Source organism: Cryptomeria japonica, chromosome 2, assembly GCF_030272615.1.
Source record: "Cryptomeria japonica chromosome 2, Sugi_1.0, whole genome shotgun sequence".
In the NCBI taxonomy this organism is placed as follows: Eukaryota; Viridiplantae; Streptophyta; class Pinopsida; order Cupressales; family Cupressaceae; genus Cryptomeria; species Cryptomeria japonica.
In genome coordinates this window covers 499,273,327-500,426,759 of record NC_081406.1, presented here as the reverse complement: position 1 = coordinate 500,426,759, position 1,153,433 = coordinate 499,273,327, and the positions used below count along the sequence as shown (strand labels likewise).

The following is a 1,153,433-nucleotide window of genomic DNA, read 5'->3' as shown; positions in this document are numbered from 1 at the left end:
CCAAAAATAGGTTCTCTTGTACTCTTGCCTAGCAATTACTTGACAAGGTGGTTTTAATAGGGTTTTGATTTCTTACAAAATAGTTGGGGCTAGTGATTAAAATGCTTGCATAGTTTTTTTTAAAGATGGCACCTAAGAGAGAATTCTCAGGAAAGGTTAATTACTAGGAGAGGGCTATCTGTGATGATTTTATAGAACAGTTGACATTGTCAACTAATATGGTAGCAAAGGTGAAAGAATTAGTGCCAAGAGCTCCTCGCCTAAACATAGGAGAAGGATTGTATGACAAGGGAAACTGGCTAAGAGACCCTCAAGTTGGGTTGTCTAGGTTGGGATTATTTAAGGTTGGATTTGATGAAAAATTCCCTAGCCCCAATGAATAGTATCTGGGAGCTGGATGTAGGCAAATTGGTGGTCCCTAGAGTATTCATGGATGTGGATCTCCTAACTCAGATTGCACACAACTATGACCCAATCACAAGAAGTGTTAAGGATATAAGTGGGAAAACCCTCATTGAAATAAATAATGAAGAGTTCAAAAATTCTTTTGGGGTTAGTGAATTTACCAATTTTTTAGAACCTATTAATTTTAAATCACTAGCTCAGGTTTACAGTGTGTAGAGGAATCACCTTAGAAATGGGGCCTCTTAAAGAATTCTTTGTGAAGATAGGTGGGTTAACAGTTGTAGGACCTAACACTGAGGAGCCTTTCTCTTTAAATTTGTTTACCCTCAGGGCCAAAGGAATATACTGGTCACTATGCCAAATTTTAGGAGAAGATGTTGAGGCAAATATGCCAACTTATTACATGTTAATGATGGCTGAAATTTTGAACCCTTCTTTGGCAGTGACTTTTGATTATGCTTCCTATATCATTGATGCCATCCATTAAGGATTGATAGGAATAAAGAATGGAAAAGTGGATAGGCCTTTTGGATGGTACTCCCTCCTTATGCATTTATTTTTATTCAAGGGTGGTGACTACTTTGCAAATGGAATGGATATTGTAAAAGAGAAAGATGGAGAGAAGATGCCAGTGCAGTTATGGAGTACAGTGTTGTCATGGGACAAAGAAGATGCAAGATTTTTAAAGTTTGATAAATGTTTTGCATCTAAGATTAGGACTCTTATCTATTCAGAGAATCCAAGAGTCCCTAGGGTTCTTTTGTAATTCATTAGGCCAAAAGAGTTTGCTGAGAATATTAAAATTGTCCACAATTGGGGTGATATCTACTTATACCCTGTCTCCATAGTTTTCAGAATATATGGCTTCAAAGGCACTCCATTTTTGTTACCCTATCAGGTCCCTCTTAAAGTGGGAATCACAGAGATCCTTAGGTAGATTGGTGGTGTGTAGGAGGCAAAGTTAATAGGAAGAGGTAAAGGAACCATTTTCCCTACAGTTACCATAGCACATCAATTCATGATAACTAAAGGAGGTTGGAAGTGTTTTGAAGATTTCCTTCAACCATATCATTTGTCAACTATAGTATCCCGATGTGTTGACCCTGAAGACTTCTTCAACGACATGTTCAGAAAGAGAGCAATATGCAGAGGTAGACCCCACCAATTCCAATTTCCTGAAGACCTCATTAGGAATGAGTTTGATTTAGATGAGAAAGAGCTGAGGAAGGAAAAGTGGGTGGCCTACAAAAAGGCTTTAGACTTTGTGCACCAATTTGACACTAGCTATGACACTTTTTATAGCTTTCACCCTTTTGAAGAGAAGATAAAGTTCTTAATTCTTTGTTTTGAGGATGTGATGCAAACATTGAAAGAAAAGAGGGAGGTTGTAATCAAGAACAACCTTGAGAAAGCAAGACTGGTTCTAAATAGGTCTGCATCTTCTAGAGAAATCCCTCCTGGTGATTACATGTTTCATGAGAAGTCCAACTACAATGTGTTGATACCAACAATAGGGGAGCCCTCTACCTAAAAAGGGAAGAGGAAGATACAAGATGTAATTGAAATTCAAGATAGCCCAAAGAAACAAAGAGTGGGAAAAGAAGTACAATCTGATGAACCTTTGTACTCTCCATCTCAATCCCCTATTCATATAGGAGATGAACAGGCAGTAGTTGAGCAACTGTTACAGTTAGGCAACCTTTGAGAGATAGCATACACATATGATGAAATGGAAGAGGGAATGCCATAAGAGTCCCTTACTGCTGAAATGAACATCACTGTTATTAAGTTCAAAGGCCAGGAGTAGGATCCTTAGATCAAGTAAGCCAGTGAAGATTTCTTGGCTAATAATAACATTATCACATCAGGAGCTTTCATGCAATTTGTGTGGAAGCAGAACATTGATAAATTTAATGCTAGGTGTGAAAAGAGGAAAGGGGAGCAGCCCCACAGAGATTCAACTGTGGTAGAGGAAGAGATAAAGAAAGAAATGGTTGATGAGTTTAAGATCATCACTCCTAGGTAGGGAAGGGACATGGTAGCACAGGCTGGGGTACTCATTCTCCCTAAATGGGACATAGCAGATGCCTTGGTTTTGGAGGCAGTAAGAAAAGAGAACAAACCTATGGAGGGAGTCACTTTCAACAAAGATAATTTTGCACTGGTCATGTTGTCTCTTAAAAGAGATGAAAATAAGAGAAATAAGGACATCCCAAGGTCAAGTTACCTTGGAGGAATGATAGTGAAAAGAGTGCAGAGCACTGGGGTAGTAGAAGTTGTTAGCACTGTGCTAGAGACTAGAAAGTTTAGTGTTGCAGTAGCAGAAAGAGAGACTAAGGAAAAGGCTATTGGCATATGGACACTCCAATGAGACATTGTGTGTGATTGAAGGTTTTTTCATTGATGGCAACCTTGCAATCTTATGGCATCAGCAAGACATTATACCGGCAAAGGATTACATAGATAACCATGCAATCCTATGGCACCGGCAAGACATTATACTGGCAAAGCATTACATAGATAACCATGCAATCCTATGGCATCGGCAAGACATTATACTGGCAAAACATTATTCAAGCAAGATAGTGCACCAACATCAGCAAGATCACTCTACACCAACACCGACACAGAAGATGTACACTAGCACAGAAGAAAATATGTATACCGGCACAGAGGCCGACAGGATTTTTGATATGTAATATTTTGTTTATTATTGTAAGCCAACTTGGCAAATTGTAAAATGACTCTTGTATATAAAAGAGATCATTGTAGACATTTGTAGGACATGGATAGGAAGCATAAAGAAAATTATTAGGCAGACCTAATGTGCGAATTATAGGTCAAGGGTATATGTAAAAAACAGAGCAAGAATTGGTATTGAATCTGGCATTGAAGATGCTATTGTAAAGTAGTACAGAATATTGGATTTGTGTAAATCCTCATTGTAAGTCAGTGTGACTTCTTATTGAGCAATGTGCTCTAGGCAGTTGGCCTTCCTGCATGTGTAGGCCCCTATTTTAAGTAATATTCTCTTATTGGCCAGTAAGTGAATATTGTGGGTCACAAATCCCACCGAGGTTTTTCCCACACTGGGTTTCCTCTTTAAACATCTTGTGTTATGGTGTTCTTTTCATGTGGATGCTTTTGATTCTGTTAATTGCATTAATTCTTGCATACCAGTATACTGTTACTTTATGTTCTACATGTTCTATTTTAAGAAAATTTCATTACCGGTTAGATACTAATTCACCCCCCCCCCTCTCAGTATCTGTGGGAACCCTAACAAAGGCAGATCTCCAAGTTAAGTTGGAGATAGTTTTAAAAGCTTACAACAATGCCAAGGAAGAGGTAAGAGGTAAATATAGCATCATCGCCAAGCTAAAAAGCTAGTTGGTAGGACAATACCGTCAAGGTGAGTCCTCAACATTGATGATCTCCTCTTCTCCTCCAAGACCTCCACCTACCAGCCCCATTATTGAGTTCCCACCATCTCCAGCACCTTCTAGTTCTTAGTTGATTGAGATCACTCCCCATGAGTTGGAGAATTTAAAATAGGCTCAAGCCTTATATGCAAAGAAATATGAAGAGAGGGTAAAGGCTACAATTTTAAGTTTTACTGACACTATAGGGTCTTCACTAATGTATAACAACATGAGTAAGATTATGGAAATGTAGAATGAATTAAATGGGGACAAGACTGTCATAACGCCTATTTTTGATAAATGGAGACCCAAAGAGCAGTATATAGAGCTGATTTGTGTATCCTATGATGAGGCAGGGGCTGACCCTATTATTAAATCTACAAATGATATGACAAAGGATTTAGTAAAGTTGGCAGAAGGAGTAGATAATGCAAACAGAAAGATCAACTTGTATAAGAAGGAGTACATTGATCAGGTTTTTGAATTGCTCCCAGGAGGTTTTGTTAGCCCAACCCAATTAAAGGACAAACAAATTTGGCTTAAGGAATTGGAAGCCAAATTGTCACTTAGAATAAAAGGAATTGTCAAATTAGAGGATGCCTCCATATTTGTTAAAACAATTGAAGAGATTGAGAAAATTAAATCTCATTATGGTTTCCTGAATTCAGAGGTCAATAAAATGAGGAATTCTTGGAAAAGATTAGCCAAGACAAAAGAAAAAGTAATTAACTTCTCATGGCCTACTAATGAGGTGTATCAGGAATGGACAAGAAAATATGATGTGCTTGATGTGGAGCAGTTAGAAAATGTTGCAATAGAACAACAAGAGGAAGAAGCCGCAGATGTTGAAATAGACTTGTAACTGCATTTGTAAAAGGTTTTGTAACTTCTTCTTGAGAAGTAATGATTGTAACAAATTCTCCTAGGAAAGTCCTTTAGCTATGTGTGCATCCATATTGTTATAAATGGGTACTAGGACTAGTAAAAAGGCATCGCAAAGAATTGTAAGAAAATGCTACAGAAATTTATCTAGGCTTTTCCAAGTTTTAATGGAGAATATTCGAAGGTTTTTTGTAATACTTTTTTGAAGAAAATATCAATATACAGACCATTGGTTTTGAGTTGAAACTTTGTGTTGTCTTCAAATATGTTTGCAAGTGTTTACTGTTTCATTCTGAGTAGTCTAGGGTTATTTCGTTTGAATAGGGGTTGTAAGGCAACTTTCAGTGGATATGTTTCTTAGCTTTTCTCTTCAGGAAGGGAATTAAATATGCAAGAATCATTTCTACCAGTAAATTCTTTGTGGGATACTTTGAATTTTGATGAACACAGTTTAGTTTGGTATGAATAAATTTTTATGTATGTTAGGCATATATAGGGATCTACAAAAGCCAAACTAATGGGATATGTGGAGATATTTGATTGTGGGAGTATTGTTTGAGCTTAGATGACTCTGTGACCTTGGATAAGGCACTGGTATAGATCAAGGTTGTCTATTACATATTTTGTAGGTCAATACTGAACATGAGTACAATTTTCATTCCTTTGTTTCAGTTAGTTTTAAGGTGATTAGATCTATTGGTTTTTGGACTGGTTTGTTGTGGATATATCTTTTAAAGGTGTGAATTTAGTTCACAAAGGTATACCCGCCTAAACTTTGAATAAGTTTGAAGTGTAGAAGGTTAATCAAACCTTGTCATATGTTGTCTTGAAGGTTTCCTTCTCTTTAAAATCTCTTCTACATACAGAGTTATCATGTCATTATAAGGGTTTTAAAGTGAATTAAATTTTGAGAACAACAAAAGTGGTGACTCTGCTGGGGAGAGTCACAATAAGGATCTAGATGCAGATTTGTGCCTAGATTTATAAGGAAAAATCATCGTGTGTTTGTGGAATCAATTGGTGCTTCGGTGAATATAGTAGTGGTGTCTGGAGATCCCCATTGGGAGTTCCCTCTATTTTCTGTTGATTTTGATTTGGTTTGAAGTTGTGCAATGTTTTATTCTAAGCTTGTTTTCATAATTCCCATATTCTTGTGGGTGGCGACTCTGTTATCTTGGAACCAGTCCTTGTGAAATACATAAAATTCTGAAAGGAAGACAAGCACAATGCAAGGAGGAAAAAACACTAGATCTTTCATGAAGAAGCATCCTCATGAAACTCTGCAAGAAGGTTTGCCAGAACAGTCATGAAGAGGTCAGAAGAGATCAGTGCTTCACGAACCATCAAATGCTGCTTGGGTGCAAAAGAATAATAATACCGGTAAGATACCTAATCGACCTGTTTATGCAAAGTCTAATTCTTCTTCCAGAGATTCTCAACATGATATATTAGGTTTCCATTCTGGATTGTTTGGAAATATAGATAATGCTCATGCTTTAAATCAAGATATATCTCATGTTAGTGTGTCTGCAAGAGATTGGACTAGTTCAAATGAAATCAGACATTCTGTTCCTAGAACAATTGACATAAATATTAGCTTGATTGATATAGATCAAGTCAATATATCTGACTCTGAGGAGAATTTCCCTGATGGAGATAAAGTGTCACAAGAAATAGAAGATTTAAATAGTAGGGTTCACCACTTAATCTCCTTAAGAGCCCAAAAAGAAGCAAATAAGGAGATGGAAGTCAAAGCAAAACTAATAGAGAGAGACAGGATTCTAAGACAGATAGCTAATCTTGAAGTATTGGCTATGGAAAAAGAAAAGAGTGATGATGAAGGCCTTGTGATCAGAGAGATTCTGATCCATAAGGCTAAGCTAGCATATAGGTTAGTAGTCCAACCAAATAGGGAAATGCTTAGTGCTTCACAACCTCCTAGGAATAATGTTGATAAAGGGAAACAGAAATGGGTGGAAGATGGAATTGGATCTAGAAATACAGAAGAGATTTCTCATAGGCTTTCAGCACATGAGAAAGAGATGGAAAGAATGAGGAAGGAAAAGGAGGATCTGCAAATGGAGTTAGAGAAAGCTGAGATGGAAGCAGCTAATTAGGAAGTCAAAATAAAAATTAGTTACCTAAAAGCTCCCCCTATCATTTTTCCATCAGGAGATCTTGGTAAGCCTGATCCTCAGCAAATTTCCCTTCCCCCGGTTAAGATTCAGCCTACTATGCCTGCTAATATAGCATCAGTAAGTCAAATCCCTATGAAAAATTAGCATAGCCAAATATCTCAGTCCCCAATTCCAAAAGTCAAAATGAACCTAGGAAACAATAATGTTACTAACCCTTTTCAAAGGAGACCTATCAATTTAGAGCAGTATAGACAATTATTTTTTGATGGGATCCCAGGATACCCCAACCATGTTCCTACTAAGTTAAGGGACAAACTCCATAAGTTTGCCAAAAATAATGCAATTAGTGCTGAAGAACATTTAAAATCTTTTGGTGACCTAATAAATGATTATGAGATAGTGGATGAAGATGTTATAATGAAATTTTTTGTTCAGTCCTTGGTTGATGATGCAAGAGATTGGTACAGAGGTCTTCCAGTTAATAGCATTGGGTCATGGGAGGACTTTAAGAATTTTTTTCAAGAACAATACGGTGATAAAACAAATGTGAGCTTCATGTTCAATGAATTTAATAACATCAAAAAATCTGATAATGAAATGGTCATTGATTTTAATGCTAGATTTCAAAAAGCCATGCATAGATTATATCAGGTGATGAGGTTAGATGATAACATGTGTTTGAACACCTATTATAATGCATTTGATTCTAAGATGGCCTATATATTTAGAGATAAAAATCCACATAACTTGAGGGATGCATTTAGGATTACCATTAATGTGGAAAGCAATAGAAAAGCATCTGGGAAGTTAGGAAGGAGAATAGATGGTAGGTTATGGAAAGAAATGAAATAGCAACCTAGCAAAGATGCTAAGGAAGAAGAAAAGATAGAAAAGTTGGTCATTGCTTTGAAGGATTTGAATACCAAGGTGAACAAAAATGATAAGCCTCATTATAACTGGCAAGATAGACCCCCTAGACTACATGACATGCCTTATAATACCAACTGGAAAGATGGCAAACCCCAAAATGAGAAGCCTAAAATTTCTCAAAATCAAGATACCCCAGATCCCTTAAAAGGGAAAAATGTCCATAATATAGAAAAAACTCCTTGGTGTATTGCTTGTGATGGGCCACATTCTCCTCATCAGTGTGCAGTAGCTCAAGCCCTTGAAGAGTCCATGAGACAAGAAGCTGAGCCTGACATTAACATGTTTGAGACTATTGTAGAAAGTGATGAGGAATCTATACAAAGTGAATATAGTGATGTGTTGGATAATGAAAGGTTTGTTCTAGGACAACTAACACTGGACTGACATCCTACCTTGAATGTGGTAACAATTGAAGATGAAGAAGTTCATCTTAGAAGACCTAGTGAGGAAGAAGTTAAAAATCTTACCAAAGCTGCTATTGCTAAAGCAGAACATAATTAAAACTTAAGGAGCACCAAGAAGGACATTGATCAGGGTGAACCTGGTTCCATGTTTATAAAAGAGGTTACTCAAAAGGGGGCAACAAGTAGTGCTACTACTGTCCCTAAGATTGGTCAAGAAAAGAAGGAACAGGTTAAAGATGTACCCAAGAGTACAGATGATAAAAGTACCAATGATATACAAGGATCTGCTACAGCAAAAATGGCAAGTCAGCTTAAGGCAAAAAAAGTTAGAGCTAATACTGAATTAAGCAATAGTTCCACATTTGACATGGCTCAAGCTCTTACACAAATGAAGGTTATTGTCCCATTAGTAGAATTACTGAAAATAAAAGAACATAGGGATGCAGCTTTGTCTTTGTTTTCTAATATATCTGACAGTAACATAGTCCTACCCACCGATTCAGCTAAAATTGAAAAGGATCAGGAACTCCAAACCCTAGAGGTTTATGTCGGAACCACTATTACTTAAGAGCCTTCACAGGTAGATCCTTTTTATGTTACTTTGTTAGTAAATAACCGGCAGATAAAAAACTTCATGATAGATTTAGGAGCTGCTGCTAATGTAATGCCCTATGGTGTTATGAAAGAATTAGGACTGTCAGTAACCACCGCATATGGAAAATGCTATGCTATGGATAATAGGGAAGTACCTGTGATAGGCATAATGAGAGATGTTGAAGTAAAAATAGCAGCATTCCCTGAGGCAACTTATAAAATGGACGTTATTGTTACTGACACTAAACCCCATTATGGTATGTTGTTGTCCAGGTAGTGGGCAACATCAGTAGGAGGAAATTTCCAACTAGATTTATCTTATGCTACTATCCCAATCAATGGGAATTAGGTCAAGTTGTATAGAGAACCACGTGCTCCTAGAGTAATTGAGAGTGTAGCCTAGTATGCTCATTTGTATGATTGATGTGGATCTTGATAATTTCATATTACAACCAATTTTACCCCAGTTGAAGAATATTGACCCCATTGTGGTCAAACTAGAATCACAACAACGTGGTTTATGGTAGATGTATTTTGATGGAGCTTGTTCCAAAGAAGGATCTAGAGCAGGGGTTCTTTCTGTATCCCCATCAGGTATAACTTTTAAGTATTCTTTCTTATTGGCTTTCCAGTGCACAAATAATACTGTAGAGTATGAAGCCCAATTATTGGGGTCGGAGGTTGCAAAAAGGCATGGAATCCAACTGTTGATAGTATTAGGGGATTCAGAATTGGTTGTCTCTTAGGTAAGATCCAAATATGCATCCAAAAATGATAGATTAAAGAGATATAAACATGTAGTTTGGGATTTCATTAAGCATTTAAGTGCATTTTCTATTAATTGGATAGAGCGATCAAAGAATATTATGGTAGATTTTCTAGCTAATGTTGCCTTGAAAAATGATGATGCCACACTAACTGACATCTCTACTGTGGAAATAAAATCTAGGCCTGCCATCCCTAATAATGTGTATAATTGGCAAATTTTTGCTGATGATGAAGATATTCTTAGGTTCATCCAATGTGTTGATGATTATGATGGATAGAAGATTGATTGCAATGCACTGGTGGAGGTGGTCGACAATAAGGAAACAGTGTTTGGAAATGACTTGGTCTAGTTGGAAACAAATGAGATACCTAAAGGGTTGGTAGAGCTAGAGAGTATGTTCAGTTACAATGATAGTCACTTACATCAGTAGTCTACCACTAAGTTAGAAGAATTGGAGGAGGTAAACCTGGGGAATAAATCATCCCCTAAGTTAGTATACATTGGCAAAAAATTACCCCCTCATGTCAGAACTGATCTTATTAATTTATTGAAAAGATATAAACATGTTTTTGCTTGGTCTTATGAAGACCTAAAGGTGTATAGACAAGACCTTTTTCAGCATGAAGCTCCTTTACTTCCAGATGCTAAGCCTTTCAGATAGAAGCAGAGACCTATTAACCCCCTATTAGAAACTAAGATGTAACAAGAGTTGACTAAGTTAAGAGAAGGGGGGATTATCAAACCTATAAGACATTCTTCATGGGTCTCCAATCTAGTCCTAGTAAGAAAGAAAAATGGGGACATTAGATTGTGTGTGGATTTTAGAAATTTGAATGTTGCTTCTTTAAAAGATAACTACTCTTCCCCAAATATGGAGGCTATTCTGTAGAGAGTAACGGGTTGTGATCTTTTGTCCATGATGGATGGTTTTTCAGGATACAATCAAATGTTAGTGAGAGAATCTGAACAATTTAAAACTGCTTTCACTACTCCATGGGGAACATATGTCTATGTAAGAATGCCATTCAGATTAAAAAATGTTAGAGCTACATTTCATAGAGCCATGGATGTAGCCTTCAAAGAATTCATTAATATCATCATGGTGGTTTATCAAGATGATCTAACTTTCTTCTCCAAAAGGGCTGATGATCACTATGGACATTTGGAAAAGGTGTTCAATAAAGCTTTGGAATTTGGTATGTCATTAAATCCCAAGAAATGTCATTTTGGGGTCACTGAAGGAAAATTATTGGGGCATATTATTTCCAAGGAAGGGGTAAGAATAGACCCTGAAAGAATAGAAGCAATAAACAAAGTGTCTGAACCAAAGAATGTTAAAGGTATTCAATCCTTTTTAGGCAAAGTAAATTTCATTAAGAGATTCATTGCAAACTTTTCAGAGATAGTGAATCCCATTATTAAGTTGCTCAAGAAGGATACCAAGTTTTGTTGGGATCAAGAAGCCTCAAAGGCTTTTGCTGAAATTAAAAAGGCTATTTAGGAAGCACCTGTGCTGAAGTCTCCTGATTATAGTAAGCCCTTCTCTCTGTTCTCTTTTGCTTCATATCATACAGTAGCTGCAGTGTTGTTACAAAAAGATAATGAGGGATGTGAACATCCCATAGCCTTTTATAGAAAGTCTTTGCAAGTAGCGAAATTGAATTATGAAACCATGGAGAAACATGCTTATGCTTTAGTTAAAGTTGTTAAGGCTTTCAGATCATACCTAGTGAATGCCAAAATCACTGCTTATGTCCCACATGCTATAGTTAAAGATATTCTTTCCCAGTCTGAGGTTATAGGAAAAAGGTGCAGATGGATCAATAGAATCCAAGAATTTGACTTGGAAATAAAGATCATCAAATTGGTGAGAGGCTTAGGTTTGGCCAAGCTCATGATTGAATCTAATCTTCTAAATGTTGAGATACATAATGTTGAAGTCAAAAGTACTTTAGTCACTAGTATTGAAAGGCAACCTTGGTATTCAGAGATAGTCCGATTTTTAAGAGATGCTACATTCTCAGAAGGAATGACACATAATCAGAGAAGAACTCTAAAACTCAAATCACAAAAATATGTTCTCATTCAAGGTGATCTGTTTTGGAGAAAAAGAGATGGGGAACTGCTAATGTGTTTGGATAAATTCCAAGCTAAAAAGGTATTGATTGAAATGCATGATGGAGTATGTGGAGGCCATTACTCTACTAAGACAACTGCTAGTAAGATAATCCAGGATGGGTACTATTGGCCTACCTTATTCAAGGATGCTCATGAACATGTTAGGAAATGTGACCCATGTCAAAAAATTTCGTCCAAATTGAAGTATGAAGGAGCTTTACCCCTAAATCCAGTCATAGTGGAAGCCCCTTTTGTCCAATGGGGCATTGATTTTATTGGAGAGATTGTTGAGAGATCAGGAAGAGGTCATAGATGGATCATAGTAGCCACTGATTATTTTACTAAATGGATTGAAGCTATTCCCACAAGAAAAACTACGAGCAAAGTTGTCATTGACTTCTTGATGGACAATGTTATAACTAGATTTGGAGTTCCTGTGAGATTAGTAATGGACAATGCTATGAGTTTTAGGTCAGAAGAGTTTGTCAATTTTTGTACCAGTCATGGGATACTCATGTCTTACTCTTCACCCTATCATCCTCAAGCAAATAGGCAAGCAAAATCCAACAATAAAAGCCTCTTGAACATTATCAAGAAAATCTTAGAAGAAAACAAGAGGTCATGTGATCAAAAGTTGAAACTAGCTTTGTGGGCAAACAGAATAATAGTCAAGAAGGCTATTGGAATGTCACCTTTTGAGCTGGTTTATGGTACACAAGTTAGATTGCTAGTGAATAATCTTCTTCCAGTTTATAAATTCTTACAAGATGAAGACATGGAGCTATCTGAACCTATGGAAAATAGAATGATCCAAATTGTATAAGTGGAAGAGATCAGAACTCTAGCTCATAAGAGAAATCTGAAGATCCAATTACAGTCCAAATACCTCTTTGATAAAAGGACATCATTAAGGAAGTTTCAAATTGATGATATTGTTCTTCAGTGGAATGCAAGAGGACAAGACAAGGGAAAGCACAAGAAATTTATATTATTATGGATTGGCCCTTTTGTGGTCTATAAGTTAAATGGAAAGGATTCTTATTTTGTGAAAAATATGAATGATGAAGTACAGGAATTTCCAGTGCATGGACAATTCCTGAAACATTATTTCTCTTGAAGTCCATGCATAGTAGGTCCTTTGTTTGTATATAATTTGTTTGTTTCCTATTGTTTTTGTTTGGGTCTGTGTTTTGGTCTGTTCTCTAGAGTTTCCTGAGTTTCTTGTGTTGACCTTGCGATAAACCATCCCTAGTCAGAGCCACTGTTATCATTGTTTAAGAAATGGGTTTTCTTTTCCCATAATTGGCTAAGTTTTTGAAATTTTGAGTTAGGCATGCTATTAACTGCTTCAAATCTGTGTTAAGTCTTTAAGGGTTTAGGATTTTTAGTTTTAATTGCTCAAATGTCTGATCAAAACCCTCTGGTTTCTATTCATGCATTACTTTATTCACTTAAGTAATGGGTCTTGGGGTTGTGTGAAGTGTCCCCCCTTGTTATTTACCTAGGCAGTCATCAAATAATTGTAAAAATATATGCCTAATGCCATTTTCCTTCTAATGTTGTTGGGTCTAGTAAGTGTCGCACAACTTCCAGATGAATCTATGACTTTCGCTATTTCATTAGGCGAAGTTGCGGGTGTGTTAAGTTATATGAAATAGCGAAAGGAAAAAGCATATTTGACTATGTGCATTGGATCTAGTTTAACGAGACTCCATCTCGCTCAAGATCTAGCAGCTAGTGTTGATTCATAGATTGAATGAGCGAGTGAATTACCTTTCACAAAATGGTGAAATGGTTTGGCGGGACCCAGTGGTGAAGACCTTTCCCATAGCTAAAAGGTGACCAAGTTCTCAAAGATTGACGGCTCACGTTGTTTCACAACTGATAGATGCTCACATGTTATGCTCTGCGAAACAGCGAAAGGTTTTTTGGGCTTGGGAAAAGGGAGGTTTATAAGAAGAATAACAGATGCGCAGGTTCTCAAAGATCTAACAGCTAGCGTAGTTTTGCAGGAGGAAGATGCTCAAAAGATAGCTTTTGTGAAGCAGAAAAATGACATGGTGTTCCAAGCAAGCAGTCCAGCTTGCTGAGATGGCAAGTAAGACAATGACATGTGGCCGAAAATCAAAGTGGTCAACGAATCAGATTTAAGGATTAAAAGGTGGGTCCAAGAAGATGAGTCATGCTATAGGATAAGAAGTGACCTGGCAGATACAAGTGGCAAGGATGAGGTGGATCCTGATGTTTCCTCTCAGCAAGTAGAAAGTTGACATGTCAATTTAGGAATTACTTGACACCAGGTGGATAATGCTAAGTCAGATAACCCACGTCTGCCAGATTCAAGTAGGTTGTTAAGCATCAAACAAGTTTGATATAATCTAACAGTCCATGTGTGATCACGAGGATAAGATGCTTGTGTTTTAAAGCCTACAAAATCACGAAAGAAAAAGGTGGGCCTGAAGAACAAGTAAAGCATAAAGGTAAAAGTGGATCAACTCTATTTTGATCCAAGGGTTCTCATCATTTCGTGGCTGCAAATCAAACAAATGTTAAGGCCTATGAAATGGCGAAAGGGAAAAGAGATTCTTCCCAGCATGACATGGAGTGACAACTATTACTTCTTGTAAAGCTTGATGGTGATGTGTCGATTGACACATAGTTTCAAAAGGTGATTAAGGGCCCGCCAAGGTGTAACCGATGGTTATATGGGAAGTAAGACATGTGGTTGACTTTGAACTAAACCCAAAGAGTTTTCAGGGCTAATGGTTGAACACCATGCACCACTTGTTAATCGATGAATAAGTGGGGAAAGCAATAAAGGTCTCACTTAAAGGATGGTCATCTCAAGATTGATCCAATGCTTCTTGTTGTTTTGTGGCCTGAAGGTGTAAGCGGATTAACCTCTATGAAATAGAAAAAAACTGTTAGCTGTCAAGATGAGGCATGGTTAGTGAAAAAGCTGATGGTCTCGGTAGGGGTTAAAGGCTGGGCGGTTAGAGTTCCATCTAAAGACTGGCATAGCTTCGTGAAAGGAAAGTGCTCGCAGGATAAAGGTTGAGAAATGGCGAAAAGAGGTAGGGCCCGATGCAAAGGTAGAGAAGATAAGATAGTGTAAAGACTGATCATATCTCATCTGATCAGACGATTGGCATGATTTTGTTTGGCGAAATTGCTAGAAGGTTATGCTTTGTGAAATAGCAAAAGAGTGAAAAGGAAAATACACATGCATGTTGTGACCCATTGGAGCGAAATTTTTGAATTCTTCTATGAATTCAATTCTAAAGGGATGGTCGAAGCATGCGGTATCAATGTCGTAGTTAAGAGCCCGACTACCGTATATGATTTCATATCAATTGAATGAAGGCATCATTTTGAAGAGTAGTTGCAGAGAAGCGCTTGCAGAGAAAATTTCTTTAGTTGCAGAGCAGATTTATTCAAGCCAAAAATAGGTTCTCTTGTACTCTTGCCTAGCAATTACTTGACAAGGTGTTTTTAATTGGGTTTTGATTTGTTTCAAAATAGTTGGGGCTAGTGATTAAATTGCTTGCATAGTTTTTTTTAAAGATGGCACCTAAGAGAGAATTCTCAAGAAAGGTTAATTACTAGGAGAGGGCTATCTGTGATGATTTCCTAGAACAGTTGACATTGTCAACTAATATGGCAGCAAAGGTGAAAGAATTAGTGCCAAAAGCTCCTCACCTAAACATAGGAGAAGGATTGTATGACAAGGGCAACTGGCTAAGAGACCCTCAAGTTGGGTTGTCTGGGTTGGGATTATTTAAGGTTGGATTTGGTACAATAAATTACCTAACCCTAATGAATAGTATCTGGGAGCTGGATATAGGCAAATTGGTGGTCCCTGGAGTATTCATGGATGTGGATCTCCTAACTCAGATTGCACCCAACTATGACCCAATCACAAGAAGTGTTAAGGATATAAGTGGGAAAACCCTCATTGAAATAAATAATGAGGAGTTCAAAAATTCTTTTGGTCTTAGTGAATTTACCAATTTTTTAGAACCTATTAATTTTAAATCACTAGCTTAGGTTTATAGTGTGTAGAGGAATCACCTTAGAAATGGGCCTCTTAAAGAATTCTTTGTGAAGATAGGTGGGTTAACAGTTGTAGGACCTAACACTAAGGAGCCTTTCTCTTTAAATTTGTTTACCCTCAAGGCCAAAGGAATATACTGGTCACTCTATAAAATTTTAGGAGAAGATGCTGAGGCAAATATGCCAACTCATTACATGTTAATGATGGCTGAAATTTTGAACCCTTCTTTGGCAGTGACTTTTGATTATGGTTCCTATATCACTGATGCCATCCATGAAGGATTGATAGGAATAAAGAATGGAAAAGTGGATAGGCCTTTTGGATGGTACTCCCTCCTTATGCATTTATTTTTATTCAAGGGTGGTGACTATTTTGCAAGTGGAATGGATATTGTAAAAGAGAAAGATGGAGAGAAGATGCCAGTGCAGTTATGGAGTACAGTGTTGTCATGGGATAGAGAAGATGCAATCTTCTTAAAGTTTGATAAATGTTTTGCATCTAAGATTAGGACTCTTATTTGTTTAGGGAATCCAAGAGTCCCTAAGGTTCTTTTGTAATTCATTAGGCCAAAAGAGTTTGCTGAGAATGTTAAAATTGTCCACAATTGGGGTGATATCTACTTACACCCTATCTCCACAGTTTTCAAAATATATGTCTTCAAAGGCACTCCATTTTTGTTACCCTATTAGGTCCCTCTTAAAGTGGGAATCACAGAGATCCTCAAGCAAATTGGTGGTGTGTAGGAGGTAGAGTTAATAGGTAGACGTAAAGGAACCATTTTCCCTACAGTTACCATAGCACATCAATTCATGATAACTAAAGGAGGTTGGAAGTGTTTTGAAGATTTCCTTCAACCATATCATTTGTCAACTATGGTATCCTAATGTGTTGACCCTAAAGACTTCTTCAATGACATGTTCAGAAAGAGAGCAATATGCAGAGGTAGACCCCACCAATTCTAATTTCCTGAAGACCTCATTAGGAATGAGTTTGATTTAGATGAGAAAGAGATGAGGAAGGAAAAGTGGGTGGCCTACAAAAAGGCTTTAGACTTTGTGCACCAATTTGACACTAGCTATGACCCTTTATCTAGCTTTCACCCTTTTGAAGAGAAGATAAAGTTCTTAATTCTTTGTTTTGAGGATGTGATGCAAACATTGAAAGAAAAGAGGGGGGTTGTAATCAAGAACAACCATAAGAAAGCAAGATTGGTTCTAAATAGGTCTGGATCTGCCAAAGCAATCCCTCCTGGTGATTACATGTTGCACAAGAAGTCCAACTACAATGCGTTGATGCCAACAACAGGGGAGCCCTCTACCTAAAAAGGGAAGAGGAAGATACAGGATGTGATTGACATTCAAGATAGCCCAAAGAAACAAAGAGTGGGAAAAGAAGTACAATCTGATGAACCTTTGTACTCTCCATCTCAATCCCCTATTCATACAGGAGATGAACAGGCAGTAGCTGAGCAGCTGTTACGATTAGGCAGCCTTTGAGAGATAGCATACACATATGATGAAGTGGAAGAGGGAATGCCAAAAGAGCCCCTTACTACTGAAATGAACATCACTGCTAATGAGTTCAAAGGCTAGGAGTGGGATCCTGAGATCAAGCAAGCTAGTGAAGATTTCTTGGCTAATAATAACTTTGTCACATCAGGAGCTTTCATGCAATTTCTGTGGAAGCAGAATATTGATAAATTTAATGTTAGGTGTGAAAAGAGGAAAGGGGAGTAGCCCCATAGATATTCAGCTATGGTAGAGGAAGAGATAAAGCAAGAAATGGTTGATGAGTTTAAGACCGTCACTCCCGAGGAGGGAAGGGACATGGTAGCATAGGCTGACATACTCATTCTCCCCAAATGGGATATAGTAGATGCCTTGGTTTTAGAGGCAATAAGAAAAGAGACCAAACCTATGGAGGGAGTCACTTTCAACAAAGATAATTTTGTACTAGTCATGTGGCCTCTTAAAAGAGATGAAAATAAGAGGAATAAGCACACCCCAGGGTCAAGTTACCTTAGAGGAATGATAGTGAAAAGAATGCAGAACACTGGGGTAGTAGAAGTTGCTAGCACTGTGCTAGAGACTGCAAAGTTTAGTGTTGTAGTAGTAGAAAGAGAGGCTAAGGAAAAGACAAATCTCCAAGTTAAGTTGGAGATAGTTTTAAAAGCTTACAATAATGCCAAGGAAGAGGTAAGAGATAAAGATAGCATCATTACCAAGCTAGAAAGCTAGTTTGTAGGACAATACCGTGAAGGTGAGTCTTCAACATTGATGATCTCCTCTTCTCCTGCAAGACCTCCACCTACCAACCCCATTATTGAGTTCCCACCATCTCTAGCACCTTCTAGTTCTTAGTTGATTGAGATCACTCCCCATGAGTCAGAGAATTTAACACAGGCTCAAGCCTTATATGCAAAGAAATATGAAGAGAGGGTAAAGGCTACAATTTTAAGTTTTACTGACACTATAGGGTCTTCACTAATGTATAACAACATGAGTAAGATTATGGAAATGTGGAATGAATTAAATGGGGACAAGGTTGTATTAACGCCTATTTTTGATAAATGGAGACCCAGAGAGTAGTATATAGAGCTGATTTGTGTATCCTATGATGAGGCAGCGACTGGCCCTATTATTAAATCTACAAATGATATGACAAAGGATTTAGTAAAGTTTGCAGAAGGAGTAGATAATGTAGATAGAAAGATCAACCTGTACAAGTAGGATTACACTGATCAGGTTTTTGAATTGCTCCCAGGAGGTTTTGTCAGCACAAACCAATTAAAGGACAAACAAATTTGGCTTAAGGAATTGGAAGCCAAATTGTCACTTAGAATAAAAGGAATTGTCAAATCAGAGGATGCCTCCATATTTGCTAAAACAATTGAAGAGATTGAGAAAATTAAATCTCATTATGATTTCTTGAATTCAGAGGTCAATAAAATGAGGAATTCTTGGAAAAGATTAGCCAAGACAAAAGCAAAAGTAATTAACTTCCCATGGCCTGTTGATGATGTGTATCAGGAATGGACAAGAAAATATGACGTGCTTGATGTGGAGCAGTTAGAAAATGTTGCAATAGAACAACAAGAGGAAGAAGCCATGGATGTTGAAAGAGAATTGTAACCGCATTTGTAAAAGGTTTTGTAACTTCTTCTTGAGAAGTAATGATTATAACAAACTCTCCTAGGAAAGTCTAAATCTATGTGTGCATCCATATTTTTATAAATGGATACTAGGACTAGTAAAAAGGGGTCGCAAAGAATTGTAAGAAAATGCTGCAGAAATTTATCTGGGCTTAATTTCTGGGCTTTTCCAAGTTTTAATGGAGAATATTCGAAGGTTTTTTGTAATACTTTTTTGAAGAAAATATCAATATACAGACCATTGGTTTTGAGTTGAAACTTTGTGTTATCTTCAAGTATGTTTGCAAGTGTTTACTGTTTCATTCTGAGTAATCTAGGGTTATTTCGTTTGAATAGGGGTTGTAAGGCAACTTTTAGTAGATATGTTTCGTAGCTTTTCTCTTCAGGAGGGGAATTAAATACACAAGAATCATTTCTACCAGTAAATTCTTTGTGGGATACTTTGAATTTTGATGAACACAGTTTATTTTGGTATGAATAAATTTTTATGTATGCTAGGAATATATAGGGATCTGCAAAAGCCAAACTAATGGGATATGTGGAGATATTTGATTGTGGGAGTATTGTTTGAACTTAGATGACTCTGTGACCTTGGATAAGGCATTGGTATAGATCAAGGTTGTCTATTACATATTTTGTAGGTCAATACTGAACATGAGTACAATTTTCATTCCTTTGTTTCAGTTAGTTTTAAGGTGATTAGATCCACTAGTTTTTGGACTGGTTTGTTGTGGATTTATCTTTTAAAGGTGGGAATTTAGTTCACAAAGGTATACCCGCCTAAACTTTGAATAAGTTCAAAGTGTAGAAGGTTAATCAAACCTTGTCATATGTTGTCCTGAAGGTTTCCTTCTCTTTAAAATCTCTTCTGCATACAGAGTTATCATGTCATTATAAGGGTTTTAATGTGAATCAGATTTTAAGAACAACAAATTACCTCCAACACTCTTAATACCACCTACAACTTTTTTAATCCTTTGACCATATTGTGCAATGTTCTCACCATCAACCATTTTCTTGTCATCAAATTTTCCTCTTAAACTTTCTTCTTTTTCTCTTTGAACATGTTCATCTCCTCCATAAACCAATTCTAAGTTATCCCATACCTCAAATGCAGTTTCTAATCCATGAACATCTATATACTCAAAATCGGATAATTTACTTACAATTGCTTCCAAGGCTTGAATGTTTTCTTGTTGTTCTTTAAGCTCATCTGATGTCAAGGGGCTTGTAGTAGGAGCAACGTACTAGTTTATCACATGATTCTAATACTGAGCACCCAATCTTTTAGTGTATATCTTCATCCGATCTTTCCATATCCGGTAGTTGTCCTTGGTAAACTTAGAACCCCCCTTCTTCATTATCTTTCTTTAGAATCTTTCCCTCAAGTTGTTAAGCTTTTTGCACACAAAGGACCAAATCTCTAATACCAATTCTTAATCTTAGAGGATCTAGTTAATATTGAGAGGGGGGGTGAATCAGTATTAACAAAAATTTCAAACTTCAAACTTGAACTTATAAAACTTCACCAAATCAATCATAAACTAGCAATAAACTCTTTACCATTACCGGTAATAAGTGATAGCCAACTGTTAAACTAGTTTATCAGAACTACTCATTAAGTGTTCATCAACATGCATAAATTGAAAGTAAAACATAACAACACACAGAAACATTCATCATATGAACACCATGTTTTTCATGTGAAAACCCAAATAGGGAGAAATGATGGTGGGAATTGGTACCCACAAAAATTGTGCACTCTTTTGGATTGTGCCCTGTTGGGAGCCTAGCTTAGTTTGGAGCTTACAAAGATGCCCTATTAGGAGTCACCTAGTTAAGGGATTTAGATGATGAGCCCTACTAGGAGATTTGACCTATTAGGATCAACCTCACAAGAGGATTTAATACTTAGATGTTGAGCTAGTCGGTTAAGGGATTTACAATGTAAGGCCTGTCAGGACCTACATGGTTAAGGGATTTTTCTACTATAACTATTAGGATAACAACATTGAATGATCTGGGTATAGTACTTAACTACTTGCTTGATCATATCCAATTCTTGTTCCAAATTTTCTACTCTAGCAAATATCATACTCTAGTTTGACTTCACACTTTTCTCAAAAACCATCGACACAACAAACATCAACTAAACTGACATAAATAACCTTTACAACTTGATCGGTTACAAAACCCAAATACTTACAACATATATCATCATAGATCTTTTACAACTCTTTACAGGACATCATTGATCATCATATAGATCATTACAATCAATTACAAATCAATTACAACCATTGAATGATCACTGCATCTTGATCTAATACAAAGTCAAACCCTTAGCTCATTTCGCTAAGCACTCCAAACATTCCCAAGAATTTTTCTCTTCAAACAGGCTAAAACATCATTCAAACACTTCACACAATTTTTGCCATTTCATCACCAGCTTATAAACATAATGTGATCCACCTCCAAACTTAAAATCATTACTGGTTATAAGAATTATTTACCGATCCTTAAACCCTAACAAAAACACAATAAAAATCATAAACATGATTTCTGATAACCAAAACATTATGTGGTTCTGGTCAAATACATATTACAATGATACAAATTCACATTTCAAACCGCAACACTTCAATCATCACCAATCACTAGATCTAATCAAAATATTTCCTCATTTACTGGTTAAGGTCCTAATTCCCAGTTCATTGTCTTCAATACTAGTAAGCAATTTATGGTAGACCAAAAAGACTTAGATGAAAAAATATAACATAATAAACATCAGTTGCCATCAATGACAACACAAATAACTAATCAAAGTCATCCAATCATGCAATCTCAATCTCTTCATCACAATGTCATCACAAACAACCCTTTCCTAGTTCAGTCATCATTCCTCATCTGCATCAGTTATGCCAATCATGCCAACAAAACATATGCTAGAGAAAACAATCGAATTACACCAAAACCATGTATTTTGGCCTAGACTACATTAATGACATCAATGACAACAATCCAACACCTTATACATAAAAGCTAGTAGAGAAACAATATAAACAAGTATATCAATTTAAAAGTGTTTCACAACAAACCCTACATAAAAAACAAAACACAATAAACAATAAACCCTACGGCTCAAGCTACACCAAACTAGATTATTTGTAGTTCACCCTTTGAATAGGGGTCTTGGGTTTCCTTCTCACCTATGCCTTTTTGTCTTGGAAGACGATTGTTGGATGAAAATTTTGTAAATTGGTGAAGTTCAAAAATTGTTGGCTCCCCCTTTTGCTTACTACTCTCTCTATTTAAAACATAAATTTAATTATATATCACTTCAAAGCTACAATCAAATAACTTAGAACATGCGAATGAAAATTACAAGTAAAGAAGAAATTTTTTGTGAAGGCACAAAGTCCTCTATTGCTTCTTCAGGATGATAAAATAATGTTCAAGCTCAAAGTCTTGTAATCATTATAATCCTATCAACCTTTCACAAACAATTCTTGCAACCCATGGTATCTACTAAGATAACAAAGAAAAATCACAGTTTCTATCTTGATATCCTAACATTTTTGATAATCTTTTTTGGAAAATAATAAAATGAAACTCAAAGTCTTTGAATTGTTACCTGCTGCACTAATGACTAATTCTATTTAACAAGAGCTAAAATGTAACACAAAGTTTACAAGCCAACACTTATTCTACTTTTAAATATCTTCTCAACATAATACTTTTATTTGGTCATAATAAGATTTTATCACAAGAATGACTTAAGAACACTCTCACCATAAATCACATTGAATCCAACACAAAGTCTAAATGCCAAAGGTGACTTCTTATTTGATCAAATTTGTAAAACTACAATATGAACTCAAAGTTTCACTTTGCTCTTCACTTCGACAAAATTTCGTTGCATAAGATTAAAGATTAAAATTACAATACGAAACCTCATATATATAGGTGAGGTGCATTGAGCTAATCTATGAAAACTATGAATAATATAAAGAAGTGTCATATTTGACATAGAACTCATGCATATTCTAGATGCAAAAAAATGAATATAAAATGACACTAGAGGTGTCAAAGTCTAATTGCAAAATGACACTACTAGAAATGCATAAAAGAGACCAAGTGTTTGGAGCCTCATCTTGTTTCTAACATTCTTCACCAATGGAGTCTTCATGTCCTCGCTTGGTAGCTCATACTTTTAAAATTCTTAGGTCCTGGTATATAGAATATGAAGTCTAAAATGGAGATGCAGGAATGGATTTGAAGAATTCCTGACATTAGACAAAAAAGACCAAAAATTGCCAATCGAGGTTTAAGAAGTGCATTTTGGACTTATGAGTCCAATTTGCACTTGACAGACTCAGAAATATAAAATGGTGTAAATTGGACTTATAAGTCTGATTTGCACCTTGGGAAGATCAAACAATACTAAATGGTGGCAATCGGGCTTATAAGCCCAATTTACACCTTTCTCAAAGAAAAGGAAAGGAAAAATACATTTTGGTGTATGTCAAGGTTATACCCCCGACATGTATCATGGGAAGGAACCACAGTGTATGGTGGGGTTATACCCTTGACATGAATTATATGAAAGAATTTGGGAAAATCACAAAAGAAAATGGTGGGGGTCGAGATAACCCTGACATACACCATGAAGGGGAGACTTGGTGTAGATTGGGGTTGTAACCCCGATATACAATGTTTACTTGTGTATGAACATTGGTGTAAGGAAGGGCTATGACCCTGAATTACACCCAAAGGGAAGGACTTGGTGTGTGTAGGGGTCCTAACCCTGCCTTACACTAAAAAAATGTGTGATAGATTTTAGGGCTTAGGTGTAGTTTGGGTTTGTGATCATGACCTACACCTAACATGAGTTCACATGGCTATGAAGTGGTGTAAATTAGGTTTATAAACTCGATTTGCATTAGACTATAAAATTTTGAAGGGAAGTATAATTTAGTTTGTAACCCCGGTTTACATGCAACGTAAAAACTAACTTAAAAGACCCAAAGAAAGGACTAGAACCTCTAAATAAATAATTGAGTCTTAAATCATGCAGGAGGGAGAATAATGACTACCTCGAAAAGAATGCTTAGAGAACATGGACTATGAATTAGATAAAATTTGTAGGGGTTATCCTATTTTTTTTACATAGCCAAAAATAATGACAATATATGGCTCTGACTAGGGAACATCCTTCGACTATTAGAATGATTGAAGGGAAAAGGATGAAGAAATTGAAGTGCCTTTATCATCTAGTGGGGTACAAAATCAAACAAATAAAGACATAAAAGATAAAAAGGATGACAAGAATTAACTAAAAACAAACTATTGAGACAAGACTCAACTTTGTGCAACTACACTTATTGGAAAGGGAAACTAACCTAGCCAAAAGACTATCCAACAAAAAGAAATCCCTCATAAATAAATCCCTCAAACGAATCCATTAACTAGTACTACAAAGTAGCTACCTTTCTTTAGCAAGGTGCCATGTTTGTCATGATCATAGATTTCCAAGTATAGATGAAGCATAGACAATATTACAATGAGATGATGCATTGCTTCTTGGAAGAAATGAACAAATGAACTTGTCTTTTCAAGTTTATCATATGTATTGTTTCTCCAAAGAGGATCAATGAATTTTAATTGCTCCTTCTCAACTGCAAATGCATACTTGATTCCATATTTATATGTTTCCTCAAGCTCAAGTTCAAGTGTGACTTTTGACATCTTTTTACCTTCCAACCAAGCTAGATGTCTTATATTACATCCCATTGATAGGAAAAAATCAAAACTCTTCTTCTTGGTTCCACCTTTATTAGTTGCTTCTTCAACCACAACCTCATGCTCAATGAAATGAGTTTCCTCATGTGATTCAATTGAAAACATGGTTGCACCACTTGCTTCATCATGTTGTTAACAAACTTTAGATTTAAGAGAATTACCATCAAAACTTAAGCAAAAATACTCTGTTATGCTTGTGAAAATGACTTCATCAATTTCATTGTTATCTTCTGTAGCGTCGTAAATTGTACGCACTTGCTAGGGTGGTACAATTTCACACCTAGTTTAGCACCCGCCTTGGTGCATTTTGCATTTTGCATTGCATTTCCCCTTTAGCACTTAATTAGGTCTAAGGTTCTATTTTTATCATCTCCCATATCATAAAGTTGGGCCCTTTTCATTAAAGTGTGCCCCTTTCATTTTATTCTTCCAATACATCATTTAATCTAAAACCCTAATTAGGTCCTATTTTGAACTTTAAGGCCTGATTTCGGGGGTCAAAACATCTTGAAATCAGCTATAACTTTGGGATTCTCTCTAAAATCATCATATCCAACGGCCCTGAAAATTTGGTGAAAAGTTGTCAGGACCATGGCACCCGGAGTGCACATGGTCCCAGACATTTTTCCCAAAATTTTAGGAGCGCGATCCAATCATAAAATAAAGCTTAACCCAAAGAAATTGGTGGGAGATTCAATCTCTAGGTCGGCCAAAAGTTGAAATTAAGACCTAGGGTTTCATATATAAGAGCTCTCTTTCTTCATTTGAAAGGATGGGAAATTTTTATTTTCAGGGACCTTCTATGCAATGAAAGAGAAGATCTTTGAAGACTTCAATAACATTCAACATCCATCCATCAAGTATTCATCAATTTCATTCATCCATTTAGGGCTTTGAAAGCATTGAAGAGCAATAAGGGATCACCGACTGAAGATTGGCTTGTACCCCTCCCTTGGGGTTAGGTATGATTTCATGTTATTTTCATGTCTTTGCATAAGCCTCATTATATCATTTGTATTCATGCTTTAGATCACTTTGCATCTTGGTTTGGAGCATTTACATTATCATTTACAAGCAATTAGGGTTTACTTTCTAGGTTGCTCTAGTTTGCTTACTTGCATTTTAGGATCTTCCACACACACAAGGTCTGTACACACACTACTTTTACAATACAACTTGGCTATTCATGGAGGTGGAAATCACCAAAGTGGGGGTTTGACTAAGGCAAAACCCTATATAGCCGCCCACCATACCTTTTCAGATATAAGTGCAGATTTTGGGATTCGGACGACGCCGTAAGTTGCAGATTCGGTAGAAGCAGATAGAAACTGAGCTACACACCAAATCTCAAGGAAAAAGACCAGGATAGGGGCATGGGGTGCCCTAGTCCTGCTAGGACAGGGGCGCTGGGTGCCTTGGTCCCTAGGATAGTGGCACTGGGTGCCCTGGTCCCTCAGTCAGACAACAAGTCTTAGCATTTTCTGACAGCTTTTCAGGTTGCAAAACAGTAGTTTCAGGAGCAGTATCAGGACAGTGGCACCTGCGCCCCCGTCCTGAACATCTTCACTCAGATTTTAACTCTGGGTACGCATCTGCATTCTTGTCTTGTCCTTGTGTTTACAGCTTTCCATTGTTCAATCTCAATTCTATAATCTTGTTATTAGTTCATACTTGCACTTTGGGGTTAGGAATTGAACTTGCATCATTTTATCTTTCAATTACAACAAAGGAATAGAAACCCTAATAGGTAGCCCGTGGCTCTCTCTTCCACAAAAAGAAGTAGCCAAATGTGTGATACCTCTAGGCTCTTTCATATTCCAAAATGTGTGTCAAAAGGTAGGATTAGGGCATGTTAGCCTAGTCTCGCTTTTTTCCCTACACATTTTGGTGAACCTGACGTGAACTTATTATTGCTTTCTCTTGCATTGCATTTGTTAGATCTAGATCTAGATTTAGTGTGTTTCATTTAAGTTTCATTTTCATTAAAGAAAAGAAAAAAAAAAAGGAAAAGAAAGAGTGTGTTTCTTTGTTTCTTTGCATTGTGGTTTAGGTTTTATGCAATTTTTATTTCAAAATGTCAGACTTTTATTTGCAAGATGTTCATATTTATGATGATGTATGCAATTATGTTGATCATGAGTATAGCCAAGATGAATTAGATGAAGCTTTAGATGAGTTTTTGAACCATAAAGATACCAAACCTTCATTTTACCAAAAACTCATAAACATTGTTACTATGCCATTTCATTGTGATGAGAAAGATAAGTCTAATGATTCCTCTCAAGGGTACATTCCTATCAACTCTTCCACTAAATATAGTAACATGGTTGTTTTCAATGATCCCCTCTATGAAGAGATGTCTCCTTTTGAATCAAAAGATAAACCTTTTAATCGATATGATCATGCTTTGTTGGATGATGCTCTTGATGACTTTGTGGCTTTATCGAAATCTTTAAACAAGAACAAAACTTCTAAATTAGTTAACATGATAAACCTAAATGAGCATAATAATCCTCTCTTTGAATTCCAAGGTGCTTATCCTTCTCCCACCTTTCAAGTTCCTAAATCACCTCTCCTTACTATCCAAGGAGGGTATGGTCATGATTCCTTTCTTACTCTGAATAAACCTATCATCACTGTGCAAGGAAGAAAACCTATAAGTCCTTATAGTTATGCCAAGCAATTAACTAGAGAGAGTTATAATGTGGTTGCCCATACTTATAATTTTAGAAATAATAGGCAGCCTAATCCTCCTCTTGTTACTCCAGTTTCTCTTCCTAATCCTCAACCAATTCTTCCGCAAGCTCCACGTATTTCACAAATGCTTAGTAAGGACTATGATGTTTTTAAACAACTTAAAACTACTTCGGCAAAGATTTCTATTTGGGATTTAGTTCAAACTTCACCTACCTATCATGGGATGTTACAAGATTCTTTAAAAAATTTAGATGTCCCACCTGCAGTGACACCTAATAATAATAATAATAACATGGCTTCCCTGATTGATTCTACAAGCAAACCCAAAGCTCAAATTGTGTTCACACAAGATGAGTTACCTTCTCATGAAATTCAAAATCAATATGATCCTCTTATGATTGTATTTATTATCAATGAAAGTGCTATAAGATGAACCCTTGTGGACAATGGATCTGACCTTAATGTTTGTAGTATTGATTTATTGGACAAGCTTAATGTGGATCATTCTCTCATTAAACGTTCTTCTATTTCTATTCGAGGCTTTGATAATGTTGGTAAAGAATGTTTGGGTATCATAATCTTACCTATTACAGTAGGTCCTGTTACTTTACCTACACCTATTCATGTCATCTCTGGTAATTTGACTTACAATCTTCTATTAGGGAGACCTTGGCTTCATAGTATGCAAGCTATCCCCTCAACTTTGCATGGGCGAGTCAAATTCATTTATGACAATATAACATACACCTTGCTAGCTAATACTAATCTTCAAGAACCATTACGAACTGGATCTTCTTGTTCAACTACTTCCAATCCTTCTACCACTTCAAATGCATCTACCTCCTTTAAGGATTTTGTCCCCTCTAGTACTCTTGATCCTTCTACCCAATCAGAATCTTCTTCCAAAGATATCTTTTCTCCCAAAAAGGCTCTCTTGGATGATGATTGGGGATCTTTAGACTTTAACCCTACTTTTGTAGGAGAATATAGAGTGCCTAAGATTGAGAAGGGAAAATCTAAGGAAGAAACTAAAGAGAAGCCCACTTTGTCTAAGCAATTCAATAACAACTTTGTGGCTACCTCTGATTCAAATAACTCTTCAACATCTTCCTCTAATACAAATAGCACTAAGACCTATGGGGCATCACCATCCCTCTCTGATTTAGCATCCCTTCATGGTCGTGGTTTTCATATTTTGGCTAAGAGTGGCTATAATGGAAATGGTTGTGGCACAAATGAACAAGAAATTAAAGTTCCTTTAGAACATAACATGCATGAATATTAATTTGGACTTGGATATAATCTTTCTAAGCCCACCAAAGAATCTAAAAGACCATCTCTCAATGTGAATGCTATATTTAGTAGTGATGATGATCTCACTTCAACTAAATCATCTTCTACTTCTATCAACTCTCATTCCCCTCATAAGGAAATCTTGGCAATGAACAAATCTCTTTATGAATCCCCTCAAATTTCTAAATCCACTTATGAATCTTTATCTCCTATTCATCATAAAGTCCCTTCCTCCAGGGATAAGGCTCTAATAAATTACACTCATCCCTCTTCTAAGATTTCTTGTGACTTTTCTTCTTCAATTTTTATCATTTTATACATGTTTTTGATCTCACTTATAGTTGAGCATTTAGCATGTTATATTCAAATACCTCATTCAATCTATCATGTCTTTAAATAACATTAATGGCTATTATGTTGCTCATCATTACGTGACATTGGTAGCTCATTTACTAGGGGCTCATTGTCATTCATGATGGTACAATTTCAAGTGCAATCATATTTTTGAAGAAACATAATAGCCTAATTTTCTATGTTATCTCTTGTTCCTATGGGGACAAGTGATTTCATACATCTCTTCTTTTTATGGTTAAAATTTCCCTTTGGGGTAAAAGTGTGGAAATATTGATCATCTTTTCTTTAGAATCCTCTTTTCCTAGATATGGGAGAAGATGTGTATTCTCTTTCTTATCCTACCCACTTCTTGTAAGGAGCATTTTATATACACTAATGCCTTTCTTGCATGAACTCATGTGAGTATGTAGTACATTTTGCTTATGTCTAAATCTCTCCCTAGAAGATTGTGTAAGTCCTTCTTATTATCCTTATCCTTGGGAGGCAATGATCTTTCCTTATTTTTATCTAAGGATCCACTTTTTCCTATTTCGTGGATGGTGTGAACTTTATTACTTGATGTTATTCCTTGTATGCATCTATTGTTGTTTGTTCAAGGATTCTCTCTTACAAGAGGTGTAAGTCCTTGACTACAACCTCTTTTGGACTTGGTAAAATACATCCATAATGAATTCACTTTCCCAGTTGGGTTAAAAAGAGCATCATCCTTCATTAAGAATCACTTTCACCTCACAAAAGAAGGAAGTATTGCTTTCTTATTCTCTTCTTTGTCTTATTCTAGAAGATGTTATATTTGTCTAAGACAATTCCTCTCAGGGATAGGTGTCTTTTGTACAAAGATCTCTTCTCCTCTAAGGATCTCCTTTACACATACTACAAGATATCCCTTTTCAACTATCTTATCCTTGCTTAAAGAGTGCAAAAATCTCTTGCTTGGATCTATGACATTGTTACATTTTTGGGGTATCTTCTTTTGTGATGAAGGTAGGTATCCTTGTTCTACTTTTCTTATGACATAAACATTACACTTTTTGAACAATGGGTCATTCTCAGAACCAGAGCACAGACTCTTAGAGCGAGATGTCATGCTTTTGTACTATACATATACAGGTTGCAGCATACTCGGGCATAGACTCCTATGAGGTGCTTCTAACCTCACTTACACACACATGCACGAGGTTGAGTGGAACTAGCAACATAAGGCTAGACTTTCTCACTCTCCTCCCTTACATGGATCACCTAGACAGACTCTAGGGGCTAGTTTTCCATGTCCTTTTTCCCATGGATCACCTAGACAAGATCTAGAGGCGAGAAGTCCATGTTTTCTCTCTCACTATTCTTCTCATGGATCACCAATGTGTGTATTCATTCTTTTTTCCTTTCTTTTCTTCTCTTTGCATTTTGTTTCCATTTACATCCTTCATCTTGTGTTAGAGAACTCCCAAATCCTCACACTCTTTGTTGTGTTGGAATTGAGATTTAGTCCTCTTTCTTACCAAATGATTCTCCATTAGTTTTTGATCTCATATCAAATCTTCTTGTGAGCATTTGTCATCAATATTCTTTAACAATTCAAAGTGGTAAACATGATACCCTGTTTCAACTCACTAAAATTAGCAAGCCGAAACAGGGGGGGGCATATAGCTACCCTAGAATTTTCATCACCTTCCTTAGTAAGCATTAGGTGATTTTGTGATCTAACGTGTGTTTTGTAGGGTGCGGTTCCTAACTATGTACTGTAGATACTGCTAGGGGCTTCATTCGACAGACTTATGGATATATCCTTTTTCAAATAATGTTTACTTTTTTGTACTTTAGCTTGCATATGCACGTAGTGTTCATATGATGGCTAAAGTGGGGGGTAAATGTAGCATCGTAAATTGTATGCACTTGCTAGGGTGGTACAATTTCACACCTAGTTTAGCACCCACCTTGACGCATTTTGCATTTTGCATTGCATTTCCCCTTTATCACTTAATTAGGTCTAAGGTTCTATTTTTATCATCTCCCATATCATAAAGTTGGGCCCTTTTAATTAAAGTGTGCCCCTTTCATTTTATTCTTCCAATACATCATTTAATCTAAAACCCTAATTAGGTCCTATTTTGAACTTTAAGGCCTGATTTTGGGGGTCAAAGCATCTTGAAATCAGCTGTAACTTTGGGATTCTCTCTAAAATCATCATATCCGACGGCCCTGAAAATTTGGTGAAAAGTTGTCGGGACCATGGTGCCCGGAGTGCACACGGTCCCGGACATTTTTTCTGAAATTTTAGGAGCGCGATACAATCATAAAATAAAGCTTAACCCCAAGAGATTGGTGGGAGATTCAATCTCTAGGTCGGCCAAAAGTTGAAATTAAGACCTAGGGTTTCATATGTAAGAGCTCTCTTTCTTCATTTGAAAGGATGGGAATTTTTGGTTTTCACGGACCTTCTATGCAGTGAAAGAGCAGATCTTTGAAGACTTCAATAACATTCAACATCCATCCATCAAGTATTCATCAATTTCATTCATCCATTTAGGGCTTTGAAAGCTTGAAGAGCAATAAGGGATCACCGACTGAAGATTGGCTTGTACCCCTCCCTTGGGGTTGGGTATGATTTCATGTTGTTTTCATGTCTTTGCATAAGCCTCATTATATCATTTGTATTCATGCTTTAGATCACTTTGCATCTTGGTTTGGAGCATTTAGATTATCATTTACAAGCAATTAGGGTTTACTTTCTAGGTTGCTCTAGTTTGCGTACTTGCATTTTAGGATCTTCCACACACACAAGGTCTGTACACACACTACTTTTACAATAAAACTTGGCTATTCATGGAGGTGGAAATCACCAAAGTGGGGGTTTGACTAAGGCAAAACCCTATATAGCCACCCACCATACCTTTTCAGATATAAGTGCAGATTTCAGGATTTAGACAACGCCGCAAGTTGCAGATTCGATAGAAGCAGATAGAAACTGAGCTACACACCAAATATTAGGGCAAAAGACTAGGATAGGGGCATGGGGCACCCTGGTCCTACCAAGACAGGGGAACTAGGCACCCTGGTCCCTGGGACAGTGGCACTCGGTGCCCTGGTCCCTCAGTCAGAAAGCAAGTCTCAGCATTTTTTGATAGCTTTTCAGGTTGTAAAACAATAGTTTTAGGAGCAGTATCAGGACAGTGGTGCCTGCGCCCCCATCCTGAACATTTTCACTCAGATTTTAACTCCGAGTATGCATCTGCATTCTTATCTTGTCCTTATGTTTATAGCTTTCCATTGTTTAATCTCAATTCTGCAATCTTGTTATTAGTTCATACTTGCACTTTGGGGTTAGGAATTGAACTTGCATCATTTTATCTTTCAATTACAACAAAGGAATAGAAACCCTAATAGGTAGCCCATGGCTCTCTCTTCCACAAAAAGAAGTAGCCAAATGTGTGATACCTCTAGGCTCTTTCGTATTCCACAATGTGTGTCAAAAGGTAGGATTAGGGCATGTTAGCCTAGTCTCACTTTTTTCCCTACACATCTTCTACATGCACAATATGTCCAAGTTCATGAACTTGAAATATATATGCACTCTTCTCATTTTGTTCAACTTGAATAGTACCTTCATGCATGTCCATCTTTTCACATCTCAAGACATGATTGTCCTCTTTTAATGATACGAGTCACTAGCTATGTCTACTTCCTCCTCTTGGAAGAGATTAGAAAGATCACTATGCTCAGATTTAGAGTTCCCCAATTCTATATTCGCTAGTGGTGCCTCAACTGCAGGCCCTTCTGGTGGTGAAGGAAGCTTTTTTTTTGGTTCTTACATCATAATTAGAAGAAATATTTGGATAAATCCTTGGGATATTTCTATAGGATATTACAGAACCTTGTGATAAATACTTCTTGAGGGATAACACTTCATTAGCCAAACTCTATACCATGGGATATGTGTTGGGATGTACTGATATTGGTAGTAAATTGAGAGGGGGGGTGAATCAATTTACTCACTAGTACAATAATTAATTCAATTATAAACCTTATACTAGAGCACAACACAATGAAAGATATATCATGAAATCACAACTCACATAACACCAATATTTTAATGTGGAAAACATGAAAAGGGAAAAACAACTATGGGAAACCCTACCCACAATCAGATGAATACTCTGCATTATTATTGTCAATAATTACAATGGGGCCTGCACATATAGAAAGGTCAACAGCCTAGAGTGCATTGCTCATCACAAAGGGAAGTCTCACTAACTTACATAAACATCGGACTACAATCTAGAAAGAAATGAATTGTAATACAAAACTTTTCTAACCTTCAGTGGAATGATATAACTCTATTCACACATAATCCTTTCTCTAATAATGCAGAATTAACCAACCATAACCATCGATTCACAAATTACATGAATAAGTCACTTATAAATATAGATCATCAACCTTATTGACAAAGTCGGCTAAAACCTAAAGCCATAAACCCATAATTACAAAAATTACATCACACGATACCATTGGACCAATATTATGATTTAAATTACATAACATGGACCTAAATCAAGTAACCAAACAATTATATCCATTGGGAATTCCGCTGACCAAAATCCAACATGCTTCACTTGTCGGTAGAAACCCTTAGTGAAAGTTTAACTGGATCCAAATAGGACCACCATAATAGCATGCCATCCAATGCAAAGTCATCAAACACACATGATATGATCAAGAAACACCTTCAACATGAAAGAAACTGATTCCATAAGCCAAACCCAAAATCCATTGACCAAGTCACCAAAACAACATACTGGTAAAGGTAATCGAGAACATCAGAAGCTAGCAAAGCCAAAAACTGGCCGGGAAATCCAAGAACAAGTTGGTAAAGGAAAATACCAAAAGTGATAACCAAGTGTGAGATTTTGCCAAGATCAAGCTCAATGAAAATTACAATAGAGAGACAAAATATTGATAGGAATAAACTGTATTCTATCAAGAGAAAATATTGATCAACTGGATCATCAATCGTTACATACAATGAATATGAGCCTACTTATATAGGCAAGGCTATATGGATATGTGAGCACACAAACATGACATGTGGCTCAATAATAAACAAGGGTAAGTAGGAGAAATAATATAATATTCCACATGAGGTGGATCACCCACCGAAGGTGGAATTACTACTCCACAATAAGTGGATATGATAGAGTAGTAACAAGATCACACCATAAAAGGTGGAAATTCTCCTACACACATTATCCCAATGTGGCACAAACACCCAAGTTTCTCATACCCAAACTACTATGAAATGCATTTCCTAAGTAAACTTAAGTAAGGTGTAATAATATCCAAGATGAATAAATATTTACACCAACACCCCCCCTTAAGTGCAACTTAGGGGAATGCACTTAAGTCTACAATGCAACTAAGAAATGCAAGATGGGTCCCGACTACTAGGCCATGTTAGGTACCCATGTACAAAATGCAAATGCATGCAAACCAATGCAATCAAATCTCTCACAAAGTGAGGAAAGAGAGAAAAACCCAATGGGAAAAAACCCTCCCCCAAAAGAGAGATGAAAACTAGATACAAAGAACTCTCATAGAAGTATGTGAAGTGAGGAAAAAGTCCCCCCCATATGAGAGAAGAAGAAGAGAGACTAGGAAGCCCCCCCTCAATGTGGAATCTGCACAAATGATAGAAGCTCGATGATGTATGAAGAAACTGCTCCATGAACGTCGAACCACATTCCTCCCCTTAGGAAGAAACAAAACCAAAGGTGTATCCATGAAGTCTCCCCGATCATGAAGGGAAGATGTAGGAAAAATACTCATGATGAAAGGAATCTCTGAAAACTGCTCAAGTGTCCCCATGTTGATGCTAAAAGTTACCCCCTCCAAAGGTGGTGAATTGCTCCACACTTCTGAAAAAGGAACTCCAAGATCTAGTGGAGAAGAATGTAGAACAATGTCCAAAGACTCACATGTCTCCTCAAAAACTAAAGAGACCTCCTCCAATTTCTAGACAAAAGTATCCACAATCATGTCAACCTCTAAGGATTGATCATGTTGAGAATGCACAAGAGGGTCAGAGCATTCCATCGCAACAATTGAAGAAGGATCATCTTCATCAAAGAGAAGATGAATGTCATCAATGATGTCTCCCAAATCTACAATGAAGGACTCCAAAAACAAACCTGCAATGTCTGTCAAGTAGGCATCCCAATCAATTGAAGCTAGAAGACATGAAATATCCTTCTACATTGAATCACAAGAAGGCAAAATTGTCACACTAGCTACATCATCAGGTGCAATAAGTGGTGTGATATCAGGAGAAGGAGATAATATGCAAGGCTCAAGAATGGGGTCACATGTGAGAATCCCCAAGTTCAAATGCCCAAAGTTCTCCTAAAAATTTGAATCATCAACATAGGAAGAATCAACCTCACAATAGGACTAAAATGTGAAAAAAAGTACAACCAAGATACATGATCAACCACCCCAGTCGCAATGATAGCTCCACTCTCCAAGTCTCTAATAATAACTAAATTAGGTGTGAACTCCATAGTTTTCCTCATTTCCCCATGTGTGATTTGTTAGATGGAAAGAAGAATGTTTTTCAAGTGGGGTACACACAATACATCATTGAAGGAGTTATCCCCAATGTAAATAGATCTTTTCCCAATCACATCCATGTATGTATGATTGCCCATCAAAATTTGTGGCATGTGGCAAGGCTCAAATGTAGAAAACATAGACTATGAAGATGCCATATGAGGAGAAGCCATCTCCTTGAATCATGACTTGTAGTAGCACAAAGAGCTTGTCCCTTTCATTTATTTGTCCCAAAAGAGTGATCCTTTTCTTTATCCTTATTCTTGGAAGAAGTCAATGTAGACATTCTAGATGGTAGGTTGATTTTGTTCTTCTCAAAAAGATTCTTCAACTCATCAATATCCTACTTGTAACAATGATGTTCATCATGTACTGACTTCTTGCAATATCCACAAAAAAGATTGTCCTTATATGATTTCCTCTTAGGTGAGAATGGTGAATCACCTTGTTGTGAAGAGGAAGATTGTGCTCCTTCTTGTTGTGGTATTTACTTAGGTTGCTTTTGATTCTTTCCTTTTCCTTGATTGCTTTGATTCCCTTTATTAGCCACCAAAGCTTGTGACTTTGAAGATTTGAGAATCCCCATCGTGGTCAACTTAGATTGCTCAAGTATCAACATCTTCGTGAATGAATAAAATGAAGGAGAAGTGTATGAGGAACCTTGAGCTAACCTATGGGTGTGAAAGCTAGATACAAAGGTTGCATACTCTGAGGGAAGCTTGTCCAACAAGTTGTAAACCAGTTGAGCATCTTTTTTGTCAATTCCACAATCCTTTAGCTTTGCTCTTAGCTCATTTGCTTTTGTGACATAATCTTGGGCTGTATCAAAATCCTTGGGATCCAAAGTTGTGAGTTCACTATCAAGCTTGTATCCCTTAATCTCATCAACTTGACCATACAATTTCTGAAAAATATCCCAAGCCTCTTTAATTGTTGTACACTTTTCAATGTGAAAAATGATGTCATCTGATACATACTTTCTAAGAGTTCCAATTGCCCTAGAATTTTTAGTAAGCCATTCAATTTGAGCATTAGGATCAGCCTTAGGATCAGGTGGTGCTGTAATAGTTCCAGCTACATAATGAATGAGTCCTTTTTCCATTAGTTTACTCCATGCCTTAATCTTCCATGATGTATAATTATGAGGAGTTAAAAGTAGAAATTTAGGAGAACCCATAGCACCAAAATGAAAAAACACAAGATAGAGAGAGGCATAATCACACAAGACACCCCCCCCAAAATACTCAATCAAGAAACCCCCCCCCCCCAAAAAAAAAAAAAAATGGAGATTTGGCACTTTATACTTAGTGCGTATATAATGGGCCACTTGCAAAACAAGACAAAGTGGACTTTTGATTTCAATTTACAACTTCTCAAAATGAGATATAAGAGACTTCAACAAATACTGCTAGTGATCTAAACTGAGATCCAAGAAAAATGTAAGTACCAAATATGCCAAGAATGGCCAAATACCGAAAGTATAATTTCTACTTACAATCACTGCAAACAAATGGCAGATTATGAAAGTAGATAAAATAATATGCACTTTCAAAAAAAAAGGCACTTGAAAAGGAGGTTGTATGACCCCAAACAAAGCCTCTGAAGTTGCAAAATTGGGGATTAGATAGGTAAAGTCATGAAGATCTGCAATTTCTAAAAAATTCATCCATAAAAATCAAAGAATTCTTCCATCACTACAAAGAGCATGAAATTATAGCCCATTTCAAAAAAAATTGCACTAGAAAAGAAGGTTTTAAGCCTGAAATATTGCCATTTGAAAATCGCCAATCATACTAAAAATACAAATGGAGAGGGGGTAGAAGCAAAAATTCTTTCTTCCACCAATTTTAGCAGAATTATTACCAAATTTAGAGCTGGGCTAAAAATCCATTTCATTAAAAATTCCCACCAATTTGATAGGCACCTTGGAATATTTTCTATTAAAACTTTTAAAAACTTTAAGTGGGAGGTGGGGCCCACTATGCTTTACTCCTTACTTCCAAAAGAAAAGTTGCATAAATAGTACATAGGATTTTTTTTTAAATCTATAAACAAATGAAATTATTATCGTACAAAGTGGAATGGTATGAACCAAACATTGACCACACTTGCTCCAATCACTCAAGACAAAATGCGATGACAAGGAAGCAATGAAAACCGAACATGCTAAGGAGTCTAGTCGGGGAGGATGGGTGGTCGATGGTGGCTGGTGAGATAGCCGTAGGTGATCGATGGTCAGGATAACAGCCAGAGAACAAAATAGCAATCGAGAAGCAGTGAGGAGTACATCGGCGCAGTACTGTGCCTACAAAGTAATGACTGTAGAGTACGAATGTCGGGGGTGGGGGGGTTAAACCCTCCCGAATGTGTCTATTCTGGCTCCAAAATGACAATACGGATTGACTAACATCCATGTTAGTCACATGTTTTAGATCGTCGATTTTGCAATTAACGGCTGTGATTGACTAACCTGTCGCTAACATGTTGTATGAAAGGTCTATTTTGGAGCTAGAATAGCTTCAGCCAACCCTCCCCTCATAAAATACAATAAATTTTCTTTTTTTAAATAATAAAACCTTTACAATAAATTTTTCAAAATGCCCCCTCTGATTTATAAAATTTTCTACGAATATATAAATGAATTTTTGAAAATAAAATTCGTAGGAAAATTTAAAAAAATAATTTTTTTTTGAAAAATCCATACAAATATAGCAGGATTGGCGAAAACTTTTCCCTCACCAAAATAGGCCGAATTTATACCTAAAATTTATGGAAATGACCTCCCAAACTCAACTGTGATGTTTGAATCACTGTATGATGCCCCCAAAAACTAAAGATCCCCAAATCAAAAAATTGAAGCCTCCAAAATGTCTCCAAAAGACTAATCAATGAAGCCCTATAGGCTCTGATACCATGTGATATTTTTCCAAGATCAACAGCTCAATGAAAAGTAAAATAGAGAGACAAAATATTGATAGGAATAAACTATATTCTATCAAGAGAAAATACTGATCATCTGGATCATCAATTCGTTACATATAATGAATATGAGCCTACTTATATAGGCAAGGCTATATGGATATGTGAGCACACAAACATGACATGTGGCTCAATAAGAACAAGGGTAGGTAGGAAATAGGTGTGGGTAGGTAGGAGAAAAAATATAATATTCCACATGAGGTGGATCACCCACCAAAGGTGGAATTACCACTCCTTAATAAGTGGATATGATAGAGTAGAAACAAGAACACACAAAGAAGAAAAACAAAGAATAATGGGAGATTCTTCAAGATGGAGGTTTGAATGTTTTTATGGAAAGGCTTTGTGGAAAAGACCCTACTAGCATGAAGCACTTCATAAAAAAATGGAAGAGTAGTAAGATTCTTGTTGGCACCCAGATGATGCAAGTGGATGAGGATGTCATTGTAGAAGCTACGAGTATGGTGAAAGATGGTATGAAATTCTACAGAGATAGAAGTGTGTCTGACAAGGCCACGGATAGGTTTTTTGTCACAGATGGAGAAAGAAGAATATTGGTTAAGGCAGACAATCCTTACTATTCCCCTAAGCACATTTGTAGGCCATGGAGGTTTGTGTTGTTTTCTACCATCAGCTACATTACTTTGGATGAGAGATTCACTAGGGCTTATGGGCATCACTTCGTGCTACTCAACCACTTCCGCCATGGTGATAAGGTTAGTTTTCCATACTATCTTGCATGCTCTATGGATCATACTATTCATGAAATGCAAAAGGATTCTCAAAAAGATCATGCCCTGCACTAGGGTTTAATGGTTTTAGTTTATAAGATGTTGAAAAGGAAAATTACTGAGAAACCCATTAGTAAAGGCAAACAAATTAGGGATGATGAAACAAAAAGTGAGGATAGTGGGTTCAATCTTTATTCTAAAACTGAAGGTGAGTCTGAATATTTTAGCAACAAGGGGAAGACCAAGGAAAGAGCAAGGGGACTACTGTTGAGTCTGACCTCTTGTACTCTAAGGAAGAGTCGTTTGATGATAAAATCATAATGAGTGAGAAAAAAAAGGGGATGGGGAAGAAAATCCAGAGTAGCAAGAAGACTAGTAAGAGGATAAATAAGGTGAAAAGGAAGATTGTTGTCTCTTCTGATGAGGACTCTGAGGTTGAAAAAATGGACAAGAACAAGGGTAAGGAGGAAGATGTCATGCCCAAACTTTTGGGCACAAACGGGATAATTTTTTTTTTAAATACTTAACCTAGTACAACTAACTTATTAAAAAGATGCAAAACTAGTTTAGTCTTAACTATGTTTTTGAGTGAATCTAACCCCTAAGCCAATTTGGCAAAATAAAACATCTAAGTTACAAGCGGATTAAAAATCTCCAACAAAATAAATATTGTCTTCCATTAATAAATAATTAAACTCACTTAACAAATAATGTCAAAATTAATTGATCAATAATCTCTTATAGTTCTTTAATTACCTAGGGTCTAAATAAATTGTCCTAGTTATTAGATTAAACAAAACTATTAAATAAAATTTCCATAAATTAAAATACCTTATAAATTAAAATTTAAAGGGGCTAACTTGACCCTACATATATCATTTTATTTTCCCCAAGGGTTTATCCTACCCAAGAGTTTTAAAATCTTCTTATTAGAATGCTTCTACATTCATTTAATAATTAAAAGTGCATTACTTAATTTATTTGATTTCATATAATTATAGTGTTTAATTTCATATATACATATATGTGTAGATAGCTATGTATCTAATACATATATATACATTTAAATATCTAAGCAAGTGTGAGGGACTGTTTAAACACACACACACACACACACACACACACACACACACACACACACACACACACACAAACACACACATATATGTTGATACCCAAGGCTTAATGGGGCTCCTTTTTCTTTTATTTCTTTATTTGTATTTGCCCTAACATATTCTTTCCTTTTATTCCTATTTGTATTTTCCCTAACCCGAAATTAGGGTTAGGGCATGTGTGTGTCCACATAATATTCTTTTTTTGTGTGTGTGTGCTGGGTGTGTGTGAATCTCCTCTTTTTTTTTCTTTCTGTGTGTGTGTGTGCAGGTGTGGGAGTGGCAGCCATGGAATCCCCAAAGGGTGGCGGCCAAGAGAGAGATGGCAATGGGTTTGTGGTTACGCGTAGGTTGAGTCAGGCGTACCATAGAAGAGGGAGGAGGCGGTGTGGGGGTGTACCCATGGGCTATGGATAGTGTCGCCCATAGCTGCGGTGACTCGCAGCCTATGGACGTCGCTGCCCACAGCTGCGGGCTCCTGCAACCTGTGGACATCACTGCCCACAGCTGCAGGCTACTGCAGCCTGTGGACGTCACCGCCCATAGCTGCGAGCTCCCGCAGTCTGTGGACATCACCGCCCACAGCAACGGGCTCCGTAGCCCTATGGACGTCGCCGCCCAAGGCTGCGGCCCACTCTTACCTCCTCGCAAATTTATTTTAAAATTTCCTTTTTTTTTTTAATTTCGTTTAACATTCATATATATATATATATGTATATATATAGTTTTTTTTTCTTTTGAAATATCCAGATTACAAAATAAAACATATAAATGAATAAAATGTTCAGATATATATATATATATATATATATAGGTATTTATGCTTTTATTAACTTACTTAAACAAGTTTATGAGTTTCCCTTCTTTCCCTTTTTTTTTCAGTATTATTAAGTCTGTAAATACATGCAGAAAACTAGAAGAATAATGATAGTAAGTTATAGATGTAGGTTTCACTATCTATTTTTTTTTTATAAGCTAATATATATGCTATATTACTTTTTTTGTTGATAAGGCATTCTATTTATTCCCATTTTATTTAAAAATATACATTTACAACAAGCTCTAACCTATCTATTTCCCCTTTTAAGACTTAGATTTTAACTTTGGAAATGGAACACTAATTCGCTTTATTATTATTTTTTTTGCAACTAATAAAATGACAGAAAACAGTAATTTATAACAGCAACTACATTAGCCTAGAAAACATGTAAATCAACTTAAAGATAGATTAAACCTATTTAACACATTTAGTAATTGTATTTAGCTCAAGAGCCTATATGCATGATGTTCCTTATTTCCATAATTTTATTTGCATGAAGAATAAAAGGAACTTTAAATTTCAAAAAGAAACATGAATGCAACAACTTTTATATATATATATTTTAAAACCATAGAACTTAATAAAACTTATGCATTTCATTTTTACAACAATAACTAAGTAAACTCATGCATTTCTTTAAGCATTTTATTTATTTTTAAATGAAGATAGCATTACATATGGGATAGAAACCCTACTATTCTCTCCTTTTTAATGAATAAGAACTTATAATAAAATACATACATTACTTTACTTTTGGAAAGATAAATACAACATTGACTCCTCTTTTCTTTTTGCTACAAATTAAATACATTCTTTTTTTTTTGAAAACTTTTTCTGCAACTTAGAACAACAACTATTCCCTTTATCTCTTATTTTCCATCCCAAGCAACTTGCAATAAAATACAACTTGACCATGGAAAGCTCACCTCCCAGCCTAGGCTTACTAGAAGCCACCCCCGAGCTTGGAGAACCAAGCACTAGATGAATTACAAACAAGCAAACAAATACAACAACAAGGGCAAACACTCAACATGCATTTTCCCATCCCAAGCTACACTCTCACCACAACTTGTGATGAACTTTCCACGGGTGGAAGTGGACCAAATACCATTGGGGAGATTGCAAGCATAATACAACTCAAGCCACCTCATGGCAAAACCAAATACAACAAATTCATCCCCACACCTTATGCACCCCAAAGGCATAAAGGCCATATTTTCTCCCCTTATGACCCCCAAATGCATACACAAGGCTATGCAGCAAGGGTCACAAAGGACACCCTTGAGATCACTCTCCATAAGGAGAGCCTCTCACCCAAGGCTTTCATACTTCTTCCACCCCAAGACCATCCTACTCCCCCAAGAGTAGGAGGCCTTGGACACTCCCAAACAAGAACACATAAACAAAGAACAAGGAAAGGAAACATTTACACTTTTCTCCTACAAAACAAATTACATAAACACATCTCCTCATACAAGCATTTCTTTCTTTCAAAAACAACATAAACAACATAAACAAAAGGAAGTAAAACCAACCTTAATCTACCAATAGGTATGTTAGACTTAGTTGGGGATGAGCTGCCCAAATCCACACAAACTTTCCACCAACACTTCTCCAAAATTCTATCCTACAATTAATTTTTTTTAAAAATGTATAATCTCCAACAATGGAGAGTGGGTGATTACTCACTAAGTCCCTAATCCTTGCCTAAGAAGGCCTCTCTCACACTTCCCAACCCCTTGGGTAAGGTGAGAGTTCCCATTGGTTTCTCTTTCCAACCTCTTACATGTTGCTAAAATTGGAAAGGGAAAAGGTGGGAGAGGACGGGGAAGAGAGTTTGACATCAAAAGGGAAGGTTGTCTATCCTAGGAGGAACCTTCTAAGTTGAATTTTCGCTCACCTTGGGAAAACCACTTTTTGAGGTGACTAAACAGTCACATGGGAGTAGTCACATGTTTAAAAATACCCCTAACCCATAGGTATACCCTTTGGACCTTTGGAAAAGCCCTAAAACTGACCCTAGGAGTCCATTTGACCCCTTAGAAACCCAACTGAAGTTAACCTACGGGTCAAACCTAAGTTGACCACTCCCAAGACTCCCTACCCAAGGCAAATTTGGGACCACACTCATGTGTTTGAATGGATTTGGTAGAAACAAAACTCCCTCCAAGAGACAAGTCAAAATCAATGACACTAATCAGCACATGTGTCAAGTGACACAATAACATACAATATAAAAATCACACATGGAATTTGTCTCTTGTAGGATTACACATATACATAAAAATCAATTTTAACACTCAAGCATCATTCACTTCACAAATAAAATACAATACGAATGGGGTGTTGTCTCTCCAAATAGACAACCCCTAGCTTAACAAACGTACATTGGTCTAGGTTTGGTTCTCCATATTATTTCCATGGTCACATGGATAATTTTCCTGCACATCTCAATTAACACATTAGTAATTCCAAATAATCACAATTATATATATAATTAAACAAATGGATTTCCTTACACATCAAACACTCATACATTTGACAATAATAATTCAATATCCCATTCATTTAAATTTGATTCCACATAAGCAATTATCATACTCCTCAAAATTGAACCATTCATATAATAAGCATCCTATTTCTATCATCAGAATGAAGTCCTGCAAATCTAATAATGACATACATCATTTCAAAATAATTCTATTCTAGCAACATATAAAGTTTCATAATCATAATGCATAAAATGAAGCATCAATATACGTCAATGTGATCCAAATCATGGAATCATATAGGTTCTAAATCCATAATGCATAAAATAAAACATCTCAATATGAAAATAATAGAAAATGTCAAGCTGAGTCGGGGTAGGGCCTCACACCCTCCCCCTCTAGGCATGAACTTCCTCTTGGAGTTCATCAAAAAGGTGGGAGTATTGTGATCTCATACGTCGTGCATCCTTCCATGAGGCTGTGACCTCATCGTGGCAATCCCACTAGACCCTAACCTGGTCCAGCTCTCAACCTCGAAGGCCCAGTGTCTGGCATGCCAAAATGCGAATGGGCTTAAAAGCTAGCTGCCCATCCAACTCCACCTGCAAGGCATCCCAATCTAGAATATGAGACTCATCATAGATATACTTCCTCAAAAATGAAACATGAAACACATCGTGGATGCGCAACAGGCTAGGTGGCAATGCTAAATGGTAGGTAACTAGTCCTATCCTCTCAAGGACCTCGAATGGTCCTACAAATCGAGGTGCGAGCTTAGAACCATTTCCATAATGGATTGGACTCTTATGCGGTCGCACTCTCAAGAAGACTCTATCTCCAACCAAGTAGCTACGATCTATCCTCTTCACATTTGCATATTTCTTCTATCTATCCTATGCCTCTCTAAGATGCTACCTAATCAAATCCACCTGCTGCTCCATATCCCATACTATCTCAAGACCAATAGCAACTCTGTCCTCTATGCGGTCCCAACTCACCGGTGTCCTACAAGGTCTGCCATATAATGTCTGATAGGGTGGCATCCCCAAGGATGTGTGATGTCCATTGTTATAGGCAAACTCCACTAAGGGAAGGTACTCTTCCCATCTGGTTTGGTGATCCATGATGTACATGCGAAGCATATCCTCTAACACCTAATTTACCCTCTTTGTCTGGCCATCCATTTTCGGATGGTAGGTTGTGCTAAAATTGAGCTTGGTACCCATAGTTGCCTGTAATGCCTTCCAAAAGGAAGAAGTGAAAAGGGAGTCCCTATCAGAAATGATCTTGCATGGAATGCCATGAAGTCTGACAATGTCTCACAAAAACACCTGTGCTACTGCTGATGCTGTGAAGGTGGTATGAACTGGTGAAAAGTGGGCCACTTTGGTCAACTTGCCAACCATCACCAAGATGGCATCATGGCGACGAGATGACATAGGGAGACCAATGATGAAATCCATGGATATAGTATCCCACTTCCACTCTGGTATAGCATGAGATTGGAGCAACCCACCTAGATGGCGGTGCTCTGCCTTGACTCTCTGACACTTGAGGCATTGGGCTACCAACTCAGCAATAAGCTATCACATTCCTGGCCAATGGTATAATTCCCTCAAGTCTGCATGCATCTTCTTGACCCCAGGATGTGCTGCATAAGGAGCTCTATGAGCCTCTATGATAATGAACTCTTGCAATCCCCTGGAAGAAGGTACATAGATGTGCCCTCTATGGCATAATAATCCATCAGACTCTAAGGAATAATCCACATATTTCCCTTCTAAAATTTTCTGAGATCGTATAGCCTAGCAAACCTCTAAATACCATCCATCCTCTAGCAACTGCTGCATTATCCGATCTCTCAAATCCATGCCCATAGATATGGTGTATACCTCGTGACATCTCCTACTCAAAGCATCTGCAACTACATTTTCTTTCCCTTTGATGTAGTGAATGTCAAAATCATACTCGCACAAGAATTCCATCCATCTCCTCTAATGTGCATTAAGATTCGGCTGAGTGAATATGTATTGAAGGCTCTAATGGTCTAAGTGCAACTCAAAATGATGACCCAAAAGGAAATATCTCCACCTCACAAGTGCATGCATTACTGCTGCAAGCTCAAGGTCATGGGTAGGGTAGTTAAGCTCATGAGTCTTGAGTTTCCTAGACTCAAAAGCTATAGCTCTGCCACCCTGCATAAGGACTACTCCTAAACCCTCTAGGGAAGCATCTGTACAAACCATGAAATCAGCTAAAGGATCTGGTACTACAAGGATAGGTGTGGTAGTAAGTGCCTTTTTAAGTTCCTGAAAGGCCTTCTCGCACTTCTCTGTCCACTCAAATTTCTTCCCTTTGTGCTGAAGAGAAGTAATAGGATGAGTGACTCTAGAGAATCCCTCCACAAAATGTCGATAATAACCTGCTAAGCCCATGAACCTCCTGACCTCTGTCACACTGGTTGGCATTGGCCAATCCATAATGGCTCCGATCTTTGATGGGTCTACTGAGATCCCATCACTGGATATAACATGACCAAGGTACTTGACCTCTGTTCTAAAGAAAGCACACTTTGACAAACTACCATACAATTGATTATCCCTCAAACACTGCAAAACCTATCTCAAGTGCTCCTCATGCTCCTCCTCATTCCATGAATATATCAATATGTCGTCAAGAAACACAATCACAAAATAGTCAAGGAATGTGCAGAATACTCCATTCATGAGACTCATGAAAATTGTTGGGGCATTCGTAAGATTGAATGGGACCACGGTGAACTCATAGTGGCCATATCTAGTGCAAAATGTGGTCTTGTGGATATCGCTATCCACTATCCTCAACTAATGGTACCCTAACTTTAGATCAATCTTGCAAAATACTTTGGCACCCTAAAGTTGGTCAAATAAATCATTGATCTTGGGCAATGAATATCGGTTCTTGATAGTTACTTTGTTCAACTGATGGTAATCCATGCATAATCAGAGAGATCCATCCTTCTTCTTCATGAAGATGACTGGTGCACCCCAAGGGGATACACTAGGGTGAATGTGGCCCTCCTCTAAGAGTTCCTCAAGCTGCATCTTGAGCTCATTAAGCTCATTTGTGGTCATCCTATATGGTGCTCTGGAAACTGGCTTGGCTCCTGGAACAAGGTCTATATGAAAATCAATCTCCCAACGGGGTGGCATACTGGGTAACTCTGAAGGAAATACATCTGAAATTCCCTGAAGGATAGGATGGTCATCAATAGATGGTTCCTTTTCCTCTTCTTCTCCTCTATCACTAATGGTGATGGAAAATAACTAGCATCCCTTTCGCATGCTCCGCTTAAGCTACATAGCGGAGATCATATGAAGAGACACGGGTCTTTGAATTCCAATGATTACTATGGGAGAACAATGATCATCCTCACACTTGATCCTTTTCAAGTGACAATCTATCTTGGCTCTATGGGCATAAAGCCAATCCATGCCAAGTATGATGCCATATGATCCGAGTGGTTTAACTCTAAGGTCTACTAAAGTGGTGGTATTACCAATCTGAAGCTGACAACCCCTAACCTCTGATTCCACTGACACTCTAGCCCCTAAAGCTAATTCCACTTCCCAACTAACCTCTTGTCTAATTGCCACTAGCCCGTAATGCTCCACAACCAATGGAGATATAAAAGAGTCAGTAGCTCCTGAATCAAATAATATAGATACATTGCTACCTCTAATCATACTTGCTACCTCAATAATCGTGGCTCGATGCTCTGCCTAGTGATTGTCAACCACTGCGAAGACCCTATGGGACTTGCCCATATCCCCAACTATCTGCTCTGATGCTACCATGCTTTGATTGCTTGCCATCTGACCCTAAGGACACTCTCTTGCCATGTGTCCCATGGCTCCACATGTGAAGCAAGCACCATGTGCCTGAAACTGCACTCCTTGTGGTCTAGAGAAGGACCGTCCCCTATCCTACTAGAACCACTATACCCACCCCTAGAGGACTATTGAGTCCTCACCAGAGGTGTGTAAGGAGCCTAAGATCTTTGATCTCGCCTCTGACCCTGTGACTGCTACTACTTGGGCTTCGTGCCCTGCTGACTCTGCAGAGGCCTTTGCCTCTGGTTTTGTTGTGACTACTGCGGAGGAGGGGGTTTGGAGAACCCCGATGTGTGTCTGTTGTTACCCTTCGAATGGGGTTTCTAAAACCCATAAGTTTGTGGTGTAGGGTTACGGTTTTGGAATCGATCCCTTGAGTCCTAGGGCCTGACCTGAATCTCCTCAGCTATCAAAGCCTTCTCCATGACAACTCGAAGGCTCCCTGGAGCGGCCATCCTCATGGGTCCTACTATGTTAGAATTCAATCCTCTGATAAAACGGTTGATGAGAAGCTTCTCATCTTTCAGGTAATCTACATATGGTAAGAGTTCAAAGAACTTGTTCTTATACTGGGTCACTGAAAGACCCTTCTACTGGAGGTCATGAAACTCATCCACCCTACGATGTCTGAAATGCTCTGATAAGTACCTCTCCCTGAATCTTTATGTGAAAATCTCCCAAGTGAGGGTTTCTATCTCCAAGCCACACTTATATTCTTCCTGTCTCCACCATGTGGAGGCTATTCCTCACAATAAGTGGACCACTGCATGTGCTTTTAGATTGCTCTCATAAGAGCGCAATGCAAAGCACCTATCTAGGCTCAAAAGTCATGCCTCTGCTTCTACCCCGTCAGTAGATCCCCCAAAAGATGATGGCTGAAGACGCATAACCTCTCTGATTAGATCCCCTAGATCCTGACGTGCCCTCTCATAATACACTGGTGCCACGACAGGAGATGGTGTTGGCAGGTGAACGGACTCGGGCTCATGCCCAACCTGACTCTCTATGGGATTAGGAGGTGGACTCCTACTTCATTCCTATTCTACTATTTTATGGCTCCCTGAGTCCTAGTTCTCAACATTATGATCTACTGTCGGAAGCCTATCCTAAACTATGCCAATCAGGTTCTGTAGAGCTATCAAGATGTCTCAATTCGGGTCAACTGATTGTTCAGGAGGAGCTTCTAGGTTCACTTCCGAAACCGATTCCTCCCTATTGACCTCTTTGCATACCATGCGTTCACGCCTAGGGCCTCTACCACGTTTGCGAACTTGTCGCGTAGTTGGAGGCATCCTTTTTAAGAAAATAAAATAAAATGAAATAAATAAGTATTTTTGGAGAAATATTTTAACTAATTAAAAATAAATATAATAAAAATAAATAAAATTTAATTAATTAAATAATTATAGCAAAATGTAATGGAGAAAGGTTCCTAGTGTTGGAAACCTTGCTCTGATACCAAAATGTCATGCCCAAACTTTTGGGCACAAACGGGTTAATTTTTTTTTAAATACTTAACCTAGTACAACTAACTTATTAAAAAGATGCAAAACTAGTTTAGTCTTAACTATGTTTTTGAGTGAATCTAATCCCTAAGCCAATTTGGCAAAATAAAACATCTAAGTTACAAGCGGATTAAAAATCTCCAACAAAATAAATATTGTCTTCCATTAATAAATAATTAAACTCACTTAACAATTAATCTCAAAATTAATTGATCAATAATCTCTTATAGTTCTTTAATTACCTAGGGTCTAAATAAATTGTCCTAGTTATTAGATTAAACAAACCTATTAAATAAAATTTCCATAAATTAAAATACTTTATAAATTAAAATTTAAAGGGGCCAACTTGACCCTACATATATCATTTTATTTTCCCCAAGGGTTTATCCTACCCAAGAGTTTTAAAATCTTCTTATTAGAATGCTTCTACATTCATTTAATAATTAAAAGTGCATCACTTAATTTATTTGATTTCATATAATTATAGTGTTTAATTTCATATATACATATATGTGTAGATAGCTATGTATCTAATACATATATATACATTTACATATCTAAGCAAGTGTGAGGGATTGTTTAAAAATATATTCACACACACACACACACACACACACACACACACACACACACACACATATATGTTTTGATACCCAAGGCTTAATGGGGCTCCTTTTTCTTTTATTTATTTATTTGTATTTGCCCTAACATATTCTTTCCTTTTATTCCTATTTGTATTTGTCCTAACCCGAAATTAGGGTTAGGGCATGTGTGTGTCCACATAATATTCTTTTTTTTGTGTGTGTGTGAATCTCCTCTTTTTTTTTCTATGTGTGTGTGTGCAGGTGTGGGAGCGGCGGCCATGGAATCCCTGAAGGGCAGCGGCCAAGAGAGAGACGGCAGCGGGTATGTGGTTACACGTAGGTTGAGCTGGGTGTACTGTGGAAGAGGGAGGAGGCGGTGCGGGGGTGTACCTACGGACAGAGCCGCCCACAGTTACGGGCTCCCGCAGCCTGTGGAAGTCATCGCCCATAGCTGCAGGATGCACAGCCCTGTGGACGTTGCCACCCACAACTGCGGGCTCCTGTAGATTGTGGGCGTTCCCACCCAAGGCTGCAGCCCACTCTTCCCTCTTAAATTTATTTTAAAATTTCCTTTTTTTAAAAAATTTCGTTTAATATTCATTTATATATATATATATAAGTATGTATATATATAGTTTTTTTTTCTTCCGAAATATGCAGGTTACAAAATAAAACATATAAATGAATAAAATGTTCAGATCTATATATATATGTGTGTGTGTGTGTGTTTGTGTGTGTAGGTATTTATCATTTTATTAACTTAAACAAGTTTATGAGTTTCCCTTCTTTCCCTTTTTTTTTAGTATTATTAAGTCTGTAAATACATGTAGAAAACTAGAAGAATAATGATAGTAAGTTATAGATGTAGGTTTCACTATCTATTTTTTTTTTATAAGCTAATATATATGCTATATTTCTTTTTTTGTTGATAAGGCATTCTATTTATTCCCATTTTATTTAAAAATATACATTTACAGAAAGCTCTAACCTATCTATTTCCCCTTTTAAGACTTAGATTTTAACTTTGGAAATGGAACACTAATTAGCTTTATTATTTTTTTTTCTGCAACTAATAAAATGACAGAAAACAGTAATTTATAACAGCAACTACATTAGCCTAGAAAACATGTAAATCAACTTAAAGATAGATAGATTAAACCTATTTAACACATTTAGTAATTGTATTTAGCTCAAGAGCCTATATGCATGATGTTCCTTATTTCCATAATTTTATTTGCATGAAGAATAAAAGGAACTTTAAATTTCAAAAAGAAACATGAATGCAACAACTTTTATATATATATATTTTAAAACCATAGAACTTAATAAAACTTATGCATTTCATTTTTACAACAATAACTAAGTAAACTCATGCATTTCTTTAAGCATTTTATTTATTTTTAAATGAAGATAGCATTACATATGGGATAGAAACCCTACTATTCTCTCCTTTTTAATGAATAAGAACTTATAATAAAATACATACATTACTTTACTTTTGGAAAGATAAATACAACATTGACTCCTCTTTTCTTTTTGCTACAAATTAAATACATTCTTTTTTTTTTGAAAACTTTTTCTGCAACTTAGAACAACAACTATTCCCTTTATCTCTTCTTTTCCATCCCAAGCAACCTGCAATAAAATACAACTTGACCATGGAAAGCTCACCTCCCAGCCTAGGCTTACTAGAAGCCACCCCCGAGCTTGGAGAACCAAGCACTAGATGAATTACAAACAAGCAAACAAATACAACAACAAGGGCAAACACTCAACATGCATTTTCCCATCCCAAGCTATACTCTCACCACAACTTGTGATGAACTTTCCACGGGTGGAAGTGGACCAAATACCATTGGGGAGATTGCAAGCATAATACAACTCAAGCCACCTCATGGAAAAACCAAATACAACAAATTCATCCCCACACCTTATGCACCCCAAAGGCATAAAGGCCATATTTTCTCCCCTTATGACCCCCAAATGCATACACAATGCTATGCAGCAAGGGTCACAAAGGACACCCTTGAGATCACTCTCCATAAGGAGAGCCTCTCACCCAAGGCTTTCATACTTCTTCCACCCCAAGACCATCCTACTCCCCCAAGAGTAGGAGGCCTTGGACACTCCCAAACAAGAACACATAAACAAAGAACAAGGAAAGGAAACATTTACACTTTTCTCCTACAAAACAAATTTCATAAACACATCTCCTCTTACAAGCATTTCTTTCTTTCAAAAATAACATAAACAACATAAACAAAAGGAAGTAAAACCAACCTTAATCTACCAATAGGTATGTTAGACTTAGTTGGGGATGAGCTGCCCAAATCCACACAAACTTTCCACCAACACTTCACCAAAATTCTATCCTACAACTAATTTTAAAAAAAAATGTATAATCTCCAACACTGGAGAGTGGGTGATTACTCACTAAGTCCCTAATCCTTGCCTAAGAAGGCCTCTCTCACACTTCCCAACCCCTTGGGTAAGGTGAGTGTTCCCATTGGTTGCTCTTCCCAACCTCTTACATGTTGCTAAAATTGGAATGGGAAAAGGTGGGAGAGGATGGGGAAGAGAGTTTGACATCAAAAGGGAAGGTTGTCTATCCTAGGAGGAACCTTCTAAGTTTAATTTTCGCTCACCTTGGGAAAACCACTTTTTGAGGTGACTAAACAGTCACATGGGAGTAGTCACATGTTTAAAAATACCCCTAACCCATAGGTATACCCTTTGGACCTTTGGAAAAGCCCTAAAACTGACCCTAGGAGTCCATTTGACCCCTTAAAAACCCAACTGAAGTTAACCTACGGGTCAAACCTAAGTTGACCACTCCCAAGACTCCCTACCCAAGGCAAATTTGGGACCACACTCATGTGTTTGAATGGCTTTGGTAGAAACAAAACTCCCTCCAAGAGACAAGTCAAAATCAATGACACTAATCAACACATGTGTCAAGTGACACAATAACATACAATATAAAAATCACACATGGAATTTGTCTCTTGTAGGATTACACATATACATAAAAATCAATTTTAACACTCAAGCATCATTCACTTCACAAATAAAATACAATACGATGGGGTGTTGTCTCTCCAAATAGACAACCCCTAGCTTAACAAATGTACATTGGTCTAGGTTTGGTTCTCCATATTATTTCCATGGTCACGTGGATAATTTTCCTGCGCATCTCAATTAACACATTAGTAATTCCAAATAATCATAATTATATATATAATTAAACACATGGATTTCCTTGCACATCAAACACTCATACATTTGATAATAATAATTCAATATCCCATTCATTTAAATTTGATTCCACATAAGCTATTATCATACTCCTCAAAATTGAACCATTCATATAATAAGCATCCTATTTCTATCATCAGAATGAAGTCCTGCAAATCTAATAATGACATACATCATTTCAAAATAATTCTATTCTTGCAACATATAAAGTTTCATAATCATAATGCATAAAATGAAGCATCAATATACGTCAATGTGATCCAAATCATGGAATCATATAGGTTCTAAATCCATAATGCATAAAATAAAACATCCATAATAGTCTCAATATGAAAATAATAGAAAATGTCAAGCTGAGTCGGGGTAGGGCCTCACAGAGGATAAAATACGGGAAGTTGACTATGGGGAGAACCCGAACACTCAGAGAATGCAGAATAAAGATCAAGAGAACATCAAGGGCAATCAAAATGTCAGCCAAGGTGCCATAGGAAATGATAGTATCAAGGGTTTCTATGAGGTCATAAGAAAAATGGTGAAAGAAATTGATGAATATGACTGATCTCAATATGATCAAAAGGAAAACCATAGGTGAGAAACCTCTTTCTGAAAATGTCAAAGAATTAATGGTGGCCATTAGTAAGGCCAAAGCTATTGAGGCAATGGTCAATAAAATTCTAGAAATGGAAAAGAAGGTGAAGGAGCTGGAAGGAATGAGAGATGATAAAGGTCTGGGAATTAACTTGAATGACCTTGTCAATAGGGTGGATAAGATGGAATTAACTATGAAGAAGATTGCTGAGAAAAATCTCTAGATCCTTAAGGCTACTATTGACCATGTTAACATGTTGATAAACAATTTTGAACAGATCAAAGGTAAGGAAGATGAGAAGGAATAGACAGAGAATACGGGTCATGAAAAGAGAACAAGGGCCAACACCCGAAAATAGGTGGGCATCAAGGAAAAAGAGCTCGATGATATGAAGAACTCTATAGTCAATATGAAGTAGCTGGTGGTATATGCAGAGGAACTCATAAGAAATATCTAGCTATCTTGATGTTGTCTTTGTGTTGTCCTTAGGCTGTCTTGTGACATTCTCTTTGTCTGTGATCCCTTTTTTTTTTTTTGGGATCTGATCTTTGTTTGGGTGTCCAGGCACTATTATTTCTAGTCACTTTAGTGCTTTTTCTTTTTCCTTCTATATAATCAAGGTTTCGGGTTCCTCCCAGAAACCTATTTTTAATTAATCAAAACAAGATCACACCATAAAAGGTGGAAATTCTCCTACACACACTATCCCAATGTGGGACAAACACCCAAGTGTCTCATACCCAAACTACTATGAAATGCATTTCCTAAGTAAACTTAAGTAAGGTGTAACAAAATCCAAGATGAATAATTATTTACACCAACATCATGAAACCAACAGAATATAGAAAGCATGTAACCATCAGAATAAGAATCCAAAATTGATTCAAGAGATTTCATCATGCTGAATCAGAACCACAACCAAAACCATGAAGATCACAAAGACTAATGGGATAGATCCAATCAGGATAGTCTCCAACTGAGATACAATGTTGACATAAATGACAACACTTAATAAATTCTAGCATATTGCCAAAAATCTCCCCCTTTGATATTGATGGCAACACTGAATTTGAAAAACATCCAACTGCCAAGGAATGCCAACAATCTCCAAAAGAGTAAAGACTGACCTAAAAACACCATCAAAATATCTAGCATTTTTTCACATGAATACCTTCTCCCCCTTTGATATCAATGACAAAGGATGGATACTAAACCAAGAGTACTAAACCAAACAACGAACTACTCCCCCTAAGTAGTAGCACCATCTTCATCAACCCAGATCAGAAAAGTATGTCTGATAAGCTTGTCAAATTGATGCATCTCTACATCTCTAAGTCTCTTTTGAAGGGTTGGTAACACCCAACTGATCTCTGAGATATTCAAAAGTGTCTTTAGGCAATGGTTTCATTAGAATATCTGCAATTTGTTCCTTAGTAGGCACATAAACCAATTTGACTTCCTTTGCTTCAACCTTTTCCTTCAAGAAATCATACATAGAAATATGTTTTTGTTTTGGAATGAAAAACCATATTCTTTGGCATAACAATAATAGCAGTATTATCATAGTGAATAACAATGGGCTCATCATAACTTACCCTTATATCCTTTAACATTTGTTTCATCAATTAAATCTGAGTATAGTTGGTAGCAGTTGCAACATATTCTACTTTAGCTATAGACAATGAAGTGCATGATTGTTTTTTACTAAGCCATGAAACCAACTTCTTCCCAAGAAAGAATGCATACCATACCACAAACCCAAGAACTGTAGTGCACAACACAAAGAAACCAAGGGTGCACACCATGTACTAATCCCCAAAGATCTGATCTTTAGAATGATTTAGCTTTACATACCTGGAGTCTTTGAATTTTCTTGATTTGCTGACTCATTCTATTTTTCCTCTATCACTATTGAATTTTTTGATGCTATTGGTGTCACTATTCTGAACTGATTCTTGCATTACCAGTTCAGGTCTGATAAATTCATCTTCCAGTCCAAATCAAATGATCTGATCTAATTACTCTCATGCTCATTCACCTTCACATTTATGCTTTCCATTATCCTATTCAATCTTTATTTATAACATCTATATGCTTTGGTCTTAGTAGAATAACCCCAAAATATCCCTTCTTCACTTCGAGGATCAAACTTTCCAATGTATCATCTCTTCTAATATAACATTTTCTTCCAAAAATTTTGAAATATCTAACAGTAGGAGTATGACCAAACCATAGTTCATAAGGAGTCTTACCAATACCACTTTTTATGTGTACTCTGTTGAAAGTATATTCAAGAGTATTGATAACCTTTCTCCAATAGATATAAGATAATTTAGCTTTAGTCATCATAGTCCTTGTTGCATCCAAAATTGTTTTGTTCTTTCTTTCCACTAATCCATTCTGTTGTGGAGTCCTAGGTGCAGAAAGTTGTCTCCTAATACCATTCCTTTCACAAAAGTTGTTGAACTCACTAGATGTAAAATCATCACTATGATTTGATCTTAAGAACTTTATCTTCATTCCTATCTTAGTCTTAACCATAGCCTTAAATATTTTGAATTTCTCAAAAAATTCACATTTTTCTTTCAAAAATGCTACACACATAATTCTAGAATAGTCATCAATAAGTAACATAAAATATCTATCACCTTGAAAACTTTTAGTCCTTGCCAATCCACGCAAATTAGTATGAATAATATCAAGAGTTTCATTAGATTTATCATGTATACTTCTGAAAGAAGTTCTAACTTGCTTACCCATTTGACATTCTCTACATACCAGATTATGAGGTTTAACAATCTTGGGAAAATATCTAACAGCTGGTTAACTGATCTTTACTATTGAATCAAAATTTACATGACACGTCCTCTTATGCCATAACCAACTTTCATCAATCTGAGCAATTAAGCAAGCCTTCTCACCAGAGTTCAAATGAAAGATATTGCCTTTGGTCTGAGTTCTGGAAGCAATCTCCAATCCATATTTATTGATGATCTTACATTTTCCATCCTTGAATTGCAAATGAAATCCTCTATCCACCATCTAACCTACACTTAAAAGATTATGCTTTAAGCCTTCAACATAATGAACATTATTAGTCTTAGTCTTACCATCCAATGATATTGTTCCTTTGCCTTTGATTCTACATGCCTTGTTGTCTCCAAATCTGACCAATCCACCATCATATTCTTGCAATGATAAGAACTTTCTTCTATCACCAATCATGTGATGTGAGCAACCACTGTCTATAACCCATTCATCCTTCTTTTCAATTTTTGTAGCTAAAGACTTTTCCTCAGTATGTGTTGCTTCAATGACAGATTCCGAAGAATCATCCTTAATAGCAATAAAGACCCAATCTTTGTTAGATGAGACACCATTACTAGATCTACTAACAGGCTCATCATCATCATCAATAATACCAAAAACATCATCACTAGAATAATAACATGATTTATCCTTATTTCTTTAGAATCTAGCTCTGATCTAATATTTAGGATTAGGCTTATAACTACTCACAAATCTTTCATGATTCCTAGTAGCTCTTTCAAGACATCTAGATGTAAAATGACCAATCTCATTGCATGAAAAACATTTAAAAGGAACTTTTCCTTCATACTTCCAGCTGGTCCTTTAGGAATTCTTCTAGCAATTAGAGCTTCCATCTCTTCAATTTTTCTTTCTTCTTTCTCAATTTCCTCCATATCCTTATCATACATCTCTTTCCAATCTATATTTTTCTTATTGGAGGCGGATGCTTTAAATGTAGTCTTAGTTTTAGTAGCACTCTGATCTCCAAGTTCTTCAAGTTCAAAAGCAATCAATTTCCCAAGTAGTGTTAAGCGCCCTATTTGATGAAAAGCTACTAAATGTCATAGAGTTGGAGAATGCTAAGTTGATTTGGACAAAGCTTGAAACTCTTTATGAAGGTGACTAGGCTATGAAGATTACTAAACTTGAAGGTTTTTGGATAAGATATGAAAATTTCAAGATGGAAGAGGATGAGAAGATAAGTTCTTTCATGGATAGAGTCAATGAGATTGTCATGGGTATCAAATGTTGCAGTGGATCTGTTAATGAGGATGAGATAGTGTCAAAAGTTCTAAGAGTTCTACCTCTGGCTTACAAGATGTAGGCTACTACGATCAATGAACTCCAAACAATGTCAAGCACCCTTGTGACTAGAATTATTGTTCCTAGAAAGGGTAAATTTGTGTTGCTAGAAAGGGGACTAGAATTATTGTTCCAAACCAATATGTCATTGATGTTTATCTAAGGATTAAATAACATATTTAGACAATTAATGCTTTACATTCATGGGAACTTGGTTGAAAAACTCGTAAGGATGTATTTATGTTATGTCTTGATGCATATGAACCTAAATGAGGTATAAAACCGAAAACAACTTAGATCATTTAGAAAACTTGATCAACCTTTAAATGTTTAAATCAATAGGGGAAAAGATTGCATTTTTCTAGTTATTGCTATTGCAAGTTTCAAATTTTTGTATTCTCTTTTGTTTAAAGTAATGGCAATACCCAGATATGTTTGTTTAGACCTTGTCATCTGGCTGAATTGTGGTTGGCCCTAGGTTGGTCAGTATCCTAGTTAGAGTACCATCAGACAAGAGACCTTTGTGTTAGCTTTTAATATGCTCAGTGGGATTTGTTTCTATGTAGGGATCATTTAGGATTTATCAACTGAAGTGGTTGTTTGTATATTAGTTGTTGTTTGCCTAAAAGGCAGGAATGTAAATGACATGAACCTTATGTAGCTATAACTTAATTAATTACTAGAGGGGTCTTGCAGTTGAGCAGACTCAGAGATGTAGCCCTCTAGGGGTGAACTCTAAGATAATTTATGTGTTATGTGATGCTTTTATCTCTCATGTTTCATGGATAGTGCTAGAATGTATGGATGATAATTTGATAGAATGTATAAGTGGATTGGATGAGATTTATTGTAATGCATGTATGTAGTCATCTTTTAAATGCACTTAATGGATCATGAAGGAATGTACCCCATTAATGTTAGTGTAAATAAGTATGCATGAAAAGACCTCATAGTTATGATGATATTAGAGTGTTTTGGAACAAGATGCATGGTATGAGTTTAATGCAAAATTGAACGTAATGAATGGATAACTAATATAATGGATGAACTCATTTGGCTATTTACATTTTAACCTTAATAAATGAACTTCATCTTCTTAGCAATATTTTAACTACAATGGATGAACTCATTTGGCTATTTACATTTTAACCTTAATAAATGAATTTCATCTTCTTAACAATATTTTAACTATAATGGATGAACTCATATGGTTATTTAAATTTTAACCTTAATAAATGAACTTCATCTTAATAGCTATATTTCAATTTTAATGGATGAACTCATTTGGTTATTTACATTTTAACCTTAATAAATGAACTTCATCTTCTTAGCAATTGCGTTAACTATAATGGATGAACTCATTGGTTATTTACATCTCAATCTAAATAAATGAACTTCATCTTATTAACTATATTTTAACTATAAAGGATGAACCCATTTGGTTATGTACATTTTAATCTTAATAAACGAACTTCGTTAAATTAGCTATATTGTAACTAAAATGGATGGACTCATCAAGTTAACCATACTTTAACCTTAGTGGATGAATTTACATGTGATCTATGTTTTAACTTCGATGGGTAAATTTCCTCATGTTAGCCTCGTCTTCAACCATAATAGATGAACATTTCCTAATTTCTATAACGTTAATTCACTGAACAAATTTTATCCATGTTTCAAGTAATAACATGTAATTAAGATATCCTGCGTAATTGGATCAAATGTCGCGAGTTGAGTTAGGTGTTAAGTTATGTAATCACATTGGGAAACTCCTTAGGTTCGTTTAGTCTTCCGTTGTGTTATCTAAGTGTTAGATCACTCCAATGTATCTTAAAGTTGTGTATTAAAGTTTTAAAAATATATATATTTGCACTTTGTTCGTGCATTTTAGCTCTATCCCTTTGAGGTGTCCTGGTAGGGCATTACAAGGGAGCCTTCCCTTACAATTAGGAGAGATTCAATCTCATGCATTATGAATGAAATCACAATTTTGTGACCTTCCCAAGTTTACAAATCTTTCACCCGATAGTTTTTGGAAACTCTATTGGGGATAGGATACATATCCAAAGGCCTCATATTCATTGTGATGAGCAGTGCACTCTAGGTTGTTGGCCTTTCTGCATGTGCAGACCCCATTATAATTATTCACAATACTACTATAGAGTATTCATCTGATTGTGGGTAGGGTTTCCCACCATGGTTTTTCCCTTTCCAATTTTTCCACATCAAAATATTAGTGTTATGTGTGTTGTGATTTCATGATATATCTTTCATTGTGTTGTGCTCTGGTATAAGTTTTATAATTGAATTAATTGTTGTACTTGTGAGTAAAATGATTCACCCCCCTCTTAGTTTATTGTCAGTGTCATCCCCAAAGTCATCCATAATCTTTTTATTATGGAAAACACCTCCTCTTTTCTCATCTAAATCAGTGATAGCATTAAAATCACCCCCAAAGATAATAAAGGAACCATGTCTTAAGGGAGAAGAAATCCTCTTTAATTCACCCCATAACTTACTCTTCCCTTGAATTCCTGATGGGGCATAAATATTAAAAAGCCCAAATTTAACCTTCAAAATCTTGCTTATAACTAAAGTCAACATCCAATTTGTAGCAGATGCCACTAACTGTACCTCAATATTATAATTATTCCAAAGCAGTGCCTAACCTCCTAAAGCACCATAAGAAGGAGAAGAAAGAAAATTCCACCTTCTCCAAGATGAAAAAACCGAATCAACAGACTCCTTTGACAACTTTGTTTCTTGCAACATAAAAATATCACACTTAAATAAGTCCATCTGGGACTTAATTAAGCATCTCTTGTTAGGGGCATTTAAGCCCCTAACATTCCAATAAATAATTCTCATTGTCCTCGAGGGGAGGCCGAATCTCCCCTCATCCCATTAGTCAGAGAATTTTTTCTTTCCCCAAAGTAACCTTGCAAATTACGTTTCACAGCCCTTGACCTTGTCATAGGAGGACTAGTCATAGATCTTTTACTCCTCTTTCTTTTTACACTTACAGGAGTTAGGCATGTTTTCTTAGGCCTACCAAGAGAGACTGAAAACCTCCCTTGCCCACTAGTAGGAGAAAGGGACAAAGTCTTTTGAATTCTAGCATCAATTTCCATTTGAGTCTTAAGATTATTTGGAGGCCTACCTCTCCTAGGAGAAACCACTGATGGTGAAAAGACCAAAGTTGTTTGGACAATTGGTAAACTCTTGCATGACTTTGGAGAAGCCAGGATAATTGGATTATCTTCAAAACCCAATTCTGTTGGAACCAAAACCACAAAAGGATTAGTAGATTCCTAAATTGGAAGGGTCGATTTTATACCCCCCAAATCATTCTCAATTGAAAAAACAACTCTATCAGTAATACCTTCATCCATCTGATGTGCATGATTGTTAAAAATATCATTTACTTGCTAAACCAGATTCTCATCGGGCATAATAACTGGGACAACCTCTGACAGATTACTATTCCCTAAGGAAGATTCATTAGCCATATTAATTTCAACATTCAGAGGGGAATTATTAGACACCAAATCCTTTATTTCCTGAACTAAACAAGCATCATTAGGAAGACCTATGGCAGGTACCTGTTTAATAGTTTCCATATCAATCACTACATTTTTATCTAAATTCAAATTCTTTGAAGAATCAAAAACCTCTTTATGAGTGCATGAAGGCAAATTGTCATCCTTACCTTTTATGTGATTATTTGGCATCTTAGGGAAATCTATTATCAATGAATGATCTACTTCATTTATATGGGGATTACCATCCATCACTATACTCCCGTTATTAGAAAATGTCTTCAGAAAAGACAAAAGTGAGACCGAACCCAAAGTGTGATTATTTGGTTTCCTAAAACTATGACACAATGGATTATTTTCAAGATTAATGTGACTTATTTCTACCAATTTATGCAAAGAGACATTTCCACATCCTTCAACCAAAGGTCCCACTGACAAACTATCTTTATTAAGGGATTTAGGGATAGAGCCAACAACCTACTAGTTTTTCTTAAAATCCATAAGCAACAGAGCATCCAAAAGTAAAGGAGACTTAAGAATCTCTATATCTAATTTCTTAATTGACTGGCGCCAAATACCATTATGAGACTTGATATTACAAGTATGGGGGCAAACATTGTTAGGGTTAATAAGAACACAAATTTTTACCAGAACCTCCCCCTCCACAAAGTCCATTTTAGATGTTAAAAAAGTTCCAATAGTATTTCCAATTTGCTCAAGAACATCGAGATCCATAAATTCAAAAGGAATTTTTGGTAAACCAAACCAAAAAGGAATAAGTTTCGAACTAGACCAAGCAGGAACAAAAAAAGGTTTCCAAGCTGCAACTAAAATTAAATGTTTTCCAAACCAATGATGCAAAGTTCTTAATACCTCATCTCTAAAAGAAGGAGAATCAAAGACAATAATAAAAGCATTCACAGACAATAATTGAAAATAATGCATATCCCCCCATCTTTTCCACAACTTATGATAAAGCTTTAACAAACTAATTTGATCACCCCAAATTTCCCTAGAAATAGCATTCAAATGCAAGCAATTCACTTTCTGATCGACATAGGAACCCAGAATATCAATACAAGGGATAGGAGCCCAAACTTGTGATGAAGAAACCCCTAGTAGAATAGGATTAGTAGGTATCTTACTTACCTTTTCCGAACTAGCTTCCTTGAGGTTCACATTTACCTTATTTCCCACCTACTATGAAAAAACAAAAACCCTAGCCACAGTCTCCTTATTTGCCAAGCCAATGACCCTAGCAAACGTTCGCTGATTTCCTAGATCCAAAGACCATTTCCCCGAAAAACCCTTCAATTGCTTCTCAAAATTCCCTTTATTCTCACCATTATTAAAACACCCTCAAGTGAATCTCCTTCCATTGTTATTCTACCTCCATGCCACACTATGTCTGTTCTGAAAGAAGCCTTGAAAGTATTTTGAAACTGGCTAAAAACCTTGTTATTTCTACTCCAATTTACCTGTATTGCCATGTCCTTCCATCTGCCATTCATGTAGACCCACTGCGGAACATGAGGTAGGTCTTCCCAACCCACATCTGCCCATGAACCCAAATGCCTTCTATCGGCCATGACTGTATTCATTTACTAAAATTTGTAACCCTAAAAATCTGTTATTGTTGTAGCAAACCCTAACTGTCAAATATTCACTCTGTTGAACTCCTTGGAATAGCCTGGAGTATATTATTGTTGACGTCTATATTATTATTCTAAACTTTGACTTCATACAATATCTTTTATATCTAAAAACCTCCTTTTGTTTTTGTAATTCCAGATTTTGACTGATTTTACCCGCCTTGAGTTTGGAATTTTGCTTCTAGGCCTGATTTATCTCCTCCAAGGCCTGATTAATTCATTCTCTTTGCTTGGGTATGCTCGTCTGCTCCTATGTTCTATAAGCTTGTTTCAAATTTGATTTGAATGGCTTGATGATTGAGACAAATAGTTTGCTCCTCTCTGATCCTTAATCTGATTTGCAAGTCTACCCTTCAAATTCACCCAGATCTACTAGTGAAAACCTTAGGTCTGCTCCTTTATCCTGCTCCTGAATTCACTTAGGTTTGATTCTTATCAAATAATTATTCTTCAATACCCCCATCCTAGCTCCCCCTTAATATTTGATGCGATGACTGGGAACAATAAAATCTTGATCCTCTTTAATAATCAAGTTACATCATTGCTTTAATGGAAACAGGCAGGAGGGTTTGCACAGAAGCCAACACGAGTTCCGCACCAATTCTAATCAATGTTGCAGCAAACACTACAGTAATGGATGGTAATATAGTTTGAGCCCTTTGTGCAAAGGTGATTATAGTCGCACACTTCTTGCCCTTGTCCAAACATCAACTAATGATTAATCACATAAAACAAACCTATATATTTTAATTCCTCAATTACAAATGCGTAAATGAACACATTAAATCAAATTAGATACTTAAACTTGCTACAAACATACATAAAGTGATCTTTTTAATTAATGATTAATCTCATAAAAGAAACTTATTTATTTTAAATTTCTCAACTACCAATGCGTAAATGAACACATTAAATTGAATTAAATACTTAGGATAAAATACCCCATTTTACCACACACAAGGAATGCAACCCATGAAAGCCAACCAATCACATGACACACAAACCCAAACGAAAAGGGAAACCGATGGACCACACAAGATGCTCACTTGATCATGGCTAAGGGAAGACGAGGGTTTTACGACCACCTAATCCAAATTCTAAGGATGAAAGAGGTATACTCAACCCTATGAATCCCGATGGAGACAAACCTCGCACCTAGGCGGTACTGTACCTACAACCATGAGTCACACAAGCATACATACATACATATATATATATATATATATATATATATATATATATATATATATATATATATATATATATATATATATATATATATATATATATATATATATATATATATATATATATATATATATATATATCAATGAAGGTGTTAGCTCGAGATTTATAACAAGAATTAGGGAAACAATTAAACTTACATAAGAATTGATACGAAAGCACAATAACCAGTATGCACAATATTCATATTATCTAATCTACAACATTACATAATGGTTAATCAACCATCCAAGAATGCCACATAGAAAAAGTCAACCAAGGTCAAACCATTTTTACAAGGCCGACTAGGGTAGGGGCACTACATCCCCCCTTTTCTTACTACTCTCTATTTAAAACACAAATTTAATTATGAATCCTATTCTAAACTTGGGCGATACATCATCTTATTCTCTCTTTAGAGTAGATGTTATTCTTTCCTCTTTTTCCAGAAAAGAAATTATAATGTAGAGTAGTAATGATTAATATAACCTCAAAGTTACAATGAAATAACTTAGAACATGTGAATGAAAATTACAAATAAAGATGCAAACTTTTCATGAAGGCACAAAGCACTTTGTTTCTTCTTGGGGATAAAAAAACAATGTTCAAGATAAAAGTCTTGTAATTACTATAATCCTATCAACCTTTTACAAATAACTCTTGTAACCCAATATCTACTACGATAACAAAGAAAAATCACAAAGTCTCTATCTTGATATCCTATTACAATTTTGATAAACTTTTCTTGAAAATAATAAAATGAAGCTCAAATTCTTCGAATTTTTACCTCCTACACTAATGACTAATTCTATTTAACAAGATCTGAAATATAACACCAAGTTTATAAGCCAATACTTATTCTACTCTTTAATATCTTCTCAACACAATGATTTTATTTGATCATAATAAGATTTTATCACAAGAATGAGGTAATAACACGCTCACCTTAAAACATAATGAATCCAACACAAAGTTTGAATATGAAAGGTGTCTTCTTATTAGATCAAATTTATAAAACAATAGTATGAACTCAAAGTTTCACTTTTCTCTTCACTTCAACAGAGTTTCGTTGCATAAGATTAAAGATAAAAATTACAATAAGAAATCTCATATATATAGCTAAGGTGTAATGAGATAATCTAGGAAAACTATGACTAGATAAAAGAAGATTTCTATTTGACTTAGAAATCATGCATATTCTAGATGCAAAAACATGAATACAAAATGACACTGGAGGTGTCGAAGTCTAACTGGAAAATGACACTCCTAGAAATGCATAAAAAAGACCAAGTGTCTGGAACCTCATCTTGTTTCCAACATTCTTTACCAATGGAGTTTTCATATCCTTTCTTGGTATCCCATACTATTAAAATTATCAGGTCCTGGTATATGGAATCTAATGTCTGAAAGGGAGTCACAAGAATGGATTTGAAGAATTCTTGATGTTGGGCAAAAAAGACCAAAAATTTTCAATTGGGGTTTAAGAAGTGATTTTGGACTTATAGGTCCAATTTGCACTTGAGAGACTCAAAAATATAAAATAGTGTAAATCAGGTTTATAAGTTTGATTTGCACCTTGGGAAGATCAAACAATACTAAATGATGGCAATCAAGCTTATAAGCCCAATTTACACCTTTCTTAAAGAAAAGGAAAGGAAAACTACATTTTGGTGTATGTCAGGGTTATACCTCCGACATGCATCATGCAAAGGAACCATGGTGTATGGTAGGCTTATACCCTCAACATGCATCATGTGAAAGAACTTGGGAACATTGCAAAATAAAATTGCATGGGTGGGGTTATAACCTTGACATATACCATGAAGGGGAGACTTGGTGTAGATTGGGGTTATAACCCCGATATAAACTGTTTGCTTGTGTATGGATGTTGGTGTAAGGTGGGGTTACAACCTTGACTTACAACCAAAGGGAAGGACTTGGTGTAAGTTGAGGTGTGTGACAAATGTTAGGCCTTAGGTGTAGTTTGGGTTTGAGAACCCAACCTACACCTAGCATGCGTTCACATGGCTACGAAGTGGTATAAATGGGGGTTACAAACCCAATTTTCACTAGACTATAAAATTTTGAAGGGAAGTGTAATTCAGTTTCATAACCCCGATTTACACTTGAACATAAAAAGTCATTTAGAAGACTCAAACAAAGGACTAGAACCTCTGAATCGAGAATTGTGGGTCCCAAATCACGTAGGAGGGAGACTAAAGACTACCTCAAAAAGAATGCTTAAAGAACATGAACTACAAATTGGACAACATTTGTAGGGGTTATCCTATTCGTGTGACATAGCTAAAAATGAGGACAATAATGATCATGCTCCACAATCTGGGTCTTCTTATCTTGCTCTTGTGCATCTAGGGATTCCTTCAATGGCACCCAACCCATTTGTGCCTCATACCTCCACTCATCTTTGTCACCAAACACACTTTGCACTAGAAAAAGGTTGTGTTGGGGTCTTCACATAGCTGAATTAGCGCCAATCACCATGATGCACCCACAATCCTACTCAGCTCTTTCATTTCTAGAATAATGGTCATGCCACCACACCACTTTGGTCACACACATTCCTTCATCACCCTTAAAACTACCTCCTTTGACTCCAATTATAACCCCTAGGCCATGAACATCAATGCAATACCAATATTGGAGAAATATCGATTCTCCAACTTTAGGAACTCGTCACCTAGAATCCATTTGATGGTGTACCAAAAAATAGGATCTTCGATCTAAAATACACTACAGAGTCTCCTATTTGTGATTTTGCCATGGAAACACTATTGTTGCTTAATAGTTGTCAATGAGAAATTAGCTTCCATGGCACCTATCACCTACTTAATATTCAAGGCTTCACTCATGCAAATTGAAAATGACACTAATCTAACGAGAATTTAGAGAACCGTCACCTCCTATGTCCCTAGCATTAATTAAGTATACTATCTTCCATCACCAAAATTACTAACTCATTAGTGCATATCTCTCAGAGATCCTCACACAAATCAAACCCATTAACACTTAATGATTATATGACTATGTTTGATAATGTGTCCGCCACATGGTTGCCACATCTTTTAACATGTGATATTTTGAAATCCTCAAAGGAGGAGAGAGTGAAAATGATTAATCTAATATGCTTGTTTAGGCTCCAAGAAATTGTCTCACCTTTTGAAATGGTGGTGATTACCAATAAAAAATCCCTTTCTAAATGAAAATGATTAACTTTCAATCTTTTTTCCATCTAAATGGCCTCCCAAGTTGCTTGAACTTCTGCTTCATTATTGGTCCCATCAACAAGTCATTGTGCACCAATTGCCATGATTTTTCCCTAAGAATATCTTGCCACAAACCCTGCACCTGATGAGCCAATATTTCCCTTAGAAGCCCCATCGAGATTCAATTTCATCCATCCCATATTAGGATAGTCCTAGATCTCCTTCAAGTCATTTGGCTTAGGATAAGCTCGAGAAAGCCATTAAGCATGCCAAAGTTATGCCCATTTTACTAAAATGTGTTTTTCTATAATTTTCAAAATGGATATCGATTTTGGTTTCTATAAAAAATATCCATTTTGGAAAACATGACATCATAACAATGATATCAAGAAACAATATCTGTTGATAAGGGATATCTATTTTTCTAACATAATTTTTTTCCCTCCCATTTTTCCTTGGGTTTGCTTTGAGATTTGGCATGGACGTGCCAAACCTAGAAAGTCAACATAAAAAACATGTTTAGAAGTTTTCCCTAGTTTTCCATATTTTGTCCATGTGGTTGACGGCTATTTTGAAACAAAAAGGATTTTTTAAATAAATTGTTAGTTTTCCACCAATATAAATTTTGTCTTATTTTGAATTTAATAAATAATTATTATTGTTTTTTACATACATTATGTCTAATGTCCCAATTGATAGGCTGATTGAAAAACATCTATAACTTTAAAATGGTTAAACATTTTTCAAATCTGAAAAATGCTACACATTCTATGCTTCCTCCACTAAAGGATAAAAGAATTGAATTTTATAAATTTTTGGCCAAGTTATGGTTTGCAAACATGCATGATTTTTTTAATTTTTAAAATGTTAATGAAATTTATAATTATTTATTTACTTGCTAAAAAATTACAAACAAATTGTGGCATGTCTAGGCATGTTCCCTTTACCTATATTGAAAGTTTAAGAAAAATATTATGTTTTGTTTGTACTTAGGTTCCACAAACCTTTCTTTTTATTTTTTCCCTAAAATTTTAGTACTATTGCATTGAAATTTTATTTTTTCACCGAATAGATTTAGATTTTTCTAAAAAAACAACTAGTAGCTTAGAAACTAGATTCAATTTTCAAAAAAAATTGCTCTTTCATATTTCCAAATTATGTTAATAACCTATTCAAATTTTTATGGAAATTTTCATTGGCACTTAAGGGCCTAGTTTGTACCTCCATGATCCTACACACACCCCATTGTATTTTCTTGTTTGATGTGTCTTCTTGCCACACTTATCACTCGAAAAACTCCGACTTTAGGTTAAAACATTGAGATTTTAGGTAAATTGAGCAACCTGTAGAATTTTGTATTCCTTTGCATCTAAACACTTTACCAATGAATTTGATCTCTTTTTTTATTCCTTTGATTCTTGACTTTGTGCATTTGAGCTCTTTGTTTTTGCTTATGATAATTATAACTACACATTTGCATCCTACTCATATGCATTTTTTGTCTGATCCTGCATATTTCATCTATCTATCTATTCATGTGTCTTATCATTCATGTGCATTTATATCATAAACTCACACAATTGACATGTTTACCTACAACATCCATTCAATGACTACCTTGAATAATCTATCAATCACTAGCATAAAATTGATCATTGTCTTTGTCAAATTTAAAATTGTAGACACTTGTTGAGCCTTATACCAAACTAGAAAATTCATCCTATAGGGTTGACAAAACTTAACAAACACTTTTAGTTTTGGATTTCAAGATTGGAAATTTTTGAGGTCTTCTTTTTGAGTTTGTTGTCTTTGTCCAATTGGCTAAAGTAGTTTGTCAGTATTTTGGTGCATTTGTTGAGATTTTTGGTGCATGTTTTACTTTTTGTTGCACAATTATTTCCTGAACCTATGCATTTGTCACCTATTTTTGTGCAATTGCCTTTGATTTTTGTGCATCTATAGGTTTCTATTATATATTTGACATCTGTCTATCTATGCAATTTCCCATTGTTCCTAAGCAATTGCTCTACTTGTTTGCACTGTTACCATATGCTCCTGCACAATTTCTTTATCTTTTTGTGTTATTGTCATATATTTTTATGTATTTGTTTTTAGAGAGCTCACAATAGGTCTTGCACATTTGAAATCTTGTAATTTTGGGATACCCAAGTTTTCAATCTGTTACAACATCTTTTCCACAATCCTCGCTCCATTTTTCAATCATCCATAGATTATTTGGCTTGCATTCCTCTTTCCAACCTTATCTTATTGAATTTTCTTAGTCAAACCAAATCTTACCAAATCAACCTTACCATTAAACCAAAACTTGTTTTTAGTCATTTTGATCTTACATCACTTTGACCTCGTTAGGTGGTTTGTATTGCTTAAGATCTATCATCCTTGAGAAGGAGATAACTCTAGTCCTCTTGAGTATGGATAGCTTGACTTGGAGTTCATCATCTTCTTATTTATCACCCCCTCTCTTAATTATCAACTTGTGGCTATTGATCATAGTCCAAGTTTAGCCTTGTCATTATTTTGTCCTATATGAAGATCATACAGGAACATTTTGATATGTTTTTATCACCAAGCACTCATCCAAATTTTTTACCCTCTAACAATTCTAGAGCCATCACTTTGATTCCATCCATCCATCATTATCGTCTTCTACATTTACTTAGGTTGAAAACCCTTGTATGGTCCAACCTAGATCTCAAAAACAAAGAGAAATAGAGAAAAACCAATACCCCAAGAATATTTTCAATGATAAAGACCTTAGAAACAAAGTGCTGAAAAATGATGATGATCTCATACTAGATGAAATTAGAGAAGCCCAAGAAGACATGGGTCTCAATAAACTCCTTGCGGAAATGTTGAATGCAAATCCAAATCATTACTTTTTGACATTTACTCAACAAGGTCTGAAGTTACCTTCATATTTTGATGTGTCACAACTTATGGATTCTAACAACACAAGTGATGCCAGTGATAGTGGAAAAGGATTTGAATATATTTGTATACCTGAGTTACCATCATCCCTCTTTCAAATTGACACCTTGAGACCTATAACCACAAGACCCTTTTATGACAAAAAAAATCCCACCCTCCAATAAACCAACCCACAATATACCCAACAAGGCCCACATCATACAAACACTCAAAATATGGTAGTTCAAACTAATGTTTATACATATAATGCTAGTCCAACCAATAGTTAAAATATGAATTCTCACCACACCAATCAAAATCATTACCACATTTGAAACCAACAAACCCATAACTACCAGAAATTTCACCAACAACACTCGAACTATATCTTGAACCTCCTCCACACATGGTCAACAAAAAATAGGAATGGCTAAAGAAAAATATTTAGAACCACTACAATCTTTGACACAAAAAATTAAATTCTTCCAACAATCACACTTGAGGGCATATATCTCTTCCTTTTGATAGTTAATGTCAATGCCACCTTTTCCTTCCAACTTTTAGGTACCTAAGTTTGACAAATATAGGGGGAATGATGATCCTAAGGACCACATTAGAGAATTATACACAACTTTCCTAGAAGTGATTCATAATGAAACTTATTTGTGTGACTCTTTCCAAGTAGTCTAGGGAGACAAGCCATGGAATAGTTCTCATTGTTTCCCCTAGAATCAAGACTTTCAATGAGATATTGGAAAATATCATAGCACACTTTTCCTAAAACATGAAACATCTCTAATACCAACCTATGTAACACCAAACAAAAGAATGGAGAATATTTTTCCTCTTTCTTTCAAAGATAGAGGAACCTAGTGAGTAGATGTACTTACCACATTCCTAAGAAACAATTGGTTGAAATATTCATGCAAAATCTAAACTAGACAATAGGCTTCCAACTCCAAGTCCAATGTCTAAAAAAATTCAATGATTTCATAGAAAAGGGGCTAACCATTGAGAGGGTCCTTATTAAAAAGTGTCTTATCAAGGTCTACGAGGACACCAAAGGTGCCACTAAGCTCTAACAACAATGACGAACCCGATTTTGGTCCAAAAATAAGATAATATTAATGATGAGGTTGTATTTGCTAAAAAAATTAAGACCACACAACTTGTGTTGAGTCTTCTAAGACCTAGTACCTCAAGCAATCAAGTCAACACAGAAAGGTCCACATTAAAACAACAAACTATTCTCAAACAAATTACACACCCTTGGGAGAACCTATGAAATCAACCTTCAAGATACTTACTATCTTCAATCTCATCGCATTTCCCAAGGCTAAATATTTTAAACCCAAAGTCAAACCTGCATGGTGGAATCATTCAATTTGTTGTGAGTATCATCAAAATAAAGGACATAAGACCAATGATTTCCATAGAGTTAAGAACATTGTCCAAGACCTAACTGACCAAGGAGAAATTATTGTAGGTCAAAAATCCATTAACAAGCATGTGGTATTTAAGGATCCTCTACTTGATCTTTGATATTTAGTGTAGTATTGTAAATTGTACACCCTTGATAGGGTCATACAATTTCACACTTTGGTTAGCACCTACCTTAGTATGTCTTGCATCTTGCATTTCTAATTTCCCTTTAATAATTTACTTAATTAATTCAATTAAATCTAAAGTCATGTTTCATCACTTCACACATCATAAAATTGGGCCATTTACCCTATGTGTGCCCCTTTTTATTTTATTCCTCAAATAAAACATTTAATCATAAACCCTAATTATTGTTAGGAACTAGAAGGACAACTGAGAGGGGGGTGAATTAGTTGTCAATGAATTTCAGCCCAATTATAATTACTTCAACTTAATACTTAATACCAGTAAACCAATATTACTACCGATTAACAAATTAACAGTGAATATGAATATCGGTGAAACTTAATGCATGAAACAAAAAGAGAAACAATATCCACAACACATAACACAAAGATTTTTGACATGGAAACCCTATAAGCTGTAAGGGAAAAAACCACAATGGGAAACCTTACCCACAATCAGATAATACTACTGTAGATAGTATGTGTATACAGATGGGGTATGAACATGTAGAAAGACCAACTGCCTAGAGCACACTGCTCAAATGGGAGTCACAATGACTACAGTAGGATGGTTAAATCCTAGAATAATGTACTGCTTCAAAGTGCATCTACAATGCTGGATTCAGTATCAGTTTAAGCTCTGATAAACACCTTCAAACCTTCCTCTAACCTTCAAATGATGTCTTCTTGATTCGCTCTATGATATGCTCATATGATCTTCAGTATTCACTCATACTAGATTACAATACCATACTATAACCATTGCCACACCATCTCACAAATGAGATCTTACATTTATACATAACCTAAGAACAATTACTAAGGTCGGCTCACTATTACATTCAAATCAATTATAATGCAATACAAGATGTTGAATTCAATACAATAACCAATAATAAATCATCTCTAGAAGGATAAGTGTTGACATCAATGACAAAACTAATGCAACACATCCATAATACCAACAATATCCCCCTTTGGTATTGAAGACAACACTAGATGGAAAAACATCTAAGCTCCAAAGCAAAATGCCAAAAACTAAAAACCAACAATCTCCCCAAAATAGAGATCAATACTAGAAATCAAAACCAAAATGTAGAGAGTATATATCTCTCCACCAATGAAAAATGTTTTTCCTTAGATATCTCCCCCCCTTTGAAATCAAATGCCAAAGCAATTAATAAAATATACCAGAACATACAACCAGCTACTCCCCCTGAGAAGTATCTCTCCTCCAAGAAAGCTAGAAAAAGGTTTCTCTATTAGTTTCTGTCAGTTTGATGCCAATCTTCAATCATCTAAGTCTCTATTGGTGAGGGTATTACCCCAAGCTGCTCTCTGAGATATTCAAAATTTTCCTTAGGCAAAGGCTTTATAAAGATATCTGCAATCTTCTCTTTAGTATTCACATAAACCAATTTCACTTCATTTTCTTCAACATTCTCTTTCAGAAAGTTATACTTAATAGAAACATGCTTAGTCTTAGAGTGAAATACCAGATTCTTTGATATATTAATTTCTCCTGAATTGTCACAATAAATGATTGCCAGTTCTTTTCATTTTACCTTTATGTCCTTCAACATTTGTTTAATCTATAATACCTAAGTATAATTAGTTGTTGCTGCAACATATTCTGATTCTGCTATTGATAATGATGTACAACTCTACTTTTTGCTTATCCATGAAATCAATCTGCTACTAAGAAAGAATGCTCCACCAATGGTACTCTTTCTATCATCCACATCTCCTGCCCAATTAGCATCGATGTATGCACATAAATAAAAAATTTCATCTTTAGGATACCATAAACCAAGATTTGTTGTGCCTTGTAGATACCAGAAAATCCTTTTTACTGCTGATTAATGATTTTCTTTAGGAATACTCTGAAATCTTGAAACAATACATACTACATTCATTATATCAGGTCTTGTTTGTGTCAAATATAGTAAACCTCTAATCATAGATTTGTATCTTGTTGGATTAATAGGAATTGAATCATCCTTTAATGACAATTTATTAGTTGCAGTCATAGGAGTACTTACCAGTTTAGAGTTTTCCATATCAAATTTCTTCTGTAGTTCCTTCAGGTATTTTGTTTGACATATGAATATACCTTTATTAGTTTGTGAAATCTGTAATCCTAAAAAGAATTTTATCTCACCAATCATAGACATTTCAAATTCATCTTGCATCTTGTTAGCAAAGTCCTTACACAATCCATCTTCACATCCAAAAATGATATCATCAATAAAAACTTCAATAACCAAGATGTCATCATTAATCACTTTGTAATATAAGTTGTTGTCGGCATTACCTTTAGTGTAACCAAGCTTTAAAAGATATTTGTCCAATCAAGCATAGCAAACTCTAGGAGCTTGCTTCAATCCATACAAAGCTATCCTTAATCTACAAATCATATCTTTATCATTTGTCAATGAAAATCCATCAGGTTGTTCAATATAAAATTCCTCTTCAAGATCATCATTCAGAAATGCACATTTTACATCCATCTGATAAACTTTATAGATCTTATGAGCTGCAAATGCAAGAAATAGTCTAACTGCCTCAATTCTAGCTATTGGTGCAAAGGTTTCATTATAATCAATTCCCTCTTTCTGTGAATAACCTTTACAAACTAATCTTACTTTGTTCCTGATTACCATACCATCTTCATTAAGTTTATTTCTAAATACCCATTTAGTTCCAATTACATTTTTGTCTGTAGGTCAGGGAACTAATGTTCATGTATTGTTCTTTTCAATTTGTTCTAATTCATCTTCCATTGCTTCTATCCAATGTTCATCCTCACATTCTTCAATAATAGATGTTGGTTAAACATGAGAAATTAAGCATACCTCTTCATTTGCCAGTCTTCCTCTTGTCATAACACCTTGATACTTATTCCCAATTATCTGATTTTCTGAGTGATTCAGTTTTACATACCTGGGTTTATTTGGATGTTGTTGTTCTTCAGTCACTGTGGAATTCTCTGATGATGCCGGTGTGATTGGATCCATATTATGTACCGGTGCACACTGTATTGGTTCATTTATGATCATCTCAACTATCAGTTTAGAATCTACAGATCTTGAATTTTCTTTAAAGTGTTCATCTATCTTCACATTAGCACTTTCAATTATCTTCTACAATCTTTTATTAAATATCTATATGTCTTGATCTTAGATCAATAGCCAAGAAATAATCCTTCATCACTTCTAGGATCAAATTTACCAACATACTCATCTCTCCTAATGTAGCATTTTCTTCCAAATATTCTGAAATACTTAAGAGTAGGAGTATTGCCAAACCATAGTTCATAAGGGGTCTTACCAGTTTCACCTTTGATGTGAACTCTGTTGAAAGTGTAAACCATTGTATTTGATAACTCAATGATGAACCAATAGTACCAAACCGGTACTGAGAGGGGGGGGTGAATCAGTACAAACAAAACTACAGTCCAAAATTGGTTTGATAGCAAATACTTGAAATGATTGGCAAGCAGTGATACTAGTTGAAACAGAGTGCAACTGGTAAAACCTAGAATAACTAAAACAATCATAAACCGGTCACTTACTAAGCTTTCCTCTTAGCTCAATACTATAGTACCATTACACCCTCATGCATGAATAGGTAAACTGTCATCTGATCTTCACAATAGTTAGTTCAATATGTTTTATAGACAAGCATAAAACATAGAACCATCATATGCTCAATAGGTAATAACAAAGCATCACACATGACACACATATTTTTCACGTGGAAACCCAACTGGGAAAAACCACGGTGGGGATGAATACCCACAATCTGCTTTTAAACTCTTTAGGAGTCCTCTTTGTTAGGAGCCTTGTCTAGTTAAAGACATTACAATAGGTTCTGCTAGGAACTGATCCTGTTAGGGATCACCCAGTTAAGGGTTAAACCCAGTTGGGGTTACCTTGTTAGAGGATTTCAAGAACTCAATAGCTAAAGGATCTCCAGAGCTCTATAGCTTCCTAGAACTCATTAACTTCAAGTTACCCTATTAAGGGATTTGAATCAAGCCAGTTAAAGCTACCCTGTTAAGGGATTTGTATCAAGCCAATTAAGGCTACCCAATTAAGGGATTTCACAACTATTGAAGTGGTTAAAGATCAACAGGAATTACAATGATCTGGTAACAACACTCAATGCTAATGCAAATCTATTTTGGCTTCTCTTCACCTTCTGCACATTCACTTTGCAAGTATCTCTTCTCTCCTTTGGTCTAGCAAGAATCATGTATCACTTCCCTTAGATAAAACACTCATAACTTTTGCCAACAACCTTAGAAAGAAACACAACATTGACCTTATAGGAAACAGACAAGTTAGTAGCAAAAACCCTAAACCCTAAACCTGTTAGGTTAAGCAATTCAAGCAGTACAATCCTAACCGTTGAATCATACTGCATTAAATGCAACAATCTTGAATCGATCTCAAGACATTCTCCATCGTCCATTATCCACCAATTTCATGGTAGTTGATAACCCATCATGCGTTATCACCATTTGACAAACTTCGCACATTCCCGAGGTAGATAGGAATAGTCTTCTTTATGCAAGATCCTTCATGCACACAGAGCTTATGTGGCAACACAACCTATTCTCCATTATACTGCTAGCACATCACACAAAGATCACCAATTGAGTCACACAAGCTTGAGGTACTCCAACCAAAAATCCTGAAGTGGAAACTACCTACCAATCGGTAGTCACACAGTGCTTCCATGTGTTGGTTCATCTTGAACAAATATACCACTTCACTTTGGCATATATACCCATTCACACATATGCCAGTTCTCTCTTCTCACATATCACATATGCCGGTTCATTTCATATCACATATTGACATCAGTGACAACATACAATATCATTATGTCCTTATACCGGTTCACATAATGCCAACAATCTCCCCCTTTGGCATTGATGGCAATATACAAAGATATATCTCCACTTCACATCTTCTCCCCCATTTGCTACAGATATCTTTTCTGCTTCACTCCTTCTCCCCCTTTGACAACAATGCCAAAGTGGAGGCACAAGCAACCCTGTTCCATTATGCTGCTCCCCCTGAGGAGTAGCATCCTTCAACACATCAATCAACAAAAATTTGACTATACAATACCTGACTGATGTGGAAAAAATACTTCTAGTTCACCTCCTGAAGGGGTAGTACCCCCAATTCACCTCTTAAATGTACAAATGTAGTCTTTGGAAGAGGCTTGGTGAATATGTCTGCTAATTGCTCCTTACTGGAAACATGTTCCAGTGCAATCTATTTATTCTGAACCTTTTCCCTCAAGAAATGATACTTAAGCTCAAAATGCTTGGTTCTAGAATGTAAAACTGGATTCTTTGAAATATTGATATCACTTGTGTTATCACAAAATATACTTACTAGTTTAGATACAGGGATTTTGAAGCCTTCCAGTACATGCTTCATCCAAATTGTTTGAGTGTAGTTCATGAAAGCTGCAATATACTTCGCTTCCGCTGCAGATTGAGAGATACAACTCTGCTTTTTACTCATCCATGAGACTAGTCTACCACCAAGAAAGAATGCACCACTGGTTGTGCTTTTCCGGTCATCCACATTACCTGCCCAATCAACATCTATGAACACTTTTAGATTGAAATCATTGTTGTATGGGTACCACAATCCATAGTCAACTATTCCCTTTAGATACCTAAGAATCTGCTTGACAGCAATCAAGTGGGATTCTCTTGGACTTTTCTAGAACCTTGCAGTAATGCCAACTACATGTGCAATATCTGGTCTACTATGCACTACATAATGTAAATTACCAACCATTGATCAGTATTCCTTCTCATCAACCAGTGCGGAATCATCCTCTTTTGTCAATTTACAACCGGTCACCATCGATGTACCAACTAGTTTGCTATCTTCCATTCCAAAAGTCTTCAACACCTCTTTGACATATTTGGATTGAGTGACAAAGATTCCATCTTTCATCTGCTGGATCTACAGTCCAATGAAGAACTTAATGTCCCCTATGAGTGACATCTCAAACTCTTTCTTCATCTCATCAACAAACTCATGACTCATCTTGTCATCTCCACCAAAGATAATGTCATCAACAAAAACCTCACAGATCAGGATTTGATCTCCTTCAAACTTCAAGTAGATATTGCTATCTTCACTTGTTCTCTCAAATCCAATCTTCACAAGATGGGAATGTAGGCACTCATACCATGCCCTAGGTACTTGCTTTAGACCATATAAGGCTTTATGTAGCCTACACACCATATCATTGTCTTTAGATAGGGAAAACCCATCTGGTTGCTCTATATATACCTCCTCTTCAAGTACACCATTTAGGAATGTAGATTTTACATCCATTTGATATACTTTGAACCTTTTAAAAGCTGCATATGCAATAAGCATACAAACTCCTTCCAATCTGGCTACAGGAGCAAAGGTTTCTCCATAGTCTTCTCCTTCTTCTTGAGCATATCCTTTTCACACCAATTTGGCTTTATTCTTAATCACTATGCCATCCTCATTCAGCTTGTTTCTGAACACCCATTTGGTGCCAATGACATTTTTATGCTCTGGTCTAGGCACCAAGGACCATGTACCATTTTTCTCTATCTGGTCAAGTTCCTCCTCCATTGTCTTGATCCAGTCTCCATCTTTATGAGCCTCTTTGAATGATTTGGGCTCAAATTCAAAGATCATGCATGAGTTTTCTTTGACCTTTCTTCTCGTAAGGATTCCTACATCCTTATCTCCTATGATTTTCTTAGGATCATGATTCAGCTTGACATACCGAGGAATGGTCTTGATTGGTTCTTCTTGCATTTCCTCTTCATCCTCATCTTCATCAGTATCAGCATTCACCGATTTAGGAACACTATTACTGGTACTTGGTTGACTGATAATCAGTTCTCAGAAGGTTGCAACTGGTTCATTCACAGCTTGCTCAGTATCGGTTTCCTCAGTTTTCTCAGAGGATTCATCAATTCTTACATTGATACTTTCCATAATTCTCTGAGTCCTATTGTTGTAACACTTGAAAGCTTTACTCTTGGTGGAATATCCTAGGAATATTCCCTCATCACATTTAGCTTCAAATTTGCCCTGATGTTCACTCCTCTTGATGTAACATTTGCTACCAAATACCCTAAAGTAGCTAACCACATGTGTCTTACCGGTCCAATACTCATAAGGAGTTTTGTCCTTACGTTTCTTGATGAGTACCCAGTTCATAGTGTAGACTACAGTGCTCACCGCTTCACTCCAAAAGGTGTGAGCTACCTTCCCTTGAATCAACATGGTTCTAGCTACTTCAACCATAGTCCGGTTATTCCTCTCTACTAGGCCATTTTGTTGTGGAGTCCGAGGGGCAAACAGTTGCCTTTTGATGCCAAATTCTTCACAATACTTGTTGAATTCACCGGAAGTGAATTCCCCTCTTTGATCGGTTCTAAGATACTTGATTCTTTTACCACTTTCCTTCTCCACTAATGCTCTAAAAGCCTTGAATTTCACAAAGGCTTCAGACTTGTCTTTCAAGAATGTGACCCACATCATTCTTGAGAAATCATCAGTGAGAATCATGAAGTACCTATCACCCTGCACACTTCTAGTTTTCATAGGACCACACAAATCAGTATGCACAAGATCAAGCAAGTTGTCAGCAGTGAAAGATTTACCTTTAAAGATTGAGGAAGACATTTTCCCTAATTGACACTCTCTGCACAAGGTATTATTTGATTTTCTTAGCACCGGAAACCCTCTAACTTCTTTGATCTTACTAGCCTTCACAATGTTATCAAAGTTTACATGGCAGAGTCTCCTATGCCATATCCAGCTATCATCAAGCTTAGCCATAAGACATGTACTTATATTTGCATTCAGATGAAATAGGTTACCTTTGGTTTGCATGCCGGTGGCCACCAATTTACCATCTTTTCCTTTGATTCTGCAAACTCCATTCTTGAATTCCAGAGTGAGGCCACTATCATTTAGCTGGGCAACACTCAAAAGGTTGTGTCTAAGACCATCAACCCAGTACACAGTGTTAGCACTACTCTTTCCATTCAAAGAGATGGACCCTCTACCTTTGACCATGCATGGTGCATCATTGCCAAAGCGAACCACACCACCATCATACTCCTCCAAGGATATAAACTTTCTCCGGTCACCTGTCATATGGTGAGAACAACCACTATCAATGATCCACTCATTGGAATTATCAAACTGGGAGACAAGAGCCTTCTTGTCTGCCACATCTTCCTTTACAACAACAAACACAATGTCTTCATTCTCTTCATCTTCTGATTCCTCATCTATGACACCTTCATCAAATGCCACAAAATAGTTTCTCCGGTTTCCTCCTTTGAATTTCCTGAACCTTTCTGGTTTGTCCTTGTTATCACCATTAGGATAGTTTATAGCAATATGTCCTATCCAATTACAAGAAAAGCATTTCAAATGTAGCTTACCTTTGTATTTACCAGTTCCTTTAGGAAGTTCCTCGCAAGGAGAGCTTCAAATGCCATCAGAATCTTCTCATCATTCATTTATCTGCTATGACTAGGTTCCCCAATAGTGCTAGCCTCTTTTCCTTTTCTAGATGGTATAGTAGAGGCTTTAAATGTTGATTCAGTCTTTTGAACATTGCCATCAAAAATATTTAGCTCATAGGTTGTTAACTTGGCTATGATGGAGTCCAAGGATACTTTAGACTTTCTATTGATCTCAACTCCTGAATAGCAGCAACCCTTATTGCATAGACCGGCAACAGGGATCTTAGGACTTTGCTTACCACAGTGGAATCTTCTATTTTACTAGCTACACTCTTGATTTCTCCAACAACTATTTTGATTCTTATTCCATACTGCTGAATGGTCTCACCTTCAACCATCCGCATATCTTCAAACTTCCCTCTCAGGCTTTCTTCCTTAGCCTATTTTACATGTTCATCACCACCATAGATATTTTCAAGAGCATCCCATACCTCTTTGGGATTTACCTTGTCCTGAACATCAATAAACTCAATGTTGGATAGACTACTGATGAGGGCTTCCATGACTTGCCCATTTTCTTGTATCTCTCTCTTTTGGTCATTGGTGAGAGTACTGGTAGGGACAACATAGACATTGTCAAAATAACTCCAGTGTTGAGCACCCATTCTTCTGATGAATATCTTCATCCTATCTTTCCATATACCAAAATTTTCCCTGTTAAACTTTGGACCTTCCCTCTTCATCATTTGACTAGGATCTTTACCTCAAGCAGTTAAACTTACAACACAGAGGACCTAGAGTGCTCTGATACCAATTGATAACTCAATGATGAACCAATAGTACCAAATTGGTACTGAGAGGGGGGGTGAATTAGTACAAACAAAAATACAGTCCAAAACTAGTTTGATAGCAAATACTCCAAATGATTGGCAAGCAATGATACTAGTTGAAATAGAGTACAACCGGTAAAACCTAGAATAAATAAAACAATCATAAACCAGTCACTTACTAAGATTTCCTCTTAGCTCAATACTATAGTACCATTACACCCTCATGCATGAATATGTAAACTATCATCTAATCTTCACAACAGTTAGTTCAATATGTTTTATAGACAGGCATAAAACACAGAACCATCATATGCTCAACAGGTAATAACAAAGCATCACACATGACACATATTTTTCACGTGGAAACCCAACTGGGAAAAACCATAGTGGGGATGAATACCCACAATCTACTTTTGAACTCTTTAGGAGTTCGCTCTGTTAGGAGCCTTGTTCGGTTAAAGACATTACAATAGGTTCTGCTAGGAACCGATGTTAAACCCAGTTGGGGTTACCTTATTATAGAATTTCAAGAACTCAATAGCTAAAGGATCTCCAGAGCTTTATAGCTTCCCAGAACTCATTAACTTTGAGTTACCCTGTTAAGGGATTTGAATCAAGCCGGTTAAAGCTACCTTGTTAACGGATTTATATCAAGCCAATTAAGGCTACCCTGTTAAGGGATTTCACAACTGTTGAAGTGGTTAAAGATCAATAGGAATTACAATGATCTGGTAACAACACTCAATGCTAATGTAGATCCATTTTGGCTCCTCTTCACCTTTTGCACATTCACTTTGTAGGTATCTCTTCTCTCCTTTGGTCTGGCAAGAATCACGTATCACTTCCCTTGGATACACACTCACAACTTTTGCCAACAACCTTAGAAGGAAACACAACATTGACCTTATAGGAAATAGATAGGTTAGTAGCAAAAAACCTAAACCCTAAACCTGTTAGGTTAAGCAATTCAAGCAATTCAATCCTGACCATTGAATCATACTGCATTAAATGCAATAATCTTGAATCGATCTCAAGACATTCTCCATCATCCATTATCCACCAATTTCATGGCAGCTGATAACCCATCACGTGTTATCACTGTTTGACAAACTTCACACATTCTTGAGGTAGATAGGAATAGTCTTCTTCATGTAAGATCCTTCATGTGCACAGAGCTTGCATGGCAACACGATTCTCCATTATACTGCTAACGCATCACACAAAGATCACCGATTGAGTCACACAGGCTTGAGGTACTCCAACCAAAAATCCTGAAGTGGAAACTACCTACCAATCGGTAGTCACACAGTGCTTCCATGTGCCAGTTCATCTTGAACAAATATATCGCTTCACTTTGGCATATATACCAGTTCACACATATGCCAGTTCTCTCTTCTCACATATCACATATGCCAGTTCACTTCATATCACATATTGACATCAATGACAACATACAATATCATTATGTCCTTATACCAGTTCACATAATGCCAACAGTATTTACTGCTTCTCTCTAGTACATATGGTAGATTTGCTTCCAATATCATGCTTCTAGCTGCTTCCAAAATAGTTATGTTCTTCCTTTCCAAAATTCCATTCTGCTGAGGTGTCCATGGTGCTGATAGTTGTCTTTTGATTCCATTCACTTCATAGAATGTATTGAATTCCTTAGATGTAAATTCACCTCCTTGATTAGATCTCAAACATTTGATTTTCTTACTAGTTTCATTCTCTATCATTGCCTTGAATAACTTGAATTTTCCAAAAGCTTCAGATTTCTCTCTCAGAAAAGTAACCCAACACATTCTAGAATAATCATCAATAACTAGCATAAAATATCTATCTCCCTATATGCTTCTTGTTCTTTCCGGACCACACAAGTTAGTATGAATTAAATCAAGAACATTATTGGATTTCTTAAAAATACTTCTTAAAAGTTGTTCTAACTTTCTTTCCCATTTGACATTCCTTACATACCAGATTATGAGGTTTCACAATATTAGGTAAATCCCTTACTGCCTTAGATGAACTGATCTTTACAATGCAATCAAAATTTACATGACAGATTCTCTTATGCCATAACCAACTTTCATCAATATGTGCAATCACGCATGTCTTATCACTATTATTCAAATGAAAGATATTACCTTTAGTCTGATTACTGGTTGCAATTTCCAATCCAGTTCTATTTCTGATTTTGCATTTACCGTTCTTGAATTGTAACTGAAATCCCTTTTCAACTAATTGACCAACACTCAAAAGATTATGATTCAATCCTTCAACATAATAAACATTGTTAGTATTGTGCTTACCATCTAAAGATATAGTTCCTTTTCCTTTGATCAAACAAGCTTTATCATCACCAAATCTCCTCCATTGTATTCCTGAAAAGATAAGAATTTACTCTTCTCACCAATCATATGATGTGAACATCCACTATCAATTATCCATTCATCTTTCTCTTCAATTTTAGCTGCTAGGGCCTGCTCTACTGGTGGAACACTAGGTACTGGTGGATCTTCTGTTATTGCAACAAAAGCCCATCCATTATTTGTTAGTTCTTCATTAGAATCATATGTAACTCTTTCATCAGCATAGTAACAAGATTTATCTCTATTCTTCTTAAATCTGTATCTTTGATATTCAGGGTTAGGCTTGTATGTTCTTTTAGCTTCATCTCTCAATCTTGCATGTCTATCAAGACATCTAGATGCTATGTGACCAACTTTATTGCAATTGAAACATTTAAATGGCGCTTTACCTTCATACTTACTTCCAACTGGACTTTTAGGCATCTTTCTTGCAAATAGTGCTTCAAGTTCTTCTAGTTTTTCATTTTCCCTTCTGATATCTTCAAGTTCTTTTGCATAAAGTGCTTTCCAATTAGATGATGATGATGATGATGATGATGCTTTGAAGGCTAAATCAGTTTTAATTGTAGCAATAGGACTAAATTCCTCAAGCTCAAATGCTGAAAGTTTACCAACCAGGATATCTCTAGAAACTGATGTATTAGGCATTGTTTTCAATTCATTAATAGTAGTTACTTTCATTTTGTAAGCCAGTGGCAAAGCTCTTAAAAATATAGAAACAATTTCATCTTCACTTAAGGATCCTCCACAACATTGTATTTCCAAAACAATTTCATTAACTCTTTCCATAAAGAAATTCTTTCATCTTATTCCATTTTCAAATTTTCATACCTGACCTGGTAACATTCCAGATTTACAATCTTGACAGTGGCATCTCCTTCATTCAAAGTCTCCAATTTATCCCAATTAGCTTTAGTAGTTGATTGTTCTGATAATCTCATGATTTGCTCATCTAATAATGCCTCAAAATTTCTTCTCTTACTTTGCAATCATTCTCCTGATCCTTAGCCAATGTCGGTGGATTAGGTTGATTCTGAGTAGGACCAACATAGCCATTCTTTGTAACTTCCCATATATCTCTTCCAATGCAATTTAGATGTTTCTCAATTCTGATCTTCCATATACCATAGTTAGTTCCATCAAGTTTTGGACCGTCCTTCCTAAAAATGTTAGTTGTCATAGGATCTCCTCAAGCTGTTAGGATTCTACAAAAAGAGGACTTAATTCTGATACCAATTATTAGGAACTGGAAGGAAAACTGAGAGGGGGGGGGTGAATCATTTGTCAATGAATTTCAGCCCAATTATAATTACTTCAACTTAATACTTAATACCAGTAAACAAATCTTAATGTCAGTTAACAAATTAACAGTGAATATCAATACCGGTGAAACTTAATGCATGAAATAGAAAGAGAAACAACATCCACAACACATAACAAATATATTTTTGATGTGGAAACCCTATAAGGGGAAAAACCACGGTGGGAAACCTTACCCACAATCAAATGATACTACTGTAGATAGTATGTGTATGCAGATGGGGTCTGCACATGCAAAAAGGCCAACCGCCTAGAGCACACTGCTCAAATGGGAGTTGCAATGACTGCAGTAGGATGGTTAAATCCTAGAATAATGTACTACTTAAAAGTGTATCTACAATGCTAGATTTAGTACCATTTTAAGCTTTGATAAACACCTTCAAACCTTCCTCTAACCTTTAAATGATGTTTTCTTGATTTTCTCTAGATATGCTCATATGATCTTCAGTATTCACTCATACCAGATTACAATACCATACCATAACCATTGCCACACCTTCATCTCACAAATGAGATCTTACATTCATACAAAACCTAAGACCAAATACTAAGGTCATCTCACTATTGCATTCAAATCAATTACAATGCAATACAAGATGTTGACTTCAATACAATAACCAATAATAAATCATCTCTAAAAGGATAAGTGTTGACATCAATGATAAAACTAATGCAACACATCCATAATACCAATAGTTATGTCCTATTTCAACCTTTAAGGCCCAATTTTGCATATTAAAACACCTCAAAATCAGTTGTAACTTTGGGATTCACTCTAATATCATCATATCTAATGGCCCTAAAATTTTGGTGAAAAGTTGGTCAAACTATGGCGGGAGTCCACATGGTCCTCAGTTTTTTTCCCAAAATTTTGGGAGCATAATTTTATGATATTATAATGGTTAACCCCAAAATATTGGTGGGAAATTCAATTCATAGGTCAGCCTAAAGACAGAATCAAGTCAAAATTGAGATTTAGGGTTTCATACATAAGAGCTCTCTTTCTTCATTTGAAAGGATTGCGATCTAAGGAAAAATTTGTTGGAACAAGAACAAGGATCCTTCTATGTAGCAAAAGAGGATCCTATGTGGATTCTTCAACAACATTCAACAACATTTTATCAATAATTCATCATCAATTAGGAGCCTTGAAGACATTGAAGAGTAATATGAGATCTAGTGGCAATATCTCTCACTTGGGGATTGGTATGATTTCATGTTATTTTCATGTCTTTGTATGAGATTCTTTACATCAATTTGCACATTTACATTCATTATTTATATCATTTAGCATGTTTGGTTTGAAGCATTATTATTTACATTCACATTTACATCTAGGGTTTTACTCTCATTTGTAGGGTAGCTCTAGTTTCTTTCATTTTAGGATCTTGCATACACACAAGGTTATATACAACACATTTTCAGTACATTATCAACTATTTGTGGAGGTGGAAATCACCAAAACAAGGTTTTGATTGAGTCAAAACCCTATATAGCCACCCAAACCTTCCCTTTTTAGTTGTAGGTGTAGGAATAGGTACCTGAAGGCAGTTTCAGATTAGGAAAAGACACTGGAACCACCCAAAAGTCTCAAATTAGCAAAAAACTATCAAGGATAGGGGCATGGCACCCTGTTCCTACCTAAGACAATGGCATGGTGCCAAGATCCCTCCACTTTTCAATGATTTTCAATAGGTTTCAGGTTCACGACCTCCAGATTCCATCTCTCCAGTTATAGCTCTTTGTTAGATTCTCAGGGTTAGTGGCATGACACCCTAGTCTTGGTCAATTTGGCTTAGTTTTCAACATTAGTTACAAATTAATTTTACTCCCCCTTCTCTTCTTTCACTATTTCAATTTCAAATCTACAAGTTTGTTCAATTTTTGTTCATATATGCTTCATTGTTCATCTCCTAGTCTAGTTGATGAATTATTCACAACTTATCTTTATATTCAGTAAGAGGAATAGAAACCCTAAGAGATAATCCTTGGCTCTTTGTTTCTCACAAGAATAATACAAATTGATCTATCTCCTTAGTCTCTTTTGTATTCCCAATGTGTTGGCTAAAATGGGATTATGTCCTAGCCACCTAGTCTCATTTTTTCCGCCTCCACATTTTGGTGAACCTAATGTGAATCTAACCTTCTTCAATTTTGATTTATGTTTTCAGAGTTGAATATTTTTTCTATTTCAGATTTAAATTTACATTTATAAGTTTCAATTTCTTACAAAATTTAGAAATTTAGAGGTTAATTTTATTAAAACCCTAATTTTTCAATTCAAAAGTGAACTTATGGATAGCTTAATTTGGATCATTAATTTCAGATCTGATTGAGAAACTCATTTTAATCATAAATTTCATTTTATAAATCAAAATTTAGAGTTCTCACATTGGTTAAACTTGAAAATTTCCTTTTATTTTGCATATGTTAATCATTTCAAAGAGGAAAATTGTTGTCATGACGCATTCATTTCCTAAATGTGATAATGGGTTAGCTTCCCTTGCTTAATTTTTTCCATCTCTTAAAGAACCTCCTCCTATATATGTCAATATTTTAGTGCCTAAAAGAGGTTTTACCAACCCCTTCAAAACTCTCCCATGCTCTAAGGATGAATATTTGAAGGGTAATCTTGACAATTCTCCTAAAATGTGCCCTTCCCATCTAGCTATCTTAGAGGAAGATGATGATATCACAAACACCTTTCTTAGTGTTACTTTACCTTCTTTACATGATGCCTCTCTAAGTGAAAAGGTATTTATGGATATTGACTTATCTTCTCCTATATTTGGTCTTACCAATGGGGGCATGTTAGTGCAACAAGAGGTTATGAGCATTTATTTTAGAGATCTCCTTCCTAAGCATGAATCTTTGGAGAAAGATTTTCATTTCCCTCCTAACTTACACCCCCTTCATAAGGATAATTTTGTGCAAGAAGATGGTATTGCCCCTACTTTTCCTAGTGATGGTATTTCTTCTTTTGATTCCAACAAAATTCCCACTAGAGATGATGCATTAATGAGAAATGCTTCCCCTTCTCCTAGAGCTTGTCTTATCCCTAAAGATGCCTTAGAGGAAGAAGATGAAATCATAATAAATTTCCTTAATTCTCTCTCCCATAAAGATCCTATTGAAGACATTTTTAGGAAAGATGATGATTTAGACACATGTAATGATGTTCTCCCTCCTAAGGATGAAGAATTAATAAACAATTTTATCCCTTCTCCCGAAATTGGCAATAACAATCAGGACATATTTGTGCAAGATATTCCTTTCAATGATCTCACTCTTTGATATGAAACATTAGAAGATGTTGATTATTCTCTACCACATGAGAGAACCCTATCCCAAGGGGATGAAATCATGATTGATAACTCCCTTGAGAGAATCTCACCTTCCATGAATCTCAGTCATTCTCAGTCTAAAAATAAAGCATCTCCCTCTCCTCAACTAGGTTTAACTCATAAGGATACCCCAGTACAAGACAAGATGGATAACATGTTTTTTCAAATATCTCCTTCTCAAAGGTGAGACTTTAAAGAGTAATGTTGATCATTATCCTAGAGATTCTATTCCCCATGTAGATGCTTTGATGATAAAGGATGATATGACCTTTCCTACTAATGCTTTTCCTCCTAAAACATCAATTCCTACTTCTAGAATATCTCCTAAAATTGATCTTAATCATGATAACATTTTAGTGCAAGAAGAGACTATCAATAATTTTTCCAACAATCTTGTTTATTCTTCTTCTAAGGACTCCTTTGATATTCCTAAACCATCTTCAATCAATTTGATACATGTAAATGAAACACCTAAAAAACCCTTCTTCATAGTTCAAGGTGCTTGTCCTTCTCAAAATTCCCAATGTAATCCTATCTTAGTAGTTCAAGGTAATTAGGCTAATGATTCTTTTTGCACTCCTAAGAAACCTATTCTTACTATGCAAGGAGGTTGTCCTATTAAGAGCCCTTATGAGTATGCTCAGAAATTTACTTGAGAGAGTTATAATATGGTTGCTCATACCTACAACACAAGAAATAATAAGCAACCTAATCTTCCTCCGTTTATCCCAATTTCTCTTCCTGATCCTCAACCTATTCTTCCTCAAGCACCTCCTATATCACAGACTCTTAGTTAGGAGTATGATCTCATTGAACAATTTAAAGCTACTCCTACCAAGATTTCTATTTGGGATTTGGTTCAAACTTCACCTTCTTATCATGGGACGTTACAACATGCTTTGAAAAACTTAGATTTCCCACCTGCAGTGACACCTAATAACATGGCTTCTTTGATTGATCCTATAAACAAACCCAAAACTCAGATTATATTTACATAAGATGAGTTGCCTTCTCATGAAATTTAACATCAATATGCTCCTCTTATGATTGTGGTTATTATATCCATGATAGTGCTATAAAAAAACCTTGTGGACAATGGATATGGCCTTAATGTTTGTGGTGTAGACTTATTGGATAAGATTAAAGTGGATCATTCTCTCATAAAAACTGTTTCTCTTACTATTCAAGGTTTTGATAATGTTACTAAACAATGTCTAGGTGTCATAACATTTCCTTTTAGGGTAAGTCGTATTGTGTTACCTACACCTATTCATGTTATACCTAGTGATTTTATATATAACCTTCTCTTAGGGAGATCTTGGATTCATATCATGCAAGATACCCCCTCAACTTTTCATAGGCAAGTCAAGTTCATTTATAACAATATAAAATACACATTATTAGTTGATACCAAACTTCAAGAACCATTAAAACATGGATCTTCTTATTCAACTACTTCCCATTCTTCTCCTAATCCTCCTACTTCTTCAAATACATCTATCTCCTTTAATGATTTTATTCCTTCTAGTACTCCTAATTCTTCTACTCAATCAGAATCTCCTCCCAAGGATATCTTTTCCCCCGAAGGAGTTCTCTTAGATGATTATTAGGGATCTATAGACTTTACCTCTACTTTTATAGGTGAGTATAGAGTATCTTGGAAAGGATATAAGTCTGAGAAGGAGATATCTAAGGAGGAACCTAAAGAGAAACCCACTTTGTCTAAACAACTAAGTAACCACTTTGTGGCTGCTTCTATTTCATATAGCATTAATACCCTTTGAGGCATCACCATCTCTTTCTAATTTGGCATCTCTTTATGGTCCTAGTATTCACATTTTAGCTAAGAGTGGCTATTTTGGCAATGGTTGTGGCACAAATGAACAAGGAATTAAAGTTCCTTTAGAACATAAAACACATGAATCTTCATTTGGACTTGGATATAATCCTTCTAATCCCACCAAAACATCTAAAAGACCATCTCTCAATGTGAATTCTATATTTAGTAGTGATGATGACCTCACCTCAATTAAATCTTCTTCTATTTCTTTCAAAACTCATCCCCCTCATAAGGAAATCTTGGTGATGAATAAATCTCTTTATGAATCTCCTCAAGAGATTTCTAATCCCCCTTATGAGACTTTGTCTTGTACTCATTTTAAAATCCCTTCTTCTAGGAATAAGGCTCTAATGAATTACACTTATCCCTCTCCTAAGATTTCTTGTGTGCAAGAAAATTATGACTTAGTGGCCTATTCTTCTCCTATAAACTTCTCTCTTTCTAAAGACTTTAACATTCATAATCTTATACATGTTTTTTAATCTCACTTATAGTAAAGTATTTAACATGTCATATTCAAATACCTCATTTAATCTATGATGTCTTTAAATAACATTAATGGCTATTATGTTGCTCATCATTATGTGACATTGGTAGCTCACTTACTGGGGGCTCATTGTCATTCATAATGGTACAATTTCACATATAATCATACTTTTTTGAAGCAACATAATAGCCTATTTCTATCTCATCTCTTCTCCCTATATATATGGAGGGCGAGAGTGATTTCAAACATCTCTCCTTCTTAAGATTAAAATTTCCCCTTTGTGAATTAGTATCTTATATAAGGATTTATTATTGATGATAGAGGTGTATTCATATTTGAGTTCCTTCTCTCATATTGGAGCAATCATCCCTAATGGGGATATTAAGTACATATCCTTAATTGGGACCTCCTCCTATGTGCTAGAAGTCTTTGATCATTCATCAATTTCTTTTCTTCATTGAGTAGTATCTTTTATAATAAACCCTTCTATTTTGTGCATGTACATATCCCTGATGAGGATCTCTTTCCTTGTTTTAGAAGAGTGTTTCTCTAAATAATCTCTCTTTGATGTCATTTCAATCCTCCATTCTTTCCCCATTTCCTTTATGGAGTTGCATTTTTTTTTTGACTATATCTCTTGCATTTAAATCTTTCATCTTGTGGTAGAGAGCTCTCAAATCCTCACACTAGTTGTTGTGTTGGAATTGAGGTTTAGTTCTCTTTCTTACCAAATTATTCTCCATTAGTTTTTTATCTTATATCAAATCTTCTTGTGAGAATTTGTCACCAATCTTCTTTCACAATTCAATGTGGTAAACATGATACCTTGTATCAACTCACTAAAGCTAGCAAGCTAAAACAGGGGGCATATAGCTACCCTCAAATTTTCATCACCTTCCTTAGTAAGCATTTAGGTGATTTTGTGATTTTATCTAACATGTATTTTTGAAGGGTGCGGTTCTTGATTGTGTACTGCAGATATCGTTGGGGGCTTCTTTCAAAAACTTATGGATATATCAATTTTCATGAATGTTTACTTTTCTTTACTTTAGCTACTTTTCTTTACTTTAGCTTGAATATGCATGTAGTGTCATATGAACTCTAAAGTGGGGACTAAATATAGTGTCATAAATTGTACACCCTTTCTAGGGTGGTAATATTTCACACTTAGGTTAGTACCCACCTTAGTGTGTCTTGCATCTTGCATTTCTAATTTCCCTCTAAGAATTTAAATAATTAATTTAATTAAATCTAAATTCATGTTTCATCACTTCACACATCATAAAATTGGGCCCTTTACCCTAAGTGTGCCCCTTTTTATTTTATTCCTCCAATAAATCATTGAATAATAAACCCTAATTATGTCCTATTTTGACCTTTAAGGCCCGATTTCTCATATCAAAACACCTTAAAATCAGCTGTAACTTTGGGATTCTCTCTAATATCATCATATCTAACGACCTTAAAAATTTGGTGAAAAGTTGGTTGGACCATGGCGAGAGTGCATATGGTCCTTGACTTTTTTCCTAAAATTTGGGGAGCATAATTCTATGATATTATAATGCTTAACCCCAAAAGATTGGTAGGAAATTCAATTCCTAGGTCGGCCTAAAGATAGAATCAAGTCGAAATTAAGATCTAGGGTTTCATACATAAGAGATCTCTTTCTTCATTTGAAAGGATTAAGATCTAAGGGAAAATTTGTTGGAGCAAGCACAAGGAGCCTTCTATGTAGAAAAAGAGGAGCCTATGTGGAGTATTCAACAACATTAAACAACATTGAGAAATATTTTATCAAGCATTCATCATCAATTAGGAGCCTTCAAGATATTGAAGAGTAATAGGAGATCTAGTGGCAATATCTCTCCCTTGGGGATTGGTATGATTTCATGTTATTTTCATGTCTTTATATGAGCTTCTTTACATTAATTTGCACATTTACATTAATGCTTTAGATAATTTAGCATATTTGGTTTGAAACATTATTATTTACATTCACATTTACATTTAGGGTTTTACTCTTATGTGTAGGGTTGCTCTAGTTTCTTTCATTTTAGGGTCTTGCATACACACAAGGTTCTATCACACACATTTTCAATGCATTATCGGCTATTTGTGGAGGTGGAAATGACTAAAATAGGGATTTGACTGAGGTAAAACCCTATATAGCTACCCAAACCTTTCCTTTTTAGTTGCAGGTACAAGAACAGGTACCCAAAGGCAGTTTCAGATTAGGAAAAGGCATGGGAACCATCCAGAAGTCTCAAATTAGCAAAAAATTATGAAGTACAAGGGCATGGCACCCTTTTCCTTCCCAAGAAAATGGTGTGGCACCATGGTCTCTCCACTTTTTCAATGATTTTCAATAGGTTTCAAGTTCAAGACCTCCAGATTTCATCTCTCTAGTTACAACTTTCTGTCAGATTCTCAAGGACACTAGCATGGCACCTTGGTCCTAGTCAGTTTGGCTCATCTTTTAGCATTAGGTGAACATTCATTTTCCTCCCCCATCCACTTTCAGTATCTCAGTTTTAGATCTACAAGTTTGTTCATTTTTTGTTCATATATGCTTCATTGTTCATCTCCTAGTCTAGTTGATCAATCCTTCACATATTATCTTCATATCCAGCAAGAGGAATAGAAACCCTAACATATTATCCTTGGCTCTCTCTTTCTCACAAGAATTAGCCAAAGTGATCTATCTCCCCAGGATCTTTCATATTCCTAATGTGTTGGCTAAAGTGGGATTAGGTCCTAGTCACCCAGTCTCACTTTTTCCCCCTCCACATTTATGAAATAATAATGACAACAATACCAATTACACCAATGTATCCTATGAATATCATGTCAATCATATCACTGAAGTGGACACATATGTAAATTCCATCACCATAAAGTATCAAAATCCTGATTCTAATGTGTCTACATGTCAACAAAGTAACACTCCAACATACTACTTCTAAATCTACCTCTACCTCCAATTAATATAACCTCATTGGCCAACTAGTAAAAAAACCCTTCTATATTTCCATACTTGAGATCTTTCACATATCACCTTCTCATAAGGTCATCCTTTACAAATCTCTCCAACAAGCTTCTGTAACTATTGACCTTCATGTGGATCCATTTCGAGCCATGGTGGGTCATCTTACTTCACATTATTACCTCACATTCATTGAACATGATTACATAGTCCCCCAACAACCTTATAATGCACCCCTCTACATCGAAGCATTCATCCATAAACACCAAATCAAAAAAATCTTGATAGATGGAGGAACAAGTCTCTATAATTGCATTTTGAAATTGGTTACAACTCTAGGGTTGTTTGAAGGGGTTGTGAATCCTAAGAAGAAGATCACTATAAAATCCTTTGATGATAAAGAGTGTTCATCTATTGTATCCATGAAATTACCAATTAGAGTGGGGCCAATAGTAAAATACAAGGTTTGCTAAGTCCCAAACCTTGATCGCACATACAACCTCCTTCTAGGCCAACCTACATGGATCCATCCCATGCAAGTTATTCCATCCATCTACTACCAATGCATAACATTCTCATATAATGAAAAGAAGATTACTATTCTACGTGATCCTAATCCATATCTATACTACAATAACATCTAGGCCAAACTTGAATAAACAATACTTAATAATCATGAAACCATTCTTTCCACCTCATATCTTGACCTAAATTCACTTTCCCAAGTATCCATTTCCAATTTTAGTCAACCTGAGATCAAGGAAAAGATTAAAGAACAAGGAATAGGGGAATATAGTTTAGAACAATCCCTCTATGTGGCACAATTATCACCTTCCCCATGAATTATAGCAAACCACACACATCCCAGTAAATGTCTACCACTACTATTAAGTATAATCTAACCACCTTTACCAAATGGGATGGTCTATATGATGAAACTAAAAATGAAGACATTCTCTGAGGAAGAAGGATGAATATATTAAACAAAAACCCAAGGTCAAGCTACCCATGGAAAAATATGTTAAAGGTTTTACACTAATAGAATAAATGGGCTATGATGGGCATGGTCCTATTTTCTTTACAAAAACAAGGAATTGTTGAGCCTATTCAACCTCAACTTCTACTTAATAAGAAACAAAATAAGGGATTGGGGTTCACACCACTAGAATTGGGCACTACAAGTTCTAAAACCCTAAGAAAATAAAATTCTCATAAGAATGTTTCTTGGTAAGACAAACATGAAAATGGACATGCATGAATTGATACCTCTTGGGATCTTTATAATTCTTTAGCTAGGTGTTCTAAATCTCAAGGTCTATGTAAGGGGATTACAAAAGTATGACACCTCTAGTACTAAATGTGTCCCTAATGAGGTAGAACAAATTTTCACCACAACCAAAATTGATGAGGAGAGTATCATAGATGACTTCAATGATCCCATTGACATCTTTGAAGACTCTTTCATATTCACTATCACTTCTTTTGACTTTCATCAAACTAATGATAACCTCCCTCTTGTGAACCCCTCAACTAATTGATTGGGACTAACAAGGACCTCTTGACTTAGATATTTTTCAAAATGATGAAGCTATAATTGAGTACCTTGGTCTTAGGGATTACTTTCCAATCAGGGATCACAAAGATGGCTTGGATAAAATTCCAAGAATTTCAATCACAAAATATTAAAATAAATAAAAGATCTTCTAGCGAAAACCATATTGCAACACTTTTAGATCAAGAAAAAGTAAAAAGAAAGGACATATCCAAAGGTAAAAAACTCTCCAAGGAACTTGAGGATGGAAGGATCAACACTCTTCCCCTAAAAACATATCGAGAGAGATCACCCATACTTGTGGAGAAAATTGAAGCATCTAATGTTGGGGATGAATATAACCCTTGAATCATTCACTTATCAACATCAATGATAGCTAAAGAACATCCCAATTTCATTAAATATTTCCAAGTCTGGCAAATCAATTTTTCTTTTTAATATGTAGATATGCCTAGATTAAATTTTGTTCTTGTCATGTACCTTTTAACAATATAACCAGACATTAAACTAGACAAACAAAAACTACAAAAGATACGTCCACAAATAGAACTCTTAGTAAAAGTCAAGCTTCCTACATTATTGAATGTTAGTTTCATTAGAGCAATTGATTATGTCGAGTGGATTTCAAATCTTGTACTAGTAACAAAACCATATGGAAGCATTAGAGTATGCGTAGACTTCAGAGACTTGAACAAATCTTGTTTGAAGGATGACTTTCCTTTGCCAAACATAGATTCGATAGTTGATCTTATAGCCAGACATGTAATGTTATCTCTCATGGATGGATTTTTCAGTTAAAAATCAAATTAAGATCACAGTTGCAAACCAACACAATATAACTTTCACATGTCCTTGGGTGACATATTATTTCAACATCATGTCATTTGGTCTTAAAATTATGGGAGCTACATATCAAAGAGACATGACAAAAATATTTCATGACATGATGCATATGCTGATGGACGACTATGTTGATGACCTATTGGGAAAATCACTTTCAAGAGAAAATAATTTGAATGTCATGGAAAAAATCTTTATATGTTTTGAGAAATATAAATTCTAATTTCATCCAAAGAAATATATTTTTAGAGTAACCTCAAGGAAGCTCTTAGGATACATTGTCTCTTCTAATGGTATAAAGGTTGACTCACAAAAGTAAAATAAATACTTGAGATGCCTCCTCTTAATTGTTGGCAAATGCACACTCCAATGAGAAATTGTAGGTGATTAAAGGTATTGTCATTGATGGAAACCTTACAATCATATGTTACTGGTAGGCACCGGCACTGGCAGACTCTACAGCGACATACAGTTCACTAGCACCGAAAAGATTGATTACCAACACCATGGCTGACAGGAATTTTGTTTAATTGTATTTTGTATTTAATTGTAAAATCTTTTTGTAAGCCGACATGGTGGATTGTAATAAGACACATATAAGTATGAGATCTTGTAGATCATTTAGGAAGTGGATATGGTTAGATTATTGCAGACCTAATGTGTGAATTGTAAGGCAGATTTTGGATAAGGGTTTATGATTATTACAGAGCTTAAACCGGTACTGAACCTGGCATAGCAGATGCTGATCTAAAGTAGTACATGACATTGGATTTTCATAATCCACTTTTGTAAGTTAGTGAGACTTATTTTGTAACTGAGCAATGAGCTCTAGGCACTTGGCCTTCCTGCATGTACAAGCCCTTATTGTAACAATAATATTCTCTTATTGGCCAGTAAGCGAATATTGTGGGTCACAAATCCCACCAAGGTTTTTCCCACACTAGGTTTCCTTGTTAAAATATTTTTTTATGGTGTGTCTTTCATGTTGTGCTTATTGTTCTTATTTACTGCATTAATTTTGGTTTACCAGTACACTATTTTGGAGTGCTTTTCATATAATAAGTTCATAAAATTCACCAACCGGTCAGATATTGATTCACCCCCCCCCCCCTCTCAGTATTTTTGGGAATCCTAACAATTGGTATCAGAGCCTGGTCCTCTATTTTCAAAAGCCTAACATCTTGAGGAAGATTCTGACACCGGTAGAGATGGAAAACTTGAGAAAACGATTGGAAATAGCTCTTTCAGACTATGATGCAGAAAAAGTAAAGAATATCAAACTTGAAGATGATTTGAAGGCTCCATAGGATATCATTCAAGGACTTCAAGAGAATCTCACTATTGCAAGAAACAAAAGAAGAGAACTTTGTGAAAAGATGTAGAATGATGATGATAAAAAGGAAACTCTTAATGATCTAGTAAACAAACTAAGACAAGAAAACAGTACAATGAAGAATGAGATGCAGGATATGGCTATGAGATTTTGTAAAGAGACTGAAAAATCAGAAGAAGAATGAAGATGACTTGACCAGAAGAATCAATGATGCTGCAAATGAAAATCTAAGACTTAGTCATGAGAATGATATGCTAAAAACTATTCTAATTCACTTAGAACATGACAAAATTGAACTCATGAAATAGAAAGATTTCTTGGAAAATGAATTAGCTATTTCAAATCAACACAAGGAGAAATTCAAGAAAAGTTTAGAAGAACTTGATGACATGCTGAAGAATCAGAAACCTAATGGTGATACAAATGGCCTTGGCTTTGAAATTGGTGAAAGATCTAGTACTACAAACAATCATGATCATAGCAAACTGGTAAGACAACCTAATGCTTACAAATTTAATGGGAAATGCTTTAATTGTAACAAGTATGGTCATAGAGAAAATCAGTGTAGATCTAGAAATTATCAGAACACTAATACACCCACCGGTCAATGTTCTAAATGAAACAAATTTGGTCATAATTCAAAAAATTGTAGAATGAATGTAAGATGTTACGTTTGTGGAAGATTTGGACACTTATCTAATCAATGTAGAACACATACTGGCATAGGATATGGAAAAGCTATTCAAAAAATCAATGTGACTTGTTATGTTTGCAACAAGATTGGACATATTGCAAAATTTGGTAGAAGTAAGACATCACCGACAAATAAAAAAGGACCCAGCTTGAAAGGTAAAGAAAAAGTTGAAGAGGTAAAGTAAGAATTCTCAAAGCAATGGATTAGAAAGTCAAATCAGAATGTTGATGGGAATACTCCTCAATCAGCAAAATAGAGTATCACTCCACCGGGAGGAGATTTTTCATCTAACTAAGAAATAATCCTTTGGGGATATGGCAACAAATTGAAAACATGATAATTTACCCTCGGTTGATGGTGAGAAGTTGGATTACTTCTTTACCGGCAGATGAGTTAATTTTTTGACTTAACCAACAAGCATTAAATGTGATAGTTGAAGGAAATAACATTATAAAGCAAGTGTTTTGGCTCCTTTTTTATTCATCGAGCATTCAAATCTCCAGAGAGAGCGAAAATCCTGAGCAAAGGCTTCCTTAGCAAAAAGTAAAGCAGTTCATTCAACCACTCATCCTAAAGGCAGATTAAGGTATTTATAACTATGGCTTCTTCATCTGCACCTGAATTTATTGCAAACCCTACTGTGATTGAAGTTATCAAGTGCCCTAGACCCATGTTCAAACTTATTCCTGAAATTATGAAGAAAGATGATACCCTAGGAGCATTTTCAAAAATACCTAAGGGAGTAGTTTGTGCAAAGGATCCTAGAATGTATATACATTGTCATATTGAGGAACTAGGAGATGATGAAATTAAGAACATGTTGTAGGTCTCGGGGACAACTAAGAGGGGGGGGTGAATCAGTTGTCAAATAAATTCAAACCAAAATATTGTTAACCAACTTGTTGCTTAATACCGGTAAGACAGTTAATTGTGCCGGTGAATAGTATTAATAGGAAATGTTGTACCAGTAGGAATTAATGCATGAAACATAAACATAAAGTCATTCACAACACATGACATAGATATTTATACGTAGAAACCCTGTAAGGGGAAAAACCATGGTGGGAAACCTTACCCACAATCAAATGATACTACTGTAGATAGTAAGTGTACAAGAGGGCTCTGCACATGCAGAAAGGCCAATAGCCTAGAGCTCACTGCTCAAACACAAATGGGAGTCACACTAACTACAGTTGGATGGTTAAATCCAATGAGAATGTACTGCATAAAATAGCATCTTCATATGTTGGATTCAGTACCGGTGTAATGTTGATATGCTTCTACAAAAACCTAACTTCACCTTCAAATGATGTCTTCGTGTTTATCTCTGCTTGATCTCACATATACCCTTCCTTAAATATTTTTCACATTCCACTCTTGATCTTACAAATAAGATCTTACATTTATACTATACCCTAAGACCAATTTTAGTAGGTCGGCTCTACAAGATATTACAATAAAGACATTTTACAAATAATACAATATCCGATGCAATAACTGATTGAACATGTTGGCTTAATGCATTTACAACAATAATAAATCATCTCCATAGCATGCCATGCTGATCTGGAAAAGATAAACCTGCCGGTGTAACCCTAGATAACTTGGACCTATTTACCAATAAAAGAAAATATGAAAATAACAATATACCAATGATATTACTTCAAGGAAAAGTGTCCACATGATGTCTTTGACATTACCAAGTGTCTTCCATGTCTTTGCAGGTACCGATGATCATTATATCCTGTCGGTTGACCATATACCAGTGATTGTTTGAACAATTTACTGATTACCGGTGAATGTTGCTGGATCTCTAAAGTAGGTGTATTTAGCAGTTGTTGACATCAATGACAAAACCATACCAAAATACCAACACATGTATAGGATTATAATTTGTGATGAAAATGGTAATGTTAAACCAGAACACAAGGTAGTGGAAACCCTAGGTTTTGTGGACATTCTTAGTATCCCTAATTTTCTGAAAGATGTGATAAGGATAGTCCTGAGTAGAGTCCATGGAAAATTCTTTTGGTTGGACTCCATCTATAAGATCACTAAAGAGGCAGTTAGGGTAGTAACAGGCTTACCTTCCACTGGTAGTAGGCTTGACAGAACTAAGAAAGTTTCAAATGACATTGTGATGACCTTAACCGATGCAACATTTGATAAAAGATCCCTAAGAGTCAATGATGTGAAGGACATCAATGTTAGATTTGTCAGTATGATTATGTATTAAAAGTGCATATGAAATGATAAATGATAATACAAGAATTGATGTATGTGAATGGCTTAAAGATGAACTAATAGACAACCTAAAGAAAATCAAAGCTGATAAGAAGGGAACTTTCAGATTTGGTAACTTGCTTGTGTGCTTAATGCTATACATTACTAAGGAAGTACTCGGTATTGGTAGGAAAGACTTTGGTTTTGATATACTGGTAGGAAAGCAACTGTTGGACATACTAAACAACATGGGAGATGATAGAGAGAAAAACATAAATGAATATATTCAAACTTTGAAAGCAAGAATGAAGACAAGAATAAGGCTATCTCAAGAAGTTGTTGATAAGTATCAAAAAGAGATATGCTTTGTGATCAAGAAAGATGAAATTTGGATGGAGGCAGTTGTCCCTAGAACTATTTGGGTTATAGAGATGGGATATGAGACAGATGACAAAATAATTGAAACTTATGCAAAAGCCCTCTTAGAAGCCCCTAACGAACCGACAAAAAAAATAGGTTATTCCACCATTTGATAAACTTCTGAAAGAAATAACTAAGGATGGGAAATTGAAAAACATCATTAAGTTATATAACACACTATCAAATGATGAAAAGGAGAGCATAGAAAATAGTGTAATCTTACACTTAGACATTTATAAGAAATTTTTGATGGAAATTGTTGATGAGATACCCAATGATTTATACAGAAGGTTAGAAGCTAGAAGGGTAGCTATTGTTGAATTAGATAAGAAAATCAAAATAGAAAAGCTACTTGTAGTTCACCCAGTGAACTCCACACAAGAAATTGATGAGTTGATTAGTGAAGCAAACCAGACAGTATTCTCAATTGGACACTGGCATGTTGCACTTATGGCAGGTAGAGTAAATGAAATAATAGAAGAGACTGCAAATCAGTGGGATATATTTTTTGTAGAGAAAGAAAATCAGGAAGAACTTAAGAAACCAAAGACTATCAAAGTCTACCAGAAGGATAAGGGGAAAGGTAAGGTAGGTGGACCTCCAAGCCTAAAAATAACAAATAATTTACCCCCACCAATCTCTGATACTCCACCAGTACAAACTGATGACACACAACCAGCAACAGAGAGTATGGAAACACCATATGAGGATATAAATCCTAATTCTGAGGTGTTATACACAATGAACATTGACACTCAGGAAGTCAATATTGTGGTGGATAAGGAATCAACTAAGAAGACAAATGTGGAAATAGTGCCACCGACAGGAAATATTGGAATTGAAAAATATTGGAATTGGGGAACAACAACAAACTAAAGGATCAAATGATCCCCCAGACACTAGAAAGGCAGAGACCACAGATGTGCATACTAATGCATCTACTGAACCATTGACAACTACTAAAACTAAAAAACCAACTGAGTCACCAGCAATAGACAACACAAAGGTAAACATAGAAAAACTGGCAGTGGACACTATAGTGAAATCATCTGAAGCACAAATAGAGAAACCATTAGAGAAATAGGCTCTTGTTGAGGAAAACATAGAGAAACAGGTAGAGCAATAGGCTCCTTCTCAGGTACCTACTTAGACTGTACCATCGGCTTCATCTAAAAAGCCTAAGCCCTTGGTAGTGGAAATGCAAACTCAAATAGATCCTCTAGAGAAAGAGGAAAGCAAAGCTATCACTACAACCGACGGACTACAGATTGTGAGAGTAGTTGGACAGGCATCTAGCACATCAATAACTAAATTTATGCCAACAAATGTAATAGAGGTACTCTTGGATTCAATAAAGAAAATAACAGAGTGTAATGCACAAGCTTATAAGGCTATAGATGACACTTTACCAATTTTGAAGATGATAGCTCCAAAGTGCAACATAGATAATAAAGATTCTTTGAGCCAATTAGACACATTGTCTAAGTATATAATCGACAACCTAATAACACTGGACCAGATAAATGAAGGTACATTCAAAGAGAAAATGAATAAGGAGAAAGAAAAATTCTTTGAGGAAGCAGTGAAGAAGAATAAGGAACAAATGGAAACCTTATTATCGGCATTAGGAGAAAAAATTTTGGATTTCAAGAAACTGTACATAGATACCTGCAAAACTGATATTTTGACAAAGAACATAGATTCAGAGATCAACAAAGCACAAAAAGAAATCAACAATATTGCTAACAACTTAATAGGAATATCTAATTCATTTTTGGAAGTTGAAAAGAATATTGCAGTTCTTGAGGAGAAAATTGAAAAATTAGAAAAAGATAAAGAAAAGATAAAGTTTAAGGCAAAGGATTTAAAATGCAAACTAGGTCCTAAACTGGATTACCTCATTTCTTTGAGAAAATAAATTTCTGAGGCTCTGGTTCCAGGACTTAAGACACCAGAAGAGAAAATGCACATACTCACTGGTACAATTCAAAGAATAGAAGCAACAATAAAGGATCGCGAAAGGTTCAAAGACAGTCAAAATTTTGTATTGGCGGACATCTATTAGATTGTAACCCACCGGTTACAAGGATCTAGGCAGGAACCACACTCCATTGACAATGAATGACAATCTTTGTCATTGATGCCAAAGGGGGAGTAGTGGTGATGAGAAAAATGATTAGAAGAAAGACATCATCAGCTCAGGGGGAGCACACATTTTGATAACACAGTTTTGATAAGACATTTTGGTAGATTCTTTTTGGACAACATTTTTGGACACCTTTTGCATTTTTCTCATGAGTGTTGCCATCAATGCCAAAGGGGGAGATTGTTGGCAAATGCACACTCCAATGATAAATTGTAGGTGATTAAAGATATTATCATTGATGGCAACCTTACAATCATATATTACCGATAGGCACTGGCACTGGCAGACTCTACACTGGCATACAGTTCACCGACACCAAAAAGATTGATTACTAGCATCATGGCCGACAGGAATTTTGTTTAATTGTATTTTGTATTTAATTGTAAAATCTTTTTGTAAGACAACATGGTGGATTGTAATTAGACTCATATAAGTATGAGATCTTGTAGATCATTTAGGAAGTGGATATGGTTAGATTATTATAGACCTAATGTGTGAATTGTAAGGCAGATTTTGGATAAGGGTTTATGATTATTATAGAGCTTAAACCGGTACTGAACCTGGCATAGAAGATGTTGATCTAAAGTAGTCCATGACATTGGATTTTCATAATCCACTTTTGCAAGTCAGTGAGACTTCTTTTGTAACTAAGCAGTGAGCTCTAGGCACTTCGCCTTCCTACATGTGCAGGCCCCTATTTTAATAGTAATATTCTCTTATTGGCCAGTAAGCGAATATTGTGCATCACAAATCCCACCAAGGTTTTTCCCACACTGGGTTTCCTCATTAAAATATTGTGTTATGGTGTGTCTTTCATGTTGTGCTTATTTTTCTTATTTACTACATTAATTTTGGTTTACCGGTACACTGTTTTGGAATGCTTTTCATATAATAAGTTCAGAAAATTCACCAACCAGTCAGATACTGATTCACTCCCCCCTCTTAGTATCTTTGGGAATCCTAACATTAATAACATTAGTTAGCTATCATCTTTACAATGAAAATTACAATCTATCTACAAATTAATTGCACAACTAGTTGACAAGTGTCATCCTTTCACTCACTTGTTACATAAGAACGTTAATTTCAAATGGGATGACAAATGCCAATAAGCTTTATAGATATTAAATTAGTATCTCATGTATCCTCCTATTCTCAAGCCACCCATTGAAGGTAAAACATTTCTCTTATATATGTTAGCTACCACTACAACACTATAAGAATTACTTGTACAACATGACTATGATGGAAAAGAAATAGTTATTTATTACATCAATCAAAATTTAGTAGGGTACAAACTCAACTACATGCCTATTGAGTTCACATGTCTTGTTGTGGTCTTTACCTCACAAAAAAATTCAACATTACATGTTTAGTCATAAAAAAAACCTCTTAGCCAAGATCAACCCTCTAAAGTAATTACTTGATGTAGCCATAACCGATGTATCCTCAAAAGATAACTAATTGTCTTATGTAGCAAGAGTAACACAATGAAAGAAAAAATAAAATATAGAAATATTATAGAAAAATATCATATTATTGTCTTAGAACCTCTGGTAAACAATCGGTTATCATCATATAGTCATCATAGAACATCCGGTAGTCAATTAGTTGCATGCAAGCTAATATGCCAGATAAATCTATCTAGAACTTTTAGAGTCAACCAAATCCCTAATCATGAATCTAAAACCCTCTTCCAATCTCTACCACCCTAGAAATGATTACATAATTCCATATATATACCCTCTGGAACATATCTAGGTTAGCCACAAAAGATTACATTTACCAAGACAAGAAAATGAAATGTGTAAATAGGTCAGCCCCAAGGATGAAAGAAAATTCTCCGAAAAAGAACCACCAAGAAGTATGGATAAACAAGTAGGTCATCCAAGGACTTATGAACCTTAAGAAAGACCAAAAATAGCTCCACATGGTAAGAACTACTCTAAAAAAGAAGAATCTCCATCCGGTAAGCTTAAAACTACCCCGTAACCCAAAAATAGTCAAACCAAAAGCAATATCTTGCTAGAAAAGAATCCAAATGGACTGAAAATATGGAATTAAGCACATAAACCAGCCTGGAAACCAAAAATACAATCTCCAATGAAAAGGAAGCCACCACCAAAATATACCGGTAGGAACACAAAAAACTCCACACAGAATAGAACAAGAACTAAACTGAAAGGAAATATTTTTGGTTGATGCAAGATTGCTCATAGAATGCGGATGTTCTTGCATCATTACTCAAAAAAGCAACTCTAATAGGATGAATAGAAAAATGGATCATGATACTCATCGAGTTTGACATTTAACATGTGGAAATAAAAGCAATAAAAGGACAATCTATAGTGGTCCAACTTGTGGATGCAACTCCCATTGATGATTACTCATTGGTTTTAGATTTCCCAAATTAATCAATCTTTGCTATCACAACTACATAGTTATGTAAAATTTACTTGAATAGGTCCTTTACATAGTATGGAGCTAGTGTAGGTATTGTATTTGTCACTCCACAAGAAGATTTTATTCCTAAGTCATATCAATTTGTATTCCCTTGCACAAACAACATCATAGAATACTATAATGTCATAAATTGTACTTCTTTAATTAATGAGTTCAATTTCACACTCTCCTAATACTTATCCTATATGCATTATAGGACCTTTTATTGCATTAAGTTAATACTTAATTCAATATTATGAGTCATATTTCACTTTAATACATCAACATATTATTTTTGCCCTTATTTTACATGTGCCCTTTACCTTATTTCATTTTAAGCTTTTATGGGTTCGATGTCATTTTAAAGTTCAATGCACTTTTTCCTCCACTCAAATATTGATATTTTTCATATAAACTATAGCTTTAGTATCAAGGCCCTATTATCTCACCATCCTAAAAATTTGGGCCTATTTTGTCAAGATGATGTTGTTAGACAATTTAGATAACTGGAAGACAGCTGAGAGAGAGGGGTGAATCAGTTGTCATAGATTACCAGAAGATTTAGCAATTTAAAACAACAGTACCAGAATAACAGTTAATCCAATAAAGTATAAACAATAATCACTAGAATAAAAAGCCATCCACACAACACCAAGATTTCTATGTGGAAAACCATGTAAAGGAAAAAAACCATAGTGGGAAGTCTACCCATAGTCAGATAATACTTCTGCATTAAGTATGTGAATTACAATGAAGGGGCATACACTTGTAGGAAGGCCAACAACCTAGAGCACACTACTCATCACAAAAGGAGTCTCACTGACTACATATAAATCCATACTACAATCTGGAGAAGTGTTGAACTACAAAAGACAACATCTCCTATGGTTGAGTATAGTTCTGGTTTAAGCTCAATACTGGAGGACTAAATCCCCTTATACACCCAGTTCAATCTCCAATGATCAACCAACTCCTCTGCCAGAATGATATTACATTATTTTCACATTACATTCCTTGACCATGACCTCTTACATTAACCATGATGATCTACCATGAGATCTTACATCTTATTTATACAAACCCTCGACCATAAATAATCAAGTTGGCTACAAAACAATAAACCACTTACATAATTACAAACCATGTTGGCCTTAGAACAAAACAAATAATATCTAATATGTAATACATCCCAGAAATACAACAATAGGTCCTATCCATATGTTACATCAATGTCAATCCATAACCTAGAACAATTGGGACCAAGTATAGGTCCACAAGCTTCAACAATGATCTCCTGCCAAGTCTCAAACATGATCACCAACAAGATCCTAAAACTCCATCAGATGTTGTACAAACACTAATTATGCAATGCATCAAAGATCCTCATCAAAACATCCATCAATGAAACTCTCGTCGAAACCAGAAACCAATATTCTAAGTAAGCATGATAGCATCCAATCACTAGACCAAAACCAACTGATCAAATATGAATATAAGCATCATGAACAAGCCAATTCCATCACTATATTATACCCGAGTCAACCGAATCATGTCGGATTCAAGTTAACCAAAAACTAAACCTACTGGGACCAGAAAGGTGTTAGTAAAGCATCCAAACAACTAGTGTTGAGATCAATGATAAAAAATTGATGCAACACATAAACAAATCCACCGAATGGCCAACAATCTCCCCCTTTGGCATTGATGGAAACACTAGATGTGAAAAAAATCAAGTACCAAGAAATGTCAAACAAGTCTCCTCGTGTGGAAGACAACCAAGAATCTCTTGCATGTAGCTCTGAATATAAATAACTCTCCCTCTTTGAATAATATCTCTATTAAGTTCTAAATTTGTTTTTCACATCACTATCTCTCCCCCTTTGACATCAATGCTAGAAATATGACAAAAATATCAAAGTGTAAGCCTCTAAATCTCAAAGTTGACTACTCCCCCTTAGTAGTAGCATCCCACATCAGTGTTGGAATGAATAGTATCTCTGAGAATGCATACTGGACTGATGCCAAACCACATCAATCAAGTCTCTGTCGGAGGGGTAGAAACCCCCAATCTGTCTCTCAAGTACTCAAATGATTCCTTGGATAAAGGTTTACTATACATAAACCAGTTTGACTTAATTTCCTTCCACCTTCTCCTTTAAAGAGTTGTACTTGATAGATATGTGCTTTATCTTAGAGTGAAATACCAGATTCTTTGATATATCAATAGCAATAGAGTTATCATAGTGAATAACTACCGATGCATTACAATCCACCTTTATATCCTTCAACATTTGATTCATCCATAAAACTTTTATACAATTCATAGCAGTAGCAACATACTCAGCTTCAGTAGTAGATAAAGAAGTACATGATTGTTTCTTCTTGATCCATGAAACCAACTTCTTCCCAAGAAAGAAAGCTCTACCAGAAGTACTTTTTCAGTCATCAACATCTGTATATTTATATAAAGTAAAGTTATCATCCTTAGGGTACCATAAGCCATATTCTGATATACCTTGCAAGTATCTAAAAATCCTTTTCACTGCCATCTCATGATTTTCTCTAGGATCACTCTGAAATCTTGAAACAATACAAACAACATTCATAATGTTAGGCCTAGTCTGAGTCAAATAAAGTAGACCTCCAATCATAAATTTGTATCTTGTAGGGTTTATCGGTGTAGAAACATCTTTCCTTGTCAATTTCTCACTTGTAACCATAGGCGTACTTACCGATTTAGAATCTCCCATATCGAATTTCTTCAATAATTCCTTAGCATACGTAGTTTGACAAATAAAAATACCTTTGTCCATCTGAGTAATCCGCAAACCTAAGAAAAATTTCATCTCACCAATTATAGACATCTCAAATTCTTTCTCCATGTTTTTAGAAAATTCTATGCAAAATTTATCTTCACCTCCAAAAATAATATGATCAACAAATACTTCAACAATCACTATATCATCATCACTAATTTTATAATATATATTATTGTCAGCACCGCCCTTAGTAAAACCAAGCTTCAAAAGATATTTATCCAACCTTGCATACCTAGCTGTAGGTGCTTGTTTCAATCCATATAAAACTTTCTTTAATCTACAAACAATATTAGTATCGTCTGATAGTAAAAAACCACTAGGTTTCTCAATATAAACTTCCTCATCAAGATCCCCATTCAAGAATGCACATTTAACATCCATCTAATAAACCTTGTAGTTTTTATAAGCATCCTAAGCAAGAAATAATCTTACAGCTTCAATCCTAGCTACTGGTGCAAAAGTTTCTACATAATCAATTCCTTCCTTCTGAGAATATCCTTTACAAACCAATCTAGCCTTATTCCTTATAATTTTACCATCCTCATTAAATTTATTCCTAAAACCCCATTTAGTTCCAATAATATTTTTATTTTTAGGCTAGGGAATTAAAGTCCATGTATTATTTTTCTCAATCTGACCTAATTCTTCTTCCATAGCTTTTAACCAAAATTCATCTTTACATGCTTCAATTACTGATACCGGTTCAACTTGTGAAATTAAACATACCTCATTAGTTTCTAGTCTTCTTCTTGTCATCACTCCATTTCTCTTATCTTGAATGATTTGATCTTCAAAATGATTCAAACTCACATACCTAAGAGTCTTTTGACTCTCTGTTCCTCTTCCCTAATCTTCAGTTATTGTATAATTCTCTGATGTTGCTGGAGTAACTGGTTCAACTCTCTATTCTGGTGGAGGTGCTACCAGTTCAGATATAATCATTTCCATTGTCGGTTCCTTCTTATAACTTTTGATTTGACTTTTTCTTAGCTCATGTACTTTGACACTAGCACTCCCCACTATTCTCTACAATCTCTTGTTATAACATCTATATGCTTTTCTTTTATTAGAATAACCAAGAAATATGCCTTCACAACTTTTTGGATAAAATTTCTCTATAGTATCATTTCTCCTTATATAACATTTACTACCAAAAATTCTGAAATACTTAATTGTAGGTGTATTGCCAAACCATAATTCATAAGGTGTCTTATCAGTTTCTTCTTTGATATGTACCTTGTTGAATGTGTAAATCATTGTACTAACTACTTCTCTCCAATAGATATGAGGTAGATTAGATTCTATCATCATTGTTGTAGTAGCATCCAAGATAGTCATGTTTTTCCTTTCCACAACTCCATTTTGTTGAGGTGTCTAGGGGGCAAAAAATTGTCTTCTAAGGCCATGCTTGTCGCAAAAGTTATTAAGCTCACCGGATGTGAATTATCCACCATGATCAGATCTAAAATATTTAAAATTCAATCATGTCTCAGTTTCCACTTTAGCCTTAAAGATTTTAAACTTTTCAAATGCTTCATATTTTTCTCTCAGAAAAGTAACCCACATCATTCTAGAATAATCATCAATGATTAGCATGAAATATATATCACCGTGAAATTTTTTACTCTAGCAGGGCCACACAAATTAGTATTAATAAGATCAAGAACATCATTTGATTTATCTTGTACACTCCTAAAAGAGGTTTTGACCTGTTTACCCATTTGACATTCTTTACATGCCAGATTATAGGGCTTCATAATCTTAGGTATATCTCTAACAGCCTTAGTTGAACTAATCTTCACAATGCAATCAAAATTCACATGACACAACCTTTTATGCCATATCCAACTCTCATCAATCCATGTAATCAAACATGTCTTCTCACCGAAGTTCAAATGAAATATGTTACCTTTTGTCTATGTACCGGTTGCAATCTCCAAGACAGATCTGTTAATGATTTTGCATTTTCCATCCTTGAATTGTAATTGAAATCCCTTATCTACCAATTGTCCTACATTCAAAAGATTATGCCTCAAACCTTCAATATAACAAACACTGTCAGTATTGTTCTTACCATCCAATGATATAGTTTCTTTTCCTTTGATCATACATGCCTCGTCATCTCCAAATCTAACTAGTCCACCATCAATATCTTGCAATGACAAAAATTTCCCTTTACCTCCAATCATTTGATGTGAACAACCACTGTCAATTACCCATTCATCCTTATCTTCAATTTTAGCAGCAAGTGCCTTCTCCTTAAGTACATTATTTTCCAGTACTGGATCATTTTCCTTGATAGCCAAGAATATCCATTCTTTCCCATTACCAAATTCACTAGAAGAGCCATCTACTAGTTCATCATCTAAATCAGTAATGCCTTCCTCATCCGCCAAGTAGAATGATTTGTCTCTTTTTTTCTTGAATTTATACTTGTTCAAATATCCAAGGTTAGGTTTAAATATTCTCTTAACTCTTTATTCAAATCTTGAATTCCTTTCAAGACATCTAGATACAAAATGACCAATCTTATTACATGCAAAACATTTTAAAGGTTCTTTTCCTTCATACTTACTTTCTATCGGTCCTTTAGGTAATCTTATAGCAAATAATGCTTCAAGTTGCTCAAACTCATCTTCTTCTCTCTTCATATCTTCTAATTCTTTTGCATATAAAGCTCTCCAATCTTGCTTATCGGTTGTAGATGCAGATGCATGAAAAGAAGGTTCAGTCTTCACAGCTCCAGAAGGTCCAAATTCCTCAAGCTCAAAAGTAGATAGTTTCCTAACCAAAGTATCTTTGTTGATAGATGTATTAGCCATTGTTCTCATTTCATTAATAGCAGTAGCCTTGATTTTGTAAGCTGGTGGTAGGGCTCTCGGGACTTTAGAACAATCTCATCTTCACTCAGAGTTCCACCACAACATTGAATTCCCTCAACAATCTCATTTACCCTTTTCATGAATGTGGTGATCCTTTCATCTTCTTCCATCTTCAGGTTTTTATATCTTACTTGGTAACCATCAAGTTTAGAAATCTTCACAGTATGCTCACCTTCATTAGACTCTACAATTTATCCTATATAGCCTTTCCAGATGATTTGTTGGTTAATCCCATTAATTGTTGATCAAAAAGTACACACAAGAGGGATTCTCGTACTCTAAAATCATTCTCAAGCTCCTTGTCCAGGTTTGCTGGAGGAGGATTGCCAGATCCTGGATTATAGGGTGTGACACTATTCCATGTGATCTCCCAAATCTCCTTGCCAAGACATATCAAATGAGTCTCCATTTGAATCTTCCAGTATTGTATAATTTTTTCCTTCAAGCCTTGGTATATCCCTTCAAAAGATAGCTTGAGAAGAATTGGATGAACTTGAACTGTTAGTCGCCATAGGATATTCCTCAAGAAATTAAGCTTTCTATAGAGAGGACCAAAGATTTGATACCAATTGTTAGACAATTCAGATAACCAGAAGACAACTAAGAGGGGGGGGATGAATCAGTTATCACAGATTACTAGAAGCTTTAGCAATTTAAAACAATAGTACCAAAATAGAAGTTAATCCAATAATATTGGCATTTGCATGAAGATTGCATTAATGATCCAATAATATTGGCATTTGCATGAAGATTGCATTAATGATATGTTATGTTGTCATTGATGTCAATTAATCGGTAATGTTATTATTTGTAATGATGTTTCATAACCAGTAGGTAGAGCTAAAGTGAAGGAACTATAACCGGTAGGAAAGTTAAGTATTGAGAGTTGAACCGATAAACCCTACTTGTTGTTTTGATAAACCCTAACCAATTAAGTTTGGTAAATTGGTTATATTGGTTTATGATTTGATGTTGAGCGGTAATTATATGAAGAGAGTTTCAAAGTGATTTTGGTGCGTTGAGGTAATTGTTTTTTTGTCTTGGGAATGAGCAAGTATATTGCATGTAAAGCAAAGTGCGTGATGAGTTACTGAGTTCGATGAAGCGATAATCAAGGAGTGGTTGATTATTTCTTGAATAATGTGTAGAGATTGTTATGTAATCCAACGGTCATACTTGAACTGACTTGCTTGTAATCTCTATGAGAATTAGGGTTTTGTTGTGTTACCGACCTATTTGATTTGTTTATAAGGTTGATGAGTTGTTTAGTTTTAAGCATGTTGGCAAAGTTGAATTGAGTGTGTGGTTGCTGAACCAGATGATGTATCTAAAATTTGAGTAAAGGTAGATAGGAGCATGAAAAGGATATGAACAAGCAAGTGAAGTGCTCTTCAAACACATAAGAAAACTCCTGTTATTTTCTAATAATTATAGTAGTTAAATCCCCTAACTGGGTAAGCTCTAACAAGCTTGGTGTTATTCAAATCCTCTAACAAGGTGATCCATTAGCTTGGATTCTAAATCCTTTTGAAAGGTTACTTCTCACAGGTTATTGCTTCTAACAAGGTATTATAGTCAATCCCTTAACCAGGTGGTTCCTAATAGGACCGGTTCTTAACAAGACTTTTTGTAAAGCTTTAACAGGCTTGGCTCCTAACAGGGTGAACTTCATAAGAGTTCAGAATTTATTTTGAGTACCATCTCACTGTGGTTTTTCCCATTTGGGTTTCCATGTCAAAAATATTGTGTCAAGTGGTGAATGTTTTTGTGGTTATGATTTTATGGTTGATTTGTTTAACTACTTATTCCACTTTGATAAGTCATGATAAATGGTAGCAATATGAAATGAAGTTTTACTAATGTCAGTAAAAGTATTTGAATGGTTATAAGTTTCAATTTGATTACTGTTATCTGTTGTAATAGTCCACTGGTTTAGTTTGACGGTTTTTATCTTGATAGAGATATTGCATTGATAGTTATAAGTTTACTTTGAGAGATTGATTTTGAGATTGGTGAAGTATTATCAATTTTTTTATCTACTAATTCACCACCCCTCTAAGTAGTTTACCGGATCCTTATTCTTTCATCATACCATCAATTGGTATCAAAGCTCTTCCTAGGTCTTCTAAGGTCTAAGCCTAACAACTTGAGGTAAAGATCTTGTAAATCATGATGAAGAAGGACGGTTCGAAGTTTAATAGAGAGAACTAGAGGGTATGGAGTGATAGAATGGAAATTTACATCAAGGGTCTTGGAAATCAATACTAGGAACATGTTAATACTCAATATGTTGCACCTAGTGGGATTATGACTGATGATCAGAAGAAGGAGCAACAAGAAAACAACCTAGCACTGGAGGCTATTATCAGTTCTTTATCTAATGTTGAATATGTTGATGTTCATGGTCTAGAGATTGCACATGAGGTATGGAAGAAACTTGAAGAGATTTATAGTGGTGATGAACATGTTAAGATTTCCAAGGAAAAGAGTTTAAGAGGGAAGTTTGATGACATATGGGTGGTTGAAGGTGAGAATATCCAATAGTATGGTCAGAGGATAAAAGAGATAGTTGGTGAGATCAAGAGCATTGGTGGTAAAATGGATGATTCCACAGTAGTTAGTAAGGTATTGAGAATCCTGCTACCAGTCTACACTATTCAAGTTGTAGCCATTCAGGAGTTGAAATCTATTAACAAAACCAAGGTAACCCTTGATTCCATCATTGGTAAACTTATTATTTTTGAATTAAATAGTTATGATGGTAGTGTTCAGAAATCTGAATCAACATTTAGAGATTTTGTTTCTAACCCATCTATGAGAAAAAGTGGAGATGTCAGTTACAGCTATGAATCTAGATCCAACAAATAAGTTGATGATGAAGGCAGTTTAGCTGAGCTTGAATCTTTGTTGGCCAAGTGGTTGTCTAGAGGAACTGACAAATATAGAGATAAATTACCTTTGAAATGTTTTGCATGCAACAAAATTGGACACATAGCTGCTAATTGTCCCAATGGTGATAATGAGAACAAGAGAGACAAGTTCAAGAAGTACAAGGGAAAAGGAAAAAGAGATTGTCTTATTGCAGTTGATGGAGGTATCACTGATGAGGAATCTAATGGTGATGCTAATGAAGACATTGTGTTTGTAGCCTATTAAAGAAGAATCATCTGATAAAAAATATTTAGTTTCATGCATGGATAATTCTAATGATTGGATCATTTATAGTGGTTTTTCAAATCATATGACCGGTGATCGAAGCAAATTTATTTCTTTAAAGGAATTTGATGGCGGATTTGTAAGATTTTCTAATGACTTACCCTGCATGGTTAAAGGTAAGGGAATTATTTCTCTTAATGGAAAAAGTAGTGCAGATGATGTTTACTAGGCTTAACGTCTAAAGCACAATCTGTTAAGTGTTTCCCAACTCAATGACATAGGATATCCATTGGAGATTAAAGATCATATGTACAAAATCTATGATAGCCAAGTTGAACTGGTTGCAACCGGAAAGAAGAATAAAGGTAACCTATTTCACCTAAATCCTAAAGTTAGCAACTATTTAATTGCTAAAATAGATGAAAGTTGGCTTTGGCATAGGAGATTTTGTCATTTAAATTTTGATAACATTGTTAAAGTGAGTAAGTCAAAGATAGTGAGAGGTTTTCTTCAATTGGACAAATCGATTAATGCTCTATGTAAATAATGTTAGTTAGGAAAGATGAAATCCTCAACTTTCAAGAGAAAGTCTTTTTCAACAAGGCATCTATTAGATTTGGTTCATGCTGACCTATGTGGACCAATAAGGACTAAAAGTATCCAAGGTGATAGATATTTCATGATCTTCACTGATGATTGCCCAAGGATGATGTGGGTCACATACTTGAAGGATAAAACCGAGGCATTTGGTAAATTCAAGGCATTCAGGCCCTTAGCTGAAAATGAGAGTGGAAAGAAGATAAAGTGTCTATAGACAGATCAAGGCGGAGAATTCATTTTTGAGGAATTCATTAGGTATTGTGAAGAGAATGGTATCAAATGACATCTTTCTACACTGAGGACACCACAACAAAATGGTATTGTAGAGAGAAACAACCGGTTAGTTGTTGAAGCTACTAGGACGCTGTTGATACAAGGAGGTGTAGCAAAAACTTTTTGGAGAGAAGCTGTCAGCACAACTATCTACACTATGAATAAGATTTTGGTAAAAAAAGGTAAGGACAAGACTCCTTATGAATACTGGTATAGTAGATCACTCATGTTGGTTAATTTAAGATATTTGGTAGCAAATGTTTTATTAAGAGAGGTGACTATATTAGAAATTTTGAGGCTAAATTGATGAAGGTATATTTCTTGGTTATTCCACTAAGAGTTAGGCCTAAAAGTTTTTAAGAACCAGACATAGAAAATCATCGAGAGTGCTGATGTTCGAGTGGATGAGTATCTTGAAGTCTCAGGAAAAACCAGTGTAGAGAGAAAGGATGAAGATCCTTGCATTTTTCTTTTGGAACCAGAACCTGTGAAACCTGAAACTGGTAAAGCAGCTATTGATGTACCAGTTGAACTGAAACATGAAGACTTAGAAGAAGACAATGATAATGAAGATGAACTTGAAGATAATGATCATGTTATTTCAAGGTATGTTAGACTCAATCACAATGCTAAACATATTATTGGAGATAAGGATGTTGGAGTACAAACTAGAAGAAGAATCGGAGAAGATTCTTGCATGATCTCCACTATTGAGCCTAGAATTGCTAAGGAAGCATTTGGTGATGATCATTGGGTTAAAGCTATGAAGGAGGAGCTTGAACAATTGAGAAGAACAACACATGAAATATAGTACCCCGATTGGTAAATAAAAATGTAATAGGTACTAAGTGGATTTCCAGGAACAAGTTGAATGAAGATGGTGTTGTAGTTCGCAACAAGGCTAGATTAGTTTGCAAAGGCTATGCACAAGAAGAAGGAGAAGATTATGGTGAGACTTTTGCACTAGTGGCTAGACTCGAAGGTGTCAGAACTTTACTGGCTTTTGCAGCTCATAAAGGATTAAAAGTATACCAGATGGATGTAAAGTCAGCATTTTTGAATGGAATAATAGAAGAGGAAGTATACATTGAGCAGCCAGATGGTTATGCTTTAACTAAAAATAAGGACATGGTATGTAAGTTGCACAAGGAACTATATGGATTAAAGCAAGCACCGAGAGCATGGTATGAAAGGCTTAATTCACACCTAATGAATATAGGATTTTAGAGAACCAGTGAAGATAGCAACATATATCTCAAATATGAAGGAGATAAAATACTGGTTAGTGAAGTGTTTGTAGATGATATCATATTTGGAGGAAATGATGACATGAGCAATAACTTTGCAAATGAAATGAAAAATGAGTTTGAAATGTCTCTAGTGGGAGAGATAAAAAAATTCATAGGTTTTCAAATGCAACAAATGAAGAGTAGTACTTTCATCACATAGTTTAAGTATGTGAAAGAGGTATTAAAGACATTTGGTATGAGTGACTATAAACTAGTTGGAACACCAATGGTTATAGGTTGTAAGCTGTCTAAGGAAGATGAGGCCACATCTATTGATGAGAAAGAGTACAGGTCAATGATTGGAAAATTACACTATGTTATTCATAGCAGACTGGATATAACTCATGCAGTTGGTCTAGTTACAAGATTTTAGAAGAAAGGAAACATATTTGATAGCAACCAAGAGGATTTTTCAGATATTTGAAAGGGACTATTGACTATGGATTATGCTATCCATATGGAGGAAACTTTGATTTGAAGGTGTACACAAATGCAGAATGGGCAGGTAATGTTGATGACCAGAAAAGCACAACCGGTGGAACATTCTTTCTTGGAGGAAGACTTATTTTATGGAGTAGTAAAAAGTAGAGTTGTATTTCATAGTCTACTATTGAAGCTAAGTATGTTGGAGCTTATATGAATTGTATGTAGTACCCTTGCCCCTAATCAATTTTTAATCTCAGTTTAATCTTGGTTAGTTTATCATAATATAATGATTATAGTCAGATGTGTTGAATTAGTGCATATCTGTAAATGTGGTTTTCGCACCAGTTGTATGCAAGTCGTTAGTGTTCCTATTTTGTGGTATTAATATCAGGCTAATGCTTTCATTAAGTTTATATATGTATGCATGTATGACTCTTGGTTGTAGGAGATTTCAGGTACAACGCCGCATGAGTGTGAGGTTCATCTTCACCTGGATTTGCAGGTTTGAGTGTACCTCTTTAATCCTTAGAGTTGGATTAGGTGGTCGTGATATCCTCGTTTGACCATAGTCGTGCTCAAGTGAGCATTGTCAATCGTTGTCGGTATTCCCTTTTGGTTGGGTTTGTGAGTCGTCTGTCTGGTTGACCTTCTTGGTTTGCGTGTTTGGTGTGTATGGTTAAATTGATTAATTTAGTCCCTAGTATTTAATTTGATTAAATATGTGTTTGTGCATTAAAGATTAATGGACTAAATTAAATAGGATTTTTTTATGTGATTTATCGTTAATTTGAATTGCTCGATTTAAATTGGGAGCAAGCTCAATTAAATGGTTAAATTTAAATATTAAATGTATTATGTTTATGCCTACGAAAAGAAATATTTAATTTTAATTGAAATAGAATTAATTTTATCTTCTTGGCATTTTGGAAATAGAAAGGTTAGTTTCAGTTAATTGAGGAAATCAATTTTTAAATTGAAAAGCAAGTTAATTTATTGATATAGTTGGAAAATAAAGATTTTTGTGATTTATTTTAAATAAAAATTTTAAATCCAAAAAATGAGATTTTTGGTCAAACTTTTCCATATAACCTAGACTTTTGGAAAATATTGGGGATTGAATTTTTTTGAAGAAAAATATAATTTTGGAAAAATATTCTAGAGGAAATTTGGGGGTTTGGGAGGAAGAAGGTTTTGGAGCTTGCAGGTTGGGCTCTCCTTCAAATCCCTTCCAGGAATGCGTATGGAGGTAGGAATTACCTTATTTGTCTTCCTTGTTACCAAAGAAATGGTTGTGGTTGAAAGAAAAATGTTTGTTGTTAAAAAAATCAATCTTTCAAGTTGATTTTAGATGTAATTTGGATTTGTAATTATAGAGCTATGCTTATCAGATTTTGTTTTTGCATAAATAGTTGAATCATTGTGTTAAAAATGGTTCTTTTTGCCCATATATAGATTTTTGTTGAAAAATTTATTTGGGGTTTTGATATTCCTCAATTTGTTTTGGGTATTTGAAACCCTTGGTGGTTCAAAAGAGGTATTCCCATCAATAATATGAAATAAAACATATTTCATACCAAATTGATTTTTATTGCAAATCGAAATTGTGTTTAAAAAAAAAGATGAATATTTTAGTCTCTGGGAGACTGTATTTTTTTTTACTGTGTGTGTGTTTGATAGTAAAAATTGTAAAAAAAAAATATATAAAAAAAAACAAACTAATTTAACCCACTTGGCAGGAGTAAAACCCCCACCATGGGGAGGTAGCTTGCTACCATTTGGTAGCAGCTACCAATGGTAGCATGCGCTACCATGGGGGCCCACATGGAACACTCCCCCCCCCTCCTTTTAATTTGTAATTTTTTTAATTATTTTTTTTTAGTTAAAAAAAATAAATTAATAAATAAATTTATTAATTCAAAAGTTTTTTTTAATAGTGTTTAATTAATTATAAATTAATATTAATATATATTTATCAATGGAAATAAATGTATATATGTTGATTAATATTTAATGTGAAAGTTGAACATTATTAAATTATTAATAATATATATTTTATTAATGAAAAAATTAATATATATATATATATTAATTAATATTTAATTGGATTATTATGCAATATTAAATATTAATTGTGTATATTTTATTAACCGTTGGGTTATAAATCTATATGAATTAATATTTAATCCTTTTGGACCTATAATATTAGGGGAGCATCTTTTGGGAAAGATGAAATATTGTTTATATTGGAAAAAATTTCGAGATAAAACATACTTTATTCAAGAATATATATATTATTTGAAGATTTTAATGTTATAGGCCATCTGGAAATGTTAGAAATGAATATTTAATCATTGGACATTATGAATTTAAACGATATGCTTTTGGAAATTTAATTATCATTTGGGAAAATTGTTAAGTTACTGATATTCTCATTTAGTAAAATGAATGGTTAATTTATATTTTTCCTCTATTTGAGAAATAGACAATGGTACTATTGCAAATTGTGATATTGTATTCACCTTGCAATGATGATTTCCTGTTAGTGTATTTTGGAAACTTAGATCATGTAGAAAACTTGATCGACCTTTATTGATTTAATCAATGGGAAAGAAAGTTGTCCTTCCTGATTATTGCCTATGCTAATTTCATTTCTGTATTCACTTTTGCTTATGTAATGGCAAGCTTTGATTTGTTAGATTGGACCCTGTCACATGGTTGCTTTGGGTACCTGTTTCTGTCTTCAGTTTCAAGTTGACTGTTATTTGGTTGTGGTGTTTGTATTGGTCATATCCTTTATGTGGGTGTCGAATGATGATTTGTGGTTGACCATAGTTGGTTAGATCTCTAGTTAGAGTACCGTCAGTTAGTGCACCACATAAGCAGTCATGTTTGACCAAATGGTTGTTTCCTTCATTTCAAACTCCATTCGTCTGACCATGTGTATGTTTTGTTTTCAGTTCGTTGAGTATAGTCTAGTGTCATAAGGGAAAGTGGCTTTTGATTGGGGGCCGCGCCCAAAGTGGTTGCTAGGTAACCCATCAAAAGTGAGTCTAATAAGTGATAACCTAACAGTAGATTAAAATGTAATCTCTAAGTAAGATAATTGTGCCTCACACATGGGATGAGTGCTAACATAGACTCGACATGCTATGAGAAGGCCTGAAATTCCAAACCATCATCCTTGTCTTCACGAGAGGATGTGTGGGTCCACATGAGACTTGGATGGGCCGGAGGTATGGATTGGGTTGCCAGGGTAGCCCAGTGTATGGGGCTGGAACCTATGAAGACCTGCTAGGGTAGCCATACTAGGTTGTGTGATGACACTTGTCCCTATGTTCACTTGGGTGTTGTTGTATGGTCTTGATAGGAGCACCTTTTGTGGAGTCGTCCTGTGATTTATGCCCTTGTGAGTATCAGTTTCATGTTAGACCTTGGGTGGTGATGACTCAGTTTTATGGATGCTCTCCTGGACCTTTGTATTAGCTTTGATTATGTTCAGTTGGATCCTTTCCTTTTCAAGGATCATTTATGTATTAATTGACTGATGTGGTCATTTGTATATTGATTATGTTTCGCCTTGATGGCCAGATTGTAAATGGTGTAACCTCTTGTATTCTTAACTTTATTAATTATCAGAGGGGTCTTGCAGTTGAGCAGACCCGGAGATGTAGCCCTTTAGGGGTGAACTCTGAGATCATTATGGTGTTATGTGATGTTATTCTCTTATGTTTCCCTTATTCAATTTATCATGTATGAATAGCTTATGTTAGAATGTATAAGTGGATAAGATGGAATTAACTTTAAATGCTTATATGCAGTCCTTTCTTGAATGCAGTAAATTGGAATATGAAAGAATGTAGCTTCGGATAATGGATTATATTCAATCATTATTAAGGAAATTAAGTGTGTATGGAAGATCTCATATGTTTATGATGAAATTCTTGTCTGTTAGAATATTGGGTGCATGGCTTATATTTTAATGAAAAGCTTGAATGAAGATTATGAATAGATCTTAATGGATGAATCTTTGCTTGTGATTTATATTTCCATCTTCTGAAAGAAATTATCCTTGTTTAAGAATTATCTCGTTATAAGATAATCAGCTTATTGGATTTATTAGTGTGTTAAGTGAAATGTGTAAATTAAGTAATCACGTTGGGAAACTCTTTAGGTGTTAGTTGATGTCTTCTGCTATGTAAAATGAATCTTTGATATCTTGTTGTATCTTAATGTTGTGTTACTTTAAAAAAAAAAAAATTATTGCACTCCATTTGTATGTTTTAGCTTTATCCCTTCGGGGTTTCCTGGCGGGGCATTACATTGTACCTAGGCTATCTGGATGAAACACATTTTGGAAGGTTTCAAGATGAAGTTTACAGAACCTGTAAATATCTTAAGTGACAAAACCAGTGCTATAAATATTTCAAAGAACCCTATCTTGCATGCCCGAACCAAGCACATTGAATTGAAGTATCATTTCTTGAGGGAAAAAGTGCAGAGTAAAGATGTGATCTTAGATCATGTTTCTACCAAGAAGCAGCTTGTAGATATCTTTACTAAACCTCCACCTATGAATACTTTTGATTATCTTAGAAATCAGCTAGGGGTTGTACCCCTTCATGAGGTCAATTGAGCATGATGTAGATTACATCAGTCCCAGAGCTACTTGCAGAATTTTAGAATAGGATTGGTGTAAAAGTGGAGTTATTCCATAAGGGGAGCATCAAGTTGTAGATTGTTGATGCTATATAGAAAGGTTTTACATTGCATGTTTTACTTTCTATTTGGCATTGTTGTCAAAGTTGGGGAAGAACTATGTGATTATTGTGATTAGAATTGTTTGATGTACAACAAGCTAGTAACTGAAGACAAAGAGAGTACAATGGTAAATTGTAAACTAGGATTCCTATTCACAATCGCAACAATCAATGGTATTGATAATTGTATTACTATCAATGCCAAAGGGGGAGATTGTTGGCATTTGCATGAAGATTGCATTAATGATATGTTATATTGTCATTGATGTCAATTAAACGATAATGTTTTTATTTGTAATGATGTTTTGTAACTGGTAGGTAGAGCTAAAGTGAAGGAACTATAACCAGTAGGAAATTTTGTGGACTAAACCGGTATTGTTAAGTATTGAAAGTTGAACCGGTAAACCCTACCTGTTGTTTTGGTAAACCCTAACCGATTAAGTTTGGTGAATTGGTTATATTGGTTTATGATTTGATGTTGAGTGGTAATTGTATGATGAGAGTTTTAAAGTGATTTTGGTGCATTGAGGTAACTATTTTTTTGTCTTGGGAATGAGAAAGTATATTGCATGTAATGCAAAGCACATGATGAGTTACTAAGTTCGATGAAGTGGTAATCAAGGAGTGGTCAATGATTTCTTGAATAATGTGTAGAGATTGTTATCTAATCCAATGGTTATACTTGAACTGACTTTTTTGTAATCTCTATGAGAATTAGGTTTTTGTTGTGTTACCAACCTAGTTGATTTGTTTATAAGGTCAATGAGTTTTTTAGTTTTAAACATGTTGGCAAAGTTGAATTGAGTGTGTGGTTTCTGAACTGGATGATGTATCTACAGTTTGAGTAAAGACAAATAGGAGCATGAAAAGGATCTAAACAAGCAAGTGAAGTGCTATTCAAATAGATCAACAAACTCCTGTTGTTTTCTAACAATTACAATAGTTAAATCCCCTAACTAGGTAAGCTCTGACAAACTTGGTGTTATTTAAATCCTCTAACAAGGTGATCCATTAGCTTGGATTATAAATCCTTTTGAAAGGTTACTCCTCATAGGGTATTGCTTCTAACAAGGCATTATAGTCAATCCCTTAATTAGGTGGTTCCTAACAGGATTAGTTCTTAATAGGACTTTTTGTAAATCTTTAATAGGCTTGGCTCCTAACAGGGCGAACTTTAGAAGAGTTCATAATTTCTTGTGAGTACCATGTCACCATGGTTTTTCCCATTTGGGTTTCCACGTCAAAAATATTGTGTCAAGTGGTGAATTTTTTTGTGGTTATGATTTTATGGTTGATTTTCTTAACTACTTATTCCACTTTGATAAGTCATGATAACTAGCAGCAATATGAAATGAAATTTTACTAATGTCAGTAAAACTATTTGAATGATTATAAGTTTCAAGTTGATTACTATTATCTATTGTAACAGTCAACTAGTTTAGTTTGACAGTTTTTATCTTGACAGAGATATTGCATTGATAGTTCTAAGTTTACTTTGAGAGATTGATTTTGAGATTGAAGTATTATCATTTTTTCTATCTACTAATTCACCCCCCCTCTTAGTAGTTGACCGGATCCTTATTTTTCATCATACCATCAAATAAAGTATAAATAATATTCACAGAATAAAAGCCATCCAAACAACACCAATATTTGTACATCAAAAACCCTGTAAAGGGAAAAACCACAATGGGAAGTCTACCCATAGTCAGATAATACTTTTGCAATAAGTATGTGAATCACAATGAAGGGGCCTGCACTTGCAGGAAGGCTAATGACCTAGAGCACATTGATCATCACAAAAGGAGTCTCACTTACTACATATAAACTCATACTACAATCCGGAGAAGTGTTGAACTGCAAAAGATAGCATCTCCTATGGCTGAGTACAGTTCTGGTCTAAGCTCAATACCGGAGGACTAAATCCCTTTATAAACCCAATTCAGTCTCCAGTGATCGACCAAATCCTCTGCCAGAATGATATTACATTATTCACACATTACATTCCTTGACCATGACCTCTTACATTAACCATGATGATCTACCATGAGATCTATCATCTTATTTATACAAACCCTTGACAGTAAACAATCAGGTCGGCCACAAAACAATAGACCAATTACATAATTACAAACCATGTTAGCCTGAGACAAAAACAAATAATATCCAATACATAACACATCCATAAAATAGAACAATAGGTCCTATTCATATGTTACATCAATGTCGGTCTATAACCTAGAACAACCAAGACCAAGTATAGGTTCACACGCTTCAACAATGATCTCTAAATGCCAAGTCTTGAACATGATCACCAACAAAATCCTAAAACTCCATCAGATGATGTACCAACACCAATTATGCAATGTATCAAAGATCTTAATCAAAAGCTCTATCGGTGAAACCCTCGCCAAAACCAGAAACCAATCTTCTAGGTAAGCAGGATACCATCCAATCACCAAACCAAAACCAAATAAGAAAATATGACTATAAGCATCATGAACAAGCCAATTCCATCACTAGATTATATCAGAGTCAACCGAATCATGTCAGATCCAAGCTAACCAAAAACTACTCAACCTACCAGGACCAAAAGGGTGTCGATAAAGCATCCAAATAGCTAGTATTGACATCAATGACAAAACATCGATGCGGCACATAATAAATTCCACTGAATGGCCAATAGATGTTGCCTACAAACTTCATCTAACACTTTTTGGCTAAAATTTTGGAAGGATAATATGACAGTCTTGCCATTTCTAGATCTATTGTGAATGTGAAAAAATGATTATTTTAAGTTGGAAAAGGATGATTTTACTTTGAGATCCCTATATAAGACATCAATCCTAATTATTTTCATCATCTCATTCTTACATCTACAAGTTTCATTCCAAGAGCTATAATTCCAATTCAAGAGAAAGTTTGAGTTCAAGGTGCAACAAGCTATAGAAAGACATCTTACCTTATGTTTTCATGATGAATTTATGATATATTTTACTATGGTTTATCACATTACTACAACAATACATGGGGAATTATCCTAAGAGCATTTCATCATCAATTGAAATATAATTATTTCAATCAAGCATATCCATTCTAACATTCCATTTTAGATTTATATTTCCTATTCATAATTGTTGTAGGGTTAATTACAACCTAGGGTTTGACTAGGGCAAGCCCCTATACAATTGAAGACACTATCTTCTCCTCTTTTATATAAATTCAAGATTGTAAATAGGTTCTATGTTTAGAAAAAGTACATAGAAGCATAGTACAGATAGAGATATGACTAGTGAGACAAAATTTAGTAGAAAAAGGATAACAATGACACCTACCAACATAGTCCACTAGGACTAGGGTTCCTAACACCATATTCCAAGTGGTTTGACTTAAAAATTGACTAGATAGAAGATTGGAATTGTCATGCCCAAACTTTTGGGCACGAATGGGATAAATTGTTTTTTAAAAATCACAACTTAAAACATTAAATCGCTAACATGTAATGCGAGACGCTCTATCAAGTTTTGTCTTTAACTATGTTTGAGTTAAATTTAATCTCTAACTCAAGTAAGCAAAAATAATATTTAACTTAAATGCGGAATACTAAAATGATTATTCATTATCTCATCAATCTTTAATCAATAAATTAATTTAATCAATTAAATGGCGTAGATAAAAATTAATCTCCAATAACCATTAATTATTTTTAGGAACTAATTAATTTAGTTCTAGCACTTAGTTTATAAATGTCTATATTTTATTTTAACAATAATTAAAATATGATTACACTAAATTGACATAGGGTCAATTAAATTCATAACGAAAATCATCATATAAGGTTTAATCTCCAAAGCCTATATCAGATTAAACTACAAAAATAATAATAAAATATTAAACGCCATTTTAAAATATACCCTTATGTTTATCAAAAAACATATATATTTTCCCATATGTTTATTATAAACATATATATAGATTTAAAAATACTTAATAAAATATTTGGTCTAATATTTGCCCTACCCCTTCATATTTTAAACTCTCTCTCTCTCTCTCTCTCTCTCTCTCTCTCTCTCTCTCTCTCTCTCTCTCTTATATATATATATATATATATATATATATATGTTTTCTCATTATTAATAAGCAACCATGAAAAGCCTAAATTTTAAATACTATAATAATGCCCCTTTTTTTTTTTTTTCTTTCATTCCTATTTTTTAAAACTTTTCGAATACCCTAACCCAAACTGGGTTAGGGTTTCGAGTTTGCTTCTTGTGCAGGGGAGGTTGAACGCATGATAGTGGGGAGGCGGCGGCCAAAGTTTTCTATTGAAGGTGGAAGGGTGTGCGGTGGCCATGGAGGGGGCTCCCCGTAGGGGTGGCCACTGCCGAGCCTGCAGGTGGCGGCCTAGGCCATCATTGTGGAACGTGGCCTGCAGCCCCGACAACGCCACCCACAGTGGTCACCGAAGCCTCCCACTATGGGTTGCGGCCAATAGTGGTGGCTGCAGCCACCATTGGGGATTCTGTCGCCCACTATGCAGGGGGGGCCCGAGCCCTCCCCATGGTTTTTTTTTAATTTTTTTTGTTTTAATTCTTTTTTTGTAAAGTTTAATTAATGTATTTGTTTATTAAAAATATAATGAACTATATATATATATATTTATATTTTTTTATATATTATATAAATAAGTATGTTTTAAAAATGAATTCATTTAAACATGTATATAAATATATTTATATATATATAAATATATTTTGATTGTATATTAAATCTAGGGCCTCTTTTTTTTTGTAAATATATAATGGTACTTTTATTTTGTAACATTTTCAATAGATACGTTAAAGTTACCAGATTTAAATCAATGTATATATTTCCTTTTATTTTAAATGCCATGCAGGTAAAAATAAAATCGGATAGTTTACTTAATCCTTAGATTTACTTTCTGCAAATAATTAGAATTGACAGAAGTAAATAAGTTTAAACGGCAACTATAGAAATATGAAATTTTTTAAATCAAATAGTCTAATTAACTCTAGATTTTATTTTTCTGCAAATAAGCATATGACAGAATTTAATGATTCTAAACAGCAACTTATTTATCTAGATTCATTAGAATTTATCCTTAGAGATATGCAATAAGGAAATAGACTGAACATTTATTTTCAGAATTAACATGCAAAATAAATTTTCATTTTCAAAACTGACATGCATACTACAATATAATTTCAGTAACTATAGTGATCTTAATCCAAGATAAACATATTTCTTTTGCAACAAAATAGTACTTAACAAAAATAATGCATTTCTTTAGAGTATATTTAAAATACATGATAGCCATCAATACAAATGAAATCTCTCATTTCTATTAAATGAGGACCTTTAATTAAAATAAATACATTTTCTTTTCAAAGTATCTACAACATATAGTTTTCCATTCACACTGCTGCAACTTTAAAATATAAACTAATCTATTTTCGATTCTTTTTCTACAACACATAAGTCCAGCAACTTCTATTTGTTCGTTTCTTTTCTTTCAACAACCTACAATAAATCATAGGCTATGACCATGGAGTGCTCACCTCCTAGCCTAGGATAACTAGTAGCCACCCTCGAGATTGGAGAACCAAGCCCTAGATAGGTTACACAGATACAATCACAACATATTCCCAACTAAGGCTACACTGTACCTCACAATGTGATGATTTTACACGAGTGGTAGTGGACCAAATACCCTGAGGAGACTGCAAGTATGGTAAAACACAAAGCCACCTCATGGCAAACAATGATATATCATAAGTATAACAACCCCACATCCTTATGCCCCCCAAGGCATTCATGCCTTATTTCCCTCCTTATGACCCCCAAAATGCATAAACAAGCCATGCAGCAAGGGTCACATAAATATCCCTTGAGATCACTCTCATAACAAGAGCCTCTCACTCGAGGGATGTCATACTTCTACCACCCACAAGAACATCCTCTCTCCCAAGAGTAGGAGGTCTTGGTTACTCTGAAAACACAGAATGCATACAAGAAAACAAAGACATAACGCGTAATAACTTTCACAAACTAAAATGCAAGAGAACAACTTTTTCCACACAAACAACCTTTCCAAAATAACATGCAACATGAAAGAAAACAATACAAAGGGAAGTTTAACCAACCTTCAACTGCCCAAAAGTAAGCTAGTCTAGTTGAGGATGAGCAGCCCAATTCCACAATTCTTGTTTCTCTACACAACTAAATTCCTATACCAAATCCTTTCTTTTCAAATTTTTCTTGTCTCCAAAAATGGAGAGTGGGTGATTACCCCCAAAATCTCTCATTCTTGCCTAAGAAGACCTCAGTGAGAGTTCTTACAGGTTTCTAAAATTGAAAAAGGAAAAAGTCTGAAAAAGATCAAAAGGGATCTCTCATCAAAAAGGAAAGTTAACTAACCTAGATGATGCCTTCTAAATTCAATTTTCACACATCTTAGAAAACTCACTTTTTGGGATGATTAAACAATCACATGGGAGTTATTTCTCACCACAAAGAGAAGATGGAAGGTGGGCGGTTCCAGGATTCAAATTTGAGCGGGAATTCTGGATCGACATTGGGATAGCATGCAGTAGATGATTTAGAGATTCCTGTGGAAGGAGAAGGTTCAGATGGGAAGGACCCCGATGATCCCGTGAACTTGGGGGACCCAGGGGGAGGAACAACACCACATGAAGAGCAATTAGCACTAGAGAGTGGGAAAGGGCAGGTTCAAATGTTAAAAATAGAAGATGGCAACTCGGAAGGAGCCCAAGGATAACAAACAACTTGTGTTTCAGAGAACATGGTGGAAGGTAAAGATCATTTGGAAAAGGTTCTTTTGTTAAAGGACCCTAAAGGGGGACCCAATGGATAGACACGTAAGTGGTCTTCATTGTTTGGGGTCAAGCTCAAAGGTAATTCCTCATCGCCTCTTGTTAAAAACTCCTCGAATGTGTCTCAGGGCAAGTTTTCTATCGTTGTTCTTGACCAAGTCATTGATCAAAACATCGCTAGAATGGAAAACACTTTGATTGGTTATTTATTTGGATCTAGACCTAACATAGAAATAGTTCATGGATTTGTCAAAAGAAAGTGGAACCTGACAGGTCAGGTTGATGTGGTAGCAATGAACAAAGGCTATCTATCCTTCTCCTTTTCTTGTGATGAGGATAGAAGAAACATTCTATGTAGTGGGTCTTGGGCAATAGGCAAATACATCATGTACATCCAGAAGTGGTAACCTAATGTAGCGAAAGGAAATAATTTTTTGGCCCAAATCCCGATGTGGGTCAAACTCCCTGGGCTCCCAATGGAATTTTGGGAGGAAGAAGTTTTTGCAGGAATTGCCAATACCTTTAGGGAGCTTATCGTCATTGATCAGATCACGACTTCTAGAAGAAGGCTGATCTATGCAAGGATCTGTGTTGGAGCTGGACCTGATACAAACTTGCCAGAGGAAATAGAGATAGAATCAAAACTGGGGAAGTGGAAGTAGAACATTATTTATGAAACAATCCCCTTCGCATGTTTTCATTGTAAAAAAGTCAGACACTGGGCTAACAAAATGTCCATCTAAAGAGGATAAACCCCATATCCAAACTAAGGTTTAGAAAAAAGTGGACAAGCCACTAAAAGTTTGGGATTCCAATGATCCTAATTAGGAGAAGTAGTCCTAGATAGTAAGGGTGGAGGAAGAAATCACTAGTGAAGTGGGTAATGAACCAAAGATTTAGATGTTGGAACAGGGTGTTAAGGACTCAGTACACAAAGAAAAAGACAACACTCAACAAGAGGATTAGAAAGAGGACAAGATAGAGGTAGAGAAAGCAGATAAACAACCCATAGATAATAAAGAGGAAGGAGATAACTTCAACCTTGTCTCAAAATCTCAAGATCAAGATAAAGAAATAGACTGGTTCCAAGAAGCCCAACTTGATACCATTTTGGGCCAAGGGCTATCGGAAATCTCATTAACCACCCAAGCAAAGGGAAAGCTAGCCTATTTGGAGGAACAAGATCCAAAATGGGGAGATGAAGAGGACATAAAAAAGGCACCGGGAAAGAATGAATCAAAGTAGGGGGACGAAGAAGTTGCAGAGGATAAAAGAAAGAACAAGCAAAAGAAAAAGAATAACAATAACCCAGTAAATAGTACACTGACTAAAAACACCAAAAGTAGGATTGGTGATGTGGAAACACAACACACTTCTCTAGGAAGACACTCAAATGCCAAAAAAAGAACATTGGAAACAAGCAAAAATTTAACATATGGTACCCAAAGAACCATCTTTGAGGCAGGTATTTCTAAAAATCCATGAAAATCATCTCCTGGAATATTAGGGGACTTAATAGTCCTCACAAACATAATTTAGTTAGAAACATGATTAGAGACAAAAACCCTGACATTTTTTTGATTCAAGAAACTAAGATGGTGAAAGATAAAGTTGAAAGTTTGAATATTTTCAAAATTGGAGGAGTCAACAGAGGTAGTTCAAAAGGTGCCTCGGGGGAAATTATTACATTCTAGAACAAAAACAATATAGAAGGAGAGGTGTTAATTCAGGACAACAATCTGGCCTATATTAGATTCAAGCACATTAAGAATTGTACTACGTGGGTCCTAACAAATGTTTATGCTCCTAACACTAAGACTAGATGAAGCGAGATGTGGAGATATCTTACTTGGCTGAGAAGAAGATTTGCTAAGGATAGTTGGATAATTATGGGAGATTTCAACACTCCCTTGAAGGAAAATGAGAAAAAGGGAGGGAGTCATGCTAACCTGGATAGTAGATTGGACCTAATGGACTTTATAAACAATAATGCCATTCATGATCTGGAGTTGCAAGGAGTCAAATACACCTAGACTAATCGAAGAAGTGGTGAGAATTTGATTCAGGTCAAACTGTATAGAGCTCTTATTTCCTTAGATTGGTTTAATCTTCATGAATGTTCTTTATCTTCTCACATAAGGGCAGGATCAGATCATTACCCTATAACCTTAACGGCTGAAGTAAAAAATAGAAGGAGACATTTCCCTTATAGATTTGAAAAAATGTGGACTAGACACTCGGATCTGGAAAGTGAGATTAAGGACTGGTGGCAGGTCAGTATTGAAGGCAATGCCATGTATAAAGTGGTCAAAAAGTTGAAGAATGTTAAAGATAATGTTAAGAAGTGGAATAAGGACTGCTTTGGGAACATCTTTTCCTCAAAAGCATCGACCCTCTTAGAACTCAAGGAAATCTAGGATGAGATACAACATAATGGTTATACCTATATGTCTAGAAACACTGAAGATGCTATTCTGATGAGATATCATGAAATAATAGCTAAAGAGGAAACCTACTGGAAACAAAGATCAAGAAATGTCTGGTTAAAGGAGGGGGATAGGAACACTAAATACTTCCATATGTCCACACTTAGACATAAGGCCATAAATAGAATTGTATAGATTAAAGTGAATGGCAGATATGTTGAAGATGATGATTCCATGAGCAAGGCTGCAATGGATTTTTTCTCTAATCTACTTGCTAAGGATCAGAATCTGAATAAACAAGCCCAAAGGGAACTTCTGGATAGTATACCTACCATTCTAGGGGAAGATCACAATGATCATTTAACTACCATTCCCTCCCATGATGAAATTCTGACAGTTTTTAAGTCCTTTGAGGTCAGCAAAGCCGTGGGTCTGGATGGATTTCCCATGTTCTTCTTCCAAATTTATTGGAATATTATTGGAGATGATGTTACTAGAGCTATGAAAGAGTTTTTTGGTGCTAGAAAACTTTTGAAAGAAGTTAATGGTACTTTTATAGCTCTTATACCCAAAAAGATGGGGGCAGATTCAATGGATCTTTTCGAACCTATAAGCTTATGCAACTCTCTCTACAAGATTATCTCTAAGGTCCTTACCTCTAGAATTCTCATATTGCTTCCTTCCATTATATCACCTCAGCAAAGTGGTTTTGTCTTGGGAAGGCAAATTTTGGACTCTATCATCTCTATTCATGAAAACATCCATTCTCTAGCCTTTTCTAAAAAAGAAGGTTTTTTTTTGAAACTTGACCTTTCTAAAGCCTATGATAGAGTGGATTGGGATTTTATGATGGATGTTCTTTCAGCTTTTGGTTTTAATCCTAGGAGTGTTGGCCTTATCAAGCAACTTGTTTCTTCAGCTACTTTCTCTGTGTTAATGAATGGCTCCCCCTCTCCTTTCTTTAAAGCCTCAAGAGGTCTTAGGCAAGGGGACCCCCTATCTCCAATGATCTTTATCATCATGGCAGAATGTTTGGGGAGAAGTATTGGAAAATGGTTGAGAAAAGGGAGTTTTTTGGTTTGAAACCTTCTTTGGCAGATCAAATATGCTCTCATCAGCAGTTTGTTGATGATTCTATAATAATGGGAAAAGCCAATGTGAAGGATGCTAGAAGACTAAAAAAGGCTTTGGATATCTATGGAGAGGCTACTAGTCAGCTTATAAACTAGTCTAAAAGCTTTGTTTATTTTATTAATACCCTGGAGAGAAGGAGGATTAAAATTAGTAACATTCTGGGTGGTCAAATTGGTAGCTTGCCTGCCTCCTATTTGGGGCTCCCTTTAGGTCAAGATCCTTTGGATACCTTTTGGGGAGCCTTGGTGGATAAATTCCATAAAAAGCTATCTGGATGGAAGGGAGCTCTACTTAGTCAAGCAGGTAAGGTTCAAATGCTAAAAACCACTCTTAAAAGTATCCCTCTGTATGCTATCAGTCTGTTCAGGATTCCTACTAAGTATGTTGAGGCCATTGAAAAAATACAGAGATCCTTTTTATGGACAGGGGTTGAGGAGAAGAAGAGAATGAACTTAATTTCTTGGGAGAAAGTCTGTAAGCCTATGAATAAAGGTGGTTTGGGCCTTAGAAGAATAAGAGACATAAATGAATATCTTCTGGCCAAGTAGATTTGGAGAGGATATAGAAATCAAGGAGAGTGGAAAAAAATATGGGACAACAAATATAAAAGCCAATGTCCAAATCTTCAAAGTTTCCTCAAAGCAGAGATTATCCCAATTGAATCCAATATTTGGAAAAATATCTCTAGGACTAGAGACTTAATTATCAAAGGTACAAAATGGAAGTTGGGGAAAGGGAATCTTAATCAATTCTGGGAGGATCCTTGGCTTATGGAGATCCCTTTAAATGAAAACCCTGAGTGGAACAGATATCAGAACCAATGCAAGGAAATATTTGGAACCAAGGTGGAGGATTATTGGAAAGATGGACAGTGGAAAGACTTATCTCAAGTGGATCAGTCATTGGGTGGTTTGAACAAAGTCATGAACTCAATCGTGAGGATTGAAGAAGAAGACCAGTTAATTTGGAAACTCACTACTAGTGGTACTTTTACTGTGGCATCTCTTTATCATCAACAGTACAATAACATGGAAAGTCCTTGCTGGGCTAAAGCATGGGTGAAAGGCCTTACCCCCAAGATCAACATTTTCTTTTGGATAGCCCTCCAAGACAAAATTCTTACTACAGAGAATATAAGAAAAAGAGGAAGAGGTATCAGCATACCAATTTTTTGTACACTCTATAAGCAGAATGAGGAGACAATAAATCATATGCTCTTTCATTGCCCCTTCTTAGTTGATGTTTGGGGAAGGTGTCTAGATCAATTCAATATCAGTTGGAGCTTCCCCAACTTGATTTAGGAGATTTTTAAGTCACGGCACCATCCTTCAAAAAATAGAACCACTACCTTGCTATGGAGAATTGCTTTACCACACGTGCTAGGGTATATGGAAAGAGAGAAATGATAGGATTTTTCAGAGAAAAGAATGCTAAGGCTAACATTGTGTTTGAAAAAATAAGAAGAAGCATAGTGGAAAATATGAATATTATAGGTGGTATTGATGATCCTAACACCAAGGAGGATCAATTTGTCTATAAAAAATGGAGATTAAAAGCTCAAGAGAGTATCCAAAGTAACCCTAGAGAGGGAGTGATATGGACCAACCCACCTAGGGGATGGATGAAAATCAATTTTGATGGGGCCTCTAAGGGAAAATTGGGGGTTGTGGAATGTGGAGTGGTCCTAAGGGATGAATGGGGAATATGTAAAATCATAAAATGTATTCCTATAGGAAAATAGACCAACCATGTTGCCGAAGCCATTGTGGCTTATCATGGGATTATCCTTGCCAAAGAAGCCAAATGCACTAAAGTTTGGTGTGAAGAAGACTCCTTAAACATTATCAATTATTTAAATATGAAATTCCTGCTGTCATGGTCGATTAGTAATGCTATTAAAGCAACAAGGAAAATTAGTGAAGAGTTTGAAATGTGTGTTTTTACACATGTTTAAAGGGAGGCCAACTCTTGTGTTGATTGGGCAGCCAACCTGGCTTGCCAATCGGGAGACATCATCACTAGTTATGGTGAAATGGAGATTGCAAGTGAAATGAAATCCTTGCTCAATCAGGACCGAAGCTATACAAGGCAATGTGGTACTTTTAATCATTATTTCTAATGACCTTTCCACCTTTTTCGATGCAGGGCTTGCTTGAAGATAATGAGCTATTAAATAGGTGTCATATCATCATTATTTGGCACAGATTATGGGCACTCTTACAGAATAACCACATAAACCAGAGGAAAAGTTATCAAAATGAGAGAAGGAATTGCAAGGAAGGTGCTGGAAAAATGGGAGGAAACAAGAAGAGATTTGAACCTGCATCCTGCTTTGAATGGAGAAAGAACAAAGAAGTCTGGTGTATCCTTCAGCAGGGGGGTCTCAATGTTTTCATGGAATGACTGAATGGGAAGGACCCCACAATTACGAGCTACTTCATCAAGAACAAGAAAAATGGAAAAATTCTGATTGGATCACATATGATGAATGTAGATGAAGAGGTTATCGCTAAGGCCATGGGCATGACTACCGAGGGTATGAAATTTTATAGGGCTAGAGGGATATCAGATAAAGTTGGAGACAAGTTTCCTATTACAAATGGTGAGAGAGGAAAGATGATCAAAATTGACAACTCCTACCACTCCCCGAAGAGAATTTGCAGGCCATGGAGGTTTGTCTTATTTGCTTCTATTGAATATATTACCTTAGATGGTAGGTTTACTAGGGCTTATGGGTATCACTTCGTCCTTCTTAACCATTTCCGTCATGGTGAAAGGGTAAGCCTTCCCTATTACTTGGCCTATTCAAAGGATCATACTATAAAGGAGATCCAGAAGGACCCTAAAGGAAATCGTGCCCTCCACTGGGGGCTTATGGTCCTGGTTTATAAAATGCTAAAGGGTAAGTGCATTGAAAAGCCTATTAAAGGCAAAAATGCTAGAGATGAGACTACGAAAAGTAAGGATAGTGGTTTCAAATTTGATTCTAAGATTGAGGGAGAGTCAGAAGAAACTAGCAAAAAAGGGAGGATTAGGGCTAATAAGAGGAGGATTATTGTGGAATCTGAAATGTCAGACTCTAAAACTGATTCCCTTGAGGAAAAACTAGTTAAAAAGAGGAAAGGGAAAGCCTCTAGAAAGAAGGCTTAGAAAAAGAACACTAAAAAGGGTAGCAATTTTTATCTCAATTATGTTCTGGTTGAGTGTAAGGAGGAGGATGATGATAATAAGAGGATTGATAGTCAGGACAAAGAAGGGGAGGGTAACCTGATTAAGGATAACTTGGAAATCGTGGAGACTGTGAATACCACTAGATTGCATAATGAGGAAAAAGGGGGTCAAAGTGATAGTGGTGACAAAGATACCATTAAGGCTTTTTGTGAGACCATTACTACTTTGGTGAAGGATATTAATAGTTTGAAAATAGATACACAGGCCATGGCAAGAATTACAGTTGGTGACAAGCCCTTGGTGGAGCATGTTAAAGAGTTAGTGGTCATTTTGCATAATGTGCAAGATATTGAATGTATGGTTGGAAAAATCTTAGCCACAGAGAAACAAATCAATGAGATGGGACATAGAAAGGAAATGGACAATAAACTGAAAGATTTTGGCAACAGAATTGATAAGCTAGAGCACAATGTCAAGCAACTTGCTGATCAAAATTTCCAAATCCTTAAATCTTTGATGGACAACATGAACATCTTTATCAACAGGTACAAGAACAATGTAGAGAAGGATGGTGATAAAGAGTAGGTGAACAAGAAAGGTCATGAAAGGAGGACTAGAGCCAACAAAAAGAATAAGGTCGACATCGAAGGTCGTGAGCTGGAGGATATGAAGACCTCAATGAACAACATGAAACAAATGGTTGATCATGCTGAGGAGATCCTGAAAAGTATTTAGTTCCAGTTGTTGTCCTTGGTTCTATCTCTTTACTATCTTTTTCTTTCCTTTTGTTGTCTGTTATGAGTTTTATGTAATGATGTTTAAGCTATGCCCTTACCGTGGGTTCACTTTGACTTTTTGAAGTGATCAGGCACTTTTTTATGCTTTTATGTTCTCCTGGCTTGTAAAAGGTTTGGGTACCTTTCAAATACCTATTTTTACTTAATCAAAACAGTCACATGGGAGTTGTCACATGCCTAAAATTACTCCTAACCCTTATGTATACCTTATGGGCTTTAGGAAACACCTTTAAACTACCTCTAAGAGTCCATTTAACCCCTTTTAAACCCATGTGAAGTTAACTTTCGGGTCAAACCTACGTTGACCACCTCAAAGATTCTCTACCCAAGGAAAATATAGAACCAAATTAAATTTGTAGACATCTAAAAATGGTCAATGCTTGTGAGGTCATACTTTAACATTTGCGCATTGCCTCATTTTAGGTTTTTGCATCGCATTAACATTTCTCCTATGTCACGCACTTGGTTTTTATCATTTGTGAATATCAAGTCATTCTTCTACATTCTTCATTCATCTCGCTCTCAAATTTGGTCTTGTCGACAACACTATCCAGTCATGATTTTGATCGATTTTATCTTGTTGCATCAATGTGCATGCTAATTTGTCATCATTTTGGACATCATCAATCCTAATTAGGGTTATGTCCTCCTGTCAATCTTGCGATCGATTTGTCATCAATTGTTGCTCTCTTATCAATCTTATCATTTTGGACATCGTCAATCCTAACTAGGGTTTTGTCCTCTTTTCAATCTTATCATCTGGCGATCGGTTTATCAATCTTGTCATTTTATGATCGATTTGTCATCAGTCGTTGTCATGTTCGATCTTGTCATTTTGCGATTGATTTGTCATTGATCATGGTCATTTCCAATCTTGTCATCTTGCAATCTATTTTATCATCGATCCTCGTCCTCTTGTCAATTTTGTCATTTTGCGATCATTTCGCTATCGATCATTGTCTGTCTCAATTATGTCAATTTGGATCAATTTGTCATTGTTCCTCATCAATTGGTGCATTTATCAATCAAATCATTTATCATATTGGTCCTTTTTTAAATCAAAATCATGATCGACATTAATTATCTTCAATCAGGACCTAATTGTCATCCTCGCGTTGCTAATTCACCTTCTAGGGTTTCATGATTTAGTCATTTAACCTTGCTTATCATTTTCTTCCTTTAGGATTAATAAATCACTTATTTATCCTAAGTCTTCTCATTACAATTAAATCTTCATTTAATTGGCTAATTATTCCTCTTTGTGAATTAATTAATAAATGACAAATTATTAATTAATTTACCTAATTTACCTAATTCCTAAATTCTTAATTCTCTAATTTCCTAATTTCTTAATTTATCCAATTTCAATTTCCTCCTATTTCTCTCCTAAATTCATGGAAATGACATGTCAATTTGTCATAAATTTGTCATAATTGACAATCAATCAATTTTGACATAGAAGTTGTCATAATTTGTCATAAATTATCAATCAACAAATTGTGCATAGAAAGTGCATAATTTGTCATAATTTGTCATAATTGACATAATTGATTTGCAATTTCCATTTGAATTGGATCATGCTAATCTTGTCATCTCTCCAATTCTTCTATAAATTGGATGATCTTCATCAATCAAAGCTAATTGGTAATCAGACTATCGAATTTACGCTTCGAGTATTCTTGTGTCAATGTCAATCTTGCTTTCACAATTAGGTGTATGCACTTGAAGGTGAGATCCACAACAAATATATTTGGAGAAGAAAGAAGAACAATGGAGCCACATGAAGGAGCATTCAAATTACACCTTTGGTTTGCATAAACTTTCATTTTTGAATGTTTTTATTTCGTGTCTCTATTGAGTGTTGCTTAGGATAGATCATTGCATGATATGTTTTTGTGATTAAGTTAATGACTAATATTTTGACTTGTTTGTGATGATTTCCTATTTCCTAACATACATTAATTGGTGAACCTGACATGAACACTAACCTTCTAATCCCTTTACTGTGTTTTTGAGTGCTTTCAAGTTGATTTGCAGGCCAAAAAAACCAAAAACAGGGTTGTGTAGGGTTTTCTGGGGACTTCTGCACCTGTGTGAAGTAACTTGTGCTTGTGTTGAGAATTCTATGCTTGTGTAGAGGACATTTTGCACTTGTGTCATGGGTTCTACGCCTGTGTCATGAGTTCTGCGCCTGTGTAAAGTCCAGAATAGAGGTAAAAAATGCAGTGTTTACTTGAAATTTGTTGTGTTTTTGCATTCTATTTTCTATGCTTTGGATTTTGGTACTAATTATCTATGCAGAATCTTGGTATATGCATGGCAAAGACAATAAATCAAACTACTAACACACTTTGTGCAGATTCGAAAGTCAAAGAATAAGTGTATCAAACTTCTAACTTGGGTTTTTGCAGGTTGCCTTGGAGAAACAATCAAACTTTGTGTTTGTATTTAATTTTTAGGCACCTAGTGATTTCTAAATAGGTTGGAATGAACATTTGTTTGCTTTGATTGTTGAGTATGACATTGGAGTAGGAAAGTATGCTCTCATCCTTCTTAGGGTGATCAGAAATCCAGATCTTTGATACCATGCTTGTGTTGTTGATTGTGTGTCACATTTAGAGGGTCTGCCTTCCTGACCACTTTGCTTTTGCAAGCAAGTGATAATCATGAGAAGGGAATGACCCAAAGTGATTACGGATAGAATTCCTTGGCATTTTAACTCACTATAAAAAAATACCCGATGAGCGAAAGCTTTGAAGGAAGTGTTACGTGGGAATTGCAGTTACTTGGGAAGTGATGACCCTTGAACTCTTTCTCATATCAACATCTAAGTAGGGCCTCTTGGTCTAAATCATGCTTGCGCAACTACATTTGTTTGGTATCTTGATGGGCTTAATGTCTCAATCACGCTTGCGTGACATCAAGGAGTAACACTTAACAGAAATCCTTACTAAATACCTTGTTTTTAGAGGCCAAAAACCCTTCTAGTTGCTTGAGAAGGACAAGTTCGGATACTGGGAAGAGATACTAAGTTCGCCATGGGGAGATTTCCATGGGGACTGATGCTTGGCTGCCTTGAGAAGTGAGTTCCGTGGAGGGGAGCTCGTGGGGTCAAGCATCTATGTATTCTCCTTGAATCCCATAATGAGTCTACCTCTCAAGTACCTAATGTCCTTGCCTACCATAAGAAATGTGGGAATGAGCATGATTGTCTTGAGTCTAAGTTGCAATATCTTGTCTTCTTTGATTGTCAAAAGTTGAAATTGTATCTCATTTCAAAAACAAGACAAATTGATTCCAAACAAGGTTTAATACAAGAACATTTCATCCAACAAAATTCAAAAACATCTTCAAACATGGTTGCCAATTATTTGTCAAAATCTTGTCTCAACAATCATGTCACTTAGGTTTAGGCTCATCCTATGTTTGCAAGATCATTGTCAAGGTTAAGTTTCATCTAAGTCATACTCCTTTGCATATCAATAAGAGTCATCCACTTGCATATGTCCTCTTGCATTAAAGTCATACCATTGTCATACATTTATATTTGCATACCCTAAATCTCTTCATTAAGCTTAGGTCATCATCATATCATATTCAGATCACTTGAATATTAATTATCCCTTTGCATATAGTGTCAAAGCTAGGTCTTGTCATACTTGAGTAATCCAAATCTTTGATAAACCCTAAGTTATTCTTAGGAAGTCTAGACCTTATCAACCTTTTGTCCTTTTGTCATCAATATCATTTCGTCAAACCTAGCTTAGTATCCAAGCATATAGGGGAGACACTGTCATCTTGTCCTTTTGTCCCTTGGTCCTTTTGTCCTTTGAGGTCTAGACATCATTTCAATTTCTTAAGGGTCTCTTTCTTAGTTTTGCATTCCAAAAAGTTTGTCAAAATCTTCAAAAACAACAAAAACATAGATTGCATTCTTGCCATAGATTACATTTTCACCTATTTAGTTTGCATTTAGTTGCATATCAGACATCATCCTTTTAAAATCAAAAAAATTCCAAAAATATTGCATTTGCATAGTGACATGTCTATTGAAACAAGGTTCCAAGCACCAATGATGCAACAAAGTTTGACATATCAACTGACAATGCAATCAAATTTTAATCCAAGGCAATCACAATTATATCCAACCCAACAACAAGGCAATATCGATCAAACTCTTTATGATGAAACAAGTCTCCAAATACAAAAACTAGAGGAGAAACTAGCTCAAGAAAATGAGATATTGGAACAAAAAGTGAAAAACATTGAGAAGAATAGATCACAAGTGTCCAAAATGTTTCAAAAATTTCCAGGTCAAAATCCAAATATTGAGCCAATTGATGTAAGATCTCTTCTTGAACGATCAGACATACCAGCTCTCCTCTCCCAAATAGAGATGATGAAACAATTTCAAGAAAAGAGACAACATCAATTTCAACATTATGTGCCTCTACAACAAGAACAAGAAGGTGTTTACTATCAATCAGATATTCAACCAACATAACCAATGGTCCAATTTCAACAATATGTCCAACCAACTATACAATGTCCACAAATAGTTCAACCAATGGTGGAATATCAACAAGTTCAATCAACATATCAATGTCAACAACTACAATCACAAATTCACAAACAAAACTTGCAACATGCACCAAGCCAAATTTTGAACATGTCAAACCAATTTGAGCAACATCTAGTTCAAAATCAAAACATGACATCAAACCAAAAACAAGTTCAAATTCCAAATCCAATCATGTCAAAACCTTGTAAGAAAGGTGGCTTCATTGCAATGATCTTAAGGAAACTACCAAATGAGTTCTTTAAGGAAGATAAAGATAATACAATTATGTCTAGCAATGCCTCATCCCCTCGCAAACAAATTGACTCTCCAGTGGCATCTATCCCTACACCTTTAGAAGTTTCACAAGAACCTTCCATATTGTCCTCATCAAACAATACATCCAAGGATGCAATTATCCAAGGGCTATTCGTAATTTATTGCCAAGATAATCCAATTCATGATGCACATCCTTGTCATGTTTCAGAAATACAAGACCCAATGCCACCATGCACTTTATTGCCATTACCTGTTTTAGAGGACCCCATTCGAAGTCCCTCTTCCTCATGTTCAAGCATTGATTCCTTGCCAAAATCCATCACAAATGTTCAAAGCGCATTTCCTTCATGCCAAAGAATTGATTCCTTGTTAGAATCCCCCAGGCATATCTAAAGTCCAACCCCATGTCAAGAGGATAATTTAGAGCACGAAGAAATGAGTCCTAAAGAAAATCAAGATCAAAATCCTAAAACCTTATCATCCCATCCAATTGTTGACCAGGACCCCATGTTCCCAGACACTCATGATGATTCCCCTATTCTTGTCCATCCTATCCAAAGTCCTATTGACACTCCATTTCCTCAGCAAGATCAAGATATCCCAGTCCATCCAATCCCAAACGATCCCCTTCCATTTCATGAACACAATGCCCTTTCAAATCCCATTGACATTCTGCTTCCTGAGAAAGATCAAGATATCCTTTCCATCCTTTATGATGATCCCATTGAAAGTCAAGAGCAAAGCACCTTTAAAGAGGATTCCAATGATCTTCCTCCTTGTCAAGATCAAATTATTCCTTTAAATCCTCCACAAGATCCTTCTATTCCTCCATCTCCACATCCTAATCCAGCATATACACTCCAAGGTCTCATTTCTTTTGATGATCCCATTATTTCTCCCATTCCATCTCTTGAAGAGCTTGTCATTGAACCATGTCCACTACACAATCCTAGTCCCCCTCATGATCCTGATACCTCTCATGATTCTAACGTGTCAGGGAAAGATGTTCATGAACCCTCGACATGCATAATGGGTTCTTCCACTTTGGTGCAATCTGATCCACTTCAAGATCTCATTATTTCTCTCATATCATATCCACCTCAAAATGGGCTCGCATCTTCTTGCCAAAGCAAAGAGTATCCTATTAGTCAAAATATTGATAAAGGCAAAGGGGAAGACCTTCACAAGAAAGAACCCCTTCATATCAAAGAGTATACTAATGGTCATGGCTACAAAGCTCACACTCAAGGCGTTGGTATCCCTTCAAAGTCAAAATCCAAATGTCCACCTTCCCCATCATCCCTTCCATCCATTCTAGGTCCCTATATCCCTCCATCTCCTATGCAATATCAGCAAAGGCACACATCTTGGAGAACCTTCCATCCATCCCACATGCCTCCATATCATTCCCATCCACACCGACATTCATTCCCTCTTCCAAGCAATTTGGATGCCAAGTATAAGCATCATAAGTCTAGAAATCCACATATATTCAAGGATCAACATGTCCAATATAATCGACATGTCAAAACAAAGAACAAATTGATCTATAAAGAAAAAGAAAAATCAAAAAGGCCACAAAGGCCCACTAAGCAAAATAAAGCAAAGTCAAAATATATATGGGTTCCTAAATCCCTTGTGCAAGCAAAGCACTCTAAGGAACCACAAAAGCATGAAAAATCAAAAACCATGTGGATCCCTAAGAAGCTCCTTGAAGCACAAAAAGAAACATCCAACTTGGCATCCAAAGTTGCTATTCCTCCATCCAAACCTCTCAAATTTGTTCCTCCATCACCTTCTTCATCCGTTTTGGGCCCTTATGTCCCAAAATCTATAGCCTTTCCTCCATCAAAATCTCAATATCCAGAATACATTTTTCCTCCATCAGTCCATCACCCCTCAAGGTGTGTGCCAATGTCGATCTTGCCTTCATTTCCATCCACTCAAGCCCATTTCTTCAAATACCCTATCCATTATCCAATGCATATTTTCCATCCTTCGATCCCTTTGATCCAATCCTTTGCATAAATCCTTGCCTTAGTTTCATCTCATTTTCCATGTCCTTATCCTACCAACATCTTTGAGCATATTTTTAAAGGTCATGGTCCATTTTTGGTTTTAAGGCTACTATCCAAAAAAAAAAGGACACTTGAGTCCTTCTTCCATCCCCTATCATGTGTCCATCTTCTCTTGAAAAATCCAAAAAAAAAAAAAAGTGAAAAACAAAAAAATAAATAAAATAAAGAAAAATAATTCGTCCACTGGTGAAAACCTGGCAAATAGGTGCCTTGGGCAAGTACCATGATGAAAACCTGGCAAACAGGCGTCATGCATAATCTATGAACTTCTTGCGCACCGTACTTGGGGGCAAGTTTCCTCCTTCATATCCTTCATTGTTCCATTATCTTATCGAACCCCTGTCATTACCCTTCATATCTTATTGTCCCTCATGTCCAATTTCCCTTTCCACCTTTGATCTTGACAAGGTTGACGATCTTCATGAGCATCATGCATCTTGTTTGTAGCTTTTGGTCATTTATCCATTTGCTTATTACAACTTTTCATCTGTATTCCCTGTCTTATTGCAACTTTCTATCACTATCCTGTATCCTACCTCAACCTTTAGTCCATGTCCCTTATCCATTCTTGGTCTTGCTTATCCTATCCATCTCTTATCACTATCCATACACTTTTTTTCATTCATTGATCTTGGTCTATAATAAGGATGGAAAATTTAAACATGGTTTCAAAAACCTCTTGACATGTCCCTCATGCCATGTCACTGCTTTACATTGTCATATCTAGTCTCTTGTCCCATTACACAATAGCCCTTGAAAATTGCATCTGTATTGTCTCCATGATAAAAGGCCTTTGTCTTCCCTCTATCCACCATCATTTCAGCAAGCCTATTTATTCACCTGTCATATTCCTTGCCTTGCTAGACACTGGGGGCAAAGTCTTAAAAATCGAATAATGTCTTGAAAAAAGTCTTAAAAATTGAATAATGTCCTGAAAAAAGTCTTAAAAATTGAATAATGTCCTGAAAGAAGTCTTAAAAATTGAAAAATGTCCTAAAATAATCCAAAAAAATTGAAAAACGTCCTGAAAAAATCATAAAAATTGAAAAATGTCCTGAAATAATCCAAAAAAATTGAAAAATGTCTTGAAAAAATCATAAAAATTGAAAAATGTACTAAAATAATCCAAAAAAATTGAAAAATGTCCTGAAAAAATCATAAAAATTGAAAAATCTCCTGAAAAAAAAAAATCATAAAAAATCAAATAAAGTCCTGAAAAAACAATGAAAACAAAAAAATTGTAAAAACTCGAAAAACAAAAAACAAATATTTTTGCAATAAATTATCCCCTTTGTGCATCGACAGATCACTGAGCATACATCCAACAACAATCAATTCAACACCGTGCTTTAATGAAATCATGCATTAACTGATGAACTTTTCAATCAAACCAGACATTCAAACTGATCAAAATTGTCATATCAATCGAACATCAAAATAATATCATTTGTCCTTGTTACTACTATCATGGGCCTTATACAGGGTGTGGTATACTCGAAACCAGACTGTGTCCTGTCTTAGACGGGGTACCACATATCCTGAAACCAGACAGCATGATCCTCCTATCAGCACTTTCAACTTTTGACAATGAAGATCAAGATGTTTGTTTGATTTGTTTGAATTTGTGCATCTTATCTTTTTATTGATTTATCTTTGATCATGTTCTTATGTTGCTCGATGATGTCACTGAGTGATTTAGAGTGACCGAGATGGTTCATGGTCCTTTTCTTTTGGTCGTGATTGTTGTTTGTCTGCGATGTGTCTGTCTTATGCAAAGGGATTGCATTATTGCTCTGGCCTTCATTGCCATGTAGCACCGCATCCATTTTGCCATATCAAATAAAGGTTCTCACCTACTTCTGTGCATTAGTGAAAGCAAGTTTTTCTTCGTCTCTAATTGTTCTCTATCTCATTTCTTCTTACTAACATTTCTTCCATCAGTCTTAGTAGTCCATTTGATCCTATCATTTTCTATCATTCTTACCGATCAATTGGCCTCTTTTCTGCATGTTTCCGGCCAATTACTCGAGGGGGCATGCATATGTCATTATCATTGTTTGGGGCATTTTCATTATTGTTCTTTGAAACAACACTTAAAATCACATTGTCTCAAAGAGGGGCAAAATGTAGACATCTAAAAATGGTCAACGCTTCTGAGGTCATACTTTAACATTTGCGCATTGCCTCATTTAGGTTTTTGCATCGCATTAACATTTCTCCTATGTCACGCACTTGATTTTTATCATTTGTGAACATCGAGTCATTCTTCTACATTCTTCATTCATCTCGCTCTCAAATTTGGTCTTGTCGACAACACTATTCAGTCATGATTTTGATCGATTTTATCTTGTTGCATCAATGTGCATGCTAATTTGTCATCATTTTGGACATCATCAATCCTAATTAGGGTTTTGTCCTCCTGTCAATCTTGCGATCGATTTTTCATCAATCGTTGCTCTCTTATCAGTCTTATCATTTTGGACATCGTCAATCCTAACTAGGGTTTTGTCCTCTTTTCAATCTTATCATCTGGTGATCGGTTTATCAATCTTGTCGTTTTAAGATCAATTTGTCATCAGTCGTTGTCATGTTCGATCTTGTCATTTTGCGATCGATTTGTCATTGATCGTGGTCATTTCCAATCTTGTCATCTTGCAATCTATTTTATCATCGATCCTCGTCCTCTTGTCAATTTTGTCATTTTGCGATCATTTCGCTATCGATCATTGTCTGTCTCAATTATGTCAATTTGGATCAATTTGTCATTGTTCCTCGTCAATTGGCACATTTATCAATCAAATCATTTATCATATTGGTCCTTTGTTAAATCAAAATCATGATCGACATTAATTATCTTCAATCAGGACCTAATTGTCATCCTCGCGTTGCTAATACACCTTCTAGGGTTTCATGATTTAGTCATTTAACCTTGCTTATCATTTTCTTCCTTTAGGATTAATAAATCACTTATTTATCCTAAGTCTTCTCATTACAATTAAATCTTCATTTAATTGGCTAATTATTCCTCTTTGTGAATTAATTAATAAATGACAAATTATTAATTAATTTACCTAATTTACCTAATTCCTAAATTCTTAATTCTCTAATTTCCTAATTTCTTAATTTATCCAATTTCAATTTCCTCCTATTTCTCTCCTAAATTCATGGAAATGACATGTCAATTTGTCATAAATTTGTCATAATTGACAATCAATCAATTTTGACATAGAAGTTGTCATAATTTGTCATAAATTATCAATCAACAAATTGTGCATAGAAAGTGCATAATTTGTCATAATTTGTCATAATTGACATAATTGATTTGCAATTTCCATTTGAATTGGATCATGCTAATCTTGTCATCTCTCCAATTCTTCTATAAATTGGATGATCTTCATCAATCAAAGCTAATTGGTAATCAGACTATCAAATTTACGCTTCGAGTATTCTTGTGTCAATGTCAATCTTGCTTTCACAATTAGGTGTATGCACTTGAAGGTGAGATCCACAACAAATCTATTTGGAGAAGAAAGAAGAACAATGGAGCCGCATGAAGGAGCATTCAAATTATACCTTTGGTTTGCATAAACTTTCATTTTTGAATGTTTTTATTTCGTGTCTCTATTGAGTGTTGCTTAGGATAGATCATTGCATGATATGTTTTTGTGATTAAGCTAATGACTAATATTTTGACTTGTTTGTGATGATTTCCTATTTCCTAATGTACAAAATTATTTGAAAAAGCTATGGTTAAAACAACTCCCTCCAAGAGGCAATTCAAAAATCAAGACATAAATCAACACACGTGTCAAGTGACACAATAAAAATACTTTTACAAAATTACACATGAAATTTTGTCTCTTGTTGGATTTACACAATTTAATACATTCAATTTAACACACATGCCACATTCACTTTCATAGATAAAATACGATACAAATGGGGTGTTGTCTCTCCAAATAGACAAACCCTAGTTTTACGAATGTACATAGGTCTAGGTTTGGTTCTCCATAATGTTTCCATGGTCACATGGATAATTTTCCTGTGCATCTCAATTACACATTAGTAATTCCAAATAACCTCATATAATATAAAACACATGAATAAGAATACACATCAAACACTCTGCATACAATATACATTTAAACAAATCAATACATCTTACATCCAAATAAATCCACATAAGCAATTATCATAATCCTCATAATTTTAATCCATACATAAAACATACATCCTATTTCTATCATCATAGTGAAGTCCTGCAATTCCAAAAATGACATATATCATCTCAATTATCCTATTCTGGAATCATATAGCATTCTATATCATAACGCATATAAATGAAGCATCAACATACATCAATGTTATCCAAATCATGGAATCTTATAAGTTCTAAATCCATAATGCATAAAAATGTACACCCCAAGGTGAAATGATTCTATAACTTGGTTCAATTACTTTTCTCACCAATCTATCTGTCTAACATAGCCCATCCTATTGAATTAAAGAATTTATTAGTAGGGTCAAACATGGTCAACTAAGTTAATCAAAGCTTGGTTGGGGAGGGCCTTACATCCTCTTCCCCTAGAGTTCAACTTACTCCTCGAAGTCGCATGAGTAGAATTACGAAGTAGGGACATAACATTTCCCACAATTTTGATAAGTTACTCAAAATCTTATCTTGCCTACCAGAAAGGTGAAATACCAAAATCCACTTATTATTGTAATTAACTTACTATCTTCACAAGGTTAAATTCTTAGTATTTTTTATTACATTTCCCTTCAATCTCAGGTAGGTGTTTACAAGTTCTATCTTTCAACAACTTTCGTTAATGCACCATCCAAATCATATCAATAACACACATCAACTCCCACAATCAAGGTTACACGTGTTAGTTTACTTATTACTTTCTAGGAGTCATACTTATTAAGGGTTCATGTAAAACATGTTTATCCCACCACAATTTTCATCCATGCTTGCCACTAAAGAGAATTGACATCACATTTTATTCTTAATGAATCTACTTATTTTACATCAAGGCACCTCATTAGGGTGATAATAAAATATTTGTTAAACCATCCTAGGTGCACAATTTCTTCCAACTTCCTTAGGTAACAAGGTCTAATCAAATTTAGGTTCTTCAAATCCACCCCTATATAGGGTAGTTTTCTACCACTAAGGATTACAATGTTTATATTTCTAGGCACCAAGGTTTAAGTTTCATAGGGTACATTATTTGCAATTTCCAAACATTAAGGTACATAACAATCCCATTCTAAGGGAGTGATGGAAATTATTAATACTTATTTTAGACATCATCCACGCAATCATCTCCATACACATGCCAAATTTACCAGTCGACAATCATCACTTTCACAATTCATTAGGTCTAGGTCACACTATTGTTATAAATCTTTCTCTTCCAAATTACTCGCAATTAATTTTACTTAGGAGGATATTCCTTCCTTTTTCTTAATTTGATAAAATATACTCTTTGTTAATTATTTGTGCCTAATTTCACTCCTTGTGGTATTCTCCCTTGACACACTATTAGTGTTTCAACGAACATGATAGCCATTTACACAAATCACATCACTAGGGCTAGCTACATCAACCATCAAAATGACCACTTGACACTTTAAAAGGTCAAAAAAAAAAATTACTTTTACCAAGTCCCTTCAAAAGAAGAAAAATGCCAGCAATTGAAAGATATTAAAACTAGAAACATGGCAAGTGCCATAGTTCCAATAAAAAGAAACATAAATTTAGTGGTCCTTCATAAAAATAAAATAAAATAAATAAAGGAAAGTACTAGCCCCTAGGTCACAATATACTTTTCAAAGAAAATTGAAAATACTGACGAATCAAAACTCGAAACAAGATGACCATACTGGTCATACCCTAGGGAGTAACCGCAACACCTCACCCAAGATCACATGTCCTGAGTGTGTTAGGAAGTGATTGTTAGACTCTTAAGGTTCTTAGATTCTTTATAATCCTTTATTGATTTATGAAATAAATTCTTATACACAAGAGATCACATTCATTTTTATAAATTGTGTTCCATTTTAACCTTCACGTGCTTACTATTTCAAGCAACACTTTCCGATATAATCCACTATCTATATAGGGTTATTAACATCCTTAATTATATTCTAACAAGTGGTTGCACTAACTCTACCATTCTCCGTCCATTCCTCTTGCACTAATTTTTTTTGAACACTTAATTATACGCAATCTATGCTTAATTAGAGGTTAAAGCTTAACAAGCTAATCCAACGAAACCTTAGGTTTCGATAAAACTCCTAGGCGATAGGATTAAGAAAATTACTAACATGACAATTATGATAACTCCTATTATCAAGCGGATCGAATAAATTTTATAAGGGCAATAATAATTTCACTTAAAAGTCCCTTTCATTTCAGCTGCATTTAATAGTACTTAATTAGATCATCTTCTACTAAATAGACATTTATATAGTTACTTAGTTCAATATCAATTATTTAATAAATATCTAGTTTCCTCTGTCCTATTAATACATCCTTCCTTAATAACTTAATTTAATATGGCTTCTATTAATTATCTTAATATGCTAAACCTTGATTGAATGTTATGTGTTAGCTCAAGTATTGACACTTCCATGTCTTACACACATAGTTGATAGTTCGGTATGAAATTGACACTTGTTTACTTAGAACCACTTAGGATTTATATAATGTAATAATATAATTTTACTAGGGACATCATTTGTTTTCTTAGCACCTTATGCTGGCTCCTTATATTTTCACCTCTAACATTCACTTGCCTTCATTAGGTAGGAGCTTTTTGTCAAATTACTAACTCATTTGGGGTGGAATTATTGTCAAGTAAGATCAATAATGGTTGGCAACAATTCCTACCCACACATTTCATGACATATTTCAAACAACTCAGAGAGTGGACTTATTCTCTCCTACTTCACTTATGCAACTATGAAATCAAAGGGGTGCACACTCAAAAAGTGACCAACAACCATCCTTTTAATTAAAATTTAGTAAAAGGGAAGTTATCTCATTCCATATTACTTATTTATATTTACTTACTAGCCCATTTCCGGCATATCACAACCTTTGATCTCTTCAATCTGAAAAAATTAAAAATAAACACCTTATCATCATAATATTTTGTTACCTAATTATGGTATAACTTAAAGGTGTTCAATAATTACCAATGTCTTAAGACTCCCATAATTTTCCAAGTTCTCCCTTGGCTAACCACAAAATTTGACTCCTTATCAATGTTCTCATAAAATCTTTTATACTGCCAACTAATTCCCATTAAAACTTTGGTATTATATTGCTGTTATACTATCTTTCCATAAGCCATTTCCATCTGCATGTTGTTTCATCCATACTTAATGTTTTCGCATACTTCTACATTTGAGTGCCATAATTTGCAAAACTTCTTGGATTGTGCCTAGAAGTTAAATTGTGTTACATACTATCTTGTACCTAGCGACTAACCATGATTGGGTTGCACTTTTCTCCCTAGTTTTCTGAATGAGTATTAGTTACTTATTCCTAGATTATAAGATCCTAATACTTTTACACTCCTTGCACTTCAATGGGGATTTTTGTATGATTCCCAAATCAACTCTACTCTCTCTTCCATTATTTAATTTCTCCAAGATTATCTTCGCGTAAAGGAACTAGTTGAGGTTTTACTTGCTTGTTTCCCCAATTATATAACCATGGATGAACTTAGGGTTTATTGTAATTACATGTTTTAACCCAAGATGTTCATGCCTCATTTCTCCTTATTTAAATCATCTATATTATTACTAGGGTTTTCTGATCACGGAGTTTGCCATTCATCATTTTAGTCCTAATCTTCAGGGTTATCCAACTCTAGCTTCACTGCATTACTACAAAAATTGTCTAACAAATGCTCTTAATAAGAAATCTAGCATGACCACATTCTTAAGGTACCTAGTCATTAGGATAGGTTAATGCTTCTATCTAAGATTCGCAAGAGTTCCTTTTAACTCTTCTTCATTTATGTCTCCAATGGCGGCCCTGATCTTTTTAACCATCATAATTTCACATAGCTTAAAAACTTAACTTGAACTGTCTCGATCTTATTTATCTTGTTTATTGTGCCTTTATCTTAGGTCTAACTATCTTGCTTGACTTGCCATGTCAAGAACATATCTCGATGGAAGGCATTCTCTTAGTTATCATCAAGAGTATTTTATTGAAGAATTAACTCCTCATACTTGATTTGATTAGGACAATTATTGCATTTAGGTTCCAATTGAATGGTACCCCATAAGTACTAAAGAGCTAAATTTTGGGATTAAACACCGAAAATACTTCATATAAATAAATAATTGAAAATTTTGTAGCCTTTGGGGTTTTATTTAAGCCATAAATATTATGACTAAAAAGTTTCAATTCCAGGGCTTACAGTGATCCTTGGAATCCCCTTGAATTGATATATGTTGGTCTGTTGATTTAAAAGAATTTTCACTTATGTTTCACTTTGTCATTTCACAAGTTTTCACCTATGTGTTATACTTCAAGCCATAATTTGGTTTCAACTAAGTTATGAATGTAGCCCATGTTCACCATTGTTTGAACCTAGGACTCTGATACCAAAATATCATGCCCAAACTTTTGGGCACGAATGGGATAATTTTTTTTTTTTAAATCACAACTTAAAACATTAAATCGCTAACATGTAATGCGAGACGCTCTATCAAGTTTTGTCTTTAACTATGTTTGAGGTAAATTTAATCTCTAACTGAAGTAAGCAAAAATAATATTTAACTTAAATGTGGAATACTAAAATGATTATTCATTATCTCATCAATCTTTAATCAATAAATTAATTTAATCAATTAAATGGCGTAGATAAAAATTAATCTCAATAACCATTAATTGTTTTTAGGAACTAATTAATTTAGTTCTAGCACTTAGTTTATAAATGTCTCATTCTTTCCTAAGAAGACCTCAGTGAGAGTTCTTATAGGTTTCTAAAATTGAAAAAGGAAAAAGTCCGAAAAAGATCAAAAGGGATCTCTCATCAAAAAGGAAAGTTAACTAACCTAGATGATGACTTCTAAATTCAATTTTCGCACATCTTAGAAAACTCACTTTTTGGGATGATTAAACAGTCACATGGGAGTTGTCACATGCCTAAAATTACTCCTAACCCTTAGGTATACCTTATGGGCTTTAGGAAACACCTTTAAACTACCCCTAAGAGTCCATTTAACCCCTTTTAAACCCATGTGAAGTTAACTTTCGGGTCAAACCTAAGTTGACCACCTCAAAGATTCTCTACCCAAGGAAAATATAGAACCAAATTAAATTATTTGAAAAAGCTATGGTTAAAACAACTCCCTCCAAGAGGCAATTCAAAAATCAAGACATAAATCAATACGTGTCAAGTGACACAATAAAAATACTTTTACAAAATTACACATGAAATTTTGTCTCTTGTTGGATTTACACAATTTAGTACATTTAATTTAACACACATACCACATTCACTTTCACAAATAAAATACAATACAAATGGGGTGTTGTCTCTCCAAATAGACAAACCCTGGTTTTACGAACGTACATAGGTCTAGGTTTGGTTCTCCATAATGTTTCCATGGTCACATGGATAATTTTCCTACACATCTCAATTACACATTAGTAATTCCAAATAACCTTAGATAATATAAAACACATAAATAAGAATACACATCAAACACTCTGCATACAATATACATTTAAACAAATCAATACATCTTACATCCAAATAAATCCACATAAGCAATTATCATAATCCTCATAATTTTAATCCATACATAAAACATACATCATATTTCTATCATCATAGTGATGTCCTGCAATTCCAATAATGACATATATCATCTCAAATTTATCCTATTTTGGAATCATATAGCGTTCTATATCATAACGCATATAAATGAAGCATCAACATACATCAATATTATCCAAATCATGGAATCTTATAAGTTCTAAATCCATAATGCATAAAAGTGTACACCCCAAGGTGAAATGATTTTGTAACCTGGTTCAATTACTTTTCTCACCAATCTATTTGTCTAACATAGCCCATCGTATTGAATTATAGCATTTATTAGTAGGGTCAAACATGGTCAACTAAGTTAATCAAAGCTTGGTTGGGGAGGGCCTTATAGGAATCTCCTAAGTTGAGTTTGATACTTGTTATGTATCTAGACAATAGTCAAAACTATGTCACCTAGCAATAATTTCCATCCATTTTCAGCTTAGTTTTTTGGTGATATGTTCCTTTCTACATCCCCTTTCCAATTTTATACATATTTCATTTTTAGATCTACATTTTCTAGTTTATGTTGTTCATTGTCAATTTTGCACCTTTTAGCCTAGTTCTTTGCATCTATCACTTCCAATCAATAAATAAAAGGAGAACAATCAAACCCACAAATTACCATCTATCCCAATGGTTTGTAGTTGGGCCTATTGGTTGTCCTCCAATGTTATTGATAGGATCAGATTTGATTGCTAGCTTGCATGTTAGACTAATGAGTCTCATTTTCCCTACATTACATTTTGGTGAGCTCTCTTATTAAATTTGCATTACTTCTAATTTTTAGTTTCAATTATGATGTTTACATAAAATTAATATATTTAGATACATTTTTATTGTTTGTTTACTTTGATTAGTGAGAAATCTATACAAACTGCACATTTTTATCTCTTTTATCATACATTTTGCATATGTTATCATTTGAAAAAGTAAATTATTTTCATTGTGTTTTTTAATATTAATTGGTTACATGATGCATGTATTTCATGGATGTGATAGTGTCTTAGCCTCAATTGAATTACTTTATCCCTCTCCTAAAGATCCCCCTATCCATGTGGCAATTTTGGTGCAATATGAGGTTATTAACACTTCCCTTAAAAATATCCCTCCTATGGATGAATTTTTGAAGCATGTTGTTGATTCTTCACCTATAATATACCTCTCCCATAAGGATACATTAGACCAATATGATAGTATCGTAAACACCTTCCTTAATGTCACTTTATTTTCCGTAGATGATATCTCTCAAAAAGTTGAATCATTGATGGATATTGCTAATCCTCCTCCCAAATTTTGTCCTAATAATAAATATATCTTGGAGAAAAAGAATGAATTCATTAGCACCTTTCTTGATATTATCCCTTTTAAAGATGAATCCTTGGAGAACAAAGAGCCTAATGAATGCAATGATATTAATGTTTCTAGTCATGTGAAGCCTAAAATTGTTCAACATGCCGCTCAACCTAAAAACCAACCTATGATTGGTGCTAAGAAACTAAGTAGATCTTCTAGCTATATATTAAACTTCATGAGATGGTACAGAAATATGAAACAAAATATTTCACAACATAGTTACCCTACAGTGCCTTACATGTATAACTATTCAAACAATGTTCTTCTTGTTGGCATTGTGTTGCCATTGATGTCAACCAGTATGGGATGTCTACCGGTATGAGTGATGTATGTGCAACATTGTCAAGGAGGAATATAGGGCAGAATGAGATATCTTTGATATCTCGGTGTGTTGCAGAACACTGATAAGGTAAGATAGAGGTTACCAGAACAAAAGTTAATGTCTAGCTTGTATGAATGAGGAGAGAAGGTTACTAGTATAGTGTATCACTGGTAAGGAAAGGATGCCAACTAGTAAGTGGTGAGTTGACATGGGGAAGTCAGATCAACCAAGAGAGTGGTTGTCATCTTGCAAAGGTCATGACCAATATACAAGCAAGATGAGAAAGGTGCTTGGATGTTGCTTATGATGAAGAGGCAGAATGTTATCTAAATCACATCAACACTGGAGGAGAAGAATGAATAGATCATAGGCACACTACAAGGTCATGGGATAGAAAGACTCCCACCTAATGAAGATGCAATCATCATGAGAAGTAATGACTGACAATGAGTGTGCCCAGACTGGATCCTTTGATGAAACAAAGGAATGCCTTAAGTGCATGCAATCAGGGTTACACACTGATCAACAGAGAAGGCATGTTGAGATGCTGGTATAGATGAAGAGTGATGTGTTTGTCACTTTGACAAACCGGTTGTGATATGGTCAAAGATGATCAGGGAGAAGGAAAGGCTAAACTAAAATAGTTAGAAAAGAATGAGATGACTGAAGATGGGGTTCGTTGAATTTTGATGACATGGTATCATCAAGAAGGTTTTACCAGTATGGATGTTTAATGGAAATATGGACATGGTGCAGAGGCATATGACTCCTCATCTGATGATGTTGTACATAATGTAGGTTATCAAGTGTGCTAACTGATTGAGAAATCCACTAGAAGAGAAGCAGAGTGCAAAATGGATAATAGACCAACTTGAGGGTTTAACCGATAGGGTTAGTAAATTGGTAGAGAAGAGGAACCGATAAAGTGTTTGATCAGGGAACCTATCTAAACTGACATGATGATCCAAGCTAGAAGTTGCTCAACATGGATGCCACATGGAGTCAAGGTGGTAAACATACATGCAATGATTGGAGGAATGTACACCGACAAGGTAGCTGCTGAGTTGGTCAACATTAATCACAGATCCCAAAAGTCATAAGACATGTTGCAAAGTTGTTGTAGGGCTTTGAGGCTTGAGGTCTAGAGTTCTAGAGGATAACTACAAGCTAGCTAAGAGTGATTGAGGAGATCGAGGTGGATGAAGGAAACATGAGGACCAATCTTGGTGTTTGACCAAGAGACCAATCAATAGGGTAAAAAGAAGATCACTAGAGATGGAAGGCGTGATCAAGAAGGTGCATTAATGGTGGAGTTGTGTAGCTGGCAATCTGGAAGATCAGACTAGATAGGATCTGATTGGATTTGGTTTTCCTCAAAGATGGTGAGGAAACCCTAACCACTTGGAATTTGAATTGTCTTTTGGTGGGAAACCTAGGCTATAAATATGCAAGCAAAAGACAATGTTTTGTTGTTGATGTTTCTACTGATGAGAAGCATATTGTGTTGTTGCGAAGTGTATTACTTATACATGTGAGAGAAAATCAGCCAAGTGTTCAATGAGCATCTGATAAGAGAGTAACAATGAGAGTGAACCAGGGTAAACTGTTTAATCGGCAGCAGAGCAGGACCAGTAGTGGCTATACCAAAAGAGAAGAAGTAAAGAGAGTTATAGAGAAGGAAAATAGAGAACCAGTAGAGTATAGTATTAGTGAAGTCTAGAGAATGGGGAGGAGATCTAGCAGATAAGAAGAAGAGGAGAGGTGTATCGGTAGACTTTACCAGGTAGCAAGGTTGTTGTTGAGAGCAGTAGAGGAGTGAGTCAGTGTAGCAAAAAAGGTATCTCACCGATAGAGTAAGATATTTGAAATGGTTGCAAGATTCACTTGTAACAAGACAACTACTTTTGTAATTGATCTTTTCATTAAGAACATTGAGTTGTAGCTCAGTGCAGGGGTTGTAGCTCCTTTAGGTTGTAGCCCATAAAATCAGGGGTTGGTGCTCCTTTGGTTTGTAGCCCATAAAATTAAGGGTTGGTGCTCCTTGGGTTGGTGCCCTAAATATTGTAAATTTTTTTATTGTGAGGCTAGATTGGAGCAATAGTCTCCAGCAGCATTGCTCTCCAAGGTTTTTCCCATCTTAGGTTTTCCTCATATATATTGATGTTATGTGATGTTACTTGTGTGATTGCTCTTGTGTAGGTCTCCCTACTGATCAGTAAGTCTGCATAGAGTTAGATCTATTAACCGGTATGCTCACCTAGGTTAGCAAAAGAGAAAAGTTTGAGAACCACTGATTCACCCCCCTCTGAGTGGTGCATTGTGTCTAACAATTGGTATCAGAGCCTAGGTTCCCAATTAGAAGAGCATTGTCCAACTTGGGTAGATTCAGGCCTAAGGACACAATGGTTTGCCTAGTGTCAGTCCATGCTCCTATATTTGATGGTTCAAACTTTTCCATTTGGAGTAGTACAATGGAAGTCTTCCTATCCTCTTTAGGATTTGATGTATGGATGTCAATAGTTGATGGTCTCCCTAGAAATGTCAGTCTTCCTACTAGATCTATAGAAGAAAGAAGAAACCAGTGTAATGAAGAAGCCATGAAGGCTATATTCAGTAGACTCACTAGTGATGTCTCCACATAGGTGGATGGATGCAAGTCAGCAAAGAGATTATGGGAAAGATTGAAGAGGCTCTATGGAAATGAGCCCACTACTTCAGAACCAGCATGTGAAGGAAAAATGAGAAATATATCTCATGTTTGTGAGAATGATGAAGATAGATCTGCTTGCAACTATAGCAGAGATGAAAAAGGAACCCACCTCTTCATGGATCAATAATATGAAGAAGAGGAGGACACATCTAAAAGTGCTAGGGAAAATAGTTCCCACTGGCAAGATGTGTTTGGTAGTGACAAGGAGGGGGAAGAAGAGGATGAAGTAGAATTTGATCTTGAAGGAGAGATTGTAAATGCACTTGAACAACTCAATAGAGTTAGAAGGGAATAGAAGATATTCAAGAATTTTTCTATAGTAGAGTAGAACCAGCTAACAAAATGCCTTGAAGAAACTGAGAAATCCTTCTTAGAGTTGAAGTCTTAGGCAGAGAACACCAAGGAGTTCTGGTGTGAAGATCTAGCCTCTCAGTTATAGATAAAAGATAAAGAACATCAGAAGTTGCTAGGAGAAATGAAGATCCTCAAAAATTACCTTGAGAAATGTAAAGATGAGCTCAAGGTGAGAATCAGGGTTGATGGAAGCAGTGATGCCTTGGACAAAATACTGAAGAAGAAAAAGCATACCAAGGATACTGAAGGACCACAAAGTGGTGCCAGTGAATACTCCACCAGCAAGAATGTCTCCCATAGTGACATTTTGTTTATCTCCTCAAATGGATAAAACAAAGGCTAAATCTTCCCAGTTAGAAATGCTCCTCGAAAAAAGGTTGACTTGACCACAACTGGTGAGGACTTGCAAACAAGAGTAAAGACCTGCAAAGAAGACCCTCTATCGAAAAAGGACAAAGAAATGCTACCACCCACAGGGTAAAGAAAGTGTGGGAGAAGAAGAGATTAGATGGAAGAGCTGCATAGAATGGACAACCAAGGATCCATTCTCAAAGAAGAAGAAATGGGGATGTTGAACCGGTAAGATCTCCTCATGCATGGCAAAATAAATTTGTAAGTCATATACCATCATTTACCGATTATTGCTTTGCATGTAATGGCTATGGTCATAGGGAAGAAGAATGTAGAAATAAATCTAAAAGGAATGATCTAGGATCTCATAGACATCATGCAAATAAGAAAAATGTATCCAAGAGTAGATACATGCATTTCCCCTCTCTCATTTATGCAAATATTATTTATCATAACTACAATAGATCTGGTCACAGAGAGTTTAAGTGCAGGAAAGGGAACCTGCAGTCACATGGAAACCAGTACAATAGCTATGCTCTACAGAAAGGGGAAAATAGAACATATGTAAGGCAGAGACCTGCATGGAACACAAGGAGAAATCTCCATGCAAGAGCAAGAGGTCCACCGGTTTCAATTGCCACTCACAACAACATGACCAGAAGAAGATGGTCAAACCGGTATGTCAAGAGATTCCCCAAACATGAAGTTGGGATGGATGTTGTGTGCTATTATAGCACTACTTCTGGTTGTGATGGAGAATCAAGAAATGAAAGGGCCCATCTGTAGAAGAAGGAAAGACCTGCTCCCAAGTCTAAAAAAGGGAAGAAAAGTGAGACCAAGCAGGTATGGAGGAAGAAGACCATGGACCGACATTGTACATCCAATGTATAGGTGATATCTCCTAAGGCCTAAAGGAGGTGTAGGATCTCAAGGGGAGTAGCACATTGAACTTATCATTCATCTCCTTAGTAAAGATGGCAACATGGAAGAACATATTGTTGTTGGTGTGAAGATAGAAGAAGAGAAGATAAAGTGTGTGTAGAAGTCATCTTAACTACACGCCTATAGATCAGTGATGGATCACTATTGCATGTGTTAATAAGTGGAGGTTAATAATTCGTATCAGATGTTAACCAATATGTGTGCTAGCAGGAACTTGTAGGTTGCTTAAGACAATTAAGTTGGAAGTTCATTGCATTAGCCCTGGTAACATGTAATGAGGTGTCTAGGTCTCAGGTGGTATTGGAAAAGATTTGAATGACATATGATTGGCCCAGTTCTTGGTCATGTAGGTTTGCATGTTTTGGAGCTAACGAGTTTGATTCTTGGCATGATAATAATATTAACTAGCATTGTGTAGATCCAAAATCATGTCATAAGTTGTGTTGGATACACTGGAGCTAAAGATCATCAGATGATCACCTATACACAGCTTAACCAGTATATAGAGGATATAGGAGTCCCAGTATTGTATCTTGATGAATACTAAGAGGTGGGGGTGAATTAGTATACCGAAAAACACTGCACTTAAACACTTAAACAGTCTAAAGATAAACCGATAAAATAGTTTAATAGATAGACCGGTTATCACACATGCAAACCAAAATGCAAATAAAGCATTCACCCACAAAAGCAATACAACCATAGCACAAGATATTTGACGTGGAAATCCAAATGGGAAAAACCACGGTGAGATGGAACTCACAAGCCACTATCTGCAGAATAGAAACCAAACCGGTTAAGGTCAGACTGGTTAAGGTCTTACAATGTTCTTTACCAGAATAGATCTCGTTAGGAATCTCAATCTCTGTTAGGAGATAAGTCCGATCAAGGACTATCTTGCTAGAGGATTTTAGATTCATAGAGGTGAACCACCTTGTTAGAAGATTTTACAAAAGGCTTTTGGGCCTACTCGGTTAAGGGCTACAGACTTGTCAAAGATGTGAGTAATCAACAAGTGTTTGATCTATCTAATAGCACAGGCTGCTTGATTATATCCTTGATAGCTCATTCTTAATGCACTCCTGCATTACTTCAGTCTTCTACACATTCATATTCTTTTCAACTTCTCAACCACCTTAAATCCTAGCAACAACATAAACCCTTTTTATTGCAACAACCTAAAACCCTAGACATGATGTCCTTTTAAAGGAATCCAATTTCATGTCGGTCCAATAGGATTACATTTTAATTTCTTAGGTTCAATGAATCTAGACATACTCAGTAAGATGACACAAGAAGCACCACTAGTGTGTTGGCACCATCAAACAATCGATGGATTGGTAACTCATCACAAAATGTCAGTTGGTAACTCATCACAGAGTATTACCGGTTCATACAAAATACCAGTTGCTGGTTTATCAAAAATGAAGATTGGTAAGAATGTGTTATGCCGCTTTTCTCCCTTGTACCACTTGGGGTCAACATGCTGCTTTAGACTGGGACACACATTCTGCAAAACATCAATAGTCTAAAAACTATAATACAACATACCTACAACATACCGGTTGGAACAAATACCGGTTGTGCTCAAACTCATACACATAAAGAGGATCTTAATGCAAGTGTGTGTCCATCAATGACAATCACAACATAAACATAAAAAATGCCAACATATCTAACCGGAGATAAGAACCTGAGATGTATGACTCAAGAGGTGTTCAATTGGTTTTGTTGCAGGTCAACATGCCTGAACTTGAAAGATATCAATTGATGGTTGAATCCTCTATCTCAAAATTCTTTGACTTGAGAAAATACAAAAATTTGTATCAAATTGGTATCTAATGGGATACATCCAATGAAGAAAAAGGGTAGAAAGGTTTTGATAGTCATCGGTATATACACAAGGAGGAATGATACCCTAACAATACTCTTTGTCATTATTGTCAAAGGGGGAGAAGGATTCAGTAGTATACAACATACTACATTTCCTAAGAATCCATGGATTAGAGAAAGGGGGAGAAAGACTATGTAGTATGCTAGATACTACATGAGTTGACATCAATGCCAAAGGGGGAGATTGTTGGCATTGTGTAGTCATTAATGTCAACTGGTATGAGATATCTACTGGTATGAGTGATGTATGTACAATACTATCAAGGAGGAGTATAGGGAAGAATGAGATATCTTTGATATCTCGGTGTGTTGTAGAACACTGGTAAGGTAAGATAGAGGTTACTAGAACACAAGCTAGTGTCTAGCTTGTGTGAATGAGGAGAGAAGGTTACTGGTGTAGTGTATCACTAGTAAGGAAAGGATGTCAATTGATAAGTGGTGAGTTGACATGGGGAAGTGAGATCAACCAAGAGAATGGTTGTCAGCCTGCAAAGGTCATGACCAGTATACAAGCAAGATGAGCAAGGTGCTTGGATGTTGCTTGTGATGAAGAGGCAGAATGTTATCTAAATGACATCAATACTAGAGGAGAAGAGTGAACAGATCACAAGCATGCTACAAATTTGTAGGATAGTAGGACTCCCACCTGATGAAGATACAGTCATCATGAGAACCAATGACTGATAGTGAGTGTGCCCACACTAGATCCTTTGATGAAACAAAGGAATGCCTTAAGTGCATGCAAGAAAGGTTACACACTGATCAATAGATAAGGTATGTTGAGATGCTGATATAGATGAAGAGTGATGTGTTTGTCACTTTGACAAACTAGTTGTGATATGGTCAGAGCTAATCAGGGAGAAGGCAAGGCTGAACTGATATAGTCAGAAAAGAATGGGTTGAGTGAAGATGGGATTAGTTGAAGGTTGATGAGATGGTGTCATCAAGAGGGTTTTACCTATATGGATGTTCACTAGAAATATGGACATGGTGCAGAGGAAGATGACCCCATCTAATGATGTTGTACATAATGCAGGTTAGCAAGTGTGCTAACTAATTGAGCAGTCCACTAGAAGAAAAGCAGAGTACAAAATGGATAACAAACCAACTTTGAGGGTTTAACCGGTAGGGTTAGTAAACTAACAGAGAAGAGGAACCAGTAAAGTGTTTGGTTGGAGAACCTATCTGAACCGACATGATGATCCAAGCTGGTAGTTGGTTGACATGGATGCCACATGGAGTTAAGGTGTTGAACTTGCACGTAGTGATAGGAGGAATGTACATTGACAAGGTAGTTGTTGAGTTGGTCAACATTAATGACAAATCACAATATTCACAGGACATGCTGCAAGTTGTTGCAGGGGTTTGAGGCTTAAGGTTTGGAGGACAACTACAATCTAGCTAAGAGTATTTGAGGAGATCGAGGTGAATGAAGGAAATAATAGGACCAATATTGGCATTTGACCAAGAGACCAGTCGATAGGGTAAAAAGCATATCACCATAGATGGAAGGCGTGATCAAGAAGGCACATTAATGGCAAAGTTGTGCAGCTGGTACTCTAGAAGATTAGATCAAATAGGCTCTGATTGGATTTTTTTCCTTGAGGATGGTGAGGAAACCCTAACCGCTTGGAATTTGAATTATCTTTTGGTGAGAAACCTAGGCTATAAATATGCAAGCATAAGACATTGTTTTGTTGTTGATGTTGCTACTGAAGAGAAGCATATTGTGCTACTATGAAGTGTATTACTTCTACATGTGAGATAAAATTAGACAAGTTCTCAATGAGCATCTGAGAAGAGAGTGATAGTGAGGGTGAAATAGGGTGAAGTGTTCAATCAGAAGTAGAGCAGGACTGGTAGTGGCTATACTGGCAGAGAAGAAGTAAAGAGAGTTGCAGAGAAGGCAAATAGAGAACCGCTAGAGTATAGTATCAGTGAAGTGCAGAGGGTGAGGAGGAGATCTAGTAGAGGAGAAGAAGAGGAGAGGTGTACCAGTAGATTTTACTGATAGTAAGGTTGCAGTTGAGAGCAGTAGAGGAGTGAGTTGGTGTAGCAGAAAAGGTATCTCATTGATAGAGTAAGATATTTTAAATAGTTGCAAGATTCACTTGTAACAAGACAACTACTTTTTTAATTGATGTTTTCATTAAGAACACTGAGTTGTAGCTCGGTGCAGGGGTTGTAGCTCATTTAGGTTGTAGCCCATAAAATTAGGGGTCAGTGCTTCTTTGGGTTGTAGCCCATAAAATCAGGGGTTGGTGCCCTAAAATTAGGGGTTGGTGCTCCTTGGGTTGGTTCCCTAAACATTGTAACAATTTTTCATTGTGAGGCTTGATTGGAGTAGTAGTCTCTAGCAACATTGCTCACTGAGGTTTTTCCCATCTTGGGTTTTCCTCATATATATTGCTCTTGTGTAGGTCTCCCTACTAACTGGTAAGTCTGCATAGAGTTAGATCTATTAGCCGGTATGCTCACCTAGGATAGAAAAAGAGAAAATTTTGAGAACCACTAATTCATCCCCCTCTCAGTAGTGCATTGTGTCTAACACTTCTTACTTCTTCCTTTCCTTTTTTGCAACATGTTGCTAGGGAGCCTAATATTGTTGAAAAAAATCATGCTACTTTAGCTAATATATCCCTTTGATATTTAATTCAAACTTCACCTTAATATCATTGGTTGATTCAAGAATCCTTCCAAAAGCTAGTTTCCCCTCCTTGTGCTAGATTAGATAATATAACATTTTCAAAAGATTAAATGTCTTTGATGGAGGTTGAAAATAAAAATGATCCCCTCATGATCACGCTTTTGATTTATAAACATAAGATAAGGTGTACCTTAATTAATAGTGGGTTAGGCCTTAATGTTTGTAGCACTGACTTACTAGATAAGAGCAAATGGGATTATTTTCTTATTCAACCTAATTATCTCTCTCTTTGTGGCTTTGATAATGTTAGTGGAGAGTCACTTGGTATAGCCATATTATATATCATAGTATGATCTATGAATTTACTCACTCCTATCCATGTCATGCCCAACACTCTCAATTATATCATTCTTCTAGGTAGACCGTAGATTCATTCTATGATAGTAGTCCCTTCTACCCTTAACTACACGATCAAATTAATACATAACAATCAACTTCACAAAATTAAGTTTGAACTTAATCCTTATGATTTTGTTCAAGATGAAGTAGGATTCACATATCCCTTTAACACTTATACAACATATTATCCTATCAATGATGCTTTGTTAAAGAAAAATTGGGGTCAATTAGACTTTATACCTTCCTTTAATGGATATAAGGTCCCTCAAACCAAGTATTAAGCCTTTAAGGATCCTTATGTATTATTTGTTCAATATTATTATAATTTTATTCCAACACATGTCTTGATGTTGATTGGTGCTCTTTAGACTTTAAAACTGAACCCCCTCCTCTAGACAATTCAACACCTATATTTGATTCTAAACATGGATGCAATAGACATAGTTTAGGATGTGCACAATAAATTATTGTGGTTCATGAGAATTCTACCTCACATTTTTCCAAAGAAGGTTTAGGTTTCCAATATCCTCCTTTATCAACATCCCCTCCCCCATAATCTAATACATCTATGTCTTCTTACAAATTTTCATCACAAAAAGAGAGTATTTTATATGAGCTTCTTAAAGAAAACTTCATTACTTTCCTTTGGAAAATTTAAGAACAAATCATAAAAAAAATAAAGACAATACTTTTTGCAAGTATCATCAATTTCATGGCCATTACACCAATGAATGTCATGATTTAAAGACTAAAATTAAACAAATTATTGTAACTGGTATCATTCAAATAGTGGGTGACAATGAGTTGTGCCCTCATCTTATCCCTTATAAATGACATTTAAGTTCTTATTATATTGTTCCTCACTATGTGATATTGTTAGCTTACCTATTGGGGGATCATTATCATTCATGGTAGTACAATCTTAGGTGAAATCATACTTGGGTAGGAACATAATAGCTTAGTTATTCTTCTACCCACACTTGGGGGGGAATAATAGTTTTCAATCATTTCCTTATTCCTTAGGACTCACTTTATATTTTTTTAGTTACATCTTTTATAACTTGATATCCTCTCTTGTATAATATTATTTTCCTTCATGTGAATTGTCTCTTTTCTTCGATGTGTGTTCCTTGATTTGGAACTCTTCCTTGCTTGAAATTGTGTGTCTTTTATGAATGATCTCTCCTTAGTGATAGAAAGTGTGCAATCTTTCACTAAGAATACACCTTTTTATAACAATAGGGAAGGTGTGTATTCTTGTTCTCCTAGGGAAGGTAAATATCTCTTTCTCATTTGATAATCATGCATCCTTCAAAAGGATCCCTTTACACTTAGTTAAAGATATCTCCTTTAAAATTATCTCTTCCTTGCTTAAAGAAACACATCTTATACAAGTATATTTCTTCTTATCTTGTAATGCATGCTTTTTGTCTTAAAGATTATCTCCTTGGTGTTGAAGGTGTTTATCCTTGGTTTCTACCTACCTTATGATATCAACAAGGAGGCATGTTGAGGTCTTAAGGAGTGGGGGGTATGTGAGGAATCCTTTTTTTTTCAAATAATTCATTTGATGTGGACCTAAATTGATGGTGTTGTGTTACATAGTGTCCCTTGAGGCATGGTTATCAATCTTTAAAACTTTATTAGGTTGCCTAGTATAGCATATATTTATAATACGAGCATTATCATTGTTTATGCCTATGTAGGTGTTGATCATTGTCATTAGTACCCACCCCTCTATAGGATTTGGTTATTATTAATTTTTATTTCCTTGGAAATGAAGAGCTTTGTTTGGCAATCTTTATGTTTGTCATTGTAGCATCCATTTTGTAGCAGAGTTTTCAAATTATCTAGCAAACCAGGGTTTTACTTTGTAATATTTTTTTGTGCCAACATGACTCATAGTAAGTAGATCCTTACTAGGTGAGTAAATCATGCCTCTTTCTCTCTTTCCAATATGGCTCTGTTTATGGTGAAAATGGAATCAAGTAGTTTTAGGACTTAACCTCACTTTCATCAAACATTGGAATATGAAAGATCTTAGAGGAGTCCTTGACTAACTCTTGTGAAAGAGAGTCAAGGGATACTTCTAGAGTTTCTATTCCTTTGTTGATGTGAAAGGGAATGTGTAAAATGTTAAGGTGATGCAAAGATATGATGAAAGAGTAAATAAAAGTGATTAAATAGTAATATCAGTCAACTAAATAGTAACAAAATTATAGCAATAACTACTATCTAAGACTAGAATTCTAATGTGAATCTGTGATGAAACAACGAACGTGATATAACATGACTAGGGAGTTGTACACTATGGTCTTAGAGACAATAAAGAGATACAAACTGGGAACTAAAATCTTGAGCTTATTGGAGTAGTGTATTGAAGACAAACCAGGATAACTAGGGCATTGAGCTTCCTAATCCTAGAGGACTAGGGAATGGGGCACCCTTTTCTTAAAATCTAGGGCCAATTTCTAACAAAGAACCTGTGCCTATTGACTGAGACTTACCAAAAATTGTATACTCTGACAACAACCTATAATTTGCAATCTAATAAAAGGTGTTTTTGTGGCTATATAGGTTTTTGCCTTAGTCAAACCCCTTGTTTTGGTGATTTCCACCTCCAAAAATAATCGATAATGTAATTGAAAGTGTGTGTGTGCCCTTGAGTTTTATGTGTTTGTAAGATTACTACAAGCTAAATGCAAACTAGAGTTATACCCTATGTTTTTTAACAAACCCTAAATGCTTTTAATGAGAATCCTTTAAATCACAATTGTAATGCAAATCTACAGTAGTTATACAAATCTGAAAACAAATATTATGTAGAGAAGAAGCTCAACATAGAGACATCAAAACAACATGAAATCATACCAAATCCTAAGGAAGAGGTACAAGCCAATTAATAGTCAGTGATTTCCTTATCATTCTTCAGTATCTCTTTAAGCTTCCATATTTGATGAAGATGTTAATGAAGACTTTATTGATGGATGAGTTGTAGATCTAGGACTTCACAAAATAGCAACACTTTCCCTTCACAAGGATCTCCTTTCAAACTATTAGATTTTTTTAGTTGTCAAATGAGGGAAATAAATGCCATATATATGGAACCCTAAATTCAAATTGGATAAAAGGTTGACTTAGGATTGATGAAATTTGACACCAAGCACGATCTAAATATGGTAAGACCACCTTATTAAGCTCTTTAAATTCAAGGAAAAAAATTTGAGAATAGGTAGTATACTACGTGGTTCAACCAACTTTTTCTTGATTTTCTAGGGATGTGAGCTATCATGATTCTAATGCTAAATAAAACACGGTGACACAAATTAAGATGTGTAGATGTGTAAAATATATCTTGAATATTGAAATTTTGCTAAGACTGGGATTAAATCATAATTAAATAAAAAGGGTCACACCTAGAATTAGGTGCCCCATTTTATGATATGTAAATTAATGAGAGATGACTTAGGTTTAATTAAATTAATAACTAAATGCCTAAAAATCCTATAATGGAAAATGCAATGGGACACACTAAGGTGGGTGCTAACCTAAGGATGGAATTGGATAAGCTAATTAAGCATGTACAATTTACGACAATACACTTACCCCCCACTTTAGTGGCCATATGACACTACATTCATATGCAAGCGTAAGTATATAAAAGTAAACATTCATCTGAAAAAGGGATATTTCCATAATATGTCAAACAAAGATGCCAACGTTATTTGTAGTACAATGTTAGGAATCACATTCTACAAAACCAAATTATTTGTTCAAATCATAAATTGACCTAAAATAGTTACTAAGAATGATGAAATTTGAGGGTAGCTATATGCCCCCCGGTTTCATCTTGCTATTTAGTATGTTGAAACAGGGTATCATGTTTGCTACTTTGAATTGTGAAGGAAAATTATTGACAAATTATCACACAAGTTTTGATACAAGATCAAAATTGATAGAGAATAATTTTGTAAGAAATAAAACTTAAACATGATTCCAAGAGAATTGACAGGGTGAGAATTAGAGCTTTCTAGCTCAAGATGTGAAAGATTAAGTAAAATGTAGAATTGGAGTTTTTAAAAGAATTACCTTTTAAATAATGAAAAGAACACTATTCATCTATCCTATTCACCTTGTTGTCTTGTAGTGTAGATGAGAATCCCACAAAGTATAAAATTCCATGTCAATGACCCAAAGTACCTACCCAGATGGAGAATTTGAGGTGGTCGGTCTTGGAGGACAACCCACTAGACTAGGTAGGCCCACCAAGCTATTCCTTATTAAGTTGTGTTTTTATTGATAAATTTAATTATCAAAACCCTAATTTGTTATAGGCTACCCAAAATCAGCACCATGGTTCCATTTGGGTGCCCAGGTCCCCTAGGGCCACCATGGTCCCATCAAGACACCATGATCCCATCAAGGTGCCATTGTGCCAAAAAGGGGGTACCAGGTGGTAGTCATGGGGTTAGGACAAAATTTGATGTTTATGATGATGAGTGTGCTGATACATGATGTTTGATTTTTGCAGGAGCTGCCATATTTATGAGAGAATACCTCAAGCCATATATATAGTCATTTGTAGAGTTAGATCCCTCACATGTCATTAGAGGATCAAAGACTTCATTGAGTAGTTAACCTATGGTGGGTGTGTTGCATGCCAACAATAAAATATCATGGGCTAATGCTTATGGCCTTGATGGAGAGATTAGATCCTGATATATCCATATTTGTCCTTCTTGTTGAGGAGCTGCCAATGACATTAGAGGATGTATACCACATCCTATGGTTACCATTGAGAGGAAGGACTATGACATATGAGTCACTTCGATCACAAGTAGAGAGGAGGAGGGATTAGATATACTATTTCAGGAGAGTTATACCCAAAGAGACAAGAGGTTATATATTTATCCAATGGCTACTTCATCTGATAGGTATCATCCCATTATTGAGGAGATTGATGATATACAAAGTGACATTTACCATATGTTTGGATGGTCAAGGTAGTCACATGCATGGAGGACTAACCTATGTCATGTGGAAGATGGAGGAGAATTGTACTGTGTTCATGGACACACATTATGTTAGTGCATATATAAATGACTTGGGAGATTATGTCTACTATGAGGCAAAGAGTTTTATGACATGCACTCATCTCCAGGTCTGGGTGTTCAAGCATGTTTCATGTACACAACCCACAATATTTCTTGTTGATGTGGTTCTAGATGACCATAGAGCACATGTGTACCTGTGCATGAGATCTTAGTAGAGAGGAGACTTATTATATTGGAGAGTTATGATAGACCATATACATCTTGATGATATCATATGGAGACCCTAGAGATGGATTCTTGATTGGTTGGGACAATATTTTTTAACTACATCTATGCAATAGGACCAACTATTAGAGGGTCACCACAGTTATATGATTGTCCCATTTTACTTTGACAGAGTCATGAGGTAATTTGTCCTATAGAAGGGTTAACCCTTGGTAGTACCTATCTACATATGACACTCTCACACTACTGTGAGACCAAGAGCTAGGCCTAGGCCTACATAGTAGGATGTGGAGATTATAGATTATGAGGGGTAGAAGAGGCATGATAGATACATCCCCCCAATAGAGGATGGTATAGGTGTATAATGCAACTACATCAGATGTTGGGAGGCTTCCTATCTAGGAGCCATATTTTCTCTAGACTACCTAAGAGATAACTTTGATCCATGGGCTAGATTAGTAGAGTCACATAGTCAGGAGGGAGGAGACAAGGCATCTGAGGAGCCTAGTGAGGTAGATGGGGAGGTAGAGGATCATGAGCAAGAGTAGGATGATGGGGATGATCCTAATCTTGATCATGTGGGATATGAGATGTCATCCCTTCATCAGTAGAGGATATAGGATAGGAGGTAGTGAGAGAGGAGGATGGTCGATCCATATAGAGGCCTACCTCAAGGATTTGTATGTCATCACCGCATAGGACACATGGCAAGGTACTGAGGTAATACAAGCATGGATAGAGTAGTAAGGCCATGCCCCCAACCACAATTTCTCAGACTCCTACCTCATAAGATCCTACATGGCAGGAATTGGATCCAGGTGAAAAAAAATTGTTTTTTAAGTTGTTTGATTATTGATGAGATATATGCATATATGTATGGCTAATATTAAATTATGTAATGCCCTGCTAGGAAACCCTAAAGGGTTTAAGTTAAAAACACTCAAATAGAGTGTAAATATTATTATTTTTTATAATAATAGTTAAGAGTATTACTGATAAGTTACAACATTAATATAATTTAGAGTTATCTGAAACTTAGATAATACAGTGGAAGGCTAAACGAACCTAAGGAGTTTCCCAACGTGATTACGTACCTTATACCTATCTCAACTTGCGTCAATTGATCCAATAAGATGGATAACTTAATTACAGGATAATGCATGAGACATGATCATATGTATGTTCAATGAATTGATGTCTTAGAATTTTAGGAAGCGTTCATTTATTTTGGGTGGATAGGAGGCCATCGTGAGGTTATTTACTCAATGCACATTAACACCTAATTAATTTAAGAGGCCTCCCTTAAGGTTCAATGCGATTAATATACGAAGTTCAATCATTTGGTTTTAAGGTAACCACCCACAATTGATATCATTCTTTATAATTAAAAGTATGGTTAATAAGGTGTGATTCATTCACTAAGGATTAAACTGCCATTAATAGAGTGTGGTTCCCTCATTAAGGTTTAAGCATAACCAAACTAAAGAGTCGTAGTTCTCTTATGGAGGATAAAATGTAATTAGCCATAGGGTTCATTCATTGAAGTTTTAATAATGCTAATAAATGGACTAAATTCATTAAGGTGAAAAGGTATTAGGAACAATTGAGTTCATCCTTTAATTTAAAATATAGTTAGCAAGATGTTATCCATTGTTACAGGATTAAAATATAAGTTCATAGTGACGTTCTCCCTTTAGGATTTGAATATAACTATCTTATTGCATGTCACTCTTTTTAGTTAAATGAAGTTAATATGAAAGAATACATTTACTAAGATTAAGATATAAATAACTATACCAATACTTCCCATTTTAGTTCAATTTTAGCAATCATAAGGGATTCTTTTAATAGGGTTATAATTATGGATAAATAGTTGATTCCACCCAATTATCAAGTTAGTTTTGGTAAAGATTATTTGTTGAGATTAAAACATGAAATAACTAAACAAATTCATCCAATATAGTGAAAACATGATTAACATGGTGTTACTCATTTACTAACATATAAAGGTAGATATCTATATGATGTTCATCCTTTAGATTTCAATTTGAAAATTATGACATTAGTTCCAACTTTGCTACCCATTCACATTCGTTCAATTTACCAACTTTTATCAAGCTAAAACAATAATGGTATCCTAATGAGATTCTTTCCACCATTACTTCCCTTAATTACATAAACCAAACACTTTTCCATAATCTTACTTACCATGTTTTATGAACCTGATTACCGCATTTATCAAGATGAATTTTTATGCACTTTGATTTAAATTCATTAAATTCCCACCATACACTTATACAAGATAACAACCATACATGATAACTTAAAGTATGAAATAAAAGAGACAAGGCATCGCATAACACAGATATGATCTCAGAGTTCACCACTAAAGGGCTACATCTCCGGGTCTGCTCAATCTGCAAGACCCCTTTGGTATTGATATCGTTAGGAATACATAATTTACATGTCCTTTACAACTCTGCCCTTTAGGCGAACACATCCACTATACAACATCTACCTCGATTGATTATTACATAGTGATCCCTTTTAGAAGCAGATCAAATTGAACCATAAAGAAAAAACACAAACTTAGATTCCCTTGTCTGACAGTACCCTAACTAGGGGCTTGACCGACTTATGACCAAACACTAGCATATCAAGTCTTACCATTACATAACCAAATTTTATTATAGAAATTTAAATCTGCATAGGCATTATCTGGTAGAGGTATTCGTTTACCATATCGTTTTAAACCTTTAATGTCGATCAAGTTTATGGTTTGGTAGATTAACTTTTATTTAAAAATTCACATTAATCCACCATTAATACTCTGCCCATGTTAATAATGTGTATTAACCCGAGCATGACATAATCAATATGAAATTAATAACTTGTAATGAAGTATGGATTTACTAAGTGTTGGTTATCTAAATCCAAATATTATTTAATAAACTGGAATTAAATAATATAAAAGAAACTGAATTTAAAATTAAATAATATAAAAGAACTAAATTTAAAATCTCTTAAACTAAATTTAACTTCACTTATTAATTTGATTTTTTTTTTTTTCTTTCTTTTATTTTTTTTTCTTTTCTTTATATATATATTCTTTTTTTTTTCTAACAATTTATATATAATAATAAAAAAAATATAAATAAAAAACTTTTTTTTAATGTTCAAGAAAAGAAAAGGGAAGGTACCCATGTGGGCACCCACGTGGCCCCCCCCTTGGCAGCCCAAGCTACCATTGGTAGCGCTGCTACCAAATGGTAGCAGGCCGCTACCCCTGGTAGTGCTGCTACCATTTGGTAGCAGTTCGCTACCTCTGGTAGCACTGCTACCCACTGGTAGCAGTGGCCACCGACTGCCTCCCAGCCATGGGTTAAAACCAAATTTTATTTTCTTAATTTTTTTTAAAAAAAAAATTCTTTTAAAAAGAACAATAACATATCCAAACAAAACTGCCCAAATGTGCAGTCAAAAAAAAATCTTCCCAGTCATGAAATACTTTCATAAAAATTATTTTTACTCATTGAATATATATATATTTTTAAATAGTATATGCAAGTATTGATAAAAAGGTAAATAACTCACCAAAATAGTCCACACAGTCTGAAACACAAACTTAAAAACATTTTCCAGCAATCCCCCATTTTTTTGAAAGAAAATCACAGTCACATACCCATTTATTTTTTTTTCCAAAATGTCAAGGGTTTCAAAACAATAGAGGAAATTGTTGAATAACCCTCCCATTAAGCAAATCTTTGGGACAAGGAAGCTCTCTTCTCACACAAAGATCCAACCAAAGCTAATCTTTAACAATTTTCTACAATGAAACTTACTCATGGGCAAACAATGGAAAATCTGAAAACCAAAATTGCAAGAACAACATACAAAAGAGATTCCTACCTCAACAAGCTTTTCTGGAAGGATTGTTGATGATGAGCCCCCAAATCTGCTACTGTAAAACTCCATCTTTCTCCAAAATCTCCAATCTCCCTTCCAAAACCATTTTTTTTTTTTTTTTCCCCCAAAAAAGATGACCCAAGGAAAGAACCCCCAAAAATATTTCCAAAAACTAGGTTAAAATGAGAAACCCCCTTTTTGCCCTAATTTTCAATTTTGAATTTAGGCATTTTTATTTTTAAAATAAAAGAGAATGAGAATGGAAAATCATTCCTTTCCCACTATTCAATACATCTTATCTCTTTTCTAATTAAAATTAAAATGCCTCGATTTCTTATTTAATTCTAATTTTAATTTCTCCATATTACTTTAGCCAACATTTATATTTTGAACTATTTAACAAGGGTAGGGTATTTAAATTAATTTAAATGTCCAAAAATCAATCTTTTATACTATATCAACTTTACAAGTAAAGAAAATAATAATTTCTTTTAAATAATAAAATTTACCCTTTCTATTCCAAAATACAAAAATGATAAATTTATTTCTATTCCCCAAATGACTTTAAATCCTTCCTTTCTAAAACGCATAACTCATTGAATTTGTTATTTTTTAAAATTAACTATTAAATTAACTCGCTATAACATAATAAAGCGACCTTTTTAATAAATGACTAATCTCATGAAAGAAATCTATTTATTCTAATTTTCTCAACTACTAATGCGTAAATGAACACATTATTTCAATTTAAATGCTTAAGCTTGCTATAAATATAAATAAAGCGATCTCTTTAAATTAACGATTAATCATATAAAAGAAACTACCTATTTTAAATTTCTAAATTACTAATGCATACACCTACTCATTAAATTTAATTAAATACTTAGGGTAACAAACTCCACTTACCTTGCACAAAGCACGCAAACTGAGGAAGTCCACCAAATCAAATGACACGCAACCCAATGAAAAGAAAGCCCCATGAACCACACACATGATGCTCACCTAACCATGGCTAAGGCAAGATGAGAGTTTTATGACCCCCAAATCCGAATTCTGAGGATGGAGGAGGTTTACTCAAACCTGCGAATCCCGAAGGAGATGAACCTCACCCTAGGCGGTGTTGTACCTGCAATCTCCTGCACCCATGAATTACACAAGCATACATATACATATACATATTCAATGAAGGCGTTTGCTCGAAATTTATCACAAGAGTTAGGAAACAATTACATTTACACAAGAATCGATGCAAGAGCACAATAATAGGTATGCACGATTATTTATATTATCTAAACTACACATTGCATCATGGTTAACCTACCATTCAAGAATGCCACATAGGAAGTCAACCAAGGTCAAATAGGTTTTACAAGTCCGACTAGGGTAGGGGCATTACAAATTATTTCTCCTTCTTTATAATTAGCACTGCAGGGGTGGTGTGACTTTATTTTTCATATACTTAGTGATATCTTCACATCATTGCAAATTCCACAATCCTTGTAGATCACACACAAATCTTAATAGAGTGTCAGGTGGCATGAGGATGTCTTTGATGTTGTTAGTGTGGAGCTAGAGCTTGGACGAGAGGAGAGGGAGTGACTACAACATGAGCTCATGAAGGCTCGAGTGGAGTTGATGATATATAGAGGGATCATGATGGATAGGGATAGGGGGATCTCATCAAGGAGTTGGTGAATACTAAGAGGGGGGGTGAATTAGTATGCCAAAAATCAATGTACTTAAACACTTTACTATTCTAATAGTAAACCGGTAAAGTAGTTTAGCAAACAAACCGGTTAGCACACATGCAAACCAAATAGCAAATAATGCATTCACCCACAGAAGCACAAACACTATAAGACAAGATATTTTGACGTAGAAACCCAAATGGGAAAAACCACAGTGAGATGAAACTCACAAGTAACTATCTGCAGAATACGAACCAGACTAGTTAAGGTTAGACCGGTTAAGGTCATACAATGTTCTTTACTAGAATAGATCCTGTTAGGAATCTCAATCTCTGTTAGGAGATAAGTTTAATTAAAGAATACCTTGCTAGAGGATTTTAGATCCACAGATGTGAACCACCTTGTTAGAGGATTTACAAAAGGATTTTTGGGCCTACTCGGTTAAGGGCTTCAAACTTGTCAAAGATGTGAGGAATCGACAAGTGAGTGATCTAGCAAATAGCAAAAATTGCTTGGTTAGTGTGTAGGGGAAAAAGTGAGACTAGGCTAACATGCACTAATCTTACCTTTTGACACACATTGTGGAATACGAAAGAGCCTAGAGGTATCACACAATTGGCTACTTCTTTTTGTGGAAGAGAGAGCCACGGGCTACCTATTAGGGTTTCTATTCCTTTGTTGTAATTGAAAGATAAAATGATGCAAGTTCGATTCTGGACCCTAAAGTACAAGTATGAACTAATAACAAGATTGCAGAATTGAGATTAAACAATGGAAAGCTGTAAATACAAGGACAAGACAAGAATGCAGATGCGTACCTAGAGTTAAAATCTGAGTGAAAATGTTCAGGACGGGGGCACGGGTGCCACTGTCCTGATTCTGCCCCTGAAACTACTCCTGAAACTACTATTTTGCAACCTGAAAAGCTGTCGGGAATGCTGAAACTTGTTGTCTGACAGAGGGACCAGGGCGCCCAGCGCCACTGTCCCAGGGACCAAGACGCCCAACGCCCCTGTCCTGGCAGGACCAGGGTGCCCCACGCCCCTGTCCTAGCTTTTTGGGTTGGAATTTGGTGTGACGTTCTGTCTCAGTCCGCTTCCGTCGGATTTGCAACTTGCAGCGTCGTCCGAATTCCAAAACCTGCACTTATATCTGAAAAGGTGTGGTGGGTGGCTATATAGGGTTTTGCCTTAGTCAAACCTCTGCTTTGGTGATTTCCACCTCCATGAATAGCCAAATTGTATTGTAAAAGTAATGTGTGTGCAGACCTTGTGTGTGTGCAAGATCCTAAAATGCAAGTAAGCAAACTAGAGAAACCTAGAAAGTAAACCCTAATTGCTTGTAAATGATAATGTAAATGCTCCAAATCAAGATGTAAAGTGATCTAAAGCATGAATACAAATGATATAATGAGGCCTATGCAAAGACATGAAAACAACATGAAATCATACCCAACCCCAAGGGAGGGGTACAAACCAATCTTCAATCGGTGATCCCTTATTGCTCTTCAATGCCTTCAAAGCCCTAAATGGATGAATGAAATTGATGAATGCTTGATGGATGGATGTTGAATTTTCTTCAAATATCTACTCTTTCGCTGCATAGAAGGTCCCTGAAAACAAAATTCCAGATCCTTTCAAATGAAGAAAGAGAGCTCTTATATATGAAACCCTAGGTCTTAATTTCAACTTTTGGCCGACCTAGAGATTGAATCTCCCGCCAAATTCTTGGGGTTAAGCTTTATTTTATGATTGGATCACGCTCCTAAAATTTTGAGAAAAATGTCTAGGACCGTGTGCACTCTGGGCACCATGGTCCCGACAACTTTTCACCAAATTTTCAGGGCCATCGGATATGATGATTTTAGAGAGAATCCTGAAGTTACAAGTGATTTCGAGATGTTTTGACCCCCGAAATCAAGCCCCCAAGTTCAAAATAGGACCTAATTAGGGTTTTAGATTAAATGATGTATTAGAAGAATAAAATGAAAAGGGCACACTTGAATGAAAGGGCCCAACTTTATGATGTGGAAGATGATGAAATAGAACCTTAGACCTAATTAATTCAATTAATTAAGTGCTAAAGGGGAAATGCAATGCAAAGTGCAAGATGCGCCAAGGCGAGAGCTAAACTAGATGTGAAATTGTACCACCCTAGCAAGTGCATACAATTTACGATGCTACATTTAGCCCCCACTTTAGCGGTCATATGAGTACTACGTGCATATGCAAGCTAAAGTATAGGAAAGTAAACATTATTTGAAAAAGGATATATCCATAAGTCTATCGAACGAAGCCCCTAGTGGTATCTGCAATACACAGTTAGGAACTACACCCTACAAAACACACATTAGATCACAAAATCACCTAATGCTTACTAAGAAAAGTGATGAAATTTGCGAGTAGCTATATGCCCCCCTGTTTCAGCTTGCTTATTAGGGAGGTGAAATAGGATAGCATGTTTACTTACGGCAAATTGTGTGAGAGATTATTGATGAGAGATGTTCACTGAAGAGGCTTCATCAAAGCACATTTTGGAACATCCCGGGAGTAAGGGAACAAAAATATGATTCCTACACAACAAACGGTTTGAAAATCGCATCTCCCAAACTCAAGTTATTATGAAATGAGTGATAGAGGAAAATGAGGGTTTTGAAATTAAAGGTAAAGGAATGAAAATATATACCTTGAAAGTGACTATTGCATTTGTCACTTTTTTGATTTCTGAGTATTGTTCATTGCAGCGGAGCCCACATAGCCATCATCATGCCTTCACGACGACCAGAGCATCCTACAAGGATGGAGATCATGCGACAGGCCATGATCGGTGATGAGCCACTGGACGAGGTGAGTTGACTGAACTTTGAGTTTGACCTTCTGCATTTCTGTTGACTTTGAGTTTCTGTGATCTAATGTGGGCCTTAGAATCTAACCCTGGGTCCCACCCAGGGCGCCATGGTCCTATCAGGGTGCCATGGTCCCTGTGGGGTGCCATGGTCCTCTCAGGATGCCATGGTCCCTAAAGGGCACCATGGTCCTCTCAGGGCACCATGGTCCTCCCAGGGCACCATGGTCCCTGAAGGGCACCATGGTCCTCTCAGGGCGCCATGGTCCCAATCAGGACTTGGCAAGGGGTAGCTTTTGATGTTCGTCAGTTTTCGCTTTTCATGTAGATGATTTTGATGATTGAGTACTGATTATACTGATGTTTTTGCATTGCAGGGTCTTCCATACATGAGAGAGCATACTGCGGGGTAGATTCTTCGCAGTCTGTGAGATCAGATTTCCCAGCTGACTCAGGCAGAGAGGGATACATTATCGATAGTGGGTTTATGGTATGCGATCCTCATGCCGGCCATTCGATTCCATCCTGCGATGTTGATGGCACTTATGGAGCGATGGGATCCTGACACATGTACATTCCATCTCCCAATAGGAGAGATGACGGTTACACTTGAGGATGTGTACCACATACTTTGCCTACCTATCAGAGGAGCCACCATGATATATGCGACTGATCGGTCAGTGGAGGACTATCAGAGGGAGCAAATATACTGCATAGGGAGAGTCATACCGAGTGAGACTAGAGGTCGCATCATGATCAATTGGCTCTTACATCCTATAGGAGAGGTGTCCCTTGTGAGACATCTTATGATTACCATCATTGCACTAGCCGTCTGCCCTAATAGGTGAGGTACGCACATGCATGGTGGTCTCACATGGTGCATCAAGGCTATGGAGAGACATAGGAGAGTATATGCTTGGGGTCAGAGTATGCTTGCACATCTCTATCACGACCTCGAGGAGTATGTGTTTGGACAGTGTTGTAGCTTGATGACATGCACACTTCTGCAGGTGTGGGTATTTGAGCATTTCACATGCACCAGGCTTGTCGGCTATCCGATGAGTGCGGCTAGTGAGCAACCTAGGGTGTTTGCCTATCCACTTACCGGCGAGTGGAGATTTGGGGATCTACTATATTGGAGAGTGACATTCGATAGATTGATAGCTGAGGTGACAGTATGGAGACCATATCTATGGATGCACAGATGGGATGTGTAAAGCGAAAAATCACAATCGAACCCTAGTTGTTCTCCCCTCTTCGAACTCCAAGGAGAGAGAAGGGAGGTCGCTAGGGTTGATGGTTTTCACTTAGGAGACTTTACATTCAAAAGAGGGGTTGAAACCCACAAGATCCAATCCCACACAATGCAAGATTGGATTCTAAATGAGTTTCAAAGGTTAAGACAGCAAGGCTACCCTCTTTTGTAAAGAATGTTGATAGAAGAATTAAGCTAGGAATGCATAGAAAGTGAGAAAGATTCACTTATAAACTGAGATAGGGATATAGGATGAAGTTGCAGACCTGGAATTAGTAGTAAAATGTTGATATGGTGCTGTCCTGCAAATTTGAGCAAAAGTTGACGAGACGATGGCGCCCGGAGTGCACATGGTCCTCCGAAAAATCCGCAAAACAAAGGGGGATCTGTTCGTCTCTGCACAAGGATTCCAGATCTTCAATTTCAGCCGCATACCTGCAACCTACACACAGAAAAGCGAAGATGATTGGGAGGTTAGGGATTAGGGGTTTGCCTTTAGGTCAAACCCCAGTTTTGGAATTAACCAAGAAATGAGAAATGTTGTAAATGTAAATGTCTGTAATGTAAAACAAGTACTAATACCTTGTTGTAAGGATGTTTGTATCCTTATGTGCGAAGGTATAGATGTTGTTGTTTTTTGTATGTTGTAGTATGTAGTAAGTGATCTCCTCTTCAATGGTTGAATCCTTGTCTTAAATGCAACACTTAGCCTTGAATGGAGACTTAGAATGATCAATTGCTTGAAGGAATGCTTGAATGCTTGAATGCTTGAATGCTTGAATGTTTGAGTATAGTTTCCATGCCTTTTCCATCATATCGAATGAGAGAGGAAAATGTAGTTTATATACTTGTCAATTAGGGTTAATAGACTGATTTTCCCGACCTTAGGCCGACCAGGAAAGTTTATTTTCCAAATTGCAAACAAAAAGACCCGAAGTCCCAAAGGAGACCGGGCCCAAAATAGGTCCAGGGACTAGGGCACTGGGCGCCATGGTCCTGGGGGACCAGGGCGCTGGGCACTCTGGTCCCACCTCCCGAGACAGTAGGGTGCAAAGGAGGTTCAGGCCAGGGTGCAAGAAAATGCAGTTTTTAGTGTCGTGAGCAAGTTTCGGGGTCTCCATTCAGGTTCCGTGTTGCATCGCCATCGTGAAGACCCAAATACAGTCAAAATTGCAAGTGTTGCAATTTTAGGATGCTACATTTAGCCCCCACTTTAGCAGGAGTATGTATGCTCATACTTCTAGTAAAGTACAAGGAAACAACATTGAAAGACTTTCACCACGTCAAGGAGGCAAGACACACCAAGCCCCCAGTGGACTAAGGATCTTACGACTTCGATTGACAAAGTAAAAGGGAAGATCATGAGGGAGAACCATGACTGTCAGTAGTAAGGTTCCCTCACTATGAGTCATGCAAAAGAAATACCAAAAATTTTCAAGGCAAAGCTAAGTTTGCCAAGAAATTTTCAAGTATCCTGAAGGGATAGACAGGGTGTATGCCCCCCTACGTTAAAGTGATCACACACACCTCAACGGGGGTGATTGCTTTAAGGTAGTGATACACATAAGAAATGAGAAGGGAAAGGAGCACGTTATCACAAAGATTTAGCCCCCAAGTGTGAGATAAACCCAAGGATAATAGACACAAAACACAAAGCATGAGGTGACTTCGCTTTCCTCGGGGTCAGTATGCTATATGATAATTCATGTATATCATATATATGTATGCATAATTGTTCTTCATTCCCCAATCAAGGAAGATCACCTAGAAGAAGGGAACACATGTGTCTTTTGAGTCAACATGAGAGAGACCAAAAGAGATCTCAATGCTTTGCATCGTCCTCTAGTAGACAACACCAAGGACAACAAATAGAAGAATGAGAATAACACATAGAAGAAGTAACAGAAGAGAGGAGGAGAGAATCTGCTATGCTAATGTAACTAGTCTAGCACGTCATCTACCCCCCGATCTTGCTGATCAATGTTTCAGGAAGGCAGGGAACACGCTAGAGGAGGAACATCCAACATAGTAGATGGAGCTATCACAAGATCCAAACAAGGGCTATGTTCATGTTCCAAGCCACATTGTTCTTGTCTAGGAGCTAGGATAAGTGCTTTAGAAAATTCATTGGATAAATGGTTATCAATATCAACAAGTTCATGTTCACTATTAGAAGCAAGAGGAGTAACATGTTCATCATGAATAACATTTTCTTCTATAGCATCATCAAGATTTATAAAAATAGGATCTTTAACCCATACAGGATCAAGACCATCATGCATCTTATGTTTAGGAGATTTTGGAGAAAATGGAATAATGCTTGTTGAAGGTGTTTTTGGAGATTGCAAAGTTTGAGAAGCAGCTGCTTGAGCTCTAAGATGACGCTTTCATCGGCGTTCACGTGCAGAACGATTTCGTCTAGTCTTAGTAGGAAGTGGAGAAGATTGAGGAGGAGGAATGTTCTCATCCTTATTACTTGGGTGTTTAGGTTGTGGTCTCTTAGGTTGGATAATAGGAGGAGAGGAAGGTCTCTTCTCTCTATAAAAGGAAGGAGGAGGAACTGCTCCATATAAAGGAGGAATATTTGGTTTAGGAAGGAGACCAAGTCCATCATGATGAGGAGGTATAGGTCTACTTTTAGAAGGTTTATTCGGCATAGACATAGTCACATCCATGGGGATGGGTTGGGAATCTTCTTGAGGAAAGACATTAGTTTTATCTTTCAAAGGAAGAACTTCCTTCTCAAGAACGATAGGAATATCAAGTTTGGGTATTCTAGGTTCGCTTAGAGATAGGATCATATCTGTTTTCCACTTTTGATAAGATTTGAAAAGATGATCACTTCGCGGAGGAAGAGATTGGAAGTGTTTAGGCCAAAAGTAATCAATAGGAACACTAGAAGTTCTTTCAGCTGGTTTAAAGAGACTATGATTGACAGTAACAACTTCACCATTATGAGGAAATTTCAAACATTTATGTATAGGAGAAGCAATAGCTTTCATGGAAGATAGCCAAGGATAGCCAAGCTTCACACGAAATTGTTCGGACGAAGGAATAATAGCAAAGTTCACATCAAGAGATTTGTTATGGACCTCAATAGGTAATGTAATAGAACCAATTGCAGGAGAAGAAAATGCATCAAATAATTTCACAACCACATCTGTTTTGTCATAGATCACTTGATTCAATTGCAAAGTAAAGAGAAATTCTTCAGTAATAGCATTAACCATGCAAGTAGGATCAATAAGCACTCCACGACAAGGTGTACTCTTGAATTTTGCAACTATGTATAAAGGACCATCAGGTGCCCTGATAGTTTCACTAGAGTCAAATGTGATGGAAGGTTCTTTAGGGTTTTCTTGCTGCTCTACAAAGTTAATCACATTCGGAGTCATAGACACAAGACCATCAGATGAGAGAGAGGAATCATTAGTCTCAATCACATTAGAGGTATGAGAAGTATGAGAAGGTAATGGATCAGTAAAAATATGAATATTTTGGTTAGGAGGAGCTACAGATGTGTTGCCTTTATCATTCACTCCGGAATCAGAGATAGTATTATTATCAATCAAATCTTGAATTTTACCCTTTAAAGAAAAACATTTTTCAGTATCATGCCCAGGCTGACGATGAAATTGACAAAAAGATTTGTTATCAAAATAAGGTGAAGTAATCTTTGCAGGATCAATTTGCCTTATAGGAGGAAGAGTAAGCACATTTTGTTCCAATAACTTATTCATAATACTATGCAATGATTCATTCAAAGGAGTATACTTTCTTTCTTTCTTGAAAAACTTAGAAATAGGAGGCACACCTGATGCTGCATTCACATGGTTGTTGATGATGTTTTCATTGAATTTGATAGAATCTCTGTTCAATTTAAACTTTCCAAATGGTTGTTGACTGCTATCACCCTTATCACTCGGAGCCATAGGATGTGATTGTTCCATTTGACTCACAGTCAGTTGATAATTGTGAAGAGTTGCACACAACTGTTGGAAAGAAGTAAACTCAGAAAACAGAAGTTTGTCTCGAATATCTTTTTGTAAATTAGAAATAAAGATTCTTTGAATATCATTGTCAGGAACTGGAAAAGAAATTTGAGCATACAAATGCTTATATCTACCAATGAAATCAGTCACTTTTTCTTTAACACCTTGTTTACAATGCATTAAATCAATCAAAGTAACTTTAGGACTTATATTGTTTTGAAACTGTTGAATGAAAGCATTTGCAAGTTGTTCAAAAGAAGTAATAGAATAAGAAGGCAACGAGCAATACCATTGTAGGGCTTTGTCTCTTAATGTTCTAGTAAACAGTTTTGCAAGCAACCTTTGGTCATAAGCAAAATCAGTACATATGGTTTGAAAAGTCTTAACATGTGTTAGAGGATCTCCTTTACCATTATAAAGCTCCAAATGCGGGATTTCGACATGTTTAGGAGGGATAGCTCGAAAAATGTCAAGAGAAAGTGGGCTCGCAACATCAAATGTGGGCACACTAAACTTAGATTGATTCATAGAGGCAATTTGTTGTTGTAAAGAAGAGATAGTTTGTGCAAGATTGTTAATGGTCGCTTCAGTCGAAGAGTTCATATTAGATGTGTTAGATTGAGATGGAGGTGTTATGTTATTGAAAGAAGGTAAAGAGTAAGGTGGTGGGACACTATGATAGTTAGTCATAGGAGAGGATTGGACAAGAGGAATACTACAAGGAGGAATGGAATGGTTAAATGAATTGCCCCCTTGTGTCATGTTCATTTGCGGAGAGGTAATAGGAACACTCATTGAAGGAATGAATGAAGAAGTTGGATTGAATGAAGGAATAGGATTAATTGAAGAAGAGGGATTGCCCCCATGACTGGTGATCATAGGCAGAATATCTTGTATAGAAGTAGCCATTATGTTTGATGTAAAGGTAGGTATGCTAGCAATAGAAGTTGTCAAAGGAATAGAATGATTAACTTGAGTGGGAGGTTGTGTATAACCTAAAGTTTCGGCACAACTCTTCATAGGCATCACATTCAAACCCACAATGTGTGCAATACCACGCAAAATATCAATTCCATTCTTATCACTTTGAATCATACGTTTTAGACCCTCAATTAAAGGAAGAGCTTGACTATCGGGGTATTCTTGAGACATCCATTGTCGAAAATCGTCAAATTGATTATCCAATTTCGCAAGTTGTTCTACAGAAATCTCATGGAGAGCTTCTTCATCATTAGGAGGATTAGAGGAATTACCCATGTCCTCGTTAAAAAGGCTATTCAAATTAGGTTCCATCTCCTCGGTAATTAAACCTCGGAAAGACTTAATTCTAAGGCTTCATCTAACAAGAATAGTGTAAGTAGGGCTTATTGTTGTAAAACTCATGCACTAGAGAGGGAGAGAAGATTTTGATTTTAGAGGTAGCAAATTTCAGTAAAATCAGCCAATCTTCTAGATTTAAGCTGTTAAATGCAATCACGGCAATCTCCTGAAATTTCGAAAAAAATGTCAGGGACCGTGGCGCTCGGAGTGCACACGATCCTCGCAACTTTTTTCGAAATTTGCAGGGATGAAAGTTATGATGATTTTAAAGCTAACCTGAAAAAATTGAGTGATTTTATGATCTGTAGATAAGCCAAATTAAAGTTGCAATCTCAAAATTGAACCCTACCAAGATTGTCGAAAAATGCAAAAATTTTAATTTTGAAAAATAGAGGGAAACTGAAATTTTGAATTTTATGATTTTAGAGGGAATACCAAAAGCAATGCAAGTTTTGAAATTTAAAAATTGACTCAATTTCACGCAAAATTCAATTTTGAAAGCCGAAATCAAAGTTGTTGTAATTAAGCACTTAATTTCAAAAGTCACAAATTGCAAGAATTTGAATGAAGCACTGAAAATTTCGAATGAATGCAAACACACTTTTCAAATTTAAGACAGTAAGAACACAATTTTGACACAAAATTTCAATTTCAACAATTTTTGAATGATTAGGAGCCTTAATCCAAGCAATCACAAGACCAACTTTGACTGTAATTTTGAAAGTGTTATAATTGATAAAATTAGCCAAAATTCTGGATTTTAGCAGAAAAATACAGTGAGATCTAGCTCCCGAAATTTCGAAAAAAATGTCGGGGACGATGGCGCTCGGAGTGCACACGGTCCTCGCAACTTTTTTCCAAATTTTCAGGGATGAAAGATATTGTGATTTTATTTCGGAATCCAAAGTTACAGCTGATTTGGAGATGTTTTGATCAGTGAAATTGTTAGACAAAGGTTGAATCAAGAGGGTTTCAAAAATTAGGGTTTTGACACTTAACCACTTAATTTTCAGAATTAAAGCACAAATATGAATTGATAATTTGTAATAGAAGGGCAGATCTGAAACAAGCATTAATAATTAAACATTTCGCAAGCTCAATCACTAAAAAGAAAATTTAGGGTTTTTATGCAATCAACCTCTAAAATTTGCAAAAGATCAAACATGGAAATGTAATCAAGGAATCCAATTTTCAGATCTAACCATGAATAGTCAGAAAGGATGTTCACGTCGGGTTCACCAAAATGTATAGCGGAAAATCGCAATCGAACCCTAGTTGTTCTCTCCTCTTCGAACTCCAAGGAGAGAGAAGGGAGGTCGCTAGGGTTGATGGTTTTCACTTGGGAGACTTTACATTCAAAAGAGGGGTTGAAACCCACAAGATCCAATCCCACACAATGCAAGATTGGATTCTAAATGAGTTTCAAGGGTTAAGACAGCAAGGCTACCCTCTTTTGTAAAGAATGTTGATAGAAGAATTAAGCTAAGAATGCATAGAAAGTGAGAAAGATTCGCTTATAAACTAAGATAGGGATATAAGATGAAGCTGCGGACCTGAAATTAGCAGTAAAATGTTGATACGGCGCTGTCCTGCAAATTTGAGCAAAAGTTGACGGGACGATGGCGCCCGGAGTGCACACGGTCCTCCGAAAAATCCACGAAATGAAGGGGGATCTGTTCGTCTCTGCACAAGGATTCCAGATCTTCAATTTCAGCCGCGTACCTGCAACCTACACATAGAAAAGCGAAGATGATTGGGGGGTTAGGGATTAGGGGTTTGCCTTTAGGTCAAACCCCGGTTTTGGAATTAACCAAGAAATGAGAAATGCTGTAAATGTAAATGTTTGTAATGTAAAACAAGTACTAATACCTTGTTGTAAGGATGTTTGTATCCTTATGTGCGAAGGTATAGATGTTGTTGTTTGTTGTATGTTGTAGTATGTAGTAAGTGATCTCCTCTTCAATGGTTGAATCCTTGTCTTAAATGCAACACTTAGCCTTGAATGGAGACTTAGAATGATCAATTTCTTGAAGGAATGCTTGAATGCTTGAATGCTTGAATGTTTGAGTATAGTTTCCACGCCTTTTCCATCATATCGAATGAGAGAGGAAAATGTAGTTTATATACTTGTCAATTAGGGTTAATAGACTGATTTTCCCGACCTTAGGCCGACCAGGAAAGTTTATTTTCCAAATTGCAAACAAAAAGACCCGAAGTCCCAAAGGAGACCGGGCCCAAAATAGGACCAGGGACCAGGGCGCTGGGCACCCTAGTCCTGAAGGACCAGGCTGCTGGGCACTCTGGTCCCACCTCCTGGGACAGCAGGGTGAAAAGGAGGTTCAGGCCAGGGTGCAAGAAAATGCAGTTTTTAGTGTCGTGAGCAAGTTTTGGGGTCTCCATTCAGGTTCCGTGTTGCATCGCCATCGTGAAGACCCAAATGCAGTCAAAATTGCAAGTGTCGCATGCTACAGGATGGAATGGAGAGGCAGCTAGCATGCTTACAGAGGAACCACCTATTGAGAGGACGATACTCACATATCATAGTCCCATTCTACTTTGACCGAGTCCGGAGGTAGTTCGGGCTAGAGTAGTGTGTTCCAACCGACGTACCTATCTATACTCGACACTCACGAGTCCTTCCTAGACCCAGAGCAGTAGCGAGACCTACGATAGATGATATCAAGATTACAGATATAGAGGGGTCTGATTAGGATGTGGTCACTGATTACTCTATAGATCCCAGAGCATAGCGCAGGTATCTCTCATGGTTTGTGAGGACATACCCAGGGCCTATCTTTCCACCAGATTACCCGACAGGCCATCCAAGTCCATGGAGACATGGAGACCGAGATGAGGATCAAGAATCCAGATTGGAGGAGGAAGGAGATCCTAATCCACCCATAGGAGATCAGCCTAGTGCTGAGGAGGAGGAGGAGGGAGAGGAGGATGCAGGTGAGGATGTAGATGAGGGTGAGGATGATAGAGATGATGAGGAGGAGTCAGATGCAGCTCCCCACCATTCAGGAGATGATACCATAGCCTTGGATCCTCCTCTTATTCCCTCAAAGGGGGAACATGAGATGATACGAAGGCCTGTACCCATTGTGCATAGATCATCTGAGCGTGGGGAGCCTAGTAGTTCCCAATCACAAATGCTACCATATCATGATCCCTACTGGCACGAGGGAGATCCAGGTATAGTAGGTTTATATTGATTGATTAATTTTTTGATGATATAGAATGGTACTAATACAAAATCTATTCTACTGCTATAGCTAATGTGCAGGAGTGGCTTTCCTTGATCCAGCAAGCAGTGACAGATATTTCCATGATGGCACAGATCCCTAGTTCCTCACAGGTTGCTTATAGTCCTTAGGGGAATGCGGGTCAGCATGAGGACTTGTTTTCCCCATTTTGAGTATAGGTGGAAATATGGAGGGAGAGAGAGAGAGTTCTATCAAAGAACCTTCAGTGGGCACAGCGTGACTTAGCGGCAACTCAGGTTGAGGCTACCTCGTATCATGTGATCCTTATGGATAGGGATCGTAGGAGTTCCTCTCGGAGTCATTCGCGGTCTATATCACACTATACACCTATGGGTCCACCTTCATGGCCGGATCAGGAGGGAGCGTCTAGTCGTCACTCTCCAGCCACTAGCCCTAGGGATGGGGGATGATCTCATGATGTAGGATAGGTCACATTTTGGATGTATAGTGACCTACTTTTGTATATAAAAACATGATCCACACACACACACACACACACACACACACACACACACATATATATACATGCTTCTCTTTGTCTCAAACGTGTTATCTTTAATGTCTAAAACAATGTATATTTTGATTAAAGTTAATACATTTGGTAGATGTACATGTATGTTCTGAATTTAATTTCCATGTGATTGATTTCTCAATGCTCCATGATTAAATTGATACATGTGTGACTTAATTAAAATAAAATATTTAATCAAGTACTACATTGATGATAGAGAAGAAATATGTGTTAAGCCTAAGAATCATATAACTAATGTGATTTAATTTTAAACTTAAACACAACATGATACGATTCTACTTAACACATAAAGATATTGTATAATATGCCAGCATAATGGAAATGTAAATCTTTCGCAATTTACATAAATGAATTCAAGACAAACTATAAAGTAAAGAAACACACTTGTCAAGAACAAAGCAATATAGATTAAACACAATATCATTTAATTCTATTTGCTCTAACCAAGATATGCTAACATATTACCCAATTTTCAAGAACTGAAAAGAAGATAGATTAAATGAAAGATAAGGAATGAGGAATTAAGCATAATATCTACGCAAGTGCATAGCATTTATAGGTTCCTTAAGATGCATACCATCTACATCCGCTATTTTGTAAGCACCTGATCCATAATCTTCAATAACAATATACGGTCCAAGCCAATCAGGACTAAATTTTCCCTTTTCTTCAAGTAAGGTATTCACATTGCGCTGATTCTCATAGAGAACTAAGTCACCTACTGAGAAGGAATGTTGAATAACCTTATCATTATAGCTTGATTGTAGAGTTTTGTGATATGCTTGAATATGCTCAAGAGAATTTATACGCTATTCATCAAGCATCTCAAGCTATTGAAGTCTTTGTTCTCTATAAGAGTCATCATCTACTATACCTTTAAGAGAAAATCTAAGTGATGGAATCTCTAACTCTAAAGGCATAATAGCATCAGCACCATAAACAAGATTATAAGGGGTATTTCCTGTAGCAATTCGTACACTCATTCGATAGGCCCAAAGAGCATAGATTAACTGAGTACTCCAATCCTTACCATGCTTATTCATGGTTTTGCGAAGAATTTGTTCAATTATCTTATTGGATGATTCGGCTTGACCATTTGATTGAGGATAGTATGGTGTAGAAAATCAATGTTTGATATGATATTTCTCAAGGAATTTCTTCACGTCCTTGTTCTTAAATGATGTCCCATTATCTGAGATTATAGTGGAAGGTATCCCGAATCGAGAAATAATGTTTTCTAGAAGAAATTGACAAATCACTTCAGCAGTAGTAGAGCGAAGGGGAACAGCTTCTACCCACTTTGTAAAGTAATCTGTTGTGGTTATAATGAAAGTGTGTCCTTGAGATGAAGGAGGAGAGATTTTACCGATGAGATCCAACCCCCATGCAGAGAAAGGCCAAGAAGCTACATGAGAATGAATTTCTTGGGCAGGAGCATGAATCAGATTATTGTGTTGTTGACATTGATGACATTTCTTAACAAATGAGAAAGAATCCTTACGCATAGTTTGCCAATAGTATCCCATACGAAGCAATCTTTGAACCAAGGATTTGTCTCCAAAATTCCCCCCATAGGTACCGGAATGTGCCTCTTCAAGAGCAATAGGGATTTTCGATTTGTTAAGACAACGAAGGAGAAGACCGTTATAACCCCTTCGATAAAGAACATTAGAAAGAATGATATATCTAGTAGATAGCTTGCGGATTCTAGCCCTAGTGTTCCTACTAGCGGAATCAGGAAAGGTACCATCGGTCAAGTATCTTACGATATGCGAATACCATTCATCTGAGTCTATAAAGTCACAACATGTCACCAAGCTAGAATCATCTACAATAGCTGGAGAAATAAGGTTGTGAATGACAAATTTAAGATCAACCACAGGGTCCTCTAAAGATACAAGAGAAGCCACACATGCCATTGTGTCCGCATGTTGATTATCTTTTCGAGGAACAGGTTCCATGGTATAAGAATCAAATTTTTGTAACAAAGAGATAGCAAGGTCTTTATATTGTGATAATTTGTCTTGTTTTGCTTGATACTGTCTTGTTACTTGTCTTATAATCAATTGCAAATCTCCATAAATATGTATGTGCTTTACATTCAAAGCCAAGGCTGCCTTTATTCCAGCTATAAGAGCCTCATACTCAGCAATGTTATTGGTACATAGGAAATTGAGACAATAAGATAAGGGAATGGATTTCTTTGTAGGAGAAATTAGAACAACACCTGCCCCCGATCTCGTACGACACTTAGAGCCATCAAAGTATAACTCCCAAGTTTCATCTTTCTCTATACAAAGAATGAAGTCATCGGGAAAAGACTCAGGGTTAGGGAAGGAGAAAGGTGAAGGGGCCTCAACTAAGTGATCGGTCAATGCTTGCCCTTTAATTTCTCTTTGTGAAACAAATTTAAGGTCAAATTCAGTTAACATCATAACCCACTTAGCTAGGCGTCTTGATAAATCAATTTTAGAGAAAAGATGCTTCAAAGGATCAAACTTTACCATGACATGGACTTTTGAATTTAAAAGATAATGTCTCAATTTCTAAGTCATAAACACCAAAGCCAAGCATTGTCTTTCTATCGTAGAATGTCGGGTCTCATAATCAAGTAAGGTACGACTTATATAATAAACCAGACATTCCTTACCATCTTTATCATGTTGTGCCAATAATGCTGTGAGAGCATGAGAGGAAGCAGCTGTATAAAGAAGAAAGGGTTTAGAAGGTTCGACAGGTTGAAGGATAGGAGGATTAGCCAAATATACTTTCAAATCTTCAAATTCTTGTTGACAATCTTCGTTCCATTGAAAAGTGATGTTCTTTTTGAGAAGTTGAGTAAAAGGAAAAGTACGATCCGCAAGTTGAGATACGAACCTACGAATTGCTTGAATCTTTCCTTGTAAGCTTTTGAGTTGAGAAACATTTCTAAGAGGTGGCATGTTGACAATAGCATCTATTTTCTTAGTGTCCACCTCAATCCCATGGTGCGAAACTATGAATCCTAATAGTTTTCTACTATCCACACCAAAAACACATTTTTGGGGATTCAAGCGCATGTGATATTTATGAATTCTTTCAAAGATTTGACGAAGGATCTTAATATGATCTATATGAAGAATAGATTTGGCTAAAATATCATCAACATAATCTTCTAAAATCTTATGCATATAATCATGAAAGATAAGGGTCATCGCTCATTGATAAGTTGCACCAATGTTTTTAAGTCTGAAAGGCATCATTACCCAACAAAACGTACCCCAAGGAGTGGTGAAAGCAGTTTTGAATTGATCTTGAGGATTAATGAAAATTTGATTGTATCCTGAAAAACCATCCATGAAGGATAATAAAGCATGTCCTTCTATAGAATCAACTATCATGTCAATGTTTGGGAGAGGAAAATCATCTTTTAAAGAAGCCTTATTTAAATCTTGAAAGTCGGTACACATTCTTATTTTATTATCTGATTTAGCCACAGCGACAATATTTGAAATCCACAGGGAATAATCAATAGGGTGGATAAATCCAGCCTCCAATAATTTTTCAATCTCAGCCTTAACAAGCAGAGCTACCTTAGGATTCATTTTTTGAATCTTTTGTTTCACAGGCTCAGCATCGGGAACTAAGACAATATTATGAGTAACAATCTTAGGATCTATACCAGGCATGTCAGAGTATGTCCAAGCAAAGATCTCAAGGAATTCATGCAATAAATCTGCATATTGTTTTTGTTCTTCTTCATCCAAACACTTTCCAATTTTAATAATTTTTTCTTCATTGCAAGGATCCATCTTAACATCAATGCTGTCACTTATGAGAAGATTACTTTGTTGAGGAATATCCTTTAACTGAGGGAATTCTTCCACAATCTCATCATTATCAATCTCTCTTCCAAAATAAGCTTCAGTGTTCAAACAATAAGGAAATCCCCTATTGTGATGATAATGAGGAAGAGTGTCATATGCTCCCAAGAACTCAGCTAAAGCATCATCGATAGGAGACACATCCAAAGCATAGGCACACAAAGGATCCCCATCAATATACTCAGGGTGTCTTATTGGTAGAGACATAGAAATAACATTAACACTAATACATGGTCTCTTAGAAGCTTTAGTGGGCTTGTAGGGATTATAACCAAGTCCAAAGGTCTCATCATAAAGATTATTCCCTAGAGGAACCTTTATCCCTTGTTCGTGAGTGCCACAACCATTTCCATTATACCCATACTTAGCTAAAATATGAAAACCATGACCATAACGATCAGCCATTTCTGAAAGAGGAGGAGGTTTTTCATAAGACAAAGAATCAAATTCTTTAGAATTAGAGGTGTGAGGGGAAGAAGTTTGAGAAGCGGCCACAAAATTATTGTTCATAGGTTCAGGTAAAGTTGATTGATCTTTAGTTTCTTCCTTCTTTTTAACTTTAAGCTCCCTAGGAGGAACCCTATACTCACCTACAAAGGTGGGATTAAAGTCAAGAGATCCCCAATCATCTTCTATGAGAACCTTCTTAGGATCAAAAGCCTTTTCATGTGTAGATTCAGGTTGAGGAGAATCTTCTTCAAGAACTTCAGACTCATCCAAAGAGTTTTGATCATCAGAGAGTGATGATTCATCCATAGGTATCTTGTTTAAAGAGTCATCACTAGAAGAGGAAGGTTTAGAAGAACTCCCTTTAGAAGTAGATGTTTGCAAACAAGCTTGAAAATTAGTATCACCTATCAAGGTATATGTCTTATTGTTATAAATAAATTTAACTTGTCTATGCAATGTAGAGGGGATAGCTTGCATACTGTGAATCCAAGGTCTCCCTAATAACAAGTTGTATGTTAGATTTCTCGACATAACATGGATAGGGGTAGGCACAGTAACAGGTCCCACTATGATGGGTAAGGTGATAATGCCTAATGAAGACTTAGCCACATTATCAAAGCCTTGAATGGGACGAGAGTCAGGCTCAATAAGGGATCTATCCACATTCATCTTATGCAACAAATTAATGCTACACACATTAAGGCCAGAGCCATTATCTACCAGTGTTCATCTTATAACAGTGTCATTTATGATAACCACAATCATCAAGGGATCATATTGATGTTGAATTTCACTAGTAGGCAATTCATCTTGAGTAAACACAATTTGAGCTTTGGGATTCATCACAGAGTTAATCAAAGACACTATATTACTAGATGTATTAGGTGGAGGAACATTCAAATCTTTCAAGGCATCTTGTAACATTCCATGATGAGCAGAAGAAGTTTGGATCAAATCCCAAAGGGATATCTTAGCAGGGGTGGCTTTAAGTTGCTCTATGAGATTAGATTCCTTACCCATAACTTGTGAAATACGTGGAGCTTGCGAAAGAATTGGTTGAGGATTAGGAAGAGAAACTAGAGTAAATGGAGGAGGATTAGGCTGCCTATTATTTTTGGTATTATAAGTATGAGCAACCGCATGATAACTCTCTCTAGTTAATTTCTTGGCATAACTATAAGGACTTATAGGTTTTCTTCCTTGCACAATGGTGATAGGTTTATTCGGAGTAAGAAAGGAATCCTCCTTGGACAGTAAGGAGAGGTGATTTAGGAACTTGAAAGGTGGGAGAAGGATAAGCACCTTGGACTTCAAAGAGAGGCTTATTATGCTCACTTCGGTTTATCATGTTAACTAATTTAGAAGTTTTATTCTTGTTTAAAGATTTCGATAAAGCCACAAAGTCATCAAGAGCATCATCCAACAAAGAATGATCATATCGATTAAAAGGTTTATCTTTTGATTCAAAAGGAGACATCTCTTCATAGAGGGGATCATTAAAAACAACCATGTTACTATATTTAGTGGAAGAGTTAATAGGAATGTACCCTTGAGATGAATCATTTGACTTATCTTTCTCATCACACTGAAATGGCATAGTAACAATGTTTATGAGTTTTTGGTAAAATGAAGGTTTGGTATCTTTAGGGTTGAAAAACTCATCTAAAGCTTCATCTAATTCATCTTGGCTATACTCATGATCAAGATAATTGCATACATCATCATAAATATGAACATCTTGCAAATAAAAATCTGACATTTTGAAACAAAAAAAAATTGCATAAAACTTAAACACACAATGCAAAGAAACAAAGAAACACACTCTTTCTTTTCCCTTTTTTTTTTTTCTCTTTTTTTTTAATGAAAATGAAACTTAAATGAAACACACTAAATATAGATCTAGATCTAACAAATGCAATGCAAGAGAAAGCAATAATAGATTCACGTCAGGTTCACCAAAATGTGTAGGGGAAAAAGCGAGACTAGGCTAACATGCACTAATCCTACCTTTTGACACACATTGTGGAATACGAAAGAGCCTATAGGTATCACACAATTGGCTACTTCTTTTTGTGGAAGAGAGAGCCACGGGCTACCTATTAGGGTTTCTATTCCTTTGTTGTAATCGAAAGATTAAATGATGCAAGTTCGATTCCGGACCCTAAAGTACAAGTATGAACTAATAACAAGATTGCAGAATTGAGATTAAATAATGGAAAGCTGTAAACACAAGGACAAGACAATAATGCAGATGCATACCTGAAGTTAAAATTTGAGTGAAAATGTTCAGGACGGGGGTGCAGGCGCCACTGTCCTGATTCTGCCCTTGAAACTGCTCCTGAAACTGTTGTTTTGCAACCTAAAAAAGCTGTCGGGAATGCTAAAACTTGCTGTCTGACAGAGGGACTAGGGCACCCAGCACCCTTGTCCTGGTAGGACCAGGGTACCCCACACCCCTGTCCTAGCTTTCTGGGTTGGAATTTGGTGTGAAGTTCTGTCTCAGTCCATTTCCGTCGGATTTGCAACTTGCGGCGTCGTCCGAATTCTGAAACCTGCACTTATATCTGAAAAGGTGTGGTGGGTGGCTATATAGGGTTTTGCCTTAGTCAAACCCCCACTTTGGTGATTTCCACCTCCATGAATAGCCAAGTTGTATTATAAAAGTAATGTGTGTGCAGACCTTGTGTGTGTGCAAGATCCTAAAATGCAAGTAAGCAAACTAGAGCAACCTAGAAAGTAAACCCTAATTGCTTGTAAATGATAATGTAAATGCTCAAAATCAAGATGCAAAGTGATCTAAAGCATGAATCCAAATGATATAATGAGGCCTATGCAAAGACATGAAAACAACATGAAATCATACCCAACCCCAAGGGAGGGGTACAAGCCAATCTTCAGTCGGTGATCCCTTATTGCTCTTCAATGCCTTCAAAGCCCTAAACGGATGAATGAAATTGATGAATGCTTGATGGATGGATGTTGAATGTTCTTCAAAGATCTGCTCTTTCGCTGCATAGAAGGTCCCTGAAAACAAAATTATGGATCCTTTCAAATGAAGAAAGAAAGCTCTTATATATGAAACCCTAGGTCTTAATTTCAACTTTTGGCCAACCTAGAGATTGAATCTCCCGCCAATTTCTTGGGGTTAAGCTTTATTTTATGATTGGATCACACTCCTAAAATTTTGAGAAAAATGTCCAGGACCGTGTGCACTCCAAGTGCCATGGTCCTAGCAACTTTTCACCAAATTTTCAGGGTAGTCGGATATGATGATTTTAGAGAGAATCCTGAAGTTACAAGTGATTTCGAGATGTTTTGACCCCCGAAATCAAGCCCCCAAGTTCAAAATAGGACCTAATTAGGGTTTTAGATTAAATGATGTATTAGAAGAATAAAATGAAATGGGCACACTTTAATGAAAGGGCCCAACTTTATGATGTGGAAGATGATGAAATAGAACCTTAGACCTAATTAATTTAATTAATTAAGTGCTAAAGGGGAAATGCAATGCAAAGTGCAAGATGCGCCAAGGCGGGAGCTAAACTAGGTGTGAAATTGTACCACCCTAGCAAGTGCGTACAATTTACGATGCTACAATTAGATCCTTGATAGCTCATTCCTAATACATTCTAGAATTACTTCATTCTTCAACACATTCACACTCTCCTTTTCTCACAAACCTGAACTTCTCTTCTTTATTCACACTTACAAAAACTCATCAACCACCTTAAACCCTAGAAACTGTAAAACCCTAGACATGATGTCCTTATAAAGGAATCTGATTTCATGTTTGTCCAATAGGATTTCAACACAATTTCCTAGGTTCAATGCATCTAGCCATATTTGGTAACATGACACAAAAAGCACCACTAGAGTGTCGGCACCACAAAACAATCGGTGGATGGTAACTCATCGCAAAATGTCAGTTGGTAACTCATCATAGAGTATTACCGGTTCAAACAAAATACTGGTTTAAAAAAAATACCGGTTGCCTGTTTGAAAAAATGAAGACTGGGAAATATGAGTTATGCTGCTTTGTTCCTTCGTACCGCTTGAGATCCTCGAACCGCTTGGGGTCTTCATACCGCTTGAGATCAGTAAACACTTTTTGCAAAACACTGATAGTCTAAAGACTATAATACATCATACTGGTTTGAACAAATACCGGTTGAGCTTTAACTTATACATACAAAAAGTGATCTCATAGCAAGTGTGTGTCCATCAATGACAATCACAACATAATCATCAAAAATGCCAATAGGAGTCACTCATGTTCCATGTCAACCTATCGACATACACCTATGGGATCGCCATAGTAGGAGCTAGAGGACTCAAGTAACCATCATCCATAGAGTTGGTGATATGAGACCCATATTTTGTATTAGTGGTGATGATTGTATATTTTATATTAAATTTATGATTATATCTATATATTTCAATGTCATCATGATTAAATTGGTACATGTGTGATTTAAGTAAATAAACAAAGTGCTTAATTAAATACTACTATTGATGATGTAATGTAATTGTGTTAAACTACATGACAAATATGATCTAATCAAAGTATGTCTTAACTAAACACAACATGGTGTAATCTAACATCACATGGGAAAATTGAAATGAATTATAACATAAAGAAATGTAAATTCTTAAGAAAATACGTAATGCATTCAAAAAAATTTAATGAAGCAACACATATTAAATAACTACTTAACACCACTTTTATTTAATGAAGACATGCTAGAATAACATTCAATAATGATGAAATAATAAAAGAAGAAAAGGAGGAGAGATAGAAAAATTAAGCATAATACTTGATAGGACTTCAAAATATGTCTTGCAAATTTTTTTGGTCACCTGGTAAAACTTGTTTATCTCTGGCTAAATTGGGTCTCTGATGTACCTTTTATGGCTTAGGATTTAGGGTTCTCCTTCATTTGTCAAGATTTTGTTTGTAAACCCTAAGCACGTTCTATTTAGTCATTACCTTTTTGGGCTTTTAAAATGACTATTTCATTGACTCGCTGGCGGGGCCATGTTATGTCCCTAGGTCCTTTATTATGTACCCTGGTCCCATTTAGTTTTTAATTTTTTTCTAAGTCGTGGTTCATGTCTTAGTTTCCTATGGTTGAAACCTATTTAAAAGGACAATTGAAGGTGTTGTTTTCATTCCTAGGCTGGCTCCCTTTCCATTTTCCCACTGAGTGTTTTTTATTCTTTGTTAAGTGTCCCCGCAATACCGTGAAGACTCTTGTTGACCATCCTATTCATTGCAGCATCGTAGAGAGCTACCATCTATCCCAAAGCTATCATGTGTCACAAAATGGATGGGCGAAGAAAATGTTAAAAAGGTCTTTTAATATCTTACTTTTTCAAAGGTCAACGGGAATGAGTTAAAGCTTGGCCAACTAAAGAGTATCTTTTTGCACATGCTGAAAATAGATGGAGATATTTTAAAAGCTGATCAAATGGTGCTCAAGCATTAGTAGCCTAAGCTAAATGGTCAATAAGGTGGGCATATTAAAGATTGTCTTGATCAGACAGTCCTCACAATCCCGTGATTAGAAGGTACAAGGGTGTTAACCACCATGACATCACAGGATGATTCCACGTGTCCATGCTAAAAGGTCAGAGATGAAGGTGGGGCCACAGGGATGAGTTGTAAGGAAGATTGATGTGGATTTTTCTTATTGCATGAAGATGGAGTCATATGCTAGCACAGATGTCAATGTCAGATTAACTAATGAAGATTGTTTGATTTGCCAACATGGAGGTAGATCTACGATGAAGACACAAACTCATTTCAAAAATATTTGGAGTAGTTTCATCACTCATGTGAGTAGTAATGGTGGATGGGACATAGGTCTGCCAATATAGGGATATTAAAAGATAGAATTTTGTGTGTTTCCAATTACCAGAGATATACAAACAAGAGCGGAGAGTGTTTCAAGAGCTAAAGGACATTGTTGCAAGCTTTCAAAGTGTAGAATTAGGGTTCGTAGTGTGAAAAAACTCTAAGTCAAAGCTGTAGTGTTCTTTGGTGAATTTCAAATTTTCATGCATAAGGATTGCTTTCAGTTTGTAGGGAAAGTGTTTTGATACAAACTAAGGTAGGGAATTTGAAGTAGAATTTTCAAATCCTAGTTATATTGTAGTAGTTGCAATATTTTTGAAAAAGCCTCTGTTTCTTGTAGAACTTAAATCAAGAACTCTAGGTTTTTATAATGGCACCCCAAAGACTACACTCTGGTAATATTTAATATCAAAGGAGGAATCTCTATGATGACTTCTTGGACTAATTGAATCCATCAACGAATGATAAATATCAAGGGTAGAGGTTTGCACATGGATAGACCGAGGGTGAGGTTTTAGTCGACAACGTTTACAAGATATCAGATGCAAAGGTGTCTATGTCAGGGTTAAGCATGTTCAAGATATGGTTTGGTCAGAGGAATCTACTGGCCCCATTGTCACAAGCATGGTAATATGATTTGGGGAATTTAGTTGTACCTATTGTATTCATGGATGTGGACTTATTGAAAGTAGTGGCAGATAAGTATGACCCAATCTGAAGGGTTGTGAGGGGAAGCAAAGGAGAAGTTTTGTTGAGCATCCAGAGGGAGGAATTTTAGGAATTTTCTGACCTATATGAACCTTTTGCATCCCTGGAACCTATCGATTTGGAGGAACTAAAGAAATAATATGAGAAGACAAGGTATTTAGAAAGAATGATCCCATCTCATTTGGCTAAGGAGACAAATATTTAGTATTATATTGGCCAAAGTGCTGAAGAGCCTTTTCTAATTGATACCTTTGCACATTATTTCAAGGCCACCTTTTTCACACTATGTTAGATTTTAGGTTTCCACCCAAGCACAGTAATCCCAAAATCATATATGCACATGGGAATTCAGATTCAACACTCCAATTTTGTAGTGATTTATGAATTTTCTCCATACCTTGTAGACAAGATACATGAGATGTTGCTACAGATTAAAAAGGGTGACACTAGTACCTCATTCTACTAGTATTCCATGCTTATATACATGATCTTGTACATAAACACACATTGTCTTTGCAAAAGAAATGGATTTGAGAAGGGTGGTGGATGGAGAAAACATGCCAGTACAAGTTTAGAGAATGGATATGTCATGGGACAAAAAAGATGCAAGCTACATAAGATTTGACAATTGCTTTGCATCCCAACTTAGGGCTTGGTTCATAGTAAGTCCACCAAGGATTGCAATGGAGTTGCATGATTTTTTGAGGCCAATGGAAAGAAGGCCATAATTTAAACTTGACCATAATTGGGGGGATATCATTCCTTATTCTTTGAGCATAGTTATAAGAGTGTATGGTTTTCATGGACAACCAGATATATTGTCTTTCAATGTTCCACTTAGACTAGGATTTGCAGAAGTTATGTGGCAATTGGGCTGTATACATGAAGATGAGTTGATAAAGAGAGTTAAAGGCACATTTTTCCCTTATTACACTATAATCCCATATTTTGTTTCTTAAAGAAGGTTGGGTCTATTTTGAAAAGGTTCTTTCTCCTTATTGCTTGAGAGTCAACACAAAGAGGCACAGTGACCTAGAAGGTTTTTATACAATGTTTAGAAAAAGAATCAAAGGAACCCAGCTGCCTCATTATTTTGATTTTCTAGAAGACTTGATCAAGAATGAATTTGATTTGGATAAACAAGAGATAAAAAAAGAAAGATGGATGGATTATAAGAAGTTGCTTGGTAAATTCCATAGATTGGATCCAAAGTATGATCCATTGATACAACTCAGACCATTTTATAAGAAAATGGATTATTTGATAGAAAATTTTGATGAAGTCATGTATGACCTAATGGATGATTTGGGGCAATTGGAGATAGAAAGTGGCCAAGAAATAGGAAAAGAACCTCCAAAATTAGTAGCCCAACAAAGGCCATTATCAAATCCTACACAACAAAAGCACCGAGTACAAAGATTGGCATCACTAGAAGAACGGGAACTAGAGGAGGAGAGACCTATTCAAATGCCTTCAAGAGGCAGAGTTATTTACAAAAGAGTAAGATATGAAGGTGATAGTGAAGAGGAAGAAGATATAATGAGGAAGGGGAAGGGGATAATGAAATAAGAAAACCCCTTGAACCTCAGCACATGCCTCTTAAGGGGGTAGTGATTATAGATGTTGAATCTCTACCTAAAAGAATCCTTTCACCTCTTCCTTCATCTCCTCCATCTAAGAGACAAAAAACTGACAAGCCTGAAGAACAACTTGCACAAGAACTAGAGGAGGGGAATGTGATCATCCTTACTAATGAAGAGTTTTAGGTTGGAATCCCATCTCCACCAAGGTCATTAGATTGGGACCTTACTCCACTGAACATACAAGGAAAATACATCTAGGATACAAGGAAAGAGGCATGTGACAAATTCCTGGAAGATGAGACATTTGTTCACAACTAGACATTTTTACAGTTGGTTTGGACAACTAAAGTTAAAGAGTATAAAAGTAGATATGTTGAGAAGAAGGACCAAAATCCTGACAGAAGTGGTAAGGAAATTGAAGAAGAAGTTAAAAGTGAAATGATGAAAGAATTTAAATTCATCACTCCTATAGAGGGAAGAAGAATTGTTGACCAAGCAAGGGTACTAATTCTTCCAGAATGGGATATTGTAGATGTTGTACCTATTGATGCAATAAGGAAGTCTCAGCAACCTTTGTATAATTTAGAGGAAGAAGTTAGATTGGGATTGCAAGGGTCTTGCTACAACCAAGAATATGCCACATTGGCAATATGGTTGTTAACTAAAGGGGCTAGAAAGCCTAACATAGCAGACATAAACCCAAATTTGAGGGGAAGTCTAATTGTAAAAAGAGCTTCAAAGACTTTGGTGGTGGAAGCAACCGACTTAACAATGAATTTTGCAAGGTTGGCACAAGAAACAACTAAGAGGGAAAAGGCAGATAGAAAGGAATACCAAAGAAAATATGAACATGTATTTGTAGAGTATAACAAGGTTCAACAAAAAAATATTGAATTGGAGACTATAGTTCAATTATTGCAGCAAAGACAATTAGAAGTCTCTCCTTATTTTCCCTCAACATGTAAAACACCTCCAACCACCCCCATTGAGTCAGCTTCTAAGTCTCTAGTTGGAACCAATTATTGAGGAGCTTACATATTCAATTGACCCAGCTAAGGCTTGGATGCTTGAGAAAATAAAGGAATTGGAGTGCCAAATAAAAGACACAGAGGAGAAAGTTGTCTTTGAAAAGAAGGAGATAGTGAATATAATTTTGAGCCATCTAAATGAGAAGATTGATAGTAGGTTACATAGTATTCATTCCTTATTTTTTGTTGTTGTTTGAATCCATAAAGAATTTTGACAGGAATCAAGAGGTATCTACGCCATTATTTGGCAAGTGGGTGCATAGAGCTAATGAACTAAAAATGATGTTCATGGCTTCCAAGTTTCATGTTGATGTACCTCAAGAACTTCAACCAACTTATTTGTTGGTAAAGTCATTAAAAGAATTTAAGACTTTGTTAGAGAATCTAGAGAAGAAAATAAGAGAATTGATGAAAGGTTTCAATGAACTGCAAGACACTTTGTTTCCTGGGATTATGGAAGAGAATGGAGATGCTAAACAATTGCAGTCAGGGAAAGAGTAGGTAGATAAGGTAATTAATTCTCAAGTAGAATTAATATGTTATAACCTTGATAAAGATATGCTTGAGGATAGTATGTATAAGATCATCAATATAGACACATTTTTTCAAACTTTTAAGAGGGAAGCCAACCAAGTAGTTGTTAAATATATTCCATATAAGATGAAGGCAAATGAGGTTATGAATTTTGAATGGCCATCAGAAGAGGAGTATAATAATTGCATGAGAATGTATTTAAATAAAGAATAAGGTAGAAATAGATAGTTATCTACTTACTATTAGGAATAACAACTTGGTTCCAATTTTGGCATCTTGTAGCGGTTATTACCTCAGGAAGTGAATCTGGAGCATCATGAGCCATCACTAGCATCATCTTCAAAAAATTCTAAGAAGGCCAAGCATGAAGGATATTTCAAGAGATAGTTAGGATATTTTTCCACTAAGGAATATTGTTGTAACAAGAATCACAAGTGTTCCAATTAGCTTGTTGGCTTCCTTGTTTTATAAAATGGAATTCAGGGCCATGCATAAGGGTTTTATTTTGGTTTCTAGAATTGATTGGTTCTAGATGAATCCTAGTAAAGAGTCATAGGTGAAGTTGAGAAGAATTTTTTGTTTGATACAGAGAAAATAGATAGAAAGTTCAGTGTCAAAATCTGTGAAGTTGTTGAATCCTTGGAATGTATATTGTTTTTGGCAAAGATGGTAATTGAATTTAAAAGGAAAAAATTCAAACCTATTTGTCTCCAGTGTATAATTCTATCATATTTTAAATAAAATAAATCAAGGGTTTCTTTTCATTCATCTCACTGTTGTGGTGTGTGTAATTTCTAATTCATGCTTTAATCTAATAGATTAATTAAAATGCTTGGATAGAATTGCAGATTGATAGGACTTGTGTAGGGATTCTGATTAGAAGTTTTAGGTTTGGTTACAAATGAGATTTATTGTAAGGCAATAATATCTTATATCTACATACTAGGGTAACATTCTATCATATATCAATATGCACTTTGTGAATCCAATCTCCCAATGGGATAAGGAATTGATCTAGGCTAAATACTGCTCTTGTTATCAGTATTTTGTCTACATCATCTTTGGCTCGATATTTCTTGATAAATAATGAATATCTTTTCATTTTTTATATATGTTTGTTGTCATCTCATGCTCCAATTTGTTGAGGATCATTGTAGAATTAGTCATTCCTACAACATTCTCCCTTTATGTTGAGCCTTTTATATGATATGATCTTATTTGTTGTAGTGTTATTTTTAATTGTGGTGTAGAGGTTGTAAATTTTCTAAGGGGTCACCCTCCTAGGTTTTGCAGAGCCCAAAGCGCAAAAGGATTTGCCAGGATCCTTGTCAGTTGGTCCAAGTCCTAGAGATTACTGAGTATTGGAGTTGGATCCTCCATAGATAATTGAAAGAGAAATGTGGTTTCTACATCAGATAGCATAAATTCTATTTGGAAAGCAATAGTACCTATGAAGGTACATGGTGCTTATGGGCTCCTTAAGAGGTGTACCTTCTATATCTATTATCTTGTAAGCACCTAATCAGTAAATGTCAGTGATGATATATGGTCCAAGTCAATTTGGACTAAACTTCCCTTTCTCACCCAAAAAATCATTCATGCTATTCTTGTTACAAATGTTTGATTGGTTGTCATTGTTGTCAATCCTGGTGATCTAGATTGGTCTAGATATTGTAGTATATAATGTTTGCAGTATATGATGAGTATGCAAAACTTTAGTAGTGCAAAACATTGGAAGATAGGTATGTATGAAAGGCAGTCAGTTCTTTTGGTAGACTGTTGCTCTAGATTTGTATAGTGTCAGCTCATGGATATGCTTCTCATAGTGTTTGAGCTTTGACGTTGGTTGTGGCAATCAGTTTCATGCTCTAGATGTATATGCAATTAGGTGATATTGTCATGCCCAAACTTTTGGGATAAAAATAGAACAAATTTTTATTTTTTTTTAAAACACCTAAACTCTCAAAACAAACTACATTTAAAATGGAATCAAATAAGTCTTGTCTTAACTAGGATGTAAATAGAATTGTTTTCTAAAGTTGGATTAATTAACCAACTCAAATAAGCGACATTAATTATTGGAGATTAATTAATCCCAAGAGGGTTGTCGCAATTTAACTAGTTAATTTAATTATCTTAATTAAGTTGTCACTAATTAAAGTCGAGGGATATTTAGATATCTCAAATGCATTTAAAATTATGTCGGGCTAATTGAATGATGAGGAGGATATCTTAAATTAAAGATTTAATTAATCAAGCACACGCAAATTCATTATTTAAGTCTAATCGATAAGGGTTCAAATTCCACAATGTCATTTGTCAAATAAATCCAATTTTATGCTATAGTCAATTTTAATTTTCCCCTAAACCTTCAAATTTGATGATATAATTAATCTGGCCAACATTGGTCTCAAAGGCTAAAAATTTGTAAAATTATAATAATTTTCAATTATAATTTTATTTTTTCCTAATTTAAAATATAACTCAACATCCATATTTAATCGAATATATCAAATAACTATATAGTTTCCTTAGTTGAATAATTTAAATCAACTATGCGATTAATGTATCCATATAACATTAATTCTATAAAGTAACTATATTAAAATTAATCTTCCCCCAATTCAGATAAGGAGTTTTAAACTATTAACACATGTGGCTAGAATTATACGGGGGGGAATCATTTTCAAAATTTGGAAAGTATTTCCCCCTCTTCTTATTTTAATTTATTATTATTATTATTATTATTATTATTTTAAATCTCAAACCCTAACTAGGGTTGAGTAATTTTCTTATATTTTATTTAAATCCACTTAATAATCCCTTTCTTTTATTTTTATATTATTAGCTAACCCTAATATTCTTTTGTCTTTTATTTGTATGCAAACCCTAATCCAGATCTGGATTAGGGTTGCATATTATCCCCAAAAACAAATCCTAAACTTAATGTACTTCCTTTACCCTAACCCAAACTAGGTTAGGGTTTATCTTTTTTTTGTGTTGTGTGTGTGTGTGTTATGCAGGGCCAAACTAGGGCAAGGCAGCGGCCAAGATAGGGCAGGGCGGCGATCGAGTTTGGGTGGAGGCCAAAGGGAGGTTTGGTTGCACAACATGGGGCTCCTCTGGACGCCATTGTGCATACACACAGTGGTGGTGGTGCCGTCCACAATGTGTACCCACAGTGGTGGTTGGTGTCATCCATTGTGCGTACACATAGTGGTGGCTGGTGTCATCCACTATGTGTAAGCACAATGGCGGCCGGACCATCCACTGTGTCTACACACATGGCGACACCTCCCGCGCTGCCCACTATGTGTAAACACAGTGGCTCAGCCTGCGAGCCATCCACTGTGTTTACACATAGTGGTTCGGCCCTAAGGAAATGCCCTTTTTTTGTTTATTATTATTATTATTATTATTATTATTTATTTAAAATATATATATATATATATACAATTAGGTTTAAACATATTCTAATGTTTTCATTTATGTGCATTTTTAAATCTATATATATATAACTACAAATGCATATCAGGTTCTTAGGGTTAGGACTTTTTTTTAATAAATTTATACATTAGCATGCAGTTCTTCTTTTTTTTTTTACAGCAATATATATTTTTTTGACAGTTATACTAATAGCAAGCCAAAGACTATAAATAGGTTTTATTTTTATTTCTTTTATATATAGGTTAATTTTCTGCTATGTATAAACAGAAGTAAAAATGATAGAAATAAAATAGGACTATAAGCGCATTTTTAACTTCAGTTAGATATCTTATAGGAAAAGTAGATTTACATGGTTTTAAAAGATTTCTGCTTTCTTTTTTTTTTGTTCTAAGTAAAATAAAATGATAGTAAGCAATTCAACATGTAAATATTGTAGGAAAATACATAAATACATACTACATGTCTTTTCTGCATCCTTCGTTTCTTTATAAAAATTACAGAGATAAATAACAATAGATTCTTAAATACACAGTACATTTCTTTTCTGCATCTTTCATTTCTTTACAAAAATTATAGAGATAAATAACAACAGATTCCATTTTAAGACAGATTTAAATAAGATTAATAGCAGCATTATATATTAGAAAATTTAAATAAAATGCTTTTCTGATAAAAAATGTGTGACTCAAGCTGTCAACTTTTACAAATGGGGAAAGATACCCAATTAGTCTCTCATCCCTAATAGATGAGGACTTAAATAAAATAATACATTTCTTTATACAAAAATAAAAACAACATAGAGCTCCTTATTTACATTTCTGCAACTAAAACATAATATTACATTTCCTATTCCTTTTCTGCAACTAAATAAAATCTACAACTAAAGTAAAATCTGCATCTCCTAGCTTTCCTTCCAAGCAACCTGCATTTAAAAAACTTAACACTGTGACCATGGGGTGCTCATCTCCTAGCCTAGGCTTACTAGAAGCCACCCTCGAGCTTGGAGAACCAAGTCCTAGACGGGTTACACTCAAGAAAACACAAACAAGCAATGGGGAAAACATAACAAACACATTCCCATTCCCAAGCTGAAACTTCATCACATAATGTGATGTTTTACTAGGGTGGAAGTGGACTAAGTGCCCTAGAGGAGATCTACTGGATAGTAACTCATAGCCAACTCATGACATCCAAGAAACACAACAAAACTCATCTTAACCCCATATCCTTATGACCCCCAAAGGCAACATGCCATAATTGCTCCCCTTATGACCCTGAATGCATAAACAAAACTATGCAGCAAGGGTCATATGGACAAACCCTTGAGATCACTCTCATGATGAGAGCTTCTCACTGTAAGGCTATCAAACTCCTTCCACCCCCAAGACCACTTTTCCCTCCCAAGGGTAAGATGGCCTTGGATACTCCCAAACCACAATAAAATGCATAACAAAGTAAAGGAAGAAAACACATAAAAACTTTCACAATTATAATTCAAGGAAAAATTACAATATTTTCATTGAAGCATACTACAAACAGATTTTAACATATAAGCAAGATAATGCACCTACCATGAATCTATTAAGGGTATTCTAGGGGAAGCTTAGAGAAGAACAACCCAATCCACAAAACTTTTCTACAACACTTAGCCAAATCCCTATTCCAAACTAGTTTTTCCTTCAAATTTTGCAAGATCTCCAAAAATGGAGAGTGGGTGATTAGCTCACTAAGCTTTAATCTCTAGCCCAAGAAGGCTTATCTCACTCCTTCCAACCTCTTGGATAGAGTGAGGGACTCCCATTGGTTGGTCTTCCCTAGGTCTTACACACTCCCTAACCAAGGAAGCTCAAGTAGAGGAATGAAATGGGGAAAAGGAATTACACCTATCAAGAAGGTTATTTAACCAAGAATGGCACTCTTATAGATGGAATTCGTCCATCTTGGGAAAACCACTTTTTTGGGTGGTTAAACAAGCCCTAGGGGAAGGAAACATGGCCAAATTTTGCCTTCACCCATAGGTACCCCATGAGGCCTAATAAAAATGCTCTAAAACTGACTCTAGGAGTTGATTTAACCCTTAGAAATTCCACCTAGAGTTAACCTACGGGTCAACTCTGAGTTGACCCTCCTTGTGGCTCACTAACCTAGATTTTTGGGTACCTTCAAGGATAATTAGGAAAAATAACAATTAAACAAAAATGAATCTTTCCAAAAAGGTGACATGACAATTGCCAACACAACATACAACATAGGTGTCAAGTGACACTACAAAATAATTCCACATCAAAAATACACACATGGCAATTGTCCCTTAAATGATTTAAAAAATTCAATAAATACAATTTACACTCATGCAAAAATTTTACATTTATGAATAAAATACAATACATACGAGGTGTTGTCTCTCCAAATAGACAACCCCTAGTTTTATGAATGTACATAGGCCAAGGCTTGATTCTCCATAATATTTCCATGGTCACATGGATAATTTCCTACGCATCTCAATTTAAACATTAGTACTTTCCAATATCCTCATATAATATTAAACACGTAATCAAGAGTACAATTCAATCACTCTACATAGAATTGACATTATACAATACAATTTGCCACATATCAAAGCAATTCACATAAGCAATTCATCATAACCCTCATAATTTAATCCATTCATAAGATATGCAAACATATTTCTAGCATCATAATAAAGCCCTACAAATCAAATAATGACATACATCATCTCAATGTTAACTTATTCTAGGATCATATAAAATTCTATATCCACAAATCATAGAAATGAAGTATCAATATATCAATGTTATCAAATTCGTGGGATCATATAAAGTTCTATATCCATAATGCATAAAAATAAAGCATCCATAATAGTTCCAACATGAAAATCACTAAAAAGCTAGGATGGGTCAGGGTAGGGCCTCACACCCTCCCCCTCTACGCATGAACTTCCTCCTAGAGTTCATAAAAAAGATGAGGGTACTGAGATCTCATGCGTGCTGCATCCTCCCATGAAGTTGTAACCTCATCATAGCAATCCCACTAGACCCTAACCTAGTCCAACTCTCAACCTTGAAGGGCCAATGTCCAGCAAGCCAAAATGCGAATGGGCTCCAAAGCTAGTTGCCCGTCTGACTCCACCTGCAAGGCATCCCAATCTAAAATATGAGATTCATCATAGATATATTTCCTCAAAACTGATACATGAAACACATCATGGATGCATGGTAGGCTAGGTGGCAAAGCTAGGCGATAAGCAACTAGTGCTATCCTCTCAAGGATCTCAAAAGGTTTGACAAAGTGAGGTGCGAACTTAGAACCCTTTCCATAATGGATTGGACTCTTATGCGGTCACACTCTCATAAAAACTTTGTCCCCAACCATGTAACTCCAGTCTATCCTCTTTGCACTTGCATACTTCTTCTGCCTATCATGTGCCTCTCTAAGGTGATGTCTAATCAAAATTACTTGCTGCTTCAAATCACGAACCATCTCAGGGCCTATGACCACTCTATCCTCAATACGGTCCCAACTCAAAGGTGTCCTGCAAGGTCTGTCCTACAAAGCCTGAAAAGGTGGCATCCCTGAAGAAGTGTGATGCCTATTATTATAGGCAAACTCTACTAAATGAAGGTACTCCTCCTATTTGGTCTGATGATCCATGATGTACATGCAGAGCATATCCTCTAACACCTGGTTAACCCGCTTTGTCTATCCATCCATTTCTGGATGATAGGTTGTACTGAAATTGAGCTTGGTGCCCATTGTTGCCTGTAATGCCTTCCAAAAGGAAGAAGTGAAGAGGGAATCCCTGTCAGAAATAATCTTGTGTGGGACACCATGAAGCCTAACAATGTCTCGCAAGAATACCTATGCCACTACTGGTGCTATGAAGGTAGTCTAGACTAGTGAGAAGTGGGCCACTTTGGTCAGCTTGTCAACTGTCACCAAGATAACATCATGGCGGTGAGATGACATGGGAAGACCAATGATGAAATCCATGGATATAGTATCCCAATTCCACTCTGGTATAGCATGAGAATAGAGCAACCCACCTAGATGGCAGTGCTCCACCTTGACTCTCTGACACTCAAGGCATCAGGCTACTAACTCAGTGATAAGCTGCTGCATACCCGACCAATGATATAACTGCCTCAAGTCTACATGCATCTTCTTAACCTCGGGATGCATTGCATAAGGAGCTCTATGAGCCTCCATGACAATGAACTCTCGCAATCCCTCGAGAGAATGTACATAGATGCACCCTCTATGGCATAATAGTCCATCAGACTCTAAAGAGTAATCCACATACTTCCCCTCCAAGGTCTCCTGAGATCGGATCCTCTGACAAACCTCTAGATACCATCCATCCTCTGGCAACCACTGCAATATACAGTCTCTCAAATCTATGCTCATAGATATGGTGTATACCTCATTTCTTCTCCTACTCAAGGCATCTACAACTACATTCTCCTTCCTCTTGATGTAGTGGACATCAAAATCATACTCACAAAGGAACTCCATCCATATCCTCTGACAGGCATTAAGATTAGGTTGGGTGAAGATGTACTGCAAACTCTAGTGGTCTGAATGAAGCTCGAAGTGATGACCCAAAAGGAAGTGTCTCCACCTCACAAGTGCATGTACTACTGCTGCAAGCTCTAGGTCGTGTGTAGGGTAGTTAAGCTCATGAGTCTTAAGTTTCTTAGACTTGTACTCTATAACTCTACCCTCCTGCATAAGGACTTCCCCTAATCCATCCAAGGAAGCATCTATACATACCATGAAATCGGTCGTGGGGTCTGGCACAATAAGAATAGGTGGACTAGTGAGTTCCCTTTTCAAATCCTAAAAATCCCTCTCACACTTCTCTATCCACTCGAATTTCTTTCCCTTTTGCTGGAGGGATGTGATGGGGTGTGCAACTCTGGAAAATCCCTCAACAAAGCATTTGTAGTATCCTACTAAACCCATGAAGCTTCTGACCTCTATCACATTGGTTGGCACTGGTCAATCCATAATAGCTCTGATCTTTGATGGGTCAACTAAGATCCCATCACTGGATATAACATGCCCAAGGTACTTGACCTCTGATCTAAATAAAGCACACTTCGACAAACTATCAAACAACTGGTTGTCCCTTAAACACTGCAAAACCTACCTCAAATGCTCCTCATGCTCCTTCTTGTTCCAAGAATATATCAATATGTCATCGAGGAACACAATCACAAATTGGTTGAGGAAGGTGCGGAATACCCCATTCATGAGACTCATGAATACAGCTGGAGCATTCATAAGACCAAATGGGGCCATAGTGAACTTATAGTGGCCATATCTGGTATGAAATGTGGTCTTGTGGATATCACTCTCCACAATCCTCAACTGATGATACCCTGACTTCATATCTATTTTGGAGAACACTTTAGCACCCTAAAACTGATCAAACAAATCATCGATCCTGGGCAAGGGATAATAGTTCTTGATGGTTACTTTGTTCAATTCCTTGTAATCCATGCATAACTGAAGGGACCCGTCCTTCTTTTTCATGAAGATGACTGGTGTACCCCAAGGGGAGACGCTAGGACAAATATGACCCTTCTCTAAGAGTTCCTCTAGCTGCATCTTGAGCTCATTAAGCTCATGTGTGGTCATCCTATATCACACTCTCAAAACTGGCTCAGCTTCTAGCACCAAATCTATGTGGAAGTCAATCTCTCTGCTAGGTGGCATACCAGGTAGCTCGGCTAGAAACACATCTGCAAATGCCCCAAGGATGGGATGATCATCTTTGGAAGGCTCCTTCTCATTTTCTTCCTCTCTATCACTGATGGTGATAGCAAACAACTGGCATTCCTTTCTCATGCTCCACTTAAGCTGCATAGCATAAAACATACGAAGAGACATGAGCCTCTGAATCCTAGCGATTACTATGGGAGCACCATGATCATCCTCACACTCGATCTTTTTCAGGTGATAATTCATCTTGGCTCTATGGGCATAAATCCAATCCATGCCAAGTATGATGCCATAGGATCCGAGTGGTGTAACTCTAAGGTCTACTACAGTGGTGGTATTACCAATCTAGAGCGGACATCCCCTAACCTCTGAATCTACTAACACTCTAGCCCCTAAAGCTAACTCCACTTCCCAGCTGACACCTTGCCTAACTGCCACTAGCCCGCAATGATCCACAACCAATGGAGATATAAAGGAGTCAGTCGCTCCTAAGTCAAATAATATAGAAATATTGATACCTTTGATCATACCTGCAGCCTCAATGACTGTGGCCTGGTGCTCTGCCTGGCGGTTGTCAACCACTGCGAAGACCCTATGGGACTTGCCCATATCTCCAACTATAGGCTTTGATGTTGCCATCCTCAAATTACCTTCCATCTGACCCTACAGACACTCTCTCGCCATATGCCCCATGGCTCCACACGTGAAACAAGCATTGCGTACCTGAAACTATGTGCCCTAAGGCCTAGAGTAAGGTTTCCCACCTGTCCTACTCGAACCCTTGTACCCACCCCTAGAGGACTATTGAGTCTGTGCTGGAGGTGTGTATGTTCCCTGTGCTCTTTGGTCACATCTAGGACCTTGTGACTGCCACTGCTTGGGCTTAAATCCCTATTGTCCCTGAGGGGGCCTCTGCCTCTGACTCTGTTGCAACTGCTATGGAGGAAGGGGTTTATAGGACACTAATGCATTTTTGTGGTTTCCTTTTTAGTGGGTTTTCTAAAACCTGAAAGACTAGGGTGCCAAGTTTTGGTTCTGAAACCGATCCCTCTTGTCCTGTGGCCTGACCTAAATCTCCTCAGCTATCAAGGCCTTCTCCATGGAAACCCAAAGGCTCCCTAGAGTGGCCATCCTCACCGGTCCTACTATCTCGACATTAAGTCCCTTGATAAATCGATTGACAAGAAGCTTCTCGTCCTTTAGGTAGTCCACATAAGGTAGGAGCTCAATGAACTTGCTCTCGTACTGGGTCACTGAGAGACCCTTCTGTTGGAGGTCATGGAACTCATCTATCCTACATTGCTTGAAGTGCTTTGATAGGTATCTCTCCCTAAACCTCTTTGTGAAAATTTCCCATGTGAGGGTGTCTGCAGTTAGACCACACTTGACTTCCTCATGTTTCCACCATGTGGAGGTCGTCAATCTCAAAAGGTGGACTACAACTCGTGCCTTCAAATTGCTTTCATAAGAACGCAATGCAAAGCACCAATCTAGGCTCAAAAGTCAAGCCTCAGCCTCTACCCCATCAGTAGATCCCCCAAAAGATGGTGGCTGGAGGCGCAAAACCTCTCTGATCAGATCCCCTAGTTCTCGATGTGTCCTCTCAATATAAACAAGTGTGGCTACGGGAGGTGGTGCAGGTAGATGAACGGACTCAAGCTCATGCTCAACTTGACCCTCTAAGGAATTAGGAGGTGGACTCCTACTCCATTCCCTATCTGCTGATCTAAGGCTCCCTCAGTTCTGGTTTTCTGCATGACGGCCTACTGCTAGAAGCCTATCTTGTACTATCCCAATCAAGTTTTGAAGAGCTAATAAGATGTCTCGGTCTGGGTCAACTGGTGGTTCAGAAGGGGCCTTCAGGTTCCCTTATGGAACAGTTCCTCCCTATCAACATCCTCGTGTGCCATATGTGTATGCTTAGGACCCCTTCCGCGCTTGCGAGCTTGTCGCGTAGTCAGAGGCATCCTTATGAAAAAATCAAATCAAATAAAATAAATAAATAATTTTCAGGGAAAAATTTAATAAATTAAATAATTAAAGTGAAACGTAATGGAGAAAGGTTCCTAGTGCTGGAAACCTTGCTCTAATACCAAAATGTCGTACCCAAAGTTTTGGGCTAAAAATAGAACAAATTTTTTTTTTATTTAAAACACCTAAACTCTCAAAACAAACTACATTTAAAATGGAATCAAATAAGTCTTGTCTTAACTAGGATGTAAATAGAATTGTTTTCTAAAGTTAGATTAATTAACCAACTCAAATAAGCGACATTAATTATTGGAGATTAATTAATCCCAAGAGGGTTGTTGCAATTTAGTTAGTTAATTTAAATATCTTAATTAAGTTGTCGCTAATTAAAGTCGAGGGATATTCAGATATCTCAAAAGCATTTAAAATTAAGCTGGGCTAATTGAATGATGAGGAGGATATCTTAAATTAAAGATTTAGTTAATCAAGCGCATGCAAATTCATTATTTAAATCTAACTGATAAGGGTTCAAATTCCACAATGTCATTTGTCAAAATAAATCCAATTTTATGCTATAGTCAATTTTAATTTTCCCCTAAACCTTCAAATTTGATGATATAATTAATCTGGCCAACATTGGTCTCAAAGGCTAAAAATTCGTAAAAATAATTAATAATTTTCAATTATAATTTTATTTTTTTCCTAATTTAAAATATAACTTAACGTCCATATTTGATCGAATATATCAAATAACTATATAGTTTCCTTAGTTGAATAATTTAAATCAACTATGTGATTAATGTATCCATATAACATTAATTCTCCATTTTAAATTATATAAAGTAACTATATTAAAATTGATCTTCCCCCAATTCGGATAAGGAGTTTTAAACTATTAACACATGTGGCTAGAATTATATGGGGGGGAATCATTTTCAAAATTTGGAAAGTATTTACCCCTCTTCTTATTTTAATTGATTATTATTATTATGAATTTTTTAAATCTCAAACCCTAACTAGGGTTGAGTAATTTTCTTATATTTTATTTAAATCCACTTAATAATCCCTTTCTTTCATTTTTATATTATTAGCTAACCCTAATATTTTTTTGTCTTTTATTTGTATGCAAACCCTAATCCGGATCTAGATTAGGGTTGCATATTTTACCCAAAAACAAATCCCTTTATTTAATGTACTTCCTTTACCCTAACCCAAACTGGGTTAGGGTTCAATTTTTTTTGTGTGTGTTGTGTGTGTGTGTGTTATGCAGGGCCAAACTAGGGCAAGACAGCGGCCGAGATAGGGCAGGGCGGCGGTCGAGTTTGGGAGGAGGCCGAAGGGAGGTTTGGTTGCACAACATGGGGCTCCCTCGGATGCCACTGTGTATACACACAGTGGCGGCTACACCATCCACTATGTGCACCCACAGTGGCGGTCGGTGTCATCCACTATGTATACACACAGTGGCAGCCAGTTTCGTCCACTATGTGTAACCACATTGGTAGTTAGGTCATCTACTATGTCTACACACAGTGGTTGCACCTCCTGCGCCGCCCACTGTGTGTAAACATAGTGGCTCAGCCCATGAGCCATCCACTATGTTTACACATAGTGGTTCGACCCTAAGGAAATGCCTTTCTTTTGTTTATTATTTTATTTTATTTTTTTATTTATTTAAAATATATATATTTATATAAGTATAATTAGGTTTAAACATATTCTAATGTTTTTATTTATGTGCATTTTTAAATATATATATATATATATATATATATATGCATATCAGGTTCTTAGGGTTAGGATTTTTTTTGAATAAATTTATACATTAGCATGTAGTTCTTCTTTTTTTTTTTACAGCAATATATATTTTTTTGACAGTTATACTAACAACAAGCTAAAGAATATAAATAGGTTTTATTTTTATTTCTTTTATTTATAGGTTAATTTCCTACTATGTATAAACAGAAGTAAAAATGACAGAAATAAAATAGGACTGTAAGGGCATTTTTAACTTCAGTTAGATATCTTATAGCTAAAGTAGATTTACATGGTTCTAAAAGCTTTCTACTTTCTTTTTTTTTGTTCTAAGTAAAATAATATGACAGTAAGCAATTCAGCATGTAAATATTGCAGGAAAATACATAAATACATACTGCATGTCTTTTCTGCATCCTTCGTTTCTTTACAAAAATTGCAAACATAAATAACAACAGATTCATAAATACACACTGCATTTCTTTTTTGGATCTTTCATTTCTTTACAAAAAATACAGAGATAAATAACAACAAATCCCATTTTAAGACATAATTAAATAAGATTAACAGTAGCATTATATATTACAGAATTTAAATAAAATGCTTTTCTGATAAAAAAATGTGTGACTCAAGTTGTCAACTTTTACAAATGGGGAAAGATACCCAATTAGTCTCTCATCCCTAATAGATGAGGACTTAAATAAAATAATACGTTTCTTTATACAGAAATAAAAACAACATAAAGCTCCTTATTTACATTTCTGCAACTAAAATATAATATTACATTTCCTATTCCTTTTCTGCAACTAAAGTAAAATCTGCATCTCCTAGCTTTCCTTTCCAAGCAACCTGCATTTAAAAAATTTAAGGTTTTGACCATGGGGTGCTCACCTCTCAGCCTAGGCTTACTAGAAGCCACCCTCAAGCTTGGAGAACCAAGTTCTAGATGGGTTACACTCAAGCAAACATAAACAAGAAATGGGGAAAACATAACAAACACATTCCCATTCCCAAGCTGAAACTTCATCACATAATGTGATGTTTTACTAGGGTGGAAGTGGACCAAGTTCCCTAGAGGAGATCTACTAGATAGTAACTCATAGCCAACTCATGGCATCCAAGAAACACAACAAAACTCATCTTAACCCCATATCCTTATGACCCCCAAAGGTAACATACCATAATTGCTCCCCTTATGACCCTCGAATGCATAAACAGAACTATGCAGCAAGGGTCACATGGACAAACCCTTGAGATCACTCTCATGATGAAAGCCTCTCACTCTAAGGTTGTCAAACTCCTTCCAACCCCAAGACCACTTTTCCCTCCCAAGGGTAAGATGGCCTTGGATACTCCCAAACCACAATAAAATGCATAACAAAGTAAAAGAAGAAAACACATAAAAACTTTCACAATTACAATACAAGGAAAAATTACAATATTTTCATTCAAGCATGCTAAAAATGGATTTTAACATATAAGAAAGATAATGCACCTACCATGAATCTGCTAAGGGTATTCTAGGGAAAGCTTAGAGAAGAGCAGCCCAATCCACAAAACTTTTCTACAACACTTAGCCAAATCCCTATTCTAAACTGGTTTTTCCTTCAAATTTGTAAGATCTCCAAAAATGGAGAGTGGGCGATTAGCTCACTAAGCTTCAATCTCTAGCCTAAGAAGGCTTCTCTCACTCCTTCCAACCTCTTGGATAGAGTGAGGGACTCTCATTGGTTGGTCTTCCCTAGGTCTTACACACTCCCTAACCAAGGCACCTCAAAAAGAGGAATGAAATGGGGAAAAGGAAATACACCTATCAAGAAGGTTATCTAACCATGGATGGCACTCCTATAGATGGAATTTGTCCATCTTGGGAAAACCACCTTTTTGGGTGGTTAAACAAGCCCTAGGGGAAGGACACATGGTCAAATTTGGCCTTCACCCATAGGTACCCCATGAGGCCTAATAAAAATGCTCTAAAACTGACTCTAGGAGTTGATTTAACCCTTAGAAATTCCACCTAAAGTGAACCTACGGGTCAACTCTGAGTTGACCCTCCTTGTCAGAGATTACTTTAGTGGTGAATATTCGCCAATGGTGAATTTTTCACGTTGTCCATGTTGGAAATGGCAAATATTTTGTACCATCTAGGGGTGGCCATGTCACCAGAACATTATCAATTTCCATCAAAGTCATGGCCCGATCACCATATGTTTTATGCAATTAAATGTTTTTATGTGATGATTTCACCAATACAATATATGGTGGACACATGGTAAATTTAATTGTTTTGCCTACACTCTCCAAGGTTGCCTTAATAGATGACCTTAATTCTCCTATAGGCATGTGAAGATTTGTTAGCTAGGGGGACCCAATTCGCCTAACATCTCTCCGATGTGTGTCTCCATTCACCCCAACTTTCGCCAACTATATTGTATTCACCTATTATTTGGACGACCTATAATTGCCTCAAAAATTACATAAGTTGAATTTGGATGACCTATAATCACCTCAAAAATTACATAAGTCATGTTATAGTTACGCAGGATTAGCCAAATATTTGTATACCATATAAAATTCTCATGAAATTTGTCATATAAGGATTGGTATAAATACATGGAAAGATCAGATCTATCTCAACATAATCTGGTGGGTTCTAGGCTCTGAATTCTAATCAATAGAAAAGTTTTAGAACAAGGAAAATCATTCTTGTTGAGTGTATTGGCGACTACTAGTGACCTAAAGCCTAAAGGTGAGCGATCATATTTTTGAAGTGGTATATTATACATTATAGTCTATTATTGCTTCTTCAGAAAATTGATATTTTTTTGGCAGCCTTTATTTCATTGGAGATGTCAAACAGGAAGAGGGGTAGGAAACCTGAATGTGGGGAAGGCCAGGAGAGGCCAACAAAAAGTAGAATGTTGTCTTCATACTTTGGCATTGGAAAATATTATGGTACTGGTGAAAATTAGGAAGGTACATCATCACAAGTACAAGTACAAAATTTGCCACCTACACCGCATGTTGAAAACGGTGGCAAACCTGATATCTCAGATCAGGATGATCTTGAAGAAGATTATCTGGTAGATACCCAAGTTAGCCAAAATGATATAATTGACTTGGGTGATAATGCCATTTATGATAATGCACAGAAGGGGAAAATAAAAGCCATATCAAAAAAGGGTAAACCACAATAAAAAAAGGATCGGGAGTGGGATATGTCAGTGAGGAATTTTCAAATTAATTGGGCATCAAAGTATCCATTCATTGAACTAGTGGAGGATCCAATTGAAGGTGAGCCTCCAATAGAATGCAGGTGTAAGATTTTCTCTTGGAAACATAACAAGGAAATTAGGTTGCAGCTAAAATTTGACACCATAGAAAAGCATATGGGTAAAGTTTATGAAAAACAAATGATAGACAGGGTTGAAAAATCAATGATAGGATGGAAAAAAAAGGATGAATGTAAGCATGTGAGGAATGCCGAAGAGTATTATTTTCATGAGAAATTGTAGATAAAGCTGCTGAAGTTAAAGGTTCTATTGAAGTTGTTTTTGGAAAAGCAATGCAAATAGAACATCTGGGAAAATTTGTTCAGTTAAGCATTGTTTTTCATATTTTGAGTAGAGGGTGTGCTATGATAGATTTCCCATCAATTAGTGGTTTATTACACTTTTTGAAAGTTCCTAACTATCCTAATAGACATTGGTCAGTAAATAGTGGATGGGAATGGGCAAGTTGTCTTGTTGAGGTTGAAAAAGAAGATGTACAAGAAAAAATAAGAGAGTCAAACTTCATTGCATTTTCTTTTGACAAAGTTACGGCAGTAGACAATACTTCATGGGTATGCATGCATGTTTATACTATAGAAAATCATACCCACCAACCTCATCTACTATTTATTGCTAAAATGAAGGAGAGTGTGATAGTGGAAAATTTATTTCAACTAGTAAAGAGAAGTTTAATTAAATATGGAGGTATAGATGACATGATGGTAGCTAAAAAATTGGTTTGTGTTGCAGTAGATGGAGCTTCAGTAATGCAAGGTCACAGGAATGGTCTTTGTACAAAGATTGAAAGTTCATTTGCATTGTACATTACAGCAATTCATTGCATGGCTCATAGAATGAATCTAGCTTTTGGAATTGTGAGCAAGTTTGCTTCGGTTAAAAAAATTGAAATTTTAATCAGAGATCTCTACTCACACTTCTGTCGAAGTCCCAAGCGATTTATGGAATTTCAACACTTTGCTGATAGATTAACTGATGGGAACAAGCTTCTCAAGGATAATGATACCAGATGGATCTCTTTGGATGGTCTAGCGCATCGAGTGTTTTCATAATATCCATCCTTGATTGGACCATTTCACACAACTCGCGACGAATCAGATCAACCAAAATTTCCTGAACTTCTTGGCAGGTTAAGTAATTTAGAGACACTCTTAACTTTAGTAGCTCTTCTGCCCATGCTAGAGGAAATGAGGAATATTATGAAGGCTGCCCAAAAAAGAGCTCTGTATATTCCAGAATATGTTACGTTGCGTAAGATGACATGCATGACCCTCGACAATCTCTATCAAAATCAACCAACACTATTTGATGAAAAAAAATTTAAGTGGCGGACACTCACAGATTTGAACAATCCTGATAACTTTTTACAAATCGATGTAGACGGGGAGGTATGTGCCAATGTACGGGGAGTTGAGATACCAATGCACTTCTATGCCACGATCGACCCTAAGGAACCAGGAAAGCGCTCTAGGAAGAAACTAGCAAGAGTTACAAAGGAATATTTCGACAAGATTGTTGAGACTACAACTACTTCTGTGAAGAAAATTGCATATGATCTTTCCTCACAAATTAGAAGTAGATTCCATCCTGACAACCTACTTGAAGCCATGTCTATTGTGTTTCCTCATTATTGGAGCCTCAACAGTGCATCTGATTTTTGAAGTAAGCTATTGACTTTATTAAAACAATTTTGCATATCCAAAGAATTTAATGGAGTAACTATAAATGGAATATTAGACAAAACTAATCTTTGAGAGCAATCATCTCTTTTGCATACACTATGAAAGAACAATATGCCAAAATGGAGAACCCCCATGAAGAGGGATCAGTAACAAGGCTTTGGAAATATATAGTTGGGAACGCATCCTTGCATGATTCAATGCCAGAATATGTGAAGCTTGTTGATTTATGTCTTACCATGATATTGGATTGGGTGGAAGATGAGAGAGTTTTCAGTGCTTTGGGGTTTCTAAAATCAAAGCTAAGAAACAAACTAGACAAAAATTTGGAAAATTGCTTGAGACTCTATAGATCTAGGTATGATGTCCACACTTTTCCTTATGATAGGGCACTACAAATCTGGAGGTCCAAATGTGAAAGAAGAGGTTTGGGAAACACTTCAAACCAAAGTGCCAGTGGGACTACTAGATGTACTAGTAGCATTGAGATGCAGTTCGACGAAGATATGCAGACTCAGACTCAAAGTGAAGAAACCACAGACGAGAATCAAGAAAGCACTGAATTTGATGAGGATGAATGGCAACTATAAGAGATTGGTATTTATTAATCTTATTACTGTATCTCATCATTCATATTACAAAAGCATATTACTTTTTGCAATTAGAATTTAATATTGATTTGTAATTGTATTTTTCAACTTTCTATTTCCAGATTTAAAATAGCATAATAAAAAAAAAACATAATGTGTTTATTGATATAGAGATGTTTATTGTTTATTTATACATGTTTAAGTCTCAAATCTATGTGATACATTTCATAACCATATGATACAATTCATTCAATAGTAATACACATGTTGAGAACTTAGATTTTCATTAATTCTTTCAAAATATAGTCATATGATACAATTCATTCAATAGTAATACACCAATTTGTGTGATTCTCCATGCCAATTGTAAAAGTGAATACAAAGTTTCAGAACCCTTTGCAAAATTTTAAATGACCTTGAATTCCCTTTTATAGAAGCAAGGGAGCAACAACAGCTTTACGTTGAATTGCAAGTTTGCAACGTGTGAACATTGAACATCAAAATCACAAACTCAACACATATTTATATGGCCATCATAGGCCGTATTAGCAATTTAACATCTGCTACATGTTTGATGTCTCCTATTCAAAAAACAGAGATCAAAATTAAATATTAATTCACGCCATGACAAATTAAACATAGATAATAGCAATGTCTAAAACCTACTAAACAAAAATAGAGAAATGCATAAATGTTAAAGCAAGGGAGAATTTGAGAATACAAATTTACTGGCTGAAGTTTTGCACTATGCATCATAGATTCATAGGCTGGATTAGCAAAATAGCAATAGCAAGTGCATCATAGATTCATAGGCTAGATTAGTAAAATAGCAAACAGAAAAAACATAAAACCTTGAAATTAAGAATAAAAGAAGAAAATTGTGCAATACATACTATGATTCTTAAGAATTCTGTGTCAGTTTTTGTAGGGTGCTCCACTCTTCATCTGATGGAAGGTCAATATTCTATAAACTATGGAAAGTCAACTCCAACTTCGTCAACATTCCATATTTAGAAGATTTACTTGACATCACTGTTTCATCCAATACTAAATTTAGAGTTGTAAATGGTTGGATGAATTCCAGAAAACTTTTGGGAGTTGTGTCCTTTGGAAGCAAGTCTAAATCAGACTTCATTTTTATCTCCATGCTTTTTTTGTAAGCTTCTTCTCCAATGAATTTATTTGATGTGTCAAAAGGCTTAAGCAAACCAAGTTTAATCAAATTATTTTTCTTTTCTTATAGCTTCATTATCTTTTTTTCACAACTGTCCATAACTTCTGATGTTTCCCTTAGCTTCTGGCATTTTTCAATGATAGATGAAGTCTTAACTGTAGCATCAATGCGGCTCTTAATTCCGTTGGATGCCAAGTAGCTGTCACTAGAACTGTAGACTACTTTCAGAATCTTTTTTGCCATTTCCTCTTTTGAATAAATATGTGTGCTCTTCTCATAGTGCCCTTTGATTTTTATAAAAATTAGTCTCATACTTTCAGTCAATTGAAACCATTCACACAACTTCTCACTCCTCTACATTATTTTCTGCCAAATGTTTTCTTGTATATACTTCATTTTATTTTTCATATTATCTTTCAATCTATCCTCCAAAGTTTTTATTTTATCATTTGCATTGTGCAGGTCTTCTTTCATTTGTGCACATTTTTTTCTTTCTTCCTCTACTTCCTCTTGCAAATGTTTTTCTTTTTCCTTCCCATGATCCAATAGGTCCTGTAATTTTTTCATTTCGGCAGCAGCAGACTCATAACTTTTGTATAATTTTTGAAAACTGGCTTTTTCCTCAACAATTTTTTTACTACTTTTAGCCAGTTTTTCTGTCAAGTCCTTCAATTCTGCATCTTTCTTCTCCTGCTCTGCAATTTCTACTGCAAAGCCTGAATTTTTTATCCTTTTCTATAAATCATTGCACTTGCTATCTACTGCTTTCCTCCTTGATTTTTTCATTTTCCAAGTCTCCCTGTAACTTTTCTGTTTGTTTCTCCAGTTTATTTTTTCTCTCTCCACCTTTAGCAGTGAAGTGTAGACCACTTCATTAGTCCTTTTTGACACACAAATTTTGTCCACATTATGTACTTTGTAAAAATCCATTTGGAGGGTGCTAACTTGAAATTGAGAAGGATCTATCTGACTGTGTGGTGGATTTTTATCTTTAGATGGGCCCTGGGGCATAACAACCATGAACTCCGTCATATCTTTCTGTGGGTCATATGTTGGAAATACCTTGTTCCTTGTAGGCTATTCGTTTACAACTTCAGACATAGAATTCCTATGAAATGCTTTCTTTTTTTCTTTATTTGCTTTTGTTGTGTGTTCATATTTTTCATAGTAATCATGAAATTGAAAATCTGGGCTTGCTGAAGAAATTGAATGTTTGAAAGGTGACATAGGAATGCCATAGGCTCCAATTCCACTTATTCCTATAGTTTTAACTATTGCTTGACCAGTATTACCAACAACAGCTCCTGATGTTGTCCCACTCCCATTGACACTTTCATGTGTAGTTTTCATAGTCTTTTGAGGTGTGTGATTTGTAGTGTCAGTGGCACTTGATATAGGATTATCAATAGTATGAGATTGAGTATCTACCTCTAGTGGCCTCTTGCGAGAGATATTTTGTTGTTGCCCTTGTCCAACACCAAGACAACTAGTATCAGTAGTAGTACCCATGCCAACCCCACCAATCATAGTGGCACTTGACTGAACAATAATAGGAATACTATCCCTAGATTCCCCACCAATGGCAGTGGCACTTGATTCACTACCAATGGGAATACCATGATGTGGTGGTGGTTGTGGATTTGAACCTAAAACAAATGTAGGTGGGCCCTGAGGGTAATGAGTAGTACCTATCCGTGATGAATATAAAGAATCAAGTCCAATGACTAGTTTATAAGGACCTTTTGATTTTGACTGTGATGGAAGTTGTACCTAAAGTGGATACCAAATGCCCTCTCCTCTGGGACCTAGATCACCACCTTCAAAACCCATTTTTTCCACAAGGTTTTCCCCTTTGCTATATTTTTCTTTCATGAACTCACTGACTCCACCTAATATTTTTGAAACTATAGTAGTTGTTGGAGGGGGCTCAACGGCAACCTCATGATCATCATCATCACCTTTAGTCCCGCCATGCTCCATATCCCACAATTTGCTAAACTCTATATCTTCATCGATGCTCTCAAATTTTGCACTTGTATTTGGTTCACCGAGATTCCTCCTCATATTCCAAAAATCATTTATTTTGGTTTGAGTAAAATAATTCTCTTTACATTCATGCAAAATTGATTTGGGAATAGATTTGTTAGATGGATTAGCAGATTTTAGGTAGAAATTGTAGGACCTCCTATTTTGGATGCTCTGGCCCTCCTCTGTTGCCCTCTCTGTGTGCATTTGCAATGCCATAATTTGTGATGAAATTTCTTCTGTTGAAATGTTTTTGTCAGCTACAATTTTCTCCATCTCTTTTTTAACCTTATCCCAGGAGTCCATGTTTCTATAGAGCCCCTCCCCGATCAAGCTCTGGTTAACTCAGTTGACCATGGTTGACCTTACTAATAAATGCTATAATTCAATAGGATGGGCTATGTTAGATAGATAAATTGGTGAGAAAAGTAATTGAACCAGGTTACGAAATCATTTTACCTTGAGGTGTACATTTTGATGTGTTATGGATACATAACTTTACATGATTCTAGAATAGGATAACTTTGAGATGATGTATGTCATTATTGGATTTGCATAACTTTACTATGATGATAGAAATAGGAGGCATGTCTTATGTGTGGATCAAAATTGTGAGGATTATGATAATTACTTATGTGGATTTATTTTGATATAAGATATATTGATTTTGTTTAATGTCAATTGTATGCAGAGTGTTTGATGTGTATTCTTATTCATGTGTTTAATTTTATATGAAGTTATTTGGAATTACTAATGTGTAATTGAGATGCATAGGAAAATTATCCAGGTGACCATGGAAATACTATGGAGAACCAAACCTAGACCTATGTACATTCGTAAAACTAGGGGTTGTCTATTTGGAGAGACAACACCCCGTATGTATCGTATTTTATTTGTGAAAGTAAATGTTGCATGTGTGTTAAATTGAATTATTAATTTGTGTAAATCCAACAAGAGACAAATTTCATGTGTAATTTTGTAATGTATTTTATTGTGTCACTTGACACATGTGTTGATTTATGTCTTGAATTTTGACTTGTCTCATGAAGGGAGTTGTTTCAACCATAGCCTTTTCAAACATTGGAATATGTTTCTAAATCTTCCTTGGGTAGAGAGTCTTTGGAGTGGTCAACTCAGGTTTGACCCGAAAGTTAACTTCAGATGGGTTTCTAAGGGGTCAAATGGACTCCTAGGGGTAGTTTAGAGGTGTTTCCTAAAGTCCATAAGGTATACCTATGGGTTAGGAGTATTTTTATGCATGCGACTACTCCCTTGTGACTGTTTAGTCACCTCAAAAAGTGGGTTTCCTAAGGTGAGCGAAAATTCAATTTAGAAGGTGACATCTAGGTTAGATAACCTTCCCTTTTGATGTGAGATCCTTTTTCCCACTTTCTCTTACTTTTTCCTTTTTCAGTTTTAGAAACCCGTGAGAACTCTCACTGAGGTCTTTTTAGGCAAGAATGAGAGACTTTGTGGGTAATCACCCACTCTCCATTTTTGGAAATCGTGCAATTTTGAAAAGAATAGATTTTGGGATAGAATTTTGGCTAAGTGTAGAAGGAAGAATTGTGGAATGGGGCTGCTCATCCTCAAACTAGTTCTAGCAAACCTTTGGGCAGATTGAAGGTTGGTTCATCTTCTCTTTTTTGTTTATTTTTACATTGCATGTTTATGTTGGAAAGATTGCTTGTATGTAAAAGTTGGTTCTTGTATTTTCTTTTGTGAAAATTATTATGTGACCTATCTGTTACTTCTTTTATGCATTTTCTTTTGATTTGGGAGTAACCAAGGCCTTCTACTCTTGGGAGAGTAGGATGGTCTTGTGGGTGGTAGAATTTTGACAGCCCTCAAGTGAGAGGCTCTTATTATGAGAGTGAACTCAACGGGTGTATATGTGACCCTTGTTGCATGGCCTAGTTTATGCATTTGGGGGTCATAAGGGGAGAAAGTATGGCATGAATGCCTTGGGGGCATAAGGATGTGGGGTTAATGAACTTATGATATATCTTTGTTTTCCATGAGGTGGCTTTGTGATCTACCATTCTTGGAGTCTCTTCAGGGTATTTGGTCCACTGCCACCCGTGTAAAAAAAACATCACATTTTGTGATGAAGTGTAGCCTTGGTTGGGAAAGTGTTTCTTGTATGTTTTTCCCTTGCTTGTTGTGCTTGCATGTGTGTAACCTGTCTAGGGCTTGGTTCTCCAAGCTCGGGGGTGGCTTCTAGTAAGCCTAGGCTGGGAGGTGAGCTCTCCATGGTCATAGTCTTGTGATTTATTTGCAGGTTGCTTGGAAAGAAAAGAAAAAGGCAAGCTAGGAGTTGTTGGTTTTACTTGATTTGCAGAAAAAGATTAGGGAATGGGATATTATATTTTAGTTGTAGCAATGTAAAAAGGGAAAACTATATGTTGTATTTATTTGAAAAAAAAATGTATTCATTTTGTTTAAAGTCCTCATTTAATAGAAATGAGAGACTAGTTGGGGGTATCTCACCCATTTGTAATGTTGACTACATTGTATTCTAAAATATGCTTTAAAAAAATGTATTATTCTAATAAGCTATTATTGCAAAAATGAAATGTTTATTTTTGGATTAAGTTCCTATAGTTGTTGAAATAATATTTGTTGTATGCATGTTATTTCTGAAAATAAAAGTTCAGTTTATTTCCTGATGCATATTGAAATAATGGAAAAGTAAGCATATCTATTCTTTTTTTAAATTACAAATAAAAAGAATTAGTTTGTCTATTTCTAAGGATTATTCCAAATGATTTCTAGTCTAATATAGTTGCTGTTAAAATTTATTAAATTCTGTCACTTTATCTAGTTGCAGTAAATAAATCTAAAATTAGTAATTCATCTCTAAAGTTAGCAACTAGGCTGTCAATAGAAAAAGAAATGCTTTATTCAAATCTGTTAGTTTTGAAAACCAGTTTTAAGAGATTTTAAAAAGAATATATATATAAAATAAAAGTATAAATAGTGTATTTAGAGTAGGCAAAAGTAATTTTTGCCTCTATTTCCATGTTGTCAATACTTGATTAATTTTTGCATAATTTTAGAAAGCAAGAAAATAGACTCATATTTAGTTAAATTTGAAACTAAATCTACCCCTGACTTTGTTTTTTATATATATATAGCAGATAATATATATATACTTGCATGTTAACTATATATATATATATATATAGATATATATATATATATATATATATATATATATACTTTAAAAATATATATATATAGTTTTTTTTAAAATGGCTTAGGGTTTTCGGGGAGCCTCAGCCCCTGCGGCACCCCCGCAGGGCGACCCCCCGCGCTGTGGGCGGCAACCCCTAGCGGTGGCCGCAACCACCACTGTGGGCCGCAACCCACAGTCAGGGAGGCTTCGGGCCCCTCCTATGGGTGGTGCCCCACAGTGGCGGTGCAGCCAGGCTATGGGTCGCATCTCACAGTAGTGGCCAAGGCCACCTCTGTGAGCCCCGACCCGCAGGCATGGTTGCGGTCGTCCCTGCTGGGAGCCCCCAAGGCTTCCACCACCCCGCACCCCATTAAAACTTTGCGGCCACCTTTAGGTGCCTCTGCCTAGCAAATTCGGCCTCCTCACTGCACAACAAAAAAAGATAAAAACCCTAACCCAGTTCGTGTTACGGTAGCTTGAAAGTAATTAAAAAAAAAGGATTAGATTGCAGGGTTAAGTTATATCAAAAAAAAATAAGTTACCATTTTTATTTATTTATTTTGGTTTTGTTTTTATTGTAGAACCCTAATTCTTATATATATATATATATATGTATATGTATAGGTCTAATTGTAGATTAATATAAAGATTTAATATAATTTCAGTGGTTCATCCACTTTTATCAAAAAAAATAAAATTTGTAGATTAATTATTTTATTAGGTGTTTATATATTTTTTATGTTTTAATAAACATATGGGTATATTTAATTATGATGTTTTAAATTTTAGATTATTTTGGAGTTTAAATGTTTAGGAAATTTTATAATGACTTTGTAAGTTATTTTGGCGATAGGGGATTAATTGTAGTCCACCTAGATTTAGGCTTGACGAGAATAAAACTTTATAGGGCAAATTTTATTATGGATTTATTTAGCCCTTGAGTCAAATTTTAGACACATTATAATTATTCTTAAAATAATTTATGGGATTTAAAAATCCAATTTCTAGAGTTAATTTATTTAATTTCTACAATAATTAAAAAGATTAATTGAGAGTAATAATATCTCTTGTCAATTAATTTAGAGATTTTTGCGTAAATGAATTTATTTATTTATTAAATGGTGAGCTAATAATAAATTCTTTGGAAGAGGATATCGTGGTGGAATCATATATATTCGAAAATAAGTCCAAGACCTTGATCTTGTGAACTCATTTAGCCTAGATGAAATCTTATACTAAATAAAGCAATTAACATTTTAACGTTTGACACTTCAATTTTCAATTGCTCGATTTATTAGTATTATTACATTAAAATCATATTAATAATTAATTTATAGATGCATGATTTAATCAAGTTATAAAGGAAGGATGTATTATCACGGATGGAGGAAACTTGTTAGGAGATAAATAATTATTATTGAATCAAGTAAATATATTAATGCCTATTTAGTAGAAGTCGATCTAATGAAGAATTATAATTTACAACTATAATAAAAGGGACATTCGATGTGAATTTATTATTGTCCTTATAAAATCATTTTGTTCCATTTGATTATAGGAGTTATTGTAATTTGTTATGTTAGGAATATCCTAACTTTGTCGTCTAGGAGTTTTATAGAAACCTAAGGCTTCTAGATAAATTTGTACTATTCATCACTCACGTTAGAAAAACATTTTATTATAATTTAAGATTCCGCTTGGAACAACCTGTTAAGTTGTCACACATAATTAAGCATAGGTTGCATATAGTTAAGTGCTTCAAAAAAGAAATTGTTGTTTAGGTTTTTGCCCAAAAGTTTGGGCATGACAGTTTCTAAGCTTTTCTAGCAATGGTTTACTTTCATGTTGACATAACGCTGAAGAGTTCCCATTTTTCTTAAGCCTTTCTTGAACTACGCTGATTGGATCATATTGCCAGAGACCCTCATCACCAAAGTTAAAAACTATCAAAAAATCATGTGCCACATTGAATGTTGTTCTCTCAAATGTGAACCCTCCACATGAGAAAGGCAAGGAAGGAAATATGCTCTTCTTTTGCTGACCATGGAAGTGCCTATCTGTGCTCTCCAATTTCCATACATACTCTAATGCAAATACCCTATCTATCACATGTATTGGAAGTCTGTATGGTTTTACTGCCGATCCATAAAACCTTAACACAGTGAATTCTTCCATGAAGAACCAGTCAGCCAATTCTATTTGACTTCCAAGTTGAATGCAATCTCTACAAGACACAGGAAACCTAGGCATTTGATTGCTTATAATTTCATTATACATTGGTGCCAAAAAGAAGTCTACAAAATGGTTGTAGTTCTTTATGTTATCATGCATCCTTGTCTTTGGGGTCCAATCATATATTGGACACTCTGTTCTCTTCCCAGTCTTCTCATCAATCTTATAGCTCACAATTTGAAGCTTGTTGGTTTCAAATATTGCATGATACTTGGATAGGAGGAGATAGCACAAGTAGGATGAGAACCTAAATGTCTTGCAGGAACCTTTTTTGATCATGAGTAATTGTTTTTGCATGGATTTTACAATGTGCTCAATAAAATTATATTTTACTAGCTGACCTACGTAATGGATACTATAAATCATTTCAAGAAGGCTTGCACCCACTTCCCTATCATTTTCCAATCCCAGGTAAAATGACAACAAGGAAATAGTATCCCTAACCCATGGAACAAAAATGTTAGAATCATAAGGAGGCTTATGATTCTGATCCAACACAATACCAATAACAATCTTTATTAGAGCTTTGATAAATGAATCTCTGCAACTTGGATCAAGACTCTCATAATTCCCTGCCAGCTTTTCAAGGTCAATTTGGATGTTTGAGTTTTGGGCTTCAAATCCTAGGTTCAACAAACGAGAAAATTCTCCCTCGTTTATGGATAGAATTTCCTCTTTTGTATTTTTATTGGCAATTGCTTTTTTATCTTCATCATAATTTTTGGTCCAAACCATGACAAAATCAGGGCAAGGGAATACTTCAAGTAACACCATGCTTCCCAATCCAACATCCCACGATGCGATTTTTTTTTTTTTGTTTTAACATTGGGTTGAAAACAATAAATTTTGCACTGGATGCATCTGCCACCTTACTAGACAATGTATATCTAATATCTATGATATGCTTTTCACCATGGATAGCAGGGTCATAAATATCATCGTATTCATTAGTGAAACCTAGTGTTTTAACGAGTTCGGTTAGGTGCATTTTGTTTTTCACTTGGCTTCTTGTTGAACTATTGCTTCCTGTTTTTCCCATTACTATTATTGTTAATAATTTAAAATAATGCTAGATAAAAACCTGAAAATGCTAACCCTCAAATTGGACCACAAGATTACCAAAAGCAAAAAAGGCGGGATGTAGGTGTTCTAGATTTTACCCAGAAATTAGAATTTCTAGTTCACTAGATTGGCGTAGACAGTCTCTGTTGCAACTTGCATTCCTCAATCTAGTAGTTGTTTCTGAATCTCCCTTGATTTATAGGTTTTTCCAAGAAATGAAAGATGATTATGATCTATGAGTCTCTTATTTTGAAAACTCTGAAAAGTAGAAAAGTAAAACCTAAACGGAAAAAAATCTAGAATCATGTTGTAATTTTATTAATTACTATTAATAACTATTCGATGCCGAAGGAAAAAACATTCATTACTTCAATATAAATTCCAAGGACATTAAGAATCATGTTGTAATTTTATTAATTATTATTAATAACTATTCGATGTCAAAGGACAAAACATTCACTACTTCAATATAAATTATGAGGACATTAAATGTAATACATTCAATTCCGGGCGAAGTTCTCCCTAATGTGTTCACTTCCCACATTCAGGCCAAAATCCACCCTAAGCCATTTATCTTTGCTCATCCAACAGACGAGGGACCAAGGTACCTGTTGTGACTTTACGGGTCTATTTTTTAAGTCTGTTTCATAATTTTAAACTTCCGCCCGAAAAAGTGCTTTATAGAGTTACTTATATTTAATTAAATTTAAAAGGTTTCAATTCCGGGCAAAGTTCTCCCAAATGTGTTCACTTCCCACATTCGGGTTCAAATCCACCCTAAGTCATTGATCTTTGCTCATCCAATGAATGAGGGACCAAGGTACCTATTGTGACTTTACGGGTCTATTTTTTAAGTCTGTTTAATAATTTTAAACTTCCACCCAAAAAAGTGCTTTAATGACTTAATTATATTTGATTAAATTTAAAACGTTTCAATTCTTGATGAAGTTCTCCCAAATGTGTTCACTTCCCACATTCAGGCCGAATTCCACCCTAAGTCGTTGATCTTTGCTCATCCAACGGATGATGGTACCTGTTGTCAATTGTCATGGGTCCCATGACTTCTACCAGTTTTTAGGCATGTCACCATACTCGTGTCACTTTTCCGGGCAAAGTTCTCAAAAATCTGTTCACTTCCCACATTCACCCCGAAATCCACCCTAAGTCATTGATCTTTGTTCATCTGATGGTCGATGGTACCTATTTTAAGATGTAGTGGGTCCCATGACTTCTGCCATTTTTTTGGCACGTCACCATAATCGTGTAACTTATCGGGTTTGATTTGTAGTCTATTTAATCATTTTAAACCTCCGTCCAAAAAATAATTAAATATAATTTAGTCTATAGACTTAATTATATTTAATTACATTTAAAATGTCCAATTCCGAGTGAAGTTCTCATAAAGGTGCTCACTTCCCACATTCAAGCCGAAATCCACCCTAGTTGTTGATCTTTGTTCATCCAACGGTCGATGGTACCTGTTTTAAGATGAAGTGGGTTCCACCTCTTCTACCATTTTTTTGGCACGTCACCATACTCGTGTTACTTTTCGGGTCTGTTTTTAAAGTCTATTTAATCATTTTAAAATTCTGCCTAAAAAATAGATTTATAGTTTACAGACTTAATTCTATTTAATTAAATTTAAAATGTTCAATTCCAAGCAATAGTTTGAGATAACTAAATTAAATATAATGTTAATATTATTTGTAAAAATTTGAAATTCAAAAATAGTATAAAACATGAAACTTAGTTTCTAGAATAAAACAAATAAATAAATAAAAATAAAAATTTTGATATACAATTTGAAAGGTAAAAGTTTAATATTAAAAAGAAAACATTCAATATTAAATCTAAAATATTAATTTAAAGTTTACCAATATTATTTGAAAATATGTTTACGATATATAATTTTCAAAAATAGTTTAAAAATATATATAAAAGTTCAACATAAATTTAGTGTATTAATTTAAAAAAATGTGCAACTGCAATTCTCAACTTGTTAAGGCAAGCAAATTTGGAAAGTACAAATGCCAAGGTGGCGATTAATTGTTACAAAAGGAGTTGCCTGCAGCATGTCGCATGAATGGAGGAAGGGGAGGATGGTAGGAAATTTTTTTCCTAATCTCATGGCATTAATGTCTTATCATGCACATTCATTACTCAGCCTATAAGACAGAGGCAGATTTTTTTACCTTTTGATCTATGTACCACTTTTTGCTTTGAAGCAACTGCAGAACAAATCTATAGTTCATAGAATCATACCTTCTATAAGACATTTTTTGTAGGAAGTGATTTCGAAATTGCAGGTGACAATGGAGGCCAATTTCACACTTCGAACAGAGAAGAAGTTGGTGCCATTTTTGGCCAAAGTATCTGATAAATGAATGCAAGGACTATTCAGGTTTAAGGAGGAGAAGTTGTGGGCGACAGCTCGACTGATGCTTGCGGAGGAGGTGGCACATATCAGTCACTAGTATGGAACTAACATGGAGGTTTACTCTCTGATTATGGCGTGGGCCTGTGAATTCAAACCAAAGGTGGAAAAAGTAAAACTCACATTGGTCAAATTAATTGATGGGGAGTTTTTGATTAACATGGATTCAATCTTGGAGTGGGTGGTGCCAGGAGTTGGCATTCAAATTAAGGAAGGGGATGACCAGGAGGAATTGCTTCCTTTTATTCATCACCCAGAGGATGAAATCAAATACTAGTGTCGTGAATGAGCCTGAGTGGGGTGGAAAGTGATGAAACTCTTTGTGAAATTAACGAGGGTGGATGAAATCCTGAAGGCTTTGCATGTGGTGGCAAGGATGGAGGTTGGTAGGGCATTGAGAGATAGGGCTGAAGAAGGAAGGGCCATACAGCTACTGGTAAGCTTGGAGGGTGACCCCGACTTCGGGTGCCTAAACTGCATTCCAAAAATGAAAGCCAAAGAATTGACCTCCAAGGAGGGAAGGGACTGGGAGGAGGTGACCCAAGGGGATAGTGAGACTAAGAGAGCAGCCTATCGAAAATGAACTAGCTTTTTTGTCTACTTGCTATAAGTTGTGGGCAAATTTTATATCTTGAAACTTTTGAATTAATAGAATGAAAAAACCTTTACCGATAAACTTTTGTATCTTGATACTTTTGAAATTTTGTATTTTGAATGACTATATAGTATATATTTATAAAATTATAATCAACCATAATCAATGTACAAATAATTAATGGAACGAAATGATTTTTTTTTTATAGCATTACATAAAAAAGATTGTGGTATTAAATTTATTTCCATTCTTTAACAAATAATTGAAATAACGTAGCTCATATACAAAAAGCATTTGAAAGAAATTAATTAATAAAAATGAAATAGAATTATAGAAAGCATTTTTATATCCATAAGACTGTAAGAGGCAAACTGAAACAAACTGGAATTTGAAAAATTATCATTAATATTTATGCTTTTGAAATTTATAATTTTTTCATCAGAGATTTGAGTCCCCCAAAAACTTAAAAGCCAAAATGAATGAGCCACTGACACTCAGCCTGTTAGGGTTCAAGGACATAGGAAAAAAAAACTACAAGGGGGCGGGGTTAGGGCATAGGTAGTGGAATTGTTTACAATTTTGCCCTAAGAATCTGGCCCTCCTTCCATGTAGAATTCTTCAAACAGCATAAGCTAGGAGAATTCTTAAAGCCACATGTAGTTTGGACAGTCATCCAGGAGGAACCATTTCTGGAGGAAGTCCCTGCCAATCTGCACCCATTTTCTATGATGCGTCAGCTGCTTTGCATTCAGGTTTAGGAGAAATGGTTGCCTAGCCACTGACAATGTTTGGTCAGGGAGGAGAAGCTTGGATAAATCACTCGCCCAAAGGATCCCCACCCCTACTTCTGCAAGAATGACAAGAGTAATTTCGTCTCCAAGGAAGTCTTCCTTAAAAACCTTCCTCAACAACATCAGCATATCTACCTTGTCTCCTCCTAAGTCCAGAAGAGACGCTAAGAAGCAGGATGTAAGTGTTAGGTCCTGGAGACAACTGAGAGGGGGGGGGGGGGTGAATTCATTGTCAAATAAATTCAAACCAAAAACAACTTAACCAACTTAATGCTTAATATACTGGTAAACTAGTTAAGTATGTAGGTAGACAGTGTTAATAGTTAATTTCTATATTGGTAAAGATTAATGCATAAACACAAAGTCATCCACAACACATAACACCAATATTTGTATGTGGAAACCCTGTAAGGGGAAAAACCATGGTGGGAAACCTTACCCACAATCAGATGATACTACTACAGATAGTAAGTGTACATAAATGGGGTCTGCACATGCAGAACGGCCAACAGCCTAGAGCTCACTGCTCAATCACAAAAGGGGAGTCACACTGACTACAGTTGGATGGTTAAATCCAATAAGAATGTACTACACAAAATAGCATCTTCATATGCTGGATTCAGTACCAGTGTAATGTTGATATGCTTCCATAAAAACCTATCTTCACCTTCAAATGATGTCTTCATGTATAGCTCTGCTTAATCTCACATATACCTTCTCACAATTCTTTTTCGCATTCCACATTCGATCTTACAAATAAGATCTTACATTTATACCATAACCTAAGACCAATTTTAGTAGGTCGGCTCTACAAGATATTACAAATAAAAACATTTTACAAACAATATAATATTCGATGCAATAAATGATTAAACATGTCGGCTTAATGCATTTACATCAATAATTAATCATCTCCATAGCGTGCCATGCTGATCTGGAAAAGATAAACCTGCCGGTGTAACCCTAGGTAACCCTGGACCTATTTGCCAGTAAAAGCAAATATGCAAATATGATTATATCAATGATTAATTCTTCAAAACAAAGTGTCCACATGATGTCTTTGATATTACCAAGTGTCTTCTATATCATTCCAAGTGTTAGTGATCATTATATCCTGCCAGTGAACCATATACCAGTAACTGTGCAATAGTTACTTGCTTGCCGGTGAATGCTGCTGGATCTCCAGAGTGCTAGTGTTTTAGTAGGTGTTAACATTAATGACAAAACCATACCAAAATACCAACAATCTCCCCCTTTGGCATTGATGGCAACACAAGATGGAAAAACCATCAAAGTGCCAAAACAGAAATGCCAAATACCAAAAACCAACAATCTCTCCTAAACAACAATCTCTCCCCCTGGGAGCAACATGTGTTATCCAAAGTTCTTCAATACCAATCTCTCATTAAAAGATAATGTGTTTTTCCATAGATATCTCTCCCCCTTTGACATCAAATGCCAAAGTTATAATAATACCAAGTTCATATACAAAATACCAATCAATTCAATATGCCAACTACTCCCCCTGAGAAGTAGCTTCCTCATCAAGACCGGAGTAAAAGATTTGTCTTTTAATTCTGCCAATTGATCATCAACTATCTAAGTCTCTACCAGTGGTGGTATGACTCCAAGTTGATCTCTGAGATATTCAAAAGTCTCCTTAGGCAAAGGTTTTGTGAAAATAATTGCAAGTTTTTCTTTAGTATTTACATAAACTAGTTTTATCTCCTTTTCTTAACTTTTTCCCTTAGAAAATTCAGTTTGATAGAAACATGTTTTGTTTTAGAATGTATTACGGGATTCTTAGATATATCAATTGTTGCAGTGTTATCACAATATATAGTAATAGGTTCCTTGCATTTTACCTTTATGTCTTTCAACATTTGCTTAAGCCATAGTACCTGTGTATAGTTAGTTGCTGCTACAACATATTCTGATTCTGTTGTTGATAAAGATGTACAACTATGTTTCTTACTCAACCAAGAAACTAATCTATTTTTAAGAAAGAATGCGCCGTCGGTGGTATTTTTTCTATCATCCACATCTCTTGCCCAATTTGCATCTTTGTATGTACATAGATCAAAATTTTCATCTCTAGGATACCATAATCCAAGATTTGCAGTGCCTTGTAAGTACCAAAAAATACTTTTTACTACTGATTCATGATTTTCTCTAAGATTACTTTGAAATCTAGAAACAATACATACTGCATTCATAATATCAAGTCTGGTTTGTGTCAAATACAGTAAACCTCCTATCATAGATTTGTATCTAGTTGGATTAATAGGTGTAGATTCATCCCTTTGAGATAATTTGTCATTTGTAGTCATAGGTGTGCTTACTGGTTTAGAGTTCTCCATCCCAAATTTCTTTAGTAACTCTTTCAAGTACTTGGATTGACTCAAAAATATACCTTTGTCAGTCTATGAAATCTACAATCCTAAAAAGAATTGTATTTCTCCAATCATAGACATTCCAAACTCTTGCTGCATTTTAATAGAAAATTCCTTAAATAATCCATCTTCTCCTCCAAAGATTATATCATCAACAAATACTTCTATAATCAAGATGTCATCACTAGTTATTTTGTAATATAAATTGTTGTCTGCATTTCCTTTAGTAAAACCAATCTTTAAAAGATACTTATCCAACCTTGCATACCAAGCTCTTAGGGCTTGTTTGAGTCCATACAGAGCTCTTCTTAACCTGCAAACCATATCATTGTCATCTGTCAAATAAAATCCATCAGGTTGTTCAATATAGACTTCCTCTTCAAGATCTCCATTCAAGAATGAACATTTAATATCCATTTGACAAACTTTGTAGTTCTTGTGAGCTGCAAAAGCCAAGAATAATCTGACTGCCTCAATTCTAGCTACTGGTGCAAAGGTTTCATTGTAATCAACTCCTTCTTTCTGAGAGTATCCCTTACACACTAGTCTTGCTTTATTTCTAACAACCTTACCATCTTCATTAAGTTTGTTTCTAAATACCCATTTGGTTCCAATTACATTTTTATCTTTAGGCCGGGGAACTAATGTCCAAGTATTATTTTTCTCAATTTGTTCTAATTCTTCTTCCATAGCTTTAATCCAAAATTTATCTTCACATGCCTCAATAACAGATGATGGTTCAATTTGAGAAATAAGACATACCTCTTCATTTCCCAATCTTTCTCTTGTCATTACTCCTTTAAGTTTGTTTCCAATTATCTAATATTTAGAATGATTCAATTTTACATACCGGGGTGTCTTAGTTTGCTATTGTTCTTCAATTACTATGGAATCCTCTGATGGTACCAAGGTAATTGGATCTTCATTTTGTACCGATGGATTTAGAGTAGGTTCATTTGTCACAATTTATGTTGCCAGTTCAGAGTTTATATACTTTGAAGTTCCTGTGAATTGTTCATCAATCTTTACATTTGTACTCTCAACAATTTTCTGCAATCTCTTGTTAAAACATCTATATGCCTTTCTCTTAGATGAATAACCAAGAAATATTCCTTTATCACTTCTAGGATCAAATTTTCCAATATACTCATCTCTTCTAATATAACATTTACTTCCAAAAATTCTGAAATACTTAAGAGTAGGAGTATTACCAAACCATAGTTCATGAGGGGTCTTACCAGTTTCACCTTTGATGTGAACTTTGTTGAATATATAGACTGCTATGTTGACTGCTTCTCTCCAATATACATGTGGTAAATTTTCTTCAAATAACATACTTCTTGTTGCATCCAAGATAGTTGTGTTTTTCCTTTCAATAACTCCATTCTGCTGTGGTGTCTGAGGTGTTGATAGTTGTCTTCTAATTCCATTCACTTCACAAAATGTATTAAAGTCCTTAGATGTGAATTCTCCTCCTTGATCTGATCTTAAACATTTTATTTTCTTACCGGTTTCATTTTCAACCATTGCTTTGAATAGTTTGAACTTTCCAAGTGCTTCTGATTTTTCTCTTAGAAAAGTAACCCAACACATTCTAAAATAATCATCAATAATTAGCATGAAATATCTATCACCTTGTAAGCTTTTAGTTCTAGCTGGACCACATAAATCAATGTGAATCAAATCAAGAGCATTATTGGATTTTTTTGGAATACTTTTGAAACTAGCTCTAATTTGTTTTCCAAATTGACATTCCTTACATATTGTATTCTAAGGTTTGACAATTTTAGGTAGATCTCTAACTGCCTTAGAAGTCCAGATCTTTACCATGCAATCAAAGTTTACATGACAGAGTCTCTTATGCCATAACCAAATTTCATCTATATGTGCAATCAAGCATGCCTTTTCACTATTATTCAAATGAAATATATTACCTCTAGTTTGATTACCGGTTGCCATTTCCAAACCAGTTCTATTCATGATTTTGTATTTTTCATTTTTAAATTGTAACTGAAATCCTTTCTCAACTAATTGACCAACACTTAAAAGATTATTCTTTAATCCTTCAACATAGTAGACATTGTCAGTGTTATACTTACCTCATGAATACTAAGAGGGCGGGGGGGTGAATTAGTATACCGAAAAACACTGCACTTAAACACTTAAATAGTCTAAAGATAAACTGATAAAATAGTTTAATAGACAGACCGATTATCACACATGCAAACCAAAATACAAATAAAGCATTCACCCACAAAAGCAATACAACCATAACACAAGATATTTGACATGGAAATCCAATTGGGAAAAACCATAGTGAGATGGAACTCACAAGTCACTATCTACAGAATAGAAACCAGACCAGTTAAGGTCAGATTGGTTAAGGTCTTATAATGCTCTTCACCAGAACAGATCCTATTAAGAATTTCAATCTCTATTAGGAGATAAGTCCGATCAAGGACTACCTTGCTAGAGGATTTTAGATTCATAGAGGTGAACCACCTTGTTAGAGGATTTTACCAAAGGCTTTTGGGCCTACCCGGTTAAGGGCTACAAACTTGTCAAAGATGTGAGTAATCAACAAGTGTTTGATCTATCTAATAGCATAGACTGCTTGGTTAGATCCTTGATAGCTCATTCTTAATGCACTCATGCATTACTTCAGTCTTCTACACATTCATATTATTTCACACTCCTCAACCACCTTAAACCCTAGTAACAACATAAACCCTTTCGACAACCAACTAAAACCCAAGACATGATGTCCTTTTAAAGGAATCTGATTTCATGTCGATCCAATAGGATTACATTTCAATTTCCTAGGTTCAATGAATCTAGACATACTCAGTAACATGACACAAAAAGCACCGCCAGTGTGTCGGCACCGTCAAACAATCGGTGGATTGGTAACTCATCACAAAATGTTGGTTGGTAACTCATCACAGAGTATTACCGGTTCATACAAAATACCAGTTGCTAGTTAATCAAAAATGAAGACTGGTAAAAATGTGTTATGATGCTTTAGTCCCTCGTACCGCTTGGTATCCACGAACCGCTTGGGATCAACATGCCACTTTAGACCGGTAAACACATTCTGCAAAACATCAACAGTCTAAAGACTATAATACAACATACCTACAATATACTAATTGGAACAAATACCGGTTGTGCTCTAACTCATACATATAAAGAGGATCTTAATGCAAGTGTATGTCCATCAATGACAATCACAACATAAACATCAAAAATGCCAACAATCTCCCCCTTTGGCATTGATGGCAACACTTAGGAAAATAAAATTTTGACATCTAAGTGTTTTACAACAAAAACATGCCATTAGCAAAATTACTCCCCCTAAGCATATACACTCTCCCTTAATCAATACAATGTATAGCAATTTTGCATACAGAGCATAAACATTGAGATATCAGAGTATATAGCATATATCAAAGCATATAGCAAAATTTTAAGTACCAGATACTTCTCCCCTATACTTCTCCAAAATAGAATACTTCTCCCCCTTTGCCAACAATGAAAAAGTACCGCTAAACAACCCTGTTTCCATTTGATATATAAAAATAATAAAAGTTTATGACAATAAGGAATAGTACTTGTCAAAAATAGATTTATAGTCCTACAAGAATTGCTTCATTGATAGAGACTAGGACTCAAGTAGGGAGGTGGCCACTTCTTTCTTTGTTTGTATTTGGGAGACCTGTTCTTCCATGGCATCAACTGTGCTCATCTCTTGTGTAACTGTTAAGGCATCTAGGTTTAGATAACACTTTTGAAGAATTTGCAAATGTGGAAGTAAAACCAATTGTAGCTCCTACAAATCTCTAGACCGTGTGTTGATCTCTTGCTCCATTTTGGCTAACTGGATATGAAACTGGTGAACGGTTTGCCCATAAGTTGTGAAGGATTCATAAGGTGGCTTCAATGTGCTCAAGTAAGACTATAAGTCTATTTGAAACTTTTGCTTCTGAGCTAGCACATCATCATAGAACAGATAGGGTTGATAGATTTTGCTAAGTAGCATATTCCCCTCATCTAGAGCGTCCCTTATATCCTTTTGTTCTTTCTTAAGTTTAGTCTAGAGCTCATTCAACTTTTTCACCAAAGCTATATTAAGAGCCTTTTGATGCTCCTTCTTGACATTAGCCTTTGTACCCTCTTTAAGGCTCCTCACCTGATCATCTACTACTGTGCATAGGAGCTTTAGTCTAGCTAGTGACGAATTGGTGTTTGGAAGATTTGTACCGGGTATCAAACCAGTAAGCATATCCATAGCTGCTTGGATTACATCCTACTCCTTCTTCCATCGAATGATTTCAAGGCGCTCTTGAGCTACCTTGATACTCTGCATTAGCTCCATTTCACTTGCAGACTAGAGATCTATAGGACTGGAGAGGTCAGTTGGTTTGGCTTCACTCCCGGTTGCCTTCGGAGTCTCCATCTGGGTGCTCTTTGCTGCTTCTCCTACCTTGTCCTCTTCTACTTTATTCTTCTCCACTTCTCTCCTCTTCTCTACTTTCTCATCCTCCTTAGCCTTTTTCTTTTCTGCTTCCTTCTTCTTCTCCTATTCCTTATCTTCTTTTTCCTTCTTCTTCCTCTCTGCTTCCTTCCTTTTCTCCTTATCCTCCTCTTCTTTCTTCTTCTTTTCCTCTTCATCTTTCTTCTTCTTCTCTTCTTCATCTTTCTTCTTCTTTTCCTCTTCATCTTTCTTCTTTTTCTCCTCTTCTTTTTTCTTCTTCATCTTTCTTCTTCTTTTCCTCTTCATCTTTTTTCATTTTCTCTTCTTCCTCCTTTTTCTGCTTCTCTTCTTCATCCTTCTTCCTCTTCTCTTCTTCTTCCTTTTTCCTCTACTCGGCCTCTTTCTTTGCTGCTTCCTGTCTGTCCTCAGCTTTCTTCTCCTATTCAGCCTGTTGCTTTTGACCTATTGCCTTAGATGGTATCTCCTGGGTAACATCTTCTCTGTCTAGGGCATCAACATCAATAGTGTCGACCGGTTCATCAACCAAATTTCCTTCATCATCAAATGCTTCATCCGGTTTGGATATAACCGGTTCTTCTTCTGCTTGTCGATTAGCGAGACATGCTTTGTGAGTCTGGATAGTGATTTGCATAAACAGATGGGTGTCTTTTTCTACATCATTAACTCTACCTTCTAACAGCCAAAGTCTTCTTTTTCTAGTGAAGAAGAGTCCTTTATTTTGGTCAATAACATCATACAATTTAGAATTTGATAGGTTGGGAAAGTACCATGCAAAAAATTTCTCCCTAATTTCCTGTTCTTTCTCTATGGCAATGCGCCATCTATTATCTAATGACATATATAAAGAATCCAATGCCTGAGACTTAATCTCTGAGGGCGACTGGTCATTACTACACAGATACTAAATTATTTCCTTTTCAACCACTTCCTTTTCATCATCATTAAAGTCATCAAAACACTCAATTAAGTCATTTAGAACTTTTCTCCTGATATTCTTTATTGCTCTTTGACAATGTGTCAAAGGTTTATAGGAAGATATATCTATATTTACTAGTGCTGAAGATGCCAGTTCATTCTTGGTCTTCTTCTTTGCTTGATGTGTTTTCTTTTCCTTTTCCTCAGACACGGTTTCCTCTGAGTTTGGAGAGGTGATCCTTGTCTTCCTCTTTCTCTGGAACACTTTATCTGGTGCAGCTTCTGATTTCTTCTTAGCTGGTGACCGCTTGGTCACTTTTGGAGTTACAGTAGTAACTAGTGCTGATGTTGCAGGCACTACTTTTTCCTTCTTCACTGTCGGTTCTTTCTCTTTCACTGCTGGTGGTTCCTCAGCCGGTGCTATCCTCTCTAGGTAAGTGCCAGTTTTCTTCACCTTAGGATCAAGCGGTAAGGCAATAAGGGTAGAGGCATACCCTTCCAACATGTCATACATCACCTCATAGCCCATTGGCTCAACTTCTTCCTGTCTGGGCTCAATAGCCTCCATTATGCATTGATCCACCTTGATCGTGAAACATATGTCATCTTCATATTTCTTGATGATATCACCTAAGATCCTCATCCTTTGGCTCATTTTTCATCTGAACTCATCAGAATACTTGTTCAAAACTTCAAGATAATCGGTTCCCACTGCTTGCAAACTTTCCTTTATCTATTTGGTAACTAGTTGGTCTGCAAACAACTAAATGTCTCCCACTCCTGGGAAGTATTCGTGAAAGTAAAAGAACAACCCAACCAATAGTTGTCCAAACTTGAACCTCAGTGCATTATCTTGTTTGATTGACTTCAAATTTGATAGGAGTTACCTCTGCATGCTGGTGCACAGATTGAATGATGCATCCTCCTTTATCATCCTGTAAGTAGCATTTACCGCTGCAACAAATACAGAGTTGATTCTACTGGTAGAGAATGTCCGGTAGCCTATCACCATACATGCATACTTCACTAGATCATCCTTGATTGAATTGACTATCATGCCACGTGAGTCACTCACTGAACTGGTGAGCTTGGACATTTCAGTTTTGCTAACCATTCTTAGGGCTGACACTTCCCCTGTATTGCAAAAATTGGTGATTGCATGAATTGCCTAAGGCATGATATCATGCATCCTCTCTAGGTACATCTTTTCACTGTGGACCCTACTCAAAATTATCCTTATGTGATCTTTTGTAAGATCTTCCAGGAAGTAGACAACATTGTGGAGTTTCTTCTTCTCCAAGATATTATACTTTGGTTTGATTTTCTTATCCTTGCCACAAAACAAACCTAACTAGGAGTGGATAGCTAGAGACCCTAGGTCTTCAATTTTGCAGTCTATGTAGTCATAGATTCCCTCTTCTACTATCGCTCCAGCTAGAACTTGTGATAGGGCATTATACTTTGACTTCTGTTGAATAAAACTTTCAGACTCAATAGATGCACTAGAACTAGTATGAGATATGAAATCCATTGAAAAATTTTTAAAAACTCAAGAAATACCTTTTAAAACATGCGAATTTAGGGCTTTCCAATTCTCCTTCACTCCTCACTTCATCAGTAGCCAAATCACCGCTTTGTGTTCTCCACTTGACCGTTTGCTATTTGAATTTGAATCTCCTTCGAGGTTTTTCAATTTCTCAAAATCTCTACTCAAATCGCCTTTTCATCGCTCTGCTCTTTGAAAAAAATTTCTTCACTCGAAAACTGATAGTGAGAAATGATTTGAAAAATGCTTTTAAACATATTCCTCACCTATCGCCATTAATGCTCCTCTATTAGGGCGTAAACCCTAATTTGCCTTTTATACCGTTTCCAATCTTTTGCCAAGCGATAGGTATCACATACCAGTTAAGGTCTTTTATCAGTATAAACCGGGGGTTCGAAAACATTTTGCCATTTTCTCCCCCTAAGCCTTTTGAAGCTTAGTTTGTTGGTTCTGATATTTCCACACTAGGTGCAGAAATCGGTTCCTCTTCCAACATTACTAGTTTCCTCTTCTAGGTTTTGTTCATGTCTACTTGAACTATTTCAACATCAATTCCTCCTTCTGGAGTGACTGGTATATCATCAAATATACTCTTTCTACTTCTGTAGAATCTTGCAGTGTGACCCAGTTTGTTGCAGTGATAGAAAACCAATCCACGTGCTCTCCAAGGTCCATTGTTCATGTTTCCATTCTTTCTTCTGTATGTAGGAATAGTGTGACCATGACCATAACAAATCCAATAGTTTTCTCTCCATCTGGTTGTTGGTTGATAGTCGTTGTTACCTGACTGATGGCTATAAGCATTAAACCGATTGGGGTTCCGGTTCACAAAAGATTCTGGACTAGCTCCTTGGGTCCTCTGAGGATATCTTCCAGTGTTGTTCATGACAATCCTGCATTTAGATGCTCTATGCCCATACTTTTTGCATGCATAACAGTTACCATTGAATCTATAGGATCTAGGCTTATCATTTAGAAAATAAGGAAAGTTGTTGTAAGCCTTACTCCTACACACATTTGCAGTATGTCCTTCTTTAAGACAATTAAAGAAAACAGGTTTGAATTTTTTCTTATCTTTTCCTTTGAATGTCGGTTGCTTCTTTGATGCTTCAACATTTGTTCTAGAGGTTTCACCTTCCTCATGACCAGAATAACCAAGTCCATTGGTATTCTTGACTAGTTTGGCAGATTCAAGCTTTTGCTCTATCTTGACAGTACTTTTGCTAAACTTAGCAAGTATTTCCTTTGACTTAGAGAGTTCTTTGGAAATAGTAGCATTTGTTTCCAATAGGTTTTCATTCTCAAAGATGGCAGTGTTCAGTTCTCCTTGCATGTCTTCCTTTTCCACCTTGCTTGCATGGAGTTAAGCATTTAGGGCACTCATCTCTTGTTTCAACTTGGAGATCTTAAAATCTCTTTCTTTCACTAGGTCTTCAATTTTCCTCCAGTTCTCAAGCTCTTGACACATCCGGATAGTCAGTCCTTCCAACTCCTTTCTTAGGTTGGAGTTTGATTCATTCAGCTTATTTACTTCTACAATTAGGGCTTCCATATATGCTTCATCTGCAGAACTATTTTCAGATAGATCCATCAACTTTTCTGCATGTTCTCTCATTTTTGCTTAAGATGCCTTGTATTTGACCATAAGATCATCATAGGCTTGCTCAGACTAAGTGAGCCATTGAGTAAGTTTCCTCAAGGTGTATTCCCCCATATCTCTTTCCAAGTGGTTAAACTTATAGAAAGGTAGGCTCTGATACCAATTGATGAATACTAAAGGGGGGGGTGAATTAGTATACCAAAAAACACTACACTTAAACACTTAAATAGTCTAAAGATAAACCAGTAAAATAGTTTAACAAACAGACCGGTTATCACACATGCAAACCAAAATGCAAATAAAGCATTCACCCACAAAAGTAATACAACCATAACACAAGATATTTGACATGGAAACCCAAATGGGAAAAACCACAGTGAGATGGAACTCACAAGTCACTATCTGCAAAATAGAAACCAGACCAGTTAAGGTCAGACTGGTTAAGGTCTTACAATGTTCTTCACCAGAACAGATCCTGTTAGGATTCTCAATCTCTATTAGGAGATAAGTCCAATAAAGGACTACCTTGCTAAAGGATTTTAGATTCATAGAGGTGAACCACCTTGTTAGAGGATTTTACAAAAGGCTTTTGGGCCTACCCGGTTAAGGGCTATAGACTTGTCAAAGATGTGAGTAATCAACAAGTGTTTGATCTATCTAATAGCGCAAACTGCTCGATTAGATCCTTGATAGCTCGTTCTTAATGCACTCCTACATTACTTCAGTCTTCTACACATTCATATTATTTCCAACTCCTCAACCTCCTTAAACCCTAGCAACAACATAAACCCTTTCGACAACCAACTAAAACCCTAGACATGATGTCCTTTTAAAGGAATTTGATTTCATGTTAGTCTAATAGGATTACACTTCAATTTCCTAGGTTCAATGAATCTAGACATACTCAGTAACACAACACAAAAAGTACCGCTAGTGTGTCGGTACCGTCAAACAATCGGTGGATTGGCAACTCATCACAAAATGTTGGTTGGTAACTCATCACAGAGTATTACTGGTTCATATAAAATACTAGTTGCTGGTTTATCAAAAATGAAGACTGGTAAAAATGTGTTATGCCACATTAATCCCTCGTACCGCTTGGTATCCATGAATTGCTTGGGGTCAACATGCCGCTTTAGACCAGTAAACACATTCTGCAAAATATCAATAGTCTAAAGACTATAATACAACATACCTACAATATACCGGTTGGAACAAATACCAGTTGTGCTCTAACTCATACATATAAAGATGATCTTAATGTAAGTGTGTGTCCATCAATGACAATCACAACATAGACATTAAAAATGCCAACATTACCATCAAGAGATATTGTACCCTTACCTTTGATTGAACAGGCTTTGTCATCTCCAAATCTTACTAAACCTCCATTGTATTCTTGAAAGTTAAAGAATTTACCTTTGTCTCTTGTCATATGATGTGAGCATCCTAAGTCAATGATCCATTCATCCTTTACTTCAACTTTAGCTACTAGGGCTTGTTCTACCGGTTGAGTAGTAGGTGCCAGTTGATCTTTTGTTATAGAAACAAAAACCCATCCATTGTCTGTTGGAACCTCATTAGAATCATCAGTCACACCTTCATCAACAATGTAACAAGATTTGTCTTTGTTCTTCTTAAATCTGTATCTCTGATATTCAGGATTAAGCTTGTATGTTCTTCTAGCTTCTTCTCTTAGTCTAGCATGTCTATCAGGGCATCTCGAAGCCATATGACCAATCTTATTGCAGTTAAAACATTTAAAGGGTGCTTTACCTTCATACTTACTTCCAACTGGACCTTTAGGCATTTTCCTTGCAAATAGTGCTTCAAGCTCTTCAAGCTCTTCATTCTCCTTCCTAGTTTCTTCAAGTTCTATTGCATAAAAGGCTTTCGAATCTGATTTGTCAAATGATGGAGTAGATGATGTTGATGCTTTAAAGGCCAAATCTATCTTTATAGTAGCGACAGGACCAGAATCCTCAATTTCAAAAGCTGAAAGTTTTCCAATCAATGTATCCCTAGTTACTGATGTATTAGGCATTGTTCTCAACTCATTTATAGTAGTAACCTTCATTTTATATGCTGGTGGCAATCCTCTTAAGATTTTTGAAACAATTTCATCCTCACTTAAGGTTCCTCCACAACATTTAATACCCAAAACAATTTCATTTACTCTTTCCATAAAAGAAGAAATCCTTTCATCTTCTTCCATTTTCAGATGTTCATACCTAACTCGGAAGCTCTTAATTTTTGCAATCTTGACTATGGAATCTCCTTTATTCAGTGTTTCCAAATGATCCCAAATAGCTTTAACAGTAGACCTATCTAATAATCCCATGATTTGTTGATATGATAATGTGCTCAAAAGTGCTTCTCTTTCTTTGCAATCATTCTCCTCATCTTTACCTAAGGTAGTTGGACTGATCTTACCAGCTACAACAGCAGTATAACCATTCTTTATAACTTCCCAGATGTCTTTACCAATGCAATTCAGATGTGTCTCCATTCTGATTTTCCATATCCCATAGTTGGTTCCATCAAGTTTAGGACTGTCCTTCCTAAAATAATTAGTAGTCATTGGATCTCCTCAAGTTGTTAAACTTCTGCAAAAGAGGACTAAGCTTCGATACCAATTGTTAGGTCCCAGAGACAACTGAGAGGCGGGGGGGGGGGGGGGGGGTGGTAAATCAGTTGTCAAATAAATTCAAACCAAAAACAACTTAACCAACTTAATGCTTAATACCGGTAAACTAGTTAAGTATGTCGGTAGACAGTGTTAATAGTTAATTGCTATACCAGTAAATATTAATGCATAAACACAAAGTCATCCACAACACATAACACCAATATTTGTATGTGGAAACCCTATAAGGGGAAAAACCACAGTGGGAAATCTTACCCATAATCAGATGATACTACTGTAGATAGTAAGTGTACATAAATGGGGTTTACACATGTAGAAAGGCCAATAGCCTAGAGCTCACTACTTGATCACAAAAGGGGAGTCACACTGACTACAGTTGGATGGTTAAATCTAATAAGAATGTACTCCACAAAATAGCATCTTCATATGCTGGATTCAGTACCGGTGTAATGTTGATATGCTTACATAAAAACCTAGCTTCACCTTCAAATAATGTCTTCGTGTATAGCTCTGCTTAATCTCACATATACCTTCTCACAATTCTTTTTTCGCATTCCACATTTGATCTTACAAATAAGATCTTACATTTATACCATAACCTAAGACCAATTTTAGTAGGTCGACTCTACAAGATATTACAAATAAAAACATTTTACAAACAATATAATATTTGATGCAATAACTGATTAAACATGTTAGCTTAATACATTTACATCAATAATTAATCATCTCCATAGCGTGCCATGTTGACCTAGAAGAGATAAACTTGTCAGTGTAACCCTGGGTAACCCTGGCCCTATTTGCTAGTAAAAGAAAATATGAAAAAATGATTATACCAACGATTAACTCTTCAAAACAAAGTGTCCACATGATGTCTTCAATATTACCAAGTGTCTTTCATATCATTCCAAGTGTCGGTGATCATTATATCCTACCAGTGAACCATATACCAGTAACTATGCAATAGTTACTTGCTTGCCGGTGAATGTTGTTGGATCTCCAGAGTGCTAGTGTTTTAGTAGGTGTTGACATCAATGAAAAAACCATACAAAAATACCAACAGTAAGGTCCATGTTAACACGGTACCTATTTTTGTTTCACAAAAATTCTCTGCCCAGCACCATCCGCACAGCCTCATTAGTGAATGACCCAACCTCCTTGTAGACTAATTGGAGGGTTGGGTCTCTAACGAAGCCTAGAAAGGCCCTCTAGTCCTCTATAGAAATGCTTCTCAAGTGGATGGAAGTGTCCATTTTGAGAAAATAGATTAACAAATTAAACAACCTTAGTAGTGAGCCTATAAACCTAAAATACTGTGAGCTCTGATGATTTATCTACCAAATGGCAAAGGCTAATTGGAGATGAAAGAAGTAGAGATCGTATATAAATTTTTGAAGCTCTTGATTGTAATAATTACTTGTTTAACAGTATTAACAACTATAAAAAAATTTAAATCTTTCGCATCTCGACAAATCTTTCCCATAAATGCATGAGTGTACGAAATCAGAAACAACTATGAACGAGTACCAAATTGGCAAGTATCACATTGGAAGTCATGGGGATGGAGTGGATTGTCATAAGTGAATAGATATATATTAAATGAACAAAATTATCAATTGTGATTTGTGACATTTGATACGTGTCTATTGAATCCAATTCCATTCTGGGCACTTTTTGGTGAGCTATGTTCTTCAGAAAATTGGGCTGAAATAAAACTTCAGCCATTGATCTATGATCATCAAACGGTTTAAGATCATTGATATATTTTAGGTATGTGTCACCCTTTATGTGTCAAAGAGGTCACGCTTATTAATACATCATGCAACTGCAGAGTTCAGACTCAATGTATTATGTGATGTGCCTTGTTTATTAATGGCAATGAATTTATGAAATTGCCAATGAATTATATATTGTACCATAAATAAAAAAATATTCACCAAAACAAATTAAATAATTTTCAAGCAGTGGATAAAAATCTCCAATACATTTAAATAATTTTCGAGCAATGGATAAAAATCGCCAATACATTTAAATGATTTTTCCTTCGGAGTAAAATTTTTTGCTCATACAATTATATATTTGTTCCTTTTAACAATTATTATTCACCTCCCACAATAAATATTTTCCCCATAGAACAAGGTATTATTTGCCAGAAATTTATGGCATTTTTGTACCCTAGAAAAAAAATCGCCAATACAAAATAATTTTTTCCTCATTTAAAAAAAAAAATTCCCCATCAATATGAAAATTTCCCCCTGAAAATAATGTCTGATTCACCAGGATTTTACACAGTTCCCCGGGGGGGGTTCTTAAAGATATCCCTGCTCCTTGTGGCTCACTAACCTAGATTTATTGGTACCTTCAAGGATTATTAGGAAATATAACAATTAAACAAAAATGAATCTTTCCAAAAAGGTGACATGACAATGGCCAGCACAACATACAACATAGGTGTCAAGTGACACTACAAAATAATTCCACATCACAAATACATGCATGGCAATTATCCCTTGAATGATTTAAACAATTCAATAAATACAATTTACACTCATGCAAACATTTTACGTTTACAAATAAAATACAATACATACGGGGTGTTGTCTCTCCAAATAGACAACCCCTGGTTTTACAAACGTACATAAGCCTAGGCTTGATTCTCCATAATATTTCCATGGTCACATGGATAATTTCTTGAGCATCTCAATTTAAACATTAGTACTTTCCAATATCCTCATATAATATTAAACATGTAATCAAGAATACAATTCAATCACTCTGCATAGAATTGACATTATACAATACAATTTGCCACATATCAAAGCAATTCACATAAGCAATTCATCATAACCCTCATAATTTAATCCATTCATAAGATATGCAAACATATTTCTAGCATCATAATAAAGTCTTGCATATCAAATAATGACATACATCATCTCAATGTTACCTTATTCTAGGATCATATAAAATTCTATATCCACAAAGCATAGAAATGAAGCATCAATATATCAATGTTATCAAATTTGTGGGATCATATAAAGCTTTATATCCATAATACATAAAAATAAAGCATCCATAATAATTCCAACATTAAAATCATTGAAAAGCTAGGATGGGCCAGGGTAGGGCCTCACAGATATTCAGTTGACAGTTGACAACATTGTAGTGCTCCACATTATTATCGCATTGTAGATATGTAACACATTTTTGATATGTTGGTTATAATTGCTCAAGTTTTTTATATTCAATTTTGGTGCTCTAAAAGTCATGCTCCAGATGTTGTGCTACAAAGATATATGCGGCTATGAAATGTTGATAGTTCTATGAGCTCTAGTTTTCCTTTGACTTTTGATATCTAATATTAATTTTGGTTGATGATCTATTATTCATGTCTTTATCTATTCCTATGCCAAGGTGGATCATGTTCTTTATGCTTTGGTAGCATGTTCTTGAGAAATTTCAAGATTGTGTTCATTTCGGGTCAAGATGACCTTGAATGTCTTTATTATTGTTTTTCTCTGGTGATTGTACTGTGTAATTTAACCATTGAAATATCCTTTGGGTAAGTGTGTCCTAGGCCAACTTAATGTATATTCTTATTGGTACACACACACATATACATATTATATTTGGATATACATGAGAGAGTGAGAAGAATGAAGTATGAGAAAAGAAGGTGATAAGCACCAAAGAGAAATATTTGTGAAGAAGAAGGATTGTTTTTTGTGTGACAGTGTTTTGAGTGTGAGCAGGCTGACAGCGAATGCATTGCAGAGTTTCTTAATTGGATCTACTACAAGAAATTGTTGTGTTGGTTGAGCTTAATAGGAACTGATCCCATGCATATGTAGATGCAATTTTCTCAGTTCATTCTTATTCTTCTTGGTAGTGAGCCTTCCCAAAAGTGAGCCTCATTTTGTAATCCCACATAACTAGTTATATTATCTTGAGAGTTAACCCTCTCCATAGATTTTCCCATTTGGGTTTTCAACATATAAAAATTTGGTGTCTCTCTTATGGTTGTGTGTGTTTTGGATTTCATTTCAGTTGCTTATATCATTTCATGCTAAGGTTAATTGATATCAAATTTAGTTTTAGAATTTTTTGTGTTTAATTTGAGGAATACTAATTCACCCCCCTCTCAATATTTCATTATGTTAAACAATGTTGATTCACATAGAGCACCAAATCACCCATTGAGAATGAATGTTGAATAACTTTGTCATTAGAGCTTCTTTGTAGGGTCTTCTAATATGCTTTAATATGATCAAGAGTGTGTATACACTATTCATCAAGCATTTCAAGTTGTTGAAGGTGTTATAAGAATCATCGTCGATTATCCCCTTAAGAGAAATAATTGGTGAAGGAATCCCTAATTCTAAAGGCATAATTGCATTAGCACCATAAACAATATTATAATGAGTTTTACTTGTAGCTATGTGAACACTTGTCTGATAGACCCAAAGATCATAGGAAAACTAAGTATGCCAATCCTCAATATGCTTATTTACAGTCTTATGAAGAATTTGTTCAACTATCCTATTCTAAGCTTTAGCTTGACCATTTGATTGAGGATAATATGGGGTAGAAAATTTATGTTGGATATGGTATTTCTCAAGGAATTTCTTCACATCTTTATTTTTAAATAAAGTACCATTATCAAAAATTAGAGAAGGTATACCAAACCAAGAAATGATATTTTCTAGAATGAACTAACAAATTACATCACCAGTAGTGGAGTGAAGAGGAACAACCTCTACCCACTTCATAAAATAATATATGGTTGTGAGAATAAAATTATTTCCTTGTGATGAAGGATGAGAAATTTTACCAGTAAGATCCAAACCCCATAATGAAAAAGCCCAAGAATCCACTTAAGTTCATGGGTGGGAGAATGGATCAAATAGTTATGTTGCTCACACCGATGACGCTTTTTGACAAAAGAAAAGGAGTCTATTTCCATGGTTTTCCAATAGTATCCCATTTAGAGCAATATTTGAAATAAATATTTGCCTCTAAAATACCCCTACAAGCACCTGAATGTGCCTCCTCAAGAGCAATGGGGATCTCTGATTTGTTGAGACAACAAAGAAGGAGGCCATTATAGTCTCGTAGATAAAGGAAATTTGAAGGAATAATGTATCAAGTAGCGAGTTTGCAAATCCAAACTTGATTTTTTTTACTTGTACAATTTGAGAAGGTACAGAGTAAAAGTACAAAGTTGTGTCACACTTTTATAAAGGAAATGGCCAATGTTGATTCAACTTTTTAAATTAAATGAATAGAAAGTGAAATATATGTTTAGAATTTTGAAATGGTGTAAACTAATCAAATTTATAGTCTTATGTCTATTTTACGTTTGTAATTTTAACAAAAATTCAAAAAAAATTTCAATATAGTTTTTTATAAAGTAAACACTATAATTTAGTTGCTAAAAAAATGCTGAAATTGAAGTTACACAAGCCACCTCACTTTATTTAGTAAAATTTATTTATTTTTCTTGAATTTTTTTTTGTATATTGATAACTTGAAAATTTAGTGCATGGATATATTGTTTACTATTTTTTATAAATATATATTTTTCAATAAATTTGAAAAGTTGTGTGTGCTGAAATATAACTGTTTCCAATTCCCACCACCTTTTTTCTTAATTATTTATCCAAATCTGAAAAGAATTATATCATCTTGACATAGATTCTTTTCTCTACTGCATCATATTTTTTTCAATTTTTTTTAATAAATTTTAGTACTTTTCCTTGACAAGATAATCAGCCTTATATTTTAGTGTTGATAACCTACTTTCAATAAAAATAAAATATAAAACATAAAAACTAATTAAAATATTAAAACATATATATTTTGGAAAACTCACTTATAGATCTATAAAAGGGTATTTTTACATTTCAAAAAAAATATTATTTATAAGAGTAGGAGTTGTTGAAACGTCAATTTTATTTTTTTTGTAATTAGACCAAAAAGAGTATAAAATATACATTTAGTAGACACTTTCAATTGGAAAAGTTGTGGCCCATACATAACTTAGCTATAATGAATCTATATAGACCATATGTTTGACTAATATTTATTTTTAGTTAGAATTACTTAAATTCACTTCTGCTGATAAGTTAGCCTGAAATGTGACACAGTTTTGTGCTTTTACCCACCATCAATCAATCAAAAACTAGTATCTTTCTTAAGCAATTGATTAAAAGGGAAAGTATAATCCATAAGTTGTGAAACAAGCCTACGAATAGCTTTAATTTTTCCTTGTAAACTTTACAATTGATCGATATTTTGAGGAGGTGAAATGCTCACAATGACATCTTTTTTTTTTTTGTATTCACCTCAGAACCATGATGCAGCACTATGAATCCTAATAGTGTTCCACTAACCACACCAAAAATACATTTTCAAGGATTCAAGCACATCTTGTATTTACGAATTTGTTAAAAAAAATTGGCAAAGAATCCTAACATGGTCTTGATGAGAGGTAGACTTAGTAAGGATATCATAAACATAATATTCCAAGATTTTATGCATGTAATTATGAAAGATAAATGTCATAGCGAGTTGATAGGAGGCACCGGCATTTTTCAACCTATTAGCATCACAACCCAACAAAATGTGCCCCAAGGAGTTGTAAAATCAATTTTATATCAATCTTGAAGAGTAATAAAGATTTGATTATATCCACAAAACCATCCATGAAAGACAACAAAGCATGAATAGTCATAGAATCAACTATCATATCAATGTTCAAAAGAGGAAAATTATCCTTCAAAGAAGCCTTATTGAGATCACAAAATTCTATGCACATTCTGATCTTATTGTTAGGATTGGCAATGATAACTATTTAAAATCCCATGGGAATAATCAATAGAGTGAATAAAGCCAACTTCTAGAAGTTTTTATATTTCAGCCTTAACAAGCAAGGATATTTTAGGGTTCATTTTCCTAATCTTCTGCTTCATAGGTTTGGCATTAGGAATTAACACAATGTTATCGGTAACAATTTTAAGATCAATACAAAGCATATATGAATAAATCCAAGAAAAAATATCAAGGAAGTCATGTAAGAGAGAGGAGTACTAATTTTTTCATCATCGCTCAAACATTTCCCAATCTTTATGAGTTTTTCCTCATTATAAGGATCCATTTACATCAATTTTATCACTCAAAAGAAGGTTTCTTTGTTAAGGTACATCCATTGGTTGAGGAAAGTCATGAATCATCTCTTCAATATTTCCCCTAATGTAGTGTCTTTCCTAAAGTATGCCATAGCATTTAAATAATAAGGAAATCCATGATTATGGGGATAACAAGGAAGATTATCATAAACTCCTAAGAACTCAATGAAAGAATCATCCATAGAAAAGATATCAAGGGAAGGAAATGACTCAGAATCGATTAGTTTAGGATGTATTATAGAAAGTGAATTTGAAGAAAATATGACATTAACATTAAGGGATGGTCTCTTACATGCTTTGGTGGGATTAAAGGGATTATAACCAAGTCCAAAAGATGCCTTGCAGGAATGATTTTTTAAAGGAACTTTTATCCCTTGTTTATGTGCACCACAACCATTGCCATTATATCCACTCTCAATGGCTAAGATGTGAAAACTAGGACCATAAAGGGTAGCCATTTCCATAAAGGAAGGGAAGGACTCATATGTCTCAATGTCATAAGTAGTTGAAGTAGAAGAAGTTTTTTTATTTTGAAGAAGCCACAAAGTTGTTTAGACAAAGTGGGTTTCTTCTTAGGTTCAACCATATCATACTACTTTTTAGTTTCAAACTTTATTAAAGGTATTTTATACTCTCCTATAAAAGGTGTAAAATCTAACAATCCTCAGTCATCACCTAATAGTATTGTTGGTATTAATGAACACTGAGAGGGGAGGTGTGAAAAAGTGTTCTGCAATTCACAAATTTATTAAACTAATTCTTAAACCACCATATGCATACGAATAAAAGTAATGTGCATAAACATAAACCAATCAACCACAAAACAATAACACCAAATTTTTTACGTGGAAACCCAGAAAGGGAAAAACCATGATGGTATTGAGACCCACAATATTACTATACTTTGATCAAGAGTATGATAATATTACAAAAGGGGAACGCACTTGCATTCAGGCACACTACCTAGAGCTCACTGCTCAAATAAAAAAGAGGGCTACAACCTCAAAGGACTCACTGTCCTACAAATGAGTTACAAAATAAATAACAATAATTGAACTGATATATAGCATCTACAAATGCCAAAAACCAGTTCTGGTTAAGCACAATCAAACTATCTTCCTCTATTCTGCTTGTCTGCTTTTTTCAATGCACAATCATATACCATAGCACCAAATTTGCATATCGATGCTTAATCACTCACAACACATTAAAATTCACACATCTATCATGTTAAAATGGTCATACAAGTTGATCTTATATATCCATATTGCCAAAATAGATCTCCAATATGTCAGTTTGATAATATTGCAAAATCTGAAACATGTACCAACAAGTCGGCTCAATCTTTCCACAAATCCATATGTAGACCTAAACACGATGATAAAAAACTTCTCACATGTCGGAACAATTACCTCAAACTCAACAACAATAATCGGAATCATCCCAAAATTTTGGATCACACATTACATCACTTAACATCAAAATGACTTTGTTCTACTTGCATTACTGGATACCAAGCCTTTAATCTCGCTCATGAATAAACACCAGATACTATAATTAAAAAATAATTTTCCTCAAACTTCAAATCATCTTCCTTTATTACCACAACCAAAATCAAGATCTGCATAATGTACTCATACTCTGCCAGATACTATATTCCACCTTCCAGACTCATACCTAATGGCTAATACAACTTCTAGTAAATCAAATCTACGTATACTGTATATGATTTTTGAACTGAGTTGCCATCTATGAAAACTCCTAAACATCTCCCATGCATCAATGTTCACCAAAATAGTGTCTCTTGCCAACAATCTCCCCATTTGGCATTGATGGCTACACTGTGAAAAATCCCCTTGAGAATATACACCATTTTCTCGTGAGAATATACATCATTTTTCACTTCACTCTCTCCCTCTTTGACATCAATGGCAAAGTGGATATCAGCCAAAAAAATTATACAAGGGTATACACAATTACTTATAAAAATATGAAAATATTTGCAAAAATGGTCTTCAGGGACTCTAGGTGATCATCCCATCCTTTCTTCAAAATTCTCCAAAATATTGATCAGAGCACTAAACAAGTAAGCATGCATCTCTATTCTTGTGTGGTCTTCGAAAACACTATTTTGCAGAGCATGTTAGACAGTTCAAATAACTGGAAGACAACTGAGAGGGGGGTGAATCAGTTGTCACGGATTACCAGCATATTTAGCAATTAAAACTTTAATACCATAACCAAAAACATTAATACCAGAATAGAAGTTAAACCAATCAAGCATAAACAATAATTAGAGAATAAATACCATCCACATGACACCAAGATTTATATGTGGAAAACCTGGTAAAGAGAAAAACCATGGTGGGAAGCCTACCCATAGTCAGATAATACTTATGCAGTATGTGAATTACAATTGAGGGGTCTACACTTGTAGGAAGGCCAATATCCTAGAGCACACTACTCATCACAAAAGGAGTCTCGCAGAATACATAGAAATCCATAATATAATCCAGAAGAATGAATGAACTACAAAGATAGCATCTCCTATGCTTGAGTATAGTTTTGGTTAAGCTCAATACTGGAGGACTAAATCCTCTTACATAAACCCAACTCAATCTCCAAATATCAAGCAAATCCCCTGCCTAAATTATATTACAATATTCACATATTATATATTCATATCCCTTTCCTATATCCTGATCTACAATGAGATCTTACATCATATATATACAAACTCTTGACCATAAAAATTTAGGTCGGCCACTAGACAATAAACCAATTACATAATTACAAAATATGTAAGCCTCAGACCAAACTAATAATATCCAACTCATGAGACATCCCATAATCACATCTAGAGGTCCAATCCACATGTTACATTAAGTCGGTTCATAACCTGGATGAACTGAGACCCAATATAGGTCCACACGCTAAAGAAATGGTCCCAATCTGCCATGTCTCAAACATGATCACCATTAGCATCCTCAAATTCCACTAGAAGATGAACCAACACCACTTATGTATATCATCAAATATCTTCAACAAAGCCCTACCGGTGAAACCCTCATCGGAACCACAAACCAAGGTTCCAAGCAAACAAGATAGCATATGATCACCAGACCAAAACCAACTAACTGAATATGAACATGAGTAAGGAAATTCCATAACCAAATCATACCGAAGCAAACAGATCATACCAGATCCAAACCAACCAGAAACCACACAACCTACTAGGACCAGAAGAGTGTCGATAAAGCATCCAAAATAGCCAGTGTTGACATCAATGAGAAAACATCAATGCAACACATAATCAATTCCTCCAAATGGTCAATAATCTCCCCCTTATGGCAACACTAGATGTGAAAAACATCTAAGTACCATGAAATGCCAAACAAGTCTCCCCCTATGGAAGACAACCAACAATCTCCCACTCAAAGATATAGCAATGAAGTTTTGAAAATAAAGACCAAACTCCCCCTATGAATGATATCTTTGTAAAGCTTTGAATTACACATATCTCTCTCCCTAATGTATACAACTCCTTAAGTTTTTTATCACATCAATATCTCTCCCCCTTTGATATCAATGCCAAATATCTGACAAAAATATCAAAACAAAAAAAAAACATAAACCATTGAGACACAAAGCTAACTACTCCCCAAGAGCAATAGCATTCCCACATTAGTGCCAGAATGAATAATATCTCTAATAATACATATCAGATTGATGCCAAATAGAATCAATCAGTTCTCTGCCAGAGGGGCAGAAACCCCTAACCTATCTATCAGGCACTCAAATGATTCTTTAGGCAAAGATTTAGTGAAAATATTTGCAATCCACTCTTTAGTGTTCACATAAACCAATCTAACTTCATTTTCTTCCACCTTCTCCTTCAAAAAGTTGTCCTTGATAGATATGTGCTTTGTCTTAGAATGAAATACTAGAATCTTTGATATGTCAATAGCAACAAAGTTATCACAGTGAATGACTACCAGTCAAGTGCAATGCACTTTGATATCCTTCAACATTTACTTCATCCATAGAACTTGTGTATAGTTAGTAGCAATAGTAACATACTTAGCTTTAGCAGTAGATAAAGAATTACATGATTGTTTCTTGTTGATCCATGAAACCAACTTCATTCCAAGAAAGAAAGCTCCACCAAAAGTACTTTTTTGGTCATCAACATCTCCAACCCAATCAACATTTGTATATGCACAAAAAGTAAAGTCATCATCCTTAGGGTACCACAAGCCATATTCAAATGTACCTTGCATGTATCTAAAAATTCTTTTCACTGCACTCTCATGATTTTCTTTAGGATCGCTCTAAAATCTAGATGCAATACAAACAACATTCATTATGTCAGGCCCAGTCTGAGTCAAATAAAGAAGACCTCCAATCATAGATTTTTATCTTGTATGGTTTACCAATGTAGAAACGTCATTCCTTGTCAATTTCTCACTTCTAACCATAGGAGTACCTACCAATTTAGAATCTCTCATACGAAATTTCTTCAATAATTCCCTAGCATACTTAGTTTGATAGATGAAAATACCTTTATCAGTCTAAGTAATCCATGCACAACTTGTCTTCACCTCCAAAAATGATATCGGTTCAAATATAATCATTTCCACTGTCAGTTATTGCTCATAAACTCTGATTTGACTTCTATTAAGCTCATCCACCTTGACATTAGTACTCTCCACAATTATTTGCAATCTCTTGTTATAACATCTATATACCTTTCTTTCATTAGAATAGCCAATAAATATGCCTTCATCACATCTAGGATCAAATTTTCCAATGATGTCATCTCTCCTAATATATCATTTACTACCAAATATTCTAAAATACTTAACTATAGGTGTATTGCCAAACCATAATTCATAAGGTGTCTTACTAGTTTCTCCTTTGATATGTACTATGTTGAATGTATAAACCATTGTTCTCACTACTTCTCTCTAGTAGATATGAGGTAGACTAGCTTTCATCATCATTGTTCTAGCAGTATCCAAGATAGTTTTGTTCTTCCTTTCCACAACTTCATTTTGCTGAGGTGTCTAGGGAGAAGAAAATTGTCTCCTTATACCATGCTTCTCACAAAAGTTATTAAAGTCACCGGATGTGAATTCACCACCATGATCCGACCTCAAACATTCAATCTTCAATCTTTTCTTTGTCTCAACTTTAGCTTTAAAGATTTTAAACTTTTCAAAAGCCTCAGATTTCTCCTTTAGAAAAGTAACCCACATCATTCTAGCATAATCATCAATGATTAGCATAAAATATCTATCACCTTGAAAACTTTTAACTCTAGAAGGGCAATACAAATTAGTATGAATAAGATAAATAACATCATTAGATTTATCTTGTATACTCCTAAAAGAGGTTCTGACCTATTTACCCATTTGACATTCTTTACATATCGGATTATAGGGCTTCACAATATTAGGTATATCTCTAACTTCCTTAGTTGAACTACTCTTTACAATGTAATCAAAATTCACATGACATAGCCTTTTATGCCATATCCAACTCTCATCAATTTGTGCAATCAAACATGTCTTCTCACTGGAATTCAAATGAAATATATTACCTTTTGTCTGTGTACTGATTGCAATCTCTAAACCAAATCTATTAATGATTTTGCATTTTCCATGCTTGAACTGTAATTGAAATCCCTTATCCACCAATTGTCCTACACTTAAATGATTATGCCTTAAACCTTCAACAAAATAAACATTATCAATATTGTGCTTACCATCCAATGATATAGTTCATTTTCCTTTGATTATACATGCTTTGTCATCTCCAAGTCTAACTAGACCACCATCAAATTCTTGCAAAGATAGAAACTTCCTTTTATCTCCAGTCATATGATGTGAACAACCACTGCCAATTACACATTCATCCTTGTCTTCAATTTTAGCAGCAATTGCCTTCTCTTTAGGTACATTCTCTTCCAGTATTGGAACATCTTCCTTGACAACCAGGAACACCCTTTCCTTCCCATCGGTCCTTTAGGTACTCTTCTAGAAAATAGTGCTTCAAGTTTCTCAAATGCATCATCTTCTCTCTATATATCATCCAAATCCTTTGCATATAAATCTTTCCAATCTTTCTTACTGGTTGATGATGCAGATGCATGAAAAGCGGGTTCAAACTTCATAGCTCCAAAAGGTCCAAATTCTTCAAGCTCAAAAGCAGATGATTTCCCATCCAAGGTATCTCTGTTGACAGAAGTATTAGCCATTGGTCTTAATTCATTAATTGTAGTAGCCTTCATTTTGTAAGACAGTGGTAGGGCTCTCATAACTTTAGAAACAAGTTCATCTTCACTCAAAGTTCCACCACAACATTGAATTCACATAACACTCTTATTTACCCTTTCTATGAATGCAGTAATCCTTTAATCTTCTTCCATCTTCAAGTTTTCATATCTCACCTGGTAACCATCAAGTTTAGAAATCTTCATAGTAGGGTCACCTTCATTAATATTCTCAAACTTATCCCATATAGCCTTTCCAAATGATTTGTCAGTTAATCTCATTATTTGTTGATCAAAAAATGCACAAAAGAGGGCTTCTATTTCTCTACAATCATTCTCAAGATCCTTATCCAAGTTTGTCGAAGGAGGATTTCCAAATGCCATATTATGAGGTGTAACACCATTTTGTGTGATCTCCCAAATCTCCTTGCTGAGACATCTCAGATGAGTCCCCATCTAAATCTTCCATACTGTGTAATTTGTTTCATCAAACCTAGGAATTACTCTCTAAAAGATAGCTCCAGATGAGCTTGAGCTGTTATTTGCCATAGGATCTTCCTCAAGTGGTTAAGCTTTCTGAAGAGAGGACCAGAGCTTTGATACCAATTGTTAGATAGTTTAAATAACCGGAAGAAAACTTAGAGGGGGGATGAATCAGTTGTCATAGATTACCAGAATATTTAGCAATTAAAACTTTAGTATCGGAACCAAAAAAATTAATACCAGAATGCTTAAACCAAATACCAGAATAGCAGTTAAACCAATTAAGCATAAAAAATAATCAGAGAATAAATATCATGCACATGACACTAAGATTTATATGTGGAAAACCCGGTAAAGGGAAAAACCATGGTGGGAAGCCTACCCATAGTCAGATAATACTTCTATAGTAAGTATGCGAATTACAATTGGGGGTCCTACACTTGGAGGAAGGCCAACATCGTAGAGCACACTGCTCATCACAAAAGGAGTCTCGCCGACTAAATAGAAATCCAGACTACAATCTCAAAGAATGAAAGAACTACAAAGATAACATCTCCTATGCCTAAATATGGTTTTAGTTAAGCTCAATACCTGAGGACTAAATCCTCCTACATAAACCCAACTCAATCTCCAATGATTGACTAAATATTTTGCCTAAATGATATTACATTATCCACACATTACATATCAATATCCCTTTCCTATATCATGATCTAAAATGAGATCTTACATGATATATATACAAACCCTCGACCATAAATAATCAGGGCGGCCACCAAACAATAAACCAATTACATAATTACAAAAATTATCGGCCTTAGACCAAACAAATAATATCCAACTCATAAGACATCCTGAAAACACATTGACAGGTCCAATCCACAGGTTAAATTAAGTTGATTCATAACCTAGATCAACTGGAACCCAATATAGGTTCACATGCTAAAGCAATGATCCCAATATGACAAGTCTCAAATATGATCACTATCAACATCATGAAACTCCACTAGAAGCTGCACCAACACCACTTATGCATATCATCAAAGATCTTCAACAAAGCTTTGCCAGTGAAATCCTTGCTGGAACCACAAACCAAGCTTCCCAGCAAACATGATAGCATTTGATCACTAGACCAAAATAAACTAACTGAATATGAACATGATTAAGACAATTCGATAACCAAATCATATCGGAGCATCTTGAATCATGTCGGATCCAGACCAACCAGAAACCACACAACCTACTGGGACCAGAAGAGTGTCGGTAAAGCATCCAAAATAGCTAGTGTTGACATCAATGACAAAACATCAATGCAACACATAATTAATTCCTCCAAATGGCCAATAGAGAATTTATTGCATCTTGCTTACTACTTATCAATGTATCTATCTAGGGAGTGATAAGTCTTCTTAATTCTCCCACTTTGCCTAAAATTTTGACCTTCTCCTGATTTAAGCTCTTTATCTTATCAAGTATACCCATAACTTGAGCTTCAAAATTGCAAGCAGAGACTGATTGAGGTGCATATGATTGAGATATGCTAGCTAACTTCCCTTCACACTCTTTTATTTTCTTGTCAATGTCAATAGTAAACCTAGGCAAAATTAGACATGACTTATATATTTGACCCCCTTCATATAATGCATCTTGTATTCTCTTCATAGTAGTTATCAAACTGACCCTAACTCCTTCAATCATCTTCAAAATTATCCTTAATCTCATAGGATTAAATTGAGTCAAAACTTTAGCATTTGTCACTCTCTCTAAAGACAAAAAATGAGAGTTTACTACATTGAGCATGTTTCTAAGCTTACCGAAGGGAGTATCACCTAAATCATGCTTAAAGGATGGCAAAATTTTCTCCAATACATTCATGCCCAAAGTTATCAACTCTTTTTCTTTAGTGTGAGACTCGAGTAATTCCTCACTTTCTTTTTCTTGAGAAAGACTTTCGAGCTTCAATTTTTGCATGGGAGATAGTGAACTCAAATCTATTGGTCCTTGAGTGAAATCATCCGAGTTACTGACAATTTGTTTTCCCTTGTCTGCTATAGTGTCTCTTGTCACTACCACCAAAACCTATTCACTTCTCTCTTCTCCCTTCCCCTTCTCTACCACTTCTACATCTGCATCTTCCTCTACAACTTCTTCCTTTTCATCATCTACTCCCTTTCCTGCATCAACTTCTCCTTTACCATCTCCGATATCCTCAATTGCCTTTTTTGAATCAACATTTATCATAGGAGCATTCTTGTTAGCTTCACCAAATTCATCAACCTTAGTAGTATCAGTAGTATCATCTTCAATTGTATCTTGATCAATTGTCTCCACATCTAGAGTGGAAGGATCATCATGTACATGTACTTCTAGAGGGGTATCAGCTTTTGCTGGATTTACCTCATATTTGTGCTCTTCCAAAAATTGTTTCAAAATTGTTTTAGTCTCTTTGGCAACTTCATCTATTTTATCGAGCATGATCTTATTTACTCTCTTTTTCCTTTTGAATCTATCCTTCACAATCTTTAGAAATCTATCAACTTCACCTTAGAAATGATAGAACACAAATTAACTAATACATACTTTCATCTTCCAAACTAGTCATATGCCTTCTAGCATCCAAAATTTCATAGAAACCCTTCAGAATCATAGATGATAATTCTATTAAGACTTTTTTATAAACATTCATATATTGTACAACAACTTCCTCTATGTCTCTTTGATCATTTTCATCACAATTCTCATAATATACATATATATTCTTTAGATTTCCTTCCTTTACCACTTCATCAACTATTTCACTTAATGTCATTGGGGGAGCAACAATATAAGTACCATCTATCTTACCAAAATTCAAAGCTTCATCAAGCTTAGACTTAGGCTTCCTTCCAGGTTGGAGTCTACCAGATTGTTCAACTACAACTTTAGGCTTTTTGCTTGTTTTTCCTTCACTAGATGAAGGCTTCTTTACTATCCTAGCATAGGTAGCTCTATCTTCTTCACCTCTCTTACTACTTCATCAAACTCTTTCTCTTCCTCTATAATGAATACTACATATTCCCTTTTTTATTTCCCTTTCTTTCTCTTCTCAACTTTACCGATTGACTTGGTTTGTGGCTTGGGTGGAGGGATGAGTTTTTGAGTACTAGAGGTAGGTGTTGACTTGGTTTTCCTTGGCTTAGTTTTCTTGCGAGGAGTGGAGACCGGTTTTGTCTTTGTTTTTACCATGTCCTCCTCTTTCAGAATATTCTACTCTCTAGCCCTTTGAAACACTTCCTTCGTTGTACTCATTTTCTCTACAAGCTCTTCTACTTCTTTTCTGACCTTCCTCTTTCTTCTAAGCTCAATGAATTTCATATGCAAGTCTAGAATTTTCTCCTTGTAAGTGCCAAACCTTTCTTTGTCATCAACCGGTTTAATCAAAAGGTGTTGAGAATATGCATCAAGAGTGTTTAGATCCACTTCATACCCCATGGGCATGATCCATACCGTTCTTTGTTCTATTGCCTCCATAAGGAATTGGTCTTTATCTACCATTAAACAGATGGTATCCTCATATTTTTCAATAATTTCTTTAGGAATTCTCTCTCTAATTTGCATCATACCTTGGAATGATTTGGAATATCCCCAAAGAGTAGCTTTTTGAGCTTGAACATCTCCCAATCCCTGCAAACCTTCTTTGATTTGAACTTCCACTAGTTTTTCATATGCCCACTATACCTTTCCTACACCGGGGATCTCATTCATAAAGTAGAATACCAAATAGACAATCAAAGAACCAAACTTGAAAACTTGTTTCTTATCTTTTTTAATCTTCTTTAGGTTGTTGATAAGATCACTGAGAAGTACTCCACACAAGTCATAAACCAAATACTGAATTTTGTCTACTTGATTGATACACCTTATACCCTTTCATCATCAATGCAAATCTCACATCATATTCGACTATATCACTGATTGTCATCAGCCAATTGTCATGTTGAGATCCAGTTACCATAATCATAGTTGTGTTCTTTACATGCCTCAAACCAAGGATCTGGCCGATTTCATTTAAACAGGTTACTGTTTGAATGGATTTCTTTGTAATATTATGTGGTCTATCTAGCCATATAAACTCATCATGAATTCAGCTCAAGACATACCTAACCCTTTTGGGTTCATCAAAAACTGGAAGGTGAAAAAACTGGATAAAATCCTTGTCTTATAGTGATTTGAAATTGAGCTTCAGGTTCCCCATATCATCCATCATATGCTTGGTGTATAATTATAACATATCTGCATTGCCAAGCTCTTTGATATTATAGTGAATGTATTCCCTAATGTCTGCATTATGCAACACTCCATATGACACAAAAGAAAATTATCCATTTGGATCATCTTCTACCAATTTGAATGGGTGTTTTTTGAATATTGGCCTTGCCCTATCAGTAATCTTTACTACCAATGTAGTTTCCACACTAGATGATGATTCCATTTCAAAAATAGAGCTATAAATAGATATCTCGAACATGGATAAATACCTTTTCAACTTCAACTAGATGCTAGGAATCTCTATCGAATCGCTTTAAGCTTTATTTTTGTTGCTCAATCTCTTTTGCCTCACTCCTCTACTCTTTCGCTTCATTCGCAATGTGAAGAATGAATGATAGAATGCCTTTTTATTCACTAAAAAACCTAACTTTAAGTTGTAATAAATGCACAACCCTAAAGCTTTCTCAGATACTCTGCTTCCTAAGAATTCATCACCGAATTCTCAGATTTCCATGAAATCTTCCAGATGTTATTCAACATCAATTTCACTTCCACTCAAAATATTTTGCAACCTTCCACAGGTGATTATAGATCTTAAGAGGGGGTTTTAAGGATATAAATGAAAAGATTCCCCCTAAGGCATTTGGCCTTAGTTATCGAATGAGATTCCAACATCAAAATTGGGTGTGGAGTTATTCTGTGCATTTAAATATTCCTTCTTAACACACATCTTCTTATGCTTCTCTTTGACCTCTTCAACCTTCACTTTGCCCTTTTCATCATATTTTTTCTTGTCTATCAGAGCATTCTTGCTCACATTCTTTCTTCTACAACAATTTACAATGTGACCGGATTTGTTGCATGCATAGAAAATAACATTTCCTTGCCTAGGCCTGAAGTTCATTTGATCTGGTCTCATCTTGCATTTCTTAGAAATGTGTCCAAACATTCGACAAGCATATCATCTCTTAGTTTGTAAATTAGTCATCACTTCTCTACACATATTTTACTTATGACCAAAGTTGTTGCATTTGAAACATTGACCAGTAAAGGTGGGACCATTATTCATCATCATATTTCTCCATTGACTTGCCATATGACCAAATTTATTGCAAACAAAACATTTACCATTCAATTTATAAGCATTACGTTGTCTTACAAGAGGTATCTTGTTCTTTTGAAGATTTCTTTGTCCAGAACTAGAGGATTCTCCTTTCTCATATCCAAGTCCTTGCATGTCTTTTCCACTTCTCTGAATTTATAGCAAGTCATCGAGCTTGATTGAGATAGCTTTGAATTTTTCTTTGTACTCATTAGCAATGGAAATTTCATCTCTCAAAATTATAATATTCCTTTCAAGTTCTTGCCCATTATTATTGGATTGCACCAATTCAAGTCTAAATTGATCATTCTCATAGTTCAATCTACAACATTCATCGGATCTATCCTTCAATGACTAGGTTAGTTTTTCCTCATTCTTCTTCTTGTCTTCAATCTCCTTTGTCAACTTCATCACAATGGATTGTATCTCATTCTTCAGGGTTGCATTATCTCTAGCAAGCTTCTTGCATTCATCTGTCTTGTCATGTAGGGATTGATTATTAATCATTTGTTCTTATTTCTCCTTGATTATATCCATCAGTTCCTTTCTCTTCTCTCTAGACGAGTTCACTTGTTCTTTCAGAGATTCAATGAAATTTTCAGCAGCAACCAGACTTCTCCTCAGACTATTTTTTCCTTCATCACTGCATCAAGATTTTCAAGTGCCATAGTAAATTGTTTCTGCAAACCAGAGCCCATTGATTCAATCTTTTGGATCTTCTTGAAGTTGTTAGGATTATTCCAAGGAACTAATCTTTGATACCAATTGTTGGAATCAATGAACATTGAGAGGAGGGGGTGAATCAATGTTCTACAATTCACAAATTTGTTAACCTGATTCTTACACCACCAAATGCATAAGAATAAAAGTAAAGTGTAGAAGCATGAACCAAGCAACCACAAAACCATAACACCAAAATTTTTACGTCGAAACCCGGAAAGGGAAAACCATGGTGGGATTGAGATCCATAAAATTATTATACTTTGATTAGAAGTATGATAAGATTACAAAAGGGGAATGCACTTGCATTCAGGCACACTACCTAGAGCTCATTGCTCAAATACAAAAGAGTGATACAACCCTAGAGGATTCACTATCCCACAAATAATTTACAAAAGAAATAACAATAATTGAACTGATATATAGCATCTACAAGTACCAAAATGGTTTCGGTTAAGAAGAATCTAACTATCTTCTGCAAGCATATATTTTTTATATTTATTTTTCCTACATATTATTAAACATAATTAGGTTAATAAGGGGCATAGTTTATATGGGGGCAAGTGGCATAGTCCTACATTTACATGTGTAATTCACACCCACATTTGGGTGGTTGAATGTCACACCCTCTTTTGGACTCATTTTTCACCTCCCTATAATCATTTATTTGTTTGTACCTGAGTTGGTTTGCCACATGTTTGGCATTTTCCAAGTAGGCACAACTCCCACCTAATTTGGTTATTTGGGAGTGATTATTCCTTTTGGAGTTATGTGCCCACATTTTTCTATATAATCAACACTCACCTCTCCCTTATGAGATAATTTAGAGCTAACTTAGATGAGTTCATAACAACTCATTTAGTACAAAGGAGTGTTGATCCATGTATATTTTGGAGTGTAAGAATATCATCATTTATTGCACCATATTCCAACATTTTATCCTCTTAGTTGCTCTTGTGTAGAAGGTTGATCTTGGTTTTGTAAGTGATCCTAGGAGATTGAGTCAATTAGTGACTCTGACCTGGTATTAGAGCTTCCAGATTTGCTAGCCCCTTCTCAAATTTGGGAGGGATTCAACATTGAGCTTTTGTTGGATGCGTTTTCAACTGAACAGACAAATTTTGATATAAGATACTCTATATTTTGGTGAAAGTCAAATTTGAGGCAAAAATTTCGCCTACATGTAGTATGGTATGACACATTTTCAAAAAAATTAAGCAGATTTTTTTTTATTGCATTCAAAAAAAGGGAAGAAAAGATTAAAAAATACAGTTTGTAAAAGTCAATTTTAAAGTTTCAAGGAACATAAATTTATTTTGAAGTACCTGAGTAGTACATAACAGAATGCACAAGGTACTTGCTTGGCCCCCATGTAGTCCACTTGTGCCCCCACCTTGAGCCTTGTGCATTTTCTATGAAGGGTAAAACCTTTATTCATACATAGCCCTTTCTCTTCTTTTTAGTGTCTAGGGTTTTAAATTTAAAACTATTAAAGTTTTAGATTTTTCTTAATAAATTATTTAGGGGCTTTATTTTCTTTGGCCTTGGTGTCATTTCAATTAATTTTATGAAAATATTTGTGTACATGTACTCTAAATCAGTTGTAACTTGTCTCAGTCTACATGCAAATGATTTGGAGAGTTGTGTCATATTGGGCATTTTTTTCTAAATTTGACTACAACTAAATTTAGTTGGAGATATTTTTAAATTTGGAGGACCTTCTTAAATTAATGGGAGTTCAATCAGATTTGGAGGAATTCTAAATTTAGTATCTCTCAGCTAATTTTGGTGGAGGTTGAATTTTCAAGTTTGGTTACCCATCACCATTGGAGGTTTTCATTTTGCACCTCAACTTCAGAGTGCAATACCTTGGTCATACAAAGGTATTCTTCTAAGCATTTATTTATTTATTTGGGGCATAATTTCTTTCTCTCCACAATGGTGAAAGCAAATTTTACTCAAGTGATCCATGTTTTCCAAAAAAATCAAGTTTTTCATTTAGATCTGAAGGACAATCCCAATTTCTACAACTTCAAATGAACATAACTTTCACATACGACCTCGGATCGAGGTGATTCATTTTTTGAAAATTAATATATTTCTGAGCACTATCCATTGGTACTATTTTGAGGTTTTAATTATGACATTATATTGTATTTTCAATATTTGAGTCCACATTTGGACATTGTAAAACACTGGAAAAACTCTAGAATTGTAAACGCGCTGATTTATAAAGTGCCAAAATCATATTTTTCTAGGGGGATCATTGATTGAGTGATTTTTTTGGGGGGGGGAGTTATCTTGTCTATGTTGTGTTAATTTCTTGTGTTGTGTGTTAGTACAATGGGGAAAACTCAAATTGAACTCCTAACTTCGTATAACTATGAAACATGAAAAAAATCAGTATGGAATTATCTAAGGGTCGGGAAAAGGTTGCACTGGCTATGTCAAAGAAACTATTCCTGCACCTACTAATGCTAATGCTCTTCAAGCATGGGAGATCAATCGTGAGAGAGCTCTTGGTTACATATGTCGACTAGTCTCTTTTGATTTGCAATTTCACCTTGAATTATGCAAGACACCTAAGGAGGCTTGGGAGACTCTTGAAAATTTGTATGGTAAAAATCACAAGATCAGGGGTTATTAGATTGATAATGGTCTAATGAATCTTGATCCAAAAAGTTTCAACAACATCCAAGACTATATCTCCAAGATAAAACAACTAAGAACGTAGTTAACAGATTGTGAGATTACTAAGGAGGATTTACAATTGGTTCTGAATGTTTTATCCAAACTTGGTCCCGAGTATTCTGTGTTTGTTTCTATCTTTCATACATATAGGGTTTCTATGGGAACTGCATATGCAGAACCTACTTTTGATGCATTTTTTAGATGTTCTAATCCAAGACAAGGTGAAGCTAATTCAAATGGGAATCATCAAGACTTCCAAGTCACAAGCATTGATTGCTAATGAACCTAAGGTACAAAAAGAATCAGAGTATCCTAATCATAAACAAAAGAAGAAAAAGAATAAGACACAGAAAGAATCTGTCATCTTCCTCAAAAAGGGAATCATCCAAAAAGGAAAAGCCCAATTGTGCATATTGCAAGAAATTTGGGCATGATGAACATCAATGTTATTTAAAACAAAATGATGAGTTGAACAATCTTTAGTAAAGAATAAAATCAATCTACAATCAACTATGTCAAAGGATTTATCATCTTCATCTAATTCAAATTTAGAGAAACAAATGAGGAAAGCACTTGTTGCAATGGTAGATTTTGAGTCAGGGAGATGGATCCTTGATTTTGTAGCTTCATATCATATGGCTTCATCATTGGATATGTTCTCTTCATTTAAAACCGGTTCATCACTAAAAAATTTGATGGCCAACAATACATATAGGCATGTTTGTGGGAAAGGGTCTATTGACATAGACAAAGGATCATTCAATGTTGTCCTTTGTATGCCCTCATTTTCAGCAAATATCCTTTCTATCTATCAAATCACACATGGTGGTAAAGGGAAAGTTGTTGATTTCATTCTAGGATTATTCAAGATTTGCATAGTAGAGATATTGTTTCAATTAGGGAGGTAGATCATCAATCTTGAGCATACACCTTCTCACATTTTTCCTCTATTGTTCCTTTGGCTGATGTATAGACTCAAGCATCTAGTGTGGGCACTTTTGAGGAGATTCAATATGGTCAACTGAATCTTGGTATTATTTCAACTGAGGTTCAAGAGACATGTGTTTCATCTCCTACATCAACTATTATTCTTGATGATACTTCTGTTGCTACATTCATGTCTCCTATTGATTCAGTGCAATGGGACATTCATTGTCTTCCAGACACGGCTACTTGGGATAATTACTTGATATACATTGCAAGTTTGTTTTGTGTGTCCTATCTTGCAAACTTGGAGGACACTATTTAGTGCATACATATTCTCTTTGATGAAGTTATTTCATCTTCTTCAGATGCTGAGGGGGAACCTTCTTACCCTCTTGTGCATTACTTACATGATCATTCCTCACAATTTGGCATGACAGTGGCCACTATTGAGCTGACAGACTTATAAAGAACTAAGAGGAGGGTGAATCAATGATAGCAAAAACAATACCACTTTAAACACAAATTAGTATAGATACTTAACAAGTTTACTAAATACTAAACATGTGATCCAAAATGAAATTAAAGTATCCACAATAAGTAAAACATTCACCATAACACAAAGTGTTTATACATGGAAAACCTAATTGGGAAAAACCACGGTGAGATGGGACTCACAATTTAACTATCTGTGGTAATAGATAGCTAACTGGTTAAGGTCTACAAAAGTGCTATGCTAGGAGTGAATCTTGTTAAAGATCCCAAAGCTCTGTTAAGAGCTATACCTTGTTAAAGGTACTACCCTATTAAGAGTAACCTCAATAGAGGATTTCAGAATCCAAACTAATGGATCACCTTGTTAAAGTATTTGTACATTCAATCTAGTTAGAGCTTACTTGGTTAGGGGATTTGACTATTGTAGTGATTATAAAACAATAGGTGGTGTGATCTAGAAGTAGCACAACATTCTTAAATAGATCCTCTTCTTCTCACTCAAAACTACATCACCGACATACTCTGCAACGCCTTTAACAACTTAACACTTCTATCATAAAAAATAGTTCATCATAATGTCAATATATATAGACATTAGATTTCATGTCAACTCAGGAATCATATCATTATTTCCTAAGTGTAGTGTATCTAGACAATCTAACATAACTCATCACAGATTGCAGCCAAATCTATCAGTTAGGGATAACTCATCATGACCAATGATAACTCATCACACAATAAATGAATACTAGTTAGAACACCGATACCGATTAAGAGTTAAACACATTTAACACATAAACTGATTGTCCTTCATTTGCTTCTTTGATGATCTCCACTAAATCTCCAAGTTGGTGTCAAGTAATTCCTACATATACTGGTTGTCTACATATACCAGTTAGACACCCTCTAAACCATTTGGACTTTACTATACACAAAATATCAGTTTTGCAATACAAGTGACTTTAGGAGTAATACTAGGTTGTCTTAGCTAAGATGACTATGACAATGTGAACATATGTGTGTGTATACATGTGCCATCAATGACAACACATGAAGTCATCTATTACAATCATCATCAAGCTAACAATCTCCCCCTTTGGCATTGATGGCAACACTTAGAAAATTTTATAGCTTTACAACTAAGTGTGCTTACCAAAATTCTATAAACATATTTGTACTCACCCTTAACAATACACACAAAATTTTCATAGCACATGCATATTTCTACTCCCCCTTTGACAACAAATTGGCCAAATTGAAAAGTAAAAGACATATATATAAATTTGCATCAAAAGTTTACATATACAAAAATGTAAGAGTATTTATCAAGGAGTGTTCACTAAAATTTTCAAGAAAATGTCACTGGAAGTGATCTTCATCTAATAAAAATCATTTTCCCATGTTTCCAATAAGGTTTTAGTGATCTCTATGGTTGTCATAACTTGTGCGGTGAATTCTTCCATCGCATCTACTGTGCTCATCTTTGGAGTAGCTAAAACCACTTCTTCATCCTTATATGCCCATTGTAGGATATCCACTTTGGGTCTCAACAAGTTCTTTATCTCCTTCAGGGATCAGAGTCTCTTAACATTTTCATAATCATAGATATCTACCCAATTTTGCAAATCATCAATTGATTTGCCAAAACCTAAGGCTTAATCCTGTAAAGGTATGTAGGCAGTACATAGCTTTTATAGTTCCTATTTTGTCTCTTCTCACCTCTTAATCAAATTAGTATATAAAAATGAAACATTAGATGTATAGGCTAGTATCCTTCCTCCTATTTCAATAGCAATTCTCAAAAGATCTTTATTCAGGGATAAATCAATCTTCCCTGTATCAATATCTTTCATTATTTGCTCTCCTCTTTTCTTTCTATAAGTCTTCTTAGCTAAAGTCTAAGAAGCTTCTTCAAGGGACTTCAGTTGGTTAGAAGCATTAGCAATCAACTAGCCAAGCTTTCCAATAGGATTTGACAAGTTTCCAATATAGTCTCTGGTACAAGACTAGACAAAATTCCAACGGCAGTTTGAATTGTTTTTGGTTCCTTGCTCTGTTCTTTTAATATTTTCTTCTGATCTCTATATTGCATCACTATTGCAATCTCCATGAGTTTAGATGCACTCATATTTTCTACATCTATACGCCCTTTGATGCCTACTGAGTCATCTTCATCATCAAATTGCTTCTTAACTATTGGTTTTTCCTTTTTAGCTGGTCTTTTCTACTTAGTTTTATCTTTCTCTTCCTCCTTTTTCTATTCAGATGCCTTCACTTCAACCTCTTTCTTAGGTTTCTATTGAGTAACCATTGTAACTAGTGGTAGTTGATTTTTTAGTTGGTGATCCTTTTCTGGTGGAGGTGGAATATCCACACTAGGTTGAATTACAAGTGCTTCAACCGCTTTTTCCTATGTAATAGTAATAACCAGTGGTTGCTTAACTAGTTCAATGATATCGCCTGATAAATCAATGGTGTCCTAAATATCATGAACAAATATAATTGGTAGAGAAGTAATGTCATCCTTATGCTTAATATGATAGACAATATCTGGTGCAACAATTTCTTCTTCATCTAACTCTGGTTGTTCTCCAGTCTCTATTTGATCAGTTTTATGAGAATTTATCTGCTTATGCATCTGTTGAATATTTCTAGCTATCTTATGAGTTTAAAATTCAACAGATTGCACCTTTCCATTCATTAACATTAATCTTCTTTCCCTAAAATGAAACTATCCTTTGAATTTATCAATCAATGCTACTAATTCATCTCTAGACAATTCAAGAAAATATTGAATGAAAGTACTATCAATTATTTCTTGATCTTGTTCAACTGCCACTTCCCACTTATTTGAAAGAATAGAATAAAAAGACTCATAAATATCATCTTTAAGATCCCAAGGCAATCGATTATATTGACATAAGTAGTTGATTACCTTTTGAACAATTTGTTCCTTCTGAAATTCATCAAATGAATCAAAACATTCTTTCACATTATCAAACCTATTCCTCCCTAATGTTTTTATAGTTCTCTCAAAATAAGTCATAGGTTTGTAAGATAAAGCATTAATAAGAATACCCTATTGAGAGGTGTCTTCTACTGGTTTGGATTTCTTAACAATTGCTTTCATTTTATTTGGTTTATCTTTAGTGTCGGTATCATCAGATTATTCTTGAAGAATAAGTTGTTTGTCTCTCTTCTTCATTGCAGTCTACTTCTTTACATACACTTTTGTTGCCGGTTCCTTCTTGACTTGGATACTTTATGTCACTCTTGTGCTAGTTGGCACTGAAGGTGCTTACTCAGCCTTTTTCTTCTTTCTTTTAGCACTATCAGTTTGAGTAGGTGCAGTTTTCTCCTCATGCTGAACACAAACCACCACTGAGAGGGGGGGTGAATCAGTGGTTGCTAAACTTTTTTACCTTTCAAAATAACTTCAAAATGCCTACTACTAAATTGAGCATCTAAACATTCAAACTGGTAAAGCAGGAAGGAAAGCCAAAGAGATCAATCACATAAATGCAACTCACAACAATAGATGTATGAGGAAAACCAAATATGGGAAAAACCTTGGTGAGAAAAGCTGCTAGAGATTACTGCTCAAATCCAGCCTCACAAGTAAAACACCAGATTACAAAAATTTAGCACACCAATACAAGGAATACCAACCCCTGCACCAAGCTTCAACTTGGTGATGTATATTGAAATACAATTTGAATACAGTTAAGGCTTCTTGCTGCAAATGAATTCTGCAACTCTTGATCAAATAACTCACTGTTGGTTGACAATCTTCTTTTCCACTAAATCTCACACTACTGATTGTGAGATTACTCTCTCTGATTCTTGGCCACTATTGTCACTCTTTCTTTCTCATAGTCTCATAACACACTATGTTTCTCTTGGATGTTTCCTTTCTCTATTGCACCTTGTCAGTTTTCTTAATTGTTGAACTTATAGTTATACCAGTACTCAATCATTGTCGGTTAAACCCTCTAACCGGTTTGCTTGCTCACTTACTCTGCAACTTTCTTGGAATCAATTCTAAGGCTAAAATATTCTTAGCACTTAAACTCTCTTATCTCTTTTTTCTTCTTTGCAGCATCATTTTTCTCTATCTCAAGCTCATCTCTTTATACCATGGTTTCATGCCAAAAAGCAATTTAAAAACTGAACGACTAGGGTTTTCTTTTCTGACATTATATGCATGATATCTAATCCAATCTCTCTTGGATCGATCACCTATACTCCAGTGATGTATTTGTACACATTTTCCATTGTCCAATGGATACTTGCTAAAGATAGCAATCAGGTACTTGATTTCCTACCTTGAAATCCATCGACACATAAAATGCCTAGTTGTTTCCTTTTTTTTCATGATCTTCTTACAATCAGATTTCCTTTTCATTGATGCAAGTGCCAACTTCTCCCTGGTCTTCTTCTAATCTTCTTTCCTCCTTGATCTGCATCAGTCAGTCACAAAACCGTGATTTGTGGCTATATCATTAATGTCAACTAGCTGTTTCAACAACCTTATCAATGGAGGCTTCACCGACCATAGCATGTTTACCACCTCAGCTCCACATGGCTTCACAATGATCAACACATGGCTCACTGACACACAGTCGGTTCATACTGGTATATCCCTTTACTAGTAGAACCATCTTCTTCTGCTAACCAGTACATTACACTACACCAGCAACCCATCTTCACCTCCGATGGTTTGTGATTTCTTTAGCATTCTACCTCTTCATCATAAATAGGCAACCATCTTCCAAATAGGTTTTATGCCTTACTAGTAGTCCACCATCATGCTAGTATTCATCCATCATCCCAGTTTATGCCTTACCAGTAAGCTTTCCTTGTTGGTAGCCTACCTTCTATCTGCTCACTCTCATGAGAATGGCCATCATACCAGTGTCATTACCAAACTGGTTGACATCAATGATAACTTAATGCCAAAGTGCCAACAATCTCCCCCTTTGGCATTGATGTCAACTTCTCACAAGACACTTCATACAAAGGACACTATATACCGATACATTTCTCCCCCTTTGACACAATGAAAAAGGGTACTGGACACTCCCCCTTTGATCCATGTCGAGCTCTCCCTTTGACCACTATCAACTCCCCCTGAGCCACAAAAATCTTTCCTAGGTAGATGACAAAACTCCCAACTTGTGTCAAAGGTACTCAAAAGTGCTTACTGGTAATGGTTTGGTGAAAATTTCTATTACTTGTTCTCCAATAGGGACATAATCCATCCTTACCTCCTATCCTTCAACCTTCTCTTTGAGAAAATGATACTTGATAGCAATGTGCTTTTTTCTAGAATGCATCACCGGATTCTTTGCTATGTTGATTGCACTTGAATTATCACACCAGATGAGAATAGGATCTGTGATGTCCACCTGTATGTCTCTGAGGGTCTGCTTCATCCAAATCACCTAAGAGCAGCATGTAGCACCAGCAATGTATTCAACTTCAATAGTAGATAGAGAGACTAAGTCTTGCTTCTTGCTATGCCATGAGACCAACCGGTCACCTAGAAAGAATGCACCACCACTTGTGCTCTTTTGATCATCAATGCAACCTACCCAATCAGCATCAGTATATGCTTCCAAGATGAAATCTCCTTATTTAGGATACCATAATCCATAACTAAGTGTCCCTTGTAGGTGCCTAAAGATTTTGTTTACAACATTCATATGTGACTACTTAGGTGCAGCTTGGAATCTAGCCACCATACATACTGCCTGAACTATATCCAGTCTTGAAGCAGTTAAATACAATAGACTGCCAATCATGGATCTATACAAAGTCTGATCCACCACCGGTGATTCATCATTCTTTCTTAGTTTATTGTCGGTCACCATGGGGGTACTTACCAGTTTGCAATCTTTCAGTTGGAATTTCTTCAACACCTCCTTTGCATACTTGATTTGTGAGATAAAGATTCCTTTATCTTGTTCTAATATTTGCAAACCAAAAAAGTATGTCAATTCACCAAGCATTGACATCTCAAATCCTAACTACATGTTATCAGCAAATTCTTTGTAGAGGATGTCCTTGTTGCCTCCAAAGATAATGCCATCTACATACACAGCCATGATGATCATGTGGTTCCCATCTTTTTTTAAGTACAAATTTCTATTAGCACTTCCCTTTTTGAATCCCCTCTCCTTCAGGTACTGATCTAATCTTGAATACCATGCTCTAGGAGCTTTCTTTAGGCCATACAAGACCTTCTTCAACCGGCACACAAATGTCTCATCATCATGGAGCAGAAACCCTTCTGGTTGCTCCATGTACATTTCTTCTTCCAAATTTCCATTCAGGAAGGCAAAGTTTACATCCATTTGGTATACTTTATAACCCTTGTAGAAAGAGAAGGCTAGAAACATTCTAATTGCTTCTAGTCTGGCTACTGGTGCAAATGTTTCTTCAAATTCAATACCCTCTACCTAAGAATATCCTTTGCACACTGTTATCACTGATTAAAAATGGGCTTTTCTTTTCCCATAATTGGCTATGATTTTTTGAAATCTTGAGTAAGGCTCATTTTCAATTGCTTCAGCTCTATGTTAGGTCTTAAGGGTTTATTGTTTTGATTTTAAATCGCCTAATTTTTGATAAAAAACCCTCTGGTTTCTATTCTTTCATTACTTTATCCACTTAAGTAATGGGTCATGGGATCATAGGAAGTGTCCCCCCTTGTTTTTTGCCTAGGCGATCATGTGAATTAATCACAAAAATTTATGCCTTATGTGTATCTCTCCTAAAGTTGTCGGACCCAGTAAGTAGTGTGCATCTTGTGGATGGATCTACGGCTTTTTCTATTTCGCTAGGCAAAGTTGCGTGTGGTTTAAAACCAGCAAAGTTGCAAAAATGGCATGGCATACCAACTAGGCAGTCTAGCTGGTCAAGAAGGCGAGTAGAATGGCGGCACATGGCACAAGCTACAACAATCAGCAAGTTACAATTAAAGGTTAAATGGTGGGTCCTAGAGGAGAGTTAGGTTGCAGGATAATGGATGACTTGGTAGATACAAGTGTCAAGAATTGATCAGAGTCTATTCAGATGGTTAAGCACTGAGCAACTAGAAAATGATCTAATGGCCCTCGTGATTTCACAAGGGTAAGATGCTTGTGCTTTATACCCTACAAAATAGCGAAAGTAAGAGAGGACCGTCCATGTGTCATGATAAATGGTAACATGTCCATGGACACATGTTTGTAAAAGAAGCTGTGGGTCCACCAAGGTGGAACCAACGGTATAAAAGAAAGACACGCGGTCGACATTGAGTTGGATATGAAAAGTCTTTCAAAGCCAGTGGTCAAGTGCCACGTGGTAGCACGTAGTTAGTAAAGAAGCGAGACCCAGTGTGGAGCCAAGGTTGTTAGTGTAAAGACTGATCAGTTTCTTTTGATCAGACGGTTCATGCTATTTCACAAGACAAAATGGTTCATGGATTAAGACCAGTAAAATGGCAAAATGATGTGGCATTCCAAGTGGATGGTCTATCTAGTCTTGAAGGTGAGTAAGATGATGGCATGTGGCAGAAAATGCAACAGTCAGTGAAGCAGGTCTGATAGTTTCAAAGAAGGTGGGTCCAAGAGAAGAAAGATACCATGGGATAAAGGTATTCTGATAGATATAGGTGGTGAAAATAGAGAGGAACTTGATATTTTTCTCTCAGCAAATCAAAGAATGACATGTTAGCTTGAAACATGACTAGATGCCAAGTGTTTAGAGTTAAGTCAGAAGGCCCACATTTGCAGGTAAACATTTAGAGTGTAAAGATCAATCAACTCTCATTTGATTAGACAGCCCACATTATTTCGTGAAGGTGAAGTGCTCGCATTTTAACCCCTATGAAATGGCGAAAAGGTTTTTCATTATTAAAGGCAAAAATAACATGAAGTGTAAAAGATGATCAAGTGTGGTTTGATCTAACGGCTGGCGCTATTTCGCACTTGTAAGATGCCTGAAGGATATGCTTAGTCAAATGGTGAAAGTAAAGGAGATTCATCTCAATGCTAGGCTAAATGGTGACATGTACATGAGCATGTGGCTTCCACAGAGATTGAAGGTGCCAAGGTGGAACCGGCAGCTTTAAAAAGGGGTATAATATGCGGCTGACTCAAATTTAAACTCAATAAGTTTCCCGAGGAAAATGGTTAGGTGCCATGTGGTATCCGGTAACCAGAGGAGGAGCAGAGTAAGAAAGTCAGCATAAGAGTCTTCACTTAAAGGACAATCAAGTATGGTTTGATCTGATGGTTGGCGTTGTTTCGCAGCCTAAAGTTGAATGCAAATTAAGCTATGCGAAAGAGCGAAAACCCGTTAGCTGTTAGGTGAAGGCATGGTTAGTGAAAAAGATAACTGTTTAGGTAAAGGTTAAAGGCCATGCAATTTGAGTCCTATCCAATGCCCAGCATAGTTTCACGAAGGTAAAGTTCTCACTGGATAACACTTGCGAAATGGCAAAATGAAATAAGGCTCAGTGAAAAGGGTAGAAGTACTAAGCTAGTGTAAAAACTGATCAACTCTCATTTGATCGGACGGCCAGTGTTTTTTCATGAAGTAAAGTTGCCAAGAAATTAATCCCTGTGAAATAGCGAAAAGAGAAAATGCATGGGCGTTGTGACCCATTGGAGCAAAAATTTCAAATTCTTTCATGAATTCAATTCTGAAGGGACAGCCAAGCATGTGGACTCAATGTCAGAGTTAAGAGCCCAGCCGCCATAAATGATCTCGTATCAATTGAATTGAGATATCATTCTAAAGAGCACTTGTAAAGAAGCAATTGCAGAGTCGACTTCTTCAATTATAGAGTTAATTCCTTCAAGTACAAGCAGGTTTCTCTATACTCTTGTTCAGCCATCTTTTTTTTTTAATTGTGTATGTTTTACTGAGGTTTTAATTTGTCATATAACAATTGAAGGAAATTGTTGAATCGCTTGCTTAATTTTCTAAAAGAGATGGCACCTAAAAGGGAGTTCTCAGGAAAAGTCAATTATCATGAGAGGGCAATTTGTGATGATTTCCTTGAACAGTTGACGTCATCAACTAATGTGGCTTCCAAAATGAAAGAATTGGTGCCAAGAGCTTCTTGCCTGAAAATAGGAGAGGGTTTATATGATAAGGGGAATTGGTTAAGAGACCCTCAAGTATGGATGTCTAGGTTAGGATTATTCAAGGTTGGGTTTAGTATGAGAAATTCTCCAGCCCCTCAGAACAGTATATGGGAATTGGATGTTGGAAAGTTGGTGGTTCCAGGGGTTTTCTTTGATGCAGATCTTCTGACTCAGATTGCACATAGCTATGACCCAACTTCAAGAAGTGTAAAGGATATCAGTGGGAAGACCCTCATTGAAATTAACAATGAGGAATTCAGGAATGCCTTTGGGTTAATTGAATACACTAATTTTTTGGAGCCTATTGATTTTAAATCACTAGCTCAGGTGTATAATGTGCAAAGAAATCACCTAAGAAATGGGCCTCTTAAAGAATTCTTTTTGAAGATAGGTGGGTTGACTATTGTGGGACCTAATACTAAAGAGCCCTTCTCTCTAAATTTGTTTACCCTTAGGGCTAAAGGATTATACCGGTCACTCTGCCAAATCCTAGGGGAAGATGTTGAAGCAAGTATGCCCACTCACTACATGTTGATGGTTGCTTAGATTTTGAATCCTTCTATGGCAATAACCTTTGATTATGCTTCTTTTATAACAGATGCTATCCATAATGGATTGATAGGGATCAGGAACGGGAAAGTAGATAGGCCCTTCAGGTGGTACTCCCTTCTTATGCATTTGTTTTTATTCAAAGGTGGTGACTATTTTTCAAGTGGGATGAACCTTGTTGTGTGGGGGAAAAAGTGAAACTAAGCAAGCATGCCCAAATCTCACTTTCAACCACACACTTGTGGAATATGAAAGAGCCTAGAGGTATCACACAATTGGCTACTTCTTCTTGTGAAAGAGAGAGCCACGGGCTACCTATTAGGATTTCTATTCCTTTGTTGTAATTGAAAGATCAAATGATGCAAGTTCAATCCCTAACCCCAAAGTGCAAGTATGAACTAATAACAAGATTACAGAATTAAACTTAAACAATGGAAAGCTGTAAACACAAGGATAAGACAAGAATGTAAATGTGTACCCGGAGTTAAAATCTGACTGAAAATGTTTGGGACGGGGGCGCGGGCGTCACTGTCCTGATTCTGCCCCTGAAACTGCTCCGGAAACTGTTGTTTTGCAACCTGGAAAAGTTGTCAAAAATGCTGAAAATGTTGTCTGTCAGGAGGACCAGGGCACCCAGCGCCCCTGTCCTGGCAGGACCAAGGTGCCCCATGCCCCTATCCTGGTCTTTTTCTCTGAAATTTGGTGGGAAGGTCAGTCTCAGTCTGCTTCTCCCGGATCTGCAACTTGCGGCGTCGTCCGAGTCCCGAAACCTGCACTTATATCTGAAAAGGTGTTTGGGCGGCTATATAGGGTTTTTCCTTAGTCAAACCCCCGCTTCGGTGATTTCCACCTCCATGAATAGCCAAGTTGTATTGTAAAATGTATTGTGTGTGCAGACCTAGTGTGTGTGCAAGGTCCTAAAATGCAAGAAAGCAAACTAGAGCAACCTAGAAAGTAAACCCTAATTGCTTGTAAATGATAATGTAAATGCTCTAAATCAAGATGAAAAGTGATCTAAAGCATGAATAAATGATATATTGAAGCTTATGCAAAGACATGAAAACAACATGAAATCATACCCAACCCTCAAGGGAGGAGTACAAGCCAATCTTCAGTCGGTAATCTCCTATTGCTCTTCAATGTCTTCAAAGCTCTAAATGGATGAATGAAATTGATGAATGCTTGATGGATGAATGTTGAATGTTGTTGATGTCTTCAAAGATCTGCTCTTTCGCTGCATATGAGGTCCTTAAAACAAAATTCCCATCCTCTCAAATGAAGAAAGAGAGCTCTTATATATGAAACCCTAGGTCGTAATTTCGTCTTTTGGCCGACCTAGAGATTGAATATCCCACCAATTTCTTGGGGTTAAGCTTTATTTTATGATTGTATCGTGCTCCTAAAATTTTGGGAAAAATGCCCGGGACCATGTGCACTCCAGGCGCCACGGTCCCGACAACTTTTCACCAAATTTTCAGGGCCATCGGATATGATGATTTTAGAGAGAATCCCGAAGTTACAAGTGATTTCGAGATGTTTTGACCCCCGAAATCAAGCCCCCAAGTTCAAAATAGGACCTAATCAGGGTTTTTGATTAAATGATGTATAGGAGGAATAAAATGAAAAGGGCACACTTTAATGAAAGGGCCCAACTTTATGATATAGATGATGATAAAATAGAACCTTAGACCTAATTAATTTAACTAATTAAGTGCTAAAGGTGAAATGCAATGCAAAATGCAAAATGCGCCAAGGCGGGTGCTAAACTAGGTGTGAAATTGTACCACCCTAGCAAGTGCGTACAATTTACAATGCTACATTTAGCCCCCACTTTAGCGGTCATATGAACACTATGTGCATATGCAAGCTAAAGTACAGAAAAGTAAACATTATTTGAAAAAGGATATATCCATAAGTCTTTCGAACGAAGCCCCCAGCGGTATCTGCAGTACACAATTAGGAACCGCACCCTACAAAACACATGTTAGATCACAAAATCACCTAATGCTTACTAAGGAAGGTAATGAAAATTCGAGGGTAGCTATATGCCCCCCCCTGTTTCGGCTTGCTAATTTTAGTGAGTTGAAACAGGGTATCATGTTTACCACTTCGAATTGTTAACGAATATTGATGACAAATGCTCACAAGAAGATTTGATATGAGATCAAAAACTAATGGAGAATCATTTGGTAAGAAAGAGGACTAAATCTCAATTCCAACACAACAAAGAGTGTGAGTATTTGAGAGTTCTCTAACACAAGATGAAGGATGTAAATGGAAACAAAATGCAAAGAGAAGAAAAGAAAGGAAAAAAAGCATGAATACACGCATTGGTGATCCATGAGAAGAATAGTGAGAGAGAAAACATGGACTTCTCACCCCTAGATCTTGTCTAGGTGATCCATGGGAAAAAGGACATGGAAAACTAGCCCCTAGAGTCTGTCTAGGTGATCCATGTAAGGGAGGAGAGTGAGAAAGTCTAGCCTTATGCCACTAGTTCCACTCAACCTCGTGCATGTGTGTGTAAGGGAGGTTAGAAGCACCTCATAGGAGTCTATGCCCGAGTATGCTACAACCTGTATATGTATAGTACAAAAGTGTGACATCTCTCTCTAAGAGTCTGTGCTCTGGTTCTGAGAATAATCACCTTGCATAAAAGAAAAATGGAGACATCTCGCTCTAAGAGTCTGTGCTTTGGTTTCGAGAATGACCCATTGCTCAAAAAGTGTAATGTTTATGTCATAAGCAAAGTAGAACAAGGGTACCTACCTTCATCACAAAAGAAGATACCCCAAAAATGCAACAATGTCATAGATACAAGCAAGAGAGTTTTGCACTCTTTAAGCAAGGATAAAATAGTTGAAAAGGGATATCTTGTAGTATGTGTAAAGGAGATCCTTAGAGGAGAAGAGATCTTTGTACAAAAGACACCTATCCCCAAGAGGAATTGTCTTAGACAAATATAACATCTTCTAGAATAAGACATAGAAGAGAATAAGAATGCAATACTTCCTTCTTTTGCGAGGTGAAAGTGATTCTTAATGAAGGATGACGCTCTTTTTAACCCAATTAGGAGAGTGAATTCATTATGGATGTATTTTACCAAGTGCAAAAGAGGTTATAGTCAAGGACTTACACCTCTTGTAAGAGAGAATCATTGAACAAATAACAACAAATGCATACAAGGAATAACATCAAGTAATAAAGTTCACACCATCCACGAAATAGGAAAAAAGTGGATCCTTAGATAAAAATAAGGAAAGATCATTGCCTCAATGAGAAGGACTTACACAATCTTCTAGGGAGAGATTTGGACATAAGCAAAAGAAGAGATGCATAAAATCACTCTTGCCCCCCATAGGAACAAGAGATAACATAGAAAATTAGGCTATTATGTTGCTTCAAAAATATGATTGCACTTGAAATTGTACCATCATGAATGACAATGATCCCCCAGTAAATGAGCTACCAATGTCACATAATGATGAGCAACATAATAGCCATTAATGTTATTTAAAGACATGATAGATTGAATGAGGTATTTGAATATGACATGCTAAATGCTCAACTATAAGTGAGATCAAAAACATGTATAAAATGATAAAAATTGAACAAGAAATCTTAGAAGAGGGATGAGTGTAATTTATTAGAGCCTTATCCCTAGAGGAAAGGACTTTATGATGAATAGGAGATAAAGATTCATAAGCGGATTTAGAAATTTGAGGGGATTCATAAAGAGATTTGTTCATTGCCAAGATTTCCTTATGAGGGGAATGAGAGTTGATAGAAGTAGAAGATGATTTAGTTGAAGTGAGATCATCATCACTACTAAATATAGCATTCACATTAAGAGATGGTCTTTTAGATGCTTTAGTGCGTTTGTAGGGATTGTAGCCAAGTCCAAAGGCATAATTGTGAAAATTAGTCTCTAGAGGAACTTTTATCCCTTGTTCATGAGCACCACAACCATTTCCATGATACCCATGCTTAGCAAAAATGCGAAAACCACGACCATAATGATTAGCCATTTCAGGAAGAGAAGGTGGTTTTTCATAAGACAAAGAATTAAACTCTTCATAATTAGAGGTGTGAGGAGAGGACGTTTGAGAGGCGGCCACAAAATTATTGCTCATAGGTTCAAGTAAGACTGATTGATCTCTAGTTTCTTCCTTCTTTTTAACTTTAAGCACTCTAGGAGGAACCCTATACTCACCTACAAAGGTGGGATTAAAGTCAAGAGATCCCCAATCGTCTTCTGCGAGAACCTTCTCAGGATCAAAAGCCTTTTCATGTGTAGATTCAAGTCAAGAAGGATCTTCTTCAGGAGCTTTAGGCTCATCCAAAGGATTTTGATTATCAGAGGGTAATGATTCATCCATAGGTATCTTGTTTAAAGAGTCATCACTAGAAGAGGAAGGTTTAGAAGAATTCCCTTTGGAAGTAGATGTTTGCAAACAAGCCTGAAGATTAGTATCACCTATCAAGGTATATGTCTTATTGTTATAAATGAATTTAACTTGTCTATGCAATGTAGAGGGGATAGCTTGCATACTGTGAATCCAAGGTCTCCCTAATAACAAGTTGTACGTTAGATTTCCTGACATAACATGGATAGGAGTAGGCAAAATAACAGGTCCCATTGTGATGGGTAAGGTGATAATACCTAATGAAGACTTAGCCACATTATCAAAGCCTCGAATGGGACGAGAGTCAGGCTCAATAAGGGATGTATCCACATTCATCTTGTGCAATAGATTAATGCTACACACATTAAGGCCAGAGCCATTATCTACCAGTGTTCGTCTTATAGCAGTGTCATTTATGATAACCACAATCATCAAGGGATCATATTGATGTTGAATTTCACTAGTAGGCAACTCATCTTGAGTAAACACAATTTGAGCTTTAGGATTCATCACAGAGTTAACCAAAGACACTATATTACTAGATGTATTAGGTGGAGGAACATTCAAATCTTTCAAGGCATCTTTTAACATTCCATGATGAGCGGAAGAAGTTTGAATCAAATCCCAGAGGGATATCTTAGCAGGGGTAGCTTTAAGTTGTTCTATGAGATCATATTCCTTACCAAGAACTTGTGAAATATGAGGAGCTTGAGGAAGAATAGGTTGGGAAGGAGGAAGCAAAGTGGGGATAACTGGAGGAGGATTAGGTTGCCTATTGTTTCTTGTGTTATAGGTATGAGCAACCGCATGATAACTCTCTCTAGTCAGTTGCTTAGCATACTCATAAGGGCTATTAGTAGAATAACCTCCTTGCACAGTAATAATAGGTTTCTTAGGCATGCAAAAAGAATCATTAGCATAACCACCTTGAACCACTAAGATAGGCTTATTTAAAGGTTGAGAATTTTGAGAAGGACAAGCACCTTGGACAGTGAAGAGAGGTTTGTTAGGTGTCTCATTCGCATGTATCAAATTGATTGAGGATGGTTTAGAGGAATGAACAAAAGTGTTGAAAGAATTATTGATAGTCTTCTCTTGCACTAAAATCTTATCACAGATCAAATCAATTTTAGGAGAGAGACAAGGGATAGGCATTGATGTTCTAGTAGGAAGAGTAATACTAGGAAAGGTCATATCATCCTTTATCATCACAGGATCTACATGGGGAATAAACTCTCTAGGAGAAGGATCAACACCACTCTCTAAAGTCTCACTTTTGAGAGGGAGATCTTTGAAAGAAATGTTAACCATCTTGCTTTGAACTAGGGTTTCCTTATGAGTAGAACCAAGTTGAGGAGAGGGAGATGCTTTATTTTTAGAGGGAGAATAATTGAGATTCAAGGAAGGGGAGAAACTATCAAGGGAGTTTCCAATCTTGATTTCATCCCCTTTGGCTAGGGGTAGAGAATAATCTATACCTTCTTCTAATGGTTCATCCCAAATAGTGAGGTTGTTGAAAGGAATGTTTGAAGTATTGTCAATTTCGGGAGAGGAGATAACATTGTTTATTAATTCCTCATCCTTAGGAGGGAGAGCATCAATAGATGTGTTAAACTCATCCTCTTTCCTCAAAATATGTTCAATATGATCTTTAGGGGAGAGAGAATTAAGGAAATTGCTTATTATTTCATCTTCTTTCTCTAAGGGATGCTTATGGGTAAGACAAACTTTAGGAGAAGGGTAAGCATTTATCATTAATTCATTATCTCTAGTGGGAATTTTGTTGGAAAAGGAGATGCCATCAATAGGAAATGTAGGGATAATGTCATCTTCTTGCACAAAAGGATCCTCATGAAGGGAGTTTTTTTTAGGAGGAACATGAACATATTTCTCCAAAGATTCATGCTTAGGAAGGAGATCTTTGAAAGAAGTGTTCATAACCTCTTGTTGCACTAACATGCCCCCATTGGAAGGACCAACTTTAGGAGAAAATAGGTCAATGTCCATCAATACCTTTTCACTTAGAGAGGCATCATGTAGGGAAGGTGAAGTAACATTAAGAAAGGTGTTTATGATATCATTCTCTTCTTCTAGGATAGCTAGATAGGAAGGGCACATTTTAGGAGAGTTGTCAAGATCACTCTTAAAGTCTTCATCCTTAGAGCATGGGAGAGTCTCAAAGGGATTGGTAGCAACTCTTTTAGGCACTAAAATGTTGTTATAAATTGGGGGAGGTTCTTTAGGAGAAGGAAAAATTGAAACAAGGGAAGCTAACCCATTATCACATCTATCAAATGAATGCATCATGACAACAATTTTCCTCTTTCAAATGATAACACATGCAAAATAGACGGAAATGTTTAATTTTAACCAATGCAAGCACTTAGAATGTAGATTTAGAAAATGAAATTTATGATTCAAATGAGTTCCTAAATCAGATTTGAAATTATTGATCCCAAATAAGCTATCCACAAGTTCAACTTTGAATTGAAAAATTAGGGTTTTAGCAAAAATTTCCTCTAAATTTTTGAATCTTGCAAGAAATTAAAACTTGTAAATAGCATAAACACTCAAATTTGAAAACATAAATCAGAATTAGAGAAGATTGGAGTTCACGTCGGGTTCACCAAAAAATGTGTGGGGGAAAAAGTGAAACTAAGCAAGCATGCCCAAATCTCACTTTCAACCACACACTTGTGGAATACGAAAGAGCCTAGAGGTATCACACAATTGGCTACTTCTTCTTGTGAAAGAGAGAGCCACGGGCTACCTATTAGGATTTCTATTCCTTTGTTGTAATTGAAAGATCAAATGATGCAAGTTCAATCCCTAACCCCAAAGTGCAAGTATGAACTAATAACAAGATTACAGAATTGAACTTAAACAATGGAAAGTTGTAAACACAAGGATAAGACAAGAATGTAAATGCATACCCGGAGTTAAAATCTAACTGAAAATGTTCGGGACGAGGGCGCGGGCGCCACTTTCCTGATTCTGCCCCTGAAACTGCTCCGGAAACTGTTGTTTTGCAACCTGGAAAAGCTGTCAAAAATGCTGAAAATGCTATCTGTCAGGAGGACCAGGGCGCCCAGGGCCCCTGTCCTGGCAGGACCAGGGTGCCCCACGCCCCTGTCCTGGTCTTTTGCTCTGAAATTTGGTGGGAAGGTCGGTCTCAGTCTGCTTCTCCTGGATCTGCAACTTGCGGCGTCGTCCGAGTCCTGAAACCTACACTTATATCTGAAAAGGTGTTTGGGTGGCTATATAGGGTTTTGCCTTAGTCAAACCCCCGCTTCGGTGTTTTCCACCTCCACGAATAGCCAAGTTGTATTGTAAAATGTATTGTGTGTGCAGACCTAGTGTGTGTGCAAGGTCCTAAAATGCAAGAAAGCAAACTAGAGCAACCTAGAAAGTAAACCCTAATTGCTTGTTAATGATAATGTAAATGCTCTAAATCAAGATGAAAAGTGATCTAAAGCATGAATAAATGATATATTGAAGCTTATGCAAAGACATGAAAATAACATGAAATCATACCCAACCCTCAAGGGAGGAGTACAAGCCAATCTTCAGTCGGTAATCTCCTATTGCTCTTCAATGTCTTCAAAGCTCTAAATGGATGAATGAAATTGATGAATGCTTGATGGATGAATGTTGAATGTTGTTGAAGTCTTCAAAGATCTGCTCTTTCACTACATATGAGGTCCTGAAAACAAAATTCCCATCCTCTCAAATGAAGAAAGAGAGCTCTTATATATGAAACCCTAGGTCGTAATTTCGTCTTTTGGCCGACCTAGAGATTGAATATCCCACCAATTTCTTGGGGTTAAGATTTATTTTATGATTGGATCGTGCTCCTAAAATTTCGAGAAAAATGTCCGGGACCATGTGCACTCCGGGCGCCACGGTCCCGACAACTTTTCACCAAATTTTCAGGGCCATCGGATATGATGATTTTAGAGAGAATCCCGAAGTTACAAGTGATTTCGAGATGTTTTGACCCCCGAAATCAAGCCCCCAAGTTCAAAATAGGACCTAATCAGGGTTTTTGATTAAATGATGTATAGGAGGAATAAAATGAAAAGGGCACACTTTAATGAAAAGGGCACACTTTAATGAAAGGGCCCAACTTTATGATATAGATGATGATAAAATAGAACCTTAGACCTAATTAATTTAACTAATTAAGTGCTAAAGGTGAAATGCAATGCAAAATGCAAAATGCGCCAAGGTGGGTGCTAAACTAGGTGTGAAATTGTACCGCCCTAGCAAGTGCATACAATTTACGACGCTACACTTGTAAAAGAGAAGGATGGAGAAAAGATGCCAGTGTAATTATGGAGCACTGTTCTATCATGGGACAGAGAAGATGCAAGCTTTCTAAGGTTTGATAAATATTTTGCATCAAAAATCAAGACCCTTATCTATTTGGAAAACCCAAGAGTCCCTAAGGTGCTTTTGGAATTCATCAGGCCACAAGAGTTTGCAGAGGACATAAAAATTGTCCACAATTGGGGTGATATTTACCTATACCCTGTTTCCATAGTTTTCAGAATATATGGTGTCATAGGTACCCCATTTTTGTTACCTTATTAGGTCCCTCTTAAAGTGGGAATTGTAGAGATACTTAGGCAGATTGGTGTTGTGCAAGAGGCAGAATTGACAGGTAGAGGCAAAGGGACAGTTTTCCCTACAATTACCGTTGCACACCAATTTGTGATAACCAAAGGAGGTTGGAAATGTTTGGGAGTTTTCCTCTAGCCATATCATTTATCAACTGCAGTCTCTTGGTGTGTTGGCCCCGAAGATTTCTTCAATGTATGTTTAGGAAGAGGGCTGTATGCAAAGCTAAACCCCATCAAATTCAGTTCCCTGAAGACCTCATCAGGAATGAATTTGATTTAGATGAACAAGAGTTGAGAAAGGAAAAGTGGATAGCCTATAAGAAGGCCTTAGACTTGGTGCACCAACTTGACATAAGCTATGACCCTTTGTCTAGCTTTCACCCCTTCATAGAGAAGATGAAGTTTTTGATTCTTAGTTTTGAGGAGGTGATGCAAACACTAAAAGAAAAGAGGGAGGTTGTAATTAAGAATAACCCTGAGAAAGCAAGATTGATTTTGAATAGCTTTGCATCTGCTAGGCCGATCCCTCTGGGTAATTATATGCTGCATAAGAAGAATAATTATAGTATACTTATGCCTACTTCAGGGGAGCCCTCTACCTCTAAAGGTAAAAGGAAGATACACGATGTCATTGACATCCCTAGTAGCCCAAAGAAACAAAGAGTGGGAAAAGAGGTACAACCTGAAGAACCTTTGTACTCCCCATCTCAATCACCTGTCCATATAGGAGATGAACAGGCAGCAGCTGAGCAACTATTGCAGTTAGGTAGTCTAGGGGAAATTGCCTACACCTATGATGAAGTAGAGGAAGGAATGCCAGAAGAGCCCTTAGTTGCTGAAATGAATATCACCACTAGTGAATTCAAAGGCCAAGAATGGGATCCTGAGATCAAGCGAGCCAGTGAATATTTCTTAGTTGATGACAAGTTCATCACATCAAAAGAATTCATGCAATTTGTGTGGAAGCAGAGCATTGATAAATACAATGCAAGGTGCGAGAAAAGGAAGGGTGAGCAGCCTCATAAAGACCCAGCTATAGTTGAGGAAGAAATAAAGAAAGAAATGGTTGAAGAATTTAAGACCATCACTCCTCAACAAGGAAGAGACATGGTGGCACAGGCTGGGGTACTTATTCTCCTCGAATGGGATATAGCAGATGCTTTAATCTTGGAAGCAGTAAGAAAGGAGACTAAACCTATGGAGAAAGTCACTTTCAATAAAGACAATGTTGCATTAGTTATGTGGTCTCTGAAAAGAAATGAGAATAAGAAGAAAAAGGACACCTCAATGTCAAGTTACCTTGGGGGGATGATGGTGAAGAGGGTGCAGACTACTGGGGAAGTGGAAGCTGCTAGCACTATACTAGAAACTACTAAATTTAGTGTTGCAGTAGCAGAAAGGGAAGCTAAGGAAAAGGCAGATCTCCAAGTTAAATTGGAGATAGTTTTAAAAGCTTACACTAATGCTCAAGAAGAGGTAAGGAACAAAGATAGCATCATTGCTAAATTGCAGAAGCAACTAACAAGACAGTATCATCATGGTGAATCCTCAACACTGATGATCTCCTCTTCTCCTGCTAGACCTCCACCTACCAACCCTATCATTGAGTTCCCACCATCTCTAGCACCTTCTAGCTCCCAAATGATTGAGATTACTCCTCAAGAGTTAGAGAATCTAAAATAGGCCCAAGCCATGTATGCAAAGAAGTATGAGGATAGAGTGAAGGCCATTGTCACTATTTTTGCAGATATCGTGAATGCCTCATTGCTATACAATAATGTAGGTAAAATTTTGGATATATGGAATGAGCTCAGGGGAGACAAGGCCATATTGACACCAATTTTTGACAAATGGAGGCCTAGGGAGTAGGATTTAGAGTTTATGTGTGTATCTTATGATGAAGCAAGGGCCAATCCTATCATTAGATCTACTTCTAACATCACTAAAGATTTAGTACAATTAGTAGCATGGGTGGATAATGTTGATAGGAAATTTAATTTGTGCAAAAAGGAATATACTGATCAAGTTTTTGAGTTGCTCCCAAGAGTTTTTGCTAGCCCAGATCAACTGAAGGACAAACAAATGTGGCTTAAGGAGGTAGAAGCCAAATTGTCAGCAAGAATTAAGGGAATTATTGATCTAGATGATGCTTCTTTCTTTGTTGTAACAATACAGGAGATAGAGAAAATTAAGGCACGTTATGGTTTTCTCAATTCAGAAGTCAAAAAAATGAGAAACTCTTGGAAAAGGTTGACCAAGGCTAAGGCTAAAGTGATTAATTTCTTATGGGCTACAAATGATGTGTATGATGAGTGGACAACAAAATATGCCACCCATGATTCAGAACAGTTGGAGAGCGCCCCTGAAAAGGTAGAAGAAGTTACAACTGAACAGCCTGTTGAAGAAGCTGCAAAGGCCGAAAAGAACTTGTAACTATTTTTGTGAAAGGCTTGTAACTTCTTTGTTTTGAAAGAAATGATTGTAATTAACTCTCCTCGAAAAGTCTGATGCTTTGTGCATCCATGTTGTTATAAATGGATACCAGGACTAGAGAGAAAAGGATCGCAAAGAATTGTAATAAAATGCTACATAAATTTATCTGAGCTTTTTTTAGTCTAATGGGGAATATTCAAAAACTTATACTTTCTTGAAAAATATATCAATATACAAACCATCGGCTTTTGAGTAAACTTTGTGTTGTCTTCAAGTGTATCTGCAATTTATTTACTGATTTCATTCTAAATAATCCAAGGTTATTTTGTTTGAATGAGGTTGCAAGGCAATTTTCAGTAGACGTGTTCGTTAGCTTTTCTCTTTAGGAGGGAAATTAAAGATGTGGGGATCACTCCTACCAGTGAATTCTTTGTTGAGAACTTTGAATCTTGATGATCATAGTTTAATTTGATATGCATAAATTCTTATAAGTCTTAGGCACATATAAGGATTAACAGAAGCCGAGCCAATGGGATACGTAAAGATATTTTGTTTGGGGAGTATTATCTAAATTTTAGATGACTCTGTGACCTTGGATAAGGCACTGGTATTGATTGAAGTTGTTTATTACATGTTTTGTTGATCGAAATACTAAATATGAGTATAATTTTCATTCCTTTGTCTCAGTTAGTTTCAAGGTGAATAGATCCACTGGTTTTCTGGATTGGTTTGCTGTGGATTTGTCTTTTGAAAGTGTGAATTCAGTTCACAAAGGTATACCCACTTGGACTCTAAATAAGTCCAAAGTGTAGAAGGTTAAATCAAACCTTGTCATATGTTGTCCTAAGAGTTTCCATCCCCTTAACATCCCTCTTGCATAGAGTTTGATCATCTTATTATAAGGATGTTGAAGTGAATCATATTTTGAAGACAACACACACCAGTCTATCTTTATGCCTAACAATCTTACCTTCTTCATTCCTCTTATTCCGGTAGACCCATTTTGTACCAATGATGTTCTTGTCTTCCAGTCTAGGGACTAATTCCCAAGTCTTGTTCTTCTCAATCTATTGCAATTATTCTTCCATGGTATCCATCCATTCTTGTCTTTTGCTAGCTTCATTGAATGTTTTGGGTTCAACTTCAGTCATGAAGTAGAGATTGACTAGTTCCTCATTCCAAGCAAGTCTTCTTCTAGTCTTCACTCCATCACTCTTATTTCCTAGAATTTTCTCTTCTGGGTAATTTAGTTGCACAAACCGGTTGGGAGTCTTCTTGGATGCTCCTTCTGGCTCATTTTCTGACTAAGCTTCATCACCTTCATCACTGAAAACATCATACCGGTTAACCTATGGTTGACATCCTTTGTGCATGTCCTCATCAACTTTTACATGCACAGTTTCAATGATTCTTCTTAGTCTTTTGTTGTAGCATTTGTAAGCTTTACTGTTGGATGAGTAACCGAGGAAGATTCCTTCATCGCTCCTGGAATCAAAACTTCCTATACCATCCATATCTTTCTTGATAAAGCACTTGCTTCCAAATACTTTGAGTTATTTCACTAATGGCTTCCGATCATACCATAATTCATAAGGTGTCATTCTTTTGTTAGTCCTTAATTGAACCCAGTTCAAGGTATATGCAGCAATATGAACAACTTCCTTCCAATAAAAGTCTAGCAGACTAGCTTCATTTAGCATGGTTCTAGCATTTCTTTAACTTTCATGTTCTTCCTTTCTACCACACCATTTTGTTGTGGTGTCCTAGGAGCTGAGTATTGCCTTCTAATTCCATGTTTTTCATAATAATCTTCAAATTCATTTGATGTAAACTCTCCACCCCAATCTGATCTTAGGAATTTTAACCTGCACCCACTTTCTTTCTCCACCATCTTCCTAAAGATCTTGAATCTTTCAAATGCTTGTGACTTATCTTGTAGGAAGGTGACCCATTTCATTCTTGAGTAATCATCAATAAACAACATAAAGTATCTTTCACCGACAAGTGCTCTTGTCCTAGTTGGACCACATAGATCTGTATGCACAATTTCAAGTGGCCTTAAGGTGTTGTGCTCTTTTGTCCTGAAGCTTACCTTAGTTTTCTTTCCCTTCATGCATTCATCAAAAAATGCGATTATCGGTTTGATGATGGGTGGAATATTTCTCACACACCCCTTTTTACTTACTACAACTAGTTTATCAAAGTTTATGTGCCCTAACCTTTGGTGCCACGACCATCTTTCATCAACCTACCCTAACATGCATTGGGACTCATAGAATTCCTTCAAATTGTAGACATTTCCATCCATTCTCTTTCCTTCTACCACAACTTGACCGTTATTATCTTTCTTTATCTGGCAACTAGCTGAATCAAAGGTGAATTTATAACCTTTGTCACACATCTAACTCACACTTAGCAGATTGTGTTTTAGGCCTTCTACATAATACACATCATGTGCCTTCAATTTTCCATCAATACTTAGAGTGCCTTTTCCCTTTATTTTGATGAATGAGTTATCTCCAAATATTACTGAACCACCATTCCAATCTTTGAGCTTGATGAATTTCTTTTTATCACCAGTCATGTAATTAGAGCAACCATTATCTACAACCCATAGATTTTTCCTTTCAGCATGTAAGATATTTTGCACTATGAGACTTGATTCTACCTTTTCCTTTTCTTTCTCAACCCATACCGATTTGGTTTCTTTCTTTTTGCTAGTTTCTATATTATGCTCAGGTTCAGTTACTAGTTCTTGATCAGGATTTGTCTTCTTCTTCTTGATCTTCCAATTTTTACACAACTTTTCTATGTGTCCAAACTCTTGATAGTTATAGCATTTTACATCTTTATATAAAGGAACATCCTTAAAATTATTGTGGGGTACTGGTTTATTCTTCCTACATTCAAAACTCTTATGACCATATCCATTGCACTGATAGTAGACAACATTCATATTACAGAGTCCATTAAAAGGATTTCTACTTTCATAACTTGTAGAGGGCTAATTGATTAGTCTATAGTCAACCATTCTATGCCCAAATTTGTTACACGGGTAACAATAACCATGAAAGTTTGAAACATACCAGTTAGGTTGCCTTGGTCCTAAATGGGACTACCTCATCAGGGGTCTTCCCTTCATGTTGTTCAATCTGATGAAACCTTCATGATCAACCCTTGGATCTACATGTTGATGCAAGAAGTGTGGCCTCTGGTTCCTTGTTGCATACTGATTTGAGTGGCGATTTCCAACAGCATCTACATGTCTTTTTGTCAGTATCCTTCCCTATAGTGAATGTTTTCTTTTCTTCACCTTCAAAAGAAGAGGTTAACTTTATTTCTTTGTCGGATTTATCTTTGTGGGTTGAAATTTTACCTACTTCAAAGCCTAAACCACTAGTGTCTTTGGATTTCTTTGGTTTTCTCAACAACTTATCTAAGGCCTCGATGTTGCCTTCATATTTGCTCCTTATTTTTATTTCTTCCTTAATTTCTTCAAGCTCCTTTCTAAGCTTCACTATCTATACTTCCAACTCTTGATGTGCCTTTTCCTTCTTTGTCAGATTAGAGGATTTAGCTTCACATATCCTCTTGGTGTCTTCCAGCTACAATTTTAGGTCAAATATAACTTGACTGGACTCATCTAGGGATTACTTCAAGAGATCTTGTTCATCTACTACAGCAAGCTTGACCTTTTTGAGTTCTCTTCTTGTTTTGCTCAATTCCTCAAGAGCACTGATAACTTATCCTTCCAAGTCCACTTCAGCTTCAATATCGTCCTCTTCCTCATCTTCATCAACTGGTTCACCAAGTGCCATGAAGAAATTAACTTTTCTATCATTCTCATGGTAATCATCTTCTGATTCATTTTCTTTATCTGTTGTGTCATCCTCAATATTATATAGGCTAAAAAGATTCTAGTAGCCTCTCCTTGTCGGTAGTAATTTCTTTCTTTTTCTTTGCCAGTAGATTTTTTGAACTCCCTTGACTCATCTCCATCAGCTTCTTTGTAGGCACAATTTGTAGCAAAGTGTTCGACTTTACCACATCGAAACATTTAAGTGGTAACTTTCCTTTATACCAGTCAGATCCTCTTTTGAGATTCCTGAAAAATTTTGCTACTTCTGCATCAGAGTCTTCACTAGATTCTTTATGAGTAGTTTCTTCTTTGCCCTTTTTGGTGATGTTGAATGTCGCTTCTTTCCTTAAGGAAGTATCACCGGTTGTTCTCATCTCATAGGATGTCAGTGAGCCAAATAATTCATCCATTGTAAAAGTCTTCAGATCTTTGACTTCTTCTATGGAAGACGCCTTAGTATCATACTTGGGTGTGAGAGATCTAAGTACCTTCTTGACAAGAATCTCATCTACAATTTCTTCTCCAAGTCCTCTGATGGTGTTCATAGTTTCATCAAATCTATGAAGATAATCTACAATCTTTTCATCATTTTTCAAATTGATGCTTTCAAGTTGGCCACTTAGTGCTTGCAACTTGTCCTCTTTGAATTTTGTATCTCCTTCAAATAACCTCTATAGTTTATCCCAAGTCTCCTTTTTTGAAACACAATGCATGACTTTAACAAACTCATGATCAGACAACCCACTCAAGATAGCATGTTTGGCCTTTGCATTGTTCTCATATTTCTTTTTAGCATCTGAATCAATAGGAGGAACACTAGGAACATCATACCCATTCTTGATAGACATCCACACATCAAAACCCAAGGAGGAAATATAGGTCTCCATTCTTCTGCTCCAGAAAGCATAGTTAGATCCATTAAACATGGGAGATTTTGAGGAAGTAGACTCATTTCTTACCATTTTGTTCAAATTCCAGAATCTACCCAAGGTTTAACAATAACCGGGAACCTATGCTCTGATTTCTCTGATACCAATTATTGAACACAAAATACTACTGAGGGGGGGGGTGAATCAGTGGTTGCTAAACTTTTTGACCTTTCAAGACAACTTTAGAATACCTGCTACTAAATTGAGCATCTAAACATTCAAACTAGTAAAGTAGGAACAAAAACCAAAAAGATCATCACACAAATGCAACTCACAACAATAGATGTACGAGGAAAACCCAATATGGGCAAAACCTTGGTGAGAAAACCTATTGGAGAATACTACTCCAATCCACCTATGCACATGTAAAATTCATCTTATATAAACAAGTAATCAATTAGAAGAAAAAAGGGAAATCACGAATCCCTTCTAATCAAAGAATTTAACAAACTAATAATGAAATGATACAACCAAGCAAAATAGGATTTATGAATGAAATCAATAAAAACTCCCTATTCTGTGACTGCGTAGAACTTCCATTTCTCTTCTCCTCTTCATGGTATGATGGCTCTTAGATATTGCATTGGTAACCTGCAAGTGACACAAAGATTCAAAGTTCATGATTCTTGAAAATGGAGATTGGATGCTCAATTTATAGATTTTTGGATGAGATTGATTGAAAGGTGGAACTCAGGTGAGCTCAAATGAAAATTGATAGTTGAATTGTTGATTGTAGGAGTGGAACTCAATAGATTGAATAGATTAATTGAGTCAACTGATTGAGAAAAAGTTGATTGAGGGAAGAAAAAGAAAGATTGGAGGAAATAAAGAGGATGACAAAGAAAGCTTAATTTAGAAAAAGCTAACTGAAAGATGGAAATAGAAGTTGAAGATATAAATGATTTAATTAATTAATTGATTGAATTAATTAATTTAGCATGTGCTTGCATTTTATCTTAGATTTTCAATTTAATCTTTGCATGATATTTATTCAAATAATTGAATTTATTATTTCAATTTAGTATTTGAATATATTTAGAACTTGACTTTGATTTTCAATTTGATTTTTGAAATCATGCACATGTGATTGAATTTGGAAGAAATTAGAATAATATGAAATTAAATGAAATTAGAATTTGGGGATTTGGAAATGGAAGAATTAATTAGTTAATTAAATAATTTAAAGAAACTATTTAATTATTTAGAAATGGACTTTAATTAAATAATAAAGATTGTTTGAATTAAAAGAATGAAATAATAAATATTTAATTAATATTTAGAAGAGGGTTGAATGATTAGATGATTAGAGCTAGAAATTGAATAATTAGTTTATTTAAATAATAAAGATTATTTAAATTGGGGAATTAACCATAATTAATTAAATAATAAATATTTAATTAATATTTAGAAAATGATTAAAATGACTAAATGATGATAGAATAAGAGAATAGAATAATTAGTAAGATTATGAGGAAATATGAAATTAGAAGAATAAGATTAATTAACTTAATTAATTAATTAAATAATTATTTAATCAATTAGAACAATAATTAGTACATGATCAATGAGACATTTTTAGGTGTCTACATTTGCCCCTCTTTGAGACAATGTTGAAATGACATTGTTTCAAAGAAAACAAAAAATTTCATGCCCCAGTATGCCCCGATGATACTTAGGGTGTAATACCCCCTCAAGAGATTGTTTGTGCATTAAAGATATGAATGATCTCTTGAAAAAAAAGAGAAAAATGTGAGATGAAAGATAGAAGAATGGTTAGTTGATTAGAGATAAAGATAGGTGGTGTGAAGATGATATTGAGATAGAATATGAGAGAATGAACCTTAGAATGAAATAGATTGATGCTAGATGATAGAATATGATTTAGAAATAGATGATGAGAAAAGAATCAGCAAACTAGCAATAAACATATGAGATGATAATGAGAATGAAATTGAAAGAATCACAAACCTGTGTCACATATTATATTGTGTCAATATATATTCATCACTGAGCCTTATTATTGAACAATGAAGCTTAGCACATCAGGGTATAAGGAACTAAGATGCAAAGATATCTCATTGAAGAAACAAACACATAGCAGACAAGCAACAAACAAAGAAAAAGATAATGCACATCATGGCTCCTCTAGCCAATTGTGGACATCCTTGAGTAGCATAGGAATATAATATGTCACCAAATGATAAAAGATAAAGATTGACCTGGACAAAATTCAGCAGCTATACTGACCTTGTGCCTTCGTTCTCAGTTGCTTGATGTGATGGTTGATAATGTCTGATCTTGAAAAGTTGCGGACCCCGTTTAAGATTGACCTATCTGATTTCAAGTGTATCCTCTTCTATTTAAGACAAGATAATGATCATGTTGATATTTATATGATACAATTGATAAGACAGTTTCATCAGTTGGTTGCAGATCTTTGACTGGATAGTTGTATCCTTTGTTAACTTCATGCAAAGTGTTTGCTGGATATTTGCTAGGGTATTTGTTTCTCACAAGACATTTTATTGCAAGTTTTTCTGATTGGTTGATTTTTTATTTTTAGTTCTTTTTTAAGAGATTTTTCAATGTTTTTGGATTATGTAGATTGATATTTGAATGTTTTTGGTTGATTTTTTCAAGATCGTATTCCGATGTTTTGGATGATTTTTTTAGGATTGTATCCAATTTTTTAGATTTTTGAAGGATCGTATATGGATGTTTTTGGTATTTTTGAAGGATCATATACAGATGTTTTTGGTATTTTTGAAGGATCGTAACTGGATGTTTTTGGTATTTTATGGTTTTCAATGTTTTTTAATTTTGAATATTTCAATGTTTTTGGATTTTTTCAGGACTTTAACTGATTTTTAGGATTTTTTCAGGACTTTATCAGATGTTTTTGGAGTGTTTTTTCAGTTATGCCCCCATTGTGCAGACCTGTATGACATGATGATCTGCAAAATGCATATGGAGATAAATGAATTTTTGACATGACCTGTGTGACTGAAATGTGCAGAATGAAGATGCATTTCCCATTAGAACAAGGTTGACTGTGTTTGTTTTATCATTTGAATACACCAATTGAAATGGAGGTGCAAAAAATTTCATAGATAAGCGGTCAATCAATCCCTAAGGTCCCTAGGAACATTCATCTCAACACACTTAGTGACTAGGATTTACAAATGGAGACACGGAAAACTTCCCCATTGGTTTTTGAAACTTTGATCTTATTTTTCCCATGTGTGCGCAAATGAGTTAATTCCTACTCTTGTGTTCACTAAAGATCCTTAGCATCCTATATGACTAGCTACATGGTTTATTCTAACTTCAAAAGCATCTCAAATAGAGCCTCGCTACCAGCAAGCCTTGAGAGTTTCGACGAGGTTATAGACTGTAATTTCTCAAATATTGCTCCATTGCTAGTAGGCATTCATAGCCCTGATGGAGTTACTTGCATGTTCCCATAGTCAAGATTTTTATCATATTTGTATGCATGATATTTCAGTTATATATCATTGCTCTTTTGCCTTGAGATGGATATTTGGCATAGCTCTTTTTCTTTTTTTATTTTCTTGCCTTGACTTGTAAGTAATGAAACCTACTTGGGTGTGACAATTACAGTGGTGCTGAAGTAGAATTTTAGATTTTTCACTAGTAATATGATCAACTAGGTGCCTAGAATGAATTAGAGATTTATTGTTTGAGATATAGCAATTGACAAATTGTGGGTTAACGTCTCAAATAGTGAAATTACTACCCAACCATGAGTAAAGCGTCATCACAGGGTAGTGTTGAAAATGAATGACCTTAGGACCTCAAAGTTTTCATCTCTGAATATCTAAGAAAGGAGATGACCCTTGTTTCTCTTAAATGACAACAAATGATAATCTTGAGAGTTACCTTGTTTTATTGATGCTGCTATATGATAATGCAGAAATTTTGAGGATGCGATGCATTTGAATATGATGTTCTTAGAAATAGACTATATGCGATGTGGTGCTTCAAATAAAATGATATGAAATGCAAAAAGTAAAACCTAAACTAACCCAGCCTTTAGGTATAATATTTGTGTAGGTAGTTCATTGGTCTTTGTTTGAAGAGTTGGATAAAGATGTATTTTCCAATAGGATATAAGGACTCGGCTAAGTGTATATGTCCATCATCTCCAATGTTGATTTTATTAGTTTTTGGATTTTGTGGATCATCAGAGGGAAATCCAGCTCTAGAACCCCTGAGTTTAGCTATAGTGTTATCATTTTCAAAGAAATCCAGCCATGGTAGATTCTCTTGCCCCTAGTGTATCAAGTGTGGGTGTATGGGGCAAATTGATTCTAGTTCTGAAGTTGTGACATGAGCACGTGTTATGCCTATTTTTATTGATGCACTTGAAGAGGATGATGAAACCAACCAGGTGTTGATCTTATTAGTTGGTGCCATGCTTGTTTCTATCACCACTTTGGCATTTGATGATGGCACACATACAATTGTTGACAAGTTGCTCTGTATAGTATGATCTAGATTGGTGATTTCATTGATAAGGAGTTCATGAACAACTTGTGTAGAAGGATTGGGATCATGAGGAGAAATGACAATTTTATTTGAGAGGGAATCTTGTGAAGAACATGGAGGATTATGACATGGAGATGAAGGGATGGAGGGATCTTGATCAAGATTTGGAGAAATAATGGGATCTTGTTTAGGACATGAAGGTAAAGGTATGCTTTGATCTTGTCTTGGAAAAGGATTATTATGAAGGATGGTAGAGATGTCCTAATCTTGTTTAGGAGGTGGATGTTGGATGGGAATTGAAATGACACTTTGTTCTTGAGATGGAAGGGTTTGATTATGAATGGAATAGAAAAGAGTGAGGGGATCATCATAAGATTCTTGGTTGGTGAAATCTTGATCAAAAATTGGGTAGGATGGAAGTGGTTGTTCTTGATCTTTATTTGTTTTGGGGCTCATTTCTTCTAATTTTGGATTGTCCTCTTGACACAAGGAAGGAGTTAGGAAATGCATGGGAGATTGTTGGAATGTTTCAACATTTTGGTTTGAAGAAGAAGGATTTTGAATGAGATCCTCTGAATCATGGCATGAATTAGATTGGATTTGTATGATGGATAGCGGTTGGGAGGTTGTGTTATTAGATAGAGATGGCATGGATTGGTCATGTGTGATTTCAGGGGATGATGAAATGGTGGATAGATGTGGTTGATTTGGGATTTGGTTTAAAGGGATTTGATTTTGGTTGAAAGGAATATGATTTTGGGTGAAAGAGGTTTGATTTTTGTTGAATGAATTTTTATTTGGACTTTGGTTGAAATGGGTGTGATTTTGGTTGAATGACATTTGAATGTTGGGTTGATATGAATTTTGATTTGGACTTTGGTTGAATGGGGTTGGATTTTGGTTGAACGAGGTTTAAATGTTGGGTTGATATGAATTTTGATTTGGAATTTGGTTGAATGTGGTTTGATTTTGGTTGAACGAGGTACTTTGAATGTTGGGTTGGTGTGATTGGTATGATTGATGTAGTGGGTTGAAAGAAAAAGAAGGTTTACATGACTCTAATGTTGGTTGAACTGAGGTAGGAACAATTTTGTTGAAGAATGAAGGTTGGAATGTTTGAATGGTCTCACAAGAATAAGAAGGTTGGTTTGATACTGATCCCCTTGTGGCCATCACTTTTGTCATCATATTTTCTAACCAACCCCTATGGTTGTCAAGACTAGCCATGTCTGTCACTTGTTGCTACAAAGTTTTGATTTGTTGAGCTAATATTTCTATGGATGGCGATGGAATGGGAATGGAAGGGATGAGTCCTCCACCTTGCCTACGAAATGTATAATTCCAATCCATGATGTTTTCTTGTTTGGTTTGGACCTAGGATCACAACATGTAAGATATTTTCTCCATTTCTCTGAATGTGACAATGTTTGATTAAACTTGACCAACTTGTTTGAGTTGAGGTTGAGTTTGATTGATCCTCTGATTGTGATTTGGACGTTTGGCGTATGACTTCCTATGATGATTATGCAAATGATGATGAACTAAGATAGACGTATATGAGGTCTAGATGAATACGTATATGATAATGATAATGAGGACTATATAAAAGACGTAGGATGATAATGAGGATGTAAGTGGGACTATGCAAAAGACATAGGACGATAATAAGGACGTAAGTGGGACTATGCAAAAGATGTAGGACGATAATGAGGATGTAAGTGGGTCTATGCAAAAGACATAGAACAATAATGAGAACATGATTAGGACTATGCAAAAGACTATGTAAAAGACTGCCTAGGGTCACAAGTATGTAAGGATTTTTGAGTTTTGGTTTCAAAATGGACTTTTTTTTCTATAACTTCATGTGTGGGACAATGTTTTATAGTTTTCCAAATCTGAGAACAGTTGCTGGTAGGTATGTATAGCTGACTAACTCAATTTTCATACAATCTTAGAAAATTCAGAGATACGTGGGACAGGGCCTGAAATAGCCCAAGGGACTGACTCAATACTCATCTATCACAATGATACATAAAAAAGCATGGAATACAATCTTAGGCTGGATAGTGGACACCATTCAGTGAGGCCCTTATGAAATACCAAGACAAAATGAACAGATAGAGAGTCTGGCAGCATTGGCTCCACTCCACGACACACACTTCTCGAGCATGCAAGTCTCTCTTACCCTAAAGATTTGAGGATCTTATAGCCAAGGGATTCCTGTATCATAGTGTAAGGTACATGAAGGGTATCTATGGGGTACGATTCGCACTCCCAGAACCACTGAATGTAGGATTTTTGGCAACTAAATTGGTTCTTAGTATTAGGTTTTGAGGGGTCCTAATCCAATGATGGATTCTTAGGGAAAGCCACTTAAGGATTTAGTTGAGCTTATCGGTGTAGGGAAGGCCCCCACATACGTTGAATTCACTCAACACTCTAGTCGCTTGACCAGTATATTTATATAGCAGCTCCAAAAACCCACTCGAGAGTACACTGGGAGAGATGATATCCCCAATGCATCCCAATTCGAAGTACCTTTGTGGGGTGATGAAATCCCCAGTCAAAGATATCCCTCACTATGAAGAATGAAAGAAAATTTGGATGTCATTGTCACCTTCCTTCTTTCTCCCAAGAGCCCGATGATGCGTAGAAAGTCAGTTAGTGCAATAGTGGGTCCACCCCAGACACAATAAAAAGTTCTTTTCCCTTAAGAAAATGAAAAAATGATTTAATCTAATGCAGCCTGATTCACGTTCATTTTATAGCCCAAATTTAGGTGTTAGATACGCATGTGCATGTCAATTTTAAACACCAAATCCAAGTATGAAGGCATACATGTCCATTTTAACCATTGTTGATTTTTAAGCACCAAAAACCAAGTGTGAGATACACGCATGTCCATTTTAGGCCATGTTTATTTTAAACACCAACAAAAAAGTGTGAGATTATCCATGCATGTTCTTTTTAATTGTTGTTGATTTTAAGCACTAAAAATTGAAGTGTGAGATGTGCATGCAAAATTACTAATCTAATCCTCCCTATGAATCCGCCACAGGCTGTAAACAGAAAATTAGTAGTAAAATTAAACCAACAGAAAATAGAAACCCAAAACTTGACAGAGGCGATTGCATGATACTACCTGAGTGAATGTCTGATACTTACAAACTGAATGCGTAAATCTAACAAACCGAATGAGTAAATCTAACAGACCGAATGTGTGACTATATCTAGTCGATTGCGTAGCACTAACAAGTCAATTATGTGATAGAATGATAACAACAAAAAAAAAGTTAAAAAATAAAAAAAAGAAAAGAAAACTAAACCCTATCAGGAACCTGCAAAACCAATTGTGGAGCCCTAGCCAAATCCCTCATCATCCATTCGATATTGATTAGATCATATTTAACTATATAAGAAAGAACTAGACAATTATATTTGTCTAAGGTTAGTTGTTCTTCCAAATCCTGTATCAATTTTTCTACCTGGAGAACCTTTTGATAGTGTTTGGCTTCTCTCCTTTGTTGTTTTATCCTTCTTGCACCTAAAATCTTGAACTGAACTTTTCTTATCATAAACTGTGTTAATCAAATCATGAAATAAAAAGAAATTTGATCCTAGATTAACTAAATTTAAGACAGAATTAAACAGAATAGATGACAGATGAAAGAAAAAAATTAAACAGCAAAGCTTCCTGTGAATGCGTGATCCAAAAAGGGTGATTGTGTGATTTGGACAGGGTGATTGTGTGACCCTATCAGAATGAATGTGTGACCCTGAAGGGTCAAATGTATGATCCTGTCTATGCGATTGTGTGATGATGTAAGCTCGATTGCGTAACAGAAATATCTTTTTCTCAAAATCTGTGCAACCTGCAAAAAAAATGAAAAATCCGCACAATCTGGAAAAATCACACAGAACACAGAAAAGGTTAAATTGTTGTTAGTTCACGTCGGGTTCACCAAAAATGTGTGCATGTAAAATTCATCTTTTAAAAACAAGTAATCAATTAGAAACAAAAAGGGAAATCATGAATCCCTTCTAATCAAAGAATTTAACAAACAAACAATGGAATGATACAACCAAGCAAAATAGGAATTATAATTTCAATCAATAAAAACTCCTTATTCCATGACTGTGTAGAACTTCCATTGCTCTTCTCCTCTCTGTGGTATGATGGCTCTCAAATATTGCACTAGTAACTTGCAATTGACACAAAGATTCAAAGTTCGTGATTGTTGAAAATGGAGATTGGATGCTCAATTTATAGAAAATTGGAGAAGATAGATTGAAAGGTGGAACTTAGGTGAGCTCAAATGAAAATTGATAGTTGAACTGTTGAATGTAGGAGTGAAACTCAATAGATTGAATAGATTAATTGAGTTAACTGATTGAGAAAAAGTTGATTGAGGGAAGAAAAAGAATGATTGGAGGAAATAAAGAGGATGACAAAGAAAGCTTAATTTAGAAAAAGCTAACTGAAAGATGGAAATAGAAGTTGAAGAGATAAATGATTTAATTAATTAATTGATTGAATTAATTAATTTAGCATGTGCTTGCATTTAGACTTAGATTTTCAATTTAATCTTTGCATGAGATTTATTCAAATTATTGAATTTATTTTAATTCAATTTAGTATTTGAATATATTTAGAACTTGACCTTGATTTTCAATTTGGTTTTTGAAATCATGCACATGTGATTGAATTTGGAAGAAATTTAAATGAAATTAGAATTTGAAGAACTAGAAGAATTAATTAGTAATTAAATAATTTAAAGAAACTATTTAATTAATATTTAGAAAATGATTAAATGACGATAGAATAAGAAATAGAAATTGAGAATTAATTAATTTAAATAATAAAGATTATTTAAATTAGGGAATTAACCATAATAATTAAATAATTAATAGTTAATTAATATTTAGAAAATGATTAAATGATGATAGAAATAGAAAATTGAATAATTAGTAAGATTATGAGGAAATATGAAATTAGAAGAAATAGTTAATTATATTTATTAAATAATTAAAGAATTATTTAATCATTTAGACGAATAATTAGTACATGATGAATGAGACATTTTTAGGTGTCTACACCAGCCTCATAGGTAAAATAGTGGATGACAAATATTTAGGGCACCAACCTAAGGAGCACCGTCCCCTTCTTGTTTAGGGCACCAACCCAAGGAGCACCAACCCCTGCACCAAGCTTCAACTTGGTGATGTATATTGAAATAAAATTTGAATATAGTTAAGGCTAATTGTTGCAAATGAACTTTGTAACTCTTGATCAAATAACTCACTATTGGTTGACAGTCTTCTCTTCCACTAAATCTCACACTATCGGTTGTGATATTACTCTCTCTGATTCTTGGCCACTATTGTCACTCTTTCTTTCTCACAGTCTCATAACACACTATGTTACTCTTGGATTTTTGCTTGCTCTACTACACCTTGTCAGTTTGCTTAACTGTTGAACTTACAGTTATACTAGTACTCAATCACTGTCAGTTAAACCCTCTCACCGGTTTGCTTGCTCACTTACTCTACAAATTTCTTGGAATTAATTCTAAGGCTAAAATCTTCACAGTACTTAAACTCTCTTCTCTCTTTTTTCTTTTCTACAACATCATCCTACTCTATCTCGAGCTCATCTCTTCATACCATGGTTTCATGCCAAAAAGCAATTCAAAAACTAAATGGCTAGGGTTTCCTTTTCTAACACAATCTGCATGATATCTGATTCAATCTATCTTGGATCAATCACCTATACTTGAGGGATGTATCTGTACACATTTTCTATTGTCCAATAGATACTTTCTAAAGATAGCATTCACGTACTCAATTTCCTACCTTGAAATCTATCAACACATAAAATGCATAGTTGTTTCTTTTTTTTCACAATCTTCTTACAATCAGATTTCCTTTTCATTGATGCAAGTGCCAACTGCTCCTTGATCTTCCTCTAATCTTCTTTCCTCCTCGAGTTGCATCATTTAGTCACAAACCCATGATTTGTGGTTGTCTTGTTAATGTCGACTAGCTATTTCAACAACCCTATTGATTGGAGGCTTCACCAACCACAACATATTTTCCACCTCAGCTCCACATGGCATCACAATGATCAACACATGGCTCACTGACACACAGTCAGTTCATACTTGATCATTTAGAAAACTCATACCAGTACATCCCTTTACTGGTAGAACCTTCTTCTTCTGCTAACTAGTAGAGTACACTACATCGGCAACCCATCTTCACCTCTGGTGGTTTGTGATTTCTTTAGCATTCCACCTCTTCATCATAAATAGACAGCCATCTTCCAAATAGGTTTGTTGCCTTACCAGTAGTCCACTATCATGCTAGTATTCAGCCATCATCCCAGTTTATGCCTTATCGGTAAGCTTTCCTTTTCGATAACCTACCTTCTGTCTGCTAACTCTCATGAGAATGGCCATCATACCAATGTCATTGCCAAACTGGTTGACATCAATGACAACTTAATACCAAAGTGCCAACACCTCAAATTTTCCCTGTCTTTTCTTCTTCTTATCTACTAGATATGCCAACAGATTATTAGCATAACCGATTAACAAGTCATGATTGACTTCATAACTCATATCTTTCATTTCATCCTCCTTGGGTTCAATGGCTTACATGAGACAAAAGTTTGTGGTGACTATGAAACAAATATCTTTTGTAAAGTGTTTCACCATGTCTTTAGGTAGCCTCAGCCTCATGTTCATCTTCTTTTGGAATCCATTAAAATACCTATTCATTGCAACAGAGAATGTGTTCTTTATAGCCTTAATTCTTTTTTTTTTATTTGAGCAGTTACTGATAGGTCTTTTCACCATTGAATGTCACCAATTCTTGGTAGGAAATTCTGAAAGTAAAAGAATAGACCAGTCAATAATTGATCAAATTTGAAATTTTGACTATTGTCTTTCTTTATTGATTGTAGATTCAACATCAATTGGCTCCTTATAGCCTCACATAGGTCATAATTTGCATTCTTAGTAATCATTCTATAAGTTGTATGCACTGCTATAGATCACACATTGTTCATTCCACTGGAATAAAATATCCTGTAAACAATAACCATAGTACCCAGTCTAACCACTAGGTCCTTAATGTTATTAACTGAAAATGCACGTCCCTCAGAGGTGGTCTAAGTTAATGCAGTCACTATCTCTTTGGAAATCCTCCTCAGCTTTGGAACTTCACTAGTTTGCCAAAAACTAGTCACAACATGGATTTCTTCCTTAGTGATTATGTGTGACCTTTCAAGATACATATTCTCACCATGCACATGAGTAAGAATTATCCTAACATGTTCCTCTTCAAAGTCTTCAAGAAAATATGTTGCATTGTGAAAATCCTTTTCATAAACCCTAATGTACTCAGGTTTGATCTTGCCGGTTTCATCACACAAGGATTTCAGTTGAGAGTAAATCGGTAATGATCCTAAATCTTCAATTTTGCAGTCAATGTAACTAGATAAATCACCTTTTATAATAACACCATCAAGAACTTGAGATAAATAATTATAAGATATTATTTGATCAGATCCCATAGCCTCCATAGGTTCAGAAGTGATCATAAGTCTCTCTATTTTCCTAGACGATGATTTCATTCTGGATAAACTCAATTTGAAAGAGATTGATAAAATAATACCTTAATTCTTTTGTGCCAGCAAGGTTTCTGGTTGATCTCTCGAATGTACACCAGTTCTGCCTTCTTTAATCTTTGAATCAACTTCAATTTTTCAATTCACAGCACAAATCCATCTATAATCAGCTAGCAATTCTCTTTTCGCTCTGCAAGTACTCAAGAGTTCTCTTTTGAATACAATTATAGTAAAAATAACATAGTAAAAACTGCTTTTATGAACTTTACCCATGACATTAATTGCTCGATCAATAGGGTAAAAAACCCTAATATACCGCTTAACAATACTTCCAATACTAACATGTATATAACCGATTGACAGTCTTTTGAAAATCCAATAGAAAAAGATATCAAGATTTCTCACAAAACAACTCAAAATGGAAACTTTCTTACCACACATTTTTCAAGGGGTCCATAAGTAGATTTACCGCTATGCTCCCCTTAGGCCTGTTGAAAGGCTTAATTCACCGGTGCAAGATTATCCACACTAGGTGAAGGATTAGGTTCTTTTGTAGGCTTATCCTCACTCTTCTTCTTCCAGATTTAGATCATCTCCTCTCTGGTTTCCTCATCATTTACCTTATTCTTACCTTTTTGATCTATATAATGATTAACCAGTTTGATCTTTTTGGTTGTACAGAACTTCGCCATGTGTCCCGGTTTATGACAATGATAGCAGGCCATTCTGGATGATCTCTAAGGTCTTGCATTACCTCTTCCAAATCTCCTTCTATAGTTCATAGCCACATGCCCATAATTGTTACAAATGGTGAAAATAACATTAGTTACCTTTTCCATTTCAAATGGACTAAACCGGTTGACATAGGGTTTCTACCAATTCATGTTTCACCAATTGTCATAGGTTCTCCTTCTGTCACCATTAGGTCTTGGATTCATGTGAGGTGTTGGATAAGTCACTAAACTTGCCGATGAACATAATCTGTCGGTTCAACATAATGCAACTTATCCTTCTAAAGATTTTTGGTTATGTTGAACCGACAGATTATGTTCATCGGCAAGTTTAGTGACTTATGCACAGTCACCGGTCTATCATTCACCGGCAAGTTATATTGTTCACCGACACTAAGGATGACTTGTTATCATCTAGAGATCACTTGGTTATGTTGAAGACATGGTTTGGACACTTGGTTTTGGTATTTTGGTCATTGGTCTAATCGAGTTGACATATTTGTTGTTACCGACAAATTGGTCTAGGTTATGGACCAGCATGCATTATCTATTCTAGATCAGCATGACGCGATTTGATTAATTGGATATTGTTGTAAATGTATTGAGCCAACATGATGCATCGCATCTTGACTTATCTGTAATTAATTTAATTGTAATATTCTTGGTGAGTCGACCTAAACATTTGGTCTTAGGTTTTGGTATATATGTAATATCTCATTTGTGAGATAATGTAACAGAATAGAGAGATGGTATATAGCTATGGTATTGTAACATGGTATGTGTGAATATTGAAGATTATATGAGAAGACCATAGAGAAGGTTCAAGGAAGGTTTGAAGGTGATTATCTGAGCTTAACCGGTACTGAATCCAGCATTGGAGATGCTATTTTGTGCAGTACATTATCATTGGATTTAATCATCCAATTCTAGTCAGTGTGACTCCTATTTTGTGATTGAGCAGTGAGCTCTAGGTGGTTGGCCTTTCTGCATGTGCAAACCCCATTTGTATACACATACTATCTATAATAGTATCATCTGATTGTGGGTAATGTTTCCCACCATAGTTTTTCCCCTTACAGGATTTCCATGTACAAATCTTTGTGTTATGTGTTATGGATGTTGTTTCTCTTTCTATTTCATGCATTAAGTTTCACTAGTATTGATATTAACTATTAATCTGTTAACCAACATTAAGTTTGGTTTACCAGTATTAAGTATCAAGTTTGATTAAGTTATATTTGGCTTGAAATTAATTGACAACTGATTCACCCCCCCCCCCCCCCCCTCTCAGTTGTCTTCTGGTCCTAACAATTGGTATTAGAGCTAAGTCCTCTTTTTGCAGAAGTTTAACAACTTGAGGAGATTCTATGGCAGCTAACTTTTTCAAGAAGGACAATCTAAAACTTGATGGAACTAACTATGGTATATGGAAGATCAGAATGGAGACACATCTGAATTGCATTGGAAAATACATATGGGATGTTACAAAGATTGGCTATGTTGGTCCTACACCGAATCAACCTAATCCACCAATATTGGGTAAGGATCAAGAGAATGATTGCAAAGCAAGAGAAGCACTCTTGAGTGCCTTGTCAAATCAGCAAATCATAGGTGTATATGGTGAAAATGGATAACAATAATAACAATATTGAAAGGCTAAATGAATTCAACCACAAAACCTTAGCCTAACAATCAACAAAGATCCACCATAACATATGAAGATTACCTAAGACAATGCAAATCAAATGAAATCACAAAGATTATACTATCACATGTCCAATAGGGTTTGAATCTCCATTCTTCCTATCTCCATTGATCTTGCTTGATATATTTGCTCTCAGATTTTATGTGCACAAGAGCTCAACAAAGAACAGAATGTGGTTGCAAGTAGGATCAAAGTGTAGTCAAGTCCTTAAGATCGGTCATTAGGGTTTGATAATGAAGAAAGCATCTCCTTAAATAGAAGACACTATATGAAATGGAGGGATAAGATTGAGAGGTGTAAAAAGGAGGTCGGCTAGGATTAAAGGGTAGGTAGAGGAAATAATAAAATAATGAAAGAGGTAGGTAGTGTAGGAATTAAGAGATGAATGACATGTGTCATGTGTAGAAAAAGCTAATGAATTAATTAAATAAATAAAGATTTATTTAATTAATAGAAGAAATGGGATAATTAAATAAATAAGTATTTATTTAATTTAGGAAAAGGATAATTTAAATAAATAAATGTATTTATTTAAATGAGAAATAAGGCTAGAAGAGGATAAATGAATTAATTAAATAAATAAAGATTTATTTAATTAATAGAAGAATTAAGCTTAGATAATTAAATAAATAAAATATTTATTTAATTAGATAGGACAATTTTAGGTGTCTACATTTTGCCCCTCTTTGAGACAATGCGGTTTGTTGTGTTGTTTCAAAGAAGATAATATGAACTGATACAGAGTTGCCCCAAGATGGGAATGATATGCCCCCTCGAGAGATTGGATGAAAATGTCTAAAAAGATTGTAGACAATCTCTCGATAAGAAAGATGGGATAGAATGGACTGATCAGATAAAGTGACAAAGTCACGGGATAAAGAAGACTGACTCGAGAAACGAGGGTGAGGGCTAGGGTAGGCTATAAGATAGACCACGGGGGGAAATACATCCTCATTGTCATCTACACATCCACGAGATCATATTGCAAAGCAAAAATTTAGCAAGAGCAGTCAGCAGCGATGGCCTTCATTCATAGATTCGACCGCGTTCGCCGATTTCAGAGGCCAGCAGAGGCAGGAGAGCTAGTAAGTGTCGTAAAACGTCCTCGTACTTTGACGCATTTAATTTTGTCATTAATGTATGTCGAATAGGGTAATAAATGCATGTAGACTAGGGTCCAAAAAGTGTCAAAAATGTGTAGGCGCGTCTGCGTTGGTGCCAGGCGCGTCTATGTTCGATAGGTGCGTCTGTGTTTGTGCCAGGCGCATCTATGTCTGGACCCGCGTCTGCGTCAAATGCGACCATGTCTGTGCTGAGCAGGTGCGTTTGTGTCTCCCAAGCGCGTCTGTGCAGAGCATAGGCACGTCTGTGTCAAGAAGGCATGTTTGTGCTGTACAGGCGCACTTGTGCAGTCTTTGAGCGCGTTTATGTAATGTAAGCGCATTTGTGTTTGAAAAGTATGAATTTGCATCTTCTAGGTCAAATCAGCAGTTCTGTGATGAACATACGCTGTCGATTGGATAAGCTGCTGAGAGGATACACTCAAGCAAGTCCTCTAGGGAAGACTAGAATAGATCAAGGCACTTTGTGATGAACAGGGAGTATTTAAAGCATGAGCAGCACTTTGTGATGAACAGGGAGTGCAAATGTGAGCAACACTTTGTGATGAACAGGGAGTGTCACACACGTAGTACTTTGTGATGAACAGGGAGTACCACTAGGATAGAAGCAACACTTTGTGATGAACAGTGAGTGTCACTAGGATAGATAGTCATGTGCATTTAGATAAAAAGTAGCGTTTTGTGATGAATAGTGAATGCCACTATAACTGACATGATTGATTTGCTTGACTACAGGAGTATTTGCCTATGTTGGAGTCACAGGAGAGATTCCCGTCGACTCAGAGATTACGACCTGAGTTGATACTTGGGGACAGAGCTGCCATCAAGGAGATGGGATTGAGACATATACTGTATGTGCCTGAGTTTCGGGCAAACATGGGTTTGCTGACTGTGCTAGCTGAGAGATGGCACTCCAAGACGTGCACGTTCCATTTGCCGATGGGTGAGATGACAGTCACCCTGGAGGATGTCTACAGGATTCTACGGGTGCCAATCAATGGGGATCTGATCCCATACGATTGAGATGGAGATAGGGAGGCATTGAGATGGGTATTTCAGGACCCTGGATTGGAGATGAGGGCAGGACATGTGGCATGGGATACCATGACAGCCACAGGGTTAGCATTGCCGGTAGTGGTCGGAGGAGCGATCAGTGGGTTCCTGTGTCCGGATAGGGTGACATGGGGGTTGGCTATGGGTTGGGGGGGGCACTAGAGACACTAGTGATGCAGCACACCAGATATGCCTGGGGACCGTGTGTGCTGGCCCATTTGTATTACGAGCTTCACCAGTTTATTTATCATGGATCAGTGGGATTGGGCTATGGAGTGACACTGCTATAGGTATGGGCCTACGAGCATCTTCCGGTTACCCGACTGATACACTTTAGGGGTAGAGGTCATGGACACAACTTTGTTTATCTGTATGATATGATCACATCACAGCCGCGGATTGGCAGGTTAGAGTATTAGCGGCGAGTGTTGGACGATATCGATGTGGTCATATGGAGACCATATCTGGGTTGTGAGGAGTGGGAGGATGACGCAGTGGAGCTACCCTACACCTTCTGGGGTAGGTATCTGATTGGGCAGACGCCCTATGTTTTAGAGAGATAGCTAGTAGACGGGGTGTGCATGCAGTTTGGCTGGATCTAGAGGATGCCCCGGGGCTCAGGCATGTATGCTCGCACGATTAGAGATCAGGCATAGTTTGGGCCATTGCTATCATATGATCAGGCACTCACACAGCTAGCAGAGATGGTGCCCCTACCCTGGGACATGTGGCCAGAGGTTGACGATACCGGGATGGATGTCAAGTATACAGCTTATTGGGTAGAGCATCCGTTCCCACAGTTGATAGATCCAAGAGAGGCATTGGAGGGAGATGGGGGGGAGATAATGATGATGGTGGAGGTGATGGGGGTTAAGGGCCGATAGAGGAGGAGGGGAGTAGTTGGAAAGCGGTGGGTTGCACCTTGAAGGGAGGGAGGAGAGGAGAGACAGGCTCAGGTGGTGAGGGGTCATGGTGGATTACCTTTACAGGTGCCAGTAGCACAGAGTCCCAGGCAGGTACAGAGATAGGGATAGGTACAGAGATAGGTGCAGGGATGGAGACAAGTACAGGTACCCATATAGGCACCAGTACAGGTACAGGGACAAGCACCTGCAGAGGGGGAGCCACAGGCAAAGGCAGAGGGGGCTGACCCAGAGGAGGATGAGCTGCTAGAGCTGAGGGAGATCTGCTAGGGTCAGGCAGATGAGATCTAGGAGCTAGAGAGGGAGAGGGATTAGCTCAAGATGAGGCTTAGAGATACTGAGCGGGAGCGGGATCAGGCTATCCAACGCTATACAGAGGCTGAGACAGCACTGAGGGCAAGGAGACAGGTAGCTGAGGACACAAGGGCAGGATATGCTTATGTCCTATGGGCAGGAGAGGAGATAGCCTACTGGAGGGACCTATACTATGGTGCAGTGCCAGTAGATCAGCAGGCGAGGAGCTTCTATAGACCGTCGCGTACAGCGACAGCTACGGGAGGGAGTTGGAGGAGACAGGCATCGAGTGGTAGGGTTATGGGCCCTCCACCACCACCAGATAGAGGGGACAGGCAGGATGATCCTGGGGTGGGTCCTTCAGGGGCTTAGATTCCACCGAGGCCTGGCGGCTCCGAGGGAGGGAGTTCATCATAGCCTTAGAGGGCTCCCTTTGTATCAGTTTTGTACCATTTTTGTATGATGATGTAGACACCTGCGGGTGATTTTGTAGGCATATGATTTTTGACATCATTGTATCATGACACTTTATATATATATATATGAGATGATTCATCTTTGCGGCAGCTATATGCATGTGTACCTATGTGATGAGATGTTCTTATGTGATGCTTATGATATGGATGCAAATATGTATATGATGCAATGCAATATATTTTTTTTTTGTTCTTTTATGTTTTATATGTGTATGCATGATGCAAATGTGAATGTATGTAATGCGGATGAATATAATAATGCAAATGTAAATTGTGCTAACAGGTGTTGTGTGCAGGATGTGATGCAGTTGTGATATCTATATGTATGTATGAAATGCTTATATGTGGTAATGCAGGTGCAAACTACATGAAATGCAAATGTTTTTGGTGTGTCATTATACTCAGTCATGTGATAGCAAGCTACGTGGACTCAAGAAGGATGATGGAAGTCAATCAAGAAAGAGGGATGAAAGATAGAAGATATGAACATGAAAGAGCTTTCTTGTGCGTTATCATCATTGAGCTTTATTATGGCAAGTAGGTTATGACAATCGAGGCATATGTGTGACCCAGAAAGTCATTGTACCTGTTTGCATGGAGATAAGACAGTCACAAACAAGGAGTGCCCCAGTTCACACTAGACTCATAGTGTCCTCATATCCTTAGACAAGTCATAGCATTACTAAGAGACAATCCAAAGACAACAAATACAAATAGGTGACAATACCCCATCCTCGCCTTTCTAGTCAAAGATATCCTGGAGATAGAATCTCTAGTCAGAGACATCCTGAAAAAGCTAAAAGACATGTCACCAAAAGATAAAATCAAAAGAAAACCAAGACTTGACACCAACATCCATTGTAGTCCTCAATTTTAGCGTCTCTTGTCACTTGCATAAGTCTTATTTGATTGTGGTCACAATGTTAACTTTCACAAAAAGGATAGATAGCACTGAACCATATATTGTCTGAGTCTGTTGAAAGATTTGATTTGTTGAAGCCCATTGTTGCTGCTGTGTCTCATCTAAAACTGACTGAATCCATGAAACTGATACTTTATTTTGAAGAAGATGAAACTTTATTGTGGATTTGTGAAGCAAATGTTGCTTTATTGTGGATTGTGCACGGATAGAGTGAAGGAAGCTGGAAGAAACTGTACTCCTCGAAACATGTGATGTTCTTAGTTCCACACCCATCACTAGACATAGGAATTGCCTTAGCCACAGATAGGATCTGATTTATTATGGATGGAAAGGGAGGTTTATTATGAATGGCTAACCAATCTTGGGTAGATCAATAACAAGCCATGATGGGAATGGGTAAGTTTATTATGGATGAATTGGTCGTGAGTGTGTGCAAAGTGAAAGGATGAAAGTGAATCCTAAAGGAGGGAGGAGCAATGTCTCTACACATGGCACTGGTGACCCAGTTTTCACCATGGTACTTGCCCAGGGTGCCACCGAAGTGGTTTTCACCATTGGACAAAATTATTTCTCTTTACTTTTTTTGATTTTTTGATTTTTTTTTTGTGTTTTTAAATTTTTTTTATTTTTTTGTATTTTTGAATTAGGATATTTCGAAGAGCTATGTGTAGAACCTGCGAAGGTGCATGTTGTTGATAGGATCCTCCAAAGGTTCACCTTCTGTAGTTGAGAGCTGATATGCCCCCAGATCCATATATTGTTGTAATGATGTAGGGACCTAGCCAGTTTGGTTCGAACTTGCCCTTCTTCTCTCTATCTTGCTGATTTTTGAGGTTTTCTCTAAGAACCAAGTCACCGACCTCAAATGTGTGAGGTTTGACCTTGTGATTGTAGCTGCAACTCATTCATTGTTGATAAGCCTTGAGATGATTAAAAGCAGTTTGTCTCCATTCATCCAGTAGTTCAAGTTCTTGTAAGCGAGAGACTCTATAGTTTTCATCATTGATAATGTTTTGCAAAGAGACCCGTAAAGAGGGTAACTCGACCTCAATAGGAAAGATGGCTTCGGTGCCATAGACAAGAGAATAAGGTGTAGCTCCTGTAGGTGTGTGAATACTTGTGTGATAGGCCCAAAGTGCAGGATTAAGTTGGATATGCCAGTTACGGCCAGTGTTGTCGACTGTCTTCTTGAGGATTTTAAGGATTGTTTTATTAGACGCCTCAGCTTGGCCATTACCTTGGGGGTAATATGGTGTGGAGAAATGATGCGAAATATGGAAGCAGTCATAGAGTTCATGAACATCCTGATTTTTGAAGGGACGCCCGTTATCAGTGATAATGGAAATAGGAATACCGTATCGGCAAATGATATAGTTAAGGATAAATGTAGCAATCTGTTTTCCAGTGACTTGTGTGAGAGGCATGGCTTCAATCCATTTTGTGAAATACTCTGTGGTAGTGATAATGAATTTATGACCATTAGAAGAAGGAGGGTGAATCTTTCCTATGAGATCGAGTCCCCACTGACAAAAGGGCCAAGGAGATGCAAGTGGTTGTAGTTCTTGTGCTGGTGCATGTATGAGGTCTCCATGAATTTGACATTTCTTACATTTCTTGACAAACTGATATGAGTCTTTTTCCATGTTGGGCCAGTAATATCTAGTCCTAATGAGTTTCTTGGCCAAGGTAGGACCACTAGCATGTGGACCACATATCCCTTCATGTACTTCACGTAACGCAATCTAAGCTTCATCACTTTCTAGACATCTAAGAAGAGTGCCATCTAGACCTCGCCAGTATAGGATATCAGCTAAAATGACATATCAAGAGGATTGGCGAATGAAGGTGTGGCATTGGTTATTTGATAGATCAGGAGGTAGGGTATTGTCGCGAAGGTATGTGAAGATGGAACCATATAACTGGGATTCGGGACCAACAACACATATCATTTCAGTAAGAGTGATCTCATATGATGGAACCAAAAGGTTATCCACCAAGAACTCATAGCAGGTCTCATTTGTAGGTAGATCGATTAGTGAAGCAATTGTAGCCATGGCATCTGTGGTGCAATTTTGCTCTCTTGGTATCTGCTCAAAATCTATCTTTGTGAAGTGTTGTTTCAGATCATCCACCATTTGTTTGTAAGGCATTAATTTTTCATCTTTTGTTTGGTAATCATCAGTTGCTTGATAGATGACAAGTTAAGAATCCCCAAAACACGAAGTTCCTGGATCTTCCACTGAACTACAATCCGTAATCCAGTTGTTAATGCCTCATATTCCGCTATATTGTTAGTGCAAGGAAATGATAAGCGGTATGATTTTGGTATAGAGTCGCCTTGAGGAGTTATGAAGAGGATGCCAGCTCCTGCCCCATGCTATGTGTATGAGTCGTCAAAGTATAGTTGCCATGGTTTTGCATGTGATATTGCTAAAATGGATTCATCTAAAAATTCTGAACTTAGAGGAACATCATCAATCATGGGAGCATCTACTAATTGATCTATGATTGCTTGTCCTTTTATTGATTTTCTATCCACATACTCGATGTCAAATTCACTCAGGATCATTACCCACTTGGCTAGTCGCCTAGTAAATGTTGCTTTGTTGAGAAGGTATTTCAACGGATCTATCCTTGCAATCAACTTAATCTTATGAGTGAGCATATAATGTCATAATTTCTGGGAAGCAAAGACCACAGTGAGATATGCACGCTCAATTGGTGTGTAATTGAGCTCGTATCCCACCAATGTGCGACTGATATAGTACACTACTTTTTCCTTGCCTTCAATGCTTTGTTGTGCTAAGAGTGCCCCCAGTGCTGTTGGAGTAGCTAATATGTATAGTAACAGTGGCTGATCTGGAACTGGTGGCATCAAAACTGGTGGATTCAGCAGGTAATCTTTGAGCGTCTAGAAAGCCTGTTGATAGTTATCATCCCATTTGAATTTGATGTTTTTATGTAGCAAGTGTTGAAAAGGATTACACTTATCAGAAAGTTGCGCTATGAATCTCCTTATAGACTGAAGTCTTCCCTGTAAGGATCAAAGTTGACTAATATTTATAGGTGGTGGCATTTCCAAGATAGCCTTGACTTTTGCTGGATCGGCTTCGATTCCTCTTTTGGACACAATGAATCCTAGGAGCTTCCCGGAGGTTACTCCAAAGACACATTTCTTGGGATTTAATCTTACTTTGTATTTTTCCAACCAATCAAAGACGACTGAAAGTATGTCCAAATGTGTATCTCTGTCTACTGATTTACCCAAGAGATCATCAACATAATCTTCCACTGTTACATGCATGAGATCATGGAAGATAATAGTCATGGCTCTTTGATATGTAGCACCTGCATTTTTTAGCCCGAAGGGCATGACATTCCAACAGAAAGTTCCCCATGGACAAGTGAATGATGTTTTGTGTTGATCCTCGGGTGCGATCCTGATTTAATTATAACCAGAGAATCCATCCATTAATGATAACATTTCATGACCTGCCATGAGATCAACAATTAAGTCGATATTTGGTAATGGGAAGTCATCCTTTGGACAAGCTTTGTTGATGTCTCTGAAATCTGTACATATTTTGATGCTGCGATCCGGTTTACTGACAGGTACCAAATTGGAGATCCATTCAAGATAATCAATTGGGCATATGAATCCGACATCCAATAACTTTTCCAGCTCTGCTTTGACTAGTAATGCCACTTGTGGATGCATTTTTTTTAATTTCTATTTCACTGGTTTTGCCCCCGGTTTGATTGTCAAATGATGCATTACCAAATCCGGATCTAGTCCAGGCATATCAGCGTATGACCATGCAAAGTTGATTTGTCTTTCTTTTAAGAAACTTATGAATTTTGACCTTTCGGACTCTGTCAAAGATTGAGCCAGGAATATGTTGTGTGGAATCTCTTTTGTACCAATCTTTGTCTTGATAGTCTCCTCTACCAACATGGATGACTTTTCCTCATATGAGGCTGGGAGAATGTCAAGCCTTCCATCTTCGGGTGCCTCAGAGAGGTTTTCACCCTCAGATATGTCCTTTCTTTTTACTTTTTTGGGATCAGATAGCGCCACAGTGTGGTTTTCGCCATAAGACCCTTGATTTGTTCTTATTTTCACATTTTTGCAACTGGAAGGTCTGACACCCTCACCAAAATATGCTCTATTGTTGAGTTCTATAGTGTATCTTGCTTTGTGGTCCCTAGGGGGAAGGTAATCTCATATGCCAAGATAATCAATAACATCTTCATCATTTTGGAATGTGTCAAATTGTGCTGGTCCTTCATGATCCCAGTCAATGAGTTGATGGTGAACAAGGGGAAGGCCTTTAATGTCTTTGGAGTTTGCGGGGCTAAGAGTGAAGATGTGGTTATATTCAGGTATATCAAGGTAATCATCGAGGTCATCGATGGCACTCTCCTCATTAGTTTCAATCGTGAGCAAATCCAAATTGTCATCACTAGTAGCATATTCTGGGATAGGTGTTCTCATCCTATGTGATTTCAACCTAGAACCTTGAGACAAAGACTGTGTGGAATTCTCCTGGGTTGTTTCTTGACCAACTCTGAACTTTTTATAAAATTCCTCTTCTTCTGTGGGTTCATTTGGCTCTCTAAATGTCTCGGTGAGCTCATAGTCACTAGAGGATTTATCTGAACCCCATTCCCATTCATTGGAGTCTATGGAATAGTGATCCTCTTGTTGAACTTTGGCAGCTTTTATTTGTAAGGCTTCCTCTGTCTATTTAGTGTGGACCTTGGAAGTCAGGAAACCAAGTCCCTTCAAGCATTCCTTTTTGAAAGTCAATTGAGGTTGTAAAGGTTCAATAATACCTTCCTTTCGTAACCCAAGAGGGCTTTTTCCATCATACCCAAATTTTTGTAGAATCTTGAAGCCTTTGCCATATTTCTCACAAGGTATATTGATGTGATCTTGTGTGTCATCTTCAATGTCTTTGTATAGCATTTTGTATAAACCTTCCTCTTCCAGTTCGCCCCATCTTTGAAAGGTAGTAGGGTCCCATTCAAGTACCATGATGGATATTTGCTTGTTAGGATGTGGTCTTCCATATTCTTTTGGAGAGCTCATGACTTGTCATAAGTACATGGTCTGATTTAAAGTGTATTCTCCCATGCCTTTGTCTTGAAATTTGCCCTTCAGCTCACCTTGTTTTGATATCTAAGGTTTCAATGACTCAGGATCAATGTATGTTGAAGAAGGAACAGCTTCACGATTACTGGGAATGATGGTCTCAGTATGTGATCTCAGGTTATTGCAATATATGAATGGATTAGGATCATCGTTAACTGTTACCTCAACTCCATTGTGAGGAAACTTAATGCATTGGTGATACATCGATGGGACTACCCTCATTTCAGGAATCCAAGGACGTCCTAGCAATATATTATAAGTGAGATCCAGATCCAAGACTTGACAAACCACATCCTTTGTAACTGGTCCAATTCTTAGAGGTAAGGTGATTGTGCCCTTGGATGAGCGTTCTTCATCATTATATGCCTTGATGGTGATTTGATTTGTTGAATTTATAGCTTTATCAGAATATCCCAATTGTTTAATTGTGCTCAATGTACAAATGTTTAGACCAGCTCCTCCATCTATCAGGACTCGTTTGATTCTATGTTTGTGTATGAAAGCTTCAATGTGTAATGGCACATTATGTGGCTGACTTACAAAGGTGTCATCGGCTTCTGTGAATGTAAGGGAATGTGGAATGGAAAGGTATCCCACCATGGCTTGAAACTGGTCCATGTTTAGATCAATAGGAACGGCAGTGTCTCTCAAGATTTTGTCAAGAATAGCTTTATGAGCAGGGGATATGCGTAGGAGCTCAAGAATGGAGATGAGCGCGGGTGTCTTTCCTAACTGTTCTACAAGGTCAAACCTCAGGTTTGGTTGATGAAGAAGTGGTATTTTTATTGGAGGCACCTGGAAAAGTAATTTTACCTCGATGAGTTGTAACATGACATTCAGAGGTAGGTTCGGAAGAAGATCCAACACCTCTTAGGACAATCTTGGGTCGCTGGGTAGGATTCTCAGGAGTTTTGTCCTTGATGATAATAGTAGAGACATGATTGTCCACCGAGATGTGATTGATAGTTGAATCATAGTTGTAAGGTGCTCTAGTATAGTTGGCTTGGTCATCTATGACTTTAGCTTTTCCCTTATCATGCTTTGGGAATGGTTCCTTGAACATCTCATGTTCTTGATTGGATGAGTGTCCCTCAATTTCAATGTCACCTCTATCAATGAGATCTTGCATGATGTTCTTTAGTCGATAACAATTTCCTGTCTTATGACTCTTGCTCTTATGAAATTCACAATACTCATCATCATTCCACCAATTTGGTTTAACCTTTGGTTCATATGGAGGAAAATCTGGAACTATGATTACCTTGTTCGCCACTAGCTTTTTGAAGACTAACTCAAGTGGTTCTCCCAATGGAGTGTACTTCCTTCGTGATCTAGAAGTTGTTTGAGTATTCACTTGATTGTTTGTAGAACTTGATCCTGAAAAGATGAATTTGGGTCGCACTGTATTGGCATCAACAACACCATCATTGACTGTGTTCTTGTTTTTATTCCAAAATCTTGGCTTGTCTTTTCCTTTAAAGTCATCTTTGTTCTCCTTGAATATCTTAATGACTCCTTGCTCAATTAGGACCTTTTCTATTGCTAAGCCTTTTTCAATAATGTCCCTAAAGGTGGACAAACAAGCTTTTCTTAGATCATAGCCAAATTCTTTGTTAACGTTTTGGGTGAACATTTCTACCATTTGTTTCTATGGAATTTCACAAGAGCATCTGCTAGCTAGATTCCTCCATCTTTGTAAAAATGATGCAAAAGACTCTCCCTCTTTTTGCTTAGTGTTGCATAAAGTAGTGACTGATATGTCTATCTCTATATTGTAGGAGAAATGTTGAATAAATGCCTCTGCTAAGTCACCCCATGACTTAATACCAGGTGGAAATTGGGAGAACCATTCCATAGCTTGATCACCTAAGCTTTGTGGGAATAATCTCATCAAATATGTCTCTTCTACTGCCACTTCAATGCAAGCTGTGAAAAACTATCTTATGTGTGCCTTAGGATCCCCTTTTCCTCTATACTTATCAAATTTAGGCATCACAAAGTGTGTAGGAAATGGAGGCATTGGAATGCTCTTGTTGAATGGATAGGACATATATCTCTCATTGTGTATGTTGGCTTCGGTGTATTTATGTCCTCCATTTTCTTTTGTAAATCCCTAATTTGTTGCTCCAAATTGCTCTTAGGTGGAGATCGACTTCTTGAACCGTACCCCATGTTTGAGGCACCAATTTGAGGATGAGCATGTTGCATATATGGATGATATTGATCATATACATGTTCATATGGAGGGGGTCTATAATGATGTTGTGCATATGGACCACTTGGTATAGATTCATGTTGAGGGACACCATATCTATTTTGTGCATGTATACCATATTCTACAGGCATGTCATGTTCTATTGTGTTGCCCCCAAATTTGACACGGGGTTTCCTTGTGTCCAAATTTTGAGCATGCCTTTGAATATCCAATTACTTTGGTTGATCCATAGCTTGAGCATATCTATCTGCATAAGACTTCCATGATGGTCTGTGAAGGTGAGTATCATATGCTTGACCATGTGTATGTGGTACCTCTGGTTTTTGAAGCAAAGACGATGGTGATTCAGGTACCATATATGGTCCTCTATTTCCTCCATTATTAGGCCTCCTTTGATCCATGTTGGAGTGAGTTTGTTGCAAAGGTCAATTTTCTATTATTTGAGACATGTCAAAATCATGAGGTATCTTGGCTCCACTTTGTGCCATCATTTGTAAGAAGTATTGTCTATCCCTCCTCATTATTTCCTCAGCCAACCGATTGAAATGGGGATTCATAATGGATTCTTCCACATCTGCTGAATGTATTGAAAAGTTGTCCATATTGTCATTGTGTGTAGCATTGTTGTTTGTAGTGTCCATGTTCTCAACATTTGGAATGTTTCTATAGACATCCATGTCAGGCAATGTAGTGTGATCAGTATCGAAAAATATATCGTTGTCATACTCATACGAACTCATGTTTGCAAACTCTTGAGCCTCTTTAGCTGTTCTCCTAGATTTTTGAAGACGGGTTTCAACCATGAACTAGGTATTGACCAAGATGTGTGAGACTATATGAAAATGGAAAAAGTATGGAAGACCAAGAGTTGGATGGAGCGTAAATGAATCTGAAGTGTACTTGCAATGTCCAAAGTGTAAGACCAAGTATGTATGTAGTAGAGTAGGTGTGGCTTCCAAAGAGAGGATAGTTTCTCTTGATGAGGTAAGTTGACCTTGACTCTAACTAAGACCAAATGAGACCCAAAGGTAAGAAACCTTGATGAGGGACCACTTAGCAAAGTGTTGTTGTATGTAGTGTGTTGACAAAGTATAGTGAGGACAAGCAAGTGACCTTTTGACTCAAGTTTAGACAATTGTGAATGTAATGAGAGATGTAAAGCAATGATGGATTGTGTGAGACCCAAAAATAGGTTGAATGCTAGATGAAAACCTAGAGAAATGACCTAGGAAGCTCAAGAATTCTGAAATTGATTTCTTTTGTTTGCTGGACTGTGAAAATTTTTGCAATTCTGGACACAGATGCGCCTGTATACTTCACAGATGCGGTTCCTTGACACAGACACGTCTCTGTTTAACACAGATGCGGTTCCTTGACACAGACACGTCTCTGTTTAACACAGATGCTGTTAGACACATAGACATGATTCTACTCTTCAAAGGCGTGCTTATATGACACAGACGTGATTATGCCCGACACAGACACGTTTCTACAACTTTTGTGCAATTTTTCCAATCTGTGAAGTTGTTTTGTTGTGACCAAATCTGACTGTTTGACTATTTTTTCGTGACAAGAGGACACAATGTTTGCAAGTGTCTAAACTCTAAAATGACTCCAAAAAAGTGTGTTGTTTGATGTAAAAAAAATGTTTTTGCATACACTTGAAGACACAAAAGACACAATGTTTTGTTGTTTGGTCTTGAATGTTTGAATGTTTAACATAAGTCAAGCACAATTCTTATGGCTGGTCAAGACAATAGTTGTTGATCCCACATGGGGTTTTACCCCCGAGGCTATGCTATTCAGAGCAGATACTTAGATGCTTGACCTCACTGGCTCCACCCTCGGCACTCACTTCTCGGGTCAGCCAAGCATCAATCCCCATGAAAACTCCCCGTGGTGAACTTTGTATCTCTACTAAGAACCATATGTGTGTGGGCCGCTACCAGAGGTCCGACCTCCTGCCCCAACAACTAGAAGGATTTGGGCTTCTAAAACAAAAAGGTGCTGGTAAGGGCATCCACTCATGTGGCCATACATGCGGCACTTTCAACTCTATAAATACAGAAGGCTCCCAGCCAGTAGGGGTTACGCCCTACAACTGATCAAATAAATTTGATCAAACGGGGTTTATGGGGAGACATCGTGTCGGTATGAACTAATCAGCACACGTTATCCATAGTTTTCACCATGAATACATTTGATTATAGTGGTTCGGAAGAGGTGGGTTTTCCTCGCTACCACTTGGGTCATTCTCTTCTCACTAGTAGTCCTAATGACCACACGGGAAGACAGGCCCTCTAAAGATTAAACAAAAAGAGCCTATTGCTCAAGACACAAAAGACAATGATTCAATTTTAGTGCACCAATGGAAGTGTTTGCTAATCTATGAAAACAAGGCACACAATAAAAATCCAAAACCCTTGCCAAGGACCTGCAACAAAAAGTTATTAGTAGTTTGGATTGTTTCAAATAATCACCCCTTCCTACAAGCACACAAGTTAGGTAAATTTTAAAACCCAAAAGACTTTGTGAAAAAGGGGCCTTCAACAAAACGTTTTGCTTTCAAGACAAGCTACACCAATTTTGTTAGCTAGATCTGAAAATGTTAGCTCAAAATAAACCAGATCCGAAACCCTAAATGCAAAATCCAAAAAACTGAATCAATGAAAAATCCAAAATTCAAAACTGGTGAACATAGATGCGGTTACCTCTACACAGACGCGGCTCTGTGACACAGACGTGGTTCTGTGAGACACAGACATGGTTTCCGAATACAAACACAACTTCAGGACAAAAATGCAATGTTCCAAAACCTGCAAAACAAAATGTAACTAATAACATAGACACGATTTAGGTTGTCGCAGACGCGCCAGAAAATCAGAAACGCGATTCGAAGATACGCAGACATGGATATACCCAAAATACTGTCGAAAATGTCCGATCTGCAACTTCAAAAATGCAAAATCTGCAACAAGGAGGTTAAATGCAAAGGGACAAGAGTCCCACCGGGTGTGCCAAAATGTATATGGTGAAAATGGATAACAATAATAACAATATTGAAAGGCTAAATGAATTCAACCACAAAACCCTAGCCTAACAATCAACAAAGATCCACCATAACATATGAAGATTACCTAAGACAATGCAAATCAAATGAAATCACAAAGATTATACCATCACATGTCCAATAGGGTTTGAATCTCCATTCTTCCTATCTCCATTGATCTTGCTTGATATATTTGCTCTCAGATTTTATGTGCACAAGAGCTCAACAAAGAACGGAATGTGGTTGCAAGTAGGATCGTAGTGTAGTCAAGTCCTTAAGATCAGTCATTAGGGTTTGATAATGAAGAAAGCATCTCCTTAAATAGAAGACACTATATGAAATGGAGGGATAAGATTGAGAGGTGTAAAAAGGAGGTCGGCTAGGATTAAAGGGTAGGTAGAGGAAATAATAAAATAATGAAAGAGGTAGGTAGTGTAGGAATTAAGAGATGAATGACATGTGTCATGTGTAGAAAAAGCTAATGAATTAATTAAATAAATAAAGATTTATTTAATTAATAGAAGAAATGGGATAATTAAATAAATAAGTATTTATTTAATTTAGGAAAAGGATAATTTAAATAAATAAATGTATTTATTTAAATGAGAAATAAGGCTAGAAGAGGATAAATGAATTAATTAAATAAATAAAGATTTATTTAATTAATAGAAGAATTAAGCTTAGATAATTAAATAAATAAAATATTTATTTAATTAGACGGGACAATTTTAGGTGTCTACAATAGGATTATTAGAACATTCTACTACTAAAGCTATTTGGGATAAATTAAAGACATTGAATGAAGGATTGAATGAAGGAGATACCACTGTCAAAATTGCAAAATGCGAATGCTTCCGAGTCAAGTATGAAAATCTAAAAATGGAAGAAGATGAAATAACTTTTTCTTTTATGGAAAGGGTTAATGAAATTGTTTTAGGAATACAATGTTGTGGAGGTTCCTTAAGTGAAGATGAAATTATTTCTAAATTTTTGAGAGCATTGCCACCGGCATACAAAATAAAATTAACTGCTATTAATGAGTTGAGAACAATGCCTAATACATCAGTATCTAGAGATACCTTGGTTGGTAAACTTTCAGCATTTGAGCTTGAGGAATTTGGTCCTGTTGCTACAATTAAGATAGATTTAGCCTTTAAAGCATCATCATCTACAGCATCATCATCATCATCATCTGATAAATATTATTGGAAAGCACTTTATGCAAGAGAACTTGAAGATATCAGAAAGGAAATTGAAGAACTGGAAGAACTTGAAGCACTATTTGCAAGGGAAATACCTAAAGGTCCTATTGGAAGTAAGTATGAAGGTAAAGCACCATTTAAATGTCTTAACTACAATAAAGTTGGTCATATGGCATCTAGATGTCTTGATAGATATGCAAGATCAAGAGAAGAAGCTAAAAGAACATATAAGCCTAACCCTGAATATCAGAGATACAGATTTAAGAATAATAGAGACAAATCATGTTACTATGCTGATGAAGGAGTTACTGATGTTTTTGATGAAGAACCAACAAAAAATGGATGGGATTTTGTTACAATAAAAGAAGATCAACTGAAACCTATTGTTCCACCGGTAGAGCAGGCCCTGGTAGCTAAAATTGAAGAAAAGGATGAATGGATTATAGTTTCCAGATGTTCACATCATATGAGTGGTGATAAAAGTAAATTATTATCTTTTCAGGAATACAATGGAGGTCTAGTAAGATTTGGGGATGATAAAGCGTGTTTGATCATAGGAAAAGGCACTATATCTTTTGATGGTAAGAACAATACTGACAACATTTATTATGTTGAAGGTTTGAAACATAATCTTTTGAGTGTTGGTCAATTAGTTGAAAAGGGATTTCAGTTACAATTCAAGAATGGTAAATGAAAAATCATGAATAGAACTAGTTTGGAGATTGCAACCAGTAATCAGACTAGAGGTAATATCTTTCATTTGAACAACAATGAAAACACATGCTTGATTGCACATATTGATGAAAGTTGGTTATGCAATAAAAGACTCTGTCATGTGAATTTTGACTGCATTATAAAGATTAGTTCATCTAAGGCAGTAAGGGATTTACCTAAGATTGTAAAACCTCATAATCCAGTATGTAAGGAATATCAAATGGGAAAGCAAGTTAAAACAACTTTTAAAAGTATTTCTGAGAAATACAATAATGTTCTTGATTTAATTCATACTGACTTGTAAGGTCCGGCAAGAACAAGAATTCTACAGAAAGATAGATACTTTATGCTAATCATTGATGATTATTCTAGAATGTGTTGGGTTACTTTTCTCAAGGAGAAATCAGAAGCTTTTGGAAAATTCAAATTATTCAAGGTAATGGTAGAGAATGAAACCGGTAAGAAAGTCAAATGTTTAAGATCAGATCAAGGAGGTGAATTTATATCTAAGGATTTTAATACATTTTGTGAAGTGAATGGAATTAGAAGATAACTATCAACACCTCAGACACCTTAGCAAAATGGAGTTGTGGAAAGGAAGAATAGAACTATTCTAGATGCAGCTAGAAGCATGATATCAAAAGAAAATCTACCTCATGTGTACTGGAGAGAAGCAGTGAATATAATGGTTTACACTTTCAATAGAGTTCACATCAAAGGTGAAACCGGTAAGACACCTTATGAATTATGGTTTGGTAATACTCCTACTCTTTAATACTTCAAAATATTTGGAAGAAAATGTTATATTAGGAGAGATGAGTATGTTGGTAAATTTGATCCTAGAAGTGATGAAGGAATATTTCTTAGTTATTCATCTAAGAGAAAGGCATATAGATGTTTTAATAAAAGATTGCAGAAAATCATTGAGAGTGCAAATGTGAAGGTAGATGAACAATTTAGAGGAAATTCAAGGTCTATGGATTCTGAGCCAGCAGTTGAGATGACCATAAATGAACCTATATAGAGTGCACTAGTACAGAATGTGAATCTAGTCACACCGGCATCATCAGAGAATTCCACAGTGACTGAAGAACAACAGCAAGTGAACACACCCAGGTATGTAAGGTTGAATCACTCTAAAAGTCAAATAATTGGGAATAAGTATCAAGGAGTTATGATAAGAGGAAGACAGGAAAATGAAGAGGTATGTTTAATTTTTCAAATTGAACTAGCATCTATTATTGAGGCATGTGAAGATAAACATTGGATTAAAGCTATGGAAGATGAATTAGAACAAATTGAAAAGAACAATACATGGACATTGGTTCCCCAGCCTAAAGATAAAAATGTAATTGGAACTAAATGGGTATTCAGAAATAAACTTAATGAAGATGGTAAGGTAATCAAAAACAAAGCAACATTAGTGTGTAAAAGATATTCATAGAAAGAGGGAATTGACTACAATGAAACCTTTGCACCAATAGCTAGAATTGAGGTAATCAGATTATTTCTTGCATTTGCAGCCCACAAGAACTATAAAGTATATCAAATGGATGTAAAATATGCATTTTTGAATGGTGATCTTGAAGAGGAAGTTTACATTGAACAACCTGATGGATTTTCATTGACAAATGATAAAGATATGGTTTGCAGATTAAGTAAAGCTTTATATGGATTGAAGCAAGCTCCTAGAGCTTGGTATGCTAGATTGGACAAATATCTTTTGAAGCTTGGTTACACTAAAGGTAATGCTAACAGTAACTTATATTTCAAAGTGACTAATGAAGATATCTTGGTTATTGAAGTTTTTGTTGATGACATCATTTTTGGAGGAGAAGATGGATTATGTAAAGACTTTGCTAATAAGATGCAGAAAGAATTTGAAATGTCTATGATTGGGGAGATAAAATTCTTTTTAGGATTGTAGATTTCACTGACTGATAAACGTATATTCATATGTCAAACAAAGTACTTGAAAGAACTATTGAAGAAATTTGGTATGGAAAACTCTAAACCGGTAAGTACTCATATGACTACAACTGATAAATTGACATTGAAAGATGATTTAGCTCCTATTAATCTGACAAGATACAAATCAATGACTGGAGGTTTACTGTATTTGACACAAACAAGACCTGATATAATGAATGCAGTGTGTATTATTTCAAGATTTCAGAGTAATCCTAGAGAAAATCATGAATCGGCAGTGAAAAGGATTTTCCAATATCTACAAGGCACAACAAATCTTGGTTTATGGTATCCCGAAGATAAAAATTTTGATTTATGTGCATACACTGATGCAAATTGGGTAGGAGATGTAGATGACAGAAAGAGAACCACCGATGGGGCATTATTTCTTGGTAGAAGATTGATTTCATGGCTAAGCAAGAAATAGAGTTGTACATCATTATCAATAGCAGAATCATAATATGTTGCAATAGAAACTAATTGTACTCAAGTATTATGAATTAAGAAATTGTTGAAGGACATAAAGGTAAAATACAAAGAACCTATAATCATTTACTGTGATAATTCAGTAGCAATTGATATATCTAAGAATCTGGTATTTCACTCTAAAACTAAACATGTTTTTATCAAATATAATTTTCTAGAAGAGAATGTTGAAGCAAAAGAAGTGAGATTTGTTTATGTGAATACTAAAGAGCAGATTGCAGATAAATTTACCAAGCCTTTGCCTAAGGAAACTTTTGAATATCTCAGAGAGCAGCTTGGAGTTATACCCTCACCGGTAGAGACTTAGATAGCTCATGATTGGCATCAAACTGGCAGAATTTACAAAGAAATTTTTTTCTGACTTTGATGGAGGAGAGTTACTTCTCGAGGGGAGAAGCTGGATATAACAATTGGTTATTGTAATTGGTTATATGAATTGGTTGTATGTTCTAGTATTTGTATTCCTTTGGCATTTGATGTCAAAGGGGGAGAGATATCTATGGAAAAACAAACATTATCCTTTGGGGAGAGATTACTTATTAGGGGAGTGATATATACTCTCTACATTTGTATTTTGATTTCTGGTATTGATCTTTCTGGAGATTGTTGGTTTTTGGTTTTTGGTTTTTGGCATTCTGTTTTGGCACTTAGATGTTATTCCATCTTGTGTTGCCATCAATGCCAAAGGGGGAGATTGTTGGTATTATAGATGTGTTGCATTGGTTTTTTCATTGATGTCAAGACTTATCAATAATTATCCTTCTGAAGATCTTTGGTTATGTTGAACTGGCACATTATGTTCACTGACAAGTTCAATGATTATGCACAGTCATCGATATATCATTCACTGGCAGGTTATATTGTTCACCGACACTAAGGATGACTTGTTATCATCTAGAGATCACTTGGTTATGTTGAAGACATGGTTTGGACACTTGGTTTTGGTATTTTGGTTATTGGTCTAATTGAGTTGACATATTTTCTATTACCGGCAAATTGGTCTAGGTTATGGACCGACATGCATTATCTATTCCAGATCAGCACGACACGATTTGATTAATTGGATATTGTTGTAAATGTATTGAGCTGACATGATGCATCATATCTTGACTTATCTATAATTGCTTTAATTATAATATTCTTGGTGAGCCAACCTACACATTTAGTCTTAGGTTTTGGTATATATGTAAGATCTCATTTGTGAGATAATGTAATAGAATAGAGAGACGGTATATGGATATGGTATTGTAACATGGTATGTGCGAATATTGAATATTATATGAGTAGACCATAGAGAAGGTTCAAGGAAGGTTTGAAGGTGAATATCTGAGCTTAACCGATACTGAATCTAGCATTGGAGATGTTATTTTGTGCAGTACATTATCATTGGATTTAATCATCCAATTGTAGTTAGTGTGACTCCTATTTTGTGATTGAGCAGTGAGCTCTAGGCGGTTGGCCTTTCTACATGTGCAAACCCCATTTGTATACACATAATATTTGTAGTAGTATCATCTGATTGTGGGTAAGGTTTTCCACCGTAGTTTTTCCCCTTACAGGGTTTCCACGTACAAATATTTGTGTTATGTGTTATGGATGTTGTTTCTCTTTCTGTTTCATGCATTAAGTTTCACTAGTATTGATATTAACTATTAATCTGTTAACCGACATTAAGTTTGGTTTACCAGTATTAAGTATCAAGTTTGATTAGGTTATATTTGGCTTGAAATTAATTGACAACTGATTCACCCCCCCCCCCTCTCATTTTCCTTCTGGTCCTAACACAAGTTTATGATAGACGAAGCAAACATGTTTAAAAACTTTCTTACTGATAGACTTGCTAGCCTTAGGAGCAGTTTTGCCTTTGTGAATGTTGCTCTTTGTAGCAAAAGATTCTCCTTTCTTAAATGTATTAGAGTCTAGTATAGATGTGTCACCTTTCATCCTCTGAGATTGGATCTTCTCATCTAGCATAGAAGAACTCTTATTGAACTTTTCCATCTTTGCATTAGCCTCGGTGAGCTCTCTGATAATATCTTCATTGTATTTTGTAATAGTCTCTCTTAGAGATGTTGCCATTTCAAGATCTAGGTGAAAAGCCTCCTTTTCTTCTTTTTCTTCATGCAAATGCTCATGCAAAGTTGCATTATCTTGTTTGATCTTAGCAATCTCATGACCTCTTTCTTTGATTAGGTCTTCAGTTGCCCTTCTTGTTTCCAACTCTTGGCTCATGCAGATAGTTAGGGCTTCTGACTCTCTTCTCAGATTTATCTTTTTACTGTTCAGTTTTTCAACTTCTTCAGCCAATGCATCAATGTTAGCTTCATCTGAAGAACTATTATCAGATATCTCCAATAGTTGTTCATTCAGCTCTCTCCTTTTGACTTGTGAAGCTTTAAATTTGATGCTTGGGGTTCCAAGCTCTTCCTTGGTAGCATCAAGAACTCTAGCCATCTTTAAGTAGCTCATATCCTCCATGGTGGCTTTAGGGTTTCCTTCCAAGTGATTAAGCCTTAAGGAAGTTTGTCTCTAATACCAATTGATAGACTTATAAAGCAGTGAGAGGGGGGGTGAAAGTGACAGCAAAAACAATACCACTTTAAACACTGATCGGTAGAGATACTTAACAAGTTTACTAAATAGTAAACATGCGATCCAAAATGAAATTAAATAATCCACAACAAGTAAAAAATCCACCATAACCCAAGTGTTTATAAATGGAAAATCCAACCGTAAAAAACCATGGTGTGATGGGACTCACAAGTTAACTATCTATAGTAAAAGATAACTGGCCAGTTAAGGTCTACAAAAGTTCTCTACTAGGACCGAATCCTATTAAAGATCCCAAAGCTTTGTTAGGAGCTATACCCTATTAGGAGTAACCTCGGTAGAGGATTTCAGAATCCAAACTAATGGATCACCTTGTTAAAGGATTTGTACATTGAATCTTCTTAGAGCTTACCTAGTAAGGGGATTTGACTGTAGTAGTGATTAGAAAAAAATAGGTTGTGTGATCTAGAAGTAGCACAACTTGCTCGAATAGATCCTCTTATGCTCACTCAAAACTACATCACCAACTACATCACCAACATACTCTACAAGGCCTTTATCAACTTAACACTTCTATCATAAAAAGTGTTCATCATAATGTCTTTATATATAGACATTAGATTTCATGTTGACTCAGGAATCATATCACAATTTCCAAGGTGCAGTGTATCTGGACAATCTAGCATAACTCATCATAGATTGCGACCAAATATGTCCATTAGGGATAACTCATCATGACCGACGATAACTCATCACACAATAAATGAATACTAGTTAGAACACCGATACTGATTAAGAGTTAACCACATTCAACACAAACTGATTGTCCTTCATTTGCTTCTTTGATGGTCTCCACTGAATCTCCAAGCTGGTGTCAAGTCATTCTTGCATATACTGGTTGTCTACATATACTAGTTAGACACCCTCTAAACCATTTGGACTTTACTATACACATAATACCAGTTTTTCAATACAAGTGACTTTAGGAGTAATACCAGGTTGTCTTAACTAAGATGACTATGACAATGTGAACATATGTGTGTGTATACATGTGTCATCAATGACAACACATGAAGTCATCTATTACAATCATCATCAAGCCAACATGAGAAACACTTGGAGGATGAACATTTGTCTTTGGAGGAGATACCTTTGTCTTTGGATTTTGTTCTGCATCCATCTCCACTAAGTTTTGGATTGTCATCTGTTGGTATTTGACTGAACTGGTAAAGACTGTTGTGAAATGAAATTGGTAAATGATTGATTGGTGAATGTGATGAAGAGATTAAAATTCATGTTTGATGACTAAGTCTTGTGTTGTCATTAATGGCAACTGTTGACATTTTTTATGATTATATTGTCATTGTCATTGATGGACACACACTTGCTATGACATCACTTTTTGTATGTATGAGTTAAAGCTCAACTGGCATGATGTATTATAGTCTTTAGACTATCAGTGTTTTGCAAAAAGTGTTTGTCGATCTGAAGCAGTATGAAGACCCCAGCAGTTCAAGGATCTCAAGCAATACGAAAGAACGAAGTGGCACAACTCATATTTCCCAGTCTTCATTTTGTCAAACTGACAACCGGTATTTTTCTTGAACCGATATTTTGTTTGAACCAGTAATACTCTGTGATGAGTTACCAACCAACATTTTGTGATGAGTTACCATCCACCAATTCTTTTGTGGTACCGACACTTTGACAATGCTTTTTGTGTCATGTTACAGAATATGTCTAGATGCATTGAACCTAGGAAATTGTATTGTAATCCTATTGGACCAACATCAAATCAGATTCCTTTATAAGGACATCATGTCTAGGGTTTTAAGTTGTTGCTAGGGTTTAAGGTGGTTGAAGAGTTTTTGTAAGTGTGAACATAGAAGAGAAGTTCATGTCTATGAGAGAAAGTAGAGTGTGAATGTGTTGAAGACTGAAGTAATGCTGGAATGCATTAGGAACGAGCTATCAAGGAACTAACCAAACAATCTATGCTATTTGCTAGATCACTCACTTGTTGATTACTCACATCTTCAACAAGTCTGAAGCCCTTAACCAGGTAGGCCCAAAAAGCCTTTTGTAATTCCTCTAATAAGGTGGCTCACATCTGTGAATCTAAAATCCTCTAGCAAAGTAGTCTTTAATTGGACTTATCTCCTAATAGAGATTGAGATTCCTAACAAGATCTTTTCTGGTAAAGAACATTGTATGACCTTAACCGGTCTGGTTCCTATTCTGTAGATAGTTACTTGTGAGTTTCATCTCACCGTGGTTTTTCCCATTTGGGTTTCCACATCAAAACCTCTTGTGTTATGGTGTTTGTGCTTCTATGGGTGAATGAATTATTTTCCATTTGGTTTACATGTGTGCTAACTGGTTTGTTTTCTACACTATTTTACTGGTTTACTACTAGACTAGTAAAGTGTTTAAGTACAAAGATTTTTGGCATTCTAATTCACCCCCCCCTCTTAGTATTCATCAATTGGTATCAAAGCCAACTTTTCTATAAGTCTAACCACTTGGAAAGAGATATGGGGGAATACATTGTGAGGGAACTTACTCATTGGCTCACTCAGTCTGAGCAATCTTATGATGATCTTATGGTCAAATATAAGGCCTCTTGGGCAAAAAGGAGAGAACATGCTGAAAAACTGATGGAGCTATCTGAAAATAGTTTTTCTGATGAAGTGGACATGGAAGCCTTGATTCGAGAAGTAGAAAAGCTAAATGAATCCAATTTCAACCTAAGAAAGGAGTTGGAAGGACTGACTATTCGAATGTGCCAAGAGCTTGAGAACCGGAGGAAAGCTGAAGATCTGGTAAAAGACAAAGATCATGAAATCTCCAAGCTAAAGAAAGAAATTAGTGTCATAACCACTCAACTCCATGTGAGAAAAGTGGAAAAGGAAGACATGCAAGGAGAACTAAACATAGCCATCTTTGAGAATGCAAACTTGATGGAAACAAATGTTGCTATTTCCAAAGAACTCTCTGAGTCAAAAGAAATACTTGCTAAGTTCAACAAGAGTACTGTTAAGCTAGAGCAGAAGCTTGAATCGACCAAACCTATCAAGAATACCGATGGACTTGGTTAATTCGGTCATGAGCAAGGTGAGACCTCTAGTGCAAATGCTAAAGCATCGAAGAAGCAACCAGCATTAAAAGGTAAAGGTAAGAAAAAGTTCAAACCTGTTTGCTTTAATTGTCTTAAAGAAGGACATGCTGCTAATGTATGTAGGAGCAAAGCCTACAATAATTTTCCTTACTTTATAAATGATGTACCAAGATCCAATAAGTTTAATGGTAATTGTTATGCATGCAACAAGTTTGGGCATAGAGCATTTGAATGCAGGTCTATTATGAACAACACTGGAAGATATCCTTAGAGGACTCAAGGAGTTGGTCTAGAACCTTTTGTAAACCGGAATCACAACTAGTTTAATACTTTTAATCATCAATCAGGAAGTGGTGGCTATCAAGTGGCAACCAGATGGAGAGAAAATTGTTTGATCTATCATTGTCATGGTCACATTGCTGCAACATGCAAGAGGAAGAATGGTAGCATGAATAATGGACCTTGGAGAGCACCTGGAATGGTCTGCTATCATTGCAACAAACCGGGTCACATTGCTAGATTCTACATAACAAGAAAGAACATATCGGATGACATACTGATCACTCCGGAAGGAAACATTGATATTGAAACTGTTCAAGCGGATATGAACAAAACCTAGAAAAATAAACCAGGAGTGTTGCAAGAAGAACCAGTTTCTGCACCTAGTGTGGAACCCATGGAACTGGCAAACTAAGCATCAAAAAATCTTAGGGGGAGCAAATAGAAAAATACTTTGAACCCCCAACTTACACCAGTAAAAGACCTTAACCGGTATGAGATACCTGTCAGTCGGCAGAAGATCAGAAACGGTAAAAGGCAAATTAGGGTTTACACCCTAATATTGGAGCATTTATTATGGTAGGTGGAGAACCTGTTTAAAAGGAATTTTCAAATCATTTCTCACTTATCATTTTTCAAGCAAATAAGTTTTTCAAGTGCAGAGCGAAGAAAAGAGATTTACATTGTGATTCAAAGAATTTATCAAAATCCAGAAGAAGAATCTGAGGCAAACATCTATTGGAGGAGTGTAGAACACAAAATGGTATCCTTGCAACTGAAGGAGTGTGTGGAGAAGTTCAAACTATGAAGCCCTAAATTTTGATCAGCAAAGGTATTTTTCATAATTCTCCATTTATCATGGCTTCCGCATCTCATGATAGCTCTAGTGCAACTATTGATTCTATGGACTTCATTCAATGAAAGTCGAAATACAATGGCTTGTCTTAAGTACCTACTGGTGTTATAGTAGAAGAAGGCATTTTTGATTACATAGACTACGAAATCAAAGACCTAGGGTCTCTTGTAATCCATTCCCAGCTGAGCTTATTCTACAGAAAGGATTAGAAGATTAAACTGGAATTCAGCATTCTGGAAAAGAAGAAATTTCAAAATGCAGTTTACTTTCTTGAAGAATTTCCAGATGATCACATTCGCATTATTCTAAGTAGGGTACATGGTGATAAGATGTACCTAGAGTGGATGCATGATATCACACCTGAAGTGATTCATGTTGTCACTAGTTTCTGTAACACAGGGGAAGTGCCAGCCCTAAGGAAGGTCAGCAAGACTGAAATGTCCAAGCTCACTGGTTCAGTGAGCGACTCATGTGGAATGACCGTCAACTCAATCAAGGATGATCTAGTCAAGTATGTCTACATGGTGATAGGTTACCAGACGTTCTCTACTAGCAAAATTAATTTTGTCTTTGTTGTAGTGGTAAATGCTGCTTACACAATGATCAAGGAAGATGCATCATTTGATCTGTGCACTTGTATGCAAAGACAACTTATGTTGAATCTTAAGTCGATCAAACAGGACAATGCACTAAGATTTAAGTTCGGACAACTACTAGTTGGTTTGTTCTTTTACTTCCAAGGATACTTTCAAGGAGTAGGTGGCATTCAGTGGTCTACCGACCAACCAATGACAAAACAAATCAAGGAGAGCCTACAAGCGGTTGGAATTGGCTATCTGGAAGCATTGAACAAATAATTTGATGAGTTCAGAAGCAAGATGAGCCAAAGGATAAGAATATCCAGTGGTTTAGTCAAAAAGTATGAGGAAGACATCTTCTTCACCATCAAAGTGGATGAATGCATAATGGAGGTTGTTGAGCCTAGGCAAGAAGAAATAGAGCCTATGCTATGAGGTAATGAATGATATGCTAGACGGGTATGCTTCTACCCTAATCGCCTCACCCCTTGATCCTAAGGCAAAGAGAACTGGCACCTATTTGGAAAGGGTTACACTGGTTGTAGAACCCTCAGAAAAGAAAGGAAAGGTAGTGCCTTCAGCATCGGTACCGGTTACTGCAGCCAGTCCCAAAGTGACCAAGCAGTCACCAGCTAAGAAGAAACCGGAAGCAACACCTACAAAGGTCTTTGAGAGGAAGAGGAAGACAAAAAGAAATACACTTGACTCAGAAGAAACTATGTCAGAAGAACCACCTAAGAAAAAGACTAGGCAAATGAAGAAAAAGACAAAGAATGAACCGGCATCATCTGCACCGGTAAATATTGATATTTCTTCTTACAAACCTTTAACACATTGTCAAAGAACTATAAATAATATTAGGAGAAAAGTGTTGAATGATTTAATTGATTGTTTTGATGACTTCAATGATGAAGAAAAGGAAGAAGTTGAATAGGAAATCATTAAGTATTTGTGTGTTAATGACCGGTCGCCTTCAGAAATTAGATCTGAGACATCAAATTCTTTGTATAATTCTCTAGACAATAAATGGCGCATTGCCATAGAAAAGGAACAGGAAATGAGGGAGGAAATATTTGCTCAACATTTTCCTAATGTATCAAATTTAGAACTTTTCAAAGTTATGAATAAATACAAAGGCCTCTTCTTCATGAGAAGAAGAAGACTCCTGTTACTGGAAGGAAAGGTTCATGAAGTGATCAAAGATACACATACTCATGCTCAAGAAGCTCTTAAGATGCATCAAGTGGCTGAAGCCAATAGGAAATCTGAGCAAGAATCAGAAACAAGCAAACTAGATGAGGTGTATAATAGTGAAGAAGAACTGGTCATAGAACAAATGGACCCCATTGATGTTGATGCCTTAGATGTTGAAAATGTTACTCCGGGTACACCATCAGAAGGAATAGGGTAGGAGAAGTAGGTAGAAGGAGAAAAGAAGCAACATGAAGCAGAAAAGAAGAAATAGGCAGATGAAGAGGATAAGAGAAAGGAAGAGGATAAGAGGAAAAAGGAAGAGGATAAGAGAAAATAAGAGGAAAAGAAAAAAGAGGAAGAGGACAAGAGAAAAGAAGAGGAAAAGAAGAAAGAGGAAGAGGACAAGAGAAAAGAAGAGGAGAAGAAGAGAAAAAGAAGAAGAAAATAAGAAACAAGAGGAAGAGAAGAACCAGGAAGAGGAGAAGAGGAAGAAGGAAGAGGAGAAGAAGAAGGATGAAGAAGAGAAGAAGCGAAAAGATGAAGAGAAGAGAAAAGAAAGAAAGAAGAAGAGGAGCAGAGGAAGGCTCAAGAAGATAAGAAAAAAGCCAAGGACAAGGAAGTAGCAGAAAAGAGCACATAAGTGGGGACTCCAATGGCAACTGATAGTCAGGATAAATCGGCTGACATTACCAGTCCTATTGACCTCCAGTCTGCAAATGAATCGGAGCTATTGCAGAGCATTAAGCTTGCTCAAGAGTGATTGGATGCTCTAAGGAGGAAAAAGGAGGAAGATGTTATCCAAGCTGCGATGGACACTCTTACTAGTTTGATACCCGATACGAACCTTTGCAATACTGATTCCTCACTTGCATAATTGAAGCTTGTATGTATAGTTGTAGAAGACCAGGTGCAAAGCCTAGAAAAGGTCACAAAAGAAAACACCAAGAAGGAACATCAAAAGGCTCTGGACACTACCTTGGTGAGAAAATTAACAGAGCTCTAGTCTGATCTTCAGAAGGAATAGAAGGACATTAGACATGCAATGGATGAGGGTAATCTACTACTTAGCAAGATTTGCCAACCTTAGTTATTCTGTGACGATGTGCTCACTCAAAAAGACAAACTACAATCTGATATGCAGTCATTTATTAGCACCTTCAAGATGCCCTATGACTCCTTCTCCACATATGGCCAAACTGCTCATCAATTTCAACTACAGTTTGCAAGACTAGAGGTAGAGATAAGCAACCAGACATGAAATTTGTAGGAACTTCAATTGGTCCTACTGCCAAGACTGCAAATTCTCCAAAAATGCTATCTAAATCTTGATGCCCTAACAGTCACTCAAGAGATGAGCACGATAGATGCCATGGAAGAACAAGTCTCCCAAATGTAGATAGAGAAAGAGGTGGCTACCTCCCTACTTGACTCACGGTCCTTATCCATGAAGCAATTTTTGCAGGACTTTAAATCAATTTTTGACAAGTTTTACTCATTACTATCATAAACACTTATTATTTTATACTAATGAAATAGGAGTTAGTCTGCAATGTTTTTGTCATTGTTGGAAAAGGGGGAGAAGTATAAATTTTGAATGTTCTAATGTATACTTTCATGTTATTTTTGTTAAGGAGTAGTATACATTGCATTTTCTGCAAAAGGGATAGTGTATATGCTTAGGGGGAGTAATTTTGATTATGGCATATTCTTTTTTGTAAAACACTTAGATGTCAAAATTTTCCTAAGTGTTGCCATCAATGCCAAAGGGGGAGATTTTTGGCATTTTTGATGATTATGTTGTGATTATCATTGATGGACACACACTTGCTATGAGATCAATTTTTGTATGTATGAGTTAAAGCTCAACCGGCATGATGTATTATAGTCTTTAGACTATTGGTGTTTTGCAAAAAGTGTTTGCCGATCTAAAGCGGTATGAAGACCCCAAGCGGTTCGAGGATCTCAAGCAGTACGAAAGAATGAAGTGGCACAACTCATATTTCCCAGTCTTCATTTTGTCAAACTGACAACCGGTATTTTGCTTGAACCGGTATTTTGTCTGAACCGGTAATACTCTATGATGAGTTACCATCCACCGATTCTTTTGTGGTACCAACACTTTGACAATGCTTTTTGTGTCATGTTACAGAATATGTCTAGATGCATTGAACCTAGGAAATTGTATTGTAATCCTATTGGACCGACATGAAATCAGATTCCTTTATAAGGACATCATGTCTAGGGTTTTAAGTTGTTGCTAGGGTTTAAGGTGGTTGAAGAGTTTTTGTAAGTGTGAACATAGAAGAGAAGTTCAAGTCTATAAGAGAAAGTAGAGTGTGAATGTGTTGAAGACTCAAGTAATGCTAGAATGCATTAGGAATGAGCTATCAAGGATCTAACCAAGCAATCTGTGTTATTTGCTAGATCGCTCACTTGTTGATTACTCACATCTTCGACAAGTCTGAAGCCCTTAATCGAGTAGGCCCAAAAAGCCTTTTGTAAATCCTCTAGCAAAGTAGTCTTTAATCAGACTTATCTCCTAATAGAGATTGAGATTCCTAATAGGATTTGTTCTAGTAAAGAACATTGTATGACCTTAACCGGTCTAGTTTCTATTCTGTAGATAGTTACTTGTGAGTTTCATCTCACCGTGGTTTTTCCCATTTGGGTTTCCATGTCAAAACCTCTTGTGTTACGGTGTTTGTGCTTCTGTGGGTGAATGCATTATTTGCTATTTGGTTTGCATGTGTGCTAACTGGTTTGATTACTAAATTATTTTACCGGTTTACTGCTAGACTAGTAAAGTGTTTAAGTACAGAGATTTTTGGCATACTAATTCACCCCCCCTCTTAGTATTCATTAGCAACAATATTTTTATGGTCATCTAAGTCTTGGAAGCCAACTAGTAAGGTATAACTAGTACAAGTGATAGTTTACCAATGAACTGACAAATAGGTTCTTAACCGAGAAACAAAGATAGAGTTGCATTCATGCAACCAGTATAGCCGATTGATGAAGAGTTGAATGATGTGCTTTTACAAGAGTGGTGGAGACAGGTATTTAGAGCTATGTTCATGATCACATTGGCAAATTCAACCCCACAAGTGAGATTTGATGTACAAAGCAGGTATTCTGATGAACACAACCAATAGTGATAAAGTTACTTAAATCGATAAAATGACATAGGTTTTGATTTGTTATGTCGGTGGCCAACATAAGTTTGGTGTGCAATATTATTTTTTCTGGATTCATTGAACCTAGGAAATTTTTCCAAGGTTGTATCCAACTAAGTTGATGTCTATAAAAAGTGTGATGAGTTATGAGATTAAAAAATGTTAATAAGACCAAAGGCGAATATAAAGATTGTGATTGTGCGATGATTAGTGAAGCTCTATATTGATGTGTTATTGAAGTTTTGAGGATCTGAAGCAGATCTTATTACACACAGAGGTGTTATATGAAGATTATTTGAATTATTGTTATCCTAATAGTTATAGCAGTAAAATCCCCTAATCAGGTAGATCCTAACAAGCCTTACATTGTAAATTCCCTAATAGGGTAGCTCTATATCAGAGTGTTAAATCCTCTTGCAAGGTTGATCCTAATAGGTCAAATCTCCTAATAGGGCTAATCATTTAAATCCCTTAACTGGGTGACTCCTAACCAGGTCTGCTCCTAATAGGACATGTTTGTAAGACCTTAATCGGTCAAGATTTCTATTCTGTAGATAGTGAATCTTGTGGGTATTAACTCCCACCATGGTTTTTCCCTTTTGGTTTTCCATGTATAAATCTCATGTTATGTGGAATTTGTTTTATTGGGCATTAGCTTATGTGGTGATATTCCTTTTATGCTTATTAAGTTTTAAGTTGTTTAAGTTGGTGATTAGATTAATATTGTTTTTGCTTACATTGATTCACCCCCCCCCCTCTCAGTGCCTTATAAGTTTATCAATTGGTATCAGAGCCAACCTTCTTTAAGGCTTAATTACTTGAGAAGGATTCCTAAGGTAGAAATGGTGGATATGAGTTATAGAGAGATGTCTAAAAAAATTGCATAAACTAAGGATGTCCTAGAAACATTGAGAGGCAAGTATAAAGATTCACTTGCTGAGAGAAGAGAGCTAACTGAACAACTGTTGGAGGTTTTTGAGAGCAGTTATTTTGATGAAGCAAACATAGATGCATTGGTTGATGAGGTGGATAAACTAAATGATGAGAAGACTAACTTTAAGAGAGAGCTAGAAGCCCTAACTATTCAGATGAGTCAGGAATTTGAAGCAAGGAGGGCAGTAGAAGACAAGATCAAAGGGAAGTCACATGAGATCTTTAAGATAAATAAGGAAAATGGTACTCTATATGCACACTAGCATGAGGAAAAGAAGAAAAAGAAGAGATAAAGGAAGAACTGGAAATAGGAATGTCTCTTAGAGAGAATCTCATGAAAAGGAATGAAGACCTTAAAAAAGAACTTGTTGATGCTAATGAGAAGCTTGAAAAGTTTAACAAAAGTTCTACCATGCTTGACGAACAAATCCAGTCTCAAAGGATGAACGGTGATACAACTAGATTGGGTTACAATACATTTTATAAAGGTGAGTCTTCTAGTACTAAGGAAAACTTGCATGAAGGTAAATCTACCTCTAAAGTTCAGAAACCCACTGGTAAGAAATCCTATAAGACTATTTGTTTCAATTGACATAAACCATCACATACTGCTAATGTTTGTAGAAGCATATCTGATGTTGCTAATGGTTATAGACCCAATTCTTATAAAGGATATAAACCTAGAACCTTTAATGGTTATTGTTTCACTTGTAACATGCATGGACATAGAGTTGTTGAGTGTAGGTATGGAGAAAATAATCCTACTCCTCACATGAGTCAGAGGTCTAGTGGTCATTGGGAAACAACCTTTAATGATCAGAGAAGTTCTAACTAGCAGAGACCCTATGCTAATGGTCTAGTTCCTATGAGATGGAAAAGAGGATGAATGTGGTTTGCACAATATATCATAACTACAGTCATGTAGCTATGAACTATAAAAGAAGGATTGTAGAGGCAATTTTGGACCTTGGAGAGCATTTGGTATGGCTTGTTATCATTGTCATAAACTAGGACATGTTGCAAAGTTTTTGCAGAGCAAAGGTGAACCAACCGATGAATCAATCTACTAATCAAAAAGGGAAGATGAAAGTTGATGAGGATGAGACCAGAGTTGAAATGAACAAAATATAGAAAAATAAGGATGATGAGAAAACTGAAGTCAAACCATCTAAAGATCCTATTTCTTCACCTTGTATGGGGAACCCTTCACCGACAAACTAAGTTGTTAAAAATCTTAGGAGGAGCTTAATGTTAGATCCATTTCAGAACACCCTGAAGGACCATGAGGTATGTTGAATCTACATACTTTGGTGTATTATGATATTAAGAAGTGATTTTTTTATCAAACCGGTAGTTTTGATGTGTTATGAGAATCAGTAGTGTGTTAAAAGATAATTTAGGGTTTTATCGATAATGGTATTTAATGCGGTAGGTAATGGGCAAATAAAAGGAACTTTTTGAATGTTAATTGTCACATTGCATTATTGTGAGAACATGGAGAGAGAATAGAGAAGAGTAGAGTTTGTGTTTGTAACATTTACAAAGATTTGAATTGATCTAGTGTGATTTGTGATTCGAAATTGATGAGATAGATTTGACGATGTTTGGAACCCTAGTGCAGAAGCGGTAAAAGATATTTATTCAGATATCTTGTTATCTACTTATCTTTCTAAATCATTGAAGATGGACACCCCACATTTAGTTAATATTTTTTATTAAGAAAAAAGAGGTTTTGAGGGGACTCGAAACCCCTTACATCATAGGTTTAAAGATAAAGCATTAAAGAAACATAAGAGAACCTAGGACTTAGAAACAAAATTGGTTGCAAACCAAGAGAAAAAATCCCAACAGCCACTAAAAGACCAACAAAAGGCCAACGAGATGCTAACAAAAACAACAACACAAACCACCTACTTAAAACTATCTAAAGCTTGGGAGGCCTCCTTCTCAAGCAACAACATAGCCTTGGTAGCTTCCTTAAGGTCCAGTAGGTCCTGTGGAAAAGACTCCTCCACTAATTTAGTGTTGTGTATGGTTGTCCTAGTGGTGCGGGGAGTCAACTTTGAGCTCGAGGCACCAACATCATTTTCTAGATCCACAAGATTCCTCTCATTATGAATACTCTCCATCGTGGAAACCAAAGCATTCATGTTGACTGCAGAAACTTTCATAATAGCTGCACTATTCTCCATAAGTTTCTTCATCCCTTCCTCAACTTGCATCATCTTCTGGCTGATCTCACTGTTCTTCTGATCATTTCTACTCTTTAACAGTTCCACTGCCTCACCATTCTTCTCTAAAATCTCTAACATCATATTTTTCTCCCCCAGAGTCCAAGTAGCATACTCATCAGTATCCTAAGCCGCCCTCTTATTGTTCGCCATGTGCCTATATTTTTGTTGCTTAAGCTCCCCTTCTTTAATTTTGGCATTTGTGGCTCTAAGTTTTAAGTTCAAAGTCTTAATTTGATGGAACGTCCACCTATTGAAATGGTAAAGATCAACCACCAAGCTCCTTGTAGTGCCCAATATGTCAATCAGGGTATTCTACTTGTCTTGTAAGTCATCTGAGTCTAAATCCATCAACTCAGAATCATGTTCATCATACTCATTCAAAGATAACTTACCCTCCTTAGGATTAGACATATGATCCATGGAATTATCCCCCGATCTACGAATTGAACTACCATTCTCCTCCTCCTCAGAGTCAAACTCCCCATTGTCATCACTACGTTCATACTCCTTATCATCCCCTGAATTATTTTGAATTTCCTTAGACCTAACCTCACAGAACTCATAAATCATGAGGATAAGGCCTTGATGGGGAAGAGGGATAGCTTTAGTATTTTTAATGAAATCTACCACATTATTATTCAAAGAATAGGAAAGATAATAAGGGACAAAAATCTCAATGCAGTGGCGAAAATGGTCTAAAAGGACAAAATGATAGCTGTAGATTTTGTAAACCTACCATTGATAGTGACATAGTCCATAATTTCCCTAAGCATTTTCCTCCAAAAAAGTTTAATTTGAAGTGGGGTAAAGTAAGATTTGTTTGACTTTACCAGGTTATCCCTCTCCACATTAGACTTTGGGAAGGTCTTCATGGCACTGTCAGACAACTTCTAATCCTAGATGAACTTCACACCTTCCATAGACATACCCGTCACCTCCATAATTAGCTCCTCATCCAATTTTAAAGTTTGGATGAATAGAGTGACTTTCTTCTTAGACCAACCTTTAACAAAGGATTTGGAGGCATGATCCTTCTTTCCATGCAACTTCTCCATGAAATTCGCCACTCCTCCCTTCTATAGCCTCCTCCAAATTTTCTTTTCCTTCTTCCAAGCCTGATAGCTTGGGGGTTCAATCCTATTGATATTGCCACCCATGGTGATGACCATCCCAAAGATATCAGTCACAATCACCCTCTAAAAACCTTGATAATGTAAACAGGGTAAATGAACACTAAGAGAATCGATGGATAAAACCACCCAAAAAGCATGTGAAATGAGCTAGATCATCCCACCTAGAAGTTTCCCCATATCGAAATAATAATTTTCATTCCTACTCTCATTAAGTGTAATCATTATTAGATTGGGGGGATTTCTACCATTAATTTGATCAAATAATAAGCTCCCCTTCACCTTAAAAGGTAATGATCCTTCATTTTGCCACGAAAAAGAGGCAATAGAACTAACTCCAAAGTTAGCAAAGAAGTTCGCACACCTATTGGCTTCTCTAAAAACATGAGTTATAATGCATTCCTCAAAGTCATTAATAATCTTAAGAGAATTAAGAATGATACTTTTAATATTCCAAGAAGGCTTATCCACTCTTTTGAGACATCTAATAATATTTAATGAATCCCCTTCAATCCAAACTTTATTAATATTTAATTATCTAGCAATTTTGAGGATTTCCAAAAGTCCCATGGCCTCTACTATGTGATTGGACTGAATCCCCAATGGAGAAGAAATAAAAGCCACACAAATACAATTAGAGTCTCTTATAACACCCCTACATCCTTCTCTACCAGGGTTCCCCTTAGCAGCACCATCAAAGTTAATTTTCATCCATCCCTCCAGAGGGTAGCACTAGACAATACCATCCCTACTCTTTTTAACTCTGAAGTTATTGATGTCAACTTGAAGATCCCAATTCCTAGCAACAATATTATCCTCCTCCTTGACATGGGATGAGGAAGTAAGTCTAGCACCACCAATAGATAGGCTCAATTTCTCTCTAGTAGCTCTACAAAATTTCTCAAAAACAATCTCAGAAAGCATGTGAAAAGATTACTGATAGACCCCGTCCCGAATTTAAGAGGCACCCTCTTAAGTCTGAGGAAATTTTTGGTGGAATTATTTATTCATCTTGGATATAATTACACTTTACTTAAGTTTACTTAGGTACATGCATAACATAGTAGTTTTCATATGATACACTTAGGGAGATGTGCATACATTGGGAGTGTGTATGTAAGAGAATTTCTACCTTTTATAGTGTGATCTTGTTGTTACTCTATCATATCCACTTATCATGGAGTGATAATTCCACCTTCAGTGGGTGATCCACCTCATGTGGAATATTTTTCTATTTCTCCTACCTACCCTTGCATCTCATTGAGCCACATTTCATCATTGTGTGTTCTCTTGTCTCTTAGCCTTGCCTTTATAAGAAGGCTCATCTACATTGTATGTAATAATATTGATGATCCAGTTGATCCCTTTTGGCATTTTTGATAGGAATAAAATTTATTCTTGCCATATTTTGTCTCTTGTCATTGTGTTTTCTTATGGTCTCTTTGATCTTGGTTTCTCCAAGCATAATCTCACATGGTATCATAGCGGTTGGAGGACCTTTGCATGGCCTTTGGAGAGATTTTGAAGGAGGTCAAGAGGTATATCTGACTAGTAGCATCTTTTAGGGGCATCCTAGACTAGATCTAACCTCACCATTGAATCCAGGTGGCTCTTTCCATGAATTTTGACTATAAATTTGCCTATATTAGGTGAAAGTCAAATTTGGGAGGAAAAAATTAGCCAATTTGGCTATACGGTGCGGATTTATTAAATAAAAAAATATTAAAAAAAATTCTACGAATTAATATTTTTATTTAATATTTATTATATTCATAGTATTTTTTAAATTTCGTTCTAAAAGTTTAAAAAATAAAAAAAAAAATTTAAAAATATATATATATATATTATTTCCGGAGGGGTTATTCACCCCCACCCTTGAGATACCGTACTGCAGACTATACAACCGGTTAGCTAGCATGTCTCGCGCCACCCTAGTGGTACCAGCATCCACATTTGGTTGCTTGTGGTGATCATTGCACTCTCCAATAGACACTTACCATCCTTGCCACCCATTCAACACCTCTTGCCTGTGCGCTTTGACCAACTCCTCCCACCACTGGCATTAGTTTTTCTGGTGGCCCAAACTCCGACAGCCCATCCTCTGATAGTTCGTCCTTAGTTTCTGACCCAGCTGGTTTTTTCCACCCATGCCTTATTTTTGACACCGACTACTTTCTCAGTGGGCCCTCCAACCTGCACAACTGCCACGCGATGAGTGTTTTTTGTTTCACATAGTGCCACATTGGTACCCTATCGGCCACCATCTTGGTTGTCATATGGCACAACACATCAGCGACACACAGCTTGACTACATCAACAATCAAGTCATCGTTCATACTGCCACATCAGCATCCAATCAGGTGACATGTCAATAGTAAGTTTTTTCCACGTCTGATGCCACATCATATTTCATACTGACACCTGTGTGCATAGTCGCTACCACATCATTGTACAAATACAGTCACATTCATGCCACATCAACACATTTGTACTGTACGGACAACACGCAGGTAGATAGTGTAGTTTTCTGCGACGATCATATGACCGTCAAATTTAACCCAATGTTTCACTGACATCATCATTTTAAAAAAATTTGGCAAGCACCTCCCATTGAGCTTTTTGATTTTGTAGTTCAACATCAAATGGTCATATCTTGCTCATTGTTGCTCCTTTTTTAGTGCAATGTTTTTTGAAATGGGCTAATTTTTCATGGACTTTCACGTAGTGGTGCTATTTTTTTATTTAGATGGACCGGTTTTTCATAAAATTCAATTTTTGGTGACTATACCTATCCAATCTTCATTTTTGCAACTTCCAGGACTCTGTTTGGCTCATACAAACTCCTTTTCAGGTGCCATTTTGTTGAAAGTACATAATTTTTCATCTACTTTCATAATCTATTGTCAATAATTTTTCATCTACTTTCATAATCGATTGTCAATTTGTAGTGATTTTGAGTAAAAATTATACTTTCAAGCATATGGTCTTTTTTGGCCAATTTGGCACTTGTATTGCATAGATATATCTTTTTGGTCTTTTGCATTGTAGTTCTTGGCCTATTGGGGCAGTTGTAAAACAAAATCAAAAGTAGACCTTGCCATTGTTTGCAAGTGGCCTGTTGCACACACACTACATATAAAGTGCCAAAATCATCATTTTGGGGGGGGGGGTGTCTCTTGTGCTTTTGTGCTCTTGTGTTCTTTAATTTTGTTGCTATGAGTTCTCCTAAGTTTCCTCTCTTAACTCCTCATAATTATGCTACTTGGAAAATCGATGCATGGAGTAAACTTATGGAAAAAGGACTAACTCATTACATTGATGGAACTATTGTTGCTCCTATTGATCCTAAGGCTAATCCCAATGGTCACTTGGATTGGCTCACTAAGAACATCATGGAAATTTGTAGGTTAAGAAATTATGTATCACAGGATCACATCTTTCATATTAAAAAATGTACCTTAATTAAGGATGTTTGATGAAAGTTTCAAGACTTGTATGGTCAAGTTGATGAGATTAGGGGATATCAAATTGATAGTGATCTCACCGTGCTAGATCCTAAGAACTTTGATACTATACAAGATTATGTCACTAAGTCAAATGAGTTGAGGGCACAACTCAAATATTGTGGCATTGATAAGAAGGACTCAATTGATCTTCAATTTGATGGGAAAACTTCCACAAGAATATGCAGCATTTGTTTCTAGTTTCCAAACCCACTGGATGACAATGGGCTCAAGCTACACAATACCTACATTTGATGCTTTCACTGACATGTTGATGATGGAACAAACTAATTTGATAAGGATGGGCATTCTTAAGACTTCTAAGTCTCAAGCATTAGTGGCAACTCAAGGAAACAAAGGAAATCAAGGAAATGACAACTCAAACAAGAAGAAAACCAAATCAAAGCCTAAGGACAAAGAACCACCTTCTCCACAACAAGGAGATTCATCCTCTTCCAAGAAGGACAATTCACCAAAGAAGGAGAGACCTACTTGTGCCTATTGTAAAAATTTTGCTCATGAGGAGCATTGTTTCCATTCTAAGAAGATTGATGAGCTCATACATATCCTCAAAGAGCACAACATTGATTTTCCTAATGCCTACAAGAAGGAGGATTCATCACCTTCCACTTCCTCACAATAAAAGGGGAAAGGGAAAGTATTCATGGCCTCTACAAGTAGGAAGACTCACTCTTTTAGGAAAAGAAAAGGAAAATCTCTTTGTGCTACTACAAGTCATGATTCATGGAGATAACTTCTAGATTCAAGGGCTTCTCATCATATGGCATCTTCACAGTCTATGTTTTCTACATTTGATCCTTGAACCATGACATAGATTTGGATGGGAAATAATACATACATGGATGTGATTGGGAAAGGAATTATTGTCATTGGGGATAACTCCTTCAATGATGTGTTGTGTGTACCCCACTTGACAAACAATCTTCTTTCCATCTATCAAATCACACATGGAGCAACAAAGAAAATTGTGGAGTTCACACCTAAGTTAGTTTTCATTAGATACTTGGAGACTAGAGCTATCATTATGACTAGTGTGGTGGATCATGCATCTCGGTTATACTCCTTTTCAGATTTTGTTCCTAGTGATGAGGATGATTTCACATATGATGATTCTTCACATGATGATTCTACATATGATGATCAAACTTCTTGTGATGATTCATATTTTGAGGAGAACTTTGGTACTTGAACTTGGGGATTCTCACATATGACCTCATTCTTGAGCCTTGTGTTTCATCTCCTCCTATTGATATCACATCACCTATTGCACCTGATGATGTGGATAGTGCAACCATTTTGTCTTCTTGTGATTTAGTGCATCAGGATATATCTTGTCTTCCAACTTTAGTTTTATGGGATGAGTACTTGATAGACATTGCAAGTTTGTTTGTGGAGTCCTACATTGCATATTTGGGAGACATCATTCATGATATTCATCTTATGTTTGATGAAGATGATCCTTCTTTGATTGTTGTGAGGGAACACTCTAACCCTCTTGTTCATTGTCTATATGATCATTCTTTTGAGGTTGACATGATTGTAGATACTTATGTACATCAGTTGGAGGAGGTCTCTTTATCCCTAGAGGAGACATGTGAGTCTTTGGGACTTGTTCTACATTCATCTCCACTAGATCTTGGAGTGCCTTTTTCAATAGTGTGGAGCAGTTCAGTACCTTTTGAGGGGGTATCTTTCAGCATCAACATGGGGACATGAGCAGTTTTCAGAGATTCCATTCATCATTATTTTGTTTCCTACATCTTCCCTTCATGTTTGGGGAGATTTAATGGATACACCTTTGGTTTTGTTTCTTCCTAAGGGGAGGAATCTTGTTCAACATTCATGAAGCAATTTCTTCCTTCATCTTTGAGCTTCTACCATTGGTGTAGATTCTACATTGAGGGGGGGCTACCTAGCTTCTCTTCTTCTCTCATATGGGGAGGAATTTTTCCTCACGTGGGGTTTTGTTCTTCACATACTTCTATGAGAGTTATTTGTTTAGTTTTCATCTCTCTTTTGGGGAGATTTTTTTTCCCATTGGGTTTTTCTCTCTTTCCCTGCTTTATGGGAGATTGCATTTGCATTTGTACATGGGTACCTAACATGGCCTTGTAGTCGAGACCCATCTTGCATTTCTTAGTTGCATTGTAGACATAAGTGCATTCCCCTAAGTTGAACTTAAGGGGGGGTGTTTTTGTAATTATTTATTCATCTTGGATATAATTACACTTTACTTAAGTTTACTTAGGTAGAGGGAGATGTGCATACATTGGGAGTGTGTAGGTAGGAGAATTTCCACCTTTTATGGTGTGATCTTATTGTTACTCTATCATATCTACATATTGTGGAGTAATAATTCCACCTTCAGTGGGTGATCCACCTCATGTGGAATATTTTTTTATTTCTCCTACCTACCCTTGCATCTCATTGAGCCACATATCATCATTGTGTGCTCTCTTGTCTCTTAGCCTTGCCTTTATAAGCAAGCTCATCTACATTGTATGTAATAATCTCGATGATCCAATTGATCTCTTTCTGCATTCTTGATAGAAATACAATTTATTCTTGTCATATTTTATCTCTTGTCATTGTGCTATCTTATGGTATCTTTGATCTTGGTTTCTTGAAGCATAATCTCATAGAAATTGATCCCGCAAGAGCTCTGCCTAGAGTTCCTTATGGTGTCTTACATGTTGAAGATGATAGATCTTTCTATCATTGCAAACTAGAGGATCTTGGTGTTTCTACTAATTTTTTATCAATATAAAGCATTGTGTGATAAGAATGGTATTGTGAAGGACCAGTTCAAAAGGATTTCACCATGCCCTAAATTTCATTAATGATTTTGATGATGAACTTGTGATATATGTGCTTAGCAGGATTCATGGCAAGTTTATGTGGCTCAACTGACCACTTAAAATCTCTAAGGAAGCTATTCACGTAGTCACCAAATTTTGTGCCATCGGTGAGATTCCAGTTTTGAGATCCATTCCCAAGAATGATGTAGAAAAGTTAGCAGGATCTAAATGGGATGGAAGAGCAATGATGGTGAATAATATCAATGAACCAATAGTAAAGTATGCTTCTATGGTGATCAGTTACCAGATCTATTACATTAGTAGGATGAACAACATCCCTGTTGTTGCTATTCATAGTTCCCACCAGATGATAAAAGAGGATGTTGACTATGACTTGTCAGAGGTGTTGAGGAGTCAAATTATGATGAACTTGGAATCCATCAAAAAGGATAAGAGGTTAAGGTTTAAATTTGGTCCATTAATTCTAGGTCTATTCTTTTATTTTCATAAATTTTTCCTTGGTATTAGTGATATCCAATGGATAGATGGCACTCCTAAATTGATGTCGATGAAGTACAACATTAGAATTCTTGGTAATTATTTTGGCAAAATTGCATGGGGGTATTTTAAAGACTTTCCGAAGAAAATGCATGCAAGGGAAAGGATACTAGTAGAGGTTGTCAACCGATATGAAAGCAAAATTTTCTTTATGGTTTATACAGATACTTGCATGATGGAGATAGTTGTTCCCTAGACTACATGAGTTATGCCCATTGGATATGAAGTAGACAAAGATTTTCTGATTGCATATGTTGATCATTTTCTTGCCCAAATGGTAGATACAACAATAGAACAGTTTGGCACTTACAAGGAGAAATCCCTTCAAGTGCACTCTGAACTTGAAAGACCAGTAATTGTAAACAAATTTACAAAATAAGTTGAAGCATTTGCAGAGAAAGTAGGATTCACAAAGGAAGCTATTGCTTAAGCAAGAGAAAAGCATGCTTCTCAATAGGACGGGACATCAAGTACACCAACCGCTACCCACATCATTGTAAATACAAGAGCTGGAAAGGAGAAAGTTGTAGAGAAAGAAAAACCAACAGTTGCTAAAAAAGAGAAACCAGTAGAAATTAAAAAGGAGAAACCATCAAAGATTTAGTTCTAGAGAAAAGGTAAGATTTTTTAACCACCTACTACACCAATTAAGACTAGTAAAAGGAAAAAGAAACAAGTACATAAACAGGTAGATGTTGGTGAAGAATAGAATGAGTCCAAAGGAGAGAAGAAATCCCTAAGGGCCAGTGGAAAAAGGTCAAATGGTGTTGGTACTCCAACTTTGAAATCTCCAAAGAAACCTGTAATTAAGCTCACACCTCTTGAAAATTTAATAATAAACATTAAAGAGTATGGTATATTGACTAGTGTAAAGAAACTCTTTGATAAGTTTAATAAAGATGAACAAAGGGAAAAAGAAGATGCAATTGTTAAATACAGTATGCCCTAATTAAATGGCAAGGGCAAATTCCAAATTCATTGTATAAAATAATTGATGCTAGATGGCAAGAAACTTTGAAACAAGATAAAGAATACATTGAGTATTCTCTAAAAAACTTGCAACCTGAAGCTACTGAGGAAGAGTAAGATGAAATTTTTTCTAGGGAAAAGTCATCTTTTAGGTTGAAGAAAAGGTTGATAAGAATGGTAATTGGTGAGACCCAATCAGTCCATGAGGAGGTTGAACAAATTTTGAAAAAGGTATTGGGTCTGATTCCAGATGAAGAGGAAGAAGTTAAAGAAGATGAACCAGAGAGGTTTGAGGCTGAAGATCTTCTGAAAGGTGTTAAAATAACTAATTTTAAGCCTGATGAAATTGTGTTGGATGATCAACCAGTGAACACATGAACTGAACCTAAGATTATCCCTAATGATGATGATATCGGTAATAATGATGATGCTAGTGCTCCTAACAATGTAAATGTACAAGGTGATGGTGTTGATATGTGTGAGCAACATGAACAATGACAGGGACAAGAAGAAAATAAGGATGAGGAGCCATTGGTAGTTACTCAAACTATTGATACACAAACCCCACAAATATAGGAAAATGAAAAGAAAGAGGAAGTGACAAAAGAAAAAGAAAAGGAAGAGGACAAGAAAAATAAAGATGTTGAGAAGACTAAACCTAAAGTGACACCTTTGTCACTTGATTCTAAAAAAAAAATTATAGATGATGAAGCTTATGATGCTATAAGCATCAAAGGTCCACTAGACATGGATAATTTGAGCTCAACTGAGTTGATGGGGATTGCAACTGCCATACAATCCTGGGCCAAGAAGAAGAGGATGAAAGAACAACAGAAGGAGGTGGAGACAATAAGGAATGTTGTTGAGATTTTTCCAAGTCACCTACCAGAGATAGATTCTATTAATTTTGTTACTCTTATTGACAAGCTTTGAAAACTTGTTTTTGATGTCAGAGAATGGATAAATTATTTTGAGGATGCATCTTATGTTAGTGTTGAGAAGGATTACAAGAAGAAAATAATTGAGCAATTGATGATTGAAATTGATAGAGGGAAAGTTTCTCTTACTCTCAATAAGGACTATTTGAAAGAAGTACTTCAAACCGGAGGTAAAATACTTGCAACTCCTTCCAAATTTTCATTGTTTTGTGCTAATTTGAAGAAGAAGGAGGAAGTTGGGCAGGAAATTGAATTTATTAGTGAGTCATTCAAGCCCCTTAATGACTCTTCTATCAAATATGGAAAATTGGTTCTATAAATTCAGCATAAGCTGAAAGATTATGAAATTGAACAAGTTAAGAGGATCATATCACTGTAGGAATTCTAGACACAACTAATACCGAAGCTGGAAATTTGACAGAGAGCATATAAAGAATTTGAAGCTATTCTTGCTACATAGCGGATGACGAAGGCATTACTGATTCTGATGATGAACTGACATAAGACTCTGCTAGTGGTTCTGACAATGAGAAGGAATGGGTATTCCTGGCTTTCAAGGAAAATGATCCTACATTGGAAGAAAATGTACCTGAGGAGAAGGCACTTGTTGCTAAAATTGAAGACAAGGATGAATGGGTAATTGACAATGGTTGTTCACATCATAGGACTTGAGATAAAGGGAAGTTTCTATCTTTGTAAGAATTTGATGGTGGTCTAGTTAGATTTGGAGATGACAAAGCATGTATGATCAAAAGAAAAGGAACTATATCATTGGATGGTAAGAATAATACTAACAATGTTTATTATGTTGAAGGTTTGAGACAATCTTTTTAGTGTAGGAAAATTGGTAGATAAGGGATTTCAATTATAGTTCAACGATGGAAAATGCAAAATCATTAACAGATCTGGTTTGGAGATTGCAATTGATACATAGACAAAAGGTAATATATTTCATTTTAACTCTGGTGAGAAGACATGTTTGTTTACACAGATTGATAAGAGTTGGCTATGGCATAAAAGGTTGTGTCATGTGAATTTTGATTTCATTGTGAAGATTAGTTCAACTAAGGCAATTAGGGATATACCTAAGATTATGAAGCCCTATAATCTGGTATGTCAAGAATGTCAAATGGGTAAATAGGTCAAAACCTCTTTTAGGAGTATACAAGATAAATCAAATGATGTTCTTGATCTTATTCATATTGGTTTGTGTGGAGTTGCTAAAGTTCAAAGTTTTCAAGGTGATAGATATTTCATGTTGATCATTGATGAAGATCTTTGATGAATTGCATAAGTGGTGTTGGTGTAGCTTTCTTGTGGAGTTTCTGGATGTTGTTGGTGATGATGTTCGAGACTTAACAGATGGAGATCTTTATTGTAGCATGTGGACCCTTTACTGGGTCTTGGTTGATCTAGGTTATGGATCGACTTTAATGTAACATGCGGATTAAACCTCTCGATGCGATTTCGGGATGTCTTATGTGTTGGATATTATTTGTTTGGTCTTAGGCTGACATGGTTTGTAATTATATAATTGGTTTATGGTCGAGGGTTTGTATATATAGATGTAAGATATCATTGTAGATCATCATGGTTATGGTTAGAGGTCATGGTCAAGGAATGTAATGTGTGAATAATGTAATATCATTTAGGTAGAGGCTTTGGTCCATCATTGGAGATTGAATTGAGTTTATATAAGAGGATCTATTCCTCTGATATTGAGCTTAATCGAAACTATACTCAGGCATAAGAGATGCTATCTTTTGTAGTTCAACACTTCTCCAAATTGTAGTCTGGATTTTGTAGTCAGTGAGGCTCCTTTTGTGATGATAAGTGCGCTATAGGTTGTTGGCCTTCTTGAAAGTGCATGCCCCCCAATTATAATTCAGATACTTACTACAAAAGTATTATCTAACTGTGGGTAGGCTTCCCACTATTGTTTTTCCCTTTACCGGGTTTTCCACATATAAATCTTGGTGTCATGTGGATGGATTTTATTCTATGATTATTGTTTATTCTTAATTGGTTTAATTGCTATTTCAGTATGTGTTTTAAGCATTCTAGTATAATGTTTTGGGTTCTCATATTAAAGTTTTAATTTCTAATCATTCTGGTAATCTGTGACAAATAATTCACCCCTCACCACCTCTCAGTTGTCTTCTGGTTATTTTAACTGTCTAACAATTGGTATCAGAGCTTTGGTCCTCTCTGTAAAAGTTTAACCGCTTGAGGAAGATCCTATGGTGACTAATAGTTCAAGTTCATCCAGTTCTTTTGGAGCTATCTTTCAGATGGATATTTGGAGGCTTGATGGAACAAAGTACATAGTATGGAAGATTCAGATGGAGACTCATCTAAGATATCTTGGTAAGAATATTTGAGTGGTCACACAGAATGGTGTCACACCCTATAATTCAGGATCTGGCAATCCTCCTTTGGAAAACCTGGACAAGGGGCTTGAGATTGATTGTAGAGTAAGAGAAACCCTATTATGTGCACTTTTTGATCATCAAATAATCGGATCAACTGACAAATCATCTGTAAAGGCTATATGGGATAAGTTGGAGACTCTTAATGAAGGTGACCCTACAATCAAGATTTTTAAACTTGATGGTTATTGGGTGAGATATGAAAACCTGAAGATGGAAGAAGATGAAAGGATTCCTATATTCATGGAAAGGGTAAATGAGATTGTTATGGGAATTCAATGTTGTGGTGGAACTTTGAGTGAAGATGAAATTATTTTTAAAATCTTGAGAGCCCTACCACCGGCTTATAAAATGAAGGTTGCTACTATTAATGAGTTGAGAACAATGGCGAATACATCTATCAACAGAGATACTTTGGTTGGGAAACTATCTTCTTTTGAGCTTGAAGAATTTGGACCTTATGGAGTTGTGAAGTCTGAACCTTCTTTTCATGCATCTACATCTACAACTAGTAAGAAAGACTAGAAAGTTTTATATACAAAGGAATTAGAAGATATGAAGAGAGAAGATGATGAGTTTGAGCAACTTGAAGCACTATTTGCTAGAAGATTACCTAAAGGACCGATAGGAAGTAAGTATGAAGGAAAAGCACCTTTTAAATGTTTTGTATGTAATAAGATTGGTCATTTTGCATCTAGATGTCCTGAAAGGAATTCAAGATTTGAAGAAAGAGTTAGAAGATCATTCAAACCTAACCTTGGATATCAGAACAAGTATAAGTTCAAGAAAAATAGAGACAAATCATGCTACATAGCAGATGAGGAAGGCATTACTAATTCTAATGATGAACCAACAAAAGACTCCGATAATGAATGCAAAAATGGGAAGGAACGGGTGTCCCTGGCTATCAAGGAAGATGATCCAACACTGGAAGAGAATGTACTTGAAGAGAAGGCCCTTGCTACTAAAATTGAAGATAAAGATGAATGGGTAATTCACAATAGTTGTTCACATCATATGACTAGAGATAAAGGGAAGTTTCTATATGTAAGAATTTAATGGTGGTCTATCCACGTGCTGAAATGGATTTTTTTTCATTTTTGAAAATGAATCCAAAAAATTGGCTAATTTTGTTGAATTGTGATCCCTCTAAAATAAAAAAATACTTCCCAATTTCAACATCACAACTTTCAAGGAAGCATTTTGTTAATGTGAGGATCCAGTTAACACTGAGAGGGGGGGTGAATCAGTGATAATAAACTACAAACTTTAACCAATCTGAACAATACTTCATGAAACAGTTCATAACCAGTATCAGTAACTGATCTAACAATCACTTAATGCAGATTTACCAAAACATTACCAATAACAACTAAAGTGTGCATCAATACGTAAAGACATCAAATGCATAATCCATCACAACATGAACGAAAGGATTTTTCACATAGAAACCCAAATGGTAAAAACCATAGTGGGAATTGATACCCACAAAATATTGTACTTTCAAAATGTGTCATGTTAAGAGCCTAGCCCAGTTAGGAGCTTTACAACAATGCTTAGTCAAGAGCAAACCCTATTAGGAGTCACCTAGTCAAGGGATTTTACACCTTACCTCTGTTAAGATATTTACCCAGTTAGGAGTAACCTCACTGGAGGATTTAAACTCAAGTTGTTGAGATACCCAGTTAAGGGATTTATACAATCAATCATGTTAGGACCTACCTGGTTAAGGGATTTTAATGTTGTTGCAACTATTAGGAAACAACAGATAAAATGATCTAGACTTGGCACTTCATAACTTTCTATAACAGATCCTTGTCAGCTCCAATCTACTTCTCTCATGTAGACATCTCAATCTAGTTCAGCACACACACACTTCTTTGATTACCGACACACTTAACCTTCTCAAACTTGACCTAAATACATTTTACAGTTAGGTCAATTACAAAACCCTAACCTATAATGAATTTACATCATAGATCATATCAGATCATTACAAATCATTACAAATCATCATACAGATCATTAAAACAAATTATAAGATAATTATAGTTGTTGAATTATCATAACTCATCACCACACATCGATATGATAAGTTGTCAAACCCTTATCACATTCTACTAAGAACTTTGTTGCTTTCCAAGAAATTTGATCCTTGTACATACCAACACAAAATCTTATCTTTTCACATGGATTTTGACACATCATCATCAACTTATGAACATAAAAGGAATCATCACCAAATCATAAATCATCACCAGTCAAATATCTTGATACTAGTTCTCAAACCCTAGTTGTTAATACATCAGTCAATAAAAAAAATGACTTCTAGTTCTCCAAACATGACGCAGTTCAATTCATAGACTCCTTATGATACCATAAGAACACATTCAAAACCACAATACCTGACTCACTACCACAATCATCTCCTTCTATGTTCCTACTTATCAGTTCACTATCACTTGACAGTTTTGCTTTCCAACTCAATCCATTGCTGGTTTGACTTAACCAGTAGACTTAGATGACATACCAAGCATAAACAAACATGGACACATATGGTTTCCATCAATGACAACACAAATAACTGATCATTATATCATAGCTATATCATCACCAAAATTCCATCAATATATCATCACCAACAATCCTTTATCGGTCCATCATCATCTCCATCAGTTATGCCAACATGCCAACACATTTAAAATTAAGTGGTTACTTATAATCTGCCCTAATTTTAAAATCTTAATTTTATCAATTTTAATTTTAATTAAGTGGTATCTTGTTGGCACTAATTTTAAATTTCAATCTCTTTTTATTCCTCATAAATTTTCTTGGAGATTGTGTCATTCCTTCTTTCCACAAAGTTCAAATCGTCTGATCATAATTTTCTTGGATTTTTTAATATTCAATTTTGCAACCTTTGTCCCCAAAATTCAAAATTCAAATTTTCCCTCTAGTGCATGAGTTTTAGAACTATTAGTCCTACCTCTACTATCTCTGTTAGACCAAGCACTAGAATTAAGGCTTCCCAAGGTTTAATTCATGAGGAGATGGAGCCTAATTTGAGTGACTTCTATAATGAGGATATTTCTAATTCTTCTCATCCTAATAACATCCCTATCTACCCAATTGATGATTCCCATGATGAAGAAGAAACTTTGACTATAGTTTTCATAAATCAACTATCAAAATTGGACAATCAATTCAACAACTTCCAACAATGGATATACCAAGAATATCCCAATAGTGAAGCTCTTCCATTAATTGAAGGTCTAAAACACATGATTCAAAGTGATGAGAATAGAATTGATATATTGTGTGGTATTGCTCACATTGTTGATTCTAAATATTATACCTATGAAGAGTTGTGCTGAGAACTTAGGTTATTCACAACCTTCTACACAAATCAATCATTCTATTCCTTTGACCACTTCAATGACTATCATTCCTACTTTCACTTCAAACATCATGGCTACATCAACTCACCATGTAATACCTACAACTATTAGTCATGGGGGAATCCCTCTTCTTCATTCAATACTCCATCTTTATCTATGCCTTCAATGAGTATTCCTATTGTCTCTCAACCAATCAATGTGATACAAGGGGGCAATTTATTCAATAATTTTACTCCTCCTTTTAGTGTCCCATTTCCTACTCAATCATCACCTATGCCTAATTATCATAGTGTCCCACCACCTTATTCTCAATTAATGCCTTCTTTCTATAACATCACACCACCTTATCAATCAAACATTCTAACATAAATTCCTCAACCAAAACAACCATTAATAACCTTGCTCAAACTGTGTCATCATTGTAACAACAAATCGCTTCTATGGGTCAATCCAAGTTTAGTGTGCCCATATTTGATGTTGCGATCCCACTTTCTCTTGATATTGTTAGATTCATCCCTCCTAAACATGTTGAAGTCCCTCAATTGGAACTCTATAATGGAAAAGGTGATCCTTTAACACATATCAAAACATTCCAAACTTTGCTCAAACTGTGTCATCATTGTAACAACAAATCGCTTCTATGGGTCAATCCAAGTTTAGTGTGCCCATATTTGATGTTGTGCTCCCACTTTCTCTTGATATTGTTAGATTCGTCCCTCCTAAACATGTTGAAGTCCCTCCATTGGAACTCTATAATGGAAAAGGTGATCCTTTAACACATGTCAAAACATTCCAAATTTGCCTATGATCAAAGATTGATTGCCAAATTGTTTACTAGAGCCTTAAGAGATAAGGCTTTACAATGGTATTGCACTTTGCCTTCTTATTATATTACTTCTTTTCAACAATTAGAAAATGCTTTTATTCAACAATTTCAAAACAACATAGGTCCTAAAATCACTTTGACTGATTTAATACATTGTAAACAAGGTGTTAAAGAAAAAGTGACTGATTTTATTGGTAGATATAAACATTTGTATTCACAAATTTCTTTTCCAATGCTTGATAATGATATTCAAATAATTTTCATTTCTAATTTTCAAAAAAGACATTAGGGAAAAAATTATCCTATCTAAGTTTACTTCCTTTCCCTAGTTGTGCACAACACTTCACAATTATCAACTGACTATGTGTCAACTAGAGAAATCTACTCCTATGGCTCCAAGTGATAAGGGTGAGAGTGCTTAACAACCATTTGTGAAGTTCAAATAGAACAAAGGCTTCATTATATTCAATGACACCATCAACAACAACAACATGAATTCTACAACAGGTGTGCCTCCTAATTCTAAATTTTTCAAAAGAGAAAGACAATTTACTCCTTTGATTGAATCTTTGCATAGCATCATGTCTCATTTGTTACAAAGAAACATTATCAAACTTCCTCCAATAAAACCAGTTGACCCTTCTAAGGCAGCCTCACCTTACTTTGATAAAAAAATCTTTCTGTCAATTTCATCACCAACCTAGTCATGATACTGAGAAATTTGTTGCATTAAAAAGTAAGATTCAAGACTTGATTGATAATAATACTATACATGTGGTAGGTGTGAATGACAAGGGAAACAAATCAGTAGCTCCTCCCAATCAAAATCTTAAGATTTTCAATGATCCTTTACCCTCTCATTCCTCTAACATGATTGAGACTAAATATGCCTATTTCTCTCCCTCTGATCTCACTACCACAACTCCAAATTTGGTGACTATGGCAGAGAAACAAGAAACACCTAAGGATCAATGTATCCCATTTTACCCTAGTGAGACCATTAGAGCACCTGATGGCCCTTTATACATAGTTGCGAAGATCCAAGGCAAACCTTGTCAAGGTGTGCTTATTGATCCCTCTTACATGGTTAATGTCATCACTAAAGAATATATTTATACTTTACATTTGCATTAACCAATCTATGATGATACTAATGTGGTGATTAAGTTATTTGATGGATTTTCTTATCCTACTATTGGTTCTATCACACCATATTGAAGTTCACACTAAATCTATAGATGTCAACTCTGTTATCATTCCTTCATCTAAACAATTTCGTGTGAAGTTGGGCTAGCCTTGGCTATCTTCCATGAAGGCTATTTCCTCTCCAATCCTTAAGTGGTTGAAATTTCCCCACAATGGAGAAATCATAACTGTTAACCATAGCTTATTTCGACCAAATGAAACAAGCCTAAGTGTTCCTATTGATTAGTTTTGGCCTCAAAAATTTCAATCTCTTCCAACAAGAAGTGATGCTCTCTTTCAATCTTATCAAAAATGGAAGAAATATATGATCTTATCCTTAAGACAACCTATAACACCAACACTTGATATCCCCACTATTCTTGAAGATGAAGTTCTTCCTCTAACAAATAGAACTCATCTTCCTCCTAAGGAAGATTCCCAACCTATTCCTATGGATGAAACTATGCCTTCTCCTAAGAAGAACAGTAATATCCCTCCTAAGGTTACACCTATACCTCCTCCTCATGATGGACCCGGTCTTCTTCCTAAACCAAACACTCCTTTATATGGTGCACTTTTTCCTCCTTTCTCTTACAGAGAGAAAAGACCTACCTCTCCTCTTGTTCAACCTAACCATCCAACTACCAAAGATGAGAATATTCATCTTTCAACAAATATTTCCGCTTCAACAAACATTCCTCCTTTAATAAATATTTCTCCTTTTTCTCAGCCTTTCGCTAAGACTCGACGGAATCATTGTGTGATAGATTACCAAGGAAAACATCATGCTATAACTCGTGAAGTTGTTTCTCAAACTATTCAATCTCCCAAACCACCAATAGTTGACATGTAGTGTCCGTCCTAGACTTGCATTTTTATTTGCATTATGATAGACTTATTTAGACTTATGATGGTTATTTGATGGTTCTTATGACTCTTATGTTATTGGATGGTATTCATGATACTAGGACCTTTTTGTAGACTTATGGTGTTTGTCATGACTCTTTATGATTGGATACTTTTATGATTGATGATGTGAGTCTTATTATATGATATTTGATTCTTATGGATGTTGATTTGGTATCTCCTAGATGAATGGATTTAAATGATTCATGGATTTACTTATGGTTATTATTTATATGGATTATGAGATGGATGATGATACTAACCCTACTTCATGATGGTTGTTCTATGTGATGTTTTTATATTATAATGTGTGATTGTCTTCATGAGTAGAGATTATGTCATATCACTCATTGCGAGTGGGATATCTTGTCATGATTCTCTACCACTTGCTTGTTTATTGTTAGATATATGTATATGTCATGTTGGTCTTTGTTGCAGGATTGCAGGTACTAGACATCGACTCCACCTATCTTCACAGGACTGAGTGTGTCTCTATCCCAATGGCAAGTTGACGAAGATGACATAGTTTCCCTCACACACTCTAGGTTTGAGATATATACCTTGTTAGTTCATTGTGATGTCTTTTTCTTGGTTGTATTCCCCTTTGAGTCAACTAAGAGTTGTGGTGTATTGGTTAAGATTCTTCCACCTTGTTTCATAGGTTGTGAGGTCAAATCTATTGGGCTTCTTATTTTGGTTTGTCATGGCATGATTACTAGATTTACTTCATGATTGAATTATTAATTTTATTAAGAATTCAATTGGTTTATTACTTTATTTTATTTTATTTATTGGGATTTAATTGAGCTTTATTTATTGTTTAAATTATTTAATTTGTTGATTTATTGTTGAGATGACTTTTATATATTTATTGTTTTAATTTAATCATATATTTAAGTTCTATTTCTGTTATTTTATTTTATTTATTTATTTATTGGTGTTAATATAAATAACGATGATTATTTTGTGGGAATTATTTAATAAAGTATGGGTAAATAATGTTATTTGTACCTACCATCTTATTTTGAGGAAATATTTGTATTTCCCAATTAATTGTCATAATTATACAAGTAAATGAATTTCATTTATTTCTACCTACCTTGGTTTATGATTGGTCAGTTTGATTAGTCTGGTAAGAAATATATATATATATATATATATATATATATATATATATATATATATATATATATATATATATATATATATATATATTATGCCTTTTTAGAAATTTGTAAGGGTAAGTAAGATATATGGTTTCTTGGAATTTTTCTATTAGTCGAGGAAACTATAGGTTAAATTTAATTTTCCTATTTATTTTGGGCTTGCTGGTCTGAGCATGGGTGGATTACCTAGCAGATCATTACAAGAGGATTTTGGATTTTATTTGGAGTTTTGGATTGCAAATTGGATTGCCAAAGGCTTGACAAATTCATATTTCTACTTCAATTCTTATCTTGCAATTTGCAGGTTGATGGATCCTTATTTCTGCATTTTCTTTCTGGAAAAGATTGTCTTCTCCGTGTCTGCAAATTTGATGTGGAAATTTTTTGGGGGATTGATTTTATATGGTAATGGTCTCCTTTAATTGGTTTCCAGTCTGATATGTAAATTTTGAATGGGGAGCAAGTACAGATTTGATTGTTTGATATTTTTTTTTGTGTTTACTAGTGTTTTTACTATGGCTATTTTGTGGGAGTGTGAAATCTTCATTCCACTTGTTTGGATTCTTTTGGATATTTCTCTGATTGATTGATTCACAATATGTTGATTATTAATTTTTTCTCCCTCTCCCTAGTGGTCTAGGCTTCACATTTTTCTATCTTTTGACTAGTGGGAGAGAGATCTTCTTTTGCATCTTTTTCTAGGAAGCTTAAATTGAGTGTGTTTGATTTCTATGGTGTCAATTGAGTGTTTTGGACCCCATGAATGAATTAGGAGGGTCATTTTTGGTTCCTAAGACCCTTTGTGCCCCTTCCCTAGCTAAAGGACTCAAACAGGCTCAGTTTTGCACACTTCTCCCAGAAACGCTACTGAAACACCCAGAAACACTACAAGAATTACCAGAAAAGATACCCTGCATTCCAAAAATGTTATCCTACATTCTAGGAACACCATAGTTCATACCATATGATCTGACAAACATACCATAAGAGTTGAAGTCTTGAATTGCATATTCAAGCATACTTACCAAAAATGCCACCATACTGACCCAAAATGCTACCATATGGACCAAAAATGCCACCATACCTACCAAAAATGCCATGGTACATTCCAAGGGCACCATTCTACATTCCAGTAGTGTTGAGCTTGATAGTTCTGATACTTAATATAAGTACAGATCTAATAGCCAACGAGATGAGAGGGGGGGGGGTGAATCATTCAAACTTAATCTTTAATAAAAACAACAGATTCAACCTCAGTAATCTTATCAGAAAAATAGTAATGCATGTAGACCCATAAATAGATAAGATCACAAACATATAACACCAGATTTAACGTGGAAACCCAAATAGGGGAAAACCACTGTGGGATTTCGGACCCACTAAGAAATATACTCTTCTAGAGTATCCTTGGTTAAAAGCAAATCCTGTTAAAGATTACAAACACATTGCTAGATGTGACCCAGTTAAGGGATTTCCCTCAAATCTGTTAGGATCTTCACCTTGTTAGAAGTGACCTTGTTAAAGGATTTCAAACACTCAATAAGAATGTCACCTTGCTAGAGGATTTTACAAATAAGACTGTTAAGTCCACTCGGTTAAGAGATTTTCTGCTACTTCTCAAAATAATAGTAATAAAAATATGTCTGCAACTTCACATCTAAAAATGTTGAAGCAAATTATTATTTTCTCAATACAATCAATTCATAGGACTTATCTTGTCCCTTTGTTTGGCTCTATACTCTATTATCAAAACAGGTCTTCAAGCTTTTGTGCTTGGTAATCACTATGTAGCATCCCTGTGCATACACTTTCCCGCATACATTGTTTATCAATAGTTTCCTATTTATAAACAATCTTCCAACTACTTAATCTCCTTGATCACATTTTCAATCATAGCCATCAGATCTTCAATCTTGTCCAGGTTCAATGTATCCTTCGATCTGAAAATGTTTTACCCCACCTTGGAACTTGCATTTTCACCTTGGAACTTGTGTTAGGGTATTGCGGTTCAATTTGAGCTGTAGATCTTCCTGTCGATCTTTCTTTACCATAGATTCTTTAACAATCTTCATACATGGCTTACCAATCATTTAATCCGCTCCAGCTCATCAGCTTCCTTTATTAAATATCACATGTAAACATTTAATGTATTCTATTATAGCTCGGTTGTAACTCAGTAAATACTAAACTTCACTCGGTAGACATTCTACCTTCATTAACCGATAGCGATAACCTTAGGGTTTTACCAACTAGGTTCCTTAGGGTTTACCGACTAGGTTCTTTGCTCGGTAATATAGTATAGTATTAACATTTCAAACAATAGCATATGTAGGATATCAAAACAATCTAAACATCATGATCTCATCATTGTCTGACTCGGTAATAGTTTCCCATTGAATAACTTATCCCCTTATTCATCATATTCTTTTTGTGTCTTTTACCGACATCTTTATACTCATCAAATCATACTTCTTAAGATATGGCAACATCATACTGAATTAGAAAATCAATTTCTTGACATCAATGACAAAATAATAATATTAAGACAATAATCATCCTTAATCAATTATATCCATAGTCATCAACAACCTTCTCAATATCCTTATTGAAATGCCAACAATCTCTCATTGTAATTGGAATGCCAACCTTCTTCTTGTCTGTTATAATGCCAACAGAGCTATGTTTTGGGAGCACTAGACTACTTTGAAGGTACTGATTCGCAAATGCAAGCCTATTTACCAAAAATGCCATTCCAGGGACCAAAAATGCTATGGTATCAACCCAAAATGCCATTGTATGTACCAAAAACTCTAGGGTACCTACCAAGGGTGCTATCCTTGGAACCAGGGGCACAGAGTTTTTGCAGGGGTCTCCAAAAGTCAGTTTTTAGCTTGTTTTGTGCCTTTTTGATTTGGGTGAATTCTCCAGAGGCTTGTGCAAGATGTATTGAGATTTTTAGGGTTTATTATGATTTTTTTTACCCCTTATTTTGTTTTAAGTTTTTCGGTAAGACGTCTCATGCCTTACTGTTAAAGTGTTTCCTATGCGATTTGACGCTCCGACGAGAGGGAGAATGTCTCGCTGTTGAGGGATTGATTTTTATTATTCTAGTGAGATGTCTTATGCCTCACTAATGTGATTTGATGTTGTTTGGACCTCTTTTATGATTTGCATCTATTATTGGTTTATGTTGATATTGCATTAGTGAAGGTTTCCTTCCTTTAGTTGACCCTTGCATCCTTGTGCTTAGTTTGTGTTTAGTTGCTGATATGGTTGTTGTACCTTCTTCAGATTTCATGATGGTGTTATTTTTTTTTTTAATTTGTATCTTTACCCTATGGCCTTGTTTCATGGATGGGGGAGTGGGCTCTTGCATGTGTCAGTACTAGGTTGTGAGTACTAGGCCTCTAGGAAGGGGTCTAAACCTAGGAAACCACGTGAAGAGCTGATGGTATAATTACAAGTGATAACATGATAAAAATTGATTAGAGTGATGGGTATTAGGAATAAATATAATCAAGATAAATAATATGATATGTTATGCCCCAATTGGATGGACCCAGGGAGATGTTTTTGGGATCCAAGATTGGGAAGACCGTTGGAGCGGTATACCCGATCTCCCTTGAGTTACTCCAAGGTGAAGATGGATGCCACATGAGTCTAGCATGTGATGACACTCTACCCCACATGTATCCATTATCCATATGCCTTATTTTATTGATTTTCCTCTAGAGGATATTTGCATTGATTTAGCCACTTGTTGTACATTGGTTTTGTATCCTTATGTTTGGGTTTCATGGAGTCATGTTGTATCCTTTGGTCAATAGGTGTCAGCTTAGGTCATGAGTGTGTGTTGGAACCCTTGTCATCTCCTAGCATGGGGGGTGGTTCCTTCATTAGTTCCACATGGCCAGGTGGTTGATTGCCTTCTTCCATTGGGACACTCTTCTTGGTGTTGTAGGTGCGGATTTGATTCTTCATGAGTTTATGCTATTGGATTCCTATGTTTGTGAAAAGAAGACATTGTATCATGATGTAATTTGTAATTAAAAGAATGATGGGTAGATGAATGGATAACATTGATGAGTATTTGAGTAATTAGGAGGTCATATATATTTAAGGATAAATGATTTTTGTTATTCTCTATTTTACCCTAATGTTTGGTGATATGGAATTGTATAAGATAATAATGAAGATTGATTATGTACGAGACTATGCATTCTTAATGTAAATGTAGTAGGACATGTTGTATAAGCTAGGGAGGAAGTTTAGATGATCCTTTAAGTGTAGATTTATCTATATGTAAAATGTGCTTATGGAATCTATGTGTTTGTGAATAGAATAGTTGCATTTAAAACCTCTCTTGTATAGTTAAAGATTTTATAAAAATTGAATGGTTAAATGTAATTGATATAATTTTCTTGAGAGATTCCTCAATGAGAGATTTTGTAAGTGTTATGGTTGTGCTTGGTTGCATGAAAAGTAAATGGTTCAAAGATTAGGTGAATTGATCTTTTATGGATATTAAGAAAGAATGATGCTAGTAGTGACGTTACGATACCCTAGGAAATAAGTGTGTTGCAAGTGTATATTTTGTTATGTATATACGTTAGAAGATTTACTCCGCTTACGTAGAATGGATTAACAAATTTTCTATTTGATTATTTCATGTGTTAAGTGTTTAAATAACTATGTATCGATGTATGTTAATGTTGGAGAAATGAAATGAATGTTAAAAATAAATAAAAATTGCAAGTAGTTCTAGATTAATTTTCTAGGGTATTTTGGTGTGCATTACATCTGGTATCAGAGCCCATGTTCATACACTAGGTACTCTAGTTTCATATGAGCCCATTATGTGAGTTAGCATATTTTATCATGGGATAGCCCAACGATTTATCCCTTCTTGTATTTATGTTTACTTATTTTCCCTATATTTTAGCTCATAGACTCTTTTGCTTCTTGGATAGACAAGATGCCTGCTACAGGTAGAGGTTGTGGCCATGGTCATGGTGGTCGCATTAGTACTCATCGGAATCCTCATCTTGAGGTTTCTAAAAGTGTCACACCATGAGGATTTACAACATGATCAACCCCACAAGGAGGAGCAACAACAGTTTTAGGGAGGTGGTGATGTGATTCCACAGCTAGTTACGACACTTTAGAATCTTCTTGATCATCTAGGTCCAGTGCAACAAGAGAATTGTGAGGAGGAGTCTCATCATTTGAGTCATGAGGATAGAGTTATGTATCAAGAGCATGTGAGGGAGTGTTCTCACTCACCTCATAGGAGAGAAGATGTAGTAGTAGGTCAGAATACAACCCCTACTAGTCATATGAGAGATCTTTTTAGGGATAATCCCTTGACTTTTGATGGTTTTAGTGGTGGATTGGAGGCAGAGACTTGGTTACTTGACTTGGGTAGGTGTTTTACTATGTACCAGTATGGTAGAAACACCAAATCTAGGTGTGCGATTATGCATCTTCGAGATTTTGCTTCCACTTGGTGGTGTATGGAGGAGGAGAAGCTCCATTTGGATATTGCAACAATTTCATGGGAGTTATTTCTAGAGCAATTTTGTGCTTGTTTTCTATCAGACCTTTGGAGATAGCGTAGGGCTCATGAGTTCAATGATTTGAGGAAGTGGGGTATGATGGTTGAGTAGTATGAGAAGAAATTATTCGAGCTTAGGCAGTACTCAGGGATTTCAGATAATGATGCAATGCTTATGCAGCATTTTATCAAAGGTCTTAATGACCGCATTGGTGGTGAGGCCCAGGTTTTCGAACCTAAGACTATGGAGATCACAGTGGAGAGGGCATGACTGATTGAGGAGAAGATGTTAGTAGGAGTTCCAACCATTGGGAGGTCTATCAATATGCCAGTTATAGGAACAAATGCAAGAGGAGCCAGAACACAGAGTTTAGGTTTTGCTAGGAGCTATCCACGAGCTTTCGAGGGTAGACAACGATCTTGGAAGAGGTTTAATCAGAGTCAAAATGTTTCTCAAGGTGTTAGATCTCAGCAAGATTGAGATCATGACAGACAATGTATAGGTGATCGGTCCCTGATAGACGATCAATTTCCTCTCAGCCATCTCAGACTGTTCAACAGTCTAGTAGAGGCAGTGTACAACAGTCTAGTGCCCCACCTGTTGTACGAGGTTTTACCAAAGGGAGTTGTTTTACTTGTGGCCAATTGGCTCACTATGCATCTCAGTGTCCTCAGAATCCCACATAGATGTTAGGACAGAGACCTGCAACTTCATAGCCTACAATTGGTGATGTAGGTAGATCCCATCATGTGTTTGCAAAAGTTGATAATCATCGGGTTGAGCATCAGAGAACTATTGTCGAGACTACAGGTGAGATAGGTGGTATCTCTTGCTTGGTATTGTTTGATTTTGGTGCTACTGATTCTTTTATTTCCTCTTCCTTATTAGATATGTGTGGGCTTGCTCTGGAAAAGTAGACTGATATGTGGTAAGTTAAGTTGGCCACGGGGTTCAGGGTGGTTGTGGATTCCCTTATGTGTGGATGTGTTTTGGAGTTAGGTATGCTCTCTACCACGATGGATCTTCGAGTGATATCTTTGGGATCCTATGGAGTAGTGTTAGGTATGGATTATTTTGAGTCTCATCATGCTAGGATTGATTATTGGGGTAAGAGAGTATAGTGTTTAGGTGATTGCAGGAAAATTGTGGAGATAAAAGGTATTCAATGACCCATCTCTCTTCGCATCATTTCCATGATGCAGATGAAGCGTTGTGTGTGTAAGGTTTGTCAGCTTTTTATTGTTAGAGTGGATGAATTGGATGAGCATGAGAGTGGAGATGATGTCTTTTCTCATCATCCTATTTTGTAGGAGTTTGTTGATGTGTTCTCGAGTGAGATTCCAGGAATGTCACCTAAGCGTGACATTGATTTTAGGATTAAGTTGATTCTAGAAGCAGAGCCTATATCTAAGGCTCCTTATCAAATGACCACTCAAGAGTTGAGTGAGTTGAGATTGCAACTTGAGGAGTTGTTGGTGAAGGGATTCATCTAGCCTAGTGTTTCACCTTGGGGTGTGCCAGTGTTGTTTGTGAAAAATAAGGATGGGTCTCTTTAATTGTGCATCGATTATAAATAGTTGAATAAGGTGACGGTGAAGAACTGTTGTCCTCATTCAAGGATTGATGATTTGTTTGATCAGATTAAGGATGCAAAGGTCTTCTCCAAGATAGAACTCAAATATAGGTATCATCAGTTGCATATTTATGAGACAGGCATTCATTGCACAACTTTTCACATGAGGTATGGACATTATGAGTTCACAGTGGTGCCTTTTGGGTTGACAAACGCTCCATCGATTTTCATGAGTTTGATGAATGGGGTGTTCAGAACCTATTTGGATAAATTTGATCTTGTGTTCCTAGATGATATTTTTATTTATTCAAGGACAGAGGAGGAACATGAGGAGCATATGCAGTTAGTTTTGCAGTGTCTCTGTGAGAATCAGTTGTATGCCAATATGGCGAAGTGTGAGTTTTTTCAGACCGAGGTGAAATACCTTGGCCATGTCATTTCACGAGAGGCATCGCAGTAGATCCCTCTAATATTCAGGTAATTGGGGATTGGCCAGCACCCACTAATGTGGGTGAGGTATGTAGTTTTATGGGTCTTGTAGGCTATTATTGGTAGTTGTTCAGGATTTCTCTAGGATTGCATATCCCATCACTTCTCTTCAGAGGAAAGGGAAGAAGTTTATTTGGTTAGAGTGATGTGAGATAGCTTTTTGAATTTTGAAGGAGCGTTTGAATAGTGCTCCTATCTTAGCAGTTCCAGATCCTTTGGGAGATTTTGTGGTTTGTACAGATGCATCCTTGGAGCAGTTCTCATGCAATATGGAGGTGCGATTGCCTATGAGTTGCATAAACTCAAAAATCATGAGTTGAACTACCTAACTCATGATCTAGAGTTAGCAGTAGTTATTCATGCATTGGTTAGATGGAGGTGTTTCCTTCTTGGTCATCGATTTGAGTTGGACAGTGATCATTGTAGTTTACAGTATATTTTCACGCAACTGAATTTGAATGCTAGGCAACGGTGTTGGATGGAATTTTTGTGTGAGTATGATTTCGAGGTGAGGTATATATAGGGCAAGGATAATGTGGTGGCAGATGCATTGAGTCATAGGAGGCATGAGGTTTCAGTAGTGGTTCTTAGTGTTGATTTGAGGAGTCATATTCTCAGTGTTCTTCCAGCAGATGTTTGGTATCGGGAGGTTAGAGAGGATATTATTTCAGGGAGGCCAATGGATGGTAGGTATGTAGGATATTCCCTAGAGTCTGATGGTCTTCTTCATCATTTGGGTCATATCTATGTTCCACCATTGGATGGTCTTTGAGTGTTGATTCTATCAGAGGCTCACCATACACCTTACTTGGCACATCTGGGTGCCAAGAAGATGCACACAGATTTACGATAGTTATATCATTGGGTAGGCATGAGGAGAGACATAAAATATTATGTGTCATGTTGCTTATAGTGTCAATGGGTGAAGGCAGAGCACCGACATCCAACAGGTTTATTGCAGTCAAACTTGATTCCAGAGTGGAAATGGGGCATCATATCTATAGACTTCATCGTTAGTTTGCCTATGTCTTCACATAATCATGATGCTATTATGGTCATTATGGATAGGTTGACCAAAGTAGCTCATTTATTGCTAGCCAAATCTTCTTACATGGAAAAGTTAGTGGCTCATATTTTCATGAAGTAGATAGTGAGACTACATGGTATTTCTTGATGGATCATATCAGATCAAGATCCGGTGTTCACTTCAGCATTTTGGAGAGCCCTTCGGCATGATTTGGGAGCACAGTTGAAATTTAGTTCAGCATACCATCTGGAGATAGATGGTGAGACAGAGAGGGTTAACTAAGTACTGGAGGACATGTTGAGGATGTATGTCATGAATCATCAGTCTATATGGGAGGAGTAAATTCATTTGGTGGAGTTCACCTACAATAATGGGTATCACAATTCAATTGGTATGTCCCCCTTCTAGGCATTATATGGTCGCCTGTGTCGTACACCCTTGAGTTGGGACAGATTAGAGGATAGACTTCTCCTTGGATCAGAGATGTTGCAGGACTTGGAGCAACAAATGTGGTGTATTAGAGAGAACATGAAAACAACTCAGGATAGACAAAATAAATATGTGGATGCTCATCAAGGTGATCGACAGTTTTCTGTAGGTGGTGAGGTGTTTTTGAGAGTGCGTCCATGGAAGAGACCTATCTAATATGGAAAATGCTCTAAGTTGGCACCTCGCTTTGTGGGACCTTTCAAGATCTTCAAGTAGATTGGTCCTATAGCTTATCACATAGCCTTACCACCCAGCTTGTCCCGCATCCATGATGTGTTTCATGTATCAGTTTTAAGACCTTATTATCTTGATGTGAAACATGTTTTGGATTGGCATTCATTGCAGGTAGAGGACTAGAAGCTTTCTTTGGAGCCCATATGCATTCTTTAGCATTGGGGATTGACCCTCAGGGATCGAGACATAGAGTAGGTAAGGGTCTAGTGGGACTCGAATGATGATTCTTCGGCAACTTGGGAGGATGTTGTGTGGATGAGAGAGTTATACCCCTATTTGTTCTCAAGCTTCCAGGAGTAAGCCTAGGCAATGATGGGGAGGATGTAGTGTCCCTCCTAGACTTGCATTTTGATATGCATTCTGATAGACTTATTTACACTTATGATGGTTGTTTGACGGTTGTTGTGACTCTTCTATTATTGGATGGTATCTGTGATACTAGGACCTTTTTGCAGACTCATGGTGTTTGTGATGACTCTTTATGATTGGATACTTTTATGATTGATGATGTGAGTCTTATTATATGATATTTGATTCTTATGGATGTTGATTTGGTATCTCCTAGATGAATGGATTTATATGATTCATGGATTTACTTATGGTTATTGTTTATATGGATTATGAGATGGATGATGATACTAACCCTACTTCATGGTGATGGTTCTATGTGATATTTTGATATTATAATGCATGACTATCTTTGTGAGTAGAGACGATGTCATATCATTGTGAGCGGGATATGTCATTGCGATTCTCTACCACTTGCCTATTTATTGTGAGATATATGTATATTTCGTGTTGGTCTTTGATGCAGGATCATAGGTACAACACATCGACTCCATCTGGCTTCACGGGTCTGGGCGTGTCTCTATCCCAATGGCAAGTTGACAGAGATGACATAGTTTCCCTCACACACTCTAGGTCTGAGATGTATATCTTGTTAGTTCATTGTGATGTCTTTTGCTTGGTTGTTTTCCCCCTTGAATCAACTAAGAGTTGTGGTGTATTGGTTAAGATTCTTCCACCTTGTTTCATAGGTTGTGAGGTCAAATCTCTTGGGCTTCTTATTTTGGTCTATCATTGCATGATTATTGGATTTACTTCATGATTGAATTATTCATTTTATTAAGAATTCAATTAGTTAATTAATTTATTTGGATTTAATTGAGCTTTATTTATTGTTTAAATTATTTAATTTGTTGATTTATTGTTGAGATGACTTTTATATATTTATTGTTTTAATTTAATTATATATTTGAGTTCCATTTATGTTATTTTATTTATTTATTGGTGTAAATATAAATAACAGTGAATATTTTGTGGGAATTATTTAATAAAGTATGGGTAAATAATGTTATTTGTACCTACCATCTTATTTTGAGGAAATATTTGTATTTCCCAATTAATTGTCATAATTATACAAGTAAATGAATTTAATTTATTTCTACCTACCTTGGTTTATGATTGGTCAGTTTGATTGGTTTGGTAAGAAATATATATATTTATATTATGTCTTTTTCAAACTTTGTAAGGGTAAGTAAGATATATGGTTTCTTGGAAAAATTCTATTGGTCGAGAAAACTGTAGGTTAAATTTAATTTTCCTATTTATTTTGGGCTTGCTGGTCTGAGCATGGGTAGATTACCTGCCAGATCATTGTAAGAGTATTTTGGATTCGATTTGGAGATTTTCTTTGCGAATTGGATTCACAAAGGCTTGACAAACTCATATTTCTACTTCAATTCTTATCTTGCGATTTGCAAGTTGGTGGATTCTTATTTTTGCATTTTCTTTTTGGAAAAGATTGTCTTCTTCATGTCTGCAAATTTGATTTGGAAATTATTTTGGGGATTAATTTTCTATGGTAATGGTCTCCTTTGATTGGTTTCCAATCTGATATGTAAATTTCGAATGAGGAGCAAGTGCAGATTTGATTGTTTGTTCCCTTTTTGTGTGTTTACTGTGTTTTCACTGTTGCTATTTTGTGGGAGTGTGGAATATTCCTTCCACTTGTTTGGATTATTTTGGATCTTTCTTTGATTTATTGAGTTACAATATGTTGATTATTAATTTCCGCTAACTCTCCCTAGTTGTTTAGGCTTCACATTTCTCAGTCTTTTGACTATTGGGAGATAGATCTTCTTCTGCATCTTTTTCCAAGAAGCTTGAATTGAGTGTGTTGGATTTCTATTATGTCAATTGAGTGTTTTGGATCCCTTTACTACATTAGGAGGGCCATTTTTGATTCCTAAGACCCTTTGTGCCCCTTCCCTAGCTAAAGGACTCAAACAGGCTCAGATCTGCACACTTCTCCCAAAAACGCTATCAAAACACCTAGAAATGCTACAAGAATTACCATAAATGCCACCCTGCATGCTAAAAAATCTATCCTAAATTCTAGGAATGCCATAGTTCATACCATATGCTCTAACAAACATACCATAAGAGTTGAAGTCTTGAATTACAAATTCAAGCATACTTACTAGAAATGCCACCATACTGACCCAAAATGCTACCATATGGACCAAAAATGCCACCATACCTACCCAAAATGCCATGTTACATTCCAAGGGTACCATTCTACATTCAAGGGGTGTTGAGCTATGTTTTGGGAGCTCTAGACTGCTCTAAAAGTCCTGATTTGCAAATGCAAGCCTATTTACGAAAAACGCCATTCCAAGGACTAAAAAGGCTATGGTATCAATCCAAAATGCCATGGTATGTACCAAAAATGCTAGGGTACCTACAAAGGGCGCTATCCTAGGAACTAGGGGCACGAAGTTGTCCCGGGGATCTCCAAAAGTCAATATTTAGCTTGTTTTGTGCCTTTTTTATTTGGGTGAATGCTCCAGAGGCTTGTGCAAGATGTATTGGCATTTTTAGGGTTGATTATAATTTTTTTGGACCCTTGTGTTGTTATAAGTGTTCTGGTAAGAGGTCTCATGCCTTACCGATGAAGTGTTTCCTATGCGATTTGATGCTCCAACAAGAGGGAGAATGCCTCATTCTTAAGGGATTGAATTTTATGATTCTAGTGAGATGTGTTATTCCTTAATAATGTGATTTGATTTTTTTTGGACCTCTTTTATGATTTTCATCCATTATTGGTTTATATTGATATTCCATTTCTAAAGGTTTCCTTCCTTGAGTTGACCCTTGCGTCCTTGTGCTTAGTTTGTGTTTAGTTGCTGATATGGTTGTTGTGCCTTCTTGATATTTCATGATGGTGTTATTTGTTCTTTTTATTTGTATCTTTACCATATAGCCTTGGTTCATGGATGGGGGAGTGGGTTCTTTCATGTGTCAATACTAGGTTATGAGTACTAGGCATCTAGGAAGAGGTCTAAACCTAGGAAACCACGTGAAGAGTTGATGGTATAATTGAAAGTGATAACATGATAAAAATTGATTATAGGGATGGGTATTAGGAATACATCTAATCAAGATAAATAATATGATATGGTATTCCCCATTTGGACGGACCCACGAAGATGTTTTTGGGATCCTAGATTGGGAAGACCGTTGGAGCGGTATACCCAATCTCCCTTGAGTTACTCCAAGGTGGAGATGGATGCCACATGACTATAATGTGATGAAACTCTACCCCACATGTATCTATTGTCCATATGCCTTATTTTATTTATTTCCCTTTGGAGGATATTTGTATTGATTTAGCCACTTGTTGTACTTTGGTTTTGTATCCTTATGTTTGGGTTTCGTCAAGTCATGTTGTATCCTTTGTTCGGTAGGTGTCATCTTAGGTCATGAGTGCGTGTTGGAACCTTTGTCATCTCCTAGCATGGGGGGTGGTTCCTTCATTGGTTCCATATGGTCAGGTGGTTGATTTCCTTCTTCCATTGGGACACTCTTCTTGGTGTTGCATGCATGGATGGGATTCTTCATGAGTTTACGCTATTGGATTCCGCTGTTCGTGAAATAAAAACATTGTATCATGATGTAATTTGTCAGTAAATGAATGATGGGTAGATGAATGGATAACATTGATGAATATTTGAGTAATTAGGAGGTCATAGATATTTAAGGATAAATGATTTGTGTTATTCTCTATTTTACCCTAATGTTTGGTGATATGGAATTGTATAAGATAATAATGAAGATTGATTATGTAAGAGACTATGTATTCTTAATGTAAATGTAGTAGGACATGTTGTAGAAGCTAGGGAGGAAGTTTAGATGATCCTTTAAGTGTAGATTGATCTATATGTAAATTGTGCTTATGGAATCTATGTGTTTGTGAATAGAATAGTTGCATTTAAAACCTCTCTCGTATAGTTAAAGATTTTATGAAAATTGAATGGTTAAATGTAATTGATGTCGTTCTCTTGAGAGATTCCTAAATGAGAGATTTTGTAAGTGTTATGGTTGTTCTTGGTTGCATGAAAAGTAAATGTTTAGAGAATTAGGTGAATTGTTCTTTTATGGATACTAAGAAGGAATGATGCTAGTAGTGACGTTACGATACCCTAGGAAATAATTGTGTTGCAAGTGTATATTTTGTTATGTATATATGTTAGAAGATTTATTCTTCTTGTGTAGAATGGATTAACAAATTTTCTATTTGATTATTTCATGTGTTAAATGTTTGAATAACAACATATGTTAATGTTGGAGTAATGAAATGAATGTTAAAAAAAATAAAAAAATTGCAAGTAGTTCTAGCTTAATTTTCTAGGGTATTTTGGTGGGCATTACATCTCTGTCAACTTGCCATTGGGATAGAGACACGCTCAGACCTATGAAGCTAGGTGGAGTCAATGTCTGGTACCTACAATCCTACATCAAAGACCAACATAGCATATACATATATCTCACAATAAACAAGAAAGTTGTATAGAATCGCAACAACATATCCCACTTGCAATGAGTGATATGACATCATCTCTACTCATGAAGACAGTCACACATTATAATATCAAAACATCACATAGAACCATCATCATGAAGTAGGGTTAGTATGATCATCCATCTCATAATCAATATAAACAATAACCATAAGTAAATCCATGAATCATATAAATTCATTCATCTAGGAGATACCAAATCAGCATCCATAAGAATCAAATATCATATAATAAGTCTCACATCATCAATCATAAAAGTATCCAATCATAAAGAGTCATCACAAACACCATGAGTCTGCAAAATGGTCCTAGTATCACGGATACCATCCAATAATAGAAGAGTCATAACAACCATCAAATAACAATGATAAGTCTAAATAAGTCTATTAGAGTGCAAATCAAAATGCAAGTCTAGGAGGGACACTATATGACATGGTTCCATTTTCTCGTAAGAAAGATGTTGAACCTAAATCTCCAAATCATAAATTGCAAAAAACATGTGATGATTTTACTTCTATTCATGTTAGGGCTCCTCATTCTATAAATATTGATGAAGAAATAGGTGAAAATGTTATTCGTGATGGCAATACAACTCCTAATGCTTCTGACAGTGAATATGAATATGTTGAAGTTGACAAACATTTATCTACATAATTTTCAAAAGCCTTGATCTTAGCTTCTCTAATTGAACAAAGTGACTTAGCACATGGTCCTATTGCTTGTTTGGATCTTATGATATCTCCATTTGTTGTGCTCAATGTTGCTCCTCTGGCGTGTTTCCCACCTTTCCAAAATAGTGATCAACAAAATCGAGAGGTGGATGTCATGCTAGACTAGTTGCATTAACACCATAGATCCTCTACCACTCTCCTTTCTTTCTCTTTTGTTCCAATTCTTCTATGTGTATCCATGTTCTTCTATTTGTTTTCCCTAGTGATGTCTACCTAAGGATAACGAAAAAAATTAAGATCTCTTTTGGTCTCTTTCATGTTGACTCAAAAGACACATATGTTCCCTTTCTTCCAAGGTGGTTTCCTTTATTTGGGGAATGAGGACTATTCTATGCATGTATATATGATATACATGAGTTATCATACAACATACCAACCCAAAGGAAAGCGAATCCACCTTGTGCCTTGTATTTTGTGTTCATTATCCTTGAGCTTATTGATCGATTGGGGGCTAAATCCTTGTGGTAACATGTTCCCTCTCTTTCTCTCCCTTGTGTGTATCCTACCTTAAAGCAATCGCTCCTGATAAGGCATGTGCAATCGCTTTAATGTGGGGGCATACACTCTGCTCATATTTTTCTTCTTGATACTACTTGTTACTTAGTGAACTTGGCTTTGCTTTGTAATTTTTAGTATCCTTTCTTTTCATGACATAGTGAGGGGAACCTTACTACTTGCAGCCATGGTTCTCCCTCTTGATCTTCCCTTTTACTTTGTCAATAGAAATCGTAAGATCCTTAGTCCATTGGGGGCTTGGTGTATCTTGCCTCTTTCATGTGGTGAAATTCTTTCAATCTTGTTTCCTTGTACTTTACCAGTAGTATTTGTGTACACTTATACTCCCACTAAAGTGGGGGCTAAATGTAGAGTCATAAAATTGTGACCCTTGCAATTTTTTATCGCATTTGGGTCTGTGCGTTGATGGATGAATCCCTAAGCTTGATTGGAGACCTGAGACATGCTCAAAACATCAAAAACTTGCATTGTCACTTCCTATCCTAAATTAGGGTAGGATAGGGGCGTGGCACCCCTCTCCCAGCCCTATTTTGGGCCTCCCTTGACCAAACTTTGCATTGGGCTTGTCAAATAAGAGAGGGAAAATGTTTTTCTATGTTGACCTAAGATGAAAAATTAGATAAATACCCCTAATTGGAAAGTATATATGGAGTATTTCCCCTCCTATTTAAAAATATAAGAAAGTTCAGAAGTAAAGTCAAGTAGAAATTAAGTTCATAAGCATCGCGACAATAAGCGGAAAGCAAACATTCAAACATCCAAGCATCCATTGAGCATTTCAAGTCTCCTTTCTAGGTTAGATGTTGCATTCAAATCAAGTATTCAACCATTGAAGAGGAGACCTCTATCAACATTCAAGACATTCTATTCCACATATCCTTTCAAGCAATTCTATCAACATTTCAATTGCATCCTCTCTTGAGGTGGATTCTACTTCAAACATTTCTTTTCATTTACTTGCAAGTATTTTCAATCACTTGGTTAATTCCAAAATGGGTTTGATCGAAGGCAAAACCCCCAATCCGAACAACATTTTCCTCTCTTTTTTATGTGTAGGTTGCAGGTGCAAAGTTGTAATTGCAGGTTTAGGATTCATTTTCAAAGATGAAAAAAGCCTTTTCAACGTGCGGATTTTTTGGAGGACTAGGTGCAACTTCAACCTGGTCCTGACAACTTTTGCTCAAAATTATAGGGAGACTTCATCTCAGCATTTTACTAAGTTTAATAGAAGGTTTGTTTGATAGGCCCCTATATCAAAGTGTCTCAAATGATATGGATAAAGTCTCTTTATTTGGAAACTTGATTTGATTAACTTGAATACCTACCTAGGTATTGTTGTTGAGATAGTTGGATGATAAATTCTTAATCACTTGATTTTTATAATCCTCTATGTTGTTTGGATGAAAATATTGCCTAAAGATAGTTAAAATATTGATAAGAAACTCCAAAGGTGTTAGCGTGGATTTGAAAACTTCTCTCATCTATGACTTCTCCTTGTTTTTGAACTGATTTTTTAGTTTGATTTTTGATGTTTTTGCAAGATATTTTAGCATTTATGACAAGAATACATAGCATGCCTAAAAAAAATGGTCGTCCTAATGATAAAAATTGAGTGTATGCTCTTTTTGAGGATGTGTCAAATCCCCGATGTTTTTACTAGTTTGGATCACAATAAATACACTTTAGATAAACTCTTTAATCAAAGGTCATTAGCAATATCATATCCCACTAGTCTTGATACTCCGTCGGCTCAAACAACCTTGTCACCCCCTAGAGGGCACCCATTTTTTTTCCTTTTTCCAAAAATTAACCTAAAGTGAATTGCTTCACAATTGGGTAGTTATCTTGGGAGATATATGGTGAGTAATCTTGGGGGCAGATTCTTCCCCACACTTGCACTATGATATTGCCAATGTTTGGCAACTGACTCGGATCAAAGTCTCTATCGCTATGGCTTTTAGTAAAGGATTTTGTTTGAAGATACCCTTTGAAGTCACGCAAGCGCAATTGAGGCCTATAGCCCAACAAAGTACCAAACAAGATGTAGTCACACAGACCTCAAGGCTCTACAAAGTGCTCGATATAAGATAACTCAAATATGCTATGTCCCCTGAGATTTTCATCTCAAAAGGCAATTTGATTATAGTGAGTTAGAACACTTATCTTTTAGTCATACTCACTTGGGTCATTCTCTTCTCACTAGCCCCCTCAAGGCATTTGGGAAGACAGTGTTGGCATCATGGTGGGCATGATGAAGTTTGAAGTAGTTAAGAAGTTATCATTGATGGAAAATACTAGTACTAATATCATCATAGCCGATCAAAAAAAGATTATGGTAGACTAGTAAGGAAAAGGGGACTAAAAGCTCTATTGGTGAGTAGAGACCGATTTATAGGAAGCAACTAGTAGTTGAGCTGAGTAAGGCAGGTTCACCGATATAAAGAAAATAACTAGTAGAAAATCACAACGGTGAAATGTAGATCTGATCATTTTAGAAAGTGCTTGTTGAAGTCAAAGTTCTTGATAGAGAACCAGTGAGATCTGTGGTATGAACAGATAGTTCCACTGGTATAACAGCGAGATTTGAGGAACGAATAGATTGGCACATAGAATGATTTTTGAGTTTGATTTTTGGAGGGAAATTTTGTGCCAAGATTGAAGAGAGATATATATACATGTTTTTCATCTTGAATTTGGAGTTGTTGAAAAATTTGCAAATGGATTCAGGTTGAAAATAAGAAGAAAAGGTGAAGAACAAGTGTAGTGCAGAAGGGTTCCTCATGAATCAATGAAGCCATCACCAAGCAGAGATTGAAGCAGATACAAAATAGATCTATATGGTAAAAAAGTGTCATCATCAGATCAAATGATTTGTTTCTCTCTAATAATTGGAGCACAGTAAAATCCCTTAACCAGGTGGACTTTAGCAGGTCCCTTTGTAATAAATCCCTTATCCAGGTGACATCTCAAATGATGTGGTGCAGAAGCACCTAGACATCAAGACATTGGAGGAGATCCTGAGAGATATTTTAATCCATATGTTTGGATATGATATTCAATGTAATAAAATCAAATGTAATGCCTAAGGGCAAACAAAATTGTAAAATTGTCATTTAGTTGTCATTTTAAGAGTCATGTGATGTGTTTTGTAAAGCTATGAAGTCATTTATTCAAAAGTGTAAAAGTTGTCAACTTGACAATAAAATGTTGTCAAGCAAAGTTGCAAAAATGCAACAAAAGTTGAAAAGGGGTTAAAAGTTGGTTATGAGAGGTAGTTGTAAGGTCAAAACTGACCAAGAGTCTATAAAAATTCATTTTATGGTCGTTCCAAATCATAAAGGAAAGAAAGGAAAGAAAGGAGAACATTTTGATACATTTTGGTGTATTCTACTATTGCTATTTTGATTGGCTTTCCATTTTTTATGTTGGTTCCAGGTCTTGCACGACCATGTATGACCTGGAAACCTTTGTAAATGTATAATTAATGGTTATATATGTGAAATACCTTTCTTTTCCATTTGGTTTGGAGTGATTATGTTTCTAAATGAAGAAGTTATGAATTTTTTGGTGAAAGTTGTTGATTGCAGATTTGAGGTTTTCTGAGAACAGTCATGTTGCAGCATATGGTACGGATTCATATGGAATTATTATGACCTCTAAATAGATTCATTGGATAGATATGTGATTTCTCTCTCATTTCAATTTGGTTTGAGTCATTTTTATTTATATTTATGGAAGTTATGAAGATTGTGGTGAAAACTGGTTTTAAACTATCTTCGATGGAGTTGCAGGCAATGGTTTGATATTATCTCATGATTTAACCATTGGAAAATTTAATGGATTAAATATTATGAATCTATATTCATATATATTTTATATGAAATTGGTTTGGTGTCTTTTGGTTATTTTTTGTGAAAGATATTTGATGCCCTAGACGGACTGAGCATGCACATGTCTAATTTGGGGACAGCAGAAATGGGTCTCGGTGCAGAGACCATAACGTTTAATCTAACCATTGGATTCTCCTAAGTTTTGGATATGTTTTAATAAGGATAGTTATATACAATTTCACCAAAGGAATTTGCAAAATAATATCTGGGTCAGAAGTTATGAATGACAGAATACAGGTCTATGACTAGGAACTTTAAAGATTGAAGTGTGGACCATGAATATGGGTTATTGCATTAAGTTGATATTAATGAAGAGATGATTGAAAGAAGTTGTTATTTTTCCACTAAAGAGTGAGTTTAAATGGATATTGATATTTGAATATGCAGATAGGGAAGAAGTCTTTGTTCCCTCTGCATCATGATGATCCTAAGTCCTTTAACAAGGCCACCTCTAATAGGGTAAAGGTTCTAACGAGCCTTGAAGAAAATCCCTTAACTGGGTGGCACCTAACAGTTTCTTTGTAATCTCCTAACAGAGATGGCTCCTCACCGAGCATACTCCAAAATAGTGCACATTTTGTGAGTTTCTACTCACATCATGGTTTTCTCCCTTTTGGGTTTCCATGTGATAGATCTTGGTTGTCATGTGTGTTTGATTTTATGTGTGCATGTTTCTCATTATTTCTACTAAGTGTTAAGTTTGAATAGAAGTTTTGATTAAGGTTAAATCTAGAATAAACCGGTATAGTGTTGATTCACCTCCCCTCTCACTTGCCTATTAATAACAATAATTGGTATCAAAGCATTTTTCCTTTGAAGAAAAAGTGTAACATTTTGAGAAAAAGATCATGGAGGAATGTTGGTATCAGAAGTAGCTTGATGAAGCTAATGAGATGATTGCTTAGTTGAAGGAGAGACTGAATAAATCACTTGCTAAAAGGAAGGAAATTTCTCTACAACTTAATGAGAGTCAAGATATCATAGATAAACTCTTTGATCAGAGTGGATCTAAAGAAGCAAAAGAGGTGGTCTCAGAGCTGATGGAAAAGAACAAGAACGTGGATGAAGAAATCACAAATCTAAAAAGAGAGAATGAAAGTCAGGCCCTAAGAATGACTGAAATACTAGAAGCCAATGGGATTGAAGAAGAAAGAAAGAGAAATGTAGATGAAGAATTGTCAAAAGTTGAAAGAGCCAAAAGGCTTGTTGAAGAATCCCTAATAGAGAATGATGCAATCATCATTGAAAAGGATGAAGAAATTAGAATTCTTACTCAAAAGAATGCAGTTATGTATGACCATCTGCATGGAAAAATAAACTAAAATGAGAAGATGATGAAAGAGATTGAACAACTCAAAAATAATTTGAAAGATACAGATGAGAGAAATGAAAAGGTGAGAAAATGTAATGAAAGCTCTGAGAATATATATGAACAATTGAAAGCTCAGAGGAGAACAAAGGAGACAACCAGTCTTGGTTACTCCAGTACACATCCAATGGAAACTCGAGAATTGTCTAATCACAAGAGGATGAAGGATGATAAAAGAACAAATCAGGAATGAAAGGTATGAAGTTTTCTAAATCCTCTTGCAAATATTGTGGTAAACTGGGTCATAAGTCTGATGTATGTAGAAATCAATCGGTTAGTCACAAGAAGTCATTCACCTTTGATGGTTATTGTTATAATTGTCATAAGTATGGACACACTACTTATGAGTGTAGGCCTCGATCAAGTAGCATGTCTAGTAGAAGAATCTTTAATGGATATTTATTTACATACAATAAATATGGACACAAAGATGAAGAATGCATGTTCAAGAAAAATGCGTCAAGATCTCCATCCAAACCAGTCAGACCCAACAGAAAGAGTAATCAACTCAATGCCACCTGTTCTACTTGTGGCAACTTTGGTCATGTTGCAGTGAATTACAGGTTGAGAATGAGTCAAAGGAACAATGCAAGACCATGGAAGACAACTGGTATGGCATGTTTCAACTCCCATAAGATCGGTCATTTGGTCAAAGAGTGCAGGAACCGATCCTACAACCAGTTTGAAGATAGGAACTAGTTTAGCAAGAAAAAAGGGCCAACTGATTTGAAAGAAAAGAAGACAATTGAAGAGGTGAAGAATGAAATTAAAAGGATGTGGACTAAGAAGGAAGAAAGTAAAGAAGAAGAGAAGTAGTCTAAAACTAAGTCATCATCCATTGGTGATGACAGTTCTTCTTCAAACTAAGCAAACTGATGCTCAGGGGGAGCGCTTATTGAAAAATCATGGTTCATTACTTGTAACCAATGTGAGGTAATTCTTATTTGCATTACTTAGATGCAGGAAAATTGACACATTGTTTGTGTCTCTTCATCGGTGAATTGTTAAGATTATAGGTGTTAAAGGTTGTATTGTTACTGGTAGGGAAGTAACACTGGTAAATTAAAATATTACCGTTTGAGGTCATGCAACTTTACTATTGTAAAAGCGCATTTAACAACTTAACAAATAAATAAGGAAATGATAGCTCATTTTGTGTACCTTGCATTCATATATGCATTCGTGAGATCCTAGTGCGATCAAAGGCTTTCTAAATCTATTAAGTGCATTACGTGCAAAGTTAGTTTGGAGATCAAGCAATGAAGTTTTGATGATCGAAAGCTCTAGAAGAAACAATAGAAGAAGTTAATCTATGAATTTTGTTCTTATTCATCATGGTAGCTTCTGTGTAGACTCTTGTGTTGGTCAAGGTAGTTAAGGAACCACAACCCAAGTTCAATCTACATCCTATCAATTCTAGAGAAATCAGTTACCGAGGTATGCTATGAGCAAGGTAATTTCATATTGAGCACATACAATCTGCTATAACATTTTAGATGTAAAGTTGCAGATATTTGTAAAGATTTTATTGAATCATTTGAGTTGTAATAGAAACCTTTAACAGGGTAAAAGACTCTAACAAAGTCTATAAATTGTAAAGCCTTTAACCAGGTGCGGCATTTTGTATAAGTGTTGTAAAATCCTTTAGCAAGGTAGATCTAAAGATCTTGATACTCCTAACAAGGTAAGCTATCAGAAATAGCTAAACATATAGCTCTAACCGAGCAACCTTTATTATTGCAGTAGTGAAGTTGTGGGTGCCATCCCAACCGTAGTTTTTCTCTCTAACAAAGAGTTTCTGCGTAACCAAAATATTTGTGTTATGGAGTAAAATGTGTATGAATGTTATTTCTATAATTATGTGTTAGCTTTATATTATGAGATCAGCAGTTTATAATTTATGTTTATCAGTAAGATTGTTTTTGGAGAAAAGTTTTGAAGTACCGATTCACCCCTCCCCTCTCAGTACATTAGCTTTCCTAGTTGGACCTAACAACTGGTATCAAAGCGTCAATCTTGGAAAAGGGTTTAACGACCTAAAGAGAAAGATCTTATCAATGGAAGGCTACAAACAATCTCGGAGAATTGTGAATCTTCAAGAAGAATTGGATCATGCTAATCAAGTGATTACAAATATGCAGAGACAAATGCAAAGATCACTAAAATTCAGAAGAAGGTTTTCTAATGATTTACAAGACTCACAAGAGTTGGTGGAACAAATTGAGACATCATCTGAGAATAGTATATCAGAATAGACTGAAGAAATGATTGGAGAATTGAAAGAAAAGAACAAAGCACTGACTGAATAGTTGAAAGCAATGAAAAGAGAACATAAGCATTTCAGCACACAGATGATTGAAAATCTTGATGCATTAAGAACAGCTGAGGATAACATAAGAGATATGAAAAGGGAAAAACAACAGCTAGAAGCATTGGTGTCTAAAAAGAACGATGAAATCACAAGAATGACTGGAATTCAACATAATCTTTTTGATCAATTGGGTTATGCAAATCATGAAGCAAATCTAAAAGAAAATGAGAATCAAGCATTGAAACTTGAATTATCAAGATTTTCCAATGAACTTGAAGCGGAGAAGAAATCAAAAGAAGCACTGAAGAAAAGTTATGAAGCATCAAGGATGTTGGATGAGCAACTAAATATAAGAAGACCCAACAAAGATGTAGGACTCGGTTACAAAGAAAAAAACTCTACCGAGAAAGGGATCAACACCACCGAGAGAGGGGAATCATCAAAGCAAGCTAGAAACAAGGAGAACATCAAAGGAAAGAAGCCTATCTACAACTACTATGGAAAACAAGGACATACTACCAACATGTGCCAAATCAGAAAAGGTAAGCAACCGAATGTCATTAGGTCTGATAGTTATTGTTACAATTGCAATAAGTATGGTCACACATCTAAACAATGTAGGACAAAGTCTGCTAGCAATTTTCAGAAGGCAAAATTCAAGGGGTTTTGCAAAAATTGCAATAGATATGGACACAGTATCGAGAAGTGTTGGTTTAAGCAGAAAACTATATGAGGTCATCACACTGAGCAAATACTAGAAGCTACCGAACTCACACAGATCTTAACCAACAGTATAATGCAATACCATGGGATTACAATACAAGGATATGGTGTGAATGTTGTGGAAGATATGGTCATATAAGTGCCAATTGTATGATAAGGTTTGGAATGAACAACCAAAGATCATGGAGGAATCCTCGAATGGCATGCTTTCATTGTCATAAAACTGGACATTTGGCTAAGAACTGCAGAGATCAACCCAGAGGAGATACTGAAGAGATAAAAATCAAATTACAGAAAATCTGGAAAAAGAAGAAAATTGAGTCAAAAAATGAAGAAAGCACCTTACCTACCAAGTTAGGTGCATCTACTTTGAATTAATTAGTAAAGGTATGAAGGGACTGCATTCTCTCAAGGTTAGATCTTAACGGTTCCTATTTTATCATGTACTTAATTTCAAAATCTACATAGCAAAGATGCATTAGCAAGTTTGAAATTCTATCTAGTCTTTTGGAGTACCAAAGAAGTCAGTAAGTGCAGGAAGCCTGTCTAGTCGGTATAAGTGTAAAGGGAAGTTAATCAGTTTAGTGGAACCGAGTGCATTTAATGCTTTCTTACCTAACTGCACAAAACCCGATAAGGTAAAATGTGTACTTAAAGTTCTTTGCGCGGTCATTTTACACTTACCAGTTATCAAAGAGCAAAGCTAAGCGATTCAAAGGTGATCAAACATCTCTCGAGAGGATTTCAACATATTTATACAGCAATCTCAAATGCATTTTCAAGCCAGTTAACTAGTTGATATTAGTTGTAAACATCTGCTTTATATTTACTAAGTCGAAAGAGTTTTCTGGTTAGTTAAAACCCTAAGCTCTTTCGTTAGTAGAAATCCAAGTTTGAAATAGCTCCTAAGTTGCAGAAACTTGTTGTAGTTGAGACTATTGAGAAGCCCTCACTGAAGTATTCCTTACCTCCCAAATTTGCATTTGAACCCGATGAGAAAACTACATTTTCTCTTATTCCAGATAGGGTTCTATTCATTGAAGATGTCAGATTCTACACTAAGTGCCATGTTGAAGAGCTAGGTCATACTAAGATCAAGGACATGTATAATGAGTTATGCACCAATGGAATCCTAAATAGAAAATATGAGCATATCAAAGTCAAGGGATTGACCAAAGCCCTAACCTACCCTCGAGTTTTCAAACCCCAATGGGTTAAATTTGTTTTGAGCAGAGTTCATGATGACTTTATGTGGTTAGAGGAGCAACCATTCAAAATCACCAAGGATATCATTCACATAATAACCGGATACCCTATATATGACCATCCTGAGCACAGAAAATTATTTCATAGAAGGAATTGATAACTTTAACCGGAGTTGAGTCTGATTGCAGAGGTCTTAAATTGAATAATGTTACAGATGCAAAGCTAAAGTTTGCAATTAGAGTCATCAGTTATTGTTTCTTTCAATTGGCAAGAGAGAACAGTGTACCATGTGCCACTGTAGATTTGGCCTACAAGATTGTGAAAAAGGGTATGAAGATTGATCTATGTGAAGTGTTATTGAAAAACCTATTTGAAAATCTCAACACTATAAGGAAACCTAAGAAGAATAACTCAATAAACACACTAAAGTTTGGGTCACTCTTAGTGTGCATGTTTTTCTATTTTTAGAAATTCTTCCCATCAGTCGGGAACATAGTTTGGGAGTTACACCGACCAATCACCCATCAAATAAATGACTTTATCAATCAGTTAGATGATAATTTCAATGAGATAATGGATGATTACTTCAGCAAATTTTAAGAAAAGATGCATAACAGGTACAGAATTCCACCTCAGTTAGTGGAAAAATATAAGGATGATATATGTTTTGAAGTGGACACCGACTACTGTTATGTCAATACAGTAGATCCTAGAACTCAATCTCTACCATCCATGAGTTATGAGATGGACCTTGATATTTCTGAACAACAGATAGATGCTTTTCTGTCACTTCCAAGGCATGCTACTGAGATCAGGTATGGTAACTATGAAGAGATAAAAGAGAAGGTAAAAATGAGCATAGTTGTACTGAAGGCTACAAGAAAAGCCACGAAAATGATCAAAGTGCTAACTAAGAAATTTGGAGAACGTTCTACCTCCACTCCTATCAAGAGTGATCAAATTTCAATTGAGGAAGAATCTGAGGCTCAAGAAGTAGCCATTACTCTGAGCACCGAGTTGCCAAAGGGAAAAATATTGAAAAGGAAGAAACGGGATACACCTAAGGTATCACCGACTCCACCAGTGAAGCGCCCTAACACTAGATCATCTGCAATGTCACCCGATAAGAGGCAAAAAAATGTTGAAGTGCCTAAAGTTATAGAGACTTATAGAAAGTTGACCAAGAGACTCATTTTGAATAAAGAGTCAAGTGACACAGAATCTAAAGACAAAAATAAATTTTAGATTGTTAAAAGCACAAAGGAAGATGTACACAATGTTGACAACTTTTGTGCCAAATTGAAACAATATGGAGGATTTGGGTCATTCAGGTATGTTAAAGATGACTCCTGGACAGAAGAAGAAAAGAGACAAATAGAAGAGTCAGTTGTATGTACACTTCTAAAATTCCAAGTAGTTCCATTGGAAGTAAGTAATTTTCTTCCAAATGCATTATACTCTCACATTGACAACAGATGGAAATATGTTATGGACTCGGAGAAGCAGCTAAGAGAAAGAGTTTTAGTACATCTCTTTCCAGACATGTTGATAGATGATATTAGAAATCATTTGAAAAAATACTAGACAAACTTTCAAGTGAAGCATAGAGCCTTGAAAATGATGAATGGACTTTATCTTGAAGTTGAAAAGGAAACCAAAGAAAAATGGCAAGAAATCTTCAAAATTCAGACTAAAAAAACTCAAGGTGAAGTAGAAATAGTTGACATTACCAAGCAAGATCCCACCTCAACTATTCAACAAGATGAGGATGTCATGGACACTGAGGCACCGGAACAAGAGATGATAGAAGGAAACGCCTATGCTAAACTGGTATCAAGTGAATCAGTTTTGGAACAAGTCAAGTCCTATCCTCTGGTAACTCAGCAAGTTTCAACCGAGAAACCTCAGGACATTGATCAAGGCAAAGAGGGTCAACAGTCTACAAAACAAGAATATACTTCTCAGGCCACCGAGGAACAGACTTCACAAGCACCTGCATGCACTGAAACTGTTGCCACTGAGACCCCAAGCAAGGAATCAACCAAAGGACACATCAGAGGCTAAGGGAACTGACAAAAGTGTTGCCTCTATCAAGAAACCTACCGAGGGTGAACAACCCTCCAAATCCATTGTACTCATTCAACTGGTGAAAGCCTCATCATCCAGAGAAAAAAAAGTGAAGAAGCATAGTTTCAAGGTAGATTTGTCAAAGCCTATTGTGTTGCCAAATGTTGACATTTCAAAACTGAAAGGGCAAAAACTTATTGAATTCGGAGAAATATGTAAAGCCAAAGCATAAAAAGAAAGACAAATGGCTATTCAGAAGAAGAACTGAGTACTTCAGAAGGTTAAAGCATTATTGATAGACATGCTACCTGAAGCTACCATGAATAAAGATGTTGCCATCCATATGCAACTAGATGAACTACTCACTAAATTAGAAGCATCAGGAGTAGATGCATCATAATACCTTAGCAAGTTGAAGGACAAAGAGCTAACTGCCAAAATGATTGAAGAAGTGTAGAAAGCAATTGCCATAGGTAAAGTCAAGCTTGTTAGACTCATTGCTGAGTTGTCCCCTCAACTCAAACATATTCTTTATTTATTTCAGAAGCTCTGTACATTTTCATTATTTATTAAGGATATCAAGCATAAGACCATAGTTATTGAACAAGAGATTACCAATCTCTCCAATAAATTAACCATCGAGCCAAATTCTATTCAGAATTTCTATACCAAGCTACAAACTCTTATGGATCAACAGTTAGAACTTCAGAATGAAGAGCACAAAATAAGGATGGATATCATGACTCTTCAAACCTTATTTATTCCCCACTTATCATCAATTCAAGAGAAGATCAACCGAGCTACCCACTTATCTACTCAACAAGAGGGAAGCACTTTAGATGGTTTGATTTCATTGTTAGCTGATATTACAGCTCATAGTTCCCTAATGGGTAGTGTCAAGGATGCACTCTCCACTGCTCTCATCGACGCTAGTACAAAGTATAAATCTATTTTTGACCAGTTGCCTCCACCTAATGGTAACTAGTTTTGATGTTTATAAAAAAGGAGGACTATACCGAATATAAGGAGTGTACCGAGCAGAACAAAGTATTCAAATGTATAGTTGAATTTGACAGGAGGAGTATAGAACATAGAGTAGTGAACACTGAGCATTGATCACAGGAGCATGCAAATTAAGTTATGTACAGTATATTGATAAGGGAAGTATATATTTGAGTATATTGATATTTATTGACAATTGCATATACTGTCATTTTAGTCAAATTTTGTAAGTATATAGATTTTGAGTTATGACTTTGAAAGGAATTTTGTCAAACATACCCAACTAATGTCAAAAGGGGAGATTGTTATTATTTACTAAGTTGTCATTAGTTTTATGTCCAAAGTCATCCTATATACTCTAGTCAGTTAATACTACCGAAATATTCAGTTGGTAAGCACTAAAGCAATCGGTTATAGAAGAAAGTAGTCACAGAGTTAAGTATATACTGAGCTATCTACCGAGTAACGTTCTATGTCTATCGAGCAGCAAAGAAGGTATATCGAGTAATCTGAACCGAGTAGAAATATGTTACCAGATTCAATGAACCTAGAAACATATGTGGAAACATGTTACAAGAATCGAGGAACAAGGAACCATTATCACATAGGAAATTGCACTTCAAGATTTTGTATGATTTTGAGGAAGTTTATCCAATGAAATAATTTCTATGTTTATTCATTCGATGAATCTTGTTTGTAAGATCGAAGCATGAATAAATCACCATCCTAGAGATCTATTTATACAAGAGTGAAAAGGAAAATCATAGAGGACACATTGATTTGTGACTGCTACAACTGACAGAGATATTCAGAGGTCACTGAGAAAGTCTTCAAAGAACAGTTTAAGGGACAGAGTAAACAGAAGGGTTTACCGAGTTGATTTATCAATTACCGAGGTATGCTATGAGCAAGGTAATTTCATATTGAGCACATAGAATCTTCTATAACATTTTAGATGTAAAGTTGCAGATATTTGTAAAGATTTTATTGAATCATTTGAGTTGTAATAGAAACCTTTAACAGGGTAAAAGACTAACAAAGTCTATAAATTGTAAAGCCTTTAACCAGGTGCAACATTTTGTATAAGTGTTGTAGAATCCTTTAGCAAGGTAGATCTAAAGATCTTGATACTCCTAACAGAGTAAGCTATCAGAAATAGCTAAACATGTAGCTCTAACTGAGCAACCTTTATTATTGCATTAGTGAAGTTGTGGGTGCCATCCCCACCACAATTTTTCTCTCTAATAAAGAATTTCTGTGTAACCAAAATATTTTTGTTATGGAGTGAAATGTGTATGAATGTTATTTCTATAATTATGTGTTAGCTTTATATTATGAGATCAATAGTTTACAATTTATGTTTATTAGTAAGATTATTTTTGGAGAAAAGTTTTGAAGTACTAATTCACCCCTCCCCTCTCAGTACATTAGCTTTCCTAGTTGGACCTAACAGATGATGCATAAGGTTTGCATCTGTAGTGATAGCTTATAGAGTGTACCAACCATGCCGCATGAACAATGTGTTGAGTGGTGTTATCCATGCAAATTACCAAATCATCAAGGAGGATGCAACATACGACATTTGTGAGATGATAAGGAGTCAATTTCTGGTGAACATGGACCACATTAAGAAGGACAAAAAGAAATCATTCAAGTATGGCTCAATACTGGTATGCATCTTCTTCTATGTGAAAAATTTATTTCCAGGTAAGGGAAATTTAGTGTGGTCTATAGATAAACCTATCACATTTCAAATAGGTGAAATGATTAGAGACTTAGGTGATAATTTTGGAGAGACAATGTGGGGTTATTTTAAAGAATTCCAAACTAGAATGCATCAAAGAGAAAGAATCCTGACCGGTATAGTTCAAAAGTACAAGGACACTATTTTCTTTCTTGTTAATACTTATTGTTGCATCATTCAAGTGGTCAAACCTAGAACTTTATCAGTACCCGCTATGGGTTATGAGATAGTGGCAGATATTGCCAAAATATAAGCAAACATGTTTTGTCTAAACCGGTAGACAGAAAATCTAAGAGATTTGGAACTTATGAGGAGGCAAGCTCCAAAATCAAGAAGGAACCCAAAGAGCCTATCATTCAAAACAAAGTTCAGAAAATTATTGACACCTTAGACAAGAAATATGGAGGTGAAGCATGCCACTGCTTCCACTGGTACAAGTAAGCAAACAGGGGAAAAATCAAGCAAAAATGAAGAGCAAACAGATGAAAAAAAGAAAATGTCCAAGACAAAATCCAAGGGTGTTGCATCCAGCAAATCGACAGCATATGTGAAAGAAAAGGACTTAGATACTCCTACATCTTCCCAAGGTAGAAGTGGACCGGTAGGATTCACATATGCAAGAAAGAAAAATAATGAAAGGTGAATTTACACAAAGGCTAAGAAGAAGCCCAAGAAAGACGAAAGTATCCCCTCTGCAATGAGGAAGACAAAAGAAAAATTGAAGATGCACTCATCTGGAACTTACATAATTTCTACATAACTCCTAGTGAACTACATGGATTAATTCCATCATATTTACAAAATCTCATTGAAGGGAGATGAAATATTGCCTTGGCAATTGAGAAGGAACACATAATAAAGGCACTCATGGAAGTACAAAATAAATTGGATTATAATCAAGCAACTTTAGTGGCCAAAGCATGTGTACAACATTTCAAAATAAGGAACAAAATAGGGAGAGTGGCCATAGGAGATAATCAAGGTGTGCATGATGAGGGCATTGACATGTGGAAAATAATTTTGAGCTTGCAAAAGGAAGCTGAGGAGGAAATAGAGAAAGAAGTGAAACAAGGACAAGATATAGCTACTCAAGAAATGAGAAAAGGAAAAGACAAGGACACCACTGATGGGTTTGATGAATTTTCAGTCAAAAATATCATAGGTGATGTTGCGCCAGCTATTCCTAATCTAACAAAGGATGTAGAGCCACTAGTTGAAAAAAAATCAATTGTTAAAACTATTGATATTGATGATACACCGATAAAGGAAACCGATCAAACCAAGCATCCCATAGATGATGAAGTTACAATTGAGGACATCCCTTACGAGTAAAAACCTCAAAGGCATCCGATGACAATAAATATTCCTACAGCACACCCTATTGGCAATCAACCTCATTTTCCATAAAAAGGTGCAGAGGGAGAAAAACCCAAGATGATAGATTCATCAATACCACATGTTGATGAAACAAAGGAGAAGAAACAAGAAAAGAAGGAAGCAGAAAAAAGAACGAAGATTTGAAGGAAATAAGAAAAATTGATATTGATTCAGGGGGAGACCAAGGAACTAGAACAAGAGAAGAAGATAGAAAATTCTTCATCCGGTCAACCTGAAGGCGGTCAAAAAATAGTGGTGGAAAATCCTCCGGTAAAGAGGAAGTTAGTTTTAGAAAAGGAAACTAAGAAAATAAAAGGTAAACTTCCCATATCAACCAGCTCTGAGGTAGAAGTTTAAGATGAAGAAGAAGAAACAGATGAGGAAGAAGGGGAAGACTCAATAATTGATATCAAGAAGATGACCCCCAAACAGTTAATAAAAGTTTTCAGAAAAATTGAGAATTCAAGCTGAAAAGGCCAAACTATAAAGACTATCATTTTAGAAAGTGTCAGTTGAAGTCGAAGTGCTTGATAGAGAACTGGCGAGATCTGTGGCATGAACGGATAGTTCTATCAATATAATCGGCTAGATTTGAGGAACAAACAAATTGGTGCATAGAATGATTTTTGAGTTCAATTTTTGGAGAGAAATTTTGCGCCAAGATTGAAGACAGATATATACATGTTTTTCATCTTGAATTTGGAGTTATTGAAAAAGTTGCAAGTGGATTGAGGTTGAAAATAAGAAGAAAAGGTGAAGAACAAGAGTAGTGCAGAAGGTTTCCTCATGAATTAGTGAAGCCATCACCAAGCAGAGATTGAAGTAGATGCAAAATGGATCTATACAACAGAAAGTGTCATCATCAGATCAAATGACTTGTTGCTCTCTATTAATTGCAGCACAATAAAATCCCTTAACCGGGTGGACTTTAATAGGACCCTTTGTAATAAATCCCTTAACCAGGTGACATCTCAAATGATGATCCTAAGTCCTTTAACAAGGGTACCTCTAACAAGGTAAAGGTTCTAACAGGCCTTGAAGAAAATCCCTTAACTGGGTGGCACCTAACAGTGTCTTTGTAATCTCCTAACAAAGATGGCTCCTCACCAGGCGTACTCCAAAATAGTACAAATTTTGTGAGTTTCTACTCACATCATGGTTTTCTCCCATCTGGGTTTCCACATGATAAATCTTGGTTGTCATATGTGTTTGATTTTATATGTGCATGTTTCTCATTAATGTTGCTCAGTGTTGAGTTTGAATAGAAGTTTTGATTAAGGTTAAATCTGGAATAAATCGGTATAGTGCTTATTCACCCCTCCTCTCACTCACCTATTATTAACTATAGAAAGGCCCTCTAAAGGTTGTAAAATGCTTGAAGTAAAATAAAGCAATGAAAAAGAGTGGGTTTGGCTTTTTGGTCACCCAATTAAGGGGAGAGCATATACCTACCACTTAAGACAAAGCACTCAAAAGTTTGTTTTATCCTTCAAGTCAATTGTTTGCTAACCTCTAATTGGAGATGTTGCTACAAACAAGCACAATGTGGATTGTTCTTTTTAATCTTGCAAGTAAATGTTAATTGTGAATTTTAACCTTCGCAAGAAAGTAGAAAGTTTGTCTTATTCTTTTTAGAACCCAAATTGAAATGTGAACTTTAACTTGCAAAAGAAATGTTTGAAGTTTGTTGTAACTTTTATCCTTGCAAGTGTGGTTCTTTTTAATTTACCAAATGAAAATGTGTGGTTCTTTTTAGAGAGCCAATTGAATATTTTGAGGTTCTTTTTACCTTAAAAATAAAACAAGTTCAATTTTAACCAACTTGAGGAAAAAAGAGAAAAACTAAAATCAAATCCTAATTTAACTCCTTCAAACCTGCATCAAATTGTTAAAACCCGCAACAAGAAAAATTTAGTGAAATATCAAATCTCTTGGTGGGCTTGCGGAAGCCTAATTTCAAATCTCTATTACAATTTTTTTTCACTCCTGATCCTGAAATGCCCTGAAATTTTACTAGGTCTGAAATTGGGAAGATCCTCCAAACACTAGATTTTGCATTATAACTCTTGGAGGTCTCAAGCCCCTCTCAAACCCACTTAAACTTAAATGTTATATTCCATATATATTGTCCTTCCACCAGCCAAATTCCATTCCTTGGTTCATATCATATCTTTTTCATCCATCCATCTAAGCCATTAGCAAATTCATATCAGAAAACTCTTAAAAAAGCCTCTCTATTTTTCATACGAGTAAGTAGAAACTCGTATGAGCTTTCCTAATAGACCATACAAAAATTATCACTTGCCCATACAAAAAAGAAAATAAGATTGCATGATAACTAGAAGAAACTTGTACGATAATTCTCAGCATCCTATACAACAAAATAAATGGAATCGCACTATAACTAACAAAATATCGTATGAGCTTTCACACTGAAGCAGAACCTGGAATTTCTCATAATGCAAAGACTTCCAAAAATATTAAATTCAAGGACATGAGCCCCACGATGGGTGCCAATTGATGTATGCTAGAAATGTGGTCTTCAGCCTGCAAGAGGGAAAACACTTCAAACACACCAATGAAGCATTGTATTAGATGTTAGAAATTAAAACACATGAATATATTAAAAACTCTAAAATCACCTCATTTTTCTCTATCTCTAAAGATCTCTATGATTCAAGGTGGCCCTCACTTGGAAGAGTACTTGATCCTCAAGATGACAACCTAGAGAATGAGTTATAAGAAAAATGCTACTAGAATCGAAATGGATGCAACTAGGATTCTAGTGAGTGCTAAGAGATGAAGATGAAGATGAAGGATGCAAGCTAGGTGATTAGGAGGCAAAGTATATTCCAAATTGAAAGCTAAGTATTCTATGTGAGTTAACTAAACTAAGATGAGAATGGAAAATGTATAAAAGAAGTAAAATTAAGCTAGGATAGATTATTAAAATACAACTAAATGAAGCTAAACTATGTGTTATGGATGGTTAAGGATGATGTTGATTCTTGGTGATAACAAAGAAATCTGCTTAACCTGCAATGTGACTATAATTTTGATTGACAAAAGACTTGATGAATTGAGGAAGGAATGGGGTCTATTTATAGGGAAAATAAAGAAATGGATGGTTGAGATTGAGTAATCTCAACAAGGGTTTGGATTGAAAGTTATCAATCTATGGGAGAGATTCAATGCAATCCTAATATGACAAATGTCACCTTGAGAGGGCTTGAGGGGATGCTAAACAAGCATTATATGCTAATCAAGCAATCAAGGATAACCTCAAGGAGTGACATCATGGATAATATAATTAACCAGGGAGGCATGCTATTACCCAAGAGGTAAATGTTGGCAATTGACACTCATTTGACTGGTTTCAATATGTTGTCATTGATGGCAACATGTTTCAACTTTCATATTTTGGTTTGGTTGTTTACCGAAAGACACTTAACTAGCATCGGGAGGTATCTTCACTAGTAGGAGGAATTATTTGGGTACCGACATTGCAAGCTGACATGACTTCATTATGTTATTGGTATAGGAGGCCAACATCACTTTGTGAGATTTGCCAATTGACAATTGATTTTGATATTTATGTATTTATGTAATTGAGTCGACTTGTATATTCATTTTGTAATTATCTATGTAAGCCGAAAAAAGGTATGAAAGGATTGTAAGGGTATATAGGTTAGTTGATTAGATCATTTTGGGATATGAGAGATAATTAATGTTAGAGGAGAGACATGAGAGTGATATTTGTAATGTGAGGAATGAAGATTATGCAAGAGGTTATTCCGGTAAGGGTTTAGGGTTTAAGAACCAGAACTATATTCAGATATAGGAGATGTTATCTTTGCAATTCATTATCTTTTTTGGATTGTAGTCTAGATTTTTATGTAGTCAGTAAGACTGCTTTTGTGATGAGCAGTGTGCTCTAGGCTATAAGCCTTCCTGCATGTGCAGGCCCCCATATTTTGTAATATCTTTTCATATGGCCAGTGGATTGATATTGTGGGTCACAAATCCCACTATGGTTTTTCCTCTTTGAGTTTTTCCACATATAATTCTATGTGTTATGGTATTCATTTGTATGATTGGCTTACTGATTGTTTTACTACTTTCAATTATATATGTATTGGTATACTAGTTGGTGAATGCATGGTTTAATAAGGTTAAAATTGATCATTCTGGTAGAACATTGATTCACCACCCCCCCTCTCCATGTTCTTGGATTCCAATAATTGGTATCAGATCCTTGTGCCTCAGAGGAAGTTTAATAGCTTGAGGGAGATCCTAAATCTGAAATCCATGGACATGAGTTTGGAGAAGCAAATTGAGGTAGCAATTGAAGATTATGATGTTGAAAGGATGAAGAACTTGAAGTTACAAGATGAATTGATTTTTTCTTAGAAACTCATCCTTATCCTATAGGAGAGGCTGCCATATGTTCAAGCTAGGAGAAATGAACTTCTCCAAAATTAGGATAATAAAGAGAAAGATGCCCTTAATGAAAGATGTCAGAAGATGAGTTAGGAGAACATGGTCATGAGGAATGAAATGTAATCCATAACTATGAGAATGTCAAAGGATATTGAGGATCAGAAGATGATTGAAGAAAATCTTGGGAAATCTCTTAAAGATAGATCTGAAGAATGCATCTGATTGGTTCATGAAAATGATATGTTGAGAACTGATTTAGTACAATCCCAAAGTAATGAGCAAGAACTTTAAAGACAAATGATAATCCTAAGAGATGATTTGGCTATTGCAAGTGAGTACAAGGAAAAATTCAAGTTTAGTTCAACACAACTTGATGAGTTATTGAAAAGTCAAAGATAGGATGGAGATTCCAATGGACTTGGATTTGAACAATGTCAGAGTTTTGGTACTGCAAATGATGATCAAAATCAAAAGGCGTTGGTAAGACAACTTAATGCTTACAAATTTAATGGTAGATGTTTTGTTTGTAATAAATTTGGTCACATGGCTAAGCAATGTATAAATAGAGCGAATCAGAATAATAATTTTGCTCCCAGACAATGTTCTAAATGCAATAAGTATGGTCATAAGATAGAAGATTGTAGAATGCATGTAAAATGTTATGCATGTGGAAAATTTGGACATATGGCTAATCAGTGCAGGTCAAGAAATTATACCAGTTTTAAAAAAGAAATTCAAACTTGAACAATGTTACATGTTATGCATGCAACAAGGTTGGACACATTGTTATGTTTTGTAGAAGCAGAAATCCGCCAATTAACAATGATGGATCAAATGATAAAGGAAAAGAGAAGGTCAATGAAATTCAGTAAGATCATATCAAGAAATGGGTCAAGAAGTCAAATGATCAATTAGAAGATGGGAATGCTCTGGTTACTCAACCGATAGAGAAGGTTGCTCCTGCACCGGTAGGAAGCTCATCCGGTAACTGAGGTAGATGCCTTAGGGGTAGACAAAATTCATGAAATATAGTGCATATGCCCTAGGAAGGAGTTCTAGAAAAAAATTTAGACATTAGAAATGCTTATTCTGCATGGAGATGTTTGACCGAGATCCGGCATCTTTCACCAAAAGTCATTCATATCAATGATGGATTAGGATTTTTTAGAGGTTAAAAAGATTGAATCAACTTCATTTCTGATCACCTTGCATTCAAAGTGATTAAGAGAAATTTAGGGTGAATCTAAGGTGATTCAGTGTGCTCAAATATCTTCTTGAGTGATTTCACCAATGATCGGAAGAGTTCTTTAGGGTTTTATTGGAAACTATTTCTTAGGTACTTATCAATATTATCTTTCATCATGGAAATGGGATCATCCTCTGCACCAACTTTTATTGCCAATCCTATTTTTGTTGAGGTTAAGGATTTTCCTAGGTTGATTTTCAAATAATGTATTGCCACCTTGGATGATTCGGTTGGCACATTTTCTTGTGTCTCGCTAGGAAGACAACTAAAACAATCTATTGCTACTCTAGGTAGTCAATGAGATGATAAAGTTCGGGGTTAGTTCAAGGCATTCCAGAAGGCTATGAAATCTAGAGAGAGGGTTCCAAAGAAAATTGTTGAGAAATACTCAACTGTGATATGCTTCATGGTTAAAAAGGATGAAACCTTGATGGAACTTGTCAAACCCTGAAAGATATGGATTGGAGAGATGGGTTATGAAGTTGATGCACAAATTTTGGATGCTAATGAAAAAATGTTAATTGATGTACCTATTGATGAAGCTAAGAATCATTTGGTACCACGGAACAAAAAAAGCAAGGGGTTCAAACTGAGTTTAACAAGAAGAAGAGGGAGAAACAATAGGGCAAGGAAAGTAAATTTGTTGAACAAGTATCTTAGGATATCAAGGCATTAATGGATGTTGTTCCAAAAAAAGAAGGAAGAGGAAAGAGCTTGAAGTTTTTATTGAACCTATTCCATCAGACTCTGGAACTAAGGATGACACACCCTTAGCATTCAAGAGGGTATTATGGATGAAAAGTGAAGAGTCAAAGGAGGAAACAAAGAAGCATCTGGTTATGAAGGTTACAATCAAGGAACCGACAAAGAAGAAATCTCCAAAGGAAATATCTTAAACACCTTTTGCTCCATCCAGTACTAGAAGAAGAAAGAAGATGGATGACATAGACCTTGCACTTGTCACTGGTAATGTAACTATTATTCCACCTAAGACTTGTGCACAATTGGTTGATGAAATCACTAAGGATGGTATGTTAAAGAATGTACAATTTTATTATGAGCATTTAGATGATGATAGATAGAGACAGGTTGAGGAAGTAGTTTTATTGTATTTGGATATATATAAGAAAGCTTTCCTGGAAATTGAGAAACAAATCCCGACATTGTTATATGACAATGTAGATGCTAGAATATTATCAGCAATGGAGGAGGACAAGTGGATAAAGATTCAAGAGTTGTTAACTACCTGTGTATCCATTACTCCAAAGGAGTTGGATATGACACTTGAGGTTGTAGACAAAGAAATATTTCAAAGCAAGCATAGGATAGTTAGTCTTATGTTAAGTAGGGTTAATGAGATTATCAATGAGACACACAAGGCATGGATTCAATTCTTTTCTGAAAACCCTGGTGTTTATACTTCATCAAAGGCTAAAACAAATATTACAGATATCTCTATTGAAGGAAAAGGTAAAGGTATAATGGGTACCTCATCTACAATTTTGAAGGATATTAAGATATTGGATATAGAGCCCTGAGTGAAATCTAATGTACAGGACATAGAGGTGATACTGGCAAATGTTGAGATACAGACAGATTCTCAGAGTGTATAGGTTACAACTATGAAGGACAATAGTCCTCCAGATCAGAATGTATAGGTTGAGGTCACAATTCATAAGGAGGAATTGACAGTAACTGATACTGCACCAAGTGGTGAAGCCATCGGTGCAAGAGAGGAAGTTATAAAAGTTGATAAACCATCAGAGGAGAAGGGAGAGGAATACGACATGGAACCGATAGCATTCTCATCATTGTTGTCAATTGACACCTCGCGGGTACTATTATGCCCTACATACCTAACCCCCATTAGTTTCCTTGTGTTGAAAATATGGATCCCATTTTTTTTGCTTTCTATTTTTTTGTTCTTGTAGTTTTGTCTGGTAACTTTGGAACCCCAGAATCCCACGGTCTCCTTTGTTGGTTTTTGTTTGTTTCTATCTCAGAACCCTAGAGTCTCAAGGTGGGTGTTTATTTGTTTGTGCACAACCCCAGAACCCCATATCCCCGAAGTCCTAAAGTCGTGCCTTGTTCTTTTGTTGAGGACTTGGAATTTCGGAGTCCTGAAGTCCTGAGTTCTTCGAGTGTTGTTTTGTCTTTCAACCCTGGAGTCCCAAGGTTGTCTTGTCTTTTCGACACCGGAACCCTAGAATCCTAGAGTCCCGAGGTCATTTTGTTCCTTTTTACATCGGAACCCCAGAGTCTCGAGGTCTTTTGTGTCTTTTACCTTGGAACCCTGGACCCCTGGAGTCTCGAGGTCTTTTTTGTCTTTCAACCCCAGAACTCTGGAGTCTCGAGGTCTTGTTTAAGTTAATCATACAAATGAAGTTTGGTGGGGTATAAATAAGAGGAATGGACTTTTCTAAGTTCATTTGTGCATTCAACTTTCTTAGAGCTCCTAGTTGTGACCTCCTGACTTCACGCTCTCGCCTTGCCAAGTGTCTTGCGTGATTTTCTCACTAGGTTGGTGAATTTCTTTCTCTCTCCTTGTGATTTCATGTTTAGATCTTGTTGTTTGTTTAGTTTTCTTGTTTTTCTTTTAGGGTTTTTCATGTTTTTTATAGTGTCTCCTTCTCCACAGTGATTAGTTCAATTGGTCGTTAGCCTAGTTTGGAGGCCCATAGGCTAGTCGGGAGTAGAAATTAGGGTTTCCTATTGTCTAGGAGGATTCTTTGGTGTTTTCAGGGGGTATATGTGGGAGTTTGACAGTTTGGATTCTAGATTCCTTCTGGGTTTTTGAAAGAGCTTCAGGATGGTTCGACATGTATCTGCATTCAGTGACTTTTTCTAGACTTACTATTATTAGTAAGTGTGATGGTTGCTTAGAATGTGGTTAAATCACTTTGGAAACACTTACTATTTTTAGCAGTATGCTATTTTTAGTAAGTACTATTTTTAGCAGTTTTATTTTTAGTAGGATGTCAGCGGGCCTATTCAGATTCCTAATTATGACAGGCCAGTTTGAGCAGTTGGTGCTATTCTTGGCAAGGATTTTGTAGCTTAGCTCAGTGGCTATTTCTAGTAGTATTATTTTGGTAGGATCCTGTATTCACTCAGATGACTATTTTTAGCAATCAACTCAGAGCCCCAACTCAGTTCAGTTTTGGTGATTTCCAACACTTCAGTCTCCAGCTCAATTTGGCAATAATCAATATTTGAGAAGGTATTTTTAATATATTAATACCTTAGGCATGAGGTATTAATATTTGATTATTTTATGAATGGATGACTTAGGAAGGGAGAAAATATTAATTTTATCCTAAGTCTATTTGAGTGAAATTTGCATATGGCTTCAAGGGGGTCATCATGGTGTTAATAATTAAATTATAAGTCAAGGCAAATGGGGCGATTTTCTAATTATATTGTCTTAGTAATATTTTTATTTAGAAGTCATAGTTGGGTGCCCACTTTACACTTTATTTTATGACACTTATATTTATTAAAAAGGATGATTTTAGGTGAATATGAATTGGGCGAACTTGTGCAAGGAAATGAAATGAAATGCAATGCCAAATGTGGATGAAATGGAATGGCATTTGGTTTGGGTGTATTTGGAGTGCATTTGAATTTGAATTTGGCTAGCAAAAAAGTTATAAATAAGTGACTTGGGCTCTCATTTTTGTATCTCAGATAGTTTACATCGTTATGTTGTCGGATTAACTCCAGACAATCTTCAAGGGTGAATACCTCCTAGGGCTCTTAACAAACTTCAAGTTTGAGACATCACTCCTAGCTGTGATAGGATCTTCTGAATGTGTGGTTCAATTTTAGTGTGCATTTTCATATTTTCGGTGTGGTGTGGATTTCAATGTTGCTGGTTTTTGGTGTGGTTAAAGCAAATATTCGATCATATCTCCCTACCTGTGCAATCAATTATTCTGGGTAATATCTAGCGTATTTGGAGGGTGATCATTCTTCTACCTTGGCATTTCTTTTGGTGTTCTTCCTAATTTTTGGCAGCAAATCAAACTTTCCAATTGGGTCGTACCATCTCTTGGCTGCCTTGGGTTGTGTGTTGGCTGTTTGTGGTGTTCGCGGTGCAGGTTTCAATCTTTGGTTGTAGTGACTTAGTCATAGCTTTCATTTGCTTCCATTTTTGTGTCATTTGGAGTTGATTTGGAGAAGTTATGAGCATTTTGGGGTGTTCATAGCTTGTTGGTCTGCATGTTTTCTATGCGTGTTATTGATTTTTCAGAATTTCATAGTTGTGTGTTAGAAGAGATTTTTGGTGTGAGTAGTCTAAGTTGGTTTGGGAGTGATTATCTATTATTGTTACAATTGTTGGACTTGTTATCAGCACTTGACTCCTCATTCTATATGATTTGTAATGCTAGTTAGTAGTACTAATAGCAAAGTTATGTTATTTCTTAGTCCTACTGCATAAGTGGAAGAGGTTGGCTATGCCGCCTATCTTTGGGATAGTGATTTTTCATGCATTGATAATCCATAATGTGAATTGTAAAGCTAGTTAGTAGTACTAATAGCTATCTTTTGGATTATTGCTTGTAGTCCCACTGCATAAGTGGAAGAGGCTGGCTTAGCCACCTAGTTTTAATATTTTGTAAATTGTCCTCCCACTGAATAAGCGGTTGAGTTGATTTTAATGTTGTCCTCCTGTTGAATAAGCGATAGAGCTGATAGTAAATTTCATTTCTAGTCCTCCCGCTACATAAGCGGTAGAGTTATTGTTCTTCAGTTTCTTGTATTATCCTTGGTTGGTTTACCGCCAAGTGATCTTCAATATTCTCCATATCCTGCTGAAAAGTGGAAGGGTTTGGCTTGCTGCCCAAGCATTGTATTATTTCTAGTTATTTGAAGCTAATGATCCCCTCTACACCGTCTGCTCTCACCTTCCCATATTGGGCACTTGGTGATCAGAAAGTGGAAGGGTTACAACTTCAACATTATTGTATCTTGATTTCCTAACCTTAACGGGTTCTTGTTGTGATTGTAACTGGAAACAAATTGAAAAATTTATTGGGGATATTACATTTTCCCATGCCCTAGTTTTTCACCCTAGACCTCTGAGGTTCCGGGCTGGTTAGTTTTCCGTCACCTCGAAACCTCAGAGTCCCAAATCAGCTCATAATGTTTGGAGAGAAATACCCCAGACCTCGGAACCCCAGAGTCCCGAGGTCCTTTCCTTTTGGGTCATTGTGTTTAACACTAGTTCTCCAAAGTTCTAGATACCCCGGAGTTCCAGAATATCCACCTCGAAACCCCAGAGTTCGGAGTTTTTTTTTCAAGCCCATCCACCCCGGAGTTCCGAGGTCACTTGTCTTATAAGGGAATTATCTACCTCGGAGTCTCGAGGTGGATGATGTCATTAATGTTTTTATCTATGAAATGGATTAATTCTTGATTCTTTCTTGTAGATTAAAGTGTTTAGATGGACCCAACTTCCAGCATGAGGGGTAAGGAGTTGGACAAACTTCCAGTGACAATGAAGTATCAATATCAAGGATAGGTGTATGTGTCAAAGTTGGATGATCAAATTAAGTGGGTAACAAACACAGAGGTATGACATATTGAGATAGAGGATATTAAAACATAGTTGGAATGACCAAAGCCAAAGGCCCCGCTGAAAAGGATTAAGAGATCAGGCCTGGTGGAGGAAACCATCTTCCCATAGTTAGTCCAAGCTCCCAAGTGTACAGACGCTCAGGGTAGGACGATAATCGACTTGTCTACAGATATGCTAAGATTTGTTTTTGGCATCCTTGCAAGAGATGAAGTAATCCTATCTACTAAAGAAGGAGCCCTTGGAGTATGGAACAATAGTATTACTTCAAATAAGAGACACATGAATGAAAACTGGTTAGAAGAAGAGAGAAAAATAGGGCTAAAAGCCATAGATGTGTTGAGGGCGAACTTTAAAACACAAAAAGATTTGATTATCATGCTGAGCAAGGCCTTTGGCAAGCCATATTGCAGTCATTTCCATCCCTTGATGTTCCAGTTCATGACCATCATCCTTATAGGGAAGCAATACTTTGACTGGGCCCCAATCCACTCTGACAACATCTGTAAATAGATGATGGAAGTACATAAAATGAAGAAGATATTTTTCACTTCCTATTTTATTTGGGTGGCTACCCGAGCAGGTAAGTTCACAGGGTTATAGGTAGAAGGACAGCTGGGAGATGAGGAAGGGAGGAAGAAAGTTTGGGAGTATTACTCACAACTCCCTCTAGATAATGCAAAGGCTATTTCAAGAGAATCAATAATGCCTTCCTCTTCCCTGTTATCATCAAACTCACAAGTGATATAGTATATTGAATAAGCCTTGAAGCAATGGCAATCATCCAAGAATGGGCATGCTAGTTCATCCAAAACCATTGTTCTACATATATCAAGGTTAGTGGGTTCACATGGAACCTGATGCTATTGCCACAATATTGCAATGACCACATCATTTTGTTAGAGTATGCCAGACAATTGCTTGGCCTCTAATCCCTGTTATCATTAAACAACAAGCAAGGAATAGACTTATCAGTTTCCATTGGATATTTTTCTTGTTCAAAAATTTAGGTAGCAAAGATAGCAGAGCAGGAGCTCCAAGGTTTAAACCTTATAGAACTTGATTATGCAAGGGAGTATTATAATCCCTATGAAAAACTCAAACAAACCATGCCTAAGGCATATGAGGGGCACAAGCCTAGATTAGAGGACTTTTGGGTGAACCTCTATGATAGTTTTGAGGTGAGAGAAATGAATTATTATAGACTGTCAGTGTTGTAGATTAGGGATTTTGAAATAGAAACCAATCTCCCAAAGAGTTGAGGGATGATGGAGAATTATTAGACTGTATATAAAGAACAAGAAATTTCCAAAAGGCCTCTCTCTCCTATAAGGTGGTCAACACATGAAGATTTAGATATAGACTAAGTAACCCAAGTAGTAATCAATAGGACTAGACAATGGCTCAGTTTGAGGGTTAGGTGAAGCACTTCAAAAGGGAAGAACAAGGAATCCACCTTAGGTGTGCCCCAATCAAGGGGTTATAAGGAGTATGTGTGCATTACAAGGTCTAGTTATAGGAAGAATACATCCACTGACCTGGATGAAGCAGTTGAGCCTGAAGAAAGTACCGATGAATTGATGAAGAAGCCTCATGTGCAAATGAGAAAATCAAAACTATTGAAAAAGACTATAGACTTTGGAGTGACAGAAGGTCTAGGTGATATGCCACTAGCAGAGGTTCTTCCTATAAGAACAACAATTGGACAAACTCTAGGAGAAGGTGCTCAGGAGGAAGAAGAACAACAAAAAATAGATGAAAGTGCACAACCTCCTCCTCCTAATACAATAGGTGCACCCACTTAGCCTCCATCTACAGTCGCAACAAAACCCCCACTTACTACTTCCTCTATGCCACCACCAGCTGATACAAAAACAGTGCCTTCTAGGACATAGGCATTTAGGCCTACCACGGGAACTATGAGTATACATAATATTGAGACAGACTCTGACCAAGAGGAGGAACAACCTAGGGAACAACATCTACTTGGAGGGGAGAAATAATGAAATGAGGCTGAGGATTTTTTTAATGAATGATTAATCTTAACTCCCAAGGACTAGGAAGATCTCCTTAAAGATATAGTTGTTGGGCAAGATACAAAAGAAGTGGAGAAAGATGGCAAGGCATTTGGGGAGGAGGTCAGTGATAGGTTCGGAGAGTTGCACAAGCAACAATAGTTAAACGATGATATAGCTCTCCAGCCTGGTCCTTCTCGCCAAATTGCTTCACCTCAAGGTCATAAGCACACAAGAGAAGAAGAGAAAGAGGAAGTAAAGGAACAGTCAGATATGTATATTGTGACCACCGACATAGTGCCACACAAAGGTGATAAAGACAAGGATGGGCCACATTGGTTGCAATTCACCTTTGAGAGAAAGAAGAGGAAAGTAGTGTTACCAAAGGTTACACTACAATAGGCAATCATAGAGGAACCAAGAAAAGTTAAGAAAGCCAACATTGTGCATCATTTGTCAAGAACCGGTTCTGGTGAAGTGGTTGTGGATGTGGCAGTTCCTCTACAGACGTAAGGTCAAAGCTCCACAAAGTACCAAGTGTCTTAGGTAAAACTGGATAAATAGATAAAGTGGGGGGAGTTAGACACTTTGGAACTGGCTACCAGTGTTTTCAGGGGATGAATGAAGAAGGAATATATCTCCCATGCAGAGGTCAAAGCACATCTAGAGCAACATAAGCAGTTGTTGGTAGAAATGGGCAATCCTTTAGATACTTGCAAAAATGACAATCTACCTTCAACCTCATCACTCCTAGAGGGAGAGGTAAAAGCATTGTTGGAAGTAAGATAGGTGGCTGCCCCAACAAAATCATGGGCCCAGATAAATGCCTCAAAAATTAGACTATTTTTGCAAAATACCATGAAGGAGTACAAGGAGGCAGTATAGGTTCTTGCTCTCAGCAATAGGAGCGAAATCTAAACATATTCAACAAACAATTTTGGGTATTAAGTAAAGTTTTTGCACCTAGGTGAGGAAGTAATCATTGAGGAGGACCTTCTAGGTGGAGACAATTGTAAGAATTTGTAGTCTTACACATACATTTTGGAGTTGAAGATGGAGATGCTTCAACAATCTGTGAAGGAAGTGGCAGATATTTGAGTTTCCCTCATCAAGATGGTATTAAAATATGAGGATTTTGTAAGACACATACTCGAAGTTTTTGGGTTGGGGATAATCGATACATGAATTATGGAAGAAGAGAAAGTACTCAGCCAGTGGGATGCATATGAGGCCCATCATTTGGGACCTCCGACTCAATTTACAGTTACATTAATGGATAGATATACACATTTGATTACTCAATATCAACAAGCTACAAAGATAGTCGTGGAGTTAGAGAAGAAAAGGAAGAATGCGGAGGAAGTTATGAAAAAGTATAAATTCAGAATCAAGCATGTTGTTGATCCTCCTGCCGAGGTGGTTGCATGCATCATAAATAATTATAAGTCCTATAAAAAGAAATAGAAGATAAACACATAGTTGCTAAAGATGGTTAGACTTTTGAGAAGAGATTTTGCATGACTTCCCCACTCGTACTCCAACTCATGTTCCAGTTTTGAATAAAGTTCTTCATGACTATGAAATCCTAGCTCAAACAACATGCTCTTTGTAGTGCTCACCTAACCTCTATTTTGTAGTAGTTAACTGGAGTCTAGAGGTAGAAACTTGCAAGTTAACTGTGACTCCTAGCTTTTGAGTTCTTAATTTAGATTAGATTTATTTTCTAGAAAGTAGGGTAGAAATCTCTATAAATTGAGGAGTTTGATTCATTTGTAAGGGTCCACAAATTGATGATTTGAGACCCACTTAGAAATTTTAGATTGTTCTTTCAGATTGTTATGAACTTGAGTTATTTTTATTTCACATTCTTTGAAATTAATAGAAGAAGCATCTTATAGAATTCTTGATCTATGCATATGTTCTATGAGTTTTTTCTTTGTAATCTGGTAATGTCTATTGTTTGAAATCAACAATGTGTCCTTATCTTCTATTTATTTCTTTATGAATCATATTGTGCACGTAAGTGGTGTATGAGAATTACGGGGATAGACAATATTTTGGTGATATTATTTCCATAAGTCTGTGAAGTTGTTGACTTTGCAGGTTTACTGGAGGTTTGTTATTGAATTTTGATTTGGATTATATTTGATAATTTTTGGATTGTAGGGTACTAATCAAGTAGTTTGTTAAGTTGTGATTGAATTGGTTTCATTGTTATATTCTTGTTTCCCTATCTCGCAATTTATTTCTAGAAGAATCTTAAAACCATAAAAATACAAAAAAAAGGAAGTTAAGTTATTAACGATTAGTGGGATTTAGTTTTAATCGGTATTCCCCTTAATAGATATAACCACATCAACCATTGGGTTACCCATTGCCGTCGAGACCCGATTATAGAGACCTTGGAGTGATTAGCTCCCCAGAACTTATTTCTTTTCAAGAGAGGTGGTGAGTGTTCACATTGGCTACCTGACTGTTGGTGAGTGTGTCAAAGCAGTCTTCAACAAAAACTAGCATTAGAAGGGAGGGCACCATACTAGTCCCCTCATTGATTAACCACATTTGGTGCTTCCTGGAGACAGAATTTTACCATTCACGCAACCCAACCTCAACTATGAGAAAGATGACATTGTTAACCAACTATATGATCTTGCTTGGGACAGTACACGGGATTATAGTTATTGGTTGCAAGCATGACAATTCCTTGATAATTAAATACAAAAGGCTATATGTATAGAAGTGGAGGTAGAGAGGCAACTTCTTCCACCAAAAAACCCACAACCACCACCACAACCAATAAATTGAGGTATTAAGCTAGATCGTATATCATCTTTCTCTCCTGGGAGATTACACAGAGTCCTTAGGAGTAGTTCTTTGCCATCCGACTTAGTAGAGTTAGGACCTGCGACTAGGAAAAAGAGAAACAAAGCTAAGAGACAACCTTCAACATCCTCACCAATGCAGTCATACATACTCAACGTAGAAGATCAACTGATCCCTAGTCCTCAGCCTATCACTGCACCTATTTGTGACTCAACGTCCACCATCACCACCTTCGATGGCCTACTTTAACCAAGACCACACACCACTAGGAACTATAATAGGGGGTATACATGACCTACCTAGAAACCTAGATAAATTTTGCAGTAAATTTTATTATTTGGGGGGTAGGACGACTGATGAGCATATTGAAGCATTCAAAGATGCAATCATTCGTAACAACATTGAACACCAAGATGTAGTATGCAGACTCTTCCCATATTCACTTGGGGAGAATGAATATAATTGGTATTTGACTCTACCAGCAAATTCTATCACTGGCTGGGATGTTTTGGAGAAAGATTTGATTGAGTGTATGTAGACCCTGAAACATTGTACCATCAATATTAATTTCTTAAAAAGTCACTGAATGAACCTTTAACAACTTTTAATACTATATTTAAAAGGGAATTTAAGAGGTTACAAGCTCCTTACCAGGTAGCACCCAATGTAGCAATTGACTCATACCTAAGAGCTATTGACCCATAAACTGCTATATTTACCAAAAAGAGTGTGCCCGAAGATCAAAGGAACACCTTGGCAAAGATCTATGCATTGGCGATCAACATGAATCATGAGTTGATCCAAACACCAGGGGGAATTGGATACAATTTACCCATAGGAGTGAATCAAGGGAACTATAACCAACTCCCCGAGGTACCCTCACCTTTACCTATAGGAGCCCCAACAATGAACCCAATGCCAATCTATGCTTCCCAACCTCAGGTTAATCAGCAATTTGTTGCCCAAGCTTTAACTTGGTAGACTAATACCAATGTCGCTCCCACTCAAACACAATATGCTAGTCAAGTAAGAGGGGGAAATCAATAATTTGGTAATTCTCACATAGCAAGCCAACCTCCAACTACGATGCCTGAGAGTCAAGGATCTCATATGTCCGCTGAAGTAGAAGCATTAAATAAAATGATCTCACAAGTTCCTTTATATTTGAGTCGGTTGAATATGAATCCTCTGGGAGGGTATAACCAACCCCAATCATATAATAATCAGCAAAACTAAAACAATCAGAACCAAAACCAAAGGTATAACAACACGCCATACAATAGGCAATGGAATATGGGTCCAAACAATGGTGGTGTAAACCATGATCATCCTAGCGTATGAGATAACCCAAATAACACACAAAGTGTTAACCTTGTTGATATGAATTTACTGACTAATTGGTGTAGGTTGCATGATACAGTGGAGCATTCCAAAGTTAATTGTGCCCACTTCGAAAAGATTATAAGGATCACTCAAGCCGATTCTCAACCTAAGGATTTCTCTAATGAAGAACCTGAGAAAGTTAATACCACAATGTTGGTTGATACGTTCCTATGCAAAGAGTTTCAAGTTGAAGGTGAACCATCTATTTATGATGCTCAGGCCTTTCAAACTAGAAATAATTATAATCTTAGGATTCAAGGCAAGGCTCCATTAATAGAGCCACCTCCCCTAAAGGCTAGATTTGTACCTCCCGATGTTAACACAAGCAACAATCCTCGCCCTCCTCGGGATTTTCAAGGAGCACGCCCTAAACAAACTCAAGGGCAAGAATATATCTTGAAAGAATCTTTTGATGTTACCAAGGAGATGGAGAGGATTTCCACCACTATGTCCCTAATGGAGGTACTGAGATATTGCCCTGAACAAAAGAAGGCTCTCCTTAAGAAGTTGGAATTGCTAGAGTTTCAAAGCAACAAGGTTAAGATGGCTGACCTTAATGAAGTCAATGCCAATGTCAGTAGTGATGCAATTGAGAACCCACCATTTTTAATTAGTTTGAGGATATGTGGAAAGAATCTGCACAATCGTTTGGTAGATTCAGGTGCTTCTGGAAATGTAATGCCATACTCTATATGTCAAAAGATCAGTCTCAACCCAATGCGTGCAAATAGTAAGGTGGTACAACTAGACAAGACTAAGGTTAATGTAATTGGAGAATTAAAAGATGTATACATCCAGTTGGATGTTGATCCCTGCATATCCGGTTACATTGACATTCAAGTGGTGGATATTCCAGAGGTATATGGGATGCTCCTTGATAGGGATTGGTCAAAAATTTTGGGAGGATATTTCTCAACCTGTTTTACATACTTATGGCTTCCATGGAAGGGGGCGAGTAACCAGATCCGAATTGAGAGTGAACCCAAGTTGAAGAAGTTGGTCACAAATTATGGAGCTCCCAATGAGGTGGCATATGCTGAAGTGAGTCCAGGAGTCTATAGACTAAATGAAATCCTCACTTTCTCTGCACTTGCCATTCCCCAATTACGTCAAGAAGATATGACCGCATATAGAGGGGGGTCAAAGGCTTCACTACAATAGTAAAACAAGGGATGTGTTTGTTAGGGGATACCATGAAAGTACAAGATTTGTCGCTTCCAAAATGGTGTCGAATACATCATGAGGAGCAATCAGAGATGTTTGTATCCCATGTTAGAACGAAGTTACAAAATTGATGAGTCTAATCTCATGTGAAGATATTGATTGTGATATTATGGTTGAGGACATTCAAATGCCAAGTTGTAAGAAGGTAATTCTTCAAAGGGAGAAAGTTACAATGGAAATACCCCAGTTGAAGCCTTGTAGACAAAAAATCCTTTTGATAGAGATTTGCAAACAGGGGGAGGACGAGACTCCACCCAAACAAGAAAATGAAGAGACGCAATCTAAAGAGAAGCCTCAAGAAGAGCAGCCCATTCTTATTACCCCTGAAGTTCTCTTGGAACCTGTAATTGAAAAACCTCAAGTGTTGCAAGACCTTAAATCTGAAGGACAACAACCACCTTCAGAAACTAATTTGATTACTGATCCTAAGGTGAAGAATGTAAAGAAACTAAAAGATGAAATATGGTTTTTAAAGTTTGATGGGTCTAGATCCAAGCAAGGTAGTGGAGTGGGCGTAGAGTTAACAAGTCCCAAAGGGAAAACCTTTCTAGCCTCCTATCGACTTCAATTCTGTTGCACTAATAATATGATGGAGTATGAGGCCCTAATTAGAGGACTACTCTTCACTCATAAGAAGGGAGCCAAATGCTTAAGAGTGCAGGGAGATTTTGAATTGGTGGTTAAGCAAGTAAGAAGCCAATATGCATGTCACGATAAAAGGTTAGCAACATATATTAATAGAGTATGGGGGTTGGTTGAGGATTTTGATGCTTTCAATATTCAGCTAGTGCCCAGGAAAGTAAATGGGATATCAGATGCATTGGCTATAGCAGCAAGCACACTAGAACCAGTGAGCCAATCTCCTTTGAAGAAGTTTTCCATAGAGTTGGTCTCCACACTTGTTGTGCTCTATAACATCAAACACTTTCAATTTTTTGAGGATGATACCCACATTCTAGCCTTTCTTTCCAATTTAGGGGCTTTGAAGAACAAATCATTGATGAGAAGGATAAGTCAGATGATCTTGATGATGATGAAGGAGGTGACGAGGAAATTATGAATTTGCCTACAAACATTATTCTCAAAGGTATGGTCACTCTAGAGAGACTTTTTGATTCTGATCCCAAGGTAAAAGAGAGATTGAAAATAGATTTAGATGCTGGGAAATACAAACCACATAACATTGGTCCAGAAGGCCAAGAGAAGATAGTGTACATAGAGAAGATTTGTACTCCCAATGAAAGAGAGAAAATTCTACAAATCTTAAAAGAGTTCATTGATGTTATAGAATGGGGATGCAAAGATCTGAAAACTTTTGATACATCAATCATTACTCATGTCATACCCTTGGAACCCAATATAAAGCCATTCAGAAAGAAGCAATGACTGGTTAATTCATTAATAGAGCCCTTGATTTTCAAGGAAGTCCAAAAGTTGCTTGCGGCTATGATTATTTTCCTGATACGTCACTCCACTTGGGTTGCCAATTTGGTGCCAGTAAGGGAAAATAAGAAATTTGGCTTTGTGTTGATTTTTGCAACCTCAATAAGGCGTTTGAAAAGGATAATTACCCACTCCCTCCCTTAGATGAGGTATTACATATTGTTAATGGTTCACAAATGATGTCATTCTTAGATGGTTATTTTGGATATAACCAAGTTTTGGTGAACCATGAAGATCACATGAAAACAATGTTAATACAAAATGGGGGACATATGCATACCGAAGGATGCTATTTGGGTTAATTAATGCTAGAGAAGCATTCCAAAGAGCAACGAATACTACTTTCAAAGATCTGATTGGCAAATGTATTATTATATATATAGATCACTTGACTATATTTTCCAAGGTTGAAGAAGATCACCCAGACCACCTTCAAAAAGTTTTGGAGAGATGCCAAAGATATGGGATTTCCCTTAACCCTAAGAAGTGTATATTTGGGGTGGCTGGAGGAAAGCTCTTTGGTCATGTAATTTATGAAAGGGGGATATCTATAGACCCAGATTGAGTAGAAGCATTGTTGAAATTACAAATGCTTGGTAGTAAAAAGGAGATGAGATCTTTCTTTGGGAAGATCAATTTTGTCTAAAAATTTATCACCAGGTTTGTAGAGATAATCAAGCCATTAAATGAAATGATGAAGAAGGATGCCAAGATCAAATGGACTACTAAAGCAAAAGAGGATTTCACCCAGATCAAGAAATCTATCACTGAAGCTCCCGTATTAACTGGTCCTGACTATACTTTTCCCTTTTATGTATATTATTTTGCTTTGTTACACTCAGGAGTGACTATTTTGATGCAGAGGCAAGCAAGGGATGAAAAACCCATTGCATTTATGAGTTCCCCTTTTAAGAGTGTTGAAGTGAGATATTCTGCTCTTGAAAAATAGGTTTTTACTTTGGTAAGAGCAGTCAAGAAATTAAGGCATTACATCTTGAGGAGTAAAATCTACGCGATTGTACCTGACCAAGTGATTAAGTTACTACTTATGTAGTTAGAGCTAAGAGAACGTCGATGGAAATGGATGACTATTTTACAGGAGTTTGATCTAGAGATGCATCCAATGAAGTTTTTTAGAGGCTAGGATTTGTCTCAAGCTATGGCAACTGATATCCCTTAAATCCAAAGCCAATAGTATACGTTGCAGTCATTCATTTAGGACCATGGTACGTGGATTTGGTTTTTATCTTGCTAGATAATAAGTGTCCTGAGGAGTTGACAACCATGCAAAGACGAGCCTTAAGGGTCAAAAGTGCCAATTATATGATCAAGGATTCAGCACTTTATACAAAAAAACTATGAAGGTATTTACCTTTGATGTCTTGATCATCAAGAGGCCTGTAAAATGATCGAGGAGTTCCATGGGAAGTATGGTACAAGTCATGGGTTGGCAGATGCCACTGCACATTAAATTTTGAAGGCTAGATATTACTGGCCTAGTATTTTTAAGGATACTTATGAGCACATTCGTCATTGTCATACATGCCAAACCGCAACTTCCAAAGAGAGGAATCCCACTATGCCTCTCCAACCAGTGTTTGAGGTAAGACCATTTGCCTAATGGGCATTGGATTTCCTAGGTGTCATTAATCCTAATTCATCTATAGGACATAAGTTCATTCTCATAGTAACAAATTACTGCACCCGATGGACAGAGGCCATAGCATGTTGAAATGCTACTACGAAAGTTGTCTTGAAATTTGTTGAAGAATACATCGTCACTAGGTTTGGTATGCCATTCACTCTAGTATGTGAAAACGACCCTGCTTACTTCTGCATAGTTGATGCAATGGTCGTATGAGTATAAGGTAATATTGAAATTCTTGTCCACTTACTATCCGCAAGGTAATGGAGTAGTTGAATCCACGAACAAGAACATCCTAGATGTCATTAAAAGGCTACTCAAGAAAAAACCCCAAGGATTGGCACAATCAGTTGAGATACGCCTTATGGGTTAATCGAACCAGAGTTAAAGTCACCCTGGGAACTTCTCCATATTACCTTGTTTATGGCCAAACACCTATCTTCCCAATCAATTTAGAAATACACGTCCTCCAATTAATGAAAGAACTTGAAATTGAGGATCAGCTAGAAGTTCATCTCCTAAATATGTTAAAAATTGATGAGAAAAGGATTAAACCCTACAACACTTCGCTAAGCACTAAATTGTTGTTAAAAGATGGTTTGACAAAAGAGCCAAGGTGAAAGCCTTTCAGATCTCTGACCTAGTTCTGTTATGGGATAAGGCCAAGGAGAAGAAAGGTGATCACCATAAGTTTGAAAGGTTATGCTTAGGTCCTTACCAGATAGCCAAAATTTTAGGGGAGAACACCTTTAGGTTAAGCTCTTTGACTAGAGAACTTGTACTATTTCCCATCAATGGTCAGTTCCTCAAGCACTATTTCAATTAATTCTCAGTGAAGCTTGACCTATTGTACTATAATAGATTAGTTTTTTTTGTTTTATTTGCTTTGTTGCTTGTTTGGGTTTGCATGTTTGTTGTGTTTTCACTTTGTTGCATGCTCATTTCCCTTTTTTTTTTGTTTGTTTGTTTCATTTCATTCACTTCCATTTTGTTGTGTCAGGATATATATTTATTCTCAAAGATTATGAAAGGGAGGTGTCCTTTGCATGGCAAGTTGCAAAATTTTGAGAGACTTTGACTCTTTGCTATTTACAACTTCATTATTATTTGGTTAATTTTGAAACCTTTATCTACACTCGTTCAAGGTGGTATATAATGGTTTAAATATGATTCGAGTTTTTGACCCTCAATTGGAAAAGGCTAGCTTGATAACTCAGCACTACCATCACACTAAGTTACATCAGAATTTTTTTTAAGATGTCAGATAAACTTGATTCCAAGTGAAAAATCAAAAGTCAGGATGTTTCACGTTGTTCACCATGGTTCCCAACCCAGTGATTAGACTTCAATGTTTAAAAGTTTCTTAAAAGGCTATTAAAGAAATAGTCCTTTTGTATTTCATGATGTTTTCAAAAAAAGAGGGGAGAATAAAAAGAAAAGAAATGATCCTCTTAAAGAAGCTAAACTTGGGTGTTTCAAATAACCTCCACTGGGGCTATGGACGCCTGGCTGGCAGTGGAGCACTGCTTGATGAGAACCAGAGATATCTCTATCACGGATATGAACACATGTCTGGCAACAGAGCTATTCCTAGGATGACCTTGTATGAAACACACTGGTTGATTTCACCTATGTAGCTTGGGCCCAGTTTCCTCTGTTTATCTTCATTGTTGAAAACAATGGAGTAATAAATCATGCACACACACTTAAGAGCTAATCCTATTTAGTTCTAGACTAGGTTGTTTATTCATTGATTCACTCACCTTTTTGCTCTTATACATCCTTTTGAGTGATAGTAGCCTTAGGCGTCAGGTTAACCAAAGATTCTCAAGTTCTAAATTGCCTGGAGTCATTTTTCCCAAATAGTCACCATTTGTTATGCCCTACATACCTAACCCCCATAAGTTTCCTTGTGTTGAAAATATGGTTCCCCTTTTTTTTGCTTTCTATTTTTTTGTTCTTGTAGTTTTTCCTAGCAACCTCAAAACCCCGAAGTCCCGAGGTCTCCTTTGTTGGTTTTTGTTTGGTCCTATCCCAAAATCTCGGAACCCCGGAGTCCCGAGGTGGGTGTTTGTTTGTTTGTGCACAACCTCGAATCCTCGGAGTCCCGAAATCATGCCTTGTCCTTTTGTTGAAACCTCAAAACTTTGGAGTCCCAAAGTCCTGAGTTCTTCGGGTGTTGTTTTGTCATACAACCCCAGAGTCGCGAAGTTGTCTTGTCTTTTCGACACTGGAACCTAGAATCCTGGAGTCCCGAGGTTGTTTTGTTCCTTTCTACCTTGGAACCCTGCAAAACTGGAGTACCGAGGTCTTTTGTGTCTTTTACCTTAGAACCCCGAAGTCTCAAGGTCTTTTTTGTCTTTCAACCCCGGAGTCCCAAGGTCTTGTTTAAGGCAATCATACAGATGAAGTTCGAGGGGGGGGGGGGGGGTGTATAAATAAGAGGAATGAAATTTTTTATGTTCATTTTTGCATTCAACTTTCTCAGAGCTCCTAGCTGTGACCTCTCAACTTTGCGCTCCCATGTTGCTGAGTGTCTTGCATAATTTTCTCACCAGGTTGGTGAATTTCTTTCTCCCTCATTATGATTTTGTGTTTGCATCTTGTTGTTTGTTTAGTTTTCTTGTTTTTATTTTAGGGTTTTTCTTGTTTATCGTGTTTTCATGTGCCCTAGTTTTCCACCTCGGACCCCCGAGGTTCCAAGTTGGGTAGTTTTCCTTCACCCTGGAACCTCAGAGTCTCAGATCAGCTCATAATTTTTGAAGAGAAATACCCCAGACCTCGGAACCCTAGAGTCTTGAGGTCCTTTCTTTTTGGGTAACTGTGTTTAATCCTAGATCCCCGGAGTTCCAGAATATCTTCTGGATGCCCCGAAGTTCTGAAATATCCACCCCAGAGTTCCAGAGTTTGTTTTTCAAGCCCATCCACCGCGGAACCTTGGAGTTCCAAGGTCACTTGTCTTATAAGGGAATTATCTACCTCAGAGTCCTGAGGTGGATGATGTTATTAATGTTTTTTATCTATGCAATGGATTGATTCTTGATTCTTTCTTGCACATTAAAGTGTTTAGATGGACCCAACTTCCAAGAAGAGGAGCAAGGAGTTAGAAAAACTTCTAGTGACAATAAAATATCAATATCAAGGATAGGTGTATGTATCAAAGCTGGATGATCAAATCAAGTGGGTAACAAACATAGAGGTAGGGTATACTGAGATAGAGGATATTAAAACACAGTTGGAATGACCAAGGCCAAAGGCCCCACTGAGAAGAATTAAGGGATTAGGCCTGGCGGAGGCAACCATCTTACCACAATCAGTCCAAGCTCTCGAGTTTATCATGACTGTTGCACAGTTCTACGATGCAAATATAAGAAAGTGTATGGATGCTCAGGGTAGGACGGTAATCGACTTGTCTGCAGATATGCTAGGATTTGTGTTTGGCATCCCTGCAAGAGATGGAGTACGCCTAACTACTGAAGAAGCCCTAAAAGTATGGAACAATAGTATTACTTCAAATAAGAGACACATGAATGAAAATTGGTTAGAAGAAGAGAGAAAAACAGGGCTAAAAGCTAGGGAAGACTTTAAGGAACCACATAGAGATTTAATTATCATGATGAGCAAGGCCTTTTGCAAGCCAGATTGTTTTCATTTCCATCCCTAGATGTTCTAGTTCATGACCACCATCCTTATAGCAAAGCAATACTTCGATTAGGCCCAGATCCTCTCCAACAACATCCGTAAACAAATGATGGAAGTACATAAAACAAAGAAGTTCTTTTTCACTTCCTATGTTATTTGGGTGGCTTCCCGAGCAAGTAAGTTCCCAGGGTTACAGGTAGAAGGGTAGCTAGGAGATGAGGAAGGGCAGAAGAAAGTTTGGGAGTATTACTCACAACTCCCTCTAGATAATGCAAAGGCTCGTTTCAAGAGAATCAATGATGCCTTCCTCTTCTCTATTATCATTAAACTCATAAGTGATATAGGATACAGAATAAGCCCTAAAGCAATGACAATCATCCAAGAATGGGCATGTTGGTTCATCCAAAACCAACATTTTACATATATCAGGGTTAGTGGGTTCACAGGGAACCCGATGCTATTGCCATAATATTGAAATGACCATATCATTTTGTTAGAGTATGTCAGGCAACTGCTTGGCCTCCAATCCCTGTTATCTTCAAAACTCAACGCAAGAATAGACTTCTTAGTTTCCATTGATATTTTTCTTGTTTAAAAATTCAGGTAGCAAAGACGATAGAGTAGGAGCTCCAAGATTTAAACCTTAAAGAATTTGATTATGCAAGGGAGTATTATGATCCCTATGGAAAGCTCAAAACAACCATGCCTAAGGCATATGAGGGGCACAAGCCTAGGTTGGAGGAATTTTGGACAAACCTCCAGGGTAGTTTTGAGGTGAGAGAAAATAATTATTATAGACTCTCAGTGTCGTAGATTAGGGATTTTGAAATAGAAACTGTAGCTAGGAAATCGGAAATCATCACAAACAAATCAATACTAATCTAGCTCAATCACAAAAGCTCAAATGCAATGATCAATCCTAAACACACTCAATAAAGACATGAAAGCAAAACATTCAAGATTAAAAACTAAGCAAACCAAATGCAGATCTAAATGTCTCCTTCATGCGGCTCCATTGTCCTTCTTTCTAATTCAAATGGCTTTGTTTTGTGGATCTCACCTACAAGTGCATAAGCATAATATGAAAGCAAGTAGACAAGATGATAGCGCAAGAATACTCAAAGCGTGATTGATTCGACCAGGTAGTAGGGATCTTGATTGAAGGAATTCATCCAATTTATAAACAAATTGGAGAAAAGACCAGATTAGCATGACATTGATATTAGAGGCAATTGATTTCGAAAATGGCAAAATTGAGTGGAAAGAAGAAGGTTATGACACCTTCTATGTCATGAATTATGACATATTGCCAATGCAAAGGTTAGAGAACTAGAATATTATGACATCTTGCTATGCCAAAAGTATGACGCATGTGAAATTCATGCTTCCACCGAAGCACAAAAATAGGGAGAGACTTAGAGAGAAATTAATTAGGTGGAAATTAGGAATTAGCAAAATTAGAAATTAATGAAATTAGGAATTAGAAATTAGGAATTAGGAGAAATTAGGTAAATTAATTAATAATTTGTCATTTATTAATTAATTCACAAAAAGAGGAATATTTAGTTAGCCAATGAAATAAACATTTAATTGTGATACGAAGACTTAGGATAAATAAATAATTTATTAATCCTAGAGGAAGAAATGACAAACAAGGTTAAATGATTAAATCATGAAACCCTAGAAGATAAATTAGCAATGCAAGGATGACAATTAGGTCAAATCGATTGCAAAATAACAAAAACGACAATGATTGATGACAAAATAGATTGCAAAATGACAAGATTGAGAATGACCATGATCGATGACAAATTGATCGCAAAATGACAAGATTGAAAATGACAATGATCGATGACAAATCGATCGCATGATGATAAGTTTAAAAAAATGACAACGATCGATGACAAATCGATTACAAAATGACAAGATTGAAAAGAGGACAACGATCGATGACAAATCAAATGCGTGACGATAAGATTGATAAGAGGACAAAACCCTAATTAGGATTGACGATGTCCAAAATGATGACAAATAAGCATGCACATTGATGCGATAGGATAAGATTGACCAAAATCATGACTAAAGATTGTTGTCGACAAGACCAAATTCAAAAGCGAGACAAGTGAAGAATGCAGAAGAATGACTCGCTGCTTGCAAATGATAAAGACCAAGTGCAAATCATAGGAGAAATGTTAATGCGACACAAAAACCTAAAATGAGGCAATGCGCAAATGTTAAAGTATGATTCCACAAGCATTGACCATTTTTAGGTGTCTACATTTTGCCCCTCTTTGAGACAATGCAATTTCAAGCATTGTTTCAAAGAACTTAAATGAAAATGCCCCAGATAACTGACAATGACATATGCATGCCCCCTCAAGGAATTGGCTGGAAACATGCAGAAAAGAGGCCAATTGATTGATAAAAAATGATATGAGCAAACAGACTAACAATCGGAGACTGGATGCACGAAGGACAAGCAATTGAATGTGAAAAAGACCATGACCAACATAAGATGGAGAGGGTGCACATCCATCTATGCACTGACAAAGATCTATAAATGAGACAAAGAGGGTGAAAAGAGCTCATTTGCACTAGCCAAAGAGGAGAATTTGTTGCTCTGGACAAGGACACTTGCAGAGAGATGGAAAACATTCCAATGGCAGATCACCTTGAAGAATGTGTATGCACTTACAGATGACCAGACGACATGGGAGCAGTGGTATGTATCTCGAAAACCCATATTGTCAATTGTATGAATTTGACTTGCTTGCGGGACATTGTGGGGCCCATAGAAACTGACTTCTGCGCTTGTGTAGGGCGAATCCTATGCTTGTGTATGGTCTTCTATGCTTGTGTAGGGTACATAGGTGCAGTTTGTGGCTACACAGGCGTAGTACCTATCACACAGGTGCAGTTGTGCTTTGGCAACCCTAATTTGGTCAAAAATGGCATGCGAAGGGTCCGAAAAGGGGGGATAAGAATGGGATAGGTCAAAATAGAGTAGAAACACCCTGATTTGGACATGAAACAAGGAAATGCGGCCCATATGAGAAAACCCTAAAACTGACAAAATGTGCCCCAATTGTGATGCAGAGTCAATAGTATCCATGATCACGCGGGAGAACCGACCAGACTGCTTCATGTTACGACATAGACTTAGGAGCACGGACAGAGATACATTAGCAAGACTTGGAATATACTATATCACATTCATGCCCGAGATTAGGGCAAACACAGGACTACTTACCGCATTGGCAGAGCGATGGCATTCAGAGACTTCCTCATTCCACCTAGCGACTGGAGAGGCGATTGTGACACTAGAGGATGTATGGCATATCCTCCACATTCTGATTCATGGGGAGATGGTAGAGTATGACCCAGTGACAAGGAGAGACACATTATGCAGATTATTTGAGTGCGACGTAGATGATTTGGATATCATAGAGAGGGAGATCGGCTGGGAGAGCATGGCATCAGAGTATGATCGACGATATGTGGTGATAGCAGTGGTGATATCATGCCTACTAGTAGGAGATAGGCGAGGAAATGGATTCCCTATTGGATGGGGAAGAGTGCTAGAGTAGATGGCGATAGAGGGGATGGTGTACGAATGGGGACCATGCATACTGGCTATGCTATATTTTTCAGTTGCATTAGATAGCATATCAGGGAGTTCAGACTTTGAGCTATGGAGTCACATTGCTATAGGTATGGGCATTTGAGCACATAGCCATATGTCGACTGATTGCAGAGAGATAGGTATTACCACATCGACCATATGTGTACTACTATAGGGGAGCACTGAGACAGGGTCCATTCGAATATATATTGTATTGGCGACATGAGCTAGATAGATTGAGAGAGTTCACATGGAGACCATATCTTGATTGCCCTGGATGGTCAGATGATAGTGATGAGCTATCATATTGTAGACAGGAGAGATATCTAATTGGGTGACCAGTGAATTGCTAGAGAGTGATTGAGATGTACCTACTAGAGAGAGTCAAATGACAGTTTGGAGAGAGGTAGGATGTACCTAGAGGGACTGCACACTTTGCCCGATCTCACAGAGAGACGAGTCAGTGGGGGAGAATGATTCAGCCACACATAGCATATGTTGACTTCACATAGCTACAACAGAGATAGTGGGATTGGAGGTCAGATGTGGTGGATGTCAGGATGACGAAGGAGTATGAGAGATGGTTTGCACGACGACGGCCAGTGCCATTGATGGATCTTGATATTCCCGTACCGAGGAGATAGGAGGACTTCCCACTCGCTGGAGAGGAGGAGGGAGATGATGAGGATGGGGAGGATGAGGGTGGGGATGAGGATGAGGGGGATGATGAGGACAGAGATGATGATGGGGATGACAAGGATGAGCTAGACTCAGCTAGTCAGGAGTCATTGCAGGATATACCCATAGAGCCAGAGACAGCTAGGATAAAGGAGATGGAGCTGTGCAGGGCTACCATAGCGAGTCAGCATGATCACATTATGACATTAGAGAGACAGAATGCTATCTTGAGGACAGAGAAGGATCACTTCAGAGTGGAGATAACTAGACTCATAGTAACTTGAGATACAGCAACAGCTTAGGCACAACGAGAAGAACGGAGAGTCACTGAGTATATTGGGTCGATTAGGGATACTAGTGCATGTGAGATGGCACAGATGTTGGTAGAGACCAGAGAGGAGATACACCATTGGAGGACACTCTACGAGAGTGCAGTTCCACTAGAGCAGAGAGTAGCTTCATATCGGGCATGATCGAGGACAGAGAGTAGGGCACGCTCATGGAGGTCACTGAGCAGCATAGGGGTGAGTGGACCTATGAGACCACCACAGCCAAGACCAGGAGGAACATCATCTGTGAGACATGTTAGGGATGAGGAGGAAAAAGGGAGCACCCAGTGACAGAGGCACATACTCCTTATGACAGACAGTTGACATTATGCAGTGTGATATTATGTAGTCAGCCTGCGGGCCATACTTAGGACAGACAGTCCAATTTTGTACTCTGATATTATTGTGATATGTGATATGATATGCATCGATATGATGGGATGCAATGTGTGATGACTTATAGTTGTTTTCCATGTATGGATGACTTATATGTATGGATATATTTTTTGGATGTGTTTTTGATGCATTTATAATATGAAATGGATAAAATGTTTGATGTGATGCATGATGTGATGTTTGATATAATGCAAATGTACTAACCAATGAATGCAGGATGCAGCATATGTGTGTGGAGATCAGAGCACTAGACTAGACTGACTACCCAAACTAATGGAAGAATGTTAGTAAGAAGAAATGAGATAGAGGATAGTTAGAGATGAAGAAAAAACTTGCTTTCAGTAATGCACTGTGTAGGTGAGAACCTTTATTTAATATAGCAAAATGGATTCGTAGCATCATGGCATTGAAGGCCAGAGCTGAAATGCAACCCTTTTTGCAAAAGACAGACACATCGCAGACAAACAACAATCACAACAAAAAAAGAAAGGGACCATGAACCATCCCGGTCACTCTGAATCACTTAGTGACATCATCGAGTAACATAGGAACATGATCGAAGCCAAAGATAAATCAATAAATGATAAGACTCGCTAATTTCAACAAGTCAAACAAACATCTTGATCTTCATTGTCAAAAGTTGAAAGTGCTGATAGGATGATCATGTTGTCTGGTTTCAGGACATGTGGTACCCCGTCTAAGACAAGACACAGTCTGGTTTCGAGTATACCACACCCTGTATAAGACCCATGATAATGTGACAAGGACAGATAATGTTGATGCTGATGTTTGATTGATATGACAATTTTGATCAGTTTCAATGCTTGATTTGATTGAAAAAGTTCATCTGTGAATGCGTGATTTCAGTAAAGTGCAGTGTTTGATTGATTGTCGGTGGATGTATGCTCAGCGATGTGTCTATGCACAAAGGGATCATTTATTGACAAAATGCAAAATGCTTGTTTTTGGATTTGGAGTTTCTTCAGGACATTAGTTGATTTTTTTTTTGGATTTTTTCAGGACATTTTATGATTTTTATGATTTTTTCAGGACATTTTTCAATTTTATTTTTATTTTTTCAGGACATTATTTCAATTTTTTGGGATTTTTTTAGGATATTTTAAATTCAAAAGTTCCAGTGATTGATCATGACAAGGGGAATGCACACAATGCACATCTGAAAGACATATATATAGACCGGGACCGAAACACATGTACAAGAAACAAAGTATGCAAGACAATGATGTTGACCAATCATGGGCCTGGAACAGAACATTGGGTCAGGACAAAGATAGACATGATAAACCGACCGAGAGAAAGAATAGCTAGAAGTCAGGACAGATGACGGAGCAATGATCTCATTACTCATGGTGCCTGATTGCCAGGTTTTCACCATGGTACTTGCCCAAAGTGCCTATTTGCCAGGTTTTCACTAGAGGGCGAATCATTTTTCTTTACTCTTTTTGTTCTTTTTTCTTTGTTTTTTTCACTTTTTTTTTTTATATTTTTTTTCTTTTTGGATTTTTTTTGTATTTTTTTCAGGATCATATTTGAAAAGGAGCTGATAGAACATTATGTCCAATACTTGTGAAGGTGCATGCTGTTGACAAGATCGGACAAAGGTTCACCTTCTGGGGTGGCAAGCTGATATGCCCCCGAGCCATAGGCTGCAATCACTATGAAAGGCCCAACCCAATTAGGTTCAAATTTGCCTTTGATGATGTCAGTAGATTGTGCATTCTTAGGATTTGCCTTTAAAACCAGATCTCCCACTTCGAAGTGTCACCCTTTGACCTTATTATTATAAGAGCGACGGAGACAGTTTTGATATGCTTGCAAATGTGTCAGGGTTGTCTGACATTTCTCATCTAACATCTCAAGCTGATGCAACCGACAGACTCTATGCATCTCATCATCAATCAGATGTTGCAAGGAAACATGCAAAGAAGGAATCTCCACTTCCAAGGCTAAAATGGCTTCCGCACCATACACCAAGGAATAAGGTGTTGCGCCAGTAGGTGTGCGGATAGAAGTGCAATAAGCCCATAGTGTTGGATTCAACTATACATGCCAATCTTGACCAGCGTCATTGACAACCTTTTTCAGGATCTTGATAATGGTTTTATTTGATGCTTCGGCTTGACCATTACCCTGTGGGTAGTATGGACTAGAGAAACGGTGTTGGATATGAAACTTTTCACAGAGTTCCTTGACATCTTTATTCTTGAAGGGATGACCGTTATCTGTGACTATGGCAAGGGGAACCCCATATCTGCATATGATATAATTCAATAGGAATTTTGAAATTTGCACACCAGTGATATAGGTCATGGGGATAGCCTCGATCCATTTTGTAAAGTACTCTGTGGCTGTAATGATGAACTTGTGTCCATTTGCAGATGTTGGGTGAATCTTGCCAATAAGATCCAATCCCCATTGAGAAAAGGGCCACGGAGATATGACAGAATGAAGCTCTTGGGCTGGTGCATGAATGTAATTTCCATGGATCTGGCATTTGTAGCACTTCTTAACAAAATCATGAACATCCTTCTCCAGAGTGGGCCAATAATACCTAGCACGAATCAACTTTTTGGCTAAGATAAGACCATTGAAATGGCCCCCACATATACCATCGTGAACCTTGTGTAAAGCCATTTGTGCTTCGTTAGAATCCAAACACCTGAGGAGGGTATGGTCAAAGGAACAATAGTAAAGGGTGTCAGCAATGATGACATATTTGGCTATTTGTTGGATGAAGGCTCGGCGTTGGTTAGTGGAAAGGTTAGGTGGTAAGGTTTGGGATTTCAAATATTGATATACATCATTGTACCATGGGGAGTTAGGACCAACAAGAACACACATCACATCTGTTGTCGGAATGTCAAAAGAAGGGACAAGCAACTGTTCAACCAAAAATTCACATTTGTCCATATTATGGGGCATATTTATCATGGAAGTGATCGTAGCCATCGCATCGGCCGACTTGTTTTGCATTCTTGGAACTTGACTGAAATGGATAGCCGTGAATTTTGTCTTGAAGAAATCGACCATATGCTTGTAGGGAATAAGCTTTTCATCTTTTGTTTCGTAGTCATCATTCACTTGACGGATGACTAACTGAGAATCTCCATAGACTTGTAAATGTGTGATGTTCCAATGGACTACTACTCGGAGTCCTGTGACCAGTGCTTCATACTCTGCAATGTTATTGGTACAATGAAAAGTTATTCTATAGGACTTGGGAATAGCATCACCTTGTGAGGTGACAAACAATATGCCTACTCCAGACCCGAACTTGGTATGGGACCCATCAAAGTATAACTTCCATTCATTAGAAGATGTAAGAGCAAAGACTGATTCATCCGAAAAATCAGTCAACATGGGATGATCATCATAAATAGGAGCCTCTGCAAGTTGATCCGCTATGACTTGCCCTTTTATTTCCTTTCACTCCATATACTCAATATCAAATTCACTAAGGATCATAACCCACTTGGCGAGGCGACCAGTCAAAGCTGCTCTGCTAAGCAATTATTTCAAGGGATCAATTTTTGCAACCAACAATGTCTGGTGATTTAACATATAGTGTCAGAGTTTCTATGTTGCAAAGACCACTACTAAGCATGCCTGTTCAATAGTTGAATAATTCAGCTCATAGCCTACTAGTGTTCGGCTGATATAATAAATAGCTCGCTCTTTGTCGTTCTCATCCTATTGAGCCAAGAGAACTCCTAGTGCCGTTTTAGTTGCAGAAATATACAATATAAATGGCTTTCCTTCTATAGGAGGCATTACGATAGGCGGCGACAGCAAATAGTCCTTGAGAGCTTGAAAGGCTGATTGACATTGCTCAATCCATTTAAATGTGACTCCTTTATGCAATAGATGCTGGAATGGATGACATTTGTTGGCCAATTGAGTTATAAACTGACGGATTGACTAGAGATTTCCTTGCAGACTTCTTAGTTGATGGAGATTAGAAGGAGGAGGCATATCCATTATTGCTTTAACCTTGGCAGGGTCGACTTCAATGCCTCTGTGGGAAACAATGTACCCTAGTAATTTGCTGGCGGTGACACCAAAGACACACTTCTTTGGATTGAGTTTGAGCTTGTAGGTCACCATTCGGTCAAAGATAGGACCCAGGATGGCTAGATGACTATCTCTAGTGACAGATTTGCATAATAAGTCATCAACATAGTCCTCCATCAAAGTATGCATGAAATCATGGAAAATTGTCATCATCGCTCTTTGATATGTTGCGCCTGCATTTTTAAGACCAAAGGGCATCACATTCCAACAGTAGGTACCCCAAGCATAGGTGAATACTATCTTATGTTGATCTTCAAGAGCAATGTGAATTTGGTTATAGCTGGAAAAACCATCCATCAATGAGAGCATCTCATATCCAGCAGTCATGTCAACTATGATGTCTATGTTTGGCAGCAGAAAGTCATCTTTAGGGCATGCTTTATTGAGATCCCTAAAATCTGTACAGATTTCAATGCCCCCAGTTACCTTGCTAACTAGTACCAAATTCGAAATCCAGTCTGCATAATCAATGGGTCTAATAAAGCCCACATCTAGTAATTTTTTTAATTCGACCTTGACCAAAAGTGCCACCTAGGGATGCATCTTTCTGAATTTTTGTTTGACAGGCTTGGCATCTGCTTTTAATGGCAAGTGATGAAGGACTAATTCTGGATCAAGGCCAGGCATATCTGCATAGGACCATGCAAAGCTGATCTTCTTCTCAAGAAAGAAATTGACAAAATCTATCTTTTCCTGTTTTGATAAAGAAGCAGTGAAATGAATGACCTTAGGGTTGTCAGGTGTACAATTGATTTCTTCAGTCATTTCCACAAGCAATGTTGATTTATCCTGACTTGATAGGGGTATGTCCACTCTTCCACCTTTGGGCACCTCAGAGAGGTTTTCACCTGTAGGTACATCTTTTATTTTTACTTTTTCACAGTCAAAGAGTGCCTTACAGTTTTCACTCAAAGACCTATCTTTTTGATTTTGTATTTTTTCTTTTCTTTTTTCATTTTGATGATTGGAAGATGGAGTTGACTCCCCAAAATATGTTGTGGAATCCAGATCAATAGCAAATCCTGCCTTATGATCACCTTGTGGTATGCCTTCCCATAGTCCAAGGAATTCTGCAATTGCTTCATCATTTTGAAAACAATCCAATGTGAGTGGTTCTTGTTGGTCATGTTGGATAAGCTGGGGATAGATGAAGGGCATGTCATCATTGGCTTTAAGGAGGGAGAGGGCCGAGATGGTAAAGATGTAAACGTCCATGGTATCACTGTCTGAACTAGTCACATCTGATTTAGAGCTTGGGTCCCAGAATGACACTATCCAAGCATTAGGACATGTTTTGGGAGGGGGAGTTATCTCATGTTTGTCTTCCATAGGCAAATCATCAGGGTCAAGGAAAACATTGTCAAGGGCATAGGAGCTAGAAGAAAAAGAACTCCACTCCCATTCATTGGAATCGGTTTCATGTTATTTCATCATCAGAGTTACGCCCTTTTCCACATGTGGTCACTTTGGTAGATGAGGATCCAATTCACAATGGTACAAAACCTAACCCTAAAGTTGGAGGTCGCATCTCGAGTATAATATGTTCTAGCCTTCCCTTCTTGTATGGGCCTAAGCCACTGTAGCCGTCATATCCTTTCTTCTGCAGCATAGTAAATCCTTTGCCGTATAGTTCCACCAGCAACCTGACAGGTGGGGTCTCAATTGGATCCTTATAAAGCCAATCTACAACATCATCATCCAAAGTTTCTTTGTCAAGCTCACCCCATCTTGTAAATGTAGTGGGGGGCTAATATTGGATAACTACCTTAGGTTCCTTTTGCAACAAATGTGGTTTGCCATATGATTTCAGAGATATTGGTAAATTCTCGATGAGGAATGTTTGAGCCACTGAATACTCTCCATATCCTTGGTCCTGTATTTTCAATTTTCCTTTGACAGCATCTAACAATTCATTAGGATCCACATAACTATGTGATTTGGCTTCTCTATTGACTGGGACTTGCTGCTGCGGAGAATCCTTTAAGGCAGCACAAAATTGAAATGGATTAGGATCTCTTGGAATTGTTATCTTAGTTCCATTGTAAGGATATTTTAAACATTGATGATAAGTGGATGGAACTGCTTTCATTGTGTGGATCCATGGACGACCAAGAATCATATTGTAAGGAAGATCAAGGTCTAGGACCCACAGAAAAGTGTTTTCTGTCACTGGACCAACTCTGATAGGCAATGTAATTATCCCTTTAGATGGGTGCTCAACATCATCATATGCTTTGATTGTTATTCTTTTGGAAGAATAAATATCCTTTTCTGTATAACCAAGACCAATGACCACTCTCAAGGTACAGATGTTAAGACCCACTCTGCCATCTATCAAGACTCATCGGATTTTGCAATTATGGACAAAGACTTCAAAATGTAAAGGATCATTATGAGGGAGCTTATCAGGTGAAATATCATTATCAGAAAATGCAACATGTTGGGAAATAGCTAGATGTCCTATTCGGGCTTGAAACTGGTCAACATCAATGTCTGTCAGGACAGTAGACCCAATTAAAGCTTTATCTAAGACTGCGTGATGCATGGGGGACATTTTCAACAACTCAAGGATTGATATTTGTGCAGGTGTCTTTCCTAGATGATCTAGGAGATTATACTGACTTGCAGGAGGTGGTTTGGGAGGAGCTACAAGAGCTCCTTTCAGGACTATTTTGGATTGATGAGTGGTGACTACGCAAGAAGGATCTTGTCCCTTTATTCTTAGAGTAGAAACATACTCATTTGACACTTGAAAATAATTGATAACATTGTTATAACCAGTATTTGCATAATTTGCTATTTGGGTAGAGTTTGAAGAAGAGGCTTTACCCTTGTCATGATCAAGCAAGGGAGTTTTAAAAATTGTATGATCATTATTAGAGGTCGCGTTGGGTGGATCTACCTCAATTACTCCTTGCTCTAACAAGTCTTGAATCATATGTTTCAATTGAAAACATGATGCAATTTTATGTCCTTTTGACCGATGGTATTCACCATATGCATTATCATTCCACCAATGCGGCTTTACCAATGGTTCTGCCTTGATATCTGGTAACTTGATAAATTTTACTTGTATTAATTGTTTCATTACTGACTCAATAGGCTCTCCCAATGGCATAAACTGTCGAGGAGGTCCATCTCTTGATCGAAAAGGTTTGCGTTGCTGGTTTTGTTGTTGATCTTGTTGTTGATTATATTGTTGAGTGTATTGTTGAGTATGTTGCTGGTATTGCAGCTATTGAGTAACATTGCTTGCTGGTGTTTGATTTTGTTCCAGAGTGTAGCATCGTAAATTGTATGCACTTGCTAGGGTGGTACAATTTCACACCTAGTTTAGCACCCACCTTGGCGCATTTTGCATTTTGCATTGCATTTCCCCTTTAGCACTTAATTAATCAAATTAATTACGTCTAAGGTTCTATTTTATCATCTTCCACATCATAAAGTTGGGCCCTTTCATTAAAGTATGCCCTTTTCATTTTATTCCTCCAATACATCATTTAATCAAAAACCCTAATTAAGTCCTATTTTGAACTTGGGGGCTTGGTTTCGGGGGTCAAAACATCTCGAAATCACCTATAACTTTGGGATTCTCTCTAAAATCATCATATCCGATGGCCCTAAAAATTTGGTGAAAAGTTGTCAGGACCATGGCGCCCGGAGAGGACCATGGCGCCCGAAGTGCACATGGTCCCGGACATTTTTCTTGAAATTTTAGGAGCACGATCCAATCATAAAATAAAGCTTAACCCCAAGAAATTGGTGAGAGATTCAATCTCTAGGTCGGCCAAAAGTTGAAATTAAGACCTAGGGTTTCATATATAAGAGCTCTCTTTCTTCATTTGAAAGGATCTGAATTTTGGCTTTCAAGGACCTTCTATGCAGCAAAAGAGCAGATCTTTGAAGACTTCAACAACATTCAACATCCATCCATCAAGCATTCATCCATTTAGGGCTTTAAAGGCATTGAAGAGCAATAAGGGATCACCGACTGAAGATTGGCTTGTACCCCTCCCTTGGGGTTGGGTATGATTTCATGTTGTTTTCATGTCTTTGCATAAGCCTCATTATATCATTTGTATTCATGCTTTAGATCACTTTGCATCTTGATTTGGAGCATTTACATTATCATTTACAAGCAATTAGGGTTTACTTTCTAGGTTGCTCTAGTTTTCTTACTTGCATTTTAGGATCTTGCACACACACAAGGTCTACACACACATTACTTTTACAATACAACTTGGCTATTCATGGAGGTGGAAATCACCGAAGTGGGGGTTTGACTAAGGCAAAACCCTATATAGCTGCCCACCATACCTTTTCAGATATAAGTGCATATTTCAGGATTCGGACAACGCCGCAAGTTACAGATCCGACGGAAGCAGACTGAGATAGAATTTCACACCAAGTTTCAGAGAAAAAGACCAGGACAAGGGCGTGGGGTGCCCTGGTCCTGCCAGGACAGGGGCGCTGGGCGCCCTGGTCCCTCTATCAAACAGCAGTTTTCGAAGCAGTTTCAGGGGCAGAATCAGGACAGTGGTGCCCGCGCCCCCATCCTGAACATTTTCACTCAGATTTTAACTCGAGGTATGCATTTGCATTCTTTTCTTGTCCTTGTGTTTACAGCTTTCCATTGTTTAATCTCAATTCTGCAATCTTGTTACTAGTTCATACTTACACTTTAGGGTTAATAGTTGAACTTGTATCATTCTATCTATCATTTGCAACAAAGGAATAGAAATCCTAATAGGTAGCCCATGGCTCTCTCTTCCACAAAAAGAAGTAGCCAATTGTGTGATACCTCTAGGCTCTTTCGTATTCCACAAGTGTGTGATTGAAAGTGAGATTAGGGCATGTTTGCTTAGTGTCCCTTTTTCCCCCACACATTTTTGGTGAACCTGACGTGAACTCCAATCTTCTCTAAATTCTGATTTATGTTTTAAAATTTGAGTATTTATGCTATTTCAAATTCAAATTTGTATTTACAAGTCTTAATTTCTTGCAAGAAAAAAAAAATTAGAGGAAATTTTTGCTAAAACCCTAATTTTTCAATTCAAAGTTGAACTTGTGGATAGCTTAATTGGGATCAATAATTTCAAATCTGATTTAGGAACTCATTTGAATCATAAATTTCATTTTCTGAATCTACATTCTAAGTGCTTGCATTGGTTAAAATTAAACATTTCCTTCTATTTTGCATGTGTTATCATTTGAAAGAGGAAAATCATTGTCATGATGCATTCATTTCATAGATGTGATAATGGGTTAGCTTCCCTTGTTTCAATTTTTCCTTCTCCTAAGGAACCTCCCCCCATCTATAACAACATTTTAGTGCCTAAAAGAGTTGCTACCAATCCCTTTGAGACTCTCCCATGCTCTAAGGATGAAGACTTTAAGAGTGATCTTGACAATTCTCCTAAAATGTGCCCTTCCTATTTAGCTATCCTAGAGGAAGAGAATGATATCATAAACACTTTTCTTAATGTTACTTCACCTTCCCTACATGATGCCTCTCGAAGTGAAAAGGTATTGATGGACATTGAATTATTTTCTCCTAAAGTTGGTCCTTCCAATGGGGGCATGTTAGTGCAACAAGAGGTTATGAACACTTATATCAAAGATCTCCTTCCTAAGCATGAATCTTTGGAGAAATATGTTCATGTTCCTCCTAAAAAACACTCCCTTCATGAGGATCCTTTTGTGCAATAAGATGACATTATCCCTACATTTCCTAGTGATGGCATTTCCTTTTCCAACAAAATTCCCACTAGAAATGATGAATTAATGATGAATGCTTACCCTTCTCCTAAAGTTTGTCTTACACATAAGCATCCCTTAGAGAAAGAAGATGAAATAATAAGCAATTTCCTTAATTCTCTCTCCCCTAAAGATCATATTGAACATATTTTGAGGAAAGAGGATGAGTTTAACACATCTATTGATGCTCTCCCTCCTAAGGATGAGGAATTAATAAACAATGTTATCTCCTCTCCCGAAATTAACAATACTTCAAACATTCCTTTCAACAACTTCACTATTTGGGATGAACCATTAGAAGAAGGTGTAGATTATTCTCTATCCCATGAGAGAACCCTAGCCAAAGGGGATGAAATCAAGATGGAAAACTCCCTTGATAGTTTCTCACCTTCCTTGAATATCAATTATTCTCCCTCTAAAAATAAAGCATCTCCCTCTCCTCAACTTGGTTCTACTCATAAGGATACCCTAGTTCAAAGCAAGATGGTTAACATCTCTTTCAAAGATCTCCCTCTCAAAAGTGAGACTTTAGAGAGTAATGTTGATCCTTCTCCTAGAGAGTTTATTCCCCATGTAGATCCTTTGATGATAAAGGATGATATGACCTTTCCTAGTATTACTCTTCCTACTAGAACATCAATGCCTATCCCTTGTCTCTCTCCTAAAATTGATTTAATCCGTGATAAGATTTTAGTGCAAGAGAAGACTATCAATAATTCTTCCAATGCTTTTGTTCATTCCTCTAAACCATCCTCAATCAATTTGATACATGTGAATGAAACACCTAACAAACCTCTCTTCACTATCCAAGGTGCTTGTCCTTCTCAAAATTCTCAACCTTTAAATAAGCCTATCTTTGTGGTACAAGGTGGTTATGCTAATGATTCTTTTTCCACTCCTAAGAAACCTGTTATTACTGTGCAAGGAGGTTATTCTTCTAAGAGCCCTTATGAGTATGCTAAGCAACTAACTAGAGAGAGTTATAATGTGGTTGCTCATACCTATAACACAAGAAACAATAGGCAACCTAATCCTCCTCCAGTTATCCCAACTTCACTTCCTCCTTCCCAACCTATTCTTCCTCAAGCTCCACGTATTTCACAAGTTCTTGGTAAGGAATATGATCTCATAGAACAACTTAAAGCTACTCCGGAAAAGATATCCCTTTGGGATTTGATCCAAACTTCTTCCACTCATCATGGAATGTTACAAGATGCCTTGAAAGATTTGAATGTTCCTCCACCTAATACATCTAGTAATATAGTGTCTTTGGTTAACTCTGTGATGAATCCTAAAGCTCAAATTGTGTTTACTCAAGATGAATTGCCTACTAGTGAAATTCAACATCAATATGATCCCTTGATGATTGTGGTTATCATAAATGACACTGCTATAAGATGAACACTGGTAGATAATGGCTCTGGCCTTAATGTGTGTAGCATTAATCTATTGCATAAGATGAATGTGGATACATCCCTTATTGAGCCTGACTCTCATCCCATTCAAGGCTTTGATAATGTGGCTAAGTCTTCATTAGGTATTATCACCTTACCCATCACAGTGGGACCTGTTACTTTGCCTACTCCTATTCATGTTATGTTGGGAAATCTAACATACAACTTGTTATTAGGGAGACCTTGGATTCACAGTATGCAAGCTGTCCCCTCTACATTGCATAGACAAGTTAAATTTATTTATAACAATAAGACATATACCTTGATAGGTGATACTAATTTTCAAGCTTGTTTGCAAACATCTACTTCCAAAGGGAGTTCTTCTAAACCTTCCTCTTCTAGTGATGACTCTTTAAACAAGATACCTATGGATGAATCATCACCCTCTGATAATCAAAATTCTTTGGATGAGTCTGAAGTTCTTGAAGAAGATTCTTCTCAACTTGAATCTACACATGAAAAGGCTTTTGATCCTGAAAAGATTCTCGCAGAAGATGATTGGGGATCTTTAGACTTTAACCCTACTTTTGTAGGAGAATATAGAGTGCCTAAGATTGAGAAGGGAAAATCTAAGGAAGAAACTAAAGAAAAGCCCACTTTGTCTAAGCAATTCAGTAACAACTTTGTGGCTACCTCCGATTCAACAAACTCTTCAACATCTTCCTCTAATACAAATAGCACTAAGACCTATGGGGCATCACCATCTCTCTCTGATTTAGCATCCCTTTATGGTCGTGATTTTCACATTTTGGCTAAGAGTGGCTATAGTGGAAATGGTTGTGGCACAAATGAACAAGGAATTAAAGTTCCTTTAGAACATAACATGCATGAATATTCATTTGGACTTGGATATAATCTTTCTAAGCCCACCAAAGCATCTAATAGACCATCTCTCAATGTGAATGCTATATTTAGTAGTGATGATGATCTCACTTCAACTAAATCATCTTCTACTTCTATCAACTCTCATTCCCCTCATAAGGAAATCTTGGTGATGAACAAATCTCTTTATGAATCCCCTCAAATTTCTAAATCTACTTATGAATCTTTATCTCCTATTCATCATAAAGTCCTTTCCTCTAGGGATAAGGCTCTAATAAATTACACTCATCCCTCTTCTAAGATTCCTTGTGACTTTTCTTCTTCAATTTTTATCATTTTTATCATGTTTTTGATCTCACTTATAGTTGAGCATTTAGCATGTCATATTCAAATACCTCATTCAATCTATCAAGTCTTTAAATAACATTAATGGCTATTATGTTGGTCATCATTATGTGACATTGGTAGCTCATTTACTGGGGGCTCATTGTCATTTATGATGGTACGATTTCAAGTGAAATCATATTTTTTGAAGCAACATAATAGCCTAATTTTCTATGTTATCTCTTGTTCCTATGGGGACAAGAATGATTTCATACATCTCTTCTTTATATGGTTAAAATTTCCCTTTGGGGTAATAGTGTGGAAATATTGGTCATCTTTTCTTTAGAATCCTCTTTTCCTAGATATGGGAGAAGATGTGTATTCTCTTCTTGTGAGGAGCATTTTACATACACTAATGTCTTGCTTGCATGAACTCATGTGAGTATGTAGTACATTTTTCTTATGTCTAAATCTCTCCCTAGAAGATTGTGTAAGTCCTTCTCATTGTCCTTATCCTTGGGAGGCAATGATCTTTCCTTATTTTTATCTAAGGATCCACTTTTTCCTATTTCGTGGATGGTGTGAACTTTATTACTTGATGTTATTCCTTGTATGCATTTGTTGTTGTTTGTTCAAGGATTCTCTCTTACAAGAGGTGTAATTCCTTGACTACAACCTCTTTTGCACTTGGTAAAATACATCCATAATGAATTCACTCTCCCAGTTGGGTTAAAAAGAGCATCATCCTTCATTAAGAATCACTTTCACCTCGCAAAAGAAGGAAGTATTGCATTCTTATTCTCTTCTTTGTCTTATTCTAGAAGATGTTATATTTGTCTAAGACAATTCCTCTTGGGGATAGGTGTCTTTTGTACAAAGATCTCTTCTCCTCTAAGGATCTCCTTTACACATACTACAAGATATCCCTTTTCAACTATCTTATCCTTGCTTAACGAGTGCAAAACTCTCTTGCTTGGATCTATGACATTGTTGCATTTTTGGGGTATCTTCTTTTGTGATAAAGGTAGGTATCCTTGTTCTACTTTTCTTCTGACATAAACATTACACTTTTTGAGCAATGGGTCATTCTCGCAACCAGAGCACAGACTCTTAGAGCGAGATGTCACGCTTTTGTACTATACATATACAGGTTTTAGCATACTCGGGCATAGACTCCTATGGGGTGCTTCTAACCTCCCTTACACACACATGCACGAGGTTGAGTGGAACTAGTGGCATAAGGCTAGACTTTCTCACTCTCCTCCCTTACATTGATCACCTAGACAGACTCTAGGGGCTAGTTTTCCATGTCCTTTTTCCCATGGATCACCTAGACAAGATCTAGGGGCGAGAAGTCCATGTTTTCTCTCTCACTATTCTTTTGATGGATCACCAATGTGTGTATTCATGCTTTTTTCCTTTCTTTTCTTCTCTTTGCATTTTGTTTCCATTTACATCCTTCATCTTGTGTTAGAGAACTCCCAAATCCTCACACTCTTTGTTGTGTTGGAATTGAGATTTAGTCCTCTTTCGTACCAAATGATTCTCCATTAGTTTTTGATCTCATATCAAATCTTCTTGTGAGCATTTGTCATCAATATTCTTTAACAATTCAAAGTGGTAAACATGATACCCTGTTTCAACTCACTAAAATTAGCAAGCCGAAACAGGGGGGGCATATAGCTACCCTCAAATTTTCATCACCTTCCTTAGTAAGCATTAGGTGATTTTGTGATCTAACGTGTGTTTTGTAGGGTGCGGTTCCTAACTATGTACTGCAGAGACCGCTGGGGGCTTCGTTCGACAGACTTATGGATATATCCTTTTTCAAATAATGTTTACTTTTCTGTACTTTAGCTTGCATATGCACGTAGTGTTCATATGATCGCTAAAGTGGGGGCTAAATGTAGCGTCGTAAATTGTACGCACTTGCTAGGGTGGTACAATTTCACACCTAGTTTAGCACCCGCCTTGGCGCATTTTGCATTTTGCATTGCATTTCCCCTTTAGCACTTAATTAATCAAATTAATTAGGTCTAAGGTTCTATTTTATCATCTTCCACATCATTAATTTGGGCCCTTTCATTAAAGTATGCCCTTTTCATTTTATTCCTCCAATACATCATTTAATCAAAAACCCTAATTAAGTCCTATTTTGAACTTGGGGGCTTGGTTTTGGGGGTCAAAACATCTCGAAGTCACCTATAACTTCGGGATTCTCTCTAAAATCATCATATCCGACGACCCTAAAAATTTGGTGAAAAGTTGTCGGGACCATGGCGCCCGGAGTGCACATGGTCCCGGACATGTTTCTCGAAATTTTAGGAGCACGATCCAATCATAAAATAAAGCTTAACCCCAAGAAATTGGCGAGAGATTCAATCTCTAGGTCGGCCAAAAGTTGAAATTAAGACCCAGGGTTTCATATATAAGAGCTCTCTTTCTTCATTTGAAAGGATCTGAATTTTGGCTTTCAAGGACCTTCTATGCAGCGAAAGAGCAGATCTTTGAAGACTTCAACAACATTCAACATCCATCCATCAAGCATTCATCCATTTAGGGCTTTGAAGGCATTGAAGAGCAATAAGGGATCACTGATTGAAGATTGGCTTGTACCCCTCCCTTGGGGTTGGGTATGATTTCATGTTGTTTTCATGTCTTTGCATAAGCCTCATTATATCATTTGTATTCATGCTTTAGATCACTTTGCATCTTGATTTGGAGCATTTACATTATCATTTACAAGCAATTAGGGTTTACTTTCTAGGTTGCTCTAGTTTTCTTACTTGCATTTTAGGATCTTGCACACACACAAGGTCTGCACACACATTACTTTTACAATACAACTTGGCTATTTGTGGAGGTGGAAATCACCGAAGCGGGGGTTTGACTAAGGCAAAACCCTATATAGCCACCCACCATACCTTTTCAGATATAAGTGCAGATTTCGGGATTCGGACGACGCCACAAGTTACAGATCTGACGGAAGCAGACCGAGACAAAATTTCACACCAAGTTTCAGAGCAAAAGACCAGGACAGGGGCGTGGGGCGCCCTGGTCCCTCTATCAAACAACAGTTTTCGGAGCAGTTTCAGGGGCAGAATCAGGACAGTGGTGCCCGCGCCCCTGTCCCGAACATTTTCACTCAGATTTTAACTCCAGGTATGCATTTGCATTCTTTTCTTGTCCTTGTGTTTACAGCTTTCCATTGTTTAATCTCAATTCTGCAATCTTGTTACTAGTTCATACTTACACTTTAGGGTTAATAGTTGAACTTGTATCATTCTATCTATCATTTGCAACAAAGGAATAGAAATCCTAATAGGTAGCCTGTGGCTCTCTCTTCCACAAAAAGAAGTAGCCAATTGTGTGATACCTCTAGGCTCTTTCGTATTCCACAAGTGTGTGATTGAAAGTGAGATTAGGGCATGTTTGCTTAGTGTCCCTTTTTCCCCCACACACATAGTTGACATATTAGGAGCACTCAATTTCTTGATTGTGAACGGGGGTTGATTTGCATTCACCGCTCATGCGTCAACAACTCCATCATTAGTGAAATTCTTGTTTTTATACCAAAATCTATTTTTGTCCCCTGAATTGTTTGTGTTGTCACTGTCTTTGTTAAGCTTAATGATTCCCTTGGCTACAAGAGCAGTTTCAATGTTCATCCCTTTCTTAATGAGTTTCTCAATAGTAGTGGGACTTTTCAATTTGAGTTCATACATCATTTCTAGGACCAAATTTTGGATAAACAGATTCACTTGTTGTTCTTTAGGTATATCTAGGGAAGAACGACTATACAAGCTTCACCATCGTTGCAAGAAAGTCACTAATGGTTCACCTTGCTTTTGCTTGGTGTTACATAAATCTGACATGGTCACGTCACTGTCAATGTTGAATGCAAAGTGAGATATAAACTTTTGAGCCAATTCCGACCAAGTCTTTATATTTCCTGGCAGATGCGAATACCAATCCATGGCTTGTCTTGTGAGACTTCATGCGAATAAACACATAAAATATGTTTCCTCATAACTCACTTCGGTACATGCCGCGAAAAATGCTTGAATGTGATCTTTTGGATTGCCATTCCCTTTATATTTCTCAAAATTAGGTGCCTCAAAATGCTTAGGGAAGGGAGGCATGTATAAGCTCTTGTCAAATGGATTAGGACATAAATCTTGATCTGTGTACAGCTTCTTTGTTCCTTTGGTTTCCAATGCGTCGACTTGTCGTTGCAACTTCTCCAACTGTTGTGCAATTGTATCAGATTTTGGAGGTTCATCATTAATCCTGGTGGGTACTCTTTGTCAATACATTGTGTTTCCGGTCGGTTGTTGATGCTCTGAAAATGTCATCTTTGGTGTCTCCAGCATATAATGTTCTTGGTACACCTCTTGTTGTTGTGGTTGTGCCATGCCTTGATATTGACCTTGTTGTTGTGCTTCTTGTAGCCTAGGTTGATATTGCAATTGAGGGTGTTGTTGATATTGCACAGGCACCAATTGCAGTTATGAAGTATGATAGCTTGTTTGTCTTGGCACATATTGAGGCACATGTTGTTGTTGATGCAGACAAATCGAAATTTGTTGACTTTGTGCCAATTGTTGTCGCGGTGTAAATCCCATCATTTGCAAAAAACTTTGTTTGGGTGGTTTTTGTTGTTTCTCCTTAAGATGGGGTATGGCACTTGCATTAACTTGTTGTGTTGTTTGTCCAATCCATTGTGGTGGTGGCAAGTTTGCATTAACTTGTAATGGTGCAGAGGGCGCTACAATTTGTTGTCGAATGCGGTATTGTTGTTGTTGTGCATTGTTTGTTTGCACATTCGATTGTACCTGTTGTGTATTACTCAATTGTTGCAACATTTGTTGTTGGTGCAAACCACTATCCATAGCTCTTTTTGTCGCCATTATCGAAGGATCTGTCACCATAGTGTTTGGCAAATATATTGAGCTTAACATGACATAAGAACTTTGTTGCATTGTGGAATTGTTTTGGACATTGGTGATATCAGGCATTCCAGTCATGAAGCTTTCTTGCATCTCAGATTTTGATCCAATTTTATGCATGTGAGGAACCACTTCTTGTTGAGGGACAATTGTCAATGTTCGCGTGGTCTTCATTTGATCTTGTGTTACAGGTGTTGTGTTGAATAATGGATTATTTATTGTCTCAAATGGTGACTTTTAAGGAATAGTCACTGTCAATGCCTTTGAAGCACATTTACTTATCAAGGTAGGTTGAATTTCCTGTGGCACATTTTCTTCATTTGGATGCGGAGAGAAACTTAACAGCTCACTGCCTTGTTGTTTTTGCACATTAATTTGCTCGTTTGAAGAAGCCACATTACTCATCATGTTAATATATTTTTGTGGGAACATCTTAAAGACCTTGTTCAAGAATTTATCCATCTTTTTTTGTCAACTTTGGATCTTAAAGGAACATATCAACATCATCAGAAGCATCAGAATCTGATGAAGAATCTAGTTGGACATTTGAATTCGTTTCTTGTTGAATGCCTTGATCTGAACCAAATCCTTGTGAAAGATTGTGTTCCTCATGTAATGTTTGAGTTTGAATGTCATGTTGCAGGTTTGGTTGATTCCAATTGAAAGGTGTATTTCCTCTTGGTGTTGGTGGAACACTCCCATGTCCTAGTTTCATGGGTACAAACACTAGTTCATATAATGGAGGTGGTCCAAGTTGAACCATTCCATATGGTGGTAATGATGTGTTTGATGAACCTTCAATTTGTACTGTTTGACTAGTTTGAAACTGCAAATTTGATATGTTGTCAATGGGTTGATACGTTGGTTTGCCCATCTTCTTAGATTTTGACCTTGTCTCAACAGGCATGTCACTATGTGAATGCAATATTTTTGGAATTTTTCAAGGATAATATATGATATGCAACTAAATGCAAACTAAATAGATGAAAATGCAAGCTATGGCAAGAATGCAATCTATGTTTTTGGTTGTTTTTGAAGATTTTGACAAACTTTTGAATGCAAATCTAAAAGAGACCCTTAGGAAATTGAAATGATGTCTAGACCTCAAAGGACAAAAGGACAAAATGACAATGTCTCCCCTATATGCTTGGATACTAAGCTAGGTTTGACGGAATGACAATAATGACAAAAAGAGAAAAGGTTTGATAAGGTCTAGACTTCCTAACAATGACTTAGGGTTTATCAAAGATTTGGATTACTCAAGTATGACAAAACCTAGTTTTGACACTATATGCAAAGGGACAATTACTATGCAAATGACCCTAATATGAGATGATAATGACCTAAGCTTAGTGAAAGGACCTAGGATATGCACATGCAAATGTATGACAATGTCAACCTAAGTTTGAATTATGAAATGGTATTACTCTAATGCAAGAGGACACATGCAAATGAATGACCTTTATTGATATACAAAGGAGTATGACCTAAATGAAACCTAACCTTGGTAACTGACAATGACTTTGCAAAATGCAAACCTAGGATGAACCTAAATCTAAGTGACATGAATGTTAAGACAAGATTTTGAACAATGTTTGACAACCATGTTTGAAGGTGTTTTTGAATTTTGGTTGGATAAAATGTTCTTATGTTTAAGCTTATTTTGAATCAATTTGTCTTGTTCTTGAAATGAGATGCAATTCAACTTTTGACAAGCAAAGAAGACAAGATATTTCAACTTAGACTAAGACAATCATGCTCATTCACACATTTCTTATGGTAGGCAAGGACATTAGGTACTTGAGAGGTAGACTCGTTATGAGATTCAAGGAGAATACATAGATGCTTGACCCCACGGGCTCCCCTCCATAACACTCACTTCTCAAGGCAGTCAAGCATCATTCCCCATGGAAATCTCCCCATGGCGAACTTAGTATCTCTTCCGAGTATCCGAACTTGTCCTTCTCAAGCAACTAGAAGGGTTTTTGGCCTCTAAAAAGGTGTTTAGTAAGGATTTCTATTAAGCGTTACTCCTTGATGTCACGCAAGCATGATTGAGACATTAAGCCCACCAAGATACCAAACAAATGTAGTCACACAAGCACGATTGAGACCGTGAGGTCCTACTTAGATGTTGATATGAGAAAGAGTTCAAGGGTCATCACTTCCCAAGTAACTACAATTCCCACGTAACCCTTCCTTCAAAGCTTTCGCTCATCAGGTATTTATTTATAGTGAGTTAGAATGCCAAGGTATTCTAGCCATACTCACTTAGGGTCGTTCCCTTCTCATGATTGTCACTTGCTTGCAAAAGCAAATGGTCGGGAAGGTAGGCCCTCTAAAGGTGACACACAATCAAAAACATGAGCATGGTATCGAAGATCTAGATTTCTGATCACCCTAAGAAGGATGAGAGCATACTCTCCTATTCCAATGTCAAACTCAACAATCAAAGTAAACATACATTCATTCCATCCTATTTAGAAATCATACTAGGTGCCTAAATATTAATTACAAACACAAAGTTTAGTTGTAGTCCAAGGCAACCTGCAAAACCCAAGTCAAAAGTTTGATATGTTTAGTCTTTGACTATCGAACCTGCATAAAACGTGTTAGTAGTTTCATTTGTTGTCTTTTCCATGCATAATGCCAAGGTGCTGCACAAAGAATTAGTACCATAAAACCAAAAAGCAGAAACAAAATGCAAAACAAACCAATTTGCAAGTCAAAACACAGCTTTTTTTACCTCTGTTTCTGATCTTACACAGGCACAGAAGGCTTGACACAAGCGCAGAATGATGTAACACAGGCACAGAAAACTCCAACACAGGCATAATTCCCTTTGACACAAGCGCATAAGTCTCTAACATAGGCGCAGAATGCTTGACACAGGTGCAGATTGCTCCTACACAGGCGCATAAGTGCCCAGAAAGGCCTGCATTACCCTGTTTCTTGGGTTTTTGACCTGCAAATCAACTCAAAAGGCACTCAAGACATGGTTAGATGGTTAGTTCATGTCGGGTTCACCAAGAAATGTAGCTAGGAAATCAGAAATCATCACAAACAAATCAATACTAATCTAGCTCAATCACAAAAGCTCAAATGCAATGATCAATCCTAAACACACTCAATAAAGATATGAAAGCAAAACATTCAAGATTAAAAATGAAGCAAACCAAATGCAGATCTAAATGTCTCCTTCATGCGACTCCATTGTCCTTCTTTCTCCTTCAAATGGCTTTATTTTGTGGATCTCACCTACAAGTGCATAAGCATAATATGAAAGCAAGTAGACAAGATGATAGCGCAAGAATATTCGAAGCGTGATTGATTTGACCAGGTAGTAGGGATCTTGATTGAAGGAATTCATCCAATTTATAGACAAATTGGAGAAAAGACCAGATTAGCATGACATTGATATTAGAGGCAATTGATTTCGAAAATGGAAAAATTGAGTGGAAAGAAGAAGGTTATGACACCTTCTATGTCATGAATTATGACATATTGCCAATGCAAAGGTTAGAGAACTAGAATATTATGACATCTTGCTATGCCAAAAGTATGACGCATGAGAAATTCGTGCTTCAACCGAAGCACAAAAATAGGGAGAGACTTAGAGAGAAATTAATTAGGTGGAAATTAGGAATTAGCAAAATTAGAAATTGATGAAATTAGGAATTAGAAATTAGGAATTAGGAGAAATTAGGTAAATTAATTAATAATTTGTCATTTATTAATTAATTCACAAAAAGAGGAATAATTAGTTAGCCAATGAAATAAACATTTAATTGTGATACGAAGACTTAGGATAAATAAATAATTTATTAATCCTAGAGGAAGAAATGACAAACAAGGTTAAATGATTAAATCATGAAACCCTAGAAGATGAATTAGCAATGCAAGGATGACAATTAGGTCAAATCAATCGCAAAATAACAAAAAAAACAATGATTGATGACAAAATAGATTGCAAAATGACAAGAATGAGGAAGACCACGATCGACGACAAATTGATTGCAAAATGACAAGATTGAAAACAACAACGATCGATGACAAATCGATCGCATGATGATAAGTTTAAAAAAATGACAATGATCGATGACAAATAGATCACAAAACGACAAGATTGAAAAGAGGACAATGATCGATGACAAATCGATCGCGTGATGATAAGATTGATAAGAGGACAAAACCCTAATTAGGATTGATGATGTCCAAAATGATGACAAATAAGCATGCACATTGATGCGATAGGATAAGATTGACCAAAATCATGACTGAAGATTGTTGTCGACAAGACCAAATTCGAAAGCGAGACAAGTGAAGAATGCAGAAGAATGACTCGCTGCTCGCAAATGATAAAGACCAAGTGCGAATCATAGGAGAAATGTTAATGCGATGCAAAAACCTAAAATGAGGCAATGCGCAAATGTTAAAGTATGATTCCACAAGTGTTGACCATTTTTAGGTGTCTACAGAAACCAATCTCCCCAAAGAGTCGAGGGATGATGGAGAACTATTATACTATATATAAAGAACAAGAAATTGACAAAAGTCCTCTCTCTCCTATAAGATGGTCAGCACATGAAGATTTAGATATAGATCGAGTAACCCAAGCAGTAATCAATAGGACTAGATAGTGGCTCAGTTTGAGGGTTAGGCCAAGCGCTTCAAAAGGGAAGCAGAAGGAATCCACCTTAGGTGTGCCCCAATCAAGGGGTTATAAGGAGTATGTGCATAAAACAAGGTCTAGTTCTAGGAAGAATACATCCACTAACCTGGATGAAGTAGCCGAGCCTGAAGAAAGTACGGATGAATTGATGAAGAAGCTTCACATGCAAATGACAAAATCAGGACTATTGAAAAAGGCTGCAGACTTTGGAGTGAGAGAAGGGTTGGGTGTTTTTCCACTAGCGAAGGTTCTTCCTGTAGGAACAACAATTGGACAAACTCTAGAAGAAGGTGCTTAGGAGGAAGAAGAACAATGAAAAATACATGAAAGTGCACAACCTCCTCCTCTTGATACAACAAGTGCACCCACTCAGCCTCCATCTATAGCCGCAACACAACCCCCACTTACTACTTCCCCTATGCCACCACCAGCTGATACAACAACATTGCCTCCCAAGACACAAGCATTTAGGCCTACCATGGAAACTATGAGTATCCATAATATTGAGACAAACTCTGACTAAGAGGAGGAACAACCTAGGGAACAACAAGTACTTGGAGGGGAGAAAGAATGAAATAAGGCCGAGGATCTGTTTAATGAAAGATTAATCTTAAGTGCCAAGGACCATGAGGATCTCTTGAAAGATATAGTTGTCGGGCAAGGTACAAAATAAGTGGATAAAGATGGAAAGGAATTTGGGGATGAGGTCAGTGATAGGCTGGAAGAGTTGCATAAGAAACAACAATTAAATGATGATATAGCTCTCCAGTCTGGTCTTGCTCACCCAATTGCTTCAGCTCAAGGTCCTAAGCACACAGAAGTGGAAGAGAAAGATGAAGCAGAGGAACAACCGGATGTGCACATTGTGACCACCGACATAGTGCCACACGAAGGTGATAAAGATAAGGATGTGCCACAATGGTTGGAATTCACCTTTGAGAGGAAGAAGAGGAAAGTTGTGTTACCAAAGGTTACACTACAATAGGCAATCACAGAGGAACCAAGGAAAGTTAAGAAAGCCAAGATTGTGCATCATCTGTCAAGAATAGGTTCCAGTGAAGTGGTTGTGGATGTGGCATTTTTTTACAAACTGAAGGTCAAAGATCCTCATTTAGTACCAAGTGTCTCAGGTAAAACTGGGTAAGCAGACAAAGTGCGGGGAGTTAGATAATTTGGAACTGGCTACTAGTGCATCATGAGACAAATGGAGAAGGAATATATCTCCCATGCAAAAGTCAAAGCATGGCTAGAGCACTATAAGAAGTTGTTGGTAGAAATGGGCAAGCCTTTAGATACTTGCAAAAATGACAATCTACCTTCAACCTCATCACTCCTAGAGGGAGAGGTAAAAGCATTGCTAGAGGTAAGACACATGGCTGCTAGAGAAAAATCATGGGCCCAAATAATTGCCTTGAAAATTAGACTAATTTTGCAAAATACCATGAAGGAGTACAAGGAGGTAGTATAGGTAGGAGGAGCATTAGCTTCTTGCTCTCAGCAATAGGAGCGAAAGTTGAACATGTTCAACAAACAATTCTAGATATTAAGTAAGGTTTTTCACCTAGGTGAGGAAGTAATCATAGAATAGGACCTCCTAGGTGGAGACAGTTGTAAGAATTTGTAGTCTTATACATTTTGGAGTTGAAGATGGAGATGCTTCAACAGTATGTGAAAGATATGGCAAACATTTGAGTTCCCCTCCTCAAGATGGTATTAAAATATGAGGATTTTGTAAGACACATACTCGGAGTTTTTGTGTTGGGGATAACCGATACAGAAATTATGGAAGAAGAGCAAGTACTCAATCAATGGGATGCATATGAGGCCTAGCATTTGGTACCTTCAGCTTTATTTACTATTACATTAATGGATATATATATATACACATTTGATTACACAATGTCAACAGGCTGCAAAGATAGTGGCAGAGTTAGACAAGAAAATGAAGAATGTGGAGCAAGTTTTGAAAAAATATAAATTCAGAATCAAGCAAGTTGTTGATCCTCCTGCGAAGGTGGTTGCATGCATCATTAATAATTATGTCCTATAAAAAGAAGTAGAAGATAAACACATAGTTGCTAAAGATAGCAGGACTTTTGAGAAGAGATTTTGAATGACTTCCCCACTGGTACTCTTAGTACAGCTTCGACTCATGTTCTAATTTTGAACAAAATTTTGCATGACTACGAAAGCCTGACTCATACATCATGGTCTTCGTAGTGCTCACCTAACCTTCGTTTCATAGTAGTTAACTGGAGTCTAGAGGCAGAAACTTGCAAGTTAACTGCGACTCCTAGCTTTTGAGTTCTTAATTTAGATTAGGTTTATTTCCTAGAAAGTAGGGCAAAAAACTCTATAAATTGAGGAGTTTGATTCATTTGTAAGGGTCCACAAATTGATGATTTGAGGCCCACTTAGAAATTTTAGATTATTCTTTCAGATTGTTATGAACTTGAGTTAGTTTTGTTTCACATTCTTTGAAATTAATAGAAGAAGCAGCTTATAGATTGCCTAATCTATGCATATGTTCTACGAGTTTTTTCTTTGTAATCTGGTAATGTCTATTGTTTGAAATTAGCAATGTGTCCTGATCTTCTATTTATTGCTTTATGAATCATATTGCGCACGTAAGTGGTGTATGAGAATTACTGGGACAGACAATATTTTGGTGATATTCTTTCCATAAGTCTATGAAGTTGCTGACTTTGCAGATTTACTGGAGATCCGTTATTGAATGCTGATTTGGATAATATTTGATACTTTTTGGATTGCTGGGTACTAATCAAGTAGTTCGTTAAGTTGTCATTGAATTGGTTTCATTGTTATTTTCTTGTTTCCCTATCTCTTGCAATTTATTTCCAGAAGAATCTTAAAACCATAAAAATACAAAAAAAAAGCAAGTTAAGTTATTAATGATTACTAGGATTTAGTTTCAACCAACATGCCCCTTAACAAGTATAACCACATCAACCATTGGGTTGTCCATCGCCATCGAGACCTGACTATAGAACGTTGAACTGATTAGTTCCCCAAAAGTTATTGATCAATCAATCCCTATATTGCATAGACTTGTCCCAGAGTGCAAATTTGACAAAGAAGCAAGCCTATCCGACAAACTTAAATTAAACATAGAGCACATTTCTAAGGAATTTCAATCCTTACAACAAATATCAAACTGACAGGCACTGGAGAGGTTTACACAGGCTAAGAGAGCAACATTTGATCAGATGATCGAGTCAGAGAAGAAGGAGATTAATGATAATATGAAGTTGATTGATAATGCCTTAAGGCAATGTACAAATATTTATAGAGTATGTTGTAACACAAGTTTACTTTCAACAGATTTAGATAAAAGGATTAAGGAATCTCAGGAGAAGATTGTAGGTATAATAAATTCTTTTGATGGATCAAATTATTTGACAACAACTATTGATGGTCAGATTTTGGTATTGGAAGCTCAAGTTTCAGCTCTTGAGAGGGATAAAGATAAAATCATAAGGAGAGCTAGAGGTCTCAGATGATTGGTGAGTCCCTGGTTGGACTCATTAAGTGTACATAAGAAGGAGTGTATTGATTTGGTTAGTAAGTCCACACCAATAGAGCTTAAGGATAAAGACTCATATACCCATATGCTTAATGGACTTGTATTTGTTTCTGACACACTCAAATAAGGTTGGGATACCTATCTAGAGCTTTTGGAGAAAGCCTATCCCAAAATTTTTAAGGTATTTTGGGACATTCTTTCTACAATATTTCATTCTTCATCTTGATTTTTGGTATTTTTTTTTGGCATTGATGTCAAGGGGGAGGTATAGGTGAAAAATATATTCTTGACATAGGAGGTATGGAGTATTTTGTTCAGATCATGATCACAGATGGATATTTATCTCAGGGGGAGCAGTCTCAAGATGAAACCGACAGATGGAAGCCATTATCATTTTTCACATGAGTGTTTCCATCAATGCCAAAGGGGGAGATTGTTGGCAATTGAAACTCATTTTATTGGTTTCAATATGTTGTCATTGATGGCAACATGTTTCAGCTTTCATATTTTGGTTTGGTTTCTTACTGACAAACACTTCACCGGTAGGAGGAATTCTTTGGTTACCGCCATTGCAGGCCGACATGACTTCATTGAGTTATCAGTATAGGAGGTTGACATCATTTTGGGAGATCTGATAATCAACAATTGATTTTGATATTTATGTAATTGAGTCGACTTGTATATTCATTTTGTAATTATCTATGTAAGCCGACATAAGGCATGAATGATTGTAAGGGTATATAGGTTAGTTGATTAGATCATTTTGGGATATGAGAGGTAATGAATGCTAGAGGAGAGACATGAGAGTGATATTTGTAATGCGAGGAATGGAGATTATGCAAGAGGTTATTCTGGTAAGGGTTTAGGGTTTAAGAACCGAAACTGCCAGATCTTAACCAAAACTGTATTGAGGCATAGGAGATGCTATCTTTGCAGTTCATTATCTTTTCTGAATTGTAGTCTGGATTTTTATGTAGTCAGTGAGACTCCTTTTGTGATGAGCAATGTGCTCTAGGTTGTAAGCCTTCCTGCATGTGCAAGCCCCCATATTTTGTAATATCTTTTCATATGGCCAGTGGATTGATATTGTGGGTCAAAAATCCCATCGTGGTTTTTCCTCTTTGAGGTTTTCCACGTATAATTCTCTATGTTATGTTATTGATTTGTGTGATTGGCTTACTGATTGCTTTACTTCTTTCAATTATATATGTATTGATATACCGGTTGGTGAACGCATGGTTTAATAAGGTTAAAATAGATCATTTTGGTAGAACACCGATTCACACCCCCCCCCTCTCAGTGTCCTTGGATTCCAACAGTAAACTCTTGTGCAACATGGGTAAATTGTTAAGGGAAAACCATCATGGCTAAGGGGTGTGGGTTTGTAAGAGACATTAAATGTCTTAGAAGACTTTTGGGGCTAACTTTCCCAAAGAGGAAAACCACTAGTGGTTTATGTAAGAGCCTTACATGTTTCCAGAAGACTCAACAAGTTAACTTGTTGAAATAGATAAAGTCTTAAATGCATTTTGAAGACTTTCTTCCAAATTTGGAGAAATGACTCCCCCAATTTTAGGGATGAGATATGATTAGAAGAATAGGACATGATTAGGATAGGATTAGAAGACTTCTAGAAGAATGACTAGGGGAATGTAGGATTTTGCAAGTGGGTAAGGGAAAATAGGTAATTCTGGTAAATTAAAATGATTTAATTTTGCCAAAAAGGGGATGCAACTTGCATTTGTAGGATATTGTAAGTGGGGGGACTATTCACAAATAAATAATGATTGCTTTATTTGCAAAGGGTATTTTCAATTAAATGTGAATTTAATTAAAAGGGGGGAAAGGGATTTTAATTAAATAAATAAAAATTTATTCAATTAAATGGCTAAGGGTACTTAATCAAACCTTAGTTTAATTAATGGATCCGACCTTAGAAGAAAGGGGTTTAATCAAATCTTTAATTTGATTAATAGGCTAATTAGAAGAATAGGGATATTAATTAAATCTTAATTTAATTAATTGGAAGCATTAGGGATACTTAAATGAATAAAATTCACTTAATTCATTGTGCAACTTTTAGGCGTCTATAGAAGGAATCATAGGAAAAATAGAAGAGCTCGTTGCTAACAAAAGGGTCACTGAAAAGGTGCCTCACAAACTCTATAGCCCCACATCCACACCACTAACACGACCATCAGAGTTATATGTGGAGGAGCTCATGAGAATGAAAAAGAGACTTGAAGTCCTAGAAACAAAGGGGGTGTATGAAAATAGCAAGGTTAAAGCAGTTTATAGAGGTCAATTGCAAGTTGGAGAAGGAAAATAATACACTATAGGAACAAATCTTAAATCTGTAGAATAACATGGAGAGGGGACAACAAGATTTGGTCACTTTAAAATATGAAATGGACCAACTAAAATTAGTCGGAAACAAGAAGCCAAAAATGAAGGGAGGAGAAGACTTAATGCAAATAAAGATGATTCAAACAACATTAGCTAACATGGAAATAAAAGAAAATCAGCTAGGAGACAAGATAGAAGAGGCCAAATCATGGACACACGTGGCAAGTGGATCATCAAATGAGCATAAATTAATCATTGAAAAACAAATCAAAATACAAATAAGGGAAGAAAAATATAAACAAAGCAAGGATGCAAATACTATAATTAAAGGTTTGAGGGATTTTCGGGAGAAAGAGAGAACCAACATTCTTGCAAGAGACTTTCTTAAAGACAAGTTGAAGTGGACATGACATATCCAACAAGCAAACATGATTGGAAAGAGGATAGATGGAGGAAGATATAGACATGTTAGAGTCACCTTGAAAAACTTAGAAGCTAAGAATATGATTCTAAAAAACATAGGGCTACTTAGAGGTACACACATTTATTTAGATGAAGATCTAATCTTTGACCAACAAGAAGAACAAATGAAAGAATGGGAGAAAGTGAAAGTTGTAAGAAATGAAGGAAAGTGGGCATGGCTGAAAAACGAGAAAGCTCAAATCAGTGATCGTTTTTCAAACAAGAAATAGGGATTAGGGCCCCCCCAAGCATACTTACATATTGTAAGTTGGAGAGGATATCCATGGAGAAGAGGACTTGGATTGGGGCCCATAGCAAAAGGAAAAGACATTATCATTCTTACAGAAACACATGAATATGATGGCTGCAAAGTTCTAGATTTTGAAGGATATAAAAAAGTATCAGTATGGAACAAAGGAAGCGATGTAGGAAAAGGTCATGAGGGGGTTATGGTTCTAATAGATGAGAAGTAGCATGGAATAGTAAGAGTTGAAAAAGAAGATGCAGATAAGCAATACATATTGCTGCAAATAAAAAAAATGAGGCAACTTTTAGATTGGTTGCTTGCTACTTTGCTCTGAAAAATTCAAAGTTCTACAAGAAAAGGAATTTAGACAACGAAGATCCGTATGCTTCATTAAAAAAAGATATCTCTATTTTTAGCACACTTGGAAACATTGTGCTAATGGGCGACTTCAATGCAAGAACAACTAATAATCAGTCCCTCCAGTTGAATAGTGAAAAAAGAGGGGAAAACAACCCTTTGTGGTTGGAGGAAGGTGGTGGTCAATATTGGGAAAGAACTTCACAAGATGGTATTGGCAATGTAAATCAGTTTGGGGCAGAATTATTGGGGATTTGTAGTGTGTTTGAAATGGTTATATGTAATGGCATGAGATTTTGGTGAAGGTCAGGGGGTATCACGTGCAAAACTCATAATGGTCAAAGTGTGGTAGACTATGTGATTTGCTCCTAGAGTTTTATATGTAGAGTGTTGGAGTTAGATATTGGGGACAACCCTATTGAGATGAAATTTAATCATTTACCTCTTCGTGTTAAACCAAACATTTCTCCAAGTAGCCAACACAATAAAGGAGTCCAAAACATGCAAAAGAAGATCCTTCCCAAGGGTAAAGTCATCATAAATCAAGAGAATAGATAAATCTTTAGCACTGCCCTTAAGAAACATTTCAATGATCTAACTAATAACATAGAGGATAAAGAAATCGATGGGATGAGTGTCCACATTCACAATAGTTTGCTAATCCCGATAATTCATAAGACTCTAAGTGCATGCAAAATGTCTCACCCCAAGCAGGGTGTTGCAAACACTTTTCTAGCAAATCCGTGGTATGATGAAGAATGTAAAGCAACCAAGAGATCGCTAAAAGACAGTGGAATGGACAGGGAACACAAGAAAAAATATGAAAAATTGGTGCAGTGTAAAAAAGGAGAATTTGTAAATGAAAGAAGGAATGAACTAATCTCTCTTGGGGAACATAATCCCAAAGGTTTTTGGAGGGAATTGCAACAAAAGAGAATGAACATTGAAAACAATATCTCAGATGCCAAATGGTTAGAGTATGCTAGGCTCCTTTATGAATAGATTCACGAGAAGAACCTCCCACATGTGGTTAACACATCCATGTAGCTTTTCATGGTAGATGATATTATGCAAGGAATACAATTTTTAGTGTGTGGTAAAGCACAAGACATAGATGGGTTGCAGGTTGAACTTTTAAAATGGGAGAGTGAAACTCTTTCCCCTCACATAAAAATAATTTTCAATGATGTCAATCAAGTTGGTTTTCCAAAGGAGTGGACAACCAGTGTGGTTATCCCACTCTTCAAAAGTGGGGATATTAATCATCCATCTAACTACTACACAATTATGGTTAATCCCCTCTTTGGCAAGCTCTTTGGGAGCATGATAGAATGAAGGATCAACAATTGGGCAGAAAATGAAGGAAAAAGGGCAAAATGACAAGCTGGCTTTAGGTCTAGACATTCTACTATTGACCACTGCATCACCCTTAGACACTTGATAGAAATTTTTTGGGATACTCAAGGTGAAGAAGCTTATTGCTATTTTGTAGACTGTAAGAAAGCTTTTGGCATGGTACCTAGTGACAAACTATGACATAGAATGAAAGAATTAGGTGTCCCAGATGAATATAGAGAGCTTGTTCATAGACTATATGAGAATGTTAGTGCGAAAATCAGAACAAGTGAAGGTATGCCAGATTTCTCAGGTAGTGAGTGACACTGAAGTTAAGCAAGGTTGCCCTCTATCTCCTACACTCTTTGGTCTATACATTGATAAGTTGGAAGCGTGGTTAAACAAAACAAATGGAGATGGTTTCATTTGGCAGGGTATGTGGTGAAACTACATTTATATGCAGATGATCTTATCCTAATCTCAAAAACAACTCATGGGTTGAGAGAACATCTCAAGGCTGTAGAACACTTTTGTCAGGAAGTTGGGATGCAAGTGAACATCTCCAAGACCAAATTCATGATTTTCTCACTATGTAGAAAATATATAATCAAATTACCTTTATCTTTGAAGATAACCCACTAGAAATTGTAAAAGAATACAAGTATCTTGGGATTGACTTCCACTATAAGCTCAATTGGGAGACTTGTAGAACAAAAAGGATACAAGGAGGTTGGAAAGCCTCATACTTACTCCAAAATAGGTGTAGAAAAATTGAGATTTGGGATTGGAAAACTAAGAAAATTATTTTTGGTTTGCTAGTTACACCGGTTGTTCTTTATGGTTGTGAAGTGTGGGGAAGTAGCATGTCAAGCTGCAGCTGGATACAACTAGAAAGAATCCAAAAGCATCTAATAACCGACAATCTCAAAGTTAAATCCATAGTCCCATATGAAATCCTTTTGGCTGAAGCAGGAACTTTCCCATTGGAGGCATCAACAATCATTCAACTAATAAGTTATTTAAAGAAGGTTGAAAACATGGATAACCATCGCTGGCCCAAAATGGTTATGGAAGGGGTGCTAAGTCATAGGAAAAAAATGTGGATGAAGCATAACAACACATGGATGAACAAGTGGGGCGTCAATTTGCAAGAATGTCTTAACACTAATGATGGAATAAAAAGTTACGTGATTGATAAATTTAGGATTGCCATGTGGACAAATCAGATTGGGCGGAAAAAAAACATACTATATCAAAGAGTTTAACCCAACAAAAGATCATGGTGAAAAACCATATCTAGGGGCAGCTATTAAAGGGAAAGTGAGGTTGTTGGTTGCACAATTGAGGACGAGATCACACCATCTTAGATGTGAAATCGGTAGGATGGAAGATGCCCAAAGAAACTTGGGAAGAAAGAGTTTGCATTTTCTGCAATAAGGGAGTAGTGGAAATGGAATGGCATTTCATCATGGAATGCACAACTTATGAGGATATTCGTAATCAATACAAAGATAGTTTGAAGGTTGACAACATGCATCAACTTTTCAAAGAAGATAGGATTAATCAAACAACTAGCCTACTAGTTAAGATTAATAGCAGGAGATCTGACATGGAACAGGGTTTCAAAAGAAATTAAAGTTGGATACCTTGGTCCCATAGACTGTTTAGTCTCATGAACGTCATTAAAATCTTTCATTCATCCAATCGAAAGAAACTCCCTAGCAAAATAAAAAAGTGATTAATCAAAAAAGAAAAAAAATTGTAAAAATTAGAAAAGTGCAAACTATAAAATAAATGTCTAATTTTTGTTGGCCTTGCAAACAAATTAATTATATTTTGATGAAACAAAACATAGTCTTATGCCTATAAGAGAGGACTTAAAAAATTGTAAACCTGAACATATTGAAAACACATGGCAAGAGGACTCCGCTACAAAATGTTCAAAATTCGTTATACACGTCGATCACTCTGACCAATAGGCGTCTTCCAATGACGTGTAGATCCTACCATTTTGACCGTGTACTTAATCAAAGTAGGACCAGGGTTAAAAGTAAACCCTTCCCATCCTGCATTATTTGAGTGTCTATTTATATAAAGCCTTGTTTTCATCAATTCTGATTCTTTCATTGGTGTGGAAAAGACTGTAGCGTGTGTAATAAACAGATCGGCGGGAGGGTTCTCATATCAGACTCAATCCAAGGTAGCCCATCTTAAGAATTTCTGGAAAAGCATTTCATTTCTGGTGATTTTTAATCAAGGGGGTTATTTTGCTTCAATCGTACATTTGGGTTACAATTTTTTCGTTAAAGATATTTTTTGTCGGATGGCTCTAAGCAAGGGATTTTGTACCTTTTTTAAGATTCTTTTGGTTCCTGTAATTTTGTTGAATCGATGACTAATCTGGGCTTATTTGTATGTTGTAGTTTAATTTTTAATTTTCTTTTTAAATTTAGTTTTTTTAAGGGTTTAACAGATTGAATTGGTTATATTATCTGTTTAATCTAAAGTGCCATGAAACTGCTGATTTGAGTAGATGAATTTTTTGGGCTAGAAAATGAAATTGTGTTTTTAGATCTTTTAGTATTTATGAATTTTCGATCGTTTGCTTCCGGGATCGCAGATAGTAATTTTAAATTGTGATAAAGTATATAATGCAACTTGAGCTTATTGGGAATGTCTGGAAGGATCAAATCGTATGTGTGAATTTCCATGTTTAGATGCGTTGACTATTGGTATCTATTCCGTAGAACTCATCTGGGATTTGCAGCTTGTTTTGCTGTTGAGGTAAAGGCTAGGCTGTACCCAGAGTTTGGTGCAGTACGTTAAGTCAATTTTACATATTAAGATTTCATTTGGGAACATCATTTAAGGCTGGGGTATAAGTAACGGTGCGATTTGGTAAATTCTTCTTTTGTGGGAATTGACCTTAGACTTAGTTGGTATGATCTGGGGAGAGTTCTCGTTTTAGACTTAGCTCAGACTAGCAGCTTGCCAATGGGATTTTGCAACATCTAGAGAGCTGAATACATTGTTTTACCTAATTTTTAGGTTATCATGCTTCCCGGGATACTGTGCAGGTAGAGTCTGTTGGACAGATCTGGTGTAAGAACCTCAACTAAATGCACAAATGATAAACCCAAAAATTCTCCAGCCATAAATAATGTTTGGGAATTTTTTAATATTTTCTCCAAACAACACACATGCAAATTAAAATTTACCAGGCTAATGTAAATTACTAGGCATATCCTACATGCAAATCGGATGACTCCTTTGATGACCCTGATGGCAGTTTGAAACATGATCTGCTGGTTAAGATTTTCCGTTCCTAAGATGGTTAGATTGCCCCGCTTGAAGGTTTCTGTCTCTTAATGCCACAAGCTGCTGTATACAGCTGTCACATCTCTAAGTTTTTTTATTTTTAATCTGAGCTGTGCCTTCTCTCTTCTCCCACACTTCTTATATTCCATGCTTCCCCTTTTCCATTCCTCACTCATAGGTAATCTTGTTAACCAACAAGTCTAAGACAATTGAATCTGACGCAGATAACTAGCAGTTCCAGCAAGGAATGCTCACCCCAACTCAAGCGTCCTATTCCATTAGTTAACTACTCTTAATGAAGTGATTACAACCTATCTATCTGCTATTCGTATGCTGCCAGCCAGCCACTCAATGCTATGGTCTGTAGGAGTGAACCCAATGTTCCTTTAATGCCAAAAAGGGGACATTACAAGTTCCTCCTCCACAAATTTGCTTGCCTTCAAGAAAGACAAGACTGGCTGATCTAAGATGTCAGCCAATTCCTAAGTGACATTCTTATGCCAAAAAGGGGACATTACAAGTTTCTCCTCCACTCTACAAGATACTCCATCAGGATACAATTCCTCGACTCCTTTTTCCTGTGTGTCAATAATTGCATCCAAGACTGATAGAAGCTTTCCATTATTGCCAACAACACGTACCTCTGTCATATAGAACTCAACTCCTTGCACAAAATATCCTTCAATCTGTCCAAGATCCATGCCAATTTTTTTTTCAAGTTTGACTGATTCAGGCAATTCTTTCTTGTAACCGGACATATTTTCACTCTTGTTTAAATAGCCATCAGAATGGTCGCAGTGTCTGAGACAAAATCTAGATATTCATGCTCTATCATCAAGGTTCCATAAACACTTGCAACATTGCATGCTTGAGGAGAAGCAACACATGCAAGGTTCTGCCACATAGGCCTATGGCTAGAGGAAAGGTCTCTATGTGCCTTTAGCAGTAGTTTAAATTATAAAATTGAACTCCCCCAATGGAGAGTTCTTTATTGCTAACATTAGTCCTTAAGAGAGCTGGTGCTTAAGATATGTCAACAATAACATCAAAAAAGTATATGGAATAAGCTCCAGATTATGTATTTTCTCTTACCATTCTTGCTGTTCCTTGTACAAAAATTGCAAAGGAAGCAATTTCATCGATGTAGTATCACAGTTAACTAGCAATGAGTATGGTAATCTGTACTCACCATGGACCCTGAATGGATGATAACGTGGTGCTTTTGAAAGGAGCTGCTAGCTTACCTTGATAGTGCTGGTATTATCCTCCTGCAATTGCTAAGGTTCATGCTTAGCCATCTGCATCTCCGTTGTTCTGATTCATTAGTTTCATAACTGGTTTCCTCTTCATCGTTTTGCTCAAAGCAGTCCAATTTCTTTTGGATGAAATCATCAAATGTATGTATAAAGTTCTGCTTGTGTGTACTTGAATTGTCCTACCACCACCTGCGAAAGACTCCTTCCAAGTAAAGGGTAGGAAATTTAATTGCTTTCTCCTCATACATAGGACTTAGTGAGAAGTAGGTGTCTAGCTATTGGATCCAAGTTTGGGCTGAAGCTTTATTTGATTCATCAAATGAAGGGATGGTGAGCTTCCTCAATCTGCTTTGTAGATCTTTGTAAGGTCAGTTTGAGATGGGTGTCCTTTCATTTTTGGTCTTGTTTATTGACATCAATGTATTTGAAGGAGATGTTTGCTCAAAATTCAGCATTCTTGCCCTCATTTTTGACATGGAGAATGACCAAGTCATCCTTCTGTCCATGGTTTCTCTTTGCAAGAAAGTGAGTTTTGGTAGTTCAGTACCAGTGACGGATTTTAATGGGGTGTTATAGTTTTCCTTTGAAGATAAGGATTCCCCTTGTGCCTCATTACCTAAGGCATAGTGGCATGTTTTGGTCAGGGCATCAACATACTCTGGGCAAAGAGATTGATGAGTTCCTTCAATGATCTCATCATGTTGAAAACTTCCTGTGCGTTGTCTTCATTTGATATCTTCGATTTTCTTAATGGGAATGCTACTCCTATTGGTTTTATAGGCCTCCTGGCTAAAGTTTTGTTGTTTGTACACTGGCCTATAGTACACATCATGATAAGGGCACAGGGTTGGAAATCTCCTCATTGGTTTCCATGTGACAGATTAATATCAAATTTGCGAAATTAAGGGTCACAGCTATATTATTATATTACAAATGCCAATCTTCTGTCTCTATCCATTTTTGAGTCCAGCTAGTGATTATTATGTTGTGGTCCTAAGTCCAATTGTCAGCTTGCTATAAATTCAATAGCACAAACTTTGAATTCTGAATGGTTAGATGTTTTTCCTGTCTTAAATATAGGACAAAGATCTCTTTAAAAGTTTTGATTAGGTGATAGGCTTTCCCCTGTAGGCTTTTTGTGGCCATTATCTCCTTCCAACAACTCTATTGTTGAGATGCTGGAACTTTTAAAAATGGCCATGAGAAGAACAGCTGGAAGGTTTAGGATTATGGCCTCTACCAAATTGCTCTTATTAGTAGCCAGTGTAACACGTATCAAAAATATACTGAGGCATTATTTAATATTCTTGAAGTGCTCATGCACCCATCTCCACCTCCCTGCTGACTCCTATTTGTCGGTTCTATAAACCTTGCTTCTGTTTACTGCTACCTTTTGTCTTGTATCTTCTTGGCTTTCAGTTGCCTATTTCCATTTGATAAAAGAAGGTTTTCTTCATGTAGTTGTGTATAAATTTATGGGTGGTATGTAGACTGCTCCACACTTCCTCAAATGGTGATTTTGTATGTAGCCCAAATAGCTTCTATATGCTCACTCGATGCACTAACCCCACAAGCTACGCCAGTTATTTCAGCTGCCTTTGAAAGCTATTTACAAAACATGATCGATAGAAAAGCATTTCATATGTCTGGCTCATTACACTCTGCCCTTTCATGTCATGGAAAATTTTAATATGGTGCATATATATATATTAAGGATGAGCTCTTTTAAACAATAAAATATAGGACACTAAAGGATGAGAGTATCTATGCTCGTGAAGTTGAAATATGTTGTTTGTTCATTCCTGCTTATTCCAATTTTTATTTTTTCCCTTTTTAGGTTGTAGTTAGTTATTGAAATTTATCAAACACTCCATTCAAATGTTCTGTAATCTATTTGTTTTGGAATATCACAGAGATTTTGATTCACACATTAATGTATCCCAGGACTAGGACTTAAAAATGGCCAATTGAAAGTACAAAACTATATAAAGGAATTGTATATTATATCCTTGTGAATTAAAACCTTCACTTGGCTTAACATATTTGCTCACCCCATTACTTTTTAAATAGTTCAGGTGATAGTTTGTTAGATTTCTTTGAAGACCAATCTCAGATTGCATACACAGCACACTTTGAACTTCGTGCAATCATAAGAGGTCTCCAACTATTGTTCCTGATTGTGTGTTGCTTTTGCTAACAAAAGACTCAATCTGTCCAAAATTTCAGGGGCAATGCTAGGATCATTCACCAAAACTAGAGAATTTTTGGGGGAATGTTCTTAGTATTTGAAATTTGTTTTCAGTATATTACGAACCAGATTATTCTTCACATGTGGCAAGGTGCAGTATATGGAAGAAGCTTGTGCATCCTTCTAGGTCCACATATACCTCATCACAGTGGAATAGACTCTTTAATTTATATGATTTTGATCTGTGTGGGGATTCTTACAAGACTCCTTATCTGAGATGTTTACAACCATTTCTTGTAGTATTTTCAATAATGCCTGGTTAGTGCCCTCTCCAGACACATCCTGACTAATATTCAAGCTTTATGGTTGTCTGAGAAGCCTTCATTCAGTTGCAAGCACAGCAAAATGATTAAAGAGGAACCGGTTTTATTTTGCTTGTTAATCATTGAGTTCTCTTTGGATGATGCAAGATTGCACTGCAGTGTGCTTCTGCATCAGCAGACTCTTACATTTTTCTTCTCTAACTTGCTAAATAATGTGTAAAATGTTATGAATAAATTGTATTCACACTGATTTGTGTACCCAATTCTGTGTTTTCTTTGCATGTTTTTAGCTGCAAAAGTATTATCATCTCAAACTAGTTGTTTTGTGTGGAATAGTTGAAAGTAACCCAATTGTTGTTTATCAAGTTTCAGATTCAAAATGGTGTCAAGGGGTGGTGATAATCCTCCTAGGGGTAGTGCGGCAGCTGCTGGGATGCGAAGGAGGAGAATGACAGGTGCTGGAGCTGGAAGCAGCAACAGCAGCAATATGCTGAGGTTTTATACTGATGATGCTCCAGGACTAAAAATCACACCTACTGTGGTATTAGTGATGAGCCTTGGTTTCATTGGTTTTGTAACTACTCTACATGTAATTGGTAAACTCTACCAGTATAGGACCGGAGGAATGTGATGATATTCAGAATCTGGCTAGAAAACGGAGTTGGAGTAGCAAATGTATTTTTTTCTAATAAAGAGAACTTAATTTTGAGTAACTGAAGTCCTAAGTGTTCTGCTACAAACATGCCTCATGATGATTTTAGTGATTTCAGATTTGTATGGATAGAATTTATTTCTAATTCCCTTCAAGTTTTGAAGAATGCTCCGTTTTAAGTTTTTGATATATAATTCATTTGATAAGAGCCTTGCAGTTTTCAATTTATTGCTTAGCACATTCACTCACAATGGAGCATAGTGTTGAATTGTAGATTATGCAAGCTGCATGTTGTTACGCTGTTGAAGATCCTACAAAATTTATATTTGGGTTAAATTTTGTAATATACTAATATGTGATATTGATGTACAATTAGATGATTAGGCTCATCTGTCTAAGCCTTTGTTTTCTGATATCTCACCTAACACGTAACATAGGCTACAACTCGTTTTTTATCCTTCCTTTTAAACTGTTAGTATTTCTGATGACAAAGGGGGGTAAAAGCCAAATCGCTACAAAGGTGGATGCTCCTGATTGTGCTATGAGATGGGGGGCGGGAGGGAATCCTTTAATGCCTTGGGCACTGTGAAAGGTTCCATATTTTTTTAAGGAAGAGGATGAGATATTGAAGTTTTTTTCCAAACAAGCATGGCTAAACCTGTCGTGTCTATTTTCTGAACTTGAAAATAAATAGAACCATCCTTGTAAATGTATTAAAAGAACATTTTACACTTGTCAATACAATAAGAGTAGGTTGGCTTGGCATTTACCAAAGTCAGTGGTAAATTTGGTAATGAACTTGGCAAACAGTTGTCTTGTTCTCTTCGAATGTACACACTGAAATTCTCACTGCATTTAGAGAATGCTTTTTGGTTCTTCTTTTGAGGTCAAACTCTTCATGTGGACAATTTTGGAACTCTCAGCACATTGAGGTTTGAATGTGGACCTTAAATTTGGTGTTGCTTAGCTCTCAGCCTGCCGAGGCTTTGCACCTAGGTCTTAAGCCTGGTAAAATTGCCTCCACTAGTAAACCCAGCCCGATGGATTCAAACATTTGGATGTGTGCCTTATCTGCCGTTGATATGGTGGGTTGTACGGTTTACTTTTATAATTACTCAGGTGCAGAAGCAGGAGTGAAAAAATGAACATTTGCCTAAACTGTTAATTTTGCAGATGCAAAGTGTAAATGACTGCTGTTTTAAAATTATTCTTGAATTGTTACATCCTATTCTACTGTTTAAATTTCACTATAATAATTGCCTTCACAGTAATCACTACATACAAGTCTACTATTATTAATGTTTTAAAATTCTTTTTGAATTGCTAGCATCATATGGTCTTGATTGACCAAGAAACAAAGTGATCAGATAAAAGAGGGGGGAAATCCTTGTTAAGTATCAAAAGACCAACAATATATGATGCCCCCAAGAGAGTGAGCAACACAAGTGCCAACTAAAGTAAAAAACACCATAAATCACTAGAAAGGATGAGAAGAAAGGGCAATCGAAGGACACAATTGAGACGTAAAAAACACCATAAATCACTAGAAGGATGAGAAGAAAGGGCAATCGAAGGACACAATTGAGACCATATTAGGCTATTCGTATGGATTTGTTCTTAATAGTAATATAAATATAAGAAATAAACATTTTGGAACAAATTAACATTTTGGGCCACCATAATGATGATGTGTTAGGGAGAGGATCTAGTAGTTGAGTTCTATTATTTCATGTCTCTCAAAATCTTATGTGGAAGTTCAAATCACTTTCCATTTTTACAGCAACTACTTGTCAAATCTCCTGTTTATAACGTAGATTTCAGCACCACATAATCAAATATGATGCGACATCAGCATGTCTTTTGTTCAGGTGTCCAAAATGGCCCAAAAAAAATCAATGATTGGAAGTTGTAAACTAAATTATGTTGTATTGGTGTGCTCATGTCACATTTGTCACATGATTTGTTGCTTTTTAGATCAAAGTTATATATTTCATTCAATTATGAGTAATCATCAATAATGCTAACAATTTTAAAGTCACAACTATTGCTCCTATATTATTAGAAGTATTGGACATTAAATCAACAAATGTTATAACAATTATTGGAACATGTTCAACTATTAGATCCTTCCTCTTATAATTGAAAACACAAAATAAAAGCAAATATAAAAGAAAAAACAAAAAAAACACAATAAAAAAAATGATATGCATGAAGTAAACTAGAAAATTACAAAATGAAAATAAAAAAATATCACAAGGAAATGCATCAAGGAGACGACGAAAATAAAAATGAAAAAAAGGTTAAAAATGAAAAAAAAAAAGAAAAAAAAGAAAATGATAATACCTCAAGTGCATAGCTAGGATGATAACCAGTTCAATGGGTTTCAATACCGTGGTCATAGGCTTATTCATCAAAGAAGACAAGCTGATTACTTACTTCCAAATTTATTAATTATTATACAACTTTTAATTTGAAATGGGCAAGATGTCTATGTAAATGCCTAAAATCATATATATGCATACAGGGCAGCTTGAGATAGTCTAGCAAATGAACCACATTACATGAATGAGCTTTCAGCTTATCTAAACTTGATGGAGTCCCAAATCGTTCTATAGAGCCCTTCCCTACTTCCTTTTCATTTTTTCTAACCATTTGCTATACTCACATGGTTACTCATCTTTTGGAAAATTAATGTTTTGTATCTTAAGTTATGTAATTTTCCTTGTATAAGTCGAACAATTTACCGATCATAAGGGCAATTCATAAAATAGTCCTAGTAATTTCTTGTAAAATAGGTGATTTATAATTAAAATCTTGCTTCTTGTTTCATTGATTGTATAATTTCTACATTAATTTGACTTTTGAACTTGAGTTTAATGAATCCTGGGTTGTACCAATATAGATAAGATTTCATTCAATCATCTTGGAAATTTGGTCATATTTGTATGCCTCCCAATAGAAGTGCACACATCACAAAACTTTTTGAATGCTTCTTGTTGAGAATTCTCGCTTCAACTTCCCTAAACACACAACTACAACAAGCAGCTTTGGTGTCAAGTCTAGGACAAATACATCTATGGTCCATTAATTTTACATAAGCTTCTCGCACTATAACCTCTCTACAATCTCCAAGTTTTTAATTTGATAGCTACAAAGTTACATTGATAACCACCACAACACTTGTGTTAATATTTTGCTTCAGCGTTTAACTTTGCTTTTAATCTTCTCCATATCAATTAGAATCTTTGTTATATCAATTAGAATCTTTGTAGGTGAGAGGAGAGAAATAAATTGAGCTAAATAATTAAATATGTATATGCCAAATATAGCTGCACAATCTCAACATCTTAGATTGCTCATAATCTAGGTGTATTTATTTTATTAGAACAATTTATCTCCTTATAATAGATTAGCTAATTAAGTAGAGTTTCACATTGAGAATCACAAGAACTTAATTATAAGCTCCAAATTTAGTGCACAAAGTAGCTTGTTAGTTTAATTAAATTATTTTATTATTAGACTTCATCTAAACATGATAAAGCGATTTAATGCAACAATTTTTTTATAAGATGACTACATATTCATTCTTTTCTTCAATTATTGCATTAGGCAAACCCAAAACAATCATAATTGATTAATTCATTTATTTACTTATAGATACAATATAGAGAAAAAAACATAGTTTGCTTTCAAGTGTTTATATTAGATTTACCTACAACAAATATACATGCATATATATCATTTGTGAGAACAATTATATGTGTGTGTACACACACACACATAGATATGTATGTATGTACACACACACACACACACACATATGTACACATACATATACATACATATACACACACACATGTACATACATACATACATATGTATATATGTATGCACATAAATACACATACACATACACACACACACACACATAGTGTGTGTGTGTGTGTGTGTGTGTGTGTGTGTGTGTGTGTGTTTGAAGTAGGATACCTGTAACTGCAACACAAACACTCAATAGATCATTAAAAGCATGGTTAGCAAATTAAAAGCAAATGAAAGATAAACCATGACAAAGTGACCTATCGCCTCCTAAGAGATGTGAGTGTGGATTTGCTCTCAAATCTAGATAAGCAATCCCAATGATCTGACTACACCTAGACAGAGGATTTGAAATGATAATGATATGCAAGCTAGATGAGATTGATTATGCTAGATTGATCCAAGCGGCTAATTAAGCTAATGATATGCATGATTAATCTATGATGATGATGCAATTAAGATAGAAAAGAGATTGATTAAGCTACACAATTCAACAATTATGCTAGAAAATGATCAAATTAAACTAGATCTAAGATGCAATTGCCTATAATAACAATGCTCAAATGATATGCTAGAATGGATATGCCTATAGTAACAATGCCTAAATTGATATGAGATGGGATCCTTTGTGCTCCAAAATGGGGGATATTTATAGGATTTCCAAGGCCAGGGGTGAGGTGGTAGGAATCAACTATCAAGATTGAATTTGAAGATATCAAGGGTGAAATTGGAGGCGGGTTGGAGAAGAGGTTGGAGGAAGGGACACTTGTCATCTCTGTGGTGACAAGTGTCAAGGAGCCTTGCTCATAAGAGGGAAAGTGTCCAAGAGAGGAGACATGTGGCCAAAGTGCCATGTGTCTGAAGGGGAGAATATCCACACCATAGGAAGTTAGGATAAGGAGGTTAGGATGTGCAAGATAGGATAGGGTTAGTTAAACCCAAGGTTAGGTGGAATGGGTTAGGTTAGAGGGATGGTTAGGTTAGGTGGTTAGAAGTTAGGAGGCATGTGGTAATTTGAATTAAAGAATTCAAATAATAGGAAAAGGCTAATTAACTTTCAACAATTCATAAATTGATTTGTTTTAATTAATTAGGAGATTAGAAGAAATGAATTAAATGAGAGGATTAATTAATTTGAATTAATTAATCAAAGGGGACTATTGAAATGAACCTATTAAATAAATCCTTAGATTTATTAATAAGTAGATGAATGGAAGAATTTAATCAAATTGCTAATGAATTCAATTAAATTAGGAAGGGGGATTAATTAAATAATTGCTTATTCAATTAATTATCTTCAGACTATTTTTAGGTGGATATATATATATATATATATATATATATATATATATATATATATATATATATATATATACATTCATACATACATACATACATACGTACATACATATACATACATATACATATGTGTGTGTGTGTGTATACACACATATATGCATATTTATGTGTGTATATATACATATATACATACATATATATGTATATATGTATATGTGTGTGTGTGTGTGTGCGCACACACACACACACATACAGTTTCACATTCCTCTAGAATCACAAGAACTCAACTATAGGCTCCAAATTTAGTGCAGGAAGTAGCTTGATAGTTTAATTAAATTATTTTATTATTAGATTTCATGTAAACATGATCAAGTGACCTAATTTTGTAGCGAATTGTTTATAAGATGACTACATATTCATTCTTTTCTTCAATAATTGCATTAGGGAAACCCAAAACAATCACAGTTGATTAATTCATTTATTTACTTGTAGATACAAAATAGAGAGAAAACATAATTTGATTTCAAGTGTTTATATTAAATTTACCTAAAATATACATGCATGTATATATAAGGATTTATATACATACATATACATATACATATACACACACACATATATAGATAGATATATATACATATACATATACATATATAGTAGTTGACTTATTAGTTCACATAAATTGTATTAGTTTAATATTCAAATTGTTTTTGATTAAGGAAAAAACAGGTTTTGAAGGGGCCCCGAAACCCTTTACAAGCAGAACTTAAACAACAAAGCTATGAGAAATAGAAAAGAACAGAACCACAAAAAACCAAAGAAAACCCCAAAAAGCCCCATAAAGCCAGCAGGCCTTCCAACATTCAGATTTTTTCCAGGGCTTTAACCAGGGTGTTGCTGATTTCATACAGCTCTTTGATGTTGTCTTTGAAGTTAGGGGGATCCTTTGCTGAAGTAGCCACAACTTTCTTGATACTGGCCCTGGTTCTCTTCGCAGTAGCATCACCGCTTCTAGTCTGGATGGTCTCTTCCTCCAGGTCAAGATCCACGACCGGTTTAGGAGCGCAGGTATGATCAAAGACCTTGGCGATGTCTTCCAGGTTTTTAGTGACAATAGAGAGGATACTTGGGATAACTCCCATCAGATTTTTCATCTCTTCTTTTCCCTCTTCCAGCAATTTTACCTTATTCTCCATTTCCTGCTTCCAATTAATATGTTCTCTGTTTTCATCCTCCCTCTTTTCATCCGTATTTATCCCTTTCTTTTCTAGGTTTTTTAGGGTCTCTTAGGTCCATCTATCGAAATCCATTCTAGCCTCAGAGAGATTCTTGAGGTTATCCAGGATAAGCCCTTTACCAACACTTTCCTTGTCCTCGCCATCCCTATCCTCAGTCAGGTCCTTCTCAGAGTCTTTGTTCATTTCCTTCTCAAATTGTTATCTTATCAACATTCAATTTATTAACATTATCCAACATACAAAGTGACAAACTTTCACACAAAGCTTAGGACCTCTCATACTCAAACAAGTGAATTCAAAAACATTTAACCAAAACAAGTGAATCTCCAATGGACATAAATCCTCAACAAGTGGAAATTGGTCTAAATACCTTTGGACTCATGTTCCTAGGATTTGTCACTCATATTTTCTCCATCTTGGTCACATTCAAAATTTCATGCTTATTTGTCTTGGGACCACAGAGAATTGGGTAGAAAAAAGGAAATTAAGGGATAATCTTTCCCTACTCAAACTCATCAAGGAGCAATAATCTTGAGCAATCCAATAAATACAACAAGATAATGATTGGGAGCATGCGATTGTCTTTGTCCATTTCAATGCATTGTTTGAAGTGGAAACCTATTGCCTTGACTTCTTCCTAGAAAATGATCATTAAGATATTGAGGCAATACCACTCACAAATCCTTACCATTAAAACTCCATAGAGGTTTGCGAGTGAAAACCCCCACATTACCCATGCCATAACAACTCTTGTCACATACCCCATTGCCATATATTTTTCCTCTAGGAAGAAGGTAGTCATCCAAACAATCCCACACTCCACTTACTCTCGCCACACGAACTTGAGTGATCTATCCATATGTAGAGCTACATGTGTGAAACACATGTGTCTCCTATTAGGATTGCAAAAAAATTCTTGCATCTTTGTGTAATGCCCACCAAAATACCCTAGAGAAACTAAACATCAAACATACTAAATGGAGATAATTTATTTTTTATATTTACAACTATTGCAACACATAACATCATCTACAATTACAATCATTAACATTGATCATTATGAACATAAATTATAAACACATTAACTAATTACGCAAGCTGAATAAACTTCACATCATTACTACTATCTCTCTAGGGTACCTTAACGCCATTACTTGATCAACTATCCTAAGCAATAACATTCTACTCAGTTGATTTCCACACTTATTATCAATTAATCCTTAATCTTGTTCAAATGCAACTTATAAATTTCCTTCCATTACGATATGCAATCTACTTGATTATTTAACCATTATGATATGCACTCTACTCTATTATCTAGCTAACATGATATGCTTGCTTTTCCATTGCAAGACTAATCCCTTTTCTTAAGTTCATTTTATAAACCAAATCTAAATGTGCTTAAACCCTTAACCATTTCCTATCTTCATGTTCACTATCCATCTCTAATGACAATGCAATACTTAATGCATAAACATAGTTCTACCAATTAAACTACCTTATCCATGCTACACATGCATCCATTCTATTTCAAGTATAATTTCATTACACACATCTAAGTACATGTAACCATTTCCTTTCGATATAAAAGTACATAACTATACTGTAGAGTCAAAAATATCACCCTCATCACCTTTAGTGGCAATTGCGACATGTTGTGCCTCCCCCATGCTGCTTGGAGGACAGGTCCGCCAACTTGTCCTTTTGTCCACCAAAGAAGTCCATGTCAGCTTCCTTGGAGGCGTTATCAATTCTACCAACCTGAAAGGTTCACGGACTCAGACGCGACGTTCATGTGGTGCGCCACCATCCCGCCAACCTGCCAGCCAACAGGTGGTCGTTGGGATGTTACGATCCGCACCAAGAAGGAATCATAATGCCTCCTTGTGCAACCATCGACATCTAGATTCGTCCCTTAGCCTATATCTTTGATCTTGGGACATTTCCAAGGGATCCTTTGTTGGCATTTTTGATGTTTATGTTGTGATTGTCATTGGTGGACACACACTTGTATTGAGATCCCCTTTGTATGTATGAGCTAGGGCTCAACCGATATTTGTTCCAACCAGTATGTTGTATTCTAGTCTTTAGATTAATGATTTTGCAGAATGTGTTTCCCGATCTGAAGTGGGATGACGACCCCAAGCGGTTTGTAGATCTCAACTAGTACAAGGGAGCAAAGCGGCTCAACACACTCTTACCAGTCTTCATTTTTGTCAAACCAGCAATTAGTATTTTGTATAAACCGATAATACTTTGTGATGAGTTACCAACCCACTGATTGATTGACGGTGCCGACACACTGACGGTGTTTTTTGTGTCGTGTTACTGAGTATGTCTAGATTCATTGAACCTAGGAAATTGTAATGTAATCCTATTGGACCGACATGAAATCAGATTCCTTTAAAAGGACATCATGTCTAGGGTTTTGAGTTGTTGAAACTGTTGATCAAAGGGTTTATGTTGTGGCTAGGGTTTAAGGTGATTGTGGAGTTGTTGTAAGAGCGATCTTATCTAAGAAGATTGAGTTGTAAACAGAAAGAGATAGAGAAGACTGAAGTAATGCTGGAGTGCATTAGTAGTGAACTATACTGGATCTAATCAAGCAGTTTGTGCTATAAGATAGATCAAACACTTGTTGATTACTCACATCTTTGACAAGTCTGTAGCCCTTAACCGGGTAGGCCTCAAAGCCTTTGTAAAATCCTCAAACAAGGTGGTTCACTTCTATAAATCTAAAATCCTCTAACAGGGTAGTCTTTAATCAGACTTATCTCCTAACAGAGATTGAGATTCTAAACAGGATCTATTCTGGTGAAGAACATTGTAAGACCTTAACCGGTCTGGTTTCTATTTTGTAGATAGTGACTTGTGAGTTCCATCTCATCGTGGTTTTTCCTAGTTGGGTTTCCACATCAAATATCTTGTGTTATGGTTGTATTGCTTTTGTGGGCGAATGCTTTATTCGCATTTTGGTTTGCATGTGTGATAACTGATCTGTTTGTTAGACTGTTTTACCGGCTTATATTCAGACTATGTAAGTGTTTAAGTACAAAGATTTTTGGCATACTAATTCACCCCCCCCCTCTTAGTATTCATCAATTGGTATCAGAGCCTACCTTTCTATAAGTCTAACCACTTGGAAAGAGATATGGGGGAACACACTTTGAGGGAACTTACTCAATGGCTCACTAAGTCTGAGCAAGCCTATGATGATCTTATGGTCAAATACAAGGCATCTAAAGCAAAAAGGAGAGAACATGCAAAAAACCTGATGGAGCTATCTAAAAGTAGTTCTGAAGATGAAGCAAATATGGAAGCCATGATTGCAAAAGTAAATAAGCTGAATGATTCAAACTCCAATCTGAGAAAGGAGTTGGAAGGACTGACTATCCGGTTTAGTCAAGAGCTTGAGAGCCGTAAGAAAGCTGAAGATTAGATAAAGGATAGAGATCATGAGATCTCCAAGTTGAAACAAGAGATTAGTGCATTGACTGCTCACCTTCATGAGAGCAGGATGGACAAGGAAGACATGTAAGGTGAATTGAACATAGCCATCTCTGAAAATGCAAGCCTAATGGAGACAAATACTGCTATTTCCAAAGAACTCTCTGAGTCAAAGGAAATACTTGCTAAGTTTGGCAAAAGTACTGTGAAGCTAGAGCAAAAGATTGAGTCATCTAGACCGGCAAAGAATACCAATGGTCTTGGTTTCTCTGGAATGAGGAAGGAGAATCCTCAAGAACAAACGCTGAAGCATCAAAGAAGCAACCGACACTCAAAGGAAAAGGTAAGAAAAAATTCAAACCTGTTTGCTTTAACTGTCTTAAAGAAGGACACACTCCCAATGTATGTAGGAGCAAAGCGTACAATAATTTTCCATATTTTATCAACAATGTACCTAGATCCAATAAGTTCAATGGTCATTGTTATGCATGCAACAAGTATGGGCATAGAGCATTTGAATGCAGGTCTGTCATGAACGATACCGGAAGATATCCTCAGAGGACCCAAGGAGCTAGTCCGAAATCTTTTGTAAACCGGAACCCCAACCGGTTTATTGCCTACAATTATCAATCAAGCAACAACGGTTATCAACTAGCAACTAGATGGAGAGAAAATTGTTGGATTTGTCATGGACATGGACACACTGCGGTTACATGCAGAAGGAAGAATGGAAATATGAACAATGGACCTTGGAGAGCCCCTGGATTGGTTTGCTATCATTGCAACAAATCGGGTCACATTGCAAGATTCTACAGAAGCAGAAAGAGTATATTTGATGATATACCGGTCATTCAGAAAGGAGAAGTTGATGTTGAAAAAGTTCAAGCGGACATGAAAAAAACCTGGAGGAAGAAACCAACAATGTTGGAAGAGGAACCAGTTTCTACACCTAGTGTAGAAATATCAGAATCGGTAAACTAAGCTCCAAAGAAGCTTAGGGGGAACAAACAGCGAAATGATTCTAAACCCTCGGCTACACCGGTAAAAGACCCTAATCGGTATGTGATACTTATCGCTTGGCAGAAGATCGGAAATGGTAAAGGAGGCAAATTAGGGTTTTCACCCTAATAGAGGAGCATTAATGGTGGTAGGTGAGAGACATGTATAAAAGCATATTTCAAATCATTTCTCACTATTTGTTTTCGAGTGAAGAAAAGTTTTCAAAGTTTTCAAAGTGCAAAGTGAAGAAAAGGCGATTTGAGCTAAGATTTCAAGAAATTGATAAATCTTGAAGGAGATTCAAATCCAGTTTGCAAGCGGTCATGGAGAACACAAAGCGGTGATTTGGCAAATGATGAAGAGTGAAGTGAAGCAGAATCAAGAAGCCCTAAATTCGCGTTGTAAAGGTATTTTTCATGTTCTTGAAAATACTCAACAATGGCTTCTGCATCTCATGCTAGTTCTAGTACATCCATTGAGTTGGAAAGTTTTATTCAGAGGAAGTCCAAATATAATGCCCTCTCACAAGTTCCAGCTGGAGTCATAGTTGAAGAAGGAATTTCTGATTATATTGATTGCAAAATAGAAGACCTAGGGTCTTTAGCTATTCACACCCAGTTAGGTTTATTTTGCAGCAAGGACAAAAAGATCAAACCGGAGTTTAGTATCTTAGAGAAGAACAAACTCCATAATGCAGTATACTTTCTAGAAGATTTTACGGAGGATCACATTAGGATCATTTTGAGCAGAGTCCACGGTGACAAGATCTACCTGGAGAGGACACATGATATCACGCCTCAGGCAATTCATGCAGTCACTGGTTTTTGCAACACAGAGGAAGTGCCAGCCCTAAGAACGGTAAGCAAAACTGAAATGGCCAAGCTCACTGGTTCAACAAGTGACTCATGGGGTATGACAGTTAATCCTATCAAGGATGATCTGGTGAAATATGCTTGCATGGTGATAGGCTACAGAACGTTTTCAGCCAGCAGAATTAATTCTGTATCTGTTGTAGCGGTAAATGCCACTTACCAGATGATTAAAGAGGATGCATCTTTTGACTTATGCATCAGTATGCAGAGGCAACTCCTATTGAATCTAAAGGCGATCAAACAGGACAATGCACTGAGGTTTAATTTTGGGAAACTACTGATAGGGTTGTTCTTCTACTTCCAAGGCTACTTTCCTGGAGTAGGAGATGTCCAGTGGTCTCCTGACCAACCGGTTACCAAGCAGATCAAGGAAAGCATACAAGCCATTAGAACTAGCTACCTTGAAGTACTGAACAAATATTTTGATCAGTTCATAAGAAAGATGAGTCAAAGGGTAAGAATCTCAAGTGATATAGTAAAGAAATACGAAGATGACATCTGTTTCACCGTTCAGGTGGACAAATGCTTAATGGAGGCTATTGAGCCTAGAATGGAGGAAGTAGAGCCAATGGGCTATGAAGTTATGTATGATATGCTGGAAGGGTATGCCTCAACCCTTATTGCCTCGCCTCTTGATCCAAAGGCTAAAAGGACTGGAACCTACTTGGAGAGGATTGCACCGGCTGAAGAACCATTAGTTAAGAAAGGTAAAGAACTGGCAGCAAAGAAAGCCAAAGTAGTGCCTGCAACATCGACATCGGCTATCACTACAACTCCAAGAGTGACCAAGCGGTCACCTGCAAAGAAGCAACCGGAGGTAACACCGACAAAAGTCTTTGAAAGAAAAAGGAAGACAAAGACAAATGAACTGGACTCTGAAGAAACCGAGTCTGATTAAAAGCCAAAGAAGGCCAGACAGACAAAGAAAATGAAGAAGAATGAACCGGCAACATCCGCACCGGTAAATATTGACATCTCCTCATACAAACCTTTGACACATTTTCAAAGGATAGTTAAGAATATTAGGAGAAAATTACTTCATGATTTAATAGATTATTATGATGATTTTAGTGATGAGGAAAAGGAAGAAGTATTACAGGAAATCATCATTTATTTGTGTAAAAATGACTGGTTGCCATCAGAGATTAAATCTCAGACACCGGATTCTTTATTTAAAGCATTAGATAATAAATGGCGCATTGCCATTGAAAAAGAACAGGAGATTAGGGAGAAAGTCTTTGCACAGTACTTTCCCGACCTCTCAAATTCAGAATTGTTTGATATGTTAGACCAAAATAAAGGTCTCTTCTTCACAAGGAGAAGAAGACATAGGTTGTTGGAGGGGAGAATTGATGATGTTGAAAAAGATACTCATCAGCATATGGATTATGCTATCAAATCTCACAAAGCAAAAATGGCTAACCTCCAATCGAAAAAAGAACCGGCTATTTCCAAACCAGATGGAGTTTTTGATGAAGAAGGAAACCTGGTTGAAGAACCAATCGACACTATTGATGTCGATGCCCTAGATGTAGAAGATGTCACTGATGACATACCTTCCGAGGGAATAGAACAGGGGCAACAAGCTAAATAGGGTGGTGAGCAAGCTAAGGACAAACAGGAAGCGGCTCAAGAACAGGAAGAGAAGAAGAAGAGGGATGAAGATGAGAAAAAGAGAAAAGAGGAAGAGAAGAGAAAAGATGAAGAGGAGAAACAAAAAGATGAAGAGGACAAGAAGCAAGAAGAGGAAAAGAAGAAGAAAGAAGAAGAGGAAAGGATGAAGAAAGAAGAAGAGGATAAGGAAGAGAAGAGGAAGAAAAGAAGAAGGAAGAGGAAGAAAAGAAAAAGAAGGAAGAGGAAGACAAGAAGAAAAAGGAAGAGGAAGAGAAGAAGAAGAAGGAAGAGGAAGAGAAGAAAAAGATGGAAGAAGAAGAAAAGAAAAAGAAAGAAGAGCAAGACAAGGAACAAAAGAAAGAAGCAGAGACAAGGAAGAAGGCAGAAGCAAACAAGGCAGAAAAAGCAATGGAGAGCACTCAGATGGAGACTCTGAAGGCAACCGGGAGTTAAGCCAAACTAACTGATATCTCCAGTCCTATCAATCTCCAATCTGCAAGTGAGTCAGAGCTTATGCAAAGCATCAAGGTTGCTCAAGAGTGCCTTGAGATCACTCGCAGGAAAAAGGAATAGGACATAATTCAGGTGGCTGTAGACACCCTTACCGGTTTAATCCCTGGTACTAATCTTCCTGACACTGAATCATCACTAGCACAACTAAAAATACTATGTACTATAGTGGATGATCAGGTGCAGAGCCTGGAAGAAGCAGCTGAGGCAAATGTCAAGAAAGAGCACCAAAAGGCTCTTAACATTGCTCTGGTGAAAAAGATGAATGAGCTTAGGACTGAACTACTGAAAGACCAAAAGGACATAAGGAATGCCTTGGATGAGGGAAACTTGCTACTAAGCAAAATCTGTCAACCTCATCTGTTCTGCAATGATGTGCTAGCTAAGAAGCAACAGCTTCAAATGGACTTATAGTCCTACTTGGGCACATTTAAGACACCTTATGATTCCTTTGCAACATATGGGAAAACCGTTCACCAGTTCCAGATCCAGTCAGCCAAAAAAGAGCAAGAGATCAGTACACGATCTAAAGATTTGTAGGAGCTACAACTGGTCTTACTTCCACATCTGAAAATTCTTCAGAAGTGTTATCTGGACTTGGATTATTTGACAATTACATAAGAGCTGAGCATAGTTGATGCCATGGAGGAACATGTATACCAAATGCAAATAGAAAAAGAAGTGGCCACCTCCTTACTTGAGTCCTGGTCTCTATCCATGAAACAATTTTTGCAGGACTATAAATCGGTTTTTGACAAATATTATTCATTGTTGTCATAAAATTTTTATTTATATCAAATGGAAACAGGGTTGTTCAGTGGTACTTTGTCATTGTTGGCAAAGGGGGAGAAGTGTCTATTTTTGGTTTTAAAATTTTGATCTTCTGATACAAGGGGAGAAGTAATCTATCTATTTTGAAGACAAATAGGGAGAAGTATCTATTTTTGAAATTTTGATATATGTTTTGATAGATGCTATATGCTCTGATGTCTCAATGATTATGCTTTGTATGCAAAATTGCTATACATCGTGTTGATTAAGGGATAGTGTATATGCTTAGGGGGAGCAATTTTGTTAATGGCAAGTTTTTGTTGTAAAACACTTAGATGTCAAAATTTTATTTTCCTAAGTGTTGCCATCAATGCCAAAGGGGGAGATTGTTGGTATTTTTGATGTTTATGTTGTGATTGTCATTGATGGACACACACTTATATTGAGATCCCCTTTGTATGTATGAGCTAGGGCTCAACCAATATTTGTTCCAACCGGTATGTTGTATTCTAGTCTTTAGATTAATGATTTTGTAGAATGTGTTTCCTGGTCTGAAGCGGCATGACAACCCCAAGTAGTTCGTAGATCTCAATCGGTACAAGGGAGCAAAGCGGCTCAACACATTCTTACCAGTCTTCATTTTTGTCAAACCAACAATTAGTATTTTGTATAAACCAGTAATACTTTGTGATGAGTTACCAACCCACCGATTGATTGATGGTGCCAACACACTGACGGTGCTTTTTGTGTCGTGTTACTGAGTATGTTTAGATTCATTGAACCTAGGAAATTGTAATGTAATCCTATTGGCCCGACATGAAATCAGATTCCTTTAAAAGGACATCATGTCTAGGGTTTTGAGTTGTTGAAACTGTTGATCAAAGGGTTTATGTTGTGGCTAGGGTTTAAGGTGATTGTGGAGTTGTTGTAAGAGCGATCTTATCTGAGAAGATCGAGTTGTAAACAAAAAGAGATAGAGAAGGCTGAAGTAATGCTGGAGTGCATTAGCAGTGAACTATACTGGATCTAATCAAGCAGTCTGTGCTATAAGATAGATCAAACACTTGTTGATTACTCACATCTTTGACAAGTCTGTAGCCCTTAATCGGGTAGGCCTCAAAGCCTTTGTAAAATCTTCTAACAAGGTGGTTAACTTCTATGAATCTAAAATCCTCTAACAGGGTAGTCTTTAATCAAACTTATCTCCTAACAGAGATTGAGATTCCTAACAGGACCTGTTTTGGTGAAGAACATTGTAAGATTTTAACTGGTCTGACCTTAACCAGTCTAGTTTCTATTCTACAGATAGTGACTTGTGAGTTCCATCTCACAGTGGTTTTTCCTAGTTGGGTTTCCACATCAAATATCTTGTGTTATGGTTGTATTGCTTTTGTGGGTGAATGCTTTATTCGCATTTTGGTTATCATGTGTGATAACTGATCTGTCTGTTAGACTATTTTACCAATTTATATTCAGACTGTGTAAGTGTTTAAGTACAGAGATTTTTGGCATACTAATTCACCCCCCCTCTTAGTATTCATCATCCTTTGGGCAGATTGAAGACTTGGTCTTGGAGATTGAATCTCTTGGAGATACTACCACCATTTTTGTAGCATTGTCAAGCTACCAAGTTCATAAAGCACATTAACACTTGCCAAGCATTAGGAGGGTAATTTAACTCTATCTTTCATTTCCAACATCTCATTTACTTTCTAGTTATCGAATAACATAGCATCATCTTTTCATTTGTCTTTGCATTCTTCTTTATAATCTTCTTTATCCTCTTCCTTTCTCATGGTTATTTGGGGTTGTCTGTGGAGGTGGAAAAACCAAAATGGGGGTCTGACTTAGGTAGGCTCCTAAACACAACCCCCAACATTTTCTCTCTTGCATGTGTGTAGGCATAGCTTCGTGGAGAGGAGACTATCTTGCAGGAGGCTTCATAGAGTGGACCGGTTGTGAGATTCCTTCATCATTTTAGCAGTCTTCTCATTCCACTTCGTAATCTATGTTTTCCATACATTTTAGTATTGTTTGGCTAATCTACAAGTTCTATCAACATGTCTTAAGCTTTCTGCTCGGACTTTGTACTCCATCCGTATAGGATGGCAACGTGCCGCATTGGCATCCCTGCTCGTCCTACGGATAGAGGCTCTGCAAAGCCATCCAAAGATGTCTCTTGGGTTTCTGACATTCCTTGCATGATTATGTTATCCCCTAGCCTAGACTTGCGCCTGCTCGAAGAGGTAATTGGAAGGACAATTTGTCCTTAAGGATTCATCATTCTTGAGGTGACAAATTCCATCCATTACATTTTTGGTGAGCCTGACATGAAAGGGGATTTGTGCATGTGATTTTCCTTGCATAGCTTAGTTTATTTATTTATTTTTCTAGCTTAGTATAGTTGTTTCACTTTTCATCACATTTTCTTCTAAAAACTCAAAAATCTAAAAAATAAAAAAGAGAGTAAAAAGTAAACACCTTTTTCCCTTTCGCGTTTTCATCAAAACAAGACAATCCTAAATATTCTTCCAAAGACTTGCATAGGTATCCCTATTCCACGATTTGGTTGTCAATCAACTTATGAGCTTTACGACCCAGGCTACGACAGGAGCTGTAGTCAGGAGGTTGTCCAAGAGGAGCTTCCCTCTTGATCGTTATAGTCCTCCTCTACTCGACAACATGTAGAGTAGACAATCATCCAATCCCAATGAGTTATTGACCTCTCACAGTCTGATGTCTATTATGATTGGGGGACCTTCTCCTTCTAATTCACAACCTAACTCTCCTAGGAGTTCTATTCCTTCTTCCCCTCCTCCTATCGATCATGATTCTACCATCTCTATCGAATTTGAGTAGATCAATTCTTTAGAGAAGAATCTGAGAGATTTTGAGGGATTCCTGAACCAAGAGAATGTCCTCCCCTAGGTCGGGAATGTCATCAGCACATTGAGAGATACGTTGATATCCAATAGGAGAGGCTTGGAGATGCTGAGGGTCCTATCCATGATTGTTAAAAGCCATGTGCCCCTAGACAAGGTACCCCCTGTGGACACCCAATTTGATCCATTTGGGTCCCAAGTCGATGTTAGCATCTCGGGGATAGGAGCCTGCATGGTGGATTCCACCATCTCGAGTATCAATGTCTCCTCTATTCCTTTAGGTTACACGAGCATGGCTAGTGATTCAAATATTACAATTGTCTCTTCTAGTACCACGTCAATCGATATGTTGTCTGGTGGGGGAGGTGTTGGTGCTCCACCTACGAGCCTAGTTCTGAACACTATATTGCAGAACATGGGCCAACTTTAGTTGTAGCTCACTTCTTTGGCTTCTGCTTCTGGTCAATCATCTGCACCTACGTACTATAGGAAGAACCACTTAGACATCACTATCTTGAATACCATCCTTCCAACGATCACTGAGTCATTGAAGTTTGATAGGTTTAGTGGTGATGGTGACCCAAACACTCACATTGATTAATTTATGACCGTGTGTAATGCCCACCAAAATACCCTAGAGAAATACACTAACTAATTATGCAGAATAGTGATAACAATTTGTTTTAAACATCATATACACTAATGCAACATACATAATCAACTACTCATATGCATTTAACACAACAACAATTGCACATCATAGACATAACATACTGTAGCATCCTAAAATTGTGACACTTGCAATTTCGAGTGCATTTTGGTCTTCATGATGGCGACGCAACACGGAACCTGAATGGAGACCCCGAAACTTGTCCACGACACCAAAAACTGCATTTTCTTGCACCCTGGCCTGATCCTCCTTTGCACCCTGCTGTCCCGGGAGGTGGGACCAGAGCGCCCAACGCCCTCGTCCCTCAGGACTAGGGCGCCCAGCGCCCTGGTCCCTCAGGACCATGGCGCCCAGCACCCTGGTCCCTGGCCCTATTTTGGGCCCGGTCTCCTATGGGACTTCGGGTCTTTTTGTTTGCAAATTGGAAAATAACATTTCCTGGTAGGCCTAAGGTCCGTAAAATCAGTCTATTAACCCTAATTGACAAGTATATAAACTACATTTTCCTCTCTCATTTAGATAGAGATGAAAAGATGGGAAAAAGCGTGGAAACGATACTCAAGCATTCAAGCATTCAAGCATTCCTTCAAGCAATTGATCATTCTAAGTCTCCATTCAAGGCTAAGTGTTGCATTCAAGACAAGGATTCAACCATTGAAGAGGAGATCACATACTACAATATACAACATACAACAAACAACAACATCTATACCTTCGCACATAAGGATACAAACATCCTTACAACAAGGTATTAGTACTTGTTTTACATTACAATCATTTACATTTACAACAATTTCTCATTTCTTGGTTAATTCCAAAACCGGGGTTTGACCTAAAGGCAAACCCCTAATCCCTAACCCCCCAATCATCTTTGCTTTTTTGTGTGTAGGTTGCGGGTACGCGGCTGAAATTGAAGATCTGGAATCCTTGTGCAGAGACGAACAGATCCCCCTTCATTTCGCGGATTTTTCGGAGGACCGTGTGCACGCCGGGCGCCATCGTCCCATCAACTTTTGCTCAAATTTGCAGGACAGCACCGTATCGACATTTTACTACTAATTCCAGGTCCGCAGCTTCATTCTATATCCCTATCTCAGTTTATAAGCGAATCTTTCTCACTTTCTATGCATTCCTAGCTTAATTCTTCTATCAACATTCTTTACAAAAGAGGGTAGCCTTGCTGTCTTAACCCTTGAAACTCATTTAGCATCCAATCTTGCATTGTGTGGGATTGGATCTTGTGGGTTTCAACCCCTCTTTTGAATGTAAAGTCTCCCTAAGTGAAAACCATCAACCCTAGCAAACTCCCTTCTCTCTCCTTGGAGTTGGAAGAGGGGAGAGCAACTAGGGTTCGATCGATTTTCCGCTTTACATTTTGGTGAACCCGACGTGAAACTATCATTGCTTCCTCTTGCATTGCATTTGTTAGATCTAGATCTAGATTTAGTGTGTTTTCATTTCATTTTCATTAAAAAAAAAAAAAAAAGAAAAAAAAAAAGAGGAGAGTGTGTTTCTTTGCATTGTGTGTTTAAATTTTATGCAATCTTTTCAAAATGTCAGATTTTTATTTGCAAAATGTTCATGCTTTCGATGATTATTATGAGTATAGCCAAGATGAATTAGATGAAGCTTTAGATGAGTTTTTAAACCCTAAGGATGCCAAACCTTCATTTTACCAAAAACTCATAAACCTTGTTACTATGCCATTTAGGTGTGATGAGAAAGATAAGTCGAATGGTTCCTCTCAAGGATACATTCCTATCCACTCTTCCCCTGAAACTAGTAACATGGTTGTTTTCAATAATCCCCTCTATGAGGAGATGTCTCCTTTTGAATCAAAAGACAAACCTTTTAACCGATATGATCATGCTTTGTTGGATGATGCTCTTGATGACTTTGTGGCTTTGTCGAAATCTTTAAACAAGAACAAGACCTCTAAATTGGTTAACATGATAAACTTGAATGAACATAATAAGCCTCTCTTTGAAGTCCAAGGTGATTATCCTTCTCCCACCTTTCAAATTCCTAAATCACCTCTCCTTACTGTCCAAGGAAGGTATGATCATGATTCCTTTTGTACCCCGAATAAACCAATCATCACTATGCAAGGAAGAAAACCTATAAGTCCTTACAGTTATGCTAAGCAAATAACTAGAGAGAGTTATCATGCGTTGCCCATACTTATCATACTAGAAATAATAGGCAACCTAATCCTCCTCCTGTTATTCCAGTTTCTCTTCCTAATCCTCAACCAATTCTTCCACAAGCTCCCCGTATTTCGCAAGTTATGGGTAAGGAATATGATCTCATAGAACAACTTAAAGCTACCCCTGCTCAGATATCCCTTTGGGATTTGATTCAAACTTCTTCCACTCATCATGGAATGTTACAAGATGCCTTGAAATATTTGAATGTTCCTCCATCGAATACATCTAGTAATATAGCATCTTTGGTTAACTCTGTGATGAATCCTAAAGCTCAAATTGTGTTTACCCAAGATGAGTTGCCTACTAGTGAAATTCAACAACAATATGATCCCTTGATGATTGTGGTTATCATGAAAGACACTGCTATAAGACGAACACTAGTAGATAATGGCTCTGGCCTTAATGTGTGTAGTATTAATCTATTGCATAAGATGAATGTGGATACGTCTCTTATTGAGCCTGACTCTCGTCCCATTCATGGCTTTGACAATGTGGCTAAGACTTCATTAGGTATCATCACCTTACCTCTCATAGTAGGACCTGTTACTTTACCTACTCCTATCCATGTTATGCCGGGAAATTTAACATATAACTTATTATTAGGGAGGCCTTGGATTCACAGCATGCAAGCTATCCCCTCTACATTGCATAGACAAGTTAAATTCGTTTATAACAATAAGACATATACTTTGATAGGTGATACTAATTTTCAAGCTTGTCTACAAACATCTAATTCTAAAGGAGATTCTTCTAAGCCATCCTCGTCTAGTGATGACTCTTTAAACAAGAAACTTATCGATAAGTCTTCGCTCTCTGATGGTCAAAATTCTTTGGATGAGTCTGGAGCTCCTGAAGAAGATCCTTCTCAACTTGAAATTACACATAAAAAGGATTTTGATCCTGAGAAGGTTCTCGCAGAGGATGATTGGGGATCTCTTGATTTTAACCCTACCTTTGTAGGTGAATATAAGGTTCCTTCTAGAGAAATTAAAGTTGAAAAGAAGGAAGAAGCTGAAAATCACAAAGTTGAAAAGAAAGAAGAAGCTAAAAATCAATCAACCTTACCTGAATCTATGAGTAATAATTTTATGGCCGCTTCTCAAACTTCTTCTCCTCACACCTCTAATTATGAAGAGTTTGATTCTTTGTCTTATGAAAAACCACCTTCTCTTCCTGAAATGGCTGATCGTTATGGTCGTGGTTTTCGCATTTTTGCTAAGCATGGGTATCATGGAAAAGGTTGTGGTGCTCATGAACAAGGGATAAGAGTTCCTCTAGAGACTAATTTTCACAATTATGCCTTTGGACTTGGCTATAATCCCTGCAGACGTACTAAAGCTTCTAAAAGACCATGCATTAGTGTTAATGCTATCTCTACATCTTTATCAATACAACACCCTGAGTATATTGATGAGGATCCTTCGGGTGATTGTGCTTTGGATATCTTCCCTACCGACGATGCTTTAGTTGAGTTCTTGGGAGCCTATGACACTCTTCCTCGTTATCATCACAATAGGGGACTCCCTTATTGTTTGAACACTGAAGCCTATTTTGGAAAAGAGATTGATAACGATGAGATTGTGAAAGAATTCCCTCAGTTAAAGGATACTCCTCAACAAAGTAATCTTCTCATAAGTGACACCACTGATGTTAAGATGGACCCTTGCAATAAAGAGAAAGTTATTAAAATTGGGAAATGTTTGGATGAAGAGGAACAGAAACAATATGAAGAACTATTGCATGAATTCCCTGAGATCTTTGCTTGGACATACTCTGACATGCCTGGTATAGATCCTAACATTGTTACTCATAATATTGTCTTAGTTCCCGATGCTAAGCCCGTGAAACAAAAGATTCGAAAAATGAATCCTAAGGTGGCTCTGCTTGTTAAGGCTGAGATTGAAAAATTATTGGAGGCTGGATTTATCCGCCCTATTGACTATTCCCCATGGATTTCAAATATTGTCGCTGTGGCTAAACTAGACAACAAAATAAGAATGTGTACTAACTTTCGGGATCTAAATAAGGCTTCTTTAAAAGATGATTTCCCCCTTCCAAACATTGACATGATAGTGGATTCTACGGCAGGACATGCCTTGTTATCCTTCATGGATGGTTTTTCAGGCTACAATCAAATTTTTATTAACCCTCAAGATCAATTCAAAACCGCTTTCACCACTCCTTGGGGTACATTTTGTTGGATAATGATGCCTTTTGGACTTAAAAATGCTGGTGCAACTTATCAACGAGCGATGACCCTTATCTTTCATGATTATATGCATAAGATTTTAGAGGATTATGTTGATGATATTTTAGCTAAATCCTTTCTTCGCATGGATCATGTTAAAATCCTTCATCAAATATTTGAAAGAATTCGTAAGTATCACATGCGCTTGAATCCCCGAAAATGTGTTTTTGGTGTGGATAGTGGAAAACTATTAGGATTCATAGTTTCGCATCGTGGGATTGAGGTGGACACTAAGAAAATAGATGCTATTGTCAACATGCCACCTCCTCGAAATGTGTCTCAACTTAAAAGCTTACAAGGAAAGATTCAAGCTATTCATAGGTTCGTGTCTCAACTTGCGGATCGTACCTTTCCTTTTACTCAACTTCTTAAAAAGGATATCACTTTTCAATGGAATGAAGATTGTCAGCAAACATTTGAAGATTTAAAAGTGCATTTGGCTAGTCCTCCTATTCTTCAACCTGCCGAACCTTCTAAACCTTTCCTTCTGTATACAACTGCTTCCTCTCATGCTCTCGCAGCATTGTTGGCACAACATGATAAAGATGGTAAGGAATGTCCGGTTTATTACATAAGTCGTACCTTACTCGATTATGAGACCCGATATTCTGCGATAGAAAGACAATGCTTGGCCTTGGTGTTTGCGACTTAGAAATTGAGACATTATCTTTTAAATTCAGAAGTCCATGTCATGGTAAAATTTGATCCTTTGAAGCATCTTTTCTCTAAAACTGATTTATCAGGACGTCTAGCTAAGTGGGTTATGATGTTAACTGAATTTGACCTTAAATTTGTTTCACAAAGAGCAATTAGAGGACAAGCGTTGACCGATCACTTAGTTGAGGCCCCTTCACCTTTCTCCTTCCCTAACCCTGAGTCTTTTCCTGATGACTTCATTCTTTCTATAGAGAAAGATGAAACTTGGGAGTTATACTTTGATGGCTCTAAGTGTCGTACGGGATCGGGGGCAGGTGTTGTTCTGATTTCTCCTACAAAGAAACCTATTCCCTTATCATATCGTCTAAATTTCCTGTGTACCAATAACATTGCTGAGTATGAGGCTCTTATAGCAGGAATAAAAGTAGCCTTAGCTCTGAATATAAAATACATACATATCTATGGAGATTCACAATTGATTATAAGACAAGTAACAGGAATGTATCAAGCAAAACAAGACAAATTATCACAATATAAAGATCTTGCTATCTCTTTATTACAAAAATTCAATTCTTATACCATGGAACCCGTTCCTCGAAAAGATAATTGACATGCGGATGCAATGGCATGTGTGGCTTCTCTTGTATCTTTAGAGGACCCTGTGGTCGATCTTAAATTCATTATTCACAACCTTATTTCTCCAGCTATTGTAGACGATTCTAGCTTGGTAACATGTTGTGATTTTATAGACTCGGATGAATGGTACTTGCATATCGTAAGATATTTGACCGATGGTACCTTTCCTGATTCCGCTAATAGGAACACTAGGGCTAGAATCCGCAAGCTGTCTGCTAGGTATATCATCCTTTCTAATATCCTTTACCGAAGGGGTTATGATGGTCTTCTCCTTCATTGTCTTAACAAATCGAAAATCCCCGTTGCTCTTGAAGAGGCACATTCAGGTGCCTATGGGGGGCATTTTGGAGGCAAATCCTTGGTTCATAGATTGCTTCGTATGGGATACTATTGGCAAACTATGCAGAAGGATTCCTTTTCATTTGTTAAGAAATGTCATCAATGTCAACAACACAATAATCTGATTCATGCTCCTGCCCAAGAACTTCGTTCTCAAGTAGCTTCTTGGCCTTTCTCCGCATGGGGTTTGGATCTTATTGGGAAAATTTCTCCCCCTTCATCTCAAGGACACACCTTCATTATAACCGCAACAGATTACTTTACGAAGTGGGTAGAAGCTATTCCCCTTCGCTCTACTACTGCTGAAGTGATTTGTCAATTTCTTCTAGAAAACATCATTTCTCGATTTGGGATACCTTCCACTATAATCTCAGATAATGGGACATCATTTAAGAACAAGGACGTGAAGAAATTCCTCGAGAAGTATCATATCAAACATCGATTTTCTACACCATACTATCCTCAGTCAAATGGTCAAGCCGAATCATCCAATAAGATAATTGAACAAATTCTTCGCAAAACCGTAAATAAGCATGGTAAGGATTGGAGTAACTAGCTAATCTATGCTCTTTGGGCCTACCGAACGAGTGTACGAATTGCTATGGGAACTACTCCTTATAATCTTGTTTATGGTGCTGATGCTATTATGCCCTTAGAATTAGAGATTCCATCACTTAGGGTTTCTCTCAAAGGTATAGTAGATGATGACTCTTATAGAGAACAACGACTTCAACAGCTTGAGATGCTTGATGAACAGCGTATAAATGCTCTTGAGCATATTCAAGCGTATCACAAAACTCTACAACGAAGCTATAATGATAAGGTTATTCAACGTTCCTTCTCAGTAGGTGACTTAGTCCTTTATGAGAATCAACGCAATGTGAATGCCTTACCTGTAGAAAAGGGAAAATTTAGTCCTAATTGGCTTGGACCATATATCGTTATTGAGGATTATGGATCAGGTGCTTACAAAATAGCGGATGTAGATGGTACGCCTCTTAAAGAACCTATCAATGCTATGCACTTGCGTAGATATTATGCTTAATTCTTCGTTCCTCATCTATCTTCTTTTCAATTCTTCAACATTGGATAATATGTTAGTATCTCTTAATTAAAGCAAAATAGAATTAAATGTTATGGTGTTTAATCTATATTGCTTCGTTCCTGACAAGCGTGCGTCCCTTTACTTTATAGTTTGTCTTGAATTCATTTATGTAGATTGTGAGAGATTTACATTTCCGTTATGCTAGCATATTATACAGTGTCGTTATGTGTTAAGTAGAATCGTATCATGTTGTGTTTAAGTTCAAAATTAAATCACATTAGTTATATGATTCTTAGACTTAATGCATATTTCTTCCTTATCATCAATGTAGTACTTGATTAAATATTTTAATTAAGTCACACATGTATCAATTTAATCATGGAGCATTGAGAAATCAATCACATGGAAATTAAATTCTGAACATACATGTACGTTTACCAAATGTATTAGATTTAATCAAAACAAAATATACATTGTTTTAAGCATTAAAGATAACACATTTGAGACAAAAGAGAAGCATGTATATATACATATATATATGTGTGGATCGTATACAAATATAGGTCACTGTATATCCAAAATGTGACCTCTCTTTTACATCATAAAATCATCTCCTATCCCTAGGGCTAGTGGCTGGAGAGTGTCGACTGGACGCTCCCTCCTGATCTGGCCGTGAAGGTGGACCCATGGGTGTGTAGCGTGATACAGACCGTGAGTGACTCCGAGAGGAACTCCTACGATCCCTATCCATAAGGATCGCGCGATAGGTGGTAGCCTCGGCTTGAGCCGCTGCTAGATCTCGCCGCGCCTGCTAGAGGTCCTTTGATAGGACTCTCTCTCTCTACCACGCCTGTTGGAGGTCCTCTGATAGGACTCTCTCTCTCTCCCTCCATATATCTACCTATACTCGGAATGGGGAAAACAAATCCTCATGCCGACCTGCGTTCCCTTGAGGCCTATAGGCAATCTGTGAGGAACTGGGGATCTGTGCTATCATGGAAATGTCTGTCATTGCCTGCTGAATCAGGGAACGCCACTCCTGCACATTAGCTATAGCAGTAGAACAGATTTTTGTTAGTACCATTCTATATCATCAAAACATTAATCAATCAATATAAACCTACTATACCTGGATCTCCCTCACGCCAGTAGGGATCATGATATGGTAGCATCTGTGCCTGGGAACCGCTAGGCTCCCCTTGCCCAAATAATCTGTGCACGATGGGTGTAGGCTGGATGGTACTAGGGACAGGTCTCCGTATCGCCTCATGTTCCCCCTGTTGGGGAATAAGAGGTGGATCCAGAGCTATGGTATCGTCTCCTGAATGATGGGGAGCTGCATCCGACTCCTCCTCATCATCTCTATCCTCCTCCTTGTCCTCCTCCTCGTCGTCCTCCTCGTCATCCTCATCCTCATCCTCATCCGCATCATCACCTGCATCCTCCTCATCCTCCTCTCTATCTGTATCCTCCTCCTCCTCGGCACTGGGCTGATCGCCTGTAGGTGGATCAGGATCTCCCGCCTCCTCATGACCCTCTCCCTCATCTGGCTCCTCTGACCTGGATCCCTGGTCCTCGTCTCGGTCTCCATGTCTCCATGGGCCTGGATAGCCTGTCGGATGATCTGGTGGAAAGATAGGACCTGGATATGATCTCATAAACCATGAGATGTACCTGCGCTGTGCTCCAGGTTCTTCAGAGTAGTCAGTGACTACATCCTGATCAGATCCCTCTAAGTCTGTAGTCTCGATGTCATCTATCGTCGGTCTCGCTATTGCTCTAGGTCTGGGAAGGACCCGCGAGTGTCGAGTATAGATGGGCACATCGGCTGGAACACACTGCTCTAGCCCAAACTACCTCCATACTCGGTCAAAGTAGAATGGGACTATGATATGTGAATATCGTCCCTGTAGTAGGCGGTTCCTCTGTAGGCATGCTAACTGTCTCTCCATACCATCCCATCTGTGCATCCGTAGGTAAGGTCTCCACACTGTCACCTCGGTTGTCAGTCTGTCAAAAATCACTCTCCAATATAACAAATCTCCAAATCTCCACTCACTGGTAAGTGGATAAGTGAACACCCTAGGTCACTCGCTCACTGTACTCAGCGGAAAGCTGACGGGCCTAGTGCATGTGAAGTGCTCTAAAATCCATACTTGCAGAAGTGTGCATGTCATCAAACTGAACCCCTGTCTGAATACATACTCCTCAAGGTCATGATAGAGATGTGCAAGCATACTCCGACCCCAAGCATACACTCTCCTGTGTCTCTCCATCGCTTTGATACACCATGTGAGACCCCCATGCATGTGCATCCCTCACCCATTAGGGTAGACGGCTAGTGCTATGATGGCTATCATAAGGCGTCTCAGAAGGGGTACCTCCCCTGTAGGATGTAAGAGCCAGCTGACCATGATGCGACCTCTCGTCTCGCTTGGCATGACTCTCCCTATGCAATACACCTGCTCTCTCTGATGATCCTCCGATGACCGATCGGTCGCGTATGTAACAGTCGCTCCTCTGATAGGAAGATGAAGTATACGGTACACATCCTCGAGTGTGATTGTCAGCTCTCCTACTGGAAGGTGAAAAGTGCATGTGTCAGGATCCCATCGCTCCATCAATGCCATCAGCATCGCAGGATGGAACCGAATGGCTGGCATGAGGATCACATACCACAATCCCACAATCGATAGTGTGTCTCTCTCTGCCTGAGTCAGCCGTAGAATCTGATCTCGCAAACTACGAAGAATATGTCCCGCTGTATGCTCTCTCATGTACGGGAGACCCTGCAACACAAAAACATAACCGTAATCAGTACTCGATCATCAAAATCGCTAATGCAAATTGTTGAACATTGTGTGCTAGTCCTGAAACCCCTCGCCAAGCCCTGATTGGGGACCATGGCGCCCTGTCAGGGACCATGGTGCCTTGTCAGGGACCATGGCACCCTGAGGGGACCATGGCGCCCTGTTAGGGACCATGGCGCCCTGAAGGGACCATGGCGCCCCTGTCAGGGACCATGGCACCCTGAGGGGACCAGGGCGCCCCACAGGGACCATGGCGCCCTGGGTGGGCCTCAGTCAGCCTTCAAGGCCCGCATACGATCACAAAAAAGTCAAAATGCAAAAAAAATCAAAAGTCAACGCTCAGTCAACTCACCTTGTCCAGTGGCTCGTCGTCGATCACGGCCTGGCGCAGGATCTCGATCCTCGTGAGACGCTCCGGTCATCGTGAAGGCATGATGATGGCTATGTGGGCTCCGTTGCACTGAATAGTACTCTGAAATCAACAAAGTGACAAATGTAAGTGTCACTTTCAAAGTATATACTCTCATTTGTTTATCTTCACTTTTGAAACCCTAATTTTCCTCTATCATTCATTTTATCATAACTTGGGTTTGAGAGATGCGATTTTCGAGCCGTTTGTTGCATTGGAATCGTATTTTACTTCTCTTACTCTCAGGATGTTCCAAAAAGTGCTCTGATGAAGCCTATTTAGTGAACACCCCTCATCAAAACTCTCTTACACAATTTGTCGCAAGTAAACATGCTACCCTGTTTCACCTCCCTAATAAGCAAGTCGAAACAGGGGGGGCATATAGTTACTCACAGATTTCATCACTTTCCCTAGTAAGCATTAGGTGATTTTGTGATCTAACGTGTGTTTTGTAGGGTACGGTTCCTAACTGTGTATTGCAGATACCGCTGGGGGCTTCGTCCGACAACTTATGGATATATCCTTTTTCAAATGATGTTTACTTTTCTGTACTTTAGCTTGCATATGCACGTAGTACTCATATGACCGCTAAAGTGGGGGCTAAATGTAGCGTCGTAAATTGTACGCACTTGCTAGGGTGGTACAATTTCACACCTAGTCTAGCACCCGCCTTAGTGCATTTTACATTCTACATTGCATTTCTCCTTAAGCACTTAATTAATCAAATTAATTAGGTCTAAGGTCCTATTTTTTCGTCCTTTGCATCATAAAGTTGGGCCTTTTCGCTAAAGCGTGCCCTTTGCATTTTATTCCTCCAAAACACCACTTAATCAGAAACCCTAATTAAGTCCTATTTCAAACTTGGGGGCTTGGTTTCAGGGTCAAAACATCTCGAAATCACCTGTAACTTTGGGATTCTCTCTAAAATCATCATATCCGACGGCCCTGAAAATTTGGTGAAAAGTTGTCGGGACCGTGGCGCCTGGAGTGCACATGGTCCCGGACATTTTTCCCAAAATTTTGGGAGCACGATCCAATCATAAAGTAAAGCTTAACCCCAAGAAATTGGTGGGATATTCAATCTCTAGGTCGGCCAAAAGATGAATTTACGATCTAGGGTTTCCTACATAAAAGCTCTCTTTCTTCATTTGAAGGGATCCGATTTTTGTTTTCAGGAACCTCATATGTAGCGAAAGAGCAGATCTTTGAAGACTTCAACAACATTCAACATCCTTCTATCAAGCATCTATCAATTTCATTCCTTCACTTAGGGCTTGGAAGACATTGAAGAACAATAGGAGATTACCGACTGAAGATTGGCTTGTACTCCTCCCTTGAGGGTTGGGTATGATTTCATGTTGTTTTCATGTCTTTGCATAAGCTTCAATACATCATTTATTCATGCTTTAGATCACTTTGCATCTTGATTTAGAGCATTTACATTGTCATTTGCAAGCAATTAGGGTTTACTTTCTAGGTTGCTCTAGTTTGCTTTCTTGCATTTTAGGACCTTGCACACACACTAGGTCTACACACACAATACATTTTACAAAACAACTTGGCTATTCGTGGAGGTGGAAATCACCGAAGTAGGGGTTTGACTAAGGCAAAACCCTATATAGCCGCCCATACACCCTTTTTCAGATATCATTGCAGGTTTCGGGAATCGGACGACGCCGCAAGATACAGATCCGGAGAGAACAGGTCGAGACAGCACTCTGCATCAAATTGCAGAGCAGAAGACTGGAACAGGGGCATTGGGCACCCTGGTCCTGCCAGGACAGGGGCACTGGGTACCCTGGTCCCTGGGACAGAGGCGCTGGGCGCCCTGGTCCTCCGGACAAATAGCTTTCAGACAGCTTTCCGATAGTGTTCCAGAGTGCAGAACAGCAGTTTCTGGTGCAGTTTTCAGGACAGTGGCGCCCGCGCCCCCGTCCCGAACATTTTCAGTCCGATTTTGACTCCGGGTACACATCTACATTCTTATTTCATCCTTGTATTTACAGCTATTCATTGTTTAATCTCAATTCTGCAATCTTGTTATTAGTTCATACTTGCATTTTGGGATTAGGGTTTGAACTTGCATTACTTGATCTTACAATTTCAACAAGGGAATATAAATCCTAATAGATATCCCGTGGCTCTCTCTTTCACAAAAAGAAGTAGCCAATTGTGCGATATCTCTGGGCTCTTTCATATTCCGTAATGTGTGTCAAAAGGTAGGATTAGGGCATGTTAACCTAGTCTCGCTTTTTCCCCTACACACATACAAACCATAATATGCAAGTGGAGATAAAACACAATAATCATCTACCTTCCCTAGGGCAACTCAACTCCATTACTTAACTAACCACTTATCCAATTCTAAACATGATAACATATTTACTTCCATAACCAAAAGCAAACTAACTTACTATCATTAATTCATTTCACACAACCATACATGAATTCATTACTTTATCCTAGAAAGATCTATGATTATTCTAACCTTCCCATTAAGTTCATTTCAAAGCACCAATACCAAATGTTCCTAAGCCCAACCAATCATTTCCTTAAGCACCACATATACATATCAATACCAATTACCCCTTCATTTAACCATAGCAATATGAACCAATTTCATCATCTAAGTACAAGGTACACATCCATATTTCAATGTCAATATTTCCAATTATTGAATCATTCTCAAGATACATATAACACATCATTTTCCTAATAACAACTACTAGATACATGATTACAATGTTTTTACAACAATGAGAAAAGCTCTCATTTAAAATTACATATACATGTCAAATGAATCATGATCAATAAGCTGCTACAAATATCCATCCACAAACTAAAGAGATAATAGATCCACATCCAGACAAGCATCCAAGAAAAGAATCCATGAAAGAACATCCCAATGGAAGAAAGGCACCAACCACTTGAACATGTGGAACCAAAGGAACCACCCCCTGTGCTAGGAGATGACATAAGATCCCACACACACTCTATATCTAAGCTGACACCTATCAACCGAAGAGGAAACAAATCTAACACAACCAAGGAGAAACATACCAAACAACCAACATAACTCTAGAGGCAATTAAACAACAAGATAAAAGGAACTAGAATCAACATGTAGGGAAAGAGTGTCATCACATGCTACCACATAGGATATACATGCAGAACCGTCTCAACCTTTGAGGAAATCAAGGAGTTCGGTTTACCTGGTTACTAAATCCTCTACCTCACTCCGATATCCGATCCATGAGATAGGCACCACTCAACACATTTATTATCTTGTTTAGATGAGTTACTCTACCTAAGATTAATTATTATGTTATCAATTATCAATTACAATGGAAAACCTCCAATGAGCTATCCGCTCAGTCTATACCCTGACTCTCTTACTTAAGAATCCTAGCAGCCTATTCCTCATGACCTTGACAGACTCATGGAAGCCCACTCCCCCTACTTAAACAATAAATCTCATATACCAAAATCCGACTAATCAAGATAGTGCACCATAAATACACATTGAGCCAATAACACAATCCAACATGGTTACATAAATATCATAAAGCAAGGAGCCATCATCGTAGCAAGGTATTATACATCTTGCAACCAAACGAATAATCATTATATTAAATCTCTACTCCAGACAACCAAGTGCACTCAAAAATGACACAACCTCTGGGCAGACACCCTAAACAAACTGAGAATCCAAAAGATCAAACTGTAAACTCCAGAAGGCGAAATAATGCAGACAACATAGAATAGCACATATGATACTTATTATAGCACATATGCCTTATTACTCAACGCATATGATTAATGTTGCAGTGCTTATGACTAGAACTTCGACGCATATGATTAATGTTGCAGTGCTTATGACTAGAACTTCGACGCATATGAAAGATAAAATAACACATACAATCACCAGAATAGCACATGCAATCACTAGAATAGCACATATGATCACCATAATGATGCATATAACAATTTGTTTAGCACATATGATAAATACTTTAGCGCATATGACCATTGTTTTAGCGCATATGACAGATGAAAAAAACATGTATAAACAGTAAAATTATGAGTTTAAATTAGAAATCAAGAGAATTTTTCCAAGTCATGAAATCAACTGAAAAGTGATGCCCAACCAATACCAAAAGAAAGACGTAAACAATTCAAAATAACATAGAATAATCAAGAAGAATTCTCCATTCCAAAACTACACAACAAATACCCAAACTTCACAAAAATGGAGTTACCAAAAGCCTCTTACAACCCATAGAGAACCCAAAACAAGACAATACCCCATCAAACCACAACTAAACATATTTCAATCAATAATTGAGAGAAAAGAGAAAGATGATGAATACTAAGAGGGGGGGGTGAATTAGTATGTCAAAAATCTTTGCACTAAAACACTTACACAGTCTAAAGATAAACCGGTAAAGCAGTCTGACAATCAAACCAGTTACCAACATTCACCCACAAAAGTAATACAACCATAACACAAGATATTTGATGTGGAAACCCAACTGGGAAAAACCATGGTGAGATGGAACTCACAAGTCACTATTTGCAGAATAGAAACCAGACCGGTTAAGGTCTTACAATGTTCTTCACCAGAACAGATCCTGTTAGGAACCTCAATCTTTGTTAGGAGATAAGTCCAATTAAAGACTACCTTGTTAGAGGATTTTAGATTCACATGTGTGAACCACCTTGTTAGAGGATTTTACAAAGGCTTTGAGGCCTACCCGGTTAGGGGCTACTGACTTGTTAAAGATGTGAGTAATCAACAAGTGTTTGATCTATCTAATAGCACAAGCTGCTTGATTAGATCTAGTATTACTCATAGCTAATGCATTCCAGCATTACTTCAGTCTTCTCTATCTCTCTCTCAGTTACAACTCGATCTCCTCAAATAAGATCGCTCTTCCAACAACTCAACATCCACCTTAAACCCTAGCTCAACATTAACCCTTTTTACAACAACCTAAAACCCTAGACATGATGTCCCTTTTAAAGGAATCTGATTTCATGTCGGTCCAATAGGATTTCTTTACAATTTCCTAGGTTCAATGAACCTAGACATACTTAGTAACATGACACAAGAATCACCGTTAATGTGTCAGCACCATCAAATAATCGGTGGATTGGTAACTCATCACAAAACGTCGGTTGGTAACTCATCACAGAGTATTACCGGTTCATACAAAATACCGGTTGCCGGTTTGACAAAAATGTAGACTGGTAAGAATGTGTTGTGCCGCTTTGCACCCTCATACCTCTTGTGATCTACGAACCGCTTGGGGTCAACATGCCGCTTCAGACCGAGAAACACATTCTAAAAAATCACTACTAGTGTAAAGACTAGAATACAACATATCGGTTGGAACAAATATCGGTTGAGCATGAGCTCATACATATAAAGGGGATCTCAATACAAGTGTATGTCCATCAATGACAATCACAACATAAACATAAAAAATGCCAACAAAATACTCCATCACAGACAAAAATATAGAGCCGTATATTCACGACAACAACCATATCCCTAAATTATTTTTCCCATTTCCTAAAGTTAAATCATTGGTTAAATTTTATGTAAGGAAATATTTTATAAGCCAACTATACAAAACTATACTAATAAATTATTTTCCCGAAATTCTCAAGAATACACAGAGAAGACAATCTTTCCAAATTGAAAATGCTGAAGCAAAAACCTCTAACCTGGTAATACATGGAAACAAGAATTTGATGAAGAAAATCCACAAGCCAAGCAATTCAAATTTCTTCAAGATCCAAAATCCAACTCCAACAAAAAATGCATTCGAAAAGCCAACCTTGCAAGTGAAAATCCTAGAAAATACCCAACCCAACAACATCTTCAGGAAGCCAAATAAATAGAAAATCAAAACTAAAACTATAGAAAATTCCAACCAATCAAAATATTACCAAATAATATATTTCTTAGCAACCATCTCAAAAACCAAGGTAAGAATAATAAAATATTATTTACTTTACTTACCCAAAAATATAACCAATAGAATAATAGGGTAGGTAGAAAGAATCTACCAAGCAACCCAAGAGAGTAAAAAAAGAATAATAATAATAATATAAACAACTCATAAAATCATGGGCACAAATAAATATAAACACCCAATAATAAATAAACCAAGACTATATTAAATTAAAACCACAATAATAAATCAAAGACTATTTATACAAATAAATATTCTAATTAATAATAAAGCCTTTCCTTACCAAATGATGATATTAATATTAATTAATCAATACTTATTATTAAATATTATACCAACTATTCATTTAATTAGTTATTATAAACTATATTAATCTTTTATTTTAATTTAACATTATTAAACTATATAAATTAATTTAATAAAATAATTAATAATTAACCAAACTACACAAGGCAAGCCACCATAAAAATAATCTAAGAAAACATTACACACACTAACCACGACTCACACCAAGATACTAAATTGACAAGGGCAATCAATCTTAAACCTAGAGTGTAGAATGAGATTTTATGTCATCTCCGATCGACTTGTCATTGGGATAAGACACGCTCAGACCTGTGAAGCTAGGTGGAGTCGATGTCCAATAGCTGCAAATCCTGCATTCAGAAAGCCATGATACAATATATATATATATATATATATATGTATATATATATATATATATGTATATATATACATATATATATATATATATGTATATATATACATATATATATATATATGTATGTATATATATATATGTATATATATACATATACATATATATATATATATGTATATATATACATATACATATATATATATATATATGTATATATATACATATACATATATATATATATGTATATATACATATATATATATATACATATATATATATATATATATATATATATATATATATATATATATATATATATATATATGTTGGCATATGCACACTCCAATGAGACATTGTATGTGATTGAAGGTTTTGTCATTGATGGCAACCTTGCAATTCTATGACACCGCCAAAGGCATTATACCGGCATCAACATATCACACTCTACACCAGCACTCAGGACACTGACACCGGCATAGAAGAAATGAAGTATACCGGCACAAAGGCCGACAAGATTTTGTTATATTATATTTTGTTTATTATTGTAAAACTTTGTAAGCCGACTTGGCAAATTATAAAATGACTCTTATATATAAAAGAGATCATTGTAGACATTTGAGATAGGAGATGTAAGTATAAAGGAAAAATAGTAGGTAGACCTATTATGCAAAATATAGGTTAAGAGGCTTATGTAAGTAGCTGAGCAGCAACTGGTACTGGATCAGGCATTGAAGATGCTATTGTAAAGCAGTACAAGATATTGGATTTGTATAATCCTCATTGTAAGTCAGTGACACTTCCCATTGAGCAGTGAGCTCTAGGTAGTTGGCCTTCCTGCATGTGTAGGCCCCTATTGTAAATAATATTCTCTTATTGGCCAGTGAGTGAATATTGTGGGTCACAAATCCCACCGAGGTTTTTCCCACACTGGGTTTCCTCGTTAAAACCTTGTGTTATGGTGTGATTTTCATGTGGATATTCCTGATTCTATTTATTGCATTATTTCTTGCATACTGGTACATTGTTATATTTTGTTCTGCATGTTTTAAGATCTAGAATTTCTATATACCGGTTAGATACTGATTCACCCCCCCTCTCAGTATTTGTGGGATTCCTAACAATTGGTATTAGAGTTTGGTCCTCTATTTTCAGAAGCCTAACAACTTGAGGAGGATCTTGACATCGGTAAAGATGGAAAATATGATGAAGCAATTGGAAGGAGCTCTTTCAGACTATGATGCAGAGAAATTGAAAAATATCAAACTAGAAGATGATTTAAGGGCAACTCAAGATATCATTCAGGCACTTCAAGAAAATTTTACTATTGCAAGAAATAAGAGAAGAGAACTTTGTGAAAAATTTCAAAATGAGAATGATGAAAAGGAATCACTTAATGATATGATAAGCAAGTTGAAACAAGAGAACATGACAACAAAGAATGAGATGCAGGATATGACTATGAGATTTTGCAGAGAGATTGAGGATAGGAAGAAGAATGAAGAAGAATTGACCAAAAGACTAAGTGATGCAGCAAATGAGAACACAAGACTTAGCTATGAAAATGACATGTTGAAGACAGATCTGATGCATACTCAGAATGATTCAAATGAACTAATGAGACAAAAAGAAGTCTTAAAAAAAGAACTAGAAATTGCAAATCAACATAAAGAAAAATTCAAGAAAAGCTCAGAGGAACTTGGCACCTTGTTGAAGAATCAAAAACCTAAAGGTGACACTTCTGGAATTAGCTTTGAAGTTGGTGAAAGCTCTAGTACTGCAAATACTCAGGATCACAACAAACTGGTAAGACAACCTAATGCTTATAAATTCAATGGAAAATGCTTTAACTGTAATAAGTATGGTCATAGAGCAAATGAATGTAGATCTAGAAATTATCAAAATATCAACACACCTACTGGTCAATGTTCTAAATGCAACAAAGTAGGTCACAATTTTGAAAAATGCAGAATGAATGTGAGATGTTATGTTTGTGGAAGATTTGGACATTTATCTAATCAACGCAGAACACAAACTGGCATAGGTTATGGGAAAGCTATTCAGAAAAATAATGTAACTTGTTATGCATGTAACAAGATTGGGCATATTTCTAAATTTTGTAGAAGTAAAGGAGCACTGGTAGACAACAAAAGTTCTAGCTTGAAAGGTAAAGAAAAATTTGAAGAGGTTAAGGAAAAATTCTCAAAACAATGGATTAGAAAAGCTGATCTAAATATTGGGAATACTCCTCCACCGATAGAACCAACCAATGCTTCACCAACAGAATAGAGTGATGCTTCACCGAAAGGACATAATAGTGCTACATGGGCAGGAAGTTCATCAAATTGAAGAAAATTTCCTCGAGGGTTTGGCAATCTATTGATACATGTGCTATTATTCCCTCGATTAGAGTTAAGAAGTTGGAAATTACTTATTACCGGCAAACAATGTTAAGTGAATACTTAACTGGCATGCAATTAATGTGGTAGATGGTGAATAGACACTATAAAGTCAAGGTTTTGGCTCCATTTCATTTCATCGAGATTTCAAATTTACGAAGAGCGCGAAGATTCTGAGCTAAGGCATTTCAAGCAAGAAGCAAGAACACTCCAAACAATCATCCATCCTAAGGTAGTAAAAGGTATTTAATCATGGCATCCACCTCTGCAATTGAATATATAGCAAACCCTACTGTTGTTGAAGTGATAAAAATACCTAGGCCTATATTTCAGTTAATTCCCGAGGTAGAAAAGAAAGATGATACCTTAGGTGCTTTTTCTCAAATTCCTAAGGGATTTGTTTATGCTAAAGACACCAGAATGTACATCCACTGCAACATTGAGGAACTAGGAGATGAAGAAATTAAAACCATATTTAAAATGGTGATATGTGATAAAACCGACAATGTAAAAGATGAACACAAAATCATTGAGACCCTAGGATTTACAGAGATCCTTAGTATTCCTGAATTTCCCAAGGATGTGATTAGGATAGTCTTAAGTAGGGTACATGGTGAGTTTTTTTGGTTGGATGCAGTCCACAAAATCACCAAGGAAGCTGTGAAAGCTGTCACAGGGTTACTGACCATTGGTAAAAGACCAGATAAAACCAAGAAGGTTTCCAATGACCTAGTTATAAACCTAACTGGTGCAACATTTGACAAGAGGTCCCTAAGAGTTAATGATGTAATAGATATCAATGTGAGATTCATCATGATGATATTAGGATATAAAGCTACTCATGCAAATAGACTCAATTTGGTTTCAAGCTTATGCATTAAGAGTGCTTATGATATGGTCATAGATAATGCAAAAATTGATGTATGTGAGTGGTTAAAAGATGAATTAATTGACAACCTTGGAAAGATCAAGAAGGACAAGAAAGGAACTTTCAGGTTTGGAAATCTGTTAGTATGTCTGATGCTACACATAACCAAACAAGTTCCCGGTATAGGCTACAAAGAACTTGGATATGATATACCGGTAGGCAAACAGTTAACAAAACTATTCAATAACATGGGAGAAAACAAGGAAAACAATATTCACGACTTCTTTCAAGCATTAAAGGCCAAAATGAAGAAAAGAATCAGGTTATCAAAAAAGATTGTCGACAAATACAAAGATGAAATATGCTTTGTAATCAAGAAAGATGAAATCTGGATGGAAGCAGTCATCCCTAGGATAGTTTGGGTAACCAAGATGGGCTATGAAACAGATGATCATGTAATTGAAACATATGCTAAAGCACTTCTGGAAGCCCCCAGAGAACCTAAGGAAGAAGTATTTGGTAGTGCAAAGACCATTGAAAGCCAAATACAATCAAAGAAAAGAGTGAAAAAGGTTGAGGCAGTTGTAAGGAAAGGTTCTAGACAAGCAAAAGCCATCAAAGAAGATGTTTTGAAGAAAACTAGTATAATAGAGGATGAGTTAGCAGCTCCACAACCTGAAACTCACCTATCACCAGTAGGTACTTCTTCAGGGAGTGACATGCTTGCAAATTTCAAAAGAGTTGAAGGAAAAGAGATCCCTCACTGGCAACTACACCCTCACCTAGGAGGACAAGGCAAAAACAACAAGCAATGAGATCTCCGATAAGAAAGGCCACACCAAAGAAGAAGAAACTGACACCCAAAAAGAAGAAGAGGACAAACAAAGACTTGGCACCTCTTGATATATTGCTGAATGAAATCACAGAGGAAGGTAACTTGAAAAATATAGAGAAAATATATGACACTCTAATAGCTGATGAAAAAGAACAAGTTGAAAATAGTGTTATATTGCATATGGATATGTATAAGAAGTTTTTGATGGAAGTAGTCAAGAAGACAAGCAGTAATAAAACTAGATAAGAAAATAAAGATTGAAAAGCTACTTGCTGTATATCTGGTAAACTCACCCAAAGAAATTGATGACCTAATTGCTCAAGCCAACCAGTGAGTATTTTCTACTGCACACTGGCATGTTGCTTTAATGGTTGGAATAATTAATGAGGTGATTGAGGAGATAGAAAATGGATAGGATATATTCCTAGTTGAGAAAGAAAAACAAGAAGAATACAGGAACCCCAAACCCATAAAAGTTTATTAGAAATATAGAGACAAGGGTAAAGGTAAAGTTGGTGGACCACCTAGTATCAAGGTTAGAGACAACTTACCCCCACCTCCTTTAATTACTCCACCGGTAAAAACAACAACTACAGAAGATCAACCAGTAGCTGAGAGTATGGATGTAGAGGATGATAATCCTAATCTTGAAGTCTTATATATTGTGGATGTTGATACTCAAAAGATCAACATAGTGGTAGATAAAGATACAATTGATAAGACTGATATGGCTAGTGAGCCTCTGGTAGCTAAGGAAAATGATAACACATAGGAGAAACTAACATAAGACAAAGAGCAAAAGGTAGAGACTCAAACTCAAACTGAGGAGATACAAAAAATAGAGCAAAAGGCTTCGGAACAGGAACAACAACAATAGGAACAGGTACATAAGGAAACAATACCACCGACAACTAGTGAAGTAGAAAAGCCATTGCTTAAAGAAATGCAGACACAAAAAGACCTACCAGAGGTCAATACAAGCTTGGTTACTTCCACTGGTACTCAGATTGTTGATTCATCATCAGGATACAAATCAACTAATGTGACTAAGGTACTATTAGATTCTATCAAGAAAATAACCGACTGCAACTCACAAGCTTACAAGGCAATTGATGATACCATACCAATTTTGAAGGTAATTGCTCCTAACTATAATATAGACAATAAAGATTCTTTAGGACAACTTGATACATTGTGTAAATATATCACATAAAACATTGAGAAAATAAAGGAAGAGTCACTAAAGGATAAAGTAGAAGTTGAAAAACAGAAATTCTTTGATGAGCAAATAAAGAAGTGTAATAGAGATTTTGACACACTTCTACCGGAATTATGTAATTTATTGAAAGAGTACAAACATCTGTACAAAGATACTTGTAAAACAAACTTTTTGACTGTAGATAAGAAGATGAGCAAGGTACAGGATGAGATCAATAAACTTGCAGATAGTTTTGTCAACTCACCTGATACACTATCAGTTTTTGAGGAAAAGATAACAAATTTTGAAGAAGAATTACTTAAATTGGAAAGAGAGAAAGAAAGAATAGTGAATAAGGCAAAACATTTGAGATCAAAACTAAGTCCAAGATTGGACTATCTAGCATCACTATGGAAGGAAGTATCTAAGGCACTAATACAGGAAAAGAAAACACCAGCAGAGCATTTGTAGCGTCTCACCGGTATAGTGAAGAGAATAGAGATAGCAATAAAGGATAGAAAGAAGTTTATGGATAGTATAAACTTGATTTTGAGAGATCTTTTACAAATTGTAACCACCCAGTTACAAGGTTGAAACTACAAACTCTACTGACATCTTGACAACCTTTGTCATTGATGCCAAAGGGGGAGTAGTGGGATGAGAAAATTCAATATCATTGGAATCATATGCTCAGGGGGAGCACACACATTTTTGGTAACATTTTTGGACTTCACATTTTTGGATCATTTTTGAAATTTCTCATGAGTGTTGCCATCAATGACAAAGGGGGAGATTGTTGGAATATGCACACTCCAATGAGACATTGTATGTGATTGAAGGTTTTGTCATTGATGACAACCTTGCAGTCCTATGGTACCGACAAAGGCATTATACCGACATTAGCAGATCACACTCTACACCGACACTCAGGACACTGGCAACGACATAGAAGAAATGAAGTATACCGGCACAGAGGCCAACAGGATTTTGTTTATATTATATTTTGTTTATTATTGTAAAACTTTGTAAGCTGACTTGGCAAATTATAAAATGACTCTTATATATAAAAGAGATCATTGTAGACATTTGAGATAGGAGATGTAAGTATAAAGGAAAAATATTAAGCAGACCTATTATGCGAAATATAGGTTAAGAGGTTTATGTAAGCAGCAGAGCAGCAACCGGTTCTGGATCAGGCATTGAAGATGCTATTGTAAAGTAGTACAAGATATTGGATTTGTATAATCCTCATTGTAAGTCAGTGACACTTCCCATTGAGTAGTGAGCTCTAGACAGTTGGCCTTCCTGCATGTACAGGCCCCTATTGTGAGTAATATTCTCTTATTGGCCAGTGAGTGAATATTGTGGGACACAAATCCCACTGAGGTTTTTCCCACATCGGGTTTCCTCGTTAAAACCTTGTGTTATGGTGTGCTTTTCATGTGGATATTCTTGATTCTGTTTATTGCATTATTTCTTGCATACCGGTACACTGTTATATTTTGTTCTGCATGTTTTAAGATCTAGAAATTCTATATACCGGTTAGATATTGATTCACCCCCCCCTCTTAGTATCGGTGGGATTCCTAACAATATATATAAATATATATTACATGCAAGTGATAGAGAATCTCAATGGCACATCCCGCTCGCAGTGAGTGATGTGACATTGTCCCTATCACGAAGACAATAGAAGACACTCGAAAACAATCAAACAATATCATAATAAATCTCACATCATGAAACTCATCATAAAATATCCTCAAATCATTGTAAAAGAATATAAACAATACATAGAAAGAGATACATATAAGTCATCAAATGAGCACCTACCATCATAATAACCATATAACAATCCATAATGTCATCATCCACATGATAAAATAGTGATGGTTGACCCCTCCAGCAGAGTCGATGTTATCACGAAGGAGATACTCTTCGTGAATGGATGGCATAGGCTGATTTATGATGAGTGCCACACTACCTTGTGGACCCACCATGGATTCTCTATCAATCCATTGGGAAACATCACCTTGATGGTCATGGTAGGTCCCAAAGCAGTGTCCTTGGTTTTTACCATCATCCTTGAGTCTAATCTCTTCCAAGTCAGACTCGGGATACCTTGGTTGATTGCCATGGAGGCAGTTCCTTTCATGGTTCACAAGTGCTTAAAGTTTTCTCACGAGGGCACAATGCATGTCATCTAGGACACTAGCTACCGACCTTTGATTTCCCATGGAGGCTTCTCTTTGGATCACTTTTGGCCTACTTTAGTGGGACCCATTCTCCCCCATGGTAACCTTTTATATCATGCGTATTATAAATATAAGATGGGGGAGTCAGATTCTACGTCAGTGTAGCTTGCCGTATCTTTGTTGCCTCCTGCATCAACTTCTACACCTGAGATCCTAGTCTTGGAATGGGTTGTGCCACATGCTCCTTCATCACAGGGGGCTCGGGTTAAACCCACTCCCACACCAAGACCTCCTCGTCTTCCTAGGACCATATAGGCTCTAGTGGTGTCTACTGTTCCTGCAACTGCAACCACAGGAAAGACACCCATGCTATTGAAATACACAACCTATCCACCCTTTGAGATTCCTATCATGATCGATATTCCTAGTCCATCTTGCTATGCAAAGGGGAAGCTCTTTTTTGGGGCTCCTTCATCTCCGCTTGCACCTACATCACAAAGAATGTCAAAGCCTTCTATCTCTCCACCCGCTCATAGAGTGAAGCGAGGTTGGGTGCCCATCGCTATGAATGTGGTACCCATTCAAGATGTCCCTCCCATTTCATCAGTTAGGCCTTCTCTTGTCCTTGAGCCCATCCTGAAGGCCTCTCCTATGGAACATGATGCTCCTGACTCCTCTCTAGCTCTGGTTGGTGGTCCCAACCTATGTTGAAATTAGCGTGCGTGCAAGCATAAATTCTTGCAATAGGCTCAAGCTCGAGAGCATGATGCTGCCTTAAAGTGCACTAGTGTCGCTTCGATACCCAACACTATTGTTTTGGAGCTCGTTCCTTCAGTGGCTATTGCTTTTGCATCAGTTTCAGTTTCGCTTCTAGTTGCTCCCAAGACCTTTGATGAAGCTCCCCCTAATCGGGTGTGGTTTTTCATTGATCCCTCCTTGGAGCTGCCTCTTATCACTTATTTTCTAGACATACCTCCCTTGTCCTGACCCCTTGACATGGCACATACGTAGGTGGTGCCTACTACGGATTTGTCTACCTTGCCTGCTTCACAACCGCTCCATAATCCCTATTTTCCTGGGGTCCTTCAGCCTACTATGGTGGATAGGAGACCTGAACTCCTATTCTATCTAAACACAAGCTTGAGCAAGACCCTATCCTAGAATTTTGACGACACAAATCTTTGCAGGTGTGTTCCTCTACCCTTTTTTCTGCCCACCTCAATGCCTGCTGGTTTTCCTATTTCTGTTTGTATGATTGAGAAGGCTCCACCTTCTCCTAAGTTTGTTTTTGCCCCTCTTCCAAAGGTTGATAGTCCTTTTTTTGTTTCATCTTCTCCAAGCATGTCACCTGCTTTCTCCTTTGAGGGATGCATGTTTGATTTGTTGGAGGAGATCCCGACACTATCTACGATCTTCTCAAGGTCATTGACCTTTCCTCCTCTGATCTTGTAGACATCGATCTTGATGCGGCTTCGTCCCTTTATCTCACTATGAGTGAGGTGCCAAGGGCCACTCTGGCTATCATTCCTCTTCAAGATCATCCCTCTTCTTCTCCTTATGACCTAGATTGGGAGTATGAGGCTCCTTGAGGATGATGATCTTCTGTAGTACAATCGTTAGCACTTTTCTTTTTTCTCTACATCTTCTTGCACGTGTGTGTGATTGTGCTCCCCCGTGCTTATTTTATCTATTTTTTCCCTCCCAGAGGACCTAGGTCACTCTGTAGGTACTTGTATATGGGAGATTGACTATTTTTATCCATTGTGCTCTCCTAGAGCACTCGAGTTACTCCGTAAGTACTCAGATACAAGGGATTTTTTGTCATGCATATTCTAGCAAGCTGGTCCCTTAAAATATTAAGGGTTAATTAATCAACCTGCTAGAATAAGGGAACCTTCCCTTTATAATAGTAGGGGCCACCTTGCTTCCCAACTTATAATTGGAAAGTAAAGTCCTTAAATATGATAGTAGATGGAGGCCTTTCCTAAAGTAGGGCTATCATGAATTGGTGTGTGCTAGCAATGGAATCAACTAATTAACTAAGCTAAGGAGGTTGATTAGAAGGTGACTCCTTAGATAGGGACCATCACAAAGTAGAAACAGGCTCAAAGGTGAGATGATATATGTACACTTCATGGGCATGCCTATTAAGATTTGGTGCATTGCCCTATTTGAAAAGCGGGGATTGATTTGGACTCAACATCTTAGCAAAGTTAACCACTTTGCTAATATCGATATGGATTGAGTCAGATGTGATTGCCTTAGCTTGAGCCAAATCAATCAACTTAGATGTTTCCAGCTCAACTATATCCACCCACCCTACATGCATACTAGGGTGGGTTGGGTTTTTAGTTGGGAGGACTATTCCACTTGGAGCCCGTTTTAGCTAAGGATTAGAACATCATGGCGCTGAAAGGCAAGGGTGGGAGGGAGATTTAGTGATGTAGACTAGTTGGATCCCCAGGGCCCAATACACCCAGGCACTTTGGCATGAAGGGGGGTTATTGAGTAGGCCTCGGTAATGGAATTATTCTAGGCTTTCTTACTCTGATTCGTTCGTTCATATAGTTAAGTTGATCAAGGAGAGGAGAGCCTTTAAGATAGGATGTATGACAAAGCCTGACCTACTTCCGACCTAACCCTTGGCCAATCTATCTCTGGGTTAGGTTGGGAACAATTGGTTCCCATCACCTTTCTAGTTGTAGGGTGAGTTGAAATGAACCATATGCCTGCCTCAAATATTGTATTGATAGTTATCTACATGCCCCAAATACTAACAAAAATTAGAGGTGGCCTTACCTAATCCATATATCACTTGGTGTGGTGAGTGTATAGAACTGAATTCACATGTGAATGAAGAGGTAGCCTCACACCCTTAACTGAACGTATTTTCGACCTAAACCCTTCCTCTGCATGCATGGTAACCAGTAATCAGAATTGGATAGTTCAAATTCCAAGCCCCCTATGAGTTACCTACCCTATTTGGAACCTTTCATAAGATGTAAAATGCTCTGGGACATCATCCAAATAGGAGGGTCTAGGGGAGTTCCCCTCTTGGCCGCCCTTTCTAGCTATTTCAAATCCATTTGTAGATAAGCCATATCTATCATATTATTGACAATGAATGATGAACAATGTTGCCTTCCAAGCATTCACCCAGGTAGACATTATCTATTGGAAGGAATCGCATGCATGGGTCTATATACTTTAAGACTTGTCAATGCACGACTCCAGGCCCCTTGTTTCCACGGTGAGGCCTATCTTCAAGGTTTGTCGATGGAAACAAGGATTATTAGCATCCATCATATCGATATCCAATTTCCCATCCCCTCATATCAATCTCTGGGCCAGGGGTGGGGAAGGATATGGGTAACATATCTCCTCCCAGAGAACTCTATTCAAGGCACCTCACCTTGCAGGGGAAAGAAAGGGCCTTCAAGGGCTCAACTCCACTCTAGGTCTAGCTATTCTCCACAAACATATCTCCTTCAATTTGAGGGCAGGCTAATGCCAAGGGAGGGTCTCCTCTACTTGTGGGGATTTCCTTCAGGGTTAGGCCTAAGCTAGTTGCCTACGAAACTCGACAAAGCAGGGGATAGGATTAGTGCACCTCCACCCATTGAAGGATAAGTTTTTGCACTGGAAAAACCAGACAAAACAAAGCCCTTATTTCCTCTATTTTTTTACCTCCTTCTATTTGTCATACCTTGCTTTTTGACATTCAGGGATGATGCAAAGCGTTGGGGGAATTCTTTGCTTTCTTCCATGTTGACCCAAATTTTTATTTTCTCTTTGTCTTCATGTGTCTTTCTTCAGATTCGAGAAACTTGGTCCTATGATGATATACCCATCTCACAGTGATACTATATATCATTTTGACACTGCTATGGGTTCTGATGCCAAACTATCAGATCCCCCTATCCTCTTGCATTGCATATTTTGATGTTGTGGAAATTTATGTGTCACTATCTCTTGGTGGAATTACATGGAAACATCTCATTATGTTAACATGCCACAACTCTTCTTCTCCTTAGAATGACATTCCTTCCATGTATATCATTCTAAGGGGTGGACATCATATCTACATTTTCTCTTTTAGTTCTTGTATCAATTCTTTTTTTTTGCCAAGTTGCTTTTTCATGCTCTCCTAGGTGGGGGCCAAACCACTTGATTTGTTCCAAAGATTGCCTACATGGGGCCAAACCATCTTTCCAATATGCATCATCTTTCTTTCCTTGGTAGAGGCCAACCTACTATGTTCCAATTCCAATCGCCCCATCACATGGTGATCCAACGCCTTGCTACCCATGGCGACATATCATTTCGCCCTATCATATGGTTATCAATATTGACATTCCAATTTGCCCTATCATATGGTTATCCATATTGGTCTTCCAATTTATTCTATCATATGGTTATCCATATTGGCATTCCAACTTGCCCTATAATATGGTTATCCATATCGGCATTCCAATTTTCCCTATCATATGTTTATCCATATTGGCATTCCAACTTGCCCTATCATATGGTTATCCATATCGGCATTCCAACTTGCCCTATCATATGGTTATCCATATTAGCATTCCAATTTTCCCTATTATATGGTCATCCATACTAGCTTATCATGTCCTATCATATGGCTCTCAGCATGGGGCATCATGCTAACCATATCGGCGTATCTTGTACCAATGGCGGCAGCCCTATCTTGTATCTTTTTTTGTCATCATGGACTTTCCTCCATGATGAGGCTTGTTCTTGTTGTGCTTTGTTCCAACTTCTTTATCATATCTTATCATTCATCAGGATAGATCGTAACTAGCATGTTTTTGATGTTCCAAGTACCAATTTTTATTCCAAAATTCTAGCATCATATCGCTGGGGGCAACCTCGTCTGATCAACGAGCATCTACTTCCCTATCATGATATTTTCTCCTCTTTACCTTTCCTACCTTTACTACTTTATTTTTGCATACCTTAACAAAGACATACTTGCTAAACTAGGGGAAAAATGTAGAGTCAAAAAGATCACCCTCATCACCTTTAGTGGCAATTGTGACATGCGGTGCCTCCCCCACACTACTTGGAGGAAAGGTTCACCTACTTGTCCTTTTGTCCACCAAAGAAATCCATGTTAGCTTCCTCAAAGGCGTTATCAATTTTTCCAACCTAATAGGTTTGCGAACTCATATGCAATGCAGAGATGTCCACGTGATGCGTTACTATCCTGCCATGGCAACCATTAGGTGGTCGTTGGGACGTTACAACCCATGCCAAGAAGGAATCATAACACCTCCCTATGTGACCACCATCATCCAGATTCATCCCTTAGCCTATATCTTTAATCTTGGGACATTTCTAAGGGATCCTTTGGGCAAATTGAAGACTTGGTCTTGGAGATTGAAGCTCTTTGAGATACTACCACCATTGTTGCAGCATTGTCAAGATACCAAGCTCATCAAGCACATTAACACTTGCCAAGCATTAGGGGAGTAATCTAACTCTATCTTGCATTTCCAATATCTCATTTACTTTCCAATTATAGAATAGCATAGCATCATCTTTGCATTTGTCTTTGCATTATTCTTTATCATCTTCTTTATCCTCTTTCTTTCTCATGGCTATTTGGGGTTGTCCATGGAGGTGGAAACACTAAAATGGGGGTTTGACTTAGGCAGGCTCCAAAACACAATCCCCAACATTTTCTCTCTTGCATGTGTGTAGGAATAGCTTCATGGAGAGGAGACTATCTTGTGGGAGGCTTCATAGCATAGACCGGTTGTGAGATTCCTTCATCATTTTATTACTCTTCTCATTCCACTTCATAATATATGTTTTTCATACATTTAAGTATTGTTTAGCTAATCTGCAAGTTTTGTGAATACATCTTGAGATTTTTGCTCGGACTCTTTACTCTGTTTGTACAGGATGACAATGTGTCATGCTAGAGTCCCCGCTCCATGCACTCATCCCACAAACAGAGGCTCTGTAGAGCCATCTAGAGATGTCTCTTAGTCTTTTGACATTCCTTGCATGATTCTATTATCCCCTAGCCCAACGTTGCACCTGTTCGAAGAGGTAATCAAAAGGGCAATTTATCCTTAAGGATTCATCATCCTTGAGGTGACAAATTCCCCCCATTACATATATGTCTCATAGTCCCATTATTACAATTCATGCCATGACCTAAGGCACCAACTACAATACACTTACAATTATAATTACAAGAATGATACATCATGAGCATAGCTCATTCCTAGTACATGATTTTGCCTACATCTTACATAATAATACATTACATGAATCCAAGATATCCATTACATAAATATACTACAAGAAACATCCATAAGATGCTACAATGAGAAGAATCCAAGAGAATAACCCAATGGTTGAAAATCACCAACCACCTGACCATGTGGAACCAAAGGAGCCACCCCCTATGCTAGGAGAAGACACAAGGTCCCAACACATACTCTAGACCTAAGCCGACACCTAACAACCAAAGAGACTAAACAATACAAGGACTCTCAAGCAAGCACCATCCATAAGCAAGCATAAGAGGAAATTCCTAGAGGCTTACAAATCATCAAGTCATACATGCAATTCAACAAGGCATATTTACGATCAATAAGGGGATGCATGTAGGAGTGGAGTATCATCACATGCTATCCTCCAAAATATAGAAACACAATCCTTCAAGGCATAACCTTGATAGACATGTAGAGCCATCTCAACCTATGAGAGAGTCAAGTGAGATTGACTTACCACTGCAGTGGCCTTCCCAAGCTTATCCTAAAACATCCTCCCTAGGATCAAGTCATGGGACTCAACTATTAATTATCTAAATTAGTGAATCTAATTACCCATCCCATTAATTCATTATTAATGTTATCACTTGTTCACAATCATGGTAAACTTCGAATGTGCCTTGGCAGTCTAGACTTCATGCATCCTTACAAGGAACCTCATGCAAGCCTATCTCTTGTGACCCTGGTCATCACAAGGAAGCCCACTCCCCCTAACATTTTCCCAAAACAAAATCACAACAAGAGGCTCCAATGCAATATGCAAATCTAAAAATCATAAGCATCATCATGCTACCATAACTCATACATGAACATTCAATGGTCACAATGCCAAATAAACAATAGGGAACTTAATAGCATAATAAAGCTTCGAGCAATAATAAGGAAATCAAGATCTATTCAAAAAATAAAGTGAATACCCATAGAAAGGTGCATCAACTTGATGGTCTAGCACAATAAATCAACCCTCTCTATCAAGTCTTCTCAACATGAAGAGAACATAAATCCATAAAAACAAAACACAACAACCTATAGAAGCAAAATCATAAAAAGATCATCAAATCTGACAAAATATAGAATTGGAAAACATCAACAAACTTCATAATTTCCTCCAGTACAAGATCAGACTCATAAATTCCAAAAACTAATTACCAAACTGGGAAAATACACTATAAACATAGATTAGCGCATCTGATCACCAGAATGACACATTTGACAAACTATGAAGCACATTTGATAAGTTCTGAAGTGCATTCGATATATTATGAGGCACATTTACTCACTATTCTAGTGCATACACCTCACATAATGATGCATATGACAATTTAAGTAGCGCATATGACTAAATAACTGGTGCATATGATAAATTATTTAGTGCATTTGATCCCGAATATAAAATTGATAGAAAAGGGCCAAAATACAAATCTAAATTAAAAATCAAGGAAAAATAGTTAAGTCATGAAACCAAACTGAGAAGTGACACCCAGACTATACACAATGATTGCAACAAACGAATTAAAAAACAGTAAACTTATGAAAGAACTTATCGTAAAAAATGCCCATTAAGGCTGTGAAACCAAAATTCTACATAGAGACTCACAAAGAGTTTAATCAAGCCAAATGACTTTTACAAATTAAACCCAGACCGGAAAGGAACCAAATACATTCTTAAAACAAACATTAAACTTACACAGTGAATGGAGAGATTCCTATGAAGTCTCTCTTATGACAAAGCTAGACCAAGAAACTCACAGTTCACTCTCTTCACTCTTCCCACCTCCCCTATAACAAACAACCAGACTCTCAAGAAAGCACAATCAACATCAGTCACATGGACAAGCAAGATTCATCCTTAAAGAAAAGAAAAAATACAAATATATGCAAAGTGATGCGTTCACGAAAAAACTAAATACCCAGAATATATCTTCTTGTGATGCTAAAAATGTTGTTAGTATAAGAGGCATACACATATAATGAGACAATAAAATATAATTGAAAAGCTTAATTTCAAAACTAAATCAAAGATGCAAACCATAAGACTTCCTTGAAATGTCCCATTTTCCTCTATTCTTGAGGACCTTGAAGGTGTTGGATTGATGGGTTCTCAGCGGAGCAATGACCTCCAAAGTGACAACTCAAGAGTTGAGTAGCTATTTGATCATGATTAACTATGGAGATGATATGAAATGCATGATTTGAGAAACTAGATTAACACGCTGTGATAAATCTAAAAGCTAAATGCTAGATAATTGAAATGCAAATTGCCTATAGTAATGATGCCTAAATTGATATGAGATGGGATCCCTATTGCTCCAAAATGGGGGATATTTATAGGAATTACAAGGCCAAAGCTAAGGTGGTAGGAATCGACGGTCTAGATTTGATCTGAAGATATCAAGGGCCAAGATTGAGGAAGTTGGAGAAGAGGATGGAGGGAGAGATACTTGTCATCTCTGTGGTGACAAGTGTCAAGGAGGTTTGCTCATGAGAGGGCAAGTGTCCAAGGGAGGAGACATGTGGCAAAAGTGCCATGTGTCTCAAGAAGAGAATATCCACACCACGAGAGGTTAGGATAAGGAAGTTAGAATGTGCAAGATTGGATAGGGTTAGTTAGACCCAAGATTAGATTGAATGGGTTAAGTTAGGGGATGGTTAGGTTGGGTGGTTAAAGTTAGGAGCCACGTGCTCATTTGAATTTAGAAATTCAAATAATTGGAAAATGGTAATTAATCTCAACAAACTTGAGTTTGTTAATCTTAATTAGGGATTAGAAGAATTGATTACTATGGGGAGACATTAATTAATTTAGAATTAATTAATCAAAGGGGGATGTGAGATGAACTATATAAATAAATCATTTAGATTTATTTACTTGTAGATGAATAGAGAAATTAATTAAATTGCTTGTGAATTCAATTAATTGGGAAGGGGAATTAATCAAATAACTATGTATTTAATTAACTATCTTCAGACCATTTTTAGGTGTATACATTTTGCCCCTCTTTGAAGCGATGTGTGATGACGCATTGATTCAAAGAAAACTTGATTGATGATGTTGCTTATATTGATTTTGATAGGATATAGATTCGATCTTGATTTGATGTGGATTTGGTTTTGATATGATACTGATTTGATTTGGAGATGATAAATCTCGATATGATGTCGATTCGATTTTGGAGATGATAAATCTCGATATGATGTGATTTTGATCTTGGAGATGATACATCTCGATATGATGTAGTTTCAATTTTGGAGATGATAAATCTCGATATGATGCCCCAGATACAGATTAATAGATATCGATGCGAGGATGCCCCCTCGAGAGATGAATTGGATAATTTTTGAATGTTTGTGAATTTTTCATGATTTTTTTGAATTTTTTTTGAAATTATTTTGATTTTTAATGATTTTTCGATTTTTAGAGTTAATCCAATTCATTTCCCAATAAGAAATTTGAAAATGCTTCCTTGCCAGGTTGATTAGTTGATTAGATGATTACAAATAAGTGGAATAAAAATCCCACTTAAATGCCCCACTATGAGTTTAAAAAGGTGAATTCCTTTTTACCACTCCTCATTTGTGCACTACAGTTTTTGGAGAAAATTTTCTCTAGAGAAAGGATATGGTGATCTCGTACCACCAACATAGGTTCGAGTGAGTTCGACGATATGAACATCCTCCAGAATATGGTCCACCGGTACGTACTTTGAGAAAACCCAGCTTTGTTAATTTTTGAAAATTTTAGCTATTTGCATAAAAATCATTTTTTAGTGTTTTTGCCAGATGGGTTGGGAAGAAAATTGTATTTTTGAGATGGGTTTTTCAATTTTCGAAATGTTTTTTTTTAAAAAAAAAATTAAAAAATTTCATTGTGCATCCCCAAAAAATTACTGGATGTAGGGTTCATCAGACCTATAGTATATCCTCAATGGGTATCAAACATCATTCCTATTTCAAAGCCAAACAAAAGTATCAGAGTATGCACAGACTTCAGAGATCTTAATAATGCATGTCCAAAGGATGACTTTCCTTTGCCTAACATTGACATCATTGTAGATTTAACAGCTGGACACTCTGTGTTTTCTCTAATGGATGGTTTCTCTGGATACAATCAGATTAAAATAGCACCTGAAGATCAATAAAATACAACTTTCACATGTCTGTGGGGTACTTTCTACTGGAACGTCATGCCTTTTGGACTAAAGAATGCAGGTGCCACATATCAGAGAGCTATGACAATGATATTCCATGACATGATGCATACATTCATGGAAGACTATGTGGATGACATCTTGGTAAAATCATACAACAGAGAAGAACATATCGAAATACTAGAAAAGATCTTTGATCGGTTAGAACAGTATAAGCTATGACTAAATCCTAAGAAATGTGCCTTTGGGGTCACTTCAGGAAAGCTATTGGGATACATTGTTTCAGCTAGAGGTATCAAAGTAGATCCAACTAAGGTTAAAGCAATCATGGAAATGGCATCTCCCAAGAATATAAGTCAACTCAGATGACTACAAGGAAGACTGTAGTCAATCAAAAGATTTGTGGCTCAACTAGCAGATAAATGCCAACCATTTACCCATCTATTACATAAAAATGTTCATTTCAAGTGGGACCATTAATGTGAGGATGCATTCAACAAGATCAAGGAATATCTCATGCAACCACCTGTTCTAATGTCACCAATTCCAAACAAGCCGTTATTGCTCTATGTATCGACCACTGAAGTATCATTGGGAGTTTTTCTCGCACAACAAGATAATGAAGGAAAAGAGCGAGCCATCTACTACATTAGTAGAACACTAGTGGGATATGAGCTCAACTATTCCCCAATAGAAAAAGCATGCTTGGCGGTAGTTTTTGCTTCTCAAAAATTAAGACACTATCTATTATCTCACTCCATCAAGTTGATAGCTAATATCAATCCATTGAAATATTTGCTCAACAAGGCAACATTGATAGGACGACTAGCAAAATGGATCATGATCCTAAGTGAGGTTGATATTGAGTATGTAGACAGAAAAGATATCAAGGGACAAGTCATCACAGATCAACTAGGAGAGGCAACACTTCAAGATGATCATCCTCTATAGATTGAGTTTCCTGACGCTGATATCCTAATAGTCACAACAAAGCATGACAACTATACTTTGATGGTTCATATACGCAGCATGGATCAGGAGGAGGAATTCTATTTATCACACCACAAGGTCATACAATTTTTAAAGCATACAAATTAAGCTTCCCATGCACCAACAACACTGCAAAATATGAAGCTTTGGTTATAGTTTTCAAAATGATAGTAGAATGGAACATTACACAACTTCAGGTCTTTGGAGACTCTCAGCTTGTCATCAATCAAATCAATGATGACTATCAAACAAAAGATGACAAACTCATGCCTTACAAAAAGATGGTGGATGACTTCAAGAAATATTTTGTTGAAATCACTTTTGAACAAATTCCAAGAAATGATAACAAAGCAGTAGATGCCATGGTAACACTTGCTTCTCTATTACAAACACAGGAAAATCAAGAGCATTATGAATTCTTGGTTGAAGAGTTGTTTTACCTGTCTCATAATTGTCCTAATTCCCAAACCATTTGTCAACTTATAGGACATGATTCCTCCCGCTATGGCCAAACTTACACATACCTGAAAGATAACACCTTACCTCTTGACTTATTGAAAAATCAAAAGAGAAACTTTATTGATCAATCCTCCCATTATACTCTTGTCGCAGATACCCTATTTAAACGAGGTCTAGATGGTACTCTTTTAAGATGTCTCGAACAAGAAGAATCTGAGAAGGCCTTAAAGGAAGTCCATAACAATATTTGTGGCACTCATTCAAGTGGTCTTACCCTTTCGAAAAAACTCATACGCTTGGGCTATTATTGGCCGACTATTGAACGAGATTCTTTTCAGATAGCTAGAACGTGCAAACAATGTCAGATCCATGGGAACTTGATTCATGCACCAACACAAGAACTTCATGCTTTGGCAACATCTTGGCCTTTCTACCAATGGGGTCTTGATCTAGTAGGAAAAATAAATCCTTCTTCATCTAAGTGTCACAAATTCATCCTTGTAGCTACAAAATATTTTACAAAATGGATCGAGGCAATACATCTCACAAATATCACAAGAAAACAAATTGCTGCATTTATCTTGAATTACATCATCTGTCATTATGGAATACCAATGACCATTATCACTGATAATGGGTGACCATTCAAGAATTAGGATGTACAAGAGCTATGTGAGAAATTTAAGATCCAGCACAGATTCTCCACACCCTATTATCCACAGGGGAATGGGCAAGCAGAAGCATCTAACAAAACTATTCTAAAAATCCTCAAAAAGATAGTGAACGATGCTAGGAAAGATTGGCATATTCAATTAAACCCTTCTCTCTGGGCCTACCGCACTAGTATCTGCACACCAACAGGTGCCACATCTTTCTCTCTTGTATATGGATCAGAAGCCATATTGCCAATCGAAGTAGAGATACCCTCTCTATGTGTATCACTAAAAGGACTTATCCCAGATGAAGAATAATGAGTATCTAGACTGCAAGAGTTAGAATTGATCCATGAAAGAAGACAAAATGCCTTTGATCATCTAAAGGTATATCAACAAAGAATGTACTGAAGTTATAATCACAAGGTCAAACCATGAATCTTTCAAGTGGGAGAACTAGTACTAAAGAAAAATCCATGAAATTAGTCAGATTGAGAAAAGAAGGGAAAATTTGAACCAAACTAGTTAGGTCCATTTGTGATCACAATAGTATTTGGGTCAGGGGCATATCAACTATCAACACAAGATGGAGATCAGCTTGAGGAACCCATCAATAGCATGCATCTGAAGAAGTTTTATGTCTAAAAACCAAAAACAGTGAAAAAGCAACAAATCCAAAAACAGTGAAAAAGCAAAAAAATCCAAAAATAATGGAAAAAGGCAGAAAATCCAAAAATAGTAAAAAAGCAAAAAATCCAAAAAAAAAAAAAAATCAAATATGAGAAAAAGTGCAATAAAAACAGATGGTGAAAACTTGGCAAACAGGCACTATCTGTCAGCTAGCTCTGCCATCTATTAGTTCACACTTTCTTCCGCTTGCATTCTTTTCCATCAGTGTTGTTCATATTCATCATAAAACCTTTGTACATACGTAGGCATCCCAGGTGATTTCTTGTCATGGTTTGGATCTTTGACTATATCATAATAAGGCTTGTTTCTAGGCTAGGGGCAAAATCCTGAACCTGGTTGGGGGGAAAAAGTTGCAATCATTTTGAGCTTAATCAAAGCAGGTAGAACAATAGTTAGACAATGCTTGTCAAGTGAAAAACTGAGATACATCCAACATTGAACATAAGATCACATTGTCAACCATTAACTATCACATATCAATCTAAACATGACAAAATACATATCAATGGATGATATATCTTGACTCATGAATTTAACACTTTGGCAATAATGGTTCAACTATTTTATTTTGATTTTTGCTATCATGATTTCTGAGTAACTCCAGGATGTCTTTGACTAGAGGAACGAGGAAGGAACATGATATTTTTCTTGTCTACTATCTATAAATTAATCATTAATATGTGCAAAGTTGTTAAGGAAATGATCATCAGAGTATCATCGAAGACATTTTGGACTTGCATATAGAAATGGTCAATACTGTCTGTTTTATGCAAGCAATGCTCTGGTCATCTTGGTTCAATTATACCTTGATGCTTGTGCTAACTTGCAATATCAAAACCCAGGAAAGTAGTGCTCAGGTCATCATGGTTCAATTATACCATTAGTGTTTGCACTCACTTCCCACATTTTAAAGGCTCAATGATGAAACAAAGCAATGACTCCATGACCGGTCTGATCACTGCATTGCATTTCATTTTGCATTTGCATTTTAAGATAGATTTACATTTCATTCTGCATGGGATCACAATGCTCATCTTTTCCAAGGCCAAATGTAACATGGTGTTATCTCTCTTATTACGTGATTGAGTACATTGGACAATAACAAAAATAATCAATTCATTCATCCTACATGATAAGTTAGTTCATCTCATGTAACCATTGCATACCAAGATATCATTCATATAAAGCATAAACTCATTCATTCATTTAGTAAGATCATTGCATGACATTCATCTAATCTCAAATCATATAAGGTATCACCATTTCATTGCATTGCATCCATCTCATATTAACATGCATGAGAAATCATAAAAATATCATAAACATAGAAAGCATTGCATCACGCAAACATCACATAGAAATTATAAGCGCCACCATACATATTTGCATTTCCATACATCATGTAAATACAACATCATCATATATCTATCATCTAGAATTCATAAGCATATAAAAATTAAAGCATACATCAAGCATACATCATGAAAGTAAACTGCACACCATAATCATATATCAAATAAAATGCATCCATAATCTTATAGGTCATGTGGAGTGAATAGGATTGATTGCATATCATATCATCAAAACAAGATCAATGTCTAAGGTACAATGATATCAAAAAATATATGAGATACACCACAAATATACATTGAAGGAATCATCAATATCTCATCACAAAAAGGTGTGTACATAAGTAGATCAATGTCCCATATTAGTGTGACTACTTCGATGCAGAGCAGAACTCTGCCTTGATGCGGCAGGTAGAGTAGCACCAGTAGGTACCCTTGTACCTAAGTCCACACTTGGGGGAGCTCTCTGAAGTGGCCCTATCACTCCTCGACTCTTAGTCTAGATCTGTCCTGATCTCCTACTCAACTGTGAAAATCTTGGAGCCCTCTGATCAGGAGGAACAATAGTAAAGTATAATGTCCTGTAATACTCACCCTCTCGGATCCCTTGACACATTATCTTCAGGGCGGTCTTCCCTGAAATAGACCCTCCTGACAACTATACCTGTGTCTCAGCCTATCAACACCTATCCATAGCCGTGTCTCTCTCGACTAGGAGAGAAGCCATCTAAGTCTCTAGCTAGGCCATCTGAGAGTCCCTCTCTACTAGTCAACTCTCTAGCTGCTGAACCTGAGCCTGTAAGTCTGTAACTTGAGCCTGTTGTTGATGTGACAACATCCTAATGAGGATCCATCGAGGTGCCTCTGCTTGTGGCTGCTTAGCCCGTGATATTGTCATAGGTACCTTCTCAACTGGGGGTCCCTCCTACTTTGGAACCTGATGTCCATGATCCCCTGGACCTAATCTCCTGCGTCTGACCACCCGGGCCATCCAATTTGTATATACATCTCTGATAGATCTAGAACTGCTAGCTCCTAGTTTTCCTGTCGCTACCACTGCCACTGCTCGACCATCTCCCCCATCATCATCTCCTCCCTCATCATCTCTGGCACCATGATCTCCTCGATATCCATCCCCATCTCCGCTATCATCTCTCCCCTCACCATCCCTCCATCAACTAGGAGCTCTACGTCATAGCCTCTCATCATCCTCATAAAAAATTGGCTCAGGCTCATCTGGACAGGTCAGCCTTGAAAACCTGTTTACAGTATAGTGCATAGCATGCTCATGTGTCATCCCGCTATCCATCACACCTAGAAGATGATCCCAATCAACTGGCTCCAATGATTGATACTTTGCGTAGGCCTGGTCATATGAAATAGAAGGCCCCCAAGTAGCCACATCCAATCTCCAATGAGCATAATGAGTTGTACCCTGTGGCATCCCCTATATCCTGCCATACTGTCTCAACACCCTCATACAAAGGAATCACTCGATGACATAAGGTGTCGAACCAATTAGATATTGTGTCATGAATACATATGGCATCTCCACTACATCCTCAGGCCAAATCTCACAATCCCTATATGGTCTCCATATCAAAGTATCCAAATCATCCAAGGCTCATCGCCAATACTCTAATTTTCCCACCTTTTGCTGGATAATAATACCTGGATACCCCTCAGCATAAGGCCTACCTACAGGTCTATCTCTATTAGCCAATGGTCATGTGATAGGTAGATGCTCCTAGGCCCATATCTGAAGCATGGTCACCCCTACTGATAATGCAACTGATCCCTGATACACAACTCAGTGCAAGTCATGATACAAATGCGCCAACATACATGACCCACATGCAAAGCGGGTCCCCTCTATCACCATCTACTCAAGTAGATGACCCCATCCAACAAATAATCCCTTTGACCTGTGATTAGGAAAAAGGAAGCCTCCAATAAATCTGACAAGTACAATTGACAATGTGGCATATCCTAACTCTAGCATCTCCTGCCACACAATATCATACCCACCTATCTCATCATCCTCAAACACTTTGCAAAGTGCCTCTATCCTGGCCTGCTCGCTGAGATCATAATATACTAGATCACCCATCATAGGGATGCACAAAATCTGGTAGACATCCTTAGGTGTCACCGTAATCTCTCTTGTTGGCAAATGAAACGTGTTATGCTCACTATGCCAATGCTCTGCCAAAGCTATCAGTAATCCCCGATTTATCAAACATTTCCTCTTTGCATATCTTGAATTTGTGTTTGTAGTGTTTTTAGTTGTTGTGTGAGAGTCATGATAGGATTATCAACATGATTTGTTCTATTATAACCCTAATTTTGCATTCTAGGAGGATCTCGATCTCTTCTTGGTTCATCCCTGGTCCTTCTTGTATCCTCATTAGATTGAATGTTATACAGAATTTCTACTTCATCTCTGTTGGGGATGTAAGTCTCTTCATTGGTTCTGGTGTTATTAGGAATTGGCATGTTATTCATTTTGAGACCAAAGATGTCCTCATATTGTTCGTTATTAGGAGGAGGATCACTTTTCTTTTGTGTCAATTTGTTTACATCAAAATCTTGGGGGAGTGTAGCACCATATTTTGCTAACATTAGGAAATATTTTTCTTTTTCTCCCTCCAATATTTTCTGCATAAATTTATCGAATTGAGGATCTTTTTTGATGTCTCTGACATGTTGTTCTGTTATTTCCTCTTCAACTTGTATTTCATCTTCATGTTCCATGTCTCTATAGTCTTTAGTTATTTCAAATGTTTCTATTTCTATTTCTGCAATCTTTCATTTCTAAGCCCTGGTTAGAATGGGCATACAGATGTTTTGAATGTTTTTTGAGGTTTAAATCTTGAGTAATATGTCATTATAAGTGATCAATTATTGAGGTGAAAGTTGTAAGTGGATAGACACGAAATGACATTTTCAATTATTTTCTTGTTTACAAGTTTTTCGATCTTAGTTTTGGAGTGCAGATTTTGTGATTTTTGATTTGACCAAGTTCAATAGGAACGATATATCCTATGATAAAGAACAAGGTTATTTTGATCAAGCATTGTAGTTTCGTGATTAAAGGATGATAGATCCTAATGAGAAACTATGTTTGAATGATTAGTTTATCAAAGACAATGTGGTGTTGCACTTTAAGGTGTTTTATCTTTAACTTGTTTGAGGTGAATACTTGAGACTTTTGTGTGTCTTGTTCTTGAATCTATTTGGATAGAAGATAACCTGATTGAATGACCTAACAAGATGACCTACTCTCTATGTTTGATTGTTTGAGAAATGGGTTGTTTTTGTTTTTCAATTTTGATACAGTTTACCAGAAACGTTGACAAAGTGACCAGGAACTTTGCTATACTGACCAGAAACATTGAGAGATAGACCAAAAACACTATTCTGCACCCCTGAAATGATGACAAACAGACCAAAAATGTTGACAAACAGCCTAGAAATGCTGATAGACAGAGTAGAAACGCAGACAAATAGACCATAAATACTGACAAACTGACCAAAAATGCTGTTAGACAGACCAAAAACACTGAGAAAGAGACCAAGAATGCTGACAAATAGACTAGAAACTCTGTTCTGCAATACAGTGACTCTAAAGTTCAAATAATGATGTGTACTTTAGCAAATTGGGTGTTTGAACTTAGGATATTGTTGTTTTGACCCAATTTTGTGATTTTCACTCAGAAAATGGATATGTAGACCTAGCAAGCACAAACTAGGAGATTTGATGCTGCAACATGAGCAATTTGATATGCAACTCAGAAGAGTTATTGATTAGACGAAGGGATTTGACCTTTAGACCAAGAGAGCTACTGTTTAGACTAGGAACTCTGCTATACTGACCAGAAACACTACCAAATGGACCATAAATGTTGGCAAAATTATCAGAAACGCTGACAAACTGACCAGAAACGCTGTTAAATTAACCAGAAACTCAAATGTTTAGACCAAAAAATTTGATGTTTAGACTAGAAACTTTAATGTGTTCAACCTTGGATAGTTAATGTTAAACTATGAGACATTTGACATTCACACCAAAAGATCTGACGTTCAGACTAGAAATGCGACTGTTTGGACCATAGGTGCGACAGTTTGAACTATAGATGTGACAATTTGAACTTTGGATGTGATTGTTTGGACCAAAAGTGCTACTGTTTGGACTGTGAATATGAATGTTTGGACTGATAAAGCTAATGTTTGGACTGTGAATGTGACTATTTGGACTGTGGATGTGACTGTTTTGACTGAAAGAACTAACCTGCTGTGAAATTTGTGAATTTGATAGTTTGAAGTTTGAGTTTTCAATGTTTGTTGTATTTCAATGGATGATATCTTGACTTGACTTACAAACATAGAATTCAGATTGTATTTTTGTCCCAAAGGACACATAAAGTGTATGTTCAAGAAGCTTTAAAGAAAGTCCAAGTTTTCACGGGTTTTGAACAATTTGAAAACACATCAATCAGTCTATCCTAAGGAGATTGGCTGAGAATGAAAACCTTTGCTTGCTGACTTAGGTACACACCCAATAGCTAATCAAAATACAGCTGCTGAGTCTCACGCAATGGATTCTCAACACCGTATTATCCGACTCCAAATGCTAATGGGGGCACAATATGGCAAGTGTCTTGGGAGAGTTACTATCTCTCTTGCAAAAAGATTATCACCCTTTCAGAGGTGAATCGGGTAGCTTCTAATTTACTTGGAACTAGTAAGGGGTCCGTTCGACACGTCATGGCATAAACTCAATTAAGAGGTCTCCCAGCCTTGAAAACCAAGGTTTGATATACTCGAAGGTATGGAGGAGAGCTATTCCCGAGCACTGTCGTTGCTTTGATTTTCATCAAAAAAACATTTATTTTATAGTGGGTTGGAGTACTTGGCATTAGCTGTTCCCACTTAGGTCATTTCCCTCTCACCGACCTTAAGGGCTAAGAGTTAAGAACTCTTCGAGAGGGCAGGCCTACTATAGAAATGCACTATTGAAAGAAAAGGATGAGTCTAGTTTTCTGATCACCTAAGAAAGGTGAGAGCATACTCGCCTATCATCAAAATACATAAGACATGTTTGTTCATTTCCATTGTAATTAGTCTATGTGCCTAATTTGACAAATATAAGTGCAAAATCCTATGACTGCAAACAAAGTTAGTAGTTTATGTTGCATTCTTTGGCAGCGAAATAGTTTATGGCTCCGGTCTTTCACAGTGAAATAAGTACCTGCAAAACCAACAATCTGCAAATTAGGTTTGGGAAAATGATAGTCTAGAAGTAGAAATGAGGAATGCAACATATAATATTTGCAAAATTAATTAAAAACTAAAAACACCATCAAATTGACCAAGAACGCCATCATATATGCCAAGAATGCTGCTCTGCACACCAGAAACGCTGTTCTGCACACCCAAAATGCTGTTAAACAAACTGAAAACACTGACAAATGTGCCAAAAATGCCACAATGCATACCAAAAATGCTAAAGTATAGATTGAAAGTGCTAAAGTACATAAAAACATAAAAACAAAGTTGAGGAATCTCCCATAAACACCATTTGAGGTGTCGAAATGCCACAATAGAGACCAAGAACGCGATTCAAGAGCCCAAGAGAGCTAATCTGCACTCCAAAAGAGCTAATCAACCTATCAATGAAATTTCCTACAAGCAAACTATTTAAAGATCAAAGGGGCTGGGCCCCACGGTGGGCGCCAATTAATGTAATGCTAAAAATGTTGTTAGTATAAGAGGCATACACATATAATGAGACAATATAATATAATTGAAAAGCTTAATTTCAAAACTAAATCAAAGATGCAAACCATAAGCCTTCCTTGAAATGTCCCATTTTCCTCTATTCTTGAGGACCTTGAAGGTGTTGGATTGATGGGCTCTCAGTGGAGCAATGACCTCCAAAGTGACAACTCAAGAGTTGAGTAGCTATTTGATCATGACTAACTATGGAGATGATATGAAATGCATGATTTAAGAAACTAGATTAACATGCCATGATAAATCTAAAAGCTAAATGCTAGATAATTGAAATGCAAATTGCCTATAGTAATGGTGCCTAAATTGATATGAGATGGGATCCCTATAGCTCCAAAATGGGGGATATTTATAGGAATTACAAGGCCAAAGCTGAGGTGGTAGGAATCGATGGTCCAGATTTGATCTAAAGATATCAAGGGCCAACATTGAGGAAGTTGGAGAAGAGGATGGAGGAAGAGACACTTGTCATCTCTGTGGTGACAAGTGTCAAGGAGGTTTGCTCATGAGAGGGCAAGTGTCCAAGGGAGGAGACATGTGGAAAAAATGCCATGTGTCTCAAGAAGAGAATATCCACACCATGAGAGGTTAGGATAAGGAGGTTAGAATGTGCAAGATTGGATAGGGTTAGTTAGACCCAAGATTAGATTGAATGGGTTAAGTTAGGGGATGGTTAGGTTGGGTGGCTAAAGTTAGGAGCCATGTGCTCATTTGAATTTAGAAATTCAAATAATTGGAAAATGGTAATTAATCTCAACAAACTTGAGTTTGTTAATCTTAATTAGGGATTAGAAGAATTGATTAATATGGGGAGACATTGATTAATTTAGAATTAATTAATCAAAGGGGGATGTGAGATGAACTATATAAATAAATCATTTAGATTTATTTACTAGTAGATGAATAGAGAAATTAATTAAATTGCTTGTGAATTCAATTAATTGGGAAGGGGAATTAATCAAATAAATGTGTATTTAATTAATTATCTTCAGACCATTTTTAGGTGTATACACTTCCCATTTCCTAAAGTCAAACTATATAATAAAATCTATGCAAAGAAATATTTCTTTCCAAGCCATAATTCTAACTATACAAAATAAGATTTCCCCAAAATCATTCCCACACATAGCCATTTCGACAAACATGGAGAAAACACACAAACTACAAATAAATCTTCAAAGGTAAGACCTCCAACCTGGATTAGAAGTGATGGAAGAAAAGTTGTAGAAGCACCCAACAAAATCCAGCAAGTTCCCAAAGCCAAAATCCAAGTTCAAAATAAAATTTATAGAAAAAGAGTATCAAAGCGGTAACCCGACAACAAGCTCAGGCTTTCGAATAAATAGAAAAACCAAACCTAAACCCTAGCCTCCAAGACAAAACCCTAGCCTCAAAGTCAACCAATCAAAATATTCCTTAGAAGGAATATATTTTACCTTCCCATCTTAGATTATAATTTTATTCCTCATTTCAAATTCAACCAATGAGAATAAATGGTATGTGGGATTAAATATAAACATATTTACAAATATATAAGTGGGATATGATATTATTTTATTCTAAGGTATTTATCCACCCCATACAAATAATAGACAAACTATATTAATAAACCATAGGCTATAAATTAAAATAATCCAAATGGGGATTAATAAATAAATAATTCAAAAGATCATAAAGTAAATAAACAGCCACAACAAATATTAAACACTAATTAAATAAATAAACCATAAACAATAAATAAATAAATAAACCACAAATATAAATTATACAATAAATATTGAATAAATCATAAATCAACATTAAATAAATAAACATTAAATATCAAATAATTAAATACTCAAAAGGCTAATAATCCAATAAATTAAATTAAACATTATTATTTATAAAATCACACATAAATACATCAAATAAACTAGCAATAACTAGCATACTCATAATCACCAAGAAGACCACATCTCACTAACTGACATGACGAATTACGTCGAGATGCTGATGACTCAAAGTGAATAACTTAGACCTAGAGTATGTGAAGGGAACTTGTGTCAACTCTGAACCACATGCCATTGGGATTTAAAGACACGCTTAGACCTATGGAGCTAGGTGGAGTCAGTGTCTGGTACTTGCAATTCCTCCAACTACAAGCAACAATACCACATGTGCATATATATCATAATAGACAAGTGATAGGGAATCACAACGACATATCCCACTCACAATGAGTGATGTGACAGTCATACAATAATCAAACACCTCGCATAATAAACTCATCATATGTAATCATGAAATAGGGTTAGTGTAATCATTATAGCATCAAATCCATGATCAATATAAACCACCAATAATCCATCAACATAGTAATGCATATAAAATCCATCAAGCATATATGATCCATCAAACACATATATCCATCAATTCGTACGATCAATAATGATAGTTTCATTATCCATATAAATCATCAAAATAGCATACATCCAACTAATGTCTAACATCATAATGAGTAACTGAAACACATGTATAATCATAATCCAACACATCATAAAGAGTTTAGATAAGTCTATCATGCATGAAATAAAATTCAAGTCAAGGAGAGATACTACACTTTGTCTAGGGGAGTTTACAAATCAGTTATCAATTTTTAGCCATTGGGTTGGGTTTTATGTTGCATTTTAATTACCGAAGGGTTTCAATATTTGCTAAGGTTTCATTTGTTTTCTAGGTCTTCTTGCATATTAGTTCCCCTAGTCCTAGGGCCTCAATGACCCTCTTGACCCATGCAATAAGTTGCACATGTTATTTTTTATAAGCTGGTTTTAGTTCCCACATCCCCACAGGTTGCTTTCCCATTTTTAGTTGAGATTGTGGGCTCACAAGCTACATTTATGTGATGTACCCTTCTAGTTGACATTAGTCATTAGGGTAGGTTATCCTATCATTCTGACCCTCATAGGCTAATGAGTATGGACATAGGGTTTTCTTCAATTAGCATCTTCATCTAGGACTCAGTATGCTTCAGTTTGGCTTTCGTTCAACGTCATTTGGACTTCTTTTGCTACACTTACTATTTATAGTAAGGATTGGGATGATCGAGATGGATCCTTTTTTATTTTTAGCAAGATCATTTGGTTACATGGGGAATAGCATGGTGAACCCCCGTTTGAGACGGTATAGCAAAATGTTAAGTATTTTTGGAGTTATTAATATTTTAGTGGCCAAATTAGTATTAAGACCTTTAAAGGGCTTATTATAAAGTTATAATCTAACTTTATAATGTAACTTAAAGTTGAGGGTCTATTCATCATGAAAGGGGGCCAATTGAGTAATTAATATCAAGTACTCAATTTAATGAATTATTAAATGATTTCCTAATTTTGAAAGTTATAATATTTAAATGGCATTTAAAATGCTTTTTGGAGGAAAACTGAACTTTAGGAAGGAGATATAAGATTTGCAAGATGAAGTCAAATTATTATGGTTTTTGGATTCTCTCTCTTGTTTTCACGTGAGCTTTGGAGTTTGTTGAAAATGAGGGTTTCTGCAGATTGTCAGAGTTTTCATAGTTGGAGAATGATTATTCATTACTATCTTGGCATATTGAGGTTGTGCAATATCAACATAAGCTTGCTTATTGGATTGTCTTCATCTAGAAGTCAATATTGTGCACATTGGGGATCATTTCACAGAGATTTCAATAATTTTCTTGAATTAGATTGAGAAAATACTTTTAATCAAAAAAGGAGGGATTATTAGTGACAAATCCTAAGCAGTCGTATTGTAGATTTTGAACATTTACAGCTAAAAAGTGGTGCCAAACCCTAGGAGCGCGATTTTGGTCTATAAGGCATAAAAAAATTTGCAATAAGTTTTGAAGGGGGCGCTAATGTTGGAGGAGCTTATACACATTATTGGAGAGCATTTTTAGAGGGACTATTAGCTATTTGATTCAATATATATTAGGTTCTTCATCAATTAATATAGTTTATTTTCAAATTTAGTAAATGCAAAGACTTCAATCAGTTGGTTCCATTCAATGTCTATGAAATTCTTGTTATCATAAATGCATTATTATTGCAGTTTCATATGTATTTGAGCATTGCCATTACTTTGCATTCGTCATATTTGAAAATTCCAAAAAAGCAAATAAAAATTAGAAAATACAAAACCAAACAAAATCCCAATTACAAACAAAACACATTAATATTGGCACAAAGGACAAAGGAGTCTTTACATTGGTATTAGAGCCTTGATCCTACCATCCTAGAGGGTTAAAGGCTTTGTATGCAACCACAAGAAGTTTTTCCTTTGAGGGAAACCATGAGAGGATTATAGGATGGGCATCAACGTATAGTAGATACATTGGAACAACTCACCACAACTATATAACAGTTGGCTAATCCTAGAAGGCAAAATCATGAGCAGGAAGATAACAAGAGTGTGGTTGGAACTCTGAGGGCCCATATAACTCTTACACATATGGTTGATCGACCTACTAGGCCTACTTTCCTAAGGAATGAGCCAAAATAAGGAGGAGTAGGGTAAGATGATGATGCTATGTTTGAGGACAATGTCATGACAGTGCATGATGAGCGGAATTTACTACCCCTTGATGTAAAATAAAATTTGAATGTTGATAAGTTCGTGACTTAGAAGAGGGAGCATGATAGAGCTAGACAAGACAAGAGGCCACAAAATTAGAATAGGTATCTAGAATATGCTACTAGTAAGTTGACCCTACCCCTATTTGCTGGAAGTGGAAAGGTCACATCTCGGTCATGGATACATAAGTTGGATACCCATTTCCATCTATGACCTATGACATAAGGAGATGCAATCAAATTTACTACATTGCATCTTGATGGAGTGGCTAATGATTGGTGGCATAATGGAATGATCACCCTACAACATAACCTCATTACTTCATATTAGGAGTTCTATGATAGGTTGGTTGAACAATTTGATAGAAAGGACCTAGAATCATATTTCAAAGAGCTTGCTTAACTTAAGAAGGTTGGGAGCTTAGAGAGCTACATTGGATATTTTTAGCGATTATCTGTCAGGGTTACCAATATCTCTGAGTAGAGATTGATTATGTTGTTCATTGAGAGCCTTTTATAACCATTGAGAGGTTGGATTAAAGATTTTGATCCACCATCACTGCAGGAAGCCATGAATAAGGATAGGAGGGACAACAAGTTCATCCCTAAGAAGCAAGGCAAATCAGATTTTAAGGGAGATCAAAAAGGAAAATCAACAACCCCATTTGACAAAGAAACTCTTAATGATTTACGATAGAAAAATTTGTGCTTCTACTGTAAGGGACCTTATGATTATAACCATGATTGTCCTTTGAGACCAAAGGGAAAGGAAAACTATACCATGTGGGCTTTCTATGAGGATTCTGAATCTGAAAATTCAAACCAACAGTTTGCTCAAGAAGAATTCGATGCAAAGAAGGGTGAATATGAGTCTGGAAAATTGGAAAAACTTGATGTACATAAAGAGGATGTCAAAATAAAGGAGGCACATCTCACTAGTATTCAATAGGAGGGCTCTTTCAGGATGCGTGGAGTGTTGGATGGATAGAAGGTTATCACTTTGTTGGATACATGAGCCACACACAATTTCATTGATGCTAGATTTGTTGAGAGACGCAGGATACATACTAAAGAATTTGAAGGCATAAGGGTGAGGGTAGAAAATAGTTACACACTTAAGTGTGATAGGATGATTTTAGGATTCCCTCTACGCATAAATAATTATGATTTCAAGGTAGATTTCTATGTTGTGACTATGGGAGATACAAATGTAGTATTGGGGATGAGATGGATCCATGACATAAGAATCTTCACTCTCAACCTTTGAGAGATGGAGATGATCTTTACAGTAGATGACAAAACTCATGTGTTGAAGGCCATTCGAGACAATAATTTCAGGATGATATCTTTTAGAAGGATGGATAGACTTATGTGACATGATATGCTCAAGTGGGAAGTAGAGTGTAGGTTGATGCCATCACAGGAGGGACAACAAAAATCAAAATATCATCTAGATATATAGGAGTTAAGAATGAGAATATATTTATTGACATTCCACCTAGTAGACCTCCAAATAGGGGCATTGAGCACATTATAGAGTTGGAGGAGGGTGCAAAACCCGTGATGATTAGTCCTTAGCAACACTCAAAGTGACTGAAAGACAAGATATACAAAATAATTAAGGAGCTTCTCTCTATGGGTCATATTAGGCCGAGTAACTCACCATTTGCCTCATCAACCATATTAGTAAAGAAGAAAGATGGTACCTTGTGTATGTGCGTTGATTACAGGGCCCTGAACAAGAGGACCATACAAAATAGATACCCTATCCCAAAGATTGATGAGATGATCAATGAGCTCCATGGCACCTGTTAATTTTGAAAGATTGATCTAAGATCAGGCTATCACCAGATCAGGGTCAGAGAGAAGGATCTAGAGAAGTTTGCATTCAAATGTCAATGTGAAAACTTTGAGTTTGTGGTTATGCCATTTGGGCTAACCAATGCGCTTGAGACCTTTTAGTCCATAATGAACATGGTATTTTAGGCATGGTTGAGGCAATATGCATTGGTCTTCTTTTATGATATCTTATTCTATAGTAATCATGGGATGAGCATTTGGCACACTTGGACACAGTATTGGACATTCTGGATAAGGAGTCATTGTATGCTAAGGAATAAAAATGTGAGTTGGGTATGACAAAATTATTGTATTTGTGTCACATTATCAGTGCAAAGGGTGTGCGTAAGGATCCTAAAATGATGCATGCCATTATTGAGTTGGCCACTCTAGATAACCTGACACAGTTGAGAGGGTTTCTTGGTTTATGTGGTTTCTACCATAGATTTGTTAATGGGTATTTTTTTCATGCAACACCCTTGACAATTTTGATGAAGAAGGGTGCATTTATATGGACTCCCGAGGCACATCAATGTTTTGATAAATTCAAATAGATAATGACAACATGCCCAGTCCTAGCTTTGCCAGATTTTAATAAACCATTCAAACTCCAATGTGATGCATTTGGTGAGAGAATTAGAGTAGTGCTTATGTAGGATAAGCACCCTATTTCATTTGAGAGAAGGAAGCTCTGAGGCCCGGAGCATAGTTTCAATATTTATGAGAAGGAAATGTTGGCCATAATGCATGCATTGGCCAAGTTCAAACAATATCTTATTGGAAACAAATTTTGCATCAAAACTGATCATAATAGCTTACAACATTTTCTTGGACATTGGAACTTGAATGACAGACAACATAAATGGGTAAGCAAGTTACAATTATATGATTTTGACATTGCTTATGTCAAAGGAACTCAAAATATGGTAGCTGATGCATTGTCCCATAGACCTCACTTGAGTGTAATGATAGATGTTTCTGAGGATTGGAAACACTTGATAATTGCAGAGTATGTAAAGGATTCATGGGCCTCTGGCATTGTTGTTGGGTCAATATAGGACAACAAGTATGTTAGGCCCAATATGGAAAGCTAATGTACTGAGAGGGGAGGGGTGAATTAGTACTTCAAAACCTTTCTCCAATAATAACCTTACTGTTATGCATAAACAGAATAGTGCAGTAACATAAAATAAAGTTAAAACAAACAGATAACAATCATACATGATTCACTCCATAACACATATATTTTGGTCATGCGGAAACTCTTGGTTAGAGAGAAAAATTGCGGTGGGGATGGCACCCACAACTTCACTACTGCAATAATAAAGATGCTCAGTTAGAGCTACATTTAGCTATTTCTGATAGCTTACCCTGTTAGGAGTAACAAGATCTATTAGATCTACCTTGCTAAAGGTTTTTACAACATTAATTTGAATGCTGCACCTAGTTAGAGGCTTTACAATTTATAGACTTGGTTAGAGTCTTTTACCCTGTTAAAGGTTTCTCTTTCAACTTCACAATATTACAATAAAATCATTACAAATATCTACAACTTTACATCTGAAATGTTATAACAAATTCTATGTGCTTAGGATAAGATTAACTTGCTTATAGCATTCCTCGGTAACTCATATAGTAACTCGGTAAACCCTTCTGTTTACTCTGTTCTTTGACTGTTCTCTGAAAATCTTCTCGATGACCTCTATGTCTCTGTAACAGTCTTCCTTCATACATATATGCACACACCTTGTTCTTAATTCATGTTGTATAAATAGATATCTTAAAATGGTGATCTAATTCATTTCTTTGATCTTACAAACAAGATTCCTTGAATGAATAACTAAACAAAATATTTCATTGGTTGGATTAACCTCGCAATCATACACAATCTTCTAATGCAATTTCCAATGTAATAATGGTTAGATGTGCCTCGATCTTGTAACATGTTTTCATATGCATGTCTAGGTTCAATGTATCTGGTAACATGTTTCACTCGATGAATATCAACTCGGTGTGCTGACTTTATTGCTCAGTAGCCATAAGAAGATACTCGGTAGACAACTCGATGTATACTACATTTTGTGACTGCTTTCTTCTATAACTGACTAGACTGTGCATACCGACTTCTCTGTTTATACCGACTGCATGATTCGGTAGTGCAAACCGACTAGAATATAAAGTATGACTTTGAATATAAAAACTAATGGCAACTTGATAAGTAGTAATAATCTCCCCTTTTGACATTAGTTGAGATGTTTGACAAAAACTACTTTCAAAGTCATAACTCAAAAGTCTATATACTTTGCAAAATGACTACACTTGACAATATATACAATAGTCAATGAAATAGTATATGCAGATATACTCCCCTTATCATTATTCTATATATTGCTTGGATTTTGCATGCTCAGTTCTATTCTATGCTTGTGTACTTTGCTATCTCTGCATGCTTTGCTCGGTATACTCCCCTTGTATACAATACTCAAAACTGTATTACCAAAACTGTGTCACTCTCCAAATATAGTATATTACTCCCCCTTTATCTGGTATTACTCCCCCTTTTTGACAAACATCAAAAACTTAATTTCCATCCAGGGGTGGTAATTGATCAAAAATAGATTTATACTTGTTCTAGGCGTTGGTGAGTGTGACTGAGAGTGCATCCTTTACACTTTCCATTAAAGAATTTTGTGCTTGAATATCAGCCAATAGTGATATTAAGCCATCAAGAGTGCTTCCCTCTTATGTAGTTGATAGGTGTGTAGCTCGGTTAATCTACTCTTGAACTGATGAGAGATGAGGAAGGAATAATGTCTGGAGGCTCATTATATCCATCTTGATCTTATGCTCTTCATTTCTGAGTTCTAACGGTTGAGCCATGAGTTGTTGAAGCTTGGTATAAAATTTTTGAATTGAATTAGTCTCGGTGGTCAACTTAGTTGAGAGATCGGTGATCTCTTTCTCAATTGCATCAGTTTTATTCTTGATATCTTTAATGAATAAGGAAAATGTACAAAGTTTCTGAAATAAATAAAGAATATGCTTGAGTTGAGGGGACAGCTCAGCAATGAATTTGACAAGCTTTACTTTTCCTATAGCGAGATATTTTTGTACCTCTTCTATCATCTTTGTAGTAAGCTCTTTATCTTTTAGCTTGCTTAAGTACTCAGATGCATCAACTCCAGATGTTTCTATTTGAGTAAGGAGTTCATCCAGTTGAATGTGGATGGTTGCATCGGTTGACACTGTTGCTGAAGGTAGCATATCTGTTAGTAGTGTCTTTACCTTTTGTAGTACTTTATTCTTCTTTTGAATGGCCAATTTTTTTTCTTGTTCGGCCTTTGCTTTGCATAGTTCACCAAAATCAATAAGTGCTTGCCCTTTTAATTTTGAGATATCCACATTGGGAACACTATCGGTTTAGTTAAATCAACTTTGAAACTATGCTTTCTCACCTTCTTCTCTTTACCTTTGATCGGTTGTACTAAGACAAGTGCTTGTGAGGCTTGCTGACCCTTGGTAGGTTGCTCAGTAGATGCAACACTTTGGTCGGTTCCTGTAGCCATTGTAGTGTCATTGGGTGTCTTGGTACTAGGGGTTTCAACTATAACATTTTCAGTGCTTGACGGTGCTTGAGACATTTGATCTTTAGTTGTATCTTCTACTGCTTCAGACTTGTGAGCTTCAGTGCCTTGTTCTGTATCCTTAGGAGCTTCAGTGGAGATGGGTGGCTTGACTAGTGGATAAGGCTGAACTTGTTCTAAGACAGATTCACTAGATACAAGTTTTGCATAGGTAGTGCCTTCAATCATTTCTTGCTCCGGTGCTTCTGCATCCATGACATCTTCATCAATTTGAATAGTGTCAGTCAGGTCTTGCATGGTAGCATCAGGACCTTGCTCGGTGACATCAGGATCTTGCTTGGTGACATCAACAATTTCAACATGAGATTGTTCACTAACATCCTTTAGTTTGAAGATTTCCTACCACTTGGCTTTTGTCTCATTTTCTACATCAATGTATAGCCCATTCATCAATTTTAAGGCTCTCTGTTTGACAAGAAATTTAGAATTGTATGTTGTCAAATGCTCCTTAATTTCTGCTACAGACATATTAGGGAATAGATGGACTAGACTTCTCTCTCTTATTTGTTTCTTTGAGTCCATTGCATATTTCCATTTTTTATCAATATGTAAGTATAATTCACTCGGAAGTGACTTTACTAGTTCTAATGGAGCTAGCCAAAACTTTAGAAGTGTGCAGATGATAGCTTCTTCAATTTTTCGCTTCTCATCATTATTCCTAGCCTCATACTTGACATATCTAAATCCTATAGATCCACCATATTCTTTAAGATTGGCACAAAAATTTTCAACACTATGAATGTTTACCTTCTTGCTTTTTACAATCTGAAATTTGTTTGCATCATCGGATTCTGTATCACTAGACTCTTTTGCCAAAATGAGTCTCCGAGTAGATTTCTTGTAGGTCTTGGTTACCTTGGGTACAATAACACTCTTTTGTTTCTTACTCGGTGATGCAGCTGATGCTCTAGTGTTAGGTCTCTTTGTTGGTGGAGTTGGTGAGGCCTTTGAAATGTCCTATTTCTTTCTTTTCAAAACTTTACCCTTAGGCAACTCGATACTTAATGTTATTTCTACCTCTTGAGCTTCTAATTCCTCTTCAGTAATGGCAAGAGTGCCTTTGCCAGGTGTAGAGGAGGATTCTTCTCTGAATTTCTCAGATAAAACCTTTATCATTTTTGTAGCTTTTCTTGTAGCATTGGGTACTACAATGCTCATTTTTACTTTTTCCTTCACCTCTTCATAAGTTCCATATCTTAGTTTGGTAGCATGCCTTGGCAATGATAGATAGGCATCGATTTGTTGTTGTGTTATATCATATTCAATCTCATAACCCATTGGTGGCAAAGATTGAGTCCTTGGTTCAACAACATTCATATAACAGTAATTGGTGTCAACCTCAAAACATATATTATCCTTATATTTCTCTACCAGTTGTGGTGGAATCCGATACCTGTTGTGCATCTTCTCTTGAAATTTGCTGAAATAGTCATCCATGATATCATTAAAATTATCTCCCAATTTCTTGATAAAATCATTGATTTGATGGGTGATAGGTTAGTGTAGCTCCCAAACTACTTTACCGATTGAGGGAAAGAGCTTCTCAAAGTAGAAAAACATGCATACAAGAAGTGAACCAAACTTCAATGTGTTTGGCGAGTTGTTCTTCTCTAGCTTCCTTATTGTGTTCAGGTTCTCAAACAAGTTCTTCAGTAGCACTTCACATAAATCTACTTTCATTCCCTTTTTCACTATTTTATAGGCCAAGTCAACTGCGACACATGGTACACTATTTTCCCTTGCTGATTGGAAGAAATAGTAACCAATTACTCTAATTACAAACTTAAGTTCTGCATTAGTGACATTGATCAATTTCAGTCCTCAGTAATCAAATTCTACTCCAGTTAGACTGATGAGCTCCTTTTGTGATATAATTTTCTGTGCTCGTGCATGATCATAGATAGGATACCCGGTGATCACATGAATGATTTCCTTGGTGATTTTGAATGGTTTCTCCTCTAGCCACATAAAATCATCATGAACTCTTCTTAAAACAAACTTAACCCACTGGGGTTTGAACACACGAGGATAGGCTAGGGCTTCAGTTAGTCCCTTTATTTTGATATGCTCGAACTTGCTATCCATTTTGCCATCAGTACAAAGTTCATCATATGTGTCACTAATCTCAATATGACCGAGTTCTTCAACACAACATTTGGTGAAGAATCTAACATCTTTGACTAACAAGACTCGATCAGGGATGAGTGAAAATGCAATTTTGTCATCTGGTTCAGAGGCAACTTTGGGAGTCAAAGAGTATTTCAGCGAGGGCTTCTCCACATTTTTGACAAGTACGGGATCTTGGATCTTGGGCGCCATTGTAGGTTTCAGGTAAAATTTAGCAAACTATCCTTAGGGTTTGATGGTTTACAAATGACTGACGCTTCACACTCGGTAGATAATAGCAATTTGACAAGATCGGAAACCACCTTAACAATGTGAATAGATTTGATGTAAATACCTTGAAATTCACTCTAAAGTTTGATCACCTTGATTCACTATGCTTTTCTTTCTTGAAAACTTGGTGAATGAAAATGACCACGAAAATACCTTTAAGTACACAAAATACCTTATCAGGCTCTGTGCGAGTTAGGTCAAAACATTAAATGCACTCGGTTCACCTTTAACCGATTTACTCCCTTTTTTTTAATTTTAACCAAGTAACCAAATTTCCTTCATTTACCAACTTGACAGGCTTCCTGTATACACCGGCTTGACAGGTTTCCTATAAAGTACTTTGATAAAATTTCAAACTTACTAATGCATCTTAACTATGCAAATTTTGAATTTTGTACATAGTAGAATATGAACTGTTAAGATTTAACCTTTAGAGAATGCAGTCCCTTCATACCTTTTCTGATTAATTTGGAATAGGTGCACCTAACTCGGTAGGAAAGGTGCTTTCTTCATCTGACATGATTTCCTTCTTTTTCCAAATCATCTTAAATTTTTCTTTTATCTCTTCAATGTCTCTTCTAGGTTGTTCTCTGCAATCTCCAGCTAAATGTCCAACTTTGTGACAATGAAAACATGCCATACAGGATTTCTCCATGATCTTCGGTTGTTCATTCCAAACCTTATAAAACAATTGGCACTAATATGTCCATATTTTCCACAACATTCGCACCATATCCTTGTATTGTAATCCCATGGTACTGCTGCATATTGTCAGTAAGGATCTGTGTGAGTTTAGTAATTTCTAGTGTCTGCTCAGTGTGGACATCGCATGTAGTTCTTTTGCTTAGACCAACACTTCTCGGTACTATGTCCATATCTATTGCAGTTTCTACAAAACCCTTTGAATTTTGCCTTCTGATAGTTGTTAACAGACTTTGTCCTACATTGATTAGATGTGTGACCATATTTATTGCAATTGTAACAATATCCATTGGATTTAGTGATATTCGGTTGCTTACCTTTTCTAATCTGGCATATGTTGGCAATATGACCTTTATTTCCATAGTAGAAGCAAATAGGCTTCTTCCTTTAAATGTTATTCCTGTTTCCAGCTTGCTTTGATTATTCTCCTCTCTCGGTAGTATAAATTCCTTTCTCGGTTGATTCTTTTCCTTTGTAACCGAGTCCTACATCTTTGTTGGGTCTTCTTGTATTCAGTTGCTCATCCAACATGTTTGATGCATCATAACTCTTCTTCAATGTTTCTTTGAATTTCTTCTCCGTTTCAAGTTCATCAGTCAACCTTGATACTTCAAGTTTTAATGCTTGATTTTCATCATTCTTTAGAATTGCTTCATGATGTGCATAACCTAGTTGATCTGTCATATTCTGTTCAATCCCAGTTAACCTTATGATTTCATCATTCTTATTGTAGATGTCTAAAAATGGTCAATGCTTGTGGAGTCATACTTTAACATTTGCGCATTGCCTTATTTTAGGGTTCTTGTGTCGCATTAATATTACTTCTATGTTGAACACTTGGTCTTTATCATTTGCGAGCATCTAGTCCTTCTTTTGCATTCCACATTTTTATCGCTTTCAAATTAGGTCTTGTCGATAACAATCTTCAGTCATGATTTTGGTCGATCTTATCCTATCGCATCATGGTGCATGCTCATTTATCATCATTTTGGACATCGTCAATCCTAATCGATGATAGAATTAGGGTTTTGTCCTCCTGTCAATCATTCAATCATCTTTATCTTGTTAGTAATCATTTGCGATTATCAACTTGTCAATCTTGTCATTTTGCGATCGATTCATCATCGATCCTTGTCCTTGTCAGCCTTGTCACTTTGCGATCAATTTGCCATCGATCCTTGTCCTTGTCAATCTTGTCATTTTGCGATCGATTTGTCATTGATCCTTTTCCTTTTCAATCATGTCAATTTGGATCAATTAGTCATTGTTCCTCATCAATTGGCGCCTATCAATTTGATCTCCTTGTCAATCTTGGTCAATTTGTCATTGATTTTTGTCAACCAATCTCAATCATTTATCAACATTGGTCCTTTGCCAATCAGAATCATGATCGAACCTACATTAATTTCTTGTTGTCTTGACCTAATTCCTTGTCCTCTTATTTCTAGGGTTTTATGATTTGTTCATTTAATCCTTTTCTTCTTCTTTGTGGGTTAAATAAATCTATTTATTTAGTCCTAGGTCTCTTTCATGAATTAATTAATGGATGAAAACCTATTAATTAATTCATCTAATTTCTATTTCATCTTTTTTCTCCTATTTTCTTTAATTTTTCTAATATTTCCCCTAATTTTATTCCCTCATTTTCTCCTATGTTTATGCTTTCATTTGTTGCAATCATGGAGGCTATTTTCTCTCTTCCCTTTTGTCATGGGAATGGCATTTCAATCTTGTCATAATTTGTCATACACCTTGCATAGAAATTGTCATGCATTTGTCATAATTTTGCCATTCTTGATTTGAATTTCCTTTCAAATCTCTTCATGCTAATCTTGTCGTCTCTCCAATTTGTCTATAAATTGGATGATTTTCTTCTATGAAAGGGAAGATCAATCACATTTTTGAGTAACCTTATGCTACAAATTTCATCTTTCAACAACTTGCTTTCCACTTGCATTTTTCACTTGTAGGTGAGATCCACATCAAATTTGAAGGTGAAAGAAGAACAATGGAGCCACATGAAGGAGATATCTGCGTCGGTTTGTTTCAATTTCATTTGATTTGAATATCTTGTCTTTATGTCTTCATTGATTGGATTGGGATTACTTTCATTGCAGCTTTAGGTTTTGTGGTTGTCCTAATTGCTATTGTTTTGATGATTTTCAATTTCTTGATCTACATTTTCTAGTGAACCCGATGTGAACTAACCCCTTAACCATGTTTTAGTGCTTTTGAGCCATTTGTAGGTGAAAAACTCAAGAAACAGGGTGACTCAGAGCTTTCTGGACACTTCTGCACCTATGTTGAGTTTTCTGCGCTTGTGTTTGAGTTTTTTGCGCCTGTGTTTGAGTTTTCTGCACCTGTGTTTGAGTTTTCTGTGCCTGTGTTGAGGCATTCTGCGCTTGTGCAAGGCCAGAAACAGAGGTGAAATCAATTGTTTTTACTCGCAAATTTATTTGTTTTCATTCTATTTCTTGCATTCTAGTTTTTCTTTGGTACTAATTCTCTATGCAGCATCTTGGCGTTACGTGTGATGAAGACTAAAAATGCAACTACTAACAAATCTTATGCAGGACGCGGTAGAAGAATCTCATTAAAACATCTTGCTTACAATTTTTAAAGTAGTTGCACATTTCATTTCTTAAAGGATAATGAACACCATGCATGCTTTGTCTATTTTTAATTTGATTGCATGTTTTAACCCTTAGAACTGGGCCTGCCTCCCGATTTGCTTGGCACTTTGCATAGGCATTGTTGGAGGGAATGACCCAAAGTGGTGATAGGCTAAAGCCAAGCTCTTCTGAACCACTCTAAATAACTATGGATGCAATGAAAGTTGTAGACAATGGGTGCTAGAATGGTATTGCGATGATTTATTTGTCGGATCAATACCCACCCAAATGGATGCCCTTACTAGAATCTCTTATTTTTAGATGCCAAAATCCTTCTATCTATTGGCTTAGGCATTGTGATACGTGCATGCCGAAGACACCTCTCATGTACTCCTTAGTTAGAGATAGCAAGTTCTTGGGAAGTGATGCCCCTTGAACTCGAAGCTTGGTATGCCCGAGAAGTGAGTGCACTGTAAGGGGGAGCCAGTGCTACCAAGCATCTAGCTATCCGACTGAGTGTTGTATTTTATGGTTAGAGGATTCAATAGATATTGCCCTTGCTAGCCATAGGATTTTTTGTGAATGTGCTTGATTGTCTTGAGTCAAAGTCAAACAAACATTTTGTCTTCCGTGATTGTCAAAAGTTAACTCAAAAACAAACTTTGAAAAGTGCTCATAATCAACTTGGGTTTTCAAAATCAACAACCTTCAATTCAAAACAAAATCCAAACATAAGCCCAAATTTGTCCAAGTATTCATCCAACATTTGAACATGGCTTGTCAAGACATTGAATATCTTTGTTTCAAAATTCATGTCACTTTAGGCTAGGTTTTGCATAGTCCAACTTAGGTCCTAGGGCGTATTGTCATCTCCCTTCATTTTAGTCCTTTTCATTGCAAGCGTCCTCATTTTGTACTTAGGTTCAAAATCATTTCCCTAAGTTTGCATTTCTTTGTCATATCCAAGCTAGATTTCCATTTAGGTGACATTTGTGCATTATCCTTGTCATGCTAAAATTAGGTCTTGCCTAGGTTGCATTTTGCATATTCCAGGTCATTGGTCTTCGCATATCCTTATCATTGTATTGTCATCTTGTCTTGGCTTCATCTTGTCATATCATATCCTTAGATCATTTTCATGTCCTAAGTCATTGTCATAATCATTGCCTTCTTGCATTTAGTCTCAAAAATTTGGTTTGTTAAACTTAAAAAATCAAAGCTTTGGATGATACCCTAAGTTGTTGTTGGGGAGTCTTGACCTTGTCTAAAATTTGTCCTTTCATTAATATCATTTTTGTCAAACCTAGCTTAGTATCCAAGCATATAGGTGAGACATTGTCAATTTGTCCTATTGTCTTTTGTCCTTTGCCCTTTAAGGTCTTGGCTTCATTTCAACTTCCCAAGGTTGAGTCTTTAGGTTTGCATTCCAAAAAAAGTTTGTCCAAACCTTGAAAAACAACAAAAAAACATAGGTTGCATTCTTGCCATAGATTACATTTTCATCTATTTAGGTTGCATTTAGTTGCATATCATACATCATCCTTCTAAAATTAAAAAAAATAAAATCCCAAAGATATTGCATTTGCATAGTGACATGCCTGTTGAAACAAGGTCAAAACCTAAGAAGATGGGTGAACCAACATATCAACCCATTGACAATGTATCAAACTCACAATTTCAACCTAGTCAAACATTACAAATTGAAGGTTCATCAAACACATCATTATCACAATATGGAATGGTTCAAGTTGGACCACCTCCATTATATGAGCCAGTGTTTGTACCCATGAAACTGAGATATGGGAGTGTTCCACCAACACCAAGGGAAAATGCACCTTTTGACTAGAATAAACTGAACCTGCAACATGAAATTCAAAGTCAAACATTACATGAGGAACAAACTCTTTCACAACTATATCCAACCCAACAACAAGGCAATATTGGTCAAACTTTTTATGATGAAACAAGTCTCCAAATACAAAAACTAGAGGAGAAACTAGCTCGAGAAACAAAGATCATTGAACAAAGGGTGAAAAATAGTGAGAAGATTAGATCCCAAATGTCCAAAACATTTAAAAAATTTCAAGGTCCAAACCCAAACTTTGAGCCAATTGATGTAAGATCTCTTATCGAACAATCAAACATACTAGCTCTCCTCTCACAAATAGAGATGATGAAACAATTTCAAGAAAAGAGACAACAACATTATGTGCCTCCACAACAAGAACAAGAAGGTGTTTACTATCAATCACATTTTCAACCATCACAACCAATTGTTCAATAGTTCCAACATATACAACCAACACAACCAATGGTCCAATTTCAACAATATGTCCAACCAACTATTAATTATTGAAAACAAACTCATTATCAACAACTACAATCACAAATTCAAAAACAAAACTTGCAACATACACCAAGCCAAATTTTGAACATGTCAAACCAATTTGATCAACATCTAGTTCAAAATCAAAACATGACATCAGACCAGAACCAACTCCTTTCAAAACAAGTTCAAATTCCAGATACAACTATGTCAAAACCTCGAAAGAAAGGTGGCCTTATTGCAAGGATCTTAAGGAAATTACCAAGTGAATTCTTTGAGGAAGATCAAGATAATACACTTATGTCTAGCAATGCCTCATCCCCCCACAAACAAATTGACTGTCCAATGGCATCTATCCCTACACCTTTAGAAGTTTCACAAGAACCTTTCATATTGTCCTCATCAAACAATACACCCAAAGATAAAATTATCCAAGGGCTATCCATAATTGATTGCCAAGATAATCCAATTCATGATGCACATCCTTGTCATGTTTTAGAAATACAAGACCCAATGCCACCATGCACTTTATTGCCATTACCTATTTTAGAGGACCCCATTCGAAGTCCCTCTTCCTCATGTTCAAGCATTGATTCCTTGCTAGAATCCATCACAAATGTTCAAAGTGCATTTCCTTCATGCCAAAACATTGATCCCTTGTTAGAATCCCCCATGCATATCCAAAGTCCAACCCCATGTCAAGAGGATAATTTAGAGCATGAAGAAATGTGTCTTAAAAAAGATCAAGATCAAGATCCCAAAACCTTATCATCCCATCCAATTGTTGACCAGGACCCCATGTTCCTAGACACTCACGATGATTCCCCTATTCTTGTCCATCCTATCCAAAGTCCTATTGACACTCCATTCCCTGAGCAAGATCAAGATATCCTAGTCCATCCAATCCCAAATGATCGCCTTCCATTTCATGAAAAAAATGTCCTTTCAACTCCCATTGGCATTCCACTTCCTAAGAAAGATCAAGATATCCTTTCCATCCTTTTCGATGATCCCATTAAAAGTCAAGAGCAAAGCACCTTTAAAGAGGATTCCAATGATCTTCCTCCTTGTCAAGATGATATTATTCCTTTAAATCCTCCACAAGATCCTTTTGTTCCTCCATCTCCTTGTCTTAATGCTCCATATACACTCCAAGATAGTATTTCTTTTGATGATCCCATTATTTTTCCCATTCCATCTCTTGAAGAGCTTGTCATTGAACCATGTCCACTACACAATCCTAGTCCCCCTCATGATCCTAATCCCCCTCATGATTCTAACATGTTAGTGCAAGATGTTCATGAACCCTCGACATGCATAATGGGTTATTCCACTTTGGTGCAATCCGATCCACTTCAAGATCTCATTATTTCTCTCATATCATATCCACCTAATAATGGACTTGCATCTTCCTCTAAAAGCATAGAGTATCCTACAAGTCAAGATATTCATAAAGGCCAAGGGGTAGACCTTCACAAGAAAGAACTCCTCAATATGAAAGAAAATGTTAAGGGTCATGTCTACACAACTCACTCTCAAGACGTTGGTATCCCTCCATCAAAATCAAAACATACACCTTCCCCATCATACTTTCCATCCATCTTAGGTCTTTATATTCCTTCATCCTCTATGCAAGGTCAGCAAAGGCACAAATCCTTGAGTAAATTTCATCCATCCAAAAGAACTCCATTTCATTCATATCCATCCATGCATTCCTTTCCCACTCCAAGCAATTTGGATGCCAAGTATAAAAGTCACAAGTCTAGAAATCCACATGTATTCAAGGATCAACATGTCAAAGCAAAGAAAAATATGATCCAAAAAGAAAAGGAAAAATCCAAAAGGTCACAAAGGCCCATTGCTCAAAAAAAAAAGTCAAAATATATATGGGTTCCTAAATCCCTTGTGCAAGCAATGCACTCCAAGGAACCACAAAAGCATGAAAAATCAAAAACCATGTGGATCCCTAAGCGGCTACTTGAAGCACAAAAGCCTAAAGAAACATCCAACTTGGCATCCAAAGTTGCTATTCCTCCATCCAACCCTCTCAAATTTGTTCCTCCATCACCTTCTTCATCCATTTTGGGCCCTTATGTCCCAAAATCCCAAGCTATTCCTCCATCCAAATCTCACAATCTGAGATCCATTTTTCCTCCATCAATCCACCACCCATCAAGGTGTGTTCCAATGTTGATCTTTCCTTCATTTCCATCCAGTGAAGCCCAATTCTTCCAATAACCTATCCATTACCCAATGCATATTTTCCATCCTTCAATCCCTTTGATCCCATCCTTTGCATAAATCCTTGCCTTAGTTTCATCTTATTTTCCATGTCCTTATCCTACCAACATCTTTGAGCATACTTTTAAAGGTCATGGTCCATTTTTTTTTTTAAGGCTAATATCCAAAAAAAAAAAAAAGATGCTTGAGTCCTTCTTCCATCCAATATCATGTGTCCATTTTTGACTAAAATGTCAAAATCCAAAAAAAAAAAGTGAGAAAAAAGAAAAAGAAAAAAAGTAAAGCAAAAATAATTCGTCCACTGGTGAAAACCTGGCAAACAGGCACCTTGGGCAAGTACCGTGATGAAAACCTAGCAAACATGCATCATGCATAATCTATGAACTTCTTGCATACCGTACTTGGGGACAGGTTTTATCCTATCATATCCTTTTGTCCTTCATTGTTCCATTATCCTATCAAACCCCTATCATTACCCTTCATATCCTATTGTCCCTCATGTCCAGTTTCCCTTTCCACCTTTGATCTTGACAAGGTTGAGGATCATCATGAGCATCATGCATCTTGTTTGTAGCTTTTGGTCCTTATCCATTTGCCTATTATAATCTTTCATCCATATTCCCTAGCTTATTGCAACTTTCTACCTCTATCCCTTAGCCTACCCTGACCTTCAGTCCATGTCCCTTATCCATTCTTGGTCTTGCTTATCCTATCCATATCTTATCACTATCCATACACTCTTTTTCATTCCTTGATCTTGATTTGACATAAGGACGCAAAATTTAAACATGGTTTCAAAAACCTCTTGACATGTCCCTCATGCCATGTCACTGCTTTACATTGTCATATCTAGTCTCTTGTCCCATCATGCAATAGCCCTTGAAAATTGCATCCGTATTATCTCCATGATAAAAGTCCTTTGTCTTCCCTCTATCCACCATCATTTCAGAAAGCCTATTTATTCACCTGTCATATTCCTTGCCTTGCTAGACACTGGGGGCAAAATCATAAAAATTGAAAAATGTCCCGAAATAATCCTAAAAACATTCAAAAAATGTCCTGAAAAAAATCCCTAAAAATCATATAATGTCTTGAAAAAAATCCCTAAAAATCAAATAATGTCCTGAAAAAATCCCTAAAAAGTCAAATAAAGTCCTGAAAAATGAACAAATTTTTTTTAAAAAACTTGAAATTCCTACAAAGTGAAAAACATCAAAATCCAAAAACAATTTCTTTGGCATTTTGCATTTTGTCAATAAATGGTCCCCTTTGTGCATAGACAGATCGCTGAGCATACATCCAATGACAATCAATCAAACATTGTGCTTTAATGAAATCACACATTAATAGATAAACTGTTCAACCAAGCAAGTATTCAACCTGATCACAGTTGTCACATCAATCCAAATAGCATCAACATTACCATTGGTCCTTGTCAACATTATCATGGGTCTTATACAGGGTGTGTTATTCTCGAAACCAGACTGTGTCCTGTCTTCGACAGGGTACCACATTCCCTGAAACCAGACAACATGATCATTCTTATTTTCCACTTTTGACAATGATGATCAGACTATTTGTTTGACTTGGTTGAATTTGTGTACCTTATCTTTTTACTAATTTATCTTTGGCTTTGATCATGTTCCTATGTTTCTTGATGATGTCACTGAGTGATTTAGAGTGACCGGGATGGTTCATGGTCCCTTTCTTTTTTTTTGTTGTGTTTGCTGTTTGTGGAATGTTTGTCACAAATTGGGGTAACTATATCATTGGGTGTCTGTGCTAAGTACGTTCGTTTTGTGAACGCTGCACATACCTCGACCCTTAATGTATGCACCCTAGGATGCTTCACTCATTCCTTGTGTGCGATGTGTCTATCTTTTGCAAAAGGGGTTGCATTCCAACTCTGGCCTTGAATGCCATGATGCTCTACATCCGCTTTGCTACAATAAATAAAGGTTCTCACCTACTTATGTGCATTTGTGAAAGCAAGTTTTCCTTCATCTCTAACTGTCCTCTATCTAATTTCTTCTAGCAGTCTTGGCAGTCATTGGTCTATTGTATTTTTCCCTCCCCTGTGGGCCCCGCAATGTCCCGCAATCAAGAAAAGTTCATGAAATTGAACATATGGGTTTTTGAGCTACATACCATTGCTCCCACATCGTCCAATTGTCTGTAGGTGTGTACATGTTCCCCAAGGTGATCTTCCATTGGAATGTTCTCCATCTCTCTGCAAGGGTCCTTTTTCCTGAGCAACAACTCCTCCACTTTGGCCAATGCAAATGAACTCTTTTCCTTCTCCTTGTCTCCTATATAGATCTTTGTTAGTACCTAGATGGACGTGTATTCTCTCCATCTTATGATGGTCATGATCTTTTGCACCTTCCACTGCTTGTCCTTTGTGCATCTAACCTTCAATTTTTCATTTGTTCGAACCTATTGTCTTCTGTCATTCTTATCGATCACTTGCCCTATTTTCTGGATTTTTCTAGCCAATTACTCAAGGGGGCATGCATATGTCATTGTTATTGTCTGGGGCATTTTCATTATTGTTCTTTGAAACAATTCTTAGAATTGCATTGTCTCAAAGAGGGGCAAAATGTAGATGTCTAAAAATGGTCAACGCTTGTGGAGTCATACTTTAACATTTGCGCATTGCCTTATTTTAGGGTTCTTACGTCGCATTAATATTTCTTCTATGTTGTGCCCTTGGTCTTTATCATTTGCGAGCATCAAGTCCTTCTTCTGCATTCCTTATTTTTATTGCTTTTGAATTAGGTCTTGTCGATAACAATCTTCAGTCATGATTTTGGTCGATCTTATCCTATCACATCATGGTGCATGCTCATTTATCATCATTTTGGACATCGTCAATCCTAATCGATGATAGAATTAGGGTTTTATCCTCCTATCAATATTTCAATCATCTTTATCTTGTTAGTAATCATTTGTGATTATCAACTTGTCAATCTTGTCATTTTGTGATCGATTCATCATCGATCCTTGTCCTTGTCAGCCTTGTCACTTTGCGATTGATTTGTCATCGATCCTTGTCCTTGTCAATCTTGTCATTTTGTGATTGATTCATCATCGATCCTTTTCCTTTTCAATCATGTCAATTTGGATCACTTAGTCATTGTTCCTCGTCAATTGGCACCTATCAATTTGATCTCCTTGTCAATCTTGGTCAATTTGTCATTGATTTTTGTCAACCAATCTCAATCATTTATCAACATTGGTCCTTTGTCAATTAGAATCATGATCGAACCTACATTAATTTCTTGTTGTCTTGACCTAATTCATTGTCCTCTCATTTCTAGGGTTTTATGATTTGTTCATTTAATCCTTTTCTTCTTCTTTGTGGGTTAAATATATCTATTTATTTAGTCCTAGGTCTCTTTCATGAATTAATTAATGGATGAAAACCTATTAATTAATTTACCTAATTTCTATTTCATCTTTTTTCTCCTATTTTCTTTAATTTTTCTAATATTTCTCCTAATTTCATTCCTTCATTTTCTCCTATGTTTATGCTTCCATTTGTTGCAATCATGGAGGCTATTTTCTCTCTTCCCTTTTGTCATGGGAATGGCATTTCAATCTTGTCATAATTTGTCATACACCTTGCATAGAAATTGTCATGCATTTGTCATAATTTTTCCATTCTTGATTTGAATTTCCTTTCAAATCTCTTCATGCTAATCTTGTCCTCTCTCCAATTTGTCTATAAATTGGATGATTTTCTTCAATGAAAGGGAAGATCAATCACATTTTCGAGTAACCTTATGCTACAAATTTCATCTTTCAACAACTTGCTTTCCACTTGCATTTTTCACTTGTAGGTGAGATCCACATCAAATTTGAAGGTGAAAGAAGAACAATGGAGCCACATGAAGGAGATATCTGCGTCGGTTTGTTTCGATTTCATTTGATTTGAATATCTTGTCTTTATGTCTTCATTGATTGGATTGGGATTACTTTCATTGCAGCTTTAGGTTTTGTGGTTGTCCTAATTGCTATTGTTTTGATGATTTTCAATTTCTTGATCTACACTTATCAGATACTAAGACTTCAAGTTGTTGTTTCTCTCTTGCTTTATCCTCCGCTGTCCTGAATCCATCTAGATTTTCAGTCATCTATGTACTAAAATGTTCATGTTCTCTTTTCATTGCTTTTAGTTGATCAGCCAATGCTTTGTTCTTTTCTTTCAATACTCCAATCATTTCTTCAGTTTCTTCAGATATACTGTTCTCAGATGATGTCTCAATTTGTTCCACTAACTCTTGAGAATCCTACAAGTCATCAGATAATCTTCTTCTTACTTTCAGAGATTTTTACATTTGTCTTTGCATGTCTGCAATCACTTGATTTGCATGATCTAGCTCTTCTTGCAGATACACAATCCTTCGAGATTGTTTATAGCCTTCCATTGATAAGATCTTTCTCTTTAGGTAGTTAAAACCCTTTCCAAGATTGAAGCTCTGATACCAATTGTTAGGCCCAATATGGAAAGCTAATGTACTGAGAGGGGAGGGGTGAATTAGTACTTCAAAACCTTTCTTCAATAATAACCTTACTGTTATGCATAAACAGAATAGTGCAGTAACATAAAATAAAGTTAAAACAAATAGTTAACAATCATACGTGATTCACTCCATAACACATATATTTTGGTCACGTAGAAACTCTTGGTTAGAGAGAAAAATTACAGTGGGGATGACACCCACAACTTCACTACTACAATAATAAAGATGCTCGGTTAGAGCTACATTTAGCTATTTCTGATAGCTTACCCTATTAGGTGTAACAAGATTTGTTAGATCTACCTTGCTAAAGGATTTTACAACATTAATTTGAATGTTGCACCTGGTTAGAGGCTTTACAATTTATAGACTTGGTTAGAGTCTTTTACCCTGTTAAAGGTTTCTCTTTCAACTTTACAATATTACAATAAAATCATTACAAATATCTACAACTTTACATTTGAAATGTTATAGCAGATTCTATGTGCTCAGGATAAGATTACCTTGCTTATAGCATTCCTCGGTAACTCATATAGTAACTTGGTCAACCCTTCTATTTACTCTGTTCTTCGACTGTTCTCTGAAAATCTTCTTGGTGACCTCTGTGTCTCTATAACAGTCTTCCTTCATACATATATGCACACACCTTGTTCTTAATTCATGTTGTATAAATAGATCTCTTAAAACAATGATCTAATTCATTGCTTCGATCTTACAAACAAGATTCCTCAAATGAATAACTAAACAAAATATTTCATTGGTTGGATTAACCTCACAATCATACACAATCTTCTAATGCAATTTCCAATGTAATAATGGTTAGATGTGCCTCGATCTTGTAACATGTTTTCATATGCATGTCCAGGTTCAATGTATCTGGTAACATGTTTCACTCAGTGAATATCAACTCGGTGTGTTGACTTTACTGCTCGGTAGCCATAAGAAGATACTCGGTAGACAACTCGGTGTATACTGTGTTCTGTGACTACTTTCTCTGCAACCGACTAGACTGTGCATACAGACTTCTTTGTTTATACCAATTGCATGATTCGGTAGTGGTAACCAACTAGAATATAAAGTATGACTTTGAATATAAAAAATAATGGCAACTTGATAAGTAGTAACAAAGTAATCCCTTGTGAACGATCTTATTATTTACAAAGTGGTGCAATCATCGGTTAGGAGGGACCTCAAAGAGATCAATCCAGACCGGGCAACACGAGTAAACACAATAGAAACAAGAAACTATGATGGAGGAATGCAAAATTGAATACATTAGATCATGAAAACTAACTAAAGGTAACTGGTAACATCCGGGTTACAAGATTCAGCTCACTAGCCTACTACAGACATGCTTCATTACAAAACAACTCACTCCCAGACCTCCAAACCTACGATCTATCCACTATATTCTATCTGATCTCTTCTTACTTTCTTAATTATCTTATAATGGTCAATTATAATTATTTATATGGTCCAATAAGATCTAATTGGTCCAAAAGGGATCAAATTCTGAAGAACAAGATCAAACATGTAAAGCCAATAGGTCAACCTCCACCAAAAAGATTCCTCCAAAAAATCCAAAGGATGAGGTGTGGATCAAAGGGAAGGTCAACCACACACCAAAGAACATTGGAATCAATGCACATGGCTCCACAAGCTATGAAAGGGATCTCATAGATTCACCAATGCAAATAGGTCCAAACAGTTCTGATGCCTGAAAACTATCTCGAAAACCAGAATCGATAACTTACTGAAAAATGATCAAAATACTCCGCGGTTTAGGAACAAGGAATATGATCATATCCTCAAGAAAAATCTAACTCCAAAAGATTTAGTGAGCTAATGCAAGAAAATTCAAATTGAAATGCTAAAACTACCAAAACATAAACACACATAAAAGAAATATTTTTGGTTGATGCAAGATTGCCAAGAACTGGGGATGCTCCTGCATCAGACATTTGGGTTGTTAAACAAGTGAGTCTCTCACTTCTTTGGGGTTAGAGGAAAACCAAGGTGATCTACCTCTTCTTGATAAATCCAAGATGAATCTTCAACTGATCTATCCTTCCATTTCATAAGATACTCCTTATATTGACTGCTTCAGGTGCTACGCCCAATCCTACTATCCAAAATGTGTTCAATCTGATCTAGCTCCTTCCATGGCAACTATTTCTCCAAGTCTACAATACTATCCTCACTGAATTCCAGTTGATGACACTGATGTAGATATGTAATGTTAAATATAGGTGAAATACTCAAACTATCCAGTAACTCCACTTCATATGCATTTCTGGAACTAAAGTTCCTAAAGATCTTACAATGTCCAAACTTCCTCATCTACAACTTGTTATAGGTTCCAACTAGAAATCTCTCTTTTCTTAGATACACCATCACTTCATCACCAACTTCAAATTCCTTATGTCTTCTCTTCTCACATGCCTTCTCCTTATACTTGCTGTTCATGTCCTCTAAATGCTGCTTAGCTTGAATATACAAGGCCTTCATGTGATCTACAAATTCTTCTTCCTTTGCAATTTGCTTGTCTTCATTAATGACATCTCTTAATTCTGATATACCTCTAGGGTGTGCTCTAGTAACAATTTCAAAAGGTGTTCTTCCGGTACTCCTGTTCACTGAATTATTGTAGGCAAACTCTGCTTGTGTAAAAATCAAATCCTAACTTCCGGTCTTCTCTCCAACCAAGCATCTCAACAAATTTTCCAAGCTCCGGTTTACTACTTCTGTCTATCCATCAGTTTGTGGATGAAAAGTAGAACTAAACTTCAAATTTGTCTTCATTTTTTTCCAAAGTGTTCTCCAAAAATAACCAACAAACTTATTATCTCTATCTAAAACTATTCTCTTAGGTAATCCATGCAATCTCACCACTTCCTTGAAAAATAAGTTATCTATATGCATTGCATCTGATATTTTCTTATAAGGTATAAAATGAGCCATCTTCTAGAATCTATCCACTACCACAAATATAGAATGATTCCCTCTTTGTGTCTTAGGTAATCCAAGTATGAAATCCATGCTTATATCCTCCCAAGGTCTCTTTGGTAATGCCAAAGGTTTATACAATCCCACATTTTGACTACTGCCTTTTGCAACTTGACAAATTCTACAACTTTGCACAAATTTCTTAACATCCTTATCAATTTGAGGCCAAAAGTAACACTCACTCACCAATGCTACTATGTTATCAACACCAAAGTGTCTGGCTAATCCTCCACTATGCTTCTCCTTTATCAGATTCTCCCTAATAGAACTCTTAGGTATGCACAATTTAACTCCTTTGAATAATATTCCATCCTGAATGAAGTAATCCAACCACTTGCTTCTATCTACCATGATTGGTTCTCTACATGCTTTCCAACATTCTGGAAAATTTGGGTCATCATCTTACAAGGTCTTCAACTCCTCAAATCCTAGTACTGTCACTCTCATTTTTGTTAGCAAATTCCTCCTAGTCAATGCATCAACAACTTTGTTTGACTTCCCACTTCTATGCTTCAACACAAAGGTGTAACTCTGCAAAATTTCTACCCATCTCATGTGTCTCTGATTCAACTTACTTTGATTGTTCTACCTCTATTTCTTCAAGGCTTGAACTATGGTGTAAAATTCCTGATCATACACTAAATATCTCCTCCTAGAATCATTCAACTTCTCACTGAAATAAGCTATTGCTCTCCCTTCTTGACTCAATATGGCTCCAATTGCAATTCCACTTGCATTACAATCTACTTGAAACACTTTGTTAAAATCCAGTAAAGCTAACATAAGCTGCTTAGTCACTTTCTACTTCAGCAATTCAAAACTTTTGTTTCCTCTAGTTGTCCACTTGAATTCCTTCCTATCTCCCGTCATTGTCTCGATCATAGGGCTACAAATTGAACTAAGATTTCTAATAAACTTTTGGTAGAAACTAGCCACTCCATGAAACGATCTTACCTCTCCAATGCTTTTCGGTGTAGGCCATTCAACAATTGCTTTTACTTTCTCAGGGTCCATCTTCAATCCATCCACAAATATCACAGATCCCAAATACACTAACTCTTCCTTCATGAAAGTACTCTTGTTAGGATTTATCAGCAACTTTTCTTCTCTCAACCTTTGTAAAACTTGTCTTAAATGCAACAAATTCTCCTCTTTTGTCTTACTAGAAATCAAAATGTCATCCAAATATACAATAACAAATTAACTAATAATTTATTCAATACCTCATTCATCAACCTCATGAAAGTACTAGGTGCATTAGTCAACCCAAAAGGCATCACCAACAATTCATACAATCCTTCATTTGTCTTGAGCATTGTCTTCCACTCATCTCCTTCTCTGATTCTGATATGATGATACCCACTCTTCAAGTCTATCTTTGTGTAGTATTTGGCTCCACTCAAACAATCTATCATATCATCCATCCTAGGTCAAGGAAACTGGTATTTCACTGTGATTTTGTTTATTTCTCTAGAATCGGTACACATCCTCCATTCTCCATTCTTCTTAGGTGCTAATACTATTGGTACTGCACAAGGACTCAAATTTTCTCTAATAAAACCTTTCTTAAGCAATTCCTGCACTTGTCTATTCAACTCTTCATTCTCTACTGGTGTCAACCGATGTGCAACTTTGTTAGGAAAACTAGCTCTGAGAACCAAGTCCATGCAATGACTGATACTTTTCATAGGTGGTAATCCACTAGATAGATTATCTGAAATGATGTATTTATACTCTGTCAGCCAATTCTTTATCTCTTCTGGTTGTTATTCTTCATGCTTCAGATGCTTAGTCTTCTTAGGAACTAAGGCAAAACACACATTCTCATGTTTTATTCCATCCAAGAATTTCTTTCCATCTACCAAAGAAATTCTAGCATTCATTTATACTTCACTCTTGAAAGGCTCCTCCTAGGGTAACAAGGTTTGATTCATCCCATTTGCTACAATAGTGTATATGTTCTTTCTCCCATCATGTATTGTCTGTCTATCAAATTGCCAAGGTCTACCCAACAAAAGGTGACAAATATCCATAGGCATAATATCACACAAGACTTCATCATGATAATTTCTAATTTTCAATTTCACCAAACATTGCTCACTTAATAACAACCTATGAGCATCCTAAATCCATGCTATCTGATAAGGCTTAGGGTGTTTCAATCTTCCAACTTCAACTTATTCACCATTTCTTCTAAAACAAGATTATCCAAACTACCACTATCAATAACAACTTTACAACACTTACCAAATACCTTACATCTAGTCTTGAACAAATTTCACCTTTGCAAGGGCTCCTCATCTTCTTAAGTATGATTCAAAGCTCTCCTCATCATCAACAGTTCTCCATCTTCTAGTTTGTTAGCTGATCCGATGAGGCTTTATTCTACCAATGTTGTTCTCCTAGTGTTATCTATCTTCTTACATTCAAAAGCATGATGTAATTCTCCTCCACACTTATAGAAAGTTCCTCTAAACACTCTCTTATCCTATCTCTTGTCATCTTTCCAAATTTTTCTTTCCGATAGTCATAAGGTTTTCTCCTCTAGTAGAAATTTTTATCATCCTTCTGATATGAATTACCTTCTTTTCTTACTTCCTTATCTTTGTTCTGATAAGTACAAGTTCCTCTTCCTTTGATATATCCTCTTCCTCTGATATATCCTCTCCCTCTAGAAAACCTTCCACCTCTACCACTTTGTCTCTGCTCATGTCTTTTGTTCAACTTTTCTTCTGCTTTTAAGGAATACTATTACACTTATTCAACGCTTTGTAACTTGATCAAACCGAGTTCATCTTGTATAGAAATTCATAGTCTATTTAAATATCATGCAACTTGTTCAACCTCATCATCGACATGCCTAGATTTGACATTCAACTTGTAGAATGCTTCAGTGTACACCTTCACACTAGATTCCTTCTGCTTCAAGTTTTGCAACTTCTTGAACAAATTTACTTGATAATCAACTAGCATAAACTTTGATTTTAACTTAGCAACCATCCGCTCCCATGTTTTGATCTTCTCTTTACCTCTTCTTTGTCTATCGACTTGCAAATTCTCCCACCAAAGAGATGCATGACCTTTCAACTGGGTACAGGCATACTTCACCTTTCTTTTCTTTGTGGTATTATCAAAATCAAAATACTTCTCCATATCCAAGATCCAATCCATCAATTCATCAGAATCCAACTTTCCATCATACTCCGGTGGGGTAAAATATCATTTAGTTTTTTCCCTACTCAAAATGCTCAAGAACCTTTCTTCATCTGGATCAATCGTTGGTGGATTTGCTACTTGTTCAGTCAGGGCCTCTTCTTCCTCATCTTCACTCACATATTCAATATGTCGACCTCTTCTTTGGATTGTCTCAACGGCTTCCAATAGGGCTATAGTTCCTCATAACATTTCCATCATAGCAAGGTCTACATTCCCACATGCTCCACCATTCCTATTTCCTCTTCATGCCATCTTCACACCAATCCTCTATAGCTATAGGCCGGATCCATAGTTCGCCATCTTACAACAAAATTATTAGGATACTGCAATCTTTGGAATGAAATATCACTCTAATACCACTTGGTGTAGTCATCGGTTAGGAGGGACCTCAAAAAGATCAATCCAAATCGGGCAACAAGAGTAAACACAATAGAAACAAGAAACTATGATGGAGGCAATGAAAAACTAAATATATTAGACCATGAAAATTGATTACAAATAACTAGTAACATTCGATTTACAAGATTCAGCTCACTGGCCTACTACAAACATGCTTAATTAAAGAAAAAGTCACTTTGGGAGCTCCAAACCTAAGAACTATCCACTATATTCTATCTGATATCTTCTTATTTTCTTACTTGACTTCTAATGCTCAATTACAATGATTTATATGGTCCAAGAAGATCCGGTCAGCCCAAAAGGGATCAAATGCCAAAGAACAAGATCAAACGTATAAAGCCAATAGGTCAGCCTCCACCAAAGAGATTCCTTCAAAAAATCTAAAGGATGAGGTGCAGATCAAAGAGATGGTTGGTGCCATGACAAAGAACATTAGAATCAATGCATAGGGATCTGCAAGCTAGGGAAGGGATCCAGTAGATTCACCAATGCAAATAGGTCCAAATGGTTCCGATGCTAGAAAACTGTCTCAAAAATAGTATTGAGGACTTTTCATAATATTCCTATGGCTGGTCATCTAGGTTATTTGAAGACCTTGTGTAAGGGGAAAAGTGAGACTAAGTATGGAAACCCTAATCCCACTCTCATACACACTAATGGAATACAAAAGAGCCTAGGGAGGTAACACACCTTAGCTACTTCTTATGGGAAAGAGAGAGCCATGGATTACCTCTTAGGGTTTCTATTCTTTTTGTGAGGCCCTACTCCGACCCATCCTATCTCTTCAGTTATTTTCATTTTGGAACTATTTTGGATGCTAGTTTTGACACACTATGGATATAGAACTTTGCATGGTCCCACGATTTTTGGTAACATTGATATATATGGATGCTTCATTTCTATGCCTTGTGGATTATAGAATATTATGTGATTCTAGATTAGGGTAATATTGTGATGAGGCAGGTTATTATCTGAATTTCAGGATTTGATATAATGTTAGGAAAATGTTTGCATATCCTGTAGATGGATCAAATTTTGAGGATTATGAGGAGATTGCTTGAATTGTGACAAATCATATTTCATAATGTCAAGTCTTTGCAAAATGAATGTATTGTATTGTGATTATGTAATATATATCATATGAGGTTATTTGGAAAATACTAATGTTTAAATTGAGATGTGCAGGAAATTATCCATGTGACCATGGAAATATTATGGAGAATCAAGCCTAGGCCAATGTGCGTTAGTAAAACCAGGGGTTGTCTATTTGGAGAGACAACACCCCGTATGTACTGTATTTTATTCGTAAATGTAAAATGTTGCATGAGTGTAATTTGTATTTATTGGATTATTTAAATTGTTTAAGGGACAATTGCCATGTGTTTATTGTGATGTGGAATTATGTTGTAGTGTCACTTGACACCTATGTAGTATGTTGTGTTGGCAATTTGTCATGTCACCTTTTTGAAAGTTTTATTTTTGTTAATAGTTATATCCCCTAATTATCCTTGAAGGAACCAAGAAATCTAGGTTAGAGAGCCACAAGGAAGGTCAACTCAGAGTTGACCCGTAGGTTAACTTCAGGTGGACTTTCTGAAGGTCAAATCAACTCCTAGAGTCAATTTTAGAGCTTTTCTATTAGGCCTCATGGGGTACCTATGGGTGAAGGCCAAAATTGGCCATGTGTCTTTCCCTTAAGACTTGTTTAACCACCCAAAAAAGTGGTTTTCCCAAGATGGACGAATTCCATCTATAGGAGTGCCCTCCTTGGTAGGATAACCTTCTTGGAGATAGTAATCCCTCTTCCCCATTCCATTTCCCTTCTCTAGACACCTAGGTTAGGGAGTGTGTAAGACCTAGGGAAGACCAACCCAATGGGAGATCTCTCACACTATCCAAGAGGTTGGAAGGAGTGAGAGAGGCCTTCTTAGGCTAAGAATGGAAGCTTAGTGAGCTAATCACCCACTCTCCATTCTTGGAGATTTTTGAAAAAAAAAAAAAAACACTTGGAAGGAAAAAAAAACCAGTTTTAGGAATTAGAGGAATTTGGGGGCCAAGGAATTGCAGAAAGTTGTGTGGATTGGGCAGCTCATCTCCAACTAAGTTTAGCATACCTATTGGCAGAATAAGGTTGGTTGTTATCTCCTCTTGTTTTTGTTGTCTATGTTAGTTATGTTGTTTTGTTGAAGGAAAGAAATGCTTGTAAAGAAAGTGTGTATGTAAATTGTTGTTGAAAAAAATAATGTGTAGTTTCATTTCTATGTTTTTCTGTTTTGTGTTCTTGTTTTGGGAGTGTCCAAGATCTTCTACTCTTGGGAGAGTAGGATGATCTTGGGGTGGAAGAAGCATGACAACCTTGGGTGAGAGGCTCCCCTTAAGGAGAGTGATCTCAAGGGTGTCCTTTGTGACCCTTGCTGCATAGCCTTGTGTATGCATTTGGGGGTCATAAGGGGAGAGAAATGGCTTTGAGCCTTTGGGGGGCATAAGGTGGTTGGGATGAATTCTGTTGAGTATTTTGAGTTGCCATGAGGTGGCTTGTGTTATATTTTTGGCTCCAGTCTCCCCAATGGTACTTGGTCCACTTCCACCCGTAGATTGATCACCCCAAGTGTGGTGAAAGTGTAGCTTGGGATGGGAAAGTGTATGTGTTGTGTGTTTGCCCTATTGTTGTGTTGTATTGCCTTATTGTAACCCATCTAGGTCTTGATTCTCCTAGCTTGGGGGTGGCTTCTGGTAAGCCTAGGCTGGGAGGTGAGCATCCCATGGTCACAGTCCTAAAACTTTACTTGCAGGTGGCTTGGGGAAAAAGACTAGGAGTTGCAGATTTTGTGTTGCAGACTTCTATTCAGATTTCTTATTTTTATTTAAATGCAGAAAGGAAGAAAGAAATGTAACCTTATGCTTTGTAGCAAAAGAAAAAGAAGAGAAAGTGCATATGTAGATATAGGGCTTAAAATGATTCTGTTTCTGTTTAAATAAATGTAATTATTATTTTCTGTGTAAAGATTAGAAAAAAAAAAGGGGACTGTTAGATTATCTACCCATTTTCTTATTTGGGCTATTGTAACTATCATTCTGGAAAAACAATGTAAATGTAATTCTTTTTATTATATTTTTATGTCTATTGTGTTTGCTGTAGTCTACATTTAAATCTGGTCTGTAACATGTTTATTTACTGCATTAGTAAGGAAAAGAAAAAGAAATGCATTTAAATCTGGTCTGTAACATGTTTATTTACTGCATTAGTAAGGAAAAGAAAAAGAAATGCAGTAGGGTTATTATTTACTTGCATAGCTTAAATTCTGTTAATTTTATGACTGTTTTAAAAAAAGAGTGAACTAGTATTGTTTTTTATTTCTCACTATTTACTTGCATAGTTTAGATTCTGTTATTTTATGACTGTAAAAAAGAAAACCAGAACTATATTATTTCTGTAGCAAGTTTAAATGAAAGGAAGAAAAAAATAAAATATAGACCTATTCTAAATGCTGAAAGAAGACCAAAAACAGAATGTAAATAGTTGAAAATCCCAAATCAATATAAGGATTTTAACCCTATTACTTCAACATTTAGTCATATATATCTCTATATGTATATAAGTATATATATTGAAAATATATACCTATATAGATATAAAGTATATATACATATAAGCTTCCTGTAATGTGCATACCCCTGTAACAACAAAATAAAGGATGCATTTTGAACTTGTGCATCTCTGTTTCAAACATATAAAATATAATGCAGAATAAACCCTTTAATCATATATATATATATATATATATATATATATATATATATATATATATTCTGCAATCTAAAGTCATGCTCTGTGGATGCCTGTAGAAGAAAATATCTTCATATTCATAAATGATACTATGCATATTATATATATATATATATAATATACATAATATACATTTGAAATTCAAAAAAAAAAACCTACATCTTATACCATTTTTATCAACCCACGAAATTTATTAAAAATGTTGCAAAAAAAAAGGGAAGCAAAGTCACGCGGGCCACTGTGTGCAACACAGTGGACGGCCACGGCCGAACCACTGTGCTACACACAGTGGGCGGCGCCGAAGGGCACCGCACTGTGTGTAACACAGTGGGCGGTCGCCGCCGCCACTGTGCTACGCACAGTGAACGACGCCCGCCACTGTGTGTATACACAGTGGGCGGCGGCTATGCCATCCGCCACTGTGTGTACACACAGTGGGCGGCGCTGCCGCCACTGTGCGTATGCACAGCGGCGCCCGAAACCCTGCGAAAACCTCTGCCTCTCCCCGCATGAAACCCTCCGCCTCTGTACCTGCAGTCACATTCCAAAACAAAAAAAAAAGAAAGAAAGCAAAACAAAGAAAAAGGGGTAATATAAAACCCTAACCCATTCGGGTTAGGGTATAAAATGGTAAAGAGGAAATAAAATAAGAGGTAAAATATAGAAAAGCAACCCTAACCCAATTTTGGGTTAGGGTTAGCATTTTAGGTAATTAGATATATATGTATATGTATATATATATATATATATATATATATATATATATATATATATATATATATATATATATATATATATATATATATATATATATATATATATATATATATATATAGGAGATTTAGATTGGAACATTAAATTTGATTTTTAATTTATAATGAGGGTTAGAATTTAAGAATTTATAATGTGATTTTATATATATATATATATATGAAAGGAATTTAAATTGGAAATTTAAAGTTAGATTTCAGTATATAATTTGGGGTTAAGTTTATAATTGAAATATTATGGAATTTTGAACCCTGATTTTAATGTATATATTTGGGGACAAATTTAATAATTGGATTATTATGGGATTTTAGACTTTTGATAATAGGGGTTAATTTAATATTTGAATTATTGTATGTCCTCATTCTTTAGAAATTTAATTTTAATTAATTCAAGGGGGTTAATAATAAAGGATTACTATAGTTGGATAAACTATACGTTTAACCCAGCAATATATTTAATTAATCAATGGACTTACCCCCCCCATATCATTGGACGTTAGGAAAATTTATGAAGGAGGGATTTGTAAAATTTAGGAACCTTAAGCCCTTGAGATCGATTCTTGGTCGGATTGAAAATTAATTGACAAAATCAAGGGGTTTAGGGAAAATCAGAATTGGCCTTAGCTTATTGTCGGTTTTAGTGGGCAAATGACATTGTAGTAAATTGAAACCCTCATCGGGTGGATGCGTATAATAAATTTTATATAAGCATCAAATAATCATTAGCAATATCATTATATGACCTGGAATGATTTAATACGTTAAGATAGCCAATTATCCCTTGGTTTAATTAGCGGCAATTTGTCTTAGGTAATTGAGCTAGCTAACTAATCCGCAATGCAAATTAATCTCCACCAATCAAGTCACTCGCTCGAGTTGGATTTTTAACTTAACCTTAGTAAGTAAGTTTATTTACATCCTAGAAAAGACAAAACCTTAAATACAGTTGTTATATATTAGGATTTTTAGCGAGTTCATGACGTCAAAATTTTTTTTTGTTGTTCCGTTTTTGTGCCCTAAAGTTTGGGCACGACACTTTTGCTATAAATGAGAGAGAGAAATGATTCAAAATGCAATTTGACCTAAAGTATAAGTAAGAAAACACACCCTAATCTAGAAATGCAGAACAAAAAACAACTGATAAACTACTAAAAAGTATAGATTAAGAGGCAAAATCAGAGGTGCACCTGTTCCTAAAATCTAAGCCATAATGTTTGGGACCAGGGTGCCATGCCACTATCCTAATTCTGCACGTCTTAAGTTGCAACTGAGAGACTAGATTTTGGACTTTTCAACCTAGTACACTTTCAAATCCTATTGAAAATAGGTAGGACTATGGTGCCACACCCTTGTCCTAGGGGTTTCTGATGAGTTTTGAGCCCTAGGACAACCTATGTGCACTCTGCTAGTCCTAAAACTTCTAGCAACACTTAGATCCGAACCTGTACTTGTATCTAAAAAAGAGGGGTTTTGGTGGCTACATAGGGTTTTGCCTTAGTCAAACCCCTATTTTGGTGATTTCCACCTTAACAAATAGCCGATAATGTACTTAAAATATATGTGCAAGAACCTTGTGTGTGTGCATGATCCTAAAATGAAAGCAAACAATCTAGAGCAACCCTAAAGAGTAAACCCTAATTGCTTATAATTGACAAAGTAGATTCTCTAAATCCATGATGCAAAGTGATATAAAGCATGAATATGAATCAAAATTAAGCTTATACAAAGACATGAAAACAACATGAAACCATACCCAACCCCAAGGGAGAGGTACAAGCCAATCTTTAGTCGGTGATCTCCTATTGCTTTCCTATATCTTCAAAAGCTCCCAATTGATAAAATGATGCTTAATGAATGTTGAATGCTGTTGAAGACTTCAAATATCTACTCTTTCACTGCAAAGAAGGGTTTTTATGCTCCCAAAACCTACCCTTAGATTCTTAGAAGAAGAAGACCCCTTCAAATGAAGAAAGGAAGCTCTTAAGTATGAAACCCTAGATCTTAATTTCATCTTTAGGCTGACCTAGAAATTGAATTTCCTACCAATCTTTTGGGGTTAAGCATTATTATATCATAGAATTATGCTCCCAAAATTTCAGGAAAAAAGTTGAGGACCATGTGCACTTTCAACATGGTCCGACCAACTTTTCACCAAACTTTTCGGGGCCATTAGATATGATGATATTAGAGTGAATCCCAAAGTTACAGCTGATTTCAGGATGTTTTGATATGAGAAATCGGGCCTTAAAGGTTGAAATAAGACATGATTAGGGTTTATGATTAAATGATTTAGTAAAGGAATAAGATGAAAAGGGGCATGCTTAGGGTAAAGGACCCAACTTTATAGCATGTGAAGAGGTGATATATGATTTTAGATTTAATTAAATTAATTAATTAAAATCTTAAAAGAGATTATAAATGCAAGATGCAAAACACACTAAGGCGAGTGCTAAACTAAGTGTGAAATCGTACCACCCTAGCAAGGGTGTACAATTTATGACACTACATTTAGCCCCCACTTTAGTGGTCATATGAAACTACGTGCATATGAAAGATAAAGTACAAGAAAAGTAAACACCATTTTAAAAAGGATATATCCATAAGTTGTTGGACGAAGCCCCCAACGATATCTACAGTACATAGTTAGGACCCGCACCCTACAAAAGCACATGCTAGATCACAAAATCACCTATTTCTTACTAAGGAAGGTGATAAAATTCATGGGTAGCTATATTCCCCCCTATTTCGGCTTGCTTATTAGTGAGGTGAAACAAGGTACCATGTTTACCATAACGAATCAGAATAAAAACCTTGATGAACACATTGAGAACAAGGCTCAATTATGCACCCACGATATTTATGGAACCAATGCAGAGTGAGAGAGAGAATTCATGATTCCAACACCACCGATGGTGCAAAAATTGGAGCTCTCTAGCTTAAGATATGATAGATTAAAGGAAAAGTGCAAAAATTAGGGTTTATAACTTAAAATCATAAAACGAAAAAGTGCATACCTCATAAATATGAAAGTGACACCTTCATTTGTCACTTTTTGAATTTTTGGCACTATTCACTATAGAGGAGCCAACTTATTTGTCATCATGCCTCAACGCTAACCCAAGCGACCTACATGGATGGAGATCTTGTGCCAGTTTGTACTCACCGACCAACCCTTGGACGAGGTGAGTTGACTTGCCATGGACTCATGTTTGACTTTTCTCATTTTTGCACTGAATTTGATGTTGAATTATGTCATTGCCAAGATCATGCTCATTCCCCTTATTTGGGCACCATGGTCTCCTAGGGCACCATGGTCCTCCATGGGTGCCCTGGTCCCAACTAGATGCCTTGGTCCCAAGAGGGTGCCCTGGTCCACTCAGGGAACCATGGTCCCTATTTAGGGCAGCCAAAGGGTGCATGTGATCAAGCATCACACTGATATAATAGATTGATGATGTCTTCTATTGGATGATTATGATCAATGATTGATTATTGATTATTTGATGTTTTGATTTTTAGATTCTTCCATATATTCATGAGCACACTGCTGGTCACACCTTCTGTAGCCTTCAAGGTCAGATTTTGAGGCTTACTTCAAAGGAGAGAGAGTTGCTGCACATTGTAGGCTTGTGGTACATGATGAATATGCCCGCCATTAAGTTTCATTCTTGTGATGCAGATGGTATTGATGGAGAGGTGGGATGCAGATACCTTGACATTCCTCCTACCTATGGGGGAGATGACGGTTACCCTTGAGGATGTATACCATATTTTGCACCTTCCCATCAAGGGAGAGACTATCAAATATCAAGAAGATCATTCGACTACTGAGTATAGGAGGGAGTAGGTCTATTGCATAGGGAGATTGATGCCCAATGAGATGAGTGGCTGCATTATGGCCAGTTGGATTCTACACCCTACCAGTGAGGTTGCACTGGTGAGGCAGCTCATGATCACTACCATTTCATTAGCCATGTGCCCCAATGGGTGAGACACCCACATGCATGGAGGTCTCACCTACATTATTAGGGCCATGGAGAGACATCAGAGAGTATACTCTTGGGGTTGATGCTTGCACATCTCTATCATGACCTTGGAGAGTATGTGTTTGGATAGGGGTGCAGTCTGATGACTTGCACACTGCTACAGGTGTGGATGTTTGAGCATATTACATGCACTAGGCCTATTGGAGTTCCTATGGATTTAGTTCCAAAGCAGCCTAGGGTATTTGCTTATCCACTTACCCGTGAGTGGTGGTTCGGTGATCTACTACACTAGAGATTAAGTCTGGATAGATTGACAATGGGTATGATCATATGGAGACTTTATATTAGGATGTATATGTGGGCAGGGATACATAGGAAGTTATTTTACATGTAGAGGAATCATCTACTGGAGGGACGATATAGTCACATAGTCATTCCTTTCTACTTTGACCAAGTCTAGTGGTAGTTTGGGTTTGAGCAGTGTGTTCCTACTCTATCTACATTTGACACTCACGCGTGACTCCTAGGTCAGGAGTTATTCTGAGGCCTACAAGCGATGAGATTGACATCACAGATTCAGATGGATTAGATCGAGATGTCACGAGGGATTATAGAGATGATATGGGCACACACTGACGGTACAACTCATGGTGGGGGAGGACATACCCTGGAGCCATATTTCCAATAGACTATCCTAGAGGGAATCCCAGACCATGGAGATAAACAAGCGATGAGGAGGGACCCGATACATCTGAGGAGGACACAAATGATTAGGCTGGTGATGATGATCTTGATACAAGAGAGGGAGATTAGGTTGGAGATGATGAGGTGGATGGAGAGGACGAAGAGGATGAGGATGAGGAGGTGGAGGAAGAGGAGGAGGAGGATGAGGAGGAGGAGGAAGAGGAGGAGGAGGAGGAGGAGGAGGAGGAGGATGAGTTAGTTGCAATTTCTCATCACTCTAGGGATGACACCATAGCACTAGATCCACCAAGCCCCCTATTGCAGGTGGAGAAGGACCCTATAAGGGGTCTTGATTATAGTCTCCACTGACCCATGCATATTGTGAAAATATAGTATGAGTGCAAAGAGCCTAGTGGGTCCCAGTCTCAGGCAGTTCCTTTCCATGACCCCTACTAGCGAGAGGGAGATCTAGGTAAGGTGTTTTATGATTGTCTAATTTATGTATCTTACTTTCTTAGATTTGATGAAATAGAAAGTTACTAACGAAAACTTCTCTTTCTCTCTTTGTAGCTAGCATCCAAGAATGGTGCTCCGTTATCCAACATGCAGTGACAAACCTCATCATGTTTGTAGACATCCCCAATTCCTTGCAGATAGCACATAGATCATAGGGAAGGGTAGGATGACATGAGGACCTATTCACCCCCATTCGGATGGAGATGGAGGTCTTGTGAGATACAAAGAGATCCTTGTGAGAGAGATTATAGTAGACAAAGTGTGATCTAGCAGTGTCTCAAATAGAGGAAGCCACATATCATGGGATTATGATGGAGAGGGATCACAAGAGATCCTTGTGGAGTCACTCGTGTTCCATATCATGGTACACACCCATGGGTCCACCCCCATGACCAGATCAGGAGAGGATATCTAGTCACCATCCTCCAACTACTAGTTCTAGGAATAGGAAATGACTCTACTTTATTAGGAAACATTTTTGTTTATGTATATGTCACTCATGGATATGTATGTATTTATGCCCATGTTATATCTCAAACATGCTATTTTAGTAGTTAAACAATGTATGCATTGCTTAGATTAAAAGTAACACATTTGGTGATGAACATGTATGTCTAATTTTATTTCCATGTGATTTATTTCTCAATGCTTCATGATTAAATTGATACATGTGTGATTTAATTAAATAACTGTAAAGCGGAAAAATGATCGAACCCTAGTTGCTCTCCCCTCTTCCAACTCCAAGGAGAGAGAAGGGAGGTTACTAGGGTTGACGGTTTTCACTTAGGGAGACTTCACATTCAAAAGAGGGGTTGAAACCCACAAGATCCAATCCCACACAATGCAAGATTGGATTCTAAATGAATTTCAAGGGTTAAGACAGCAAGGCTACCCTCTTTTGTAAAGAATGTGCATAGAATGATCAAGCTAGGAATGCATAGAAAGTGAGAAAGATTCACTTATAAACTGAGATAGGGATATAGGATGAAGCTGCGGACCTAGAATTAGTAGTAAAATGTCGATACGGTGCTGTCCTGCAAATTTGAGCAAAAGTTGACGGGACGATGGCGCCCGACGTGCACACGGTCCTCTGAAAAATCTGCGAAATGAAGGGGGATCTGTTCGTCTCTGCACAAGGATTCCAGATCTTCAATTTCAGCCGCGTACCTGCAACCTACACACAAAAATGTGAAGATGATTGGGGGGTTAGGGATTAGGGGTTTGCCTTTAGGTCAAACCCCAGTTTTGGAATTAACCAAGAAATGAGAAATGCTGTAAATGTAAATGATTGTAATGTAAAACAAGTACTAATACCTTGTTGTAAGGATGTTTGTATCCTTATGTGCGAAGGTATAGATGTTGTTTTTTGTTGTATGTTGTATGTTGTAGTATGTGATCTCCTCTTCAATGGTTGAATCCTTGTCTTGAATGCAACACTTAGCCTTGAATGGAGACTTGGAATGATCAATTGCTTGAAGGAATGTTTGAATGCTTGAATGCTTGAATGTTTGAATATCGTTTCCATGCTTGTACACATATGTCCTTCTTTTTTTTTTCATCTACCCAAATGGGAGAGGAAAATGTAGTTTATATACTTGTCAATTAGGGCTGATAGACTGATTTTCCCGACCTTAGGCCGACCAGGAAATGATATTTTCCATTTTGCAAACAAAAAGACCCGAAGTCCCATAGGAGACCGGGCCCAAAATAGGGCCAGGGACCAGGGCGTGCCCTGGTCCTGAAGGACCAGGGCGCTAGGCGCTCTGGTCCCACCTCCCGAGACAACAGGGTGCAAGGAGGATCAGGCCAGGGTGCTTGAAAAATGCAGTTTTTGGTGTCGTGAGCAAGTTTTAGGGTCTCCATTCAGGTTCCATGTTGCGTCGCCATCATGAAGACCCAAATGCGATCGAAATTGCAAGTGTCACAATTTTAGGACGCTACATTTAGCCCCTACTTTAGCAGGAGTATAGGCGTACACTCATACTTCCAGTAAAGTACAAGGAAACAACATTGAAAGACTTTCACCATGTCAAGGAGGCAAGACACACCAAGCCCCCAGTGGACTAAGGATCTTACGACTTCGATTGACAAAGTAAAGGGGAAGATCACAAGGGAGAACCATGACTATCAGTAGTAAGGTTCCCTCACTATGAGTCATGCAAGAAAATACCAAAAATTTTCAAGGCAAAGCTAAGTTCGCCAAGAAATTTTCAAGTATCCTGAAGGGATAGACGGGATGTATGCCCCCCTACGTTAAAGCAATCGCACACGCCTCAACAGGGGTGATTGTTTTAACATAGTGATACACATAAGAAATGAGAAGGGAAAGGAGCACGTTATCACAAAGATTTAGCCCCCAAGTGTGAGATAAAGCCAAGGATAATAGACACAAAACACAAAGCACGAGGTGACTTCGCTTTCCTCGGGGTCAGTATGCTGTATGATAAGTCATGTATATATATCATATGTATGTATGCATAATTGTTCTTCATTCCCCAATCAAGGAAGGTCACCTAGAAGAAGGGAACACATGTGTCTTTTGAGTCAACATGAGAGAGACCAAAAGAGATCTCAATGCTTTGCATCGTCCTCAAGTAGACAACACTAAGGACAACAAATAGAAGAATGAGAATAACACATAGAAGAAGTAACAAAAGAGAGGAGGAGAGAGTCTGCTATGCTAATGAAACTAGTCTAGCATGTCATCCACCCCCCGATCTTGCTGATCAGTATTTCTGGAAGGCAGGAAACACGCTAGAGGAGGAACATCCAACACAGCAGATGGAGCTATCACAAGATCCAAACAAGGGCTATGTTCATGTTCCAAGCCACGTTGTTCTTGTCTAGGAGCTAGGATAAGTGCTTTAGAAAATTTGTTAGATAAATGGTTATCAATATCAACCAGTTCATATTCACTATCAGAAGCGAGAGAAGTAACATTTTCATCATGAATAACATTTTCATCTATATCATCATCAAGATTTATAAAAATAGGGTTTTTAACTTGCACAGGATCAAGACCATCATGCATCTTATGTTTAGGAGATTTTGGAGGAAATGGAATAATGCTTGTTGAAGGTATTTTTGGAGATTGCAAAGTTTGAGAAGCAGCTGCTTGAGCTCTAAGACGACACTTTTATCGGCATTCATGTGCAGAACGGTTACATCTAGTCTTAGTAGGAAGTGAAGAAGATTGAGGAGGAGGAATGTTCTCATCCTTATCACTTGGGTGTTTAGGTTGTGGTCTCTTAGGCTGGATAATCAGAGAAGAGGAAGGTCTCTTCTCTCTATAAAAGGACGGAGGAGGAACTGCTCCATATAAAGGAGGAATTTTTGGTTTAGGAAGAAGACCAAGTCCATCATGATGAGGAGGTATAGGTCTACTTTTAGAAGGTTTATTAGGCATAGACATAGTCACTTCCATAGGGATGGGTTGGGAATCTTCTTGAGGGAAGACATTAGTTTTATCTTTCAAAGGAAGAACTTCCTTCTCAAGAACGATAGGAATGTCAAGTTTAGGTGTTCTAGATTCACTTAGAGATAGGATCATATCTATTTTCCACTTTTGATAAGATTTGAAAAGATGATCACTTCGTGGAGGAAGAGATTGGAATTGTTTAGGCCAAAAGTAATCAATAGGAACGCTAGAAGTTCTTTCAGCTGGTTTAAAGAGACTATGATTGACAGTAACAACTGCACCATTATGGGGAAATTTAAAACACTTATGAATAGGAGAAGCAATAACTTTCATGGAAGATAGCCAAGGATAGCCAAGCTTCACACGAAATTGTTCGGATGAAGGAATAATAGCAAAGCTCACATCAAGGGATTTGTTATGGACCTCAATAGGTAATGTAATAGAACCAATTGCAGGAGAAGAAAATGCATCAAATAATTTCACAATCACATCTGTTTTGTCATAGATCACTTGATTCAATTGCAAAGTAAAAAGAAATTCCTCAGTAATAATATTAACCATGCACGAAGGATCAATAATCACTCCACGGCAAGGTGTATTCTGGACTTTTGCAACTATATATAAAGGACCATCAGGTGCCCTGATAGTTTCACTAGAATCAAATGTGATGGAAGGTTCTTTAGGGTTTTCTTGCTGCTCTACAAAGTTAATCACATTCGGAGTCATAGACACAAGACCATTAGATGAGAGAGAGGAATCATTAGTCTCAATCACATTAGAGGTATGGGAAGGTAATGGAACAGTAAAAATCTGAAGATTTTGGTTAGGAGGAGCTACAAATGTGTTGCCTTTATCATTCACTCTAGAGATAGAGATAGTATTATTATCAATCAAATCTTGAATTTTACCTTTTAAAGAAAAACATTTTTCAGTATCATGCCCAGGTTGACGATGAAATTGACAAAAAGATTTGTTGTCAAAATAAGGTGAATTTATCTTTCTAGGATCAATTTGCCTTATAGGAGGAAGAGTAAGCACATTTTGTTCCAATAACTTATTCATAATACTATGCAATGATTCATTCAAAGGAGTATACTTTCTTTCTTTCTTGAAAAATTTAGAAATAGGAGGCACACCTAATGCTGCATTCACATTGTTGTTGATGATGTTTTAATTGAATTTGATAGAATCTCTATTCGGTTTAAACTTTCCAAATGGTTGTTGACTACTATCACCCTTATCACTCAGAGCCATAGGATGTGATTGTTCCATTTGACTCACAGTCAGTTGATAATTGTGAAGAGTTGCGCACAACTGTTGGAAAGAAGTAAACTCAGAAAACAAAAGTTTGTCTCGAATATCTTTTTGTAAATTAGAAATAAAGATTCTTTGAATATCATTGTTAGGCACTAGAAAAGAAATTTGAGCATACAAATGCTTATATCTACCAATGAAATCAGTCACTTTTTCTTTAACACCTTGTTTACAATGCATTAAATCAATCAAAGTAACTTTAGGACTTATATTGTTTTGAAATTGTTGAATAAAAGCATTTGCAAGTTGTTCGAAAGAAGTAATAGAATAAGAAGGCAACAAGAAATACCATTGTAGGGCTTTGTCTCTTAATGTCCTAGTAAATAGTTTTGCAAGCAACCTTTGGTCATAAGCAAAATCAGTACATATTGTTTGAAAAGTCTTAACATATTGTTGTAATTAAGCACTTAATTTGAAAAGTTTTAAGTTTTGAAATTTAAAAGTTGACTCAATTTCACGCGAAACTCAATTTTGAAAGCGGAAATCAAAGTTGTTGTAATTAAGCACTTAATTTCAAAAGTCACAAATTGCAAGAATTTGAATAAAGCATTGAAATTTTGAATGAATGCAAACACACTTTTCAGATTTAGGACAATAAGAACACAATTTTGACACAAAATTTCAATTTCAACAATTTTTAAATGATTAGAAGCCCTAAACCAAGCAATCACAAGACCAACTTTGACTGTAATTTTGAAAGTGTTAGATTTGATAAAATCAGCCAAAATTCTGGATTTTAGCAGGAAAATACAGTAAGATCTTGCTCCCGAAATTTTAGAAAAAATGTCGGGGACGATGGCGCTCGGAGTGCACACGGTCCTCGCAACTTTTTTCCAAATTTTCAGGGATGAAAGATATTATGATTTTATTGCGGAATCCAAAGTTACAGTTGATTTGGAGATGTTTTGATCAGTGAAATTGTTGGACAAAAGTTGAATCAAGAGGGTTTCAAAAATTACGGTTTTGACACTTAACCACTTAATTTTCAAAATTAAAGCATAGATATGAATTGATAATTTGCAATAGAAGGGTAGATCTAAAACAAGCATTAACAATTAAATATTTCACAAGTTCAATTACTAAAAAGAAATTTTAGGGTTTTTATGCAATCAACCTCTAAAATTTGCCAAAAGATCAAACATGGAAATGTAATCAAGGAATCAAATTTTCAAATCTAACCATGAATAATCAGAAAGGATGTTCACGTCGGATTCACCAAAATGTAAAGCAGAAAAATGATCGAACCCTAGTTGCTCTCCCCTCTTCCAACTCCAAGGAGAGAGAAGGGAGGTTACTAGGGTTGACGGTTTTCACTTAGGGAGACTTCACATTCAAAAGAGGGGTTGAAACCCACAAGATCCAATCCCACACAATGCAAGATTGGATTCTAAATGAATTTCAAGGGTTAAGACAGCAAGGCTACCCTCTTTTGTAAAGAATGTGCATAGAATGATCAAGCTAGGAATGCATAGAAAGTGAGAAAGATTCGCTTATAAATTGAGATAGGGATATAGGATGAAGCAGCGGACCTGGAATTAGCAGTAAAATGTCGATACAGCGCTGTCCTACAAATTTGAGCAAAAGTTGACGGGACGATGGCGCCCGGCATGCACACGGTCCTCCGAAAAATCTGCAAAATGAAGGGGGATCTGTTCGTCTCTGCACAAGGATTCCAGATCTTCAATTTCAGCCGCATACCTGCAACCTACACACAGAAAAGCGAAGATGATTGGGGGGTTAGGGATTAGGGGTTTGCCTTTAGGTCAAACCCCGGTTTTGGAATTAACCAAGAAATGAGAAATGCTGTAAATGTAAATGATTGTAATGTAAAACAAGTACTAATACCTTGTTGTAAGGATGTTTGTATCCTTATGTGTGAAGGTATAGATGTTGTTGTTTGTTGTATGTTGTATGTTGTAGTATGTGATCTCCTCTTCAATGGTTGAATCCTTGTCTTGAATGCAACACTTAGCCTTGAATGGAGACTTGGAATGATCAATTGCTTGAAGGAATGTTTGAATGCTTGAATGCTTGAATGTTTGAATATCGTTTCCACACTTGTACACATATGTCCTTCTTTTTTTTTTCATCTACCCAAATGGGAGAGGAAAATGTAGTTTATATACTTTTCAATTAGGGCTAATAGACTGATTTTCCCGACCTTAGGCCGACCAGGAAATGATATTTTCCATTTTGCAAACAAAAAGACCCGAAGTCCCATAGGAGACCGGGCCCAAAATAGGGCCAGGGACCAGGGCGCTGGGCGCTCTGGTCCCACCTCCTGAGACAGCAGGGTGCAAGGAGGATCAGGCCAGGGTGCTTGAAAAATGCAGTTTTTGGTGTCGTGAGCAAGTTTCGGGGTCTCCATTCAGGTTCCGTGTTGCGTCGCCATCGTGAAGACCCAAATGCGGTCGAAATTGCAAGTGTCACAATTTTAGGATGCTACAATAACTAAGTATCTAATTAAATACTTATGTGATGATGTAGAAGATAAAATATGCCAAGCTTAAGAAATATATGATAATGTGATTTAATTAACTCTAATTAAACACAACATGATATAATCCTAATTAACACATAAGAAATTGTATAACATTCTAGCACATATAAAATGTAAATCTATTATAATTTACATAAATGAATCCAAGACAAACAACAAAGTAAAGGAACATGCTTGTCAAGAATGAAGTAATGTAGATTAAACAATACAATATCATTTAATACCACATACTTTAATGAAGATATGTTTACACATTATCCAATTTTTAAGAAATGAAAGGTACAAAGAGAGAGAAGATAAACCAAAAAGAGAAAAAGAGGGAGAGAAAGAAAGAGATAGAGGCTAGGCATATTATCAACGAAGGTGTATAGCATTTATAGGTTCCTTGAGAGGCGTACCATCCACATCTGCTATCTTGCAAGCACCCGATCCATAGACTTCGATAACAATGTATGGTCCAAGACAATTAGGGCTGAATTTTCCTTTCTCCTTAGGTAAAGCATTCACGTTACACTGATTTTCATAAAGCACTAGATCTCCCACTGAAAAGGAACGTAAAAAGACTTTATCATTATTGATCCCTTGTAAAGTTTTATGATATGATTGAATATGCTTGAGAGCATTTATACATCATTCATTGAGCATCTCAAGTTATTAAAGTCCTTGTTCTCTATAAGAATCATCATCCACTATACCCCTAAGAGAAACTCTCAAAGAAGGAGTTTCTAACTCCAAAGGCATAATGACATCAATGACATAAACAAGATTATAAGGGGCACAACTTGTAGCAACACATACACTCATTTGATAGGCCTAAAGAGCATAGGTTAATTGAGTATGCCAATCCTTACCTTGCTTGTTTATAGTCTTCTGAAGAATCTGTTCGATTATCCTATTAGAAGATTCAACTTGACCATTTGATTGAGGATAGTAGGGTGTAGAAAATTTATGTTGAATATGATATTTCTCAAGGAACTTATTCACATCCTTATTTTTAAATGACGTTCCATTATCTGAAACTAAGGTAGGAGGTATTCCAAATTGTGAAAATATTTTTTAAGATGAATTGACAAATTACCTCAGCGATAGTGGTTCGGAGGGGAATTGCTTCCACCCACTTCGTAAAGTAATCAGTTGCAGTGATGAAGAAAGTATGTCCTTGAGATGAAGGAGGAGATATTTTACCAATGAGATCCACACCCCATGTAGAAAAGGGCCAAGATGCTACTTGAGATCAAAGCTCTTGGGTAGGAGAATGGATCAAATTGCTATGTTGCTGACATTGATGGCATTTCTTAACAAACACAAAGGAATTTTTTTCCATGGTTTTTTAATAATATCCCATTCAAAGAAATCTCTGAACTAAGAAATTGCCCCCAAAATGCCCCCCGCAAGAGCCTGAATGTGCTTCCTCAAGAGCAATAGGGACTTTAGCTTTGTTAAGACATCGAAGGAGAAGACCATTATAACCCCTCCTATAAAGAACATTAGAAAGGATAATGTATCTAGCAGACAGTTTGTGAATCCTAGACTTATTATTCTTATTTGTGGAGTCAAGAAAGGTACCGTCACTCAAATATCTCACAATATGCGAGTACCATTCATCAGAATCTACAATGAAACAATATGCCACATCATTAAGATTATCAGCAAGAGCCGGGGTAGTGAGGTTGTGGATAGTGAATTTAAGATCTACTAAGGGATCCTCTAAAGATACAAGAGAGGCTACACATGCCATTTCATGAGAATTTCAATTATCTTTTCAAGGAATAGGCTCCATGGTATACGAATCGAACTTCTGTAACAAGGATATAGATATATCTCTATATTGTGATAATTTTTTTAGCTTAGCTCGATAAACTCCCATCACTTGTCTTATGATTAGTTGTGAATCTCCATAGATATGTAGATGTTTTATATTTAATGCTAAGGATGCTTTAATTCTAGCTATAAGAGCCTCATAATCAGCAATATTGTTGGTACATAAGAAATTGAGACAATATGATAAGGGGATAGGCTTCTTTTTAGGTTAAATTAAGACTACCCCTACCCCCGATCCTGTACGACATCTAGAGCCATCAAAATATAATTCCCAAATCTCATCAATCTTAATAGAGAAAATGTATTCATCGAGCAAAGACTCTGGATTAGGTAGGGAGAAGGGTGAAGGAGCCTCAACTAAGTGGTCAGTCAATGCTTGACCCTTTATTGCCTTTTGTGAGACACACTTAAGGTCAAACTTAGTCAGCATCATAACCCACTTGGATAAGCATCCAAAAAGATTAGTTTTGGAGAAAAAGATATTTGAGAGGATCAATTTAATGATAACATGACTTCAGCATTCAAAAGGTAATGCCTTAACTTTTGGGTTGCAAAGACCAAAGCAAGGCACTGCCTTTCTATAGTAGAATATCAAACCTCGTAATTGAGTAGAGTATGACTTATATAATAAAATAAACATTCTCTACCATCCTTATCATGTTGTGACAATAAAGATACAAGAGCATGAAGGGAAGCAACTATGTATATAAAAAGGGGTTTAGAAGGGTCAGTGCATTGAAGAATGAGAGGATTAGCCAAATAAGTATTTAGGTCTTCAAATGCTTGATGAAAATCCTTCTTCCACTAAAAGGTGATATTCTTTTTAAGAAATTGAGTAAAAGGAAAGGTATGATCTGCAAGCTGAGATACAAACCTATGAATATCTTGAATCTTTCTTTGCAAACTTTTGAGTTGGGAGACATTTTTAGGAGGTGACATGTTAACAATGACATCTATCTTTTTCGTATCCTCCTCAATTCCATGATGCAAAACTATGCATCCTAATAGTTTTCCACTATCCACACCAAAAACACATTTTCAAGGATTCAAGCGCATGTTATACTTACAAATTATCTCAAAGATGTGATGAAGGATCTTAACATGATCTGTGTGAAGAACATATTTAGCTAAGATATCATCAACACAATCTTCTAAAGTCTTATGCATGTAGTCATGGAAGATGAGGGTCATAGCACGCTGATAGGTTGTGCCTACATTTTTTAATCGAAAAGGTAGAATAACACAACAAAACATGCCTCAAGGGGTGGTGAAACCAATTTTGTATTGATCTTGAGGATTAATGAAGATTTGATTATACCTAGAGAAACTGTTCATAAAGGATAATAAGGCATGACTTGCTACAAAATCCACTATCATATCAATATTCGGGAGAGGGAAATCATCTTTTAAAGAGGCTTTGTTTAGATCATAGAAGTCCATACACATCCTAATCTTATTATCAGACTTAGCCACAACCACAATGTTTCAAATCCATGGGGAATAATCAATAGGATAGATGAATCCAACATCCAACAATTTTTCAATCTTAGCTTTAACAAGTAATGCCACTTTAGGGCAAATCTTTTAAATCTTTTGATTCATAGGTTTAGCATAAGAAATTAGGACAATGTTGTGAGTGACAATATTAGGATCTATGCTAGGCATATTAGAGTATATCCAAGCAAAGATTTTAGGAAATTCAAGTAATAACTCAGAATATTGTTTTTGCTCTTCTTCGTCAAGAGATTTCCCTATCTTAATGATTTTATCTTCAACATAAGGATCTATCCTAATATCAATAGTGTCACTTATTAGGATATTTCTTTGTTGAGGAGCATCTTTTAACTGAGGAATTTTTTTAACTATCTCATCATTATTTCTTTCTTTCTGAAAGTAAGCTTCCACATTTAGACAATAGCGAAAGCCACAATTATGGTGATAATGAGGAAGGTTGTCATAGGCTCCTAATAATTTGGCTAAGGAATCATCATTAGGAAAAACATCCAAATCTAGGGCACTAGAAGAGTCATAGTCAATATACTCTAGATATTTTATTGAGAGAGAAGTGGAAATGATATTAACACTAATTCATAGTCTCTTAGAGGCTTTAGTATGCTTAAGAGGATCATAACCAAGCCCAAATGTCATATCATGAAAGTTGTTTTCCAAGGGAACCTTTGTCCCTTGTTCTTGAGCACCAAATCTATTACCATTATATCCACACCTAGCTAGGATGTGAAAACTAGGATCATAAATGTTAGCCATTTTTGAGAGAGGAGGATTTTCATAAAGTGAAAAGTCAAAGTCCTCTAGGTCAAAAATTAAGGGAGATGAAGTTTGGGAAGCCGCCATAGTTATTAGTCAATGACCCCGACAAAATGGATTTATTTTTAGGTTCTTATTCTTCCTTCTTCTCTTCAACCTTAGGTTCTCTAGGGGGGATTTAATATTCCCCTATGAAGGTAGGATTAAAATAAAGGGATCCCTGATCATCTTCTACAAGAACCTTTTTAGGAGAGAAAGTGTCCTTAAAAGTAGGATTAGGTTGAGAAGACTCATCCTCAAGAATTTTGGATCCACTTGAGGAAGAAATAGGATATTGGTTTGATGAAGTGGAGACATTAGAAACTTTAGAGGAATCATCTAAGAAGATTTGGAAGTTGATGTCTACAGACAAGCCTGGAGATTTGTGTCACCTAGCAGGGTAATGTAGAGGGGACAAATTGCATGCTATGAATCCAAGGTATCCCTACTAACAAGTTGTATGTTAATTTTCCATACATAACATGGATGGGTGTGGGTAAAGTAATAGGACCTACCTTAATAGGAAAGATGATGATACCTAATGAAGATTTAACAGCATTATCAAAGCCTCAGATAGTGAGAGAATTAGGCTTAATAAGAGATGTATCAACTTTGATCTTATGAAACAAGTTAATGCTACAAACATTAAGGCTAGAACCATTGTCCACTAGTATTTGTCTCATAGAAATATCATTTATAATAATAACATTCATTAAGGGATCACATTGATGTTGAATTTCACTAGTAGGTAGCTCATCTTGTGTGAACACAATTTGAGCCTTAGGAGCTATGATAGAATTAATCAAGGAAGCCATACTATTAGATGTCACTATGGGTGGGACATTCAATGTTTTCAAAGCATCTTGTAGCAATCCATGATGAGTTGAAGAAGTCTAAATCAAGTCCCATATGGATATCTTGGTAGGAGTGGCTTTAAGTTGTTCAACAAGATCATGCTCCTTACCAAGAGTTTGAAAAATGCGAGGTGCTTGAGGGAGAATAGGTTGAGGATCCGGAAGAGAAGTTGGGATAACCGGATCAAAGATTAGGTTGCCTATTGTTTCTTGTGTTATAGGTATGGGCAACCACATTATAAATCTCCTTAGTTAATTGTTTAGCATAGCTATAAGGACTCTTAGTGGGATTTCCTCCTTGCACAATAATGATAGGTTTGTTTGGAGTGCTAAAGGAATCATGATAATATCCTCCTTGAACTATGAAAAGGGGTTTATTAGAAAGAGGTGAGGCTGGATAAGCCCCTTGGACCACAAAAAGAGGTTTACTATGTTCATTCACATTGATCATGTCAGTTAACGTTTTAGATGTATTGTTTTTATTTGGAGGCTTAGGTAAAGACATAAAGTCATCAAGCACATCTTCCAATAAAGCATGGTCATGGTGATTAAAAGGCTTATCTTTGGACTCAAAAAGAGACATAACCTCATAAAGGGAATTGTGAAGGTCAACCATATCATTAGATTTAGTGGAGGAGTTGATAGGAATGTACCCATGAGAGGAATCATTCAACTTATCTTTCTCATCACCATGAAATGGCATAGTAACAAGGTTGATTAGTTTTTGGCAAAATGAGGGTTAAGAAGGCTTAGGAATCAAAAACTCATCTAGAGCTTCATCTAATTCATCCTTACTAAACTCATAATCAACAAAATAACATACATCATCAAAAGCATGAACATATTGTAAATAAAAATATGACATTTTGAAATGAAATTTAAACACACAATGCAAGCAAATAAAGGGAAATCTCTCTCTCTCTCTCTCTGTTTTTTTTAATAAATTTTTTTAGAATTTTATATTTATAAAGAAAAATGAAAAGATACCAAATCTAGATCTAATAATTCAATGTAATGAAAATACAATTGGATTCATGTTAGGTTCATGAATGTGTAAGGGGAAAAGTAAGACTAAATATAGAAACCCTAATCCCACTCTCATACACACTAATGGAATACGAAAGAGCCTAGGGAGGTAACACACCTCAACTACTTCTTATGGGAAAGCGAGAGCCATGGATTGCATCTTAAGGTTTATAGTTATTTTTTGTAAATGAGAGAGATAAATTATTCAAAATGCAATTTGACCTAAAGTACACGTAAGAAAACACACCCTAATTGGGAAATGCAGAACATAAAACAACTGATAAAATTTTGAAAATTACAGATTAGGAGGAAAAATCAAACATGCTCCTATTCCTGAAATCTGAGCCAAAATGTCCAGGACCAGGGTGCCACACCACTATCTTGATTCTACAGGTTTGAAGCTACAACTGAGAGATTGGATTCTGGACTCTGCAACCTACTGCACTATCAAATCCTGTTGAAAATGTTGGCCATTTGGTGGAATTGATTATGTGTTGCATTGATGTTTTGTCATTGATATCAACACTAGCTATTTGGATGCTTTATCGATACCCTTCTGGTCCCGGTAGGTTGAGTGGTTTTTGGTTAACTTGGATCCGACATGATCTAGTTAACTCTGATATAATCTAGTGATGGAATTGGCTTGTTCATAATTCCTATACTCATATTTGGTCAATTGGTTTCGGTTTGGTGATTGGATGCTATCCCACTTACACAGAAGATTGGTTTCTAGTTCTGGCAAGGGTTTCACCGATAGATATTTTTGTGGAGATCTTTGATGCATTGCATAATTGGTGTTGGTGTAGCTTCTGATGGAGTTTCAGGATGCTATTGGTAATCTTGTTCAAGACTTGACATTTGGAGATCATTACTGAAGCATGTGGACCTATACTTGGTCTTGGTTGATCTAGGATATGGACCAACATTAATGTAACGTGTGGACAAGAATTATTGTTGTATTTCTAGGATGCCTTATGTGTTGGATATTATTTGTTTTAGTCTAAGGCTAACATGGTTTATAATAATGTAATTGGTTTATTGTCTGGTAGCCAACTTGATTGTTTATGGTTGAGGGTTTGTATAAATAAAATGTAATATCTCATTGTAGATCGTCATGGTTATTGTAAGAGGTCATGGTCAAGGAATGTAATGTGTGAATATTGTAATATCATTCAGACAGAGGAGTTGGTCAATCAATGGAGATAAAATTGGATTTTTAAGAGGATTTAGTCCTCCGGTATTGAGCTTAACCAAAATTGTACTCATGCATAAGAGATGCTATCCTTTGCAGTTCAATACTTCTCTAGATTATAGTCTGGATTTGTATGTAGTCAGTGAGACTCCTTTTATGATGAGTAGTGTGCTCTAGGTTGTTGGCCCTCCTGCAAGTGCAAGCCCCTTCATTGTAAATTCACATAATTACTGCAGAAGTATTATCTGACTGTGGGTAGGCTTCCCACCATGGTTTTTCCCTTTACTGGGTTTTCCACATACAAATCTTGGTGTTGTGTGGATTGCTTTTATTATGTGATTATTATCTATGCTTAATTGGATTAACTGCTATTCTGGTATTATTGTTTTGAATTGATAATGCTTTCGGTAATTCATGACAACTGATTCACCCCCCCTCCTAGTTCTCTTCTGGTTATCCGAACTATCTAACAATTGGTATCAGATCTTTGGTCCTGTATGTAGAAAGATTAACCACTTGAGGAAGATCCTATGGTGACTAATAGTTCAAGTTCATCCAATTCTCCTGGAGCTATTTTTCGAAGGGATATATCAAGGCTTGAAGGAACAAATTATATAGTATGGAAGATTCAGATGGAGACTCATCTACGATGTCTTGGCAAGGAGATTTGGGAGATCACACAGGATGGTGTCACACTCTTTAATCCAGGATTTGGCAATCCTCCTCCTGCAAATCTAGACAAGGAGCTTGAGAATGATTGTAGAGAAAGAGAAGCCCTCTTGTGTGCACTTTCTGATCAGCAAACTATGAGATTAATAGACAAATCATCTAGAAAGGCTATATGGGATATATTGCAATACCTTAATGAAGGTGACCCTATAGTGAAGATTGCTAAAATTGATGGTTACCGAGTGAGATATGAAAATCTAAAGATGGAAGAAGATGAAAGGATTATTGCATTCATGGAAAGAGTAAATGAGATTGTTATGGTAATTCAATGTTGTGGTGGAACTCTGAGCGAAGATGAGATTGTTTCTAAAGTCCTGAGAGCCCTACCACCGACTTATAAAATGAAGGCTACTACTATTAATGAGTTGAGAACAATGGCTTATACATCTGTCAACAAAGATACTTTGGTTGGGAAACTATCTGATTTTGAGCTTGAGGAATTTGTACCTTCTGGAGCTGTTAAAATTGAACATTCTTTTCATGCATCTACATCTACAACCGGTAAGCAAGATTGGAGAGTTTTATATGCAAAATAATTAGAGGATATGAAGAGAGTAGATGAATAGTTTGAGCAACTTGAAGCACTATTTTCTAGAAGAGCACCGAAAGGGCCAATAGGAAGTAAGTATGAAGGAAAAGCACCTTTTAAATGTTTTGTATGTAATAAGATTGGTCATTTTGCATCTAGATGTCCTGGGAGAAATTTAAGATTTGAAGAAAGAGTTAAGAAATCATATAAGCCTAATCAGAACAAGTTTAGATTCAAGAAAAATAAATTATGCTACATAGCAGATGAGGAAAGTATTACTGAATTAGATGATAAACCGGTAGAAGACTCTGCTAGTGGATTCGACAATGGGAAAGAATGGGTATTCTTGGCTATCAAGGAAGATGATCCAACACTAGAAGAGATCGTACTTGAGGAGAAGGCACTTGCTGCTAAAATTGAGGATAAGGATGAATGGGTAATTGATAGTGGTTGTTCAAATCATATGACTGGAGATAAATGAAAGTTTCTATCATTGGAAGAAATTGATGGTGGATTAATTAGATTTGGAGATGACAAGGCATGTATGATTAAGGGAAAAGGAAATATATCATTGGATGGTAAGAACAATACTGACAATATTTATTATGTTTAAGGTTTGAAGAATAATCTTTTGAGTGTAGGACAATTAGTAGATAAGGGATTTCAATTACAGTTCAAGGATGGTAAATGCAAAATCATTAACAGATTTGGCTTGGAGATTGCAACAGGTACGCAGACAAAAGGTAACATATTTAATTTGAACTCCGATGAGAAGACATGTTTGATTACACAAATTGATGAAAGTTGGTTATGGCATAAAAGGCCGTGTCATGTAAATTTTGATTGCATTGTGAAGATCAGCTCAACTAAGGTTATTAGAGATATAACTAAGCTTATCAAGCCCTATAATCTGGTATGTAAAGAATGTCAAATGGGTAAACATGTCAGAACCTCTTTCAAGACTATACAAGATAAATCAAATGATGTTCTTGATCTTATTCACACTGATTTGTGTGGCCCTGCTAGAGTTAAAAGTTTTCATGGTGATACATATATAATGCTAATCATTGATGACTATTCTAGAATGATGTGGTTTTTTTTTTTGAGAGAAAAATATGAAGTGTTTGAAAAGTTTAAAATCATTAAGGCTAAAGTGGAAACTAAGATAGGATTGAAGATTAAATGTTTGAGATTAAATCATGGTGGAGAATTCACATTCGGTGAGTTTAATAACTTTTGTGACAAGCATGGTATAAGAAGACAATTTTCTACTCCCTGAACACCTCAGTAGAATGGAGTTGTGGAAAGGAAAAATAGAACTATCTTGGATGCTGCTAGAACAATGATGATGGAAGAAAATCTACCTCATATCTATTGGAGAGAAGTAGTTAGTACAATGGTTTATACATTTAACATAATACATATCAAAGGAGAAACCGGTAACACACCTTATGAATTATGGTTTGGCAATACACCTACAATTAAGTACTTCAGAATCTTTGGTAGTAAATGTTATATCAGGAGAGATGCTGCTATTGGGAAATTTGATCCTAGAAGTGATGAAGGCATATTTCTTGGTTATTCTAATGAAAGTGAAGCATATAGATGTCATAACAAGAGATTGCAAAAAATATTGGAGAGTGATAATGTCAAACTAGATGAGACGAGAAAAAGTCAAATCAGAATTTATGAGAAGGAACCGTCAGTGGAAATGATTATATCTGAACTAGTAGCACCTTTATCAGAACAAAGAGTTGAACTAGTTACTCCAGCAATATCAAAAAAATTTACAGTAACTGAAGAATAGGGAAGAGGAACAGAGAGTTAGAGGACTCCTAGGTATGTGAGATTGAATCATTTTGAAGATCAAATCATTGGGGATAAGAGAAATGGAGTGATGACAAGAAGAATACTGACAATTAATGAGGTATGTTTAATTTCACAAGTTGAACTGGTATCAATAATTGAGGCATGTAAAGATGAATTCTGGTTAAAAGCTATGGAAGAAGAATTAGACTAGATTGAGAAAAATAACACATGGACTTTTATTCCTCAGCCTAAAAGTAAAAATGTTATTGGAACTAAATGGGTTTCTAGGAATAAATTGAATGAGGATGGTAAGGTTATAAGGAATAAGGCTATATTGGTTTGTAAAGGATATTCTTAGAAGGAAGGAATTGATTATGGAGAAACTTTTGCACCTGTAGCTAGGATTGAAGCTTTAAGATTATTTCTTGCCTATGCTGCTTATAAAAACTACAAGGTTTATCAGATGGATGTTAAATGTGCATTCTTGAATGGGGATCTTGATGAGGAAGTTCATATTGAGCAACTTGATGGTTTTTCACTATCACATGATACTAATATTGTTTGTAGGTTAAGGAAAGCTTTATATGGATTGAAACAAGCACCTAGAGTTTGGTATGCAAGGTTGGATAAATATCTTTTGAAGCTTGGTTTTACTAAGGGCAATGCTGAAAATAATTTATATTATAAAATCACTGATGATGATATACTGATTGTTGAAGTATTTGTTGATGACATTATTTTTGGAGGTGAAAATTATGCATAGAATTTTCTAAGAACATGGAGAAAGAATTTGAGATGTCTATGATTGGTGAGATGAAATTTTTCTTAGGTTTGCAGATTACTCAGATTGACAAAAGTATTTTTATCTGTCAAATTAAATATGATAAGGAATTATTGAAGAAATTTGGTATGGGAGATTCTAAACCGGTAAGTACACCTATGGTTACAAGTGAGAAATTGACAAGGAAAGATGTTTCTGCACCGATAAATCCTACAAGATACAAATCTATGATTGGAGGTCTACTTTATTTAACTCAGACTAGACTTGACATTATGAATGTTGTTTGTATTGTTTCAAGAATTCAAAGTGATCCTAGAGAAAATCATGAGATGATGGTGAAAATGATTTTTAGATACTTGCAAGCTACATCAAAATAAGGTTTGTGGTATCCTAAGGATGATAACTTCACTTTATGTGCATATACAGGTGCTGATTGGGCTAGAGATGTTGATGACTGAAAAAGTACTTCTGGTGGAGCTTTCTTTCTTAGAAAGAAGTTGGTTTCATGGATCAACAAGAAATAGTCATGTACTTCTTTATCTACTATTGAAGCTAAGTATGTTGTTGCTACTAGTAATTGTACACAAGTTTTATGGATGAAGTAAATGTTGAAGGATATAAAGGTGGATTGTGATGCACTGATAGTTATTCATTGTGATAACTCTACTACTATTGATATATCAAAGAATCTGGTATTTCACTCTAAGACAAAACACATATCTATCAAGTATAACTTTTTGAAGGAAAATATGGAAGCAAATGAAGTTAAACTATTTTATGTGAACACTAAAGAACAAATTGCAAATAGTTTTACTAAACCTTTATCCAAGGAATCTTTTGAGTACCTGAGAGACATAATGGGGGTTTCTCCCCCTCTGGTAGAGACTTGATTGATGTAGTTTGGCATCAGTGTAGTATACATTATTAGAGACACTATTCATTCCAGCATTGATGTGGGATGCTACTGCTCAGGGGGAATAGTTAGCTTTGAGATTTAGAGGCTTATGTTTTTGCTTTGATATTTCTGTCAGATTTCTGGCATTGATGTCAAAGGGGGAGTGATAGCGATGTGAAAAAGAAAGTTAGAAATTTATAGAGATATTATTCACAGGGGGAGAAACATTGATATTTAGAGCTATATGCGGGAGATTGTTGGCTGTCTTCTATAGTGGGAGACTTGTTTGGTATTTCTTGGTACTTAGATGTTTTTCACATCTAGTGTTGCCATCAATGCCAAAGGGGGAGATTGCTGGCCATTTGGTGGAATTGATTATGTGTTGCATTGATGTTTTGTCATTGATGTCAATACTAGCTGTTTGGATGCTTTACCAACACCCTTCTAGTCCTGGTAGGTTGAGTGGTTTTCAGTTAACTTGGATCTAACATGATCTAGTTAACTCAGGTATAATCTGGTGATGGAATTGGCTTGTTCATAATTCCTATACTCATATTTGGTCAATTGGTTTTGGTCTGGTGATTGGATACTATCCTTCTTACACAAAATATTGGTTTTTGGTTCCAGCAAGGGTTTTATTGGTAAATCTCTTGGTGGAGATATTTGATGCATTGCATAATTGGTGTTGGTGCAACTTCTGATGGAGTTTTAGGATGCTGTTGATAATCTTTTTTGAGACTTGACGTTTGGAGATCATTGTTGAAGCGTGTGGACCTATACTTGGTCCCGGTTTATCTAGGTTATGGACCACATTAATGTAAGTGTGGACATGAATTATTATTGTATTTTCGAGATGTGTTATGTGTTGGATATTATTTGTTTTAGTCTAAGGTCGACATGGTTTGTAATAATGTAATTGGTTTATTGTCTGGTAGCTGACTTGACTGTTTATGGTTGAGGGTTTGTATAAATAAGATGTAAGATCTCATTATAGATCATCATGGTTATTGTAAGAGGTCATGGTCAAGGAATGTAATGTGTAAATATTCTAATATAATTTAGACAAAGGAGTTGGTCGATCAACGAAGATCGAATTGGGTTTGTGAGAGGATTTAGTCCTCCGGTATTGAGATTAACCAAAATTGTACTCAGGCATAGGAGATGCTATCTTTTGTAGTTCAACACTTCTCCAGATTATAGTCTGGATTCGTATGTAGTTAGTGAGACTCCTTTTGTGATGAGCAGTGTGCTCTAGGCTCTTGGCCTTCTTGCAAGTGCAGGCCCCTTCATTGTAAATTCACAAACTTACTACAAAAGTATTATCTGACTGTGGGTAGGCTTGCCACCATGGTTTTTTCCTTTATCGGGTTTTCTACGTACAAATCTTGGGGTTGTGTGAATGGATTTTATTCTATGATTATTGTCTATGCTTAATTGGATTAACTACTATTTTGGTATTATTGTTTTGAATTGATAATTCTTTTGGTAATATGTGACAACTAATTCACCCCCCCCTCTTAGTTGTCTTCTAGTTATCTGAACTATCTAACAAAAAATAGGTAGGACCAGGGCACCACGCCCCTGTCCTAGGGGTTTCCAATGAGTTTTGAGCCCAGGGGCAAACTTTGTGCGCTCTTCCAGTCCTAAAAATTTGAGCAACACTCAGATCCGAACCTATACCTATAGCTAAAAAGAGGGTTTTGGGTGGCTATATAGGGTTTTTCCTTAGTCAAACCCCTTTTTTGGTGATTTCCACCTCAATAAATAGCTAATAATGTACTAAAAATGTTTATGCAAGAACCTTGTGTGTGTGCAAGATCCTAAAATGAAAGTAAACAATCTAGAGCAACCCTAAAGAGTAAACCCTAATTGCTTATAATTGATAAAGTAAATACTCTAAATCCACAATGCAAAGTGATCTAAAGCATGAATATGAATCAAAATGAAGCTTATACAAAGACATGAAAACAATATGAAACCATACCCAACCCCAAGGGAGAGGTACAAGCCCATCTTTAGTTGGTGATCTCCTATTACTTTTATATATCTTCAAAAGCTCCCAATTGATAAAATGATGCTTGATGAATGTTTGATGGATGAATGTTGAATGTTGTTGAAGACTTCAAAGATCTAATCTTTCACTACAAAGAAGGCTCTTTATGGTCCAAAAACCTTCCCTTAGATTCTTAGAAGAAGAAGACCCCTTCAAATGAAGAAAGAGAGCTCTTAATATGAAACCTTAGATCTTAATTTCATCTTTAGGCCAACCTAGGATTTGAATTTCCCGCCAATCTTTTGGGATTAAGAATTATTATATCATTGAATTATGCTCCCAAAATTTTAGGAAAAAAGCCGAGGACCATGTGCACTTCCAACATGGTTCGACTAACTTTTCACCAAATTTTTGAGGCCATTAGATATGATGATATTATAGCGAATCCCAAAGTTACAACTAATTTCAAGATGTTTTGATATGTAAAATCGGGCCTTAAAGGTTGAAATAAGACATAATTAGGGTTTATTATTAATTGAAGGAATAAGATGAAAAGGGGCACGCTTAGGGTAAAGGGCCCAACTTTATAGCATGTGAAGAGGTAAAATTTGATTTTAGATTTAATTAAAATAATTAATTAAATTCTTAAAAGAGATTAGAAATGCAAGATGCAAAACACACTAAGGTGAGTGCTAAACTAAGCATGAAATTGTTCCACCTTAGCAAGGGTGTACAATTTATGACACTAGAGACCTATAGATAGATACAAGATCTCTTTACATGCAAAGGGATAAAAGTAGATGTTAGGGAGAGATAGTTGTGGAGGTGAGTTATAGAGAGTATTTGATTAAGTGGAAGGATTCACTGGTAGAGGATGCTACTAGGGAGAGTGAAGATATTTTACAACATCTGGAGTTGAGATTGATTGGGGACAAGAAAATTTAGGGAGGGTGGACTATGATGTACCCTTCTAGTTTATATTAGTCATCAGGGTAGATGATCCTATCATTCTGACCCTTGTAGGCTAATGAGTATGGACAAAGGGTCTTATTCAATTGGCATCTTCATCTAGGACTCAGTATGCTTCAGTTTTGCTTTTATTAAGAATTATTTGGACTTTTTTGCTACACTTACTATTTATAGTAAGTATTGGGATGATCGAGATGGACCCTTTCTATTTTTAGCATGAACATTTGGTCACATGGGGAATAGTAGGGTGGACCCCCATTTCAGATGATATAGAAAAATGTTAAGTATTTTTGGAGTTATTAATATTTTGGTGGCGAAAATAATATGAAGACCTTTAAAAGGCTTATTATAAATTTATAATCAATATTTATAATGTAACTTAAATTTGATGGTCTATCCATCATGAAAGGGGGCTAGTTGAGTAGTTAATATCAAGTACTTAATTTAATGAACTATTAAATGATTTCCTAAGTTCGAAAGTTATAACATTTAAATTTCTTTTTGGAGGAAAATCAAACTCTAGGATGGAGATATAAGCTTTGGAGTTTGTGGAAAATGAGGGCTTTTGCAGATTGTCAGAGTTTTTCAGAGTTGGAGAATGATTATTCTTCACTATCTTGGTATATTGAAGTAGTCACCAGTGAGGAGGGACCTCAAAGAGATCAATCCAGACTAGTTAGCAAGAGTAACACAACAGAAACACAAAGATAAGATTGTTAGGGATCCCACAGATATTGAGAGGGGAGGGTGAATCAGTATCTAACTGGTGAATGAAATTTCTTAACTTAAAACATGCAGAACATAATATAACAGTGTACCGTTATGCAAGAAATAATGTAATAAATAGAATCAAGAACATCCACATGAAAAGCACACCATAACACAAGATTTTAATGAGGAAACCCGATGTGGGAAAAACCTCGGTGGGATTTGTCACCCACAATATTCACTCACTGGCCAATAAGAGAATATTACTTACAATAGGGGCCTGCACATGCAGGAAGGCCAACTACCTAGAGCTCACTGCTCAATGGAAAGTCTCACTGACTTACAATAAGGATTATACAAATCCAATATCTTGTACTGCTTTACAATAACATCTTCAATGCTAGATTCAATACCGGTTCCTGCTCTGTTCTTTACATATACCCTTTAACCTATATTTCGCATAATAGGTCTGCCTAATATTTTTTCTTACTTCTTACATTTCCTCTATCTAATGTCTACAATGATCTCTTTTATATATAAGAGTCAATTTACAATTTTCCAAGTCGGTTTACACATTTTTACTATAATAAACAAAATATAATATAACAAAATCCTGTCGCCCTCTATGCTAGTGTACTTCCTTTCTTCTATGCTGGTGCCGGTGTCCTGAGTGTTGGTGTAGAGTGTGATCTGCTGATGCCGGTATAATGCCTTTACCAGTGCCATAAGATTGCAAGGTTGCCATCAATGACAAAACCTTCAATCACATACAATGTCTCATTGGAGTGTGCATATGCCAACAATCTCCCCCTTTGGCATTAATGGCAACACTCACGAGAAATTTCAAAAATGATAAAAAAATGTGAAGTCCAAAAATGTTACCAAAAATGTGTGTGCTCCCCCTGAGCATATGATTCTTGTGATTTGAATTTTCTCATTCCCACTACTCACTCTTTGGCATCAATGACAAAGGTTGTCAAGATGTCAGTAGAGTCTGTAGTTTCAACCTTGTAACTGGGTAGTTACAATTTGAAAAAGATCCCCCAAAATCAAGTTTATACTATCCATAAAATTTTTGTTATCCTTTATTGTTGTCTCTATTCTCTTCACTGTACCGGTGAGATGCTACAAACGCTCTACCGGTGTTTTCTTTCCCTGTATTAGTGCCTCAGATATTTTGTTCCATAGAGATGCTAGATAGTCCAATCTTGGACTTAGTTTTGATCTCAAATGTTTTTCCTTATTCACTATTCTTTCTTTCTCTCTTTCCAATTTAAGTAATTCTTCCTCAAAATTTGTTATCTTCTCCTAAAAAACTGATAGTGTATCAAGTGAGTTGACAAAACTATCTGCAAGTTTATTGATATCATCCTGTACCTTGCTCATTTTCTTGTCTATATATACAGTCAAAAAGTTTTTTTTACAGGTATCTTTGTACAAATTTTTGTACTCTTTCAATAAATTACATAATTCCGGTAGAAGTGTGTCAAAATCTCTGTTACACTTCTTTATTTTCTCATCAGAGAATTTCTATTTTTCAACTTCTACTTTATCCTTCAATGACTCTTCTTTTATTTTCTCAATGTTTTCTGAGATATATTTACATAGTGTATCAAGTTGTCCTAAAGAATCTTTATTGTCTATATTATAGTTGGGAGCAATTACCTTCAAAATTGGTATGGTATCATCAATTGCTTTGTAAGCTTGTGAGCTACAGTCAGTTATTTTCTTGATAGAATCTAGTACTACCTCAGTCACATTAGTTGATTTGAAGCTTGATGATGAATCAACAATCTGAGTACCGGTGGAAGTAACCAAGCTTGTATTGACCTCTGGTAGGTCTATTTGTGTCTGCATTTCTTTAAGCAATGGTTTTTCTACTTCACTAGTTGCCAGTGGTACTATTTCCTTATGTACCTATTCCTGTTGTTGTTGTTCCTGTTTTAGAGCCTTTTGCTCTATTTTCTCCTTTGTTTGTTGCATTGCCTCAGTCTGAGCCTGAGTCTCTACCTTTTTCTCTTTGTCTTCTGTCGGTTTCTCTTGTGTGTTATCAGTTTCCTCAGCTATCGGAGGCTCACTAGCCATATTAGTCTTATCTATTGTATCTTTGTCCACCACTATGTTGATCTTTTGAGTATCACCATCCATAGTATATAAGACTTCAGGATTAGGATTATCATCCTCTGCATCCATACTCTCAGCTGCTGATTGATCTTCGGTAGTTGTTGTTTTTACTGGTGGAGTAATTAAAGGAGGTGGGGGTAAGTTTTCTCTGACCTTGATACTAGGTGGTCCACCAACTTTTCCTTTCCCCTTGTCTCTATCTTTTTGATAAACTTTTATGGGTTTGGGGTTCCTGTACTCTTCTTATTTTTCTTTCTCAACTAGGAATATATCCCATCCATTTTCTGTCTCCTCTGTTACCTCATTAACTCTTCCTACCATTAAAGTAACATGTCAGTGTGCAGTAGAAAATACTGTCCGGTTGGCTTGAGAAATTAGGTCATCAATTTCTTGGGGAGAGTTTACCGAATATACAACAAGTAGCTTTTCAATCTTTATTTTCTTATCTAGTTCTATTATTGCTTGTCTTCTTGCTTCTAGTCTTTTAAATAGCTCATCTAGAATTTCATTGACTAATTCCATAAAAAATTTCTTATACATATCGATATGTAATATAACACTATTTTCAACTTGCTCTTTTTCATTAGCTGTTAGAGTGTCATATATTTTCTCTATATTTTTCAATTTACCTTCCTCTGTGATTTCATTCAGCAGTATATCAAGAGGGGCCAAGTCTTTGTTTGTCTTCTTCTTCTTCTTGGGTGTCAGTTTTTTCTTTGGTGTAGCCTTTCTTACCAAAGATCTCACTGCTTGTTGCTTTTTCCTTGTCCTCCTTGGTGAGGGTGTGGTTGCCGGTGAGGGATCGCTTTTCCTTACTACTCTTTTGAATGTTGCAGGCATGTCACTCCCTGAAGAAGTAGCTACCGGTGATAGGTGAGTTTCAGGTTGTGGAGCTACTCAGTCATCCTTTGTCATACTAGTTTTCTTTAGTACATCTTCTTTGATGGATTTTTCTTATCTGGAACCTTTCCTTACAACTGCCTCAACCTTTTTCACTCTTTTCTTTGATTGTATTTGGCTTTCAGTGGTTTTTGCCCTACCAAATACTTCTTCCTTAGGTTCTCTGCGGGCTTCCAAAAGTGCTTTAGCATATGTTTCAACTATGTGATCATCTATTTCATAGCCCATCTCAGTTACCCAAACTGTCCTAGGGATGACTGCTTCCATCCAGATTTCATCTTTCTTAATGACAAAGCATATTTCATCTTTGTATTTGTCAACAATCTTTTGTGATAACCTTATTCTTTTCTTCATTTTGGCCTTTAATGCTTGAAAGAAGTCATGAATATTGTTTTCCTTTTTTTCACCCATGTTATTGAATACTACCAGTATATCATATCCAAGTTCTTTGTAGCCTATACTAGAAACCTGTTTGTTATATGTAGCATCAGACATACTAACAGATTTCCAAACCTGAAAGTTTCTTTCTTGTCCTTCTTGATCTTTCCAAGGTTGTCAATTAATTCATCTTTTAACCACTCACATACATCAATTTTTGCATTATCTGTGACCATATCATAAGCACTCTTAATGCATAAGCTTGAAACTAAATTGAGTCTATTTGCATGAGTAGCTTTATATCCTCATATCATGCTGATGAATCTCACATTGATATCTGTTACATCATTAACTCTTAGGGACCTCTTGTCGAATGTTGCACCAGTTAGGTTTATAACTAGGTCATTGGAAACCTTCTTGGTTTTATCTGGTCTTTTACCGATGGTCCGTAACCGTGTGACAACTTTCACAACTTCCTTGGTGATTTTGTGGATTGCATCCAACCAGAAAAATTCACCATGTACCCTACTTAAGACTATCCTAATCACATCCTTGGGAAATTTAGGAATACTAAGGATCTCTATAAATCCTAGGGTCTCAATGATTTTGTGTTCATCTTTTACATTGTCGATTTTATCACATATCACCATTTTAAATATGGTTTTAATTTCTTCATCTCCTAGTTCCTCAATGTTGCAGTGGATGTACATTCTGGGGTCTTCAACATAAACAAATCTCTTAGGAATTTGAGAAAAAGCACCTAAGGTATCATCTTTCTTTGCTACCTCAGGAACTAACTGAAATACAAACCTAGGTCTTTTTATCACTTCAACAATAGTAGGGTTTTTTATATATTCAATTGCAGAGGTGGATGCCATGATTAAATACCTTTTACTACCTTAGGATGGATGATTGTTTGGAGTGTTCTTGCTTCTTGCTCGAAATGCCTTAGCTCAGAATCTTCACGCTCTTCATAAATTTGAAATCTTGGTGAAATGAAATGGAGCCAAAACCTTGACTTTATAGTGTCTATTCGCCATCTACCACATTAATTTCATGCCAGTTAAGTATTCACTTAACATTGTTTGCTGGTAATAAGTAATTTCCAACTTCTTATCTCTAACCGAGGGAATAATAGCACATGTATCAATAGATTGCCAAACCCTCAAGGAAATTTTCTTCAATTTGATGAAGAACTTCCTACCGATGGAGCACTATTCTATCCTTTTGGTGAAGCATCACTCTGTGCTACCGGTGAAGCATTGGTTGTTTGTACCGGTGGAGGAGTATTACCAATATTTAGATCAGCTTTTCTAATCCATTGTTTTGAGAATTCTTGCTTAACCTCTTCAACTTTTTCTTTACCTTTCAAGCTAGAACTTTTGTTGTCTACCGGAGTTCCTTTACTTCTACAAAATTTAGAAATATGCCCAATCTTGTTACATGCATAACAAGTTACATTATTTTTTTGAATAGCTTTCCCATAACCTATGTTGGTTTGTGTTCTGCATTGATTAGATAAATGTCCAAATCTTCCACAAACATAACATCTCACATTCATTCTATATTTTTTAGAATTGTGACCTACTTTGTTGCATTTAGAACATTGACCGATGGGTGTGTTGATATTTTGATAATTTCTAGATCTACATTCATTTTCTCTATGACCATACTTATTATAGTTAAAGCATTTTCCATTGAATTTATAAGCATTAGGTTGTCTTACCGGTTTGCTGTGATCATGAGTATTTGTAGTACCAGAGCTTTCACCAACTTCAAAGCCAATTCTAGAAGTGGCACCTTTAGGTTTTTGATTCTTCAGCAAGGTGCCAAGTTCCTCTGAGCTTTTCTTGAATTTTTCTTTATGTTGATTTGCAGTTTCTAGTTCTCTTTCTAAGACTTCTTTTTGTCTCATCAATTCATTTGAGTCATTCTGAGTATGCATTAGATCTGTCTTCAACATGTCATTTTCATAGCTAAGTCTTGTGTTCTCATTTGCTACATCACTTAGTCTTTTGGTCAATTCTTCTTCATTCTTCTTCCTATCCTCAATCTCTTTGCAAAATCTCATAGTCATATCCTGCATTTCATTCTTCATTGTCATGATCTCTTGTTTCAACTTGCTTATCATATCATTAAGTGATTCCTTTTCATCATTCTCATTTTGCAATTTTTCACAAAGTTCTCTTCTATTATTTCTTGCAACAGTAAAATTTTCTTGAAGTGCCTGAATGATGTCCTAAGCTGCCCTTAAATCATCTTCTAGTTTGATATTTTTCAATTTTTCTGCATCATAGTCTGTAAGAGCTCCTTCTAGTTGCCTCATTAGATTTTCTATCTTTACAAGTGTCAAGATCTTCCTCAAGCTATTAGGCTTTTGAAAATAGAGGATCAAGCTCTGATACCAATTGTTAGGGATCCCATAGATACTGAGAGGGGGGGTGAATTGGTATCTAACTGTGAATGGAATTTCTTAACTTAAAACATGTAGCACATAATATAATAGTGTTCCAATATGCAAGAAATAATGCAGTAAACAGAATCAAGAACATCCACATGAAAAGTACACCATAACATAAGATTTTAACAAGGAAAAATAGTGTGGAAAAAACCTCAGTGGGATTTATGACCCACAATATTCACTCACTGGCCAATAAGAGAATATTACTTACAATAGGGGCCTACACATGCAGGAAGGCCAACTGCCTAGAGCTCACTGCTCAATGGGAAGTCTCACTGACTTACATTAAAGATTATACAAATCCAATAGCTTGTACTGCTTTACAATAGCATCTTCAATGCTAGATTCAATACCGGTTCCTACTCTGTTCTTTACATATACCCTTTAACTTATATTTCGCATAATAGGTCTGCCTAATATTTTTTTCTTACTTCTTACATTTCCTCTATCTAATGTCTACAATGATCTCTTTTATATATAAGAGTCATTTTACAATTTTCCAAGTCGGCTTACACATTTTTACAATAATAAACAAAATATAATATAACAAAATCCTATCGGCCTCTATGTCGGTATACTTCCTTTCTTTTGTATCAGTGCCAATGTCCTAAGTGCCGGTTTAGAGTGTGATCTATTGATGCCGGTATAATGCCTTTGCCGGTGCCATAAGATTGCAAGGTTGCCATCAATGACAAAACCTTCAATCACATACAATGTCTCATTGGAGTGTGCATATGCCAACAAAGATGGAGGCAATGAGAAACAAACTATTTTATTGTATGAAAATTGATTACAACTAACTGGCAACAACTGGGTTACAGCATAAGCGGCTCATAGGCCTGGTAGAACATACATAATAGGTCACAACAAGGACCTTGAATCTTAGGATCTATCTTCTATGTATAGTCTCGCTACTTGATTATTTGATTCATTCTAATGCATAATTACAATTATATTTATCGATCCAAAAGAGCCAGTTGGCCCAAAAGGGATCAAAACCTGAAGAACAAGAGCTAACATGTAAAATAAACAAGGTCGACCTCTGCCAAGAGATTCCTCTGGAAATTCCAAATGATGAAATGTAGATCATGGGAAAAGGTTGGCCACATGACAAGGAATATAGGAATCAATTCCCAATGATCCGCAAGCTTTGGAAGGGGTTCCGCTAGATCACCAAAATAGGTCCAGGCAACTAGTAACAAGAATTGTCAACTAGTAACAAGAAACTGTCAAGGAAACCGATAGTGACATCTTATCGAAAAATGATCCAAATGTGATGCATTCTGGAAAAAAGAAAGATGATCAAGTCTTGAAGTAGAATCCAACTCCACAGGATTCGGTGAGCCAAAACTGAGACACACAAAAAGAAAAGATAAAATTGCAAATAAAAAGAAAAACATAAAGAAAATGTTTTTAGTTGATTCAAGATTGCTATGAACTAGGGATGCTCCTGCATCAGACATCCGGGGTTATTAAAAAAGTGAGCCTCTCAATTTGATGGGGTTAGAGGAAAACCAAGGCAGTCTACCTCTACCTAAGAAATCCAAGATTAATCTTTAGTTGGTTTGTCCTTCCACTTGATAGGATACTCCTTATACTTGTAGACACCTAAAAATGGTCAACGCTTGTGAGGTCATACTTTAACATTTGTGCATTGCCTCATTTTAGGGTTTTGCGTCGCATTAACATTTCTCCTATGATTCGCACTTGATCTTTATCATTTGCAAGCATCGAGTCATTCTTCTACATTCTTCAATTGTCTCATCCTCAAATTTGGTCTTGTCGACAACACTATTATGTCATGATTTTGATCGATTTTATCTTGTTGCATCAATGTGCGTGCTAATTTGTCATCATTTTGGACATCGTCAATCCTAATTAGGGTTTTGTCCTCCTTTCAGTCTTGCAATCGATTTGTCATCAATCGTTGCTCTCTTATCAATCTTATCATCAATCTTATCATTTTGGACATCGTCAATCCTAATTAGGGTTTTGTCCTCTTTTCAATCTTATCATCTGGCGATCGGTTTATCAATCTTGTCGTTTTACGATCGATTTGTCATCGATCATTGTCATGTTTGATTTTGTCATTTGGTGATCGATTTGTCATCGACCGTGGTAATTTTCAATCTTGTCATTTTGCAATCTATTTGTCATCAATTCTTGTCCTTTTGTCAATCTTGTCATTTTGTGACCGATTTGTCGTGAATCGTTGTCTGTCTCAATTATGTCAATTTGAATCAATTTGTCATTGTTCCTCGTCAATTGGCGCATTTCTCAATCAAATCATGACATTAATTATCTTCAATCACGACCTAATTGTCATTTTTGCATTACTAATTCATCTTCTAGGGTTTCATGATTCAATCATTTAACCTTGTTTGTCATTTCTCCCGCTAGGATTACTAAATTATTTATTAATCCTAAGTCTTCTCATTACAATTAAATCTTTATTTAACTGGCTAATTATTATTCCTCTTGTAAATTAATTAATAAATGACAAATTATTAATTAATTTACCTAATTTCTTCTACTTCCTAATTTCCTATTTTTCCATCAATTTCTAATTCCTAATTTTCATCAATTTTAATTTTCTTAATTTCTAATTTCTTTTCCTCCTATTTCATCTCCTAATTCCATGGGAATGACATGTCAATTTGTCATAATTTGTCATAATTGACAATCAATCAATTTTGACATAGAATGTGTCATATTTTGTCATAAATTATCAATCAACAAATTGTGCATAGAAAGTGCATAATTTGTCACAATTTGTCATATTGATTTGTAATTTCCATTTGAATTGGACCATGCTAATCTTTTCATCTCTCCAATTCTTCTATAAATTGGATGATCTTCATCAATCAAGGCTAATTAATAATTAATAATCCTTAGTCAGACTATCGAATTTATGCTTCTAGTACTCTTGATCAATAATTAATGTCCATCTTGCTTTCAATTGTGTGTGTGCACTTGTAGGTGAGATCCACAATCTAACCCTTTGAAGAGGAAAGAAGAACAATGGAGCCGCATGAAGGAGAATTCAAGTCATGTCTATGGTTTGCATAATCTTTCATTTTTGAATGCTTTTATTTCATGTCTCTATTGAGTGTTGTTTAGGATTAGATCATTGCAATGAATGCATTTGTGATTGAGCTGTTATGTTTATATTGTTTTGTAATGATTTCCTATTTCCTAACCTACATTAATTGGTGAACCCGACGTGAACACTAACCATCTAACCCTTTAACTGTGTTTTGGAGTGCTTTCAAGTTGATTTTGCAGGCCAAAAACCCCAAAACAGGGCCGTGCAGGGTATTCTGGACACTTCTGCGCCTGTGTAAGATAACTTGTGCCTATGTTGAGAATTTTGCGCTTGTGTAGGGGACATTCTATGCTTGTGTCAGACATTCTACACCTGTGTCATGAGTTCTGCGCCTGTGTAAAGTCCAGAATAGAGGTAAAAAAATGCAGTGTTTACTTGAAGTTTGTTGTGTTTTTGCATTCTATTTTCTATGCTTTGGATTTTGGTACTAATTATCTGTGCAGAATCTTGGCATACGCATGGAAAAGACTACAAATCAAACTACTAACATGTTTTATGTAGATTCAATAGTCAAAGACAACAAATCAAACCTCTAACTTAGGTTTTTGCAGGTTGCCTTGGAGAAACAACCAAATCTTGTGTTTGCAATTAATTTTTAGGCACCTAGTGATTTCTAAATAGGTTGGAATGAACATTTGTTTGCTTTTATTGTTGAGTATGACATTGGAGTAGAAGAGTATGCTCTCATCCTTCTTAGGGTGATCAGAAATCCAGATCTTCGATACCATGCTTGTGTTGTTGATTGTGTGTCACATTTAGAGGGCCTGCCTTCCCGACCACTTTGCTTTTGCAAGCAAGTGATAATCGTGAGAAGGGAATGACCCAAAGTGAGTACGGCTAGAATTCCTTGGTATTCTAACTCACTATAAAAAAATACTCGATGAGCGAAAGCTTTGAAGGAAGTGTTACGTGGGAATTGCAATTACTTGGGAAGTGATGACCCTTGAACTCTTTCTCATATCAACATCTAAGTAGGACCTCACGATCTAAATCGCGCTTGCACGACTACATTTGTTTGGTATCTTGATGGGCTTAATGTCTCAATCACGCTTGTGTGACATCAAGGAGTAATGCTTAACAGAAATACTTACTACATACCTTGTTTTTAGAGGCCAAAAACCCTTCTAGTTGCTTGAGAAGGACAAGTTCAGATACTTGGAAGAGATACTAAGTTTTCCATGGGGAGATTTCCATGGGGACTGATGCTTGGCTGCCCTGAGAAGTGAGTGCCATGGAGGGGAGCCCGTGGGGTCAAGCATCTATGTATTCTCCTTGAATCTCATAATGAGTCTACCTCTCATGTACCTAATGTCTTTGCCTACCATAAGAAATGTGGAAATGAGCATGATTGTCTTGAGTCTAAGTTGTAATATCTTGTATTCTTTGCTTGTCAAAAGTTGAATTGCATCCCATTTCAAAAAGCAAGACAAATTGATCTAACATAAGATTAAGCACAAGAGACATTCATCCAAAAAAAATTCAACAAGATTCAAAGATCATCTTCCTAAAGCATGGTTATCCAACATTGTTCAAAAACTTGTCTCAACATTTATGTCACTTACATTTAGGTTCATCCTAGGTTGCATTTTGCAAAATTCATTGTCAAGTACCAAGGTTAGATTTCACCTAAGTCATACTCCTTTGCATATCAATAGGGGTCATTCATTTTGCATGTGTCCTCTTGCATTAAAGTCATACCATTGTTATACATTCATATTTGCATACCCTAGGTCTCTTCATTGAGCTTAAGTCATTATCATATCATATTAGGGTCACTTGCATAGTAATTGTCCCTTATCATATAGTGTCAAAACTAGGTTTTGTCATACTTGAGTAATCCAAATCTTTGATAAACCCTAAGTCATTGTTAAGAAGTCTAGACCTTATCAAACCTTTTGTCCTTTTGTCATCAATGTCATTTCATCAAACCTAGCTTAGTATCCAAGCATATAGGGGAGACATTGTCATCTTGTCCTTTGTCATTTAAGTCCTTTTGTCCTTTGAGGTCTAGATATCATTCCAATTTCCTAAGGGTCCCTCTCTTAGATTTGCATTCATAAGTTTGTCAAAATCTTCAAAAACAACCAAAAACATAGATTGCATTCTTGCCATAGATTGCATTTTCGTCTATCTAGTTTGCATTTAGTTGCATATCATATATTATACTTGAAAATTCCAAAAAAATATTTCATTTTCATAGTGACATGTCTATTGAAACAAGGTTCCAAGCACCAATGATGCAACAAAGTTTGACATATCAACCGACAATGCAATCACAGTTCTATCCAACCCAACAACAAGGCAATATCGATCAAACTTTTTATGATGAAACAAATCTCCAAATACAAAAACTAGAAGAGAAACTAGCTCAAGAAAATGAGATTTTGGAACAAAGAGTGAAAAACATTGGGAATAATAGATCACAATTGTCCAAAATGTTTCAAAAATTTCCAAGTCAAAATCCAAAGATTGAGTCAATTGATGTAAGATCTCTTCTTGAACAGTCAGACATACCAGCTCTCCTCTCCCAAATAGAGATGATGAAACAATTTCAAGAAAAGATACAACATCAATTTCAACATTATGTGCCTTCACATCAAGAACAAGGAGTTTACTATCAATCAGATTTTCAACCAATACAACCAATTGTCCAACATAGACAACCAACATGACCAATGATCCAATTTCAACAATATGTCCAACCAACTATACAATGTCCACAAATAGTTCAACCAATGGTGGAATATCAACAAGTTCAATCAACATATCAATGTCAACAACCACAATCACCAATTCAAAAACAAAACTTGCAACATGCACGAAGCCAAGTTTCAAACATGTCAGTACAATTAAACCAAGTCCAATATCAAAAAATGACATCAAATCAAAAACAAGTTCAAATTCCAGGTCCAATCATGTCAAAACCTCAAAAGAAAGGTGGCTTTATTGCAAGGCTCTTAAGGAAATTACCAAGTGAGTTCTTTGAGGAAGATCAAGATAATACACTTATGTCTAGCAATGCCTCATCCACCCACAAACAAATTGACTCTCCAGTGGCATCTATCCCTACACCTTTAGAAGTTTCCCAAGAACCTTCCATATTGTCCTCATCAAACAATGCACCCAAGGATGCAATTATTCAAGAGCTATCCATAATTGATTGCCATGATAATCCAATTCATGATGTACATCCTTGTCATGTTTCAGAAATACAAGACCCAATGCCACCATGCACTTTATTGCCATTACCTATTTTAGAGGACCCCATTCGAAGTCCCTCTTCCTCATGTTCAAGTATTGATTCCTTGCCAGAATCCATCACAAATATTCAAAGTGCATTTCCTTCATGCCAAAGCATTGATTCCTTGTCAGAATCCCCAATGCATATCCAAAGTCCAACCCCATGTCAAGAGGATAATTTAGAACATGAAGAAACGTGTCTTAAAACAGATCAAGATCAAGATCCTGAAACCTTATCATCCCATCCAATTGTTGACCAGGATCTCATCTTCCCAGAAACTCATGACGATTCCCCTATTCTTGTCCATCCTATCCAAAGTCTTATTGACACTCCATTCCCTGAGCAAGATCAAGATATCCCGGTTCATCCAATCCCAAATGATCCCATTCCATTTCATGAAAACAATGTCCTTTCAAATCCCATTGACATTCCACTTCCTAAGGAAGATCAAGATATCCCTTCCATCCTTTCCGATGATCCCATTGAAAGTCAAGAGCAAAGCACCTTTAAAGAGGATTCCAATGATCTTCCTCCTTGTCAAGATCAAATTATTCCTTCAGATCCTCTACAAGATCCACTTGTTCCTCCATTTCCTTGTCTTAATCCTCCATACACACTCCAAGATCGCATTTCTTTTGACGATCCCATTATTTCTCCCATTCCATCTCTTGAAGAGCCTATCATTGAACCATGTCCACTACATGATCCTGATCCCCCTAGTGATCCTGATACCCTTCATGATTCTAATGTGTCAGTGCAAGATGTTCATGAACCCTCGACATGCATAATGGGTTCTTCCACTTTGGTGCAATCTGATCCACTTCAAGATCTCATTATTTCTCTCATATCATATCCACCTCATAATGGACTTGCATCTTCTTCCCAAAGAAAAGAGTATCCTACAAGTCAAGATATTCATAAAGGCAAAGGGGTAGACCTTCACAAGAAAGAACTCCTCAATATGAAAGAAAATATTACGGGTCATGTCTACACAACTCACTCTCGAGACGTTGGTATCTCTCCTTCAAAATCCAAACATATGCCTTCCCCATCATACCTTCCATCCATCTTAGGTCCTTATATCCCTTCATCCTCTATGCAAGGTCAGCAAAGGCACACATCTTTGAGAACCTTCCATCAATCCAAAAGAAGTCCATTTCATTCATATCCATCCATGCATTCGTTTCCCCCTCCAAGCAATTTGGATGCCAAGTATAAGCATCATAAGTCTAGCAATCCACATGTATTCAAAGATCAACATGTCCAATATAATCAACATGTCAAAACAAAGAACAATATGATCTATAAAGAAAAAGAAATATCCAAAAGGCCACAAAGGCCCACTGAGCAAAATAAAGCAAAGTCAAAATATATATGGGTTCCTAAATCCCTTGTGCAAGCAATGCACTCCAAGGAACCACAAAAGCATGAAAAATCCAAAACAATGTGGGTTCCTAAGCAACTCCTTGAAGCACAAAAGCCTAAAGAAACATTCAACTTAGCATCCAAAATTGTTATTCCTCCATCCAAACCTTCCAAGTCTATTCCTCCATCACCTTCTTCATCTATTTTGGGCCCTTATGTCCCAAAATCCATAGCCTTTCCTTCGTCAAAATCTCAATATCCAAAATACGTCTATCCTCCATCAGTCCATCACCCCTCAAGGTTTGTGCCAATGTCGATCTTGCCAACATTTCTATCCACTCAAGCACAATTCTTCCAATACCCTATCCATTATCCAATGCATATTTTGCATCCTTCGATCCCTTTGGTCCAATCCTTTGCATAAATCCTTGCCTTAGTTTCATCTCTATTTCCATGTCCTTATCCTACCAACGTCTTTGAGCATACTTTTAAAGGTCATGGTCCATTTTTTTCAAGGCAACTATCCAAACAAAAAGATGCTTGAGTCCTTCTTCCATCCCCTATCATGTGTCCATCTTCTTTTGCAAAATTCAAAAAATTCAAAAAAAGTGAAAAAAAAGAAAAGACAAAAGAAAAAAAAAGTAAAGAAAAAATAATTCGTCCACTGGTGAAAACCTGGCAAACAGGTGCCTTGGGCAAGTACCGTGATGAAAACCTGGCAAATAGGCATCATGCGTAATTTATGAACTTCTTGCACACCACACTTGGGGGCAGGTTTCCTCCTTCATATTATATTGCCCTTCATTATCTTATCGAACCCCTGTCATTACTCTTCATATCCTATTGTCCCTCATGTCCAATTTCCCTTTCCACCTTTGATCTTGACAAGGCTGATGATCTTCATGAGCATCATGCATCTTGTTTGCAGCTTTTAGTCCATCATAGCTTTTGGTCTTTATCCATTTGCTTATTACAACCTTTCATCCATATTCCCTAGCTTATTGCAACTTTCTGCCACTATCTCGTATCCTATCCCAACCTTCAGTCCATGTCCCTTATCCATTCTTGGTCTTGCTTATCCTATCCATATCTTATCACTATCCATACACTCTTTTTCATTCCTTGATCTTGATCTAACATAAGGATGCAAAATTTAAACATAGTTTCAAACACCTCTTGACATGTCCCTCATGCCATGTTCCTGCTTTACATTGTCATATCCAGTCTCTTGTCCCATCACACAATAGCCCTTGAAAATTGCATCTGTATTGTCTCCATACTAAAAGGCCTTTGTCTTCTCTCTATCCACCAACATTTTAGCAAGCCTATTTATTCACCTGTCATATCCTTTGCATTGCTAGACACTTGGGGCAAAATTTGAAAAAAGTCTTAAAAATCGAATAATGTCCTGAAAAAATTCATAAAAATCAAATAAATGTCTTGAAAAAATTCATAAAAATCAAATAATGTCCTGAAAAAATTCATAAAAATCAAGTAATGTCCTAAAAAAATTCTTAAAAAATTGAAAAAATGTCCTGAAATAATCCAAAAAAAAAAAAAAATAACAAAAACAAACATTTTACAATAATTCTTCCTTTTGTGCATAGACAGCTCACTGAGTATACATCCAATGACAATCAATTCAACGTTGTGCTTTACTAAAATCATGCATTAACAGATGAACTCTTTCAATCAAAATCAAACATTCAACCTGATCACAATTGTCATCTCAATCGAACATCAACATCAATATCATTTGTCCTTGTTCCTATTATCATGGGTCTTATATAGGGTGTGGTATACTCGAAACCAGACTATGTCCTGTCTTAGATGGGGTACCGCATTTCCTGAAACCAGACAACATGATCGTCCTATCAGCACTTTCAACTTTTGACAATGAAGATCAAGATGTTTGTCTGATTTGCTTGAATTTGTGTATCTTATCTTTTTATTGATTTATCTTTGGCTTCGATCATGTTCCTATGTTGCTCGATGATGTCACTGAGTGATTTAGAGTGACCGGGATGGTTCATGATCCTTTTTTTTGATTGTGATTGTCATTTGTCTGTGATGTGTCTATCTTTTGCAAAAAGGGTTGCATTTCAGCTCTGGCCTTCAATGCCATGATGCTACGCATCCATTTTGCTACATAAAAATAAAGGTTCTCACCTACAAAGTGCATTACTAAAAGCAAGTTTTTCCTCATCTCTAACTGTCCTCTATCTCATTTCTTACTAACATTTCTTCTGTCAGTCCTGATAGTCAGTTCGGTCTAGTGCTCTGATATCCAAACACATATGCTGTATCCTACATTCATTGGTTAGTACATTTGCATTCCATCACATATTACATCAAGCATTTTATCCATTTCATATTATCAATGCATCAAAAATACATAAAAACACATCCATACATGTTCCACAATAATACATAAACAAGTACATAAGTCATCCATACATGGAAAATAACATCAGTCATAACACATCGCATCCCATCATATCGATGCATATCATATCACATATCACAATCATGTCGGAGTACAAAATTGGACTGTCTATCCTAAGTATGGCCCGCAGGCTGACTACAACATGTCAAACTACATAATGTCCACTGTCTGTCATAAGGAGTACGTGCCTCTGTCACTAGGTGCTCCCTCTATCCTCCTCATCCCTACCATGTTTCGCAGATGATGTCCCTCCTAGTCCTGGCTGTGGTGGTCTCATCGGTCCACTCACCCCCATGCTGCTTAATGACCTCCGAGAGCGTGACCTGCTCTTTGTCCTCGATCGTGCCTGATATGAAGGTGCTCTCCACTCTGGTGGAACTGCACTCTCATATAGTGTCCTCCAATACAGTCTCTCCTCTCCAGTCTCTACCAGCATTTGTGCCATCTCCCATGCACTGACATCCCTAATCAACCCAATGAACTCAGTGACTCTTTGTCCCTCTCGCTGTGCCTGCGCTATTGCTGTATCTCGTTCTGTCCTCAAAATGGCATTCTATCTCTCCAAAGTCACAATATAGTCCTGCTGACTCGCTATGGTAGCCCTGCACATCTCCATCTCCTCTATCCTAGATGTCTCTGACTCTATGGGAATATCTTGCAATGTCTCCTGATCAGCTGAGTCTGGCTCATCATCGTCCTCCCCACCATCATCTCCATCATCGTCCTCCCCACCATCATCTCCGTCATCATCCTCCCTACCATCATCTCCATCCCCATCATCCTCATCATCCTTGTCATCCTCCTTGTCCTCATCATCTCCCTCCTCTCCAGTGAGTGGGAAGTCCTCCTGTCTCCTCGGTACTAGAATATCTAGATCAGTCAAAGGAACTGGCCGTCGTTGTGCAAACCATATCTCATACTCCTCTGTCATCCCAGCATCTACCACATCTGACCTCCAATCCCACGGTCTCTGCTATAGCTGTGAAAAGTTGGCATATGCTATGTGTGGCTGAATCATACTCCCCCACTGACTCGTCTCTCTGTGAGATCGGGCAAAGCATGCAGTCCTCCTAGGTACATCCTGCGTCTCTCCAAACTGTCGTCTGACCCTCTCTGGTAGGTACATCTTAATCACTCTCTGACAATTCACTGGTCGCCCAATCAGGTACCTCTCCTATCTACAATATGGTAGCTCCTCATGATCATCTGACCATCCGGGGCAATCTCGATATGGCCTCCATGTGAACTCTCTCAGTCTCTCTAGCTCACGTCGCCAGTACAATATATATCCAAATAGACCCTGTCTCAGTGCTCCCCCATAGCTATACACATATGGTCGGTGTGGTATAACCTGTCTCTCTGTAATCGGTCTACATATGGCTATGTGCTCAAATGCCCATACCTGAAGCAATGTGACTCCACAGCTCAGCGTCTGCACTCCCTGATACGCTATCTGATGTAGCTGAAAATATAGCATAGCCAGTACACATGGTCCCCATGCATACACTGTCCCCTCTGTCACCATCCGCTCTAGCACCCTTCCCCATCCAATAGGGAATCCATGTCCTCATCTATCCCCTACTAGAAGACATGCTATCACAACTGTTATCACCACATATCGTCGGTCATACTCGGAAGCCATGCTCTCCCAACCGATCTCCCTCTCGACAATGTCCAGATCATCTGCGTCGCACTCAAATAGCCTGCATAGCACATCTCTCCCTGTCATTGGGTCATACTCTATCATCTCCCCATGTATCAGAATGCGGAGGATGCGCCATACATCCTCTAGAGTCACTGTCGCCTCTCTAGTCTCCAAATGGAATGAGGAGGTCTCTGAATGCCATCGCTCTGCCAATGCGGTAAGCAATCTTGTGTTTTCCCTAATCTCGGGAATGTATGTGATGTAATATATGCCAAGTCCTGCTAATGTGTCTCTCTCTGTGCTCCTGAGTCTATGTCGTAGCATGAAACAGTCTGGTCGATTCTCCCGCGTGATTAACGGATACTGTCGACTCTGCATCACAATCGGGGCATATTTTTGTCAATTTTAGGGTTTGCTCCTACAGGTTGCATTTCCTCATTTTCATGTCCAAATCAAGGTGTTTTTCATCTACATTGACCTATCCTACCCTTCTCCCCCCTTTTCAGGTCATTTGGATGCAGTTTTGAATCAAAAGTGAGTCATTTATGCACACTTGCGCCTGTGTTAGGTAACCTGCGCCTGTGTCAGGTAACCTGTGCTTGTGTACCCTTACACAAGCATAGAACACCTGACACAAGCGCAGGATTCGCCCTGCACAAGCGTAGGAGTCCATTTTTGCACTTTTCGTGGGCCCCGAAATGTCCTGCAAGTAATCAAAAGTCATGAAATGGAAAACATGGGTTTTTGAGATCCATACCACGGCTCCTGCATCATCTGGTCATCTGAATGTGCATACACACTCTCCAAGGTGATCCACCATTGGAATGTTTACCATCTCTCTGCAAGTGTCCTTGTCCAGAGCAACAAATCCTCCTCTTTAGCTAGTGCAAATGAGCAATTTTCACCCTCTTGGTCTCATTTATAGCTCTTTGTCATTGCATAGATGGACGTACGTCCTCTCCATCTTATGTTGGTCGTGGTCTTGTGCACCTTACATTGATTTTCCTTCATGCATCCGATCTCCGATTGTCAGTCCGTTCGATCCTATCATTTTTATCGATCAATTGGCATGTTTCTGGCCAATTCCTTTAGGGGGCATGCATATGTCATTATTATTGTCTGGGGCATTTTCATTATTGTTCTTTGAAACAATGCTCAGAATCACATTGTCTCAAAGAGGGGCAAAATGTAGACACCTAAAAATGGTCAACGCTTGCGAGGTCATACTTTAACATTTGCGCATTGCCTCATTTTAGGGTTTTGCGTTGCATTAACATTTCTCCTATGATTCGCACTTGATCTTTATCATTTGCAAGCATCGAGTCATTCTTCTACATTCTTCAATCATCTCATCCTCAAATTTGGTCTTGTCGACAACACTATTCAGTCATGATTTTGATCGATTTTATCTTGTTGCATCAATGTGCGTGCTAATTTGTCATCATTTTGGACATCGTCAATCCTAATTAGGGTTTTGTCCTCCTGTCAATCTTGCGATCAATTTGTCATCAATTATTGCTCTCTTATCAATCTTATCATTTTGGACATCGTCAATCCTAATTAGGGTTTTGTCCTCTTTTCAATCTTATCATTTGGCGATCGGTTTATCAATCTTGTCGTTTTACGATCGATTTGTCATCGATCATTGTCATGTTTGATTTTGTCATTTGGTGATCGATTTGTCATCGATCATGGTCATTTTCAATCTTGTCATTTTGCAATCTATTTGTCATCGATTCTTTTCCTTTTGTCAATCTTGTCATTTTGTGACCGATTTGTTGTGAATCGTTGTCTGTCTCAATTATGTCAATTTGGATCAATTTGTCATTGTTCCTCGTCAATTGGCGCATTTCTCAATCAAATCGTTTATCGCATTGGTCATTTATCAATTCAAAATCATGACATTAATTATCTTCAATCACGACCTAATTGTCATTTTTGCATTACTAATTCATCTTCTAGGGTTTCATGATTCAATCATTTAACCTTGTTTGTCATTTCTCCCGCTAGGATTACTAAATTATTTATTAATCCTAAGTCTTCTCATTACAATTAAATCTTTATTTAACTGGCTAATTATTCTTCCTCTTGTAAATTAATTAATAAATGACAAATTATTAATTAATTTACCTAATTTCTTCTACTTCCTAATTTCCTATTTTTCCATCAATTTCTAATTCCTAATTTTCATCAATTTTAATTTTCTTAATTTCTAATTTCTTTTCCTCCTATTTCATCTCCTAATTCCATGGGAATGACATGTCAATTTGTCATAATTTGTCATAATTGACAATCAATCAATTTTGACATAGAATGTGTCATATTTTGTCATAAATTATCAATCAACAAATTGTGCATAGAAAGTGCATAATTTGTCACAATTTGTCATATTGACTTGTAATTTCCATTTGAATTGGATCATGCTAATCTTGTCGTCTCTCTAATTCTTCTATAAATTGGATGATCTTCATCAATCAAGGCTAATTAATAATTAATAATCCTTAATCAGACTATCGAATTTATGCTTCTAGTACTCTTGATCAATAATCAATGTCCATCTTGCTTTCAATTGTGTGTGTGCACTTGTAGGTGAGATCCACAATCTAACCATTTGAAGAGGAAAGAAGAACAATGGAGCTGCATGAAGGAGCATTCAAGTCATGTCTATGGTTTGCATAATCTTTCATTTTTGAATGCTTTTATTTCATGTCTCTATTGAGTGTTGTTTAGGATTAGATCATTGCAATGAATGCATTTTTGATTGAGCTATTATGTTTATATTGTTTTGTAATGATTTCCTATTTCCTAACCTACAATACTAACTGCTCTAGGTACTATGCCCAATCCTATTGTCCAAAATTTCTTCAATCTGATCTGGTTCCTTCTATAATAATTGTTTCTCCAAGTCTGCAATACTATCCTCACTGAATTCTAGTTCATGATACTCATGAAGATCTGCAATGTTAAACATAGGTGAAATACTTAGACTATCTGGTAACTCCACTTCAGATGCATTTGCATAACTAAACTTCCTCAAAATCCTACAAGGTCCAAAATTCTTCATTTGCAATTTGTTGTAAGTTCCAACTAGGAATATCTCTTTTCTTAGATATACCATCACTTCATCACTAACTTCAAATTCCTTATGTCTCGTCTTCTCATCTACCTTCTCCTTATACTTACTGTTCATGTCTTCCAAATGCTTCTTAACCTGAATATGCAAGGCTACCATGTGATATGGAAAGTCTTCTTCTTCTAAACTTCTTCGATATTCACTCCTAATATCTCTCAATTCTGATATACCTCTAGGATGTACTCTGGTAACAATCTCAAAAGGTGTTCTTCTGGTACTTCTATTCACTGAATTGTTGTAGGTAAACTCTGATTGTGCAATGATCAAATCCCAACTTCTAGTTTTATCTCCAACTAAAAATCTCAACAATTTTCCCAAGCTTTGGTTAATTACTTCTACCTATCCATCAGTCTATGGATGAAAAGTAGAACTAAACTTCAAATCTGTACTCATCTTCTTCCAAAGTGTTCTCCAAAATTAGCCAACAAACTTAGTGTCTTTGTCTGAAATTATTCTCTTCACCATTTCCATCAAAAATAGGTCTTCTACATGTAATGCATCTGATGTCTTCTTACAAGGTATGAAATGAGCCATCTTCAAGAATCTATCCACTACCAAAAATATATAATCATTCCCTCTTGGTGTCTTAGGCAATCCAAGTACAAAATGCATTCTTATATCCTCCCAAGGTCTTACTAGTACTGTCAAAGGTTTATACAATCCCACATTCTAACTACTACCCTTTGCAACTTGACAAACTCTAAAACTTTGCACGTATCTCTTAACACCCTTATGAATCTGGGGCCAAAAGTACTGCACACTCACCAATGCTATAATTTTGTCAATACCAAAATGTCCAGCTAAAAATTGAGTATGTCTCTCCTTTATCAGATTCTCCCTCATAGAACCCTTAGGTATGCACAACTAAACTCCTCTGAACAAAATCCCATCCTAAATGAAGTAATCCAACCACTTGCTTTTATCTACCATAACCAGTTCTCTACATGCTTTCCAAGGTTCTGCAAAATATGGGTCTTCATCATACAAGGTCTTCAAATCTTCAAATCCTAATATCGTCACTCTCGTCTCTATCAGAAAATTCCTTCTCCTACTCAATGAATCAACAAATTTGTTAGATTTCCCACTTCTATGCTTCAACACAAAGGTGTAACTCTGCAAGAGTTCTACCCATCTCATATGTCTCTGATTTAATTTACTCTGACTGTTCAAATACTACAAAGCTTGATTATTTGTATACAACACAAACTCCTTAGGCAATAAGTAATGTCTCCACTTATTCAAGGCTTGAACTATGACATAAAACTCTTGATCATACATTAAATATCTCCTCCAGGTATCATTCAATTTCTCACTAAAATAGGCTACTGCTCTCCCTTTCTGACTCAATACTGCTCCTATTGCTATTCCAATTGCATCACAATCCATTTGAAATACTTTATTGAAATCTGGTAAAGCTAACACAGGCTTCTCAATCACTTCCTAATTCAACAGTTCAAAATTTTTTTTTGCTCCGGTGGTCCACTTGAATTCCTTTCGATATCCTCTCATGATCTCAATCATAGGTTTACAAATTGAACTAAAATTTCTGATAAAATTTTGGTAAAAACTAGCTGATCCATGAAATAATATTATCTCTCCAATGATTTCCGGTGTAGGTCACTCAATAATTGATTTTACTTTCTCAGGGTCCATCTTCAAACCATCCTTAGATATCACAAATCCCAAATAGACTAACTCATCCTTCATGAAAGTACACTTCTTAATGTTTATCAACAACTTTTCTTCTCTCAACCTCTGCAAAACTTGTCTTAAGTGCAACAAATGTTCTTCTTTTGTCTTAGTGAAAATTAGAATGTCATCCAAATACACAATAACAAACTTACCCAATAATTTCTTGAATACCTCATTCATCAGCCTCATGAAAGTACTCAGTGCATTAGTCAATCCAAAAGGCATCACCAACAATTCATACAATCCTTCATTTGTCTTAAATGTTGTCTTCCACTCATCTCCTTCTCTAATCTTGATATGATGATATCCACTCTTCAAATCCATCTTTGTAAAGTATTTTGCTCCAATCAAACAGTCCATTATGTCATCCATTCTAGGCAAAGGAAACTAGTATTTCACTATGATCTTGTTTATTGCTATGGAATCAGTACATATTCTCCACTGTCCATTCTTCTTAGCTAGGGCTCAGACTTTCCTTGATCAAAACTTTCTTCAATAGCTCTTGCACTTGCCTATTCAGTTCTTCATTCTCTCCCAGTGTCAAATAGTGTGCAAAATTGTTGGGAAAACTAGCTCCAAGAACCAAGTCCATGCAACTACTAATACTTCTCATAAGTGGAAATCCATCAAGTACATTATCTGAAATGATGTCTTCATATTCTGTTAGTAAATCTTTTATCTCTTCTAGTTTTTCTCCTTCCATTTCTGGTTTGTTAGTCTTCTTAGGAATTAAAGAAAAACACAAATTCTCATGTCTCAATCCATCCAAGAATTTCCTTCCATCTACTAAATAGATTCTAGCATTCATACAAACTTCATTCTTCAAAGGTTCCTCCAAAGGCAACAAGGTTTGCTTCATCCCATTGGCCACAACAGTGTATGTATTCTTCCTCCCATCATGCATTGTCCGTCTATCAAACTACCAAGGTCTACCCAACAAAAGATGAAAAATATCCATTGGCATAATATCACACAAGGCTTCATCATGATAATTCCCAATTTTCAATCACCAAAAATTTCTCACTTCCTAACAAGTTATGTTCATCCTAAATCCATGCTATCTGATAAGGCTTAGGGTGTTTCAATCTCCCCAATTTGAACTTATTCACCATCTCTTCTGAAACAAGATTATCTGAACTACCACTATCAATAACAACTTTACAACACTTATTGGATACCTTACGTCCGGTCTTGAACAAATTCTTCTTCTGCAAGGTCTCTTCATCTCCTCCGGCATGACACAAAACTCTCCTCATCACCAACAGTTCTCCATCTTTTGGTTTATTGTCTAATACAGTGAAGTTTTCATCTACCATGACTTCTCTTCTAGTATTCTCTATCTTCTTACACTCGAAAGAACAATGTCCTTCTCCTCCACACTTATAGAAGGTTCCTCTAAATGTTTTCTTGTCTTTTCTTCCAAAATTCTCATTTCGATAGCCATTCGGTTCTCTCTTCCGGTATAAATTTCTATCATCCTTTCAATATGAATTACCTTCTTTGTTCACTTCCTTGTTCTTGTTCTGATCTGTACTGGTTCCTCTACCTCTGGTATATCCTCTTCCTCCTTGAAATATTCCTTTGGTAAATATTCCACCTCTGCCTCTCTACCTCTACTCATATCTTTTGTTTAACTTCTCTTTTGCCTTTAGGGCATATTGGTAAGCTTCTTCAACACTCTCCAATTTGATCACACTAAGTTCATCTTGTATAGACATCCACAATCCATTCAAATATCTTTCAACTTGTTCAACTTCATCATTAACATGTCTGGATTTGATATTCGACTTGTAAAATGCTTTGGTGTACTCCTTTACAATAGATTCCTTCTGTCTCAAATTATGCAACTTTTGGAATAGATTCACTTGATAATCAACTAGCATAAACTTTGATTTCAACTTAGCAATCATCCGATCCCATGTCTTAATATTCTCTTTACCTCTTCTTTGTCTATCAACTTGCAAATGCTCCCACCAAAGACATGCATGACCTTTCAACTGGGTACATGCATATTTCACCTTCCTCTCTTCCATTGTACTCTCAAAATCAAAGTACTTTTCCATCTCCAAGATCCAATCCATCAATTCATCTGAATATAAATTTCCATCATATTCTGGTGGGGTAAAATGAGGTTTAGTATTTTCCCTACTCAAAATCCTCATAAACCTTTCCTCATTCGGATCAACCACCGGTGGGTTTTCTTATTCTGTTGGGGATTCTCTCCTTCATCTTCACTTACATCTTCAATATGTTGGCCTCTTCTCTAGGCTATCTCCATGGATTCCAACTAGGCAGCTATACATCACAACATTTCTATCATAGCAAGGTCTACATTCTCATGTGCTCCACCATTTATAGCTCCTCTTTGTGCCATCGTTCACGCTAGTCCTCTGCGCTGCAAGCCGGATCCGCAATCCACCACCCTACAACAAAATTTTAGGACACACAACCTCTAGAATGAAACTTTGTTTTGATACCACTTGAAGTAGTCACTGATGAGGAGGGACCTTAAAGAGATCAATCCAGACTAGTCAACAAGATTAACACAATGGAAACACAAAGATATGATGGAGGCAATGAAAAACATATTGTTTTATTGCATGAAAATTGATTATAACCAACTGGTAACAACTGGGTTACAACATAACTAGCTCACAAGCCTGGTAGAACATACAAAATAGGTCACAACTAGGACCTTGAACCTTAGGATCTATCTTCTATGCACAGTCTCACTACTTGATTCTTTGATTTAGTCTAATACACAATTACAATTATATATATCGATCCAAAGGCTCTAGTTGACCCAAAGGGGATCAAAACTTGAAGAACAAGACCTAATGTGTAAAATAAATAAGGTCGGCCTTTGCCAAGAGATTCCTCGAAAAATTCTAAAGGATGAAATGTAGATCATGGGAAAGGTTGGCCACATGCCAAGGAGCATTGGAATCAACACCCAAGGATCCACAAGCTTCGGAAGGGGTTTTGGTAGATCACCAAAATAGGTCTAGGCAATTGGTAATAATATTTGTCAACCTTTAACAAGAAACTATCAAGGAAACTAATAGAAATATCTTGTTAGAAAATGATCCAAATGCGATGCGGTCTGGAAATAAGAAAGATGATCAAGTCTTTAAGTAGATTCCAAATCCATAGGATCTGGTGAGCCAAAACTAGGACACACAAAAAGAAAAGATGAAATTGCAAACATAAAGAAAAATAGAAAGAAAATATTTTTGGTTGATGCAAGATTGCTATGAACCGGGGATTTTCCTGCATCACATACTGAGGTTGTGCAATATCAATTGAAGCTTTCTTATTGGATTGAATTCATCCAGAAGTCAATATTGTGCAGATTGGGGATCATTTCACAGAGCTTTCAATAATTTTATTGAATCAAATTGAGGAAATACTTTTAATCAACAAAGGAAGGATTATTAGTGACAAATCCTAAGCAGTCATATTGCAGATTTCGAACATCTATAGTTGCAAAGTGGTGCCAAACCCTAGGAGGGTGATTTTGGTCTACAAGGCATCAAAAATTCTGCAATAAATACTGAAGGAGGTGCTAAGGTTGGAGGAGCTTATACACATTATTGGGGAGCATTTTCAAAGTGACTATTGGTTGTTCGATTCAATATATATCAGGTTCTTCATTACTTAATGTAGTTGCTTTTTAAGTTCAGTAAATGCAAAGACTTCAATCAGTTGGTTCCATTCAATGTCTATGAAATTTTTGTTATTATAAATGCATTATTGTTGTAGTTTCATATGTATTTGAGAATTGCCATTACTTTGCATTCATCATATCTGAAAATTCCAAAAAAGCAAATAAAAATTAGAAAATATAAAACCAAACAAAATCCCAATTACAAACAAAACACATCAATATCAGCATAGAGGACAAAGGGGTCTTTACAATTTATCGGCCTTTTAATGATTCACCCCACTGTTCCACAATGCGTCAGTTGTCCAAAGTATAAGTGTTGCGGGTATGCGGTAGTAGAAGGAATGTACACCCTGCACTCTTGCCATTTGCTTTTAGCTTTCCTTTCTAAGGCCGGGGGCATGCATAGTCTCTTTTAGTATACAAGTTAGTTAAGTACTACATCCCCATGGATATTTCTATGTTGGCCTACTTAAGTTGGCGGGTGAGTGGAATCAAAGACTATGGTTTCCCACATTTCTGCATCATTGAGTGGTGAAGAGGAATGAGCTTTGTAGGCTTGTGGAAAAGGAAAAAGATGGTTTCCCATGTCCCCACAAAATGATAGGGTGTAAGAAGTAAAGGCTTGTAGGATCATGAAATAATTATAATGTTGAAGACTTAGTAAAAGTGTGGGACCCTACATTCCCACAAGTGTATTCTACAACGATTAGATGGGTTGGTGATCCTATGGAGGTATTTGAGTTGCCAAGTGTGTATCTCTCACAACCATGGGAATATTAAAGGATGGTTACTAAAGGTTGAGGGCTCACGGGGAGGATGAAATGAGTACTCCATGGTTTTTCATGTGAATTTCAAAATGGAAAATGAAGTTTGAGGGTGTGCAGTGAGTTTTGATGACTTTTCAAAGTAGGAACATGGTTTTTCAGACTAACTAGTGGAATTCCACATGTGTTTCAAAGTTGGCCCAACCATTGGATCTGATTATGTGGGAGATATCAATGGTTGAAATTCAAATTGCATACAACTACTTGTGCATTCAATTAGCTCGCTACATTTATTGCCTAAGGCATTTATTTTTATGATCACTTATGCCAAATTGATTCACAATTGAAGCTTCATTTACATAATAGCGATTGTGTAAAAGTCAATGCTTGGAAGAGCAAGGATTGTAGATAATTTCACAGCAAGAACAAATATTGGAGGTGCCCCAGTGCTAAAGCAAGCTAAAAATAGTAAGTATTCTTGAACTTACTTGAGATTGTAGGGTTGAATTGCTATTTTTTATTAGAGATAGTGTGCTCTTGGTCGACCCTAGGGATTGTTCAAAATTATAGTAGTTTTCCTTTTTTTTCCTTGGTTTCCTGTAAATTGTCACAATGTCAAAGAAAGTAACAAGTTCTTCTAAAGGAAACAAGCATGAGATGGGTAGGGTTATGTAGAATCCTCCCACCATTACAATTCGGGATGATGAATTTGAGTAGTTGGAAAGTGTTCAAGAAGAATAGGAAGCTTCCCAATAAGAGGTGGCTTTAGCACAAAAAAGAAGAAGAACCACTATAAAGGAGAAGCCTCAAAGTCAAAAGAAAGAAAGAGTCAAAAGAAAAGAAACCTAGGGCTCCAAGAAAGAAATGGGAAGCTTAGGTGGCTGAGGTGACATTGATACAAAAGCATGAAATCCCTAAGGAGAGACTTGAGGAGAATGCACAAGTACTTTAGGTTGCCGTTGAGGCCCCTATTGTAGCTCTAGTGAGACTTGCTGATAGAGAAGAACCTCCACTATATCAACATTTTTTGGACGTGCTTCTTGCATCCACCAGAAGCGTTAGTGATGCTGATGATCTAATGGATTGTTGTGTGTTGTGTAGAGATGCTCGTATCTTAGAGAGAGGTTGGAATTTGTTTAAATAATTTTACAACAATAAAGATTAGCTAATTCCTACCTAGAGATTTTACATGGCTCAATTGATAGTGCCAAATGTTTTTGTGGAAGTAGATTTGATTAGAAGCCTTGGCAACAATGTATGATCTTGCTTCGAAGTGCGTAAGGATAACTAAAGGAACAATCCTGATTGACATAAACCCTATGCAAATTATTAATTTCTTTAGTCTTATGGGGTGTGCAAATGTTGATATTGATGTCAAGAAGTTTGAGCATGAATATAAGTTGAGGAGAAAGCACTATAGAGACAAGGAGGTTCAGTTGTTTAGGAAGATGGATTGGCATGGTGATATAGCACCAATCATTCCAATTGATAAAGAGCCTTTTGCTATTGAATCATTCAAGAAATATTTTATTAAAACATATTATTCTTTATGTCAAATTCTAGGGGAAGATGTAGAAGAGAAAATGCCCCTAGGAATAATGATGATGGGGATCAAATCCTACACAAGGATTTGAATTTAGAATATGACTATGCTGCATATATTTCTGGGAAGATCCATGAAGGATTAGTTTGAGCAACATATAAACCCTTGAAGATAGAATTCCACTATTCTTCAATGTTGTCTCATTTGATTCTTTTTCAACACAAGTATGAGTGAGCTCGATACTTCAACTCAAATTATATGATAAGAATGCTATGACCTTCTTGGTATGAAGATGGTGTCACATATGGGACATCATGTGTGAGGTTGCTGATTATTGTTGGCATTTTGATGATGTTTTGATTGTCATTGATGGACACATACTTTCTTGATGTATGAGTTATGCTCAACCAATAATTGTTCCAACCGATATTGTGTATTATTGAATGTATAGTCTTTAGACTATTAGTATTTTGTAGAAGATGTTTATTGGTCACAAATTGACTGAAGAGCTCAAGCGGTATGGAGACCCCAAGGAGTTTGAGGATCACAAGAAGTACAAAGGACCCAAGCGGTAGTTAAATTTTGATCGGAACACTATGATCTACTAGTCTTCATTTTTGACAACTAGTAATCGATAGATAGTACTAACCGATATTACTGTGTGATGAGTTACCAACTAGTATTACTATGTGATGAGTTACCAACTGGTATTACTATGTGATGAGTTACCAATTGATATTTCTGTAATGTGTGATGAGTTATCATTGTGCCATGTTACCAAATGTGTCTAGATGCACTGAACCTAGGAACTTGTAGTCTAATTCTATTGGATCGACATGATATCGGTTTGCTTTATAAGGACATCATGTCTAGGGTTTGCATGTGAGATGCATGATATGTGTAAGAGACAGAGTATGAGACACTGTGTGATCATTGAAGAGAAGATTAGGTCTGTGTGAAGAGATAGAGTGTGGAGACATTGAAGACTAAAGTAATGCTGAAATGCATTAACAATGAGCTAACAAGGATCTAATTAAGCATACTATGCTATTGTCTAGATTATTCACTTGTTGATTACTAATATCTTCGACAAGTCTGAAACCCTTAACCGGGTAGGCCTAGCAAATCCTTTGTAAATCCTCTAACAAGGTGGTTCACAACCATGGATTTGAAATCCTCTAACAAGGTAGTCTTTAACATGACTTATCTCCTAAAAAAGATCTATATTCCTAATAGGATCTATTCTGGTGAAAAACATTGTATGACCTTAATCGGTCTAGTTTCTATTATGCAGATAGTTACTTGTGAGTTTCTGCTCACCGTGGTTTTTCCCATTTGGGTTTCCACATCAAATATTTTGTGTTATGGCGATTGTGCTCTTGTGGGTGAATGCTTTGTTTTCTATTTGGTTTGCATTTATCTTAACCGGTTTATTAGTGAATCTATTGCATCGGTTATCTACTAAATTGTTTAAGAGTTTGTTTACAGTAATTTTTGGTATACTAATTCACTCCCCCCTCTTAGTATTCATCAATTATGAGGTGTATCATCAACATTTTTTTATGAGGACCATGTCATGGTTGGGTGTGACAATGAGCAAAGTTCCAGCCAAAGGAATGGAATTTTTGAGGCCAAAGGAAAACATGATGGATAATCAAGGAAGGTTTAATTTTTTAGATTGTTTCTTCTTTACAGATCACACAATAATCAGAGTGTATGGCTACCCTCATCCTCCTCACCAATTGCCCATTTATGTTTCTCACAAATTGATATTTCTTCAATTCATGTGGAAAATGCTAGGGACTCAAAAGCTTCATTTGGCTGAGAAAAGGAATGGTTTATTGATCCCCAAGTCCACAAGGTTTGGTCAACTTTCAATAGGGGACAAGGTTGTTGGAAGATTACAAAATTATTTGATAACAAGAAATGCATTGAGGTACTATAAGAAGAGGAATTTTGACCCTGAAGGATTTGTAGAATGCCTTAGGGTTAAAATCAAGAGAGGGTATTTTTTTCATGACCTCGATCTGAATAAAGATGTGATAAGAAATTGCCTTACTATAGGATAGGTCATCCAAAGGAGAAAAAAGTGGGAAATTCTCACAAATTTGGAGAATGATACAAGAGAAAAGTTCCCTAATTTTCAAGGATACTTTTCCAATTAGAAGAAGCTTGTCATAAGAATTGAAAATATTTTTTAAAATTTTGAACCCTTTTTTATTGGGGCATATAACATTGAAAATGACATGGCTTGGGAGGAAACAAGGGAATATGTGTTAGCAACAATCAAGAAGGAAGACTGAGAGGTGGGGGGGGGGGGGGGGTGAATCAGTCTTCATCGGATCAAAGCAAATTAAAATCCAAAACATAAACTGATAAACCACAACAATAGTAGATAAGAAAATTAACAACACAACACACAACACCAATATTTTGACGTGGAAAACTCGGCTAAGAGAAAAACCATGGTGGGAACCTACCCACAATAAGATGATACTCTGCAGTAGTATGTGAAAATATTACAGTGGGGAATGCACTTGCATTCAAGAACACTTCCTAAAATATATGCCCAGAAGGCTACAACCATCTGGGAAGTCTCACTGACTTACAATATAATTCTAACTGCAATCCAGAAGGAATGAACTGCAATAATAGAATCTACAAATGACTGATAAAATTTCTGGTTAAGCACAATTGTCTTCTCTGCAACTCCAATCTCACCACAACACTTTGCCAAATTGACATATCCTTTGTTCATAAATTTACCTCTCTTTGATAATGCAGACACAATACCGATGCCTAAATTACACAAGTATATCACCTATATATACAAATCATCAACCTTGATAACAAGGTCGGCTAAACCCTGAACCCTTAATTCATAATTACAAAAATTACATTACATGATACAAAGATCAACCACCAAACCAATATTATGATTTACATTACATATCATGGACTAAATTCCAATTCCCAAATGATTAAATCCACCGAAAATCCCTCCAAGATCAACCGCAACACTACACCACTAGAAATATTGCATAACACGTAAATTATCACCGATTCATAGAAATCACCAAAACATCACACAATGATCAACACAAATCACCCAAAAAAATAGGAAATGACTAGGAAACACCAATAAGAATATTAGAATCATACGAAATAGTTGCACCAACACCTCTTTTCAAATCTTCATCGGTCAACGTCTCAAAGGTCAAGAACACAACCAATCAACAACTGTCACAAGGAAAGATAACTTGAAGAGAACCAAATCATGAACCATATGAAATGAAGATACACAATATCATCCCAAACAATAATCCAAAATCTCAGCACAAGATTTGATCACACTGGAATATACCGAAGGGAATACCAGATTTTGCAAAACAGTGATCATCAAAACCAAACTACACAACTGAACCATAAATCCTTTCCAAACTCACTAGAATAACTTACAGGAATATGTTGACATCAATGATAACAAAATACCCTATCAACAACAATGAACAACCAAATTTAACAATCTCCCCAATAATCCAACAATATGTTCCACAACCTATTCTAGGACATCAACAAATGCCATTAGAGCAACAAGAGGGAGCTATAGAAGGGCGAGTTGGAGGAGGTGCTATTGAGGATGTAGCTAACACTAAGAGGAGGGGGGGGGGGAATTAGTGATAATAATAAACTACAAATTTTCACCAATCTGAACAATACTTTACAAAATAGTTCATAACCAGTACCTGTAGCTGATCTAACAATCACTTAATGCAGATTTACCAAAACATTACTAGTAGCAACTTAAGTGTTCAACATTAAGTAAAGAAATAAAATGCATAAACCATCCACAACCCAAATGGGAAAAACCATGATGGGAATCGGTCCCACAAAATATTTGTACTCTTTCACAATACACCCTATTAGGTTCCTAGCCCGGTTAGGAGCTTTACAACAATGCCCAGTTAAGAGAAGACCCCATTAGGAGTCACCCAATCAAGGGATTTTACAACTTATCTTTTTTAGGAGCTTTACCCTATTAAGAGTAACCTTGCTGGAGGATTTAAACTCAAGTTGTTGAGCTACTCGGTTAAGGGATTTATACAATCAGGCCTATTAAGACCTACCCGGTTAAGGGATTTTAATGCTGCTGCAACTATTAGGAAACAATAGATAAATGATATGGACTTGACACTTCATAGATTGCTATTATAGATCCTTGTCATATCCAATCTGCTTCTCTAATGCAGACATCTCAATTTGGTTCGACACACACACACACACACACTTCTTTGATTACTAACACACTCAACCTTCTCAAACTTGACCTAAATACATTTTACAATTAGGTGGGTTACAAAAAACTAACCTACAATGAATTTACATCATAGACACATCATATCCTTACAAATAATTATAGATCATCATACAGATCAATACAAAAAATTACAAGATAATTACAATTGTTGAATGATCATAACTCATCACCACACATTGATCTGATAAGTTGTCAAACCCTTATCACATTCTATTAAGCACTTCGCTGCTTCCCAAGAAATTCAATCCTTGTACATGCCAAAACAACATCTTATCTTTTCCAATGGATTCTGACACATCATCATCAACTTATGAACACGAAAAGAATCACTGCCAAACCATAAGTCATCATTGGTCAATGATCTTGATACCAGTTCTCAAACCCTAGCTGATTATACAACAATCAATTACAAACATGACTTCTATTTCTCCAAACATGATGCAGTTCAAGTCATAGACTCATTATGATTTCATAAGAACACATTCCAAACCATAACACTTGACTTAACATGGATCTCTACTGCAATCATCTCCTTCTCTGCTCCTTCTTTTCGGTTCACTATCACTTGACACTTTAGCTTTCCAGCTCAATCCATTACCGGTTAGACTTAACTAGTAGACTTAGATGACATACCAAGCATTAAAAAACATGGAAAAATATGGTTAAACATGGTTGTCATCAATGATAATACAAATAATTGATCAACAAGCATCATATCATAATTATATCATCACCAACAATTCATCAATATATCATCACCAACATTCCTTCAATATATCATCACCAACAGTCCTTTACCGGTACACCATCATCTCCATCAGTTATACCAACAAAGAGGAGGTTGAATAAATTATTTCCTCACCCGCTAAGGATATACAAATCATAGAAGATCCTTAGAGTAGGAAATATTTTGGCCCACCCATTCCATTTGAGAAAGGTGAAGATGAGAAAGCAATTGTTCCTCATCCGTTTATATTAGATGATGATTTTGTCAAGAGACTTAAGTTTAAAGCTCTATGATTGCAGGTAGTAGGTCCACCTAAAGGAATTCTCGAGATTCAATCTTTTAAAGATATTAATTTGGATCATGTAACCCCATAAGAGGCTAGATAAATAGTGAAGGAGAGTGGGATTTTACTTATATCGGGTTGGAACTTGGAGACAATATGTTTATTAGATCAAATAAGACAATAGTTGGATCCTATGTTTTCTATAGAATTTGAGAAGGAAGGAGGTTATAGTGGATTTGGTTATCATCCCAGTATCAAGGCATTAGCCCAATGGGAAAAATCCTCAAGTACAAATAAGCTTAGGGTTTTGATTGGTCTGGAAGAAAGAACAAGGGATGGGGAAATTATAAGAACTCTAAAGGACATATCAACTATGAAAGTGACAACTTTGTTAATGCACTCTACCATGTTTGCATTAGATGTAGTCAAGTTGTAGGAGAAAGAGAAAATGATCCTTTTGCGAGAGAGAATTGGAATTCATGAAAACTATACAAAGGTGTTAATGGAGAACACCTAGTTAAAGAAAAAGGTGGAGAAGCAGGCAATTGCACCTCCTCCTATGGTCATTCAACATGGAGAGTCTTCACAAGCCATGGAGGAAATAAATTCTTTAAAGAAAGAGAATATTGATCTCAAACAACAATTGCAGGCCAATGATCAACATATATTAAGTACAACATCTATGGCCAAGGATAGTGTTATAACTACGATCAAGGGAACCTTGTCACATTTATTGAAAGCAATATGAGTAAGATTGAAGATATTTATTTTTATTAATCTTTCTAAAGGATCTATTCAGTGTTCTAAATTTTTAATTGAATTAAGGGAAAATTTTGAAGGATGGAAAGGTTTGGGGCTGAAGATTAAAGATTTAAACATTGCAGTCTAGTATATGCCCAAGCCACCTCAGCTATTATTAGAATTTTGCAAGGCATATGAATTATTGGTTAATGAAATCCACTACTTAGAAGATGAATATGAAGTAATTAAGGAGAGAATACAAAGCTTTAATGAATTAAAACATTGGACTATTCCTCCTCTTTAAAATGAGAATTCAGAATTAAGATCCTTTGATGAATGGAAGAGGGAATATGTGGAAATATTTAATATTTCTATTCAGAAGGTGGTGGATAAAGATTACATCAATGAGCCTGTATATTATTCTACTATAGAAAAACTAATTGCAATACATATAGATTACTCAAAATTTGTCATGTGTCAGAGTTATTATTGATGCTAAATGCAAAGATTCTCCTAACCTATGCAATTGACGAAAAATGTTGAGTGGCCAATTGGTTTTGTAGTTCACAACTAGAATGAGAAGCATTGCTCAGTTAAGGACATTTGAGGAGTTGGATTCTAGTTAGGATTGGAGAATTTTTGGAGTAGGCGGTTACATATTTTGTAGAAGTTGAATTCTTGTTTCTCTAGGGTGAGGAATTCTTTGGTTTTCAAATTTAAAGGATACTTTAGCACATTCTCTTATAATGCAATGTAATTTTGACATGTGTCACAACTTGAAGCTTGTTTGCTCCTTTTTCTATAAAAGGAAATCAAGACTGATTGACAAGGGGATCTGAAAATTCATAATAGACTTATCTTTGAAGTACTTGTTATGAATACCGAGCTTGAATATATTCTAAATTGTATGCCCATGATTTTTTAGTTAGTAGAAATCATATCATGTTTTGTCTCTCTGTTTATTTTATTGTTTTTCATGATTCATGTTTATCAAGGATAAATGGGCGTTGTCTTCACATTTATGTGTGAATGTGTAATTGCATAATTAGGGTTCAAGGAAAAGATTATATACCTTCTATAAGTTGCAGTAGGTGATAAAATGACAATGATCTCATAAGTATGACTCATGATTTGAATCATTAAATATTGGTGTAGGGAATCTATATTCATGAGTGATTGTGGGGTTGTTAGTGTTAGACAACTTAGATAACAAGAGGACAACTAAGAGGAGGGGTGAATTAGTTGTCACTGAATTACAGAACCTTAAGCATTCAAAACCTTATTATTAGAACACATAAACCCAACACTGGAATACATCGACCAAATACCAGAATAGAAGATATAGAAATTAAACATAAACATAAATCACAAAATAGTTACCATCCATCCAAAACATATGACACCAAGATTTGTACATGGAAAACCCGGTAAAGGGAAAAACTATGGTGGGAAGTCTACCCATAGTCAGATAATACTTCTGTAGTAAGTATGTGATTATAATATGAAGGGGCCTGCACATGCAGGAAGGCCAATAACATAGAGCACACTTCTAATCACAAAAGGAGCCTCATTGACTACAAAAAACATCAGACTGCAATCAAGAATGAAGATTGAACAACAAGTATAACATCTCCTATGCTTGAGTACAGTTTTGGTTAAGCCCAATACTGAAGGCCTTAAAAATCTCTTAAAAATCCAATTCGATCACCTATGATCAACCAAAACCTCTACATATGATTACAACATTATTCGCACACGGATAATCCTATATCCCATACCATACATGATCTACAAAGAGATCTTACATCATATTTATACCAACCCAAGACCTAAACAATTAGGTCAGCCACCTAAAAGATAATACAATAAATTCATAACATAAACCTATAATCCAATGATCAACCAAGTCAGATTAGGCCAAAAACAATGTAAACCAATCATTAAATCTCATCGGTAACACATCGGGAGCATCCTCCAAAATGTTACATAAACCGGTCCATGACCTAGATAATATCAGACCAAAAATAGGTCGCCATAAACCAAATCCAACACCATTGATCAACAAGAACATGAACAATATAACCAACAACATCCTGATAGCCATCTAGAAGCCACACCAACACCACTTATCATGTGTATCAAAAGATCTTCAATAAAGCTTTGTCGGTAAAACCCTTACCAGTGACCAAAAGGCTTACTAGAACAAATGATAGCTCTGAGTCATCAAATCTTGAACCATCTGATCATGATACATATCTAAATAGAATGAATGATAGATCCAAACCAAATCCACAAACCAAGGCATATTAGAGCATACCAGATCAACATCATAATCCAACCACTCTACCGGAACCAATCAGATTCTGCTAAACAACCAAAACTGCCGATGTTGCCATCAATGACAAAACATCAATACAAACATAATCAATTCCTCCAAATTGCCAAAATTATCCCTCTTTGGAATTGATGGCAACACTAGATGTGAAAAACATCCAAGTGCCAAGAAATGCCAAACAAGTCTCCCCCAAAGGAAGATAGTCAACAATCTCCCATAAGATGATATTACAATGAAGCTCTGAACCAAACTCCCCCTTTGACTTATATTCTATTAAGCTCTATTTTTCACACATATCTCTCCTCCTTTGACATCAATGCCAAAGATCTAGCATAAATATCAAAGAAAAATTATAAATCCACAAAACCACAAAACTGACTACTTCCCCGAGTAGTACCACCACCACATCAATCCATAATGAGTAATAGCTCCGATAATGTATACCAGACTGATGCCAATCAACATCATTTAGGTCTCTACCAGAGGGGAGGAAACCCCCAATTTGTCTTTGAAGTACTCAAATGATTCTTTAGGCAAAGGTTTAGTGAAGATGTCTGCAATCTACTCTTTAGTGTTCACATAAACTAGTTTGACTTCTTTTGCTTCCACCTTTTCCTTCAAAAAGTTATACTTGATAGATATGTGCTTTGTCTTAGAATGAAATACTGGATTTTTTGATATATCAATAGTAGCAGAGTTATCAGAGTGAATAACTACCGGTTCATTACAGTCCAACTTTATATCCTTCAATATTTGGTTCATCCATAGAACTTGTGTATAGTTAGTAGGAATAGCAACATACTCAGCTTCAATAGTAGATAAAGATGTAAATGACCGCTTCTTGTTGATCCATGAAACAAGTTTCTTTCCAAGAAAGAAAGTGTCATATGTAAAATTCATTTTTATAAATTAACTAGAAATCAAAGGGAAATCATGAATCCCTATTTAATCAAAGAATCCTAAAACAAAATCAATAAAAATAATACAATCAAACATTAGGAATGTAAATATTCAATAAAATCTCCCTATCCCATGATTGCATATTGCTTCCATTGTTCTTCTCTTCTTTGTGGTATGATGGCTCTCAGATATCGTGCTGACAACCTGCAAATGACACAAAGATTCAAAGTTCTTAATTGTTAAAAATGGAGATTGAATTCTCAATTTATAGATAATTGGAGAAGATTGATTGAAAGGTGAAACATATTGATCAAGAGGTGGAACTTAGGCGAGCTCACATGTTGATTAATAGTTGAACTATTAATTTGAAGGTGGAACTCAATTGATTGAATATATAAATGGGTTAACTGATTGAGAAAAAAGCTAATTGAAAGATGAAAAAGGGTGATTGGAGAATAATTAGTTGATGACAAAGAAAACTTTATTTAGAAAAAGCTAACTAGAAGATAGAAAAAGAATGATTGGAGTGAATTAGAGAAATGAAATAGTTAACTGATTGAATACTGAGAGCTTTTTGGAAAAAAGCAAAGTGGAAGATAGAAATCGGAATTGAAAAGATAATTGATTTAATTAACTAATTAATTGAATTTATTAATTTACCATGGGCTTGCACTTTGACTTTGATTTTCAATTTAATCTTTGCATGAGAATTAATTCAAATATTGAATTTATTTTAAATTCAATTTGTTATTTGAATATATTTAGAACTTGACTTTGATTTTCAATTTGATTTTTGAAATCATGCACATGTGTTTAATTTTGGAAGAATTAGAAGAAATGTGGAATTAAATGAAATTAGAAGAAATATGAATCTGGGGATTTGGAATTAGAATTTGAAGAATAAATTAGTTAATTAAATAATTTAAAGAAACTATTTAATTATTTAGAAATTGAATTTAATTAAATAATAAAGATTATTTAAATTAAAGGAATTAAAACACAATTAATTAATATTTAGAAAAAGTGTTAATGATTAATTGATTAGAAATAGAAATTGAGAATGAATTTATTTAAATAATAAAGATTATTTAAATTGAAGGATTAATCACAATTAATTAAATAATAAATATTTAATTAACATTAAAAAATGGTTTAAATGATTAAACAATGATAGAATTGAAATTGGAATAATTAGTAAGATGATGAGGAAATATGAAATTAGAAGAATAAGATTAATTAACTTAATTAAATAATTATTTAACTAATTAGAGTAATAATTAGTACATGATCAATGAGACATTTTTAGGTGTCTACATTAGCCCCTCTTTGAGACAAAGTTGGAATGATGTTGTTTCAAAGAAAATTAAAAAAAATTCTGCCTGAGTATGCCTCGATGATGCTTAGGGTGTATTGCCTCCTCAAGAGATTGTTTGTGCATTAAAGACGTGAATGATCTCTTGAAAGAAGAAGAATGTGAGATGAAAGATAGAAGAATGGTTAGTTGATTAGAGATAGAGATAGGTGATGTGAAGATGATATTGAGATAGAATATGAGAGAATGAACCTTAGAATGAAATAGAGTAATGTTAGATGATAGAAAGTGACTTAGAAAGAGATGGTTAGAAAAGAATCAACAAACTAGAAATAAGGAAATGAGATGAAATAAGAATGATTGATTCACAAACCTGTGTCATTATTTATTCCGCAATATATATTCATCACTGAGCCTTATTATGTAACAATGGAGCTTTGTACATCATGGTATAAGGAACCGAGATGTAAATATATCTCATTGAAGAAAAAAAAATGTAGAAGACAAGCAATAAAACACTCCATTATGGGAATTAGACTAGGGGTCAAGGTATGTGTGACATTCACAAGCCGAATGCTCCTATCAGAGACATCCACTAGAGCAATTTCTCTAAAACTTCATTGGTTCACACCACAAACAACAAACAAAGAAAAAGATAGGAGCACAATTTGTCACCAAATGATAAAAGATAAAGATTGACCCAAACAAAATTCAGTAGCTATACCCATCTAAAGCCTTCATTCTCAGTTGCTTGATGTGATAGTTGATAATGTCTGATATCAAAAAGTTGCGAACCCTGTTTAAGACTGACCTGTTTGATTTCGAGTGTATCCTCTTTTGCTTAAGACAAGATAATGATCACTTGATATGGATATGATATAGTTGATAAGACAGTTTGATAAGTGATTGTTGATGTTTGATTGGATAGTTGTATCCTTTGTTAACTTCGTGTGAAGTGTTTGCTAGATATCTACTAGGGTGTTTGATTCTTACGAGACATTTTATTACAAGTTTTATTTTTGATTGATTTTTCAATGTTTTTGAATTTTCGTGTTTTTCCAATGTTTTTGAATTTTTTGTGTTTTTCCAATGTTTTTGAATTTTTCAGGAGTTTATATGACTTTTAGGATTTTTTAAGGACTTTATATGATTTTTTCAGGACTTTTATATTTGATTTTTTTTGGTAATTTTCAGGACATTATATGGATGTTTTTGGTTGATTTTTGATTGATTTTTCAATGTTTTTGAATTTTCATGTTTTTTCAATGTTTTTGAATTTTTGAAAGATTTTCCAATGTTTTTGAATTTTTTTAGGACTTTATATGATTTTTAGGATTTTTTCAGTTATGCCCTCAGTGTGCAGACCTGTATGACATGATGATATACATAATGCATATGGAGACAATGCATTTTTGACATGACCTATGTTAATGCAATATGCATGATGAAGATGCATTTCCTATTTGAACAAGGATGATTGTGTTTGTTTAGCATTATGTAATACACCAATTGAATTGGAGGTACAAAAAATTTCATAGATAAGTGGTCAATCGATCCTTAAGGTCCCTTGGAACACATAAATTAACACACTTAGTTACTAGGATTTATAAATGGAGACGCAAAACACTTCCCCATTGGTTCTTGAAAATTTGATATTCTTTTTCCCATGGCTGTGCAAATGAGTTAATTCTAGCTCTTGTGTTCACTAAAGATCCTTAGCATCCTATATGACTAGCTACATGGATTATTCTAACTTCAAAAGCATCCTGAATAAAGCCTCGTTGCTAGTAAGTTTTTAGAGCTCCGACGATGTTATAGATTATAATTTCTCAAATATTGCTCCATTTCCAATAGGTGTTCATAGCCTCAATGGAGTTACTTGCATCTTCCCATAGTCAATCTTTTTATTGCACTTGCATGCATGATATTTGTTAGGACCCAAGAAGGAAAACTAAGAGGGGGGGGGGTGGCTGAATCAGTTGTAAACCAGTTTTCAATAAATTATAATCCAAATGCAAATTATTCCAACTTAAACTTAATGCTGGTAAACCAAACTTAAGTGCTGGTAAAACAGATTAATAGATATAGCAGTACTGGTTTAACTTAATGCATGAAACATAAAGAGAAACAACATCCACAATACATGACACAAAGATTTTGACATGGAAACCCTGTAAGGGGAAAAACCATGGTGGGAAACCTTACCCACAATCAGATGATACTAGTGCAGATAGTAAGTGTATACAAATGGGGTCTGCACATGCAGAAAGGCCAACCACCTAGAGCTCACTACTCAATCACAAAATAGAAGTCACACTGACTACAATTGGATGGTTAAATCCAATGACAATGTACTGCTCAAAATAGCATCTGCAATGCTGGATTCAGTACCATTTTAAGCTCTGAACATGAGTTCTAAACACCTTGATAAAATTCCTTCAACCTTCAAATAATGTTTGCGTGATTCACACAAGGATTTTCTTATTTTTTCTCTTCAATATTCGAACACACTCATACCATATCCCATATCCTAATCTTACAATCATATATACAAAACCTCAGACCAAATGTGTAGGTCAGCTCACTAAAGATATTACAATTAAATCAATTCAAAATAAGTCTTGATGCGATAAAACATGTCATCTCAATACATTTACTACATTATCCAATCAATAAACAATCTCCATAATGTGACATGTTGATCTGGAATAGATATCATGTACCGGTCCATAACCTAGACCTATCTACTGGTAAAGGCAGATCTATCAACTCAATTAGACCAATAAGAAAAACACCAAAACCAAACTTCTAATCTATGTCTTCGAAATAACCAAATGATCTCCAGATGATAACAAGTCATCATCACTTCCGGTGAACAATATATCCTGTTGGTGAACATATACCGATGACTGTGCATAAGTCACTATGCCGGTGAACATAATGTAGACCTCCAAGAATATAAGTATTGACATCAATGACAAAACCAATGTAACACATGACGAAGTCATCCATAATACCAATAATCTCCCCCTTTGGCATTGATGACAACACTAGATGGAAAACATCTAAGTGCCAAAAATGGAATGCCAAAAACCAATAAACCAACAATCTCCCAATAGTCGCCCAAAGATAGATCAATACAAAGCTCTATAACAGAAACAAAAACCAAAACCAAAAATACATATATCAAAAGAGTATATCTCTCCCTCAATGTATAATATTTTTCCATAGATATCTCTCCCCCTTTGACATCAAATGCAAAAGTAGTTAAAAATTCAAAACATAACACTCAACCAACTACTCCCCCTGAGAAGTAGCTCTCCTTCATCAAAGCCGAAAAAAATATTTTTCTGTTAGTCCCTGTCGATTTGATGCCAATCTTTTGTTGGTATTTTGGTATGGTTTTGTCATTGATATCAACACCTACTCTGAAGATCTAGTAACATTCACCGACAAGAAAGTAAACTATGCAACAGTTACTGGTATATGGTTCACCGATAGGATATATTGTTCACCGGTACCTGGAATGATATGGAAGACACTTGGTAATGTTGAAGACATCATGTGGACACTTTGTTTTGAATAATTAATCATTGGTATATTCATATTTGCATATTTTCTTTTACCAACAAATAGGTCCAGGTTATCTAGGGTTACACCGACAGGTTTATCTTTTCCAGATCAACATGGCATGCTATGGAGATGATTTATTATTGTTGTAAATGTATTAAGCTGACATGTTCAATCAGTTATTGCATCGGATATTATATTGTTTGTAAAAATATTTTATTGTAATATCTTGTAGAGCTGACCTACTAAAATTGGTCTTAGGGTATGGTATAAATGTAAGATCTTATTTGTAAGATCAAGTGTGGAATGCGAAAAAGAATTAAGTGAAGGTATATGCGAGATCAAGCAGGGATATACACAAAGACATCATTTGAAGGTTAAGTTAGGTTTTTGTAGAAGCATATCAGCATTACACCGGTACTGAATCCAGCATATGAAGATGCTATTTTGTGCAGTACATTCTTATTGGATTTAACCATCCAACTATAGTCAGTGTGACTCCCATTTTGTGATTGAGCAGTGAGCTCTAGGCTGTTGGCCTTTCTGCATGTGCAGACCCCATTTATGTACACTTACTATCTTTAGTAGTATCATCTGATTGTGGGTAAGGTTTCCCACCGTGGTTTTTCCCCTTACAGGGTTTCCACGTACAAATATTGGTGTCATCTATTGTGGATGACTTTATGTTTATGTTTCATGCATTAATCCTTACCGGTATAGCAATTTACTGTTAACACTATCTACCGACATACTTAACTGGTTTACCAGTATTAAGCATTAAGTTGGTTAATTGGTTTTTGGTTTTAATTTATTAGATAACTGATTCACCCCCCCCTCTCAGTTGTCTCCAGGACCTAACAATTGGTATCAGAGCTTAGTCCTCTTTTGCAGAAGTTTAACAACTTGAGGAGTTCCAATGTCTACTAATTATTTCAAGAAGGATAGTCCTAAACTTGATGGAACCAACTATGGGATATGGAAGATCAGAATGGAGACACATCTGAATTGCATTGGTAAAGACATCTAGGAAGTTACTAAGAATGGTTATACTGCTGTTGTAGCTGGTCAGACTGCTCCAACTACCTTAGCTAAAGATGAAGAGAATGATTGCAAAGCAAGAGAAGCACTTTTGAGCGCATTATCAGATCAACAAATCATGAGATTATCAGATAGGTCTACTGCTAAAGATATTTGGGATCACTTGGAAACACTGAATGAAGGAGATTCCACAGTCAAAATTGCAAAACTTGAAAGCTTCCAAGTTAGGTATGAACATCTGAAAATGGAAGAAGATGAAAGGATTTCTGCTTTTATGGAAAGAGTAAATGAAATTGTTTTAGGTATTAAATGTTGTGGAGGAACCTTGAGTGAGGATGAAATTGTTTCAAAAATATTAAGAGGTTTGCCACCGACATATAAGATGAAGGTTACTACTATAAATGAGTTAAGAACAATGCCTAATACATCAGTAACTAGGGATACATTGATTGGAAAACTTTCAGCCTTTGAAATTGAGGAATTTGGTCCTGTTGCTACTATAAAGACTGATTTGGCCTTTAAAGCATCAACATAATCTACTCCATCATTTGACAAATCAGACTGGAGAGCCTTTTATGCAAGAGAACTTGAAGAATCCAGAAAGGAGAATGAAGATCTTGAAGAACTTGAAGCACTATTTGCAAGAAAAATGCCAAAAGGTCCAATTGGAAGTAAGTATGAAGGTAAAGCACCCTTTAAATGTTTTACCTACAATAAGATTGGTCATATGGCTTCAAGATGCCCTGATAGACATGCTAGACTAAGAGAAGAGGCTAGAAGAACATACAAGCCTAATCCTGAATATCAGAGATATAGATTTAAAAAGAACAAAGATAAATCTTGTTACATTGCTGATGAAGGTGTGACTGATGATTCTGATGAGGATCTAGTAGACAATGGATGGGTTTTTGTTTCTATAACATAAGATCAACTGACACCTACTGCTCAACCAGTAGAACAAGCCCTGGATGCTAAAGTTGAAACAAAGGATGAATGGATCATTGACTCAGGATGCTCACATCATATGACTGGAGAAAAAGGTAAATTCTTGAACTTTCAAGAATACAAGGAAGGTTTAGTAAGATTTGGAGATGACAAAGGCTGTTCAATCAAAGGTATAGGTTCAATATCTCTTGATGGTAAGCATAACACTGACAATGTCTACTATGTTGAAGGATTAAAGCATAATATTTTAAGTGTTGGTCAATTAATTGAGAAGGGATTTCAGTTACAATTTAAAAATGGAAAATGTAAAATCATGAATAGAACTGGTTTGGAAATTGCAACCGGTAATCAGACTAGAGGCAATATCTTTCATTTGAATAACAGTGAAAAGGCATGCTTAATTGCACATATAGATGAAAGTTGGTTATGGCATAAGAGACTATGTCATGTAAACTTTGATTGCATGGTAAAAATCAGTACTTCTAAGGCAGTTAGAGATCTACCTAAAATTGTGAAACCTCAGAATACAATTTGTAAGGAATGTCAATTTGGAAAACAAGTTAGAGCTAGTTTCAAAAGTATTCCAGAAAAATCCAATAATGCTCTTGATTTAATTCATACTGATTTATGTGGTCCAGCTTTAACTAGAAGCTTACAAAGTGATAGATATTTCATGCTAATTATTGATGATTACTCTAGAATGTGTTGGGTTACTTTTCTCAAAGAGAAATCAGAAGCACTTGGAAAGTTCAAACTATTCAAAGCAATGGTTGAAAATGAAACCGGTAAGAAAATTAAATGTTTAAGATCAGATCAAGGAGGAGAATTCACATATAAGGACTTTAATACATTGTGTGAAGTGAGTGGAATCAGAAGACAGTTATCAACACCTCGGACACCACAGCAGAATGGAGTTGTTGAAAGGAAAAACATAACTATCTTGGATGCAACTAGAAGTATGTTATCAGAAGCAAATCTACCACATGTGTATTGGAGAGAGGTAGTTAGCACTACTATCTATACATTCAACAAAGTTCACATGAAAGGTGAAACCGGTAAGACCCCTCATGAACTATGGTTTGGTAATACTCCTACTCTTAAATATTTCAGAATTTTTGGAAGTAAATGTTACATTAGAAGAGATGAGTATATTGGCAAATTTGATCCTAGAAGTGATGAAGGAATATTTCTTGGTTATTCACCTAAGAGCAAGGCATATAGATGTTTTAATAAAAGATTGCAGAAAATTGTTGAGAGTACAAATGTAAAGATTGATAAACAATTCAGAAGAACTTCAAGGTATATAGACTCTAAATCGGCAATAAAAATTGTGACAAATGAACCTATATTGAATCCACCGGTACAAAATGAAGATCCAGTTACCCCGATATCATTAGAAGATTCCACAATAATTGAAGAACAACAACAAACTAAGACACCCCGGTATGTAAGATTGAATCATTCTGAAGATCAAATAATTGGAAACAAATTTAAAGGAGTTATGACAAGAGGAAGAATTCCAAATGACGAGGTATGTCTTATTTCTCAAATTGAACCATCATCTATCAATGAGGCATGTGAAAATAAATTTTGGATTAAAGCTATGGAAGAAGAATTAGGACAAATTGAGAAAAATAATACTTGGACATTAGTTCCCCAGCCTAAAGATAAAAATGTAATTGGAACTAAATGGGTATTTAGAAACAAACTTAATGAAGATGGTAAGGTTGTCAGAAATAAAGAAAGAATAGTGTGTAAGGGATATTCTTAGAATGAAGGAGTTGATTACAATGAAACCTTTGCACCGGTAGCCAGAATTGAGGTAGTTAGATTATTCTTGGCTTTTGCAGGTCACAAGGACTACAAAGTTTATCAAATGGATATTAAATGTGCATTTTTGAATGGAGATCTTGAAGAAGAAGTATATATTGAACAACCTAATGGATTTTCTTTGACAGATGACAATGATATGGTTTTCATGTTAAGAAAAGCTCTGTATGGATTGAAACAAGCCCCAAGAGCTTGGTATGCAAGGTTGGATAAGTATCTTTTGAAGATTGGTTTTACTAAAGGAAATGTAGATAGTAATTTATATTACAAAATAACTAATGATGACATCTTGATTATTGAAGTATTTGTTGATGATATAATCTTTGGAGGAGAAGATGGATTATGTAAGGAATTTTCTCTTGAAATGCAACAAGAATTTGAAATGTCTATGATGGGAGAAATAAAATTCTTTTTAGGTTTGCAGATTTCTCAGACTGATAAAGGTATATTTTTGAGTCAATCCAAGTACTTGAAAGAATTACTAAAGAAATTTGGGATGGAGAACTCTAAACCGGTAAGCACACCTATGACTACAAATGACAAATTATCTCAAGGGGATGAATCTACACCTGTTAATCCAACTAGATACAAATCTATGATAGGAGGTTTACTATATTTGACACAAACCAGGCCTGATATTATGAATGGAGTATGTATTCTTTCTAGATTTTAGAGTAATCCTAGGGAAAATCATGAATTAGTAGTAAAAAGGATTTTTCGGTACCTACAAGGCATAGCAAATCTTGGATTATGGTATCCTAAAGATGAAAATTTTGATCTATGTGCATACACAGATGCAAATTGGGCAGGAGATATAGATGATAGAAAGAGAACCACTAGAGGAGCATTCTTTCTAGGAAAGAGATTAGTTTCTTGGTTAAGTAAGAAACAGAGTTGTACATCTTTATCAATAGCAGAATTAGAATATGTTGCAGCAACAACAAACTGTACACAGGTATTATGGCTTAAGCAAATGTTGAAAGACATAAAGGTAAAATGCAAGGAACCCATTACTATATAATGTGATAACACTACAACAATTGATATATCTAAGAATCCAGTATTACATTCTAAAACAAAACATGTTTCTATCAAACTGAATTTTCTAAGGGAAAAAGTTGAAGAAAAGGAGATAAAACTGGTTTACGTGAATACTAAAGAACAACTTGCAGATATTTTCAAAAAACCTTTGCCTAAGGAGACTTTTGAGTGTCTCAGAGATCAGCTTGGAGTCATACCACCATCGGTAGAGACTTAGATAGTTGATAATAGTCATCAACCGGTAGAATTAGAAAGACAAATCTTTTATTCTGGTATTTGATGAGGAAGCTACTTCTTAGGGGGAGTAGTTGGTATATTGAATTGGTTGGTATTTTGTATGAACTTGAATTTTTGTGACTTTGGCATTTGATGTCAAAGGGGGAGAGATATCTATGGAAAAACACATTATCTTTTTAGGAGAGAGATTTTGAAAAACACATTTAAGGAGAGATTGGTATGAGAAATTGGTATGAGAGATTGGTATTGAAAATAAATCTTTGGATAAACACATGTTACTCCCAGGGGGAGAAATGGAGATTGTTGGTTTTTGTATTTGGCATTTCAGTTTTGGCACTTTGATGGTTTTTCCATCTTGTGTTGCCATCAATGCCAAAGGGGGATATTGTTGATATTTTGGTATGGTTTTGTCATTGATGTCAACACCTACTCTGAAGATCCAGCAACATTCATCAACAAGCAAGTAAACTGTGCAATAGTTACTAGTATATGGTTCACCGACAGGATATATTGTTCACCGGTACCTGGAATGATATGGAAGACACTTGGTAATGTTGAAGACATCATGTGGACACTTTGTTTTGAAGAATTAATCATTGGTATATTCATATTTGCATATTTTCTTTTACCGGCAAATAGGTCCAGGTTATCTAGGGTTACACCGACAGGTTTATCTTTTCCAGATTAGCATGACACGCTATGGAGATGATTTATTATTGTTGTAAATGCATTAAGCTGACATGTTCAATCAGTTATTGCATCGGATATTATATTGTTTGTAAAAATGTTTTATTGTAATATCTTGTAGAGTCGAGCTACTAAAATTGGTCTTAGGGTATGGTATAAATGTAAGATCTTATTTGTAAGATCAAGTGTGAAATGTGAAAAAGAATTAAGTGAAGGTATATGTGAGATCAAGCAGGGATATACACGAAGACATCATTTGAAGGTGAAGTTAGGTTTTTGTAGAAGCATATCAGCATTACACTGGTACTGAATCCAACATATGAAGATGCTATTTTGTGCAGTACATTCTTATTGGATTTAACCATCCAACTATAGTCAATGTGACTCCCATTTTGTGATTGAGTAGTGAGCTCTAGGCTATTGGCCTTTCTGCATGTGCAGACCCCATTTATGTACACTTACTATCTGTAGTAGTATCATCTGATTGTGGGTAAGGTTTCCCACTGTGGTTTTTCCCCTTACAGGGTTTCCATGTACAAATATTGGTGTCATGTGTTGTGGATGACTTTATGTTTATGTTTCATGCATTAATCCTTATCGGTATAGCAATTTACTGTTAACACTGTCTATCAACATACTTAACTGGTTTATCGATATTAAGCATTAAGTTGGTTAATTGGTTTTTGGTTTGAATTTATTAGACAACTGATTCACCACCCCCCCTGCCCTCTTAGTTGTCTCCGGGACCTAACAACTTCATCATTCAAGTCTCTGCTGGTGGGGAAATTACCCCAAGCTTCTCTCTGAGATATTCAAATGTTTCCTTAGGCAAAGGCTTTGTAAAGATATCTACAATTTTCTCTTTAGTATTCACATAAACCAATTTCACTTCATTTGTTTCAACATTCTCTTTCAAAAAATTGTACTTAATAGAAACATGCTTTGTCTTAGAGTGAAATACCAAATTCTTTGATATATCAATTGCTGAATTATCATAATAGATAATTATTGGTTCTTGGAATTTTATCTTTATATCCTTCAACATTTGTTTGATCCATAATACCTGAGTACAATTAGTTGTTGCTGCAACATATTCTGATTCTGCTATAGATAATGATGTACAAGTTTGCTTCTTGCTTATTCATGAAATCAATCTTCTAGCAAGAAAGAATGCACCGCCAGTGGTACTCTTTCTATCATCTACATCTCCTACCCAATTTTCATCAGTGTATGCACATAAATCAAAATTTTCACCCTTAGGATACCATAAACCAAGATTTGTTGTGCCTTGTAGGTACCAAAAAATCCTTTTAATTGCTGATTCATGATTATCTTTAGGATTTCTTTCAAATCTAGATACAATACATACTACATTCATTATATCAGGTCCGGTTTGTGTCAAATACAGTAAACCTCCAATCATAGATTTGTACCTTGTCTAATTAATAGGACTTGAATCATCCTTCAATGTCAATTTATCATTTGTAGTCATATGAGTTCTTACCGGTTTGGAATTTTTGATACCAAATTTCTTCAAGAGTTCCTTCAAGCATTTTGTTTGACATATGAATATACCTTTATTTGTTTGTGAAATTTGCAAGCCTAGAAATTTTTTTATCTCTCCAATCAAAGACATTTCAAATTCCTTTTGCATCTCATTAGTAGAGTCCTTACATAATCCACCTTCACCTCCAAAAATGATATCATCCACAAATACTTCAATAACCAAAATATCATCATTGGTTTGTAATACAAATTGCTATCAACATTACCTTTTGTGTATCCAAGCTTCAAAAGATATTTATCCAATCTAGCATACCAAGCTCTATGAGCTTACTTCAATCCATATAAAGCTTTCCTTAACCTGCAAACCATATCCATATTATCTGTCAAAGAAAATCTATCAGGTTGTTCAATGTAAAATTCCTCCTCAAGATCTCCATTCAAAAAAGCACATTTTACATCCATTTGATAAATTTTATAGTTCTTATGAGCTGCAAATGCAAAAAAAGTCTAACTGCCTCAATTCTAGCTATTGGTGCAAAGGTTTTGTTATAATCAATTCCTTCTTTCTGTGAATAACCTTTACAAACTAATCTTGCTTTTTTCCTGATTACTTCACTATTCTCATCAAGTTTATTTCTATATACCCATTTAGTTCCAATTACATTTTTGTCTTTAGGCCGGGGAACTAATGTCCAAGTATTGTTCTTTTCAATTTATTTTAATTCATCTTCCATTGCTTTTATCCAATGTTCATCCTGACATGCTTCAATAACAGATGCTGGTTCAACTTGAGAAATTAAACATACCTCTTCATTTGCCAATCTTCCTCTATTCATAACACCTTGATTCTTGTTTCCAATTATCTTATTCTCTTAATGATTCAATCTTACATACCTAGGTTTGTTTTGATTTCCACTTACATGTTGTTGTTCTTTAGTCATAGTTGAGTTCTTTGATGATGCCGATGTGACTAGGTCTTCATTCTGTACTGGTGCAATCTATGTCGGTTGATCTATGATCATTTCAACTGTTGGTTCTATGGATCTTGAATCTCCTCTAAAATGTTCATCTATCTTCACATTAGTACTCTCAATGATTTTTTGTTACCTTTTATTATAACATCTATATGCCTTGCTTTTAGATGAATAACCAATAAATATTCCTTCATCACTTCTAGGATCAAATTTGCCAATATACTCATCTCTTCTAATATAACATTTGCTTCCAAATATTCTAAAATACTTAAGAGTAGGAATATGACTAAACCATAGTTCATAAGGGGTCTTACCGGTTTCACTTTTGATGTGAACTCTGTTCAAAGTATAAATCGTTGTATTTACTGCTTCTCTCCAGTACACATGAGGTAGATATGTTTCTATCAACATGGTTCTTGCTGCATCTAGAATAGTTTTCTTCTTCCTTTCCACAACTCCATTTTGCTACGGTGTCCGAGGTGCTGATAGTTGTCTTTTGATTCCATCCACTTCACAAAATTAATTAAACTCTCTAGATGTAAATTCTCCTCCTTGATCTAATCTTAAACATTTGATTTTCTTGCTGGTTTCATTCTCTACCATTGCCTTGTATATCTTGAATCTTTCAAAATCTTCTAATTTCTCCCTGAGAAAATTAACTCAACACATTCTAGAATAATCATCAAGTATTAGCATAAAGTATGTATCACCTTGTAGACTTCTGGTTCTTGTTGGACCACATAAATCAGTATGAATTAAATCAAGAATATTATTGGATTTTTCAGTAATGCTCTTAAATGTTGTTCTAACTTGCTTTCCCATTTGACATTCCTTACATACCAGATTATGAGGTTTCATAATCTTAGGTAAATCCCTTACTACCTTAGTTGAATTGATCTTTATGATGCAATCAAAATTCACATGACAGAGTCTTTTATGACATAACCAACTTTCATTAATGTGTGCAATCAAACATGTCTTATCACTGGTATTCTAGTGAAAGATATTACCTTTAGTCTGATTATCAGTTACAATCTCCAATCCAGTTCTGTTTATGATTTTGCATTTTCCATTCTTGAATTGTAACTAAAATCCTTTCTCAACTAACTGACCAACACTCGAAAGATTATGCTTTAAGACTTCTATATAATAAACATTGTTAGTATTGTGCTTACCATGCAAAAATATAGTGCCTCTTCCTTTGATTGAACAAGATTTATAATATCTAAACCTTACTAGACCTCCATGAATTTCCTAAAAAAGATAAGAATTTGATGTTATAACCAGTCATATGATGCAAGCATCCACTATCTATAATCCATTCATCTTTTTCTTCAATTTTTGCTACCAATGCCCGCTCTACTGGTTTGACAATAGGTGCCAGTTGATCTTCTTTTATTGCAACAAAAGCCCATCTGTTATCTGCTGGATCTTCATCCAAATCATCTGTAACACCTTCATCTGCATAGTAACATGACTTATCTTTGTTTTTCTTAAATATGTATCTTTGATATTCAGGGTTAGGCTTATATGATCTTTTTGCTTCCTCCCATAGTCTTGCATGTCTATCAGGACATCTAGATGCTATATGACCAACTTTATTACAATTAAAACATTTGAAAGGTTCTTTACCTTCATGCTTACTTCCCGCTGCATCTTCATTGCAAATAGTGCTTCAAGTTCTTCATTTTCTCTCCTCATATCTTCAAGTTCTTTTGTATAAAGTTCTTTCCAATCAGTTTTGTCAGATGATGATGATACTGATGATGATGTTTTGAAAGCTAAATCAGTCTTTATAGTAGCAATAGGACCAAACTCTTCTAGTTCAAATGCAAAAAGTTTTCCAACCAAAGTATCTCTAGAAATTGATGTATTAGGCATTGTTCTCAACTCATTAATAGTAGTCACTTTCATTTTGTAAGCTGGTGACAAAGCTCTTAAAACTTTAGACACAATTTCATCTTCACTTAAGGATCCTCCACAACATTGTATTCCTAAAATAATTTCATTCTTTCCATAAATGCATAAATTCTTTCATCTTCTTCCATTTTTAAGTTTTCATACCTGACCCGATAACATTCCAGTTTTGCAATTTTGACAGTGGTATCTCCTTCATTCAGTGTTTCTAGTTTATCCCAAATAGCTTTAGTAGTAGATTGGTCTAATAATCCCATGATTTGCTGATCTGATAATGTGCTCAGAAGTGCTTCTCTTGCTTTGCAATCATTGTCCAAGTCCTTAGCCAATGTTGGTGGATGAGGTTGATTCAGAGTAGGACCAACATATCCATTCTTTGTAACATCCCATATATCTCTTCCAATGCAGTTTAGATGTGTTTCCATTTTGATCTTCCATATACCATATTTAGTTCCATCAAGCTTCAAACCATCCTTCCTAAAAATATTTGTTGCCATAGGATCTCCTCAAGCTGTTAGGCTTCTGCAAAAAGAGGACTTAGCTTTGATACTAATTTCTTAGGATCCGGGAAGGACAACTGAGAGGGGGGGGGTTGTGAATCAGTTTTAAACTAGTTTTCAATAAATTATAATCCAAATGCAAATTATTCCAACTTAAACTTAATGCCGGTAAACCAAACTTAAGTGTTAGTAAACTAGATTAACATATATAGTAGTACCGGTTTAACTTAATGCATGAAACATAAAGAGAAACAACATCCACAATACATGACACATAGATTTTGATGTGGAAACCTGGTAAGGGAAAAAACCATGGTGGGAAACCTTTCCCACAATTAGATGATACTACTGCAGATAGTAAGTGTATACAAATGGGGTCTGCACATGCAGAAAGGCCAACCACCTAGAGCTCACTGCTCAATCACAAAATAGGAGTCACACTGACTACAATTAGATGGTTAAATCCAATGACAATGTACTTCTCAAAATAGCATCTGCATTGCTAGATTCAGTACCATTTTAAGCTCTGAACATGGGTGCTAAACACCTTCATAACCTTCCTTCAACCTTCAAATAATGTCTGCGTGATTTGCATAAGGATCTGCTTATTTTCTCTCTTTAATATTTGAACACACTCATACCATATCCCATATCATGATCTTCAATAAGATCTTACAATCATATACAAAACCTTAGACCAAATATATAGGTTGGCTCACTAAAGATATTACAATTAAATCAATTACAAATAAGTCTTGATGCGATACAACATGTTAGCTCAATACATTTACTACATTATCCAATCAATAAACAATCTCCATAACGTGTAGTGCTGATTTGGAATAGATATCATTAACTGGTCCATAACCTAGACCTATTTGCCGATAAAGAAAAATCTGTCAACCCAATTAGACCAATAGGAAAAATACCAAAACCAACCTTCCAATATATGTCTTTGACATAACCAAATGATCTCCAAATGATAACAAGTCATCATCACTGCTGGTGAACAATATATCCTACTAGTGAACATATATCGGTGACTGTGCATAAGTAACTAACCATACTGGTGAGCATAATGTAGACCTCCAAGAATATAAGTGTTGACATCAATAAAAAACCAATGCAACACATGATGAAGTCATCCATAATACCAAGAATATTGTAGTTATATATCATTTCTCTTTTTCCTTGAGATGAATATTTTGTTGGCATTCTACACTCGTATGAGAATGATTTATGTTGTCATTGATGGCAACCAACCGGTAACAAGATTCTACAGGTTCATCAGCATCACAAACATCATTCACCAGGATCGAAAGGCACAACAAAGTTCATTCATTGACATCTAGTTCACACTGGCAATGAAGCATACCGGCACTCAAGCCGACATGAGACAAAGTTTCATTTATGTGAATTCTATTGTAAATATAATTAATTATTTGTAAGCTGACATGATGTATTGTAAAGACTCATATATGTATGAGATCTTATAGGTCATTTTTAATATAGCATAGAATGATATCATGTAGAAGATAGTGAAAGGATTTTGTAATAAGGTAGATAGGTTATGTGAGTGAATTTCATTCACCGACAAGGTTTTTGGTGATGGTTCCTAACAGAGCTTAAACCGGTACTGAATCAAGAATTGCAGATGCTACTTTGAGTAGTACATTGTCTTGGATTTAATTTACCATTTTGTAGTCAGTGAGACTCTTTTATTGAGTAGTGAGCTCTAGGTTGTTGGCCTTCCTGCATGTGCAGGTCCCTATTGTAAGTAATATTTAATCATATTGGCCAGTGAGTAAATATTGTGGGTCACAAATCCCACCGAGGTTTTCTCTCCAAAATATCTTGTGTTATGGTGTGCATTTATGCTATCTTTCTTATTTCTCTTTGCTACACTATTGCTTGTTTACCAGTACATTAATTTGAGTTACAAAGTTATAAATAATTTCAAATATTCCATTAACCGGTTAGACACTAATTCACCCCCCCTCTTAGTGTCTTTGGGATTGCCATTGCATCTAACAATTGGTATTAGAGCCTAGTCCTCTATTTGCAAAAGTCTAATAGCTTGAGGAAGATTCTGAAATGGGTACTGATGGAGAGTTTGAGAAAATAGTTGGAAGGAGCTCTTGAAGATTTTGATATAGAAAAATTGAAGAATATCAAACTTGAAGATGATCTGAGGACTGCTTTAGGAATCATTTAAAGGACTTTAGAAGAGCCTGGTTATAGCACAAAACAAGAGGAAGGAACTTCATGAGCAAATGCAAAAACATGATGAGCTGAGACAAGAGAACAATAACAAGAGGAATGAAATGCAAGATTTAACCATGAGGATATTGAAGGATATTGAAGACAAGAAGAAGAATGAAGAAGACTTGACTAGAAGACTTAATGATGGAGGTAATGAAAATTTGAGACTTTGTCATGAAATTGATATGCTAAAGACAAATCTGATTCACATGCAACATGATAAAGAGGAGCTTAGGAGACAAGTTGGGATTCTAGAAAATGAGTTGATCATTGCAAATGAACACAAAGACAAATTCATGAAAAGTTCATAAAGACTTGATGACATGCTGAAAAGACAAAAACCTGATGGAGATACAATTGGACTTGGATTTGAACATGGAGAAAGTTATAGGATTGTAAATAATCAAGATCACAGTAAACCGGTAAGATAGTCGAATGTTTATAAATTTAATGGGAAATGTTTTAAATGCAACAAATTTGGTCATAAAGAAAATCAGTGCAGATTTAGAAATAATTAGAATACAAATTTACCCACCAGTCAATGCTCCAAATGCAATAAAGTTGGTCATAACTCATAAAATTATAGAATGAATGTGAAATTCTATGATTGTGGTAGATTTGGACACTTATCTAATCAATGCAGAACACAAACCGGTCAAGGATATGGAAAAGCTATTCAGAGGAATAATGTAACTTGTTATGCATGCAAGATTGGGCATATTGCAAAATTTTGTAGAAGCAAGACTATACCGGAGAACAATAAAGGATCTAATGAAAAGGGAAAAGAAAAAGTAAATGAAATGAAGCAAGAATTTTCAATACAGTGGATTAAGAAGAGAGATCAGAGAGTTGATGAATCTATCTCTGCACCGGTAGGAGATTATTCATCTAACTAAGGAATAATCCTTAGGGGGTATGGCAGAAAATTGAAAATCATGCATTCTACCCTCGGTTGATGGTAAGAAGTGATATTTCTTCTTTACCAACAAATATGTTAAGATTTCACTTAATCAACAAGCATTCAATACGGTTGTTGGAGAACATTTTGGTTATAAAGCACTAGAAAACCCTCATTTCAATTCACCAAGCATCCAAGCATTTGAAGAGTGCAAAGAGAGAGAAAAGGCATTCAAAGGGGAAGCAACAAGGTGTTTTTCAAGCATTCAAGGATTTCAAGGTATTTATCTTTTGCAATGGCAACTTCATCATCTGCACCTGAATTTATTGCAAACCCTACTGTGGTAGAAAATATTAAGTGCCCTAGACCCATGTTTAAAATCATCCCTAAAATTTTTAAGCAAGATGATTCCATCAGAGCCTTTTCTAAGATTCCAAAGGGAGTTGCTTTTTTCGAAGACCCGAGGATTTATATTCACTACAACATAGAGAACTTAGGGTCAGATGACTTGAGGAACATGTATAGAAATATTATCACTGATGAACAAGGTTTAATCAAACTGGAGCATAAGATTGTTGAGGATTTAGGATTTGTTGAAATTCTGAACATTCCTAAATTTCTGGATGAAATAGCTCATCTTGTTTTGAGCAGAGTTCATGGGGAGTTCATGTGGCTAGATTATGTTTTTAAAATCACTAAGGAGGTAATCAAGGTAGTTACTGGTACTAGACCTAACAAAAAGAAGAAGATACCAAACAAGGGTGTTATGGACCTAACCAAAGCTACATTTGACAACATATCTCTTAGGGTTAATGATATCAATGATTCAAATGTGAAATATGTGAGCATGGTATTTGGATACAGAGTTACACATACAAATAGGTTAAATTATGTTTCTAGATTTTGTATTCATAGTGCATATGAGATGGTAAAGAAAAATGTTAAAATTGACATCTATGAGTGGCTTAAGGATGAATTGATAGATAACTTGAAGAAGATTAAGGGTGACAAGAAGAGAACATACCATTTTGGGAATCTACTTGTGTGTTTAATGCTTCACTTCACAAAGGAGATACTCGACATTGGTCAGAAGGATTTTGCATATGACATCCTAGTAGGTAGATAGATCATGGAATCTATTTATGGAATTGGTGCTAACAATGATGACATGGTAAAAGCCTACTTCAAAAAATTTCAAACCAAAATGAAGGCTAGAGAAAGGATACCGTTGAGTATTGTGGATAAGTATGACAAACAAATTTGTTTTGTAATAAAAAGAGATGAAATATGGATGGAGGATATTTCTCCTAGAACTATCTGGATAATAGAGATGGGATATGAAGTTGATTTGAATATCCTTGAGGCTTATGCTAAGACACTTCTTGATGCACCTTTGGAACCATCTGAATAAATTTTTGGCAGCGTTGACACTATTGAGAGTACCGTTTCAATGCAAAAGAAGAAAAAAAGAAGAGAAAAATTCATCAAAGATGCATCCAAAATGGTCAAGGAAGTTAAGGATAATGTGATGAACATGAGTGGTATTTCTGCTAGTGAACTGGAAGGACTAGAATCAGTAGCTCATGTTTGACTAGTTGTCACTTCTTTGGATACAGATAGTGGTAAGGCAAAAAAGTTTAAGAGCATTGAAAGGAAGAAGAGGAATCTTCACCGGTACCTTCTCCTTCTCCTAAAAAGACAAGAACATTAAGGAAGAAGCAACAAGTTGTAAGGGAGCCTAAGAGGAAACTAACTCCAAAGAAGAAACAAACTAAGGCATCAGATACCCTTACACAAGAGGAATCAATCAATGAAATAACACAAGGTAATCTTAGTAATGTAAATAAATTTTCTCATTCATTCTAGGATTTTGATAAGGAGACAATAGAGGAAAGCATTATTTTGCACCTTGACATCTACAAGAAAGTTTTGATTGAGGTTGTAGATGATCTGCCTAATGACTTGTACATAATATTAGAGGCTAAAAGAATGTCAGTGATGGAATTGGATAAAAAGATAAAGGTTGAAGCATTGTTGGTGGTTCACCCTATTATTTCCAAGGAGGAAATTGATGAACTAATTGCTGAAGCCAACCGGTCAGTTTTTGTGAGTGGTCGCTGGTAGGTTAGTCTAATGGCAGGGAGAGTGAAAGAGATAGCAAATGAGACTACAGACAAATCGGACATATTTTTTGTTGAAAAAGAAAAGAAATAAGAAAGGGAGAGACAAAAAATGGATGTCTTTTACTAAGGTATATCAAAAGGTTAAAGGTAAAAGAAAAATTGGTAGTGTACCTAGTATAAAAGTCATAGATAAATTTTCCCCACTAGCACAAGACACACCACAAATATCTTCAGAGATACCGATACATACAGACAGTCAACCGGATAAGGAGGCTGAAGAAATAACTCATGATGATACTAGTCTAGAATTGGAAATTATTTTTACTATGAATGTAGATGCATAGGATATTAATATTGTTGTGGATAAACAGACTACAGAGGTAAAGATAGCTAATGCTAAGAATGTTGAAATCTCTGAGTCACCGGTTAACACTATTGACTCTTAGAATATTGACATACCAATAGAAGCTAAGAAACTGGACATTGAGATACCAGTAGATGCAGAGGTACATACACAGACTGAAAAACCAACAGAAGTAGAGGTAATAACACAGAGTGAGAAACTAGTAGAAACTGTAAATAAAGAGGAAACAAATGATGGAAATAAGGAAGAAATTGTTAAGATAATTGGTCAAGTGTCTTATGAAAAGAAAGTCATTGCAGAACCAAGCACATACACTATAGACTTCAGACCTATAAATGTAATAGGTGTTCTTTTGGATTCAATTAAGAGGATCACATAGTGCAACACTTGAGCATTTAAGGCTATTGATGATACATTGCCTATTTTGAAAATGATTGCATAGACATGTAAGATAGATCATATTGATGGTTCTTTGAGTAAATTGGACACATTTTTCAAATTTATTGCTTTAAATGTTCTAACTGTAGATAAGGTTAATGAAGAAACCATTAAGGAAAAGGTGAATAAAGAAAAAGGAGAATTCTTTGAGAAGACTATCAACGACTATACCAAGCACATTGATTCCTTATTACTAGTACTAAATTCAACAATTTTGGAATGTAAGGATTTGTATAAAGAATCTTGCAAGCCTCACCACCTGACTGAAGAAATTGATGAGGAGATTAAGAAAACACAAAAGGAAATAGATGATATAGCAGACAATATGATAGATTCTTTAGAACTTACCTCAATTTTTGATCAAGAGATGACAGTTTTTGAGGAAAACATAGAGAAACTGGAGAAGGAAAAAGCAAGGTTAAGGTTGAAGGCCTGGGAACTAAAAAAAAAACTTGGTCCAAGATTGGATAGTCTTATAACCCAACGGGTTGATCTATCTAAACCATTAATTCAAGGAGAATGATCACCGAAACAATAGATGCATTATCTGACCGACATAATCTAGTAGAATGAAACCATTATTTCTGAAAGTAATAAACTCATGCAGAGCTTGAATCTAATTTTGACAGATATCTTTCAAATTGTACATAACTGGTTATAGGCTATGAGGTATAATTTTTGTATTCTTTGATTCTTTTTGACATCCTTTGTCATTGATGTCAAAGGGGGAGTAGTATGGAGAAAAATAAGAAAAATATATGGAGGAAAATGCACAAAAGAAATCACTTTTTTAGGGGGAGCACACTTTTTTTTGGGATCAGTTTTGGACTTCATTTTTGGACAACAGTTTTGGGATTTTTCTCATGAGTGTTGCCATCAATGCCAAATGGGGGATATTGTTGGCATTCTACACTCGCATGAGAATGGTTGATGTTTTCATTGATGGAAACCAATTGGTAATAGGATTATATAGGTTCATCGGCATTGCAAAAATCATTCATCGATGCCAGCAGACACAATAAAGTTCATTCATTGCATCTAGTTCACATTGGCAATGAAGCATACTGGCACTCAGACCGATATGAGATAAAGTTTTATTTATGTGAATTGTATTGTAAATGTAATTAATTATTTGTAAGAAGACATGATGTATTGTAAATACTCATATATGTATGCGATCTTATAGGTCATTTTTGATATAGCATAGAATGATATTATGTAGAAGACAACAAAAGGATTTTGTAATAAGGCAGATAGGTTATGTGAGTTAATTTCATTCACTGGCAAGGTTTTTGGTTATAGTTTCTAACAGAGCTTAAACTAGTACTGAATCAAGCATTGTAGATGCTACTTTGAGTAGTACATTGTCTTGGATTTAATTATCCATTTTGATGTCAGTGAGACTCTTTAATTGAGTAGTGAGCTCTAGGCTGTTGGCCTTCTTGCATGTGCAAGCCCCTATTATAAGTAATATTTATTCATATTGGCTAGTGAGTAAATATTGTGGGTCACAAATCCCACCGAGGTTTTTCCCTTGCCGGGTTTCCTCACCAAAATATCTTGTATTATGGTGTGCATTTATGCTATCTCTGTTATTTATCTTTGCTGCACTATTACTTGTTTACGGGTACATTAATTTGAGTTTAAAAGTTATAAATAAGTTCAAATATTCCATTAACTGGTTAGACATTGATTCACCCCCCCTCTTAGTGTCTTTGGGACTATCATTGCATCTAACATATTTGGCATAGCATAATTTATTTTTTTATTTTATTGCCTTGACTTGTAAGCAATGAAACCTACTTGGGTGTGACAATTATAGTGGTGCTGAAATAGAATTTTAGATTTTTCACTAGTCATATGATCAACTAGGTGTCTAGAATGAATTAGAGATTTTGTTAATGTGTTTGAGATATAGCAATTGATAGATTTTGGGTTAACAAGTCTCAAATAGTAAAATCACTACCCAACCATAAGTAAAGCATTGCCATAGGGTAATGTTGAAAATGAATGACCTTAGGACCCCAAAGACTTCATGTCCAAATATCCAAGAAAGAAGATGACCCTTGTTTCTCTTAAATGCCAACAAATGATAAACTTGGACAATTACCTTGTTTTATTGATGCTACTATATTGTAATGCAGAAATTTTGTGAATGAGATGCATTTAAAAATGAAACTATATGTGATGCAATTCTTTGAATAAAATGATATGCAATGCGGAAAGTAAAATCTAAACTAACCCAACCCTTAGATATAATATCATTTAAGGTGCATGTTGTTCATATGGTCAGGGAATTTTGTGTAGGTAGCTCATTGGTCTTTGTTTGATGAGTCGGATAAAGATGTCTTTTCCAATAGGATATAAGGATTTAGCTAAGTGTACATGTTTGAATCCTCCAATGTTGATTTCCTTAGTTTTTTTTAATTTTGTGGACTATCAGAGGGAAATATAGCTTTGGAACTCATGAATTCAGCTATAGCCTTATAATTTTCAAATAAATTCAACTGTGGTAGATTCTCTTTCCCCCAGTCTATCAAGTGTGGGTATATGAGGCAAATAGATTCTAGTTTTGAAGTTTTGACATGGGTGGGTGTTATGTTTGTTTTTATTGATGCACTTGAAGAGGATGATGAAACCAACCAGACATTGATCTCATTAGCTGGTGTTATGTGTGTTTCTGTCACCACATTGGCATGTGAAAATGGCACATACATAATCATTGATAAATTGATCTCTACAATATTGAGATCATGAGGGGGACTAGGAGAAATGGTAAGTTTATTTGAGAGGGAATCTTGTGAAGGACATGGAGGATTATGACATGGAGATGAAGGGATGGAGGGATCTTGATCAGTATCTATAGAAACAATGGGATCTTGCTTAGGACATGAAGGTAAAGGAATACTTTGATCTTGAATTGGAAAGGGATTATTAGGAAGGATGAAAGGGATGTCTTGATCTTTCTTAGGAGGTGGATGTTGGATGGGACTTGAAAGGACACTTTTTTCTTGGTCAGTGGGATCTTGATAAAAAATTGGGTAGGATGGAAGTGGTTGTTCTTAATCTTTATTTATTTCAGGACTCCTTTCTTCTGATTTTGGATCATCCTCTTGAAACAGGGAAGGAGTTTGGATATGCATGGGAGATTATTAGAATGTTTCAATAAATTGGCCTGATGAGAAATGATTTTGAATGGCACTCTCTTTGATAGGAGTATATGATGTGATTGGGTCTTGAATTTATGAAGCATGGAAAGGAATAGCATCATGACTTGGATTAGATTGGATTTGTATTATGGATAGTACTTGGGAGGTTGCGTTATTGGATAGAGATGTCACATAATTCTCTTTTGTGACTTTAGGGTATGAGGAAATGGTGGAAGATATGGAGGCTACTTGAGGTGCATAGTCTTGATGGGAAGAGCCATTGCTAGACATGGGAAAATTCCCTTGTTGCATGATAGGTGACACATTGAGCATGTTTAATTGATGTCTAAAGGGTGACATGCTTGTAAATACACTTGCATTCATTTGGGATACCCTTGGTGGTGTATTTGAAGACATATGAGGATATTCACAAACATGTGATGTGAATGAAGGCAAAATTGATTAGGTAATTGTGTGTGACCTTGGTAGTGGTTGACTTGTTTGCAAAATTTGTGGTGCCAAGAGTTTTATTGGTTGTTGGACTTATATTGTTGGATGTGTTTTTTGTTGATATTGGTTTCTCATATTTATTTGTGTGAGAATAGCTGGTATGTTTGATTTCATAATAAGATCTCACACATCAATTGGCTCTAGATTTGTAATGGGATCTTCAAATTTTTGAAATAGTTTGAACATATGGGATCTACTCTCTTCACCTTTTTTAATGTTTTGTTCCATGATTCCTATTTCTCAATCTAGTTTCTCTTCAAGTGATGGAGAAATAGGTATGACACTTGATTGTTCCTGATAAGTTTGATGCACATTTTGGGACATGTATATGTTGGATTGAGATAATTGATTGTTTGGTTGCAATGACATGGTCCCATGAAAGTTGGAAGTTTGATAAGGGTAATGTTGTCTCCTAGAAGTTTGAGATCTTGTTTCAACCATTGCACTATATGCCATTTTGTTTTGATTTTTGAAGTTTAGGGATTAAATGAATGCAACTAAGGGATGAAAGTGCAACCTTATTTTTTTGGATTTTGAAAATTTTGAAAATGGAGAAATGCAACCTATGTCTATGTTTTTGAAAATTTTATTTTGACAAATTGGATTAAGGAATAACAAGATGAAATCCTAAATAATGACAATGTAACTTTGGACTTGGACTAGGGAACACCCTAATTTTGAAGATAATGCAAAATGGAGATAATGATTTGACCCTATGTCTTAGAGGATGACGACTATGAAAGGACTAAAATAGGGATTATGACAATTGTGCAAGGACTTATGAAAAGATTATGATGACGCTAATGGGATGTAAATGAAGAATTTTTAAGGACTTTGCAAGGACTTATGAAAATTATAAGGATGCAAATGGGGACTATGATGAGGACAATAATGAGGACTATGCAAAGTAAGGACATAAATGGGGACTATAATGAGGATGATGCAAGGACTTATGTAAAGATTATGATGAAAAATAAGGGAACTCTATGAGGATGATAATGAGGACAATGCAAGACAATGTAAGGACTTATGTGAAGATTATGACAACGTATATGAGAACTCTATGAGGACGATAATGAGGACTATGCAAGGACTTATTCAAATTCTAAGGACATAAATGAGGACAATAATAAGGACGTAAATGAGGACTATGCAAGGGCTTATGAAAATTCTAAGGACGTAAATGAGGACTATGCAAGGACTTATGCAAATTCTAAGGACGCAAATGAGGATGATAATAAGGACGTAAATGAAGACTATGCAAGGACTACCTATGGTCACAAGTATGTAAAATTTTGGAGTTTGCAGTGTTGTTCGATGTTTCAAGATAAACTTTGTTTCTAGTAATTTTGTTTGTAGGACAAGTTTGTTGTTTTCCAAATCTGAGAACAATTGTTTGAAGACAGGTATAGCTGATTGAACTACATTCTGACCAACTCCAATAATTCAGAGATATGCAAGGCAGGGCCTGAAATAGCTCAAATACTAACTCAATACTGGTCTAGAACAATGATACACATAAAAGCACATAAGACAATCTTAGGCTGGAAAGTGGACAGCATTCAATGAGGCCCCCATAGCAAAATACTGAAACAAGACAAATAGATAGAGAGTCTGGTAGCATTGGCTCCACTCCACAACACACACTTCTTGGGTACGCCAGTCTCTCTTACCCCAAATATCTGAATATCTTATCACTGAGGGATTTCTGTCTCATAATGCAAGGTACATGAGGGGTATCTATGGGGTATGATCCATACTCCTGGAATCACTAAATGTGGGATTTGGGCTACTAAGTTGGTTCTTATTGTAAGTTTTGAGGGGTCCTAATCCAATGATGGATTCTTAGAGAAAGCCACTTAAGACTTTAGTTGAGCTTATCGGTGCAGGGAAGGACCCCACATACATTGAATTCACTCAACACTCTAGCCGCCTGACTAGTATATTTATATAGAAGCTTGAAAAAACCCGCTCAAGAGTATGTTGGGAGAGATGATATCCCCAATGCATCTCAATTGGAAGTACCTCTGTGGGGTGAGGAAATACCCAGTCAAAGATACCCATCACTACTAAAATGAAAAATTGGGTGTTGTTATCACCTTCTCCCTTTCTCCCAAGACCTCGAAGGAAGGTGGAAAGGTAGTTGATGCAACAGTTGGTCCACCTGAAACATGATAAAAAGTTCTTTCCCTTAAAAGAAATGAAATATGAGTTATCCTATTGAGAAGCCTGATTCACATTCATTTTAAAACCCAAACTTAGGTGTGAGATACGCATGTGCATGTCAATTTTAGAACACCAAATTCAAGTGTGAAAGCATGCATGTCAATTTTAACCAGGTTTATTTTAAGCCCAAAATTGAAGTCTGATAACATGCACATCCATTTTAACCAAGTTTATTTTAAGCTAAAAAATGAAGTGTGATAACATGCATGTCCATATTAACCAAGTTTATTTTAAGCCCAAAACTGAAGTGTGATAACATGAGTGTTTATGATTCAGTAATGATCTGATCTTCTTTGTAAACTCACCACATGCTACAGACAGATAATCAGTAACCCAAAAAAATCCATAGAAAATAGAAAACTTAACTATGAAATATATGAATGCGTAATGATACTTGACTGAATGCGTGATTCTATATGAGTGATTGCATGATTCAAATAGAGGGAATGCAATATACTGATAGATTAATTACATGAAAATAATAGGGTGAATGCGTAAATCTGTTAGCATAAATGTGTGACAATGATAGGACAAATGTGTGATACTATCAAGACCAATGCATGACACCTACGACGAATGCGTGACACTTTTGGATAATGCATGACACTTATGGAGAATGGGTAAAATTTTGGCAAATGCGTGACACTTATGGAAAATGCGTAAAGATATTGGCGAATGCATAAAAATATTGGCGAATGCATGACATACAATTAAAAATCCCACAAAAACACAAGCTTAAACTAGAAACAAAAACTATGAATTCGTATTGGTGTCTATATGAATGCATGAGTCTGTCTATGTGATTGTGTGATTCAGTATGCGCGATTGCATGATGATGAGATCCACCTTTGAAATCCATACAAAACCTGCAAGAAATCTGAAAATCCGTAAGATCTGCAAAAATCACTCAGAAAACACAAAGGGTTAATTAGCTGTTGCTTCACGTCAGGTTCACCAAAATGTCTATGCTAAAATTCATCATTAAATTAACTAGAAATCAAAGAGAAATCATGAATCCCTATCTAATCAAATAATCCTAAAACAAACTCAATGAAAATAATACAATCAAACAATAGGAATGTAAATATTCAATAAAATCTCCATATCCCATGATTGCATATTGCTTCCATTGTTCTTCTCTTCTTTGTGGTATTATGGCTCTTAGATATCGCACTAGCAACCTGCGAAAGACACAAAGATTCAAAGTTTGTGATTGTTGAAAATGGAGATTGAATGCTCAATTTATAGATTATTAGAGAGGATTGATTGAAAGGTGGAACAAATTGATCAAGAGGTGAAACTCAGGTGAGTTCACATGGTGATTAATAGTTAAACTGTTGATTTGGAGGTGAAACTCAATTGAATGAATAGATAAATGGGCTAACTAATTCAGAAAAAAGCTGATTGAAAGATGAAAAAGGGTGATTGGAGGATAATTAGTTGATGACAAAGAAAGCTTTATTTAGAAAAAGCTAACTAGAAGATAGAAAAAGAATGATTGGAGAGAATTAGAGAAATGAAATAGTTAACTAATTGAATGCTTTTTGAGAGCTTTTTGGAAAAAAACAAAGTGGAAGATAGAAGTAGGAATTGAAAAGATAATTGATTTAATTAATTAAATTAATTAATTTACCACGTGCTTGCACTTTGAATTTGATTTTCAATTTAATCTTTGCATGAGAATTAATTCAAATATTGAATTTATTTTAAATTCAATTTGTTATTTGAATATATTTAGAACTTGACTTTGATTTTCAATTTGATTTTTCAAATCATGCACATGTATTTGAATTTGGAAGAATTAGAAGAAATATGAAATTAAATGAAATTAGAAGAAATATGAATTTGGGTATTTAGAATTATAATTTGAAGAACAAATTAGTTAATTAAATAATTTAAAGAAAATATTTAATTATTTAGAAATTGAATTTAATTAAATAATAAAGATTATTTAAATTTAAGTAATTAAATCATAATTAATTAAATAATTAATATTTAGAAAAAGTGTTAATGATTAATTGATTAGAAATAGAAATTGAGAATGAATTTATTTAAATAATAAAGATTATTTAAATTGAAGGATTAATCACAATTAATTAAATAATAAATATTTAATTAACATTAGAAAATGGTTTAAATGATTAAACAATGATAGAATTGAAATTGGAATAATTAGTAAGATGACAAGGAAATATGAAATTAGAAGAATAAGATTAATTAACTTAATTAAATAATTAAAGAATTATTTAACTAATTAGAGGAATAATTAGTACATGATCAATGAGACATTTTTAGGTGTCTATAGAAAGCTCCACCAGATGTGCTCTTCCAATCATTATCTCCAGCCCAATCTACATTGGTATATGCACTTAATGTAAACTCATCATTTTTAGGATACCACAAACCATATCCAGTTGTTCCCTGCAAATACCTGAAAATACTTTTCACAACATTCTCATGATTTTCTCTAGGATCACTCTAATATCTTGATACAATACAAAATGCATTCATTATATCCAGTCTAGTCTGAGTCGGATATAAAAAACCTCCAATCGTAGACTCGTACCTTGTAGGATTTACCGGTGTAGATGCATCTATGTTTGTTAATTTCTCACTTGTAACCATAGGTGTACCAACTGGTTTAGAATTTTCCTAACCAAATTTATTCAACAACTCTCTAGCATACTTAGTTTGACAGATGAAAATACCTTTATCAGTTTGAGTAATCTGCAAACCTAAGAAAAATCTCGTCTCCCCAATCATAGACATCTCAAATTCATTCTTCATATTGTTAGAGAATTCCATACACAACTTATCTTCACCTCCAAAAATGATATCATCAACAAAGACTTCAATAATCAATATGTCATCATTAATGATCTTATAATGTAAATTTTTTGTCAACATTACCTTTAGTGAAACCAAGCTTCAAAAGATATTTATCCAGTTTTGCATACCAAGCTCTAGGGGCTTGTTTCAATCCATATAAAGCTTTCTTTAACTTGCAAACCATGTTTTTGTCATTTGAAAGTAAAAATCCATTAGGTTTCTCAATATAAACTTCCTCTTCAAGATCTCCATTTAGAAATGCACACTTGACATCCATCTGATAAACCTTGTAGTTCTTTTGTGGAACATAAGCAAGAAATAATCTCATAGCTTCAATCCTAGCTACCGGTGCAAAGGTTTCATCATAAGCAATTCCTTCCCTCTGAGAATATCCTTTACAAACCAATATAGATTTATTCCTCACAACTTGACCATCTTCATTCAATTTATTCCTAAAAACCCATTTAGTTCCAATAACATTCTTATTTTTAGGCTGAGGAACTAAAATCCATATGTTCTTCTTTTCTATTTGATCTAATTCTTCTTCCATAGCTTTCATCCAACATTCATCTTTACAAGCTTCAATTACTGATGCCAGTTCAACTTGAGAAATTAAACATACCTCATCAACTACCAACCTTCTTCTTGTCATCACTCCTTTGCTTTTACCTCCAATGATCTAATCTTTTGAATGATTCAACCTTACATACCTGATTCTTTTTATTTTATGTTTCTCTGTCCTGATCTTTAGTTACTATTGAATTTTCTAATACTACCAGAGTAACTGGTTCAACATTCTATTTCGGTGCAGGTGCTACCGATTCAGTTATGATAATTTCCATTTTTGGTTCCTTCTCATAAGTTTTGATTTGACTTCTTTTCTGGTCATCCACCTTGACATTTATGCTCTCCACAATTTTTTGCAATCTTTTGTTATAACATCTATATGCTTTACTTTCATTAGAATAACCAAGAAATATTCCGTCATCACATCTATGACCAAAATTTCCAATGGAATCATCTCTTTTGATGTAACATTTACTACCAAAGATTCTGAAATACTTAACTATCGGTGTATGACCAAACCATAACTCATAAGGTGTCTTACCTATGTCTCCTTTGATATGAACTCTATTGAATGTGTATACCACTATGCTTATATCTTCTCTCTAGTGGATATGAGGTAGATTAGCTTCCATCATCATAGTTCTAGCTACATCTAGGATAGTCCCATTCTTCCTTTCCACAACTCCAATTTGTTGAGGTGTCTAGGGTGCAAATAACTATCTCTGTATCCCATTCTTCTCACTATAGCTATTAAATTCACCAGATGTGAATTCTCCACCCTGATATGACCTTAAGCATTTAATCTTCAATCCTATCTCTATCTCAACTTTAGCTTCAAAGATTTTAAACTTTTCAAATGCTTCAAATTTCTCCCTTAGAAAGTAACCCACATCATTCTTGAATAGTCATCAATGATTAGCATGAAATATCTATCACCCTAAAAACTTTTGATTCTAGTAGGACCACACAAATCGGTATGGATAAGATTAATAACATCATTAGATTTGTCTTGTATGCTCTTAAAAGTAGTCCTGACTTGTTTTCCCATTTGGCATTCCCTACATACCAGATTATAGGGCTTTACAATATTAGTTATATCTCTAACTACCTTAGTAGAACTAATCTTCACAACGCAATCAAAATTCACATGACACAACCTCTTATTCCATAGCCAACTCTCATGAATTTGAGCAATCAAACATCTTGTCACTGGAGTTCAAATGAAAGATATTACTATTGTCATTTTGAGTTGGCATTTTGCATAGAGATTGCATTAATGATATGTTGTCATTGGTGTCAATTGAACTAGTAATGGTATTCATGTTATTGGTGATATTGTCTTTTTATATATTGGCTAGTAACTGGTAAGAAGAGCTTTATGGAAGATGTTGTAAACCAGTATGTAAATTTTGTGAGTTGAACTGATAAACTAGTGTAAAGGGTTAAACCTTTCTATGCAATGTAATCGGTAAACCGGTGTAAAGGGTTAAACCCTAACTGATCAAGTTTGTTGGTTTATTATCTAATGAGTGGTAATGATGGAGACACGTGTGATCATTGTATGAGGATAAGTTCAAAATATTTTGGAATGTTTGGTTATTGTCTAGGGAAGGAGCAAAGTGGATTGCATCTAATGCACAATGCGTGATGAGTTACAAAGTCTGATGAATCGATGATCATGGAGTGGTTTGAATTTTCTTGAAGAATGTGAAGAGATTGTCTTGATTTCTAACAGTCAAGATTGTACTGACTTGTTTGTAATCTCGATGATGAGAATTAGGTTTTTGCTCTGTTACTGACCTAATTGATTTGTATTTAAGGTCGATGAAGTTGTTTGTAAAGGTTGTTGGCAAGATTGGCAGAAACCTATTGAGTGTGTAGTTGCCTAACCAGTGAATAGATCTACACTTTGAGTGAAGGCAGATTGAAGCTTAAAAGGATCTGATCAAGCAAATGTAGTAATATTCAGACAGATCAAGAAAACTTGTTGTTTTCTAACAATTACAATAGAAGTGAAATCCCTTAATCGGGTAAGCTCTAACAAGCTTGGTTACTCATTAAATCCTCTAACAAGGTGGTCCATTAGTTTGGATTCTTAAATCCTCCAGTGAGGTTACTCCTAACAAGGTATTGTTCTTTTCATCAAGGCATATTTGTAAATTCCTTAACCGGGTGATTCCTAACTAGAATTAGTTCTTAACAAGACTTATTGTAAAGCTTTAACAGGCTTGGCTCCTAATAGGGTGAACTTCTGAAGAGTTTAGATAGATATCCTTGTGAGTCTCATCTCACCGTGGTTTTTACCTATTTGGGTTTTCCACATATAAATATTTGTGTCAAGTGGTGAATGTTTTTGTGGTTATGATCTTATTTGTTGATTTGATTAATTTCTGATAAGGCATGATAACTAGAAGCATTGAGAGATGAATATGTTGAGTTACGATTAAGCATTGTTGATGTTTACATGATGTTTACAAGATTTGTTAAGTTGTCATAATAGTCAAACTGATTGATGTCAAGTATTCTTATGAATATTGATCTCAACTGAGATATGTTTACTTTGTGTGATTGAATTTGAGTTTGGGAACTTTGTATCAGTTTTTCAGTATACTGATTCACCCCCCCTCTCAATATTCTATGAGATACTTATTCTTTCATCATACCATCAATTGGTATCAGAGCATCTTGGGTCCTCTTTAATCTAAAAGCCTAACAACTTGAGGAAAAGATATTGTAGATCACGATGAAAAAAGAAGGTCCGAAGTTCAACAAAGATAACTATAGAATATGAAGTGACAAAATGAAGATTTACATTAAGAGTCCTGGTAGTCAGAACTGGGATCATATAGGAAATAAGTATATTACACCTACTGGAATCCTGACTGATGATAAGAAGAAATAACAACGAGAGAATCACCAAGCATTAGAGGCTATTATCAGTTCCCTATCTGATGTTGAATATGTAGATGTTCATGGTCTTGAAACTACACATGAAGTGTGGCAAAAACTTGAAGAGATCTACAGCGGTGATGAACATGTTAAGATTGCCAAAGAGGAGAGTTTAAGAGGAAAGTTTGATGACATGAGAATGTCTAAAGGTGAGAATATCCAGCAGTATGGTCAAAGGATTAAAGAGATAGTTGGTGAAATAAAGAGTGTAGGAGGGAAAGTGGAAGATGCCACAGTAATTAGTAAGGTACTGAGAATCCTACTACCAGTCTATGTTATCTGAGTTATAGCTATTTAGGAGCTGAAATCCATTGACAAGACAAAGGTAACTCTTGACTCTATTATTGGCAAACTTACTGCTTTTGAACTAAATGGCTATGATGGTAGTGTACAAAAATCAAAATCTACATTCAGAGCTTCTGTCTCTAACCCATCTATGAGAAGAAGTAGAGATACTGGCCATGGTTATGAATCTAGACCTAGTAGAGATGTTGATGATGAAGACAACTTAGTGGAGCTTGAAGCATTGTTGGCAAAATGGCTGCCTAGAGGCATTGGTAAATATAGAGGTAAGCTACCTTTAAAATGTTTTTCATGCAACAAGATTGGTCATATAGTAGCTAATTGCCCTAATGGTGAGAATGAATACAAGAGAGACAAACTTAAGAAGTATAAGGGTAAAGGTAAGAGAGATTGTCTTGTAGCTATTGACAATGGTATTGCTGATGAAGAATTTGATGATGATGCTAGTGAAGATATTGTGTTTGTAGCTATTAAGGAAGAAATATCTTATCAAAAAGCACTAGTATCTAGGATGGATAACTCTGATGATTGGATCATTGATAGTGGTTATTCACATCACATGACTAGTGATCAGAGCAAATTTATTTCCCTGAAGGAATTTGATGGTCGTGTTGTTAGATTTGGAAATGACTCACCCTGTATAGTTAAAGGTAAGGGAGTTATTTCTCTTAATGGGAAGAACAGTGCTAACGATGTCTGTTGGGTTGAAGGCCTAAAGTACAATCTTTTGAGTGTGGCATAACTTAACGATAGAGGATACCCACTGGAGTTTAGAAATGGTATGTGCAAAATCTTTGACAACAAAGGTGAATTGGTTGCAACATGGAAACAAACCAAAGGTAATCTACTTCATCTTAGTCCTTAAGATAACAACTATTTGATTGCAAAAATAGATGATAGTTGGCTTTGGTATAGGATATTTTGTCATTTAAATTTTGACAATATTGTTAAATTAAGCAAGTCTAAGACACTAAGAGGTCTGCCTCAGCTAGACAAACCAGTTAATGCTCTTTGTAAAGAATGTCAGCTAGGAAAGATGACTTCTTCAAATTTCAAGAGAAAGTCCTTCTCAATAGAACATTTGTTAGATTTGGTTCATACAGATCTATGTGGACCAATAAGAACAAGAAGAATTCAAGGTGACAAATATTTCATGATATTCACTGATGATTGTTCAAGGATGATGTGGGTCACATTCTTGAAGGATAAGAATGAAGCTTTTGGGAAATTCAAGGCATTTAGAGCCTTTGCTAAGAAAGAGAGTGGCAAAAAAATAAAATGATTGAGAACAAATCAAGGCAGTGAATTTACTTCTGAGGAATTCACTAAGTACTATGATGAGAATGGTATCAAGCAACAACTTTCTACACCAAGGACACCATAGCAAAATGGTATAGCAGAGAGAAACAATCATTCAGTGGTTGAAGTTGATAGGACTATGTTGATACAAGGAGGTCTAGCAATTTTTATTTGGAAAGAAGCTGTAAGTACAATTGTCTACACAACGAACTGAGTTCTAGTGAAAAGAGGTAAGGACAAGACCCCTTATGAATACTGGTATGGGAGATCACTTGATGTTAGCTATTTTAGGATATTTGGAAGCAAATGTTTTATTAAAAGAAGTGATTACATAAGCAAGTTTGAAGCTAAGAGTGATGAAGGCATATTTCTTGGCTATTCCACCAAGAGTAAGGCCTATAAATGCTTCAACAACCAGACACAAAGAATTGTTGAGAGTGTTGATGTTCGTGTAGATGAATGTCCTGAAGTTTTAGAAGGAACCAGTTCAGAGAAGAATGATGAAGGTCCTTGCATTTTTCTTTTGGAACCTAAAACTATTAAATCAAAAACCGGTAATGCAAATCCTGATGTACTTGTTCAACCAAAAAAAAAAAATTCAGAAAAAGATGATAATGAAGAAGTTGAACCTAAAGAGAATGATCAAGTTATTCCTAGTTATGTTAGACTGAATCACAACCCTAAGCAGATAATTGAGGATAAGGATGTTGATGTACTAACTAGAAAGAGAATAAGAGAGAACTCTTGCATGATCTCCACCATTGAACCTAGAAGTGTTAAGGAGGCATTTGGTGATGATCATTTGGTGAAAGCTATGGAGGAGGAGTTGGATCAAATTGAGAAGAAAAACACTTGGACCTTGGTACCCCAACCAGCAAATAAGAATGTTATAGGTACTAAATGGGTGTTTAGAAACAAGTTAAATGAAGATGGTGTTGTAGTTTGCAACAAGGCAAGATTAGTATGCAAAGGTTATGCGTAAGAAGAAGGAGAAGATTATGGAGAAAATTTTGCACCAATAGCAAGGTTGGAAGGTGTTAGAACATTACTTGCATTTGCATCTCATAAGAAGTTCAAGGTATACCAGATAGATGTTAAGTCTGCATTCTTGAATGGGATATTGGAAGAAGAGGTTTATATAAAGCAACCTGATGGTTATGCATTGACAGATAAGGAAGATATGGTATGCAAATTGCATAAAGATTTGTATGGATTGAAGCAGGCACCCAAAGCATGGTATGAATGACTTCATACTCATCTGATGAAGATAGGCTTTTCTATAACTAGTGATGACAAAAACATTTATCTCAAGTCCGAAGGAGATGAAATATTGGTCAGTGAAGTATTTGTTCTAATTAATTGAGAAAAATAGGTTTTAAGGACCTAAAACTTTTAACAAAAGAGAGTAATCTAAAATATTAAGAGTTCAGAGCATAAGAACCACTAACAGAATGACTGGCAAAAAGGCCAGCAAACCAAAAAGATAGCTAAGAAAAAAGAACAAGGAAACAAAGAAAGCGCTACACAACTATAGTCTTCAACAGATCCTCTGCCTTCTTCACCAGCTGGTCATAGGTGGCCCCAACAGCTTTGAGATCTTCCAGGTCCTTGTTGGGTTTCTTTTCTTTCTTTTTTCCTCTGGTCTAGGTTTTGGGACCTTGAGCTTCCCCTGTACCTTCAGTGTCCGGTTCAATATCCAGTATCCCTTCTCTTCATCTAGTTTACTGATGAGGGTGTTTGTATTGTTAGCAGAATTCTTCAGGATACTTAAGCTCTATTCAACAATACTCTTCAGGCACTCCTCAATTTTACTAACTTTACTAGCAGTGTTCAAGACAATTTTCTCATTAGCATCAACAAGTTTTTTCCTTTCCAGCATATCTTTCTCTATTTTTTCAAACCTGGGGTTGAAGGAGTCTCTTATGTTTTTAGCCTTTGCAATGGTATTTTTAAGGTCCTCTATGTAATCCACCATGGTCTTCCCTTCCCCGGTGTTGATGGTTTCCAATATTTGAATTCTGTTACTGAGTTTTTTGTTGTCGTCCATGACTTTCTTGTAACCAGTTATAAGACACTCCATAGTGTCCATGAAACATTGCATACCCTCTGGAGGAGGGATATGGGGAGGATGAGCCTTACTAGGGGTTTCCTATTCCTTTTTAAGGGTGTCTCGAATAGTAGTTGTGTCTTTGACCTTAAGAGCCTCGCCCATGGTGACCTTCTCCGGGTTTTGTTAAGCTTCTAAAGTCCTTTCCTGCTTACAAACCTCCACCTCCTTAACATTCTCCTCCTTCCTCTTTTGCTTGTTTCTGGTCTGGGTGTGTACTTTGGATTTCTTTTTTAGCAACCCTTGAGGATTCTCCTTCTCTGAGTCTTAAGAGACCTCCTCCTTCGAGGAAAGGCTAATCTGGATTTTGCCTTTAGGTTTTTTTCTTTTGGAGGAAGAAGGTCTTGTTTTAATGTGTTTCCTTTTCTTACCAATTTCATAATTTGAAACATCCATACTCTCCTCAAAATCACTCGATGGGTCACTATCAGTCTCCTCATCCACTGAAAAGGTAGAATCAGATCCATCCTCCTCAGACTCTACAGAGGGCTGCATGCAACCAATTTGTTTGGCCTTGAGATGGTCATAAATGAGAACCATCAAGCCTTGATGCATGGTAGTATCCCCCATAGGGTTGTCTTTACAGGCCTTTATGGTTGCATTCATTGAACAAAGCAGAAAATAAGGAAAATTAACCTTCTTGTCATGCCTAAAGTGATTTAGCAAGACAAAATGGTACCCATAAACTTTTGTAAACCTACCATCTAATGTAATGTAGTGCATTAAAACAAAGAGGACATCCCACCAAGGTTTAACAAAAGCTCTGGGTGGGTAGTAAGTTTTACTTAACTTAACCAGTCATTTTTTCTCCTTCTTAGTTTCTAGGTATCTGTCGATGGCCTCCTTACTGACTTTCCTATCCCTGTAGAAGTTTCACCCTTCCCTTTTGAGGCCCATGGCTTGGGTAATGAGGTCTTCATCAATTTCTACAGTCTGGTCTCCCATTTTCAGCATACCCTTTCTCCAATTTTTGCAAAAAAAACTGGTAACCGTGCCATCCTGTCCATGGAGTTTTTCCATGAATTTTGAAAAGCCACCCTTTTGTAGAATGCTCCAGACCTCCTCCTTCTATTTCCATTCTTTGCAACTGCTTGGCTCATATCACCTCCTATTACCACCCATTTTTTCTCTGTTAAGGGCTGAATTTTGAAACTTGCAGAATGGATTAGCTAGAAAGCTTTTTAGAACTATCAAATTAACCCCAAAAGCATGGGAATTGATGGACAGGTTATTATGATAAATGAGGCTCTCATTATTATAATAACTTGAAGTACTTTGATTAGACCTTTTAATTATTATTCAGTACATCAAAAATCTTAGGAGTGCTTGTGTATCGGTCCTTGAAGATGATTTGTTTGACATTTTTAGGGAGTGCTTGTTCTCCCATCCATGTAATCATTTCATCCTTGTTAACCACCACATTAGTAGCCCAGTCAGTAGAGCCATTGGCCTCTCGGTAGATGTAGGATATGTGGCATTTTTTGAAAGTACTAATGAGGTCTTTAGTGGCTTCAATAACATTGTTGATAGACCATGAGGGATTTAAGGTCCCCTCTAGACATTTAATAATATTGTTTGAGTCCCCTTCAAGCCATAAGTAAGGGCAGTTCCATTTTTTAGCAAGGATTAAGCCTTGGAGAGCTGCCATGGCTTTATCTTTATGTTTTGTTTGGCTTCCAACAAGGACAACTACCATTTCTTTGCAATTTCCTTTCTCATCTCTAAGAATAGCTCCACAACCAGCTGGGCCCGGGTTTCCTTTTGCAACACCATAAAAGTTAACTTTGAACCAACCATGAGGAGGGGTTTGCCATCTAGCTTCAAGTCTTTTATTGTGGTTGGGGTCAGGGCTTTCAACAACCTTCAAATTCCATGAGCTTAAGATGATAGATTCCAAAGGGTTGTTTGAGAAATAGGGGCCCTCCATGATCCCAATATTTTCCACAATCGCCCATTGAATTTTCTGGAACACAATGTCTTAATTGAGGGATAGGTCTCTGAAGATACGATTGTTTCTTTCTTTCCATAATCCCCATAGGATGTGAGGGAGAGATAGATTCCATAGAGATCTCAAGAAGGAGTTAGTCCAATGAAAATTCCAAGAGGAAAATAGGTCATTGATTGTGTTAGGAAACACCCAGTCAATTCTAAAACTCTTTAGAAATATTTCCCAAATAGAGGTAGAATAGGAACAATGAATGGCTAGGTGGTCCACAAACTCTTCCTCTTGGAGACATAGAGCACATCTATTAGGGAAGGCGAAGCCTCTGCTCTTAAGGTTGTCTAGGGTCAAGATATTATTTTGAAGGATGGTTCGGTAAAAGAAATTGATTTTGAGGGTAAGACCCTTAATATAGGCTTTAGACCAATAAGGATTACCATGAGGGATGGAGGAAAGGACATAGTACATAGAAGAAATAGTAAGAGAACCTTTGGGTTCATATTTTTAGATAAGAGAGTCTTCCTCTTTATTTAGCCAGATTGAAGACAGATGAATCTTGAGCTTAGAAAGGCTAGAATGGATACTTTCAATGTTTTGCCATTTGTTACCAGTCCAGTAATAAGCAATTGAGGAGCCAAAAATTTTAATACAGGAGGAAGCAAGGGGGGCCCATTCATTGAATTCAATCAAGGGTTTATCAAAAAGCCAGGGATCCTCCCAGAATTTGACTTTCCTGCCATTTCCTACTTTCCAGATCACTCCTTTAGCAATGATTTCTTTACACTTAGAGGCATGGTTCCATATATGGGATCCATTAATACTGAGGTCCAAATTAATAAAAGAAGAAAGAGAAGAGGACAATAGAGAGTACTTAATTCACCATATTTTGCACCATTCAGTATCTACATGGAACATTCTCCAAACTTGTTTTGACAGAAGAGCTTCATTTAAGGTTCGGATTTTCCTCAGGCCCATACCACCTCTGCTTTTCAGTCTACAAAATTGGTCCCAAGCCACCAGAGACATTCTTTTTTTGTCCTAAACCCCAGAACATAGGAATTTTCTTTGAATTTTCTTGATAGCGTCAGCATACTTTATTGGAATTCTAAAGAGACTTAGTGCATAGATCAGAATACTTTGAAGAGAGGCTTTAAGAAGTTGGAGCTTTCTAGCCTGACTTAAAAGGGCTCCTTTCCAACCAGCTAGTTTTTTATGAAACTTATCCACTAGAGAACTCCAAAAAAGATCAGGAGGTGCGATGCCCATGGGGAGGCCAAGATAGGTAGCTGGAAGATTAGCAATCCTACAATCTAGGATTCTACTAATTCTCTATTGTCTTCTCTCAAGAGTATTAATGAAGAAAACTTTGCTTTTGACCCAATTAATAAGCTGACCATAAGCTGAGTCAAAGTTACAAAGAGTCCTCTTCAATATTTTAGCTTCAGAGAAGCTTGAATCCCCTGTGATGATAGTATCATCAACAAACTATTGGTGGGAGAAAATGAGGCCACCAGAGGAAAGTTGGAGTCCCTTAAAGGAGCCTTGCAGAACCATGTTTTCCATTGACCTTCCAAAACATTCTGCCATGATGATGAAGAGGATGGAGGATATGGGATCCCCTTGCCTTAATCCTCTAGAAGCTTTGAAAAAGGGGGAAGGTGAACCATTGACAAGAACAAAAAAAGAGGCAGAGGTGATAAGTTGGTTGAGGAGGTCAATAACTCTAGTGGATAAACCAAAAACCATAAGAACCTTTACTAAAAAAGGCTAGTCAACCCTATCATAGGCTTTGGAGAGATCAAGCTTGAGGATGAGACCCTACTTCTTTTCTCTAACCAAAGAGTGGATATTCTCATGGACAGTCATAATAGAGTCAAGAATTTGTCTTCCAGGAACAAAACCATTCTATTGGTGATTAATCAAATCAAGGAGGACAAATAGAAGCCTAGTAGTAAGAACCTTGGAGATAATCTTATAAAAAGAATTGCATAAATAGATGGGTCTAAATTTGTCCATAGAGTCAACACCTTGGGTTTTGGGGATGAGAGCAATGAAAGTGCCATTGATTTCTTTCAAAAAATTTCTGGCCCCAAAGAATTCCTTGACTCCATTGGAGACATCTTTCCCAACAATATCCTAGAAATCTTGAAAGAAGAACATGGGGAAACCATCTAGGCCAGGCGCTTTATTACCATCAAAAGAGAACACAACATTTTTTATTTCCAAGGTTGAGGGGATGGAAGAGAGGGAGACATTCAATTGATCATCAATGAGACAAGGGATTTTATGAAGAAAAGAGGATTGAGCTTCAACATCCAAATTGTGATCCCTTTTGAGCAGTTTCGAGAAATACCTTTTAGCTTCAATCCTAATTCCTTCCTCCTCAACCAGCTCCCCATTGTTCACCTTAAGTTTGGTTATCCTATTAGCTTCTTTGTACTTGATTGTCGGCATGTGAAAGAATCTAGTGTTCCTATCTCCTTCCTTAATCCAAATGCATCTTGATCTCTGCTTCCAGAAAGTTTCCTCTTTAGTGACGATATCATGGTATTTTTTGAGAGTTTCATTTTCATTAGCAATGGATACTGCATTGAAACCATCCTTCTAAATTTGGTTCTGTATTGTCTTAAGGTCTTCTTGGATTTTGCCGTTGGCCTCAAAGATATTCCCAAAGCTGGATTTGTTCTAGGGTCTTATGTTATCCTTTACACTTTTGAGCTTCTTAACAAATTTATACATAGTTGTTCCCTCAACTTGGATACTCCACCATTTCTGAATATTACTTTTAATATCTAGGTGTAGGGTCCACATTTTTTCAAATCTAAAAGGGAAGTGTCTTCTTTGATTAATTGAATCAACAATAAAGGTAATAGGAAAGTGATCCGACCCAACCCTAATATGGACCGTTAGAGAACAAGAATAGTGACTATACCAATCATCAAAGATGAGCATCCTATCAAGATGAACTTGGATAAGATCGTTAACAGTTCTCCTATTGGTCCAGGTGTAATTACATCCCTGAATTTCCACATCATTAAGAGCCTGAGAATTAATGAAATCCATAAGGGCCAGCCTGCTTTCCAGCTGGGAGGGGCTTCCTCCAAAATTTTCCTCCTCTCTCAAAGGAGTATTGAAATCTCCCATAACCATCCAACTAAGATTTCTGAAGCTATCCCTAGCTTGTATGAGTTTTTTCCAGAAGGAATTTCTAGCCTTCAAAGTGTTGGGAGCATAAATGTTGGTGAGGACCCAAAAAGTGCCATCTTTTAATGCTCAAATTTTATACAAGAGAAATTATTTTCCTAGATAAGAACATGTCCTTTGATAGTATTAAGGTTCCAAATGGTAGCTATGACTCCTGAAGCACCTTCAAAACTACCACCAATAACATTACCATTAGTGAAAAACTTCAAAGATTCAACTTTTTCTTTACTCATTTTGGTTTCTTGGATTAGGAAAACATTAGGTTTATTGTCCCTTATCATATTCCTAATGGTGTCATGTTTGTGGGGATTATTGAGTCTCCTTATATTCCAAGAGATAATCTTCATAGTTACTTACCAATTCCAAACTCCTTAAGAGTCTTCTGGGTCCCATCTGCAATGTTCTTGCTGGCCTCCTTGTCTCTAAATTTGTGGTTAGAGGGTTGCCCTGGGGAAGAGGAGATATACCCAACATCAACTTGAGCTATTCTACTAGATTTCCTTGGAAGAGAAGCCAAGGGAGTGGTTCCTTTCTTATTCCTATGTTTTGGGATTTTCCATTCAGCATCTGTTTCAGGAACCGCTTCCGGGTGACTGAGGATTTTGGAAATTTCTTCCTCGTTGCTCCAGTTAGGGGTTCTAGAAGTATTTAAATCAATATTTACTTTTTTTGAACTTTGGTCTGATTCCAAAAGGTTCATACCCTGTATTGCACATTTTTTAGGCTTCTTGAATTTTAGAGCTTGGCATGAGCAGTGAAGAGTCAATTTTTTCTTCTTGGAGGTCAAAGATCTCCCCCTCCTCAGGTTGATTATCTTTCTCTTGCAGTTCCTTTCCCACATAAGTGTCAGCAACCACTATATCTATGTCATTTGAAGATTTGGTCTAATCTTTCAGTTCCTCTGTTTGAGTAGCAACCAAGGTGTTGACTTTGGTTGACTCATTTCTTAATACATCCTGGGTTAAAGGACTGGAGATGGAATTTGATGACACTTCCTTAACCTCCCCCAAAGGATTGAAGTGTTTGTAGTATTCTCCCTTATTCTCTAAGTTTTTAACTTGCCATAACATTTTTTCAGTAGCTTTTCAGTTTTCAATCTGGGATTTGGACTGCTTGGTTTCTACCTTTAGCTTTGTTGGATAGGATTTTGCCCAGTGACCTACTTTTTTGCAATGGAAGTAGGAAAAGGGGATAGATTCATATTCAATGTGTTGTTTCCATGTTCCCAACTTTGATACTAGATCTATCTGTTCTAGCATATCTGCATCATGGGCTATCCCTACGCAGAACCTAGCATGAGTGAGTCTTCTTTTGAAGCTGTGACTGGGTCTATGGAGAGGATTTCACCAAAATAATTTGCAATTCCTGAGAAGATGCTTTCTACCCAATATTCAAGAGGCAAACCTGGTAACTTTACCCAAACTGGAACTTGTGCTAAGAGAGATTCATTCATGTTCAAGTTCGGATGCCATTTTTGAAGGACCAAAGCTATCTTTCCTACCATCTAGGGACTCCCACATAGAATCCTAGATTTGTCTTCTTCACATGAGAAAGTAAAAGATAGGAGGCCTTTAGGTAAACCTAAGACTTCAACATTACCCTTTAGGGCCCATTTTCATTTAACAAAAGCCCTTACAACTTCAATATTAGGACACAAACCCATAAATTTGCCAACCAAGGAGTTCGACATACTATTTATATTATGATCCAAAACCAGATCAGGAATAGATATAGAAAACTTTCTAGTAGAAGGATTAGAAATATTCTTGATAGGAGGTAAAGAGGATTTACTAGATGGCTTAGTTCCGAAGAGAGAAGACCATTTTTTTATTCTGCTATCCAAGGAGTCATCACGTGGGATGGGACCCCCCTGGAGCCCTCTCCCAAAAGCCCAGAAGAATGCTCAATCTTTTATGGTAGAGTACCTCCAGTCTGTGGGATGACAACAACCTCTAGAATGTTTAGAGGCTTATCCTTCTCTCCTATGGGGCCAGCTACATTGTTCTAGCTGCTCCCACCATTGGAACTAGAGTTCTCGCCTAGCAGAGAATTTGAATTTTGAATCCTCCCATTACCACAATAGTCATGTCAGTGAAGTATTTGTTGATGATAGTATATTTGGAAGTAATTATTACATGAGCAATTGTTTTGCAGATGAAATGAAGAATGAGTTTGAGATGTCATTAGTAGGGGAAATAAATGTTTTCATAGGCTTACAAATACATCAGATGAAGAATGGTATTTTCCTTACTCAATCCAAGTATCTGAAAGAGGTTTTGAAGAATTTTAGTATGAGTGATTGTAAACCAGTTGGAACCCCAATGGTTATAGGTTGTAAGTTATCTAAGGAAGATGCATCTAAGTTTGTAGGTACTTGGAAAACCAAGGTTTACCTTGGATTTTTCCTCATTCATGGTCATATCTTGCACTTTACCAATCTGAGGCTCATTGGATTTGGTGAAGGGAAATTATGGTCAATGTATTTTAGAGTTATAAGAGTGTTTTGTAGGAGGAGAAAGGGAGAGAAGTGTTTGAAGCAACCCTAGGTAGACATCTCTATGTGGCTACCTAGACCTTGAACAAACAAAATCACCTTGTGTGCAAATGGTGATGCTTCTAGGAATGTAACCTTGGAATCCTTGTTGATTTATGTTTCCCAACATGCCCATGGAATTTTAACCCACTAGTTCATTCATCTAAGTATAGTTGCTTCACAAAAGATACCTAATTAGCCCTTCTAGGACAGTCAAATTCCTACTGGCAAAGACCTTTATTTTCCAGACCTTGATCCATTCTTTTGGGGGCTTGTATAAATTCCAAAAGGGTGTTCGAATCCATAATTTATTTAAGGTGTTTTAGAAAATCAAAACTTAAGGTCCCTTTACCTGCTAAATAGGGCTCCAAGTGACTAGGCCTAATTGAGGAAGTTTCTTAAGGAATGGGTATGAACTCTTGTAACCGGTGCTTTGTTTGAACTTGGGGAGTTTTGTATGACCCAAAACTAGTGTGAAACTAATTTGTAACCCTTGGAGGTACCATGCAGTGTGTTGTAGCAAGATACCCCTAATTGAGTAAGAGAGGGTCTTGGAGATATTGAGAAGATTGTACTAAAGTTGTAGAGCCTTGCCTTGATAGGATCCCATCCATGTGTTAAGGGGTTAGTATCATACATTTGGAGGTGTTTGGTAGGTAACAAGGAGGGCTCTAAATCAAGTAGTATCAGATCTAGTAACGGATTTGGTAAACAGATAGAAAATTGAGAGATGTTAGAGGGACAAGAAGAAGAGGTCCCTAGAGGACCAATCACCAACATGGAATTGGCAAAGATTGTAAGAGAGCAGGCCACTACTTGCAAGCCAATGTAGAGGGAGATAGAGATGTTGAGAGGTAGAGTAGATGGAAAGGAAGATGGAGGCACTGGTAGTTGTGATGAAGGGGATGAGGATGAGATCCCTATGCCAGAGGAAGAGGTGATTCCTCCTAACTAGAGGCACTTTCTTAATTCCCTCAAATCCATGGAGAGGAGAACCATGGAGTAGAAGATTGATTTGCCAACTTTCACTAGGAAGCTGGAACCAGATGTTGTATTGGATTGGATAGACTCCCTGTCTAGTTTCTTTGAGTGTGAAGACATTCTAGGACACTAGAAGGTGAAGATTGCTAAGTCCAAGTTGAAGGGAGTAGCCCTAACTTGGTGGAACTTTTTCCAAGAGGAAAGAGAGAAGGACAATAAGGCCAAGATTGTTTCTTGGAAGAGGATGGTTGCCTTAATCAAAGAAGCCTATGTACCTAAAGACTATGAAATACAATACCATAAGAGGAGACAAAATCTCAAGCAGAAAGAGATGGATGTGAACTCATATACAAAGGAGTTCCAAAGGCTATGCATGAAGTCAAAATCAAAAGAGGAAGAGAGTGAGAAATTTTCCGGGTACCTGAATGGATTAAGGTACAACATTCAAGAAGAATTGAACCTTCTTAGCCTGGATACCATTGGTAGATTCCATCAACTTGCTATCAAGGTGGAAGAGAAGATCAAAAGGAGAGAAGAGGAGAATAATAAAGGAAGAGGAAGACAATAGAGGGGTGGAAGAAATTTTTTTAGAAGAAAAGGAAATGGTTTTGGAAATCAAAGTGAAACCAGTCAAGAAGGCACTAAAGGAGAGAACAGTTCCAATAACAATGGAGGATACAATTAGAGAGGTAATTTTAGAAGAAGAAGACCACCATTTAGAGGGAGATCTCAAGGTAGGGGTCCAATCAGATGTTATAACTGCAATCAAGAAGGACACATGGCTAATAGATGCCTAGAGAAGCCTACTAGTTCCATAGGAGAAAGAAGAAGTAACTTGATTTTTGAGGTTGACTACCAAAGTGTGGCAAGTGCAAACACATACCAAAGTATCAATTCCCCTGATAGTTATGGATACCCTAAAAGAGGTGAAGCCTTGATGATCAGAAGAGCACTAACCACTATGAATATGTTTGATAGAGAACCCCCACAGAGAAAATCTCTATTCAAGACCACTTGCACAGCAGGTGGAAAAGTTTGCAAGGTCCTAATAGATTCTAGTTCAACTGAGAACTTTGTGTCTCTAGAGATGGTGGAGAAACTAAACTTGAGGAGACTACCTCATCCTTACCCCTACAAGGTCTCATGGCTCACACAAGGACAACAAGTTGTTGTGGAAGAGCAGGCTTGGGTAGAATTCTAGATTGGAACCTATAGAGATAAGTTGATGTTTGACATTGCAAAGATGGATGCTTGCCATCTCCTATTTGGGAGACCATGATAGTTTGATTTGAAGGCACAACATGATGGTGCTAGAAATACATATTCCATTTCCAAGGATGGTAAGGTAATTGAGTTGCTACCCTTAATGGAGAGTGAGGAGGAAACCAAACAAAAGGAAGCCAAGGTGTTGATATTAGGAGGGAAGAACTTCATGAAGAACATGGAAAATGAAGGCATGGTCTATTATGCCCTTATCCCTATTCCAATAGCCACATAGGTGGAGAGGTCTGAGGATAAGAAAGAGGACAGATTGAGATTGATTGACCATGCAGTGCAACAACTACTAGATAAATACAAGGGTGTCATCTCTGATGGTATGCCAAGGTCACTACCTCCCATGAGGGACATAAACCATTGTATAGACCTTATACCTAGATCCACATTGCCTAATAAAGAAACATACAAGCTCACATCGGATCAAAATGTTGAAATGGCAAAATAGGTTGAAGAATTGTTGGAATCCGGATTGGTTGGAAAAAAATTGAGCCCATGTGTAGTCCCTGCAATCTTGGCACCCAAAAATGAAGGCACTTGGAGGCTGTGCACTGATTCAAGAGCTATCAATAGGATTACTATCAGGTATAGGTTTCCCATGCCTAGGATTGAGGATTTGTTAGATTGTTTGAGGGGTGCTAGATATTTTACAAAAAATGATTTAAAAAGTGGCTATCATCAGATTAGGACTAGGCCAGGAGATGAATGGAAAACTGCCTTTAAAATAGATGAGGGGTTATATGAGTGGAAAGTCATGCACTTTGTCTTATCCAATGCACCTAGTACCTTTATGATGTTAATGAATGAAGTCTTGAGGGATTTCATAGGGAAATTTGTTATAGTCTACCTAGATGACATTCTAGTTTTCAGTCAAACCAAAGGAGAACATCTAAAGCATGCAGACCTGGTCCAAAGGATATTATATGAAGAACAAATAATGATAAACATGGAAAAGTGTTTCTTTATGCAGGAAGAGATCATTTACTTGGGATTTGTGATCTCATATGGTGAATTGAAAATGGATTAAGAAAAGGTGAGTGCCATATTGTCTTGGTCTACACCTAGGACAATGAATGATGTTAGGAGTTTCCATGGCTTAGCTACCTTCTATAGGAAGTTTATAAGTGGATTTAGTCATATTTGTGCCTCTATGCTTGATACAATAAAGGGAGGACAAAATTACAGGTTTTTTTGGACAGAAGAAGTAGATAACTCTTTTGAAACATTGAAGAGAAAAGTTGCAGAACAACCAGTCCTTGCCTTACCCAACTTCAACAAGATCTTTCAAGTAGAATGTGATGCTAGTCATATGGCCATTGGAGCAATACTTAGTCATGAAGGAAGACCTATTGCTTTCTTTAGTGAGAATTCGAATGAGGCAAAGAGAAGATATTCATCTTATGACCTAGAGATGTATGCTCTAGTCCAATCATTGAAAAAGTGGAGACACTACTTGCTACCAAAAGAATTCATAGTTTTCATAGACAATCATGCCCTTAGCTTCATAAACAATCAATATAAGTTGAATCATTGGCACATGAAATGGGTAGAGACCCTAAAATCTTTCAATTTCATTCTTAAGCACAAGAAAGGAGCCAATAATAAGGTGGTAGATGCTTTGAGCAGAAGAGTCCTAACTACAAATCAAATTCAGTTGGAGAGTGTTGGAATAGACTCTTTGAAAACCATGTATGAAGATGATGAATAATTTGGAGAGGCCTACAAGGTATGTACTTCATTTGATGAATGGTTTCATGTTGAGTATTCTAAATCTTTGATTCAAAATGGATTATTGTTTAAGGGTGCACAACTATGCATACCCAAATGCTCTATGAGATTGAATATCATTAAGGAAAAACATTATGGAGCAATGGCAGGACATTTTGGTCTTGACAAGACATTAGATTTGGTAAAAAGACACTATTTTTGGCCCAAACTATAGAAAAATGTTAGGAGATTTATGGAGACATGTGTGATCTACCAAAAGGAAAAAGGAAAGTCCACCAATGCAGGTTTATACCAACCTTTACCCATACCTTCAAGACCATGGGAAAGCATAAGTATGGATTTTTTTTAGGATTGCCTAGGACAAGGAAAGGATATGGTAGTGTTTTTATAGTGGTGGATAGGTTCAGTAAGATGGCACATTTCTTGCCATGCAAAACAACTTGTGATGCTTCTTATGTAGCAGATTTGTTTTTTAAGGAGATTGTCTGGATACATGGCCTACCTTTGACCATAGTCTCTGATAGGGATGTAAAATTTGTTGGTCACTTTTGGAGGACCCTTTCAAAGAAATAGTATGAATTTATCCTTCTCTTCAACCTACCATCCCCCCAAAAATGGTCAAATGCAAGTTGGAAATAGATCACTAGGGAATCTCTTAAGGTGTTTGACTAGACAACATGGAGAAAGGTGGGATAGTATACTATCTCAGGCTTAATTCGCCTATAATGACATAGTGAATAGGAGTACCAGTAAGTCACCTTTTTAGATTGTCTATGGCATCCACCCAATAGGTGTGCTGGAGTTGAGAGAGATACCTCAAAGAGAGCCCATTAGTGCAGATGGAGAAACCTTTTCTACTACTATACAAGAGATCCATGACCAAGTGGAGACTCATATTCAACAATCTACAGAAAGACATAAAGCTCATGTTGACAAAAAGAAGAGAGATGTTCAGTTTGATGTAGGAGACTTGGTGTGGGTTCACTTGAAGAAGGAAAGACTTCCAAAAGGAAGATACACAAAGTTGATGCAAAGAAAGATTGGCCCCTACCAAATCTTGAATAAATGTGGTTCAAATGCCTATGAACTTCAACTAAAATTTGATCTTGGTTTGTCACCTCTTGTTAATGCTTGTGACTTAATTCTCTATAAGTGTAGTGTTGATGCAGGCGAAGACACAATGCAAGATATTGCTGATGATGAAATTCCTAAACATGAACTACCAAAGTTGCATAAGGTTCTAGATACTAAGGTTGCCAAGAAAACCAAGAGTAAATTTTACATGGAGTATTTAGTGGCTTGGAAAGGACAACCCGATATTGAAGCAGTCCGAATGATAGAGCAACAAATCAAAGATCATGGCACAGACCTGCAGACTCTCATCTCAAGTGGACTTGAGATTTCTTCTTCCAAGGAGTATGGTGTAGGAGAACCTCATCAAACCCTTCAAGATGACATGAAAAAATATGATAAGGGAGGATAAGGTATTAACAATGTCTTTAGGATGTTTTATATAGATTTTTAATGATGCATTATATGTTTGTAATAATGAATCCCATCTTGTGAGCCAAACTCCTAAATTTTGGACAATAGGGATCCAATGTGTTGGTTTTGAGTGCTTTAAGATTTTTTAGGAGGGGTTTAAATTGACCCAAGACATTATGAGGCAAAAGATGACATTTTGACAACTTTTGCAAAAGTTGTCATGAGCAACTTTTATGTACTTTTTGCATTTTGTAATTTGAAACTTCTCCAATGGCTCTAACCTCTTGATTTTTGGAGTAGTTGAGGAATGGTTTATAGACCTCGAGGATATATTTTACTAGAGAGTGATTGTACGAAGAAGAGCTTTGATAAAAACAAACCAATAAAATTTTGAGTTTTCCTGCAATTTTGGAGTTTTGATCCATGGTACGGTTCTGTATGAATTGGGATCCATTCCAAATGATGTGAATTGATTTAAGAGGATAGTTGAATCTATTTTGTTTTTGGTTTGGAGACTTTATTGTGTGTGTTGCTCCAGATATTGAAGTTTTGTTGTAGGTACCCAGAAAACCAGGGTTTACCTTGGGTTTTTCCTCATTCATGGCCATATCTTGCACTTTACCAATTTGAGGCTCATGGGATTTGGTGAAGGGAAAGTATGGTAAATTTATTTTATATTTCTAAGATTTTTTTGTAGGAGGAGCAAGGGAGAGAAGTGTTTGAAGCAACCCTAGGTAGACATCTCTATGTGGCTACCTAGACCTTGAACAAACAAAATCACCTTGTGTGCAAATGGCGATGCTTCCAGGTGTGTAATGCTGGAATCCCTATTGATTTATGTTTCCCAACATGCCCATGGAATTGTAACCCACCGGTTCATTCATCTGAGTATAGGTGCTTCACAAAAGAGACCTAATTAGCCCTTCTAGAACAGTCATATTCCTACTGGCAAAGAACTTTATTTTCTAGAAATTGACCCTTCCTTTTGGGGACTTGTATAACTTCCAAAAGGGTGTTTGAATCCATAATTTTTTTACCAAGGTGTTTTGGAAAATCTGAACTTAAGGTCCCTTTATCTGCTAAATAGGGCTACAAGCGACTAGGCCTAATTGAGGAAGTTTCTTAAGGAATGGGTATGAACTCTTGTCACCAGTGCTTTGTTTGAACTTGGTGAGTTTTGTATGACCCAAATCTAGTTTGAAACTTATTTGTAACCCTTGGAGGTACCATGGAGTGTGTTGTAGCAAGATACCCCTAATTGAGTAAGAGAGGGTCTTGGAGATGTTGAGAAGATTGTACTAAAGTTGTAGAGCCTTGGCTTGATAGGATCCAATCCATGTGTTAAGGGGTTAGTGTCATACATTTGGAGGTGTTTGGCAGGTAACAAGGAGGTCTCTACATCAGTTGTACATCATAATCTACTCCTGAAATTGAGTATGTAGTAGCTTGTATCAATTGCACACAGGCTATGTGGATGGGGCACATTTTGGAAGGTTTGAAGATGGAATTATCAAAACCAATAAATATTTTGTGTGATAATACAAGTGCAATAAAAATTTCAAAAAATCATGTTTTGCACGCAAGGACTAAGCACATTGAATTGAAGTATCACTTCTTGAGGGAAAAAGTTCAAAGTAAAGATGTTATCTTGGAGCATGTTTCTACCAAGGAGAACCTTGCATATATCTTTACCACTAATACATTTGGACTAGATTTCTAACTGAGTTTTTTGATGGAGAAGGTATATTGTGGCCAAATTTTTTTTTTTTTTGAAAAAATGGCCCGCATTCGTCGTAATTCTGATGGCAATTTCCCATTTGGTGTCGACGAAGAAGGCATTAGCAATGATAATTTTCTTTTTTTCAAAAAAGTGCTCGAGTTCATTGTAATTCTAACGATAATGACCATTACTTAAAAAAGAAGAAGAGGGGAATTCATTTGTGCATTGCAATCCCATGTAGGCATCCATGGCGACTTCAACCCCCAAGAACATCAAACCCACGTCGAAAGAATTTGTGGCATTGCTTGCAATCCCGCACAAGTGGTAGACTCAAATTGCCCTAGTTTTTAATTTCATGTTGAAAAAAATATACATGTGGTGGTTAATTGCCCTAGTTTAATCTCGTAAAACCATAGAATTGTGATTGAGGAGTGATCATTCAATTTTGTAGCAGCAATCCCTTCCTCTCGTATACGTGCATTTTGATTATTCACGTGAGATCACATCTCTTTGTGGCATCGTATCAAACAATTCACAAGCCTTGTCGATGTTTCCACATTTTGTATTCATGTCAGTTAGGGCATTTGCAAGTACAACACCTAACAAAATTCCTCTATCTATTATGCTTTGATGGATGTCCATACCCTGTTACAAAGCTCCCATTTTTGCACAGGTAGGGAGGATGCTGGCAAAGGTTGTGGAATTTGGCTTTATGCCTTCCAATTTCATTTGCTTGAAAGTGTCTAAAGCCTTTTCAACAAATCCATTTTGTGCATATCCAGCAATCGTTGTAGTCCATGAGACAACATTTCTTTCAGGCATTCTATAAAATAGTTCACGTGCCTTGTCTATGCTTCCACATTTTGCATACATGTCTACTAGGGCAGTTGCAACTACAACACCTGACAAAATTCCCCTATCCTTTATGCTTCGATGAATGTCCATACCCTATTCCAAATCTCCCATTTTAGCACAGGCAGGGAGGATAGTAGCAATGGTCGTGGAATTTGGCTTTACACCTGCTGATTGCATTTGCTTGAAATTTTCTAAAGCCTTCTCAAAAAATCCATTTTGTGCATATCCGACAATCATTGAAGTCCAGGAAACCACATTTCTTTGAGGCAATTCGTCAAACAGTTCCCGTGCCTTGTCTATGCTTCCACATTTTGCATACATGCTAACAGAGCAGTTGCAACTACATCTAACAAAATTCCTCTATCTTTTATGCTTTGATGGATGTCCATACCCTATTCCAAAGCTCCCATTTTGGCACAGGCTGGGAGTACGCTGGAAAACATAACTAAAGAAATGCAATGATCAGCTCCAATGACATCAAACCACTACTAACAAAACTGAGAGTCTAAAATATGATAGGGAATAGTGTGAGCTGTCCTGAAATAAAATATTTTATTTTCAATTTCAACTAAAACATAATTACTCAGCCATTTAATGTTATTAATAAGTGTTTAATTTATGAAAGAGATAAATGGCTGGCCACAAGTACATGAGTTACTAAATGCACACAAATAAGTGAATTTGATATTCAAAACTATCTACAATGAATTTAATTCTTGTTTGTTAGTCATTTATGTTTGCAATAAGCATCTTTCTTAGTTTTTCTTAATCTTTATTCATAGTTATGTGCATATTTCAGATTCTATAATTAGGATATCAATTGTTATGGCTGAACACTAGCATGATGTTTGTGTTGTGGTATAGATGCGTGGAAGCATAATTATGGGATTGTTATATTATAGAGATCATAAATCTAGATATCGCATATTAGTTCTAGCTCTTTTTGGATTGAGTCTAAAGTTGACATATAGTCATAAAGCCATTATTAGCAGATCTATCCATTTCTAGTAAAGACAATTGAGAAAGTCATTTTGATATTGAGAGTTTCTTATCTATTTACCTATTGATCATTATTAAGCCATAATATTTAGGTCTAATTATCTCTCTTGCAAAACCTTTGTAAGTGTCCTAGATTGTCCCTAATACTCACTCTTCAATGAAATAGTGGAGTTCTAAAGTTTTGTTGCATAAGATGGTGTTGAACGTATCAACAAGGCTAGCATGGAAGGCATGTTCAAGCTTCCACTTGTATAACTTACAACAAATGATTTGTTGATAGAAGAAATTCTTGAAATAGGGATACAATCAAAAGACAAGTAAGTACATACAAACCTCCTCAGTTGAAAGTAAAATCTATGTATAAAAAGAGTACATTGAATCCCAATCCATAAACACAATAGAGATACCAATGGAGACTTAATTGGATGTAGCATGTCACACCAAAGCTGTTAGAGTATGCTAAGCTAGTACATAATGTTTCCTAAAGCCACATTAGTATTTTACCTAGATCATTATCTACCAAAACTAACTATAGTAATCCTTTTGAGGATTCATTTCATGGTGCTAGATCTTCATTTAGCTCCACTTCTTGTTGGAGAAAAGAACAATTATTTCTTGAGGTAGATGAATATCCCATCAACAAAGGACAAGACCCTTTCTAGAATATAACAAATTCTACTCCAACAAAAGATCATGGGGGTTTCACTAGAGATATTGAATAAGAGATAGACTTCTACTGCTACATTAAAAGCATTGTCATGTTCTTCATTTAATGATGTAAACTCTCTGTGATGCCACCACAACCAACAAAGGTGTAAAAAGTTGTTTGCAATGCATAGATTTTTAGGATTGTCCTTTGAGAAAACAAAATTAAAGTATGGAAGCAGGATCTACTAGCTCATGAGGGAATCTTGAGGAAAAATAACTATAAAATATTTGGGTGAGCTTATATGCAAAAACTCATGCTTCCTGATGGGTTTATGTACAGAAATAAGCATGAATTAAGTGGTAAAGGGGCTTATGGAAACAAGAGGGATAGAGAAGAAAAGGAAGTGAAAACTTCTGGTGTTGTGTCTGCTCCATCTCAGAATGGGAATGGTGAAGGTGCTATAAGAGGAGCTGAGAAGGGTGCTGGAAGAAGTGGGGGTGTTTACATTCCCCCATTTAAGCTGGCTCAAATGATGAAAGATGTGGAAGACAAGAGTAGTGTGGAATACCAATGCATGACATGGGATTCCCTTTGGAAGAGTATCAATGGGTTAGTAAACAAGGTAAATGCATCTAACATCAAGAACATCATTCCATAGTTGTTTGTAGAGAATCTCATCCATGGGAGGGGTCTATTTTGTAGGTCTTGTATGAAATCCCAAATGGCATCCCCTAGATTTACAAATGTTTTTGCTGCATTGGTTGCTGTGGTAAATACAAAATTTCCTAAAGTTGACAATCTACTTTTGCGAAGAATTATTTTGCAGCTTAAGAGGGCATACAAATGCAATGACAAGCACATGTTGAAGCAGCCAAATTCATAGCTCATTTAGTGAATCAACAAGTTGCATATGAGATCATTGCCTTGGAACTTCTCACCCTTTTACTAGAGAACCCCACAGATGATAGTGTAGAGGTTGCTGTTGGGTTCATGAAAGAATGTGGTTCTTTGTTGCAAGACCTTTCACCCAAAGGTCTCTATGAGATTTTTGAAAGATTTAGAGGTATTCTCCATGAGGGGGAAATTGACAAATGAGTACAGTTTTTTATTGAAGGCCTTTTTGCAATTTACAAAGTTAAGTTCAAGGGTCATCCAGCTGTGTGTCCAGATTAGTTAACACATGAAGTTTTCCTAGAAGATGAACTTGATCAAGAAGCTGGTTTGGATGTTTTCAAGCTAGATCTTGATTTCTTAGAGCATGAGGCAACCTATGAAAAACTGAATAAAGATATCCTTGGAGATGCTTCTTTAGATGAAGCAGAAGGGGAGAATGATTCAGGTGATGATTCAGATGATGATGAAAAGGAAGGTGAGGAAGCATTGAGAATACAGGATGAGATAGAGACAAACTTGGTCAATTTAAGATGTACAATTTATTTGACAATCATGTCAAGTGTTGATTTTGAGGAAGCTGGTCATAAGCTACTAAAGATCAAGCTTGAACTTGGTCAAGAGAGAACATACCTTCATTATTATGGTCTTCTTGGGAAAAGATTCTGTATGATCAATAAAATTTATGAGGAATTTTTTGATAAGTGTTTTGTACAATAGTATTCTATGATACACAGACTGGAAACAAATAAACTACGTAATGTTGCAAAGTTTTTTGCCCACTTACTTGGCACAAATGCTCTTCCATGGCATTGTCTTGCTTATATATGTTTGATAGAGGAAGATGCTACTTCCTATTCCCATATTTTTATAAAGATTCTCTTGTAGGAGCTGGCAGAGCAGCTTGGTATATTGTTGCTTAATGAAAGGTTGAATGATCCAACAATGTAGGAGTCTTTTGATTCAATTTCTCCAAAGGACAATCCCAAAAATTCATGGTTTGCTATCAATTTCTTTACTTCTATTGGTTTTGGTGGTATCACTGAGAGTTTACGTGAGTATTTGAAGAATATGCTAAGGCTTGTAATGTAGCAGCAAAAGTCTATTCCTAAGTTAGATGAATCTACCTCTAATGATGATTCTTCTAGTTCATCAGGTTCATCAGATTCTGATACATCAGACTCAGATTCTGAGAGTGAAACTGATAGTGAGAGTAGTAAGGAGTCACCAAGAAAGAAAATAATTCAAAGCATGACAATGAGTATGAAAAAATAAGAAGAAAGATAAGGGCAAGGGAATCTAACTCGAAGGATGGAAGTGACAGTGAAAAAATTAGAAGGAAAAAGAAAAGGAATTAAAAATATTTCTTGTTAGTTATTCAAGGCTCCATAGACACCGTTTTCCTAGACAGTGACAAACAAAAGAATCACTCCCAAGTACTTTGGTTTTATAATAGATGATTATAAGATGCTACAATGTTGTCTTATGTATTTTAACAACCATAGGTTTTAGAGTTCTGTACTTGATAGGTAATGGATAAATAGTGTTAGGAGGAGAAAATATTGAAGGCCAAGTGCAGATTGTGATAATACTAGATCAATGAATCATGTTATTTATTGAGTATTTCTTGTTTTCCATGTTGTGTGATGTACCATAAGAAAACTAGAAATATAAATTCAATAAGATTCTTTGTTCAATGAGGATAATTTCTATTTTCTTATCTGTTAAGAAAGACCATGTTAGACAATATCAACGAACAATAAAATAAGGAGACAATTGCTAGATTGTGGTCTAACTTGAAAAGAAAAGGTGATGGAAAATGTTATTATTTGTGAAAAATTTGTAAGGGGTTAAAGAGTAGAAGACTTCTAATCAAAACAACAAAGAAACATTGTAGGCTACATGGTCACATTGAAGGTGGACATGATTATCATCCATTGGTAAGTTTTTCATTATATCATTTTGACAATTTATATACATAATAAATCACGTGATGATGAGATCATGATCATGGTTTATTTATGTTTATCAATTTTATATAGGTCCAGTACCTTGGAGCACATGGTATGGATCAACACAACCCTAAGAATATGGTTTTCAAAGTGGATGAACTTGGAGGTGTGAATATTGAAGTTGAAGATAATGATCCCATAGAAGATGACAATCATGAGCCAAAAAACACAATTGAAGATGATGGTACAAATAAATTGATCCATGAGTCATTTAGTACTCGTGTAGCTGATCATGATGATGAAGATGACCTTGATGTTGTTCATGACATCCCTCTACTTGAAAAGGCATCTGAGGCCCTTTACGAAGGCTCGCAGGCAACTCTTCTCTCCGTTGTATTGTTGTTGGTGAACTTGAAGGTTATGAATGATTTATCCAACATAACAATGTCACGTATGTTAAGGTATGTCATATATGTCATAATAAATTGTGAATCATCTTGTACCATTAATATTATTTATTATAACAAATTATATTTTTTTGTTGTAGATTGATAGGTGAGTTTTTGTTACCACCATCAAATATTCTACCTCGCTCATACCGAGAATTATCTGTCGTTATGAAAGATATTGGAATGGAGTATCAAGCAATAGATGCTTGTCCCAACGATCATATTATATATCACAAACAACATGAATTTCAAACTGAATGCCCTGAATGTCATATTAGTAGATATCAAACAGATCAAATAACAAGAAGGGTTCCTCGTAAGGTTCTTTGCTATATTCCCATTATTCCACGTATGCAATGATTATTCAAGTGCACAAGCTTCACACAATTTATGAATTACCATGCATGCAATAGAAGTCAAGATGACATTATTTGAATGCCTATGGATAGTTCAAGATTTATGGACATAGAGGAAAAATGGCCACACTTTAAAGAAGAACCTCGTAATCTTAGGCTTTCATTGGCAACAAGCGGTGTCAATCCATTTGGAGAGATGAGATCTGTTTACTCAGTGTGGCCTCTTTTTGTTATCAACAATAACATTCCTCCATGGATGTTAATAAAGAGGGAGAACATAATGTTGGCAATGATTGTTCTAGGTATTTTATCATTTAAATATAGTCGTTTAAATTTAATTATAAATATTATAGTAAAATGGTCATAATAATTATGTAATGTTTTTTTTCATTTGATTAGGTAAGTACCAAGTTAAAGATATGAATGTATATATCGAGCCTCTTATCGACCAGTTGCCAGAGTTATGGAATGGTGTCACTATGTATGACGTCTCTAGACCAATAGGACACAGACAATTTCAATTCCATTCGATGCTTCTATGGACAATACATGATGCCCTGGGGCTAACACATTTTTGTGGTATGTTATAGTGTTTAAGTTGTGCATGAAAATTATAATTCAAAAAATTATCATATTTAATCCAATTATACATTATCTTGTAGGTCTTCAAACAAAGGGAAAATTTGCATGTCTTGTTTGTGGTCCAAAGATGAAATCTCATCACTCAAATAGTTTACGAAAGCAGGTGTTTGATGAGTATAGGCACTTTCTCCACAAAAATCATAAGTATCGAAATACTAAAAAACATCTTTTCAATGGGAAAGAAGAGAATACATCAAAGCCATGAAGAATGACACCTCACCTATGGAAGTTGGAATATAATAGAATTAATCATCAAAGTAATGCCATTCCATCTATTGGTTTGTCATAAAACATCTTTTCTATTTTGTTTTGTTTACTGATGATGTGATTGATGATCATGATGGTCATGAAGGCATAAATGACCACCTTCCTAAGGGACTAAAAATTTATCCCCGACAATTTAGTAGGTTTCCCTACTATGAGCAGTTACAAATTGTTCATTTGTTTGATAGTATGTAGATTGGAAAGAATATAACAAAGACAATATAGAAAATATTGGATGGAAGGTGTGACAAAGAAAAAATTGTCAAAATATGTAGTGACATTTAGGATTCCAATCATGCAATGATAAATGTCATTCAATCAAATAGCCATGGAGACTAGATTAATATAAGTGAGCTTCCTTGGTTATTAATGGACCAGCAAAGAAATTCTATAAAAGAAGTCATACGAAAAATTCAATTTCCCACAGGATTTACTGTGAACATAAACAATCTCATATCAAAGAAAAGTGAATTTGGGCCAGGGATGAAAACGCATGATTGGCATACCTTCATTAAGGTAATTCATGCTCTTGTGTTTTTACTATGTATTTAAGTACTGTGCGTACATGTACTTTTCATTATGTTACAAAAAAATGAAAAGATAATTTTATAATTGTTGCAGTACGTTCTACCTCTATCTCTCCCAGACGACTTTGACAATAATGTCAAGCAAGTCATAAATGATCTTGGAAAATACATGAGGTAAGTAGTGATATTTTTTTAGTTCGTTGTATAGATATTATATTTGCGATTTGTTTTACTTGTTATGTAATATATTTTTTTGCATCTTGAATACCTTTTAGGTGGTTGTGATGTAAAGAAATCCATAAAGATGATATAAAATATTGGAAGAGAAAAATTTCTCATTTAATGTGTGAAATGCAAAAGTGCCTACCTCTAGCTTTTTTCAATGCACAAGAACACTACCTCATACACCAAGTTGAGGAGATCGAATTGTGTGGACCTATACACACTAGGTCAATGTGGATGGTTGAGAGGCACTTGAAATTTTTTAAGGCTTTGGTTCAACAAAGAGTACATCTTGAGGGTTCTATGGTGGAGGGATATATGGTATACTAGACTATGGTGTACATTTCTAAATATCTTCCTAAGTTTGCAGCAAAGATCCATGTGGATCGCATTTGGGATCCCAACACCATTAACAAATTTGAAGGGGAGTACTTGATGGGGAAAGGTAGATTGAGGAAAGTGACAGGTAATTATAAGATGTTATTTTAGTTAATTAATTCTTAATCTTGAAAATAAATCGATTGTAAGATGTCTATTTATTTTTTGTACAGTTGGTCGAGAGTGGGATGCACTACATTTGTATATTGCAAACAATCTTGATTGGATGATGGTATGGATTGAACATTATCAACATTCTGGATGCACGTTAACATGGGAAGGTGTGGCTTCATTGGTTAAAGAAGCACATTGTAATGGAGATTCCAATGTTACGCAAAGGGAAATTGATTTAGCATATGGTTTAAGAGATAAACAGGTATGTATAAATTTATTAATCACCCATATGTTTATCAACTCACAATGCAATAAATTTTACATGTTTGACATATTGCAAGTCAAACACCACAACGCTATGTGCTGCAATGGTCATAAATTTCACATAAAAAGGTTGGATGACACGAAGAAAACTTGTGATTCTAGTATCACTACAGTATTTGAGGTGACAAATATTTCATTGAGAAATGACATACATCCTCAATAGTCTCAAAATCAATACTATGGCATTTTGGATGATATACTTGAGTGTGACTTTAATTCCTTCAAATTAGTTTTGTTTGTTGTCAAATGGTACAAGCTACGATTGAATAAAAATGATCCTAATAGAACTGTTATTGAACATGATAATGGTTTTATAATGCTAAATACAAGGTCATTTGAACTAGTTGGGGATGAGCCCTATGTTCTTCCAAGCCAATGTGAGCAAGTATTTTACTCAGAGGTTCCACATAAACTGGGTTGGTCATTTGTTGTTAGACATGATCCAAGAGGAAGGCCGATAAAGTATAATGTGATGGAAGAAGAAGTAGAAGATGAAGTGGATGATGATCACAATTGACAGTTTCTCAATGATGATGAAGAAGAACAAGAACAAGAAGAACAAAAACAAGAAGAAGAAGAAGAAGATGATGATGATTATGGTGATGGTGATGGTGATGGTGATGGTGATGGTGATGGTGATGATGGTGATGATGATGGTGAAGACGTTGATGATGATGATGACGACGATGATGATGATGATGATGATGATGATGATGATGATGATGATGATGATGATGACGATGGCGATGATGACCTTGATGTTCATGATGATGAAGAATGAAATGTATGAGGTATGCAATTAGTATATTATCTATTTAATATTGACTTCTTGATAGAATTTTTTTTACATAATTAATTCATTATGTTTTGAATTATAATGCCATTACATAATTAATTCATGATGCACCTTTTAATATGGAGATGGGGATAGGGAGAGTGACTATTTATGTGACAATTTTTAAACTGTGTTTATCTATGGAAATTGGATTGTTTATTAGCTATGTGATGGATGTTGATTTAAAATACATATGTGATGGATCACATGTTTATGATGATGCATGTGACATGTTTTGAACTTTGTGTTTATTTATATAATGTGGATTGTTTATTACATATGTGATGGATGGTGATTTATGATACATATGTGATGGATTTCATGTTTATGATGACACATGATATGTGATGTTAATTGTGATTCTTAATTACATATATGATGACACATCATGTGATGCTTCTGATGCTTATGATACGTATGTATTTATTGTTTATCAACTTACAAATGTAGTAATGCTTATGATGCCCAATTCATGGTGTTGATTTCAGGTATAGTCCCTATGTGATGCTGCCACCCTTGGTGGGAACATGTCGCTAACTACAAACATTGTCAACCATTTAGTTGAGGATCCTCCATAGTCTACATAAAGTAAAGGTAAGGAATTAGAAAATTTACAATGATTTTGATGCCAACATCTTTTTATTATTTAATACTCTTTTTGTTTACAAAGTTCATGTTGTTCATGTTGTGTACTATGTAATTTTTAGCTAACATAAGATAATTGAATTACATTGTATAGGACCCTGAACCCCTTTGACGAGGATCCTGCACAGTCTCATGGATGGACAGGTATAACTAGTCAATACACCCTATAGAAACAGTTTATTTTTTTAAAATTACTTGGAAAACAAACTTCCTCAGTTTTTTAAACTTTGACATTAGCAACAAATCTAGTACAATTATCAACACTTGAGGCCCCGATTGGACTTATTCCAATTTTTATCCCAAAATCAACTTTAGGGCTAACTTCTTCATTAACATTACCCTCATTTGCAAAATTTCTCTCATTTCATGGAGTGCAGGTACCCCCAAATAGGCATTTGTCAGATCTATCTTTGTCTAGTGAGGAAAATGCAATAATAGAAAATGAAAGTGACACATGTAGTAGGTCTACAATAGGGAGATCAACAAGAGGTCAAAAGATTAGATGAGAATTCAAGAAACGCATGTAATTTTTCCTTGCTCAAGGGGGGTCATGTTCTTATGATGATGAGACCAAAGGTGACATTGAGGTGCCACTGAGGTACAGACATCTACAGAAATAATGGGCGCCTAAGGAACTTCCTCCAATAAACATCGATGTTTGTGTTAACGATAGGATATATCGCATAGCACCTTTGTCGTTACATGGTTTAGGCTTATTTTCCATGGACGGCATAAAGGTTTGTTATAATAGAGTTGCAGAATTGATGAAGTTTGTTGGACATTGTTACAATTATAATCATTGGATGCAAATTGTTAAATATAAAAAAACTATGCTTAGGTATGCATTGTCAACAAATTATATACAACAGAAAGATAATGATCAAAGTAAACGAGTGGCTGTATACATTGATGGTCAGCCAAAAGCAACAGGGAATATTTTAGGTTTTATAAATAATACGCAACCTAGGTCAACTAATAAACAACCCAATTGCAAATTTGAGGCACGCGAGGGAAATCATGTGTTTGTATGTGCGATAAAATCAATAAGTGTAGGTGAAGAGCTTCTAATCGATTACAATTTGAATCGTATAGATACAAACAAAGTTAATATCATGGGGGTGGTACATACTATATACCATTTAAATTAACCAACCTCCAATTAATGAATTCAATATACCATTTTATTATGAAGTTTTTTTGCTAAGTCTATTGGTTTAATTTCGCTAACATTTTTAATATTTTTTCTTTGTCACGGGTCAACATGGATCCATCACATATCATAGACAGAGATGTATCTTGCGACACTTCTACCAAGTAGGTAAACCTCATTGTAATTGTACAAATTAGATAGAAGAAAACTATTACATTATTATGTTCTTTTTTTTAGTGATTTATACTAATTTTGTAATTGCTAGTGATATTGATACAAATGGATGTTTGGGGAAAGGGAAAGGGAGTTGCAGTACTTGAGCACCTTTCTAGGGATGTGGAATCATTAGGGTTAAGTGATGATGACCCTGAAGATCCCACAAACCTTATGAAATTCTTTAAAATGCCTCTTATAAAAATTAGAAAAGAGATTGTTGCTTTGGCAGCCGTGCATCCTATTACTGATGAGATACAAGAGAGGGTGGAATTATTGATTCAGACAGCAGAAAACTTGCAAGTAAGTAGTAATGAAAGCTTTAATTATAACAAAAGTCCAATAATGGTTTATATTTTATTCTCTTTTATGTCATTAACTAAAATATGTACTTATTATTTTTACAACAATTTATCCGCCCTCATCAAAGTTGTTCCCATGATCAGGGTGTTGCAAGATCTTTAGGTGATGATGATTTTCTTGTATTATCACTTGCTTGGCTTATCACTCTGAGTACCCAAAACACATCATACTTGATACTATCAATTTTCAAAATAAAGGTTCATCCTTGTTTACAATTCTTGCACTTTCCATATATTTAATGTTTGATATATTTAATGTATTATTCTTTAGGTGCTATCAATGTTACTGTGCAAATGTCTCTGCCGCCTCATCAGAGGTTACCCTCACTTGTATTGCCGACTACAATGTCAGCAACATGTAGCATGCAGACATCCTCTAGTGCACGTCATATTGGCCCACCCACTATTGGTAGATCCCTCTTTTTCTCTATCTTCTGTCATGTGTTTATTTCCCTTCAAGCATTCTTTCTTGAATTCTGATGCCATTTCATAGTGGATTCATTTTTTGTAGGAGGAGATGCATGTGAGGATGTGCCAGAGGTGACTACTACTGATAACATACCATCATTTCTTGGATCTTCTTGTATTGCTAGTATGGGAACGTTACAGGCCACATAGGTGGTGAGCGACGAAGAAATGATTCCCTTAAAGATACAAAAGGTTCCATGTACTTTAAAATTATTATTATATATACTCTAATTGTAATTTACTTTATGATTACTCATTTTGGACTAATGATCCCATGAATTTTTTGCAGGCAATGATATTTTCTATAAACATCTTAGTGACATTGCATTGCAGGGCCCACCATACATAAAAGGTGGTACATCTTATGTGAACTAACCCTAATCCACTTTTGATTTCATATCATTGCTAGAATAGGTTTCCTTTGATCCATTTCTTGAAGTGTAATAAATGTAGCTTCAGTTCATTTCTGAATCTAATAGGTTTGTTTTTGCTTTAAAAGGTGGAATGACCAAGAAAAAAGGTTAAAAGATGAATTGACAAACCAAATGGTTGAGTGGTTTGGAAATGACACCTTTGACAAAACCAAGCTCCTTGAAAAAGTTGGCACATATCTAAAGTATGTGAGGGACCAATACAAGACACATTTGGAGAGGAACCTAAAGTACGAGCGTCCCCCATGATTTCAGAGAGGGAGTGGAAGGACCTGATTTTGGATGCCAATGAGAAAATTGAAAGGAAAAAAGGAAATACACCACTAGATGCCAGAAGAAGGTACATGATACTATTAAGAATGTAATTATGTACTAATTAATTACTCTTTATATTTATATAATCTAACATATTTCAAACTTTTTATAGACTGAGTGACATGTCAAAGGCAACCAAGGAAAGGCAAGAAAAGCACAGGCAACACAAACTCAGCTCTGGTAGTTACATGAAACTTGCTGCATGAATTGTAAGTATCTCATGTAAATGAAATATTGCATCAAAATATTAATAAATTGTAAACATTTTTTTTTATCAAACAATGCAAGCAAAAATGTAGGGCTTTGAATTCAATAGAGCGCCCACAGAAGATGACAAGGGAATTGCCTACCAGCAAGGCTATTCATCCATGGCTGATCAGCTATGAGAATTGAGTGGGCATACACAACATTCAAGTGCATTTGTCACACAGGTAAATATGCTAAATGGAAGTTGTTTCAAATTGAATACTTTACCAATAATCTAATTGATGTTCAGTTCCAACATAAAGTGACTATATTTGTTTTAAATAAGCAAGCAATGATAACAATGTGCACGTCATTGGAATGGAGCCTGCTAATTATGAAACACCACCTCCATATGAAGGTCCAGATGTGCATCCTAGTAGTGGAGGTATTCATTTTCTATTCAAATTTATTTATTTAGCTATTAATACAATTAAACATCTTAATTTGTAATTAGAGTAGTAATTGATGTAACCTTTTTTGTTAATATTTTAGAGCATGTAGTTGGTGGTGAGCAAGTGGAGCATGATCTAGGTACACAACATCAAGAACGTGATGTTCCCCACTTAGGTAAAGAGGACCACTGTTATTGCTTTAAACAAATATAATTACAATTGGTGTTCAACATTAATGTAACTTTTAGTATTTCAACTCCAGATGATCTAGAGGGTGTTTAGCATGTTGAGGTTGAGGCTACACAAAATGATGTGGCCCCATTAGGTAAAGAGCACAACAATTATGTTCTCTAAATTAATAAAATACTTGTAACAATAATACTTCTTTTTTTTTGAATTTAACCCATTTCTTTGTTATTGCAGAGGACCCCCCTTTGCTTTAGTGTCCTCGTCCTCAGTATAGGACTAGGCATACATCGAGATCACGAGCAGTTGGTGGAACATTTGGAGAGGGGGGCAATGATGAAGAAACTAATGTTCCACTTAGTATTTTCATAGCTTCAAAGAAAAAGAAAAGAAACAAATGATTGTAATCTAACTTATTTGATAATGACTGATTTTTATGTGTTAGTGAATGTAATTATGTGCTAATTAATGGTTATGGATGATATGTGTTAATTAATATTGATGAATGTTGCATGTTAATTAATGTTAATCAATGTTATGTGTTAATGAACGTTATGTGATATCAATGAATGAATGTTATATTTTATTAATGGTAGAACAAATGAATGAATGAATGTTATAAGATGTTAATGGGGAATTTAGAGTGATGTTAGGGGGGGGAGGGGCCAAATGAGCTTCCACCTTCATGTGGTTGGCCATGTTAAGTAGAGAATATTAAACTATTTTTGAAACCAAGTGAAGCTCAACAAGATAACACACTTTTCAATATTTCATTATGTTGCATAGTTAATCTTATTGAATAATGTATATTGAATCTTAATTGTAGGGTCCAATAGAGCCAACACGAACAACACCACCACAAGTTGCTAGGTATAATGAACTCTCATATTGTCTTGTCTGTACATGAACAATATGAGTTTCTTGTAGTGTTGATATCCAAGGTAGGACTGCAAAATTTATGAATATGCCTCATCCTTGTAAGTTTTTTTATTACTTGTAAGTCATGAATATTGCTCTTTAGTTGATTAAAATTAAATGGAAATCTTTAATGAATACACAAAACTATATACATATGCAGGTGCACCATGGTTGAGATGGTCCAACTCCCTAGTTTCACTCTACGACTAAGCTTATGCCATATCTAAATCAAAGACATCTCAAATACATCATCAATGGAAAGCTGCAAAATGCCATTTTCATACATAAGAAAGACATACAAAATTGGGCACAATCACCAAGAGACGGTAAAAAGTGTGTTTGAGATTGTATCATGGATGCAAAAATTCTCTTCATTAATCCTTGACTCATGATTGCTATAATACTTCTTTAGACTTCTCATGTCATTTGTTGCACTTCTTCACTATTTTGGACTGAGTTTCAACTATGTATTTGCCTTGACTTATGATTGTACCTAGCTTTGTCCTATCTTTCTAAGCTTCCTCTTTGAATTGTGGTTGTAGCTTTGATAATACCTTTTTAATGTTGCACTATTTGTAAGGAGGACAACTCCTAGTGCATGTTGCAAATTATGTTCTAGTGACTGAGACTAACCTTTTTGTACTTGATATTTTTGACTAGTTGTCATAACCTCTGACTTTGATGCTTGTGCCTTAATAGAACTAGATGTTTCTTGTATGCATACTTGGTCAAGGATTGCATTATGATGCTATAGGGCTACAAACTAAGATTATTTATTGTATTGAGTTACACATTTGACATGAGTTGCCCTATGGCTGCTATGCCTCTTGAGGTTATAAGGTGTTGTTCTTGTCAAGTTTTGACAATGCTGCAACAATAACATGTTATTTGCTGTTAAGGTTTGAAAAGACCTTTTAGAAACTTATACCCTACTCTTTTTCACTTAGTAGACTTGATTACTATCATTTTATTTGGTACCAGGTATGACTACCTACTGACTTTACTGTAGACTGCAATCTCTCTAGACTGCATCTTCTGAGTGTTGTTGTTCTATACTTGACCATCTATTAGGAAAACATAGCTTGAAATGTCCAAAACAATTAATGAATGACTGCACTATCACCAATCTATCTTGAAGATTTGACTACTCTTTAGATTATGATTATGACTTTCATGATATTTCATGAGACTTCTCTATCCCCATATGAAACCCTTTGTTCCCACAAAACAATGCTTTGAACTTGACTACAACTTTATAGTGGTCACTGTCTTGGTACAGTAAGCTTGCTACTTTCTCAACTTTTGATATATTGGAGGCTCCTAGGATGGTTTCTATCTTATAGTCACAATACCTTGCTATAATTTGCATTTCAGATCACTACTCAATGATCATATGATGTCTTTGTCTTTTGAATTTGACTCTCGAGCTTTCTCTATTTCCTGACCTTTTGAATAATTTTGGGCCACTATTCATTACTTTTATTACCCTACATGTAAAAGACCTTGCTCACTGCTTCTTGTACTTGATCTTTATCTGGTTTGTGTCAATCCTACTATTGCACCTTTTCTATTAATGATTGAGATTTGTTTTGGGATTAAAAACTCTTGATGATTTCACTAAATGACTTTTGCATGACTGTACTTTCTAAGCTATCCTAGGGAACAAAAGAGATCTAGGGATTTGCTCACTTCAAGTAAAAAGAAAATCTAGCAAGAAAATCAACCCTTTTAAATAATATGTGGAACCCTTATGGTGAGCAAGAAAGCATTGACAAACTTATAGATGTTGTCATAACACAAAGCTAAAACTATATTAGTTTTTATAGATAATCAGATTTCTCCTTTAACCTGACTTTTGCTTGAATCATTACTGTAGGCGTATCCAATGCATGATTTAAACAATAAGATACTAAAAATTCTAAAATAGGGTTTTGAAAACCCTCCCTCTAAATGTGAATATCTACTGTTATGACTGACAATTTCTCTCCAAAAGCTTTGATGCTAACTTGTATCACACCTAAACTCTGCATGTGGTTTGCATGGTGTTGGCATGAGGTGCTTTGTAAATATCCTTATGGATTCTCTTCATATTTTTATGAAACTCCTTCATCGAAGAGGAAAATCTCTCATTCAAACTTTGAAGTAATCCTTTGACTGTTGCATGCAGTCCTTTTCTTATAAACCTTCCTCCTTGTGGTGACGTGCTAGGACATAAACTGAAGGTGTAGCTTGTGGAACCTGTTGAGCATCAAATCTGAATTAAGTAAAAATATCTTGATTTGAGAGATTAAATCATAGAAGCCATCTATATTTGGAATAAATCATCATTTTCATTGATACCATAATAACCCATAAGTTATTGAACAAGTCTAATAGCATTCTATCAAAATATCCAAAATTCAAATAGTATCGATGAGACCCAACGATGTCTCATTGATATAAAAAGGGTATCAAAGGAAAGGTAACACCGATGAACTCTAAAAGGGACTCATTGAAAGCAATGATTCCACCGAAAGAGGATATCAAAGAAAGAAGAGACGGTTTTCATCAATGAGAAAAGGCTTCTGAGGAAATAATACCATCAGCACAACATGAAGGAAACTTACCGAAAGAAGCATTCTTATTGAAAGAATGATATCGATCAAATAGAAGGAAGCTACATCAATAAAAGATATCGATAAGGATATGAGTTTTGAGGAGGCTAAAAGGCATGTTACCGATATGTGTGGTTTTATCGATGCAACTTTATCAAAGAAGATTACTAATGAGCTCATCGATGAAAGATGATAGTGGAAGAAAATCATCAAAAGAAAGATGGCCTTGATGAAACAATAGACCCATTCATCGAAGGAGTGTAGTGATGTTGATAGAAAAAGTGTTTTGATGGAAGGATAAAGGAAGTTACCAAAGCCTAAGGTTTCTTCAACATGAAACCCGATGGAAATCAGATATATATCTATGAGGAAATAGGTTTTGAGAAGGCTAAAAGGCATGTTACCGATATGTGTGGTTTTACCAATCCAAATTCACCGAGGAAGATTACTAATGAGCTCATTGATGAAAGATGATAGTGGAAGCAAATCATCAAAAGAAAGATGGCCTCGATGAAACAATAGACCCATTCATCGAAGGAGTGTAGTGATGTCGATAGAAAAGTGTTTTGATGGAAGGATAAAGGAAGTTACTGAAGCCCAAGGTTTTGTTCGACATGAAACCCAATGGACATCAGATATATATCGATGAGGAAATAGGTTTCAAGGAGGCTAAAAGGCATGTCTTCGATATGTGTTGTTTCGTCGATATAACTTTATTGGTGGAAGATGACAAGAGAGGATAAAGGAAGGCTTCAGTGAGACAATAGATCCATTCATCGACAAGGTTGTTGGTATTTTAGTATGGTTTTGTCATTGATGTCAACACCTACTAAACACTTATCAACTTTGGCACTTTGGAGAATTAGCAACATTCACCGGTATTTGGTACACCGATAAGATATATTGATCACCAGCACTTGGAATAGCATGGAAAACACTTGGTAATGTCGAAGGCATCGTTTGGACATCTTGTCTTAAAGATTGTTTATTGGCATATTAGCATTTGCATGTTTGTTGTTACCAGAAAATAGGTCCAGGGTTACATCGATAGGTTTATCTTTTCCAGATCAGCACGACACGCTATGGAGATGATTAATTATTGTTGTAAATGCATTAAACCGACATGTTCAATCAGTTATTGCATCGGATATTGTATTGTTTGTAAAATGTTTTTATTGTAATATCTTGTAGAGCCAACCTACTAAAATTGGTCTTAGGTTATGGTATAAATGTAAGATCTTATTTGTAAGATCAAGTGTGGAATGCAAAAAAGGATTGTGTGAAGGTATATGTGAGAATAAGCAGAGCTATACATGCAGACATCATTTGAAGATTGAAGGAGGGTTTTTGAGAAGACAATTAGAACTACACCAGTACTGAATCTAGCATATGAAGATGCTATTTTGTGCAGTACATTCTCATTGGATTTAACCATCCAACTATAGTTAGTGTGACTCCCATTTTGTGATTGAGTAGTGAGCTCTAGGCACTTGGCATTTTTGCATGTGTAGACCCCATTTATGTACACTTACTATCTGCAGTAGTATCATCTGATTGTGGGTAAGGTTTCCCACTATGGTTTTTCCCCTTACAGGGTTTCCATGTACAAATATTGGTGTTATGTGTTATGGATGACTTTGTCTTTATGTTTCATGCACTAATCCTTATCGGTATAACAATTAACTGTTAAAACTATCTACCGACATATTAAAATGGTTTACCGGTATTAAGCATTAAGTTGGTTAAGTTGTTTTTGGTTTGAATTTATTTGACAACTGATTCACCCCCCCCCCCCCTCTCATTTGTCTTTGAGACCTAACAATTGGTATCAAAGCCTAGTCCTATTTTTTAGAAGTTTAACAACTTGAGGAAATCCAATGTCTACTAACTATTTCAGGAAGGATAGTCTTAAACTTGATGGAACCAATTATGGCATATGGAAGATTAGAATGGAGACACATCTAAATTGCATTGGAAAGGACATCTAGGATGTTACAAATAATGGTTATACTACTCCTACTCAGAGTCAGCCCACTCCACCCAACTTGACTAAAGATGAGGAAAATGATTGCAAAGCAAGAGAAGCACTTTTGAGTGTATTATCAGATCAACAAATCATGAGACTATCAGATAGGTCTACTGCTAAAGCTATTTGGGATCATTTGGAAACACTGAATGAAGGAGATTCCACAGTAAAAATTGCAAAACTTGAAAGCTTCTGGGTCAGGTATGAACATCTGAAAATGGAAGAAGATGAAAGGATTTCTGCTTTTATGGAAAGAGTAAATGAGATTGTTTTGGGTATTAAATGTCATGGGGGAACCTAAAGTGAGGATGAAATTGTTTCAAAAGTTTTAAGAGGTTTGCCACCAGCATATAAAATGAAAGTCACTGCTATAAATGAGTTAAGAACAATGCCTAATACATCAGTAACTAGGGATACATTGATTGGGAAACTTTCACCTTTTGAAATTGAAGAATTTGGTCCTATTGCTACTATAAAGACAAATTTGGCCTTTAAAGCATCAACATCATCTGCTCCATCATTTGACAAATCTGATTGGAAAGCCTTTTATGCAAGAGAACTTGAATAAAGTAGGAAAGAAAATGAAGAACTTGAAGAACTTGAAGCACTATTTGCAAGGAAAATGCCTGAAGGTCCAGTTGGAAGTAAGTATGAAGGTAAAGCACCCTTTAAATGTTTTAACTGCAATAAGATTGGTCATATGGCTTCAAGATGCCCTGATAGACATGCTAGACTATGAGAAGAAGCTAGAAGAACATACAAGCCTAACCCTGAATATCAGAGATACAAATTTAAGAAGAATAAAGACAAATCTTGTTACATTGCTGATGAAGGTGTGACTGATGATTTTGATGAGGATCCGACAGACAATGGATGGGTTTTTGTTGCTATAACAGAAGATCAATTGGCACCTACTACTCAACCAGTAGAACAGGCCTTGGCAGATAAAGTTGAAGTAAAGGATGAATGGATCATTGATTCTGGATGCTCACATCATATGACAAGAGACAAAGGTAAATTCTTGAACTTTCAAGAATAAATTGGAGGCTTAGTGAGATTTGGAGATGACAAAGCTTGTTTAATCAAAGGTAAGGGTACAATATCTCTTGATGGTAAGCATAACACTGACAATGTTTACTATGTTGAAGGATTAAAGCAGAATCTTTTGAGTGTTGGTCAATTAGTTGAGAAAGGATTTAAGTTACAATTCAAAAATGGAAAATGCAAAATCATGAATAGAACTGGTTTGGAAATTGCAACCCGTAATCAGACTAGAGGTAATATCTTTCATTTGAATAACAATGAAAAGACATGCTTAATTGCACATATTGATGAAAGTTGGTTATGACATAAGAGACTTTGTCATGCAAACTTTGATTGCATGGTGAAAATTAGTACTACTAAGGTAGTTAGAGATTTACCTAAAATTGTCAAACATTAGAATACAGTATGTAAGGAATGTCAATTTGGAAAACAAGTTAGAGCTAGTTTCAAAAGTATTCCAGAAAAATCCAATAATGCTCTTGATTTGATTCACACTGAATTATGTGGTCCAGCTAGAACTAAAATCCTACAATGTGATAGATATTTTATGCTAATCATTGATGACTATTCTAGAATGTGTTGGGTTACTTTTCTCAAAGAAAAATCAGAAGCACTGGGAAAGTTCAAACTATTCAAAGCAATGGTAGAAAATGAAATCAGTAAGAAAATCAAATGTCTAAGATCAGATCAAGGAGGAGAATTTACATCTAAGGAGTTTAATACATTTTGTGAAGTAAATAGAATCAGAATACATCTATCATCACCTTGGACACCACAACAGAATGGAGTTGTTGAAAGGAAAACATAACTATCTTGGATGCAGCAAGAAGTATGTTATCAGAAGAAAACCTACCACATGTATATTGGAGAGAGATAGTTAGTACAGTGGTCTATACATTCAACAAAGTTCACATAAAAGGTGAAACCAATAAGACCCCTCATGAACTATGGTTTGGTATTACTCCTACTCTTAGATATTTCAGAATTTTTGGAAGTAAATGTTATATTAGAAGAGATGAGTATATTGGAAAATTTGATCCTAGAAGTGATGAAGGAATATTTCTTGGTTATTCATCTAAGAGCAAGGCATATAGATGTTTTAACAAAATATTGCAGAAAATTGTTGAAAGCACAAATGTAAAGATTGATGAACAATTCAGAGGAACTTCAAGGTATATAGACTTTGAATCAGCAACAAAAATTTTGACAAATGAACGTACTCTAAATCCACTAGTACAGAATGAAGATCCAGTTACCCTGGAATCATCTGAGGATTCCATAGTAATTGAGGAACATCAACAAACAAAGACACCCCAGTATGTAAGACTGAATCACTTTTAAAGATCAGATAATTGCAAACAAGTTTAAAGGAGTTATGATAAGAGGAAGATTGGGAAATGAAGAGGTATGTCTTATTTCTCAAATTGAACCATCATCAGTTAATGAGGCATGCGAAGATAAATTTTGGATTAAAGCTATGGAAGAAGAATTAGAACAAATTGGAAAAAATAACACTTGGACATTAGTTCCCTGGCCTAAAGATAAAAATGTAATTGGAACCAAATGGGTATTCAGAAAAAAACTTAATGAAGATAGTAAGGTTGTCAGAAATAAAGCAAGACTAGTGTGTAAGGGATATTCTTAGAAAGAAGGAATTGATTACAATGAAACCTTTGCACCGGTAGCTAGAATTAAGGCAGTCATATTATTTTTGGCTTTTGCAGCACATAAGAACTACAAAGTATATCAAATAGATATTAAATGTGCATTTTTGAATGGAGATCTTGAAGAGGAAGTCTACATTGAACAACCTGATGGATTTTCTTTGACAGATAACAAAGACATGGTTTGTAGGTTAAGAAAAGCTTTGTATGGATTGAAGCAAGCTCCAAGAGCTTGGTATGCAAGATTGGATAAGTATCTTTTGAAGATTGGTTTTTCTAAAGGTAATGCAGACAACAATTTATATTATAAAGTGACTAATGATGCCATCTTGATTATAGAAGTATTTGTTGATGATATAATCTTTGGAGGAGAAGATGGATTATGTAAAGAATTTTCTATTAAAATGCAGCAAGAATTTGAAATGTCTATGATTGGAGAAATAAAATTCTTTTTAGGATTAAAGATTTCATAGACTGATAAAGGTATATTCTTGAGTCAATCCAAGTACTTAAAAGAGTTACTTAAGAAATTTGGGATGGAGAACTCTAAACCGGTAAGCACACCTATGACTATAAATGATAAATTATCACTAAGGGATGAATCCACACTTGTTAATCCAACTAGATACAAATCTATGATAGGAGGTTTACTGTATTTAACACAAACCAGACCTAATATTATGAATGCAGTATGTATTGTTTCAAGATTTCAAAGTAATCCTAGAGAAAATCATGAATCAGCAGTAAAAAGGATTTTCCAGTACTTACAAGGCACTATAAATCTTGGATTATGGTATCCTAGAGATGTAAACTTTGAATTATGTGCATACACAGATGCAAATTGGGCAAGAGATGTGGATGATAGAAAAAGTACCACCAGTGGAGCATTCTTTCTTGGAAACAGACTAGTTTCTTGGTTGAGTAAGAAACAAAGTTGTACATCTTTATCAATAGCAAAATTAGAATATGTTGCAGTAGCAACTAACTATACATGGGTACTATGGCTTAAGCAAATGTTGAAATACATAAAGGTAAAATGCAAGGAACCTATTACTATCTATTGTGATAACACTGCAACAATTGATATATCTAAGAATCCGGTATTACATTCTAAAACCAAACATGTTTCTATCAAACTAAATTTTCTAAGGGAAAATGTTGAAGCAAAGGAAATAAAACTGGTTTATGTGAATACTAAAGAGAAAATTGTAGATATCTTTACTAAACCTCTACCTAAGGAGACTTTTGAATATCTCAGAGATCAGCTTGGGGTCATAACCCCACCGATAGAGACTTAGGAAGTTGATGATTGTCATCAACCAATAGAATTAGCAGAGAAATATTTTATTCCGGCTTTGATGGGAAGCTACTTCTCAGGGGGAGTAGTTGGTATACTAAATTGATTGGTATTTTGTATATGAATCTGGCTTGGTAAGAACTTTGGCATTTGATGTCAAAGGGGGAGAGATTGGTATGGAAGAACACAAGGAAAACTCAAGTTGCTTCCAAGGGGAGAGATTGCTGTTTGGGAGAGATTGTTACTCTCTGTATCTATATTTTGATTTCTGGTTATGATCTCTTTTTGGAGATTGTTGGTTTTTGGTATTTGGCGTTTCTGTTTTGGCACTTTGATGGTTTTTCCATCTTGTGTTGCCATCAATGCCAAAGGGGGATATTGTTGGTATTTTGGTATGGTTTTGTCATTGATGTCAACACCTACTAAACACTTATCAACTCTGGCACTTTGGAGAATCAACAACATTCACCGACAAGCAAGTGACTCATGCACAGTCATCGGTATCTAGTACACCGACAAGATATAATGATCACTAGCACTTGGAATAGCATGGAAAACACTTGGTAATGTCGAATACATCGTTTGGACATCTTGTCTTGGAGAATTGTTTATTGGCATATTAGTATTTGCATATTTACTATTACTGGCAAATAGGTCCAGGGTTACACCGACAGGTTTATCTTTTCTAGATCAGCACAACATGCTATGAAGATGATTAATTATTGTTGTAAATGCATTAAGCCGACATGTTCAATTGGTTATTGCATCAGATATTGTATTGTTTGTAAAATTTTTTTATTGTAATATCTTGTAGAGCCGACATACTAAAATTGGTCTTAGGTTATGGTATAAATGTAAGATCTTATTTGTAAGATCAAGGGAGGAATGCGAAAAAGGATTGTGTGAAGGTATATGCAAGAATAAGAAGAGCTATACATGCAAACATCATTTGAAGATTGAAGGAGGGTTTTTGAGAAGACAATTAGAACTACACCGGTACTAAATCCAGCATATGAAGATGCTATTTTGTGTAGTACATTCTCATTGGATTTAACCATCCAATTGTAGTTAGTGTGACTCCCATTTTGTGATTGAGCAGTGAGCTCTAGGAGCTTGGCCTTTCTGCATGTGCAGACCCCATTTATGTACACTTACTATCTACAGTAGTATCATCTGATTGTGGGTAAGGTTTCCCACCATGGTTTTTCCCCTTATAGGGTTTCCATGTACAAATATTGGTGTTATGTGTTATGGATGACTTTGTCTTTATGTTTCATGCACTAATCCTTACCGATATAACAATTAACTATTAAAACTATCTACCAACATATTAAACTGGTTTACCAGTATTAAGCATTAAGTTGGTTAAGTTGTTTTTGGTTTGAATTTATTTGACAACTGATTCACCCCCCCTCTCAGTTGTCTTCGGGACCTAATAGGGACATAGTGATATCGATGGAAGAGGTATTTCAGTGGAAAAATAAAGGAGGTCATCGAAGCCCAAGTTTTCTTCGACATAAAAACTTGATGGATATTAGATAGGTATCAGTAAGGAGACAACCACAGTGACTGAATACAACATTTAGATGAAGGGAGAAAATACCTAGTCGTGTAAATGTTGCATTTGAGGGGTATTTCCTTCCCCGTTTCCTCTCACATCAGGGATGTATCTATTTCATATCCGACTGAAATGCAGTGGTTAATCGTGTATCACTAATTGACTATGAAATATTACTCATTAAAAGAAAAAGTAAAATGAATTGAAAAGAATCTTGCTCTGATAGCTGTGAACATACTATCATGCCTAACTGTGATTATTCTGTCTTGCATAGCCGTGTAAATTCTACCTTGAGTAGCCGATGTATAGCTATTGCATGTTATTAATCTTTCTTGTTAAGATAAATTGTAGAGCCTAAATGAGTTACTCATTCATTATCAAGTCTTGAACTTAAGGAAGATAAATTTATTCACAGATATAAATCATGACGATATTCTGTTACTTTTCATCGAATACACTATCTTACCTTATTCATAAGAAAATTGAATAATGCATTCATATCTTGTGCATAGTATGGTTGAGTAGCAACCTCAGAGAATTCACTATAGAATATGATTGCTATCCCATGAGGGCATAATAGCCAAGTATTGCAGCTATCCTATGTTTATTTGTTTTCCACTCTTAACTTATAGTTCAACCAAATATGGTTCATCTTGGAATCAAAGCACATTGGTTATAATCAGATTATAACTAGTCTCCATGGTTGCAAGACCTGAAGAAGGATTCTTATCATCCATTAGATGCATACTTTTGGGAATATACAAAGACAAAAATATATTAGAACCGTATTTTTTGTTGAGTCATAATATGATGTGTTAATTTAGCTAAATAAGGGAACCAATGTTGTATTAGGTTTAATTCCATGATGATAGTTGAATCTTGTTAGAGATAGGGGATTTGTAGCAGTTGGCTTGTTAGGTTATGTCACAATCCCATGAAGGTCCTTGTAAACTATTAATGTCAGTAGATATGAGACTATTATGTAATGAATTGGATCAGCTAAACCTAGAAGTTCTATCACCAATGAATCAATTGACTCAAGTGTATGTTAATTATCTTATGATGGTCATTTATGACCGTTATTCTTAGTAGACATTAAGCAGTTCGCTAGATAGTTGGTTAGTAAACTAGTGAGTTAGTTGGCTCAAGTGTATGCTATTTATCATATGATGGTCATTAATAACCATTATTGTTAGTACACATTAAGTAGATGGCTTGTTTATATGGTTGGTAACTAGTGAGTTTGTTGAGCTCAAGAATTGGATGTACAAGTCGAGCAAGGCAGGTGAACACTAACAATGCATTGGTGCTTGCAATGTTAAAACCTTGGCCAAGATGGTGATGCTTTATCTAAGTGATTTTTAGATCACATGAACTAGATACACCTACTAGTTAGATGGTCATAGTAGTTAGGGGTTACCTATAGTGTGTGACTGACTAGTTGCATGTAGGTTTTGAACACCAAGATCAGATGGCCAGATGTAAAAGAGACCCAATCCTTAGAATGCACCCTCATGAAGGGTTGGGTCTCTTCCAATTGGAAGGGGCATGGGAGATTGGAAAGTCTATGATTAAATGGAGAAGCCCTTGATGATGCTCTCCCTATTCCAAATTATGTCGAGGCTTGATACAAAAAGTATCAGTTGGAAAGTTAAATGAATTGTAACCTTTGAACCTTTATCTCTTCCCTCAAAAATAAAACTTGCCATTTGAATTCCTTTCTCGTATTGAATAGCTTAATAATATTTGTTCAATGTTTTTTATCATTAAAAGATTACCTTCCTTTTAGATAAATTAGTTAGATTCTTATTATGTTGAAGAACATCTAGTTAGTTTTCTCCTTCAACTGAAGTAGTTATGTTTTATTTTGAAATGCTCAATTTTTTAATCTTAATATAGATCATAATTTATTTTCTTTAAGTATAGAATTAATGAAATATTACATATGGTATCAGAGCAACCAAGTTCAACATTGAACCTCAAGCTTTCCACCTATAAACAATAAGGTAGAAAACTGAAATGAAGCATTTTAGTAAATCCTAGAAGTGGATTCGAACCATTGCGGATTACTACATTTTTCTGCAGGTAGTTGCTTGTGATGTTATCTAAAGGAGATAAGGTTACTTGTGTTCTTCTAGTAAAACTCTATGTTTCATATTGTAGATTTGAATAAAAGATTTACTTGAGAATTGTAATTGTTCCTTGTATTTCTTCCTTGGATGGTCTCTTAATGTTAGAGTTAAATTCATTCAAACAATTTACAATAAAGACATCGAAGTAGAGCTCATAAGAGATAGTAATTATAGACTCATGGAGAGGGGGTGGGTTTAAAAATTGTCTCATAAGTTTACACAATAAGTCCTAAAGAAATATAAAGAGTTTGTAGCCCAAAGAACAAAGAAAGACACTGGTCATCTATAAAACACAACCCATCAATTCATACTTTCACATTAAGAATAATAGGAGTAGTTGAGTAGGAATTCTAGGGTAAATTAGCAATAGTGTATATATAAATTTCAAGCACCAAGATCGAATAGCTTCTACAAAAATAATCTTGAACTCATCTACTATATCTCCATTCTAGGAACTGATGCCATTCTGAGATAGGGGGAAGTTAGATCAAGACACTAAATCTGCTATAAAAAGCATTAGTTGAAGGAACAAGTAGTGAGTAGGTATACCCACCTAGGTCCTGCAGAGCCTAAAGTGAGAGAGTTAGTAACCAAATAGGTTCACTCTATCAGTTGGCCAAGTCAATTGGAGGGTTTTATCATAGGAGTTGGCATTTCCTTAGAACCTATCCAATCTGTTGATTTGAGACCCAACAGAACCCTAGCATAACTTCTAAAAACTAGCTATAAATGGTTCTTTTCATTTGAAACAGAATGCAAACCCTAAAATCACATGAAAGATTATACTTTTAGCTTTCTATTTCCCTCCAAGCTATGCATGAAATTAATTTTCTTGATAATCACATGGAAGGAGGCCTTTAGAAAACTTTTGTAAATAAATAAAGAATTTTATTTGTCTTTACATCTTTTGAATTAAAATGCCTTTTCAAGTGAATTATTTTCCCTCCAAACCTTGCATTGTGGAATCTCATCCTTTTAAATAAGCTCAACCTTATAGACACCTTCGAGGTATTTAATAAATCCTTTCTCTAAACTTTCCTAAATTCATGATAAGACATGAGGTATATAATAATTCTATTTTTTATCTCTTGAAGTCAAAAAATTGGTAACAAAGTCACACCTTCAAACCTTAATTTTTAGATAGTTAAATGTCCATTTTACATTTCTAAAAAAATTGGAGGTCTTATGATATTCCACGTGATGGCTACATGTTGAAAAAGTTACCCCTCACAACTACTGGTCCCTCTCCCTAATAGGGTATTTGTATGAAAACCCAAGTCCAACTATGTCAAACCCGAGTTTGACTCCTTTAGACTCAAGTTAATCATTGGTCACATGTAGAACATGCATTTGAAGACTTGAATTACCTTCCCTCCAAAGTATTTTCTTTTGGAAAATTTTTTTGCTTTTGATGAAGTCACATGAATGTGCTTCTTTTCTAAAGTTTTTACAATATAATCATAAGAATATAGCCCTTCTTTTCATTTATAAGGTACATTTGAAACCTTTTGGAGCCTTTTAATGAGATTTCCAAAACAACAAGGACCTAGGACCTTAGAAAAGACTGGAATAAGCTTTAGGATATTAAAATTTAGACTCAAAGCATGAAGATGCTAACAACAAAAAAACCCCTATTAAATGCAATTGACATATAAATGAAAATTGGATAACAAAAATAAATAGGGATATAACATTAGGTATTATAATAATATCATATGTGAAAACAACCAATAATAAAATCAAACCAAATGATATATAGGATTTGGTCATATATGTATATGTAGATATATAGATATATACATAATATGTATATGTATATGATGCTGTGCAAAAAGAAGGATAGTTAGAAAAACGTATTTGATTGCTACACACACAAAGAGAAGCACAAGAAATAAATGTTAGTCATTAGGGTTAGCAAATCAAAGATTAAACACTATCCTAATCAAGCATATCAAGAAAGACACCACACAATAAATAAAAATCTTAATGAATCTAAGAAAAGCTGAACTTTGTGGTCTAACTACTAGAGATAGCAAGAAACTCTCCAACCAAAGTAGGGGAGAGAAAACCAACAATCTCTGCTTGGGGAGGAGCTCTAGACCCCAAATCTGAAGAAATAAATAGAGCTAAAGTAAGTGACTTGGATAACAACAAGAATGTAAAGTGCACCCCTGATTTGCTAACCAAAATGCTCAAAATTAAATGAAAATCTTTAATGAATACACAAAACTATATACATATGCATGCGCACCATGGTTGAGATGGTCCAACTCCCTAGTCTCACTCTACGACTAAGCTCATGCCATATCTAAATCAAAGAAATCTCAAATACATCATTGGTGGAAAGCTGCAAGATGACATTTTCATACATAAGCAAGATATACACAATTGGGCACAATCACCAAGAGAACAAAGTGTGTTTGAGATCATTGTCCTAATTGTGGTGTGGTCACAAAGAGGTTGACAAATTTACAGTGATCTCTTCATAACCACACCACAATTAGGACAATAATCTCAAACACACTTTTTACCGTTCTCTTGGTGATTGTGCCCAATTGTGTATGTCTTGCTTATGTATGAAAATTGCATTTTGCAGCTTTCTTCTGATGATGTATTTGAGATGTCTTTAATTTAGATATGGCATGAGCTTAGTCATAGAGTGAGACTAGGGAGTTGGACCTTCTCAACCATGGTGCACTTGATCATATTAGCGTGAAACCATGTGCCTCATATTAGCCTCAAACCTATGCCCCTACTGGTAGGTGGTGGGGATAGAATATCATTCGTTGTACATATCAATGACTGGATAATAATATCATCAGAATTATGATGAATACCAAGATTTCGACCGACGAGGATGATGTACGTGTGATGACACTTGTAGTTAGATGGTCGTCGATGTCTCCGAATGGACTGATGACACAAGTGTCAGATAAACAACATCACCATTGGTGAGAAGTTCCAAATTACCGTTGGCTTTGCGATGAAATATACTGATTCTGACAACTTCTTTGACCATCGGTAGAGTCCATTGGATTATCACATTTATGATGGGCATGGCATTGTTGACCAATTTCATGCCAAGTTTTTGATGGTTGATTTTGTTGGCACTCCGATAAAAATTTATTGGAAATCCAACAAATGACCATCGAAAATCAGCTCCAAATGTGCTAGTGTACCAAACCTCTGCCTAAGACCACTTTTGAGTATATTAGAAGTCAATTGGGGGTTTCCCCTCTTCATGAAGTTAGTTGAGCATGATGCTCATTACATGAGTCCTTGAATTACTTGTAGAATCTTACATTCATCAATGAAGAAGTGGATGTATTCCACATGGGGAGAATCAAGTTGCAGTATGATGTTGACGCATAGTGAGAGCAGAATTACATGTTTTACTTTCACTTTAGCATCTTTGTCAAAGGGGGAGAAGAATTATGTGTCTAATTAGATGAACTAGTGGCAGGCTGAAGACAGATAGAGCAAGTTGAATACTTGGTAATATAAACCAGGATTCCTATTCACCAATCTCAACAGCAATCAGAGGCATTGATATTTGTATTGCCATCAATGCCAAAGGGGGAGATTGTTGGCATTTTAAATAGAGATTGCATTAATGATATGTTTTCATTGATTTCAATTGAACCGGTAATGGTATTCATGTTATTGCTGATATTTTTATTTTTGATATTGGCTAGTAACCAGTAAGAAGAGCTTTGTGGAAGATGTTATAAACCGGTATGTAAAGTTTGTGAGTTGAACTAGTAAACTGATGTAAAGGGTTAAACCTTTCTATGCAACGTAACCGGTAAACCCTATTAGTTGTCAAACCCTAATTGATCAAGTTTGTTGGTTTATTATCTGATGAGCGGTAATGAAGGAGACACATGTGATCAATGTATGAGGATAGGTTCAAATTGTTTTGGCGCATTTGGTTATTATCTAGGGAAGGAGCAAAGTGGATTGCATCTAATGCACACCACGTGATGAGTTACAAAGTCTGATGAAGTGGTGATCATGGAGTGGTTGGAATTTTCTTGAAGAATGTGAAGAGAATGTCATGATTTATAATGGTCAAGATTGTACTGACTTGTTTGTAATCTCGAAGATGAGAATTAGGTTTTTGTTGTGTTACCGACCTAATTGATTTGTATTTAAGGTCAATGAAGTTGTTTGTAAAGGTTGTTGGCAAGATTGGCAGAAACCTATTGAGTGTGTTGTTGCCTAACCAGTGAATGGATCTGCACTTTGAGTGAAGGAAGATTGAAGCTTAAAAGGATCTGATCAAGCAAATGTAGTGCTATTCAGACAGATCAAGAAAACCTGTTGTTTTCTAACAATTACAATAGAAGTGAAATCCCTTAACTGGGTAAGCTCTAACAAGCTTGGTTAATCATTAAATCCTCTAAAAATGTGGTCCATTAGATTGGATTCTTAAATCCTCCAGTGAGGTTACTCCTAACAGGTTATTGTGTTTTTCATCAAGGCATATTTGTAAATCCCTTAACCAGGTGATTCCTAACTAGAATTAATTCTTAACATGACTTATTGTAAAACTTTAATAGGCTTGGGTCCTAACACAATGAACTTCATAAGAGTTTAGATAGCTATCCTTGTGAGTCTCATCTCATCGTGGTTTTTACCTATTTGGGTTTTCCACATATAAACATTTGTGTCAAGTGGTGAATGTTTTTGTGGTTATGATCTTATTTGTTGATTTGATTAATTTCTGATAAGGCATGATAACTAGAAGCATTGAGAGATGACTATGTTGAGTTATGATTAAGCATTGTTGATGTTTACAATATTGAAGTTGTTTACTATTAAGTTGTCATTGTTAGATACTTGATTAGTCCCATAGACACTGAGAGGGGGGTGAACCAATGTCTAATCGGTAAACGAAAGATTTAAACTTGTTTGCAACTTTATAACCCAAATTAATATACCGGGAAACAAGCAATAAAGTAATAAAGAGGAATAACACTATAACCATCAATGCACACCATAACACAGATATTTTTGGCAAGGAAACCCGGTAGGGGAAAAACCTCGATGGGATTTGTGACCCACAATATTTACTCACTGGCCAATATGAATAAATGTTACTAATACAATAGGGGCCTACACATGTAGGAAGGCCAACAGCCTAGAGCTCATAGCTCAATACAAAATAGGAGTCCCACTGACTACAAAATTGGATGATTAAATCCAATGACAATGTACTACTCAAAATATCATCTACAATCCTGGATTCAATACCGGTTTAAGATCTATCAAATACGTTTGCCATAAACCTTGCTTCGCTCTGCTCTGCTCCTATTTGCTCATAAAATAATTACATCAAAATGCATATATAGATATTCGCTCTTATATACCACTTGCATTTATTTCCTAATTATATTCCTTTCACACTTACAAAATAACCTATAAGATCTCATACATATATGAGTCTTTACAATTCATCATGTTGACAATACAATATAATTGCAATACAAACCAATATAATTTCCATGTCAGCTAGGGTGCCAGTAAGATCTTCTGTTGGTATAGACTGGGTGCCGGTGTGAATATCTTGTAGTGCCTCTTGGTGTTGGTAAATGATATTTATTGCCGATGTAACTTGTGAACCATGTTACTAGTTGGTTGCCATCAATGACAACATCAACTATTCTCATCTAAGTGTATAATGCCAAAAATATCCCCCTTTGGCATTGATGGCAACACTCATGAGAAAAATTCAAAAAACTATTATCCAAAAATGAATTCCAAAAACTGATCCAAGAAATAAGAGTGCTCCCCCTAAGAAAATGATCTCTTCTGTACAAATTTATCATACTACTAATCCCCCTTTGACATCAATGACAAAAGATGTCAAAAAGAATCAAAGAATTCAAAATTCTACCGTATAGCCTGTAACCGGTTGTGTACAATCTAAAAGATATCTACTAAAATCAGATTAAGACTCTGCATGATTTTAGTGTTGTCATCCTAGTCAAATAATACATCTGTTTCTCCGGTGATCTTTCTCCTTGAATTGCTACTTTAGACAGTTGAATCCATCGAGTTAAAAGGTTGTCTAGTCTAGGACCAAGTTTAATTTTGTGCTCTTGTGCCATCATTATTATCCTTGCTTTTTCTTTTTCTAGTTTTTCAATCTTTTCTTCCAAAACTGTCATTTCTTGATAAAAAACTGAGGTAAGTTCCGAAGAATCTATCATGTTGTCTGCTATATCATCTATCTCTTTTTGTGTTTTCCTTATCTCCTCATCAATGTCTTCTGTTAGGTGGTGAGGCTTGTATGCTTCCTTGAATAATTCTTTATATTCCCAAATAGTGGAATTAAGTACTGCTAATAAGGAATTAATATGCTCGGTGCAGTCCTTGATAGTCTTATCAAAGAATTCAATTTTCTCCTTATTCACCCTTTCCTTAATAGTCTCTTCATTAATTTTGTCTATAGTTAGAATGTTTGAAGAAATGAATTTGGACAATGTGTTCAATTTACCTAAAGATCCAGAAATATGATCTATCTTACAATCCGATGCAATCATTTTCAAAATAGGTAATGTATCATCAATAACCTTAAATGCTAAGGTGTTGCATTCAGTGATCTTCTTTATGGAACCCAAAAGTACATCAATCACATTAGTAGGTCTATAATCCATGGTGGAAGTGCTAGGCAGAGTGAGATGTTCTGCAGTTAGTTTCTTCTCTTCTACAGATGTTTGCACATTAACCACTTCAGCTACCTTGCTTCCATCATTGACCTTTTCTTTATTCACTGTATCTTCCTTATGATCACTCTATTTTTCAACTTTGTTTCCATCCTTACCATCATCCTTACTGTCTACCTTTCCGATTGCTAGTTCAGCTATACTCTATTCTTGTCCCTTACCTATTTCAGTTTGTGCTTCTACTTCTGCTTCTTTTGGTTTTCCAGTGTCTGAGAGTCAACAATGTTTACCAGTGACTCAGAGATCTCAATATTGGTAGCTTTAGTTTTCTTAACCTTTGTAGTTTCCTTATCCATGACAATGTTGAAGTCTTGAGTGTCCACATTCATAGTAAAAAGAATGTTTGACTCTAAATTAGTGTCATCTTGTGTCATTTCTTCAGCCTTCTCTTCCAGTTGACTGTCAATTTATGTCGATGCCTCTACAGTTATTGGTGAGGTGTCTTGTGCTGGTGAAGGAAGGTTATCCTTGATTATGATATTAGGTACACTACCAATTTTACCTTTACCTTTGTCCTTCTAATATACCTTTGCAAAAGACATCCATTTTCCTTCTATCCTTTTCTTCTTTCTTCTCTTTTTCCACAAAAAATATATCCCATTATCTGTCATTTCATCTGCAATTTCCTTTACTCTACCTTCCATAAGGCTAACCTACAGGTGACCACTCACAAAAATTGTTCTATTTGCATCTGAAATTAAATCATCAATTTCTTGTTTGGAATTAATAGGATGCACAACAAGTAGAGCCTCTACTTTTAATTTCTTGTCTAACTCCATTACCGACATTCTTTTTGCTTCTAACCTCAAGTGTAAATCATTTGGTAGATCATCTACAACCTTAATAAGAACTTTCTTGTATATGTCTAGGTACAAAATAATGCTTTCTTCTATAGTGTCCCTATCCAAATCCTTGAAAGAATGATAGTTTATTCACATTGCTAAGGTTACCTTCTTGTGTGATTTCATTGATCAATTCTTTCGGTGTAAGAGTATTCGGTGCCTCAGTTTCTTGTTTCTTCTTTGGAGTTACTTTCTTCTTTGGACCACTAGGCTCTCTTACAACCTATTGTTTCTTTCTTTGAATCCTTGTCTTCTTGGGAGATGGAGCAGGTGCTAGTGAGGGTTTTCTTTTCTTCCTGTCCACTCTCTTGAATTCAGCTACCTTGTCACTATCAAAATTAGACGTAGTAGCTACAGGTAAAATGTGAGCTACTGGTTCTTGTTTTGATTGACTTTCCATCATACTAGCAATACCGCCAATATTCATCAATCCTTCTTTAACATATTTTACCATTTTAGAAGCATATTTCATTAGTTTCTCTCTTTTCTTCCTCTGCTTCATCATGGCTACATCACTTTCAATTGTTTCAGCACTTCCAAATATTCCTTCTATTGGTTCTGGTGGAGAATCTAAGAGTATTTTTGTGTAAGAGTCTAAGATGTGAGAATCCACCTCATAACCCATTTCAATAATCTAGACAATTCTAGGTTTAACTGCTTCCATCCAGATTTCATCTCTTTTTACTACAAATCATATATGTTTATCATACTCATCTACAATGCTTTGAGAAATCCTCTCCCTTTGTTTCATCTTGGTTTGGAAATTCTTAAAGTAGTCTTTTACTAGATCATCACCATTAGATCCCATACTAGTAATTGCCTCCTTTATCTGTTTTCCAACAGAAATATCATAGGCAAAATCCTTATATCCCATACTTGGGATCTCTTTTGAAAAGTAAAGCATTAAACACACTAATAGATTTCCAAATTTGAAGGTTCCTTTCTAATCACCTTTTATCTTATCCAAATTTCCTAGCAATTCATCCTTTAACCATTCACAAATGTCAATTGTTGCATTGAATATAATCATCTCATTTGCACTATGAATGCATGAACTTGGCACAAAATTCAATCTATTTGTATGACCAGCTTTATATCCAATGACCATGCTAGCAAACTTAACATTTTTATCCTTTATGTCATTGACCCTAAGTGACCAGTTGTCATATGTAGCTCCGGTTAAGCTCATAACTTCCTTGTTAGGGATTTTCTTCTTCTTGTGAGGTCTAGAACCGGTGAAGGGTAAACCAGTAAAAAAACCTTATAGCTTCCTTGGTAATCTTAAATATTGAGTCCAACCACATAAGTTCATCGTGAACCCTGTTAAGGACATAGTGAATGATTTCATCTAAGAATTTTGACATATGGAGGATATCTATGAAACCTAAATCCTCAACTACCTTATGTTCCAGTTTCACTACCCCATCCTTTTTAGGGATTACATTCATGTACATGTTCATCAAATCTTCAGATCCTAAACTTTCTATGTTGCAATGTATGTATGCCCTAGGATCTTTAGCAAACACAACTCCCTTCGGGATTCTAGAAAATGCACCAATAGAATCATCATGTTTTTCTATCTTAGGAATGATCTTGAAAATGGGTCTAGGTCATTTGATGTTTTCCACAATGGTAGGGTTTGCTACGAATTTGGGAACAAAAGATGAAGATGCCATTGCAAAAGATAAATAAATTTTAACATGAAATCCTTGAATGCTCTGAAAAGGCCTTTGTTGCTTCACCTTTAGAATGCCTTTGCTTAATTTTTCTCTCTTCGAATGCTTGGATGCTTGGTGGATTGAAATGAGAAGTTATAATGCCTTTATAACCAAAAATTAGCTTACAACTGCAATAAATGCTTTGTCGATGAAGTGAAAACTCCACATATATGCCGGTAAAGAAGAAATACAACTTCTTACCATCAACCGAGGGTAAATGCATGATTTTCAATTTCTTGCCTTACCCCAAAGGATTATTCCTTAGTTGGATGAAGAATCTCCTGCCGGTGCAGGATTACCCTTTTCTGTTTGTGCAATGACAGATTCATCACTTCTCTGATCTCTCTTCCTAATCCATTATTTAGAAAATTCTTGCTTGATTTTAGTCACCTTTTCTTTGCGTTTTTTATTAGATCCTTTATTGTTCACCAGTATAGTCTTGCTTCTACAAAATTTTGCAATATGCCCAATCTTGTTACATGCATAACAAGTTACATTGTTTCTCTGAATAGCCTTTCCATAACATTGACTGGTTTGAGTTCTGCATTGATTAGATAAATGTCCAAATCTTCCACAAACATAGCATTTTACATTCATTCTACAATTGTCTAAGTTATGACCATTTTTATTGCATTTGGAACATTGATCAGTAGGTAATTTTGTATTCTGATTATTCCTAAATCTGCATTGATTTTCTCTATGACCAAATTTGTTGCAATTAAAACATTTCCCATTAAATTTATAAGCATTGTTGGCATATGCACACTCCAATGAGACATTGTATGTGATTGAAGGTTTTGTCATTGATGGCAACTTTGCAATCCTATGGCATCGGCAAAGGCATTATACCGGCATCAACAGATCACACTCTACACCGACACTCAGGACAAAAGAAAGGAAGTATATCGGCATAGAGGCCGACAAGATTTTGTTATATTATATTTTGTTTATTATTGTAAAAATATGTAAGCCGACTTGGAAAATTGTAAAATGACTCATATATAAAAGAGATCATTGTAGACATTTTGGATGATGAGTAGAAGCATATAGGAAAATATTAGGCAGACCTATTATGCAAAATATAGGTCAAGGGGTATATGTAAAGAACAGAGTAGGAATTGGTACTGAATCAGGCATTGAAGATGCTATTGTAAAGCAGTACAAGATATTGGATTTGTATAATCCTTATTGTAAGTCAGTGAGACTTCCCATTGAGCAGTGAGCTCTAGGCAGTTGGCCTTCCTACATGTGTAGGCCCATATTGTAAGTAATATTCTCTTATTCGCTAGTGAGTGAATATTGTGGGTCAAAAATCCCACCAAGGTTTTTCCCACACTGGGTTTCCTTATTAACATCTTGTGTTATGGTGTGCTTTTCATGTGGATGTTCTTGATTTTGTTCATTGCATTATTTCTTGCATACCGATACACTGTTATATTATGTTCAACATGTTTTAAATTAAGAAATTCTAATTACCAGTCAGATACTGATTCACCCCCCCTCTCAGTATCTGTGGGATCCCTAACAATTGGTATCAGAGCCTGGTCCTCTATTTTCAAAGGCCTAACAACTTGAGGAAGATCTTGACACCGGTAAGGATGGAAAATCGTATGAAGCAACTAGAAGGAGCTCTTACAGACTATGATGCAGAAAAGTTGAAAAATATCAAATTAGAAGATGATTTAAGAGTAGCTCAAGACATCATTCAGGCACTTCAAGAAAATTTTAATATTGCAAGAAATAAGAGAAGAGAACTTTGTGAAAAATTGCAAAATGAGAATGATGAAAAGGAATCACTTAATGATATGATAAACAAGTTGAAACAAGAGATCATGACAACAAAAAATGAAATGCAGGATATGACTATGAGATTTTGCAAAGAGATTGAGGATAGGAAGAAGAATGAAGAAGAATTGACCAGAAGACTAAGTGATGTAGCAAATGAGAACACAAGACTTAGGTATGAAAATGGCATGTTGAAGACAGATTTGATGCATACTCAGAATGACTCAAATGTATTGATGAGACAAAAAGAAGTCTTAGAAAGAGAACTAGAAACTGCAAATCAACACAAAGAAAAATTCCAGAAAAGCTCAGAGGAACTTGGCACCTTGCTGAAGAATCAAAAACCTAAAGGTGACACTTCTGGAATTGGCTTTGAAGTTGGTGAAAGCTCAGGTACTACAAATACTCAGGACCACAACAAACTGGTAAGCCAACCTAATACTTATAAATTCAATGGTAAATGCTTTAACTGTAATAAGTATGGTCATAGAGCAAATGAATGTAGATCTAGAAATTATCAGAATATCAACACACCCACTGATCAATGTTCTAAATGCAACAAAGTTGGTCACAATTCTCAAAACTGCAGAATGAATGTGAGATGTTATGTTTGTGGAAGATTTGGACATTTATCTAATCAATGCAGAACACAAACTGACATAGGTTATGGGAAAGCTATTCAAAAAAATAATGTAACTTGTTATGCATGTAACAAGATTGGGCATATTGCTAAATTTTGTAGAAGTAAAGGAACACCGGTAGACAACAAAAGTTCTAGCTTGAAAGGTAAAGAAAAAGTTGAAGAGGTTAAGCAAGAATTCTCAAAATAATGGATTAGAAAAGCTGATATAAATATTGGGAATACTCCTCCACTGGTAGAACAAACCAATACTTCACTGGCAGAACAAAGTGATGCTTCACCAGAAGGATAGAGCAGTGCTCCACCGGTAGGAAGTTCTTCATCTAATTGAAGAAAATTTCCTTGAGGGTTTGGCAATCTATTGATACATGTGCTATTATTCCCTCGGTTAGAGATAAGAAGTTGGAAATTACTTATTATCGGCAAACAATGTTAAATGAATACTTAACCGACATGCAATTAATATGGTAGATGGCAAAAAGACACTATAAAATTAAGGTTTTGGCTCCATTTCATTTCATCGAGATTTCAAATTTTTGAAAAGCGCGAAGATTCTGAGCTAAGGCATTTTGAGCAAGAAGAAAGAACACTCAAAGCAATCATCCATCCAAGGCAGTAAAAGGTATTTAATCATGGCAACCACCTCTGCAATTGAATATATAGAAAACCCTACTATTGTTGAGGTAATAAAAAAACCTAGGCCCGTATTTTAGTTAGTTCCCGAGATAGCAAAGAAGGATGATACCTTAGGTTCTTTTTCTCAAATTCCTAAGGGAGTTGTATATGCTAAAGATCCCAGAATGTACATCCACTCCAACATTGAGGAATTAGGAGATGAGGAAATTAAAACCATGTATAAAACTGTGATATGTGATAATACTGGCAATGTAAAGGATGAACACAAGATCATTGAGACCCTAGGATTTACAGAGATCCTTAGCATTCCTGAATTTCCAAAGGATGTGATTAGGATAGTTTTGAGCAGGGTACATGGAGAATTTTTTTGGTTAGATGCAACCCATAAAATCACCAAGGAAGTAGTGAAAGCTGTCACAAGGTTACCGACCATTGGTAAAAGACCAGATAAAACCAAGAAAGTTTCCAATGACCTAGTTATAAACCTAATTGGTGCAACATTCGACAAGAGGTCCCTAAGAGTAAATGATGTAATAGATATCAATGTGAGATTCATTAGTATGATATTAGGGTATAAAGCTACTCATGCTAATAGACTCAATTCAATTTTAAGTTTATGCATTAAGAGTGCTTATGATATGGTCACAGACAATGCAAAAATTGACATATGTGAGTGGTTAAAGGATGAATTAATTGACAACCTTGGAAAGATCAAGAAGGACAAGAAAGGAACTTTTAGATTTGGAAATTTGTTAGTATGCCTAATGCTACAAATAACAAAATAGGTTCCTAGTATAGGTTACAAAGAACTTGGATATGACATACCGGTAGGCAAACAATTAACATAACTATTCAATAACATGGGTGAGAACAAGGAAAGCAATATTAATGACTTCTTTCAAGCATTAAAGACCAAAATAAAGAAAAGAGTAAGGTTCTCACAAAAGATTGTAGACAAATACAAAGATGAAATCTAGATGGAAACGGTCATCCCAAGGACAGTTTGGGTAACCAGGATGGGCTATGAATAGATGATCACATAGTTGAAACATATGCTAAAGCACTTTTGGAAGCCCCCAGAGAACATAAGGAAGAAGTATTTGGCAGTGCAGAAAATATTGGAAAACAAATTCAATCAAAGAAAAGGGTGAAAAAGGTTCAGGCAATTGTAAGGAAAGGGTCTAGACAAGCAAAACCCATCAAAGAAGATGTATTGAAGAAAACTGGCATAACAGAGGATGAGTTATCAGCTCCACAGCCTGAAACTCACCTATCACCGGTAGGTACTTCTTCAGGAAGTGACATGCTTGCAACTTTCAAAGAGTTGTAAGAAAAAGAGATCCCTCACCGACAACCACACCCTCACCCAAGAGGACAAGGCAAAAGCAACAAGCAGTAAGATCTTCGGTAAGAAAGGCCACACCAAAGAAGAAACTGACACCCAAGAAGAAGAAAAGGACAAACAAAGACTTGGCCCCTCTTGATATACTATTGAATGAAATCACAGAGGAAGGTAAACTGAAAAATATAGAGAAAATATATGACACTCTAATAGCTGATGAAAAAGAGCAAGTTGAAAACAGTGTTATATTGCACATGGATATGTACAAGAAGTTTTTGATGGAAGTAGTCAATGAAATACCAGATGAATTATTCAAAAGACTAGAGGCAAGAAGACAAGCAGTGATAGAATTGGATAAGAAAATAAAAATTGAAAAGTTACTTGTTGTATATCTAGTAAACTCTCCACAAGAAATTGATGACCTAATTGCTCAAGCCAACCGGACAATATTTTCTACTGCACACTGGCATGTTGCTTTAATGGTAGGAAGAGTTAATGAGGTGACAGAGGAAATAGAAAATGGATGGGATATATTCCTAGTTGAGAAAGAAAAACAAGAAGAATATAGGAACCCCAAACCCATAAAAGTTTATCAGAAAGATAGAGACAAGGGGAAAGGAAAAGTTGGTGGACCACCTAGTATCAAGGTTAGAGACAACTTACCCCCACCTTCTTTGATTACTCCACCAGTAAAATCAACAACTACTGAAGTTCAACTGACAACTAAGAGTATGGATGTAGAGGATAATAATCCTAATCCTAAAATCCTATATACTGTGAATGTTGATACTCAGAAGATCAATATAGTAGTAGACAAAGATACAACAGAAAAGACATATATGGCTAGTGAGCCTCTGGTAGCAAGGGAAACTGATAAACTGGCAGAAGATAAAGAGAAAAAGGTAGAGACTTAGACACACACTAAGGCAATGAAACATACAAAGAAACAAATAGAGCTAAAGACTCTAGAACAACAACAACTGGAACAGGTACATAAAGAAACAGTGCCACCGACAACTAGTGAAGTAGGAAAACCATTTCTTAAAGAAATGTAGACACAAAATAACCTACCAGAGGTCAATACAAGCTTGGTTACTTCCACTGATACTTAGATTGTTGACTCATCATCAAGCTTCAAATCAACCAATGTGACTGAGGTACTACATGATTCTATCAAAAAAATAACCGACTGCAGCTCACAGGCTTACAAAGCAATTAATGATACCATACCAATTTTGAAGGTAATTGCTCCTCACTATAATATAGATAACAAAGATTATTTAGGACAATTGGATACACTGTGTAAATATATCTTAGAAAACATTGAGAAAATAAAAGAAGAGTCAGTAAAGGATAGAGTAGAAGTTGAAAAACATAAATTCTTTGATGAGAAAATAAAGAAGTGTAATAGAGATTTTGACACACTTCTACTGGAATTATGTAATTTGTTGAAAGAGTACAAAAATTTGTACAAAGATACCTTTAAAACAAACTTTTTGACTATAGATATTGACAAGAAAATGAGCAAGGTACAGGATGAGATCAATAAACTTGCAGATAATTTTGTCAACTCACCTGATACGCTATCAGTTTTTGAGGAGAAGATAACAAATTTTGAGGAAGAACTACTCAAATTGGAAAGAGAAAAAGAAAGAATAATAAGTAAGGCAAAACATTTGAGATATAAACTAAGTCCAAGATTGGACTATCTAGCATCTCTGTGGAAGGAAATTTCTGAGGCACTAATACAGGGCAACAAAACACCAGTAGAGCATTTGGAGCATCTCACTGGTATAGTGAAAAGAATAGAAACAACAATAAAGGATAGCAAGAAGTTTATGGATAGTATAAACTTGATTTTGGGAGATCTTTTTCAAATTATAACTACCCAGCTATAAGGTTGAAACCACAAACTCTATTGACATCTTGACAACCTTTGTCATTGATGCCAAAGGGGGAGTAGTGGGATGAGAAAATTCAAATCACAGGAATCATATGCTTAGGGGGAGCTCTCACATTTTTGGATACTTTTTGAAATTTCTCATGAGTGTTGCCATCAATGCTAAAGGGGGAGATTGTTGGCATATGCACACTCCAATGAGACATTGTATGTGATTGAAGGTTTTGTCATTGATGGCAACCTTGCAATCCTATGGCACCAACAAAGGCACTATACTGGTATCAGTAGATCACACTCTACACCGACACTCAGGACATCGACACCAGCACAGAAGAAAGGAAGTATACTGGCATAGAAGCCAACAGGATTTTGTTATATTATATTTTGTTTATTATTATAAAAATATGTAAGCCGACTTAGAAAATTGTAAAATGACTCTTATATATAAAAGAGATCATTGTAGAGATTTTGGATGATGAGTATAAGCATATAGGAAAATATTAGGTAGACCTATTGTGTGAAATACAGGTCAAGGGGTATATGTAAAGAATAGAGCAGGAACTGGTACTGAATCAGGCATTGAAGATGCTATTGTAAAGCAGTACAAGATATTGGATTTGTATAATCCTTATTGTAAGTTAGTGAGACTTCCCATTGAGCAGTGAGCTCTAGGTAGTTGGCCTTCCTGCATGTGCAGGCCCCTATTGTAAGTAATATTCTCTTATTGGCCAGTGAGTGAATATTGTGGGTCACAAATCCCATCGAGGTTTTTCCCACACCGGCTTTCCTTGTTAACATCTTGTGTTATGGTGTGATTTTCATGTGGATGTTCTTGATTCTGTTCATTGCATTATTTCTTGCATACCGGTACACTATTATATTATGTTCAGCATGTTTTAAATTAAGAAATTCTAATTATCAGTTAGATACTGATTCACCCCCCCCTCTCAGTATCTATGGGATCCCTAACAAGCATTAGGTTTCCTTATCAGTTTGTTGTGATCATGATTGTTTGCAGTTCCAAAACTTTATCCATGTTCAAATCCAAGTCCAACAGTTTCTCTATTAGGTTTTTGACTTTTTAGCATATCATCAAGATTATCTAAACTCTTCTTGAATTTGTCTTTGTATTCATTTGTAGTGACCAATTCACCTTCCAAAGTGCCAACTTGTCTCAAAAGTTCCTCTTTGTCATGTTGCAAGTGAATCAAATCTATTTTAAGCATATCATTTTCATAACTAAGCCTTTGAGATTTATCTAATCTTTCATTAAGTCTTCTGGCCAAATCTTCTTCATTCCTCTTTCTATCTTCAATATCTTTGCATAGTCTCATGGTTAAATCTTGCATCTCATTCTTCATGTTATTGTTCTCTTGTCTCAATTTTTCTGCAATATCTCTAAGACTCTTTTTCTTCATCATCTTGATTTTGCAATTGCACATGTAATTCTTTTCTCTTATTCTTTTCTATATCCAGGTTATCTTGAAGTGCTTTGATGAATTCCCGAGCAGTTCTGAGTTCATCTTCTAGTTTGTATTCTTCAATTTTTTTGCATCAAAATCTTCAAGAGATCCTTCCAACTATTGTCCCAAACTTTCCATCTGTACCAGTTTCAGAATCTTCCTTAAGTTGTTAAGCTTCTGCAAATAGAGGACTAGGCTCTGATACAAATTGTTAGATACTTGATCACTCCCAAAGACACTGAGAGGGGGGGGGTGTGAATCAATGTCTAATCGATAAATAAAAGATTTAAACTTGTTTGCAACTTTATAACCCAAATTAATTTACCAGTAAATAAGCAATAAAGAGAAATAACAGTATAACCATCAATGCACACCATAACACATATATTTTTGGCTAGAGGAAAAACATCAATGGGATTTGTGACCCACAATATTTACTCACTCACCAATATGAATAAATATTACTGATACAATAGGGGCCTACACATTTAGGAAGGCCAATAACGTAAAGCTCACTACTTAATACAAAATAGGAGTTCCACTAACTACAAAATTGGATGATTAAATCGAATGACAATGTACTACTCAAAATAGCATCTACAATGCTGGATTCAGTATTGGTTTAAGATCTATCAAATACCTCTACCATAAACCTTGCTTCGCTCTACTATGCTCTTATTCACTCATAAAATAATTACATCAAAATGCATATACAAATATTCGCTCTCATATACCGCTTGCATTTATTTCCTAATTACATTCCTTTCATACTTTCACACTTATAAAATGACCTATAAGATCTCATACATATATGATTCTTTACAATTCATCATGTCGGCTATACAATATAATTTCCATGTGGGCTAGGGTTCCAGTAAAATCTTCTATCGGTGTAGACTAGCTGCCGGTGTGAATATCCTATAGTGCCTGTCAGTGCTGGTAAATGATATCTATTGCCGGTGTAACCTATGAACCATGTTACCAGTTGGCTGCCATCAATGACAACATCAACTATTCTCATCTAAGTGTATAATGCCAATGGTCATAACAGTCAAACCAGTTGATCTCAAGTATTCTTATGAATATTGATCTTGACTGACATATGTTTACTTTGTGTGATTGAATTTGAGTTTGGGAACTTTGTTTTAGTTTTTTAGTATACTGATTCACCCCCCCTCTTAGTATTCTACCAAATACTTATTCTTTCATCATACCATCAATTACCATTAGTCTGTGTACTGGTTGCAATCTCTAATTTAGATCTATTGATAATCTTGCATTTTCCATCCTTGAACTATAACTGAAATCACTTATCCACCGACTATCCGACACTCAAAATATTATTCCTTAAACCTTCAACATAATAAACATTATCAGTGTTATACTTACCATTCAATGATATTATTCCTTTTCCCTTGATCATATATGCTTTGCCATCTACAAATCAAACCATAAAACCAACAAATTCTTGCAAAGATAAGAACTTCCTTTTATTTTCAGTCATATGATGTGAACATCCACTATCAATTACCCATTCATCCTTGTCTTAAATTTTAGCACAAAGGGAATTCTCTTTAGGTACTAGATCATTTTCCTTGATAGCCAAAAATACCCATTCCTTTTAATTGTTGGATCCACTAGCTGAATCTTGTGTCAGTTCATCATCAGAATTAGTCACACCTTCCTGATCAGCATAGAAGCATGATTTATCTTTGCTTCTCTTGTACTTATGCTTGTTCTGATAATCATGGTTAGGCCTAAAAGATCTTCTATCTCTTTCATCAAATCTTTAATTCCTTTCAGGACATCTAGATGCAAAATGACCTATTTGATTACATGCAAAGCATTTAAAAGGTGATTTTCCTTCATACTTACTTCTTGTCGGTCCTTTAGGTACACTTCTAGCAAATAAGGCTTCAAGTTGCTCAAACTCTCCATCCTCTTTTTTCATGTCCTCTACTTCCTTTGCATATAAATATTTCCAATCACTCTTGCCGGTAGATGATGTAGATGCATGAAAAGCAGGTTCAAATTTTATAGCTCTGAAAGGTCCAAATTCATCAAGCTCAAAAACATATAACTTCCCAACCAAGGTATCACTATTAGAAGAGGTGTTTTCCATAGTTCTCAACTCATTAATTGTAGTAGCCTTCATCTTATAAGCCGGTTGCAAATCTCTCAATACTTGAGAAATAATTTTATCTTTGCTTAGAGATCCACCACAACATTGAATTTCCAGAACAATCTCATTAACTCTCTCCATAAAAGCAATAATCCTTTCATCTTCTTCCATTTTTAGGTTCTCATACCTCACCCAGTAACCATCACATTTAGCAATTTTAATAGTAGGGTCACCTTCATTAAGAGTTTCCAATTTGTCCCATATAACCTTTGCAGTTGATTTGTCAGTTAGTCCCATTATTTGCTGATTAGAAAGTGCACACAAAATGGGGTTCTCTAGCTCTACAATCATTCGCAAGCTCTTTATCCAGACCTATTAGAGGAGGATTTCTAGATGTTGGATTAAAATGTATTACACCTTTTTCAGTGATCTCCCAAATCTCTTTTCCAAGATATCTCAGATGAGTCTCCATCCGAATCTTTCATACCCTGTAATTTGTTCCATAAAGCCTAGGAATTTCTCTTGAAAAACAACATTAGATGAACTTGATGAACTTGCACTGTTAGACACCATAGGATCTTCCTCAAGCCATTAAGCTTCTACAAAGAGGACCAATCTCTAATAGCAATTTTTAGACAACTCAGATAACTAGAGGACAACTAAGAGGGCAGGGGGTGAATCAGTTGTCACCAGATTACAAAACCTTATTACTGGAACACAAAAACCCAACATCAAAATGCATAGACCAAATATGGGAATAAAATATATAGAAATTAAACATAAATATAAGTCATTGAATAATTACCATCCATCCAGAACATATGACACTAAGATTTGTACATGGAAAAATCGATAAAGGGAAAAACCATAGTGGGAAGTCTACCCACAGTCAGATAATACTTCTACAGTAAGTATGTGATTACAATATGAAGGGTCTTGTATATGCAGGAAGGTCAAAATCCTTGAGAACACTGCTCATCACAAAAGGAGCCTCACTGACTAGAGAAAACATTGGACTATAATCCAGAATGAAGATTGAACTGCAAGTATAGCATCTCCTATGCTTGAGTATTGTTCTGATTAAGCTCAACACCAGAGGCCTTAAACCTCTCTTAGAAACCCAATTCGATCACCTATGATCAACCAAAACCTATGCATATGATTACAATATTATTCGCACACAGATAATCCCATATCCCATACCATACATGATCTACAAAGAGATCTTACATTATATTTATACCAACCCGGGACCTAAACAATGAGGTCAGCCACCTAAAAGATAATATAATAAGTTCATAGCATAAATGCACAATCCAATGATCAACCAAGTCATCTTAGGATGAAAACAATGTAAACCAATCATTAAATCTTGCTGGTAACACATCGGGAGCATCCTCCAACATGTTACATAAAATGGTCCATAACATAGATAATACCAGACCCAAAATAGGTCACCATAAGCCAAATCCAACACCACTGATCAACAAAAACATGAATAAGATAACCAACAACATCTTGATAGCCATCTAGAAGATGCACCAACACTACTTATGACGTGCATCAAAAGATCTTCAACAAAGCTCTACTAGTAAACTCCTTACCAGTTACCAAAAGGCTTACTAGAACAAATGATAGCTCTGAGTCATCAAATCCCAAACCAGTTGATCATGATACACATCTCAGTAGCATGAATTATAGACCCAAACCAAATCAACAAACCAAACCATACCAGAGCATACCATGTCAATATCATAATTCAACCACTTTATCGGAACCAATCGGAAACTAGTAAACAACCAAAACTGTCGGTATTGTCATCAATGACAAAACATCAATGCAACACATAATCAATTTCTCCAAATTTCCAACAGTTAGAATTTAGAAAATATTGACTCTATTGGATAGGCATTGATTTTTTTTATGTTATGATTTTTTCAGACATCAACATTTAAAATCATTATATCATCCTTTCATTTTCTGTTTAGTGTATTTTGTGTTCTTACTTTCTCAAAAGTCAATTCTATTTTTAAATATTGGGTATGAAATGGTATAACCTAATGTATCTTTGCATTGGCATGAAATTATGAGAGTTATTAGCTTGTGAAGGATGTTCTATATTAATTGAATCACATCTATGAATGTCCTATAGGTTCACCAGCCTGGGTTTTGTAGAGCCCAAAGAGCAGGAGAATTCCTTATCCTTGGAATTCTTGTCAATTGGCCATCTAGCTCAAAATAGTTGATCCAGTGAGACCCTGAATTATTTGTGTTCTGACTACTAGGTGGAAAACACCAACATCTCCCTTTTGACTTATACATAATAGTGGTGAATTAGATCAAGGGAACAGACATTTTGGTGAACCCAATATAAAAGAGTAAAAACTTTTAGGATAAATTCTCACATGGTTTTTCCTATCCTTCTCCATATTCTCCTCTTTTTCTACCATCACCTATTTATTCTATGATTATCCAAGGAACCCCCAAATATGTTGGGTACAATGTATTGGCATTATACACTCAGATGAGAATGGTTTATTTTATCATTGATGGCAACCAACTAGTAATAGGGTTCAAAGGTTCTACCAACAATAGAATTCACCTATCGGCACTGGTAGTCACTTCAAGGTTTATTCACACCAGCATCTAGTTACACTGGCAATAGATTATACCAGCAGTCCAAGCCGACATGGAAATAATATTGTTTATGTGAAATGTACTGTAATGTAATATTATATTTGTATGGCCAACATGATGTATTGTAAAGACTCATATATGTATGAGATCTTGTAGGTCATTTGAACATATGATATGATATGCAATGTAAGGAAGTGGTAATATGTGATAGGATAATTGTATATGCATTTTGATGTGTTTATCTTGTGAGCAAATAAGAGCAGAGCATAGTGAAGACTATTCTATGTAAGCAGAATCATTTATTAGCAAGGTTTTGGTAGAGGTATCAGGCAGAGCTTAAACTGATATTGAATCTAGCATTGCAGATGCTATTTTGAAGTAGTACATTATTATTGGATTTAACCATCCAATTGTAGTCAGTGGGACTCCATTTTGTTGTTGAGCAGTGAGATCTAGGAAGTTGGCCTTCCTGCATGTGCAAGCCCCTATTGTACTGCATAATATTTATTCATATTGGCCAGTGAGTAAATATTGTGGGTCACAAATCCCACCAAGGTTTTTCCCTTACCGAGTTTCCTCACCAAAAATATCTATGTTATGGTGTGCATTGATGCTGATTCTTTTGTTTCTCTTTACTGCATTATTTTTTGCTTATCGGTATATTAATTTCAGTTATAAAGTTGCAAATAAGTTCAAATCTTTCATCAACCAGTTAGACACTAATTCACCCCCCCCCCTCTTAGTGTCTTTGCAATTAACCAAATAGCTAACAATTGGTATTAGAGCTTGGTCCTCTATTTGTAGAAGCCTAATAGCTTGAGGAAGATTCTGAAACCGGTACCAATGCAAAGTTTGAGATAATAGTTGGAAGGAGCTCTTGAAGATTTTGATGTAGAAAAAGTAAAGAATATCAAATTGGAAGATGAACTCAGAACTGCTTAGGAATTCATCAAAGCACTTCAAGAAAACTTGGCTAGGGCACAAAACAAGAGAAAATAATTACATGAGCAATTGCAAAAACAAGATGATGAAGAAAAAGAAAGCCTCAAAGATATTACAGAGAAACTGAGACAAGAGAATAGTAACATGAAGAATGAGATGCAAGATTTAACCATGAGACTATGTAAGGATATTGAAGATAAAAAGAGGGATGAGGAAGATTTGGACAGAAGACTTAATGAAAGATTAGATGAATCTCTAAGGCTTAGTTATGAAAATGATATGCTTAAAACATATTTGATTCACATGCAACATGACAAAGAGGAACTTATGAGACAAGTTTGCACTTTGGAAGGTGAGTTGGTCATTGCAAATGAATACAAAGAAAAATTCAAAAAGAGTTCAGACAAGCTTGATGATATATTGAAAAGTAAAAAACTTGATGGAGAAATAGTTGGACTTAGATTTGAACATGGAGAAAGTTCTGGAATTGCAAACAATCATGATCACATAAAATTGGTAAGGCAACCTAATGCTTATAAATTCAATGGGAAATGTTTTAATTACAACAAATTTGGTCATAGAGAAAATCAGTGTAGATATAGAAATAATCAGAATACAAACTCATCCACCGGTCAATGTTCCAAATGCAATAAACATGGTCATAACTCAGAAAATTGTAGAATGAATGTAAAATGCTATGTTTGTGGTAGATTTGGACATCTATTTAATCAATGCAGACCTCAAAATGGTCAAGGTTATGGAAAAGCTATTCAAAGAAACAATGTAGCTTATTCTGCATGTAACAAGATTGGGCATATTGCAAGATTCTGCAGAAGAAAGAATGTACCGATAAACAACAGAGGATCTAATGAAAAAGGAAAGGAAAAGGTGAATGAAATCAAGAAAGAATTCACTAAATAATGGGTCAAGAAGAGAGATAAGAGAAATGATGAATCTGTCTCTGCACTAGTAGAACAGAGTAATCCTACATCGATAGGAGATTCTTCATCTAACTAAGGAATAATCCTTAGGGGTAAGGAAACAAATTGAAGATCATGCATTTTACCCTCAGATGGTGGTAAGAAGTCACAATTCTTCTTTATTGACAAATATGTTGAATATTCACTTAATCGACAAAGAGTTTATTGCGGTTGTAAGTTAACTTTTTGGTTATAAAGCTCTTGAATTTTTCATTTTGGCTTACCAAAGCATTCAAGCATACGAAGAGCACAAAATTTGAGCACCAACATCCAAGAAGTGAAGCAACAAGATTCTCAAGGCATTCAAGGCTTTTAGTTAAAAGGTATTTATCTTACGACATGGGTTGTTTATCTTCCATTCCCAAATTCATTGCAAACCCTAATATTGTGGAAAATATCAAGCGACCTAGACCAATCTTTAAGATCATCCCCAAGATAGCTAAGTTGGATGACTCCATTGGTGCATTTTTAAAAATCCCAAAGGGAGTTGCATTTGTTGAAGACCCTAGGGCATACATTCATTGTAACATTGAAGATTTAGGGTCTGAGGATATAAAGAACATGTTCATGAATGTTATCTCAGACAACCAAGGTGTAGTCAAATTGAAACACAAGATTGTGGAAGATTTAGGATTTGTAGACATCCTTCACATTCTGGAATTCTTAGATGAGATTTCCCATTATGTTCTTAGCAGAGTTCATGGTGAATTTTTATGGATAGATTCAGTTTTCAAAATCACTAAGGAAGCAATTAGGGCTGTTACAGGTTTACCTTCTACCAACACTAGGCCTGAGAAGATAAAGAAAATTCCAAACAAAGAGGTTATGAACCTAATTGGTGCAACATCAGATAAAAGATCACTTAGGGTTAGTGATATGATTGATAAAAATGTCAAATATTCTAGTATGATTATTGGATATAAGGTGGCACATACTAATAGGCTAAATTTTGTTTCCAGTCTATGCATTCACAGTGCCTATAAGATGATAATGAAAAATGTAAAAATTGATCTGTGTGAGTGGTTGAAAGATGAACTGATAGAAAATTTGGATAAGATTAAAGGTGACAAGAAGGGAACTTTCAAATTTGGCAATTTACTTGTATGTTTAATGCTATATTTCTCAAAGGTGATTCCTAGTATAGGCCACAAAGACTTTTCCTATGATATTTCTATTAGAAAATAGATAAAGGAGGCAATTACCGACATGGGTTTAGATGGTGACAAGCATGTAAAAGAGTATTTCAAAGATTTTCAAGCAAAAATGAGACAAAGGGAAACAATCCCTCAAAGCATTTTTGACAAATATGACAAACATATATGCTTTGCAATTAAAAGAGATGAAATATGGATGGAGGCAGTTAGACCTAGAACTGTTTGGATAATTGAGATGGGTTATGAAGTGGATTTAAACAACTTGGAATCTTATGCCAAGATACTCCTAGATGCTCCACCAGAACTAATATAAAAGATCTTTGGCATTCTAGAAACTATTGAGAGTGATGTTACTATTCAAAAGCAGAGGAAGAAAAGAGACAAAATAATAAAATATGCTTTGAAGTTTGTTGAAGTTGTTAAAAAGGGATTGTTGAAACTTGATCCGATGAAAGGTATTAATGAACAAGAAAGAAAATCAGAACAAAAACTGGTAGCACATATTTCTCCTATGGTACCTCATCTAATTGTGACAATGACAAGGCTGTAGAATTCAAAAGGGTGGAAAGGAAGAAGAGAAAACCCTCACCAACTCCTACTCCATCACCAAAGAAAACAAGGACACTTAGAAAGAAACAATAGGCTATGAGAGAGCCTAGTGGTCCCAAGAAGAAAGTCACACCAAAGAAACAATTGGAACTAAAGGAACCAGATACTCTTTCACTAGAAGAGTTGGTTAATGAAGTACCTCAAGAAGGAAATCTTAGTAATGTTAATAAGTTTTATCATTCTTTTAAGGATCTAGATAAGGATACTATTGAGGAAAGTATAATTTTGTATCTGGATATATATAAGAAGGTTCTTATTGAGGTTATAGATTTTCTTCCTAATGATTTATACTTGAGACTTGAAGCCAAAAGAATGTCTATTATGAAGTTAGATAAGAAATTAAAGGTTGAGGCTCTGTTAGTAGTTCATCCTGTTAAGTCTAAGAAAGAAATAGATGATTTAATATCTGAAGCTAACAGGGCTATTTTTATGAGTAGTCACTGACAAGTTAGTCTTATGGACAATAGAGTTAAAGAGATTGCAGATGAAACAACTGATAAGTGGGATATATTCTTTGTTGAGAAAGAGAAGAGAGAAGAGAGAAGAGAAAGATAGATAGAAAGTTGATAAATCATTTACTAAAGTATATCAAAAAACAAATAAGGGTAAGGGTAAGGTTGGAAGTGTACTTGACATCACAATAAAAGATAACTTACCTCCATTGGCACAAGAGACCCCATTGGTAGTATCAGAGGCATCGACAGAAATGGAAAATCAGCTTGAAGAAGAGAAGTTAGAGAAAGTGAAAGAAGATGATATTGATCCTGAGTCAAACATTCTATTCACAATGAATGTTGACACTCAGGATATCAATATTGTAATGGATAAGGAAATTACTAAGGAAAAGAAATCTAAAGTTATAAATGTTGAGATCTCTGAATCGCCAATCAAGACTATTGACACTCAGCAGAATGTTGAGATACCGACAAAAACAAAAAAAGAACAAGAACAGACACAATCAGAACCCGAAGAAAATAAGAATGAGAATAAGAGTAAAAAAAAGGAAGAGAAAGTGGATAAAGAAGAGGTTAAGGTAATTGAACAAGTGTCTAGAGAAGAGAAGAAAATTATTATAGAACCTAGCACTTCTCCTAGTACTTCTACTGTGGATTTTAGACCAACAAATGTTACTGATGTATTATTAGATTCCATAAAGAAGATAACTGAATGCAATGCCTTAGCATTTAAGGCTATTGATGACACTCTATCGATTTTGCAAATGATTGCACTGACGTGCAAGGCAAATCACATTGTTGGCTCAATAAGTAAATTGGACACATTGTCCAAATTCATTTCTTCTAACATTCAGACAGTAGATAAAATAAATGAGGAAAATATTCAGAAAAGAGTTAATAAATAAAAGGAATATTTTTTTGACAAAACAATAAAGGATTGTATAGAACAGATTGATTCATTGCTACCAAAATTGTATTCCACTATTTTGGAATACAAGGAATTGTACCGGGAAGCATACAAACCTCACCATCTAATAGAAGATATTGATGAGCAAATAAGGAAAACATAGAAAGAGATTGATGATATTGCTGACAATATGATTGGTTCTTCAGAACTAACATCAGTTTTGGATCAAGAGATGGCTATTTATGAAGAGAAGATTGATAAATTAGAAAGAGAGAAAGCAAGGTTGAAGATGAAAACCTAAGAGTTAAAGAACAAACATGGTCCTAGATTGGATAATTTGTTAACACACCAGAATGAGCTAACCAAGGCAACTATTCAAGGGGAAAGATCACCGAAGCAACAGATGCATTATCTCACTGGGATGATTCGATAGATAGAGACTGTAATTTCTGACAACACAAAGTTTTTGTAGAGTCTTAACTTAGTTTTGGTAGACATTTTTCAGATTGTACATAACCGGCTACAGGTTTCTAGGTAAATTTTGAATTTTTGATTCTTTTGACATCCTTTGTCATTGATGTCAAAGGGGGAGTGGTATGATTAGAAAACTATACAGAGTAAGGCATTGAAATTTGAACAGAAGGAATCATTTTCTCAGGGGGAGCACTTTTAGTTTTGGATATCAGTTTTGATTTTTCTCATGAGTGTTGTCATCAATGCCAAAGGGGGAGATTGTTGGCATTATACACTCATATGAGAATGGTTGATGTTGTCATTGATGACAACCAACTGGTAATAGGGTTCAAAGGTTCTACCGGCAACAGACTTCATCTACCAGCACCAACAGTCACTATAATGTTTATTCACATTGATATCTAGTTACATCGACAACAAATTATATCGGTAGTCCAAGCTAACTTGGAAATAATATTGTTTATGTGAAATTTATTGGACTGTAATATTATATTTGTATGGTTGACATGATGTATTGTAAAGACTCATATATGTATGAGATCTTGTAGGTCATTTAAACATATGATATGATATGCAATGTAAGGAAGCAGTAATATGTGATAGGATAATTGTATATGCATTTTGTTGTGTTTATCTTGTGAGCAAATAAGAGCAGAGTAGAGCGAAGACCATTTTGTGTAAGAAGAATCATTTACCAGCAAGGTTTTGGCAGAGGTATCAGATAGAGCTTAAACCGGTACTGAATCCAGGATTGCAGATGCTATTTTGAAGCAATACATTGTTATTGGATTTAACCATCCAATTGTAATCAGTGGGACTCCATTTTGTTGTTGAGCAGTGAGCTCTAGGCAGTTGGCCTTCCTGCATGTGCATGCCCCTATTGTACTGAGTAATATTTATTCATATTGGCAAGTGAGTAAATATTGCGGGTCACAAATCCCACTGAGGTTTTTCCCTTACCGGGTTTCCTTGCCAAAAATATCTATGTTATGGTGTGCATGATTGTGATTCTTTTGTTTCTCTTTACTACATTATTATTTGTTTACTGCTATATTAATTTCAGTTATAAAGTTGTAAATAAGTTTAAATCTTTCATCAACTAGTTAGACACTGATTCACCCCCCCCACTCTCAGTGTCTTTGGGATTAACCAAATATCTAGCACAGTGAGACTTCATGTGCAAATCCCTTCTCATAAAAATTTACAACCACCTTTTATCATCACATACCTCTAAATTATTTGATACCTATTTCAAATAATCATGATTATGAGGACATTGACTATGATGGGCATCGAGAACATGAAAATAATATTGAAGACAACCCTTCTTGGGTAAAACTTAAAGGGACAACATTTTAACCTCCACTTGAACACTAAATAGCTCAATGACTCTTAGTATAGTCTAAAATGTATAGGTGAAACCTTGATCTTGTAAATGATAAGGATGTTGTCACTTATATTGACAATGAGATGGACTACCTTAAGAAGGATCTAGTAGATCCTGAGTAGCTAAAGAAGCCTTAAACATGTCTTATGAAAATAATCAATCCTCTCTACAACATGCACAAATTAAAAAAAACAAACTAAAAGTTCAACAAATGAGGTAGTTCACATGCTCATTGAGTCACAACATGACAACTTAGAACATGCACCTTAAGGTGTTAAGTTGTGAAACTCATATCAAGTAAGTGGATTGACCCTTAAAAGTTATTATCACAAACTTGTTTAATGAATCAAGTTGCTAGTCCAAAACCCACAATGGATTAATGCAATATAAAGTTTATTGAGGTTTAAATACCACACTAATCTATTTGTCACCACTTAAGATGAAATCAACTAGGGGGAAACTATTATGCCTTGCATATCTAGTCATGTCATTTTCTTTCCCATGAAAATAACGGTCGCCCTTTTTTTTTGTCTTTTTTTGTTTATTTTCTTTTGTTTTTTAGTTTTTGCTTTGGCCACCTCGGAAGTTTAGATTCTTAAAGTCCCAAGGTGACCTTTTGTTTTTTTTTGGTTCCTTTCTCCAAAGTTTAGGTTCCCAAGTTTCTGAGTTTTCTTCTATATTATTTTGGAACATCCCTTCAGAAGTCTGGGCTCCCAAACTCCCGAAGTGTTTGTTTGCCTTTCGATTATCACCCCAGAGGTTCGAGTTCCCGAAATCCTGGGTTGGTTTTCTATTTTTTTGTTCGATATCCCAGCTTTGTGGGGTTCCAAGCTTTTCATTGGTGTTACACTTTGGAAACCTAGGTTTTTGAGTTCTTGAAGTTGCATTTAATGCAGTTCCTGGTTGGGGGTATAAATATGGTTGGAGGTCATTTTGGAACTCATTTGTGCACTCATTCATCTAAATTCAGATCTCTAACCTTGCAACTGATGAATACTAAGAGGGGGGGGTGAATTAGTATACCAAAAAAATATTGAACTCAAACTCTTAAATAGTTTAGTAGATAACTGGTTTAACAAATTCACTAATAAACCGGTTAAGATAAATGCAAACCAAATAGAAAATAAAGCATTCACCCACAAAACCACAATCACCATAACACAAGATATTTGATGTGGAAACCCAAATGGGAAAAACCACGGTGAGCAGAAACTCACAAGTAACTATCTACATAATAGAAACCAGAATGGTTAAGGTCAGGCTGGTTAAGGTCATACAATGTTATTCACTACAATAGACCCTGTTAGGAATCTAGATCTTTGTTAGGAGATAAGTCCTATTAAATACTACCTTGTTAAAGGATTTTAGATCCACAATTGTGAACCACCTTTTTAGAGGATTTACAAAGGCTTTGTTGGGCCTACCCGGTTAAGGGTTTCAGACTTGTCGAAGATGTGAGTAATCAACAAGTGAGTGATCTAGATACTAGCATAGTATTCTTGGTTAGATCCTTGATAGCTCATTGTTAATGCATTTTAGCATTACTTCAGTCTTCAATATCTCCACACTCTAATTCTTCACATAGACCTAATCTTCTCTACAAAGATTGCACATAACCTTCTCATACATCATACATCTCTCATCTATACAAACCCTAGACATGATGTCCTTATAAAGGAAACTGATTTCATGTCGGTCTAGTAGGATTAAACTACAAGTTCCTAGGTTCAGTGCATCTAGACACATTTGGTAACACAACACAAAATCACCGCCAAAGTGTCAGTGGATGATAACTCATCATAGAGTAATACCAGTTCATACAATATACTGATTTCCGGTTGTCAAAAATGAATACTGGAAAATGTTAACTATCACTTTGTTCCTTCATATCGCTTGAGATCCTCGAACCTCTTGAGGTCTTCATACCACTTGGGTTCTCCATACCGCTTGAGGTCTTTAGTCAATTTGTGACTGGTAAACATCTTCTGCAAAACACCAATAGTCTAAAGACTATAATACATAATACCGGTTGGAACAATTATCGGTTGAGCATAACTCGTAAATCAAGAAAGTGTGTGTCCATCAATGAAAATCAAAACATCATCAAAATGCCAACAATCTCCCCCTTTGGCATTGATGGCAACACTTGGAAAAATTTTGACATCTAAGTGTTTTTACAACAAAAATATGTCATAATCAAAATTACTCCCCCTAAGCATATACACTATCCCTTTTGCAAAAATTACAATGTATACTACTCCCCCAAACTGATAACATGAAAGTATACATGAAATGGTAACATTCACCAAAATTTTTAAATACTACTCCCCCTTTGCCAACAGTGACAAAGTAATGCAAAATAACCCCTATTTCCTTATATATAAAAATAGAGTAATTGTTTATGATAATAAGAAATAAAACTTATCAAAAACAGATTTAAAATCCTGCATAAAAGTTTTCATGGCCAATGTCCATGACTCAAGTAATGAGGTAGCAACCTCCTATCTGCAACTGGAATCCTATTTCTTCCCTAGCATCAATGGTATTCATCTCTTGAGTTACCATGATGGCTTCCAAATTGAGAAAACATTTCTGAAGAATCTACAGTCTGGGTAATAAGACCAGTTGAAGCTCTTGCAAATCTTTTGTCTGGTTGTAGATTTCTGATTCCACCCTAGCAGTCTACAGTTGATAATGATGAACTGTTTGCCCATATGTAGTAAATGAATCATATGGCATCTTGAAGGTGTTGATGTATGCCTAGAACTCTGATTGGAGTTTATCTTTCTACTTAAGTGCATCATCACAAAATAGATGGGGTTGGAAGATTTTACTCAACAGTAATTTGCCCTCATCCATAGCACCCTTGATATTCTGCTACTGCTTCAAAAGTTGTGACAAGAGCTCATTCAGTTTCTTGACTAAGGTAGTGTTGAGTGCCTTTTCATGATTCTTCTTCACAGCGGTTGCGGCAACATCTTCCAAGAATTGTACTTGGTCCTCTACTACAATACTAAGGAGTTTCAACTTGGATAGAGAGGAATCAGTACTAGGAAGGTTAGTACCGGGAATCAGACTGGTAAGGGTGTCAACCGTAGTTTGTATGACATCCCTTTCCTTCTTCCTCCACAACTCTTCCAATCTTTCTTGTGCTAGTTTGATGCCTCATAGCAGCTCAAACTCATCTATTTATTGAAGGTCAATCGGACTGGTGGTATCAACCAGTTTGGCTTGACCACTGGTTGCCTTAGGAGTCTCCGCTGGTTTGGTTTTCTCTGCTTCCTTTTCCTCTACTACTCTTTTCTTTTTCTCTTGTTTCTTATTTTGCTCCTCTTCTTGTTTCTTCTTCAGTTCTTCTTTCTTCTTGCTTTTTCTTTTCTTCCTCCTCCTTTTTCTCCTCTTCTTTCCTCTTCTCCTTTTCTTTTCTCTTCTCCTCTTCTTTTCCTTTCTCCTCTTCTTTTCTATTCTCATCTTCTTTTCTCTTCTCTTCTTCTTATTTCCTCTTCTCCTCCTCTTTCTTTTTCTCTTCCTCTTTCCTCTTGTCTTCCTCTTTCTTTTTCTCTTCCTCTTTCCTCTTTCTTTGCTTTTTCTGCTTTCTCTTTCTTCATTTGTTCTTTGTCCTACTTCTCTTTTTTAGCTTTTTCCTTGTCCTGTTTCTCTTTCTCTTCTTTTTCTTTGTTATGTTTCTCCTTCTCTATGTCCAGAGTGACATCCTCAACATCTAATTCATCCACATCAATGAGATCATTTTTCTCTATCACTCTTTCCCCTTCACTGTCAAATGCTTCATCCGGTTTGCCTAATGTTAGATCAGGTGCTTGTTCAACCTTCATATTGGTCTCAGACACTTGGTGTAACCAGACAACAACTTTGGCATGTAAATGTGTGTCCTTCTCCACTTCAAAAGCTTTACCTTCTAGTATCCTAAGTCTTCTTCTTCTCATGAAGAAGAGGCCTTTTTTCTTATCCATTATCTCAAATAATTCAGAATTAGAGGCATCAAGAAAGTATCATGCAAAGACTCTCTCACTTATTTCCTATTCCTTTTCAATGGCAATGCGCCATTTGTTATCTAAAGAATTGTATAAAGAATCTGGTTTGATCGATCTGATTTCAGATGGCGACTGGTCATTGACACATAAATATCTAATAACCTCTTGTTCTACTTCATGTTTCTCATTATCATTAAAATCGTCAAAATTCTCTTTTAAATCATCAAGCAATTTTTTCCTAATGTTCTTGATTGTCCTCTAACAATGTGTCATAGGCTTATAGAAGGAAATATCTATGTTTATAGGTGTTGAAGTTGCAGGTGCACTACTAGTAGATTTTGCCTTCTTGCTTGATTGTCTTGTCTTCTTAGGTTGAATTTCCGGTTCAGTATCCTCTAACTCCGGTGAACTAGTTTTGGTTTTCCGCTTCCTCTCGAATACTTTAGCGAGAACAACCTCAGGTTTCTTCTTAGCAGGTGACCACTTGATCACTTTTGGACTGGATGAGGTAACTAGTGCCGATACCAATGGCACTGCCTTGCCCTTTTTATGTGTAGGATCTTTAACTAGTGTTACCCTCTCTAAGTAGGTGTCGGTTCTCTTTTTCTTAGCATCTAGTGGTGAGGCAAGCAAGGTAGAGGCATACCCGATCAACATATCATACATCACTTCATGCCCCATTGGTTCAACCACTTCCTTTCTTGGTTCCACCACTTCCACTATGCATTCATCTACCTTTATGGTGAAGTAGATGTCATCTTCATATTTCTTCACAATATCTCTAGATATCCTCATCCTCTAGCTCATTTTTCGCTTGAATTCATCGAAGTATTTGTTCAGAACCTCAGGATGTGAAGTTCCCACTACTTGAAGACTTTCCTTGATTTTTCTAGAGATCGGTAAGTCAGCAGACCATTGCACATCACCTATTCCAGGGATATAACCTTGAAAGTAAAAGAATAGGCCAACCAAAAGTTGTCCAAACTTGAACCTTAAAGCATTGTCCTATTTAATGGACTTTAGGTTTAGTAGCAATTGCTTCTACAAACATGTACACAAATCAAAATGAGTTGTCTTCCTTAATCATTATGTAGACAACATTCAGTGCAGAAGCAAGGACAGAGTTCATTTTGTTGGCATAAAACATCCGGTAGCCAATCACCATGCAAGCATACTTAACCAAATCATCTTTGATGGTGTTGACGGTCATCGCCCGTTGGTCGCTCAGAGAACCAATGAGCTTAGTCATTTTAGTCTTGGTGACCTTCCTTAGAGCTGTCACCTCTCTAATGTTACAGAAACGGGTGACAACATGAATTGCTTTTGGTGTGATGTCATGCATCCACTCGAGATACATTTATCACCGTGCACTCTGCTCAAGATGATGCGGATGTGATCTTCAATGAACTCTTCTAGAAAATAAACCACATTGTGTAGTTTTTTCCTCTCTAGGATGCTATATTCAGGTTTAATTTTCTTGTCATCCCCATAGAATAGACCTAGCTGAGAATGAATCACTAAGGATCTTAGGTCTTATAGTTTATAATCTATATATCCTAAAATTTATTCCTCAATAATAACTTCGACGGGTATTTGGGATAGGGCATTATATTTGATCTTCTTTTGAAGAAACTCGGTTGAATCCACAAGTACACTAGAACTGGAGTGCGATGAAAAAGCCATGATTAAATTATAAACAATAATTTCAAGAAATACCTTCATAATTCAAAATTTAGGGTTTGCCAATGTCTCTCACAAGACACCACTTTGGTTGCTTGGAACACTGCTTAGTGTTCTTTACCGATAGATTGAAAGTCTGCTAGATTCCTTTGCAAGATTTTTGGATTCACTTTGAATTGCTAGGTGAATCACTCTTTGTCACTCTGCTCTTTGAAAGTTCTTCTTTCACAAACTGATAAGTGAAAATGATGACAAAAATCCCTTTTAAACAATCTTTCACCTACCATAATAAATGCATCACCACTAGGGTACAAACCCTAATTTTGCCTTTTACCATTTCAAGTCTTTTGCCAATTGACAAGTAACGTATACCAGTTAAGGTCTTTACTGATATAAACCAAGGGTTCAAATATTTCACCGATATGCTCCCCCTAGCTTTTTTGAAGCTCCGTTTGCCGGTTTAGAGACTTCCACAGTAGGTATAGAAACCAGTTCATCCTATGACACTTCTTCAGGTTTCTTTTTCCAAGTTTTATTCATTCCTGCTTAAATAGTTTCAACATCAATCTTCCCTTTTGGAGTGATCGGTATATCATCTGATAGGTTCTTTCTCATTCTTCAGGTTCTGGTAGTGTGTCCCGGTATGTTTTAATGATAGCATACCATTCCAAGTGTTCTCCCTAGTCCATTATTCATACTACCATTCTTCCTTCTGCATGTTGCAGCAGTGTGACCACTACCATGATGGATCAAACAGGTTGCTCTCCAACCAGTTGCTGCTTGATAGCCACCTTACTGATGGTCATAGGTATTATACCGATCGGGATTCCGGTTCATAGAGGGTTCTAGGATAATTCCTTGAGTCCTTGGAGGGTATCTCCCAGTGTTGTGCAAAAAACACCTGCATTCAAATGCTCTATGCCCAAACTTGTTTCATGCATAGAAGTTTCCATTGAATCTATTGGATCTAGGCTTATTGTTTAGAAAATAAAGAAAATTATTGTAGGCCTTGCTTCTACACACATTAGCAGTATGTCCTTCCTTGAGACAATTGAAGCAAATGGGTTTATAATTTTTCTTACCTTTATCCTTGGGTGTTGGTTTCTTCTTTGATGCTTCAGCTTTTGTTCCAAAGGTTTGACCTTCCTCATACCCGGAGAAACCAAGTCCAGTGGTATTCTTTACCGATTTTGCCAATTCTAGCTTTTACTCTAGCTTAGCAGTACTCTGATTGAATTTGGCAAGTATCTCCTTTGAATCAGTAAGTTCCTTGAAAATAGCAGCATTAGATTCCATCAAGGTTACATTCTTAGAAATAGCCATGTTTAGTTCACCTTACATTTCTTCTTTTTCCACTTTACTCTCTTGGAGATGAGTGGTAAGGGAACTGATTTCTTGCTTCAGCTTGGAGATCTCATGATCTTTGTCTTTTACCAGATCTTTAGGTTTCCTTCAGTTCTCAAGCTCTTGACACATTCTGATAGTCAGTTCTTCCAACTCCTTTCTCAAGTTGGCTTTAGATTCATTCAGTTTTTCAAATTCTTCAACTAGGGCATCCATGTCAACTTCATCAAAAGAGCTATTTTTCAGTAAGTTCCATCAGTTTCTCAACATGCTCTCTTCTCTTGGCCAAAGAAGCTTTATACTTGACTTTGAGTTCATCATAGGCTCTCTCAGTCTGAGTGAGACGATGAGTAAGTTCCCTCACAATGTATTCCTCCATATCTCCTTCCAAGTGGTTAGACTTATAGAAAAGTTGACTCTGATACCAATTGATGAATACTAAGAGGGGGGTGAATTAGTATACAAAAAAATACTAAACTCAAACTCTTAAATAGTTTAGCAGATAACCAATATAACATATTCACTAATAAATCGGTTAAGATAAACGTAAACCAAATAGCAAATAAAGCATTCACCCACAAAACCACAATCATCGTAACACAAGATATTTGACATGGAAACCCAAATGGAAATAACCACGGTGAGTAGAAAATCACAAGTAACTATATGTAGAATAGAAACCAGACTGATTAAGGTCATACAATGTTCTTCACTAGAACAGACCCTATTAAGAATTTAGATCTCTGTTACGAGATAAGTCCTATTAAAGACTACCTTGTTAAAGGATTTTAGATCCATAGTTGTGAACCACCTTGTTAGAGGATTTACAAATGCTTTGTTGGGCCTACCCGGTTAAGAGTTTCAGACTTGTCGAAGATGTGAGTAATCAACAAGTGAGTGATCTAGATACTAGCATAGTATGCTTGGTTAGATCCTTGATAGCTCATTGTTAATGCATTTCAGCATTACTTTAGTCTTCAATATCTCCACACTCTAATTCTTCACACAGACCTAATCTTCTCTGCAAAGATCACACATAACCTTCTCATACATCATACATCTCTCATCTATACAAACCCTAGACATGATGTCCTTATAAAGGAAACTGATTTCATGTCGGTCCAGTAGGATTAAACTACAAGTTCCTAGGTTTAGTGCATCTAGACACATTTGGTAACATGGCACAAAATCACAACCAAAGTGTCAGTGGATGATAAATCATCATAGAAATACCGGTTGGTAACTCATCACAGAGTAATACTAGTTCATACAATATACCGATTACCGGTTGTCAAAAATGAAGTCTGGAAAATGTTAACCACCGCTTTGTTCCTTCGTACTGCTTGACATTCTTGAGCCACTTGAGGTCTTCATACAACTTGGGTTCTCCATACCACTTGAGGTCTTTAGTCAATTTGTGATCGGTAAACATCTTTTGCAAAACACTGATAGTCTAAAGACTATAATACATAATACTAGTTGGAACAATTACCGGTTGAGCATAACTCATACATCAAGAAAGTGTGTGTCCATTACTGACAATCAAAACATCATCAAAATTCCAAGAAGGACTTCACATTCCCATGTGCCCAATTGAGCATCCTCTTTGCTTTTTGTGCCAGGTAGGTGGATTTCCCGCCTTTTTCTGATTTGCGTATGCTTTTGGTTAGATTTCATTTTGATTTCTTAGATTTTTCTTGTTTTGTTTGATTTTATTTTAGTTTTCTATTGTGCCTTAACCTTAGAATCTCAAATTCCCTAAGTTCTGGGTTAGGGGTTTTCCTCATTGTCATGTCATTTCGGAAACCCAGGTTCCTAAGTTCCCAAAATGACAGTCTTTTCTTTTGTTGTTTGCTTTCATGTTATTTTGGAAACTCAGGTTCTCGAGTTCCCAAAATAATGGTCATAGGGTTTTCTTTTGTTTATTTTCTTCCCACCACTTCGGAAACTTAGGTTCTTGAGTTCCTGAAATGATGGTCTTGGTGGTTTTGGGTTTTAGGTGAAACTAATTTGGAAACCCAAGTTCCTGAGTTTCCGAATTAGTTTCTTTTTGCATGTTTGTTCAACTTGGTATCCTATAGTGTTGGGGTCCTGAGCTCTTTTATGCTCCATCCTTGTTGTTTACCGAGACTTTGGTTTTCTAAAGTTTCATGTTGCATTTTAGAGCCTGAACTTGGAACTTTGGGACCCCAAAGTCCTGGGTTTGTTTTCATAGTCAGGGGTCTCACCACTTTAGAAACCCGGGTTCCCAAGTTCCCGAAGTGGTCTTATTTTGTGCTTTTGGTGAGTCCAGTATCCTGTGTGCCTGGGTTTCCGAGTGTGTTATTTTTTCTAGATGTCTTAGCTCAGGACCTTGGACTCTCGGGTTTGCTTCATGGTTTTTGTTTTCTCACCTCGGGATCCTAGAGTCCTGAGGTGAGCTATTTTTTAAGCAGATTTTTCACTTTCAGTATTTTTTGATGCTTGTTCGGTTTGTTTTGCAGGTTTATTTGTATTTAATGGAATCTTCCCAAAAAGCAAAATACATTGAGAAGCTTCTAGTCACCATGAAATATAAATACCAAGGGAAAACATATGCCTCCAAGCTAGAGGATGCCATCCAATAGGTTACAGACACCAAGATCAGACATATAAAGCGTGAAGATATAGAAAAGCAATTGGAGAAACTTGGATTGAGTGCAGAATATAGGCAAATTAAAAGATCTGGCCTCATAGAGATGACCATTTTCCCGCAATTAGTGCAAGTGCCAAAATTCATAATGCAAGTTGCACAATTCTATAACCCTGATACTAGGCAATGTGTCAATGTTGATGGAAAATCGGTGATTGATTTGTCACCAAATATGTTGGCCCTAGTGTTATAGATTCCCACTAGGAGGGAGGTATTGGTTGAGGGGGAGAAAGATGGAGAAAGGGAATGGAATCAAAATATGAGCCAATGCAAGAAGAGAATGAATGAAGAATGGTTTGAGGAAGAGAGGAAAATAGGCTTAAAGGCAAATGAAATTTTGAGGTAGGATTTTAAAGAACCACAAAAGGGATCTGATAATAATGCTTAGCAAGACCTTTGGAAAACTTGCATGCTGACACTTCCAGCCATGGATGTTCTCATTGATGTTAACTATTCTGGATGGACAACAATACTATGACTAGGTTCAAATTTTTTCAGATAACATAAGAGACCAGCTCAAATAAGTACACATCGTGAAGAAGTTTTTCTTTACATCTTATGTTGTTTGGGTGGTAGCCAGATCATGTCAATTCCCAGGGCTATAGACCAAGGGCACATTAGGTGATAGAAGGAAGTGGTGAACATTGATACAATTTCTCAATCAGTGATAGATATGTTGGCAAATGCACACTCCAATGAAATATTATAGGTGATTGAAGGTTTTGTCATTAATGGCAACCTTACAATCCTATGACATCAGCAAGGCAATTTACCAACACTAGCAAGGTCAGACTCTACACCAACACATAGACCACTAGTACCGATAGTGAAAGGAAGCATATCGGCACAAAAGCCGACATGAATTTTGTTTGTAATATATTTTGTTAATTATTATAAAATAATTGTAAGCCGAATTGGCAAGTTGTAAAATGACTCATATATATAAGAGATCATTGTAGAACATTTTAATAAAGATGGAAGAAAATATATAGGTGAAATAAGATAGACCTATTATGCGAATTATAGGTTAAGGGTTTATGTATGAAGTAGAGCTATAAATCGGTACTAGATCTGGCATAGTAGATGCTATTTTTAAGTAGTACAAGACATTGGATTTATATAATCCATTTTGTAAGTCAGTGAGACTTCCCATTTTGTAATTGAGTAGTGAGCTCTAGGCACTTGGCCTTCCTACATGTGTAGGCCCCTCTTGCAGCAGTAATATTCTCTTATTGGCCAGTAAGTGAATATTGTGGGTCACAAATCCCACTGAGGTTTTTCCCACACTAGGTTTCCTTGTTAAACTACTGTGTTATGGTGTGTTTTTCATGTGGTTGTTGTTATCTCTATTTATTGCATTATTTCTTGTTTACCGGTATACAATATTGATATGCTTTACATATTTTAAGTTAAGAAAATTGTTTAACTGGTTAGATACTGATTCACCCCCCCTCTCAGTATCTGTGGGAATCTTAACAATTGGTAACAGAGCTTGGTCCTCTATTTTCAGAAGCCTAACAACTTGAGGAAGGTCTTGACACCGGTAGAGATGGAAAACTTGATGAAGTAATTAGAAGCAGCTCTCTCAGATTATGATGCAGAAAAATTGAAAAATATCAAACTTGAAGATGATCTAAAAGTTGCACAGGATATTATTCAAGCACTTCAAGAAAATCTTACCATTACAAGAAACAAGAGAAGAGAACTTTGTGAAAAGATGCAAAATGAGAATGATGAAAAGGAAACTCTTAGTGATCTGATGAATAAGCTAAAACCAGAAAACATGACAACAAAGAATGAGATGTAGGATATGACTATGAGATTTTGTAAAGAAATTGAAGATAGAAAGAAGAATGAAGAAGACTTGACTAGAAGACCGAATGATGCTGCAAATGAAAACACAAGACTTAGTTATGAAAATGATATGTTGAAGATAGATTTGATGCATGCACAGAATGACTCAAATGAACTCATGAGACAAAAAGGTATCTTGGAAGGAGAACTGGCTGCTACAAATCAGCACAAAGAAAAATTCAAGAAAAGCTCAGAAGAACTTGGCGACTTTTTGAAGAATCAGAAACCTAATGGTGGCACTAATGGTCTTGGATTTGAAGCTGGTGAAAGCTTTGGTACTGCAAAGACATAGGATCATGGAAAACTGGTAAGACAACCTAATGCTTATAAATTTAATGGAAAATGCTTTAACTATAACAAGTATGGTCATAGAGCAAATCAGTGTAAATCTAGAAATTATCAGAATACCAATACACTCACCGGTCAATATTCAAAATGCAACAAAGTTGGTCATAATTCAAAAAATTGCAGAATGAATGTAAGATGTTATGTTTGTGGAAGATTTGGACATCTATCTAATCAATGCAAAACACAAACTAGCATATGATATGGGAAAGCTATTCAAAAAAATAACGTGACTTGTTATGCATGTAACAAGATTGGACATATTGCAAAATTTTGTAGAAGCAAGTCCTCACTGGTAAATAAGAAAGGTCCTAGTTTGAAAAGTAAAGAAAAGGTTGAAGAAGTCAAGAAGGAATTCTCAAAACAATGGATCAGGAAATCAGAACTAAATGTTGATAGGAATACTCCTCCACTAGTAGAACAAAGTAACACTCCACTGGCAGGAGACTCTTCATCTAGTTGAAGAAAATTCTTTGAGGGTTTGGCAATCAAATGTGAAACATGCTATAATTCCCTTGGTTGATGATAAGAAGTTGAGATAACTTCTATATTGGTAGATAAGTTAAGTGATTACTTAACTGACAAGCATTAAATGTGGTGGTTCACAAAAATAACATTATAAATTAGTGTTTTGGCTCCAATTTCATTTCACCAAGCATTCAAACCTTTGAGAGTGCAAAAATTCCAAAGCAAAGGCATTCCGAGCAAAGAAGTGAAGCAATTCAGCAAGCAATCATTCCTAAGGTAGATAAAGGTATTTATAATCATGGCTTCTTCATCTATTCCTGAATTCATAGCAAACCCTACTATAGTCGAACTGATTAAATGCCCTAGAACCGTATTTTAGTTAGTTCTCGAAATTGCTAAGAAGGATGATAATGTTGGTGCATTTTCTCAAATCCCTAAAGGAGTAGTTTTTGCTGAAGACCCTAGAATGTACATTCATTGTCACATAGAAGAATTAGGTGATGAGGAAATCAAGAGCATGTATAATACTATAATTTGTGATGAAACTGGTAATGTTAAACCTGAGCACAAGATAGTGGAAACCCTAGGTTTCACTGAAATTCTTAGTATTCTAGATTTTCCTAAGGATGTTATAAGGATAGTTCTAAGCAGGGTTCATGGTGAATTATTTTGGTTGGACTCAGTTCAAAAAATTACAAAAGAGGCAGTAAAAGTTGTGACAGGGTTACCTTCCACCGGTAATAGACTTGATAAAACAAAGAAGGTCTCACATGACCTAGTGACTAACCTAATAGGTGCAACATCTGGTAAGAGATCTTTAAGAGTAAATGATGTAACTAACATCAATGTCAGATTCATTAGCATGATTTTAGGCTATAAAACCACACATGCAAATAGGTTAAATTCAATCTCTAGCCTATGCATAAAGAGAACCTATGATATGATTAAAGATAATGCAAAAATAGATGTGTGTGAATGGTTGAAAGATGAACTAATTGACAACTTGGGAAAGATAGAGAAAGACAAAAAGGGGACATTTAGATTTGGAAACCTACTTGTCTATTTAATGTTACACATAACAAAACAAGTGCCCAGTATCGGTAACAAAAATCTTGGTTTTGACATACCAGTGGGCAAAAAATTGTCAAATTTACTAAGCAACATGGGAGAGAACAAAGAAAAGAACATGGATGAGTACTTTCAGGAATTGAAGGCCCGGATGAAGACAAGAGTTAGACTATCACAAGCAATTGTAAATAAGTATAAGGATGAAATTTTTTCTTGTTATTAAGAAGGATGAGATTTGGATGGAGACAATTATCCCAAGAACCATTTGGGTTACTGAAATGGGTTATGAAACTGATGACCACATAATTGAAACATATGCAAAATCCCTCCTGGAAGCACCCAAGGAACCTAAAGAAGAGGTATTTGGTAGTACTGAGACTATTGAAAACCAAATTCAATTAAAGAAAAGGGTAAAGAAGGTGGAAGCAATAGTTAGAAGAGGCTAGACAAGCTAAAGCTATCAAAGAAGATGTACTTAAACAAACTGGTATTACTGAAGATGAGTTAGAAACACTTCAACCGCAAACTCACCTTTCACTGGTTGCAACTTCTTCAGAAAGTGATATGCCAGTTGCATTTAAAAGAGTTGTGAGAAAAAGGGAACCTTCACTGGTATCTACACCCTCTCTTAGAAGAACCAAATAGAAACAACAGGCAGTAAGGCCCCTGGCTAGAAAAGTAACTCCAAAGAAGAAGTTAACACCTAAGAAGAAGACTCAACAAACCATTTCTCCAATTGACAAACTTCTAGATGAAATTATAGAGGATGGAAAGCTGAAAAGCATCAATAAATTGTATGATTCATTATCAACTGATGACAAGGAAAAATTTGAAAATAGTGTAATCCTACACTTGGACATTACCAGCAGAACTGTTCAAAACACTTGAAGCTAGAAGGCAAGCTATTGTAGAGCTTGATAAGAAAATAAAAATTGAAAAAATTCTTGTTGTTTATCTTGTCAACTCACCAAAAGAGATAGATGATCTGATCTCTGAGGCTAACCGGTCAGTATTTTCAATAGCACACCGGCATGTAGCACTTATGGTTGGTAGAGTGAATGAGGTAGTAGAGGAAACTGTGAATGCATGGGATATATTCCTTGTAGAGAAAGAAAAATAGGAAGAATATAGAAACCCTAAACCCATCAAGGTATATCAGAAGGATAAGGGAAAAGGTAAGGTTGGTGGACCACCTAGCATAAAAATAATAGATAATCTATCCCCACCAATTTTGGATACTCCACCGATAGTTACCACTGAAAATCAACCGGCTAGTGAGAGTATGGACATACCACAAGAGGACACAAATCCCAATTTTGAGGTGTTATATACAGTGAATATTGACACTCAGAAAGTCAATATTATGGTAGATAAGGATTCAATAGGAAAAATAGGTGTGGAAAATAAGCCACCAGTAACTGATAGCTCATAAGGTAAACCGACAGGTGACAACACTAAGAAATAGGTAGAGCAATAGGCTCCATCACAGCAACAAGTTCACATAGAGATAGTGCCACTGGCATCAACTAAACAATCCAAACCTTTGCTTAAAGAAATGGAAACACAAACTGACCTACCAGAGGTCACCACAAGAAAGGAAATTACTCCCACTGATGGAATACAAATTGTTGGTTCATCAAATGCAAAATTCAAATTAACTAATGTAACATAAGTTCTTTTGGATTCCATAAAGAAGATAACAGATTGTAGCTCACAAGCATACAAGGCAATGGATGATACCATTCCAATTTTGAAAATGATAGCACCTAAATGTAATGTAGAAAATAAAGATTCCTTGAGTCAACTTGACACTTTGTCTCGGTATATTACTGACAACACTGTGACAATTGAACAAATAAAAGAGGAAGCATTTAAGGAGAGATTAGAGAAGGAAAAACACAAATTCTTTAAGGAAGAAATAAAGAAGTGTACAAGGCAATTTGAAACACTTTTACTGAAACTGTTGAGTACACTGAAGGAATTTAAAACTTTGTACAGGGATACATGTAAAACTAACTTTTTGACAGTTGATATAGACAAGAAGATCAGCAAGATACAAGAGGAAATAAATCAACTAGCTGATAATTTCATTAATTCATCTCATTTATTATCAATTTTTGAGCAGAAAATAACAAGTTTTCAGGAAGAACTACTAAAGTTGGAAAGAGAGAAGGAAAGAATAAAAGAAAAGGCTAAAGATCTACAATGGAGACTTAGTCCAAAATTGGATTACCTCACCTCCTTAAGAAAAGAAATATCCGATGCTTTGATTCAAGGATAGAAAACACCGGCAAAGAAAATGCAACACCTCACTGGTACAATTCAGAGGAATGAGGCCGCAATAAAAGACAGCAAAAAGTTCATTAAGAGCCTAAATCTGGTTTTGGCAGATCTTTTTCATATTGTAACCAATCAGTTACAAGGATGAAATAGGAAACCACACTCAATTGACACTTTGACAACCTTTGTCATTGATGCCAAAGGGGGAGTAGTGGAATGAGAAAAATAACCAAGAAAAATAACTAGCAAATGACTCATCAGCTCAGGGGGAGCACATATTCTTTTGGTACTAAATTTTTGGCAAGACAATTCCAGCAGATTCCTTTTGGATGACAGCTTTTGGATTTTTCTCATGAGTGTTGCCATCAATGCCAAAGGGGGAGATTGTTGGCAAATGCACACTCCAATGAGATATTGTAGGTGATTGAAGGTTTTGTCATTGATGGAAACCTTACAATCCTATGACACCGGCAAGGCAATTTACTGGCACTAGCAAGGTTAGACTCTACACCGACACATAGACCACTAGCACCGATAGTGAAAGGAAGCATACCGACATAGAAGATGACATGAATTATGTTTGTAATATATTTTGTTAATTATTATAAAAACATTGTAAGCCGACTTGGTAAGTTGTAAAATGACTCATATATATAAGAGATCATTGTAGAACATTTTAATAAAGATGGAAGAAAATATATAGGTGAAATAAGATAGACCTATTATGTGAATTATAGGTTAAGGGTTTATGTATGAAGCAGAGCTATAAACCGATATTGGATCTGGCATAGTAGATGCTATTTTGAAGCTGTACAAGAAATTGGATTTATATAATCCATTTTGTAAGTTAGTGAGACTTCCCATTTTGTAATTGAGTAGTGAGCTATAGGCACTTGGCCTTCCTGCATGTGGAGGCCCCTCTTGTAGTAGTAATATTCTCTTATTGGCCAGTAAGTGAATATTGTGGGTCACAAATCCCACCGAGGTTTTTCCCACACTGGGTTTCCTCATTAAACTAATGTGTTATGGTATGTTTTTCATGTGGTTGTTGTTATCTTTGTTTATTGCATTATTTCTTGTTTACCGATATACAGTATTGATATGCTTTACATGTTTCAAGTTAAGAAAATTGTTTAATCAGTTAGATACTGATTCACCCCCCCCTCTTAGTATCTGTGAGAATCCTAACAAGATATAACCAGGAAGTAGTTAGGTCTAAGGATTAAACCAGCTGCCTCCAAGGGTAAACAAAATAATATCCCGACTGACAATCCTTAATCAAGAATACATAAGGAGTATACAAGGAGAACCCAATCAGAGTCAAGGAAGAACACCTCTATAGATCTAGAGGAGGAAGCTAAAACTCCTTTGACTACAAAATAATTGAGGCATAACATAAATGAGAAAATGAAAGAGGTAGAATATCTGGCAAAACAAGTAAGCTTGGGGATTACCACGAGCTTAGGAGCCAAACCAAAAGCATAAATTCATCTTGTTAGGCCTGCCATTGAGGGTGTTGCAACAACGACAAAACAACCATCTCAAGAGGCCCAACCCTCTAGTAAATCTATTGCTACTACAACAACTACTACCCGTACCACCACTACTGCTAAAACAACATTAGCCACCACATCGACCGCATCTAGTGTAGCCATTGTTTCAACACCACCTCCACCCTTGGTTAAAACAACTGCCACTCCATCTTTTGTTGCTTCACAAATTCTTGCACCTGCAATGACTCCTACATTTAAGATAATAACTATTTATAATATGGAGTTGGACTCAGACCAAGAGGGGGCTGAGAAAACACCAAAGAAGGTAGAGACTAAAAAGAGAAAAATAATGACTCCTTCTAGTGCAGAGAAATGAAGGGAGCCTATCGTGCAAAAGGTATCAAAAATTCCACATGTAACTCCTATAGATGTAGATGATTGGGGTCCATAGGAGCAGAAACATGATGAAGAAGAGGAAATGAAGCAAAGACAAGAGGAAGAACATGATGAAAGGTTGGTTATTACTCCACGAGATGTAGATAAATTGTTGAAAGATATCACAGGTGGAGATAAAGAATAAGAAAATCAAGAGATGACCAAGGATTTCAATGAGCAAGTGAGCAATAATTTAGAAGAATATCAACAATAGCTTGATGTGCATTGCACTCTATAGGAAAACTAGGCTCAGCAAGTGCTCTCACAACAACAACAACACATCATACCAATGCTTCCTACCTAGAGAGAGACCCAAAATCCTCTCGATACACAGGTTGGAGAAGAAGAGAAGCAACAAGAGGAAGAACTATCACAAGAAGATGGAAGGGTGACTACACAAATAACCACTGAAGGAGGAAGAATAAATGAGGGAATCCCACAATGGCTAACCTTCACTTTTGATAAGAAACAAAAGGTGGTGCTGCCTAAACTCACATTGCAGTAGGCCATTATGGAGGAGCCAAAGAAAACAAAGAGGGCCAAGACAATTCATCATTTATCTAGAACTGGCTCCGATGATGTAATTGTTGATATTGCATCCCTTGTGGAGATAGAAGGAGAGGGACCTTCAAAATACCAAGTATCACAGGTCAAGATTGGAAAGGAAATGAAGTGGGGAGAGCCTGATACTTTAGAGTTTGCTACTAGTATGGTAAGGAGCAGAATGGAGAAGGAGCATAACTCCCGACTAAAAATAAAGGAATAATTAGATCAGTATAAACAATTTGTTGTAGAGATGGGGAAGCCTTTGGATTCAAGGGAAGATGACACATTTCCATCTACATCATCGCTGCCAAAGGGTAATGTATGAACTTTAATTGAAATAAGAAAAATTAGCTACTACTACAAAGTTTTGGGCGAAAGAGAACATTTTAAAGTTGAAACTCTTCCTAAAACATACAGGCATTTATGAAAAGATCCTCAAAACAGAGAAGACAATAAGAGATTTTTCAACAAATTGGGAAGTGAGGATCAAAGACTTCACTAAGAAGTTAAAAATTTGAATAAAATATTGGCTTTGGGTGAAGAAGTGATTAAAAATGAATATTTGTTGGGAGGAGATGATTTTGGTACTCTACAATCTTGTATTTTTATAATAGAATTCATGATAGAAGTTCTTGAGTAGTGTCGATCAAGGATATTGGAGGCAAATGCTCCTCTTTTGAAATAAATTGGTAAGTATGAGAATTTTGTGAAGAAGTTGTTAGGCGCATATGATCTTGATATTTTGAAAGATGGTCACTTGAAGGAAGGTGTAGTGATAGATCAATAGGATCAGTATTCGACTGATTATTTTGCACCTACAATGAAGTTTAATACAAAGTTAATGAACAAATACTCATTTTTGACCTCTTAGTGTATACATGCAGATGGAATAATTGATAAGTTGGTCAGCAAATGGGAGCAGGCAAATCAAATTTTGAAGAAGTCTGAGTTCTAGATTTCGTATGTTGCTGATCCTTCTAAAGATATAGTTGCATGTTTTATTAGTAACTACAAGAGCTATAAAAGGAGTAAATGATGAAGTCATAGTTGCCACACATTCAATTTTTGACAGCTTTTTGAAGATATTTTTGGTTGCCATCTGAGCTAAAAGTTCAACTGCTATGCAACATCAACTTCAGTTTTTGGGAAAATTTTGCATGGCTGTAATGGCCAATTTTGGGAACGCATGTTTCGTAGTGATAGTTAATTAGTAGTTTCATAGGAGTTATAGGAAGAGACTTGTATGTCAACTATGACTCCTCTCTTTTGTAGCATTTAGTTCAGATAGCTTTAATTTCTAGAATTTAGGACATGAAACTCTATAAATTAGAGATTTTGATTCATTGTAAGGGTCCATGAATTGATGATTTGAGGTCCATTTTAGAGACTCCATTAGAGATTTTGTGATACTCTTTGAATTTTAATACAAAAAATAGCTTGTGGATTACTTGATCTACTTGTGTGTTCTGTATAGTTGTGGTCTCCGTGATCTAGTAACTTCTATCATTTGAATCAACAACTAGTTCTTTTGGATGTTTTATTATTTTATGAATCATATTGCACATGCAAATGGTATATGAGGAATAAATTTATAGGGAGATTATTGGTTGGGTGATATTCAATTTTGTTGGTGTGTAGAGTTTTCTAACTTTATATACTTTCTAGGGCTTGTTATTTGAATGCTGATTTTGTGATATTAATAATATTTGGATTAAAAAATTATAACCTTATGGATCATTCAGTTGTTATTGTATCGATTTCATTGTTTTTTCCTTGTTCCCCTGATCTATATTTTTCCATTTATTTTGAGAGAATCTAAATCAAAAAATACAAAAAGAAAGTAGGTAATTCAAAGTTGTTTCAACCAGTAGGCCCCTTGACAGGTACAATCACATCAACCATTGAGCTCCCATCACCGTTGAGACTTGACTATAGAGACCTTGGAGTAGTTAGTTTTCCAAAAATTATTGCTTTTCAGGATAGGTGGTGAGTGTTCATACAAACTACATGACTATTGGTGAGTGTGTCAAAACACCCATCAACACTATCAGATTATGACCTAACATGGTACTCCCAGGAGATAAACTTTTACCATTCACACAACCCAACTTCAATTACGAACAAGATGAAATCATTCCCCAACTATACTCTCTTTCTTGGGACAATAGAAGGAATCATAGTGATTGGTTATGAAGATTATAAGTGCTTGACAATGAAAGGCATAAGGGTATACACATATAAGTCGAGGCACAAAGGTAACTTCTTGCTCAAAGAAATCCTCAATTACCTCCTCCACAACCAAGAAATTCAGATACTAAGCTAGAGAAAATATCATAATTCTCTCTGGATAGGTTTCATAAAGTTCTTAGGAGTAACCCTTCTCCATCACACTTAGTAGAGTTAGGACATAAAACTAGAAAGAAGAGAAATAAAACTAAAGGATAATCTTCAATAGACCCACCAGTGCAATCATCCAAGTCCAACGTAGAAGATCAGCTAATCCCTAGTCCTCAAGCCGTCGCTACACCTTTCGTAACTCAACATCCACCACCACCACCTATGGCCTACTTCAACCAAGATCACACACCAATGGGAAATATACCTAAAGGAATACACGACCTACCTAGGAATCCAAACAAATTCTATAGTAAGTTCTATTTTGGATGACCTAGGTCCGCATAAGAGCATATTGAAGCATTTAAAGATGTAGTAGTTCATAATAACATTCAACATCAAGATGTGGTATGAAGACTTTTCCCATATTAACCTGGGGAAATCTAGTATAATTGGTATCTGAATCTACCAGCAAACTCCATTGATGACTGGGGCCTTTTAGAGAAATCTTTCATCAATCAATTTCGAGTGTATGTCAATCCCGAAATATTGTACCGTCAGTTTTCCTCCCTTAAGAAGCTACCAAATGAACCTTTGACAACTTTCAATAATATCTTCCAAAGAGAATACAAGAGATTATAGGATCCTTACCAAGTGGCACAAAACGTAGCAATTGATTCCTATTTGAGAGCCATTGACCCCTAGAGTGTGATGTTTATTAAGAAAAGAATGCCTAAAGATCAAAGGGATACTCTGGCAAAGGTTTATGCTTTGAAAATCAATATGAATCAAGAATTAAATCAGATGCCTGGGGGAATTGGATACAACTTTCCTATAGGAATAAACTAGAGAAATTACAACCAACTCCCCGAGATGTCATCATCCTTACCAATAGGAGCCCCAATGATGAACACGGTACCACTTTATGCACCCCAACCTCAAGCTAGTCAGCAATTTGCTATACAGGCTTTACAATGGTAGAACAATGCCAATGTTACCCTTATCTAAACTGTTAGTCCCAATTGGTGCTGAGAGGGGAGGGGTGAATCAACACTATCAAATTTTTCACAATTAAAATTTTTAACTCAACTCTACACTAACTTAATATTCATCAATATACTTAATTACTGTAGAAGAATATGCATGCATGAAAAGATATACAATGACACCAAGATTTATCTCATGGAAACCCAAATGGGAGAAAACCATGGTGTGAGTAAAAACTCAAAAAATTTGTACTCTTCTAGAGTACGCCTGATGAGGAGCCATCCTTGTTAGGAGATTACAAGGACACTGTTAGGTGCCACCCGGCTAAGGGATTTTGTTTAAGGCCTGTTAGTGCCTTTACCCTATTAAAGGTAGCCTGGTTAAAGGACTTAAGAACATCAATTAAGATGTCACACAGTTAAGGGATTTTATAAAGGGACCTATTAAAGTCCACCCGGTTCAGGGATTTAAGTTGCAATGGTTAGAAAGCAACAGAAGGATGATCTGCTGAATTAGCTACTGATAGCTTGATTGGATCACAATGAGAATCATACTCTATCCACACCGGTTGTGCCTACTCTACAAAACACCAGTTTTTTGCTTATACCTTTGGCTCTGTACTCTATCAGTCCTCTGACCCTCAACTCTGCACTTTGTTAGTCCTTTGTCCCTCAGCTCTGCACTCTACTAGTCCTCTATCCCTCGGCTCTGTACTCTGCCTGCCTACCTCATACACTCTCTTCTCTGCTACATATTTTTAGCACTTCCTCACACTCTACTCTTCACTTTTTGGATGGCCTTGCACATGATCTGTACTTTGCAAATTTTATGATCCAGAATATTTTGAATGAACTCAAAATAATTTATACATTCCTTTCCATCACCTTTAGATGTTTCCTTAATCAATGCAATCACATATTTTTGGTAGATTTTGAATTCAAATGTTCCCTCTCCTTCTTTGCACACCATGCAACAATTCCACTAACTACTCACCCAATTTTGCCACCGCATCCCCCAAAAATAGTGACTTCTAGGTCGGGTTCATTCATATTAATGCAAACCAAAAAATCCATAAGTAATCATGGCTTAATTGCATGATGGATGAAGTTGAATTCACTAACTCTTAGTTTTGCATAGACATAGGCTCACCAACTCACCTTTTTCCACTGCAAATAAACAATTGATCACCGCTCTGAGATTTATGGTGATCACCTATCTTCCTTCTCCCTTAATGGTGTACTGGTATACAATTGCGCTCTATATTACCGGTTCATCCTTTGATTGTCAGTTTTCTATGCTAGTATCAAGTCTCTTGCCCTATTTTACAATGACGTTTCATTTTTCATACAACCTCAAGACTTCTTGCCTAAGTCACCTTTTGTGACTTCATCATCATCAAAATGACCAACTTGACGATCTGATCTCAACACTGATCTTCTTGAGTGACAGATCGGTTATCTTAGTCTGTCTTCCCTTGAGTTGATTGAAGTTTGGTCATCTATTTCTAATGTTGTTTCCATATGTTTACAAGTCATCACCTTTTCTACTAAGATACACCACTTCCATCGATACTACTCTACCAGTTAGTGTTAGATGTCAATGACAAATCTGAGCACATATACCAATTCTCTAGATTAACTGGTTTTATCAATGCCAACAATCTCCCCCTTTGGCATTTATGAGAACACTTCAGAGTATGACTTATCAGTTGCATGTACTTTCTTCATTTTTGTACCTGGTCATTACTTCTACTTTGAGTAATGAATATCTCCCCTAACCCTGGTAATACTCTATTTCAATAGCTTCAGCTCAAGCACTACTTACCAATGCTCAAACACTATAATCATATCTCCCCCTTTGACAAAAATACTCCTTTAAGGGCCTCCAACCATCTTTTGCTAACCTTATCTGTTCCCACCAGCAGTTTGTTGATGATACTATTATTATGGGGGAATCAAGTATTTCAAAAGCTAAAGTCTTGAAGAGAATCCTATGTAAATTTGCCTCTGCTTCTAGTTAGCTTATCAATTGGGCTAAAAGTGAAGTTTTTTTCATTAATACTCCTGAGAGAAGACAACAGAGGATTAGCAGAATCCTAGAGTGTAGGATTGCTAATCTTCCTACTACCTACCTTGGTCTCCCCATGGGCATTGCACCTCCTAATTCCTTCTAGAGTTCTCTTGTGGACAAATTTCATAAAAAACTTGTAGGTTGGAAAGGAGCCCTCTTAAGTCAAGTTGGTAAGCTCCAACTCCTTAAGGCTACTCTTCAAAGTATTCTGATTTATGCTCTAAGTCTTTTTAGAATTCTAGTTAAGTATGCTGATGAAATCGAGAAAATTCAAAGAAGATTCCTATGGTCTAGGGTTGAGGATAAGCAAAGAATGTCTTTAGTGGCTTGGGACCAGGTCTGTAGGCTGAAAAGAAAAGGTGGGCTGGGCCTCAGAAGGATTCGTACCCTAAATGAAGCTCTCTTGTCCAAACAAGTCTGGAGAATGTTTCATTCAGACTCTGAATGGTGTAAAATTTGGTGAAGTAAGTACTCTCTTCTATCCTCCTCTCTCTCCTCTTTTATCCATTTGGACCTTAGTATTAATGGATCCCACATATGGAATCATGCCTCTAAATGTAAGGAAGATATAGCCAAATGAGTGATCTGGAAACTAGAAAATGGTAGGAAAGTTAAATGGATCCTTGGCTTTTTGATAAACCCTTGAATGATATCAATGAATGGGCCCCCTATGCTCCCTCTTGTATTAGAACTTTTGGCTCCTTAGATGCTGAGTACTAGGTTGGTAATGAATGGCAGAACATTGAAAGCATCCACACTAGCCTTTCTAAGCTCAAGATCCATTTGTCTATGGTATGGCTAAATAAAGAAGAAGACTCCCTAATTTGGAAACATGATCCTAAAGGTACTTTATCTATTTCCTCTATGTATTGTGTCCTTTCCCCCCCCTCTCAATCAACCCTTACTGGTCTAAAGCTTGGATTAAGGGTCTCACCCCCAAAATCAATCTTTTCTTCTGGACCAGCCTCCAAAATAAGATTCTGACCCTTGACAACCTCAAAGGTAGAGACTTTGCCCTCCGTAATAGATGTGTGTTGTACCTTCAAGTGGAAGAGTCTATGGACCACCTTGCTCTCCACTGTTCCTTCTTAGCCTCTATTTGGGAAAGTTTTCTCAAGAGTTTTAGTATGGCCTAGGTGTTTCCAAATAAAATCAGTGACCTGTTCTCCTCCTGGAATATTAATTGGACTAACTCTTTTTTGAGATGTTCATGGCAGCTCTCTCTTCCTCACATCTTGTGGGGACTATGGAAAGAAAGAAATAGCCAAATCTTCAAGGATGTCTCCCTTAATTAGGATATTATGTTCTAGAAAATTCAATGGTCGATTCAGGAAAATATAAGGATCATTGAGGGTCCTTGTTACTCAAACAAATCACTGGAATCAAACATTTTGAGGGTATGAAATATGAAGATTACTGATGGTCCTAAAAACCACAATAAAAGGCTTGAAGCTAAATGGAAAACCCCTCCTCAAGGTTGGTTCAAAGTTAATGTTGATGGTGCTGCCAAAGGTAACCCTGGTCCTTCAGGTTGTGGAGCTATACTGAGAGATGACAGAGGAATTTGCAAGGAAATGGTTTCTATCCCTATTGGAACCCAAACTAACCATAAAGCTGAAGCAATGACAGCTCTTCAAGGCATCCTCCTAGCTAAAAGGTGGAATTTCCCCTATCTATGGATTGAAGGGGATTCAAATAATATTATAAAGTGTCCTAAGGGGACTTCAAAACCTTCATGGTTGATTCACAACATAATCACCTCTGCTATTGATCTTATTAGTACCTTTAAAAATTGCCATATATCCCACATCTACTGGGAGGCCAACGGCTCTGCTGACTAGGCTACCAATGCAGTGGTTAAAAGTGAGGAAATTACCATGTGAATGGGTGAATGCGGACTCCTGGACTCCTCGAAGATGTCAGATAAATCATTAGTAATCAGAGATATAGAAGCACTCCAAAGATTCTTGATGGACATGATAATTATGAAAAGTACTAATGTGACTACTTTGAGTTACTATAATAATGAGAATATCACTCATTCTAACATCAATGCCATTAACTCTCATGCTTTCTAGGTAACTATTATAGTTCTGAAAAGCTCTCTGGTTTATCTGCTCTGCAAGCTTCAAAATTTGACCATGGGCAACGACAACATGGGTGGAAATAGGAGGAGATATGAACCAAGTAGCTATAAAGAATGGAAATAGAAGGAAGAGGTTTGGGGTATACTGCAACAAGGTGGTCTCTCGAACTTCATGGAGAGACTCCATGGTCGAGATGGTATGGTTACCAGTCTTTTCTGCAAGAATTAGAAGAAGGGCATGTTAAAAATGGGCAACCAAATGGTTGAAATCGATGAAGACTTAATTGCTCAAGCTACGGGCCTCACAAGGGAAGGTTGCAACTTCTACAGAGATAGGAAGGTTAGTAGGGAATCTATTGAAAGGTACCCAAAAATGGAGAAAGAGAAAAAATGACTAGTAAAGCTGAGCAAAACCTACTACCTACCCAAGGCATTTTCCAAACCTTGGAGGGAAATCCTCTTTGTTTTAATGCGTTATATCACTCTAGATGGTAGGTTTATGAAAGTTTATGGTTATCACTTTGTTCTGTTAAACCACTTTAGGCACAATGATAAGGTTAATTTCCCTTATTGCCTTCTTTTCTCGATGAATGCATCCCTCAAGGCCTATAAGGAGAATCCTCTGGGTGATTCTGCTATGCACCAAGGCCTAATGGTCCTAATTTATGACCATTTAAAAGCCAACCAAATAGCTCGGATGCAACCCTCTATGGACTCTGAGGAAGAGATGTTTGATTATGCCTTATCTAAGGAGGAGGAATCTGATAGTGACTCTTCAACTGACATAGAGGATAGCACTGATGTCTCGGAGTATGAAAGTGGGAAGAAGAGGAAATACAGTAAAACAAGACCCTCTTCCTCTAAGGGTAAAAAGCCAAAAAGTAGACCCCTGATCAACATCTCTTCAGAAGAGGAGTACTCAGATGACTCTGAAAAGGAGAACCCTAAAGGGTTGCCAAAGAAGAAAACAAAAGACCATACCTAGACCAGGAAAAAGCACAAGAAGAAAGAGGAGACTAGTAAGGATCCAATAGTTGACAAGTAAGCTAAGGCCCTGGAAGCTGATCGGAGTCTGGAAAAGGAGACCATGGAAGAGACTCTTAGGGCTTCTGATACAATTTCTACACTCCACATCCCTAAAGAGGAACAAGTTACCCCTGAAAAATTTGTTGCCCCATCTAGTCCTCCTCCTAAGGGTTTGCATGGTTTCATGGAAACTATGGAGTGGCTCATTAATGGGTACAAGAAAGATGAGGATGAAAACAAAAAACTTTGCAATAGAATCTTGATCCTGGAAACCATTAATACTAGGGAAGGGAACACTATGGCTGACTATATTGAGGACCTAAAAAACACCATTGCCAAAGCTAAAGACATCATAGATTATTTTAACCCCAACTTTGAGAAGATTGAGAAGGATTTGCTGGAAAGGAAGAGCCTTGCTGACACTAGCGATAAAACCCTCTCAGACACTATTACCAAAATTGGTAAAATTGAGGAGTCTCTGAAGAACATTGCTGAATAGAGCCTAAGTATCCTGAAGATATTAGCTAACAACACCCATACCCTCATCAACAAACTGGATGAAGAAAAGGAAATCCAGGACATAGACTTGGAAGCTGAAGGAACAGGGGAAGCTCAAGGTCCCAAAACCAGCACTAGAGGCAAGAGGAAGGAAAACAAACTGAACAAGGATCTGGAAGACCTAAAAGTTGTTGGGGCCACCTACGATGAGCTAGTGATTAAGGCAGAGGATTTTCTAAAGAAAATTACTATGTAGTGCCTTGTTGTTTCTTTGCTATTTTTTGTTGTTAAGTTGTTCTTTCTATCTGCTGATCTTTTGGCTAGTCTTTTTGTATGCAGACTTTAAAGCACTATTATTCTTAGTGCTTTTTCTCTATCTATGTTGTAAAGGTTTCAAGTCCTAAAAACATATTTTTTAATTAATCAAAACAATGCCAAAGATGCATTTCAGTACACTTACAAGACTTCTCCCCCTAACTGGAGTAGTCCACACTTATCAATCTAGTCTTAGAGATTTTTTTTAAAGAAATCATACTAGATTGATATAGAGCCCTTTTTACTCACTTTACTATAGGTAGGGGCATCACCCCTAACTTACCTCTAAGATATTCAAAGGTATCTTTCTATAGTGGATTGGTGAAGATATTAGCCACCTGCTCTTTTGTTTGTATATACGCCAACATCACTTCCATTTCTTGAGCCTATTCCCTTAGATAGTGATATTTGATAGCTATATGCTTTGTCTTAGAACACATCACTAGATTCTTGGATATGTTGATGGAACTAGTGTTGTCACAATGAATCACTACCGGTCCAGTCACCTTTTCTTGGATACCTTCCAATAGTTGCTTGATCCAAACTATCTGTGTATAGTTGATTGCAGCAGCCACATATTCAGCCTTAGTTGTGGATTGAGATATGCAATTTTGTTTCTTTCTTGTCCAAGACACAATTATATATCCAAGAAAGAATGCACCTCCACTAGTGCTCTTTCTGTCATCAATGTTCCCTACCCAATCTGAATCAATGAAGACACTTAAGTTTAAGTCTCCCTTATGTGGATACCAAAGACCATACTCATCAGTCCCCTTTAGGTATCTAAATATTCTCTTGATTGCCACCATATGAGTCTCTTTTGGATTTGCAGAAAATCTATTAACCAAACCAACAACTTGTGCTATAACTAGTCTACTATGTACTACATATTGCAACTTATCGATCATGGACTGGTAAAGTGTCTCATCCACTTGATGAGCCTCATCATATTTAGAGAGCTTGTAACCTATAACCATTGGAGTTCTAATAGGTTTGCAATCTTCCATTCCAAAAGTTTTCAAAATTTCCCTTATGTACTTGGTCTGGCTGATGAGTATGCCATTCTTTAGCTATGAGACTTGTAGGCCAATGAATTTTTTTATCTCATTGATCATGGACATCTCAAATTCTTTCTTCATTTGTTCTACAAAACCTCTACTCATCTCGTCATCTCCTCCAAAGATGATGTCATCTATAAAGATTTCAGCAATTAGATGTTTTCTTTCTTCTCCAGTCTTCAGATATAGGTTACTATTATCATTGGTTCTCTTGAACCCCATGCTTAATAGATATGAGTGCAGCCTCTCATATCAATCTCTTGGTGCTTGTTTTAGTCCATATAGAGTCTTTTGCAACCTACATACCATATTTCTTCCATCTTTAGATGCAAACCCTTCTGGTTGCTCTATATATAGTTCTTCCTCTAACACACCATTTAGGAATGTTGATTTGACATCCATTTGGTAAAATTTGAAATTTTTGTAAGCAACATAGGCTAGTAAAATTCTAACCCCTTCCAGCCTGGCCATAGGTTCAAAGGATTCTCCATAGTCCAAACCTTCTTCCTGAGCATAGCCTTTGCAAAATAATCTTGATTTATTTCTTATCACTTTACTAGTTTCATCCATTTTGTTTCTAAACACCCATTTAGTGCCTATCACATTTCATCAACCCTTTATAGTCCTCTAGTTCACTCTTTCTATCCTATTCATTTTTCTTAGAGTACTCATCTACTCTGACATTTTCACTCTCCACAATCTTACCGATCCTTTTGTTCAAACACTGGTATGCCTTACTCTTTTTGGAGTAACCTAAGAAGGTTCCTTCATCACTCTTGGGATAAAATTTTCTAGATTACTTATCCCTCTTGATATAGCACCTTCTTCCAAAAACTTTGAAATAATATATAGTAGGTGAGTATCCACACCATAATTCATAGGGAGTTTTATTTGTCCCTTTCTTTACATGTATCTAGTTCAAGGTGTACACAATAGTTCTCATTGCTTCTCTCTAGAAAATGTGTGGGATGTCCTTATGTATCATCAAAGTCCTCACACAATCAATAAGAGTTCTATTTCTTCTTTCAACAACCCCATTCTACTAAGGTGTTATGGGTCCAGACATCTATCTCATAATCTCCTATTCTTCACAGTAATTCATGAACTCTTGAGAGGTGAACTCTCCTCCTCTATCTGATCTCAGACATTTTAGATTCTTACTAGTTCCTCTCTCTACTCGAGCCTTAAAGACTTTAAACATGTGAAAGGCTTTAGATTTTTCATTCAAGAATACAACCCACATCATTTTTGAGAAGTCATCCACAAAACACATAAAATATCGGTCTCCATAAAAACTCTTGGTTCTCATAGGACCACACAGGTCTATATTAACTAAGTCCAGCATATTTTCAGATGAAAAAGATTTGCTGCTGAAAATAGACCTGGTCAACTTTCCTAGTTGACACTCTTTACACATAGCATTTTTAGGTTTCATTATATTAGGAATACCTATGAAAGACTTTGTCTTACTGACTTTTGCTATGCTATCAAAGCTAACATTGTTAGGATAACTGGTGAACAACTGAGAGGGGGGTGAATCATTTGTTAACATATTATAACTTTTAATCCACAATATGACCTTAAACAAATCAAGTATCAATAAAGAACAAATAGATGCTGATAGGAACAAATACCAGTAAACAATACAACTTAATAATTAACCAGATAATCAATGTAAAGTAGCCATACCACATAACACCATGATTTGTATGTGGAAAACCCAAAAAGGGAAAAACCATAGTGGGAAGCCTACTCACAATTAGATGACACTTCTGCAAAAAGTATGTGTTACAAGAGGGGAATGCACTTGTAGGAAGGCACACTTCCTAGAGCATACTGCTCATTACAAAAGAGTCTCACTGACTACAGAGAGGCTACAACCTTCTCAAGATAAATGGACAATAATCTGATAGAGTGAATTGCTGGAAATAATGCCTACTATGCTTGATTATAGTCCTAGTTAAGCTCAATGTTGGAGGACTAAATCCTCTTTTGAATCCAATCGATCACAAATGATCAACCAACTCCTCTATCTAAATGATATTACAATATTTTCACATTACATTCCTTGACCATGACCTTCCCAATAACCGTGATACTTTACAAAGAGTTTCTACCTCTTATTTATACAAACCCTAAGGCCTAAACCAATTAGGTTAGCCACCTAAAGATATTACAATAATATCATTACATAATTCCTTATTACAATGATATACAATACCATATTAAGACCAAAAAAATAATAACAAATCCATAAATCATCTCAAATCATCCCAGTAACATGTAGAGTACACATTAGCATGATATCGATCCATAACCTAGATAGGTACCAAACCTATTCTGGGTCCACCACACCAAAGCAATGTCTTCAAGCAATTGAAGCATGATCAAAGAACATCTTCAACATCCTAAAGTCCATGAAGAAGCTGCACTAACACTAATTGTGCATCTTGGCATGATTCCTCAATGAAAGCTCTATCGATAAAGCCTTAAATAGTGCCAATAAGGGTTTACTAGAGTGTATGATAACATCCAATTACCAAGCCAATACCAACTGACCAAAACATTCTCATGGAGCATATAACACATGAAAATATACTTCATTGATCCAAACATGTAGGAAGTGTCCAATAGATAGTCTCTTCTGGCAGTAAGATTAGATCTTCTACTAGTAACCTATTTGTCAATAACCAACCATATCAGCTGGTGTTGACATCAATGAAAAAACATCAATGCAACACATAATCAATTCATTTATAATGTCAATAATCTCCCCCTTTGGCATTGATGGCAACACTAGATGTGAAAAACATCTAAGTACCAAGAGATGCCAAAAAAGTCTCCCCTTGTGGAAGACAACGAATCAATCAATAGATCTCCCCTTGTGAATTATATCTCTATAAAATTCTGAATGATTTTTCACATTACTATCACTCCCCCTTTGACATCAATGCCATAAATCTGACAAAAATATCAAAGCAATGATACAAACCTCTAAATCTCAAAGCTGACTACTCCCCCTGAGTAGTAGCACCACTCATCAATGTCGGAATGAATAATTTTTCTGATAGTACATGTTGGACTGATGAAAAACTTCATCAATAAAGTCTCTGCTAGAGGGGCAGAAACCCCTAACCTGTCTCTCAAATATTCAAATGATTCCTTAGACAACGGTTTAGTGAATATGTCTACAATCTTTTCTTTAGTGTTTACATAAACCAATTTGACTTCTTTTGCTTCAACCTTGTCCTTCAGAAAGTTATACTTTAATTAAATATGATTAGTTTTAGAGTGAAATACCAAATTCTTATACATAGCAATAGTTGTAGAATTATCACAATAGATAACTACCAGTTCACTACAATTTACCCTGATATCCTTCAACATTTGCTTCATCCACAAAACTTGAGTGCAATTAGTTGTTGCTACAACATACTCAACATCTACAGTAGATAAAGAAATGCATGAGTGTTTTTTGCTTATCCATGAAACCAGTTTCTTTCCAAGAAAGAAAGCTCCACCAGAAGTTCTCTTCTTATCATCAGTATCACCTGCCCAATCTGAGTTAGTGTATGCACATAAAGTGAAATAATCATCTCTGGAATACCATAAAACATATTCTATTGTTCCTTGCAAATACTGAAATATTCTCTTTACTACATATTCATGATTTTCTTTAGGATTACTTTGATATCTTGAAACAATACTTATTGCATTCATAATATCAGGTCTATTCTGAGTTAGATATAACAGACCACCAATCATAGATTTATACCTTGTCGGATTTACCTATATAGAAGTATCCTTGATTGATAATTTCTCACTTGTAGCCATAGGAGTACTTATCGGTTTGGACTTCTCCATACCAAACTTTTTGAACAATTCCCTCAGATACTTAGTTTGAAAGATAAAAATCCCTTCATCACATCTAGGATCAAACTTTCCAATTGAATCATATCTTTTTTTATAGCATTTACTTCCAAAAATTCTGAAATATTTAACAATAGGTGTATGTCCAAACCATAGTTCATAAGGGGTCTTACCGGTTTCACCTTTGATATGAACTCTATTGAATGTGTAGACTGTCATACTCATTGCTTCTCTCCAGTAGATATGAGGAAATTTGGCTTCCATCATCATAGATCTAGTTGCATCCAAAATGGTTCAGTTCTTTCTTTCAACTACTCCATTTTGCTAAGGAGTCCTAGGTGCAGATAGATGTCTCCTGATTCCATTTGTCTCACAATAATTGTTAAATTCATGAGAAGTGAACTTACCACCATGATCTGATCTTAGACATCTGATTTTCAATCTAGTTTCTATTTCAACCTTTGCTTTAAAGATCTTGAATTTCTCAAAAGCTTCAGACTTCTCCCTCAAAAAAGTCACCCACATCATTCTAGAATAGTCATCAATAATCAACATGAAATACCTATCACCTTGAAAGCTTATAGTCCTTGCTGGACCACATAAGTTAGTGTGAATCAAATCAAGTACATCATTATATTTTATCATGTATTCTCTTAAAAGAACTTCTGACTTGCTTACCCAATTGACATTCCTTACATAGCAGATTATGAGGCTTCATAATCTTAGGTATATCTCTAACTACCTTAGTTGAAGTGATCTTAACAATGCAATTAAAATTAACATGACACAACTCTTATTCCATAGCCAACTCTCATCAATATGAGCAATCAAACATGTCTTATTACTAGTGTTCAAGTGAAAGATATTACTTCCTACCTGAATACCGATTGCAATCTCCAAACCAGTCTTGTTAATGATTTTGCATTTTCTATCTTTAAATTGAAGTTGAAAACCCTTATCAACTAATTGACCAACACTCAAATGATTATGCCTTAAACCTTCTACATAATAGACATTATCATTATTATGCTTTCCATCCAAAGAAATAATACCTCTACCTTTGATCATACATTCCTTGTCATCTCCAAATCTTACTTGACCACCATTGTATTCTTTTAGGGACAAAAAATTCCCTTTATCTCCAGTCATATGATGTGAGCATCCACTATCAATTACCCATTCATCCTTATCTTCAACTTTTGCTGCCAGGGCCTTTTCTTCATTTTTGATAGTCAATTCTGGTTCATCTTCCTTCAAAGCATAGAACACCCATTCTTTTCCATTTCTAGATCCACTAGCAAAGTCTTCTGCCAATTCATCTCTAGAGTCATCAGTTACTCCTTCCTCATCTACTATGTAGCACTATTTGTTTTTATTGAATCTATATCTATTTGGGTTAGGCTTAAAAGTTTTCTTAACTCTTTCCTCAAACCTTGCATTCCTTTTAGGACATCTAGATGGAAAATTACCAATCTTATTACATGCAAAACATTTAAAAGGTTCTTTTCCTTCATACTTACTTCTAGTTGGACCTTTAGGTATTCTTCTAGCAAATAAGGCTTCAAATTGCTTAAGTTCTTCATCTTCTTTCCTCATGTCTTGTAGTTCTTCTGCATATAGGTCTCTCCAATCACTCTTGCCAGTAGATGTTGATGATGATGCATGAAAAGAAGGTTTAGACTTTACAACTCTAGAAAATACAAATTCTTCAAGCTCAAAAGCAAATAATTTCCAACCAGAATATCTATGTTGACTAAAGTGTTTGCCATTGTTCTTAACCCATTAATTGTAGTTGCCTTCATCTTGTATGTCGGTGGAAGGGCTCTCAAGACTTTGGAAACTATTTCATCTTCACTTAGAAATCCTCCTCAACATTTAATTCTCATAACAATCTCATTTACTCTTTCTATAAACACAACAATTCTTTCATTATCTTCCATCTTCAAGTTTTCATATCTTACCCAGTAACCATCAAGTTTAGCAATTTTGACTATAGGTTCACCTTCATTCAGAGTTTGGAATTTGTCCCATATAACCTTAGCCGATGATTTTTCAGTCAATACCATAATCTGTTGATCAGTATGTGCACACAAGAGGGCTTCTCTATCTCTGCAATCATTTTCAATATTCTTATCTCCATATCCTATAATTTATTCCATCAAGCTTAGGGATTTCTCTTCTAAAAATAGATGCCGGTGGATTAGAAGTGTTAGTTGCCATAGGATCTACCTCAAGTGGTTGAGCTTCAAAAAAAGAGGACCAAAGCTCTGATAACAATTGTTAGGATAACCAGTGAACAACTAAGGGGGGGGGTGAATCAATTGTTAACAGATTATAACTTTTAATCCACAATATGACCATAAACAAATCAAGTACTGGTAAAGCACAGATAGATGTCGGTAGGAACAAATACCGGTAAAAAATATAACTTAATAATTAACCAAATAATCAATGTAAAGAAACCATACCACATAACACCATGATTTGTACTTGGAAAACTCAGAAAGGGAAAAACCATGGTGGGAAGCCTATCCACAATTAGATGATACTTCTGCAGAAAGTATGTGTTACAAGAGGGGCCTACACTTGCAGGAAGGCACACTGCCTAGAGCATACTTCTCATTACAAAAGTCTTACTGACTACAAAGAGGCTACAACCTTCTCAAGATAAATGGACAACAATCCAATAAAGTGAACTACTAGAAATAGAATCTACTATGCCTGATTACAATCCCAATTAAGCTCAATGTCAAAGGACTAAATCCTCTTCTGAATCCAATTCGATTGCCAATGATCAACTAACTCCTCTGTCTGAATGATATTACAGTATTTGCACATTTCATTCCTTGACCATGACCTTTCCAATAACCATGATACTTTACAAAGAGTTTCTACCTCTTATTTATATAAACCCTAAGGCCTAAACCAATTAGGTCAGCCACCTAAAGATATTACAATAATATCATTACGTAATTCCTTATTACAATGATATGCCATGTCAGTTTAAGACCAAAACAATAATAACAAATCCATAAATCATCTCGGTAACGTGTAGAGTACACGCTAGCATGATATTGGTCCATAACCTAGATAGGTACCAGACCTATTTTGGGTCCACCACGCCAAAGCAATGTATTCAATCAATTGAAGCATGATTAGCGAACATATTCAACATCTTGAAGTCCATGAAGAAGCCGCACCAACACCAATTGTGCATCCTATCATATTCCTCAATGAAAGCTCTATCGGTAAAGCCTTAAACCGGTGTTGGTAAGGGTTTACTAGAGTGTATGATAACATCCAATTACCAAGCCAATACCAACTGAACAAAACATGCTCATGGAACATATAACACATGAAAATATACTTCACTGATCCAAACATGCCCGAAGTGGTCAACAGATAGTCTCTTTTGCTAGTAACAATAAATCTTCTACCAGTAACCTATTTGTCGGTAACCAACCATATCAGCTAGTGTTGACATCAATGATAAAACGTCAATGCAACACATAATCAATTCATAATGCCAACAAACATGATACAATAATTTTTTCCACAACCAACTATCTTGTACCTTTTCCATTAGACAACTACCTATGGTGGTGTCTAGGTGAAACAAATTGCCTCTAAACTGTTTATCGGTAGCAATCAATCTTCCTGATTTGTCATTTGTTTTGCATATTCCTTCATTGAATTCTAACCGACAACCCTTATTGTTAAGTTGTGCAACACTTAACAAATTATATTTTATCCCTTCTACTCAATAAACATCTTCACAATTTATTTTATCATTTAGGGCTATAGATCCCTTACCTTTAACTACAAAAGGAGCATCATTTTTGAATCTCACAGTTCCTCTATTGCAATCCTCCATGCTAAAGAATTTTTTTTTGTCACTGGTCATGTGGTGAGTGCAACCACTATCAATTACCCAATCTCCACACCAGTTTGAACTAGAAATTAGTGCCATATCACCTTCCTCTGTGCTATCTTCCTTAACTACCACAAATGCAATTCCATCTCCATCAGATCCTTCTGATTTTTCATCAGTGACTCCTTCTTTCTCATTTCCTTGTAGCTTTTGAAATTATCCTTCCTATCACTATCATTGTCAGGACATCTGGAAGCAATATGACCTATCTTATTACAGGAGAAGCACTTTAAGGGTAATTTACCTTTATACTTTCCTTTTCCTCTTGGCAATCTTCTTGCTAATAGAGCTTCAATCTCATCTTGGTCATGTTCTTCAGATAATAGATTGTCACTTTCATGAGAGTGATCAGTTCTTGTAGTAGAACTACTTCCAGTTTCTTTTCTTCTCCTTGTTGGTGCATGAATCATGGAAGCTTTGAAAGCAACATCAATGTTTGGTACACTTTTTTCATAGTTGCTCAGTTCAAAAGTAGTCAACTTACTAATCAATGAGTCAAGCGATACATTAACTATTCCCAAGGATCTAAGTTCCTGGATTGTAGAAACCCTTATGGAATATTGTGTTAGCAAGGTTCTCAGGATTTTTCTGACCACATCATCCTCATCAAGCTTTCCTCCAACACTTTTAATGGAGTTTACTACATCCTTTATTCTTTTTCTATACTGCTCTATATTTTCTCCTTTCTACATCCTCATCTCATCATATTTTCCTCTCAAGCTATCTACTTTTGCCTTTTGAACATGAGGATCTCCTCCATAGATTGTCTTCAGCTTATTCCACATATGAAAAGCTATTTTCAAATCTTGAACCTCAATATATTCATTATTAGAAAGGGTGATAACCATCAGATCCATAGCAATAGTATTCTCTTGCCTTTTCTTGATCTAATCTGGAGTGAGAACCCTTGAAGGTTCATTGTACTCTGTGATTACATGACTATAGTAATGTTCTCCTAGGGATCTTAGGTAAAGCTTCATTCTGCCTCACCATAGGGTATAATTTTCCTTAGAGAACTTAGGACCCTCCTTTCGCATCATCCTGGATCTTTCCTAAAGCTATTAAGCTTCTTCTGAATCTAAGGACCCATGCTTTCATACCAATTGTTAGTACCAACTGGTGCTATGAGGAGAGGGGGGAATCAACACTTTATCAATTTTTTCACAATTAAAAATTTTAACTCAACTCTGCACTAACTTAATATTCATCAATATACTTAGTTACCATAGAATAATATGTATGCATGAAAAGATATACAATGACACCAAGATTTATCTCATGGAAACCCAAATGGGAGAAAACCATGGTGTGATTAGGAACTAACAAAATTGTACTCTTCAAGAGTACGCACAGTGAGGAGCCATCCTTGTTAGGAGATTACAAGGCACTATTAAGTGCCACCCAGTTAAGGGATTTTGTGTATGGCTTATTAGTGCCTTTACCCTGTTAAAGGTAGCTTGGTTAAAGGACTTAAGAACATCAATTAAGATGTCACCCGGTTAAGGGATTTTACAAAGGAACCTATTAAAGTTCACCTGGTTAAGGGATTTAAGTTGCAATGGTTAGAAAGCAATAGAAGGATGATCTATTGAATTAGCTACTGATAGCTTGATTAGATCACAATGAGAATCATAATCTATCCACACCAGTTGTGTGTGCTCTGCACAACACCGATTTTCTACTTATACCTTCAGCTTTGCACTCTTCCAGTCCTTTAACACTCGACTTTGTACTCTATCGATCCTCTGTCCCTCAACTCTGCACTCTATCAGTCCTCTATCCCTCGGCTTTGCACTTTGTTGGTCCTCTGTCCCTCGGCTCTGCACTCTGCTGGTCTACCTCATACACTCTTTGCTCTACTAAATCATTTTAGCACTTCCTCACACTCTACTCTTCACTTTTCGGATCTCCTTGCACATGATCTGTACTTTGTAAATTTTACGATCATGAATATTTTGAATGAACTCAAAATACTTTATACATTCCTTTCTATCACCTTCAGGTGTTTCCTTAATCAATGCAATCACATATTTTTGGTAGATTTCAAATTCAAATCTTTCTGCTCTTTCTCTACATGCCACACAACAATTCTACCAACTACTCACCCAATTCTGCCACCACATCCCCAAAAATAGTGACTTTTGGGTTGGGTTCAGTCATATAAATGCGAACCAGAAAATATGCAAGTAATCATGGCTTAATTGCATAATGACTGAAGTTGACTTCACTAACTCTTAGTTTGGCGTAGACACAAGCTCACCAACTCACCTTTTTCCACAGCAACTAAATAACTGATCACCACTTTGAGATTTATGGTGATCACCTATCTTCCTTCTCCCTTACCAGTGTACCGATATACCATTGCACTCTATATATTGGTTCATCCTTTGATTGTTGATTTGTTGTGCTAGTATCAAGTCACTCTCCCTATTTGCCAATGAGGTTCCAATTTGCATACAACCTCAAGCCTTCTTCCCTAAGTTACCATTTGTGACTTCATCATCATCAAAATGACCAACCTGAAGATCTAATCTCAACACTGATCTTCTTGAGTGATAGATCGATTAGCTTAATTTGTCTTCCCTTGAGCTGATTGAACTTTGGTCATCTGTTTCTAATGTCGTTTCCATGTGTTTATAAGTCATCACCTTTTCTACTAAGATACACCATTTCCACCAATACCACTCCACCAGTCATTGTTAGACATCAATAACAAATCTCAACACATATACCAGTTCTCTAGATTAACCGATTTTGTTAATTCCAACACAAACACAATAAACTGATCAAATACATGGAACATGACAACAATATGGTAACTTAAAGACAACAAACCAAGCCCCGACTTTGATACATGAGAGTCAAGGGTCACACATATCTGTTGAAGTAAAAGCTTTGGAGAAAGTGATTTCACAAGTTACTTTAGATCTTAGTCAACTAAAGATGAATCCTCCAAGAGGATACAACCAATCCCAATCATATAATAATTAGTGTGGTTATAATAATCTGAATCAAAACCAAAGATATAATTCCAAGCCATACAATAGATAATGGAACAGTTGTCCAAATAACGATGGGGTAAACCATGATCATCGTGATGAAAAATACAACAATAACAACATAAAGTGTTAACTTGGCAGATGTGAATTTACTAACTAATTGGTTCAGGTTGCATGATACATCATCATATTTGGAAGTCAACTGCCCACAGTTCAAAAATATGATTAGGATTGCTCAAGCAGATTCACAACCAAAGGGGTTCTCTAATGAGGAACCAGAAAAAGTTAACACAACAATGTTGGTTGATCATTCCTTTACAAAGAATTTCAAGTAGAAGGTGAAAGTGAACCATGTGTTTACGATGCGCAAGCCTTCCAAACTAGAAATAGTTACAATATCAAAAGTCAAGGTAAGGAACCATTGACAAAACCACCTCCCCCAAAATGTGGATTTGTACCTCCAGATGCAAATGCGAGTAACAATCCTCCTCCTCCTTAAGCTTTTCAAAGGACACGTTCTAGACAAGGACAAGGCCCAAAATACATTGTAAAAGGATCTTTTCATGTTATGAAGGAGATGGAGAGGACTGCAACAACTATGTCATTAATGGAAGTATTAAGTTATTTCCCCGAATAGAAGAAGGCCCCTCTCAAGAGATTAGAATAGTTGGAATCTCAGAGAAATGAGGTTAATATGGCTGATTTGAATGAAGTCAATGCTAATGTTAATAATGATGCCATCAAGAACCCTCCATTCCTACTCAGCCTAAAGATATGCAAAAAGAATCTACATAATAGTTTGGTAGATTCAGGAAATTCTAAAAACATGATGCCTTATTCCATAAGTCATAAGCTTGGTCTTAACTCGGTGCATGCAAACATCAAGGTGGTACAATTAGACAAGACCGAGGTGAATGTGATTGTGGAGTTGAAAGATGTGTATATTCAGTTGGGTGTTGATCCATGCATATCCTGTTACATTGACATCCAAGTAGTTGATATTCTAGAAGTATATGGGATGCTTCTCAGTAGAGATTGGTCAAAGACTTTGGGAGGTTACTTTTCAACTTGTTTTGTATAATTATGGCTTCCATGGAAGGGTGTAAGTAACTAGATATGGATTGATAGTGAACCTAAGTTGAAGAAACTAGTTACAGAATATGGAGCTCCCAATGAAGTAGCATATGCTGAAGTAAGTCTAGGAGTTTATAGAGTGAAAGAAATTCTCACTTTATCTGCACCTCTAGTTCCCCAATCCCATCAAGTTGATGTTTCATAACATATGGGGAGAATTAAGGATTTTATCATTGGAATGAAATAAGGGATGTGCTTGTTAGGAGATAAAAATGAAAGTGCAAGATTTACTACTTCCACAATGGTGTAGGATACATCATCAAGAACAATCAGAGATTCCCGAATCCCTTGTCAAAATGAACTTACAAAATTTATGAGTCCATTCCCTTGTGGAGATACTCATTATGACACTGCAGCTGAAGAAATTGAAAAGCTAAATTTTGAGAAAATAATTCTTCAAGGGAAGGAAATAAAAATGGAAGCTTCCCATCTAGAGTAGTGCAAGAAGGAGTTCCTTCTAGTCAAGATAGGCAAGCAGGATAATGATGAGGCTCAAAATCCCATAGATATTCAAATTGAGCAACTCACCTCCACTATGGTTGAAGTACTCCCAGAACATGTAAATGAACAACCTCATATACTAGAAGATATCAAACTCAAGGAGCAGAAACCAATTTCAGAAAATAATCTTCTTCCGTTGATCACTGAACCCAAGCTGAAGAATATAAAGAAATTAAAGGATGAAATTTGGTTTCTAAAATTTCATGGATCCAGATCCAAATAAGGTAGTGGAGTAGGAGTTGAATTAACCAGTCCCAAAGGGAAGACCTTTGTAACCTCCTCTTGACTCCAATTCCCTTGCACCAACAATATGATTGAATATGAAGCCTTAGTTAGATGACTCCTCTTCACCCATAAAAAAAGATCTAAATGCTTAAAAGTGCAAGGAGATTCCAAGTTGGTAGTTAAGAAAATAAGAAGTCAGTATGCATGCATGTCATGATAAAAGGCTAGCAACATATAGAAACTATGTATGGGGATTGATTGAAAACTTAGACACTTTTGATATCTAGTTGTCTAGGAAAGGAAATTGAATATCAGATGCATTGGTTGTAGCAACAAGTACACAGGAACCCGTAAGTCAGTCTCCTTTGAAATTTTTTTCTGTAGAGCTAGTATCCACACCCGCAGTCCCCGACAACATCAAGCATTTCCAAGTCTTTGAGGATGATAGACACATTGTAGATTTCCTAGCTAATTTAGGTGCTTTTGACAAACAAATTGTTGATCTCCCCATGAATGTAATTCCAAAAGGTATGGTCACTCTAGAGTGGCTTTTGACTCTAACCCTAGGATAAAATAAAGACTGACCACAGATTCAGATGCTAGAAAATATGAACCACATAATATTGGTCAAGAGGGTCAAGAGTAGATAGTTTATATTAGGAAGATTTTCATTCCCACTGATAGGGAGAAAATCATTCAAATCCTAAAGGAATACATTGATTTTATAGAATGAGGGTATGAAGACTTGAAAATATTTTACACATCTATTATTACACATGTTATACCTTTGAAACCCAACAAGAAGCCATTCAGGTAGAAACAACGATCAGTCAATTCATTAATAGAGCATTTAATTTTTAAGGAAGTTCAAAAGTTGCTCCCTCCTAGGATTATTTTTCATGTACACCACTCCACATGGGTTGCTAATCTGGTGCTAGTAAGGAAAAATAATGGAGAGATTAGAGTTTGTGTTGATTTTTGTAACCTCAATAAAGAATCAAAGAAAGATAATTATCCACTGCCTTCCTTGGATGATGTATAACAAATTGTAATGGTTCATAGATGATGTCATTCCTTGATGGTTATTTTGGATACAACCTATTATGCCCTGCATACCTAACCCCATTAATTTCCTTGTTTTCAAAATATGGGTCCCCTCTCTTTTGTTCTAGTTTTATGTTTTTTTCCTTTTGCATCTCGAAACCCCAGAACCTCGGAGTCCCAAGATGCTCTTTGCTTGGTCTTTGAAGTTAACCCTAGAACCTCGGAGTTTCGAGGTTGGATTTTTTTTTTTGTTGAAACTCACAACCCCGAAGTCTTGAGATCTTGCCTTGTTCTTTTTGTGGAAGCCTCAGAATCCCAGAGTCTCAAAATTTTGAGTTCTTCATGTTCTATTTTTATTTTGTTTAACCTTGGAACCCCGGAGTCCCAATGTTGTTCTATTTTTACCTCGAAACTCTGAAACCCCAGAGTCCTGACATGTCTTTCTTGGTTTTTGCCTCAGAACCCTAGAACCCCAGAGTCTTGAGGTGAGTTCTTTTCTTTTTTCTGTTTGACCTTGAAACCCCAAAACCTCAAAGTTTCGATGTGTGCTTTCAATTTTCATGTTTTCCACCTCCAAAGTCTGGAACCTCAGACTCCCAAGGTTGTTTTTAAGGCAATCGTATAGATGAAGTATCAGGGAGGGTATAAATAGGAGAAATGAACTTTTTTTTAGCTTATTTGTGAATTCAAGTTTTTTAGCCTCTCAGCTGTGATCTCCTGACTTTGCACCTCCATGTTGCTGAGTTCTTCATGGGTTTTCTTCCACTAGGTTGGTCGATTTTCTCCCTCTTTGTGTTTTCTTGTTTAGATTTTCTAGTTTTTAGCATAGAATTTTCTTTTTATTTTTTCTCGTTATGTGTGTTTTGATCTTCCTGCATGCCCTAGGTTTTCAAATCCTAGAACCCTAAAGTTCCAGGCTCTATAGTTCTCTTCACCTTGGAACCCTAGAGTCCCAAGGTTGATCTTTTTCTGGGTCATGCCTTCACCTTGGAACCTTGGATTCCTAGAGTTATGGACTATTTTTGGGACTTTGGAAACATGAAGTCCTAAATGAGCCATGCTAACTTGGTCCACCTTGAAACCCCAAAGTTCTGGGCTTTATTGTTTTAAGATTGTTTCCACCTTGGAACCTCGAAGTTCCCAGATTTATTGTTTTAAGCTTGTTTCCATCTTGGAACCCTGGAGTTCTGGACTGCAATGTTTTATCTACCCCAAAACCCCAGAGTTTCGAGCCATATTATTTTAGCCTATTCTAACCTTAGAACCTTAGACCCCCAAAGTTTCGAAGTCAGTTTCTCTAGAAGGAGTTAATCACCCAAGAACCCTGAAACTCTGGAGTCCCAAAATGGGTGATGTTATTGATATGTGACAGGCTTTTGTGGTTCTTTCTTGTAGATCAAAGCAATTAGATGGACCCAACCTCCAACAAGAGAGTCAAGGAACTAGACAAACCCCCCATAACCATGAAGTATCATTATCAAGGGCAGGTCTATGTTTCAAAACTAGATGACCAAATCAAATGGGGAACAAATATAGAGGTGGGATAGATTGAAATGGAGGATATTGTTGGAATCCAAGAACACTGAGAGGGGGGGTGAATTAGTGTTCTACCAGAATGATCAATTTTAACCTTATTAAAACATGCATTCACCAACTAGTATATCGATACATATAGAATTGAAAGAAGTAAAGAAACCAATAAGCCAATCACACAATTGAATACCATAACAAAGAGAATTATACATGGAAAACCTCAAAGAGGAAAAACCACGGTGGGATTTGTGACCCACAATATCAATCCACTGGACATAAGAAAAGATATTACAAAATATAGGGACCAACACTTGCAGGAAGGCTGATAGCCTAGAGCACACTTCTCAATCACAAAAGGAGTCTCAAAAACAACATACAAATCTAGACTACAATCCAAAGAAATGATTGAACTGCAATGATAACATCTTCTATGCCTAAATACGATTCCAGTTAAGCTTTGTTTGTTCTGGTCTGAAACCCTAAACCCTTACCAGCATACCCTCTTACATAAATGTCCTCACATACATGATCTCTCTCATATATATTGCATATCCTTTTTCACATCCTAACACATTATAAAATGATCTAATCAACTGACCTATATACCCTTTACAATCCATCATGCCTTATGTCGGCTTACAAAGATAATTACAAAATGAATATACATGTCAAATCAATAACATAAATACATGAATATCAAATCAATTGCCGATGTTGGATCTCCCAAATTATGCCGACATCCAATATTGATAACCCAATCAAGTTATGTCAGCCTACAATGTGGGTAACCAAAGAATTCCTTCCAACTGATGAAGATACCTGTCGGTGCTAGTGTTGGTGAAGTATCTGGTAGTACACTACTAAACCAAAATATGAAGCTGAAACATGTTGCCATCAATGACAACATATTGAAACCAATCACATAAGTGTCAATTGCCAACAATATCCCCCTTTGGCATTGATGCCAACACTCAAGTGAAAATGATAATGGTTTCCATTCGTCGGTTTCATCCTGAGCCTGCTCCCCCTAAGCTAAATATCCATCTATGATAAATACTCCATACCTCTATATCTCCTAAAGATTTTTCACCTATACCTCCCCCTTTGACATCAATGCTAACCAAAAATACCAAAAACTGGGAATACGAATGAAAGAATGTACAAAGAATGTCCCAAAATACCTTATCAAAGCTAAATACACTTGAAAATTTCCGGATAGGCCTTCTCCAAAAGCTCTAGATAGGTATCCCAACTAGATTTGAAAGTGCAAAAAATAGATACAAGTCCATTTAGCATATGGGAATTGGCCATTTGGTGGAATTGATTATGTGTTGCATTGATGTCAACACTAGTTGTTTGGATGCTTTACCAATACCCATCTGGCCTCGGTAGGATGAGTAGTTTCTAGTTAAGTTGGATCCAACATGATCCGGTAGGCTATGGTATAATCTAGTGATGGAATTGTCTTGTTCATGATACTTATACTCATATTTGGTCAGTTGGTTTTGGTCTAATGATTGGATGCTATCCTACTTTCTTAGAAGATTGGTTTCTGGTTCTAGTGAGGGTTTCACTGGTAGATCTTTTGGTGGAGATCTTTGATGAATTTCATAAGTGGTTTTGGTGCAACTTCTGATGGAGTTCCAGTATGTTGTTGGTGATCATGTTCAAGACTTGGCATTTGGAGATCATTGTTGAAGCATGTGGACCTATACTTGGTCCCTGTTAATCTAGGTTATGGACTGACTTTAATGTAACATGTGGATAGGACCTATTGATATATTTCTGGGATGTCTTATGTGTTGATATTACTTGCTTGGTCTAAGGCTGAAATGGTTTGTAATTATGTAATCTTTTTATTGTCTGGTGGTTGACCTGATTGTTTATGGTTGAGGGTTTGTACAAATAGATGTAAGATATCATTGTAGTTCATCATGCTTAATGTAAGAGGTCATGGTCAAGGAATGTAATGTGAAAATAATGTAATATCATTTAGGAAGAAGAGTTGGTTGATCATTGGAGATCGAATTGGGTTTATGTAAGAGGATTTAGTCCTCCGGTATTGAGCTTAATTGGAACCGTACTCTGGCATAGGAGATGCTATCTTTTGTAGTTCAACACTTCTCCAGTTTGTTGTCTGGATTTATATGTAGTTAGAGAGGCTCCTTTTGTGATGACCAGTGTGCTCTAGGATGTTGGCCTTCCTACAAGTGCAAGCCCCTTCATTGTAATTCACATACTTACTGTAGAAGTATTATCTGACTATGGGTAGGCTTCCCATCGTGGTTTTTCCCTTTATCGGGTTTTCCACATACAAATCTTGGTGTTGTGTGGATGGATTTTATTATGTGATTATTGTTTATGCTTAATTAGATTAACTGCTATTCCGGTATTATTGTTTTGGGTTTCGGTATTAAAGTTAACATTGCTGAATGTTTCTGTAATTTGTGACAACCGATTCAACCCCCCCCCCCCTCTTAGGTGTCTTCCAGTTATCTAAACTGTCTAACAATTAGTATCAAAGCTTTGGTCCTCTTCATAGAAAGCTTAACCACTTGAGGAAGATCCTATGGCGAATAATTGTTCAAGTTCATCCAGTTCTTTTGGAGCTATCTTTTGAATGGATATTTCGAGGCTTGATGGAACAAATTACACAGTATGGAAGATTTCAATGGAGACTCATCTGAGATGTCTTGGCAAGGAGATTTGGGAGATCACACAGAATGATATCAAACCTGTAATCTAAGATCTAGCAATCCTCCTCTAGAAAACCTAAACAAGGAGCTTGATAATGATTGTAGAGCAAGAGAAGCCCTCTTGTGTGTATTTTCTGATCAGAAAATATTGGGATTAATAGACAAATCATTTGGAAAGGCTATATGGGATAAGCTAGAGGCTCTTAACGAAGGTGACCCTACAATGAAGATTGCTAAACTTGATGGTTAACAGGTGAGATATGAAAACCTAAAGATGGAAGAAGATGAAAGGATTACTGCATTCATGGAAAGGGTAAATGAGATTTTTATGGGAATTCAATGTTGTGGTGGAACTCTGAGCGAAGATGAAATTATTTCTAAAGTCCTAAGATCTCTACCATCAGCTTAAAAAAATAAAGGGTACTGCTATTAATAAGTTGAGAACAATGGCTAATACATCTATCAACAAAGATACATTGGTTGGGAAACTATCTGATTTTTAGCTTGAGGAATTTGGACCTTCTGGAGCTATGAAGACTGAACCTACATTTCATGCATCTACATCTCCAATAAGTAAGCAAGACTAGAAAGCTTTATATGCAAAGGAGTTAGAAGATATGAAGAGAGAAGATGATAAGTTTGAGCAACTTGAAGCACTATTTTCTAAAAGATTACCTAAAGGACTGGTAGGAAGTAAGTATGAAGGAAAAAAACCTTTTAAATGTTTTGCATGTAATAAGATTGGTCATTTTGCATCTAGATGTCCTGAAAGAAATTCAAGATTTGAAGAAAGAGTTAAAATATCATTTAAGCCTAACCTTGGATATCAGAACAAGTATAAATACAAGAAAAACAAAGACAAATCACACTACATAGAGGATGAGGAAGGCATTATTGATCTAGATGATGAACCGATAGAAGACTCTACTAGTGGATCTGACAATGAGAAGGAATGGGTGTTCCTGGCTATCAAGGAAGATGATCTAGCATTGGAAGAGAATATACCTGAAGAGAAGGCACTTTTTGCTAAAATTGATGACAAGGATGAATGGGTAATTGACAGTGGTTGTTCACATCATACAACTGGAGATAAAGGGAAGTTTCTATCTTTGCAACAATTTGATGGTGGAATAGTTAGATTTGGTGATGAAAAGGCATGTATGATCAAAGGAAAAGGAACCATATTGTTGGTTGGTAAGAACAATACTGACAATGTTTATTATGTTGAAGGTTTGAAGCACAATGTTTTGAGTGTAGGACAATTGGTAGACAAGGGATTTCAATTACAGTTCAAGGGTGGAAAATGCAAAATCATTAATAGATCTAGCTTGGAGATTGCTATCGGTACATAGACAAAAGGTAACATATTTCATTTGAACTCTGGTGAGAAGACATGTTTGATTACACTGATTGATGAAAGTTGGCTATGGCATAAAAGGCCGTATCATGTGAATTTTGATTGCATTGTGAAGATTAGTTCAACTAAGGCAGTAAGGGATATACCTAAGATTATGAAGCCCTGTAATCTGATATGTAAAGAATGTCAAATGGGTAAACAGGTTAGAGCCTCTTTTAGGAGTATAAAAGATAAATCAAATGATGTTATTGATCTTATTCATATTGATTTGTGTGGCCTTGCTAGAGTTAAACATTTTCATGGTGATAGATATTTTATGCTATTTTAGAATGATGTGGGTTACTTTTTTGAGAGAAAAATATGAAGCATTTGAAAAGTTTAAAATATTTAAGCCTAAAGTGGAAACTGAGACATGATTGAAGATTAAATATTTCAGATCAGATCATGGTGGATAATTCACATCCGGTGAGTTTAATAACTTTTTTGATAAGCATGCTATAAGAAGACAATTTCTGCTCTCCGGACACCTCAGCAAATGGAGTTATGGAAAGGAAAAGAAGAACTATCTTGGATGTTGCTAGAACAATGATGATGGAAGCTAATCTACCTCATATCTAATAGAGATAAGTAGTGAGTACAATGGTTTATACATTCAATAGAGTACATATAAAAGGAGAAACTGGTAAGACACCTTATGAATTATGGTTTGGCAATACACCTACAGTTAAGTATTTTAGAATTTTTGGTAGTAAATGTTATAATAGGAGAGATGATACTATTTGGAAATTTTATCCTAGATGTGATGAAGGCATATTTCTTGGTTATTCTAATTAAAGAAAAGCATATAGATCTTATAACAAGAGATTACAAAGAATTGTGGAGAGTGCTAATATCAAAGTAGATGAGTTGAACAAAAGTCAAATCAGAGTTTATGAGAAGGAACGGATAGTGGAAATGATTATATTTGAACTGATAGCACCTTTATCAAAAGAGAGAGTTGAACTAGTCACTCCAACAACATCAGAGAATTCTATAGTAACTGAAGAACATGGAAGAGGAATAGAGAGTCAGAAGACTCCTAGGTATGTGAGGTTGAATCATTTTGAAGATCAAATAATTGGGGATAAGAGAAATGGAGTGATGACAAGAAGGATATTGGCAACTAATGAGGTATATTTAATTTCACAAAATGAATCGGTATCAGTAATTGAGGCATGTAAAGATGAACATTGGTTAAAAGCTATGGAAGAAGAATAAGACTAGATTGAGAAAAATAATGCATGGACTTTGGTTCCCCAGCCTAAAAGTAAAAATGTTATTGGAAATAAATGGGTTTTTAGGAATAAATTGAATGAGGATGGTCAAGTTATAAGGAATAAGGCTAGATTGGTCTATAAAGGATATTCTCAGAAGGAAGGAATTGATTATGGAGAGACTTTTGCACTTGTAGCTAGGATTGAAGATGTAAGATTATTTCTTGCATATGCTTCTTGTAAAAACTACAAGGTTTATCAGATGGATGTTAAATGTGCATTTTTGAATGGGGATATTGATGAGGAAGTTTATATTGAACAACCTGATGGTTTTTCACTATCAATTGATATAGATATAGTTTACAAGTTAAGGAAACCTTTATATGGATTAAAACAAGCACCCAAAGCTTGGTATGAAAGGCTGGATAAATATCTTTTGAAGCTTGATTTTACTAAGGGTAGTGCTGACAGTAATTTATATTATAAAATCATTGATGATGATATACTAATTGTTTAAGTATTTATTGATTACATTATTTTTGGAGGTGAAGATAAGTTATGCATAGGATTTTCTAAAAATATGGAGAAAGAATTTGAGATGTCTATGATTGGTGAGATGAAATTTTTCTTAGGTTTGTAGATTACTCAGACTAGCAAACGTATTTTTATTTATCAAACTAAATATGCTAAGGAATTGTTGAAGAAATTTGGCATGGGAGATTCTAAACCGGTAAGTACACCTATGGTTACAAGTGATAAATTGACAAGAAAAGATGTTTCTACAATAGTAAATCCTACAAGATACAAATCTATGATTGGAGGTCTGCTCTATTTAACTCAAACTAGGCCTGACATTATGAATGTTGTTTGTATTATTTCAAGATTTCAAAGTGATCCTAGAGAAAATAATGAGAAGGCGGTGAAAAGGATTTTTAGATACTTGCAAGGTACATCAGAATATGGCTTATGGTACCCTAAGGATGATAACTTTACTTTATGTGCATATATAGCCATTGATTGGGCTGGAGATGTTGATGACTGGAAAAGTACTTCCGATGGAGCTTTCTTTCTTGGAAAGAAGTTGGTTTCATGGATCGGCAAGAAAAAATCATGTACTTCTCTATCTACTGCTGAAGCTGAGTATGTTGTTGTTGCTACTAATTGTACACAAGTTTTATTGATGAAGCAAATGTTGAATGATATAAAGGTGGATTGTGACACACCGATAGTTATTCACTATGATAACTCTGCTGCTATTGATATATCAAAGAATCCAGTATTTCATTCTAAGACAAAGAACATATCTATCAAGTATAAATTTTTGAAGGAGAAGGTGGAAGAAAATGAAGTTAGACTAGTTTATGTGAGCACTAAAGAACAAATTGTAGATATTTTCACTAAACCTTTATCCAAGGAATCATTTGAGAACCTGAGAGATAAATTAGAAGTTTATACCCCTCTGGTAGAGACTTGATTGATGCGGTTTGACATCAGTCTGGCATGCATTATTTGAGATGCTATTCATTCTGGCTTTGATGTGGGATGCTATTGCTCAAGGGGAGTAGTCCATTTTGAGATTTAGAGGCTTATGCTTTTGCTTTGATATTTCTGTTAGATTTCTGCATGGATGTCAAAGGGGGAGTGATATTGATGTGAAAAAGTAAATGTCATAGGGAGAGATATTATTCACAGGGGGAGAGATATTGATATTTAGAGCTATATGTGGGTGATTGTTGGTTGTCTTCCACAGGGGGAGACCTGTTTGGCATTTCTTGGTACTTAGATGTTTTTCACATCTAGTGTTGCCATCAATGCCAAAGGGGGAGATTGCTGGACATTTGGTAGAATTGATTATGTGCTACATTGATGTTTTGTCATTGATGTCAACACTAGTTGTTTGGATGCTTTACCGACACCCTTCTGGTCCCAATAGGATGAGTGATTTCTAGTTAACTTAGATCCGATAGGCTTTGGTATAATCGAGTGATGGAATTGGATTGTTCATGATACTTATACTCATATTTGGTCATTTGGTTTTGGTCTGATGACTGGATGCTATCCTGCTTGTTTAGAAGATTGGTTTTTGGTTCTAGCAAGGGTTTCATCGATAGAGCTTTTGGTGGAGATCTTTGATGAATTGCATAAGTGGTGTTGGTGAAGCTTTTGATGGAGTTTCAGGATGTTGTTGGTGATCATGTTCAAGACTTGGCATTTGGAGATCATTGCTAAAGCGTGTGGACCTATACTTGGTCCCAGTTGATCTAGGTTATGGACTAGCTTTATTGTAACGTGTGGATAGGACCTATTGATGTATTTCTAGGATGTCTTATGTGTTGATATTACTTGCTTTGTCTAAGACCGACATGGTTTGTAATTATATAATCTATTTATTGGTTGGTGGCTGAACTGATTGTTTATGGTTGAGGGTTTGTACAAATAGATATAAGATCTCATTTTAGATCATCATGGTTAAATGTAAGAGGTCATGGTCAAGGAATGTAATGTGCAATTTAATGTAATATAATTCAAGAAGAAGAGTTGTTCGATCATTGGAGATCAAATTGGGTTTATGTAAGAGGATTTAGTCCTCCGGTATTGAGCTTAATCGGAACTGTACTCCGGCATAGGAGATGCTATCTTTTGCAGTTCAACACTTCTCCAGATTGTTGTCTAGATTTATATGTAGTTAGTGAGGCTCCATTTGTGATGAGAAATATTCTCTAGGTCGTTGGCCTTCTTACAAGTGTAGGACCCTTCATTGTAATTCACATACTTACTACAAAAGCATTATTTGACTGTGAGTAGGCTTCCCACCATGTTTTTTCCTTTATCGAGTTTTCCACATACAAATCTTGGTGTTGTGTGGATGGATTTTATTCTATGATTATTGTTTATCTTAACTAGATTAAATGCTATTCCGGTATTATTGTTTTAGGTTCTGGTATTAAGTTTTAATTGTTGAATGTTCATGTAATCTATGACAACTGATTCACCCCCTCTCTTAGTTGTCTTCTGGTTATCTGAACTGTCTAACAATGGGCATATGACTCTTTTTCATTAAGCTCTATCGGTGTGGACCTATCAACCATATCAATACACTCCTTCTTATGTACACTTAATGAATCCAATCGGAGACTCACCAATCCTTTAAGACCTCTAGCTCTCCTTATAATTTTATCTGTATCCCTCTTAAGAGCTAAAAATTGGGTTTCCAAAACCAAAATGTGACCATAAATAGATATAGTCAAGGAATTTGAACCATCAAAATAATTGATTATACCTACAATCTTCTCCTAAATATCCTTAATCCCTTTATTTGTCTTTGCAGTAAGTAAACCTATGTTACAACATACCCTATAAATATTAGTGCACTGCCTCAATACATTATCAATCAACTTCAAATTATCATTAATATCCTTCCTTTCTGACTCAATCATCTGATCAAATGTTGCCCTCTTAGCCTGTGTAAACCTCTCCAATGCTTGTTGGTTTGATATCTTCTATAAAGATTGTAAGTCCTTTGAAATGTTCTTTGTGATTATCTTAAGCTTGCTAGATGGGCTTGCTCCTTTGTCAAATTTTCACTTTGAGACAAGTCTATGCAAAACTGGAATTGATTGATCAATAACTCCTTTATTCATAGATCCTTCCTTCATCATTTTCTATGCAACCATCATCATGAACGTGATAGAACTCATCTCCGTTATGCTTTTATGCTCAACCTACGAGGTGTGAATTGACAACAATGATGGGCTCACTATCGATTCCCTACCAGATTCCCCTTTCTTCTTCTTTGATGGTTTAACTTTTATAACTTCCTCTCTTACACTAGTGGCTTTACCATTTGGTGCAGTATTAGTAACTACCAGTTCCTCCTTAGGAACTGTGTCCTCAACCTATACATTCTGATCTAGAGGAGTATTGTGTTGGTATTTTGGATATGTTGATATGGTTTTGTCATTGATGTCAACACCTATTAACACTTATCAACTCTGGCACTTTGGAGGATTGGCAATGTTCATTGGCAAGCGACTTTATGCACAGTCACCAATATCTGGTTCATCGATAGGATATATTGTTCATCGAAACTTGGAATGAAATGGAAAACACTTGGTTATGTTGAAGACATCATTTGGACACTTTGTCTTGGAGATTTGTTCATTGGTATATTCATGTTTGCATATTTGCTATTACTGACAAATAGGTCTAGAATAAGCACCGATGGGCTTATCTATTCCAAATCAGCACGACACGCTTTGGAGATGATTTATCAATGTTGTAAATGAATTAAGATGACATGTTAAATCGGATATTTCATCGGTTATTGATTTACTTGTAACTAATTTTATTGTAATATCTTTTAGAGTCGACCTACTAAAATTGGTCTTAGGTTATGGTATATATGTAAGATCTTATTTGTAAGATCGATATGCGATTGGGAAAAAGAATTGTAAGAAGGTATATGTGAGAATAAGAAAAGCTATACACATAGACATCATTTGAAGGTGAAGCAAGGTTTTTGTCAAGGCATATCAGAACTGAATCAGTACTGAATCCAGCATATGAAGATGTTGTTTTGAGCAGTGAGCTCTAAGTGCTTGGCCTTTCTACATGTGCAGACCCCATTTGTATACACATACTATCTATAGTAGTATCATCTGATTATGGGTAAGGTTTACCACCATGGTTTTTCTCCTTACAAGGTTTCCACGTACAAATATTGGTGTTATGTGTTGTGGATGTTATTGTCTTTCTGTTTCATGCATTAATCTTTACCGGTACGGCAATTAACTGACAAACTGTCTACCAGCATAAAGTTTGGTTTATCGATATTAAGCATTAAGTTTGGATAAGTTGTTTTTGGTTTGAATTTATTAGACAATTGATTCACACACCCCCCCTCTTAGTTGTCTCTGGGACCTATCATATTGTCCTCAACATTAGTAACCTATACACTCTTTGAATCTGCCAGTATATCTACATTTGCTAGTATTGCCTCTATGTTCTATACATTCTTCAAAATTGAACCCATTATACCTTTACCTTTCCCTTCAATCAAAATTTCTGTAGTGTCAATTTTAGCTTGCGGTGAAGTATAAAAACTAGGGTTTGCTACAAAGAATTAAACCCATGCCTTGTGGGTCTCCTTGACTATCTCATTAACCCTACCTAACATAAGACTTACTATTTTGTGCTTTCTATGAAAAATATTTCTGTCTGCAACCTCAAGAGTCCTATCTAACTCCTCTGGAGTAATAGTTGCACAGATAGATAACAACTCTTGAATCTTTATATGCTTGTCCTCCTCCATATATGATAATCTTCTAGAATCTAATTTGTCATATAACTGAGCTGGTATTTGATTTTCAATTTCTAATAAGGCTTTCTTATAAATATCCAAATACAACAAAACTATTTCCTCAACTTCTCTCTGTTCATCATCATCTAAATGCTCATAATAAAATTGCATATTTTTCAACATACCATACTTAGTTATTTCATCAACTAATTCTACACAAGTCTTGGGTGGAATAATAGTTACATTACCATATACAAGTGCCAGATCAATGCCATCCATCTTCTTTCTTCTTCTAGTACCAAATGTGGTAGAAGGTGTTTTTTTAGGAGCTCTCTTTTGTGTCGATACCTTGATTGTAACTTTCCTAACCAGTTGCTTCTTTTCTTCCTTAGTACCCTATTAAATGATAAGGGTGTATCATCATCAGATCCAGATTCTGATGGAATAGGCTCAATAAATAATTTTGGTTCTTTCCTCTTCCTCCCTTTTTCCAGAATAGCATCAATTAATGCTTTGATGTCCTGAGATAACTATTCCACAAACCTGCTTGACTTGCCTTGTTTCTTCTCCCTCTTCTTCTAGTTAAAATCAGTTTCAACCTCTTGCTTCTTTTTCTTAGCAATACCAAAGGTTTTCTCAACTTAATCAATAGGTTCATCAATTAGCAACTTTGCATAAGCATTTAGAATTTGTGCATCAACTTCATAACCCATTTCATCAATCCAAATCTTTCAGGGCCTGACTGCCTCCATCAAAGTTTCATCTTTTTTAACCATGAAGCATATCTCAATTGAGTATTTATCAACAATGTGCTTTGGAACCCTCTCCCTAGAATTGATATCCTTCTGGAATGGCTTAAAGTAACCCCAAACTTTGTCATCTCGCTAACTACCCAATGTAGCAATAGATTATTTAAGTTGCCTTCCTACTGGGATATCAAATGCCCATTGTCTCTTCCCAGAACTGGGAGTTTCATTGATGAAAAATAAAATCAAACAGACAATAAGATTCCCATATTGGAATGTTCCATTCTTCTCTCCTTTGATCTTCCCTAGATTAATTAACAATTCATCTAACATCCATCCACAGAGATCTAACTTCTCATTTTCTCTCATCATCTTATGTGTTGCATAAATGCAGGAGCTAGAAATAGAATTTAGATGGTTTAATTCAGTTACCTTGTAAACAATGACCATGCTTCTGAGTCTAATATCTGTGTCAGTGATAGTAATAACCCTCATTGATTGCTTGTTCTATGTTGCATCGATGATTTTGTTGACATGATCATTAGAAACCTTCTTGTCTGGATATTGTCCAACCTATGGTAAATCAATGATTGCCTTGATGGCCTCCTTCAAAATCTTATATGGTCTATCCAACTAGATGAATTCTCCATGCACTCTACTCAAAATATATCTGAGTATTTCATCTTCAAATTCTAGAATATTTAGAATGTTGGTAAACCCTATATCCTCAATATGCTGATACTCAGGCTTGATCTTTCTAGAATCTCCCATTAACTCACTCATGTACATACTCTTAATATCACTAGTTCCCAAATCCTCAATATGCTAGTGAATGTAAGATCTGACATCTTTGACATATACAACTCCTTCCAGGACACGGGAAAATGAGCCAACTGAATCATCCAAAGTGGCAATATGTAGATATCATTTGAAAATCACCCTATGATGGTCCTTGACCTCAACAAAAGTAGGATTTGTAATAAAAGTTGGTACAGATAATGATCCCACTTCCATGATGAAAGATAAATATATGTGAAATAGTTACTAGTGAAAAACCCTAAAGAACTCTTCTGATCGCTCGTTAAATTACTCAAGAAAATATCGATAGCATTTAATCACCTTAGACTCGCTCTTAATTGCTCTGAATCGCTCTGAATCACTCTAGATGCAAAATTATTAGAAATGAAGTGAATTAAACCTTGTAATACCCCATCAGGAAACCCCAAAGGGTTTAAGTTAAAAACACTCAATTAGAGTGTAAATATTTTATTTTTTTTAAATAATAATTAAGAGTGCTAATGAAAAGTTACAACATTAAGATAGTTTGAAGTTATCTCAAAGTTATCTCTAACTAGATAACACAACGGAAGGCTAAAACGATCCTAAGGAGTTTCCCAACGCGATTACATAACCTTACACCTAACTCAACTTGCGTCATTAGATCCATTAAACTGGATATCTTAATTTCAAGATGATGCATAGGTCTTGATTATATATGTGTTCAAGGATTTGACATCTTATAATTTTAGGAAGCGTTCATTTACTTTGGGTGGTTAGGAGGCCATTGAGAGATTATTTAATCCTTGCACTTTAATTCATAATTACATTAAGAGGCCTCCAAAAAGGTTCAAGTGCTTAATATAATGAAGTTCATTCATTTGGGTTTAAGGTAACCACCCACAATCGATATCTTTCTTAAATATTAAAAGTATGGTTAATCAGACGAGATTCATTCATTAAGGATTAACTACAATTAAAAGAGTGAGGTCCCTTCATCTAATTTCATGCATAGCCAACTAATGAGTTGTAGTTCCTTTATGAAAGGGTAAAATGTGAGTAGCCATAGAGTTCATTTGAAGTTTTGATAATGCAAATAAATGGACTAATTTCATTAAGGTGGATATGCATTAGGACACACGAGAGCATCCTTTAAATTAAAATATCGTTAGCTAGATGACATTCATCATTTCAAGATTAGAATAATAAGACCATAGTGACATTCTTCTATTAGGATTAAAATACAATTATCTTATTGCATATTACTTTTTTTTTTGCTAAATGAAGTTAATATGAGAGAGATACTTTTACTAAGATTTAATGTATAAACAACTAATCAATTATTTCCCATTTTAGTTCAATTTTAGCAATCATAAGGGATTCTTTTTTATAAGGGTTATAATATGGATATCTAGTTGAGTCCACACAATTATCAAATTAATCTGGTGAGGGTTATTGATTGTAATTACAACATAAATAACTAAATATATTCATCCATTATAGTGGAAGATAATTAACACGGCGTTGCTCATTTAAGAAGATAAAAGTAATTACCTATGTGTTGATCATCCTTTAGAATCCAACTTAGAAATTATAGCGTTAATTCTATCTTTGTTTTCCCATACTCATTTGTTCAATTTGCATGCTTAATAACAAGCTAATCCAATGATGTAACCTAGCAAGATTCTTTCCACTATTACTACTGTAGCGTAGAAATTAGGAATCATCAAAATATAAGTAGATCAATCAAAACGCAAGACATGATAACTTAATCATAAGAACACTCATTGAAATGAACCTAATTCCAAAGCACATTCAATGGAGGTATGAAAACAAAGCATTCAAAGATGAAAATATTATGCAAACCAGATGTAAAATTGAACACTCCTTCCATGCGGCTCCATTGTTGTTCTTTCCTCTTCAATGGGTTTGTGGATCTCACCTACAAGTTCACACACAATTGAAAGCAAGATTTGATGAAAAGTTCAAGAGTACTAGAAGCATAAGTTCGGTAGTTTGATAGAAAATTCGGATTCGAAGGGATTGAAGGGATTGAAGGATTTTGATTGATGAAGATCATCCAATTTATAGAGAAATTGGAGAAATGAGCAAATTAGCATGAAAGAGATTCGAATAGAAATTCAAATCAAGAATAGCAAAGCTATGACATGTTGCTATGTAAAGAGGCTTGTGACAATTTTATGACAGATTTTATGACAAATTTCCATGTCAAGACAAGTTCTATGACAAATTGCTATGTCAAGACAAGACTCTATGACAAATTGCTATGTCAAGACAAGACTCTATGACAAATTGCTATGTCAAGAGTATGACACATGAAGCACAAAAATAGGGAGAACTAAAGACAAGTTAATTAGGTGGAATTTGAATTAGAAAATTAGAAAATAGGTGGAAATTAGGAATTTAGAAATGATGAAAATTAGGAAATTGAAATTAGGTAAATTAATTAATAATCTTTCATTTATTAATTAATTCACAAGGAGGAATAATTAGCCAATTAAATGAACATTTAATTGCAATGAGAAGACTTAGGATAAATAAATTATTTATTAATCCTAAAGGAAGAAAATGACACACACAAGGTTAAATGATGAAATCACGAAACCTCAAAAGACGAGTTAGCAATGCGAGAATGACAATTAGGTCTTGATTGAAGATAATTGACTCGATTCGATCATGATTTTGAATTGATAAATGACCAGTGTTGATAAATGATTTGATTGAGATTGGTTGACAAAAATTAATGACAAATTGACCAAATTGACATGATTGGAAAGGACAAGGATCGATGACGAATCGATCGCAATATGACAAGATTGACAAGGACAAAAATCGACCAAAATCATGACTGAAGGTTGTTGTCGACAAGACCAAATTCGAAAGCGAGATAGATGAAGAATGTAGAAGAATGACTCGATGCTCGCAAATGATAAAAACCAAGTACGAATCATAGGAGAAATGTTAATGCGACGCAAAAACCTAAAATGAGGCAATGCGCAAATGTTAAAGTATGACCTCGCAAGCGTTGACCATTTTTGGGTGTCTACATTTTGCCCCTCTTTGAGACAATGCGATTTTAAGCGTTGTTTCAAAGAACAGTAATGAAAATGCCCCAGACAATAATAATGACATATGCATGCCCCCTCGAGGAATTGGCCGGAAACATGTGGAAAAGAGGCCAATTGATCGATAAAAAATGATAGGATCGAACGGACTGAAAATCAGATATCAGATGCATGAAGGACAAGCAATTTAAGGTGCACAAGACCGCGACCAACATAAGATGGAGAGGATGCACATCCATCTATGCAATGACAAAGAGCTATAAATGGGACCAAGAGGGTGAAAATTGCTCATTTGCACTAGCCAAAGAGGAGAATTTGTTGCTCTGGGCAAGGACACTTGCAGACAGATGGCGAACATTCCAATGGCAGATCACCTTGGGGAACGTGTACGCACATTCAGACGATCGGAGGATGCAGGAGCAGTGGTATGTATCTCGAAAACCCATGTTTTGAATATCATTAATTTTGAGGGCTTACGGGACATTGTGGGGCGAGGAGGACAGAGGGAGCACCCAGTGACAGAGGCACGTACTCCTTATGACAGACAGTGGACATTATGTAGTTTGACATTTTGCAGTCAGCTTGCGGGCCATACTTAGGACAGACAGTCCAATTTTGTACTCCGACATTATTATGATATGTGATATGATATGCATCGATATGATGGATGCAAGACTTATGTTTTTTTTGCATGTATGGATGACTTATGCACTAGTTTATGAACATGTATGGATGTATTTTTATGGATTTTTGATGTATTTATGAAATGAAATGGATAAAAGGCTTGATGTAATATGCAAATGTACTAACCAAATGGATGCAGGACGTAACATAGGTTTTTGGATATCGGAGCACTAGACCGAACTGACTATCCGGACTGACGGAAGAAACGTTAGTAAGAAGAAATGAGACAAAGGACCGTTAGAGATGACCAAAAATTTGCTTTCAGTAATGCACTTTGTAGGTGAGAACCTTTATTTTATTTAGCAAAATGGATGCGTAGCATCATGGCATTGAAGGCCAGAGCTGAAATGCAACCCGATTTGCAAAAGACAGACACATCATAGACAAACGACAATCACAATCAAAAAAGAAAAGGATCATGAGCCATCCCGGTCACTCTAAATCACTCGGTGACATCATCGAGCAACATAGGAACATGATCGAAGATAAATCAAGAAAAAGATAAGATGCGCAAATTCAAACAAATCAAACAAACATCTTAATCTTCATTGTCAAAAGTTGAAAGTGCTGATAGGATGATCATGCTGTCTGGTTTCAGGACATGCGGTACCCCGTCTAAGACAGGACACAGTCTGGTTTCGAGTATACCACACCCTGTATAAGACCCATGATAATGTGACAAGGACAAATGATATCGATGTTGATATTCGATTGAGATGACAATTGTGATCAGGTTGAATGTTTGGTTTGGATTGAAAAAGTTCATCTGTTAAAGCATGATTTCATTAAAGCATAGCGTATGATTGCGAATGTCATTGGAGGAATGCTCAGTGATCTGTCGATGCACAAAAGGGATAATTATTGCAAAAAATGCATGTTTTTGGTTTTTGGAGTTTTACAATTTTTTTGTTCATTTTTTCAGGACTTTATTTGATTTTTTAGAATTTTTTCAGGACATTTTTCGATTTTTATGGATTTCTTCAGGACATTTTTGAAATTTTTAGAATTTTTTTTTTTTTCAGGACTTTTTTTCAATTTTTATGATCTTATTTCAGGTCATTTTTCGATTTTTATGAATTTTTTCATGACATTTTTCAATTTTTATGACTTTTTTCAGGACATTTATTCAATTTTTTATGACTTTGCCCCCAGTGTCTAGCAAGGCAAGGAATATGACAAGTGAATAAATAGGCTTGCTGAAATGTTGGTGGATAGAGGGAAGACAAAGGCCTTTTATTATGGAGACAACACAGATGCAATTTCCAAGAGCTATTGCGTGATGGGACAAGAGACTGGATATGACAATGAAAGCAGTAACATGGGATGAGGGACATGTCAAGAGGTTTTTGAAACCATGTTTAAATTTTGTGTCCTTATGTCAGATCAAGATCAAGGAATGAAAAAGAGTGTATGGATAGTGATAAGATATGGATAGGATAAGCAAGACCAAGAATGGATAAAGGACATGGACTGAGAGTCGGGGTAGGCTAAGGGATAGTGGTAGAAAATCGCAATAAGATAGGGAATATGGATGAAAGGTTGAAATTAGCAAATGGATAAATGACCAAAAGCTATGATAGACTGAAAGCTGCAAACAAGATGCATGATGCGCATGATGATCCTCAGCCTTGTCAAGATCAAAGGTGGAAAGATGAAATGGACATGAGGGACAATAGGATATGAAGGGTAATAACATGGTATGATAGGATAATGAAGGGCAATAGGATATGAAGGAGGAAAACTGCCCCCAAGTGTGGTGTGCAAGAAGTTCATAAATTACACATGACACCTGTTTGCCAGGTTTTCATCACGGTACTTGCCCAAGGCGCCTGTTTGCTAGGTTTTCACCAGTGGACGAATTATTTTTTTGCTTTTTCCTTTTTTTTTTTGTCTTTTTTTTTCATTTTTTGATTTTTTGACTTTTTCAATAGAAGATGGAAACATGATAGGGGATGGAAGAAGGACTCAAGTGCCTTTTTTGTTTGGATAGTAGCCTTGAAATAAATGGACCATGACCTTTAAAAGTATGCTCAAAGATGTTGGTAGGATAAGGACATGGAAAATGAGATGAAACTAAGGCAAGGATTTACACAAAGGATTGGATCAAAGGGATCGACGGATGGAAAATATGCATTGGATAATGGATAGGGTATTGGAAGAATTGGGCTTGAGTGGATGGAAATGTTGGCAAGATCGACATTGGCACACACCTTGAAGGGTGATGGACTGATGGAGGAAAAATGTATTTCAGATTGTGAGATTTTGACGAAGGAAAGGCTATGGATTTTGGGACATAAGGGCCCAAAATGGATGAAGAAGGTGATGGAGGAACAAATTTGAGAGGGTTGGATGGAGGAACAGCAATTTTAGATGCCAATTTGGGTTGTTCTTTTTGTGCTTCAAGGAGCTTCTTGGGGATCCACATGGTTTTTGATTTTTCATGCTTTTGTGGTTCCTTGGAGTGCATTGCTTGCACAAGGGATTTAGGAACCCATATATATTTTGACTTTGCTTTATTTTTCTCAGTGGGCCTTTGTGGCCTTTTGGATATTTCCTTTTCTTTATAGATCATATTGTTCTTTGTTTTGAAATGTCGATTATATTGGACATGTTGATCCTTGAATACATGTGGATTGCTAGACTTATGATGCTTATACTTGGCATCCAAATTGCTTGGAAGAGGGAATGAATGTCGGTGTGGATGGGAAGGATATGGAGGCCTGTGGGATGGATGGAAGGTTCTCCAAGATGTGTGCCTTTGCTGATGTTGCATAGGAGATGGAGGGATATAGGGGCCTAGAATGGATGGAAGTGATGATGGAGAAGGTGGACATTTGGATTTTGACTTTGAAGGGATACCAACGCCTTGAGTGTGAGCTGTGTAGCCATGACCCTGAAGATCTTCTTTGATATGGAGGGTTTCTTTCTCATGAAGGTCTACTCCTTTTCCTTTATCAATATTTTGACTAATAGGATACTCTTTTCTTTGGGAAGAAGATGCGAGCCCATTTTGAGGTGGATGTGATATGAGAGAAATAAGGAGATCTTGAAGTCGATCGGATTGCACCAAAGTGGAAGAACCCATTATGCATGTAGGGGGTTCATGAACATCTTGCACTAACACATTAGAATCATGAGGGGTATCAGGATCATGAGGGGGACTAGGAGTGTGTAGTGGACATGGCTCAATGACCGGCTCTTCAAGAGATGGAATGGGAGAAATAATGGGATCATCACAAGAAATATGATCTTGGAGTGGATATGCTAGATTAAGACAAGGAGATGGAGGAACAAGTGGATCTTGTGGAGGATCAGAAGGAATAATTTGATCTTGACAAGGAGGAAGATCATTGGATTCCTCTTTAAAATTACTTTGCTCTTGACTTTTAATGGGATCATCATAAAGGATGGAAAGGATATCTTGATCTTTCTCAGGAAGTGGAATGTCAATGGGATTTGAAAGGACATTTTGTTCATGAAATGGAAGGGGGTCGTTTGGGATTGAATGGACTGGGATATCTTGATCTTGCTCAAGGAATGGAGTGTCAATAGGGCTTTGGATAGGATGGACAAGAATAGGGGAATCGTCATGAGTGTCTGGGAAGATGGAGTTTTGGTCAACAATTGGATGGGATGATAAGGTTTCAGGATTTTGATCTTGATCTTCTTTAAGACATGTTTCTTCATGCTCTAAATTATCCTCTTGACATGGGGTTGGACTTTGAATATGCATGGGGGATTTTGACAAGGAACCAATGCTTTGGCATGAAGGAAATGCACTTTGAACATTTGTGATGGATTTTGGAAAGGAATCAATGCTTGAACATGAGGAAGAGGGACTTCGAAGGGGATCCTCTAAAACAGGTAATGGCAATAAAGTGCATGGTGGCATTGGGTCTTGTATTTTTGAAACATGACAAGGATGTGCATCATGAATTGGATTATTTTGGCAATCAATTATGGATAGCTCTTGGATAATTGCATCCTTAGGTGTATTGTTTAACGAGGACAATATGGAAGGTACTTGTGAAAATTTTAAAGGTGTAGGGATAGATGCCACTGGAGAGTCAATTTTCTTGTGAGGGGATGAGGCATTGCTAGACATAAGTGTATTATCTTTATCTTCCTCAAAAGACTCACTTAGTTTTTTCCTTAAGAGCATTGCAATAAGGCCACCCTTCTTTTTAGGTTTTGACATGATTGGACTTGGAATTTGAACTTGTTTTTGATTTGATGTCATGTTTTGATATTGGACTTGATGTTGATCAGATTGGTTTGACATGTTTGAAACTTGGGTTGGTGTGTGTTGCAACCTTTGTTTTTGAATGTTTTGTGGCAGTTGTTGACATTGATATGTTGATTGAACTTGAACTTGTTTTTGATTTGATGTCATTTTCTGATATTGAACTAGATGTTGATCATTTTGGTTTGACATGTTCAAAATTCGGCTTGGTGCATGTTGCAAGTTTTGTTTTTGAATTGGTGATTGTGGTTGTTGACATTGATATTCCACCATTGGTTGACATTGTATAGTTGGTTGGACATATTGTTGAAATTGAACCATTGGTTGTGTTGGTTGCATATGTTGAACAATTGGTTGTGTCATTGGTTGTGATGGTTGAAAATATGATTGATAGTAAACACCTTCTTGTTCTTGTTGTGGAGGCACATAATGTTGAAATTGATGTTGTCTCCTTTCTTGTAATTATTTCATCATCTCTATTTGGGAGAGGAGAGCTGGTATGTCTGAGCGTTCAAGAAGAGATCTTACATCAATTGGCTCAAAATTTTGACCTGGAAATTTTCGAAACATTTTGGACATTTGAGATCTTATCTTCTCACTGTTTATCACTTTTTGCTCCAATATCTCCTTTTCTTGAGCTAGTTTCTCCTCTAGTTTTTGTATTTGGACATTTAAATCATTATGATAAGTTTGACCGATATTGCCTTGTTGTTGGGTTGGATATAATTGTGATTGCCTTGGATTAAAATTTGATTGCATTGTCGGTTGATATGTCAAACTTTGTTGCATCATTGGTGCTTGGAACCTTGTTTCAATAGACATGTCACTATGCAAATGCAATATTTTTGGAATTTTTCAAGTATAATGTATGATATGCAATTAAATGCAACCTAAATAAATGAAAATGCAATCTATGTTTTTGGTTGTTTTTGAAGATTTTGACAAACTTTTGAAATGCAAATCTAAGAGATGGACCCTTAGGAAATTGAAATGATGTCTAGACCTCAAAGGACAAAAGGACTTAATTGACAAAGGACAAGATGACAATGTCTCCCCTATATGCTTGGATACTAAGCTAGGTTTGACGAAATGATATTGATGACAAAAAGGACAAAAGACTTGATGAGGTCTAGACTTCTTAACAATGACTTAGGGTTTACCAAAGATTTGGATTGCTCAAGTATGACAAGACCTAGGTTTTTGAGACTATATGCAAAGGGACAATTAATATGCAAGTGATCTTAATATGATATGATAATGACTTAGGTTTAATGAAGAGACTTGGGATATGCAAATGCAAATGTATGACAATGTCAACCTAAGATGAAACCTAAGGTTTAATTATGAAATGATATTACTCTTATGCAAGAGGACATATGCAAATGGATGACTTTTATTGATATGCAAAAGAAGTATGACTTAGGTGAAACCTAACCTTGATACTTGACAATGACTTTGAAAAATGCAACCTAGGATGAACCTAAATGCAAGTGACATGAATGTTAAGACAAGATTTGGAACAATGTTTGATCATTATATTGGAAGATGTGTTTTGAACTTTGTTGGACTTTTGTTGGATAAATGTCTTTTGTGTTTAATCTTGTTTTAATCAATGTGTTTTGCTTTTGAAATGGGATAACATTCAACTTTTGACAATCAAAGAATACAAGATGTTACAACTTAGACTCAAGACAATCATGCTCATTTCCACATTTCTTATGGTAGGCAAGGACATTAGGTACTTGAGAGGTAGACTCATTATGGGATTCAAGGAGAATACATAGATGCTTGACCCCACGAGCTCCCCTCCACGGCACTCACTTCTCAGGGCAGCCAAGCATCAGTCCCCATGGAATCTCCCCATGGCGAACTTAGTATCTCTTCCAAGTATCCGAATTTGTCCTTCTCAAGCAACTAGAAGGGTTTTTGGCTTCTAAAAACAAGGTATGTAGTAAGGATTTCTGTTAAGCGTTACTCCTTGATGTCATGCAAGCATGATTGAGACATTAAGCCCATCAAGATACCAAACAAATGTAGTCGCGCAAGCACGATTTAGACCAAGAGGCCCTACTTAGATGTTGATATGAGAAAGAGTTTCAAGGGGCATCACTTCCCAAGTAACTGCAATTCCCACGTAACACTTCCTTCAAAGCTTTTGCTCATCAGGTATTTTTTTATAGTGAGTTAGAATGCCAAGGAATTCTAGCCGTACTCACTTTGGGTCGTTCCCTTCTCAGGATTATCACTTGCTTGCTAAAGCAAAGTGGTCGGGAAGGCAGGCCCTCTAATGGAGACAAACAATCAACAACACAAGTATGGTACCGAAGATCTGGATTTCTGATCACCCTACGAAGGATGAGAGCATACTCTCCTACTCCAATGTCATACTTAACAAACAAAGAAAACAAAGGTTCATTTCCACCTATTTATAAATCACTAAGTGCCTAATTAAAAATCTCAAACACACAATTTGGTTGTTTCTCCAAGGCAACCTGCAAAACACATGTCAGAAGTTTGATTTGTTGTCTTTGACCATCGAATCTGCATAACACATATTAGTAGTTTGATTTGTAGTCTTTGTCATGTGTATGCCAAGATCCTGCACAAATAATTAGTACCAAAATCCAAAGCATAGAAAACAGAAAGAAAAAACACCAAAAATTATTTGCATGAATGCATGATTAATTTGCCAAGCTAAATTAATCTAGATGAAGGTTGCATGATTTTGTTTTTTTCAAAATTTTGACCATTTACAGCAGCATAATTAAAAACGTCATAACTTTCTCAATATTTATCCAAATTACAAACCGTAAAATGATCTGGAAAGATAACAACGTGATCTAATAAACCCAGAAATCGTTTATTTTAATTCTGCATGCATTTTTTTACGTTTTCAATTGATTATGACTGTTTTTTTTTCTTCGAAGAAAAATCTGCAATTTCTCCACAAAAAAATCTGCAACTTCACAAAACATTCCAAAAGATATTAGATCCAAGCATGTTCACGTCGGGTTCACCAATTAATGTAGCGTAGAAATTAGGAATCATCAAAATATAAGTAGATCAATCAAAACGCAAGACATGATAACTTAATCATAAGAACACTCATTGAAATGAACCTAATTCCAAAGCACATTCAATGGAGGTATGAAAACAAAGCATTCAAAGATGAAAATATTACGCAAACCAGATGTAAAATTGAACACTCCTTCCATGCGGCTCCATTGTTGTTCTTTCCTCTTCAATGGGTTTGTGGATCTCACCTATAAGTTCACACACAATTGAAAGCAAGATTTGATGAAAAGTTCAAGAGTACTAGAAGCATAAGTTCGGTAGTTTGATAGAAAATTCGGATTCGAAGGGATTGAAGGGATTGAAGGATTTTGATTGATGAAGATCATCCAATTTATAGAGAAATTGGAGAAATGAGCAAATTAGCATGAAAGAGATTCGAATAGAAATTCAAATCAAGAATAGCAAAGCTATGACATGTTGCTATGTAAAGAGGCTTGTGACAATTTTATGACAGATTTTATGACAAATTTCCATGTCAAGACAAGTTCTATGACAAATTGCTATGTCAAGACAAGACTCTATGACAAATTGCTATGTCAAGACAAGACTCTATGACAAATTGCTATGTCAAGAGTATGACACATGAAGCACAAAAATAGGGAGAACTAAAGACAAGTTAATTAGGTGGAATTTGAATTAGAAAATTAGAAAATAGGTGGAAATTAGGAATTTAGAAATGATGAAAATTAGGAAATTGAAATTAGGTAAATTAATTAATAATCTTTCATTTATTAATTAATTCACAAGGAGGAATAATTAGCCAATTAAATGAACATTTAATTGCAATGAGAAGACTTAGGATAAATAAATTATTTATTAATCCTAAAGGAAGAAAATGACACACACAAGGTTAAATGATGAAATCACGAAACCTCAAAAGACGAGTTAGCAATGCGAGAATGACAATTAGGTCTTGATTGAAGATAATTGACTCGATTCGATCATGATTTTGAATTGATAAATGACCAGTGTTGATAAATGATTTGATTGAGATTGGTTGACAAAAATTAATGACAAATTGACCAAATTGACATGATTGGAAAGGACAAGGATCGATGACGAATCGATCGCAATATGACAAGATTGACAAGGACAAAAATCGACCAAAATCATGACTGAAGGTTGTTGTCGACAAGACCAAATTCGAAAGCGAGATAGATGAAGAATGCAGAAGAATGACTCGATGCTCGCAAATGATAAAAACCAAGTACGAATCATAGGAGAAATGTTAATGCGACGCAAAAACCTAAAATGAGGCAATGCGCAAATGTTAAAGTATGACCTCGCAAGCGTTGACCATTTTTGGGTGTCTACAACTACGTTTGATTAACCTTATCAAAATACTTTTTTTTCCACAACTTTAATTACAATATTTTAAATACTTTGCCATCATCATAATTTACAATGTTTTATGAACCTAAATAACTACATTTATCCAGATGAATAATGTTATGCACTTAGATTTGAATTCATTAAATTTCCACCATACACTTATGCAAGAATACAACCATCCATGATAATTTAAAGCATAAAACAAAGTAAGCTAAAAACATCGCATAACACAGATATGATCTTGGAGTTCACCCCTAAAGGGCTACATCTCGGGGTTTGCTCAACTGCAAGACCTCTTTGGTATTATATCGTTAGGAATATATAATTTATAAGTCTTTACATCTTTGCCTCTTAGGCGAACTCAACCAATAAACAATAGACACCTCATTCGGAGTTTACATAATGATCCCTTCTAGAGTGGCTCCAACTGAAACACTTCAAAGCAAAAACAACAAGGATTTCTTAACTGGTGGTACCCTAAATGAAGACTTGACCAACGTGGGTCAGACAAAGCAATCAGATGATGGGGACCCAACCTACCTATCAAGGCCGTGCTATTATAACAGACGCATCAAATTACCAAACTAATAAGCCATGCTCAAGCGTTAACGGTTAAATACTACATTTTCTGAAGTTGACTCAAAAATTTGAACAGATTATTCAATCCTTAGTCACACACAGATGACAAGTTGGTTTTTACAAAAACAATCTAGCCCCTTCTCTGACTACACAAAAAAATTACCTTTTTACTATATAGGAACAAAATAAATTAAGAGTAAATAAAGAAATGAGAAAACCATTTCCGAGCTAAATGAAGCTTCTACTGCATACATAAAAAAAAATTAAGGACTACACCACCATCCGATTTACTCATTAGCACCTTAACGAGAGTCCCAACATCTCCCTACATAAAAGAATTTAAGCCTAAATGTACATTTCAACATTTGTAGAGATAATGAAAATCATTTCCATATTATATTTCAAAAAGAAAAGTCCATATAGGTCATCAAAGTATATATACTAATTAGATGTTACCTATATTAACATATATTTTAACATATCTATTTATCCCCTTTTTTTTTTAACATTTAAATTAGAAAATCATTACTTATTAGACTGTACATCTCAACTCAAATTTTAATATAAAATATTGCTTATAAAATATTTATATTAATAAGCATCTTTTTTTTTTATTGTATAAAATAAAACAAACTAACACCAATTTTTAACTTACCTAAAAAACTAATTTAATAATTAATAAACAACAACAAAAAAAAACAAATTTAAAAATTAGTGGGCGGCCAAACCCTAGCCGTGCCCTAACCGAAAGGAGCTGCGGCCACCATGACGGGCGCAGCTCGGGGGTTACTGCGTCCGCCATGGGGGACGCAGTCCCTACGGCTCCCCCACACAGTGGTGCCGGAAGGGGCTGCGGCCTCCAATGGAGACGCAGTCCCCTTCGGCCCCCACTGTGTGTGGGCGCCGATAGTGAACTGCGAGCGGCACGCGGGGAGGGGTGGGTTGAGCTTCGGCTCCCCCCCCGAAACCCCTAAATTTATATTATTTTTTTTTGTTTAATTAATTTTTTTTTTAAATTCGTTTGCACAATCCGAGATAATCCCTTTTTTTTGCATTAAAATTTAACCAAAATAAAATCCTTCATTGTTGCATCATTCATTTTTTTGTGTTTCACAGGTCTATTCGTTTCCAGATTTACCCAAAAATTCCATTATGGAACAAACATCTCCACATCAGGTTTTAAGCCACAAAATCTATTAAGAACAAGAATTTGTTTCAAGAACAACCAAACTTGTAAAGAAAAAAAAACTGAATCTATCCTTCAAACCAAACATCCATGGATAATATCTCTCTTTTTTTTTTAAACCCAACAAGAAATAAAAAGGTAGATTCGAATCCTACCTCATAATGCATTCCGGGCAAGAATCTTGATGAAGAGCTCCCCCAATCTACTGTTCTAAGACTCCATTTTTTTTTCCAACAAATCCCCCAATCTCCCTTTTTTTTTTTTCCAAAAAGATCCCCCAAAAGAGAGAACCCCCAAAATGTTTCCAAAGCTAGGTTAAAATGAGAAACCCTAATTTTGCCCTAATTTTCAATTTCGAATTTAGGCATTTATTTTTAAAAATAAAATAAATGAAAATCAAAATGGAACCCACTATTCAATCCTTCTTATTCCTTTTTTCTTTTAAAATTAAAAGACTTCCATTTCTTATTTAACTCTAATTTTAAATTTCTTCATATCACTTTAGCCAACACTTTATATTTGGATTAATTTAATTTTCTAAAAACCAAACTTTTACACTATATCCACTTTACAAGTAAAAAGGAAATAATTTCTTTTAAATAATAATAATTTACCCCTTTTTCTTCCAAAATGCGAAAATGAGTAATTTATTTCTATCTCCCAAATGACTTTAAATTTTTCCTTTCCAAAACGCATAACTCATTAAATTCATTATTATCGAATTTAACTATTAAATTGACTTGTTATAACATAGTAAAGTGACCTTTTTAAATAAATGACTAATCTAATGCAAGAGTCTTATTTATTCTAATTTCTCAACTACAAATGCGTAAATGTTACAAATGCGTAAATGATCACACTAACCCCAGTTAAATACCTTAAGCTTGCTACAATAATAATTTAAAGAAATCTCTTAAATTAATGATTAATCATATAAAGGAAGCTACCCATTTAAATTTCTAAATTACTAATGTGCATGTCTACTTATAAATTTGAATTTAATACCTAGAACAACAAACTCCACTTACCTCGTGCAAGGCACGCAAAACGAGGGAGTCCACCAAATCACATGACATGAAATCCAATGAAAAGTGAGAGCCCCACGAACCACACATGCAATGCTCACCTGACCATGGCTAAGGCAAGACAAGAGTTATATGACCACCAAAACCGAATTCTAAAGATGAAGGAGGCATACTCAACCTTGCAAATCCCAAAGGAGATGAACCTTGCCTTAGGCAGTGTCGTAACTGCAATCTCTTGCACTCATGAATCACGCAAGCATACATATACATATACATATTCAATGAAGGCGTTAGCTCAAGATTTATCACAAGAGTTAGGAAACAATTACATATACACAAGAATCGATGCAAAGGCACAATAATAGGTATGCACAAGTATTTATATTATCTAAACTACACATTGCATCACGGTTAACCTACCATTCAAGAATGCCACATAGGAAGTCAATCAAGGTCACATGGTTTTTACAAGTCCGACTAGGGTATGGGCATTACAAACCTTTTAACCTCCAAGAAACCTTAATCCATCATTGATATGAATGACTATCGGTGAAAGATACCACATCTTGATCAAATATCTCCATGCTGGATAAGCATCTCCAATATCTAGAACATCTTCCAGAACCTCTTCCAGGGGCATAAGAAATATTATCATGAATTTTTCCTACCCCTAAGGCGTTTGCCTCAGTTACCTGATGAGTTTCATGCCAGTGCAGGAGCAACCTCCTCTGCCGGTTGAGTAACCAAAGCATTCCCATCTGCTGATTGATCTTCTAACTTCCTAACCCATTTCTTGATATGTTCTTGCCAGATTTCATTGACCTTCTCTTTCCCTTTATCATTTGATCCATCATTTCCAATCAGTGGATTTATGCTTCTACAAAACTTAGCTATGTGTCAAACCTCATTGCATGTATAGCATGTAACATTGTTCTTTTCAATTGCTTTGCTAAAACTGGTATAATTGCTTGACCTGCACTGATTAGTCATATGTCCAAATCTTCCACATGCATAGCATTTAACATTCATTCTACAATCTTCTATGTAGGGTCCACCCTCGACTTGATTTGTTTTGACTAGAGTTGACTTTTAATTCATGCGTGATAGACATTATTGGGCATATGCTATTTCATATGATTTATACGATGTTGATACTATTATTATTGATCATGTGATTTATTAGACACTATATGCTTATTATGTGATTGACTATCGAAAGATTATATTGATCATGTGATTTGATGAGAATAAGTGTTGATGGATTTTACATGCCTTACTATAATCATAAATTATACTAATCATGCACTTGACGATGTTTTTATGTACTAACCATATTTAATGATTATCTATGATGAGTTGATCTTATGGTGTGTTTGATCATTGTATGACTGTCTTCGGGATAGAGAAAATTCCACATCACTCATTGCGAGCAGGATGTGTTGTTGTGATTCTCTAACCCTTGCTTGCTATAATATATATATATGCATATGTTGTATCATTGCTTTGTGGATGTGGGATTTGTAGGTACCAGACACCGACTCCACCTGGATCCACAGGTCTAAGCGTGTCTTTAAATCCCAATGGTATGTGGTTCGGAGTTGGCATAATTTCCCCTCATACTCTAGTTCTAAGTTGTTCACTATGAGTCATCAGCGTCTTGGCAAAAGTCGCCATGTCAGTTAGTAAGCTTGGTTTCTTCTATGTCGTGAGTATGTTAGTATTGGTTGGTTAATCCTATTATGTTGAGGCTAATTGATTATTGATGCGAGATTAAATAGTTAATAATGTTTATTTTAATTATTTTGATTAATAAGGAATTGATTATTTGATTATCCAATGTTTAATTTAATTTATTGGATTCTTGCCTTTTTGGGTATTTAATTACTTGATATTTAATGTTTATTTATTTTGATGATGATTTAATATCTATTTAATATTTATTGTTTATCTTATGTTGTGGTTTTTATATTTATTTGTGATTTGACCTTTTATTGGTATTTAAATGTTTATTTATTTATTTTTGTAATCACCTATGGTTTAATATTTACTTGGTATTTAATGTTATTTGGTTCTTTAATTCATTTATGAGCCCTTGGTTTATTTAATTTAAATTCCCTATTTGATCTATTTAATTGTGGCTCGTGTTTTATTTATTAGTTGACTTTTATATTAAGTAGGTTGTATAAATTCACTTTATAATAAAATGGTAAAACATTCCCACCAAATTGTAAAAGCATGATTTATATTTACCTTACCTACCCTCTTCTCTTATTGGTTGAATTTGAAAAGAGAGGTATAATTATATTATATGGTGGGGTTGGTAAAATATATTATAGATTGGAATATTTTGATTGGACAAGATTGAGGCTAGGGTTTTTGGTTCTTGTTTGGTTTTTTATTTTCTTTCCGTGAAGTTTCAGGGGTTGGTTTTTCTTCTTTTGGGAAAAATATTCTCTGCAAAAGTTTTCTTTGGGTTTTGGCTTTGGATTCTTGCTGGAGTTTCTTGGTTTGGTCTTGGATTTGGATGGAGCTCTACCTCAACTCTCATCCATCACTCAGGGTGTAGGTTGGGTTCCTTGTCTTTGTTTATTTTTAGCTTTAAAATTTCTCTGTGTATATTCCATGTCTGAAAATGTCTTCCGAGAGCTGGGAATGAAATATTTTCTTTATTGTAGCTTTTTAGATTTATATATGGTGGAGAAAACTTTATATTATATGGGTGTTCTTATAGTTATGTTGGAGAAATATTTAGTCTCCTGTATGTTGCTGTTCACAACATTGGAAAATTTGGTTTCATGGTTGCTTCTTGTGAGATCCTATATTATTGTCTGGATCATGTGATTGGTGTTTTGTTTGCTGTAGCATTGGCTTTATCTGCTAGTGGTAGAGTTTCATGTGTATTTCAGATTCAAAAGAGGTCTCTGTGAATGAGTTCTGCGTCTCCTAGCTATGGATATGTTTTGGAATTTCTCGCTCTATATTTTATTAAACTTTATTCTATTTAATTCTTCTTACTTGTTGGTTCTAGGTGACTCTGTGTATATGTTTTTCGAGGCCTTATGTTTAAGTTTGACTTTTTAAATCTATGTCAAAAGTTCTATGATTTTTCTGTCCCTTTGTGCAAAAGCGTTGATTCTGCATTTGCGATGTCCTTTTGTTCAATTGCACTGTCCTATTATGCATTTGTGATGTATGTTGTTGCATTTGCATTGTCCTTCGGTGTGTATGCACTATCCTTTGTGCAAAAGCGTTGTCCTTATTTGCACAGGCGCTAACTTGTATGCATAAGCACTAACCCGTGATGCAGAAGCACTAAACTTCAATGCAAAAACATTGTTCTGTCTATGTCTTGTATTTTCTCAGTTTTGGTCACTTCTGAGGCATGTTAACTTATCCTTTGTTAGGAAATTAGAAAGAAAATAAAGTTACTTTTATTACTAAATTTAGGTTTTTGGGGAAAAAGATATTCAAGCTAGAATTTTAGTTTAAAAGGGGAATAGGTCATTATATGAGGATACACAGGAAATAGGTCAAGGATTTAGGTGAAGAAATTTATTTGGAAGCTTGTTGAAAAGATTAGGGCTCTTCTACAGATTTCTTCCAGGAAAGCTATACTAGGTTGGGTGGCTTCTTTTGATTGTTGTTTTAAGAAAATATTTCTATTTCTTCTATCTTCTGAATGATGTGTGTGTTAAGATGATTGTCATGTCATGTCTAATTAATTTTGTTCTTAGCTAAAGTCCATACCTGAAGTTAATTTCCAGTTTAATGGAAAGAAGTTATTTTTGGGTGTTTGTGGATTAAATTTTGAGAAAATTGGGAAAATTATTATGGCAAAATTTGCCAAAAATTTTGTTGTGCATGGAAATTGCGAGATTTGGGGGGGGGGGGGGGGGGGTGTATGGGATTTATCAAAGAAATAATTCCCTCTTTTTTGTTTTTATTTCGATATTGGTTATGACAGTCTTTTAATTGTATCATTGTGAAATTGTTAATTACTTTAGAAATAAATTAAATTTATTGGGTTATTTACGTTTTGGGAAAATATTTTATTTAATTATAAAAAAATATTGTAAAAGATTAAATTCTATAAAAATGAATTTATTGGAAAATTATTGTTTTATTTATGTTATTGAATTTACTGAAAAGAAATTAATTTATATATATATATATATATATATATATATATATATAAATCCTTGGTAGCACTACCGACGGTAGTATGGGTACTGTACAGTAGCAGTACTACCGACGGTAGTATGCTACTGGCGGCAACATCTGCTACCGGCGGTAGCAGTGCTATCGTGCAGTAGTAGAGATTATTATTTTTTTTTCTTTAGTTCCCCTGTGCATACCTTGACATAGCACTTTCGGGTTTCATGCCCGGGGTTGTGTATTTTGAGTTATTTATTAATTAATTTATAATATATAATATATATATATATATATTTATATATAAGTTGTTTTTTATTAATATGGGTATTATATTATGTTAGCTTTATTTTAATATTGTAGAAATTAAATTCTGAGTTGTTATAAAAATATTTTGTAATATAATTATAAGTGAATTATTTGTAGGTATTCATATAATTATGTTATATGAATATAATTTAATTTATAGTTATATTTATATTTTATGAATGTAATTAGATTATAGTTTGGGTGTTTTCAGAGCAAATTGTAAATTTGGAGATTTTATATTTATGCTTGAAAACATTAGGAGATTAATTTTTGTGTGATTGATTTAACCTTACTGGACAAATGACAAAATTGATTTATATGTATAGTTGTAAATTCCTATAATCTGTAAATTCCTTATTTGCAAGTTATTTATGCTTTTGGCTATTGTAAGAAAAGATTGCCTGTATTAGGGTCTTGTGTAAATGGTGTTTGTAGTCAAGCTTAATTCCGTTGCAATTCTGGTTGAGTTGTCATAATGTCCTATGTTATTATATCTCCTTGGTCAGGTGTTGTTGTATAACCTTATTGATTTTATCCATTGTGTGTTTTGTCTAAATGGTCAATCTTGGGTTAGTGATTGTGTATCCTTCACCTATGGTTTGTCGAGATTAGTTATGGCTATCTATTTCACCATAGAGTTATCATAGAGAGACCTTTCTTGTTAGTGTCCTATGAGAGAGAGTGGCTTTCAAGCGGGGGCCATGCCCAAAGTGGATGACAGGATAACCTGTCGAAAGTCAGTTAAAAAGTGATAACCTAATAATATATTGGGGGGAGTGAAGTAAATATTAATTAAGATAATATACCTCATGCATAGGTGTAGTTCTTGTATAGGGCTCATAATGTTATGAGAAGGCCTGGAATGGAAAACTTACCACCTTGTCTTCACGAAAGGATTGGTAGGCTCCGCATGAGACTTAGTTGGAGCCAGAAGCTGAGAGAGGTTACCATGACAGAGAGCCGGGACCAAGGAGGCCTACCATTGTAACCATCAAGCTAGGCGATGACACTCTCTCCTTAGAGTCACTAGTGTTTTGTGAGTTCAGTCACATGGATGTTTGTGGAGTCTTGTAGTTATTTTGTACTTGTCTTACTTTTCTTGCTTGAGGGTTTTCTACTATCTCCTAGAATAGTGGGTTGGTTCCATTTTGGGATCACATGGTTGGGTGGTAGTGCCACTTCCCATCAGATATTCTAGATTGTATCTTCAGGCGAGGGAAGGCTTCACTAGTGTTTCTTGGTTTGTGGTTCATGTACTAGCTCTTGTTCATGATCATTGTTTAGTTGAGACCTTGTGGTCATTGTATCAAACTTTTATGTAACCTTGATATTGTAACTTTGTAATCCATGGTGTTATTGGAAGCCATGTATTTATGGATATTGTAATAGTATGTTAGTGGAATGTATGTTAATTTAGTTGCTTTGATATTATGTATAAATGTTTTATGGAAATTGGATACATTGGAATACTTTAATTTCTTCATTATGGAATTTAGATGTATGTGTAGTTTTGAACTTAAGCATTTACTTTATCTAATTAAATGGACAATTGGATTAATCATGGTGTTAATATAATCTATGATTAATCTTCATTGGTAACCCTTAGGAAATCATGTGTTAGTTTTCCATTGTGTTATTAGATGTGCAATGGTTATAATTAATGCACTTAATCTTTATAAAAAAAATTATTTCACCCTTTAGTTGCCTAGTTATGTTGTTTTCCTTTAGGGTTCCTAGCGAGGCATTACATATTTCTTCAAATTGATTTTGTACCAGAGGCTTTTCTTGAGGTCTGTTGATATTTTCTAGATTGGTTTATATCAGTTTTTGATGTATTTTGATAGTTTTATGTATTATTTTTTTTTGCTCCTTTGCACCATTGTGGACATTATAGACCATCTTCCATGTGAATAGGCCATGGATGATTGAGATGAATATCTATGCTATTTTGGACCAGCAAGTGAGTAGGCCTTTTTGTGATGTTATCTTTTATTTGATGGAAGCATTTGATGGCTTGATATGCCTTTGTTTATTCCTAGCCAAGAGGCTCATTTTGTTATATTGATGTTGTTGTAGCCTTGCATATGTTGTGAGAGTATGTGTGGAAGTTATTGGTTGTATTGAGTACTATTTCCATATATTTATGTTCGTAGAGCCTCTTGTGATGTGTTGTTGGGCCATGTTAGGAGGAGTGGGCTTCCTTGTGATGACTGGGGTCATGAGAGATAGGCTTGCATGAGGTTCCTTGTAAGGATGCATGAAGTCTAGACCACCAGGGCACATTGGAGTTTTCCATAATTTGTAAACAAGTGATAACATTGATAATGAATTAATTGGGATGGGAAATTATAACTCATTTAAACAAGATAATGAATAGTTTTGAGCCTCATGGCTTATGTCCTAGGGAGGATGTTTTAGGATAAGCATGAGAAGACCATGAAGACGGTAAGCTAATATCCCTTGGTCTCTCATAGGTTGAGATAGCTCCACATGTCCATCAGGCTAGCGCCTTGTGTTATTATGTTATTATGTTATGAGGATGGCATGTGATGATACTCCACTCCTACATGTGTTCCCCCTTTGTGATTTATGATTATGCTTATTGGAGAATTTATGTCTTGATGAGTTTTACACTCTGGGAGTTCATTCTTGTTATCTCATGATTGATTATTGCTTCAGTGTCCTTGTATTGGTTAGTCTCTTTGGTTTTAAGTGTCAGCCTAGATGTAGAGTGTGTGTTGAGACCTTGTGTCATCGCCTAGCATGGGGGGTGGTTCCTTTGGTTCCACATGGTCCTGTGGTTGGTGCTTTTAAACCATTGGGATGTTCCTATCTTTGGAATATTCTTGCGTGGATGAGGATGCTTCTTCAAATTGTTTCAAGGATAATAATCGCAGCAAGAATGTAAATGATGATGTGAAATTATGTAATAAAATTCTTATGTAATGGTTATAAAAGAAGTCATGTTATGATAAATGATTATGTTGTTCTAGTTGTAGTGATAACTTTGGTTATGGTAGATGATTGTAATGATGAACCTTGAGTTGTATTGTAACGTATTTATATTAAATGAAATGGATGCATGAGATGTGAATAAGTATCATGGCTTGGAATTAAATGATGCATTTTGTATTCTTGGTGAGCCATGTTAAAAGGAGATAGTATAAATGTTATGATAATTGTAATAGTACTAAAATTATGTCTTTAAATAATCCTTTAAGTAGAAGAGATGCTAAGTCTTGAAAGGATGTATGCGTATGAGTAATATTGGAAGATATCTTAGGACATGTTTATGTTTGATGACTAAATAAATTGAAATTATAGTATCATACTTCGTAGATAGTGAGCTAATGGTAAGATTGAAAGTATTATAATGCTTGGGATGTAGTCGAATATTCCTTATGGAAATATTGTATGGATTTTCTTAATGAATGAATCATAAATCTTATTAATGGAAATTACTAGTAAGTGTATGGATAGATGGTAAAATGAATGCTCATATTTTAGAAAAGGATTATAATGTATCATATGTCATGGTTTAAGATTATGTCTCCATTTAGTGGATGCTATTAGTTGTTATGGAATTAGGATATTATTTCTTAGTTTGTGTTAAGATGAATTTGTGTAGTTAACTGATTTATAATAAAATGATTGTTGATTGATTGATATAGTGTAAGAGATTTTATGTGAATTAAATGGCTATGGATTAAATGGCTTGTGATCATTACCTTATGTACTTTAGGAATCATGATGAAGTAATAAGTATGATAGAAGCATATAATCCTAAATAATTATGTGGAAGTTAATCATAAATGGAAAATATGTTAATACAATGTAAGGGTTAATCTTGGTATGTGAATGGTGATGTTCATAGTCGAAGGTTGGTTATGGTAATAAGAACATTTGGACTTGGTGTATAAAATGAATCTAAGTGAAAAAGGAAAATAGTTGTGCATTGAAAGATAGAATCTCATATTAAATGAAGGATTGAGTAGGTTGCATATCATGAGTGTTAGGTATTGCTATGTTGTACCTATGTGTGTATAATGATTAAGGTTATGTGGTTTTGATCTAGAAGAAAGTAAATGCTTATTGCTTATGTAGGTAGATTAAGTAATGGCATTGAGATACCCTAGGGAGTTAGTAGTAATGATTTATTGTATTCCAATTGTGTAATTATTTGAATAGCTTGAGAGAATTATTCTATGTTCATAATACTTAAATGTTGTTGTGTGCTCATTGCATTGCTTAAGTGATGTTATGTGTTGTATATATAAAAAATAAAAATTAAATTGGTGTGTATTTAGCTATATTTTTCTGGGGTATTTTGGTGGGCATTACATTATATCTTATGACCATACTTATTGCATTTAGAACATTGACTGAGAGTAGAATTAGGGTTCTGATTTTCTCTATTTCTACATTGCCTAGCCATGTGACTAAATTTATTACAAAAAAAGCATCTACCATTAAATTTGTAAGCATTAAACTGCCTTATCGGTGCCTTCTGGTTTTGATCTTCATTTGTAGTACTGAAACTCTGATCTTGTTCAAATCCAAGTCCACTGGAATCTCTATTCTGTCTTTGACTCTTCAAAAAATCATCAAGTTGTGCTAAACTAACCTTGAATTTTTCTTTATACTCACTTGTAATAGTCAGATCATCTCTTAGAATTATCATTTGCCTCTCAACTTCTTGTTCATTACTCTAGGATTGTACTAAATCAGTTCTCAACATATCATTTTCATGAAACAACCTACCACATTCCTCAAATTGTTTTTTAGAGATATAGCAAGATTTTCTTCTTTTTTATTTCGGTCTTCAATCTCCTTAGACATCCTATAGTTAAAGCTTGCATTTCTTTCCTCATGACCATTTTCTCTTGACTCGGCTTCTGACATATTTCATTAAGGGTATCTTTCTCTTTTTTATCCTGGTTTTGCAAAAGCTCCTTCCTCCTAGATTGAATAGATGACAACCTCTCCTATAGGACAAGAATGAATTCCTAAGTCGAATTCAATTCATCTTCTAACTTCAAGTTCTTCATCCTTTTAATATTATAATCTTTAAGTGCTACCTCAAGTTGCTTCTCCAAACTCATATCCATGGATTTCGGATTCAAGATCTCCCTCAAGCTATTAAACTTTCTCTGAGGCACAAGGCTCTGATACCATTTGTTGGATTCCAAGAACACTGAGAGGGGGGGGGGGTGAATCAGTGTTCTACCAAAAATGATCAATTTTAACCTTATTAAAACATGCATTCACCAACTGGTATACCGCTACATATATTATTGAAAGAAGTAAAGCAACTAGTAACCCAATCACACAAATGAATACCATAACACAAAGAATTATACATGGAAAAACTCAAAGAGGAAAAACCACGATAGGATTTGTGACCCACAATATCAATCCACTGGCCATATGAAAAGATATTACAAAATATAGGGGCCTGCACTTGTAGGAAGACTTACAGCCTAGAGCACATTGCTCAATCACAAAAGGAGTCTCACTAACTACATACAAATCTAGAATACAATCCAGAGAAATGATTGAACTACAATGATAGCATCTTCTATGCCTAAATACAATTCTAGTTAAGCTCTATATGTTCTACTCTAAAACCCTAAACCCTTACTAGAATACCCTCTTACATAAATGTTCTCACATACACGATCTCTCTCATATATCTCGCATATCCTTTTTCACATCCTAACACACTACAAAATGATCCAATCAACTAACCTATATACCCTTTACAATCCATCATGCCTTATGTAAACTTACAAAAATAATTACAAAATGAATATACATGTCAGCTCAATAACATAAATACATGAATATAAAAAATCAATTGTCGTTGTCATATCTCCCAAATGATGTCGGCCTCCAATACCGATAACATGATGAAGTCATGTTGCCCTACAATGCCGGTAACCAAAGAATTTATTCCTACTGGTGAAGATACCTACCGGTGTTGATGTTGGTGTCGGTGTCGGTGAAGTATCTACCAGTACACTACTAAACCAAAATATGAAGCCGAAATATGTTTCCATCAATGATAACATATTGAAACCAATCAAATGAGTGTCAATTGCCAACATATATTAAGACACAAATGTGTGGGCCAATACTAGAGGCCCCTCTAAGGGAATCAAGAGGTCAGGGTTGGTAGAACCAATTATTTTCCCTCAATCTATCCAAGCCCCAGAGTTCACTATGACTGCGACACAATTCTACAATGCAAAAACTAGAAAATTCACTGATGCCCAAGGAAGGAAATTGATTGATCTATCTGTTGATATGTTGGGGTTTGTGTTTGGAATCCCTCCAAGGGAGGAAGTTCTTTCAACTACTAAGGAGGAAGCTTCTGAACTATAGGGAAATGATATTGCCTCATGCAAGAGGCACATGAATGAAAATTGGTTAGAGGAAAGGAAGATATGACTAAAAGCCACAGATATTCTGAGGGGAGATTTCAGGGAACCTCAACAAGATCTAATCACCATGTTGACCAAGGCCTTCAGCAACTCAAATTGCGGACACTTCCATCCATGGATATTTCAATATATGACAACTATATTGATTGGGAAATAATATTTTGATTGGGCCCAAATCCTTTTAGATAACATATACAAGTAGCTAGTGGAGGTGCATCAAACAAATAATTTTTTCTTCACTTCATACGTTATCTAGGTAGCTTCCTGAGACAACAAATTTCTAGGTCTACAAATAGAGGGCTAGCTCAGAGACAAAGAAGGGTAGAAAAGGGTGTGGGAATATTATACTCAACTCCCTCTAGGTAAGGCAAAGACACATTTCTAAAAAATAAATGATGGATTCCTTTTACCTATCATCATCAAACTAACAGGTGATATAGGTTATAGAATAATCCTAGAAGCCATAGCAATAATCAGGGAATGGGCATGTTGGTTCACTCAGAACAATAGTTCCACATATATCCAGGTCAGTGGATTCACAGTGAACCCTATGCTGCTGCCCAAATACTGTAATGACTGCATTATACAATTGGAATATCTTAGGTAGATGCTAGGGTTACAATCACTATTATCTTCAAAGCATAAGATAGGTGTTGATTTTTCTATTTCGGTTGGTTATTTTTCTTGTTCCAAAATTCAAGTAGCAAAGTCGACAAAGCAAGAGCTACAAGATCTACATCTAAAGAAGTTTAACTATGCTCGAGAATATTATGACCCATATGGTAAACTAAATCAAATAATTCCAAAAGCATATGACAAGCATAAGCCAAGGTTGGAGGAATTTTGGGCTAACCTCCAAGATAGTTTTGAAGTCAGAGAGAAAAATTATTCTAGACTCTCAATGCCACAGATCAAAATTTTTAAAATAGAAACTAATCTCCCTAAAGAATTGAGGGATAATGGTGAATTACTAGATCCAACATATAAAGAGTGGAAAATTGATAATAAGCCTCTCTCTCCAATAAGATATTCAGGATAGGAGGAGGTTGACATAGATTCAGTAACACAAAATATTATAGAGAGGACTAGGTAGTGGTTGAATTTCATGATTAGGGTAAGCATTTCGAAAGGATAAGCAAAAGAAATCAGTCTTTGGTGTTCCTTAGTTAAGGATCCACAAAGAATATGCCCACAAAACAAGATTTGGGTCTAGAAACAACACATCAACCCACTGAGATGAAGCTACTAGACCTAAACAAAGTAATGAGGAACTCCTAATGCAAGTCAAGGAACATATGAGAAAGGCTGAAATTTTGAAGAAGGCTGCTGATTTTGGAATAAGAGAAGGGTTAGGAGTTGTGCCACTAATAGAAGTGCATCTTGTGAAGGTGGAAATTGGGAAAATTATAGGAGAAGGCACTCAGGAGGAAGATGAGCAAGGAAAAACTAATGAAAGTACACAACCTCCTCTTGATACCACGGTAACATCTCCACCTACTTCAACAATGCAACCCCCAATTTTGACAACATCAACCACTACCATTCCTGTGATAGCACCTGTGTCTATTCCAACTCATACTTTTTCTATGACATCAGCAACATTGCCTCCATTAATGCAAAAATTTACTCCCACTACCGAAAAGGTCAACATTCATAACATTGAGTCAGATTCTCACAAGGAGGATGAGCAACCTATGGTACAGTTGGTACAAAGAAGTCTACTAGGACCAAGAAACAAGAATCGGTTTGCAACATGGACATTGATAAACAAGGTTTACTAGCTGAGTAGCCACTTGGGGGAGAAAAGGAACAAAACAAGCTCGAGGATTCACAAGATGAGAGATTGGTCTTTACTCCACAGGACCAAGAGAATTTGTTGAAAGAGATAGCTACCAGAGGAGAAATAAAAGGAATAAACATAGGGGATAAAGAGTTTGAGGAAGAAATAAGTGATACATTAGGAGAGTTGCATAAGCAACAACTGTTAAATATTGATATCGCTCTCTGAACCAACCAATCTCAGCCGAGTACTTCAACCCAAGATATTCAGATCCCCAAAAATTAAGAAAAGGACAAGGATGAACAAAAGAGCAATCAAATGTACATTTGGTGACTGCAGACATCATACCACATGAAGGTGAGAAGGATGATGATACACAACAATGGTTAAGCTTTACCTTCGAGAATAAAAAGAAATGGTAATGCCTAAGTTGACACTACAACAAGCAATCATTGAAGAATCGAGGAAATGAAGAAAGCCAAGACCATAAACCATTTGTCTAGAACAAGTTCTGGTGAGGTGATTGTTGATGTTGTAGTTCCTACACAAGCTGAAGGCCAAAGCTTCCACAAATACCAAGTTTAATAGGTAAAATTAGGTAAACATACCAAATGGGGAGAATTGGATACATTGGAACTTTCTACCAGTGTAGTGAGAAGCAAGATAGAAAAGGAACACACTTCTCACTCTGAGGTGAAGGCACAATTGGAGTAGTACAAGAAGTTGTTGGTAGAGATGAGCAAGCCCCTAGATGTATGAATGGACAATAACCTACCTTCAACCTCATCACTTCCAGAAGAAGATTTAAAAGCACTTATGGAGGTAAGGAAGGTGGAAACCACTATGAAAACATGAGTGGAGGCAAATAGCTCTAAAATTAGATTATTTTTGAAAAATACTATGGAGGTATATAAGAAAGCTACACAGGTTGCGACAACTTTAGCTTCATGTTCTCAGCAATGGGAGCAAAAGCTTAACATTTTTGGTAAGTGGTGTCCAGTTTTGAATAGGGTTTTGAACTTCAGAGTAGATATCATATTAGGTGAGGACCTATTAGGAGGGGAAAGTATTGACAATTTGCAATCGTATATATACATTTTGGAGGTGAAGATTGAGATGCTTTAACAATATGGGAAAGATATAACAAATGCTCGTTCTCATCTCTTGGGTGTAGTAAATAAGTATGAAAGGTTTGTAGGCCAGATTTTGGATATTTTTAGGCTCGGTCTGAGTAGTGTAGGATACATGGAGGAATACAATGTACTTCATCAATGGGATGCATATGTGGCACAATATCTTACATCTCTTGTTGAGTTAATGAATATATATACATACTTAATAACTCAATGTCAACAAGCTTTAGAAATAATAGGAAAATTAGAAGATAGGAGTGAGAATGTAGAAGAGATTTTGAAGATGTACAAGTTCAGAATCAAGCATGTTGCAGATCCTCCCGTGGAAGTGGTTGCATGTATCATTAGCTAAGAGTTATAAAAATAAGTAAAGGATAAGTGGGCAGTTGCTAATGATAGCATCATATTTTTGTGGAATTTTGAATGACACTAGAGCTAGGACTTCAACTATTGCTTCAACATGTACATGGATTATGGAATGGGTTTTGCATGATTATGAAATGTTGGCTCATGCAGCTCCATTTTATTAATGGTCCTCTAGTCCCAATTTCGTAATAGTTAGCTAGAGTTCAAGGCACAAACTTGCATGTCAACTATGACTCCTTTCTTTTTTTAGGGCTTAATTTAGATAGGGTTATTTCCTAGAAAGTTGGACAAGAAACTCTATAAATTGGAGTTTTCAATTCATTTGTAAGGGTCCACAAATTGATGATTTGAGGCCCACTTAGAGATTTTATATTATTTTATGCATATTGTTATGAATTAGAATAGTTTTGTGATACATTCTTTAAAGTAAATACAAGAAGCAACTTATAGATTGCCTGATCTATGCGTATGTGCTATTAATTTGTTCTTTGTATTTGGTAATGTCTGTTGTTTGAAATCAACAACTTGTTCTTGTCTTATGTTGTATTGCTTTATGAATCATATTGCACACGTAAGTGGTGTATGAGAATTACTGTCATAGGATGATATTGTGGTGATATTCTTTCCATGAATTTGTGAGGTTGTTGACTTTGTAGGTTTATTGGAGGTCCATTATTGAATGTTGGTTTGAATAATATTGATGATTTTTGGATTGTAGGGTACTAATTGAGTAGTTCATTAAGTTTTTATTGCATTAGTTTCACTGTTATTTTCTTGTTTCCCTAATCTATCTTTTATAGTTTATTTTAAAAGTTTTAAATCATAAAATACAAAAAAAACTAAGTTCTTGGAAGTTATTGGGATTCGTTTAACTAGCAGGCCCCTTAGCAAGTACAATCGCATCAACCATTGAGTTTCCCATCATCGTCAAGACCTGACTATAGAGACCTTGGAGTAGTTAGTTTCTTGAAACTTATTGCTTTTTAGGAGAGGTGGTGAGTGGTCAAACAAACTACCTAACTGTTGGTGAGTGTGTCAAAATACCCATCAACAAAAATTGGTCCTAGAAGGAGGGCCTAGATACTAATCCCCTCAATTTTCAATTGCCCAGTCACACTATGACTTGATATGGTACTCATAGGAGACTAACTTTTACCATTCACGCAACCCAAGCTTAATAACAAACAAGATGACACCCTTTCACAACTACACACCATTGCTTGGGATAGTAAGGAATCACAATGATTGATTGCGAGCACAACAAGTCCTTGACAATGAAAGGAAAAGAGGTATATGTATAGAAGAGGAGGTGCAAAGACAAATTATTGCACAAATAAAACCCCAACCATGTCCTCCACAACCGAGAAATTGAAATACTAAGCTAGATCGTATATCATATTTTTCTTCAGAGAGGTTTTACAGAGTTCTAAGGAGTAACTCTTCTCCATCAGACTTAGTAGAGTTAGGATCTATGACTAGAAAGAAAAGGAATAAAGGTAAAGGAAAGCCTTCAACATCTTCACCCACATAGTCATTTGGACCCAACGTAGAAGACCAATTAATCCCTTATCCTCAACCCATCTCTGCACCTTTCATAGCTCAACGTTCACCATCACCACTAGCAATGGCCTACTTCAACCAAGATCACATGTCATTGGGAAACATACTTGGAGTAATCCATGACTTGCCTAGAAACCGAGCTAAGTTCTATAGTAAGTTCTACTTTATGAGACCTAGGACTACAGACGAGCATATTGGAGCATTCAAGGATGCAATAGTTCACAATAACATAGAACATCAAGATGTGGTGTATAGGCTCTTCCCATATTCACTTGGGGAAAATGAATATAACTGGTATTTAACCTTACCTACAGATCCTATCAATGGTTGGGATGTTTTGGAAAACACTTTTATTGATCAATTTCGAGTATATGTTGATCCCAGAATGTTGTACCATCAGTTTGGCTCTCTTAAAAAGTTATCAAATGAGCCTTTGACAACTTTTAATACCAACTTTCAAAGGGAACATAAGAGGTTACAAAATCCTTATCAAGTGGCAACAAATGTAGCAATTTAATCATACTTAAGAGCCATTAACCCCTAGAGTGCTATGTTTATCAAAAAGAGTGTACCTAAAGATCAAAGGGATACCTTAGCGAATTTTTATGCATTGGCCATCAACAGGAACCAAGAGTTGAATCAAACACTTGGAGAGATTGAATACAAATTTCCCATAGGAGTAAATCATGGGAATTACAACCAACTCCCTAGGGTGCCATCACCTCTACAAATAGGAGCCCCAACAATGAACCCAGTGCCATTTTATGCACCTCAAACTCATGCCAGTCAACAATTTTCTACTTAAGCTTTAACTTAGCAAAAAAATACTAACGTTGCCCCTATCTAGACACAATACGTTGGTCAGGTACAAGGGACAAATTGACAGTTTGGTAATCCTCAAACCGAAAACCAAGCCCCAACTATGATGCCTGAGAGTCAAGGGTCGCACATATCTACTAAAGTAGAGGCATTAAAGAAACTAATTTCACAAGTTACTTCAGATTTGAGTCAACTGAAGATGAATCCTCCAGGAGGGTATAACAAATCCCAAACATATAATAACCAAGGAGACTACAATAACCAAAATCAAAACCAAAGCTATAACTCCAAGTCATACAATAGACAATGGAACACAGGTCCAAATAATGGTGGGGTAAACTATGATCATCTGAATGCAAGAGACAACCATAATAACCCACAAAGTGTTAACCTAGCAGATATGAATTTACTAACTAATTGGTGTAGGTTGCACGATATAGTATCACATTTAGAAGTCAATTGTACCCAATTTGAAAAGATCATTAGGACTTCTCAAGCTGATTATCAACCGATAGGGTTCCCTAATGAGGAACCAAAAAAGGTCAATACCGCAATGTTGGTTGACATGTTCCTCTACAAAGAGTTCCAAGAGGAAGCAGAAGGTGAACCACATGTCTATGACACGCAAGATTTTCAAACTAGGAATAATTACAACCTTAGAAGTCAAGGCAAGGCACCATTGACAGAACCACCTCCCCTAAGGGGTGGATTTGTACCTCCTAATGAAAATGCAAGTAACAATCCCCTCCCTCCTCAAGGAACATGTGCTAGACAAGGTCAAGGCCAAGTATATGTTGTAAAAGGGTCTTTTGACGTTACTAAAGAGATGGAGAGGACTACCACAACTATGTCCCTAATGGAGGTACTCAGATATTGCCCAGAACAGAAGAAGGCTCTTCTCAAGAGGTTGGAACAACTGGAATCTCAGAGTAATGAGGTTAAGATGATTGATTTAAATGAAGTCAATGCTATTATTAGTAATGATGCCATCAAAAACCCACCATTTCTACTTAGTTTAAAGATATGTGGGAAGAACTTACACAAATGTTTGATAGATTCAGGTGCATCTAGAAACATAATGCCTTACTCTATATGTCAAAAGCTCGGTCTCAACCTAGTGCGTGCAAACAACAAGGTGGTACAATTGGATAACACTGAGGTCAATGTGATTGGGGAATTGAAAGATGTATACATCCAGTTGGGCATTGATCCATGCATATCTCATTATATTGATATACAAGTGGTTGATATTTTTGAAGTATATGGGATGCTTCTCAGTAGAGATTGGTCAAAAACTTTGGGAGGTTACTTCTCAACCTGTTTTACATACTTATGGCTTCCCTAGAAAGGAGTAAGTAACCAGATCCAAATTGATAGTGAGCCAAAATTGAAGAAGTTGGTCATAGACTATGGAGCTCCCAATGAGGTGGCATATGCTGAAGTGAGTCTAGGAGTCTATAGGGTAAGTGAAATTATCACTTTTTTTGCACCTATAGTTCCTGAGTCCTACCAAGTTGATGTGGGGGAGCATTTGGAGAGAGTTAAGGACTTTATTGCAGGAATGAAACAAGGGATGTGCCTATTAGGAGATGATATCAAAATGCAAGATTTGTTACTCCCGCAATGGTGTAGGATACATCATCAAGAACATTCAAATATATCCTGTATCCCATGCCAAAATGAAGTTACAAAGTTGATGAGCCCAGTCCCTTGTGAGCATACTGATTATGTCATCAACATGGAAGAAATTGAAGTTCCAAACCATGAGAGAGTAATACCCCAAAGATTGGATGTTGTAGTATAAACTTCCCAGCTGGAGCAGTGTAGGAAGGAGATCCTTATAGTTGAGACTGGTAAGAAAGGAACTAAGGAGAGTCCACCCAAGTAGGAGAATGAAGAAACTCAATCTCCTGTGCATCTCCAAGTAGATCAATCCACTCCTGATATGGTTGAAGTTCCCCTAGAGTATGTAAATGAACAACCTTAGATGTTAGAAGACATTGAATTTAATAAACAACAACCAATTGTGGAGAATATTCTTTCCTCATTGATTATTGAGCCTAAGTCAAAGGATATAAAGAAACTAAAGGATGAAATTTGGTTCCTAAAGGTTGATGGGTCTCGATCCAAGCAAGGTAGTGGAGTAGGAGTTGAGTTAACTAGTCCAAAAGGGAAGACCTTCCTGGCCTCCTATCAACTCCAATTCCCTTGCACTAACAACATGATTGAATATGAGGCCTTAGTTAGAGGACTCCTCTTCACTCATAAAAAGGGAGCCAAATGCTTAAGGGTGCAAGGAGATTCTAAATTGGCGGTCAAATAGGTAAGAAGTTAGTATGCATGTCAAGACAAAAGGTTAGTAGCATATAGGAACTGGGTATGGGGATTGATTAAAGACTTTGATTATTTTAATATCTAGTTAGTGCCCAAAAAAGTGAATGGAATATTAGACGCATTGGCTGTAGCAGCAAGTACTCTAGAACCAGTAAGTCAATCCCCTTTGAAAATATTTTTCATAGAATTGGTTTCCACCCCCACTGCCCCAGACAATATTAAGTATTTCCAAGTCTTTGAGGACAATCGATACATTCTAGCCTTTCTTGCTAATTCTACTGCTTTCGAGGAGTAGATCATGTATGAAGAGGATAGATCAGATACTACCAATAAAGATGGGGATGAAGAAGTCATTAATTTTCCTACGAATGTCATTCCCAAAGGTATGGTCACTCTAGAGAGGCTCTTTGACTGTGATCCTAGGATAAAAGAAATATTATCAATGAATTCAAATGCTAGAAAATATGAACCACATAATATTGGTCCATAAGGTCAAGAGAAGATAGTGTACATTGGGAAGATTTTTACTCCCACTAAGAGGGAGAAAATTCTACAAATCTTAAAAGAATACATTGATGTTATAGCATGGGGGTACAAAGATCTAAAAAATATTTGATACATCTATCATCACTCATATTATACCTTTGAAATCCAATACAAAGACATTCAAACAGAAGCAATGATCGATCAATTCATTGATAGAGCCCTTGATTTTCAAGGAAGTTCAAAAGTTGCTCATTGCTAGAATTATTTTCCCAGTATGCCACTCCACTTGAGTTGCCAACTTGGTGCCAGTAAGGAAAATGAATGGGTAAATTTGACTTTGTGTTGATTTTCGTAACCTTAATAAGGCACCCAAAAAGGCCAACTACCTACTCCCTTCCTTGGATGAGGTTTTACAAATTGTTAATGGTTCACAGATGTTGTCATTCCTTGATGGTTATTTTGGATATAACCAAGTTTTGGTGAACCATGAAAACCACATGAAAACAATATTCACTATGAAGTGGGGGACTTATATATACTACAGGATGTCATTTGGGTTGATTAATGCCAGAGCAACATTCCAAAGAGCAATGGATACAACTTTCAAAGATTTGATTGGCAAATGCATTATAATATATATGGATGACCTGACAATATTCTCCAAAGTTAGGGAAGATCACTCAGACCACCTCCGGAAAGTCTTAGAAATATGCCGAAGGTATGGGATATCTCTTAATCCCAAAAAGTGTGTATTTGGGGTGGCTGAAGGGAAGCTCCTCGGTCATGTAATCTCTGAAAGAGGGATATCCATAGACCAAGATTGAGTGGAAGAACTATTAAAATTACAGAAGCCTGGTAGTAAAAAGGAGATGAGATCTTTCTTCGAGAACATCAATTTTGTCACAAAATTTATCACTAGATTCACAGAGATAGTCAATCCATTAAACAAAATAATGAAAAATGATGCTAAGATTGAATGGATTGCTGAAGCAAGAGAGGCCTTTGCCTAGATTAAGAACTCCATTTTTCAAGCCCCTATACTAAGTAGTCCTAACTATACTTTTCTATTTTATATATATTATTTTGCCTCATTGCATTTAGGTGTCATTGTTCTAACACAAAGACAAGCAGGGGATGATAAACCCATCACATTCATGAGCTCTCCCCTTTTAAAAATGTTAAGATGAGATATTTTTCTCTTGAGAAATAGGCTTGTGCTTTGGTAAGAGAAGTCAAGAAATTTAGACACTATATCTTGAGGAGCAATATATATGCAATTGTACCAGATCAAGCAATTAAATCACTACTTATGCAATCAAAGCTGGGAGAATGGCGAGGGAAATGGATGGCCATTTTACAAGAGTTTGATCTAGAAATGCATCCAATGAGGTATTAGGAGGCCAAGGTCTGTCTCAAGCTATTGCAACTGATATCCCTTAAATCCAGTGCCAATAATATACATTGAAGTTACTCACTCAAGACCCATGGTACACTGATTTGGTTTTCATCTTACTGAATAACAAGTGTCCTGAGGGGTTGATAACCACACAAAGGTGAGCTTTAAGGCTCAAAAGTGCCAATTATATGATTAAGGATTCGACACTTTATAGGAAGAACTACAAAGGTATTTACCTTCAATTTCTTGATCATTAGGAAGCCCGTAAAATGATCGAGGAATACCATGGGAAATATGGTACAAGCCATGGGTCAGCAAATGCTACTGCACATCAAATTTTGAAGGCTGGATACTACTGGCCTAGTACTTTTAAAGATACTCATGAACATGTTCGTCATTGCCATACATGCCAAACTGCAGCTTCTAGAAAAATGAATCCTGCCATTCCTCTCCAACCAGTGTTTGAGGTAAGACCATTTGCCCAATGGGAATTAGATTTTGTAGGTGTCATTAATCCTAATTCATCCGCATGACATAATTTCATTCTCACAAGCAACAAATTATTGCACCCGATGGAGAAAGGCCATAGCATGTATGTCATGCCCAAACTTTTGGGCACGAACGGGATAATTTTTTGTTTTTAAAATAACAACCTAATAACATTAAATTTGCTAATACAAAACACACTAACAAGTTTGTATTAACTATGTTTGGGTTAACTCTAACCACTAACTCAAGTAAGCAAAATAATATTTAAATTAAATGCCGAATACTAAAATAATTATTTATTACCTCATCAATTTAAATCAATAGATTAAATTAAATCCATAAATCTCTAAATTAATTGACAAGGATGATAATTATCTCCAATAATCATTAATTGCTTTTAAGAAGTAAATAAATTAGTCCTAGCACTTAGATTATTAATGCCTATATTTTATTTCAACAATAATTAAAATGGGTTTAACCTAATTTGACTAAAAGGGTCAATTAAATCCCTAATGTAAATTGACCTATAAAATTTAATCGAGAATAGCCTAAATTTAGGCAAACTATATAATTCCCTTATAGTAAAAGAAATAACTTTACCAAAAATCATTTTTTAGAATTTAAAAATAAGAATTTATCTTCAAAGAATATAATTTTAAAACTCATATTCCTATATCCATATGGCTATATGTTTTATAAACATGTATAATATGAACGTAAAACAATAAATACAACATTATTGTACACGTTCATATATATATATATATATATATATATATATATATATATATATATATATATATATATATATATAACTAATACACACATACACACACACATATGTACATATATATATATATATATATATATGCATATATAACTAATACACACATACACACACACACACATATGTACATATTAATATATATATATATATATATATAGCATATTTTATTTTAGAGTTTCATAAACATTAAACCTAATTAGGACCCCTAAAATTTAAAAAAAAACTATAAATAAATGATTTTACCTTAACCCCTCTTTTATTCCTTTTATATTATTAAATTCATCCTAACCCCAACCGAGCTAGGGTTCCAAGAATTTTCTTTTGATTGCAGGGAGGAGACGAAGGCATGGCGGAGGCTGCTAATGGCGGTGGCTAGGGGCACTTGAAGAAGGGGAGGGAGAGGTGGTGATGTCAGGTGCCGCCCACTGTGTGTCCACACAGTGGAGGCCACGGCACCACTGTGTGTCCACACAGTGGCGGCTGTGGGCACCACTGCATGTCCACACAGTGGCAGCCGTGGGCCGACCACTGCATGTCCACACAGTGGCGGCCATGGGCCAACCACTGCATCTCCACACAGTGGCAGCCACGGGCCGACCACTGTGTGTCCACATAGTGGAGGTCGCAGGCCGTCCACTCTACTATGCAAAAATATAGATGTTATATTTATTTTTTTGAAACTTTTTAAACAGATTGATTAAAATATTCTTATTTAAATCATGTATTTTTTTAATTTTAAATACCATAAATCAGAGATAACCTATTTGACTTTAGATTTATTTTCTGCAAATAAATGATTGACAGAATCCAATAAAATTAAACAACAACTATAGAAATATGATATTATTTAAATTAAATAGACTATTCAACTCCAGATTTTAATTTTTGCAAAGAAGTAAATGACAAAATTCAAGAAATTTAAATAGCAACTATATAGATGTGATATTATTTAAATTTAACCTTAGAGATATGCATAAGGAAATAAACTGATCTTTTATTTTTAGAAGTAACATGCAAATTTAACTTTCATTTTCAAAATACCATGTATACAATCAACATTATTTCAAGAACAATACATAACTTAAACTTCAACATAAATATTTCATTTTGCAACAAAATAATAGTTAATCAAAATAATGTATTTCCTTAAAGTATATTTAAATTACAATATAGTCAACCTTACAAATGGATCTCTCATTTCTCTTAAATGAAGACTTAAAAAAAAAAGATACATTTCCTTTTCAAAGTAATTACAACATATAGTTTTCCTTTCACATTGTTGCAACTTAAAATATAAAATATTTCATTTCCAAATCTTTTTCTAGAAACAAATAAATCTAGCAACTTCTACTTGTCCTTTTCTTTTCTTCCAAACAACCTGCAAATAAATCATAGGCTATGACCATGGAGTGCTCACCTCCCAGCCTAGGCTTACTAGAAGTCAGCCCCGAGCTTAGAGAACCAAGCCCTAGACACGTTATAGACATGCAAACACAACAAGCAAGGGAAAAACATATAGCAAACACTTTCCCAACCAAGGCTACACTCCATCACAAAATGTGATGATTTTTACATGGGTGGTAGTGGACCAAATACCCTGAGGAGACTGCAAGAACAGTAGAACACAATGCCACCTCATGGCAAACAAAGTTATTTCATAAGATCATTAACCCCACATTCCTTATGCCCCCCAAGGCATTCATGCCATACTTTCTCCCCTTATGACCCCCAAATGCACAAACCATGCCATGCAACAAGGGTCACAAATACACCCCTTGAGTTTTCTCTCATAAAGAGAGTCTCTCACTCGAGGGCTGTCAAACTTTTACCACCCACAAGACCATCCTACTCTCCCAAGATTAGAAGGCCTTGGTTACTCCCAAAACACAAAAAATGCATACAAACAAATAAAAGACAAATTTCATAAAAATAGTTTTCACAAAAGAAAATACAAGAGAATCACTTTCACATACAACCAAACTTTTCAACATAGACATGCAACATAAAAACAAAGAGATGAACCAACCTTCAATCTGCCCAAAGGTATGCTAGAACTAGTTTGAGGATGAGGAGCCCAAATCCACAAATCTTCCTTCCACACTTAGCCAAATTTTGAATCCAAAAAACCAACTGATGCTCTGCAAAAAGGATTAGAAAATCTGTTTGATGGCAACACACACAAGAGCACAAGAAACAAACGTTAGTGTTAGCAACAAAAGATTATCCTAAACAGGCATATCAAGAGAGATATTAAGCATGAAATAGAAAGCATATAAACATAAAATGAAATAGCTAATCAAGATGCTCATAGTTGCTCCTCCCTTGTTCCTCTCCTCTCCAAGTCCCAAATGAGTGTAGCTCTCAGCAGCTTTTTGCACTATGGATGCTTATGGAGGATTGAGATTTAATACTAAGCTTCAAATATGAAATGAAAAGCTAAATACTATGCTAGAGTAGATAGTGATGCTATGAAAAAGCTCTATGCTAATGCCAGTATAACAACAATACTCTAAAAATGCTTCTTTTTGCTTGAGGAGAAGGGTTCTATTTATAGAAGAAATGGGGAAATGAAGGGTTAAGATTGAATGGTTTAATCAAGGGCCAAGTTTGAAAGTTGGGGATCCATGTGCACAATTGGCACCAATAAAATGGTGACAAGTGTCAACATAGGATTGGGTTGAGAGAAGAGGTTGGAGGCATTAAAGGCCTGAGAAGACCTCATGGTTATCTAGAAGGTAAGGGTCAAGTCTAAATTAAGATTACCCATTGGATTAAGAGTTAATCCAAGGATAAACCTTTGTGCAAATGTTTAAGAGATAATCATGGTCAAAGCATTAATGGCCCGATGAGACCTTTGGGTTGGGTAGAGGTTGAGTCAAAACAAATGTTTTAACCATGTGGGAGGGTTGAATTAACCATTAATGGTTATTTGAGACTTTGGGGATTAAGTGGTTGAAGGTTGAAAGCTTTCAAAGGTTATCCAAGACTTTGAGGGTTAATTTGTTGAACACACAAAGCATTAATTGCTTTTCAAAGACTTTGGAGTCTTTGAGAAGTGACTCCAATTTGCTTAGGAATGTGACAATATTTAGGGGATGGATTAGGCTAATTAGGAAGGGTTTAGAAGAATCTAGAAGGGGATTAGATTTTGCAAGTGGATTTGGTGGGTGAGGGAAAATAGGATTTTATTAAAATAAAAATTCATTTATTTCAATAAATGTGTGCAAGTTGTATTTGGATAAATATTCAAATAAATATTAATTTATTTAAATGAGAAAAAGGAAGATAAAGCATTAAAATGCTTGAAGACTTTGAGGGGAACCATTAAAGGCTTGAAGACTTTAAGGAAAACCATTAAAGTCTTAAGAAGATTATAGAAGGAAGCCATCAAGTTTGAAGACTTTAAAGCCATCAAGTTTGACTACTTTAAGGGAAACCATTAAAGGTTTCAAGTGGGTGAGGATAAATAGGATTTTAAATAAATAATTTATTTAAAATAGTTGTGCAACTTGCTTTTGTAGGAATATACAAGTGGGTGGAGGATAAAGGTGATTTAAATAAATTATTTATTTAAAATAATTGTGCAACTTGCTTTTGTAGGAAAATACAAGTGGGTGGAGGATAAAGGTGATTTAAATAAATGATTTATTTATTTAAATGTGAGAGGTGGGATTTTGGGGGATTTAAATAAATATTAATTTATTTAAATGTGAGAGAAGATTTAATTAAACAAATATGATTTATTTATTTAATTAATGGTCTGAATTTGGTTAAGTGAATTAAATCAAATAAATTGAATAATTTATTTAATTAATAGGAGAATAGGGTTAAGATGAATTAATTAAATATTAATTTAATTAATTATTAATTGATGGTTAAATAATCAAATAAATACTAAGTATTCATTTAATTAAGTGGACAGATTTATGTGACTACACCAACTTTTCAAAATGCATAGTCTCCAAAAATGGAGAGTGGGTGATTACCCACAAAATCTCTCATTCTTGCCTAAGAAGACCTCAGTGAGAGTTCTCCCAAGTTTCTAAAATTGAAAAAGGAAAAAGTAAGAAAAAGATCAAAAGGGATCTCTCATCAAAAGGGAAGGTTATCTAACCTAGATGGCACCTTCTAATTTTGAATTTTCGCACATCTTAGAAACCCCACTTTTTGGGATGACTAAACAATCACATGGGAGTAGACACATGCCTAAAAACACTCCTAACTCATAAGTATACCTTATGGGCTTTAGGAAACACCTTTAAACTACCCCTAGGAGTCCATTTGACCCCTTATAAACCCATCTGAAGTTAACTTTCGGGTCAAACCTGAGTTGACCACTCCAAAGACTCTCTACCCAAGGAAATTTTAGAACCACATTCAAATGTTTGAAAAAGCTATAGTTGAACAACTCCCTTCAAGAGACAAGTCAAAATTCAAGACATAAATCCACACATGTCAAGTGACACAATAAAATACATTACAAAATTATACATGGAAATTGTCTCTTGTTGGATTTAAATAAATCAATAATAAAATTTAACACACATGCATCATTCACTAGTACAAATAAAATACGATACATATGGGGTGTTGTCTCTCCAAATAGACAACCCCTGGTTTTACGAACGTACATAGGTCTATATTTGGTTCTCCATAATATTTTCATGGTCACATGGATAATTTTCCTGCGCATCTTAACTACACATTAGTACTTCCAAATAACCTCATATAATATTTAAACACATGAATAAGAATACACGTCAAACACTCTGCATACAATTGATATTAAACAAAATCAATATATCTTGTATCAAAATAAATCCACATAAGCAATTATCATAATCCTCATAATTTTGATCCATACATAAAACATGCATCCTATTTCTATCATCATAGTAAAGTCCTGCAATTCCAATAATGACATACATCATCACAAAGTAATCCTATTATAGAATCATATAGAGGTATATATCTATAATGCATAGAAATGAAGCATCAATATATATCAATGTTATCCAAATCATGAAATCATATAAGTTCCAAATCCATAATGCATAAAAATAAAGCATCCATAATAGTCTCAACATGAAAAATACTGAAATGCTAGGATGAGTCAGGGTAGGACCTCACAATGTAGGAATACTACTACAAAGGTTGTTCTAAAATTTATTGATGAATACATCGTCACCAGGTTTGGTATGCCATTCACTCTGGTATGTGACAACGACCTCACTTTTACTTTAGCACAATTAATGCTATGGTCGTATGAGTGCAAGGTAGTTATGAAATTTTTATTTTATTATTACCGGCAAGGAAATGGAGTAGTTGAATCCATGTATGAAAGCATTTTAGATGTTATTAAGAAGTTGCTTGAGAGAAACCATAGGGATTGACACAATCAATTGAGGTATGCATTATGGGTTGACCGCACTAGAGTTAAAGCCGCCCTAGGGACTTCTCCATATTACCTTGTCTATGGCCAAAACCTTGTTTTTCCGGTCAATTTATAGATACCTGTCCTCCAGCTAATGAAAGATCTTGAAATTGAGGACCAGGTAGAAGTTCATCTTCTGAATCTATTAAAACTTGATGAGAAAAGGATAAATACCCTACAACACTTCACTAAGCATCAAGTAGTTTTTAAGTGATGGTTTGATAAAAGAGCCAAGGTGAAAGCTTTTCAAATCTCTGACTTAGTTCTATTATGGGACAAGGCTAAAGAAAAGAAGGGTGATCACCATAATATTGAAAGGTTGTGGTGAGGTCCTTATCAGATTGCTTAAATTTTAGGAGATAACACTTTTAGGTTGAGCTCTTTGACATGAGAACTTGTAACATTGCCCATCAATGGCTAGTTCCTCAAACATTATTTTGATTTAACTCTTAGAGGAGCTCGATCTTTTGTACTATAGTAGTTTAGTTTTTTTATTTTCTTTGTTGCATGTTTCCACTTTTGCTATGTGTTTCCACTGTTTTTGCGTGTTTCCTCTTTTGTTGCGTGTTTGTTTTCTTCGATTCATTGGTTTTCGTCTATTTGTTTTGTTTTTCTTTGTTGGGATGCATGTTTATTCTCAAGGACTCTAAAGGATGGGTGTTATTTGCATAACAAGTTGCCAAATTTGAGAGACTTCGATTATTTTCTCTTAACAACTTCATTATTATTTGGTTAATTTTGAAATCTTTGTCTACACTCGTCCAAGGTGGTATATAATGGTTTAAATATGATTTGAGTTCTTGACTCTCAATTGGAAAAGGCTAACTTGATTACTCAGCACAACCATCACACTAATTTACATCATAAAATTTTGTAAGGTATCAGATGAACTTGTTTCCAAGTGAAAAATCAGAAGTCAAGATGTTTCATGTCATCCACCATGGCTCCCAACCCAACAATTGGACTTTAAATGTTTGAAAGTTTCTTAATGGTTACAAATAAATAACCCTTTTATATTCCATGGGAAAAATGATCTACAAAGAGAAAGACAAAAGAAATGATTCACTTAAAGAAACTAAACTTGGGTGTTTCAAGTAATCTCCATCAGGGCTATGGATGCCTGGCTGGCAGTGGAGCACTACTTGACAGGGGCCAAAGGTATCTCTATTGGGGATATGGACAGTATCTCTATCAGGGATATGGACATCTGGCTAGTAGCAGAGCAATGCCCAAGATGACCTTACATGAAACACATTGATTGACTTCACCTGCGTAGCTTGGGCCCAATTTTCTTTGTTTATCTTCATTATTAAGAATGATAGAGAAATAAATCATGAGCACACACTCAAGAGTTAAATATTGTTCAGTTCTAGATTCAGTTGTTTGTTCATTAGTTCATTCATCTTTTCGCTCTTATACATCATTCTGAATGATAGTAGCCTTAGGCGTTAGGTTATATCAGATATTTTGAAGTTCTAAAATGCCTAGAGTCATTTTCCTAGATAGTCGCCATTATGCCCCATTAATTTCCTTTTCTTGAAAATATGGGTCCCCTCTCCTTTTTTTTAGTTTTATGTTTTTTGGCTTTTGCACCTTGGAACCCTGGAACCCCAGAGTCCCGAGATACTCTTTGCTTGGTTTTGAAGTTAACCCTGGAGTTCCGAGGTTGCATTTTTGTTTTGTTTTGTTGAACCTAGGAACCTTGGAGTCTCAAGGTCTTGCTTTGTTCTTTTTGTGGAAGCCTCGGAATCCCAAAGTCCCACAATTTTGAGTTCTTTGTGTTCTGTTTTTGTTTTGTTTAATTATCAAAACCTCAAAACCCCATAGTCTTGATGTGTTGTTCAGTTTTTACCTCGAAACTCCGAAACCTCGAAGTCCCAAGGTGTCTTGCTTGGTTTTCACCTTGAAACCTTGAAACCCTAGAGTCCCAAGGTGAGTTCTTTTCTTTTTTCTGTTTGACCTCAGAACTCTGAAGTTCTGAGGTGTGCTTTCAGTTTTCATGTTTTCCACCTCAAAAGTCTAGAACCCTAGACTCCTGAGGTCATGTTTAAGGTGACCGTATGGACAAAGTATCAAGGGGTATAAATAGGAGAAATGAACTTTCTTTGAGCTCATTTGTGCATTCAAGTTTTATAGCATCCTAGCTATGATCTCCTGACTTCGCACCTCTTTGTTGTCAAGTTCTTTGTGGGTTTTCTTCCGCTAGGTTGGTGGATTTTATCCCTCTTTGTGTTTTCTTGTTTAGATTTTCTAGTTTTCAGCATATATTTTTATTTTTTGTTTTTATCATTTTGCATATTTTGATCTTCTCGCGTGCCCTAGGTTTTCAAACCTCAGAACCCTAGAACCCCAAAGTTTCGGGCTTTATAGTTCTCTTCACCTCAGAACCCCAGATTTTTGAGGTTGATCTTTTTTTGGGTCATGCCTTCACCCCATAACCTTGGATTCCTAGAGTTCTAGACCATCTTTTGGGCCTTCATTCGAACTACCCCTAGACTTCGGAACCCTGAAGTCTCAAATGAGCCATGCTAACTTATTCCACCTCAGAATCCCAGAGTTTCGGGCTTTATTGTTTTAAGCTTGTTTCCACCTCGGAACCTTGAATTTTTGGACTCCAATGTTTTGTCTACCTCAGAACCTTAGAGTTTTGAGCCATATTATTTTAGCCTGTTATGACCTCAGAACCTCTGACCCTCAGAGTTCCAAAGTCAGTTTCTCTAGAAGGAGTTACTCACTCCGAAGCTCTGGAGTCCTAAAGTGGGTGATATTATTGATATTTTTTATGTGATAGGATAATTTGGAGTTCTTTATTGCAGATCGAAGAAATTAGATGGACCCAATCTCCAAAAAGTGATTCAAAGAACTAGACAAAATCCCCATAGCCATGAAGTATCATTATCAAGGGCAGGTCTATGTTTTGAAACTAGATAATCAAATCAAATGGGTAACAGATACAAAGGTGGGACACGTTGAATTGGAGGATATTGAGACACAAATGGGCAAGTCAAGGCTAGAGGCCCCTTTAAGGAGAATCAAGAGGTCAGGGTGGGTAGAAGCAATTGTTTTCCCTCAATCTATCCAAGCCCCAGAGTTTATTATGATTGTGGTACAATTCTACAATGCACAAACTAGAAAACACATTGATGCCCAAGGAAGGAAAGTGATTGATTTGTCTGTTGATATGCTAGGATTTGTGTTTGGCATCCCTTCAAGGGAGGAAGTGCTTTCAACTACTAAGGAAGAAGCTGCTGAAATATGGGGAAATGATATTGCTTCATGCAAGAGGCACATGGTTGAAAATTGGTTAGAGGAGGAAAAGAAGACAAGACTAAAAACCATAGATATTCTAAGGGTAGATTTTAGGGAACCTCAACAAGATCTAATCATCATTTTGAGAAAAGCCTTCCATAAATCAGATTGTGGACACCTCCACCCAAGGAAGTTTCAATATATGACAACTATAGTGATTGGGAAACAATATTTTGATTAGGCCCAAATCCTTTTAGTTAACATACACAGGCAGCTAGTGGAGGTGCATCAAACAAATAAATTTTTCTTCACTTCATATTTTATTTGGGTAGTTGTTCGAGCCGACAAATTTACAGGGCTACAAACAGAGGGCCAAATCAGAGATGAAGAAGGGAAGAAAAGGGTGTGGGAATATTATACTCAAATCCCTCTAGGTAACGCGAAGACACATTTCAAAAGAATAAATGATACCTTCCTTTTCCCTATCATCATTAAACTAATAGGTGATATAGGTTATAGAATAAGCCCAGAAGCCATGGAAATAATCAGGGAATGGGCATGTTGGTTCATTCAAAACCAACATTCCACATATATTTGGATCAGTGGATTCATAGGGAACCCTATGCTACTGCCTAGATACTGCAATGATCATATTATACTATTGGAATATCTCAGGGAGATGCTAGGGTTGCAATCACTATTGTCTTCAAAGCATAAGATAGGTGTTGAATTTTCTATTTTGATTGGTTATTTTTGTTGTTCCAAAATTTAAATAGAAAAGTTGATAGAGAAAGAGCTACAAGATCTACATCTAAAGGATTTTAATTATGCTCGAGGATATATTACCCCTCTGGTAAACTAAAGAAAATAATGAAAAAAACATATGATGGGCATAAGCCAAGGTTGGAGGATTTTTGGGCTAATATCCAAGGCAATTTTGAAGTCAAAGAGAAATTAATCTTGACTTTTTGTGCCACAGATAAGAAATTTTGAAATAGAAACTAATCTCCCTAAATAATTGAGGGATGATGGTGAATTACTAAATCCAACATATAAAGAGCAGGAAATTGATAAGGAGACTCTCTCTCCAATAACACGGTCAAGACATAGATTCAGTAACCCAAAATGTTATAGAGAGGATTAGACAATGGTTGAACTTTAGGATTAAGCCAAGCACTTCGAAAGGTAAGCAGAATGAATTAGTCTCCGGTGTTCCTCAATCAAGGATCCATAAAGAATATGTCCATAGAGAAAGATCTGGGTTTAGAGAGAACACATCAACTGACCTAGACGAAGCTACCAAACCTGAACAAAGTATTGAGGAACTCCTAAATCAAGTCAAGGAGTAGATGAGAAAGGCTGAAATTGTGAAGAAGGCTGTCAATTTTGGAATAAGAGAAGGGTTAGGAGTTGTACAACTAGGAGAAGTGCATTTCGTCAAGGTCGCGATTGGGCAAATGCCAAGAGAAGGCACTCAGGAGGAAGATGAGAAAGGAAAAGATGATGAAAGTACACAACCTCCTCCTGATACCATGATAACATCTCCACTTACTTCCATACAACCCCCAATTTGGACAACATCAACCACTACCATTCTTGTGATAGTGCCTATGTCTGTGACAACTCATACTAAAAAGGTTAGCATTCATAACATTGAGTTAGATTCTAACAAGGAGAATAAGAAACTTGTGGTACAGTTGGTGTAAAGAAGGACTGAAAAGAAAAAAGAAAAGAAGTCTACTATGCTCAAGAAACATGACTCGATTGACCCCATGGACATTAATAAATAGGGTTTACTAGCTGAGAAACCACTTGGGGGAGAAAAGGAACAAAACAAGCCTAAGGATTCACAAGATGAGAGATTTTGGTCTAACTCCATAGGACCAAGAGAATTTGTTGAAAGAGATAGATATGAGAGGAGAAATAAAAGGAGTAGACATAGGGGATAAAGAGTTTGAGGAAGAAATAAGTGACAAGTTAGGAGAGCTTCATAAGAAGCAGTAGTTAAATATTGATATCACTCTTCAAATAAGCCAAACTTAGCTAGATAATTCAACCCAATATATTCAAATCCTCAAACAGGAAGAAGAGGAGAAGGATGTAGTAGAAGAGAAGTCATAGGTACATTTGGTGACTACAGACATCATACCACATGAAGGTGAGAAGGATGATGACACACCACAATTGTTAAGCTTCATCTTCGAGAAGAAAAGGAAAGTGGTAATGCCTAAGGTGATAGTACAACAAGAAATCACTGAAGAATCAAGGAAAACGAAGAAAGCCAAGACCATACACTATTTATCTAGAACAAGTTTTAGCAAGGTGATTGCTGATGTTGCAGTTCCTAAACAAGCTGAAGGCCAGAGCTCCCCCAAATACTAAGTTTCATAAGTAAAATTAGGTAAATAGACCAAATGAGGAGAATTGGATATATTGGAACTTGCTACCAGTATAGTGAGAAGTGGGATAGAAAAGGAACACACTTCTCACTCTGAGGTGAAGGCACAATTGGAGTAGTACAAGAATTTGTTGGTAGAGATGGGCAAGCCCCTAGATGTACAAATGGATGATAAACTACCTTCAACCTCATCACTTCTAGAAGTAGATGTGAAAGCACTTATGGAGGTAAGGAAGGTGACAACCACTATGAAAGCATGGGTGCAGGCAAATACCTCTAAAATTAGATTGTTTTTGCAAAATACTATGGAGGTATATAAGAAATCTACATAGGCTATGAAAGATTTAGCTTCATGTTCTTAGCAATGGGACCAGAAGCTTAACATTTTGGGTAGGCAATGTCTAGTTTTGAATAGGGTTTTGGACTTCGGAGCGGATATCATATTAGGTGAGGACTTGTTAGGAGGGGAAAGCATTAACAATTTAAAATCGTATATATACATTTTGGAGTTGAAGACTGGGATGCTTCAACAATATGGGAAAGATATAACAGATACTCGTTCTCCTCTCCTAGGTGTAGTAAATAAGTATGAGAGGTTTGTAGGCCTCTTTTTGGGTATTTTTTGGCTTGGTTTGAGTTGTGCAGGATACATGGAGGAAGACAATGTACTTCGTCAATGGGATGCATATGTGGCACAATATCTTACAACTCCTATTGAGTTTAATGTTGAGTTAATGGACATATATACATACTTAATAACTCAATGTCAACAAGCTTCAAAAATAATAGAAAAATTAGAAGATAGGAGTAAGAATGTAGAGGAGATTTTGAAGAAGTACAATTTCAAAATCAAGCATGTTGTAGATCCTCTTGTGGAAGTGGTTACATGTATAATTAGCAATTATAAGAGCTATAAAAATAAGTAAAGGATAAATGGGAAGTTTCTAATGATAACATCATATTTTTGTGGAATTTTGCATGTCACCAGAGCCGGGACTTCAACTATTGCTTCAACATGTACATGGATTATGGAACGGGTTTTGCATGGTTATGAAATATTAGCTCATGCAGCTCCATTTTTGTAATGATCCTCTAGTCCCAGTTTCCTAATAGTTAACTGGAGTTCAAGGTAGATACTTGCATGCCAACTGTGACTCCTTTCTTTTTTAGGGATTAATTTAGATAGGGTTATTTCTTAGAAAGTAGGACAAGAAACTCTATAAATTTTAGTTTTTGATTCATTTGTAACGGTCCACGAATTGATGATTTGAGCCCCACGTAGAGATTTTAGATTATTTTATGTAGATTGTTATGAATTAGAATAGTTTTATGATACTTTGTTTGAAGTTAATACAAGAAGCAGCTTATAGATTGCCTGATCAATGTGTATGTGTTATTAATTTGTTCTTTGTAGTCAAGTAATGTCTATTGTTTGAAATCAACAACTTGTTTTGGTCTTATGTTTGATTTCTTTATGAATCATATTGCACATGTAAGTGGTGTATGAGAATTACTGTGATAGGATGATATTGTGGTGATATTCTTTCCATGAATTTGTGAGTTTGTTGACTTAGCAGGTTTATTGGAGGTTTGTTATTGAATGCCAATTTGAATAATATTGATGATTTTTGGATTGCAGGGTACTAATTGAGTAGTTGATTAAGTTGTTATTGCATTAGTTTCTGTTGGTGTAAATTATTTATTCATCTTGGATATTATTACACCTTACTTAGGTTTACTTAGGATAATGTGTTTCATAGTAGTTTGGGTATGAGACACTTGGGTGTTTGTGCCATATTGGGATAGTATGTCTAGGATAATTTCCACCTTTTATGTTGTGATCTTGTTACTACTTTATCATATCCACTTATTATGGAGTGATAATTCCACCTTCGGTGGGTGATCCACCTCATGTGGAATATTTTATTGTTTCTCCTACCTACCACACCTATTTCCTACCTACCCTTGTTTCTTATTGAGCCACAAGTCATGTTTGTGTGCTCACATATCCATATTGCCTTGCCTATATATGCAGACTCATATTCATTGTATGAACAACCATTTTTTATCTATTGATGAGAATACGGTTTATTCTTGTCCTATATTTTGTCTCTCTATTTTGTACTTTTCATTGAGCTCTTGATCTTGGCAAAATCTCACATGATATCATAGCCATTAGAGCATCATTAGTTCATCTTTGAGAGGCATTACTTCTTAGTTCATTAGAGCGTCATTAGTTCATCTTTGAGAGGTAGATCTGAGGAGTAGAATCTTTTGGTTGTATCCTAGACTAGATCCGACCTCGCCATTGCTTCTGGGTGGCTGTTTACATGAATTTTGACTATAAATTCACCTATATTGGGTGAAAGGAAAATTTGGGGTTTGGGGGAAAATTTTTGCCCAATTTGGGTAGTATGGTACAAATTTTTGAAATATTTTTTATCAATAAAATATATATATATATATATATATATATATATATATATATATATATATTATGGGGGGTACCTCTGGCCCCCCATGATCCAGTACTGCTGCATTTGTTCCTACAGGGCCATATTTGTCAATTGCCACCCGACCGAGTTCTCCTCGGGTGTTGTGCAACATCCACCGGCCACAAGCTCCCGTCACCACTGTACACCATCTAACAACCACCCCCTAATTATTGCCTCCATTCCAGCCTCCTACCACCTATCGACGACCCTCCCCGACATCGTCACTGATAGCCTCCATGGCACCGGTCTGCATTGCCACCTCCCAACCCTCCGATTCTCATGCTGGTCTGTTGCACCACCCGCTACCACCTATGCTTTTGCTCCCGCTGGTCTGCTTTTGCCACCCATCATTGTATGTCCTCCGGTATCAGGTGACCTTAGCATAATCCACTGACTTCTTTCTCCTAGCAGTTGTCTCCTTTCTCAGCAGTCACGATACCATCGACAATTTGCAACTAGGCCACCATTGGGCCCCACACCTTGTCACCATGCAAACTACAGAATGCCACATGGCAGCTCAGTCAGCACCTAGTCATCTTGACACGTTATCATAGCCAAGTCACTAGTCATACAATTGCTACATAATTCTGTACAAACACATGTCAGAATCTGGTTTGGTCCATGTTAGTTGTCGGTACCGTACAGACACCCACTCAGTAGGGGAGAGAGGTTTTGGGGATGACCATATGACCATCAAATTTAACCCCATAGTTTGATAACATGATTAGTTTTAAAAATTTGGCAACTCCCCTCTGTTAAGTTTTTTGATTTTGCAGTCCAACTTTGGAAGGCCATATCTTGCTCCTTTTTTGGTGCAATTTTTTTTGAAATGGGCTAATGTCTTGTGTACTTTCTCGTGGTGGAATTATTTTCTCATTTTGATGGACATAGTTTTCATAAATCTTAGTTTTTGGTGCCTATACCTATCCAATCCCTGTTTCAACTTCCAAGACTCTATTTGGGCTCATACGAACTCCTTTTCAGGTGTCATTTTTTTGAAAGTGCATAAATTTTTGTCTACTTTCATAATCTGCTATCATTTTGCAATGATTTTGGGTAGAAATTGTACTTTCAGCATATGGTCTTTTTTTTGGCCAATTTGGCACTTGTGTTGCATAGATCTATCTTGCTGGTCTTTTGCATTGTAGTTCTCAGCCTATTGGGGCAGTTGTAAAACAAAATCATAAGTCCACCTTGCCATTGTTTGCAAGTGGCCTATTATACATGCACTACATATAAAGTGCCAAAATCATTTTTTTTTTTTTCATTTTTTTTTTTTTGGGGGGGGGGTACTTTGATTAAGTGAATTTGGGGGGGTGTCTCTTGTGCTTTTGTGCTCTTGTGTTCTTTCCTTTTTGCTGCTATGGGTTCTCCTAAGTTTCCTCTCTTACCTCCTCATAATTATGCTACTTGGAAAATTGATACATGGAGTAACTTATGAAAAAAGGACTAACTCATTATATTGATGGAACTATTGTTGCTCTTGTTGATCCTAAGGTTGATCTTGTTTCTCACTTGGATTGGCTCACTAAGAATATCATGGCAATTGGTACCTTAAGAAAGTATCTATCAAAGGATCTCATTTTTCATATTGAGAAATGTACTCTAATCAAGGATGCTTGGCAAAAGTTTCAAGACTTGTATGGTCAAGTTGATGAGATTAGGGGATATCAGACTGATAGTGATCTCACCATGTTAGATCCCAAGAACTTTGATACTATACAAGATTATGTCACTAAGGCAAAAGAGTTAAGGGCACAAGTCAAGGATTGTGGCATTGATAAGAAGGATACTCAATTGATCTTCAATTTGACAGGAAAACTTCCACAAGAATATGTAGCATTTATTTCTTGTTTCCAAACCCATAGGATGACAATGGGTTCAAGCTACACAATGCCTACATTTGATGATTTCACCAAAATGTTGATGATGGAACAAACTAAGTTGATAAGCATGGGCATTATTAGGACTTATAAGTCTCAAGAATTAGAGGCAAATCAAGGGAACAAAGGAAATCAAGGAAAGGACAACTCAAACAAGAATAAATAGCAATCAAAGCCTAAGGAAAAAGAACCACCTTCTCAACAACAAGGAGATTCATCCTCTTCCAAGAGGGACTATTCACCAAAGAGGGAGAGACCTACTTGTTCCTATTGTAAAAAGGTTGGTCATGAGGAGTGTTGTTGCCATTCTAAGAATATCGATGAGCTCTCACACATCCTCAAAAAGCACAACATTGATTTGCCTAATGCCTACAAGAAGGATGACTCATCAACTTCCACTTCCACACATTTAAAAGGGAAAGGGAAAGCATTCATGGATTCTACAAGTGGAAAGAATCACTCTTTTGGGACAAGAAAATGAAAATCTCTTTTTGCTACTACAAGTCATGATTCAGGGAGATGGCTTTTGGATACAGGGGCTTCTCATCATATGGCATCTTTGCAGTCTATGTTCTCTTCATTTGAGCCTTGCACCATGCCATAGATTTTGATGGGCAATCATACATACATGGATGTGATTGGAAAATATCCATTTCCATTGGGGATAACTCCTTCAATGATGTGTTGTGTGTACCCCATTTGACAAACAATCTCCTGTCCATCTATCAAATCACACATAGCGCAACAAAAAGAATTGTGGAGTTCACACCTGAGCCAATTTTCATTAGAGACTTGGATACTAGAGCTATCATTGCCACTGGGGTGGTTGATCATGCATCTCAGTTATACTCCTTTTTTAGATTTTGTTGATGAGGATAATTTTACATATGATTATTCTACACATAATGATCACACTTCTTGTGATGATTCAGATTTTGAGGAGAACTTTGGGTACTTGAACTTGGGGATTCTCACATGTGACCCCATTCTTGAGCCTTGTGTTTCATCTCCTCCTATTGATATCACATCACCTATTGCACTTGATGATGCAGATAGTGTGACAGTTTTCCTTCTTGTGATTCAGTGCAATAGGATATTTCATGTCTTCCAGTTTTAGTTTCATGGGATGCCTACTTGATAGACATTGCAGGTTTGTTTGTGGAATCCTACATTGCAAATTTGGGAGACACCATTGATGATATTCACCCTTTTTGATGAAGATGATCATTCTTTGATTGTTGTGAGGGAACACTCTGGCCCTCTTGTTCATTCTTTCAAGGTTGACATGATTGTGGATACTTATGTACAACAGTTGGAGGAGGTCTCTTTATCCTTTGAGGAGAAATGTGAGTCTTTGGATCATGTTCTACATTCATCTCCACTAGATCTTGGAGTTCCTTTTCAGCAATGTGGAGAAGTTTAGCACCTTTGGAGGGGGTATCTTTCATCATCGACATGGGGACACTTGAGCAGTTTTGAGAGACTTCATTCATCATGAGTTTTTTTCATACATCTTCCCTTCATGATTGGGGAGACTTCATTGATACACCTTTGCTTTTTTTTCTTCCTAAGGGGAGGAATGTTGTTCAAAGTTCGTGGAGAATTTTCTTCATACATCATCGAGCTTCTATCATTGGTGTAGATTCTCCATTGAGGGGGGGCTTCCTCGCTTCTCTTCTTCTCTCATATGGTGGGGACTTTTTCCTCACATGGGGTTTTGTTCCTCACATGCTTCTATGAGAGTTCTCTTGTATAGTTTTCATCTCTCTTTTGGGGGAGGGTTTTTTCCCATTGGGTTTTTCTCTCTTTCCCTTCTTTGTGAGAGATTTCATTTCATTAGTTTTCTTTGCAATTGCATTTGTACAAATACAATTTATTCTTGTCCTTTATTTTTTCTCTCTATTTTGTACTTTTCATTGAGCTCTTGATCTTGGCAAAATCTCACAGTTTTATTGTTATTTTCTTATTTCCTTGATCTATCTTTTGCAGTTTATTTTAAAAGAGTTTTAAATCATAAAATACAAAAAAAGCTAAGTTCTCGAAAGTTATTGGGATTTGTTTAACCAGCAGGCCCCTTAATAGGTACAATTGCATCAACCATTGAGTTTCCCATCACCGTCGAGACCTGACTATAGAGACCTTGGAGTAGTTAGTTTCTTGAAACTTATTGCTTTTCAAGAGAGGTGGTGAGTGGTCACACAAACTACCTAATTATTGGTGAGTGTGTCAAAACACCCATCAACACAACTAAGTGTTGGTAAACCATGAAAACCACATGAAGACAACATTCACTACAAAGTGGGGTACTTATGCATACCACCAGATACCATTTGGATTGATTAATGATGGGATAACATTTCAGAGGGTGATGGACACAAACTTTGAGGACTTGATTGGTAAATGCATCATCATCTATATGGATGACCTCACCATATTCTCTAAAGTTAGGGGAGATCATCTAGACCACCTGCACAAAAGTCTAGAAAGATGCCAAAAGTATGGGATATACCTTAATCCCCAAAAGTGTGTGTTTGTGGTTGCTAAAGGGAAGCTCTTTGGTCATGTGATCTTTGAAAGAGGAATATCCATTGACCTAGACCAAGTGGAAGCATTGTTGAAATTACAGATGCCTAGGAGTAAAAAAGAAATGAGGTATTTCTTTGGAAAAATTAATTTTGTAATAAAATTAATCACTCAATTTGCAGAGATACTCAAGCCACTAAAAAAAATGATGAAGAAGGATGCCAATATTGAGTGGAATGCTGAAGAAAAAGAGGCATTTTCCCAGATCAAGAAGTCCATTATAGAATCTCTCATACTGAATAGTCTTGATTATACTCTCCCATTTTAAGTATACTATTTTTCCTCATTGCATTCTGGTGCTACTATTTAGGTGTAGAGGTGAGCAGGGGATGAAAAACCAATTGCATTCATGATTTCTCCTTTCAAGAATGTTGAAGTATAGTATTCTGCTCTTGAGAAGCAAGCTTTTGCCTTGGTAAGAGAAGTTAAGAAGTTTAGACATTATATCTCGAGGAGAAAGATATATGCAATTGTTCCTGATCAAGTGGTTAAGTCACTACTCATGCAATTAGAGCCAAGAAAAATGGATGGCCATTCTACAAGAATTTGATCTAGAGATACATCTAATGAGGTTAGTTAGAGGTCAAGGTTTATCACAAGCTATGACAACTAATATCCCTCATATCTAGTGCTAATAGTATATGTTACAGTCATTCACTCAGGACCCATGGTACACTGACTTGGTCTTCATCTTGCTAAATAAAAAGTGTCTTGAGGGGTTGACAACTACACAAAGGAGAGCTTTAAGGCTCAAGAGTGCCAATTACATGATCAAGGATTCGACACTTTATAGAAATAACTATGAAGGTATTTACCTTCGATGTCTTGATCACCAGGAAACCCGTAAAATGATAGAGGAATTCCATGGGAAATATAATACAAGCCATGGGTTAGCAGATGCAAAAGCACACTGGATTTTGAAGGTTGGATACTACTGGCCCAACATTTTTAAAGATACCCATGAACATGTCCGTCATTGTCACACATATCAAACTACTTCTCCCAAAGAGAGGAAAATTTACATGCCTCTCCAACTAGTATTTGAGGTAAGACCATTTGCCCAATGTGCATTAGATTTTGTAAGTGTTATTATTCTTAACTCATCTGTAGGATACAAGTTCATTCTCACTACAACTGATTATTGCACCTAATGGATGGAAGTTATAGTATGCAAGAATACCACTTCGAGAATTGTTCTCAAATTCCTTGATAAGTATATCATCACCAGGTTTGGTATGTCATTCTCTTTGATATGTGATAATGGCCCTACTTTTACTTTAGCATAGTTGATGCAATGGTCATATGAGTACAAGGTAGTTTTGAAATTTTCATCTAATTATTACCCACAAGGTGATGATATGATGAATCAATAAGGATCAAGACAACAACTGAGAGGGCGGACGGGGGGGGGGATGAATCAGTAGATAGAAAAGTGACTAAACTTTCACCAAACTCAAAAACAATCTCTCAAGTCAATCTTTGAACAAACTGGTTCAAACGTTGAACTACAAACTGCAATAGCACTAACAGTTTACCAGTTTGACTAGCATATCAAAATAACAATATAATGGCTCTGAAACTCCCAAAGTATTTAACAAGAACATCAAAATACTTTACTAACAATAGTAAAAGCACATTTCAGATAATTGTCGGTCATCTTAACATAACTAAGTGGATTTAACAGTTAAGCAAATTAACCATATCAAACATAACTACAAAAACCATTCACCACTTGACACAATAATTTTTTGATGTGAAAACCCAAATGGGAAAACCCATGGTGGGGATGAATACCCACAAGTATTCTGAACTCTTTTGAAGTTCTCCCTCTTAGGATCCAAGCCTATTAAAGCTTTACAAAATGTCATATTAGGAACATATCCTGTTAGGGACCACCTGGTCAAGGGATTGACTATAATGCCCTATTAGAAGCAATAACCTGTTAGGAGTAACCTCGATAGAGGATTTGAAATCCAAGCCAATGGATCACCTGGTTAGAGGATTTAGATATCAGTAAGCCTGTTAAAGCTTACCCGAATAAGGGATTTAACTATTGTAATTGTTAGAGAACAATAGGGGTTTGCTGATCTATTAAATAGAACTACTCTGATTAATCAGATCCTTTTCATTCTCCTATCTGCCTTCACATATACTGTAGATACTCCTTTTGGTTCAGCAATCAATCACACTGACACTTAACCAAAATTGCCAACACTACAACAAAACAAATCATCGACCTTATAAAAAAAGCAATAGGTCGGTAACACATCACAAGCCTAAGATCTCATAGAGATTACAAACAAATCAATTCAATTATGACCATTGGTTTACATAGCAATCATTGCACATTGTTCAAGACAACCTCAACCACTCCTTGAACACTGCTTCATCGATTCATGTAACTCATCATGTGGCTTCCTCTTCATGCAATGTACTCGCTCTCTCCCAAGATAAAACCATTATCTCTACGTGCCAAAAACCACTTGAAACTTATCACATACAACATACATACATGGAATAATCATTACCGATCACCATTTGATCATAAATTAATATAAGCAATTCACCAAGCTCCATCGGTTAGGGTTTGGCACATCAACAGGTAAGGTTACCGGTTGATCTAACTGCTTCTTAAGTAATACCAGTTTCCTTCACTTTCTCACCTACCAGTTGCAAAATAATATCATAACAAAATCATTACCGGTTACAATAGATATCAATGACAACACAATAGTTCATCAATGCAATCTTCAATCAAATACCATCAATCTCCCCCTTTGACATTGATGGCAATACAAAAATCAATACCCTTGATTGTGATGATTGAGAGTAATGCACATACATCGGTATAGGAATCTTGGTTTACATTTTACAATGTACTCTCCTTCAACCAAGTCTCCATGTCTTCAACTAGTAACTGGATATAGTTCTTCTCTCTATCAATCATACAATTCTTCTCCCCCTTTGACAACATTGCCAAGGTGAAAGTAAAACATGCAGTGTCATACTTCACTATTCTGCATCAACAATCTACAACTTGATGCTCCCCTTGCGGAGTAACTCCACTCTACACGAATCCTGCTTCAAGATTCTTCAATTAGCTCTTGGATTGATGTCTTCCACATCTTTCTCAATTGACCTCATGTAGGGGCACAACCCCTAGCTAACCTCTAAGATAGTCAAAAGTAGTCTTAGGTAGAGGTTTAATAAATATATCCACTAGCTTCTCCTTAGTAGATACATGCTCTAGTAACACATCTTTACTCTACACTTTCTCCCTCAAGAAATGATATTTCAGCTCAATATGCCTGGTTCTAGCATGCAACACCAGGTTCTTTGAGATATTTATTCCACTGGTGTTATTACATAAAATCTTTACCCGTTTTGTGATCTTCAACTTGAATCCTTTCAGAATGTGTTTCATCTAGATTGTCTAGGTACAATTCATATATGCTACAACATACTCAACTTTAGTAGTGGACTGTGATATATAGCTTTGGTTCTTGCTACTCCAAGATACAAGTCTTCCTCCAAGATAGAATGCACCACCAATTGTGCTCTTCCTGTCATCAACATTTCCTGCCCAATCTGCATCTATATAAACCTTCAAATCAAAGTTACTTGCATATGGATACCATAATCCATAATCAATATTACCTTTCAAATATCTAAATATCCTTTTAGTTGCAATCATGTGTGTCTCCTTAGGGTTCTTCTGAAATCTGGCAACTAATCCAGCTACATGAGCAATATTCGATCTACTGTGAATAACATAATGCAATTTCCCTATCAGTGATCTATACTCCTTTTCATCCATAGATGCGACATCCTCCTCCTTAGACAGTTTACAACCTGTAACCATTGGTGTCCCGACTGGTTTACAATCACTCATTCCAAATGTATTCAATAGCTCTTTCACATATTTGGACTATGTGATAAAAAATACCACTCTTCATTTGTTGAATTTGCAAACCTATGTAGAATTTTATCTCTCCTACCAGAGACATTTCAAATTCACTTTTCATCTCATTTGCAAAGTCATCACTCATGTCATCATTGCCTCCAAAAATGATATCATCAACAAACACTTCACTAATGAATATTTTATCTCCTTCAGTCTTGAGATATATATTGTTCTCTTCACTGGTTCTTTAGAAACCTATCTTCATCAAGTGTGAATGTAGTATTTCATACCATGCTCTCTATGCTTGCTTCAAACTGTATAGTGTCTTGTGTAGTTTACGCAACATATCCTTTGCATCAGTCAAAGCATAACCATCTGGTTATTCAATGTATACTTCCTCTTCTAGTATTCCATTTAAAAATGTTGACTTCACATCCATATGATATACTTTGAATTCTTTATATGCTACAAATGCAAGTAGAGTCCTAACACCTTCCAATCTAGCAACTGGTGCAAATGTCTCACCATAGTCTTCTCCTTCTTCCTGTGCATAACCTTTGCATACCAATCTAGCTTTGTTTCTGACTACTACTCCATCTTCATTTAGTTTATTTCTGAATATCAATTTAGTACCTATCACATTTTTATTCACCAGTCTGGGTACTAGGGTCCATGTATTATTCTTCTCAATATGGTCAAGCTCCTCTTCCATAGCTTTGATCCAGTGATCATCTCCAAAGGATTCCTTAGAATTTCTAGGCTCAATAGTGGAGATCAGGCAATAATTATCTTTAATTCTTCTTCTGGTTAATACTCCAACATCTTTATCTCCAATAATCTGGTCAGGATTATGATTGAGTCTCACATACCTTGGAATAACATGATCACTATCTTAGGGTTCTTCTTCCTTACTATCATCATATTCTTTTGCAGAACCTACCTGTTCCGATTGAACTGGTACTACAACATTCACTTCACCAATTTATGGCTTCACTGATTCTGGTTCCAAAATCATAATGTAAGGTTCATCTTCCTTCTCCTCCTCATTGGTTTCTCTTGAAACTTTAGGACACTCATCCACTCGGACATCAACACTTTCAATGATTCTCTTTGTCTGGTTGTTGTAACATTTGTAGGCCTTACTCTTCATGGAGTAACCAATAAATATGCCTTCATCACTCTTAGCATCAAACCTACCAACATAGTCACCTCTCTTGATAAAACATTTGTTGCCAAAATTTTTAAAATAACTGACATTAGGTGATCTACCATACTAGTATTCATAAGAAGTTTTATCCTTGCCTCTCTTAATCAATATCCGGTTCATGGTGTATACAGTTGTGCTGACAGCTTCTCTCCAGAAATTTTTTGCTATACCTCCTTGTATTAGCATCATTCTAGTAGCTTCAATAATTGACTGGTTGTCCCTCTCTGCAATACCATTCTACTATGGTGTCCTAGGTGCAAAAAGATGCCTCTTAATTCCATTATCTTCATAATATCTAGTGAATTCCTTTGAAGTAAATTCACCTCCTTGATCAATCCTCAAACACTTTATCTTCTTACCACTTTCCTTTTCAACTAAGGCCCTGAATGCCTTGAACTTACTAAAGGCTTCTATTTTTTCCTTCAAGAATGTGACCCACATCATTCTTGAGTAGTCATCAGTGAAGATCATAAAATATATATCACCTTGAATAATTTTAGTCCTTATTGTTCCATAGAGGTCTATATGAACCAAATCTAATAAATGTTTTGCTGAGAAACATTTTCTCTTAAAAGTTAAGGATGTCATCTTCCCTAACTGACATTCCTTACACAAAGCATTCATTGGTTTGTCCAAATAAGGAAAACCTCTTGTCTGCTTTCCGGTTGCAATTAGTTCACCTTTGCTCCCCTAGATTTTGCACATTCCATTCTTAAATTCCAATGGATAACCTTTGTCATTGAGTTGAGCTACACTCAAAAGATTGTGCTTTAGTCCTTCAACCCAATAGACATCATCTACATTGGGCTTTCCATTAAGAGAAATGGTTCCCTTTCCTTTTACCATCCAGGGTGAGTCATTTCTAAATCTCACAAATCCTCCATCAAATTCCTTCAAAGTAATAAATTTACTCTAGTCACTGGTCATGTGGTGTGAATAACCACTATCTATGATCCAATCTTTAGAACTATCCATGTGATAAACTAATGCCTTATGATCAAATGTCTCCTCTTTAATGGAAACAAAGATAATGTCTTCATTAGCATCTCCCTCAGATTCCTCATTAGTGATACCACCATCAAATGCAATGAGGAAATCTCTTTTTCCTTTGCCTTTGTACTTCTTGTACTTCTCACGCTTATGCTCATTGTCACCATTAGGATAGTTAGCAGCAATATGTCCAATCTTGTTACATGCAAAGCACTTCAAAGTTAATTTACCTTTGTACTTACTGGTACCTCTAGGTAACCGCTTGGCCAACAATGCTTCAAGCTCGATCAAACTGTCTTCATCATCAACTTCTCTGCTAGATCTAGACTCATAACTATGACTAACATCTCTGCTTTTCCTCACAGGTGGATTAGGGACAAAATCTCTAAATGAATATTCAGATTTCTAAGCACTACCATCATAACCATTTAACTCAAATGCAATAATCTTACCAATGATGGAGTCAAGAGTTACCTTTGTTTTATCAATAGACTTTAGCTCCTGAATGGCTACAACTCAGATAACATAGATTGATAGAAGGGTTCTCAACACCTTACTAACCACTGTGGCATCCTCCTCTTTACCACCAACACTCTTGATCTCACTGACTATCTCCTTGATCCTCTGACCATACTATTGAATATTCTCACCTTCAACCATCCGCATGTCATCAAATTTATCTCTCAGACTCTCTTCTTTGGTAATCTTTACATGCTCATCACTGCTATAGATTTCCTTAAATTTACTCCACACATCATAAGTAGTCTCTAGACCATGGACATCAACATACTCTGAATCAGACAAAGAACTGATAATGGCCTCCAATTCTTGATTATTCTCTTGTTGCTCTTTCTTTTTATCATCAGATAGAGTCCCACTAGGTACAATATATTATGTAACAACATGTTCCCATTATTGACTTCCTAGACTCTTAATATATATTTTCATCCTATCACTCCATATCCTATACTTTTCCCTATTAAACTTCAAACCTTGTTTCTTCATCATGTTCTTCTAGATATTTACCTCAAGTTGTTAGGCTTAGAAACTAGAGGACCTAAAATGATCTAATACCAATTGATGATATGATGAATCAATAAGGATCTAGATAACTATTGAGAGGGGGGGGGCGTGAATCAATAGATAGAAAAATGACTAAACTTTCACCAAACTCAAAAACAATCTCTCAAGTTAGTCTTTGAACAAACTAGTTCAAACACTAAACTACAAACTGCAATAGCACTGACAATTTACCAGTTTGACTGGCATATCAAAATAATAATATAACAATTCTAAAACTCCCAAAATATTTAACCAAAACATCAAAATACTTTACTAACAGTAGTAAAAGAACATTTCAGATAACTATCGGTCATCTTAACATAACTAAGTGGATTTAATAGTTAAGTAAATTAACCATACCAAACATAACCACAAAAACCATTCACCACTTTACACAATGATTTTTGACATGGAACCCCAAATGAGAAAAACCACGGTGGGGATGAATACCCACAAGTATTCTAAACTCTTCTAAAGTTCGCCCTATTAGGAGCCAACCCTATTAAAGTTTTACAAAATGCCCTGTTAGGGACCACCCAGTTAAGGGATTGACTATAATGCCCTGTTAAAAGCAATACCCTATTATTAGTAATCTTGATAGAGGATATGAAATCTAAGCTAATGGATCACTTGGCTAGAGGATTTAGATAGCACTAAGCCTATTAAAGCTTACTTGGTTAAGGGATTTAACTATTGTAATTGTTAGAGAACAACAAGGATTTGCTGATCTGGTAAATATCACTACTCTACTTAATCAGATCCTTTTCATGCTCCTATCTGCCTTCACACATACTATAGATACTCCTAGTTTAGCAATCAATCACATTAACACTTAACCAAAATTGCCAACACTACAACAAAACAATTCATCGATCTTATAAGCAAAATAATAGGTTGGTAACACATCACAAACCTAAGATCTCATAGAGATTACAAACAAATTGGTTCAAGTATGACTGTTGGATTACATAGCAATCATTTCACATTGTTCAAGACAACCTCGACTGCTCCTTGATGACTGCTTCATCGATTCCTGTAACTCATCACGCGACTTCCTCTTCATGCAATGTACTCGCTCATTCCCAAGATAGAACCATTATCTCTACGCACCAAAAACCACTTGAAACTTATCACATATACCATGCATATGTGGCATAATCATTACCAATCACCATTTGATCATAAATCAATATAACAGATTCACCAAGCTTCATCGATTAGGGTTTGGCACATCAACAGGTAGGGTTACTGGTTGATCTCACTACTTCTTAAGTAATATTGGTTTCCTTCACTTGCTCACCTACTAGGTGCAAAACAACATCATAACAACATCAGTATCGATTACAATTGACATCAATGACAAAAAAATAGTTCATCAATGCAATCTTCAATCAAATACCAACACAAGGAAATGGAGTAGCTAAATCCATGAATAAAAACATTTTAGATGTTATTAAGAAGCTACTTGAGAAAAACCCTAGCAATTGGCACAATCAATTATTTACACCCTATGGGCTAATCGTACCAAAGGTAAAGTTGCCTTAGGGAATTCTCCATACTATCTTGTTTATGGCTAAAATCTTGTTTTCATGGTCAGTCTACAAATCTTTTTCTTTTAATTGATGAAAGAACTTGAAATTGAGGACCAGGTAGAAGTTCACCTCCTGAATTTGTTGAAAATTGATGAGAAAAGTGATGAATACTAAGGGGGGGTGAATTAGTATACCCCAAAACTTAAACATACTCTTAAGTAGTTTAACTGTTGATGGGTGTAGCAGTTTAAACAATAAACCAATTAAAACATAAACAAGCCAAATAGAAAATAAAGCATTCACCCACAGAAGTACAATCACCATAGCACAAGATGTTTTGACGTGGAAACCCAAATGGGAAAAACCATGGTGTGTAGAACTCACAAGTCAACTATCTGCAGAATAGTAACTAGACCAGTTAAGATCAAGCCGATTAAGGCCTTACAATGTTCTTCACTAGAATAGATCCTATTAGGAGATAAGTCATATTAAAGACTACCGTGTTAGAGGAATTTAGATCCACAACTATGAACCACCTCATTAGAGGATTTACAATAGGCTTGGTTGGGCCTACTCGGTTAAGGGTTTCAGACTTGTTGAAGATATTAGTAATCAACAAGTGAATGATCTAGACAGTAACACAAAATGCTTGATTAGATCCTTGGCAACTCCTCGTTAATGCATTTCAGCATTACTTCAATCTTCTATATTTCACACTCTCTATCTCTATTATATGAGACCTTTTCTTGCACATACCTTATCTTTGTTCGCACACACACTTAACACCCTAGACATGATGTCCTCATTTAGGAACCTGATTTCATGTTGGTCCAATAAGATTAGACTACAATTTTGTAGGTACAGTTCATCTAGACATATTTGGTAACACGACACAGAAACACTGCCAAAGTGTCGGTGGATGATAAATCATCACACATTATACCAGTTAACAAAGTATACCAATTACCAGTTGACAAGTGAAGACTGGAAAACTAGAACATAGTGGTCCAATCAAAAGATTAACTACCACTTAGGGTCTTCATTCCACTTTGAGATTTTCATACCACTTGGGGTCTTTGGTCATGTTTTGACTGGTAAGCATCTTTTTATAAAATACCGATAGTCTTTAACAAACAAGGACTATACATTTAATGACATGCAATACCGGTTGGAACAACTACTGGTTGAGAATAACACATACATTAATAAGTGTGTGTCCATCAATGACAATCACAACTAATGATCATCAAAATACTAACAATCTCCCCATTTAGAATTGATGGCAACACTTAGGAAAATTTTGACATCTAAGTGCTTACAAAACAAAAATAGATGTTGTAATCAAAATTACTCCCCCTAAGCATATACACTACTCCCTTTGCAAAAATTTACAAGATACACTACTCCCCTTTTGCCAACAATGACAAAGTAACACAAAATATTCCCCCTTTTTTTTTGCATAATATAAAAATAGAGTATGTGTTCATAACAATAAAGAGTAAAACTTTTCAAAAAGAGACTTAAAGGTTTACATCAAATTTTTCATGTCTGAAGACCATGAGTCAAGAAGTGAGGCAGAAATTTCACTCTTGGTATTCATCTGGTAGGCTAATTCTTCCATTGCATCGATGGTGCTCATTTCCTATGTCACAATAATAGCTTCCAAGTTCAAGAAGCACTTCTGAAGAACCTGCAATTTTGGCAATAGGAGTAACTGAAGTTCCTGTAGATCTTGAGTCCGATGGCAAACCCTTGAGTCAAGCTTTACAATCTGATGCTAGTAAATATGAATAGTTTGTCCATAGGATGTGAATAGATCATAGGGCAGTTTGAAGTTGTTGATATACTTCTATAACTTTGATTGCAATTGAGTCTTCTGTTTCAAAGCATCTACACAAAATAGATGAGACTGACATATTTTACTCAAAAGTAGGTTACCTTCACCCATAGCTAAACTTATATCATCTTTTTGATTAATCAATTTTTCCCTATCCTCATCCATTTGTTTTACTAAGGCAACTGTGAGTGCCTTTTCATGATTTTTCTTTGCAGTGGCCTAGGCAACATCTTCCAAACATTATATTTGGTCATCCACGACTATGCACAGAAGTTTGAGCTTGACCAATGAGGAATCAGTACTGGGGAGGTTAGTACCGGGGATTAGATTGGAAAGGGTGTCAACAACAAATTGAATAACATCTTGCTCCTTATTTCTCCTCAATTCTTCCAATCTCTCCTATGCTAGTTGAATGCTTCATAGTAGCTCAGTTCATCAACCGATTGAGTCAAATAGGTAAGAGTCAAATCGATGTGACTAGTGGAATCAACTTGATTGCCTTGATCTCCGGTTGTCTTAGGAGTTTGTCCTCCTTCTTTTTCCTTGATCTCTGCTTGTCTTTTCTTCTCTGCTTCTTCTTTTTCTAGATCTACCTTGGTGGCCTTGATAGTTCTAATACTTAATATAAGTACAAATCCAATAGCCAACAAGATGAGAGGGGGAGGGGTGAATAATACAAACTTAATCATCCATAAAAACATTAGATTCAACCTCGGTAACATATATTTTAGTAATAAAACAAAAATTGTTAAACAAGCAAACTCAAAAGCATATAAACATCATAAACCTCATAACACCAGATTTAACATGGAAACCCAAATAGGGAAAAACCATTGTGGGATTTCGGACCCACTAAGAAATATACTCTTCTCGAGTATGCTCGGTTAAAAGCAAATCCTGTTAAAGATTACAAATACATTGCTAGATGTGACCCGGTTAAGGGATTTCCCTCAGATCTATTAGGATCTTCACCTTGTTAGAAGTGACCTTGTTAAAGGATTTCAAACACTCAATCAGAATGTCACCTTGCTAGAGGGTTTTACAAATAAGATTGTTAAGTCCACTCGGTTAAGAGATTTTCTATCACTTTCACAAAATAACAATAATAAAAATCTATCTGCAACTTCACATCTAAAATGCTAAAGTAGATTCCTATTTGTTCAATACAATCTAGACATAGAACTAATCTTATCTATCTGTTGGGCTTCTATACTCTATTCTTCTAACAGGTCTTCAAGCTTCTGTGCTTGGTAATCACTATGTAGCATCCATGTGCATACACTTGCCCGCATACATTGTTTATCAACAGTTTCCTATTTATAAACATTTAGGTAACCGCTTAATCTCCTTGATCACATTTCCCATGATCAATCATAGCCATCAGATCTTCAATCTTGTCTAGGTTCAATGCATCTTTCAATCTGAAAATGTTTTACCCCACTTTGGAACTTGCATATATGTCTTGGAACTTGTGCCAAGGTATTGTGGTTCAATTTGAGATGTAGATCTTCATGCCAACTTTCCATTGCCTTAGATTCATTAACAAACTTCATGCATGACTCACCGATCATTTAATCAGTTCTAGTTGATCAGCTTCCTTCATTAAATATCGCATGTAAACATTTAATACATTCTGTTATAGCTTGATTACAACTTAGTTACAACTCGGTGAATACTGAACTTCACTCGGTAGACATTTCGCCTTCATTAACCGATAGCGATAACCTTAGGGTTTACCGACTAGGTTCCTTAGGGTTTACCAACTAGGTTCTTTGCTTGATAACATAGTATAGTATTAACCTTTATAATTTACAACATATGTATGATGTTAAATCAATCTAAAACATCATGATCTCTTCATTGTCTGACTCGGTACTTGTTGCCTATTGAATACCTTATTCATCCCCTTATTCATCATATTCTTTCCTATGTCTTATACCAACATCTTTATACTCTTTAAATCATACTTCTCAAGATATGGCAACATCATATTGAATTAGAAAATCGATTTCTTGACATCAATGACAAAATAATAATATCAAGATAGTAAAACATCCTTAATCAGTTATATCCATAATCATCAACAACCTTCTCAATATCCTTATTGAAATGCCAACAATCTTTCATTGTCTGTTATAATGCTATATTGCCAACAATATCCCCATTTGGCATTGATGGCAAAACCAATTGATTTGACCTTAAAAGATTTGGACAGCTGTGATTCTAAAATGCTGAAATGCTCTCCCCCATACATTAGACTTCTCCTATTTTTTCAGTTTTCTATCTGTAGCCTTCTCATTAGTCTTCTCCCCTTATATTAGTCTTCTCCTTAGTCTTCTCCCCCTTTGACAACAATGCCAAAAAGTAAAGAACTAAAACATAATTACTTTCTGTATGAAGTGATTTCCTACTGTTGTGTATCAATTCAGTCTCGGTCAGAGCATTTTATCTTCAATTCTTGTTCCTTGTAATATTTCTTGTAATAATTCCTATACACCTTTAGAAAACATCCTAAAGTGTTTAAATCAGCATCAACACCCAAACAATATTCAATAGAGTCATCGGATTGATGCTTTCACTGAACTCGGTCAGTGAGTAGAAGATAGGGGTAGGACCCCTAACTTACTTCTAAGATATTCAAAAGTGTCCCTTGGTAGTGGCTTGGTGAAGATATCTGCTATTTGTTCCTTTGTGCTAACATACTCCAACACCACTTTCTTCTCTTGAGCTTCTTCTCTAAGATAATGATATTTGATAGAGATGTGCTTTGTCTTAGAGTGCATAACATGATTCTTTGAAATATTAATGGCACTAGTACTGTCATATAGTATAGATATTGGCTCAGTAACTTTCTCATTTATACCTTCCAACAATTGTTTGATCCATGCAATGTTGGTACAATTCAATGTTGCAACAATGTATTCAACTTTTGTTGTTGATTGTGAAACACATCCTTGTTTCTTGCTAAGCCAACTCACCAGTCTTTCTCCTAAAAATAAAGCTCCTCCACTTGTGCTTTTTCTGTCATCAATGTTGCCTGCCCAACCAGCATCAGTATAAACTTTTAAATCAAAAGCATTGCCTTTCTGATATACTAAGCCATAATCCTTAGTGCCTTTCAAGTATCTAAAGATTCTTTTGATTGCTATCATGTGTGTTTCTTTAGGATCTGCAAATAATCTTGCAACTATACCTACTGCATGTGCTATATTTGGTCTGCTGTGAACAACATATTGTAGCTTTCCAATCATGGATCGGTAAAGTGTCTCATCAATAGATGTAGATTCATCATTCTTTGATAATTTACAGTTGGTAGTCATAGGAGTACTTACTGGTTTTGAATCCTCCATTCCAAATTTCTTCAAGATTTCCTTTATGTACTTGGATTGAGTAATGAAAAACTCATTTTTCATTTGCACTATCTGTAAACCTATAAAATACTTTATCTCACCGATTAATGACATCTCAAATTCTTTTCGCATTTCATTTCCAAAGTTCTTGCATCGAGTCATTTCCACAAAATATAATATCATCAACAAATATGGCTGAGATCAGTATTCCATTTTCATCATTCTTCATGTACATATTGTTGTTCTCACTTGTTCTTATAAAACCAATCTTAATCAAATAAGAGTGCAATCTTTCATACCATGCTCTAGGTGCTTGTTTCAAACCATATAAAGCTTTGTTCAATTTACATACGTGATCTTTATTATTGTCTTCAATAAATCCTTCAGGTTGTTCAATAAAAACTTCTTCTTCTAATATTCCATTCAGAAATGTAGATTTGACATCCATTTGATATACCTTGAAATTTTTGAAAGTAGTATAGGCCAACAATGTTCTTACTCCTTCAAGTCTAGCAACAGGTTGAAAAGTTTCACCATAATCAATTCCTTCTTCTTGAGCATAACCTTTGTAAACTAGTCTTGTTTTGTTTTGAATGACCTCTCCTTTTTCATTTAGCTTATTTCTGAAAATCCACTTTGTACTGATTACATTTTTGTCCTTTGGTCTTGGGATTAGTGTCCATGTGTCATTCTTCTTGATTTGATCAATCTTTTCTGTCATAGCATTTATCCAATCTTCACTGTTAAATGCCTCTTTCACTATTCTCGGTTCAAATTCAGATATCAAACATATGTTCTATCTTAGTTTGTTCCTTGACATCACTGGATCATCCGTATCTCCTATAATCTAACTTGGTGCATGATGTCTTCTAACATACTTGGCTAATATAGACTTAGTAGGCTCTGTATGATCTTCTTCACCCCTTGGTAACTGGATATTCTCTTCATTTTCTTCAACAGTCTTCTTGGTAAGACTTCTCAGTTGAACATAGACAAATTCATCATAGTCTTCTCGTTCCTTGGAATTTCCTTCATCATTTCTTTCTGCAAATTCATCAATTTTCACATTTGCACTTTCTACTATTTTTTTAGATGATTTGATCAGACATTTAAATGCTTTGCTTCTAGAAGAATAACCAAGAAATGTTCCTTCTTCACTCTTCTGATCAAACTTGCCATTTCTATCATCTTTATAAACATAGCATCTACTTCCAAAGATTTTAAAGCAACTTACATTAGGTTTCTTATGATACCAGATTTCATATGGTGTCTTCAAAGTACCTTTCTTCAATTGAACTCGGTTCAAGGTGTAAATTGTAGTGCTTATTGCTTCTCTCCAAAATGTTTGTGGCACCTTCTTTTCAATCATCAGTGTTCTAGCACAATCCACAATAGATCTGTTTCTTCTCTTAGCTATTCCATTCTGTTGTGGAGTTCTCAGTGTAGAGACTTGTCTTTTAATACCATGATCATTGCAAAATAGGTTGAACTCATCAGATGTGAACTCTCCTCCTCTATCTGATCTAAGACATTTGAGTTGTCTTCTTATTTCATTTTCAACTCTTGCCTTGTACCATTTAAACATTTGAAAAGCTTCTGATTTTTCTTTTAAAAACATTACTGACATCATCCTTGAATAGTCATCCACAAATAATATGAAATATTTATCACCATAATAACTTTGAACTTTCATAGGACCACAAAGATCAGTGTACACTAGATCTAAAATTCGCTTAGAAGTGTAAGAATTACTTGTAAAGCTTGATCTTGTCATCTTACCCATCTGGCATCCTCGACACATAGCATTCTCAGGTTTTTCAAGACTTGGTAGACCTCTTACTCGGTGCTTCTTGCTTATTTTGATCACATTATCAAAATTTACATGACAAAACCTTTTATGCCATAACCAGGTATCATCAATCTATGCATACAAAAACTTGTTACGAGTTGAGTCAAGGTGAAATGTGTTACCTTTTGTTTGTGTCTCGGTAGCAGCTAACTTTCCATTCTTGTCATGAACTTTGACAATTCCTTTTTGAAATTCTATTCAGTAACATGTGTTGTTTAGTTGTGCTACAGTCAACAAATTGTATTGCAAACCTTTAACCCAATAAACATCATTGCATCTTGCATTGTCAAGAAGTGTTATAGATCCCTTACCTTTCACTGGACATGGTGCATCATTACCAAATCTGACATAGCCTCCATCATAATATTCTAATATAACAAACTTGTGTTTATCTCCTGTCATATGATGTGAGCATCCACTATCTATAATCCAAGAATCATTAGTGTTTATGTGAGATATTAGGGCTTTTTCTTCATACCTTTCTTCATTTGATCCATATTTGATAGCCACATAAACTACTTCCTCTGTATCAGTCTCATCTGATTTATCATCATTAGATTCCTCATAAAATATTAGACATGTCTTTCTGTCTCTTCTTCTAAAGTCTCGGTGTCCTCAGTAATGATTATCTTTCTATCTGTCATCTTGGTAATCTCTCTTTTTAGTAAAATCTTTGTCAGGACAGTTAGAAGACACATGTCCTATCTTATCACAATTGAAACATTTCAAAGGTATCTTTCCTTTATACTTACCTTTGTCTCTCGGTAACCTTTTGGCTAATAGTGCTTCAAACTCTTCTTGCTTTCTGACTTCCTCATACAGTTTGTGTACTACCTCCATGTTCTTACGAAGTCTTTCACTTGCTGCACTGTGATCTCCTTAAAAGTATTTATACTTTCTTTCATTGTAATCATTAGATTCATCAAGATGAAAAGAACTAAATGTAGATTCAACTTTATTTACCGAAGATCCACTATTATCAAAGTTACTTAACTCAAATGCATGTAGCTTACCAATAGTGGCATCTAAAGAAACTGGCATATTAGGTACAGACCTCAATTCAATGATTGCAGAGACTCAGATTGCATAAGCTGGTAGAAGGGTTCTTAACAACTTACTTGTTATATCCTTTTCTTCAATAGTTCCACCTGCTCCTTTGATTTGATTGACAATCTCCTTTAGTCTTGTGTTGTACTGAGTTATGTTCTCACCTTCATTCATTGTCATAGATTCAAGTTGTCCTCTTAGACTATCTACTTTTGCTCTTTGAACATGTTCATCTCCTCCATAAACTGATATGAGCTTATCCCACATTTCCTTTGCATCATTGCATCCTTCTAGATCATTAAACTCTGAGTCGATCAATGCAGATGTTATTTCAATCATTGCTTGAATATGATCTTTCTTTGCCTTTATCTCTTCCATAGTTAATAGATAGGTGCTTGGTGTAACAAAATCATTCTCCAGATAGTATACAACATATTCTCCAACTCCTAATAGATGTAGCTTCATCATTTTCTGCCATGTAGAGAAACTTGACTTGTTCAACTTCGGTGCATCCCTCTTATACATCTTTGGATCTTTAACTCAAGTGCCTTTAAACTTTTCTTCCAGAGTCCAAAGCTCTGATACCAATTGATAGTTCTGATACTTAATATAAGTACAGATCCAATAGTCAACAAGATGAGGGGGGGAGGGGGGTGAATCATACAAACTTAATCATCCATAAAAACATCAGATTCAACCTCAGTAACATATATTTCAGTAATAAAACCAAAACTGTTAAACATGCAAACTCAAAAGAATATAAACATCACAAACCTCATAACACCAGATTTAACGTGGAAACCCAAATAGGGAAAAACCACTGTGGGATTTTGGACCCACTAATAAATATACTCTTCTAGAATATGCTCGATTAAAAGAAAATCCTATTAAAGATTATAAACACATTTCTCGATGTGACCTGGTTAAGGGATTTCCCTCAGATCTGTTAGGATCTTCACCTTGTTAGAAGTGACCTTGTTAAAGGATTTCAAACACTCAATCAGAATGTCACCTTGCTAGAGGGTTTTACAAATAAGACTGTTAAGTCCACTCAGTTAAGAAATTTTCTATCACTTTCACAAAATAACAGTAATAAAAATCTATCTGCAACTTCAAATCTAAAATACTAAAGCAGATTCCTATTTGTTCAATACAATCTAGACATAGAACTAATCTTGTCTATCTGCTGGGCTTCTATACTCTGTTATTCTAACAGGTCTTCAAGCTTCTATGCTCGGTAATCACTATGTAGCATCCTTGTGCATACACTTGCCCGCATACATTGTTTATCAACAGTTTCCTATTTATAAACAATTAGGTAACCACTTAATCTCCTTGATCACATTTCCCATGATCAATCATAGCCATCAGATCTTCAATCTTGTCCAGGTTCAATGCATCTTTTGATCTGAAAATGTTTTACCGCACCTTGGAACTTGCATATATGTCTTGGAACTTGTGCTAGGGTATTGCGATTCAATCTAAGCTGTAGATCTTCATGCAGACTTTCCATTGCCTTAGATTCATTAACAAACTTCACGCATGGCTCACCAATCATTTAATCAGTTCCAGCTGATTAGCTTCTTTCATTAAATATCGCATGTAAACATTTAATGCATTCTGTTATAGCTCAGTTACAACTCGGTTACAACTCGGTGAATACTAAACTTCACTCGGTAGACATTCTGCCTTCATTAACTAATAGCGATAACCTTAGGGTTTACCGACTAGGTTCTTTGCTTGATAACATAGTATAGTATTAACCTTTATAATTTACAACATATGTATGATGTTAAAACAATCTAAAACATCATGATCTCATCATTGTCTAACTCGGTACTTGTTGCCCATTGAATACCTTATTCATCCCCTTATTCATCATATTCTTTCCTGTGTCTTTTACTGACATCTTTATACTCTTAAAATCATACTTCTCAAGATATGGCAACATCATACTGAATTAGAAAATCAATTTCTTGACATCAATGACAAAATAATAATATCAAGACAATAAAACATCCTTAATCAGTTATATCCATAATCATCAACAACCTTCTCAATATCCTTATTGAAATGCCAACAATATTTCATTATCTGTTATAATGCTATATTGCCAACAGGCCTTCACTTTTTCCTCTTCCACTCTCCTTTTCTCCTCTTCTTTCTTCCGCTCTTCTTCTTTCCTTTTCTCCTCTTTCTTTCCTTTTATGCTTCCTCCTTCCTCTTTTCTTCTTCTTTCCATTTCTCTTCTTCTTTCTTTTGTTCTTCTTCCTTCTTCTTCTCTTCTTCCTTCTTCTTCTCTTACTCTTGTTTTTCTTTCTCCGCTTGCTCTTGCTCTTGTTTTTCTTTCTTTGTTTGTTCTTTTTCTTATTTTTCTTTCTCTGCTTTCTCCTTTTTTTGTTTCTCTTTTTCCACTTTCTCTTCCTTTTATTTCTCTACTCTTTCCTTTTCAATTGATTCCTTATCTGGAGTGGTATCCTTAATGTCTAGTGCATCAACATCAATGGTTTATTTTGTTCTGCCATTCTTTCACTTAGACTGCTAAGGACTTCATCTAGTTTGGTTGTGGATAGGTCAGGTTCTTGCTCAACTTGTCGATTAGCTTCGGCTACTTGTTGCATTTTGATAGCAACTTTAACCTGAAATGGGTGTCTTTTTCCACTTCAAAAGTTTTGCCTCCGAGTAGCTATAGTCTTCTTCTTTGCATGAAGAAAATGCCTTTGTATTTGTCAATAATCTCAAATAATTCTGAGTTAGAGGCATCTGGAAAATATTGAGCAAAAACTTTCTCCCTAATGTCTTGCTCTTTTTCAATGGCAATGTGTCATTTGTTGTCCAAAGAATCATACAAAGATTTAGAAGTAATTGATTTAATTTTAGAAGGTGACCGATCATTAATACATAAATATTCAATAAGTTCTTATTCAACATCCTCCTTTTCACTATCATTGAAATCATCAAAATATTCTTTTAAATCATCAAGAACTTTTCTTATAATATTCTTTATGGTCCTTTGACAATGTGTCATAGGTTTGTAAGAAGAAATATCTATATTTACCGATGTAGAGGTGGCTGGTACATTACCAGTTGACTTTGTCTTCTTGCTTGATTGCCTTGTCTTCTTAATTTCTACCTCTGGTTCAGTACCTTCTAAATCCGGTGAGTTATTCCTAGTTTTCCTCTTTCTTTCGAATACCTTTCCCAGAATAGCCTTTGGTTTTCTTTTTGGCTGGTGACCTCTTGGTCACTTTAGGACTGGTAGTAGATGTAACTGGTGTCAATGTCGATGGCACTGCTTTACTCTTTTTCTGCTTCAGTACCTTAGTAGATTTGATCCTTTCTAAGTAAGTACCAGTCCTCTTCTTCTTGGGATATAATGGTGAAGCAATTAGGGTAGAGGCATACCCTATCAATATATCATTTACCACTTCATAGCCCATAGGCCCAACTACATCTTTTTTGGGTTGGACCGCTTCCATTATGCAATGATCTATTTTGATTGTAAAATAGATGTCATCTTCATATTTCTTAACTAGGTCACTAGATATTCTTATTCTCTGGTTTATTTTTAGTTTGAATTCATCAAAATATCTATTCAGTCTCTAGATATGTAGTTCCTACTACTTGTAGACTCTCCTTTATTTGTCTGGAAACTAGTAGGTCAGTTGACCATTGAATATCACCAACTCCAGGAAAATATCCTTGAAAGTAGAAAAATAAACTGACAAGTAGTTGACCAAATTTAAACCTCTGGGTTTTGTTCGATTTGATCAATTTTAGGTTATCTATGATTTGTTTCTGCATACAAGTACATAAGTCACATTTTGCATTTTCTTTTATCATCCTGTAGGCGGCATGCACTGCAGCTAAAGAAACATAATTCATTCTGCTATCATAGAATATCATGTACCCAATTACCATACATGCATACTTCACCAAATCATCTTTAATGGTGTTGACCCCCTTTTCCTGTTGGTCACTCACAAAACTAGTGAGCTCTATCACTTTGGTTTTGGGGATCTTTCGAAGAATAGGGACTTCCCCAATATTGCAGAATTAGGTTAGGATGTGAATTGCCTCTGGTGTTATATCATGGGTTCGCTTCAAGGTACATCTTATCACCATGAACCCTACTAAGGATAATCCTGATGTGTTCTTCTATAAATTCTTCGAGAAAGTATACTGCATTATGTAATTTCTTCTTCTCTATTATGCTATATTCAAGTTTAATCTTATTATCATCTCCACTGAATAGACTCAGTTGAGAGTGAATTACTAGGACAATAGGTCTTCTAGTTTGCAATCAATATATCCTGAAACATCACCTTCAACAATGAATCTAGTGGGAATTTGAGATAAGGCATTATATTTCATCTTAACAAACTTAGGTGCATCCTCAGGTTTAGTAGAACTAGAAGGGATTGCAAAAGCCATATCTAGAAGATTCCAAATAATAAGAATTTTTCAACAAAAAATACCTTCACACTCCGAACTAGGGTTTGTCATTGGTGAGAACAACACACCTCTTTAGAAGCTTGTTTACCACTTTGACTTTCACATTGATAGCTTGAAGTGGCTACAAAATCTTGTGTAAGATTCCTTTCTAAATTCTTTCAAATGCAAGATGAATCGCTCTAGTTGCGTAGCTTAGCATAGAAAAATTCTTCTCTGAAAATAGGTAAGTAAAAATGATGACAAAAGTCACTTTTAAACATGCTCTCACCTACCATAATAAATGCATCACCACTAGGGCTCAAACCCTAATGTTATCTTTTACCACTTCATTCTTTTGTCGATTGACAGGTAACAAATACTGATAAAGGTGTTTTACTGATATACTCTAGGGGTTCGAAACATTTTACCGATATGTTCCCCTTTAATCTTTTCGAAGCCCAGTTCGTTGGTTCATGGATTTCCACACTAGGTGCAGAAACTGGTACATCTTGTGGCTTTTCCTCAGATTTCTTTTTCCAAGTTTTATCCACATCCACCTGAATGGTTTCAACATCAATCTTCCCTTCTGGGTTGATTGATATGTCTCTCGATGGATTCTTTCTCAGTCTACATGCTCTACCAGTGTGTCTTAGTTTGTTGCAATGATAGAATACCATTTCAGGTGTTCTCCATGGTCTAGTGTTCACATTTTCATTCTTCCTTCTTCATGTTGTAGCAGTGTGACCACTACCATGATACACCAAATAGGTTTCTCTCCAACTTGTTGCCACTTCATAACCATTTGACAAGTGGTCATAGGTTCTGTACCGCTAAGGGTTGTGATTCATAGGAGGTTTTGGGACAACTCCTTTAGCTCTTGGTGGATAACTTCCAGAGTTGTTCATAACCAACTTGCACTCAATAGCTCTATGCCCAAACTTGTTGCGTGCATAACAGTGACCATTAAATCTAGCAGTTCTAGCCACATTGTTTTGAAAGTAAGGAAAGTTATTGTAAGCCTTGCTTCTACATATATTGGCAGTATGTCCTTCCTTAAGATAGTTAAAGCAAAAAGGTTTAAACTTTTTCTTACCTTTATTCTTGTTGTTATTCTTAGGTGCCAATTTCTCCTTTGGTGCATCACTCTTGGTTCCAGAGGTCTCACCTTTCTCATACCCAAAGAAACCAAGTCCAGTGGTATCCTTTGATGGCTTTACTAATTCCAGCTTTTGTTCTAACTTAGCAACACTTCGGTTGAACTTAGTAAGTATCTCCTTTGTCTTAGTAAGTTCCTTAGAAAGAGCATCATTGGTCTTCATCAAGGTTTCATTCTGAGAAACCACTGCATTTAGTTCAGCTTGTATTTCTTCTCTCTTCTTTATCTTCCTGCAAATAGGCTAAAATGGTACTGACTTCTTGTTTCAATTTAAAGATCTCATGCTCCTTGTCCTTTACCAAATCTTCAGCTTTTCTTCTATTTTCTAGCTCCTGACTCATCTTGATAGTAAGTCCTTCCAACTCCCTCCTTAGGTTAGTTTTGGATTCATTTAGTTTCTCCACTTCTCCAACTAGGGCATCCATATCTGCTTCATCAGAAGAGTTGTTTTCAGTAAATTCCATCAACTACTCAGCAAGTTCTCTTCTCTTGGCCAAAGAGGCTTTAAATTTGACTTTGAGTTCATCATAGGCTCTCTCAGAATCAGTAAGATGATGAGTGAGTTCCCTCATACTGTATTCCCCCATATCTCCTTCCAAGTGGCTAGACTTATAGAAAGGTTGCCTCTGATACCAATTGATGAATACTAAGAAGGGGGGTGAATTAGTATACCCAAAAACTTAAACAAACTCATAAGTAGTTTAACTATTGACTGGTGTAGCAGTTTAAACAATAAACTAATTAAAACATAAACAAGCCAAATAGAAAATAAAGCATTCACCCATTGAAGCACAATGACCATAACACAAGATGTTTTGACATGGAAACCCAAATGGGAAAAGCCCCGGTGAGTAAAACTCACAAGTCAACTATCTGTAGAATAGTAACCAGACCGGTTAAGGCCTTACAATGTTCTTCACTAGAACAGATCATGTTAGGAATCCAAATCTCTATTAGGAGATAAGTCTTGTTAAAGACTACCCTATTAGAGGATTTTAGATCCACAACTGTGAACCACCTTGTTAGAGGATTTACAATAGGCTTGGTTGGGCCTACCTGGTTAAGGGTTTCAGACTTGTCAAAGATTTTAGTAATCAACAAGTGAATGATCTAGATAGTAGCACAAAATGCTTGATTAGATCCTTGGTAGCTCCTTGTTAATGCATTTCAGCATTACTTTAGTCTTCTATATTTCACACTCTCTATCTCTATTATGTGAGACCTTTTCTTGCATAGACCTTATCTTTGTTCGCACACACACTTAACACCCTAAACATGATGTCCTTATATAGGAACCTAATTTCATGTTGGTCCAATAAGATTAGACTACAATTTTGTAGGTATAGTGCATCTAGACATATTTTGTAACACAACACAGAAACACCGCCAAAGTGTCGGTGGATGATAACTCATCACACATTATACCAGTTAACAAAGTATACCAATTATCGGTTGACAAGTGAAGACTGGAAAACTGGAACATAGTGTTCCAATCAAAAGATTAACTGCCACTCAGGGTCTTCATTCCGCTTTGAGATCTTCATACCACTTGGGGTCTTCAGTCATGTTTTGATTGGTAAGCATCTTTTTGCAAAACATCAATAGTATTTAACAAACAAGGACTATACATTTAATGACATGCAATACCAGTTGGAACAACTACTGGTTGAGAATAACATATACATTAAAAAGTGTGTGTCCATCAATGACAATCACAACTAATTATCATCAAAATACCAACAAAAAGGATAAATACCCTACAACACTTTGCTAAGCATCAAGAAGTTGTTAAGCAGTGGTTTGATAAAAGAGCCAAGGTGAAAGCCTTTCAGATCTCTAACTTAGTTCTTTTATAGGACAAGGCCAAGGAAAACAAGGGTGATCATCATAAGTTTGAGAGATTGTGGTTAGGTCCTTATTAGATTGTTGAGATTTTAGGAGAAAACACCTTCTAATTAAGCTCTTTGACTGGTGAAGTTGTACCATTGTCAATCAATGGTGAGTTTCTCAAACATTATTTTGATTAATCCTTGATGGAGATGGATATTTTGTACTATAGTAGTTTAGTCATTTTGTTTTGGTTTGTTGTTTTATTGTTTTCTTGGGTTTTCCTGTTGGTTGTTGAATTTTGTTTTTGTTTTGGTTGCTTGTTTGTTTTCTTTCTAGTCCTCTTTGGTTTGTTTGTTTATTTTTTTTCATTTTCATTTCATGGCATCGAGACACATGCTTATTTTCAAAAATTCTATAGGATGGATGTTCTTTGCATAACAAGTTGTAAAATTTTGAGACACTTCGACTCTTTGCTTGGTTAACCTTGAAATCTTTTTCTAGATACGTCCAAGGTGATATGCAATGGTTTAATTATGATTTGAGTTCTTGACTCTCAATTGGAGAAGGATAACCTAATTACTCAACAACATCATCACACTAAGTTACACTAGAAAATTTTGTAAGATGTCAAAAGAACTTGTTTCCAAGTGAAAAATCAAAAGTCAGGATGTTTCTCGTTGTCCACCTTGGCTCCCAACCCAGTAATCGGACTTCAATGTTTGAAAGTTGCTTTAAGGTTATGAAGAAATAATTGCTCTATATTCTATGAGGTGAAATATATTATACAAAAAAAAAAGAAAGAGAAAAGAAATAATTCACATGCAGCAACTAAATTTGGGTGTTTCAAGTAATCTCCACCAGGGCTATGGATGTCTGACTGGTAGTGGAGCACTATTTGATGGGAGCTAGAGATATTTCTATCAGGGCTATGGACACCCTACTGGTAGTAGAGCTATGCCCAAGATAAAATTGCATGAAAAACGTTGATTGAAATCACCTACATAGCTTGGGCGCAATTTCCTTTGTTTATTTTCACTATCGAAAATAGTGGAGTAATGAATAATGTGCACACACTTAAGAGTTGATCTTGTTCACTTCTAAATTTGGTTGCTTGTTCATGAATTCACTCATCTTTTTCTCTTATATATTGTTTTGAATCATAGTAGCTTTAGGGATCGGATAAACCAGAGATTTTGATATTCTAAAATGCCTAGAGTCATTATTCATAGATAGTCGCCATTTGTTATGCCTTGCATATCTAGTCCCATCATTTTTTTTCCCATGAAAATATGGGTCCCCCTTTTTTTTTGTATTTTTCTATTTATTTTCCTTTATTTTATAGTTTTTGCTTTGGCCACCTTAGAAGTTTGGATTCCCGAAGTCCCGAGGTGACCTTTTGTTTGTTTTTGGTTCCTTTCTCAGAAGTTTAGGTTCCTGAGTTTTTGAGTTTTCCTTTGTTTTGTTTCGGAACATCCCTTCGGAAGTTTGGGTTCTCGGACTCTCAAAGTGTTTGTTTGCCTTTTGGTTATCACCCCAGAGGTTTGGGTTCTCAAACTCCTTGGTTTGGTTTTATGTTTTGTTGTTTGGTATCCCAGGTCCCCAGGGTTTCGAGCTTCTCATTGATATTGAACTTCGGAAACCCAGGTTTCCGGGTTCTCGAAGTTGCATTTAATGCGGTGCTTGGTTGGGGGTATAAATATGGTTGGAGGTTTTTTTGGAGCTCATTTGTGCACTCATTCATCCAAATTTAGAGCTCTGACCTCGTGACTTTGCATTCTCGCGCGCCCAATCGAGCATTGTCTTCTCTTTTCATGCTAGGTAGGTGGATTTATCGCCTTGTTCGGATTTGTGTATGCTTTTGGTTAGATTTCATTTTGATTTCTTAGATTTTGATTGTTTTGTTTGATTTTCTTTTAGTTTTCTATTGTACCCTAACCTCAGAATCTCAGATTCTTGAAGTTTTGGGTTAGGGGTTTTCCTTGCTATCATGTCATTTTGGAAACCTGGGTTCCCGAGTTCCCAAAATGTCAGTCTTTTCTTTTGTTGTTTTCTTTCGTGTTATTTCAGAAACTCAACTTCCCAAGTTATCAAAATAATGGTCGTAGGGTTTTCTTTTGTTTGTTTGCTTCCCACCACTTCAAAAACTCAAGTTCCCGAGTTCCCAAAATGATGATCTTGGTGGTTTTGGGTTTTAGGTGAAACTACTTTGGAAACCCGGGTTCCCAAGTTCCTAAATTAGTTTCTTTTTGCATGTCTGTTCAACTTAGAATCATGTAGTCCCAAGGTCTTGAGCTCTTTTCTGCTCCATCTTTGTAGTTTATCGGGATTAGTTTTTTGAAGTTTCGTGTTGTATTTTAGAGTCGGGACCACAAAGTCCCGAGTTTTTTTTCGAAGTCAGGGGTCTCACCACTTTAGAAATCTGGGTTCCTAAGTTCCCAAAGTGGTCTTCTTTTGTTCTTTTGGTGAATTCAGTATCTCGAGTCCCTAGGGTTCTAAGTGTGTTTGTTTTGCTAGAAGTGTTAGATCGGGACCCCCGACTCCCGGACTCTTGAGTTTACTTTGTGGTTTGTGTTTTCTAGCCTTGGAACCTCAAGCCTGGAGTCCCAAGGTGAGCTATTTTTTTTTGCATAGTTTTCTCTTTTAGTAGTTTTTTATGCTTGTTTGGTTTGTTTTGTAGGTTTATCTGTGTTTAATGGAATCTTCCCAAAAAGTGAAAGATCTTGAGAAGCTTCCAGTCACCATGAAATATCAATACCAAGGGGGAATATAAGCCTCCAAGCTGGTGGATGACATCCAATGGGTTACAGACATCGAGATCAGGCATATAGAGCTTGAAGATATAGAAAAGAAATTGGAGAAACCTATATTGAGAGAAGAATACATGTGAATTAAAAGATTCGGCCTTATAGAGGCAATTGTTTTCCCACAATTAGTGTAGGCGCCATAATTCATAATACAAGTTGCACAATTCTATAACCCCGACACTAGGTAATGTATCAATGATAATGGGAAATCAATGATTGATTTGTGACCAAATATGCTTTCCCTAGTGTTCTATATTCCCACTAGGAGGGAGGTATTGGTTGAGGGGGAGGAACATGGCAAAAGGGAATGGAATCAAAATATGAGCCCATGCAAGAAGAGAATGAATGAGGAATGGATCGAGGAAGAGAGGAAAATAGGCTTAAAGGTAAATTAAATTTTGAGGTAGGATTTTAAAGAACCACAAAGAGATCTAATAATAATGCTTAGCAAGGCCTTTGGCAAACTTGCATGCTGACACTTCCATCCACGGATGTTCTCATTCATGTTAACTATTCTGGATGAATGAGAATACTACAACTTGGCTCAAATTTTGTTAGATAACATAATAGACTAGCTCAAAGAAGTACACAACATGAAGAAGTTTTCCTTTACATCTTATGTTGTTTGGGTGGCAGCCAGATTAGGTCAATTCCCAGGGCTATAGACCGAGGGCAGATTGGGTGAAGATGAAGTACAAAATGCCATGTGAGACTATCACACACAATTTCCATTGAAATAATCTAGATTGCGCTATAAGAGAATCAATGGTGCATTTTTTTCCCCATCATCATAATGTTAACAGGTGACACTGCATTTAGGCTTAGTAAGAAGGCAATGGAGCTAGTAAACAAGTGGGGGTCTTGGATCATACAAAAATCCCATTCTACTTATCTGAGAGTAGGTGGGTTCATTGGAGAACCATTTTTGTTACCTAGGTACTGTACGGATAGAATAATTTTGTTGGAGTACACAAGGAAAATGGTGCACTTGCAAAATTTGATGTCATCGAGACACAACACAGGGCTTACAAGTGAAGACTTCCCTTTAATTTTATCATTCTTTTCATGTCAGAAAATTCACGTGGCAAACAGTGTTGAACAAGAACTGCAGGACCTATAGTTGAAACCTTTTAATTATGCCAGACAATTTTATAATCCATACAATAAATTAAAAGGATTGATGCCAAAAGTATATGAAGGATGTAGAACCCCTCCCCGATCAAGCTCTAGTTAACTCAGTTGACAATGGTTGACATTACTAATAAATGGCTATAATTCAATAGGATGGGCTATGTTAGATGGATAGATTGGTGAGAAAAGTAATTTAACCAGGTTACATAATCATTTCATCTTGTGGTGTACATTTTGATGTGCTATGGATACATAACTTTATATGATTCTAGAATAGGATAACTTTGAGATGATGTATATCATTTTTGGATTTGTAGGACTTTATTATGATGATAGAAATAAGTTGCATAGCTTATGTATGGATCAAAATTATGAGGATTATGATAATTACTTATGTGGATTATTTGGATATAAGATATATTGATTTGTTCAATGTCAATTGTATGCAGAGTGTTCGATGTGTATTCTTATTCATGTGTTTAATATTATATGAAGTTATTTGGAATTACTAATGTGTAATTTGTTGGCATTATAATAGACAAGGAGAGATTGTTGGCATTTCAATAAGGATATTGAGAAGGTTGTTGATGATTATGGATAAAACTGATTAAGGATGTTTATTGTCTTAATATTATTATTTTGTCATTCATGTCAAGAAATTTATTTTCTAATTTAGTATGATGTTGCCATATCTTAAGAAGTATGATTTGATGACTATAAAGATGTCGATAAAAGACATGGAAAGAATGTGATGAATAAGGGGAGGAATAAGTTATTCAATGGGCAACTATTACTGAGTTAGACAATGATGAGATCATGATGTTTAGATTGTTTTGATATCATACATATGTTATTGATTGTAAGGTTAATACTATACTATGTTACCGAGCAAAGAACCTAGTCGGTAAACCCTAAGGAACCTAGTCAGTAAACCCTAAGGTTATTGCTATAGGTTAATGAAGGCAGAATGTCTACTGAGTGAAGTTTAGTATTTACCAAGTTGCAACTGAGTAATAATAGAATGCATTGAATGAATAAAAGCATTATTTAATGAAGGAAGCTAATGAGCTGGCTATGATTAAATGATTGGTATGTCATGAATGAAGTTTGTTAAAGAATCTATGGCAAAGGAAAATTGATAGGAAGATCTACAGCGCAGATTGAACTGCAATACCCTAGCACAAGTTCCAAGAAATTTATGCAAGTTCCAAGGCGGGGTAAAACATTTTCAGATCAAAGGATACATTGAACCTAGTCAAAGTTTGAAGATTTGATGGCTATGATTGATCATGGGAAATGTAATCAAGGAGATTAAGCAGTTAAGCAATTGTTTATAAATAAGGAACTATTGATAAACAATGTATACAGGCAAGTGTATGCACAGGGATGCTACATAGTGATTACCAAGCACAGAAGCTTGAAGACCTATTTGAATAACAAAGTATAGACCCCAATAGATGGACAAGATTAGTTCTATGTCTATATTGTGTTGAGCAAATAAGAATCTTCTTTAGCATTTTAGATGTGAAGTTGCAGGTAGATTTTTATTACTGTTATTTTGTAAAGTGACAAAAAATCTCTTAACCGAGTGGACTTAACAGTCTTATTTGTAAAACCCTCTAGCAAGGTTACATTTTGATTGAGTGTTTGAAATCCTTTAACAAGGTCACTTCTAACAAGGTGAAGATCCTAACAGATCTGAGGGAAATCCCTTAATCGGGTCACATCTAGCAATGTGTTTGTAATCTTTAACAGGATTTTCTTTTAACCGAGCATACTCTAGAAGAGTATATTTCTTAGTGGGTCTGAAATCCCATAGTGGTTTTTCTCTATTTGGGTTTCCATGTTAAATCTGGTGTTATGAGTGTTATGATATTTATATGCTTTTGAGTATGCATGTTTAGTAGTTTTGGTTATATTACTGAACTATATGTTACCGAGGTTGAATCTGTTGTTTTTATGGAAGATTAAGTTTGTATGATTCACCCCCCCCCCCCCTCTCATCTTATTAGCTTGAAATGTGTACTTAACATTAAGTATCAGAACTATCAATTGGTATCAGAGCTTTAGACTCCAGAAAAAAAAGTTTAAAGGTACTTGAGGCAAAGATCCAAAGATGTATAAGAGGGATGCACCGAAGCTGAACAAGTCAAGTTTCTCTACATGGCAGAAAAGGATGAAGTTACACCTATCAGGAGTTGGAGAATATGTTGTATATTATCTAGAGAATGATTTCATTACACCGAGCACCTATCCATTGACAATGGAAGAGATAAAAGCAAAGCAAGAACATATTCAAGCAATGATTGAAATAACATCTGCATTGACCTACTCAGAGTTTAATGATCTAGAAGGCTGCAATGATGCAAAGGCAATGTGGGACATGCTCATATCTGTGTATGGTGGAGATGAATATGTTCAAAGAGAAAAAGTGGACATTCTAAGAGGACAACTTGAATCTATGAGGATGAATGAAGGTGAGAACATAACCCAATATAGTACAAGACTAAAGGAGAATGTCAATCAAATCAAAGGAGCAAGCAGAACTATTGAAGAAAAGGATATAACAAGTAAGTTGTTAAGAACCCTCTACCAGCTTATGCAATCCGAGTCTCTGCAATCAATGAATTGAGGTCTATTCCCAATATGCTAGTTTCTTTAGATGCTACTATTGGTAAGCTACATGCATTTGAGTTAAGTAATTTTGATAACAGTGGGTCATCGGTAAATAAAGTTGAATCTGCATTTAGTTCTTTTCACATTGGTGAATCTGATGATTACAATGATAGAATGAGTAAGTACACTAAAGGGGATCATAGTGGAGCAAGTGAAATATTTTGCAAGAACATGGAGAAAGTATACAAATTGTATGAGGAAATCAGAAAGCAAGAAGAGTTTGAAGCACTATTAGCCAGAAGGTTACTGAGAGGCAAAGGTATGTATAAAGGAAAACTACCTTTGAAATGTTTCAATTGTGATAAAATAGGACATATGGCTTCTAACTATCCTGACAAAGATTCTACTGAAAAGAGAGATTACTGAGATGATAGATAGAAAGATAATCATTACAGAGGACACCGAGACTTCAGAAGAAGAGATAGAAAGTCATGCTTAATAGCTGATGAGGAATCCAATGATGATAAATCAGATGAAACTGATACAGAGGAAGTAGTTTATGTGGCTATCAAAGATGGATCAGATGAAGAAAGGTATGAAGTAAAAGCCCTAATATCTCACATAAATACTAATGATTCTTGGATCATAGATAGTGGATTCTCACATCACATGATAGGTGATAAACACAAGTTTGCTATGTTAGAAGATTATGATGGAGGCTATGTAAGATTTGGTAATGATGCACCATGTCCGGTAAAAGGTAAAGGATCCATAACACTTCTTGACAATGCAAAATGCAATGATGTTTATTGTGTTGAAGGTTTGAAATACAATTTGCTGAGTGTGGCATGGCTAAATAATACAGGATACCGAATAGAATTTCAGAAAGGAATTGTCAAAGTTCATGACAAGCATGGAAAGTTAGCTGCTACCAAGACATAAACAAAAGGTAACACATTTACTCAACTCAGAATAAGTGTTTGTATGCAAAGATAGATGATACCTGGTTATGGCATAAAAGGTTTTGTCATGTAAATTTTGATAATCTGATCAAAATAAGCAAGAAGCACCGAGTAAGAGCTCTACCGAGTCTTGAAAAAACAGAGAATGCTATGTGTTGAGGATGCCAGATGGGTAAAATGACAAGATCAAGCTTTACAAGTAAGTCCTACACTTCTAAGGGAATTTTAGATCTTGTGCGCACTGATCTTTGTGGTCCTATGAAAGTTCAAAGTTATTATGGTGATAAATATTTCATATTATTTGTGGATGATTACTCAAGGACGATGTCAATTATGTTTTTAAAAGAAAAATCAGAGGCTTTTCAAATGTTTAAATGGTACAAGGCAAGAGTTGAAAATGAAACAGGAAGACAATTGAAATGTCTTAGATCAGATAGAGGAGGAGAGTTCACATCTGATGAGTTCAACTTATTCTGCAATGATCATGGTATAAAAAGACAAGTCTCTACACCAAGAATGCCACAACAAAATGGAATTGCTAAGAGAAGAAATAGATCTATTGTGGATTGTGCTAGAACCCTGATGATTAAAAAGAAAGTTCCACAAACATTTTGGAGAGAAGCAATAAGCACAGTAGCTTACACCCTGATCCAAGTACAACTGAAGAAAGGAACTTTGAAGACACCATATGAAATCTGGTATGACAAGAAACCTAATGTAATTTATTTTAACAAATTTGGAAGTAGATGCTATGTACACAAAGATGATAGAAATGGCAAGTTTGAATAGAAAAGTGAACAAGGAACATTTCTTGTTATTCTTCTAGAAGTAAAGCATTTAAATGTCTGATCAAATAATCTAACAAAATAGTAGAAAGTGCAAATGTGAAAATTGATGAATTTGCAGAAAGAAATGATGAAGGAAATTCCAAGGAACTAGAAGATTATGATGAATTTGTCTATGTTCAATTGACAAGTCCTACTAAGAAAATTGCAAAAGGAAATGAAGAGAATATCCAGTTACCAAGTGATGAAGAAGATCATACAGAGCCTACCGATCCTATATTAGCCAAGTATGTCAGAAGACATCAGGCATCAAGTAAGATTATAGGAGATAAGGATGAGCCAGTGATGACAAGGAACAAACTGAGATAGAACACATGTCTGATATTTGAATTTGCACTGAGGATAGTGAAAGAGGCATTTAATAGTGAAGATTGGATAAATTCTATGATAGAAGATATTGATCAAATCAAGAAGAATGACACATGGACACTGGTCCCAAGATCGAAGGACAAAAGTGTATTCGGTACAAAGTGGATTTTCAGAAACAAGCTGAATGAAAAAGGTGAGGTCATTCAAAATAAAGCAAGATTAGTTTGCAAAGGTTATGCCCAAGAAGAAGGAATTGATTATGGTGAGACTTTTGTACTTGTGGCAAGACTAGAAGGAGTAAGAACATTGTTGGCATATGCTGCTTACAAGAATTTCAAAGTATATCAAATGGATGTCAAATCTGCATTTCTGAATGGTATATTAGAAGAAGAAGTTTTTATTGAACAACCTGAAGGATTTGCTGAAGAAAAAAATAAAGATCAGGTATGTAAATTGAACAAAGCCTTATATGGTCTAAAACAAGCACCTAGAGCATGGTATGAAAGGTTACATTTTTATTTAATCAAGATTGGTTTTATAAGAACAAGTGAAAATAGTAATATGTACATGAAGAATGATGAAAATGGAATACTGATCTCAGCCATATTTGTTGATGATATTATCTTTTGTGGAAATGACTTTCTATGTAAGAACTTTGGAAATGAAATGAGCAAAGAATTTGAGATGTCATTAATCGGTGAGATAAAGTATTTTATAGGTTTACAGATGCTGCAAATGAAAGATGAGATTTTCATTACTCAATCCAAGTACATAAAGGAAATCTTGACGAAATTTGGAATGGAGGATTCAAAACTAGTAAGTAATCCTATGACTACCAATTGTAAACTATCAAAGAATGATGAATCTGCATCTGTTGATGAGACACTTTACCGATCCATGATTGGAAAGCTACATATGTTGTTCACAGTAGGCTAGATATAGCACATGCAGTAGGTATAGTTGCAAGATTCTCTTTAGATCCTAAGGAAACAGACATGACAGTAATCAAGAGAATTTTCAGATACTTAAAAGGCACTGAGGATTATGGCTTAGTATATCAGAAAGGAAATGATTTTGATTTAAAAGTTTATACTGATGTTGATTGGGTAGGCAACATTGATGACAAGAAAAGCACAAGTGGAGGAGCTTTCTTTTTAGGAGAAAGACTAGTGAGTTGGCTTAGCAAGAAACAAGGATGTGTTTCACAATCAACAACAGAAGCTGAATACGTTGTTGTAGCATTGAATTGTACCAACATAGCATGGATCAAACAACTATTGGAAGGTATAAATGAGAAAGTTATCGAGCTAGTAACTATATTCTGTGACAATACTAGTGCCATTAACATTTCAAAGAATTATGTTATGCAGTCTAAGACAAAGCACATCTCTATCAAATATCATTATCTTAGAGAAGAAGCTCAAGAGAAGAAAGTGGTGTTGGAGTATGTTAGCACAAAGGAACAAATAGCAGATATCTTCACCAAGCCATTGCCAAGGGACACTTTTGAGTATCTCAGAAGTAAGTTAGGTGTCCTATCCCTATCTTCTACTCACTGACCGAGTTCAGTGAAAGCATCAATTCGATGACTGTACAAAATATCTTTTAGGTGTTGATGTTGATTTACACACTTTAGGATGTTTTCTAAAGGTGTGCAAGATAAAAATATAGGGAAAAGGAATTGAAGACAAAAAATGCTCTGACCGAGACTAAGTTGACACATAAACAATAGGAAATCACTTCATACAGGAAGAAATTATGTTTTAGTTCTTTACTAATGTATGGGGAAGAAGACTAATGACAGGAGGAGAGCATTTCAGCATTTCAGAATCTCACAACAATCTAAATCAATTAGGTCAAATCAATTGGTTTTGCCATCAATGCCAAAGGGGGAGATTGTTGGCATTATAATAGACAAGGAGAGATTGTTGGCATTTCAATAAGGATATTGAGAAGGTTGTTGATGATTATGGATAAAATTGATTAAGGATGTTTACTATCTTAATATTATTATTTTGTTATTGATGTCAAGAAATTGATTTTCTAATTTAGTATGATGTTGCCATATCTTAAGAAGTATGATTTGATTAGTATAAAGATGTTGATAAAAGACACAAAAAGATTCTGATGAATAAGGGGAGGAATAAGTTATTCAATGGACAACTATTACCGAGTTAGACAATGATGAGATCATGATGTTTAGATCATTTTGATATCATACATATGTTATTGATTGTAAGCTTAATACTATACTATGTTACTGAGCAAAGAACCTAGTCGGTAAACCCTAAGGAACCTAGTCAATAAACCCTAAGGTTATCACTATCAGTTAATGAAGGCAGAATGTCTATCGAGTGAAGTTTAGTATTTACCGAGTTGAAACCGAGTAATAACAGAATGCATTGAATGAATAAAAACATTATTTAATGAAGGAAGCTAATGAGCTAGCTATGATTAAATGATTGGTATGTCGTGAATGAAGTTTGTTAAAGAATATATGGCAAAGGAAAATTGGCAAGAAGATCTACAACGCAGATTGAACCGCAATACCCTAGCACAAGTTCCAAGAAATGTATCCAAGTTCCAAGGTGGGGTAAAACATTTTTAGATCAAAGGATACATTGAATTTAGTCAAAGTTTGAAGATCTGATGGCTATGATTGATCATGGGAAATGTGATCAAGGAGATTAAGCGGTTAAGCAATTGTTTATAAATAAGGAACTATTGATAAACAATGTATGCAGGCAAGTGTATGCACAGGGATGCTACATAGTGATTACCGAGCATAGAAGCTTGAAGACCTGTTTGAATAACATAGTATAGAGCCCAGCAGATGGACAAGATTAGTTCTATGTCTTTATTGTATTGAGCAAATAAGAATCTACTTTAGCATTTTAGATGTGAAGTTGCAGATAGATTTTTATTACTGTTATTTTGTAAAGTGACAGAAAATCTCTTAACCGAGTGGACTTAATAGTCTTATTTGTAAAACCCTCTAGCAAGGTGACATTCTGATTGAGTGTTTGAAATCCTTTAACAAGGTCACTTCTAACAAGGTGAAGATCCTAATAGATCTAAGGGAAATCCCTTAACTGGGTCACATCTAGTAATGTGTTTGTAATCTTTAACAGGATTTGCTTTTAACCGAGCATACTCTAGAAGAGTATATTTCTTAGTGGGTCCGAAATCCCATAGTGGTTTTTCCTTATTTGGGTTTCCACGTTAAATCTGGTATTATGAGTGTTATGATGTTTATATGCTTTTGAGTTTGCATGTTTAGCAGTTTTGTTTATATTACTGAAGTATATGTTACCGAGGTTGAATCTGTTATTTTTATGGAAGATTAAGTTTGTATGATTCACCCCCCCCCCTCTCATCTTATTAGCTTGGAATCTGTACTTAACATTAAGTATCTGAACTATCATAATTGAGATGCGCTAGAAAATTATCCATGTGACCATGGAAATATAATGGAGAATGAAACCTAGACCTATGTACGTTCGTAAAACCAGGGGTTGTCTATTTAGAGAGACAACACCCCGTATGTATCGTATTTTATTTGTAATAGTAAATGATGCATGTGTGTTAAATTTTATTTATTCATTTATTTAAATCCAACAAGAGACAATTTACATGTGTAATTTTGTAATGTATTTTATTGTGTCACTTGACACATGTGCTGATTAGTGTCACTATTTTTGAAAATTATCCATGTGACCATGGAAATGTAATGGAGAATGAAACCTAGACCTATGTACGTTCGTAAAACCAGGGGTTGTCTATTTAGAGAGACAACATCCCGTATGTATCGTATTTTATTTGTAATAGTAAATGATGCATGTGTGTTAAATTTTATTTATTCATTTATTTAAATCCAACAAGAGACAATTTACATGTGTAATTTTGTAATGTATTTTATTGTGTCACTTGACACATGTGCTGATTAGTGTCACTATTTTTGACTTGTCTCTTGGAGGGAGTTGTTTTAACCAAAGCCCTTTCAAATATTTGAATGTGGTCCCAAATTTTCCTTGGGTAGAGAGTCTTTGGAGTGGTCAACTCAGGTTTGACCCGAAGGTTAACTTTAGATGGGTTTCTAATGGGTCAAATGGACTCCTAGGGGTAGTTTAAAGGTTTTTCCTAAAGTCCATAAGGTATACCTATAGGTTAGGAGTATTTTTAGGCACATGACTACTCCCATGTGACTGTTTAGTCACCTCAAAAAGTGGGTTTCCTAAGGTGAGCGAAAATTTAATTTAGAAGGTTCCATCTAGGTTAGATAACCTTCCTTTTTGATGTGAGATCCTTTTCCCCACTTTCTCTTACTTTTTCCTTTTTCAGTTTTAGTAACCTGTGAGAACTCTCACTAAGGCCTTATAAGCAAGGATTAGAGATTTTGTGGGTAATCACCCACTCTCCATCTTTGGAGATCTTGCAATTTCGAAAAGAATGGTTTTGGGATAGAAATTTGGCTAAGTGTAGAAGAAAGGATTGTGGAATTGGGTTGCTCATCCTCAAACTAGTTCTAGCAAACCTTTGGGCAGATTGAAGGTTGGTTCATCTTCTCCCTTTCATGTTGCATGTTTATGTTGGAAAGATTGTTTGTATGTAAAAGTTGTTTTCTTGTATTTTCCTTTGTGAAATTATTATGTGACCTATCTGTTATTTCTTTTATGCATTTTCTTCTGATTTGGGAGTAACCAAGGCCTTCTACTCTTGGGAGAGTAGGATTTTCTTGTGGGTGGAAGGAGTTGACAGCCCTCGAGTGAGAGGCTCTCTTTATGAGAGTGATCTCAAGGGTTGTATATGTGACCCTTGCTACATAGCCTTGTGTATGCATTTGGGGGTCATAAGGAGAGAAAGTATGGCATGGATACCTTGGGGGGCATAAGGATGTGGGGTTAATGTACTTATGATATATCTTTGTTTTCCATGAGATGGCTTTGTGATCTACCATTCTTACAGTCTCCTCAGGGTATTTGGTCCACTTCCACCCATGTAAAAAATATCACATTTTCTGATGAAGTCTAGCCTTGGTTGGGAAAGTGTTTATTGTATATTTTTCCCTTTGCTTGTTGTGTTTGCCTAAGTGTAACCTATCTAGGGCTTGGTTCTCCAAGCTTGGGGGTGGCTTCTAGAAAGCCTAGGCTAGGAGGTGAGCTCTCCATGGTCATAGCCTTGTGATTTATTTGTAGGTTGCTTGGAAAGAAAAGGAAAGAGACAAGCTAGGAGTTGCTGGTTTTTACTTGATTTGCAGAAAAATATTAAGGAATGGAATACCATATTTTAGTTGCAGCAATGTAAAGGAAAAGCTATATGTTGTATTTATTTTGAAAAAAGAAATGCATTCATTTTATTTAAAGTCCTCATTTAATAGAAATGAGAGACTAGTTGGGTATCTCACCCATTTGTAATGTTGACTATATTGTATTCTAAATATTCTTAAAAGAAAAGTATTCCTTGTTAAGTTGTTATTGCAAAAATATATATATGTCTTTTGGGGTTAAGTTTCTATAGTATGAGTAAAATCTAGTACTTTCATTTCTAAAAATTTAAAGAAATACATTCTATCTCTTTGAGCTTAATTAACTAGGGGAAAAAGCCTAATGAAACTATGTAAATGTTGCTATCATTTATATTGAATCTGTTATTTTCCCCTCTTAAATACTGCAGGAAATATAGATAGATATGTAAAATTTATTTCAAAGAAAATCTAAGTATTGTAAGCTAGAAATAACATTCAGCTCTAGTTATTTGGATTGCAAGAAAAATAGTTTGCATTTTAAATATTTTTAAGTATTTCTAGGCTTTTTAAATGTTGCTCAGAAAATAAATCTAGATGAATTTAACTAGCTCTAAAAATTAGCTATATGATTCTTAAGATAGAGAGAGAAATACATTCATTTAAAATCTATAGATGTAATATTCTGACCTAAAGTTTCAAAAAAATATGGATTCAGTCATGAAAGAGAAATCTAGACATCCAAATAGCTTTAAAAAAATAGGGTTAAATTTAAATGCCATGTATTTTTATGTACTCATATTAAAAAAAAGTTATACAAAAAAAAGGGGAGAAATATCTATCTATTTAAGTTGCTGGGCTATTTTCTTATTTATATCAGTCATTATAATCCCTGCATATATATTTTTTAAAAAATATATATATATATACAGAATGGATATACCTCTAAAATTTTATATATATATAGAACGTTTTATTTGAATAAAAGAAAATAAATTTTATTAAAAAAAAAATTTAAGCAAAAAAAAATTTGGGGGAGGCATAGGGGGCCGAACCACTGAGTGTTAACATAGTGGACGGCTGACAAGCCGAGCCATTGTGTTTACATACAGTGGGCGGCATGGGGGGGTGCCGCCACTGTGTGTAGACATAGTGGATGGCCCATGGCCGCCACTGTGTGTACACACAGTGGGTGGTACCTGGCTGCTACTATGGCTGCACACAGTGGGCGGCACTGCTGCCACTGCGTGCATACATAGTGGTGTCCAGAAGCATCCCCACTCGATACACCATTTCTTCACCCTCCTCTGCGCTTCCCTCCATGGCCACTACCGAACTCCTTGGTCGTCGCCTCCTTCTTTTGTCCCTGCAACAAATCACACACAACACAACATAGAAAACTAAGAAAACAAAAGATGGGTTTAGGTTTTTTAATATATATATATATATATATATATATATATATATATATGTATGTATATATGTATATATCTATATATATATATATGTATATATCTATATATATGTATATATGTATATATATGTATATATATGTATATATATATATACATATATATACATATATATACATATATACATATATATATACATATATATACATATATACATATATATATATATATATATATATATGTATGTATATATCTATATATATATATGTATATATGTATGCAACCCTAACCCAATTTTGGGTTAGGGTTAGCATGAAAACATTTGAGGAGGAATATTAGGTTAAAATGAAAGTAATGAGATTACGATTAAGTGAAAGAAAACAACTTTAGTTAGGGTTTTAAAAAAAGGAGATATAATTCTTAAAATAATGAGAAAAGAGGAGGGGAAATATCCCTCTAAGATTTGAAATGGAAATTTCATCAAGTTTAATGATTTAATTTAAACCTAGAGGCAACGTAAATCTTAAATATTAAAGATTTATATTAATGTTTGGAGGGTTAACATATTACAACGTGATTTAAGTCGTATAGATATTTTTTTTAGAAATTTCCATGGTATTTTTTATTAAATGGAATAATTTAATATTGATAATTAAATGTTTATTTGGAAGCGGATATCGTGGTGGAATTATATATATTCAAAAATAAGTCCAAGACCTTGATCTTGGGAACTCTTTTAGCCTAGATGGAATCTTATACTAAATAAAGCAATTAACATTTTAACGTTTGACACTTCAATTTTCAATTGCCTGATTAATTAATATTATTACGTTAAAATCGTATTAATAATTAATTTATAGACGCAAGATTTAATCAAGTTATAAAGGAAGGATGTATTAACATGGATGGAGGAAACTTGTTAGGAGATAAATAATTATTATTAAATCAAGTAACTATATTAATGCCTATTTAGTAGCAGGCGATCTATATAAGTATTATAAATTGCAACTGTAATAAAAGGGACATTCGATGTGAATTTATTATTGTCCTTATAAAATCATTTTGTTCCATTTGATTATAGGAGTTATCGTAATTGTTATGTTAGGAATATCCTAACTTTGTCATATAGGAGTTTTATAAAAACCTAAGGTTTCTAGATAAATTTGTTTTATTCATCACTCACGTTAGAAAAATGTTTTATTATAATTTAAGATTCCGCTTGGAACAACCTGTTAAGTTGTCATGTCTAATTAAGCATAGATTGCATATAATTAAGTGTTTCAAAAAAAAATTTGTTGTTTGGGTTTTTGCCCAAAAGTTTGGGCATGACAAAGGACATCAGCCTGCCCTAGAGGATTTTTGGGCCAATATTCAAGATAGCTTTGATGCAAGAGAGAAATATTACCATCACCTCATTCTTCCACAAATAAGGGATTTTGGTATTGAGACTAACCTACCTAAACAATTGCATGATAATGGTATTTTGATAGATTTAATGTATAAGGAAATAGGAATAGATAAGAGGCCTCTCCCTCCAATCAGATGGTCATAGTAGGAAGTGGTGGACATTGATACAATTTCTCAATCAGTGATAGATCAAATAGTAAGTGGTTAGGTATGAGGATTAAACAAGTTGTCTCCAAGGGTAAACAAAATAATATCTCTACTGACAATCCTCAATCAACAATACATAAGGAGTATACAAGGAGAACCTGATCAGAGTCAAGGCATAACACCTCTACAGATCTGGAGGAGGAAGCTGAAACTCCTTTGAATACAAAAGAATTGAGGTAGTATATCTGAAAAAACATGCAAGCTTGGGGATTACGGTGGGCTTAGGAGCCAAACCACAAGCAAAAATTCATCATGTTAGACCTGCCATTGAGGGTGTTGCAGCAATGACATAACAACCTTCTCAAGAGGCTCAACCCTCTAGTACCTCTATCGCTACTACAAAAACTGCTACCCCTACCACCATTGCCACCACTACTGCTACAACAAAACTAACCACCACATTGATCGCATTTGGTGTAGCCATTGTTTCAACACCACCTCCACCTTGGTTACAACAACTGTCACTCCATCTTTTGTTTTTTCATAGATGCCTGCATCTACAATGACTCCTACAACTAAGACAATAACTATTCATAATGTGGAGTCAGACTCATACCAAGAGGAGGCTGAGCCAATACCAAAGAAGGTAGAGCCTAAAAAGAGAAAAAGAATGACTCCTTCTAGTGCAGAGAAATGAAGGGAGCCTGTCATGCAAAAAGTATCAGAACTTCCATAGGTAACTCCTATGGATGTAGATGATCAGGGTCCAAAGGAGCAACAACATGATGAAGAAGAGGAAATGGAGCAAAGACAAGAGGAAGAACATGATGAAAGGTTGGTTCTTACTCCACAAGATGTAGAGAACTTGTTGAAAGATATCATAGGTGGAGATAAAGAACAACAAAATCAAGAGACGACCAAGGATTTCAATGAGAAAGTGAGCGGGAAGTTAGAAGAATATCAACAACAACTTGGTATTGATGGTGATCTATATGTGAACTTGGCTCAGCAAGTGCTCTCACACAAGTTAGAAGAATATCAGCAATAACTTGATATTGATGGTGACCTATAGGTGAACTTGGCTCAGCAAGTGCTCTCACAACAACAATAACAACACATTGTACCAGTGCCTCATACCCAGGGAGAGACCCAAACTCCTTCAAATACACAGTTTAGAGAAGAAGAACAACAATAGGAGGAAGAACCATCACAAAAAGATGGAAGGGTGACTGCACAAGTAACCATCAAAGGATGGAGTACAGATGAGGAAACCCCACAATGGTTAACCTTCACTTTTGATAAGAAATAGAGGGTGGTGCTTCCTAAACTCACAACAAGCCATTATGGAGGATCCAAAGAAAACAAAGAGGGCAAAGAAAATTCATCATTTATCTAGAACTAGGTCCAGTGAAATAAATGCCAATGTTGAATCCCTTGTGGAAACAGAAGGAGAGGGCCCTTCAAAATAGCAAGTATCATAGGTCAGGCTTGGAAATAAAATGAAGTGGGGAAAGCTCGATACTTTATAGTTTGTTACCAGTACAGTGAGGAGAAAAATGGAGAAAGAGCATAACTACCAACTACAAATAAAGGAACAATTAGATCAGTATAAACAATTGCTTGTAGAGATGGGGAAGCCTTTGGATTCAAGGGCAGATGACACATTACCATCCATATCATCACTGCCAGAGGGTGATGTAAGAGCTTTAATTTAAATAAGAAAAGTAGTTACTACTACAAAGTTTTGGGTGAAAGAGAACATTTCAAAGGTGAAACTCTTCCTACAACATACAACATGTATCTATGAAAAGGTCCTCAAAATAGAGAAGTCAATCTTAGGAAATTGGAAAGTGAGGATCAGAGACTTCACTAAGCAGTGTTAAAATATGAATAAAATGTTGGCTTTGTTAGACAGTTCAAATAATCAGAAGACAACTAAGAAGGGGGGTGAATTAATTCTTAGATTACCAGAACCTTAAGCAATTAAAAATTCAATACTAGAACCCAAAAGATCAATACCAAAATGCATAAACCAATTATCAAGATAGAAGATATAACAATTAAGCATAAACAACAATCAAAGAATAAATACCATCCACATGACACCAAGATTTGTATGTGGAAAACCCGGTAAGGGGAAAAACCATGGTAGGAAGCCTACCCATATTCAAATAATACTTCTACAGTAAGTATGTGATTATATATGAGGGGCCTACACTTGCAAGAAGGCCAACATCCTAGAGCACATACTCATCACAAAAGGAGTCTCAATGACTACATAGAATTCCATACTACAATCCAGAAGAAAGAATAAATTGCAAAGATATCATCTCCTATGCCTGAGTATAGTTCTAGTTAAGCTCAATACCAGAGGACTAAATCCTCTTACATAAACCCAGCTCAATCTCCAATGATCGACCAAATCCTCTACTTGAATGATTATTACATTATTTACTCATATGTATCCTCACATATGATCTACAATGATATCTTACATCATATATATACAAACCCTCAACCATAAAAAAATAGATCGACCACTAGATAATAATACAATTACAAAATTACAAAACATGTCGACCTAAGATAAAACAAATAATATCCAACCCATAAGACATCTTGGAAACACATCGAGAGGTCCAATCCACATGTTACATTAAGCCAATCCATAACCTAGATACACCATGACCCAATTTAGGTCCACACACACTAAAGCAATGATCCCAATCAACCGAGTCTCAAACATGATCACCATTAGCATCCTGAATCTCCATACAAGCCACACCAACACCACTTAAGCATAACATGAAAGATCTTCAACAAAGCTCTACTAGTGAAACCCTCGTCAGAACAAAAAACCAAGCTTGCCAGCATACAGGATAGCATTCGATCATCAGATCAAAACCAACTGACTGAACATGAATCTAAGTAGCATGAATAAGCCAATTCCATAACCCAAACATATGAGAGAATACTAGATCATGATGGATCACGATGATCCAATCCAACCAAAAACCAAACAGCCTATCAAGACTAGAAGGATACCTATAAAGCATCCAAAACAACTAGTGTTGACATCAATGACAAAAAATCAATGCAACATATAATCAATTGCTCCATATGGCCAACAATCTCCCCCTTTGGCATTGATGGCAACACTAGATGTGAAAAAAATCCAAGTTCCAAGAAATGCCAAACAAATCTCCCATAAAAGAATATAGCAATGAAGTTCTGAAACATACTCCCCTGATGTATATATCCCTTAAGTTTTTCACATGAATATCTATCCCCCTTTGACATCAATGCCAGAAATCTGACATGAATATCAAAGCAAAAACAAAAACCACTAAATCACAAGGCTAACTACTCCCCCTGATTAGTAGCATCCCCACATCGGTCTAGAATGAATAATATCTTTGATAATGCATATCGGACTAATGTCCAATAGCATCAATCAGTTCTTTGTCCGAGTGGCAGAAACCTCTAACCTATCTTTGAGGTACTCAAATGATTCTTTAGGAAAAGGTTTAGTGAAAAAATCTGCAATCTTCTCTTTAGTGTTCACATAAACTAGTCTAACCTCATTTTCTTTCACCTTCTCCTTCAAAAGGTTATACTTGATAGATATGTGCTTTGTCTTAGAGTGAAATACCAAATTCTTTGATATGTCAATAGTAGCAGAGTTATCACAATGAATAACTACTAGTCCAATGCAATGTACTTTAATATCCTTCAACACTTGCTTCATCCATAGAACTTGTGTATAGTTAGTAGCAGTAGCAACATACTTAGCTTCAATAGTAGATAAAGAAGTATAAGATTGTTTCTTGCTGATACATGAAACCAACTTCTTTCCAAGAAAGAAAGCTCCACCGGAAGTACTTTTTTTTATCATCAATATCACCTGCCCAATCTGCATCTGTGCATGAACATAGAGTAAAGTCATCATCCTTAGGGTACCACAAACCATATTCAGATGTACCTTGCAAGTATCTAAAACATCTTTTCACCACACTCTCATGATTTTATCTAGGATCACTCTGATATCTTGATGCAATACAAACAACATTCATTATGTTAGTCCTAGTCTGAGTCAAATATAGCAGACATCCAATCATAGACTTGTATCTTGTAGGATTTACTAGTGCAGATTCAACTTTCTTTGTCAATTTATCACTTGTAACCATAGGAGTACTTACTGGTTTAGAGTCTTCCATACCAAATTTCTTCAATAATTCCCTAGCATACTTAGTTTGATAGATGAAAATACCTTTATTAGTCTGAGTAATCTGCAAACCTAAGAAAAATTTCATTTCCCCAATCATAGACATTTCAAATTATTTCTCCATATTCTTAGAAAATTCCATGCACAACTTATCTTCACCTCCAAAAAAAATGTCATCAACAAAGGCTTCAATAATTAGTATATCATCATTAGTGACCTTATAATATATATTGTTGTCAGCATTACCTTTAGTGAAACCAAGCTTCAAAAGATATTTATCTAAACTTCAATACCAAGCTCTAAGTGCCTGTTTCAATCCATATAAGGCTTTCCTTAACCTGCGAACTAGGTTTTTATCATCTAAAAGTGAAAATCCATTAGGTTGCCTAATATAAACTTCTTCATCAAGATCCTCATTCAAAAAGGTACACTTCACATCCATCTAATAAACCTTGTACTTTTTATGTGCAACATAGGAAATAAATAATCTTATAGCTTCAATCCTAGCTATAGGGGCAAAATTTTCACCATAATCAATTCCTTCCTTCTGAGAATATCCTTTACAAACCAATCTAGCCTTATTCCTTACAACTTGTCCATCTTCATTCAATTTATTCCTAAAAACCCATTTAGTTCTAATAACATTCTTATTTTTAGGCTGGGGAACTAAAGTTCATGTGTTATTCTTCTCTATCTAATCTAATTCTTCTTCCATAGCTTTCAACCAATATTCATCTTTACATGCTTCAATTAGTGATACCAGTTCAACTTGAGAAATTAAACATACCTCATTAGTTGCTAGTCTTCTTCTTGTCATCACTCCATTATTCTTATCCCCAATGATCTGATCTTCTAAATGATTCAATCTCACATACCTATGAGTCTTCTGACTCTCTATTCCTCTTCCTGGTTCTTTGATTATTATTGAATTTTTTGATACTACCAGAGTAACTGGTTCAACATTTTATTTTGGTAAAGTTGTTACCGGTTTAGTTATGATCATTTCTACTATCGGTTCTTTCTCATAAACTTTGATTTGACTTCTATTCAGCTCATCCACCTTGACATTTGTAGTCTCCACAATTCTCTACAATCACTTGCTATAGCATCTATATACTTTTCTTTCATTATAATAACCAATAAATATTCCTTCATCACATCTAGGATCAAATTTGCCAATGATATCATCTCTCTTGGTATAAGATTTACTACCAAAGATTATGAAATAATTAACTGTAGGTGTATTGCCAAACCATAATTCATAAGGTGTCTTACCAGTTTCTCCTTTGACATGTACTATGTTGAATGTATAGACTATTGTGCTCACTTCTTTTCTCCAATAGATATGAGGTAGATTAGCTTCCATCATCATTTCTCTAGTAGAATCCAAGCTAGTTCTGCTCTTCGTTTCTACAACTCCATTTTGTTGAAGTGTCTGGGGAGCAGAAAATTGTCTCCTTATACCATGCTTCTCACAAAAGTTATTAAGCTCATTGGATGTGAATTCTCTACCATGATCTGACCTTAAAAATTTAATCTTCAATCTTGTCTCTATTTCCACTGTAGCTTTAAAGATTTTAAACTTTTCAAAAGACTCAGATTTCTCCCTTAGAAAAGTAACCCACATCATTCTAGAATAATCATCAATGATTAACATAAAATATCTATCACCTTGAAATTTTTTAACTCTAGCAGGGCCACACAATTCAGTATAAATAAGATCAAGAACATCATTATATTTATCTTATATACTCTTAAAAGAGGTTCTGACCTATTTTCCCATTTGACATTCTTTACATACCAAATTATAGGGCTTCACAATCTTAGGTATATCTCTAATTGCCTTAGTTGAACTGATCTTTGCAATGCAATCAAAATTTTAATGACACAACCTTTTATGTCATAGCCAACTCTCATCAATTTGTGCAATCAAACATGTCTTCTCACCAAAATTCAAATGATATATATTACCTTTTGTCTGTGTATCGGTTTCAATCTCCAATCCAGATCTATTACTGATTTTGCATTTTCCATCCTTGAATTGTAATTGAAATCCCTTATCCACCAATTGTCCTACACTCAAAATATTATGCCTTAAACCTTGAACATAATAAACCTTATCATTATTGTGCTTACCATCCAATGATATAGTTCATTTTCCTTTTATCATACATTCTTTGTCATCTCCAAATCTAACCAGACTGCCATCAAATTCTTGCAAAGATAGAAACTTCCTTTTATCTCCAGTCATATGATGTGAACATCCACTATCAATTATGTAAAGTTTTGATGCCAATAGCTAACAAGATGAGAGGGGGGGTGAATCATACAAACTTAATCTTCCATAAAATCAACAGATTCAACCTTGGTAACTTATGCTTCAGCAATAAAACCAAAAACTGCTAAACATGCTAACTCATAAACACATAATCATCATAACACATATAACACCAGATTTAACATGGAAACTCAATTAGGTAAAAACCACTATGGGATTTCAGACCCACTAAGAAATATACTCTTCTAGAGTATGCTTGGTTAAAAGAAAATCCTCTTAAAGATTACAAACACATTGCTAGATGTGACCTGGTTAAGGGATTTTCCTTAGATCTGTTAGGATCTTTACTTTGTTAGAAGTGACCTTGTCAAAGGATTTCAAACACTCATTTAGAATGTTACCTTGCTAGAGGGTTTACAAATAAGACTGTTAAGTCCACTCGGTTAAGAGATTTTCTGTCACTTACAAAATAACAGTAATAAAAATATATCTGCAACTTCACATCTAAAATGCTAAAGCAAATTCCATTTTACTCAAAACAATCTTGTCATAGGACTTATCTTGTCCCTCTACTGGGCTCCCTACTCTATTATTCAAACAGGTCTTCAAGCTTTTGTACTCGGTAATCACTATGTAGCATCCATGTGCTTACACTTGCCCGCATACATTGTTCATCAATAATTCCTTATTTATAAACAATTGCTAACCGCTTAATCTCCTTGATCACATTTCCCATGATTAATCTTAGCCATCAGATCTTCAATCTTGACTAGGTTCAATGTATCCTTTGATCTGAAAATGTTTTACCTCACCTTGGAACTTGCATGCCTTCCTAGGAACTTGTGCTAGGTTATTGCAGTTCAATCTACATTGTAGATCTTCCTCCTGATTTTCCATTGCCATAGATCCTTAACAAACTTCATTTGCGGCATACCAATCATTTATACATCTCCAACTCATTAGCATCCTTCATTAAATAATTCTTTTATCCATCCAATGCGATCTATCATAACTCGGTTGCCACTCGATAAATACTAAACTTTACTTAGTAGATATTTTGCCTTCATTAACCGATATCGATAACCTTAGGGTTTACTGACTAGGTTCCTTAGGGTTTATCAACTAGGTTCTTTGCTCGGTGACATAGTATAGTATTAACCTTACAATCAACAACATATGTAGGATATCAAAATAATCTAAACATCATAATCTCATCATTGTCTAACTCGGTAATAGTTGCCCATTGAATAACTTATTTCTCCTCTTATTCATCACATTCTTTTTGTGTCTTTTACCGACATCTTAATTCTCTTCAAATCAATCCTCTCAAGGTATGGCAACATCATACTGAATCAGAAAATCAATTTCTTGACATCAATGACAAAATAATGTTATAAAGATAGTTATCATCCTTCTTTAGTTATATCAATAATCTCCAACAACCTTCTCAATATCCTTAATGAATATCAACAATCTCCTTCTATTGAAATGCCAACAATTTCCCCCTTTGGCATTGATGGCAAAACCAACAATTAAATGGTAATACCAACAAGATATTCAAATTGATTCAGATTCAGATTGTTGGTAGACTTCTCCTATTATCCTTGAGCTATTAGAAAATCATCTGAAGTCTTCTCCCTTTTTCAATAATCTTCTCCCCCTGTCATTAGTCTTCTTTTCTACATTTAGGGCTTTACCATTTAGTCTGCCATTTAGTCTTCTCCCCCTTTGACAACAATGCCAAAAAGTAAAAGAACTAAATCATGATTTCTTCCCCTGTGAAGTGATTTGCCTTGCTCTGTATCATCTCAGTCTTGGTCAGAGAAACTTGTCTTTATTCACTATTTCTTGCACACTTTTAGAAAACCTCTTAAAGTGCATAAATCAGCATCAATCCACACATAATATTCTATAGATTCATCGAATTGATGCTTTCACCAAACTCTGTCAATGAGTAGAAGATAGGGGTAGGACCCCTAACCTACTTTTGAGATACTCAAAAGTGTCCCTTGGTAGTGGCTTTGTGAAGATGTCTACTAATTGCTCCTTTGAATTGATGTATTTCAGCACAACGTTCTTTTCTTGAACTTCTTCTTTGAGATAGTGATACTTTATAGAGATATGCTTTGTCTTAGAGTGCATTACTGGATTCTTTGAAATGTTAATGGCACTCATATTATCACAGAATATAGTTACTGGCTTGGTAACTTTCTCATTTATACCTTCCAACAGTTGCTTGATCCATGCTATATTGGTACAATTCAATGCTACAGCAACATATTCAACTTCTATTGTTGACTGTGAAATACATCCTTGTTTCTTGCTAAGCCAATTTACTAGTCTATTACCCAGAAAGAAAGCTCCACCACTTGTGCTTTTCCCATCATCAATGTTGCCTGCCCAATCAGCATCAGTATAAACTTGTAAATCAAAATCATTTCTGTTTTCATATACTAAGCCATACTCTTCAGTGCCTCTTAGGTATCTGAAAATTCTCTTGATTGTTGTCATATGGGTTTCCTTGGGATCTGCAGAGAATCTTGCAACAATACCTACAGCATGTGCTATATCCGGTCTACTATGCACAACATATTGCAACTTTCCAATCATAGATCGATAAAGTGTCTCATCAACAGATATAGATTCATCATTCTTTGATAGTTTACAATTAGTAGTCATAGGAGTACTTACCGGTTTAGAATCCTCCATTCCAAATTTCTTCAAGATTTCCTTTATGTACTTAGATTGAGTAATGAAAATTACATCTTTCATTTGCAGTATCTGTAAACCTATAAAATACTTTATCTCACCGATTAATAACAACTCAAATTCTTTGCACATTTCATTTCCAAATTTCTTGCATAAGGAGTCATTACCACAAAAAATAATATCATCAACAAATATGGTTGAGATCAATATTTCATTGTCCTCATCATTCTTCATGTACATATTGTTGTTTTCACTTGTCCTTATAAAACCAATCTTGAAGAGTACAATCTTTCATACCATGCTCTAGGTGCTTGTTTCAAACCATATAAAGCTTTGTTTAGTTTACATACCTGATCTTTACTCTTGTCTTCAACAAATCCTTTAGGTTGTTCAATATAGACTTCTTCTTCTAGTATACCATTCAAAAATCTAGATTTAACATCCATTTGATATACCTTGAAATTCTTGAAAGCAGCATATGCCAACAATGTTCTTACTCCCTCAAGTCTAGCCACAGGTGCAAAAGTCTCACCATAATCTATTCCTTCTGCTTGAGCATAACCTTTGCAAACTAGTCTTGCTTTGTTCTGAATGACCTCACCTTTTTCATTTATCTTGTTTCTAAAAATCCACTTTGTATCGATTACATTTTTGTCCTTCAGTCTTGGGATCAGTGTCCATGTGTCATTCTTCTTGATTTGATCAATCTCTTATGTCATAGCATTTACCCAATCTTTACTATTAAATGCCTCTTTTACTATTCTCAGTTCAAATTCAGATATCAGACATGTGTTATGTCTCACTTTGTTCCTTGTCATCACTGGATCATCCTTATCTCCTATAATCTGACTTGATGTATGATGTCTTCTAACATATTTGGCTAATATAGGCTCGGTAGGTTCTATATGATCTTCTTCATCACTTGGTAACTAGACATTATCTTCATTTTCTTCAGCAGCTTTCTCGGTAGGACTTCTCGGTTGAACATAAACAAATGCTTCATAATCTTATGGTTCTTTGGAATTTCCTTCATCATTTCTTTCTACAAATTCATCAATTTTCACATTTGCACTTTCTACTATTTTGTTAGATGATTTGATCAGATATTTAAATGCTTTACTTCTAGAAGAATAACCAAGAAATGTTCCTTCTTCACTTTTCTAATCAAACTTTCCATTTATGTCATCTTTGTGAACATAACATCTACTTCCAAAGATTTTAAAATAACTTACATTAGGTTTCTTGTTATACCAGATTTCGTATGGTGTCATCATAGTTTCTTTTTTCAATTGTACTCGGTTCAGGGTGTAAACTGCAGTGCTGATTGCTTCTGTCCAAAATGTTTGAGGTACCCTCTTTTCTATCATCAGGGTTCTTGCACAATATACAATTGATCTGTTTCTTCTCTCGGCTATCCCATTTTGCTGAGGTGTTCTCGGTGTAGATACTTGCCTTTTTATACCATGATCATTGCAGAATAAGTTAAATTCATCAGAAATGAATTCTCCTCCTCTATCAGATCTAAGACATTTTAGTTGTCTTCCTATTTTATTTTCAACTCTTGCCTTGTACCATTTAAACATTTGAAAAGCTTTTGATTTTTCTTTTAAAAACATAACTAACATCATCCTTGAGTAATCATCCACAAATAATATGAAATATTTATCACCATAATAACTTTTAACTTTCATGGGACCACAAAGATCAGTGTGTACAAGATCTAAAATTCCTTTATAAAAGTAGGACTTACTTGTGAAGCTTGATCTTGTCATCTTACCCATCTAGCATCCTTGGCACCTAGCATTCTCAGGTTTTTCTAAGCTTAGTAGACCTCTTACTTGGTGCTTCTTACTTATTTTGATCAGATTATCAAAATTTACATGACAAAACCTTTTATGCCATAACCAGGTATCATCTATCTTTGCATAAAGACACTTGTTCCAAGTTGAGTCAAGATGAAATGTATTACCTTTTGTTTGTGTCCCGATGGTAGCTAACTTTCCATGTTTGTCATGAACTTTGACACATCCTTTCTGAAATTCTATTCGGTATCCTGTATTGTTTAGCTGTGCTACACTCAAAAAATTGTATTTCAAACCTTCAACCTAGTATACATCATCACATTTAGCATTGTCAAGAAGTGTGATAGAGCCTTTACCTTTTACCGGACATGGTGCATCATTACCAAATCTTACATAGCCTCCATCATAGTCTTCTAATTTAACAAACTTGTGTTTATCACCTGTCATGTGATGTGAGCATCCACTGTCTATGATCCAATAATCATTATTATTTATGTGAGATATTAGGGCTTTTTCTTCATACCTTTCTTCATCAGATCCATCTTTAATAGCCACATAAACAACTTCCTCTGTATTAGTTTCATTAGATTTATCATCGTTGGATTCCTCATCAGCTACTAGGCATGTTTTTCTATCTCTCCTTCTGAAGTCTCAATGTCCTCTGTATTGGTTGTCTTTCTGCCTGTTATCTTGGCATTCTCTCTTTTCACTAGATTCTTTGTCAGGGCAGTTAGAAGCCATATGTCCTATTTTATCACAATTGAAACATTTTAAAGGTAGTTTTCCTTTATACTTACCTTTTCTTCTCAGTAACCTTCTGGCTAATAATGCTTCAAACTCTTCTTGCTTCTTGATTTCCTCATATAGTTTGTGCACTTCTTCCATGTTCTTGCGAAATCTTTCACTTGCTCCACTGTGATTCCCTTTAGAGTACTTACTCATTCTATCATTGTAATCATCAGATTCACCAATATGAAAAGAACTGAATGCAAATTCTACTTTATTTACTGAAGACCCACTATTATCAAAATTACTTAAGTCAACTGCATGTAGCTTACCAATAGTAGCATCCAAAGAAACTGGCATATTTTGTACAGACCTTAGTTCATTGATTGCAGAGACTTGAATGGCATAAGCAGGTAGAAGTGTTCTAAGCAACTTACTTGTTACATCCTTTTCTTCAATAGTTCCTCCTGCTCCTTTGATTTGATTGACAGTCTCCTTTAACCTTGTACTGTATTGGGTTATGTTCTCACCTTCATTCATTCTCATGGATTCAAGTTGTCCTCTTAGACTATCTACTTTTTCTCTTTGAACATGTTTATCACTACCATATATAGATATGAGCTTGGTCCATATTTCTTTTGCATCATTACATCCTTCTAGATCATTAAACTTTGAGTCGGTCAATGCTGATGTTATTTCATTCATAGCTTGAATATGTTGTTGCTTTGCCTTTATTTCTTCCAAGGTCATTGTGTTGGTGCTTGGTGGTATGTAATCATTCTCCAAATAATATGTTGCATATTCTCCAATTCCTAATAAATGTAGCTTCATCCTTTTCTGCCATGTGCAGAAACTTGACTTGTTCAGCTTTGGTGCATCTCTTTTATACATCTTCGGATCTTTTCCTCAAGTACCTTAAAACTTTTCTTCTGGAGTCCAAAGCTCTGATACCAATTGTAAAGTTCTTATGCCAATAGCTAACAAGATGAGAGGGGGGGGGGGGGGGGGTGAATCATACAAACTTAATCTTCCATAAAATCAACAGATTCAACCTCGGTAACTTATGCTTAAGCAATATAACCAAAAACTGCTAAACATGCTAACTCATAAACACATAATCATCATAACATATATAACACTAGATTTAACGTGGAAACCCAATTAGGGAAAAACCACTGTGGGATTTCAAACCCACTAAGAAATATACTATTCTAGAGTATGCTCGGTTAAAAGAAAATCCTGTTAAAGATTACAAACACATTGCTAGATGTGACCCAGTTAAGGGATTTCCCTCAGATCTGTTAGGATCTTCACTTTGTTAGAAGTGACCTTGTAAAAGGATTTCAAACACCCATTTAGAATGTTACCTTGCTAGAGGGTTTACAAATAAGACTATTAAGTCCACTCGGTTAAGAGATTTTCTGTCACTTACAAAATAATAGTAATAAAAATATATCTGCAACTTCACATCTAAAATGCTAAAGTAGATTCTATTTTGCTCAAAACAATCTTGTCATAGGACTTATCTTGTCCCTCTACTGGGCTCCCTACTCTGTTATTCAAATAGGTCTTCAAGCTTCTATGCTCGGTAATCACTATGTAGCATCCCCGTGCTTACAATTGCCCGCATACATTGTTCATCAATAATTCCTTATTTATAAACAATTGCTAATCGCTTAATCTCCTTGATCACATTTCCCATGATCAATCTTAGTCATCAGATCTTCAATCTTGACTAGGTTCAATGTATCCTTCTATCTGAAAATGTTTTACCTCACCTTGGAACTTGCATACCTTCCTAGGAACTTGTGCTAGGTTATTGTGGTTCAATCTGCGTTGTAGATCTTCCTCTTGATTTTCCATTGTCATAGATCCTTAACAAACTTCATGTGTGACATACCAATCATTTATACATCTCCAGCTCATTAGCATCCTTCATTAAATAATGCTTTTATCCATCCAATGCAATCTATCATAACTTGGTTGCAACTCAGTAAAAATTAAACTTTACTCGGTAGATATTCTGCCTTCATTAACCGATATCGATAACCTTAGGGCTTACCGACTAGGTTCTTTTCTCGGTGACATAGTATAGTATTAACCTTACAATCAACAACATATGTAGGATATCAAAACAATTTAAACATCATAATCTCATCATTGTCTAACTCGGTAATAGTTTCTCATTGAATAACTTATTTCTCCCCTTATTCATCACATTCTTTCTGTGTCTTTTACTGAAATCTTAATTCTCTTCAAATCAATCTTGTCAATATATGGTAACATCATACTGAATCAGAAAATCAATTTCTTGACATCAATGACAAAATAATGTTATAAAGATAGTTATCATCCTTCTTCAATTATAACAATAATCTCCAACAACCTTCTCAATATCCTTAATGAATATCAACAATCTCCTTCTATTGAAATGCCAACAAATTACCCATTCATCCTTATCTTCAATTTTAGCAACAAGTGCCTTCACTTTGTTAGGTTTGGAGACAACCGAGAGGGGGGGGGAGTGAATTAGTTGTCTAATAAATTCAAACCAAAAATAACTTTACCAAATTAATGCTTAATATTGGTAAACCAGTCTTTAATGCCGATAGACAGTTTTATCAATTACTTGTAATACCGGTAAACATTAATGCATGAAACAAAAGACAAAGTCATCCACAACACATAACACCAACATTTGTACGTGGAAACCCTGTAAGGGGAAAAACCATGGTGGGAAACCTTACCCACAATCAAATGATACTACTATAGATATTATGTGTATACAAATTGGGTCTGCACATATAGAAAGGCCAAGCGCCTAGAGCTCACTGCTCAAACACAAATAGGAGTCACACTAACTACAATTGGATGGTTAAATCCAATAAGGATGTACTACTCAAATTAGAATCTTTCTATATTGGATTCAGTACTGGTGTAGTTCTGATTGTCTTCACAAAAACCCTCCTTCAACCTTCAAATGATGTCTATGTGTATAGCTCTTCTTATTCTCACATATACTTTCATACAATTCTTTTTCGCATTCCACACATGATCTTACATTTATATCATAACCTAAGACCAATTTTAGTAGGTCGGCTCTTAAGGATATTACAATAAAATCAATTTACAAACAAAACAATGTCCAATGTAATAACCAATTCAACATGTTGACTTGATGCATTTACAACAATAATGAGACATCTCCATAGCATGTCGTGCTGATCTCGAAAAGATAAACTTGTTAGTGTATATCCTAGACCTATTTGCCAGTAACAACAAATATGAAATATGCCAATGACCAAAACTCCAAGAGAAGGTGTCCAGACAATGTCTTTCACGTAGCCATGTGTTTTCCATGTTATTCCAAGTGCCAATGAACATTATATCCTGTCGGTGTACCAGATATCGATGACTGTGCATAAGTCACTTGCTTGCTCGTGAATGTTGCTGATTCTCCAAAGTGATAGAGTTGTGCTACTATTTACTAAGTTGTCATTAGTTGTATGCCCAACTCTAGTTAGTTAATACCACCAAAATGTCCAGTCAGTAATTACTAAGGTTTTAGTTAGAGAGAAAGGCTAGTCACCGAGATGAGACACACCGAGTTGTCAACAGATTAAAGTTCTAAGTCTACCGAGAAACAAAAAAGGTATACTGAGTCAATCTAAACTGAGTGAAAATGTGTTACCAGATTCAATGAACTTGGACACACATGTGAAACATGTTACAAGATTCAAGAACATGGAACCGTTATTACATAGGAAATTACATTTAAATATTTTGTATGATTTTGAGGGAGTTTATCCAATGAAATAATTTCTATGTTTATTCATTCGATAAAACATGTTTGTATGATCAATGCATGAATGGATCACCATCTCAAAGATCTATATATATAGAATGATTTGAGTATCTAAACAAGAGGAGGAAGAATGATGAGTTGAATATGAAAATCTTGAGAAAAGATAAGATGTGAAGATTAACAGAGATATTCAGAGGTCACTGAGAAGGTTTTTCAAAGAACAGTTTAAGTGACAGAGGTTACAGAAGTGGTCACCAAGTTGACTTATCAATTACCGAGGTATGCTATGAGTAAGGTAATCTCATATTGAGCACATAGAGTCTGCTATAACATTTCAAATGTAAAGTTGCAGATATTTTGTAAAGATTTTGATTGAATTATTTTGAGTTGAGTTAGAAACCTTTAACAGTGTAAAAGACTCTAACAAAGTCTATAAATTGTAAAGCCTTTAACTAGGTACAAAATTTTGTAAAAGTGTTTGTAAAATCCTTTAGGAAGGTAGATCTAAAGATCTTTGTACTCCTAAAAGGGTAAGCTATCAGAAATAGCTAAAACATGTAGCTCTAACTGAGCAATCTTGATTATTGTAGTAGTGAAGTTGTGGGTGCCATCCCCACCGTAGTTTTTCTTTCTAACCAAGAGTTTCTGTGTAACCAAAATCATTTTTTTATGGAGTGAATTTTGTGTGAATGTTATTTCTATGATTATGTTTCAGTATTATGTATTATGAGATTAGCAGTATTCAGTTTATGTTTAACAGTAAAATTGTTGTTGAAGAAAAGTTTTGAAGTACTAATTCACCCCTCCCCTCTTAGTACATTAGCTTTCCTATTTGGACCTAAAAATTGGTATCAGAGCTCTACTCTTGGTAAAGGGTTTAACAGCCTAAAGAAAAAGATCCTATCAATGGAAGGCTACAAACAATCTCGCAGAATTGTGAATCTTCAAGAAGAATTGCATCATTCTAATCAAGTGATTGCAGATATGCAGAGACAAATGCAAAGATCACTGAAAGTCAGAAGAAGGTTGTCTAATGATTTACAGGACTCACAAGAATTGGTGGAACAAATTGAGACATCATCTGAGAGCAACATATCAGAAGAGTCTGAAGAAATGATTGTAGAACTGAAAGAAAAGAACAAAGCACTGAATGAACAACTAAAAGCAATGAGAAGGGAACATGAGTATTTCAGCACACAAATGACTAAAAATCTTGATGCATTGAGAATAGCTGAAGATAATATTCGAAATGTAGAAAGAGAAAAACAACAACTAGAAGCAATGGTGTCTGAAGAGAATGATGAAATATCAAGGATGACTGGAGTTCAACATAAATTGTCTGATCAATTGGGTTATGCACAACATGAAGCAACTCTAAAAGAAAATGAGAACCAAGCATTGAAACTTGAATTATCAAGATTGACCGATGAACTAGAAGAAGAAAAGAAGTCCAAAGAAACACTAAAGAAAAGTTATGAAGCATCAATAATGTTAGATGAGAAACTAAACTTAAGATCACCTAAAAAATCTGTCAGACTCAGTTATAAAAGAACTAACTCTATCGAGAAAGGGATCAACACCACCGAGAAAGGAGAATCATCAAAGAAGGCTGGAAACAAAGATAAGATGAAAGACAATAAGCCTATTTGCAACTACTATGGAAAACAAGGACATATTGCCAACGTATGTAGGATTAGAAAAGGTAAGAAGCCAAATGTAACTAGGTCTGATGGTTATTGTTACAATTGCAATAAGTATGGTCAAACATCTAAACAATGTAGGACAAAGTCTTTTAACAATTATCAAAATTCAAGTGGTTTTGGAAAAATTGCAATAGATATGGACACAATACCAAAAAGTGTTGGTTTAAGCAGAAAACTATATGTGGTCTCCACACCGAGCAAATACCAAAAGCTGTCGAACTCACACAAATCTCAATCATTAGTATACTGTAGTACCATGGGATTACAATACAAGGATATGGTGTGAATGCTATGGAAGATATGGACATATAAGTGATAATTGTATGATAAGGTTTGGAATGAACAACCAGAGACCATGGAGAAATCTTGGAATGTCATGCTTTCATTGTCACAAAGTTGGACACTTGGCTAAAGAATGTAGAGATCAACCCAGAAGAGATACTAAGGAGATAACAAGCAAGCTATAAAAATCCTAGAAAAAGAAGGAAAATGTGTCAACCAATGAAGAAAGCACCTTACCTACCGAGTTAGGTGCATCTACTTCCAATTAATCAATAAAGGTATGAAAGGACTGCATTCTCACAAGGTTATATTTTAACAATTCCTATTTAATCATTTACTTAATTCCAAGATCTGCATAGCTAAGATGCAATCACAAATTTGAAATATTATCTAGTCTTTTGATTTACCAGAGAAGTCGGTAAATACATTAAGCTTTTCTAGTCGGTAAAAGCATATAAGGGAGATAGTTGGTTTAATGGAATCAAGTGCATTTAATGCTTAGTATACCTAACTGCATGAAGCCTGATAAGGTCGAAAGGATGTATTTAAAGTACTCTGTGCGGTCATTTTTCACTTACCAGTTTTCAAAGAGCAGAGCTAAGTGAATCAAAGGTGATCAAACATTCCCAGAAGCGAATTCAAGGTATTTCACACAATCTAAAACACATTTTCAAGCAAGTTAACCGATTAAAATTAGTTGTGAATAGTTGCATTGTATTAACTAAGTTGGAAGCATTTTCTAGTTATTTGAAACCCTAAGCTATTCCGTAAGTAGAATTCCAAGTTTGAAATGACTCCCAAGGTGAAAAAATCCGTTGTAGTTGAGACCATTGAGAAGCCGTCAGTGAAATACACCTTACCTCCCAAAGTGGCATCCAAACCCGATGAGAAAAATGGATTCTCTCTTATTCTTGATAGGGTTCTGTTGATAGAAGATGTCAGATTTTATACTAAGTGTCGTGTTGAAGAGCTAGGTCATACTGAAATTAAGGATATGTATGATGAATTGTGCACAGATGGAATCTTGGATTGCAAGTTTGAGCACATCAAAGTTAAGGGATTGACTGAATCCCTAACCTATCCCCGAGTCTTCAAACCCCAATGGGTCAAATTTGTCTTGAGCAAAGTGCATGATGATTTTATATGGTTAGAAGATCAACCTTTCAAGATCACCAAGGAGATTATTCACATAATAACCAGATACCCTATATTTGACCATGCCCAAGCACAAAAGATGATTTCACAAAAGGAATTGATAACATTAACCGAGGTTGAGTCAGATTGTAGAGGTCTTAAGTTGAACAATGTAACTGATGCAGAACTCAACTTTGCTATTAGAGTTATTGGTTATTGTTTCTTCCAGTCTATAAGAGAAAACAATGTATTGTGCGCAACTATAGATTTGGCCTATAAAATTGTGAAAAAGGGTATGAAAACTAACTTATGTGAAGTATTGTTGAAGAATCTTTTTGAAAATCTCAACACAATAAGGAAACCGAAGAAGAATAATACTGCTAACACACTAAAGTTTGGGTCACTCTTAGTGTGTATGTTCTTCTATTTTTAGAAATTATTTCCTTCAGTCGATAACATTGATTGGGTATTACACTGACCAATCATCCATCAGATAAATGATTTCATCAATCAATTAGGTAATAATTTCAATGTGATAATGGATGATTACTTTAACAATTTTATGAAAAAGATGCATAGCAGGTACAAGATCCCACCGCAGCTAGTGGAAAAGTATAAGGATACCATCTCTTTTGAGTTGGATACTGACTACTATTATGTTAATGCAGTAGAGCCCAGGACTCAATCTTTACCACCTATGGGTTATGAGATTGATTTTGACATTGCTCAACAATAGATAGATGCCTTCTTAGCACTTCCAAGGCACTCTACCGAGATCAAGTATGGAACCTATGAAGAGGTAAAAGAAAAAGTAAAAGTGAGCATTGTAGTACCTAAGGCTACCAGAAAAGCCACCAAAATGATAAAGGATTTAACTGAAAAGTTTGGAGAAGGTTCTACCTCCACTCCTTCCAAGAGTGATCAACTTTCAATCAAGGAAGAATTTGAAGCTCAAGAAGCAACAATTACTCTAAGCATTGAGTTGCCAAAAGGCAAAATTTTGAAAAGGAAGAAACAAGATACAACCAAGATATCACCGACCCCACTAGTAAAGCGACTGATCACTAGCTCATCTATTGTGTCACCCGGTAAGAGGCAGAAAAATGTTGAAATGCCTAAGGTTACAAAAACTTATAGAAAGAAGAACAAAAAACTAATTTTGGAAAGTGACACAGAGTTTGAAGATGCAAATAAATTTCAGATTGTAAAAAGCACTAAGGAAGATGTACACAGTGTTGATAATTTTTGTACAAATTTAAAACAATATGGTGGATTTGGGTCATTTAGATATGTAAAGTATGAATCCAGAAAAGAAGAAGAAAAGAGGCAAATAGAAGAGTCAGTAGTGTTTACACTTCTCAAGTTTCGAGTAGTTCCATTGGAAGTAACTGATTTTATTCCAAAAGCATTGTACTCTCATATTGACAATAGATGGAAATATGCTATGGACTCAGAGAAGCAAATTAGAGAAAGAGTTTTGGTACATCTCTTTCTGGATATGTCGGTAGATGATATAAAAGATCATTTGAAAAACTATCAGACAAATTTTCAAGTAAAGCAAAGGGCCTTGAAAATGATGAATGGCCTTTATCTTGAAGTAGAGAATGAAACTAAAGAAAAATGGCAAGAAATACTCAAAATTCAGACTGAAGAACCTCAAGGTGAAGTGGAGATAGTTGACATCACCGAGCATGATCTTGCTTCAACTGTTCAGTTAGATGAGGATATCATGGATACTGAGGCATAGGAAGACGCAATGATAGAAAGGAATGCCTATGCCAAACTGGTATCATGTGAATCAGTTTTGGAACAAGTTAAGTCCTATCCTCCGATAACCCAACAAGTTTCAACTGAGAAACCATAGGACACAGATCAAGGTAAAGAGGGTCAAAAGGCTACACAAGGTGAATCTACCTCTTAGGCTACTGATGAGAAAACTTCCCAAGCACCTTCAAACACTGAAATTGTTTCCACTGAGACCCCAAGCAAGGAAACATTGAGGGATACAACAGAGGGTACAGGAACTAACAAAAGTGTTGCCTCCACCAAGCAACTTACCAAGGAGGGACAAGCCTCCAAAGCCATTGTCCTCATTCAACCAGTGAAGGCATCATCATCAAAGGAGAATAAGGCAAAGAAGCACAGTTTCAAGATAGATCTATCAAAACCTATTGCGTTGCCGAATGTTGACATTGCAAAACTAAAAGGGCAAGCATTGATAGAATTCGATGAGCTTTGTAAAGCCAAAGCAGAGCATGAAAAATAGATAGCCATACAAAAGAAGAACCAAGTACTTCAGAAGGTTAAAGCATTATTGATAGACATGCTATCTAAATCTACAATAAATAAAGATGTTGCCATCCATATGCAACTAGATGAACTACTCACTCAATTGGAAGCATCAGAAGTAGAAGCATTAGAATACCTTAGCAAATTGAAAGAAAAAGAGCTAACTGCCAAGATGATTGAAGAAGTGCATAAAGAAATTGCTATAGGTAAAACTAAGCTTATTGGATTCATTGCTGAGTTGTCCCCTCAACTCAAACATATTCTTTATTTATTTCAGAAGTTATGTACATTTTCATTATTCATCAAAGATATCAAGAATAAGATTGAAGTCATTGAAAAAGAGATTACCGATCTCTCAAATAAATTGACTACCAAGCCACATTCTATTCAAAAATTTTATACAAAGCTACAAACTCTTATGGATCAACAGTTAGAACTTTGGAATGAAGAGCACAAAATAAGGATGGATATCATGACTCTTAAGACATTATTTATTCCCCATTTATCATTAGTTCAAGAGTAGATCAACCGAGCTACCCAATTGTCCACTCAAGCCAAGGGAAACACTTTAGATGGTTTGATCTCACTCTCAGCTGACATTACAGCTCAGAATTCACTAATGGAAAGTGTCAAGGATGCACTTACCACTGCTCTCAAAGATGCTTGTACAAAGTATAAATTTATTTTTTGACTAGTTTCCCCCACCAAATGGTAACCAGTTTTGATGTTTGTCAAAAAAGGGGGAGTGTACCAAGTATACAGAGTATCCGAGTGTACAGTTGAAATTGATAGGGGGAGCATAGAACATCAAGAGCATGAAATACATAGTATAGATCATCAAGTTGTTCAACATATTGATAAGGGGAGTATGCAATTGAGTATGTATTTGAAAAAATGTATATACTGTCATTTTAGTTTATTTTGTAAGTTTATAGATTTTGTATTATGACTTTGAAAGGAGTTTTTGTCAAACATACCAAACTAATGTCAAAAGGGGAGATTGTTGCTATTTACTAAGTTGTCATTAGTTGTATGCCCAAAGTCATCCTATATACTCTAGTCGGTTAATACCACTGAAATGTCCATTTGGTAATTACTAAGGTGTTAGTTACAGAGAAAGGCTAGTCACTGAGATGAGACACACTAAGCTGTCTATCGAGTATAGTTCTATGTCTATCGAGCAACAAAGAAGGTATACCAAGTCAATCTGAACCGAGTAAAAATGTGTTACCAGATTCAATGAACTTGGACACACATGTGAAACGTGTTACAGATTCAAGAACATGGAACCGTTATTACATAGGAAATTGCATTTAAAGATTTTGTATGATTTTGAGGGAGTTTATCCAATGAAATAATTTCTATGTTTATTCATTCGATAAAACATGTTTGTATGATCAATGCATGAATGGATCACCATCTCAAAGATCTATATATACAAAATGATTTGAGTATCTAAAAAAGAGGAGGAAGAATGATGAGTTGAATATGAAAATCTTGAGAAAAGATAAGATGTGAAGATTAATAGAGATATTCAGAGGTCACCGAGAAGGTTTTTCAAAGAACAGTTTAAGTGACAGAGGTTACAGAAGTGGTCACCAAGTTGACTTATCAATTACCGAGGTATGCTATGAGCAAGGTAATTTCATATTGAGCACATAGAGTCTGCTATAACATTTTAGATGTAAAGTTGCAGATATTTTGTAAAAATTTTGATTGAATTATTTTGAGTTGAGTTAGAAACCTTTAATAGGGTAAAAGACTCTAACAAAGTCTATAAATTGTAAAGCCTTTAACCAGGTACATCATTTTATAAAAGTGTTTGTAAAATCCTTTAGCAAGGTAGATCTAAAGATCTTTGTACTCCTAACAGGGTAAACTTTCAGAAATAGCTAAAACATGTAGCTCTAACTGAGCAATCTTGATTATTGCAGTAGTGAAGTTGTGGGTGCCATCCCCACCGTAGTTTTTCTCTCTAACCAAGAGTTTCTGTGTAACCAAAATCATTTTTTTATGGAGTGAAATTTATATGAATGTTATTTCTATGATTATGTTTTAGCATTATGTATTATGAGATCAACAGTATTCAACTTATGTTTAATAGTAAAATTGTTGTTGAAGAAAAGTTTTGAAGTACTGATTCACCCCTCCCCTCTCAGTACATTAGCTTTCCTAGTTGGACCTAACAAGTTGATAAGTGTTTAGTAGGCATTGACATCAATGAAAAAACCATACCAAAATACCAACACTCTTCAAGTACATTCTCTTCCAGTGTTGGAACAACTTCCTTGATAGCTAGGAACACCTATTCCTTCCCATTTCTAGAACCACTAGCAGAGTCTTGTGTCATTTCATCATCAGAATCAGTCACACCTTCCTCATCCACTATGTAGTATGATTTTCTTTGTTTTTCTTGTACTTATACTTGTTCTGATATCTAGGGTTAGGCTTAAAAGATCTTCTATCTCTCTCTTCAAATCTTGAATTCCTCTCAAGGCATCTAGATGCAAAATGACCTATCTTATTACATGAAAAACATTTAAAAGGTGCTTTTCCTTCATACTTACTTCCTACCGGTCCTTTAGGTACTCTTATAGTATATAGGGCTTCAAGTTGCTCAAATTCATCATCTTCTCTCTTCATATCATTGAATTAATTTGAATATAAATATTTCCAATCTTGCTTGCCGGTTGATGATGTAGATGCATGAAAAGCAGGTTTAGACTTCACAACTCCAGAAGGTCCAAATTCTTCAAGCTCAAAAGCTGATAATTTCCCAACCAAGGTATCTCTATTGATACAAGTATTAGCAATTGTTCTAAATTCATAATTTGTAGTAGCCTTCATCTTGTAAGCCGATAGTAAAGCTCTTAGAACTTTAGAAACTATTTCATCTTCACTCAAAGATCCACCACAACATTGAATTCTCATAAAAAACTCATTAACCCTTTCCATGAATGCAGTAATCCTTTCATATTCTTCCATCTTTAATTTTTCATATCTCACCCAGTAACCATCAAGTTTAGCAATCTTCACATTAGGGTCACCTTCATTAAGAGTCTCCAACTTATTTGATATAGCCTTTGCAGATGATTTGTCAGTTAATCCCATTATTTGTTAATTAGAAAGTGCACATAAGAGGGCTTCTCTTGCTCTACAATCATTCTCAATCTCCTTATCCAATTTTGCCGAAGGAGGATTGCTAGATTCCAGATTATAAGGTATAACCCCATTCTATGTGATTTCCCAAATCTCCTTGTCAATACATCTCAAATGAGTCTCCATCTGAATCTTCCATACTCTATAATTTATTCCATCAAGCCTAGGAATATCTCTCTGAAAGATAGCAGAAAATGAACTAGATGAACTTGAACTATTAGTCTCCATAGGATCTTCCTCAAGTGGTTAAGCTTCTACAGAGAGGACCAGAGCTCTTATACCAATTGTTAGATAATTCAAATAACCAGAAGACAACTAAGAGGGGGGGTGAATCAGTTGTCTCAAATTACTGGAACCTTAAGAAATTAAAACTTTAATACCGAAACCCAAAAGATCAATACTGGAATGCATAAACCAATTACCGAGATAGTAGATATAACAATTAATCATAAACAACAATAAGAGAGTAAATACCATCCATGTGACACCAATATTTGTATGTGGAAAACTTGATAAAGGGAAAAACCACGGTGGGAAGCCTACCCACAGTCAGATAATACTTTTGTAGTAAGTATGTGATTACAAGAGGGCCTGCACTTGCAGGAAGGCTAACATCCTAGAGCACACTGCTCATCACAAAAGGAGTCTTACTGACTACATAGAAATCTAGACTACAATCCAGAAGAAAGAATGCACTACAAAGATAGCATCTCCTATGCCTAAGTACAGTTCCAGTTAAGCTCAATACCAGAGGACTAAATCCTCTTACATAAACCCAACTCTATCTCCAATGATTGACCAAATTTTCTACCTGAATGATTATTACATTATTCACTCATATACATCCTCACATATGATCTACAATGAGATATTACATCATATATATACAAACCCTCAACCATAAACAATCAAGTCGAACACTAGAAAATAACACAATTACATAATTATAAAACATGTCAGACTAAGACCAAACAAATAATATCCAACCCATAAGACATCCCAAAAACACATCGAGAGGTCCAATCCATACGTTATATTAAGCAAGTTCATAACCTAGATACACCATGACCCAATTTAGGTCCACACATGCTAAAGCTGTAATGCCCCGCTAGGAAACCCCAAAGGGATAAAGCTAAAACACACTCAAGGAGTGCAAATATATATATATTTTTTTAAGAGTTTTAAACACAACATGATGATACAATGAGTTATCAAAAGCTTTGATAACACAACGGAAGACATAACTAACACCTAAAGGGTTTCCAAATGTGATTACTTATTTAAACATCTAACTCTACTCACGATCTTTGATCCATTTAAGTAGGTAATCTTAATTTCATGTTCTTACTTTAAACCAAGATATAATTTGTTCAGTAAATTAAAATAATAGATAATAGGACGTGTTCATCCATTAAAGTTGAAGATGAGGCTAACATGAGGAAATTTACCCATTAAAGTTGAAACATAGATGCGTGTGAAGGTTCATCCATTAGAGTTATAATTAGATAACACGATGAGATCTTCCATTATAGTTAAAAGATAGCTAATATGACAAAGTTCATATATTAAGGTTAAAATGTAAATAATATAATGAAGTTCATCCATTAGGGTTAAAATAAAGATAACTTGGTGAGTACATCAATTATAGTTAAAATAAAACTAATATGATGAAGTTCATTTATTAAGATTAAAATGTAAATAACTAACAGAGTTCATCCACTCTAGATAAAATTTAGCTATTATGATGGAGTTCATTTATCAAGGTTAAAATGTAGGTAACCAAATGAAGTTCATCCATTAGAATTACAATTTAGGTAATATGATGAGTTCGTCCAATAATTTTTTTAACCATTCATTATGTTCAATTTTACCTTAAACACATGTCATACATCTTGCTCCAAAACGCACTAAAATTTCATCATAGTTAATGAGGTCTTTTCATGCATACTTATTTTCATTAACATTAACATAATACATTACTTCATGATCCAATTTATTGCATTTAAGAGACGACTGCATACATGCATTATGATAAATCTCATCTAATCCACTTATACATTCTATCAAAATGCCATACATACATGCTAATACTAAAACATGAAACATAAGAACATAAGCATCACATAACGCCAAAATGGTAACGGAGTTCACCCCTAGTGGGCTACATCTCTGAGTCTGCTCAATTGTGAGACCCCTCTGATCATTAAATAAGTTAAGGGTACATAAGTTTCACATCATTTACAATCTTGCAATTTAGGCGAACATAACCAATATACAAATGACCACTTCAGTCAATAAAAGCATAAATGATCCGCACATAGAAACAGATCCAACTGAACTTATTAAAAGCAAATGCAAAGGTCCATTGCCTGACGGTACTCTAACTAGGGACCTAACCAACTATGGCCAACCACAAATCAACACTCGACACCCACATAAAGGTCAAGACCAGTTATAATACCATCACAAGGCAACAACCAAACTAGAGACCGAAGACATAAATAGGAACCCCAAATCAAATAAATGACAAGGTCCAAACAAACATATCAAGGCCTTGCCATTACTTTAAATGAAATTGAATACAAAAATTTAACTTGCGTAGGCAATAACCGGGAAAGGACAATCTTCTTTCCAATTGGTTTAAACTATAAAGGTCGATCAAGTTTTCTAAATGATCTAAGTTTTCAACAATACATTAACAGAAGAATCACCATTACAAGGTGGATACAATACTATAATTGCAATATTACCATTTGTCTATTTCACAATACCGAGGAAGAATATAACTAACCCATTTATTCTATCAAATGAAGATATCATTAACTTACCCATTTTCCAATCAATGCCTTATTAAATTTTCGTTAATTCTAATAGCATATCATTTAAGTTTTCAAAAAATTATCCAATGATAAACATTTCATTTTCCAATTACTCCTATACTTTAGCATTCCATTTCTAAAAGTTCACAGATGACCTATAACATTCAAATCCAAAAATAATATATTCTTGGATAATATATTATTTTAAACATCACCAAATAATAATTATATTTTATTTCAAAAATTTCCAATAAAAATATTATTCGATCTATTCCCAAAGGGTATTCCATCATTAAAACAGATACCCAAATTAAATATTAATCATTATATATTTATTAGCCCCTTGGGTAAAAAAATATGAACAATTAATAATGTATTAATACACAATTTCAAAATAATTATTAATTAATATATATATTAATCTCCATTAATAATATATATATATATATATATTAATAATAATTTAATAATACATCGCTTTCAAATTAAATATTAATTAATATATATTTATTAACCCTCATTAATAAAATATATATTAACAATAATTAATAATAACTAAAATTAAAAAATACCATTAAAATAAACTTTTATTAAAATAAGTTTTTATTTATATATATATATATATATATATAAACAATTTTAAGAAAAAAAGGGTGGGGAAACCCTACGGGGCCCACCTCCCATCATGGGAGTTGTGGAAGGCACCACAACTCCCTCCCCTATGACCACCATGGGCTCAGAGGCCCTTGCGGCCACTGCGGCCACCACAAGCTCAAGGAAACCTTGTGGCCTCCGCTGGCGCAAGTCTCTGCGGAATTCCACAAGGAGGAGGGGAGGGGAGGCAACACGAGTTGAACCTTGGCTCCTTCGTCCGCCAAACCCTAACCCCCCCTCCCTCCCCAACAAATAATTTTGATTTTCTATTAAAACAAGTTTGATTTTAAAATAAAAATCAACAACCTCCATAAAATAAAAACATAAATAAACTAAAACCCCCAAATAATAGACTCAGAAATTTTCCGAGACAAACAAAGAATTGATTCAGCCAATCTTAAACAAACATTTTCATTCCTAGGAAATCCATTCCAGTGAAATTTTGGCAGCATAACCCCCTCTCAGGGTAGAATTAGTGAATCTACTTAATATACAAGCATGAAATCCAACTAATTTAACAATCTTTCCACAATACAGAACAATGCAAACCAATTTTTTTTTTCCAAAGCTAAAACTTAAATCTGAGAACATTCATGGATTTTTTTTTAAACCAAAATTTCATGAAGAACAACCAAACACCATTTTTTATTTAACAACGAAATAAAAAGGTAAACAAGAATCCTACCTCTTTTAGCATTCCTAACAAGATTTTGATGAAGAGCCCAACCTGCAGTAGTAGAAATCCTTCCTTCCCAAAATCCCCAATTTTCTCCATCCAAAAATATTTTTCCCCAAAAAAATCAACCCCAAAAATATTTTCCAACCTAGGTTAAATGGAATAAAAATTTGACCTAATCTCCTAATTTCGAATTTAAACACTTTTTAAATAAAAAATGAAAAAAATCATTCTTTTCAACTATTCAAATAATCTAACTTACTTTTCGAATTAAAATTAAAATGCTTCTATCTCATTTAATTTTAATTTTCTCAATATTAACAAAGCTAACATTTATATTTCGCAATATTGACGAGGATAAAATATTTTAATTAAATTAAATTCCCAAAATCAATCTTTCACACTATATCAAATATATATATAAATTAAACTTGCTTTTCTAATAAAAATTGATTTTCTTAAATAATTAAAATTAACCTTTCTACTCCAAAAAATAAAAAGGGATTAAATTATTTCTATTTTGAATAACTTTAAATCTTCCCTTTTCAAAATGCATAAACTAAATAAATTCACGATTTTAAATTAACCATTAAATTAAACTTGCTACAAACATAAATAGAGTGATATTTTTAATTAATGATTAATCACATAAAAGAAACCTATTTATTTTAACTTCCTTAATTTCTAATACATAAATGAACACATTAAATCAAATTAAATACTTAGGATAAAATACTCAATTTTTACCACATGCAAGGCATGCAACCCAAGAAAGCCAACCAAATACACGACCCGCAAACCCAAATGAAAAGGGAAATTGATGGACCACAGGTGACGCTCACTTGAGAATGACTAGGGTAGCATGAGGGTTTTACGACCACCTAACCCAAATTCTAAGGACAAAAGAGGTATACTCAACCCTGCGAATCTCGATGAAGACGAACCTCGCACCTAGGCGGTACTGTTCCTGCAATCTCCTGCAACCATGAGTCACATAAGCATACATACACACACATATATATATAATGAAAGTGTTAGCTCGAGATTAATAACAAGAATCAGGAGAACAATTAAACTTACATAAGAATCGATGTGAAAGAACATTAACAAGTATGCACAGTAATCACAATATCTTACTACAACATTATATCACGGTAAATCAACCATTCAAGAATGCCACATAAAAAGTCAACCAAGGTCAAACTAGTTTTACAAATCTAACTAGGGTAGGGGCACTACATTCTCCCCCCTAAGCTCCGACTTACTTTTGAAAGTCGTAAGGCTAAGCAATACTCATGCAACACATATTAGCCCTGAAACTCAATTAACAATTATCAATTTGCACATATGAATATTTTCACAAACAATTGAAATATTATTGCTAAATCCTCTACAAATGTCATTATCCATTGGTAAGCTACATCTAAAACCATACACCTCTTAAAATATTCTAAGGATTATCCACAATCATAGAAGAAAAACAAGAATTTTCTTCCTTTCATTACACCAAATTAAAGCATTAAAAGAGGTAAACAACAATTACCATACTCATTCTACCAAGGAGGACAAGAAAACATGCCATCATGATCAATTTCTTTTACCAATTCATCTTTTTACAAAACTTTATCACATAGAACTAACTTCAAATATCAATTTCTACAACCAAGTTAACTTTCAATAAATATGAGCAACATAAATAACTCAATTGTTTACACTTTCCAAGGATAAAAGAACTTTTCCAATGACTATGTCCCATAACATAGTACCAAGTTAACACCATTTAATCCATGATTTCACATAATAACCATCCACATAACTAGAATGCACAACTCAAAAGGCCACATGTGAGCATGTCTAATACTTGGTCAAAGATAACATGCACAATCAACATCTCTATGCCTGATCTCAGAACAAATAACATGATCATAAATATCCAACATCTCACTCAAGGGGTTGATGGTGCTAGGGCACACCATAGCGGTGCTACCTTCCATGCAAGACCCTCATGAACATCCCTTGTTGCGTAAGGTGTTTAGTCTCCAAGTGATAGTCACCACTCATAGGTAGGTAGTGGATCCTAGTTGTCTCACAGCCTCGCATACCCCCATCCTCAAGGTTCCCTATGTCTACTTCCTCGTATAAACTCAACCAAGACCATCTCCTACATTCTTGGAGGGGAATTCACATTTCAACACAAGACTAGCATACAAAAACAACAAGGATAAACCAGTTTAGCCACCAAAGTATAGAAGAATAAAGATAATAATTGTCAATTCCAATAGTAGGCAAGAAAATAATTTTGGAATTGCAACATCAAATCAAGTAAGCAAAAGATCACAAGATTGTGGCTAAACCTTCAAGGTCAAAATAAAATGAATTGCTGGCCCACAAGGAAATAAATAAATAAAAATAAAGAATTATCATAAGTGCACATAACATCACTATGTGACTAGCATCTAGCCACCAACGAGGAAGGAAGGATCACAGTAGCTCATCATGTGGTGTGGCCTAGTCACACATCTGCATGGCATGGCAGTGTGCACCTCGACATCACCCCACATCATGTCATCACGCGGAATGACTCTACCCTAAACTTGTTGGTAGGCCACATGGCGATGTCTACTACATCCTGCATCATCTCTCATCACAGTATGGAAATACTCCAAGTGGAAAGGGCACACAATGGATGTATCCCACATGGAAATGTACCTCATGGAAAAGGGCATGCGTAGGTCACACCCTGCATAGCAACGTACCTCTCAAGATACTCATAGTAAGCTAGAGGTATACATGGCTAAGGTCTACCCACAAGTCTACCAACACTAGTCAATTGGCAGCTCATGTGAAAAATAACATACCTTTCATGAAGATAAGGCAAAAGATCCTCTAATAAAACCCATCATTCTACTCAAGAACTGACATCAATATGCTCAAATAAAGGATATGAATAGGCTGACATATATGAACCTTATGAATCGATTCATCATAAGGGAAAGTATTGAGTACACCTGTAATACAGTTTTATTATATAACTATATTTTTCCTCGAAATAGAGAAGCTAAAGTTGCTTCACATCGACATTACTCGTACACCATTCCATACTATTCAAGGAATGGTGACTTCTAATACTACCCCTTCACATACTGACTTATCAACAACCCATGGGTTGGCACCCAGTAAGGAAACAAATAAGCAACATCACATAAATAGTATGGTTTCCCATACTCATAAGTAAACATATCCTCCATGGTTGATTACTTCACCATCCCATGGGTACACATAGCAATTATGGGTTTCTTACAATACACAAGGAATAACACCATTACTGGTTTAGTCACATTTATGGGGAGTACTTTTCAGTACACTATCACCTTCTCAAGAAAGGTTTTACCTATGCTTTCCACATGAATCACTAAATAAAGTTTATTCTAGGTACAAGTACTGAAATTCTTAACAATTCACCATTACATAAGGAAATAACATCATTCCTATATCTTTTTCTAATTCCACTAAGCATTTGAATTCCCATTACTAACTATGCAATTTCCTTTCTGAAGCTTAAGACTTTCAATTTTCCATAAGAAGCCCAAAAGAAAACGTACAATTTCACATGCGTTATATATAAAAAAATTCCTCTTAAATCAATGCATTCTTAGTAGCATTTCTAAAAATCTTATGATTTAGGAAAAGAGAAGGAAAAGAGAGAGTTTGATAATCAAACTATTTCCTACAAGGACACAAGATCAACAAGATCACACTACAAGCTAAAATTTCTCACTATAAGTCTTATCATTTTAATTGTATGGTTTTCATTTCGCCACTATTTCGGGAGGATGCCATGACATTTCCAATCATTATGGTTGCAACAAAATGTTCTAGTTTTCCGAACAAGAAATCAAGACAGACAATCTTTCGATAATACAAGACCTCTTGAGAACATTCACTATTCTTAATTCAATACAAAAACATATCATAATCTGCAACCTATCATTGAAAATCAAAATATGATAAGAAGGTGAATGAGGAGCTATTAACCAAATAATACATATCATGCATGCACATCAAACAAGCCTTTCATTTTCACTTCCTAATCATAATAAGATAATTACATATATCCAAAAGCAAGTTCAATGGAGCATTGCTAAAATAGGTCCTCAATCAAACTAGTTTAAAGAAGCACATAAAACAATCTTTCGTGGAACACATTAATACACTCTCGAAGCTACTATAACATGTTCCCTTTTGATACTTCTTTTACAAACAAGGTAGTTTCACTTAACAACAATTCGCATATTAATGCACATTACTTAAGATAAAATTTAATTATTTTACTCCTACAAAACCCATGGAGAATTCTTTAATGTAAACATACAATTTTCTCTCAATAACCAATATTAACTTTCAAACCAAAGCCCTTTTATAATCTAAAAACACATAAGCATTATAAGGCTCACACAAGGGCTCAAGAAATCGCAACCTTTCTCTTGCAATAAGAAAACTCAAATAAGAGATAATTACACATATCAAAATCATTTTAATTTCTAGAGAGAGAGAGGACGAAGGGTCATAATCATTCAATTTACTACATAATAAGCATTCAATATCTACCACACTAGTCCTTCAAGTGAACAACACTAAGCTAGATCATAACCATAAACAAACACATTTCATACTTTTAGATTCAAGACAACACTAACCAAGCCAAATAGATTAGTCAAAAGAGTACAATGAATCAAAAAGGAAGGTACATACAACTCTCTTTCAGAATAAGAGAAATCATAGACCAAGACCTCAATAAGTAGACAAAGCACATATAATCGTTCCAAAGCACCCACATCAAGAAGGTGAAAACAAGTTGTGAACACACGCGTTACACACCAATTAAGGTTTGCTCAATCACACTCACACAACAAGGATGACAAGCATACAACATAAGGTCAATACACCTCACACCAACTAAGGGCACAAGCAAAACCAGAGATCTCAGTGTTGCAACATGGGATCTGATACCAAATGTAAAGCCCCACTAGGAAACCCCAAAGGGATAAAGCTAAAACACACTCATGGAGTGCAAATATTTTTTTATTTTTTTTAAAGAGTTTTAAACACAACATGATGATACAATGAGTTATCAAAAGCTTTGATAACACAGTGGAAGACATAACTAACACCTAAAGGGTTTCCCAACGTGATTACTTATTTAAACATCTAACTCTACTCACGATATTTGATCCATTTAAGCAAGTTATCTTAATTTCATGTTATTACTTTAAACTAGGATATAATTTGTTCAGTAAATTAAAATAATAGATAATAGGATGTGTTCATCCATTAAGGTTGAAGAAGAGGCTAACATGAAGAAATTTACCCATTAAAGTTGAAACATAGATGCATGTGAAGGTTCATCCATTAGAGTTACAATTAGATAACATGATGAGATCTTACATTATAGTTAAAATATAGCTAATATGATGAAGTTCATATATTAAGGTTAAAATGTAAATAACATAATGAAGTTCATCCATTAGGGTTAAAATAAAGATAACTTGATGAGTACATCCATTATAGTTAAAATAAAGCTAATATGATGAAGTTCATTTATTGAGATTAAAATGTAAATAACTAACTGAGTTCATCCATTCTAGATAAAATTTAGCTATTATGATGGAGTTAATTTATCAAGGTTAAAATGTAGGTAACCAAATGAAGTTCATCCATTAGAATTAAAATTTAGGTAATATGATGAGTTCGTCCAATAATTTTTTTAACCATTCATTACGTTCAATTTTACCTTAAACACATGCCATACATCTTGCTCCAAAATGCACTAAAATTTCATCATACTTAATGAGGTCTTTTCATGCATACTTATTTTCATTAACATTAACAGAGTACATTACTTCATGATCCAATTTATTGCATTTAAGAGATGACTGCATATATGCATTATGATAAATCTCATCTAATCCACTTATACATTCTATCAAAATGTCATCCATACATGCTAATACTAAAACATGAAACATAAGAACATAAGCATCACATAATGCCAAAATGGTATCGGAGTTCACCCCTAGTGGGCTACATCTTCGGGTCTTCTCAATTGCGAGACCCCTCTGATCATTAAATAAGTTAAGGGTACATAAGTTTCACATCAGTTACAATCATGCCATTTAGGCGAACATAACCAATATACAAATGACCACTTCAGTCAATAAAAGCATAAATGATCCCTACATAGAAACAGATCCAACTGAACTTATTAAAAGCAAATACAAAGGTCCATTGCCTGACAATACTCTAACTAGGGACCTAACCACCTATGGCCAACCACAAATCAACACTCGACCCCCACATAAAGGACAAGACCAGTTATAATACCATCACAAGGCAACAACCAAACTAGAGACCGAAGACATAAATAGGAACCCCAAATCAAATAAATGACAAGGTCCAAACAAACATATCAAGGCCTTGCCATTACTTTAAATGAAATTGAATACAAAAATTTAACTTGCGTAGGCAATAACTGAGAAAGGACAATCTTCTTTCCAATTGGTTTAAACTATAAAGGTCGATCAAGTTTTCTAAATGATCTAAGTTTTCAACAATACATTAACAGAAGAATCACCATTACAAGGTGGATACAATACTATAATTGCAATATTACCATTTGTCTATTTCACAATACCGAGGAAGATTATAACTAACCCATTTATTCTATCAAATGAAGATATCATTAACTTACCCATTTTCCAATTGATACCTTATTAATTTTCTGTTAATTCTAATAGCATATCATTTAAGTTTTCAAAAAATTATCCAATGATAAATATTTCATTTTCCAATTACTCCTATACTTTAGTATTCCATTTCTAAAATTTCATAGATGACCTATAACATTCAAATCCAAAAATAATATATTCTTGGATAATATATTATTTTAAACATCACCAAATGATAATTATATTTTATTTGAAAAATTTCCAATAAAAATATTATTCTATCTATTCCCAAAGGGTATTCCCTCGTTAAAACAGATACCCAAATTAAATATTAATAATTATATATTTATTAGCCGCTTGGGTAATAAAATATGAATAATTAATAATATATTAATACATAATTTCAAATTAATTATTAATTAATATATATATATATTAATCTCCACTAATAATATATATATATATTAATAATAATTTAATAATTCCAATACTTCATCAATAATTTAAATACTTTATCATGAGTTTCCAAACTGAAATCACGTGATTATAATTATAATGTATGCAGTACACACAATGATATAAAATCAAATATTCATTAATCAGCTAAAATATGATATTCATTTTTCAAAATAAAACATCTTTCTCATACTTGTTTGAAAAACATTAATCTAATCTCATCTCTTGCAACACAATTACATACTTTCCAAAAATGGAAATATACATTTAAAAAGGAAATAAAATCGATGATCATTTACCAATTAAAATAACACTTCCTTGCATTTCTATATAAAAATACAAATTAAATATTGATTAATATATATATATATTAATCCACCATTAATAAAATATATACTAATTAATAATTAATAATAACATTACAAATTAAATATTAATTAATATATATATATTAATCCACAATTAATAAAATATATACTAAATAATTAATAATTAAAAAAAACTATTTAAAAACTTTTAAATAAAATAAATAAAAATAAGCAAAGCATAAACTGTGGGGCCCACCTCCCATCCACAGGAGTGGGCGTTGTACCCTAGTTGTGGAGGTTGCAGCCACCATGGTGGATGAAGGCCCACGACATCCCGTGACATCCACACAATGGATGCGGGGTCCTTACGACCACCATGGGGTTGCAGGTCTCTACGTCCACCAGTGTGGTCACAGACCTCCAAGGTTGCGAGCGCGTGGAGGAGACGGGGGTGTGGGTTGAGCCTGGTCTCCTCCGGCCTCCAAAACCCAATCCGTCCAAAACAAATTCATTTCATATTTTATTTTATATTTAATAAAAACTTTTAAAAAGGAAAACCCAGTTTGTTTATTATTCACAGTCTCAAACAAAGACTTCAAACAAATTTCTAGAATGTCTATGGTTATCAAATATTTAAAATTTGTTGAATAACCAAACTAAAATAGACAAATTTCCTCAACCAAATATCATATTTGGGAAAATAAAATCATTTCTCCCACAATGATTCAACCAAATCTACAAAACACAAACTAAAATGCATAGATTTAAAACTCAATCCCAAATTCAATCTAGAAATCAATCTGAGCAAACCAGAAACTAATTTGAAAACAAAGGAATGAATTCAAGGAGGGGTCATTCAAAATATCATTGCTATTCTTTTCTATTCACCAATCTGAAAGATTTTTCAACAACAAACACATTTCTTTCAAAACCAATCAATAAATTTCTTTGGCAACAAAGGAGATTAATAAAAATCCTACCTCCATATGCAATCCTGGAAGACATTTGCTAAAGAGCCCAACCTGCAAGCTCCAAAAATTCCTCCTCCCACAAATGCCCAAAATTTCTCCAAAACCATTCACTCCCAAGAATATTTTCCAAAAATATCTCTCCAAAATAATCCTCCCAAAATATTTTTCAAACCTAGGTTAAATGGAAGAAAGTTTGACAAAAAATTCTCATTTTTGGATTTAAAATATTTTCTTTTAAATAAAAAAATAAGAAATCATTCTTTTTAACAAATCAAATATACTAAACTTGCTTTTCTTTTTAAAAATTGATTTTCTCAGTAAATTGAAATTAACCTTTCTATTTTCAAAATGCCAAAGAGGGTAAATATTTCTATTTTCGAATAAAATTTAATCTTTCCTTTCAAATGCATAAACTGAATAATTTTATCATTAAAACTAACCATTTAATCAAACTAGCTACAAACATGAATTGAGCAATTCTAATTAATGATTAATCGCACAAGAAGGGGTCCTATTTAATTTAGTCCCTTAATTACTAATGCATAAAAACACATTTAATCAAATTAAATACTCAATTTACCACACGCAGAACACGCAACCCAAGAAAGCCAACCAGATACATGACCCGCATACCCAACCAAAGGGGATACTAACAGATGATTGATGACGCTCACTTGAGCATGACTAGGGTAAAATGAGGGTCTTACGACCACCTAATTCAATTTCTAAGGACCAATGAGGAACACTTAAACCTACGAATCTAGGTGGAGACGAACCTTGTACCTATGTGGTATTGTACCTGCAATCTCCTGCAACCATGAATCACACATGCACACACATATATTTAATGAAACTGTTAGCCTGAGATTAATAACATGAATCAGGAGAACAATTAAACTTACATAAGAATTGATCCAAAAACCATATTAACAGATATGCACAATAATCATAACACCTGACTATAACATTATAACATGGTAAACTAACCAAGGTCAAACCGAGATTAGAATCTAATTAGCATAGGGGTACTACATATCCTATATAAGAATTGATCAGAATGTCTGGTTCCAGGAAAGATACATGTTGTATAAGACATGATAGAATAGATCAGAGGCGATCGATTGATAGAATTGATAAGGTTGATTGGATAAAGAACTCACAGTTTGTTGATATTAGGTTGCAAGAAGATTCATATATGCTGATGTTGGTTCTATTGAGGGGGTAACACAAAATTTGTGTTGGGTCGACAATATCTGAAGAGAGATGAGTCATCAGTCTGATTGTGTATACACTTATGATGATACCTTGATGATTCCTGCAATAGATTTAACCTTGGATAAGATGAGCTTGTGGGATCCCATGCAAGAATCAAATGCAAGCACAAATGAAAATGAAAATGAAAATGAAATGCAAAGCTACGACCAGACTAGTCACTAGGTTATTACATTTTGTCATCATTGAGCTTTTGAAAATGTGGGAAGTGAGTGCAAACATTGATGGTATAATTAAACCATGATAACTTGAGCATTACTTTCTTGGATTTTGATATTAAAAGTTAGCACAAGCATCAAGGTATAATTGAACCAAGATGACCTAAGTGTTGCTTGTGTAAAACAAGTAGTATTAACCATTTCTATTCGCAAATTGGAAATGTCTTCGATGATACTCCGATGATCATATCCTGAGAAAAATTTGCACATATTAATGATTAATTTACAGACAATAGACATGAAAAAAAAAGCCATGTTCCTTCCTTGTTCCTCTGGTCTGACATCTTGGAGTCATTCAGAAATCATGATAGTGAAAATGAAGATAGAAAAGTTGAACAATCATGTTAAAATCCTTATTCAAAAGATATCATCCATTCAAAAGTGTATGATATGCTTAGACTGACATGTGATTGTTTGATGGTTGACAATTTGATCTCGTGTTAAATGTTGGATGTGTCTTAGTTTTCACTTGATAAGAGTTGTCGGGCTATTGTTCTACTTGTTTGATTAAGCTCAAAATGATCGATAATTTTGCGCCTAGCTAGGTGCAGGATTTTTTCCCAGCCCAGAAACAAAGCCATTATGATATACCGAAGGATCCAAAACATGGTTAGAAATCACTTGTGATGTCTACTTATGTACAAAGGCTTTATTATGGATATGAACAATGTCGATGGAAAATTAATGCAAGCGGAAGGATGCATGAACTAATAGATGGAAAAGCTAGCAGACAAATAGTGCATGTTCACCAGGTTTTCACCATCTATTTTTATTGCACTTTTTCCATATTTGATTTTTAATATTTTTTATTTTATTTTTTATTGTTTTTCATTGTTTTTGTATTTTCTGCTTTTTCACCATTTTTGGATTTTTCTGCTTTTTTAGACATAAAATTTCTTCAGATTTATGCTATTGATGGGTTCCTCAAGCTGATCCCCATCCTATGTTGATAGCTGATATGCTCTCGACCCAGATACTATTGTGACTACAAATAGACCTAACTAGTTTGGTTCAAACTTCCCTTTCTTTTCTCGATCTGCTTGGTTGCATGGATTTTCTTTTAGTACTAGTTCTCCAGCTTGAAATGTTCTCAGTTTGACCTTATGATTATAACTGTGGCACATTCTTTGTTGATATGCCTTTAAATGATCAAAGGCATGTTTTCTTCATTCATGGATTAATTCTAACTCTTGCAATCTAGATACTCATGGTTCTTCATCTAGGATAACGCCTTTTAATGATACTCATAGAGAAGGTATCTCTACTTCTATTGGTAGTATTGCTTCTGATCCATAGACAAGAGAGAAAGGCATGGCACCTCTTGGTGTGCGGATACTGGTATGGTAGGCCCATAGAGCAGGGTTCAATTGAATATGCCAATCTCTTCCAGCATCATTCATAGTCTTTTTGAGGATTTTCAGAATGGTTTTGTTTGATGCCTCTTCTATCCCATTCCCTTGTGGATAGTAGCGTGTTGAAAATATGTGTTGGATCTTGAATTTGTCACATAGCTCTTGGACATCCTGATTCTTGAACGATCACCCATTATCAATGATAATGGTCATGGGTATTCCATAGCGAAAGATGATGTTGTTCAAGATAAATACAACAATTTGTTTTCCAATGATATTGATGAGAGGTACTGCCTCAATCCCTTTTGTGAAATATTATGTAGCTACAAGGATGAATTTGTGACCCCTGGATGAAGAAGGATTTATCTTTCCTATGAGATCAAGACCCCATTGGTAGAAAGGCCAAGATGTTGCCAAAGCATGAAGTTCTTGTGCTGGTGCATGAATCAAATTTCCATGGATCTAACATTGTTTGCATGTTTTAGCTATCTTAAAAGAATATCATTCCATAGTTGGCCAATAATAGCCAAAGCGTATGAGTTTTTTCGAAAGGGTAAGACCACTTGAATGAGTGCCATGAATGCCATTATGAACTTCATGTAAGGCCTTCTCAAATTCTTCTTGTTTGAGACATCTTGAAAGAGTACAGTCCAAACCTTGTTTAAAAAGGGTATCCATGACAAGAGTATAATGGGAGGATTGGCGAATAAAGTTTCTCTTTTGGCTTTTTGATAAGTCAGGAGGGAGGATGCTATCTTTCAAGTATGTGTAATTTTGGCCATAGCAGGAGGAGTCATGCCCAACAAGGTGACAGATAATTTGGGAATCAAGACAATTATATGCAGGGTAAAACAACTCTTCCACCAAGAATTTGTAATGTTCTTGATTTTCCCATGTCTGAAGTAGAGAAGCAAGTGTTGCCATGACATCTGCTACTTTGTTGTCATTCCTTGGGATCTGCTGAAAAGTTATTTCTACAAAGTATTTCTTGACATCGCCAACCATCTTCTTATAAGGCATTAAATTTTCATCCTTTATTTGATAATCATCATTGATTTGATTGATGACGAGCTGAGAGTCTCAGAATACTTGAAGTTGTGTAATGTTCCATTCTGTCATGCCCAAACTTTTGGGCACAAACAGAATAATTTTTTTTTTAAAACTTAACCTAATAAAACTAAATTTGCTAAATAACGCATTCACCAGTCTTGTCTTAACTAAGTTTGGAGATAATCTAACAACTAAATCAATTAGGCGAAAATAATCTAAATTAAAAGTGGGATATTAATTCTCCAAAAGAATTATTATTATCTCCCTCAATTAATAAATAATTAAACTTGTTGAACAAAAATCTCTAAATTGATTTGCAAGAGAATTTATTAGTCACAAATAGCCTACCAATTGCCTAGGGACTAAATTAATTAGCCCTAGCTCTTAGTGATATAAACCTATTATTTATTTTAACAATAATTATAATTTGCCTAAAATTTGACTCTAGGGTCGATTAATCCCATAGTGTAATTGTGCTATAAAGTTTTATTAAAGTTGGCCAATAAAATTTATCTTCTAAGGCTATCTATTTCCAAAGTATTTATTTTTATTTCCCCAAAAGATCTAACCCAAAAAGAGGTCTAAAACTAGCTCTTAATTAAAAACCCTAGTAAAATCTCTACTCAATAACAAAAGAACTTTCACTATTTGATTAAATATATATGACTACATATATAACTAGGTACTATTACTTTAGGAAGATATAACAATATATATATAAATGTATATAAATATATATAAATATATATATGTCTATATATTTATATATATAGATTTATACATAGGTATATCTAACCCCATAAAAGATTATTAAGAGTTGACAAATAAAGTAATAACCTTGTTCAAAGTCTATGGGGAAATATCCTATTCCAATTTTGAATAGGGTTTCCCCCTTCTTCCTTTTTTTTATAATAAAATAAATTGAACCCTAACTTTTTCTTATATATATATTTTTTTTATAACCCACACATGTATATTTTTATTTGTTTATTTATGTGTGTTTTGCCCTAACCCAAAAATTGGGTTAGGGCTTGTGTGTGTGTGTTCTACTTTTTTTTTTAGCAGGTCTGAGAAGGGAGTGGCGACCAAGGAAGGCACAACGACGGAGGAGCCCAGGCACTCATGCTGGGCGGAGGGCCGAGCGGACGTGCAGGGGGGTGGTGGCGGCCAAGGGCGAAGGTGGGAACAATGAGCGTTGGTGGGGATACCCCCGGGCAACACTGTGTTTGCCCATAGTGTGGCCAAGCGTCACCCATTGTGGGTAAACACAGTGGCGGCCGGGAGTCCTTACCACTATGGTTGCCCACAATGGGGGAGCCCATGCCAACCACTATGGTTGCCCACAATGGCGGCTCTGAGTCGTCCACTGTGGGTAGCCACAATGGTGGTACGAGCCGCGCCGCCCTCTGTGCACAAACACAGGGGTTCGACCTTCACCCAAAATCCACTGGTTTATTATTTTTTTACAAAAATAAATTCGTTTCCCCTTTTTTTTTAATACTATTTAAAAAAAAAAAAATACAATGCATCACTTATATATATATGCATCTCCTTTTTTTCTCTAGGTTTATAATGGTAAAAAGGAAAATAAGTTTACCAAACAGTGACATTATTTTTTTAATAAAAAGATTAGTATTCTCATAGAATATATATGTGTGTGTGTGTGTGTAGATGTAAATATAAACACACTTTAGCTTGCTGTAAATTTTCTTGTTTATTTATTTTTGTAAGTTTTAAATATATGGGAATGCTCTAAAATTTATCCTAATTCATTAATATCACAAATCCTAATCTAACCATTTTCCTTTTTTTTTCCTGCACATTAACCCTAGCTTAGAGGGAATATACTATATTTTCACTGCTTAAGACAATCTGTAACTATTTCATTTTTTTTTAAAACACAAACAACAAGCTAGTAGATTTAGAATAATGCATTTCTCTCTCTTTTTTTTTATAATGCTAACTATGGAACTAGATGACTATTTAAATTTAAATACATTTTCTGAAATAAATAAGTGACAGAATGAAATAAACTAGATTTTATATTTTGCAGTGGATAAAATGATAGGATGTAATAAGTTTAAACAGCAACTACAATAGCCTAGAAACATTTAAAATCAACTTACAGATAGATATATTAAACCTATTTAACATAATTTGTATTTGTATGTAACTCAAAAGGTCTATATGCATGTTTTTCCCATTCCCATGATTTTATTTGCATGAGGGGATAAAAGAACTTTAAATTTCAAAAATAACATGAATGCAACAACTTTATTTTTTTTTGGTAACTATAGGACTTAATAAATTATACATATCATTTTTGCAAAAATAACTAAGTAGAATAATGCATTTCTTTAAGCATATTTAGAATACAATGTAGATAACATTACAAATGGGTTTGAAATCCTACTAGTCTCTTCTTTCCATTGAATAAGAACTTAGAATAAAATACATACATTTCCTTGCTTTTGAAAAATAAATACAACATTTGGCTTTTTCTTTTACATAGCTGTAACTTAATTACATTATCCCATTTCCTAATCTTCTTTGCAACTCAAGTAAAAACCAGCAACTTATATCTTTCTTTTTACTTCCCATCCCAAGTAACCTGCAAATAAAACATAAAGCTTGACCATGGAGTGCTCACCTCCCAGCCTAGGCTTACTAGAAGCCACCCCCAAGCTTGGAGAACCAAGCACTAGATGGGTTACACACAAACAACCACAACAAGCAAAGGGGTAAACATACAACAAACAATTTTCCCAACCAAGGCTACACTTCACCACAACTTGTGATGATTTTCCACGGGTGGAAGTGGACCAAATACCATTGGGGAGACTGCAAGCATGGAACATCTCAAGCCACCTCATGGCAACCAAATACAACACAAATACATCCCCACATCCTTATGCCCCCCAAAGGCATGTAAGCCATACCATCTCTCCTTATGACCCCCAAATGCATAAACAAGGCTATGCAACAAGGGTCACAACAGAACACCCTTGAGATCACTCTCCTTAAAGGAGAGCCTCTCACCCAAGGCTGTCAAACTTCTTCCACCCCAAGACCCTCCTACTCTCCGGAGAGTAGAAGGCCTTGGACACTCCCAATACAAGAAAAAGCATAAAAAGAAACAAGGGAAAAATCAAATTTTATTTCACAAGTAAAATACATTTAAACCACTCTTTCATACAAGCATTTCTTCAAACATGCATATACAACATAAACAAAAAGAGAGTGAGAACCAACCTTAATCTGTCCAAAGGTTTTGATAGATCTAGTTGGGGATGAGCAACTCAAATCCATAAAATCTCTTCACCAACACTTGGCCAAAATTCTATCCTACAACTTCTTCAAAATTGCATAATCTCCAATAATGGAGAGTGGGTGATTAACTCACTAAGTCCCTAATCCTTGCCTAAGAAGGCCTCTCTCACTCTTCTCAACCCCTTGGATAGAGTGAGAGTTCCCATTGGTTGGTCTTCCCAACCTCTTACATGTTGCTAAAACTAGAAAGAGAAAAGGTAAGAGAGGATGGGGAAGAGAGTCTAACACCAAAAGGGAAGGTTGTCTATCCTAGGAGGAACCTTCTAAGTTGAATTTTCGCTCACCTTGGAAAAACCACTTTTTGAGGTGACTAAACAGTCACATGGGAGTAGTCACATGTTTAAAAATACCCCTAACCCATAGGTATACCCTTTGGACCTTTGGAAAAGCCCTAAAACTAACATTAGGAGTCCATTTGACCCCTTAGAAACCCAACTGAAGTTACCCTATGGGTCAAACCAGAGTTGACCACTCCCAAGACTCCCTACCCAAGGCAAATTTGGGACCACACTCAAATGTTTGGAATGGGCTTTGGTAGAAACAAACTCCCTCCAAGAGACAAGTCAAAATCAATGACACTAATCAGCACATGTGTCAAGTGACACAATAAAATACATTATAAAAATTACACATGGAATTTGCCTCTTGTTGGATTTACACAAATTAACAAAATCAATTTAACACACATGCATCATTTACTTTCACAAATAAAATATGATACAAATAGGGTGTTGTCTCTCCAAATAGACAACCCCTAGCTTTACAAACGTACATAAGTCTAGGTTTGGTTCTCCATAATATTTCCATGGTCACATGGATAATTTTCTTACGCATCTCAATTTACACATTAATAATTCCAAATAACCACAAATATATTATTAAACACATGAACTTGAACACACATCAAACACTCATACAATTGACAGTAATAAATCAATATCTCATATATCCCAATTGATCCACATAAGCAATTATCATAATCCTCAAAATTTGATCCATTCATATTATAAGCATCCTATTTCTATCATCATAATGAAGTCCTAAAAATCCAATAATGACATACATCATCTCAAAGTAATTCTATTCTAGCATCATATAAAGTTTTATATCCATAATGTATAAAAATGAAGCATCAATATACGTCAATGTTATCCAAATCATGGAATCATATAATTTCTAAATCCATAATACATAAAAATAAAGTATCCATAATAGTCTCATCATGAAAATAATAGAAATGCCAAGATGAGCCAGGGTAGGGCCTCACACCTTCACCCTCTAGGCATGAACTTCCTCCTAGAGTTCATCAAAAAGGTGGGGGTACTGTGATCTCATACGTGCTGCATCATCCCATGAAGCTATTACCTCATCATAGCAATCCCACTGGACCCTAACCTAGTCTAGCTCTCTACCTTGAAGGGCTAGCATCTAGCATGCTAAAATACGAATGGGCTCCAAAGCTAGCTGCCCGTCTAACTCCACCTACAAGGCATCCCAATCTAGAATATGAGACTCATCATATTTATATTTCCTCAAAATTGAAACATGAAACACATCATTGATGTGTGATAGGCTAGGTGGCAATGCTAAATGATAGGAAACTAGTCCTATCCTCTCAAGGATCTCAAATGGTCCTACAAATCGAGGTGTGAGCTTAGAACCCTTTCCTAAATGGATTGGACTCTTATGTGGTCGCACTCTCAAGAAGACTCTGTCTCCAACCAAGTAGCTACGATCTATCCTCTACACATCTACATACTTCTTCTGTCTATCCTGTGCCTCTCTAAGATGCTTCCTAATTAAATCCACCTGCTGCTCCATATCCTGAACTATCTTAGGACCAACAACAACTATGTCCTCTATGCGGTCCCAACTCAATGGTGTCCTACAAGGTCTGCCATATAATGCCTAGTAGGGTGGCATCCCCAAAGATGTGTGATGCCCATTGTTATAGGAAAACTCCACTAAGGGAAGGTACTCTTCCCATCTAGTCTAGTGATCCATGACATACATTGGAAGCATATCCTTTAACACCTGATTAACCCTCTCTATTTGACCATCCATTTTCGGATGATAGGCTGTACTGAAAATGAGCTTAGTACCCATAGCTGCCTGTAATACCTTCCAAAAGGAAGAAGTGAAGAGGGAATCCCTATCAGAAATGATCTTGCATGGAATGCCATGAAGTTTGACAATGTCTCACAAGAACACCTATGCTACTACTAGTACTATGAAGGTAGTCCAAACTAGTGAAAAGTGGGCCACTTTGGTCAGCTTGTCAACCGTTAGCAAGATGGCATCATGGCAACAAGATGACATAGGGAGACCAATGATGAAATCCATGGATATAGTATCACACTTCCACTCTAGTATAGCATGAGATTGGAGCAACCCACCTAGATGGCGGTGCTCTGCCTTGACTCTCTGACACTCGAGGCATCAGGCTACCAACTCAGCAATAAGCTGTCGCATTCCTAGCCAATGATATAACTGCCTCAAGTCTGCATGCATCTTTTTAACTCTAGGATATGCTGCATAAGGAGCTCTATGAGCCTCCATGATAATGAACTCTCGTAATCCCCCAAAAGAAGGTACATAGATGCACCCTCTATGGTGTAATAATCCATCAAACTCTAAGGAGTAATCCACATATTTCCCTTCTAAAGTTTCCTAAGATCATATAGCCTAGCAAGCCTCTAAATACCATCCATCCTCTGGCAACTATTGCATTATTTGATCTCTCAAGTTCATGCCCATAGATATGGTGTATACCTCATGACGTCTCCTACTCAAAGCATCTGCAACTATGTTTTCTTTCCCTTTGATGTAGTGAACATCAAAATCATACTCACACAAGAATTCCATCCATCTCCTCTGACGTGCATTAAGATTCGGCTGAGTGAATATGTACTAAAGGCACTGATGGTCTGAATGTAGCTCAAAATGATGACCCAAAAGGAAATGTCTCCACCTCACAAGTGTGTGCACTACTACTGCAAGCTCAAGGCCATGAGTAGGGTAATTAAACTCATGAGTCTTAAGTTTCCTAGACTCAAAAGCTATAGCTTTGCCATCCTACATAAGGACTGCTCCTAAACCCTCTAGGGAAGCATCTGTACAAACCATGAAGTCAGCTGAGGGATCTGGCACTACAAGGATAGGTGCGCTAGTAAGTGCCTTCTTAAGTTCCTAAAAGGCCTTCTCGCACTTCTCCATCCACTCAAATTTCTTCCCTTTACACTAAAGAGAAGTAATAGGATGTGCGACTCTAGAGAATCCCTCAACAAAACATCGATAATAACCTGCTAAGCCCATGAAGCTCCTAACCTCTGTCACACTAGTTGGCATTGGCCAATCCATAATGGCTCTGATCTTTGATGGGTCAACTGAGATCCCATCATTGGATATAACATGACCAAGGTACTTGATCTTTGTTCTAAAGAAAGCACACTTCGACAAACTGCCATACAACTGATTATCCCTCAAACACTGCAAAACCTAGCTCAGGTGCTCCTCATGCTCCTTCTCATCCCGTGAATATACCAATATGTCATCGAGAAACACAATCACAAAATGGTCAAGGAATGTGTAGAAAACTCCATTCATGAGACTCATGAAAATAGCTGGGGCATTCGTAAGATGGAATGGAACCACGGTGAACTCATAATGGCCATATCTAGTGTGAAATACGGTCTTGTGGATATCGTTATCCACTATCCTCAACTGATGGTATCCTGACTTCAAATCAATTTTGGAAAATACTTTGGCACCCTGAAGTTGGTCAAATAAATCATTGATCCTAGGCAAAGGATATTGTTTCTTAATGGTTACTTTGTTCAACTGATGGTAATCCATGCATAATCGGAGAGATCCATCCTTCTTCTTCATGAAGATGACTGGTGCACCCCAAGGAGATACACTAGGACAAATGTGGCATTTCTTTAGGAGTTCCTCAAGCTACATCTGGAGCTCATTAATCTCATTTGTGGTCATCCTATATGGTGCTCTTGAAATAGGCTCGGCTCCTAGTACAAGGTCTATATGAAAATCAATCTCTCTATGGGGCAGCATACCGGGTAACTCTAAAGGAAATACGTCTGAAAATCCCTTAAGGATAGGATGGTTGTCAATAGATGGTTCCTTTTCATCTTCTTCTCCTCTATCACTAATGGTGATGGCAAATAACTGGCATCCCTTTCACATGCTCCACTTAAGCTGCATTGCAGAAATCATACATTGAGACACAGGTCTCTGAATTCTAGTGATTATTATGGGAGAACCATGATCATCCTCACACTCGATCTTTTTCAGATGACAATCCATCTTGGCTCTATGGGCATAAAGCCAATCCATGCCAAGTACGATGCCATATGACCCGAGTGGTGTAACTCTAAGGTCTACTAAAGTGGTGATATTACCAAACTGAAGCTGACATTCCCTAACCTCTGATTCCACTTACACTCTAGCCCCTAAAGTTAACTCCACTTCCCAACTGACCTCTTGTCTAATTGCCACTAGCCCGCAACACTCCACAACCAATGGAGATATAAAAGAGTCAGTAGCTCCTGAATCAAATAATATAGATACACTGCTACCTTTGATCATACCTGCAACCTCAATAACCATGGCCTGATGCTCTGCCTAGTAGTTGTCAACCGCTGTGAAGACCCTATGGGACTTGCCCATATCCCCAACTATCGGCTCTAATGCTACCATCCTCTGACTACCTGCCATCTAACCCTGAAGACACTCTCTCGCCATGTGTCCCATGGCTCCACATGTGAAGCAAGTGCCACGTGCTTGAAACTACATGCCCTGTGGTCTGGAGAAAGACTGTCCCCCTATTCTACTAGAACCACTGTACCCAACCCTGGAGGATTGCTAAATCCTCACCGGAGGTGTGTAAGGAACCTGAGATCACTGATCTCACCTTTGACCTTGAGACTGCCACTACTTGGGCTTTATGCCTTGCTGAATTTGCGGAGGCCTCTACCTCTGGTTCTACTATGACTGTTGCGGAGGAGGGGGTTTGGAGAGCCCCGATGTGTGTCTGTTGTTACCCTTCCAATGGGGTTTTTGAGATCCATAAGTCTGGGGTGTAGGGTTTCAGTTCTAGGACCGATCCCTCGAGTCTTGAAGTTTGACCTAAATCTCCTCTGCTATCAAGGCCTTCTCCATGGCAACCTGAAGGCTCCTTGGAGTGGCCATCCTCACCAGTCCTGCTATGTCGACATTCAACTCTCTGATAAATCGATTGACGAGAATCTTCTCATCTTTCAGGTAGTCCACGTATGGTAAGACCTCAAAAATCTTGCTCTCATACTGGGTCACTGAAAGACCCTTCTGCTGGAGGTCATGGAACTCATCCACCCTATGCTATCTGTAGTGCTCTGATAAGTACCTTTCCCTGAACCTCTTTGTGAAAATCTCCCATGTGAGAGTATCTGCCACCAAGCCACATTTATATTCCTCCTGCTCCACCATGTGGAGGCCATTCCTCTCAATAGGTGGACTGCTACACCTGCCTTTAGATTGCTCTTGTAGAAGCGTAATGCAAAGAACCTATCTGGGCTCAAAAGCCATGCCTCTACTTCTACCCCATCGGTAGATCCCCCAAAAGATGGTGGTTGAAGGTGCATAACCTCTCTGATTAGATCCCCTGGATACCGATGTGCCCTCTCATAATACACTGGTGCTACTACTGGAGGTGGTGCTGGTAGGTGAACAGACTTGGGCTCATGCCCTGCCTGACTCTCTACGGGATTAGGAGGTGGACTCCTACTCTGTTCCTATTCTACTGTTCTATGGCTTCCTGAATTTTGGTTTTCAACATGATGATCCACTGTCAGAAGCCTATCCTAGACTATGCCAATCAAGTTCTGTAGAGCTAACAAGATGTCTCGGTTCAGATCAACTGACCATTTGGGAGGAGTCTTTGGGTTCCCTCCCAGAACCGATTCCTCCCAATCAACCTCTTTGCATGCCATGCATTCACACCTAGGGCCTCTACCACATTTGCGAGCTTGTCGTGTAGTTGGAGGCATCCTTATAAGAAAATAAAATAAAATGAAATAAATAAATAATTTTTCAGAGAAAGATTTAATTTATTAAAAATTAACTATAATAAATAATAAAACAAAAATAAATATAATTTAATTAATTAAATAATTAAAGAAAAACGTAATGGAGAAAGGTTCCTAGTGTTGGAAACCTTGCTCTAATACCAAAATGTCATGCCCAAACTTTTGGGCACAAACAGAATAATTTTTTTTTTAAAACTTAACCTAATAAAACTAAATTTGCTAAATAACGCATTCACCAGTCTTCTCTTAACTAAGTTTGGAGATAATCTAACAACTAAATCAATTAGGTGAAAATAATCTAAATTAAAAGTGGGATATTAATTCTCAAAAAGAATTATTATTATCTCCCTCAACTAATAAATAATTAAACTTGTTAAACAAAAATCTCTAAATTGATTTGAAAGAGATTTTATTAATCACAAATAGCCTACCAATTGTCTAGGGACTAAATTAATTAGCCCTAGCTCTTGGTGATATAAACCTATTATTTATTTTAACAATAATTATAATTTGCCTAAAATTTGACTCTAGGGTCGACTAATCCCATAGTGTAATTGTGCTATAAAGTTTTATTAAAGTTGGCCAATAAAATTTATCTTCTAAGGCTATCTATTTCCAAAGTATTTATTTTTATTTCCCCAAAATATCTAACCCAAAAAGAGGTCTAAAACTAGCTCTTAATTAAAAACCCTAGTAAAATCTCTATTCAATAACAAAAGAACTTTCACTATTTGATTAATTAATCCAATTAAAATCTTAATTTATATGTCATATATATATATATATATATATGACTGCATATATAACTAGGTACTATTACTTTAGGAAGATATAACAATATATATATATTTATATATATATTTATACATAGGTATATCTAACCCCATAAAAGATTCTTAAGAGTTGACAAATAAAGTAATAACCTTGTTCAAAGTCTATGGGGAAATATCCTATTCCAATTTCGAATAGGGTTTCCCCCTTCTTCTTTTTTTTTATAATAAAATAAATTGAACCCTAACTTTTTCTTATATATATATATTTTTTTACAACCCACACGTGTATTTTTTTTTTAATTTATTTATGTGCGTTTTGCCCTAACCCAAAAATTGGCTTAGGGCTTGTGTGTGTGTGTGTTCGACTTTTTTTTTGAGTAGGTCTGAGAAGGGAGCAACGGCGAAGGAAAGCACAATGACGAAGGAGCTGAGGCACTCACACTAGGCAGAGGGCCGAGTGGATGCACAGGGGGGCGGTGGCAGCCAAGGGCGAAGGTGGGAACAGTGAGCATCAGCAGGGATACCCCTGAGCGACACTGTGTTTGCCCACAGTGTGGCCAAGCGCCGCCTACTATGGGTAAATATAGTGGCGGCCGGGAGTCCTTACCACTGTGGTTGCCCATAGTGGGGGACCCCGTGTCGACCACTGTGGTTGCCCACATTGGTGGTGCTGAGCCATCCACTGTGGGTAGCCACAGTGGTCGCATGAGCCGCGCCACCCTCTCTGCACAAACACAGGGGCTCAGCCTTCACCTGAAATCCACTGGTTTATTATTTTTTTACAAAAAATAAATTCATTTCCCCTTTTTTTTAATACTATTAAAAAAAAAAAAATATAATGCATCACTTTTATATATATATATCTCCTTTTTTTTCTGGGTTTATAATGGTAAAAAGGAAAATAAGTTTACCAAACAATCACATTATTTTTTTAATAAAAAGATTAGTACTCTCATAGAATATATATATATAGATGTAGATAACTAAGTAGAATAATACATTTCTTTAAGCATATTTAGAATACAATGTAGATAACATTACAAATGGGTTTGAAACCCTACTTGTCTCTTCTTTCCATTGAATAAGAACTTAGAATAAAATACATACATTTCTTTGCTTTTGAAAAATAAATACAACATTTGGCTTTTTCTTTTACATAGCTACAACTTAATTACATTATCCCATTTCCTAATCTTCTCTGCAACTCAAGTAAAAATCAACAACTTATATCTTTCTTTTTCCTTCCCATCCCAAGTAACCTACAAATAAAACATAAAGCTTGACCATAGAGTGCTCACCTCCCAGCCTAGGCTTACTAGAAGCCACCCCCGAGCTTGGAGAACCAAGCACTAGACGGGTTACACACAAACAACCACAACAAACAATTTTCCCAACCAAGGCTACACTTCACCACAACTTGTGATGATTTTCCATGGGTGGAAGTGGACCAAATACCATTGGGGAGACTACAAGCATGGAACATCTCAAGCCACCTCATGGCAACCAAATACAACACAAATACATCCCCACATCCTTATGCCCCCCAAAGGCATGTAAGCCATACCATCTCTCCTTATGACCCCCAAATGCATAAACAAGGCTATGCAGCAAGGGTCACAAAAGAACACCCTTGAGATCACTCTCCTTAAAGGAGGGCCTCTCACCCAAGGCTGTCAAACTTCTTCCACCCCAAGACCCTCCTACTCTCCCAAGAGTAGAAGGCCTTGGACACTCCCAATACAAGAAAAAGCATAAAAAGAAACAAGGGAAAAATCAAATTTTATTTCACAAGTAAAATACATTTAAACCACTCTTTCATACAAGCATTTCTTCAAACATGCATATACAACATAAACAAAAAGAGAGTGAGAACCAACCTTAATCTGTCCAAAGGTTTTGATAGATCTAGTTGGGGATGAGCAGCTCAAATCCACAAAATCTCTTCACCAACACTTGGCCAAAATTCTATCCTACAACTTCTTCAAAATTGCATAATCTCCAATAATGGAGAGTGGGTGATTAACTCACTAAGTCCCTAATCCTTACCTAAGAAGGCCTCTCTCACTCTTCCCAACCCCTTGGATAGAGTGAGAGTTCCCATTGGTTGGTCTTCCCAACCTCTTACATGTTGCTAAAAATGGAAAGAGAAAAGGTAAGAGAGGATGGGGAAGAGAGTCTGACACCAAAAGGGAAGGTTGTCTATCCTAGGAGGAACCTTCTAAGTTGAATTTTCGCTCACCTTGGAAAAACCACTTTTTGAGGTGACTAAACAGTCACATGGGAGTAGTCACATGTTTAAAAATACCCCTAACCCATAGGTATATCCTTTGGACCTTTGGAAAAGCCCTAAAACTAACATTAGGAGTCCATTTGAACCCTTAGAAACCCAACTGAAGTTACCCTACGGGTCAAACCAGAGTTGACCACTCCCAAGACTCCCTACCCAAGGCAAATTTGGGACCACACTCAAATGTTTGGAATGGGCTTTGGTAGAAACAAACTCCCTCCAAGAGACAAGTCAAAATCATCATAATGACATAAATTATCATAATCCTCAAAATTTGATCCATTCATATTATAAGCATCCTATTTCTATCATCATAATGAAGTCCTACAAATCCAATAATGACATAAATTATCTCAAAGTAATTCTATTCTAGCATCATATAAAGTTTCATATCCATAATGCATAAAAATGAAGCATCAATATACGTCAATGTTATCCAAATCATGGAATCATATAAGTTCTAAATCCATAATACATAAAAATAAAGTATCCATAATAGTCTCATCATGAAAATAATAGAAATGCCAGGATGAGCCAGGGTAGGGCCTCACATATTCTATAGCCATTTTGATACCTGTAACCAAAGCTTCATATTTTGTTGTATTGTTGGTGCATGGAAAACTTAATTTGTGTGCTTTTGGAATTGTATGACCTTGTGGTGTGATGAATAGAATACCTGCTCCTGATCCATGCTATGTATATGAACCATCCAATTATCATTGCCATGGTTTTGTGGTGACCGTTAGGATATCAACATCAGGAAACTCAATCTATAAAGGATGATAATCTTGAAATGGTACCTCTGCTAGTTGGTTTGCAATGACTTGCTGCTTTATAGATTTTCTGTCAATATACTCAATATCAAACTCACTTAGAATCATGATCCGTTTTGCTAGTCTTCCTTTTAATGTTGCCTTGTTGAGCAAATACTTCAATGGATCAATTTTAGCTATCAACATGATGGAGTGTGATAGTAGATAGTGTCTTAATTTTTGAGAAGAAAAAACTAGCGCCAAGCATGATTTTTTTGTTGGAGAATAATTGATCTTGTATCCTACTAATGTTCTGATGATGTAGTAAATGGCTCGTTCTTTTCCTTCATTGTCCTATTGTGCAAGCATGACTCCTAAAGATACTTTGGTGGTTGATACATAGAGTAACAATGGCTTTCCTAGATTTGGTGACATTAGGATAGATGGTTGCATGATATATGCCTTGATCTCATTGAATGCATCCTTGCATTGATGGTCCCACCTGAAATTAACATTTTTTATGAAATAGATGAGTAAATGGTTGGCATTTATCAGCTAGTTGAGCAACAAATCTTCTTATTGATTATAGTCTTCCTTGGAGTGATCTGAGTTGACTGATATTATTGGGAGAGGCCATTTCCATGATTGCTTTGACCTTAGCTAGATCTACTTCAATACCTCTAGCTGAAACAATGTATCCCAATAGCTTGCCTGAAGTGACACCAAAGACACATTTCTTGGGATTGAGTCGTAGCTTATACTATTCTCACCATCAAAGATCTTTTCTAGTTTTCCTATATGGTCTTCTTTATTGTATGATTTGGCCAATATGTCATCCACATAATCTTCCATGAATATATGCATCATGTCATGGACTATCATTAGCATAGCTCTCTGATATGTAGCACCTATGTTTTTTAGTCCAAAGGGCATGACATTCCAGCAGAAAGTACCCCACAAACATGTGAAAGTCATCTTTTCTTGTTATTTAGGTGCTATTTTAATCTAATTGTATCTGAAGAAACCATCCATTAAAGAAAACATGGAGTGTCTAGTAGTTAAATCCACAAAGATGTCAATGCTAGGCAAAGGAAAATCATCCTTTGGACATGCATTATTAAGATCGTTGAAGTCTATGCATATTCTAATACTTTTATCTGGTTTGGAATCATGAATGATATTGGATACCCATTAAGGATAAGCCACAGATTTGATGAATCCTACATCCAGTAATTTCTTTAGTTCTTCTTTGACTAGAAGATCAATATGAGGATGCATCTTCCTTAATTTTTTCTTAACTAGTTTGGCTCCTGGATTGACATTTAAGTGATGCATAATAAGCTCTAGATCCAACCCTAGCATGTCTGCATATGACCAGGTGAAATTGATTTACTGTTGTTTGAAGAATTCCATATATTGTTGCATTTCTTGCTCTGACAGAGAAGTCACGGGATGGGGAATCATTAGTTGCTACGTTGCCCCAATGTTAACTACCTCTGTTGGTTTGATCAAAATGGATGACATTTCTTGATAGTGCGTAGGTAAAGTGTCAAATCTCCCATCTTTTGATGCCTCGAGGAGGTTTTCACTGTTAGATGCATTCTTTATTTTTACTTTTTCTTGATCTAATGTTGCCAAGAAATTATTTTTAGCATTAAACTCGATATTGTTTTCTTTATTTTCACTTTTACGACTGGGAGATTTGGCACTGTTGGTGTAAATAAATATTCATTTTGGATATTATTACACTTTACTTAAGTTAACTTAGGATAATGCATCTCTTCGTAGTTTGGATTTAAGACACTTAGGGAAGTGTGCACATAGGGATAGAGCTTGTAGGAGAAATTCCACCTTTTGTGGTCTTATTTTGCTGTTACACTCCACATTCGGTGGGTCATCCACCTCTTATGGAATATTATATTATTTCTCCTACCTACCCCTAGTATTTCTTACCTACCCTTGTTTCTCATTGAGCCACATGTCATAATTGTGTGCTCGTACATCCATATGGCCTTGCCTATATAAGCAGACCTATATTCATTGTATTGGTTAATCCAGTTGATCATTTGCATATTGATGAGAATACAGTTTGTTCTTGTCATTCTATTGTCTCTCTTTTATGCTTTTCATTGTTCCCTTGATCTTGGCAAAATCCTACATAGTATCAAAGCCATTGGGGCTTCATTGATTGGTTTTTTGAGACATCGTGGAAGGCTTCTATTTTTGGATTTAGGGATCTTCATTTTTTGGAGGCATCATATAGTGATTTGGACATCACCATTGAATCTGGGAGGCCACTTCCATAAATTTTGACTATTAAGTCGACCTATTTTGGTGAGAAATTTTTTTTCCCCATTTTTGCTATTATTGTACGGATTTCAGAAATTTTTTTAATTATTTTTCGGAAAAAAAAAAAGGAAAATTTTTTTGGATAAAGGGCGATCATTTTTTTTGAAAAAAAAATAAAATTAAAAATTAAAAAAAATTAAAAAAAAAACAACAAAAAAATATATATTTTTGGGGGATCTGCAGACCCCCCCCCGTGCCCTTCGTACCCTGCGCGTGTTGCAGGTTGCAGGCGTACCTGCTATCGGAGCCGTCGCCACCGCGTACCTGTACCCGCTACCGCCGTCGTGACCTGCGCTGTTGTGACCTGCCATGCACCTCCTACCAGCTACTTTGAAACTCCTGTCGATGCCTAGGTTTCTCGCCACCGCCACCGCCGGCCGTCCAGAGCTCCCACCGGCCATGACCTCGGCTCCCGCCCAAACTTCCTCCCACCGGTCGGGACCCAGACTCCATCGCCAGTCAGGACCTTCGGCAACCACCCAATCACCATTGGATGCTATGCCACCAACTCGCCACGCAGAGCCTAGTCAGCTACCGAGACCCCACCATGCGGCACAGACGCAGTCCATCTGTACACCCAGTCACTGTCCATCCATACGCATAGTCACAGTGCCACATCACTCTGTCCATACAATACGGACGCCGAGGTGAAGTTTTCATGATGGCCATATGACCATCAAATTTAAGATAGTGAATTGCTGACATCAACGCCACATCAGCAGCTTTTTGAAATTTTTCAACCCCTCTCCATTGAGCTTTTCAGTTTTGCAGTCCAACTTTGAAAGGCCATATCTTGCTCATTTTTGCTCCTTTTTTGGTGCAATTTTTTTTGAAATGGGCTAAAATTTCATTATCTTTGCAGTGGTGTGGTTAATTTCTATTTTTGGTGCATAGGTTTTTTGGAATTTTTGAATTCTCTTAGCTTTACCTGTACAATCCTCAATTTTGTAACTTCAAAGGCCTCGTTTGAGCTCATACGACCTCCATTTCAGGTGTTGTTTGTTTTGAAAGTGCATGTTTTTTTGTCTACTTTCATAATCTATGATCAGATTTTAGAGATTTTGAGTGGAAATTGTACTTTCAGATATTGGTCTTATTTGGCCTATTAGGTACTTGTCAATTGCTTGGATCTTAGTTAGATCTCTTGCATTATCAGTTTGAGTCTCTTTTGGCCTTATTGAGGCAGTTGTAAAATTGTATTCAGGAGTCCACTTTGCCATCTTTTGCAAGTGGCCCATTGTATACGCACTAATTATAAAGTGCCAAATCATCACTTTTGGGGGGGTTCTTTGATTGAGTGAATTTGGGGGGTGTCTTGTGTGATTGTGGCTCTCTTTGTGCTCTTTCCATTTTTGTTGCAATGAGTCCTAATAAATTTCTACCTTTAACTCCACATAATTATGCATCATGGAAAATTAAAGTTTGGAGTAAATTAATGGAAACGGGTCTCACACATTACATAGATGGAACAATAACAACACCACCTGATCCTAAGGCTGATCCTAATGCTTAGTTAGAATGGATCATTAAGAATTGCATGGCTCTTGCAAATTTGCACAAGTATGTATCAGATGACCTTATTTTTCACATTGAGAAGTGTAAAACAATCAAAGAGGCTTGGGATATGTTTTAGAAATTGTATGGTCAAGTTGATGAAATCAGAGGCTATCAGATTGACAATGAGCTCACCAACTTGGATCCCAAGAGTTTTGATACAATCCAAGATTATGTCACCAAAGCAAATGAGCTAAGAGAAAAGCTTAAGGATTGTGGAATTGACAAAAAGGATGCTCAGTTGATATTCAACTTGTTGGACAAGCTTGCGCCAGAATATGCAGCATTTGTGTCTAGCTTTCAAACTCATCGTTTAACAGTGGGGAGTTCCTATGTTATGCCTTCATTTGATGCTTTCACAGAAATGTTGATATTGGAACAATCTAAGTTGTTGAACATGGGGCTTCTCAAGTCTTCAAAGTCCAAGGCTTTGGTGGCAAATCAAGGGAATCAAGGAAGTCAAGGCGAAGATTCCAACAAGAAGAAGAAGCACTCTAAGTCTAAGCCACACCAGGAAAAAGGACAATCATCCTCTCCATCACAAGGCAATTTTACATCCTCTTCCAAGAAGGGGACACCACCTAAGAAGGATAAACCAACTTGTGCATATTGCAAGAAGTATGGTCATGATGAGCATCAATGCCACGCAAAGCAAGTTGATGAGTTTTTTTTCTTAAGAAGATTAGAACTCTCAAAGAAATGGCTAGCTATATGATACAAGCATGTTCTCTTGATCCCACTTTTTGGGCAGAGGCTATCAGTTGTGCCACACACATCCAGAATTGGGTTCCTCACAAAGCTTTGCAAGGTATTACTCCTTTTGAAGCTTGGGCTAGTAGGAAACTGATTGTGAGACATTTCAGAGTCTTTGGGTGTCCAGCATGGGTTCGCATACCTCCACAGAAATGCAAGGCATTGGAACCTCAGAGTCGACCTTGCATATTTGTTGGATATCCTAAGGGTGTTAAGGCATATAGATTGATGGATCTAGAGACACATGAGGTGTTCATTGAGAGGAGTGTTCACTTTGAGGAAAGCTCTCCTAGCTTAGCCTCTCTACCTCCTCCACCTTCCTCCATTGTGGATAGTGATGTTAGTGATTCAGATGATGAGACTCCTTCAACTCTGACTCGCAGGGTCCACTTGTAGTTGAGGAGCCTCGTTCTCCACCTCCACCTAGACCTCGTTGGGCTCGACAGGCACTTGAGTCCATAGGTTCTCTTGTTGGGGATCCTTCAGATACATGGAGAACTCAATCACAACATTAGGATCTTCCACTTGCATTCATTGCTATCACTTTTGATCCACATACATTTAGTCAAGCATCAGGGGTTCCTGAGTGGGACCAAGCTATGGAGGAAGAGTATAGTTCCTTGATGAGGAACAACACATGGGATCTAGTCCATCTCCCTAAGGGGAGAAAGATGGTTCGATGTAAGTGGATCTATCGGACCAAGTTTGTAGTGGATGGTAGTGTGGATAAGTATAAGGCTCGGTTTGTTGCAAAAGGTTTCTCATAGGTTGCAGGTGTTGACTATACTGAGACCTTTGCACCCATAGCCAAGATGAACTCCATTCATTTGACACTTGCTATTGCTGCAGCTCATGGTTGGGCTATACATTAGATGGATGTGAAGAGTGCTTTTCTTCATGGTGACCTTGATGAGGAGATTTATATGGAGTAGCCACAGGGTTTCATCCAGGATACTTCCTTGGTTTGTCGACTAAGGAAATCTCTCTATGGCCTTAAGCAGGCCCCCAGGGCTTGGTACACCAAGATGGATTCCTTTCTTCTCTTTGCAGGGTTCACCAGGTGTCATTCCGATCTGAATGTCTACATTTTGTGACAGGATGACTCTCACTTGATACTTGTGCTCTATGTTGATGACTTGATCATTATAGGGAGTACTTCATCCATCATTAGTAGGATCAAATTTGCTTTTCATGATAGATTTGCTATGACTGATTTGGGTCTTTTGCACTACATTCTTGAGATAGAGATTTCACAGTCACCTTCCAGGATTACACTATCACAGCCCAAGTATGCTCTTGATCTACTTGCACACTTTCATATGGCTGATTGTAAGCCTACTTTAACTCCCTTTCTTTCAGGAGTCAAGCTTGAGGCTCAGTGTTCTTCTCCCCCAGTTGATGCCACTTTGTATCGTCAGCTTGTGGGTAGTCTCATCTACTTGACTCATACATGCCCTGATATTTTATTTGCAGTTGGCATGGTTTCCCACTTCATGAAGGAACCACATGAGCTTCATTGGAAAGCCACCAAATGCATCCTTCATTACATCCAGGGTAAATATCACTATGGGATTCACTATGCAGCAGGCACAGGACTTCGCTTGGTTGGTTACACAGACTCTAATTGGGCTGGCAATCTTGATGATCGTAAGTCTACTTTTGGTTATAGTTTTCACCTTGGTTCGGGCCCCATTTGTTGGCAGAGCAAGAAGAAACATGCTATTGCTATCTCTTCGACTAAGGCTGAGTATCAAGGCACTATTAACGCAGTGGCTGAGACCATTTAGCTCTAGTATATTCTCACAGAGTTTGGATTCACCACTCCACGGCTGACAGTTCTATATTGTGACAATCAGAGTGCTATTGCAATCTTGAAGAACCTGGTCCAGCACCAGCGGACCAAACACATCAAGATTCATATGCACTATATCTGAGAGCTCATCCAAGAGTAGGTCATTGATTTGTAGTATTGTCCTATAGCAGAGTAGGTTGCTGACATATTCACCAAACCTTTCATTGAGAGTAAGTTCCAGCAGTTGTGAACTCTCTTGGGGGTGCGGGATGTGTCATTAGGGGGGGTCAGCTGACTTCTCCTTCCTCTCTTATGGGGGGGACTTTTTCCTCTTTGAGGTTTTGTCCTTCTTCTTTGAGAGTCTTTTGTACATTCATCTCTCTTTTGGGGGGGAGTTTTTTCCCATTGGGTTTTCTCCCTTTCTTCGTTTGTGAGAGATTGCATTGCATGGTTTTGCTTGCATTTACATATTGTACATGGGTACCTATCATGGCCTAGTAGCCGGGACCCATCTTGCATTGTTGACTTGAGTCTTCATTCCCCTAAGTTGCACTTAAGGGGGGGTGTTGGTGTAAATAAATATTCATTTTGGATATTATTACACTTTACTTAAGTTAACTTAGGATAATGCATCTCTTCATAGTTTGGATTTGAGACACTTAGGGAAGTGTGCACATAGGGATAGAGCTTGTAGGAGAAATTCCACCTTTTGTGGTCTTATTTTGCTGTTACACTCCACATTCGGTGGGTCATCCACCTCTTATGGAATATTATATTATTTCTCCTACCTACCCCTAGTATTTCTTACCTACCCTTGTTTATCATTGAGCCACATGTCATAATTGTGTGCTCATACATCCATATGGCATTGCCTATATAAGCAGGTCTATATTCATTGTATTGGTTAATCTATTTGATCATTTGCATATTGATGAGAATACAGTTTGTTCTTGTCATTCTATTGTCTCTCTTTTGTGCTTTTCATTGTGTCCTTGATCTTGGCAAAATCCTACAGGCACCCACTTGACTAGAAAATGTGTTATTGAAATTCCTAGTGAAAGTTGTTGCGGGTTTGATTTCATTAAGATATATAGATATTGCATGGTCATTAGGAAATGTATCAATGGCAATATGTCTTTCATTTTCCCAATCAATAAGTTCAAGGTGGATTAGAGGTAGGGGTTCACCAGGTTGAGATGTTTTGAGGGTATCAAGGGTCATGATAGATGTGTCAAAGTTTTTGACATGTATGTCAATGTATAGAACAGTACTCTCATCAGAATGACCTCACACAAGGAGCTCCTGATCATCCTCAATTAAGTCCAAGTCAACGGAATGTGATTCTAATTGAAGTGGGCTAGTTCCTAACATTTTCCTTGCATACATGTGAACTACATCGACTGCTACATCAACTTCAAAGTAATTTTATTTAGCTAATTCTTCAGAGTGATAGGAATCCCATTCCTATTCATTAGAATCTATCTCACTTGTAGCTTACAATCTACAAATTTATTCATATAGTGTGATTTGTTTCTTCTTCTTTTCTTGCTATATCTTTTCTTCTTTCATATTCAACTTCTTCTGGACTGAGATTGAGTTTTTTCAACCTTGCTATGAGCTCTCCTTGATTGGTACTAGGTTTGTGCTTGTTTTGATTGAAAGTTAATGCTCTTGGGAGGTACTTTTAGTTTGTTTTTCCTGTTGATTTGAGACTTGTTTCTTTTGCCATTTCATGTTTTCTTGTGCTTGTTTCTTGGAAGATGCTTCTTCCCTTTCAATTGCAAGTTTTTCTTGTCTTTTTTCATATTCTTCTTGTTGTTTGTTAGAAGATGTGTCTTCTGGTAGAGTAGCTTGTTTGTACCCTAAGCCTTCTTTGTATGTAGCTTGTTGAGTATGAGGTTGGATAGGTTTTGAGATACCTTCTTTTCTTTTTCCTATAGGGCCTGTTCTAGTGTATCCCATTTTTTGAAGAATATTAAATCCTTTTCCATAATTTTCTATGGGTATGCGGGCATTGCTAATCTTTTGTTGGACTTCTTCATCCTTGTATAGCTAGTGTAGCACATCTTTGTTTTTTGTTTCCTTTGATAAAGTCCCAACACTAACAAATGCTCCATCAAATATTGGAAGATATTTCACAATTAGTTGTTTAGAGTTTGATGGTTTTCGATAGGACTTAGGAGAAAGTGGTAATTGTGATATTGAATATTCTCCATTCCCTCAATCTCTAGCCACACTTGTTTTTCCATACTTGAAAAAATTGAGGCAAATGATTTTTCTTTGGTTTGTGTGTTCGAAGAGGATGCCTCCTTGTTATGAGGAACAATGACCTCTTGAATTGGTTTGAGATTACTATAGTACTAAAATGGATTTGAATCTAACGAGATCATGATTTCCTGCCCATTGTAGGGAAATTTTAGGCACTGATGATATGTTGATGGAATAGCTTGTATGTCATGTATCCAGAGTCTTCCCAAGAGTATGTTGTATGATAAGTCCAAGTCTAGAACTTGGCATGATGTGTCTTTCTATAAAGGTCCCACTCTGATGGGTAACATCAAAATTCCTTTAGAGGAATGCTCTTCTTCATCATAGGCTTTGATGGTGATATTTTTTCGGGGATCAACTACATCTTCTGAATAACCTAGAGCACAAACAATACTTAATGAGAAAATGTTTAAGTTAGCTCCACCATCTATTATGACACCTTTAACTCGCATCTTATGAATAATGGCTTCGATATGCAAGGGAGAATTATGGGGATGTTGCAAGGACATGTCATCATCTTCATTGAATGATAAGCAGTGAGGGGTTGTGAGGTCTCCCACCATGGTTTGGAATTGATCTATATCAAGATCTTTAGACACTATTGTATCTACTAATGCTCGTTAAAGAATTTCTTTGTGTGTAGGTGAAAGCTTTAAAAGTTCTAAGTGATGATATGATGAAAGAATAAGGATCCGGTAGAATACTAAGAGGGGGGGTGAATCAGTATACTCAAAAACTGATACAAACTCCCAAACTCAAAATAAACTTATCAACAAAATAGTTCTGTCAAGATAATGTCTCAAAGATTACCAACATCAACCAGTTTGACTATTATGACAATTTAATAGTAAACAACTTCAATCTTGCAAACATCAACAATGCTTAATCAAATATCAACATATTCATCTCTCAATGCTTCTAGTTATCATGCCTTATCAGAATAGTTAAGTAGTTAATCAAATCAACAAATAAGATCATAACCACAAAAGAATTCACCACTTGACACAAATATTTATACATGGAAAACCCAAATAGGTAAAAACTATGGTGAGATGAGACTCACAAGGATAGCTATCTGAACTCTTCTAAAGTTCACCCTGTTAGGAGCCAAGCCTGTCAAAGCTTTACAATAAGTCCTGTTAAGAATTGATTTTTTTAGGAATCACCCGGTTAAGGGATTTACAAATATGCCTTGATGAAATGCACAATACCCTGTTAGGCTTAACCTCACTGGAGGATTTGAGAATCCAAACTAATGGACCACCTTGTTAGAGGATTTAGAAAGCAACCAAGCTTGTTAGAGCTTACCAGGTTAGGGGATTTTGATTTCTACTGTAATTGTTAGAAAAAAATAGGTTTTCTTGATATGTCTGAATAACACTACATCTACTTGATCAAATCCTTCTTAAGCTTCAATCTGCCTTTACACAAACTACAGATCCATCCACCGGTTTGGCAACCGCATACTCAACTACTTTTTACCAGCTTTGCCAACTCCTTTACAAACAACTTCATCGACCTTAAATACAAATCAACTAGGTTGGTAACACAACAAAAACCTAATTCTCATCATCGATATTACAAACAAGTCAGTACAATATTGACCATTAAAAATCATAACAATATCTTCACATTAATCAAGAAAATTCCAACCACTCCATGATCACCACTTCATCGGGCTTGTAACTCATCACGTGCTATGCATTTGATGCAATCCACTTTGCTCCTTTCCAAGACAATCAAACATGCCAAATCCATCTGAACTTATCCTCATACAATGATCACACATGTCTCCATCATTACTGTTCAACATTAGATCTTAAATCAACAAACTTGATCGGTTAGGGTTTAACACAAAAACAACTAGTAGGGTTTACTGGTTACAAAACATAGAAAGATTTAGCCTTATACACCGGTTCAACTTACAAAATACCATATAACGGTTTACAACATCTTCCATAAAGTTTATCATACCTGTTACAATACAAAAGCAATATCAACAATAACATCAACAATATCATGAATACCATTCACTGGTTCAATTGACATCAATGACAACATATCATTAATGCAATCTATATGCAAAACTCCAACAATCTAAAAATACCAACAATCTCCCCCTTTGGCATTGATGGCAATACAAATATCAACACCTCTGATTTTCTATTCTGATTAGTGAATAGGAATGTTGGTTTACATACCAAGTATTCACCATTCTCTATCTGTCATCATCCTGTCATTGGTTCACTTAATCAAACACATAATTCTTCTCCCCCTTTGACAAAAATTCCAAAATGAAAAGTAAAATATGTAATATCAAAATCTCACTGTGTATCAACAAATTGTAACTTGATGCTCCCCCTATGGAATACATCCACTCCTTCATCAATCCATGTAAAATTCTAAAAGTAGTTTAGGGACTGATGCAATCAACATCATGCTCAACTGACTTCATGAAGAGGGACAACCCCCAACTGACTTCTAAGATACTCAAAAGTGGTCTTAGGCAGAGGTTTGGTAAAGATATATGTAAGTTGCTCCTGGGTAGAAACATGCTCTAAGATAGCATCTTTACTTTGAACTTTCTCCCTCAAAAAGTGATACTTCAATTCAATGTGCTTAGTCCTTGTGTGCAAAACAGGATTCTTAGAAATATTAATTGCACTCATATTATCACACAAATCTTGATAGGTTCTGATATATTCATCTTCAAACTTTCCAAAATGTGTCTCATCCAAATAGCTTGTGTGAAATTCATATAAGCTTCTACATAATCAACTTCAGTAGTAGGTTATGAAGTACAACTCTACTTTTTACTAGTCCATGAAACTAGCCTTCCTCCTAGAAGGAATGCTCCACCGGTAGTACTCTTCTGGTCATCAATATTTCCTACCCAATTAGCATCAGTGTATGCCTTCAAATCAAATTTTACTCCATATGGATACCATAACCCATAGCCAATTGTACCCTTCAGATTACTAAAAATTCTCTTGGTTGCCATCAAATGTGCTTCCTTTGGATTTTTCTGAAATCTAGTAACTATAACAACTACATGGGAAATATCCAGTCAACTATGAACAACATAATGTAATTTTCCAATCATTGACTTGTATTCCTTATCATCTATAGACTTAGATGCATCTTCCTTGGACAATTTACAACCTGTAACCATTGGAGTTCCAATAGGTTTACAGTCACTCATGCCAAAAGTCTTCAAAACTTCTTTCACATACTTAGATTGAGTAATGAAAATACCATTCTTCATTTGTTGTATCTGCAAGCCTATGAATTTTTTTATTTCCCCTACAAATGACATCTCAAACTCATTCTTCATTTAATCTGCAAAACTATTGCTCATGACATCATTACCTCCAAATATAATGTCATTAACAAATACTTCACTAACCAGTATTTTATCTCCTTCAAACTTGAGATAAATGTTGTTGTCATCATTGGTTCTTGTAAAGCCTATCTTCATTAGATGTGTATGAATCCTTTCATACCATGCTCTGGGTGCTTGCTTTAATGCATACAAATCTTTATGCAATTTTCATACCATGTCTTCTTTGTATGTCAATGCATAACCATTAGGATGCTCTATGTATACCTCTTCTTCCAATATCCCATTCAGAAATGTAGACTTAACATCCATCTGGTATACCTTGAACTTCTTGTGAGATGAAAATGCAAGTAATTTTCTTACTCCTTCCAATCTTGCTACTGGTGCAAAATTTTCTCCATAATCCTCTCCTTCTTCTTGCACATAACCTTTGCATACTAATATTTCCTTATTGCAAACTACAACACCATCCTCATTTAACTTGTTTCTGAACACTCATTTAGTACCTATGACATTTTTGTTTACCGGTTGGGGTACCAGGGTCCAAGTGTTTTTTTTCTCAATCTGATCTAATTCTTCTTAACCCAATGATCATCACCAAATGCCTCCTTAGCACTTCTAGGTTCAAAGGTGGAGATCATGCAAGAGTTCTCTCTAGCTCTTCTTCTAGTAAGTACTCTAGCATCCTTATCCCCAATAATCTGCTTAGGATTGTGATTTAGTCTCACATATCTAGGAATAATATGATCATTCTCCTTAGTTTCAGCTTCTTCATTGTCTTCTTCCTTTGAATTTATTTATTTTGGTTGAACAAGTACATCAGGTATTTCCTTACCAGTTTCAAATTTAATTATTTTAGTTTCCAAAAGAAAAATGCAAGGATCTTCATCCTTTCTCTCTAAATTGGTTCCTTCTAAAACTTCAAGACATTCTTCTACACAAACATCAACACTCTCAACAATTCTCTGAGTCTAGTTATTGAAATATTTGTAGGCCTTACTCTTGGTGGAATATCCAGTAAATATGCCTTCATCACTCTTCACTTCAAACTTGCTAATGTAATCACCTCTTTTGATAAAAAATTTACTACCAAAGATCTTAGAATAACTGACATTAGGTGACCTTCCATACCAATACTCATAAGGTGTCTTGTCCTCACCTTTTTTCACCAGAACCTGGTTCATTATGTAGACTAATGTACTTACATCTTCTCTCCAAAAAAATTTCACCACACCTCCTTGTATCGACATAGTTCTAGCTACTTCAACCACTTACCAGTTGTTTCTCTCCGCTATACCATTCTACTATGGTGTCCTTAGTGCAGAAAGTTTTTGCTTGATACCATTCTCATCACAGTACTTAGTGAACTCCTTAGAAGTGAATTCACCGCCTTGATCTATTCTCAGACATTTTAACTTTTTGCCACTCTCTTTCTCAGTTAAGGCCTTGAATGCCTTGAATTTACCAAAAGATTCATTCTTATCTTTCAATAATGTGACCCACATCATCCTTGAACAATCATCAATGAAGATCATAAAATATCTATCACCTGAAATGCTTCTAGTTCTTATTGGTCCACATATATCCGTATGAACCAAATCTAACAAGTGCTCCGCTGAGAAAGACTTTCTCTTGAAAGTAGAAGAAGACATCTTCCCTAAGTGACATTCTTTACAAAGAGAATTAATCGGTTTGTCTATCTGAGGTAGACCTCTTACTGTCTTAGACTTACTCACTTTAAAAATATTGTCAAAATTTATATGACAAAATATTCTATGCAAAAGCCAGCTATCATCTATTTTTGCAATCAAACAGTTGCTAACTTTTGGATTAAGATGAAATAGATTACCTCTGGTCTATTCATCGATTGCAATCAATTCACCTTTGTTGTCAAAGATTTTGCACATGCCATTCCTAAATTCTAGTGGGTATCCTTTGTCATTTAGCTGTGCCACACTTAGAAGATTATGCTTAAGACCTTCATCCCAATAAACATCGTCAGTACTAGTCTTCCCATTAAGAGAAATAACTCCCTTACCTTTAACCATACAAGGTGAGTCATTGCCAAATCTAATAACAGCACCATCAAACTCTTTCAAGGAAAGAAATTTGCTCTGATCACCAGTCATGTGATGTGAACAACTGCTATCAATGATCCAATCATTAGATTTATCCATCTTGGATACTAGAGCCTTCTGATCAAATGTCTCTTCCTTAATAGCCACAAACACAACATCTTCACTAGCATCATCATCAGATTCATCATCAATAATACCACTATCAATAGCTACAAGACAATCTCTCTTTCCTTTGTCCTTATACTTCTTAAATTTGTCTCTTTTGTATTCATTTTCACTATTAGGACAATTAGTTGCTATATGACCAATATTATTACAAGCAAAACATTTCAACGATAGCTTACCCCTGTATTTACCAATGCCTCTAGCCAGTCATTTTGTTAACAATGCTTCAAGCTCCACTAAACTATCTTCATCATTATCATCTTTGCTAGATCTAGATTCATATCTATGGTTGGTATCTCTACTTCTTCTCACAAATGGGTTAGATACAGAAGCTCTAAATGCAGATTCTGATTTTTGTACACTTCCATCATAGCCATTTAGTTCAAAAGAAGTAAGTTTGTCAATAATAGAGTCAAGAGGTACCTTTGTCTTGTCAATGGATTTTATTTCCTAATAGCTACAACTCAAATAGCATAGACTGGTAGCAGGGTTCTCAGTACCTTACTGACCACTATGGCATCTTCCACTTTCCCTCCTGCACTTTTTATTTTACCAGCTATTTCTTTAATCCTTTGACCATACTACTAGATATTTTTGCCTTCAGACATTCTCATGTCATCAAAATTTCCTCTTAAACTCTCCTCTTTATCAATCTTAACATGTTCATCACTGCTATAAATCTCTTCAAGTTTTTTTGATACTTCATATGCAGTTTCAAGACCATGACCATCTACATATTCAACATCAGAAATGGAACTGATAATAGCCTCTAATGCTTGATTATTCTCTTGTTGTTCTTTCTTCTGATCATCATTCAGAGTACCAGTAGGTTCAACATATTGAGTTTCTACATGCTCCCAATACTGACCACCAAGACTTTTGATGTAAATCTTCATTCTATCACTCCATATCCTATAGTTATCTTTGTTGAACTTAGGAACTTATTTCTTCATCATGATCTACATGATCTTTTCCTCAAGCTGTTAGGCTTAGAGATCTAAGAGTGTCTGAACTTGGCTATGATACCAATTGATGATATGATGAAAGAATAAGGATCTAGTAGAATACTGAAAAGGGGGGGGTGAATCAGTATACTAAAAAATTGATACAAACCCAAACTCAAAATAAACTTATCAACAAAATAGTTATGTCAAGATAATGTCTCAAAGATTACTATCATCAACCAGTTTGACTGTTATGACAACTTCAATCTTGTAAACATCAATAATGCTTAATCAAATATCAACATATTCATCTCTCAATGTTTCCAATTATCATGCTTTATCAAAATAGTTAAGTAGTTAATCAAATCAACAAATAAGATCATAACCACAAAAGCATTCACCACTTGACACAAATATTTATACGTGGAAAACCTAAATAGGTAAAAACCATGGTGAGATGAGACTCACAAGGATAGCTATCTGAACTCTTCTGAAGTTTGCCCTGTTAGGAGCTAATCCTGTTAAAGCTTTACAATAAGTCTTGTTAAGAGCTGATTCTGTTAGGAATCACCTGGTTAAGGGATTTACAAATATGCCTTGATGAAAAGAACAATACCCTATTAGGGCTAACCTCATTGGAGGATTTGAGAATCCAAACTAATGGACCACCTTGTTAGAGGATTTAGAAAGTAACCAAGCTTGTTAGAGCTTACCTGGTTAGGAAATTTTGATGTCTACTATAATTTTTAGAAAAAAATAGGTTTTCCTGATCTATCTGAATAAGACTACATCTTCTTGATCAAAGCCTTCTTAAGCTTCAATCTTCCTTTACACAAACTGCAGATCCATCCATCGGTTTGGCAATTACACACTCAACTATTTTCTGCCAACTTTTCCAACTCCTTTACAAACAACTTCATTGACCTTAAATACAAATCAACTAGGTCGGTAACACAACAAAAACCTAATCCTCATCATCGAGATTACAAATAAGTCAGTACAATCTTGACCATTAGAAATCATAACAATCTCTTCGCATTAATAAAGAAAATTCCAACCACTCCATGATCACCGCTTCATTGGGCTTGTAACTCATCACGCGCTATGCATTTGATGCAATCCACTTTTCTCCTTTCCAAGACAATAAAACACACCAAATCAATATGAGCTTATCCTCATATAATGATCACACATGTCTCCATCATTACTGCTCAACATCAGATCTTAAATCAACAAACTTGGTTGGTTAGAGTTTAACACAAAAACAACTGGTAGGGTTTACCAGTTACAAAACATAAAAAGGTTTAACCTTATACATCGGTTCAACTTACAAACTACCATATACTGGTTTACAACATCTTCCACAAAGTTTATCATACAGGTTACAATACAAAAGCAATATCAACAATAACATCAATAATATCATGAATACCATTCACTGGTTCAATTGACATCAATGACGACATATCATTAATGCAATCTATATTGAAAATCCAAGAATCTAAAAATACCAACACAAAGATGGATATTTGCACGGGTGTTTTCTATAATTGCTCCACTAGATTATATTGTTTTTGCAATGGATGACATGGTAGTGGTAAGACGCGGCAAAATTTTAGATTTGCTTCTTGTGATAGCATGAGCAAGTTCTTGATGTTGCTTTTCATTTAATACAATCACATTTACCACATTATCATATGTATGAGCGTATTTTACCTTTGCTTTACCCTCACCATTATGTGTTTTTGATGATTCACCCTTCTCATAGTTTGGAAGTGGAGTTTTAAAAGCTATACAAGATTCATTTGTCATATGTCCATCCACAATTATTACTCCATATTGATCAAATATTGGATGACATGTTTCAACCATTGACAATTATCTATGTGATGTCCCTTGTTTTGATGGAAATCGCAATAATGGTTATCATTCCACCAAGAGGGTGTTACTTGAGGTTCGTAGTTCCTTCCTTCTGGAAAAGTAATCAATTTGTTTGCAAGAAGTTTCTTTAGTGCTAATTGAAGTGGTTCCCCAATGTTTGTAAATTTCCTTCAAAAGAAATTATTGAAAGTTGATTTTTGGTGATTGTTGTTTTGTTGAGCTGCTACTGAGTGAGTGGATAAATTAAAAACTAGTTATTTTGGTTTTACATTATTGTTATCCACTATTCCCTCATTGATGACATTTCTATTTCTATTTCAAAATTTAGGCTTATCATTGTTATTGTTGCTAACATTGTTGTTAGGAGGATTAACAAGCTTCAACTCACCCTTCTTTACCATAGCTTCTTCCATTCCGATACCATTATCAATCATCTTTTCAAAATTTTGATGGCATTGCATTTTTAGATAACTCATTTGTCCATTTAGGTTGTCAATGAATATGTCTGTTTTCTTGTATTCCAACACCATTCAAGGATATCATGAAGCTAACCATCTCCATCTCTGTAGAGATATCATGAAAGGTTCTCCACTCTTTTGTTTAGTAGTACATAAATCAAGCATTATTACCTCATGTTGAATGGTGTAAGAGTACTATAAAACAAACTTATCCACCAATTCTGTGAATGATCTAATTCTAGTTGGAAGTTTGGAGAACCGTTCCATAGCTAGTCCACTTAAGCTTTTTAGAAAATTCTCATCAGGTAGGTATCCTCATATGCAAACTCCATACTCAGCATGCAAAATTCTCATATATCATCCTAGGGATCAGTGCTTCCATTATATTTATCATATCAAGGAGTTTCACAACTTGTAGGAAATGGTATCATGTTTAGATTTTTATCAAAGGGGTAAGGACAAATTTCTTGAAGCGAGTATCTTCAACATTTCTTCTCTGCATATCTTGAATTTGTGTTTGTAGTGTTTGTATTTGTTGTGTAAGAGTTGTGATAGGATTATCAACATGATTTGTCCTTGTATCAGTGTGTGTTCTAGTAGGATATTGATCTCTTCTTATGTCATCTTGACCCCTTCTCATGTCTTCATTAGATTTGACATGGTTGAGAATTTCTACGTCATCTTTTTTGGGAATGGAAGTTTCCTCATTAGTTCTTGTGTTACCTGGAATTGATGTGTCATTAATTTTGAGACCAAAAATATCCACATGTAGTTCGTTATCAGGGGAAGAGTCACTTCTCTTTTGTGCTAATTTTCTCACATCAAAATCTTGGGGGAGTGTAGCACCAGATTTAGCTAACATTAGGAAGTATTTTCCTTTTTCTCCTTCCAATATTTTCTCAATAAATTTATTGAATTTAGGATCTTGTTTGATTTCTCAGAGATGTTGTTCTATTATTTCCTCTTCTTCTTGTATTTCATTTTTGTGTTCCATGGTTCTATAATCTTCAGTTATTTTCAGTGTTTCGATTTCCATTTCTGTGATCTTCCATCTCTGCACTCTAGTTAAAACGAACACACACATGTGTTAGATATTGTGCAAGGATTCGATTGTCTAAGAGTTGTTTTGATAAATGATCAATTGTGAATGTAAATGTGATAGAGTGATATGACACGAAAAGATGATTAAAGTGTTTAAAAGTTTGCCAGTTTTTTGATCTTCTGTTTTGGAGTGCAATGATGTTGATTTTGATAAAAACAAGTCCAATAGGAATGATATATCCTATGATGTGGGACAAGGTTATTCTGACCAAACGTTGTAGTTTCGTGATAAAGGATGATAGATCCCGATGAGAAACTATGTTTTGAGTGATCAGTTTATCAAAGAGGGTGATAATTCATGTTGAGATGTTTAGATCTTGAGCTTGTTGAAGGTGACTACTTGAAACCCTTGAGGTGTCTATTTCTAGAATCCGATTTGACAAATGATAATTTGACCAAGTGAAACCAAGCGAACCAAGAAGATAGATATCAAGTGTTTATGCTCACTATAAATTGACCAAGCAAATATGATAGATCTGAAAAAGACATGCAAGAAGACAACTCTGGACAGACAGAGATAGAAATTCGTACGACACTTTAGATAGCCCCAGACAACAATTTAGATAGGCCCATATGACAAACTAGAAATCTCGCATGACAAATGCATAAACTTGTATGAGCTTTTTCACAGAACTAGACAACAAAAGATGACACAAGATTCTTTGCTAAACTGACTCGCATGACAATTCTCACTGAACCACATGATAAACTAGATTTTTTGTACGACAAACTAGAAAAATCATATGACTGGGGATAGAACAAAGACAAAAGTTTTGTTTGGACAAATTTTTGATTAATGAAGTTTGATGTTTTGCTTATGCTTTCTAGATTTAGATGTTTGATTTTTTTGTTTCAGGGATGAAGACACAACAAACACGTGATATGATAAGTGACCTCAAGCACAACACACTAAATCCTAAGGAAGTTGGCTGAGAGAGAAAACCTTTGCTTGCAAACTTAGGTACACACCCAATAGCTAATCAGAATATGGCCACTCAGTCTCACACAATGGATTCTCAATGCCATATTATCCAACTCCAAACACTAATGGGGGCACGATATGGAAAGTGTCTTGGGAGAGTTACTATCTCTCTTGAACAAAGATTATCCCCCTTTTAGAGGTGAATCAAGTAGCCTCTATCTTAGGGTTTGTAGTAAGGGTTACTGTCTAAAATTACCCCTTGTAGTCATGCAAGCACGATTGAGGCCTATAGCCCTACAAGGTATCGAAACAAGAAGTAGTCACACAAGCATGATTGAGACCGCGAGACCATACTAAATGTATGATATGAGAGATCTCAAAAGAGAAAACTCATATAATCCCATCCTCCGATACTTCAATCCTGAGAGGCCTATTTTTTAGAGTGAGTTGGAAAGCTTAGGTCTAGTTGTACTCACTTGGGTCATTCTCATAGGGTTACTACTTTTTCCCACTGTGACAGACCTACTAAATGTAATCAAACCTCAAACATAGAAGCACTTCAAGGGTCAGGATTTCTAATTGTCCAAATGGACAAGAACATACTCTCCTACCTTTTAGACAACTTCTCAAACATAGAAAACAAGATGTTCATTTACCATTAGCAAAATAAGTGTGCCTAGAAAACTTCAAGAAGACACAAAGTTTGGTTGAATCCTCCTAGGCAACCTGCAAAATAGATACATTAGTAGTCGTGTTGGTGTTTTGATGAAATGAAACTTTGACAAGCATAATCTTTGACAATCGTCCTGCAAAAACCAGTTAGGCTATTGAAAAACTCACAAACAGACTAGGGTTAGCATTAGTAGTAATCAAATTGAAGCATGAAAACCTTAAAATGCAATATGTTTTGAAAACATGGAAGTAGAAATTCGTACAATTCTCACCTGCTCGTATGACAATTCTCACTTGCTTGTACGAGGGCATATAGGAGCTCGTACAAGACAAAAATGAAACTCGTACGAAATTTTGAATCAGAACTAGCTAGAAACCTGCTAGATTGAAAATTTTATGATGCTAAGAGGCAAAAAATGATATTTCCAGCCCCACGGTGGGCCCCAAAATGTCGTGCCTATGAAGTGTGGTACCTGTAGCTACAACACAAACACTCAATAGATCATTACAAGCATGGTTAGCAAATTAAAAGAAAATGAAAGATAAACCATGACAAAGCAACCTATCACCTCCTAAGATATGCGAGTGTGGATTTCCTCTTAGATCTGGATAAGCAATCATAGTGACTTGACTACACCTAGATGAAGGATTTGAAATAATGATGATATGCAAGCTAGATGAGATTGATTATGCTAGATTGATCCAAGAGTCTAATTAAGCTAATGATATGCATGATTAAGCTAGGATGATGATGCAATTAAGCTAGAAAAGAGATTGATTAAGCTACATGATTCAACAATTATGATAGAAAATGATCAAATTAAACTAGATCTAAGATGCAATTGCCTATAATAACAATGCTCAAATCATATGCTAAAATGGATATGCCTATGGTAACAATGCTTAAGATGAAAATGAGATGGGATCCTTTATGATCCAAAATGGGGGATATTTATAGGATTTCCAAGGCTAGGGGTGAGGTGGCAGGAATCAACGATCAATATTGAGTCTGAAGATATCAAGGGTGAAATTGGAGGATGTTGGAGAAGAGGTTGGAGGAAGGGACACTTGTCATCTCTGTGGTGACAAGTGTCAAGGAGCCTTTCTCATAAAAGGGAAAGTGTCCAAGAGAGGAGACATGTGGCCAAAGTGCCATGTGTCTCAAGGGGAGAATATCCACACCATAGAAGGTTAGAATGTGCAAGATAGGATAGGGTTAGTTAAACCCAAGGTTAGGTGGAATGGGTTAGGTTAGGGGATGGTTAGGCTAGGTGTAATTTGAATTTGAAAATTCAAATAATAGGAAAAGACTAATTAATTTTCAACAACTCATAAATTGATTTGTTTTAATTAATTAAGGGATTAGAAGAATTGATTGAAATTGGGGGGGGGGGAGGATTAATTAATTTGAATTAATTAATCAAAGGGAACTATTGAAATGAACCTATTAAATAAATCCTTAGATTTATTAATAAGTAGATGAAAGGGAGAATTTAATCAAATTGCTAATGAATTCAATTAAATTAGGAAGGGGGATTAATTAAATAATTAATTAAATAATTGTTTATTTAATTAACTATCTTCAAACCATTTTTAGGTGTATACACACACACATATCATCATTTCCACCAAAAACTATGTATTAACAAACACTTCTGCTATCAGCATCTTGTCTCCATTAGTCTTCAAATAAATGTTGTTGTCCTCACTAGTATGTTGGAATCCAATTTTGATTAATGTGCATGTAATCTCTCATACCATGCTCTCGGTGCCTGCTTTAGACCATATAGTGATTTGTGCAATTTACACACCATGTCTTTATCATCGGTCAAGGAAAATCCATCCTGTTGTTCAATGTATACTTCTTCTTCTAGAATCCCATTTAGAAAGGCTAACTTGACATCTATTTCATGAACTTTGAATCCCTTATATGTAGCAAATGCCAGCAACATCCTTACTCCTTCTAATCTAGAAATAGGTGCAAATGTTTCACCATAATCCTCACCTTCCTCTTGAGCATACCCTTTGTAGACTAACCTTGCCTTGTTTCTTACAATTCTTCCTTCTTCATCCAGTTTATTCCTAAAGACCCATTTTGTTGCAATTAGATTCTTATCCTTCGGTCTAGGAACAAGTGACCATGTCTGATTCTTCTCAATTTGATCTAATTCTTCATTCATTTCATTAACCCAATCATCATCCTTTAGTGGTTCCTTAACTATCTTGGGTTATATTATAGATATCATGTTAGATAGTTCAAATAATCGGAAGACAACTAAGAGGCGGGGGGGGGCGGGGGGGGGGGGGGTGAATCAGTTGTCACAGATTGCCAGAACCATTAGCAATTAAAATTTTAATACTGGAATGCTTAAACCAAATACCAAAATAGAAGTTAAACCAATTAAGCATAAACAATAATCACATAATAAATACCATCCACATGACACCAAGATTTATATGTGGAAAATCCAATAAAGGGAAAAACCATGGTGGGAAACCTACCCACAATCAGATAATACTTCTATAGTAAGTATGTGAATTACAATTGAGGGGCTTGCACTTGCAAGAAGACCAATAGCCTAGAGCACACTGCTCATCACAAAAGGAGCCTCACTGACTATGTAGAAATCTATACTACAATCTAGAGATGTGTTGAACTATAAAAGATAGCATCTCCTATGCCTGAGTATAGTTCTAGTTAAGCTCAATACCTGAGTACTAAATCCTCTTACATAAACCCAATTCTATCTCCAATGATCGACCAAATCCTCTTCTTGAATGATATTACATTAATGTCACATTACATATCTATTTCCACAACCACAATCTCTACCATATGTTAAGATCTACAATGAGATCTTACATCTATATATACAAACCCTTGACCATAAACAATCAAGTCAGCTACTAGACAATAAACCAATTATATAATTATAAACCATGTCGGCCTTATACCAAACAAATAATATCCGACACATAAGACATCCCAGAAACACATCGAGAGGTTTAATCCACATGTTAGATTAAAGTCAATCCATAACCTAGATCAACTGGGACCCAATATAGGTCCACACGCTAAAGAAATAATCTCCATCTACCAAGTCTCAAACATGATCAACACCAACATCCTAAAACTCCACTAGAAAGTGCACCAACACCACTTATGCATGTCATCAAAGATCATTAAAATCTTTGTCGGTGAAACCCTTGTCAAAACCAGAAGCCAAGCTTCTAAGAAAATAGCATAGCATCCGATCACCAAACCCAAACCAACTTATTGAATATAAACATGAGTATCATAAACAAGCCATTTCCATAACCAAACTATGTCGGAGCCTACTGGATTATGCCAGATCCAAACCAAGCCAAAAACCACTCAACCTACCAGGACTAGAAGGGTGTCGGTAAAGCATCCAAACAACTAGCATCAATGAAAAACATCAATACAAGACAATCAATTCCACAAAATGGCCAACATATCAAACATGAGTTCTCTCGGATCTTTCTCCTGGTTTTCCCACCTGCATTCTTATCACCAATTATCTACCCTTGTGAATGATTGAATCTAACATATCTAGGTATTTCTTGTGCCAGGTCTGCATCTTCTTCATCAGGTTCTTCTATTAGGATTAATGATAGTCCCAAAGATAGTGAGAGGGGGGGGGGGGGGGGGGGTGAATCAGTATCTAACCGATTAACATAATATTTAACCTTATTAAGTATTTTGCATTCCAAAGTAGTGTATTGGTAAATAAGAATTAAAGCAATAAATAGGAACAATAAAGACATCATAGAAAACACACCATAACACAAGATGTTTAACGAGGAAACCCAGCGTGGGAAAAACTTCTATGGGATTTGTGACCCACAATATTCACTCACTAGCCAATGAATAAATATTACTTACAATGAGGGGCCTGCACATGCAGGAAAGCCAACTGCCTAGAGCTCACTACTCAATTTACAAGATAGAAGTCTCACTAACTTACAAAATGGATTATGAAAATCCAATGCAATGTACTACTTTAAATCATCATCAACTATGCCAGGTTCAGTACTGGTTTAAGCTCATACTATAACCCAAAACCTTTGCTGTCAACTTATATCTCCTTATACATAATTCACAACTAATCTCTTACTACTCAAAATGAACTATAAGATCTCATACATATATATGAGTCTTTTACAATATGCCATGTCAGATTTACAAAAGATAATTACATTAAATACAATAAACAAAAGTTTATTCCCTATCGGCTAGAGTGTTGGTATGCATTGTAGCCGTTGTCGGTGAAGTATCTGCCGATGTATGTAGATGTCTATGTCAGTGTCGGTGCCTACTGATGGCTTTACCAAATGAATTCCAAGTGGTTTCTAGAAGGTTGATAGTAGGTTTCCATCAATGAAAACACCATCATTTCTCATTAGAGTGTAGAATGCCAACAATCTCCCTCGTTGGCATAGATGGCAACACTCATGAGAAAAATCCAAAAACTATTTCCAAAAAGTGAAGTCCAAAAATTTACCAAAAAGATGTGATCCCCCTGAGTAGATGATCTCCTCTGAATAGCCATTTTTCTCTATCCACTACTCCCCCTTTGATATCAATGACAAAGGTTGTCAAAAATTGTCAAATGAGTGCAAAATTTCACCTTAAGGTTTGTAACCAGTTGGTTACAATCTAAAATATGTCTGCCAAAACCAAGCTTAAACTTTGCATGAATCTATTGCTATCATTCATGGTTGCCTCAGTTCATTGGATTGTGTCGGTGAGATGATGCATATGCTCCTTCGATGATCTTTCTCCTTGAATTAATGCCTTAGATATCTCATTTCTTAGAGAGATAATATTATCCAACTTAGGACTAAGTTTACACTTAGGCCAAAAACCTTTGCTGTCAACTTATATCTCCTTATACATAATTCACAACTAATCTCTTACTACTCACAATGACATATAAGATCTCATACATATATATGAGTCTTTTACAATATGTCATGTCGACTTTACAAAAGATAATTGCATTAAATATAATAAACAAAAGTTTATTCCCTGTCGGTTGGAGTGTTGGTATGCATTGTAGCCATTGCCAATGAAGTGCCTGTTGGTGTATGTAGATGTCTATGCCGGTGCTAGTGCCTGCCAATGGCTTTACCAGATGAATGCTAGTTAGTTTCCAGAAGGTTTCTAGTAGGTTTCCATCAATGACAACACCATCATTTCTCATTAGAGTGTAGAATTCCAACATCTTCATCTTCTTCCTCACTATCACCACTTACTAGTGGAGAATCCAATTCTGTATTTGCCTGTTCTTCATTATTCTTTGCTTATTGTTCAATGATCACAAAATTTTCCTCATTATCATCATTTTTAGGTTTTGATCTCCTTGTACCTTTAGACTTATTAGATATATCATCAAATTTTATATTAGCACTTTCAAAATTTTCCTTAGTTCTCTTATTGTAACATTTATATGCTTTACTCTTAGAAGAGTAACCAAGAAAAATTCCCTCATCAGATTTTGCATCAAATTTCTCAGTGTAGTTATCTCTCTTAATAAAACATTAAATTCCAAAATTTTTAAAATAACTTACACAAGGGGTTTTTCCATACCATAGCTCATAGAGTGTCTTATTGTTACCTCTTTTTACCAGTACCCGGTTTAGAGTGTATACAACAGTACTAACCTCTTTTCTCCAAAACATTTTGGATAGATTACCCTACAATAAGATGGTTCTTGCATCATCTTCTATTGTTCTTTTCATCCTTTCTACTATCCCATTCTGTTGTGGTGTCCTCGGAGCAGACATCTATCTCTTTATACCCTGTTCATCACAATACAAGAAATTCATCAAATGTGAATTCACCTCCTTTGTCTAATCTTAAACTTTTCAAGTTCTTACTAGTTTCCTTCTCAACCAGAGCTTTAAATGATTTAAATTTATTAAATGCTTTTGATTCTCTCTCAAAAATGTCACCTTTATCATTTTAGAATAGTCATCGATGAAGATCATGAAATACCTATCACCGTAATAACTCTTTGTTCTCATAGGGCCATAGAGATCAGTAAGTACCAAATCTAAAACATTCTTAGAAATACAATTCTTTCTCTTGAAAGAAATAGAGTTCATCTACCGATTTGACAATCTTTGCATAACACACTATCTGGTTTGACAAGTTGGAGTAATCCTCTTACAACACTTGACTTGCTTATCTTAACCAAATTATTAAATTTAACATGACAACATCTTTTATACCACAACCAAATGTCTTCCATTCTTACAACCAAACAATTATTAATATTACTATTCAAATGGAATAAGTTACCTCTAGTTTGCTTACTGATAGCAATCAATTCACCATTACCTCCAAGAATTTTGCAGACTCCACTCTTAAACTCAAGAAAACAACCTTTATCATTGAGCTGACCAACACTTAAAAGATTATGCTTAAGACCATCAACCCAAAACACATCATTAGCATTACTCCTCCCATTTAGAGAAATTGAACCTTTACCTTTCACCATGCAAGGAGAGTTGTTTCCAAATCTAACAACACCTCCATCAAATTCATTAATGGATATGAACTTACTTTTATCTCCAGTCATGTGGTGTGAGCAACCACAGTCTATAATCCATTCATCACTATTCTCCATATGAGATACTAGTGCCTTTTCATCAGAAAGTTCCTCCTTCACAACTAAAAACACAATTTCTTCATTGTCATCTTCTTCTTTCAACTCCTCATCAGTCACACCTTCATCTACTGCGACATAACAACATTTCTTGCCCTTTCCTTTGAATCTTCTAAACTTCTCTTTCTTATCGGTGTTAGGGAAGTTAGCAACAATATGACCAATTTAACTACAAGAAAAACACTTCAAAGGTAGCTTTCATTTATACTTACCAGTGCCTCTTGGAAATCTCTTTGCCAATAGTGTCTCAAGCTCCATCATTTGATCTTCATTGTCTTCATTTCCCCGGTTACTTTTATACTTGTCTTGCACTCATGATTTTGACATATATCTTTTCCTTTTCTAGCAGATGAACCAATAACAAAATCTTTAAAGAAAGATTCAGTAGATTTTGTCACACTATTGTCAAAACTATTTAACTCAAAATTTGTAAGCTTACCAATCAATGAATCAATAGTTACCTTATCCTTTGAAATAGATCTAAGTTCTTGGATTGTTTCCTCTTGGAAATATCTTTGCTAATAGTTCCTCAAGTTCCATCACTTGATCTTCATTATCTTCATTTACCTGGTTACTTCCATGACTTGTCTTACACTCATGATTTTGACATATATCTTTTCCTTTTCTATCAGATGAACAGGTAACAAAAGCTTTAAAGAAAGATTCAGTAGATTTTGTCAACTATTGTCAAAACTATTTAACTCAAAATTTGTAAGCTTACCAATCAATGAATCAATAGTTACCTTATCCTTTGAAATAGATCTAAGTTCTTGGATTGTCAATACTCTTATAGCATATTGAGGTTGAAGAGTTCTAAGCATTTTACTTTCTATTGCATCATCTTCTATTTTGCCTTCATCGCTCTTTATTCTGCCAACAACTTCTTTGATTCTCTGACCATACTATCCAATATTCTCTCCTTCAAGCATTCTCATGTCATCAAACTTTCCTCTCAAGTTTTCCTCTTTGGCTCTTTGAATATGTTAATCTCCTCTGTAGTACCCCTACTCGTTTGACCTCATTAGAGTCATATTTTATTATTGTTTGTTTTCAGTGGATACATTACCATGATGTGTTATTTAGACTTATATGACATTATTTCATGCTTTATCTAGATATGAGATGCATAATTTATTTGCAGTATTTTAGTACTTGTGATTTATGGCATTTTATGGATTATTGCTATGTACTGACACTTTACTTTATCTAAGAAATGTGTAATTATATGTTGTGTGTCTACGAGTGTATTGGATGCAAGGGGATGATTTTCCTTCACTCATTTCAGTGAGACAGGGAACGTCGTGATTCTCCTTTATCGGTGCGTATGCCATGTTTTCTATATTGTATTTATGCATGTGTGGTTCGATGATGCAAGATATTGTAGGTACAAGTACCAGGTAGGTACGGGATAATTTTTTTTGGTAAAAATACCAACTTAATAACATTAAAATTGCCATTAATGAAATGCACTAACATATTTTGTCTTAACTAGGTTTAGAGTTAACTTTATCTACTAACACAAGTTTTCAAAAATTATTTAAAATTTAAAATTTAAAAGCGGAATACTAAATGAATAGTTTTATTGTCTCCTCGATTTTAATCAATCAACTAATTTCGTCAATTAATTGGCATAGACAAAATTAATCTCCAATAGCCATTAATTGATTTTAGAAACTAATTAAAATAGTCCTGGCATAGTTATAATTTTTCTAAAATGCATTTTAATTCATAATTAAAATGTGCTTAAATTAAATTAACTAAGGTTTAATTAAGTCCATGACAAAAATCGTCCTATAAGGTTTAATCCCGAAAATCTATATCCAAGTATAATAATTAAATCTAAACTTCATTTCATTTTATTTTTTTAAAATACCCTTAGGTTGATTAAAAATCAATATTTGTGCACTTGATTATATAAACTCATATAAAATTTATAAACACTAAATAAAATGTTTAAATCTAAAATTTGCCTTATTCTTTTATATTCACAAACTTTCTATATATATTTTCATATATATATATATATATATATATATATATATATATATATATATATATATATATATATATATATATATATATTTAAATATTAAAACAATTTCCCCAAATTTATAAAAACAAAACCATGCAAACCCTAACTAGGTATTTGTATTATAAAATACCCCATATTTTATAATTTAATTATTCTTTATACTACCCTAGCCCTACCCGAGCTAGGGTTTTATATTTTTTTTTTGTTTATGATGTTATGCAGGGGGGCGAACTGATTTCTGGGTGGAGCAGCGGCCATGGCAGCAAAGGGCGAAGGTGGGCAGTGATGTTCACGGAGGCATCGTTCACTGTGGGTTTCCAAAGTGGCGGCGACCACTATGGCCACCCATAGAGGTGGCCCTCAAGCCGTCCACTATGGACGCCACAGTGGCGTCATCCACTATGGTCTCCCACAGTGGCGGCTATAGGCCACGCCGTCCACTGTGCGAACCACAGTGGTTCGGCCCAAGCCCTAACCCTTCGGTTTGCTTTCTTTATATATATATATATTTAAATATATATATATATATATATATATATATATATATATATATATATATATATATATATATATATATATATATATATATATATATATATATATATATATAAGTATATTTTTAGAAAAGAAAGAAAATGAATTCATTTAAACTTAAATGAATATATATATATATATATATATATATTTTAAGTGTGTATTAAATTTAGAGCATTCTTGAAAATCTATGCTGTTATTCTGTATATTTGAAAACCATTTTAACAGATAAATCAAAGGCTTTAGATTTTAATAAATGTATATACATTTTTTTAATTTAAATGTCAAGCAGCTAAAATTTAAATAAGATAGTTTGTTGATTCCTCAGATTTACCTTTTGCAAGTATTTAAAATTGAGAGAATTATATAAATTTAAAACGCAGCTATTTAGATCTAGAAATTATTTATTTTCCAATAATCTGTTTAACCCTAGATTTTATTTTCTACATATAAACGAATGATAGTATTTAAATAAACTCTGACAACAACTTTATTTATCTAGAAATTATTAAAATAAAACTATAGAGATGGTTATTTTAACTTTAGACTTTATTTTCTGCAATTAAAATAAAATCACAAATTCAAATAAACTAAGATTGCACTTCCATAAAAAGATCTAATTGTTTGTTTCCAGCCTTCCACTTGCATGCTAAACTATTGCATTATTTTCCTATTTAATTTCATAAGGATAAAAGAATAAAATAAATATCTTGGTTTTTGAAATATTAAATACTCAACAAAGAATTAATTTTCAAAACTTTAGGAACTAAATCTAGAAATAATCATTTCTTTTTTGCAATATAACATAAATAGATATTACATATCTTTAAAACATATTCCCAAGTCTTTATTGTCACTTTACAACTGGATCTCTCATTATTAATAAATGAAGACTTTTAAACAAAATAATAAATATATTTCCAAATAGATTTCTGCAACAAATAACTCCATCAAATTTCCACTTGTCCTAATTCTTTGCTTCCAACAACTTGCAAATAATCAAAGGACATGACCACAGAGTGCTCACCTCCCAGCCTAGGCTAACTAGTAGCCACCCCCGAGCTTGGAGAACCAAGCCCTAGATAGGATTACACACATGCAAAACACAGTAAACAAGGGGAAAACAAACACAAACACATTCCCAACCTAGGGCTACACTACACCACACATTGTGATGTCTTTTCAAGGGTGGTAGTGGACCGAGTACCCTGAGGAGACTGCAAGTATGGTAAAACATATAGTCACCTCATGGAAAATCAAATACATCATAAGTATAACAACCCCACATTCCTTATGCCCCCCAAGGCATTCATGCCTTATTCCCCTCCTTATGACCCCCAATGCATAAACAAGCCATGCAGCAAGGGTCACATAAAATCCCTTGTGATCACTCTCATAACGAGAGTCTTTCACTCGAGGGTTGTCACTTCTACGACCCACAAGACCATCCTCTCTCCCAAGATTAGGAGGCCTTGATTACTCCCAAAGCACATAAAATGCCACACAAAAGTAAAATATAAAACACAATAATTTTCCAAGGGAAAACATGCAAGAAAACTAGACTTTTTACACAAGATATTCTTTCAATATAACATTCAATATGAAAACACATTACGAGTAAGGTGAAACCAACCTTCAACTGCCCAAGGGTATGCTAGTTTTGTTGAGGATGAGAAGCCCAATTCCACAAGTCTTTCCTTTCTACCCTTAGCCAAATCCTTAATTCAAAATCTATCTTTTTCCTTTCAAAATTCCTTGTCTCCAAAAATGGAGAGTGGGTGATTACCCACAAAATCTCTCATTCTTGCTTAAGAAGGCTCTAGTGAGAGTTCTCACAAGTTTCTAAAACTGAAAAGGAAAGGTAGGAGAAAAATGGGAAAGGGATCTCACATCCAAAAGGAAAGTTTACAACTTAGATGATCCTTCTAATTTCAATTGTCGCACAACTTAGAAAAGTCACTTTTTAAGGTTTCTAAAAGGTCACATGAGAGTTGGTACATGCCTAAAATTACTCCTAACCCTTAGGTATACCTTATGGGCTTTAGGAAACCCTATTAAACTACCCCTAGGTGTCCTTTTAACCCTTTTTAAACCCATCTAAAGTTAATTTTCGGGTCAAACTTAAGTTGACCATCCCAAAGATTCTTTACCCAAGGCATTTATGGAATCATATTAAATTAATTGAAAAAGCTATAGTTAAACAACTCCCTCCAAGAGACAAATTTAAAAACTCAAACATAAATCAAAACATGTGTCAAGTGACACAAAGAAAATACTTTTACAAAATTATACATGAAATCTTGTCTCTTGTTGGATTTACATAAATAAATAAAATTCAATTTAACATTCATGCAACAATCACTTTCACGAATAAAATATGATACAAATGGGGTGTTGTCTCTCCAAATAGACAAACCCTAGTTTTACGAACGCACATAGGTCTAGGTTTGGTTCTACATAATATTTCCATGGTCACATGGATAATTTTCTTGTGCATCTCAATTACACATTAGTAATTTCAAATACCCTCATATAATGTAAAACACATGATTAAGAATACACATCAAACATTCTGCATACAATATACATTAAATCAATACATCTTGCATCCAAATAACTCAACATAAGCAATTATCATATTTCTCATAATTTTGATCCATATAAAACATGCATCCTATTTCTATCATCATAGGAAAGTCCTGCAAATCCATAAATGACATACATCATCTCAAATTTATCTTATTCTAGAATCATATAGAGTTCTATAACATTAAGCATATAAATGAAGCATCAACATATAGCAATGTTATCCAAAACATGGAATAATATAAGTTCTAAATCCATAATGCATAAAAATAAAGTATCCATAATAGTCTCAACATAAAAATCACTAAAATGCTAGACTGAGTTGGGGTAGGGCCTCACACGGGGTATCATCTCCACCCGACTTCATAGGTCTGAGCGTGCCTTATATTTTCTGATGGAAGTGGAGGAGATAGTAGTTGACCCTATTTTATTCAGTTACACTCGTGTGAGTGTCATCAGTTGGTCGTCTTGTTAGTTTGTTCGGCTTCATATTTTGTTGTTTGATCTTTTTATGAGTATTTGCCTGAGGTTTATTTAGTTTGTGTGTTTTAGTGGATTCGATTAATTAATTAAGTTTATGGAGTTATCTCATAGTTGAATTTTGTATGCATTGAGATTATAAATTTAATTAATTAAAAGAAGTTATTAAATTAAGTTGCAAGCTGCATGATATTAGAAATATATTTTATTTAAATTTTAGTGAAAAATAAATTAGATTAATTTCATTTATTGTTTCCTAGAATTTTAAATAAATAAAAGAATAAATAAATAAATAAATAAATAAAAGAATTCATTAAAATTATAACATTGCTTTAATTTCTTTATTTAGGAAATTAATTATTTGCATGGGAAAAGAAAAGAAAGAAAAATGATTTTTAATTATTGCATGTTAACTTATCCTTGGTTAGAAAATTAGAAAAGAAAAGAAAATTGCTTTTATTCTAAATTTAGGTTTTTGGAGAAAAATATATTCAACCTAGAATTTTAGTTTAAAAGGGGAATAGATCTTTATTTTAGAGATACACAGGAAACAAGTTAGGGATTTAGGTGAAGAAATTTATTTGGAAGCTTGTTGAAAAGATTAGGGCTCTTCTACATATTTCTTCTAGGAAAGCTATACCGGATTGGGTGACTTCTTTTGATTGTTGTTTTAAGAAAATATTTATATTTCTTCTATCTTCTGAATGATGTGTGTGTTAAGATGATTGTCATATCCTGTTTGATTAATTTTGTTCTTAGCTAAAGTCCATACCTAAAGTTAATTTCTAGTTTAATGGAAAGAAGTTATTTCTGGGTGTTTGTGGATTAAATTTTGAGAAAATTGGAAAAATTATTATGGCAAATTTTGCCAAGAATTTTGTTGTGCATGGAAATTGCAAGATTTGGGGGGGGGGGTGTATGGGATTTATCAAAGAAATCATTCCCTCTTGTTTGTTTTTATTTTGATATTGGTTATGACAATCTTTTAATTGTATCACTGTGAAATTGTTAATTACTTTAGGAATAAATTTAATTTATTGGGTTATTTAAGTTTTGGAAAAATATTTTATTTAATTATTAAAAAAATATTGTAAAAGATTAAATTCTGTAAAAATGAATTTATTGGAAAATTATTGTTTTATTTATGTTATTGAATTTACTGAAAAGATTTTTATTTTTTTTTAAAAATATATATAAAAAATAAATTAACCCTTAGTAGCACTACCGATGGTAGTACGACTACTGTACGATAGCAGTACTACCAACGGTAGTATGCTACCTACGGTAGTAGTTCTACCATGCAGTAGCATGGGCTACCATTCATAGCATATGCTACCGTGCACAGTGGCAGAGATTAATTTTTTTTTTTCTTTAATTCCCCTGTGTGTACCTTGACATAGCACTTTCAGGTTTTGTGCTTGGGGTTGTGTATTTTGAGTTAATTATTAATTAATTTTTAATATATATATATATATAAGTTTTTTTTTAATTATTATGGGTATTATATTATTTTAGCTTTATTTTAATACTGTGGAAATTAAATTCTGAGTTGTTAAATATATATTCTGTAATATAATTATAAGTGAATTATTAGTAGGTATTCATATAATTATGAATGTAATTTAATTTATAGTTATATTTATATTTTATGAATGTAATTAGATTATAGTTTGGGGGTTTTCAGAAAAATTTGTAAATTTGGAGATTTTACATTTATACTTGAAAATATTAGGAGATTAATTTTTGTGTGATTGATTTAACCTTCTTGGATAAATGACAAAATTGATTTATTTGTATTAATATAGTTGTAAATTCTTATTATCTGTAATTCCTTATTTGCAAGTTATTTATGCTTTTGGTTGTTGTAAGGAAAGATTGCCTGTATTAGGGTCGTGTGTAAATGGTGTTTGTAGTCAAACTTAATTCTGTTGCAATTCTGGTTGAGTTGTCATTATGTCCTATGTTATTATATCTCCTTGGTCAGGTGTTGTTGTATAACCTTATTGATGTGAGTCATTGTGTGTTTTATCCAAATGGTCAATCTCGAGTTAGTGATTGTGTATCCTTTACCTGTGGTTTGTTAGGATTAGTTATGGCTATTTGTTTTTCCATAGAGTTCTTGTAGAGACCTTTCCTGTTAGTGTCCTATGAGAGAGAGTGGCTTTCAAGTGGGGGCCGTACCCAAAGTGGATGATAGGATAACCCATCGAGAATTAGTTAAAAAGTGATAACCTAATAATGTATTGGGGGAGAGTGAAATAAATATTAATTAAGATAATGTACCTCGTGCATAGGTGTAGTGCTTGTACAAGGCTCATAATGTTATGAGAAGGCCTGGAATGGAAAACTTACCACCATATCTTCACGAAAGGATTGGTGGGGTCCGCATGAGACTTAGTTGGAGTTAGAAGCCAGGAGAGGTTACTAGGATAGAGAGTCGGGACCTAGGAGGCCTACCATGGTAACCATCAAGCTATGTGATGACACTCTCTCCTTACAATCACTAGTGTTTTGTGAGTTGAGTCACATGGATGTTTGCGGACTCTTGTAGTTCTTTTGTACTTGTTTTACTTTCCTTGCTTGAGGGTTTTCTACTATCTTCTAACATGGTGGGGTGGTTCCATTTTAGGATCACATGGTCGAGTGGTAGTGCCACTTCCCATCGGATGTTCTGGATTGTATCTCCAGGCAAGGAAAGGCTTCACTGGTGTTTCTTGGTTCATGGTTCATATACCAACTCATGTTCATGATCATTGTTCAGTTGAGACCTTGTGGTCATTGTATTAGACTTTTATGTAACCTTGAAATTGTAACTTTGTAATCTGCGGCATTATTGGAAGCCAAGTATTTATGGATATTATAATATTATATCGGTGGAATGTATGTTAATTCAGTTGCTTTGTCTTATGTATAAATGATTTATGGAAAATTGAATGCATGGGAACACTTGATTCTTTCATTATGGAATTTAGATGTATGTGTAGTTTTGAACTTAAGCATTTACTTTATCTAATTAAATGGACAATTGGATTAACCAAGGTGTTAATATAATATACGATTAATCTTCATTGGTAACATTTAGGAAATCATGTTTTAGTCTTCTGTTGTGTTATTAGATGTGCAATGGTTATAATTAATGCATTTGATCTTTAAAAAAAAAAAATATTTCACCCTTTAGTTGCCTAGTTGTGTTGTTTTCCTTTAGGGTTCCTAGCGGGGCATTACATCCTCCATAGATTGTCTCTAACTTTTCGCAAACCTCACTTACATTTTCCAATTCTTGAACATCAATATATTGTGAATCAGATAAAGTACTTACAATAGATTCTAGGGCTTGCATGATATCTTTATTCTCTTCGAGTTCATCCGATGTCAAGGCAGTAGTGGTAGGAACAACATATGTTATTTCAACTTGCTTCCAATATTATGCACCAAGACCTTTGATGTAGATCTTCGTTCTAACTTTCTTGATCTTGTAGTTATCCTTGTTGAACTTGGGACCCTATTTATTTATCATCTTGAATTCCTCAGAATCTTTACCTCAAGCGGTTAGGCTTTCTGTACACAGAGGACCAAAGCAATTATACCAATTGTTAATCCTATGAGGATCCCGTTAATACTAAGGGGGGGGGGTGAATTAGTATTAAGACCAATTGAAACTTTAAACCCAAAATAAAACTTATCTCAGATTTGAAACCATTTAACAAATGTCTCAACTTCTTTAATCAGATCTAACAACCTCTTTATCAAATTTGGTTAACACATTAATCAAATCATTTACCATATCTATCAATACTTTCACAACCAAAGCAATCATATAAACTTGATCATTTACCAAGTCATTAACCTTATCAATTAGATCAAATACTTTCTTAAACAACTCCTTATCAGTACCGGTAACCTCTGATAAAATTTTGATAAAACATCATAATCGATGTCTCAGAAATAATGTATGAAATGAAACATAAACAAGAACATCACATGAAAAACATTCCACACATGAAAACCATAATTTTTTGACGTGGAAACTCAAATAGGAAAAAACCACGGTGGGAGTTGGCACCCACAAATATTTATACTCTTTTTAAGTATGCCATGTTAGGAGCTTAGCCCTATTATGAGCTTACAATATGCCCAGTTAGGAGCAAACCTTGTTAGGAGTCACCCGGTTAGGGGATTTGCCTTGTAGCCTAGTTAGGAGCTTGATAATCTATTAGGATCAACCTTGTGAGAGGATTTAAAACTCTTTTGAGAGATTCCTTGTTAGGGGACTTAAATGTTTAAGGCATGTTAGGACCTACTCAGTTAAGGGATTTAACCTATTGCAATTGTTAGGGAACAACAATGAAAGAATGGTTTGTTACTTTCATTTCTTTGCTTGCTTGATCATATCCACTTATACATAATACTTTGAAACTCTTAGGCATATCTCACACTTCACTTGGATGGATTAACACATTCTTTAAGACCATTGACACAATAAACATCAACCGTGTCATCCTAAATAGCCATCTCAACTAGGTCGGCCACAAAACCCTAATTACATCTTGAATTTATAATTCAAATCATAAGAGATCATCACAGATCAATATAAAGATCATTACAAAAAATTATAATGAAATATTAACCATTGGTTTATCATAACTCATCATGAAAATCTGATCTGTACCAAAGTTAAACCCTCAAAACACTCTACTAAGCATTTTGTTGATTCCAAAGAAATTCTTCCTTGAATCATGCCAAAACAACAATTAAATCTTTCACACAGGTTGTGTTGTGTTACAACTTCATGTAGAAATGTCATCGATCACCATCATAACATAATTCATTATCGGTTTGATGATTTCTTCAACAGTCTTAAAACCTACTAAAACCTTAGCAAAAATTCATCAAAAAATTGAAACATGCCTTTATTGGCATTGTGTTGCCATTGATGTCAACTGGTATGAGAGATGTATGGGCAACACTATCATGTAGGAGTTCAAGATGAGATATCCTTGATATCACCTTGTGTTGTAGAACACCAGTAAGGTAAGAAAGAGCATGCCACTCAAAGGAATGATCACTGCAGTCACCAGTACACAAGTTAGTGCCTAACTTGTGTGGATGAGATGAATAGGCTATCGGTACAGTGTTTCATCGGTAAGGAAAGGATGAAAAATGGCAAGTGATGTGTTGACATTGGGAAGATAGTTCAACCATGTGAGTTGCTGCCAATGGGAAAAGCTCATGACCAGTGAACAAGTAGGATGAGAAAGGTGCTTGAGTTGTTGATTGTGATGAAGAGGCAAAATGTTACCTAAATCATATCAACATAGGAGGAGAAGGATGAATAGGTCATTGATATGATGTGTGGTTGTAGAATAATAGGACTCCCACCAGATGAAGATGTTGTCATCATGAGAAGCAATGACTAACAAGGAATGTGCCCACATCGGGTCACGTGCCTATTTGAAGGTTTGTTGCACAAACAGGGAAGCCACATTAGTGCACTATAGGATGTAGATGACAAGGACTCACTCCCACCTATAAGTGGAGCTTATCTCCTATTATTCATGTGAGGATAATCTATGAACAACTAAGAGGGGGGGTGAATCAGTTGTTAACAGATTATAACTTTTAATCCACAATATAACCTGAAAGAGATCAAGTACCGGTAAAACACAAACAAATGCCGGTAGAAATAGATACCGGTAAACAATACAACTTAACAATTAACTAGATAATCAATGCAAAGAAACCATACCACATAACACCATGATTTGTACGTGGAAAACCCAAAAAGGGAAAAACCATGGTGGGAAGCCTACCCACAGTCAGATGATACTTCTATAGAAAGTATGTGTTAGAATGAGGGGCCTGTACTTCCAGGAAGACACACTGCCTAGAGCATGCTGCTCATTACAAAAGAGTCTCACTAACTATAGAGAGGCTACAACTGTCTTAAGATAAATGGACAATAATCCAATAGAGTGAACTGCTTGAAATAACATCTACTATGCCTGATTACAATCCTGATTAAGCTCAATGCCAGAGGACTAAATCCTCTTCTAAAACCAATCCAATCACCAATGATCAATCAATGTCTCTGCCTAAATGATATTACAATATTGGCACATTACATTCCTTTACCATGACCTTTCCAATAATTATGATACTTTACAAAGAGTTTCTACCTCTTATTTATACAAACCCTAAGGCCTAAACCAGTTAGGTCGGCCCCCTTAAGATATTACAATATTATCATTACATAATTCCTTATTACAATGATATGCCATGTCGGCTTAAGATCAAAACAATAATATTAAACCCATAAAACATCTTGAATCATCTAGGTAATGTGTAGAGTACACGCTAGCATGATACTGGTCCATAACCTAGATAGGTACCAAACCTATTCTGGGTCCACCACGCCAAAAAAATGTCTTCAAGCAATTGAAGCATGATCAAGGAACATCTTCAACATCCTTAAATCCTGAAAGAAGCTGCACCAACACCAATTGTGCATCCCGTCATAATTCCTCAATGAAAGCTTTGTCAGTAAAGTCATAAACCAATGTCAGTAAGGGTTTACCAGTGTGTATGATAACATCCAATTACCAAGCCAATACCAACTGACCAAAACATGCTCATGGAGCATATAACTCATGAAATCCAAAATGCTTCACTAATCCAAACATGTCGGAAGTGCCAACCAGATAATCTCTTCTTTTGCTAACACTATATCTTATACCGGTAACCATCCATATTTGCTAGTGTGAATCTGTCTGGAAGTAACAACTAGTGTTGAAATCAATGACAAAACATCAATGCCACACATAATCAATTCATCCATAATGCCAACAATCTCCCCGTTTGACATTGATGGAAACACTAGATGTGAAAAACATCTAAGTACCAAGAAATGCCAAATAAGTCTCCCCCAGTGGAAGACAACTAACAATCAATAGCTCTCCCCCAATAAATGATATCTTTGTAAAGCTTTGAACAAATCTCTCTTCCAAATGTATACTTTTCTTTTATTTTCACATCAATATCTTGTCCTCTTTGACATCAATGCCAGAAACCTAACAAAAATATTAGAGCAATGATATAAACCTCTGAATTTCAAAGCTGACTACTCCCCCTAAGTAGTAGCACCACTCATCAGTGTTGGATTGGATAGTGTTCCTGATAATGTATACCAGACTGATGACAAATTTCATCAATCAAGTCTCTGCTGGAGGGGTAGAGACCCCTAACCAGTCTCTCAAGTATTCAAATGATTCCTTAGACAATAGTTTAGTGAATATGTATGCAATCTATTCTTTAGTGTTCACATAAACCAATTTGACTTCCTTTGCTTCTACCTTGTCCTTCAAAAAGTTACACTTTATTGAAATATGCTTAGTTAGAGTGAAATACCAGATTCTTGGACATGCCAATAGTTGCAAAGTTATCATAGTAGATAACTACTGGTTCACTACAATTTATCCTGATATCCTTCAACATTTTTCTTCATCCACAAAGCTTGAGTGCAATTAGTTGTTGCTGCAACATACTCAGCTTATGCAGTAGATAAAGAAATGCATGACTATTTTTTGCTTATCCATGAAACCAATTTCTTTCCAAGAAAGAAAGCTCCACCAAAAGTGCTCTTCCTGACATCAATATCACTTGCCCAATCCAAGTTAGTATATGCACATAAAGTGAAATCATCATTTCTAGAATACCATAAACCATATTTTGTTGTTCCTTGCAAATACCAGAATATCCTCTTTACTACACATTCATGATTTTCTTTAGGATTACTTTGATATCTTGAAACAATACTTGTTGCATTCATAATTTCAGGTCTAGTCTAAGTTAGATATAACAAACCACCAATCATAGATTTATACCTTGTCAAATTTATCGGTGAAGAAGTATCCTTGATAGATAATTTATCACTTGTAGTCATAGGAGTACTTATTGGTTTATAGTTCTCCATACCAAATTTTTTCAATAATTCCCTCAGATACTTTGTTTGATAGATAAAAATGTCTTTGTCAGTTTGAGTAATTTGCAAACCTAAGAAAAATTTCATCTCACCAATCATGGACATTTAAAATTCATTTTTCATGTTGTTAGCAAATTCCATGCATAGTTTATCTTCTCCTCCAAAAATGATATCATCAACAAAGACTTCAATAATCAGAATATCATTATCAATGATCTTATAATATAGATTACTATCAGCACTGCCTTTAGTAAAACCAAGCTTCAATAGATATTTATGCAACCTTGCATACCAAGCTCTAAGAGCCTGTTTCAAACCATATAAAGCTTTCTTCAATCTGCAAACCATGTCTTTGTCATCTATCAGTGTAAATCCATTAGGTTGCTCACTCTAAACTTCTTCCTCAAGCTCACCATTCAAAAATGCACATTTTAGATCCATTTGGTAAACCTTATAGTTCTTATAAGCTACATAGGCAAGAAATAGTCTAACAACTTCAATTCTAGCTATAGGTGCAAATGTCTCACCATAATCAATTCCTTCCATTTGAGAATATCCCTTACAAACTAATCTATCCTTGTTCCTTATAACTTGACCATCCTCATTCAATTTAATTCTAAAAACCCATTTAGTTCCAATAACATTCTTATTTTTAGGCCAGGAAACTAAAGACCAAGTTTCATTCTTTTGTATTTGATCTAATTAATCTTCCATAGCCTTTAACGAATGTTTATCCTTACAAGCTTCAATAACAGTTATTGGTTCAACTTGAGAAATAAGACATACCTTTTCATTTGCTAGTTTTCTTCTTGTCACTACTCCCTTGTTCCTATCTCCAATAATTTGATCTTCAAAATGATTTAATCTTACATACCTTGGAGTTTTTTGAACTTCAGGTTTACCACTCTGATCATCAGTCACAGTTGAATTTTTGATTGTTCTAGTGTAACTATTTCAGCTTCCTATATTGGTTGAGGCATTGCTGGTTCCGTTATGATCATTTCCACTACCAGTTCCTTGTCATATAATATAGAATTATTTTTGTACTGTTCATCTACTTTCTTATTAGCACTTTCCATAATTTTCTGCAATCTTTTGTTATAACATCTATATGATTTTCTCTTAATTGAATAACCAAGAAATATCCCTTCATCACATCTAGGATCAAACTTTTCAATTGAATCATCTCTTTTGATATAACATTTACTTCCAAAAATTTTAAAATACTTAACAGTAGGTGTATGTCCAAACCATAATGCATAAGGGGTCTTACCAGTTTCACCTTTGATGTGAACTCTGTTGAATGTGTAGACTATTATACTCACTGCTTCTCTCCAGTAGATATGAGGCAATTTGGCTTCCGTCATCATAGATCTAGTTGCATCCAAAATGGTTCTATGTTTTCTTTCAACTACTCCATTTTGCTGAGGAGTCCTAGGTGCAGATAGATGTCTCCTAATTCCATTTGTCTCATAATAACTATTAAATTCATGAGAAGTGAACTCACTGCCATGATTTGATCTTAGACATTTGATTTTCAATCCAGTTTCTATTTCAACCTTCACTTTAAAGATCTTGAATTTCTCAAAAGCTTTAGACTTCTCCCTCAGAAAAGTCACCCACATCATTCTAAAATAGTCATCAATAATCAGCATGAAATACCTATCACCTTGAAAGCTTCTAGTCCTTGTTGGACCACATAAGTTAGTGTGAATCAAATCAAGTACATCATTAGATTTATCATGTATGCTTTTAAAAGAACTTTTGGCTTGCTTACTTAATTGACATTCCTTACATATCAGATTATGAGGCTTCATAATGTTAGGTATATCTCTCACTGCCTTAGTTGAACTGATCTTAACAATATAATCAAAATTAACATGAAAGAACCTCTTATGCCATAGCCAACTCTCATCAATATGAGAAATCAAACATGTCTTATTACCAATGTTCAAATGAAATATGTTACTTCCTGTTTGAATATCGGCCGCAATCTCCAAACTAGTCTTGTTAATGATTTTGCATTTTCTATCTTTGAACTGAAGTTGAAAACCCTTATCAACTAATTGACCAACAATCAAAATATTATGCCTTAAACCTTCTACATAATAGACATTATCAGTGTTATGCTTGCCATCCAAAGAAATAATACTTCTACCTTTGATCATACATGCCTTGTCATCTCCAAACCTGACTTGACCACCATTCTATTCTTGCAGGGACAAAAATTTCCTTTTATCTCCAGTCATATGATGGGAGCATCCACTATCAATTACCCATTCATGCTTATCTTCAACTTTTGCTGCCAAGGCCTTCTCTTCATTTTTGATAGTTGGTTCAGGTTCATCTTCATTCAAAGCATACAACACCCATTCCTTTCCATTCTATTGTCTTCAAAATATGATTCACTTCAATATCCTTATAATGATATGATAACTATGTGTAGAAGAGATATTAAAGAGAAGGCAACTTCTAGGTAAACATATGACAAGGTTTGATTTAACCTTCTACACTTCGGACAAACTTTAAGTCTAGGTGGGTATACCTTGGTGAACTAAATTCACACTTTTAAAAGATAATTCCACAACAAACTAGTCCAAAAAACCAGTGGATCTAATCACCTTAAAACTTACTAAAACAAAGGAATGAAAATTATACTCATATTCAGTATTTGACCTACAAAATATGTAATAAACAACCTTGATCTATACCAGTGCCTTATCCAAGGTCACAAAGTCATCTAAATTCAAATAATACTCCCCCAATCAAAATATCTCTACACATCCCATTAGCTTGACTTTTGTAGATCCCTATATATACCCAACATACATAAGAATTTATTCATACTAAATTAAACTATGCTCATCAAGATTCAAAATATCTCACAAGGAATTTACTGGTAGAAGTGATTCCTACATATTTAATTCCCCTCCTGAAGAGAAAAGCTAAGAAACATATCTACTGAAGATTGCCTTACAACCCCTATTCAAATGAAATAACCTTGGATTATTTAGAATGAAACAATAAACACTTGCAAACACATTTGAAGACAACACAAATTTTTTACTCGAAACCAATGGATTGTATATTGATATTTTCTTCAAAAAAGTATTACAACAAACCTTCGAATATTCTCCATTAAAAACTTGGAAAAGCTCAGATAAATTTCTGTAGCATTTTCTTACAATTCTTTGCGATCCTTTCTCTACTAGTCCTGGTATACATTTATAACAATATGGATGCACATAGCTTCGGACTTTCCTAGGGGAATTTGTTACAATCATTTCTTCTCAAGAAGTTACAAATCCTTTTACAAAAATGGTTACAAATCTTTTTCAACCTCTGTGGCTTCTTCTACTTGTTGTCCCATTGCAACCTCTTCTAACTGTTCTGCATCCTAAACAACATATTTTCTAGTCCACTCATTGTACACATCATCAGTTGGCCATGCAAAGTTAATCATTTTGGTTTTTTCCTTTGTTAACTTTTTCCATGAATTCCTCATCTTGTTGACCTCTGAATTGAGAAAACCATAATGAGATTTGATTCTCTCTATCTCTTGAATTGTTACAACAAAAAAGGAAGCATCATCTAAGTCAACAATTCCTTTTATTCTAGCTGACAATTTGGCCTCTAATTCCTTAAGACACACTTGTTATTCCTTCAATTGATTTGGGCTGACAAAAACTCCTGGGAGCAATTCAAAAACCTAATCAGTGTACTCCTTCTTGTACAAATTGATCTTCCTATCATCATTGTCCACCCCTTTTGCCAATTTTACTAGGTCCTTGGTGGTGTCACAAGTGGATTTGATAATAGGATCTACCCCTGCTTCATCATATGATGCACAAATAAGCTCCAAATCTTGCTCTCTAGGCTTCCACTTGTCAAAAATAGGTATTAAAATGACCTTATCTCCATTAAGCTCATTCCACATATCTAAAATCTTTCTTATATTGTTATACAATAGTGAGGCCCCCATGGTGTCAGCAAAACTTGAAATTGTAACCCTCACTCTATCTTCATACTTCTTTGCATACAGGGCCTAGGCCTATTTTTAATTATCCAATTCTTGGGGAGTGATCTCAACCATTTGAGAACTAGAAGGTAATGGAGATGGTGGGAACTCTATAATGGGGCTGGTAGGTGGAGGTCTTGAAGGAGAAGAGGAGATCATCAGTGTTGAAGACTCACCTTGATGGTACTGTCTTGTAAACTAGCTTTGCAGCTTAGCAATGATGCTATCTTTACCCCTTACCTCTTCCTTAACACTATTGTAAGCTTTCAAAATTGTCTCCAACTTAACTTGGAGGTTTGCCTTTTCCTTAGCCTCCCTTTCTGGTATTGCAACACTAAACTTTGTAGTCTCTAGCACAGTGCTAGTAGCTTCCACCACCCCTGTGTCCTGCACTCTTTTCACTATCATTCCACCAAGGTAACTTGATCCTAGGGTGTCCTTATTTCTCCTATTTTCATCTCTTTTGAGAGACCACATGACCAATGTAGCATTGTCTTTGCTAAAAGTGACTCCCTCCATGGGTTTGGTTTCTTTTCTCACTACCTCCAAAACCAAGGCATTTGCTATGTCCCACTCAAGGACAATGAGTACTCTGGCTTGTGCTACCATATCTCTTCCTTGCTCAGGAGTGATGGTCTTAAACTCATCTATCATTTCTTGCTTTATTTCCTCCTCAACCACAACTGGATCTTTATGAGGCTGCTCACCTTTTCTCTTTTCACACCTTGCATTGTATTTATCAATGTTCTACTTCCACACAAATTGCATGAATTCTCCTGATGTAACAAAGTTGTTGTCAGCCAAGAAGTCCTCACTAGCCTACTTGATCTCAGAATCCCAATCCTGGCCCTTGAACTCATTGGTAGTGATGTTCATCTCAGCAGCAAGGGGCTCTTCTGGAATTCCCTCTTCTACTTCATCATATGTGTAAGCTATTTCTCCTAGATTGCCTAACTATATCAGTTGCTCAGCTACTGCATGTTCATCTCCTATTTGAATAGGGGATTGAGATGGAGAATACAAAGGTTCATCAGATTGTATTTCTTTTCCCACTCTATCCTTATTTGGGCTATCTTGGATGTCAATGACATCTTGTATCTTCCTGTTTCCTTTAGAGGTAGAGGGCTCCCCTGTTGTAGGCATCATCACACTATAATTGGAGTTCTTATGCAACGTATAGTCACCAAGAGGGATTGCTCTATCATATGCAAACCTACTTAGAACCATTCTTACTTTTTCATGGTTGTTTTTAATTACAACCTCCCTCTTTTCTATCAAAGGCTACATTACATCCTCAAAACAAAGAATTAGGAACTTTATTTTCTCCTCAAAAGGGTGAAAGCTAGACAATGGATCATAGCTAGTATCAAACTGATGTACAAAGTCTAAGGCCTTTTTATAAGCCACCCACTTTTCCTTCCTCAACTCCTGCTCATCTAGACCAAACTCATTTCTAATGAGGTCTTCAAGAAACTAGAATTGATGGGGTCTACCTCTACATATTGCCCTCTTTCTAAACATGCCATTGAAGAACTCTTCAAGATTGGCACACCTAGATACTGTAGTTGACAAATGATAAGGTTGAAGAAAATCTTCAAAACAATTCCAACCTCCCTTTGTTATTACAAATTGGTGGGCTATGGTAACTATAGGCAAAATAGTCCCTTTACCCCTGCTTGTTAGCTTTGCCTCTTGCACACTACAAATTTGTTTGAGGACTTCTACAGTTCCCACTTTGAGAGGGACCTGATAGGGCAATAAAAATGGAGTCCCTCTGAAACCAAATACTCTAAAAAGTGTGGAGACAGGTTATAAGTAAATATCACCCCAATTATGGATAATATTTATATTTTCTACAAATTCTTTTGGTCTAATAAATTCCAAAAGAACCCTGGGGACTCTTGGATTTTCTGAACATAGGAGAGTCCTAATCTTTGATGGAAAACATTTATCAAACTTTAAGAAACTAGCATCATTTATGTCCCATGACAACACTGTACTCCATAATTGCACTGGCATCTTTTCTCCATCTTTCTCTTTTACAAGATCCATTCCATTTGCAAAATAATCACCACCCTTGAATAAAAATAGATGCATGAGGAGGGAATACCATCCAAAAGGCATATCCACTTTCCCATTCTTTATTCCTATCAATCCTTCATGGATAGTATCAGTGATAAAGGAAGCATAATCAAAGGTTACTGCAAGAGAAGGATTCAAAATCTGAGCAATCATTAGCATGTAATGAGTGGGCATATTTGCCTCAACATCCTCTCCTAAAATCTGGCAAAGTGACCAATACAATCCCTTAGCCCTAAGGGTGAATAGCTTCAATGAGAAGGGCTCTTCAATGTTGGGTCCTACAATTGTTAAGCCACCTATCTTCACAAAGAATTCTATAAGAGGCCCATTTCTAAGGTGGTTCCTCTGCACATTGTATGCCTGAGCTAATGATTTGAAATTAATAGGTTCTAGAAAATTAGTAAACTCATTAAGCCCAAAAGCATTTATGAACTCCTCATTATTCATTTCAATGAGGGCTTTCCCATTTATATCCCTAATGCTCCTTGTGAATGGAGCATAATTATGTGCAATCTGAGTTAGGAGATCCATATACATGAATACTCCTGGAACTACTAATTTTCCTACATCTAACTCCCAGATGCTGTTCATTGGGGCTGGGGAATTTCTCATGCCAAATCCAACTTTGAACAACCCCAACCCAGACAACCCAACCTATGGGTCTCTCAACCAGTTACCCTTATCATATAACCCCTCTCCTATTTTCAAGCAAGGAGCTCTTGGCACTAGTTCGTTCACCTTTGATGCCAGATTAGTTGACAATGTCAACTGTTCAAGAAAATCATCACAAATGGCCCTTTCCTAGTAATTAACTTTCCCAGAGAATTCTCTCTTAGGTACCATCTTAAAATTATGCAATTGGTTTAACTATTTCCCTCAACTAGTTCTGTGACAAATCAAAACCTCAATTAAAACACACTGCTAAGAAATTGCCAAACAAGAGTACAAGAAAACCTATTTTTAGCTTGAAGAAATCCTCTCTGCAACTGAATAAGTTTGCTCTATATTTGAAGAAAATAGCTTTGTAACTGCTTTCTCTGCAAGAATTCTTTAGAATGATATTTTCATTCGATTAATATGAGATGATATATGGTACTCAGGCTCTTAACTGTGACATTGATACCGCATGCTGAGGCCATCCCTTCAGAATTGAATTCATGAGAGAATTCAAAATTTTTGCTCCAACGGGTCAGAACATGCCTGCATATTTTTCTTTTTCACTCTTTCCCTATTTCGTAGAGCATAAACTTCGAGCAATTTCATCAAATGAAATCATGCCAACCATCTGATCAAATGAAACTTGATCAGTCTTTACACTAACTTAACAACTTTGCCTTAACACTGGGCCCTACCTCCTTTTCACCATTTCATGGGCTTTATCCTCTGAGCACTTTTCTTTCACGAAGCTGTGCCAGGTGTTAGATGGAACTTTAACTGCTCGGTGTTTAAATCTTACCTGGACCATCAGCTTCTTCATTAACCGTGCCTCTATCTTGACGGCTAATGGTCTTTTGCTATTTCGCATAGCTTAAACCACTTTCAACTTTGGGCCACGAAACAATGCGAAGCGGTGGATCAAATCAGAGATGACCACCCTTTAAGGGAGACCTTTATGCTTGCTTCACTTATGCCACTCTTTTACTGGTTACTAAATACCATGTGGCACTCAACCATTAGCTTTGGAAAACTCTTCGAGTTTAGTTCAAAGTCAGCTATGTGTCCTTCCCTTATAACTGCTGGTTACACCTTGGTGGGCCCTCAATTTCTTCTGAAACCACATGTCAATCGACATGTCACCATCTAACATTACACCTGGACAAACCTTCTCTTCCTTTTTCTATTTCTTGAAGCATATCCCTTGATTGGTTTGCAACCATGAAATAACACGAGCCCTTAGATTGAATCGAAGTTGATCCCCTTTTAACTTCATGCTTTATCTGTCCTTGGGGCCCCAAAACCTTTTCATTGTTTCACTGGTTTTAAAACATGAGCATTTTACCTTTGCGAACTCACATGGACCACTTGATTTTAACTGACTTGCTCGATGCTTAACAACATAATTGAATTCGGCAGACATGGGCCCTCTGACTCAACTCCATCCACCTGGCATCTAGTCATTTTTGAACTGACATGTCAACCTTTCATTCGCTGAGAGAAAACATCGAATTCCACCTCATCCTTGCCACTTGTATCTACCAGGTCACTTCTTATCCTGTGACATGACTCACCTCTGGGACCCACTTTTTAATCCTTAGATCTGACTTGCTGACTATTTTGACCTTCTGCCACGTGCCATCATCTTACTCACCATCTCGACCAACTGGACTGACTGCTTGGAGCACCATGTCATTTCACTACTTCACGAAAGCTAACTATCGAGCATCTCCCTCCTACGAAGCTGCACTAACTGTCAGATCAAATGAGACTTGTGCATCTATTATGCTCTTATTAAAACTCCCTTTTCATGGGCTAAAAAACCTTTTTACTACTTCACAAGGCATAACACATGAGCATCTATTAGCCATGAAATAGCGCGAACCATCGATCTCTCTTGAACCTGATCACCTTTTACCCATTTGAAAAGTCTCCACTATCGAGTCCCACCAAGCATTTTCACCATTTTGTGAAAGGTATTTCACTTGCTAGTTTTGGCTATGAACTAACACCAGCCATCAGATCTTGAATGAGATGGAGCCCCTTTTAAACTGGACCAAATGCGCACCATTGAACATACTTTTCTTTTTTCCATTTTGCAAGACTTAAAACATGCACAACTTCACCAAACAAAATAGCGAAAACCATAGATCCATCTGAGAGCTGCGTGCAACTTACTGAGCCCCACAACATTAGGTAGAAAAGACATAAGGCATAAATTTTTATGATTAATTCAACAACCGACTAGGCAAATGACAAGGGGGGACACCTCATATGACCACAAGACCCATTACTTAAGTGGATAAAGTAATGCAAGAATAGAAACCAGAGGGTTTTTATCAAACATTGAACGATTTAAAATTAAAACCCTAAACCCTTAAGACATAACACAGACTTGAAGCAGTTGATAGTGTGTCTGACTCAAAATTTCAAAACTTAGCCAATTATGGGAAAAGAAAACTCATTTCTTAAACAGTGATAACAACAGCTCTGACTGGGGATGGTTGATCGCAAGGTCAACACAAGAAAACTCAAAAACTTTGGAGAACAGACCAAAACACAGACCCAAACAAAACAACAAGAAGGAAACAAAATATATACAAACAAAGGACCTACTATGCATGGACATCAAGAGAAATAATGTTTCAGGAATTGTCCATGCATTGGAAATTCCTGTACTTCATCATTCATATTTTTCACAAAATAAGAATCCTTTCCATTTAGATCACAAACCACAAAAGGGCCAACCCATAACGATTCAAATTTCTTATGTTTTCTCTTGTCCTGTCCTTTTGCATTCCACTGAAGAACAATATCATCAATTTTAAACTTCCTTAATGATGTCCTTTTATCAAAAGGGTATTTAGATTGCAATTGGATCTTCTTATTTCTCTTATGAGCTAAAGTTCTGAGCTCTTTGACCTCCATAATTTGGATCATTCTATTTTCCATAGGTTCAGATAGCTCCATGTCCTCATCTTGCAAGAATTTATAAATTGGAAGAAGATTATTCATTGGTAATCTAACTTGTGTACCATAAACCAATTCAAAAGGTGACATTCCAATGGCCTTCTTGATTGTTATTCTATCTGTCCACAAAGCTAATTTCAATTTTTGATCCCAAGATCTCTTATTTTCTTCCAGAATTTTCTTGATGATGTTCATAAGACTTTTATTGCTAGATTCTGCTTGTCCATTCACCTAAGGGTGATAGGGTGAAGAGTAAGACATGAGTATTCCATGACTGGTACAAAATCCTACAAATTCTTCCGACCTGAAACTCATGGCATTATCCATCACCAATTTTCCAGGTATTCCAAATCTAGTTATTACATTATCCATCAGGAAATCAATGACAACCTTACTTGTAGCTCTTCTTGTAGGAATAGCTTCAATCCATTTAGTAAGATAGTCAGTGGCTACTATGATCCATCTATGACCTCTTCCTGATCTCTCAACAATTTCTCCAATAAAATCAATGCCCCATTGGACAAAAGGGGCTTCCACTGTGACTGGATTCAGGGGTAAAGCTCCCTCATACTTCAACTTGGATGAAAATTTTTGACATGGGTCACATTTCTGAACATGTGCATGAGCATCTTTGAATAAGGTAGGCCAATAATATCTAGCTCAGATTATCTTACCAGCAATTGTCTTAACAAAGTAATGGCCCCCACATACTCCATCATGCATTTCAGTCAATACCCGCTTAGCCTAGAATTCATCCAAACACATTAGCAATTCTCCATCTCTTTTTCTCCAAAATAGATCACCTTGAATGAGAACATATTTTTGTGACTTGAGTTTTAGAGTTCTTTTCTGATTATGTGTCATTCCTTCTAAGAATGAAACATCTCTTAAATATTGGACTATCTTTGAATACCAAGGTTGCCTTTCAATACTAGTGACTAAAGTACTTTTCACTTCAACATTATGTATTTCAACATTTAGAAGATTAGACTCAATCATGAGCTTAGCCTGACCTAAAACTCTCACTAATTTGGTGATCTTTATTTCCAAGTCAAATTCTTGGATTCTATTAATCCATCTGCATCTTTTCCCTATAACCTCAGACTGGGATAGAATATCCTTAACTGCAGCATGTGGGACATAAGCAATGATATTTGCATTTACCAGGTATGGCCTAAAAGCCTTGACAACTTTAACTAGAGCATAAGCCTATTTCTCCATGGTTTCATATTTTAATTTTGTCGCTTGCAAAGACTTGCTATAGAAATCTATGGGATGTTCATATCCCTCATTATCCTTTTGTAACAACACTGTAGCTACTATATGATATGAAGCAAAAGAGAACAGAGAAAAGGGCTTACTATAATTAGGATACTTTAACACTAGTGCTTCTTGAATGGCCTTTTTGATTTTAGTAAAAGCCTCTGAGGCTTCTTGATCCCAACAAAATTTGGTATCCTTCTTGAGCAACTTGACAATGGGCTTCACTATCTCTACAAAGTTTGCAATGAATCTCCTAACAAAATTTACTTTGCCTAGAAAGGATTGAAAACCTTTAACATTCTTTGGTTCAGACACTTTGTTTATTGCTTCAATTCTTTCAGGGTCTATCCTTACCCCTTCCTTGGAAACAATGTGTTCCAATAGTTTTCCTTCAGTGACCCCAAAATGACATTTCTTGGGATTTAATGACACACCAAATTCCAAGGCTTTATTGAACACCTTTTCCAAATGTCCACAATGATCATCAACCCTTTTAGAGAAACAAGTTAGATCATCTTGATAAACCACCATGATGATATTAATGAATTCTTTGAAGGCTACATCCATGGCTCTCTGGAATGTAGCTCCAACATTTTTCAATCCAAATGGCATTCTTACATAAATATATGTCCCCCATGGAGTAGTGAAAATAGTTTTAAACTGTTCAAATTCCCTCACTAACACTTGATTGTATCCTAAAAAACCATCCATCATGGACAAAATATCACAACCTGTTACTCTCTGCCACATAGCTTCCATATTGGGAGAAGAGTAATTGTCCTTTAAAGAAGCAACATTCAAATTTCTAAAATCCACACACAATCTAATGTCCCCATTTTTCTTTCTTACTGGGACTAAATTGGAGACCCATGAAGAATGCCTTATGGGTTTGATAATCCCACCTTCTCTTAGCTTAGTCAACTCTTGCTGCATCTTAGTTTCCAACAGGGGATTAATAGGTCTCTGTTTCTATTTGAAAGGCTTAGCATCTGGAAGTAGAGGAACTTCATGCTGAAAAAGATCTTGTCTATATGCCTTTAGGTCTTCATAAGACCAAGCAAAAACATGTTTATATTTCTTCAATAAATTAATAAGATTAGTCCCGATATGAGGGGGTAATTTCTTCCCAATGTATACTAACTTAGGGGATGATTCAGTCCCCAGGTTTACCTCCTCTAATTCTTCCAACTTGGTGGTAGACTATTGATGTAAATGACTATCATTGTAACTGAAAATGCTTTCCAGCTCTACCAGCCCTTTAGGTATTTCATTGGTTTCCAACTAGACCAAGTCACTTCCAAACACTATTTCCCTATTGTCAACCACCTCCACTAGTGCATTGCAATCAATCTTCTATCCATCATAATCATCAACACATTGGATGAACCTAAGAATATCTTCATCATCAACAAAAACTTGCCAATTATACACATTATCAGGGATAGTAGGCCTAGATTTTATTTCCACAGTGGAAATACCGGTTAGTGTTGCATCATCATTTTTCAAGGCAACATTAGCTAGGAAATCTGCCATAATATTCTTTGATCGCTCTATCCAATTAATAGAAAATGCACTAAAATGCTCAATAACATCCCAAATTGCATGTTTATATCTCTTTAATCTATCATTCTTGGATGCATATTTGGATCTTACCTGAGAGACAACCAATTCTGAATCCCCTAACATTGTCAACAGCTTGATTCCATTCTTTTTTGCAACTTCAAGCCCCAACAATAGAGCTTCATACTCTATAGTATTATTTGTGCACTAGAAAGCCAATAAGAAAGAATATTTAAAAGTTATACCTGATGGGGATACAAAAAGAACCCCTGCTCTAGATCCTTCTTTGGAGCAAGCTCCATCAAAATGCATCTGCCATAAACCATACTATTGTGATTCTAATTTGACCATAATGGAGTCAGTATTCTTCAACTAAGGCAAAATTGGTTGAAGTCTAAAATTATCAAGATCTACATCAATCATACAATTGAGCATATTAGGGTCTACATTTTCAATTACCCTAGGAGCACGTGGCTCTCTGTACAACTTGACCTAATTTCCATTGATTGGAATGGTGGAATAAGATAAATCCAATTGAACATTTCCTCCTACTGCTACTACCCATTTCCTGGACAATAACATACCATAATGGGTATCAGTAACAATAACATCCATTTTATAGGTTGCCTCAGGGAATATTGCTATTTTTACTTCAACATCTTTCATTGTACCCATCAAAGGTACTTCCCTATTATCCATAGCATAGCATTTTCTATATATAGTGTTTATTGATAGTCCTAATTCTTTCATAACACCATAGGGCATAACATTAGCAGCAGCTCCTAAATCTATCATGCAGTTTTTTATCAATCGGTTGTTTACTAACAAGGTAACATAAAAAGGATCTACCTGTGAAGGCTCTTGAGTGATAGTGGTCCCAACATAAACCTCTGGGGTTTGGAGTTCCTGATCCTTTCCATTTTTAGCTGAACCAGTGGGTAGGACTATGTTACTGTCAAATATACTAGAAAACAAAGACAAAGTTGCATCCCTATGTTCTTTTATTTTCAGTAATTCTACTAATGGGATAGTAACCTTTATTTGAGTAAGAGCTTGAGCCATGTCAAATGTAGAACTATTGCTTAATTCAGTATTACCTCTAACTCTTTTTGCCTTGAGCTGACTTGCCCTTTTTGTTGTGGCAGCTCCTTGTATATCACTGGTATTTTTATCATCCATACTCTTGGGTACATCTTTAACCTGTTCCTTCTTTTCTTGACCAATTTTAGGAATAGTAGTAGCACTACTTGCTGCCCCTTTTTGAGTAACTTCTTTTATGAACATGGAACCAGGTTCACCCTGATCAGTGTCCTTCTTGGTGCTTCTTAAGTTATAATTGTGTTTTACTTTGGCAATGGCAGCTTTAGTGAGACTTTTAACTTCTTCCTCACTAGGCCTTCTAAGATGAACTTCTTCATCCTCAATTGTTACCATGTTCAATTTAGGATGCCAATCCAAGGTTAGTTGTCCTTGAACAAACCTTTCATTATCTAGCACATCATTGTATTCACTTTGTATAGATTCCTCATCACTTTCTATAATAGTCTCAAACATGTTAATGTTAGGCTTAGCTTCTTGTCTCATGGATTCTTCAAGAGCTTGAGCCACTGCACACTGATGAGGAGAATATGGTCTGTCAAAAGCAATACACCAGGGAGTATTTTCTATATTATGGACATTTTTCCCTTTTAAGGGATCTGGAGTGTCTTGATTCTGAGCAATTTTGGGCTTCTCACATTGGGGTTTGCCATCTTTCCAGTTGGTATTATAAGGCATATCATGTATTCTAGGGGGCCTATCCTGCCACTTATAATGAGGTTTATCATTTTTGTTTACCTTGGCAGTCAGATCCTTCATAGCAATGACCAATTTATCTATCTTGTCTTCCTCCTTAGCTGCTTTGCTAGGTTGCTATTTTGTTTGTTGCCATAACCTACCATTTGTTCTTCTTCCTAACTTCTCGGATGCTTTTCTATTACTTTCTACATTAATGGCAATTCTAAAAGCATCTCTCAAGTTATGAGGATTTTTATCCCTCAATATATAGGCCATCTTAGAATCAAATGCATTGTAATAGGTATTCAGACACATGTTATCATCTAACCTCATCACCTAATACAATCTATGCATAGCCTTTTGGAATCTAGCATTAAAATTAGTGACCATTTCATTGTCAGACTTTCTGATGTTATTAAATTCATTGAGCATAAAGCTCACATTTGTTTTATCACCATATTGCTCTTGAAAACAATTTTTAAAATCTTCCCATGACCCAATGCTATTAACTAGAAGACCTCTATACAAATCTCTTGCATCATCAACCAGGGACTGAATAAATAGTTTCATGATGACATCTTCATCCCCTATCTCATAATCATTTATTAGGTCCCCAAAAGATTTTAGATGTTCCTCAGCACTAATTGCATTGTTTCCAGCAAATTTATGGAATTTCTCCCTTAACTCAGTAGGAACATGGTTGGGATATCTTGGGATGCCATCAAAGAACAATTGTCTATATTGCTCTAAATTGATAGGTCTCCTTTAAAAAGGGGTAATAACATTATTGTTTCCCATAGTCATTCTAACTTTTGGAATTGGAGACTGAGATATTTGGGTATGCTGACTGTTCACAGGGATTTGACTCACTGATGCTATATTAGCAGGCACCATAGGTTGAATTTTAACTGGGGGAAGGGAAGTTTACTGAGGATTAGGCTTACTAAGGTCTTCTGATGGAAACATGATAGGGGGAGATTTTAGATAACAAATTTTTCTTTTGACTTCTTGATTGGTTGCTTCCAACTCAGCTTTCTCTAACTCCATTTGTAAATCCTCCTTTTCTTTCCTCATTCTTTCCATTTCTCTCTCATGTGCTGACAACCTATGAGAAATCTCCTCTACATTTTTAGATCCAATTCCATCATCCACCCATTTCTGTTTTCCTTTATCCACATTAGTCCTAGGGAGCTGAGAATTGCTAAAAACTTCCCTGTTTGGTTGGACTATTGACCTATATGCTTGCTTGGCTTTGGGGATCAGAATTTCTTTGATCACAGGGCCTTCTTCATCACTCTTTTCTTTTTCCTTAGATAGCACTTCAAGATCAGCTATTTGTCTAAGAAGCCTATCTCTCTCCATTAATTTAGCTTTGACTTCCTTCTCCTTATTTGCTTCCTTTTGGGCTCTTAGGGAGATTAAATGGTGAACTCTCCTATTCAAATCTTTAATCTCTTAGGACACTTTATCTTCATTAGGGAAATTTTCTTCAGAATCAGATATATTGACTTGATCTATGTCAATCAAACTAATATTTCCATCGATTGTTCTAGGAACAGAGTGTCTAATTGCATTTGAACTAGTCCTATCTCTTGCAGAGACACTAACATGGGATAAATCTTGATTTAAAGCATGTGCATTATCAATATTTCCAAACAATCCAAAATGGAAACCTAATATATCATGTTTAGAATCTCTGGAAGAAGAATTAGACTTTGCATAAATAGGTTGATCAGGCATCTTACCGGTATTATTATTCTTTTGTACCCAAGTAGCATTTGATGGTTCATGGAGCACTAATCTCTTCTGACCTCTTCGTGACTGTTCTGGCAAACCTTCTTGCAAAGTTTCCTGAGGGTGCTTCTTCATGAATGATCTAGTCTTTTTTCCTCCTTGCATTATGCTTGTCTTCCTTTCTTATTGTACTTCATAAGGACTGGTTCCAAGATAACAGAGTCGCCACCCACTTCTATGGGATTTATGAAAATAAGCTTAGAATGAAATGCTACAATTCCACAAACACAATTATTTTCTTTATAAATTTAAGCACAAAATCTACTTCTGGATTCTTAATGTGACTTATCCCACTTGGGTCATCACAATATGAATTAAATCTTTCTTAACCAAAGACTTTTAACAATTCATTTATTCCCCAGCAGAGTCACCACTTTTGTTGTCTTCAAAATCTGATTCACTTCAACATCCTTATAATGATATGATAACTCTGTGCAGAAGAGATATTAAAGAGAAGGAAACTTCTAGGATAGCATATGACAAGGTTTGATTTAACCTTCTACACTTCAGACCTACTTTAAGTCCAGGCGGGTATACCTTGGTGAACTAAATTCACACTTTTAAAAGATAAATCCACAGCAAACCAGTCCAGAAAACTAGTGGATCTAATCACCTTAAAACTTATTGAAACAAAGGAATGAAAATTGTACTCATATTCAGTATTTGACCTACAAAATATGTAATAAACAACCTTGATCTATACGAGTGCCTTATCCAAGCTCATAGAGTCATCTAAATTCAAACAATACTCCCCCAATCAAAATATCTCTACACATCCCATTAGCTTGGCTTCTACAGATCCCTATATATGCCTAACATACATAAGAATTTATTCATACCAAATTAAACTATGCGCATCAAGATTCAAAATATCTCACAAGGAATTTACTGGTAGAAGTGATTCCTACATATTTAATTCCCCTCCTGAAGAGAAAAGCTAAGAAACATATCTAATGAAGATTGCCTTACAACCCCTATTCAAATGAAATAACCCTAGATTATTTAGAATGAAACAATAAAAACTTGCAAACAAATTTGAAGACAACACAAAGTTTTTACTTGAAACCAATGGTCTGTATATTGATATTTTCTTCAAAAAAGTATTACAAGAAACCTTCAAATATTCTCCATTAAAAACTTGGAAAAGCATAGATAAATTTCTACAGCATTTTCTTACAATTCTTTGCGATCCTTTTTCTACTAGTCCTATATCCATTTATAACAATATGGATGCACATAGCTTTGGACTTCCCTAGGAGAATTTGTTACAATCATTTCTTCTCAAGAAGAAGTTACAAAACCTTTTACAAAAATGGTTACAAGTCTTTTTCAACCTCCGCAGCTTCTTTTACTTGTTGTCCTGTTGCAACCTCTTCTAACTGTTCTACATCCTGAATGGCATATTTTCTTGTCCACTCATTATACACATCATCAATTGGCCATGCGAAGTTAATCATTTTGGCTTTTTCCTTGGTTAACTTTTTCCATGAATTCCTCATCTTGTTGACCTTTGAATTGAGAAAACTATAATGAGATTTGATTCTCTCTCTCCTGAATTGTTACAACAAAAAAGGAAGCATCATCTAAGTCAACAATTCCTTTTATTCTAGCTGACAATTTGGCCTCTAATTCCTTAAGCCACACTTGTTTGTCCTTCAATTGATTTGGGCTGACAAAAACTCCTGGGAGCAATTCAAAAACCTGATTAGTGTACTCCTTCTTGTACAAATTGATCTTCTTATCAGCATCATCCACCCCTTCTGCCAATTTTACTAGGTCCTTGGTGGTGTCACAAGTGGATTTGATAATAGGATCTGCCCCTGCTTCATCATAGGATGCACAAATAAGCTCCAAATCCTACTCTCTAGGCTTCCACTTGTCAAAAATAAACATTAAAATGGCCTTATCTCCATTAAGCTCATTCCACATATCTAAAATCTTGCTTATGTTGTTATACAATAGTGAGGCCCCCATGGTGTCAGCAAAACTTGAAATTATAACCCTCACTCTTTCTTCATACTTCTTTGCATATAGGGCCTGAGCCTGTTTTAAATTCTCCAATTCTTGGGGAGTGATCACAACCATTTGAGAACTAGAAGGTAATGGAGATGGTGGGAACTCAATAATGGGGCTGGTAGGTGGAGGTCTTGTAGGAGAAGAGGAGATAATCAGTGTTGAAGACTCACCTTGATGGTACTATCCTGTTAACTAGCTTTGCAGCTTAGCAATGGTGCTATCTTTACCCCTTACCTCTTCCTTAACACTATTGTAAGCTTTCAAAATTATCTTCAACTTAACTTGGAGGTCTACCTTTTCCTTAGCCTTCCTTTCTGCTATTGTAAAACTAAACTTTGCAGTCTCTAGCAAAGTGCTAGCAGCTTCCACCACCCCTATGTTCTGCACTCTTTTCACTATCATTCCACCAAGGTAACTTGACCCTGGGGTGTCCTTATTTCTCCTATTTTCATCTCTTTTGAGAGACCACATGACCAGTGCAGCATTGTCTTTGCTAAAAGTGACTCTCTCCATTGGTTTGGTTTCTTTTCTCACCACCTCCAAAACCAAGGCATCTGCTATGTCCCACTCAGGGAGAATGAGTACTCCGTCTTGTGCCACCATATCTCTTCCTTACTCAGGAGTGATGGTCTTAAACTCATCTTTCATTTCTTGCTTTATTTCCTCCTCAACCATAGTTGGATCTTTATGAGGTTGCTCACCTTTTCTCTTTTCACACCTGTCATTGTATTTATCAATGTTCTGCTTTCACACAAATTGCATGAATGCTCCTGATGTAACAAAGTTGTTGTCAGCCAAGAAGTCCTCACTGGCCTACTTGATCTCAAGATCCCACTTCTGGCCCTTGAACTCATTGGTAGTGATGTTCATCTCAGTAGCAAGGGGCTCTTCTGGCATTCCCCCTTCTACTTCATCATATGTGTAAGCTATTTCTCCCAGACTGCCTAACTGTATCAGTTGCTCAGCTACTGCCTATTCATCTCCTATATGAATAGGGGATTGAGATGGAGAATACAAAGGTTCATTAGATTTTATTTCATTTCCCACTCTCTGCTTCTTTGGGCTATCTTGGATGTCAATGACATCTTGTATCTTCCTCTTTCCTTTAGAGGTAGAGGGCTCCCTTGTTGTAGGCATCAACACACTATAATTGGACTTCTTATGCAAAGTATAGTCACCAGGAGGGATTTCTCTGTCATATGCAGACCTACTTAGAACCATTCTTTCTTTTTCAGGGTTGTTCTTAATTACAACCTCCCTCTTTTCTTTCAAAGTCTACATTACATCCTCAAAACAAATAATTAGGAACTTTATTTTCTCCTCAAAAGGGTGAAAGCTAGACAATGGGTCATAGCTGATATCAAACTGATGTACAAAGTCTAAGGCCTTTTTATAAGCCACCCACTTTTCCTTCCTCAGCTCCTGCTCATCTAGCTCAAACTCATTTCTAATGAGGTCTTCAGGAAACTAGAATTTATGGGGTCTACCTCTGCATATTGCCCTCTTTCTAAACATGCCATTGAAGAAATCTTCAAGATCAGCACACCTGGATACTGTAGTTGACAAATGATAAGGTTGAAGAAAATCTTCAAAACAATTCCAACCTCCCTTGGTTATTACAAATTGGTGGGCTATAGTAATTGTAGGGAAAATAGTCCCTTTACGCCTACCTGTTAGCTCTGCCTCTTGCACACTACCAATTTGTCTGAGGACTTCTGCAGTTGCCACTTTCAGAGGGACCTGATAGGGCAATAAAAATGGAGTGCCTTTGAAACCAAATACTCTGAAAAGTGTGGAGACAGGGTATAAGTAAATATCACCCCAATTATGGACAATTTTTATATTTTCTACAAATTCTTTTGGTCTAATAAATTCCAAAAGAACCCTGGGGACTCTTGGATTTTCTAAATAGAGGAGAGTCCTAATCTTTGCTGCAAAATATTTATCAAACTTTAAGAAACTAGCATCATTTCTATCCCATGACAGCACTATACTCCATAATTGCACTGGCATCTTTTCTCCATCTTTCTCTTTTACAAGATCCATTCCATTTGCAAAATAATCACCACCCTTGAATAAAAATAGATGCATGAGGAGGGAATGCCATCCAAAAGGCCTATCCACTTTCCCATTCTTTATTCCTATCAATCCTTCATGGATAGCATCAGTGATAAAGGAAGCATAATCAAAGGTTACTGCAAGAGAAGGATTCAAAATCTGAGCAATCATTAGCATGTAATGAGTGGGCATATTTGCCTCAACATCCTCTCCTAAAATCTAGCAAAGTGACCAATACAATCCCTTAGCCCTAAGGGTGAATAGATTCAATGAGAATGGGTCTTCAGTGTTGGGTCCTACAACTATCAACCCACCTATCTTCACAAAAAATTCTTTAATAGGCCCATTTCTAAGGTGGTTCCTTTGCACACTGTATACCTGAGCTAATGATTTGAAATTAATAGGTTCTAGAAAATTAGTAAACTCATTAAGCCCAAAAGCATGTCTGAACTCCTCATTATTCATTTCAATGAGGGCTTTCCCATTTATATCCATAATGCTCCTCGTGACTAGATCATAATTACGTGCAATCTGAGTTAGGAGATCCATATCCATGAATACTCCTGGAACTACTAATTTTCCCACATCTAACTCCCAGATGTTGTTCATTGGGGCTGGGGAATTTCTCATGCCAAATCCAACTTTGAACAACCCCAACCTAGACAACCCAACCTATGGGTCTCTCAACCAATTACCCTTATCATATAACCCCTCTCCTATTTTCAAGTGAGGAGCTCTTGGCACTAGTTCTTTCACTTTTGATGCCAGATCAGTTGACAATGTCAACTGTTCAAGAAAATCATCACAAATGGCCGTTTCCTGGTAATTAAATTTCCCTGAGAATTCTCTCTTAGGTGCCATCTTAAAATTATGCAATCAGTTTAGCTATTTCCCTCGACTGGTTCTGTGACAAATCAAGACCTCAATTAAAACACACTGCTAATAAATTGCCAAACAGGAGTACAAGAAAACCTATTTTTAGCTTGAAGAAATTTGCTCTGCAACTGAATAAGTTTGCTCTATATTTGAAGAAAATAGCTTTGCAACCGCTTTCTCTGCAACAATTCTTTAGAATGATATTTTCATTTGATTGATATGAGATCATATATGGTACTCACGCTCTTAACTGCGACATTGATACCACATGCTTAGCCCATCCCTTTAGAATTGAATTCATGAGAGAATTCAAAATTTTCACTCCAACGAGTCACAACATGCCTGCACATTTTTCTTTTTCGCTCTTTCTTTATTTCGCAGAGCATAACCTTTGAGCAATTTCATCAAACGAAATCATGCCAACTGTCTGATCAAATGAAACTTGATCGGTCTTTACACTGACTTAACAGCTTTGCCTTAACACCAGGCCCTACCTCCTTTTCGCCATTTCGTGGGCTTTATCCTCCGAGCACTTTTCTTTCACAAACCTGTGCCAAGTGTTAGATGGAACTTTAACTGCTCAACATTTAACTCTTACCAGAACCGTCAGCTTCTTCATTAACTGTGCCTCTATCTTGATGGCTAATGGTCTTTCACTATTTTGCATAGCTTAAACTGCTTTCAACTTTGGGCCACGAAACAACGCGAAGCGTTGGATTAAATTGGAGATGACCATCCTTTAAGGGAGACCTTTATGCTTGCTTCACTTACGCCACTCTTTTACTAGTTACTAAATACCACGTGGCACTCAACCATTATCTTTGGAAAACTCTTCGAGTTTAGTTCAAAATCAGCCATGTGTCCTTCCCTTATAACCACCGGTTACACCTTAGCAGGCCCTCAATTTCTTCTCAAACCACATGTCAATTGACACGTCACCATCTAACATTACACCTGGATGAACCTTCTCTTCCTTTCACTATTTCTTGAAGCATATCCCTTGGTTGGTTCATAGCCACGAAACAACGCAAGCCCTTATATTGAATCGGAGTTGATCCCCTTTTAACTTCATGCTTTATCTGTCCTTGGGGCCCCAAAACCTTTTCGTTGTTTCATTGGTTTTAAAACATGAGCATTTTACCTTTGCGAACTCACATGGACCACTTGATTTTAACTGACTTGCTTGATGCTTAACAACATAATTGAATTCGGCAGATGTGGGCCCTCTGACTCAACTCCATCCACCTAGCATCTAGTCATTTCCGAACTGACATGTCAACCTTTCATTCACTGAGAGAAAACATCAGATTCCACCTCATCCTTGCCACCTGTGTATGCTAGGTTACTTCTTATCCCATGGCATGACTCACCTCTGGGACCCACTTTTTAATCCTGTAGCGTCATAAAATTGTGACACTTGCAATTTCGACTACATTTGGGTATTCACGATGGCGATGCAACGTTGAACCTAAATGGAGACCTTGAAACCTATTTACAACATCAAAAACTGCATCTTTTTGCACCTTGGCCTGATCCTCCTTGCACCCTGTTGTCTCGGGAGGTGGGACCGTAGCGCCCAGTGCCCTAGTCCTTCAGGACCATAGCGCCTAGCACCCTAGTCCCTTAGGACCATGGTGCCTAGCACCCTGGTCCCTCAGGACAATGGCGCCCAGTGCCCTAGTCCTTGGCCCTATTTTGGGCCCGGTCTCTTGTTGGGCATCGGGTCTTCAAGTTTGCAATTTGGAAAATAATGCTCCTAGGTTGGCCTAAGGTTGGAAAAATCAGTCTCCTAACCCTAATTGACAAGTATATAAACTACATTTCCCCTCATAGAAAGAGGAGGAAAAACATATGTGTACAAGAGGTGGAAGCGATAGGCAAACATTCAAACATTCAAACATTCAAGCATTCCTTCAAGCAATTGAGCATTCTAGGTCTCCATTCAAGGCTAGGTGTTGCATTCAAGACAAGGATTCAACCATTGAAGAGGAGATCACCTACAACATACAACATACAACATACAACATCATTACACCTTCACATGTAAGAATACAAACATTCTTACAACAAGGTATCAGTACTTGATTACATTACAAACATTTACATTTACAACATTCTCATTTCTTGGTTAATTCACAAACTAAGGTTTGACCTGAAGGCAAACCCCTAATCCCTAACCCCTTAATCATCCTCTCTTTTCTATGTGTAGGTTGTAGGTACGTGGCTGTAATTGAAGATCTAGAATCCTTGTGCAGAGACGAACAGATCCCCCTTCATTTCGTGGATTTTTCGGAGGACCGTGTGCACTCTGGGTGCCATCATCCTGTCAACTTTCACTCAAACTTGTAGGACACTGTCGTCTCAGCATTTTACTACTAATTTCAGGTCCATAGCTTCATCCTATGTCTTTATCTCCGTCTACAAGCGAATCTTTCTTACTTTTACTTACACTCCTAGTTCAATCCTTCTATCTACATTCTTTACAAAAGAGGGTGTCCTTGCTGTCTCAACCCTTGAAACTCATTTAGAATTCAATCTTGCATTGTGTGGGATTGGATCTTATGAGTTTCAACCCCTCTTTTGAATGTAAAGTCTCTCCTAAGTGAAAATTGTCAATCCTAGTGACCTCCTTTCTCTCTCCTTGGAGTGGGGGAACACCTAGGGTTCGATTTTCCGCTTTACAAATCCTTAGATCTGACTTGCTGACTATTTTGACCTTCTACCACATGCCATCATCTTACTCACCATCTCAACCATCTAGACTACCTACTTGGAGCACCATGTCATTTCACTACTTCGCGAAAGCTAACTGTCGAGCATCTCCCTCCTGCAAAGCTGCACTAACCGTCAGATCAAATGAGACTTGTGCATCTGTTATGCTCTTATTAAAACTCCTTTTTCATGGGCTGAAAAACCTTTTTACTACTTCGCAAGGCATAACATGTGAGCATCTATCAGCCATGAAATAGCACGAACTGTCAATCTCTCTTGAACCTAATCACCTTTTAGCCATTTGAAAAGTCTCCACTGTTGGGTCCCGCCAAGGATTTTCACCATTTCATGAAAGGTATTTCACTTGGTAGTTCTAGCTGCGAACTAATGCCAACCATCAGATCTTGAACAAGATGGAGCCCCTTTTAAACTGGACCAAATGCACACCATTGAACATACTTTTCTTTTCACCATTTCACAAGACTTAAAACACGCGCAACTTCACCTAATGAAATATCGAAAACCATAGATCCATCTGAGAGCTGCGTGCAACTTACTGGGCCCGACAACATTAGGAAGAAAAGACATAAGGCATAAATTTTTATGATTAAGTCAACAACCACCTAGGCAAATGACAAGGGGGGACACCTCATATGACCCCAAGACCCATTACTTAAGTGGATAAAGTAATGCAAGAATAGAAACCGGAGGGTTTTTGATCAAACATTGAACTATTTAAAATTAAAACCCTAAACCCTTAAGACCTAACATAGACTCCAAGCAGTTGATAGTGTGTGTGACTCAAAATTTCAAAACTTAGCCAATTATGGGAAAAGAAAACCCATTTCTTAAACAATGATAACACATTCCTAGATCCACTAGCTGAGTCTTCTGTCGGTTCATCTCTAGAGTCATCAGTTACTCCTTCATTTTCTATGTAGCATTGTTTGTTTTCCTTGAATCTATATTTGTTCAGGTTAGGCTTAAAAGTTTTCTTTACTCTTTCCTCAAACCTTGCATTCCTTTCAAGACATCTAGATACAAAATGACCAATCTTATTACATACAAAACATTTAAAAGGTGCTTTTCTTTCATACTTACTTCCAATTGGACCTTTAGGTACTCTTCTAGCAAATAAGGCTTCAAGTTGCTCAAGCTTTTCATCTTATTTCCTCATGTCTTCCAATTCTTTTATATATAGGGCTCTCCAATCACTTTTTCTGGTAGATGTTGATGATGATGCATGAAAAGTAGGTTCAGACTTTACAACTCCAGAAGATCCAAATTCTTCAAGCTCAAAAGCAGATAATTTTCCAATCAAAATGTCTCTATTGACTGAAGTGTTTGCCATTGTTCTTAACTCATTAATTGCAGTTGCCTTCATCTTGTAAGCTGGTGGAAGGGGTCTCAAGACTTTGGAAACTATTTCATCTTCACTTAGAAATCCTCCAAAACATTGAATTCCCTTAACAATCTCAATTACTCTTTCTATAAACACAACAATTCTTTCATTTTCTTCCATTTTCAAGTTTTCATACCTTACCTGGTAACCATCAAGTTTAGCAATTTTGATAGTAGGGTCACCTTCATTCAGAGTTTGCAATTTGTCCCATATAACCTTAGCCGATGATTTTTTAGTCAATCCCATGATATGTTGATCAGTAAGTGCACACAAGAGGGCTTCTCTAGCTCTGCAATCATTTTCAATATTCTTGTCCAGGTCTACAAGAGCAGGATTGTTGGATGTCAGATCATAAGGTGTGTATCCTTTCTCATTGATCTCCCAAATATCCTTGTCAAGACATCTAAGATGAGTCTCCAATCTAATTTTCCATATCCCATAATTTGTTCCATCAAGCTTAGGGATTTCTCTTCTGAAAAATAGTTGTCAGTGCATTAGAAGTGTTAGCTACCATAGGATCTACCTCAAGCAATTAAGCTTCTACAAAAGAGGACCAAGGCTCTATTACCAATTGTTAGGATAACTAGTGAACAACTGAGGGGGGGGGGTGAATCAATTATTTATAGACTATAACTTTTAATCCACAATATTAGCTTAAAGAGATCAAGTATCGGTAAAGCACAAACAAATGCTGGTAGAAATAGATACTAGTAAACAATACAACTTAACAATTAACCAGATAATCAATGCAAAGCAACCATACCACATAACATCATGATTTGTACATGGAAAACCCGAAAAGGGAAAAACCATGATGGGAAGCGTACCCACAGTCAGATGATACTTCTGCAGAAAGTATGTGTCACAATGAGGGGCCTGTACTTGCAGGAAGGCACACTGCCTAGAGTGTACTGCTCATTACAAAAGAGTATCATTGACTATAGAGAGGGTACAACCTTCTTAAGATAAATGGACAAAAATCCAATAGATTGAACTGATGAAAATAGCATCTACTATGCCTGATTACAGGCTCGAATAAGCTCAATGTCGGAGGACTAAATCCTCTTCTAAAACCAATCCAATCACTAATGATCAATAAAATCCTCTACCGAAATGATATTACTATATTCACACATTACACTCCTTGACCATGACCTTTCCAATAACCATGATACTTTGCAAAGAGTTTCTACCTCTTATTTATACAAACCCTAAGGCCTAAACCAATTAGGTCAACCACCTAAAGATATTACAATATGAGCATTACATATTTCTTATTACAATGATATGCCATGTCGACTTAAGATAAAAACAATAATATCAAATCCATATAACATCTTGAATCATCTAGGTAACGTGTAGAGTACATGCTAGCATGATACTAGTCCATAACCTAGATAGGTACCAGACCTATTCTGGGTCCACCACACCAAAGCAATGTCTTCAAGCAATTAAAGCACGATCAACAAACATCTTCAGCATCTTGAAATCCTCAAAGAAGCTAAACCAACACCAATTGTGCATCCTATCATAATTCCTCAATGAAAGCTCTATCGATAAAGCCTTAAACTAGTGTCGGTAAGGGTTTACCAGTGTGTATGATAACATCTAATTACCAAGCCAATACCAACTGACCAAAAAATGCTCATGGAGCATATAACTCATGAAATCCAATATGCTTCACTGATCCAAACATGTCAGAATTTCCAACCCGATAATCTTCTTTGTCGGTAACACTAGACCTTATACCAGTAACCTGTCTGCGGGTAACCATCCATATCTACCAGTGTGAATCTGTCTATCGATAACAACTAGTGTTGACATCAATGACAAAACATCAATACCACACATAATCAATTCATCCATAATGCAAACAATACATAGTGTGCATCATAGTCATATGAGATAAGGAAGATGAGGCAAAAGGTAGGTGTTTTGAAGGCTCACACTAGATCTATCGGTGAATCAAAGGAATTCCTCAAGTATGTGAAATTAGGCATATGCATTGGATTGATTGAGAAGGCATGTTGAGATGACACTATAGATGAAGAGTGATGTGTTTGTCACTTTGACAAACTGGTTATGATATTGTTTGAGCTGATTAGGGAGAAGGCAAGGCTGAGTAGATGCAGATAGAGGAAAATGGCTTGATTGAAGATAGAGTTTGTTGAGGGTTGATGACATGGTGTCATCATGAGGTTTTATCGCTATGAATGTTCACAGGTAATATGGAGAAGGTGTAGATGAAGAAGACTCCCCATTTGATGAAGTTGTGCTTAAGGTAGATTAGCAAGAGTGCTGACTAATTGAGTAGTTCACCAAAAGAGAAGCATAATTTAAGGTTGATGATAGATCGGTTTGAGGGTTTATCCGACAGGGTTAGTATACTGGTAGATGCACCTGATAATGGAATTGGTAAGTGATCCAATCCATACCGACATAGTTGTTCAAGCAGAGGAGGATGTCGACATGGAAGCCACATGGAGATGAAGTGGTAAGCATGCAGAGGTTGGTGGAGTGTCATGTAGAGATAGGTGTTTCTACAAGTGTGCACTTAATATAGATCCCATGATTTGTGAAATGGATTAGAAGAGTGTGGCTCAAGGAAGAATGAGAGATAGAGATAAATCAGGGAGTTGTTGGCGCTTGGCTCTAAGAAAGAAGATCAGATTGTGAGAAGACCTTGAGAACAAAATAATAGAAACATTAATGGTGTTTTGATAGAGGCAAGTCGAGAGACAAAGTCATGGTTGCTAAGATTAGAAGACATGTACTTGAAGGCATGTTAAGGGCAGAGATTTACAATTTGTTGTCTAGGAGATCAGATCAAATAAGATCTGATTGGATTTGGTTTTCCTTGAGGTTGATGAGGAAACCCTAACTGCCTCAGATTTGAATTGGATTTTGGTGGGAAAACTAGGCTATAAATATGCAAGCCAAAGATATTGATATGGTTGCTGAATAGAAGAAGATAGTGTTGATGTGAATTAATTAAGTGTTACTTTTGCATATGAGAGAAAATCAGTTAGGTACTCAATGAGTATCTAAGAAGAGACTAAGTGTGAGGGAGAACCAGGTTGAAGTGTTCAATCGGTAGTGTCCATACTGGCAGAGAAAAAGTGAAGGAAATTGCAAAGAAGGCAAACATAGAACTGACAAAGTATAGTATTGGTAAAGAGTAGAATAGTGAGGAGGAGATCTAGTAGAGCATAACAGAGGAGAGGTGAACTAGTAGAGTTTATCAAAAATGAAGCAATAGATGAGAGAAATAGAAGAGTGAATCAGTGTAGCAGAGAAGGTGTCTCACTGACATAAGGAAGTTGTGTGCAGAGGTTGAAAAACTCTTTTGCAACCAGGATATTACTTTTATATTTGAATGTTTATTGTGATCACTGAGTTGTAGCTTGGTGCAGGGGTTGTAGCTCCTTTAGGTTGTAGCCAATAAATCAGTTAGGGGTTGGTGCCCTAATTCAGGGGTTGATGTTCCTAGGGTTGGTGCCCTAAATTAGGGGTTATATCTCCTTGGGTTGTAGCCCTAAAAATTGTAATAAAGATTCATTGTGAGGCTGGATTGGAGCAGTAGACTCTAGCAGCATTGCTCACCGAGGTTTTTCCCATCTTGAGTTTTCCTCATACATACGGGTGTTATGTGTTGTCCCTTTGAGTGTGTTTGCATTTGAGTTGGTCTCCCCACTAACCGGTAAGTCTACATTATGTTAGATCCCCTAATCGGTATGCTCACATAGAATAGTTATAAGGGAAAATTTTGAGATCCATTGATTCACCCACCCTCTCAGGGGTGTATTATGTCTAACAATTGGTATCAGAGCCTAGGTACCCTTTTGTTCAAGATTTCTCTTGCTTGGTTAGATTATGGCTTAAGGACACAATGGTCTATTTAGTGTCAATCCTTGCTCTAGTTTTTTATGGTTCAAACTATTCTATTTAGAGTTGTAGAATTGAAGTCTACTTGTCCTCTCTAGGGTTTGATATATGGATGTTGGTTGTTATTGGTCTCCCTAGGAATGTTTGTCCTACTACCAGCTCTGAAGATGAAAGAAGATGCATGTGTAATGAAGAATCCAAGAAGGCTATATTCAGTGGGCTCACTGGTGATGTCTCCTCACAAGTGGATAAGTGTAAATTGATAGAGTCTATGGAATAGACTAAGGAAGCTCTATGGAAATGAACCTTGCACCACTAGATCAGTTTGTGAGAGTGAGAAGAATAATGCAACAAATACATGTGCATATAATGAAGGTAGATCCACTAGCAGCCACAACATTGACGAATAAAGAAACCACCTCTTCATGGATCAAGAATCTGAAGATGAGGAGTACACATCTGAAAATGATAAGGCAAATAGATCCCACTGATAGGATGTGTTTGGCAGTGATAATGAAGGAGAAGAAGAAGAGGAAGCTGAAATAGATCTTGAAGTAGAACTTGTAAATGCCCTTGAGGAGATCAGTAGAGTAAGAAATGAATACAAGTTATTTCAGAATGTTGTAGTGGTGGAGTAGAACTGACTGATAAAGTGCCTTGAAGAATCTAAGAAAAGAATCTCAGAGTTGAAGTCCCACAAGGAAGACATCAAGGAGTGCTGGTGTGAAGATATAGCATAAAGACTAGAAGTAAAAAATGAAGAATATCAACAACTACTTGGAGAAATGGAGATTCTCTGAAATGACCTTGAGAAGTATCAGGATGAGCTCAAGGTAAGAATCTGGTTTGATGGCAATAGTGATGCCTTGGACAAAATGTTGAAGAGGCAAAATCATGCCAAGGATACTAAAGGTTTAGGAAGTGGTGCTGATGAATGCCCCACCAACAAGAATGTCCCCCACAATGACATTATGTTTGTCTCCTCAAATGGAGAAAACAATGACCAAACCTTCATAGTGAGAAATGTTCCTTGGAAGAAGGTTGATCTAAACACAAATGGTGAAGACTTGCACACAAGAATGAAGACTGGTGTTGCAAGAAGGAGGAACAATGTAGATCCCAAAGGTAAAGGGAAGATGGGAGAAGACAGCTTCACTAGAAGCAAGAACATGATAATTTAGAAAATAAGACCTCCTCTCAATAGAGGACAAATAAACTCTACCACCCATAGGGGAAAACAAGTGTGGGAGAAGAAGAGACCAAATAGAAGAGCTTCCCATAATGGACAACCAAGGATCCATTCTCAAGGAAGGAGAAGTAGAGATGCTAAACTAGTAAGATCTCCCCATGCATAGTAGAATAAATTTGTAAGTCTTATGCCATCCTTTACTAGTTATTGCTTTGCATGTAATGCTTATGGCCATAGGGTAGAAGAATGTAGAAAGAGATCTAGAAGAAATAATCTAGGATCTCATAGACATCATGCACATGAGAAAAATGTACCAGAAGTAGATGCATGGATGTCCCCTCTCCCGGTTATGCTAGAAAGAATCCATTTGTTGTTCCTGATAATATAAATGTCATATGTTATAACTATAATGGATTTGGCCATAGAGGTTTTGAATACAGGAAAAGGAACCTGCATCACATGGAGGCCGGTATAGAAACTTTTCTCTACAAAAAGGTGGATACAAAGATTATGGAAGTAAGAGACTTGCATGGAACCAAAGAAGAAATGTCCCTATAGGAGAAAGAGGTCCATTGGTTTCAGTTGCTAGTCACAACAACATACCTAGGAGAAGATGGTCAAACTGGTACGTCAAGAGATTCCTCAATCATGAAGTTGGGATGGATGTTGTGTGCTACTATAGAACTACTTCCGGCTGTGAAGCATAATTAGGAAATGGAAGGACCTATTAGAAGAAGGTGGTAAGATCTGCTCCTAAGCCTGAAAATGGGAAGAAGAATAAGACCAAGCTAATATGGAGGAAGAAGATCATGGATTGACACTGTGCATTAAATGCATAAGTGATATCTCCTAAGGCCTAAAGGAGATGTAGGATCTCAGGGGGAGTAGTATATTTAACTAGATCATTTACCCCCTTAGTGAAGAAGGACACTTGGTAGAACAAGGTGCTATGAGTATGAAACAAGAAAATGAGATGATAAAGTGTGTAGAGATTGCCTTGAGTGTTAGGGTTTCAAGCAGATCTGAAGCAAATATGAACTAACAATTATATGCAGATTTAAATACAAAAGATAAAGAAATAAAACAAGACATAGATAACACAGAGATTTAACGTGGTTCACCCAGAATGGGTTACGTCCACCATACACAACCGTCCAATCTTTCTTATTATCCAGAAAAAATAGTACATCAACCTTACCATGCCTTAAGCATCCCAACCGCTTATAACATGCATTTTTAGGGCAACAAACAAAGTCAGCCTTTTTAGGGTTTTATTACAATGTCGGTTTTCATCAACGAAAAAATGGCAAAAAAAATTTTCTCGGGGGCTGCCATCCACACTGAACAATCTCCCACTTGGAGACTGATACTACATGACACCACTGTACATGCAACATCCGCTGGATAAAACACTAGGACTTGACTGGTATAAATTCCACAATTATCAATCAAGAAGACCTACAGAAACATATCGGCATGATTCTCACTTGTGTGAATCTTCTCAAGCTGTAACTGACCCTCCTCCAAAATAGTCTAGATAAAGTGGTACCTAAGCTAAATGTGCTTTGTCCTTGAATGAAAAGAAGAGTTCTTCGTAAGATGAATGGCACTCTGGCTATTAGTATACAATGGGCAATCCTTCTGTGTCTGACCCAATTCCTCCAAAAAACATTGTAACCAAATCATCTCCTTGTTGGCTTCTGTAGCAGCAACATACTCAGCTTCAGTGGTTGAAAGTGCAACAACCTTTTGCAGCCTAGAAAACCAACTGATTGCAGTTCCCCCTATAGTAAAAACATACCCTGTAGTACTCCTCCATGAATCAATATCACCCGCCAGATCAGAGTCAACAAATCCACTTAGAGCAACATTAGATCCTTTGAAACATAATGCCTTCATAGTAGTTCCTTTCAAATATCGAAGATTCCATTTCACAACATTCCAATGTTCCATACCTGGATTACTCATAAACCTGCTCATAACTCCCACTGCATGTGCAATATCTAGCCTTGTGCATACCATTGCATACATCAGACTACAAACAGTTGATGAATACGGGATGTTAGACATTTTATTAACCTCTTCCTATGCCTTTGGGCACATCTCCTTAGTCAATTTGAAATGACTAGCCAAAGGTGTACTAACTACTTTTGCATCCTCCATGTTAAATCTTTTCAACACCTTCTTTATATACTCACTTTGGGACAAATTCAAGGTTCTATTTTTCCTGTCCTGTGTAATCCTCATACCGAGAATTTGCTTAGCTGCACCCAAATCCTTCATAGAAAATGACCTAGCTAATTTATGTTTAAGATCATTTATATGTTGCATGTTAGACCTAGCAACAAGCATGTCATCAACATAAAGCAACAGGATAATATAGTTGTGATTATCAAATCTCTTTAAATATACACATTGATCAGAATGACATCTATGATAACTGTGTTCAGCCATGAAACTATCAAATTTTAAATACCATTGTCAGGGTGCTTGCTTTAGGCCACACAGACTTTTCTTCAACCTGCACACCAAGTTCTCCTTACCTTTGACCTCATATCCCTGTGGTTGCAACATGTAAATTTCCTCCTCCAAATCTCCATGGAGAAAAGCTATTTTGACATCTAATTGTTCAAGATGTAAATCATCTGTAGCCACAAGACTAAGTACAATTCTAATTGAAGTCATTTTTACAACTGAAGAAAATATTTCATCATAATCTATCCCTTTTTCTGTGCAAAACCTTTTACCACAAGTCTGGCCTTATATCTTTTCTAACCTCCTTCCTCCTCCTTCAGCTGATAAACTCATTTGTTAGGCAAGGCTCTTTTTTCTGTAGGTAAAGGGACTAAGTCCCAAGTCTTATTTTTCATCAAGGAGTCCATCTCCTCTTTCATGCCTAGCTGCCACTGTTGTTTGGCATCCACCTGCATTGCTTCTTCATATTCTTCTGGTTCACCAGAATCTGTTAATAAAATAGAATACAAAGAAGGAGAAAATATTTCAGGGGGTCTACTTGTCCTCGTAGAACATCTAACACTTGCAGGAGTTTGTGGGACAATCTGTTGTTGTTGAGCATCAGGTACCTATGGCATTTCATTTTCAGGAATCTTATCCAACACCACATATTCTTGTTTGTCCTGTTCATGCTTCTTTTCTTGCATCTGTTCTTTATACATAACCTTCTCATTGAATATAACATCTCTACTTCTAATTATTTTCTTATTTTCAAAATCCCATAACTGATAGCCATATTCATCTATCCCATATCCAATGAAAGTACATTTCTGAGATTTAGCATCAAGCTTGGTTCTGTTTTCTTTATCAACATGGACAAAAGCTTCGCAACCAAAAGTTTTTAGAAAAGAATAATTTACCTTTTTACCAATCCATGCCTCCTCTCAAATACCACCATCCAAAGGGGTTGAAGGTCCTCTATTTGTCAAATATATAGCAGTATGTACAGCATCTGCCCAAAAATGTAAGGGCAATCCAACATACAATCTCATGCTCCTCGCACATTCCATGATGGTCCTATTCATTCTCTCTGACACACCATTTTCCTGTGGAGTTCCTGGAACTATCTTCTACTTTTGAATCCCATTTAAGGAACAATAATCTTCAAATGCTTTGCTGCAATACTCACCTCCATTATCCGATTTGAGACACTTCATTTTTTTCCTGTCTCATTCTCAACCAAAGCTTTCCATTTCTTAAAAGTTTCAAAAACACCTGATTTTTGTTTTAGGAAATATACCCATGTTTTTCTAGTTGAGTCATCAATAAAAATAACATAATAACAAGAGCCACCAAGAGATGATACCTGAGCTAGTCCCCATACATTTGAATGTACAAGCTCTAACTTCTCACTCTTCTTCTCTTTCCCAACCTTGAGAAATCTGACTCTTTTCTGTTTACCATAAACACAGTTTTCATAGAACTCTAAATCAATCTTCTTTAGTCCTGGCAATAGATTTTTGGAGTGAAGGATTTTCATCCCTTTCTCACTCATGTGCCCAAGCCTATGGTGTCACATTATCGAATCTGTTCTTGCAACATTTATTGTTGTTGTCGTTGTAGTAACTTTATCTGTAACAGCTAAGGTAGAGTAAGTGTTACCAGTACACAGATATAATGTGCCTACCTTCGCACCTTTAGCTACTACTAATGATCCTTTAGTGACCTTCCACATACTATCTGAGAAGGTAAATATGCAACCTTCACTACCTAGTTGCCCTGCAGAAATTAAATTTCTTCTTAAATTAGGAACATGTCTTACCTCGTGCAGAAACCAGTCTTTAGCATTCTGCAACTTGATCTTTATCTTTCCTTTTCCAACAATTTGATAGGGTTCATCATCACCCAAATATACCCATCCAAAATCACCTTGAACATAATCTAGAAAATATTTTCTATGGGGTGTAGCATGAAATGAAGCCCCAGAATCTATTACCCTGGAATCATTAACATTATCCAAACATAAGATTAAAGCATCTTGTAAAGTATTACTTACAATATTATCTTCCTTACTATCATTTTCATTTTTGTCTCATTCTTTGTTTTTCCGGGACCAACAATCTTTCTTTAGATGACCAGGCTTTCCACAGTACCAGCAATCTTTCTTTCCTCTAGATTGAGAGTGTCCTTTCTTTGACTTCCCTTGTGACTTCTCATTCCCAGGGCCTTTTCCTCTTTCTTTTGATCTTCCTCTGTTCTCCACATTCAAAACACTACCCGATGATGTTGGAGTCTCACCTGTTCTTTTCCTTTGCATTTTCTCACTTAGGATAACACCAACAATATCATGAAATACCAAAGTATTTTTACCAGAGATAGAGTTACTTACAGCCATAACCAAGCTATTCCAGCTTTCTGGCAAAGAACATAAAATCAAGAGAGCCCTAACCTCTTCTACAAAGGTAATTTTTACTGAAGACAATTGACTGGTAATTGTATTAAAATCATTTAAGTTCTCTGCTACAGATCCTCCCTCACTCATTTTCAAATTAAACAAACGCTCAATAAGAAATACCTTATTTGAAGCCGAGGGTTTCTCATACAACTTAGCCAATGTTGCCATCAAATCTACAATCATTTTTTCTTCTATTATATTGAATGCTACAGACGATGCAAGGCACAATCGAATGGATCCTAGTGCCTTTCTATCTAAAATGTCCCACTCTTCATCTAATATTGTGGTCAGTTTCTTTGCCTTTCCTTCTAATGGCTGCCACAAATCCTTTTGATACAGGTAATCCTCCATCTGCATTTTCCATAACTAATAATTCTGGCCATTAAACTTTTCAACCTTGAATTTGGAATCCTCCATTTCTCCCACTCAAATCTGAAAGTCCTACCAATTTATAGAAAACCTCGCTCTGATACCAATTGTTAGGGTTTCAAGAAGATCCAAAGCAAATATAAACTAACAATTATATGCAGATTTAAATACAAAAGATAAAGAAATAAAACAAGACATAGATAACACAGAGATTTAACATGGTTCACCCAGAATGGGTTACATCCACCATACACAGCCATCCAATCTTTCTTATTATCTAGCAAAAATAGTACTTCAACCTTACCATGCCTTGAGCATCCTAGCCGCTTATAACATGTGTTTTTAGGGCAACAAACAAAGTCGGCCTTTTTAGGGTTTTATTACAATGTCACCACATTTCAACATTGAGTAGACACCTACAAATGAAAGTTGGATCACTACTGCTTGTGTCAATGAATGGAGATTAACAATTGAAATAAGATACATGGTGACACAAAATTTCAGGAGTCACGGGATTGTGCTTCGGTAGTGATGATGGACCAGTACAGGAAACTAGTATGTGCAGGATGTTACCGACATTATTGCTAATAGGTACTTGTAGGTTATGTAAGACAATGAGGTTGGAGATAATTGCAATAGCCCCAGTAGCATGGAATATGGAGTTCATGTCTCAGGTGGTATTGAAAAAGACCTGAATGACATATGTTGGCCCGGTGCTTGATCATGCAGGCATGCATGTTTATGGGCTAACTAGTTAGAATTATGACTTGATGATGACATTGTATGGCATTGTGTTCATCCAAGATCATTTTATAGGCTATGGTGAAATATTGAAGCTGAAAGATCATCAGATGATCACATTTGCACAAATCAATCGATATATGGAAATGATTGGAGCCCCAGTATTGGACCTGATTGGAGATAAGGACCTAAGATGTATGACTTAAGGGGAGTTCAAGTGGTTATGATGTAAGGCCAACATGCTTGAACTTGAAAGTGTAAGTGCATTGATTTCCCAAACTATAGATGATAGAAGCTACAGTAGGAATACCCAAGAGAGTTTCATTGTTATGGGTATCTACTTGTCATTTGGCTAGTTGTATTCATAGTGCAATCACATTTGATTCTAAATAAATTTGGGATCAAATGGGAAGTGATGTAGTTTGACCAGTACGTGAGTAGTATTAACTGACACATCCCTCTGCAATTGAGTATTTTAACAAATGGTATAAAATTTGCATGCTCAATTGGTTTCAATTGATGGTTAAGTCCTCCATCTCCAGTGTTGTGAGGTAATAATTTGTAATAATCACTATCAAAGGATGAGAGACATCCGATAAAGAAAAAGGGCAAAAAAGAATTATGTCAGTGCCTGGTAAATACAAGGAGGAATGATACCCTGATAGTGCCCTTTTCCATTGTTGTCAAAGGAGAAGAAGGATTATGTAATATAAAATATACTACATGTGTTGAGAATCCATGGATTATAGAAAGGGAGAGAGAGATTATGTATTATGCCAGATACTACATGTGTTGACATCAATGCCAGAGGGGGATATTATTGGCATTGTGTTGTCATTGATGTCAACCGGTATGGGATGACTACCAGTATGAGAGATGTATGGGCAACACTATCATGTAGGAGTTCAAGATGAGATATCCTTGATATCACATTGTGTTGTAGAACACCGATAAGGTAAGAAAGAGCATGCCACTTAGAGGAATGATCACTGCAGTCACTGGTACACAAGTTAGTGCCTGACTTGTGTGAATGAGATGAATAGGTTACTAGTATAGTATTTCACTGGTAAGGAAAGGATGACAATTAACAAGTGATGTGTTGACATTGGGAAGAGAGTTCAACCATGTGAGTTGTTGCCAACCAAAAAAGCTCATGATCAATGAACAAGAAGGATGAGCAAGGTGCTTGAGCTGTTGATTGTGATGAAGAGATAGAATGTTACCTAGATCACATTAACACAGAAGGAGAAGGATGAATAGGTCACTGATATGCTATGCGGTTACAGAACAATAGGACTCCCATTGGATGAAGATGCAGTCATCATGAGAAGCAATGACTGACAATGAATGTGCCCACATCAGGTCACATGTGTCTGTTTGAAGGTTTGCTACACAAATAGGGAAGCCATATGAGTGCACTATGGGATGTAGATGATAAGGACTCATTCCCACTGGTAAGTAGAGATTATCTCCTATTATGTATAGTGTGCATCATAGTCATATGAGATAAGGAAGATGAGGAAAAGGCATGTGTTTTGAAGGCTTACACTGGATCTATCGATGAATCAAAGGAATGTCTCAAGTGCATGAAATTAGGGATATGCACTGGACTAATTGAGAAGGCATGTTGAGATGCCAACATAGATGAAGAGTGATTTGTTTTTCACTTTGACAAACTAGTTTTGATATGATCCAAGCTGATCAGGGGGAAGGCAAGGTTGAGTAGATGCAGATAGAGGAAAATGGATTGATTTAAGATAGAGTTTGTTGAGGGTTGATGACATGGTGTCATCATGAGGTTTTACCAGTATGAATGTTCACCGATAATATGGACAAGGGCAGATGAAGAAGACTCTCCATCTGATGAAGTTGTGCTTAAGGAAGGTTAGCAAGAGTGTTGAATGATTGAGTAGTTCACCAAAAGAGAATCATAATTCAAGGTTGATGACAGACTGGTTTGAGGGTTTAACTGACAAGGTTAGTATATTGGTAGATGAACCCAGTAATGGAATTGGTTGGTGATCCAATCCATACTGACATAGTTGTTTAAGTAGAGGAGGATTCTGACATGGAAGCCATGTGGAGATGAAGTAGAAAGCATGCAAAGGTCGGTGGAGTGCTATGTAGAGATAGTTGTTTCTACAAGTGTGCACTTAATATGGATCCCATGATTTGTGGATCAGATCAGAAGAGTACAACTCGAGGAAGAATGTGTGACAAAGACAAATCAAGGAGTTGTTGGCACCTTGATCTAAGTAAGAAGATTAGATTGTGAGAAGACCTTGAGAAGGAAACAATAGAAACATGAATAGCATTTCGACAGAGGCAAGTCGAGAGAGGAGCTCATGGTTGCTAAGATTAGAAGACGTGTATTGGAAGGTGCATTAATGGTGAAGATGTATAGTTTGTTGTCTGGGAGATCAGATTAGAAAAGATCTGATTGGATTTGGTTTGCCTCAAGGTTGATGAGGAAACCCTAACAACCTGCGACTTGAATTGGCTTTTGGCAGGAAAACCAAGCTATAAATATACAAGCCAAAGATATTGATAGGGTTGCTGAATAGAAGAAGATAGTGTTGATGTGATGTGATTAAATGTTACTTCTGCATGTGAGAGAAAATCAACCAAGTACTCAATGAGTAGTTTAGAAGAGACTGAGTGTGAGGAAGAACTAGGTTGAAGTGCTCAACCGGTAGAGGAGAAGTGAAGGAAGCTACAGAGAAGGCAGACATAGAACTAGCAAAGTATAGTACTGGTAAAGAGCAGAATAATGAGGAGGAGATCCAGTAGAGAAGAATATAGGAGAGGTGAACCAGTAGAGTTTATCAGCAATGCAGCAACTGATGAGAGCAGTAGAAGAGTGAACCGGTGTAGTAGAGAAGGTGTCTCACCAGTAGAAGGAATTTGTGTGTAGAGGTTGCAAAACTCTTTTGTAACCAGGATATTACTTTTGTATTTGAATGTTTATTGTAATCATTGAGTTGTAGCTCAGTGCAAGGGTTCTATCTCCTTTGGGTTGTAGCCCATAAAATAGTTAGAGGTTGGAGCTCCTTGGGTTGGTGCCCTAAATCAGGGGTTGATGGTCCTTGGGTTGGTGCCCTAAATCAAGGGTTGATGGTCCTTGGGTTGGTGCCTTAAATTAGGGGTTGTAGATCCTTGGGTTGTAGCCTTAAAATTTGTAACAAAGATTCATTATGAGACTGGATTGAAGCAGTAGACTCCAGCAACATTGCTCACTAAGGTTTTTCCCATCTTGGGTTTTCCTCATACATACTGGTGTTATGTGTTGTCCCTTTGAGTGTGTTTGCATTTGAGTTAGTCTCCCCACTAACCAGTATGCTCACATAGAATAGTTAGAAGGGAAAATTTTGAGAACCATTGATTCACCCCCCTCTCAGTGGTGCATTGTTTCTAATAGCCTTACTGTAATATCCAAAAGTTTTGGTTCTAGTCACATACACCTTTCCATGATATAAGTTCACCATCCAAACCGCAAATCACCAATCATCACCGATAATTGGATCAAATCAAAACAACTCCGCTTTATCGGTTAAAATCTTATTTCATAGACTTTAGCTCTCTGCTGGGAAACCCTGTCTTCCGGTAAACCAAAACACTTAGATGACAAAACAAGACATCGGGAACATCATTTGACATCAGTTGCCACCAATGACAACATAAATAACTAATCATGTTATCTATTCATAGAATCTCAATCTCTTCATCACAAATAGACTTCCATCCTTTACTGGTGTAGTCATCCAACTTCAACTGCATCACCTGCATCTATATCAGTTATGCCAAATGCCAACAAACTCCACTATGTCAAATAAATTTTGGGAAGAACTTGAAGTCCAAGTCAATTTGATTGAGAAGTTCCTTAATGAGGATGATATCAATGTAGGAGAATTTTGATGAAAAGATATGATAGACATAATCATTAGGAAAATAAACCCAATGTTCCCAAAATTACATAAAGCACATTGAGTACTTTATATAAATTTACATCTAGAATTGAATGGCAAGATGAGTACTGTTAGTTTTATCCTCTTGGACAAGCAAGAAGAACCTCAAATTCCTTATTAGTTGTATCAATTTTCATAATCAATTAATAACTAGGATGATATTTGAATATTATATACACATAAAACTGTCCTAACATCACACCATACTAGCATTTTGTCACAAATTGATTAAATAAATATTATTTAATTTGTATGATCTAATGCCACATCTAATTAAATGTATGATTATTTAGACCACAATTTCAATCTCACTTGAATAATCAAATTAAATTATATTTGTAGACACCTAAAAATGGTCAACGCTTGCGGAATTATACTTTAACATTTGCGCATTGCCTCATTTTAGGTTTTTGCGTCGCATTAACATTTTCTCCTATGTCACGCACTTGGTCTTTATCATTTGCGAGCATTGAGTCCTTCTTCTACATTCTTCATCTGTCTCGCTTTCGAATTTGGTCTTGTCGACAACAATCTTTAGTCATGATTTTGGTCGATCTTTATCAACTTGTCAATCTTGTCATATTGCGATTGATTCGTCATTGATCCTTGTCCTTTTCAATCATGTCAATTTGGTCAATTTGTCATTGATTTTTGTCAACCAATCTCAATCATATCATTTATCAACACTGGTCATTTATCAATTCAAAATCATGATCGATATTAATTATCTTCAAATCAAGACCTAATTCATCTTCTAGGGTTTCGTGATTTAATCATTTAACCTTGTGTGTGTCATTTCTTCCTTTAGGATTAATAAATTGTTTATTTATCCTAAGTCTTCTCATTACAATTAAATGTTCATTTAATTGGCTAATTATTCCTCTTTGTGAATTAATTAATAAATGACACATTATTAATTAATTTACCTAATTCCTAATTTCGACCTATTTTCTAATTTCCTAATTGCAATTTCCACCTAAGTAAATTGTCTCTAGTTCTCCCTATTTTTGTGCTTCATGCGTCATACTCTTGACATAGCAAGATCTCATAAGGTTCTAGTTCTCTAAGCTTTGCATTGGCAATATGTCATAATTTATGACATAGAAGGTGTCATAACCTTCTTCTTTTCACTCATTTTTCCCATTTTGAAATCAATTGCTTCTAATATCCATTTCATGCTAAATTTGATCCTATCTCCAATTTATCTATAAATTGGATGATCTTCATCAATCAATCCTTAATAATTAATAATTAAGAATTTGCTAATCAAGTTATCGAATTTATGCTTCTAGTACTCTTGATCAATAATCAATATCCATCTTGCTTTCAATTGTGTGTGTGCACTTGTAGGTGAGATCCACAATCCAACCATTTGAAGAGGAAAGAAGAACAATGGAGCCACATGAAGGAGCGTTCAAATCATGTCTATGGTTTGCATAATCTTTTGTTTTTGAATGCTTTTATCTCATGTCTCTATTGAGTGTTGTTTAGGATTAGATCATTACATTTTGTGCTTTTGTGATTGAGCTAATGATTAATATTTTTTATATTTTTTGTGATGATTTCCTATTTCCTAATGTATATTAATTGGTGAACCCGACGTGAAAATGCTTGGATCTAATTTTTTTTTAATGTTTTGTGAAGTTGCAGATTTTTTTGTGGAGAAATTGCAGATTTTTCTTCTAAAAAAATAGTCATACTCAATTGAAAATGTAAAAATTTTTGTGCATAATTAAAATAAACGATTTCTGGGTTTATTAGATCATGTTATTACCTTTCCAGATCATTTTATAGTTTGTGATTTGGATAAATATTGAGGAAGTTATGATATTTTTAATTATGCTGCTGTAAATGGTCAAAATTTTCAAAAAAACAAAATCATGCAACCTTCATCTAAATTAATTTAGCTTGGCAAATTAATCATGCATTCATGCAAATTTTATCTAGATTAATCTAGGGTGGTAAATTTGGTAAATTTCACATAGATTAATCTAAGAGGACAAAGAATCACAACTTTTATGGATTAATTTTGATGGTAATTCATTTCTCTTGATTCTCTAACATTGTTGGTAGCTTTGTGGCGAAATGCTTGACAAAGAATTATTTCACAAACTACTAATGAATTGTTTGTAGGTTCGCTAGTCAAAGAATAAACACCTCAAACTTCTAACTTGGGTTTTGCAGGTTGCCTTGGAGAAACAACTAAACTTGGTGTTTGTCATTAATGTTTTAGGCACCTAGTGATTTCTAAATAGGTTGGAATGAACATGTTTTTGATTTGATTGTTGAGTTTGACATTGGAGTAGGAGAGTATGCTCTCATCCTTCTTAGGGTGATCAGAAATCTAGATCTTTGATATCATGCTTGTGTTGTTGATTGTGTGTCACATTTAGAGGGCCTGCCTTCCCGACCACTTTGCTTTTGCAAGCAAGTGATAATCATGAGAAGGGAATGACCCAAAGTGAGTACGGCTAGAATTCCTTGGCATTCTAACTCACTATAAAAAAATACCCGATGAGCGAAAGCTTTGAAGGAAGTGTTACATGGGAATTGCAGTTACTTGGGAAGTGACGACCCTTGAACTCTTTCTCATATCAACATCTAAGTAGGGCCTCTTGGTCTAAATCGTGCTTGCACGACTACATTTGTTTGGTATCTTGATGGGCTTAATGTCTCAATCACACTTGCGTGACATCAAGGAGTAACGCTTAACATAAATCCTTACTAAACACCTTGTTTTTAGAGGCCAAAAACCCTTCTAGTTGCTTGAGAAGGACAAATTCGGATACTTGGAAGAGATACTAAGTTCGCCATGGGGAGATTTCCATGGGGACTGATGCTTGGCTGCCATGAGAAGTGAGTGCCGTGGAGGGGATCCCATGGGGTCAAGCATCTATGTATTCTCCTTGAATCCCATAATGAGTCTACCTCTCAAGTACCTAATGTCCTTGCCTACCATAAGAAATCTGTGCATGAGCATGATAGTATTGAGTCTAAGTTGAAATATCTTGTCTTCTTTGTTTGTCAAAAGTTGAATTGCATCCCATTTCAAAAAGCAAAACAAAATTGATCCAACAAGGTTTAATACAAGAACATTTTATCCGACAAATTTCAAACACTTTCAAACATGGTTGCCAAACATTTGTCAAAATCTTGTCTCAACATTCATGTCACTTATATTTAGGTTCATCCTAGGTTTGCATTTTGCAAGTTCATTGTCAACTATCAAGGTTAAGTTTCATTTAGGTCATATTCCTTTGCATGTCAATAAGAGTCATCCATTTGCATATGTCCTCTTGCATTAGAGTAATATCATTGTCATACATTCATGTTTGCATACCCTAGGTCCCATTATTAAGCTTAAGTCATTATCATATCATATTAGGGTCATTTTCATAGCAATTGTCCTTTTGCATATAGTGTCAAAACTAGGTCTTGTCATACTTGAGTAATCCAAATCTTTGATAAACCCTAAGTTATTGTTAGGAAGTCTTGACCTTATCAAACTTTTGTCTTTTTGTCATCAATGTCATTTCGTCAAACCTAGCTTAGTATCCAAGCATATAGGGGAGACATTGTCATCTTGTCCTTTGTCATTTAAGTCCTTTTGTCCTTTGAGGTCTAGACATCATTTCAATTTCCTAAGGGTCTCTTTTAGATTTGCATTCATAAGTTTGTCAAAATCTTCAAAAACAACCAAAAACATAGATTGCATTTTCACCTATTTAGTTTGCATTTAGTTGCATATCATACATCATCCTTTTAAAATCAAAAAAATTCCAAAAATATTGCATTGCATAGTGACATGTCTATTGAAACAAGGTTTCAAGCACCAATGATGCAACAAAGTTTGACATATCAACCGACAATGCAATCACAATTCTATCCAACCTAATAACAAAGCAACATTGATCAAACTTTTTATGATGAAACAAGTCTCCAAATACAAAAGTTAGAGGAGAAACTAGCTCAAGAACAAGAGATTTTGGAACAAAGAGTGAAAAACATTGTGAAGAATAGAACACAAATGTCCAAAATGTTTCAAAAATTCTAGGTCAAAATCCAAAAATTGAGCCAATTGATGTAAGATCTCTTCTTGAACGATTAGACATACCAGCTCTCCTCTCCCAAATAGAGATGATGAAACAATTTCAAGAAAAGAGACAACATCAATTTCAACATTATGTGCCTCCACAACAAGAACAAGAAGGTGTTTACTATCAATCAGATTTTCAACCAATACAACCAATGGTCCAATTTCAACAATATGTCCAACCAATGGTGGAATATCAACAAGTTCAACCAGCATATCAATGTCAACAACTGCCACCAGACATTCAAAAACAAAGGTTGCAACATGCACCAAGCCGAATTTTGAACATGTCAAACCAAAATGATCAACATCTAGTTCAATATCAAAACATGACATCAAACCAAAAACAAGTTCAAATTCCAGATCCAATCATGTCAAAACCTAAAAAGAAAGGTGGCTTTTTTGCAAGGCTCTTGAGGAACCTAACAAGTGAGTTTATTGAGGAAGATCAAGATAATACACTTATGTCTAGCAATGCCTCATCCCCCGATAAACAAATTGACTCTCTAGTGGCATCTATCCCTACGCCTTTAGAAGTTTCACAAGAACCTTCCATATTGTCCTCATCAAACAATACACCCAAGGATGCAATTATCCAAGAGTTATCCATAATTGATTGCCAAGATAATCCAATTCATGATGCACATCCTTGTCATGTTTTAGAAATACAAGACCCAATGCCATCATGCACTTTATTGCCATTACCTATTTTAGAGGACCCCATTCCAAGTCCCTCTTCCTCATGTTCAAGCATTGATTCCTTGCCAGAATCCATCACAAATGTTCAAAGTGCATTTCCTTCATGCCAAAACATTGATTCATTGTCAGAATCCCCCATGCATATCCAAAGTCCAACCTCATGTCAAGAGGATAATTTAGAGCATGAAGAAATGAGTCCTAAAATAGATCAAGATCAAGATCCTGAAAACTTATCATCCCATCCAATTGTTGACCAGGACCCCATGTTCCTAGACACTCACGATGATTCCCCTATTCTTGTCCATCCTATCCAAAATCGCATTGACACTCCATTCCCCAGGCAAGATCAAGATATCCCAGTCCATCAAATCCCAAATGATCCCCTTCCATTTCATGAACACAATGTCCTTTCAAATCCCATTGACACTCCATTCCCCGAGCAAGATCAAGATATCCCAGTTCATCCAATCCCAAATGATCTCCTTCCATTCCAAGAACACAATATCCTTTCAAATCCCATTGACATTCCAAATATCCCTTCCATCCTTTCTAATGATCCTATTAAAAGTCAAGAGCAAAGCACCTTTAAAGAGGGTTCCAATGATCTTCCTCCTTGTCAAGATCAAATTATTCCTTTAAATCCTCCACAAGATCCTTTTGTTCCTCCATCTCCTTGTCTTAATGCTCCATATACACTCCAAGGTCTCATTTCTTTTGATGATCCCATTATTTTTCCCATTCCATCTCTTGAAGAGCCTATCATTGAACCATGTCCACTACACAATCCTAGTCCCCCTCATGATCCTAATCCCCCTCATGATTCTAATGTGTCAGTGCAAGATGTTCATGAACCCTCGACATGCATAATGGGTTCTTCCACTTTGGTGCAATCTGATCCACTTCAAGATCTCATTATTTCTCTCATATCATATCCACCTCATAATGGACTTGCGTCTTCTTCCCAAAGAAAAGAGTATCCTACAAGTCAAGATATTCATAAAGGAAAAGGAGTAGACCTTCATGAGAAAGAATCCCTTCATGTTAAAGAAGATCTTAAGGGTCATGTCTACACAACTCACTCTCAAGACGTTGGTATCCCTCCATCAAAATCAAAACATACACCTTCCCCATCATACCTTCCATCCATCTTAGGTCCTTATATCTCTTCGTCCTCTATGCAAGGTCAGCAAAGGCACACATCCTTGAGTAAATTTCATCAATGCAAAAGAAATCCATTTCATTCATATCCATCCATGCATTCCTTTCCTCCTCCAAGCAATTTGGATGCCAAGTATAAAAGTCATAAGTCTAGAAATCCACATGTATTCAAGGATCAACATGTCCAATCTAATCAACATGTCAAAGCAAAGAAAAATATGATCCAAAAAGAAAAAGAAATATCCAAAAGGTCAAAAAGGCCCACTGAGCAAAATAAAGCAAGGTCAAAATATATATGGGTTCCTAAATCCCTTGTGCAAGTAATGCACTCCAAGGAACCACAAAAGCAGGAAAAATCAAAAACCTTGTGGATCCCCAAGAAGTTCCTTGAAGCACAAAAAGAAACATCCAACTTGGCATCCAAAATTGCTATTCCTCCATCGAAACCTTCCAAGTCTATTTCTCCATCACCTCCTTCATCCATTTTGGGCCCTTATGTCCCAAAATCCCAAGCTATTCCTCCATCAAAATCTCAATATCCAAAATACATTTGTCCTCCATCAGTCCATCATCCCTCAAGGTGTGTGCCAATGTCGATCTTGCCTACATTTCCATCCACTGAAGCCCAATTCTTCCAATACCCTACTTATTATCCAATGCATATTTTCCATCCTTTGATCCCTTTGATCCAATCCTTTGTATAAATCCTTGCCTTAGTTTCATCTTATTTTCCATGTCCTTATCCTACCAACGTCTTTGAGCATACTTTTTAAAGGTCATGGTCCATTTTTTTTTTCAAGGCTACTTTCCAAAAAAAAAGACGCTTGAGTCCTTCTTCCATCCCCTATCATGTGTCCATCTTCTCTTGAAAAAGTCAAAAATACAAAAAAAAAAAAAAAAAAAAAGAGACAAAAGAAAAAAAAAAAGTAAAGAAAAATAATTCGTCCATTGGTGAAAACCTGGCAAACAGGCACTTTGGGCAAGTACTATGATGAAAACTTGGCAAACAGGCATCATGTGTAATTTATGAACTTCTTGCACACCACACTTGGGGGCAGGTTTCCTCCTTCATATCCTATTGCCCTTCATTATCCTATCATACCATGTCATTACCCCTTCATATCCTATTGTCCCTCATGTCCAATTTCCCTTTCCACCTTTGATCTTGACAAGGCTGAGAATCATCATAAGCATCATGCATCTTATTTGCAGCTTTTAGTCTATCATAGCTTTTGGTCTTTATCCATTTGCTTATTACAACCTTTCATCCATATTCCCTAGCTTTTTGCAACTTTCTGCCACTATCCCTTAGCCAATCCCAACCTTCAATCCATGTCCCTTATCCATTCTTGGTCTTTCTTATCCTATCCATATCTTTTCACTATCCATACATTCTTTTTCATTCCTTGATCTTGATCCAACATAAGGACGCAAAATTTAAACATGGTTTCACAACACCTCTTGACATGTCCCTCATGCCATGTTCTTGCTTTACATTGTCATATCCAGTCTCTTGTCCTATCATGCAATAGCCCTTGAAAATTGCATCCATATTGTCTCCATGGTAAAAGGCCTTTGTCTTCCCTCTATCCACCATCTCTTCAGCAAGCCTATTTATTCACTTGTCATATTCCTCGTCTTGCTAGACACTAGGGGCAAAATTCATAAAAAAAATTAAATAATGTCCTGAAACAATCAAAAAAAAAAAAATCATATAATGTCCTGAAAAAAATCTCTAAACATCAAATAATGTCCTGAGAAAATCCAAAAAAAGTCATATAAAGTCCTGAAAAAAATGAACACAAAAAAATTATAAAACTCACAAAAACATGCATTTTGCAATAAAATATCCCCTCTGTGCATAGACAGCTCACTGAGCATTCATCCAATGACACTCGCAATCCATTTCACGTTGTGCTTTAATGAAATCATGCTTTAACCAGATGAACTTTTTCAATCAAACCAGACATTCAAACTGATCCAAACTGTCATATCAATTGAATATCGGCATCAAAATCATTTGTCCTTGTCTCTACTATCATGGGTCTTATACAGGGTGTGGTATACTTGAAACCAGACTGTGTCTTGTCTTAGACGGGGTACCGCATTTCCTGAAACCAGACAGCATGATCATCCTATCAACACTTTCAACTTTTGACAATGAAGATCAAGATGTTTGTTTGATTTGTTGGAATTTGTGCATCTTATCTTTTTACTGATTTATCTTTGGCTTCAATCATGTTCCTATGTTGCTCGATGATGTCACTGAGTGATTTAGAGTGACCAGGATGGTTCATGGTCCTTTTTCTTTTTTGTTGTGATTGTCGTTTGTCTGTGATGTGTCTGTCTTTTGCAAAAAGGGTTGCATTTCAGCTCTGGCCTTCAATGCCATGATGCTACGCATCCATTTTGCCATATTAAATAAAGGTTCTCACCTACAAAGTGCATTACTGAAAGCAAATTTTCCTTCATCTCTAACTGTGCTCTGTCTAATTTCTACTTACTAACGTTTCTTCCGTCAATCTTGGCAGTCTGTAGGACCCTATTGTCTTTTGTCATTCTTATCGATCAATTGGCCTCTTTTCTGCATGTTTCCGGCCAATTCCTCGAGGGGGCATGCATATGTCATTGTTATTGTCTAGGGAATTTTCATATGTCATTGTTAGCGTCTAGGGCATTTTCATTATTGTTCTTTGAAACAACGCTTAAAATCGCATTGTCTCAAAGAGGGGCAAAATGTAGACACCTAAAAATGGTCAACGCTTGCGGAATTATACTTTAACATTTGCGCATTGCCTCATTTTAGGTTTTTGCGTCGCATTAACATTTTCTCCTATGTCACGCACTTGGTCTTTATCATTTGCGAGCATTGAGTCCTTCTTCTACATTCCTCATCTGTCTTGCTTTCGAATTTGGTCTTGTCGACAACAATCTTTAGTCATGATTTTGGTCGATCTTTATCAACTTGTCAATCTTGTCATATTGCGATTGATTCGTCATTGATCCTTGTCCTTTTCAATCATGTCAATTTGGTCAATTTGTCATTGATTTTTGTCAACCAATCTCAATCATATCATTTATCAACACTGGTCATTTATCAATTAAAAATCATGATTGATATTAATTATCTTCAAATCAAGACCTAATTCGTCTTCTAGGGTTTCGTGATTTAATCATTTAACCTTGTGTTTGTCATTTCTTCCTTTAGGATTAATAAATTGTTTATTTATCCTAAGTCTTCTCATTACAATTAAATGTTCATTTAATTGGCTAATTATTCCTCTTTGTGAATTAATTAATAAATGACACATTATTAATTAATTTACCTAATTCCTAATTTCCACCTATTTTCTAATTTCCTAATTGCAATTTCCACCTAATTAAATTGTCTCTAGTTCTCCCTATTTTTGTGCTTCATGCGTCATACTCTTGACATAGCAAGATCTCATAAGGTTCTAGTTCTCTAAGCTTTGCATTGGCAATATGTCATAATTTATGACATAGAAGGTGTCATAACCTTCTTCTTTTCACTCATTTTTCCCATTTTGAAATCAATTGCTTCTAATATCCATTTCATGCTAAATTTGATCCTATCTCCAATTTATCTATAAATTGGATGATCTTCATCAATCAATCCTTAATAATTAATAATTAAGAATTTGCTAATCAGGTTATCGAATTTATGCTTCTAGTACTCTTGATCAATAATCAATATCCATCTTGCTTTCAATTGTGTGTGTGCACTTGTAGGTGAGATCCACAATCCAACCATTTGAAGAGGAAAGAAGAACAATGGAGCCACATGAAGGAGCATTCAAATCATGTCTATGGTTTGCATAATCTTTTGTTTTTGAATGCTTTTATCTCATGTCTCTATTGAGTGTTGTTTAGGATTAGATCATTACATTTTGTGCTTTTGTGATTGAGCTAATGATTAATATTTTTTATATTTTTTGTGATGATTTCCTATTTCCTAACATACAATATTTTATGATATAATTTACTTGTATTCCCTACATCATCCAAAGATAAATTCATTTTCCTCTCAATGTTTAAACAGACTTTCACGGTTGCAAAAAATATTATTTTTAGTAAATGCAATCTTAGTCATTCATATTATACAAATTAATTATAAACCCTTCCCATCGAGTCTACAATATAGGTATCATTATTAGATCCTCACCATATATCCTCCTTGCCTAAAACCTATAAATTAGTTCATCATCTTATGCAAATTAAGTATCCATTGTCAACAAGTGCATCTTTTATAGATTTAGAGCACCCGCATCTCATTTGTTGATAAAAATCATTTGCAACAATGGAGTTTGGTAATATTCTATTGTTTATAATTTTCATTGTTCTTAATCTTGAGGCGAACATTAGAATTCAACTTTAATTTTTTTTCATTTTTTATTTCATGTCTTCAAATTAGTTTAAATTTATGTTCACAAATATAGTTCAAACATGAATTTGATTTGTTAAATGATCTCTTCTTTAATGAGGGAGCCCCTTACTAGACTACACTCCACCATTATGCTTGTCTCACACTATAGGTTGTGATATCTAAGCATCATTGTTATACCCTTAAAGTTTAGGTACCTTGTGCTCATAATTAAAAAAAAACATCGACATAAGAGCTAATGGGCTAAAATTTTAGAAAAAATTGAATACTTTTTAAGGCCCAATAATTATTTGGGTAATTTTGAATACCTAATATTTATTGGAGAAAAACCACCTCATGAAGATGGTGAGATTGCCTAATTAAAAATCAAAAGTGACAATTATGTACAAATAATATACTTCATAGATTTTCATATGAGGGATTTTATAAGCTATAGAAATGGAGATACAAAATTAATAAAATAGAAGAAATAATTTGATTAACCCTACATACATGAATATAATATGAAAGTAGATAAGTAAACATAGTCAAATTTGTAGGTTGCAAAGAATATTATAGAAAAATTATAGTTGCCTCTATTGGAGTTGAGGAAAAATCAACTCTACAACTCCCAAAGATCACTTGCATGCAAACCTGTCACAGAAGGAGAGAAGCAAAAATGCTATAGAGGCTAGAATTTAGAGATCCAAGAAAGAGGAGTCATATTGATTGTGAAACAACAATGCAATTCAATAATTATGGTTGTTATAAAAATACAAAGAGAGAATCCTTATAAGAGGATACTCGAAACCCTAAAGGTGAAAACCCCAAAGAATTATAAGATTCCTAAGTTTAGCTTAAGCATAAAGTATAATAGACTAATAATTAAATAAAAAGTTATTAGCTAATAAAAGATAACTCCAACACCCCCCCTTAAGATGAACTTAGGGAGTAGCTAAAAAACAACTAAGGACTAAAAAAGCATGTAAAAAATGCATGAAAGCAACAATAGGTCCTGACAACTAGGCCTGATGAGGTACCCAAGTACAATAAAAACTTTGTAAAGTGAAAAAAAAGGAAAAAACCATGTGGGAACAAAAATCCTCTCCAAGAAGAGATGAAATCTCCAGTGAAGGAGTAAGAAGCCTCCAAACAAGAGTGTTCTAGAAGATAGGAACAAAAAAAGAGCATGAAGAACACCACTGAAGCATGAAATAGCTGCAAACACTATCAAAGAGTAACTATTGATTTGAAGAACCTCCACTGAAATAGAACATGACTAGGTAGAGAAGACTGTAATCTGCATGAGTGCCCTCAAATGACACTACTCGAATCAGATGGGAAACAAAGGAAAACAACTCAACTCGAAGATACATATGGCATGAAACACCAAAGCCTAAAGAGTTTATCAATCAAACCAAGGAAGTATTAGAACAACGGGATGACCTCCCATAATGTTGAAAAGGGAGAGGGATAGGTACACTGAAAAAGAATGGCCAACAATAACTACATGATGAAGAACTAGGAACATCAAAGATGCAAAGAAAGTACATAGTGTTGTGGAAGGAACACTCACTTGAGACACATCATGAGGCTAATGTCGTGGAAGGAACACTCACATGACAAAGGTAGATGACAAATAAAAGGCAAACATCAACCCCCTGATGGCACTTTATAAGTAGTGCATGTACAATAAGGCACAAGATGTGCAAGATCCCAAGTATACAATGCATGATGGCACTTTATCTCAGTGCGTTTGCATAAATAAAATTCTACAATGATCAGAAGAGACAAAAGACTGGAAATAGAAAGAACAACCAAAGATGATACATCCTACTCAAAGAAAGAGATCCCAAGACTTGAAACATCCAACATATTCACCAAAGTGCTAGAAAGAAAAAAATTGGATAAAATATAGATGGAGTAGAATTTGGAAAGAAAAATCATATGAATAGAAAGAACACAAAACAAGATTTTCAACGATATAAAGTTTTTGAAAATGGAGTTTGGATGCTCAAGTTATGTCTCCCAGAGTGCAAAATTGAACCTCTGACTTTGACAAAAAAAAACACCACCAAAAAAGAAAAACAAAAAAATCAAACCCCTAGATCCGGATAGAGCTCAAAAAGAGCTTTTCGATGATATAAGGTTTTGCAAAAAATGACTCTGTTTGCCCAAGTTATGGAAAAACAACCAATAGCCTGCCAAAAAACACCTTAAAGAAAAAAAGCCCCACTTGCTGGTGGTAGGCAGGAGGTGTTTGGGTGGTGGGTGATGACCAGGCAGAGCAAGCCAATTTTTAGGTGGCGCTAACAACTCTTGGGCGCCAGTAGTGGCAGTGGGTCTTGGGTGGCAGCGACAGGTCCCGAGCTGTGATAGCAGTGGCTCCCGGCAGGCAGTGGTGGTGGTGGTGGTTGTGATTGCTATGGGAGCCAGTGGTGTTAAGACCACTAGGTAAACCACCAAACTGGTCCTAACGGGTTACAGACTGTCGATGGCTCCTGTGTTCAGTTTGGCCTAGGCAAGTCATAAAATTGCCAATTTTTTAATTTATTTTTCTCGATCTGCATGCTTGAGGCCATATGGCTTGGGGCCTAAAATATTTTTTGCCTCCTGAAGACCTGATACCAAAATATATCAAATTTAATATCAAAATTCCAAAATTCATGGAAATGGCCTCCTAAATCCAACTGTGAGGTCCTTTTGGCACCAAAATGTACCAAAAAATTAGCTACCCCTAAAAATGGAAAAAAACAACTACACAAACCCCTGAATACACATATTTGAAGAACAAGGCCCAAAATCTCTTATAAAGAAAATAGGGGCATGTAGTTCTGGAGCTCTGATACCATATTAGAGTTGAGGAAAAATCAACTCTACAGCTCCCAAAAATCACCAACATGCAAAACTGTAACAAAAGGAGAGAAGCAAAAAAGCTATGGAGGCTAGAATTTAGAGATCCATAAAATAGGAGTCATATTGATTGTGCAACAAGAATCCAATTCAATAATTATACTTGTTATAAAAATACAAAGAGAGAATCCTTATAAGAGGATACTCGAAACCCTAAAGGTGAAAACCCTAAAGAATTATAAGATTCCTAAGTTTAGCTTAAGCATAGAGTATAATAGACTAATAATTAAATAAATAATTATTAGCTAATAAAAGATAACTATAACAACCTCCAACATAAGTAAAAAATCTTTCATTCTCTTATAGAATTGTGAAGGGAAAAATGATTCCCTGGAGTTTTCACCCAAGGAATGAAGACTGCTAGAGATATTTTTCGCTTAGGGCCTTTACTTTCAAAAGAGGGTGGGGAATTAACTATAACTAGTCATGATTCAAACCAAGACTAAATGCTAAGTGAATTTGGATTGAAGGGGGTTTCCTCTTTTGTGAGTTGAAGTGATGAAATTAGGTATAATGCTGAAAAATGAAGGTAAAAGAATGAAAACAATGAATTATAGTAGTAGGATTTTCATGCGCACTCAGAGTTAAGTAATGTAAGTCAAATCAGGCCTTCTCCCAAAAACTTCTCACAAATTGCCAGGACTATGGCGCATCACATCGGTCCTCTGAAATTTTCATACACTAAAGGGAGATGATTCATCACTGTAAATGAAGCTTAATTTGATTAGTACAACTTTATACTATTGGCGTTATATTAAGTTTGCTGGTATGATGATATTGAGAAGGTTGTTGGAGATTGATGATATAATTGATAAAGAATGATTACTATCTTAATAATATTATTTTGTCATTGATGTCAAGCAATTGATTTTCTGATTCAATATGATGTTGCCATATCTTAAAGAGTATGTTTTGATGAGTATAAAGATGTCGGTAAGTGACACAAAAAGAATGTGAAAATGAAGGGAAGTAATAAGTTATTCAATGGGAAACTATTACCGAGTTAGACAGTGATGAGATTATGTTATTTTGATTATTTTGATATCCTATATATGTGTATTCAAAGATTGAATAAGAAGGAGAAAATATTTCATGTAATAGAATGAGTAAAGGTTTGATACTATTCTATTTTACCGAGCAAGGAGCTAGTTGGTAAAATCCAAGGTTATTAATATCGGTTAAAGAAGAAAGAATGTCTACCGAGTAAAGTTCAGTATTTACTGAGTATCAACCGAGTAGTAACAAAATGCATTGGATGAATAAATACATTATTAAATGAAGGATGCTAATGAGCTGGAGACTTATAGAATATTAGAATATCATGCAAGAAGTTTGTTAAGGATCAATAGCAATGAAAATTCAAGAGTTGGATCTACAACACAGATTGAACGGTCATAACCGAGCACAAGTACCAAGGAAGTTATACAAGTTCCAAGGCAAGATAAAACATTTTTCTGTTCGAAGGATTCAATGAACCTAGTCAAGTTTGAAGATCTGATGGCTAAGATTAATCATGGGAAATGTGATTAAGGAGATTAAGCAGTTAGGAATTGCTTATAAATAAGGAAAAGTTGATGAACAAAGTATGCGGGCAAATAGCAGAGCAGTGATACTACAGAGGTGATTACCGAGTACAGAAGATTGAAGATTTGATTGAAGAATAGATTGAGAAGCCCAACAAGGAGGAAGATAATTCTTATGACAAGATTATTTTGAGCACATAGAGTCTGCTTTAACATTTCAGATGTGAAGTTGTAGATATATTTTATTACTGTTATTTATTTTTGTAAGTGATAGGAAATCTCTTAACTGAGTGGACCTAATAGTCTTATTTGTAAATCCTATAGCAAGGTAACATTCTGAATGCATGTTTGAAATCCTTTGACAAGGTCACTTCTAACAAAGTGCAAGATTATGATAGATTTGAAGGAAATCCCTTGACCGGGTCACATCTAGCAATGTGTTTTTGTTATCTTTAACAGGATTGGCTTTTAACAGTGCATACTCTAGAAGAGTATATTTTTTTAGTGGGTTCAAAATCCCATAGTGGTTTTTCCCTATTTGGGTTTCCATGTTAAATCTGGTGTTAAATGTGTTTTGTTGTTTCAAGTTTATCATTTTATGAGTTTGAATGATTTACAGTCATAGTTGCATATCAAGTAAGTTCTACCGAGGTTGAATCTGATGAATATTTTGTATTGTGAGTTTATCTGATTCACCCCCCCCGCTCTCATCTAACTAACAATTGATATCAGAGCTAGAACTCCAAAAGAAAAGTTTAAAGGAACTGTAGGCAAGATCCGAAGATGTATAAAAGGGATGCACCAAAGTTGAACTAGTCAAGTTTCTCCACATGGTAGAAAAGGATGAAGCTACAATTATCAAGAATTGGAGAATATGCAACATATTATTTGGAAAATGATTACACTGCACCTAGCACCTACTCGATGATAATGGAAGAGATAAGGAAAAGTAAGAACATATTCAAGCAATGATTGAAATAACACCAACATTGGCTAACTCAGAGTTTAATGATCTAGAAGGTTTTAATGATGCCAAAGCTATGTGGAATAAGCTTATATCTGTGTATGGTGGTGATGAACATGTTCAAAGAGAAAAAGTAGATAGTCTAAGAGGACAACTTGAATCCATGAGAATGAATGAAGGTGAGAAAATAATCCAATACAGTACAAGGTTAAAGGAAATTGTCAATCAAATCAAAGGAGTAGGAGGAACTATTGAAGAAAAGGATGTAACAAGTAAGTTGCTGAGAACACTTCTACCTACTTATGCCATTCAAGTCTTTGCAACTAATGAATTAAGGTCTGTACCAAACATGCCAGTCTCTTTGGATGCTACTATCGGTAAGCTACATGCTTTTGATTTGAGTAATTTTGATAATAGTGGGTCTTTGGTTAACAAAGTTGAATCTGCATTCAGTTCTTTTCATCTTGATGAATCTAATGATTACAATGATAGAATGTATAAGTATGCTAAAGGAAATCACATTGGAGCAAGTGATTTATTTTGAAAAAACATGGAAGAAGTACACAAACTATATAAGGAAATTAGAAAGCAAGAAGAGTTTGAAGCATTATTGGCCAGAAGGTTACCGAGAGGCAAAGGTAAGTATAAAGGAAAGTTACTTTTGAAATGTTTTAACTATGATAAAATTGGACACATGGCTTCAAACTGTCCTGACAAAGAATCTAGTGAAAAGAGAGAATACCAAGATGACAAATAGAAAGACAACCAATACAGAGGGCACCAAGACTTCAGAAGGAGAGATACAAAGACATGCCTAGTAGCTCATGAGGAATCCAATGATGAAAAATCTGATGGGACTGAGATAGAGGAAATTGTATATGTGGCTATCAAAGATGGATCAGATGAAGAAAGATATGAAGAAAAATCCTTAATATACAACATAAATAATAATGATTCTTGGATCATAGATAGTGGATGCTCACATCACATGACAAGTGATAAACACAAGTTTGTTAAATTAGAAGATAATGATGGAGGTTATGTAAGATTTGGTAATGATGCACCATGTCCTATGAAAGGTAAAGGATCTATCACACTTCTTGACAATGCTAAATGTGATGATGTATATTGGGTTGAAGGTCTGAAATACAATTTGTTGAGTGTAGCATAGCTAAATAATACAGGATATTGAATAGAATTTCAGAAAGGAATTGTCAAAGTTCATGACAAACTTGGAAAGTTGGCTACTACTGGGACTCAAACAAGAGGTAATACATTTCATCTTTACTCAACTCGGAACAATTGTCTGTATGCAAAAATAGAAGACACCTGGTTATGGCATAAAAGGTTTTGTCATGTAAATTATGATAACCTGATCAAAATAAGTAAGAAGCACTGAGTAAGAGATCTACCGAGCTTGGAAAAACCTGAGAATGCAATATGCCGAGGATGCCAGATGGGTAAGATGAAAAAATCAAGCTTTACAAGTAAGTCTTACACTTCTAAAGGAATTTTAGATCTTGTACACATTGATGTTTGTGGTCCTATGAAAGTTCAAAGTTATTATGGTGATAAATACTTCATATTATTTGTGGATGATTACTCAAGGATGATGTTAGTTATGTTTTTAAAAGAGAAATCAAAAGCCTTTCAAATGTTCAAATGGTATAAGGAAAGATTTGAAAATGAAACAGGAAGACAGTTGAAATGTCTAAGATCTGATAGAGGAGGAGAGTTCATTTCAGATTAATTTAACTTATTTTGCAATGATCATGGTGTAAAGAGACAAGTGTCTGCACCGAGAACACCACAGTGAAATGGGATAGCTGAAAGAAGAAATAGATCAATTGTAGATTGTGCCAGAACCTTGATGATAGAAAAGAGATTACCTCAAATATTTTGGAGAGAAGCAATAAGCACTACAGTTTACACCCTAAACCAAGTACAATTGAAGAAAGAACTAGGAAGACATCGTATGAAATATGGTATGACAAGAAACCAAATGTAAGTTATTTTAAAATATTTGGAAGTAGATGTTATGTTCACAAAGATGATAGAAATTGAAAATTTAATCGGAAAAGTGAGGAAGGAACATTTCCTGGTTATTCCTCTAGGAGTAAAGCATTTAAATGTCTGATCAAATCATCTAAAAAAATAGTGGAAAGTGAAAATGTGAAAATTGATGAATTTGCAGAAAGGAATGATGAAGGAAACTCCAAAGAACTAGAAGAATATGAAGAGTTTGTATATGTACAACCGAGAAGTTTTACCAAGAAAGAAGATGAATAAAATACTCAGTTACCGAGTGATGAAGAAGATCATACATAGCCTACCGAGCCTATATTAGCAAAATATGTTAGAAGAAATCATGAATCAAGTCAGATTATAGGAGATAAGGATGCTCCAGTGATGACAAGGAACAAACTGAGATAGAACACATGTCTAATATCTAAGTTTGAAGCGAGGATAGTAAAAGAGGCATTAAGCAATGAAGATTCGGTGAATGTTATGACAGAAGAGATTGAACAAATCAATAAAAATGAAACATGGACATGGGTCCCAAGACCAAAAGAGAAAAATGTAACCGATACAAAGTGGATTTTCAGAAATAAGCTAAATGAAAAAGGTAAGGTCATTCGGAATAAAGCAAGACTAGTTTGCAAAGGTTATGCTCAAGAAGAAGGAATAGACTATGGTGAGACTTTTGCACCTATGGCAAGACTTGAGGGAGTGAGAACATTGTTGGCATATGCTGCTTACAAAAATTTCAAGGTATATCAAATGGATGTTAAATATGCATTTTTGAATGGTATACTAGAAGAAGTCTATATTGAACAGCCTGAAGGATTTATTGAAGAGAAGAATAAAGATCAGGTATGTAAGTTGAACAAAGCTTTATATGGCCTAAAGCAAGAACCTAGAGCATGGTATGAAAGGTTGTACTCTTACTTAATCAAGATTGGATTTATGAGGACTAGTGAAAACAACATGTATATGAAGAATGATGAGGATAATGGAATACTGATTTCAGCCATATTTGTTGATGATATTATTTTTTATGGAAATGATTCTTTATCCAAGAACTTTGGAAATGAAATGTGCAAGGAATTTGAGATGTCATTAATCGATGAAATAAAGTATTTTATAGGTTTACAGATACTGCAAATGAAAAATGGGATTTTCATTACTCAATCCAAGTATATAAAGGAAATCTTGAAGAAATTTCGAATGGAGGATTCTAAACCTATAAGTACTCCTATGACTACTAATTGTAAACTCTCAAATGAGACACTTTACCAATCTATGATTGGAAAGTTGCAATATGTAGTTCACAGTAGGCCTGATATAGCACATGCAGTAGGTATAGCTGCAAGATTTTCTATAGTTCCCAAAGAAACCCATATGACAACAATCAAGAGAATTTTTCAGATACTTGAGAGGCACTGAAGATTATGGTTTACTATATATAAAGGAATGATTTTGACTTAAAAGTCTATACTGATGCTAATTGGGTAGGAAATATTGATGACAAAAAAGGCAAAAGTAGTGGAGCTTTCTTTTTGGGAGAAAGACTAGTGAGTTGGCTTAGCAAGAAACAAGGATGCATTTCATAGTCAATAGTTGAAGCTGAATATGTCACTGTAGCATTGAATTGTACCAATATAGCATGGATCAAACAACTGTTGGAAGGTATGAATGAGACAGTTACCGAGCTAGTAACTATATTTTGTGATAATATAAGTGCTATTAACATTTCAAAGAATCTAGTAATGCACTCTAAGACAAAGCATATCTCTATAAAGTATCATTATCTAAGAGAAGAAGTTCAAGAAAAGAAAGTTGTGCTGGAGTATGTTAGCACAAAGGAACAAATAGCAGACATCTTCACAAAGCCACTGCCAAGGGACACTTTTGAGTATCTCAGAAGTAAGTTAGGGGTCCTACCCTTATCTAGTACTCATTGACAGATTTCGGTGAAAGCATCAATTCTATGACTCTATAGGATACTATTTGTGAGTTGATGCTGATTTACACACTTTAAAAGGTCATCTAAAGTTGTACAGGAAAAAATGAATGAAGACAAGATACCCTAACTGAGACTAAGATGATACATTTGTATATGTTTTAACAACCAAGGAAATTACTTCACAAGGGAAGTAATCATGAATTAGTTTTACTTTTGGCATTGTTGTCAAAGGGGGAGAAGATCACATGAGAAGTTTACAGCTCAAGGATAATAGGAGAAGAATAACAGCAGTCTGAATCAATTGGAATAAATCAAGTTGGTATTTCCATCAATGCTAAAAGGGGAGATTGTTGGCATTACATTAAGTTTGTTGGTATGATGATATTGAGAAGGTTGTTGGAGATTGATGATATAATTGATAAAGGATGATTATTGTCTTAATAATATTATTTTGTCATTGATGTCAAGCAATTGATTTTTTGATTCAGTATGATGTTGCCATACCTTAAAGAGTATGTTTTGATGAGTATAAAGATATCGGTAAGTGACACAGAAAGAATGTGAAAATGAAGGGAATTAAAAAGTTATTCAATGGGCAACTATTACCGAGTTAGACAATGATGAGATTATGTTATTTTGATTGTTTTCATATCCTATATATGTGTATTTGAAGACTGAATAAGAAGGAGAAAAGATTTCATGTAATAGAATGAGTAAAGGTTTGATACTATTCTATTTTACCGAGCAAGGAGCTAGTCGGTAAACTCCAAGGTTATCAATATCATTTAAAGAAGAAAGAATGTCTACCGAGTAAAGTTCAATATTTACCGAGTATCAACCGAGCAGTAACATAATGCATTGGATGAATAAATACATTATTAAATGAAGGATGCCAATGAGTTGGAGATTTATAGAAGATTGGAATGTCATGCAAGAAGTTTGTTAAGGATCAACGACAATGAAAATTCAAGAGTTGGATCTACAACATAGATTGAACGGTCATAACCGAGCACAAGTACCAAGGAAGGTATACAAGTTCCAAGGCAAGATAAAACATTTTTTTGTTCGAAGGATTCAATGAACCTAGTCAAGTTTGAAGATGTGATGGCTAAGATTAATCATGGGAAATGTGATCAAGGAGATTAAGTGGTTAGGAATTGCTTATAAATAAGGAAAAGTTGATGAACAAAGTATGTGGGCAAATAGAAGAGTAGTGATACTGCAGAGGTGATTACTGAGTACAGAAGATTGAAGATCTGATTGAAGAATAGATTGAGAAGCCTAGCGAGGAGAAACATAAGTCTTATGACAAGATTATTTTGAGCACATAGAATCTACTTTAACATTTTAGATGTGAACTTGCAGATATATTTTATTACTATTATTTATTTTTGTAAGTGACAGGAAATCTCTTAATCGAGTGGACCTAATAGTTTTATTTGTAAATCCTCTAGCAAGGTAACATTCTGAATGAGTGTTTGAAATCCTTTGACAAGGTCACTTCTAGCAAAGTGCAATATTCTGATAGATCTGAGGGAAATCCCTTGACTGGGTCACATCTAGCAATGTCTTTATGTAATCTTTAACAGTATTGGCTTTTAACCGAGCATACTCTAGAAGAGTATATTTTCTTAGTGGGTCCAAAATCCCACAATGGTTTTTCCCTATTTGGCTTTCAACATTAAATCTGGTGTTAAATGTGTTTTGTTGTTCCAAGCTTATCAATTTATGAGTTCGAATGATTTATAGTCATAGTTGCATAACAAGTAAGTTCTACTAAGGTTGAATCTGATGAATATTTTGTATTGTGAGTTTATCTTATTCACCTCCCCCCCTGTCATCTAACTAACACATACTTGTTTCATGCACACAAAGAAAGGTAAATGTGTTGGAAATAGGGGGTTTCCTTAGGTCAAACCCTAACTTTTGAATTAACCATGAAATTGAGATAAATATAATTGAAATGATTGAAAGGAAAGGATCTCCTTTTGAGGGAGATGTTGAATTATGACTGAAAATTAAATTATGATACCTCATTTTGAAGTTTTTCTTACCTCCACATGGGATTAGGGTTTAGGAAGTCTTCAACAAAATAGAATGAATAATCTCTCCTTCAATAATTTAAACTTGACTTTACTGCTACTCCTAAGCTGAAAGAAGACTGATTGTTGCTCAATTGTTCTTAAATACTTCAATGCTTGATCTCTTGTATTCTTTCTTGATTGTGGATGTTCAAATGAGAGGGGAAAACCTCTTTATATACTTGCTCATTGGTAAAACTGGCTAATTTTTTGACATGAGCCGACATAGAGAGGGAAATCCTACTCAATTCTGAAATATGACCAAGGGGTCAAATTAGGGCCAATTTAGGGAGGACAATGGCATGGCACCATGGCCCTGCCCTATTTTGGGGTAGGCACAAGGTGCTAGATGGGATGCAATTTAAGTTTAGATTCCATTTGTGATGTGCAAGAGTGTAATCAAGTCTTCAATCAAGCCAAGGGGTGCACACATCAAGGTGAAGACACGATTGTGGTCGAAATTGCAAAGGGTGCAATTTTAGGATTCTATATTTAGCCCCCACTTTAGTGGGAGTATGAAGTCAATCATGCTCTTAGTAACGTACAAATGGTTCAGATTGAAAACTTTCACAAGGTCATCAAGGAGGCAAGATACACCAAGCCCCCAATGGACTTTAGGATCTTACAACTTTGATAACAAGGTAAAAGGGACATTATGAAAGAGATAGAAAGAGAGAGAACCATGACTAAAAAATAGTAAGGTCCTTTTTCTTTGAGTCATGAAAAGAGAAATACCAAAATTACAAAGCAAAATACAAAGTTTGCTAGGTAACTTAAGTATCAAGATAGACATCCATTGAGCGAAGTGTATGCCCCCACGTTAAAGTGATTGTGCATGCCTTATTGGGGGAAATTGATTTAAGGAAGGATACATCCCAAGAAGTTAAGAATATTATCACAATGATTTAGCCCCCAAGAAGATACAATTCAAAGGATAATGATCACAAAACACAAGGTGGTTTCACGTAACCCTAGCGTTAGTATGTTTTTATGATAACTCATGTATATCATGTATATATATGCATATAATTTTCCTCATTCCCCATAGAGAGGAAACCACCTTGGATTAAGGGCACATGTGTCTTTTGAGTCAACATGGGAGAGACCAAAAGAGATCTCAATGCTTTGCATCCTCCTCAAGTAGACATCACTAGGGACAACAAATAAAAGAAATGAGAGATAAATAGAAGAATGTCACAAATAAGAAAGAGAGGAGAGGGAGGGAGAATATACGATGCTAATGAAGCTGATCAAGCACCTTATCCACATCACAATCTTGCTCATTATTTTTTTGGGAAGGTGGACAATATGCAAGAGAAGCCACTTTAAGCACTACAAATGGAGCTATCACTTTGTTTATTACTAGGAGCTAGGATTAATACTTTTGAAAATTTCTCAGATAAATCATTGTCAACATCAACATATTCATATTCATCATTAGAAATATTAGGATCAACATTTTCACCTATTTCTTCATCAAAATTAATTAGAATAGGAGCTCTAATAGGAATAAAAATTGAACCATCATTTGTCTTAAGATTTTTGTGTCTTGGAGAATTAGGTTGAGCATCTTGTTTAGGAGAAGTTTTATCAATTAGAATTATATAAAAAGTTGGTGTCTTAGGTGAATAAGTGGTTTGGGAAGAAAGTTCATAATCTCCCACACAACGTCTCCATTGGAATTCTCTCGCACAATTGTTTCGTTTATTTTTAGCAGAAGGTTGTGAAGGTGTAGGTTCAACTAGTGTAGGATATTTTTCTTCTTTTAAGTAATAATGAATGGGTTGAGGTCTTTTAGGTTTAACAATAGGAGGTGGGGGGAAATTATATTTATAATTTGGAGGAGGCTGAACTCCACCATATAGAGGAGGAATAGGAGGTGTAGGAAGGAGAACGGATCCATCATGAGGAGGAGGAATAGGTCTACCCTTAGGAAGACTGATATGTTTATCCTTAGGTTGATGCTTAGGAGGAAGAAATTTTCTAGCTTTGGAGGGAAGAATAGACTCATTCATTGGAGAAGGAATGGATTGTTCCTTAGGAAAAATAATATCACTTTCCTTAGGAGAAAAGATAGTCTCATGAGAAGGAATTGATTCCTCTTTGGGAAGAAGATTATTTATTTCCCTAGGAGGAAGAACAATTTTATCCTCAAGAAGAGGTATATGGTGATCCACGCCTCATTGTAGGTTTATACATGCTATGATTAACAGTTATGATTTTACCATCATGAGGAAATTTCAAACACTAATGAACAGTAAAAGAGACCACTTTCATGGAGAAGAGCCAAGGATGCCCCAAATTCACATGAAATTGATCGGATGTAGGAATAATAGAAGAGACAACATCTAAGCATTTAGTGCTAACCTCAATATGAAGTGTAATAGAACTAATAGCAGGACAAGAGAAACCATCAAACTTTAACTATCACATCAGATTTATCATATGTTAGTTGATGCAATTGGGAAGTATAGATAAATTCTTCAGTTATAACATTAACCATACAAGTAGGATCAATAAGGATCCCCTATGAGGGCATGCCCTTGATATTTGCAGAAATATATAAAGGTCCATCAGGTGCTTTAATGGTCTCACTAGGATCAAGCATAATGCACAAGTCCTTAGGTGGTTCATTTTTATCAATAAGGTTCACCATATTATTAGATTCAAGGCCAACATCATTAGGAGAATAGGTACATTGTTCAATTTCAATCACATTAGCAGAGTGAGAAGGTAAAGGATCAATGAAGATTTGAATATTTTGGTTAGGAGGAGTGACAAATTTGTTTCCTTTATCATTCACACCAGCCACATAAATAATATTATTATCATTCAACTCTTGACTCTCACTTCTCAAGGAATAACACTTTTCAGTGTCATGACCAGGTTTACGATGGTATTGACAAAAAGCTTTGGCATCTTAGGAAGTTGGCAAAGGATTAGTTGTGTCAACTAGTTTAATAGAGGGAAGCTTCAACACATTCTTTTGTAACAACTACGCTATATTACTATGCAAAGATTCATTAAGAGGAGTAAATTATTTTTTTGAAATATTTGGATTAAGGAGGCACACCTCTTGTGGCTACTACTTGAGTGTGGTTGTCAATGAATTTGATGAATCCCTTATTCAGTTTGAACTTTGAAAAAAAGGTTGTTGATCACTTTCACCTTTATCACTCAGAGCCATTGAAGAAGATGATTGCTCCAATTGACTCATGGTAAGATGATAGTTGTGAAGTATCGTGCACAACTATGTAAATGAAGTAAACTTGGAAAAGAGAAGTTTATCCCTAATATCTTTTTACAAATTAGAAATAAAAATTCTTTGAATATGTTGATTAGGCATGGGAAAATAAATTTGAGAATATAAATGCTTATATCTACTAGTAAAATAAGTCAATTTTTCTTTAACACCTTGTTTACAATGCATCAAATCAGTCAAAATGATCTTAAGACCAATATTATTGTGAAATTGTTGAATAAAAGAATTGGCCAATTGTTGAAAAGAAGTAATAGAATAAGGAGGCAAAGAACAATACCATTGCAAAGATTTATCCCTTAATGTTCTAGTAAACAATATATCCAACAATCTTTGGTCATGAGCAAAGTCACTACACAAAGTTTGACATGTTTTCACATGAGTTAAAGGGTCACCTTTTCTATTATAAAATTCTAATTGAGGGACTTCAACATGTTTATGAGGGATGACTTGGACAATGTCATTGGATAATGGGCTCACTACATCAAATGTGTGTACACTATACAAATTGATTTATGGAAGCTATTTTTTGTTGTAAGGAAGACATTGTTTGGCCTAGAGTATTGATTATAGCTTCGATAGAATGATTAAAATTGGGCATGTTAGATTGAGAAGGAGGGGTAATGTTGTTGAATGAAGGAGGGGTGATGTTGTTGTATGAAGCTAGGGGTTGAGAATAAGGAGGGATATTGTTATAGGAAGGCGGGGGTTAAGAATAAGGAGGTGGAACACTATGATAAGTAGGTATTGGAGAGGATTGGGTAACAAATGGAAAACTCACTTGAGGAGGGATAAAAGAATTATGATTAGAGGATTTTCCCCCTTGACTAACATGTGTAGGTATGATATTTTGAGTATAAGTAGCCATGATGTTGGATGTAAATGTAGGAACACTAGCCATAGGGTTAGTCAAGGGAATGGAGTGATTGACTTGACTAGGAGCTTGTGTATAACCAAGAACTTCAGCATAAGTTTTCATAGGTGTAATATTAGAATCAACAATTGAGAAATACCACACAAGATATCAACACCAAGTTTATCACTTTGAACCATTTTTTAATCCTTCAATCAATGGGAGAGATGCACTTTACGGGTATTGTTTACTCTTCCATTTTTGAAGATTTTCAAATTTATTGTCAATCTTATCCAATAGGTCAATGGAAACCCTAGTTACTAATTCATCCACATCATGAGACTTGTCTAAAAAATGAGGATAAATGGGGATATTCGTAGGATTGCTAGAACCACCAACATCCTCATGGAATAAGTTATCCAAATTAGGCTCCATCTCCTCTATAATTAAACCTTGGGAAGCCTTAATTCTATAACTTCTTCTCATGGGGATATTATAGGTTGGAATAATAGTAGTAAAACTCATGCACCAATGGAGGGAAGTTTGAAATTTGAAATTTGAATCTAATCTTGAAAATTGCAACAATAATTGAATAATGCAAAATTTTAGAAACTATGATTACTCAATTAAATAAGTAAATGTGAAAAATTATTTACAAATCAATTTAAATTTAAAATTAGGGCTTTATGCAAATGACCTCTTAATTTAAAATTAAAATTACCCACTAGGAGATAAAAATTTAAATTTAAATTTAGGGCTAAAAATAACCTCTTAATTTTAAAAATTTAAATTGAAAATGATCTAAAGGAATTTTAAAAACTAGGGCCTTGTAAAAAGAACCTCTTAATTTTAAATTTTGATTTAAAATTTGAAATTTGATCCAAGATCTTGCAAATTTGAATTTGAAGCTACACTAAAATGATAAATTCAGAATTTAAACTACCTACAAGATCAATTTTTAAATTTGTTTAAAATTAGGGTTTTTACAATTAACCACTTAATTTTAAAATTTAAATGTGAAATTTGACTTGCAAGTGAAAATTTAAAGTTTAAAATTGAATAGCACTCAAATCTGAAACAATTAACCCAAATTATGCAAATCACAAGTTCAACTTTGAAATTAAAAATTAGGGTTTTGGTGAAATTAACCTCTAAATTTTCAAAATTTGCATGGAAATCAAAATTGTAAATGAAAATTTGAATTGTAAATTGCATAGACACTTGGATCTAAAAATAAAAAGTAAGAAGCTAGCATAGGACATGTCAAGCTCACCCAAATGTGAAGGGGAAAAATGATTCCCTAGATTTTTCACCCAAGGAATAAGACCACTAAAGATATTTTTCGGTTAGGGCCTTTACATTCAAAAGAGGATGGGGAATTCACTAGATCTATTCATGATTCAGATCGAGACTAAATGCTAAGTGAATTTGGATTGAAGGGGGTTTCATCTTTTGTGAGTTGAAGTGTAGAAATTAGGCAAAACATTGAAAAATGAAGGTAAAAGCATGAAAATAGTGAACTATAGTCACAGGATTTTCTTGTGCACCTGGAATTAAGAAATGTAAGTCTAATTGGACTTGCTCCCAAAAACTACTCAAAAATTATGGGGATCATGGTGCATCACATCAGTCCTCCAAAATTTCTGCACACCAAAGGGAGATGATTCATCGCTGTGAATGAATCTTAATCTGAAGAGTACAACTTTGTTCCTATTTCCTGCACATAGAACGAAAGGGAAATGTGTTGGGAATAGGGGTTTGGCTTAGGTAAAATGCTGGTTTTGGAATTAACCATGAAAATGAGATAAATATAATTGAAATGATTGAAAGGAAATGATCTCCTTTTGAGGGAGATGTTGAATTATGACTAAAAATTGAATTATGATACCTCCTTGTGAAGTTTTGCTTGCCTCCACATGGGATTAGGGCTTAGGAAGTTTTCAAGAAAATAGGATAAATAATGTCTCCTTCAATGTTTGAAACTTGACTTTACTACTGCTCCTAATCTGAAACAAGACTGATTGTTGCTCAATTGCTCTTGAATACTTGAATGCTTGATCTCTTGTATGCTTTCTTGATTGTGGATGTTCAAAGGAGAGGAGAAAACCTCTTTATATATTTACTATCAATGAAATTGGATAATTTTATGACATGAGCCAACACAAAGAGGGAAATCCCACTCAATTTTGAAATAGGACCAAGGGGTCAAATTGGGCTTAATTAGGGAGGACCATGGCATGGTAAAATGGTCTTGTCCTAGTTTGGGGTAGGCACAAAGTGCTAGATGGGGTGTAATTTGAGTTTAGATCCAATTTGTTATGTGCAAGAGCATAATCAGGTCTTGAATTAGGTCGAGGGGCACAAACACTAAGGTGAAGACCCAAATGTAGTTGAGATTGCAAAGGGTACAATTTTAGGAAACTACAATAACATTACTAAATTTGCAATGTTATAAATTTCTAGGTGAAAGCCTATGCTTCCAATGTATACATCTTCTCCCAGCATATCTTTCTCTCAACAAATTTTGAATGTAATTTGTGTGTCCTCTTCTTCATTGGTGAGTGATGCATCTACTATGGGTCTCATGTTTGTTGTCCCTATTGCTTTCACTACTAGGTCTTTGAGCCTAATGATCCCTCCCCTATCACCTTCTCTTTCATAGTATGTAGTTGTTGTGCTTATTAGGCCACTTCTTCCCCTAGCCCTAGTTTGCATGGGGCTATAGAGACTTTGGCCCTACCCTTAATGAATCCTTAGTGGTGCAGGAGAACCTCATCAACAATCTATTCATGACCCCAAGGATGAATACTAGGATCATTAGGTTGTCTTAAGAGTGTCTTGTGTTTCATGTATGCAAATAAACCCCACCATGTAAGCCCATGTCACCAATTAGGCAATTTGAAAAGCCAATTGGGACAATTTGGTAAAAAGGGGTAGTAGATGGTTTAGATTTGTGTTTTATAGGTTTTAGACATGTTTCATGAGTGTTTTTTTGATCCATGTATTTGGATTTCAACCTTAGCCAATATGATAACTTTTTGTGCAAAATTGCAAAAATGCAACTTTTGAGTGCACAAGTGCAACTTTTTGAAAATCAGTTGGGAGAAGCCTTTCAATGGCTCCAACCTATTCCAAATTTAGTGGGAAACTATTGGAGAGTTTTTTAAGTCTTTTTGACACTATTCCCAATGTTTTTGTTGTTGTAGTTGGAATTGGTGAAGCAATAATACACATAATACTTTAGTTTTCCCAGAAATTTTGAGTTTGTAGGAGTTGCACATGCCTGTACAGATTGATTTGAATCCCACCATCTAGAGAGTAGGTAGAGAGATGAAATAGATTTATTTTTGTGGAGGTATGAGGTCTTAACCATTTTGGAGTAGAGAGAACCCTCCATTCTTCTGATTGTAACCCATAAATTGAGGGTTTGGAGAGGGTTTTGAACAAAAATGGGCTTATCTTGCACTCCAGTGCATTAGAAGACTCTTCCTTTGGAGGGATATAGGATAAGCCATTTTATTTTAGTGTTTTCATGGTTTGTTGCAGGGGAAACTTTGTTGTGTGGAGAAAGGAGGAAGATTAGGTAGGCATCTCTATATGACTACCTAGGACACAATTTAGGACAATCATCATAAGTTGTCATAGAGATGGATTCTAGGCATGCAACCCTGGAATTAGAAGTTTCTCACTATCCCCCACATGCCCATAAAGTTTTTTTTTCATTTGGTGTACCGGTAAAGGTAGTTGCTTTGGAAAATATTGCTAATTGCCCCTATAGAGTCTCTTAGCGTCTAAAGGGAACAAACCTTGTTGTAGACATCTAAAAATGGTCAACGCTTGCGGAATCATACTTTAACATTTGCGCATTGCCTCATTTTAGGTTTTTTGCGTTGCATTAACATTTCTCCTATGTCACGCACTTGGTTTGTATCATTTGCAAACATCGAGTCATTCTTCTACTTTCTTCATTCATCTCGCTCTCAAATTTGGTCTTGTCGACAACACTATTTAGTCATGATTTTGATCAATCTTATCCTGTCGCATCAATGTGCATGCTTATTTGTCATCATTTTGGACATCGTCAATCCTAATTAGGGTTTTTTCCTCTTATCAATCTTATCATCAATCTTATCATTTTGTACATCATCAATCCTAATTAGGGTTTTGTCCTCTTTTCAATCTTGTCATCGATCGTTGTCATTGTTTGATCTTGTCATTTTTGCGATCGATTTGTCATCGATCGTGGTCATTTTCAATCTTGTCATTTTGCAATCTATTTTGTCATCGATCCTTGTCCTCTTGTTAATTTTGTCATTTTGAGTCATTTCACTATTGATTGTTGTCTATCTCAATTATGTCAATTTGGATCAATTTGTCATTGTTCCTCATCAATTGGTGCATTTATCAATCAAGTCATTTATCACATTGGTCTTTTGTTAAATCAGAATCAAATCGACATTAATTATCTTCAATCAAGACCTAATTGTCATTCTCGAATTGCTAATTCGTCTTCTAGGGTTTCATGATTTAATCATTTAATCTTGTGTGTGTCATTTCTTCCTTTAGGATTAATAAATTGTTTATTTATCCTAAGTCTTCTCATTACAATTAAATGTTCATTTAATTGGCTAATTATTCCTCTTTGTGAATTAATTAATAAATGACACATTATTAATTAATTTACCTAATTTCTAATTTCTAATTTCCTAATTCCTAATTTCCACCTATTTTCTAATTTCCTAATTTTAATTTCCACCTAATTAACTTCTCTTTATTGCTCCCTATTTTTGTGCTTCATGCGTCATACTCTTGGCATAGCAAGATGTCATAGGGTTCTAGTCCTCTAAGCTTTGCATTGGCAATATGTCATAATTTATGACATAGAAGGTGTCATAACCTTCTTCTTTTCACTCATTTTTCCCATTTTGAAATCAATTGCTTCTAATATCCATTTCATGCTAAATTTGATCCTATCTCCAATTTATCTATAAATTGGATGATCTTCATCAATCAAAGCTAATTGATAATCAGACTATCGAATTTACGCTTCGAGTATTCTTGTGTCAATGTCAATCTTGCTTTCACAATTAGGTGTATGCACTTGAAGGTGAGATCCACAAAAAATCTATTTGGAGAAGAAAGAAGAACAATGGAGCCACATGAAGGAGCATTCAAATTACACCTTTGGTTTGCATAAACTTTCTCTTTGAATGTTTTTATTTCATGTCTCTATTGAGTGTTGCTTAGGATAGATCATTGCATGATGTGTTTTCGTGATTGAGCTATTATGATTAATATTTTATACTTGTTTGTGATGATTTCCTATTTCCTAACGTACATTAATTGGTGAACCTGATGTGAACACTAACCTTCTAATCCCTTTACTGTGTTTTTGAGTGCTTTCAAGTTGATTTGCAGGCCAAAAAACCCAAAAACAGGGTCGTGCAGGGTTTTCTGGGGACTTCTGCACCTGTGTGAAGCAACTTGCACCTGTGTTGAGAATTCTACACTTGTGTAGAGGACATTCTGTGCTTGTGTCATGGGTTCTATGCCTGTTTCATGAGTTCTGCGCCTGTGTAAAGTCCAGAACAGAGGTAAAAAATGCAGTGTTTACTTGAAATTTGTTGTGTTTTTGCATTTTGTTTTCTGTGCTTTGGATTTTGGTACTAATTATCTGTGCAGAATCTTGGCATACGCATGGAAAGGACAATAAATCAAACTACTAACATGCTTTGTGCATATTTGAAAGTCAAAGAATAAGCGTATCAAACTTCTAACTGGGGTTTTTGTAGGTTGCCTTGGAGAAACAATCAAACTTTGTGTTTGCATTTAATTTTTAGGCACCTAGTGATCTCTAAATAGGTTGGAATGAACATTTGTTTTCTTTGATTGTTGAGTGTGACATTGGAGTAGGAGAGTATGCTCTCATCCTTCTTAGGGTGATCAGAAATCTAGATCTTCGATACCATGCTCGTGTCTTTGATTGTGTGTCTCCTTTAGAGGGCCTACCTTCCCGACCATTTGCTTTTGCAAGCAAGTGATAATCATGAGAAGGGAATGACCCAAAGTGAGTACGGCTAGAATACCTTGGCATTCTAACTCACTATAAACAAATACCTGATGAGCGAAATCTTTGAAGGAAGCGTGACGTGGGAATTGTAGTTACTTGGGAAGTGATGACCCTTGGACTCTTTCTCATATCAACATCTAAGTAGGGCCTCTTGGTCTAAATCGTGCTTGCGCAACTACATTTTTTTGGTATCTTGATGGGCTTAATGTCTCAATCACGCTTGCATGACATCAAGGAGTAACACTTAACAGAAATCCTTACTAAACACCTTGTTTTTAGAGGCCAAAAACCCTTCTAGTTGTTTGAGAAGGACAAGTTCGGATACTTGGAAGAGATACTAAGTTCGCCATGGGGATATTTCCATGGGGACTGATGCTTGGCTGCCCTAAGAAGTGAGTGTCATGGAGGGGAGCCCATGGGGTCAAGAATTTGTGTATTCTCCTTGAATCCCATAATGAGTCTACCTCTCAAGTACCTAATGTCCTTTTTTACCATAAGAAATGTGTGAATGAGCATGATTGTCTTGAGTCTAAGTTGAAATATTTTGTCTTCTTTGTTTGTCAAAAGTTGAAATTGTATCTCATTTCAAGAACAAGGCAAATTGATTCCAAACAAGATTAAACACAAGAAAATTTCATCCAACAAAATTCAAAAACATCTTCAAACATGGTTGTCAAACATTGTTCAAAATCTTGTCTCAACATTCATCTCGCTTACATTTAGGTTCATCCTAGGTTGCATTTTGCAAAGTTCATTGTCAAGTACCAAGGTTAGGTTTCACCTAGGTCATATTCCTTTGCATATTAATAAGGGTTATCCATTTGCATATGTCTTCTTTCATTAAAGTCATACCCTTGTCATACATTGCAAACCCTAGGTCTCTTCATTAAGCTTGGGTCATTATCATATCATATTGGGGTCACTTTCATATTAATTGTCCCTTTGCATATAGTCTCAAAAACTAGGTTTTGTCATACTTGAGTAATCCAAATCTTTGATAAACCCTAAGTCATTGTTAAGAAGTCTAGATCTTATCAAACCTTTTGTCCTTTTGTCATCAATATCATTTCATCAAACCTAGCTTAGTATCCAAGCATATAGGGGAGACATTGACATCTTGTCCTTTTGTCACTTGTTCCTTTTGTCCTTTGAGGTCTAGACATCATTTCAATTTCCTAAGGGTCTCATTTTTAGAATTGCATTCATGAGTTTGTCAAAATCTTGAAAAACAATAAAAACATCAAGTTGCATTGTCATCCTTGTAGGTTGCATTTGTCAATCCCATTAGTTGCATTTGCATAGTGACATGTTTGTTGAAATGAGGTCTCAACCTTCTTAAGAAGCCATGTCATCACAATTGAGAAATCAATCATGTCAATCCAATCTCTACATGTCTTATAACTTGAATCAAACTTATCATGATGATGTAAATGTCCAAATACAAAAACTAGAGGAGAAACTAGCTCAAGAAAATGAGATTTTGGAACAAAGAGTGAAAAACATTGAGAAGAATAGATCACAAATGTCCAAAATATTTCAAAAACTTCCAGGTCGAAATCCAAAGATTGAGCCAATTGATGTAAGATCTCTTATTGAACGATCAGACATACCAGCTCTCCTCTCACAAATAGAGATGATGAAACAATTTCAAGAAAGGAGACAACATCAAATTCAACATTATGTGCCTCCAGAACAAGAACAAGGTGTTTACTATCAATCAGATTTTCAACCAATACAACCAATAGTTCAACCAATGGTGGAATATCAACAAGTCAAATCAACATATCAATGTCAACAACTCCAACCAAACATTCAAAAAAAAAGGTTGCAGCACACACCAACCCAAGTTTCAAACATGTCAGAACAATTGAACCAAGTCCAATATCAAAACATGACATCAGATCAGAACCAAATTCTTGCCAAACAAGTTCAAATTCCAAATACAACTATGTCAAAACCTCAAAAGAAAGGTGGCTTTATTGCAATTATCTTAAGGAGACTACCAAGTGAGTTCTTTGAGGAAGATCAAGATAATACACTTATGTCTAGCAATGCCTCATCCCCCTGCAAACAAATTGACTCTCCAATGGCATCTATCCCTACACCTTTAGAAGTTTCCCAAGAATCTTCTATATTGTCCTCATCAAATAATACACCCAAGGATGCAATTATCCAAGGGCTATCCATAATTTATTGCCACGATAATCCAATTCATGATGCACATCCTTGTCATGTTTCAGAAATACAAGACCCAATGCCATCATGCACTTTATTGCCATTACCTATTTTAGAGGACCCCCTTCAAAGTCCCTCTTCCTCATGTTCAAGCATTGATTCCTTGCTAGAATCCATCACAAATGTTCAAAGTTCATTTCCTTCATGCCAAAGCATTGATTCCTTGTCAGAATCCCCCAGGCATATCCGAAGTCCAACCCCATGTCAAGAGGATAATTTAGAGCATGAAGAAATGAGTCCTAAAGAAAATCAAGATCAAGATCCTGAAACCTTATCATCCCATCCAATTGTTGACCAGGACCCCATGTTCCCAGACACTCATGACAATTTCCCTATTCTTGTCCATCCTATCCAAAGTCCTATTGACACTCCATTGCTTGAGCAAGATCAAGATATCCCAGTCCATCCAATCCCAAATGATCCCCTTTCATTCCAAGAACACAATATCCTTTCAAATCCCATTGACATTCCAAATGTCCCTTCCATCCTTTCTGATGATCCCATTAAAAGTCAAGAGCAAAGCACCTTTAAAGAGGATTCCAATGATCTTCCTCCTTGTCAAGATCAAATTATTCCTTCAGATCGTCCACAAGATCCACTTGTTCCTCCATCTCCTTGTCTTAATGCTCCATATACACTCCAAGGTCTCATTTCTTTTGATGATCCCATTATTTCTCCCATTCCATCTCTTGAAGAGCCTATCATTGAACCATGTCCACTACACAATCCTAACCCCCCTCATGATTCTAACATGTCAGTGCAAGATGTTCATGAACCCTTGACATGCATAATGGGTTCTTCCACTTTGGTGCAATCTGATCCACTTCAAGATCTCATTATTTCTCTCATATCATATCCACCTCAAAATGGGCTCGCATCTTCTTGCCAAAGCAAAGAGTATCCTATTAGTCAAAATATTGATAAAGGCAAAGGGGTAGACCTTCACAAGCAAGAACCCCTTCATATCAAAGAATATACTAATAGTCATGGCTACAAAGCTCACACTCAAGGCGTTGGTATCCCTTCAAAGTCAAAATCCAAATGTCCACCTTCCCCATCATCGCTTCTATCCATTCTAGGTCCCTATATCCCTCCATCTCCTATGCAACATCAACAAAGGCACACATCTTGGATAACCTTCCATCCATCCCACATGCCTCCATATCATTCCCATCCACATCAACATTCATTCCCTCTTCCAAGCAATTTGGATGCCAAGTATAAGCATCATAAGTCTAAAAATCCACATGTATTCAAGGATCAACATGTCCAATATAATCGACATGTCAAAACAAAGAACAATATGATCTATAAAGAAAAAGAAATATCCAAAAGGCCACAAAGGCCCACTGAGAAAAATAAAGCAAAGTCAAAATATATATGGGTTCCTAAATCCCTTTTGCAAGCAATGCACTCCAAGGAACCACAAAAGCATGAAAAATCAAAAACCATGTGGATCCCGAAGAGGCTCCTTGAAGCACAAAAAGAACAACCCAGATTGGCATCTAAAATTGTTGTTCCTCCATCCAAACCTTCCAAGTCTATTTCTCCACCACCTTCTTCATCCGTTTTGGGCCCTTATGTCCCAAAATCCATAGCCTTTCCTCCATTCAAGTCTCAATATCCAAAATACATTTTTCCTCCATTAGTCCATCACCCCTCAAGGTGTGTGCCAATGTCGATATTGCCAACATTTCCATCCACTGAAGCACAGTTCTTCCAATACCCTATCCATTATCCAATGCATATTTTTCATCCTTCAATCCCTTTGATCCAATCCTTTGCATAAATCCTCGCCTTAGTTTCATCTCTTTTTCGATGTCCTTATCCTACCAACGTCTTTGAGCATACTTTTAAAGGTCATGGTCCATTGTTTTGCAAGGCTACTATCCAAAAAAAAAGATTCTTGAGTCCTTCTTCCATCCCCTATCATGTGTCCATCTTCTATTGAAAATGTCAAAATCCAAAAAAACAAAAAAATCCAAAAAAAAAAAAAGTGAAAAAGAAAAAGACAAAAAAAATAAATAAAGAAAAATAATTCGTCCACTGGTGAAAACCTGGCAAACAGGTGCCTTGGGAGAGTACCATGATGAAAGCCTGGCAAATAGGCATCATGTGTAATCTATGAACTTCTTGCATACCACACTTGGGGGTAGGTTTCCTCCTTCATATTATATTTCCCTTCATTATCTTATCAAACCCCTGTCATTACCCTCCATTATCCTATTGTCCCTCATGTCCATTTTCCTCTTTCCACCTTTGATCTTGACAAGGTTGAGGATCTTCATGAACATCATGCTTGCAGCTTTTAGTCCATCATAGCTTTTGGTCATTTATCCATTTTCTTATTATAACCTTTCATCCATATTCCCTAGCTTATTGCGACTTTCTACCACCATCGCGTATCCTATCCCGACCTTCAGTCCATGTCCCTTATCCATTCTTGGTCTTGCTTATCCTATCCATATCTTATCACTATCCATACACTCTTTTTTTTTGTTCCTTGATCTTGATCTGACATAAGGACGCAAAATTTAAACATAGTTTCAAAAACCTCTTGACATGTCCCTCATGCCATGTCACTGCTTTACATTGTCATATCCAGTCTCTTGTCCCATCACATAATAGCCCTTGAAAATTGCATCTGTATTGTCTCCATGATAAAAGGCCTTTGTCTTCCCTCTATCCACCATCATTTCAGCAAGCCTATTTATTCACCTGTCATATTCCTTGCCTTGTTAGACACTGGGGGCAAAAATCATAAAAAGTCAAATAAAGTCCTGAAAAAATCATAAAAAGTCAAATAAAATCCTGAAAAAATCATAAAAAGTCAAATAAAGTCCTGAAAAAATCATAAAAATTGAAAAATATCCTGAAATAAAATTCAAAAAAATTGAAAAAATGTCCTGAAAAAATCCCTAAAAAATCAAATAACGTCCTAAAAAAAATGAACAAAAAAAAAAATTGTAAAACTGGAATAACAAAAAACAAAAAACAAGCATTTTGCAATAACTGATCCCTTTGTGCATAGACAAATTGCTGAGCATACATCCAATGACAATCAATTCAAACACCGTGCTTTAACGGAAATCACGCATTACCAGATGAACCTTTTTAATCAAACCAAGCATTCAAATTAATCACAATTATCATATCAATCAAACATCAGCATCAAAATCATTTGTCCTTGTCACATTATCATGGGTCTTATACAGGGTGTGGTATACTCGAAACCAGACTGTGTCCTGTCTTAGACGGGGTATCACATGTCCTGAAACTAGAAAGCATGATCGTCCTATCAGCACTTTCAACTTTTGACAAAGAAGATCAAGATGTTTGTTTGACTTGTTGAAATTAGCGAGTCTTATCTTTTTATTGATTTATCTTTAGCTTCGATCATGTTCCTAAGTTGCTCGATGATGTCACTGAGTGATTTAGAGTGACCGGGATGGTCCATGGTCCCTTTATTTCTTTTTGATTGTGATTGTTGTTTGTCTGTGATGTGTCTATCTTTTGCAAAAAGGGTTGCATTTCAGCTCTGGCCTTCAATGCCATGATGCTACGCATCCATTTTGCCATATCAAATAAAGGTTCTCACCTACTTATCTGCATTACTGAAAGTATGGCCCGCAAGCGGACTACATAATGTCAAACTACATATGTCATCTATCTGTCATAAAGGAGTATGTGCCTCTGTCACTGGGTGCTCCCTCTGTCCTCCTCATCCCTGCCATGTCTCATGGATGATGTCCCTCATGTCCCTGGTCCTGGCTGTGGTGGTCTCATAGGTCCACTCACCCCCATGCTGCTCAATGACCTCCAAGAGCGTGACCTACTCTTTATCCTCGATCGTGCCCGATATGAAGGTGCTCTCTGCTCTGGTGGAACTACACTCTCATATAGTGTCCTCCAATACAGTCTCTCCTCTCCGGTCTCTACTAGCATCTGTGCCATCTCCCGTGCGCTGGCATCCCTAATCGACCCAATGAACTCAGTGACTCTCTATCCCTCTCGCTATGCCTGAGCTATTGCTATATCTCGTTCTAGTCTCAAGATGGCATTCTGTCTCTCTAATGTCGTAATATAATCCTGCTAACTCGCTATGGTAGCCCTACACATATCCATCTCCTCTGTCCTAGCTATGTCTGGCTCTATGGGAATATCCTGTAATGTCTCATGATCAGCTGAGTCTGGCTCATCATCGTCCTCCCCACTATCATCGCCGTCATCATCCTCCTCCTCCTCATCATCCTCCTCGTCCTCATTATCTCCCTCCTCTCCAGTGAGTGGGAAGTCCTCCTGTCTCCTCGGTACTGGAATATTAGGATCATTCAAAGGTACTGGCTGTCATTGTGCAAACCATCTCTCATACTCCTCTATCATCTCGGCGTCCACCACATCTGACCTCCACTCCCACTATCTCTACTGTAGCTGTGCAAAGTCGACATATGCTATGTGTGGCTGAATCATACTCCCCCACTGACTCATCTCTCTGTGAGATCGGGCAAAGCATGCCATCGTCCTAGGTACATCTTGTGTCTCTCCAAACTGTCGTATGACCCTCTCTGGTAGGTATATCTCAATCACTCTCTGGCAATTCACTGGTTGCCCAATCAGGTACCTCTCCTGTCTACAATATGGTAGCTCCTCATGATCATCTGACCATCCAGGGCAATCAAGATATGGCCTCCATGTGAAATCTCTTAGTCTGTCTAGCTCATGTCGCTAGTACAATATATATCCAAATGGACCCTATCTCAGTGCTCCCCCATAGCAATACACATATGGTCAGTGTGGTACCACCTATCTCTTTGTAATCGATCAACATATGGCTATGTGCTCAAATGCCCATACCTGAAGCAATGTGACTCCACAGCTCAGAGTCTGAACTCCCTGATATGCTATCTAATGCAACTGAAAATATAGCATAGCAAGCACACATGGTCCCCATGCATACACCGTCCCCTCTGTCACCATTTGCTCTAGCACTCTTCCCCATCCAATAGGGAATCCATGTCCTCATCTATCACCTGCTAGAAGACATGCTATCACAACTGCTATCACCACACATCGCTGGTCATACTCTCCTGCCATAGTCTCCCAGCGGATCTCCCTCTCGACGATGTCCAGATCATCTATGTCACACTCAAATAGCCTACATAATGCATCTCTCCCTATCACTGGGTCATACTCTACCATTTCCCCATGTATCTAAATGCGGAGGATGTGCCATACATCCTCTAATGTCACCGTCGCCTCTCCAATCGCCAGATGGAAAGAGGAGGTCTCTGAATGCCATCACTCTGCCAATGCGGTAAGCAGTCCTGTGTTTTCCCTAATCTCGGGCATGAATGTGATGTAATATATCCCAAGTCCTGTTAAGATATCTCTGTCCGTGCTCCTGAGTCTATATCGTAGCATGAAATAGTCTGGTCGGTTCTCCCGCGTGATCAATGGATACTATCGACTCTGTATCACAATTGGGGCACGTTTTGTTAGTTTTAGGGTTTGCTCCTATGGGTTGCATTTCCTCATTTTCATTTCTAATCAGGGTTTTTTCATCTACTATGATCTATCCTACCCTTATCCCCTTTTTCTGGATCATTTGCATGTCATTTTGATCAAAATTAGGGTTTGTCATGCACAATTGCGCCTGTGTCTTGACTCTTGCACCTGTGTCCCCTAACTTGCACCTGTGTACCCTTACACAAGCATAGAAGACTTTACACAAGCGCAAGATTCACCCTACACAGGCACATAAGTTAGTTTTTGCATCCCCTGTGGGCCTCGCAATGTCCCGCAAGCAATCAAAATTCATGAAATTGAAAACATGGGTTTTTGAGATCCATACCACTGCTCCTGCATCGTCTGGTCATTTGAATGTGTGTACACATTCTCCAAGGTGATCCACCATTGGAATGTTTGCCATCTGTTTGCAAGTGTCTTTTTCTAGAGCAACAAATTCTCCTCTTTGGCTAGTGCAAATGAATAATTTTCACTCTCTTGGTCCCATTTATAGATCTTTGTTAGTGCATAGATGGACATGCATCCTCTCCATCTTATGTTGGTCATGGTCTTTTTCACTTTACATTTCTTGTCCTTCATGCATCCGATCTCCGATTATCCGTTCGTTCGACCCTATCATTTTTACCGATCAATTGGCCTCTTTTCTGCATGTTTCCGGCCAATTTCTTAAGGGGGCATGCATATGTCATTGTTATTGTCTGGGGCATTTTCATTTATTGTTCTTTGAAACAACGCTTATAATCACATTGTCTCAAAGAGGGGCAAAATGTAGACATCTAAAAATGGTCAACGCTTGCGGAATCATACTTTAACATTTGCGCATTGCCTCATTTTAGGTTTTTGCATCGCATTAACATTTCTCCTATGTCACGCACTTGGTTTGTATCATTTGCGAACATCGAGTCATTATTCTACTTTCTTCATTCATCTCGCTCTCAAATTTGGTCTTGTCGACAACACTATTCAGTCATGATTTTGATCGATCTTATCCTGTTGCATCAATGTGTGTGCTTATTTGTCATCATTTTGGACATCATCAATCCTAATTAGGGTTTTGTCCTCTTATCAATCTTATCATTTTGGACATCATCAATCCTAATTAGGGTTTTGTCCTCTTTTCAATCTTGTCATCGATCATTGTCATTGTTCGATCTTGTCATTTTTGCGATCGATTTGTCATCGATCGTGGTCATTTTCAATCTTGTCATTTTGCAATCTATTTTGTCATTGATCCTTGTCCTCTTGTTAATTTTGTCATTTTGCAGTCATTTCACTATCGATTGTTGTCTATCTCAATTATGTCAATTTGGATCAATTTGTCATTGTTCCTCGTCAATTGACGCATTTATCAATCAAGTCATTTATCACATTGGTCTTTTGTTAAATCAGAATCAAATCGACATTAATTATCTTCAATCAAGACCTAATTATCATTCTCGAATTGCTAATTCATCTTCTAGGGTTTCGTGATTTAATCATTTAATCTTGTGTGTGTCATTTCTTCCTTTAGGATTAATAAATTGTTTATTTATCCTAAGTCTTCTCATTACAATTAAATGTTCATTTAATTGGCTAATTATTTCTCTTTGTGAATTAATTAATAAATGACACATTATTAATTAATTTACCTAATTTCTAATTTCTAATTTCCTAATTCCTAATTTCCACCTATTTTCTAATTTCCTAATTTTAACTTCCACCTAATTAACTTCTCTTTAGTGCTCCCTATTTTTGTGCTTCATGCGTCATACTCTTGGCATAGCAAGATGTCATAGGGTTCTAGTCCTCTAAGCTTTGCATTGGCAATATGTCATAATTTATGACATAGAAGGTGTCATAACCTTCTTCTTTTCACTCATTTTTCCCATTTTGAAATCAATTGCTTCTAATATCCATTTCATGCTAAATTTGATCCTATCTCCAATTTATCTATAAATTGGATGATCTTCATCAATCAAAGCTAATTGATAATCAAACTATCGAATTTACGCTTCGAGTATTCTTGTGTCAATGTCAATCTTGCTTTCACAATTAGGTGTATACACTTGAAGGTGAGATCCACAACAAATCTATTTGGAGAAGAAAGAAGAACAATGGAGCCGCATGAAGGAGCATTCAAATTACACCTTTGGTTTGCATAAACTTTCTCTTTGAATGTTTTTATTTCATGTCTCTATTGAGTGTTGCTTAGGATAGATCATTGCATGATGTGTTTTCATGATTGAGCTATTATGATTAATATTTTATACTTGTTTGTGATGATTTCCTATTTCCTAACGTACACTTGTAATTGCAGATTTGGCCAAACCATTTTGGTGATCTGTACAACTTCTAAAAGGGTGTCTAAAATGATATTTTTTTTGTATGGGTGTGTGGAAAATGTTTGAGTTAAGGACTATTCTATCGCAAAATAGGGCTACAAGCCTAGGGGGTAGATTTCCAAAAAAGATATAAGGAAGCGGTGCCCAAAAACAAAACCAGGGTTTGAAAGAGTTCTTAGATGTCTAGTATTGACCAAATTCCAAATCTCTAAGAGTAAGAGTCACCGGTAAGGTATATTTGAGGAGTTGAATCCTTTTACTCATCTTGAGTAGGCCCAAGCTTAGAAAATGTGTGTGTAGTTTCATCCAAGGTGTGGATTCCTTCCTTGTAGGACCCTTGTGATCATTTGAGGGGTTGTAAGTCTAACCTTATTTGGGATTGTTCTTAGGAGTTTGGGTAGGGCTCTGCATCAAGTGGTATCAGAGCAAAGGAGTGTCCTTTGGAAGAGAAGGAGAAGACAAGATGTCGAAAGAAGAAGGATCCCATAAGGCACCTTCAAGAATGACCAATGTGGAGTGAAATGTCCTGGTGAAGAAGCAGATGGAAGATAACAAAGTAGCCAGGGTTGAGAATCAGGCCTTGATAATTGAGGTGGATCAGTTGAAGGATAGAGTGGAGAGGGGAGAGAGAGACTCTAGAGAAGAAGGGGATGAAGAGGAGATCCCTATGCAAAAAGAGCTAGAGGTACCTATAGACTAGAGACCCCTGATGAGTGTCCTCAATTCAATGGAGAGAAGAACAATGGATGTGAAGATGGAGCCTGACACAGTGATGGAGTGGATAGACCCCTTGGACATTTTTTTTGAAAGTGAAGACATACCAGACCACTAGAGGGTGAAGATGGCCCAATCCAAAATGAAAGGGGCTGCACTAACTTGGTGGAATTTCATCTAAGATGAGAGGGTGAAAGGGGGAAAGAGAAGAGTGGATACATGGAAGAAGATGATGGCTTTGTGAAGGAAGCCCATGTCCCAATGGGCTATAATATCCAATTGCTTAGGAAGAGACAAAATTTGAAACAAAAGGAGATGGATGTGAGTTCCTATACCGAGGAGCTCATGAAGTTGTGTGTGAGGACCAAGGTGAAAGAGAGTGAAGACGAGAAGGTGGCAAGGTATCTCAATGGGTTGAGATTTATAATCCAAGAATACTTGAATCTCCACACCCTAGAGACAGTCCAAAAGTGCTTTCAATTGGCACTCAAGGTGGAGGAGAAGTTGAAGAGAAGGCAGAATCAAAATGGTAGAGGTAAAGGAAGACATCAAAGAGGACAAAGAGGCCCTATCAGAGGTAGAGGAAATGGTTTTGGATACCAGGGAGACTCCAGCCAAGAAGGCAATAGAGGAGAGAGTAGTTACAACCAAGGAGGGGGATACAATCCAAGAGGGAGATTTAGGGGTAGAAGACCACCCTCTAGAGGAATATCCTAAGGCAAAGGACCTCCTAGGTGTTACAACTAAAACCAAGAAGTTTATATGGCTAATAGGTGTCTAGAGAAGGTTTCTAGCTCCATGGGAGAAAGGAGAAGCAATTTGGTGCAGGAATCTAATTGTCAAAGTGTGGCAAGTGCAAATACTTATCAAAGTGTTAATGCTCCTGATAGCTACGACTATCCTGAAAGAGGAGAGGCTTTGATGATGAGGAGATCAGTAAACACCATGAAGGTACCTAACAAGGAGCCTACACAAAGGAAATCTCTTTCCAAAACCACTTGCAAGGCAGGAGGAAAGGTATACAAGGTTTTGATAGACTCCGGATCCACTAAAAATTTTCTATCACTTGAGATGGTAGAAAAGCTTAAGCTTAGAAAGTTGCCTCATCCTTACCCCTATAAGGTTTCATGGCTCACCCAAGGTCAACAAGAAGTGGTGGAAGAGCAAGCTTGGGTAGAGTTTTAGATTGGATCTTACAAGGATAGATTTCTATTTGACATAGCCAAGATGGATGCATGCCATCTCTTGTTTGGGAGACCATGGAAGTATGATTTGAAAGTTCATCATGATGGGTTGAGAAACACCTAATCAATCACCAAAGATAGGAAGGTGATAGAACTCTTACCTCTAATAGAGGAAGAGATGGAATCAAAAGGGAAGGATACAAGAGTACTGATGGTAGAAGGCAAATAGTTCATGAAGGAGATTGTAGAGAAAGGTGTAGTTTTCTATTTCCTCATGCCTAGCCCCAAGGTGACAAGGAAAGAGTAGTATGCAAGAGAGAAAGAAGGAGGACCAAAGCACATAGACCTTTCATTTAGACAGTTGCTTGATAAGCATCAAGGAGTCATCTTAGATGGAATTCCAAGGTCCCTACCACTGGTAAAGGACATCAGTCATTGCATAGATCTAATCCTTGGATCTACTCTCCAAAATAAAGTATCCTACAAGCTCACCACATACTAGAATGGATAATTGGCAAGGTAGATTGAAGAGTTTTCTTGAATCGGGACTAATTGCCAAAATTCTAAGCCCATGTGCAGTACCAACAATCCTTGCACCCAAGAAAGAAGGCACTTGGAGGACTTGTATAGACTCAAGAGCCATCAACAAGATAACTATAATGTATAGGTTCCCAATCCATAGAATAGATGATTTACTTGATTGCTTGGGGAGTGCTAAGTATTTTACAAAAATGGATCTAAAAAGTGGATACCATCATATTAAAATAAGGCTAGGGCATGAATGGAAAACAATTTTTAAAACCAATGAGGGGTTATATGAGTGGAAGGTCATTCCATTTGGGTTATCCAATGCCCCTAGTACCTTTATGAGGTTAATGAATGAAGTCTTGGTGGAATTCATAGGAAAATTTGTCACTGTATACCTAGATGATATCTTGATCTTTAGTTACACAAGGGAAGAGAACCTCAACCACATAGATATGGTTCTCAAGAGGTTACATGAAGAGAAACTAATGATAAATTTGGATAAGTGTTTGTTCATGCAGGAGGAGATCATCTACTTAGGTTTTGTAATCTCACAAGGTGATTTGAAAATGGACCAAGAGAAGGTGAGTGCTATGCTATCTTGGCCTATGCCTAGAACTATAAATTTATTTCCAAAATTTCCATGGTTTAGAAATTTTTAATAGGAAGTTCATAAGAGGATTTGGTCATGTTTGTTCACCCATGCTTGACACCATAAAGGGAGGACAAAAGTGTAGGTTCAGTTGGACCAAAGAGGCAGATGATTCATTTGAGACATTGAAGAAGAAGGTTGCAGAGCAAACAGCCCTTGTCTTACTAGACTTCAACAAGATATTTTAGGTGGAATGTGATGCAAGCCACATGGCTATTGGAGCAGTGATCAGTCAAGAAGGGAGGCCTATTGCTTTTTTCAGTGAAAAGCTAAATGATGCTAAGAAGAGATACTCATCTTATGACTTGGACATGTATGCTCTATTAAAGTCTTTGATGAAGTGGAGGCAATATTTATTGCCTAAGGAGTTTATAGTTTTTACTGATAATAAAGCACTTAGTTTCATAAATAGCCAAGAGAAGATAAACCACCAGCACATGAAGTGGGTAGAGACCCTACAAGCATTCACATTCACCCACAAACACAAGAAGGGAGTGAAGAACAAAGTTGCAGATGCTTTGAGCATGAGGATCTTGATTGTCAACCAAATAGAGATGGAGAGTGTTGGTATTGATTCCTTCAAGAGTATGTATGATGTTGATGAAGACTTTGGAGAGATATACAAGGTATGTGAAACCTTTGGTGAGAGATAACATTTGAGTTTTCTAAATTTCTGATACAAGATGGGTTGTTGTTCAAAGGAGTGTAGTTGTGTATTCCTAAGTGTTCCATGAGGTTGAATATTATTAGGGAGAAGCATTGTGGAGCTATGGTGGGTCATTTTGGCCTTAACAAGACCCTAGACCTTGTGAAAAGACATTATTTTTGGCCTAAATTGTAGGCAGATGTAGGGAAGTTTGTGGAGACATGTGTCATATGTTAGAAAGCCAAGGGGAAGTCTACAAATGTAGGTTTGTATCATCCCTTACCCATTCCTTCTAGGCCATGGGAGAGCATAAGTATGGACTTTGTGTTGGGTCTTCCTAGGACAAGGAGAGGATTTGATAGTGTCTTTGTAGTGGTGGACAAGTTTAATAAAATGGCTCATTTCTTGCCATGTAAGACTTCTTGTGATGCATCATATGTTGCAGACCAATTCTTCAAAGAGATAGTCTGGATACATGGATTTCCCCTAAACATTATTTCATACAAAGATGTGAAGTTCATAGGTCACTTTTGGAGGACCCTTTGGAAGAAGTTGGGGACTAACCTAGCTTTTTAACCAGCCTATCATCCTCAAATGGATGGGAAAACTGAAGCTATCAATAGGTCATTGGGAAACCTATTAAGGTGTTTAACAAGGCAACATGGAGAGAAGTGGGACAACATTTTGTCATAGGTAGAATTCTCATACAATGATACCATCAATAGGAATACTGGGAAGTCTCCTTTCCCAATTGTATATGGCATCCACCCAACGAGAGTGTTGGAGTTAAGAGATTTACCCAAAGAAGAGCCCATTAGTGCAGATGGTGAAGTTTTTGCATTAGCCATCAAAGAGGTGCATGACCAAGTCAAGTCTCATCTCCAACAATCTGCTGTGAAGTATAAGGATCATGCTGATGAGAAGAAGAGAGATGTACAATTTAGTGTTGGGGTTTTGGTATGGGTACATTTGAAGAAGGAGAGACTCCCAAAGGGAAAATACACCAAACTCATGCAGAGGAAGATTGGACCATGTCAGATATTGAAAAAGTATGGGCAAAATGCCTATGAGATCCAACTTCCTCCTGATCTTTGATTGTCACCCATTTTTAATGTGTGTGATCTTACACTTTTCAAAGGTGATGGCAATGAAGAAGAAGAACTAATGCAGGTTGTGGTAGACAATGACATTCCAAGGTAGGAATCACCTAAGTTGAGTAAAGTGTTAGACACTAGAGTCACAAAGAAGACAAGGAACAAGGAGTACATTGAGTACTTGGTGGCTTGGCAAGACAAACCAAACTCTGAGACAGTTTGGATGACAGTGAGCAAATATCCAATCATGGTACAGATTTACAAACCTTGATCTCAAGTGGGCTTGAGATCTCTTCTCTCAGGGAGCATGGTGCAGGAGAACCTCATCAAAAAGCTATTCATGACCCCAAGGATGAATACTAGGATCATTAGGGTGTCTTAAGAGTGTCTTGTGTTTCATGTATGCAAATAAATCCCACCATGTAAGCCCATGTCACCAATTAGGCAATTTGAGAAGCCAATTGGGACAATGTGGTAAAAAGGGGTAGTAGATGGTTTAGATTTGTGTTTGATAGGTTTTAGACATGTTTCATGAGTTTTTGGTTGATAAATTTATGTGGATTTCAACCTTAGCCAATATGACAACTTTTTGTGCAAAATTGCAAAAATGCAACTTTTGTAAAATGCAACTTTTGAGTGCAAAAGTGCAACTTTTTGGGGAAGCCTTTCAATAGCTTCAACCTACTCAAAATTCATTGGGAAACCTTTGGATAGTTTTATAATCCTTGTGGACATGATTCCCAAGTTTTTTGTTGTTGTAGTTGGAATTGGTGAAGCAATAATACACAAAATACTTTAGTTTTCCCAGAAATTCTAAGTTTGCAGGAGTTGCACGTGCCTGTACGAATTGATTTGAATCCCACCATCCAAGGAGTAGGCATAAAGATGAAATATATTTATTTTTTTGGAGGCCTGAGTTCTTAACCATTTCGGAGTAGAGAGAACCCTCCATTCTTCTGACTATAACACAAAAATTGAGGGTTTGGAGAGGGTTTTGAATAAAAATGGCCTTATCTTGCACTCCATTCCATTACAAGACTCTTACTTTAGAGGGATGTAGGATAATCCAACATTAATTTTATTTTTTCCATGGTTTATTGTAGGGGAAACTTTTTTGTGTGGAGAAAGGAGCAAGATTAGGTAGGCATCTCTATGTGACTACCTAGGACACAATCATCATAAGTTGTCATGGTGATGAATTCTAGGCATGCAACCCTAGAATTAGAATTTTCTCACTATCCCCCACATTCCCATAATTTTTTTTTTCATTTTGTGTACCGTTAAAGGTAGTTTCTCTGGAAAATAGGGTTAATTGCCCCTATTAGGTCTCTTAGCCTCTAAAAGGAACATACCTTGTAATTGTATATCTGGCCAAACCATTTTGGGGATCGGTACAAATTCTAAAAGGGTGTCTAAAATGATATTTTTTTTGTATGGGTGTGTGGAAAACTTTTGAGTTAAGGACCATTCTATTGCAAAATAGGGCTACAAGCCTAGGGGGTAGATTTCCAAAAAAGATATATGGAAGTTGTGCCCAAAAACAAAACCAGGGTTTGAAAGAGTTCTTAGATGTCTAGCATTGACCAAATTCCAAATCTCTAAGAGTAAGAGTCACCAGTAAGGTATATTTGAGGAGTTGAATCCTTTTACTCATCTTGAGTAGGCCCAAGCTTAGTGAATGTGTGTGTAGTTTCATCCAAAGTGTGGAGTCCTTCCTTGTAGGACCCTTGTGATCATTTGAGGGGCCATAAGTCTAACCTTATTTGGGATTGTTCTTAGGAGTTTGGGTAGGGTTCTACATCACTTAGGCTATGGGTGGGATGAATACTACTTTAGATGGTGGTAGGGCTTCCTCTTGTGTTGGGGTCCCCCCTCCTATACCTTTTTCTATGACTAGTGGGTGATGCTTTACTCGCCTGGCCAGATTTACTACTGATCATCCTCCTAAGGGAAACCTCATCCCCTTTCCTATGCCAATACTTCCCCTATGGTGGTTTGTGGTCAAGATGTGGTAGAAAATATTGTCTTCTACCAACACTATGGGTTGGTGTATAGATTTGTTGGGTTATGGCCATCTCTCTCTAACCTCCATTGTTGGGTGAGTGATTATTAGAAGCCTTTGGTTGCTCATAGCATTGAGATTTACCCTTGTGATGAAGTTTTTTTCATTGCTTCCTTTGCTTCTCCTAATGATAGTGAATTGGTTTTGGGTAAGTTGTGGGCTTGGGGAGTTAACTCTCTCTTGGTCAAGCCCTGAACACCTTCTTTTTAACCCTCTTATTGAAACACTCAATGTGCCTCCAGTTTGGGTGTGTCTTCTCAACCTTCCCCTTCATTTCTAGGATAATTCTTATTATGAGGCCATTGGTAACACTATTGGCTAATTATTAAAGGTTGATGATTCTATGTCCTTCATGGGTGATTATACCTTTGCTCACATTTTAACTGGCATTGACATCTCTATGCCTCTCCTTGGGGACATGATTCTTATGGTTGGGGATAGGCCATGGACTTAATCCTTGGATTGTTAGGGCCTCCCCTTTCACTATCAAAGATGATTCTCAATGGGTCATTTAGCTTTAGATTGTTCCCTCTCTCACCATAAAGGTGTTTCTACTTTGTCGAAAGATGTTATTGCTGGTCATTTGACTATCATGTCTTCCAATTTTAATGATAATGTCTCCTCACATGCATATGAGGACCCCTCCTAGGATGAGGTTGTGCCTCTGACTATCGATGTGACCTCTATTGGCCCCCTAGTCACTTCTATTGTGACCTCCTTTGTCCTTGAGGCTTCTTCTACTATTGCTCCTATTCTGCAACAACAATCTACTCCTAGTGAGTCTAGTCTAGATGTTGTTACACAAAAATAGTCTACTCCAATTGTAGATAGAAACACTAAGGGGATCTCCTAGCTTGATCCTTCTTATGATGTCCCTAATAATAGCTGTTATCACCTAGATTTGCACCCTACTGAGTAAACTTAGCAATCTAGTGATACATGGGAACATTCTTAGGTTGTGGGTAACTTGCAGTCAGAATGAACCTTCAGAGAATGTCAGATTCCTCTTGATACCTCACCTAAAACTACTTAAAACTAATCTTTTGCAGAGGAAAGGGTAAGAAGGAGACCATGAAACTAAAACCCTAAACCTAAGGTGATACACCAAACTAATAATCTAAAATTTAGACAACTAACTAACATGCTAAATAACTAGTAACACAATGGTTTTCTTGCACAACTCAGTGATTCATAATATTTGCATCAATAATTTATAAGAAGGATAAATAATCACAATCATAAGAGGAAAAAGACTCTTTCTCACAACTTAAGACTGATTCTATCATTGCCACAACTTATAACTTGCAAATAAGTATACATTCTTGCATAAAGGTGCTCATAGAGACACAACCACAAGGACACAAATTCATCACATGGAACTATGTCATTCACCAAACACATAATATCAAGAAATTTGAGTAGGAAAATAATCTATCACTATCAAGAAAGTGTTAAAATGCAGTCAAACTCTGAAAAATTGAGTTACAAGATCATTAATTTCTACAAAAAGAACTTTATAAATTATAGGTTGCAAGAAGTGAACTAGCAAGAACTAACTCCAATAATGAAAACTTGGAGATATATATGCTTTCCCAAAGTAGTTGAGAATAGTACTTCACCTCCTTTGGTCGTGCATACTAAAAAATCCTATTTTTTACATCCCCAAACAACTCTAAGAGAGCATGTTCTTGAGAAAAAAGTTGAGCCTCCTCATCCTTTATCATAAAGGCTCTAAAAAATGCATTAAATGGTCCCTAAATCAATTAAAACAAGGCATGAATTCCCTCCACATGTTTTCCCACCTATACAACTACCCCTATATACTTGAATCTCCCTCACAAATATAATAATATCTCTTGACTTATCAGTAAATCTGAATAAGAAAAATATCTAATAAAGTGATTTATTAATTACCACTTTAATAAATATCTTTCTTATTTAATTTATACTTAAATCCATGTTACTATTTGCTCCATAAAATAATATTTATTAAGTGATTTATAATTTATCACTTAATAAATATTAATTACATTGATAATATACACTATGTGATAAATTATAAGTCACCTAATAAATATTATTCATTCATGAAAGAGATGCAAAAAATTACATTTGATCCCTTATGCCCATGAGGGTATTAGTAAGGAAGGAGAAATGTGAAAAGAAAGGCAAAAAACAATGCCAGTTTTTTCAAGCATATTAGGGTAAAATGAACCCCAAAACATTTCATTTTATCATTTGTCTCTCCCTGCTCCTTATGCTAAGTACCACCATGAGGGTTTCTTGAGGAATTTCTAGAAAGAGAGATTCAATCATGGATAGAAGCTACCATGCTTGGATTTCTGTAGGGTTTTTAAGAGTTTGGAAGCAATAGTTAGGCCACCATGGTAAGTCTTATCGCTTGTGAACAAAAACATTCTTTCAACAATGTTCTTCTTTGTGCATTTTTTCTCAACTCAAGTTCTATTTTGATTGAAAATTAGTGTCATTATTATAACTTCGTGCAAGTTTTCATTTGCTGCATTTTGAAGCTACATTTTCTGACTTTAAAAGAAGAATACACAATCTTACAACTTGTAGACAACCATGATTCTTGCATCTTGTATTTTTTTCTCTGTGAGATTTAAAAATCATGCACAATGGTTTCATTTTACTGTTATAATCTTCTTAGTTTCTTCTTTGATCTGATTGAGACATAGATAAGCTTCACTATTTTGGGACTATTCTTGTGAAATACTCCATCAAGGACATTTATTATCACTTTTGACATTGTCCACTCTCCAGGAGCACTATCCTTATATTTGAAAACATCATTTTGTTCTTATAAAAGAACTATCATTACAACCTTGCTTGATGCTTACTATTAATACTGTGAATTCTCCTATGTAGATTTGGAAGACTATCTTTCATGGCAAGGCCCCTATCTTTATCAAAATACTTTTATATATCTTTCCTCATATGAATCCCTTAAGGACTATTACAACTTCACATAGGATTAGGTCTTTCCAAAACATGTGGAATGAGTGTCCTTTTCTCCAAAACTGCACTAAGTATAATATACACTAATACTCAAATACAGTGAGAAACCTACATATGTAATCTTAAGACCATTTCATTTATTATCAACTCCCATTTATAAAATATTTCTTGTACTCAACAACAAGGCAATGATAAAATCTATCATGTTGATTGTTTATTGTCCTGCCATAGAATTTAGGAAACTGCTCTGTGCAAGAATGAATCTCTATATCATGAAACTTATGGCTTCTTTAGAGATCCTTTTCTTTCTTTAAAGCATTGTATTACTATCATTTATCCCCTACTAATATATTCTTGAGTGCTACCTTTCAAAGGATCTTTATAACATGTTATTTTACTTTATGACTACATATTCTATGAGGCTTTGACTTCATTTTCATTGTATTCTCTACAAACTCTGATTTGTATAGTGGTTTTTTAATGAGGGTTGTTTTTTACTATGTGTATTATGTGAGATTCATTCCTCTTACTATCAAACATGATTTATGATAATGACATTCACTATCAACTATCTTGCTTCATTGATCAATGTAGTCTTTCTTGACCTACAACCTCACTATTTTTCTATGAATCCTTCCTGATTGATGCTCTATGAAAGAAACTATGCATTTGTTGATGTTACATATAAATTGATTAGCCATCCTAAGCTCTAACACCACTTTTTCATCTCTTGCAAACACTTCTGAAGCAACAGGGCGAAAGGAGCATGAAGACAAGCAACAACTCAACCTTGGGGGTTCGTCATTTAGGCAATAACGGATCCCTACTCTTTTATCAATTTTTTTCCATTAATGTATAGTTTATTTTCATAATGTATTAAATGATTTAATCCCATGGCTTGTGTGAGACACTATACTTTTGATATTCATGAATAAATAAAGTGATTTTCTATGCAAAGGTGTATACTCTTCTTTATTGTAAACACTTTCATTGAATCTATTGCTTCAGTTGATATCATCTCTTACTTGTATGAGAACTTAAGCATAATTAGATATGTATTTTAAATTTTTAATGTAAATGTTGTTCCAGCTCTACCCGATTGAGTTGGCGGCAAAATTGGGTAACAATAGCATTTCTTGGACTATTGTTTGTTGCAGGAGAAAAGTTTCTCATCACTCTTGAGTTGAGTCCTTTTGGGCTGTTACTAGTTTGGCATGCCTTTAATAGTGGTTATGACTTCTTGTTAAAGGCATGTCTGACTCAGTTTGTTTAGGGTTTGCACCTTTATTTTGTTGCCTTTGTTTTTTCCACCTATAGATTGTTTGTATATAGGACCAATACCTTACGTCTTTTTTAATCAAACAATTACAAAATCTGTTCAAAGTTCCCTTTCTTTCATTTTTCCATTACACTTTATAGTCCATAATCTTGAAAATCCTTCTAAACACTATTGTAACTTTCCATTTTGTCAACTTTGGAATAATAAAAAGTATTAAAATATGTTCACCAAACTTATAAGCATCAATTTTGGTATTTAAACATTAGAATCTAAAAACATTAAAGTGAGTACCAATTATTTAATCATTAAGTTGAACCCAAAATTTCACAAGCAAATCTTTGTCATCAACATCTCACCTTCATTTTTCCTTCTCACTATCATTTTTAATCTGAATGATTTCTTCTTATTTTTCATGTTTGATCACCTTGCAAAAGATATTTTAGACTATCCAAAGGTTTTCTTACCAAATCTACACTTGGTCCACGTGAGTATTGAAAATGAGAATTTCTTCAGATAATGATATTAATGATCTTGATGGGTACTTTGTGAGGCATTTGTGATTACTATAAAAAATTATTTATAATTTTTTCATCTTCATAAGATTATTGATTTTTATCTCAATCACATCATGTTTAATTATATTTTTTATTTCATGGTACATAAATTCATTTAGGTCATAATATTTTATTCATTAGAGTAAATGGGTTTTTCAATTAGAGATTTAATATTAACAAATGCAGTGTTGTCAAGGTTTTTAACTTTTATGAAATTTATTTTTTCTTTCTTATAAGATTTTAATTCTTCACTTGATTGTTTTTTATTATTCAAGGGGGGGCCCTTATTGGTCCAATCAAGAGTACACATTGAGACTAAAGTAGAGAAATTCATTTTTAGTAAATCATGAAGCTTTGGTAAATCATCTTCCAAAATTAATAGTTCTTCAATAATTTTCTCTCCAAATTTAGTAAGAGAACCGATATAATCTTTGATCTTATGATATAATGTGATAGAGTGTTTTTTAATTTTTGTTCCTTGAGCAAGAGGAGAATCTTTCCATACCTTACTTGCACGACAAATACTTCTTATTTCACCTTCAATTATTAAGTTCTTGGCCAAAGCAACAAAGGTGGTATAGGTGTAGAAGAATCAATTGGACCAATCATGTACTATATACAAATTGTCAATTGATCTGCTTTATGTTTTAGTCGACCCTTAATTTATTTATCTTTATCATCCTCTTCAAAAATAGAGGAAATGATTATTTGCATGCCCTCCTTAACTTCTCTAGTTTGTTTTAAGATATTAACCTTTGTGATTTAATAAAACATCTCTTTCTTCTTTGTTACAAATAGGAGTAGAAATCTCTACAATCCATGTACCTTAGGCATCCACAATAATAGAAGAGAGTAATATTTCATTAGAAGAAGAATGTGACTTGAACATAGGAATATGAGGGAAGTCACTTGAATCAGATATGCTTATATTTTCCTTTCTTCTTCACCATATTGTCTAACCATGCATATGACTCTATTGAATTTACTTGTTGTGATGTATCTCTTTGATCTATTATAATTTTAATTATGAGTTAAGGTAGAGGTTTTGAGGGAAAAATGTTGGCATTGTGTTGTTATTAATGTCAAATAGTATGGGATGACTATCGGTATAAGAGATGAATGTGCAAAACTATCATGCAGGAGTACAGATTGAGATATCTTTGATATCATTTTGTGTTACAGTTATCATCGGTAAGGAAAGGATTCCATCTGGTAAGTGATGTGATGACATGGAGAAGTCAGATCAACCAAGTGAGTGGTTGTCAGCCTACAAATATCATGACTAGTGTACAAGCAGGATGAGCAAGGTGCTTGGAAGTTGTTTGTGATGAAGAGGCAGAATGTTATCTAAATCACATCAACACGGGAGGAGAAGGATGAATAGATCACCGGTATGTTGTGGTTGTAGAACAACATGACCTCCACCAGATGAAGATGTAGTCATCATGAGATGCAATGGCAGACAATCAATGTGCCCTCATCAGATCACATGTGCCTGTTTGAAGGTTTGCTGCACAAATAGAGATGTCACATAAGTGCATTGCAGGATGCAGAAGACTAGGTGTTACTCCACTGATACAAATGAAGATTAATGAGTTTGTCACTTTGACAAACTAGTAGAGATATGGTTAGAATTGATTAGGGAGATGGCATGGATGAGAAGATGCAGATAGAGGAAGATTAGCCTGATTAAAGATAGAGTCTATGGAAGGTTGATGACATGGTGTCATTAAGAAGTTTTATCGGTATGAATGTTCACTGATAATATGGATAATGTGTAGATGAAGAAGACTCCCTACTTGATGAAGATGATCTTGCTTTGGATAGAATTGTTTGATGTCCGGTTAAGGAGTTCCACTGATTGTTCAACATAGTATAGACATGAGGAGTTAACCAGTATAGTGTGAGATACCGATAGAGTTAGTAAACTGGCAGAAAAGAGGAACCAATAGAATGTTCTATCAGTGATCCTATATGGACCAACATGAAGATCCAAGTTGGCAGGTGGTTGACTTGGATGTCATGAGGAATCAAGGTGGCGGAATCACATGCAACGGTAGATGGAATGTACACTAATGAAGTAGTTGCAGGGTTGGTCAACATTAATGGTAGATCACATAAATCATGGGATGTGTTGCATGCCATTGTAGAGGTTTGTGGCTTGAGGTCTAGAGGACAACTAAGAGATAGCTTAGAGTGAGTGAGGAGATCGAGGTAGATGAAGGAAACTACAAGATCAATCTTGGTGTTTGACCAAGAAATCAGTTGACAAGGTAGAAAGCATATTGCCAAAGATAGAAGGCGTGATCAAGAAGGCAAGAAAATAGCAGTGATGAGGAAATAGATATCTGGGTGATTAGATTAGACAAGATCTAATTGTATTTGGTTTTCCTCGAGGTAAGTGACGAAACCCTAACCGCCCAAAGTTTGAATTGGTTTTTGGCAGGAAAACCAGGCTATAAATATGCAAGAAAAAGATATTGTTAAGTGTTGCTCAATAGAAGAAGATAGTACTATTGCAAAGTGATTGAGTGTAACTTCTGCATGTGAGAGAAAATTAGTCAAGTACTCAATGAGTGTTTGAAAAGAAACTAAGTGAGAGGGAGAACCAGGTTGAAGTGTTCAACCAGTAGTGGTGCAGAACTGGTAGTGTCTGTACCAGTAGAGCAGAAGTGAAGGAAGCTGAGGAGAAGGTAGACATAGAAATGACATAGTATAATACTGGTAAAGAGAAGAGTAGTGAGGAGGAGATCCAGTAGAGCAGAACATAGGAGAGGTGAACTGGTAGAGTTTATTAGCAAGGAAACAGTAGATGAGAGCAGCAGAAGAATGAGCTGGTATAGCTGACAATGTGTCTCACTGGCAGAGAGAAGTATATGAGATGGTTACAAGATTTACTTGTAATAGTGGTATTAATTTTGTATTTGAAGTTATCTTTGTGAACACGGAGTTGCAACTCCTTTGGGTTGTAGCCCATAAATAAGTTAGGGGTTGGTACTCCTTGTTTTGGTGCCCTAAACATTGTAACAAAGTTTCATTGTGAGGATGGATTGGAGTAGTAGACTCCAACAACATTGGTCACTGAGGTTTTTCCCATCTTTGGTTTTCCTCGTACATACTGGTGTTATGTGATGTCCCTTTATATGAATGCATTTGTGTCTAGTCTTCTCACTAACTGGTAAGTTTGCATTGAGTTAGTATCTAATAACTGGTATACTCACATAAGTGAGTTAAAGGGAAAAAGTTTAAGATCCACTGATTCACCCCCCTCTCAGTGGTGCATTGTGTCTAACAATTGGTATCAAAGTGTAGGTTCCTAGTCAGATGATCTTTCTCCAACCTGGGCAAATTCTAGGTTAAGGACACAATGGTTTGTTTAGTGTCAATCCCTGCTCCAGTGTTTAATGGGTCTAACTATTCCATTTGGAGTTGTAGAATGGAAGTTCACTTATCTTCTCTAGGGTATGATGTCAGTATGTCTATTGTAAATGGTTTCCCTAGTAAAGTTAGTTTTCCCATTGATTCAAATGCAGAAAGAACCCAGTGTAATGAAACACCTATGAAGGCTATTCTCTACAGGTTAACAGATTATGTCTCCTCTTAGGTGGACAAATTTAAATTGACAAAAATATTATGGGAGAGATTGAAGAATCTCTATGGAAATGATCCCACTACTATAGAACTGGCTTGTGATGATATGATAAGAAATGTATCTCATGTATCTGCAGATGGTGAAGGCAGATCTGCTAGTAGCAGCAACAATGATGATGAAGGAACCCATCTCTTCATGGCATAAGAAGAAGAAAGTGAAGTTCATACATCTAAAAGTGATAAGGCAAATGGATCCCATAGATATGATGTGTTTGGCAGTGACCTTGAAGAAGATGAAGAGGAAGGAGACAAGGTAGATAGATCTAGCCAACAAGATCTATTTGAGAGTGAAGGTGAAGAAAAAGAGGAAGCATAAGTTGATCTTGAAGGTGAGCTTGTGAATGTACTTGATGAACTCAGAAGAGTAAGAAAGGAATTACAAGATATTCAAGAATGTTGCTATAGTGGAGCAGAACTAGTTGACTAAGTGCCTTGAAGAATCTGAGAAATGGATCTCAGAGTTGAAGACTCAAGAAGAAGACACCAAGGTGTGTCGGTGTAATGATCTAGAATCTATGCTAGAATTTAAAGATAAAGAATATCTACAGTTGGTTGGAGAAATGGAGATTCTCCAAAATTACCTTGATAACTAATAGGTTGAACTCAAGGTAAGAATCTGGTTTGATGGCAGTGGTGATGCCTTGGACAAAATGTTGAATAAGAAAAAACATGCCAAGGACACTGAAGGTTTAGGTAGTGATGTCAATGAATGTTCTACCAACAAGAATTTTACCCATAATGACATTTAGTTTGTCTACTCAAATGGAGAAAACAAGGGACAAACCTTCATAGTTAGAAATTCTCCTTGAAAGAAGGTTGACCTAAGAACAACTAATGAAGACATGCAGACAAGAATGAAGATTGGTGTTTCAAGAAGGAGGAACAATGCAGATCCAAAAGGTAAAGGGGAGATGGGAAAAGATAGCTTCTCCGAAAGCATGAACATGAGAAGACAACAAAGAATAACTCCTACTAGAAGAGGACAAATAAATTCTACCACCCATAGGGCAAAGCAAGTATGGCAGAAGAAGAGACCAGATGCAAGAGATGCATAGAATGGAAAACCCAGGATCCATCCTCAAAGAAGGAGATGTTACCGGTTAGATCTACTCATGCATGTGGTGTAGGGGCACTAAGACATGTGTCTACTTCATTTTGACATGTGTCTACATCATTTTGATTCATGGTTATGTTAAGAATAAAATGTGCAATGTGTGTGTTTGAAGGCCTATTGATTAGGCCTAGGCAGTGTAATAAGCCTTAAGGGCCCAAGGTGTGTCAACTTGGTAAAAGGCCTTGTATAGGAATTTTATATTTATTTTTTATGTTTAGGGGTCTACAATGTGTGGTATGTTCATTTTTGACCTTTGGTATGAAGGCAAGACCGAATTGTAGAAAGTTGTCAAAAGTTGCAAAGTTGTATTATTGTCTTAAGCAACTTTTCTTGCAAGATTTTGAAATATGGTTATCCCAATGGTTAGTTGGTTGATTTTATGCATTGGAGGTAGTTGGAGGATTTCTTTGGTGTGATATAATCCTAGAGGAATGATTCCTACTAGTTAGAGAGATGATATTGAATGAATTTTTTGTCTTCACGCAAATGATTATTGTGTTTTCCTGCATTTTTCTTGAGTTTTATGTTCTTGCATAATTCCCTGTGAATGGTGGGAATGAATTAAATATTTAAAAATAAGTAATAGAGGTTAAATATCCAATTGGATTTTATTTTAGGTCTTGAATCCTTTGGGTTTGGAAGAAAGTGAATTTTCTATCCCACTGGCCTGACAAAACCCTCAAAACTAGGGTTTGGATGCAAACAGTGACACAAATCAACATCTCTCAATGGGATCAATCTAAACCCTGGGAGGATGTTTATTTGAATTTATACTAGATGTTCCTAGTGGTTTTGGAGACAGGAAGTATCATTTGTCTTTCCTAAAATTATGCCCTTGGCTTGACATCGCTCATGTGGCATGCTTGTGCAGTAGGAAAAAAAAAAAGGTGGAAACCTTGAACAACATATTTAAGGATGGTCAAAAATGGAATGAGAAGGACCCTTGAACAATTTTAGACCCTTTTAAAGTTTTTTTCTTTCTTTCCTTTGTGATTGGTGAAGCTTTTGAGAGCTTAAACCCCAATATGGGCTAGAAGAGGTTAAATAGGGTTAGTAGGGTTTGACCATCCATACTCAAAACCCAAATGTAGAAGTTTGGAATCTTGTAGAATGACCAAAAGGGTATTCGAATATAAAATTTATTCAAGGGGTTGTTTAGTTAGGTTGTGAGACAAATCAATAAAATTCCAAATGGAGGGCTAATTGCTTGTAGCCCTATTTCCTAGGTCCAAAAGGGGAAAAGATACAAAGGGCTAGTAAACACCCATCGAAGGGGTCAAGTTCAATGAAAATTCCATATAAAACATGTGTAAACACTCACATAGGTTAGATTCCACCTTTTGAGTAAAGATCCTATTTCTTGGGGTTTGGGGTTGTTAGGTGTCCTTGGTTGAAGGGTTGCAACCTTAGGGATAGGAGACTCCTTGTGAGTTGTGAGTTGTCCTAAGTGAAGAGATACTTGGGAAGGATCTAGGGAAAGCTCTAGAAACTTTGAGAACTTTAAAGACATTGGTCCATTGGGTGATACCAATTGGAGACCCTTTTTGAGTAAAAACCAAAAAAGTGATATAACATCCCAAACCCTCTACATCATATTGGTATCAGAGCTATACCAAGGGTGGAATAGTGTATGTCAGACTCAAAATTTGGAGTAGAGGCTTCTAAAATGCCTCCTAAGGAAATGAATCCAGAGGCCATAAAGAAGATGGTAGATGAGTTGCTTGAATCAGAAGAAGAGAATGAGGAGAATGAGGAGTAGGAGTGTGTAATGCCAACAATCTCCCCCTTTGGCATTGATGGCAACACCCATGAGAAAAATTCAAAATTGTATCCAAAAATTGAAGTCCAAAAATCTTACCAAAACTGTGTGCTCCCCCTGAGCAGATGATCTCTAAGTCATTGGATTTTTCTTTTCTCTACTACTCCCCATTTGACATCAATGACAAAGGTTGTCAAAATGTCAATTGAGTGCAGTTTTAGCTCAAACCTTGTAACTAGTTGGTTACAATCTAAAATATGTCTACTAATACCAAATTCAGGCTCTAAGTGAACCTATCACTATCCTTCAACGTTGCCTTTGTTCTTTGAATTGTACTAGTGAGGTGATGCATTTTCTCTTCTAGTGTGTTTTGTCTCTGAATAAGTGCCTCTGAGATCTCTTTCCTTATAGAGATGAGGTTATCCAATTTAGGACCAAGTCTACATTTAAATTCTTTTGTCTTTCCTTTTATTCTTTCCTTCTCCTTTTCCAATTTCTCAAGTTTCTCCTCAAATCTAGCTATCCCCTGTTCTATAAGTGATATTGGTTTTGATGAACTAATGATATTATCAGCTATGCTATCAATTTCCTTTTGTACTTTGTTGATCTCCTTATCGATATCCACTGTCAAAAGATTGGGCTTACATGTATCTCTATATAGTTCCTTAAACTCCATAATGGTTTTACTCAGTGCAGGTAAGAGGGTGTCAATATGTCCCATGCACTTCTTTATTGTCTCATCAAAGAATTTCTCTTTTTCCTTATCCATTTTCTCCTTAAATGTCTCTTCATTTATTTGATCAACAATCGATATGTTGTTGGTGATGTACTTAGACAATGTGTCTAATTGACTCAAGGAATTTTTATTTTCTACATTGCACTTGGGTGCAATCAATTTAAGAATGGGGATGGTATCATCTATAGCCTTATAGGCCAATGCATTGCAATCAATAATTTTCTTAATAGAGTCCAATAATACCTTAGTTACACTTGTTGGTCTGAATTCAGTCATGGAAGTACCAGTTGACTGTCCAATTACCTTAACAATCTCTATGTTGTTGGTGAGAGTAACCACTTTTCTTGTTTTGACCTTTGGTGGGTCAGTTTGTGTTTGCATTTCTATCAGAAAAGGTTTAGGCTTCTTAGCTATTTTCAGTGGCACTGTCTCTATATGTACCCATGACTCAACCTTTTTCTTTGTCGGTTTCTTAGTGGGTTTCACTGTGCTTTCTATTGCTGGTTTCTCTATCTACACCTCTGCATTGTCCACTACCAATGACTTAGTAGGTTTCTTTATATTTTTTGCAGCTGGTATCCCATCTATTGGTTTTTCAATATTTGCATCAATGGTATTAGTCACCATTCCAATCTCAATATGTTCCACTATTTGTTTTGCATGTGTCTCTACCTCAATATTTTCAGCCAGTGGCTCAGCAGCCACATCTTTCTTCTCACCAGTGGTCTCCTTATCAACCATAATATTGACCTCCTGAGTATCAATGTTCATTGTGTACAAGATTTCTGATTTAGGATTTGTATCCTCATGTGGAGTTTCCACATCCTTAGTAGATGGTGTTGCATCTATTTGAACCAATGGAGTAATAGAAGGAGGTGGAAAATTGTTTGTCACTTTTATATTTGGTAGTCCACCTACCTTGCCTTTACCTTTTTCCTTATCCTTTTGGTATACCTTAAAAGCTTTAGGTCTTTTGAGCTCTTCTTGTTTCTCCTTCTCCACAAAGAAGATGTCCCATTTATTTGTTGTTTCTTCTGATATTTCATTAACTTTGTCGGCCATTAGACTTACATGTCAGTGAACACTAGAAAATACTATTTTGTTAGCTTCGCTGATTGTCTCATCAATTTCCTCAACTTATTTAATAGGGTGAATAGCTAGAAGTTTCTCAATCTTTATTTTCTTGTCTAGTTCCATAATGGCTATCCTTTTAGCATCAAGCCACCTATACAAATCACTAAGTAAATCATTTACCACCTCTATCAAAAATTTCTTATAAATGTCTAGGTATAAAATGATACTATTTTCTATGCTTTCCATTTCTTCATTGGTAAATGTATCATATAATTTGCTAACATTTGACAAGTTTCCATCATCTGTTATTTCATTCAATAGATTGTCAAGAGGAGGGATAACCTATTTTTCCTTTTTCTTCCTTGGTGTCATCTTTTTAGTTGGTGGCCTTACTATTGGTATTTTGGTATGGTTTTGTCATTGATGTCAACACCTACTAACACTTATCAACTCTGGCACTTTGGAGAATCAGCAACATTCACCGGCAAGAAAATGACTCATGCATAGTCACCAATATTTGGTACACCAGTAGGATATAATGATCACCGACACTTGGAATGGCATGGAAAACACTTGGTTATGTCGAAGACATCATTTGGACACTTCATCTTAGAGATTTGATTATTGGCATATTCGTATTTGCATATTTGTTGTTACCGGCAAATAGACCAAGGTTATACACCGGTAGGTTTATCTTTTCCAGATCAGCATGGCATGCTATGGAGATGATTTATTATTGCTGTAAATAAATTAGGCCAACATGTTGAATCAGTTATTGCATCGGGAATTAATTTAATTGTAAATTGATTTTATTGTAATATCCTTTAGAGCCAACCTACTAAAATTGGTCCTAGGTTATGATATAAATGTAAGATCTTATTTGTAAGATCGAATGTGGAATGCGAAAAAGAATTGTGTGAAGGTATATGCGAGAATAAGCAAAGCTATATAGGCAGACATCATTTGAAGGTGAAGCAAGGTTTTTGTGAAAGCATATCAGAACTACACCAGTACTAAATCTAGCATATGAAGATACTATTTTGAGTAGTACATTCTTATTGGATTTAACCATCCAATTGTAGTCAGAGTGACTCCTATTTTGTGCTTGAGCAGTGAGCTCTAGGCACTTGGCCTTTCTACATGTGCAAACCCCATTTGTATACACTTACTATCTACAGTAGTATCATCTAATTGTGGGTAAGGTTTCCCACCATGGTTTTTCCCCTTACAGGGTTTCCACGTACAAATATTAGTGTCAATGACTTTGTCCTTTTGTTTCATGCATTAATATTTACCGGTATTGCAATTAACTAATAAAACTGTCTACCAGTATAAAGGATTGGTTTACCGGTATTAAGAAATAAGTTGGTTAAGTTGTTTTAGGTTGAATTTATTTGACAACTAATTCACCCCCCCCCCCCCCCTCTTAGTTGCCTCTAGGACCTAACAATTGGTATCAGAGCCTAGTCCTCTTTTGTAGAAGTTTAACAGCTTGAGGAGATCCAATGACTACTAACTATTTCAAGAAGGACAATCCTAAACTTGATGGAACCAACTATGGCATATGGAAGATTAGAATGGAGACACATTTAAATTGCATTGGAAAGGAAATCTGGGAAGTTACAAAGAATGGCTATACTGCTTCTACTCCTGGTCAGCCTAATCCACCTACCTTGGGGAAAGAAGAAGAAAAAGATTGTAAATCAAGAGAAGCACTTTTGAGCACATTAATAGATCAGCAAATCATGGGATTATTAGATAGGTCTACTGCTAAAGCTATTTGGGATCATTTGGAAACATTGAATGAAGGAGATTCCACAGTCAAAATTGCAAAGCTTGAAAGCTTTCGGGTCAGGTATGAAAATCTGAAAATGGAAGAAGATGAAAGGATTTTTGCTTTTATGGAAAGAGTTAATGAAATTGTTTTGGGTATTAAATGTTGTGGAGGAACCTTAAGTGAAGATGAAATTGTTTCAAAAGTTTTAAGAGGATTGCCACCAGCATATAAAATGAAAGTCACTGCTATAAATGAGTTAAGAACAATGCCTAATACATCAGTAACTAGAGATACATTGATTGGAAAACTTTCAGCCTTTGAAATTGAGAAATTTGGTTCTGTTGCTACTATAAAGACATATTTAGCCTTTAAAGCATCAACATCATCTACATCATCATTTGACAAATCTAATTGGAAAGCCTTTTATGCAAGAGAACTAGAAGAAAGAAGGAAAGAAAATGAAGAACTTGAAGAACTTGAAGCACTATTTGCAAGGAAAATGCCTAAAGGTCCAGTTGGAAGTAAGTATGAAGGTAAAACACCCTTTAAATGTTTTAACTATAATAAGATTGGTCATGTGGCTTCAATATGCCCTAATAGACATGCTAGACTAAGAGAAGAAGCTAGAAGAACATACAAGCCTAACCTTGAATATCAGAGATACAAATTTAAAAAGAATAAAGACAAATCTTGTTATCTTGCTGATGAAGGAGTGACTGATTATTCTAATATGGATTCGACAGACAATGGATGGGTTTTTGTTGCTATAACAAAAGACCAACCGACACCTACCATACAACTAGTAGAGTAGGCCTTGGCAGATAAAGTTGAAGTAAAGGATGAATGGATCATTGATTCAGGATGTTCACATCATATGACAGGAGATAAAGGTAAATTCTTGAACTTTCAAGAATATAATAGAAGTCTAGTGAGATTTGGAGATGATAAAGCTTGTTTGATCAAAGGTAAAGGTACAATACCTCTTGATGGAAAGCATAATACTGACAATGTTTACTATGTTGAAGGTTTAAAGCATAATATTTTGAGTGTTGGTCAATTAGTTGAGAAAGGATTTTAGTTACAATTCAAAAATGGAAAATGCAAAATCATGAATAGAACTAGTTTAGAAATTGCAACCAATAATCAAACTAGAGGTAATATCTTTCATTTGAATAACAATGAAAAGACATGCTTGATTGCACATACTAATGAAAGTTGGCTATGGCATAATAGACTATGTCATGTAAACTTTAATTACATGGTAAAAATCAGTACTACTAAGGTAGTTAGAGATTTACCTAAAATTGTCAAACCTCACAATACAGTATGTAAGGAATGTCAATTTGGAAAACAAGTTAGAGCCACCTTCAAAAGTATTCCAGAAAAATCCAATAATGCTCTTGACTTAATTCACACTAATTTATGTGGTCCAGCTAGAACTAAAAGTTTACAAGGTGATAGATATTTCATGCTAATTGTAGCGTCGTAAATTGTACGCACTTGCTAGGGTGGTACAATTTCACACCTAGTTTAGCACCCGCCTTGGTGCATTTTACATTTTGCATTGCATTTCTCCTTTGGCACTTAATTAATCAAATTAATTAGGTCTAAGGTCCTATTTCATCATCCTCTGCATCATAAAGTTGGGCCCTTTCGTTAAAGTGTGCCCTTTTCATTTTATTCCTCCAATACATCACTCAATCAAAAACCCTAATTAAGTCCTATTTTGAGCTTGGGGGCTTGGTTTCAGGGGTCAAAACATCTTGAAGTCACCTGTAACTTTGGGATTCTCTCTAAAATCATCATATCCGACGGCCCTAAAAATTTGGTGAACAGTTGTCGAGACCGTGGTGCTCAGAGTGCACATGGTCCCGGACATTTTTCCCAAAATTTTAGGAGCACAATCCAATCACAAAATAAAGCTTAACCCCAAGAAATTGGTGGGAAATTCAATCTCTAGGTTAGCCAAAAGATGAAATTATGACCTAGGGTTTCATACATAAGAGCTCTCTTTCTTCATTTGAAAGGATCTGATTTTTGTTTTCAGGAACCTCATATGCAGCGAAAGAGTAGATCTTTGAAGACTTCAACAACATTCAACATCCCTCTATCAAGCATTTATCAATTTCATTCATCCATTTAGGGCTTGGAAGACATTGAAGAACAATAGGAGATTACTGACTGAAGATTGGCTTGTACTCCTCCCTTGGGGGTTGGGTATGATTTCATGTTGTTTTCATGTCTTTGCATAAGCTTCAATATATCCTTTATTCATGCTTTAGATCACTTTGCATCTTGATTTAGAGCATTTACATCATCATTTACAAGAAATTAGGGTTTACTTTCTACGTTGCTCTAGTTTGCTTGCTTGCATTTTAGGACCTTGCACACACAATACATTTTACAATACAACTTGGCTATTCGTGGAGGTGGAAATCACCGAAGTGGGGGTTTGACTAAGGAAAAACCCTATATAGCCTCCCATACCCTTTTCAGATATAAGTGTAGGTTTCGGGACTTGGACGATGCCACAGGTGACAGATTTGGGAAAAGCAGGTCGAGACAGCACTCCACACCAAATTGCAGAGCAAAAGACCTGGACAGGGGCGTGGGGCACCCTGGTCCTACCAGGACAGGGGTGCTGGGAACCTTGGTCCCTGGGACAGAGGCGTTGGGCACCCTGGTCCTCTTGACAGACAGCATTTCTGACAGTTTCCAAAGTGTAAGACAGCGGTTTCAGGAGCAGTTTCCGACACTGTATCAGGACAGTGGCGCCTGTACCCCGTACTGAACATTTTCAATCAGATTTTGACTCTAGGTACGCATCTACATTCTTATTTCATCCTTGTATTTACAACTTTTCATTGTTTAATCTCAATTCTGCAATCTTGTTATTCGTTTGTACATGCATTTTTGGGATTAGGACTTGAACTTGCATCATTTTATCCTTCAATTACAAAAAAGGAATAGAAATCCTAATAGGTAGCTTGTGGCTCTCTCTTTCAAAAAAAGAAGTAGCCAATTGTGTGATACCTCTAGGCTCTTTTGTATTCCGTAATGTGTGTCAAAAGGTAGGATTAGGGCATGTTAACCTAGTCTCGCTTTTTCCCCTACACATTTTGGTGAACCCGATGTGAACCTATCATTGCTTCCTCTTGCATTGCATTTGTTAGATCTAGATCTAGATTTAGTGTGTTTTCATTTCATTTTCATTAAAAAGAAAAAAAAAAAGTGTGTTTCTTTGCATTGTGTGTTTAAATTTTATGCAACCTTTATTTCAAAATGTCAGATTTTTATTTGCAAAATGTTCGTGCTTTTGATGATTATTATGAGTATATAGCCAAGATGAATTAGATGAAGTTTTAGATGAGTTTTTGAACCCTAAAGATGCCAAACCTTCATTTTACCAAAAACTCATAAACCTTGTTACTATGCCATTTAGATGTGATGAGAAAGATAAGTCAAATGGTTCCTCTCAAGGGTACATTCCTATCAACTCTTCCACTGAATCTAGTAACATGGTTGTGTTCAATAATCCCCTCTATGAGGAGATGTCTCCTTTTGAATCAAAAGATAGACCTTTTAATTGATATGATCATGCTTTGTTGGATGATGCTCTTGATGACTTTGTGGCTTTATCGAAATCTTTAAATGAGAACAAGACTTCTAAATTGGTTAACATGATAAACCTGAATGAACATAATAAGCCTCTCTTTGAAGTCCAAGGTGCTTATCTTTCTCCCACCTTTCAAGTTCCTAAATCACCTCTCCTTACTATCCAAGGAGGGTATGATCATGATTCCTTGCATACTCTGAATAAACCAATTATCACCGTGCAAGGAAGAAAACCTATAAGTCCTTATAGTTATGCCAAGCAATTAACTAGAGAGAGTTATCATGTGGTTGCCCATACTTATCACACCAGAAATAATAGGCAGCCTAATCCTCCTCCCATTATTCCAATTTCTCTTCCTAATCCTCAACCAATTCTTCCACAAGCTCCCCGTATTTCACAAGTTATGGGTAAGGAATATGATCTCATAGAACAACTTAAAGCTACCCCTGCTAAGATATCCCTTTGGGATTTGATTCAAACTTCTTTCACTCATCATGGAATGTTACAAGATGCCTTGAAAGATTTGAATGTTCCTCCACCGAATACATCTAGTAATATAGCATCTTTAGTTAACTCTGTGATGAATCCTAAAGCTCAAATTGTGTTTACCCAAGATGAGTTACCTACTAGTGAAATTCAACAACAATATGATCCCTTGATGATTGTGGTTATCATGAAAGACACTGCTATAAGACGAACACTAGTAGATAATGGCTCTGGCCTTAATGTGTGTAGCATTAATCTATTGCATAAAATGAATGTGGATACATCTCTCATTGAGCCTGACTCTCATCCCATTCGAGGCTTTGACAATGTGGCTAAGACTTCATTAGGTATTATCACCTTACCTCTCACAGTAGGACTTGTTACTTTGCCTACTCCTATCCATGTTATGTTGAGAAATTTAACATACAACTTGTTATTAGGGAGGCTTGGATTCACAGTATGCAAGCTGTCCCCTCTACATTGCATAGACAAGTTAAATTTATCTATAACAATAAGACATATACCCTGATAGGTGATACTAATTTTGAAGCTTGTCTACAAACATCTACTTCCAAAGGGGGTTCTTCTAAGCCATCCTCGTCTAGTGATGACTCTTTAAACAAGATACCTATCGATGAATCTTTGCTCTCTGATGATCAAAATTCTTTGGATGAGTCTGGAGCTTCTGAAGAAGATTCTTCTCGACTTGAATCTACACATAAGAAAGATTTTGATCCTAAGAAGGTTCTCGCAGAAGACGATTGGGGATCTCTTGATTTCAATCCCACCTTTGTAGGTGAATATAAGGTTCCTTCTAGAGAGCTTAAAGTTGAAAAGAAGGAAGAAGCTAAAAATCAATCAATCTTACCTGAACCTATGAGTAATAATTTTGTGGTCGCTTCTCAAACTTCTTCTCCTCACACCTCTAATTATGAAGAGTTTGATTCTTTGTCTTATGAAAAACCACCTTCTCTTTCTGAAATGGCTGATCGTTATGGTCATGGTTTTCACATTTTGGCTAAGCATGGGTATCATGGAAATGGTTGTGGCACTCACAAACAAGGGATAAAGGTTCCTCTAGAGACTAATTTTCAGAATTATGCCTTTGGACTTGGCTATAATCCCTGCAAATGCACTAAAGCTTCTAAAAGACCATGCATTAGTGTTAATGCTATTTCTACATCTCTATCAATGCAACACCCTGAGTATATTGATGGGGATCCTTCGTGTGCCTATGCTTTGGATGTCTTCCCTACCGACGATGCTTTAGCTGAATTCTTGGGAGCCAATGACACTCTTCCTCGTTATCATCACAATAGGGGACTCCCTTATTGTTTGAACACTGAAGCCTATTTTGGAAAAGAGATTGCTAATGATGAGATTGTGAAAGAATTCCCTCAGTTAAAGGATACTCCTCAACAAAGTAATCTTCTCATAAGTGACACCACTGATGTTAAGATGGATCCTTGCAATAAAGAGAAAGTTATTAAAATTGGAAAATGTTTGGATGAAGAGGAACAAAAACAATATGAAGATTTATTGCATGAATTCCCCGAGATCTTTGCTTGGACATACTCTGACATGCCTGGTATAGATCCTAAGATTGTTACTCATAACATTGTCTTAGTTCCTGATGCTAAGCCTGTGAAACAAAAGATTTGAAAAATGAATCCTTAGGTGGCTCTGCTTGTTAAGGCTGAGATTGAAAAATTATTGGAGGCTGGATTTATTTGCCCTATTGATTATTCCCTGTGGATTTCAAATATTGTCGCTGTGGCTAAACCAGATAATAAAATAAGAATGTGTACCGATTTTCAAGATTTAAATAGGGCTTCTTTAAAAGATGATTTCCCTCTTCCAAACATTGACATGATAGTTGATTCTACGACAGGACATGCCTTGTTATCCTTCATGGATGGTTTTTCAGGATACAATCAAATTTTCATTAACCCTCAAGATCAATTCAAAACCGCTTTCACCACTCCTTAGGGTACGTTTTGTTGGATAATGATGCCTTTTGGACTTAAAAATGCCAGTGCAACTTATGAACAAGCGATGACCCTTATCTTCCATGATTATATGCATAAGATTTTAGAGGATTATGTTGATGATATTTTAGCCAAATCCATTCTTTGCATAGATCACATTAAAATCTTTCGTCAAATCTTTGAAAGAGTTCGTAAATATCACATGCGCTTGAATCCCCGAAAATGTGTTTTCGGTGTGGATAGTGGAAAACTATTAGGATTCATAGTTTCGCATCGTGGGATCGAGGTGGACACTAAGAAAATAGATGCTATTGTCAACATGCCACCTCCTAGAAATGTGTCTCAACTTAAAAGCTTACAAGGAAAGATTCAAGCTATTCGTAGGTTCGTATCTCAACTTGCGGATCGTACCTTTCCTTTTACTCAACTTCTTAAAAAGGATATCACTTTTCAATGGAACGAAGATTGTCAGCAAGCATTTGAAGATTTAAAAGTGTATTTGGCTAGTCCTCCTATTCTTCAACCTGCCGAACCTTCTAAACCTTTCCTTCTGTATACAGCTGCTTCCTCTCATGCTCTCGCAGCATTGTTGGCACAACATGATAAAGATGGTAAGGAATGTCTAGTTTATTACATAAGTCATACCTTACTCGATTATGAGAGCCGATATTCTGCGATAGAAAGACAATGCTTGGCCTTGGTGTTTGCGACTCAGAAATTGAGACATTATCTTTTAAATTCAGAAGTCCACGTCATGGTAAAGTTTGATCCTTTGAAGCATCTTTTCTCTAAAACTGATTTATCAGGATGCCTAGCTAAGTGGGTTATGATGTTAACCGAATTGACCTTAAATTTGTTTCACAAAGAGCAATTAAAGGACAAGCATTGATCGATCACTTAGTTGAGGCCCCTTCACCTTTCTCCTTCCCTAATTCTGAGTCTTTCCCCGATGACTTCATTCTTTCTATAGAGAAAGATGAAACTTGGGAATTATACTTTGATGGTTCTAAGTGTCGTACGGGATCGGGGGCAGGTGTTGTTCTGATTTCTCCTACAAGGAAATCCATTCCCTTATCCTATCGTCTAAATTTCCTGTGTACCAATAACATTGCTGAGTATGAGGCTCTTATAGCGGTAATAAAAGCAGCCTTAGCTCTGAATATAAAGCACATACATATTTATGGAGATTCTCAATTGATTATAAGACAAGTAACAGGACTGTATCAAGCAAAACAAGACAAATTATTAGAATATAAAGATCTTGCTATCTCTTTATTACAAAAATTCGATTCTTATACCATGGAACCTGTTCCTCAAAAAGATAATTGACATGCAGACGCAATGGCATGTGTGGCTTCTCTTGTATCTTTAGAGGACCCTGTGGTTGATCTTAAATTTGTTATTCACAACCTTATTTCTCCAGCTATTGTAGATGATTCTAGCTTGGTAACATGTTGTGACTTTGTAGATTCAGATGAATGGTATTCACATATCATAAGATATCTGACCGATGGTACCTTTCTTGATTCCGCCAATAGGAACACTAGGGCTAGAATCCGCAAGCTGTCTGCTAGGTATATCATTCTTTCTAATGTCCTTTACCAAAGGGGTTATGACGGTCTTCTCCTTCACTGTCTTAACAAATTAGAAATCCCTGTTGCTCTTGAAGAGGCACATTCAGGTGCCTCTGGGGGGCATTTCGGAGGCAAATCCTTGGTTCAAAGATTGCTTCGTATGGGATACTATTGGCAAACTATGCAGAAGGATTCTTTTTCATTTGTTAAGAAATGTCATCAATGTCAACAACACAATAATCTGATTCATGCTCCTGCCCAAGAACTTCGTTCTCAAGTAGCTTCTTGGCCTTTCTCCGCATGGGGTTTGGATCTCATTGGTAAAATCTCTCCTCCTTCATCTCAAGGACACACCTTCATTATAACTGCAATAGATTACTTTACGAAGTGGGTAGAAGCTATTCCCCTTCGCTCTACTACTGCTGAAGTGATTTGTCAATTTCTTCTAGAAAACATCATTTCTCGATTCAGGATCCCTTCCACTATAATCTCAGATAATGGGACATCATTTAAGAACAAGGATGTGAAGAAATTCCTCGAGAAGTATCATATCAAACATCGATTTTCTACACCATACTATCCTCAATCAAATGGTCAAGCCGAATCATCCAATAAGATAATTGAACAAATTCTTCGCAGAACCGTGAATAAACATGGTAAGGATTGGAGTAATCAGCTAATCTATGCTCTTTGGGCCTACCGAACGAGTGTACGAATTGCTACAGGAACTACTCCTTATAATCTTGTTTATGGTGCTGACGCTATTATGCCTTTAGAGTTAGAGATTCCATCACTTAGGGTTTCTCTCAAAGGTATAGTAGATGATGACTCTTATAGAGAACAACGACTTGAACAGCTTGAGATGCTTGATGAATAGCGTATAAACGCTCTTGAGCATATTCAAGCGTATCACAAAACTCTACAACGAAGCTATAATGATAAGGTTATTCAACGTTCCTTCTCAGTAGGTGACTTAGTCCTCTATGAGAATCAACACAATGTGAATGCCTTACCTGCAGAAAAGGGAAAATTTAGTCCTAATTGGCTTGGACCATACATCATTATTGAAGATTATGGATCAAGTGCTTACAAGATAGCGGATGTAGACAGTACGCCTCTTAAAGAACCTATAAATGCTATGCACTTGCGTAGATATTATGCTTAATTCTTCATTCCTTATTTATCTTCTTTTCAGTTCTTCAACATTGGGTAATATGTTAGTATCTCCTAATTAGAGCAAAATAGAATTAAATGTTATGGTGTTTAATCTATATTGCTTTGTTCTTGACAAGCGTGTCTCCTTACTTTATAGTTTGTCTTGAATTCATTTATGTAAATTGTAAAAGATTTACATTTCCATTATGCTAGCATATTCCTCAATGTCTTATGTGTTAAGTGGAATCGCATCATGTTGTGTTTAAGTTCAAAATTAAATCACATTAGTTATATGATTCTCGGACTTAATGCATATTTCTTCCCTATCATCAATGTAGTACTTGATTAAATATTTTAATTAAGTCACACATGTATCAATTTAATCATGGAGCATTGAGAAATCAATCACATGGAAATTAAATCCTGAACATACATGAATATCTACCAAATGTATTAGATTTAATCAAAGAAAAATATACATTGTTTTAAGCATTAAAGATAACACATTTGAGACAAAAGAGAAGCATGTATATATATATATATATATATATATATATATATATATATATATATATATGTGGATCATATACAAATATAGGTCATTGTACATCCAAAACATGACCTATCTTACATCATAAAATCATCTCCTATCCCTAGGGTTGGTGGCTGGAGAGTGATGAATAGATGTTCCCTCCTGATCCGGCCATGCAGGTGGACCCATAGGTGTGTAGCACGATATAGACCACGAGTGACTTCGAGAGGAACTCCTACGATCCCACGATCCCTATCCATAAGGATCGTGTGATAGGAGGTAGCCTCGGCCTGAGTAGCTACTAGATCTCACCGCGCTCGCTGAAGGTCCTCTGATAGGACTCTCTCTCTCTCCCTCCATATGTCCACCTGTACTCGGAATGGGGAAAACAAGTCCTCATGCCGACCCACCTTCCCCTGAGGCCTATAAGCAATCTGTGAGGAACTAGGGATCTGTGCCATCATGGAAATGTCTGTCACTGCTTGCTGAATTAGGGAACACCACTCCTACACATTAGCTATAGCAGTAGAACATATTTTTGTATTAGTACCATTCTATATCATCAAAACATTAATCAATCAATATAAACCTACTATACCTGGATCTCCCTCACGCTAGTAGGGATCGTGATATGGTAGCATCTGTGACTAGGAACTACTAGGCTCCCCTCGCTCGAATAATCTATGCACGATGGGTGTAGGCTGGACAGTACTAGAAACAGGTCTCCGTATCACCTCATGTTCCCCCTTTTGGGGAATAAGAGGAGGATCCAGAGCTATGGTATCACCTCCTGAATGGTGGGGAGCTGCATCTGACCCCTCCTCATCATCTCTATCCTCCTCCTCCTCGTCATCCTCCTTGTCATCCTCATCCTCATCTGCATCCTCACCTGCATCCTCCTCATCCTCATCTCTATCTATGTCCTCCTCCTCCTCCTCCTCGGCACTAGGCTGATCTCCTGTGGGTGGATCAGGATCTCCTGCCTCCTCATGACCCTCTCCCTCCTCTGGCTCCTCTGACCTGGATCCCTAGTCCTCATCTTGGTCTCCATGTCTCCATGGGCCTGGATGGCCTATTGGGTGATCTGGTGGAAAGATAGGCCCTGGGTATGATCTCATAAACCATGAGACATACTTGCGCTGTGCTCCAGGCTCTGCAGAGTAATCAATGACTACATCCTGATCAGATCCCTCTATATCTGTAGTCTCGATGTCATCTATCGTCGGTCTCGCTACTGCTCTAGGTCTAGGAAGGACTCATGAGTGTCGAGTATAGATGGGCACATCAACTGGAACACACTGCTCTAGCCCAAACTGCCTCCGTACTCGGTCGAAGTAGAATGGGACTATGATATGTGAATATCATCCCCGCAGTAGGCGGTTCCTCTATAGGCATGCTAACTATCTCTCCATCCCATCCCATCTGTGCATCCATAGATAGGGTCTCCATACTATCACCTTGGCTATCAATCTATCAAATATCACTCTCCAATATAACAGATCTCCAAATCTCCACTCACTGGTAAGTGGATAAGCAAACACCCTAGGTCACTTGCTAGCTGTACTCATTGGAAAGCCGACAGGCCTGGTGCATGTGAAGTGCTCAAATATCTACACCTACAGAAGCATGCATGTCATCAAGCTGCAACCCTATCCAAACACATACTCCTCAAGGTCATGATAGAGATGTGCAAGCATACTCCGACCCCAAGCATATACTCTCCTATGTCACCATAGCTCTGATGCACCATGTGAGACCCCCATGCATATGTGTACCTCACCCATTACGGCAGATGGATAGTGCTATGATGGTGATCATAAGGTGTCTCACAAGGGGCACCTCTCTTGTAGGATGTAAGAGCTAGCTGACCATGATGCGACCTCTCGTCTCGCTCGGCATGACTCTCCCTATGCAATATACCTGCTCTCTCTGATGGTCCTCCGCTGACCGATCGGTCACGTATGTAACAGTAGCTCCTTTGATAGGAAGATGAAGTATGTGGTACACATCCTCAAGTGTAACCGTCAACTCCCCTACTGGAAGATGAAATGTGCATGTGTCAGGATCCCATCGCTCCATCAATGCCATCAACATCGCAGGATGGAACCGAATGGCTGGCATGAGGATTGCATACCATAATCCCATGATCAACAATGTGTCTCTCTCTACCTAAGTCAGCTGCAGAATCTGATCTCGCAAACTAAAAAGAATCTATCCTGCCGTATGCTCTCTCATGTATGGGAGACCCTGCAACACAAAAACATAACTGTAATCAGTACTCAATCATCAAAATCACTCATTCAAACTATCGAACATTGTATGCTAACCCTAAAATCCCTCGCCAAGTCTTGATTGGGACCATGGCATCTTGAGAGGACCATGGTGCCCCATAGGGACCATGGCACCCTGGGTGGGGCCCGAGTCAGACTTTAGGGCCCGTAAACGATCATAGAAAGTCAAAATGCGGAAAATCAAAAGTCAACGTTCAGTCAACTCACCTCGTCCAGTGGCTCGTCATCGATCATGGCATGGCTATGTGGGCTTCGCTATAATGAACAGTATTCCAAAATCAAAAAAGTGACAAATGCAAATGTCACTTTCAAAGTATATACTTTCATTCCTTTACCTTTACTTTCGAAACCCTAATTTTCCTCTATCACTCATTTCATCATAACTTGAGTTTGGGAGATGCAATTTTTGAGCCGTTTGTTGCGTAGGAATTGTATTTTCATTCCCCTACTCTCGGGATGTTCCAAAAAGTGCTCTGATGAAGCCTATTCAGTGAACATCCCTCATCAATACTCTCTTACACAATTTGTCATAAGTAAACATGCTACCCTATTTCACCTCCCTAATAAGCAAGTCGAAACAGGGGGGGCATATAGCTACTCACAAATTTCATCACTTTCCTTAGTAAGTATTAGGTGATTTTGTGATCTAAGATGTGTTTTGTAGGGTGCGGTTCCTAACTATGTACTGCAGATACCGCTGGGGGCTTCGTCTGACAACTTATGGATATATCCTTTTTCAAATGATGTTTACTTTTTTGTACTTTAGCTTACATATGCACGTAGTACTCATATGACTGCTAAAGTGGGGGCTAAATGTAGCATCATAAATTGTACGCACTTGCTAGGGTGGTACAATTTCACACCTAGTTTAGCACCCGCCTTGGTGCATTTTACATTTTGCATTGCATTTCTCCTTTAGCACTTAATTAATCAAATTAATTAGGTCTAAGGTCCTATTTCATTGTCCTCTGCATCATAAAGTTGGGCCCTTTCGTTAAAGCGTGCCCTTTTCATTTTATTCCTCCAATACATCACTCAATCAAAAACCCTAATTAAGTCCTATTTTGAGCTTGGGGGCTTGGTTTTGGGGGTCAAAACATCTTGAAGTCACTTGTAACTTCGGGATTCTCTCTAAAATCATCATATCCGACGGCCCTGAAAATTTGGTGAAAAGTTGTCGGGACCGTGGCGCTCAGAGTGCACATGGTCCCGGACATTTTTCCCGAAATTTTAGGAGCACAATCCAATCACAAAATAAAGCTTAACCCCAAGAAATTGGCGGGAAATTCAATCTCTAGGTTGGCCAAAAGACGAAAGTACGACCTAGGGTTTCATACATAAGAGCTCTCTTTCTTCATTTGAAAGGATCCAATTTTTGTTTTCAGGAACCTCATATGCAGCGAAAGAGCAGATTTTTGAAGACTTCAACAACATTCAACATCCCTCTATCAAGAATTTATCAATTTCATTCATCCGTTTAGGGCTTGGAAGACATTGAAGAACAATAGGAGATTACCGACTGAAGATTGGCTTGTACTCCTCCCTTGGGGGTTGGGTATGATTTCATGTTGTTTTCATGTCTTTGCATAAGCTTCAATATATCCTTTATTCATGCTTTAGATCACTTTACATCTTGATTTAGAGCATTTACATCATCATTTACAAGCAATTAGGGTTTACTTTCTAGGTTTCTCTAGTTTGCTTGCTTGCATTTTAGGACCTTGCACACACACTAGGTCTGCACACACAATACATTTTACAATACAACTTGGCTATTCGTGGAGGTGGAAATCACCAAAGCGGGGGTTTGATTAAGGCAAAACCCTATATAGCCGCCCATACCCTTTTTAGATATAAGTGCAGGTTTTGGGACTCGAACGACACCGCAGGTGATAGATCCGGGAAAAGTAGGTCGAGACAGCACTCCACGCCAAATTGCAGAGCAAAAGACCTAGACAGGGGCGTGGGGCACCCTAGTCCTGCCAGGACAGGGGCGCTGGGTGCCCTGGTCCCTGGGATAGAGGCGCTGGGCACCCTGGTCCTCCTGACAGACAACATTTCCGACAGTTTCCAGAGTGTAAGACAGCAGTTTCAGGAGTAGTTTCTGGCACTGTATCAGGACAGTGGTGTCTGCGCCCCCGTCCTGAACATTTTCAATCAGATTTTGACTTCGGGTATGCATCTGCATTCTTATTTCATCCTTGTATTTACAGCTGTTCATTGTTTAATCTCAATTCTGCAATCTTGTTATTCATTTGTACATGCATTTTGGGATTAGGACTTGAACTTGCATCATTTTATTCTTCAATTACAACAAAGGAATAGAAATTCTAATAGGTAGCCCGTGGCTTTCTCTTTCACAAAAAGAAGTAGCCAATTGTGTGATACCTCTAGGCTCTTTCCTATCCTGTAATGTGTGTCAAAAGGTAGGATTAGGGCATGTTAACCTAGTCTCGCTTTTTCCCCTACACACTAATCATTGATGACTATTCTAGAATGTGTTGGGTTACCTTTCTGAGAGAAAAATTAGAAGCACTTGGGAAGTTCAAACTGTTCAAAGCAATGGTAGAAAATGAAACTAGTAAGAAAATCAAATGTATAAGATCAGATCAAGGAGGAGAATTTACATCTAAGGAATTTAATGCATTCTGTGAAGTGAATGAAATCAGAAGACATCTATCAGCACCTCGGACACCACAGCAAAATGGAGTTGTTGAAAGGAAAAACAAAACTATCTTGGATGTTGCAAGAAGTATGTTATCAAAAGCAAATCTACCACATGTATATTGGAGAGAGGCAGTAAGTACAATGGTCTATACATTCAACAAAGTTCACATCAAAGGTGAAACCGATAAGACCCCTCATGAACTATGGTTTGGTATTACTCCTACTCTTAAATATTTCAGAATATTTGGAAGTAAATGCTATATTAGAAGGGATGAGTATATTGGCAAATTTGATCCTAGAAGTGATGAAGGAATATTTTTTGGTAATTCATCTAAAAGTAAAGCATATAGATGTTTTAACAAAAGATTGCAGAAAATTGTTGAGAGTACAAATGTGAAGATTGATGAACAATTCTGAGGAACTTCAAGGTATATAGACTCTAAACCGGCAACATAAATTCTAACAAATGAACCTACACTGAATCCACTGGTATAGAATGAAGATCTAGTTACATTGGTATCATCTAAAAATTGCACAGTAACTGAGGAACAACAACAAACAAAGACACCCCGGTATGTAAGATTGAATCATTCTGAAGATCAGATAATTGGAAATAAGTTGTAGACATCTAAAAATGGTCAATGCTTGCGGAGTCATGCTTTAACATTTGCGCATTGCCTCATTTTAGGTTTTTTCATCGCATTAACATTTCTCCTATGATTCGCACTTGATCTTTATCATTTGCGAGCATCGAGTCATTCTTCTTCATTCTTCACTTGTCTCGCTTTCGAATTTGGTCTTATCGGCAATAACCTTCAGTCATGATTTTGGTCAATCTTATCTTGTCGCATCAATGTGCATGTTCATTTGTCATCATTTTGGACATCATCAATCCTAATTAGGGTTTTGTCCTCTTATCAATTTTGTCATCTGGCAATCGATTTGTCATCGATCGTTGTCATTTTTCAATCTTGTCATCATGCGATCGATTTGTCATCGATTGTGGTCATTTTCGATCTTGTCATTTTGCAATCCATTTTGTCATCGATCCTTATCCTCTTGTCAACTTTGTCATTTTGAGATCGATTTGTCATCGATCGTCGTGTTTCTCAATCATGTCAATTTGGATCAATTAGTCATTATTCCTCATCAATTGGCACATTTATCAATCAAATCATTCGTCAGCATTGGTCATTTATCAATTCAAAATCATGATCGAATCGACATTAATTATCTTCAATCAAGACCTAATTGTCATTCTCGCATTGCTAATTCATCTTTTAGGGTTTCATGATTTAATAATTTAACCTTGTTTGTCATTTCTTCCTCTAGGATTAATAAATTATTTATTTATCCTAAGTTTTCTTATCACAATTAAATCTTCATTTAATTGGCTAATTATTCCTCTTTTTGTGAATTAATTAATAAATGACAAATTATTAATTAATTTACCTAATTTCTCCTAATTCCTAATTTCCTAATTTTCATCAATTTCTTAATTCCTAATTTTCCTCTTTTTCTAATTTCCTAATTTCTATTTCATCTAATTTCTATTCCCTCCTATTTTTCTCCTAATTTCATGGGAATGACATTTCAATTTGTCATAATTTGTCATAATTGACAATCAATCAATTTTGACATAGAAATTTGTCATAAATTGTCATAAATCATCAATCAATCAATTTTGCATAGCAAGTGCATAATTTGTCATAATTTGTCATAATTGACATTTTTGATTTGCAATTTCCATTTGAATCGAATCATGCTATTTGATCTTTTTCTCCAATTTCTCTATAAATTGGATGAATTTCTTCAATCCCAACTAATCAGATAATCACATCATCAAATTAATCACTTTTTCTAATCACTTTGTCAAATCAATCACGCTTTGAGTATTCTTGTGCCAATGTCAATCTTGCTTTCACATTAGGTGTATGCACTTGAAGGTGAGATCCACAAATAAAGGCTATTTGGAGAAGAAAGAAGGACAATGGAGCCACATGAAGGAAGCATTCAGATCTACATTTGGTTTGCTTAGTCTTTAGTTTTGAATGTTTTTGTTTTCATGTCTTTATTGAGTGTGTTTAGGATTGATCATTGCATTTGAGCTTTCGTGATTGAGCTAGACTACTATTTGATACTTGCTTGTGATGATTTCCGATTTCCTACCTCACATTAATTGGTGAACTTGACATGAACTAACCCCCTAATCATGCTTTTGAGTGCTTTTGAGTTGATTTGCAGGTCAAAAACCCAAGAAACAGGGTAATGCAGGGCTTTCAGGGGACTTTTGCACCTGTGTGAGACAACCTGCGCCTATGTTAAGCATTCTGCACCTATGTCAAGGACATTCTGTGCCTGTGTAAAGTCCAGAAACAAAGGTAAAAAAAGCAGTGTTTTACTTGAAAATTGTTTTGTTTTGCATTCTATTTCTGCTTTTTTGGTTTTTGGTACTGACTCTCTATGCAGCACCTTGGCATTACGCATGGAAAAGACAACAAATGAAACTACTAACATGTTTTATGCAGGTTCGATAGTCAAAGAATAAACATATCAAACTTATGACTTGGGTTTTGCAGGTTGCCTTGGACATACAACCAAACTTTGTGTTTGCAATTAATATTTAGGCACCTAGTATGATTTCTAAATAGGATGGAATGAATGTATGTTTGATTTGATTGTTGAGTTTGACATTGGAGTAGGAGAGTATGCTCTCATCCTTTTGGGTGATCAGAAATCCAGATCTTCAATACCATGCTCATGTTTTTGATTGTGTGTCACCTTTAGAGGGCCTGCCTTCCTGACCATTTGCTTTTGCAAGCAAGTGACAATCGTGAGAAGGGAATGACCCAAAGTGAGTACGGCTAGAATACCTTGGCATTCTAACTCACTATAAATAAATACTTGATGAGCGAAAGCTTTGAAGGAAGGGTTACGTGGGAATTACAGTTACTTGGGAAGTGATGACCCTTGAACTCTTTCTCATATCAACATCTAAGTAGGACCTCACGGTCTAAATCATGCTTGCATGAATACATTTGTTTGGTATCTTGGTGGGCTTAATGTCTCAATCATGCTTGTGTGACATCAAGGAGTAACACTTAACAGAATTCCTTACTAAACACCTTGTTTTTAGAGGCCAAAAACCATTCTAGTTTCTTGAGAAGGACAAGTTCGGATACTTGGAAGAGATACTAAGTTCGCCATGGGGATATTTCCATGGGGACTAATGCTTGGCTGCCCTAAGAAGTGAGTGTCATGGAGGGGAGCCCGTGGGGTCAAGCATCTATGTATTCTCCTTGAATCCCATAATGAGTCTACCTCTCAAGTACCTAATGTCCTTGCCTACCATAAGACATGTGTGAATGAGCATGATTGAATTGAGTATAAGTTGAAATATCTTGTCTTCTTTGCTTGTCAAAAGTTGAATTGCATCTCATTTCAAAAGAAAGACAAATTGATTCAAAACAAGGATTAACACAAGAGCATTTCATCCAACAAAGTTCAAAACACCTTCAAACATGGTTGTCAAACATTTTTCACAATCTTGTCTCAACATTCATGTCACTTAGATTTAGGTTCATCCTAGGTTTTCATTTTGAAAGATCATTGTCAAGGTTAAGTTTCATCTAAGTCATACTCCTTTGCATATCAATAAGGGTCATCCATTTGCATATGTCCTCTTGCATTAGAGTAATATCATTGTCATACATTTTCATTGGCATACCCTAGGTCTCTTCATTAAGTTTAGGTCATTATCATATCATATTAAGGTCATTTGCATAGTAATTTTCCCTTACCATATAGTGTCAAAGCTAGGTTTTGTCATACTTGAGTAATCCAAATCTTTGATAAACCCTAAGTCATTGTTAGGAAGTCTAGACCTTATCAAACCTTTTGTCCTTTTGTCATCAATATCATTTCGTCAAACCTAGCTTAGTATCCAAGCATATAGGGGAGACATTGTAATCTTGTCTTTTTGTCACTTGGTCCTTTTGTCCTTTGAGGTCTAGACATCATTTCAATTTCCTAAAGGTCTCTTTTAGATTTGTATTCAAAAGTTTGTCAAAATCTTCAAAAACAACCAAAAGCATAGATTGCATTCTTGCCATAGATTGCATTTTCATCTATTTAGTTTGCATTTAGTGGCATATCATACATTATCTTTGAAAAATTCCAAAAAAATATTACATTTGCATAAGTGACATGCCTGTTGAGACAAGGTCAAAATCTAAGAAGATGGGCAAACCAATGTATCAACCCATGGACAACATAGAAAATTCACAATTTCAAACTAGTCAAATAGTGCAAGTTGAAGGTTCATTAAACACATCATTACCACCATATGGAATGGTTCAACTTGGACCACCCCCATTATATGAGCTAGTGTTTGTACCCATGAAACCAGGACATGGGAGTGTTCCACCAACACCAAAAGGAAATGCACCATTCAAATTGGAATCAACCAAACCTGCAACATGACATTAAAACTCAAACATTATATGAGGAACAAACTCTTTCACAAGGATTTGGTTCAGACAAAGGCATTCAACAAGAAACAAATCCAAATGTCCAGCCAGATTATTCATCAGATTTGGATGCTTCTGATGATGTTGATATGTTCCTTCAAGATCCAAAGTTGACAAAAAAGATGGATAAATTCTTGAACAAGGTCTTTAAGATGTTCCTGCAAAAATATCTTAACATGATGAGTAATGTGGCTTCCTCAAATGAGAAAATTAAAGCGCAAACACAACAAGGCAGTGAGTTGTTAAGTTTCTCTCCACATCCAAATGAAGAAAATGTGTAATAGGAACTTCAACCTACCTTGATGAGTAAACGTGCTTCAAAGGCATTGACAGTGACTATTCCTCAAAAGTCACCATTTGAAACAATAAATAATCCGTTATTCAACACAACGCCTGTAACACAAGATCAAATGAAGATCACACAAATATTGACAATGGTTCCTCAATAAGAAGTGGTTCCTCACATGCATAAAGTTGGATCAAAGTCTAAGATGCAAGAAAGCTTCAGGACTGGAATGCCTGATATCACCAATGTCCAAAACAATTCCACAATGCAACAAAGTTCTTATGTCCCGTTAAGCTCAATATATTTGCCAAACACAATTGTCATAGATCCTTCGATAATGGTGACACAAAGAGCTATGGATAGTGGTTTGCACCAACAACAAATGTTGCAACAATTGAGTAATACACAAACGGTACAATCGAATGTGCAAACAAACAATGCACAACAACAACCATATCGCATTCGACAACAAATTGCAGCGCCTTCTGCCTCATTACAAGTTAATGCAAACTTGCAACCACCACAATGGATTGGACAAACAACACAGCAAGTTAATGCAAGTGCCATACCCCATCTTAAGGAGAAACAACAAAAACCACCTAAACAAAGTTTTTTGCAAATGATGGGATTTACACCGTGACGACAACAATTGGCACCAGGTCAGCAAATTCCGATTTGTTTGCATCAACAACAACATGTGCCTCAATATGTGCCAAGACAAACAAGTTATCATACTTCACAACCGCAAATGGTGCCTATGCAATATCAACAACACCCTCAATTGCAATATCAACCTAGGCTACAAGAAGCATAGCAAAAAGGTCAATATCAAGGCATGGCACAACCACAACAACAAGAGATGTACCAAGAACATTCTATGCCGGAGACACCAAAGATAGCAATTTCAGAGTATCAACAACCAATCAGAAATATGATATATTGACAAAGAGTACCCACTGGGATTAATGATGGACTTCCAAAATTTGATATAATTGCGCAACAACTTGAGAAATTGCAACGACAAGTTGATGCATTGGAAACCAAAGGAACAAAGAAGCTGTATACAGATCAAGATTTATGTCCTAATCCATTCGACAAGAGTTTATACATGCCTCCATTCCCTAAGCAATTTGAGGCACCTAATTTTGAGAAATATAAAGGGAATGGCAATCCAAAAGACCACATTCGAGCATTTTTCATGGCATGTACTGAAGTGAGTTACGAAGAAACATATTTAATGTGCTTATTTGCACGAAGTCTCATGGGACAAGCCATGGATTGGTATTCACATCTACCAGGAAACATAAAGACTTGGTCGGAACTGGCTCAAAAATTTATATCTCATTTCACGTTTAACATCGACAGTGACATGACCATGTCAGATTTATGCAACACCAAGCAAAAGCAAGGTGAACCATTAGTGACTTTCTTGCAATGATGGCGAAGCTTGTATAGTCGTTCTTCCCTAGATATACCTGAAGAATAATAAGTGAATTTGTTTATCCAAAATTTGGTCCCAGAAATGATTTATGAACTCAAATTGAAAAGTCCCAGTACTATTAAGAAGCTCATTAAGAAAGGGATAAATATTGAAACTGCTCTTGTAACTAAGGGAATTATTAAGCTCAATAAAGACAGTGACAACACAAATAATTCAGGGGACCGAAATAGATTTTGGTATAAAAACAAGAATGTCACTAATGATGGTGTTGTTGATGCAAGAGCGGTGAATGAAAATCAACCCCCATTCACAATCAAGAAATTGAGTGTTCCTAATATGTCAACTATGGAACAAAATCAAACACCAATGAGCAATGTTACTCAACAGCCGCAATACCAACAACATGCTCAACAATATAATCAACAACAAGGTCAGCAACAAAGCCAACAACACAAACCTTTCCGATCAAGAGATGGACCTCTTCGACAGTTTACGCCATTGGGAGAGCCTATTGAATCAGTAATGAAACAATTAATACAAACAAAATTTATCAAGCTACCAGATATCAAGGCAGAACCAATGGTAAAGCTACATTGGTGGAATGATAATGCATATTGTGAGTACCATCAATCAAAAGGACATAAAACTGCATCATGTTTTCAATTGAAACATATGATTCAAGACTTGTTAGAAAAAGGAGTAATTGAGATAGATCCACCCAACGTGACCTCTAACACTGATCATACAATTTTCAAAACTCCTTTGCTTGATCATGATAAGGGTAAAGCATCTTCTTCAAACTCTACCCAAATGGAAAATTATGCAAACACTAGTTATCACAATGTCATTAATTGTTTTTGAGTGTCAAATGACTATGTTTCCACCATATGAATAAAGGAACAAGATCCTTCTTGCACAGTCACCACTCATCGATCCAAAATAGTCTTGAAAGGAGCCCCTGTAGCTCCTCCAAAACCAACTCCTGCAAGTTAGTATAATCTCTTGGGTCATCTAGGAAAGACACTTGCACAAATATCCATCCTTGAGTTGTTGAAAATGTCCCCCATGCATTGTGCAGTCTTGGATAAAGCTTTAATTGAGTCCACTGTCCCAACAAACATTGATGTTGACCAGTTTCAAGCCTGAATTGGACATCTAGTTGTTTCCCAAAGTGTTGCATTTTCTGATAATGATATCTCACCTGATAAGCTTCCTCATAATGATACTTTACATCTTGAAGTCTTTGACCATAATTGTAAAATCCGACGAGTCTTGATAGATGGCAGAGTGGGTCTTAATATTTTTACCTTGAGAGTGGTTATTGGCCTTGGTTATATTGAAAATGACATTGATGCTTCCAGAAGAATAACCATCAAAGCATATGATGATGCTGAGCGCCCATCTAAAGGGATAATTACATTGCCTATCAGAGTCGGTCCAGTGATAGAAAACACTTTCTTGCAAGTCTTAGACCTTGATCTCCCTTACAATATGATTCTTGGTCGTCCATGGATCCATGCAATGAAAGTAGTTCCATCCACCTATCATCAATGTTTAAAATATCCTTACAATGGAACTAAGATAACAATTCTAGGAGATCCTAATCCATTTCAATTTTGTGCTACCCTAAAGGATTCTCTGCAACAGCAAGTCCCAGTCAATAGAGAAGCCAAATCGGATAGTTATGTGGATCCTAATGAATTGTTAGATGCTGTCAAAGGAAAATTGAAGATACAGGACCAAGGATGCAGAGAATATTCAATGGATCAAACATTCCTCATCGGGAATTTACCAATATCTCAAAAATCATATGGCAAACCACATTTGTTGCAAAAAGAACCTAAGGTGGTTATTCAATATTAGCCTCCCACTACATTTACAAGATGGGGTGAGCTTGACAAAGAAACTTTAGATGATGATGTCATAGACTGGCTTTATAAGGATCCAACTAAGACCCCACCTGTCAAGTTGCCAGTAGAACGCTACGGAAAAGGATTTACTATGCTGTAGAAGAAAGGATATGATGGCTGTAGTGGCTTAGGTCTGGACAAGAAGGGAAGGCTAGAACCTATTATACCCAAGATGTGACCTCCAACTTTAGGGTTAGGTTTTGTACCATTGCGAATTGGATCCTCATCTACCAAAGTGACCACGTGTGGAAAAGGGTGCAACTCTGATGATGAAATAACACCTGAGGATACCTGACCCAAAACTGATTCCAATGAATGGGAGTGGAGTTCTTTTTCTTCTAGCTCCTATGCCCTTGACAATATTTTCCTTGACCCTGATAATTTGCCTATGGAAGACAAACATGAAATAACTCCCCTTCCTAAAACATGTCCTAATGCTTGGATAGAGTCATTCTGGGACCCAAGCTCCGAATCAAATACCAGCAGTTCAGACAGTGATACCATAGATGTTTACATCTTTACCATCTCAGTCCTCTCCCTCCTTAAAATTGATGATGACATGCCCCATGTCTATCCCTAGCTTATCCAACATGACCAACAAGAACCACTCACATTGGATTGTTTTCAAAATGATGAAGCAATTGCAGAATTCCTTGGGCTACGGGAAGCCATAGCACAAGGTGATCATAAGGCAGGATTTGCTATTGATCTAGATTCCACAACATATTTTGGGGAGTCAACTCCCTCTTCCAGTCATCAAAATGAAAAAAGAAAAGAAAAAGAAAAAAATCAAAAGAATAGGTCTTTGAGTGAAAACCGTAAGGCACTCTCTGATCATACAAAAGTAAAAATAAAAGATGTACCTACGGGTGAAAACCTCTCTGAGGTGCCCAAAGGTGGAAGAGTGGACATACCCCTATCAAGTCAGGACAAATCAACATTGCTTGTGGAAATGACCAAGGAAATCAATTTGGGTACACCTGACAACCCTAAGGTCATTCATTTTGCTGCCTCTCTATCAAAACAGGAAAAGATAGATTTTGTCAATTTCTTTCTTGAGAAGAAGATCAGCTTTGCATGGTCCTATGCAGATATGCCTAGCCTCGATCTAGAATTAGTCCTTCATCACTTGCCATTGAAAGAAGATGCCAAGCCCGTCAAACATAAACTTAGAAAGATGCATCCCCAGGTGGCTCTTTTGGTCAAGGTGGAACTAAAAAAATTACTGGATGTGGGCTTTATCAGACCCATTGATTATGTAGACTAGATTTCAAATTTGGTACCAGTTAGCAAAGTAACTAGGGGCATCAGAATCTATATAGATTTTAGGGATCTTAATAAATCATGCCCTAAAGATGATTTTCCACTGCCAAACATAGACATCATAGTTGACATGACTGCTGGATATGAGATGCTCTCGTTGATGGATGGTTTCTCTGGCTATAACCAAATTCACATTGCTCTTGAAGATCAACATAAGACTGCATTCACATGTGCTTGGGGTACCTATTGCTAGAATGTGATGTCCTTTGGTCTTCAAAATGTAGGTGCAACATATCAAAGAGCAATGATGACAATTTTTCATGATTTCATGCATACTTTGATGGAGGAATATGTTGATGACTTGTTATGCAAATCTGTCACAAGAGATAGTCATTTAGCCATCCTAGGCCCAATCTTTGACCAAATGGCGACCTACAAGCTTAGACTTAATCCAAAGAAGTGTGTCTTTGGTGTCATAGCTAGCAAATTATTACGATACATTATTTCTCACCAAGGCATCGAAGTCGACCCGGCCAAGGTTAAAGCAATAATGGATATGCCTCCTCCTTCCAATCTCCAGCATTTAAGAAGTTTGCAAGGAAAACTCCAATCAATCCATTAGTTTATAGCTCAGTTGGCAGACAAATGTCATCCATTTCAGCACCTATTGCATAAAGGAGTCGCTTTTAAATGGACTGAGAAATGTCAATCAGCCTTTCAATCTCTCAAGGACTACTTGCTATCACCGCCTATCCTAATGCCTCCTATAGAAGGAAAGCCATTTATATTGTATATTTCTGCAACTGAAACGGCACTAGGAGTTCTCTTGGCCCAACAGGATGAGAATGGCAAAGAGCGAGTTGTTTATTATATTAGCCAGACACTCGTAGGCTATGAGTTGAATTATTCAACTATTGAACGGGCATGCTTGGCAGTGGTATTTGCAACACAAAAACTCCGACACTATATGCTAAATCACCAAACATTGCTGGTTGCAAAAATTGATCCCTTAAAATATTTGCTTAGCAGAGCAGCTTTGACGGGTCAGCTAGCCAAGTGGGTGATGATCCTCAGTGAATTTGATATTGAGTATATGGAGCAAAAGGCAATAAAAGGACAAGTCATAGCTGATCAACTTGCAGAGGCTCCTATTTATGATGATCATCCCATGTTGATAGATTTTCTAGATGAATCAGTCTTTGCTCTTACATCTTCTAATGAATGGAAGTTATACTTTGATGGGTCCCATACCAAGTTCAGGTTTGGAGTAGGCATATTGTTTGTCACCCCTCAAGGTGATGCTATTCCCAAGTCCTACAGAATAACTTTCCATTGTACCAATAACATTGCAGAATATGAAGCACTGGTCACAGGACTCCGAGTAGTGGTCCACTGGAACATCAAGCATTTAGAAGTCTATGGAGATTCTCAATTAGTCATCCAACAAGTCAATGATGACTATGAAACAAAAGATGAAAAGCTTATTCCCTATAAGAACATGGTAGATTTCTTCAAGAAAAAATTCATGGCTATCCATTTCAGTCAAGTTCCAAGAATGCAAAACAAGTCGACAGATGCGATGGCTACAATCGCTTCCATGTTGAATATGCCCCATAATATGGACAAGTGTGAATTTTTGGTCGAACAATTGCTTGTCCCTTCTTTTGACCTTCTGACAGCAGATGTGATGTGCATTCTTATTGGTCCTAACTCCCCATGGTACAATGATGTATATCAATATTTGAAATCCCAGACCTTTCCACTAACCAACGTCGAGCTTTCATCTGACAGACGGCCAAATATGTCATCATCATCGACACCCTTTATCACCACTCCTTTGACCATACCCTCCTCAGGTGTTTGGATTCTGATGAAGCACAAATGGCTTTACACAAGGTTCATGATGGTATATGTGGGGGCCATTTCAATGGTCTAAGCTTAGCCAAAAAGTTGATTCGTGCTGGGTATTATTGGCCCACTCTGGAAAAAGATGTTCATGATTTTGTTAAGAAGTGCTACAAGTGCCAAATCCATGGAAATTATATTCATGCACCAGCCCAAGATCTACATTCTATCATATCTCCGTGGCCCTTTTCTCAATGGGGATTGGATCTTATTGGCAAGATTCACCCAACATCTGCAAATGGACACAAGTTCATCATTACAGCCACAGAGTATTTTACAAAATGGATCGAGGCTATCCCCATGACCTATATCACTAGTGTCCAAATTTCAAAATTCCTACTAAATTATATCATATGCAGATAAGGGGTACCCCTTGCCATAGTCACAGATAATGGTCATCCCTTCAAGAATAAAGATGTCAAAGAACTCTGTGAAAAGTTTCATATCCAACACCATTTCTCCAGTCCATACTATCCATAGGGTAATGGTCAAGCTGAAGCATCAAATAAAACCATTATCAAGATCCTGAAAAAAGTTGTCAATGATGTTGTTCGAGATTGGCATGTACAGTTGAATCCAACACTATGGGCCTATCGCACTTCTATCCACACACCTACTGGCACAACACCTTATTCCTTGGTGTATGGTGCGGAAGCCATTTTACCTTTGGAAGTGGAGATTCCTTCCTTGCGTGTTTCCTTGCAACATCTGATTGATGATGAGACACACAGAGTCTCTCAATTGCATCAGCTTGAGATGTTAGATGAGAAACGTCAGACAGCCCTGACACATTTGCAAACATATCAAAACCATCTCCATCACTCTTATAATAAGAAAGTCAAAGGGTGACACTTCAAAGTGGGAGACCTAGTTTTAAAGGAAAACCCCAAGAATGCACAGTCTACTAACATCATCAAGGGCAAGTTTGAACCTAATTGGGTTGGGCCTTTCATAGTGACTGTAGCCTATGGCTCGGGGGCATATCAGCTTGCCACTCCAGTAGGTGAAACTTTGTCCGATCCTATAAATAGCATGCACCTTCGCAAGTACTGGGCATAATTTTCTATCAGCATTTCTTCAAGTATGATCCTGAAAAAATACAAAAATAAAAAATAAAAAAATGAAAAAAGCAAAAAATACAAAAAAGTCAAAAAAATCGAGAAAATACAAAAAAAGTGAAAAAAAAAACAAAGAAAAAAGAGAAAAAGAGTAAAGAAAAATGATTCGCCCTCTAGTGAAAACCTGGCAAACAGGCGCTTTGGGAAAGTACCATGGTGAAAACTTGGCAATTAGGTGCCATGAGTAATGAGATCATTGCTCCGTCATCTGTCATGACTTCTAGCTATACTTTCTCTTGACCGGTTTATCATGTCTATCTTTGTCTTGACCCAATGTTCTGTTTTAGGCCTATTATTGGTCAACATCATTGTCTTGCATACTCTAGTTTCTTGTACATATGTTTCATTCCCAGTCTATATATATGTCTTTTAGATGTGCATTGGGTGTATTCCCCTTGTCGTGATCAATCACTGGAACTTTTAAATTGAAAAATGTCCTGAAATAAAATCATAAAAATTGAAAAATGTCCTGAAATAAAACCAAAACAATTGAAAAATGTTCTGAAATAAATCCAAAAAAATTGAAAAATGTCCTGAAATAATCCAAAAAAAATTGCAAAATGTCCTAAAAAAATCCCTAAAAATCAAATAAAGTCCTGAAAAAATGAACAAAAAAATTGTAAAAACTCAAAAAGAAAAACAAAAAAATATTCCCTTTGTGCATCGACAAATCGATGAGCATGCATCCAATAACAATTAACCACAACACTGTGCTTTACTGAAATCATGCATTAACAGATGAACTTTTTCAATCAAAAACCAAACATTCAAACTGATCCCAATGGTCATATCAATCAATTAGCATCAAAATCATTTGTCCTTGTTACTACTATCATGGGTCTTATATAGGGTGTGGTATACTCAAAACTAGACTATGTCCTGTCTTAGACGAGGTACCACATTCCCTAAAACCAGACAGCATGATCGTCCTATCAGCACTTTCAACTTTTGACAATGAAGATCAAGATGTTTCTTTGACTTGGTTGAGTTTGTGCATCTTATCTTTTTATTGATTTATTTTTGTCTTCAATCAAGTTCCTATGTTGCTCGATGATGTCACTAAGTAATTTAGAGTGACCGGGATGGTTCATGGTCCCTTTCTTTTTTGTTGCGATTGCTGTTTGTCTACGATGTGTCTGTCTTTTGCAAAGGGATTGGATTATCACTCTGGCCTTCAATGCCATGATGCTACACATCCATTTTGCTACATTAAAATAAAGGTTCTCACCTACAAAGTGCATTACTGAAAGCAAGTTTTTCTTTGTCTCTAACTGTCCCCTGTCTCATTTATTCTTACTAACATTTCTTCCATCAATTCGGATAGTCAGTTCGGTCTAGTGCTCTGATCTCCAAACACATATCCTGCATCCTACATACATTAGTTAGTACATTTTCATTACATTGAGTATCATATGAAGCATTTTATCCATTTCATATTATAAATGCATCAAAAACATATCAAAATGTATCCATACATGTTTCACAATCAACAGTGCATAAGTCATCCATACATGAAAAATAACCATAAGTCATAACACATTGCATCCCATCATATAGATGCATATCATATCATATATCAAAATAATATCAAAGTACAAAATTGGACTGTCTGTCCTAAGTATGGCCCGCAGGCTGACTACATAATATCAAACTGCATATGTCATCTATCTGTCATAAAGGAGTATGTGCCTCTGTCACTGGGTGCTCCCCCTATCCTCCTCATCCCTGCCATGTCTCATGGATGATGTCCCTCCTATCCCAAGTCCTGGCTATGGTGGTCTCATAGGTCCACTCACCCCCATGTTGCTCAATGACCTCTAAGAGCATGCCCTACTCTCTGTCCTCGATCGTGCTCGATATGAAGCTGCTCTCTGCTTTGGTGGAACTGCACTCTCATATAGTGTCCTCCAATGGCATATCTCCTCTTTGGTCTCTACCAGCATCTGTGCCATCTCACATGCACTGGCATCCCTAATCGACCCAATGTACTCAGTGACTCTCTATTCCTCTCGTTGTGCTTGAGCTATTGCTGTATCTTGAGCCGCTGTGAGTCTAGCTATCTCTGCTCTCAACTGATCCTGCTCTATCCTCAAGATGGCATTCTGTCTCTCTAATTTCGCAATGTGATCCTACTGACTCGCTATGGTAGCCCTGCACATCTCCATCTCCTCTATGCTTGTTGTCTCCGGCTCTATGGGTATATCCTGCAATGTCTCATGATCAGCTGAATCTGGCTCATCCTCATCATCCCTATCATCATCTTTGTCCTTGTCATCCTTGTCATCATCTCCATCCTTGTCATACCCCTCATCCTCATCCCCACCCTAATCCTCCTTGTCCTCATCATCTCCCTCCTCTCCAGCGAGTGGGAAGTCCTCCTGTCTCCTAGGTACTGGAATGTCTAGATCTGTCAATGGCACTGGCCGTCATCGTGCAAACCATCACTCATACTCCTCTATCATCCCAACATCCACCACATCTGACCTCCAATCCCACTGTCTTTGTTGTAGCTATGCAAAGTTGGCATATGCTATGTGTGGCTGAATCATACTCCCCCACTAACTCGTCTCTCTGTGAGATTGGGCAAAGTGTGCCATCCTTCTAGGTACATCCTGCCTCTCTCCAAAATATCATCTGACTCTCTCTAGCAGGTACATCTCAATCACTCTCTGGTGATTCACTGGTTTCCCAATCAGGTATCTCTCCTGTCTACAATATGATAGCTCCTCATGATCATCTGACCATCCAGGGCAATCAAGATATGGCCTCCATGTGAACTCTCTTAGTCTGTCTAGCTCATTTCGCCAGTACAATATGTATCCAAATGGACCCTATCTTAGTGCTCCCCCATAGCAATGCACATATGGCCGATGTGGTACTACCTGTCTCTCTGTAATTGTTCGACATATAGCTATGTGCTCAAATGCCCATACCTGAAGCAATGTGACTCCACAGCTCAAAGTCTGAACTCCCTGATATGCTATCTGATGCAACTAAAAATATAGCATCACCAGTGCACATGGTCCCCATGCGTACACCGTCCCCTCTATCGCCATTCGCTCTAGCACCCTTCCCCATCCAATAGGGAATCCATGTCCTCGTATGTCCCCTGCTAGTAGACATGCTATCACCACTGCTATCACCACATATCATTGATCATACTCTGTTGCCATGCTCTCCTAGCTGATCTCCCTCTTGATGATGTCCAGATCATCTATGTCGCACTCAAATAACTTGCACAATGCATCTCTCCTTGTCACTAGGTCATACTCTACCATCTCCCCATGAATCAGAATGCGGAGGATGTGCCATATATCCTCTAGTGTCACAGTCACCTCTCCAGTCGCCAGATGGAAGGAGGAAGTCTCTGAATGCCATCGCTCTGCCAATGTGGTAAGCAATCCTATGTTTGCACTAATATCAGGCATGAATGTGATATAATATATCCCAAGTCTTGCTAAGGTATCTTTGTCTGTGCTCCTCAGTCTATGTCGTCGCATGAAACAGTCTGGTCGGTTCTCTTGCGTGATCAATGGATACTGTCGACTCTGCATCACAATTGGGGCATATTTTGTCAATATTAGGGTTTGCTCCTATAGGCTGCATTTTCTTGTTTCATGGCCAAATCAAGGTGTTCTCTATCTATTTTGACCTATCCTACCCTTATCCCCCCTTTTTGGATCATTTGCATGTCGTTTGGGACCAAAATTGAGTTACCAATGCACAACTGTGCCTGTGTGCTAACTCCTGTGCCTGTGTCACATAAACTATGCCTATGTACCCTACACAAGCATAGAAGACCTCACACAAGCGCAAGATTCACCCTACATAAACGTAGAAGTTAGTTTCTACATTCCCTATGGGCCCCGCACTGTCCCGTAAGTGATCAAAATTCATGAAATTGAAAATATGGGTTTTTGAGATGCATACTGCTGCTCCTATATCATCCATTCATCTATAAGTATGTACACATTCTCCAAGGTGATCCACCATTAGAATGTTCACCATCTCTCTGCAAGTGTCCTTGTCCAGAGCAACAAATTCTCCTCTTTGGCTAGTGCAAATGAGCTCTTTTCACCCTCTTGGTCTCATTTATAGATCTTTGTCAGTGCATAGATGGATGTGCACCCTCTCCATCTCATGCTAGTTGTGGTCTTTTGTTCCATTAATTTCTTGTCCTTCATGCATCTGATCTCTGATTGTCAGTCCGTTCGATCCTATCATTTTTATCAATCAATTGGCCTCTTTTCTGCATGTTTCTGGCCAATTTCTTGAGGGGGCATGCATATGTCATTATCAATTGTCTAGGGCATTTTCATTATTGTTCTTTGAAACAATGCTTAAAATCACATTGTCTCAAAGAGGGGCAAAATGTAGACGTCTAAAAATGGTCAATGCTTGTGGAGTCATGCTTTAACATTTGCGCATTGCCTCATTTTAGGTTTTTGCGTCGCATTAACATTTCTCCTATGATTCACACTTGATCTTTATCATTTGCGAGCATCGAGTCATTCTTCTTCATTCTTCACTTGTCTCACTTTCGAATTTGGTCTTATCAGCAATAACCTTCAGTCATGATTTTGGTCAATCTTATCTTGTCACATCAATGTGCGTGTTCATTTGTCATCATTTTGGACATCGTCAATCCTAATTAGGGTTTTGTCCTCTTATCAATTTTGTCATCTGGCGATCGATTTGTCATCGATCGTTGTCATTTTTCAATCTTGTCATCATGCGATCGATTTGTCATCGATCGTGGTCATTTTCAATCTTGTCATTTTGCAATCCATTTTGTCATCGATCCTTGTCCTCTTGTCAACTTTGTCATTTTGAGATCGATTTGTCATCGATCATCATCTTTCTCAATCATGTCAATTTGGATCAATTAGTCATTATTCCTCATCAGTTGGCGCATTTATCAATCAAATCATTCATCAACATTGGGCATTTATCAATTCAAAATCATGATCGAATCGACATTAATTATCTTCAATCAGGACCTAATTGTCATTCTCGCATTGCTAATTCATCTTTTAGGGTTTCATGATTTAATCATTTAACCTTGTTTGTCATTTCCTCCTCTAGGATTAATAAATTATTTATTTATCCTAAGTTTTCTTATCGCAATTAAATCTTCATTTAATTGGCTAATTATTCCTCTTTTTGTGAATTAATTAATAAATGACAAATTATTAATTAATTTACCTATTTCTCCTAATTCCTAATTTCCTAATTTTCGTCAATTTCTTAATTCCTAATTTTCCTCTTTTTCTAATTTCCTAATTTCTATTTCATCTAATTTCTATTCCCTCCTATTTTTCTCCTAATTTCATGGGAATGACATTTCAATTTGTCATAATTTGTCATAATTGACAATCAATCAATTTTGACATAGAAATTTGTCATAAATTTTCATAAATCATCAATCAATCAATTTTGCATAGCAAGTGCATAATTTGTCATAATTTGTCATAATTGACATTTTTGATTTGCAATTTCCATTTGAATAGAATCATGCTAATTTGATCATTTTCTCCAATTTCTCTATAAATTGGATGAATTTCTTCAATCCCAACTAATCAGATAATCACATCATCGAATTAATCAATTTTTCTAATCACTTTGTCAAATCAATCACGCTTTGAGTATTCTTGTGCCAATGTCAATCTTGCTTTCACATTAGGTGTATGCACTTGAAGATGAGATCCACAAACAAAGGCTATTTGGAGAAGAAAGAAGGACAATGGAGCCGCATGAAGGAAGCATTCAGATCTACATTTGATTTGCTTAGTCTTTAGTTTTGAATTTTTTTGTTTTCATGTCTTTATTGAGTGTGTTTAGGATTGATCATTGCATTTGAGCTTTCGTGATTGAGCTAGACTACTATTTGATACTTGCTTGTGATGATTTTTGATTTCCTACCTCACATAAGTATAAAGGAGCTATGACAAGAGGAAGATTGGCAAATGAAGAGGTATATCTTATTTCTCAAATTGAACCATCATTAGTTAATGAGGCATGTGAAAATAAACATTGGACTAAAGCTATGGAAGAAGAACTAGAACAAATTGAGAAGAATAACACTTGGACATTAGTTCCCTGACCTAAAGATAAAAATGTAATTGGAACCAAATGAGTATTCAGAAAAAAACTTAATGAAGATGGTAAGGTAATAAAAAATAAATAAAGACTAGTATGTAAGGGATATTCTCAGAAAGAAGGAATTTATTATAATGAGACCTTTGCATCGGTAGCTAGAATTGAGGCAGTCAGATTATTTTTGGCTTTTGCAGCACATAAGAAATACAAAGTATATCAAATGGATATTAAATGTGCATTTCTAAATGGAGATCTTGAAGAAGAAGTTTACATTGAACAAACTGATGGATTTTCTTTGATAGATAACAAAGATATAGTTTGCAGGCTAAGGAAAGCTTTGTATGGATTGAAACAAGCTCCAATAGCTTGGTATGCAAGATTGGATAAGTATCTTTTGAAGATTGGTTTTTCTAAAGGTAATGCTGATAGCAACTTATATTATAAAGTGACTAATGATGACATCTTGGTTATAGAATTTTTTGTTGATGATATAATCTTTGGAGGAGAAGATGGATTATGTAAAGAATTTTCTATTGAAATGCAACAAGAATTTGAAATGTCTATGATTGGAGAAATAAAATTATTTTTAGGATTGCAGATTTCACAGACTGACAAAGGTATATTCTTGAGTCAATCCAAGTACTTAAAGGAGTTACTAAATAAATTTGGGATGGAGAACTCTAAACTAGTAAGAACACCTATGAATACAAGTGACAAACTATCACTAAGGGATGAATCTACACCTGTTAATCTAACTAGGTACAAATCTATGATAGGAGGTTTACTGTATTTGACACAAACTAGACCTGATATCATGAATGCAATATGTATTGTTTTAAGATTTCAGATTAATCCTAGAGAAAATCATGAATCAGCAATAAAAAGGATTTTTTGGTACTTACAAGGCACTACAAATCTTGGATTATGATATCCTAGAGACGAAAACTTTGAATTATGTGCATACACAGATGCAAATTGGGCCCACCAAAGGAGCATTTTTTCTTGGAAATAAACTAGTTTCTTGGTTGAGTAAGAAACAAAGTTGTACATCCTTATCAATAGCAGAATCAAAATATGTTGCAGCAGCAACTAATTATACACATGTACTATGGCTTAAACAAATGTTGAAAGCCATAATGGTAAAATGCAAGGAACCTATTAATATCTATTGTGACAACACTACAGCAATTGATATATCTAAGAATCTGGTACTACATTCTAAAACGAAACATGTTTCTATCAAACTAAATTTTCTAAGGGAGAATCTTGAAGCAAAAGAAATCAAACTGGTTTATGTGAATACTAAAGAGCAGATTGTAGATATTTTCACTAAACCTCTGCCTAAGGAGACTTTTGAATATCTTAGAGATTAGCTTGGGGTCATACCCCCACCGGTAGATACTTAGGAAGTTGATGTTTGTCATCAACCAACAGAATTAACAGAGAAACATTTTACTCCAGCTTTGATGAGGAAGCTACTTCTCAGGGGGAGTAGTGGTATACTAAATTGGTTGGTATTTTGTATATGAACTTGGTTTTATAGTAACTTTGGCATTTGATGTCAAAGGGGGAGTGATTGTTATGGAAAAATAAAAGGAAACATATGTCACTCTCAAGGGGAGAGATTGTTACTTTGGGAGAGATTACTTATATTTTGGTAATTGTTGATATTTTGGTATTTGACATTTCTATTTTGGCACTTTTATGGTGGTTTTTCCATCTTGTGTTGCCATCAATGCCAAAGGGGGAGATTGTTGGTATTTTGGTATGGTTTAGTCATTGATGTCAACACCTACTAACACTTATCAACTTTGGCACTTTGGAGAATCAACAACATTCACCGGCAAGCAAATGAGTCATGCATAGTCACCGGTATCTGGTACACCGATAGGATATAATGATCACCGGCACTTAGAATGGCATGGAAAACACTTGGTTATGTCAAAGAAATCATTTGGATTCTTTGTCTTGGAGATTTGATTATTGGCATATTCGTATTTGCATATTTGTTGTTACCGGCAAATAGGTCCAGGTTATACATTGGCGGGTTTATCTTTTCTAGATCAGCATGGTACACTATGGAGATGATTTCTTATTGTTGTAAATACATTAAGCTGACATGTTGAATTGGTTATTGCATCGGGCATTAATTTAATTGCAAATTGATTTTATTGTAATATCCTTTAGAGCCGACCTACTAAAATTGGTCCTAGGTTATGATATAAATGTAAGATCTTATTTGTAAGATCAAATGTGGAATGCGAAAAAGAATTGTGTGAAGGTATATGTGAGAATAAGAAGAGATATACATGCAGACATCATTTGAAGGTGAAGCAAGGTTTTTGTGAAAGCATATCAGAAATATACCGGTACTGAATCCAGCATATGAAGATACTATTTTGAGTAGTATATTCTTATTGGATTTAACCATCCAATTGTAGTCAATGTGACTCCTATTTTGTGTTTGAGCAGTGAGCTCTAGGCACTTGGCCTTTCTGCATGTGTAGACCCCATTTGTATACACTTACTATCTGTAGTAGTGTCATCTGATTGTGGGTAAGGTTTCCCACCGTGGCTTTTCCCCTTACAGGGTTTCCACGTACAAATATTGGTGTCAATGACTTTGTCCCTTTGTTTCATGCATTAATATTTATCAGTATTGCAATTAACTAATAAAACTATCTACCGATATAAAGGATTGGTTTACCAGTAAGAAATAAGTTGGCTAAGTTGTTTTGGTTTGAATTTATTTCACAACATATTCACCCCCCCCATCTCAGTTGCCTCTGAGACCTAACACTTACTGCCTGTTGTTTTTGTCTTGTTGTCCTAGTTATCTTGGGAGGAGGAGAGGGTACCGGTGAGGGTTTTCTCTCCCTATCAACTCTTTTAAACTCAACTAGGATATCACTTTCTGATGAAGTTCCAACCGATGAGATGTGAGCTTCTGGTTGTAAACCTTCCAAATCACTTTCTTTGATACCAGTGATATTCATTACATTTTCATTTCTCTTTAACCTACTTAGATGCACTTTGGATATATTTCTCCCTTCTCTTTCTCTATTTTAGTGTTTGCACCCCACTTTCAATAGTTTAAGCATTACCAAACACCTTTTCCTCTAGTTCTCTAGGGGCTTCAAGTAGGGCTTTGGCATATGTCTCAATAATGTTCACAATGGCCTCATATCCCATCTCTATCACCCAAACAGTTCTAGGAAGAACTGCTTCCATCTAGATCTCATCCTTCTTAATCACAAAACAAATTTCCTTTTGATACTTGTCTACAATACTCTGAGGTAACCTTTCCCTAGTCTTCATTTTAGCCTTAAATGCTTGGAAATATTCAGTTATTCTATTTTTTCTGTTTGTTCCCATCCCAGTGAAGATATCCAATAGTTGTTTACCTACCAGTATGTCATAACCAAAGTCTTTCCTGCCTATATCAGGAACTTCTTTTGTAATATATAGCATTAGGCATACAAGAAGATTGCTAAGTCTGAAAGTACCTTTCTTATCTACTTTAATTTTTTTTAGATTATCAATTAATTCATCCTTCAACCATTCACATACATCTATCTTAGCATCATTGTTAGCCATATCATATGCACTCTTCATAAATAGAATGGAAACTAAGTTCAGTTAGTTAGTATGTGTGGTTTTGTATCCTAAGATCATGCTAATGAATCTAACATTGTCATCTTTCACATCATTAACTCTTAGGGATCTGTTGTCATAGGTTGCACTAGTTAAATTCATTACTATGTTGTTTGAAACTTTCTTGGTCTTATCTAGCCTGCTACCGGTGGAAGGTAAGCCAATCATAGCCTTAACTTCTTCTCTAGTGATCTTATGGATAGAGTCTAACCAAAAGAATTCTCCATGAACTCTACTAAGTACAATCCTCACAACTTCCTTAGGAAATTATGGGATGTCAAGGATTTCCACAAAGCCTAGGGTTTCAATAACCTTATGTTTCAATTTTATAATTCCACTTTCATCACAAATCACATTTTTATACATTTTCATGATTTCATTTGAACCTAGTTCCTCAATATGGCAATGTATGTAAATTCTTGGGTCTTCTGTATATGCAACTCCTTTAGGGATTTTATAAAATGCATGTAGGGTATCATCTTGTTTTTCTACTTCAGGAATAATCTTGAATATGGGCCTAGGGTATTTAACCACTTCAATAATAGTAGGGTTTGCAATGAATTCAGGAACAGAGGAGGAAGCCATTGATAAATACCTTAATCTACCTTTTAGGTTTGGATGCTTGAAAGATCTTGCTTCACTTCTCGCTAAGGATGCCTTTGCTTAGGTTTTTCACATTCTTAGGAAATTTGAATGCTTGGTGAATGAAAAAGAGTGAAAAACATTGATTTATAATGTCTTTTCCTTCAACTACCACAATAAATGCCTGTCGATTAAGTGAAACTTAACACATCTGTTGGTAAAGAAGTTCATCTTCTCACCATCAACTGAGGGTAAACTTGCATGATTTTCAATTTGCTGCAATACCCCCAATGATTACTTTTCAATTGGATGAAGAGTCTCATGCCAGTGGAGTGATACTCTATTCCACCGATGAAGGAATAGTCTCATCAACATTTTGATCTCTCTTTCTAATCCATTGTTTTGAAAATTATTGCTTTACCTCATCAACCTTCTCTTTGCCTTTCAAACTAGGTCCTTTGTTATTTGTCGGTGACACCTTACTTCTACAAAATTTTGCAATATGTCCAATCTTGTGACAATCATAACATGTCACATTGTTCTTCTAAATAGCTTTTCCATATCCTATGCTGGTATGTGTTCTGCATTGATTAGATAGATGTCCAAATCTTCCACAAACATAACATCTTACATTCATTCTACAATTTTCTGAATTGTGACCAATTTTTTTGCATTTGGAACATTGACAGGTGGGTGTATTAGTGTTCTAATAGTTTCTAGATCTACATTGATTTTGTCTATGACCATATTTGTTACAATTAAAACATTTCCCATTAAATTTGTAGGCATTAGGTTGTCTTACTGTTTGTTGTGATCATGTTTGTTTGCAGTATCGGAGCTTTCACCAACTTCAAATCCAAGTCCATTATTGTCTCCATTAGGTTTTTGACTTTTCAAAATATCAAGTTCTTCTAAACTTTTCTTGAATTTCTCTTTGTGTTGATTTGCAGTAGCCAACTCATTTTCCAAAAATTCCTTCTATCTCATAAGTTTAGTTTTATCATGTTCCATGTGAATCAGATCTATCTTCAACATATCATTTTCATGACTGAGTCTTAGATTTTCATTTCCAACATCATTGAGTCTCCTACTCAAGTCATCTTCATTCTTCTTTCTATCTTCAATGTCTTTACAAAATCTCATAGTCATGTCTTTCATCTCAGTCCTCAAGGTCATGTTTTCTTGCCTCATCTTGCTTACAAGATCATTAAGAGTTTCCTTTTTATCATCATCATCATCATTATGTATCTTCTCATGAAGTTCTCTTCTTTTGTTTCTAGCAATAGTGAGATTCTCCTGAAGTTCTTGAATGAATTCCTATGTAGTCTTCAGATCATCTTCAAGTTTGATATTTTTCAACTTTTCTACATCAAAGTCTGCAAGAGATGTTTCCAATTGCTTTCTCAAGTTTTCCATCTATACTAGTGTCAAAATCTTCCTCAAGTTGTTAGGCTTTTGAAAATAGAGGACCAAGCTCTAATACCAATTGTTAGGATTCCCAAAGATACTGAGAGAGAGGGGGGTGAATCAGTATCTAATCGGTTAACAAATTTTCTGACCTTATTAAATATTTTGCATTCCAAAACAATGTATCAGTAAACAAGAATTAATGCAGTAAAATGAAAAATAAACACAACATAGAATGCACACCATAACAAAAGATTTTTGGCAAGGAAACTCGGTGTGGAAAAAACCTTGGTGGTATTTGTGACCCACAATATTCACTCACTAGCCAATGAATGGATATTACTTACAATAGTGTGCCTACATATGCAGGAAGGCCAACTGCCTAGAGCTCATTGCTCAAATACAAAAGGAAGTCTCACTGACTTACAAAATGGATTATGAGAATCCAATATAATGTACTGCTACAAAAAGCATCTACTATGCTAGGTTCAGTACCGGTTGAAGCTCATACAATAACCATAAACCTTTTGACAACATCTGCCTTAGTATTCGCTCTACTTATCTATCCTATTATCTCTCTTCAAAATGATCTACAAGATTTCATACTTATATGAGTCTTATTACAATATGCCATGTCGGATTACAAAAAGATATTACAATTAAATACAATATATAATAAACAAAGTCCTGTCGGTTAGGGTGTTGGTAAACATCCTTGTCACTGTTGGTGTAGTCTATCGGTGTCAGTGCCAGTGCCATAAGATTGCAAGGTTGCCATCAATGAGAATACCTTCAATCACCTACAATTCTCATTGGAGTGTGTAATTCCAACATGCATATACTGAAGAATTTCACAAGCTAAGTCTTAGGTCCAAGAAGCATGAAGAAGAGGTGGAGAAGGTGGCTAGATACCTGAATGGGTTAAGGAAAAACATCTAAGATGAGATCAACATCATGGCTCTAGACACTATACACAAATGATTCCAATTGGAATTGAGGGTGGAAGATAAGATAAAGAGGAGAGGAGAACAAAATAATAGAGTAAGAGGTGGCAGAAATTTTGGAGGTAGAGGTAGCTTTGGAGGAAGGACTACTCCTTTTAAAAATGGTGATTCTAACCAGAAAGAATCCAATGGTGAGTTTAACAATAAGAATGGGAGATTTAGAGGAAGAATACCTTTTGGTAGGGGTAGGAAAGGAAACCAAGGAAGAGGACCTAGTGTTTTCACTGGTAAATGTTACAATTGCAACCAAGTGGGTCACACTATGAGTAGATGATTGAAGAAAGCTTCTAGCTGACATGGACCAGAAAGAAGGACTCAACTTGTGCAATAAAATGATGCAAAAAGTATCAATTCACCCATGGGAAGTGCAAGTCCTACCTTGGATGGATAAAGCCTTATGCTAGGGAGAACGTTGTTGAAGGTACCCTAGTGCAAAGAGCCCCCACAAAGAAAGTCACTCTTCAAAACTACTTGTAAGCCTCATGGTAAGGTTTGCAAAGTGATTGTTGATTCTGGATCCATAGAGAATATTTTTTCTTTATAAATGGTAGAGAAGTTAAAATTGAAAAGGTTACCACATGTGAGTCCTTATAGAGTATATTGGCTTAACAATGGGCAACATGTAGTATTAGATGAACAAACTTGGGTAGATTTTGAAATGGGTGACTATAAGGATAGGAACTTGTGTGATATCCTTCCTATGGATGCTTGTCATGTATTGTTAGGTCATCCTTGGCAGTATGATGTCAAAGCAAAGCATGATGGTGGAAAAAATGTGTATGTCATTACCAAGAATGGTAGACAATCTAAGATGGATCCTTTACCGGATCAAGGGAAAGAGAAGATTGTTAGTCCACATGTCATGTTGCTTAGTGGAAAGGATTTTTTGGAGGTCCTCAAACAAGAAGAGACCCAAGGCTATGCTTTAGTTTTACACCCAAAGGATGAGTCCAATCAAGGAAATGGTCAGAAAGGATAGATTCCTAGGGAAGTGCAAACCATGCTGTATAGATATAAGGGACTTGTGGCCAAAGACATTCCTGATAACTTGCCTCCCATAAGAGAAATCAGTCATCAAATTGATCTAATCCCTGGAGTGACCCTGCCTAATAAAATTTCCTACAAGATGACTCCTAGTCAGAATGAGGAGATAGTAAGACAAGTGCAAGACCTTTTGGATAAGGGGTTTATTAGGAAGAGTTTGATCCCATGTGTTCTACCCACTATGTTGGCACCAAAAAAGGATGGAACATGGAGGATGTGCACTAATTCTAGAGCCATCAATAAGATCACAATTAGGTACCGGTTTCCTATGCCTAGGATTGAAGACCTAATGGACTATCTTGGAGGGTCATGCTACTTTTCAAAGATTGATTTGAATTTAGGTTATCATAAGATTAGAATCAGAACTGGTGATGAGTGGAAGACAACTTTTAAAACAAATGAGGGCTTATATGAGTGAATGGTGATGCCATTTGGCCTCACAAATGTACCTAGTACCTTTATGCGCCTCATGAATGAGGTATTGGCAGAATTTATTGGAAAATTTGTTATTGTTTATCTTGATGACATCTTGGTGCTTAGCAGGTCTAAGGAAGAGCATTTGAAGCATTTGGACCAGGTTTTGAGGAAGCTTCATGAGGAGAAATTGGTAATCAATCTAGAGAAGTGTGAATTCATGAAAATTGAGTTGGTGTATCTAGGCTTTGTAGTTTCAAATGGATGTTTGAAAATGGATCTTTCTAAGGTTGATGCTATTATAAATTGGCCTACACCTAGGAAAGTAGGTGATGTTAGGAGCTTTCATGGATTGGCTACTTTTTAATAGAAATTTCATCAAGGGATTTAGTCATATTTGTGCTCCCATCCTTAACACTATAAAAGGAGGAATCAAATGCAAGTTAGAATGGATAGAGCAAGCAGCCCAAAGCTTTGATATTTTGAAGAGGAAGGTTGTAGAACTTCCCACCTTGAGGCTCCCTAGTTTTGATCAACCTTTTACTATTGAATGTGATGCAAACAAGCAGACAATAGGTGCAGTCCTTAGTCAAGAAGGACATCCGGTGGCATTCTTTTTTCAGAAAATTTGAATGAGGCTAAACAGAGGTATTCAACCTACAATTTGGAGCTTTATGCCATGGTGAAAGAACTCAAAAAGTGGTGCCATTACCTTCTTCCAAAAGAGTATTTTTTATATTGATAACCATGCATTGAGTTTTCTTAATGGGCAAGAGAACTTGAACCAAAGGCACATCAAGTGGGTTGAACAACTCCAACCTTACACCTTTACTATCAAGCACAAGAAGTGTGTGACTAATAAGGTTGTAGATGCTTTGAGCAGGATAACCCTCACTGTTCAAGACATTCAGTTGCAAAGTATTGGTGTTGATTCTCTCAAGGCCATGTACAAGGAGGATCACAATTTCAAGGGTTCATATGATGTATGTACTAAGTTTGCTAACTCTTTTCATGTTGAGTTTTCTGATTTTATGTTGCTGGATGGATTTCTCTTCAAGGGGCATCAATTATGCATTCCTCAATGTTCTATGAGGGAGAATATCATTAGAGAGAAACACAATGGCAGTCTTGGAGGTCATTTTGCTTTGGACAAAAACTTAGAGCAGGTATCAAGGTTTTATTTTTGGCCCAATATGCAGGTAGAGATATGAAGATTTATGGAGCATTGTCCTATTTGTCAAAGGGAAAAAGGTGTTTCAACCAATGTTGGTTTGTATCAACCTTTACTGATTCCTACTAGGCCTTGGGAAAGCCTTAGTATGTATTTTGTACTTAGATTGCCCAAAACTCCTAGGGGGCTTGATAGTGTCTTTGTAATTGTTGATAGGTTCGTCAAGATGACTCATTTTGTGCCATGTAAATGCACAAATGATGCATCTCATATTGCAGGTCTATTTTTCAAAGAAGTTGTAAGGATGCATGGATTACCTCTCAATATTGTCACCGATAGACACTCCAAGTTTGTTGGTCATTTTTGGAGGACCCTTTAGAAGACATTTGGTACCAATATATCATTTTCATTAGCATACCACCCTTAGACTGATGGAAAAACTGAGCTAGTTAATAGATCCCTTGGCAATCTCCTTAGATGCCTTACCAAGCAGCATGGACAAAGTTGGGATTTAGTGATTGGACAAAATGAATATGCATATGATGATTCAGTAAATAGGAGCATATGGAGAATTCCATTTGAGGTTGTGTATGGCCTACATCCCAGAGGGATACTTGAACTCAAAGATCTTGGAGGCATGGACAAAAAGAGTGCCCAAGGAGAAGATTTTGCTGTCACCATGAAGGAGATTCATGAACAAGTGAAAGCTTTACTTCAACAAAGTAATGATAAATATAAACTCAGAGAATATGTTAAGAGGAGAGATGTTTAGTTCAAAGTAGGGGATTTGGTGATGGCTTATCTAAGGAAAGAAAGGTTACCTAAAGGCCAACCCTCTAAACTACTCATGAAGAAGATAGGCCCCCTCCGGGTGGCTCATAAATTTGGCAACAATGCATATGAAGTTGAAATTCTAGAAGACTTGGGAATATCTCCCATCTTCAATGTATGTGATTTGATAGCCTTCAAAGGATCCTTGACAGATGCAACACTTGATTCATCTCTTGAGGAAGAGGATGTAGAATAGATGAAGGATCTATCGCCTAGCAAGCCATTGGAATTGGAGTGCATTCTTGACTCCAAGGTGATCAAAAAAACAAGGAAAGGTGTGTACAAAGACTATCTAGTCAAATGGAAGGGGCTTCCTAAATCTGAAGCTACTTGGATGACTGAAAGTGATATCCTCAAGCATGGAGCTACAATCAACCGGTTGGCAACTCAAGGGACTTGAATTTTTTTGTTTAGGAGAGTATGGTGCAGGGGCACTAGGACATGTGTCTACTTCATTTTTAAATTTTTCTACATCATTTTGATTCATGGTTATGTTGGGATTAAAATGTGCAATGTGTGTGTTTGAAGGCCTATTGATTAGGCCTAGGTAGTGTAATAAGCCTTAAGGCCCCAAGGTGTGTCAACTTGGTCAAAGGACTTGTATGGGAATTTTATATGTATTTTTGATGTTTAGGGATCTTCAATTTATCATATTTTCATTCTTGACTTTTGGTGTGAAGGCAAGACCGAATTGTAGAAAGTTATCAAAAGTCGCAAAGTTGCATTATTATCTTAAGCAACTTTTCTTGCAAGATTTTGAAATATGGTTATCCCAACAGTTAGTTGGTTGATTGTATGAATTGGAGGTAGATGGAGGAGTTCCTTGGTGTGATATAAGACTAGAGGAATGATTCCTATTGGTTAGAGAGATGATATTGAATGAATTTCTTATCTTCAAGCAAACGGTTATTGTGTTTTCCTACATTTTTCTTGAGTTTTTTGTTCTTGCATAATTACCTGCGAATGGTGGGCATGAATTAAATATTTGGAAATTTGTAACAGAGTTTCACCATCTATTTGGAGTTGATCTAAGGTCTTTATTCCTTTGGGTTTGGAAGAAAGTGAGTTTTCTACCCCACTGGCCTAACAAAACCCTCAAAACCAGGGTTTGGATGCAAACAGTGACACAAATCAACATCTCTCTATGGGATCGATCTAAAACCTGGGAGGATGTTGATTTGACATGTATACTATATTTTCCTAGTGTTTTTGGAGAGAGGAAGTGTCATTTGTCTTCCCTAAGATGATGCTTTTGGCTTGACATCACTCATGTGGCAAGCCTGTGCAGTGGGAAAAAAAAAGGTGGAAACCTTGAACAACATATTGAAGGATGGTCAAAATTGGAATGAGAAGGACCCTTGAAAAAGTGCAGACCCTTGGAAAGTATTATCCTTTCATTCCTTTGTGACTGGTGGAGCTTTTGAGAGCTTAAACCCCAATACGGGCTAGAAGAGGTTAAATAGGTCAGTAGGGTTTGACCATCTGTACTCAAAACCCAAATGCAGAAGTTTGGAATCTTGTAGAATTCCCAAAAGGGTATTCAAATATAAAATTTATTTAGGGGTTGGTTTAGTTAGGTTGTGATAAAAATCAAGAAAAATCCAAATGGAGGGCTAATTGCTTGTAGCCCTATTTCCTAGGTCCAAAAGGGGAAAATATACAAAGGGCTTGTAAACACCCATATAATGGGTAAAGATTAGTGCAAATGCCATATAACAAATGTGTAACCACTCACATAGGTTAGATTCCACCTTTTGAGTAAAGATATTTTTGCTTGGGGTTTGGGGTTGTTAGGTGTCCTTGGTTGAAGGGTTGCAACCTTAGGGGTATGAGACTAAATGTCAATTGTGAGTTGTCCTAAGTGAAGAGATCCTTGGGAAGGGTCTAGGGAAATCTCTAGAAACATTGAGAAGTTTAAAGACATTTGGCCATTGTGTGATACCAAGTGGAGACCCTTTTTGAGTAAAAACCAAGAAAGTGATATAACATCCCAAACCCTCTACATCAGCATGGCAAAATAAATTTGTAAGTCTTATGCCATACTTTCCCGATTATTGCTTTGCATGTAATTAGTATGGCTACAGGATAGGAGTTGTAGAAAGAGATCTAGAAAGAATAATCTAGGATCTCATAGACAACATGCATATGAGAAAAATGTATCCAGGAGTAGATACATGCATACCCCCTCTCCTAGTTATGCTAGAAAAAATCCTTTTTTTGTTCCTAATAATGCAAATGTTGTATATTATTACTGCAATGGTTCTGGCCGTAGAGAGTTTGAATCCAAGAAGAGGTACCTACAGTTGCATGGAGGCTGGTATAGAAACTTTGCTCTGCAAAATGGTGGATACAGAGCATATGGAAGTCAGAAACCTGCATGGAATCAAAGGAGAAATGTCCCTATAGGAGCAAGAGGTCCGCCTGTTTCGATTACCTATCACAACAACATGACTAGAAGTAGACGGTCAAATTGGTATGTCAAGAGATTCCCCAATCATGAAGTTGGGATGGATGTTTTGTGCTATTATAACACTACCCTCTATTGTGAAGTAGAATCAGAAAATGGAAGGAACCATCAGCAGAAGATGGTAAGACCCGCTCCCAAGACTAAAAAATGGGAAGAAGAATTAAATCAAGCAGGTGTGAAGGAAGAAGACCATGGACTGGCACTGTGCATTCAATGCACAAGTGTTATCTCCCAAGGCTTAAAGGAGATGCAGGACCTTAGGGGGAGTAGTATATTGAACTAGATCATTCACCCCCTCAGTGAACAAGGACACTTGGAAGAACAAGGTGCTACTGGTATGAAAGAAGAAAATGAGATGATAAAGTGTGTAGAGGTTTCCTTAACTACACACCTACAAATTAGAGCTAGATCACTATTGTTGTGTCCAAGTTTAAATAGATAACATTTGGAATCAAATACAAAGTGACACAAAGGTCAAGAGTCATAGGAAGGTGCTCCAGTAGTGATAGTGGACCGGTATAGGAAACCGGTATGTGCAGGATGTTACCGACATAAATGCTAATAGGTACTTGTAGGTTATGTAGGACAATGAGGTTGGAGATCATTGCAATAGCCCCGGTAGCAAAGAATGTGGAGTTCATGTCTTATGTGGTATTGGAAAAGACCTGAATGACATTTGTTGGCCTAGTGGTTGACCATGCAAGCATGCATATTTTTGGGCTAACTAGTTTAATTTATGGCATGGTGATATCACTGTATGGCATTGTGAAGATTTAGGATCATGTCATAGGCTGTGGTGGATATAATGGAGCTGAAAGATCATCAGATGATCACATTTGCATAGCTCAACCAGTACATGGAGATGATTGGAACCTTGGTATTGGACCTAATTAGAGATAAGGACCCGAGATGTATGACTCAAGGGGAGTTCAAGTGGTTATGATACAAGGCTGACATGGTTGAAATTGAAAGTGTAAGTGCACTAATTGCCAAAACCGCAGATGATGGAAGTTACAGTAGGAATACCCAGGAGAGTTTCATTGTTATCTGTATCTACTTGTCAATTGGTTGGTTGTATTCATAGTACAATCACATTTGATTCTAAAGAAATTTGGGATAAAATAGGAAGTGATGTAGTTTGACTAGCTAGTGAGTAGTATTCACTGACACATCCTTCTGCAATTGAGTGTCTTAACAAATGTTCAGATTTGCATGCTCAATTGGTGTCAATTGATGGCTGAGTCCTCCATGTCAAGAGTTGTGACTTGAGAAAATGTAACAATTTGTAACAATCGGTATCACAGAAGGAGAGACATCCAGTAAAGACAAATGGGGAGAAAGAATTGTGTCAGTGCTTGGTAAATACAAGGAGGAATGATATCCTGATAGTGCCCTTTGCCATTGTTGTCAAAGGGGGAGAAAGATTTTGTATTATATTGCATAATACATGAGTGAGAATCCATTGGATCATACAAAGAGGGAGAGATATTATGTAGTATGTAAAATACTACATGAATTAACATCAATGCCATAGGGGGAGATTGTTGGCATTGTGTTGTCATTGATGTTCAACCAGTATGGGATAACTACTGATATGAGAGATGAATTTGTAACTCTATCATGTAGGAGTACAGGTTGAGATATCTTTCATATCACTTTGTGTTACAATGTATCACTGGTAAGGAAAGGATTTCATCTCGTAAGTGATGTGTTGACTTGGAGAAGCTGGATCAACCAAGTGAGTGGTTGTCAACCTATAAAGATCATGACCAGTGTACAAGCAGGATGAGCAAGGTGCTTGGAAGTTGTTTGTGATGAAGAGGTAGAATGTTACCTAAATCAAATCAACACGGGAGGAGAAGGATGAATAGATCACTAGTATGTTGTGGTTGTAGAATAGAAGGACTTCCACTAGTAAAAGATGCAATCATCATGAGATGCAATGACTGATAGTGAATGTGCCCTCACCAGATCACATGTGCATGTTTGAAGGTTTGCTGCACAAACAAGGAGGTAACATAAGTGCATTGCAGGATGCAGAAGACTAGGTGTTACTCCACCAGTATAGATGAAGAGTAATGAGTTTGTCACATTGACAAACCTATAGAGATATGGTCAGAATTGATCAGGGAGAAGGCATGGCTAAGTAGATGCAGACATAGGAATATTAGCTTGATTAAAGATGGAGTCCGTGGAAGGTTGATGAGATGGTGTCATCATTAAGTTTTACCAGTATGAATGGTCACCAGTAATATGGATAAGGTGTAGATGAAGAAGACTCACTACCTGATGAAGATGAGAATTATTTGGATAGACATGTCTAATGTTTGGTTAAGGAGTTCCATCAGTAGTTTAACATAGTACAAACATGAGGAGTTAACCAGTACAATGTGAGATACCGACAGAGTTAGTAAACTAGTACAAAAGAGGAACCGATATAATGTTATATTGGTGATCCTATCTAGACCAACATGAAGATCCAAGTTGGCGGGTGGTCAACTCAGATGTCATGAGGAGTCAAGGTGGCAAACTCGCATGCAATGGTAGATGGAATGTAAATCGATGAAGTAGTTTTAGGGTTGGTCAACATTAATGGTAGATCCTGTAAATCATGGGATGTTTTGTAGGCCATTGCAGAGGTTTGTGGCTTGAGGTTAGGAAGACAACTGAGAGATATCTTATAGTGAGTGAGGAGATCAAGGTAGATGAAGGAAACTGCAAGATCAATCTTGGTGTTTGACCAAGAAATTAGGTGACAGGGTAAAAAGTAGATTGCCAAAGATAGAAGGCGTGATCAAGAAGGCAAGACAATGGGGGTGATGAGGAAGCAACTATCTGGGTGATCAAATCAAATAAGATCTGATTGGATTTGGTTTTCCTTGAGGTAAGTGAGGAAACCCTAACCGCCTAAAGTTTGAATTGGTTTTTGGCAGGAAAACTAGGCTATAAATATGCAAGCCAAAGATATTGTTAAGTGTTTCTCAATAGAAGAAGATAGTGCTACTACGAAGTGATTGAGTGTTATTTTTTCATGTGAGAGAAAATGAGTCAAGTACTCAATGAGTATCTGAGAAGAGATTGAGTTAGAGGGAGAACTAGTAGCAATGCAGAACTAGTAGTGTCCATACCAACAGAGCAGAAGTGAAGGAAGGTGTAGAGAAGGCAGCCATACAATTGGCAAAGTATAGTACCAATAAAGAGAAGAGAAGTGAGGAGGAGATCTAGTAGAGAAGAACAAAGGATAGGTGAACCAGTAGAGTTTACCAGAAAGGAAGAAGGAGATAAGAGAAACAGAAGAATGAGCTGGTATAGCTGAGAAGGTGTCTCATCGATAGAGAGAGGTATATGAGATGGTTACAAGATTCACTTGTAACAATGGTATTAATTTTGTATTTGAAGTTATCTTTGTGAACACGAAGTTGTAGCTTGGTGAGGGGTTGTAGCTCCTTTGGTTTGTAGCTCATAAATAAGTCAAGGGTCGGTGCTCCTTGGGTTGGTTCCCTAAAAATTGTAACAAAGTTTCATTGTGAGGTTGGATTGGAGGCAGTAGACTCCAACAACATTGCTCACCAAGGTTTTTACCATCTTGGGTTTTCCTCGTACATACTGGTGTTATGTGATGTCCCTTTATGTGAATGCATTTGTGTCTAGTCTCCTCACTAACTATTAAGTCTGCATTGAGTTAGTATCTAGTAACTGGTATACTCACATAAGTTAGTTAAAGGGAAAAAATTTGAGATCCACTAATTAACCCCCCCTCTCAATGATGCATTGTGTCTAACAAATAAATCTATGCCATGATTATAAATTCTAGGATAGTGAAGACTCATGAGAGAAAACATATTTTTAGTGTCAAGTTGATCCTTACTATGTAGGAGTTCTTTCAAGAGGAGGAGCTTTCTATTTTTGGGAAAGATACATTTTAGGGATGAAAGTTTATTCTTGAAGCGGGATCGCATCATGATTATTCAAATTGTTACAACCCTAGTTTCATGCTAATTGGCTTGGTTATCTTCTATCTCTCCTACACAAGTGATTATTAATAATAAAATATTTAGAGATTATTAATTAGGAATTTCATCCCTCATTAAAATATTATGGCCTCCAAATTCAAATTTGGCAATCAAACCTAGTACCTTGGTGATTTCTTGGTTGTTTGGGGTGCTATTTTATTCGAGCTTGTGAGAAAGTTCTTGTCTTTACAAATATGTATTGTTTTTAAATTCTCCATCATGATTATTCAAAAAACTAACATATCCAAACTATGTATACTCATGTCAACCTCCATAATGATCTACAACTATTTTGGTACATTACCACTCACTATAAATGTGGTTTATATAATGCCCTATGTTGAATTGTAAGCCTATGATGAGGAATGTTGATACAACATACATGTGTGCCCTAGAAAAACCTATTAAATTGGCTCATGGTGACATTGTTCAAATTATTTTATGTTTTACCATTTTGTAAATAAATGTTAATCTGGGTATGTGTCTTGGTCTTAAGATCGATTGTAGGACTTAATTTTCATGAGTTTAAATTAATGAAAAAATTCTCTTATGCAAAGTGTGATTTCAGACATTTTAATGATTGTAAGTCTTTATTAGGCTATTCTCATACAAGATTAAATGTTAAGATTTAGTAAGATGAAGTTCAAATTTAAGGGAGTCTTTTTTGAGTTTAAGATCACTTTGTGTTGGAATTTCATAGGTGACACTGAGTTAACTAAACTATACAGAACACCTCTATCACCTATATTGTATGTTTCCAAGGTCCTCACAAATTTTTATTTATCCCATATTTATAGTATAAATAGAAATACATTAATTTTCCTCATTTCAAAATTAATATGATAAACTTGAAGGCTATGATTACCCTCAAATTTATTTGAGTGTACTATAGGAAATTACATTCTTGAGGAATTGTTATTCTTTGTAGTAGTTCATTTTTCCCACTCTACAATCACAAACCCTAACACTTGTGATCCCATTTTGGAGGCCCTATTCTGGTGGGACTAGGGCACCAAAATCCATAGTCCTACCAAAATCTCCTAAAATAGTACTTAGTACAAGTGTTAGTCTTCACATTTTCAAATTTGGTCTTGAGGTACTTGACTATTTTATGTCAGCTTTTTATCAAAAATAACTAGTGATCCCTATATGAAGCACATATTTTGTCATCCATAAAGATAAAATAAATAAATCTACATGTATTCTACATCATCAGAGATAAAATAGAATTACAAGGAGTATTAGAATACAAGAATTTAATATTAAAGTATTATTTCATCTTTGCCATTTATGTTTATCATGTTATTGCATTGACATTTGCAAGACTTGTCTAAAGAGAATTGCATTGCCACCTTTATGTGAAACTCCATGAGAGGATTTCATACCTAAGTTATAATAATTTCATTTCAACATTTCCATTGTTGCTTAGCCTCCATCCTCCTTAGGAAAATCTCTTTTTACATCAACCATATCTATTGTGGAGGTGGGAACACCAGCACATGATTTGACTTAGGAAATCTCCTATATTTAACACAACCATTCCTCCCTATCCTTGTATCTGTAGGTTTAGATGCACCAACAAGTGTTACATCTGATCAAAGAAGACAATGATAAACATTCCTATATTTTGAAAAAGTGAAAACCCTTGGACTAGGACACTCAACACCCATGAAAAACACTTTTTAGTTGAATTTTTGGGAGATAAACCTACAAGACCTCTTTAATGCATTTATACTCCTTTTTGTCAATCCATACACCCTTAGAGTATGGTACCCAACAAACTAGTCTGACACTTTCATACTCAGTTTGTAGTTCTAGGAAACTTTCTATACCCTCTTTCCAAATCTAACCTATAATTTGTTATTACTGAAAGTCATAATTTTCCTATCATTAAGCCTAGATATTATAAACACAATCTTAAATACATTGTAATAAAGGAACACAAACCTAGGTGTTCAACTCTCATTTTAGGACTATAGCTAAACCTATTTATGTTCCAATTTTATGTGATGGAGATTTGAGATCTGATAGAATTGGATACTGTAGCAGAGGGTGGAGTGGAGTTTTTCTACCTTCAAAGATATACCTAGCATCTGTTGGAATCTAAGAACACTGAGAGGGGGGCTCAATGAGTGTTCTATTGGTTAAGTAAAATTTAATTCCTTTAGATACTTTACCAATTAATAGCCGGTATGCATATAAACAAAATATAATGAAGAACAAAGCAACCACAAAGATCAACACCATAACACCACAAATTTATACATGGAAAACCTCAAAGAGGAAAAACCATGGTGGAATTTGTGACCCACAATATCTATCCACTGTCTAGTTGAATAAATATTACATAAGATAGGGACCCACACATGTAGGAAGGCACACTACCTAGAGTGCATTGCTTGTCACAAAGGAGCCTCACTGACTACAAATATAAAGTACTGAATTAGAAACAAAATTCTAAACTCTGAGTGTGCATCAGATATGTTGGATGAGTTCTAGTTTAAGTATAGATTATACTGGTTATCACTATCTCCTTCCTTACTAGTAACCTTGTTCGTTTTCCAATCCTTTCCATAAATAACCAAGACTGAAAATAGATCATTACATTCACATTTTGTCGATCAAGATCTCACTCGCATAATATCACATAACCTATCACATCTCTATATCTCAAAATGACCTAGCTAGACTGACTTATATACCCTTTACATACATAAACAAGAATGCCTTATGTCAACTTACAATTATATTACAAAAGATAAATACATGTCGGCTTAGACAAAAATATAAACATTAATCTTTGTGACCGTTACCACTAAAACCTTTGTTGGATCAATCTTCTACGTCGGCCTCCAAATATCAGTTCCTAGTTTATCGGTTTCCCTTGCTTGCCAGTTTCCTTGAATGTCAAATGTTAGACCTTGAATACTAGATAAGTATCCAACCCAAAATGCATGTTGCAAATAAATGAAAAAATAAAAATTTGTGTTTATCGGATCTAGATGTACTTGAATATATCCAGCTAAGCACCCTTCAAAAATGCCAAATAAGTGTCCCAACCAGATTTTAAAGTTCCCAAATTTGATACAAACCCATTCAAAATTTAAACATGCAATTCTTCTTCTGTTAATGTTTCCAGTGTGGGCATATTCATTTGTTTCATACTTTCCCACTAATGAAGCAACATAGTATTAAGTCAGGGACTTACTAATCCTCTCAATTCTCTAGCCTGTCGGATTAACTTGTCCTTGTACTTCTCCAAGGTTGAAATTTCTAACTCTAAAAGAAAAATATTACCATCAACACTACTGGTCAATGACTCTGTACCATCAAAATTGACTACAAGTTGTTCTATCTTGTCCTTATTCTCCTTAACTTTATTGTACAGGTCTACTATTAGTTTTGATGTGTTAGTGCAAGACCGGTAAATACGACTAGATTGGTGAAGTGCTTCATCAATCCTTGTCATTTCTTCTATCAACTTAGCTTTGTCTAATGTGATCATATTATCATAAGTGACCTTCCTAGATACATTTTATCTTTCCACCAACTATCGGTTTGACACTTGTTGAAGTTTATACTCTTTTGCAATGTGCTCAATCAAACCTTTAAGCTTACCAGAGGGACTAGCTGCCTGATTAACCTTATGTTTTCGTGCAAGATGTTGTAGGAATGGAATGGCTTGCTCAACCAATTGCTTGTCCTCATATCCTTCCTTCATTAGCTTCTGAGCTGCAACAAACATTAACTCAAAACTTCTCAAATGCTCTACATTTTTTTCTCCAAAATGCCTAAAATCTACTTGACCAGATGAGTCAAGTGCCAACAATGAGGGACCAATAATTGGTGAGGGTGTCGATACCTTGACATCAATCTATTCTAGTGCTTTCTGCTTCTCTACCTTCTCCTCAGCACTAGTGGCTTTATCACTTGGTGCAGATATATCTTTTGTCACTACATCAATAACCAGAGGAAATTGTCCTCAATATTGTCTGCCAGTTTATTTTCCTCTATATCTTGTACATTTGTGACTATCGGAGGAATATCCTCAGTTATTTTCTTATCCAAAACTAGTGGATCTTCACCTAATATACCTTTCCCTCTAGCATCAACCGAGATGTCTGGAATGCCAGACTTAGAAGGAATATCCAATCATGTAAATAATCCTATATTATCAACAAAGAATTGTACCCATGCCTCATGAGTCTCTTTAACTATTTCATTCACTCTTCCTACCATTAATCTGATATGCCTATGCTTACTCCAGAAAATTATTTTATTTGCAAATTCAAGACATTGTTGCATCTCATCTCTAGTTATTGCACCACAAATAGTTAACGATTCTTAAATCTTTATATGTTTATCTTTCTCAAGTGTAGATAGTCTCCTAGCATCTAAATTATCATACAACTCCACTGGAATTTGCTTCTCTATCTCAAGTAAGGCCTTCTTATATATATCTAGGTATAACAAAACTACTTAATCAATTTCCTTTTGCTCAACATCATCCATATTCTCAAAGTAGTATTGTAAATTACTCAAAATTACATCCTTATTAATTTGTTCTACCAATTCATCTACAGATAAAGGAGGGATAACTTTAACACTTTTACCGGATTCAAGATCCAAATCCAATATAGATTTCTTCTTCATATCGGGAGTGGGAGTTGTCTCTTTCACTAGTTTCCTCTTCTATGTAGGCTTCCTCTCCTTCAATGATTGATTGTGAGCTATCAAAGGGGTGACCTTGGTTTTTTGTTGTTTTCCTTCCTCAGGCTTCTTCCTCTAAATTCTCATGTAAATCTTGGGTATCTTAGGAGGTTCATATTCAGTCTCAGATCCAAAAGTAACAGGGACAATAAAGGTTTTTGGTTTCTGTTAGGCCCAATATGGAAAGCTAATGTACTGAGAGGGGAGGGATGAATCAATACTCCAAAACTTTTCTTCAATAATAACCTTATTGTTATGCATAAATAGAACAGTGCAATAACATAAAATAAAGTTAAAATAAACAGATAACAATCATACATGACTCACTCCATAACACATATATTTTGGTCACGCAAAAACTCTTGGTTAGAGAGAAAAACTGTGGTGGGGATGGCACCCACAACTTCACTACTGCAATAATAAAGATTGCTCAGTTAGAGCTACATTTAGCTATTTCTGATAGCTTACCCTGTTAGGAGTAACAAGATCTATTAGATCTACCTTACTAAAGGATTTTACAACACTATATGAATGTTGCACTTGGTTAGAGGATTTACAATTTATAGACTTGGTTAGAGTCTTTTACCCTATTAAAGGTTTCTCTTCCAACTCAGAAATATTATAATAAGACTTTACAAATATCTGCAACTTTACATCTGAAATGTTATAGCAGATTCTATATGCTCAGAATAAGATTACCTAGCTTGTAGCATACCTCGGTAACCCATATTGTAACTCGATAAACCCTTCTATTTACTCTGTTCTTTGACTGTTCACTAATAACCTTCTCAGTGACCTCTCTATGTCTCTATAATAGTCTTCCTTCATACACACACACACATTCATTCATACACTCATACACTTTTTTCTTCCCATGCTGTATAAATAGATCTCTTACAGTGGTGATCTAATTCATTGCTTCAACCTTACAAAAATATTCCTCGAATGAATAACTAAACAAGATATTTCATTGATTAGATTGACCTTGCAATCATACACAATCTTCTAGTGCAATTTCCAATGTAATAACGATTAGATGTGCCTCAATCTTGTAACACATTTTCATGTACATGTCTAGGTTCAATGTATCTAGTAAAATGTTTCACTTGGTGAATATCAACTCAGTGAGTTAACTTTACTGCTCGGTAGCCATGAAACAATAATCAATAAACAGCTCGATGAATACTGCATTCTGTGACTGCTTTCTTCTATAACCGACTAGACTATTCATACCGACTTCTTTGTGTGTACCGACTGCATGATTCGATAATACTAACTGACTAGAATATATAGTATGACTTTGAATATAAACTAATGGCAATTTGATAAGTAGTAACAATCTCCCCATTTGACATTAGTTGAGATGTTTGACAAAAACTACTTTCAAAGTTATAACTCAAAAACTATATACTTGCAAAATGACTAGACTTGACAATATATACAATAGTCAATGAAATAGTATATGCAGATATACTCCCCTTATCATTATTCTTTACATAACTCTGAATTTGTGCATGTTCAGTTCTATTCGGTGCTTGTGTGCTCTAAATGCTCTGTATATTCTGCTCGGTATACTCCCCTTGTGTACAATACTCAAAACTGTGTTACCAAAACTGTATCACTCTCCAAATATAGTATTACTCCCCCTTTTCCAGGTATTACTTTCCTCTATGTAGTATTATAATATTACTCCCCCTTTTTGACAGACATCAAAAACTTAATTTCCATCCGGAGGCGGTAACTGATCAAAAATAGACTTATACTTGGTCCGGGCATTGGTGAGGGCGACTGAGAGTGAATCCTTTACACTTTCCATTAATGAATTTTGTGCTTGAATATCAGCTAAGAGTGATATTAAGCCATCAAGAGTGCTTCCCTCTTGTGTAGTTGATAGGCATGTAGCTCTGTTGATATGTTCCTGTATTGATGAGAGATGAGGAAGGAATAATGTCTAAAGGGTCATTATGTCCATCCTAATTTTATGCTCTTCATTCCTAAGTTCTAACTATTGAGCCATGAGTTGTTGAAGCTTTGTATAAAAATTTTGAATTGAATTAGGCTCGGTGGTCAACTTAGTTGAGAGATCGGTGATCTCTTTCTCAATTGCATTAGTTTTATTCTTGATATCTTTAATGAATAAGGAAAATGTACACAGTTTCTAGAATAAATAAAGAATATGCTTGAGTTGAGGGGACAACTCCATAATGAATTTGACAAGTTTTACCTTGCCAACAACAATGGATTTCTGTACTTCCTCTATCATTTTAGCATTTAGCTCCTTATCTTTGAGCTTGCTTAATTACTCAGATGCATCAACTCCAGATGTTTCAATCTGATTTAGGAGTTCATCCAATTGAATATGGATGGCTGCATCAGTTGACACTGTTGTTGAAGGTAGCATTTCTGTGAGTAGTGTCTTAACCTTCTGAAGTACTTTATTCTTCTTTTGTATGGCCAGTTGCTTCTCCTGTTCGACCTTTGCTTTGCATAGTTCACTGAATTTAGTGAGTGCTTGCCCTTTCAATTTGGAGATGTCTACATTGGGCAACACGATCGGTTTAGACAAGTCAAATTTGAAACTATGCTTTCTCACCTTCCTTTCTTTTCCTTTGGTTAGTTGCACTAAGACAAGTGCTTGTGAGGCTTGCTGACCCTTGGTAGGTTGCTTGATAGATGCAACACTTTGGTCGGTTCCTATAGCCATTGTAGTGTCCTTGGGTGTCTCAGTGCTAGGGGTCTCAGTTGTAACATTTGCAGTGCTCAATGGTACTTGAGACGTTTGATCTTTGGTTGTATCTTCTACTGCTTCAGATTTGTTACCTTCGGTTCCTTGCTCTATGTCCTTGGGAGCTTCGGTTGAGACAGGTGGCTTCATCGGCGAATAAGGCTGAACTTGTTCTAAAACAGATTCACTAGATACAAATTTTGCATAGGTAGTGCCTTCAAACATTTCCTGCTCTGGTGCTGCTTCATCCATTACATCTTCATCAATTTGAATAGTGTCAGTTGGGTCTGGACCTTGCTCAGTGACATTTGGATCTTGCTCAATGACATCAACAATTTTAATTTGAGATTGTTCACCGACATCCTTTTGTTTGAAGATCTCCTGCCACTTGGCTTTTGTCTCATTCTCTACATCTATGTATAGCCCATTCATCAATTTTAAGGCTCTTTGTTTGACAAGAAATTTAGAATTGTATGTGGTCAAATGCTCCTTGATTTCTACTACAGACATATCAGGAAATAGATGGACTAGACTTCTTTCTCTTATTTGTTTCTCTGAGTCCATTGCATATTTCCATCTGTTATCGATATGTAAGTATAATTCACTCGGAAGTGACTTTACTAGTTCTAATGGAGCTAGCCGAAACTTTAGAAGTGTATAGATGACAGCTTCTTCAATTTGTCACTTCTCATCATTATTCCTAGTCTCATACTTTACATATCTAAATCTTGCAAATCCACCGTATTCTTTAAGATTGGCACAAAAAATTTCAACACTATGAACATTTACCTTTTTGCTTTTCACAATCTGAAATTTATTTGCATCATCAGATTCTCTATCACTCGACTCTTTTGCCAAAATGAGTCTCTGAGTAGATTTCTTATAGGTCTTGGTTACTTGGGGTGCAGTAACACTCTTTTGTTTCTTACTTGGTGATGTAGTTGATGCTCTAGTGTTGGGTCTCTTTGTTGGTGGAGTCCGTAGGGCCTTTGAAATTTCTTGTTTCTTTCTTTTCAGAACTTTACCCTTAGGCAACTCTGTACTTAATGTTATTGCTGCCTCTTGAGCTTCTGATTCCTCTTCGGTAATGGCAAGGTTTCCTTTGATAGGTGTAGAGGAGGATTCTTCTTTGAATTTCTCAGATAAAACCTTTATCATTTTTGTAGCTTTTCTTGTAGCCTTAGGTACTACAATGCTCATTTTTACTTTCTCCTTCACCTCTTCATAGGTTCCATACCTTAGTTCCGTTGCATGCCTTGGCAATGATAAATAGGCATCAATTTGCTACTATGTTATATCATAATCAATCTCATAACCCATTGGTTGCAATGATTGAGTCCTCGGTTCAACAACATTTACATAACAATAATCAATGTCTACCTCAAAACATATATTGTCCTTGTATTTTTCTACCAGCTATGGTGGAATCCTATACCTATTGTGCATTTTCTCTTGGAACTTGCTGAAGTAATCATACATGATATCATTAAAGTTATCTCCTAACTTCTTGATGAAGTCATTGATCTGATGGGTGATAGGTCGATGTAGCTCCCATACTACTTTACCGACTGAGGGAAAGAACTTCTCAAAGTAGAAAAACATGCGTACAAGAAGTGAACCAAACTTTAGTATATTTTCCGAGTTGTTCTTCTTCAGCTTCCTTATTGTGTTTAGGTTCTCAAACAAGTTCTTCAGTATTACTTCACATAAATCTACTTTCATTCCCTTCTTCACTATTTTGTAGGCCAAGTCAACTGCAGCACATGGTACACTATTTTCCCTTGGAGATTGGAAAAAATAGTAACCAATTACTCTAATTGCAAACTTGAGTTTTGCATCAGTGATATTATTCAACTTCAGTCCTCAGTAATCAAATTCTACTCCAGTTAGACTAATTAGCTCCTTTTGTGATATCATTTTCTGTGCTCGTGCATGATCATAGATAGGATACCCAGTGATCAGGTGAATTATTTCCTTAGTGATCTTAAATGGTTTCTCCTGTAGCCACATGAAATCATCATGTACTCTACTCAATACAATCTTAACCCATTGGGGTTTGAACACACAGGGATAGACTAGGGCTTCAGTTAATCCCTTGATTTTGATATGCTCAAATTTGCTATCCAGTTTGCCATCAGTGCAAAGTTCATCATATGTGTCACTAATCTCGACATGACCGAGTTCCTCAACATGATATTTGGTGAAGAATCTAACATCTTCTACTAACAAGACTCAATCCAAGATGAGTGAAAATGTAGTTTTGTCATCTAGTTCAGAGGCAACTTTGGGAGTTAAAGAATATTTCAATGAGGGCTTTTCCACATTTTTGACAACTACGGGATCTTGGATCTTGGGTGCCATTGTAGGTTTCAGGTAAGATTTGACAAATTATCCTTAGGGTTTACAAATGACTGACGCTTCACACTCGGTAGACAATAGCAATTTGACTAGATCAAAAACCAGATTAACAGTTAATAGATTTGATGTAAATACCTCAAAATTCACTCTGAATGAAGTTTGATCACCTTGATTCGCTCTGCTCTACTTCTTGAAAACTTGGTAAATGAAAATGACCGTGAAAAAACTTTTAAGTACTCAAAAATACCTTATCGAGCTCCATGCAAGTTAGGTCAAGACATTAAATGCACTCGGTTCACCTTTTACCGATTGACTCCTTTTTTTGTTTTAACTGAGTAGCCAAATTTCCTTTATTAACCAACTTGATAGGTTTCCTGTATACAATGACTTGACAGGTTTCCTATATACACTGGCTTGACAAGTTTCCTATATAGTATTATAAACTGACTAATTGCATCTTAACTATGCAGATTTTGAATTTTGTACATTATAGAATAGGAACTATTATGATTTAACCTTTAGAGAATGCAGTCCCTTCATACCTTTTCCTGACTAATTTGAAATAGGTGCACCTAACTCGGTAGGTAAGGTGATTTCTTCATCTAACATAATTTCCTTCTTTTTCCAAATCATCTTGAATTTTTCTTTTATCTCTTCAGTCTCTCTTCTAGGTTGATTTTTGCAATCTCCAGCTAAATGTCCAACTTTGTGACAATGAAAACATACCATACCAGGATTTCTCCATGATCTTTGGTTGTTCATTCCAAACCTCATAAAACAATTGGCACTAATATGTCCATATCTTCCACAACATTCACACCATATTCTTGTATTGTAATCCCATGGTACTGTTGCATATTGTCAGTAAGAATTTGTGTGAGTTCGATAATCTCTAGTGTTTGCTCGGTGTGGATATGGCATGTAGTTCTTTCGCTTAGACCAGCACTTCTCGGTACTATGTCCATATCTATTGCAGTTTCTACAAAACCCTTTCCGCTTGGTCACTTTAGGACTTGTTGAAGTAACCGGTGCCGATACCAAGGGCATTGCCTTTCCTTTCTTCACTAAAGGTTCTTCAACCGGTGTTACCCTTTCTAAGTAGGTGTCGTTTCTCTTCTTCTTTGGATCAAGAGGTGAGGCGATTAGGGTAGAGGCATACCCATCAAGCATGTCATACATCACCTCATATCCCATGGGATCCACTTTTTCCTTTCTTGGCTCAATCGCCTCCATTATGCACTCATCTACTTTGATGGTAAAGCAGATGTCCTCTTCATGCTTCTTGACAATATCACTAGATATCCTCATCCTCTGGCTCATCTTCCACTTGAATTCATCAAAGTATTTATTCAAGACTTCAGGATAACCGGTTCCCATTGCTTGAAGACTTTCTTTGATTTGTTTGGTAACTGGTTGGTCAGTAGACCATTGAATATCACCGACTCCCAGAAAATAGCCTTGAAAGTAGAAAAACAATCCTACCAACAGTTGTCCAAATTTAAATCTTAAGGCATTGTCCTATTTAATAGACTTCAAGTTTACCAAAAGTTACATCTACATACAGGTGCAGAAATCAAATGAGGCATCTTCCATGATCATTCTATAGGTAGCATTAACCACAACAACAAAGACAAAGTTAATTCTGTTGGCATAGAATGTCCGGTATCTAATCACCATGCAGGCATACTTGACCAATTCATCCTTGATGGTGTTGATGGTCATTCCCTATTGATCGCTCATAGAACTAGTGAGCTTGGTCATTTCTATCTTAATGACTTTTCTTAGGGTTGGCAGCTCTCCAACGTTATAGAAACTGGTGATGGCATGATTCACTTCTAGTGTGATGTCATGTGTTTGCTCAAGATACATTTTGTCATCATGCACTTTTCTCAGAATAATGCATATGTGATCTTCTATGAACTCTTCAAGAAAATACATTGTATTGTGAAGTTTCTTCCTTTCCAAGATGTTGTATTCAAGTTTGATCTTCTTGTCATCCCTACAAAATAGACTTAACTGAGAATGGATCACTAGGGATCCTAGGTCTTCTATTTTGCAATCAATATAATCTAAAATACCTTCCTCAACTATAACACCGATAGGTATCTGGGATAGGGCATTGTATTTCATCTTCCTTTGTATGAAATACGTTGAATCAATAGGTGAACTTGAACTAGAGTGCGAAGAAGAAGCCATGATAAACAAAGAAACTCAAAAAATACCTCTGCAAATCAGGATTTAGGGCTTTACCACTGTAGCTAGCAACACACTACTTCGGTTGCTTGGAACACCACTTAGTGTTCTTCACTTGACTGATTGATACTATCTCCAGATTCTACTTCAAAGTTTTAGAAATCTCTCTGAATCACAGAACAAATCTCCTTTGGTCACTCTGCACTTGAGAATTTCTTCACTTGCAAATTGATAAGTGAAAAAGACTTGAAAATCCCTTTTAAACAAATTCTTCACCTACCATAATAAATGCTCCACCATTAGGTTATAAACCCTAATTTTGCCTTTTACCATTTCTGGTCTTCTACCAAGTGATAGGTAACACATACCAGTTAAGGTCTTTTACCGGTGTAAACTAGGGGTTTGAAACATTTCACCGATTTGTTCCCCCTAAGCTTTTCTGAAGCTCAGTTTGTTGGTTCAGAGACTTCTACACTAGGTGCAAAAACCGGTTCTTCCCATGACACTTCTTCAAGTTTCTTCTTCCATGTTTTCTTCATATCCTCTTGAACATTTTCAACATCAATCTTTCCTTCCGGAGTAACCGATATATCATTTGATATGCTCTTTCTCATTCTGCAGGTTCTGGCAGGGTGTCCTAGTTTGTTGCAATGATAGCATACCATTCTAGGTGTTCTCCATGGTCCATTTTTCATTCTAGCATTCTTCCTCCTGCATGTTGCAGTAATGTGACCGCTATCATGGCAAATCAAATAGGTTGCTCTCCAACCGGTTGCCGCTTGATAGCCACCACCACCTGACTGATGGTCATAGGCATTATACTGGTTTGGAATCTAGTTCACAGAAGATTTAGGAAAAACTCCTTGACTCCTTTGAGGATATCTTCCAGTGTTGTGCACAACAGATCTGCATTTAAATGCTCTATGCCCAAACTTGTTGCATGCATAACAGTTACCATTGAATCTATTGGATCTAGGCTTATTGTTTAGAAAATAAGGAAACTTATTTGTAAGCCTTATTTTTACATACATTGGCAGTGTGTCCTTCTTTGAGACAATTAAAGAAAACGGGTTTAAACTTTTGTTTACCTTTATCTTTATCCTTTTAGTGTCAGTTGCTTCTTTGATGCTACATCTTTTTCTCCAGAGGTCTCACCTACCTCATAACCAGAGAAACCAAGTCCATTATTTTTCTTTATCAATTTGGCTAATTCAAGCTTTTGCTCTAACTTAGTAGCACTCTGATTGAATTTGGCAAGTATCTCCTTTGTTTCAATGAGTTCCTTAGTAATATAAGAATTAGACTCCTTCAAGGTTGCATTCTCAAAAATAGCCATGTTTAGTTCACCTTGCATTTCTTCCTTTTCCATTTTACTCTCTTGGAGATGAGTGGTAAGTGCACTGATTTCTTGCTTCTGTTTGGAGATCTCATGACCTTTGTCTTTTAACAGATCTTCAGCTTTCCTCCAGTTCTCAAGCTCTTGACACATTCTCATAGTCAGTCCTTCTAGTTCCCTTCTCAGATTGGCATTAGAGTCATTCAGGTTTTCAACTTCTTCAACTAGGGCTTCCATGTCTGCTTCATCAGAAGAATTGTTTTCAGTAAGCTCCATCAGTTTTTCAATATGCTCTCTTCTCTTTGCTAGCGAGGCTTTATACTTGACTTTAAGTTCATCAAAGGCTTTCTCAGTCTGAGTGAGATGATGAGTAAGCTCCCTCACAGTGTATTCCCCCATATCTCCTTCTAAGTGGTTAGACTTATAGAAAGGTTGGCTCTGATACCAATTGATGAATACTAAGAGGGGGGGGAGATGAATTAGTATACCAAAAAATACTGAACTCAAACACTTAAATAGTTTAGCAGTAAACCGGTATAATATCTTTACTAACAAACCAATTAAAACAAATGCAAACCAAACAACAAATAAGGCATTCACCCATAGGAGCACAATCACCATAACACAAGAGATTTTGATGTGGAAACCCAAATGGGAATAACCATGGTGAGGTGAAACTCACAAGTAACTATCTGCAAAATAGTAACCAGACCGATTAAGCTCATACAATGTTCTTCACCAGAACAGATCCTATTAGGAATCTCAATCTCTGTTAGGAGATAAATCCAATTAAAGACTACCTTGTGAGAGGATTTCAGATCCATGGTTGTGAACCACCTTATTAGAGGATTTACAAAGGCTTTGTCAGGCCTACCCGATTGAGGGTTTCAGACTTGTCAAAGATGTGAGTAGTCAACAAG

The 1,153,433-nt window shown here is 36.0% G+C and overlaps 1 long non-coding RNA gene across 2 annotated transcripts; it reads left to right on the top strand.

Moving 5' to 3' along the window:
* Positions 1 to 460,021: 460,021 nt before the first annotated feature.
* On the top strand, positions 460,022 to 465,897 carry LOC131078905 (uncharacterized). 2 transcript variants are annotated; one of them, XR_009113871.2, is made up of 2 exons: positions 460,022 to 460,299; positions 465,557 to 465,897. It is a non-coding gene; the product is annotated as an uncharacterized LOC131078905 (long non-coding RNA). The 2 variants fall into 2 exon arrangements; XR_009113870.2 differs by having other exon boundaries at positions 465,551 to 465,897.
* Positions 465,898 to 1,153,433: the final 687,536 nt, after the last annotated feature.